The 1,124,122-nt window shown below is 41.7% G+C and overlaps 2 protein-coding genes, 2 long non-coding RNA genes, 1 other non-coding gene and 2 pseudogenes across 13 annotated transcripts; 3 read left to right on the forward strand and 4 right to left on the reverse strand.

The window, feature by feature from the left end:
* Positions 1–117,430: 117,430 nt before the first annotated feature.
* On the reverse strand, positions 117,431–118,474 carry LOC112320926 (methylsterol monooxygenase 1 pseudogene; annotated as a pseudogene).
* A 119,300-nt stretch (positions 118,475–237,774) lies between these two features.
* LOC128781085 (uncharacterized) lies at positions 237,775–242,570 on the forward strand. Its single transcript, XR_008426983.1, has 3 exons — positions 237,775–238,095; positions 241,661–241,743; positions 242,442–242,570. It is a non-coding gene; the product is annotated as an uncharacterized lncRNA (long non-coding RNA).
* Positions 242,571–264,618: 22,048 nt separating this feature from the next.
* On the forward strand, positions 264,619–286,412 carry CD180 (CD180 molecule). 2 transcript variants are annotated; one of them, XM_024578405.3, is made up of 3 exons: positions 264,621–265,003; positions 274,026–274,192; positions 278,280–286,411. In XM_024578405.3, exons 1-3 carry the CDS (start codon positions 264,911–264,913, stop codon positions 280,003–280,005), a joined length of 1,986 nt encoding a protein of 661 aa, XP_024434173.3. In that variant the 5' UTR covers positions 264,621–264,910; the 3' UTR covers positions 280,006–286,411. The 2 variants fall into 2 exon arrangements, with proteins under 2 accessions (XP_045042114.2, XP_024434173.3); XM_045186179.3 differs by lacking the exon at positions 274,026–274,192 and having other exon boundaries at positions 264,619–265,003; positions 278,280–286,412.
* A 4,340-nt stretch (positions 286,413–290,752) lies between these two features.
* Positions 290,753–815,304, reverse strand: MAST4 (microtubule associated serine/threonine kinase family member 4). Of its 7 annotated transcripts, XM_053913116.2 has the most exons (31): positions 814,679–815,304; positions 670,936–671,089; positions 642,689–642,813; positions 541,248–541,279; positions 524,499–524,534; positions 395,459–395,547; positions 368,959–369,123; positions 365,286–365,355; positions 359,899–359,977; positions 353,862–354,019; positions 351,821–351,896; positions 349,844–350,053; positions 344,739–344,840; positions 342,352–342,484; positions 337,284–337,351; positions 334,903–334,988; positions 328,448–328,656; positions 326,535–326,673; positions 325,018–325,150; positions 323,983–324,148; positions 321,825–321,926; positions 316,725–316,847; positions 316,191–316,303; positions 314,288–314,415; positions 313,712–313,938; positions 309,267–309,467; positions 306,757–306,986; positions 306,086–306,208; positions 297,564–297,700; positions 295,186–295,367; positions 290,753–294,863 (listed from the first exon to the last, which is right to left on the reverse strand). In XM_053913116.2, exons 1-31 carry the CDS (start codon positions 815,024–815,026, stop codon positions 290,980–290,982), a joined length of 8,028 nt encoding a protein of 2,675 aa, XP_053769091.1. In that variant the 5' UTR covers positions 815,027–815,304; the 3' UTR covers positions 290,753–290,979. The 7 variants fall into 7 exon arrangements, with proteins under 7 accessions (XP_053769091.1, XP_053769092.1, XP_053769093.1 ...); XM_053913117.2 differs by lacking the exon at positions 368,959–369,123; XM_053913118.2 differs by lacking the exons at positions 368,959–369,123; positions 524,499–524,534.
* LOC139440342 (uncharacterized) lies at positions 543,458–561,329 on the forward strand. 2 transcript variants are annotated; one of them, XR_011650528.1, is made up of 3 exons: positions 543,458–543,647; positions 544,149–544,333; positions 561,244–561,329. It is a non-coding gene; the product is annotated as an uncharacterized lncRNA (long non-coding RNA). The 2 variants fall into 2 exon arrangements; XR_011650527.1 differs by lacking the exon at positions 561,244–561,329 and adding an exon at positions 546,145–546,372.
* Positions 815,305–986,795: 171,491 nt separating the features above from the next.
* Positions 986,796–986,933, reverse strand: LOC112321242 (small nucleolar RNA SNORA8). Its single transcript, XR_002976517.2, has one exon. It is a non-coding gene; the product is annotated as a small nucleolar RNA SNORA8 (small nucleolar RNA).
* Positions 986,934–1,019,350: 32,417 nt separating this feature from the next.
* LOC112321109 (heterogeneous nuclear ribonucleoproteins A2/B1-like) lies at positions 1,019,351–1,025,708 on the reverse strand (annotated as a pseudogene).
* Positions 1,025,709–1,124,122: the final 98,414 nt, after the last annotated feature.

Below are 1,124,122 nucleotides of genomic sequence, written 5' to 3' on the forward strand. Positions count from 1 at the left end.
CTCCCACATCCATCTGGTATTTCATTTCTTTCCTGGGACTGTTCAGGAAGCAGGGTCCAGGGCCCCTCTGTCCAGGATGCAAAGCCTCTCTCCTTCTTCACCCAAGGAAATCTTGTCTATTTTCCAAAGAGAGCTCCACTCTCCTCAAATCCATGCAACCTGTTTCCCTTAAATCATAGGTCTTTGAAATTTGCAATCGAAAAAGCCTCTAGGAAACAAGTTTTAGCCAACTACCAAAGTGAAAGGTTAGAGAAAAAATGGAAAATATTTGGAAAAAATATGGATAATAATTTCAGAAGTATGTACTTATTATATAGTTCTTTGCCTTCTTCATTATTTCTTACTCATCTCCAAAAATTTTGAATTTCAAAAGGTTGCTTTTTAATTTCTTATTTTTAAACATTTTATAAACATATTTTCCCTTTTAGTTTACAATATTATTTTGCATATCAATATTACATATTAATAATGTCAGGTTAACACAACACTTAATTATTAATTCCCTTGACTAAATAAATATTGTCCCTCCTTTTCTGAGTTCCTATGCTAAAATTTGGGGGTTGGCTTTATAAGCTTAATTCAAAAGAAAAAATAAACCTACAATTTTGATGAAAATGCATTTTTCATTGTTTCCATTTGATACTAAAATAATCCTAAATTTCAGAACTTTCTTTTCATGTTGAATTGAAACCAGCTTTAGAAAAATGGTGAGAGGAAGGGGAGGAGAATCTTCTTCTTTAGTATCAAGTCTACAATGTGGAATCAAAGCTTGTGTTTATAAGACAGTTTCCAACAATATTATAGTTTAGTTTATGCCTCTTTTTTTCTATTGCATCTTGTGGATGGAAAAGAACTAGGTGCCACTCACTGACAGCCAATTAAGAGTCTTTTGTGTAAAAACTCCTTAACGGAGCTGGATAAGAGGTTTTGAAATATATCTTTAAAAAAATGTATCTTTTGGTGTAATTTTAGAAGGCAATAGCAGCACTGCTTAAAAACTAAACATATATAATTTGAAACCTTCATCTCATACGTCATTCTTGATAATTTTTTCACATTAACAGCCCAGAGCTCCAGATCATGCAAATCTTTCTGATGATTCTAATTTACACATTGAAAAAAATCATTATAAAAATATAGTCTATGATATCCACTTTTGTTCATGGAGAATTATACATATGCCATTCTAGTAGGAATAATGTCAATATATAAATAGGTGATGCATAAAAGAAAAAGAGAAAGTAGGCATTTGGGTCTTTCTACATCATCTTATTTCTACAAATCTCTCCCAATTTCTCCAATTAAGGTGCACAAACTATATAATTACTAATTGCTCTGCTAAAGTGAGTTCATTAAAATTTTCCATTCATTTCTTTAACACAAAATCTATACATCAAATAAAGGTTATAATTATACATTCTTATTGACAATAGCTTAAAGGGTATGTCCATACGGGTTTCCTAGAGAATATAATCAAATTAACTAAGCAAGGAAAATAATCATAAAGACTGAAGAAGCTTCAGGATTAGAAAAAAAAAGAGATGTGAAAGAAAAAAATAATGAGGCTTCTGAAAATCTAGTGTGGGGTTTTTTTACTATGCACTTCCCAAGGTGAGTTAAAATGCATCCATTCCAATCAGGACTAACTAATTATGCAAATCTGTACTCTTAACATAAACTTCTAGTTAAGGCCATGAGAAAGAATAAGTAGACAGAGAGACCCTTAGGAGAGGTGGTGTAAATAAAAATTTGTGAAGCAAAAAGGATCCTTTGTTCAAGGGGGAAAGTCCAAGCATTTTCCTGAAACAGTGCTCTTTTGGTGCACTTAGCCATTTTAATAAAGAGTGCAAAGCAATGTGCAGTAATGAGCCAGGTCCACCAAGATACTCAACCTTTCAAAACAATACCCAATTCTGCTGTAATAATTTAGTATGATCGATCATTTTGGAGATAAGAAGATTCTCCTTTCAGAGGGCCATTTTTTTCCCTTTTACCAGCCACATTCACATCTCAATTCGGAGCTCAAACTCACTTCAAGCTAGTAGGCCAGAGATCTGAGCCACTTTCTCATGGGCCTTACCAACCGTGGCAGTGGGGCTTGTTTGGACGTGATCATGACAATAGGAATGTTCTCACTACTTGTATTCATACCATCATCTTCTATGGAGTCGAAAGAAGGAAAGAAGGTGGGTGAGATTTTATCCTACATATTATGTTATCATAGGTAGCTTTTATCTTGCAATCTTTTTCTTCCCCCTTGCCTTCTCTCTGCCTTTTCCATCTTGACCCTGTACAACCTTTTCAATGCTTCCTTGTGTTCCCTCTCATGAACTAAAGTAAATGAGCTGATGAGTATTATTCCTATGTTCCTTTCTGGTCATTGAAACTACTGAAGGGAGGTCTTGCCTAATCAGAAATTAAAACATTCTAGAAAGGTACTGCTAACAAAGGCTATGGTCTTGGCATAGAAATACACAAATAAGCAGAATAAAAGGAAGTGAAGAAAAATAAAGCCTAATAAAAACTGGGGTTTAATAAATACATGACTGAGGTGATGTTTCAGTCAGTGGGAAGAGATTGGCTCACTTCATAACTAGAGCTAGAACAACTGGTTATCCATCTAGAAGTAATTTAAGTTCAACCCTTAATTCACACCAAATGCAAAAATAAATTCCAGATGAATTAAAGACTATAAAAATTAAAACAATATATATCTTTAAAGTTTACATATGTATAATCCTAGCAGCAGGGGAGACTACTTCACCAATTCTGGGAAGCAGATACATAAACAAAAAAATATAGAGATATACTTAAATATTTAAAATAAAAAATTCTGTTTGAAAAACAGGCGACATTGAGAAAAATATTTACAACACATATGACAAGTAAATGATTAATATTTTTAGTACCCAAATAACTCTTACAAATTAACAACAAAAATGCAAACAACACAATAGATATTGGGGTAATAGATACAGTCCATTGAAAGCAGGATACCAAAAAGCACTCAACCCTATGGAAGCAACAGTAGATAATTTGTATCCATCAGATGTTCAGAAATAAAGAGTTATAATACCTATTTTAAGGATGAATTAGAGAAATTCTACTATATTATTTGTGGAAGTGTGAATTATTAGAGTCTTTTTTGGAAAGCAATCTATAAAATATCTTAAATCGAAAATACATATACCATAATCCACACAGTTCCACTCCTATGAATTCACTCTATAGAAATAATAGTACTAGTATGAGTATATAAGAGGATATTTTTACAAAACATTTAAATAAAAAATATTTTAGTGAGAAAAATAGAAATAAAATAAATGTTTATCAAAAGAGGAATTCTTAAATAAATGTCATTATATCTATAAAATGAATTTGGAAGCATCAAAAAGAATGCATTAGACATATGCCAATTAATCTGGAAGTTTTCCTCCAGTGTATGGTTCAGTAAGGAAACCAAGATTCAGAGAAACTTATATGATTGACCTTTTTTTTAATGACAAAAATATATACTGCATGTGAATGGCTACTTGTCTTTTCCTTTCTTTTCAAAAGTAACATTGTTATTGAGATGATCCACCCTTTCAAAGTGTACAAATCAGCATGTCATTTATTTTTACATTCATCTAAACTTTCATGGAAAATGAATGAAGGCAGCCTAGAGAACAGGTCTGTCGCCTCAAGTGGGGGACAGAAACAGAGAAGCACCGGAAGCTTATCCATGAAGCACAGGCACAGCTCAAAGATGAGGCACAATGACCATCTGGAGTCACTGTGCCACATAGAGGCATTCCTGATGAAGGTCAAAGAACAGGACAGTCCAAATAAATTTCACCTGGAGTTTCTAGCTCCTTTTTCCTGATTATTCCCTCATCAGAGGAGCAAAAAATATTAGAAGACCCTAGTTAACAATTCGATTAACATGCCATCTAGAAAGTTTTTCATCCTACTGGCACCCTCTCCTTTTACCTACAGCTCCACCCCAGAGGGACACATGCACTTAAAGCAAGAACAGGTGACAGTGACATGTAGTACAGTTCTAGGAGCACCAACCTCATCCCCCTGAAGGAGAGTAACGTGGCAGCCCTGGCCATATGAGTTTTAATATTGAAAACAGTTTAGCAAACAGTAAACTGAGGGTTTTTACTCTCCACTGTAATGCAGATTTCATAGCCATGTCTCATTCTTGAGGTCAGGCTATAAGAAAAATCACCCCATGGCAAGAAAGGGAGATTTTATACTTCTTAAGGAGATTTTAGGGTTTACAAACCAGGCTTTGTGGAAAGAGAAGCTTTGCTAAATTCCTTTGTCTACCCCCTCAGCACTTCAGAGAGCAATCCTGGAGGGCCCAGCTAATCCACCTCTGTAGAGATGATATTCCAGACTCGCTTAAGGCTTACCTAGACTCAACAGGAAGAAGGCAGTAAAGGAAAATCCTATTCCTTCATCTATTTCCTGAGGAAAACAGAGGGAAACCTAGGTGGGAAAGAGCAGCAATTGGACACATGTTTCCTGACTACCCTCTTGCTAATCTCTGTTCCCAAGGATGGGAGGTGTGAGAGGGAACACAAAGGTCAAGCTGTGGCTTCTCAGGCTGCCAGACAACTACCTGAGCTGGACCTTAACAAGGTGGGGCAGCACAGTTGGGTAACCAAGGAGCCCTGAGCTTTGCTCCAGAGCTGATCTCATTCCCAGGTGGTTCACATGCTGAAGCAGGAGAAAGGAGTCCTGCCAAGGACTTCACCAGGGCAAGGCTAGGTGACCTTGCAAAGGTACAGGGATATTGAGGCAGGAGGGTAATACTCTGCAGTCCGTGAGAGCTATGGGGAGGCCAACTCAGCAAGGAGAAGGTGGCCAAGGCTCCATGGGGCCATTCTAAACCAAAAGAAGACACATACTTACCAGCTGCAGATATGGAGCCAGTAAAGTCAACTCCAGACAGTGGCCTAAGGGATAGTGCCTAGGAGACGGCTGCTACCAGACTGTACACACCAGGGCAAGTCAGAGGTCAGGGTCCATTAGCTCCCTGCAACCCACACAACCAGAGGCCACTGAAAGGAGAGATGGAGAGGGAGAGACTTTCGAACGACTGGAGTTTTTATGTAAAAGAGACTTTGTTTTACCAGCAAAGAGTGATGGAATGACTGGGGTGATCGCTGTCAGTCTGCTCCTTGTTTCCATGCCTCTGGTTCTATTTTGCTTGCTTGTTTGTTTTGTTCATTAGGTTCCTGTTATAGGTGAGATCATGTGGTATTGGCCTTTTGCCGCCTGGCTTATGAGGCGGGGGGAGGGGAATAAAGGGGGGAAGAAGAGAAAGGGTCTAGTCAAGGAACAGGTATAAATGACCCATGGACATGGACAAGAGGGCGGGGATTGACTGTTGGGGGGCAGGGCAGAGGAGAGCAATGGGGGAAGGTTGGAAGAGCTGTAATAGAACAACAAAAAATTAAAATAAATTAAAATAAAATAAAGAAATGACTGAGGGGAAAGTGAAGCATTAAAGTTCACAGGACAGCCTGTTCACTTTTGTTTTCCTGCTCAACAGCCAGTGATGACTCAAGGAAATGCCTGCAAAATCACACATAAAAGTAGTTCATTTCTCCAAACCAAGCGGTGGTGCAAGTGGAACGCTCTCCTCTGGCACACTCTTGGATCTGTACTACCGTGTCCTGGTGGCTCACAGACGTGATCCCTGAGGGCCTCCAGAAGGCCTCTGCCTTGGGAAGCTCTGCTCGCTGGCTGCTTCTGGATTGCCAGGTGTATGTCAGAGACGCATCTCCAGGGCTTACAGAATCCCCCAGAGGGTTTGAAAACCCAAAGAATACAATGCTAATTATTACCAAAATGCATATTTTTCTTAGCCCACTCCCCAGAGAAATTCAGGTAAAGAAAAAGATAATTCTAAAAAATTACATTACCAATTAATATGAGCTGCACAGCTTAAAAGGGCATGTGAATAAAACTCTCCTCCCAGCCCTTTACTTTGCCTTTTCCAGCCTGTTTCCACTTGTCCTTGGTTAGGCATTGGGTTTTGGCTAAACCAATATGTTTTGATGATTTTTTTTTTCCTTTTTTTCAAACCACAGTAACTCACACAGGAGCCAACCCCCTTAACTAAAGAATAATTTATGACAGAGCAACTAGCATTTTAAACAAAATCGTTTTGGGGCAGGGGGGGGGAAATCCAGGAAGAGAAGTTGATTTCTGAGTACTGTATGCTAGCAACCTCCTCCCCAGGGTGGGCCTGCTGGGACTGTCACATTATGCCCAGGACCTGTGCCAACTCCAGCAACAATGCTGCCCAGATCCTGTTCATCCCCTCCATGGTCTCCGCAGAGCCGGCAGAGCCAGCAGAGCAGCAAGGCTCTCTGCTCTCTACGGACACTGGCCCTGCAGGAGGGCGCACTTCTCTGCAGTGGGCAAGTAATGAAATGTAAGAGGTTCTGTTGCCTCAGTGAAGAGAGGCCATGTTGCTTGGAAAAGTGATCCTAAAGCACATCATGTGGCCCAGTTGAAGACAATGCAGTTCACCAACAAAAGCTCTAAGTGGTGCTCAGCAAGACAAGGCCCAACCAGCACAATGCAAAAGGATGCCTCATTAGACTTCACACACATATGCTTGACATCTCCTTTCCACTCACAAATCACATGCAGAAGCTGCAGAGTGTGACACTGAATTTCACTGCTAGGTTTTCTTGTTAGCTAGTCAGGCTCAAGGCCAAGGTACCTAACCCAGATGCAGTGAAGTCAGAGCTGGCATACAACCTTAAATAGGGGGACAAAAACAAAGCCAACTGAGAAGAGCTTGTGGGGTGGGACTTCCAGATCTGTATGGTGGATGTTACAGGAGGCAGAGGTTGAACTGCAACTGACAAAAACCCTATTTCTCCTTTTTTCTATTATAGGGAAAGTTTCAGATTCTCTGTAGAAAACGAGACACTTAAGTAGATGCCCCCAGGAGACCGGCAGTGAGTATAGGACTAGAGAGTGCGTTGGCACTTGCTTGAGTGGGAGTTGGATGGTTTGGACTTCTCCAGGTAGAGACAGCTGCTACCATGGTGCAGAACGCTAGTCCCAATAATGGCCTTTCCTCCTCCTGCCTTTCCAGGTTCGCTGACCAGAAACAGCTCTCCATGCCTGTATGCTCAGTGTCAGTGGCTGGTGCTCTCTGTAGAGAATCACGTTGCACTGCTTCTAGAATCCTGTATGCCTGTGGTAAGCCTGGGCTCTGCAAGCTGAGGGAGCTGCTGCTGTCCACAAAGGGGCCTCCATGGGGATCGACTGAGCTGGCAGAGACTGAACAGGCTCCTGAAAACTTCCATGGGGTGGTATAGTGTGGCTTACTTGGCAAGGCTACCCTGTCCAGTATATAAATCAAATCCATAAGTGTCACTCCAGTCAACCCAACAAATACTTCCAGCAGAATTTCCCAAAGGGTTTAGTAATAGTACATAGTTTGTATTTCAGGAGCCAGCTTTCTCTTGGAGGACTATGAGGTATGCCAATAATCATATAAATTTCTCCATGTCACATATGCGATTTTTATGACTATAACTGTATAATATCTAATAACTTTTCTCCCAGATAAAATTAACTTAATCTACTCATTTTCCATTTACTATCTTTTCAGTTTCAATGGGGAAAACAAAAACAAAAGTGGAAAATAAATTATTTTTGTTTTAAGAGCATTAATATAGCAAAGAAAACACGCCCTTCTAGACCAGTAATGATAGGCCCCCACCAGCTCCAGCAGCAGATACTGTTTCAAATGTTACAGCATTTTGCTGATGAACATGCCCCACTGAATTTCTAACCATTAATTTTCTAAATTGTACTTTTTAAACTTGACAAGACTTGTTTGATTACTGAATTATTCCTCTTCTAAATTTCTTCCTTCTAAATTTTTTTTTCCTTAAAGGGATATTTACCTGCTTGGCACAACTTTTTTTTTTCTTTTTTTTAATTGTTCATTTACAGTTGTTGCCATTTTCCCCCCATTACTCTCCATGCCCTACCCACCCTCCACCTCCCACATTCAATCCTCCCTGTCCCATTGTCTTTGTCCATGGGTCCTTTATACATGTTCCTTGACTTGACCCTTCCCCTACTTTTCCCCTGTAATCCCCCTCCCCCCTCCCTTCTGGTCACTGTCAGTTTGTTATTTATTTCCATGTCTCTGGTCCTATTTTGATCGCTTGTTTGTTTTGTTGATTAGATTCCACTTATAGGTGAGATCATATGGCATTTGTCTTTCTCCTCCTGGCTTATTTCATGTAGCATAATGCTCTCCAGTGCACAACTTTCTTAATAATCAGATATTCCCAATTTGCTTCCCAGCCCCCTCTATTCCAACTTGTTAATTTTTAAATCTGAATGATGCATGGTAAAGGCCAGTTTCACAGTCAGAAGGTGTTGCCTTAATAGCAATTTACTAGAGAAGAAAAGGGAATCAGACATTGGAGCAGGTGCAGCCCAGGCTCTTCATTTGGTTTGGGGCTCGACTCCCTTGATTTTTCCTCAAAAGGGCCAGATCAGACACAAACCCAGGGGCCATAGACACATCTTCCTGAGACTTGATTGTTTATGCTCTGCAGACGAGGAGGACCTCGTAGTACAGGGCTTGTTGTGTCTAACTCCTTGTCAGTCTATACAGAAATCTAAATACAGAAACCGTTTTCAAGGTTTTCCAGGAAGGGAAAGATTATTGTTAATGTAGAACTATATATCCAACATATTTTTATTCTCATGTCCTGGATGTCCACAAACCCCAAAGTATGTTCCATAGTGAGACTATGGCTTCTCCTAAGACCACAACTTTGGAAAGGAAAGGCCTACCTCTTTTTATAAAAGTATAAGAAACAAGATAAAGGATGATTAAAGGCAACAGAGGCCTAAGATATATCTGTTAATTCTAGACATTAATATTTAATACTTATCTTTACCATTGAGCTTCAAAATTTTGACCAATTTTTTATTATGGAAAATTCTTATGCCATCAAGAAAACAATCACTAAATTCTCTTTGCTTCTATTTAGTACATTTTTGCTGAAAATCAGTAGGTTCCAAATTATCATGACTCCTCATCATGTTGCCCTCCTGGGATTCTTAACCTGGCGTTCACTTAGGCAGGAAAAAAATTAGTAATGGTATCTGTGACTTTATTAATAAAATAAATTACAGATATTTTTATATCACATTACAGTTATATATGATAAATTATTTATACTCATCATCATGTTGAAATACAGTAATTTTTATAAAAATTCACTGGTAGATACTATTTTTAGCATATTTATAAGAAGCAAATTTATTACTATATTACAAATTTTGAAAAATATTTTGGTAACTACATGTCAAAATACTCTTATGCATTGTACTTTGCTCATTAAAATATTTTTCCAAAAAATAAAATAAATCAATATTATTCTGAGAGTCTACAGGCATTGCCAAGCTGCTGGAGACTGTGGCACATGCGTGCACGCACACAGCACAACATGCTAAAAGTCTCATGCCAAGCCAATGGGGTTGATGGTGTGGCCCAGGTGCTGTATGGAGAAGAAGTCAAAGAAACTAGGAAAAAGTGCCATGTTTAGTTACCAGTATCAGCCATGTGGGGGGAGATGGGGAAACACGGGAATGTGAACTTGAATTTGTTTTTCTCAACTCTAACACCTTTGGATGATAGTTACGTACTTTCGGGAGAAAAATAGTGAGCTGAAGCTTGGTTCAGTCATCATAAAAAATGCCGATTGCTTCTGAGTCCACTACTACTGAACATTCTATAGGCAAAATTTATGCAGCTAATTCGATTTAAGGATAAATTTAAAGTCCTAGAAATCGCTTCGTATTTTGAGGCCAATTCTGGAAAAATAGTCTGAAACAATTTCTCCTTCCACAGAAATGCTAGTTATATATTTCAAACACACCTAAAGTTGTGTATTGAGACGACCTTGTTCTTGGATCAGAGCTTCCAACCTTGTCACATGTTTTTGCGCTTTGTGCCACCAGTGATCCTACTATCAAAGTCATTTCACATATAAAACCCCATGAAGTTGGCTTCAAAATCCCTCTCGTGGAGATACCTCCTATGAGGTCACTCCCTCAGCAGACTGAGTGTTGGCCTCGTGTTCTGGAATGTAGTATAGAGCATTCCCAGCAAGTGACTAAGGACAGTGCAGGTAATTGAAGAAATTAGTGGCACTTGTACAGTAAAAGCATTTTACTGTATCTCCTAACCCAGCAGAGGCTCTTTTTATGAGACCCCCCCAAAAAGGTTGGGCATTTAAAAATGTAATGTACAGAAAAATGAAAAGGTGCAGGTCAGGCAGTGGTCCATACTAAAAGGGACTGTCAGCAATTCAGAGTTGGGCTTCCAGAAACTTGAGGCCCAAAGAGAATTACTTAAGAAATTTATAGCAGTAACTCTCTCCATCTTATTATGCCCTTCACTATTCTTTGCTACCCTGTACTCTGTTTCCTCTTCTCTCCCCTCTATTTTCTCTTTCAAATTTCCAAACCCTCTTTCTTTCCCTTCCCGTGTTTTCCATTTTTCAATCTCTCCTCTCTCATTCTTTCTACTATTTTCTAGCTTTCTCTCATCTCTTTCTTTGTTCTTTTCTCCTTTAATTTCTGTTTTTCCTTCCCCTTCCTGATGCTCTATTAGAAAATCTCATCTCTGTAAAGAAAGTAGTGCAGTCACAGGACACCTGAAGAGGAAGTGTTTGCACGACCTATTGTTTCCCATTCTTTTGTTTTCAAACTACTTACGTCTTCGTATTTGAAGGGTGTCTCTAGTGAGTAGCATATATTTGGGTCATACATGTGTGAGCACAAGTGTGTTTTAGTCCTTTCTGATAATGTCTTTTAATTGGAATGTTTAGACCATTTATAGCAAATCTATTTATTGATAAAGTTGGGATTCGCTTTGTCACTTTGCTATTTGTTTTCTAATTGCCTAACTGTTCTTTGACCTTTTATTCTTCCTTTTCTTCTCTTGAATTAAGAAAATATTTTTATTATTTATTGTCTTTCTTCACTTGGATATTTAGCGATATCTTTTTATATTATTTTTAATGGTTACACTGGAGGTTAAAATATGCACCCACAACTTATTACAGGTTACCTCAGACATTTTATGGTATCCTAAATGTTGTTTTTGCCAACCCATCTGCCTTTTGCTCTTATTGTCATGTATTTACTTCTACAGATATTTATAAACCCCACAATGCATTATTATATTGTTGTTTGAACTTTTTTAAAACCAACTTTTATGTTTACCCACATATGCATCCTTTTTGGTGGTTTTCCTATCTTGTTAACATAGTTTCAAAATATACAAAGCAAAACCTGATAGAATTACAGGGGTAAGTAGGCAAATTCACAATTGAAGTTAGATATTTCAATATCCCTTCTTCTCAGTGTATAATAAGAGAAGTAGACAGAAAGTCAGTAAGGGTATAAAAGTCTTAAATAACACAATCAACCTAATAAATTCTTATGGAATACTTCCTTTGACATCAGCAAATACATAGTCTTTTCAAATGCACTCAAGACATTTCATGATATGCACACCATTTTGTGCCACAGAACAAACTTTGAATTAAGTTAAAAGGATCCAAGGGACACATAATATGTTCTCTGATCACAGAGGAGTTAAATTAGAAATCAATGGCAAAAAGCTATCCAAAATACTCAAATATATATCAACTAGATGACATATTTCTAAATAATCCATGGGTTGAATAAGAAATCAGAAGGAAAACTAGAAAATATTCTGAACTAAAAAAGTAAGCAAAGGAAAGCAAATAATATAGACCAGAGTAGATATCATTGAAATAAAAGAGAAATACATTAGAGAATATCAATTAACCCAAAAGCTGATTTTTTTTAAATCCTCACCCAAAGACATTTATTCATTGCTTTTAGAGAAGGGAGGGGGAGAGAGAAACATCGATGTAAGGGAGAAGCATCAGTTTTCCTCCCATTTGTACCGACTGGGGATCATATATGCCTGGACTGAGGGTCAGACCCTCAACCTTCGAGCCCTGACAGGGACTCGAACCCACAACCCTTCAGTTACAGAACGACACTCCAACCAACTGAGCCACACTGGCCAGGACCAAAAGCTGATTCTTTAAGAAAGAAAATTCAATTAAATTGCCAAACCTATAGACAACTAAACAAGAAAAAAATAAGAGAAAAGATAGAAACTGCCAATATCGGGAATGAGAAAGGTAACATCATTACACATTCTAGAGATGTTAAAATGATAAGGGACTATTATGAAAAATTATATACCAATAAATCTGATAACTATATAAAATGATCAAATTCCCTGAAAAATACTAACTACCAAGTCACACACAAAATAATAAAGAACATCAAACTAAAAAAATTGAATTTTTAGTTAGGAACCTTCCCACAAAGAAAATTCTGGGCTCATGTGGTTTCACTGGTGAATTCTCCCAAACACTTAAGGAATAAATAACATCAATTCGTTACAAAATCTTCCCAAAGACTAAAGAGGAGGAAATAATTCCAAATTTATTTTATGAAATCAGCATTACCTTGAAATCAAAACAATATAAACATTACAAGAAAGTAAAACTACAGACCAATACCCCTAATAAATATAGCTGCAAAATTTCTCAAAAATTTAGCTAATTGAATCTACCCATATCTAAAAAGGGTAACACCTAATGAACAAAAGTTTGACTCCAAGAATGCAAAGCTAGTTAACATTCAAAAAATCATCAGTAAAACTTCCAGTTATAGAATAAGTAAGTCATGGGGATGGAATGTACAGTATGGTGACTATAGTTAATAAAACTGTATTGCATATTTAAAAGTTGCTTAGAGAGTAGATCTTGACAGTTCTCATCACAAGAAAAATAAATTTTATCACTATGTATGGTGAGTTAGGATGGTGATCATTTCGCAATATATACAAAGATCAAATCATTATGTTGTACCTCTCAAACTAACATAATGTTTTACATCGATTATACCTAATAAAAAACTTATTAAGAAAAGTAGTTTATTTTTATTGAAAGTCAAAATCTAGTTACCTTTGAGATGGATGAGATGCCTGAGTGCAAGCACAGGGATGATTCTGGGAGAGGTTGGTAATATGTATATCTCGATCTAGGTGATGATTATAAAATATACATGAATAAAAGGAAGAGAATGGTTTTGTTAAGACTATCAACAACAAAAAAATACATGGGTGTATTCACAAGTAAAAAATAATAACAAAAATCTTCTGGCCCTCTTCAGAGAACATACATTTAAAAAAAAAATTATATTAGGTGTCATAAAAATTTAAACTTCTACACAGAAAAAATATTCTGGACAATTGAAAAGGCAAATCATATACTGGTTTTCAAAAATTGCAAATATCCTCAAGATATAATGATTTGCCTACAAGTACATATAAAAAATGAACATAGTAAGAGAAATAGCTGTTATCTATGGCCTGAAAATTCAGGAAATAAAAAAATATGCAATCGACAAACAGCATATGAAAATATGTTCTTTAAAAAGGAATGTGTTATAATACATAACAAGGCAACATTTTTAGCTCATCAAAATGCTGATGATTTTTAAATGATAATAGTATACTTAAAGATGAGGCAATAAAGTGCCCTCATGTTGTTGGTGAGAGAATAAATTGGTACAAGGATATTCTGGATATTCATTTGCAAAAGCTTTGAAAAGAGGTGCTCATTTTAATATAGGAATCTTTTTATAAGACTTTATCCCAGAAAAAATGAACATATGCACAAATATCTACTGAATTCATTGAGTGCATTTAATGAGTGAAAAATGTAGCAATGGAATATATGCAGAAAATTCCTTTTTCAAAAAAATGGATTTATGTGCACATTAAAATGTCTTAAAAATTAAATGTAAATGTTAATAAAGATGATATCTTAGGATGGGGCATTATGGATAAGTTAAATTTTCTTCATCTTTTAATTTGCATGTTTAATTTTTAAAAACCACTCAATTTATTTAAAATTCTATAAGATCTTAATTCATGTTTTTGAAAATTATAAATATATTTAAATAACATATATAATAAAAATGACTGAAGAAAATTATCACAATATTTACTGTAATATTTATTGCAATGATATTCTTTGGGATATTTATTTTCTTTAATATTTTTGAGTTTTTTCCTATAGTAAATATAGATTTCTTTTTAAATGCAAAGGAACAATTTCTAAAATAAATGAGAAATTTAGTGAAGTGCTAATAGAAAGTACATATTGATAAACATGTATTTCATTCAGGCAAAGCAAGAGAGTCCACCATGGAAAATAGTAACTACAATTGTTCAAACATGAAATAGTTAAATTAGAAAGAAACAACTAAAGTAAGGACGATAATGAAGAAAAGTCCATGGCAAATCCATGAACTGGAGGGCCTGGTGATTCCAGTGCCAGCCTAGAGCACTCCCGACGAGGCCATTTCCACAAATAATCCAATTAGGTCCAGTGAGTGGGAAATATTTAGATTACTTAAAAGAAACTTCTCAGATTTGTTTTTATCTCAGGAGTTAAGCAGAAGAGACCCTTTCATGCTTTGCCTGAGGATAATGATGCTTTCGTCAGACTCAGATGTCCAAGGCATCCAGACCAGAACTTGTTTGTTCTTTGAGCCCCCAGGGATCATTTAATTTTGCTTACTGTATCTTTTATTATTGAAATATTTGAGACAGAATTCTGGCTATTTTATAACCGATTTGGCAAAACCAACCAAATTTTCTGGTTGTGCACTAGTGAGAAATGCCTACAATAACTTTCTCATGACACATCCTCAGTTTTAGAACCCATTTAGAACTCGATGACATTCGAACTGAAAGAACCAATTTGTTTCTTCTCTAACTTTACCCCAGTGTGTGATGAAATGTGGCTGAGAGCAATGGCTTATCTAACCCCAGAATGAATGAAAACCGTTTTGTCATGTGGTGACTTGAAAGCTGTTTTAAATTTAGAGTATATTTCACAAAGTGGTGGTTAGAAAAAGCTCTACACACACAATAGGCCTTTATCTTGTTTCTCTAGATGGGTTGTTTTCAAGTATTTACTACACAGACCCTGGAGCAGCAGCACTGTTGAAAATGCAAGTTCTCGGGCTCCACTCTCCTCTGCAGCAGAAACTCAGGGGCTGGGGCACAGCGATCCGTTAGGGAACAAGCCACCTAGTTAGTGACTACGACGAATACACAGTCTGAGACTGCTTGCTCTAGACAGTCTTTCGTGCAGATCCTCAGAGATCTACTTAGAGAGGACAAGAACATGATGGCTTTCTCTATAGAAACAAATGTTTTCCACGATGAATTTTTGGAAATTTTGCAGCATTGTCTATCATTTAGTATCTCTGAAAGGTGAAAATTCTGACGCCAGAATTCTTATAATGCATAAACAACATAGTGACATTTTAAAAGTAAATCCATATGTTAATGTGTTCCCATTTAACATAGAACATGGTGAAAACAGCAAATTCTTACTGAAAAAAACCTTGTCTTGTTTATTTTCCATTACATGTTGTCACATAATACCCCCATGGTCCCTGTGTATGTTCATTAGATTAGACTTACACTAACACCACAGCCCTGGCTTCTTGGCATCTGCCAACACTAATAAAAATAAGAATGTTCTCCTATCATTACTATATGTTTTTTAAAATAGAATTTAAGGTTATCTCTTTTATTTTTCATTGAATTTATTATGGTGATATTGGTTAATAAAATTATGTAGGTTTCAGGTGTACAATTCTACAACACATCATCTGTGTATTGTATTGTGTTTCACCACCCCAAGTCAGGTCTCCTTCCATCACCATTTATCCCCCCTATGAATTTATTTATTTTCTTAATCCCTTTACCTTTTTCAACCGGCCCCACAACGGCCCTCCCCTCTGACAGCTGTCAGTCTGTTCTTTATCCATAAGTCTATTGCTAGTTTATTTGTTTATTTTGTTCATTAGATTCCACACATAAATGAAATCATATGGTACTTGTATTTCTCTGAGTGACTTATTTCACTTAGCATAATGCTCTCCAGGTCCATCCATGCTGTCACAAAGGGTAAGATTTCCTTCTTTTTTTATGGGAATATATCCAAAGAAACCTGAAACACTAATTCAAAAGATGTTAATTGCAGCATTATTTACAATAGCCAGGATTTAGAAACAGCCCAAATGTTCTTCAGTGGATGAGTGGATTAAAAAGATTATCTCTTTTGGCAACTCAGACATATATTAGAAGATAGAGACAGAATTTGTGGCATACGTTGTCAGAGATGATAGAAATCTGCAAATTATCAATTTAGCTGTATTGAGTCCATATTTCACAGCAAGAATACTTTCTAGAAAAGAGAATCAGAGTATATTCTGGTTGAAGGGTATGATTTGACAAGCGATTCAAGTCCATTTCTAATTACACAGGAAAAACACATCAGCAGGGATGATGATGAGTAAAGCCATTTTTGTTTCAGCGTGATCTCTGGGATCTTCAGAAAAAATTGATTACGTCCTTTCTCTCATCTTTAGAGCAGAATGTTTTATCTATCCATTGCAGTTATCTATTTATTTCACAACTTTATATCTGCAATTTGAACAAGACTCTATGGGCACAGCTTGTCTCTGCTCCACATGGCATCAGCTGGAATGGCTGGAAACCTGGGAACTAGAGTGAGTGAAGGCTCATTTACTCACGTGTCTGATGACTGATACTAGCTGTTAGTTGAGGATTTAGCTGGGATTGTTAGTCAAACTCTACACATGTCTTTTTTCTCTGTCTTGGGCTTCTACGGTGAACATTCTGAGAAAAACAGGTGGAAAATCATATACCTTTTGCAGCCCAGCCTCTAACACCAGGGCTGGCGAGACTTCTGCCATACTCTGTGTATACAGCACTCATCAGCTTCCACAGAATCAAAGAATGAGAACACAGACCCCCACTCCTTGATAATTGAATGGAAAGTTTCTAGAAGAGGATGTAGGCCCAGAAATATAGCTTTGGCTCCTTTTGCAAAATACAGTGTAATACAGTCCTCTGGCCACAATTCACATCCCTTCCTTAGAGGTAAGAGTAAGCAAGACCACAGATACTTCCAACCTCTAGCCCTAGAGCCTATCCAGCTTTTCCAAGTGGAGCAAAAGAAGCTATCCCTTATGAGCCCAGCTCAAGTTGCAGATTCACAAGCAAAATAAATGTGTTTGTTTTAAGCCATTAAATTTTGAATTGGGTTGTTACATGGCGATTGATACATGGAACACAGATTCTCAAATTTTTCCCTGGTTAAGCATAGGTAAGAGACACAGTAGCATCTGAGACACTTTTTAACACAACTGCATGTTTAAAATGAGATAGGCTGGTTCTCAAGCTGTAATTCATTCCGTTACTCCAGAAAACATTTTGAAATACAAGAGTTATATCATAATGATAACCCTGAATTCACTTGAATTTGGACAAATACAAAATATTACAAATTTTGGTACTTCACCTATTACTGGTGACACACTACACAACTGTGTTACCACAAGATGTAGATCAAAACCATTGTCTTAGACACTCTTGGGAGTGACTGTTGCTTTAAAAGAGTTTAACAAATGTCGGGGGGAAAGTGTGAAGTGTTTTCAGGAACAACTATAAAGGACACATGGACAAAACCAAGAGGGGTGGAATCAGGGGAGGGAGGTGGGGATGGCTAGGGTGGGGAGGGAGGGGAGAGGGGAAAAAGCAGAAAACTATACTTGAACAACAATAAGATTAAAAATTAAAATAAAAGAGTTTAACAAATGACTGCAAAATTAAACAATGAATGCAAAAACCTGAATTTAGTTATTTTTGTCTTTCCAAAAGATTAGTCTGCAATAGCAAACTGCTGGCTAGACAGGAGCATGTATAAAAGGAATGAGAAATGGAAACATCATCAATGAGCAACTTTTTCTGTTCATGCTAAGAGGAACCACCAGTCACTCTATTATCAGACACATAGTCCATTGGGCAAGTTAAATCTTCATAGGTACAGTGGCCATACTTCTCATTGTACCCAGAAGAGTCTCAGTATTCCATCTGACTCCATATTCTTCCAAAAATTTAAAATAATAATTTACATGGTCCTTATATTCATAAGTGAAGTGTTCAGAAAATAACTTATGGGTTTGTGGGATGTATTCTCATCTCTGGACAAATTTTTGGAATCATATCTAAGAGAAGGGATCTGGGTAATGTATTTTACATCCCAACAGATAGTCCCAATCTGGAATCAAGACATGAGAGTCATGATGAGAATCATCATGTTACACTCCGTTAGCTGTCGTCCTCTTAACAATCTGACTCCCTGCCAGTTATAACACTACATCTGTTAGTTACAACTGGGGAGTCAGTAGAATTTTCACTAACAGCACTCAATATAGTTTTCCAATGGTTTCCACTGACGCTTTCAACTCAGCTTCTAAGTCCTTAGTAAAATTAATTTGCTTGTTCAGGATTGCACACTTTCTTTATCACAGTATGCAAGGAAGCCACGGGAAAAACGCCTTTGCCTAAGTTTCTGTTGATTAACGAACTTTGCCTTCTATTTAGCCCCATCACCTTCCAAAAATATGTTTCAGATTTAATCAAAACATTTAGTTGAGTTTTTTAAAAGAAACATGGGTTCTGATAACTAAGTCATCATTCCTTAAGCTTTCATACCATTCATTAAAAACAAAGCCCCAAACAGGTTATGATCTCTACAAAATGGAAAATATAAAACATTAAAACAAGTAGCCTAACACATGCTGGTCTTAAAATGAAGCCAAGGTCTTTGATTTTAACCTGCAAGGAGCACATGCTTTGCACATATGGGAAGACGCTGGGTCCCCAATGCTTTGGGCTAGGCTATAAATAAAGAATGTATCACATGACAGATAAAAGCAGAGCCTGATTTTCATGTCCGCCCTGAACACCCAAAAGATCAGAGGGTCAATTTTCATCTCTGAAGTCTAAAACCATCAATTATGAAAAGTCTCTCAGTTAGGGATTACTTTTATTTTCATCAGTTTCTATAAACTTGGAAGCACTGCATGTCCAAGGTCATAAGATGTATGTCTCTGATTTGCTCACCAGTCTATCGAGTAAACTTGTATGTGCAGATGTAGGCACAGATACCTGATAACAATACCTACCAGCATCTGTCAATATTTTATGAAATAAAAGGATCATTTGCATTCATAAAAGAGCCCTTCTCCCTTTTCACAAAAACAGGGCTTTTTAAACAAAAGGTGCAAAATTCCTGTAAGGCAGACCCCTGCCAGTAGCCTACTACAGTCATCTTGTTTAGTGAACTTCTAAAAGAGGAAATTGACTTTGGGCATTAGTGGGAGGCTCTCCAGGCTTCATCATCTACTTGCTCAAGCCCAAAGGACTGTAGCAGTGAAGATCGCTTACCATAACTGGCCTCTGCCTCATTACCCAGCATTAATGAAGATATGTAAATCTGGAACATTCTGTTGGTCACAGTGACCAAAATGAAAGTTTATGAAAGTAAACTGGGTAAAAAGATTTTCAGGAGAGGCCATAGGTGTCCAGGAAGACTGCTATGCCTGATGTGGCCTTGTGTCCCCTGGCCCTATGCCCTGTGCTGGGTGGATTCAAACACACGCTCTCCGTGCCATGCAGGCTGGCACATGGATTTTCAATAGGGAGCCTGAGATACTGAGCCTATTCCTCTGGCACTGCAGCTGCTCCTAGCTCAGCATGGGATGCCCACCAGGCAAGGAGGTGAGCATGAGGAAGTTCATAGTGTAGAGGTTGTCAGTATATCTCTACAAGAAATCTTGCTCAGGGAGAAGGATAAAGGGGGAAAATAGTGTAAGGTCCATCAAGAAACATGTATAAAGGACACATGGACAAAGTGAAGGAGGGTGGGTTTGTGGGTGGGAGGTGGGGGTGGCTGGGGCGGGCAGCTGTAGTGGGGTGAAAATGGAGACAACTGTACTTGAACAACAATAAAAACAAAAAAAGAAATCTTGCTCAAAGACTCCAAGTTTAGGTAACTGGGAGATGAAATACAAGAATTGAAACCTAAAGAATTTTCACTGGCTTCATTAATTTCACTCTGTGGAAGAGTGAAAGCTGTCAAAAATAACTAGCCATGATGTGGGTAGGCAGAAAGCAAGTGAGACCATATTGAATGACTTTATTGATATCTCTTACCAACGAGCTGTCAACTGCCTGTCTCTACATATTTCTGGGTCCTGAGTTTAAAGAGTAGCTTTTTCCCACAGGTTTGGAGCTTCTGCATGAATCTCCTTTGGGGGCAGAGACTGTACTTTTATATCTCTAGTAGTTAATACAGTACCTAGCAAAACTAATCTGTAAATATTAAAAGAATGAAGCAATTGTAGACTTAGGCAATTTAGTGTGTGAACATGCTTTGAGGTTAATCTAATGTTATAGAGCCTGTTCCTTAAATTTATGGTTATGATTCCCTAACATGCTTTCAAATGGTAATTGTTTAACCAATATTTTATTATCATCAGTAGGGAAACAATTATAGGGTATTAGGACTACCATTCTTCCTGCCCCCCCCCCCAAATAATCTCTTCTGCTTATCTTGCCATTCTTAGTGTAACACTAAAGAGTTAAAGTACAGAAAAAGGCTTTATTTTTCTCCTGGCATAGCAGAATTAAAATATAAGTTTCAGCTCTTATTCAGCATTTGTGTGGATGAAGAAAAATGCTGTTAAAGAATAAATAGCTGACCTCACTTTGGGTGGTGGGCAATGCAATATACAGATCATGTACTATAGAAATGTATACTTGAAACCTATATGATCTTATTAACCAATGTCACTCCAATAAATTTAATTAAAAAAAGAAATAGCAGGAACAATACTAGGGAGATTCAGTATTCTTAAAGATAGTCTTTGCAGAAGCATTATACCGCAGCCCTTACTTTCCAGAGTGGTAAACATCAGTTCCAGAGGGATCATAAAGACCTTAGGGTCTAGAACTCATTCCGTGAAGTAACATACAATGCTGTCTATGCAGCTACTGACAAATGTGGCACATCTTAGAGGAGAACTAAGACCTTCATGAATTAGGACCCAAGAAGCCCAAGTAAGAAGATGGTCTAAGGAAACAAATTTCCAGGATAGCTCAAGAAGAGAGTACTGATGAGCAAAGCACAGGAAGGAAAGCCCAGCACTGACCACCAAGTATAAAACCTGATGACAAAAGGATTACCATGTCTTTTTCACACTATCCAAAATATTGTATAGAATATATCCAATATGCAAACGTCTGAGATGCAAAAGGAAGAGGAATGATGTCAAAAGTAATTGCAACTGGAACAGCCACAGTAACAAAGGCTGAACGCACAGACTGGACAAGTTCCACTCACCAGCATCCTTATAGACGAGATACAGCTGCACAATAAAGGCATCCTGGTGAGGACCAGTGGAGTAAAGAAGGGTGCCCCAAACCAGGAGCAGCACAGAGGCTGAGATGTTGCTTCTCAGCAACTGTGGGTTGAGGATTTTGCCAATCCATGGGGAGAAATGCACGTTCAAAGAGAATAAGTCTGCATAATGTGCTTATGTATCTGCCCACTCATTTATAGTCAACTTGCATTTATTAAAAATAAATAAATAAACGGATCTGTATGAATGTGTGTGTGTCTCTGTATGTAGATGGCTCTTACATAATGGCTTCATAGCTTTCACCTCTGGATTTCTCCAAAGAGAGTGAGTCTATCAACTTGTACAAGTGTCTCAAAATTTTCATACATATTCCTCTCATCTGGCAAACTGAGTCACCTCAGAGAGACTACCCATCCAGTAAGCAAGCTTAAGAAATACCCAAGGACACAGGTACGTTACAGGTTTTCTATTTTTACTGCTTTGGAAAGACTTGGATGTTTTGGCCAAAATTCCTCTCAGACCCATTTAATTTCTGTTAGGTTTTGAGCACAGCCAATGATGGGGAGATCAGAGATGGCTAGAAAACACTTCCAATGTATTCAAGTCAAGTATATCCATAAGAATATTGAGAGTACTCTCTTTCTAGTCTTAAAAATACTTCTTAATCTGTTTATTCTCTGAAAAAACTAGTTTTACTCCCACATAAAGACTGAGTCAATGATCTCCAGAATTTTAAATTTCAAAATACTGTAAATTAGAAAAAAATAATTAGGGGAGCTACCTAAGTTATTAATTTATTTTGTGAAATAAGCACATTAAAAATTTCTTAACTACTATTTCACCTTATAATTTTTCAAAATATTTTAGACACAAAAAAGTAATAATATGATCTGAATATACAAGCAAAGAAATTTAATTTAGATTTATAAAAATATTCTACATTTTCCTAATTTTACTTAATTTGGTGTGTAAGTAAATTTAAACCATTTTGAATCTCACTTGATTAAACTGAAGTGAGAAGATTTCCCTTTCCAGTAGAGTACAAAAGCCGAGACAGGAAGGTTTCAGTGTAGGTAGACTTTATGTTTCCCTGAAGTTTTTGATGAAAAAGACATTAGAATGAGAAAAAACATTAGCCAGTCTGGACAACAGAGGATCATTGCAGAGCTGTGTCTTTTCTTTTCTGCGTTTTATTTACAGATGTTTACCCTGATCTTTAGAACACAAACAGAGCATCTCTCTTACCAAGTGTACTAATGTGACCCAGAAATAACTCTCATACAAGTAGGTACACAAGACATTAATACTGTAAACCTAACCCCGCCAACATCAGTTTCCATATTCAAAATGAGACTCATATTTAATAAATAATTTTTCAGCTGGTGAATAGTTGCCCCATTTCACACAGCCTTTGCTCATGAGACGGAACACTGTGTTCTTCACAAGATGGTTTCAGTTAACCACACACTGGGATTGAGTTATCATGCTGACTTAATTTACTTCTGCAACTCTTATATCAGTCAAGCCAGAAGAGTATAATTAGAAGATGTCCTTACGTATTAAAAGTGTAATCTTGGCAGACCAGGTTGAGGAGAAGTGATTACCAGCATTGGGCAGCTTCTATCAAGCAGGCATTGGGATAGATTCCCAAGATGCCAAACCATTAAGCAGAACTTTTAGAGAGGCCACTAACATTTGCTTTCAATGCCTCCTGGAGAAAGAATCAATATAAAAGGCATAGTTCCTTCAAATGACCTCAAATTGTCTTCTGAGTTAAGTTACTCCTGATTATAATCCATTTGTTCTCTCCATTGGTGCATCTGCTTACTTCAAATAAGCTATTTCTGCATTCTTTCCCAGTTTGTATTATTCTTGATTATTAAAAAAATTACTTTTTGTGACATGTTCAGCTAGAGTTTTTTCCTTCCCTCTAGGTCACTGGTTTTCTTATCTTTGTTAGAGAAGAAAATTTACAGGCCACATTTTGTCAATTACACTTTACAAGGGAAGCCCTCTGAGTCAGGCTTTACCTACAGAGCCCTCTGCTAACCCAGTGCCATGAAGGGTTAGGGCAACCACGCCACAAGACTGTAGGGTCACCAGTGTTCATGGGGATAAGTAACATGGAACACCAGCACTCTGATTTCCCATCAAAATCCCAGCAGAGTACTTCTACCCAAGATGGTGCAGAAAATTAGCCATAGGCAGATTAAAATGCAACAAAATTCTACTGTTAAAAAAAATTAAAACACAGAAGTGCTGGAAGAAAAGGCATGAGGAAGTTCTATTGGGCAAATAGCTGCTGTGGCAAAAATAATGGGAGACAGTAGAATTTAATGTGAAACTGTTCAATGTTACTAGAGATAAGGATCAATCATTTCTTATAATAAAAGAATTACTCCACCAAGGAGTTCTACCAAGTATGAAGTTTTTGCTCCAAGTAACACAGACAGCCGCAACATAAATAGAATAAAAACTGATAGAATAATGAGGAATTAATCAACCCACAATACCGGAGTAGGATTTTTTAGCAGTCCTCTATCATACAAAGAAAAAACTTGAACTATATAAGATTTAAATTAAAAATTAACAAGACATATACATATTTATATTTAGAACAATCATGCAAGAAGTAATAATTTTTATCCACTTCATGTGGAAACTTTATAAAAGTTGATCACAAGCTGGGCCGCAAAGTAAGTTTCCAGAGTGTCAAATAATCTATATAATAAAGACTATACCAGCAATGCAATTTAGATGAAAGTCAATAATTTAAAGTTAATTTACAAATATATCTGAAAGCCCAAAATGCACTCCTAAATAACACCTTGACTAAAGAGAAAATTAAAGGGGAAAAGAATGCAAGAAACATTCCACTCAAAAGTGCAGTGGAAGTTGTATGTAGAAAGAAATTACTAACATCTTTCTAAGGACAGGCTGTCATAATGCAGAGTTTAATGAAGAAACAATTACAAAAATCCAAATGTTCTAGGAGACTAATAATGATAACTTTTTAACTCCTACATAATGTCTGGTGTCCTATCGGACATTCTTACATCCACTTTGTGGTGGTTAGTAAGCATTTCTGTGTTGCATTATTACAGACCATAAAATATTTGCTAGTTACAAGATTGATGTTTAAGGGGGCAAATCATGGACACAGAAGTTGGATGGCATGGTTTTGGATTTCAGCTCTTTTAGTTGAATGACCAAGAGCAAGTTATTTAGCTTCTTAAGCTTCAAATTTTTCATCTAAATTGTTTTACTTATTCTAGATTTTGTTGCCATTTAATATAAGTTTCAGAATCAGCTTGTGTATTGTGTGTAAAATCCTGCTGGGATTTGATAGAAATTTCATTAAATCTACAGATACATTTAGGGACAATTGACATCTGTACCGTGTTAAGATTTCTAGTCCATAAACATGGTATACCTTTCCATGTACTCAGGTATTCTTTGATTCTTTTCTCAACATTTTGTGAGAAGGTCTTTAAATATAAATACCTGGGTAATTTTTTTAAGGTTTATACTTAAATGTTTCATATTTTGATTCTATTGCAAATGGTAATATATTTATATTTTGGTTTCCAATTTTGCACTATTTGTATATAGAAATACAATTGATTTTTGTGTGTTATTCTCATATCCTGCAGCCTTACTAAACTCATTTGTTATTGTACATGAGGGGGTTTTAAAGGGACTGCATGAATCAACTTAGAGAAATGTCCCCAGAAAGGAAGCAAGATGGAAAGTGTTTTAGAGCAGTCCAAACCCCTAGTGGAGGACTGTCACAGAATGTTCTCTGAAACAAGATATTGGACAGTACAAGAGGGAGAGAGTTCTCTAAGCAGCAAACGCTTTTCCCCCTATTTCTGTATCTTCCCTCCCTTTCTTTCCTGTTAAGTGGCATTTAGTTATCAAAATAGTCATTTCTACACACAAACATTGGAATTGTGTAAGATTCAATGTCCTGGGTGTGGTGTAGGCTCGGCTCCACTTCCTACAGTTACCATGTATGCAGTCCTACACAACAATTTCTATTTTTATTCTAGTGGTTTTTGTTTTTGCGTTTTAGTTGGAAATTCCTAAGGTATCTACATATTTAAATCAGATTAAGTCATTTCTGGGATAGTGTTATTGCTAACTTACTGTATTAAATTTAAATCCATGTATCAAAATGCTCAGTTAATCAGAATATTCACTCCACTAAAAGCCAGTCCACTAGAGATAAACAACCCTTTGCAAAATGAGAAAAGTCCACTAGTACTAAACCATAAAGAACGTGCAAGAAAGTCATCATTAGTTTGTCAGCCACATAATTGTAAAAATTTTAATGGGTATTTATGAACCAAAGAAAGAGAGCTGAAGGTTGCAATTCTTAATCTTAACATCCTGCACCTCGTTACAGTCATCAGAAAACATGTTAAAACCTCCTAGGAAAGTGACTCAAATAGCTACTACCACCAATGACCTCACTGCCATGTATCACCTCAATTTCCTCTAAAGGCCTACATAAGAAATGCTCTTATATTTTATCTTCCAAAGTATCATATAAATATCTGGCACCTTCAGACAGTGACAATGACTTTTTTAAAAATCTGACTTATTTTCTACCATTTTGTACTTAGAAATCAATTACTAAATAAATGTCAAATGAATTAACTATTAAGGGAATGACTGCAAGAATGAATTACTATGAACAAAAGCAGTGACACAATTCTGTCGAACCTAGTTATGCCAGCGAACATGCTGATCACAGAGAGCACATCACAGTGTTAAGGGTATGGGCATTTCCTCTGGGATGAACAGATGAGTCTGTGGTCCCTAAGCACTCTCATGGACCCATTACCTGGCACTGCACCCATTTCTACCTAATTAAAGCATTCCTTCAGAAAGAAGCAGCAAAAAGTTAAAGTTGCTTCAAACCAGATGGCCCAAGCCAACTGCAGTCCCCTCATCTGGGTGGTATAAGCACTGGCTCTAGCTGTACTCAATTTAGACACCAGAAACTTGTCCATTTTGTACTATGCTATTTACCCATTACATTCATTCAATTTTCCCACATGCCTTTCCCAATTATCTACCCATTTAATCCATTTAATCTATCTCCACTACAGTAAATATGTTCCCCTTTAGCATTTACTAGCACTTGGGCCGGACTTTCAAGGGCCTCTAACAGGCTTTGCGATTCATTTATTTTTCCTCTTCCCGTTCAATTTTGTACTTATGAATCATCACAAAAGTGGATGCTGCTGCTGTAGACAAATGCACTCGCAAGAACCTAACTACACAATTGGCCATTTAGTCCTGAAACTAAATGAAACAGAATAATGGCTGCAAAATTGATCTCGGCCCCAGGGCAGAAACCATACTTAAACTTCATTCAGCATAGCACCTGCCACAGAGCTGAAGTCTGGGCGCCATTTACTGTTCTTTCTGTTATTGTTGATAATAGCAATGGTTACAAATGGAACAACATTTCTCCTGCTGCAGATCAAAAGGATTTAGAAAAATATCCAATTATTTTATTTGAGGGACAAATAAAGTAATAATTCAATTTCCTCAATTTTTCTGGGACCTTGGCAGCTAATATTAATTATAATCTCTAGCCACCGGGCATCAGTAAAACCAGTACTAAATTAATAAAGAGCTTTTGTCTATTTTTGTTTTGTAGGCGATTTGGCCCATTCTAACTTTTAGAAAGAGGACCAGTCTGGTTCATCGGACTCACAGATACTTCTCTCAGGTACTTGAAGGCACCCCTGACTCTCCCCTTCAACACTGACCATTCTGCATAAAGATCCTGAAGGCTGATTTGTAGTCATGTTACCTCTGCATCAGCCATAACATCCCAAATGCCATCTCTTTATTCGTGAGGCTTCTCTGTCTCCAAATGTTCCTTTACACTTCATGAAAGTCCTTTCTCCTATGTACCAAGAAAAATGTTGCAACACTACAGAAGAGAAGTACACGTGGAACCTTAAGAACTCCAGCCTTTACTACTGTGAATATTTGGTCATGGGAAGGCAATCAGTTGATATAACAACAAAAAAAACCACACACAAAAAAGCAAAACAAAAAAAAACACTGAACAGAAGATTATCAAATTCATAGGAACTCTATAAGAAGACACATTGTTGTGAAACATTGTTTATTTAGCACTTACTGAAAAGGGGTCCTTCTTTGAAGTGGCCAGTTTGGGAGGTTTTCTATGCCCAATGAATCAACAGTTTCTCCCACACAAATTAGAAAAAAGGAAAAACATGATCCTCTATCAGGCAACAAGCACACTGGCCTTCACAAGCCTAAGGCTCTGAAAAATGGATCACAGCAGAGACAGCTGTTTGACCCCCTTATTTGCATTCCCCCCTCTCATCTTTACCTACAGAAACTGATTATATTCAGGAACACTATGCTCAGATAAAAGAGTATATTCCCTTGTGTTTTTTTTTTTTTAATAACTAGTAGTGAGGCTAAAATAGAAGTAATTGGGTGGGGCTTGTGGGAAAGCTCTTTAAGGAGACCTGATTCCCCAGGCAGGTGTCATTTGAAGCCCTCTTTTGTTTGCAGGCTGGCGCTCAATCCACTGAGCCACACCAGCCAGGGCTGCAGCCCTTTTCAGCACTTCTTTGTGACTGGGATATGAACGTCATGGACAGCAACACTCTAGCAGTCACTGGACCATTTTGAAGATGAATGAAAGATGCAAAGGATGATGAAGCAGAAGGAAGAGGAGCCTGGTCCCTGATAACTATGGTCCTGATTTGCCAACTTTCTACCTACTACAAGAGATAAGGAAACCTGTGCCTATTTAATGTCATCGTTCTTTGGGTCTTCTGTTCAGAGGATTATGCCAAGACTAATGCTGACAAACTGAGCAAGCAATCATCCAAGCTGATGGAGCACTATCTATGGCCTTAACATTGGGTTAGGTGCTTACTACATTAGTGCAGTAGACATTGAAGAGGTTATCCTTGCCCTCTGATTTAAAACTTAGGAAAATGAGACTGACATTGAGCACAATGAAGTGTCAACACTTCTGTCAGAAATACACATGAACTTGCATAACACACTGTACTTCTGTTATGATGCCACTTTCCATATAATTTTTCCTTCTTAATAAGACTGAATAAGCCTTGAAAGAGAAGTTGTGTCTAATTTATAAACCAAGTAATCAATAAGAATATTACAACTATGTACAATGATAGGGATGCTATGTGAGTTTTCCTGTCATTCTGTTTCTCTCTCTTAGCCTGAGATGATTCCAGCTTGGTCTATACAGTGACTTGCCCACTCCTCAAATCCACTGAGCTCTTGCTTAATCACTTAAGCGCTTGGTCTTTTTAAATTAATTAAACAAGGAGGCCATTAGACTGGGGGAGGCTCTCGTGTGGTAGTGCCTGCTGAGCAAACTAAAACCTAAGGCTGTAAAAAGTTTCAAGGTCACAAAATCAAAGCCTAAGGAAACCCAATCACAATCAGCCATCCAGACTTTGGGCTCTAGCCAACCAATAATTTCCCGACTTTGCTTCTGTGTTTGCTCCGTAAGATAGATCTGTTCCCCAGCTCCTATCTGTAGAGTGCTTCTTCCAATCACTTTTGGTTTGATGCTACTTGATTCATATCAATTTTTGCTCAAGTAAATCTTTAAAAATGCTTAGTATACCTTAGTTCATTGTTTAACAGGCTTTTGTAACACAGAATCAGGAAGAAATGGGAGAATGGTAGTTCAATAAAGCAAGAAACCTACAGTGGTAAAGAGTGTTTTCTTCTTAATGTTCAATAGCTTTTTTCAAATGTTTAAAATCCACTTGTCTTGTATTTTAACTTTTTCAGAATCAGTCAGACTATTTTCCAAAGTGGCTGCTCCATTCCGTAATAGCAGCAGCAGTGAATGAGAATTCCTGTTACTTCACATTCTCATACGCACTGTGAGTTTGTGTTAGCCTTTCTAATGATATACAGGGTATTCACTGTGGTTTCAGTTTACATTTTTCTGATCACTAATAAGAGTACCTTCTCTTGTCTCACTGACCATTTATAAATCTTCTTTACCGAATGGTGTGTTTAAATTTTTGCCCATTTTTAATTGGTTTGCTTAACTTATTGTTATTGAATTATGAAAGTCATTTCCAGCCCTGACCAAGTGGCTTAGTTGGTTGGGTGTCATCCCACAAAGCACAAGGTCTCTGGTTCAATTCCCAGTCAGGGCACATGCCTGGGTTGCTGATTTGGTCCCTGGTCAGGATGCATTCAAGAGGCAACTAATTGATGTTTCTCCCTCCTCTCTTTCTCCCTCCCTTCCCCTCTTCTCTAAAAATAAATAAATAAAATATTTTTTAAAAAATCATTTCCATTATTTAAGGTACAAGAACTTCATTCTGTGTAGCAGCTATTATTGTTCTTTCAAGTTCACTTACCTTTTTTTTCCTTCATTGTCTGGTATATTAAGTCTATCCTGTGAATTTTTCAATTCATGCATTGATTTTTTCAGATCTGAAAGTTACATATAGTTCTTTCTTTTGTATACTCTATTCCTCTCCTCATTGTATTTATGTTTTACTTCAATTACAGAATATTTAAAGGGGCTCTTTTAAAGTCTTTGTCTTTCATACTGTTTAGGTGCTTACATTAATATAGTAGAAATCCAGTTTTTATCTAATTTTATCATCTCTATCATTTCTGGGTCTACTTTTTATGTTTGAATTTTCTCTTGGTTGTTCACATATTTTTGCGTCTTTCGATTGCTAGTACTTTTAGATTGGATGCTGCATTATGAATGCTGTGTTATTATCTAAATTGTACTGTCTTCCTTTAAAAAATGTTGCCTTTTGGTTTCAGGCAGTTGAATTGAAAGGATCAACTTTTTCCTTTTAAACATTGTTTCCAGGTTTTGTTAGGGCACATCTAATTTAGTCACATTCTGAAATTGACATTGTGGGAGTCCCTACTGAATGTCTGTGTGTCCCTTGAGTCTCTCCACTCTAGAATGTCCCCAGCCCAACATGATCTCTTGAAATTGTTTGGTTTATAGTTCCTTGGTCATTTTTGTCCTCTTGGAGTACCACTCTGTACATACACAGTTTAGTTTTCATTTGAAGACTTAAGAGACTCCTCTCCCTCCGTGCAGAGTTCTGGAGCTCTGTCTCTGAAAAGCTTCCTGTCTTCAGTTCTCTGCCCCACCACTTTCAGCTGCTTCCGAGAGTTCTACAGACCCGGGTCTCTGTCACCTCAGTTCCCTGGAACCACCAATGCTCTACTGCAGTCTCTCTCTGGACCAGGGTCCATTGAACACCTGTAGGCAGAGAGATGGGTGAGTCGTAGAGAACACCTTGTTTGGTTCTCTTCTTTCATGGGACACAATCCTGTTTACCGACCATCTGAAACCAGAGTTGCTTTGTATTTTTTTTCCAGATTTATACTTGTCTACAGTGGAAGAGAAAGTTTATTACTAGTTACTCTGCCATGACCAGAAGCACAGTTACCTAGATGAATATTTCCCCATATGGATAATCATTGACAAAGAGGCAATGAAACAATTGTGGTGTATGAGGGCAGTGGGTGCAGTTAGAGAATTTAAAGATGAGTTGGTGAGTATATTCTCCCTTGAAATAAAGTATTTTTATAGAGTGTGTACATCTGCCTGTGATACGCTCTGAAACTGACCATGTGAATCGTGACTTTATATGTATTATATAATAATGGCATATACGTTCAAGTATAAAAATAATGGGATGCTGATTATAAATGCTTTAGGAGACCAGAAATGAGATAGATAAATGGGCTGGAAAAAGCGTGCAGAAGGTTGGCTCGACCTGAACCCTGACAAACTGATGGGACTGAGGTAAGTTGGAAAAGTGAAGACAAGCTTATGAAGGAAACTTCCAAGTCTTCAGCAGCCTTTAATAGGGGAAAATATCAATGCTCAAGTCAAAAAGCCGCTTGAGTTTGCTTAAGTGGAGTAGTTAAGTTCTGCATGGGTGCCTGGTATCTATTGCCCCCCTAATTAGCATTATATGTCCACTCCGTTTATGTGACATCTGTTAAAGTCCTTTGAAAATAATAATGCCCTATGCAAAGAGTCATCAATATCACTCTTAACCCACATATGTGGGATGAAGTGCAGGTAGCATCCAATCCAAACACTCAATAGCTATTATCAAAACAACTCTGTTATTGAAATGAACAGAATTCAACCTAAAAAGGTAGTCGGTGCCACATGTTTCAAACATAAACTTCACCCAGTTAGACTTGCCTGATCAACCCAAGGGTGCTATTGAATGATACCACTTTATACTTAGACGTGCTATTTGAGTAATACATGGGCAGGTTTAACAGATGTTGCAATGAATAAGTAAATATGTTTCAGGAAATAAATTTGCAAATAGACATTTAGCATAGACTTAAATGTAAGCACAGCAAGTAATATGTTATTACTAATTACAGATGGTCCATTGGAAGTAGCACATAGCATCTCCATATGCTATGCCTTGCAAAGGCCTTATACGTCTCATGATTGTGTAATTGAGAGTACATGCTGCATTGTAAATATTCACACATCACATGTCAGACAGTTATGTGACTTGGTGAAAAAAAATCACCACTATTCTGGTGACATCTGAGTCACAAATTGTATGTATTCGCTTGAGAATATCATTTAATATTTCTCTATACTTGAGTTTCTTCATTTCTAAATTGAATTATTATCTAAACTACCAAACAACTTGGTGGAATGAAGGAAGAATAGAAAGTTGTTTTGATGAAGCAAATATTCTATGCACATTAAAAGAAAAACAATTTTATAATGTGGAATTATTGCTGCACACATTTCCCCTCCATGGACACTAGAATTAAAAAATAAGCCTGAAGACAGAAGCAAGTGTGGCATTAAATTCTCTCAATTTTTAATATAAATAGAAGCTATTAATCATTTTCTCTTTTTCATGTATTTCATTGACTATGCTATTACAGTTGTCCATTTTTTTCTCCCCTTTATTCTCCTCTGCCTTGTACCCCCCTCCCACGAGCATCCCCCACCTTAATTCATGTCCATGGGTTGTACATATGAGTTGTTTGACTTCTCCATTTCCTATACTATTCTTAACCTACCCCTGTCTATTTTGTACCTACCATTTATGCTTCTTTTCCCCCATTCTCTGCCCTCCCTGCTGATAACCCTCCATGTGATCTCTCTTTCTATGAATCTGTTCCTGTTCTAGTTGTTTGCTTAGTTCATTTTTGTTTTTGTTTTTGTTTTTTAGGTTTGGTTGCTGATAGTTGTAAGTTTGTTGTCATTTTACTGTTCCTATTTTTTATCATCTTCTTTTTTTAGATAAATCTCTTTAACATTTCATATAATAAGGGCTTGGTGATGATGAAGTGCTTTAACTTGACATTATCTGGGAGGCACCTTATCTGCCCTTCCATTCTAATGATAGCTTTGCTGGATAGAGCAATCTTGGATGTCGGTCCTTGCTTTTCATGACTTGGAATACTTCTTGCCAGCCCCTTCTTGCCTGTAAGGTCTCTTTTGAGAAATCAGCTGACAGTCTTATGGGAACTCCTTTGTAGGTAACTGTCTCTTTTTTTTCTTGCTGCTTTTAAGATTCTCTCCTTATCCTTAATCTTGAGTAATAAAATTATGATGTGCCTTGGTGTGTGCTTCCTTGGGTCCAACATTTTTGGAATTCTCTGAGCTTCCTGGACTTCCCGGAAGTCTATTTCCTTTGCCAGATTAGGGAAGTTCTCCTTCATTATGTTTTCAAATTCTTGCTCTTCTTCTTCCCCTTCTGGCATCCCTATGATTCAGATGTTTGAACATTTAAAGTTGTCCCAGAGGTACTTAATTCTCTTTTTTTTTTTTTTTGAATTCTTGTTTTTTTCATTCTGTTCTGGTTGAATGTTTACTTCTTTCTTCTGCTCCAAATCTTTGATTTGAGTCCCAGTTTCCTTCCCTTGGTTCCCTGTATATTTTCCTTTATTTCAGTTTTCACCTTCACTTTTTCCTCCATTTTTCAACCATAGTCAGCCATTTCTGTCAGCATCCTGATTACCAGTATTTTGAACTGTGCATCTGATAGGTTGGTTTTCTCTTCATCACTTAGTTGTATTTTTTCTGGATCTCTGATCTGTTCTTTCATTTGGGCCATTTTTAAAATTTTTTTTTTTTTGTCTTGGCACACCTGTTACATAATAAGGGGCAGAGCCTTAGGTATTTACCAGGGTGGGGCAACCCAGGCTTCTGTGTTGTGGCACTGTATGTGTGGGAGGGGTATAAGAGGGAACAATGTCACTTGCTCAGCTCTCTGTAGGCTTTCAGTCACCTCCTTACCCACAAGCAAATTGGGCCCTTCTGGTGCTCATTGCCCGGTGGGTGGGCTGGTGTATGTTCTAGGACCCTGTGGGTCTCTCCAACAAACTCTCCTGTGAGCTTGGGAGTTTCTCCCAACACTGCAACCCCCACAGGTGTTTTCAGAAGTTTGAGGCTTTATTTCCCTGCACTGGCACTCTAGGTTGCACAGTCTGTCTTGCTCCCCAGTTCTTCCTCCTGGTTTATCTGCACACGAATGTGGGACTGCCTGCTCTGGCAGCTGCAGTCCCACCCAGTCCACAAGCCACCATCTTGCCCAGAGTCCTCTCTACTCTGGCTGCCCATCTCCGCCCCTCCTACCAGTCTGGATGAAGGTTTCTTCATTAACTCCTTGGTTGTTGGACTTCCGTACAGTTTGATTTTCTGTCAGTTCTGGTTGTTTTTTTCTTTTTAAATTTGTTGTTGTCATTCTTTTGGTCGTGCAAGGAGGCAAAGTGTATCTACCTATGCTCCATCTTGGCCAGAAGTCAATCATTTTCAATTGTATCCTTTCTTCTAGTGAAGTAAAAAACATGGCTTATAAGATAGCAATAAGTTATGCAGAGAAGCTACACTTAACAAGATAATTGAGCTTAATATTGAGGATCAGGATTATAAAAACCCATAACTAAAGAAGTATATTCACTGCAAAATAAAAAAAATTCATTCCTTAGACCAGGGGTATCAAACTCATTTTCACCGGGGGCCACATCAGCCTCACGGTTGCCTTCAAAGGGCCGAATGTGATTTTAGGACTGTATAAATGTAACTACTCCTTAACAGTTAGCGAGAGCTCGGTGCTGCCACCAGTAGAAACAAGGTGCTGGGCCGGATAAAACAAGGTGGAGCACGGGATTTGGCCCACAGGCCTTGTGTTTGCCGTCTGTACCAAGAAAATATTTGGACAAATATTGTTCACCAAACAATTTCTATTTGGCTTTAATTCTTTATAGGGGTAAACTAATCCTTCTAATGAGACTATTTGCCTAATAGTTATAAGGTAAAGCAATAATTAATTTTATATAAATAAACATATTATATAAAACTTTTATTTAAGAAAAGGGAAAAATATTATTCCTTTTGAGCAATATCACCATTGTTTGCTTACACCCCTAGCACAATGGTAGCATACAATAGGTGCTCAATAATTAATGGTTAATAAATAAAGGGACAGTAGTAACAATTTCTTATAAGATTATAGAAAAGTAAACAAATCCAAAAATTTGTAATTCACATTGGCAAAGCATGCAATTTATTTTAAAAGTTATTTTCAGGTGTTCCAATATATTGATTGTTTTAGCCCTATATAGTAGTTTTATTTATTGTCCACAGTTACCAAAAACTAAAAGAGAAAATAAGGCTCACACTTTAAGACTCAATTTAAACCTGAGAATGACTCCACAAAAAGTGGAAAGGATTTGTATACTGAGACCACAGGTTCCTAGACCATTTTTCTGTCATCCTATAGGTAGTTACTTTATACACCATCCTGGACTTGACCCATTGGCAGTATTGGCAGAGTTAATAAGTGAATTAACCACTTCTCCTTCTCCACTTTAACTTCACTACTCCCAGCCCTGGGCACTGTTATTCTAAGGTATAGCTAATATGCTTGAATTTTCAGACCGCTTCACAGCTCTCTTTAAAACAATATGTCTCAAAATAATAATTTCAATAATACCTTAAAACAATATGTCTGAATATCAAGCTTATACTGGCAAGGTGTATTCTCAGATCATCTTGAAAGGTATTGTCTGATGCCAAGTGGAGGCATGAAGAAGCATTGGGTTTATCTGATTATGGGACGGTACCCACCTAAAGAAAGGTCAGGATAGGTACCCAGCCACTTAGCTGTGTGCACTGTAGTCTTTATTGTCACAAACCAGCCACTTTTCTTGTATTTTAGTCTCCATGATGGCGAGATAGAATCAATAATAATGAGTTCAGTGTAACAACTATTCACAATAAAAAAAATCACCTACTAAATTCTTTGAGCTCCTGGAAAACTGTGTGAACACAGTTTATCATTTGAACTCTGAGATCTTGTCCCCGGAATCATGTGGCTTCTGGTGCCATGTTGCTTGTGCATTCTTTCCTCATAGGCAGCTTTTCCTGTTTGATGTCTGACATGCTGGTCCAATGGTTCACAATTTCCAGACAAACTTTTTATAGTTTAACAGAAATTTTGCTGTGCCCATAATCATGCATTTTTTCCTTCTCTTTAAAAAAGTGAGGTTCTTAGTTGTCACTTCAACACCAGTTACTTTGGAAGTCAGGAGACAAGTTCCAAGGCAGATGATTTTTAGATGGGTTCAGTTTAGATGTGAGTTTTCTGGGTTCAGTTTCCAATACCTTCAAATTGAGCAGGGCAGACTACTCAAACATGGGATACATTTTCTCCAAATATGGCCTATGGGCAAGAACATATGCATTAGTGAGAATGGACTAGGTACCATCCCACATCTCCCTAAGCAGAAATTTAGTTTGAGACATTTGTAATAGGCCCAGCCATAATTATCTGTGATAAAGTTTGAGAGCCACTGCTCCAAGATCAGTAATTGATGACCTTCTGTATGTAAGGACTGCTGAGATTCAAGCTGTGTCATTCTTCTTAACTAAATTCTTTAAGGAAGATGTTCTTAGTGGGTCCAACTCTGTCTTATACAACACCTTCCCTCAAAATGTTGGGTAGAGCCATGGTGAGCTTTCCTCTGCCAGGCAGCATGGCACAGTGCAGGGAGGCACCCACAGTGGTAAGTAGAGTCACATCTACCAAACCCTGATCTTGAAGAGAGTAAGGTCTGGCTGTTTTTGTACTCCATTCCTGCAACAGCTTATGTTCCCCAGGAAACATAATGAGAATGTGTGATCTCAGATAAATTTAAAGTCCATTGACTAGAAGTTAATTGAATTAATTATCAGGATAGAGTGATTTGTTCTTCTGCTTCTTGGGAGTTTATAGAAGCATTTCTGATGCCAACTCAACACAAAATATGTTATTAAATTCCTTACTCTAAAGACTGTCTGATTTTTAACTTTTTAACCTTTAAAGTCTTTCTAAGAATGTTTTTCCTTCTGTACTGAAGGAAGTATGTACTTACAAGACACTCTTCAGTCTATCTAAGGTAAATAATAGACAGAGTAGAATGTTAGAACTTTAATTTCGCCTCTATAAACAGAAAAAAGATCTCATGGTTTGGTAAAAATCCCCATTTAATAGGATCAAACAGAGCCAGCTTTCACTACACTTGACACAGCATATTTTTACTCTACCAAGCTATCCCTCACACCTGTAAATTGTGGGGCTTTATACCCATCAAAGAGTTTTCTTGGCATTGCTCAAAAATAACATTATGAGTTTGAACTATATCACATATCATATGGTTTATATCACCAGTGTCATATAATTTTATAGAAAGTTCCATCTCAATATTTTACAATATTTTCTAAAGAAAAAAGAATTTTCATCATTTTCCCTAGAAGAAAAAATGTTCCCTAGCTTATGAAAAACAATAAGGGAAAAGGGCTACATAGTGCATTGAATCCTATAAAAACTCACAGAAAGGTAAGTAAGAAGGAGTTCTTCTGTGGTGATGGAACAGTTCTGTATCTGGGTTGTGGTGGTCATTACATGAATCAACACATGGGATAACATTTCTTAGTACTATGCACATACAAAATGAATAGTTGTAAAACCTGGTGAAATTTGAGTAAGATCTGTAGTCTAGTTAATTGTATTATGCCAATGCCAATTTCCTGGTTTTAATAATGAACTCTAGTTATAGAAGATGTTACCATGATGTGAGGTGGGAGGTAGCAGGGTGAAGAGCACATGGGACCTTTATGTATTATATTTTGCAACTCTGTGAGTCTATAACTAGTCCAAAATGAAAAGTTAATGGGCAGGCTAAGGGTTCATCTCATTGTTTATCCCTCTTTATATAACTCGATGGCAGATGCTTTACCCACACAGGTTATCTGTGCAAAATATAATTCATTTAATTTGAAAAATCCAATACAGATCAGGGTCAGCTTCACTAATCACTCATCACCCTTTAAACCTCAAGCTAAATTCTGCAGAACATAAGTTACCCAAAAGTGAAACTCGAGCAGGTGTTTTAGCTGACTTATAAACACAGGTTTCTCAGACGTTGAAAAACTGTCAAGAGATTTATTGCCAAGATCTGGGCCATCTGGTCACTTGAGGGAGTTGCCTCTCTTTTAACCCTTCTCTGTGCACACTTGCTTTTTCTTCTCTATATCTTCATATCTGTCCTTGCCCCTTTACTTGCTAAAAACAATAACACTCTTCTTGGAAGTTCCCGGATTTTTTTCCAGAAGTTGGACCTTATATAGCTTTCATTGAGCATCATGGATGGTCTCATATATTTGAGATGTGCTGTCTTATAAATTTCTCTTTCTATTCTAGGAAGAGGTCAAGGAGCATGAGTCTGTCCTATTTATTCTCTTCTGAAAATGTTGTAGAGAAAGTGATTTGAGTTTTCCTTGTTTAATCACTATTGGAGGGCACTTCAGGAACCCCAGCTTTACATGCAGCTTGCTATTGCCAATGAACCCTGAACAAAACCAGGATGAGCTCCATGGAAGTGTGTTTGGGGGTGGGGTGGCAGGCAAGGGGTGTGAATGTATGTTAAAAATAATTAGAGATGAGTGGGAAAAGAGAGACACCAGTACATTACAAAAAAAGGTCTATCATCTCTCTTGGCTTCAGTTTCTTCATCTATAGAACACCAGTTTTGACTGGAAAGCCCAATACAATAATATTCTGTTATTTGGACCATTCTAATAAATTAAACAAATAATCTAAAGGCAGAGAAAATCACTTCTCCAAATGCAGTTTATTTTATAGATCAGACATTAACTGGTATCTTATCTGGGAAAATTCAAATACAGGGAGCAAAGAGAGATTTCACCTTGATTTTCTTCATTGTTAAACTGTAGTCATCAGATCATATATGATTCTATTCCTATCTATAATCTCCAATCTACTTCCTATAGTTTTTCTGAGAATTGGAGTAGAGAAATAGTCTGTAGTTTTTGGTCCTTCCTTGTGTACAACCCACACTGAGAATTGGAAAAAAAAAAAAAGTAAAATCCATACTGCAGACTCCAGAGCAGCCTTGTTCATTGCACTGGAAGAAAGAAATGTTTTCCTATCTTAGTCTGTCTTTCCTCTGCAGAATTTATTGCCTGTTGAGGCCTCTGCATCACCCCAGTTCATATAAACAGGAAACAATTTCAAGTAAAGAAGAAAAGGAAAGAGAAAGCTGGAGCAAACTAAGCACTGTAGGTACAATGCACAATGAAAAATTAGCATACTGCTAAATTTCCTTCCCCCAAGATTATATGATTCTGGACTTCCAAAGAGCTTGAGATTGTATGTAGTTAATGCAAGTCAGGTGCCTCCGAGTCCCAGATGGGAAGTTCATAAGTCCAAAGTTAAATGGCATGGGGGCGCCCTGTTGCAGACACTAGAAATAAGATTTCAATCTGCCTGGGTCACATCCTCTCATGACTGGAAGGCTCTGTAAATATTAAAGTGCAGGGGAACTGGAAGTATCACCTGACACAAGCCAAAATGGACTTAGCAAGTGAGAAGTTGAAAAGAACTTAATGATACAGTAAATTGTGAAACTGCTAGAAGTTGTACAATAATGGTGTGGAAAGTTAACCAAAGCTTCAGTACAAAATATTTTCTAAAATAATGAAAACTTGTGGTTAAGTATGACATTGTATCTCTCTATGTATAATGTTGTATTTTACCTTTCTATACATAATGCATAATTGAAAATTTGAACTTATACACCTTTAGTATTTCCAAACTTCTATTTCTAATCTGCTGCTGCAAATGGATACAGCAAGAGATCATAGATGACACAGGTATTCTAATAGTGCATTGGTGGCAGAAGTTACACATATGCGGCCTTTCCACCCTCTGGGCTTTACTATGTTTATGCATAGTAGCAGTGACAAGCTATTGCCTTAAGATTGTGATTTTATTAAATAAGATTTAAACTGGTTTCTAGAATCTATTTGTAGAGTATAAGACACATGAAAAAAATGCTCAACATCACTAGCCATCAGAAAGATGCAAATTAAATCCACAATGAGATATCACTTCACACTAGTCAGAATGGCCAACATAAACAAATCAAAAAACATAAGTGCTGGCGAGGTTGTGGAGAAAAGGGAACCCTTGTGCACTATTAGTAGGAATGCAGACTGGTGCAGCCACTGTGGAAAACAGTATGGAATTTCCTCAAAAAACTAAAAATGGAATTGCCTTTCAATCCAGCAATCCCACTACTTGGATTATACCCTAAGAATCATGAATCACCAGTTCAAAAGAGCCAATGCACCTCAATGGTCATAGCAGTGCTATTTGCAATAGCCAAGTGCTGGAAACAGCCTAAGTGCCCATCAGTAAATGAGTGAATCAAAATACTGTGGTACTTTTACACAATTGAATGCTACACAGCAGAAAGAAAGAAACTGCTCCTGGATAGAACTGGAGGGCATTATATTAAGTGAAATAAGCCAAGAGGTAAAAGACAAATACCATATGATCTCACCTATAAGTGGAACCTAATCAACAAAACAAACAAATGAGCAAAATAGAACCAGGGACTTGGAAATGAAGAACAAACTGACAGTGGCCAGAGGGGAGATAGGAGGGGAGATAACAGTGGAGAAGAAGGGGAAGGGGGAAGAAAAGGAACATGAATAGAGGACTCATGGGCATGGAAAATGGGGGGGATTGACTGTGGGAGTTGAGGGGAGAAGATTGGGGTGAGCTACGGGGAAAAAGGCAGGGCACCTATAACTAAATAACAATAAAAGACTAGAAAAAATTATTAATTTAAAAAATTCTATTTGTGAAAGCTCTGTTAAGTGGGGGAAGAGGTAGGGTTGGCCTAGAGATAATGTGTAAGAGAGAAATAATTTCTACTTGAGGTATCCACAGTTTTATAGCAGATGAGAAATGGCAGCATCTGAAGATATATGCTATGAGGCCTGACATATTCTGGAAAGTTTAGGAAAACCTTTCTGGAAAGTGATCTGAGCCAGGGAGGGAAATAGGAACAGAGTAGGTTTGGCAAAGGGTTAGCTCGTACTAAGTCACAATGTAAAGAACACTGAGGGAAATGGCAAGTACCTGATTTTGCTATGTCTGAGTGATGATGTTACAAAGCGGATAGTGGCCACATCAATATGAGCCTTATGCATCCTATTAGGAATTTTGAACTTGATCCTAAACGGTATAGGAGACATGGACGGATTTTAAACAAGGGAGTAATGTGTTCAGATTCTCCTTTCAGAAAAAACACACTGCCAGTTATATATTGGAAAAATTTAAGTGACCGTGAGGCCAGTTGGGAAACTGTTGCAGGGATTCAGAAAAATAAGGGGAGCCTGAACTAAGATGATGACAATATAAATAGAAGGAAGAGCAAGAAAATGACAGGTAAGGAGGAGGCAGAATCAACAGGACTTGAAGATGAACTGGTGCAGCAGGGAGAGAGAAAAGAGGGACTTAGTTATTTTCAGGTTTAATGAGCACAGACAGCATAAATAACAAATAACAAATATGAGGAGAATGTAGAGGGTAATGAGTTTGGTTTTAGACATTTCAATTATAAAGTATTCATAGATCACCCAGAAATGAGTAATTTCTGAGTGCTCAGAGACTCCAAAAGGAAGACCCTAGTTGGAGATGCAGCCTTGGGCTCATCACGGCATCTGTGATCATAGCTGTAAGTATAGCTGAGGTCACCAAAGGAGAGGGTGTGGTGTGAGGAAAGAGAATCGAACTCTGGAAGATATGTCCATTAGAAGTATAAATAAATGTGGAGATATCTATAAAGGCATCTGAGGAAAGGAAACGAGACACAGCAGCAAATTGTCATACAAACCAAGGCAGGATAGTGTTGAAAACAGGAAATAATCAAGAGAGAAGATTGGTACAACAATAGGGAGAATTATCCACTAGTTTTGACAATTCAGGGATAATGACAAGAATAGTTTCAAAAGAGAACAAAAAGAGGGGGTTAGGATTAAATTATAAAAGCTTTGGACAAATGTATGTATTGAGGGTGACAATCATTACAAATGAAATGAATGAAGATCTAGAAGAGAGGACAAGTTACTTATAGAGATCACAGAATGAATGTGTGATGAGGGAGTTAGGGGGTATAGTCAGCAACGGGGTTCAGAACACAGTTGAAGTGATTATCCCTGGACAAATGGATGAATACCTTTTTCAATGAGTCAGAAATAAAGAAAAGGAGAGGTGCAGGAAGTTCACAGAGACCTTCTTAGGATGGCTTCTGTCTTCTTCTTGAGAATGGTGGCAAGGTTATCAGTTGCCACTGAATGGGAAGGAAGTGAAAAAAGTAATATTAGTATGAAGTTTCCATTCATTCAACAATACTTATTCAATATTTAATTCAACAATATTTACTTCATTGCACCAGCCAAAGCAGGAAATTGAATTTAAGTTGCTCATAGGTGCATGGCAGAAGAAAGGTGTAGAAAGGCCACCAGAAGGATATGAGTGAGAGCTGACTGGCTACAGATTGAAGGATCACCCCAGCCAGGCTGGTCATCACTAAAAACAATACAAACATAGAATGGAGTGAGATTTCCTCCAGCTGTGACCAGAAGTCTAAGTGTAGAAAATGTAGATGCTTAAATGTTCCTGAGTTGGATCCTATGAGTAGAATGCAGCAGAAAGATAAGGAGGTTAGAGGATATTGGTGAAATAATTAGAAAGTAAAGTATTGTGAGGTGGGGAGGTGTTAAAACAGAGGAGGAAACACAGCCTCTAAAGTGGTGATAGACCCCTACACAATAGGATTCAAAACACTGAGGATCTCAGTGAGCTGAAAGGGAAGGTTGAGGGAGGCAAAGAGGTAAGATTGATAGAGTTTGTTTGTTTATTTGTTTGTTTGTTTTCCCCAAAGTGTGAGATAGCAGCTAGGATTTCAGGAGATAATTCTGCTATGGGAACTGTTGGGAACCGCCCTGCCTGGTTTCAGAAACTGTAACCCCTCCTGGCTAAGGTTGAGTAAAAAGACATTGAGATCATAAGCCACTTAGGAGACAAAGCTTATCTTTCCTGGCAGGGGCGCTTCCTCTGTCTGCTTTGACTTCGCCCTGCTTGGCACCGGGCAGATGACCGGTTAGCCAATGATGGGTAAGATTCCTCAAAGGAGGGATGACCTAAGACAGGGATGGTCACGAAGGGGCCCTCAGGGAAGGACTTGGGGGCTATAGAAAAAGGAGGTGATGGACCCTCACCCCTCCGCTTTGACATAGCCTGAGTCCTCATTCTGTCTACAAGAAGCCTCCTAATCTCTTGGCTGCCTTCACCTGCCTGATTTCAGCCTGAAAAAATGCCTTAAGCCTGAAACAATGCCAGAGGTGGGTGAGGCCCTGTGCTAGAAAGGGCTGGTTCCCCTGGGGCTATCAGGCCTAAGGAAGAATGCATAAAATCCTGTGAAACCTGCTTTGCTAATACCCTCAATTTAAATGATAAAGGTCCAAGTTTGAAATGAGTTTGTTTCCCCAAAGTTTTATGGCCCTTTAGCTATCTGTCCCTGACTCAAAATAAGCCCTCAGAGTTCTTTGAATGTTATCTATTATTTGATCATTTCTGCCTGACAATGATTGATGAACTTTACTTATGTATGCCCTGTATTCCTATGCAAACTAAACCCAATGAAAGCCCATTGAGGAACAGATCCTGGCCCTTCTCCTATGAGAGATCAGCCACCTTTCCTCCCCAAGCAGATCATGTCTTCATGTCTTATAGACTTATTCTCATCTGTGGCGGCCCAGGCCAGCAGGGGGTGAGGGGGTGGACCCCCTCAGGGAACAAGCTGCTGAAGTGGAAGCAAATGTGATGAGGAGATTAAGAAATTTGGAGGAAGGGGTGGACTGAACAGAGGAGGACAAAGGGGGGAAATTGGGACAATTGTAATACAATAACAATTTTTTTTTTAATTTGAAGGCTAAGGCACAAGGTGTGTGGTCCATTTGGACATAAGAGTGATGAGCAAGAGTGTGAGTCATGTGCAGGAGTTGGGTCAAGAAAAGGGTGATCACAATGGCATAGACCTCAAAGGATGAGCATTTTTGCACAAGAATGGGCATGTATTGACCTGGAAGAAGAAATAGGAATATAAGGGTACCCAATCCAATCCTGGTCTGATGACATGTGGCATGTGGCAGAGAGAGCATGACATGATGAAATAGAACTGGTGTTTTCAGAGACCAGCCCCATTTCTATTATGGCAATACACTGAAGGAAAATTCAGTAAAGAGGATATTGAGATTGATGAAAGGAAGACTGGTGAGAGGAATTGGGATGAAAGGCAGTAAAAAGAAGGATGAGGAGGAGAATACACAAAGCAATAAAGGACATTGGTTATAGGGTGGACTCCTGGAGAAGCTAGTGTTTTGGGAAGTGGCTAGGGATGGCAGACACTGAGTCAGTCTAATTTAGATGCAGATGGATATCTGGTTGATAAGTTTCTTCAGTGACTGCTGAGGCTTACCTAAGGAAATTGTCCATTGCATTCTGGTGCAGTTGGTGGTCAGGTGGAAAAACAGTACCAGGAATTATGGTGAGAGTGGAATTTGGCAAACAAGTTAAAGGGAATTGCCATGGTAGGGCTGCCAAAGGAAGGGCAAGAACAAGGGGCGTGGGTGGAGTTTTTTAAGCACCTTTAAGTTTCCATTGTTCTTAGTATGGCTCTTAAACAGCATGAATATGTCTCATACCCCTATCATTCTTTTTTCTTCCCTATGGATTCTGTGAATCATGCAGCTGATCATGTTTCTTTTCACTGGTTGCCAAGAAGCTCAAGAAAATTTGACCTGTGGGTACAAGACTTTAAAGCATACATTTGGGGGAATAACTATATCCCAGATTTCATCTTACTTTTACTAACCTTATTTCTTTCTTTCACCAATTTGTCTCACTTTTTTTCTTTTTAGGCTTATTTTTTATAAGACACCTACTCTGTTTAAAATAAGAATAGGCATAAGTAATAAACATTAAGCTGTGGTTAATTCATACTTGTACAAAGGACAAAAAAACTTAGATACTGGACATATGAGAAAGAACATTAATGATCTGCAAGTCACATGGGCTGTTGGGTTCTCATCTTGCGTGTAGCCTCTAATATTCATATTACAGTTACACAGGAAGTGCTCGGGCTTCAAGTTCCCATGTACCTCATTGTTACAATGACCATAAAATTAATTGTCCAAACCCAGGTACTTTTGAGAGCCATAAGAAGAATCTCAAATGAGTATGTCAGGACAACAAGTATATGCTGAGACATAGGATCACCTTCTAAACAGATCAATTTTAAAATATGAGCTTAAGTTCCAATTACCCTTATTCTTACCCTTATTTTTACCCTTATTATCCTTATTCTTTAAGAAAAAGTCTCAGCTCTGTTATATTATTCTTGCAATTTCTACAGGAAGACAGCTTTTTGTGAGTTTGTTCAATTCCAGATTTATTTGGATGCTCACAGGGCTTTGCTGACTTTCAGTAAAGGATTATAAAGCTACTAGTCCTGATGGCTAGGAACTCTCTTGCCAGTCAATCAGGCAACTGGTTAGCTCATGATGCTCAGGTGAAACCACCCAGAAGGATGGAAATGGAGGAGAGAGAATGCATTCAGACAGCTGTTCTATACCTTCCCTGTACCACTACACTTTGTTTCACTTGGTTGCACCTATGCAATATAAAAATAAGTCCCACACACTTGAAATGCACAATGTAAAATACCACATGTGCCCTGCAGACCAAATATGAATTGAAATCATTTGCGTTGGATTATGGCTCCACATGAGCTGTCAGAAGTGATATTCATGGTCGTTTCCACTGACAGGTAAAAAAAAAAATTCTTAAAGGGAGCTTTGTCCTTTTTTTTTTATTTTTAAACACTAGACGGTGGTAAATGCATGTTCCCATCTCAGATGGCCCTGGAGTCTCAGGACTGGCTATCAGAAAAAAATGCAGGTCACAGTTCTTACCAAATAAGAGAAAGGAAATTTCTGATAGAAATAGGAACTGACAAGTTCCCCATCCTCAAGTGGAACCCCCAAGACCACCCACTTGGTAGAGTTTTCTCAACTCTGAAAGAAGGGCCCACCCTGAATCAGAACATTTGTATTAGGTATCTAAAAATAGCATGTAGGTGCTGCGTTATTTTAAGCTCTCTACTCTGATAGATCCCACGTTCCAGATCATTCATTATTAAGCAATGCACCCTTTAGGAGGAGATGGTTCCAGAGACTCTGTGAATGCTTTGGCTACTTCTGACCATACCCTGATCTCTCTTGTTCTGCTAAGACAGGTCCCCCAGGGTTGCAGGGTACAGTGGTAGAAGACCCCTTAATCCAGCTGCAAGTTTTTAAAACTGAAGAGTGTTTGATCCCAGAGAGGTTCTGAGGGTGAATCAGGTGTTAGGCCTCCCAGGCTGAAATAAAAACCCCAGCTGAAGTTCTGAGCTGGAGCAGAGCGTGGCCTTGAGATGCCCCACAGCAAAGCAGAGCCCATGGGACCAGGCCTGGAGCCATTCCGGAGAGGCTGGCCGTGCTCACGGGTGCCCTTTCTCTATTCCCAACCCTTGGAGCTCTTTGGACACTAGTTCACTCGGGTATCTAGTCCAAACCTGAGGACTGTTTGGATGAGACATACGCATACCACGTCCCATGAAGTTCAGATTGCATCAGTTTGGGGTTGCGTCCCTTCATCACCACGAGATTAAAAATAAAGACCATAAAGAGTGGTCTACTCCTCTGGACACACCTGAAAGTTTGCATGTCTTAGGTCAACATTTATACAATAAAAGTTAACCTCCAACAGAATTTATTAATGCTGATTGTGGTGATAAAAGAAGATGTGCTATCTTTGATTTTTCTTAAGTACCAGTTCCTACATACGAGCCATTTAAGCATCTTGTTTGCATTACCTTGCTAACCTTCACAACCAACCTATAGGGGAAATTCTGTTCTTAGTGGAAAAACTGAGAACAGATAAGTGAAAAGATGATACATAATTTTGTTAAAGACACATAACTAGCTAGTGACAAAGCTACAACTTAAACCAGGTCCTTTGACTCAAAACCTTAAACATTTTTTTCTCAATTTATTAATAAAATTTCCAGAAGGAATCAATACAATGAAATTTTAATCTTACAGCATGTGTTGGATAGATTAATGACACAGAGGCACCAACTGAACTTCTTTCCACCTGTTTCCTACCTTTCCAAGGAGGGTCTAATCAAGATGTAGCAAACGTTAAGGACCCAAAGGTTTTTGGCATGACATTCACCAGCAAGAAATTTTCTTCAACACTCAGAGCTTATAGTTTGTGGGTGTGTTAATGCTCTCCAGTTTAGGAGTATTTTTCAAAGAAACAAAATAGGTTTCAACTGTTTCTACATTAGAAAAGTATTGTATGGAACATTGAAAGAAGGTAAAGTAATACAATAATTTTTAAAAGATTTTATTTATTTTTAGAGAGATGGGAAGTGAGGGAGGGAGAAAGAGAGGGAGATGTGTGAGGATACATTGACTGGTCGCCTCTGGCACACTCCCACCCAGGCACCTGGCCTACAACCCAAGCATGTGCCCTGACGGGGAATCAAACCAGTGACATTTTGGTTCATAGGCTGGCACTCAATCCACTGAGTCACACCAGCCAGGGCATAATAATACAATAATTTTTATGTGTATTACACAATGTAACAAAGCATCAGTTCATTTTCCCACAGTTTTGCAAATCACTTACTAGTCCTGTTCAGAGAATATGTAAATTATCAGAGCTTTTGCAAGTAAAAACTTGTAAGTAATCCTGGATTGTATTTACTGAGGATAAAGTGAAATAACGTGAGGCAGTTAACCAGAAGAATGCTCCTAATGTGAACCTTTCTGCTCTAATCAATCACATGGATAACTGCTGAACTGAGTCAGTCTGAAATCATTAGTTGATCTGGCCTCAATAATTCTCTCCTACTTAAAGACCCCACTACTGTCCTCCAGTGACACCCATGTTTATCCCAATACTCCTATAAAACTCCATATGAGAATCAAACATGATCTTCAAAGTTTTTAAGAACAGATGTCTGGCTTTTTAGAATTATTACATTACTGATAGAGCTGCTCCACTAGCAACATAAATAGAATGGTCCACCGAAGTTTTGGCTTTCCTTAAGCCCTGAATGTTGAAATACACAGAATGTTGAAACAGCCCTGGTTCACCACTCTGCATTTATATCATCACTTCTGTTACTGTCCCCCAACCCAGCCTGGACACCTCTGCTTGTCTTCTACTTTCACTCTCAGCCAGGGGGAATTTTGACTGCGTCCCACTGGGATGTAAAGTAAAAACAATTTAACCATTTGCAACTCTATAATAAAAGGAGGGAATGGTAAATTCCAGTTTGCTCAAGAAAAAGAGATATTTAAGAGAGTTTTTCAAGGCCACTTCATCCCTCTTTAAAAGGATCCAGGTTAATAGCTTGGACAGGAAAGGAAACAGGAAGAGAAATCCACCTCCCTCAGGTTACCATGGCGCCCGCTGGGGGGGAGTCTCTCAGCTTCTTCAAAGGTGAGTTTTCAGTAAGGTTAGCAATATGCTCCAGGGCAGGGTCTGTAGCCGGGAAGAAAGGCATTTAAATTCTGCCTTCATGCACTGTGTGACTTAAGCAAGTTACCTAATCTCTCTAACCAGAGCCCCAAATATGTCAGATAAGAATGATAGTATCTACTGCATTGAGTTGTCCTGAGCATCAGATGAGGTAACGCCGTGTAGGTGTTCTTACAGTGCCTGGCATGCAATAAACACATTAAAGCATTATTACTTTATTATTATTTTCCACATGAAGTCCTAGTACTAAGAAATGTTTGTAAAACCTAGTAAATTTTGAATGTTTATTGGCAGAACTAATGGTAATGCACACCAAAGTACACAAACAAATGTATTTACATTTGTGTTAACATGGGATTTTATTATTCTCACCCTGTCACATATTTCACTAATTCTGCCAACTTCTTTTTATTAATTTTCTTCACTGAAGTAAAATTATATATCCCTTTATTACATCTGAACAAATTATGATACTCTGTGAAACATATTTGCCAAGGCCATTGCTTAAACTAGAAATTTCAAATCCTACCATATAAACTAAACATTATCAGTAAAAGCACCTTTTCCATTTGTTAAAAAGTGAGCAGGGAAGAAATTTATGAATTTGAATAAAAGATTCCAGGCATTGTAACTGTCATGGATATTATTGAAGCCCTAAGAGGATGTGATAGAATTCAACATGTGGCAGTATCAAAATATTTAAAGGATTTCTCTTCGGGCTGCAGCACTAGTGGCTCAAAGAGTCATTTAAATCTATCAGAACAGTCATGTCAAATGCACAGTTTTATTTGTCATAGCCACACACTGTACTGACTCTTTCTTAATGACTGTGTTTGCAAAGTTCACATTCGCAGCTATTTTCCATTTATGTTGTGCAAGATTTTGAAGATTGTAAACACTTGAGAGGGAAAAATTATTCTGGGTGGTCTTGGTAAGGGGGGAGGGGACATAATTAGAAATGACATAGCAGAGGGAAAGAAAGGCAGACTTTAATCTGAGAACAGAAGACAACTTTTCTAATTACACCAAGAACTAATATATTATTCAAAGGAAAGTGAAGGAAACCAATGACACAAAATAATTTGATGAGGCCAAAAGAAGAATTTTCATTCCTCAAACATCATTAATGCAATTGTTAGCTGAAAGCAAGGGTATTGTGAAATAAATAATAGCACACATTTATTTTATTTTATTTTGAATGTGAAGTGAACAGAATAACCAAGAGGGAATATTTATATTTTAGACGAAGACATTCACATCAGGTTTGGAAACCTCAGCAAATGGGCAAACCAGGAGGGAAGCAGGGCAAAAGGCCATCAAGAATCTCAACTTTTCTCCTGCCCCACTCGCTGGCTTAAGATAGTGAACACCTCAGCCAAATGAGACCAGAAAACCAGGGAGATCTTTTTCTAGAACTAATTTTTTGGATGCAGATGTCATGAATCATTCCAACACTGGCAACAGAAATGTGAAGAATTTGGAAAGGCACAAGGATGCAGCCAGTACTGATGCCTCAAAGAGAAGGGAGGCAAGAGGGCTGAAGGATAGCCAGAGGGCAGCCTACAAAGGGTGGGGGAAGGGAAAGCCAGACTGCTCTAGGAGAAAAGCGCAAAGCATGATGGGAAAAGGCTCTTCCAAAGAGGTTAAGAGCAGGCAGCCCACCCTTCTTTGAAAGAGAAAGTTGTTTTTTCTATCCCAAATGGTTGACCTCTGATACCATCAGACTCATCCATTCTTTCTCCCTTTCCCCAAACTTCCCAGGTAAAACTTCTTTGCTACTGGAAAAAAATATGGAAGGATTAGTGTTACTGACCTTAATTCTCAATACTTTTGGATGTACATAATTAAAACTGAGCAAATGAGAAAGAGAGGGGAGTATTGGGAGGTGGGGACAGGGAGAATGTGAGGAAGAGAATGGTTGGGAGCCTGTAGAAATGGTAAAAAGAAGAGGAAGATGAGAGGGAACTTCAAGGGTATAACAGGGTGGAGTCAGGATGACCTTCTGGGCTTAATAAGGATCCTGGGAGAGTTCCAGGCACAAAACATATGGATAAGGAAATAAACAATTCCAATTCCTACGGTTAAAATGAAAAAGAACTCTCTATTTCCTGTGGAAATTTGGACCCTGCTCTAAACACTGGTGGTGATTGATTGACTTTCTCTGCAAATGCTCTACTATAAAATGCTAGTACTAAATAATCTTGAAGATTTTATTTTCAGGCTCAATTAAGTTGCAGAAGATGTTCTCCTGTTTTAATTTTGGGATTCTAAATTCTCAGAATTGGGACCATGGAAGTCAACTAGGCCAGCTCTTAACTGATTCATAGAAATATTTCGTTTGATGAGCCAACACCTCCCATGGCACTCAGTTAAGCAATGTGGTCAAAGCCCCATGTACTCCCAATGGGGTGATATCTCAGATGACTGGCCAAGGTCAAGGATTGTGAAATGTGGATTGCATATCCCAGCTCTCTAGGCACTTTAATGAGCAATCACATGAAATCCTGGAACTCTGTTGACACTCTTGACTGTAGATAGCACTTGTGAATTTGCCAAAGCCATTTACAGTAGTCTCCCCTTATCTGGGGTTTCACTTTCTGCTGTTTCAGTTACCCATGGTCAACCATGGTTGACCAGTCAGAAGAAAAAAAAAAGCCTGAGAGAAGCCTAGAAATTAACCTTACATCACACAGATAATAAATGGGACAGTCAAGCTTTGGCCTAATCTCTTTGGGTCTGATTGTCCTCAATAGTTCCATCCAGACAGAGTGGTGGGGTACAGGTCAACATGACCGCTATGTGTTATCCTTACAAATATGGACCCACATTTTAGGCCTCAATTCTACAAACTTATAAGTATTCATTTAAAAGTAAATTTTCTTAAACAAATGAAGTCTCAAAGAAATCAGTATCAGTTTGACCCACATATAAGAAGTCATGTAGTTACTAGTCATGCTGCAGTCGTTCAGGATCTTGTAGTCTGCCAAACATTTTCAGAGTGTACTTCATTCCATTTTTACAGCAGATGGCCATTGTCTGCATTGTATAGTTGCAACAATAGGCTCAGAGATGTAGGATAATTCTGGCATTTCTATGCCACATGGTTAAGGAACCATTCTGAATCTCAGTGTATAGTTATAGTTCTTTCCTCTGCATATTTCTATCTCTGCTAATTTATACTTCACTTATGGTATTTCTACTTTTTCCTGAGAAAATTAATGCAGTGCCCCTAACCAGATGTGCCCCCAACCAGATGTGCCCCCACCGAGCCACTCATCAAAATGTATCCTGTTTTACCTGCACAGGATGTACTCTATACAAACAAGACACATATTAACCATCAGAACCACTTTAACTCTACAGTGAAGGTCCCTGCGTAGCACAGCTTAGTCTTTAAGTGGCTTCTCTGGGGAGTACTAATGGAATATTTAGTGGAAATCAGTAAGGTATGATTAACTAATTATTATTACAGAGATTTTAAAAATAAACTCTCATTTGGGTGAATAAAAATTGCATTTCTATTTCTATAGCCCTAGAGTGGTTGTAAGTTACAAAGAAAACAGTAAAGCTCCTTTATTAATTTTACTTTTATTTTTAAAACATGCTTTACTAATGAGCATTAAAAATGTGGTAATGTTCAATCCTGTCTCAAGGCTTAAAAGGGGTAGGAAAAGTATATATATATTATGTTTTTCCAGGTTCTTATATAAAAACTTTCAGAAACATCACTGTGGAGTTAGGGTGGTTTAATATTGATCCAACAAAGGGATTGAGATGCTAGCCATGTTTTCCATCCTGCTTACTATATCTCAGGAAAAACATCCAAAGGAGTCTCTCTGAAATTTTACTTAGACAAAATTTCAAAAGCACCTTCTCCAAATTGCTACTCAGCAGAAAGAAATCACCCGTTGGGACCTGTAAGTTCAGAAATCAGGAGAAAAAAAAGCTTCATATCCACTGATTTGAGTTGGGTGATGCAACTGAACAATTTCATTGAAGTATTTCAGAGCTGTAGTTCTGAGTAGAAAGTGAAAAAATAAATAGGATGCCATGGTATTTCTGACTTCTCCAAGAACTTTAGACAAGTCAGATTTCATGCCCTCTAGGGAGCAAATGCCCATTTTAGACATCCTTTCAACATCCACTAAGAACAAAGTTTTATATGATTCAAAGGGAATCACAATAAGCAGGACTTATAAAGTTTTATACTACCAACACTTCAAATCAGTAGGTACAATATGTTAAATCGATTATGTCAATATCATTAGCTAGGCAATGAAAGATTTTTCAGGTCCATTATTCCTTCTTTCACAAACTGGAGAAACTGTATTACTTTCTATGATTCTAACTATAGAGATTGGAGCCCTCACAAGCTTTCGAGAAGATTCAAATCATGTGTATTTTATATAAGTCAAAGTGATAGTGGTGTGGGAGAAGGGTTCCTTGAACTGACTCAGTTGCAGTTACTTGCTTTAATGTTTTGAATCAATGACCTGGTGTCATGTTTTGAAAATACCCATGTTTCTAAGTCCCTTAGCAATGTCAAATCTAGGACTTCCTCCTTAGTGCAGCCAAGGTTGAACTTAAATTCCATCTCCAAGGATAAGAGGAAACAAGCTTTCTGTTATGGTGATTAAAAAATGTATGCCACCCCATTGACCAACTGTGTCATGGACCAAAGATACAAAATATAGGAAAGGTGGATCAGGACTAGGGCAGAGCCTAAATAAATGGAAAGGCTTGTCCCAGCCACAATAAGCAGTAGATTATTTGAAACCGCTCTTGCAATGATCCTTATATCCCTAATAATGAGATTTTAGCCATAACTAGACTTAAGAGAAGAGGTGTTGCAGAAGTACATGGCAATGCCATGGAAAATACAGAAAAGAAAAGGGAAAACACTGATGGTAAAAACAACAACAACAACAACAACAACAACAACACAGTGCATTCACCTTTGTGTTCTGTAAAAGCATTCTAACCTCATTTTCTAAAAAGCACACCTAATCCATTTTAACCTGAAAAAATATACTTTACATCAGAGAAATGTAAAGTATGGGTTAAATTCCAAATTCCCTTTGGGAACATTGGCTTCTAGCTCGTTGAACAGTCTTGTCCTTCTTCCGTGCATTGTGTTGGTTTGAGTTAATGATACTATCGTTGACTGGCAGAAGAAAATTTCTCAATTAAAATCTTTTCCTGATTCAGAACTTCCAGCCAAGATGGAGGTATAGGTAGACACACTGTGCCTCCTCGCACCACCAAAAGAAGGACAACAACAAATTTTAAAACAACCTGAACTGACAGAAAATTGAGCTGTATGGAAGTCCAACAACCAAGGAATTAAAGAAGAAATATTCATCCCATAGGAGGGGTGGAGACAGGCAGCCAGGCAGAGAGGACTTGCGGGCAGGCGGCTGGAGGACCTGGGTGGGCGAGGTGGCAGCTGGCGGACCCAGTGAGGTGGCGGATTGCAGACCAGGCAGTCCCACATTCCTGTACAGATAAACTGGAAGGAACGACTGGGGAGAGAGACAGACCACACAACCCAGGGTTCCAGTGTGGGGAAATAGAGCCTCAAAACTCTGATGGAAAACACCTGTAGGGGTTGAGGCAGCAGCATGAGAAACTCCCAGCCTCACAGGAGAGTTCACTGGAGAGCCTCACAGGATCCTAGAACATATACAAACACACCCACCCAGGAGTCAGTACCAGAAGGGCCCAATTTGATTGTGAGTATCAGGAGAAGTGAATGAAAACCCACAGAGAGCAGAGCAAGTGGCACTGTTCCCTCTTGGACCCCTCCCCCACATACAGCATCGCAGCCCAGGGATATGGGTGAGTTGCCCTGTCCTGGTGAACACCTAAGGCTCCGCCCCTTACTACTTAACAGGCATACCAAGAGAGAGAAAAAAAAAATGGCCCAAATGAAAGAACAGATCAAAGCTCCAGAAAAAATACAATTAAGCAACAAAGAGATAGCCAACCTATCAGATGCACACTTCAAAACACTGGTTATCAGGATGCTCACAGAATTGGTTGAATATGGTCACAAATTAGATGAAAAAATGAAGGCTATGCTAAGTGAAATAAAGGAAAATGTACAGGGAACCAACAGCGACAGGAAGGAAACTGGCACTCAAATCAACGATGTGGACCAGAAGGAAGAAAGAAACATCCAACCAGAACAGAAGTTGGACCGGAGGAAGCACACACCAAGGCACATCATAATTACATTACCCAAGATTAAAGATAAGGGAAGAATCTTGGAAGCAGCAAGAGAAAAGGACACAGTTACCTACAAAGGAGTTCCCATAAGACTGTCAGCTGATTTCTCAAAAGAGACCTTACAGGCAAGAAGGGGCTGGCAAAGAAGTATTCCAAGTCATGAAAGGCAAGGGCCTACATCCAAGATTACTGTACCAGCAAAGCTATCATTTAGAATGGAAGGGCAGATAAAGTGCTTCCCAGATAAGGTCAAGTTAAAGGAGTTCATCATCACCAAGCCCTTATTATATGAAATGTTAAAGGGATTTATCTAAGAAAAAGAAGATAAAAAATATGAATAGTAAAATGATAACAAACTCACAGTTATTAACAACCAAACCTAAAACAAAACAGTAATGAGCTAAGCAAACAACTAGAAGAGGAACAGAATCACAGAAATGGAGACCACATGGAGAGTTATCAGCAGGGGAGGGGGTGGGGAGAAAGGGGGAAAAGGTACAAAGAATAAGTAGCATAAATGGTAGCTAGAAGATAGACAGGGGGAGGTTAAGAATAATATAGGAAATGTAGAAGTCAAAGAACTTGTATGTATGACCCATGGACATGAACTAAAGAGGGGAATAGGGTGGGAGGGGGCGCCCAGGGTGGAGGGGAATAAGGGGGGGGGAATGGAACAACTGTAATAGCATAATTGATAAAATATATTTTAAAAAATAATAAATAAATAAATAAGAAAAAAAGAGAGAGATCCAGAAGGGGGAATACACCACTTTCAAGCTACAACTGAGGCAGGTTCCAGACCACTCTGAGGCAGGCAAGCCACACCAAGATGCTGTTCCATGCCACACTAATCTCCTGCCATGCATTGGCCTCCCGAGGCTCTGCCCTGCTGGATGGAGGACTTCTGTCCTGCTGCCCACCTGGCTCCAGACTCTTCCTTGCAAAATGCTGATGGCTCCCTTGCTCACCATGCTGTCTCCTGGACCCACAGGCTGAGACTCTGGGACTCAGGTTCATTATCAACCAATTCTCTTGTGCGATGGTATTACTGATTGTTTCTGAGTGATTAGTATTGTTATTAGGTTAGTGTGGATTTGGATTAAAGCTGCATTAATAAAAGCTGAATGAACCTGTAAAAAATAAATCTTTTCCTCACAATGCTTTTTTCACTTGAAAGGCATGTACATACACCATCTACTTTACTTCCATGTTTAAAGTAATTATAGTTCAAATGATCTCTATTTACAAAACAAACAGATTCTCGATAACTTCCTTCCCTTTTCTCCCTTTTGTTCTAACTCTTGCCTAATGTAATTCTGAAGTATTCAGAAAAATCCCCTTTTGGGGTGTTATATAGGCAAACAACAACAACAACAAGAAAGTTCTTTTTCTGGAGTTTTAGGAGTGCAAAAAGTACTACTAGCACTACTCTATCAGATAAAAGGGAAGCCTTTACCTTTTAAATGAAATTAGATATAATAAAACATTTATCTCCAAATCCCTTAAAAGTACTCATCTAAGATCTCCAATGTTTCTATTTCCTCATCCTCCTTTCCCCTAAGTACAGTTATCTAACAGTAAGTTATGTTTTACCCTCTCTTTTTACCAATATTGGGACAGCATTGCTCTTTTTCTCTTATTTTATTGCCAGTGAGCATATTTAGCTATCTCATGGCTTAAATAGACTATGAATTTGCTTGCGAGTTTAACTACTGTTTATGACATTGTTCCTATGAAGAAATATGTTGGCGTTTCAGATACCTCAACTCCAAAATAATTGTCTATCGCAGCTCCATGTGTATCGGCAGTGGTCAAACTGACTGAACAAGCAAGACCAAGAGAGTGAGCCTCAGAAATTCTAACGGACCTTATCATGGATGTATCAGGACATTCTCTCAGCATGTTAGAAAAGTCACTATTTATTTGGATTATGAGCTAAAAACACATCTCTGACACCATTACTCTTCCGGTATAATCCCATCAAATGTCCCCTTGGAAGCAGCAGTAAATGTATAAATACTACTATTTCCAATTGTGGCCAGTCATTTTGTAGGTGGCCTAAAAATAATTTAAAAAAGAAAACCCCAAAAAACGTATTTCTGAACTTTAAAATCTTTGGTTCTTAGAGTTGGAAAAACAAAACTAAAGTGTACTTATGAAGGGGCAAAAATACAGTCATAGCACAGGCTCATAAATGTCACAAAAACTCTCATGTGTAATGTTGCTTGTGTTAAAATTTTTTCTCACATGCTGCTAAAATCCCTGAGGCTAAGACTAGAATATCTTGGACCATTGCCGCTCTGTCCTTAGCGAGGAGAAAGGCAAAGACACCAATGAAGATATAAAGCATTAGGAGCAGAGAAGACTCTGCAAGAGTATTTTAGAAGCATAAAGGGCCAGAGGCATCAACTGGCCTGAACTTTTCAGTATCACATGGGGGCAAATGAAGCAGAGGAGCAGCTGGTATCACCAAGGTCACTCAGAGGACTGGGGCACATGTGGACCTATGGTTTCGGGTGCTTGACTCTGTTTTCACAGTACTCCATAGTGCTTTGTGTACATTGGAGAGGGAAAGTTACACTTTAAACACAGTATTTTAATTAAATGTATATATATATTTCAAATGAAAGTTAACTAAGAAGTAAGGAATATTGCTTATAATCTCCCTTTCTAATTTATATTAGCTTTTTTTGGAACAGAAGTTATTAGTACAAAGAAAAAAAGGGACACTGTTTTAATAAAGTGTGCTTTATATTTTCTATTCTACAAGTAAACCAGGCATTTGAATAAAATTGGACAACATAAGAATAAAAGTAATGACAATAAAAAATAAGCCTTATTCCAAACATAGTTGCTAAATAGTCATTCTTAATAGGTTGGTATGTAGCCTTCTGTTTTTATTTTTCTGTCATAATTTTATATATTTATAACTAGATTATATACATAATGCTGAATTTTCATTTTCACTCACCAGTATAACATAGCAATTTTTTTGTTTTTAAAATACATGCTCTGAGAGAAAACTGACAAAAAGAAAAATAAAATTTATTTTAACTAAATTGAGCGATTAAAATTAACATTAGTTTAAAATTGTTAACAAACTTTAAATCATCCATAAAACCATACTGTTGGTATGTGATCTTGCCCATCTTTGTTCAGTGCGGTTTCCTGGCCTCTCCGTTTTCCCTGTGTCGGCACCTACTCTACTCTGTAACTTCCAGGGCTTGACTTTGGAGCCTTGGGGTACATCAGTGACAGAGGAGAGAAGAGGCATTAGCAAGAGAGACCAACCTCCCAACCTCTCCCTTATTCCTGCTCAAGTTCCCCCCAGGTTTAAAATCTCTTCATTTAGTACTGTGTTCAGCTGGAGGAGATTCCAAGAGGATAAAGAGGGAACAGAATGATCCACAGAAGGGGAAACAGGTAAAGATGAGGCTCTGATCACAAGTGGATGATAAATCGCAAAGAGAAAGCCTCCTAAGGAAGTCAGGGCCAAGCGGGTGAAGTAGGAGAGGAGAATGAAGAATAGTAGATAAAAACTAAGAAACAGAAAGAAAAAATGATGAGATTAACAGAGAGAAGCTGCTCTTCCCTTCTTTTCTACCTGCTCTCTTGTGACATAGACCGATAACGTTATTGTGCAAGGCATGATGGTGAGTCTGTGACAATTTTCCTCCCTCCAGCTGATCTTCATTTTGGCTCCTCCATGCTATTTTCATCTGGGTTTCGGACTTTACCCCTGCCCACCACCTCCTCACATGGTGGAGTACTGTGATGACTTAGTTTCTCTTACCCACTTCTCCTGGAACAAAAACTTGAGAGAACCAATGGTTGGAAAAATGGCAGCACAAGTTTATAATGGTTACGAATATATTGGAGAGAAGGTTCTGAGGTTTCATATCCCTCTCAGTTTTTACAATGATGTTTTTACCTTCCTCTGTAAAACTGGTTTCAGCTTCAGGAAAGAGTAACCATCATTTTCAACTGACCAGCTCTGGTAGAATTTATTCAGTTGAAATTTGCACTGTAGTCCTTGGCATCTTTCCTGTAATGGAATATACTATCTGTTTCACTTTCTAATGGGTGTTTGTAGACATACTTACTGAATTTAGAGATGTATGTTTAAAATATCTCTTTAGGCAAGAAAAGACACTAGAGGGAAGGGGTTAGTAATTTACAATTATTGAAACAACAAATTACATGTTCCTTGGTTATGTTTTCTAGGGTGAATTTAACAGGTTTATGAGAATTTTTATAATTAGATCAGTTTTATAAAATAATTGCCCTTGATTGGTCTCATATGACAAAATTTATTTGTAAATTAGCTACCCAAGATAAATTATAAGGACCAAAAGTAAGCTGATGTGGCTTCCTCATTCCCTTCGACACCTGGCTGGCTGCAGCTCCTGGGGCTGTCTCTGCCATCCTTAACTAATATGAAAAGCATAACACCCTAAACTGGCCAAGCTTCCAATGACTTCTGAGGATCTCTTGCCCTGGGTCAGACCTCACACCTTTTCTAAATTCATACAGGTTCACTCGTGGTGTAGTCTGAAGCTAAAGAACAGTAAAACTCTTCCCTCGGCCTGTCTTTCAATATTCCCTACACCTCATACAAATACCTACACCAGTATTATACTGACAGACCACATACAAGTTTAAATATCAGCATCCTGTCTCTGCAAGGCTGCCGCCACAACCCTAAGGACATAGGTGCGTGTAAGCACACGTTTTCCACTCAGAAAAGCATTGCAATCATATTTTCATGTATCTTTAAGAGTTCTGTTTGAAAATAAATAAAAAGAATAGAGTCAAGTTGAGTGATCAAGCATGGCCAAATATTTCAGGTTAAAGACTGTGATATGAGGGCTTCTGGAGCACAAATTATATTGCCCCCTCAAAATCCTAAAGGACCTTATCAAGGATGAGGTCTACTGATTTATTTCCACCTATATACAATGGGCAAACAGCATTTAAAAATCAGCCAAAATAATGCTAGAAAGAAAGAATAAAGGGTAGGTATATATTATTTCTTTAAAAGAAGATAAACCTATATCAAAAAGATTACACACCTTTTTCAAAATATTCCAACAGTTTTGATCTCCTCTCATCCTCTTTTAGATGTATAATGTTTTCTCATTTCTAAGGACTTATCCCTTTACTGACTATTGCCCTCAATTCTCACATTTCTAAAGGAAACATTGAACAACCTACCATGCCCTCTCCTCCATTTTCCTATGTGGGAATGGTCTAAGTAGCAGATCAGACACAGTGAAAGTGTTTACTAAAAGTTCATACCAAATAGTCTTTTAAATTTCAATGAAAGAAAGTTTAAGAAGGTCCATTGAGCCTGGGCCAGAATGCCAGGAAAAAATATATTTTATGTGAAAATGTGCTCGGCCAAGAATCTGTTCTTTCAGAGTTCCCAGCACATGGCCTAATCCCAGGACTAGCAGCACAGTGGGTCCCAGATCCCAAGACATTGTCAGTGTGTCTGAGAGTCCACTAAAAACATATTCCCACAGGTTAAGGCACTGCCTGTTTCTAAATAACCTCTTTTAAATAAACCCAAATGTTAGCAAGGATAATTTAATAATGTAAATAATGTATTATTTATTCATAAGACCATTTTGTAAATATACCCCTGGCTCTTTTCTATCCTGACTAGGAAAGCTTCCTGGGTCTGTATTTGTTCCCTTTTCTTAATAGCAGTGAATTTTCACAAATTCTTTCTGAGCACTGTTGACTTCACTTATAAAAATCAGGAAATATTTACCTTCTTAGATTATTGTGTAGATTCATTCATTCATTCCAAAACATTTACTGAGACATTTATGACAGGTACTATTCCAGGAGTTGGGGACACAGCAGTGCACAAAACAGGTAATATTCATTCATGCCCTCTTGAAACAGACAACACTTGGGATGGGGGTGGGCAGGAGTCAAGGAGACAATCAATCAATCAATAGTTACCTGGTGGGTAAGTGCTAGAGAGTGTTCCATTTTTATATAAGGTGATTAGCAATGGCCTGCTGGTCATGCAGATGTTTGATGGAACAGCTTTTCTGGTAGAGGGAATAGCAGGTGCTAAGACTGTGATGCAGGAATGTGTTTGTATTTTCATACAACAGTGAAGACACCAGGGTGGCTGGAGCAAAGTGATGGAAGGAGTGAGTGGTAGGGGATGAGGTCAGAGAAACAGTTGAGCTAAGGATCATGTAGGGCCTTGTAGACCAATGTAAAGGCTTTGAGCCTTACTCTGCATGAGACAGCAGTCTGGAAATTCTAAGCAGAGGCAAAACATGGTCTGACTTCTGATGTGAAAGGATTGCTCTGGCTCCCATGCTGTGATTAGACTATAAAGGTAAGGGCAGAAGTAGGGAGTCCACTTAGGAGGCCTAAGCAGTAGCACAGGAGGAAAGTGGGGATGGCTTGGCCTGGGGTGATAGCAGCGAGATGGGGAGCAGTGGCTGGATTGCAGAGACACGGTCACTGTTGAGGGAATAGGACTTGCTGATGTGTTGGAGGAGATAAATGAGGAAGAACAGAGTTTAATGTTGCCACAGAGTAGATGCTCTATACGTATCGGTTTCCTTTCATTTCTTTCTTCCTAACAGATATTTGAGTTAAAGCATTAAGGAAAGAAGGGATTTGGAGGAATGGAAGGAATAAAGATTGATAGGGAGAGGACAGAGCTTGGGCTTGGGCACAAAGACCTCCCTCTTTCAAGCAGCATGATGTGTTTATAAGCTGCTCAGGAAGGGGATTCCTCCTTCCCACACCTCACCCCTGGGCCCTGCTGCCTCTGAGGGGTGGAGAAAGGCAGGAGTCCTGTTAGAAGTGTACAATGTGGTTTCCAAGGGATGCTCTACTGACTTTACTCTGACTTAAGATCAGTCTTGATAACTCTACAAGAGGAGGGGGGAAAACTTTTTAAATGTTGATCATGTCTTAAGGTCTTAATCAGGTCTTATCAGGGCTGAACTTTCTCCACTCCCCTAAACACCTGCAATGATACAAGCATGGCACCAGATAAAACCTGGTACTTGGATTCAACTTAAGGGAAAATGGGGGCATCAAAGTATCCAAGTTCATTGGGATTTACTTTCACTTCCCAGAGAAATAAGGGCTCCAATGACAAATGATGTTGCTGAAAAAACCAAGCCCAACAATTTTGTGATATGACATGCTACCCACTATAATAAAAATAGTTTACTGTTAACATCTACTCTAGTAGTTTAATAGTCATCTATTTTTCTCCTATAAACATGTAATTGAAATGCATTTTGCAAATATTGCTTTTGAATTTACTTAAGCTTGGTTATATTTTAAAAGCTCCAACTCCAGCAGGGTAAAATAGCTTCATTTATCAACATATGACAATCACACCGAAGTAAACTATCTAGAGCCTCGATAAAGGTGGGCATCACAGGCAGGGAGTCCTTTTCCCAGGGACAATCCAGAGTTGGACTTGGGATACCAGACATCTGAACATGGTGGCACCCTAGGAAAATTAGGAAATCTACAGGTCCCTGGCATTGCTTTCCATGATGGAAGATAGCACAGAAAATGGAGTCTTTTCCATTCCTTTAAGTTTCTGCCAACGCTGCCAATGCTGTGTTGATAATGAACCTCAGGCAGAATTCTGGACCTCTGCTGTAGTTTCTCTGTGGGCACATAATATGGAGAGAAATTATGACTGTCTTGAAATACTCATTTTGCCCTTATTGCTCTGGGTTGTGTTTTTTTTTTTTCACTCTCATAACTTCAGACAAGGTTTTATTTCATTTCCTTCTCAACATTGGCCACAGCCATTCCATCCTCTTACTGCACTTCAAAACCTATTTCTAACAGCCAGAAATCACTTGAGATGAGAACAAGAGTCTTTGAAAAGCAGTGGGTTTCTAGAAGCCAAAAGTTTCAACAGAGAAAAGTGAAGCCAAGGAAGTCTGGGTAATTGCTTTTGGGTATGAGAGGAGAAAAAAGAAAAACAACACGGACACATGATATTCAAGTTTTCTTCAACTTTACAAGATGTTTAGGTTATACACTATAAGATTCTTTTTTTTATAACATCTTCAAATGGGTAAATATTGGAAAGGAAGGGCCGAGGCTTGCGGGGGGAGCACAAGAAGAAGGTGGTTGTGATTACAAAAGGGCAAGGAGAGGGACCCTTGTGGCGTGAGTTGGAATGGTTGAGTATCTTGACTGTGGTGGCAAATATGCCAGCTCACACAGGTAATAAAATGTACTGAACTTAATACACACACACACAGGTGGTGCAAGTACAACTGGGGAAACCTGAAATAAGATTTCCGAATTCTATCAATGCCAATATCCCAGTTGCAGTATGTTACTACAATTTTGCAAAATATTACCCCTGGGGGAAACTGGGCAAAGTGTGCCGGGGATTGCTGTGTATTATTTCTAACAAGTGCATGTGAATCTAAAGTCATCTGAATAAAAATTCCCTTTTAAAAAGTGATTAGTGAAAAGACACTCAGTCTTTAAAACTTTCTTTATGCAATAGATACTGACAAATTTAGAAAAATTGATAAAGAATATATTTACCAGTGAGAAATAATTAATACAAAACAATGAGAATGTTTTTAGCTAATAATTATAGAAACACAAATAATAACAGTAAATCATCATTTTTACCCTAAAGAGTTAATATTAAAATAAAAGGGTGTGGTTGAGGTAAATAAGACCTATGTTCCTGTACAATGATGCTAGGAATGTAAAGTAATGCAATATTTTTTAAAAGCCATTTAATAGCTTTGTAAAAGTGATACATGCTTGGTGTTTAAAATTCAAGAAATAAAGGACAGTAAAAGAAAAATGCAAAAAGTCATTTAAAATTCTATCATTCAGAAATAGCCCTTAACATTTGGCAAACATTTCAGACTACTTTTATGCATATGGTCAGACAGATAAAAATAACAATTACAAATAAATTACATTATACATGATTAAATAAAAGTATTTAATTCAGTTTTCCTTGAAACTAGCAAAATACTATAACTATCTTTAAGTTGCAGGAATTGCTGACTATCTGGTAAACATTTCTTTGTAGTAAGCAATATTATTTCTCAAGAGGTTTTCCCAAATTAAAAAGATTAGGTAAAATATTATAAACTGGGATTATTATGTGTCTCTGTGTTTATTTTAATATGTTTTTATTAACAAGCATCTATTTCAATTTTCAAGTAGTAAAATGTAGTCAACTCAGTGATAAAAAGCAGGAGTAAAAATAAACTCATAAATTAACAACAAATATCCCATCTTATTTTTTAACATACACAAAACAAGCTTACTGATATGATGAGTTTTCAAGGAAAAAAAGTAATAATGGAATGCTAATCTAAAAGCAAAATAATATATAAAATTAAAATGCTACATGAGATGCCAAATCTAATAGTGATTATAGCAATTTTAAATACAGGGAAATTACTCATGCATTCAGATGATCAGTTTGTGTCCTTCTTCTTGAATTACCTGTCCAGTCAAGAATTAGCTTTGTGGTTTCATCAACCAATGTCTGGTACACAATCAATAAATCAGAATAATACCATGTTTTAGCTTGCCCTGTGGTTTTCTTCTATAACCTTTTCTCCAAATTTTTAACTGTTTTTTTTCCTTCTTGTTTATTAGACAGATGAGTACATTCACTCATTACAAAACACTTCCAGGTTTGTCATAATAATAGATATATACTAGTACATACTGTGTTCTTAAAATAATCTCCATAAAACTGTAAGCTTTGGCCTAATAATCCTATAAATTAATTCTAAACAAATAATCAGAGATGCATTCAACATTTATGTGTAAAGCTTTTTGTTGTTACTTATAATAATAAAAATTAGAAACAATCTAAATAATCAATAGTAAAAGATTTGTTAAATAACTTATAAAGAAGCATAAGCCATGAAAAAACTATTTCCTCTCTTTTTTTTTAATGTAATCTTTATTGTATTTTTTTGCATTACCTTTTAGTCCCCTTACGTCCCCTCCCTCCAGCAATCACCACACTGTTAATCCATGCCCAGGAGTCCTTTTCCCATTTTGCTCAATGAAAAACTATTTTCTAAATGTATACACATATAGTAATTGCATTGAAAAAAAGAAGTCTATGTGGGGTGGAGGGATCAAGCAAGAAAGAGGAAGAACTCGTGGACACAGACATCAGTGTGGCGATTACGGGAGGAGGGGGTGGGTGGAGGTGGGAGAGAGTGTAGGGGGAACAAATAGTCATGGAAAAAATACAAAAAAAAAGAACTTAAAAAAAGAAGTCTGGAAAGGTACGTGCACAATTGATAATAGGAGGGGATATACTCGAGGACTTAATTTAATTATTTGAAACAAAATGAAAATGTAGTGGTACATTATTTGACTAATTTTAAAATATATATATATATAATAAACTATTATTAATCTTCTATAAACTCTACACAAATAAGATCTAGGCAGTAGAAAAATAGCAGTGAACAGAAGCACATCCATAAGATAAAGTATCATAAATTTATTAAAATTCATGTCTTTAAATAAATGTTAGTGATATGAGAAAATGGTCATTATATAGTACTAATAGAGAAAAGGGTAAAATGTTCTCTCTGCTGCAAATATCTGTGTATATCTATAAATAGGAGACTAGAAGAAAACATCAAAATATTAATATTTGTTATATCTAGGTTGTAAAAGAGTGATGGTTTCTGTTTCCACATTCATTCACTTTCTAAGTTTCCTTTATACTTTATAATAAAGGCAAAAATAGCTTAAAGCTAAACCAAAAATTGAGTTTTCTCTTCAACTGCACAGTACATTGCCATCAATTCCCCGGAACATAGCCTTCTCGTTAGGGCTCTTCATCACAAAGGCAGTGCATGGTAGATACACAGTGATTTTACTGACTAGAAATGCAATCGTCTGACACAGGCTGGAAGGTTCTGTCAATTTTACTAAAAGCAAAACAAACAAACAAACAAAATGGGGAAGGAGAAAGATTCAAAGGAGTTTTTCTCAGCAGTCAACAAAATTAGCAAATACTTGCTAGACATCTTCTTGGCTTTAATAAACGGGTGCATTCTGAATGGCAGCTCATGTAATGTTGTTACATCCTGGGGACTACGGGTTAGTGAGAAGTGAGAATCCTAACGGGGTAGCTTTCAAAGCAAGGCGAAGAGTGCTTCCTCTCTGGGGCAGCTTCTTCCCTACCTACCAGTGATGCTTTCTATGCGGTCTGCCAAAGGCGGTGGGCTGGACTTAAAAAGGAGTTATTTTCTGCTTTTTCACAATAAGTAGCAAAATATTCTGTAATATAAATGACACATTTTATAAGTTGAGATTTATAGGCAATTTTAAGCAAAAAGTGACTTGGGCAGAGATTCTCACTTACATTAGTTTAGAAGCTCAAGGTTCTTAAAATATTTCAATAGATGTCATAAAATTCTCAAATCAAAATGATGTTAAACTTACTTTAATTTTTTAAATGTCAAAACATGTACATACCGTGCAGTTCTTTTTAGGAGGCTGTGTATGTGTGAATTCACAGGCCTGTGCGTGAGCGTGCCTGCATGCACCCACAAGACGAACAGAGCTGCTGAACAAAGCGGTGGGCGTTTCACCACCACACGGCACTGCAGCCAGATTCTGTATGAAGCTACTAATACTGAAGCTTCAAGAAACTTCACTTGCGTAGACCCTTTCCAAAGCCTTGAGTTCTTGCTAGTGATCTACTCAATTGACCATGTTTTGATAAAAGTCATAAAAGAAGATACTGTAATTTTCTGCTTAAAGAGATGGTCAAATGGTGTGTATGCTTTTGGCCCACAAACCGAGATCTGTTGCTGAATAGCATTCATAAGGTCAGCATCTAGCTGGAGGGAGAAGAGCTCAGAGAATGGAATGATATAAACATTTACTTAGTGCTAAATATGTGCTAGGCCCGATGAAAGGCATTTTTTACAAACTAAAGCTTCCATAGAATCCCAGAGCATCAATTTCTCACTTTGGAACCCACCCCTTCACTTACTGGCTTAGTGTGAAGTCATTTCATGTGAATTATGGGGCCCACGAAGGAAAGAGGTTCACAGCCACCCCCATAGGGAAGAGGGCAATGGAAAAGGGACTTCCCTTCCTTTCTTGATTGATAATGCATTTTATTTATAATGCACTCTCTGGTTATAAAGTACTTTTTAACATATTTCATCTGAGCCTACAATCACCCTAGAAGACTGACAGGTATTACCAAAGACATTTTACAGGAAAAAAACCTAAGATTTAGAGATGTCAGGTAGTTTGATGAAAATCATACGCAAAAACCAGACAGAACAGTTACCAGAACTTAGGCTTCCTGACCTTTTAGATCATCCCGAGACCTTCCCCCTACTCCACCTTTGAAAGCAATATGAGGCAAATGGTAAACAGGCCTTCCTTCAGCAACATAACACTAGTTTCTATAAAAACACCCCTGGGCCCATTCCAGGCTAAATCAGAGCCACACACAGCCACAGGAACTCAGAAAGAGGAAAACCACTAACATAATAATCTTTTCTCTTGACTTTCATTATGACAGTATCAACAAACAAGCACATCCATCTAACTCAAGGCCAAGAGCAAGCACTGAGCCCCTAAACTCTGCCTCTAAAATGAATGTGTTACCCTTGCTTGGCCTCCATCACCACATCCTCCAAATCTTAGTTTTCTCAACTATCTTCCACAGGCTTTCTCTTCTTTACCCCCTCTCCAGTGTCACTCTGGTATTTTAACAAATTTGCCCTTTTAGGAACTCACTTCTCATTTCATTTCATGTGGAAATCATGATAGTTCTAATGTCAAAACAGAACTACTCATCATTATCTGATGTTATTAAAATAAAGAGAGTAGTTGACTGTGAAGATGGCCAAAGAGGTGATCTTGCCAGCTCTGCCCAAATTCCCCAGCTACAGGAAGTTCTTTTCCCTCCCTCCCTCAAATAAAAAGTTTTTATAACTCAAACTGAGCCAATAGAATGGAAAAGTAAAGGTAACCAGCATGAAAAATGATTTCCAGAGACCATGGCCACCTTTCTAGAATACGCAGGTTATGGTGATTGCTTTCATTTTTTTCATCACTTGTTTCTTTTTTTTTAATTAGCTCTTTGTAATTAGCTTTCCTCATTAGCCCTTTCCTGAAATGGCACACTTTAGAGTCTCCAACAGCCCCTTTTTGACAAGTCAATTGCTTATTTACCCAGTTCTTGTCTTCTGCATTCTCTAGGTGGCCCATCACCCTATTATTTTCTCCTTCTTAAAACTTTCCGTGCCTTTGGCATTTCAGGCATATCAGGGTTCTGGTTCTTCCCTGTTTCTCCACCTACTACTGTTTTCTTCTCTGGTTCTCCTTACAGAATGTTTTCCTAATCTCTGTCCCTCAATCTGTTTTTGCTATTTTTCCCATTTCAATCATAAAAAATGATTCAAAACCTATGTGTTTACCTGCCTGCTCCCCACCCCCCATCCCCATGAATCTGAGAGATGAGATAGGGCACTTGTTCCTACTTGCAAATTTAAGGTGTTTTCAGAGTTTAGCTCAGGAAAGACTCTGGAAGGACGCACAGGACAGTGTATATTCTTTGGTTTGAGACATACATAATCTCAGGATGAATGAGGTTGTCCAAGGAGTCAGTGAAAGCTCAGAGACCACTCTACCAAAGTCTTCCCCAATGTGGAAGTAAATAATAAACTTTTTTCCTTCCACCCTTATAGGCCAAATGCCAAGGACTCAAGGACCATAGTCTAGGGCCACAAGTTCAATGTGATTATATAATAAGCAGAATCTTGGTGCTGATCAGTCATAAGCTAAATTGATATATAATTAAGAGCATCTTTGCCTGTCAGCACTCCATGAGAATCAGCACAATTTTTTAATAGAAGGTCAATGTAATTAAAGAAATTTTGAATAATAGAATTAGCAATCCACTGAGGGATATGCCTGTCCACAGTGTATTCTACTTAAACAAGGCATCCTCCAGAGCTTCCCCATGTCTCATTTCCAAGAAGAAAAGCAGTGGTCATTGACTAAATGTTTGATTGATTTGATACAGAGGTAAACTTCCTTGCTTTCTCAATACAATATTCATTGAATATTAACAAGTAGGTACCAGTAAATATCACTTTAAGTTTTATAGGGCTTCTTAAGTTTTTAAGGCTTCTTAGGATTCACTCATTCATTCAACAAATGACCTAATTGACTATTTAACATGCATAGGAACTGTAGAAAGTGTAAAGGTAAATTGGTAGTATTTCCTCTGAACAAAAATTTGACATTCTAGTAGAATGATTAAATATGCACTTAAATAACTATAATATAAGTGGAAAGTGATGTAAGAACTGTCCAGATAAAACATTACCTATTTCACTTTGCTAACATCAGAATAGTAAGATTACTGTTAAGTAGCATTTTATCTGTATTGCACATCCCAATTCATTCCTTCATTTCACAATTACATATTACTTGCTCACAAAGTACAAAGATGGGGAGAATATAGAGTGACAAAACACACAATAATCTAGTCCCTGTGTAGCTCAGAATGTCATCAGCAGAGCACCTATTATATAAGTAATTGCAAGAACACTGAGAATCACCAAAACAATGCACTGGATCTTGAAACCTGCCAATATCCAGGCAGCCTTACCTCCTCTCCATTCCCCACAAGATATCCTGTGTTACCCCTTTCCCAGCCAAGAAGCCCAGGAAAGCGTCTGCAAGGTTGAAAATTTCTACCTATGACACCAAAGATCCATGGATCACAGACATTGTTGTTCCTTTATTTCCAAAAAACTCCCAATCTCTACTGAGAAATAAAATTAGAGCTATCAAATACATGTTGGTCATTCAACTGACCCATGAATGCAACCTGAGACTAATTACTAGGTAATGTTTCTCAATTAGACATAAGAATCCTCTCTACAAAAGCTGGATAAACATATGTTTTATACCAAGCCTCATAGCCTGATGGTGAAAATGGCCTTATGTTGGGTAGCTGAGGCAAACTCAGCTGAGACACAGCCCCATGATGGCAGGTAGTAAAAGAAAGTGACTCCTTTTATGCCACAATAAACAAAAATATTCATATCCATTCTTGGTCATGTATTCATTTCTGAAATAAAAACAAGCTCATTCATAGATATTTAAATATACCAGGGCTTCATGTAAATGGTGGGTTCCTTTATAAAAAAAATGTATGGTACATTAAAAAAATCTCATCTTTTTCTGAGATCCTAAATGAACTTTGAGAAAGTAACAAGCTTACTTCGCTTATTCACTAATTTATTCTCTCATTTGTTTGTTTATTCTACACACATTGGCATGGCATGCTATAAACTACACTTGGAGTTAAAAACAAGTAAATCTAGCCATCAAAGCACCGAAGAGGAAATGGTCAACACCAAAAGCTTAATTACACCTCCAATGGAGGTGGGTCTTAGAGGGAGACAATAGCCATGCCTGGGCCCTGAAGGGGGCTGTGGGCATGCCGGGCAGAGATAACAGCTAAAGGGAAGAGCCTAGAGGTTTATGGGAAAATAACAAAGGAACTTGCATGTTTAGAGGTTGGTTTAATTACACTTTAATTTAACAAAACTTTTTATCCTGAGAGAGTCTTGGAAGAGTCTTAAAGCACATTGATTATGGTCTTCAAATGTTTCTCTCTAAGTAAAACCGTCTTAGAAATCTCATCTTCAGTCTGAGCTGCAAGGCTTAAAACGTGTTGTTTATTAAACGCACATCTCCAGAAAAGAAGGTGAACTCTAAATCCCAAGAACAAACGTGGAAGAAGAGTAAGAGTACAGTGAGTGCTTTAACAGTTACTTTAGCGAACATACCCAGAATTACCAACAAAACAGACATTTACATGAGGGTGAACCTTATGAACCAGCTACTTTAAGAGCCCAGTTTCACTTGGAGTGGGGGGATTGACAGAGAAAAAAAGAGCATTTTATAGTTATGAAATAATGACCAATATTTTCCTTATGCCTCTTTCATTCCTATATCTTAAATATCCCTGAAAAGAATCATTTGACAGTATTTTTATTATTCCATAGCTGAAGCCTACAAGGGTTAAGAATCTGACACAAATACATTAACTCATAAAATAGGGTTAGATTTAAATGCTCAATCTACCATTCTGTTTCCAAATGAGTTCTGGACAACACTTTTGAAAATGAGCTATAAATCAGAAAGGAAATGAACTCCGAGTCACCTTGTAACTGATCCAAAACACCTCAATTCAGTGTCACCACACCTTCCAACTTAGAGTGACCAAGGGCCAAGACATCTTATAAATTTACATCTTTCGTTCTGAACCAGTGAATTTTGGGGTAGAAAGGCAGAGAACTCCCCCACCCCTCTCTACCCAGCCCTCAAGATGTAGAAAGTGCCATTCCTTCTGCTATACAATCTGGGGAGGGAGTAGACACTTCTTTTGCAGCCATTATATTTTTTCTATTATTAGCACACATTAATTTATTTTTATTCTTAATTGCAGTTTTATAAATTTTGACAAATATATAATTCTGCATACCTACTACTGCCATCAAGATTCACATTTCCACCACCTGAGAATGTCTCCTAATGCCCCTTCCCAGCCAGTTCCTCTCCATCCCCAAAAGAGGCAGCAACAGCCTTGATTTCTGTCTCCACAGAATAGTTTTGCTATAATAGAATTTCATAAAAATAGAGCCATCCAATATAAACTTTTTTGTGTGTCTGCTTTCTTTCACTCAGCATGTTTTTTGAGAGCCTTCCATATTGGTGGGTATATTGGTACTGTATTCCTTTTTTATTGCTGAGTAGTATCATACTATATGACTATTCTATAATAGTTTGTCTATTATCCAGTTGGTGGGTATTTGGGTTGTTTTCAGTTATAGGCTGTTCATAATAAAGCTGCCATAAATATACCCTAAGAAGTCTTTCCAGGGACAATTGCTTTCATTTTTCTTGGGTACATATTGAAAAGGATTACAGAGCTAAAGACTTTGCTAGGACAGAGCTAGAGTAGTCCTTATGACAGAGTAGCCCACTCCTAAGGCATGGCCTTCTGGCATCTCAACCAAACATTTAGTATGTTCATTGAGGTCTCTTCCCTCTGAATGTTGGGAATTTTAACTTCTCCCAATCCTACACTACTTTCAGAATATCCATTCACCTAACGGTCTTCAGTAACTATTTTTGCCAGAACTGGAAGTCTCACCTAAATATGCATAATCAGCTCCAGACCCAGGAAACCTATATTCAGATATCTGAAATTCCTTCTCTGTACAGAATCCTATACTCTGATACCCTACCCTTTAAGTTCCAACACCCTAAAAAGTTTGAAATCTATTTCCTTTGTCAAGCAACACAACTCTTTTTGGTGTGGTTCTTCTTCCAGATGTTGTCACTTTGAAAGCACCCCAACACAGAAAGCCAGGGTCAATGTGGAGCTCACCTTGTTCATTTCCCTTATCTCAAGGATCACAGGCTTGTGCTGTTTGCCAATGCCTAAAACAAGTTTCTTCAAATATTTCATCCAGTTTTAAATTTGTTGAGTAAATAAATTTGATAATAATTTCTATGTCATTGATGAAACTATAAGACCATTATGAGAGGTTATAAGCTTCTCTTTCCCTGTCTAGAAGGAAAACACCCATACACACATGCACACACATTTCAATAGCTGCCTCTCAACAGAAACTCTTAAATATCTAAAAATTTTCAATATATGAAATTTGGGACCTACATATTTTCAATCATGATTCAATTACTTCCCCTTCTCCCCACTAAACATACATTTACTCATGGCAACACTTCTTGCTTTGTTTCAGGAAGACAAGAAGCAAAAACTAAACCATACCTTGGAAAGGTGTCTTCATACAGCATGGGACTAGGAAAGTTTGACCACCTGGATTGCTGAACCAATCTAAATTTTTTCTTGACCATGATCATCAAGTTCTACACATGTAAATTTCTGATAACATTGAAAGAGACATTTAGCCCATTCATTTAGTCAAAGTGCAACTCGCATGGAGATCAGATTCTCTTATGTCTAGGGAGATCTTTTAATTCATTGTTCAAACCAGGAATCTTTGACAGTTTTAATAAAATACACAAGGACAAGAGTGACACACCATTGATGCAGGCACTGGTCTACAGTGTCCGTGGTGTTGTGGCTGAGATGAGACAAATTCACATGGACTACCGAGTCCTGTGGAGGAAAAGAGATGGGCCACTCTCTCAAAGGGAGAGCACCCCGACCCTTGCCTTGACAGGCTTTTATTGCTTTTCTGGGCACATTACATTGAGGATGGTCCTCATTTACTATGCACAGGTTCGCTTTAGGTGGTTACATTTTACAGAAAACAAAGGAGAGGATGTTGCTAATTACATAAAAAAAAAAGGGTATTTGCAAATGTCAAGGGAAAAGTGGTTGAACTGGTTACACTCCTCCTTGGAAGGTTTAGCATAGATTTTAGGAAGTTACTTTAAAGATATGCAGGAAACGTTTGCTGCCTCGATTCAGAGTGAGGGAGTTTTAGCAAAAAGCAAGTCTCAAAGCGGCCTTGGTACAATACAGACCTGATTCTCCATGGGAGAACCTATCCGTGAGCATGGGTCCTGTGTGCCAGACCTCGCTTTCCACTGGCCTTTCCGAGTGGGAGCTGGGCCCACGCCATGCAGAATGGTCTCCTATACAGCATGATTGGGACACATGGTCACCCTGCTTAAATTGTGTTCATGAGGAAGTAGTCAGAGAATGGTCTTCTGCTTGGAGATGTGGAGATAAGAAAGGAAGGTGATTCTAATACTACATGTAGCTTTTATACTCAGCATGACATAGGAAAGTCTGTTACTTACTTTTCTTTTTGGAAAAACAGAAGTTTCAGGAAGTTTATAGATTACTAGTTTCAAGTGGCCAATTCTTACTTTCCTTTCCTTTAGTATATCTCCTGTGATATTTTGAAAGACCACTTCACTGTACCTGTGTGTGATGGAATAAGGAGAAGGAGATAGAAAAGAGGAAGAGAAAATACATTTTGCCATTTTTCTTGATAGGCACGTTGAGTTGCTTTCATCTTTTTTTGTTGAAATTTGGAGAAATAGTGCTCAGGTCCTATGCTGGCCAAGTACATTGTTTGTTGTATTGTCTTCATTAAGGGCATTGTGTGATGCATCAAAGTAAAAATCTTTCTTTATTAAAGATTTTTTACCTCATTGTGATTAGTGGGAATACTAATCAGCCAAAGAAAAGAGGGTAAATCACGCAAGGACTAAAATAAATAGTTTGTTAAAGGGAACAGCTTTATCCTAGTCCTTGAAAAATATTCTATCAATATCCTTTTTTAAAGAAGGCTTATAACATAAAGCATCCCCGGTCCCTCAATTCTATTTAACAGTTGTTCCAGAACATTTACAGCCATTCTGCCTGGTTTCCATTGATTTCTTTAACCATTCTCAGAAAATATGATTACAAAATGTTCTCATGCCACTGGGGTATCAAAGAGAAAGTACATAATAATGTTCTTACAAAAATAGAAACCTTATTTGTCCTATACTCATGGTCAGATAGGGAACATTTTTAAAGGAGAAATGAACAAATGTCTTCTCTAGGCTTCTTAATTAGATGGATAAGAAATAGATAATGTTCTCAGTATGGAAAAGGAAGTAAATGATAATGTGTAATTAGCAGATTTCTCACAGTGGCTTGATTGGTTTGATGTCATCATCATGCATAAATGGGCAGGAGATATGTAAATGAAAAAAACCCCACACTGATGCAGTTTAGGCCAGAGGTAGCATTTAATACAGCAACATTGATGCATTGCAGTGATAAAAGCAGGCACCCATAAAATCCCTAGAGTTCTGCAGTAGACATCTATTTTCAGTGCAGATATGAGCGAGCTGCATCTTCTTAAATTCTAGTACCATATGGGTGTGTGAATACTAATCAGCACATACATCGTACTGGTTTTATTAAGATAATTTGTGAAGATTCTGAACTTAAAATTTGAACTTTCAGCAATTGAAGAAAATGATTAAAAAAAAAAAAAAAAAAACCTCTCTTCAGTGACTATTAATCCTGATGGGAAGTTATTCCTTTGACCTAAACCAGATTTAACCTAAAATCAATTTAACCTAAGTCAGATTGGAAGAAGTTGAAGACTGCTCAGAATGAGGAGATGAAGGAGGAAAAACAATCAAGAGTAGAATTAATCTTTCCCTTAGCCTAGATGAACTTTTCCTCTGTACCTGGTTGACATGAAATACTAATTAGCCTCAAAGATGATGGCAACTTTATCCTTCTAATTATACTGACTCTTGCATCCTAGAGCCAATTCACCAGGAAATTCTGTTGGCTCTGCCTTCAAATATATACAGAATCTAACCAATTCTTATTATCATCAGTGATGATAGTAACCAATTCTTACTATCATCACTTCTCAACTAGATTACTGCAATAGTCCCTAATTGATCTTTCTATTTCCAATCTTTACTTCCAACAGCCAGAGTAATTGTTTTAAAAATAACGCAGATATTGTCACTCACTACTCAAAATGTTGCAATGGCTCCTCATTTCACTGGGAAAAAAAAACAACAACTAAACTTCTCATAATGGTGTATATGGTCTACATACAGGGTGGGGCAAAAGTAGGTTTACATTTGTTCATATGGAAAATAACACAATAGTTAATAAATAATAATACAAAAATAAACTTTTTCATGTACGTACAACTGTAAACCTCTTTTGCCCCACCCTGTATACTAGTGTAAAACCACCAGCATCATTCAATTCATCAGTCAATTATCCTACCATATATATATGGTCCAGCAATAAGGTCCATATTTATCCACAGAGCAGTACAGACCCCATCTAACATCCAGATGACATGAATTTATAGAGCCAGAAAGTCTCTCTCACTTAAAAGCCCTTCCCTTGCTGATAGATCATAGAAATTCAAGCAAGGAGATTGTTATGTCTGACCTAATGAGTTTGACCTTTGTTGAATAATAAATATATTTTAGAAAGGCAAAAATATATGCTATTAGAAGTTACATTTATGAGAATATAAATTTCTTATACCCTTTTTGACAGTACATTTTGACAGAAATGGATGTTGCAATAGGGGGAGAGGGAAATGGAATCAAATCTTACAGAATAAGGAGGAAGAAACAGAGGCCACAAAATTCAGCCGCATCATAATTTTACCAAGAGACAAAACTAAAAGTGACTGGTATTGAAACTTTTAATGTGCTTTTAAAAATTTACTATAAAAAATAATAGTACATACTTGTTGCAAAAGTTTGAGTAATACAAAACTATGTAAATAAAAGAAAACCCTTTATCTCTAATTCTATCCTCACAAAACATGTTATTTTTATAGATTAGTATATATCCTTCTACTGAGATATATTTAAATTATAATGATGCTCAAGGAACTAAATGAGGACCTCAACAGGATAAAAAGAGACCCAGTCAGAAACAAAGGAAAACTAATTGAAATAAATAACAATTTACAGGGAAATAACAGTGGAAGAAGCTGAGAATCAAATCAATCATTTGGAATATAAGGAAGCGAAAAAACAACTAATCAGAACAACAAGAAGAAAAAAGATTAAAAAAAAGAGGATAGTGTAAGCAGCCTCTGGGATACCTTCAAGCATTCCAACATCTACATCATAGGGTGCCAGAAGGAGAAGAGCTAGAGCAAGAAATTGGAAATCCATTTGACTCAGCATAGGGATCCTGGTAGCTGTTCCTTCAGTTGTCTCCCCAGAGCCACTAGCCCCAGACTCTGCTCAAGCATCTTTTGTACACTCTGCCCTCCCTCTGTGAGAGCCTATGTCTGTCCCCCTTACTGGTTGGAAAAGAAAGATGTTTTCATCTTGCATAGTAATTCAGAGACTGGAAGAGGACCTAAAATTCAAAGGTTGACAGACCCAGACTTCTGGCCAAGATGAAGGCGTAGGTAGACACACTGTGCCTCCTCACACAACCAAAAGAAGGACAACAACAATTTAAAAACAAAAAACGACCAGAACTGAGAGAAAATCGAACTGTATGGAAGTCTGACAACCAAGGAGTTAAAGAAGAAACATTCATCCAGACTGGTAGGAGGGGCGGAGATGGGCAGCTGGGTGGACAGGACTTGTGGCAAGGCGGCAGTTGGAGGATTGGGGTGGGCAAGGCAGTGGCTGGCAGACCCAGTGAGGCGGTGGATTGTGGAGTGAGGTGGGCAAAGCTGCAGCTGACAGTGAGGCAGCAGCTGGTAGACCCAGCCACAGACCTCGCAACCCAGGGCTCCAGCGCGGGGAAATAAAGCCTCAAACCACTGATTGAGAACACCTGTGGGAGTTGAGGCAGCAGCGGGAGAAACTCCCAGCCTCACAGGAGAGTTTGTTGGAGAGACCCACAGGGGCCTAGCACATACACAAGCCCACCCACTCAGGAAGCAGCACCAGAAGGGACCAATTTGATTGTGGGTGGAGGAGGGAGTGACTAAAAACCGGCAGAGAATGGAGCAAGCCCCATTGCTCCCTATTGGACCCCTCCCCACATCCAGCGTCCAAAACAGCCATGAGCATTACCCCGCCCCGGTGAACACCTAAGGCTCTGCCCCTTTAAGTAACAGATGCACAAAGACAAAAAAAAAAAAAAAAGGGCCCAAATGAAAGAACAGATCAAAGCTCCAGAAAAAATACAACTAAACAACAAAGATATAGCCAACCTATCAGATGCACAGTTCAAAGCACTGGTAATCAGGAAGCTCACAGAATTGGTTGAATTTGGTCGCAAATTAGATTAAAAAATGAAGGCTATGCTAAGAGAAACAAAGGAAAATGTACAGGGAACCAATAGTGATGGGAAGGAAACTGGGACTCAAATCAACAGTGTGGACCAGAAGGAAGAAAGAAACATCCAACCAGAAAAGAATGAAGAAACAAGAATTCAAAAAAAGGGGGAGAGGCTTAGGAACCTCCAGTACATCGTTAAACATTCCAACATCCGAATTATAGGGGTGACAGAAGGAGAAGAGGAAGAACAAGAATTTGAAAAATTATTTGAACAAATAATGAAGGAGAACTTCCCTAATCTGGCAAAGGAAATAGACTTTCAGGAAGTCCAGGAAGTTCAGAGAGTCCCAAAGAAGTTGGATCCAAGGAGGAACACACCAAGGCACATCATGATTACATTACCCAAGATTAAAGATAAGGAGAGAATCTTAGAAGCAGAAAGAGAAAAGGACACAGTAACTTACAAAGGAGTTCCCCATAAGACTATGAGCTGATTTCTCAAAAGAGACCTTACAGGCAAGAAGGGGCTGGAAAGAAGTATTCCAAGTCATGAAAGGCAAGGACCTACATCCAAGATTACTGTATCCAGCAAAGCTATCATTTAGAATGGAAGGGCAGATAAAGTGCTTCCCAGATAAGGTCAAGTTAAAGGAGTTCATCATCACCAAGCCCTTATTATATGAAATGTTAAAGGGATTTATAAGAAAAAGAAAATAAAAAATATGAACAGTAAAATGACAGCAACATCCCAGTTATTAACAACCACACCTAAAACAAAAAACAAAAGCAAACTAAGCAAACAACTAGAACAGGAACAGAATCATAGAAATGGAGATCACATGCAGGGTTATCAACAGGGGATTTAAATCTTTCTGATTTAAATCTTTTTGAGCAGGAGAATAAAAATCTTTGCCATCTGTCTGATAAATCTGGCTGTAAAATGTGTGGTGAATTGGACCGAGAAGATCCTGGGGATGCAGAGGTCAATTAGGAACTATCTTCATGTCCAACTAAGAACTAACAAGTGCAGAATTAGCATCATTACAATGAGAAGAGAGAAAGGGGAACATATGCAAAAGCTAATAACAGTCATAATAATATTGTTATTTCTCACATCTATCGGGTGTTTAGTGTGCACCCTGCACTGTTCAGAGAGTAAGTAAATAACTCATTTAATCCTCACAACAGTGCTATGAGGGAAGTTCTACTTTTCAGTTTTGTAGGTGCAGAAACCAAGGCACAGAAAGGTTAAACCTTGCCTAGGTTCACCCACGAAGAGATGTGACCTCTGGTTCCAGAACCCTGTTTCTTAACCATTCAGAAATGAGATTGATATGGCATGGCCATTGACTGATGATGAGAGGCAAGGAAGAAGGAAGAATCAACGTTAAGGCTGAGATTCCAAGCCTGGTTGCCAGACAGATGGAGAAGCAATTGTCAAAAGATGGAGGAGGGGAAAGATGAGACAGGCTTGGAAGAAAGATTGTGAGTTTAGGGTCTATTACTTTGGAATAGCAGCCACAAATGAAGGTGAGGGGGATTTGGGTGCCAGTGACACATTCTGTTCAGAGTGAAAGCTGGTGTCATGGAACTCCCCAGGCAGCATGTGGTGAGAGGAGCTTGAGGTCAGGGCCTGCTGGAACACTGACATGGAAAAGAAGACCCAGACGCAGTGAAAAACAATGATGGTCTGCGGAGAAAGGGAATGAGATTGTACATGCTGTGGAAACGAAATAAAAACTGGCTCCACGAGGGAAAAATGAAGATGTCAATGAAATTAGAGAGGAGAGAGCAACAGGCAAAGCCATCTGGGAAAGCCATCCCTTTCTAGTGAGTTTGATATTTCATACTAACCCCAGAGAAGCGATGTTATTTCTTCAGGGGCTTACTGTATGATCAAGGACATGGAGAAAATCTGATATCATTGAATGTAATACATGCTAATGAAGGACAAATGAGCAAATCATTACCTAGATTCTGATTGTTTCATGGATCATCTGCATGTATATGTAATAAGAAAAATAATAAGTACATAAATAGAATTTGTAATAAGTAAAATAAATTTTCCCAAGTTACCTTTACCATGTTCTCAATTCTTTAGAAATACAATACTAAATGATCAACTTTACTGATTAATGGAGTACCCCATGATGTCATTTAGCAGCTAAAGCACACTATGGACCTCTCCGCTCCCCCTGCTATTGCATACACTGTTGCTCTCCAGATAAAATATGTGAGAAATTTGTTTTTAAATTTAGAAGGGAAAAGAGTTCCATCGCTGTCCTCACTGTGTGACAGCTAACTTTACCACAGAAGATGTGTGGCCTTATGCCAGGTAAACCAAGGATGTGGGCTCAATAGTTGTCCCTGCCCAACTCTCCCCTGGCCAGTCAAGCTGACTCAGACCCGGTCCTCTCAGCTTTCGGCCACAAGACCCAACTTAAACTGAACCAGTGATTAGGAATCGTATGTCCTCAGAGAAGGACACAGGGCAGGAGTCAATTATAAAGGAATGTAGAAGCACATTTATAATTCCAGTTCTCCCTGCTTCGCAGAGGTAACTGATATTTACGAGAATAGGCAATGACCACCCCATAACAACCTAACTGCGGTCCATTTTATGCTGCTACCACACCGTTTTCTTTTTTATTTCTTTATTGCTTTTTGGCTGTTTTGGCTGTCAATAACACCTAGGAATACAATGACATAAGCAACATAAAATGCTGAAAGGAAGGAGAAAAGTCAGTGATTAAAGTCAGAGATTCATATTTAGAAACCGAAATACATGCCAGTTACGTAATCACAAAGACTAGCCCTTGCTTTGGCACAGTCTCGGGTTTGGTGCCTCTGTTCCCTGGAGCCCTCCTGCATTTGTTTTCCAACTAACAGAATTCAATGCAGGTCAGGCTGCCATTTGATAGGACACATTTAATTCCCAGCAGGGATAAATTAACTATCTTCACAATACTTTTCTTGATCTAAATATACTGTATAGTTAATTCCAAATAATCTACTAATTTGCTTTTGATTTTCCCAATAATTATTATTGCTTAAAATTATGGCAGTAAAAGAGCTTCAGATTTCTGAAAAGCTAATTTGACAGCAGGTGCTTTTTATGCCTCTCTAATTTTTTATATAAAGCTCATTATCACTAAATTGTAAATTGCAGCTGTTTGGAGGGTATTGTAGCTCCTGATGATGGTTTGATTGATTAATGGAGTTCTGATTCCACTATGCTAAAGAGTCTAGTCTGTTGGGATTTCCAAAGCCATTATTAAAATTCTTAATATCAGCTCATGTTAGTTCACTTGGTCACCAACCATCAGCTATGAGGTAATGTTTTTTATAAAGCACAAAGACAATTATCTTTTCCTTTTTGGTCAACAAATTAAAAAAAAATAAACGAAACATTTGTGTGTGGCTTCAAATAATATGTTTCTTCACTTCTAACTCAACCAGATATGCTTTGAAGACAACTAATTTAGGCAAAGTGTTTTGTTTGAGGGATATTATTATATTTAAAGAGGAACAGGAGTTCTCTAGATTTAAACAATATATGATGAGGGTAATCCATACAAGACTTTTCATGTTTTAAAAAGTAATACTTATCTTAGAAACCCAATTTTGTCATTTTCTCCAAAGTATACAATAAACATAAAAGTGAGCAGATGTGGTTATTTAGCTTTGAAACTCATGCAGTCTTTAGCTTAAAGACTTTGTGGACCCAAGTCCAGCTACCTTTGTTTTCCATCAGAAAGAAAGATGCTGAATACATCAATTGTAGAAACATTCTGTCCTCCTTGGGAGCCTAACCCAACAGAGGAAGAACATAAGCAACTGCCTTGCCCGTCCTACTTCTTTTCAAACTTCTGAAAGACAAGCATCTGCATGGTTGACTCTTTAGCAAGGCTGCCAGCTTCTCGATGCCATGACAGCTTAATCTATGAAATGGTGCTGATGATATAACCTGGCTTTATGAAAATCCAAATGACATAGCCTACACTAACTTCTTGGAAACATTACTGTCACAAAAGAAATATATAGGCTATTTAATGCTCATTATTAAAGAACCACACATTTTTTATTGAGCTTCTTCTCAGAGTCAGGCAATCCATTGATGAAAGAATGAAATATAACCTCTCTTCTCTAAGGTCAAGGTCGACAAACTGAGACCTGTGACAGCATGTTTTTGCTTGGCCCCAAAGCTAAGAATCAACTGTATATTTTCAAAGGGTTATAAAAAGATACAAAGACTAATATGCAACAAAGATCTGTAGAGCCCTCAAACTCTCAAACTATTTACTATCTGACCCTTTACAGAATAAATTTCCCAAGTCCTGGTCTGGAAAGCTCTTTGTTTAGTAGGGGAAACTAGCAAGCACTGTGGTAGGAGCTCCAGGAGGAACAGAAATGTTCTGGTGAGGGAATCCCAGGCTATTAATTTTGCCAAGAACAGCATGGAGAAAGTCACAGAAGAGGTTATATTTTAACTAAGACATAGACACTTGCAGAGTAGGTAAAATCACATCAGCCTGAGAAGGGATAGAGGTATGTACAAAGAAAAGAAATGACCAAAACATGAGGGTGGTTTAGCTCAGGAGTTGTGGTTCAATCAAGTGAGGCTTGATTATAGGGTACCTATGTGTGTAGGATGTGGGATGGGGAAGGGGAGAGTTAATAGCCAAACATGCATGTGGAAAGAGCTGTAATGTGAAGGGCCTTAGACATGCTAATAAAGGTTAGAACTTTGATTTCAAGATACAAAGTATCACTGAATGTTTTTAAGTAGGAGCATGACAAAATTAGACTAGAGATTTAGAACAATAATTTAGGCAACAGTACAAAAAATAAATTTTAAAGAAACTTTGGTTAGGGGTCAAAATGGAATAATAAGAATCAGAGTTAACCTTCTGCCTGAAACATATTTTTTAAAAATCTAGACAAAATATATGACACTAAGTTTTCAGATATTGACAACAGGCAGTACCAATGACTCCAGAGAGCAGGGGGAAAAATAAACTGAGCTCGACTGCCTAGATTCCTGTGTGGAGAAAGTTTCTAGGCACTGAAGGGATACAATATAGCCCATAATGAGGAAGAAAATCCATCAACAGAAACAGACTGAGAAATGACAAAAGTTACAGAATTGGTAGACAAATACATCAAAAGTTATAACTATAATCCAAATGTCCAAATGTCGAAGTAATGTTTGGGCATGTTAAAGAGAAATATAAAAAATATTTTTAAACATCTAAATTGAACTTTGAGAGACAAAAAAATATATTACAATGTCAATGATGAAAGCTAAATTGGCTAAGATTAACAAAAATGTTGATGCTACTGAAAAATGTATCAATGAATCTGAAAATATAGTAATAGGAATTATCTAAAATGACACACACAGAGAAAAAAATGCCTCCTTTCCCCTGACAAAAATTTAAATGAGTATTAGTGAGCTGTGGGGAAACTTCAAGCTGCCTAACAGGTATGCACTGAATCCCTGAAAGAAAGAAATAAAGATGTTGGACAGAAAAATATTTGAAGAAATAATTTCTGAAGACAAAAATTTTGCAAAGTGAATATATACTATAAATCCACAGACTCCGGAGTTGCATAAACCCCAAGCACAAGAAGCATGCATGTAATAACACTAAGTTTCATCATAATCCATCGGTTCAAAACCAGTGATAAGTAGAAAATCTTAACAGAAGCTGAGGCAGGAAAATAATAATTGTGCCAAGTGAAAAAAGTCAGAAAAAGAGGGAATATTCCACTTATGTCAAATTCTAGGAAATGCAAACTGATCTATAGTAACTAAAAGAAGATCCATGACTGCCTGGGAATAGAGAAAGGTTTGTGGGGAGGGGTGTGAGAGAGCGATGATAAAGGGGAGAACATGTGCAACCTTTTAAGGATGACGGTTATGTTCATTATCTTCATTATGGTGATGTTTCAAAATTCCTGAGACTGTACACTTTAAATATGGCGGTTTAGTGTACATCATTTATAGCTCAGCAAATCTGAAAAAAAAAAAAAAAAGATGTTCAGGGTTGAGATGCAGAGGAGCAGGGATTGATCTAGGAGAGAATGACAGTAGACAAAAGAAGAAATGATGAAGATCAGAGCCGGAGAGGTGATTTTGGGAATGAAGAGAATAAAGGTAGATAAGGTCCTCTTCTGAGGTGGAGTGGACAAGGGACAACTGGGTGCATGGTGTTAGTGTTAACAGTGTTTAGGAACACAGAAGGAGCAGCTGAGTGAAGGGGAAAGGTGATGATTTGAGTTCTAAACATGCCTTACGAGCCTCTAATTACAAATTGAAGAAGTTGCTGCATATATAGTGCTTGATTTCAGGAGAGAGATTTTGGTTGGAGATAAAGATTTTGAAATTACAAGCATATAAAGTAGAAAACGTAGGCTATGGGATTGGGTGAGAATGCCCAGGGAGAGTCCTTAGATTGAGAAATTAGGGGGTGGAAGGACTGAGCAAAAATGAAAAAGGACTCATGGGCATGGACAACAGTGTGGTGATTGCTGGGGGGAGGAGGTTAAAGGGGACTAAGTGGTAATGGAAAAAATATAATTAAGATTAAACTTAAAAAAGAAATAAGTGAGAAAATGGAGCCTTGAGAAATACTAATATTAAGGGATGAGGAACAGGCTTTATTCTCTGAGGGGTTTAGTCCTCTTTCATCGTCTTACTCTCTGATTTGAATTTTCCATGCAGTTCCAATAAAGATAAACAAGCGTCTTCAGCAACAAGAAATTTATTTCTATGCAGGAACTGACAAGATGTGTGCTTACGATTTCAACTCAATCTTGGATCAAAACAAGAACTGTTTCATGAATTATCACATGCCATACAAAATACATACCTAATTCTTTTCAGGGTACACAATGTACCTACATGCTGCTATGTTTGGTGAGAGAGGCAGCAGAAAACTGGGAGCTGCAGGAATAGAAGAAAGGCTGCACTAAATCTTAGAAGACAAGCTTCCTTATCCTGGCACATATTTCTGTAGTTCTTATCAAGGTGTACTAAGAGAATATTTTAATAAATATGAAAAAAGTATTATACTTCTCCTTAAGATACTAGAAAGAGAATTTTCCACTCCAAGTTCTTCTGCACTTACCAAGGAAAAACACGGTGGTGGGGGTTAGCGGGGTGGGCAGGGGTTGAATTGAAAGCTGCCCTTTACTGACCAAGCAGAGAGAGATAATCTCCCTTCTGGTAAAGCACACCCGCTGGGCCACCACCACTTCCTCTCTGCCCCGCCCCAGTCCCAACGTCTGCATGTACTTAGAGAAAACAAACTGTCCAAATAAGCACTGTCTTTAATTGCAAAATTTTATATTTTGATTTCTAAGAAAAAATTCCCAAGAGCCAAAGCTTCTTTATTCTTTGCTCTATTGAATTAATTCAAACCTCTTAGCTCTGGAAGCATCACAAATGAGTAGCACACAAAATAAGGAGTAGCAGCAGAAGGATTCTTTCTTGGATAGTCCTACAAGTCAGGGAGCATCTTGACAGCACTTCGACTTTGGGAGGGAAAAACATTTGTAGTCAGACAAAGCTGCTTGTTGCTCTCTGACATTTAACTTGATAGTTCATTTTTTTCCCACCTTCCATCTGTAGACCAAATTCAGACTCACCCAACTCGAACTCATCAAATAGACTCCCCTGCCAATATAAAGATGAAGTCAAGTTTTGGATAACACTTGAAGTTTCTTTTTGTGTCTGTATATGTGGGTCACACCCTGGACTGCAACTATCCCTTGTACCTGGTCAGTTCAGAAATCTAAGTGTTTCTAGTGTGGGTGCAAACGGAAACGACAATAAAGCTTCAGATACACGGTGCAGGCAAAAAATATTCTAAATTTCACTGCACAAGTATGTATTTAGGACTCCCACAAGGACTTCCTTTATAGAAAGATTAGCTAGTGGTTCTCAAGGAATTCCTCCTGTGATCGTTGTGAAGTAACTAACTGTTGACAGCAATTTTATGGTCACAGACAGGAGAGAAGATGTGATAAAAAGCAGCAGCATCATAAAGAAATATGTTACATAAACAGATAATAATATCATTTACATTGTTTTTAATTATCTGGGATACACTGTTTTCAAGAAAAACAATTTAACTGAATACCTGGGAGACAAAGACGGATCTAAAGAGCAGGACAAGGACAATTGGAGCACAGAGTCCAATCCCCAAGTACAGAAGGGGTGAAAGAGTTCATCTTAAGTCTCTTGAAGATTTATTGGTCAAGGTCCTAATATGTTCATCAGACCTTTTATTTAAGTAGGCATTTTTTGAAGTTTGATAGAGTTAATAGCTTTCCTTTATTGCCTCTAGTGTTGTTTTCTTTCTTAGTGTTCTCTTTCCTTACTTCTAGCTTTCATCCTTTTCAGAAGACTTAATAGTACTTGGACCTCCTACACAACAATCCTCAAAGAGATTCTGCCTTTGGTTTAGTTAAAACACAATATGAGAGGAAGAGAAATAAGTCTATTTTAAGAATAAAAACATGTAATCCAAAAGAATGGAATTACTCAAAAGAGGCAGCCCCCTGAGGAAATTCATGACAATAACCCATAAAAAGTAATTAAAACATTCCTGGTATACTCCAAGTGGCCAGAAGAATTTAATTACAAACTTCATAGTGACATTATGAAGATTTACACCAAGCCTAGAAGCAAGAAGTGACCGAGACGGGAAAGACTTAATCACAGAGCATCTTAATTACTTCTCTCTCAGGGAACTGCTTGCCTCCTCTCTCGCAGTAGCATTGTTTTCAGCATTTCTGAATAGCATTCTCATGAGCTTTTTTGAAAGCCAAAAGGCTCACAAGTGACACTGATGGGGACTGGTAAAGACGTCATATTCAGACCTTCCGTGAGAAAAGGTAATAGGAGCATCCACATCTTGAAGGGTAAGCAGTCATCACAACACCAGCCACAGTACACATTCAGCAAAACACATTCTGTCTGGTCCATAAACAATGACACTTTCAACACAATGACATTTAGAATTCTCCATAAGGCCTCATTTGCTCTCAAATAACTAAGCTCCTACCAATTTAGAGTTCTGCTTTCCTCTGCTCATTAGAAACAAGAGTAGATTAAACAACACCAAAGACAATGGTATTGTTTTCAGGCTTCTTTTACAATGTAGTCTCTTCTTAGGAGCAGAGGAAATGGGTCTTATCCTATTTTCCAAGACCATGATGTGACAGTGCTTTCAGTTACAAGTTAGCAAAACACACACTTAGAAAATTTATGATCTCACATATAACAGTACAAATATAGGAGAGCTCCAGACACATGCTGTAGGATAATAAGAAATGTTATTTGGTCTTTGTTCCTGGTTCCGGGCACAGAGTTTCTAAAACCCTTAGAATTTCCTGACAGGAGCGTCTTGTCTTTTGTTATTCATAAAGAGCCCCTTTCTATCACACCTGAGTTTATGCTAATGAGGTCACTTATAGTAGGACCCCTACATTGCCTCATGATAGGCTGGTTACCAGAAAGACCAAGTAATTCGAGGGCTGGAAGTTTTATCCCTACCTACTAACTTCTGGAACACGACGGAAGCTAGAAACACGCTTGAACAATGAGATCTGATGAGCTTCTGGGTTGATAAATACACCAAGGAGCTGGGAGGATGGCATGACTGGTAAGGGAAGGAAGTTTTGTGAACACCTCCCCCCACCCTCATACCTTGACCTACAGGTCTCTCCCATTTGTCTATTCCTGAATTATACCCTTTATAATAAGCCCGTAGTAATAAGTAAAGCACTTTCCTGGAACCTGGGGAGGGGGTTGTGGAAATCCCCTGACTTACAGCCAGTTAGTCAGGAGCACTGGTGGTCTGGGACTTGGGATTGGGACTGACTTCTAAAGTAGAAGTAGTCTTATGGGACCGAGTCCATAACCTGTAGGGTCTGTATTAACTGCCAGTAGTTAGTGTCAGACTTGAATTGGGGTCAACCCAGTTGGTGTCTGGAGAGGTGATGAATTTGTTTGCTGTGAGGAAAAACTCCAACATGTTTGGCGTCAGAAGTGTGTGTAGAAACAGATTGTAATACATACGAAGCTGGGTTCTAGTTCAGGTCTTGGCAACTATAACCCACAGGGCAAATCTGGCCTACTGCTTTTTCTTGTGTAAATAAAGTTTTATGAAAACAAAGCTTTGGCCATTCCTATAAGTATGTCTGTCGCTGCTTTTGTGCTGTAAAAAGAGAAGAGAGATAAGTGATTGTGCCACAGATCATGTGGACAAAGCTTAAAGTAAATGTTGCTGACCGCTGCTCCGTCTCTATCTTCCTGTAATGCTCCAGCCTCTGCTCTCTTCCATGGATTGACTCTATGTGCAGACTATGCCTACCCAAGGTCAACAGGTAGATGTTGTCATATCCAAGTATGACAATATTCTCAGGTATAAAATATGCCATATTTTTTCTTGTATCTTTTATAAGAACAAGGAAGCAAGCTTTTCCTAGAAGCACATAGATACTAGTATTCATATAGCATTGGCCTAAAATATATCCTAAGCCAATGCCTGGACCGATCATCAGCAAACAAACAGGAACAGCCATGATTGATTTAAGCCAATCAGACAGAATCAACTTCTTGGGACAAGGGAATGGGTCGGCCTCTCCCAAAGCACTTGGCCATGGACAAAAGGGTAAACGTCCAAACCAACTCAGGACTCTGTTAGGACAGAGGATGGCAAGGAGAACGAATGTAGGCTACAACTAAAGGGATGAGTTTCAGGGAACATAGAGAAGTTGAGCTTGGCCTGGAAACACACACGGAAAAATACTAACAGAAAAACACAGGAGGGCTTTGAAGACAGAAGATTTCACAGAAAAACACAGAAGATTTCAGACAGAAACTAGTGAAGGTTTCTACAACCAGCCTTGCCAGTATCCAAAACAGTGAATGTCTATTATTCACATAGCTCTACTATAAAAATGTAAATTATATACTCCCTTGAAGAACGGTAAGAAGAGAAGAACCAAGAAGCATTTCTCCTGGGGAAGACTTTGGGGTCATCCTCTGACCATTTGTGCTTAATAACTATGTGACATGTAGTTGATGCAAGTCAGCAATGTAGATCCAAATGGCTTCTAAAGACTATTACTAGAAAAAGATTCATAAGGTATCCTTTCCAAACATACTAACCAATAAATACTTATAAGATAAAACATCTTATAAAATTATAATAGCATATGCAAGTAAGATGTGTTGCTCCTTCTTTTACTTCCACAGGAAAACTTCATAATTTCAATATGGGAAAATCATTTTTAAATATTTCCTATGTATAGCTCCTCTCTGATACATGACAGTACATGCAAGTAGTTTAAGTAGAGGCAAGTCTGGACAGACTGCAGTATATTTTTTCAATTGAATAATTTTATAGGTTCGGACCATCAATGACATGTACATTTGATACTACCCATTTAGCACTCATACATACACTGTTATATCTTATTAATGTTCTCACAAAATTATAAGTTCCCTGAAAAATCATATAACCCCTCCAGGGTAAGTATTTTGTTTCCTCCTGATAAACTTTGTTCGTAATAGGTGCTCAGCATAAATTAAATAAAGAACTCTATCCTTTTTTTTTTGCAATTCAAATTTTTTAAATGATTTGTGTTTCCAAATCTTATCTGTAAACTTTAACTTAAAAGTTGGGTCAATTTCTTCCCTTAAAATAATTGCTAAAGATTGTGCTTAGGTCTCTAAAACAATACACAAAAGATTCTTTAGAAAATAATGCAGCTAATATAGTTTACTTTTACATTGAAAGACAGTGAAATACCATACTAAGGGAAGACCACAGTGATCACTTTAGAAGTTTGTGGTTTAGAGTATTATGCTAAGTGAAATAAGCCAGTCAGAGAAAGACAAGTATTATATAATTTCACTAATATGTGGAATCTAATGAACAAAATAAATTAACAAACAAAATAGAAACAAACTCATAGATACAAAGAACAGACTGGCAGCTGTCAGAGGGGAGAGGCATTGGGGTCTGGGTGAAAAATGTGAAGGGATTAAGCCAAAGAAAACCCCTCATAGACACAGACAACAGTACAGTGATTACCAGAGGGAAAGTGGGGATGGGGGAAGGTAGAAGAAGGTAAAGGGGAGATGGAAGGAGACTTGACTTGGGGTGGTGAACACACAATACAATATACAGATGATGTATTATAGAATTGTACCCCTGAAATCTATATAATTTTGTTAACCAATGTCACCCCAATAAATGTAATTAATTTTTTTTAAAGAATATTATTTTTTAAATTGCTCTTGAAAAGTAAAAGCATTCAGTTGTCATCAGGGCAAGAAGCACCTCCACAATTAAAAGGGTTACAACCAGCAATTCCACTGCTGGGATTATACCCTAAGAATCCTGAAACACCAATCCAAAAGAACCGATGCTCCCCAATGTTCATAGAAGCACAATTTACAATAGCCAAGTACTGGAAGCAACCTAAGTGCCCATCAGCAAATGAGTGGATCAAAAAACTATGGTACATTTACACAATGGAATTCTACGCAGCAGAGAGAAAGAACTCATACCCTTTGTGACGGCATGGATGGAACTGGAGAGCATTATGCTAAGTGAAATAAGCTAGGCGGTGAGGGACAAGTACCATATGATCTCGCCTTTAACTGGAACATAATCAACAGAAGAAAAAAGCAAACAAAACATAACCAGAGACATTGAAGTTAAGAACCATCCAACAATAGCCAGAGGGGAGGGGGGAAGGGATAGTGGGGAGAAGGGTTTTCAGGAACTACTATAAAGGGCACATAGTCAAAACCAAGGGGGAGGGTAGAAGCAGGGGAGGGAGGTGGGCTTGGCTGGAGTCGGATAGAGGGGTGGGGAGAAAATGCAGACAACAGTAATTGAACAACAATAAAATATTTTTTTTTTAAGTGTTACAACCAGAGAACACTGATCAGCCCCCAAAATGGCACCTATTTTATGATCACTAGGACCAAAAAATTCTTTTTCTGGCTTTTTGTGTCAGAATATGCTGAAAAATTACACCAGTAGTTTTTATCTAACCAGTTGAAATAAATTAATGCTTTCATTTTGTTTAATTCCTTGCCAGGAAAAACTTTACATGCCAGTTGCATTGGAGAGAATGGAGCAAAATGAGAAGTATACCATTTATCAATTAAGGAGGACAATATTTTTTTAAAGTATTGGTACACCACTTAAATTATATCAAGTATAAGTATTGAAGTTTACACTGGTTTTAGGTCTTACTTCTAAAGTCTTTTGATGAGGAATCTTTTTTAGGATCAAGTCTCATAAGTATCCAACCAATTTTTCTCTTCTTTTTGCTTAGATACCTATTACAGAGACAGAAATGGTTTTAATAGGCCATACTGTGCCTCTGTTTAGCAACTCAAAACTAATTCTTAGAGTAAGATTCAAGTCATCACTTTTGCTCCCTGCAGCTTGTTTTATAATTAGCATAATTAGTCAAAGGTGGCTAAAAGGGGAAATCATATCGTTTACTTCCCAAGGACGTGCCCTGAGATGCTTCACCAGTGTTTTTCACTAATGGAAAGAGCAGAGACTGTAAAGCTAGCCTTTCAATGAACTCAAAGCAGAGAGTTAATTTCCAATATCTTAATTACTTCCACTTTAAGAGTAGCTCAGGGCTGACTCCATATTCACCAATATGTTTCATTAAAGCACACAAAACAAAATTACTGTCTAGGTGATATTTCATCTAACTTCTTCATAATCAATGGATTTAAGGCAATAAAAAGGTATTTGGTGATTATTTGTAGAATAAAGGATGTATTGTTCTTCAAAAGTGATGCCTGCTCACTAAGAAATCAAATAATAATAGAGAATTTTAAAATCACCTTGATCTCCCAAGTTACCCCTGATGTTTGATAGACAACTTTTTAGACATCTCTCTATAAATATGGACCAATTAAAAATGAACAGATAGATTTACGAGTAGATTGACATTATTTCAGTAAAACAGATCCACATTATATATTCTGCAATACTTTTGAATAAAAAGATGGAGTTAAATTTACTTGAATTTAACAGAAGAAAGTATTGTGAAATTTAAAAAACTACTTAAGCTTAGTTTAGACAGTCTTCCAATGTTAAAAATGTAATATATAAAACCTTTAAGAAATGAGAACAATTTTCTTAGTCAGCATCCAGTGATGTCTTATAAGAGATTAAATATACACAGGTCTGTCCAGAAAAAGTCCAGCCATTGTTAACATAACGAGAACGGTTTGTGCAACATCCATGTAATCTGGCAACCAAGAAGAGTGGACTGGAACGAACAGGTGTGAGCAATGATGACTTCACTGTACTGGTCAGTGGGGGTGGTAGATGCCATTGAATGAGCATGTGTACTGTGTGGCCATTGCATTCAAAATGACTGAGCAAGTAGAGCAACAAATATACATCAAATTTTGCATTAAGCTTGAACATTCCTCTGTGGAAACTATTCAGATGATTTAGAAGGCCACAGCTATGGGCAACTGGTGATTGGCAGCTTCATTATGGCAGTGTGTCAGCTCATGTATTACTTCTCATACAGAGCTTCTTGGTGAAACATCAAATCACCCACATGACTCAGCCCTGCTACCTCCCAGATTTGATGCCTTGTGACTTCTGGCTTTTCCAAAAACTAAAATTACCTTTGAAAGGGAAGAGATTTCAGACCATTGATGAGATTCAGGAAAATATGATGGGGCAGCTGATGGCAATTGGGAGAACTGTGTGAGGTACAAGGTGCCTACTTTCAAGGGGGCTGAGGCATCACTGTCCTATGTACCATGTTTCTTGTATCTTGTATCTTCTTCAATAACTGTCTCTATTTTTCATGTTACATGGATGGGTACCTTCTGGAAAGGCCTCATATGTCTTACATTTATTCCTACTTAACCTTCCTTTACATCTTTTTTGTTAGTTTCTTTTTATTTGTATGTGTTAAATACTTATAATATTCAGAGTCCATTCTATAATCAAAATTCTCACAATGGTTTCAAGTTTTAAAGTTACAAGGATTCAAAAATTAACATCAGTTTTTTTACAACAGCTTTTCCATTTTTTCTTTATTTTGATTCACCACTTGGTAGGCTGGATTTCATAGTAAAGTAGATATTTTAAAATTCTATTTCTCTGATTTATTTCATGTTGAGGATGTCAGTCTGTTGCCTTTACCCTTCGAAGATAATTTCACTTGGTACACATCTTTTAGTTCATATTTATTTACCTTAAACTTTCTAGATCATGTTCAATGGTCATATATTACTTATTGTTGCTATGGAGAAGGTATTAAGGGTTAGGGTTCTGAGAAAACATGAATATATCCTACAATATTTAAAAAATTAATACAGAAGATAAACATTCCAAATGTTGCAAGGGGTCAGCCACAAGATCTTATTTATTAAATTAAAGAGACTAAATGAATGGTAAGAATTGTTTCTTTTGCAGGCCTATCTTCAACAAGTTACTTTCTCAATTGTATAAAAATATTTAAGTGCCAACCATGCTACATAAGTGCTGTAGGTAATGAAATCTGGCAATTCCAAAGTTACTTCCTTACTTTTGGAATGACAATATGACAATATCCACAACATAATTGTTATATCAAGTGAGATAAAGCATAAGCCACTTAGCAAAAAATGTGCCAAACACAATTGGTCAGTAAATCATACATATGCACTTGTTTGGAGATAAATGTTTAACAACTAGCTGGGAAGACAGGTGTCGGATTTGGAACATTTACTAATCTCTATGGTATAAATACTCTCACCATGGTTGATTTCAAGCTACCGATATGATTTCACCAACTGAGTAGCTCAGAAGAGATGTGCACAGAGAATCACTGTATTTATGTAGACACCAGAAAAAGAGAAAAAAACTAAAGTGAGTAAAAGAGACACTTCAGGGCTTAAAGTTTCCTAGGGGGTATGATAAGAAAGAGACAACCTCACAAATAAATACAGAATTAGTTTTAGATAACAAGGAAACATGATTAAAGAAAATTTTTGAAGACGTGATTTTTAGGCTGATTACCAAAGAATGAATAGAGATTGCCAGGTGAAGTTGGAGTAAGGCATTCCAGAAACTGGAATCCAAGGCCCGTGAAATTGGGAAAGCATGTTTCAAGAACTAAGGAAGGGGTTTTTCTCTGATATTTACAGTGGGAATCTGGTCGAGATGCTAGAGCCACAAGGGGATATGCCAATATCCAGGGTCCCCACAGCTGCTCATGGGCCCGGATCTGGCCCTTTACTTATGTTACTTGCCTGTACTGCTGGGCTCACCTGCAGGGAGCTCCCTCAGCTGTGTACCTGCACCCTGCTGGCTTGAATCTCACACACCTCCAAGGCATGCAAATACCCGTGGTGAGACTCTGCTGGTGTGAGAGTGACAGCTAACAGTGACAACTGGTTCCTGTCAATACAGAGATACCTGCTTTTTTTTTTTTTTTTTTACCATCAAAACCCAGTTAGAACTAATAAACAAATTCAGTAAATTTTCAGGATTAAAAAAATTAACATATAAAAATTTGTTGTGGTTCTACATACTAAAAATAAAGAACATGAAATTTTTTTTCAACTACCATTTACAATAACATCAAAAACAACAAACTACTTAGGAATAAATTTAACCAAGGAAATAAATGATTGGTATCCAAAATTTTAAGACATTGATGAAAGAAGCTGAAGAAGATACAAGTAAATGGAAAAATATTCCATGTTAATGAATGGAAGTTAAGAGTGTTAAAATGTTCATGCTACCAAAAATCATCCATAGACTCAATACAATCCTTATCAAAATTCCAATGACATGTTTGAAGAAGAGAAAAAAATACTAAAATTTGTATGGAACCACAAAGGTCCCTGAACAGCCAAAGAGATCTTGCAAAAAAACATAAGAAAGCTAGGGAGACATTTCCTGATTTCAAACTATTACAAAGCTATAGTATGATGCCGGCATAAAACCGGCACACAGACAAATGAAACAGAACTGTAAATCACATACATTTGACCAGGGAGTCAAGAATGCTCGATGGGAAAAGAATGGTCTCTTCAATACATGGTGCTGGGGAAATTGGATATTTACATTGAAAAGAATGAAATTGGACCCCTACTTTACACCACTCAAAAAAATTAACTTGAAATGGATTAAGAACTTAAAAATAAGACCTGAAACCATAAAACTCTCAGAAGAAAACAGGAAAAAGTTCCCTGATATCAGTCTTAACAATGATTTTTTAGATATGACACCAAAGAAACAAGCCACAGAGCAAAAACCAAGTGGAGCACATCAAACTGGAAAACTTCCATACAGCAAATGAAACAATCAACAAAATAGAAGGCAGTTACGGAATGGGGGAAAATATATGAAAATAAAGGGTTAATACCCAAAATGTATAAGGAACCTATACATCTCAAAAGCAAAAGCAAACAAATAATCTAAATTAAAAATTGACAAAGTACATGAAGAGGTACTCAACATCACTAAACATAAGGGAAATGCAAATCAAAACCACAACAATATACCACCTCACACCTGTTAGAATGGCTGTTATCAAAAACACATGACAAATGACTATTGTCATTATTTATTATTCAATAAAATGATCTTTTTAATATTAATAAATTCTGACAAGGATGTAGAGAAGAAGAAACCGTGGTGTACTGCTGGTATGAATGTAAATTGCTACAGCTAGTATGAAAACAATACGGGCATTCCTCAAAAGGTGAAAACAGACAACCATGCCCCCTTTTCCCCCATTATCACCTGCCGTCTCTCCTCTGGTTACTGTCAGTTTCTTCTTAATTTCAGTGTCTCTGGTTATATTTGCTTCCTTGTTTGTTTTTTGTTCAGGTTCCACTTATAGGTAGTGGGGGGGAAATGGACACAACTCTACTTGAACAACAATAAAAAATAAATTAAAAAATAAAAATAAATAAAATAAAATTATTTTTAAAAGTTGAAAATAGGACTATGATGTGACTCAGCCCTTCCACTTCTGGGTATATATCCAAAAGAAATAAAATCACTACATCAAAGAGTATCTGTACTCTCACGTTTATTGCAGCATTTTCACAGTGAAAATGACCTAAGTGTCATAGATAGAAAAATGGAAAAAGAAAAGGTGATATATTATATATATCACATACACATATATAATCTTACCATATGCATCATTATGAATGGACCTCGAGGGCCTTGTGCTAAGTGAAATAGAGATGAGTAGTCTTTAGTCTCATTTATACATGGAATCTAAAACATCAAACTCATAGAAACAGAGTAAGTTGATAGTTACCAGGAGTGGGGATGGGGAATATGGGGAGATGTTTGTCATAAGGTGCAAATTTTCAGTTATAAGGTTAATAATCCCAGGGTTCTCATATGACAGCATGATGACTATAGTCAACAATATTGTATTACATATTTAAAAGTTGCTATGAGAGTAGATCTTAAATGATCTCGTCATAACAACACCAAAAAATGTGAAGGCTGTGTTAACTAACTTTATCATGGTAAACATTTATATGTGTGTGTGTGTATTATTAAATAATCACATTGTACACCATAAATGTATACAATGTTATATGTAATCATATCTCGACAAAGATGGGAGTGAAATTTAACAACAAAAGAATAACAGGAACTAAGAAACTATCCTGAGCAAAGTACTAGAAGTCCTAACCACAGCAATCAGACAAGAAATAAAAGGCATCCAAATTGGAAAAGAAGAAGTAAAACTCATTATCTGCAGATGACATGATACTGTATATAGAGAACCTAAAGATTCCACATAAAAACTACTAGAACTGATAAATGAATTAAGTAAAATAGCAGGGTATAAAATAAATATCCAGAAATCAGTTGCATTTCTATAAACCAATAATGAACTATCATAAAGGGAAACTAAGAAAACAATCCCAGTCACAATTGCTTCGAAAAGAATGAGAAGATAAAAATAACAAATCATTTACTGTGTTCATGGATTAAAAGAATTAACATCATTAAAATGTCCATACTACCCAAAGAAATCTATAGATTCAATGCAATTCCTATCAAGACACCAATGGCATATTTCACAGAACTACAACAAATATTCCAAAAATTTATACAGAACACATGACCCTAAATAGCAAAAGCAATCTTGAGAAAGAAGAACAAAATTGGACAAATCATGCTACCTGATATCAAACTATGCTACAAGGCCATAGAAACTAAAACAGCATGGCCCTGGCATAAAAACAAACATATAGATCAAGGGAAGAGAATAGAGAGCCCAGAAAGAAACCTATACATTTTGATCAATTAATATATGACAAAGGAGGCAAAACACACAATGGAATAAAGACAGCCTATTCAACAAATGCTATTGGGAATATTGGACAGATACATGCAAAAAATTAAACTAGATCACCTTCTTATACCATACACAAGAATAAACTCAAAAAGGATTAAAGATTAATATTTGACTGGAAACCTAAAAATCCTTGAAGAAAACATAGGCAGCAAAATCTCAGACATTTCTCATAGCAACATTTTTCTGATATATCTCCTAGAGCAAGGGAAACAAAAGAAAAAATGAACAAACAGGACTACATCTAACTAAAGAGTTTTTGCACAGAAAACAAAGCCATTGACAAAATGAAAGATAACCCACTGAACGAGAGAACATATTCACCAATGATACATCTGATAAGAGGTTAATATTCAAAATGTATAAAGAACTTATACAATTCAACACCAAAAAACAAAGAATCCAATTTTTAAAAGTGGGCAAAGAACCTGAACAGACACTTCTCCAAAAAGGATATGCATATGGCCAACAGACATATGTTAAAGATGCTCAACATCACTAATAACCAGAAAAAAGTAAATTAAAAGCACAATGAGATATCACCTCACACTGGTCAGAATGGCCATTATCAACAAACAACAAGTGCTGGCAAGGATGTGGAGAAAAGGGAACCCTTGTGCACTATTGGTAGGAATGCAGATTGGTACAGCCACTGTGGAAAGCAGTATGGAAATACTTCAAAAAATTAAAATGAAACTGCCTCATGGCCCAGAAATTCCACTTCTGGTAATTTATCCAAAGAAGACTGTAACACTAATTTGGATGAATGTAGGCACCCCTATGTTCACTGCAGTGTTATTTACAATAGCCAAGGTATGGAAGCAGCCCAGTTGTCCATCAGTAGATGAGTGGTTAAAAAAGCTATGGTACATTTACACAATGGAATACTACTTGGCTATAAAAAAGTAGAAAATCTTACTGTTTGCAACAGCATAAGTGGATCTAGATAGCATTATGCTAAGTGAAATAAGTCAGTCAGAGAAAGACAAGTACCATATGATTTTACTCATATGTGGAATCTAATGAACAAAATGACATAATAAGCAAAATAAAGACAAACTCATAGATAGAGAGCAGGCTAACACAAGCAGGTTAACACCTGTCGGGGTGGTGGGAGGGTAGAGGGATTGAGCAAAAAAGAAAAAGCTTACGGACATGGCCAACAGTGTGGTAATTGCTAGGGTGATGGAGGGTAGGGGTGGTGGAGTAGGATACAGGGGGTATAAATGGTGCTGAATAGAAACTTGACTTGGGGTAGTAAACACACAATACAGTATACAGATGATGTGTTGTGCACCTGAAACCTATATAATTTTGTTAACCAATGTTACCTCAATAAATTTAATAAAAAGGAAAAAAGAAAAAAAGAAGCACAAGAGGACAGAGAAGTAGGTTAGGATCAGATCCCAGAGTGCCTTGTTCACCAGCCAAGTTGAAGGGTTTGTGTTTTATCCTAAATGCAATAAAAAAAAACTGTTGCAGCCCTGGCTGGTGTGGCTCAGTGGATTGAGTGCCGGCCTGTTGACCAAAGGGTCACTGGTTCAATTCCCAGTCAGGGCACATGCCTAGGTTGCAGGCCAGATCCCCAGTAGGGGGCACGCAAGAGGCAACCACACACTGATGTGGAGGAGAGAATCTCCCCCTCTCCTCCTACCTGTCCCCTCTCTCTAAAAATAAATAAAGAGTAAAATCTCTAAAAAAATTGCAAACTTCAAATTCAATTTGAAGTACTAAAGGACATTCTAGCTAAAGTATGGATGAAAGGATTGTAAGAGGACAGAGAGAAAAGTGGTAAGGAGCTATTCGGGTGATAAGGAATAATTAGGAAGCTCAAGAGAGAAAGTTGTGAAAGCATTTCCAGGAGAAAGTGATTTTGACTAGATCCAGGGTGGGGAAGGCAAAGATGGAGAAACAAGAAAGAGATTCAAGAAATGCTAGCTGTCATCAGGGATGTGGGGAGTGGAGACCAGGCCGAAGTCAAAGATGGCTTCCAGTTTCTGACTCATACGAGTGGTTGATAGAGGCACCATTATCTGAGAGGAGGAACACCAATAAAGAGCACCTTTGGGGAAAAGATCGTTTGAAATGTCAATGGTACACTGAAGTGAATTTTAGAACATCCTTTCAAATATATGGTTCAAGTCTTCATATGAGTTTGAGATTGAAATTTGGAATCAGTCTATATATACTCAGGATTTACCAGGGGTGTCCAACATTTCGGCATCTCTGGGCCACACTGGAAGAAGAAGAGTTGTCTTGGGCCACACATTAAATACATTGTGACACGTAATCACAAAAAAATCTCATAAGTAAATTTATGATTTTTGTCAGGTCACATTCGCAGCCATCCTGGGCAGTGTGCAGCCCACGGGCTCCAGGCTGGACATCCCTGTTAGATGAAAATGCCTAGAGAAAGTGTCAAGAAAGACCAGAAAAGGGCCCAGTCAATGACTAGTGACTGGTAAGGGAAGAAGACACCTTCAAAGGAGCCTGGGAAAAGTTGTCAGTGAAGAAAGATGTAAAAAATGCGGTATCATAAAAACCAAGAGATACATTTTTTTCAAGGAGCAGAAAGAGTTAACCACTGAGAGGTCACATAAATGAGTAAAATGTCCTTTGGATTTAGCAATTTGGTAAGTTATTGGTAACTTTAGTAAAAGTTGTTTCAGGAGAAGAATTGGGGTATAATCCAGGCGTCAGTGGCTTGGAGAGAAAATGATTCCACCACATGATTCCTCTGCTTTTGAATGTAAATTAAGGCCAGTGAGATAGCCTGGATTTCCTGAGGATTTGCTCAGTTACATGACACAAAAGGCCATGTGTGGCGTCCACTGTAAACACATAGGAATTTACCTTCCTGGAGCAGGCTGCAATCTCATGAGATGCACATATCCTGCAGAGAAGAGGTAGTTAAAATTTCCACAAAGTGAAAAAAATAAATAATGAGTTATCTTGGCACACATATGTCCCACAGCCTTCTCAAGGCTCCGTCCACATTGAGGGCTATCTATGTGTATGCAAGAGTTGGATAGAGGAAAGGAATTAGCTAAAAAACAAGACGGCATTAACTTCCCTATCCCAGAAGTCCTAGAAAACATTAGAACTAAATGAACTAAAACATTAGAACTAAATGTAAGAAAGATACAGGATATTTTGTTTGTTGGATTTAGGGAGGTGACAATGGGTTTGTTGTTTTGTTACTGTTGTATATTTATAACTTCAGCAGAACAAAAAAGGTACTGTTTTCTACTAAAAGCACACATGTCTTATTTCTAGGCAAACATTTTAAAAGATACCTGTGCTATGTTCCCAAATTCTTCACACTGAAAAGAGAAAGGTTAAATAAATTACAATTCTTTCCTCAGAGTAAGTGGTTCCCACTCTATTATAACTAAGAACCACTACTGATTACTTTTACTCATTCCTGCTCTGGTTTTGTTAAAGGCCATTTGGCAGACTGAATTATTTCTACTTGAGTTCACATATTTGCTTAAAATAGATACTTGGTAAGTCTATTTTTCTCTTTACTGTAGAATGTACAACTATACACATAAACTCTAAGTAACTAAGAAAAATAAGACAAAAGATGCTCTTACTCAATTTAAATAAATAGTTTTCAAATAAAAATGTTAGCAGTCTAAATTACACAACTTTCCCCATTGTGTTGCATATATAGAACCTGCTTATACTAGCATTATCATAGAAATTTAAAATTGAGAAAAGTATAAGTTCAGAAAAATCTCAGAGACCCTATTAGTTAACTAGTAATCACAGAAAATGATTATATCTGCATAACATTTTTCATGAAGTTTGCACAATGTTGAATTCAAATATCTATCCAAAGGCATGGAAAATATTGGAAAGAACCTTTTGTCCTTTTGAAAAAAACAAACAGAATTTGAATGCTGTATTGTGGAAATTTCTCTCCTGAGAATCCAAAGTTTCTAAGGGATACTCCCATTATTACTACACATATTAGTGAGGTGGGAAATGAGAAAAAAGAGGTGAGTGGGGCAAAAGGGGAGATCAGTCAAGCAAACTTTGCTCTGATCCAGGCAGAAAAGTGTAGTGTCGAGGTCTGGGGTGCTGGTGGTGGGAAATAACGGAAGAGAAGAAGGGAAAGGTGTAGAATGAAGAGTCAATGAGATAGGGCACTGAATGATTGCTATAAGATGCCTGTCCAGAAAAAGCCCAGCGGTTGTTAATACAATGAAAACAGTTTGCAGGACATCTCTGTAACCTGGGAGTCAAGGAGAGAGGACTGGAATGCACATGTGTGAACAGTGACCACTCCACTGTACTAGTCAGTGGGGGTGGTAGATGCCATTGAGTGAGCATGTGTACTGTGTGGCCATCTCATTCAAAATGAATGAGCAAGTAGAGCAACAAATCTTCATCAAATTTTGCGCTAAGCCTGAACATTTCTCCGCAGAAACTTTTCAAATGATTCAGAAGGCCACAGCTATGGGCAACAGGTGATTGGCAGCTTTATCACAACAATGTGCCCGAGCATGTATCATGTCTGGTGCAGTGTTTCATTGCAAAACATAAAATCACCCAGGTGACTCAGCCCCAGTACAGGCCAGACTTGGCACCTTGGGGCTTCTGGATTTTCCTAAAAATAAAATTACCTTTGAATGGGAAGAGATTTCAGACCATCAGTGAGATTCAGGAAAATACGATGGGGCAGCTAATGGCGGTTGGGAGAACTGTGTGAGGTCCCAATGTGCCTACTTTGAAGGGGACTGAGGCATCATTGTCCTATGTACAATGTTTCTTGTATCTTGTATCTTCTTCAACAAATGTCTCTATTTTTCATATTGCATGGCTGGATACCTTTTGGACAGACCTTATGTATAGAGGATGGGAGGGAAAAGAAAAATTAAAGGCAGACTGAAGTTTTCAGTTGCAGTGAGAGTGGTGGCACATTAAAAGACACATGGAAACCTGGAGTGGGACTTAGAGAAAGAAGATAAGCTCAGTTTTAGATGTAGTGAGTGGAAGTAAGTGTACAACCACCAGGTATCAGGAAGACAGAGAAGTGAAACTGGAGTTGAAGAGAGAAGTGTGGCCCAGTTACACACATAAATGTGATGGTTGACTCAAAAATAGAAGGGCAGTGTGAGGTTGGGGACGAAGAGGGAGGAGAGCAAAGGGTTCCTCCCGATGTACCTGAGGAAACCCTTTACTTTAATGGGCAGCAAATGAAAGTCAATTGGACATAGGGATCCCATGTCAAAGAAAGTACAGCTTCATTTATAATAGTACAGCTTCATTTATAATAGTTTCAATACAGAGAAAATGCTTAAATCTCATAACTGTATATTAAAAAGCAGATGCAAAGAGATTCCACTAGTACCACTTTAAAAATGAAGGAAATTTCAAAATGAAAATAAATGACACAAACTAAACTAAATGAAATGAAATTTGAAAATAATATCAGGATTAGTAGCCCCCCTTATGCCTTCCAAGGCCCCAAGTGGATGCCTGCAAGCACGGATAGTACCAAACCCTATTTTTACTATTCTTTTGTATACAGTTGATCTTTAAAATGCAGGGGTTAGAAGCCCTGACCCCGAGGCAGCCAAATATCCACATAAAAATTTTAACTCCTCCAAAACTTAAGTATAGGCAACCCTTTGGAACCACAGATTCAACCAACCACAGATCAAAAACTGTATTTTTGATCTTTGGTTGGGAATGTGAAAATACTGTTTTCAATCTGCAGTCTGTTGAATCCACAGATGCAAAACCTGCAGATACCAAGGGCCAAATGTATTGAAAAATACCCGTGCATAAGCGGACCCACACAGTTCAAACCCATGGTGTTCAAGAGTCAACTGTACATACACACCTATGATAAATTTTAATTTGTAAATTAGGCACGGTAAGGGATTAACAACAATAACCAATAATAAAAATAACAATTATAACAATATACTGTACTAAAAGCTATGTAAATAGTCACTCTCAAAATACCTTACTGTATTGTACTCAGTCTTCATCACAATTTCATGAACAAAACATTCATTTTTACTGTAGGTCTTAACAAACTCAACATATACTTTTTGTTATTAAGTTGAGAATTTTCACCTTTTCAGTTAAAGGAATCACTGGACAGGTTTTCTTTGGCATATTCACATTGCCAGCATCTACTCTGATAATTTGGGGCCATTATTAGGTACTTGAAAACAAGCACTGAGGTAAGTCAATCAGTCAGTCCGATACTGAAACAGCTACTAAGTGACCCGTGGCAGCTAAGCACAGCATGTGCAGCATGGAGAAGTGAGTCACGTTCCCAGAAGATGGAGTGGGTCACATGGGACTTTATCATGCTACATAGAATGGTGCCACGGTCTAAAACTTATGAACTGTTTATGTCTGAAATTTTTTATTTCACATTTTCAGACTGCGGTTGACTGCAGATAACTGCAACCGGGGATAAGGGACTTTGATCATTTTAACTTTTAAAAAAACCTAAAAAATTTTTGAAATGAATGGGGAAAACAGGAACTTTTTTAGAATTATCTAGAATGCAATTTGTTCAACATGAATATAAGACTCTATATGCTGATCATTTTCCCTTTCTAGAAATATGAGTTTTCCCATTCAAGAGAACATTTAAGAGGTTATAAAGTTAATTCCATATTTTAAAAAGCTTGCTAAATGGTGTGGTTTCTGTGTGTGTATGCATGTGTGGGTATGTGTAACGTGCCCTCCCCCCTTGAGACCGCTAAGTCAGCCATAGGAAAGACTGAGAGTCTTTAATGGGGTAACTTCCTATGTAGCTCGCAGTGGGAGAAGCAGTAAGGATGGAAGCCATAGCCCTTCCTCCTATCCCCTTCCTTATCCTCAGTTAGGTTTACATAATTCTCAGGACCTTCTTTGTGTACAATTAAAAGAATTAAAATTGAAGGAACATATTTTTCAGGAGTGTCAAGTCCTTTTGCCTTTTGCAAAGTGAGGCAGAAAATCCGCACATTGTAAACATTTCTTCATCTGATGTTGAGAAGCCAAAAATGCAATATAGCGAAACAAAGATAAAATCGAAGCTGAAATGTTTACTAAGATAGGGTTAAATACAGCTGGCAACTTTGGATTACTTCTTTGAGGAGGTAGGGCTTATGCTCACAATGCCAGATAGTATTTACAGGCTATTTCTCTCCCACCATTTCTCTAAATGCACAAGTGCCAGGGCCTTCTGGAGCAGGCAAGTTCAAGGAGCTGGCAGAAAGAAGTCTTTGGTGCAGAAACCCAACACTGTTTGGAAGGAAGAACAGCAGATATGAAAACAAAAAGGAATCTTCCTAGATGGTTGAAATTGTTAGTGTTTGCTGGCAGAGCTGCAGCCCACAGAGCACCATTCTCCAGCACTGTCCAGTTCTGGCTGCCTGCCACCACCGCTGAGTTACAGATGTACAGCCCCACAAGGTACTCTGTGATCTGCCTCTTGTCAGTCATTCATCCTGGCTGACTCACACTCGCACGGTGTTAATATATTGGGGAGCAGAGCTGACAGTGATATTTCAGGGCACCCAAAATACATTGCGTCTGTCATTTATCTCGGCAGAGAGCAAAGGCTGCATCTCTAACAGTCCACTGAGAACAAATGTCATCCACTCATGGTCTTCTTTGGGACCCTCTTTAAAACTCCAGATTTGCCCCCCTCTTTCTCTCTCATACATGCACGTATACACACAGACATACATACATACATACATACAAACACACATACAAAAACAACACTCATATATACATACATATGTATTTACTACCAGTGTGTCTGTCTCCTTTACTAAAATATGAATTCTGTGCGTGAGGTATTTTTCCTGTGTTTTCACGGCTATATCACCAAAACTTATAGTCATGCCTTCCATACAGAGGCACTAGCAGATGTTTGTTAAGGGAATGTATAAATTATGCTAATTACTTAGTACCATCACAACAGTTTACTTATTTTAGATAACTAGACATGTGTATTTAGGTTCTTGTCCAGAAACTAATGCTATGTGAACTGAAGGGAGCCATAGTCTTCTTTGTTCTTATAAATGACTGCCTATTAGTTGTCCAACACTTACACAATTATGGTAGGACTCAAAATGTATAATAAAATTAAATATGTGGGGAGGGTTTTGAACAAAGTATCTATACAAATAAGTTCACAAGGCATTTGATTCTCAGTTATCTGTAGAAGAATCAAATCATAATTTACATTTTTCACATGTGTCTAATCACAGACATAACAGCTTTTCAATTAGCACTTCACAAATTGCTACCTTTGACAAACACAGCCAGTGACTGACTCTGCTCAATGAGAGGCAAGAAGTTACCCACTTTTAAATGTAGACATCCCCTTAGTGATGATGATGATGAGGAGGAGGAGGAGGACGACAAAAATCAGAACCATAATTGGCAGCCACTAATGTTTCTGGGCATCCTTAAATGTATTATCTCATTTACCCTGTTCCCCCTTCCAACTCTATTGCTACTATTGGTAATAATTAAATAATTTACCTCAAGTACTGATGACCATATCTTACACCTAGTAATCACTCTAAAATTGTTAGATGTTATTTAGATTATCATTTTAAAGATGAGGATATTTACCTAAGCAGCTCACCCCAAATCACAGAGACTGTAAGTGGTAGAACTGGGATTTGAATCTGAATCTAGAAAGGCATTGTATCCAGAACTGAGCTCTTGGGCTCTGGACAATTCTGTACCTCCACTCTTAATCTTATTCCTCCTTGTTCCAAACCCCTGCTCCTGTATGTAATTTAAAAGGCTAAGTCTGAATAATAGCAGCAGTAAAAATGCTCAACCGAAATTATCTACTCAAAGAAAATTTAAGTATCTCTGAATTCACTCATTTTCTACAGTGAGCATTAATTTGCAAAGGCTCATATATTGACACTTTTCTCTGCATGCTCTTTGTCACTAGTCATAGACTTAACTGGGTTTCATCTCTGCTAACTGGAAATGTGAAAAATTCATCCCTTCTATGTTGAACAATCAGCCACATTTTAATTGCATATGGTAACGTGAGTAGCCTCAACTTAAAACAATGAATACAATTCCAAAAATGTTTTAAAACCCCATTTCCATCATAGAAGGTTTTTGTTCTCACTGGATTTCATTCAAATTTCATTTTGTCTTTCAGTAGGAAAAAGTGGGGTTTGAAATAGTCATGTGCACATAAACTGCATGTTGTAAAACCACATTTGAAAACGATAATATTTATTAAAAGCTACCCATTTGAATTCGAACAAGGAACAAAATATTACTAACAAGTCCATGGTCCAAATAAACCATGACATGCCTGCAGTGCAGCATCCAAAGGGGCGGGCGGTCTGGCCCACTGTCTGCCTAATCTGCTTTGAGAGCAAAGAGAAGTTATGTTAAACAGTATTTCTGTATTTCCCTGTTTCCCTTATGGAATCTTCAGATAATAGCACAAAGATATAATAAGTAATTCATTTATTTATACATTTCCTACCAAGTATTTTTCTCCCTAATCCACCTTAATGAACAGCTCTTCTAGAGAAATGAAAGCTGACCATCTGGTACACACAACCCAAATACTTATTTTAGTCAGAGTAATTGAATATGAATGAGGATGGGATGAGGAGAACGAGATTTTGCTGAACAGAGCTGATCCTAGTCAGCAATTCCTAGCTAATCAGTAGTTAATCCCACTTTGGCTGCATAAAACCTGAAGCTAGGAAAAACTCTAAGTTTCTTTTAGGCACCCAGGAGTCACCTTCTGGAAATAATGACTTCATCTAAGAGGCAACCTATGTTCTTCACACCATCTAGCCCTTTCTGGGTCCATAAATTTAGTTCAAGTTTAGCCTCCCGCCTGGTCATCCAGCTCTCTTTGCATGCCCTTGTACTTACCTTACAAATTTGTCCTCAAGTTACCCTGTCTCCCACTTTTCTGTGAACCACACTTCCTGCCAGGAAAAAATGATTATTAAGTCTTATTTCTACAAAAGCATAATTCTTGGAGGATACAGTCTGCATCTAATTCTTCTGAAGCAAATGCATGCTTGATTGCTTTAAATGTAACTGTTTATATGGGATCCTCACTCTATGCTAGCACTGTGCTGCAGGAATCAATTGCCTGTTAAGTTATTCTCTGGCCTCCTTTGAAGAAGTATTTTAAATTTTATCTAGACTTGAGGAATTATTAGATTCTTGTCTGTTTTTGTAGGAGGAACTGATTCTGAAATAAAAATCAACAACAACGCTATTTCCTTCTTGTTTTTCATTAGGAGGACCAACCCTGCTATCTATTCCCAGTGTTAACTCCTGGCTGTATTTCAGGTGTGGTCCAAGGAGTGGGCCACGGCACTGGCCACCTGGGGGCTTGTTAGAGTTGCAGCGACAGAGGCTCCACCCCAGCCCTAGCGGATCAGAATGTGACGTTTAATGAGACCTACAGGGGGATTGTGTGTACATTAAATGTTAAGCTCTGATTTAGACCATAACTCTTTTTCTTTATGTACTATATTTGTCTTTTGTTTTATTTGACTGTATTATTTAAGTACTATATGTATGATGTAACATACCACACGATATAAAATTACATATGTAAAAAGTTAACACTCCATCCTAACCACCTGTGCTAATCAACGTTAAAAGTTGGCTGTGTATCTGTCTGTATCTTTCTCTAGGTTCATGCGTACTTATACAAAAATACATATGCACATAACTGGTACATTATGAGTGGTGGAACAATCATATTTCCTCTCAGCTCCAGCACGTGGACATTGGCACCAAGAGGCTGTTAACCCCAATCAGCATCCGCTGCCTACATCTGCCTGAGCCATTTCTCAGACTCCCCGGTGCTAATGCGCAGTTTCACAGCAATCTGTACACAAGTGCCAACCTCCAAGCAATAAACCAAAGATGAATAAAGCGGATGGATGGAGTAAATGCTCAGGTTATGAAGGCCTAACCCTTTGTATTTTGCACGTGATGTGGAAAGAAACAAATGTTTATGCAATCAAATCAGCACACTGTGGTATTTTCTTTCTCCATTTACAACTGGTCAGCATTGGCAGTGATGAAAATTATATGGCTTGATTCAGAGGACAAAGGACAATATAAGCACAGTTTTCCCTGAGGGTCAAATGCCAATGTTATAAAGACAATGTTATAAAGAAAATGGCTGTTATACATTCACAAGTTTTCTTTACACAAATAATGCACATTATTTATGCATCTACAGAGCAGATTACAGAAGTAAAAAGAAATAACTATTTTGCAGGAAATAAAAGTTATAATTTATCCTGGGATAATAGTTAGCTGTAATCATCAAAGTAAGATAAAGCTGAAGAAAATAAAGAATAATGTTAAAAATAATAAAAGGCGGGATATGTATCAAACTATGAATTTACCAGTTCCTCTGGTGGATGGCTTCCTTAGTGCGGGACACGTCTATTCTAGAGCTATGAATATGTGGAGTTGTTACATTAGACACTCAGTTAAGATCATGTAGTATTTATACACAGCCTAACAACTGGCTGTCCCTTTTTCCTATAGGTAGGAATTTGATGGGTTCATCCAGGGCCCCACAAGGGGCTGGATCAGCAAAGGGCAGGAAGCCCTTCCTGATGGAGAACCCTCTGACAGCACCTCCCAAAGCACAGAGCCCAGAGTACGTCCTCAGAAGTGAAGTCAATCCTTTTCCCTTGTCCTTGAGATCTCATCCCACAGTTTAGCTCTCCACATGTCTGAATTATAACCCTACGGGGTTTTCAACTTGGACTCAAGCCTTCTGGTCTGGTCTAATCTGGTCTGCAGAAAAACTGAAACAAAGAGTTCTGAAATAAATAAACAGTGACCAGGTGAGCCCAGGAAGTGATGTAATACAAGGCCATTAAGCAAGGGCTGGTGCCCCGCAGTGGATCCTGATCGGGTCCAACTAGCCCAGAAACAATTTTATTTCTACTTTCTTGTGAAAACTTGCTTGTGTATAACAGAACTCCGTTACAAGAGGAGATGTGGAAAAACATAACATCGGAGAGGTTTGAAACATTCTTTAAAAAGATGATACTTTAAAAAAACCTGATAGTTACTCTGCCAAGAACATCCAATTGGCCTGGCTTAAAACAGGAAACAAAAAAAAGAGCTAGAAATCAGTATCATCGCCTGAAAGCTAACTATGTACCAGAAAAATATGCTAAATGTTTTACCTACACTATCTCATGTCATCACTGAGAAAACTGCATGTTAAAAAGTATCACCATGTTACAGATCAGGAAAGAGAAGCTGAAAGAGATTAAATGACTTCGAAGGGTCATACAATTACTGTAGTGACAGAGATGTCTTCTGATGGAAGATATTTCTGCCTCCAGAGCTTAGGGTCTTTCACACTTTTCCGTGGAAGCTTTACAGTAGATGCATTAACATATGGGGGGAATAAAGCACTGGATTTGGAGTCACAATATGTGAGTCTAAAGCTGGCTCTGCCACCTGCCGCAGACAAGTTACTTAACATCTTTGAATGGCAGAGTCCTCATTTTAACAGAGGCTATTTTAAGAATTAAATAGGTTCATGTAGAAAATAAAGTTCCTGCAGTGTAGTATAACTTGATAAATCTTATTCCCTCAAAAATAAAGATCCTGAGTCACTTAGAAGAATTGCAGAGACTCATCCTTGACATTTAAGCTCTTGCTGCATGTTAGAGAAATAATGGACAGACAAGTACCTTCAAGTACTTCATTCTTTTTTTGTTGGAAGAAAGATGACATCATCCATAGATACATTGGAAGAGCAGTTTGGAGAAAATGTCTGTGGTGTTTTACCTTTTCCATTAATGCATGACTTGAAATAAATCAATGAAGATTTTTATCCTTCTGATATCAATCCAATTAAATTCAAGCAGAATTTGGAATTAACACATAGATTTCAATTCAGGGGCATTATTACTTTTTAACCTGCGATGTATATCTAGGCTAATATTTATGAAACAGCACAAATCTTATTTAGCAAAGAGTGTGCTTCTAAGTTGGGAGATGTGCAGGGTTCTCTAAATCTCATCAGCGCAAAAGCCAAAAAAGGTTAATCCTGATTTAGCCTCCTAGACATTAAAAGCTTCCGTTGTTTCTGTCCTTTTGTTCTATCCCACCTGCCCAAATCCTCAAGGCTCCATGCAACTCTGCTGTAAGGTGCTGGGTATGACAAGGGCCCCAGGCTGGTGACATGAAGGGACTTTACAGAGAAAGTCCCATCACCATCTGCACCCTGCACACACTGCTGGAGGGCTCACACATGGTGTCCAGAAACTCAATGAGAAAATTATCCATCCATTACATTCTGTATCATGCAGCATCAGACAAGAGTTTGTATATTCTCTTTATTTTTGTTTAAAAACAAAGAATAAGAGAGAGAAAGCAATCAGATTTTTGAAGCATCAAGGTTTATGGTTGTGGCTGGTACATCTGCAAGCTGAGAATGTTTGTGGTGGTCTAGGTATCAGTCCACAAATCGCTAAGAGTAGACAAGGCAAGAAAGACTAAGAGTCACAGAGAATTCTACAGCTCAGGGTATTTGGCTATCATCATATAATAAGCAAACAAGAAAACAAACAAACAGGAAACCATTGGGTCTAACACAAGCATTTTGCTAACTTAAAAAAAAAAAAAAAAAAAAAAAAGGTCCAGAACTGGGAGGTAGGAAGTAAGGAACTCAAGTAACTTTTAGTTAAAAACAAAAAACAAATCAGGCCTTCTTTTGACCCTGACAGGTCTCCTCATCTATCATCTCCTTTCTCTCTTTCAAAAATTGCTTTGGTTCAGTTCCTGCTTCCGTAGAATTTACTAGCTGTAGGTTCACGTGCAAGTTATTTAAAGATCTGTCCCTTATTCTTCCATTTGTACAAAGAGGACACTAAGAGTCCATACTGCAGGGAACTGTTGTAAGGATTAATAGAACACCTGGAAAGAGTGCTGAACTTAGGAGGGACACTGCAAGACCATGAGAAGTCTGGGTCTGTACATGTCTGCCACTGTCCTTTGAGAATGTCACTCAGTGATGGGATTCACTGTGAGGCAGAGTTCTAGAGTAAGGTACCTCAAGTAAAGAGGCTGAAGGTAGTATGAAGTCTACTGAAAAGGGCTAATGGACTTTAACTCAAGGTTTTAAATATAAAAATCTGAGCAGGTCATGGGGAAAAAATAAGGAGGAATGAAAGAAAGAGCCTTTAGGAGGAATCCACTCCATGGGGAAGGAATTTTGGATTAGGAGAATTGAGAATTGCTATTGGGAGAGGGAAGAAGAAGACACAGTCCAGAAGGTAGCTCACATCCAGTATCAGTGACTGGATACTCCGTTAAGAAGGTAAACAGCACCACCATGTTAGTTCAGGGCCTCTAAGAAGGAGAAACCAAGACAGGATTAGATATACAAGAGGTTTTAGTGGAGGAAATACCTGTGAAAGGTACAGGGACAGGAGCCAGAGAAGGTAGAGGAGAACCTTGAGACTGTGATGTGGGTCTGAGTCCTGTGAAGGAGGGGGAATGGGAGGATTTGGGGCAGGAAGAGTCCCAGACTACGGTGCTCTTCCAAAAAAGTCTTGGCCAGGACAGTGGGAAGTCCTCAAGCCTATCAGAGGAGTCCTATATCTTATAGGGAAGGGCCTGAAATAGTCCCTCACTCTACTCAGTCATTGACCAAGAGAAGCCTCTAGAAAGTGGGTCCCCAGTGGAAACATGGTGGTGGACCCTGAAGTACAACAGCTGGGGCCATCAGTCAATTGTGCTCTTGCAGCAGGGGAGCTGAGAGTTCATTTTCATGGTCACTACATTCCACTTGTGCTGCATGGATTTATTTTGTACACAGGCTTAAGAGCAGCTCCTCTGTGGTTCCTGGACAGTTTCTCTTACTGAAGGAAGTCAGTTAGTCAGAGGTCTATAACTGGTTCTTAACACTATGCATTCTAAATTCCCTCACCCCCTGCTATCAACTCAGCAGATTTGGGTAGCTTACCTGGTAGTGGGATGGAAATTTTCACTGCTTCTGGGAAATCACACCCTTCTGGCTCCTAAGTTCCTACACATACCTGTTCACAGCTCTAATGGGGTAAAGGAGTGCCAGCAGGTGCCCAGGCAGATCAGAAAGGTTGCACACACATTCCTCCTTGCCCATGTGTGCAAATGCAGCTCTACCGCCCCTGCAGGTCAGCATCACTTCCCCCTGCCAGGATGTTACTCTTCTTCCTGCCTACTGGCCCCTAAACAAGTTGTTCAAAGTGCTTTGTCAGCAGGGGTAGTAACTTGAACTTCAATAGGACATGACTGGCAGAAGATTATCCTCTTCACAGCTGCAAGCCCAGAGCTTCAGGGATAGGAAATCTCCAGGGGCTCCGTGGGAGTGATGGTGATGATAGGTGGAGTCACCCTTGTATCCACCCTTCATTTCCCAGACTCATATTTTTTTTCTACTGGGTACACAGGGTCATAGAGAGGTCTTGATTTAATGCATATATTACATCTTGAAAGATGGCACTCCACTTTCATAGAGTTGCCTCCAAGCTATTGCTTCAGCCTTGCCTCTGGATAGTCATTCCAGGGCTTTTTTGAGGTCAGCCTCTCTGGATGGTGGGTGGTGCAGTATGTGACAAGATCAGTGGGCCCTGGGGTCATGATCCCTCTCCAATCCTCTTTTGCTATAAAGTCAGATATATGGTTGGACCTGTGTTTGTGGGTCAGGCATTCTGGGAGTCCCTGGATAGTGGTCTGGCTGATATTTAGCAGACAGTAAAGGCAAGTAAGTACCCAGGGTAGATATCTATGCCTATACGGATAAACTACTGGTCCTTCCGGAACACGCTCAATGTAGCTACTTTACTACCAACTGGCCAGTTGGACTCCTCATGGAATAGCCAAATTGGGGCTCAGATTTGGCTCTCCTACAGACAGAGCCTTCAGAGTCAGCAGGGACTATGTCTCAGTAGTGCACAAGTCAAGGCCACCACTCCTACACCGCCAAATACACTGTGTGACCTTAAGCAAATCACATGGCCTCTCTGTTTTTATAAATAAAAAGGAAATCTGAACTGTTTCCTAAAATTTCTTCCATGTCCAACAGTATGAAATACTATGAAATGAAGATCTGAGATCTTACTGAATACAGGTGGGGGTGTTCCCTTAACCTCAGAGTCCATGCACAGCAAGTCCATTCTTGAATGACTTTTTTTTATTATTTTGTATTAGCATTTTATTTTCTTCATTTTTAATATTTTATTGTTTATGGTATTACAAATGTCCCATTTTGTTTCCCTTCCCCCCCCACCCAGCCTGCCCCCCACTTCCAATAGTCAGTCCCCACACCATTGTCCATGTCCATGGGTCATTCATGTATGTTCTTGACTAGTCCCTTCACCTTCTTTCAATCAGTCCCCTTTCCCCGCTCCCCTCTTACAATTGTCAGTCGGTTCCCTAGTTCCATGCCTCTAATTCTGTTTTGCTCATTAGTTTGTTTTGTTCCTTAGATTCCTCTTATAAATGAGATCATATATTTGTCCTTCACTGACTGACTTATTTCACTTAGCATAATAGTCTCCAATTCCAACTATGCCATCACAAAATGCCAGAATCCCCTCTTTTTTCTGCTGTATAGTATTCCATTGTGTAAATATACCACAGTTTTTTGATCCACTCTTCTACTGATAGGCACTTGGGCTATTTCCAAATCTTGGCTATTATAAATTAGTATTTTCTGTGGAGAATTATAATATATGGGCAGAATTCACAATAAACTGGATTGCAAAATATTTGAGGCTTTGTTACTTTCAAGTAAACTAGGCTACAGAATCTACTTTAATCAAGGGAGAAAACTTCTTTAATTTCATTAATTTGCACATGAGAAATTGTTTGAAAACACATACACTCTAAACTTCTACATCCTCCTTCTGCCTCATATTCACTACTTAATCACCAGCAGGGCTCTTGGTTTAAATCACATTGGTTAGGGTATCACCAGAATGATAGATGTAACCAACAGGATAAAATCCAGATGTTTCATTATCAAGACTGAGGTCTCAGGACTTCATCCAGTTATCTGTTCACATGCTGGCTCTGTCCCTGTTTCATCTCTTCCTGAGATCTTTTTTGTTCCTCTCATCCAGCTTGACTTTGTACAAGTTATTTAACTTCTCTGTAACCTTGCTCATTTCTTCACCTATAAAATTATGTCTACCTCATAATGTGGTTCAGAAGATTAAATGAGATCATGTACTTACGTGGTTAGACCAGATCTGAAGTGTGCTAAGTGTTGAATCCATGATTATTTGCATTATTTTGATCTGTTGATCACTTAATTGCCTCACTCTGCTCATCTCATGCCAACAGACATCCTCAGCATTATTTACATAGACTTTGAGTTTCCTCTCATCTTTCTCAGTTCTCAGGAGGAAGTTGATCTTAATTTCTACTGTTTCCCTGTTACAGACATTGGTACCTCACATGTGTCTCAGCCTTGCTAACTTCCCAGCTGAAAGCACCCTGTTTCATCTTCACAATTCCAAAGCGAGGGTGCTCAAAGGGAGTTTGATTTCAAGTATTTTAAAGTCTCTCCTTCCTCCACTCAGAAACAGTCACTTTCTGTTGATGATAACTGGCATGACCTGTGAAAGAAGACTTCCTGTGCCCAACAAAGATAAGCCACAGCTAAGACTTGGTTCAAAGAACAATATTAGGGTCTGATTGGATGGCAATGTCCAATGTGTGCTCAAAGATAATAATTTGATAAAAAGTGTCATCCCTAAAATAAAGTTGCTACAAAATAAGAGTCCATCTTGTCCCCTCCCCAACTTAAAAGCAGTCCCATCAAAATGTTCATTTTCTGCAATGCAAAGAGACTACACGTGTTCAGTGATACTGTACTACCTACTAATGACTAGTTGTAGGGGATGATTTTCAAACTTTCTGTCCATTTTGTTTGTGAGGTTGTCAGATTTAATGATCCCAAAGTCACAGATAAGGGAGCAGGCTCTAGCAGACACGCAGCTTGCTAAGGATCACAGAGATGATGGGACGGCTCTAAACCCATCCCTATTTAGAGGATATTGGTGTCAGCAAACTTTTTCTGAAAAGAGAATGATTGTAAATATTTTAGGCTTTTTGGGCTACATATGGCTTCTGATGCATAATCTTCTTTATTATATGTCTTACAATCCTTCAAGAATGCAAAAATCTTAGCTTACATGCCATATTAAAACAGGTGTTGGGCTGGATTTGACCTACAGCCCATGGTTTATCAAACTCTGGACTAGAACAACTTTGCTGATGTATAATTTGCATTTTATTTTTCACCCTGTCTCATGAACCGGATAAAATTTAAAATGCCTTCATGCCTTACAACTGTAGTTTGCCCTTAAACAACAGTTTTGAACTGCATGGGTCTGCAATGATTTTTTTTTACAATAAATATCTGTACTGTTTTCCATCATGGTGGGAAGTCTGCAGATGCAGAAGGCCAGCTCTATGCATTGATCTACACCATTTCATATAAGGGGCTTGAGCATCAGCAGATTTTGTTATCTGTGGGTATTCCTGGAACCAACACCCACAGATACCAAGGGACAACTGTTTTAGGGGAGTAAAAAGTTATACACAGATTTTTAACTGTGTGGGGGATTGGCACCCCTAACACTTGCATTGTTCAAGGGTCAACTGTAGTTTTTTATTTTGTTTGAGGAAGGTGATTTTTTTTGTTCAATAGCAAATATAAATTTTTTAATACTTTTTTTATAGTTAATTCTCTTCCTAAAGGTTTTAAAAATAAATTTATAATTTATAGGTCTCTAAATTAACAGGTCCCTTGGTCTATAAAGCTAAATAATTTGGCTATATTTCTATGGAGAGGAAAATATGTCAGTCTTATCCCTTTGATTTAAAAATATCTTATGTTGTCTAAACTTTCAAGAATTTTGCATGGTGTCCTTTTTCTAAAATTCTCTGCATATAAAAGGGGGAGAAAATGGGGCTTCTGAGCTTCTTAAGCTAAACTTTACTACTCGTCAGCACTTTAAACTTAACCAGTGAGTCTTTCCCTGAAAAATTCATCATCGTATGTAAATAGCACACAGAGAAGTTGAAATGAATATAAAGAATTAGTTTCTTTCATCAACATTCACTTGTTTGACTATTTAGTTCTCATGACATTTTTAGAGGTTAAAGATATTTTTCACATTGACTCAGAAAAAGCAAACAGGAAATCGATACCATGTTAATAAATATAAGGGTCGCCCTGGGTGAAAATTAGTCATTCTTCAAATGTTATTGACTTTAATCTGTTATGAGAATTGCTATTCTTATGTCCTAGATTTATAGGAAATGTGGGGTTTCAGTAAGCCAGATGCTAAGATGACCTTCTTTGTAATTTATTCCATATGCTAATTGTTTCACAAACCCACTCTTTTCTACAACCAGGTGGGTCAAAATCCTTTTGGCATAGTGTTAATGAAAAACATATCTCATACGTTATGCATTACATAATTGGCATCTAACCATAGAGACATGGTCCATCCTCCTCCTTCTTTCCTCCACCTTCCTTTACAGAATTAAGGATTGGCTACAGCCAAAAGCTGGATACTGTGTGTTCTATCAATTCCTGCAGAAGCATCTCTAAACCATTGCCCAGGATACACTCAGTCTTTGCTTGCTGGTCTACACAAACACCTACCTGTTCCTTCGTTAAGTACCTCAGTGTTACCTTGCACTCTCTTTTGCATTTTTGTATATTTCCTTAGTATTTTTTCCTTAAAAAATTATACTTTGGATTATTTCTGTAATGTTTTACATTTGAATCCATCATATAATCCCAGCCAACAACAACATCTAGATCCCATATTTTAAAAATATTGGCTAAGAGGTTGTGGAGATTTGGTGAGTCCAAATCTAATGGGGGAGTCTGGCAGGTGTGAGACTGAGTAAAGAATTGTAATTTCTAAAGCAAGGTTTAAAATAACTATCTGTACACAATTATTTATTTTTGATCTTTACATCTTTTTTTAATTACTTTATTGTTATTCAATTACAGTTGTCTGCATTTTATCCCCACCACTCCCCCTCCACTGCAGCCAAACCCACCTCCCTCCCTTGCTTCCACCCTCCCCCTTGGTTTTATCCATGTGTCCTTTATAGTAGTTCCTGAAAACCCTTCTCCCCATCTTTAAGGTGAGAAACTATTAATGTGTTTTCACCATTTACTTGAGATTCAAAATATCAAGACTTTTAGAGGATAGAGTTCAACAGAACTCATTTACAGGTACACTCTTTGTTCTCAACTTCATAACTGGTAGGTTATTATTATAAAAATCTACTGAATGATTGCTATATATTTCCTCCTCCTAACACACATCAGTCTTTGACATTCCCTTATTAAAGATATTTTATCAGTTAAATCCCCAATTTCTTAAGTCCATGTTAATCAAACAGTGTTCCAAGGACCAAAAGAGAATCTTGAAGAATCTGCATTTGCTTTTATTTATTTTTTATTACATAAATATTTACCCAGTCTTTTTCTCAATCTTCCTCATCCTTTCAGCATAGGCAAAAAATTGGGAGTCTGTTCCAAATATTCTCTCCCACCATGTATGTGTTGAAGCATAGTTTCCAATGTTCATGTGGTGACAATCATGATGCCAAGAACCAGCATAGAAAGGGATGAGATTTAAAGGGTTGAAGGGGAAGGGTCGTCAAGGAACATGTATAAAGGACCCATGGACAAAGCCAAAGGGGGTTAGGATTGAGGGTGGGAGGTGGGGTGGGTAGGGCAGGGGAAAGCAGTGGCAGGAAAATCGAGACAACTGTACCTGAACAACAATAAAAAAATTAAAAAATAAAGGGTTCAGAGGCATATCATAACCACTGTGGACACCAACAGTTTCCAGCAAACAAATGGTCACCCATGCCCAGAGAACTACAAGATTACATAAAATAATGATTCCAATGAAAAATCCAGTTCCAAGAACTAGGGTTTCCAGGGAATATGCATAGTCAGCTTCCACTCCAAATGGAGCCTGAAACTCATGATGAACTTTATGCATATATTTATATTTTTTGTGTGTGGTGTAACAGCCTATGTAAGAAATAGTGTCAGGTATCTTCAATCACTGCCCAACCAAAGCATCTTGCCAAAAGATATACCAGCTTGGCATACTTTCCCAACCATAAGGAATATTGAAATTTTCTGTAAAATAATAAGTTCCACAAATCAAAGGAAGCTGGATACAAAAGTCATTAAAAAGAAGTACTTTAAAGCAATTCCATTGGTTTTCCCATGTTTCTGGTTTATCTTTTTGAATTTTGTAATTTTTCATGTAAGGTATAAATTGAAACAAAAACCCAGACAAACAGAACAAGAAATAAAGGGCCTCATGAACTATCGGGGATCTCCATGTTGCAACCTGGAACTTTGTATAATTGTCCAAATTATAGTTTCAGGCATTTTGAAATGGCTCTTGCAGAGGATTCTCAGGTAAAAGTGAATCTACATACTTCACAGCCAATGACACTGAATGAAAGATGCCAACACTTTCATTTGTTGCCATTTTTCACATCTCTGCACACGGCCTTATAACTCTGTATGCTGGCACGGAGACAGCCATTCACCACCACCCAAATTTGGCCAGGTTTTGCAACCCAGGAACCTGCTTCTTCCAGCTGAGATGCTTTTGCTTTTAGAAGAAGCCTATATGGTGTCCAAGTTTGAAAAAACACTGCTTTGCAAAGGTGATATCTAGCTAATTTAACAAACCAAACATCTCTTTTTTGGGGGCCAATAAAGTAGAAAATGCATGCTCTGTACAGATATTCAGATTTTCTCGGTATTTACATGTGTATTTGAATAGTTAAGGTTCTGTAAGATAGACCCTGGAAGAGGATATCCAAATGACAACACAAACAATTATCATAACCAACATAGCTTTAGGAAGCACTGCCTACTAGAGAAGCTACTCCACACCAGAGCATTAACATTCTGAACACTCTTATAAGAAAATTCTATTATAAGTCAAAAACCATGACAACAATCTCCCAGATATAGTCCAAGTTCTTCACTCACCCAGGAATTTTTCTATATCAAACATTGTAACACATAATTTAGCCATTATTTGGGGTCCACAGATGCTTTCATTTGTTTGGCGTGGCATTTAACACCATTGGGTATTAGTGAGTAGATGGTATGCTCTGTCCGAACATACAAATGGAATCAACAGAAGCTATCTGTCTGCTCAGTCAGGAATGTATTTAAAATAGAATGTTGCAGGGGCATGCCACTCCACAGGCTCCTTTCCTCAACAAACTAGTTCTGTCCCAGTCTTGGCCCTTCATGTTTCCTCTTCTCTCTAGCATAAGGTAAACTCCTTTTACATTATTAGCATAAACTTTTATGGGCTTTTCAAATGTGTGTGCAATTTTGTAGAAATGTACATTTTTTTCCTCTTCCAAAATGCTCAGAAATTAATTTTGGTCTCTTGAAAGCCTGAATAAATTCTTGGACTAAGTCAGTCCAATCATACAGCCACTTCTAAATACTGGCTACAGCACCCGAACAAACACATTTGTGCTTGTGGAACGTGTCCTGGGGTGATCGGTCAGATCCATTTTGAGTGTTGGCTTGGTTCCTCACATAGCACCTTGACAAAGGTCCATACTTCTTAGGAAAAAATATTCTCTTCAGAACCATCTATTCTCAAAAAAGTTATGAGTTTCATTTATATTCTGAAAAAGAGTGATTGGTTTACCTGTTGTAAACCATTGTACTAAGGGTACAGAGCACAAAGCTGAAACATTTGTCCATCCAAACTTTCTTTGAGCATTTGTGTTCAGTGATAAGGGTACACAGGCAAAAAGGATGTATTTTCTCTTCTTTAAGTGCTAAAATCTACTGGAAGAGACAGATATAGAAACAGATAGTTATGGCATCATATAATAAGTGCTAGAAGGGTATGTGAATACACTGATACAGAACCCAAAGGAGGGGAGGAATTTTGTGTATGTGTGCATGCTGTTATTTTCCCCCATTACTGGCATCTCTTTCAAGAAGCCTCATGAGACAGAAGGCAAAACAGAGAAGTTTTAAATATGCATCTGGAGATACCACACGGGGATGAGGGCTTCATTATATTGGGATTGAATAAGGTGCTGATTATATAAGTATCATTACCTGCCTGTGTTGAGCTTTGACTATTTCTAGCACATCGCTAAGAACTAAGGCTTTTCAGTGGAGTGCCAAGGAAACTGTTGGAGGTTGCCAGTCATTTTACAGAAATGCCACAGAACGCTGCGTGCCAGATGGCTACTGATGAAAGTGATGAAGGTTCATGCTTGGAAATGAAGTCCAATTCCATATTTGGTCCTCGTTTCCTTCTTTCTCTTTTGAATGCATGAGAGAGCACAAACTCAGCCTTATTCCATTCCTGCCCTACAAAATACCCATTATCCTTTCTCCTTTTAATAAGGTCCTGCAGAAACAGAGTCAAGTTAAATCCACTTTATTCCCAAAGCCTCAAAGGCCCCAGAGCACTGCCTCTCTCTAAGCTAGGCGCTTTCTCTTTTACCTCTGCTTATTCACTACTGCCAGACCCGACTGTCAATGAAACCCTCAGAGGGTGGCCTGCCAGGGACTAAAGTTTCTGTGAGGTAATTTTTCTCATCTCAACACCTCATTCAAAGGGGAAGAAGAAATGCCTGCTGGAAATGTTTCACAATGGTTCTGTTTTGTCGGGGAAGCGTGCTTTGTCTCTACTGAAGACATTCTCCGCAGCCACAATGCCTGGCCTCCTTTTGCTTGCCTTACTAGTCTAGTGTGTGACAGCAGACCTAACTGCTTCTTCCTCACTCCTAATGTCCTAGGTGGAGGGGGCTCCACTGGGGTCACAATAATGGTCTTTCTCCCCCACTTTTCTCACTCTACCCCAGCAAAGTGAAGGGGTAATGGGAAAGGTAAATTGAGACTGCTTCTCCCAGCACCTTGTTTCTTTCATGTTAGGGGCCAAGTTACCGCTATTCTTCTATGCCAGCACCTGGGTGGGCAAGTCTGTGTTCAGCATCAGTGGGCCATCTTTCCTAAAGTCATACAACCAGCATTCAAACTAAGGCAGAGCAAAGGTGACCTTTGGTTCTTTATCTGTTATTAGGTCCTCTCCAGGACCCCCTGCAGGTGAGCAGTAGTGATTACATTGCATTCTGTTCTTTGGCCTTGAGGTATAGCAGGACTCACTACGAGGAAGAGAAATGGCAGTACACTTCTTAGTCCACCTTGAGGCCCATAAGAAAGCCCTGAGATGGGGCAGAACAAGTTAGGAAAACTCTACTTTTCATGGCTTTAACTCCATTCTTTTCCTTTATGGTAGGTTAAAAAAAGAAAAAACAAAAAACAAGCATTCTCACATCGGGATGTTCTTACATAACAGCCTTGGGTCTTCCCCTTCATTTCATCTACTATGTCTCATAACTACATCCCCAAAAAGCCTTTGTAAAGCTTTCCAAGAATGGTCCCCTGGTCTGTGGCAGCCAGAGTTTTATGTCCCTCTTCTAGTTTTCCGCTGTACTTGGTCTAATGGCATTTGAATGGATGGATGGATGGATAGATAGAGGGATGGATAGATGGATGAAATAATGATTTTTAAAAATGAAATATCCTTTGCTTGCCCATTTATGAAAGAGAAATGGAGCTTTCCCTGATCTTCATCAGGGTTCTTGCTCCTCTTTTACTATAAGCCCAATTGAAATGCCTCAGGAACAGCAGGAGCCAGAAACTCTTCATCCAATAGCCTAATCAAAAAATAAGATCTATGCATGGTGTCAGATGGGTACTATATTTATCAATGGGATCACTTGGTAAGTGATGAAATGCCTAATCGCTGGGTTGTATACCTGAAACTAATATATTGTATGTCAACTATAATTGAAAAATAAAAAATTCAAAATAAACTATGACGATCAAGGCAGCTCAGAATATGCAACTTGATTTTTTATCACACTGGACTCTGCATTACCTTGAACAGCATAAGGTCTGTAACATTTAGGCTTGGAGTATTTTCATTCAGGCCAGACAATTAGACTGTCCAGTCTGGGACCACGTCTCTGCCGGCACAGGATGGTGAGGCAGAGGGCAGAGCTCCAGGCAATTTGGAGGAACAGAGACTGAGCTTGGCTAGAAAAGACTTGAGAAAAGCAATTTTGATGCCTGGATAATCACCCCTGTTGCTTACAAACCATGCCAATGGAAACCTGTCCCAGGGGTTCCAAGCTTAGAAAGTAAAGTGATTGAAGCTCAATCCAGAATGAGGATAGTGAAACAATTAAGCAGGGGAAAAAGTGGGGCCTTTGCCTGGAGCAACTTCTGTTCCATCAATTGAAAGAATTTACTTGCCCTCAAAGGAAGGTTATTTTAGCACCTGGCACCAGCATTCTCAATATATGAGCTTTGCAGTCTTCTTTGATCTGCATTTACTAGTACCTGCATTATCAGGCAGTAACTAAGGGAAGAAACATGTTCTCTAGCTGAACTTGGCCCACAGGCTATGATAAGCTCTAAGGGCTGCAGCCCCTACGCAGTTAGCCTATTTTATGTATAGGTTTTCTTGTCAGAGCTCCCTTCCAAAAATCCAGTTGAAAAAGAATTTAGTCATCTCTCAGGCCAGACTACACCTCTACCTATGCTGTAGGCTAATTCTTGCCTCCTACATCTTTTATCCCCTAGCCCTGTATTGATGGCCCCAATACTACGGTGCCTCCCCCCAAAATTCAGGTACTATTTTACTTGGGATGGGTAGAGAAGGACTTTGGGTTCAGGCAGTACTGAACTCAAATCTGTTGTGTGATTCACAGAAGTAATTTGACTTCTGAATTTCCTCACCTAAAAAATGGAAGTGGCAGAACATAATCTCATAGATTTGTTATGATGACCAAATGAAATATTTTATGCCAAGGATCAAAACAGTGACTAGAATGTAGAAATTCCAGAATAAGCACTTTCTCCCCAACCCTCTAACCCAAGCAGGCCTTAGTGAGCTGTTCTAGACCTGGGGTTCCATTTCAGTGTGTGTTAGTAAAAGCCAACCGTTAAATTTTTAGGAATTTTGTGAGCCAGTTGATGTCATGCTGGGAGTTTGAGATGGTGGGAGTATTCATATCACAGAAATCAGCAGACACTGTAAACCAGGGCTTGCACCCACCCACCCAGAGATCTGGTTTGTCAGCAAACTACCCATATTTCTCAAGATGTGGTCCCTGAAATACCAGCAACAATGTACTTGAAACCTTTTAGAATTGCAAATTACCAGTCATATCCCCAGACCTGAGCCCTGGTGAATCACAAACTCTAGAGATGGGGGTCCAGAAACCCATGTTCTAACAAGTGCTCTTAGTGAGAGTTGTACCTGGTACGTAGCAGAGAGATCAGTGTGGCTGGAGTGAAGTAAGCAATAGAGAGACTGGTAAGACAAGATGGGGTAGTGGTGGGGCGCAGGTCACAGGGAGGCACAGACCACTATATGGATTTTGACTTGTGTTCTAAGTGGTAAGAAAACACTAAAGGGTTTTGAGCAGAAGAACATAAAGTCTTTTAAATCTCATTGAAATGGATCACTGTAACTGCTGTGTTGAGAATAGGGACAAGGATGATGAGAGGAGACAGTGGCTTGGACCAGGATGATAGAAATATACATGATGAAATGGTTGGCTTCCAGATATATTTTGGAGATAGAGCCAATAGGATTTGGTGTTGGTAATTTAGACATAAGAGAGTGAGGGAAAGAGTCAAAGATGACTCAAAAATTCTTTAGCCAGGGAAACTGGAAAGACAGGGGTTTTTTTCAAGATACAGAAAGGATAGGCCAATGGAAGGTGGAAGGATGGTGATTAAGAGAGCAGTCTACTTGGTACATGAGCTTGAAAGGTCTGTTAGACATCAAGGGGAAATGTCAAGGAGGCCATTAGAAATGAGTTTGGAGGTTGGGCTGAGGATTTAACTTTGGAAGTCATCACCTTCCAGATGGCACTTGATGAGCTAGGATAACATAGTGACCACAGATGGAGAGAATGCAGATGAGTCCTGGCCCTGGGAAGGGTGGAGGTCAGGAAGATAGATGTGAAAGAACTAACAAAGGACACGGAGTAGGAGCATTCATTGAATTTTAGTTCAATACAAGTTATGGAAACACTCAGAGAGTTGAAATAATACATTGCAAACAGCTATACAACTTTACTTGATATTTCTCAGGGCCTCCTAATTGTCCTTTCTTAACCATCAATGAGTAACAGAGTTTGCAATCACAGCTGGCCTTCTAGGTTAAGGCAGTGTTGAGTTACACGTGAAGTGTGACCCACTGAGACAGGTTGCTCTTCTTAATAAGATCCCAAAGGACTCACTTCTCCCAAGAGTCATTACCACAAGTTAATCACAGGCAGCAGCCAATTCAGCAAACCAGTCTGAATCTATGCCCACATTTGTGAATGTTTTTGCTTTATCAAAGGGAACATGTAATTATCTTAAAAATATAATTCTCCTCTTTAACATAAGCTGTAACAGCCAAACCTCCTTAAACCCTGAGTGCTTTTGCAAGGACAGTTTATTCAATTGCCTTTTTAAGGTTTTAAAAGTCGCTGACTCATGTGGGCAAGTGAGAAAAAAGACAAAACATCAGTATCTTGCTGGAAAAATATTGTGATTATTGGCACTGAAACAAAAACAACACTATGATGAAGGCATGGTGTTCCCCAAATCAAGTGTATATCACATCTTCTTCTTAAGAAATCTTCCTGCATTGGGGACTCTATGAGTTGTGAATGTCTGCAACCTATACAATATGGCCTTGAGCAAGTTCTTTTCTCTGATCATTAGTTCTTTCCTGGATAAAATGGGGATAGAACTACCTACACAATATGTACGTAGGAACCACCCAAAACAATGCCTAATACTCGACTCCTTTCCACTGCCCTTAAACACGGCCACAAGTGGCTGAAATGACCATCCCACATTTGAAAGAACTCCTGCCACAGTCTGTCCTATCCCATCCCTACCTCACAGTCCCTCTTCAATTGCCAATATAAAACATACAACATGTACTTAGGATGATTTTTGCCAAAACAGGACATTTTGATTTGGTTGTTTATTTGTAGAGAGTATTAGGACATAGCCTTATCAAACAGTTGTAAACAGAATGTAAAATGACTTTTTAAAAAATTACAAAGTAATTGCAAAGCAGATATCACTTATCTGCTCCATCCATGACCTTCACCTCATCCCTGAAGCCCTTCCTCAAGAGATAGAGTAGGAATGTCTATTCACCACATTACTTGAGTTTCTCTAAACTGAATATTTAGTGCTTATTTTTGCAACCTAGTCAAAATATATGAGTCAAAAGCATCTTGTGGTGAATACATACCATTATACCAGTGTACATTTATCCAAACCCATAGAAGGTATAACACCAAGGGTGAACCCTAATGCGAACTATGGACTTTGGGTGACAATGATGTGTCAATGTAGGCTCTCCAACTGTAACAAAAACACCACTCTGGTGAAGGATGTTGATAATGGGGAGGCTGTGCATGTGTGGGGGCAGGGCACATATGGGAAATAAGTACCTTCCTCTTAATTTTGTTGTGAATCTAAAAACTACTTTAAAAATAATATTTTTTAATTTAAAAGCAAAATGAAGTTATATTAATAAACATAATTTTTAAGTCATCTTGAAAGTACCATGTACCCATCTTTGTGGTTAATATGGAGGCTAAGTAATATCTAAGGAAAGAGTTCTCAAATACTGGGACAAGCATAAGGAAGCAGTCTTGCTCAAGATAAAAGCCAATGGAATGGCCTCCTCAGGGATGAGGGTATGAGTGAGAGTTGGTTGAGTCTTTCACCCACAGACTCGGTATGCAAATCACTTTAAATGTAGTTTCCCAAAGTAGCTTGTTCCCCCAAATGTTAGACTTTCCCAAGGGAACTCTTCTAACCTACTTCACTCTGTCTCCTTCTAGAAACTCTGTTAAAATGAAAAATATCATAAGAAACAACAAGCAATAGGGCAATTATCATCAGTCTTCCAGGAGAATGCATTCAAAGCACCCCACATTTCACCAGCTGTGAGGGAGATTCAGAGGAGTTGTTTCTTGACCACTCCTCTTCCTCAAAGTTCTCCCTCCTTAGCTTCTGTGCCATCTGTTCTCCTGGAGTCCCCCCTGCTTTTCTGACAGGCCCTTCTCTGTTTCTCCAGTGAGCTCCTCTGACTGCACCTACCTCTAAAACACAAGGGTGCCTCTGTTTTTCTCACGTTACCTTTTGGAGTTCCCCTCCCAGCCACAAAGAGACACCTGGTTTCTCATCTGTGCTGAGGTTCAGGAGATGGTGCTGGGCCAAGGAAAGGGAAAGACCCAGTTTGGAAAACTGGAGCAAAGGGGGGTAGCAGAGTTGAATATTGGGGGTGGGGTGTTTGCCTTAAACTATAAATTATAGAGAAGATCAAGAGCCAGCTTTTTCTGTTGCTCTCACTTCAGTTACCATTTATATGCCGAGGAATCCCCAAATCTATATCTCAATATTTCTCATGAGCTTCACAACCTTATATCTCTACTTGAGTATACCACAGGGACCTCAGACTTAAACTGCATAAGACCATATTCTTCTTCTAAATTTAAATCTACTTCTTATTCTGTTTTCTTTGGGGGGGACCACCATGTGTCTAGTTACCCAAGCTAGAAGCCTATTCCCAATCTCTACCAATCCCTTTCCTCAAATCAATCATAAATCTTATAAATTCTGCATTCCAAATATTTTTGATCCATCCCACCTCTCCACCATTAAGTCAAAACAGCATAGAGTTCAATAAACTGCCCTGATCTGGCCCCAGGGTATCCCTAGTGATTAACTCAAGAATACATAGGTTGCTCATGCCATGCAAGGAGAGCTCAAGAGACCCATCACCTTTCTAGTCATATACATTTTCTCCTGCCAGCAATTAATTTTTACCTCTGCAGTAGAGTGCTAGCCATTTTTAATTTACCTTGACATCTAACATTCTCCTTACCCCCCAGTTTCTCTGTTGGCATGTAGTCAACTCTTGAGATTTCTGGGATTCAGATCTTTGCTAGGCCAATGCCATGATCATCTACTAGCCACAGTAAAGGGGACCACTGAGAGTCAGAATGATACTGCAGTCTCATGTGTACATGCAGAGGTGTCTAACACCAAGGGAAGACATGTGCCTTGGGAGGACACTGTCACAGAAGAGATGTGCATATAAATAAGGTCAGAAGCTGAAAAGGTTATTAGCCATTTCCTAATTGTATTAAGAACCTAGGAGTGCAGTTCCTATTTGAGTTCCCTGGAAAAATTTTTAAATGTAAAATTGGGGGGTAAGCAGATTCAGGAGAAAGGAAGGGCACAGCATAGGTACATCCCCATCTCAATCAACAGAAAGGAAACGAGGGAAGTATTGTCAGTTCTTGTGGAGTTGACAGCATTTCATGGTATTGAATTACTCTGTAGAGAGTTCATGAGAATCTACTCTGGCTAGGCAGTAGGGATATATAAATAGAGCTGCAAATAAGATAACCATGATTATTGTCTTCAACAAGTTCACAGTATAGAGGGAGATGAACACAAAAGAACAAGCCCCTACAGAGCAATGTTATTAGAATTGTCACGAATGTGGTGGGGGAGAGTGGGAAGGGACATGGATGTGTGAAATGGGCAGAGAACCAGATTTAAGAGAAAAGGAAGAAAATCTTGCTGTGGAAAGAATATCCAGTTAATACCAGAAGGTGAATAAGAGTTAGTCAGGTTGCAGCAAGGGAATGCAGATGGGGGAGAATGGTTTGCATGTGCAAAGACCCAAAGATGAGAAATGGCCTGGTTCATTAGGACTTCCAAGAGAAGTCCAGTCTGGCTTGTATAGAATTCAGCCACAAAATAATGAGATAGGAGACCAGAAAGACAAAGTTTGAGCTTTGAAACTCTTACTAGCCACATGAAGAAATTTAGATGCTGTCTTATTTTGTCTTAGAAATATCACTCTGCAGTGGGAAGAATGGATTAGAGTGGGAGAAGACTGGAGGAAAGGCTATTTATTAGGAGGCTTATTGCAATAATTTGAGAATGTATGGTGGCTTATATTAGGGGAAAAGCAGTGGCTGTGTTCAAAAAATATTTACAATTAAAATCAGTAAGAATTGATGATTACATGTGAAGGTTGAGGGTAGGGGGAAATTAAGGATAACTCCAGGTATTTGACATTAGCAATTTCTTGGGTTGGAATAACATTTGCTATGATAGGAAAAAGAAGAAGCAAGTTTAGGGAATGGGAACAAAGAGAGATAATAAGCTGAGTTTCCTATCTGTTAAATTCTACATTTTTGCAGTATATTCAAGTGGAAACATGCAGCAGGCAGGTAAGTATGGAAATCAGAAAAGAAATGTGGACAGCAGGTAATGCTTGGAGAGCCAGGAGCATGTAATAGTGAATGGGAGCAGGTGACAGGCACTGTGGAGGAGGCGGGAGCTGTGACTTTGAGACTCCAGAGCAGGGCCCAGGACCTGTCCCTGCAGAGGCTGTGAGAAGATGCCCACAGAGAAAGAAGGAGCACAGCTGTGGCCTGGAGAGCAGAACCGTTTCAGAAGGAGGGACTTTGCAATAATATGCTACAGTTATCAAAAGTTGAATCTCTACATGCCAATATGTGAAGATGTTCAAAATACTTTACATAAAAAGAGCAGGTTGAAGAACAGTATGTGTGGTGCGATCACATTGTATTTTTTTCATGCTGAATCTGAACTGAGTATTTCTAGGACACACAGGAACTGTCAAAAAGAGGTCCTCAAGAAAGTGAGACTGGAGAATCACAGATGGAAGAAGGGGACTGTAAATTACCACTTTGTGTACCCCCAGTACTGATGGAATATTTTACCTTGAATGTGTATTACATTGGTATATATTTTTAGGTTCATTAAAAAGTGAGAGTGACTGACAATAAACGGTGCAGAGAAATAAAGTAAATCAAAATGAAAACCACTCATTAGCTTTGCAACAAAGAGGTCATTGTTGATGGAAGTCTTTTCAGCGGCATGTGGCTTGCCGGTGCATTGAAATGGGAGAAAATCTGTGGAGAAGATTGGTGATAAAGAGAAGGGAAGTGATAGGGCAGTTGAGGGAGGGGGCATGGGTTCAGATAGACTTCTCACTATGGAGAGTTTAGAACCCTTTGACATCTTGACAGAATTCACCTCATTACCCAGGCTGCTTCTGCAGAAGCAGGAAGGAGGACAAGGACTTAACATAGACATCTGGGTAGCAAGGGATGGGACTCCCAGAAAAGCTACAGGAACTAACCCCGGACAGGAGAGGCATCTCTCACTGCAAAAGAATGTGAAAAGGAAAGAGTTAAGGTGACTCTGGTCAGTATGTATTGTTGCTAGCAATAACAAATCCAGTATCTTAGGTTTTTGATATTTCCCTCAATGCAATAAAAAAAATAAAAATAAAATTCTATGCTGCATGCCGGTAGCAGAGTGATTTAGAGTCTGAATACTGACATCTATGATAAAAGCAATCTCCCTTTCATATCATTATCATGCAAAGCAAGTACACATGCTAGTAAAAGACCTAAAATGACAATTACTGCTTTTGAAGGGGTTATCATTTAAATCTGGACAAGTCGTAGGAAGTATAAGTTGTCTCTTCATTCTTTATTTACACTCAAGAAGTCATGCAATACGATAACATTATTTTATGAGAAATGCTGTGAGTTTCTTGAGGTGAGGGTGTATGTTTCTTTGTCTATATGGGCATGTATTTAAGCACAGGGCCCAGCACCATCACTGCTCAAGTAACGGTTAGTGAACAAATGAATATAATTCTAAAAAAAAAAGTTGGTATTTTATTCTGACCTATATCACCTCCCAAATTTTTTAAATGTGTCTATGTGCATATATGAATTTTATTACTTAAAGTGATTGCAAGGGTGCATTCAAAACCAGGGAGAAAAGAAGAGGTTATGAAAGCTGTTCACTGTGCAGACTGGCCCGTGTGTATTTATTCCACATTGCTCACTCCAGAGTTAGTCATGACTTCAAAATAATAGCGCGATTTAATGCATTTTCACACCTCAAAAGAATCTTACAGTCCTCATCCCAGACCACCGTGCACATTTATGGGAGAGAAACTACAGGGAGTAGTAACCAGTTGCTAACAAGCATCTCCCAGGACATCCGAGGATTTTTACCAATCTTTTGTTACTAGAGCTGCCCAGTGCAATTCAATTAGACCTTTCATTTCAAAATTATGCATCCTGATGGCAGACTCTTCTGAAGGACCAGATTGCTCCAAAAGATTGCAAGGAGTGGAGCTCTGTACATCTAAATAACTGGCTCCGTTATGTTTTCTCCTCCTTGGCGACAATTAGAATTCATTACCATCTGAGGGCTATTTACCAGTCTGTAGAAAAGAAGTTAAATGTTGAGCTAACAGATTGGAAATATGTCCACATATCATGATTTGCTCTTCCCACTGGCACTCAGAATGGCAGCCTAGAGAAAGGGCCAAGAATGTAAAACACATCACATCTACTTAGCCTCGTCCCCAGGTGGGCCAGCTCTGGCAGTGCTAAGGCAGGCTGACCAGAAAGCCATTATCAAGGTGCACTCTCTGATTCTACTCAATAAGAAGACCTTTCGGAAGTACTGCATTTATTTTTAAAAGTAAATTGAAAGGCTGGCCTCCTACACAGAGCACTCTGTATAAATTATAGAGCTTGTCTTACAAACACCACACACTAAGATGAGCACTGTTTCACTGAAGCAACCTTCTGAAATACCGTGTTTCTTTCTGCTCTCTCGTTCTCACCACATATGTAAGACTTTGACAAGCTAACCTCCAGGGGTTTTCTTTCTTTTCCCAGGCTTCAGATAATTAAGAAGAAAAAAGAAAAAAAGAAAAGGAAAAGAGGTGATGACACTAAATTAGAGGGTAAACAGAAGTTGATGTGAGTGGGTGAGATATCTTTCTTCTGGGGAGTTTAAGGCAAAATTATACAAACTCACCCCGACTCCTGAGTATAGTCATGGCATAAGCATTTATTGCCTCATAAAAGCGAAGGTAGGGATATACTGTCCCTACATTTGAGCCTCAATTTCCTCCTCTGCAAAATGGGAATAATGAGTATATGACAGAGAAGTCATGAGCGCTAAAGGAGGTCACACAGTAATGTGATTAGCACAGCTCCTGGTGCCACAAGAGCATGCCGTCCATGATGCTCATAATACTTACAGTTGAGCAGAGTAGGAACGTTACCTTTAGACGGCAAGATAAACTGCCAAACCAATAAGCCATGAGGTGCAAGGCTACTCACCACATCAACCTGCATTTCAGAAAACATAAAAGGCCTCGGGAATTGATTCATAGTACTTACTCCCAAAATCTGGTTTTTATTAAATACTGCAAATGATCAAATTATCCTTACATGCAGTCACAGCATAGCTAGAAAATTCAGGAGCACAGGCAATCTCCGCCCCCTTAACAGGCACCAACTCAGACCACAGGTCTATGCCCTGGGTGAAGCCACCCAGCATAGGAGAGACCCACCTATAGTTACCTCATCTCTGTTTCCTCAGCACCAGTCAACCCAGTGGCTTCCATTGGCATGCACCTCTACCTCTTTGCCTGAGGGCTTTCTTTGGATCACTGAGCTGGATGGTGGAAAGGCAGAAACACTAAAGAGTCAAAATCCCCTGAAGCAGACCTCTACGCATAACTGGTGGAAGTTAGTGAATAGATAGTTCTTGGGTGAGACAACCTGAGACATTCCTACAGTGTCCGCCAGAAGGATGGAGCCCTGGCTATGGGCAGCAGTAACCTGCTCAATAACGGTACCATCAGCTTCCTTCCCTTCCCTCTCTCACTTCCCCACTTCACTACGCATATTTCCTGGGACCACTTCCCAAAACCTTTGTTTTCAGGATCGCCTTCTCAAAACACCAGCCTAGCACACCCCAAAAAAGTTCCTTCCTTCAAGCTCCATAAGGTGCTCCCCTCGCTCCTCCTCTCAGAGCTACATCCCCACCCCATTCCGTCATGGACATTACTGTGAGTACTATTTCCATATATGAATTTCTAATTCAGGGACAGCATATATAGCTTCCCAAACAATTTTTTCCCTATAGTAAAAAACACCAGCCAAGATTTCTTCAGAACTCACCTTCTACCAAGCATCATGAGAATCAGTTCTCATGTACAATGTATAACCATTGCAATAAAGCAGGTATTGTTATTAACCCCACTTAACAGATGTGGAAGTCCAAGTTCAAAGAAGTTAAGTCACTTGCCAAAGTCTAACAGAGCAAGTGAGAGGGAGAGCTGCATTGGGACCCATGTCTGTTTGGCATCAATGCCCATGAAGTTGAATTCCTAATGATCCCCATAAAACCTGCTGAATGGCAGTGCAGAGGTCTATGTATTCATAGAACGTGATTGGGCAGCTAACATGTTTGGACTTACTGACACAGTTTATCACTCTTTTCCTTCCTCTTTCCCATTAGCAACTTACAGTCTAGTCTGCTTTACCCCAAACTTCAGTAATTTTCAATAAAAAGTTTAATGACATGAGTGGCATGGTAGTGACAGATAGCTGTCCCCTCACATCATTCTCTACTTCCTTCCTCTGATAATAGAGCTGCTTAGGTTTAACTGAACATCGGCTGTCAGAGACTTCCTCTTCCAGCCTGTCTGGCAACTAGATGTGGTCAAAAGGATGTTAGTAGATGTGCTGAGGACAATTTCCAGGACCTACCAGGTTGTGCTTTACCTCCACGTCTTCCTTCTCTTTTCCTTTGGGAGAGAATTCAGATGTTGAGGGTCAGTGAGTGTCAACAGTGACCAGGAACATGAGGACAATGCCTGCGGATGGCAGGACAAGAAACCTGGGTCCCGAGACCCCCCCCACAGAGCCGAGTTGCCCAGGTCCTCTGATCACACACATGCACATGTTGTCATCTGAGAGAGAAACATTTATCCAGTTTGAACCACTGTTATTTGTTCTACTTGGAAGCAGCCAAACCCAAATCCTAAATAATACAAAGACAATAAAGGGAAGAGGGAACTGAGACGAAAGTCAGCAGGAAAATCGTATAGGACAATCAGGGTTGGGAGGGAGCCCCCAGAACAGAGGACAAGGCTGAGAATGTGGATGAAGTATGTTTTATTTATTTGCTTGTTTTAAAGTTTCAGAAACACAGAGGAAGAGGTGGAAATCAAAGCCAGAGAAGAAAGGAAGAGCAACGACATTCTCTTTTATCCTGCCTCTTGGGAGGCTGTGGGTGGCAGGAAAACAGAAGGGGAAAGGAATCCCCAGCTGTTATCAGTGCCCATAAAAAGTTCAAACCCGGCCTTCCGCTGTGGAGCAGAAGATGTCATTGACTCTGAAACAGAAGGGGTCCTTGAGATTAACTGGGTGCCCACAGATGCCTTTCACATGCAAGGACCTCAATCAGCCTTGGGCCTCCCTCCCTCTGGAACAGAGCAAACCGCTTCCCATTAAGGGAAGGTACAGATCAGTCACTAGAGTTGACCATGTCTCCACTTTACTCACAAGTGTGATGATCATACAATGCAAACATGTGCAAATTTCCAGTTATTTTCTAAAAGGACACATGTTTTGAAACATACGTTTCCAGACTCCACTCAGCAGGACATTGTCAGTTATTTACATAAAAATAAATACAGCTACTCTGAATTAAGAAACACTTTAAAAATCACATGCTAATTATTCTTCCATGCAAAGCCTTAACCACAGCCGGCCCTTTTGTGAGTGAACTTATTGACTGCCTTTCACAACCTGGCAAAGCCCCAGCCCCACACGAGTCCCACACACAGTGTTAAGCTGGCTGCCAGGCCTCAGCAGCTCAAGCGCACTTTGCTGGTGCAGGGAGTGTTGATGTGGCACTTTAGAAGCAACAGGCAGATCAATGGGAGAAGCAAATTAGCCGTGGTCAGTGAATAATGAGGTGATAAAAAATGCAACAACAGCACACAATTTGAATCAGAATATATCAAAAGTTAAAAGCCAGCATCTCTGGAAGAATATGAATAAGAGTGTGTAATCCTTGTTTCCCATTGTCCTAGTTGTCTTAAGTCATTCTTGCTTTTAACACCAGTAGTCTGAGAACCCTTTCTGGAGAGCTTCAGGAAGCCCAGTCTTCAGGGAATTCTCCTCCCTTAACTACTGCTGAATCTTTACGGAGGTACTTACACATTACACAAGTCTGTCCCAGCTATCACCCACCACCTCACTTAACCATCTTCTTTCGCCAACTGGTCCCTTCCTCAGGTCATTACTTGGCAGCTCACAGTTAGTTGTCAGGGCTGCTGTGTTCTTCCCTGAACTATTTCTTCCTGAGCATTAACACTCTCAAGAATGTCTGAGGCCAGGATATAATGTCTCATAACAAACAGGCTAGAGGCCACTCAAGGGAATAACAGTACAGAAAGAACAGGCGACTGGACCCCATCCATCCAAGGATCCACAGACCAGGCCACCCCTTAGGTGGTATGATTGGCTTACCCCTCAGTCTTCCCAGGCCTGCCAAAATATTGTGGGAGAAGGGAAGAAGATAATATTTTACTCTGACTAGGCCTCAAGTAGCCCAGGACCTCTGGGCGTCTCCACTAGAACAGTTTCCTCTCTGCCCTGGGTCAGTGGTTGGCTCTTCTGGTCAATAGCCCTCAGAGATGCAACTTTGACCGAAGAAAGTAGCTTCCATGTCATCAGGCAGAGTCCCTTGGCTCCTCAGGGTCCGGAACCTGACATGGGCTTTATCTTACACAAACCAGCTTACAGACTTGGGTCTACTGACACCTCTAACTAAATAGAAACTGCCAAAAGCTTAGATGGAGCGGTTATCTCTCCTGCCCCCCACTTTATTCCAATCAAGCTTTCAGAACTGTTAGAATTTAATAAGGCCTTCGTTAAAACCACTGGAGACCACTGAGAACATTATAGTATCCCTAGCCCAGATGAAATTCAAGATTAAAACAATACTTAACCCCTTATAAGTACAAGAAAATCCAACTAAATTTTTGGTTTTTCTCATGATGATGATTTTGGTGCTTTTTAAAACAATTCTTTAATTCAAATGTTTGCTCTAGATGCTGTGATTTTCTTCAAAATCCTTCCTTGTTGGAGCTCCTAGCCCACTCAGCTTCCTGGGATCAGTGTTGGAGCCCCGAGTTACACGTGGCTATTATATTAGCAGAGCCCTGCTAATATAATATCCCAGCTGCCTCTGCCTGGAAAGCCACAGCCTTCCCCTGGTAAAAATGATGTTTCCTCCCCCATGTCTTCCCTCAGAACAAGAGGGTTTTGTACTCAGCAGACAAGTGGAGCTGCCCCCTAGATGACTTAGAACCAAAGGCAGTCCTCTCTTTTTGTCCTTTGTTTCCTCTGAGGCTTAAACCTTAAGTTCAAACGAAACCTCATTTGACTCATTTATTCAACAATGTTCATGGAGTACATATAGTAGGTTAAATAGTGTTCCCCCAAGTTCACATGCATCCAGAACCTCAGAATAGGACCTATTTGGAAACAGAGTCCCTGCAGATGTAATAGGTTAAGACGAGGTTATACTGGCATAGGGCAGACCCTTAGTCCAATGGCCGTCGTCCTTACAAGAAGTGGAGAGGACTCACAGAGATAAGCGTGGGAAGAAGGCTAGCTAATGATGGAGGCAGATATCTGACTGGTGCAGATACAAGTCAAGGAACTAACTCCAAGGCTTGCCAGCAACCACCAGAGGCTAGGAGAGTGGCATGAAACAGATTGTGCCTTACAGCTTCCAGAAGGAACCAACACTGCCAACACCTTGATTTCTGACTTCTGCACACCTGAACTGTGAAAGAACACACTGCTGTTGTAAGCCACTCAGCCTGTGAAAATTTGTCATGGCACCCACAGGAAACTAATACAACCCCTAATATTTTCTAGTCACAGTACCAAGCACTACGCGTGTAGTAATGAGCAAGACAAGTAAGGTCCCCATTCTTGTGGAGCCAAATTGTAGTGGAGAAGATAAACAATAAGCAAGTAGCTCAATAAATAAATAGAATTTCTTCAGAATGGGATCGATTTTGTGAAAAAGCAAAATAAAACAGAGTTATGTGATAGAACCGACCAGGGTGGAAGGTGCAGCAGCACAGCTTTCTAGAGTAGATATTTCTGCCACGTTCACATGGAGACTGTTGATACGACCCGCTCCAATCCAGCCAGGACTCTCCAGAGAGTGTGCTCCTTCCCACTTCCATGAGTCCCTTTCATCTCAGCCTCAGAGACCTTGCCCCTCTGCTCCTCTTCACCGAACCTCAATGCTGCAGGGCTGCAACAGCAGGTCTGCTCTGGCATAGCACTGTGTTCATCCACAGGCATTTCTCTTCCTTCACATGCTCCCAAGCTCGTACGTGTATCAAACCTCACAAGAATTGCTACCCCTCCTCCAGCTTGCACATAAAGGATGTCAGTATATTTCTTCATCATACTAAGAGGGCAGATCCAATTTGACTTAATTACCGCTGGAGCTCTGTAAACAGCCTCTAGTCAGTGCCGAGCCCTGTGGTTTGTGAAGAGAACACCACAAATGGCAGGAAGCCAAGGGGAAAATAGTCTGACTGCCTTTGGCATGCTCATTTTGGAGTACAGATACTTCCATTCATCAATGGGGACATTTATGAAACCTGGCTGTCAAGAGGATATTCTAGAAAAGAGCAAAAGAGGCGCAGAGTGTTGTAATTGGGAGACCATCTCTGAGCAGAAGTCCCACAGCTAGAATGCAAGAGGCTCCTCCAGACAGGCGAACCAATCACCAAGTGTAAAAGCGGTGCTACCCCACACCCCCCACACACACCTACCCTGACACTTGGGAAGCAGTGCAGACCCAAAAGTAATTCATTTAACCAGAGCTTGACTTCCTCAGAGAAACGTTTCCATGCAACAAGTGCCTGGTTTCACAGGATGAAAGATGCTGCCCCAGCATCAGATTGAAAATGACACTGCAGGCTGGAAAGCAGTCACTCTGACTCAGCAGGAGCCCCAAGCTGAGGCCCTGCACGCACAGCATGGAGAAGTCAAAGATGGTGCTCAGAGAGTGACGTGCTCAAGTGTGAAAGTGGGGTCTTATTCTGGTTCAGCAGGTCTGGGGCAGGGCCTAGAACTGTGCACCTGGAACTAGCTCCTTGGGAAACGACAGAAGGAGCTAGAGAGCTGGCCGCAGTGTGAGGACGGAAAGGAAAGCAAGAAGGAGCTAGAGAGCTGGCCGCAGTGTGAGGACGGAAAGGAAAGCAAGTCCCCTTAGGAGGCCATCAGGAACACCTAGGTGTCCAGTTAACAAGCAATGCCACTCTGCCTCTCCGGGAACATCCAAGTTGGAGCAATGATAAACTTTGCTACATATTAGATGTAGTTTCTATCACCAACAAAAATAACTAACAATTCAATTGCGTATAATAGTGGTATGTGTTAAATTAAGATGGGTTTAAAGATAAATATAAGTTGCTTTTAAAAGCTGATAAATCAGAATCTCTCACATCGGCCCACATGTTACAGCCATCCGGAAGCAGTTAAAAACACCAGTGCCCGGGCCACAGCTCACAGTAACTTAATCCGCATCTCTTGGCCTAGTGTATATACAGAGGGTCGAAGGTGGAAGAGAAGAGTTTGGTAGTCCTGAAGGGAGGGAAGAGAAAACTTCAGAACAAGAGGAACTAAAGAGAAAGAGTAAATCCACACATTTTTTCCTTCTATTCCCACTTTCAAATTCCACTCTCCCTCAAACTAATGGACTCTTCCTCTCCCCAGCGTTCTTCTATGCGTACTGTGCTTCTTGGCCTGGTAATGTCGGCATCACCTGGGAGCTTATTAGAAGCAATCGTGAGCCCCTCCCCTGACTTATTGAATCAGAATCTGCATTGTAACAAGATCCCCAGGTAATTAGTGTGCATGGTGAAGTCTGAGAGCTCGACCGTACACGGACTTGAGCCCAAGCTTTCCAGTGCAGACACACGCTAGGTACAGACGATCATTAAACTGCTCTAGCAATGCAAACTGGGCTCAGCTGCTGCTGATACCCGGCCAGGCAGGTGACTGCGGGAGAGGGTGCCTACAAACATGTAATTGATTTACAACATCATCTGGCTGTAACGAAGTGAAAGCCAAGTTGTCTTTCTCCGTATTGATATAATTACCAGTGAGAGGGGAAGCAGGTTCTGTCTTCAGATCAAGTAACCTTGTTATTTATCAGCCTGTGCTAACTCCACTTCTGATTAGCAATTTATCCTGGGTGGTTATTGACCGATCCTACTTGGTCCTCATTATTCATTCTGTTTCCAACAGCAGCAATTATTTAGCTCTCTGGATGATAGAAATGTAGATGCAGTTGTACATATTTGCATTTTCTGTACATTTTCCTATTTTTCTTGCCTGCCTCTATAGAGAGAACATTACCCAAGGACCATGATTGTTTTTATAACTCCTCACAATGCTAACCAAAGCAGCATTTACTGCAAAATATAATGAATGCTGCTGGGGGGATGCCAGGAGCCATTCTTAACACTGTTTATCTCAATTCTCCATCTCATAAGCTAGAAACAAAATTGTTTTAAAGCCACATTGGAACACCCTCAATTCAACAAAACTCACCGCCTGCCTCTGTGCACCAACTCTATGCTGTAAATCAACCATAAAGAGCAGACTCTGTCACCAGCTTACACATTGTTTCCCAAGAGTCCATTTCAAAGTCACTGATTGGAAGTTCGAGGCTAGTATCCCAAAACCATCCCTTCAGTTCCCTCTGTTGCCAGGTTGGACCCCAAGGGTAGGAAGCCATACTCTCACGATACTACTAATCAACTGCTACAATGTTAAATACAATCCACATGGGCTTTTATTCAATTTGATGTTGGTGCAAGGAGCAGTTTGAATCAGAAGACTGTTGGGAAGTGGGAATGCATGATACTGCAGATTCTGACTTTTGTGTATTTGTAACAGCTTTAAACATGGATAGCACTGATTCTGCAGAGCAACTTGGTTTTTATTAAAACTTCAGGTTGTCCTTTTTGTTTCAAAATGTGTAGGTGTGCCTTCATTTTTACACTTATTTTCCACAAGTATTACCATTCTGTGGCTCACAGATGGCTTCTTAGATGACCTAAGAAGAGGGAGAGTAAAGGAGAAATTAAAAGAGAGAAAGAAAAAAACAATAAAACTCGTCACAGCCTAGTGAGTCCAGTGTAGTAAGAATTAAAAGTTTGGGTGTATCCATGAGTGGAGGACAGCTTATAAGCAAATATAAAATAATTAAAGTTTAGAACTGGCCTTCCAGTCTCAGTTATGCACTTTCCTTTAGGACAGGGTTTCTCAAGTGGTGGGGGGGGGGGGTGGCTTTGCACCCTGGGGACATGGGGTACTTTCCAGAGACACTTTTGGTTTTCACCGCTAGTACTAGAGACATCTGGGGGGTAGGGGCCAGGAATGGTGCTAAATGTCCCCCATGCACTGGGCAGCTCCCCACAGCCACAACTCTTACAGCCTAAAATGTCAGTGGTGCCAAGACTGAGAAACTGCCTTAAAGGTAAAGAGCAACAGGTAAGATGGTCACGGGCTGTCTGAATGGAGAGAGGCCTTCCCCAGGTTGTTTCTCAGCAAGATCATGAGGTTGAGAAGTGGAATGGCTGACCTGATAACCCGAGGTTCACTGAAGCTGAGAAGATGGTATTGTGCCCCAAACACTGAGAATGAGACAGAGACAGAAAAGGAGCCAGCTGTTGGGAAGGTTCTGTGCAGGGAAACACGATGAGCCAAGGAGTGCAGTTACAGACTGAGCACCTCTGACATCGTGGAAGTAGACATGAAGCTTAAAAGAGTTGTATCAGAATGGTCAGAAACTTCCTCCATGTGGGGCCTGACACCTTGACTGAGCTTCCAGGTTGGAAGAAGGGAAGACTGGGCCATCTTCTGTGCAAGAATTCATTCATGTGAACACGAGATGTCTGTAAGGAAGAACCATGTAACTCAGAGGGCTTCAGTCTATGAAATGGACTCTGACCTCCATGAGTGAATGGTCTCATTAAGATAAAATTTATGTATATATGCTGATGACTCCTAAATTTTTATGTTTAGCTAGACCTCCTCACCAAACTCATAAATCATGCATCAAATGCTAATTTACCTTCTTGACTTAAATATCAAATAAGCAACTCATATTATCATGTTTAAAATAAACTCTTGATTGTCCCCCAAACCTATACCTCCTATAATTTTCCCCATCTCAGTTGCTCAAAAGCAAAGACAAAAACAACAACAACAAAACAAAACATTGGAATCATTCTCTCAATGCTATCTTCAAAATATATCCTGACTGAACATTCTGTTAAGTGAAAGAAGACTCACAAAGGACTACATGTTGTATGGTTGCATTTATATGAATTGCCCAGAACAGGCAAATCTGCAGAGGCAGAACATAGCTCAGTGGCTCCTGGGGCCGGAGGGAATGAGGCGCTGGAGAGGTGATAGCTCTGGGTACTAGGTTTCATTTGGGGAGGGCGCACATGACCTAAAATGGACTGTGGTGACAGTTGCACAAGTCTGTGATATGTTAAAAGCCATTGAGTTGTACATTTTAAATGGGTGAATTGGAGGGTATATCTCAATAAACCTGTTATAAAAATACAAATATAGACACATATATACTTATATATCTATAGAATCCTACCTTTTCTCACCATCCACACCATGGCCATGGTGGCTTAAGCCATCACACCCCACCTGCATTATAGCAGCAGCCACCTGACCTGATTGGCTTCTTTCTCTGCTCTACTCGGACACTTCTCCACAAGCAGCTACAGTGACCCTTTGGAAACTAAAGTCAGGTCATATCGTTCCTCTTCTCAGACCATTTTGATGGGTCTCATCACACTGGAATGACAGCCAAAGTGACCTACCAGGCCCTACACAAGCCTGTCCCCTCTTGGTACCCCAACATCATGTTCTCTAATTCCTCATTACTCTCTGCTGTAAACCACTGGCTTTCCCCTGCTTCTCAAACACACCAGGCCTTGCTATTTTGTATGCCTGTTCTCCCAGATCCCAGTGTCTTGCCCCCTTACCTCCATCAATCTCTGCTCAAATACTTTTGCTCTTACAACTTTCTGACCATCTATTTAAGCTGCAACTCCCCACCCCCAGCTCCAGCACTTCCCAGCCCTGTTTCCTGTTTTAATTTCCTATATAACACTTATAAATATCTAACAGAGCAGGTATTTTACATATTTCTTTTCACTGCCTGGGTTCCCTAAAATGGAAATTTCATGAGAGCAGCAATTTTTGTCTGTATGTTCACTACTATATCCTTAGCACCTAAAATACAGACTAACATAATAGGTGCTTAATATAGATTTGTTGACAGAATGAATATAATAAGTAAATAACAGTGCAAAATACAACATAAAAACGTTCAATTATATAAATTTGAAAATCTATGCTATAGAGGTTTTACAAAAAGAAATCATTTCATATCTCTGCCTTAAAGCCTGGACATGTTTTACCCTCTTTTAGGTGTGTTCTATTATAGCCACAGTGACCTTATTTTCATAACCAACAGCTGGTGAACACGAAAGAAGAATATATTGTCTCTAGAGAAGCAAACCTATAAAAAATTAGTAACAAGATACCTTTAATAATTTACTGGAAAAAAAACACACAGAGTTAGCAGGTGCAAGAAAATGGGAAGAGTTTCTTCCAACATAGTAATTCTTCGGTTAATTTGTGTTTTGTGGATTTTGGCTTAGCCCCTAAAACGAAAAGGAGAGATTATGAGAGAGGAGCACTGAGGGCCCATGCATGGCTGGAAAAGAAAAATGACTGTGATAAGCCAGTAAGTCTCTTAGATTAGAAAATGACCAAAGGGTTTTGACACCTCCTAGGGTTACTTGAAATCCTAGAGTATCTCATAATTTCCCAAAAGAGCCTTTGATTCAGATAAGTGAATGCAGATGAATTACAGAAAACATGCTAATAAACCTAAAAGAAAATCATGATTTGTTTTTTTTTTTTTTTTGAAAATCATGATTTGATTAAGGAATCAATAATGATCAGTGAATAGCCATCTATTTTGTACCTATTCTTAAGCATTCCTATTAGCCTGGCTCTAATATATAACTTATTTAAACAGATTTTAAAGTAGAATAGCTATATTGAGTCACATTGTGTGTAAAACCCTGCTAAGTCCTCAGTTAACTCTGCCTTGGGAGAGCCTAGAGTCAGAACCATGAAGACCCCTAGCCCAGGGGCCACTCTTCACCCAGTGGCCTGCATCAGAACTGTATCCAAAGTGCCCAGAGGAAAGGGCAGTGACCTGTCGAAACCCATAGCTGCCAATGAGTAACAGTATCGCATTTCTCAAGACAGGATTTGTAGAACCAAAGAAAACTTTATGAAAAAAACGTGGAATTTCAAATAGTGGAGGGTTGGATAGGTGGAGAAACATGAGACTGGTGGATGAAGGGGATTCTAGAGAGACTAACCCAAAGACAGGCCCTGTACTATGACAGCAGAGAAGCCCCTCCACTCGTGATTCTCAAGGAATTGGAAGGAAACTGGTGTCCCAAGAAAAGGCCCCAGAGCCACAGGGCCAGCTATTGTCTGGCGGATGTGGCATTCCAGATTGCTAGAGCTGGGCAGCAGATCATGGCCAATAGCCCAGACATTTTCTCCACTCAACTTTGCACATAAACAGACGTGTCTCAAATATTTGCAAAGCCTAGAGCAAGAGTACAAATGGAGGCCCACATGCCATATATCTGAATTAAAAACCAAGCAAGCAAACTATTACATAAAATTTGTTTTATTCTCTTACCTTCATGCATACATCTTTTCAACAACCTGGATGGCCAAATTCCAAAGAATTCTCAAAATTTGAAGCAGAACTTGACATCAGAGGATGATATCCAGGGGACAACCAACTTCACTCTCTGACCTGTGGACTGTCCCCTCGTCTTCCCAAACCCAGCTCTGTCCTGCACCTTTATCCACACATGTGTGGAAGCCCAGACTGCATATCCAGACTCTGTCTACAGCAGCCCTTTGACCAGCCCTCAGGCCTGGGAGTTTGCACATCACTGGCCCAGTCTGCCTCCTGAAGACAGACCTGGAGAAGAGGACCATAGAGGTGCTGAAAGTGGGCTCCAGGGTCCCAGGTACCAGGGGCATGACCTTGAAGGACTGGTGCAGGCTCTAGTTGGGCATATAAGGAAAACATGCTCAGATGAGGCCAGAGGGGATCTAAGGTGTGTGGCCCTTTTGTCTGGGTGAAGCAGAAATGACTGCCCCAGAAATTTTCTCATGTCTCCTACTGCTCCTGGGGAAGCAGGTGGGAAAATCAAGGTTTATAATTCTCCCAAACAGCACTACACCTGTTACTGATTCAAAAGATTCCTATTACGTGGGCATCTCAAAAAATCACTCAGGAGAGAGGAGACAAATCTTTCTTAAAGAATTCTAAAAACTCTAAGTAGATAGCCTCCCTCTGAGAAGTGGAGCTTAAATCCCTCCCCCTTGAAAAAATAGTAACTTGACAGTGAAGGAATCTGGCAAACACTACCTTTACCAAATGAGCACATTTAACCCCATCAGTGAAAAGGCATGTTGATACCATGTACCCCCCAATAATAATATGTCGTGGTGATGAGAAGGAAGCTTCTCTGTGGTTTTCTTCTGCCAAACCCATAGCCCAATTATAACCATGAGAAAAACATCAGACACATCTGAAACAGGAACATCTACAAAATATGTGGCCAGAACTCCTTAACACTGTCAAGATGCTAAAATAGCAAAAAGCCCTGACCAATGTGGCTCAGTTGGTTTGGTGTCATTCCACAAAGTGAAAGGTCACTGGTTTGGTCCCTGGTCGGGCACATGCCTAGGCTGTGGTTTCAGTCCCCAGGTGGGGCATGCACAAGAGGCAGCCAAACAATGTTTCTCACTTCTATGTCTCTCTCTCTCTTTCTTCCCCCCTTCCCTTTTCTCTCTAAAAATAAATAAATAAAATCTTAAAAAAAAAAAAAGAAAATCTCAGACACTATCACAGAGCCAAGATGATGGAGACATGAAAACTAAGTGCAGTGTGGAACCTTGGATTGCATCCTGGCACAGAATAGACACATTAATGTGGAAACTTGTCAAATACAGATAAAATCTGGAGTCTACTTTTTTAATTTATTTTTAAAATATATTTTATTGATTATACTATTACAGATGTCCCATTTTCCCCCCTTTATTCCCCTCCACCATGCACACCCCCTCTCACCCACATTCCCCCCCTTTAGTTCATGTCCATGGGTCATACTTATAAGTTCTTTGGCTTCTACATTTCCTATACTGTTCTTAACCTCCCCCTGTCTATTTTCTACCTACCATGTACGCTACTTATTCTCTGTACCTTTCCCCATTCTCTCCCCCTCCCACTCCCCTGTTGACAACCCTCCATGTGATCTCCATTTCTATGGTTCTGTTCCTGTTGCAGTTGTTTGCTTAGTTTGCTTTTGTTTTTGTTTTAGGTGTGGTTGTTAATAACTGTGAGTTTGCTATCATTTTACTGTTCATATTTTTTATCTTCTTCTTAGATAAATCCCTTTAACATTTCATATAATAAGGGCTTGGTGATGATGAACTCCTTTAACTTGACCTTATCTGGGAAGCACTTTATCTGCCCTTACATTCTAAAGGAAAGCTTTCCTGGATAGAGTATTCTTGGATGTAGGTCCTTACCTTTCATGACTTGGAATACTTCTTTCCAGCCCCTTCTTGCCTGTAAGGTCTCTTTTGAGAAGTCAGCTGACAGTCTAATGGGAACTCCTTTGTAGGTAACTGCCTTCTTTTTTTCTTGCTGCTTCTAATATTCTCTCCTTATCTTTAATCTTGGGTAATGTAATTATGATGTGCCTTGGTGTGTTCCTCCTTGGGTCCAACTTCTTTGGGACTCTCCGGGCTTCCTGGACTCCCTGGAAGTCTATTTCCTTTGCCAGATTGGGGAAGTTCTCCTTCATTATTTGTTCAAATAACTTTTCAATTTCTTGCTCTTCCTCTTCTCCTTCTGGCACCCCTATAATTCGGATGTTGGAACATTTAAAGATGTTCCAACATCTTGGAGGTTCCTAAGCCTCTCCTCATTTTTTTGAATTCTTGTTTCTTCATTCTTTTCTGGTTGGATGTTTCTTTCTTCCTTCTGGTCCACATCGTTGATTTGAGTCCCGGTTTCCTCCCCATCACTATTGGTTCCCTGTACATTTTCGTTTTTTTCACTTAGCATAGCCTTCATTATTTCATCTAAATTTGCAACCAAATTCAACCAATTCTGTTAGCATCCTGATTACCAGTGTTTTGAACTGTGCATCTGATAGGCTGGCTATCTCTTTGTTGCTTAGTTGTATTTTTTCTGGAGCTTTGATATGTTCTTTCATTTGAGCCATTTTTTTTTTTGTCTCAGTGTGCCTGTTATGTAGTAAGGGGTGGAGCCTTAGGTGTTCACCAGGACAGGACAACCTGCCCACGTCACTGGGGTGTGATGCTGCATGTCGGGGAGGGGTCCGAGAAGGAACAATGGCACTTGCTCCACTCTGCTGGATTTCAGTCACTTCCCCTGATACCCACAAGCAAAGTGGGCCCTTCTGGTGCTGATTCCTGGGCTTGTGTATGCTCTAGAACCCTGTGGGTCTCTCCAGCGAACTCTCCTGTGAGGCTGGGAGTTTCTCCCACTGCTGCCTCAACCCCCACGGGTGTTTTCAATCGGTGGTTTGAGGCTTTATTCCCCCTCACTGGAGCACTGGGTTGTGTGGTCTGTCTCACTTCCCAGTTGTGCCTCCCAGTTTATCTGCACGTGAATGTGGGACCACCCACTCCACCAGCCGCTGCCTCGCCAGGTCTGCCAGCCACTGCCTTTCCCACCCCAGTCCTCCAACTGCCACCTTGCCACAAGTCCTCTCCACCCAGCTGCCCATCTCTGCCCCTCCTACCGGTCTGGATGAATGTTTCTTCTTTAACTCCTTGGTTGTCGGACTTCCATACAGTTCAATTTTCTGTCAGTTCTGGTTGTTTTTTATTTTTAAATTGTTGTCCTTCTTTTGGTTGTGTGAGGAGGCACACTGTGTCTACCTACACCTCCATGTTGGCCGGAAGTCTCTGGAGTCTACTTAATACCACTATCACAACATTGGTTTGTTAGTTTTGACAAATATACTCTGCTAATATAAGATATTAGCAATGGGGGCAACTGGGTGAGGTGTGTAAGGAAACTCTATATTATCTTGGCAAGTTTTCTATAAATCTAACATTATTCCACAGGAAAAAAGTTATTTTTTTAAATATTTATCTACAGGATCAAATACTCACAGCCTATCCATCATTCTGTCTCATCATGGCCCACATTCACTCGATGGAACAATGGGATGGCATGTCCCAGGTCTGGAACGCTGACTTGGGGCCCTTTTTCATGAGATTTCAAAGATGCCAAATTCTCAAAGTCAAAATCAGTCTGATCCTAGAGGGACACACAAGTGACAGTTCCTTGGAACATCAACATGTGTGTGTAAGCATTCCAAAGAAAATAAATGAGGTTTCGAAGAAGAAAAGAAAGGGAAATTACTTGTGGCATGTTTACAATTTGAAACACCATAAAACAGGAAGCAAATGACATATATAAAACTCTGGTAATAAACTTGAGGAGGAATCATTAAACAGACCACAGAGACCGTAACACTCTGGGATAGAACATTCAGCTTTAAAACACTCCTTTAGCAAGCCCACAGGAGACACTCCACCAAACCGACTCAGAAGAAATGATTTGTAAACATAGCCTGTCACCTACATCTGCTGTTAAAGAGGGGACATTGGGAGTTTGCATTAAACTCAACAGATGAACTGCTTTTAAGTTAAGCATTTGGTTTATCACAAGAAAGTAGCACAAGACCAAGATCTGGCCATGTACCTATTTCATTCACTCTAAGAACAAGGAGAAAGCATGGCCTCATATATACAAGCCTATAGAGTTTAATAGCAAATAAAACACATGACTGCAAGTATCTTCTAGTGTTATAAATTTGCTTCAGGCAAAAAGAATGTCTTTCCTAATTAATGTAGGTATCTTCAGTCAGCCCCACTATGTTTTAGTAGAGCAAAATAATGCAACATCACCATACCTGTTCCAACAAAAAAGGGAATAGCAGGAAACTCACTAGTACCTCTTTCAAAAGCCACAAGTTGATCTCTCATGGGGATTCTTGATGTGGAGAAGTTGTTTTGAAAGTGATTAATTGTATGTAACTCTAGGTCTTATGAAATAGTAGCAACTCAGAAATACCATTTACCTAGGATTAACTACTTTTGAATAGATGTTTCAACATCCATCTGGGACTTAATTGTTAAACCTTTCTTTGTCAGATAACCAAAAGGGATTTGAACTCAAAGTGAATGACATTGCTAGAAGTCTATACTTCCCCCAGAAATACCTTGGAAGACAGAAAGAGATGGAGATAAAGACAGATAATGAGAGAGAGAAAGAGACATACTGGAGACAAATTTTGAAGTAAATGAAGTTTTTATTTATATGGCCACGCTCTGAACATTTGCTTTGCCCTCCTTCTTTCTCCTCTCCTCAAAACTTCCCAATTTCAGAAATCATGCCTGCAATTTTACAGTGACTTTAGTTGCAATGAACAGGAATCGCAGATCAAAATTTTATAGATCAACTACTAAAAATTCCAGAAATAGATGAGGTTTCAAACCAATCTCTATCCTGGGCTCAAACAATGCAGCCAGGACCTGTTGGGGCTCTCATTTCTGTCATTGACATTCTCAGTGTTGTCTCCAGTCCAACAGTGGCCTTTCCCAACACAGCTCCCAAAGATAAATGCTTCCCAATTTGCATCCAGAGAGAAACATGTTAAAAATTGAAGTGAGATAGTGAGATGGCAGAATAGCCAGAATAATGCAAAAAGGTCCAAATTCTGCCTTGGCCCAGTAAGGCTTGTCCCTCATCCTTATCACTGTCACCCCCATCCCTCACCTCCAGCTTTGTGTTTTCCTGTGAGACGTATGTACACAGGACAATGAGAACTGGAAACTAAAACTCCGCTTTACCACTTGCCAAGTGCACATCACCCACAGAGCAGAGTTCCCTGGTAAATTCAACAAGAGTCCTTGATGTAGGCTTAAGACTTCAGGATGGTCTTTCACATCCAGCCACCAAGTTAAATGTAATGAGAACTCCCAAATACTTCAATGTCTCTGAAAAGAGAAATCATATCCTACCTCACTGGCAACATGGTGATAGAAGAGGAAGAGAAAACAAATCCAGAGCCAACTTCTTGTTCTAAAAGTGATTTAGATGAAGGAAATGACAGATAAACATGCCCCTGTGTGGGACTTCTCCCAGTAAAATATGTGGCTCCATCAGTGTCCCTACATCTGACCAAGGTATTTTAGTATTACTTCCTCTTGAGGAAATACATTAGTATCAGGCATTGCCTCCAAGGCTCAGAAGCTATTTTCTCCTAGAAGGTGCTTTCTGGCTTCTCAGGTGAGATAACACAATGAGAACAGGACAAGTAGCCCAGAGACTAGACGGAGACATTGCTCTGCATTGCCATTCTAGGAAACATGACCTTAGGCAGCAGGTCAATTCGACTTGATTTTTCCACAGTGAAGGAACTGACAAATTCCATATGGATTTGTAGTGCAGAAATTTGTTGAAAAATGTCTGCAAGATGAATCTGGCCTTCACACCCATGTCACTCAGAACTTAGAGGCTATCATCAACTGGGTAAGTCCAGGCAAATTGCTTCCCTTTCCTCTGCTTTAGTTTTCTCACACATTGGGAGAAGGTAGAGATGGTTGAACCCTAAGGTTTTTTCCAGAGGTCTCAAATATTGAAAAGTAAGAGTATATATGAATATAGATTTGAGTATTGCCTGGTAGGAAGTAACACCTGTTTGTGCACTACCTTGTTTTACAATAGATTTAAGGCTACTATGTTTTAAGCTCAACAAAGAAGATACTGTGCCTTAAAATGGTATGTAGTGCCTTCTGTTCAGAAGATGCTGGGTGCATATTTAGTAATGGTATCAATGGAGATAAAGTCACTCTTCCTCAAGCATCCGGTAAAGAAATAGGATCTTGGTCACCAACTCAGGTAGACAAACTATTTCTATACTTGTGTGAATTAATAACCCAAACAACAAAAATAGGTTTAAAATAAATGTATTTGAGTTTACAGAAATATTCCAATAATATTCTATGTCCAGCTTAGCTTTTGGCTCACCACATAGGTGAAAATGTTCCTTCTTTTCTCAAAGAACATATTACTCTTCCTCCCCTCAGCAAAAGCTATGTCTTCTATATGTCTTTGATCCTAGTGTTTTTTTCCTCCATTATTAGTATTTTTTAAAATAAGTTGTGTGCTGTAGTGAAACAAGCATGAAATCTAAACAACTCGGTTCAGGACCCAATTCTAAGTAATAGGGCTGTGGCCTATGCAAGTGCTTTCTGTCACATATAATAAAGAGAATAACTACATTTACCTTACATGGTTCTTGTGAACATTATTTTTATTTAGTTACACTCTGTGTTCTTTCAGAAAGGCAGAACAAATGGGACTAAGAAAAGAAAGAATAAATAAAAACAAAACACAAGACTTGAGATATAAAATGGAGCTGAGAATAAAGTTAAAACAGTCCATCACATGAAGACCTAAGTGTTCGCTACAGGTAAGCCACAAACTGGGCAGCTGCAGAGGGCACAGGACACAACAGGCAGGACGGTGCTCAGGAAGGTATGGAGCACTGCATACTTGGCACTTGTTTGGAAAAATCATGCCAATCTCAACCACTGGCTCTGAGTTTTACTTTTGCAACCTCTCAGAACCTCGAAATCTGTTATCTATACAACAAGGAGAATAAACACCACTTTGCGGAGTTGTGAAGCCACAAAGCATCTTGCTTGTGGTGGGCATTCAGGGAATGTCTACTTCCTGCCCCTGCTTTTTCCCCGCCTCACCCTCCCGACTTTAACATCTCCTCCCTACTTCCTTCAGGTAGCGAACACACTCCTGTGAGAAATCTTCTGTAGTTCACTGAATTACCCTCTGTTTATCATCACTTTATTTATAATAATCACTCACAGCAATACAATACCTATATCAACCTCAGAGAGTGGCATACATCTGTATTCGCCAGAAACCAGTTTCCTCTCAAGGTGTCAACAATTATAACAAAACAGAAAAGTACCTTTAAAAACTTTCCCTGAAACACACAGAGCCATTAATGTCACAGGCAATACAGCAGAGTTGATTTCTTGACAGAAGGTTAATTAGTTCTCTCCCATAGGGTGGCATTGCCATAACTAAACCAATAAGAATGGGGGAAAAAACACGCCTCTGGGCAACTGAAGACATTCTGACAATAATGAGAAATGGCAACGGGCACTGAGTACCAAAGCTATTTTCAAGTTGCTGTTGTTTAAGCATCACTGGCACAAGAAATCCAGTCCTCCCATGCCAGATAACATCTGTTCCTGAGAGAGCCCCATTTTAAACAGGCAGCAGGTATTGCAGCTTTATACTGAGCCCTCCTTCACAAACTCTCAATGAATGAAAGCAAGAAGCTCCAAATGTGGATAAACCCTTGTACCTTGGTTGTGTGGTGCCATATATCATCTCCCCTACTGATGACACGATTAATAGCATCTGTTCTGTGACCTAATTATAGCCAAATCATGCATATTCATGACAAAGAGGGGAGGAGGGAAACCCACACCCATTAGGAGACTACCTGCATGGACAGTTTCCTCTAAAGCAAAGTGCTAAATGAGAGCCCTGAAAGGCTGTGTTCTGAGTGCTCACAGACGCCCCCTGACATGGCTGAAGGGCACATTTTTCTCTCCTCCATTCAGGCCTGTTGGAAGTTTCTCCTAGGACACTTTTCTCAAAACCATGAAGAGGGTCCAGGGAAGTGGTATCAGGCAGCTTGGACTCATTGGGATATCTTCCAAAAGGTCTAAGGCGTTCAAAATTCAAAGAAGAAAAGCAGTACCATGTGGTCACATACATTCCTACACCGCCATACCCTAAAGTTTGTGTACGTTGGGGAAAGTACAACCTCCTAGCCCTTATACATTCAAGACCCATTAGGCTGAGACATGATCATCAGCATCCAGACTGACATTCATTCACCACTACCTTCAGGGCTCAGCTGAGCATCTGGGGGCTGATGGCTCAAACTAACCAGGAAAAACAGAGTTAAACAAAGATGGGTGCTAAGAATATGTAAAAACTGCTCAGAGAGCCTTCCATGTGAGATCCAGAGCACTGTCTGTCTGTCAAGCCCCATCTCATGACATGACTTTGAAAGGCCATGGGCGTTAACAACTCCTAGCCCCTATGCCATGATCCGCCAATAGAAACTCAGTTGCCGGATATGCTGGACCAAGTGAATAGTCATACCCCTCAATCTAAATCTTGGCTCCATGGGAATTTGGACACCACGCTTTTCTTTGGAAAAGTACTTCTGAATCCTGTCTGTCAGTTTCCTGGGCTCAGCCTAGTTTTCAGGGTAGCAATGAACCAATGTTTGCCAAGCAAATAAGGGAGTCTGCTCAGAGGGTACAGGTATGCAGATGGTTATGATTTCCTCAAAGATCAAGGACATTAGCAGATATAATCGATGGGCTCTCTAATTAGGCACCCTTGGAATGTATCTTTAAATGTCACTGAGAAGTCACAGTCAGTGCTACTTTGGTTTTTCAGATATGACATTCAAAAAAGTTCACCTGCTTGGAAATAGGTTATAAGAATCCTTATTAAGAAAAAAAAAGGAAACAAAATATAACCAAAGACATTGAAGTTAAGAACAATCTAACAAAGGACAGAGGGGAGTGGGGAGGGGACAGTGAGGAGAGGGGATTACAGGAACTACTATAAAGGACACATGGACAAAATCAAGGGGGAGGGTGGAGGTGGGAGAGGGAGGGGGGTTTGGCTGGGGTGGGGTGGAAGGATGGGGAGAAAAGGCACACAACTGTAATTGAATAACAATAAAAAATTAAAATTAAAAAAAAAGAATCCTTATTAAGATGTGATTCAAGGCATGGTGTTAGAATGCTCCTTAAAAGCTATAGAGTTCTGCAGTGATTTAAGCACACCCTTAGTTAATTCTGGATAATTTACTAGAATTTTCAGTTCTTACAGAATCAAGATGCATGAATTATTAAATTCAAAACCCTATCAGGATACAACAGGAATTATGATACAGTCACTGACCTATAGGACCTTAAAATGTAGGTGAAAAAGTGAGTGATATAAAACAAATAGCCATAATATGAACAGAATATAATCAATACCACAAAATACTGCACAAAATAGGTGCCAGTCTTGTCCAGCCATAAAAAAAAATAGAAAGAAAAAAAAACCAAAACAGGCAAAACCCAGAGGCCTACTATTCCATCTACAAATAATAGGAAACTCCTACTCATGCAAAAACACAAATTTTCTTATTCTTCATTGAGTAGGTTCTAATCAATACACATTTCAAACCAATTAATTCATTTTGTGGCCTAATCCTATTTCCTTCTCAAGTAGCCACAGCTATAAATTCACCCAGATGCGTAGGCCAGTTAAACAGATTACAAATGAGATATTCTGATGGCATCATAAACCCAGAAGGCAAACCAAATCTTCAAGATGGGAAATTTTGACATATGAGAATTTAATCTTGCTATCTTATATTTAACTGAGGGTGCTCGTGGGAGAAAAGCCAAACACTCTAAATGGAAAGTTCATTGATTGAATCTAACCTCAAAGTTTAAAAATACATAACATCAAAATAAAACCCATGGTTTGGGCCTACACCAAAGACCACTTAAAACTCAATTTAGTGCTTAGTAAGTATTCATTGGCCCTTGAATGAGAGAATACAAATGGCATTCACATCTTATATTTTAGCATTCAGGTTTTCCACAACCAGTTATTATTTACTCCCCAAAATAGCATGGCACATAGGAAGTAAGACATTATAGATGGGAAGGGTATGGATCCCTGTGCTCCTAACTCTGGTGTGTCCGTGGCTGCTCAGAGCTGAATACTTGGACTACATATGTCCCAATGCATGTGCTGAGCCCTCCCGACTTTTAACATCATTTGTACCATCACATTTGCACTGACTTGAGCAAAATCACTACCAAGGAACATTTAAATAATAAGTCCCCTTTCTTTTATCCTTCTACCTTCTGCATTCCCTCTTTTTACCCTGACAAAGGAATTCATTCGTAACTAGGAATTTGATCAAGTTTTATGAACACTTGTAGATCTTCGATAGCTCCCTTTTCACTATGCTGGGATATAAAACTTAGGTTGCTTATTTTTAAATATTCCACATGACTTCACATGCCTTTGTCAAGAATGAGTGACTACTTGTCTTCCCTTCTGTGATAAAGGCTAGGACCCCAATCCTGCTGACTCAGCAAGGAATAGCCCCGGTAAACAACTCATGGAAAGAAAAACGCAAAATCATTCTTAGCATCCTGTGTGGAATGGCCACCATTTCTGCTGTTGTCACTGCCAGAACCATTACTTGTTGTTGTTCTTGTTGTTCTTGTTGTTGTTGAAAACAGCAGCTCAGCACAGTCTTTCTTGGTCAACTGCTGAGACAATGCAGTGAACTAGACACGTCCCTCCCTACACAGAGCCTGGGCACCCCAACAGCTTGGTGCAGAACAAAGGCATCGAGGAGCTGTGGTGATCTACGTTTGTGCTGCTCGGGCCCTTAGGCCTTAGACATGTGCCTTGTTCCTTGCTTCCTAGCCATGGAAGCACTAGCAATAGCTCAAGATGTCCCCATAGTTTGAGCATCTGCTGTTGGTGCTATTGCCATCACTATGACTGACATGCCACAGCTGGCAAGAGAAGACCTGTGCACTGGCCGCACAAAGGCCCCAGCTTCCCAGCTGTTTCCCAGAGTGGCCAGTTACATGTCCCCAAAGTGTAGGGTGATAGGCAGTTCTGAGATGCCTCTTCATAAGGCCTCTGTGAAGACATCCCACAGCTGAGCAGTCCGCTGTGCTTGGGGCACAAAGCTGTGGTCTGCTCTGTAGCACCTCCCCTTGTGCTTTCCCTCCCTCCCTCCCTGCTTCACGTCTTTCTTTCACCCGGCTCTTGCTTTCCTGGAATGACACCCTCGCCATAAAGCCTAGGGAAGCACCTAAGCTTCTCCCTCAGGCTATTTTCTAGTGAATCTGAGCTAAGACTTTACCTGTGCTGATTAAACTGAAACATCTCAGGTTCCAAGTAAATGGAGGAGATCTCTCTCTCTACATGTCACACACAGCCCAATTTACATCATTATAGCTGGGTTCTCGGTGCTACTATCATTAGTCACAATGTATGTCCAGTACACACACACACGACCTCTGTGAAATCATATCTCCACCCCAGTGCCAGAGTAGCTAGGCTAGAAAATGCCTCAATCTTTAACCATACTGTGTTCAGAAACCCAATTCCTTTCAACCCCATGACATTGGTATTGCCTTTGAGAATAAAAGAGAAAGTGTTTCCCTCTTCCAGTCTCAAGAGCGACCTTATTTCCTGCCTTAAAGGGACTGCTTTTTTCTTCTCAGGGAAAAATATCAGTTTATTCTATGGGTTTATGAGAAAATCATGATCATCCAGAAGTTAGGCTCCTTGTAGGGCTGGCTCTTCCCCTGTGGGTCACAACAGGGCACTACAAGGTGGACCATGGTGAGGAGACAGCGTTCTTCCCTCATTACTGTTTAGCAGGACAAGGCCCACTAGGAGATTTGTTCAGCTGTCTTCACTGTATTATTTGAATGACAAATAAAGGTCTTTCTCATCAAAATCATCCAGTCTTTCTTCCCTTCCTAACAGGTTGTTTTCAATTCCTGGCACTGAATTCCCTTTTCTAAATTGATTTAATCTTTATTTTGTTTTCCCATTACCATTTAGTCCCATTACACCTCTCTGCCCACCCCCAACCCCCGGCAATCACCACACTGTTGTCCATGTTCATGAGCCTATTTTCCTTTGGGCTCAATCTCTCCGCCCCCTCCACCCCGCCCCCTCCACTAGGTGTCATCCTACTCTCCATCTATGAGTCTGTCTGAACAAACAAAGAAAATGGGGACAGACTGAATTCCTTGTTTAAGAACCTCTGGGTACATGTGAATCTAAACTGGATAAAACTGGGGAAGACAGGAAGGGGAATGGTTGTAATTAGCCGGTTAATATACTTGCACAGACTCACTGACCATAAGCCTGGTTCTAATACAACTGGATGCCATTCACAAATTTCAGCCAATGTACACTGAGTGCTTACTGTGTGCCAGGCACTGTGCCAGGTGCTAGGGAAAAAGAGAACCAAAATCCCTCTCTCTACCATGAAGAGACACACTGCAAAATGGTTGGAATTTGTTTTGTTTGCTTTGTTATTATAGTTTCATTACAAAACTTCATGTTTTATAATACATAAATATGGAAACAAATCCATATCATTGTCCATCACTCTGAGTGCATTTTGGAGAGTCATATAGACACATAAAAGCCTTTTTACACAGTTATAATTATTGTTTACAAAATGTTATGTCACATATATTATGTCCTTGCATGAATCTAAATGTTAACATTTCAATAATCGTATATAAGAGTAACTTTTATTCATCTTTCTGTTCAAACATACCTAATTGAAGGTGACAACTTTACACCAGTGACAATGCCTTTTTAGAGTAGTGGTCAAACATTTTTCTCACTCCGGCCCCCTATGCTGAGGCTTACCAATATATAACATTTCACAGTAATGAAGAATCACAGTTACTGATCATCACTTGGGTGATTGTTCTATTTTGTGCATAGTAATGGGCATATCTCACTGCTGTGGACATTTTTAAACAAATAATTCTTTCTTTCTTTTGGGGGTAGGTTCCTCAAAGTAAGTGTGTAACTGTTACTGTACCAAGCCAGACGACTGCCCAGAAAGACTAGAAAAACAGTGAGACATTCACAAAGCAAGTCATCTGTGAGTGTCCCCTTATCCCACTAGGTCTGGTCAGTGACAGTTATTTCTGCTGAATCAAGTTGTTTTCATTCTCATTTCCTCAATTATTTTCCAAGCTATGTATTTATTCTACATGTTTTACTTCCTAATTTCCTTTGATGTAAACCATCTGTTCAAATCCTTTGACAGATAAAAAAAGTGAGAATATGAGAAATATAGAGAAATAGGAGGCGGTGAGGAGAGACATGGGACATGGGAGGGCATATGGACTCTGACTGCCAGGGGAGAGCTCTAAGCATGGGGACCAGGTCCCAGAGGGAAAGGGACAAGGTCAGGGAACTCTGTGCTGGGCCAGCCCTGTGTTCTGCACAGAGAGCCACAGGCTGCCTCCCAGGAAAGGGAAATGCCCCAACCTTTGTGCCAGTTCCCAAAACACAGACCATAGCCAGTGATTCTACACAACCCTGCATTTCCAAAGGCCTTTTTAGACATGCCTCACAGCTCCCGAATTAATCTGACCACCCCCAATGACAAAGAAAGGAGCTGAGTCACAGAGGGTTGGCTGGCTGACTTGGAGGGCCAGGCTGGTTCGTGGAAGAGCTGGAGGCAAGAAGAAAAACTCTTGAATGCTTGCCCTGGGCTGAGAAAAAGAGACCACCTTGCCTCTTTATTGTGTCCACCCAGGAACAGACAACCAATTGTGACTTCCCCACTTTGCACAAAAGAGCAATTTGCCACTTTGCCAACAATGGGACCTGAATAGACTGGCCCTATGCTGAGAGTATGCTGAACTCAAATCTCTGCAGCAAGCTGAGCACAGCTTCTGCTTTCTCGCCAGTCATATCATGTGCCAGCTGAGTGCCCTCGGTGGTTGGAGGTCCTCTCCTGCAGGCTATTCCCTCGATGTTCTCAAAAGAAGAAAATGAAAAATGCGTAATGTCTAAAGCTGATTTTTTAAGGTAAATCAATCCTAATTTCTAAATTAGGAAGGTGAATTCATTGCCTCTCCAGAGGCTTAAAGACAATATCAAAATGCCTCATCAGTTTAACAGATCCCCAAGTTGCTTAGCCAGCTTTTGCCCAACATCCATGCAGATTGTAGGACCATATTACTGATACTCAACAGAGCGATGTTTGGCAATGGATAAGTGTTTTCTAAATAAGTCAGGCACCATAAAAACAAGTTCTTCAATACTGTGACTTTTCTGTCTCATATCACCTGGAAGTGAGAGAAGAAGGCAGATCTGTCTGCTTCCAAAATGGCCCTTTCTCTCTCCTTGCAAAACAATTTGGATCCTACTTAAAGAGCTAAGTCTATTCTCCTCTACAGAACCAAAAGTGATTCTGTTGTCAGGGTTTTATTTCCTTTCTGGCTATTTCAGATAATATATATTATATATATTATATATATGTGTGTGTACATATATACACATATATATAATATATATAATATATATAAAGGGATAGCAGATCACACAAAAAAAGACTAAGATTTTATGAAACCAATGTTCATGCACCCCTTGGAAATTCACTGCCAAGTATATACAGTGGAAGTCTTGGGAATGAAGACATGGTTTTAAAAGCCCTTCCTTCAAAGTATTGTAATCATTCTGAGCAAATAAATAAAGCAGCCTTCACTGCAGGCCTTGTCTGCAGCCGGAGGCAGAGAGCCACAAAAGCATCCGGTGTCCCTGGGGTCCTTGGCTAGCTCTTCCTGTCCCCATTTGCTGCCCTGCTCCTCGCAGGCAGACAGGCTGTGTTTGTTGCTGGCAAATCCCCAACTTCACCTTGACAGGAACGCATCTATGAGTTTCATTTTCCAGCTGTAGGAACCACCAGGGGAAGTGCCTCTGTTTTGATTAGGTTCCCCACAAACCACTCTTGTATGCATACTGTGCCCAGAAGGGCAGGTCATGGGTGGCAGCTCACTTAATGTGACAGCAGGGCTGCTCACATATGGCTGGAGCTGCTGTTCCCATTAGTGTCCACAGCCTCTAGCACAGGAGGCAGTAATTCAACCAGTATTAACCGAGGGTCTACGCATGCCAGGCTCAGGTTTAAGTGTGAGGGATATAGCATTGAACAAAAAGACAAGGTCCTTCCTCCAGGACAGTTTATTTTGTAGGAGGGGAAACAAACAATAAATAATAAAATGATAAATAGATGTGACCATTGCAAGCCCCACTAGGGCCTTAGTGAAAATGAAATGAGGTGGCATGAGAGTGAGTGACTTGTGTCCTATTGGAGCTTCAAAGGGGCCTTCTCTGGGGAAATGACAGTTGAACTCCTTATAGATGAATGATGAAGGCAGGAGACACAAAACATGCAGAGACCTTGGAGACAAAATGGGTAAAGGACAGAAGCATTTGAGGCCTTAGTGGAAGATCCACGAACTCTGCCATCTTAGCCTTATCAGAAAAGGTGTCTAGGAGACCAGTTTACTACTGAGACATATAGCAGAGAGCCAGCTGCGGCCCTGGAGGTCATCTCATCCAACCACTTATTTTAAAGTTAGAAAAGCAAAGGCTCAGAAAGACAAAATTTGCCCTAAGTCACACAGCTTCAGGTAGGTGTGGCAAGTTCAGAGGCAGGGTGGGGCCTATGAGGAGGTAGTGATATTTTAAGGTAGCATAGACTTTCTGGGACCTCTAAAATCATAGCAGCCAACTCCACAACAGGGAAAGCAGACCCTGAATCCTCATTAAAAAAAAAAAAAAAAAAAAAAAAAAAAAAAAAAAAAAAAAAAACCTAAATTGGTCAGGATAGGCCAGGTTATGCTGCCATAACAAATAACTCCAAAACCTTAGCAACTTAAAAGCAATGCAGGTTGCTTATCATGGGTCAGCAGAAAGGGTCTGTTTATTACCATCAAGTCACTGTCTTCAGCATTTCCCAGAAGGAAGGAATAGCTCTGGAGGGTCCCACGTTGGCAAAGATATATTCCATCTCAGATGTAACACATGTCTCTTTGCTTCATAACTCTTTGGCCAGACTACTTAAATGGTCCCTCCCAACTACGAGGGGGCTAGCATGTGCAGCTTACACATGTACAAAGAACAGAGAAGAACTAGAAGTATTTGGCAAATTGTACTTATGACTAACAGTAAGTTCTATACAGGTTGCACCAGCAAATGTAAAACCCTCTACAGGACCAAACAACAGGCTTTCATTTTTCATCCTACAGAAGTGGAGACACCATCATGAATAAAGTAACCAGAAAACATGATGAGAGAAATACCCAACAGTTGATGGTAACTCACGGTTACCATCAACGGGGGTGTGGTGGGGAGTGTGGTTAGCTCAGGAGGAAGAATGCCACGCTAAAACCTGGAAGTCCGTTCCCAGGACTCTCAGGACCTTGAAACATGGATCTAAGAAGTGTTATCCTATTAGGAATAGATACCCTAAAATGTATCTTAATATACAGTTAGTAGGAAGTGTTAACATTATTTTAGAAGATAGTTTCAGTGGTGACCGGGCTCCAGGCAAAGTCTTGGCTCTGACACAGAACCTGCTCACCTGAAAACTTCTAGAGCTATTTTCCTGCCAAGTAAAACCCAGCCATGTGCTCATACCAACTACACCTCGCCATAGAAATAGGGATACACAGATTTTCTGCCTGCCTTCACCTCAAGTACCTCCAAGCCCATTGGAAGTTGTCACCTTCTGCTTCTGCTGACCCAAGTGACCTTGTGCAACCTGGTAACTGTGGCACTATGGCTGCATCCTGTGCAGGACAGAGGACAACGGCACAAACACACAGACATGGACATACCCTCTCAAGTGAGAGCTCCCCCTCTCTAACTCAAACACAGTGTGAATATTGAGGAATAGGTTTATCTTCTGTTGTTTTTGTCCCAGCATAAATGTCTGTGACAGGTTTAGTGTCTCTTCGCAAAGGCCACAGTGAGTTTAAAAATTCAGTCCAGGGACCCAGCACTTCAAAGAAACCACATAGTAGAGTTCTAGACACACGAACCCCAAGAATGTGATGCTTATTTTTAAACCTTCAAAATCTGTCCAGTTTTTCTATATGCATCACTCTCTTAGAGTCCCCTTTACCAACCTCCCTGCCCCCCACTAGAAGGGGAAGCAATCCAAAATCACTTAGACTTGATGGCTACAGAATTCTTCACCACTTTTCCATGGAAATTGTACAAAAAATCTGGCTTTCCAGCAGGACGTCAAAATGGCTTCAGCCTGCCAGCTTCTCTGTATGAGACACTAGAATTCTTCTTAAGGAAATTCCACCCAGTGACCTTTGTCAGCACGTAATTGGTGTGCAAGGTTTTCTTAAGCCCTATGCTAAGTTGTTTCTGGTACGGACCCACTGGCAATCTGAAATCTCCTGTGATGACTGCAGATTGCTGTGCCACTTCGCAGAGTTCAAAAGCCAGGCAGGCAAATACCACAGGGCTTTGGGGACACGCAGCACCGATGCATTTGCCAATCTAAAATGCTTTCTCATTAGAACTACACAAAATCTGCAATTACTGGCCTGCTGGGACCACTGAGAGAATTCCTGTACATTTTCTTCACCTCACAAAGAATCTGCAGGAGTTCACAGACCACCTCCACCCCCTTCCCCCATCTGGCTCAACTTTGTCAAGGCTAGTTTTAATCGTATTAAAATGTCACATCTGAAGGATAAACTTTTTCATGGGGCTGCACACACATGGTCTTTACAAGGGACTTTCAATGCTGATTCATGAGCTGAGTTGTCTTCTGTTTGAGCTGAGGTTCTGGTTTGGCTTCTAGCCGATGGTGATCTCTCCCCACCACCCACCTCCTTTCTCCCTCCACCTCACTCACCCCTTACCACCTTCACCACTGGCACTGGATCTGTGGTTTCACCAGTCACAGCTGGGGAGGAAATTCTCCCTCATCATCGACTGTTTAGCTCACTTCCTCCACTGAGTCATCCAAGAGCACTGGTTTCACCAGCTACAAAGTCATTTTTCAGGAGCAGTCCTCCAGGCAGCCTGCCAAAATCCTCTCTTTATTAGCTCAACATCCACCAAAATATTCCAATTCAGTGTCACCTCCCAGGTTAATATGAGAAATGACTCTTCGCTAATGTGAAAGTGGGCAGCAGTGGGTCACTGGTATTGGTGACAAGGTCATTGTCACCAGAGTGGCTGCAGCTAACATTTCTGAGGGGCTTACTCTATGTCCAACACTAATCTACTCCTCTTCTATATCATCTTATCCAAACCTAAAACAAATGATTGAGGGAAAAGCTATTATTATCCCCATATTAGAGAGGAAAACACTGAGGTTCAGGGAAAGTAAATAACTTACCCAAGGTCAATTAGTGACAGAGCCAAGATAAAATCTCAGACATTCTGACTCTGGAGCTTATTTTCTTAGCAGCCTTTGTAAGCAATCCTTAGAAAAAAACACGAAAGGTGTTTCCCCAGAAAAGCATGCTCTCATGACCTGTGCCCTATCCATTCTCTGCTCTCTCCTACTGTCCTCCTGAGGAAAAAAGGAAAGCACCAACCTTGTAGAATCTCAGTGAGGGAGAAGGCGGCCCAGCCTCAAGCCCAGCATGGGCCTCAGCTCCACACACAGTCTGACTATCAGATTTCCATCATCCTTGCTGTGTGAAAAGAAGGCAGACACAACCCTCTGGGGCCTGTTGAGGTCTCCATTTAGCACCTAGGTAGGCTAGCGACAGGAGGTAAAGACTGGACACCTGTCCCTCTTAGGATGAAAAGCAAACTCTCCTCTCCCTTGGCCAGCTCTACCTCAGTTCCCAGGGAGCCACTAAATAGATCCAGGACCAACTCTTCATTCCAGCATTGACAGAGGAAAGGCATATAATCTGATATCAAGACCCAAACCTCTGTGAGACAGTTACAATGAGTTGGGGCTGCTGTAGACCTGCAGTGAGTCACTGGGTGTGAGGCGCAGCACCTGTCACATAGGTGCAGCATATTTGGGTCTTTCTCTGCAGAGTGGTGGTCTGCCCTTCCGGCCTGGCTTTAGTGAGCTATACTCTGTAAAGATCCCCAAATCCCACAGGCTCCTCAGCTCCTGACTGATCCTGATTCTATGAATTTTGACATTCTCCCCAGTTCCAGTTTTTTGTTTTTGTTTTTTAAATAATCTCACCCCTGACCTCCACATTGCCTCTCTCATTTCTGGCACCAGGTCCTCCTTCCAGGATCCACCCCGACCTCGGGGCTCACCAGCCCTCCACATGTGTAGGGGGCTCCTCCAGGCACAAGGGTGAGGACTGCCATGTGTTTGAGCAGCAAACTCATTGAAGGCCCGAGGCGAAATCAGCACACCCACCAAATGTGCCTCGTCTGTCTTCTCCTGGACAAATCCTGGCACTCATTCCCTCACTCTCATACTCAAAAGATTTTGAGTACTGTTTTATGGCTCACAGAATTAAGCACAAATTGTCGCCAAGGCATTTCAATCCCACCCCCACCCTTTTCTCTGGCCAACCTCTGGCTCTTTTCTCATGACACCTCTCCACCAAAAGCTTGCTGCAGCCAGCCGGAAGCTTGCCAGCCCCAGTGCAACCACTGACCTTGAGCGAGTCCCTTCATCTTGCAGGACCTCAGGTTCACCTGCTAATTGCACAGGATCTCTAAACCCTTTCCCCAAAATATTCAATTCTCAGATGTGAGAAAACAGGGGCTCATTTGATAGCAACAGGGCTAGACCGACACATATTTTTAAATCCTAGTGGGAGATATTTTTGAGTTCACAGCACCTAAAATAAAACTACCACTTCATTTTGTTTAGCATCACCTTGACCTCTGCTTCAGGATGACGGATTATCTTTGGTCCCTGGAGTGGCCCCTACTCACTCTACGGTCAGGCCACTGTGGAATAACAAGTGTCCTCACATCCCTGCAGACTGTGCCAAAGACTTGTCAGGGTCTGGAATGATCCAGTAATAAAAATCCACTAAAGCTAAAGTTGCTACAAGTGAGAGAACACTTATGAATGAGATTTTTCTCACTGCGCTCACATCAGGAAGTGAATCATTCAACCTCCCACCCGCCAGAAATTCCTCCCTTTAGATCTGTAGGATTCACCATCCAACAGTTTTTATACCCAGTGGGGAACAGGAAGGCGGGTCCCCCTATGGTGGGTGTTAAAATAAACAGGCTCTGGCAGCATGAAGAACCTCTTGTTTCTCTAAGAAGCAGCTGAGACAGGGAAGGAAGTACATGGACATGACATGCTTGCAGGTTTTTATGCCCTGCCCTACTGTATAGTCAAACTCAGTTTTCAAATTATGACATAAATGCTAATACTCGTTGCTATATAAAGCCACAACCCCTTCTTTTTTTTTTTTTTTTTTTAGATCATGCTGCTATTCACTACAGGCAAGAAGATGGGAACTGAGAAAAATAAAACCTTGCGGAAGTTACAGGTGCTGCAGAAAGTTCTGTTTTTACAAGGTATTCTTTGCTCAAAAGCAAACACTTCTGGACTACACTAAGGAACTTTTTGACTCTTCATTCTTACAGGTGGAACTCAAAGGACACACAAACCCCAAGCCCCAGTATCTACAGCCTTGTATTTAAGTGTATATGTTAATTCCTTTAGGAAGAGAACTCATAAACTCCATTAAGCACCGAGAGGATTCAGAAACCCAACAAAGGTGAAAGATTCACCATTCTAATAAGAGGTCCTCATCCATCTCTTAGGGTGAAGAAATACAGTTGATCTTTAAACAATACAGAGTTAGGGATGCAACTCCCACAGTCAAAAATTTAAATATAACTTTTGACTCTAGAGTTGGCCCTTCACATCCACAGATTAAACCAACCCACAAACCAAAAACTGTATTCTTTTATAAGTATGTCTTATTGATTATGCTATTACAGTTGTCCCAATTCCCCCCCCTCCCTTTTTATTCCCCTCTGTCCTGCATTGCCCACAGCCTCCAGCATTCCCCTCCTTAGTTCATGTCCATGGGTTGTACATATAAGTTCTTTGGCCTCTCTATTTCTTATACTATTCTTAACCTACCCTTGTCTATTTTATGCCTATCAGTTATGCTTCTTATTTCCTGTACCTTTTCCCCTCCCATTTTCCCCCTCCCCGCTGATAACCCTCCATGTGATCTCCATTTCTGTGATTCTGTTCCTGTTCTAGTTGTTTGCTTCGTTTTTTTTGTTTGTTTGTTTTTTAGGTTCAATTGTTGATAGTTGTGTTTGTTGTCATTTTATTGTTCATAGTTTTTGATCTTCTATTTCTTAGATAAGCCCCTTTAACATTTCATATAATAAGAGTTTGGTGATGATGAATTCCTTTCACTTGACCTTATCTGGGAAGCACTTTATCTGCCCTTACATTCTAAATGATAGCTTTGCTGGATAGAGTCATCTTGGATGTAGGTCCTTCCCTTTCCTGACTTTGAATACTTTTTTCTAGCCCCTTCTTGCCTGTAAAGTTTATTTTGAGAAATTAGCTGATAGTCTTATGGGAACTCCTTTGTAGGTAATGGTCTCCTTTTCTCTTTCTGCTTTTAAGGTTCTCTCCTTATCTTTAATCATGGGTAACTTAATTATCATGTGCCTTATTGTGTTCCTCCTTAGGTTCAACTTCTTTGGGACTCTCTGAGCTTCCTGGACTTCCTGGAAGTCTATTTCCTTCGCCAGACTGGGGAAGTTTTCCTTCATTATTTGTTCAAATAAGTTTCAATTTCTTGCTTTTCCTCTTCTTCTGGCACCCCTATGATTCGGGTGTTGGAGGAATTAAAGTCACCCAAGAGGTTCCAAAGCCTCTCCTCATTTTTTTGAATTCTTGTTTCTTCATTCTGTTCCAGTTGGATATTTATTTCTTCCTTTTGTTCCAAATCATTGATTTGAGTCCTGGTTTCCTTCCCTTCACTCTTAGTTCCTTGTATATTTTGCTTTATTTCACTTTGTGTAGCCTTCATTTCTTCCTTCATTTTGCGACCGAGCTCAATCAATTCTGTGAGCATCCTGATTGCCAGTGTTTTGAACGCTGCATCTCATAGGTTGACTATCTCCTCATTGCTTAGCTCTTTTTCTGGAGTTTTGATCTGTTCTTTCATTTGGGCCATATTTCTTTGTCTCAGCACACTTGTTAAGTTGTAAGGGGGTGGAGCCTTAGGTATTCACCAGGGTGGGCAACCCTTTTGGCTGCTGTCTGTGGGGTAAGGGTCAGAGAGGGAACAGTGCCGCTTGCTCGCTCTGCTCTAGCCCCACTTTCCAACAAATTCTGCTGGGAGACTGGGAGTTTCTCCCACCTTCACAACCCTCACAGTATTTTACCAGTACAAGTTTTGAGTCCTTAGTTCCTTGGTGAGCCAGCCCCGCCTCTCCCATGTGGTCCGCTGCCTTACCAGGGGTCTTCTCCACCTGCCTAGCTCTCTGTCTCCACTCCCTCCTACCAGTCTGGATGAATGTTTCTTTAACTCCTTGGTTGGCAGACTTCCATGAAGTTTGCTATTCTGGCAGTTCTGGTTGTTTATTGTTTTTAAATTGGTTGTTATCCTTCTTTTGGTTGTGTGAGGAAGTGAAGTGTTTCTACCTACACCTCCATCTTGGCTGTGCTTCTCAAAAACTCTATTCTTGATCCACCATTAGAAAACCACGGTTGAGAATTGACAAATTCTGTTTTTTTATCTGTGGTTGATTGAATCTATGGGTGGAAAGAGCCGACTGTATTGATTTTTTTAAAAGTTCACATATAAGTGGACCTGCGCAGCTCAAACCTGTGTTGTTTAAGGGTCAACTGTAGATCAAATAGAGCCCACATGGATGTCTCTAGATTCTACAGAGTTTGTACACCAGGAGGGATTCCCAATAAATGTCAGCAATTTGTACCCTCGATATTCAATCAGAACCCTATTTATATTTATTTGAATCATCTGGTTTCAATTAAAAAATATGTATTGGACAACTGTTTGTGCTAGGATTGTGCTAAGCATTAGTGATATAAATGGCATGCACCAGTACTGCTGTGTGGGCTGTTAAAATATTGAAGTTCTTCCATACTGCCAATGTCTCTCCCCACTGGAGCCCCTGGAGTTCCCCCAAATCCTTCAACTAAGGGGTTAACACCTGGCAATGCAGAGGCCTTTGGGACCCTCCTCTCATTGTAGTCATTGTGTGGATTGGCTGGTCTCAGTATCTTGGCATCTATTTACATTGTGAATATCACCCTTGGATATAATTGTGAACAAAAACTGGACTGGTCTTTGTCCTTCTTTTACATACAATCTGTATTAACCAGAGAAGATAATAGAAGCTGCTGGGAAAAATGACCCCAAAATCTTAGTTGCTTAATACAATAAAACTTTTTGTCTCATGATCCCATTCAGGCTGGCAGTACACCTGTCAGGACCCAGGCTTTGACATGGATTACCTCATTTACATGCTATTACAGTCTACAGTCATATGACCAATCTAACTGCAAGGGAGGCTTGGAAAGGTAGTCTTTTTATGTACCCAAAAGAGTAAAGAAGATTGATAAGCATCTAGCCACCTCTGGCACAGTCTGAACTTACAGCCTAGTACAGCACAGGGCTATTAAACAATCACATTAATAAATGTATATGAAGTGGTATCTGTGACAAGCTTCTCTCTCACTCTATTGTGATGAAAGTTCACCCGAATGGCTCTGTATGTCTTAGTGGGGTGCTTCTTAAAACTGAGATGCATCTAAAACCCAAGGAGCTTCCTAACACCCACACTGCTCATCCCCACCCCAGCACTTCTGATTCTGCAGGTCTGGGGAAAGACCTGAGCATTTGACTTCCTACAAGTTCCAAGTGATGCTGCTACCTGGATCACACTTGGATCCCCAAGCTGGAGTTTTCCTAGACCAACAACCAGGGCCAAACAAGGAATAACCCTATCCTTTCCCCTGCTCAGCATTTCTAAAGTCCATCTCAAGTTTTCATTTTCCTCAATGAAATGTTGGCATTTAGGTGGCATTTGCTATCTTTCTGAATGAAGTGAGGAGGTTGCTAGGGCTCTTCAAGACTAATTACATCTTGTTAATGGCTGTCTTTCGTAACCTTCTCTCTCTCTCTCTGCCCAGGGTCCCTGCTCAAAATCAGACCTCTCCAAAGACAGAAATGCTGAGGCCACACAGTGGGGAGGTCCTCTTCAACCAGCCTCCATTCCTTTCCCCACTCATAGCAACACCCTGTTAACAACAGCTTCACTTTCTTTTATTTAGAATGTTAATGGGGAGGGGGAGGGGGAGGCGCCAGAAGGAAACAAGTACTAATTTTACTGTAAGCAGACACTAGCAAGTCAAATTTTATCTGAAATGTTTACTCTCAGTTTCTCTTAGAATACGGACTCCCCAGATGTCATGAACCCACTGGCGGCGGTATCTGCTTCACGTCCGGAGGTCTCTGCTTCTACAGGTCCCCCTGGCAGCCGATACAGTGGGGTCAGTTGGATTTGAGTTCAAACTCTGTATGACCTCTGCTGGCTCTGTGACCCTGAGTCCCAATTTTCCTATTCGTGGTAGCAAAACCAACCCCATAAACCTCTTGTGGTGGCGAAATTAGATGAATCATATGGAAGCTCCAGGCACAGACAGGGCTGAACTCCAGTCTATGGCCTGGGGGTTGTTTGTCAGGTGTCCCATACACAGGGATGATTAGTCATCTGAGACATGGTATCAATGTCAAGTCCTGGCAGCATTAAATGGCAAGTGACCATGCACATTTTACACCAGACCCCAACTCTAGCTGTGTGACCCTAAACAAATCACTTAACCTCTCTGTGACTCTAGGCCCTTTGCCACCTTTAAGAAGGTCAATTTAGTTACTCTAGAGAGCATTCTGCATATAAATAAGGAAAAAGATTAAATTCTTCGAGCATTTAAAAGATTAAATGCTTCTTGAAAAGAAGCATTCTATAAATTCAAACATATGATTATGTAATTCTGCAATATCACAAAGTGAACTAAGTAGACTATTTGGTACAAACCCATTTTTCTAGGTGAAAGATTGATCTCCCAAGAAGGAATTATCTACAAATAACACCCACTGCAATTTTCAGTGGGAGGTTGGGTTCTGGGTTTTTGTTTGTTTTAGCCAATTTATGTCCACATGAGACTGAACATGAGAGTTTTAACCTGAGAGCCAATACTTAAATATTTAGAAAGGTCCTATAGCAACTTGAGGATTAAACATCAATACATCATTCAGGAGAAAGTGGACGTCACTATTTTAATCCAGGGCTGAGTTAGTGTAATCTCCTCTCTCTCCCCTTATTGCTCATCTAGCCCCCGGTCAACTTAGCACAGGCTCCAACAGCCTCCAGAAACTGGAAATATCCCAAAGAGCACCACTATGGAAAGGAAATTAGGAGGGCTGATGCCATCCATCAGGAAATTGAGTATTTAGCATAATGTGCTTTTCCAGCTTAAAGAACTCTGTGGATGACATCTTTTTCACCCTGCTAACGACAGGAAATGAATCATTCCCTCTTTCAGTTGCTGGGGAAGTTCCATTTTCTGACCTAAGGGAGATAGCCTGCAGCAAGGTTTCTCTCTCCTGAGGGCAGCAGTTCCTCCCAATACTCAGAATCTCACCAAAAGCCTGGACCAGAGAGGGAAGGTTAGTGCAACTCAGCACGGGAGGAACACATGTCCACTGGGCTGGGAATTCGAAACATGGCGTCCCTTCCCCTTCACATTCGACACACAGTAAATTATCAGAGTGGGGTGTGTGTGTGTTTGTGCTGCATCCCTCCCCTGTTCCTCTCTACCCTGCACAGAGAGACAATGAGATTTAAATATTCCAATATCAGTCGTAATGTATAATAAAATGAGAACTTGCCAGAGTAGAATCTAGCAAATAAAATTATATCAGCAAGTGATCCCCCTACCTACACCATCCCAAAGTATTCCCTCCATCAGGGAAGCCTGAGAAGATTTTACATGTTTGTGGGGGAAAAAATTAAAACAAGGGAAAGATCATCGGTTAGGACCTAACTCTGCCAAATCCTCTTCTAAGTGCTCCATAGGGCTTATCATATCAGATTACATGATCTGAACAAACTGGGCCTAAGGCTGGCCCAGGCCTACAAATTAATGACTTCTTCCATTCCAGTGTCTTCTACTTCACAGCAGTGGCCCTCACATACTCGAAATCAGGGATACTTGATTAGAGACAAAAAGGCAAGCCCACAAATGAGAAAGAGTGTGGTGACCCTGCACAGGCAGAAAGCCATGGGGGACTGGCCTGGGAACAGGACTGCCCCAACCACAGAGGTAGCCCGCCCCCATTCCCCAGACCCAGGATCCTCAGTGGGTAGTGTGGGGAGAAGATTAAGCAGATGCCAAGGTGAGGGATGGGCCTTCCAGATAAGGAGACATCACACAAAAGCACAAAAGGATCCCAGAACAAACACAAAGGAAGAGCAAACTGCATAGTACTGACAAGGAATGAACAGTCTGCTAACTCCATATAAAAAGAGGGGAGGAGGGAGGAAGGGTTGGAGAGAGGGGAGGGAAGAGAGAGAAAGTGGAAGAATAGGAAAGACTTATACGGCAACTCATGCTATATTTGGGGTAACAAAATCCTTTTGCTTCTCTCCAAAATGAGCAGAATGATGGTTAACCATGATGTTGAAAGTAGATTTGATTTTATTCCTTTCCTTCTATTGGGTTGGCCAAAAAATTTGTTTGGTTTTTAATGTAAGATGGCTCTAGTAGCATTTAGTTGTCTTTAACTTCATTTGAAAAAATTTTGTTGGATTGTATTGTGATGGCTCTCATATCAACATGCATTTGTTTTAAAAAATGTACAAAACTGGTGAACTTTTGTGTAGCCATTATAATACTGAAGATGGAAAAAATAAGCACCATTTTCAGCATTTTATGCTTTATCATTTCAAAAAAGGTAAAAACACAACTGAAACACACACAAAAAAGATTTGTGCAGTGTATGGAGAAGGTGCTGTGACTGATCAAACATGTCAAAAGTGGTTATTAAAGTTTCATGCTGGAGATTTCTGCCTGGACAATGATGCTCCATAGTCAGGTAGACCATTTGAACTTGATAGCGATCAAATGGAGACATTAAGAACAATCAATGTTATACCACGTGGGATATAGCCGACATACTCAAAATATCCAAATCAATAAAGTTATTGGTGAAAATGAAAAATGTGTCTTTTATTTTATGGGAAACAATAAACAAATTTTTCTCCAACCCAATACACTACCTGCCTCCATCTCTCACCTTCATACACACAGAGGGCAGAAAGTTTAGTGACTTTCAGCCTGAAGGTTTGAAATGCTCAGATTCCATGGAACCACAGGTTCAAATTCTAGCAGAATGATTAAAGCCCTCCTCCTTTAATGCCTGCTGGCGTATTCAGTTTACTTTCTTCCTTGAGGTCCAAGTGGATGAATTTCCCATCTACAGCAAAATTCCGTGTTATTTATTAAGGTAAATAGGACAAAAATATATGCATTCTTATGAGGATAAGTGAGAAAATGATCTAATGGTACAATGGGGAAAATATTTTAGCAAATTAATAACTCAGATCTTTTGTTACCTCCCTGTGTAAGGAGTAATTGTCTGCTACCTTAGGTATGTGTGAGATCAAATATCTTGATTTCAAGCCTCAGTGGCAGAATGTGTTGATTAGAATTGAGTCCTAGCTAGCAGATGCCAGAAGTAGGGTATTCAAACAGATTCCTATTTGCTCCTGACCACTCATGATTTTAACGGAGATGTAAAAACAAACGATTAACTGTGACTGTAAGATGAAAACAAGGCCACAGTCAGTGGTTCCTCTAGAGGTCAAGATCATTGGCTCCAGAACAGAACAGCCTGGATCCTCTCCCTGTTCCATCCCTTTCTGAGGGGTATGATCTTGGGTAAGTTACTTAACTTCTCTGTGCTTCAGTTTTGTCAATTGTAAGTTAAATAAATAGTAGTACTAAGATCACTGAGTTGTAGAAATAATTCAAATACATGACTTAATACACGTACAGCAGTGGGGAAAAAGGGCTGGCATAAAGTATAAACTTGAAACTGATACTCTCATGATGTCAAACATATTTATAATAAAATAGAACAGTGATTTTTCATGAACAGAGAAGAAAAATGGGCACTACCCTTCTTGTTCACAAATCAAAGTGATCACAAATAAAAATAAGAGTTCTTACAAAGGATAGGTGTCGCTTATGTAAGTAGTTTGACATTTCAAAAAAAAAAAAAAAAGAACCACTGAACCATAGGCACTGGTTAGCTGAGTTTTTAACCACAAATGTCCACCATACATAGATACATAGCTAAAAGAAGTTGTTTTATACCCAACAACACTTGTCTTCTAGGAAACAGGAGCTACGAATACAGAGGCCATCATCCTCACAGTTCAGAAGGGCACAGCCTAAAGGGGAAAGATGCACGGCAATGTAATGCCTTAAGCACTTGCCAGGGTGTGTACAAAGTGCTAGAGGAGCGCAGAAGAGGAAATGACTGGTTCTGCCTGAGGAACCCAGGAGAAATATGTTTGCTGGGTCTTCAAAAAGTATTGGTAGTGTAAGGCAGTGGTTTTCAATAAGTGGGCCGCAAGAATTTTTAAACCATGCAATACCTGACAGTTTAGTTAGGGGCACTCACCTCTCTTCCCATAGATTTTCAGATCAAGAAATGATAACAGCCAACACAACAATAGCTGTCTGGTGTGAATGAATCAAAATTATACCTATTGTTTCTGTCAGATTGGAAAAAAAAACAAAACCCATATATATGCACACGCACACATATTTTTTTTCTTTTTGGTGTGCCGCACATTTCAGTAGTTACTTTGTATGTGCCATGACATGAAAAAGGTTTAAAATCACTGGCCTGAGGGGTAAGAAAGTCCTCTGGGGGGCAAATTGGGAAGAATCTTTATCCTTTCAGGGGTGTCCAACCTTTTAGCATCTTTAGGCCACACCGGAAGAAGAAGAATTGTCTCGGGCCACACATTAAATACACAAACACTAAAAAAATTGACGAGCAAAAAAAGACCTTAAGTAAATTTCTGATTTTGTGTTGGGTCACATTCATAGCCATCCTGGGCTGGGCTGCGTATTGTCTGCAGGCCACGGGTTGGACACCCCTGTCAGACACTGGGGCACCTGTAAAGAGTTTACTCAGTGAAGTGGTGTGACTGTGCCTGTGTTTCAGAAACATACCTTCAGTAGCAGTGTGGAGAATGGGTTTGATGGGGGAGAGAGATAGAGGGAAGAAGAACAGGCAAACACTACTGAAATAACCCAAGCAAGAAACAATGCAAGCCCAGACTAAGAGAAGTTTGGGCTGACTAGGAGCAGTAGAAATAGCAGGATGTGTCAACTACTTAGACATTAGTTAGGAGTTAGGAGTCAAAAGGATCAAAGGATTTCATCTTGCACGTTGGCCAAATGGTGGTACCTTATTCAAAGACTACAGATAGAAACAAATGTTCTCATTTTGGTTTTGATGGGGATTTCGCACTTACCAAGTTGGGAAAGCTTCTAAGGTGATTGGATAAAGGTGTCCGTAGGTAGTTGGGACCAAGTTCTGGAATTTAGGCAAAGGACAGGATTCTGAAACACAGAACTAAGCATCCCTGGCATTCAGGCTATCTTTAAAGAAAGAGTGTAGGAGTGCACATAAAGTGAGGGGAAAGTCAAGGATGGAATCCACGGGCCCGCCAAGTGTGGGCGGGTGACAGAGCTGTCAGAGACATAGGGAAGTGGCTAACACACCTGGTCAAGGAAGAACTCAGGTTCCAAATTTGGAGCCTCAGGCTAAACTTTGACTCCTGAAATTCTCCTTTTCACAGTGTATATTGATGAGAAGGGTACTTCGATTTGATCTAACAACAAAGAGCTAAGTAAACATCTGTAAAGAACATAGAACCTGAAAACTGGCATTGAAAATGTCACTGGTGGGTGATGGGGACACTACTCTCTGTCTTGCTATGTATTCCACAGCTTGGGCTCTGGCACAGGACTACACATGTTCTTTGGACGACCTGTCACTGTGGAAGGATTAGATTGTTTACCCCTGCTGTTTCTCCAGAGGCACCACCCCACTTCAGGCTCTGTGCCAGGTCACGCTGGCTCCATGCAGCATTCTCTGCATTCTACATTGCTAGTGTTCAGCCTCAGTTAGTCCATAAGCTTTGACAGTCTCCTAAAACAATTTTGTTTCAAATGCACCCTTGTGGCCTGAGTATTTTCAAAAGACATAGGACAGCTATATATTTGCCTGTTGTGGACATGTGTCATCATTAGAGTTAGATTAAATATAGATTACCATTTTGCCACTGCCCCTTGCCAGCCACAGGACATCACTTTACTGAAGCTTTTGGATTGTCATTTCCTCATCTGAAATAATAGAGATGATTCTTTAATTGGGTGCTAATGGGTGCCAGCCCAGCAGCCATTCCTCTTCCTTCCCAAGACCCCAGTTCTGCCAGGTATCCACTCCTTCTCATGCAGTCACAGGCAGGGTGTGGTCAATGCTTAGACATCAGCTAATGCCACTCAACTTAAGGAGTGGACCCAATGGATCTAAGGGTAATTATATTTGCTTTTCTAGTGACTAGTTCAAAAACAGGCAGAATTCTGAACAATAAAGAATATGAAGGAAAATCTGCTGTAGGCATTTGGAGAAAGTTTTCTCACTTCAAAGAGAGAGCAACCCAAAAGGACGATCTCACTCTGGACTTTGCTGTGTTTGGTTGTGATGTCTGGAGCTACTGCCCCCATCTTGCTTCTAGCTTGAGGGTGAAGCCAGTGTAGGCATGACAGATGAAAGGGAAAGAAACAAGGTTGCACTTGACATTTTGGATTGCTAAATCAACCTACTCGGCAGACAGCTTTAATTTTGGACTTCCTGTTGCGAGAGAGAAAGAGTTTTCTCATCGTTTAAGCCAGCTTGCTTTAGGGATGTTTAATACTTTAACTGACAACGCGGTGGTACCAACTTCATAGGATTGCAGTGAAAATTAGATGAAACACTGTGAAGCACTTGGAAAGTAGGAAGAGCTCATAGCTATTGCCACTATTGCATTCCTCCATTACTTCCATTTCACCTCACCCTCCAACAGTTCCATCTTGTACAGCTCACCTTGGGAAAATACCACTTTCCCAAGGTAAATACTGTATACTTCTTCTACAGTCTTGCATATAATGGTGAACCATTAAATTCATAAATTTAATACACTCTATATTATGTGTACTGTGCTGAGCACATTTCCTGAGTTACCTCATTGACTCCTGACAATAATTCTGGGTCAAGTGCTCACTCTTCATATCCCATTTTATAGATGATAAAACTGTGTCTAAAGAAATTAACCTGAATGTGGGCATATACCTCCAAACCTAATATTACATCAATTTGCTTTTGAACGTTGAAATGATCCATTTCATAGTCCCCTGTGAAGGAACAGTAAGTGTCTCCTGCAGCTCACCCATAAGTAAAAACTGTTGCAAATGTGTGAAGCTCCAGATGGGGCCAGCTGGGCACAGAGAATTGAGTGTATCTGGACTTAAACTTAGAGTCCAGAAAGAATTCTGAAATAAGGTGAACAGAAATGCAAATATTGAGATGTACGTGATTAAAATGAGCAGATTAAACTGCCTGGTGAGCTCATAGGCTATGAGGATACTGTAAAAATCAGAGAAGGCCAATGAGTAACACAAAAACCATATTTATTCTATTTTGGTGGAAGTAGAGTTATCAATAATGAGCAGGCAGAAGGTTATTTCTGGTCTAAAATACGTTATATATGCATGTGTGTAGTCACAAAAAGACAACCAGAAAAAATGTAGCAATATTAAGCAGCAATTTCTCCAGAAGGTGAAATTGTGGTTATTTATAGTTATCTTTTGGGGTTTTTTCCATATTTTCTGAATTTCCTAATCAAAATTATTTATATGCATTAATTATATAATTAGAAAAATAATTATGTGAATATTCATGTGTGTGCGCAGGCACACTCACTCATACACATACACTTTATATTGGGTTGGCAAAAAGTTTGTGTTTTTTCCATAAGATGGCTTTAGTAGCACTTAGTTATCTTTAACTTCATTTAAAACAAGTTTGTTAGATTGTACTGTGACAGCTGTCATAGCAGCATTCATTTAAAAAAATCTTATCAAAATGGATGAAATTTTGTATAGCCATTTTAATTGAAGATGGAAGAAAATTGAAACATTCTCAGCATATTATGCTTTATTATTTCAAGAAAGGTAAAAACTCAACTGAAACGAAAATATATATATATTTGTGCAGTATATGGAGAAGGTGCTGTGTCTGATCGAATGTGTCAAAAGTGTTTTGAGAAGTTTTGCGCTGGAGATTTCTCGCTGGACAATGCTCCACGGTTGGGTAGACCAGTTGAAGTTGACAGTGATCAAATCGAGAACAATCAACATTCCACCGCACAGGAGATAGCTGACATACTCAAAATATCCAAATTAATAAAGTTATGGGTGAAAATGAAAAATATGTCTTCCATTTTTTGGAAAAACCCATATCTATTTTTTGGACAGCCCAATATTAACCATACTTCTGCTTGGTCAGCCCAGCTTTAGCCATTCCCTCTCCTTTGCCCAGGCTCTCCACTCCCCTAGCCACCTGCCACCTTCTTGCTTGTTCTCTGCTCCTGTTCCCCAAGGGAGTGAGCTTCTACCTTGCGTGGAGGGACACAGTCTAGAGATACATCCTCACCCTAACCAGTTGTCCTGGCCAGTGGCCACAGAGGCAGACTAGGAGATGCACCCTAGGTGAGGGGCACTCTAAGCTTGTTCCCCTTAGGGGAACACCTTGCTCTCAGATTATGGCTCCCAGGGGCTCCACACTCAGTCTGCCTAAGAACTAGGAGCTGAATGCCAACTCTTTCAAGAGGCAACTGGGAGGAAAAAAAAATTCTCTGAAAATTCAATAGCACTGGAAAGGGACAAAACAACATTTCAAGGCACATATTTTTCTTGGTATTAGAAAATACCCAATCAGTGAATTTAGTACTTTTCTTATGTTTTAGAACATGGAAGGCAGTGAGAGAGGGAAGGAGGGAAAGGCAACAACAAGAATATTTTCCTTTCGTTGAAATCAGTGTCAGAGCTTTTTTAAAAAGGAAATTACCTAAACAGTCAGCTTCCGGATTTTCTTTGGGAAACTGTTTCTTTATGAAAGTATCTTAGTGGAGTGTGGGGCTGTGAGCACAGGGGTTAGCAGAAGACAAGGCGATAGCAGCTATGACATGAATAACATGCACTTTTAAGAAAAAGCGCATCCAATTTTCAACTGAAATTATATCCTTTCCGGAGAAATGAAGACATAATTCCACTCTGATTCTCTCAAACCCTTGGTAAAACCTGCAAAGGATACATATAGGGGTCTGGAGAAATAGGGGCAGTTTTATAGAAATCAAAGTTCTATGAGTCCCACGCTGGGATTGGCACAGGAGTGGCATAGGAGAGGACCCAGATATTCAGGGATAACAGACACTCCATAAAGGGAATTTATTTGGCAGAAGCAGGAGCCCGGGTCCAGAAGCAACATCCATAACAATCATTGGGGCTGAGCCCCAAGCATCGCTGAGTGCTGGCATGGATGAACCAGTTGAAACCTCTCAAAGCCCTGTGAGGCAGAAACCATTCTTATCTCTGTGTCATAGATGAGGGCAGCGAGGTACAGACACATGGCTCACGTCCCCCAGGGCCCATGCTCCTAATCACTAAGATGAACCACCTCTCCAGCACAGAAGATATGTCCCCAGAAACTCACAAGATGCTGTTGGGCTTTCCTCCCCTTTGTGGGTGGAGATGAGTCTCAAGGAGATCTTGTTTGTTCACACCTGAAGTGGCAGGAGGGGCAAAACTGACATTTGGGTCAAAGTGATATGAGACAACGATTGCTTGGCAGACACCCCAGTTTTCCTTTCAAATTTCTATCTCTATGACCTTGGAAAAGTTCTCTTCTCTGATCCTTGGTTTCTCTTCAATAAAGTAGTGAGCTAGTAAGAAGACCAACCTCGTAAGATTATGTAATAAATCAGCTACCAAACCTAAAGTGCGTAGCACACGGCCCAGCCCACAGTACCTAATAAATGGAGACTTTTATTTGTTCCCTGCAGTTAAAATATCTACCGATGCTGAGAGTTCGAGGGAACAGCTGGCGCTCAGCAAACCTGCTCAGGCTCTAACCATCAGGTGCACCTCCTGTAAATGGAAAACATCTGCTTTACTTTACATAGGCCACTAGGGTTTCAATCAAATAAAATAAATATAGACCTAAAGAAAATTTAGGAAAAGCATGCATTCAAAGGTCACTTTAATGCATGATTGTATGAACTGAATATTAAAATGGGAAATAAAATGTTCCTGCCACTGTCTTCAAATCGTGATGTTATAATTTGTGATATGCAATTTACAAAATACCATTTTTCCAAGGATTAAAGTTTCTTATTTCAAGTTCAACACATCTGTGTAAGTTTTGCTTTCTTTTTCGCATTAGGATTTTTATAGAGGAGCCTGAATTAAAATTAAACAAACATATCACAAACCTGTATCCCATTTTCAGCTGGAAAAAAAAAAAGAAACCCTGTTCCATTCTTAATTTTTTGAGGTAACTCCATACTGCTTTTTACAGTGGCCACACCACTCTGCAGTCCCACCAACAGTGCATGGGGGCTCCTTTCTCTCCACATCCCTGCCAGCACTTGTGGTCTGTTGATTTATTGCCTTATAACCCTGCAATTCCAATTCTCAGAATATATTCAAAGAAACCCAAAATACTAATTCAGATGAATATATGAACCCCTATGTTCACTGCAGTGTTATTTACAATAGTCAAGATTTAGAAGCAGCCCAAGTGCCATCAGTAGATGAGTGGATAAAAATGCTGTGGTACATTTACACAGTAGAATACTACTCAGCCGTAAGAAAAAAAGGAAATCTTACCTTTTGCGACAGCATGGATGGACCTGGAGAATATTATACTAAGTAAAGTAAGCCCGTCAGAGAAAGATAAGTACCATATGATTTCACTCATATGTGGAATTTAAGAAACAAAATAAACTAACAAACAAAATAGAAACAGACTCCTAGATACAGGGAACAGAGGAGATGGGCTTGGGGTGCTGACTAAAAAAGGTGAAGTGATTAAGCAAAAAAATAAAATAAAAACTCATGGATACCCACAACAGTATGATGATAACCAGAGGGAAGCAGGGTAGGGGAAGGTAGAAGAGGGTAAAGGGGGCATAAATGGCAATGCCAGAAGACCTGACTTGGGGTGGTGAACACAAGACAATATATAGATGATGTATTGTAGAACTGTACACCTGAGACCTATATACGTTTATTAACCAATGTCACCACAATAATTTCAGTAAAAATCAATGAAATAAAATTAAAATAAAATAAAATAGAAAGCAAGCCTGAATCAGTCAACCCACCTCTCTACTTCCAGCGGGGCCATAAATATCAGTTGTTCCACTTAATCAGAAACAGAGGGCCTGTCTCATGTCTCTGTGGGAGCCAAGTGAGATGAGAAACCAGAGAAAAGAGACGATTGTTTCAAAAACTGCAATGCTGGCGTACTTGGAGTTCTCAAAAAGCAATAATTGCTGAACACCAAATTTTTAGCTGTCAAAGGGCCCCTGTTCAAGAGTTAAACTTCATCCCACAAGAGGGCTCCGAGAACATGTGATGTGAATAAATACACATTTTCTTTCTCAAAATATTCTAGAGAAAATACTAAAGCTGGTAAAAAAAAAAATCACCAAGTGGAAGGGAAATGATGAACTGTCCCAGCTTTCAAAAATCACTGAAAGGGATTTTGCACAAAAATAGTAAACTGAAGTGTGGGTCACAGGCATTCGTGTGCATCCGCACCTAGAACATTAAGAGTAAGAAGTGTAAAATGAAACCCACAAATTTGCTTCCACAAACCAATTCCTTTTTGAAAAATTGTGTACTTGATATGCCTCAGAATAGATGGAGGAGAACATTCATTAAAAAAGAAAAAGGAATGAATTACTTGGTTTCCAGAATTCCAAGTGGCTTCAATTGAATTTTTTATCCCCTGAAAACAAAATCAGAGAGCTCTAAGAGACACAGGAAGGTCTCATTTTTTTTTTTCCATTACTGCACCCCTACTGGTGCTTTAGCAACTGGTCCAAAGCAGATACAAGCTCACCTTTAACAGCGGTGCCCTAGCAACTGCCTTGTCAGCTCACTTCACCCTGTGTTTTAGAATTGGACAATCCTGCATGCCAGTTCAGGGAATCAGTTTCCCCATAATTTCAGAAAAGCAAAGCTGCTAATGATGTCTGATAAACAGCAGTTGAAACTATAGGCAAAACTATCTCTTCACCCCAACATCCCCACGCCCCTACTCCTATTATGAAACCCATGTTCCCCCATAACCATCCCTGCCTGGGTCACAGCATTGCACTGAGGAGGTCACACTCAGGGCCCAAGACACAGGGCAGAACATTCAGTAATCACCTGCTGGGAGGAGCAAATCCTCGTAACAAGAAATCGTAAAGGAACGAAAACCACATTAAGTGTTTTGAAACAGTGAATTTTGTGTATGTTGAACAGAAGATCACTTGATTTTTTTTTTCTCAAATCACTTGTGTGCAGAATGGTCTGATGTGCCTTTACTGTGGGTGTTTCTAGCAAGTTCACCCAATATGAAAATCAACCCAGGAACTTTCCCTTTCAAAAAAAAAAAAAAAGGAAAACAAAACACATCATTCCTTTTCTACCTCTTCCTGCATGTTCAGAGGTTAACAAGTTAGCAGTAAATGTTACTTTACCAGAAGCAGAGGGTAACCTGGGACTATGAAAAGGTTCACCTGCCAAAGATCACTCCCCATTTAAGTTTTCAATTGTGGTCAATTATTTGAGGAAGGGGATGTTGAAAAGGCATATCTGGGTGAAGGGCCGGAGCCAAGATCAAAGGGACCCAGAAGCAAAACCTGTGGAAGGGAAACCTGCTCAGACTTCACACTGGGGCTGTCTGAGCCCCCTGCGGGGGTGGGAAGAACAGGCACAATCGGAAACTGGGAAGATTAAAGGGGCTAAAGACTCATATTTCCTACTTCTTATTTTTCCCCAGAGAGTCCGGCCAAGACCAGGAAACAAGAATGGACCATAGCACATCCCTGCAACTGTTCTCACGTTCCAATGAAAACATAATAGATTTAGGGAAAACACCATCACAGACCCCTCTCACAATAAACCAGAATAATCTTAAAATCACAGGTGTGCATACCCAAAGACAGTGAAGACATTTAGGGGTCCAGTTCAGGAGTTCTTAATATTTGGGAGTCAATGAACCACTTTAGAAAATATGACAAAAGCAATAAGCCTTCTCTCCAGAAAAAAAAAAAATGCCCGTACACACAAAGCTAAAACACATTGCAACTAGTTTGGAGGGTTCACAAGATCCCTGAAGCTCTCTGGGTCATGAGCAAAAGACATCTGACCCAGCCACCTCCCACTCACTCCTACCCTATTATAAATTGAGAAAGCAGAGCATCTAATGGCTAGAATAATATCTCTGGTTTTGAGCAGCCAGCATTGCAGCAGAGCCAAAGCAAGTTCCATTTCCCTCAATTCCTAAAGCAGAATTCTTTCCACTGCTTTGTGAATCATTAAAAAAAATTGGGTTTTTTTGTTTGTTTGTTTAGCTCTCACCCCAAAGATAACTTATATAAAGATCGGTATCTTCTGCCACCACTCACTCTAAAGAGGCCACAGGGCAAAATGTAAGAGATCTAGAATATTAAACGAGAGCATCCTTGTTTTATATACAGATTGATTTTTTTTTTTTAATTCTGGGAAAAGAATGTTCTGCTGAGAGCTGCCTGGCTACTCTTAAAGTGAGCATCCCATTTATCCCTGTCCGTCCACTCCTGGATGTGACTGTGCTCAAACCATCCATCACTTGCACAAGTGTACTTGTCTGCTGCTGGCTGAACATCTTTTTGAAGCAATTTCATCTTATTCTCATCAGCATTCACTGAGAACTCTGTCCCCTTTTCCCTCTCTTTTCAGAACATGGCTGCTATTCTTGCCAAATCCACAGCAAACCATCCAAGTTGTCATGGGGCCAACCCTCTCCACCCCCCACAGCCACTGACTAATGAATCCTCTTGAAATCCAGGCCTGAAGTGTAAGCTAGTATATTGTGGATGACATCTTTAGGGACCCCTTTAGGCAATGGAGCAAGGATTTGGGTGGGCGAGCGTAGAACTTCAGAGCATGTAATATCTTTATCACTTGGCTAGGAGTGCTAATTGAAAGTGACTCTGGACCAATATTTTTTTGGATCCCTTGCTCCCTTAACTTTGCAAGACCAAGAATTAGTCCTTAGAGAGGCAAAGATTCTAGGAAAAAGTAGAACACTAGTTGCATTAAAAAAAATTTTTTAACCAAGTATGTAGAACACTAATCTTTCCAAGACAGGTCATTATCTCAGCGCTTTAGTCATTGCCTAACGAGAGAAGCAGCATGAAACAAGAATGCAGGTCCTTGGGGCACTGGCTGGGCCTGTCCCAAGGAGGGGAAATACTGGTACCAGATCAGATCATTCCAGGCCACCAAGGGCAGCCATTCTAAGACTTTGCCATGACTCCCAAGCTTATGCCCACTTTATCTACCCTCTTACCCAAAGGCTTACAGCTGGGAGGGTACCCACAGCTGAGCCACATTTTGGGGACCCTTTAAGAGTTATGTGTTAAAGTTCAGAGTCTAATATGGCTCCCAAAGGCCAACTGAATCCAAGAAGCTACAGGAGTGTGCCCACCCCTTTACATTCCCAGAGCTGCTTTAAGCCCGGCACACTCTGGGATTATCCCCCCTTTTTAAAAAAATATATATATTTATTGATTATGCTATTACAGTTATCCCATTTCCCCCCTTCACTCCACTCCATCCTGCCCACCCCTTCCCTCCCACATTCCCCCCCTATAATTCATGTCCATGGGTCATACATATAAGTTCTTTGGCTTCTACATTTCCTATACTATTCTTAACATCCCCCTGTCTATTTTCTACCTACCATTTATGCTACTTATTCTCTGTACCTTCCCCCCATCTCTCCCCCTCCCACTCCCTTGTTGATAACCCTCCATGTGATCTCCATTTCTGTGATTCTGTTCCTGTTCCAGTTGTTTGCTTAGTTTGCTTTTGTTTTTGTTTTAGGTGTGGTTGTTAATAACTGTGAGTTTGCTGTCATTTTTACTGTTCATATTTTTTATCTTCTTTTTCTTAGATAAATCCCTTTAACCATTCATATAATAAGGGCTTGATGATAATGAACTCCTTTAACTTGACCTTATTTGGGAAGCACTTTATCTGCCCTTCCATTCTAAATTAAAGCTTTGCTGGATAGAGTAATCTTGGATGTAGGTCCTTGCCTTTCATGACTTGGAATACTTCTTTGCCAGCCCTTTCTTGCCTGTAAGGTCTCTTTGGAGAAATCAGCTGACAGTCTTATGGGAATTCCTTTGTAGGTAACTGTGTCCTTTTCTCTTGCTGCTTCTAAGATTCTCTCCTGTTTAATCTTAGGTAATGTAATTATGATGTGCCTTGATGTGTTCCTCCTTGGGTCTAGCTTCTTTGGGACTCTCTGTGCTTCCTGGACTTCCTGGAAGTCTATTTCCTTTGCCAGATTAGAGAAGTTCTCTTTCATTATTTGTTCAAATAAGTTTTCAATTTTTTGTTCTTCCTCTTCTCCTGGCACCCCTATAATTCAGATGTTGGAACATTTCAAGATGTCCTGGAGGTTCCTAAGCCTCTCCTCATTTGTTTGAATTCTTGTTTCTTCATTCTTTTCTGGATGGATGTTTCTTTCTTCCTTCTGGCCCACACCATTGATTTGAGTCCCAGTTTCCTTCCCATCACTACTGGCTCCCTGTACATTTTCCTTTGTTTCTCTTAGCATAGCCTTCATTTTTTCATCTAATTTGTGACCAAATTCAACCAATTCTGTGAGCATCCTAATTACCAGTGTTTTGAACTGTGCATCTGATAGGTTGGCTATCTCTTCTTTGCTTAGTTGAATTATTTCTGGAGCTTTGATCTGTTCTTTCATTTGGGCCATTTTTGTGTGTGTTGGCATGCCTGTTACTTAAAGGGGTGGAGCCTTAGGTGTTCACCAGGGTGGGGTAACGCTGGTCGCTGAGCTTTGATGCTGTACGTGGGGGAGGGGCTGAGAGGGAGCAGTGGCGCTTGCTCCACTCTCTGCAGGATTTCAGTCACTGCCTCCACTACCCACAATCAAACGGGGCCCCCCTAGTGCTGATTCCCAAGTGGGTGGGCTTGTGCACGCTCTAGGCCCCTGTGGGTCTCTCCAATGACCTCTCCTGTGAGGCTGGGAGTTTCTCCTGCTGCCACTTCAGCCCCCACGAGTGTTTTCAATCAGAGGTTTGAGGCTTTATTTCCCCGAGCTGTAGCCCTGGGATGCCTGGTCTGCTTTGCTTCCCCGCTTTTCCTCCCGGTTTATCTATGCGTGAATGTGGGGCTGTGGGGTATGCTAGCTGTCACACTGCCTGCCCCGTTTGTTCCACAATTCACCACCTCTCTGGGTCCAGCCAAGTCGCTGTGAGTCCTCTCCTCCCTGGCTGCCCATCTCCACCCCTCCTACTGGTCTGGATGAATGTTTCTTCTTCATCTCCTTGGTTGTCGGACTTCTGTGCGGTTCTATTTTCTGTCAGTTCTGGTTGGTTTTTGTTTTTAAATTGTTGTCCTTTTTTGGTTGTGCGAAGAGGCACAGTGTGTGTACCTATGCCTCCATCTTGGCCAGAAGCCAGATTATCCCCTTTTCTACACAGGAGAACAGGCAGACATCCTGGTGCTGGACCACCACTGGGCAAGGGGTAGAGCTGTCAGTGGCAGGACCTCACCAGCAGCAAAGAGAAGAGCCGGTGCAGTTCCTCTGCATGAACGCCTGGTGGTGTGCATTCAAATGGCTCCTGGAAATGCCTGGCGTGGCTTGGATTTTTTGGAGCCCCCATTAAGCTGGCTACAACCTCACCAAGGAGAACTTCACGGTCTAACCCTCTATTTGCCCATAGCTTGACTTCCATTAAGATCAAGCCTGTTCCTCTCACCTGCCCCTGCTGCCTAGGCAACTGCTTCGCTCATTCCCTCTAGGTACAGAGTCCTGAATCATCCACCTCTGCCCCTTCTCTTCCAATCTGCTGATACAGTATAAATTGTATGAGCTGCTCCCATCAGCACCTTCCCTTTTCATTTTTAAAAGTCTGTTTTTGGCAATTGAAAGCAGAGACTGGAACAGATATTTGTACACCCACGTTCATAGCAGCATTTTTCGGAACAGTCAAAAGGTAGAAGCATCTCGAGTGCCCATCACAGAAGAATGGATAAATAAAATGTGGTGTATAGATACAATGGAATATAATTCAGTCATAAAAAAGAAGGAACAGACACATGCCAAAATGTGGATGAACCTTGAAGACATTACGCTAAGTGCTATATATAAGCAAGTCACAAAAGAACAAATATTGTACGATTCCACTTATGTGTGTTACCTACACTAGTCAAAGTCATACAGTCAAAAAGTAGAATGGCGGTTTCTAGGGGCTGGGGGGGGAGGAGAGTGGAGAGTTGTTGTGTGATGGGTACAGAGGTCAGTTTAGAAAGATGGAAGAGTTCCAGAGATGGATTGTGGTAATGGTCATACAACACTGTGAATATACTCAAGGTCACGAAACTATACACTAAAAATAATTAAAAGGATACATTTTATGTGTGTATATTTCATCACGATTTTTAAAATGTTTGTGTTTATATTTGGAAGAAAAACAAAACAAAAATAAACCAAAACGTCACCTCTTTGGGGCACCTATGCTGAATGCAATATTAATGAAATCAAAGCTGGAAGTCACTTCTCAGGGTTCCTGCACTTGTTCACTCCCCTGTTATGCCTCAGTAGCTGTTCTAAAGTTGCTGGTGGCTCCTGGAGGCCTAGAAGGCATGGCATGGCTCTGGGAGGCTGGGTATCCCTGCAGGCTCAGGAAGATGCCATTTTTTCCACATGTTTCTGCTGAGATGATAAGCATTCACAGCATGACATTCTGAGAAAAAAATTACATAAAAGCAATTTTCCTCAGTACTATTTCTGGACCTTGTATGAGTCGCTCACTGCCTTCTGAAGTGCTTGCGTGCTAATAAGGGCTTTCAACGCACAGCACAGCAGGAATCCTTCAAAATTCTATTGGGGGAAGGATAAAGAAATTGCTGTTTCATACTTGAGTCCATCCTGAAAGGTTAGACACAACTAGATGGAAGAATCAATGACTTACACATTCAGTGCTTTATCTACAAACTACCACCTGGAAAGTACTAGCTCAATGCATCTGGAACCCACCCCCATGCCTGCCTCTGTAATTTTTACTGCTTCTAAGAGCTTGTTGTACTAGTGGTGCCAAACAGAGCAGCATGTTCCAGCTCATGTTATAGGTAGGGTTGGAATCTTCAACTGAGTGTGACCAATTGCATTTATAATGACCACCTTTAAAACCACTGTAAGTATGAGAGACCACAAGGTTGAAGGGCTCCTAAAACATGAATTCAAAAGTTACCCTAGATAGACCAGAGTCCTAGTACAATAGCTTCTCATAGATAGGCTGTTCACAGGACAGCGCATTATCAAAGGATTGGAGCAAATTAGCACCTGCCCTCCTTACCACTTACCTCCCTGGTAGAGGGAAATAAGCATGCACATGAGGTTACTTTAATGCATACTATATAAATCATTACTCAAACGTGAAAAGTTCTATCAGCCCCATTTGTAAAAATGAGGAGACAGTGACACACAAAGACATCAGAGTGTGACACAGGGCTGCACTCAGTGGCTTTAAGACCTTCGCTGTTCCCCCTCACTCCTTACGCTCTAAACCCTCAAAATTCAAGGAGCATCTACTTGCTGAAAAAGACTTAGATCCCTTGGTCAATTCAGAGAAGGTGCAGAAGACCCAAGCAGCAGCTGACCAAAGAGGAGGACTTCTTCCTCCCCCTTTTTCTGTAAATGATCTACACAGCAGAAGAGCTCCTTATTTTGAAAAGAGAAAATAACCCCTTTTAGAAGAGGACTCCCACTTCCAACGGGCTGCTTTCTCCTTGTGTGCAGGAAAATGTTGTCTTATTTACTATTTTCTTACTCTTCTCTCTGGGTAGGATTGCCACGGAACAGAACATCATTTCAGGAGTCATTACTGCCACTGGTTACAAAGCTCTCCTTCCCTCTTCCTCTCCCATTTCTGTTGAATTCTTAGGCTGTTACAGAAAAAGCCAATACTAGAGACTCACTGTAGTCCCAGAGAGGTTCATTGACTTGCCCAAGGTCACACAGTAATTAGTGACATGCCTAGCTAGTGGAATATCATTTTTTTCCTCATCACTCTATTCTTTATCTCTAGCTCCATGCCTGGCATGTAGTAATCACTCAACCTATATTTGATATAATAAATGAATGCTTTTTGCATCTTACATGGAACTGATTGTTCTATTTCTTGATGGGAAGTGGGATAGGGAAACAAATGCAAACTAAATTTATTAGTATTTGGCCAGCAAATGAGAGGAACAGGTACCTGGGGCTTAGGTTTTGAAGGTGCACTTAATCTTCTTAGAATCTAAAATTGCCTTTCCTGTCACCTGAACATCTCGGTGTAATTAACTTTTGTGTAGTTTGTGAATGACCACCATGTCTTGTCCTTGGTCTTGCATGGAAAATTATAAAAACGTGTGTGTGTATGCACGTGTTGGAAAGAGGTGGAGCAGAGGCAAAAATGTAATGACTAACTCTTGCAGGTAGGGACAGCAGGTGGGAAGAAAGGAGTGTGGACCTAGAGCTGCGATTCCTATGCCACCAAGTGGCAGGCAGTGTTGGCAGAAGTCATCAGGCCACATTTTCAGATGAAAATGAAATTGAAGAAGGGCACATTGTCAGTCACTGTTATGAAATCCCAAACCCCATCAATAGATACTCTGTCCCCCTAGGCTAGCAAAAATTACATTGCCCTCAAACATAATGTTTCCCAGCCCAGAGCTGCTTCCCTTGTTGGGAATGACCCTGAACAGGTAACAGCCACTAACAAACAGGCTAGCTCAGGGTTGGCCCCTCTCCAGGCCCATGGGCCGCTCCCTGACCTGTGGGAGCTCAGCCCCGCCTGGGCCCGGCTGTGTGTCTGAGCGGGGGCAGACTGAGGAACAGGGATGGGCTTGCTGAAGTCCTGTATGTGGCTGATAAAGCTTTTGAGCATTTTCAGAGGCCATGTGTCATTTGAGTGGAGAATGACACTATGAATTTCAGCCTAATTTACTATAAGCAGTACTCCAAAATCCTTTCCAAGCCTCAGTTCATGGAAAGGACAAAACTGTTGCCTTCTGCCTTTCTTTGCCAGAGAACATCAGGGTGGGGCCAGTGTTGGTATAGTCCTATTCTCTACCAAAGGGACAACAGAGGGTTGTCAGCTTATCTCTCAGCAACTTTGTAAGAAAGAATCAATGCAGATGAAAGTGAAAAGGGGTCCTTTGTGACCCACTCTCATTTTTTTCTTATTCCTCCACATTGGTCTTTTATTTGAGGTCACGGGGCCTGAAATCCTCCGAGAAGAGGTGGCAAAATTAAAAGCCTGTTAAAGGTTGTTGAGACCAAAAGAAAACAAAAAATTACAAGTTGTGGTTATATTCTCAGAAGGAACGTTATCCAAAGAGCTTAAGATATTTTCAAGTATAGAAGCATGTCTAACACAGAGATGTTCAAAACTATTTCTTCCATTTAAAGTTCCACAAAAGCAATGTAACACAGTAAAAATGAAAAGATATCTGAGAAAATGTTTTCTCCTATGCAGAGACAATAGCAGAGAATTGGGCAAGACAAAGCTTTTAAGTGGGCTCCACTGTGCATTAGCCGGCTGAAATAGCACCAGCAGGATTTCAAATGGCTCCATCAGAATGTTGGCATTCAGTGACTTCTCACACTTCACAATCCAAGTGGCAAGCTTATTTCATTGAAACTACTACAGTTCTCCAAATCTGCAAGACTCCCAGTACAGGTGGCTAGGAAGGAAGGAAATGTTTCAAAACCACAATGAAGATGAGAAAAATGGAAGTTAAAATAAAAATGTTTGACATTAAATTCATGGTTTTTTGAGGACTTTTCCATCATTATCATTAGTTCAGTTCATTGGGCTACTATGGAAAGCAGGCTGGCTCCAGAGAGTGGATCAGAAAACCAAGGCTGAGGGATTGCAGGCCAGGTCTAGGGCTGCTAACCAAAAGTCAAGCCCTTATGGCTAGAAGGAGCCCTGTGCCTCCTCTTCCAAATTCCAAGTGGCATCCCAAGATGCCCTAAGACCAGATTCAATCCCCTATGGCCTAGTTTAGTAGTACGACCTAAAAGCACAGAATGGTTTGTACAATTTTACATCAAAAAATATTTTAGCACACATAAAAAGATGTATGAAATTCAAAATGTTTCAGTGTATGTACATAAAGTTTTATTTGGAACACAGCCCCACTTGTTTATTTACATGTTCTGTGTAGCTGAGGTTTAGGCTACAAGAACAGAGTTAAATAGTTGCAACAGAGCTTATGGCCCACAAACCCTAAGATATTTACTCTCTGGCTCTTTACAGAAAAGTTGCCCATCTGTCTCTAAGATTACACAGGGAAAGAGCAAAGAACAGGAAACATTCTGGATGCCGTTTCCTGGGACCAAGAGGAAAGATGCTTGCTTTCCTCATTAAATATTCCTTCCCATGGCAGAGAACCCAGAGGCCATGCTCTCTTGGGTGGCTGAGAACTGAGATAAACTACTCTGTCATGGGATTCTGACCCCTCTAGTCATTTCCAAGGTTGTACAGCCATTAAAGGAAATGATCTGTGCACTTTCAGCTCCTGCTCTCAAGCTGCCTGGGCCCCTGTTACCTCATGGTAAATAACAGACTGCAATTGCACAAACATGTAATTACATCAGATAAACACTGAGGAGGGAAAAGAGGTAAATGCTGCCCCAGTTTGTGGCATTGGGCTGAGTAATCTGTCCGACATTCCACACATACCCCAGGGCAGACCTCTGTATTTGCCTATTGTTAAAAGGACTTTTTGGATCTTGAGGTAGTTGGCATTTATCTACTGACTATCCCACTGGGCTTCGCAAGATAACTCAGTGCCTCACAGAGCTGGGAGAATGGTGCCCCATTCGCGGGGGCTGATGGAAGACAATGTGGGATTGTTTGCCAACAACAAGCTCCAGTCATCCCTTTGTTAAAATGAGTCTGCAAAGCTGTTGCATCTGTGTGTGCTGTGAAGCCAGCACAATTGCCATTGTTTACAGCCCTGTTTGTTGTGGCTGCTCCATGTGTACAGAATTGGCCAGGGCAGAGATTTCCATATTAAAGTCATTCTTCTGAGTGCTTGGCGGTTGGTTCTCCGGTACAAAGATTTATGTACCCCCATCCATAAATCTTTGCCTCATGCTCATGGATTTGACAGCCCAGCCTGGAATGATGGGGATGGGGATAGCACATGGAGCAGCCAGTTCCTTGAGTCCAAGGATAAACGGGTATCTTGAGGTGGAGGGGTGAGGCCAAAGGAGCACTGGGCAGAAGGGATGCATGTGAAGAATTCTAGCTTACAGCACAAATTTGTCCAACAACAAACCCCTACAAACCCCATCTGTACCTTGGAAATGCTTGAATTCTAAGTCTCGAATTAAAAAGTTGTTGATCTCTTTAGGAAGAAAGAAAGGAAGGAAGGGAGGAAGGAAAGAAGCTGAAAGGGAGAGAAGGGAGTGGGGGAATGGGAAAGGAAGGGTGTGATGGTTCTCCGATATATCAAGCTGAGTAGACTAGGCTTCCGGGACAGAAGGAGGGCAGCAGACATTTTGTAGCAAACACACACCTTCTCCCAATTACTCAGTCACACACTAACCTAGACACTGCTGTGAAGGGGTTCTGCAGATTTAATTAAAGTTTTTAATCAGTCAGCTTTAAGTAAGTTTATCTTGGTAGGGCTGACTTAATTGGTGGAAGCCCTTTAAAGAAGGCTTGGTCCATCCATGTTGCTGCAGATGATAAGATTTCATTCTTTTTTATGGCTAAGTCATATTCCATTATACAGTATTTATGCACCTCTTCTTTATCCATTTATCTACTGATGAACACTTAGGTTGCTTGGTATGTGAAAACTAAAAGAAACAAAATAAATGTACAAACAAAACAGAAACAGATGCATAGATACAGAGAACATTTTGACGGTTGCCAGATGTGAGGGGATTTGGGGAAATGGGTGTAAAAAGGAAAGAGATTGGGAAATACAAATTGGTAGTTAGAGAATCATCACGGTATGTAAAGCACAGCATAGGGAACATGGTCAATAATATTGCAGCAACTATGTGTGGTACCAGGTGGGGACTAGATTGGTCAGGGTGCTCCCTTTCACAAGTTACACAATCACTAATCACTGTGCTGTACACCTGCAACTAATATAATATGTATGTCAATGATTTTAATTTTTTTTAATTATTTTTTTTAAATGCTGGGAACTCCCTGAGCTGTATTCCCAGTAGAATCTGGGTCTATGATTGCTTTCTCTTCACTGGAACTTCGCTCCATGCCTGTCTGTAAAAGCTTCAGCCTGTGCCTGTCAGTTTCCAACTTGATCCTGACCTTCTCTCCCAGACTGCCCATGTATTTTGGCTTCTACATCATTTAAGTCAGTTCCTTATAATGTCTGTCTCTCTCCACCAGCTCTGCCTCTTTGCTTGAACCTGATTCATATCAAGGACAAGCTAGTTTAGCCATGCAAATCAACACAAGGTCACAGCCTTGTAAAGTCCACCAGCAAAGTTGTTCTCAACTTTCCTCCACCCCCTACTCCTGCCTGAGGGATGGCACACTTCTCTATCAAAACCATGGCTTACTGAGCCATGATTTCAATAAGGGCATTGATAAGTGATTATAGCCTCAACTCTAACAGTTCTAGTTCACAAAGCCTCCCTGGGAGGTTCTGCTCTCCTCCTCCCTCACCTCAGCTGAGAATCCCTTTGACTGAGGGCCTCTGTGGCAAAGGCAGGGACACATTCGTCACATTTCTTTCCTTGATATCATGTTCACCCAAAAGAGTGTCCAGGGAGGAGAATGTCAGGGCCTGCAATGATGTAGAGGTCACAGACCACCAACCAGATCTTGATTCAACATAAGCTTTCCTCCATTCTCGCCATTTCCAGCACCTCAGTAGTAATGATTAGGCATAAGCAGGATGTTGTTTGTTAGTTTGCATACTCTTTGAGTTATAAACTCAGTAAATCATCTGTTGAAACGCTTTTCTCTGTATTTAGTTAATCTGGGTCCCACCTGGCCCTGGGCAGAGTCAAAGGAAGGGACCAGTTTGCCGTGGGGTGAGGGATGTCTGGCCTTCCACACCAGCCCATCCTGGGATCCTGTTCCCCTAGGGAAGGATGCAGGGCCCCCTCAGTGGTCACAGAGGAGTGAGATACAAGAACGGAGAAAGGTGGGCAGGCATGAAGAGGACCTGATTTCTTTTAGCATCCACATCCAATGCCCAAAATCCCCATCCAGGGAGGCCTCAGAATCCAGATGCGGTCCCTGAGGCTAGAAACTCCTATTTGATTTTATGTTTATGTCGGTACAGTCAGATCAACAGACCCTTGGAAACACAACTTTGGAGGTTTCTGCTTGTCGTTGACTTCAGAAATGACCGGGAAGAAGTTGACACACAAGTAGTATGCTTTTATTGATTCACTAATGTAAAATCTTATATATGAGAAGTCACAGAGCACACACTCTACCAACATCGAGCCCTGCGGTTCTGCATCAGACAAAACACAGGGCGGAAGCTGAGGTAGCAATCACTGAGAGCAGTGTTTGTGTCTCTTTCGGTACCCTGCTCCTGTGGATATTAATGGGTTAAACTTGCTTCCCAATTCGGAGATATCACAGAAACACTATTTTCATATTCTTTATGAAAATGCTTTTTAATAAAATGTTAATCTTCAGCAAAAACTATTTCTTTTGGGATTAGACTATAGGATATATCAATTTGGGAACAAACTTTTGGCTAAGATTGAAGATTTTTACTTGGCTGGATCAAGTTTCTGGAAAGTAAAATTTTTTTTAAAAGAGAAAGAAAAGATTTGAGACAAGGCACTCCTTTGTGTTTAGTTGACTCAAAATCAACTTTATATCAAAGGAGGGGAAATATGAAACTGATTATGTGGATACTATTCCAGAAAGGAGGGAGAACATTTTTACCAATTAAAAATATATATGCAAAATATATATTCACACACACACAAACACACACACACACACGGCCCTACGTGTGAAGCTCACCAAAAGCAAAAAATTAATACATACACACAACTAGCTTTTTACATTTCTCAAAACTAAAAAACTAACATGATTACAAAAAATTTTGAAGTCTGTTAGCCAAAATGAGGTTTATGAACTTTGCTGTAGAACAGGCACTATGTCTGTGATTAATATATTTCTGAACCAAAAACTGAGGCACAATGTCTGACACATGGAATTTTCAGGGGGCGGGAGACTAGTTTCAGGAAATTCTGAGCACATGGTGGCTGTAATGATGCCACATGTAAAATAGCACCAATTCTTATATTTCTTCAGTTTTAAAGATTATGTTCCATGTATTTTTTACATCCTTCCTCCCCCAAGGAGGAAGGATTACAGTTCATATGACAGGCTCAATAGGCTTGGAGGGTGCTTTATGGTTTATAAAGTATTTCACATTTCTTGTTTCATTTAATCATCAAAAGTACCTGCAAGCAAAGAAGCTGTTATGACGGTAGCCATTTTATTGGAAGCACTGTTAAAGTCCCCATTTTATTGTTATAGAAAAAGGTCATATGCATGACCTCTGTATGCCAAAGGTCATACAAAGTGTAAATGGCAGAGCTGAGAATCATAGACACTCACTGATTAATGAATTGATTGGTTCAGGGGACTTCACTTCATTACCCACATAATTGGAAAGGATGAGAGTAGAACCAGTCACTTGCTGAGGGAGTTGGGTGTGCATTCTCGGGTAGCTCTGCTATGAGCACCCATCAGGACAACCCCTCTATAAAGGAATTTGGCAATTTCTGTATATGAAAAGTGTTAAAAATATCCTGATTTTCCAAAACAAATCCCACCTCGAGGAATATATCCTATATACCACAGGTGGCAAACATCAGGCCCGAGGGCCAAATCCGGTCCTTCACCTTGTTTTATCCAGCCCAGCACCCTGTTTCTACCCAGTGGCAGCGCCAAACTCTTGCTTAACAGTTAAGGAGTAGTTACATTTACACAGTCCCTAATTTACATTCGGCCCTTTGAAGGCAACCTCCAGGCTGCTGTGGCCCCAGTGAAAATGAGTTTGACACCCCTGCTGTATGCAATCCAACTCCCAGCAATGGTGGACTAAAATAATTTGCATCCATATGATAGAATATGCTGTAGCCATTAATCATTTATCTTCTAATGATATTTCAAGACAGAGAAAATACTCTTAATAAGATATCAAGTGACAAAACAAAATGCAAACCTTGATTGTAGGATACATTTCAAACAATAAAAAATAAAATACAACAAAATATTAGCAATAATTATCTCTGGGTGGCATACTATGGATAACTTTCTTGTAACTTTTTGTTTTTGTTTTTGTTTTTCTTTTCTTTTCACTTTTGATGTGAGTGACTTTCATTTCCAGTCATAGTTTTATTTTCACATTTTTATGTGATCAGAAAATCATCCCTTTTCCCCACTGAAGAAATAAGGAGGGCAGCTGAGTCTGGCCTCTGTAGGATCTTGAGCACCAGCAATTTTCAGCAACTAAAGTCTTGGCAGTTAGGAAGTCCAGGGATGAAATATGGCAGAGATGACACGGGCATAAGAGGGATGCTACAGAGGGCCAGTGCTGGGGACTTAAGGCCTCAGTACCTCCAGAACAGGGGGTAAAGTAGGAAGAGGCAGGATGGGGACTGCAGAGCAGGGAGATGAGGCCTACAAAGTGACCCATGCCCTGGTGGCTCCAGGTGAGTGAGGTAGTAAGGGCTAGGGAAGTGCAATTGGAGGTCGGCAACAGAAAGTCCTATTACTGTAGCCTTTCCCAAGTCTGAGATGAACAGGCCCCATTGATGGATATTGTCAAGTCAGCTTTTGAGAAAAGAGCACAGGAACAGGGTAGTGAAGAAATGGGGGAGCCTCCCTGAGCAACTCTGCCTGCTCAGCTTTTCAAACCCCAACAGATGCCCCACTCCACAACTATCATTCCCTTAAATCCTGGCCTTCTCCCAGGAAATACTTTCTACCTGTGAGAGCTCTGTGAGTTTTCCTCATGGATAAGAATCACAGGAGATATCTCAGAGGGACACTCCAGGCTCCCGGACTTTCTGCATAAAAGAGACCTGAGAGGAGACACAGGAAATGCTCTTGTCTCTCAGTCATCCCCCTCACTGATCCCATTTCTGCCTGCTGAGCTGCTGCATACTTTTTAACAACTTCATTCTTCCCTCTCTCCTCCTTACTGCCCCTGGTTCTGTCCCTAAACCAGGGACATGGCTGAAGTGTGGAGGCAGTTGGAGGATGGCTGGGGGGGGAGGGGTCCAGCCCACAGGAAGGGAACTTCACCTCCTGGGTCTAAAAGAGGAGACAGGCACTAAAAGGAAAGGATCCTGCATTCATTCCACTTTACCACTTTGCACTGTGACCTTTTTCAAATACATTTTTATTTTATCAGTGTTCTATTACAGTTGTCCCAGTTTCCCCCCCCCCCCCCCGTTGCTCTCCCCTGCCCCACCATCCCCTCCCACAGTCAATCCCCTTCTACGTCACTGAGTGCCCGCAAGGATGTGTAGTGCATGGGCCCCGCCTCCTCAGGTTTGCCTCTTGGTAAGAAGAGTGAGGTCAGAAGCCAGAGGGGACACATGAAGCTGCTCCCCGTTTTTGAACACTGACACTGGTATAGAGGAGGTCGGACAGAATGGTCAGAACACACTTCTTCAAATTCCTGCCAAGAGGATTATTTTGGACAAGCCAGTTAATTCCTCTAAACTTTGATTTCCTCAACTTTTAGTGGAAAAAAATAAATTCCTTACATGGATGGTGTAAGAAAACCTGACACAAAGTGTATAAAGGATGTTTAAACAGTTTCTGGAACACCAATCAATGGTGACAAATTGGGAGCAAAAGAGGGACTGAGATCCTAGACTCGCACACAAATACCATTCTTCCCACTACCCCCTCCTCACTGTTTGCTAATTGTATTGGGGGAATTAGGGCTGACTGACAGAAAGGTAGATGGCAGTTGGTGTTTTTGTGTTTATTTGTGGTGTATGTTTCACACTCATGTTACAGAAGACACGCACAGTAAAGTTGACTTAGTGAAGATGGTCCTAGCGAGATAGTTAGAGATTAGAGGGACTGGGGATTAAAATAAAATACAAAAGTCAGTTTGAGAATACTTTAGAAATAAACAGAACTAATAATATGAATAGGGGGAAGAGGAATGGTATTATTCTGATACCTAAACCAAATACAGATACTACAAGAAAGCTGCACACCAATGTTCCTCATGAACATGGATGCCAAATCCTTAACAAAACACAAAGAAATCGAACTAGCAATATATAAATAGAATAACGTATGATCACCCTAGGAGGTTTATTCCAGGAACCAAAGATTGGTTCAACAGTCGAAAATCCATCATTTCAGCAGACTAAGGAAGAAAGACCATACCATCATCTCAACAGATGCAAAAATATAACTGATAGGATTTAATATCCATTTGTGAAAAAATTCTCAGAAAACTAAGAATAGAAAGGAACTTCCTCATACAGATAAAGGATATATACATGGAAAACCTATAGCTAATAGTATCCTTGAATTGAAAGAATAAATGCTTTACCTCTAAGGTCAGAAACAAAGCAGGAATGTTCACTCTTACCTTTCCTATTTAACATCTTACTACAGGCCCTAGCCCATGCAATAAGGCAACAAAAGAAATAAAAAGCAAAAATTGGGATAGAAGGACCAAAATTGCCTCTGTATTCAGTAAGTATGGTTATCTACATAGAAAAGTCTAAAGAATTCACCAAAACACCAGGCTATTACAACTAATTAGTAAATTGAGCCAAGGCCAATATTTGGGGAAAAAATGTAATTTCTATATACCAAAAATATAAATAATTTAAATTAAAATAAGGAATCATTCCATTGCAAACCCAATGAAAATCTCAGAAGGACTTTTTGGAAAAAATGACAAGCTGATTCTGAAAGTCATATGTTAGAAAAGCAAAAGACCTGAAATAGTTGAAACACTTGAAAAACAAAAAGAAAGGCATCTCCTTTACTCTCATACCACTAACATACTCACAACGCTTCTGCCACTCAACGTGTGGGTGTTCTCCACACCAAGCAATTCTCTGCAACACTGTCAGGTTGCTCTACAACTTAACTCAATTCCACGTGATCTACCTGGACATAGCAGCATCTGATCCCACAGGTTAAGGGGTCAGTCCCCTAAGAGTGCACCCCTGCCCCACCAATTCAAAACCAATTACAAGTCCCAGGTAGTCACCTAGACTCCTGACTGACCAGCTATAAATTGGAATTCCCACACTTTCTCCTTAGGTTTGATAATTTGCTTGATCACTCAATCGCTCACAAAGCTTGGGGAAGCACCTACCTTTACAATTAATTATAAAACAATATGACAAATGATACAAAAAATCCAGATGGATGAGATGCATAGGGCAAGGTATGGGGGAAGGGCACAGAGCTTCCTCATCCTCTGCAGAAGCGCCTCTCTCCCAGCACCTGCCCAGCTTCACCAACTTGGACTCTCTCAGAACCCCACACTTTTGGGATTCTCTTGGAGGCTTCATCAAATAGGCATGATCCCTAATTAACTTCATTTCCAGCCCCTCTCCTCTCTCTGGAGAATGGAGAATTGGACTGAAAATTCCAAGCTTCTAATCATGGCTTGGTCTTTCTGGTGACCAGCCCCCTTCCACGAGCCCATCCAGAGTCACCTATCACCAAGGAAACTCCAAGGGATTTAGGGGTTTGGGTAGGAACCAGGGTCAAAGATGAAATATCAGAAGAAAAATCCTCCCAGTGATCTTATCACTTAGGAAATAGCAAGGATTTCAGGACCTTTTTGCCAGGAACCAGGGCAGCAGAGACCCCTGTGTGTGTGTGTGTGTGTGTGTGTGTGTGTGTGTGTGTGTGTGTGGTTTTGCCCATTATCTCACAGTAGAGAACCACCCCATCTAATTCCAAGACTTCCTATAAAACTACAATGATCAAGACAGTATGTCCTGAGGAAAGGACACACGCACCCAAGAGAATAGAAAAGAGCCCAGAGGGAGACCCACACATAAATGGTCAATTGATTTTTGACAAAGGTACCAAGATAAGGAGAAAGAATTTTCAACAAATGACACTGGAAGATTTGGACATCCAGATGCAAAAAATGAACCTTAATTTATAACTCATGCCGCATATAAAAACTGACTCTAAATAGATCCTAGATCTACGTGTAAAATCCCAAGTCTGTACAATCTCAAGTCTATAAAATCTGTAGACAAAAACAATGGAGAAAATCTTTGAGACATGGGGTTAGACAAAGATTTCTTTGGACACAAAAAGCATGAGAAAATTGATAGAACTGGATTTCATAAAAAATTAAAAGTTTCAGGTTCCTAAAAGTTTGAAAATAAAAAGAAAAGCTGCATATTGTGAGAAAATATGCACAAAATGTATAACAATGGACCAGTATCCAGAATACATTAAAATTCTCATAACTTAATGAGAAAACATTAATGAAAAATGGGCAACAGATTTAAAGAAAAATTTCATCTAAGAGATACAGATGTCAAATGAGCACATTAAAAGACTTTCAACACAACTAGTGGTTAGGGAAATATATGTTGAGATACCACAACAGACCTACTAGATCACAGGTGGCAAACACAAGGCCCACGGGCTGAATCCGGCCCTCCACCTTGTTTTATCCAGCCCAGCACCTTGTTTCTACCCAGTGGCAGCACCAAGCTCTCGCTTAATTGTTAAGGAGGAATTACATTTATACAGTCCTAAAATTACATTTGCCCTTTGAAGGCAATCTCGAGGCTGATGTGGCCCCCAGTGAAAATGGGTTTGACACCCCTGGTCTAGATGTACAAAACAAAAAACTGGCATCACCAAGGGCTGGTGAGGCTGCAAAGGCCCTGGAACCCTCATGCATTGTCAAATGGGCACAGAAAGTGGTGCAGCCACTTTGGAAAACTGCCACAGTTTCTTAGAAAGTTCAATATACATTTTCTATACAACCCAGCAGTGCTCTTTCCTGAATTTTTATCCAAAGAAAATTAAAGTACATGTTCACACAAAAGAACTATAAACAAATGTTTACAGTACCTTGATTCATAATTGTAGAAAACCAGCAACAACTCAGGCGACTATCACCTGGGAGAAAGGTAAGTGGTGATATATCCGTATATTAAAATACTACACGGCAGTAAAAAAGGAACTGCTTGATACATTTAACAACATGAGTGAATCTCAAAAGAGTTATTTTAAGCAAAGCATGTGACATGTAAAAGGCTCTATTCTGTATGATTCTAGCTTTATGGCGTTGAAAAGGCAAAGTGTAAAGGACTGAAATCAGATCACTTGCTTCCGGGGTGCAGTGTGGAGGAAAGGCCAGGCACGACAGACCCGGGGCTCTAGAGATGTTCTGTATGTGGCTTCCTCGGGACACGTGATGTATGTTTGTCAAAACCATAGAGCCGTACACCTAAATGGGTGAATTTTATTCTGTGCATATTATATCTCAGTAAACCTTATATTTAAAAAGAGGAAAAAAATAGACTTTCACAAAAAAAACCATACAAAAAAATACAAAGTCAAATAGGTGACAAGTCAGTTAACACTGACTAATGTCAACTTACACAGAAAGAAAAGGTAAGTATCTGGTTCTTTGTATGATTTTGATCATATTTATATAGCATGTTTTCATATCATTGGAAGAAAACCAACTAGTCTTAGCTGGGTTATCAACTAGCAAAACATTTCATAGATGCTGGACAAGGCAACTTATTCCCCAAATGTAGTAGGCTGAATGGTGACCCCCAAGAAGACATGTACCCATTCTAATTCTCAGAACCTGTGAATATCACCTTATATGGCAAAAGGTGTGACTACAGATCTTGAGAAGAGGCACCCTTATCCTGGACAATCTGTCCTAAATGCAGTCACGTGTATCTTCATAAGGGAGGCAGTCTGAGACACACAGATGGGAGAGCGATGTGGTGGTGGAGGCAGACTGGAGCGATGCAGCCACAGCCAGAGGCAGCTGGCGGCCAGCTGAAGCTAGCAGTGGCAAGAAATGGTTTCTCCCCTAGAGCCCCCAGATAGCATGGACCTGTCAACACCTGATTTCAGCTCAGTGTAATTGACCTTGGATTTCTGGCCTTCAGAATTGTAAAAAAAAATTAATTTCTGTTGCCTTAAGCCACCAAGTTTATGGTAATTCTATAGCAGCCATAGGAAAACAGTACACCACATTATAACAATATGGAAATACAAGGATATGGGGAGACATGCCTTAACTTCACAACAGAAGCAGGCCCTGTACAAATTATTCTTGGATTGTACTGACCAAGGTAGCCTGTTCTGTGGCTTGGTTGTTCCTCTTGGCCTCACCATCACGCCCAAGTGGTAGGCCTGCCCAAATGGAGAAGTAAAACCACAGTGACTGCGGTAGAGGCTGCGACTTGCCCACCTAGTAGCCATTCTTCTTTCTTCCTTAGGAAAGGACATCTACACGGGTTGACACTGCAGAGTGCCCAGCTGAAAATCCACATTTCCACACTCCTTTATAGGTACAGATGGCCAATAAGATTTAAGCAGAAGTTACTGGGGAATGTTTCAGGGAAAGGTCTTCAAAAATTGATTCAACTTGGATTCAAGTGCATTTATTCATTCCCTTTCCTTCATTCTGAGGTCCGCAAGGCAGAAGTAGTAGATAGAGCTCCAGCATCCATCTCTTGACAGTGAAGTGACCTTGAACATAGAAGGCACGCACCAAGGATGCAGGTGTAAAAGAGAGAGAAGGAGCATGTGTTCCTAATGACCATAAAGCTGCTGTGCTAGTCCTGGGCTGCTTGCCTCTGTTTCACGTGAAAGAAAAAAAAGGATGGGAGCCTTATTTCATTAAAGCCATTGGTATTTTGAGTCTCTATTAGTAGCAGTCAAAAGCGATTTCTGATTCAAAGATTTAATTAACTTTATCAAATAATACTTAAAAGTAGAAAGAGAAAGCTAAAAAATGAAAGGTTAAAAATGATAGCTTGATTTCTCCCCTGGTTTAGCTTCCTCAGAACCAGGTTTTTATTATTTTAATCTGTTAATCTTCATTCTTTCCCTTTTCAGTTAAACTGAAAATGAATAGAAATGTATAATTTACAAGTCATACCACTTTATGTCCCAGAATTACATGAAAAGAGTTCCCAGCTATGTAACTTGTTACAAATCAGGAAAAAGGTACTTTAGCAGCCAAATTACTAATTTCCCCATTCTCTTATATGACTACCTAATATACTCAAAGAGCATCAAAATACATCCTTACTAATTATACGATTTTGCATTTTGCAGAGGCTGACTTATTTTGACCCTAAAGAATTCAGATTCTTGATCATTAAAAACACAATTAAATCTATAAGACAGGTATAGAGGTGCAACTCCTAAACTCTTTAAAAGACAAAAGTGAAGTCCCAATGAGGGTAAAGAAGAGGGAGAGTTGCTGATTGAAGTGATGAAAAGCAGATTTATAAAATAGCAATAATAATTAATATTAATATTAATAATAATAGTCACTGCAGGTTTTAAACTCTAAGAGGACCTGCAGCCAGAGTGACTGATTGCCTGTGGGCCTGAGGCTTCCGGACTTCATTTCTTTTACAAGAGCCCCATTCACCCATTTCACAAATCCCCCATTCACACCCCTTACAGACCATGGTGGTGGGGGGGGCAGTGTGGGGGATGCCAGGACTATAAACTGAGGGCATAATAAACAAGGTCCCAAGCTCTGCCAGCTACAGGGCATAAGCAGAACAGTTCATCTACAGGGGGCTCCTAATCTAATTTTACCCTCATTTGAGTTTCCTTTACCCCAATAATATTTCTTAAAAGGGGGATTGAAACCAGCACAGGGGAAATCAAAACTGACAAACTTCTGTTGCATGCACTTCCAGTCGAAAGGAAGCTACTGCACACACACAAAGGGAGAGGCTCTGTGGAGCACCACCCAGGGGACCCCCCAAGGACACTTCTACACAATTGTCAACGTAGGTGTCTGTCCAGTTGATGCCCCCGGGTAACAAAGTTCTGAGGAACAGGGGTCACTTCCATTGCACTTTAATCTCAGCTTGGGAACAGTCTCTGAGAAAAACTGAAAGGTCATTCACACCCTTTACAACACTGACATTGGTCTGGTAGCGTGGAAAAAATAGAGATTTAGGTGGCTAAAGACTTGGGCATGGATCTGCCACAATTTTGTTATAAGACCCTAGACAAGTTACTTAACCTTCTTGAGCTTCAGTTTCCCCATCAGGTACACTATGTTGGTAATTCATTCATTCCAGACTGATATGAAAAACCATGACCATAGGTGCTCAGTAAATGCTGGTTCACTTTTCACTTCTCCACATTCCCATAGCCCCAAACTGGCAGCCTGCAGGCCAAAGCAGGCCCATGGACATGTTTTCGCTGCAATATTGTGTGTTTTTTATTTTAAGGAGCCACGATTAAATATTTTCCTAAAACTGTCATTTTAATTTATTTTGGAAAACTAATGCTAACACCGTGCCTTTGGTCATGTGACTGCTGGTATTGATTGTTTAGACAGGGCATATGCTAGCCAGCTTATCAGCTTCCTAACCCAGCCACATTTATTCCCTTGAGTTCAGTGCCTGAGAACACAGATATTTCAACATGCCAAATCTGCCAGCAGTCCCAAAGGGTCCACTCAAGCCACCATCTTTTGTTCCCTCTAACACATCACACGTTCCTTTGGTACCCTAGTCCAATCCTGAAGTGAAACATGCCATTTGGGCTAACTCTACTCATGATATACCAATCGACTGAATGTGACACTGAACGTTCAGTCAACCAGTTACATGAAAGCAAGCAATGGAGGAGGGAGGTCAAGGAGACACACAGCCACACCCAAGCCATGAGAGACTGACTGGATTCAGTTAGATTCATCTGTGTCCTTTTGTGAGTTCAGTGAAACGAGTTCATAGGAATAAACAAAGTATAAGTCACCCACTTTAATCCTATTAGTGTTAATGTTTAAATGAATTTCTTTATTCTAAGATAATTTGATCCAGCTTACACTTATAATCATATATTAAATTAAATAGACAATGGGAACAAACTCCTACGAGAACAAGGAGAAACAGGCACTCTCATATTGCCAATTCAATATAGTGCAAAATGGTGCAACCCCACAAGGGGGAATCTGGAAATATCTAATGAATTTCTAGACAAATTTACCATTTAGATGCCCCAAAACCCACATCTAGGAATCTGTCTTGAAGACACAGCTGCATAAGTGAGAAATAACATATGCGTAAGAGTATTAGTTGTCCATTGCTACATCACAAGTATCAGACTCTGGGGTTTGACACTCAAACCTTCCAGGAAACCAGGACTGTTGGTCATTCTAGCAACAAATTGCCCTAAAATTTAACAGCTTAAAGCAACATACATTTTTTAACTCACAGTTTTTGTGAATCAGCATCTGGAAATGGCTCAGCTGGACATCTGCTTGAGCCTCTCACAAGGCTGTGGCAGTGTCAGCCACCTGAGGCGCACTGAGGGGAGGGTCTGCTTCCAAGCTCACTTGCCTTGTTGGGAGAATCCCATTCCTCGGGGCTATTGGAATGAACGTGCCAATTGTTTGCTGGCTGTGGGCTGGAGGCTGTACTTAGTTTCTTGCCATACAGCCATTTCTAATATGGCAACGCGTTTCATCAAAGCCAACAAAAAAGAGAATATTCTAGCAGGAAAGAACTCACAATTTTGGTAACCTAACCATAGAAGTGACATCCCTTCAATATTGCCTTATTCTACTGGTCAGAAGCTACACCATACTTCATTGGTTAGCAGGTCAGGCTTACACAATACAGGAAGTAGAAATCACCTGTGACCAGCATAGACTCTGACCCCTGGCCTAAGTGTATCAGACTCATCTGTGTTCCATTGCAGACGTTAACATCCCAGGCCTTGATTAGCTTTCCACATGTGCAACCTGACAGTGCTTTGCTTCAAGCCTGTGATGATGTCTAATATAGAACATAGTATTCCAAGGAGTAACATAGATGGACAGCAATGTAGTGTTTCTTGACTTTTATTTTTTCAACAAAAACAACCAAAAAAAAAAAAAAAGAACCACTTACCTTAAGAACTAGAGGGCAGAAGAATCATGGACCACTACCTGAGTTCCTGGTTGAGTTCATAGACCCAGAATGCACTGATGGAAGGGGAGGCTGGGTCCCCTTAATGAAGAGCCCTTACAAGTATATCTGATAAGCATGCCCACAGTCCTTCCCCAAAGTGACCCACAGCCACTTACCAGAATAATTGTGCATTGGGAAAAGGAGAATACAGAGACGTTTCAAGAAGGAATACATGTGGGTTCTAACCTTAAAACACTACCAGGAAATTTCACATGTCAGTTACTACCATTCTCTGGTTAGAAAAGCATGGAGGACAGGGGACAAAAGAAATTCTGGCCCAAGGCCATCTCACAGTAGAACTAGTGGTTATTTCTCCACTAACCGAGTTTGTCATTGGGATAGATCAACTCAGAAGATGGAAATCCCTCACACCTGTTCCCCTCAATGTTGAAGTTAAAGCCTTTATGGCAAGAAGGGCTACCTGGAAGGCCATTGTGGTTGTTATGGCTCTAACAGCTTGGGGTGATTGGCACAAGCAAAGCAAAATCACATGCCGCCCATTTTCTTCCTGGGCATCATTGGAGGTGAGACTAAACATCCTAAAGCCAGAGTGTGCCCTATGAGCGTGATTTGAGGCATGCTGGGCAGGTTTCTGGACTCCTGTGTCCTCCACCCACTAGTCTATCTCTGTAAAAGCTAATTATCTCTGAAAGGAATAACACATTAACAGGTAGTCAGTTATATACTGTCTATACCCCCCTTCAGAGGGTCTAGTTAGCCTCAGCTGAACACTCACAATTAAGGTAATTACAGCCACAGCTGGTATACGCAGAAGGCTGTAGGGTAGGACCATAGGTCACTGGTAGGGCAGCTCCAGCATTTCCCTCAGTGAAAGTCCTGCATCACTTCATCAGCCCACATTGTTGATTCAGCACGAACTTCCCCCCGGGGACAGCTTAGGTACAAGAGATGAGATTGGCATGGGGCAAGTGTGGGAGCCAACCTGGCTGAAAGTCCTCACTTCCCAAAGGAGCCAGTACTATTCCTGTAACAAATCCCTAGAAGTAGCCTTCACAGCCCCCAAGGAACACCTCTTACAAAGTCACCACACTCAGGGAAGCCCAAAGCATCCTGTCCTCAGCAAAGCATGGTTCCGCATAATTCCCCCCAGTCCAGATGCAATTTACCAATCAGGGTTCATTTTTGTTTTTAGCAATGTTGCCTGGAAATGTAGTTTGTAGCCTACCATTAAGAGGTTGCCAGAGTAACAGAGCTATACCACTAACCTAAAGTCAAGTTCTCACTCAGAAGGAAAAGGTTTATTTACCCTTCACCCACCTTCCCTTATAGGAAAGAATCTACAGATTATGCTCTTCTTTAGGAAATAGCTACTATTCCAGTGTCTTTGGGGGAGCCTCATGGAAAGATATGATGGAAAGAGAGGCATTCCAGAGCCAGCTTTAACCCCTCCCCTTGTTTTCTGGAGCAATCCTTGCTGAGGTATGAGGTCAACATTTTTTGGTTGGTTTCAAAGAGGGAGGCTCCTATTGCAACAACCCAGTCAAATCTTAGGGCTTCCCTTGACAGCCAGAGACAGAGGTGCTTGGGACTATTAAAGCAGAATGTAAATGTCACCCACTCTCTACTACACCCTTCAGATCAGAGGCCAGGGCATTCTTTCCCAGGGTCCAGAAAACCACGTTAGGCTCACTCAGCTCTCCTTAACCCCTGGGAGCTCCACTGCCTCCCAGGTGGGGCTGCATGCTGGACACGGGTCCCGGGTCAGCAGGGCCTCTCACCTGTTCCTCTCTCAGGTCCCTGAGTCCATAGGCCCTTTCAACTCTCTGCTCCCTTCCCTAGTGCACTCTCTTTTCCTCTCCCAGATTTGTCGCTTGGCTCCATTCTGTGTCCCTTGGAATGGAGCTAGAAAGAGTTTAGAGTCCATGTGGGTAAAAGGCAGAATGAAAGTCAAGCATTTATTTACACAACAATCAAATTATTTTCCTTGTGAGAATAAGTGCCTCAGTAAAAATCTCTTGCTCTACTTTGCTGAAAGGATCTCTGATTCTTTCCTCTCCCTTTGAGTTACATTTAGAACAGGCGCCATACCCCAGGGGATGGAGGGAAAGCAAGGAACTCATACTATTTCTCAGTACCTCCAGTGTTATAGAAACCTGCCTTGTGTATTCCCCGAAACCAGAACATCCATGGAAAGAGGTAGGCCTTGAAAGGCCTCACCTCCCCCAAGGATGTGCAGCAGGCACATTCCTCTTGCAGACCTGTGTTTTCATCTTTAGGGCTCTGCTCTGCCCTCCTTACAGCCACAGTCTTCCTTTGCAGCTCGCAAACTGGCACCAGCCCAACGGAGAAAATTCAGTTATTTTCTCCTGCAGCAAACCCAATAGGTGTCTTTAATGATTCTCATGGGGCTTTGGTCAGCTGTCCAGAAAGCCAAGAACAGGCTTGGGGAAAGACAGACGAGCTGGCATCTGCGGCCAAGGAGAGGTGTGCAGCGATTCCTTAATGAATTTGCTGAAGGGGGGAGAAGAAATATAGGGCAAGGTCCGAGAAGGCAGAGGAGGAGAGTTGGGGAAAGAGAGCAGATGTGGCAAAAGATATTCTTTCATGTTTCCTGTGCACTAGCAGTCTACAGATGTATGTTGGCAGGGCTACAGTCGGAAAACAGAGGAGGCTGGAGTTGACACATCTGGAACTCATTTGGCAGGGGGCAGAGTTCAAACGCTCTCTGCTTCAGCTGCTTTCAGACACACCTTGCTGTGCAGGCCGTTGCTGGGGAAGGGAGGGGCCAGCCCTTCTGAGTCCCTTGGGCCTCACTCCAGGGGAAGCCCTACCTCAGCCGGTGGGTTTTCCTCTGTATCTGTTCGGTCACATGGAAAGTTGAAATAATTATTTAAAAATTTTTAAAAAAGAAAGGAAGAAAGAAAAGGACAGGGGAAGGAAGGGTGCAAAGAGGGGAATGTGCCACAACTGAGAGAAGCCTGGCTAGAAATCAAGAAACAAAATGTTCTTGGACCAAATCCAGTGCATGAGTTAACTTGAGAGCAAAGAACACCATTCAGTGGAGTAAAAAAAAAAAAAAAAAAAAAGGCTTTCTCTCTGCATAGTAACACCCAGGGATCACGCTCACACCACATTCACTTTTCTCAGAAATCCTTGTACATTTTGCCTTCACTGATTTCAGGAATGCAGAAGGCTCTCTTGATCCAAAGGGAATTACTCCGATGGAAAGATTTATGGGGTTCTGCAGAGACAGAGCAGGATCTCTGCAGGCCTGGTCATCACCCTCACTGACCCGCAGCCTCCTGCTGCCACTGTGAGACGCGTCCCCCCTCCCAGAGGGGGCAAGGTCACCTGGGATGTTCAGCTTCCCTCAGAGGAAAAACATGTATTGGGGGTGAAATTGTGTCCTTGCTCAAAGTCCCTGCCATGCTTAACTGCAGACCATATCGGCTGCAGCTGCCTGCAGGCTGAGCCTGGGCTTCATGTCCCAGTGTGTGGTGAAGTGAACTTGCAAGGAGTGGTAATGAGTTCAAGACACTGGGGACACACCCAGGTCAGTTGATATGGTCCAGGTCCCCAGAAGGATCAGAGTCCACCTGGGGAGAGAAAAGGGCACAAGAAAAGATGAGTAACAAAATGCAATCAGATATAATAAATGCCACATGTGAAATAAAACACGTTCAGACAGATCTCCTCATAATCCCTACCCCCAAAACCTGCTTACCTTCCTGTCACCACTACCTTGATGAATGTCTCTGCCATCCCCAAAGTTGCCCAGGCCTGAAATGTTCATTTCTTTCCCTCTATCACCCTACATATCCAATTTGGCCACAGGTCCTGGTGATTGTATGCCCTTAGCATCTCCTGAATGTGTCCACCTCCCCATCCCACCTACCTCAGCATCTGTTGCCTGAATCACTATAGCTGCCTCTGAACTGGTCTTGTTCCCTGAAGCCATCCTCTGAGCTATCTTTCTAAAATATGCATCTGAGCATTTCACTTCTCTAAATGGTTCAATGGCTCACTACAATTTTCAGGATAAAGCTCAGCCTCCTGAGCATGACATACAAAATTTGCATGATCTGGTTTTTGTCTTCTTTCTAAACCTCATTTTCCATGGTGTGCTGGTAAATGTTTAACAATTTGACCTTGAGATGCACTGTGTGCTATCTTTTACTGCAAACTCCCCTCAAACAACAATGAAGCTCTCCCAACTTCCTGGTCACACCCTAATCTCTCCTTCACCTGGGCCTATGTATATCTTTCTCTCTCTGCCCAGAAAGAGCTTCTTTCTACCTCCCTCAAACTTAGTCATCCTTTAAGACATAGCTCCTCCTGAGAAGTCACCCTCTAGCAAACACTGTGAACTCTGTGTGGCCACCAAAATGCTGCACTGTAGTTGTGCGCTGTTGAGGCCTGCTGCTCTAACCAGGCACTATTAAGAACAAACACTAATTTTTTCAATTACTGTTGACATTCAATATTATTTATACTAGCTTGAGGTGTACAACATAATGGTTAGACGATTATATAATTTATGAAGTGGTCCCCCTGATAAGTATAGTACCCACTTGGCACCATATATAGTTATTCTGAGTGCCCATCAGTAGACTAGAGGATAAAAAGGCTGTGGTGCACATATACAATGGAATATCATTTGGCCATAAAAAAGAATGAAGTCTTAGCATTTGTGATAATATGGGTGGACCTAGAGGATATTATGCTACATGAATTAAGTCCCTTCTGTGGAAATCTAAAGAAAATAAACAAATGAACAAACTTCCTAGCACATAGTAGGTGTTCAGTAATTGCTGAATGAAAGAGTACAAACAGTGCTGAGTTTTAATTTACTACCCTCCTGTAAAAAGTTAGACTGCATCCTCCTGTAAACAGATTCAAGGTTGTGAAAAAATACTATAGGCCTTGCACAGACATCTAGCTCTGGACGTGCAGGAGTCAGAGTAGCCAGAGAAAGCTTCTTGGAGCACAGTTGCCAGATTTAGCAAATTAAAGCACAGGATGCCCAGTTACATTTGAATTTTAGATGAACAATAAATATTTTTAGTACAAGTAGGTCCCATGTAATATTTAAGAAATACAGTAAAAAAGTATCCATTTATCTGAAATTCATATTTAATAGGGTGTCCTGTATTTTATCTAGCAACCCTGTATCTGATGAGGCTGCATTTGAGCAAGAACTTGATTGGTGATTCAGATTTAGAGAGCTCAACGAAAAGGCAGACTGGCCTTGTCATTGGAGACTGGTGGGAGGGGTGCTAAGTGCACAGAGAAAGGAAACCTTCAAGGAACTTTCAGCTGGTCAAGTTAGAGCATGAGGTCTGTGCCCACAGAGGATGAGAGGCTGAAAAGGGAAAAAATATTGAAAATGAAATTGAGGTCACAAGAAAGGAGACAATTGCAATTATTTGGACATTTGTTCAGAATTCATGAGTTCTGAACTGGCCTAGCAGCAACTGGAAGAAAAGATAGGAAGAAAGGGCAGATTTCTAAATATGTAAGAAGTGGAGAGGGGAGGGGGTCTACGGAATCGTCAAAGATTTAAGATTCAAGAGGAGGAGCAAGATTAGAGGGAGCAGTCAGAAGAGGATGTGCTTTATTCAGACAAAGTGACTTTGATGTGAAACTAGGACGCCCAGGGAGAAATGCACAGCCCAGTTGGACATGGGGTGCGAGAGAGCCTGGGCATGACAGTGACTGGGGAGTGTCCCCACATACGAGTTACAATGGCTTGCGAGGGCTCTCCTTCACTTCTGTGTCTTCATACATGACAAAGGAATGGGACTCTCCTCCCCAATATCCCACACGATGAGAAAGAACACTAGCATGCCAACGTGTTCAACAACTCCTCCTTCCAAAGTGCCTCAGGAGTCCACCAGGCCACTGGGGAGAAGTCTTGCTCTGGCCTCCGAGAGAATGACTGACGCAGTTCACTGTAACACATTCACAACACAGAAAACAGCACTTTCCCAGTAACTCACCTAAATGTATTGTGAAGTCCAAAGTTAATATAATTCAAATCCATGTCTGAATGGAGCAAATTCCTTGTCTACATGAAATTGGCAGAAGCAAAGTGTATGGAAATAATATTTTCATACATAATAGGTATAAAAGTGCTTTGAAAATTATAATGCTATACAAATCTGAGAATATTATCATTCACACAAACAGAAAATCTATAACTGAAAATAATTATCTAGACAGCCACAATTACACCAGACATCTGAATATTTCAAGACAATCCAATTTAACCCTCTCCCTGACACTTCCCACACCCCTCTTGTCTTTCTTTCACATAGCACTTATCACCTAGTGTACTCTATAGGCAACAACTGTTTTCTTGTCTACCCACAAGAATGTATGAGTGCTGAGGGCCACAATTTATGTCTGTTTTGTTCATGGCCATACTTCTCCATGCCCCAAGCAATGCTTATTTCTGATGGAGTGAATTAACTTCAGTTTTCAAAGGAATGACTTAGCTTGCATGGATATGGCTTGGTAGCTAGCAAATCGCAAAATTCATTCCCCTGTATCTAGGCATCAAACCATCATGCAGGCCTATTAGTAGACACTGTCTGTGTGAACAAACTTGATTGTCCTCACAATAAGACGTTTGTAAACCAATGCCTCAGTCTTTCCTGGTTGAGGACACTATAGGCATCTCAGGTGACCTCTGAGAGTTAATTTTCCTCCCTCAGTATGGACCTTGCTAAGCTAAGGTGTTTTGATACTTCCTATCATACCCAAAAGGCCTCAGGCTCTCAACCCACCCCTGCTGAGTACTGGCACACCAAAGGCACCAAATGGACTATGCTTTTCCAATCCTCCTGGGAGATTGTTTCGAATGCCAAAGAAGAACCACATCTGAAATCAGATTCCAGAGCTCAGCATGTGTATTTGAGCCAATGGTTCTTTCTGTACCATTCATTCCCCTCTCTCTGCAGAGTGTTGACTGGACACCGCCTTGCACATGGTGTTCTGCAGAGCAAATGGAAGAGAAAGGATTCCTGCTTGGCTTCCCAGCATGAACTGGCATCCCTAATGTAGAAAACACACACACACAAATACACTGCAGCTGAAGCTCAGATGAGCCTTGAAACATATCCAGCTGCACTCTTAAACCCAGCTGGTATGTGTCCTGGTTAAATAATGGAACAGACTGGCAAGTCTTGGGAAATCCAGTCCAAATGGCTGTCATGTCTGAGATTGCTTGGCCTCCCTGGGAGGCATGAGGCTTGGGGGGGAAAGACTCAGTAGCCGGATGTTAAAAGAGATGGAGGGGTCCGAACTAAGAAGGACTCTAAATAGCTGACTCCTGTTGGAGTCTAGTTACAAGAAGATGGATAGAAATTAGCAGTGACAGGTGGGCCACAAGACCCACGAGGGGAGCAAACTGTAGAACCTGAAGAAGTCAGGGATGGTGGCACCTGAATTACCAACAGGACACCTGATGCCACTCTCAACGTGTGCTCCTTGTACTCTGTCTCCACTCTTCTCCTGTATGTCAATCACCTGGCCACCCGCAAAGAGGACAGAGAGGAGGCTCCCTGCTGTCTCCTTCTAACTTGGGGAACTGCCTCTTGTGAGCCTCCCCCTTCCTCCACAAGGCCATTCAGCTCCACGGAGCCTATCAACCCTTGCTGTTTTCTATTCTTGTCCTCGAGTCGATTCATCGCAGGATTCCTTTGGCCTCCTAATTACTGCCAGACATGAAGCTGATGGGTTGGGCTTTGTAGACACTATTACTGCCAGATCCTCTTCCCTTCATTGTCTGGAAACCTGTCTCTATTTAAGCCCTAATCCTTTTTGCCATTTTTGACCTAGTTCCCAGTATTTTATATTTTTCCATATTAAGTTAAATAAGCCACTTGTCAGCCTGCATATATCTTATTGGATCCAGCTCTTCTTTTGTGACTCAAATAAATGCCTGGAGGAAAACAATTCCACCACCCAGTTCCAGGGATTTATCCACTATCTAAATTACAGTATGAAGGACTAGATGGAGAGTCTGTTGATATTCCTTAACTAGGCAAAGAGGTGCTGTGACTCATTACCATCCTACTCCCTGCAGCCTTCAGATGGACCAATGCATTTAAACAGCAAAAATGTGAAACAAGTATGGACAAAGAACTTCTTACAACTGTTAAATCTACCCATTCCTGAATTTAAAAAATTAATACCAATTCATGAATGTGTTTCACAAATACGGAGGAAGAAGTAATTGAGCTAGAGAAGGAGCATTAGGAATCAAGAGTTCAACAACAATAATTTGACACTTGTCTAAGGCAAAATTATCCCTCCTTCCTCATCTTAAGCCCCAGATAACCATAGGTGTAACTGAACACAAGCATAAGAGGCATTGCTTTGGAAAATATTATTTCTTGAAACACATATGGCATGATCACAGGTCTAAACAAAGACATCTTTAGTGATCAATAACCCACAGGCTGGCTCCCCGCCCCTTTATGGGCATATTTCAGAAGGAATCACATGCACTGTGTTTGTACCACACCAAACTTTCAAAGCCCCCGCTATTGCTTTAATATACTCTATCTTGCTTATCAATCACTGGAGGAAACATTAGGACTACTTAGGGGGTTTTCAGGCACTATTCTTAGCCTAGTTTTCTCCTCCCAAATTGAGTACTTTCACAGCTGACCAACTAAAACTGTAGAGCAGGTGGGAACCTCAGGGATCACACTTGGAAACAGTAATGTCCACGTGGCTTTATAATCCCAGCAAAGGGTGGGAACTGCCTTGCCCTGGCTGGCAGCCATTTGCATTGTGTAATCCAGAGATAACATCTGGGACAGGTGAGAAATAAGAAATAAAACCTATTGGTTTTGGTCCTCCAAGAAGAGAAGCTGATGCTAATCCAATTTTATCAAATTACAAGGTCAATCCATTCTGTTTTAAAAGGATATTTTTTAATAACTGATAAATATCAACAGTAAAAAAAATAAAATAATTAACAGAAATAGCTGTGACAAGAACATGCTATGCATTTTCTATGCATTATTTTAACACAACCATCCATCAGGGAGGTATTATCATAATGGACGCTTTATAGGTGGACACCTGAGATTCAGTTAGCCAACCAGTGTCAAAGGGTACTCGGTAGATATGCATAGGCCCGCCTAGCTAAGAGCTATGCTCCTAGCTACAATGCTTTAAAATGTATTCAGGGTTAATTTTTTTAAATTAGGTATACATAAAGGAGTACAAAACCAATTATAACCACACTCACTCAGAAACGTGACCCAACCTCCTCAAACAAACATACATTGTACATACACTCACAGTTTCACCAAAAAATATACCCATGCTTAGCGTACTGCTGTATAAGCTTTGTATTTGCATTTGAAATACATCTAAAGGTCTTTTCTGTCACTAAGTACTCTTCTACCACATCATATTTAATGACTGTTTTCTCTTGTTATTCCTACACCATAAAGTATATAACCAATCCTCTTTTTGGACGTTTTACAGAGTGCTGTGATAAATACCCCAGTAGCTGACTTCTTACACATACCTTATATCATTAAGATAAATTCCTAGAAACAAGAATACATTTTTCACATATTGTGAAATTGCCTTGGGAAGTGTGAATTTTCATTCCTGTCAGCAACATCTTAAACAGTGTCCTCTTCCCCAGGCCATTGCTAGCATTGGGTATCAGAGTCTTATCATCTTTGCCAAGTTGAAAGAGGAAATAATAAGATCTCCTTGACGTTTTACTTGCTCTTCCCTAATTAGTGCTGGACTAGACCATTTTTCATATGTTTTTTGGTATCTGTATTAATTCTTGGTAAACTCCTTACTCATGTCCATAGTTAATTTTTCTTTCAGAGCTTATTATATCGTAATCATTTGCCAAAATAATGGGTCAAATGTATTTCTTTCAATTTCTCATTTTTAATTTTTTTAATTGCAGAGAACTTTTACTTTGTCTCTCTCTTTTTTTTTTTTGGTTTCTGTCATTGACATCATCCTTATAAAAGAGTCTCTCTCTCCTTCAAGGTTATAAAAATACCTAAACTTTCTTCTTGTATCTCAAAGTATTTTTTACATTGAAATGTTTCATTTATCTAGTAATAAATGCTCAATTTGTCTAATAATTAATTTATTGGTATAAGACATACTTAATTGCTTGTGATTTATTAAGCCAAGTATCCAAGCACCATTTACTAAATAATCTATAAATCCATAACTCATTTGTAATTACATATTTACTTTATACTAAAACTTTGCATGTACTTATGTTCACTTCTAGAATTATTATTCTATTCCATAAATTCTTCTCCTGATTCCTCTGCCACTATTATCTATTTTAGTTACTATAGCTTTATAAGACATATTAATGCCTGAAATTTTCCCTTTATCATTACCAAAAGTTTATTCATTCAAATGCATTTAAGATTTAGTATAGTATTATGGTTAGAATTGTATTAGATAATTGGAATAATTTTAAAAGAATTGGTAGCCTTAAAATTTGACTAAATTATTCCTTCTAGGAATAAGCAAGGCATGTCTATTTATTCAAGTTTTCTTTGACTTTCTCATTAATTCATTGACTTTCTTAATACATTATATAATGTGTGCTGTTATATAAATAAAATCATCTTCTCTCTGTTATGTTTTACAAACGGGCTACTGTGAGACTTAGATTTGTACAACTGGAATCCAAGTTGAACTCATTCTTACAAGAGTAAACTTGATGCCCAAAAGTACTAATTTTCATTCAAAAGTTTCCCATTTCCTTTGCAACACAGCTGAGTACATAGAGGCACCAGCTTGGCCTATACCTCTGCCTCCAGGATGCATTCCTCAGTAGTCCACTTCTCCCCATCCCCCCCCACCACCACCACCTTGGCCAAGGCACCAGCACCTTTTGCCTGGGCTATTATTATTATGACTTCCTAACTGGTCCTCCTGATTCCATAGTCCTTCCTTTAATTCATTCTTGGAATTTCAAAATGAGCAAATTATATCACTCCCCTGCTTAAAACCTTCTAGGGGCTCCTTAAATCCAAATGTCTTACTCTGGCCCACATGGCTCTACATGATGTAGGCCTCAAGTACTTTTCCAACCACATCTCCTGCCTGCTCTTCTTTCTCAGTGTGCTCTACAATCATTTTTTCATGTCCTCCTCAGGACCTTTCTGCAAGCTCTTCCTCTGCCTGGGAACTCTTCTTCTAGATGGCTGCTCCTTCTGATCATCTCCCCTCAACCTGGATCTCCCCCATCTCCATCTTGAAGACAAGGCCTCAGAATAGTCATAATTTATGTCCTGAACATTATCAAATCCCTAGCAACTAGATAAGTACCTGGCACAGAGCAGATACGAAGTAAAAATCAGTGAAATGAATAAACTTGGGTTTCTGAGTCATGGTACACCTTGGATGGTGCAAGCACCTTGCGTGTTACAACAGGTGGACCTGTGTTTGCACCACAGTCTCAGCCCTCATTTAATTGGAGTTCTTGAGAAAAATACTGAAAGCCTTGGAAATTGCTTTCTTTAGGCATAAAATGGGGTAATAGGAAACTGCCTCATACCATTGGTTTGAGGATTAAATGAGAAACATGTATAAAGCACTAGCATAATTCCTGGTACAGAATAGGTACTCCAGATAGGTTACTTTTTGCCCATTCCTAAGCTATTTTTACTCACCATCTAGCATCTTTACCTATTTTTCAACTAGAGATCTATGGAATTTAGTGCCTAAAGAGCCTCAGTCTTACATTAAATGAGACTTTCAAATTAGGTACAAGACAGGAAGTGCTACCATTTTGGATGGATCCTTGTTGCAATTTTTTTCCTGAAATTCCAAATGAATAGACATTTCCGTAAACTGTTCTCTGTGCTAAATTGTAATATGTAGTCAAAGACAAGGACAGTCTAACAATTCAACCAGAAAACTTTATTTTGCTAAAAATCAACACAATTTGGGTCTCTAATCTTAATGCCACATTAGGGGAAAATACTCATTGCTCAGATGTCACATAGCACCCTGGAATTATAAAAGGTGGCACTAAACACAATCCCCAGAGGACAATTCAAAATTCAAATAAATGGATGATGATGGTTTCCTGAAGCAATTTCACTGAGTTTCCATGAGCCTCCAACATCGGGGAGTATGTAAATTATAGAAGGCTGTAAAGTCTGACACAGGAGAAGTGGTTCGTTCTGAAAAAGAAAATGAATTCCTTGACCTTGACTATCAAAACAGAGCCATTGATTTTTCTACACTTTTCTTTGAAGTTTATAATTAAGAAGCCTGTTCAATTTGTTTCTCTCTTATTTATATTTTTAAGGTTTATGACAATGAATACAAGTTTTCTAAATCTTCAGAAGGGTAGGCACCTCATCAAAAAGGCCAACAATCTTAGTCTGTGGCACCCTTCACATCATAAGCTCACTCTAATTCAAACACTACCTGGAAGAGAGTGGGCACAAAGGTACAGGTCACCTGCTATTATGAAGAGGTTTTATATGAGCTTGTTTTTTTCTTTGTTTGTTTTTAGTTTTAACATGCAACATCTGTGTTTCCAAGGGGTGTTAGAGAAGATCCAGCCAGCACCAGGCAGGAGCACAGCCCAGCGCGGGCACTGAGTGCATACCCCAGGGCATACTGCTGGGTTGGAACTCCTTTCCCATCTTCCCAGCTGTGTGACCTCAGGAACAGTACTTACCCTATTGTGCCTCAGTCCTTTTGTCTATACAATGGAGTGATAATAGTAGTACCTACATCGTAAGGTTGTAATGAGGAGTCCACGAGGAGTTAGAATTTGTAAGGAACTCACTAGAGCTTATTAAAGCCTTTCTGTAACTCAGTTGCAACTCAAAAAAGATTTTTTATGTTTTGGCTCTTTGAGCTTGTGTCCTCCATTGGAAGAGAGGGGTAAACCCTGCCCTTAGTGAGGTGATGGGCAGGGACTCCCTTCACCTGGTCCCACCTGGTCCCTGCCTGGTGCCACAAGGTGGAAGAGGGATACATGAGTTGTGAAAAAACTGATATAAGTCATATGGATACAAATCCAATCCAACTCACCTTACCACTCAAAGGAGGATTGGGAAATTGAGCCTGGTTCCTGGGTTTCCAATCCTGCCTGCCACTTCTGCAGGTATCTTTCCAAATTGTGACCTGTTCTCTGAGCACAGATCCCGAAGGTACGTTTCCATTGCTTGGAAGAGTGCAGGATATCCAAATCTCCATCTTCAGAGGGCCCCATGACATCAAAAGAAGTAAAATACGGCCGCACCATTCTAGGGCTCCAGAGATTATGAAGCCTCAGCATGGAAAAGAACACTTCAAACCCTTCAGTGCTCCCTGAACCTCTGCAGCCACCTTGCCGTGTCTTACCTTTTCCCTGAGTATGGAGTGATGTCTTTGCAATCTGGAAATAACCTTCACTGCAGTCTCTGAGAGCGGCCCATCTGCTGAGAAGAAATTTAAATGGAACTTCTGAATGGCCTTCCTCACCACTGGATGGGGTGATTTTTAAAACTAAGGTTTGTGAGAAGAAGGAGAATTTTGTGAACCTGTTCTGGGTGCCAACCTAAGAGGGTTGCTCCTAGATTTCACTCTAGTCCAGATGAACTGTGGATCTCCCAGCAGCCAGGGCAGACTCTCCTAGCTAGAGGATAATTCTAGAAAGCAAGAACAAAGACAGTGCTGGCCCATTTATCACAACGGTGATAATGAATAACCTAATGACAATGGCAAAAAAAAGCAGAGAAAATAACAAGATGGAGAAGCAGGTAGGAAAACTGCATACTGATCATTTTTCTTTAGGACACACCATTGAGAAAAATTAAGTCTTTAACTTCTGATAGCTTCCTGTGGCTAAGCCACCAAAATCTAATTAAGAGACTCAGGTCCACAGAAATCTGCTGTCTGCTCTGGCTGCAGAATCATATTATAAGCATGTGACTCAATTACTGTAAGAAACAAAGAATCGTTGCTACAGCATCATTATATAGGCTGTATACCCAAATGATGCTTTTCTAAGCTGTGTTTACAAGTCTGTTCCCCATTATCTCCAGCAAACAGACGAAGGGGAAACCCCAGGGACACTGTATGCTGTTTGGTTCTTGGGTTTTCCAAATGCATTTGACATTTCCATTGCAGGAAAAACACAGAACTGAATGCCTGTACCACAGACAGAAGGACAATTACTTCTGGGATAGCACTGCAATATTCCTAACATTACAAAACACTTTTTTGTCTTTGGGTTTAGTCAAGATGTTAGAAGCACAATGGCTTCTCACCATTCTGTGCTTCTCTCCCTATCATATCTGCCCGCTACACATTCTGAGACAGATCACGTGTATCTTTGTTTGTGCAGTAAATTTTGCTCCACTAGTATTTGTCCAGAATGAAACGCTGCTGAGGGTTAGGGTCCCACCATCATTTTGTACCATTTCATTCTCTGACTAGTGGCAGGTGTAAACAACTTAACAAAGCCCGTAGACTTCCAGAAGGGGAAGAAGCAGCTAAGATGAATCCTCAAATCTCCCTCCCTGTTCCCGTTAGAGTAACCTTATTCAGTGTTACCTTAAACCTGAGCCTCTTTTCATTAGGAAAATCCCCATGCCAAACCTCACCTCCCCCAATGGTCTTCCCAAGCTCTATCAGAATAGAGAGCACAGCCCTCACCTTCCTCTGCCCAACAGCCTCCTCTGCACAGAGATTTTTCCCACAGTCCTCACCTTTCATAACAATCATCTCTCTGCAACACCGCCTCACCCACTGGGACTTTGAAACCCTCGCGCCAAGCTCAGTACCCGTGCTATCAGAAAGTATTCTCTGAATAAATGAACAGATGAGAGAATTAATCAACCAAGGGTTGCAACTAAACGGTCAGGGAGCTCCAGGAACATGGGATGTTGATACCTGCTAAGAGGACGACTCTCTCATTAGGTAGGCAGTTGAAGCTGCAATTGCAAATAGAGAACTCCCAAAGGAGCATAATTTCTGATCAACCAGAATTATCCAGAATGGCTTGTATTAGCTTAATCTGTGGCATGCAGTTTACATAGCCTGTGGGGTAACCTTTAATAGCCGATGTGTTTTCACAATCTCTCTTCAACTGTGGCTCAGCTCAAGGAAATAATGATGATGATAATGACAACAAAACAACCAGTAAGGGGCAATCCAGGTTAATTTACCATAAAGAGCAATAGTACAAGTAGATGTTATTTTTGGTGATATCCTTGTTCTGGGATTGGGCAGGGGGGTCGTGGGTGTTCACTATACTACTAAAAATACTGAAACACATGTCTTGAACCAACGATTATGATCAGTGATCAATAAAATTCTGGCCCTGGCCAGATTGCTCATTTGATTGGAGTATTGTCCTGTACATCAAATGTTATAGGTTAGATCCCCAGTCAGATCCCCTAGGTTGTGGGTTCCTGGTCTTGGAACCCACAGATTCCTGGACTTAGCATGTACAGCAAACAACCAATTGATCTCTCTCTCTCTCTCTCTCCACCTTCTCTCTCTGTCCCTTCTTCTCACTCTCCCTTCTTCTCACTCTAAGAACAATAAACATATACTCAGGTGAGGATTTATAGAATAAATAATAAAGTAAAATAAAATTCTGTGTAGCTAGGGGTTAAAAATAAAGATAGCTTCCTACAGTGTATAATTCTCAATCGATTATTATAATTATCTACCTTTATAAAGCACGTCAACTTAAATAGCACTCAGTGTTCTATTTCAGTTACCAATGTAGATTTGGTCTAAGACTTAATAAAATCTTTTTTTAACACTGAAGTGGTAGATAAGCAGCTCTCGATATCCATGAGTGGGCCGAACGCATGACATGTGAAGGCTTTGACTACAAGCAGATGTTCTGCTTCAGGGGACGTTACAGACTCGTGACCTATTTGAATCTACACAATAAACTATGTTAAAAGAAAGAAAGAAAACAAGAACAGGCTTCCACTATATTCAGGCACAAAGCTTAAAAGACAGACTTGTGAAAACCAATTCAATGCTGTGTTCCCTCGTTCATGAGCAATGTCCTTAGTTGTCAAAAAAACTAATCCCGGTTGAGGTTTAATTCAGAGGACAGAATCGAATTAACCAACGTTCCAACAATAATAACAACAGTAAAAAGTACTAATTGAGTGATGACTTACCCTTGCATAAGGCTGAACTGATTTTTCATGATATTAGAACGTAAATTTGTTAGCCACACCAGGACGCTCAGCATGTGGCGGGGGGAGCAGGGTCCTGCCACAGCTGGGTGACCCTCATCGTCAGTGACAGCGACTGTGCTGAGGAGGCCATTCAGGGCTCTGCCTTGCTCACTCAGGAGTCACTATGGAATTTGACCATGAACACTTCATTTTATGGCCTGCTTGTACTTACCTACCCAGAGCAACACGATGAACAGTAACGCGATTAGACTTTAAGTTAGAGGGGGCATTTCATCCCGCCGGGCTACCACGGTGCCTAAGGAGAGTCAATCAGCTCTGTGCTGAGAGCTACCCCTGAACACAGGAGTAGTTTTAATCACGAAGAAAATGCCATTGTGCTATGTGTTGTTAAATCTCTCGAGTTAAATCTGGGCTACCTATACCATCACTCATGTGGTCCTTACAATTATTCTAAAGGTGCGTCTCACAGTCTCACTGTTATGCATGTTCCTTTGAGGGAAGTATAATGTCACAGAATATGGCCTAAGGTAAAGACTTCATAGAAGAAAGTGGGGGCTTGCACAGCAAGGCTCGGAAAGAGAAAGGAGGTTGGGTTACCTATTGTCCCCACAGAAAGGTAGCCAGGGCACACTGGGGACAAGCAGTGTGGCTTATCTACCAGCAAAGGAACCCAAGCCCCTTTCCTCTACACCAGGGGTGTCAAACTCATTTTCACAGGGGACACATCAGCCTCGCAGTTGCCTTCAAAGAGCCGAATATAATTTTAGGACTGTATAAATGTAACTACTCCTTAATTAGGGGAAAGGAGCTCGGCACTGCCGCCAGGTAGAAACAAGGTTCTGGGTCAGATAAAACAAGTTGGAGGGCCGGATTCTGCCTGCAGGCCTTGTGTTTGCCACCTGTGCTCTATCCCTTTGAAAAGGACATGAAGGAGAAAATGGTTTCTTGTGGGAGTGACAGACGGACCCCTGATGCTAGGTGGGCTGGGTTTAGATGCCAGCTGTTTACTGAAGTTGTCCAGGAAAGCCAGCCAGCCCCACAGCGTCCAGAGAACTCGAGGCCCGTGCAGGACTGCAGGCCTCCCTGCTGGGGAGAAAAGCTTCCCTTTGCGGGAAAAGCTGAGCATGGGCACAGAATCTTCCCCAGCAGAGGGAAGCCCTGCAGCGGCTGAATCACCACCAAGGCAGCCCAGAAAGGGCACCTCAGGTCACCTGCAGATACCTGGTCCTTGCAGCACAGTATGACCCATGAAAGTTTACAAGACACCGTGAAACACAAGCATGCTAACCTAAGTTCTTTGCTTCCCTGTGTCTTACTTTGGCCTTTTTTGAATGATCCTGTTATAACTAATGTCAAATAAAGCATTCTGTATCTTCTCATAAGAGGACATCCCTTGTCAGGTTTCCCTGTTTTGATAAAAATAAGCATATATATTTCCCTACAAACAATTACAAATCTTTTGCTTCACTTTATTTTGTAATCTCTAAGACCAATGTGAGAAAAAAACAAAAGTACAAGGGGGAACCCAAAACAAAAACCAGAATTATCTTCTGGAGGGCTGGCACCTCGTAGCACAGGCTTCCCCCACAAGGTGAGTGTTCCAGGAACCCATCTGTATCCATGTACCAGCTGGCGTTGTTGTGAGAGGCCACATTCCACTTCAGTGAATTTTTTTTAAAGACTCTTTCAACCATCTGCCCATTTCTTGATGGGTGATTTATGAGCACACCTGTCCACAAGGTGGTGAATGTTCAGCAGTTTTGAACAAATGGCATGACCCCTAACACCACCCTCCCTACTCACCCAGTCTCACCCTGAGCGACTTTTTTTTCTTTCCCCTGATGAAAAAAAGTCCTCGAAGAAAAGCTTTTTGCTGATGTGGAAGAGGTGAAACAAAACACAGTAGAAGCACTAAAAGGCATTAAAATCAATGAGTTCAAAAACTTTTGAGCAGTGGAAAAAACATCTCTTCGGGTGTATTGCATCAAATGGAGAGTACTTTGAAGGTGGCTGAAGTTTAACCATGTAAGAATAAATACACAATTATTTATGAATAAATTCCAATATTAGGGGGTTCTTCCTTATACAGTGTAGGTCACATTTGTCACCAGAGCCCCCTGTATGCGCACTGCTGTGTCCCTCCCCAGCCACAGGGCCCTTGGGTCGACCACCTGGTTCTGAGCTGCTAAGCTCCTGAGCTGAGCCTTGTCTCAGCAACAAGACTTATCAGTTTATTCCCTTCTCCAACAATAAACGGTGATTTAACAGACAGATAACTTAACGCTATGAAACTTTTTCACTCACTGATGAGCAATGAATCAAGTGATGAGAATTCCAAGCACTTGGAGAGGACATTGGTGTCCGGAAAGGCTCCTGAGTCCCTTACTTCCTGTCTGTGGTCCTTGCACACTTAGATTCCGTTTGTCTTGCTCCCAGATCAGAGGCTGGATTGTAACAGCCAATGAGCCCTCATGTAACACAATCCAAGTCCTTTGGTTAGGTCTGTATCAGCCTTTTGGCCTGACCTGTCTTTCAGCTCTTCCGTCTTACAGTTCACCAGTACTTCACTGTACGTGTTATTGTGGCCGACCACTTCATCCCTTTTATGGAATGAGGTTTTGTGTAAACAAATCAGTGTTAAAGGTACACTGAGCGTTGTTCCCTAACGGTGAGTTTCTGGTGTATGTGAATCTCAAAAATGGAGCCACCGTCTCACATTCTTGTTGATTAGCTATTAAATACTTGTTTGGCTCTTAATATTGCCAAAACAGCATACTGAACTTGGACCCCAAAAATCTCAGCTCGATTCCCAACCCTGCATTTGGTTATGTTCCCTAAATTTTCCTTCTCCCTCTGTTGTTTCTCCAAACTGGGGTGGGGTGGGGTGTCATAAAAATAAATGCAAAAGGCATATTCCACAGGAAATTACCAACGACTTTGCTATATTCTTGACAACAATTTACTGTCAGGAAGAAACTTCTCTTTAAGGAAAAAAGAAAACATCATATTGAAATAATTTATTAACTGATTAAATACCAAGATAAGGTATGACTCTTAAGTCTCATTAACAAACCAACTGCTGGCCAAGTCTCCAGACCTCTTTTATGAGACCTTTTAGGATTCCTTAAACTAAGTTTCCTAAGGTCTAGAAGAGATTTCTTGACCTTGAGCCCAAATCAACAAAATTCTCCTGGGAATCTCCCCCGGCCCTCAGGTGACGGTCTGACACTGGACGCGGCCTCACACAGGACCTGCAGTGTGTACCACATGACTCACACCAGAGAATATCGACAGCGGCGAGGAGTCAAGCAGGTACCTGCCCGTTTCCTGTGGTCTCCAAGAACTGGGAACTAGACCAAGGCACACCACGTTTCAGCTGCAGTGAATCATGAGCAAAAGGGCAACAGTGCAATTGCAACAAGTAGGCGGCACTTCTTGATAGCAAAGATGTTGTCCCCCAAACAAAATAGGCTACGATGTGAACAATGCACTTTTCTCATAAGCAAAGAACTCTCACCTGTGTCAGTTGATCCAAGTCTTCTGATTCACTTCTCTACAGTGGGCATCTGAGACCATGTCATGGTGTACATGAGTGAAGAACTGAGCAAAGGAACAATGAAATAAAAGTCACTCATGCCAATGCTTCCGAACTGCTAGAGGATACAATTAGAAATGTCAACATAAACCCCAGGTCTTCTGCTTCTGTCAGAATGGTTCTCGGTGGCTCTTACTTTTATATTAATCAGCCTCCAGCTGGTTCAAGATTGGTCATCATAGAATAAGAATTCCCATTTTTATACAAATTAGGAATTCAATTCTTTTGTGATACATCGCTCTGAGATCTATAACGATTTCTTTCCTGCTTAAATATTGTGTCACATTCAATTCTGATCACCATAGGACACAGGGGATCTAGCCTCACTTTTCTAAAAAAGTATCAAAATATCTGAATATTTTAAGTATGACAGTGTGCTGAATTGTCCTAAATAATTCGCTTAGATTCCCAGTGTATAATGGAACCTGACATCAAAATGGAATAGTTCACACACACAAAAGTACAATATGTATGAGAGACACCTGGTGCTTCAGAATAAGCTAGGGAGGATGGCCAGAGCCCACCTCCCCATTACCCTCCCTCCACCTACACTGTCACCTGCCCGTACACAGTCTTTCCCCCGCATAGCTTTCCAGATGAACACAGAGGCACATCTGCTAACTCTAAGCTAAAAATGACTACCCTGGGTAGAATTTAGTTAGAAAATCTGACAAGAGATATATAGTTCTTTCAGACACTTCTAATCAACAAAAAGCCCTTTTTTTACATTGCTGTGAGCTCAGACCCTGCCTGCGTGTCGAGCATCTAGTATGTCTCACCATCCTTGGAGTTCCGTATGCTCATCAACATAATCTCTCCCTGAGCGGGAACCACTTGATTTCTATATCATGAATTGTGTTTGCAGCTGGGTCAATATGGGAGGAATTACCTGGGAGATATCACAGCTGCCGTTTTCATGATTGACTTGTACTCCTTTCTTTGGCAAAAATCCAGCCATTTTCCCAGGTCTCCTGCTTTGTGGATGGTAAAAAGAAAGTTATACAAGGTAGAGTGAATGGAAAATTACATAAGAGAAGTAGGGGAAAAGTGTGTGTGCATGAGTGTGCGCGCACGTGTGTGGTACTGCATGTGTAGCCCTCCTCTGGCGCCGGAAGCAGGCATTGGGACAGAGCAGGTCTCTTTTTATTTCAAAGAGATCCACATTATCTCCCAATACAAATTGGAGGACAACCTAGACTTTTCCCGTTCCATTTCCTTGCATTTTTCTCCCTTGAATAATTTCTGGGCTCAACTCCTGATTCTGCCACACACTGGCTTTGTGACGGTTGACAGGTTACTTAACTTCTCAGAATGAAGATGTTAACATCATCTGATTCCAAGAGTTGCTATGGGGATGAAATAGGGGAGCCTCGCGAAAAGGCCTTGGCTCTCCTGCTCAGGTGCATCAGATCACTTTCCTCTCCTGGCCTTTCTTCAGGAGTTAGGAGTATCTGGACCACTACGTCAACACCCCACTTTCAATCTACCCACTTGCAAAATATCGGCTTCTCTGTCCTTCAGTAAATGGATGTCCTGTGCACACACAGAATGCACGGACATGAAAGCGTTCACTTTTAATAACAATGGCACCAGCAGCAAGGAAGTCACGTAACAGTCAGCATGTTTTAAAGTAAGGAATTATTTTCCAAGTATTAATTTACCAACTTTCCACACTCCAAGTTCCCAAAGCAGCCAAGAACCTCTGAGACCCTGAAGGCTTCATGTTTCCCCTAATGGGGCACTAATTGTTTTCAAATAAATGTCCCTGGTGCATAAGCTTTCTGCACAAGTGTACAGTGAAAGTGGATTAAGGAACGGTCAACCTAACCCATCATTCCCATGACTACAGTGTCACACTCAGAAGACTCCAGGAAAGAGCTGGTTGGGATCAAATATATTTAATGGTCATTAAAAATATTTAATATTTGGATGACAAGAGTATCGATTGTGCAACATCTCCCTCAAAATTAACAATACAATTCTATCACGGCTCCCTTTCCTAAAATGACTTACCTTTTACATTACCTTTACATTTACCTTTCCTAAAATGATTACATCCTCTATACAAAAACATACACAAACACACTCCATGTTTTTCGATACAAAGTATTTTCTACGTGAAGGGCTCTTTAATTTCGCAACCTTTTTTTGGGCTGTAAAATGAGGTGTTTTAACAGCGCCACCTTGTGGTTGTGGGCGTTTCGAATTCATCACTCAACATCACCTCTCTTCTTTCCCCACCTTTGTCGCTTCTTTTCTGTGAACAGTTTATTCATTTGTACTCATTAATCACTCCTCAGTATTAGTGTTCCTGAAGATGAGGATTTCACCAAACCACAAAGAAAGCCATTAAAAACTAACAGACAAGCAATAATAGGAGGCCAAGAGGAGAACCTGTACCACATAAGAACATGCCTGTGTTTAGGGGAAAGAAGTGTAGCTAAAAATGAGCCAGAGATTAATTAAGAAGAAGCACAAGGAGAGGCAGGAATTCCAGAGTGAGTTTTAAATGGACAGCTACCTGATTTAAAGCATTTTGGCAAGAGTTTTTCCCCTTATATTGCCACATTTTCTGCTCTGTTGCCAGTCTGAGAGCCAGGCTGTTCAGAACAGCAAGCAAATGCTTCTCAGCCACAAACAATGGGATATTAAAGCCATTGATATTCTTCTCACAGCAGCCAGAACTGTATCCAGGTGCTAAAGGAACTGGTGGTTGTTTAGGAAGAAATGATCAAATATGCCTTCCTTCTTCATCACTTCCGTCCCCTTTCAAATAACTACCGGCAACCCTTTCCCAGGGGCCAGAGTGCTACTTGGGGGAAATAATAATAACATGATTTTTCCCTAAATCATTTCCACTTCAAGGATTCAGACATTCCTTAGAAACGTATGCTAAGTAGCAGGTGATGCATGGACTTTTTGAGGATGGAACCATTAAATCCTCTGAAAACTTCATACAGCCTTTGAAAGTCCTTGACTCTTTTGACTTTGAAACAGGCCCCGATGTGGATTCACACAATAAAAACTGAGAGGGAAGGAGAAGAGAGAAGACTCAAGCCTGGTGGCCAAAGGCTACCCACCTACTCACACACCAAACCAAGAGCACCCCAGCAGCTGAAGGACCCTCCCTAACAGTGAGGCCCAAGGGGAAGGCGACCTCTTGATTTAAAGGTCACCCACAGGCACGCACACGAACGCGTGCACACGAGCACATACATGAATACATACACCCCGGAACAACCATCCACTCCATTGGCGTAGGCATAAGGTTTAACCTAGGCTCCTCTCTTTTAGGGCCTCAGACCTGGAACCAGGTCCTGAAAATGGGGGAATGGGGAGGGGGGTGGCTCAAAAACAAAGTGGTTAAGTTTTGTGGAAGACGAAAGTGAGAGAAGAAATCTTTGTCTCTTGGAGATTTGGGTTGACAGGAACACAAGCTTAACACAGCAGATGGCAAATGCGGGTGAAATAGTGAGGGGAATTATACACCTGATTGAGGAGGAGGGCGTGACTGGAGCCGCCAAAGGAAGCTCTGAGTGAGCCATAGAAGTCACCAAAACCCACTGCATTGCCCAGTGAGTGTAGGATATTCTGCAGGTCAGCCAGATTCGGGCAGCTAACCCTCCCAGGGCCGAGCGACTCCCAACCAGACCGAAGACTGTGACCCAGGAGTGAATTCCTTTCCTTCCTGGTAGCCCTGAATTCCTTTCCAGTAAGTTCTCCTGTGGTACAATTGTTCCTTTATCTTCACAGGAAGGAATTTGTGATTCCTTCTGGAAATGGGAGTGTTGTGGGTGCCGGGCTTACTCTCTTGGCTGCTGGCTCAGAATCTGACCATATACAGACCCAGAAGGAAGCCCAATTATGTGTGGGCTGTGACGCAACAGCCTAGCTCACCACCAGGCTGGGTGGTGGCTTTAACTCTCTAGGACCCTGTAGCCTTTTGGTGACCACCAAGCAGAAATCGCCATGACTACAATGGTCAGCTAACTACAGCCGCCAGGCTAAATCCGCTTATCCCCTGTGTTCATAAGTAAAGCTTTACTGGAACTCAGCCACTCTCATTCATTTTAGTCTCCTCTGTGGCTGCTTTGACAGAACAATGGCACAGCATAAATTTTTTACTATCTGGCCTTTCACAGATGAAGACTGCCAACCTCTGGTTTAAAAGAAGGATAATCAAGACAAAGGCATTGTGGCATACCAGAAGGACCATGAGAAGGGGACTCCAAAGGCCTGGGTTCTAGTCCTGGCTCTGCTAGAAAGCCTCTGGGTCTCTACCTCTGAGTGACTCTGAATGTCTCTTCTAGCTGCAAAAGATACAAAACTTCTGTGCTTTAAGTATTTGGTAATGCACAGGGTTTCAGAAACCAATTTTACAGCCAAATACTTTCCATTTTCAAAAAAATAGCATTTTTCTATTTGCAATCCAAGGATTATAATATTTAAAATCATTAGATTGGAATCTACATCTTGTTCATTAAAAAAAAAAGAACCCCCCCCCCATGCACACAGATGCACACGTATGAGCACAGCAGAGCAAGCCACCCAGCTCTCTGGTGTAAGCATAGGGTTTCACACCCAAGCTCCTCACACTGACCTTCTGTGGGAAAGACATGTGTCTTCTAGGGCCTCACCACTTGCTCAGGGAAATCTGCTGTGTCGAGGGCCTCACCATCTGTACAGCTGTGATCAAAACATCACTATTCAGTTACCACCTAGGACACAGCTGTAGAATTATGGAGAAGCATTTCACAAAAGTGAGCAATTGTCTGAGTCTGTCTCCTGACTGAAAAAGGATGCTAATTCCCAAAACATGCTGTACTTTACAGTGTATTTATATACAACACATGGATGCTATCCTCTTTGCTTCTATTCCATACCATCTTTACTTAATGGCTACTTGATGAAACTTCCAAATAGTTTCCAAACATCTCTCAAAGAAAAACATAACACAGTAAAGCTGGTTTTAAATGCGGGCTTCTGTCTTAGTCTAGGTTCTCTCCAAAAACACAGTCTGAGACAAGATCACTTATTTTGGGAAGTGATTCCAAGGAAGAGGAGTTGAGAATGAGGCAGATTGAAACAAGGAAGGAAGAGAAGCCAACCTAAGCACCTCTCAGACACTGATTAGGGCAGCTGCAGCTCCATGCCCCTGGGATGCTTTGAGTGGCCTTGTAGAATAAGCCCCCATGTCTTCCTAAGAAATGCAGGGGTGGGGTAGTATTTATCCACCAACTCCAATCATTGCCTCATTGGGTTTTTGTTCACTCTCACTTCCAGTGAGTCCACAGGGCAGAATGGCTGGCCAGGCCTCTGAAAGCAACAGCCTCAGAGAAGCCCCAGCTCAGAAAGCAAGAGCTATGTGGTACAGCTGAGGCAAGGAGCTGGCGGGTCACAACTGCACAAACTTGTCATGGCAATGGCAGGAGGCAAGAGGCAGGCAGAGGGTATAAGAAAGGACATAAGAAGTGACCCATACAATGTGTAATGATTAAATTTTGCTACCGTCCTCCCAACACACCATCAGTGATGTTCACGTGTCACATTACTTCTTTATCCAGCATCGGGTCAGCTGCCTCATGCTAGACACCAGGAATAAAGGTGTGAATACACTTTCCTCGTGCTCGAGGAGAATTCCAATCTAAAGGAGGACACCACTCTGTAGGTAAACTATTTTAACCCATTCAGATCAACACTACCAGTTAACTCGTGAACACAGACAGAATCTCCCACCTCTGTTCGGCATGTAGCAATGATCAGAGGTCAATATAAGGGAAGTTTTCAGAAAGAGGGTGTTGACTGAGATGTTTCCAAGGACCAATGGGGATGTTCCAAGAAGTAAAACAGGATGGGAGGACAAATCACCTAGGAGGAGTCACGGAAGTTGGAGAAGTCAAAATGGAAAACACGAAGACTTTTCAAAGGTTGAAGCAGAGATAACATGTGGGAAAATGCTCATCCATGAGGAGGTAACAGAGCCCAGACCAGGAGACCCTAGGTCCCCTCTGGAGTGCCGTGAACTCCATCCTGCTGAAAACAGAGGGGCATGGAAAGATTATTAAAAAGGAAGGAAGTTATTCAATTTACTTTTAAGAAAGATAACCCCAATGACATCATGGAAGAGAGTTTATATCATCTCAAGGGAATTTCAGAGGTAAATTAAACTTTGTGTATCTTGATGATCCCAAGATTAAAATAACTCAGTCTGTTGAACATTTCAATTCATACAATATACCATAACCTGTTTGTTCTGTCAACGGACAGAACGTTACGGCTAAATTTAACACAAGGCCCAGTGAAAACCATTTCAAGACTTCATCAAAGCAGAGACTTTTGTGAGTGCATGTCTGTTGTGTATTATTGAGTGTTCCCAGCACTTTACAATTCAGGTCTAGAAATAATTTAAACCACTGGTCATTTCCCTAGCCCTTTACTTCTGAGAAGCAGCATGAAAACGTAGGAAGACTAATGCCAGGACTCAGTCTGGAAGGGTAGGTTTTTCCTATCCTGTTGAGAAGAAAATCACCACTTAGGTTTTTGTTAAGGCCGTGAACAATAGGCGTCCGATGAACAAAGTTGACTTTCCCAACTTAAGTTTGGCAAAACAGAGTCATTTGCGCATGTGTGTGCCAAATACAAGAGGCATGGGCATGTCGATGGAAGAAGAATAAAGCAAAGATGAGAAATTGAATGTGAAGGGACAAGCACAGAGACAAAAGAAAGATTTAAAGGAGCAAAGAACTTGCTGTGCCTCAGTTTCCACATCACCTAGAATGAGCAAGAACCCCATTTCTCCCTTTGCGAGACTCTCCACAATAATTGATGTCGCTTGATGTTGGGTGGCCAAAAATATGACCCACTTCTAGAGAGGCAATCCAGAGACCCTCAGCTTATGTTCGAGCCCCGCTCCTTTGTGTGAGCAAAGCCACTGTCTATTTTGAAGCCATGGGCCATATTGGCAGTCTGCTGAGACAGGGGGACCCCTTTCCTATTTCTGTTATGTAAACAATAATGCATTTAAATGCATAAAATAAAATTATATTGAAATACAATTACCAAACTCTTACAGAACTAATCCTGTTATGTCCCAATGCGGGTACTTCTTTATCGGCATGCAGTATCAAGATCTAATGGTGACCCTGGCTGAAATCATTAGCATAGTTTCGATGGCATTATGAGTATGATTGATATTCTGCAGTATCTACAACACAGGGAGATGATATGAAAATATCAGCCACGTCTATTTGACAAACTTGAATGTGCTGCTAACCCTGCTATGGGTTATTGCCCACCAGTAACCCATGCATATGCTAACATCCAATTAGTGGCTGGTGAGACTGAAGACGCAAGCCATGGCCAGTGAAGGCTGCCAGTCACATGTCCAAAGGAGTGGCCTCCGTGTTTCAGTCCATTTCCTGGAAAAAAGAACTCTAATTTCAAGGACTTCCTCAGATTTCCATTTAACAGAAGTTGTCATTTTTAAATCAATTGATTGAAAACACACCTAATAACTAAGAGCTACCATGAATTTAGAGTTACTTTGAAATATTCACAGAGTTCTGGCCAAGATGGAGGCGTAGGTACAGACCCTTTGCTTCCTTGCACAACCAAAAGGAGGATAACAACCAATCTGAAATCAATAAACAACCAGAAGTGCCAGAAAATCAAACTGCATGGAACTCTGACAACAAAGGAATTAAAGAAAAAATCGACCAGAACAACCAGACCAGTAAGGCGGTGGACCTCATGGGCCAACTCAGAAAAACCTGAGAGAGGTGGAGGACCTTGGGGGAGGGGCTGACTTAAGGGGATTTGGAGGTGGCTGTGGGCTATGGGTGGTTGTGGCAGTAGAAGTTCCCAGTCTCACACAAAAGTCGGTTGAAAAGTGCAGTAGAGACAGCAGGCAAGCTGCATTGTTCTCTCTCTGGCCCCTCCCCCACAGGCAGTGCCACAGCATAGCAAAGAGGGTTGCCCAGTCCAGGTGAATACCTAAGGCTCCACCCTTTACAACTTATCAGCTGCACCAAGACAAAGAAATATTGCCCAAATGAAAAAACAGAGTAAAGCCTCAGAAAGAGAACTAAGCAAGGAGATAGTCAACCTATCTGATGAAGAATTTAAAGCCCTGGTAATCAAAATGCTCACAGATCTGATTGAACTTGGTCGAAAAGTGAAAAAACAAATGAAGGATACCCAAAGTGAAATAAAGCAGAATGTTCAGGGAACCAACAGTGACAGGAAGGGAACCAGGACTCAAAGCAACAATTGGGAACAAAAGGAAAAAAATAAACATCCATCAAAATAAAGAAACAAGAATTCTGAAAAGTGAAGAAACTCTTACAAACCTCAGGGACAACCTGAAACATTCCAATATCTGAATCATAGGGGTGCCAGAAGGAGGAGAGGAATACCAAGAAATTGAAAACTAACTTGAACAAATAATGAAGGAAAACTTCCCCAATCTGGTGAAGGATATAGACTTCCAGGAAGTCCAGGAAGCCCAGAGAGTCCCAAAGAAGTTGGACCCAAAGAGGAACACACCAAGACACATTATCATTGAGTTACCCAAGATTACATATAAAGAGAAAATCCTAAAAGCAGCAAGAAGAAAGGAGAGAATTACCTACAAAGGAGTTCCCATGAGACTATCAGCTGATTTTTCAAAAGAAACCTTGTAGGCAAGAAAGGGCTGGAAAGAAGTATTTGAAGTTATGAAAGGCAAGGACCTCCATCCAAGATGACTCTATCCAACAAAGCTTTCATTTAGAATGGAAGGACAGATAAAGTCCTTCCCAGATAAGGTCAAGTTAAAGGCATTCATCTTCACCAAGCCATTATTATATGACATGTTAAAGGGACTTACCTAAGAAAAAGAAGATCAAAAATATGAACAGTAAAATGACAACAAACTCACATCTATCAACAAATGAACCTAAAAGAAAAGAAAAACAACGAAAACAAAAACTAAGCAAACAACCAGAACAGGAACATCACACAGAGGGATTTCAGAGGGGAGGGGGAAGGGAGGAATGGCGGGGGAAGGTACAGGGAAGAAGAAGCATGGGTAGTAGGCATAAGGTAGACGAGGAGAGATAAAACATGGTATGGGAAACAGAGGACTTGAAGAACTTACATGTACAACCCATGGACATGCACTAGGGGCGGGGAATGCTGAGGAGTTGGGGGGGGCAGAGCGGAGGAGGGACAGGGGGAAAATCAGGAAAACTGTAGTAGCATAATTAATAAAAATATTTGAAAGAAGAAATATTCGAATTACAAGTCACAGTCCCGTCTGCACCTATTAGACCTCGAACGGTGCCCGTACCGCCACACGTGCAAGACCTTGTATTTATTCGGATGACAGACAATAAACCCAGTGCATAATTTGGAAAGCTGCTTTTAACATAACTGATTCTGTTTTTAAAAGGAATGAACCCCAAATACAAACCATAGACTTTGGGTTCTTTGTGAGACCTTGAACAAATTAACTCAGTCTTCTCATCTGTAACGTGGGTACTAAAGTCACATGGATACTGACTTCATTAGATTTCCGTAAAAACTGAAATGAGTTAAAGAAATGTTTTTCTAAACAATGGGTTACAAACCACCTAACAGGCCATAAAATCCTTTAACATGTCACAAGCAGCATTCTTTAAATTAAATATAATAAAATGGAAAATAGCAAAGTATATTCTGCATAATAAAACTAAATGTTGTTTTGGGAAACTTTTATTCTAAATATATGTATTTAACTTAGTCCTGCTTTACAACATTATTCCTTTTATTGTAATCATGAAAAAAAATGTTAATACTGAAATAAAACATGTAAAGTATATAGCAGAAGGCATGGCATCTAGCAAGCTATTATTCGTAATTTTAGTAAATCATGGTGCCCCAAGGTCCAGAGTCACAGACTGGGGACCATGCCTCCCAAGAGGGTACTTAGAGACATAGTTTGCCAGGAATGTATGGGACCAGCATTTTTAACATACTGTAGTCCTGCAGAGGGACCAGAGCAAGCCTTACCATGGAAAGAGGAGAAAATAAAAATGACTCTGGAAAAATAGAATTGAGTTTTATTTAGCCCACCGTAAGAGCTGAATACACTCTCTGTTAATTACTAGTCATGTAACCTCATGTAAGTTATTTAATTTCTCTGCACCACAACTCCCAAGGAATGAAAATAATAATAGCAGCTACCTCACAGGGAATTCGTTAAGTACAAAACATGCTTACTATGCCTGACACATAGAAAGTGCTCAGTGAACACTAGCTCTTTTGAATTTGCTATTATCATTATTATTATTTATTACCATACTGAGAATAAACAAAAATCTACAAACATGACCATTTTTCTCTCTCCTCCATTAATTTCAAATACTTTTTATCTTTTATTGTTATTCTGGCAGCAAAACAAAAGGCTTTTTGAAACCAAATAGAAGGCTGCAGACACCGTTCTCTTAGGAAGTCCTTTCTGTATTACCACCTACCTTCTCCTTTCCTCTGAGATCCCAGTTACTATTCCAGGGTTATTTTGTATTTTTCTGTCTTTTGTGGCTGGCAGAGGGGTTGTGTGTATAAATGCTTGCATTCTAACCGTGAGCTGAAATCTCATCAGGAAACCCCAGGGTGCTCAGCCTGGCTTCCTAGATGCATGATTTCTTGCTTCCATGTGGAAAACACCATAAGGAATTGATGTGACCCACGCAAAGGACAGTGGAGCTTTTCTAATATCCACAGGCATATTGGCCCCTGGATTAAATCGGGGACTTCACGCGCCAGAGCTCAGTCCTCTGACAGTGCCGCGTAGGCGTCTGGCTGAAAGTAGACTTTCTGGAGGGCCGGAGTTTCTACATCACATTGCACTGTGTCCAGCCACACAGCAGGTAAACAGTGGAATAATTAAAAACCTCCATGTCAGGGAAAAGCACGCACTCCAGAGAGGAATTAGGCTCCCTAAGGCTGCATTTCGCCCTGGCCCTCCCTTGCCCTAGAAGTGTCTCTTAAAACCGTGAAGTATCTACCATCCTGTGTGTCACGGTCTTGCCCTCTCAGGGCCCACCAGCCAAAAGGGGTTTGGAATGCCACCCACCCAACATCCCACCCAGGGCCCTGTGCTCTGGTCTCCTGTAAGTCTCCAGAAGAAAACATTCCAAATCCTAAGTAAATAAACCGCCCAGGAGGCTGGGCAGGAACTCAGGAGGATAAATAGCAGCAACCAAGAGCAGAACCAAAAGAAAAGGGGTATAGCGGAGGGGGTTTGTCCAGTCTGTTTAATATGAACATTTTCCAAAATGACAGTGGACAGGCTGGTATAACAAGTGTCTGTACACCCACCATCTAGATGCAGCAGTTGTTCTTACTTTAGCATATCTGTGTGTGTGTGTCCATTTGGTTGTGTGTGGGTGTGTTCACTGAGCCATTTGAAAGTCGCTGATATTGTGCCACTGAACCCCTAAATATTTCAGCGTGGGTCTGCTCAGAATGAGGACATTCTCCCACATAACTATAATAGAATGCTCACACCTAAGCAAATTAGGAATAATTCCACAATACCGTCTAATATTAGTTCATATTCCAATCTCCCTCCTGTGCTAAGGATTAAAGCATTGTCTTTGCTTGCTAATAGCTTTTTAAGCCCTTTCAACATAGAGCAGTCCTCTAGCTATTTTTTCAGTGATGGTGGCTTTTGCATGTGTCTGGGCCAGCTGTCTCGGAAGGTCTCACATTGACTGAGCCCCGGTGAGTTGGGATTGGAAGGAGCCGGAGAGGAAAAGGGCACACAGCACAGGGTAGCAGGTACAGTGAATGGGACTTTCCATCACACTCAGAGTGGAAGACAAAGGCCCCCAGCCCCACACACCACTGCCCTCTCCCCATTTCTCCACCCTGTACACACCGCATGGCCCCGCTGGGCTCCTCACTGCTCCCCATCATGCTAACAACACGCCCAGCTTGACATCTCAGCCCTGACTCTTCCCTTTTCTCAGAATGCTTTTCTCCCACATGTCCAAAAGCATTGCCCCGAACTCCTGCAGGTCTTCACTCTGCAAACCTTCCTTGAGCATTGTATTTAAAATGGCAAACCACCCTCCCAGCTTATTTCTTTTTCTTCTCAGCGTGTTTCAACATCTAGCTTTCTACGCATTTCATTTCTTTTGCTGATTGCTTGTCTCACCACCTGCGATGCATGCTCCTCCAGGACAGGGCTTTTGTGTGATGTGCTCACTGTGGCCTCCCCAGCTCCTATATTAGTGCTGAGCTCTATTCAGTCAACAAATGTTTATTAAGATCCCCTGCCGGTGCTCCAGGCGCTGGCAGAGCAGCAGGCCACCGGATGCGCCCATCAGAGCTGACAAAGCCTGGCTGGCCCTCCCTGCTGCCCAGCATTGGGAATGGCTCTCAGAAGCCAGCTGAGGCCTCGGGGCTGCCCGGAGCAGTTCCTGGGCCTGGCATTTGCTTGGAGATGGGGCTGACCATACCTCTCAGTCCTGCTGTCCCACTGGCCCATCGTGAAACCTACAGATGCCTGTGCAGGTCTCTGACCACTCGCCTGGGCCTAACAAGTCCTCAGTGTGCTCATCGCACTGCAGCCACTGAAAACTTGTCCTTTACCCCCTCAACCACAGGACCCCTCACCCCCTCCAGTCACCCACCCTGGCACCTGTCCTCCTGAGGACACTGCACTGACCTCTCTAAGAAGCAAACATGGCCCAACCATTTCCTCTGCTCAAAATATTTCACTGGCATCCCTCCCTGCACAGGAGAAAACATAAGCACCCAGCCTGACATGGGCCCAAGGTCCTCCTTGATCTGACTGCACCTTCCCTCCCCATCTCCTGCCACTCCCCCCTCACACCTGACAACACTAAATAACCTTTCATCATTTCTGGAATACCCATGCTCCGCACACCCCGCACTTCCTCTCCCTTCTGTCCAGCATGTGCCTCTGCTCCTACCCCCTGCCTCCACCTCCAGTCTGTGGCCCTAGGAGGCTTCCACCCCTCCTTCAAATTTCAACTCAAATGCTGCCTCCTCTGGGACATTTTCAGACTCAGTGGGTGACCTTGGGCACTTTGTTCTGCTATAGGGACACAGTGCATTTTGTCTGATGTGAAAGCTACTGTAACAGTGACACCTCCCCATGATTTCTTCCCCTGACAGCCAGCCCTCGGCATGGTCCTAGGAGGTACGCCCTACAAAGGGGCTTGGGTCTTTGCTTCTTCCTATCCACAGATATCTTTGGTCAGTACTAGGTGTTTAACACATTTGGACCACGTGGTCTAAGCAGCCATTTTGCCCTGGGCAGTGCTGTTGTTTCCAGGCCTTAAGGGCCAGAGTTAGTGACCCTGATCTTCCCCATTCTGATTTTATGGCTCAGGCCTGAGTTAATGGTAAATGTTCTCATTGTTTCCATTTGCTGAAACATTATGTAAACCCAGCATCAGGCAGCAGTTTGACTGGCAACAAACAATTCTGCATTCCAGAGCATGGTGACCTCGTGGCCAGCTTGTTTTCTTTGCTTTTCGCTAACAAAGAGACTCTCCTTTAAGGCTCTGAAAGTTAAACCATATTCTATCTTCCATCTGGCCCTCCCTCATAGAAATGTGAGTGTGCTTATATGTGCGTGCATGTGTATGTGTGTGCAATTGAGAGAGAGAGAAAGAAAGGGGGGAGGAGACAGAAATTAGCCTCGCTGCTATGCCTCATGCTACTTCTCATGCACTGACCCAAAAGGAAGTCTGTATAACACAGGGGATAGGCACCAGGACCAGAGGGCCATGCCACACGGCCACTAGCCTTAGCAGACCGCCTGTTTCCAAAGTGTTGACAAACATGGACAACATCCTTGCTCATTCTCTGCTCCACTTTATTTTACCCACCTGAATCCAAGCGACTAGATGAGACTAACATTCTCGGCACGGCCAACACCTAATAAATGGCAGTGTTAGGATTTCCGTAAGGAGTTTAGGCTAATTTTCTACAACCTAAGGATTGTCTATGTTGTGACTATGCTTTTGTCATTTCCACCTATGACATGTTGACACGGCTGCAACATCACTTAATGTTCTTATTTGTAAATGTACCACCATTATTCTTGCCCATAACAGAACCTGCATTCATGGTTCTGGGTAGTGAGGGAGAGCAGGACCCTCAGGCTAAGAGATTATAGACTTGGGGCTGAAGGTGACGAAGCATTCCTTGCAGGGTCTTGAGACTCCCTCCCCTGGCTGTTAGCATTGTTTTAGTTTGTCTGGTTTGAACCAAAGCCAGCTGAATCTCCTCCAAATTCCAGGTTAGGTCAGATCTCAGGAGACAGCCTGTCTAGTTATTCAAAACACAAATATCTGCCTGAATATCCACCCCAAGCTGGAGTCAGGACAGATCGCTGATGCCTTGCAACCCCGCCAAGTGTCCCGTCCATGGTGGAGGTGAGAGGTAAGGACATTCAGTGCTGTAATCTGCACATCTGAGGTTAAGGAGCCAAAACAGAAGCCCTGCGAGCAGGTGGTAAGGCCACAGAGCCTGCTCTCCTTGTGCCGTCACTCTCTCCTTCCAGGCATCTATGTCCTCTCCACTGTCTCCCGTCACTCCTGCACTCTGCTCGCACTGTGGACGGTCTGCCACTAACCAGTGAGCGTATAATGGGCCTACCCCTGATCAGTTCCCAGAAAAGACGGGAGAAGACAAGGGGATGTCCCCACCCACGAGGAGTTTATTATCCAGAGGAGGAAACCAAAAATGTAACAGCATGCAAAGTGGCACAGAGGTAGGGGGTCCTTGTGCTGCACACACATGTGAGGGACATTGACCAGCAGGTTTTTCTGAAAATGGGTGGAATCATCTTCATATCGGCATTTAAGACTTGACCATGGAGGGGGCGGAGGTAGGGTGGGGTTTGAGTTGCTGCTTTAAATCATCTACTTTTAAAACATTTCAGAACATTTTTAATTGAATTACAGTGGCTTCTAATATTTTTAATTACAGTCTGACTTTTTAATATAGTGAAAAATTTCTCATCAAATGTACCATTTTATTTCATTTTTAATTTAAATTATACTGTATTATTTATGCTATTACAATTGTCCTAATTTTTCCCTCTTTGCCCCCTCTACTCAGCCCTCCCCCATTCTATCAGGCAATCCCCACACCATTGTCCATGTCCGTGGGTCATACGTATATATTCTTTGGCTACTATATTCCCTATGCTGTACTTCACATCTACTTGACTATTCTGTAACAGCCAAGTTGTACTCCTTAATCCCTTCACCTTTTCTGGTCCATCCCCTCAGTACCCTCCCATGTGGCAATCATCAAAACGTTCTCTGTACCTGTGATTCAGTTTCTGTCCTGCTTCATTTATTTGGGTTTCTAGATTCAGTTACTGATGGACATACATTTATTGCAATTTTACTGTTTGTATTTTTTATCTTCCTCTTAAAGAAGACTGTTTAACATTTTATATATATAATACTAGTTTCATGGTGATGAACTCTTTTGGCTTTTTCTTGCCTGGGAAGCTTTTCATCTGTCCTTCATATCAAAATGATAGCTTTGCTGAGTACAGTAATCTTGGTTGTAGGCCCTTGCTTTTCATCACTTTGAATATTTCTTGCCAATCTCTTCTAGCCTGCAAAGTTTCTTTTTGAGAAATTAGCTGAAGGTCTCATGGAAGCTCCCTGGTAGCTAACAAAATGCTTTTTTTTACTGTTTTTTAAGATTCTTTCTTTCTTTTTAACCTTTGGCATTTTAATTATGATGTCTTGGTGTGGGTCTCTTTGGGTTCATCTTGTTTGAAATTCTGTGCTTCCTGCTATTGCTTGTCTATTTCCTTCACCAAATTAGGGAAGTTTTCTGTCATTATTTTTTAAAAAAAGTTTTCAATTCCTTGCTCTTTCTTTTCTCCTTCTGGCACCCCCATTATGTAAATGTCAGTATGTTGTCCCAGAGGTTTCTTACATTATCCTCACTTTTTTGGATTCTTTTTCCTTCTTGCTGTTCTGATTACGTGTTTTTTGTTTCCTTACATCCCAAATTGCTGATTTGATTCTCAGCTTCATCCATTCTACTGTTGATTCCCGTAAATTGTTCTTCATTTCAGTTCATGTAACCTTCATTTCTGACTAGTTCTTTTTTATGGTTTCCATGTGCTTTTGTTATGCTGTTGAAGTTCTCTCTGAGTTCATCTACTCTTCCCTTAAGTTCATTGAGCATCCTTATAACCAGTGTTTGGAACTTTGTATCTGATAGATTGCTTATCTCCATTTTATTTAGCTCTTTTTCTGGATTTTTGATATGTTCTTTCATTTGGGCCATGTTTCTTTGTCTACTTGTTTTGGCAGCCTTTCTGTGTTTGTTCTGTGTATTAGGTAGAACTGCTACAACTCCCAGGCTTAGCAATGTGGCCTAATGAAGTAGGTGTCCTGAAGAGTCCTATGGCACAGGCTCCCCTTTCACTCAGGCTGGATACTTGAGGTGCACCTACTGTGTGGACTAGGTACACTCTCCTCTTGTAGTTGAGCCTTAATTGCTGTTGGCAGGTCAATGGGAAGAATTTACCCAGACTGATAAGCTGCAAGGACTGACTATGACCACTGACCACCAACCTCGAACCACTGTGAAGAATCAGCTGGGCAGGGGCCCACTCACTTACTTCAGCAGGGCTCTGGAGCCCGCTGAGTCCGCCCTTCGATTTTGTCACTGCTGGAGGTGTTTGGGTGGTAGTCTCCAATGTGGTCTGTCACTGTCCACTGGATCTGCAGGCTCTGGGGCCTCCCAGAAGGTGTAGGCCAAGGTTAGTCACTACCTGTGTTCTGTCCAGGGCCACCTGGCATAAGCTACAAAGCAATCTGCAGATGGCTGCTATTTGTGCTGTGCTTGGGGTGCCCAAGTGAGGCCAAGCTGTGAACCAAGGACAGCTGCTGCTGGTACTGTACCAGGGGCCACTTAGAGAGAGGTATGGGGCTCACTTGAGCCCAGATGATGCTTGTTTGAGAGAATTTAGGAAAATCTGAAGCGTCACCCAAGACAAACCATTCATGTGGAAAAGCCACTGGAAACAGCTTGGGTGGGCCTAAAAGTTGGGTGGCAGGGCCTTAGGGAATCACCAGGGTGGAACAAACAATGTGAGCCAGGTTGATGGTGTCTCAGATACAGTGCCACCTGCTGGTTCCTTGTGGGGAGGGCTTGGAAAGGGAACAATGGACTCCCCCAGCACTTCTGTCAGGGAAAGAGCTTCCCCCCAGTTCTCTTCCTGATGCCAGACACTTCACTTCCTCCCCCTATGCCTCTGGTGCCTTTCAAGCTGTTGTCCCAGTGCTGGAGCTCAGAGGGGGTGAGTCTGAGTAAGTCCATGCATGGGCCCTTTAAGAAAAACTACCTGGGTCTCCAGAAGTTTCTTCTTCCACAGCCTCAATCCCCACTGATTTTAGAGCCAGAAGTTATGGTGACTTACCTTCCTGGCACTGAAACCCTGGGCTGCAGGACTTGGTGTGAGGCTGGGATCCCTTGCTCCTGAGATGTCCCTCCTACTTTTTTTCTGCCACACATAGGTGGGTGTAGGACAAGCCTGTTCCATGTCTCCATCTCTCCTACCAGTCTCATTGTGGTTTCTTCTTTAATTCCATAGTCGTAGGACTTCCATCCAGCTCAGTTTCTGTCTGTTTTGAATAATGGTTTTTCTGTTGTTTAGCTGTAATTTTGATGTGGTTGTGTGAGGAGGGGAGCTGTGCTTACTTACGCTGCCATCTTGACTGGAAGTCCAAATGTACCATTTTAAACTGATGCTCAAATGTGTAAGAATATGTATATTTTATTAACATCTCTCTCTATATATACACCTATGCATATGCATATATGTGCATGTACATATGAATCCACATATACCTATATATACACATATACATATATTTGTTTTTCTTTTCTACCAGGAAATTCTGAGCAAATTTTAATGTTAATGCTAATCACCAAACACTAATATAACAGAGGTATCTGGTATATCATATATATAATATTAATTTATAATTAATAATTTAAATAACAGTAAAGATGCGGGTAGGTATAGTAGAAAGAGCTTGAGCATTGGAAAAAGGAGGCATAAATTTAAAACTGCTACTTTCTCATTATGTGAACATGGAAAATATATATAATCCTTATCTCATGGTTTTTCAATGGTAAAAGGGATTAATGAACGTAAAGTGAAAAGCACAGTTTTATATATGCTATTTTGATCTGCCTGGTATACTTTTGGTAACTAGGTATAAATCATTAAAAACCATGACAACTCTACTTTTAAAGTTAAAAATTGTTTATTAATTAACTGTACTATCTTTCAGGATAAAATCATGCCCTCAGGCCTTATCTTGAGACTTGTGATAACCAGATAAAACCTGCAATGGGAAAGTTTAATCAAAGTCAGGTACGGTGTATTCAGTAATAGCGTTGAAGAGAAGTTGTGTGTTGAACGGAGGTTAAGTTAGGAGGGACATGTTCTGACAGAGGGAGTGAAGGGGACATTCCCTATGAGCAGCACATGTGGGGGACTGGAAGGGCAGGAAAAGGCTGGAGACAAGGAACCCAAATCCACCGATGCAAACAGTTTGGTGTAGCGGAGTGCTCACAGGGCAGTCAGCTGCTCCCAAATTCGTGGTCAGCCAGTAGACGTTGTATGACCCTGGGCAAGGCATGTGACCTTTCCAAACCTCCACCTCAGCATGGGTAAAATAATACGTACCTCACGTGGAAGATCAGAAATGAACTATGTAAAGTGCATGACACAGCACCCTGTTTACAGAGGTGTCTACTAAATAGCTGTTGTGACCCCCTAACATCTGTGTGAAGCAGATCCCCAGCAAAACAAACTAAAACTTGCCAACTAGCTAGCCAAAATTCGAGCAAATAGTGATGAGCTAGAAAACAAACAACAGATAATAAGCAAGCAAAAAAAAAGTATTTTAGGGAGCCCTAGCAAGAACAACCATGAGAAAGACAGAAAGGATAATATTGGAATATCATGGGAAAATGTTCTGATGTGTCCACAAGTTATGACATTTTAGGGGGGCTGCTAGCTAAACATCAGGAAACTAGAGCTCAGTGGCTCCATCTTATCATCTTCAGGAAGTCCAGCCACGTTCCAATGCAGCATTGCCTGGGTGGAACCGGATGGAAAAAATAGCTGGGCCACCAAACCAACATTGCAGACACCTGATCTAGAAGTTCACATGTACCCAGTGGAATAGCACCAGGCGGAATCCTTTCTGAGGAGAAGATGAGCGCGCTGATTTGGAGACAGGGTTGAAGCCATTGGAAGGGGGTATCCAGGTAGAATGAGTCAAGTTTTCTTTCTCCGAGTGCTCCCATCATGGCCACAGTACATCAGCGTTAGAAGGACATTGGTTGAGGCCGACTGCTCAAAAACAAAACAGACAAATAAAAAACTAAGAAAAAAGAGGGGAAAATAGGTAAAACCACAACAACCAGGGGCCCTGCGAGTTGCAGTTCCTGTACGTCCAACAAGTGGGACTATCTGAGGAAAGACACAGCCTGCCGGTGGGTCCTTGTTGCAGACCCTGGACAGCAGCGCACCCCACAACATGCAGGAAAACACGGAGGAAAAACCCTGTGCACGAGCTCCAGAGTCACTGAAGGTAGTAACATGAGTTCTAAATCCTACAAAATGAAAATAAGTATCTCGTACGTGCTGATTATACTAGGCCTCCCTGCGTTCTGTAAACAGCTCTGCTGTATTTAGACTAACAATGTCTAAATTTTTAGCTATAAGGAGCTTTAAGCATATAATTGGCAAAAATTGCCTTCTTGGAATTCTGGAGAGTTTTGTGAAGTATTGTGACAAATGGCTTTATCTCTCCTAACATAAACCAAACAAATAAAACTTTAACCTGAGAAGTTGGTGCTGCTGCCTTCTTATTCCTATCACATTTGTTAAATTAATAAAACATGGAGGTCATTAGTCTGAAGTCACTCTCATGCCTTGGCAGCTTATATAAGCAAACCCAAACCTAAGCCTGTAAATGCCTCAAGGTCAAGAAATAGAAACCTATGGATGACCAATCACAAGCACCCAACTAGGCTTTCCCAAATAAGGGAAATGCCTACGCTACAGCCAATCAAATGATTTTCTTAGTTGCTTTTGAGTCTTCTCCATAATACATTTTTCTCTAACTATCTGTGGCTTGTCTCTGCCCAATTAGAACCCATGTTTGCTCATATAAACTCAAACATTTTAATATGCCTCAGTTTATCTCTTAGCACATTCAAACTCAGTCCTGAGTACCATCCTAGCTTATTGTCATGTTCTGACATTTTAAAGAGAACAATGTTAAAGACCATCTGGGAACCCCTCCCCTACTGTCTCCCCCCCCCAATCACTGTTCAAAACAAAGGGACTGAGACTCAGGGAGGTTGAGAGATGGACATCATGATGATAATGTCTATCCTGCCTTGAACGTGGACCAAATAATTTTAACAAAATTTAATTATATTCATGCAAGTTGCCACTTCTCAGTGCGTATGAGAGATTAATGCTCCTCTGTCACTCTGTCACTCATATTGAGTGACAGAAAAACTAAAATGAATGTTAAAGTGATGTGTCATGTTCAGTTCCATGAGAAATCTCTTCTCTTGAAGGTGGCCACGAGTGCATTACAATCTGGCTGTTCCTATCAGACCAACAAGAGTGTGGAAACAGGAAGTGTTTTTTAGTCACATGAAGCTCAGAGCGACAGGCCTTCGAACAATTCACACAGCACAGAACAGCATTTGTTTAGTACAGGCTGTTATCTAAAAAGCAACTTTAAAAATATTTCACTAAAATAAATATTTCACTAAAATGACTGGAAGTCTTAAATCTGATTATAATTCCTCCACTTCCTCTTTCCCCTCCCCCTCCAAGCCACGTCAGTCCACACTGATCTGGCCCCAGTTGCCCCCATTAGCCTGCAGGATCCAGCATTTCAGTGCTTGCCCTGCTGGCCCCCTTAAAAAATCATTCTGGTCTCCTGCTCTGTCTGTCTGCCACAAATCTGCACGTCCCTCTCTGAGACTTAGTGCTCCTTTCGTTTGCCTTAAACAGACCTATTTTCATTCTCTATAATGCCAACACCAAATTCATCCCACATGACAGCCTAAAACCCACCCAATCCGCATGAAGGAGTGGGCCATTTGCGCACCCACTACAGGTACCAATGCTCAGGAAGATACACTACACCAACACGAGAATAAGTGTACGATGTGTCGCCAGTGAGCTCGGCTTTCCATATGAAACTTCACATGGTTGGCCACGTATAATACCCCCACTCCTGGCTCCCACTAATGTGCACATTTAAAAGCATCCTGCATGGCGCTGCCTTTCCCTGAGGTGTCCTCCAGCAGCACGGCCCCAGACTGAGTCACAGATCTGGAGATCCGCTGGCAGCACAGGCGAGGTCGGCACTGAGGTTCAACAAAACACATGTGCTGCAGAATGTGGTATTATTTACCAGGAACCGGCAATCACATTATCTCAGTCAGCACTCACGTAAGATTTCTATGAAACTGACTAGTTCAGGAAGAAAATCTCAAAAAAAGAGAGAACTAAAGAAAAATAGAAAATGTTTTGCTACCATGGAAGTCAGAAATAAAAACTTTAAATATATTTTAAACAAAACTTTACTACTATTCCTGTAGTTTTCCCTACATGTAGTAAATAGAAGTTACCTATCACTACAGAAAATACGTGAGACAAAAGACAATTATAATGAGGTCTGAATGCTATGCTATAATCAGTGTATGTAATGAACTGTGATTTTAAATAGAAGCATAGGTATGATGGAATTTTTTAAAGAGAAAATCAGCTTCTCCTTGCCATCAGAAAATGATTATTAAGGAAATATTTAAAGAATATCCACTTGAAGTCTGACAAGTTACAGGTCTATAAATGAAAATTAACAATGTTTAAACATTAGCACTTAATTTTTTTTAATATTGAGGATTAAATAAAATACCTCTTCCTGTTGACTTCAGCCTACGGCCCTGAAATTTCCAAGCTATGCCTTTGGCTTCCTTTACCCAACAATCTCCAACAATTCTTCTCTCAGAAGTCATCAGCATCCTCTCAGCCACCACAAGCAATGGCCTCACTCAACCCACTTTCCTCGGCCTTCTGGGTGGAGGGGGAATATTTTATGTCAAACTCCTGTGCTACGTTGCCATGATTAAAGTTCCGGGATCCCACCCTGTCTTCACTGTTCTGCCTTGTCTCCTCTTCCTTAGGTTTATCTTACTTGATCGTTTTCTTTTTTTCTCTTTCAACAATCTCTGCGCTTCAACTATACCCATGACAGAGTTCACTTCCCCAAAACTCTCAGCTTTGCTCCTCAACACCAGTCTCAAACTTCTGTGTCCTGGGTGCAAGAATCTACTCCCCACCCCCAATAAAAACAAACCCTGTGCTGACCCATCCTCTTCCTTAGCATGTTGCCACCAAACTCACTTATTCCACCTCTTTTCTCTTAGTGGACCAGCCTCAACACGTCATCAATTGTTCCCTCTCTCCCAACACCCAGTTCATCATCACTTCTCTTCTGTGCCCTTTGAAAAGCCTGTCGTGAGTATCTCCACCTCTTCCTCTTTCTTCCTTCTTGACTCTCATGAGCTCCCAGCTGGAATCACAGAGCCTACAGATTCGTCTCCCAGCACCAGGTCCTTCTCCTCTTCTACCACTCATCTTCCTGAAGGACTCAAGTCCTGGCTCTCCTGTCCTCAGAACAACTTAGTGGCTTTTGACACTTACACACATAGAACTCAAGACCCTCTGCCAGCTGACCCTCTCCAACCTTCCAGCCTGTTCACCTTCCACACCCTTTCCAAGCCCCTGCCTTTCAACCAAACTTACTCAACCTGTTCCCTAAACACACTTCCCTCTCTTTGCTTAAGCCAGTCTCTTGCATGAAATATCCCCCCTTTTCTCTATTAAAATCCTAAATGGCAAGTGAAGCTCTTTTCAAATGTCCTCAACTGCTTCGTGACTAATGTAACCCTTTTCTATCTGTTGTTTGGACAGGACTTATCACAGAGGAGCCTCCGTTAGAGTTCATGGTGCATGTGTTATTTCTGCAATGGGTTTCTGCAAGGGGAAGGCATTTGTCTGGGATCCCTCACAACACTAGTACAGTGACTTCCATCTACACAGCTCAGGACCGAATGGCTGGGCCAGACTCCTGACCACCTATAATAGTAATAATAATCATGTCCTAGATGTTCCCCAGCTGGGGTCGAGTCTGATGGGATGAGAAAGTGCGGCCTGCTTGCTCCTCAGGCTGAGCTGATCTTCAGATTAGAATGATATATATGAGGGGGAACCCCCCAAAACCCAGAATTATCTTCTGGAGGGTGGGACCCTGGTAGTCCAGGCTTCCCCTGCTAGTGATTGTTCTAGGAACCCCTCTATATCAGTGTACTAGCTGGCGTTGTCGTGAGAGGCTGCATGCAGCTTCAGTGAATTTATTTTAAAGACTCTTTCAACGCATTTGCCAATTGCATGATGGGTGATTTACAAGCGCACCTGCCCACACCACACTTGAATGTTCAGCAGTTTTTGACCAAAATCAGCATGACCTCTGTGCCCCACCCTCCCTAATCACCTGATCTCACCCCAAGCAACTGTTTCCCTGAATGAAAAGTGTCCTCAAAGGGAAATGTTTTGCTTACATGGAAGAGATGAAGCAAAAAAAAAAAAAGGCAGAAGCACTAAAAGGCATCAAAATTGACAAGTTCAAAAACTGTTTTGAGCAGTAGAAAAAAAATCTCAATAGGTATATTGCATCCAATGGAGAGTACTTTGAAGGTTACCGAAGCTGAAACATGTAATAAATACACATTTTTTAATAAATAAATTCCAAGTTCTTTGTGTCCCCCCTCATGTGTAGTGGGCAAGTTACAGGCACAGCCTCACACTGCTCCCTGTAGCTGGGCCCTGGTTGGTGTCACATGAACTGTGACTGCTGCATCCAGGTCTCCCAACTGGAGATTCAAACAATTGCCCAGCCACTGGAATACGAGCTCCTCCATGTCAAAACTGTCCTCCTCAAGGACCCCTCCACCCTGCCCCCGGTGCTCCGGCCTTTCCATTTCCTTGGACTTGTCCTCCTCCAGGAATCGGCCCACAGAGCCTGATTCCACAAAGTTGCCCTGGACTACTTCCATTCTCCTTAAAAATAAATGCAGTATTTTTTTAATTGAAACCGGAATACATCCCACATGGTTAAAAATAATTTAAACAGAATAAAAGTGTACTGAATGAAAAGTCTCCCTCCCACATCGTGGTTCTCCCAGTTTCTTAAAATGCAACCACTATACCACTTTTGGGGTACCCTTCAGGAAGATTTTCCCTCCCTTGCAAATACATATGAAATATAATCATTTTTTACAGGAACAAAAGAACACTATGCACACTCTTGTGCTACTTGGTTTTTGTTCGTAATGATATTCAGTGACTTGTAGATCAAAGTAAATACCTGGTGAAGCCCTTAGAAAGGTGGTGCCTGGCCCACAGTACCTGCTAAATAAACAGCTCTTCATATGAAGAATATCAGGTGACATCCCAGCATTCAACAGGGCATGCCAAGTAGACCCCAGGAGCACAGAGCAAAATGCCGTGTGTGGTTCTGGGGGACGAGAGCTCAAAGACACTTCTGCTCACCTTCCCAGAGACAGCCTGCAGACCCAGCGTCACTTCCACCCCTTGTGTGACATTTGGAGGAAGCACTGCTACCAGAGGTCCCCTAAATGAAGTCCCACCTACCTCTCTCTGATCACGCCAAGTTCAAATATTACATGGAAGGGCAGAAGTTTCAAAACAGGTCTGGCTGCAATCACTTTCAGAAAACTGAGAAAAGAATGCCTCCTAACACTTTAATTGGATTACATGGTAATGAAAGCTAAACTTCCCCAGATACAATGGGCTGCGTTGCAGCAGCACCCCAAACAGTTTTGCCTAAGCTGTCTCAGCTCTGCACTAGGTCACAAGGTCTTTCTAGGAGGTAAAGTGAGGACACTTGCACTTGGCTCCGTCCCAGACCTCTGGTAGTCCTCCAGTTAGAGCAGGATGCACAGGAGGTATGAATTAAGAAACTGATCAGGGTGAGGGCAAGGCCTCGTGGGACCACCCCTGCATCTCGGTTCCCCTAATTATTAGTTTTCTGTTCAGATGACTTTGCTTGGAAGCTCCGAAGAACACATACCCTGTGTCCCCCTTTTCAGTTCCCTAACCAGGAGGCCCGCAGCACTTCCTATTGGTTGTTTGCTTACCTGCTGAGCCTTTCACTTTTCATTTTTCTGCTGCTGACAGCCCTCTTACCCAGAATGCACCAGCCAGACGTCAACCTTGTAGGGGGGAGGGGGACAGGCTCAGGACTGGCTCAGAGTTTTTCGAATATTGAGAGGTTTTGGGGAGAAGGGGGAGGGGAGGTCTGTGGAATTTGGCAGAGCCTACCACTACATTTAGGAAGGAAGCTGATGACTTAAATAAACATTGATGTCTCCTGAACAAACAGTCAAGAGTCAATTTAAATTCATTCCCCCTAGAGGCTTTTCTTTCCACATACGCATGGGTTTATGAGCTCACAGACATACGTGCTCACACAGAGGGTCCACCTGGCAACGGAAAATTGGGAGAAACAGCGGCACTCCTGAGTCTCATTCCAGCAGGAAACACGAGATGTTTGACCCCTCCGTGTAACTTGCTGAGAGACCTCTGTAGGGTGAGGGACTGGGTCAAAACAGAGCCTGTCACAGACAACTGTTCTTGGCCACCGACAATACCAAACACTTCCCAAAGCCCTGTAGCACCCGATACACGTAGCCACATAGCTGCACATAGACAGGAAAAATGAGCCTTCTTTCAAAACAGCTGCAGCTTCTTAACGGAATGGTCTTGTCCCTGAGCCTGACATACAGACTAGCCCAAAGCCCCTGTCAATGAGGATATTAAAAATCCAGGAGGAGGTTGAGTAAACGGCACAGTTACCTACAGTGGCACTTGGCCAGGCCACCTGGGCCAACAGAGATCCAGGGGCTACTGAATGGCTTCAACCGTTTTGGACCAGAATAAGGAGAAACTTTTCTGAGCAAATAATCATCAGGCCAACCTCCTGGAGCCCCGAGTTTGAATTGAACACAAAACCAAGGGTCGGAATGGCACCCAGTGTGTTGAGGCTCAGACCAACCTGGAGAGGAAGTCCAAGGATGCACTGTGTCTGTAAGTCACAGATGGAAGGCGGGCTGTGGGCTGAGCATTGTGCTGAAGGCAAACTGACCCGCTTCCCGTGCACAGATGTGAGCTAGGAGTAGGGTGTAAGTTTAGGAAAGCAATCAGACACTCTCCAGGGAAGGATGGATGACAACTATGTGCAGCTGTCTGGAAAGTTCAGGGCTGTTGAGCCGTTCCAGTGACTTTAGGGAATTAAGATGTTTGGGGTAGAAGTTCCAGACAAAACTCTGAATTTAGTCTAGCTTCCAGTTGCTTAAGCCAAAAATCTTGGCATCATTCTTCATACCTCTCTCCTTCCCTCTCTCTCTCCCACAGCATCCAATCTATGGGAAGTCATATTGGCCCTATCTTCAACATACTTCCAAGTTCTCCCTATATCTTACCACCTGGTTCAAGCCACCACCACCTTCTTCCTTGATTACTGAAATAACTTCTGCAGAGGTTCTTGTTTTCCCACTTGTTCCTCTACTGCCCAAACAGCAGCCAAATGGACACCTTTAAAGTATAAGTCAGATAGTGTCTCTTTCCTGCTAAAAATCCTCCAAAGCAGAGGTCTCCAACCTCTGGGCCGTGGACCAGTGCCATTCCAGGCCTCTTAGGGACTACGCGGAAGCAAGAAGTGAACTTGAATGCAATAAGCTTGAATCACCCCAAAACCACCCCCCCAAACTCCTGCTGCCCATGGAAAAATTGTTTTCCATGAAACCAGTCCCTGGAGCCAAAAAGTTTGGGGACCACTGCTCCAAAGGATCCCTATCTCACTTGGACAAAAAGCTTTGCAGGGGTGTCCAAACTTTTGGTATCTCTGGGCCACGCTGGAAGAAGAAGAGTTGTCTTGGGCCAGTACAAAAACACTAACAAAAACAAAAAAACTAATAAACACTAACAAAAACAACAAAAATCTCATAATGTTTTAAATAAATTTACGATTTTGTGTTGGGCCGCATTCATAGCCATCCTGGGCCACATGCGGCCCACGGGTTGTGAGTTGGACACCGTGCTACAGGATCCTACACAGGCTGCCCTATGGCCCCTTGGTCCTCACCACATCCTCCTCTCAGCCTCACTCACTCACTCCAGCCACACTGGCCTTCTCCCCATCCTTGAACTGTGCGGGACCAGTCCTGCCACAGGGACCTCTTCAAATGTAGTTCCCTCGGGCCAGGGGAGCTCTTCCCTCGGACATAGTCATGATTCACCCCCTCAGCTCTTTCAGGCCTTTACTCAAATGTCCACTTCTCAGAAAGCGCAAGCCCATCTAAAATTACTAGTGTATACAAATTTCCTTTGAACTGCTGTTCTTTTTCATACATTTATCACTTCCTAATGTTAAATATAAGCACATACACATGTAAGAAATGCATTAATTATATATTATGCTATCTGTCCTCCCCTGCACTCAAATGCAAAGTTCCATGACAGCAAAGAGCTTTATATAATTTGTTAATCGGTGGGTTCTTTGACCCTACTGGAATGTCTGGCATATAGACGGTCATCAATACAAATCGTTTAAATGAGCAAGTGGCAGAAAATGTACCACCCATTTATTCATACATATGGCCCGTATTTATTGAGCACCTACGCTATACCAAGCACTATGCTGGGGTATAAAATATAATGGTGAGCCCTGGCTGGTGTAGCTCAGTGGGCTGCATGCCAGACTGTGAAACAAAGGGTTGCCAATTCAGTTCCTGGTCAGGGCACACACCTGCGTTTCGGGCCAGGTTCCCACCTGGGAGCGTGTGAGAGGCAGCTGATCAATGTTTCTCTCCCTCTTCTCCCTCCCTTCCCCTCTCTCTAAAAAATACATAAAATCTTTTTTAAAAATATAATATAATGGTGAACAAAACGTATGGGAACCTTCCTTCGTGGAGCTTAGTTTAGTGACCGGAGACAGATACTCAACAAACAATTGCCCAAAAAAAGGAGACAATTACAATTGACATAAGTGTAGTATTAAATAGTCCTGGAAAGACATTAGGTTTTGGGTTAGATTGATGGCACAGGAGATGGAACAAGCTGAGCAGAATCAACCTTATTTAGAAGACAGAAAATATAGAAATTGTTAATGGATTAGATAGGGTTGAGGAGAATTTTATGACAAAGGTGAGTCCCAATTTCTGGTTTAAGCAAGTGGGTAGATTAAAGTGACCTTTGTATGAATTAGTAGGCTGAACAACGGTCCCACATAAGATATCTATGTCCTAATACATGGAATCTATAAATGCTACCTTATCTGGAAAAGTGGTATCTGCAGGTATGATTAATTCAAAGATCTAGAGATTATTGTGGATTATCTGGGTGGGCCTTAATACAATCACATGTATTCTTGTGAGAGAAGCAGAAGAATATTAAAAGATACACACACACTCATATCAAGTCAATGTGAAGATGGAACAGACAGAGATTTGAAGACGGGAGTAACTCAGCCACAGGCCAAGTGTGATGGTTAATTTTGTATGTCAATCGGGCTGGGCCATGGGGTGCCCAGACATTTGGCCAAACAACCTGCTGGGTGTTTCTGGATGAGATTTACATTTGAATTGGTGGACTGCTTAAAGCAGATTGCCCTTCCCAATGTGGGTGGACCTCCTCCAATCAATTCAAGACCTGAATAGAAAAAAGGCTGAGTGGGAGGGAACTTCTCCTGCCTGGCTGCTTCAGTGAGACAACCACCTTTCCAGCCCCCAGAGGGAATTTATACCATGGGCCCTTCTGAGTCTCTAGCTTGCCAGCTACAGCTCCCGTGACTTCTTACCCTCTATAGTTGTATAAGCCAGTTTCTTATCACACACACACGCACGCACCCACAAACCATTGGTTTTGTGTCTCTGGAAAACCCTCACCCACACACCACGGAGTGCTGACAGCCATCACAAACTGACGGCGTCAAGGAGCAGAGACAGTGTGACCTGCTGACACTTGACTTCAGACCAGCGGAACTGATTTTAGATTTCTGGCCTCCAGGACTGTGAAAGCATGAGTGTGTGCTGTTTTAATCTGTTTTTGTAATTTGTCACAGAAGCCACAGGAAACTAAGGCATTGGGAACCACTGTAAGAGGAGCTTCCAAGGGTGTCGGGGGGGCATCAAGATTCAGTTTGGGACTGAAATCGGGGATGCGTGTCCCATACCTCATGGACAAGCCTGTGAATAGGAGTATGGATATGCTGATAGGGAACCGGCAAAATGGTCGGAGCTGGCGTTATCAGTCCTGAGGTCCGAGGGACCGGAAAGCATGAGACGTGCAGTGAGAAGGAAAGACAGCCGGGCACCGGCCTCAGGAAGTCTCCATGGAGGTCAGGTAGAAAGGCAGTCTGAGAAAGAAACAGGAAGCGAGCATGGGGTCTTGGAGGCCAAGCAAGGTAAGTGTTTTTGAATGACAGGGTGATCAGCTCTGGAGCAGAACCCAGTCTGGAGCAGGTTTAATGAGGAAGCAGAGACAGCCTGTGTCAGCCACTTATTCTGGAAGTTTGTTTGGCTTAGAAAACGCATAAAGAGAGCAGAGAGTTGTGGAGGATACTGGATCCAGGGAGGCTTTTTAGTTCCTATTTTCAGGTACCAGAGTTTAGGTCATTGTGCATGATGTAGAAAATGGTCCAATAGAGTGGAAATAATTGGAAATGCAGCTGAGGGTGGGATTATCTGCTGAAGTCTGAGAAGGATGAAAAGAGAAACACATGGAGAGCAGGTCCCAATCTGGGCTATAGTTTCAGATCCCCCAGGGGTAATTTAAAATCTCCATGCCCAGCCTGCACCCAAGAGCAATGGCATCTGATTTTCTGAGTCAGGACCCAGACATCGGCCATTGTTAAAGCTTCCCGGGTGATTCCAATGCGTGGTCCAGGGGATTCAGAGCACAACAGGAAGGCCTGGCATTAAGTCCAAGGGCCATCAGGTACAGGTGCAGGTAAGCTGGGAAGTCTGGTGGGTGTAAGTAAGGGAGTTCCCAAATTTGCCTTTGTATTTCCAAAATTCAAGGCAAGGTCATGTGCTAAGCATGTTCTGAGCATTTAATGGGATAAAGGAGAGACTGAGAGCCAAAGAAAAGAAAGAAAAGATAACAGTGTGTACTGAGAGTGGAAAAGGGAAAATGCCCCGACTGGAGAAACGCGGTAAGAGTTCTGGAAAGGGCCGTGTAGCTATACCATCCATCCAAACAACCGACATTTGTCAGACAGACAATGAACTAGGCTGTGGGAATAAAATATAAGCAAGACATTGTCCTCACAGATTGCACAGTTCCATGGCGGAGGGAGTCACATAAGTAAACAGAAGATTCGCGAGCTCTAGTGGAATCAAGTGCAAAGGGGTAGCAGGGACTCTTCCCCTGTGGGGCCAGAAATGTCCCCCCATCATAATACTCGGCAGATTGGAAGCTCTTGAGACATGGGCATTGGACTCCAAGCATCTCACTGCTGTGGGGAAACAGGAAATTACTCAGCGGTAATTCTGCGGGCGTGGCTAAAGCAGCCCTGAAACAGTAATGACATAGCAGCAGTGCCACGCCACACGGGGTCTCTGAGACGGGAGAGCCTCAGGGCTGTCAGGAACTAGCGCAGTACTGAATCAGCGGAGAGCTTCCTACATGGTAATCTCCATGGGCATTCAGGAAGTGGTCACTAGGTGGCAGGGTAACATTTGCAAAATAACTGCCAGTAGCTGGATACCTTTAGGAACTAGTCCGATACCACTTCAGAGCCAAAACCCCAAACTTCCTGCCTTCCCTGCAGTTTCCTGTGTCATCCTGACCAGCACAGAGAAGAATATCAAGTAAATGATGGTTTTAGAGGTCGCTGTTTAATGTGAACCGCCTGGCCCTCGGTTACTCAGTTTCATTTATCTCTATCTTCTACAGCTGCTCTGTCCAAAAAGGCCGCCATCAGTCACACAGGCCTCCTGAGCACTTGAAGTGCAGCTAGTGCGGCTGGGAAACTGAATAATTGCTTTCATTTCACTTCATGTATTTCAATAGAAAAGCCAATACACTATTCAATTACTGAAAACTTTTAAGTATGCTTGGAACAACTTGGGTACGTCAACCTACTTTTTCAACTGCAAATTTTGTGCAGTCTAAATATAGATCAATGACATCTAATGAAAATATAGTGTCAAATGGAGATGTGGTATAAGTGTAGAATACAACACGGTATGAAAATTAGGGGGTAAAAGTATCTCATTGATATTTTACATTGATTGTATTGATATCTACATTGTTTGAAATTATAATATTTTGATATAATGGGCTGAATAAAATGTTATTAAAATTAATGTCATCTGCTTCTTTTTCTATTTTTAATGTGGGTGTCTTAGTCTGCTCAGGCTGCCGTGACAGAATACCATTAACTGGGTGGTTTCAACAACAAACATTTCTCCCAGTTCTGGAGGCTGAGAAGTCTAAGATCAAGGTGCTGGCAGACTCAGTACCTGGTGAGCGCCCCCTTCTGGTTTGGAACTGGCCTCCTTCTTGCTGTATTCTCACTTGGTGGGGAGAGGATCATCCCTTTCATGTCTCTTATTATGAGGGCACAAATCACTACAAGGTCTCCACCTTCATTACCTAATTATTTCTCAAAAGCCTCACCTCTAAATACTATCAAACTGGGGATTTGGGTTTCAACATATGCATTTTGAAGGGACATAAACATAGCAGTGGGCTAGCAGAAAATTTTAAATAACATCTGTGGCTCCCTTCATGTTTCTATCCGACAGTACTGCTCAGGGGACGGGACGTGCAGAGCTAGCCTACGCAATGGGACTTCTGTTTAATGAGAAAACAGGAGACTGGGCGAGTGGGACAAAATAGAGGCTAGGGAGTGAGGCTGAGCTGGAGGTCACAGAGCAGTGGGCTGGCATTCTCCCAACATTGCTCTGCTCTTGACCATGAGACCCTGACCAAACCAGCATTTCTCATTTCTGGCCCAAAGGGAAAGTGGATCCAAGTCCTAGGCAGACAGGCTGGCTGGGCAGGTCTCTCAGATGTCACACAGAGCCTTCCCCATGTACAATCAATCCCTTGCTTCTAAAGCTGGACCACTCTCCACTCCCAGAGGCCCTGGCCCCAGTTCAGACCCTGTGCTGAGAGCAGTTTCAGGGAGGGTTGGGGTCAAATTAGTCATTCAGATGGCCTTTCCTTCCTTCAGACTTCCCTCTCACCTTCCTTTTCCTGCTTTCTCTCTGGTGCCATAGTCCCTAGGTTCGAGCCCCCTCTCAGTCACACAGCTGAATGACCTTGAGGCGCTTATTTAGCTTCTTTCTGTTTCTTTACCCAGAAATGACTACTCAGAGTGTAGTCAAAAGATTAAGTAAGTTAATATTTGTAAAGTATGAACAGCAGCTGGCCATGGTGAGCACTATCTGCTAGGTATTAATATTATTTTCTCAAGGGAAAAAAAGGTAGCTATTTTTCTCAACTTTCTTATGAAAATGTTACATAGTTGACATTTAAGTCATAATTTTTTAAAAAAGACTTTTAATCGCAATTTTGCCAGTGAAAGTGTAAAGAAAAATAACACTTCAACAGAAGGCACACCTACTCTGGAAGTGTGACCGTGGTCAGGCAATTGAATTCTGGATTGGGAATGGGCCACCTTCTGCCCAGTACCCAGCCTCCCACTCTCTCCTCTGCAGCAAAACACAGCCTGGAGCCCAGAGCCATTTTGACATCACGGGTGACCTCTCCAGACACTACGAAACTGCACTGCCTCACCCAGGTTGTGGGGGGAGGGGGCGGCGAGGGGAGGGGTTTTTCTCAGAAAGCCATAGCCTAGGATACCAGGACAGCTAGCTCACAGTCTGGTTCTGACATTACTGATTCACATGAAGCAAACGTTTTTGTCATTTGTTTGGCTTCTTATTGGCTCTTGAATATTAATGTGCACGTTTCAAAGCTACAACTCAGCCTCACTTTACACAGCAGATTATACATGCAGTTAAGTTTTGAAAAATCGGGTCATCAAAAATTGTGATAGATTTGGTTATGGTTTCAAAGCATTCTACAATGCAGTGCAGTCATAAATAAACCAAATCCTTTGATAAAATAGATCATTGTATTTTATAATCAATTCTACAAATTTCACTTTTTAATTTTGCTTAAAGTACATTAAACTAATTAGAAAGTGAAAGGGAGTCTTAGAATTTCCTCTTTTTTCTTCTTTTTTTTTTTTTTTGTTTGTTAATAATAGACTGTAACGGGAACAGATTATGCTCCAAAGAGGAAGACTATGCATGAATTGAAGCTACAGTCTTACAGTTTTCCCATCAACTCGACCACTGTTGGTTGAATCTCTGTGTAAAGACTTTTGCTCCTACCTTAATGTTATTTATGGCTGGCTTTATCACGATTATAGGTATCTTCAGCAATACAAAATAGATTTTCTCTCCCTCGTTGAAGATCCCAAGACATCCCAGTTCTTGGCTTCCTACTTTCTTCCCTATAGGTTCCATATCCTTGCATGTTATTGGGGGGAAACGACAAAAAAAAGGCCAAGAGCTACTAGATTTGTACCACCTTGGAAGTGAACTGCCTGCTGTGTTGCCCAGTGTCACAGCTGTGGGGTGTGCCGCATCCCAGGTGTTTTGGGCTCACCACTCCGTGGCTAACTTCCAACAAGGCATCCCACTGGCCGTGCTCAGCTGACCACTGGGCTCCTGGCCTGGATGTGGCAGAAACTCAGAGCTGAGATGCGAGGCACATTTCCCCTCCAGCCATGTTGGTTGTGGACCTTGTCTGCCATCTGGGCAACCTCAGAAGACTGGGGACCTGTAAACCCAAAGTTCTAAGGAGAGAAAACATATGGATGTCGGCTGGGCCTTCCAGAGACCGAGAAACAGGATGATCCCATAGAAGACAAGTGCAGGCGAGTAAGAGACAAATGAGGTGATGACAAGATGATGAAAAGCCACAGCTAAAGGTGAGGTTCAGAAATAAAAAGGAATATAAAAATCTGAGGGAGAAAAGTTAGCGACACAATGGAAGTAAGAACTGAATGTTAACACAGTAGGTCTTTCAAAACAAGATGTTCAGAAAGGGAATGTAATAGAAGTGGAATGGGAAACAGGCAGGGAAATAAACACAGCCTATGAGAAAGGCAAAGGAAAAGAATAAAGAGGTCTCTTCCTGAGCACACAGGCCAGAGGGATTGCACAGTTTTGACCAACTCTCTCTCTCTAAGCTGACAAATTCCTATTACTGAGTTTGGTTTTGCTTTGTTTTGAAGTCAGAAATAGTAGTAACGTGTAGATGCGATATTTTTTTTAATTTTGAAATAAAAAGACTTTCAAATGAAAATTGCCCCAGACTAACAAACCCCCCAAGCCTTCCTCCAAACCCCCAAACCTTCAATATAATCCAACTTGGTAGAAGCCGAGAGAGAAGTATTTGGATCATATTTTATTAGTGCTATTTATGGGAATTGGGATTTCAGGAGTCTACTTGGGACAAATAGTGCCTCTTCATGTGGGGCGGGGGAGAGGAAAGTGAGGAAGAGTTAGGTTCCAACCCTGCCAAATTTGTTGGCTTTGGGCATTTATTGGAGCGACCCAAGCTCTGCTTCAAAATAGGAGTTGGTGTGTGACAGTCAAGAAAAGGATGCAGAAAACACGTGCAAGCATTCCATTCAGATGTTGCCACAATAAAAGCCCTCTGTGCAGGATCTTAACCTTGTATTCTGGTCGCTCAGCTCTTCCACAAGATCCTTGGGCCTCTACCCAGGGCCTCCCATACAGGAAGGAACAGTAGTATGCATGGATTGGCTATGCAAACCTGGTGAGACATCTTAATTAGCTTCTTTGCATGTACAAATATTTCCTCTCATCTCTGCTTAACAATCAGCAGTCATGACATGTCCTAATTACAACAATAAATTGGACCTAGGGCAGCCACCTCCCGCTCTATCATTAAAAGAGGACTATTTACGGTGGCCTTTCCTGTCAATCCATCTTCTTAGCACTGGAAAGTCACCATGGCTCACAGTGGTCACTGGTTGTGAGCAGGGAAGCACTCGGCGGGCCCAGTAGTGGCTTGGAGCCGTAGATTGTGCACAATTAAGAGAATGTGTCTGTGTGAAGCGAGGAGCAGCCTACAGGCCTAGGGACCAAGTCAGCATGTCCTTGGCATTTACTAAGTCCAGATGTCTTTATCTTCTGGGCAGGAAGTCAGAGTCCGTCCAGATGGCATCTTGATTGCTTTCGGCCAGCTGATTAAATTGCTAAGGCTGACTTCTCTTCCAAATATCCTCTCCATCCTATGAAAACGTGGTTGTCAAATAAGTGCCAGGAAGAATCCCTACAGTGGATATCCACACTGTGCAAATTTCCTGCCCCACACCCACGGCCCTGGGATTCTTTCTACTACGAGCAAGGGAATTTCTGGAGAGGCAATGAGGTGAGGGGCAAGACTCTGGGATGAGACAAATCCAGTTAGGGGTCCTGGGTCGTTCACCTTTTGACCTGTGACCTTGTGCATATCCCTGAGCCACTGTGAGTTCAACTTTTTCACCTATAGATTTGGGATAAGAATAGGACCTACTTCAGCAAATTGTTCTCAAGATTATATGAGATAATGCATGTCAAGTGCTTCCAAGAGTGCCTGACACCTGGTAAGGGTACCCTGCGTACATTTTCTTACTAGTCTGTTTATTTTTGTCTGTAGCTCTACCCTGCCTTCCAAGGAGCTGCTCCTTAAAATCACAAACCTGAATGAGGGCAGGAGACCGCCTGGTCACTGGCACATGCTTCACACTAGAAATAATAAGTCATTCTTCATAGTCCTCTATGGGTTCCCCTGTTTTCAGCACTCTTGTGAAGAGTGGGCAGGGCAAGCAGTACTTCTGTTTTATAGAAGTTGGGACTCTGAGGGGCAAATGGCTTGACTCATGTTGATAGGAAGCCATGTCTGAAGATGGACACCAGGAAAGGCTATTGTACACCTGTCCACTGCTAGTCCCACTCACACGAGGAAGCCAGCATCCCACATGGAGCAGAGGAATAAACACACTCCCCTCAAACCACCACGATCCCGCTCCCCCACAAATGCTTCCTGTCCTCACAACAGAATGGTCTGAGCTTCACCAGAATGAAGGACGCCATACTGCTGTGCACAGTTCAGAGAATCCTTCCCTCCCACGCCTCACTATAAAGGGCTATGAAATTTAATCTAGTACAGTGCTCACAGTGAGGAAGAGCCTGACAGGAAACAGAGTGCGAAAAGTGTTCCAGCAGGCCTACATAGCTGGATAATAATACGAATAATCTGAACTCTAGGGAATATTAGACTCATGTTGTTCTTTTAAATTCTTTAAGAAAAAAAATCTCAGAGTTGGATTAGATTATTTGAAAGCTTATTTTTAGCCTTAAAATGTCTGATGTTAATGTACTACTATCAGCACGACTCTATTTCAGAGTTGAGAGTTTATCTCAGAGTCCCAATTCCAGCCCTCTTCTCTAGCCCTCATATCCTAGTGCCTGTTAATGTTCATTTAAAGCTTGGGAGAAAAACCCTAAGGATGCCCTTAACATTTCTGTCTTTAAAAAATACACCATCTGAAAGAGAAGTCAGTGAGTGGCACTAACCTTTTGGTAAGTTAGAAGCTAAAGCTTGACAAATATTCTAACACGTTACGTACATTTCCAGAACCATATATGTATATGTGTAACCAGACGACCACAGATAATAGTGAAACCTAGATTTGGGGAAATACCCCAACATCAGACAGCTTTTAAATTGTTACAATGGGGGACCCAGGGATAGTTCCCATATCAGTCATCTGGGGAAGAAATGAATCCTGGTGCAAGCAATGCAGACGGGCTGTCCCTGGGTCAGGCAAGGAGGAAGTCTCCCCTCCCCTGAGTGCAGAAGCCCATCTGGCTGGGCTCTGAGATGTGATGAGGCTGGGGTGTTCTTGTGGTGGAAGGGAGCTGGTGATGTCGTGTGAAGTTCCTGTGCCTGCTTTGTTGGCAGCGGTGCCATCAACCACAGGGCAGAGAAAGAGCCTGCTCTGGAGCAGCAGGATCGAGGGTGGCATTGTGAAGCTACCCGGAAACCTGAGCTTGAACTTGAGCAGGATGTAAGAAAAGCTATGTCCCCTCCATGGGGCGGGGGGGGGGGGGGGGCGGGGGGGGGGACGGAGCACAGCCTCACTTCCTGGGTCTAGGCTGGTGCCTTCACGAGAGCCATCAACTGCAAAGACAGCAGTGCAGCAGCATGACAAGAAGGCTTGAGGGCTCTGTTCCCACGTGTCCCCGCAAGGCAGCACAGCAGGGACTCCTCAGAGAGGGACAGGATGACCTTGAAAAGGCTTTACTTCCAGCCTTTATGGCTTTGAACCTTGTGTCATAATAACTGGGTAAAATAAACAAATACAATCAGGAGTACCATTGGCCATAACATGCATCAGAACATTCAAGTTTAAGTTGAATTTTCGGTGCAAGTAGATTTAACCATCTGGGTAGAGGGGAAGGCAGGCATGACGGAAAAGCAGAACAAAAACTAAACATACGGAAGGAGAAAAAAGATAGGACAGTTTAACACCCACTGGTGCCCATAAACTGTGATGGACCTTGGAGATCTAGTTCTTTGCTAACGTTGGATCACAACAGCATATTTTGTTTTGCATGCCCTTGAAAGAAACTAAATAGCCCTTGGGTAATGGTGCAGAAAGTGCCTGAAGAGCCGAACAAGCTTTCCCAGGACCCTACATCACTCCCCAGACCACAATGACCTAGAAACACAGGGAAGTGAGTACATAGGCTTCCCAGACACGGAAGTGGGCAGTTCAATGGAGTCACCCATGGGTGGCAGTTGACCCAAAGGATGAACTGCATGGAAACCTGGATTAAAAGGCAGCAGAACAACAACAAAGAACGGTGTGGGATGGGCGTATAAATATGTAAAATAAGGGTTCTTGACCTTTACAAAAATGCCTTGGCTCCACAGATCATTGTTTTCTCCACTGACGTGGTTACTGGCCAATAGAAATAAATGAGCTTCTGGTGTCTTACCTCATCTTCTTCTTTCCCTCTCCACAGCTCTGCAAGAACTGTGTTTGAATGGGTGACAGCAATTCCATCTCCTAAGGTGCTGAGAATAATAGGACTGTAGCAATTGTGAGGCCCATTACTCTAGACAAACCTCCCTGTATTTTTTGCTTGCCAAGAAGGGATAAGACCACCTGGAGTAGGAAAGAAAGCGCAATTCTCAGGAAAACGATAATGTAACTTCATTTAATTGACTCAAGCCAATGACTGTTACATAAGTAAAATGGAAAATGTTGTTCTCAAATAGAGTAATGGGATTTTGGATGAAGAAGTACCTTATAGATAAGCTAGACCAATGCCATTGTTTTATAGATAAGGAAATTAAGACCAGAGAAACTTTCCCAAGCACATAGGATAGGTTAATGGCCAAGCTAGGACCAGAATTCAAGTGAGCTTTTCTCAGGGGATTGAGGAAATATTCAGATAAACAGACTATTAGGGACTATAATGCATGAACTTATAACACAGTTGGAGGAACTAGAGATTTTTAATCTAGAAAGGGGATGATTCAGAGACATAACTATTTTCAAATACATGAAGGACTGGCAAGTAGAAAGTGGGGCTTGAACTTATTCTATTGGCCCAAGAAAACAAGAACAATTGTGGAGAACTTGGAGGAAGGACTTTAGCAGTTCAGAATAAGATAAAACCATTTAAACAGTCAAAATTTGCCAAAACAATTTGTTGGAGGAAGAGTTAGCTTTCTGTCATCTGAGACATTTCAGAAAAGACTGGAAGATAATGCAGCGCATGTTTTTGTCCACAGAAAGGCAGGGAGTGAGGACTGTGGAGGAGAAAACTCAGGCATGAAAATCATTAGGATGAAGTGACCTTTAAGAATATGTGATTCTTTACAACCTGGGACCAGATAAGGGTTTTATTCTTGCTTCCGAACTCTAAAACCTATCTCCCTATCTGTTTGCAATACTTTAAATTTTAATCTATTTCCTATTTCAGGGTATTATGCCCTGAATATTTGATTTGAATGCTATGGCAGAAGGTTACTCCTATTCATTTATTTTCTTTTACTCTTATACACTTGCAGTGAGTCTTTTGAATCCATTATGCAAATACATGCAAATCATATGCAAATGATGTAGCCTCAGAAAATGACAAAACCTTAACTGAGCCATCACACCTTTCTTTAAGAAGAAATGTAATATACTTTTTCAATGTCTCTGGGGCAGGAGACAATTTCCTGAGAGTGATATTTACATGATGCTGGAAGTGATTACTCAGAGGAGTCTTTTCCTCACATTCTTCATATTCATGTAGGACTTTAAGGTTAAGAAAGCATTTTCATGTAAACTATCTCATCTGATTCTCATAATTACCCTGTGATGTCAGCAGAACAGGAATTGGAATGCCTGCTCTATTTTTCAGGTGGGAAATAGCCTCAGAGAAGTGAAATGACTTGCCCAAGTTCTCTCAATTGATAAGCAGTGTACCTGGGCCTCCTTCCAATGCAGGCTCCTCCCACTACACCAAGGTGCATGCCTCCTTTGAAGCCAGGTGGTAGGTTATCCATTTCAGTTTGCTTACACTGTGTTTTGCCAAACACATCTTTGGATGTGCTCTGCTATTGAGGAGGGAATTTTAGGATGACCAGAAAAGTTTAAATACTTGTGTAGTAGCCCTAGCACGGTGCCAAGTATATAGTTTCTCCAAACCCCTCTTCTTTTAAGCATCTGCTTTGAAATCTCCTGATGAAGAACTTTCTTTAGCCCCACCTACTCTTCAGCTCTTTCAGGAGGCAACACTCTTTCTTAAACTATGGAGAGTAAAAGCACAGTGTCTGCAGTGAGCCTGAATATAAGGCCCTAATCCACCACTTTCTAGTCGGGCTTGAAGAGGTCATTTCATTTCTCTAAACATCAGTTTCTCCATCTATAAAATGGAATAAATAATACCTCTTTGAGCCCTGGCTGGTGTGGCTCAGTGGATTGAGTGCCAGCCTGTAAACCAAAGGGTCACAGGTTCAATTCCCAGTGGGAGCACATGCCTGGGTTGCAGTCTGGGTCCCCAGTAGGGAGTGCATGAGAAGCAACCACACACTGATGTTTCTCCCCCTTTCTTTCTCCCTCCCTTCCCCTCTCTCTAAAAATAAATTAATAAAATCTTTTAAAAAAATAACACCTCTTTGATAGAATATGTGATAAGGAGCTATGCAAGAAAAAAAACAACAGCCTGCTCAGTGACTGACACATAGTAAGTGCTCAATAAATGGTAATTACTATAATTATTGTATTAGTAGTAGTAATACAGTAGTGGTAGTATTAGTAGTACCTCTCAAGTCACTGTGACGATGATGCTAACAATTGGACTATGGAAATGGAATAGGGGAACAGTAATGCTAAGTACCTCCTATACGCCAGAGGGTTGGAGAACAGACAAGGTCCGAGGTAGCTAAATTCAGCCAGGTGAAGAATGCTTGAATTTTCACTCTCTGTAAACACTACCACATCTTGCGCCACAATGAAGATACTCGCAATCCTGCTTCAAAGCTATTTCTAAGGAGAAACAGAGCCAAGGCTCACATTCTCAATTCTGTTCTCTCTTAGTCAGATGGCTCTGTACATAGCAGTGTCCTCTACTGAGTCAGGTTGGGAGGGAGCAAGGGGGGATTCCACTCTGCTGCTTTAGTAGGCCTGGGTCACCAGCTCGAGGGATGGATTTGTTCTCCTTCTGTTCTGAGACCAGAGGTGGGTGTTGGTGAGGTGGCCCAGGCGGCAGCAGAGGTGCATGGAGCAGCCACACTCACTTGGGAGGGTGACCCTGTTCCCTCGCTCCAGTTCCCAGCTCCGGCAGCACCACCGCCAGGCTCAGTACTTCCATCCACGCCCAGAGAGCGCTCTGCCCTTCCTTCCAGCATGCCCAGCACCTCTCCCACTAGCCAATCCAGGACAACTAACAAAACAGCGTCCCTCGTGAGGACAGCTTCCTGCTTCCACAGCCTCTCTCAAGGAAAGGGACCGGAAGCTATCGGAGTGGGCCAAACCCTTGAAGGTGGCCAAGAGTCAGCACGACCAGCTCAGGAAGGCTGCACAACAGATGTGTGTGTGCCAGGAAATGCACTGGGCCATCCTGGGGCTGGGTCCTCAGCTATTTTTGGCAAGGGTGGGTGGTATGTAAAGAGACTTCCCATTTTCTGCAGCACAGAGCCACCAGACACAAGCAGCCAAAGCACTTCTTGCTCTGAGATCACCCTCCTGAACACCTCTCTGGCTGCCGAATCACTGAGGCCCTCATTGATAAGCCCACCAAGCTGGGGTGGCCCTGGTCCTATGATGGCTCCCCCTGTCACCTGCTTCCTGTTGGCGGTGCTGTTTTCTGCCAGCTGTGAAGCCATCATCTCCTTGGATCAGATGTGCATGGAGGTGAGTCCAAGTCTTTACCCAGATTAGGCTGCCTGGCAATTTTGAGGTTCAGCCTGCCATCCCAGCTGAGCCTTGGCACCCTGATATCCACTGTCTTTGAGAGGGCAATGAGGTGTGTAGAAGTTTTTCTTTCTTGTGAAGAAGGAGCCAAGAGCTCAGCCAGGGGACAATCCCACAGAGCCTTAGCAGGAAGAGGTGAGAGTTTTCCTCCTCTGCAAACAATGTCCCGGAAATAATCCTGATTGGGACGTAAAATATCAACAGGGGCGCAGTGCAAAGGGCAGGCCTGCACACCTGCTGCTAGTGTGGCGGCACTGTTCGTCCGGCATCGCAGCACACGGCCACTTCCCCTCCAGTCCTTCGGTTTCCTGGCTCTCGGGGTGGGGACTAGTCAGGACAACCTGTGCCAGGTTCCACAGCACGCAGCGATCACTCCGAACGAGCCTGGCATTCTCCTCCAGTTGGACAGTCCTCCATCTGTTTTCCTAACCCACAGGAGTGGTATTGGAGAACAGAGCCAAATTGCACCTTCTGTTTGGAACCATAACAACATTTATCAACCTGTGGGAAATTCTTTAAAGAGGTGATGAGAGAGATAAAGAAGGGCCTCTGTCAGTCTTTTGCCACCTTCTAAAACGCTTCAACCTTCCTCCCACTGTCTGTGACTGCAGCAAGTGTACAGCAGCATGCAGCCTGTTGAACTAGAGCTGGGGAAGGACCATCAGTCTTGGTGTCCGGGTGGGCCACTTTTCTAGGCTGGGGCTAACAGCAGAAGTGGAGGCAGGAGAAGCATGATGCACAAAGGAGGTGGTTGGGAGCCACGGGCAGGAGAAAGCTAAAAGAGAATGCTAAGGGATCAGGGAAGAACAAGAATTCCGGCCAGGATGGAACAGGCCTGGGAGCAGAGAGGAACAGAACCTTGTTAGTCAGGTATTAGGATGGAATCAGGACACACTAAGACTAAGCAGAGGCACAGCACCTGTGGAAGGGAAGGCTGGGAAGGTGGAAAATTTTTTTCGGGCTGCCATAGCAAAGTGTCCTAGACTGGGTGGATTAAACAAAGGAACCTTATTTTCTCACAGTTCTGTAGGCTAGAAATCCAAGATCAAGGTGTTGGCAGGGTTGGCTTCTTCCAAGATCTCTCTCCTTGGCCTGTTGGTGGCCATCTTTTCTCTGTATCTTCACAAGGTCTTCCTTCTGCACATCCGTCCAGATGGAAGGAAGGAGACTTCCTTCTGTCTCCAAACTTATTCTTATGAAAACACCAGTCATATTGAATTGGAGTCCACCCTAATGATCTCATCTTAATTTAATTACCTATTTAAAGACTATTTCCAAATAAAGGCACATTCTGATATACCTGGTTAGGAATTAAACATATGGATGGGGGAGGGGGGTGGGCACAATTTATTCTGTAACAGAAGAAAGTAAGAGGTTATCAGCCCCAGAAGGCTGCCTCCTCATTCAAGTTGGAAGGTCAATCTCACACAGACATGTAGCCGGCATGCTAAGCGGACAGGAGGGGCACACAACCTCCTCACTGATCGGACAGGTATGCCATCGCCTCTGACAACACCCTCAGGTAGGATAGCATCACCATTACATTCCAGCTCATTGGGAAGCTGATTTTTTTTAAACACCACACTCTTAAGTCTACCCATTCAACTCTTAAACCCCCATATTCCTGCAAAGCCCCTACTAAAGCCCACAAGAGAGTCCCTGGAGATTTGGAAAGCCCATGGAAACACTGGGCCAGTCAAGCTTCCTATTGAGGACACCAGGTCCTAGAGCTGCCAATTCCTTTCTGCAAATGACCCCTGCTTTGGCAGAGGGAAGGGAAAGAGGCAGGGAGAGCACCCTAGTCCTTTTGCTGCCTTCTGAGACACTCAGGTGGCAAGAGCGGTGCTGAGGGTCCCAGGATCTCCAGTCTGACCCTATGCTGCAGCAACACCTTTTCTTTTTGGCTAAGTTTGTATTGAAACCTTCCAATACAACAACCTCCCTGCAGCCTTCCCTCTGGAAGAAGTCAGATTTTAAATGCTCTGGGACCTAGTCCATGATCACTGGATCTCCATTTTCCTGGACCTCTTCTATCGTGTAGGTGTTCTCGGCAGCAGGATCCTAAGGCCGTGTATTGAGCCCTTACTCATGTGAGCAATGGAGAAATACAAAAATAGATGAGAATTATTCTCGAAGGTAAAGAACTTCTAGGCTGCAGGCAAGTAGGGTAAAATGGGGAGTAGTGGAGGAGGAAGTTCAACTTAAGAGTTTGACCCTTTTCAAGTGCAAACAACCACAGTTAGCCTACCCCTCTGCCTTACTTTCCTTTCCTCTTTAGCTCTTCCCCTCCAGCTTAAGCATAACTAACCACATACTGTATATATGTTCATGTAATCACTACTAGCTCATCAGCATCTATCTTGAAAACAAGGTTTCATTTTGTTCTTAGATTAGTGAACTTTTTATTGAAGTAAAATGTAAATGCAAAAAAGTTCACGAATCCTAAGTGTACAGTTCAATGAGTTTTTACTAAATTAATACATCTATGCGGCCAGCACACAGATCAAGAAAGAGAGCTTTCTCAGTGCCTCAGAAGCCCCTCCTCCCTTCCTCCCAGTCTCCAGCCCCAAGGGCATCCAACACTCCAGTTTTCATCACCACTGATTGATTGAGCCTCTTTTTGAATTTTATATACATGGGACCAGCGAGCGTGTACTTTTTTGTGTCTGGCTTTTTTTGTTCAGCATTAAATATATGAGATTTATTGATGATGGTCTGTGAACCAATCCTCTGTTCATTTTCATCACTGAATAGTTTTCTGTTGTATTCTTGAACCACCATTTCTTTATTCCTTCTACTGTTAATGGACATTTGCACTGTTTTCAGTGTTTTGGGGTATCATGAATGCTGCTGCTTTGGAATTCTTATCTATGTCTTTAGCGAGCAATTGCTCAAATCATTATTAGGTGTATACCAGGGTGTGGGTGCATTTGGTCATAAAGTATATGCATGTCTAATTATGGCAAATATTGCCAGTTTCCAGATTGTTGACACCCATTTATACTCATCGGCAATGTATATCAATTCTCTTTGCTCCACAGCCTCACTAACATTTGCCCTTGTTTGTTTTAAAAACCTATCCTGATGGATGGTTAGTGGTATTTCCCAGGGGATTTAATTTTTATTTTCCTGATGAATAATTAAACTCAGTTCATTTTCATGCTTTTGTTGGCCATTTGCATATCCTTGTGTGTGTGTGCGAAGTACCTTTTCAAGTCTTTTGCCCATATTCTTTTGGGTGTCTGTCCTTTATTTTTTATATTGAGTTATAAGAGGTTTTTATGCACTGTGCACAGAAGTCCTTAATCAGATAGCAAATCTCTTCTCCCACTCTGTGGCTTGCCTTTCCACTCCCCTGCTGATATCTTTTGATGAACAGAAGTCTTCAATTTTAAAGTAGGTGGATTTATCATTGTTGCTTTATTTTCAGTGCATTTCTGTCCCATTTTAAAAAGTTTGCCTACCCAAGGCCATAAAGGCATTATCTTTTGTTTTCTTCTAGAATTTATGTTTTGTACTTACAGCTATTTCTAGGCTCCACACTTAGAGCTATAGTCCATCTGGAATGGCTTTCTGCATATGAAGTGAGGTAGGAGTAAAGGTGAATTTTTTAACAAAAGTTTTGTTTGAAGATATTTCAAACTTAGACAAGTTCTAAAAATAATACAATGAACACGCATCAGCCCTCCATGTAGAATCTTCCACTGTCAGACGCTGCATTTTCTCTGTGTGTGTGTGTGTGCGTGCACACGCCATGACTAACAAAGACCCAAGACCAAGTCTTTGGAGGCTGACAAATATGTGAAGCATAGCTGGAATTTAGTGTTGTGTGATTTCGATTTTGGTGACATTTTAGGTGTGCTCATGAATAATTACTCAGGAAGGTAGGCATACCTCCTCATTTCAAATAGGCTCATCTCAGCTATTCTGAACACTCAAAACCATGGTTGCAGACAGTCCTAAGTATGGAGGGGAGGGGAAGTGTGCTTGGTAAAGCTTCTTTTCAGGAGAACTCCAAGTTCATGGATACAAACGCTCCCTAAGAGCTCCAGACAATGCCATGATGCTGTGATGATCCTGTGAAATACTAACTCCTCTTGGGAGTGCTTGACATACATTATCCAATTAATCCTGAGTTGGCCTGCAAAAGAGGGTTATTGTCCTCCATTTACAGTCGGGGGAAAGGAGGCTCAGAGAACACAGGTTAGTGGCTGAGAGCTGGGATTTGACCCAAGCAGTCTGAATGCAGACAAACAGAAAATGAACCACACATAATTGGAGTGCCCTTTGCCCAGAGGAATCGGATTGACAACTAAGTTTTACAACTATGCCCTCTTGGGAATGCTTTGTTTTACTTGCAGAGAGTAATTGTTACTCCTGGATTTGACTCCATCAAATTGCTATCTCTGGATAAAGGAGTGATTAATAGGGGAGGGTTGGGGTTCAGCCTCCCAGACTTCTTGCGCATGGCGGAGCTGGCTGCTGTGTGTGCCAAGTGCAGATGAGAATCCAAAAAGGTGGGAATCAGCATCACAGTGCAACTCAAAGGATTCTAAATTAGAAAGTGATTTCAACACTTGCGAGAGGAGAAAATACAGCGGGACAGCAGGGAGTTAGAGATACAGCAGAAAGGAGCAAAAATAAGATCCTGATTGAAAAAATGCAAATGAATACCTGCTGGGAGAAGGGGTTGCAAACACAGATACAGCACTCGAGAGTCCTGCTCTGGGTAAAAGGCACAGCTCTGACATGAAGTGAGGGACAGAGTGGTTGATGCAGGACCCAGCACACAGTGGTCCTGAGCAGTCGCCCCATGACTTGAAATGGGGGTGGGCAGGGGGCAGCTGCCCTGAATCCCAGGTAGCCTTGCACAGCCCTGCTAACTGCATGAGTTCACAGCCAGAAGGGTGCCGTCTCCCTTGGAACCAGCCAAAGCAGAAGAGTGAGAAAGTGACTTTGGAAACTGACCCCATGTGGAAGTCTAGAGCAGCGATTTTCAACCTTTTACATCTCGTGGCACACATAAACGAATTACTAAAATTCTGTAGCACACCAAAAAATATATTTTTTGCCTATCTGGCAAAAAAATAGGTATAACTTTGATACGTTCATACCAGATGGCTACTGTGTTGGCTGTTGTCATTTTTTTATTTGACACTCTAAAGAAAAAGAGGTCAGGGCCCTTGACAGAATAGTCAGGCATTGAATGTTTTAAAAATTCTTGCAGCACACCGGTTGAAAATCGCTGGTCTGGAAAATGAAGGCTGGGTTTGTAGGACGTGGTCATGTGGAGCTCAGAGAAACCACAGGAGCTGCAAAAGCGGTGGTGGGTGTCTGCCTGGAAAAGCAACAGAACACGCGGCCCTGGCACCCAGCCCAGCCCTGAGCAACGGCCATAGCCACAATGCGCTCCTTGCCTGCGTTCTGTCCTTTTCTTCTCTCACATTCTCATTCTGCTGCCCTGAAATCCTGGGCTGCGCTATCGGAATTTGTTCTCAAAGTGTTTTGATGTGAATCCTGACAGCGAGGAAGACAGAATCTCATTTATGCAGTATTTCTGCCAAAAATACACAACCTGAAAAAATCACGAGGACAGTAGAAAACCCTGATGAGAGCCATCCCATAAACTATGATCCTGTATTCATAAAAAAAAAAAAGCAATGCCATGAGAGATAATGAAAGGCTGAGGAATCGTCTCAGATTAAAGGAGACTACAGAGACAAGGAAAATAAGTGCAATATGTGACCCTGGATTGGAAAAACAAAAATTTGAATAATAGGCAATATTGGGACTATTGGCAAAAATTGAATATAGACTGTATGTTGGATAATAATATTATATCGCCCTGGCTGAGTGACTTAGTTTGTTGGCGTGTCGTCCCATACACAAAAAGATTGCAGGTTTGATTCTCGGTCAGGGCACATACCTAGGTTGCAGGTTCGGTCCCCAGTAGGAGGCAACCAATCGGTGTTTCTCTCTCTCTCTTCCTCTTTCTCTAAAATGAAAAAACATATCTTCAGGTAAAGATAAAACATTTTAAACTAATATCATATTAATGTTAAATAATCTGACTTTGTGGTAATTGGCACTGTGGTTGTATGAGAATATCCTTTTCCTTAAAAGATTTAGGGGTGAAGGGTCATGGCATCTGCACAGACCCTCAAAAACAAACAGAATGGGTGTGTGCACATGTGTGTGCATGTGTGTGTATATATATACTCGGTGCCCTAAGAAATACATGTAATGCTGCTTAAATGATTGCAGAGCATGAGGGGCTTTGGCATCACCACCCGTAATATCGGAAATGGTAATTTTGATTGTACGGGAGTGTGAATGTGAAAGCAAAAGAGAGACGCCAGCACATTCTCCGATATGTGTTTGCTTTGCAAATTCTCCCATCAGCTGCAATTCTTGTCATTTGCCTCTTTCCCCCAGAAACCCAAGGCAGAGAGCTCACTGCGGTTTCTCCCTAACTGGAGATGAATGTCACAACACAGGCTCACGGAGGCTCCTCGATACTCCTCGGTAGTGTGAAGTCCACTGGTTGGTGGTTTCTCAGCGGGTTCAAACTGAGCTACTTCATTTCCCTGCCTTTCCTTTTGCTAGGAGCTCCCTCAGGCCACTGGTTCATTGAGCTCCGGCTCCATCCTCAACTTTCTGAATCACATCAGTGCAGTAAAATGTTTAGTAAAGCATAAAAGAGGAATAATTTAGGCGTCACAGGCACTTATTCTGGAGGAGGGAACTGCCAGAGTGGAGGCTTTTTGCTGTGGGGCCAGAATAGAGCAAGACCAATGGAAGAAAGGCCGCTTTCTCCAAGTGTATGTGACATCAATGATGCTTAGGGAGACCAGAAAAGAAAAATGTCCCCTCGAAGCTAATCCGAACCTTAACAGCTACTGGGGCAGCACCTGCACATACTTCTCTCTGGTTCACCCATGTTCATGGGCACCAAAGAGGGGTCTAGCAACATGTTTTTGTTCCTTTTCCCCACCAGTCAGCTAAATCTAAGTTTTAAATGCAAAGTGTACATTTCAAGGACACTAGGGGGATTTGTGGCAATGCCTGGAGGACTTTGGGTCTATAAAACAAAATATGAATTACAAAGAAATGTAAGTATGGACATTCATCAGTGACATTCATAATATCGTCACTATATAGAAAACAGTGATTTCTTATACATGAGCACGCCCATTGCAACTACAAAGAACTGTGCCACTAAGCAGAAGTTCCCAGCTACGCAGGCCTGTTTGCAACTCAGGATGAGAAAAGCTGCCAATCTAAAGGTTTGCGGGGCATGTCTTTCCCAGACCAGGGCAGTCTCAGAGGGGCCTCTGTGAGATCCCCGCATGGTACAGGGAATGGCAGGGTCTGGAAGGTTGGATGAAATCGCATGGAACCCATATGCATTTTCCTTGGAGAGTATTTCCAAACAGATGCCATCAGACCTCCATACCTGCCCACTGCGTTTTCTCCTAGACATTATCCAGGTAAATTATGATCCCCTAATTCCATAGACTTCTCACCAACCCCCTCCCATTTTACCAATTAGTCCCAGGTTTATAACTTGAGTTAGGGAATCTAACTAGCAGTTACTGGCAGACTTCCACATACCCGACTCTCCTGGGAACAGGGTCAAGTTGTCCTCTGCACTTACGTGCAGGGCTGTGCCCCAAACAACAGCAGCTTGTGGGGGTCCGAAATTGATTCACACTTCAAAATTGCAAGGCTCCATGACCTAAGGTCTGTGCCCCACTGCTAGCTCATTTAAATATACTAAGAAAGTTTCGAAACATGTACAAATGTAATTAGTTACAAGGAATCTGTATGTACTCCTCACTTGACATTCAACAACCATCAACGTCTTGCCTACTAATCTCATCTACCGACTCCTCCCCTCCCTTCCCGCCAGAGTGTTTTAAAGCAAACCTCAAAGATTGTGTCATTTACTCCACAATACTTCAAAATGCATCTCAAAAACATAAGAACATTTCTCTTATCACTAACAACATATATAATTCTTTAGCATTTTTTGATATTCTGTCTGCATTCAAAGTTTCTTAATAGTCTATTGAAGTGTTTTCCTAAATGCATTATTTGAACTAGAATTTAAACAAAAGCTACTGTATTATCTGTTGCCACCTTCTGCACCTGGCTGATCGCTACCTTGTGCTGCTGTTGAACTTCACTCCCCCACACCCTTAATAGATTGGAAATTAGGCCTGAAGTCATGATTGAAATTTAAGCTTTAATTGGGGGTAGGGGCCAAGAATGTGTGTAGTTAAAATCCTATCACATCAGAAATTCTGAATGTCTGATCGTCTAATTTGTTGTTGCTGATCTAGTGTTGATTTGTTTTCAAAATGAAATAAAACATTTCCATGCATCCCAAGTCAAACCTCTAAAACAAAGTATATTCAAATAAGTCTTATTTCAATTCTTGCTCCTCTATCTGGTTCCTTTTCTCCCTTTCAAGACAACCAGTTATGAGTTTTTCCCCCATTTTTTTTTCAAATGTAAGAAAATACACACATACCTTTCTCACTGAAAAAGTAGTATACAATACACTACATATACATCCCAGGTACTATATACACTAACTATGTAGATTCGACACACTGCTTTTTCCACCACACAACATACCTGGATATCACCCCATATCAGTCAGTGTATGGAGATCTTACTCATTTCATTTTCAGCTGCTAAAGGTTCCCTTTTGTTAACGTGCTGCATTTTGTTCAATTAATCCTATAGTGATGGGCAATCTTGTTATGGTCAATCTTCTGATACAAAAAATGCTAAAATGAATAATCTTATGCACAAGTCATATTGTATTTTGCAAGTATATATTTAGTTAAGTCTCCTAGAAGTGGGATTGCTGCTCAAATATATAATATATAGAGAGAGATTTGTTGGTCAAATTACAAAGTCTGTTATTAATTTACATTGTTTCTTTCATCAGAAAGAAGCCAACAAAACATATAACTGTGAAAATTTAGGTCTCAGAGAAATTCCTGACACTCTACCAAACACAACAGAATTTTTGGAATTTGGCTTTAATTTCTTGCCTACAGTTCAAAATACAACTTTCAGCAGACTCGTAGATCTTATCCTTTTGGATTTAACCAGGTATGTATCTGAGTTCCCTGTGCTCGGTTGATGTTTCACTTAAGCAATAACACAACTTGCATTCCAGCTGTTTCCCAGACCTTTCGTGGGGCACAGGGACATGCTCATCCTTTACGGTTACTCTCTCCCGTGAAACAGCCTTATGCGGGTGGAACGTCATTTTTAAAAAGCAGTCAATGGAGAAGACAGTGGTTGTTCAACTACAGTAGGTCAATCGTGCTGTTTAAGAAGTTCTAAGCAACATTGATAACAGAACTGAAAATAAATTGTGTACTAAATCAGATGCATATTGTACTACATTATTGGGCGATAACATTTTTAAAACTGTACAGGAGAAACAAATAACCTGCTCATTTTTTTCCTAAAAATTGGGAAAAGACTTCCATGCTTTGGTTTTAGAGGTTGGATCAGGATTTCAACTGCTGAACCAGTGTTTATGAGCCAGTGGGCAGAAGTATCACAAGGAGGTAAAGGAAGCAAACAAGAGGGAAACACTGTGTGTGTGTGTGTGTGTGTGTGTGTGTGTGTGTGTGTGTGTGTGTGAGTGAAAGAGGGAGAAAGGGCCCTGCCTGTGGATGGGGCCTGCACTTTCTGCACAGCTGTTCCTTTGGTTGTTTAACTTAAGCTTCTGCAGAGTGGGAGTCCACAACGATAATACCATTTCACCTGTAGAAACCACCACTGTGAGGGAGGCGTGGTAAATGTGACCATCCAGCTTATGACAGATGAGAAAATGGAGGCTCAAGAAGATATTGTGAGCTGGCTTAAGGTCACAGGGTAAGGACTCCACTCTCCTGACTCCCAGTCCAGTCCAGGCTCCCCCCGGTGACACCAGGCTGCCTGCCCAGCCAAGACTCCATGAGTACATGTTCAGAAACCCTTGAAAGAACTGAAAGAAAAAAGATCATTGTGCTACCTATTATGTCCCAAGGAAACTGACTTTCCCCCACCTTTTCCATTTCTCATTTTGAGATTGAACGAGTTTGACTGCATTTTTAAGAAGTGCATGGGCCAGGACAGCTTTTCTAGCTAGAGAAATCTAAGTTTCCTCTTATTTTCAAAAAGTAATAATAATATGACCTCATGCTTTCTAAAAGCTTTTTCCTTTGCTCCCCAACCCCTTGCCGTTTATCTGGCCACAAATCAGACACTACTTTTATTACCCTACCGTCCTTGTGTCTTCAGCTTTGCCGACATGCTTTCTATTTTCTTTGCCCATTCTTCCATCTTGCTTTTCAGATCTTCCACTCTGGAAGAATTTTTCTCTTTTCTGAAGTATATCCTTAGAAATTCCTTTAGTGAGAGTCTGTTAGCAGGAAACTCCCTTGGGGTTTTTTTTTTTATGAAAATGTCTTTATTTCACTCAGACTCTTGAAAGAGATTATTTTCTGACATAAAATTCTAGGTGGACAGTGTTTTTTCTCAGCTTCAATGCTATCATTCCAGTCTTCCACTGTTGCCGCTGGGCAGTCACAGATCTTTGTTCAAGGCAGGTAATCTGTCCTATCCTCTCTGGACGTTTCCAGTAGCTTCCCTTTGTCTTTGGCATTCTGTAACAGCACAGTAATGCACTGTGTAGGTTGTTGGCCTCCTTGAATGTCGTTTGGTTCTCTTTTGTCAATTCTACTATCCTGGCCGTTACCGGGTAGACCTGGGCCTGCCTCTGTTTACTCTTTCATCTCCCCTGATCTTCAGTTAGACTCACATTTGGCTTCTCATCTACCCTTCATGTACCTCAGTATCTTTTTCTTTTTTTTTTTTTGCTTCCTATGTCTTTGGGTTTTTTGGACTACTCTAGGTACTATTCTAGGTAATTTTCTCATATTTACTTCTAGTCATTAATGTCCTCTTCTGCTGTGTCTAATCTCCTGTATAGATTATACATTGGCTTTCTAATTTCAATTATTATGTTTTCCCATTTCAATAAGTTTCATTGATTTTCCCTTTACATACAAGGGGAACCCCCAAATGGAATTTATTTCTAAAAACTTGTGTATTTATTCTTATATGTATAAACTTCAGTGACCTTCAAAGTACTCTCCATTCGATGCAATACGCCTAATGAGACTTGTTTGCACTACTCAAAACAGTTTTTGAACTCCTTGATTGTGATGCTTTTTAGTGCTTCTGCCATTTTTTGTTTCACCTCTTCCACACAGACAAAATGTTTCCCTTTGGGGACTTTTGTCATCCAGGTAACCAAAAAAAGTGGCTCAGTGTGAGATCAGGTAAATGGGGAGTGTGGGACATGGGAGTCATGACATTTTTGTTCAAAAACTGCTCAACACTCAGCATAGTGCAGGCAGGTGCGCTCATAAAGCACCCATCATGACATGGGAAAACGTGTCGAAAGAGTCTTCAAAAAAATTCTCTGAAGCCAAACACAGCCTTTCACAACAATGCCAGCTGGCACACTGATACAGATGAGATCTTAGAACATTCATCCAAATAGAGGAAGCCTGTGCTACAAGGGGCCCACCCTCCAGAAGATAATTCTGGGTTGTTGTTTTTTTTTTATATGGACGTATTTATCTATACTCTGCTAATATACATCAGGTATAGACTGTATTTATATATCATATATATTATCAGATCCATCTGGTAATTCTGGTATCTGCTTTTTTTTAAACCTGATTCTGTAGAATTATTTTCTCCCTGACTTTAGCTAATGTGTTTCCCTTAAAAGTCAGTTTTTATTTTGAGCTCATTTTTCTTTTGGAAATGTGTGCAAATCTTTGTTTAAAATGCTTTCCTGGAATTAGATAATGCCAGTGAATTATTAATATTGTTATATGTGGCAATGGCATTATGGCTATAAAAAATAAGCCTTAATATTTTTGCAGATACCTACTCAAATATGTATGGGATATCTAGAATTTGCTTTAAAACAGTCCAGGAGAGAGAGGTGGGAACAGATAATGCAAGGAAACATACGTGGCAAAATCTTGAGAGCTGCCCCATCTGTGTGATAAATACATGAAGGTTCATTGTATTATTCTCTTTGCTTTTATGTAAATTTGAAAGCTTTCTTTATTAAAAATTAAGTACATCAATCTGGAAAAAGTTTCTATTTACTTCTGCCAGTTACCTGAAGTTACTACCATTCTGGAATGACTTTAAACTAAAATTTCCACTTGGGTTTCTTTTGGGAGGTCCACAGAGGTAGCATAAATTAGGGGCTCAGTCCGTGTGAGTAGAAGCTATGGGTAGGGAATCTCAGAGGCTTTTCTTGTTATTGGTTTCCTTGTTCCATTCAGAGCCAAGGCCAAGAAAAAGACAAATCCTTACCGTCCCTCTCTGTGAGTTTTCTTTTTTAAGGTCATCCACTGAAAAGATTCTGCTTGAGCATCTGGGCAGTTTACAGGTTTTTGGTAGGACCTCCTATCCTATCTCCAAGCTTTGTCTCCTGCCACCGATACATGTGGCTCATTAAAGCCAAGACTCTAGGCCTCTAGGGACCGACAGCTATTGGCAGATATGACAAAGCTGGTGTGCAATCCAGTATTGTTATCTGGTGCAATATCAGGATGTGTGTCTTTGAAGCTCTAGTGTTGCATGTTTCCATGGAGTATTTTCACATATATCATTGGATTCACAACCACTCTACAAAGTTATCCTTATTTCTATACTTTATAGTTGAAAAAACAGAGGTTGCAAAGAGTTGTCACTTGACCAGGATGACACAGATTTATGTATAACAGATCATTATTATGCATTATATATAACACACATATATCATAATGCATTATATACATGTTATATTACTTAAAATAATAAATAATACTTTGATTTTTTCCAATGATCAAACCACTAATTACTCCCCTAGGCTCCAAACACAAACCTCTTAGAGATCAGTCTAAAAGAGCACGATATCTGGGGAAAAAAGTCTAAATCAGTATGTTTAGAACTGAAGCTAGTCATTAATTCAGCAGGTCCTTCTGTGCTTACTGAACATTTTATGTTTTATTTTGAACAATAATGCACAGTTTTACTATACACAAATGGTGACTTTTTTAATATAGGTTACTGTGACGGAGTTTTTTCACTTTTGTAATTAATTATTGTTAAATATTATTATCTTCTCAAGGTGCCAGATTAACTGGATACACGAAGACACTTTTCAAAGCCATCATCAATTGGACACGCTGGTGCTGACTGGAAACCCCCTGATATTCATGGCAGAAACCTCACTTGATGGACCCAGGACGCTGAAGCATCTCTTCTTAATCCAAACAGGAATATCTAATCTCGAGTTTATCCCAGAGCAAAATCTGAAAAACTTGGAAAGTTTGTATCTTGGAAGCAACCACATTTCCTCCATTAAGTTCCCAGAAAACTTCCCAACGCAGAATCTGAAGGTTCTGGATTTTCAGAATAATGCTATACATTACCTCACTGGGAAAGACGTGAGCACTCTGGAGGCCACCAACCTAAGCCTTAACTTGGATGGCAATGACATTAGGGGCATTGAGCCTGGGGCTTTCCGTTCAAAAGTTTTCCAAAGTTTGAGATTTGGAGGGACTCTCGACTTGTCTGTTGTATTAAAAGGTCTACAGAACTCCACTACTCAGTCTCTCTGGCTGGGGACATATGAGGACACTGACGATCAAGACCTTACTACAGCCACGTTTGAAGGGCTTTGTGAAGTGTCTGTGGCGAGCATCAACCTGCAGAAGCACCGTTTCTCTCCCTTGTCGTCTACCACATTTCGGTGCTTCACGCAACTCCAGGAATTGGATCTGACGGCAGCTCACTTGGGAGAGTTACCCTCTGGGATTCAGGGTATGAACTCTCTCAAGAAATTAGTTCTCAATGTAAATCATTTTGAGCAGTTGTGTCAAATCAATGCTGCCAGTTTCCCATCCCTTACAGACCTCTATATCAAAGGCAACCTGAATAAACTTAGCCTCGGTGCTGGGTGTTTGGAAAAACTAGAAAATCTTCAGAGACTTGATTTAAGCCACAGTGATATAGAGGCTTCTGACTGCTGCAATCCGCCACTCAAAAGCCTGCACCGCTTGCAGTACCTAAACCTCAGCTACAATATGCCCATTGGTCTCCAGAGTCAGGCATTCAAAGAGTGTCCTAAGCTAGAAGTCCTGGATTTGGCATTCACCCACTTGAGCATTAGTGCTCCACAAAGTCCCTTCCAAAACCTCCCTCTCCTGCGGACTCTGAATCTCTCTCACTGCCTCCTTGATACTAGCAATCAGCACCTTCTGGAAGGCCTGCTGGATCTCCGGCAACTGAATTTACAGGGAAATCGCTTTCAAGATAGGAGCATCTCAAAGACCAATCTACTTCAGACAGTAAGCAGCTTGGAGGTTCTGATTTTATCCTTCTGTGACCTCCTCTCTATAGACCAGCAAGCATTCCACAGCCTTGGGAAAATGAGTCACATAGACTTAAGCCACAACAACCTGACAGAAAATAGCATCAGTGCTTTTAGCCATTTTAAGGGGACACACCTCAATCTGGCCACCAATAGCATTCGCATAATCCCACCCCATTTCCTCCCCATCTTGTCCCAGCAGAGCACCATTAATTTAAGTCACAATCCCCTTGACTGCACTTGTTCAAATGTTCATTTCTTGACATGGTACAAAGAAAACCTGCAAAAACTCGAGGACTCAGAGGAGACAGTGTGTGCAAATCCCCTGTCTTTAAGGGGAGTTAAGCTTTCTGAGGTCAGACTTTCCTGTGGGATGACAGCTGTAGGCATTTTTTTTCTTGTAGTATTTTTATTCTTGTTCATAATCCTGCTCATTTTTTCAGTTAAATTCCTCCTTAGGTGGAAATACCAGCACATCTAGTGCTGAAGGTTTCTAGAGATGGCAAATAAATGTGTTCATCAAAATGACCCCAAGTAGAGAAACTGTTGTCTGTTGGTGACGAGAACTCAAGATTGGTTCCTGGCGCTGGGAAGGGATTTACTCTGCTTTTCTGAGCCCCAGAACTGACGAGCCTCCCTGGGAAGCAAACTGAATGAGGCCAGAGGGATAGACAGTCGTGACAGATACAGAGCCATGTCCTTGCATGGAAGGTGGGTGGAAGGTGAGGAAGGACTCGAGACAGGGCATGGCCAGAGAAGTCACCCACAAAGAGGCCACCTTCCTTACACTCATGGACTTCCTTCGAAGCACCTCCCACCCTGAGCTGAAAAGGAGACCATCAATGCCCACCCCTCGGCAGTGCTGAGGACCCCGGCTCCCGACTCTCTCACACAATGCAGGCATTGTCATTCGGTCTGAGTTCCCAGTAACATGGCAGTTGGGGACACTTGTGGATAAAATCTCGGTGCTCATTTTAATGAAAAAGGGAAAACAAAGAATTTAAAAGAGGCTGAGAAATGAATCTTGTCATCAGAGGGACTCCATTAACTCCCTAATCCTTAGGTGTCTAAGGGTTTCTACAATGCCACCATGGTGCATATCGCTACCAAAAAAAAAAAAAAAAGACGCCCTCCACCAGGTCCTCCTTTCCCCAAGGTTTAGGATTTTTGTTACATTGGCCACACTCACCTGAGAACCGGGAAGCTCCTTCTGCCAGTCTGATGCTCTCGCTCTTACGTCATGGAGCCTAACTTACAGGGCTGGCGGCCAAAGGCTCTTCTCATTTGGCTCTCTGGTCCCTCCAAGCGTCTTTCCCACAGGAATGGTGAGATAAATGGTAATTTGGCTCCCAGGCCAGCTCTCAAATGCCTGCTCACCTGGGGCAGCAATTGAGACAGCACATTTACAATGAAAATGAGTGGGAGAAAGCATCCCGGCAGACGAGCTGTCTGTCAAGAACACAATCAGCTGGCACAGTGAGTGGTTTCTGTTTGGTGTCAGCAAAGGTAGTACCTGCAACAGAGAGGAGACAGGACCGCTGAGTGCAGACAGAGAAAGAGGACAAGGAAGCTGGCAGGGTGATGACTCGGGCCTTCCCAAGGCCCAAAGGGTCACCCTCCTTCAGGGTTTGATCTTCCGAAGAAGCCTGCGTTAGTGGACAAGAGAGCTCTTATGCTCAGGTGCTGCATTTACAAGGCCTAAGCTAAGTTCTAGAACCACGTTTTGGCTAGCAATGGTAACTTATAGCTGTGAAATTCTTATTGGATATCAAAGGAAAATACGATTAATGTCCAGTCAGGATTTATTAGCCCCGAGGTTGAGGACATAAGAATAGAGTGGAAACTTGGGGACTTACTCCTTTTTACTTCTATGTGCCCAGAAAAATCAGGAAAGACAAGGGAATAGGGGAGCTAAGTCATAAACCTTCACTGCAAATGCTGTTAGTCTTAGGGGATATTTTGTACTAGAGAGTAGCCCAAGTTTTCCCACAGGTTCCTGGTTAGGGACACAAGGCAGGGGGCTAGGTAAGGTGAGTGAGGCCCTTGCCTTGGGTGCAAAATTTAAGGGAGAACCCAAATCTCAGTAATCAAGCCAAAAGAAAAAATTAATACAATATTGAAAAAAATTAAGTTAATGCAAAAAGATCGATGATAAATAAAACATGAAAATTTTAAACAAAGACAGGATCCATACCAGTGCCGTGCTGAACTCAGTGTTAGAGTCTGAGGAAAGAGGAAAAACTGGTAATGCCAGTCCTGCCTTTGTTTAGAATGTCACTATTTTGTTCACTGGGGATGTTTGCATTAGCTTTTATTTTTTTTGAGTTGTGTTAAAATATTATTTACCTTCATTACTGAGTTTTTTGGTGCCCCCCTTAGTTTTACGCCCACGTGGGTACCTCCCTCACCTCTCCCTGTCCCCACCCTGAGAACTGGTGAGGAGTGAGGATTCCCAGCCACCTCCCAGGCTACAGTTTCCTGAAAACCTATTAGCTGGCACATTATCTCCGTTTTACTCAAAAGTGTGTATTTCTTTCCCCCTTACATTCTGGAAGCACAGAGAAGTGTTCAAGATCTTCCATCTTGTTCCTCCTTCTTCAGCTAACTCCCAACTAACTTCTGAGCTCAAAGGGGTGTTCTTTCAGAGCCAAGAGAGGTGGCAGAGATGAAGGGGTACCAAATCCATCTGAGCCCTAGGTGGCCTGGGCCTGGTAAGAGTAAGCAAGTAGAACACTACTCTAAGAAAATAAAACATCACATAACTGCTTTAATTATTTTGAATATTAGCATTTGGGCAAACAGGGGCCTGACAGACCCCTGAGCCACCTTTATTTCTTCCCAGTCCTAGGATGGTGGGGCAGCCTTCCGCAAAGGCCAAATGGAGCCACGGCTGGGTTGGTGTTGGTCTTGAGTCTAGCAGCGACTTCAGCCTTTCGTCATTGAGTTTTGGGCTCAGAAGGGACCTAATGCAGAAGTCGGCATGGCAGCATCTCTAAGTGTGCAGAGGCTTCCTAACTGCTGCTGCAGGAAGAGCCTCTCACTCCAGGGACCGGAAGGCAGTGTCAGTTTAGAAGGGTCAGGCAGCCCACCCTGGGGAGTCAGAGATAGCACCTCCTGCAGACCGTACCCCCCTGCTACCTGCTCTCCTGCAGGAGCGTTCAGCTTTGGGGATCCAGGCAGGCATGTGGCTTGACACATAGGTATTTTGTTGTGTTGATTACATTCCTTTGCTTATACCAAATAAGATCATCTGCTCTAGAAACTTTGGGAAGTATTTCTGGTGATGACCACAAAGATGCAAAAAGTACACTTCCTGGTAGTTCCCTCCCTCCCTTTTCTTTCTTTGTTTCCCTTTCCTGCTTCTCCCCCTCCTTCTTTCCTTTTCTCTCCCTCTGTGCTTCCCCTCTTTATTACTTTCCTCCCTTCCTCCCTCCCTCCCTCTCTTCCTTCCTTCCTTCCTTCCTGAGTATGGAAGTCCACACTCTAGGAATCCAGTCTAAGACTGTACAACCCACTGCAGTCCCTGTGTATTCTAGCAAATTTAAGGTCTTTCCTGCCTCAAGGATATAAACAGCATACAGGAAATATTTATTAATTGCTGACCTCCTACTCCATAGCCACACTGTCCTCCATAATATTTAATGTGTAACTTGGAAAAAAAATTCTGTGGAATATCTCTAATGTGAATGGCATAACCCTGAAGACTACAGGGTCCCAAGCTTGCCCCAGCAAAACGTAACCGCCTCTCTTGCTATTGTTTACCAGACACGCACACGCTCTTCCATGCAGTGTGACTTCGCTGCTCCGTAACTGCACACTGATCTAAGGCTTTGTGACTGTGCCTCTGCTTTAAGCAACAGTAAATTCACCTTACAAAGTCAGAAAGGGAGCTTTTTGATGGCCACTGTCAATTTTATTGCTTTATCTTGGTTACTAGGATGGAATCTGTAGACACGGTGTGTTTATTGGTTTTATGTATTGCATGTTGTTGCTGCTCTGACAAGCTAGTCCTATAAAAATGTGTTATTATTGCATGTTGTAGCTCAGTGAGCTGACCCTGCATTTCAAAGTGTACTGAAGCAAATAGCATTGAAGTCCATAAAAACTGACTGGCCTCCATCACAGAGGACTCTGCGTGAGCTGTCGCTCCCACACTGGGAGCAAATTCCACCTTCCCCCGTGCCAGCAGCCATCGCTGCTAACTGAACCCAGCACAGGCCCGCACACAGGCACTACCTGTAAAATTTCAAGACTGGAAACCGTTGTATCCTTTTACTCACTCAATTCTCCAATGAGTGCTGTCTCTAATTTTCAAGTTTACAAAAGTATAGAGTAAATGGCTTTTTAATGTTTTATATGTCAGTATACAATACAGGAGGGGTAGCTGACACTGTTTTCTATCTGCTCTGAACACTGAAGAGAAAAATTAACTTGAATTATAGCAAGAGAAGATGCAGCTAGTTCTAAGCAAGTCACGACTCGGGGTGCTGGGTGTTGAGCTAGAATTAAGTGCCTGATACATGCAGAGTTGTAAGGTCTAACACAGAGGAATTAGCCTGAAGGCTGCAGAGGAACGGGCTAGTCGGGGTCCCAGACAATGACATTACCAAAATCATCGGGGGATTCTTTATAAAACAGGTCCCCATGACCCCCTTCCCTGCCCGCACCCCACCCCAGATACTGAGATTGTGTTAGACTAGGGTTGACCCTGGACTCTCAGCCAAATAATTTCAAGTAAAATCCTTTCCTAATCTTAATTTTATCAAAACTAGCAGAAGTCTGCGTTAGGCTTCATGAGTCAGATGAGCTGAAGAAGTGCTCCATGTTCTGTAAGAGGAAATTTCCTAACAAATGGGAAGGAGGACTATGGAGCCTTTGAGCCCAAAGGGGAGACGTCCTGGGCAGGCAGCTTGTCAGTCTCTTCTGCCGTCACTGCCAGGCCACAAGGCTCTCTGCCTCTGAACTGCCCTGCTCTGCCACCTGCCCGCCACCCACTCCTGCTCCATCCCAGCTGCTCACAAGTTGAGATAATATATTAAATACTCTGGGTCTTGAAAAAGGAAAGAACTCGTCTACTGATTATTTTTAAAAGTCATCAATGCCCATTTAAGATTAAATAGCAAACTTCTTTGGATATACTCCTTTGATCCCATCTAGCATTAGGTAATATCCTCTAAGCATTTGACTGTTGAAGGCATACTAGATCCTATAAAGACAAGCAGAGGACAGGGGGTCACCAGAGCATCCATGCACCTTCGCCTTCTCCCTTCATGTCGCTCCACGGGCTTTCTAAACAGCTCGGGCCTCCCTTTTTCTCTTTCTCCTGTCCTTGGGACCAACCTAAATATCCAATAACAGATCCATGATTAAATAAATTAGGGGATAATCCGAATAAACGGAGAGATGTTCTATGTTCTTGGGTGGGGCAACATTGTAAACATGTTGATTCTCCTAGAAAATAGAGGAGTACAAGTTAAAATGAGATAAAGCTTTATGTCTATTATCCTGGCAAAAAGACAAAGCTGGATAATAGTGTAGATGGGATGGGGATTGTCGGAACCGCATGCACTGCTTATGGGTGTAGACTGGACCAGCCACTAGGACCATGAGGCAATAATTAGTCAATTTAAATACGTGAGCCACCCATTCTGTTCTGGTACATATCCCGAGAAAGTTTCACATTTCCCAATTGATATGCAGTGCAGCATTACTTATGGAGAAGGAAATTCCATTCTCAGTGCTCATCACTAGGAAAATGGATGGGTAAAATGTGGAAGACACCCACCATCGGGTATTACACAGTAGTTAGAAGCAATGGAGTAGATACAGCTATAGCAACATAATTGAATCCAATTCTTCAACATATAGTGCTGGAGGAGGTCATTGAGAGGATGTGACCATCAGTTGACTCACAGGCCAGACTCTGGCACTCAGAGGCTCCTCACCCCATCCCGTCCTTGCAAAGTGCACTCTGCCCATTGCTCCCACAATTGGAGCCATTTTCAAGGACGCAGCCTCACAAGAGTAAGGTGCTGTTGAGACCCTCTGGACAGTGTATATGCCTGAACCACATTATAAGGTCTCTCTATAAACTTTTACGATTCTGGCACGTGAGTGTGATCTACCCTCTTGCAACCGCCCAAGACAAGCTTTGTCTATAGGTTCTCTTGCTTATTAAAACTGCTACCTACCAATCTGGAGTGGTCTTCCTCCTTCTTTGCTGTCTCCTTGCCCTCTGTGTATGGGGGTCAGTTTGCAAACCAACATATAGGGCTTGATGGAAAAACAAATCCAAAATGACATGTTAACATGAATATTTTTACAAATTAAAAATACATGCACACAAAACAATACCTACATTTTGTAAGAACACAAAAAGACCGTTAACATGGTTGCCAAAGGAGCGGGAGAGGGAGATGGGAGGGAATGCAGGGATAAATTAAATGAACCTTGTTGTAAACCAAGGTTGATGTGCTGAGAATCGAGGAGGATGACCTCAGTCGCCTGCACCTGAGGTTCTCTACTGTGTGTGTGTGTGTACCCATGAAGAAAAACAATACGGCACGTCCATAAGAGGAAATGTCATACAGCCATATAATATCTCAGACCTGTATTTGCAGGCATTGAAATACATTTGTGTTTTAATACTAAGAAGAATGACAGAGGGCTGGTGGGATTGCAGTGATTCCAACATTTCTCTTCTTGTTTTTCTGTATTTCTAATCTGCCTTCAATAACCACACACTATGTAATAAAGAGGAAATGAGGGGGTTTCTTTTAAAGACTATTTTTGGTTTTGCAAAGGGACAACAAGAATAAAGAGCTCATTGGTTGTGAGAATTGACAGGTTCTAAAAAGGAGAAGACTTTTTTCTAAAGCTTTGTGATTTCAAATGCAAGTGGGTACTGGCTTTTTGGGTTGCTCTTCCCTTTTCCTGGAGGACAGAGGGAGCCCCCCCCCCGAGGGAGCCCCCCCCCCCCCCCCCCCCCCCGCCGCTTATTCTGAGAATCCCCACCTGAACGGTCCAGGGTGCTGGGACTCGCATTACAGGATGGCTCTGCAGTGACGGACATGGACAGGTGTCCACAGGAACTTCCCTTAGTCTCGAAAAGAGTAAAAAGGGGGCACGTGGACATCTGTCTCCAGCCCAGGAAAGTCACTTCAGCACAGCACTGTTTAACACAAGCGCGTGTATTCCAAAGGGACAGAACTTCCAGGCAAAAGATTTAGACAAGTCAGGCCTGGAGGTTGTGCTGATGCCGGCCTGACATATGAAGAGTTGGTAGCTGCAACATGCTTACTTCAGGCCTCACAAACATCTTCATTCTTCACTTCCCGGCTGCTGACAGCCATCTCCAGGCAGTGCTTAATGAAATCTGTTAAAGGCTTTCAGCGTTACAATATTAATTAATCAACTTTTTATAAAGCTGAGTAGGACAATAAAGAGCAACCCTACGCAACAGGTCTTTCTTTTCCCACATCTGAGCAGACTTGACTGGCATGTCACAGTGTACAGGGAACTTCAGTCTTGGGAGCAAATTCCCTTTACGAAGTGCTTGCCTGCATCCAAGTATTGGAAAGGACAGCTCCACTGTGCACCTGTGACGTTAGGGGATGACGAGCTTGTCTTTTGGAATGCAGTGTGTTAGAATTCAGTGAGATACTGCTGCAGGGGGGGCTGCTGCCCCCCTAGGAGGGCTGGTGCTGATGACCCTAATCCAGGGCCTGAGGTGTCCAAACTGACACAGATCTTGAACCTGGGCCAGACTCACAAACAGTAACGAAACAGAGTCAGCCAAGCTGTGGTCCTGACATATGAGATGTGTACTATATTAACTGGGGTCGGAGGCAGAATAAAAGAGGAGCAACACACAATGACTGTTTTAAGCAATGAATTAAAAACATACAGTAGGAGGGAAGTTGTATTTAGAACTTCCCTGCCACCGAGTTCCTTAATGCCTGGCCTATATTGAAGAAAGCAAATTTTCATAATTAATACAGTTGACACTTTCATGTTACATTTGTGTTGTGAACTGAAAATGCTAGATGGGAAATTGCCTACAGATTAATTTAGAACTAATAAAGGAGCCTATTACACAGAACGAATAGCTTCCTTGCCTCATGGTTTTCCACCAATCATCAAATTCGTAATTTTCACCATGTGAATTTTTTTTCAGCCTGTAAAGAAAGAGATGAGGCAGCTTCCATCATTCCCAGAGGGGACTGGATCTGAATTCAATTACGTGACATCTGGTAATGCTTAGACGTCACGTAACGCTTAAAGGTCAAGAGCTTTAGAGCCAGAAAAAGCTAGATTCTAATCCAAGCTCTTTACAAGGTATATGTTAATCTAATTATATAGCCTGCCTGGGACTGTTTCCTCATCTGCCACCACCATCCAGTTTGAGGGTCGTGTTGGGGCTCGAGATGGTCAATGGAAAGCATCTTGCCCAGTATTAAACACATATATGAATATATATAATATGTAACATATAATATATACAATTCTATGTCCGTCTATCTACCTACTGTAGATAGACAGTAAGTGCTGGGTTGCTTCCGGCCTTCCTGATAGTTTCAATGGCTTTTAATCATGAGGAGAAAGAAGGGGACATAGAGAAAGATGAGAGGACACAATGGTCATTTATGGAACAAGGTTTTGGGAGTCTTGAGGGAGGTGGTGTCACTGAGATAGGACACCTTTCCTGAGACTGTAGGGAGTTGGTGAGTGTGGTGTGGAAGCTGAGAAGTTTTACAGGCAAGGAAGAAGGTTGGTGGAAAACTGTTAAAGGAGACTTAACCTTGAAGAATAAAACATGTTTGTGTTAATTTTAAAAAATTAGCAAACTATTCCACTCAACAAAAAGCAATCTGCAAAAACCCATACTTTCCATAACAAAGAATTATATTCAGTAACATTTTAGAGAGAGTATGTAAAAAAAAAAAACCCTTATTAGACATTATCTTTTCATGCTAAATTTTTATTTCAATGTTATGCAACTGCATAAGTATAAATATTTGTTCAATGTACAACAATTATGACATCCATAGGGAATTTCTTAGAGAAAATAAGACTGCAAACACTTTATTGCACAGATCCTAACAAATTTTAAGCTGGTAAATCTACCGCTGGGAGTACTACCGAGGAGCACATCTTACAATCACAGGAGACCGACCAAAGAGAACACAGGAGAGTTCCTACCAGCTGATGGGAGAGGGTCACAACAACAAACAGGTATTACATGAATGCAACCTTAGGTACTCTTTACTCATCCCAAATGCAAAAACATATTTGGCAAAAACAATACACACTATACAAAATATACATAAATACATCATCTGTAAACAAGCACCTAGTTGTGCTTTAAAGGAAACTGGACAGTTAAAAAGCAAAGGCTGTAAACCATGAACTGCCTCCCCAGTAGACCTGTCTCGGCATCTGAGTGCAGAAGCATTGGGTTAGGACAACCGCGAAACACAGATATGAATTATAAATGTTGAGACCACTTCTGAAACCCATTAAAATTCTTGTAAAATATTTTCTTTCTTCTACAACGTCACAATGGTGATGGGAATGGCTAAAACTACATGGGAAAGTAATAGGGGCAAAAAGGAGACATTTTCTACTTTTTTTCTTTTGCCATTGCCAACTCATTTTGCAATGAAGGACAACCAAGCAGCTGATTAAATAACGCCTCTGTTTTCGGAGTGCAGTTTACAGCCTTCCTAAATGATTTACAATCCACAGGGCTATAGGACGATGCTATGCTTAGATGAAAAGTTCAACAGCCTGAAGATACTAAGACACCCCCAAGGAGGTCTGTGTGTTGGGCTAGTATTCGTTGGTGATTTTTTCCCTCTTACAAAACAAAATAAAAATTCCTGCTATGGATCCCAAGCATCTTATAAATATTTATCTGTGTGTGTTTTCTCTTAGTACTTAGTGCCTTAGTACTTCTGTCAGCAAGTGCCATCTTACAACACCCACTTACAAAACAAGCCACCAGGGGAACCCCAATGGAAAACAACAAAAAGCCCCTTCAGCAGTAAAATGGACGAATTCTACATATTCCGTGGTATACAAAGTTCAAATAAGGCTTAGCAAAAGTAAAAAGGACAGTCACATTCAAGCACCAAATAGCTCCAACAGGTCTTTTTTGTTACAAAAATGCTGCTCTTTATTAATACAGTAATTGTTTGCATACAAATAGAGAGATCATGTTATGAAATGTATGGAGCTACTCGATGCGTCAGAAATGAATGTGAAACCCAGGAACTTGCTAAAAACAGCAAGCTTCATCTACAACATAAGGCCCCAGCTATGTATTAAAAGGTATCTGATGTCCTGATTATTCCTTAATATATATGCTATGATGCCAAAATCCACCCCCCTTCTTTTCCTCAAAAAAGCAAATTTAACACCTCTTCCAATGCCTGATGCTTATCCCTCAACCTAAGTACTAGCAGATCCGCGTGTAGCCAGTAGTCTCCCTGCTTGTCCAACAGCAGGGCCGGCGCAGGACTACGGAATGTGTGCTTCTAGACCGGTGACTCACAGCATAAAGCCTGAGTTTGAGAGCATGAAGAGAAGGAAAAGCGGAACAGAAATAAAGGCGACGTGTGTTCACAGGCCCCGCGCTCCCCGGGGTGAAGACCCGACACACACACCCACACCCACAGACAAGGACAGCTGGCCTTTCGGACAGGTGGACCCAGGATCGAAATGTCCACGAGGATGCTGTGAAATGAACACGGCTGGCTCCGTTTGTTCCGGCCATTCCTAATGGAGGAGGATTCTAAATGCAGCAGTTAGAGTAGTTCTCGCTTTAGATCTGGAAACATAGGTAGCCAGATACAGTACTATCAAAATCTCTGGCTAAAAATGCACATAAAAACTCACAATCTACTGTATTTAGGGCTTTCCTGCATCTTTATCTCTACTTAGGATGTTAGAACTTAGAAAAATGTAGCTTTGAAATAGCCTCTTAACCACAGACCAAAACATACAGGTGAACGTGTATACACACGAGGACGGGAGCATCTATACTTTCACATACTTCGGTTTTAACCATGTCGCTTCATTACTACATTAAGATAAGTGGTAAAGCAAAAATCTTATTAAAAAAAAAAAGCTGTAGTAAATGACGCAATCAGCAGCAAGGTATCCATTCTACATCCAAACCAAACACATTGCCAGATATTTACAGAGAAAATCTTTTTCCTCAACAACCCTCAACTGTAAAGGTGTTTCCTTTTCCTCGTACGAACACTATGTGGTGGCATTTTTACCGGGTACAATTGGGAAGGCATCTGGAAGAAGGTCCCCTCTTTCTTTCCACGTCTTCTCTCTCTCCCCCCGCCTTCAGCGGGGCTCCCTCGGCGCTGGTGTCCCAGGCGGTGGAGACTGGGTCACAGGCTTGGGCTGCGTGGCCCTAGGGTCACGGGGGCCCGGCCGATTAGGAAGCCTTCTTGTGAGGGCTGCTCCGCAAACTCTCTTTCCCCCGCCTCTGGCGGACCACGAAGTCCTTCTCGGAAGGCAGGGCGACTGGGCGCTCACCGCTGGGCGCCGGGGACAGCTTGGCCCCCTCCCGGCCCGCGTTCTGTCTCCTGGCCTGCGGCGGCTGGGCCGCGGCGGGCTCCCTGCCCTTGGCTTCTCCGGAGGAGGCCGGGAGCGCCGCGCTAGGGGTGGGGGCGCGCAGCTCGGGGGCTGTGGAGCTCCCGAAGCACGGCAGGGAGTCGCTCTTGGGCAGGTGGGCCCCGCCAGCGCCCGTGGGTGGCGGCTTCCGCTGGTCCCGGGGACCGGGGGCCGCTGGCTCGGGCACAGCCACATGCGCCTTGGCGTAAAAGGGGTCGCCGCTGGCAGCCGAGGCCTCCCGCGCTCCGGGCCTGGCTTCAGGAAAGCTGGAGGAGGAGCTCAGAGGCTTCTCCGGGGCGGCCGCAGGTCGCAGAGAACCCTGCCCGACGGCGGAGGGTGAGCGCTTCAGGCCCCCGGGCCTGCCCACCTCCGCCGGTGGCTTCTGGGCACTGAGCGCTCTGCTCTTGGCCTCCGGCAAGGCCTTCCCCACGGGCCTCTCTGAGCCCTTTGGCCGCGCCTCGCCCGGTGGCCCCGTGTGCGGGGCCAGGCCGGCCTCCGCCCTCCTGCTCTCCGCGGGCACGGGGACGGGCACCGGGACGGGAAGCGCTTCGCTGCACTTCTTCCCTTCGGACTTCCTGTCCGCGCCCGCGGCCCCCGGGCTAGGGCCCTTGTCTGTCTGTCTGCACGCTGCGGGGCCGTCCTTCACAGTGGATGGTTTGGGGTGCTTTGGAGACAGGTTCAGCTTTTCGCCCACAGCGGAGAGCTTCTGCTCCACAGGCTCACTGGCCCCTGGGTGTCCTAGCCGCGGCAGGTGCGCGGGCTTCTCCAGCACGCCCGGGGCACGCCCGCCGTCGGTGGGCTTCGGCTTGGTGTCCAGAGGACCCCCTTTGGGGGCTACTGAGACTGGGGGCCCACTTCCGCCTGCGCCGGTCACATTGCTGGCCGTGTCCTGGGAGCCTAGCGGGGCAGGGAAGACATCCAACGCGCCCTTACCACTGGCCCTCCCGTCTGGGCTGGGGCCACCGGGGCGCTGTGCGCCAGGCTCTCTGACAACCGCAGCTCCAACGCTGGGCTTCTGGGAGGAGAGGGGCTTGTCTGGGGGCTTGGACTTCGGAGGGCTGGGCTCAGGGCCAGGCCTGGGCTTGTGGCTGCTGCTTTCACTGTGCACAGCAGCGGGCTTGGGCGGGTCCTGGAGGCCCAGGCTGGGCTCTGAGGCACAGGGCTTGCTCCCCGGCTCTCTGCCTGAAGAGTGGCTGGGTGAGCCGCAGAGCTGCCGAGCAGCAGGGCCCGGCAGTTCTTTGGTGACCGTTGGGGGCTGAGAGCCACTGCTGAGGTGCTGCGGCTGCAGCTGTTCCTTTCTTTCCGTTGGTTCCTTGGAGCAGTCTTTCTGCAAAGAAGGGAAACTGCAGGGCTTTTCACTCTTCCCACTCTCGGGCGGCTGCAGAGACCGAGTGGCAGAAGGGGCTTCTGACTTGTGTTCCATACCGCTCCTTCCCGTGCCCGGCTCCCTCTCACAAGGAGTCCCCACGGAGTGCAAAGGGGAGTCCTCTCTGGCCAGTGGCCTCACCTCATCTCGGCCATCTCTGTGGTTTGCTTTCCCAGAAGGCCCCCACGCTCTTTCCATGGCCTGGGTCTGTGCGTGGAGGTCCGGGCAAGTCCTTCCCACAGAGGGGAGATTTTTGGAGTTGTCACTGGTTTTAGTAGCTTCCAGAGGACACAGCTCCGTGGAGGGGTCTCTGTGGACGTCAGCCCTTGCAGCAGACGGCTCAATTCTGGCTGTGGAAGGGCCCCTTTCAGATGATTCCCTTCCCCTCAGCTTCTCCCTCAAGGGGACACCTGCGGTGGGGAGCGTGCCACACGACCTGGGTGGGTTGGGGCTCTGCAGGTTCTGCCCCAGCAAGGGCAAATGTTTAGTGTCGGGGCTGGGATCTTGGTGTTTGCTGGGGCCGCCCTCTCTCCGCTGGGGATTGTTTTCCATGACTGTCACCGGGCTCTTGGTGGCATGGGAAACTCTCCTGTCCTGCTTTAGCTCTGGGTCAGGCAGGGGAGCTGCTGGTGAACTGTGGAGACCCCGGCTGGGTGGTGGGAACCGAGGCTCGAGCAGGTAGGATTTACTCATCTTGAAGCCAGCAGAGGAAGGCTCCCTCTGACCAGCAGCATCACCCTTCTTCCCCCCGCTGCTGGGAAGAGCCAGTGGCACAGAGGGCCTCATGTCACTGCCCGGGCTGGGGCCCTGTGCAGGTGCTGGGGAGGGTGGCTCGATCTTGGAGGCCTGAGGTCCAGACAAGAGAGCAATGTCCAAAGTGCCCTCAATTGGCTTCAGGCATGACACAGACCTGCCTTCCAGCTTGTACTCAGAAGGGCTTTTCCGAACAGGTGACTCAGGAGCAATCAAGCCCGGCTTCTCTGCTCCCCCGTCCACCCGGGCAGCTAAGGCCTTGAGAGGGACGAAAGACACACTGCTCATCTGAGCTGTGTGGGCACTGTTCATGAGCGCTCGGCTCTCAGAGGCCGGCGGCGTCTCCTGCTGCCCGCCTATGGGCCGGGCTGGGTTCCCCGGCAGGCATTCGTGGGCACTAGATGTCATCTTGGGCTTGAGCACAGGACAGAGGTTTTCATCTTTGTCTTCAAGGGACATTTTCTTTCGGAGGTAATCGATGTTGGCCAGCTTGCTGTCTAACTTGTCACAGCGGAGACACTCCTTGGCCTGGGGAGCCTTCTCCATGTGGTCACCTTTTCCAGGGGCGGACCTGTCAGTGGGGTGACAGAGACCATCTTGAAGGGAGCTGGGAGCAGAGGCTCGTTTGAAGTCACAGGTGCCCTGGCTGTGGTCCCCAGGTGCCTGGCCATAGCCGGCTGCCGCCCCATCCAAGGTCGCAGCCTCGCTGGCCCGCACGCTGGCCTGCTTATGCAGAGCATCCTTCAGCAGGCTGCCCAGGGACTGCGTCTCTGGCATGGCTGCTTTGCTTTCAGAATGAGTTGACCTTTCTAAAGACTTTGGATATTTCTTCTTCTCTCTCTCTTCTAGCCTCAAACTAGAGTGGTTTTCCAAATCACTCCCAAGTCCGTGGGATTTCTGGTGGGGTTCTTGCTTCTCTGGGAAGCCGTCTGGTTTCTTCACTGCCACCTTGGTCTTCAGCTTCTCGCGGTCCAGCTCGTCCACAGACTCCTGCCTCCCCAGCTTCCGGGAGACGGGGCGTTTCAGGCAGCCTTGTTCCACGGGCCTGGCCCGGCTGAGGGCAGGCGCATCACACGCATTCTCCTCCAGGCTCTGCAAGGTCAATTCCCGCTGGGACTGCTCCCGCTGTACCTCCTCCTGGGTCACCTCCAGGCTGTGCTTGCGGGAACACAGGTGCTTCTTGTCACTGCCATAGGAGGGAGAGAGCTTCTCCTCCGATTGCACGCGTTTGAGCAGCGGGGACCGAGGGGGCTCCGCGCTCTTGGGCCTCACGATGTGTCTGACGATGGTGGGAGGGGAGTGCATTTTGCTGGGAAAGGCCTGAACGATCTTGGAATTGCCAAGTGAATGTCCCAAGAGAGGTGATGGAGACCGCTGTGGGGAGGTGGGCTGTGGAGTTGGAGAGGGTGTGCGGGCCAGCGGGGAGAGTGGGATGCTGCCGGCTGACTTACGCCTTCCAGACCGGTATCGTTGTCCACTGAGTTTGGGGGCCAGGCCGTGGAGAGTGCTGGGCCGGATGTGTCCTGACCCCGCTGGGGAGTTGGGGGCACTAGAACTTGGGGAGCTGCTCTGGGAGGAGTTAGTACCTGGGGGTAGAAAACAGAGCACTGTGAGCAATGTCTACCTTCCCTCTCCTTTCCACCCTCTAGCCCAAATTGTTTCAGGTAAGGTCAGGTCAAGGTCAGCAAACTGTCTCAGCATCCAACTCTTTAATGAATGAATGCTTTTCCGATAAACCTCCCTAACACTAAGTTTTAATCCAATAGTTTCTGTCTTATTTTTAATGATCCCAATAGCCCTATCTTATGACCGCCAAGCTAGAATAATCCTCAGTGTCTCAGGATCTAAGAGGGTGACTTTGACCTCCTTTTAACTCTCCCTTGCTGTCCTTGCAGGAGACTCACTCACCAGACGGGAAGTCGGGGGTGGAGCGATAGCTGGGTGTGGGAGATCGTGGAGACAGGCTGTGAGTGGGGGACCCTGGGAGGCTCTCCCCAGATGACAGTGATCGGTTCAAGCAGGAGAAACTTCGGCTGGTGTGGAGTAACGGAGAAGGCTGCTTGGCCAGTTTTTTGAAAAGGGATCTCCTCCTACAGTGCAAACAAGAGAAAATGGATTGGATTCTGTGTTTGGAGCTGCTCCTGCCTCCCCACAATATCGGTGTGTTCTGCTCACACCCCTGTGCCAGACATGGTGATAGGATGGCAGATGCCATTAAAGAGTAGGATTCTACTTTTAAAAGATTTTATTTATTTACTTTTAGAGAGAGGGGAAGAAAAGGAGAAAGAGGGGGAGAGAAACATCAATGTGTAAGAGATACATCATCTGGTTTCCTCTTGCACGCCCCCAACTGGGGACCTGGCCCACAGCCCAGGCATGTGCCCTGACTGGAAATCAAACCGGCAACCTTTTGGTCTGCAGACTGGCACTCAATCCACTGAGCCACACCAGCCAGGGCAGGATCTCAATTTTATAATAAAGATATTTTTATGACTAAGAAAGGAAGATAATATATAATGGAAGCTTACTTAATTCCAAACACTTTAAGAAGAGCTGGAAAAATAAAAATATATATAAAGTATACTACGTATATACATTACATTTATTCACTTATTTATTTGTCAGGTGTATGAGAAGGGTGTTCTTTGCCTGAAAGCTTGTGAGTATGTACCCCCAGATACTGACACAATTTCACTAGGAGATAATACAAAGTATATCTCTGGAAGAAAAATCATCTGGGATATAGAATTCTTTCATGGTGATGCACCAGGCAGAGGCTTTATCTCTGCCCGGCTGTGCGCATTCCATTGTGGGCTCTTGAGTACTCCTAATGACAATGCAGAGTGCACATTTACATAGAAAAGCTGAGAAAGGTGAACTGAAGATTATCCTATCAGCGGGGCAGCAGACACCGCGTGCAGCAGAAGCAAATGTGTATTTAGTGTTCAACAAGCACATCTTAAAGCAGAAGGCACAGCTTCAGATGGCTGAGAAGCCCGGTGGCTGTACAGAGTCCCTTTACCGTCATGCAAGCCTGACCCACCCCTGGTGAGTGTAAGCGAAAAGTGTCAACACTGCTACCCCGAGACTGTGTTTTATATGACCAACAGACCAAACAACATACAAAGCACACATTAGAAAAAAGAAGAACAATCTCAAAATGTGTGTTCTGTGTGTGTGTAATTTTTAATAAAAGTAACAAATGCCCTTGGGTTAAAAAGCCAAACAGTTTTTATAAACTTACAACGTAAAATAATAGCTACCCTCCTTTTTCTGCCCACCTCCCAGACAGGGAGTGAGTCTTCTTCCATCTGTCTGCATATTGCTAAGCAACGTGCTTATGTTACTTTTTAGATTTTCAGTTTCAGAAACTACCTGTTAACGCCCTACCACAGAAGATGAGAATTAAGCTCTTATACAACCCTCTCCACCTTCTGACCAAACACACCTGCTTTTTGCCATTCCTCCCAACAGAGCTAAACAAAAACGTTTGGTTAGAGTAAAAGGCTGGTGTTTTCTTTACGTTATAAATATCATTGACAGCTGGACCATGTAAAGCATAATTCTATTTCCTTTCTTGTATAACTGTCTTTCCTGGAGCATTCCTTTTACATTTGTTTATCTACATTTGTTTATCATCAAAACTCCTCTTAATAGGTTCATGCATTAGACCCCAGTGGGTACAGGAGAGAGGCTGTGGCCTCAGGGAGGGAGCACATCCGGACGGCTGCCTGGCAAGAGCTGTCCCCCCAGAAACACACACCGCTTCTTGCCAGAGTCTTGCACAGAACATAGTCACGATGCCTCTCAGACAGCAAATGGGGAACCTGGCTAGGTTTTGAGTCACGAAAACAAAGCTTTTACTTCCCGGTCTATCTGGCGGCTTTTGAGATATAGTTATTTCAGAATATCTGGCACTTGAATATACCAACTGGTTTCGACAGTGTAAAGGACATTATTAAATGTAAATTTAATGTTAAAAACTGCTTGAAGGTTCAGTTCCTCAAATTCAACTCAAATGAAATAAAGTCTAGAGGCTTAAGAAACCCCGAAGGGCTTTTCCAGTTCTCACACATGAGATAGAGCAACCTGAGCTCTATAACGTAACTATGTAAACTTTTTCACAGTGAAAAATAATGCTGTCGTGAATATGAACTTTCATGTATAAATGTATGTGAACCAGAACACAAACTCTCTCATACATAAACATTTACATTAAGTAGGGAGTAACTTTCCTCCGACATGCGTGCCCCACTAAATTCACAAAGAACACTGTTTTAACTAACCTTTCTAGACTTTCTTTCTTCTTAGATTTCTTGCTCCGCCTCACCATCCGGCTCTTATAGCTGTTTCTCCTGGCTGGTCCCGTTTTGATTGATGTGTTTTCAAATGGGGTAGTAGTGATTGACACCTTATTTCCACTCTATAAAAAAAAATGAGGTGGTATTAAAGGGGCCTGCTGTAATGAAGCAAGGTCAGAACAGAGAGAGGAGTGCCAAAGACAAAGACAGGTGAGGATACACACGCCAGGGGACTTCCACTTCCAAATAACCCTTTGCGCAGTGACATCCTGGAGAGTCCAGAGAGGGTGGGGGCAAAACGTGAGGTTTCTTTAAGAGGGTGGACTCTGTGGCCGGGGCGGGTTGTGTCCCCTCCCTGGGCCTCTACTTCCTGTGCTATATGACAGCAGAACCCCACCTGTCTCATAGGGGCTCCTGGGAGGCGCATACCTGGAACAGAGTTGGGAAAGCCTCCTGCACCCCATGTGGCACATGGAAAGGCTCTATAAATAACAGTTAGCTTCATCCATATGTATTAAGTGTAAATAATGTGCCCAGGGCCTGCCTCCTTGGCTGATTTATTTTTCTTTTTTCTCATTTTTGTGTTTTTCCTTTGACCTAGAAATCAAAGAGTATCAAAATTGAATGAGACTTTTGTTTTTAATTATTTTAAAAGGTTGTTTTGCTGTCACCATAAAACCCGTCAGCTTGTGGAGCTGGAAAGTTTATGCCAGTGAGTATGAAACAGCCTTTCTTCCACCAGGTCACATGTGGGGAGGCCATTCTGGGTGGGTTTCTGTGCCCTTTCGCTCAGTCCTGGGGCAGGGGCTTACTGGGCAGGCCCTGGGGACGGCCTGGAGAACGGGGTCAGAAGCCAGGCTGTGGGGTGCCCGGGGCAGGTGGGCAGGACTGATCCCCTTTATTCCGGTGTCAATCATCTCTTCTGAATTTCTTAATCAGCAGGGGAGAAGTATATTCTTTTAAAGTAAAAAATGGCCCTGATCACCTTGAAAAGAGGAGAAGTATAAGAAGAGCCTTTCATTTTTTTTAATTAATTAATTTTTTTAATCCTCACCTGTGGACACTCTTACTGATTTTAGAGAAAAGGGAAGGGAGGGAAAGAGAGAAACATCAGTGTGAGAAAGGACCATCACCTGTGACCCTTTGGTGTACAGGACGATGCTCCAACCAACTGAGCCACACCCAGCAGGCCAGGGCAGGAGAAGGGCCTTTTACAAAGCCTAGGCCTATGCCCAGGCCGGTGTGGCTCAGTGGACTGCGTGCTGGCCTGCAAACTGAAAGGTCCCCAGTTTGATTTCTAGTCAGGGCACATGTCTGGGTCACAGGCCAGGTGCCCAGTCAGGAGCATGCGAGAGACAACCACACACTGATGTTTCTCTTCTCTTTCTCCCTCCCTTCCCCTCTCTCTAAAAAAATGAATCTAAAAAACAAATAAATAAATAAAAATAAAATGCCTAGGCATGAAAGACACCTAGCAATTCAACTCCAGGTGGTCCTAAGCAATGAGGCGTCAAGAAGAAGAAGACTGAAAAAGGATTGACTGTTTCCATGTTACCATCTACTCTGTACCCCAATCTGGGGAGTAATAAAGCCATTGCAAGAAGAAAATAGGAAGGTATGAATTAAAAAAAAAGAAAATCATCGAGAAGCCAACCATCCAGCTAACACTGGTGATATTTCAGGATATTTTCTGCAGGTCTTTTTTCAAGCAAGTATAAATTATGCATGTACAGACAGACATACTTCATACATAATTTTAATTTTAAATTAATCTAATATTTACTTTTATGTTGTTTCTTCATTTCACATTGTGTAACTTTGAAAAACTTGCCTTTCATCACGGAATGTTCCTTCAGACCATATTTTAATTGGCTCTATTACAATATTCCATGAGATGGGTGGATCAAAATTTAACTATTTTCCTACTGCTACTGCTTCCTACTTTTGAATTCTTATAAGAGTTGAAATAAATATCTTCACCTATGTATCACTGACCTAACCTCCGACACTCTCCTTAGATTAGGTACTCAGATTCCACGTGCTGAGTCAAAGAAAGGGCCTGTCTGAACTTTACAAAGACTGTTGGTACATGCTGATACACTATTTCCCTGAGTGTTTGTGTCAGTTTATAGTCCTGCAAGCCACACACAAGCACCTGTCTTACCACAAGCTTGTCAGAACTTAGTAACACTTAACCAATTACCAATTTTATAAGAAAAAGTTATATGAAGTTTTGATCTTCATTCTGTGGCAATTAACAGGCTGAATGTGGCCTCATAGATTCTGCTCATTTGTATTTCGTTAGGGAATGATTTGTTCGTACCTTGTATCTAATTTAGTACCTGAAAGTCTCAGTATTTTATTGCTGATTTTAGAGCTCTTTATATATTTAAGAGTATATAATCCCATACCTAATGTCATAATTATAAAAATATTTTAGGGAAATGCATTTAAACATGAACAAGGGAAGAAAAACTATTTTTCATTATGAAAGAATAAATTATATTTTTCTATATACAAATGCCAGCGCTTTACAAATATACCTTTACCTGATAGGAGGGACTAACATTCTATTTAGATTTAAATGGAAAACTCTTGTAAGTATGAAAGGCCCACCAACATAGGTTGTTTGGAATACGGTCTTCCTTCTCTTCACAAATTGAGCGAAGCCATACTAAAATTTTAGTTTTCCCTGTGCCTCAGGTGAAGGAAAAGGGCGGCAAACGTGGTGGCTGGAGCTTGTCTTTCACTGAAGTCTCTCAGTCTTTCCCACGTTCACATGCAAAGTGGACCAACAGGGCCACCACGATTACTGGGGTGGGGCGTTCTGTCGCGGGAGCTGCCCCAGTCTGATTCCAGTCTGTCCTCTGCTAACATAATCGACACTGACTTTTATATCTCTAAGAGGACAACAAGGCCACCTGGTATTTTAAAAGTGCATTGTAAATATTAAAGCACTTATCACATATATTTGTTCACTTTATTTCCACAACCAGGTCATGAGAGTTATTTTTTACAACCGTATGAGGTAGAAAGGGATTGTTATGCGTCCTTGCACTACGACAGATAAGGAAAACAGGTTCAGAGATGCTCAGGCTCTTTCTTCCCAGGGTCACAGTGCCCAGCAGGACAGCCAAACGCGGCTGCCCTGCCCTCGCTCCCACCGCCCGCTCCGCACGGGCAGGGCAGGGCAGGCCCTGGCCGCTCCGCTTCTCATGTTCCCAACAGAGTGCACGGCTTGTGCTGGAGGAAAAGCGGTGGCGAGGGAGCCAGGCACTGACGGACAGGAGGAACACTCAAAGTATCAGACTGTCAGGAGGAAGTTAAGGAGATATAAAAACATCAGAAACATTTTCATAAAATATAATATAAATGCTGAACATTTTTCAGAAAATAGTTATAACCAGGAATGCTAAATCAGAGCACATGGCTAGGCTCTGTCCACATGTCCCCTTTGCCTATAGAAACCAAACCCAGTTTTCTTTTTCTTGTTTCTACGTAAGGAAATACAACCAGAGATAATGCCCCTAAGGGGAAATACAGACACAAAAGATGCTGAGCACCAATATTTAGAAACATTAATGGCTGTGAAACCAATAAATGACTGGAAGATAACTTTACAGAGAATAGGAGGGAAATTGGAAGCCTGCCACCTGCTGGATCCATCGGCTATAGAGGGTGCTGCCTAAACTTGGCATAATGTGGCCAACTGGGTGTGTTTATCCTCAGTACATTCTTCTAGAGAATGAGCAACCTCTTATCAGAGAGAATCTGTGATACTTGTTTAAAAATAACAACAAAAAGCGGGCCAGCAGACTGTTAAGTGTTCGGTTAGTTCTCTTTTAGAGTACTATGTGATTAGTGCACAGTGCAAGGGAGATGACTCTAAGCTGGCTGAACTGAACACGATAGCAGAAGTCGGTCTATCCAATCACTTCTCTCAATCTGGCTCTACGTGAGTTACCCGTTGGCCCTGAGGACCTCTTGAGCCAGACTATTTCCACAATTTTTTTCTCTGCAAAACACACACAGGGAATGACACTCTTCTTGCGTAGCTGTGTCTTTCTTTGCCCTAATTCACACCCTCCACACTCCACCCCCACCCCTCTGGCACCTTCAACCCCTTTCTGAACCTGCGCTACAGCCACACGGCTTTACTCTGGGCTCTCCTGCCCTTGTTTCTATACACTCTTCTCGTTTTGCGTGCACTGCCCTGCCTCCCCTTCCCACGTACTAACGCCAGCCCTCACAGACCTGCACAGGGGACCCCTAACATCTCACATCTGCCCATCTTGGTGGGAGGCCATTGCTCCTTCAGAACTTGGGCCATGTGTACAGTCTGCTGCTTACGTTTAACACTTGGAGGGAAGCCTGGAATTGCCAGTCTTCCCCTGTGAACACCAGACAGTAAGTTACTGGCAATCAGAGAACTGACTGGATGAGCACTCTGGTGCAGTGCTTCCAAGTACAGCCTCCGTGTCCTTCCTTCCCAGCAGACAAGCTTGGGCTGCTTGACTAGCTTCTCCCTGCTTTAATCTCTTCATCTGTAAGATGGGGCATTTCTATTCATAGTTCCTACCTCCCAGGGCATGAGGCTTACTAGAGCATATTCATGTAAAGCACTCTCTATTTCTTATTACTCTTAATTTTTTTATTTATTGGTTTTTAGAGAGAGAGAGAGAGAGAAACACAGAATTGTTGTTCCACTTATTTATGCATTCACTGGTCAATTCTTGTACGTGCCCTGATAGGAGATTGAACCTGCAGCCTTGGTGTATTGAGATGATGCTCTAACCAACTGAGTTACCCGGCCAGGGCTTATTACTCTTAAGTGTCATTTTTTGTGGGACCCTTGCAGTAGCTGGCAAAGCTCTGCACATTTCAGAGACCAGCAATTATGTGAGGGTGGTAATAGTCAGGCTACTTGCCGGTCCCCACTTTAGTATCCAGAGGTTCCCCAGAGTTCAAGGAAATGAAAATTTTGAAGCAGGGGCTGATGAAGTTTTAGGGCTTCTCTTATGCATTGGGGATTTAAACTAATGCTATCCTAAGAAAGCAACCTGGGTGAATAGTTGCCTGGATGAGAGAGAGGTTCAGCCAGGCAGGTTATCATGTGAGCAGGGGATAAGACTGGGTCAGTATGTTCTCTACCCATCACTATAGAGAAGCCCTGGACAAACGTGGGATGTGCTCACTATATTCACAATCCAAATGATGCGTAAGCACTGTGCATGTATTTCTACATGTATACAGGCAGCCCTAAGTGACGGCTCTTCCTCCTTTTTCTAAGGCTGCTATGAGATCTCATAAAGTGGTTTGAAGTATAAAAAGTCATGCAAACAGCCCCCGAGAACACCCTGATGTGCGACCAGTGACGGCACGTGGGAGCCCAGTGTTGATACCAGCCATTTTACACACCGCAGGAGCGCGCTGGGTGAATTTAAAGAAAGCCGCATGATTACACAGTTCACTGGGAAGATAATGAAATCCCTTGTATCCTCTTTGTTTCGTTACACTGGTTGCTCCTCTTGAGTGCCTCCTTTATGAACAGGAGGCAGGATGCCCTGCTTGGATCTGCGACAGAGCACGCCAGGGCTCTGGAGGCCGCCAGTGGCTCTCCACTGCAGCCCGCCCATGCCATTTCAGAGACACGGGGCCTAGATGCAGGAAAGAAAGCGCTCTGTAGCCAGACGACATAAATGGGGCCACGTCAGTAATACGATCGTGTGATTCTGCTGAGAGACTTTGCCGTAGACCTTTAGGAGAAATGTACATTCAAATTTCACAGACGCAGGAAGAGGGTTTGCAAATCCAGAATCATATTAGAATACTTTATAAAATAAATGATGAAAATGGCCAGCCATGTCTCAGTAAAATAAATGCCTATTTTCTAAAGATATCTATTTCAGTTTATTATTTCTTCTCCTGTTTTCAGAGCAGAAATGTGAAATGACATAAAGATACGCTGTGGCAGGGGCTAGGACACATACAACACAGTGCTGTTATAAAGAATGAGGAAAATCCCTTTGACCTTCCCTTAACTGCTGATGCCAAGATAAGGCAAAGATCCAGTAGGACTGACAACACCTAAGAGCAGCGCACCTATAAAAACACAGATTTCTTACCAAAACGAAGGGTCAAAGTGAGCTCCTAGAAAAGCTCAAGGAGCTTTGTAGAGATAGACAGCACCTCTGTCTGCCTACCTTTGCAGTCGTAACCCACTGGAGAGGCTCATATATTGGATATAGTAGACAGAGGGAAAAACTCTCCCCCCCGCAAACAAACAAACAAACAAAACCCTCCAAGCCTTTACAAAGAGTCTGTCTGTGAGCCAGCAATGGGGCACCCCTGGAGTACAGAGGATCGGGCATTGTGAAGGCAGCAGCTAGTCAGACACAGGTGTCTTTGTATCTCCCCTTGCATTTTGTCTTGGGAAGTTCTGGGGTCCTGTCAAGGGATCTCACAGCTACGGGATCTCAAACTCAGCAATTGTTCTCTGCCTTCCATTTCTTGGGACACTCCGAGGGAGTTGTTCCATGCCAGCTGGACAAAGAATATTATCACAGATGGTGAATATACAGGGAGCCACCAGAAGTGGCACGTTTGTGCTCAGTAGCCATATTGCAAAAGTGTTAACTAAGTCCATGCATCTTAAGGCTTTTATTGCCAAACTGAATGGCATGTACAGCAAGACAGGAGACAAGACACAAGATAAGCAGTTGTGTGGTATTTGGCTCCTCCCATGGTGGCTTTTGGACAGCAAGCAAAGGACACCCCCATCACTCACCTCAACTCCACGAACATCTATTGAGTACCCACCTACACACCAGGATCTGGGTAAGTGCTGGGATTATGTGGGAAGTTTTAATAGTAATCCTGCATCTTTCCTGCAGGACTGCCAGCGGGTTGGCTATGTGTTCGGGGTGACCATAAGCTGATTTCCACCCCTGCCTATGGCTCTGCAATGTTCTCTTGACTTTTAGCCTCAGCCGTCTGGTGATCAATAGCACGCATTTGTGAGGAAACTGTGTGCAGTTAGAGGAACAGCCTGTGAGTAGGGATGACGGCACACCGTGCCCCCAGCCCAAGGCCAAAATCTCATTAAAGCTGTGAGTTAATCAATGGCAAGAACTCTTCTACAGTCTGCTGCTTCACACTGGACCTTGGAACATACTTGCTATTACTACTCTCAGAACCTAGGCCAGACTCGGAATCTTTGAAGGACTCTCTCGTGTTGGCTGGGGGAATGACAGAGAAGGAAAGAAAAAAGTCACTTAACTGAACTACTTTCAAAAGGCTTTACACACCCACTTCCTTCTAGTACCTCCTGAATTGCTCATTTTCTTTCAAGTTCCAGTTAAACGTCATTTTCCTGTGATTCCTCTTCCCAGGCATTGAATGTTTTCTCCAAAAGTGTGGAATTCCTCCCTCTGCTACAGCCCTGAATAATTAAACTGGTGGTGTTTTATTTGTTTATACAGCTTCTACATCTTCCATACTTCTTGAGGGCAAGGATTATACCTTCATTCCCATGTTACTGATGTCTACTATTTAAATGACATATACGAGCATGTGCTTGGTCTCTCAACAGGCCTCTGGTTATCTAAGTTCGGACTCACTCCTCTGTGTCAGGTAGCCCCTTCCAGGGCTCACGGAGTGAGAGGTCACCCCAAATCTACTGATTCGTAGACCAGTCCTCCCACCAGGGACACTGCATTTCTAATCTCAGAAAAAGTAGTCTTTCTTTTCCTGAAAAGAAAGTAATATCAAGCTCAAATTCATCTTTATTTGTTTTACTCAGATCCATATTTGGAGCTATAACTTTATATTCTAGAAGGAGCAGGGGGTAAAGCAAATAACTTCAAGACTGAGAGGATCAGTGTAAGATTCTCTCTTTCCACTGTGTTCATGCTTCCTGTGATCTCCTTACTCCCTAGGCTTTACTCAGCTTACGTTTCAAATAGAAATTAATCTCTATTCAAAGCCATTTGGATGGGGGGAGGTTAATGATTGCCAGAAGCCCTTCTTTCATTATCGCCTATTTTTATAGTTTATGTGTTTATGTTCACAATCCCATCTTTCCAAGGAAATCCAACGCTCAGACTAAACTTTCCGATCAGACAGTTTAATACCACTTTGTCTTCTACTATACTAGAATAAAACCTCCTAGATGTTCCTGAAGACAATCACCTTTAGTTGATTTCCAAAAAGATTTTCCTTTGTGAAGTACACAAAACAAGGAGAATTCTTATTACTTGTAATTTAGAGCAAGAAGCAAAATTAAATTAGGAAGTGATTATGCAGACATCAGGATATGTTTTTCATGATATAAAATCAGAGAAGTCATATCTTTGTCTTTAACAAGAAACCTGAGACTACCGAGTATGGTCTCAGTGATGCGACTGGTATGCCAGAGATGACTCTGGAACGCAGGCATAGAATTCTCGGTACTGGCACGCCTGGCTCCACGCCTCATCTGTGTGGTCACGACATAAAAGAGACAATACCTTTAGCAAGAGCTCTATTACTTCCGTGTGGACAAGGCCATGCACTGGTTCTCCATTGATGTGCGTGATCAGATCCCCAGCCTTCAGTCCTGCCTGGCATGCTGGACTTCCTTCTTCCACATTCTAAAGTCCAAGAGGGGAGGATATATTTGTAAGCGAACAAATGGCAACCCTAATGCCTACTGTTTCTAGTGGCAGCCTGTTCTGAGTTAATTAGCAAATGCCCCTAAGCTCCTGAAAGGAAATCAGCAGGGCATGGTTACTATTTCTGTTGTCATCAACTGAAAACAGGATAATTCCTATGGTTCCTTAAAAAAATTTCAGGTGATTTGAGAAGGTAGTTTTTTTAAAAGAAGGCCAGTAAAAAAAAAAAAAAAAACCAGACTAAAAGAAGGATGGAAACAGGACTGTCTCTGACTCTTTCTACCAGCTTGATGCAAAGAGTGAGCAATCAAATGTGAAACCTGGACAGAACTATGAGAAAGGATTAGTTTTTGCTAAATTCAATTCTACCATATAGAGAAAGGGAAAGAGCACTAATGGAAAATGGAACGGGCCCCAAAATGCTCCACAGAAAATACATTTGCTCTAAACTCTGTCTCAGCCAACTCATCCACTCCCCAGTTTGGCTGGGGATGAAAAGGGTGCGGGTGAGAGACTGCCGGGCTCACCCAAACGATATGGTGCACCGTGTAGATGTCACTGTCGCCCACGTACACCCGGATGGCTCGGATGGTGAAACCGTAGTTCTTCCCTGAACTGTGGATGACCACGGGCTGATGGGGACTGGCAGAGGCCGCTGAGGAGTCTCGGCTGGGAGAGGAGTCCCGTGAAGAAGAAGGGTCCGAGGACAGGGAGTGGGGTGACATTGGACTTCCCAGTGGAGAAACGGCGAACATATCTGCAACACAGAAGCCGGTCGTCAGAACCCACCCCAGCCACACTGCCGTGCATGCAGCCAGCCCTTACCACGTCAGCCCTGCTGGGATCGGGAGCATGGTGGCAAAACGAATACATTCATGTTTAATAAAAAAATAAAGAAACAATATAAAAATATTTCTATTGGCAAGTGGTATGAATTTCAAAATAGAAGCCTGTCAAGGAAACTTCAAAAGTGCCTCTATTTTAATTAGCTTTCATTTAATAATCTGAAGTTATTCTTTCTTAGTTCTCTCTGCTAATTAAAACACACACAAAACTTAGCTACTATCTGGCTATGATATTATTTAATGCATTGTATTTTAATTAAAGAAACAAATCACAGCTGCATGAATTTCGAGCCCACTCCCACAGAGAACAGTGTATGGACTGTAGGAAGAGTCTCAGGCTCCAAATCGTACCCTTAACAACTTTAACATGGTTTTTCAAACACCCATGACCCAAAAAATAGTTTCAGTTTATCAGCTGCTTTTTACATTACTATTGAATTACTGCTCATTAAAAACACTGGATCAAGAAAGCACTGAAATGGCAATTTCTTTATAAAAGAATCACTCCTTATTACTATGGTTACAAGTGATTCTCTTGTAGACTACCTGCATTTCTAATAAGGCTTCTGAGAGGATAATGCAGGTGAAATACAGAAATTTTAAGAGGAACTCAGTTCACATTAAAAAACACCAATTCTTAACTCAGTTTTGCTTGTTTTATAAGCAAACACCTTTTAATTTGTCATTCACATCAATGTTCCAGCTCTGTGAATCTAAACAGATTTTCACTGGTCATATGAAACTGTGTGTGTGTTTGAGAACAAGAGTAATCTACAAAAGATGCTGAGGTTTCGGTGTGAGCTCAGGCAGAGCCAGGCTCCAAAATGCCAGCACTGTGGAATCACCAGTGTGGTGAGCAGCCACATGGCCACAGTAAGTGGCAAGTGTCCATACCCCCTTTCACAATGAGCAACACATGTCACTATTCGTGCCCCTTCACTCTCCGACCTCATGGGGCATCTTGGTGCTCTTTTGCTGGCTACCTTCTGTCTAATCAAGAGGCCAGGTGAAAAGCCATATGCTGGTGGGCAAACAACTTCAAAACATGCAAGCAAGAAGAGGACAGGGTGGACACACAGATCCAAATTGCTGAAAAGCCAGGCCCTGGTTACCTCATGATAGTTTTTCTCCCCAGATTGAGTAACTGCCCTACTTTACCAAGAAGTGGCTTCTTGCCAGCTTTCAAGGTGGACTGGATCACAAGGTGCACTTACCTTCCCACTACTGCTGCCCTGGGGCCATTGCCTTCAGGTAGGAACAGTCACTTACGCCAGGGAGACAGGGGTTTGTTTTATGGTGCTAAATGAGATGTCTCCCGGAAACAGAATATGGCAGAGTTCTACCCCTAAATAATCATTTGTTTACATCCAGTTTCCTTCTGTCCAAATTTGAAATTTCAAAAATGTAAACAATCCTTTTGTACACGGTCTAGAGTCTTCCAAATGCCAATCATCTGCAATATGATTCAATCGCCAGCTCCATTCTCTTGCCGTCACGTGAGTGATCAGGCACAACCACCACCAGGGTGTGTATTTCATCTCTGCCAGTGGCATCACTACAGCCTTAGTGGTGACTAGAGGCAAAACCAGGTTCTAGCAAAACACTGTGATTCAACAAAACTATAATTAAGCCCAGTTTTCTAATATAAGCCAGAAAATGACTTGACCAGTAGGAGGAAGCATAGCTCAACAGACAGGGCTGGGAACACTTAAAATTCCAGTGCTGTCTGTGACTCTCTGCTTCCCCAGAAATAAAAACTTATGTTTTCTGTGTCTAGTTCCTCATTAATTAGATGAGAAAAACTATACTTAGCTTTCCAACACAGATGTTGTGAACAGCTCTGTAAAGTATATACACAATACACAGTGTAGGGAAGAAAAATTATCCAGGAGGGAAATATATCACTTCAGTTTGAAGGGGGAGAAAAGAAAAGGAAAGAAAACAAAAGAAATATGGCTTTGAGGAAAGGAAGGCCGCCTCATCTCCTGATGCAGAAAGAAGCAAGGGGAAATGAGGCACGCAAGCTGCCTGGGAGCTGGGGTTCCTGCAGGTAAAAGCTCTGGAGAGCTGGGCTGGGACCCCGCCTTGTTGCTTCAAGCAGTCTTGGACCTCAACAAGCCTTCCAAACTGTGGGAGGGGGACAGGCCACATGCACAAACCACATCGTCTCATGCGAGTACATGTCTCTCTACCTCCTGGGATCATGAGGGACAGGGCACTGGCAGAAAGGGACTTTGTGACTTTCCCCGAGATTTTCTTTTTTTCTGTGCTTTCTAAGCGCTGCCGAGCCACGTGAGAAGCGGGTTCACTGGATGGCTTGGAGGAGTTATCTGTACTGTCCACACACTCGCTCCGTCCATTTATCTGATCCAAGTGCTCTGAAAAACTGCCAACTGTTCAAAGAAGAAGGGATAAACATGTTCAAGAAAATTGGGGGTAGGAGAGGTGGGACAAGGGTAAGAGAGAGAAGGAAGGACAAACATTGGGAAACATACACCCACGTGGCTCTTGATCTGATGGTGTCAGCAAACATCAAAAATACAGGACTCATTTGAGAAAGTGACATGGAGGAGGAAAGATGAAAGAGGTGTCCATTCAGGGGTCTTCTACTCGTATACTAAGTCTGCTAACTTTCAATCAATGACTCCATTTGACTAATCACTTTCTAGAATGTATATTTTCCAACACTTGTACAGACAACTCTCCCCCTACCCCACCACGCCATGAAGCAAACATCATCTTATGAACAACACGACCGCCTACTGTATACTACCCTCTGGTAACAACGAGCATCACTAGGCATGCTGTTAATAGTGCTTTTTGATCTCTAGACATCATTTAATCACTTCATGCTGACTTAAGCCTGTGTCTTCTCCTACCATCTTCCTCGTACACACCACACACTAGGCTTAGATATGTAACTCGCAGAAAAGAACCTAAAGTGTCTCCTTTGACTTCTCACACCTCTCACTCTAGGCTCCTTGTATGTTCCATAGGACAAGACAAAGGGCGGAAGTGGCTACGTTACTCGGTGGCTCACTACATCTTCCTGGCTTTTAATCTAGACAGTGTGTACCATGTTCTATGCTGATCTGCCCTGAAGATACTGGACCAGTGAGAAGATCCCTTCCCCTCCAAGCCAGCCCTGCCTCATTTTTAATGTTAACTTTTAATGTAAACTGGAAGTTATTTTTAGTTAAAAAATGAGGACTTCCTTCAGCAGAGGATCCTAAGAGAATATAACCACGTGGGAGGATGCGGAAACGAGGTCTCTGATGTTGGCCTGGTGCCTGCACAGTCCAAAAGTAAAAGTTATTGAGCAGAGACACATGTTGAGTCCCCTGGATAAAACCTGAACAGTCCCCGTTGGTTTCTACTGCTCTTTCTTCCACAGGCTATCAGGGGTTTTTTCTTTCTTTTTAAAATCACAGATACTAAATCTGTTCTTTAAAAAAAAAATGCTTATTTCATTTTTACTTCTAAATGCTGTAAGCCTGTACTTTATCATCTCTACTATCATCACCTTAAGATATATAATCTATACAGAGAATTTAATACCATTATAAACGATCTTCTGAAAGACCAGCCAGCACATTTGAAAGTGCTGACCATATGACATTCTTTGCCTTGGAAAGAGTTAGGCTTAATTAGACTTAAGTAACATTTCTGTCACACTACTATATATGCACCACTCGACTGCACAGTTGGGGTCTGGCCCTAGGTCACAGGAAGTGGTACAGACTCTAGGCGGGGGTCCAAGCTAAGGGAAGCCTGTGATCTGGGAGAGAGGGGCTGGGCGCGGCCCCATTCATCTACTGCGCTGTGTGTGGGTGCAGGAAAAGATTCGCAGGCTTCCAAGTGACAGCCATCTGACCTGCAGAGGAAGACAATCTCGAGGCAAACACCAACAGTCTTTCTGTATGCCCACTGAGTCTCACTGAACAGCGTACCTATTCCATTCATTCCAAAGAAAGAGCTATTGCCGAAGGACTCGGTAAAAACTGCTTCACGAATCAAAAATCCCACCTCAGAACCCTTAAGCTCACTTCTGGGGAAGTTACACATTCCCTTCTCCTTCTAATTTGGTTTGGGTAAGATCACTGACAAGTATAAAATGAAAAGCTGAATCTCTTTACAATGCATAATTTGTTGGATGCAACTGAGCACTGTGCCTAAGACGTCATGACTTTTACTTTTCCTTTTAAACACAAGCTAGTCATGAAGAAAGAGAAGCGGGTGGAAAGCTGTACTTCCCCAAACGCCAGGGTGTGAATATACAGTGTTCTCTTTTTCCATCTCTCCCCTGCCTCTGCCCTCTCATTCCGTAGCACTGTATATAAGCACACGCTTCTTTTCTGCCAGGGGGGGATAATGTCACCTTAATGTTCTGGAAATGTCAAGGGTTCTTTCTTTTTGATGGTGGAGCAATATAAAAATCAACAAATTTAATTTTACTACAGTCACGGCTTTCAGATTCCTTAATTACCCTTGGCTAGGAGCAAATCCGCACATGTCTCCGTTCTGCGCGGCCCCCGAGGTCTTTGGTTATTTTTAGTTAGTGTGTGGGGGAGCCAGAAGGGAAGGTGGTTTAAATCTATTAATCAAAATGCATGGCAGGACCTAGGCAGATTTTTTTTTTAATTATGAAAGTCATCTATCAAACGCTTGGACACCATTCCCCTCCCTTCACTCCTACCTTTCTGACAGTGAGTAGGCTAAAGAGGCTAAGAGACCATCAACAATTCACCATATTAAGAATAAATTTTAAATGGAGGTAAATATATTTCATTTGAAGTAAGAAACTACGAAACAGAGAACTTAGTGAATGGAAATACAAAATGCTGAGGTATCTACATTTGATGTGATTACCAAGATGAGCTAAAAATGGTGAGGGATCCAAGATTACTACGTTGCTTCTCCACTATTGCTACATCGCCACTCCATTGGCTTTATAGAGTTAGGACAAGTGGAATTATCCCAATGGAAACAGAGCTGAGGTGAAGCGAGATAAGGAAAAAAACAACATTAGTTTCCCTCATGATAAACTATAAGTATATATGAAGCTCCTCCAAAGAATCAAACCTTTTTATTGAATTTATTGGGGTGATGTTGGTTAATAAAATTATGTAGGATTCAGGTGTACAATTCTGTAATTCATTATCTGCCTATTACATTGTGTGTTCACCACCCCACGTCAAGTCTCCTTCCTAGAATCAAACTATTTTTCCCCCGGGGAAGAGCACCAGCGCAGTCCCCCACTACCGCCGAGGCTGCAGCCGAGCTCCCCACGCCTGGGGAGATCACAGGGGTCAGCACATCTGGAGGGTACGCATAAGCCTCGCCCTGAAAACCACGCTTGTGCGCATGGCATCTCCCCTGTCACGTGAGTGTGAACCAACCTGTTTATTGAGGCTAAAGTAAACCTGGCCTACGAAATGTGTTGTCTTAAAATGATTGTTAAAAGTTGTACACTATAAATACTTAGTTTAAAAAATGTCCATGAACCATCTTGGAATGTTCATGGTTATCAATAACATATTGAATATGGCTTAAAGAAAACACTTATTATAGCAACCCTAAGCCATATCCATGTTTTATTTTTTTAAAAAGCATAAATGCACATTTCTCTGTAGAAGGATTTATGCTGTGCATAAAATTTTTATAAACCAAATAATATTTTAAATGCACTTTAAGGGCTTGCTCTGAGGGAAGTGAAAGGCTGATGACTGAATGAGGACACCTCCATTATGAAGGGCCAGCAAGTATCTGTGATACATTGAGAATTTAAAAAACCCATGAAGACACTGTTCCCGTTGTCAGGAAGGTCCCTTCATACCAAAGTAACATTATAAAATGTTTCCACAGAAAAGGCCCAAGCCCCTTGGCTGCCTCTCCAACAAGCAAAGGTGTCTCAGGAGTTTCTTGTTCCAGTTACCCAGAGACCGGGAAGGAAACTTCGGTCCGCAGTGGACTTGTTTCATGGGCACAGAAACACCAGTCGGAACTGTACTGTATTTCTGACTCTCCTCTCAGTCCCAGACGGAAGGAAGCCATGTGTGAAAACCACAGTGGTGGGCGCCTTGCTGCACTCGCCGAGAGTCTAATGTGGAAAGGTTATTATTATTTGGTTTGGCCCCTTAACAAAAGCCAACTCCACGTCGACCACCTAATTTCAACACAAGAGGGAAAACTGGCTTTCTGCTACACCTTACAGGTGATTTAAAACATTTTTGAAGGTAATGTTGACCATGCGACTATTTGATCCTGTCCCTTACTCCTAACTCTGAGTTAGCTGCAACTCCACGAGACATGCCTTCACACATACAACAGAGAACGTGTCCCCTTACTGTGTTCTGACTGTCGCCACGGGGTCCCACCGAAACCCAGATGTGAAGGTTAAGGCGGGCTCTCAGGTCCACTTGAAGCGAGACTGAGTTTGCTGCAGGGCCACGCACTCAGGAGGGGTCTGTGAGATCTGGTCTCAGTTTTTACGAGCTCATCCCCCGAGCCCAAGAAGTTGGAGTCTAGTAGCATAAAATACCATCATCCGCACTTGGCTAAGCCAGGCCCAGGACTCAGCACCCATGGCCACTCCTGGGATCGTGTCTAGGTGGCAGATGCCCCATCCCGGGCGTACCTGACAGGGTGGAGCTGCTGATGGTGCTGGCTGGGGTGGTGACCTCAGGCTCCTCCTGAGCACACTCAGCAGGAGGCAGGGCCGGCTTTTCTGGTTCCTCCTGGAGGTCTCCGGGGCAGGGAGTGGCTTCTGCCTCTGCCGAAACAGCCAGCTTGGGAAGCAGGCCAGAACTGAGTTTACGTCTGTTGCTTTCAGTATCTGAAGAGTTGGATGTGGATAACTGTTGCCTTAATCGAAAGCAAAAAACAAAGTCGTCTGTACATACATACCAGGAAACTGCTCAGGGTGAATTTTTTAAGAAACCACGCAAAAATGGAACTTAGTTAAGCTTAACCAAGGCGTGTCTAGTGCAGTGGTTCCTTAGGTGTGGTCTGCAGACACACAGATCAGCATCCCCTGGGAACCAGACAGTCACACTCTCAGCCCCCATCCCAGATCTGGGGGTCAGACACCCTGAGGGTGGCCCCGCATCCTGTGCTTCCACAGGCCCTCCTGGCGACCCCAAGGAGCACTCAGGTTTAAGAACCACTGCTCCAGGAGCTACTGCTTGTATTTCTTAACAGGCACTTCACATACATTTCAGAATATTCCGAACTCCAGCTCAATGTCTCCGTGGATGGCAGAGTTGTGCTTTTGGTTTTGTCCCTGGGGTCTTCCTTCTCTTCTCCTGGGTTCTGAGTTATTGGATCTCTGCTGCTGAAAACCTGGAATGCAAAAAGTCCGTGCTTGTTGATATCTTCCTGGAGGCGTCTGTCAGGAAAAACATCCAACTCTTGGGAGAAAAGCCTGACAGTATGACTAAAGTTTGAACTGGGACTGAGTCCAGAAGGTACTTTCCAGTGCTGTGTACTCAAGTCCTGAAATGAGTGGTCAATGTATAATTTCTTTTTCTTTTGGAGTGGGAAGCTAGGAACTCATCACTCTCTCACAGTATCTTGTAATGAACTTCGTATCCGCAAACAAAATCTACAGTGGTGTTGGGGTTTCTAGGCCCAGGGATCAATGCATACCTTAGATTACTTTTTAACCATGAAGTCAATCAGAAAAAGAAAGTCAGAAAAAGATTTAATGGCCACCAGTTAGTGGTGGGAAGGAGAAAATGAATTGGAATTGAGTGCGAAGAATAAATTACCTGTTTCAGATGGGGGGGGCAAAGAGGGAGGGGATATGCAGCCCATATTTGGTTGTGAGTCAGAGGTATCTGTTTGACTTATAAATTACATACACAGAGAGGCAGCTTTGTACGTTGGTACTGGGATTTCTGAAGGGGGTCAGAGCTCTGCTGTCCCACAGGAAAGATGGAAGGTGGACTAGGAAGCTGAGAGCCCAGCCCAGGAAGCATTTACTACAGCTCAACCCAGCCTTTTGCGGCTCTCAGGGACATGGCCCTCAGACCACCTGTATCTACTGGGGTTGGCAGGAAAGTGGCTGAAGAACACGAGGCAGCATGGAGGAAATAGAGTTTAGGGGCCAGCTTTGCTAGGCCAGACAACAGGTGCTGGGGAAAACCAGCACTCGGTGACGTCAACACTCAGGCCCTGGCTCTGGGGCACACCTGCCACCCGCCCTCCAGGGAAATTCCTATCTCTGCATCCTCTCTATAAACAGGGAGAGCTGTGCTGGCCAGTTTGCAGGTGCACTCTAGGTAGTTACTCAGAGGAAGGGACGGTAAACACTACAGAAGAGCCACACAGCAATCATGTGAAATGACACGGCAACAACAATTGCGTAGCAACTGAAAATGGCAAAGGGAGGCAGGGCGCCCTCGAGATCTGTCTCCACCTTCCTGTCTCACAAACACCAGGTTTCTTTGTTTTGATTGTTTGTTTTAATCATACCACTATGAGTGAAAAAAGCAGCATCTTTCTCAAACATCAATTTTCTTATCTTCTACCATGTCTAAAAGTTGAGCTTCACTTCCTACTGGCTCTTTAATATAACTTACATTTTCTATTATTGGTTACCAGACTTTCGAATTCCACAATCAACTATCCCCAATGGTCTTAGCTTATGGCAAGGACTAAGCCTTGTCCCTTGTGTTGGAATCCATGTAATACTAGGAGAAGGCTCTCCACACACTGAGCCCAACGTTCTTCCTTATACCATGAAAGCAATGGGGGAGGTGCCTCTACAGCCTGGCACCAAGCTACGCCAGGACGTACAAGGTGAAGGCAGCATTTATGCAGCTAGAATGTGCTCCAAAGATATAGGAGTAGCAAGTCTGTGTCTCCAAGAAAAAATACAGGACTCTATGGAGAATAAAGCAGAGAAATATATTCCTGAGGGATAGGGACTCTAGATTATCAAGATGTAGGGTCACCTTTCCTAAACAAGAAGGAATTTTAAGTACCAGATCCCAAGCTCCAAAATACTGTAGGTGGTTTTTATAATTGTATCCAGCTGTTCAGGGGCACCAACCACCTGGCCAGTGGCAGAGCCCCTCAGAGAGCCCCCATATATCTAGGCCACATTCACTTACCTTTGAGAACCTATGTGAACACGAGGAAAACTGCCTTATTTCCACGTTAAAGTCTTCATCATTTGTGTCATCTTCTTCCTCGGTCTCCATGTGATGATACTTCTCTGACCGAGCTACAGAGAAATGTTTCGGAACAGTTCCAATTACTGAGAATTTCAGCTTTTAATTTCAGCATTTTAATTATTAATTTCTGTATCAGAGCAACACTACAATTAAGGACTCATAGGTTCTAGACCTGGCTTGTGTGACTCAGTGGATTGAGCACCAGACTGGGAAACAAAGGATCACAGGTTCAATTCCCAGTCAGGGCATATGCCTGGGTTGCAGGCCAGATCCCCAGTAGGGGGCGCATGAGAGGCAACCACACATTGATGTTTCTCTCCCTCTCTTTCTCCTTCCCTTCCCCTCTCTCTAAAAACAAATAAACAAAAATCTTTTTTTAAAAAAGAAAGAACTCATAGGTTCTAGACTGGGAGGTTCTATGAAAGGCACAGATAATTTTCTGCAATGTTTTATGTCAGATAATGCACATACTATCAAAATAACTTGTGTCATCTTCGGATTCCAGTTGGGGAATAAATTCTGCCTTCTGTCGCAGCAAACTGTTCCAGTCCAAAGAACGGAAGAATCGGTGCTGTTTGACTTCGTATGCACCACCTGGGGACAGGGAGGAGGGGTGATGAGAACAGAGGGGAAAATGCTAAACTACCCTCCAAGTAAAGGTAAACAATCGTCTTTTATGAACCAAAAAAATCAACAGAGAAAAAAAGAAGTCATGGACATCTTACTTTTTCATTCTACAACTGAAACACCCCAAAATTTCTCCCATAATTTATCAGCGGATTTGATTTTGCTAAAGGCAGTTCCTATGACACAGTGCTTCGCTGTTGAATTTTCTGGGGCTTCTTCCACTTTTCAGAGGTTAATGATGTGGCCTCTTAGAGTCCCATTACGCTGAACCTGGGGACATGGATGCAGCGAGTTGGTGCAAAGCACACTCGCTCATTACCCAAAGGGATTCTAACAAGGCCCAAAGCGTGTTTACTGAAATATTTCCCCTGGAGATTGGGCTAATAAAGATGAATTTTTCCCAAATAGTATACAGTGGTTACCACTCAATTTTATTGGATTGCTCATTAACATAGGTAGGAATTAGATTCTGTGGATGACAGATTCTTAACTGAGAAACGGTCAAACCTGTGTGACAGATTTATAATGTATGGAATAAAAAATCAGTCACAATTCCTGAGTTTTAGGCTTCTTTCTGCCAACTCAGCACGACAGTACAATTCAGTGATACAATGTTTTTAGTTCAGTTCATGATTTTAAAGAGTGGTATTATACTATGCCCCATGTAAAGAGAAGAAGGTACACACTCTAAAATCCAGGCCACAGCCCGGACGCAAGCACACACACTGTTGATAAGGGAGATATGGCAGAATCAACCCTGAAAAACCACCAGAAGAGACAGCCTTCTCCCAAGACTAATACCAGGTTCTCATCAGCCTCCCTGCCAGGACGTGCCCCTCCAGGTGTGATGTAAATGCCTCTTTAATGCAGTTGTGACCCATGCTTCCCAGCCTGTCCTCAGCAGGCCACAAAGGGAATAGAATGAGAAATGCAAGCTGAATGAAAAATGGGCGGGGATCTTGGAGTGGGGGAGCTGTCTGTGTGGTTTGACTGTGGCTCTGTTCCCAGCAGTCTCCTCCAGCACACGGCTCAGGTCAGAGCTCTAAACCCAGCCAGGGGAAACTCGAGTTCTGAAAACAATGAAATGGAGAGAAAAGAGCAAAGGAGAAAAGTCACTCCCCAAAAGGGAGAACAGATTCTTCGTTACAAAGCATCTGATCAGAACCTTTATCCCGGCTCCTTACCCAGGCACTCCATGTGTTCACAGCACAACTCTGAAGTCTGACGTTGGTGACAACAGCTACAGTACTAGCAGCTGTCAGTTGAAGGCTGACAAGCATTGCACTGGATGCTAGAGGCGCTGTGTTTCCTTTAACAAATCATTGAAAGTAACCCCACGAAACAGGCATTATCAACTCCACTGTTGGGTGGGAAACTAAGAATAAGCAGCAGAGCATAGTGGACCATGTCCCCCCAGTAAGTAAGGCTTAGAGGGCTGAGTGAGGTCTGTCTAAAAACGCTCACGTCCGTCCTCTGTACATAATGCCATACACCCTAGGAGGGAGAGCGTGGTTTTTTTGTTTTTGTTTTGTTTTTTTAGTTCGGATCACACTCTGCCATCTTTCTTGTATCAATTTGCAGAAAGATTCGCAGCTGCCAATACTGGAGAACTGAGCTGAACAACCAACTCCCAAGGCTATTCTCCTGGTACCTCTGCACAGTCCGACCCATGTCCTCCGCGCATCCCAAAGCTCATCCAGCCGGGTCAGTGCCCCCAAATGTGGCTGCCAGTGACTTCTTCTTGCACTCTTACCTCACAGAAGTTAAAGAGCTTAAATATTTATCTATCCAACTTACATGCTGTGTCAATCACACTGAGGTCCAAAGAGATAAGCTGCAATGACCGTCATTTCAGCTGCAGCTCACAGGGCCACACCCAGTGGCAGGTCTGATAGTCTGAGGTCATGGAGCTTCACCCAGAAAAGCAGTGCTCTAGAGCCACAGGCTCAAACAGCACTTCCGAACCACACCCAGAGTGTCTGGTTCTTCAGTCCCCTGCCTGCCACCCTTTGAAACACAAGTGGGTGCAACTCTGTGACAAATGGGTCCTCCCCAAAGAGTCCCAGCTGACTGCTGACCCAGCTCACATTTCTCACCCTTTAGTATTTGTGTCCCACTAAGAAAAGGTGGCTTACCACCAGGTCTCGTTTCTCATGCACATTTGCAGAGATGGGGAACAAGAAAATTAAAAGGATACACTGGGCAAAATGATCTCTGGGCTAAACTGTTGGTATAAAAAGGACGACAGCGTTATGAGCCAAATGCAAATCACCAGGCACAGGAACTCATGCAAATGACATCTCTCGTAAGAATTCACCAGGTAGAGAGGGAAACTGATTACTTTTTGAGCTCCTATGATGTACTAGGCTAGTGTACTGGACAGCCTGACAAACCTGTTTGCATTTAGTCCTCACAATAACCCTGAGAGGTATAGAACATGCCCACTTGCATAGATTAAAAAACTGAGACTCGGGGCAGTGAAGAAAGTACTCCAGCACATGGTGAGAAGTACATGGTACAGGGGTGGAAGTCAGTCATGTACGAGCAGCTCTAAGGTCCAATGAGCCAGGCTGCCACTCAACACTCTGCAAGTTCAAAAGTCCAGTTCAAGTACAACAAGTTCCCAAATTGCAAGTTATGCTTTGGCACTAATGTTCTCCCCCTTGAGTTTTTTCTCTCCTTTCATGGAAGTTTCTTAAAACATCCATTATGTTCTTCACACTCCTTTTCTCAGCCTCTCTAGTCTCTCGGGCAACTGTGCATTCGCACATTTTCACGGTGCATTATTTTGCTGCTAAATATGCATTAAATCCAAAATGCTGTCGTTGGAAGCAGCATGGCAGGCCTGCGGGATTCTCAGCCTCATTCTGAGCCCCACTGGGACCTGTCACATTGGACCTGCCTGTTTGGCAGGCACTTCTTGACCACGCTAAGAGCTCAGGCAGGGTTTTTCAAATGTCTCTTCTGAGCCTGAGCTAGATATTTGTTTCTCAAACTGTCAAACCTGAAAAGACCGAAAGTAGCAGTCAAGGAGAAAACGTCCGGACAGACGACCTGCAGCATGTAACATAAACATGAGTGCGCTGGCCGTCGGCATAGCCCCTTCTCGCTAAATCAAGCCCATCAGGAACCCAAGTATTCTTAGAGGAGGGAAACAGGCAGAACAGTAAGTGGGAAAACTCTCCCAACTGACACATGAACACTGAAGAGAAAAAGATGCTTCAGAAGCGGGGGGCTGATTCTAATATAATTTTAGTCATACCTGAGGACAACACTTCTCTGGGACAGTTGACTGGGACATGTAAATAGATCCTTGTAGTGTTGCGGGGCAAGCTTAAGATGCCATTGCTTCTCGTATTTGGCTCAAGTGAGTACAAATCACTCCTCACAACTCTACCCCATACGGAGCCTTGACACCAATTCTTTGACAGCTACTCTTAGGTGTTGAACCATAAAGCAAATCTGTCTGCAGTCCTAGAAGGTGGGAAGTAACAAGTTTGCTAGTCACTTCAGAGAAGGGGAAAACCATTTCGAGAAGAAATGTAAAGTGCTGTGTTCAAAGAGTTCAATCGGCCCAAAGGTAGGGGTACCGAACAGTTTTCCCAATTAAGCCTTGATTCTAAACTCTGATTCTCTAATTCAAAGTCTACAAGATTTTTCTGTAAAGATCCAAACAGTAGATATCTTCGGCTTCGTGGGCCATACACTCTGTCGTGACGACTCAGCCTAGCATGAAGGCAGCCACAGACAATATGTGAATGCATGGTATTGCTGTGTTTTAATAAATCTTTATTTACAAAACAAAGATTTGGCCCCTGGGTCTTAATGCATCATCAACTCTAGCAGCGTAGCATTCCAAAGTTAAACAAGAGCAGAATTCTCCAACTAGAGAAGCTATGGACAGATGTAGAGAACTAAGTAAGATAAATATTTGGAGCTGTTGCAAATGGTTTTTGTCTAGGATAAAAGGAGGGAGAGCCTCATTTCTTCCATATTTTCTGATATTTCAATTAAAATGGAGTAGAATGGAACAGCTCAGTAAACAACCCATCACAGTTACTGATGGAAACGGAATACTGTCTACAGTGTGTGTGTTGTATGTGTTTATATTTAATATTCAGTCTCGTCTACGTAAATCCACATTGTGGGGCAGGCTGGAACTCTGTCTTGGGATCTCTAAGTCTGTCTATTCAGAATATAAGGAAGGAAAGGAAAAGAGGAAGCAGAAATAAAAAAAAAAAAACGATAGCAGAACTGTCAGGAAAAATAGTCAGCAACTAACAAATCTATTATCTCCTTACTCCTAAAAGCCAATAGTTTGTATCCTCTTTCTTGGGCCTTGGTGCTGACCACCATGACGCGATGGCGACAGCGACAGAGACGCCGGGCTTCGACCCCAGGCACTCATGTCTACCAACTGGTCCCAGAACTGATAACCCATTTCAAAGCCTGTAGACAGTAATATGCTGGGTCAAATCCTTCTGGGGAGATAGATGAAAAAAAATAACACCCCTCCGAATAAAAAAGTCCCACATCTCTAAATCTCTGTTTCAAATTATTTAAGATGCATGCTTTTCAAGACAGAAGAGTTCTATGGCCCTTGAGGTTTTCTTCCAGATAAATTTTATTTATTGAAACAAATTAAGAATAATTTCTGCTTTGCAAAACAAAATAAAAATCAACAAAAATAACCCAAACCCACAACAACAAAAAGGACAAAAACAAATAACACCACCCAATGCTCCTACTATGCGTGCTGCTCTGAACCAGAAAAAACATCCAAAATACTATTGTTATGATTTGCAGTCATGTTCTACATCAATTAACAGATGTACCCTAAGCAAAAAAAAAAAAAAAAAAAAAAAAAGACAAACACAAACCTCTGGGTGTCCCTCACAGACATTATTTCTCGCATATTAGCAAAAGTAAAGCACGTGCTCTAACCTGTCCCCAGTCTCTCCAGAGGATTCTGCCGGAGAAGCAAGGTGATCAGGTCCTGGGCATCAGGTGGTGGCGCCTCGTCCTTTTCAGGCCAGTTGATTTCATCTAGGAGGAAGGGAAGTAATTAACAACTTTATTGCTCAAATGTTGGTCCATGTCCCGGCAGCATGGCCATCCCCTGGGAGCTGGTTAGAAATGCAGGCTTCAGGCCCCACCCAGACCCACCGAATCAGAAAATGCATTCTAACAGGATCTTCAGGTGATTCCTAGGCTCACGCAAGTTTCAGAAGCATTGTTTCATAAGACACGAATAGCACGGCCTTGAACAAGGCAGGGAGAGACTATTTCAGTAACTGTTATCTATCGTTTGCCTTTTTGACTCATTTTTCTTTGGCAGAGTTGACTCTTAACAAATGATCTTTCTAGTTAATAAAAGGACATGACATAGTGGAAACTCTAAACACCTGTATTTTAGGGGGTTACCCATCCAGGGGTCAGTTGAATAAGACTTTCTCTATTTTCCTCAGCCACAGAGTTCTGCAGCTCAAAGAAGCAAAACGTACTTTTGTAAAAATTAGCTACTCTAGCCCTGACTGGTGTGGCTCAGGGGGTTGGGTGTCGTTCTGCAAAGCAAATGGTTGCTGGTTTGATTCCCAGTCGGGGCACAAGCCTGGGTTGCAGGCTCCATTCTCAGCTGGGGCACATACAGAAGACATCCCACTGACGTTCCTCTCTTGCATCACTGTTTCTCTCCCTCTCTTTCTCCCTCTCATCCCCTCTCACTAAAAATAAATAAATCTCTTTAAAAAGTAACTATTTCTAGAGACAAAGGAAAGGTCAAAATGCTAATCCTGGAGGAAAAAATCCGAAGTAATCATAGTAATGGAAGTCTTTAAAATCTGTCATAAATATTAGAATATGTTCTACATTCTGAAGGAGTTTGCCTGCAGATAGGTGTGCATGCTTGTGTGTATGGAAATGCAATAAAAACATGAATTATTTCTGTGTGCGCCTGCCTCCAGCTTCCTCTCCTGCACTTTAAATCTGATTTGGAAAGTAAAACATGAATATGCATCTGAGCCGTAAGGCACCGAGAACAAAGCCAGCATTTGCTGCTTGTGTTAATTAAACAGTTGATTCCTCTTGCCATTTAGGTCTTGGCATATCAGAAAACAGCCTAGTTATAAATCCATAAACAGCTCAGATATTGTATAAAAGGGTTATTCACTGCAGGCAACTCACAAATCTATTTTGTTAAAGTTTACAAATATGTCTGACTTGCAAAGTCAGTGACAGAAAATAATGCTGTGGTTAAAGGGCTCCAGAATGAATCTTTCCCACTTCCACTGTTGGCTCCCATAAGGACAACCCAGAACGGACGAGAAGTAGGTGATGGAGATATCAGTAATCACTGACAAACTTTGAGACAGAGAGGTCTTTTGGATCTATGTGTAGGGGAAATCTATACAAACAGCAGGTAGGGTGGTAATAGAGGCTATTTAATTATCATCTAGTTTTGCCACAAGCCACATAACAATAGTTAGGGTCAGCTTGTAGGTTAAGATCTAAAGGTTATTGAATTTTAAATGAAAGATGAACAGCTGTTACAAAAATAACATCACACCATAACAGCTACCAATGAAATCATTAACAATCTGTGGATTAAATTTGCTTCCTTCCCACTGTCATTATTTATTATTTGGTAGACATTTGCTTTAGGATTTATTACACTTTTGTTAATTTCTTCATTGTGCCTTTAGCCATTTTTCCATTTATGTAAATGTTACCCACATTAACCTTCTCTTCCCTGGTGCAACTTTGCTATTATGGAAAGGAAGACTGGACGGCAATGAACTCATTTGCAAGTCCCACACTGATTTGTTTTGCAGAAAAAGCACAGCATAAAAATCGGTTATATTGCCAGTACATTTCCAAATTCCATGTTAACAAAACTTCCTCAGATAAATTTTCAACCCATATTGCTCTCTTGGTATTGTGCAAGTCAGTTATGTGCTATGATGAGTGAGTTCTTTTAATTTGTTGGCTAAACTGTTTGATAAAGGTTAACATTTCAGTAGTAAATATGGCGATAACTTCATAAAATTACATTAAATAGCTGCTTCCCAACAGTGGCTTAAAGATAACGCCTGATGATATTTACCACTGATGACTTGTCCAAATAGCTCCTCTGGAGTGTCCCCAAAGAATGGCACGCACCCAACCAGAAATTCATAGAGGATAATCCCCATGGCCCACCAGTCCACGGGCTTGCCATAGCCCTGCCGCAGAATCACTTCTGGTGCGATGTATTCAGGCGTACCACACACCTAAAAGATGGTTGCAATATTAGAATAATTGCACTATAAGGCATATATTAAAATGAGCAAGAAGGCTAAACATCAATTATCTTGCCTAGAGTGCACCTGCTCAACCACATGGATAAAGAATCTCAGAACAGCAATTCTAAGTCTGTATCCCTACTACTAAAGGCCGTTGTTAATTATTTAAATACCAGGAAAGGAAGTTTAAAATTCTACTGTAATGTCAAACTACTCGTAGCGTGTCATTTCAAATCGATCACTTGACCCTGCTTGGTAGTTTTACTTATTTTACAGTATTAAAAACATCTGTAATCCTTAAGTTTAAAATCGTGTATTTTTTATGTGTCACTTTCAGAGACAGTTTTAGCATTTGTATGGCCCAAATATATTCACACCCTGGTTACTTCATAAAAGCATGACAGTTGAGATGTGTTTACCTTAAGTAACCTTACAGCGAACAGATTGTGGGCACGTGGTAATGAGGCATGCTTAAAGGGAAATGGGCCATGGCTCGGATTTTAGCACCCGTGATGGTACAATGCATCATGAGTTTCACGAGTACTCTACTGAGACTCCTGAATTCCTTACAAAAACAGTTTTCCATTTGTCTCTCTCACATTCTCACTTGTGTGCAATTAGGTCGTTTGTCTTGCTAATAGACCATAATATTGGGGGAGGAATACGGAGGAATGGACAGTTCAGAGAGGCCCAGGGAGCAAAATGGAGGCAATTTGTACTTTATTAAATGTAAGGCTTATACAGACATCTAAACCCCAGTACTAATGTAAAGATGGCCTGCACAAGTCAATTGTGAAATTCACTGGCAATATCATACTTGGTATTTCTCTACAGAACTGAACAGCACGCAAGCTTACCTGTTTGTCTAGGAATTCTCGAGCATCCTTCTCAATATGACCCTCATAAAGATTGGTAGTCATGCTCATTAGTCCCACCTTGGATAATCCAAAATCTGTCAGCTTTATGTGCCCCATGGAGGTGACCAACAAACTATGAAGCAGAAGGATATATATTACAACACTTACTGTGAATTTCATTCTCGGGTTTTTTTTCTTTCTTTCTTTCTTTTTTATTTTTTAAGCTCTCTCCCTCCTCTCTTGTCAATTGTAAAACTATTTAGTATATAGGTGTCAGCTTTATTAGAAACCCAGCCTGGGAAGAGAGAAAGTCACACAAAGATGTCAAATACTTCTATCTGGCAGCTGAGTGTAATTCACAAGGGAGGGCCAGCACCTGGGCCCAGCAATCTCGGCTGGAGCAGCCACATGCAATGTCATCTACAACCTGAAACTCTTAGAAAAATTCAAGTGTGGCACTCTGACATCTATTTTCAGAATAAGAGAACAGAAGAGAAAGGGCTACCGATAATATAGCATGTCACATATCAGGAACTAAGATAAGCAACCCATCTGTGACCCAAATGAGACGTAAGAAACTTGGACAGGAAAATGTAGAATTATTTAAGATTTCAACTTTTGGCTTGAATTTACATTTCTACTCATTAAGCACAAAACCTAAATTTCTTCTACATACAACAAATTCATATTTGATACATTTATAAATTTATATTTTAAAAAATTTTTCATTTTACAGGAAAAATCAAAATTTTAATTAATTAAAAATTAAAGGAATAAGCAGTTAGGAGAAAAAGCTACTGAAAGGCAATATGTTAAAATTCTATTAGTTGTCTTTGCTTGATAATGTTGTGCATTACCAAAAATATTCAAAGAAAAATTTTTTTTCTGCACTTCCCAAATTTTCTGGAATGAACATGAGTTAAATTTATCATATAATTTGATGTACTCATAAAAGGTACACATATTCACATGTAACCCACTTAGAGGCTTTTCAAATAAGTCCAGAAAGCATGAAACATTGAATAAGTGGTGTCAAGATGAATAGCTACTCATTTGGAGAAAAATCGTCTATCTGTATCTCCAATCAGACACCATAATGAACTCTAGACAGACGGAAACTTTTAAAATTAAATTATGAGTAAAACAGAATATGATATCAAGCACATCATTTTTCAGAAGGGCTGGATTACCTAAGTAAAGCACCAAATGCAGAAACGACCCAGAACACTAGCAGCAGTATATGTAGCTATTCAAGAGCTTATGTAACAAGGAGTTTTGAAAAAATTAACCAACCTTGGCTTTATTATCATCCTTTTTTTCCATTTCTTATAAGCTATTATTATAAGCATCACAGCCTTTAAAGGATTACCATATATATTATCAAAATAACTCATTTGGGCACACTATGGGAGGATTTTAAAATGTGCAAAACAGTATTAAAAGAAAACAGTTTTATAGACCTAAGAAAACTTCTACGTTGTGTAAAAAGGAAAGATATGTTTCGTCAGTGTACGTACTTGTCTGGTTTCAAATCCCTGTGTACAATTCCATAGTTATGCAGATATTCCAAGGCCAGGACCGTCTCAGCAAAGTACATCCTGGCCATATCAACAGGGAGAGGACCCATGTTCTTCATTAAGGTAGCACAGTCGCCCCCTGTGAAGCACACAAAAAAGATGGAGCAGGTATGGCATCAGCTAGGGTTGAAGACGACCATCAGTTTTGACTGCAGAATTTCCAAGCAGAACGGCCTTTACCCACAGACACAGCATATCAAATTCATAAGTGGAGACTGTGTATTAAGTAATCATGCTTCTAATTAAGATGTGGTGTAGAGAAAATATAGATTTTTTTTAAATTTAAAAAGCGGTATTCAGAAGAGAGCAGGTTTGGCTCTGATGTGGAACTGAAATTTGAAAAACTGCTAGCATAATTTTAGCAACATGGTGAGAATTTAAAATATGCCAGTATAAAACATGGATTCTCGAATCAGGCTGCCCGAGTTCAAATCCTAGCCTCTGGCTATTACAGGTGGGGAGATCTTAGGGAAACTCCGCTTGGTTCTTTCATCATTAATATCAGGATAATAATGGTGCCATTCCTCTTAGGATTATTATGAAGAATAAATGAGGTACTTTATGTAAAGATTTGAGGATATTGCCAAGACACATTAAGCACATGATAAATGTCAATTATGAAAATAACCACAACAAAGGTTAACAAAGCAAAGTACTGGCCTGGTGAAAAGAACAACGGGTAGAAATCAGGCAAGCTATGTTTTTGTCTTATATCTACCACTAAATATCTAGTAAGTCTCCCCCTTCTTGGGTTTCAGTTCACTCATCTGCAAAATACAAAGGTTGAACTAAACAACATTTAATGTTTCTTCCAGTTTTCTTATAGTTTTGAGATTCTGTTCAAACAATTACAAGAGCTTAAATTAGATGCTTTAAAAATTGTTTTGGCCCTTGCTGATCAATTCATTTTATTGCCTGTTTAGGTAAACAAGTCACAGACACTCAAATGTTCAAAAATTTCATGTAAAATTGATGAAAATAAGATTACTTGGAGCACCTAAGAGGTAGACCACATACAAACAAAAAAGGCTAGTTTTTCTTGAATCATTTAAGTATCTCCTTTCCCTTAACTCATTTTTAATTTCCTACCATAGACCAGAAAGGATATACCTTTGTTTTTGAAAGTACATTTATTAAAGCTGGGAGTAGGGAAACAAGGAAGGGCTTAGGACAGAAGAAACAACAGGAGACAGCCCAGGTGGGGCCGCTTTGGCTCTGAGAAATAAAGTCACAGCGACAGAAGTGAGTGAGCCCAGGCGGGGCTGCTGTCAGCTCACTGGAAAGTCAGAGAAAAGGGGCCTTGGAGGCAGGCTCAAGGGGTTAGCCCAGGATGAGCTGCCACTGCCCACTGCTCCCCTGGTTGCAAGTCTCATGGGAACCTTTAGAGTTTAGGAGATGCCTGGCTGTTGGGGAAGAGGAGGTGGAAGGGAAAGGCGCAGGTGTGCTCCCAGGAGGGAGACTGCTGAAAGGATATACTTTTAATTCATTCTTTCAGAGTAATCAATTGGAATGAATGCTTTTATGATGTGTGATAAAAATAAGTAGGAAAAATCCCATCACCTATATTCCAAGTTTAATGGCCAATTGAGAGAAGATAATTAGAATTGAATGCTATTTAAAAAGGAAAACAACCACCTTTTTCCAAATAGCACTAATTTCCCCTTTGTTATAGTAGAGCAGGCTCTTTATAAGCAATTATCACAAGACAATGGCTGGGAATACAGCCATCTCAACGCCTGGCTTCAGTTTCTAGGTGGATACATTATGCTGCACAAATACAGACAGCTTCAGCCACACAAATGAGTGAGGAGTTTCAGGGTACAGGTGTCACGTTCTCTGTCAGACTGATTTACCTTCCACATATTCCATGACCATGCACAGGTGGCGCCTTGTTTCAAAGGAGCAGTACATGCTGACCACAAAGGGGTTCTCTGCAAAAGTCAGGATATCCCGTTCCACAAAGGCCTGCTGGATCTGGTTTCGGAGGATGAGGTTCTGCTTATTAATCTTCTTCATGGCAAACCTCTGGCGGGATTCCTTATGCCGAACAAAGTAGACTGCCCTGAAAAGGAGCACAGGAGTTGGGCTTCACAGGAAGACAGGGTGCTTCTGGGTACAGTAAACCATGTGCTCATCAACTTTTTTTACGTTCGCACGTGAGCTGGAATCCAACTCACACAGCTATGTTGGCAGCTATAAACACCCTGTTCCAGGCCAAAATCCCTCAGCTAGATTAACTTTGTAAAAAATTATTTCAATAAAAGTCACAGGTCATACATAAGGCATCAAATACATCTTTGCTGCTGAGGGAAGAAAATGGGCAGTCTCCAGAATGGGCTATTTTCTAATAGTTACCTAATGTTCTCAGTTTTTCCACAAACAAAACAAAATCCAACATATAAGTCAGACTAAGAAAGAATTAAAAGTGCATATGTATAATGAGAGTAAAACCCTTTCTAACATTACATATACATTAGACATTTTTCTCCACTGACTAAAGCAAATGTTTTCTATACGATAATCTTGGAATTTGCAAAAGAACCATAGCTTCTCAGAGTAGTTGGCTTTCAACTTGAGAGCAATTATTTCCCATGAAATTTCCAGATAAATGAGAAGTGTGGGATAGGTCCTATGAGGCTGTCCTACAACGAAGAATAGTGTATTTTTCCTCACTACAACCTTTGGCATGAGTAACACCATTCAACAGGAAATGCATTTCCCAACACAAAAGTGGGTCGATAATACACTGACTTCTGCACCATCCAATCCACAGCCAGGTGTCAGGCAACTTAATTGCAAAATGAGTAGGCTGTGCTGAACCTCTGCTGAAAGCCTCACCCAAACAGAAGAGACTGGTTTACCTTCCACATATTCCATGACCATGCACTGGACTCCCTGAGGATTTGAATGACGTGGAGAAAAGGAATAATTAGAAGAAAGAATCTCAAAACTCTACCAGGAATTGATGAGCAACAAGGAAAATGTCTTGGACTGGCTCCTTTTCTCATTAGTTACTCCTCACTTGCCATTATTGTGGAAGAATTCTCGGGTTAGGCAATGCTCAGATAAGGAGTAATTTGCCTACAGAGTCATCAGCTGTTAGAATTGTGTAATAGGTTACATGAGGCTGCCCGACAACAAATGCAATGATAAAATAAGTAGTAATTTACCTAAAAAGCAATCACAGTGAGATATATCCAATGGTCTGCCTCCTAAAACAAGAGGGTATCTGATCTGAGACGCATTTTCCACTCTTTATTTTCATTGACCTTGAAATGAATATAGAGGGGACTAAGACGCCCTGTATTCCCGTGGAACCAATACATAAGGGTGGTCCACTTACATAAATCTTAAGTATATTCAATCTCAGTTTAAGTGACATTCACATTTCCTCCTTAAGTATTCAACTAGGAATTCATTTTTCTTTCAAGCTGTGTATCATTACTTTTGCCTTCTCTTTGAATCCATCTTTTCCTTTCATTCACAAAATTACACTTTTTGGGGGGAGCTGTCTGTGTTTAGACATTGCTTTGCTTTACTCCTCTTTTTCTCTCATCATTTCTTCGACCATCTACTTCTTCCTTTACTTTATATTAAAAAGCTCTCAACCACATTCTACATAACCAAGTCAAGGAATAACCTGGTGCTGTTATTCCCACAATACAACACACTGACATAGCAGCTGGCCAGCTGGGTGCTCATTGCTTTCCGCATGGCCCAGGACAGCTTCACGATGCGCCCAAACCTGGACTCCCACCAGCTGGGCTTATTTCCACAGCTGGTTTTCTGGCTAGGCTTGATATCATGATTAACTAATTTAAACAAATATTTAAACTGATGAAACATGAGGGTGAAAAGAAAAAGCATTCCTGTTTATAAGAAAACTAAACAGAATGTTTTGGAAAGAGAGTTACCAAATATAATTCCTATTGTTTTAGTATGAGTGAAAAGATTTCCAAACCTTAAGAAAATAATAAAAAATCTCGATTCCTACATTCAGATAGCTTCAAGTTCTTTACCTTTTAAAGAAGTTAAAATTGGAAAACGGAAACAACATATTATAAGTGTAATTTAAGTGGCTGTCTTAAAAAAGCCTTACATCAAAAGACTAGTAAATTCACATATATTTGGGTTAAATTAAAATGTTTAAAGTACATATAACTCTTCAATGATTTCCTACTTTGACCACCTTTTTAATTAACCAACCAATTATTCATTCTTTCTAAATCAGATTAAAGGCTTTACACACACACACACACATACACATATACGTGTATATATATTCTTTTTTCAATTGCTGATTGATTAAAATCAAAATCTTAAGAAAACTTGAGCTCCTACTCAGATGTGGTAGCAGGACAGGGACATGGGAACACAGGAAATAACGTGGCCTTCCCTTCGAGACAAAACAAGCACTGGTAAACAAGTATTAGACTATTGTCCTAAAGAGGAATTTTTGAAATAGAGAATCTACGTTTAATAAAATAAAAAATTTAAAATGTTAGAAGACAGTGTCTTTATATTATCACTGGCCTATTCTGAAGAGTAACTGGAGCAGAGCTCACTGCCCATCTCTCCTTTCACTGGGGGACGTTGAGCAGGTTGAGAGCCGAGGACCCAGACACTTGACAGCATGAACGTCACTGTTAGACTCTCAGAAGGTTGCCGTTTTGATTTCCAACCAAGCATACCACTTCTTACATAAATAACTGCTCAGCAATATGTCTGAGAGTAACAGGAGGGAGAGGAAGAAGAATGGAGCTGCACCCAATTTCATGAAAGAACGACAGAGAACGCTGGCTCAGGCCCAATTCAACCTTCACCCAGACTAGGTTTTCAGTGGCGCTATGCAAAACATTGCTCCAATCTTTATTCTCAGAGTTTTGAGTGCATTGACTGGAGTCAAATTTGATTTGACTTCCTGCTTTTCCTTGCAATGATGTACTTAAAATAATCAGTTAATCCTTAGGGAAATTAACCTAAACCAAGTGAAATTAATCCTATAGGTAGCTTGAGATATCTCTGCCTCAGGACACCCATATCTTGATCAGTTGCAAAAGTCATGTAGACTTCTTAATCAGAATATGCTGTAGCTGGACTTCTGTTTATTTGTTGTCTCATGTTCTTTGATTTTACATTTTTGTATTGTTTTGGGAATATTATTTTTAATGCTGACATTTGTTGATTCAGTAATAGTTACTTTCACATATACCTTTCCTCCTTTCCTGTTAATTAATGCTCCAAACCTACTTAAGTCAAGAGAGAAAAAGGAAGAGAGATTGAAAAAGAGAAAACAAGGAGAGGCAGACACACAGAAGCCAACAGACAGACATCGGACACCGTTACACAGAGCTGTAGGCCTCCCAAGATTATAAAACTGGAGTGAAGTGATTCAGCCCCACATTTCTCTGCTTTCTGGCCCCCAGGGTTGTTTTCTTTGAAAAAGCTGTTTTCGGTCTCTCTTTTCCTACATCGACCGCCCTGTGAAATAGGAAAATTCAAAGGTGGGAGGTGATGCAGGGGGCAGGGCAGCATGGGGCCCTGGGTGTCTCAGAGCCAAGTTTCACTCCACCCATGCAGAACTGAGGTGTGCGTCTCTGTGTCGGGGGAAGGAGGGGGAGGGGATGGAATCAGACGCCGACAGGATCTGGAGCAGAATAAATCAGTCCTATCAGAAGTGTGAATGTCTAATGCGTATAAAATTATGCATGAGTCTGAGAGCCCGATACATGAATCTGTGCAAGCAAATCTGCATGTGGGAATGAGAGTGCATGTACTGGAGGAAAGCTGAGAGGGAAGGCCACGGGGAGAGAGTGTGCGGGAACGGGGGCACCGTCAGCTGGCGCATCTCCTGACCTCTGACGGGTAAAAGAGAACAACGTGCAACTAGGCGAGGAAGTAAAGCAAAGTGGGGGACAAACCACGTGCCTTTCAAGTTTAATCTTTTTACTTTTTAGAATTTGTAATCAATTTTATGCTTTGACTTTAAAAACATTAAAAGTTGTAATTTAAAAATCCAAGTGGAAGTGCTCAACCTAAGATCTAATTAGCATGGCCAGAAGTTACAGCCAAAGAACACTTCACGTCAGAAAAGAGCTCTGCGTGGAAGCAGCGTCTGTGACCATGCCTCTCTCCCACATCGGAGAGAATACTAACTGCCACGCAGGGCTCGTGTGGGAAGAAAGCACAGATAAAGAAACGAGAGAGAGCCTGGCTCACGCGAAGTGTTAGCTCTCTGCAAAGTGCTACATTGGCATGAAGGGATGTTTCACTTCCAGTCAGTCATCTGAAACATGTTGAACAGAGAAGGAAATCAGATGCTTATCAAATTAGCAAATTGGCTTTCTAACACGAATTGTCACTAAGTAGGAAGTTGAGGAAACCACAACATGTTTTAGCATGTCAGGTAAGAAGCTCCTCCTAACAAGAGGGTTCGTTCCCAACAGAGCCAATTTTCAAAATCAGTGTCAGTGTGAGTCACTGCCGTGAGCGCTACACTGTCACAGAGATGCCTAAGAAAGCCTCTAGCAGCCCAGTTCATCTGCCCACAAAAGGATCCATTTGCTCAGCAGCTCACATAAGCCTGCAATCAGCATCTTGACTACGTGGACCAATGGGTATAGCTCCATTCAAATTCAAATTCGAAATAATTAATACTTTAAGGAAATCTGTCAAAATCTGTAATGAGAGATTAAATCTGAGAAGAGCAGAAGAGAAAAAAAACTTTAGTTGATTGGCAGGGGCTCCTGCAGGCAGCTTGCGAGCCTGTTAATGACTTGGCCTGCATCCTGGGTGTTTACTGATTCACAGCTTGTTTAACTTCTTGTATATTCCCAACCATTCCCTGAAGTGTGATATACCTCATCTACTATACTGTGGTTTAATTGCACTACAAATGAGTTTATTCAACCAATTAGAACTCCAAATACTGCTAAGATCTAGGCCCACGGTCTATAAAAATGTGGCTCCGCAGATACTCTCATTCCCGAATTCCACTGCCAATTAAACCTAGCAGAGCTCAAATCCACAGGCCCATTAAATCAAAGGCCCGTCTACTCCCCAACGAAGAAAGAAATCCTTAGAGGGTCTCCAAAGCTAGAAAGATCTAAAAACAAATAGTAAACAAACAAAACCCACAAATAACTGCATGCTAAAACAACTTTCTTCAGCAGGACTGAGATCCTTGAACGAAATATTGGGGGAAAAAAACCACAACCATCAGAGAGCATGTATAAGCCATACCAGGAAATGGGCCATTTGACAAGATCCTGAAAGCAAATCAGCGAAGCACAGGACTAACCCACAAATATTTAAGTTCTTCACTAAGGCAATAGGGTAGAGATACCAGAGGTGAGAAAACAAATTTGAAGGAGAAGCATCCCTTGTGGCACAACCAAAATCACTTTGATCTCATCTGCTCGCATGTGAGATAAATGCCAATACACGTCTAGGACGCTGTGTGTTGCTCTCTGTCTACAGATGGAACTGGGATTAACACACAATCAAACTAGAGTTCCTGGGCCATCTAAAATGGACCAGGACATAGTCTGCGTATTAATCACCCTTTTAAACTACTTCTTAGTAACTCAGAAGAATCACATCGGTATTGACCCTTTGCCATGAGAAGGAAGTCACAGGTCTGTAAAAATGGATTAAGGAAGAGGGACCACTGATGTCATCAGATTATAACACAGAGTTCAAGTGAACAACAATCCTGGTAAAATATAAAGACTAAAAGAAATGTATTGCTCTCCATTTTCAACCAGACTTCCTACTTAAACATTAATACTTCCCTACTAGGTTGACTGCTGGTCAGACAGAAGTACTGGCTAGTTCTTAAGCAGTAATGCTGTACATGAACTTACACATATTCAGATACACATAATATTTTTATTGAGATGCTAATATACATACTCAGACACATATATACCTAGATGTGCACGTGCGTATGTATCTGTACATATATTCATATATATACATATGTCTGTATCAAACAAGAGACAATTACTTCTGAACCCAAAAGGACAGAACAAAAGAGGCAGAAACAGGCACATATAAAAATTGTCCTTTCCTTATAAATTTTTACTTTTAAAGCCGTCCTCTCTGATCCTCTGAAATAACTCCCAGGTCCCCTAATATGTTTTCTGACGAAGCATCCAGTAGAAAATGATGTGGGCTGCACGTTATACACACAATGAAGGAGCGATGAAAACAAGCTCCTGTACAACACCTACTTGGCATATGATGGAGTGAAGAATACACTACTCTGCTGTGTTAAAATACAGTAAAGTTTTCTTGAATTACTCACCCATAGGCTCCATTGCTAATCAATTTAATTGTCTCAAAATCACTTTCCCGAGGTTTCCTTCGAAGTTTCAGGGAAGCATTAGAGCTCTTGGAAACAAAATATGGAGGTTAAAAAAAGAATTTGAGAATTCAAGAACATGATTTTAACAGCCAAATATATAATATAATATTTTAATTAGATGCTCTGTTTAATATGTTGAAGTGTCATATTCCAGCAAAAGAACCTGGGGGACAGCTTTAAAGATCAATTTTCCAGAGCAGTGCTGATAAACTACTACTCACGACAATGTCAATCAAGTGAACCCACATTTCCAGGAGATGAGGCACAACGCTTTTGAGAATTCCCAGCTTTAATTTACCTCCATTAACTACTCAGGCTAGCCTCACCCTAGTCTTTCAAAGTCTGAGACTGAAGTCCAGAATGCGAAACCTTCCTTCTGGTTTCAGGTGGCCAGAAAAGAAAAGAACAGGCCCGAGTGGCTGTCAGTGGGCTGGTGGGTGCTGTGGCTTCTCCGTCCCTGAGCAGAGCAGGGCTGTTTCGTTCCTGCGGCAGCCTTTCTCGCTTGGAAAAGGTAGTCATCAATGCATGGGACATCCAAGCATACAATGTCTGCCTTTCTTTGCTGCCGTACCATAAGTCTTACATTGGTTTAGATAACAATTTTCCAAAAGACAGCTCTTTAAAAAGTTTAGTTCAAAGGACATGAACAAATAAAGTGCTTTTTAAAACATTTTTCTTATACCCCATGTCTCTCTAAGACTGAGAGGGCACTGCCAGCCTCGCTGCCCCTTCTGCAGAGCCTGGAACTCCTTTCCTACAACTTTGGAAGGAGCCCCTCATCCCCCATTCAGTGCCATCATCAGCTGACTCTGTCATTCACTCACCTTAGGAAAACTTGGGTACCCAGCTCCCCACCTTTCTTTCTGCTCACGTGCTCTCACCATCTGGGCGACTTCAGTGTCTACACCGATAACTTACCCAACGCCCTGGCCTCTGGGCCGCTTGACCTCCTCAACTCAGACAACCAACTCTCACCTGTCTCTCCCCTGGGCCTCTGGCCATAGGGCCTGATCTAATCATCACCTGCCCATGCTCCACCTCAGAAAATGGAACTCAAGACTGGGACCAACTTGTTTCATGAAGTCTTCCCTACCCGAGAATGACCTCATTTATGCCAGTGGATGACTCCTAAGTCACCTAGACCTCCAACTAAAAGTCTTCCTCCTGGCGCCAGAAGATACCGCATCCTATATACAGCTGCTAGTTTGATGGCTTTTCTTGGATGTCTCAAAGGTACTTCGGTTTCAACACATTCAAAATTATGACAGGTATAACAAAACAAACAAAAACAGCTACCATTTACTTAGCATTTACTATGTGGTGCTGTCCTGACCCTTGTACACGAGCCATCTCATTTACTGTTTTCCATCCATCCTACAGATAGAGAAACTGATGCACAGACAGAGTCCACAGTTAGTAAGAGGTGGAGCCGGGCTTCAAATCTAGCAGTGTGACTCCAGAGCCTGGATTCTTAGGCTACACAGCTGCCCCTCTTTCCTGACCACCCCGCCTGCTCCAGCCTGATTCCTCATCTGCTGTCCGTAATTCGGGAGAACAGCACCCAGGACCTCTCTCTCACCTGTGCCGCTGCATCAGCCTCTTCACTGGCTTCCCCACGGTGATCCCTGCCTGCTCCCCTCACCATCAGGGTGATTTTTTCAAGCTGTAACTCAGATTCGGTCATCTCCCTCTGCGCTCCCCTCCACCCCACGTACCCATATATTTCCTCCAAAGCTCAATAGCTTCCCATTGTTCTTCGAAAGAAAAAAACTGACAAAGATGAACAAGGACCTCTGTGTCCAGTTTTTAACCAAGCTCTCCAGTCTCTCTACAGTGTCCCTTGCTCTTAGTCTTTAGATGCACTCTGCTCCCTTGTGTCACAGTCTTTGCCCACGATGGTCCCTTGGCCTGGATTGTTCCCTTAGCCCCCTCATATCCTAGTGACATCTCACATCTCAAGCTCAAGTGTCATTTCTCTGGGAGATCTTTTGGGAATGACAAGACTAATGTAAATCTCTTCATATTACGTTTTACTAGCACATGGCTTTTTTTCTTCATAGAGCTTATTCAAGTTTATCTTTTAGTTGTTCCTCCATGGTTTCTTTGTATTTTATTATCTCCTAGTAATGAATGTATCACCTCAGTGGAGGCAAAGATCCTTTCTCTTAGAAGGGAGGGACGAAAATTTTATGCCTAGTGTCTTACACATGGAATCCACAATAAATATTTGTTGAACAAATAAAGTTAATTAACATAGCTAAAATCTCCAGATGTCATATACAAAAAAACCATCATCAAATTTCGTGAAGAAAGATACTTACACTCACTGATTCATCTGTTTCTGGTGTTTCTGCTGTCCCACTATTATAGTTTCCCAACTGAGCCATCTCTAATAAAAAAACAAAAAAAAAGCAAAATTTAAGGACAATAGGGCAGTTGCCATCAGACAAGAGTACCATGGTGAAACAATGGAAAAATGATTTTTCCAATATAAAAAGAAAGAAAAATTTACTCTGTGCTCCACTGAGCCCATAGGAAAATCTTAAATTCAAAATGGCAAGAGCCAGCAACTGACATTTAGAAATTATTCATTACAAGTCCTTCCCTAGAACTTCATTTCTTTCTTTATTTTTATCATCTGTATATCGCATTGGGTGTTCACCACCCCAAGGCAAGTCTCTTGCCATCCCCATTTATCTCCCCCCACCCCCTTTCCCTCTGGTAATCACCATAGTGTTGTGTGTGTCTCTGAAGTTTTATTGTTTTGCTTAATCCCTTCACCTTTCCACCCAGCCCCACCCCCCACAGCTATCAATCTGTTCTCTGTATCTATGATTCTGTTCTATTTTGTTTGTTAGTTTATTTTGTTCATTAGATTCCACATATGAGTGAAATAATATGGTACTTGTCTTTCTCTGACTTATTTCACTTAGCATAATGCTCTCCAGGTCCATCCATGCTGCCACAACGGTAAGCTTTCTGGTTTTGTTTTCTTTTTTTATGGCCCAGTAGTATTCCATCGTGTAAATGTACCACAGCTTTTTTTATCCACTCATCTACTGATGGGTACTTGGGCTGCTTCCACAGCTTGGCTGTTGTAAATAATGCTGCTATGAACATAGAGGTGCATATATTCTTTTGAATTAGTGTTTCCAGTTTCTTCAAATATATTCCTGGAAGTGGGATCACTGGGTCATAAGGCAGTTCCATTTGTAATTTTTTGAGGTAACTCCATACTGTTTTCCACAGTGGCTGCACCAATCTGCATTCCCACCAACAGTGCATGAGGGTTTCCTTTTTTCCACATCCTCAAGGACACTTGTTTATTGATTACTGATGACGGCCATTCTGACAGGTGTGAGGTGTTCTCTCATTGTGGTTTTAATTTGCAAGTTTCTCTGATGATCAGTGACATTGCGCACCTTTCTCCCTTCCCTTCCCTTCCCTTCCCTTCCCTTCCCTTCCCTTCCCTTCCCTTCCCTTCCCTTCCCTTCCCTTCCCTTCCCTTCCCTTCCCTTCCCTTCCCTTCCCTTCCCTTCCCTTCCCTTCCCTTCCCTTCCCTTCCCTTCCCTTCCCTTCCCTTCCCTTCCCTTCCCTTCCCTTCCCTTCCCTTCCCCTTTCTTTCTTTCTTTCTTTCCTTGTTGTTTTTTGAGGGGCATGCCATCATTAATGATGGAGATCTGCAGTGCTTCCCCCATTAGTGATCAGACTACCCCTCTCCTCCCACCACAATGTTTCACTGTCATAAGTCACAAACAAAAGAAATTATGTTTTCGTAGTAAAAACAAAATAATCAGAGCCTTGATTTTTCCACTAGAGACTACACGTACAGTTCAAGATTCTACACACAACACATTAAATCACAGACCAAGACCTCATGCTCTGATCTGGAGTCGCACCCCTCCCCTAGCCCTGGACAGGCCTTGGCCTAGGCTCCAGTAATGCTGACACCCACAGGCGCTGCTCTGAGGGCCTCAGGTGGGGGGGGGGGGGAAGGGGAGGAGAGCTTTTCATATGCCTATTGGCCATCTGTATGTTCTCTTTGGAGTAGTGTCTATCCAGGTCCTTTGTCCATTTTAAAAAATTGGATTGTTTATGTTTTTGGTGTTGAGCTTTATAAATGTGGGTACTTTAGAGATGGGCCTCTATTCTGGCTAGCAGGGTTCACTGGCTAACACAATCACTACAGCTCAGAACCAGTTTGGGGAGGGTCAACAACTGTGCTTTTAATCAGATACCCAAGAGAGGCGAGTCTTCCCAGGCTCTGACAGGTATCAAAGAAGCACTCACTACAGCTCAGAGATGATTCTCAGCTTATAGTGAGCATCCCTTCTTCCCTTCCTTCACATCCACTAAGACACAGCCCACGGAGCACACTAAGAATTTGACGTTTATCAAAAAGGACGTAATAGTGGTGCTTAAGAGGGGTTTGGAGAAGCAAAGACGTGGGTTACCACTACTATCAGCACTTACTAACCTCAGGCTCCTACCCTGGACAATATTATACATCTTTTAGAGCTTTTTATGAGTATTATTTATGATAATGCATGTGAAGCTCTTAGCATGTTGACCAACAAAAATTAAGTGCTCACTGAATGTTGATGGTTATTTAACATTGTTGAATTTATCATGTAGTCAATCCTGGGCTGGGCGCCACGTGCTTGCCACCAGCTTCAGTATTACACTGGGCGTCCAGTTAAAAGAGATAGAGGCATCTAATTATCCAACCCACACTGGAATGCATTCTTGAAGACTCGAATCTAATTCATTTCTCTGTTCATTTTGATTTTTTATACATAAAATACATGTTTTATTAAAAAAAGAACATAAAAAAATTTCCTCCAAAACTTTGATAAGGCAGGATCACCAGTAATTTGTACTTTCTAGTACTTTCCAGCTTGAAAAGAACATGTATAATAGAAGTTACAGTTTTTAGTTATATATTTTTGTATGCATCTAAAATTTCTTAGGCTCTCATTTCATGTACTCCTGTTCTTACAAATACAATCACCACTTTGGGGAGAGATTACGTATGAAGCAAAACAAGGGAGTGTTGTCTTTGAATAAAAATAAACTCCACCTAGGGTGGAGGCAGGGGAGGGAGGTGGGTTTGGCTGGGGTGGGGTGGAGGGTGGGGAGAAAATGCAGACAACTGTAATTGAACAGCAATAAAAAAAAACAACCCTCCAGATTGGACAATAAGCAGAGACTGACACTCACTTCCCCAGTTTACCTGTGGGGAAATTCAAGAATAAAAATGAGCTCAGTACACAGTGTATGTTTTCTTGGTGTCATTCAAATGCCGTCACCATCCTCTGTGGCCAGCACTTCAGATTTATAAACAAGGAGCTGAACCAAATGTATTCAGTTTGGAAGGGGCTTTCAAGAAAAGGGGGGGATTTTAATATTGTTTAAATAAAATGGTAACAGCACCTCACCTCTATTAAGCATTACTACATCTTGGGTGTAGAGAGAAACTCGTATAAGCCTGAAAAAGAATCCTTTGAATAGGGATTACTATTACTCCACTGTTACAAAAAGAACACCGAGGCACAAACAGGCTCACTGATAGCATGGTCAAGGTCACACAGCCTGCAATGCCGGCCGCCAGCGTGCAGTCCTGGGCAGTCCCACCCCAGACCCTCACTCCTGACCTTCAGAGGTCAGGCTTTAGGTCTGTCAGTGTCGAAGGAGACAAAGGGAGGGGGGAGAAAATGTAGATCCGAGTTTGTAGTAATCACACCTTAAGCGATAAACAGATTAAAAACTATCCTCAGAGATGAATCAAGAAAATCAAAACCTGTCAAAGATCACTAGTAATTATTTTAGACTCTAGGAAGGTACATCAATGGGCCTCAGATTATGCACCCGCCAAGCGAGCCTACAGTGGTATTTACCAGCAGGTACGAAAGCTGTGAAGGGCTCACTCTGTGTGCAATCCAGGGCTGACACAAGCCTAACTCTTCCAGCGTGAAGCGTCACTGTAATATACTTTGACAGCCTCCCCCACTGCAATTATTTTCATAAAAAAACAAATTAAAAATGGTTCTGTTTTAAATAGAATTTCTGCTAAATAACTATTATCTGAGAAATACATATTATGTGTAAGCAGTGGGTAGTAATGGAATGGAACCAAGAGTCAGCTTTTGAAGCAGGAATCTGAGGCATCATTTTGTAATGCCTGAAGAGATTTTTAAAACTCATCTAAATACCATTAAACATCTGCCCTTTTTATTTATTTCATTGGTTTAAACCATTTCTGAAGACTCGTGATTCAAAAAGGTAAAGATGGTAATTTACAAGCCATGGGGGGAAATCTCTCCCCAGGGAACTTTTCAGAAAAGCAGCCACCAGTCTCTGATAAGTGCTGAATCTGTTGTGGGATTGCTTTCAGTGCAGTATAAATTTTTCTGGCGTTATCTCCCAGGAATGCACGCATCATTTCCCTGGAAGCGAAGACCCAATGGCCGTACGTGCAACAAAACAGGGGGGATAGAAGACCAGGGCAGAGAGCAGCAGGTTCCCTGGCTGTAGAAGGAAAAAAGTCTGTGCTAACCATCATCACAAACACTTTATTTAGCACGACAAACACTGTCTGCAAATTCAATTTATGAACCAGGAAGACAATTTTGAATGAAGGAGTCTATGATCAGTTTTTGAGCCTTTTTAGACAGTACATAACCTAAATGTTTTAAATGACTATTGCAAACAATAAAGAGCAGGAAAAGGAAGGGGAGGAGTTATTTTCCAATATTAGATTTTTTAAAAAATCACTAACAGGGTGCTTCCTCTTCTTTGTATTTAATATCATTAGACCTGTTTTTTCACTTGAATCAACCATAAATCCTAATACAAGCTTTAAGAAACATTTTACTCCACTGGCTTTCTTCTATAATTAGGATCTTTTGGGACAAGTCAGCAAACAAACAAACAAACCCATCTATCAACATTGAACTCAATTTAAAGTAATCTATCATTAGTTACCTTACTTCCAAATTACTTCAAGTGTAAATGTCACTTTTATATCAATTATAATTAATTTCTTTACCAACACTTTCAAAATTAAAAGCACCCTTGAGAAGAACTCAACTGAGCTTTGCAAGAGAAGAAAAATACTCCAAGAAGGCTGAAATCGAAGCCCTTCCGGGACACTGACACTGCCAAGCTGACAGGCTGCTAGGATTTCAAGGCCATCCCCACACTCCAGGTAAATACAAAGTGGGGCATGTTCACTTGCTCCTCAGGACTTCGAATCACAGTTGGTCCCCAAATTTGGACTTTGCAATAGACAAGAGTCAAAACTTGAGGAAAAACTAGATTTGTCACAAGTTCTTCTATGAGGCCACGGTGCATAAGCAAGCGAAAGGTCAGCCCAACCAGGGAACTCACCTTCCAGAGGATCCTTATTGAGTCCCAGCTGGCTAATGATGTACCTGGGAATGTCAGTTTTAATACCCTGTCCTTCTTTTGCATGGCCCTCTGCTGCTTCCAATAGGTAGTAAAATTCTTCAGGATCAAATTCCTAGCAGAAGAAAAACACAGATGGATACTTTTTTTAACCAGAACTGTTTAAGGTTTTATTACTTAGGTCCCATTCACAATCAACTGCTGGACATCCATGGTTGTGGGTTATTTATACAGGAAGGAGGCAAATGGCTTTAAAAAGTATATAATTTTCCCTCATATTCAAAGCCTAGTCATTGTTCTAAGATAATATATTTATGTACTTGGTAACCCAAACACAATAACCATTTCCAATTTCTTTGTAATACAACTTTGAAAGTACTATCTCCACTTAAGACATCCATTTTACTGAAAATAAACAGGTCTGAACCTTTAATTGTGCCGTTTTAGCAGAGTTTTAATATCTGGAAATCACATCCAGACCATTCGGTTTCTCCGCACAGATAGCTACACACAAAAGAAGTAATGTTAGAACACATTTTGTCCGAGGTTTTGCAGGAAACCTCCTTAGTACAGAGGTGTCCAAAATTATTAGAAAGAAAAAGCTCAAAATTATCACTTTTTATCAGTAAACTCTAAAATTAAGTGATAAACATTCATATTAATGTGACAGTGAAGAAAGACAAATGCAAAATTAGTGCTTCCAATTACCTCTGTCATTTGAAAAACTTGATAGCACCGTTACGTAATGTGCTTTTCCGGTCGTTGGAGTCTGTTGCTCCTAGCAGGCAGTTAAAAGCTTTAGGACCACATCACTCTAGAGGGATGCCATGGATTTACGTGTTGTAAACAATTATGCTCGCAGATTAAAACACAGTTGCTATTTTCAGTTATACTTCCTAGTTATTTTCCCCCTCAGAATTTTTCCTATTTTAAGGAATATCCGAAATAGGTAATTTTAGAATCTCAGGGTTTCACCTGACATTATTGCTTAAGAGTTTTCGAAAGACCATTAAAAAAAAAAAAAGCTTGCTGCAAATGAAGTAAAGTCAAACGAACGTATATACTCATGGTGCCCTTCATATAGACCTATGTTAACAGACACGGCAAGCCTGGAAATACAAGTGAAAGACCACTGGTGGGAGACGCAGACCCTAACACTCAGAAAGTCCAGTTTTATCTGAGCTCTACACAGTTCTGAAAGCATTAGAAATTTACTTCTAAGACCCCTCATTTCTATCTTTCAGAGGCTATGCTTTTACTTTTTCCCTTCCGATTAGGAGTGATTACTGTAAAAGATTCATTTCCTCTTTCAAGGCAAGATCTCTGCACCTATCTGCTGCTGCTCAGAGAAACCAGTTTTAATGCTGAATGGTATTACCCATCCCAACTAAACTGCTGCAGGAGATACATGCATGCGGTGCAGAACTCAAAAGGTACACACGGAGAATAATAACAAGTCTGTCTTCCACCTGCATTCGCCAATCCTCCTCCTCTCCCGAGGCATCGGAGCGTTTTCCCCCTTTACCTTTCCAGGGATGCTCAGCGCCAAATGGTACTTCCAATTCTGTGGTTCTGCACCTCCTGGCCATAACGGAAGCACCTACTCCCACCACCCTCTACCTTTCTCGTCAAGATTTCTCCCTCACCACATCTCACTATGCATCAGTATATATTTATGGGGCTGTGAACACGTCGTTGTTATAAAGAGCTATGAATGTGAATTAAAATAAGGGCGAAACCATAGCTATACAACCATATATGTATACACGTGTATGCCTGATTCTGAAAAGCTGTATTGTACATAGAGTTATTAGGTATTTTAATGGCTAGTACAATTTGAAAGTGAGCTTTGGTAGTATGCTAAGCCCTTTTAAAACTATTCTTATGTTTAAAGCTTCGTATTTCTTCACAGTGTTGAATGAAATCTCAGTGAGAATTTTATTAAACACAAATTTTAAAACAGAAAAATGATCACTGACATATATATACATGTAACTGATAAAATGAACTAATCTCTAAAAGTCTCATTTCTTCAGGTGTGGATGAGGCCCTATCGTATTCTCCCAAATGGGCTGCTGACTAGAAATTAGTTCTAAAATTTAAAAACAAGTACTAAACATAACCACAGGCCACTGTACATGATATCTCTGATTTCTTTTTCTCTGAATTTTGGCAGAGAGAATTCTTACTTAAAACCAGAAAACAAAGGTCACACACGATGTCACCATAAACATTCACAACTCTAGTTCCCATTGACTTTTTCCACTTAGCTCTGGTCTTTGAAGCCAAATGGAATTAGAGCTTTCTGAAGGTCACAGCTCTCCCACAGTGAAGGACAGGTAATGGAGTCAGGTCTCAGGGCAGCTTACCAGGCACTCCAGCAGCCGAGCGGGGCGGGCAATGACAATTAGGATCTTTCGGACTAGTTGCTTAATGAAAGCCAATTCGCCACTCTCTGAACGATCGTGAGCCTATGAGAAAGTAACGGGAAGAGTGATGACACAGAGTTGCCCCATTAAACAGAACAGAAAATCAGCAAAGCATGCTAATTAGATAATTGCAAATATTCAAACATTAAGTGAGTGAGAAAATACTTTTAAAAGATTGATAAGCGGACATCATCTCTGCATAAATTGGACACTATTAAACTTCTATGTCTACAAAATGGCTCTATTAGCTAAATTTTAATTGCAAAACTTAGATTTATTCTCTGTGTTAAAAAATCACATGTTAGGGCTCCTAATGGGAACCATGAGTGAAAGATTAGAAGTTGATGACACATTAAGCACAAAGTACACACTGAGTGGGCAGCGGCTGAGGACCCCTGACTTCCCAGATGTGGCGCCTTACATGTATGAACTGGCTCACAGAGTGAAGGGCTGCCTTTGTTGTCCAGAAGATGGGTATCTAACAAGTTCACCAGAGACATTTTACATACGCAATCTGCTTAGCCTGTAAGTCAGTTATTTCATAACATATACAAAGTGTGCATTACTTTTCTCAAATGTTAGGTGGGTGATGTTTAAACTTGGATACGTACACATGATTTCGATTTCACATAGTGAATGAATAATACTGAGGCAGGCAACTCAATAAAATTTAACTGACTTAAAATCTTAGAATTTTATTTTATATGTTGCCTACATGTGAAATCTAAGTACAACAAATGTCCTAAGAACAAAACTCAGTTTATTAAGAGCTATTTTCATTTTCAGTGATATTTTCTTGAAGAAATGAGGTAAATCTGTGTCAAAGCAGACCTAAAACCAAAGTTTTAAAAGTTTAAATGTAAACTTCTATGCATGCTTACTTCTGGCTTTTTAAATTTTTAAAGTTTTATGATTTACTTTCCCTTCAGGATTAAAAAAATCACAGTGATGCTGGTACAACAGAATATAATTTCACAGACATGGTAATAAACACTTAAAATCATTCTCGAAGGTCTTTATTCTAATAAGAATCAGCCTTCTCATAAAAAGAATTGATTATATTTGGAAAATGGTTATATTTAGCAGTAACATAACTACTGAATTTAAGCCACCAAATTAAAGGCAACTTTCTAAAATGTATTGTAGGTACAAAAATCACGTATAAGCAAAATCAAAACAGTTATCATTAAAAGGCAAAATAAAACATGAAAAATGACCATTGGTGAATAATTTTAGAACAGAATGTGTTCAAAACAAACCAACTAGTAACTGTAACTACAGGTCCCAGTAACCAGACATATATAAGCAGATATACATAATATTTAAACTGTCTTTAAGTTTTCTTTCTAATTTTTGTTTTATAATAAAAAGATTTTTGAAGAAATAATGAATGCCAGGAAATATGGTTATATGTCTTCTTTATAGTTTATCCTTAATCAAAACTAAACAGAAAACCTGAAAGATGAAACAAAAAATCCCCAACTAACTTCTTGATTGGCAACTGGGGCTAGATCCTGAATTTTCTTTTACTATAATGATTCCTGATTTATAAATTCAAAAATGTCAAAAAAAATCTAAAAGACTGCACATATTTTGGTGGTCGCATCAAAGGGAAACAAGAACTCTATATCTTAAAAAAATTTTTAAAAAGTCATTTTAGATTATACAAATTCGACTTTAAAAACTGTAATAATAATCTGTTCCTTCTTATGTCTTACTTGTAAGAATTATTAGCCATAAATAAGGCCAAAACATACAATGGTTATATTAACTCAGGTAATATTTTATGTACTAACATGATCGGGGAACGATAAGAGGGAAGCTTTGTTAAAATAACTCCAAAGAAAACCACACACACAGCATGAGAAGAGTAATATTTTCTTGGCTGCCAACAAAAAGCTCCAATACTCACTGATACCCTGTGTTTGTATTTTAAGCGTTGACCGCTATAAAAAAATCCTGAGACCCAAATTTGAGGGTAGGTTATAGCTTCCCATGTATTTTATTTTCTCTTGCTAAATACACCCAAGTGGAAAAAAGAATGGAGACATAAAAGCATTCCTGGAGAACTGACCTAGACGTCAGCACTTTAAAAGGCATCAGTTAAATCAAGCTCTCCAAACCTCAGGGAGCCCTTGCCAGGCTATGCAAAAGATGGACAATGGGAAGGCGGTAGGAGGCAAGCCAGACAGGCACCCAGTGCCGCAGCTGGGAACTGACAACAGCCACATCCCAGGAAAGACAAAGCAAGTTCCCACAATCCCGCTCTATCTAAAAGGGGTGAGTTCTCCTGTGACTGTTTAGCTCCAAACTCTGAAAGGACATTGTGAATGTGATTCTGATAATAGTTTTGATTGTCACAAAAGGACTGAAGGAAATGTTTTTCTGTGAAGATAAATGAGAAAATATTCTTATTCATACCCAACAATGCCCTTTAAGCCACAAGTAGTCTGCTTTTTCTGTCCCCCAAAAAGAAATGTTTCTATAAATCAATAATTTTTTAATGTATTATAGGGTCCATTTCAATGATTTTTGAAACCCTAAGATTTTGTTTTAATTGCCATGAAAAAATCTGTCAAGTTCTCACACAGAAACAAAATTAAGTGGGAGAGTTCAATGTAAGTAGCTTTTTATATCGACTGTACCCTTTCCAGGGAATGCCCAGGAAGGAAGGAACAACACAGGATGAAACTGTAATTATGGGAATCTCCTGGCACAGAACTGTGGAGCTCAGAAAAGTGGCTCACGCAGGCTGACCAAAGTGCCTCTCCCACCTGCCTCTTCTGTTTAAAAACGCTCCGTTTACTACTACGCTAAGTGAAATGAGCCAGTTGGTGAAAGACAAAAACCATGTGATCTCACTTATAAGAGGAATCTAATGAACAAAATAAACTAACAAGCAAAAACAGAACCAGAGACATGGAAACAGGGAACAGTCTGACAGCTGCCAGGGGAAAAGGGGAGGGGGAAACGGAGGAAAGAAGGGGAAGAGACTAATCAAAGAACATGTAGCAATGACCCATGCACATGGACAACAGTGTGGGGATGGACTGGGGCAGTGGGGGGCGGACTGGGCAGAGGAAGGCAAAGGAGGAAAAGTTGGGACAACTGTAATAGAATAAACAAGAATAAATAAACAAATAAAGTTCCATTTAGCAAATATAATTTTCAAGGTATTCTCACAAAAAGGAATATGCATAGTGTTTCCTGCACTTTCCAGAAGTTGACTTAATTAAAAGAAACAGCAGAATTGGGCTACCTGACAACAAATCCTAACAGATCGAATATTTGGCATGTATACACACGCATCTTCTCCCTCCCACTTAATGAGGAGCCCAATAAACACCACAGGTGGAGCGAGGTGCCAGAGAGATAGAGATGATTTGGGGGGGATCCTTGTCCCTCATCCTTGTCCCTGCTGTATGCTGGTGAAGGGAGGCCCCCTCCAGACCATCACGACGTCCTGTGTTTGAATGTGTTGGGAGGAAGAGCATGACACAGGCCACGTGATGGTTTTTACTTGCAGCCAGTGAAGGATGTTAGAGAGATGTTCTTCAGCAGCACAGGTTAGGAATGGAACGGGGCAGACCGGGGAGGATGAGGGCCTCGGCCAGGCTATAGAATGAGCGGGGGAGTAGAGGGAAGAGTTGACCTCACATCAGTGAGTTTAAAGAGAGGGGGTCAGAAGCCACTTATTGAACACATGTGGACTGAGTCCTCCATGCGTCGCACTTCATCCCGCGTGAACATGCCAGACAGTGCCTCTGTGCACATGGACACTAGGCTCGAGCGCCGCGCGACTCAAAGGGTGGCCTGGAGACTGGAAGCCATCCACAGAAGGTTGTCAGCGCACGATGAGATCAGCACGCTTACTGAGAATGAGCCTTCAGCAGCTCTCACAGCAATTCCACATGCTGGAACACCCAAATGCATGATCATTTTCCTGTAAATTAATTTTCAATTTGATTTATAGGAGAACTGGTCCATGTCAAATTGGAAATTAACAACAACAACAACAACTATGTTTCCACCCCTAAAGACAGTCTGAGATGCCTTAGGAGACTGCAATAGGTTGAAATTCGAGAGATGGGAGCAGAGACTGGGAAGCGCAGTGGGAGGATTTAGACGCGAAGACCCCGGAGAGGAATCTTCTCATCTCGCTGCAACCAGATTTGGTAGGAGCAAGGACAGATGGATTTCTAGATAACTAGGATGCTAACATTTTCCTTCAGTTCCATGTGATTATTCACATATCATGCTTAAGAGAAAACCACCCTCAATTATGTTTACACGGGCATAATTTACTCCCTATGGGATACAGAAATAGAATACACCCAAATACATAGGTGCTAGAGGTTTCACTTGTAGGCTGTGGCTTATCAATTTCAATCAGAACAGCAACATTATATACTAATTCCACTCCACCATACACACTCCCTTTCTGCCCTGCACAGTCTCAGGAGCTAGGCATGCAAGGGTTAGACATAGAGAAGGCCTGTGTTTATCTGTCATTTCAGAAATTGCATATTTTGTGAGAAGAAGAACTGACACTAATGAAAATACACGTTGCCTTTACCACCCAATGCCACATACAAGCTAATTAATAGGACACACAGCCTGGAAGAAGCCAGCCATTTTCCATTTAGCTTTTCCAGATATTAGAACTAGACGGCATCATCAAATAGTACACAGACACTCAGGCAATTTATAACTTTATGGCTAAGGGGTGGAGGGGGGGGCATGGAATCACTGCTTCAAAATCCTTCACAATCCACTTATCCTAGAGCCATAGATTGTTGGGTCTCAAGGTTCCTGTAAAGGTTATTACATTAACTTTCTATTATTATAAATGATGACCAGAATGAATTTATAGCAAGTAGCAGTCAGTTTTTCCCCGCCATCTTCTTCTTTGCTTCCCTGGAATATGAACTCCATCTGATAGTTAAAACATGTTATGCAAATGCTCTCATAAAATTTTTCTTTTTTTCTCCCCAGGGAAAAAGCAAAACAAATCAGAACACTTCATATGCTGTGATGGCCCTTACCTCCTGTAGCAACTTATCTAATTTGTGCTGTAATTCAAGGAAGTAGCGCGAGGTGATGAGACCCTGGTGGGATTTATCCAAGCAGTCTCGAGCCAGTTCAATAATCTGGTGGTGAGTGAAACTCAGCACTCCGTCTGCGAGGGGAAGAACGTGGTCAGGAGAGTAGCTGGTGACAATTTCCTTCAGACGTTCTTCCATCTGAGCTGTAGCCTATTCAGAGAAGATACGCGCACACAGATGTAAGACAAGGAAACGTACATCTGCTCAATCCAATCATCACATTTACTTCGCATTTGCAGAGACCTCCACAGTTGTTCAATATAACTCTAGAAGTTAAGTTTCAAAGAAGCCTCCCTCTGCATACTATACTGGTGTATACGTGTCATTACATATCCCTCAAGACTGACGGGAGTGTACAGCACCAAGAGTGAACCCTAATGTAAAGCGTGACCTTGGGGTGATGGCGGTGTGTCGGTGTAGGCTCATCGACTGTAACAAGTGGACCGCTCTGGCGGGGGATGTTGATGGCAGGGGTTGTGCATGTGTGCAGGGGGGAGTATTCGGGAACTGCACTTTCTGCCCCATTTTGCTGTAGCTGAAAACTGCTCTGAAATATAAAGTCTACTTGGGAAGGAACAAAAAAGAAGAAGTCACACCATGTGGAAGAAAGATTTGAGGTGTGCAAGGGAAACTGAATATCCCGGGGCGATAATTTTTTTTTTCAGTGCCCTATCACATGTAAAGTGGTCCATGTCACCTTCAGATAACTTAGTATCTGTGAACGGTTACACTTTCGTTTCAGATCTTGGGCTCTTTTAAATAGATTGTCAAAAATATCAAATAGCTCTGTTTCTACCTATCAAAACACAGGACTGTTGCTGCAGTTCTACAGGAGAGGCCGACAGTTGGTTCTGTCGGCCCTGTCTTCCTGTACCAGGAACAAGCATCTCATACCTCCTTGATCCTTTTCTCCAAGAGCCACAGGACATGTGCAAAAGGCCAAGGGGATTCCCTTGGGAACATAACTAAAATTTCCCTTCCAGCTTTCCTTCCCTTCCCTGTGACTCCCCTATTGCCTTGTCAATACTCCTTGCTTCCATTAATTGCATAATACTCAGGGAGTTTCCCTCCGCCTCCTGCTCCCCTCTGAAGTCCCAACAAGTATTAACTAGTATAGTCAGGACCTGTTTCCCTGGTGAACAAGTGACATGTGATAAATAGCTGAAATGGCTTTAATCAATAACATCGATGTTGGCTTCATTACAAATAATAAGCACTCTACTCCTGATTCATGAAACCAAAGATTTCCTTTTGTTCTCTTCCCCAGGGCTACAAAGGTGGGGGAGGGCGGTGGGAAGAAAACGCCTTCTCCCGCATGTAGGAACACTTGGGTGGAAAGGCTGTGGACGTGAGGTGGCAGGGACTATCAGACAGCAGCTCCCTGCAGCCAAGGTGCCTGGCGACAACCCTTTGCCCAGTCCTCTCTGGCCCGGTTCATGTTCCTTCTGCCATTCTAATGGGGAACATTGCACCTGCACCATCCCTTCTAAAGTAACAAAGTTAGACATCTAATTGCTAAAGAAAGAAAAGTCATAAAAAAGAAAAAAGGAGGTTTTAAAAAATGGTTTTCGTGACATACCAGGCTTCTGAGGAACATGGGCACAAGAAGCACAAAGGTGGAGAGGGCTTTCAAAGCCGACTCCCTAGGGACCTCGACTCCCTTGGGACCTCGGCAGGCCCACCCAACGGTGGCCCAAGAGCAGGATTCACGGGAGGGCCAATTCAGCACGCAGAGTGTGGCTAGCTCTCAGCAGTTTTCAAACATGCTTAGTGATTTCCTCCCTCTAAGAAGGCTGTGCTGTTTTGTGCAAGTCACTTCTAGATTGAACCATTACATCCCTTAAAACCACCTTGCAGACGTTAAACCTGTGTTGCCTGTTTGTTTCAATGCTAGGCATCTTCAATCCAACTCATTACCTTGGGGAACCTTTCTTTGTAGACATGGTTCATCATAATTATTTCATGGTCACAGCAGGTGGGAGAACGGCCGGGGCTGCAAGCAAAGCAAATTACCCTTTTAAACTTGCCACAGCGTGAAATGAAAATGAGCCTTTTATTTATAAACAATTGGTTGCATCAAAAGTACTATGCAATCTTTGTTAAAAAAAAAAAAAAAAAAAACGTATTAGGTAGTAAACTACAAAATCAGTCACTAGTACACACACACCTACCCCAAAACATACAGACACCCTCAAGAGGATTCAAAAAGAAAGCCCAAGAAGTGCAATACCACAAATTAATTATAGCTACACTATTACTGGTTCAGAAAACATTCTTAAATCGAGCTGATAGTCTGGATGCAGCATGCGCATGTGTACTAGTTCTAGAAACCAGTTAATGAACTGCACTACACAAGAAATAGGGTGGCTACAGAAACAGCATCAAGCACATGCTGCAGTGTGTAATCTCACACTTCTATCGCACACCTGCGCTCTGCCACGGCCCACGTGGGGGGCTAGGAGCCATCGGCGGCGCAGGTGTCGCCACTGAAATCCATTTTCTAGCCTAGCAAATATTTATTTGGGATGCTGAGGTAGGACTGTGCACGGTGGGAAACAGGCGTGCAATCATTGTGGGCCTTTCTTTATTTCAGTGGTGGGCTTGTGTTCTTTCTTAGTGGTATACAGTTGTGCAACTTCAGGGCAAGTATTTATATTCCTGGGAGGAGATGGTTTGCACCAGATATCCTAGAATCTCCTTTCACAAAATCTAAAGGGCCCCTGTGTAGTAAAATATAATGTCCTTTAATAAATTCGTAAACATTGGTCTTTTATTCCATATCTCAAAATAACCTAACACATCCTACAATTACCAAGTGTGGCTATATTTACCATCAGTTTATGATACTAAATAAGAAGGGTAAAAAATGAAAAGTCCTTCCCAGTAAACTTTAATATTCAACTGCACACCTAACAAAATATTTTTGTAACAAACCCATAATATATCAAAGTGCATCCATTCTACACCATCAAGCTTCCATCCTGTGGTGGCCCTGGAGGCAGACTGCCCGATCCCCACGCAGAGAAGGAACCGCTGCTCCAGTTGCTGGGACTGCAGAAGCCTTCAGCTCTCAGTCCCTTCAGAGATGGCCTCAGTTGCAGAGTCACCTTGCTCAAGGCTAAGTTCTTCCCAGGGCACTACAGCCAGGGACTGAGGTGGATATATGAAGAAAGGGCCATTTGGCCCGGAGGGCAACTCTGATGGGTCCTGTCATTCCCAGAGCTCCCTGTGGGATCACCACAGCCACTGGGCCTGTATGGCAGCTAGAATTCTCTCAGCCTACTGCTGCTTCGCCCCTCGCTCCTGCAGGTGTGCATCCTGAGCACTCCCTCGTAAACATCCTGCTCTCTGCTCTTCCGTCTGCTTCCTGAAGACTCAAACTGTGATACATATATTACTTTTTGAAACAGGGTCAAAATAAAACTGGCTTTACTCAATGTCAAATGAACTATGCTTGGCATCCACAAAATTCAAGGGACATAAACTGCTACAAGTTTGTTCAAACTCCTGGAGAAAGTACAACTTATGTGGGAAAAAATGTTGAAAGCCCTGGGAGGACTTTTCTAATGTGGAATCTAAATTCCACACATGAATCTAAATGCGCTGCCCCTTCCCTTGCAACCCAACTTCTCCCTCTTAAAGTGTGAACTGCTTTTGAACCACAATTAGATTGTCTGGAAATCTGCAACGGCTGGAAGTTTTTGCAGGAGGACCCTTTAGTCCACTGATTACTGACACTCTAGCAATGCATAAACTGTAAGAATTTAAAAGAAAAACAGTAAGATACCTTCCCATGGTAATTAACAATATCCTGTGTAGATGAAAAAAATCACACTATATTTATCGTAGTTCACAAATCAATGAACACATACATGAATTAGAGTACCCAGAGTCTTCCCTTGAAATGGCTGGAAAGAGATAATCCAATTAAGTACATTTTTCAATCAGGTCTACATACCTCAGACTTCGGGAACGGGGGCGCATGGGCGAGTTCCTGCATCTGTTCTCCGCGGCGATGCTCTCGGTAGTACAAAAATGTTTCGATAAGAAGTGTAATTCATCTGGCGTTGGTTGGTATGGTAACTGATGCAACTTCTCCTGGGAGGAACAGGATGACTAAAAGAAACCAAAGTGAGGTAACATGACTACCTCAAAAAAAAAAAATTCTTCAAATGAAAATGAGATCAAAGCACTAAAACTTGATATACCACCAGTTTATATTGTTCTCTTTCCATCTTATAATTTCAGTAACTAGTGCCTACATGACAATGCCTTAATACTTCCTTTGGGAAGTCAAATGGCTTCTATGTTTCATCTTGTTGGTCTACAGTTTCCCTAAACATAGTTTTCTCTCTGGAAGAAACCCAGCATCTGAAAATGGATAGGACCCAGCCAAAGCCAAAGCAAGAAAGTAAAGATTGGAGGAAGAATCTGGGTGCATGGACAGATGAGGTCTCCAGTGAGTATGGTACACTTATTTCCACTGTTGCTCCTAATCAAGCCCTGTGACTTTTAGGTAACATAAAATGAACTGTATGACGCGTGATCATAAATGAGGTAACGGGATCTCTCTTTACAAATCACGCTGCCTTCTGATGCAGCTGCCATCGGTATGCGCCCTGGGTAAAAAAGGAACAAAAAGAGATACTTTTCTCAATAATGCCATTGTTTTAAACATTGGAATTTTTTTTTCTTTTTTGCTTTGGCTAAGGCTATCATTTTAAAACATCTTTAGTAGTGGTGAGTTTTTAATCCCTTGAGTTTAGATTTACTCTTTGAAAGTTTTTATTCAATACTTGGAGCAAGGTAAGGCAGGAAAGATAGATGGCTGCATAACACTGCTTTCAACCAATCTGAGAAATAAAGCTATACAGCTCAGACTGGTGGCTGTTTTCTTAAGTGGGTGCTGAACTCTGCAAGCAATTCTAACAAAAGAGATTGAGAAATTTTTGAATACTAGAAACATGGTTAAATAAACATATTTGGAAAGACACCACTCATTAAAAAATTCAGTTATAATAGGCTTTTTCATTTAAAAAAAAGGTCATTAGGTTAAGAGCACACTTCATAAATACTGAAGCCACAATGCAGTGACACTGGAAATCATTGACTAGAGCTTACAGATACCCTGGTAACCTTGAACTTGTAGACCGCTGTACTAAGTACATACAGAGGCATTGAGAGATTTTTTATAATGTAATAAGATTATTTTATAAACCATAAAAATGAGAACACTACTAGAAAGACTTATGAGATAAACCAAAACTCTATTCAGAAAGTACAAGCACAGCGTTAAAGTCCTTCACTATGAAAGAAGAAATAAAACACATAAACTAAGTCAACTCAAAAAATCAGAAAAAGAATAATTCAAGCGAGAGAGAAGCAGCTGTGATAAAAGCAAAAACGAGGAAATCAACAAACAGAAAAACAGAATTAAGAGTCTGTACATATGTCTCTAAGGTAAATTAATGTCCACAATTCTGTATCTAAGATTTCAAAACACTCAAGTTTATTTATAAGTTTACAGCAACCCCTCTTGGTGGCAAAACATCAAGTGAACTGATGATGGCAAGCTACTTAAGACATGTGTTTAATCCACTGGGTGTGACTGTTGATTCCGGCCGCTGTAGAAATTCAGCATATTCGATGGTGAGCTGCAGGCCCAGATGCTGCTGGACTGTTACAGACAGCACAGGGGCCACGTTACCTTCCTGAAACAGGCCCATTAATCCCCAAACAGACCGGGTTCAAGAGCTTCACGTAAGGCGTCATGGACCTGTACTTGCATGAGGATGACACCCAGAGGTTTCCAGAGGGTGACTCCCTCTGTGGAGGGAGGGAGGAAGGAGAAAAGGAGGGGCTGAGCAGGAAGGCCTTTAGTGGTATATTTAACACTTTATTTATTAAACAAAGTAAAAATAGATTTGAAAAAATAGCTGCAGCACATGTAACAAAATGTTAACATGGATTAGCTCTGAGAGGAAAATGATGTGGTTATGCCGTAGGTAGCCATATAACTCAGCTCCAGAGGAAATGTGCCCCGTGTTTACCAATGGGGAACACGTAAAACGGTGGTGGCGGTGGTGGGGGCACTGTCACCTTCACGGCATTAACGCAGCGCAGAGGCAGCAGCTTCTCTGGGGAGAGAGCCTCTTTCATCTCAGCTGGAACAAGCAAGGTGCGAATGGCACAGGGGGTCACCAGGATGAGTCCACAGCACTGGAAACAGCTGTAGGCCCCCAAAATGTCCTGGGGATTCAGAAGGCACCAAATGGGGCCTCAAAAGTGAGTTGATATGGAACCACAGAGAAATGCAAGGCTCAGTTTCAGCAGCATCAGGGACTTAAAGGAGAACCTGCCGAGTGAAGAGAGCTTCCCAGGTAACAGAGGGAGCACCTGCCATTCCCGTGACCTCACTCCCCATTGAAAAGATACCTCCACCGCTCACAGCACCCTGGATTACCACTTTAACAATAGTTCAAGAATTAGTCTGGGGGGTTCTCAACAAACTGAGTCTTGAGTCTCATTACTTCATATCTCCAGCATGTTCTCTAAGCATGATGCCAGTGAGTCTCATCACCCAGCCAGCTTGCACATGACCTCTGACCATACCATAAGTCAAATCCGTTTTCAAAGAGTAAAGATTTACACAAAAACTGTGCTGCTAGTTCTTAAGGCAATTAAAGAGTTCCCCCAAAATGTTCTGAGTAATTATGTCATTCAAATAAGCCTTTAGTCTCTCAAGATATTTTGCAAAGTAAAGTATTCATATGCATAATTTTCTTATTTAAAGTAATATCATAGAGAGTCACCTCTCATATTTATAGGTATATTCTTATTTCCATTCTTGCCCTTGGCAGGAAATAATTTGTCTGGTAAGAAATACAGGGTGGATGTCCCCCCTACTGCTGCAATTCCTCATTGGTTCTCTTCAGAAGTAAAATTTATTTATTTTCTTTTTTTTTAATATTTTTTATCTTTGTTCAAGTACAGTTGTCTCCATTTCCCCCCCTCCTCCCAACCCCAGCCATCCCCAAGATATTGTTGTCTGAATATTATCTTGAAAAGTCCCACAAATTAATATTCACTGCAAGTTAAATTAAGTTGCAATACTAAATATTCTCTGGAAGGACTGATTAAGTTCACATGATCGAATTTAGGAATGTGGTGTTTTTAACACTTGCCAAGTTTGTCATTCCCATAATATCCAAAGGATAAAGACATGATGTTTACATTTCAGCATAAGAAGTTCTGGAATTCAGCTAACAATACAACTGTCTGTAAAACTTAAGCTATATTTTCAAAGTGTTTGTAACTTGATTTGTATATGTTCTGTATTTTTATTTAAAACATAATTAAAATGCACTTCTGATTAACTAAATGACTTATAGACAATCCAGAAATTGAGAATCTAAGAGTACTTCAGATTAGATTTAGAAGCGAAACAAATGGAACTACTGAACAATTTTGCAGAGTTTTTGTCCTAATATTTAAAAGGCAAGAACAAAAAGAAACTGAGGGAAATGAGAAATAGCTCTTCAAATTTTCACTCATAACCTTTAGAAACAACCGGCAGGGAGAAGAGACAGCCAACTCTGTGCAACAGTACCTACGCTGCCCCAATGTCACAGTTCCTTATGTCTTTTGGCCAAAAGAGTAATTCTGAAAGCTCAGATTCCATTCTGAAGGACAAAACAGGAATATGCGATCAACAATGCTATGACACCACTTTCTTCAATAAAATAAACACTTGGGGGAAAATCTGTCCTAGCTCTGGTCAGAAGCTGTTAGAAACACAGAACATGTGTGTGACTGACAACTGTCCCAGGCGGCTTCTTCTTCAGGCACATATGGAAGTCAGGCACAGCAATGACTCCGTTATGACAGATGGCTGGGTCAGGTTTATTAATTACAAGGTTTGTTTTAAGAAACACTATGCAAATTCCTTGAACAGAGCCTAGAGCCCGCATCTAGCTCATTTATTCTTATTGATAAAACAAGGGGGTTGGTAAGCAGCCCCTCATTTTATTTTCTGCACCTCACATTTTTGACCCATAAAGTAAAGACCAAAATAGCGACTGTGTGATGGGGTATGTTGCTAGGATCAGCAAATGCATTATAAATAATTAGCCTAGTGCCGGCACATAATAAGTATTTATTTAAAAATTGGGGTTTTTTTTAAGTTATTTGTACCAGTCTGATTCTGTGTAGTTCACCCTTGTATGAGTTACTAGTTAAACATAGAAAAAAGATCTTGCACTCTCTATTTTTCTTGTAAAAGAGAAATTTCTGTATCTCGACCACAATAAAATTGGACTGAAGGGCAAAACAAGGTGATACATTGTTGAAATAAAAAAAGTTGGAGTTGGGAGACATGATATAACTTTGGGGCACGGGGAGAACTAAATGGGAGGAAGTGTGGGAAAGCTACTGGACAAAGAACCAAGGATTCTGTTTATTGGTGTCTGGGTTCCAAGTGGAGATGCCCAAGGGCCTAGGGAGGAAAAACACTTAAAATTTAGAAAATTACTCTTTAGTTCTTCTTGATCGATCAGTTTTGGCTTTCATTTTCCACTGTGGTTGCCCATGATTTCAACATCTAAAATATGGGCCAATGACTGAGGATGGCTACTGACACAGTAACCAAGGGTGACTTCACTGTTACTTGGTGCCATTTTCATTCACCAAAACCATTCAGGGGTTTTAAGCATCCTTTTCTGATGTGAGAATGATGTGCCATTGAAACTACCCAAGGTTGTCCGATGTTTCACAGAAATGATCTAAATGGACAATAAACTCATATACCACAACAAATGGAATAATGGATAGGAAAATAAATTACCTATCCTCAATAAAATTCTATAAGGAGATAGTAAAAATAATCTAACAGATTTTCACAAGTCAGTTTTAAAGGTGACTCCAAAAACCCACATTCTTTTGCATCTGGAATTCAGAAACACCTCACACAAGGCAGTGACGATACCAGTTAGAGTTTATAATTTGAATAGTAGTTTCTTTTCAATTTAAGTGTTATTAAGTGTCTGACTCTACATGTGTAGCATGGAGTTTATGGGGGGGGAAAAACAGATGGATAGGCCTCCTTGATAAAGCACAGATTTTGACAAAATGGAGACTGAAATGAACCAAAAGGGGCTCTAAAATCACCAGGTGCGTATTCCTGACTGGCACAAGGGCATTCAGACCACTCCATGAGGCATTTATCGAAAACCTACAACATCCTGTGTCTTTCTAAATGACCATTCGCTTCTAAGGCTCTGCAGAGACAGATGTCCCACTGCATCACTAATTTAACCCAAGAAAGCACATATCCGACCTACTGAATCGTTCCCATCATTATCAGGGCTCCTGCTGAAATGCTATAGCTAGGAGCCAGTGAATACCCTTCCTCAATCCCATTTTTCATGGCTTCCTCTTGTTTCTTTCTCTATTTTAACTTACAACTCAGTTCTTTTAACCTCTCCTTGAAAGTAAGTTCTTAGCCAGGAGGCACAGACAAATTTAAGGCTTGCCATTTTTTTCCTTTGAAGAAGAAAAACAAACCAAACCCCCAAAAAATCCAAAACAAACATACGAATTCCCTGCATCTAAGCCCCACAAGAAAAAAAAAAAAAAAAAAACCCAGGCCATCAAAGTTTAATGGCATTTTCAGTACTAACACCACTGGCGTGGAACCAAAGCAATAAAACCAAATTGTGTTTTCCACCCCAAACTACACCAAATGGTGTTAAAACAAAAGCTCCCGATCTTCAAACTTGCAGTCCTGGGACGTACTCAATTGGTGCGCCAGAGTTTAAAAGCTTGCAGCAAAAAGAATGTCCTTGTTACGTTTGTTAGCTCATCATTTGATGCGTAACCTAGTCAGAGTGGCAGACACAGCATTTCCCTTCTCCTCCCTTCCAGGAAACACCCGGAGAAAGTGCTGCCTGCGTGCGAGCTCCAGGTTGTGAGGGAGAGGGAAGACGTCAGGCACTTACAGACACGGTGGAGCTGGGCGTGTTGGTCCCATAGCCAGAGGAGGGGAGGGAAGCCAAGGACCAGCGGCGTCCATCAGTCCTGTGGAGAACGTGAAGTTAGTTTCGGCCCACACTGGAGTGCTGAGACCCGGAAACCCCAGGGAAACCAGCATGTTTAGTCAAACAAATGACACAGACACAGTCAGTGAGGATGAGGAAGTGTTCAGCAAGGGCCAGGATAAACAAACATTACACAGCAGGCTGACTTTTATTTAAACTGAGTCAATGCGCCCAAACAAGGAGAAAGTGAATGGGCTGATCCATAGTATTGATCTCTCACTAATACACTTTGACAAAATGAATACCAGGGATAATTACAATGGTCAGACTCAGCAGATTCAAATTAATAAAAACAGAAAGGGAGGAGGAAACCCCTGTTATCTGGCAACTGATAAGAGGGGCCATGATCTTGGGAAGGCCCTGAATTCCAGAACTCTGCAAGAGCTTGTGGGGACTTGCATCGCATCCTAAAATTGCTCCGCTTATCATTTTCAAGGTGACAGTCCTACTCGTCATGCCTGGGAAGAGAGAGGATCAGCAGGCTCAAGCCTGGCTCAAGCCTTACGGGCAAATAACTTCAGCACCAAGAAAGGGGCTGACCTGATGCTCAGAATCTTTTAAGAGTTATCACATTCTGACATGACCTGGCTTTAAAAAAGGTTGCAGCAAAAGCCTCTTGCAGAGTTTATGAGTATGCAGCCCAGCGCAGCTCTGGCTGAGAGCCGGGGCAGAGTGAACATGTTGCACTAGGGACAGAACTTAAGGAGTACAGTCGTCTGGCCCCATCACAAAGGCAAAGCTGTCAGGAGTCTTTGAGAGTGGTTTTTATCTCCGAACGACTGGTGAATAGGGTGGGTAGCTTTCTGGCTTGGACTGTGGTTATGCATTAGGGCTGTCAGAGGGTCTCCTCTCAGGTGAGTTAACGATGTAGTAGAGGCAATACTACTGGTAAGGCAAGGGGACAGCAGAAAGCAAATTTTCTGAAATCTCTGGCACTCATTCCAGAGCCATTACTTTATTAGCAACATCGAGTGAGACTGTGCCTTCAAAATCGGGTAACACTGTCTAACCAAACACGTGCACTTTTGCCGAGGAGAAAACCGGAAGGACATGCTTTGTAAAGCGCCATCTACACTGCATTCTCTGATGGGGTGCCAGATACAGACTTTTTGTGGTTCACGTTTATATTAATTCACCACGCGAGAGATGAGAGTGTACCAAATTTACCACAGATACATTTACAGTAAGTTGAAGGCAGGGAATTCAACAGAATTAGACTTGAATTTGAGAAATGGCACAGTTAGATGTTCATGGGAAAAAACTGACATTTCAGCCTCAATCACATTCAAGGGAAAATATAATTATAGGCTACCATGGATGTTGCCTCCAAAAAATGCAAATGGTCCACAAAGACAAAACGGAGAATTTCAAGTGGACAAATCACAGCAGGACTACAATGTGAAGATTTTAGTAAAATTTACCTGTCATTTCTGTGACCATGATTGGAGTACAATTGAATCAAGAATGGGTTAAAAGAAAGAAGCAAAATAAGATGTTTGTAAATATACCAGAGAGAGGAAATGGGGGAGAATTAAGTCATATATTCTTTAAAAATATCTTTAAACAGTTGAAAATGTTCAAGACTGAAGAAGAAAATACTTACAACAACATACTCTAAAGATATCTAGCCATCAGTTAGATGGAAACAGGGTGGTCCTATTTCATTTAGCTACTTATTAAAGACTAAAAAACCCATCCCTGTACTTTATATTTTAAAACCTCCAACTTTTAAAAGGAAGAAAAAGATAGGATTTTTAAAAGATTATGCAGTCCATTTAATAGCAATTATCAGAAACTAGTCTCTGGAAAGAGTGAGGGGCACAATTTCCCCCACCGTGAGTCATTAACTCTCCCTTCCCTCAGGTATCGATGAACTTACTTCAGGTGAATGAGCAATTCCAAAAGGAGTCACGTTCTTATTAGCTCTGAAGCATAAATTACATTTGCTTACTCCAGAAAACACACTACTAGAAAGATGTTTAAACAGTGTGCTCAGGACCTTATGCAGCCATGGACCAGAAATAGTTTATATGTCTTATAAAGTTCCCTAAGTTGTCCTTGTTTATTCATTCAAATGGAGCACAAAGGAGCACTGCGGTTTCTCATCACCATGACAACCATACATCGGAAGTTACTGTATATGCTATACATAGTACTTAAGAGACAATGCCCTCTTTTCAAGAAAGCCATCACATGTGAAATTTGGATCCCACTAACAATGTTGTGTTTTCTTTGCAGTAGCTACCAATAAAACGTTATCTGAAGACAAGACTATATTCTTGCCCAAGCAACAACGCTTTTGGAAAGAAGTGTTTTCTTTGTGGGTAGAAATTTCAGCATTACACTAAATGAAAAATTAAGAAGGGAAAAACATCTGATGGGAACACAAGATACAAAGCGATTGGCCACAAAAAAAAAATATATCCTAACATCACTCACAAAAAATTAGATTAATATAGTTTACAAAAAAGAAAGAATGAAAAGTTCCCACATCAACCTAGCTATTATAAATGTATGAAAAGGAAGCAGATTTCTTTATTTGTTTAATTGTTATAATCACCTGGGGTGATACATTTTATATTCTAGTTGAAATTGGACTAAGCAAATATAATGTAACCAGCTGAAGTTTACTCCACCATAATTCTGAAAGTAATTAGCAGGTTGCTCTACCCACCAGCACTCAGCAAGTGGCTTTTAACTTGAACTCAGCAGGCAGGTCTCTTCTACTAGTTTGCTTGTGGAAATACATTCTGATATTTAACCCGGTAAATAACAACAAGGCAACTGGGAGACACACTTGACATTTATTCAGGACTCATGTGCCCAATGAAAGTGAAAGCGATTTATAATGCATAAATTTCCACAACTTCTGGGAAAGGCAGAACAAAGTCACTACCTCCATCTTACTGTCAAGGGGAAAAGGTTAAGGATTCAATAATTCCATGATCAAAGACACCGAATCAGCATTACAGTTAGCAAAGTAAAAATATGTTTACTTGCTTCAGACAGTATCAACTACACTCCGATTCTCATTTTCATTCATCTTCTTTCAACATTAAAAAATTAAGTAAATAATTTTCCTCTCAAATATGTATTAGATAATATGGAAAGCAACTGTGTCTCTTCATATTTTTCAGTTCAAAATTAAACTATTATATTACAGAAAGTATCTCCTGGGGGAGTATTCCCTATCACATGGTATAGGATCAGAAAAGATTAATAGTCTGATCTTTAACACTTCACCCAAGGATAATTTTAAAAACAGGGCAATCTCTCCTCTGTTGGATCAAATAAACAAAACAATAAAATGTGGAAGTCTCAAAATGAAACTACTTCCTAGACTCAAAAATTTACCCCAAACGGAAGCAAATGGAGAGCCATGAGTGGGATTTCCAAGTTTCCTAATGAAAATCAGCTTTCAAATGGAAGAGAAAGACCCCAGGTAAATCAAAAGATGCCAATTTGAGTTGTCATAGCAAACACAAGGTTCTATTTACTTGAATGAAAGTTTAAAAAGATGATCACTCATGTCCTAATCTAAATTAATACTTTTTGAAGAGTGTGGAGGGAGTTCCATCTGGAAATTCATGCAAAATGAACTACAGGTCTCCTGTGATAATCCTCTGTCACGCTTTATGGTTTATTTCTCAAAAATTAACATGCCTGGGGGTTTGTGTATTTTTTAATAGCAAAGAAACCAGATTCATCCGTCTTCCAGTCACCCACTTAATTATTAGATTGTCTTCGTTTTCATCACTCTGGCCGGATTAAGAGGCTGTGATATCTGTCATGTTTAAATGCACGCTGTAATGAGACTGCAATTTTCCTATTACTTAAAATAACTGAATGCATTCCCTTTTTTTTTTTTTAAAGATGTGTTTTATAGACTATGGTGGGTTCTTGTTTATCCATTTTTATAAGATTTTTCACTTAGAAGAGGAGCACCACCATGAATTAATATTCACTGGCAAAACACAGGCTTTGTGGGACTGGTTAATTTTCCCATTTTCTTCACAGTGGTTAAAACAAGGAACAAAAAAAAAAAGGTGGAAGGAGAGGAAATCAGGGTGTGCGTCCTGAGAAGTTCTCTGGAGATCATGTCTTCATTCCCCTTGTGTCTCCGCAAGGTAGACACATAACATTGAAACACACAGTGGGAGAGTGTGCGGTGTTTACAAGGGCATCTTAATTACAGAGAAGCCTGAAAATACTACAAACATCCCCTTCTCTGGGCTCAGTGATATAAAATGCACTACACGCTGACAAAAGGCAGGGAGGGCACTGCGGGCTTTGCTGGCTACTAACGTGTATTAAATCCTTTTCTTTTTTCCCCCTAAACCTACCTATGTATCTTTATTAGGTGCTATCTTAACCCACTTCAAACTATGATTAGGATTCCAAGGAAAATTTGGCAAATATCTAGGACATTCAGACCACAAACTGAATTTATCCTGAATAGTCAGAGACCTGGCTGAAGGGGCATTTTGTTCTCTGTGTGTTTTTCCTGGGCAGAAAAGGACAGGCGTGCATGTGAGAGGGGCGACAGGGCCAAGGAAGTGAAAGTTTGAATCTGACAGGGCAAAGGACACTAATTTCGTGTGCAGAACACAGAGAAGGTGGCTAGGTGGCCTCCGCTAACTCAGGGACCTCAGAGTGGGTGTGGCACTGAGAAGGTTCCATATGAGCACTTGTGCGTACGACCCTCGGAGCAGCAACACTTCCTCTTGACCCCATGACTCCACGTAAGACATGGATCTTTGATATTTGGTGCCCGATTCTAACTACAAGAGGAAGAGAAAACATAAAACTTCCTACAGTTCATGCAGGACAGGCTTTATCTCAGGGAGATCGATAAACTGCTGGCTCGATGATCTTAAGAGGCATCTTAGAGTTTAGACCTGTGATCCCCCCAAAAGTCACTTTATTTTGAAAAAAGTGCATTTTAAAACAACAATAAAATATCGCACCAGGACACATATATGAATCAAGTGCTTACTGTACAAGCTCAGGAAATTCACTAAAAATCTGCTGAGCACCAAGCATACTGCACGTACTGGGCATGGGAGAAGAGATGGAAATGGTCATTTCCTGCTGTCACTGGGAGTCCAGCATTAGTGACAGACCAAGAGAGGTAGCCACAACTCTAACGTGAGGTGGAAATCATTATTAAAACTGTCAAAGAGTGTTAAGGCAATGGTGCAAGGGAGTTTAGGGGAAAGCTGGGGTAAGTAGGGGTGCAGGTGGGGTTCTCTGCACATTTTATTATTCAACTCACAAGAAATCCTTACCTCCGTGCAAATGAAAAATGGGCTGAGGCACTGGGGGAGAAATTTCTTGGGCTATCTTGAGGGCTATTGCCTGTAGAGAGATAGAAGGAAGTAATTTACAACATGATTTTGTTTTCGTATCATTATCCACATCCAGAATTGTCTTCTCTTTAGCAGTTAAGTTTCTGTGCACTTTTGTAAAATCTCCGTCCCCCAATAATGGTTTAGTTTTACCTGGAGCAGGGATTTGGAGGAGGGGGTGGGGGGGTGGGGTGGGACAGGACTTGGAGGGGGAACTGTGTTCCATTCCAGAGCAGCGTTCCAAGCGTGGAAGATACACGAATAAACTCATTCACCTATATCACCAACTGGTAGTACTCCTTATATTTAATAGTCTAAATATTTCAGTCCTATAGAGTAACGGATACACAAGTGTTTTGTTTTGACTCTTGCAGATGTGCTAACATTTCAAACAGCCGGTGGATGAGGAAGCACGAGCTGCAGAGGGGCCATGTGGGATGGCCTTCCCATTGTAGGGAGGTAGACTTAGTATTTTTCATTTACAGCAAACTGAATAAAAGTAGGAGTTCTTGAAAATAAACCCTCCTGTGCCCTAGTACACATCCACCTTTTCAGGGTGGATGGATGTTAGAACTAGTCATAGAATACTGCGGTTCAGACCAATTTCTCAAATAACCTAGATCTGTCTCAGCATGGCCAAAGTGGCCCAGTAGGATGAGCCTTTCTCAATATTTTTTTTAAATTTTATTTATTTAGGTTGAGAGAGAGAGACATAGATCTTTGTTGTTGCACGCATTTATGCATTCCATTCACTGATTCCTTCTTGTATGTTCCCTGACCAGGGATCGAACCCGCAACCTTGGCATACTCAGAGGACACTCTAACCAACTGAGCTACCCAGTCAGGGCTACCAATACTTTTTTCAACAGATCCCTCTGCTCCTAAACAGCTAGGCTGTGACTGGCCAGGCAGCCTTGAAAAGCCAGTCACACAAACCCTGGCAGAGGGCGTGTTCCCAAAGTAGTTTTGAGGCGAACAGAGCGTGGATTGCTCGCTGTAAGGAGAACAGCTCCTTGGGGGCTTGTTAGAACACTCAACCAGCTGCTGATCATTGAGAGAGCTTGGCAGGCAGCTGGTGTGGGGAAGTTCGGGACACTCCAGACCACCCTGCTATCCTCTACATGTTTAATTAGATTGGCAGAATTAGCTCAGGACTCGATGGGGCTGTAGCTGGTTTCAATAAGAAGTGAGGAAGGCCACAGACTAACCCTGTAAGTTCTTGAAACACGGAAAATAATTGGGAAGATATTTTTAATCCTCAACAGCAAGCCAGTTGCCACATTACTGATTTTGTAACAGATGTGACCACTGTAATTAGGTGTACGGAATACAAGATGGCACTTTAAAGTCAGTACCTGGCTGTAAAGGTAAACAATTTGTTAGCTGTGCAAAAAGAACAGACAGTAAAGAGGGTAAGTTTAGTCTTACCTGGAGGACTTCTGAACTGGCTATACCTCTACCGAAAGTTTTCAATTAAGGTTGCAAATTTTACAGTGATGTCTTCAACAGATGCTATTCACTTTATGACAGACAGCACAATTAAAGCCATTTCACAGGAAAGCACTGAAAAGCCTTTTTTTTTTTCTTTTTGTGGCTAGAGAATCAAGAAGCATTTCCCCCTGCTGCAATCAAATTTATCATGCCGTCGCATCTGTTGTTCGCTGGGCCCCTGGAGAAATGGATTCTGCTCTTGCCATCCAGTAATCTGGAACTATTTTTGCCCATTTATCTACATGGATAAATTAAGTGCTTTCAACTCCTCTCAAATGCCTTCAATTCTCCTTGCGGTCCTCCTCCCCCCGCAGAATTTAGCTTATACATTACTCTTCATATTCCTTAAAAGGTCCCAATAACTTCAGGATGGCTAAAATTGTGTTATTTAAAGGGAAACAAATCTACTGCCAGAAATTTTCACATGAATTTTGTTTTTTCTTTGGAAAAAATGTTTATTTTGCTCACACCCCATATAAAGCAAACTACGAGTAAATTATTAGGAGAAGCAAAATGACTGTTTGAAGCCAAGGCATTTGCAGAACAATCCCTGCTACCTTATTCACTTAGAATAAATAATAAGACCGATGAAACATGCCACTGATTCTTAGCCCTGTGTGCTTTGTAAAGAAAGCTCCGTATCTTGGAGATTATATGAAATCAACTAGAATAACTAGAGAGTGCTTATTGAATATATTTAAGAGTCTGAAGGAGGGAAAAGCAGGGAGTTAACTTAAAACCCCTTTCACTTTTAGAGATTTTAATGAGTGGCCCCAGGAAGCCACGTAACACCTTACAACATGGTGACCCCTCACTTGGAAACTGAATGGGCAAAGACAGAGATACAGAGATAGGTTAATTTAACTCTGCTTTCAAGGCTACCATCAACCATGTCTGATCTTCAGCTTCTGCCTTTCCATCTTGTGCTTCTTTTCCATCTTGTACTGCCTTTCCAGGCCCATTCACTGAAAATGTTCCTCATTTTCTTCCCATGAACTCCTATACTGCCATAAAACCCAAATTCCCACATCTTCAATCCAAGACCTGTCTTGTGTCACTGACCACAAGTCCTCCTTTTTGTTTCAGGTCAGACTGAAATACACCTCCCCCTTCCCCCCACACACATTATCACAAAGGCTCTTACGAGTCCTGGGCTATTCGAGAAAATGAGGGTGTTGTGAACTAGAATACCTGACAATTCCTTAAGGACAAGAGACCATGGCTTAGTTTGAAGGCAGCTCAGCAAGCTGGAGGTAAGAGAAGAAACAGAAGGACTTCAGGAAGGGATGGAAACAATCCAAACACAGCAGGGCAGCGCAGGAGAGACAGGCTCCAGGAAAGCCGAGAACTCAGACTGGTAAGACCAGTGAGTCGTCTTCTCAGTTTCCTGGTGCAAGCTGGTGCAGGGCCTAAGGAGACGTTTGGAGGCCAGATGGGGATGCCAGAGACTTTAACTTGGAACAAGAGCTCTGGGTGGGTGAACAAGGGAAAGGCTGAGGAGGAGGAGGAGCTAGATTAACACATGGAAAGCCAATAGAAAAATTATTTGGGGAGCAAACCAAGAATCACTGGTGATGAACTAGAAATAAGTGACGAGGAAGACCACGGACGACAAACAACCCACGTCTCCAATGCGTGGATTGGGATAATGGCTGCCCCACTGACAGAGACTTGTGAGAGGAGTGGGGGGGCGGGGGGGGTCACAGAGGAAAAGGGTAGATGAGTATTCTGCAGATTTTTGTGTCATTTATTACAGAAAGTTCCTCAATTTTTCTTTGGGAGAAATGACAGGTTAGCAGAATAGATAGGTAGAAGTCAATCTCTGAAGTCTTTTGTTCTTATTTAAAATAAAAATTTGATTTCTACATTATGTACTCAGTCTTGAAGACCTAGGGACACTAGTAATACATTGATCAAAACAACCGCTAATTTAGAACATATCAAATTATAAAGCACGTCTTCTACATTCTTAACTATGAGATGAGGGCCAAACCGCCGTGGACAAGCACAGAGCTTCCCCAGTCTGAGAGAGCAAGATGGACTGAAACCAAAGTCCTACCCATGACCTTCACTCCTCACAGCACTGCCCTCTGAATGCATCCCCACATCTGCAGAGCAATACCTGAGAGACTTTCAGATGAAAACTGGTGCCAGTTAATTCTCTGCCCATATGTGCTGCACTTGCTTATAACTCCGATCCTGCTGCTCCCAGGGATTGGCTGACTCTTGGATGTTGGAGTGCTAGGGCACTTTCCAGACTGTCGGTATTGCTGCTGGCGTTTCTGACCTGGTAAAGGAAACCTCAGCAGTGGTCAGGCGTTGGGTAGGTAATTAACTGCATGATCCCCGGGGGAACTAGCAAGGCTAATAAACAAGCAGTATATCAAAATGGTACGATACCTAATGGGACTGCACAGGGAGCCTCATTTTAGAGGCAGTTATTGTTAAGACAGTGATTTCCAGATTAATTAAACTCTTTGATTGCTTTGTAATTAGGTTGGAGAAGTCCTGTGTCTTCACCACAGAGAAACAAGCTGCAAATCTTTTTAAAAGGCATATGCTATACCCACTATAGATTATTAATGTGCTTTTAATAGCTATCTGTTCACAAAATGATAGTTTCTGGTTGCCTTGATTTCCTATCAGGACTGAAGGAATCCAAGAATTAATGATAATTGCCATTTGAAAGTCCTAGTGGATAAGAAGTAAGCCCCCATTTGAATCCTTGTTGTTATGACTTGATGATCTGCCTAAATGATTTGCGATGTTTTAAACCGAACAGTCAGCGATGTGTTTCTTATTGCTTTGTAGGAGCATCTCAGCAATGAATTGACATGGCATAAAAACCTTCAGTCCTCGCTTCACACAATCAAACCTCGGATCTTCTGCAGGATGAATGCCAGCAGATAAAGTGGGCAATGGAACAGCGTTTGTGGGAAGCTGAGGCTGAGTGAACTTTGAAAAGTAACAGTCCAAATCACCCGAGAAGTTTGCCTGTAGGTAGACCCAGCTGCCACCAGAGAGTGAGCAATCTCCCTCTCACTTAGGCAGCTGTCTCAGAAACTGGCTCCTCTCCAGTGATAATTGCAGAATATTAATTAAACCTGGACAGCTGTTCAGGCTCCGAGTGGCCACAGAAAAACCTTGGCTGGCCTTCAGTGGAACTGCCCCTGGGTAAGCTGTGAAGCAGTCGCAGCAGGCCAATGACCAGAAGGAGGCTTATATGCCCGGGTTTTCAAGTAAAGACAGTGTTCAGTATAGGGGACATCTGCAATAGTGTCAACAGTAAAAAATTTTAAAAAGATACCTACAATAAACTGGGTGTTGATAAAAGCTAAAAAAAAATTAAAAAGACAGACTTATTCACAAGGCTTATTCACAATGAACCACAGCTTTCTGAAAATCTAGGCTCCCTGAACCTCCTTTGGTTCTCCCCATCCCCTCACTGCGTGTTGGTCCTTCTGTTCCCAGCACCACTATTCACTGCCATCCGACTGATGCATTCAGCAAGTACTTATTAATCCTCCCTCCATGACATAGAAGGCAAGGGTGTGACTTGACGTACATTTAAAAAGATCCCTCTAGCTGTTCTGTGGCCAGTGGGCTCTAAGCAGACAAGAGTGGAAGGGAGATCAGTTAGGAGACTACTAGCACAGGCAAGGAAGAGATGACAGTCTTGAAAGAGATGCAGATCTCACGTATGTTCTGGCTGTAGAGCCAATAGGATTTGCCCCAAAATTCGATGTAGTAGAATGATGGGAGAAAGAGAGGAGACAAAAATGACTTCTTAGTCCTCGAAAAGACTTGAGGACTAAGCCAATGAGTAGAGAGTGAGTTAACTGAGATGGGGAAGACTTAGGGAAGACAGGGTCTGGCACTGTGAGAGAGAATTAAGAGCAACACTTGAATATCTATCTGGGTAGGCTCTAGACTCTTACATATAGAGGCACCATCTCAAATAATTTCAAATATGTTAAAATGTGCTCATAGTCCACATTGTGTGCAATTATATATAACAATGTTACAGTCAGTTGCAGTTCTCATATGTAACATTTATGTTTCTTAATTAAACATTGAAAAATTGTCATAGCTTTTATTGTACTTAAGAGCAAGTAACAGTTTTTCAGCTCACGTTACTTAGTGACTAATAGATTGAATAGCCCGGGTAGGGAGAGGTTTACGGAGAAGAAAAATTCTATAGGCTACATACTGAAGTTTGGGCAATGACAATTTCAATCTTTCTGTCTCCTGTCATCACAGGTAAAACTGAATGAAATATAGTGATATATATACTATATCTTATTTTTCTCTTCCTCTCGCTGACTTATTCTAAAGTGCTGGTGACGGATAAATCCTTGTTAATGTGCAGACACATAAAAAGTGTATTTTGATTTCTCAGTGCCTAACCTAGTCCCTGTTATACAGTAAACTAGAAATTAGAAATATTGGTTTTTCTAATTAATAATTATGTATTAAGTTTTGTATTATGCACAGTTTTGAACTACTTGGTAGAACAGATTAACAAGACCCCAAACAGCTACAAATCTACTGACAGAAGCAGATGTGTACCTCGCCAACTCCAGACTCCTCTTGTGAAACCAATTCTGGATCCTAATTCATGTGGAAAAGAAATTTCTTTTAAACCAAAGCACTTAAATGTATCGATATCACTTACTAAAAAACTCAGTGATAATACCATATAGAGAATGTACTGTGTCATAACAGACTCTTAATTGCGCATGTAATGTTTTCTCGGGAATGACTGATGCGCTTACAGGGGGAAAACATGTAGGGAGTGAAAGAGGGTTCCAACAGGCCGATAGCCACGCCAGACAGCTCTTGTAGACGCCGACCGTCCGCGTGTCGCGAAGCTGCTCCTCTGGAATCCATGTGCCGTATTTGAAATGCTGTGGCACTGACACGAGTCCCTCGGAGACGTGTTATAATAATGGGTTCTTGAGAATGTTTTAGCTTTTCGTTGACCCTACTTATTACTCTGAATTGGTGTCACATCTCAAGGTGATCCTGGGTAAAGACCGGTGAATGTCAAGAGTGATGAAGAAAGTTGATTTTTAGTTGTTATGTTTTCTTCCCATCTACAGTAATTCATCTTTGCAGCAATAGGGAAGAGATTACTTTTAGCCTTTGCTTAAAGCTACTGAGTTGCATTGGTAAGGTCAAGCAAGGGGAGGCAAGAATATAGCCACTGTAAGAGCAGTTTCATGCAATTTTATGAAACTTGATACATTCTATTACTTAGATAATTAATTAGCTTCCAAACCCGGATAAAAGACTGAGTTAAAGAATACAACCTGAGGAGTAAATGTTATTTTTTTTCTGTCTTACATGAAGAGATTTCAATTTTTTAACATAATTAGATACAAAGAATTTCCCTTTTTACCTAGAAGAGGGGTGGATGCTATCAGGAAATTGGTTCTTCTCAGATTGTTTGTTTCAATTGCTGAGTAATTTCCAGTCAGAGAGGAAATATTTAAATGAAATGCTGCCCATCCATATAACTTGCATATAATGGAATCTAAAGGTATTCTCTATTATTAACTTCTTCCTTTCAGCTCCTCTTAGTTAAAAAAATAAATACTGAATTTAAAGTGGTCTCATTTAACAAATGCTAAATGTTCCTTTGACCTCTCTAGTATAGAGGAATTTAACCTGAAAGAAGCAATATATGTATATTTTTTCCTTTTAAATTGTTAATCATTTTTCAGTTTCTAGCCAGAAACACGTTCAGACTTAAAAGAATCAAAGACACTAAATAATATTGCTTCATGATAAAATAGTATGTAATGTGGCAAATATCTAACAAGCCCAAACTTTGTGCTTCCAAAACCATACGAATCTTTAGAATGGTGCTGAGACGCTCTCCTCTCTGTTTTCTCTTACTTTCCTCTTTCATTTCGTTAGATAAACGCTTCTCAATCTGGGGCGCAGGGGAGAATCACCTGGGAAGCTTTAGAAATGCTGATGGCCATCCCTTACTCCACCTCCTTTTAAATGAAGTGATTCTAATATGCTGCCAGGCTTGAGAGCCACGGCCTTCAAATTTCCTTGTATGCTGTAAATCAATTCCAAAACGTCCACTTGCCCTTACAGCCCTTAACTAGGAAGTCTTGGATCTTTTTCTCTTACTTCCCTATTTCCTTTTATAACTAACTTCCCTCTTCCTTGTCTCAGGTACATTAGTTCAATGCTCCTTTTATACATTCGCTTCACTCTGATTTCCAAGTATTCCGAAGACAGAGTGAAGGCCTGAGATCTCTTCCTTATCAACCCAAACAAATAACTTCCTGTCAAGTCAACACTCTGGAACGCCCACCTGCCCACAGGTGCCCTCTTAGCTCAATCCAGTAAGTTATTACACGTACCCCACCCAAGTCATATAGCAACTCTCCTCTAAACTCGATTATTTCCGTAATTTCTCCTTTCCTCTAAATCAGGAACACCCCCAACCTAAGTTGGGTATCATTCCCTCGTTCCTGGGTTGAGAGTAAAAGTCTCTATAAAAGGAAACATAGGAAAGAAAACATTCCTAGATCATAATCTTTTTAATATGTTTACTGTCAATTTCAATCAGGTGATTGCTCAAAGTTGAAACACCAGTTTTTATCTTATTCAATACCTATCAGTAAATGAATGAGACATTTGACTTAAAATTGCACATCTCATGCTTTCATTTTTTTCATTGGCAGAATGCCTGTTACTTGGTCCATGTAATATTAAAACATTTAAAATTATTACGACAGTTAAAAATCAAGGCATGGGGTTTCGGTTTAACATGTAATTAGCAGAAGCAAATATAAAATCACTGTAATTATTTTAGTCATTCCTCTGTGGAGAAAATATGGTTTGCTCTTACCCATAATAGGGGCGTGTCCATTCGGGGACTTACCCTATCTAGGCTCTCCACATGTAACCACGGTATTTTCACCACAGACTGCTAAGTAATCAGTGGGCGGTGGCGTGAAGAAAGCTGGTTTCAAACCGCATGCTCCCCTGAGATTCTGTTTGCACAAACACCGACCTGTACAGATCACGACCTTAAGGAGCCACCGTTAGTAATCACACGGTGTGGGACCTTTCACATATGTTGGGATGTATCTGGGCCCGGCTAAAAAGCTGTGACCACGCTCTCAAAAAGCAAGACAGGGTCTTTAAGGCCCTCAGAATGAAATGTTAAGTATATAACAGGTACATATTTTGGCATATTAAATAACTTGACAAATACTTATCTTAAATCTAGAAAAAAACAGGGGAAAAATCTCCTCAACACTGGTCTTAGGAATGAATTTTTGGATATGACGCCAAATGCACAAGCGCCTAAAGGGAACATAAACAAGTGGGGCTGCATCACACAGTTAGCAAGTGAAAGGGCAACCTACCCAGTGGAAGCAAATATCTGCAAACCATATATCTGATAAAGGATTAATATCCAAAATATATAAGGAACTCATACAACTCAATAGAAAAAAATAACAATTAAAAATGGGCAAAGAATTTTATCTTATTTTTTATATAAAATCTTTTTTAAGATTATTTATTTATTTATTTTTAGAGAGAGGGAAAGGGAGGGAGAAAGAGAGGGAGAGAAACATCACTGTGTGGTCGCCCCTCATGTGCCCCCTACTGGGTACCTGGCCGGCTACCCAGGCATGTGCCCTGACTGGGAATTGAACCAGTGACCCTTTGGTTTGCAGGCTGGTGCTCAATCCACTGACCCACACCAACCAGGGCAGCAAAGAATTTTAACAGATTTTTTTTCAAAGAAGACATATACATGGCCAACAGATACATGAAAAGATGCTTGACATAATTAATTATCAGGGAAATTTTAATCAAAACCACAATGAGATATCATTTCACACCTGTTAGAATGGCTATGAACAAAAGAACTGGGTACAGATTTGTAGTAGTGTGTCACATTATAATGCAATGGTGTATAGAACATAAAAAAAATACAATGGTCAAGTCACACTTCAGTTTAATTAGAATTCAGGTGGAGGTGGGGGCAGGCATCATTTTTAAAGCTTCCCAGGTGATTCCCGCGTGCATTCAAGTCTGAGAAATCCTGCTTTAGATTCTGCTAAAGAAAGTGAATTTTACAGATTAAGTTGTTCTCTACCTTTACTATGTATCAACCCCACCCCTGGGGAACTTTTAAAAAGCTATATACTGATGCCAGGCCAGACACTTGAAGTTTCTGATTTAATTGGTCTGGGACCTGAGTTGGGGTTTTTTGGGGGGTTTTTTTTGCTCCACCAGTGATTCTAATGTGCAGCCAGGCTTTAGAGCCTGCAGTAATTCATAAACCATAGGGTGCAGCAGAATCACCTTGAGGATTTGTCAGACCACAGATTACCGGGCACCACCTGATATTTAACTAATAGGTCTGGGCTGGAGCCTGAGAGTTTATATTTCCAACCAGTCTCCTGGCACTGCTGCTGGTCCGGGGATCCCACTCTGGGAACCGGCACACTCGTGTGCCTCAAGATAAACCGCAGAATGCCTGTCCTTGGTCAGAAGACATACTTTTGGGGGGAGAAGGTACAGAGAATACGTAGCAAAAATGGTGGGTACAAAATAGACAGGGGGAGGTTAGGAACAGTATGGGAAATGGAGAAGCCAAAGAACTTACATGTACGACCCACAGACATGAACTAAGGGGGAGGATTGCTGGTGGGAGTGCGGGTACAGGGCAGAGGGGAATAAAGGGGAGAAAATAATGGGACAACTGTAATAGCATAGTCAATAAAATATATTCACATTAAAAAAATAAAAGCTCAATCTCCCTGTAAAAAAAAGACGTAATTCAGTTCATGTCTTTTAAAAACACAGCTTCAGTGTGGAAGAGAGGTTTGACGGAGGCAGCACAGGCAGTGAGAGCACAGTGCACAGAGCAGGGACCCTGTTCTCATTCTACCGCAAAAGCCCTGGACCGGCGGTGGGGGAGAGGAGCCAGGTGAGAGATGCACCGGAAGGAAAGCAGACTTAACAGGCAGGGTGTGACAAGGCACGAGGCCCAGCTTGCTAGCTGGGTGAACAGGTGGATAATGTTACTAATAACTGAGTTGTTAGTGGCTTTCTAACAGAATTGGTGATGATAAAGCTGGTTTGGGGTAACGTGCTGGTGGGACACATTCCGATGGAAAAGCTCCGGTAAAAAGAAGCTCGCATCTGTGTGTCCAGGAGAAATGCCCAGGCCCAGGAGAGAGCCGTGGGGAAACTCAGCACAGGCACCAAGCAGAGCCCTTGCTCAGACAGTGCTCGTCACAAACAAAAGGGTCACAAAGGATGTAACCCAAGGGATCCCCAGAGTTAAAATGGGTGAGGAAACAAAAAGGTGCCAATAAGGAGGCCGGAAATGTGGAAGAAAGTGTCACAGGAAGCAAGGGAAGAGCAATTTTCAGTAAGTAGGAAATGTTTCTGGTATCAGATCCCGTGGGGTGCTCAGGGTGAACAGAAAGAACTCCCTGGGCCGGCCCCTGGAGCACCACGGTTTCATTCAGTGGGCAGCGGGACAAAGTCGCTCCTGAGCACATCACCAATGGACCCTGCCCACGGCTGGACCTGAGCTAGTTTCCAAGGGTACTGAAGTAGGAATTGCTGGCTGTTTTACTGGGACATAAAACAAAGATAATGAAGAATGATACCTACATTTGGTTATTCATTTAATCAAGTAATGATTTTAAAAATAAGAAATTTCAAATGTTATAATAGGCCATCATTTCATAGAATGATTTAAAAACCTAATATTAAAAATGTACTGTCAGGTGGAAAATGAACAAAATTATGCCTCAGTGAGGGCTTAGTTTTTACATTTTATTTTTTATTTATTGATATTAGAGAAAGAGAGGAAGGGGGAGAGAGAGAAACATCAATTTATTGTTCCACTTATTTTTTGAAATACTCAAGGATATGTTTGTTGATTTTAGAGAGAGGAAGTGGGAGGGGAGAGAGAGAAAGAGAGAAACAGCAATGCAAGAGAGAAACATCCATTGGTTGCCTCCCACATGCACCTGACCAGAGGCCAAGCCCACAACACAGGTGTGCGCCCTGACCGGGGATCAAACCTGCAGCCCTTTGGTGTACAGGATGACATCCAACCAATCTAGCCACCTGGCCAGGGCCAGGCCCTGTTCTGCTTACTGACGCATGCAATGTGGCTTCTTGTACTGCCCTGACCAAAAACTGACCCCACAGCCTTGGCGTATGGGCACGACAGCCAGATTTTACATTTTATTAAATGAAGCCATAACAAAGCAAAGTTTTGATGTTTCCTCTACAAGATAGATGCTTTACAATCTGGAGTCTTAGCACAGAACACTTTTCTTAGGACATTTTTAACATCTTTTTGTCCTATAAAAAAATCAAGGAAAACATTCTACTAAACAGTTTTGTAATGTTTTCCAACACCAATTATTCAGAACAAAAAGTAAGAAAGAATTTTATTCTGCATTGTATGTCGTCACACTCCAATCTCCCCCCAGACGCCCCACCACCCTGGGGCGGACTGATGCTTTCCTAGATGGAGACAGCAGCATAGCGCCCCACCCTCCTGAGCAGCCGACAAAGGATACATTAGACTGAGGGGTGAGTGTGGTACTGCGACTAATTTTGGAAAATGCTAAACATAAAACTGTTTAATTGCTTTAAATTGGAGGCAGGTGGTGAAGGTGGAAGCATTGTATGCACAGGGTTTTGCTGGCGTAATGTTTAAAATCCATAGACAAGGCACTGCTCACTTTTGAAATAACTTCAAAACCCAATTCTAAAGCTAACACATGCTCATGGCGAAGGACTTGGAAAATACATTACACTATAAAACTGAAATTGGTAATCCTGCTAATGCAACATTGTGGTGTTTTTCTTCAGTCTACTTTGTGATAGTGTGTACATGTATATACACAACACACTTTAAAAAAATATTTTATTCATTCATTTAGAGAGAAGGGAAGGGAGAGAGAAAGAGAGGGAGAGAAACATCAATGTGTTTCTCACGTGCCCTGTATTGGGGACCTGGCCCGCAACCCAGGCATGTGCCCTGACTGGAATCAAACTGGAGACCCTTTGGTTCGCAGGCCGGCGCTCAATCCACTGAGCCACACTGGCCAGACAAACCGCACTTTTAAATAGGATCATGAACCATATTCAGGTTTTGTATCCTGCTCTATAGTTAGGCTATAATGGTAATTTTCCTACACTATTAAATATTTTTTTGATGTGATGATCTTTTAATGGCTACAAATTACTCATTATACAGATGGATCAAAGTTTAACCATCACTCTCCTATTTAAGGTTTAGGTTGTTTCCAATTTTGTTACTATTACAAACAATGCTGCATTTAATATCCTGAAATACATATTTCTGAGTCCTTTCTGATTATGGCCTTAAATTATATTTCGCAAAGTACAAATAATGGTTGAAGTAATACGAAGTACTTTTAGGGTTTTTGCCATGAAGTAGCACCACGCTTACTCAAAAGATTGTCAGTTTACAGTAATGTACTTAGAATACCCATCTCACTATACACCAACAAAAATTATTATTACCGGGTGTGCTTTTAATATCTGCAAATCAGGTGAAAACTGGCATTTCGTTATTGTAATTTGCATCTAGTTGACCAGTGAGAGATTAAACTTTCCATTTGTTTACTTGCCATTTCTGTCTCTTATGGGGAGCTTTCTGTTCTTGTCCTTCACATGTTTACTCAGTGAGGCACTGGATTTTTTTCTTACATTCATTAAAAAAAGAGCTATTTATGAGTTAATAATATTAAACTTCTGCCCATGATATTTATTGCAGATATTTTCTCAGTCATTTGTTGGTGTCTTAATTTTGTTTATAGCATTTTTAAATTACAGAATTTTAAACTCTTAACATGCTCATAGTATCAGTTTTTTTCTTAGTAATTTCATCCACTTTTTCATGCTCAGAAATTATTTCCCCATCCTAATCATTAAATATTCAACTAGATATTAATTTTACCTTTTAGGGTTTAATTTTTACAGGTAATTTGAAATCCATGTGAAAATCATTTTAATATACAGTATGAAGATAGCTTACCTTGTGTGTTTTCGTTTAGCTAGCCAATTTCCCCAGGACCATTTCCAGATTAAACTATGACTTCCTCGGTAGTGTGGGACGTTCCCCCTCACTTCACCATCAATCCCTGTCAATTTCCTTCACATGTAGTAACTGCTGGCACTGCCGTCACATGATGATGTGTGCTAATTTCAGGTAGTCGGGTCTAACTCATGGAATTTACTGGGCCAATTGTACCTACTCAGTCTTCCCAAAGGATGCTAGGGTCTCTGTCAAGTTACCACAGTGAGCATTTGTCATCTTTATGGTCGCCGGATATCTTCTGAGCAGCTGACCTATGTAAGTGGAATTTCCCATATTATGAGACCTGCCTCTCCAAGGTTGATGCCCCCACCTGTTTTTCAGCTTTTCCTGCAATGATAGAGTAGGCGAGGCTTTGACAATTAACTCTAAACTGAACTTGGGCTGGAAAAAGGGCAACATAAGGAAGTATGTGCCAAAGGAATCAATTCTGCGGCAAAAGTGGTGGTGGGGGCATCTCTCCAGGGGCCACCAGTGTCAGAGTCTCCGGAGTCCAGGGGCCAGGGGCAGCGGTAGCCGGGATGCACTCTGGCACAGTGCCACGGTGTGGTCTGAGAACCTTTCCCCAGGCTGCGTGGCCTGCAATGCTCTGGCCGTCCTGAAAATTCTGTGTGCTGCCTCATAGACTTTAATAAATCACCCCTCTGCTCACACTAGACAGAATGGATGTGGTGCCTGCAATGAAGGAAACAGTCTCACACACACAGTTAGAACTAACTGTAATTTAATTTGGAGAAGTAATGTTTAGCCTCTCCCAAATGAACATGACATGCCTTTTCATTATTCAAAAATAGCTTCGCTTTCAAATAGAGCTTTGTTGTTTCTTCACAGCAAGCAAGACTCTTTTAAGTCTCTCTCTGGTTACTTCAAAGGCATGGTATTTTATGCCCCATTTTTGCTGGGGAGGTGAGGCAGGGAAAGGGTAAGGGGGAAAGAGTGAAATTCTATGATAAATTGATTCCTTTCTTTATCACTTCTAACTGGTTATAGTTGGTAATGCATAATAATATTAATTTCTATATATTCATCTTCTCTGCTTAATGAATGCTTTTACTAACTTTAATATGTATATACTTCTCTTAGATATTCTAAGTTATTTATATCATCTGAAAATAACAAATGTTACCACTGTTGAATTATAGATTTTGTTTCCATTTTATGTGTTGCTTGACTACAAAGCATCTCTAGAACAAAGTTAAATATTAATGGGAACGCCTCTAGTGTTTTGCTCAAGATATTGGCCATTAGTTTAAATTACATATGTCTTACTATATTATGGAGTTCTCTATTCATTCTCATTTTCCAAAGAATTTTAACAGAAACGGATGTTTAATTTTATAATGTACACTTTCCACATCTACACAGATGAACATTTGACCTATTGCTATGATGTATTAATAGTATTTGTAATATTAAACCAATCAGTATTCCTGGGAATAAACCTCAATAGTTTCCAGTAAATAATTCTTACAGTGTTCTATTAAATCTTTTTATATTTAAGTTTGATTTTTAATGCACTAAAGCACATGCATTTATTTTAAAAGTCAAGTTGTTTTCTATAGATTAACATACCAGGCCTCTTACCTATTAAATTATAACATTGATATTTCAAAGAGAAGTGGGCTGGTAGTTTTCATACTCTGTGTTATATAAATAATTTTGGCTGTGACATAAAAGAAAATCACTGCTTTTCATGTCAGTAAGTTATAGCCGTTAAATAATTTTAAAACACACTTGAATGCATATTTTACTAATTAATAGTAAAACGAATACAGTGTAACTCTTACATCTTGACCCACTCCCCAAAGTCAAGGAACGGAGCACATGCGTACTTCTGCCACATCGCCATCTCTCATCTGATTCAAGGGCAGTTGCAGACCTATATTGTTACTAGTAAGTCATTATTGCTGCTTTTACATTTAAAGATATTTCAAACCTTCATTTTTCTATTAATGCTCATCATAGTTCTTTTAGACACCATCTTCCCAATTATTTATTTCAATTTAACTCTCAGTCATCAAAAATACATGGGAAGTATATTTTTGTGTGATCTCAAATATATAATAATGCATTAATACATACAATATGTATAAAAGCTGAGCAAATACAGTTCTTCGGTCTCAACACCATTATCTAGCAATTTATGGAAGACAAGTCTGATGCCAGCATGAATTTTATTCCTTCATAAGCAACCAATTTGTTCTGTTCAGATACTTATTCAAATATTTTTCATTCATCATGTTCCAATTTAAAAGTCACAAAATCATATCTAGGGTAGAGTTTTATTTGTTTCTTTTTTTATAATTCAATTTTTCTTCCAACTTGAGAAATCTTTATTAATATTATCCTTAGTTATTACTTTTGTTCTATTTATCTGGTCCCTCACCAAAAAGATGTATTGTTATAAATTAAAGAATCCCCGATTTACTTGGCATGAATGTTTAATAACAGAAAGCAGAGTTTTTCAAATCTGATAAAGAAAGATAAGGCTGTTGGGAGGGCAATGGAAGTCTCTGGTCAGCTCAAAAATCAGCTTTGCTATGGTGGGAGGTGACTGCCCGATTTTTTGGCTATTGGCGCAAATGCTGAGTCTCATCTGTCAAGGCATTCAGTACTGAAGACGTCCTCTGCCCATCAGGCTGTCTGCCACACTATTTCTGAGGCCTAGCTATGAGTTGACTGTTGTTGTTTTTTTTAATTTTGATTTTTTTTTTTAGAGAGAAGGGAAGGGAGGGAGAATGAGAGGGAGAGAAACATTGATGTGAGAGAGAAACATCCATCAGTTACCTCTTGTAAGCGCCCTTACTGGGACCGAATCTGCAACCCAGGCATGTGCCCTGACAGGAATCCAACTGGCACCCTTTTGCTTTTGGGCTGACACCCAACCCTCTAAGTCACACCACTCAGGGTGAGGTGGCCGTTTTTGAATCATGAGATGTTGTGTTGTATATGGAGGAATTCTTCCTAAGGATACAACCAATCATTGATATAGTCGCAGTATCCCATATTACTGCAGAATGTTACAAGTATTTCAATTAAAAGCATAATTAGCTAACAAACACGACCCCTAAGTAAACCCATCACTCTGAGGTATGTTAATGTCAGTGACTTACACTTAGTTACTGTAATTTCTATCTTGCTGGTAAAGACCATTTCAGGAAACAAAATGGTAAGTAGGAGTCAGGTTGTTAGGCACATATTCACGACAGAAATGGCCAAAGCCTCACGTCACAGAAGAAATGAACACCCATCACTTACGTCAACAATAAGAACAGGAGGAATGAAATAAAACAGCTTCACAGAACTCCTGACAAAGCAGACAGCACGCTACACTTAAGTGAAGTTTGTTGTCAGGGGAGGAACATACATCTCTTGATGTTAAGAGTCTTCCTGGGTCTCTGAGAGGGGAAAAAAGTTTGCATTTGGCCTTTCTTTTTCGAAAACCAAAACTGTCAAATAAAGTAACAATTGATATGCTCGAGAACTCACATTTCCTACTGAAATAATGGCACAAAAGTACCAAATGTGAACCAGCACTTTTTTTTCTTTCAATTTTGAGGATGCTAGAATGTGTCCGTTCCCATAGCAAATTACTGATCCCACAAGGAAGGTGGCTTTTTACCCACTGAGGAACTGGCTTCTTTTCCTGCACTTGGCCTATTTAAAATGACCTGCATTCTGCCACTTGCAACAACATGGAGGGATCTTGAGAACATTATGCTAAGTAAAGAAGTCAGGCAGACAAAGACAGACACAGTATGATCTTACCTACATGCAGAGTCTAAAACCGCTGAACTCTGGGAAACAGAGAGTAGAATGGTAATTACCAGGGTCTGGGGTTGAAAGAATTGGGAAGACGTTGTTTAAGCGTACCAACTTGGAACTAGCAGAAAAGAAGTTCCAGGATCTAATGCTCGGCAGAGAGCCTGCACTCGATAATGCTGCATGGCGAACTTCACAGTAGATCTTAATCATTCTCACCACCAAAACAAATGGTAATTCTGTACTATGAGAGAGGTATTGGCTAATGCCATCGTGGTAATCATATTGCAACATATAGATGCATCAAACCAACAGCCGTACGCCTTAAACTTTACACAAGGTTATATGTCAATTATATCTCAATTTCAATGAATAAAAATAATAAGATGATTCGCATCTAAACACTGAAGTGGGGCATGTTCTATCTGCTCTTTGCCTGAGGATCTCTCTCTCACTCTCACGTGCGCACAGCACACGCTCACACTCATTTGCTCTCTCCTGCTCTTAAAACCGTCAAAGCAAAATTCACTCCTTTAATGACTGGCTGGTCCCTCTGGAAACTACTACAGGGTTCCAGTACATTCCCACAGGTGCACAGAGGGGCGTCTAGGCCTAACTGTTCCAGTGTATGATATGCTCACCACACATGGAGATGTATTACTCCTCTAGATGACCCACTTTGAAGGAGATGGCCTTCCGAGTGTGCCTAGGAGACCCAGGACAGCCAGTCTTCCCATCAGAAGTCCTTCCAAATGGAACATTCCTCCTCAGATGGTAATAAAATGAAAAACAGTGACCATATCTAGAATATGCTTGTAGGTCACTTGGGCACACTCCACCCTCCTTCTTATGTCTGTAGAGCCCAACCTGCCGTCCCACACTAACTTTTTTCCTTAACGTTTGAGAAGCTGAGAGATCATCTTTCACTGGATTCTGAAAAGCAGGCCACCAATGAAGAACACAAGGCCAATATGGCGTAGTCCTGAGAACACAGGGTAAAAGAATCCTTTACAACAAAAGAACTAGAAATATCGAGTTATATAGCCTTAGAAGAAATATTAAAAAAGAATGTTAGAAAAATGCATGTAATACAATCTCCTCTAACAGAACAGAAAATTAAAGAGAATGGTTCAAAGTTACAGGTGATTGATAGCAGACCACCATAAAACTTTAAAAATATTAGCCTAAAATATAATTTTTTTATATCTAAGGACAAGGATGAACATATTCTCCCTTGGTTACTAGGGAGGTGCCACCTCCTGCTGACCATCCTTGACCTGATACAGCCGTGAGGGGACTTGTTAGTTATACTACTTCTCTGTTCAGCTCCCGACTCCCAGTTACTTTTTTAAAGTGTTACAGCACCACAGGTCATTCCTAAACTACACTGGAATTTTTTCTCTATCCTTAAAACACACCCTAAATGATAGCTATGACAACTAAACACATGTTAACCCATGTGTTTCTGTTTGGAAAGTGAGCTCTCCCCCATCCCCTTTTCAGGCATGTGGTGTACCTAAGTTCTTTGACAGAGTAGGACAGAAGAAACATAAATGACAACCACTAATCTAGACACTGTGTTCAGAGCCCAAAAAGAAGAGTGAAACAGAGCTCACTTTGGGGATATGCCAGGTCTTTCCTGCTCCCTCCAGAGGGCACCTTCAGGGCCAGGTTCCTGGGCCTCTCTGGGAAAGGGGTAAGAGGCAGTGACTAGTAATCAGGGCTCCAGACCTGGCTCTGATCTTTATCTTTAGCTCAAGCAAAAAAATTACTCTGTAGCCTAAACTGTGACAAAAGTTGATTTCTCTCTGGTTAAAACAAAGGTGGACTAGGGGGCTATGAACCCCACTCCCAAATCACCCGTCCTACTCCCCATGCCTGAGGCAGCCCCTCTGGAATTGTTGTGGTTCTGATCCACTGGAGTGGACTTCTTTAAAAACGCTGTTCATTTCCCAAATCAGCTCTAAGCCCATGTAAGTGCTCCAGCTGAGGGACTTACAAAGGCTGGTGTGTCCAGATGAAAATATCACAGACTACTACAAACGTGCCCCAGCAGAGGCTGTCACAGGATGCCACATTCCACCATCAGAAACCCACTTGGAGACTCCAACAAGTCTGTGCTCTAATGTGCTTCGAATTTACACACTATGGTGTCCTATTATTTTAACCACATCATGAATTCAGACTGGTTACAATGATGCTTTAGTAGTTTCTTAAAACCTCACACTGTTTGGCACTTTCTAACATTGCAAATACCATCAAATTTAATCATTCATTTGAGGCTGCAGGGGCAAGTTCTATTATTTCCATTTTATAGAAAAGGAAGTTGAGCCCTATAGAGTGTTTTCTCAAAGAAGCGCTGCTGCTACCTGGTAGAGGTAAGCAAAACCCAGACTTTTACCCTGAGGTCTGGTGTTCATTACATACACCACTTAGTACTGTATCAGTTGTTAGAGATCTGAGAATTAACAGGGCCTGGGTAGCAGGATTATAGAGTTACACAGTAGCTACAGCCTTCTGTACTAGAGTCCAGTCCACAAGGTCTGGAAAAGCAGGAACACAGTGTGATGTGTGAACAGCTTTGCAGCTTCATGTACCAGTTCCTCCTTCATTTACCTCACTAATGTCTCCAGGTCCCATGATGTCACTGGTACAACATTCCTGGAAGTTTAACAGGACTAACTATTGTTTCGCCTAGAGAGAACACACTTGAGATGTACTTAGGTACCTGCCAAGTTATTCTGGTGCCTGCACAACACATTCTCAATGCTTATTAAATGTCACTTGCAGCAAGCATTACAGAGCATTTCCTGTGGACCCAATCTCGGACTCTTAGGGCCTCATACAACAATGGATGGCCTAACAATACAAATGTAAGACAATAGAAGGCCAGCATCTTAAAGAATAACTTCCCAGTTTCAGTTGAGAAACTAATCAGAGTTGATCAAAAATAATTTTGTGTAATACTGTTCACCACCACATTATTTATAAGAATAAAAAACTAGAAGCAGCCAGAATACTCATTTAGAGGAAGGCAACTATTGCACATTCATAAAATGGAATATTTTATGTTCATTAAAATCAAGCATTTGGGGAAAAAAGACATTTAATGATATGTCAAAACCTCAAAGTAGCATGGAAAGAAAATGACCTAGATAAAATTACATCCCTGATCCCATACTTTCACACATATATACAAATGCATGTGTGTACATTAATTTGTTTGTGTGCACAAACTCATGTATACATACATGTAATAAGTATTATAGATGTAGATATGTAAATACACATGTTTAGGTAAAAACCCAAATGCTAAGTAGTTAACTCTAAGTGATGGATAAGAATATAGATGATTCTTATACTTTCTTGCATTTTCCAAAGTGTCCACAATAAACACACATAGCTTTTATAAATAGAAAAAAGGGTTTTAAGGACATTTTTTTAGAAACCTAAAACATTTCAGTTTTTTTAAAGCAAATGTCAACTCTTCTTAAACTATGTGACTTTCTTGCATGTATCCTCTTCTACATTTTCTCCACCTTTCTCTTCATAGTCCAAGGAAACCAAAACTGGCTGTCAACTCTGAAGCAGGAGTGTGGGTGGGCGGCTCTTCCCCATGGCTGAGCCCTCCGCACTGCGAGGGTCACCACGGTGTACGTGCACCATAACATATCACGACAAGCTCTGAGATTTACCCACTGTTACTCCTAACATAAAAGCTTAGAACTGGAAAAGCCTGCAATTTGCATGGCTTTTGTAGAGAAGTACTCACATATTGCTGCAATAAATACAAAAATTTGCATTAAAGCATCATTAAAGCTGATATTATAATGATGCCAGAGTGAGTAAGTTCAAAGATAGAGATGGCATTGCTGTACATGATACTTAAGAAAACATTCTTTAGCACATGGAGTTGAATCTGGAGGACAGATTTTAAACCCCTCCAGCCGGCTGCCCAATGGGTGAAGGCCACTTTGGTTATGTTGAACCACGAGCCTTCTGTCAAGGGCCCGGGCACTTAATGAAAACAGATGGCTGACCTCCATGCTAATGGAACCTGTGCCTCAAGTTCTTTTATCTCTGTGGAACTGGCTAGTTTTTCCGTGATCCAAGCCACACTCTTGCCAGCTAATGGGCTGGAGATAGTCTGTATTTACAAACAGCTAAGGGTTACTAGCCCAAGTTCAGAGATGACTTAGGGCGAAGCCAGCGAAGAGTGTGCCAGAAGCACCACAGAGCCAGAAAAACCAAAGTCCCTGTAACCACCACTGAAGCTGTCCCATCTGAGAGCGCCAACTTCTGAAAACCTTGAGTGTGAGCACAGAAGTGATTTAGCAAGGATTTTAAACGCACCTTTTATTTCCTAGGTGAACATTTATCATAGACCTTGGGATAAAAGCAACCCTCAACATAAGCAAATCTATAATTTTTTTCAAAGAGTAGATAAAAAAAGAAAGATTTTTTTTGGAGGGGGCAATGTGAATAATATAAACTTGCAAGAATTTAGAAGACATACTCCATGTCATTTATACATTTTAAGGCAATAAAAAGAAATATATATATATATATATATACACTCATATATGTATATCATACTGTATCAACTCGATAATAATAAAAGTAACCACTCTCTTCCTGGGAGCCCTGTCTTCTCTTGGATTCTGAGACACTATATTCTCTTCCTTCCCTCCTGCCTCTCACACAGCTGTTTCTCAATTTCTTGCTGACTACTTGTCGCCTCAGAACCTCTAAATGTTGGCACTGTAGACTCAACTGCAGGTTCAGTTTTCTCAGACCAAAACTTTTTCTCTCAATGATCTCATCCCTTCCCAAGGTTTTAAATAATATCTATGAATGAATGACTTCCAAACTGGTATCACCAGCACAGATTCAGTCCCTTAAGTCACACCCACATAACAACTCTTTGTCACTTAGGAATCTCATGGGTATCTTAAACCCGGTATACAGCAAAATGCACTCTTGAGCATTAGCTCACACCTCTCCCTGATTCCTCCACCCTAGGGCAGGCCCATCTGTTCATACCCTCCGCAGGACACCTGGAAGCCTCCTTTGATCACCTCTCTTTCACCTCACATGTAATTTATCACTAAATACTGTCCATTCTCACTCAGAAAATAGGCAATTATGATCCAACTGTTACTTTAGCAATCAAACCAAACTGAAGAAAATCCACAGTTGACGCATAAACACAAAAAAATTGCAAATTTCTGATTAAAAAGAAGAAGAATGAAGAGGCCTTCCCAGTGGATGAGAAAGTAAAATCTTCCTGAGCAGCTGCTCAGGGGACCCATGAATGAAAACAAAACCAACCCCCCCATACTAATGCCCCTTTTGTTAACACAAGGAGCTTCAAAATTAAATTTACAAGTCAGCTTCCAAAAGCTTCAATTGAGAATAGAGAAGCTAAAAAGTTAAATCAAAGGCCATTCAGCTTAAATTCTATACTTAGAGATTAGGGGGATATGAAAGATGTCAGTCATTAAATTATTGTTAGGAATAAATTACACGTAAACACTGCAGCCTTCTCAAAGGGCTGAACTGGCAAACAGAGGTCACAGGGCAGAGGGATCTTCATGGAAAAACTACTGAGGAGGCTGGCATACACGCACCATTAGTGATTCAACACAAAGCAATACCCCCAACCTGGAAAACACACTGACGTCAGCCCATCTGATTTTATCATCCTTTTCCTTAGGCAGGAAGGGCAAGATGTGTCACTACTCAGGCCAACAATCGGCAATTACACAAAGGCTAAGGATTCAAGTATAAAACTGTGAGTACAGCAGGGAATATGAAAGATGGCACTCTCCATCCTTCAGAGAAACTGATTTATGAAATACTTGAAATCATAGAACAGAGGCATTGTGAAATCATAAAACCTGGACACACACACTAGATTAGGAAATCTGGTCTCGGTCCCTTTGAGGGCTTTTAAAAAAACAGATGATTCCCAGGTGATGCTCCACCCATGGCTGACTAAATGAACTGCTGATTTTAAGCACAGTGAAATGAAACCCTACAACCCCACTTTACAAAGAAGACTTCAAGGTGCTTTAAACTGAACACAGGTTTTACTGGTTTCAGTTGATTTTGTTGAGATCCACTTATAATTGGGGAAAAAAATGATAATGAGTGACCCTATCAGAGATTCCTCTTGAGTAGAAAGTTTCTATCTTTTTAAAGAAAGAGTGGTTGTATGGGACACTGGGAAACTTAATTTCTATTATGGCTAACAATCAATTTGCCCTGACTTGTGGGCACACAATTTGCTTTGTTCGTATTTGTGGGCACCCAAATACGAAGAAGCAAAGGAATCATTCGTCTTGAACCATCACGTCTACTCGGCCAAAAGAGGTCACTGCCTTGTTGAATGCACATTTTTACTAAAGACCTACAAAGCAGATTTAAACAGTTTGGCAAATAATGCTTCAGGCATGAAAAACCTAGCTTTGGCTTCTGAATGAAAGTCATGAATAAGTGAAATGAGGGCACCGTTACATTCAGGGCTTGTGTCCCTGTCCCTGTCTCCCCTGTCCAAGGGGCAGCCTTTCCCTGACACCGAGAGAGCATTCTTCTCTACTGACCAAGTAGTTCCCACCAGCTGCCTGCACAACCCGATGGTCCCACAAACATCCCGGCAGAGATATGTAACTAGTCATTTACGGAGTAGACAGAAACTCTTTTGATGCCTTTTTCTGATGCTATCTTCTTCCCTTTGAAGGCTAGCCTGTACATTTAGGAAGAATTCAGAAAAACTCTGGTAGCTCGAAACCTTGCTCACTGCTTGGGAAAACCATCACCCTACAGGACACACTAAGGAGCATGAAAAAGTGGAGTAACGCATCACCGACACCAGCCTCGTCAGGCATGACAGGGCAGAGGCGGCGGTGAGGTCAGAGCGGGCGATTCTTAGAGCAGGACCAGCCTTGCTAATAAATGAAACTCGACAACTAGGCACAATGACCACAAAAATGGAAGAAATCAGAAAGAAAAGATGGACAAACTCTTCCAAAAAGAATGAAAGAAAAACATTGGCATTAATCAAGAAGTCAGAGAGCAAATCACAAAGGAATATCCATGACATTACAAAAGATTAATAAAACATGCACATTAACCACACTGAGATATTCACCTCACACCTGTTACAATGGCTATCATCCCACAGACAGGAAGTAACACATGCTGGCAAGGAGTAAGAGAAAGGGGAGCCCTTGCACACTACTGGTAGGAGTATAAATTTTAGCTCAGTTACTTCTTGGAAGAGGGGCCTGTTGAACACAGCAGCAGCAAATACAGTGGCTACTCACCCTCCAGAAATTTATATATGTATAAAATTTAAACATAAATTATATCTGTATATAATTTACATATTTCATATATATAATTATATGTATATATAATTTTTCCAAGTAGATACTAACCTAGAGGGTTGTGTGGACTGTTTAAAGATAGTTCCTGTCTTTAATAGCTTCCCGAAAGGAAAGTGATACTCCTTTACATCTTTTTATCCAGAAACCCTGTTATAAATGGGTCTAAGTAATCATCTGTGAATTCATAGTAAAACAATTCTCGAAGACACAAAGAATTAGGTATTTTGGCCAACAGGTCAATATTTCTCTTAGGACTTTAAAAGCCTGGAATCAGCAGGTCTCACTTATTTATCTGTATCTAGTCTGTAGCTCATCCCCTAGAAATGTAACTTTTAGAGCTCATACTTTTACCATCAGAATCAAATACAAAGTGGAAATGATATCGTGGTAGGCATAATTTTAAAACGGTCTCCTCAAGATCCCTGCACCCAAATTATTCAAGCAAGTATATTTATACATATTCATAAGGAAATTTTGGAAGAAGAAAGGAAAAACTTAGTAATGTTTATCTTTGGGGAATAGGAAGGTAAGAAAATTAGCATGTAGTGGCTTTATAATGACAGCTAGTGGGGGGGGATGGAGGGGGTGGAGAGATTGAGCAAAAAGGAAAAAAGACTCATGGACAACAGTGTGAGGATTGCTGGGGGGAAGGGGGAACAGGGGACTGAATGGTAATGGAGAAAAGAATACAATAAAGATTTAATAAGAAATCTAAAATATAAAAATTAGGGCTCTAAAAATAAAAGCAATAAAGAAAACAAAATAATACTTGCATTAGTTTTCTATTGCTATATAATAAATTACCAAACATTTAGTGGCTTAAAAATGATAATCTGTTTATTAATCCTACAGTTCAATGGGGCAGAAGTCTGAGTAGACGGGACTTGTTTGAGCTCAGCGAAGGCTCTCAAGGGATCATAAAGCCAAAATCAAAGAAAGGCAGAAAATCACGAGCTGCTAGTCCCCAGGAACCCTCACCTAGTTTTTCTTCTCAGGGTATCATGTGGCCAAAATCAAAGCTTCAGTTAGGCTGGCCTCTTATCTGCAGACTCGGAAAGAATCTACCTCCGAGCTGGTGGTGGACAGACTGAGATCACTAGGTTGTTACAGGGCTGAGGTCTCCCTTTCATCCTGGCGGTCAGCCTGAGGCTGTTTTCAGTGTCTGGAGGCTGGCTGCCCTCTTCCATCTTCAAGCCCACAGTTGCCACATCCCCTCATTCTCAGGCTCACACCTCTAACTTCTCCTGCCATCAACCAGAAAAGCGTCTTTCTTTTAAAGGGCTCATACGACTGGGTCAGGCCCACTCAACAACCTCTATGTAAAAGGTTAGCTCACTTGGGACTTGAATTACCTCTGCCAAATCCCTCTGCAGTAGTACCGAGAGGGTGAATACAGAGATGGGCAAAAGTAGACTTACAGTTGTGAGCACACAAAACAGAGTTTATTCCTGTATCGTTATTTATTAATGATCGTATTACCTATTTGTGCTGTAACTGCAAACCTCCTGTTGCCCACCCCTGGGTATTAAATGAGAGGAACTGCTTCAATACAACCTTGCCCTTTTGGGATTCTACCGGTTTTTAAAAATGTTCGACAATGTGCTAGATGAACCACACCATCTCTTTATACTGGTTCACATTCCTCTTGTGATTGCAATGAATCAACATTTCATGTTTTTGTCGCCCATTTTAATTTCTTTCTGTGACATGCCATTCACATTTTTTGCCCATTTTCCCTTGGTTCATTCATCAGTTTTCAAATTAATTTACACAAGGTCTTTATAGCGAGAGGCAATCAAACGTTTGTCAGTTACACACATAAAAACATTTCACACTTTTTCCTTTGATTTTCTTTATGACATAGAAATTTTCATTTTAGGAGAGACACACTATGTTTTCCTTTGTGCCTTCTGTATTAAATTTCACATTTAGAATCTTCCTGGAAATAGAAGTCCAGGATATTCTGGCTTCCTTTTTTTTTAATGGGACTGTCCTGCTCACTGTTCTTTGAGGAGTCCCTGGCTTTCCACAAACACTGCTTTGTTTGCGGAGATAAGCTCCGAATACTATGCCAGCACTCCTTTTCCTCAGAGCACTAGTGATACATCTACACAAATAAGTTGAAGTTCTCATCTCCGCTGATTCAGAGATGGGTATAAAGTCCCGTGTCAGTGATGAGCAGCCCGACTCATGTCATCCCTACCTAAGACAATGGAAAGTACCACTTCATCTCCTGGGCCAAGAAGCAGTGAGACGGCAGTGTTTCTGTGTCTTGTTTTTTGTGGAGACATCTGGAAACCCTCACCTGGCATTCTACGATCACACGTGACAGAGAAGGTGACAACAGGAAGGAAGCGGGAAGGGGCACAGTGAGTGAGGTGGCATTTCACATTATCAAGACACATGGATTGGTCCTTTACTTAATTTACATTTTCTTCTTCTTATACAGAAATAGGAATTTACCAGACTGCAATAAATGCCATTTCTCACAAAAAGTCTGACAGGCTTCTCCAGCTTCTGAGGGAATAACAACCTGTTGGCTCCATAACATAAGGAAAAATACTCTCCAAAACCAAAAGAATGGTTCCTCTCTGCCCACTTCTCTGATTAAATACTAAAATTAGGTTTGAAGGGAAAAGAATTCAAGCTAAGTCTACATAGAATAAAGAAAAATAATGAAAAGGACCATTAAAGCCACAACCACATTTTCCCTAATCGCTATATAAGATCTGAAGAAAATCACAGTAATAAAAGACTAAACAAAAGGTACATAAAATGTGGTGCGATTACTTCAGGAAACTATAAAGAGGGGTGTGATTAATTTTTTTAATCACTATTGAATTACATGTAACAAATGGAATTCATCATTCACTCAGCACCTAGCGTATACTGCCAGGCACTGTGCTGGGGGAAGGGAAAGATGAAAAAAACAATCTCAGGAAGGTAGGAGGCCTTGCTTGACCCCTGTCAGCTCTGATTGTTATGACAACGATGTAATATAGATCCTTAAAGTATACATGGTAACGATATAAATAGTTGTGTGTGTGTCACCAATTGCTTATTCCTCTCAAGTATACCCCCCTCCCAATTCTCAGGAGTAACTACTATCATGAAATTGGTGTTTAAAGTTACCATGTTTTCTTTTATACCGTTGCTATAAACATATATACGCATATACATACATATTTATGTTTATATATATATATGTGTGTATCCCTAAACAAAGTATTCTTTGTAGCATCATGTTAGCCTTACGTGAGCAGCTTAAATAACACTCTTCTGTAACTTGCCTTTGCTGTCCGATGCTATCTTTGAGTTTCACCCATGTAGATATGTGCCGGGCTACTTCATTGGCTTCTACAGGCACGGTGTTCCGTGGATGATTATGCCACAATTCATTTATCAGTTTTCAACTGAAAAATATTTGGGTTGCTCCACTTGTTTAGCTATTACATACAAGGCTGCTATAAGCAGTCCAGAACGTGTCTTCTCTTGTATTCGTGCACAAGTTTCTCTGAAGTTTTGACTGGCAGTAGCATTTCTGGACTTCAGTGGTCTTGCTGTGGTACCATAATTTCATGGATGTATCTTTTACATTTTTTACTTTACCATCTTTTATTCACTACTATGAATAAAAGAAAATTTTATTCCAATGGGGTAACTACCTCTGTCTCTCCCTTCTCCCCAAACATATTACTGATAACGCCCACTATCAAGTTGAGAGCCCCTGTCCCCACAAGCCAAAGGACTTCTACAGAAGAATCAGAGCCCTACTTCCAAATACAAGATCAACCACATCTGAAAGCCCATCAGCATTAAATTAGAGCTATCACAATAGTATAAGACAGGAAGAGCTTAACTGCTCATCCTTTCGACCCATCATCCTTCACAATCCTGAAGACATCTTCCTAAAACCCAGATCTTCCTCAAAATCCTAGAAGGGCACTCAAAGTCAAAATTCCTTCCACTCTCTTTCATCTCTTTTTCTACCTTTATGTTCTCTTACAATCAAGCGTGCACCTCTCACTCGCTGGCCACCCCCTGGGAATACCCATTCTCTCACCCCATTTCTACCTGTCAGCTCTTGTTCATCTCCCAACATCGTGATCAAGTATCTTTTTCAAATTCTCTCAGACCTTCCTGATGGGAACTAACCCTTTTCTTCTTTGAACCATCTTGGATAGAACTTTTAAAAATACACACACACAACATAGAAAACAGTCTTCACTGTAGTTTTTTTAAACAGAGTTCTACCTTCCTTATAATTATTACTTGAGCCCAAGGGCCTCATCTTTTGAATCTTTATTGGCCTCACATTGGTTATGAATGAAACCAAGATAATTATTGTATATATATCATCGACAGGTAAAACTTTACATAAACTTGTGCACACATACAAGAGAAGACTCATTCTAGACTGCTCATACCATTGTTTGTAATCGCTAATATAGATGAAATAAGCTCAACTTTTAAGGAGGGAAATGCTGACTATTTCTGACAGAGTACAGGGCATGCAACCCCAAACTACAGTCGATCATCCTGGCATAATGAGTATTTTCAGCTGAAGGAATGTGAGAAGTGGTGTGTGCAGAAAGCACTTTCTGGCCTGTCCTAAAGAGGGTCCTAAAACCCTAATGGGAAAGGCACTCACTCTCCCTGTGCCTGGAGTGAAGAAACACGCTTATCTCCAAAGATAAGGGGCACAGAAGCATCTGAACAACAGGCCTTGCTAAGTTTCCCCGTTTACCACAGTTATTAGCTCACCTTTGCCTCATCATATTTTTTCAATCTTTATCAAAAAATGCTTAGATTTAACCATTTCTTTGAGTCATCACTTCCTTATGAAGGTTCCACACATCGCATAAAACTTATATTAAGTAAGTCTGTATGCTTTCCTCTTGCTAATCTGTTTCGCTTACTGGATTCCCAGTGGAGAACTTAGAAGAATAGAGAAAAAAGATCATTTTTCTTCCCCTGTAGTTTTTAACCCTAATCCTCCTCATGTGAACCAGCATGCCTGTGCTTCCTCCAAATAATCCTAACATGCAAACATGACTTGCATCACTCACAAATTTAGAAATTGAGAAAGAAATAATTGAAAAAGGGACCCACGTAAAAAGGAAGTCTCGATTTTAGAATCCAAACACTCTGAAAGAAGGTAAGGTTTGGGCCAACATCAGAAAGAACAACTTAGTGATAAACCAACAGGAAAACCAAGCTAACAAGATGTGAAGACACATGAATTTCAAAGTGCCCGGATTATTTTGAAAAACTGGCAAAAAAAAAAAAAGAAGAAGTAAAACAAAACTCAAGGAAAGAGAACTAATTACCTGCATGGGCCGAGAGAGGGGAATGTGGACGAGGCAGTGCTGCGGACTGCCCATTGCCTATCAAGCTTTTCCGGTTGCTCGTTCGGCAGCTGTCAAAAACAAAGGAAAAACAACCTTTTAAAAAGAGACTACAGCATAAATATTAACAATAATTCAATCATATTCAACATAGGCAGAGACTAGCAGTTAAACAACCTATCTGCTCATAATATTACCAAAATTTTTGTAAGCTGGTATGCACTAATATTTGAGGGGTGGTTGCCGCTTGAATATTAGAAAATATAAAGTATTCTCACAGTATAACATCATCAGTATTCCTCACCACCAGCGAAGCTACAACCAAGTGCCTTCTCTCAGGTCTTGACTGCGAATATGTGACATGCCATACATACAAGTGATAAATTAAGGATTCAAATCAGCAAACCACAGGTAGCATCTTTGTTGACATGAAATTTCTAATACAAAATTACATGCAATGAAGCGCAATGACATTAATCTTACAATGATGCACTAATTAAAAATCTAATTATTTCGACAAATTTCATATTTGTGCCTTTTGTCAACTGAACAGCCGATGCCTAAGATAAATGTAGTTCACCACTCATTCATTTTTCATCATGTACACTGCATTCAAATTCCTTAGTATGGAAAATATTGTAGAAACACAGTAACAGATTCCAGTTTGGATGAAGATAACAGTGAAGGCCTTTTTTCATAGGCACACTACCTATTGTTTTTATCCTGGGACTCAGTGAATAGAAACAAGTGGCTTCATATCGGCACAGGGCAACTATTTTTTCCTTATTTCTCCTGGTAGAAAGTTATAAAATGGCTAATTTTATTCCAAAGTAACTTTTACTAGCCTCAAAGAATAATACAAATGCAAAACTGGTTGATGGTGAAGTGGATATTACTTCCATTTGCTTTTCTTCAGTAAATGTTGGCACTTCATTCTCTATTATCAGCGTAGACATTAGAAAAGCATAATAAAACCCAGCAGGTTACCACACTGAATTGACCTGTAATAAGGTTCAGGGCACCCTAATTCCATTCTCCCACACTAGGGCTGCCTTCAAACACCACTAAAGATTTACTGTAATGTCTTCTTAACTCAGAATACACCTCTGTTAGAGTAGGTTCTTAAAAGAGGAATTTTTACCTGACTTCTAAATTAGGTATAGTGGATATTTTTGAAAGTTTGTATAAAATATTTGAAAGGAGCATTTCTAAATATACATGTAATACATTTAAACAAACCCAATTTCTTTCAGCAATATTGACTTGCAAAGCAATCCTCTCTCTCAGATGTTTGCTGCTTATCACCATTTGTCAACATTCCCGTATTTAAAATTTCTTAAGGTCAGGCTGCATCATTTTATTTTCCTTACCGGAGTAATCAACATCCCCTAGCATTATCTGTGAGTATAATTAAGATCATGTTTACTCAGCCTTAAAGAAGCTGTAGAATAAGAATAGGCCCTTGATACTTAATTATGAAGGTGGATTGAGATATTATCAACTCATCTATCAGAAACTGTATTAAATTCATAATTATTAAATCAGATAGTGTGACTGTTTTAAAAAGAAACTGTATAATATATTTAGTGTTAATTCAAATTAATGCCTCCTTTCATTTCAATACAGCTATTTTAAGTATATCAACTTGCTGGTGTTAATAAAAAAAATGTTTTAAATGACAGATTTATACCCTGGAAATCTCAGCCAAGTTATTTGTTAATTGAGCAAATTAACTGAAATAAGAGTTAACTCAAAAAAACAGCTATTTGCATTACTTTTTATATTTAATATTTGTTCATTTATGAAAACTTTCTCCTGATAATCAATTATTGCTTATATATGTAAATCAAATCAAAATATAAATAAGTAGAAACAGTAATCTGATAAATATCTTAAACAGGGATATTAGTAATATATGCTTACTTACTTAAACCTAAAATTTAGAAAATATTTCATAAAGAAAACTTTAAAAACTGAATTTTCCTTAAGAGATATAGAATGACTAGCATACTACCACAATAAGCAAAATAATTAGACAATAATTTAGATTTATAATAAACAAACAAAAAATCTAACATTTTTATCAGTTATTTAAAAGTCCACCATAGAAGGGTAGAAAATATTGATTTTTAAAATGAGATTCAAAAATAAATCTCAAAAATAAATGTCTAAACAAAACCTGAAAATGGTATTTACTTGCTTGGTCAATATAAAAATATAAAACTATGAAAAAAGTTTATATTATATTCATCCACTCTTTGTCTTCTCTCTATAAAGATGTGTGATCTTTACAAATAGATGAGTATAAATGCGTTTTATAGTAAAAAATAAGATTCTCATCTCTGAATACATGAGCAACTTAAAGAAGTTAAAAACAAACCTTCAGAATTTGAACCACTTACCATATTTAAGGCACTGTTGGACGTTACACTAACCCTTAAATAATTGTCACAGCTCACTGACAAATGCTATCACAATCAAAGCTGACAGTGTCTTATCTAACCTCTATATGGATCTTCAGCATGAAGCTAGAGACACTATTAAAATGATAACACACTTGGAACTTTCTTGAATCTCTCAACAATCAGACAGGAAGATGTACACCATGAAATGTTCCTCAGCAAGACAAAACAATACTATAAAACCTAGGTCAAGACAGATTTCCATGTGTACACAAAATGCATCTCCACACTCATAAAGTAGGGTCTTGGCCTCACAAATGAGTATATATGTTGCTAACATCCTTAAGGATAAAGGAGGATTTTATACTGTATTTAACCTCCAAATACCTAGATCTTGATATATAAATACTTTTAAATCCTGGGACCCTACTAAGATATTCTGTAGATAACTTTCCAAGGTTGGGGGCAAAGGGGAGTTATGTAATTTTAATACTACCTGTGCCTGATTATCTGAGAATCACCTAATCTTATTGCTCTAGGTGCCTGATCCCCAATAAATGAACAGGAATCTGCATTTAATCCCACATTAAGAAAACTCCGGGTAGACAGCAGCTATGGGTACTTGCTACCTTGGCTGCCTCAGCACCTGGCACTGCCCACATTAATAATGATGCTGGTGCGAAATGCTGAGCTGACTTCTGCTGTCATGATTTATTCATCCAGGTATCACACTCTTTTCTGCTGATGAAAGGAGAAGCTTATGGCATCCCAGCGTGAGGCAGCTCCTCAGGTGCTCCTGACTGCACCACACTCACCTCATCCATAAAATGATAAAGCAGAAACAGGGCCACTTGCAGCAAAATCGAGGTCCCATCCCTTTCACCCGCACGACTAAGTCAATTCAGGCTTGCTTTTTCTCAGGCGGTGTCATCTCCCCACCTCCCCCCAAAAAGATGCCCCACCAGGTAAAACAGGAACACCACTTCTACTATGGCAGAAATCTTTTAACTTTTTAAAAATTTATCCTCACCTAAGCATTTGAGCTCGCAAAGATTTACCTCTAATTTCAGCCTTAGGAACAAAAGTATATAATTCCCAAATGAAACAGAAGGACAGTTATGAATTCAAGTTTCATAAGCTCAAGTTCATCCCCAAAAGCATTCTTTCTGCTTCACTCTTGAAGACGAAACAGAAGCCATTCACCCTTCCTGTGCTCTGATCTGAAAGCCAAACACAGGGGTGTCCACTTCCCACAAAGCACTTCCTCCTCCTCAGTTCTCCACTTGAAATGACTTAGGGAGACACCTACTCTGCCTGTGGATTCCAGGCTCGGTTTGTTCTCTTGATTGGGAAGGTGGCACAATGACGGCACAGATAGATTCGTTACTTGCAAAATGTAATTTAGCCAGAGAAGACAGCCGTATGCAACTAGAGACAAAGGCAAAGTGGTCTTTGCACCAACTCAGGATAATGGAGCCAGTAAGCATTTCTTTTCACCCCATTCTATTCACTCCTCCCTGGAAAGACCCACCTGCAGGCAAGACACACACAAGACACACACCGCACAATAAACACTGTGGACCAGGGATCTGAGGAGAATGAGAAGGTGGAAATACAATGACAGTGAGCAAGCCCGGCTGGCCCCTGGGGGCTGGAAGGCAAGGCAAGCAGAGACAGACACTCTGAATAAGAAAGTCACAGCTGGATGGGCACGGGCACTCAGGTGGAAATGCTTTAGGGTGATATGAGGCCACCAGAAGGAAGTCTTTTATTTGTCTGCGTGGTGTTTTGGCTCACGCAGGTGAAATGAGGATTGAACAGGGCACCAGTCCTGTTCCTTGAGCTTACTGTTCCCATTCACCAAAGCAGTTTCACAATCCCCTAACTGCTGCCAACAGTGCCTTCCATCTGCTGGGAAGATAAAGAGAAGGATCACGCATTTCATCATCTATGCCAGGCTGACTCAGTGTGAAGGACAAAGAAGAATACAGGTTGCTAAACTGAGGAAGGGAGGGGAATGTATTGTTTGGCCCAAAGCACCCATGTTCTCTCTCTGCCTAGGCTGTCCTTCTGCTCAGGGTTCCATGGGAAGGGCTTGCTGAGACCTGTAAACATTTCACATCTGGCTCTTGTCACATCTCTCCCGGCAGAAAAACCTAATTATCCCCAACCAAGGCTGTAAAAGCCATGAGGCCCACCAGGCTGTGGCCTTTAGCAACTGTTCTGACTAGCTGAAATTCTGCTTAATTTTAAATTACATTCATTCTGAGACATGAATACCAATCATGTCTGATCATGGCAAGACAAGCCAAGGAGGGGAAACCCCAACAGACAGTAATTTCTAACATCCATGGCTGACTTGAAAGGTCAACACTCATTATGGAATCTGCCTGACCACAGTGGAGGGGCAGCGAGCACACCGTGAACTGCATACGAAGAGCTCCAGTAATTCTCAAAAGCTAGGCTATAATTTATTAATTCATCTTGATGAAAAATTTGATAAATTTGCACAGGAGACCAATTATAGACCAAAGCTTTCCTGGATATGAACATCTGCTAACTATTTCCTAATACCTTAATAGAATCTGAACATTTGGCTATTCCTTAAACAAAGAGGAAGGCTGAAGTGGAAGAAGACTGGGCAAGAAGATTGGAGCCGCTGAACACATTATGAGCCAGGCAGCCTTTCGATTCCTTATCTTTACAATAGAAGGCTTGGACCAGGTTAGAGAAATGGTCATAAACTTATATATACTTTTTGGAAAGTGAAATATTAAAAATATAGAAAAATAATCCAATAATTATCCCACCACCTGAAATGAACAAATGTATCATTTTATCATATATATTAGAGATAGGGAGAAATGTACCCTCTGACATCCAATTTTCCACTCTCCAGCTAGGCAACTACTAAAGGAACTGTGGCTTACAGCGTTCCCATCCATTTTTGGTACCTTAGCAGAGATACTTGTATACCGATGGACAACACCTGTGTACATGTTCGCACTTTCACTAGTAGTATCACCATCAGGAACCACTGGCAAAGGCCTGAAACTGCAGAAAAGATGAATGGCTTTCAGTGGCCTGTTAGGCTCTACAGTGAAGCCCCAAGAGGATTATCAAGCCTATAAGAGTTTATATCTTTCATTATCTTTCTATTGACTAGGCTGTTTAAAAACTCTGTAGGGGTAGAAGTTAAGTTGTAGAAAACTGGTAGCAATGGAAATGATTCTGCTCCATAATAATGTGAATTAACTTCGTATGGTGCAGATATGATCACTATCCACTCCATGGGAAGATGACCCCAAACATTTAATATCATTATACCACACGATATGAATCAGTTTTGTATCTACTGATCCAGTAGATCCATCATTCCTTACTGAAAAAATATATATACATATACTTCTGGTTCTCAAAATTTCCTTTGAACTTTTTTAAAAAATCCTCACCAGAGGACATTTTTTTCATTGCTTTTAGAGAAAGAGGAAGGGAGAGAACATTGATGTGTAAGAGAAGCAACAATTGGTTGCCTCCCAAATGTACCTGGACTGGGGATTGAACCTGCAACCTAAGAATGTGCCCTGACCAGGAATCAAACCTGCAACCTTTTGGTTATGAGACAATGCTCCAACTAACTGAGCCACACCGGCCAGGAATTTTTTTTTTTTGTCCTCATCTGAAAACATGCTCATTTATTTTAGAGACTGGGGAAGGGAGGGAGAAAGAGAAGGAGAGAAACATCAATAGGTTGTCTTCTGCACACGCCTCTTCCAAGGAAGAGACTCGAAACCAGGGCATGTGCCTGGACCAGGAATCAAACTTGAGACCCTTCCTTTTGTGGGATGACACCCACCCCACTGAGTCACACCAGCCAGGACTCCTTTGAACTACTTTTAATATGTTACCATTACATTTATTAATTAGCTCATTTTGTATTTGTATGACAATCACGATTGTTAGCTTTTATATAAATAGAAAAATGCACACTATACATTATAGATAGTTTGTAACTTACTATTTGTGACTCCACATTTCATTTTTTTAATTAAATTTATTGAGGCGGCACTGGCTAACAGGACCCTCTCAGTTTCAAGTGCACATTTCTATGGCACACGAGCCAATGCTGCACTATGTGCCCATCACCCAGAGTCAGATTTATCTGTGGCAACACAAAAATGGGTCTAATTCATTCTTTTTGTAGATTATTTATTTGAAACAAATTTTGGGATTCTAAATGTATGAAAATTATATATATCCTGGACATTTCTTTTTCCTTCATTGCAAAATGAAATATCTAGGCCTCTGTGCATTTGCAAATGTGATAGCAAAAGCTTTGGAAAATACCTCTGAGGCTGTATTTGAAAGAAAAAACATATTATGCAACATAAAGCAAGTCTTCCTTAAAATCTTTGGATACTTTCCCCCCAAATCCTGCTTCTTCCTTCAGAGGCTGCCTTGCCCATAACTTCATTTCTGTCTTCTCCCAGAAATAATTTTCACCTTTCTTATGTAAATCTGTCTACTCTTTCTCTGCTTCTTCCAGTCCACAGCTCTCCCCCTTTCCTTGAACAGCACAAGGCCACTGAGAACAAAGCATTAATATTTCTGTCCCTGGGACATATTTTGCTACTTATGTGACATTAAGGCAATGTCAGTGTGTTCCGTATGGCCCATGAAATCAAGGCTCCATCCAGGCTTTCATTAATTCATTCAAAAATTACTTTTCGAGTCTCTAATAATATGCTAGGTACCATTCTAAACACACAAAATGCTTGCTGCCCCTCAAGGGGCTTACAATCTGGAGGAAACAGAAAATAAACACAACAAATGAGATAACTCATAGTATGGCAGATGGTGATAATATTTAAAGTATGAGAGACAATGGTTAAGAAAAACAGTGCAGAAGGGAGGACAGGGAGTGCAGATGTAAGAACCCACAATGGTAAACAGGTGGTCAGGAAAGGCCTCCCTGGGGAGGTGACATGTGAACGAGACCAGAGGGATGAGGGAGTGAGCACCCAGCCAGAGCAAAGGCCCTCAGGTGGAAGTGCTCCAGGAACGGCGAGGGCCAGGGCGGGTGTGGCAGGACTGAAGTGAGCCAGAAACAAGCAGCAAAAGTGGACAGCAAACAGGAGAGGATTCAGATCTCTGGCAGCTTGCCGGACGGGTTTTTAGCCCAGGTGCAAAGGGAAGCCTCCCGAAGGTTTTAAACATAATCTGACTTTTGTTTTAAAAGAACCATTCTGGCTGCTCCATTAAAATAAGCACAGAAGGACAAAAGGAGATCAGGATGTAGAGTTGATGTGCATCTTTCATCATAGTCATTTCCTGTAATTCTACTTTCAAATAAAGTGTTTTATTTTAAAATTAACTCATGCAAAAGAAAGTGGCCCCCGAATTCAGGGCAAGCATTATACCAGTCCATGCTCTTCTGTACAGCCTCCAAAACACCGGAGAAATAGCGGTGCTGCTGCCGTGCTGACTACCAAGCCCGCGTGCTTCAGGCCTTCGCGTTTTTGCATGAATGTCATGACCTAGTTCACGGTTACCAGGGGTATGTAAGTATGAATGCTTATTACTGACATTATTGGCTTGATACTTGAACTTCACTTTTCCATTAGTAGGAAATCTCCTTTTTAAAGGCACTGATTATAATGGAAATGAACGGTTGCTCATACTATTTTCAGAACGGTCTTCATAGAGAGAGATGGCTGAACACACAGACAATAGCAAGACACTACTCAATGTAACAAATGCTTATGGAACATCTATTCCAATGTACAAAATATTGTGGGAGATAAGAAAATGAAGAAAACATTCTCAAAGTATTTAAAGTATAAAAGAAGAGATAAGACTGATTCACAGATAACTGAATCGCAGATAAGGCAGAATCTGGAATAGAGGTACAAACAAAAATCTGTTGTCAGCTACGGTGTGAGATAAAATCCCACTCAGCTTTGAAACGTATTTTCATAAATAATAAGCCCTATAACTTGTATATAGTACATAGTATATAACTTTATACTGTGCATGGCAAATTTCCCTCTCATTTCACAGGTCTTCCCTAATAAACCCTTAATTTCAGTGATCTGCCTGACACACACACACACACACACACACACTTCTTTTAAACCTATTCCTTTTTAGTCATTCCATTTTATTGCTATTTCAAAGTAAGACATCCCAACAGGGCTATTTCCATGTGGCTGACATGGTGAGCTCTGAAGTCAAATGTCAGCCTGTGACTGATGGGTGGCTGCCATTCACCACAGTGACCACGGTGCCCTGGCAGGCAGGGCTTCCACCCCGTGGTCACCCATTCATTCAGTGAACGTGACTGAAAAGTCCACAGGGAGGTCACAGTCTAGAAGGGGGGTTAAATCCCTTGAGGGCAAAGATTATATTTTATATAATAGTGACTCTCTGGATAGCCAGGAAATACAGAAAATAAAAATGATTTGAATAGAGAGTCAGTAAATATTTTTAATTGACTAAGTAAATATGGTTCCTGCCTCCAGGAAGTATATAATTTAACTTGGTGGACAAACATAGCCTAATTTTCAAGACTAAACTGACCCAAGATGGATTGCATTAGCCTACGCCTATTAGATTGATTAAGGCCAGGTAAAACTGAGAAGACGCACAGAGCTGACAGGTTTGTGGTGCTGGATATATGGTTTGAAACATCTCACTGGGAAAACCTGTATGCATGTCACTCTAAATAAAATCACAGTGGGATAATCAGAGGAGTTAAAAGAGGAGCATAATATAATGTCCAAAGTCAAGTAGGAGTTGGAAATGATGTGAAATTAATAGAAGTAAAAAGTAATTCAAGTGAGAAGGATCTGAATACCTGTGAATTTTTTTCTTAGTGCAACTTATCTACAACACGAATCATAGGAGGTATATCAAGCCTATATGCCTCCCCAGGAATCCGAAAACTTTTGGGCAGGTCACTGATTTGAATGAGGACACTTAAGGGCAGAGAGAGTCCATGATAAGATGACTTCTGGACTTGTGATTACTCAGACAGGGTACAACAGGCCAAACCTCACCTGAAAGACACACAACATAGCCTGTTGCTTGGGATGAGGGTGTGAACAGTGCTGAGAAGCTGAGGTAATTAATTCTGATTGGATGGTTTAAAGACACGTGCTATACCCTGAGAAACTGCTCCAAGGGCCGATCTGGTCAAAACACTGATGGCATGGAGTCCTTCCTAAGAGAGGTCTAATCTGTCCCGGGCAGCTGAAGCGCTGTTCTTACTGGCTGGGCTATCAACATGGCAACAAAGACAGCTGGGGAGAGGTGAGGGTGGTGGCCCCAACTTTAAAACGGGGTAAAGGGTCAGGGTCAAATTCCTGTGAGACTGACACCCAAGCCTTTGGTTAGTCGCAGGGCATTTGTGGTCAGGAACCAAAGATAAGACTATAGACATGCTGGAGAGCTAAGGAAAAATTTTTAAAATTACAAACTAATGTTTTTCTAAACCTCCACTTTATGTGTGTGTGTGTGTGTGTGTATTTACAGGTTGGGGATGTGTGTGACTTAAACACTTTTTTTTAAATTCCCATATTTCATATTTACAATGGATAAAAGTCACAACTGGATATATTTTTCTTTTTAAGTAGCAGAAAACCAAGTTCAAAGTCCAACTATAAAAATTACTTTTAATCTATTTAATTTAATAGCATTGGATTACTCTCAGTTGGCCAGTGATAAGGAAATAAATCTGTAAAAAGCCATAGAAAGTGATAGCAGTACCAGATCAGAGTAAATGCAACAGCTTCCCTCTAATGTTCCGACCTACCTTTTCAGAAATACCGTAACTAGTAACTCTTTTCCCCTGTACTTATTATCTCCCACTTTCATTGCTTTTGAGAGATGGTCATCAGCTTTATACAGTTGGATTGGAGAAGTTCCTTACATCCAAATCTTATTTGGGCATATAGATATATAACATCTGAACAGATATAATATTCTTTTAGCAATTCCACCAGGCTTCCCCCTATAGAAATTAAACCTCAGTTTAACTCGCTATACCTAGAAACATTTGATTTTGTGGCTATATTTTAGTCTAGGAGGGTAATTCAACTGCATAGCTAACCACTACCCATAAAAATCAAAAGCTCTGCTCCTTTTCGCTGGTTCAGAGGAATCTGGGGCTGCTCCTTTCTGACCCACAAAAGGGAGGGGGGGTTACCTCCACAACCACCAGATCTCCTTTTATGACACTCACCGGGAACTGAGGTCAAGCCCAGAGTGAACAGCACGACTACTTACACCCTTCCAGCTCTAAAGCATTTTGCCTTCACAGCGATGTGGCATCACGCTTTGCCCACCAGTGAACTGCCCCGATTCCATGTGCCTCCACAGTCAGAACACAAACACACACACACATAAAGCCGACATCAGAACTCCACTTTGTTCTTTTCTGGGAGAAAAAGTCATGGGCAAAAAGCCATTATCTTTCTGTGCAGTATGTTTTGTTGCTAGCTGCGCCTAATTCAGTATCTTGCAAATGACATTCTGTTAATGACATGAATGTCAAAGCTGTGATAATGGGCAGAAGTAAAAGAAAATGTTTCCTAGCCGTATAAACAACAAGAAGACTGCCAAATGGATATTAAAGTTAGTTGTGTGTTCATCACACACTTACACGCTCAGTCTCTGACCCTGCTCCCCCAACTATTTATTCCCAACATGAAAGGGATGCAGCCCTTTGAGGAGGGGAGAACAGCACACCTTGGTGAAAACACAGGGAAAAAAAGAGGTCAAAGGAATGTTTCTCCTTAATTAACTTGACAGATGTCTTTTCTTTCCTCATTTGCACCCACTGATGTTTTCTTAGTTGTTCTCTCATTTTACAAAAATGAAATTGGACACAAGGAACCAATTCTGTTGCTAAAGACAGTTGGGCTGGGGAGATACCGGAAGATGCTGGCCCTGAAGTTGCTCGGTATTCAGCCTGGGTAATGAAGGCTCCTTGCTCTTGCCATGTGTGAGCTGACTAGCAGAACTTTAGCTCTGGAAGACAGTACGGGGACTGCCAGGGTGGTCCCAACAATGAGTGCAGACAGGGCCAAGGAAGGGAGGCTGTGCGGCTCCCACAACCTGGGCACGTTCAAAGTGAGAAATCCATACTCGATGTAGAGATAACTCTAACTGCTTCTTACGTAAGTGCATAATAATTCAATCCCACAAATGAAGAGAGTTCTGTTTGAGATTTCAAAAAGTGGCTATTTCTTAGGGTAGTACAATTACGAAATGCCATTGGTAGATCTGATTCAAATTCCAGCTCCCTTAAGCCTCAATTTACTGCTCTGTTTAATAGGAATAAGACTGTAAGCTACCTTAGAGGGCTATGGAGAAATTAAATGAGATAAAGAATATAAAGAAACTATCATAGTGCCTGGCTCATAACAAATACTTCAAGACATTAGCTGTCAAAATAAAACATTTTGGCCTCTCTCTTTTGCATACCTTCTTTCCTGCATATATATATGTTTTCAGGCTTGGAATGTTACACCACAGCTTTCCTTCAAGGATCTTGCAACAAGAAGCACAAAATTGCCCATAGAATTAACTTCTAAAATCAACCCAATGAATTATGCAAAAACTAAAGAGACTGAAGAGTTCTAAGGAGCAAGGCTTGAGAGTAAATGTAAATATTAATGCAGTTATAGAAAGAATTCAACAATAAGAAGGATGATTGGTTGGCTTTAGAAACAGAAACACAAAAGCTGCAGAATGACAAGTTCGAGTGTCCAAACGAGCGCAGGCCAAGGGCTTCCAAGTGGCAATGTTAAGGTGGAGGGACGTGCAAGGACTGCACCCACCAGACTTCAGTGTTTCCAAACCATGTGCACAGGTCTCCCCGTGGCCAACACAGTTAATCACTTACGCCACCGAGTGCGCCTTGCTCTGACGCCACACTCCCCAAGCAACCTGCCGACTACCTTCATGGGGAGTCTGCCCAAACGTGAGCGACAACTACAGTAACTGCTAACTTTGACCAAGTGTTTAACACATGCCAAGCAAAGGTTTAATTTTCACAACAATCCTATGAGGTAGGACTTATTTTGAGGTAGGACTTATTTTTATCCAGACATTATAGATGAGAAAACTGAAGAACTGACAAGTTCAGAAACTTATTTAAGATCACACGTCTAGTAAAAGCTAGAATTGGAATCCAAACCCCGGCAGTCTGCCTTCATTCAGAGCCTGTGCTTTTAGCCATTTTGTTAAAATGTCTATAAGGTAGAGAAGAAGAACTTGAAGGGGCCTAAACCCAATAATAACTACACCTATCCTTACAAAGTAATCTCAGCATTCTGGTCCTACACAGAAACTGGTAGCATGGTAACTAGTGATCCACGCCTAAGACATGGAGCTGCTCTCGAGGTGTCAGCCAAACAGACTGTGAGCTTGCAGCCTGATGGGCAGATCCAGGGGGTGTGTTGAGCTGTAAAGCTTCACACCAGATTGTGAGGTTTTTCTGGAGGCAGCAAGCCTGACCCAGATGGACAGATGCCTCAATGTCACCACTGGGGCATGCTTTTTATTCTGGAATAAACTTGTGTACACAGCTTTCACGCTCATGGTACACAGACAGGTGAGATGTCATGATTTGGACATTCCCTCCTCCACAGAGTATTCGCAAGGATCCAAAGGCAGATGACCCAACACATGGATTATCCATGGCAAGCAGGATCATCTTCCTTCTCCCTGCCCAAACCAGCTGGCCTAGTCAGGCACAACTAGGGGAGAGGGCTGTGTTAAGCATGTGTGAATCAGATTTTTTTGTTCTCCTGTTTCTGAATAGACTTCAAAATTAAATCCAAATTTCTGGATCATGCTCTTTAATAGGGCTTTTTTGTTTGTTTACTTGTTTCTCTGTTTCTAGATCTGACTCTTTAAGTTTTAGAGAACACAGGAATCAAATTTCTGACCTGAAACACCTTTGTATGCGCTGGTTTTGGAGAAAAGGACTAAGGGCCCGCAGTGTAAGATGCGTTAGGAAGCGAAGTGGCCCAAGGAGGATCTAAAGCATCTAATAAGGTACATTGACTCTATGATTAAGACAAGGTTTTTTTTTTTTGAAGTTGAAGCATTTACAAATGATACATCTCAACCTAAAACAACCTCAACATTATAAAATCTACAACTTCTATGAACTTGGCACCCCCAGATCTTGGATCCTTCTGTGGTACCTAATTCTTCCAAGATGTCATTGCTTTAGTCTGGCATCTTCCCCCATTTCTGCTCCCCAAAGACCTTTCAGACTTAGTGAACACAAATAAGAATGTGTCTGTGTGTGGAAAAAGATGTCACTAAATTGTGTGAACTACATTACAACTACGGCAGGAATTCAGACAAGTTAGAGTGCCAAGTCAGAGTCAATGTCAGATACTAAGGAAATGTCTGATGCTGGCTTCACTCCCTTCAAACCACTGGCCGGCCTCGTACGGGCACGCCCACCTGTTTCTCCTAGGCCCAGCCTTGTGTTTAAAGAGGTGACCTCATTTGTCTGTAACCTGGGGTTTGGCCCTTCTTAGTAAGTACCTGGAGCTCCAGACTAACACACCAACTCCTCCTCTTCACCCTATTCACCAGGCATCCACTCTAAACACATTCAACACTCTGCAGTGACTCAGAGAGTTCCTGTTCATTGTGTTCCTGGATTCCTGTTTAGTAAAGTTATAGAATCCCTAACCTTCACAGGAAAACATTTCTACGTAGAAGAAATTCAATGGTACGGGGAGATGGCACCCTGCTGTATAAAATTGCCTTATTGAAATGGGTTCTGAGTTCACCCACAGGAAATTAAATTGCATATCAAGACTAGAACTAGGATACTTCAAATTAATAAAAACAAATCACTGACACTACAAAAGAAATGACTGTGAAATTGTCCACTATTTTTGCTTATTATTTTTAAAACAGACCCTAAGTCCTAATGAAGGATCGAAATGCATATGAAGACAACAGTGTACCTCAGTGACCGTGAAAACAAATCTGTCAATAGCTACCAAGTAAGTCACTCCTGGGGCTTTGTGGTCACATGTTTTCATTCACAGTATAACAACAACATCGTGGGGCTCACTGATAGGCCAAAGAATCTTTTTTGCCTGGGTCTTCAGATATTAGGGGCTATGACTATTTGTTACAGTAGGTGCCAAAGTTTCTTAACTCACAAAATTATATAGTAAGAGCAAAATTACTTTGTGCTAATCTACTTCATGGACAGTACATCAAAAATCTGATGCTATGTTATTTTTTTTAAGATTTTATTTATTTATTTTTAGAGAGGGGAAGGAAGGGAGAAAGAGAGGGAGAGAAAGAAACATCAATGTGTGGCTGCCTCTCACATGCCCCTTACTGGGGGCCTGGCCCACAACCCAGGCATGCGCCCTGACTGGGAATCTAACCGGCAACCCTTTGCTTCCCAGGCCGGTGCTCAGTCCACTGAGCCATGCCAGCCAGGGCATGATGCTATGTTCTTCAGATGACAAAAATTGTCTCTTACTTTAGTTTAAAAAAATCACACACACACTTCTTTTTGTATCTGAAAGATTCAATATTTTTAAATAAGTTTTTAAAAAGCAGATGAGTTGGTAAACAACAGGTCACGTCACCTTTGTATAAACTGGAGACTAGCTCCTAGTGACACACACAGTTTCATAAGACAGAGGGATCTCTATGAACACAACCATCCGCTTGGTTTGCTTGTTTCAACTCAACCTGTACTTCTTTTGTGTGCAGTTTTGTTACTCTACCAAAATCCCCAACTTCTTTAAAGGAGCGTCTGTCTCTGCCCCAGGCAGAAGGAGGAAAGGTATAGGGCCCATGAGATGTGCTTATGAGTTTGCAATCAGGAAATCTGGGGAGGGAGACATTTCCCTGACTTTTTAAATAGTTTCATTGTTTAGTTAGGGGACATTGTGTATTTGAGAAGACAAAAAAAGTCTGTCTACCCAAGGTTTAACAGAAACTAGGCAGTCGTGGTTTTTTTTTTAATGACTAAAGACCAAAATAAAATAAAATGAAATAAACCAACATGTAATCATCTAAATTAGAAATGCACCTGTTAAAGAAAGGTTTCATATCCGGGCAGGCAAATTGTTACTGTATTAGTCAGGTTAAGGTATTTTCCCAACTAAGCACTATAGAATAAAGATACTTAACACAGGAAAATTTTTTATCATCGAGAAATAGGGACTAAGGAATGAGGGGTTTGGGAAAGGTCCCCAGAAGATTACTTAATGTGGCCACAACACATTATTCAATAAACACATATAATTCCATTTATAAAATAAGTTATTGAATTATTGTAATACAGCAAAAAACCAGTAAAACCAATAACCAGTTTTTATGTTTTAGTTGAAAGAAATACTGACAATGAGTCTGGCACCACTTTTGGTATATTAATTGTAACCCCACCCCCAAGCCCTCCTGGCCTGCTTGTCACTGCCTTGCTTCAGGGATGAGTCATTTTCGAACTGTTGGAACTTCCTCTCAGAGAGAACTTTGATTAGTTTTCTACCTCCTCGCAAGATGTAATTTCACCTCAAGAAGATTAATCTCTAACTCATCTATGAGAAACAGTTAATCAATTTATAACAACTTCCCTAATCTTTTTAAAATGTTTTTTAAAAATTGATAAGATTCAGGAATAGAAATAGGGATGGCAACTTTTCTTACAATAACTCATTTTTTGGCCATGCTGTCCACCAAATGTTTTTTATATACTAAAAGAAATACATGTTTTTGCAAATCTACCCCATTATAAAGGCTTGGCCCTGCCTGAGTCACTCGCCTGAAATCAAATGATGAAAAAGCCCAAAATGACGGAAGAAAAGGTGGTCGGAAGAGGCCCGAGGACTGAGGCTGACAGAGGAGTGACTTCTCCCCGAGAACTCAACAGCTGGAACTTGCAACAAAATGTCTCCGCTTGCCCACTCCCGTTCTTCCTTTCTGAAGACCACCTGGGATGAACTGCCCCCTCTCTGTGGAAGTTTTTTGTTTGTTTGTTTGTCTGTTTCCAATTAAGTCAATTTACCACCCCACCCCCATACCCACGTCCCTTTTTTGAACTTTTTCGGAGATGACAGAGAACAAAGGATGATTCTGAACAAATGAGCAACCTCATTCTCCTAAAATCCCTGAATGAAGTAGTTAAATAAGCTGCACTACAATCACAAGATGGGATATTACTCTGGAAATGCTTATAAAGACATAGGTGAGAAGCGTAGAGTCCAAAGCCTGGTAGCAAACATATTTAAAATATATAGAATGCGAAGAAAACAGACCGGAAGGAGAGGCACATAGGTAATAATGGTGATGGCTTCTCTGTGGTGGGAAGATGGGAGTCTAAATGCCAGTGTGCATGTGCTTAGTTTTTAACAACGTTGAATCATGAACCCTATAACCTCTTAATCTGGGAAAATATGTGTGTGTTTCACAAAGAAAAGCAGATGCCTTTGAAAATACGCAAGCCACAATTCCCATGAGGAACGGACGGAGATAGAGTGACGACACATGTATCCTGTGACAAGATGATTTATTGAGGTATTAGTTTGTGGCATCCCTTCTACTGGAGGAGAATGAAAAGTTTGTTTTCCTTTCCCCATTCCAAGAAGTCTTTGTGTTCAGAGTCTGGCATCCTGGGTCTCAGAGAGTGTGTAGTGGGCTCTGGTTTCGGGATTGAAAGCAGAAGTAGGAGGCAGCCTAAAGGCAAGCCTCCACCCAGGCCCTTCACTAAGGACAAAATAGCCGGAGTGATGCTCCTACAAGGACTGGAAGGGGCCAAATAGAAGACGGAGTGAGCATTCTTGACTGGGTGGAGAGTGGAGACAAGGCAGAGGCGTCTGGCTGTGGAGCAGCCTGGGTGAGTGACCAGGGTCTGTGCCCACCCTTTCCAAGGCAGGGTTCCATGAGGTACAAGACGACAGGCCTTGCAGCGGATATGCATGTGGTTGGGGGGTAAGATGAGCAGGAAAGAGTTAAGAACAGGAGCCAGGCTAGCTCTGCAAGTGCTGGTTGTAGGGTTAGAGATGCTCGTGCCTGCTGCAGGCATCCAGAAGTATCACACACCAGCTGAGGACAGGCCTCCTCATTCTCAGTGGGCTTGGACTATCAGCAACTCAGAGAAGCAGGGACAACCCCTGGGGTCTGCATCACCTGACTCACCAGAAAGGCTACAGCAAGCAGTTCCAGGGCAGCCCAGACCGCGGTGACCGCTGTATGTCTAGCTCCACCTAATCAAACTGTATACATGAAATCTGCACAGCTTTTGTTATGCCCACCATATCTCAATAATTATTTTTTTAAAGCAGCTAGAAAAAAGAAAGACAAACAAGATCCCCCTTGCTTGAAAAGTACCAGCCAGCCCCAACTCACTCAGAAAATACCAGAGAATTGTCTCCCTCAGGAAATTATCAAAAAACATCACTTAGTTATTTTAGCAAAAGCCTATCCCTCCTCAGAACCTGATTTAAAACAGAAAACAAAGTACAGAATGTTGACTACACAGATTGCTGATGGAAGGATTCGTTTGCATCCCTTTAATTACAATCCAATGGCTTCTGGTTGTGTAGTCCTAGCAGCGCTAATCAAAGCTGCTAATCAAAGCCGGGCCAGGCGCGATTCTAATAGTCATTAATGACAGGGGGGAGGTACAGCCAGATTTTGGCAGGCTCGGTCAACTCCCCGCATAGCAAAGCCAAAGGAATATGGGCTTGCTGACTTAAAATGCCAATGGAAGCTCCACAGGCAGCCCTGGAGTCGCAGAGGTCTGAAAGTGAGTGCGGGTGACCTCGATGGTCCGCTCTAAACTAGCAGTCCTTATACTGTTGCGTATAAATTAATCCCTGAGTGTGCTCATAAATGAAGACTATCCTTCTAGACTACCCACATACAGCACACTATTTGTACGGTGGTAGACATCACCAGCTACTCTAAAACAATAAAGAATTCTATAGACATCATCTTTCCCCAGCATTTATTGTTAAATATATTCACTCCTTTCGGAGCTATGATTACTGAATGTATATTCGGGTGGTGATTACCATACTGTGTTGGAATATGAAGTGTCTCACATTCAATTTGCAGAACCTCACAGAGTTGAGGCTGTGGTGCCAAACCTAAGCAGAATCATACTGTCACTTGTGAAGAAAGAATGAAGCTCCCAGTATTGGGGTCCATACTATGGAATGCCCCATGTGTGATTACACAGCCCGAGACTTCAGGAGGAATGGGCGGGGTGGGGGGAAGGGGACTTGTGGTTTTGGAATCATGTGATGGGCCCTCCACACACACACAGCCCCACCTGAATGCCCACAAGTATCACTTGGCAGGAACCCTATCCTTTTCCTGCCTGAGCCTTTTCCAAAGGTCTCAGAAATGCCATGCTTTTGTGGTGACAGAGAACAGTCAATCACCTGAGGAGTTCATGGCCCAGAAAGGCTATGCTGCTTTTCAACACCTGACATAAAGGCAGCTTAGCAGAAAACATCTGAATAAGCTCTAAAGAACAATCCTAAATGCTCTAGGTGTGGCGTGTGATGACACCACAACAAAAGATAGAAGCCTTTTAAAGTGAAGTTGTGTCAAATGAAGAGATTGCACAAAGCCAGATAAGACATTTTATACTTAAGTCACTGGCCAACTGGCTTATGTTCTAATCTCTTGTTTGAAATGCGGCCTGGTGTGAAAAGGAAGCTGCCATGAAGGGCCGCTTTCATTGAGAACCAAACAGACAAACAGGGTTTATGCCTTTGATGAAATGTAATATTGTGTAAAAACCTGTTCTTAGACTACATTGTTTATGTGCATCTCCAGATGGATGCCGTATGTAGACACAAAGTCACAATGCCATACTATTTGACAATAACCTAATACTTTCTTTTGACACTTGAACTCACTGTGCCTACCACAGAAAGTGGTTGCAAAAGCAGAGATAAAGGTGACAACTGTAATGAGAAAATGAACACAAGCAGGCTGTCTTCCCACAGTAGAGTCAGAGTTAATCAGCGATCATATTGCAAAATCTAGATCATTCTAATGTGACACAGTTCATAGGACACCACACACCATTGTTACAGCACTGTAACTCTGCTTAACTAGCTCTCAGTTACTTTACAGTTGGCAGCTTCACTTACGACTTTGACCAGAAGCTTGTGTGTCTTGGTCAAAAAGCGCAGAACATGATCTAGATTAGAATATAAACCTCGCGTATGTTGTAGTCTCTCACGTCAAACAAGTTCAGCCTGATCCTACATTTTTTCTCTAGACATTCTCCCCAAAAGGAGAGGTCTCTTTAACAATCTGTGAAAAGCACAAAGAAACTGAAGACCCAAATAAAGTAACACTCACAACTCTATCAGTTAGCAAAGAGCAAAATTCCACTGTGTTAATTTAATGTTAATAGCTGACACTTTTTAAAAAGTGCTATTAAGTCAGCAAGTTTCTTTCATTTTTTTTTTTTTTTAAAGAGTGAGTTGTTCCCAGTAGGAGCTAATTAACTACCAAGAAAGAGATGGGTTTCAAGAAGAATACTGTTCTCTCCTCATCACACTCTGGTTTCCAATCTCTTACATCCTCCATACATTTCTAAGTAAGACTATTCATCTCTAATCTGAGAGTCTGTAAGTATGGTCAGACCAGGGCAAAAAGCATTTTTACATTATTCTAAGATAAAAAATAGTTATCTTAAATAATGCCAAATTGAAATTTATCTTGTGTCATGCGTAAATATGGTATAGAAACTCTAATCTTTGATGTACAATATGGGACATGAAATAAATCTGGGCCACTGTATGTTGTTTGTAGTTGCTACTATGCATGTGTGTTTGTGGATTTGTACTTAATGAAATATGCGATTTCTTTTTCTGGAGTGGGGAATTCTGTTATTTTCAATAAATCCTCTCAGCATTTGCATTAGGTTCTCTGGGAAACCATCCCCTGTACATGATATGCACGGCCTGGGGAGCAGGGAACGCTCTGCTCAGGGGAGACAAGGCTGATGCAGGGAGGAGCAAAGTACGGCAAGAAGTGCCAATCCTTATTTTGATCTCGGTGTGACCTATTCTGCATTTCCTCATACTTAAAACGCTGTTTCAAACTGGTCTTACTCTCAAAACTCCTCGCCAGCAAACATCTATCTTGTTCTTTTTGTGACCCCAGGGCTGTACCTGACCCAAAGGCACATGTGATTTAACCCTGCTGAATAAATGAATAACCAAGTAAGCTAATAAAAATGAGAAATCAAAGGTTTCGCTGAAAATGGGGGAGGAAAGAATCTGGTCACACTAAACCCTGGCCTAATCACCCTTTCTTAAATTAGTGAAAATTACCATTTTACAGTTTCTTCTTAAAAGCCTAGGATCTTCATTAGAAAGCAGTAATCGTGGCTCAGAATGCACTTAGAGCTACACAAAGTCAGACTCTGTCCCTTTCCTCCAGGGGCTCAGTCTAAAATGGATTATATGTATAACAGAGTAGTCAATGGACAGATTTAGGCAACTGTAGGTATTCTGAAAGAACCCACAGGCTAAGGGGTTAAAGTAGCAGCGGAGCAACAGTTTCTGGAAGGGGGACAGATGGCTGCTGACAAATAAGCACACCTTCAACTCGAGTGACAGAAGTAGGTCACAGTGAGTAAGTGAATTTTCCACTGACTCATTTCCACATGTATCATGGGCAGCAAAGCCTACCAGTGATCTAATTCTCCACCTGGAAAAGTTCTACAAATGAGTTCTCTAACGAAAGGAGCTAGAATTAAAACTGACTCAGCAGGGAGAACCACCATCCTGACCTACAAACTGGTCAGTAGGCAGCTAGGTCGATCGGCCTGACAAATCACATGCACTTCATACAAATCCTTGTGAATTTAGAAGATCTAACAACTTAGACTGTGGGTCCCTGAGAGTACAGTGATTCCTGCCCTTTCTCCCGCTACCAGGTCTATGCAATCAGGTTTAATGGGGTTGCTCCAATTAACATCTATTGAACAAATCCTCAGTAAGTGTGCATGCAGTTTTTCAGTTGTTAACTTTGCATGCAAATAACCTCTATTTTAGTGCTGATAGAAAAAAAACTGGTAAATTATTTTAAAATACAAATTCATTTATTTTAGTGCAAATGGGGCATGCCATTGCAAATGTCAAATCGTCACCATCCATTATGATAATAGGGTCCAGCCAATCTTACCAACTTATTCAAAGTTCACTGCATGAATGATCAGAGCTCGCAGTCCCCAGACAGAACTTAAAATATGTCCTTATTAAAATATTCAAAGGCAATAAATCAGGTTAAAGAGGTGACAAAAGATGACCCTCCTCTGCCATCTACCCTGGGAAATGCTTAGTGCTCTCTACGGAAGGAGCCAGTGAGCTCTGTCTACGCAGAGGACACAGAGGTGGGGGGGCAGTGCTATGGAGACCAACGGCCAGGAACTAAATATTGAAATAAGTCTGTTGAAATAATGCATGCGTTTCACTCCAGTGGGAGGTCATTCGCAGATAAGAGGAAATGCTTCCCTTCACACAGGAAAAATATTGTCCCCATTTGGAAAGATTCCACCCAACGGACATCAGTTTTATTTTCTCCAGTACAGTTAATGAGTTAGGTAGCCTCATCCATACTTTAAAAAAAAAAACACACTAGTCGAATATTATCAGCCGGTTCCGAAGCACCAGTTGAAGCTCCAGGAAAAACACTTCTCAGTGTAAAAGCTGACTGGCATGAGATCAACACTCATGACCTTGGCCTCTTTAGCACAATGAACCAATGAACCATGATACTATATAAAAATATAGCTCTTGAGACACCAAGGCTCTGTACAATGAGGCATTGTACCTGACACAGACCCTCAGGACAGGGGAGTGCCACAGAACACTTACGAGCCAGCAGGAGCTCCAAACATACAAAGCTCACGTGGTTTCAATGGTTTAAACTAAAGCGTCTTGAAACTACAAAATAGAATGAAAGGGTGTAAAACCACAATCTCATTACTGTATACAAAACAGGTCCTTACTCCAAATCTCAGTTCCAGGAGTCCAACAATTTGCCCTAGGGCTGCTCTGGAATGATAATTGATGGGATTGAAAAGATTTTTGTCATTGTTTTCCTTGAGTTAAAAGGTTACTTAGATGATGCATTTCTGCTACTAAGGCTATAGTTACTTCTTCAAGAAACAAAATGATAAATATGTCACTTAACAGCAGCTATCCAGTAGCCATCAGCGGGTCACCTCAGATCCAACACTCAGTTCTAACCTGGTTCCAGCCAAAGTTTTCAAGGAAAACAACCCTAAACCATCAAACAGTGCCTCTGAGACTACGAAGCAAAAGCATATGAAACAGAGCTATCATATCATGGAATTACTGAATTAATTACAAAGATTTTATATTGTATTGCCCTTGGAAATTACTTGGTAAATGAATACCTTTAAGGATATGAAGGATGTGAATGAATGATATCTAGCTACATGAATACAAAGTATTTAGATAATGAAAATATACACTTAATTAGGAATGTGGATTTGTAAATCTCTAGATGTTCCCACATACACATAACATCTCACATTGAATCGTGAAATCAAAGTAATTTTTTTAAATTTATCTGTTCTTTATTTACATTGTTGAAACTATTACAGACGTCCCTACTTTCCCTCCCTGTGCCTGCCTCCACCAGACCCCACCTGTCCCCTCTGTGAGGGGACAGAGACCACATGTCTGTGAGTTTTATATGTATGTCCTTCACCTTTGTTTACCCAGCTCCCCAGCCCCCCAAGAGCTTTAAACATGTCTACATTTTTAAATTTAAATTTAAAAATATCATTATATAAAATTTTGCAGTAGGTAATTTAGAGGATTCCCAAATGTATGTCTTGTTTTCAGATTAACTAGGATTGACTTTGTAAAGACCTGTACATAGCACAGACTTTTCAAGGCCCCAGATAGCTATTTCAAGGGTGTGGTTAACAGCAAATCATAAACTCAACAAAATGAACTTATATTTTTCCTCCTCCTACCCTTTACTCCCTATGAGGAAACACGGTTTCCTTTTAAAACTCTTACTATGGCATTCCTTTTTCTTCTATGTGGGCCCAGAAATCACGCTGCTGACATAGGACTTATAAAGAGAAAACGCTTTTTGTTCTTGTCAAGAGTGAAAAAGCAAGATCAACAAAACCTAACATTCAAAAACCACTAACACTACGTCAGAATTTTTCAACCCCAATTTCTACTCAACTCCTATATCTCTTTCCGTCCTTAATCCTTTTCTGTAAAGACTTTATTTATTTATTTTTAAAGAGAGGGGAAGTGGGGAGAAAGAAGGAGAGAAACATCGATGTAAGAGAGAAACATAAATCATTGCTTTTCACACGCGCCGTGCACAGGGACTGAACCGCAATCCAGGCATAAGCCCTCACTGGAAATCAAACTGGCAACCTTTGCCTTGCCGGATGATGCCCAACCAACTGAGCTACACTGGTCCAGGCTCCATCCTTAATTCTTTTTCCTTAGTGATGGAATATACTGGATAGTGGGGTTTCCAGATACACTGTTACCTATAAGGAAAACACCAACAGTAACATGAAACTTCAGTACCACCCAATTCTCCTGTCATCAAAGACACTTAAATCCCAAACACTACTCCAAAGTAAAAGAAAACATGCTATGGATAAATAAGTATATAGTTCTGTGGCTCCTCCTGCCTAGAAAATACTATTGAAACCATGTGAAAATCATCTCCCCACCCCAACCTTCATCTCGCTTGGGAACACAGAGGGCAGAAAAGGTTAGATTCCGTCCCTGGGTTCAGGCAGCCCTAAATACTTGAGACTCCTGGAAAAGGAATGTTCAACACTAACTCTGTGACTCTTCATTAATCTTTACATAGATGATTCTCAATCCCCAACCAGAAACACTTCCCTATGTTCCAAACCCTTGTATGCAACGGTCAGCCGCACACCCCCACTCAGGTGTCCACAGAAGCTCCACTTCAGTGAGTCCCAAACTCAAATCATCATCTATACCCAACCTGTCCTGCTTCATGTGCCTCTAATTTCAGTGATGGGCACAACCGCCCCACAGCCCACAGCAGAAAGAAAGGGCACACACTCTTTTACCCTTCCACACCCTCGTCATCTAACTGATCATCCAGTCCCATAGATTCCAGTTCTGGACTGTGTCCCCTTACCCGCAAAACCACCTAACTGGTTGTAGTATCATCACCATCTCTGGCCTGGAATCCTACTGAAGCTTGCTCTAACCGGAATCCTGCCTACCCCTTGCCCAATTCCAGTCCATTCTCCAACTGCCAAGAATGTTTCCAAACGGCAGATGTGATCTCATCATTGCCCTGGGTAAAACCTATCAGTGGTTCCTCCTGCCCGCAGAGTAAATTCCAGGCTTCTGTTTATCACTCTAATCTGTTTCTCCTCAACTCTTACTCCAAGGGCTTTTTGTACAGGTATTTGCCTCTTTGCCTAGAATATTCTCTTCCACCTTTCACTGACTCTTCTCTTACCCACCAACACGCTTGATTTCCCTAACAGCCCACTTTCTGTTACGTGTCCCTGGAACACTCTCAAAACCGTATGTATTTGCCCCACCATGACATGGCCAAGAGGAGGTCAGCACAGACATATAATCACATACAATGTTATATAACAAATTCTTGTTAATCCTTTGTGTCTTCCTCCCCCCATACCACATTCCCCCCAAACTGCCAGCTTTCAAGCATGCAGGAACTATCTGTCTCCTTTCGCACGGCCTCCCCAGCATAATACCTAACATAAGAAAGGGGCTCAGCTAATATATACTGAATTCATGAACAAATAGATGCAGAGGATGGGAGCAGGCTGCACCTAGCTCTCATCTCCCAAGTGAAATCTCCCCTGCTTTTGGCATATTTCTTTAACTCAGAGGTGGCCATAGCAACAGATTCTACCCTAAGGGGTGGCTTCCAGGAAGTAAGGAGGTTTCATAAATAAATTGCTTAAGAACCAAACAACTCCTTCCTCATCCAACCCAGTATTCACTGACAATCCACAAACTTTTTTTAGACTAAAAACTCTCTTGGGAAAAAGTCTTATCATCTCTAGGGAATGTAGAGCTTCAACTTCTCATGCTGGTAGGTGAAGTTTTTATTTGGAATGATCTAAAGAAAACCAGAAAGAAGCTTCCCCATCTTTCACGCAGTTCTATGGGAGAGGCAACCATGCACTCAGAAACCATGCCTAAGACCCACCACTAAAAGAGGCTGTCCCTTCTGTGTGCCACACACTGCCATTCACCTGTGGGTGTGCACAGCTGTATGGAGTACCGCTGGAGGCACTCTGCTCCCACAGCATAGCTGGGATCTGCTGAGAATGAAGCATGTATGCATGAGCTATTATTGCTCAAGACAAACATATTTTACTTTGTTCTTGTAATAACTGTGTATTTCAATAAGTTGTGCATGACAAATAAGTGTGAGTAGTAGACAAACTATCTGAGTACAACATTAAAGTAAAAAATGGCTGTCTTCACTGATTATCTGAATTGTATCATTAAATGTGAAGATAATAAATATACAGGCTGACAGCTGTTCAAAGGGAAGGGGGTTGCAGGCTGGGCCAAAAAGTGAAGGTATTAAGCAAAAAAACAAAACAAAACAAAACTCATAGACACAGTCAACAGTATGGTGACTAGCAGAGGGAAAGGGGGTGGGGCAGGCAGAGGAGGAGGTGAAGCTGGGTAAGTAAATGGGAAAGGAAGGAGACTTGACTTGGGGTGGTGAACACATAATACGGTATACAGATGATGTGTTATAGAACTGTACTCTTGAAACCTGTGTAATTTTATTAACCAATGTCACCCCAATAAGTTCAATAAAACTTAAAAATAAATATCCTTATATATCTTTGAGCAATAATTGGTAATTTACAACAATTACATAAACATGCCTTTCTGAAGACAACTTTTAATAATATTATTTAAAATATTAAAGTAGGATATGTTATAGTTTATTTAACATGATTATATTTGGGTTTTCACAACTGAAGGTAACTGGCTAATTTAAACCTGGTTTCTTGTCACAGAGTGTTTCAGTTGCAATTACATTTAGAATTAAACATAAGGTGAAGCCCAAAGATAGAGAAGGAAGAAGTCCTCACCATTCACATCTGCGTCAGCTCCATGAGTCACTAAAAAATGATGGATTGTTTTTTCATGTCTTTTAAACAGAATTCTGCGGTTTCAAGTATTATAGGAGGGAAAATGTGCCTTAGGGGCTGTGATTTACAATTATTCTGTTTCATGCTGATTAGCATAAACAACCATGATTGAAAATTGCATGCAAACCCTTGAAAAGTCAATAAAAGATATTGATCCATAGCAACAACTAAAGGAGGAAAAATTGCATAGAGACTCTGCTTCCAGCTTCCTATCTAATTTGGTAGAGGATCTTTAAACCTGAAAATGATTCCACATTTACAAAGCATTCTTATGGTTGCATGAATTACCTTTCCCAAGCAGATGGACAAACCAAATCTCAATGCTTCACTCCACTTCCAGGTCTATTAGGTTAAAAGTTTATACCCAGGTTAACATGGAGGCATTTTCTAATGCAATTGCAAAGTCAAAAAGAATCCTCCTTTCCACTGGAAACTAATATTGTGAGATGATGTTATAATGGGCAAGTGGTGTGACATTTAAAAGCATTCATAGTTCTCTTTCTTCGCAAAATATATTCTCTAAAAAATACAAAGTTGAAGGCAGTAGGCAGGTAATTAGAAGGAATGCTGCCATTTTCTGAAATTATGAGGACTGGTTTGGCTTGCCATTCCCATTCAGAATGCATATAGACCTTCATTATTAACATGCTTATAAACTCTAGGAAAGAAGATGACTTTAAGACTAGTAAATGAGAAGTGCTTTATCACAATTATTCCTCAACGTCTTTTTATTACAAAGATCTTCCTTTCCAGCTGGACAACACAATTCAAGCCGGTAAGCAGGTAGGTGAGCACATGACCTTTGTATGTTCGTGCCCTACTTAATTAGAGGAGCACGTGGTTATGACAAAGAGATGGTGATGCTCTGACGGCAAGATGCTCAGGCACAGGCTCCTCTCATGTCAGTCAAGAACACACCTTACTACACACAGAGCAGAGGACACAGCCACACTGCCACAAGCTCTGGCCTTTAGGTCCCACCAAAGGCAAAGGATTGGGGTGATGATCAACCCTCTCATGTTGTCGTTGTTTGATGTAATACACTCCTGGGCCTTCCTAGCTACGTGCTATAGAAGTAACTGATGAAAACCCAGCACATTTCTCACTGCGTACTTCCCGGCTTGCTTCCCAGGTGAATCAAAGGTTATTTTTCTGGCATAAGATCTGCATAACTCTGCCAGGCCCTAAAGTCAGTGTTCTGATAAATTCAAGAGGCCATCTGGGTCAGCCTTTCTCTATTCTACTACAGTGTATGAGCTGCCAGGGACGGCAGCGAGCTTCTTCTGGTCCAGCTAGCCCCAACCATGGACATCTAAGGGTCTATGAACAGAATTGACTGGGTCTGTGAACTAACCACAAATGGAAATGGATCATTTCCTGCACATACATTCACAGTACTAGCAGTCCCTTAGAATTTGTCACCAGGAAATCACAAATATTTTCATATCATGTTATAGTTGCTGCAGATATAATAAAAATTATTTGTACTCATTATCACTTCAAAATTATGGTAGTTAACTAAACCTGCCTCTAGATCTTGATATTTGATGTGCTAATAAAGCATCACTTATATCACAATTTTTAAATGTGTTAATGGTCATTTCAATATAACTGATTTCCTTTATCATCCTATATATTTTATTTTATGCAACTTAAAACAATATTCTGAAGAGTAATCCACAGGCTTCGCCACACTCCCATGGAATCCATAACTTCAAAGCATACAGGCGAGCGAGCAGTGGTGGGCCCACGGAGTCTTGCCAACGTCACGCAACTGGTTAGTGCCAGCAATGTGACTAGAAACAAGATCCCCCTGTCCTCCTCCAGGGCTCCTTTCATTATATTTTATGGCTTTGCTGACCCTCGCAAGGAAAAAAAATGTAGAGGATCCCCAAAAGCAAGATCAGGTAACATAGCCAGGTTCCAGGCACCGACCGTCAAAGGGACTGGGCTCTGCTCTTTATCATCCCTTCCCTCTGACACTCAGTCACTGTCATCGGCACCTGTGGGACCACAAGGTTCTTCTTTCGAGGCCTCCAATGCCAGTTTAGATGTTGATAAGTGTGCCATAAAATTTAAACATCGAAGAAAGAGAAAACAAGTTTACCGAATTAACATCAAAGAGGGTTGTTTTTAATTGCCCCAAAGAGTATTTAAACATTACTTAGGATGAAGATTCTATACTTAAAAATCTTTCCCACTAGTCACAGAAAGGTAAGAAAGAAAAAATATGAGTGAAAATAAAAGATCTGGATCACTTCACACTCATTAGTATAGCAACCATTAAAGAAAAAAAGAAAGAAAACATAAGTATTGGCGAGAGCGTGGAGAAATCGGAACCCCGTGCACTGCTAGAGTCAACTGGAAACAATGCAGCTCCTACATAAAACGGTACAGCAGTTCTCCAAAAATGTAAAAACAGGATTTCCACATGGTCCAGCAATCCCCTTTCTGGGTAAACACTAGAACAATTGAAAACAGGGACTCAAAAAAGATACTTGTATATCTATGTTCATAGCAGCATTATTCGCAGTAGCCAAAAGGTGAAAGCAACCCATGTGCCCCTCAATGGACGAACAGGTTAGCAAACTGTGGTATTCACATATGTATATGTGGAATATTACTCAGCTTTGAAAAGAAAATCCCGACACATGCTATAACATGAATGAACCTTGTGGGCATTATGCTAAGTGAAATAAGCTAGTCACAAAAACCAAATACTCTATGACTTCACTTACATGAGTCATCAAATTCATAGGGACAGAAGTAGAATGGCGGTTGCCAGGGGCTGAGGGAGGGAGGAACAGGCCAGTGCTGTTCGATGAGTACAGAGGTTTGATTTTACAGGACGAACAGGGTTCCGGAGGTTGGGCGCCCAGCAGTGTGAATGCATTGAACACCGCTGAAACGCACACTCACAAAACAGTGAAGATGCTGAATTTTACAGTGTGTGTGTTTTATCACAATTAAAAATTTTTTTAAATCCTGTAAAATAAATAAACCAAAGGCTTGAATGGAGAAGAGATGGACCAATGATCAAAAATATTTTAAAAAATGAATGCATAGAAAGTTAAGGAGGCATATTTATGCCACATTTGCTAAACTGTCTTTCAAATACTGAAAATATCACTAGGCATAATTATTCCACCATCCTGCTCTGCCCTCATAAGTTTATAAATAATTCAGAATAAAGCTACTCTTATCTCAAGTGAGTTAAAGCTATTTGGGTTAGGAGAATCTGTTCTGAGTCGTCTATCAACCTTCACTCTAATCCATAAAGGAGATGGGTTTTGTCTGTGTTTGAATATTAAAACCTAGAATTCATGAATAGACCTCTCACTTTGATTCTCCATTGCCACCCATCTAGAAGGCCTGCCACCTACCTGCAAGGCCTTTAAGTTATGGGAATCTGGAAACTCTGACTTCATTGCTCATAGAGTCCTTTATAGCAGCTTGGAATGACCGAAGCGTGGTCATGTGCTACCATGTAATTACAGGCTTCTCAAAGATTCTCCTTAAAAATGTCTAACGAGGCCAAGGCCCACAGACTCCAGTATGCTGGGAAAGATGAGGGATATTCTCTCAAAGCCAATGCTACCAGGGAGGAAGTTTTTCTGACTTCTTTATCTAAGAATCTTCCCCAGAAACTGAAGTCATGCCTTTGAGAGTGGATTGAAACTGAGCTAGAAAAAGAATATATATACGACGAAACACACAACACAGAAAACTGATAAATTCTTAAGAATACGTACTGAACACTGTTCAAAGAAAGCATTCACTAGAATACTCACTCTCCTCAAAGGGTATTTCTAAATGAGTGCGGCCCTTGCTCCATTCAGCTTAGTCACCCCACACTTTCTGTGCCATCTGCAAGGTGGTATTCAGAAGACTCTCCGTGTTCATCAACAGCGTTACTTGCACCAAAAGAAAGATATGGCTATTTGTCATTGGTAATTTGTAAACCTACCAAATATTAGATGAGGGAGGGCAATAGTATCAAACTCAAAAAAGGCTGGTGTCACCCAGGGTCACAACACGTAGACTCAATCTTTGTGTTATACACACACATCAGATCAACTGAAAAATGGAAATGTGTAATACATTAGACAAACAGTTCCAAACCTTGATAAAAGTAGAACTTGAAGTATCCACGAACAGCAATTTGCATTCAGTAATGTTTCCTATTTGAACACTAAGTGTTTTGAGGGGGGAAAAAAGCAAGTAAAACTATCCAACTGTTTTCTTGAAATGTTGCTAACAGTGCAGCACAAGTTCAGAGCACTAATACAGCCCCAGGAGTCATGTGCCCCCAAAACATTATCCTTTATCCTCCACCCGGTCCCTCCTTCCTACCGCCCTCCGTTTCCCAAGTTTCCTAGGAGAGATTTTTATTCTTTCAGAAGCTTTTCATCCTACAGCACATGCAAGGTTCATTCCAGACTTGAATCTGGCAATGATGTACCCTCCTGTCATTTTTCTTTTTTTGCTGGAGAAAATATGGAACACCAGACTGCCAATCTAGCAATAACGTATCATGCAATATGAGAGTCACAAACTTGGAAGGAACCTCAAGTAGACATAAGAGCTACTTGGCATTATGTATCAAGATTCATAAACATGTTCACGTCACTTTGGCCTAGAAATCTCTGTTCTGGGAATTCATCCTAAGGAAACAGTTCCAAAAAAACAGAAAGAGCTATATGCATGAATATGCTCGCTGTGGAGTGCTTTCATTCAATAAACCTTTATTAAGTGTCTATTATGTGCCAGGCGCCATGCTGGCATGAAGTCTCCGCCTCAAGACATTCGCCGTCAGCTGGGAATTCAGACAAGCGCACACAGAATTACAACACGGTGAGGTAAACGCTGAAAGGCTTGTACAGAAAGCACTGGAAACCCTGAAAAGTGCTGGAAGAGAAGGGCAACAAGAAAGAGGCAAGAAAGACTTCCCAAAATTTTAGGTAACGCTTTTATAATTTCTTCATGGTATTCTTTTTATAATAAAGTCATAATGTTAAAATATATTTTAATCCCTTTATTATTCAGAAAACAATTCCCCAATACCACTTAAAAAATTAAAAAATAACAAGCAAGCATGACTGTCCTTTCCCAGCTCTCAGAAGCCCCCAAAGTCCTTAACAGGCTCGTCCCACCAGTCTCTCCCAGTCTTAGTTTTCTACTAGACACCACACTGTCCCTAATCAAAACTTTGCTTAAAACACAAAACAAAGAAAAACTGTACCCCTCCTTTGAGAACTTTCTCTTTCAAATGACCCAGAGTCACTTCAGAAAACTCCCACTCTAAGATTTCAGAAAGTCCTTTGCTAGACATGGTATGGAATGTGTAATAATAGTTTTTAGTGTATTTAGACATGAAAAAAATTCCACGTTTAGGGGCTGTGTTGGGAAGCTTTTGAAGTATGATTAGATACACCCAGTACCATTGAGTGAGATACAATCGAAACTAAACTGAGTCATGTTGCAAACAGAATCGCATGCCTGTGCTTACTCGTGCATTAGAGAAAGGTCTATTCCTGTACCACGCACAGCTCCCAATTCGAGTCAAGACTCGCTGCATATCAGGCTGCTGGCGTCATGGAAAGGCCTCTCTCAGTGTGTTCCGTCTTGTGTCATGGCCCACGGCTGAGGCCACACTCCAGCAATGGCCAGGGGCCACGGGAGAAGGCCACACCTGAACTAGTTTTCTTTAACAGTGCCTAAAAAGTATGATTAAACCTGAAATAATCAGAGGGAAGAAGGTAAAATGAGCAATTATTAAGTGCCTGTATTCACTAGGCATTGCCCTAGGACCTGGGTTGGCAAAGTCTTTTTGTGCAGAGCCATGCAGTACTTGTTCTAGGTTCCAGGTCAAAGTCTCATGTTACAACTACTGGATTCTGCTACTGTAGCACAAGCAGCCATAGATAATTCCTAAATGCACTGGTGTGGCTGTGTTCTGATAAAGCTTTATGTACAAAAATAGGTGGTAGGCTAGATCTAGCCTGTTGGCTATCGTTTGCCTACCCTTGACCTAAATGCTTCATAATTTGTCTTACTTAAGGCACAAAAAAAGGTATGCTGGTTATTTTTCCTACTTAAACATGGGAAAACCAAGTGTCGGCAGTAATGTGACCTGCCAAGGCCACATGTCTAGTTTGTTCCAGAGTCAGGATTCCAAGTGAGGTGTACCTGAATCCAAAGTCTGAACTCTTTGTACCAAGTGAAATGAATAGATTGTTGACTACAGATGAAGAGAAGTCAACTTGAACAAAAGAAAAAAATGACAAGTCTAAATCCTTCCTCTTAGTTAATATCAATGAATCTATGCCCACCTATGACAAAAATATGGGAGGCATAAGAAATGCTGGTAAACAGGGTGACAGCAGAAATGCCACTCCCAAAAGAAGTTTATGGAATACTTAGTACTGGCAAAGCTATCACGTGGTCTCTCTCCTAGGATTCTATCACTCCCTCAGAGGATCTGGTAAATCAACCCTATTGACCTTCATATATTTAGTAATCCATTCTTCCCATGCCCAGAGAGTACACTACATAAGTGCTTCCCAAAGGATGTGGCACGTGTCCTTCAGGAACTTTAAGAGACTGGGAGGCGACACAGAGACAAATAGTCACCCTCTGATCTGAACTGCCACTCGAGTATGAAAAGAAACTACAGGAGTAACGTGTACAGTCCAGTGCCTGAAACTCACAGGTGAACAGGCAATAAATATGTGTGCTGCTTCTCCTAGCTGAACCTTATCCAAGATTCTCATTCCTTTCCTTGCCCTTGAGAGATCAAAGGTTCTATTTTTACCAAGGTTGTCCTAATTTGGAACCTGAAAACCAGGTTCCAAGTCCACCTAGGTTCCAAGTTGTTTACCAGCTTGAAACTTTGGCACTTAAACATTAATTTCCTCATCTTACAATAAGGGGGTTCAACTAGATGTTTCTGAAAGTCTCTTCCAAGTGAAGCCTTCTATGAATCAGTTCTTACTCTATGATTCTGTATGACCAACATTCAAAAAAATACTACTACTCTGGATGAAACTTAGATGTCCACAGATTTTAACACATGGCATAGGGTTCTTTAAATCTTTAGAGTAAGAAAAAGTTTCCATTATTAAAACTATCTCCCCTAAAAAGAAGAAAGTATCACTTAGAGAGCTGCAGAATTATTTCTGAAAATTAAATGATAGTTACTAAAGGGCCCAGAGGAAAGGAAGATGTGGGGCAGATGTGTTCATTGTTCCCCCCTGCAGAAAAAAGCATGTCCACCCCTTACAAAAACATATTAATTGGCCTGCCATCTGGTAAACCTGCTCACATACATACGGGGTAAAGTTTAGCTCTTGAGGTTTCACGTTTAAGCCTGTGGGGAGATGGTAATTGGAATCTTTCCAAGTTAGTATTTTTAAAGGGAACATTTCAAGAGAGATCTGAATATAGGTGGAGAACAGTAGCACTTAAAGTGTGAGACCACCCAGGTGAGACCGCCCAGGTGACATCACGGGTGCCAGTGGCCTTGCCCTCAGAGCTAACAAGAGGGCCAGCCGTGGACACCGACGGCTATGCCCGCTGAGGCTGGGCCTCAGCGCAGCAGCTCCCAGAGCCCACTCTCAGATGCTTCCCCACACCCTACAGGTAACACCCCCATACCTTCTCGTACATTACAGGTATTTTTCAAAATGCCTGGAAATTGTGCCATTGTACAGCTGGGTATTTAAAGAATCCCTAGAAGGCAAAAAAGCTGCTCATAAAACAGGAACTACAATAAAATGTGAGTTTTGTGGTAGGCATGCACACATGTGTGAACACATGTGCTCAGAAAAAACACACTTTGGAAGGATAAACCCATTTTTTAAATAGTGGTTATGTTTCAGTACTAGAATTTGGGGTGGTTTTTTTCTTTATGGTTGTTTATATTTTCTTCATTCTTGATCATGTGTTAGGTTTAAGTTTTATTTTTAAAGCTATCTACATTCCACTGAAATTAAAATATAATAAAAAGTGGAAAATCATGAAAATTTATTCTATAAAGCAAATATGGTATCTTGAATTTATCTTTTATAAAATACATGTTTTGTTCTGTCTTCACTTGCACTTAAAAACTCCAAGACCCCTTCTGGATCTCTACATTTATTTTCCAGTATCTGTCATCTACGTTTCCCACTACATGCCTTCCAAATCTTCTAACTCATGGCCCTGCTTCCTTCACCAATAGACAACCCCAAATTACTTGTAACGATTTTCTGCTTTTCGTATTTTGTTTACATGGTTTCTTACAACTTCTTCACCTAGGCAGCATCAAGGGGGCTCTTATATATTAATGATGGATCACACAATTTAGGTGGTTTCTGCTTTTCTTTGAAATATCTCATTCCAATGCATTTCCCTGGTACCTACTCGACCTTATCGACCATGTAAACAAACTGTGTATTAAACATCTTCTTCATCCAATGAGTTTTTAAAAGATGGCACAATGTAACATGGTCTCCTAGCTAGGATCCTAGAACAGAAAAAGGACATGAGAGAAAAACTAGTTAAATCTTAATAAAATAGGGAGCTAATTATTTTTCAAAGGGATCAGGGACAGCAAAACAAAACTTTTTATTCTAATCCTATATCAGCATTATCAAAAATTAAAAACACCTAAAACTTTTTGAGATGGTGGAAATGGTCTGTATCTTCATTGTGGTAGTAGTTATTTAACTGTATTTGCGAAAATTCACAAAACTGCACACCGAAAAAGGGTAGTTTACCTGTATGGAAATTGTATCTCAATAAACTACAGTTAGAAAACAAGACAAAACAGACCTAGCTGCCTGGACTTCCGTTTTTAAAAGTGAGCAAACAGAAGTGGTCGGCCCTCATCAGTAGTAACATAAAGGAGTCCTGGGCCTGGAGTGGAGGCTACGAAACCCCTTCGAGCCTGTGACACAGCACCTGAAGACAAGGGTTCTTTCACATCGGAAAAGGGCAGCTCTTCCTCCACAGCAGCGCAATACTGGACCACTAAGAGCTAAGAGGTGGCCGGAGAAGGGTTTCTGTAGTGCAGAGAATGCTAGACACAATGTTTGTGCCTTTGCATATTGTATCTTATTTACACCTTCTTCTCATACAGCTGGTTTGTGTACAACAAAGCATTACTTCTCAGTTTTCCACAATGACTTTTCCAGAGGAGAGATGAACCACCTGAGTGGCATCAACGCACCTCCTTAAAAACTCAGTTATTAACTTCCACATAACTCAAGAGGAATTACTATATTTTTAAAAGGTAAAGAAAAACCTTGTAACTAAGTCATCCCTAAAATCCCCCAACAGATCTTCTGTGGCGATCACACTGTAATGCCATAGAAGATGCAAGAACCTGTGGCCCTTCTATGGCATGACCTACATTCACTAGTACAAGATTATCAAGGATTTTGAGATGGGTACACAATATATGCACTCATGAGACTGCACAGGATTTTATAATACATACAGGGAAACCTCAGAAAAATAAGCATGGGTGTCGTGGGGTGCTTGCTATTCATTCAAATGGCCTATAAGGCAGAAGCTGTTCAAAGCTTCACCGTAAGTAAAACCTCAATTTTAAAAGCACAAGCCCACTTGAATACCGTTATAAACTGTGATACTTTAAGATGAGAAAATTATAGGAGAATACATATGAAATTTCCACTGATGGGAGAGAGAATCAGCAGGTGGTGATTTTAAAACAAAGTAAATCCACTTCTATTTTTCACTCTCTTCCCTCAGACAGAGGGGGCATGTCTATAGCAAAGATCAAAATTATCAGGACTCTATACTCAACAAGTATCTTTGAATTGCTAGGAGGCTTCTGTACTACAAAAATGAAGATGGTAAAACCTTACTCTACAAATATTTTCAATAATTAGAATATTGTTGAAGCTGTATTTTCTTGGAGACAGGACACTGAAGTTTTATCCAGATTCACCACTTACTACCAATGAGATCTGGGGACAGTGAACTTAATTCCTCTGTGCCTGTTTGTTCCATGTGTATAACACGTATTATAGACAGGCTTAAATGAGACGACATACACCAAACTGCCTCAATAGATACTCTCCCTCCACCTTCTCCTACGCTGATGTTGGTAGAACTACCAGTTATCACACATTACTATAATTCTGTCTACACTGCTTTCTAACCTGATTAGACTGAGCTACTTAAAGAAGAGGATCATGCCATACATATCTTTCTTTCCCAGGGGATAATCACAGCTCTGGCCACAAAAAGGTGCATGATAAATATTTGGTACATAAAGGAATAAATGAGGTGATTCAATAAATCCCCAGGCCTTATCCACACCAGTCAAACACAGTCAAACTAAGTTATTGGGCTATCAGATTGCAGAGTGATTCAGGCTCACCCACAAGCCACGAAGCAGGAAAAGGGTCACACAAAGATTCGTGACTCAACAAATAACCCCTGTAGGCATTTTAAAATATAATCCACTTCCCATGTTTCTGAGGCAAATCCCCCAGATCTCGGCTCTTGGTTTTTCTATTTTTGGACCAGTTTGCAATCATTGGACTCCTCTTTCGTGCGTTTAAGGCAGCCAGAAGGAATTGGAAGAGGAGCTACATGGTCTTTAGGACTGGGGCTCCCCCCTCCCGATCCAATCCCTAAGGTGTCCTAAGAAATGCTATGACAGGAAGGCAAAACAAAACCAACACAAAACAAAGCCAAAATCACTGTGGTCCAATAGGCCTTAACATAGAGTTTAAGATAGATACACACCTGGAACTTCCCAACAAACTCCATAAATGTTGGGCCATGAATCCCCTCCAAACATGTTATTCTATGAAATAGATTTGAAATCAAACCTGTTAAGTGGCTGAAGAAACAGCTACAAGCCACTGCCTGCAGGACACACCTAAAAGAATGGAAGATTTGAAAGACGAAGGTTCTTGCCTCTGCTCCAGGCTGGGCATGGCTTACATGGGAACTAGGAAACTGGCTCCAAATGAGAACTATAATCTTGTTGGAACAATAGGTCATGACGAGCTTCCTTAATGCCAAAATAAGTGTTTAAAAGTGACTTCTGCTAACTGAAAGAAAGAGTAAAGGGCATATATATTTACTCTGGCTGGAATACAACATTTTTGAATATGTCTATCAGTGCCAAAAGTCAGAACACTTCACTTCATGGATTTTAAACCTGGGGCCCATTCCACAGAATGCTTCCTAGCAATGGCATTTAAAATTTGCTCACATTAATTAATATCTAACCAGCTCAATTATCTACACCTTTTGACTTCCAAAAGTGTGGTATGAGATGGTGGTCTGATTTTAAGGTTAAATCTCAAAAGACCAACCACAATTTCTCTTGTTCAAAGAGTTTCTTTTAAGAAGCCATCAAGTGATAAGTAATCAATCACAATTTCAAAGAAAACTAAAGTCTGTCTATCATAAAGACATCTTGGCAATGGCCGTGCTGGTAAAATGACATCAAAACCACTATGATCCAAGAACTGGACTGAAAAAAGCAGAGCTCTGACCTTGTGTCTGGATTTCTATGTTAAGAAGGCTTTTAAAATCCACTACTGACTCTTCATCTTAAAAATCCTAGATTTCCAAAACTAACTTATCAGAAATTGACAGGAGAGAAGATTATCTGTTGAGAAGGAACACCGCATACAGATTTTACAGTTCACATAGTAAAAATATGACAATTTTTATTCCTTACTAACTCTGTGGTACAAACACCTAACCCCAGACACCAAAACTTAAAACATACAGGGACTTATAATTTATAGGCATAAAGCTCATTTTGTAGAAAGCGTAACAAAAACTATGACCTAAAGCACACTAAGCTATCCTACACTCTACCTGTCTCTACCCTGGCCATCATGGCCATGTGAAATCAAAGATAAAAAAATTCCCTTGCTTAAGGATCTATCATTTATGGAAAATGCAAATTCATAATCATCCATTCAACCTGCTGAGTCTGGTGACTGCCTGTCAGCTGTCTTGCCACCTGCTTGCCCTTTGGAGTGCTTGAGCAAGCATAGGTTCATTTTACAATGAACCATTTTTGGATTAGCAAATAATTTGTGTTAATCCAGATGGGTACTAGCATGGAGAATAACAAATGGATAAAAATAATCCCCACATGAAAAAAAAAAATCTGTCTTTCAGTATCTCCAATGCTCAGTGCCTTACCTAGGTAATCTACTTGGAGAAGGCTTTGGTTTTGTATCAAAAGTCTTGCGATAAGCCAAGTGAAAGTAATATTTTTACAGGAATTATACGTCAAGTCCAAGATCAACAAGCCATTCCAAATCAGACTTAAGAAATAACATTACATAATAGTCACTTAAGAGCTATTGTTTTACAGTAACAAAGGTTTCATTCACCCTATTTCCTAGAGTGCTTTATTCAGCTAGCAGTTTTTCCCATGACAAACATACTTTTTTCTCTTAACCCCTCCATACATCTGTAAAAGGAAAACATTTACTAATTATAAATTCTAATTTAAAGATACCTATCATATAACATTGTAAAAGATATGAATGTTAAAGGGACATAGGTGATTTTTATGCAAGCTACAAGTTCAGCTACAAGTTCCTTTAGGTTTAGTAGCTAAGGAATCTGGCAGTGGCTAGATGATACATCTTCTAATAGAGACTCCCAAGAGAAAAACGCCACAAGGTCAAAGATAGGGTCCTGAGACATCACTATGCACTGTAAATGTTTACAGCTCGAAAAAAGCACAGCAAAGACAGCTTCAGCAAACACTCAGTCTGCAAAATGAGCCTGGTGACTCCATCAGTTTTCTTCCCTCTGTGATCCTGTGACCCCAGGAGACCCCAGCAAGTTTCACTAGTTCTTCATTCTCTCCACCCAGGTGACTCACTCAGAACCTAATACATTACCCTTCAAAAGATATCTGCAACTTGAACTTCCTGCCAGGTGAGAGAGTTTCCAGGGACACGGAGCTGGTTCTTACCTGTAAAGAGCTAAAAGTTTACTTGAGAACTTCAGAATGCCCATGCTGGTTGGCCTACCATACGTCATGATCTGGACTTTGCCCTTGCTTTTGCCTACAGTTACGGTCTCCTAAGGGACCCCAAACTCTAACAAAACCAAAGTCACTGATAAATGTCAAACCACAAAATCAGCAGAACTAGAAAGTCCCAGGGTTCTATAATAAAGTGAGCAATGGGGGAGCTGAAGATAAGAGATAAACATTAATGACAGTCTATCCTTTTTACCAATCTATTTTACCTTCAAAAGCAGATCAAAGTCTAAATTCCCTCCTTGGGCCATTTCTCTTTAAAACAAAACAATGTGATGCTTCAGTCTGATATTGGAATAATTACCTTCTCTAATAAGCATGTCCAACAGCTATTAGTGTAGCTAAAACTCCCACAGGTCCTCTCATTCTGTTAATCAGGTTTAAGGTCAACATTTTCAGAATTTACAGCCAAGTTCACAAGGGAACTTTCCTAATTACCAAGATAGAGAAAAAGAAAATAAAGTACCAGAACTACAAGTATTAACAACAATGTGAACTCTTAGAGATCGTTCTAGTTATACAATGTGCCCCTTATCACAAAAACCAAATTTGCTACTATAAAGCCGAGACTTCTGCTGATGGAGACTGACTTTGATTTTAATAAATGGCTTTATTCACACCCTGGGCCTACTTTCATCCAGGTAGCCCCAGGACCATTTTAATATCTCGTTTCTACTATTTAACTTTCTAAAGGATTATTACTCAGTGACCATGATGTCACTCCCAAATGACTAGGCTATATGTAGTAAAGACAGCCTAGATTCATAGAGCTTGGTGGGTGCTCACCCACGTTGGAGATGGGTGCAGATGGGAGGAGGTGGCGGATTAGGGTCGCCAGTCTTAATCTCCCCGAGAAACCAGCCTATTTCTACTTCGACCAACACAAGGAGGTATCTCCCGAATTATTCAGCATGAGTCCCACGCCAAATTTCTCCTCTACGGGCCATCTTCATCTTCACACAGGGACTCTTCTCAATACCAACATCTGTCGGCTTTGGTCCAGAAGGCAGATAGTCTCTGTCTGAAGGCTAAAAATTCCTGTTTCAGATACATCACTTAGGGTTCTGATAACAGGATAGATGTGTAATAGTTTCGGTCCTGAAGGCAGATGGTCTCTATCTTAAGGCTAAAAATTCCTCTGTTTCAAATACATCACTTAGGCTTCTGGTAACAGGGTAGATGTGTAAGAGAAGCAAACAAAGCCACGAAAGCACAGAGTGCCCCCCCTCACAGGGAACTTACCGCTGCACACCACCGCTGCCAGTGGTGGCCAGTGAGAGCACTGAGTAGCTCCTGCCTGCCCGTGGTGCTCAGGAGCCATGTTTTTTAACAAACTTCGTTTGGAATCTACTTTTTGCACTCTCACCTCTCTTTCTCTCTCTATCTGTACCTCTCATTAATTTCCTCCTCCCTTCCTTTCTGCCTCCCTCTTCCCCACAGAAGCCCTACACAGTCAAGGGGCAAAACAGACTATCTGCAATCTCTTGTAAGCTGCACACCACAGGCTAAAAGCAGCATGTTCAAAGTGTGCATTCGCCTGGTCCTGTGCTTTGCATGTGGTAAGCTTTAATGCTGCATGGAGCACATAGAGCCTGAGAACACGCGACTGTGGGGTGGGCTGGCCAGGCCCCCCACGGAAATCACTCGGCTTGCTGCAGCGGCTCTTGACTGAGGGTTTCATTCAGCTCTTCCAGAGGAGTTTCCCTAAGTTCAGGGGAGAGGATTCATGAGTGACCCCTCATGGACTCTTACAAATGCTAGAGCCAACTACGACAGAAGGATTGGAGGGTGAGCCCAGCAGTGACAGGCAGCCTGCCCTGCCTGTGGAAAGTACAGTCTAGGGCATGAAAAAAGGAAAAGGATGAAAGAAAGCAGTTATGAAACAGGCCTGGGCAGAGCAGGCTCAGAAAATGGGCAGAGAGGCTCAGGGAGTGGCAGAGCCTGCAGGTCAGGCGTGGAGGGGTTAAGAGGAACAGCAGGGAGGGCTGCAGGGTTCCAGCCATCTGTGGAAGAGGCTAGGAGGACAGGCAGGGTACACTTCCCAAGCTCAGGAGGAGACACTTCCCAGGCTCTGGAGGAGACAGAGTGGCGGTGGGTGGAGGCTAGAGCCGGTCAGGGCCAGGCCTTTAAAGAAAGAGAAACTTCAACTGTAAACACGTTAGAAAGCAGATCCTCATAAGGCTGTGGAAACAATTTGAGCTCCCAGAGAGGAGGTGAAAAGGAAACTGTCATAGCCTATTTGGGCCATGAGGCAAAGTGAGCAACAATGAGTAAGGGGATATGATTCAGGGAAGAGGGCTGACCGGCCCGCCGTGAGTATGCAGAGGCTATGGGACACAGTGATGTGTCAGCTCTGTATTTGGCTACCCACAGAGAGTGGTTACCACCCAAGGTCTCCGATTCCTCACTGAGCTACTGTTTTCTGGCCAGTCACCTCCCTACGCCCACCCCACCCCACCACTCTGCTGGAGTTCATGCTGAAGTCATCGTGCCTTCCCAGTTGTTGTCAGATACAGTGCCCACGCTCCTTCCAGCTTTCTGTGGAGGGACAGCGTTGACTGTTTCTTGGAGTCCCTGTGAGAACATGCTGCTGGCTTCCTTCCTTCTTACAGGGCTCTTCTCCCAGTCACCTTTTCTGTACCTGCCTGCATCTCTGCCCATTCCTTAAGTGCCACATCCCTAGTTCTCCCGCAGATCCATCTCAGGTAGGTCCCAGACAGCCCCAGGGATGACTCCCCAGACTGTTAGTCGGGCCCAACCTCCCTCAGTGCCCTGGACCTAACATCCAACTGCCTGCCTGGGGCTCGCTCTTTCCTGCCTCCGAGCCTTTACTATTCTCAGATGCCTGTCCCCCAAAGTCTTCCCTCAGATGGCTCTTTCTTGTCCTTTAGGTCTCCCCTTAAATACTACCTCCTCAAAAGCCTTCCCTGACCACATTATCTAAAGCAGCCTCCCACACTGTTAGTTCTCAGCTCACCTTCGGAATACTGACCACTATTTGGCAACACACTGACTCAGATGCTCGTTCACTGGTGTGGCCCAAGCACTCTCTGTCCTGTTCACCACTATATCCCTTGCCCAGCACTGGACATGGGTGCTGCAGATACTGGATGAATGAAGGAATCAATGCACCACGGTAATCAGCTCACAACAGATGCTCAGTAAATGTGGATTACCTGAGCTTCTGAGGGCGCAAGGGGTGAGAACACATTCCTGTGTCTTCCCCTCCCCCACTCTTACATATACAGGTGGTTCCTCCATCTCCCTGGTTCCTCAAGTCAACAACCCCAGGGCCTTGGGAAATCTTTCCCTACCCGTTAGAGCCAAAGGCTTATCAACTTCTATCACTCTCGTATCCTCAGTATCTCTCAGAGGCAGAATCTCACCACATTTTTGCTCTGGCCTGCAGAACCCTTTAGATAGGCTACTGCAATAACTTGTTAACTGGCTGTTAGGTCTCGCCCTCCGCTCCCAGACCTAAGCTCCCCCAAATACCACTGTCTCCCTCCCATTGGATACATGCTGCTGAAGCGAGCACACTCTCCCACTGGACGAAGGCCAAGCTCCCACAGATACCAGGTGCCTCAACTCTACTCCTCAGCCTCATCGCCCACTACTCATCTCCTTGTTGCAATGATAGTAAAAATATTAATAGTCAGAACTTATTGAGAGTTTTTATGTGTCAGTCATTGAATTAGGCATTGATACCTATGGACACATTTGAACCTTTACAATAACCTTATAAGTAATTGACTTGTCCCTGTTTTGTAGATGGAGCAGCTTAAGTCCAAAGACGTTAACTTACCCAGTATCATTCAAACCCAGGTGAACTGGCTTCAGATCAAACCTCTTAACCATTGTGCTATATTATATCACCTCTTCAAATGTCTTGCTCCAGCAAGACTGAGTTATGCTTCTGGTTCTTTATGCTCCAGTGATACAGAGTTATGTATAGTCCTTTGAACTCTGTAATGCCAAGGCCACTATGCCTTTGTACACACCACTTCTTTTGCTCCTTGAAAGGACCCTTCCTTCTGTCTGATAAAGACCAACCTATCCTCCAAAACCTCCCTGAAGTGTGTTACATTTTCTATGTGGTGTGTCTCCTGGCTCCTGGAGACCAAAGCCACTCTTACCCACTGAACACTCCTATGGCTTATGTGTTCCTTGTAAGTGCTTCTCCACACCCTAGTTTGCAATGATTCATGGGCATATCTTCACTGAAGGCAAGGCCAGGGCTTTCAGCTTCAGGTGACAGAGCCCAGGCACACAAGAGACGCTCAATGAACAAGGACTTAACTGGGCTTCCCATCAAAGGGGTGAGTACAAGTTCACTAATATTTGACATGGCAGGTCAGGAGAGAAGTGTACTCTTCATGCTTTTTAAAAACATATATGCATGAGCAAAACAAAAAGAAAAACTCGCCAAACACTACAGTTGTTTCTGAAGGGAAGATGCAGTATACATAAAATTTCAACACATTCTGACAACTACAGCAGTTACTTGAAGATCCATGGATGTACCTTCTGTTCATAGCAACTGCTGAGTAATGTGAATTCAGAGGGGAAAAAGGGAGGGGAGACGTTTGTCCCAAGGGTTCTCAGAAAAATATAAAAATATTTTTGGAAACACGCTCAAAGTTATTTCCTGAGTCACACACTGCCCACAGGTGTTGGTTTAGATCACTGAGGTCTGGAGATTATCACTTAAACCCAGTGAAAACATGACAGATTTCTGACAATAGAAAATCAAGCATCTTCTAGATCCACTAGCATGTACTTTAGCAAAGCTAAAGGTGAACCTCAAAACTTAGCAGCAACACCTAGAAAGCAATGGGAGCCCTTCTTTACACGGCGACACAGAGCTGTAAGTGAAAGAAGCGTGATCGCTTCCCCACCACGTGTCTAGTCTCACAGGCAAAGAAAACATGTGGTCAACATAAGTGGTAACATAAAGCAGGCAAACTCATTTCTGTTCTAAGATGTGACGGTTCTTCAAGTGAATGGAATATCCACAGACCAGTGAAGTTGACGGTCTCTGAAACACGCAATTATTACTTCAGTTTAAAACAACAAACTTTGGTTGACGTTATCTGCCCTCGCAGCCTAGATTTCTGTCCCTCAAAGCAGCAGGTTATCAATAGTTGTATAGAGACTGCCTTGAGGAAATAAAAGGGGGAGAAAAGTGCAAAGCCCGTCATAAACAAGAAACTGTTTCCAATGGAACACGGGAGCTTTACACCAAAACAGCAGACAAAGTCAATATCCACCCTGAACCACCCAATGTCTGCCAAGGTCAAGGCAGAAAATAATGATGGAATCTATATACCATTTGGGGGACACAGAACAAGGGGCCCAGGCTTTGACTTCATCAGTGCTGTGTAAGAGTCTGGGCCTGGCAGTAAGTCTCTAGGCATCTTTTCCCAAGAATCCAGGGAGTTACAGGCCCAGGTAGGGCTCTGAGTTGGAAGAGAAACCTCTGAAGTTCTCCTGTGAGAGAAGAAGCCCACAAACCAGTGTCATGCTGAACTGGCAAAGCAAACGTGACGTAGCAAAGCAAGGTCTTCCATGAGGACAGTTTCCCATAATACACATTGGAGGAGAGAGTCTGAAACCATTCACCTCTCTTTCTCTTGTCTAAGTGGTACACACACCCTATCCCTAGGAGCCCTAAGGTGCTCATTCACAGGCTCAAAGCCAGATTTTCCTCTTTGATAGATATAAGAAGCTGATATTTTAAAGGTTAAAATGTTAATCAGAACAAGTCACTGGGATAAAACATGCAAAATGAATAAAGGTCAGTGAATGTGCAGAAAAGAAGGTAGGCTTGGGAAGGAGAGATGTTCCAAGGACTAAAGTACATCCAGCTGTGGGCAAGGGCAAGGCGTCCGCACTGTCACTCTGGGTACGCCCCCAGTGAGGCTGGTGAAAGGAGAGGACACCATGGGATCTGACAGGTCTTTGTGAAAGGACAGCATCAGGGAACCTGACCGGCTACATAAGGAACAGGGTTTAATGTGGGCCTTGGAGGAGGAGGCAGGATCTAGAGCAGTTATGGGAGGGCACAGAAGGGGAAGAGTCACACTGTAAGCATATGTTCCATGTCCTCAGGGAAGGACACCAGGCCAGAAGCGATCACTGTATAATGAGAATGCAACAGCTACACACCACCCTGGGGACGAGGACAGCTGCCCTTCATCTTCCTGAATCTACATAACAAATATAAAGTGATGCTGGCCTTCTGAGACCAACAATAAGCAGAGGTATGTACAGATGATCTTCAGGACACATACATACTTTCTAACTCTGGGAATCCTGAAGTCCCCTTACCAAAGAGGCTGTGACAAGCACTACTGTTAGAAGGTAGAAAAGAAAATCCCCCTCCTTCGGTTTCACTCAGCTGAAGACACAGGGCCAGGACTTGGGGAGTGGAGGCGGCTGCCTGCCCCTTACTGTCCCGTTTTGCTGGGAAGAACCTGGGTTGCTTTAGAACCTCGGCCCTCTGCCAGTGTGCACTTCTGAACCGGAGTGTTCTGGGCTGGAGAGATACTGCCCCTAAAGCCGAGGTCAGGCCAGACTGAGAATTCTTCATGCATTTGACTCTCTCAGTAATACTATCAACAGGTAGGTAAGGGAAAGAAAGGTGCCAACTGCCTTTCAGGTTTAGACACACAGGTGTGATGCCAGTGCAGACTTATCTCTGCAAGAACTGGCTCCAGGTGAGGCTGCATGGCAGCCAGGACTACACCACTAACACATATTCAAGGGCTCCTGACCAAATGCAGAGGGAAGAAGTTGTAAGATTTACAGCCTGGAGCAGTAGCGGCCTTGTTCACGTACAGCATGCATCTCTCCGTCTAATTCGTTCGCATGGATGACACAGCTTGAACAAAAACGACCGATACCAGGAGAGTGTCTCTGAAGGTATATAGAATGAAAAAAACATAGCCACCTTATTTAAAAGGCACAACTTTAGAATCTAGCATGGTTTGGTGGTACCAACACTGTTCAAGTTGCACACACACATACACACACACTCTTGTGTTTGCCTGATCTATCTATCTATACATATATATATGCAAATGTATAAATAGGGTATATGTGAGTATTCCAGGATGCTTCTGAAATGTAGGAAACACCAGGGGAAAATTAAAAAAAAAAAAACTACTAAATTTTCCAAAGTATTATATATCAGCATTTCTGTGATGAAAAGTTACAGGTGTAACCAAACAGAATGAGCCGTTTTTTCTGGGTTCTTCAAGCACTGCAGGACACAGATTACGAAGCTCCAGATCTGATAGCCTGCATCCTGTTTATTTGACTGCACGGCTGCTCTCGTGCATGCTCACGTGTATGTGCAAGGCAAGTTTTGAAGAAAAACAAAGAGTCTGTATTTCCACAATTCAGAGGGCGTGCGCCTCAAAAACCACAGTCCCCCTTTCTGTGCTGGACACGAACGTGGAGAGAGGGGAAGGAAGCAGCTCCTTTAAAATCGTGTTCGCTCAGCCCAGTGTCAGCAGCTCACTCTAAACTGCCTTTCACATGTGGCTTGAGCTTCGTCTTGATTTTAAAAGTCTTTTTTTCCATCCACCTATTCTGTCAACTATACGTTACCAAATGAAAAGGCCAGCTCTGTATTAGAAACAAATATTAGCAAGCCAGTTAGAAAAACAAAATGGCAAAGTTCTGCAGACCTGGCTCTTTAAGCAGACAATTCAAAACAGGATAACTTGAACCTATCTTTGTATAGTAGTACATCTGTATCTTATAAAGGTCACATATTTAATAGAGGTGACATCTGAAAGGCTCTACAAAGAGAAAAAGCCCTGATGTCTGGGTGAGTGAAATGGATAAACATGATCAGATCAAAGAGACAGACTGAGACAAAGTATCTCCTCCCCTCCCCTTTTCTCTCCCCACCACTCGCAATTCAACCTCGTGTGATCCACATTGCAAAAGAATAAGCCTCAGAAGCACATTCATCAGAATTCCCAGGAAATCCACACAGAGGAGAGAACACCTGAAACAGTGTCCCCCTGGCAGGGTATAAACTTTTCAAACTGTCACCCAACAAACAGGACCCCGGTTTCTAAGGTGGCTTAGACCGTCCGCCGGCTCCGAGGCCAGCGCTTTCCCTTTCCAGGCAAAAGATCCCCGCGTTTTTACCTTTGTGTTCGCCGCAGCCTGTTCCCACTCCTCAAATGAGGCAAAGTAAAGTTTGAGAGCACAGTCCAAAAATTGGGGTCAGACATATCCATTCCTTTCTCTCTTCAATTCACTGCGGGTTCAAGGCCATAAAACCAAAACGGAGAGAAGTGGGGGGTGAAATAATCCCAATTATCTGCTCACTCCCTGCAGAGGAAGCGTGCTGCGAACTGTGATCTCGAGAACAACTTGGAGTAGGTGTGAGAAGTACCCTTCCCAGCCTTTCATTAGCACACAGCCATTTCTCCAAGGTTCAGGAAACTTATTTCCTCTCCGGCTTGCCCTCGCCTGGTCAACCTCCGCCAGCTACAAACAGTAATTACAAGAGTTGGGCCGCGCGTTCTGCTCAAACGCTGTCTGCGTGCGCTTCGGTCCCAGGCACTTTGTCATCTCTTTGGCAGATACCATTTGCAGCTCCTGGGGGGGGGGGGGAGACGACTATTTTAAGTCTTAGTTCCGGGAGGCTCTTGCCTATCAGCAAACCATTCAACATCCGAACATGCCCAGTGCTGAGTTTCCTTTTGGTATCTACATACAAGGAAAAGAATGTCCATGAAAAAGCTCCTCTTCTGCTCCCCCTCCCCCAAAACGGGACACGTAAAAGCACTTTCACAAAACTGGCCTGTTGGCGGACTTGCGCGGGACACCTTTGTGCCACCTCCCAGCCTGGCGCTGACCCGGAGTGGGCGGGGCCCTCCCCCACCCCAACACTCCCCACAGGAGTGGGGCCTCGCGGGGAAGGGGCTCCCCGCGACCTGGGCTGGAACGCTGCCCGAGGAGGCAGGACACTCCAGCATCTTCCGCCGCGCCCCCGGCTGAAGCCCCAAATGGATCATTCCCCCACCAAATAAATAAATAAATAAATAAATAAATAAATAAATAAATCCAGCCTCCGTTCCCTCCCCAAGCGAAGGGTGAAGTGCGCAGCACACACCTGATGGCTAACCGGTGACTCACTGCAGAATGGATCACCGCTGAAACACCAGGAGGAAGTCCGTCTCACCCTGCCGAGACGCTGTTTGTGGGCAGGAAAATCACCCCACTGGCTGCCACGCTCACCCTGGTAAACTAAATGTATGAGTTACGTGCATTTGATGAATTACCACAGAGCACACCTGTTTGGCTTCAAACTGCAAGGCCTTATTTAGAAAATGCTCAACCACCATGATTAAAGACACTACCTGCATTTATGTAACAAATGCCAGAATTATTTTCCTTCCAAGTGCCTTAGAGTTTGAATGGAAGGAGTGAAGGGGAAGTTGAGTCAATGTCATTGTTACTCATTTTGAAGAAGGGCACATTTCCAAGTAGACCCTGAAACTGACGGATGCTTGTGTAAAAGTATATGAAGAAAAAAAATGGAATTTAAATTAGTTTCCTTAAATCTGATGCAATAGGGCAAGAGATGCTAATATTTTTTTAATTAAGCCAAAATAACTTGTAAAAAATAGCTGAGTTCACCCAGTAAGTACTGGGAACAAACTTGCTGACAGAAATAAGAGGGTTACAAGAAGCGGGTGGGGGACACCTTCAGCTGACAAGGAAGATCGTAAACAAGGGGCAGGAGTTCACTTTGGGATCAACTTTATTTAACTCTTGTAATCAACAGAAGTATTTCTTCCTCAAGGCCTCGAAGTATGAGGGTAATACTCTTGTACAGGGTGGTCTTATGCATTAGCTCCTCAAATTCCTACCTCAGATCCTTGAAATCCACAAAGCTAGGCAAAGAAGGCAGTATTTTCTCAATGTTACAAGACATAAAATACACTTAACCAGATACTTTTGGGCTTCGTCCACTTTTTTTCCCCCCATACTAAGCCCTTTCTTCTTAGTAGGAATGTTTGTTCATGTTTTAAAAGATTTTTTTAAAGGCTGACACAAAGGTGGTGCCCATGTTCCAGAGCCGAGTTTCCCAACCTCAGCACTACTGACATGTTGGACTGGCTAATTCTGTGAGAGCCACTTTGGGCATCGGAGGGCATTTAGCAGCATCCTTGCCCTCCACCCGCTAGGTTTCAGTTTTAACTATCAAAAATGTCTCCAGACATTGCCAAATGCTCCTGGGGGCCAGGGCAGGGCAGGGGGGGCGGGCAGTGGGGGGAGGATGCGGCAAAATTACCCCTGGTTGAGAAACACTAATCTAGATAAAAGCTCCCTCTGAGAAAGGTGGCATAGGGCATTGGTTAAGAGCAAAAATCTTGGGTTTGAATTCTGGGTCCAATCATCACTGAGACCTTAGGCAAATCACTTAACCTCTGCCCATGTTCCCCTTTTTTATGGGGTCCATAATAGCACCAACGTCTAAGAGGCTGGCCTACGTAAATGTGATGACACACATAAGCCCCTTCAAGCAGAGTCTAGAACGCACTTCACACAAACGTCGGCACTATGCAAAAGCTCCAAGAATACTATGCTGAGAGATGGAAGACTGAGGCAGAGGGCACCCCACTCCGCGCCCTGTGTTTTCATGGTGTCTTGAACATCCCTCTACCAAGCTGCTTGTCACACTGAATTACAACCAACTGTTTACTGCTGTCTTCCCTTATTAGTCTGAGTTCCTCAGTGGTCAAATGATGTTTTATTGATCTTTGTATTTCCAAAATCTGAGAGTTCCTGATTTATACAACCGTTTAATAAGTGCTTTGTAAATGGCGATGCTTCAGATGCTCATGTATCTATTTTTTCTCTTAAAATGCCTCCAAATTATTGGTATTATAGGTCAGTTGATTTTCTCAAACAATCTCAAATTCTTACGAACCCCGTGAGTATACTTTTAAATTCTAAAGACGTTCTCTTATTGACTCATTATTGTCTGCATTCTGTAACCGGAAACAGCTGTGTAAGCATTCTTCAGTCTTCATTCACATGGCTCTAAGAAATGTCCCAACCAAGTCCAAGGGAAACTCTCTTTGAATCCCCTCATCCCCCATCCCCAATGGTAAGCCCAGGGAATGATTTTTGTGCTCATTTTTAGGTCTCCCAGTCTAGAGGGGTAATTACATATTGGAGGCTTCCCAAAGAACAATCAAGATGGTAAAAGGGGACCTGAACGTGTGCTATATGAATTACGGGCTGAAGGAACTCTGTTGAAAGTGGCGAAGAGAAAATTTAGGAAACAAGGGATAGAGGTCCTTGAACAGTGAAATAACTATTTTGTGGAAGAATCTTTGGATCCAAAGATGAAAACGGCTGAAACAACGAGGGAGGACTTCCTATACGGGTGTTTGAGCAGAAAGAAGTGAACTGAAGGAGATGCAGTGGGTGAGACTCAGGTTCTCGATGGTTTCAAGACCTGATGACTCGGTACTTCCCAAATCTCGTACTCTCTAAGGAACTTCTAGAAAAGCCCATGCATTTGGGCAGCACCCATTAAGATGACAACTAAAACGGGTAAATCAATGACAGAAAACATTCATTTCTTCTCCTGATTGAATGGTGAATATCTTGGCCTGTGGTCAGCAGATGTCTTACTATCTCTACTTTGTACATTTTGGGGAACTCATTGTGCAGATTCTCCGAGGGATGGGTAAGGACGTGAGTATTTTTAACTATATAACTTTATCTGATTTTTATACTTAAAAAGGCTTGGGAGAGTTTGGGTTGTATCCAAAATGAAAAAAAATAAAACTAGGTAAAGTAATGAGGACCCAGAAATGAGCTAGTTAATACAGTGAAAGTGGCTGATACATTCCCACACTTATTTAAGATAAGAGTAGGCTTGACACTAAATTGTAACTTGTCTTCCAACCTGTTAGACTTGATTTGGGAACCTATGATTCAGAAGGCAATGCAGTCGGTAAACACAAGAATTAAAATTGTCAGAACTACTGACATTTTCCTACAGATAAAATAATTACCCTGGTAGAAACTGGTGTATGGTTTAGTTGCAATTGTGGTAAAACTCTGGCTACAAAACTAAGTGGGAATTGAAATTATTGGAAATTCTTAAGACAGTAGCTCATCTAGGCCAATATACAGAGACTCGGCAGGATTTTCTACTTATTACTCAACAACCAAGCCTACAGACATTTAATCAGGATGTTATTATCTGACATTGTTTTATGAGAAAGGTATATAAGATTGAAAAATAAGCTTGCATGCTACTGAAATACTAGCTTAGGACTCAATGTATATTTCAGAAATGGTGAAATTCTTCACTATTTACTCCCCTCTCACATATAAAATATATCCAGGTTCTTTTTACTGACTTCAATTTTCCTCTCTACACCTCACCCTCTGCCCCATGCCCATTCTGTAGGGTTTTCCCCCTCCCTACACAGAACAGTGTTAAATATCCCTGGAGCTTTGCCTTGAACTTAGACACTGTGGGACACCGCTTACTAGTATAGGTGTGAGGCCTGGGAAGCTGTCAGCTCCCAACACTAACCCTCTGGTCACAAAAGCAAGTCCAATGAGAAGACACTTTAAAGAAAGCAGGGTTTATATTGAGTTTCCAAACATACTCTACCTAATCTTGGTTTTGTCTGAGGATTCTGCTATAAATTAACTTTGACTTCTATCCACCGCATCTTCAGAGCACCTAGAGGTGACTACCTCCCCAAGGCTATGCACACCCACAGGTCTACTTTGGTCAGCTTCCAAATGCTGTCTTGAGAGTTTAAGGGTAAGAGGGCAAATGCCAATTCGCCCAGCTTAAATGATAATTCTCATAATCACTGCACACCCTGAAAAGTCAAGTTGAAAGACTGGGTTAGGATTGTGAAGAAAGTTGCATCAGTGGGAGCGGGCTGAACGAAAACTCTTCTGGTGTTGTCAAACACTTTTTTAGTTTTGCTCACATTACTAAAGTACAAAGGAAGATAAGAAGATAAATAAAAACTAACTTGTAGGGGCAGATCTGAATGCCAGAAAACAAGAAATGGATAAGAAGTAAGGATATATCATCCTTGGAATATTAAAAATATTTTTAAATAATATTACAAGGTAGAGAGATTAAGATTTCTAAATTGTAGAGATAAAAAAAGAGAACAGTAAAAATGATTTATATTTCTTGATAGGTTCAACAGAGAACTACATAATCCCCAAGGGCAGGTTGAAGGATAAGGTCCAAGACAGGAAAGGACAGGCAAAAGACTGGCCAAAATAGGAGAATGTAACATTTTCCTCAGGTATTCCATGGATCCCAAGGGAATCAGAGGCTCAGAAAATGTAGCAAATAATAGCTCCACAAAATCCAAGAGCAGAAAACAAAGAGAGATGGGAAATGATGCATTTTTCTCCCAGAGTGCTGACTCCTTGGCTTGTGTGGTAGAGAAGTAGCGTCGAACACACATGAGAACACACATGGGCCACCTATGGCCCAGCACATAGGGCCATGGAGGGTCTCGTAATCGCTGTGTGAGCAGACCACCCTGGCACCCTGGATAGAAAACGGATAGAAAATGGATAGAAAAGTTGTATTATCCTTACAGGGCCAGAGGGGTCATCCTGTAGGAAGGAGACAATGGGACACAGCTGGAGATGAACGACTCTTTCCCTCCAAACCAGCTGTCTGAAGGGCCCGTCAATTCAGCACACTGAGCCCTGGCCTCTAATAGAGCTAAGCAATCCAATTATGGAGCCGAGAGTAAGGCTTGGAGATCGGCACCCTCATCTGATAAATGGAAGGCTAACTTCTCTCTTGCTTTAAGACAAACTTGTTGCCATTTACTCTACGAAGCCTTCCTGTGAGCCTCCGGATGCTCACTGGGTTAGATTTTCCTCCACTGGGCTCTGCTCCTGCAGGAAAGCGTTCTGCCAGTCTGTCAAAGTCCATTGGTTTGCAGATTCGTCTGCCTTAGAGGAAGAGATCCTTGCGGGCAGGGGCTGTACGTCCTCCATCTTTAAATCCTCAATACAACCATTAGGAAGAATGTTAAGGCAAGGGAGGAAGGCTTTGCTCAGGGTTGGAAGTATGCTTGTTAGCAGAGTTAGGTCCAGAATCCTGAGATTTTGAAGACACATCTATGTTTTCACAAGATTTTTCAGCCTATTCTCTGAGCTTCATGAGTCTGTTCCATTATCTATATATGGTATGCCTGTGAGGCAAGTCTAGTGTCTCAAGTTTCCAAATCTCAGAAAATATAGACCACACACATATGCTGTATGTATACATGCATGTGTATGTAAGTAGTTTGTAAGAAATACCAAACGTCTTCTTTATTGGAACACTGACCTTCAGTCACTAATCACTACCTAGGCCTCTGTCTGGAGTTAACTTCAAGGACATGGTATTTCTTGATTCAGAAGCTTGGATCCAAGATACTCATTTGTCATCCAGCGCCTGAGCATGAATTAACAGTACAATTATAAGAAGTACCAATTTGGTATAAGTGGGTCAGTGTAGTTATATTTAGCCCTGTAGTAACTGACACAGAGACCTTTCTGTAATATAGGATTAAGGTTAACTTATCAGTTCTTCTTCTCTTGGACATTTTTCCAGGTCAGACATCTTAAGTTACAGAAAATTATCCCGTTAAAATAAGAAGTGAGAGTTTCCATCAATGTACCATGCAGGGAGCACAACAGACAGAGGCAGAAACCACGTGCTCCTGAAGTAATCAGAACGTCTAGCCATGGAATTTGCAAGCAAGCTTTAGTATGTAACTCTATTGTGTCATTTTTATACAAACAAAAAACTTAAGAAATACTAATTTATAGGAGAATATATAGATGTTAGGCATAAAAAATGTTCACTCTAGCTAATTTTCATAGAAATACAATTAAAACATCAATCAGATTTTTTTTTTACCCATGTAACTGGCAAAGATTAAGAAAAGAAGATACGCTAGTGAGAGGCAAGGAGACAAGTTCTTTCTACCAACTTTCTGGAAACCCATCTGGAAAATAAAAACACACAGACACATATATGTGAATATGTTGTGTGCATATATAAATATACATATAATACAAACATACAAATATATATTATATGTAATAAATTGATATCTGAGGAAGTATACAAATATAATCAAGCATGTACACCAAAATGTGTGCATATGGCAATTAAAGACCACTTTCGTCATCTTTAAAGGTAATAAAGACCACTGCAGTAGACAAACAGATTCTAAAGATACCCCGATTCTAATCCCTGCAGCCTGGGAATATGTTATCTTACCTGTCAATAGAGAGTTTGCAGATGTGATTACATTAAGGATCTGAGACAAGGAGATTCTCCTAGCTTCTCTGCGTGGGCCCCAGATGTAATCATAAGCATCTTTACAAGAGGGAAGCAGAGGAAGACTGGACGAGAGAAGAAGGCAAGGAGACACTGAAGCAACCTGCTGTCTGTGTGGCTGGTTTGGAATTGGAGGAAGGGGCCTGAGCCAAGGGGACACAGGAAATGCAGCTCTAGAACTGGAAAACTCGAGGAAGCACACTATCCCAGGCTTTCTGGAAGGAGTTCAGCCTTGCGGATACCCTTATTTTTAGGCCAGGAAAGCTGGAGTCTTATGATCTCTAGAACTTTAAGAGAATAAAAAATATGTTGTTTTAAACAACTTGGTTTGTTGTAACTTGTTATAGTAGTCATAGGATATAAAAATGATGTTTTGAAAAATTATCTAATAAATAGTAAATGCTCCTGAAATATGTTTAAAAAATGGAGCACTTCTATGATATAAATTGTTTAAAATATAATATATAAAAATATGAAAGTTGGAACTAAACAAAGTATTTTTAATGAATATCTATGAGTGTGGGATTATGGCTAATTTTATTCCTCCTTATACTTTTTTATTTTTTATGAATCTACATTATTTTTAATTAGGTTTGAAAACCCTAATTTCTGGAAGCCACACATTTGACAGAGTCTTTTTATTATGACCTGAGAATTCACGTTCCCAACAATCTTAGAATACTTGCCAGGATTTACAAACTTAAGAACACATACTTTTACTCAAGACATTTTTATGAAACTTGATTGATATTTTTTGACAAACAAAATAAAATGCATATGTACAAGCTATCCAAAGCTAAGAAATAAATACTAAAATTACTTTAAAAGAAGTCTTTTCAACTCCTGGGAATTTTATAACATAAAAAAATGAAAAAATATCTGTTTTCTACACATAAATCCTTACCTGTTTATGGAAACTAAGCAATTAGCTATTTTAAAGCCGACTGGGTTATAAATTCATGCAGTGGTTTGTTTTAGCTTGAATATATATATGTTAGTATTTACAGATTGGTCTGGCTGTGCGTTCTACCCAAGAAGTTTTGAATTTCAGACCTGCTTTACTCCGTTGTACTGGACATGAAAGCTGTCTTCTTTCATTGCTCAGAACCATGGACTTTTCTAAAGCTCACTTTTAATATCAGCCAAATATGTACACAGTAAAAAATAATCTTAATTTCAAAAAATTATATTAGCCATAATTTGGGATCACCTCTCCCCAATATACACATCCTTGTTATTTTCCATGAGGCTAGATAATTCAAACTTTACTATTTTTATTTAGCTAGGCTGTAATACTGAAAGGCAAAGACCAAGTTTCTGGTACCAAGCAGAGAAATATTCCTTGAACCAATGTGTTGTCATACATGTCATAGATGACAACCATATTGAAGTTCATCGCTACCAAACACTAAAAACAGTTACTCCCTTTATTAAGTAACTCCCTTTATGATAACAGCCAATCATGTCATCCCATATAGTGGCAGATGGGTGATGGATTCATATCTATTAACATGAAATAAGAATTGTCTTTATAGGTGGCTCTCACTAAATGAGCTACATACAGAATTATAAAGAATGCTAATAAAACAAGGCCAGATGACATTTACACAGCAGGCATAGAAAACTGCAGAGAATAGGGAAAATCTCACTTAAAAGTGGCAAAAAAAAAATACACTACGTTGGAAAATTAGAATATGGGAGAAAAGTAAATTTGGGGGCATTTTTGCTGTATATAAAATGGTAAAAGAACAACTGGCCACTCCCTGGTCATGGCCTCCATGACCTTGTGCCTGGGTTAATACAATACCCTGCCGGCTCCCACTCCAAACTGTTCTTCCACAGCTGCCCAGCTCCCATGTGTGCACGCTAGCCAATCACTTTACTCTCCCATGAAACACAGTTCATGGGACCTCACTCTTCCAGCAACATTTCTTCGAGCGTGGTTTCCATCCTACCATCACTAATTTATCTGGCGTGCTTGTTACAAGTGCAGATTACGGGCGGTTTCTCCACACCCACTGATTCAGCATTTCGAGGAGTAACACCCAGGGATCTGCATTCTACCAAAGTGCCCAGCATATCCTCATGCACATTCAAGCATGAGAGGTTTTTCATAGGAAAATCCACACCTCTTTAAAGAGAACACTTTATGCTGTAGTCCCTTGTTATCTCTCCTGCCTCATCCTTGGACACATGTCCCCTTTGTGGTTTATGCTCCAATAATAATAAAATATGTGCTTGTCAAAAATATTGAAGTACTTTAAGATCCCCAGACACAGCAGCTTGGCCACACCTCATTGCCTTTGCACATCCTGTTCCCTGTTCCTATTCTACCTCCTCTGCCTGGGAAACTTCTGCTCATCTTTCAAGTGTGAACTCTAAGGTCACCTCTCCAGTGAAGTTCGCCTGACTTTCTCCTGCAAACGTAAGTGTTTTTTTCTCTTGGATCTCCCGTGGACTTTACGCATGCCCATGCCTTTTTTAGAGCATTCTCCTGCACACGATTGTGTATTTATTCATCCATTTCTCCACTAGGCTTTAAGCTCTGTGAGTACAAGGACAGCTTCCATTCATCTGTGTATGCCTCAGAGTACATAGCAGATACTCTGTAGAATGTGCAGATGCACACATATTATTTTCTAGAATTAAAAAAGAACTGTTATTTTGTATTTTTCCAATTATTACACACAAGCCCTAGGGGGATGCTTCTGAAACCACGCTGCCTTTTGTCAATTGCTTGGATGCTGCTTCTTTTAAAGCACTGTCATTATTGATAATCTTCATGATGATCAATAAAAAGGGTAATAAAAATTTAAGTCTACGATTTTTAGGCAGATTTTAATGGGTCATTAAGACATGAACCAAAGACACATATTAGCCTTTTACTTTCCTTCACAATGAGCATGGCTGAAGTAAAATGTTACTGTTTCCTCTGAAAAAATGACTAAAAACAGGAACTAGGGCAGGGTGACCTTTTTCCCAGGGTGGAAATTCAGTCCTACTGGGTTTTTTATAGGAATTTAAGGTCCTATAAAAGTGCCTTGAAACTTTGTGATCTGCAGGTTACCACCTTACTGCCCAGGGCTCAGGACTCAGTGTGTCCACTTCCACAGCAAAACCTCCCCCCCCCCCATTCAGGGAGAGCTGCAGAGGTGAACAGATGTAGCCCACATGAGCCATGTGTGATGACCAGCCTCCTCTGTCCATCTCCTCTCCTAGCACCTCTCTTCCTCAGTAGCAAATGCCCATTCCTGCATCTCCATCTTGCTCTTATTCTGTAGCCAACCAGTCCCATCTAAGGGTTTAACTAAAAATTAAAGTTTTAGTTGATAATGCTGAATATCTGACTATCCAGCTGGGTTCACATTTTAAAGGGGATTGGAAGTTTTAGAGAAAGGTGCAAGAAGTAGGTGTTGGGCAGAAGTCTGAGTTTAGTAGATGAGCTGCCAGTCAGAATCTGGAGACAGGCTTCTCCAAGACTGGTAGTCGAAAAACAGAAGGAAAGATGCAAAACCTTGCACTGGAAGGACCATCAGTACCTAATGTACGAGTATATGCTATTGTCTCTTTTATTTTCCACACAGCCATCAACGGTGGATGACCTATTTACTAATTATGAAGACACCAAAAATAATCATTGTAGATTATATAACAGCATAGTAATGTTACATAAAAAAAAACATAAAATGGATAACTATGGTATGATTACAATGATATAAAATCACATATGTGTAAAGATGAATATGCAGAAACCTCATTTAAACTGGAGTTGGCCTATAGGGGGAGCTCTCACACCCTGCTGCTTGCCAATTACCCTAAACAGGAAGAGAGGTACCTCCCATCTCTAACAGGAATGTTGTACTGCTCTAATACTCCAACAGGAAGAAGGAGGATCTTCTCCAACGCTGGCTATCACTCAGCCAATGAAAGACTGTTAACCACTCAGCTAACAAAAGGCTACTACACAGCAAACTCCTGGTTTCCTCCAATGGACTCTGTTTACAACAGTCTTTCTGAACACCACCTCCCACCCACCTCTTCCCTCTGCAAAAGAATATGTCTCTTGCTTTTGCTCTCTGAACCTGCACATAGATCACCATTAGACTTCATGTCCAAAATTGCAATTTTGTAGTTCTGAATAAACACATTTTGCTTGAGAAATATCTGGCTATTTGAGGTGATCATATGCATATAGAAAATTTATAGGCATCATGAAAGCCTGAAAATAGTTCATCGTGATTTATTTTACTCTTTCATTTCTGCTATTGTTGTTTTAATATATATCAAAGCACATTTTATATTTTAAGTTATTTCCTGGTCTTTGGTAACTGGCTCCATGATTATATCATTTTGACTTTCTGCCAACCTATCTTCCCTGAAGCAACTCCAACTATTTTCAAATAACACTGCTTGATACAAAAACACAGAAAAAAGTATATGAGGATCCAGGTAGGCTGTCTCCATAGGTAGCTCAGGGAGGGACAACCTTCAGTTATTCAGAAACACTAACCGATAAATTGCCAGTAGCTAAAAGATAAACATAATCATCACTGAACATCTCGAATGGCATTTGACTTTATCAAAGTCCTTTCTCTCCCTTTCAAAATAATCATTTCTTCTATGTATCCTTTGTCATTGTCGAGTACCATAGCTTTAAAAACAAGCACTGCAGAATTCCTGGGTCAAAGACTCATTCAGAGTTTCTTCCCCAGAAATGGGATCATATACATTTCAGTGAGCTTCCAGCTATCTGTCAGGTGCCTAAAACTTGAGGGATTATTTACCACTTTCAGCTCCATTGGGTAGCGACGTCTGCTGCATGCAATTTCCATAACTGGAGAGCTCTGGTCCAGTCTCTCAAATCACAAAGGCTATTTTAATATGTGTTTTTAAAATCTAAGACAGGTAATTTCCACCAGTCAACATGTGATCTGTGGGTTGAACCTACCAGTTAACATAAGTATTCAAACAAGAACAGTTTGGAGGGAAAGGGAAAACGAAGTCGTCGTGAGGTCTCATGAATATGAGCCATGCCATAAATTACTGAACTTTTTTCAAAGTCCTACTTTCAAGGGAATCAAAGAACAAGTGGAAATAATGAACAGATGAACAGATCCGAGTATGCACCCCATACGGCGAGTTTTTATAAGTGAATAATAAGTTATCAGGATAATATCTCTGTCCAGAGTCTAAATACCCTTCTTCACCCCTCTCACTACCTCACAGTAGATCAGGGTGTTATTGCTTCTTTGAGTGAAGGAGGAATTTAAGGTCCTACAAAAGCGCCTTGAAACACTCACTGACACAATTCTGAATCTTGCTTATTTTTATTTTTCATCCAAAGAATCAGCATTTCAGAAGGAAACAACTAAAATCATAAAATGCTATTGTCCTAGAAAAAGCCCAGTATATTTTTAAATCTGTTTCCCCCAATAAAATCACATCTAATGTTCCTTTTGAGGAAAGTTTGATTCCAGGATTTATATCTATAAGTGTGCAAGACTAGTTAAGTAACTTTAAAAGAAAAAACAGAGAAATATGGCCATGTAAATTTATCATCAACTGGAAGATGAAGTAACACAGAATAGTTGTGGTACTACGGCTCTTTAAATTTGGGTATGAAAACTGACTTCATAAATACGATATAGTTCTAATTACAGTTTATTATTGATATCAGTTCCCAAGGCCATATAAAAATTATTTTATTTCTTTGGTGAAAGAGATTAAGCAAAGCATGAGTAATAAATTTCACCTGATGAAGTTATTTGAACTTCTTCTCACCCGGAACCTTCCATAGAGCTGTCAGCAATGGGCAAACCCCAAATCTGAATTTCACTTCTGCATTTCTTTGTGAAACCTGTGTGGGCTTGCAGGAGAGCAATGCCCTAAGGGAGAGATCTAGAATAAAGCTACAGAGGCAAAATTCTCAGTGTGTATAGATACATATAGTCTTTGAATACTCTGGCCTTTGAGTACTTTGAGTACATTGACTACAGATTTTTTAAAAGTTAATGAAAATGAGAAATAGAATACAAATAATATTGAAAAGAGAGATTTAAGATAGATGGTCTAAAAATTGTTTTATAAAAAGTTAGGTTTTACTTATTCTAGAAAAGCGTTTCCTTCCTTGCTTGAAGAAACTTTTGCCTAGTGTGAATGTGTGGTTTGAGGACTCTTGAGAACTCCCTTACAAATGTTTCTGAAAGCATATTTCTTTTCCTAAGCTGGTTTCAAAATGTTGGGGTGGGGGGGGCGAATAACTTTACCACGTAACGTAGTATTTTGCACAGGGTACACAAGTGTGCCAATATGAGTTTTGGCCAAACACACACACCTGCACTGCTGTTGTGCCTCCATTCCCAAATGCCACAGACTCTGCCCCATTTGTTTGAATAATTCTGGGCCGTCACAGACTTCAGTGAGCCAGTGAGAACTTCAATTGATCAATGATGGGACAAAATCAGTCTGAAGACAACAGCTCTCCCCTGATGTTCTAGAATGTTACTAGTTTTGAAGTTTTGATGAGAATAAGAACAAATGAGTAGCCTTCGGCAGACTGTGCACAAGGAGGGGAAGGAGGGACAGTCGCGGTTAAAAGGTGCTTCTGAGAATCTGAGAGGAGGCAGAAAGCAGGGTGGTATGAAAATACCAAGGTTCTTGGAACTCTTACCTTTGGAAGCCCCATCTGACAGAGAGTCAAACATCACCACATCCCACATCAAGCCTTTTTTCCCTATGAATCATGTATATTTTATATTTTTGCCTCACATCTAAGCAATCATCACACGTACTCAGGATTCCTCATGAACTGCGAGGATCTAAAATAGAAATTGTTTTCAAACATTACATTTTTGTGACTGGTAAATGTAACGATGAGTGAAGCTGGTATGTTTACAGACAAATACCTCATTTTCTCTAATAAAACTGTAAGCCACAATTTAAAAAAGAAAAAAAAAAAACAACGGTAAGCCCCAACCTGATTTCAGGCATGTTCAAATGTGAAAAATACATTTTTATCTAAAATATAATATAAATTTTGATTCTGCAGGGGTTTTTTTTTGTATTTTTTAACCAAAATACCTTTCCACTTTGCAGACTCACATCTGCTGTAATTCTGCGACTGTCTGTCTCCTGAGCACTGGGAAACGGGTAGGTGTGAATAGGCAGGCGCTGTCACAGTGCTTGACACCATGGACAGGAGCCACTGTCCGGGCTTGGATTGCAGCATCCATACTAATTAGTTCTGTGATCCTGGGTAAGTCATTTAATGTCTAAGCGCCTTCATTTCCTATTCCGTAAAACGAGAATAAGAGTACTTACCTCATAGGACTGTTGCTAGGATTGTAGGTATTTCTTGAGTGTTGAGAATAGAGCCTGGTAACCTAGAAAGTATTACTCAGTCTAGTGTTCTGTCAAAACCGATGGGTGAATGCTGCTGGAAGAATCACTCACTTTCCCCAGCAAAACTGTCTTGGAGGATTTGGATGGACCCCACCCGCATTTCGGGCACACAAATCCATACACCAAGCCCTTAATTCTTCCTTTTCCTTCCCAGAGAGTCTTCTGTAGTATAAAAACAGGGATAAACCCAATGCTAAGGATAACCCCCTTCCATGTTCAGGGTCAATGAGTAGGCAAGGGATCAGATATTAAACACCTGTCTCCCCAGAATGAATACTAATGTCACTTCCCTCTAGTGGCTGAGGTACACAATTACAACTCCCCCAAGCGACCGTAATTCTTTAGGTTTGTTGTACCAGAAATAATTCAGAGAACAGTCGACTTCATTGAAAAGTCGATTTTAAGCCAGTGGGCACAGACTAACAAACCATTGAGTTTTTTTTTTTAATAAAGCAACATTAAACATGTGCACAATGTGATAATTATTAACTCACCAAAAGAGCAACATTAATTAAACGTAACCCGACTGTGAGTATTTAACACCTACTTCCATGTCCTCTAAACACAGTCAGTGCGACCCACATGATAAATAGCTTTTTCTTTCCCTAAGTTTTTTAATGGATGGGGCTCATTAGTTTACATAAGCGTCTCTAAAACTAGGACAGTACTCCCACTGTCGCTCTGCAGTGAAATATTAATCCTACCAAACCAAATATTTGACATGATCTGCTGGTCTGGGAGGGTTTTCCTTAAAACATTAACTTCTCAGAGGTTTTGGAGACAGAAAAAAAATCACCACCTCTTTCACTACAGTTCTGTTACACATGGGATATGTAACAAAGGAAACCAATTTTTCCTTACAAGTATCAGAATTATTTTTTAGCAATGTACGTCCTAAGCCAATTTTGCCACTCAGCCATCCAGCTCTTTTGAAAGGTTCTGATTTTAAAAACACACTGCACATGATTCATCAGCATACACTATGTACTGTCAAATAAACTGTAAAAGTGGGACATTTTTCAGTTATGAATTCACTTAAGAAAGCTAAAAAAATGTCACGTGCAAGACATGGACCTTCCTAAACCAAGTCTCTCCTTTCTTTTTCACATAAACTTTATACAGGCATATATATGCATGTAACTTTAAAAAAATCTTTATAAAACACACCCATTAAAGAGCATATTTTATTCTTCTATGTTGTTAAATATACAAAGGTCAAGAAATATTTTCTTTAGCCTATCAAGTACCATAAAGAGTCTAGTAAATCTACAGAGTTTCACACTTAGGCTGTTGTAAGGTAGAGCAGTACACACGTGCACACAAATGTTTGTGTGAAACAAAAGAGAGGGAAGAATATCCGTCGTAGGTGCTTTATTTGGTGTGGTAGCAACTTACTGGAGTGGCTAACGTTCTCTTAGCCTTTGGACACCCAGGGCTAGAAATAAGCAGAGGAAGAGACAGACTGGTGTCTATATTTACAAATTCCCTTTCTATAATAAAGGTGGATTATTTCTCTCTTTAGAAACCTATGATTTCTACAAAACTAAACACACTCTTACCACACCACCCAGCAACTGCACTCCTTGGAATTTACGCCATGGAGCTGGAAACTGACGGCCATACACCAGCCTGCATGCAGACGTGTACAGCAGCCTTACTCACAATTGCCAGAGCGGGGAAGCAACCAAGATGTCCTTAGTAGGTGAACCGGTGACCACGGCACATCCAGACAATGACATATAATTTAGTGCTAAAAAGAAGTGAACTATGAAGTTATGAAAAGACAAGGAGGAATCTTAAATGCATATTACTAAGTGAAAGGAGCCAATCTGATGAAGCTACATAATTCCAACCAAGTAACATTCTGGAAAAGGCAAAACTAGGGAGACAGTAAGAAGATTGGTGGTTTCCGGAGGTTTGGGGCGGGAGGAAGGATGGATAGACAGGGCTCTGAGGGTTTTCATGGCAGTGAAAATACTCTGTAGGATAACATAATGATGAATGTACGTCAGTATTCATTTGTTCAAACCCACAAAATGTCAACACCAAGAGTGAAGCCTAGTGTAGACTATAGACTTTGGGTGACAATAATGTGGGAACACAGCTTCATCCTCTGTAACTGATGCTCCACTCTGGTGGGAAACGTGGTCAGGGGGAGGCCATGCAGCCTGCACGAGGACAGTCTGTGGCAAATCTCTATACTTTCTCCTTAATTTTCCTGTGAACCTAAAACTGCTCTAAAAAGTTAAGTCAATCAAACAGTTTTTTCTAAACCAGTATTTTAAGCCAAAGGATATCGATAGTAACTGATAAATTATTCTTAAAAAAAAAAAAGACAAACAAACCTATGATCACTTCTGTCTACAAAAATAAAGCCCAGCTTGGTATCAGTCTCCCTCTGCGGCCTCAGCAGTGAACACGTCTTCCCTTTGGTTACGTCCCCACCACCATGCCCACCAGGAACTGTGGCTCTCCGAGCCGAAACCACAACAGGTATTCCCAACCTGGCCAATCCGCTCCAGCCATGCTCTCTGCCCAGGGGGGGGCTGCTCCCTGATTGACATCTCATCGTGCTACTGGCAACTAGCATCTCCCCTGTAGAGACTAAATCAGAAAGAATTAATCCTCTCTTTCCTTTTCTGTTATTATATAACAGTTAACTGTTTTCACGTCTGTCTCCCCTGAGGGAGGGAGGTCATGGGTCATCCATCTGGGTAGCCCAGCCTCTATGGTGGGGTCATTACTGGCGATCAATACAGGTTTGTGGGATGAATGAGCGTTTCTACCATGCCAGTCTGCATGCAGGGCGCTTCGAATCGCCTTCAGAACTAGGTGGTGTGCAAGGCCTGAGTGAAGCCCGGGTTTCCATTGTTGCTGTGCTGCTTGCTGGAGCTTTCCCACCATGTCAAAGACATTACTGATTTCCCACCCCCAACCGAATTGTTTCTATACCCCGTCCCATCCCCCACACCCTCAGTCCACCTACCCAAATCTCATCCTTCCTCCCAGCCTGACTTCCTACGGTACCTGCCCTACGGCCTTTTCACCTTCACAGACATGCTGTGGGTTGAAGGGAAAGAACTAGGTAAAGTTTTAAAATCACTCCAGGCCTACTTACTGTTCACATAAGGTTGGCATGAAAGAAAAACCTGATGTAGCAACAGGGAAGAGAAAGACCTCAGAAAGGGTACTTCTGAGGTCTCTCCCAATGACCAAGAGCCTCCGTTTCCCAGGAGGAAAATGTGCCCCTCCAGTGGAAATAATTCAGAGGATGGTAACTTCCACATCATAAGGGCCTTTGTCCCTTAGTGTTTCTTCTAGCATCTGCATTATTCTACCTTCTACCACCCTGCTTCTCCCCACCCCCACTCCGCCCCACTGGCCTAATTCCATGGCCTTTCAGCATCCCTCTGCACAGGGAACCACTCTCCTACTTGCAGCTTCCTTCATTTCTGTGAAACCACTCACCTGGTTTTCCTACTGGCCACGTCTCCTCCAGCCCTTCAGCTTGACATCTGTAGTGTGGCATCTCAGGATCTGCCCTGCAGCCATTTCTCACTGGTTGTTTCATACAGTTCCCCCCGCTTCGTATACCACCTGCTTGGCTGAAAGTCCTGAGTTTGCCTCTCCAGACCTAACTTTCTTTGGAATTCCAGATTCCGCATGGGTATCATACAGGCCTCCGAAATTGAACATGAACAAAACCAAACTCTTGATCTTCTGCCACAAGCTGCCCTTCCCCAAGTCTTCCCCACCTTGGCAAAGAGACCCACCATCTGCTCTGTTTCTCCAGCCAACAGTCTAGGAGCCGACCTTGATGGAGTTTCCCTCAAACCCCCTCCTGCCACTCATCCCCTGACAAGTCCTGTGCATCCTCCCTTCAGATTACTGCCTGAATCCAGCTACTTCCCTCCAGCTTCGTCATCTACCCTCTGGTCCAGCCTCCATTACCTCTCATCTAGACTACTTCCTAAACTCTAAACTGAGCTCAATGTATGCACTACACAAGCAGTGAGAGGAAATTTTACAATGTAAATTATACTGTTATTCTCCTATTTCAAAACCTCCAGTGCTTTCCCATCAGGCTTAGGGAAAAAGCCAACTCCAGACTCTGACTTAAGGAGACCTTCACACCTGGCCCTGCCCCTCTCCCCCCTCAGTCATACTCCTTCCCCTGGCTCACGCCAATCTTCTTTAGGTTGCTCTTTCTACTTGGAACACATTGCTTTTGTATTCGCATGGCTGTCTTCCTCTGTTCCTTCAGGTCCAATTGACATGTCACTCCCTCAGAAAGAAAAAAGCCACCGGCCCTGACTGGTGTGGCTCAGTTGGTTGGGTGTCATCCTGCAAGGCGAAAGGTCTCTGGTTGTGATTCCCGATTGGGGTACTCATCTGGGTTGTTGGCCCAGTCTCCGGTTGGGGTGCATGCGAGAGGCAACCCATAGACGTTTCTCTCTCATGTTGATGTTTCTCTCCCTTTCTCCCTCCCTTCCCCTCTCTAAAATAAAGAAATAAACAAAAAGGAAGGAAGAAAGGAAGGAAGGGAGGGAGGGAGGAAGGGAGGGAGGGAGGGAGGGAGGGAGGGAGGGAGGGAGGGAGGGAAGGAGGAAGAGGCAGACATCAGACTCAGCAGTTTTAATTTCTCTGCATATCACTTGTTACTCTCTGATGTCTTTCTGGCTTTTTTACAGTAGATCCTCTTTTTGTCTATTCCCATACATGAGAGCAGAGATCTTCTCCACCTTGTTTATCTCTGTGTCCTCAGAGCCTGGAACACAGCCTTACCAGTAGCTGGTACTCGAAATGAATGAGTGTTGTATGAACAAAGGCCAGGTTCATTGCCTGTGTCTCCCCTGTAAACTCCTAAACACTACTGGCCAGAAGACGGAGATGGATGGTCCAGGACTGCTCTGTCCGTTCTCTGTTTACATTTAATGATATTCTGGACAATATATCCTCCATGATATGATGTTGTAGGTTACATCTTTGTACTTGCCCAGAATTTCTATCTTTAATTAGACTTCGTAGAAGACATGCCACTGGAACAGACCCTCTGGAGATTAAGTCACAACATTACATAAACAAATAACTCCAAGCCCCCTCCTCTTCATCAGCTTAATGGAAACGATTTATTAATGATCTTCTCTGTGCCTGGTACTCAGTCATCCTGCATACGGAAAGATATGTGTTAACGACCCCATTTTATAGATGAGGAAAACTGGGGCTCAGAGATGCTAAGAAACCTGCCCCAAGCCCCTTAGACAAATGATAAAGCCACACGTGCCTTGCAAGTTGTAGGTTAAAATGTCTCAGAGAGAGGCCAGATATATTTATTGAATAACTGTCTATTCACCTTTAAATTATCATCTCCAATCCCAGCTTCTGTCAAAATCCAGAGCCAGAGTCACACATTCAGAGCTCTGGAACACAGCTAACCAGCAGCCATCTGTGATCATGGAGAGGAAGAACCATAAAGATAACTGACATCAGCTAATGTTTCCAGAACTAAACCTAGACTGCAGTTTTACATAGGGTCCCACTCAAAAATGCTGCTATTTGTAATGACACTCGTGACATTTCATATCCCCTTAATGAAGAAGCCACACACAGGTGACAGGAGTGTAAGAAATGCTCACTGGCAGCGAAGGGTGGGAACTTTAAACTGCTTACCCCTGAGAAAGGAAGTCGACTACAGGATCAACGCAATACTCACCACTGAGCTCCTTAAGTAAGAAATGCTCTATAAATGCTCTGTGCTAAGTAAAAGCTATAAGTCTCTGATAAGTGAAGTAGCATTCCCTGATACATAGTTTAGTGTACTTAGATTGATATTAAGACTAACTCTAATAGACAATGAACCCTAAGTAGTTGGGCAAATTAATCACCAGTAAAAGGGCACCACACTCCAATAGCAGTTGCAGGCTGACACCTCCTTTGAACAAACTGCAGATAGGCACTTTAATGAGGGAGAAAATATGAGCTAACGTAACTATTGTCAAATCATTTCCTACAGGAGGGAAAGGACATTAACTGATACGCTGATAACTGCAGCCAAAATATCAGTGAGGAAGAATAAAAGGCTGTCACAGCAAAATGCCATTAACTAAGCCAAGACAGCCCAGGGTTTGGGCTTAAGCTGGAGTATGACATTCTCAAGGGAAACATGAGTTTTGTTTCTCATGTCAGCTCTTTAGGTGATTTTCATTGATGTCGTTTTTTTAGGACTCGCTAGTTCTCCCGGGCGACTACCAACAGGAGACTCCAATAGATGGTCATGACGCCTGCAGATGCACACAGTTTGATAAATAATAAATTCCTGCTGTCCTTAAATACTCTTTTACGACATAATTTTCCTACCCATGTGGTAACAGTGTCCAGACACGTTCACACCATTCGATGCATTTCTGAGTGACCCCCACACCAGGTGAGACAATTTACCAAACGCTTATCTCTGTAGGGGACATGTTCCAGGGTCCCCAGTGGGCAGTTGAAATCATGGATAGTACCAACTCTATATATACTATGTTTTTTCTATACATTAAGTCAAATTTATGGTTTAGGCACAGTAAGAGATTAACAATAATAAGTAATAATAAAATAAAATAATTATAACAATATGTTAACAATAAAATTATTTGAATGTGGTCTCTCAAAGCATTTCACTATACTGTACACACAGCATGGGTACACTGGACAAAGGAATGATTCATGTCCCAGGCTGGATGAGGTGGGATGGCGAGAGATTTCATCACGCAACTCAGAATAACATGTAATTTAAAACATGAACTATTTCTGGAATTTTCCATTTAATAATTTTGGACTGCCGTTGACTACAGGTAACTGAAATAATAGAAAGCAAAACTGCAGATAAGGGGGGACGACTGTATTAGAATCGATTTTGGTTTCCTTCAGCAAAGAAAAACGGAGAAGTTAAGGATGAGTGAGCACAAACAGACACACACACACAGAGACTGACGCCATGGTTCAGAATGGAATGAGGCTGCTGATGTTAAAGAGAAAGGAGTATATCACCCATAGGAAGCTAAGATGAGCAAGGCCATCTACCAGAGAAGCTGAGTCCTAGCCTTGACCCTTTCTAGTTTGTAACACTCTGGACAGGAAATTCATCTCTGTAAATCCTGACCTCCTCACCCATAATATGGGAATAACACCGCTGAATAACTCCACATTTCCTACCTATTCCCACAAAGTGGTGGCCTCACATCATTTGGGGCTGCTTCGTGCATTATAAACAATTAAACGATGGCATGAAGTTCAAATAAACAAACAGCAAGGATGACCTCATTGGGCTTGAATGAGGAACCAGTAAGACTTTGTATGTGAGAATTGTCCCCAAACTGGAGAGCACTTCACAATCACTGAGCCAAATGGATCTTGGCAGAGATGCAGAGTTTTGTAATGCTTCTTCAGAAGCAATACCAAAGTGGGTCAGAGAGTCTCTTGAAAAATTAAGTGGGGCTAAAGTAAGGCTAGCCCTAGCCTTCCTCATCTCTCAACATCCCAAACCAATTTACAGGGCGATGAAAGGCATGTTCTCCAAAGATGACAGATGAGGATGTCATTTCCTTCAGAAGCACCTGAAGCTTCCGGCCAATTACTCTAGAAACAAATTCAGTGTAACTATGCCAGAACACAGTTTCCACTGACAAATCTGTGGCAGAGGAGGTGCCATCCCCATTCTTACCCTACCGTGACCAGTCAGTAAGTACTGCTGACTGATCATATAGTTTGGTTTTGTTTTTGGCTTTTTGCCACTAAACTCCCTCAGAATCCTTCTCAACACAGATTTCTGAATGAATCTTACAAGAGTAGTCAGAAAAAAATATTAATTACCAGCCATCCCTAGAATAGAGAAATGAGCGATTGACTTATAATCAAAAGACTTCCAAAATGAAAATTTCGACTTTAAGCTGATAATTTCCAGTATATAAAAGCAACACTACTAAATTATTTCATTCATCAAATCAATATTTTCAGCTATTCTAGGCAACATTTTGCAAGTACCTCACAGCAGAAGGCTTAAAAATAAGCAGTGCAACTCAAAGGCACACATTCTATTTTATCATGAGGTAACATGGGAATGACAGCAGACGACGGAATTGTGCCTTTAAAGTTTTTGTGCCCATATGATCTCTCCTGTAGTCAAATGCGCAGAGCGCTGGGATCTCAGCCCAGCGCTATTTTTTCTTCGGCATAGTCCTTGTTCTTTCCTGATAAGAGAACAGTGGCCTGGCTAACAGCCAGCCCTGCAGTCCACCTCTAGGAGAGAGAGACTTTTGCCACCTTTTGAATCCCTCAGATTCCTCACTGGTATTATAAGTAGAAGAAACTCTTCTGCCTAGCTTCTGGGGCATCTCAAGGGGCCCAAATTGGAACTTCAGGCTATTCAGATGTTTTTCCAATCAGAGCACTAGGCTTACCCCCCAGTTAAATGGACTCAAGAAATCTCAGCTGCCGGTCGCAGCTTAGCACATCTCCCCAAGGCTAGTCCTGTTCCCTGCCTGAACTGGGAACCGTTTGCTGTTTATCCTTCATCTCAGTTCCAAACCGCAGGAACGATAAGCAAAGTGGATTTGCAGAGCATCTGCCTCCCACTCACAATTTGCAAGAGGCCTTAGTGTCTTTGTTGATACCTCCCGCAGCTTCATCCACATTGTACACAAAGTTCTGGAACCTCTTCTCAGCTCTGGGACTGCATCTCCTGCAGCATGCTGCATGGTGCCACCTGGCCACTGTGCCATCAATTTCAGATTGGACATTATTAAACATAATTAAAAGTAAAATCATTATTGTCAAAACAGACTTTTCTCCAACTTCCCTATCTCTCCCTGGGATACCACAATCCCTCCAATCTGTGCAATGCCTCCTCCCGTCCTTCAGCGGGTCCTGGTGACTCTTCTTTCATCGCACCCTCCACAATCTTCCTTCCCCCGCCGTCTTTTCGGTTCCGCTTGACTGTTCTTTCTCTGCACTTTGCTTCTCTCCACTCTATTCATACCACGTTTCTCCAAATCTTGCTAAAACTACCATTTTCCTGGTTAAAACCCTCAGACACATTCCATACTGAAAAAAATTAAACCCAAGGCTTGTAGACTGGCACGTGAGACACTGCAGTTTGTTCCCAGACTTTCTTTTCCATGAAAATCCCCTTTCCCCACATTCTAATGTTGCTTAAGCTCTCAGGGAAGCTGCCTTACTCCCCATCCCTGAACACATCCCATTGTTCCTTTCGTTCCTACCTTTTCTGCTCACCCCGGGTGACCTTCCTTCCTCCTCTTACTCACTTAGCCCCTAATCAACCTTCATGGTGCAGCTCAAATTCTGCTTTCAACATCTCAGATCCTCTGGTTTTACCATTATGCAGCCTTCAGAATATACCCTTATGTTTTATTTTTTCAGGTGTCTAGGCCTAACCAGACGGTTACTTAAAACAGGAAAATCAGAGCACCTTCTCTTCTGGATACAGCATTAGTAGAGCAAACCAACTGGAGTTGGTTATATTGGCTGACTGACATACTACAACTTATGAACACGTTGAAGATAACTTCCTAAGGAGGTTGATTTTTAAACAGAATAAAGTAGAATGAGCATATTATAGGTCATGCTTTTCTTTAGTACATTGTTCTCATTACTGCAACTCACTCAAGGTCAACCAACCTTGGAAGCTCTAAAAACACTGTATACTTTTTAGAGGGGAAGGGAGAATGAAGGAATTCACAAACTTGTACATATAATAAGTGCCTCAAAACAAGCAAGCAATATAATGTTACATATGTACTTTTATGACAACACTACTTTGCTATATTTTTCAATTACACTTGACATATATTAATTTCACACGTACAACACAGTGATTAGACCTTTGTGTAACTTATGTAGTGATCACCCCAATAAACAACAACACTACTTTAGGCAATGGATCCTGCACGGAAGCTCCAAAGAAGCAGAGAATAGAAATGAAAATGCCTTAGGAGACAAGCTAACCATAGAGTTTCAAGTACTGAGTTCAAATCGCTGCCATGTTATCAAAATACCACTGGAATGTACACAGTTATGCAAGAACTAATAAAACAATAAAAATATATTTTCTGTTAAACTCTTCCAATTTCATTTCCACAAAAAAATATAGCACCAAATGGAATCTCACTTATTTCTCTAACTTTGGTGATTTATAATCTTTTCTCCCTTTGGAAAGGAACAACGGCTAGTGGAAGCCTGACAGGTCGTAGAGGTGGAGGACCGCAGCCCATGCCGCAGAACCATCATGGAGTATCCATCATCCTAAACAGTGCCAAGAGCCTGAGTAAGCAAAGCCACACATAGAGGCATTAGACTTTTTTTCAAATGTCTATAGCTGCTACTGTGATCAATGAATCAGAAACTTTTAAATGTCCAAGAATTCACAGTCATTTTATGCTTTCTGTCTTTGCTCAATCAAGAGAGATACTCACTCAAGAAATCATGAGGGGTGTTCTACACAATGCCTGACATTAAAAAGAGTTCCCCAAGTCACAAAGGTGAGGCGGTCTACACCACATCCCTGATGCTGACTCCATACATCATCCAATGCCATGTGGTTCTGGGGCGCTGGACTTTGTGCAGTGTCTAGAAAACTAAACACTTATCATCATCAGTAGAAGAATATAGATGCAAAGGACTTTAGGATGGTAGTTAGTGGCTATTAAAAGAATAAAAACAGTGTTGACTTATCCTTACTCCATCTTGTACTGAGCCAAACAGGAAGCCCATATGATCATGGCTCCTAGACAGTGCTGTAAGTTCCCGAAAAGGCACAGGCAAAGGATGGACAGACCAAGCACATTATAATCACTGCACATGAAAGACCCAGATCTGCACTGTGGGGATGCTAACTGTGCAGACCCTCCTGCCAGAGGCCACAGTCTAGGGACTGTCTTCCATGTCCTGGTGGGGTGAGCCTACAGAGTCCCCTTCATTAAACACTTTGCTTCTTTCTCCCAATGTCTGTGCAGAGGGAGCAGCATGCAGTTCACATCACGTCTTATTGTTGGCACACTTGAGTCAAGTGGTTTCCCATATACGTCTGAAAACTTCCTGAGGGGAGAGATGGAATCCCACTTATCTTCATCTCCCTTGCACTGACCCTGGCTCATAGAAGCAAGATGGTTGTTGAATAAATTAGGGAACAGGACGCGCCATTGCTGGGTGAGCAGCGGGAGCAGTGGTGCAGGCCAGGAGGCCAAGAGCACAGATCTGCAGCAGGGTCTGCCCAGCAGAATTGCAATGGCTGCCAGAGAGAAGGAGTGAGCCTAACCTTAGGTGCTTTCCAAGAACGGCTAAGGCCCCGAAGACTGGAGCCACAGTTCGCGCCGTGGCTTTTCTGTGAAGCCTGTGCCGGCTTACCCAGATCCCACTGCTCTAATGTGTCACAAAGCCACGAGACATGTGGAAGTGGCAATCACTTCATGAGGTGGGGCAAAATCTCCTGCCATCTACACAACAAGGGACTCTCCCCTCCATGAATACAGACACACGGACATACACATGCTCAAAGGCATCCAAAATCCAGAAGGCTAAAACAGCACCTGCAGAGGGAATGTTCCCCTGGATTGTGGGAAACAGAATTCACCATCGTCCAACCCTCTAAATGTCTTTATCCTGTAGGATGTGCTCGGGCTCCACCTCTCACACGTCTGCCCCTGATCTTTCTGGCCACAGTGCTCTGTCCCTTTCATGAACCAACTTTGTCAGCCATCTGTGCTGTTCATTGGCTTTCAGTTTTAGGAAGAGGCACTGGACCAAGTACAGTAAAAGGAGCACAGGACTAAGAATTGGAAAAGCTGGTTTGAGTCATATGACTCCCTCAGTCCTTGGGGCTTCTTCTATGAAAGGAGGTGAAAGGGCCACCATACAGCTCTCACAGGGTCATTTAAGAGTCGCAATAAAAATTAATGTACAGTTCACCATTATATTTGGTTTCTACAGCTGCTGTAACAGTGACCACAAACTCGGTGGCTTAAAACAACAAAAATTTACTCTCTCCCAGTTCTAGAGATTGTAGGTCCAAAATCAGCACCAATAGGCCAAAAGCAAGGAGTCAGCAGGCCACCTTTCCTCCAGAGATGCAGCAAGAGCATCTGATCCTTATTCCTTCGAGCTCCACCATGTGTCAAATCTCCCCTGGTCTCTTATAAGGAGACTTGTGATTGGATTTAGGAACCACTGGGATAACCCAATGTACCCTCCTTAATCTCAAAATCCTTAATCACATGCGCAAAGACGCTTTTCCCACTGAGATAGTGCTTACAAATTCCAGGGATTAGGATTTGATAGCTTTGAGGCTCCCATTCTATTACACCCATCAATTACACCGAATGTTAATGTGCAATTTCTACTCTGTACTCTCTTCTTAATTCCCGCCTCAGTTAGAATAGAAATTCTTTTGAGGGTAAGAACTACTCTGCAAGTCCCATGAAGGCGTTTTAAGGTATGATTTACTTATTTGTTCATTTAGAAAATAAAACCTTTATTCTATTCAATTTTTAGTTCCCAGCACTAGAGCCCATGTAAAAACTCTAACATAGTGTTGTGTTTCATTTTTTTTTTAATTCCAAAATAGCCAGACCTTCTGTGCAGAGAAGCTGGAGAAGAAACTGCATCACAAATGCTTCCACTGTCACTGCCAAGTGCCTTGCAGTGAGTGTCATGTGTGATGCACTGTTAGTAATAGTTGCAAATATGACCAGAATCCAAAGGCAGGAAAACCACTAGGAGTAAAATTGCAGTGAACCCCAGATGGATGAGCATGAAGCCCCTGCAGCTTGATTCATCTCAGTGTCAGGAAATAGGAGAGGAGCAGCTAATCTGGAAGAGCTTGATATAGCCTCAAGATGGGGAAAAATACATTCATTCATTTTTCCAAGTATTTGTTAAGAATGTATTATGTATCAGACACCAGGGACCCAGTGGTGAACCAAACAGCAGACCCTTGCCAGTTTGAGGGTTTCCTTCTAGTTGGGTAATATTAACAAACAAACAAACACATAAATGTTATATATCAGTGGAATATGCACCACAGGAAACATTATACAGCATGTTTAAAAAAGGGTGCTGGGGGGCCCTTTTAGAGGGCCTGGGGAAGGCCTGTGTGGCAGTAATATTTGGTACAGACATTGAAGAAGGGAAGAAGAGGTCAGATGAGTGGGGATCAGGAGGAAGAGTGTTCCGCTGGCTGCTCTGCACAACCAGAACATCACGCTGTGCCAGAGAAAGAAGAAGCGCTCAAAGACTAACCGGGTCACATCAAAAGAACCAAGGAGTCTGCTGGAAAGGCTTCCCACTGACGAATTTTGGGACAACCTAAACAACAAATAGAAGATCATAGATTATGAGACACCAAATGTATATTTGTTTGCTATTTTATTCTTTAAAAAAATGCATGAATCAACAGTAATGCTCCTAAAAATGGGGGGAGTGGCCGGGGTAGAAATTATTCTCTAACCGAAAAACAGCAGCTAATATAGAATTAGAAAACTGTCCTTTGAGCCCTGGCAGGTGTGGCTCAGTTGGATGAGTTGGTTGGGCTCTATCCTGCAAACTGAAAGGTCACAGTTTTCAATTCCCAGTGAGGGCACATGCCTGGGTAACAGGCTTGGTCCTCAGTGGGTGTGTGTGTGAGAAGCAACTGATCGATGTTTCCCTCACATTGAGGTTTCTCTCCCTGTCTTTCTCCCTCCCTTTTCCTTGCTCTGGAATCAGTGAAAAAAAAATTTTTAATTAAAAAATAGAAAACTTACTTGACACAGCAAAATACTTGATTAAATCATTGTCATCAGTGAATGCAAAGACCATTGGATGAAAGCTTGTTGAGAAGAAGATACTCAGGTGGACTCAGAATGTCACTCCAGAGATTACTCCATAAAGCAAGAGGGTGGGCAGCACCACAAGAGACAAATCTGGTGAACACCAGATTTTGGACTTCCCAATGTGATGCTATGGGAAGACTTGTTCTTGCCAAATATGTTTGAACCCGATCTAATGATGAAGAAACCATCAGATGAACTGAGATTGTGGGAGAGTCCACAAAACAGTTGTCCTGCACTCTTAAAGAATCTCGATGTTATGAACAGTGACCCTCAAATAGTAAAACTATTCTAAATTAAAGAAAACTAAAGAGATATGAAAGCTTTGGAATACAGAATCTTTAATTAGATCCTGGACTTCAAAAAAAATACTATGAAGAGCTATTTTGGGACAATCAGAGAAATTGGGCATGGACTGCATATCAGATGTTTTATCATGGGAGACTTGGGAGTATACGAGTGGTGTAATAATACTCTAGCCATGAAGAAAACATACTTGTTCTCAGGAGATAAATGTTGAAACATTTAGGGTGTGTCTAAATGTCTACAAACTACTCTCAAATGGTTCAGCAGAAACGTTTGGTTCAGCACCGACAGGGGCTGGCAGGGAAGGAGGCGGGAAGGTAAAGCTACTGTGGCAGGTGTCAACTAGTGCACAGAAGGTAAACGAGGGGGTGACTATGCTATTCCTCCAACTTTTTTGTAAGTTTAGAATTTATTTTATTTTTTTTCTATCACCAGTTATCCCCCCACACCCTCTTCTATCTTCATGTAGATTTTTTTTTAAGGTGAAAGAGTAGAATATTCCAGGAACAGGGGACAACAGACCCTGACATGAACATGCCCAGAGTGGTCAAGGAAAAGCAGAGTCCAGTGTGGCTGGAAGGACATGAGGGAAAGGCAGCGGGAAGCAGGGCCACAGAGAGTGGCAGGCCAGCGACCAGAAGGCTCCCGCAGACGGATGCGTACACACAAGGCCCACTCTGAGAGCTCGAGGGAGAAAAGACTGCCGAGAGCAAAGGCTGATCTGACGCAGGAGGATAAGCTAGGAGGCAAGTACAACGACCCAGGGATAAAGGGCGGATTGAAGTGCGTACAGAGGGCAGGCGTGATGAAGAAAACAGAAGGCAAAGGTAGAATGGACAGAATTTCCTAGCGGATGACACATACACAAAAACAAAGACTTAAAGATGACTTTTTGACTCAGAACTTGCTTAAGATTAAGCTATGCTTTCCATTTGCACATAAAGAGGAGAGGAAGAACAATCCGGGTTCCCCTGTAGGAAAACAAATGTTCTGTCACTTTGGGGCATCTCCATACTGTTTTACTAACTGGATCCAGTAATAATTCAGCTGAGCATATTGTCGTGGGAAAAGTTATGGGGAAGCATAAAAATCCATGGAATTCATCTCATCTCCTTGTCCCCCAGGACCATTAGTACAGCTATTAGTACAGTTTCATAATGTCTCATCATTCACTGTCACGTTCAATGAGAATATTCCATATCCTGGACACAAATTCGGGTATTGTAGTTCATTTTGAATGCTGAGTTTCCAAAAGCTGCACGAAGCTAATAATAATAAAACAGAACACTCGCCTTAGAACTTTTCACAAATGTTACGTAATTAATTCTTATAACAGCACCGAGAGATATTATTATCCCCATGTTACTGTAGAAGAAACTTCCCTCCTCTCACCGAGACACCTCTGCACGTCACGTTGGCATCGCCACCTTATGCTTTCAAAGAACATCACAACTTAATTCTCCTATCAGCAGGGTGGGTGTTGATGGCCATAGTCACATTTTAAATGTAGGAAATAGGTTTTTAAAAATGATGTGAAGTGCCTTTTTCCCTAGTTACAAAGTAATGCAGTAACAAAATAGAATCTAGGGCAGGACCTCCCCCAACCCACACACACCAAAATAATTTTTTCATTTACCCCCAAAAGCTCTGGTAAATATGAGATAACTGCTGAGGCTCTATAAAGTAATTCCAATATATTCTAAAACCAAAATTCCACAAGTTGGTTTTAATAAAGTAATCACAAGATTCGGCCCTGGAAGGCCATGTCATAATGAACACCCCCTGGAGTGATTCAACCCAAAGGAGTGGTTGATGGTAGGTGCTAGAAAGGAATGTCCTGGCTCCTTGCCCAGGGGGTAAGGCTCCTTCTTCAGGCCTAAAGAGGCTTGTCTTCTAAGAGGGGCCCAAGGGCCTGGGACCATCACAGCATGATGAAACACTGTCACCCCACAGCAGCAGCAGGTCCCCCCACTGAGGGAACTCGGCACAGGCTGCTCAGGTTAGAGCAGCGGCCGAATCTCAGCCGCTGGGGCCTATGACCTGATTTCCAAAAGGAAACCAATTTAACCCACATTGTTTCACTCTGGGCTTTGCCTAAAATAAAATTTAAAAAAATAGGAATACAGGGCCTTGCAACTCAAAACATGTTCCTCAACCCCACAACCATAATCTCAACAGAGCACTGGAAATGTACATGTGCAGTGAGATGAGCCAAGCAGAGGAGCACCAGACAAACAGGAGCACCTTTCCTGTAACGAGAACAGTCTATTCTGCACACAGATTTAAATGACTGCAAACTGAAATGTGTTGAAGGCAAACACACAGAGCAGCTGTAGGCCACAGTACGAGAGTGTGGGCTCTCTTTATAGGTGCTTGAGTTCAAACCAAAGTAGCTTGGTTCAAGTAGGTATGATTTGTTGTCCAAACATGGAGGGTTTAAAGTAAAAAAGCAGCATTTTTCACAACCATACTGGGACAACAGACATAAATACAACCAAACCTGAGCACCTCAAGATATATGGTCACCAGGGACAAGTTTGTTTCTCTGGGCCTCAGTTTTCACATCCATAAGGTGACAATGGCATTCCTCGCCCCACAGGCACGGTGTGAGAACTGCATGAGTTAAGACATGTGAAGCACTAAGAACAGCACTGGACTCGTAGCAAGCTCTCCCGGAATGCTGGAAACTAAGCCACAGTGTGTGCAAATACCGAGGCTAGAGATTTTGGCCTCCACCCAAGTCAGTAGGCCAAAAAGGAAAGTTAACATGAAAAAGTGGACACATAACAAAAATTTGAGAATCATCATGATGAAAACCAAAGCCCTGGAAAGGCTCTTGGGGCCTGGCACACGCTGGCACCTTCCCAGGCCTGAGCAAGGCTCGGAGACGACTCATGTGCCCCAGGGACCCAGTGGACTTGAATGCTCTGTTTGCCATCTGACCTCACAAGACTTCATCCTACAGGCTCAGGAGCTTCATAAAAGGTAACTTATAATATCAGTTCAAAAATAATGTGTTCCAGAAAGATCAAAGGAAGCCACCTAAGCATCTTTCTGCAGTAAATTTATTTTACTCACCTTTACTCAATGCTAACCACGTGAGTCTATCCCCACCTACCCTCTACCCAGTATCACAGATATATCAAATTTCCCCTTCTTTGGGTTTGTACAAGCAACGGAATGTCTCCAGGTGGGGGCAGAAACCAGGTGGGGCCCAGAGCAGTGCTAACTGGCCTGCCCGCACCTCTTCCGCTGCCCTGCAGTGCTGTCAGCCCAGCCCCACACCCCCAGGACCAGCCAAGTGCCCATTATCAAGCTTGCTTCTGCACAGCAGAGCCATTCCTCCGAGTGCCTGCACTGAACAGATTCAGTTCTACGGCACAATTCAGAAATAAAACTCAGGGGTGCATAAGACAATTCATTAAACCATCACATTCACAAAAGCACAGGAACTGGTATCTGCAGAGTACGAAAAATTTACCATCTGGTACCAGCTTCTTCAGATTTTTACAACGTTCTCCATAAAGGGAAAGAAGGAACAAGGAGAGAGAATGAAGAAGGCAAATGGTCCTGCTCATTCTACAAAGTAAATGAAATGAAAAGGGTTTAGCCGTCAGGAGACTTTCCCGTACCTACAGGTTCCCTGTGAAAGGAGATGCAAAATCACAACATATTGCCATGTATTTGGTAAATGCTTATTATGTCTGCCCCTCACCATGGCAACAAGTGAAGTGAGGGGAATTCAGGAGGCCATGGGCACTCAGTAACCATTCTAGAAGCAAGAGAACAAATAGACAGGCTCCTAGAAAAATTGTCCCTGCTACCTTCCTCTCTATTGTCTGCTTGTCCTTCCCACTATCCTTAGGACCTCCATAGGTCCCATTCTTGCTAATCCAATTTATCGGATCAAATACCTTTTAACTATAATAGTTATTCTTATATTGTCAGTGAGGTTGGGGATTTGCAGGTGGAGACAATAAAGGTCCCTGAAATTCATGATTTGCCCAAGGTCACGAAGTTGATTGTGGTGGGAGCAGTGACTAAGACCCAGGCACTATGACTCTTGGTCTGTTGGGCTCCCAAACTCAGTTCCTCTGGGCCTGTCAGGTCATGTGATGAAGGAAGCTGGCCAGAAGGGGCCTGCAGCACATGGGAGGACAGGAGCCTCATCGCAAAAGGGCAGCAGTGACTCAGCTGTAGAAGGGACTAGAATCACACCATGAGGGAGTACAGACTCCACTGAAGGGCTGAAGGGCTGAACAAACTGAACCAACAAGCAAAATGGAGATAGACTCATAGATAGAGGGTAGGATGGCAGTTATGGAGGGGGATGGGGGAGGTTAAGGGGTGGCAGGATTGAGCAAAAAGGAGAAAGGACTCGGGGACACGGACAACAGTGTAGTGATTGCTGGGGGCAGGAGGTATAAGGGGATTAAATGGTAATAGAAAAAATACAATGCAAAGTTTTAAAAAGACCACCCCTGAACGTCCCCAATTCAGAACTGTCTTGTGGGTTGAAAGTACATTCAATGACAACAACCAGTTAATTTTATTTACTATCTACTATATACCAAGTGCTGTTATCAGTGCCGGGGTGATGGCAGTGAGCGAGACAGAAACAGGCCTCCACCCGTGGAGCCTACATTCCAACCATCTGTCCTTAAACTGACTTACCCTCAGCAGCCGGGGATCTGCCATGACTTCTAGATCATTTTATCTGTCCCTCATGAGAGCCAGGATTCATAATATGCCCTGAGGTTTACCTTCCTTTAATAAGGCCTTTCTACTTTGCCCTTGAACCTTTATTATGGTTGATACTGGGTCAGCTTTTATATTTTAATGTCTATAATTTAACATTTATGGAAGAATCAAAATGCACGCCCTACCTCCCAAGGCGTCAGTGCCATTCTCAAAGCATACGTACCACCAAGTATGTGCCAAGTAAGGTGAAAACATGAGAATAGGGTTGAGTTTTGGGGAATGACAGTCATTTATCCCACCCACAGGTAGTGATGGAGTGTCAGGTACTACTTCGGGTGTGTGGTTACTTGTTTGGGAAAAAATAGATAAAAATGATTGTCCCCATGGAGTCGATAGCATGGTGACAATGTCCTCCTCTGAAACTTGGACTGTATCCTACCAGCCATGTGGCTCGTGAGTTTTCAGTCACAGCTGAAACAGGGAGAGGGAGACTTGGGAGAAGAAACGGAATACCTGCTCTGCGGCCAACTCCACCACAGCTGGCTGACTGTCTACCAGCTTGAGACTTCAGGCACGAAATAGAAAGGCCAATGAAAGGATGGAGGAGTTAAAAGGGAAGGAGTGTGGGAAGAGAAGCAGATACTCTAATGCTCGCCATCCACTCAGAAGTTGGGCGTGAAATGAAAAAAAAAGAGAACATCACTGTATTATGATAGAAATGTCGCTGAGTCATGGTGGCCAGCCCCCAGTTACTTACTGTTGAGGGGAAGGCATGCTGGACGCCAAGAAAAATACTGAGAACATAAAATGAGGTAGCTGCCTTTGGAATCCTGCTATCTCATCACAGACCAGATTACAAGCTGGCACAGGTCACATCCACATCACTCATAATGCACTATGTCATCATTATATGAACAGCTACTAAATGGTAGTCAATTTAAGTGCCATGGACCATGGAAATTCTGAGTGGCTATGGTTGCTTCAGAAGAAGGAAAGGGAACAAATGCAAAATTTCCACTTAAAGTTTTTAAGATGTTCACATTGGTACCAATAAGCTAATATTTGGTCCATTTTTTTTAGCTTGTGGACAAATTGTGTATTTTGTCTCTCTGTTTGTCTAGTCCTTCTGGATTATCATAAAAGTATCAGAATTTCAGAATGGAAGAACCTTTGAGGAAAATGTGGTCTAATACTTTGCTCGATTCAGGAACGCCTCTGCCTCTCTCCAGCTAGGTGGGAACTTGGCCTTCCAGCAAAACCTCTGGTGCCATGAAACCGATGGCCTGCTGGGGCAGCCCCTTCTACATGCAGAAAGCTTTCTTAGAAAATTCTACCCCTCATACTGAGCCAACATGTGCCTTGCCATAACCTTCAAGCAGTGGTACAACGTTGCACTCCCAAGACATGGCAAACTAACATTTCATTTAGTAACTGAGCTGCCAGGGAACCTGCAGATCTCTTCTTTCTGGGCAAGCTTCTGAGAGCCTGGCTGGAGTGCAGGGAGGCGGAGGGCTAACTCACCTCTCGGCACAGCTGGCCTCCAGGGCTCGGCTATGAAAGGAACAACACCTGCCGCTGCCGTATTTAGAAACGCCGTGTGTCAGCACCTCCAAAGGGCACAGACACAGTCAGTTAATGCTCACCACCATCACTCTTCCCCGGACCTTCACGCCCCACTCATAAAGAAGGACCAAAGAAGAAATCTGATCCATCACAATCGATGGAGGAAAAAACAGTTCTATGAAGGTATGTAATAAATACTCTTTTGTGCTAATATCCTAAACATATTGGGAGTCTCTCCAATTCATAGTAGGCAATCACTTAAGGCACACTATCAGAGAAACCCAGTTCCACACTGCCAACCACGTATCCCTATCCAGAGATGTCTTCATTACTCATCACTCCTGTATTTCCCCCCTCTCCAGCTCTGCTTTCTTGGGTTCCATTCAGTGAATGCTAGAAGGTCCAGTGTCAACCATTCGGTAAAACGTATTTACTGAACACCTGCTATGGACACCTTTCTTTCATCCACTTCTGGGACAAAGATTGCTATTTTACCAAACTCATTTCCTTGGTTTTTTGGACACAAATGAGCTACATTTGGGGGCCTTACTTGTCCCTACGTGTAGTCAGAATGCTAAATTCTAGACAGTGAAATAGGACTGGAAGTGATGGGTGCCACTCTCAAGGCTGGCAGTGCACCACATCCCGTTCTCCTTCCCTTCCCACCAGCTGGATGTTGACGCCCAAGGCAACCTTGAAGGGAAAGTGTTGAAGATTCCCTGAATCCCTAAATGACTGCATGGAGCAGATCCTCTCCCACACTCTTGGTGTGTGACTGAGAATCACAATTGTGTTCATGTATATTTATCTCGTGGTTGATTTGTGGATAGTGCTGTTATGATAGCTTTTATTTTCCACTCATTTCTTTATTCATTCTTTAATAAACATTTCTCAAACACTTACTACATTCCAGTCATTGAGAGAGGCACTGGGGAAATAAACATGACTAAAGGAGGTCACAAGGTCTACTGAAACCACATAATTAAAACAATATTCATGATCTTGTAGCAATATGTATATCTTAAGTTAGGCACAGTGGAAATCAGAGACTTCATTTTGAGTCCTAGGCTAGTTAAGCTTCTTAATTTCTAAGTGTGTTAGCATCTTCATCCATAAACAGAAGCAATATTCTCTCCTGTCCGGCAGTAGTGTCAAGTGGATTAAACTGAACGAGACAATGTAAATAACAGCACTTGGTCAACTATAAAGTAACTTGTAAATGTTAACTTAATCCATTGCAATTGACTCATGAAATATTGTACCAGCATCCTCATTGGAGTTTCTGCCTAAAATTCAACCTATTCTTAATTCTGGTAAAGATATACTTTCTCAGTCTGAGCTCAGATTGGCTATTTCCTTATTTTAAAAAAAATCTTCCAGTACTGTGGAATCTTGGCAAAATGAAAGTCAAATTTTTTAGCTCAGTATTCAAGGCCATACATAGCATATTTCCAAATTAATTTCTAAGTCCACATCAATCTCTGTATGACTCCATGCTTTTCTTCTATTCTACCCACCCTATGCTCTAGCTACACATCATTCTGTAATGCGCCACGCTTCCTCACCTCCTTGCCTCTTTTTATTCTTTCTCTGGTTCTGTCCTCCACTGCCATCTCTCCCCACTGACACCCCAAGATTTTGTTAAGGTGCAGCTCAAATATGATCAGTTCTCAAAACACTTTCTCCAAAAATCCTCTTCAGAACTTCATCCTCCTCTGTACTACCACAGCTTCAGCCTGACTGCCACAGCTTCAGCCTGACTGCCACAGCTTTAGCCTGACTGCCACAGCTTCAGTCTGACTGCCACAGCATTCAGTCTGACTGCCACAGCATTCAGTCTGACTGCCACAGCTGCAGCCTGACTGCCACAGCTTCAGCCTGACTGCCACAGCTTCAGTCTGACTGCCACAGCTTCAGCCTGACTGCCACAGCTTCAGTCTGACTACCACAGCTTCAATCTGACTACCACAGCATTCAGCCTGACTGCCACAGCTTCAGCCTGACTGCCACAGCTTCAGTCTGACTACCACAGCTTCAGTCTCACTACCACAGCTTCAGCCTGACTGCCACAGCTTCAGCCTGACTGCCACAGCTTCAGTCTGACTGCTACAGCTTCAGCCTGACTACCACAGCTTCAGCCTGACTGCCACAGCATTCAGTCTGACTACCACAGCATTCAGTCTGACTGCCACAGCTTCAGCCTGACTGCCACAGCATTCAGTCTGACTACCACAGCATTCAGTCTGACTGCCACAGCTTCAGTCTGACTGCCACAGCTTCAGTCTGACTACCACAGCTTCAGTCTGACTGCCACAGCATTCAGTCTGACTGCCACAGCTTCAGTCTGACTACCACAGCATTCAGTCTGACTGCCACAGCTTCAGCCTGACTGCCACAGCTTCAGTCTGACTGCCACAGCTTCAGTCTGACTGCCACAGCATTCAGTCTGACTACCACAGCATTCAGTCTGACTACCACAGCCTCAGTCTCACTACCACAGCTTTAGTCTGACTGCCACAGCATTCAATCTGACTGCCACAGCTTCAGCCTGACTACCACAGCATTCAGTCTGACTACCACAGCTTCAGCCTGACTGCCACAGCTTCAGCCTGACTGCCACAGCATTCAGTCTGACTACCACAGCTTCAGTCTGACTGCCACAGCTTCAGCCTGACTGCCACAGCTTCAGTCTGACTGCCACAGCATTCAGTCTGACTGCCACAGCTTCAGTCTGACTGCCACAGCATTCAGTCTGACTACCACAGCATTCAGTCTGACTACCACAGCCTCAGTCTCACTACCACAGCTTTAGTCTGACTACCACAGTTTTGGTCTCACTACCACAGCTTCAGTCTCACTACAAGTGACGGCACCTTCACTTTGAATAGCCCATCGCCTTTAAGGAGGAAAAAGGAAATGTGAGCATTTAATGAAGACATGTTACAGTGAGAAGTTCAGAAGACAGCCCCATTGCTTTTGGCTGGATCACCAACGATAGACACGTTACAAGAGCAATAGGATTCTCTGGATGGTCAGAAAACTTTCCTATGTTTCCAGATCTGTTTTATTCAGAGGATTCTTCATAAAAGCTATTACAAGGAACTTTCATGTTGCAAGTCACTTTTACAATAATAAATATAATCCTGTCAGCAGAAGAATAGAACCAAAGTTCAAAGACATTAATTCATTTCCCAGGTCAATTCTTCTTCACAGATTTTAGTTCAGTCTTATTTTAGGGGAAAAAATGAGAGGAAGAGAAGATTAAGTTTCCCCATTGATACCATCTGAGCACAAAGCTTGTAAGTTAGTATTTTTAAGCAACTGGCCATGAATGGCAAGTTTTTTCATTTATTTGCATATATGAAGTAAAACATATACCTTGATAAATAATTTACTTTTTCCATTAACTGAGAGTATGATTCTACCTTATTCCTTATGATTAAAAAAAGACAGGAAGGAATGCTGGGTACTTTATATGTATCTTCTCATTAGACCCACTATACCCACAGATACTGAATTCATGAAAATTCCATTAGAACGTATGTACTATACATACAATGCCAGCAGTATTTCCTATCATGGATTCTGTAACAAACTGGGCTAAATGCAAGCAGAGTTCCTTGGATAATTCTGTAAAGAACAGAGAAGAATAAATTTATACATCAGCCTGTGGGTGAGGGGGTGAGGTAGCATGTAACTGGCCGTTCTAAAAAAAATTTTAAATACTAATCTACTCAAAATCTAAATACACTGTCCTCTAAATAACAGAATATGAAAACATTTGTAGCAACAGATATTTGATACTGAAACATGAATTCTAAAATGTTTTCTATAAGTTGTAATAAATTATATCATTACACAAGATTCATAAAAATCTGTGGGATTTAGTGCAAATCATTTCCTAAGAAAGCAGAGTGAAACACTGTAATATCCACCTGGGAGTCAAACAAACAACCAATCGCCAGACATTAAGTGAGCTATTACAAGACATGCTAAATGGAGTAAGCAAATACATGTTCTCAGTGTTCCTGTAAGTCATCAAGTAAACAACTCTACCAGTTTCCTCACTCTATATGTTAACGCTAGGACAGCAATTAAGAAAAAAGTCATTTATTATGCATTGCAGAGTCCAAAGTTCTCAAATACCCATGGTGGGAACTAGGGGAAGGAAGGGGAAGACAAAGCGGCCTCCGTAGGCACTGGAGCGCGCTTACCTCCAGAAGTGAAAAGCGAAGAGAGGACTACAGGGACTGCCTGGGCTGGATGGGGTTGGACTCAGGCTCCTTGGAGTGAGACTGAAAGTTAAAATAATGTCATTCCAAGTGGCAGAAATGATGGCAGTAAAAGTAGCAGAGCTCATTGAAGGGGCTGTGTTCCCTCGAGGCCAGAATCACTACAGCACGCCTATCAATACCACTGGGGAATGATCTAATCACTTGTCCTTTTTCTGCTCTGAAATACTGAGCAAGTACACTGCTTCCTGCTGAACTGTACATTCTCGACACTACTGCTGCCATTTTTATTTGTGCCTTTCCTTTGTCACAAAGCAACTTGGCAGATACCTTTGGCTTGTGATTTTTGCCAAGAAAATTCAGTCCTGTTTTACATGGAGTATGTTCTCTTTCTAATTAAGAATCAATGGTAAAATTCACGGTGGAACTAAAGGGAAGTAATCACATAACAGAAATTTCAGGTTAAATACTGTATTTTAACATTTCTGCATAGGAAGCAATAAACGTTTCCATATAGGAAGATACATTTTTAAGGACTTCACAGAAAAAGCACTGAACGACGCTACTCTAATCCTAAGGGTCAATGATAAAATATACTTATATTCATAATAAGTATCTTCAAAATTTCTTGCATATAGAGAGCCATAAACTGCCCTAGTTTCAGAGGTTTTCTCAACTCCAGCTGTCAACGGACCACTCTAACCCCTGCCCCCCACCAACCATCCACACCACCAAGTGTTTACCAGCCAACTCTCAAATATTCATCTTAGGGTAATAAGCTTACAGTCCCATTTTTTCCCCCCTTGGCTTCACGTCTCTTTCAGACAAGAAATAAAACTTAAATTTGTCAGACACCTTACCTATAAGAATTTTGCCAAAAGATCTGGGAAAGTATGAAGTTAAAACTAGTCAACTCCCAATTATTTCTACGTAGCAAAATCAAAGTAAGACTTAGCGTGGTGTTCTGGCGCCAGTTCTCAGGCTATCTGCAATAATTTCTTAAAGAACATTCTCTGCCTCTGGACCGTGACTATACCATGCCATGCTTTCCCACCTTGGAGAAGGGGTCTTGGAAGAGAGCTGCATACTGGGTAATTCAAGCTGGTTGTGCCCTTCACTGAATGGAGAGGTGGCACCAGCGGCTGAACAAACAGATTCGGACTTACCCAATTCTTAATGCCATCCCCGCTTCCCATTATATGGATAATTGAGACTTGGCTGTATTTGTCTTAAATTAAATATGAAATTATTATTCAACATGCTCCAATTTATTACATAGAATGTTTCAGCAGAGCAAAGTTTTGTGTCTTTAAAACCATTCTCCGGTTTAGAGTCAGTGCTTGGTAAACCGGGGACTCGGTTTCCTTTCACACCCAGAGCACACTGAAAAGCTGCTGCTCTCAGACATACCGTACTCTCACTTAACAGCTCACTGGAAAGCTCTCAGGAACGCCCGCTGACACAGCCGTCGCTGTCGAGGTGCAGTCGCACCTGCCCCTTCCAGCCCTAAAATATAAGCACGCACAGGCACTGACACCACGCCAGCCTCCACGCGGAGACACGTATGAGTGGGCTACAGAGTGTCTGTGATCTTAATTCCATACGTGAAAAGAAGAAAGAAGAAAAACAACCTACTTTCTTTCCCAGAAACTGGAAAGCCATGTTTAGGCAATCCGTCAGTCATAACTTTTAAATAAACTAATAATCCATTCATTTCAGAAATATTTATATATTTCGTGTCTCACATCTGGGATTTCAGTTTCTGAACCTGGAATCCGAAAATGCCTCATGTTATTGATAAGTGACATGGAAGAGTCTGGACTGCACCTACGGAGTATGAAACATGCTAGTACAAGGGTTTGTGGGTGCAGTACCTATGGAATGAACTCTCCTCGAAGACAAACAGTAACGTCTCATGGGAGAACACCCCAAAACTATTCTCTATATACATATGGTCTGTTATAAGGTCCCCAAATAACTAAAATTAAATATATTAAACCTACTCTCAATAAAATCAATGATAAGACTTCCATTATAACATTTCTCTGCAGTATGTAGAAATCAAATTTACTCAAAACTACAGAATTAGTTTCCTCCATGAATGAATATAAAATTAGCTACATCTACCTAAGAGTAATTTTACATTTCAAGGTAAACAAAAGGTTCAAAGTAAGCTTCATGCTCACACTACAGTGACATTTAAGAGTTATCATACTCTGTTCTGCTGTCTCAAGCTGAAGTGGAGGAGTAATATACTTTAAGGGCACACTAACATTTACCGGGACAGAGACTCCACTGGAGGGGATGCGGTCTGAGACCCAAACAAAATCCAGGGGACCCACTGGTTAGCTGACCCGTATGTCCTGTGTCATCCTTGGCAAAGTCATCAAATTTGTGGTACACCTCAGTCTTCCAAGTTATAAACAGAATACGTGATACAACTGAGTTCGTATTTTAAAAAGTTACTTTGAAGTGTCTCCTCTTAATAAGGACAAGATGTTAAAAATGAAAAGAAGGAAGGAAGGGAGGGAGCAAGGGAGGAAGGAAGGAAGGAAGAAAATAATGTGAAATAATATATACTAAGTCCAAAGAAAACAAGGAAGCAGAAATAGAGGTGAAAGCAAAGCTGAGGTTCCTGTGCCTGGGTCTCGAACGCAGAGCTACGGGCATCCTAGCTGTGTGTGTCCAGAGTGCAGGAAAAAGGAGAGTAAAGTAGAAGAATCAGCACATGCCATTAAAATACTCCCCACCCAGGGAGTATTTTATGCTGGGATGGAGATGGAAATGGGGGCAAAACATTAAAGGGATAGGTAAATACCATTTATATTTCTATTATGAAAAATGCCCCATGTAGCAAGAAGGTTGTAAGAGCCCCCGAACTTTTTGTGAATATTCATTTGGACAAAAAAACAGTGTACAATTTTAGAGCAAGAACCGATTAGCAAAGTATTCCAATCACTTCACAAGTGTCTTGTTTTTATTACTTTACTAATTAAGAAATAATTTCTCTCTCATGACACATCTACAGAATTCAAGAGAAATAATTAATACCAGGAACTGGGCACCGTTCTCTTTCTGGAAGCAGTCCAGTATAAGATAATTGGGTTTGCACAGGTTTCAACCAAAATGTAATTTTATATCTGTATTCTAAGTTAGAAAAAGGGATACTCATGCTTTTCTGATGGATTTATGTTTTACTGGGTATTACTTTAAGTGTGCCAGCACAGACTAACTCACAGCTTCTGCATCTTTGACTAAGAGATTTAAAATAAAAATTTGCTGACACTTCCTGCATCGCAGATGTTTAACTTCTGCACGACAGATTAGATGTGGACATTGTCATGAGGTGACATCAAATCAGAAGGCAGTCAGATGAGTTAATGGGTTAAACAAAAAACAGCTAAGCAAACACAGAGCTCAACTAGGTAAACACACTGCATGCAGTGGCTGGAGACTCTGCAGAAAGGATTCAAAATGTACTACAGTTCATTAATATTCTGTTGCACAGATAAAACATGGATCACATCTAATGAATGTCACAAATAACCCTTCTCCTGCACTCTAATCCATTGTCATGTCTTCTATTATTCAACGCAGACAGAGGCCTTTCTTTAGAAAAAGACAGCATAGGGATAAACAAACAGTGAGAGAGAAAGAGAAAAAGACAGACACACCGTGGCCTGCTGATACATTTTTTCCAAATGAGCTGTTAAGATGTTTCCAGCACTGAGGTTTAGTAACTTTAAATATGCAGCAATGCTTTTCCTCTGACTGCAATGCAAAACGCAAGGGTCTGGGTTTCCACACTGGCTGAAACCAAATGCCATGAATTTAAGACATGTTCCTCCACCTCACACTGCAGTGCTCTGAGGCTGTCAGTACAAACAAACGCTAAATAGCTATTGGTTGCAGGAAAGCGAGTACCATGCAGAAAGCATTAAAATATTAAAGACAGACAATACTTACTCCAAGGTCAGCCCCGGAATCTGTAGCCTTTCCCGCTGGGCTTTCATGGTTGTTATATGTTAGCACACTCTATTGTCACCGTGACACACATCCCCTGCCAGCGTCCCGGTGATGACAGAGAGCCAAAACGAACCTCTCTGTAAAGGACTGGACTAACAATCTCTCGAGGGGGAGGGAGATCCTGCAAGTTTGGGTCCTTCCACCTCTAGCTGTAATCAAGAGATGTCAGCCGCTTTGCTCAGGTTAACGGCAGTGCACACTGCACTGATTTTGTTAAGGGAACGAGGCTTTCAGCTCTGCATATCAAGTAATTGGTTTCTGATTTTTTTTTTTTTAAAGAAAGTCGCTCCACTCACAGACCCAGTTTTCACCTCAGTGAAATGAAAAGTCCTTTTCACCATGCAGACAGGAAAAAAAATAATGAAGCCACAGTATCATACTTATAAAAGAGTTTATCTCAGCAAATCTCAACTATTCCTCCCACCCCCTTCCAGTGATGCTCTCAGATAGAATTCAACCACCCTGGGAACGTTCCGCTTATTCTTGGTGGAAGTAACAAAATCACTCATGTTCCACAAGAGAGACATGGGGAATGGTGCCCAGTGAAAATAATTAGATTTTTTTTCTATATATGGTAATCATCAGAGAGAGGAATAAACTAACTGCATTAATTTGGGGGAAGTTGAACTCTGAGGCAGTGACTTTTGTGAACAGGCAAAACCCTACAATGGGAAAATACCAACTGGAAATATAAGAGATAGGAGTAATATTTTATATTTGCAAGCTAATTTTAAAAAACATCACAGTGCTACACACTTTACAAAAGGAACCAAATATGAACAAGGAAGGAAAGGGAGAAAACGTACATTATGAATGCCTGAAAGTTTCATCCTGTCTTTATTTAAAGAACACAATTTTTCACAATATTCATAACTTGGGACTGAGTGTACTGTTATTGTCACGTATGAAGAACATATTTGACTCACTTCCTCTAATGCATTTTAAAATTTGGGATACATTGAGAAGAAATACTAAAACAAATTAGAATTTTCTTTTAGCAAGAATTCTAGCTTCCAGGCACCTTGTGTCCACATCCACGGTGCCGAGCTGTGGTGGACCAACTGTTAAGTAATTGCATTTAAAAGGCTCTGAAGTCAAACTCCATCTTCTCACAGATGAAGAAAAGGAGGGCACACAGTGGGTGGCAGTGCTGGGATTAGACTCTGGTGTGTGTATTTTACCCCTGGGCCTTTGAGGCAGAGAAGCCCTGTGCAGTTGCAGGTTGTGCCCTGCACAAGGATGCTGGGCGGAAGCGGAAGTGAGGGCTGGAATCCAAGCCTGCATCATGGCTCTGGGCAGCTTCAAACCCATTTTTTCCTCATTTTCACAGTATCACTTTCAGCTCTGCCCCCATCTAAAAGGTCACCTGTACTTAATTCTCAAAAGGTACATATGGGCTAGAGGAGGTTCATATGACAGTCCTAGAACCCTTTTCTAAACCCTAACCTGCCAACTTGCTCTGGGGTATTTCAACTAGAAACCAAGTTTTCCTCTGTGAGCTCACAGAACTAACCACCCCTCCTCCCTTTAAAGGGCAATAGTCTACATGAGGAACACGTAGTCATTGCTTAGTGACCATAGCAGACAGAAATGTGAACAAATCATTGTAATTAACATAAAGGCATACCAGTAAGAAATAATAAAGATTTATTGGAACACAAGGAGGGTTCCACTTTGTTCCACACCCTGCCCTCCTCCCCAAAAAAGCTTCTCAGCCATGTAAAAGATCCAGAATCCCACCATTCTTTCCACCTAAACCACCCTGATCCAAGATGCATCATGTCTTGACTGGATTGCTGTAACTTCCTTGTGACTAGTTTCTCTACTTCCTCCCTGGTGCCCTCTACACTTTGTTGGCCACACAAACTCCAGAATGATCTTTTTGAGAATATTTCGCTCCTATGTTCAAAACCCTCCAAGAGCTTCCCTCTTACTCTGAGTAAAAGCCAGAAACTGAACAAACTTGGCCAAAAATGGATAATCAAGCATCAGTAGAAATGAGGAGAGTAATATACTAAAACACACCAAATGTTTAAAGCCATGAGTTCAAGAAGATAGGGACGAAAGGATGGAGGAAAGGAAGCAAGCAAGACAGGGTCACCTTTGGAAGATACTAGGGAATAGTCCACTAATTTTGAAAACTCGTAAACGGGGAAAAAATTCAAGCACATATCCTGATTTCCCTATGAATTGCACCTCATAGACAGAAAAATGATTCTCTTTATAGAAATAGTCCAACTGGTAACAAAGGAGGAAAGACCCAGTTAGAATATTACCATTTTTCAAACCCTAAAAAATCAATGGATGTAGACTATTACCATCAATGACTGCTGACCCCAGAAAGAGAGAGAGGACTGGTCATTATGGGCCTCGTGATGTAACACATATGGAGGAGTCCTACCAAAAAAGCCACACCCCCGGAATAACCACCAAGCCTCGAAATCACAGTATCAGTACACAGGAAATGTAGGGACAAAGGAGCATGTGAAACAGTATCGCAGATGTGATCAGCAGAAGCTAGACTGTGAAGCTCTGCCCCTCTAGCAATGAGACCTGGTTTCTCAACCAAAAGTTTTCAAAAAGAGGAAATAAAAGAGATAGAGGGAGAACCTGAAGACTAAAAAAGACTTAAGAGACTCACGGCATATCAACTAATTGCAACACATGAAGGTCTGGGATCCTGATGGCAAACCAACCATAAATCAACACACATTTAAAAAACAGGACACATGCAGACACGTGTGTGTGTGTATATGACCCCCCAAAACCTGGAATTTATTTATAAAAACTGTATTTATTCTTAAATGTTTAAACTTCAGTCGCCCTCAAAGTACTGTCCATTTGACGCAACACCTCGATCGAGACGTTTTCTCCGCTGCTCAGAACAGTTTTTGTAGTCGTTGATTCTGATGCCTTTCAGTGCTTCTGCTGTTTTTGTTTCACCTCCTCTACATCAGCAAAATGTTTCTCTTTGAGGACTTTTTCCATCCAGGGAAACAAACAAACAAAAAGTCACTAGGAGCAAGACTGGGTGAGTAGGGAGGGTGGGGCATGGGGGTCATGCTGTTTTGGTCAAAAACTGCTGACCACTCAGCAGGGTGTGGGCAGATGCGCTCGTAAATCACCCATCATGTGGGTAAATGCACTGAGTCTTCAAAAACAATGCACTGAAGCTAAACACAGCCTCTCACAACAACCCCAGCTGGTCCGTTGATACAGAGGGGTTCCTAGAACACTCACCTAGCAGGAGAAGCCTGTACAACAAGGGGGACTGCCCTCCAGAAGATGATTCCAATTTTGGGGGGTCCCCCCACCAGCCTTGAATATACATAAATATGCGTATGTGTCTATACACATACACACAGGGTATCTGAACGTACTCGTCATTATTTTTCAGTATAGGGACCAGGATCACTTTCACTTCCCTATCTTCCAGAGATACATACAAAATATTCACAGATAAAAATAATAAGTCTAGGCTTTGCTTTAAAAAATCGGGGAGGAGAGAGTGAGATCTAATGTATATAAGAGAAAAGTGTCCGTGAGTCACTATTCAGTAAGCCTCGGCGCTGTGCAGAGAAGGGGCTCATATACTGCTCTCTCTAGCACATGTTTGAGATGTTGCCTAAAGGGAATCGGAAGAAGACTTCCGGCCATGCAGAGCTCCGTGAGACACACCGGCAGGCACTCAGCCTCCTAGCCTCCTGCCCTGGATTCTCGCCCTCAGCCTTGCTGTTTGCTCTTCAAGTACACCAAGCACAGGCCTCCCTTCGGGCCTCTGTACTTCCTTCTCCCCCCCCCCCCCCCCCCCCCCCCCCCCCCCCGCCTGGAGCTCCCTTCCCCGGAGATATTCACATCTCCTACTTAAAATCGCAAGCCTTCCCCATGGGTAGTTTTCTCTGCACCCTAATGTGTTTTTTCTCCTTGGCAGTTCTCATTGTTCGACATATTTTGTATTTACTTGTTTACTGTGTCTCTGCCTCTAGAAGAGTAGGCGCCAAGCAGGTAAGTGCATTGTGTAGATCTCCAGTTCCAAGAAAGGCCCGCACAGGTATTCAAAACTCGCAGAAAAATAAATGAATGGCCCTCCCTGTACTGCTGAAACCACCAAGTGAAGAGACCCGCCCCCCTTCTCCTTACGGTTACAAATACAGCTCTCCGCCACGTTAGGTAGCCAAACAGTGTCACAACAGTGACCTCAGACGGTGACCTCCAAGAAGCCAAGGAATCAGGACATTTTCAACTACCACAGGAAGACCCAGAAAGGCCCCAATGTCTGGAAAGCGCACACAAGGACTTGCCGTGTGCACGGGCACGCTCAGAGGGGGAACTTCAAGTTCCGGCTTCAGTGGGTGGTTGGAGAGGACAGGGGTCCACAGCACTCTGGTCTGGCCGAGAGGGCACACACGCCACCAGGCTGCAGTTACACAGCCTCCCACTCTTATCGGAGGGAAACGCCACGGTCACATTTACACTGTTAGTGACAGCACGGATGGGCCTGGAGGACGTTCTGCTGAGTGAAATAAGCCAGTCATAGAAAGACAAATACCATATGATCTCACTCATATGTGGAATCCAATGAACAAACTGAACTAACAAGCAACATAGAGACAGACTCACAGATGGAGAGCAGGCTGACAGCTAGTGGGGGGGTGCTGGTTAAGGGGTGGAGGGATTGAGAAAAAGGGAAAAGGACTCATGGACATGGACAACAGTGTGGTGATTGCAGGGGGGAGGGGAGTATAGGGGATTTAAATGGTAATGTAAAAAATACAATACATTTTTTTAAAGGGTAAAAAGAAGTGACAATATGGATTTTGAACAAGCCCAGCGGCACAGCTTAAGGCTGTGTCCTTCTAGGTACTCTCTAGAGTAGCAGTTCTCAACCTGGGTTGGCAATGTCCAGAGATATGCTTGGCTGTCACACCTGGGAAGAGGGGTCACTGCCACCGGCATCTGGTGGGTAGGGGCCGGGGACGTTGCTATATCCCCTGTAATGCACAAGACGGCCTTCCCCAGTGAAGAACTGCCCAACCCCAAATCCCCAGTGCTGCTCTAGAAACCCTGCTTCCTAGACAAGAGTCAGTTTCTGCAGGGCCCTCAGCGTCATTAGCCAATTGTAAACATTCTGGTTCTGATTTTACTGCACTCCGCTTAGGAAAAATTAAGAGCACTCTGTTTAATTTCTCATTCCATATTTCCTCTCTCAGCAATGCTACCAACTTTAGGGTATCTACACGTTTCTTCCTGTTTTCGGGGGAAATGGCTTTTTATAGCCAGAGCCAGAAGTGTCTCTAAGTCACAGAAACCTAATTACCAGGTTCTCCATGCCATACCCGAGCAGCAGCCTAGATGTGGAATTCTGCAAAGATGACCCACGCTCCACACAAATGAGCTCCACAGCTGCTCCAAGGCCATACGCAGCTGAAGGAATGGGCCCACCAGACCAGCCAGGTACCTGGATCTGAGACTCACAGGCAGACGGAATTTAAACATAAGGGTTTTGACTTCTCATATAAAATTCAACAAACAGATCTCTCCAATCCAGTATTTTCTCATTTTTTCTCCTTTCTAGATTCAAGGCTTCCACAAGGAATATACAAAACCCTAAGGCAAGAGTGATAGTGAGCATCACTCTCCCTGAATGTTCAATTATTCATACGTTCTTTAAAGGTGTGCATAGTTGAGGAGGTAGGGGGAGAAGGAGAAGAAGACAATATATACCGAGATAGGCAGAATAATAACCCCTCTATAAGGGAGCACCCCAAAAACCTGAAATTTATTTATAAAAAATTGTGTATTTATTCTTACATGTTTAAACTATAGTCCCCTTCAAAGTACTCTCCATGTGATGCAATACACCTATTGAGACATTTTTTCCACTGCTCAAAACAGTTTTTGAACTCATCAATTTTGATGCCTTTTAGAGTTTCTGCTGCTTTTCATTTCACCTCTTCCACATCAGCAAAATGTTTCACTTTGAAGAATTTTTCATCCAAAGAAACAAAAAAAAATTGCTCAGGGTGAGATTGGGTGAATAGGGAGGTGGGGCATGGGGGTCATTCGATTTTTGGTCAAAAACTGAACAATCAGCAAGGTGTGGCCAGGTGAGCCATTAAGTCACCCATCATGACATGGGCAAATGCGTTGAAAGAGTCTTCAAAAAAAATTTCATTGAAGACGAATGCAGCCTCTCACAATAATACCAGCTGGTACACCAATACAGGTGGGTCCCTGGAACACTCAGCTAGCAGGGGATGCCAGTACTACAAGGGTTCTGGCCTCCAGAGGATGATTCCAGGCATTTTTGGGTCCCCCTTTATAAAAATGTCATAATCCCCAAACTATGTGAATACATTACATGGCAAAAGGGACTTCGCCAATCTGATTAAATCGAGGTCTCAAGAGGAGTGTTCTGGATTTCTCTGTGTGGGTCCAATGTAATCACAAGGGTCCTTATAAGGAAAAAGAGGGAGGCAAGAGAAGTCAATGTCAGAGTCGGAGAAGTCAATGTCAGAGTGACGCAAGCAGAGGTCAGCATGATGAAGCCTCTAGGGGCTGCCAAAGGGAAAGAACAGCCTCCCCTGGAGCCTCCAGAAAGAACGCAGCCCTTGATTTTAGCCCTGTAAGACCTCAGACACCCAGAACTGTATGATAATAAATGTGTGTTCTTCTAAGATACTAAGTTTGTGGTTATTTGTCACAGGAGCAATAGGAAACTAATATGTACATAAACAAATTAATATGAACACTGAATATTGTTTTATACAAAACTCATGCTGAAATAGTGATATAACTATTTTGAGAAGTTGGAAAATATAAAGATGAGGTAGAAGAAATAGAATAAGAGTTAAATTCTCATGTGCCATAATAGGAAGTCAGTATATCATGCCCACAATTGATAAATAAAAAAGAACAACACAGATGCATGATTGTGAACTATGGAGAACAGTATTAAAATAAAGAGTCCTGAGGTTTGAAGTGGTTTGCTCAGGTAGCAGGACTGGAGGGTGGGAGGGGGGAGGCAGATCTCTCTAGATTTTCATGAGCCTGGTAGCAACTTTTAAAATTATGTATATACATTATTTTGATAAGAAAAATTTACTACAAAAAAAAAAAAGATGAGCTGCCAGATACCCGTAGTTCCTTGCTGGATGTCTGGATTTTGCTTTACTCATTTTTATGAAAACATTGCCTAATCTCCATACACTGGTTGTCTACTATGGAACCAAGACAGACAAAAGCAGAGCTGAGTGTAAATAAAATTGTTTGAGCCATGGATCAAGCCATGCCTGAAGCTGACATAAACTTTCCAATCATGTGAGCCAACAAGTTCCTTTCCTTAGGCAACCTGGGTTGGACATTGTCACTTGTGATACTGAAGATTACCAAGTGATACAATCAGAAAGTTTTGTGAGTTGTACAAATAGTTTCTTTAACCCCTTTCCTTTCCATGATATGGGAAAGTATCAATGAAATCACTAAACAAAACTACAGGACTTAGAGATCTCACTGCAACACGTACCTCGGTAGAAGTAGGACTTGCAACAGCCACAAACTAGAAATTACCCAAATGCTCATCAACATTACGATGGCTAAAAATACTGTGGCACATTTACATAATGGAATGCTACGCAGCACTGAGAATAAATGACCTGCAAGTACACATCAATGTCGGCAAACCTTGCATACGTAATGTTGAGGACAGTTAAGTGTAACTATTCTGCGGGAATATAAAATGATGCTACCAGTGTAGAAGACGATATGGTGATTTCTCAAAAAATCACACATAGAATTACCACGTAATCTAGCAATCCACTTCTGGGTATACACACAACTTGTAAATGCAGAGACTTGAACTAATATTTGTACAATCGTGTCCGTGGCATTAGTCACAACAGCCAAAAGGCAGAAGCTACCAAGGTGTCCATCAATGGGTGGATAAAGAAAATAAGATATATACAACAATATGATGTCACTGAGCCCTAAAAGGGAAGGAAATTTTGGCATATGCTATGCCACAGATGAACCTTGAAGACATGCTAAGTAAAACAAGATAGCCACAAAAGGTCAAATCCTGTCTGACTGTGCCTGAATTAGCTATCTACAGTAGTCAAGTTCATAGAACAGGAAGTAGAATGGTGGTTGCCAAGAGCTTGGGGAGTGAGCGTTTAATGGGCGTGGAGTCTCTGTTTGGAAAGAAGAAAAAGTTGTGTGGATATAGAGTGGTAATGGGTGGACAACAACAATGTAAAAGTACTTAATGCCACAGAACTGTACATTTAAAAATGGTTAAAATGGTAAATTTTGGTATCGTACTTTACCACAATTTAAAAAAAGAAAAAGAAAAAGCAAGTGCAGCTATCCTATGACTCTACTTATGTGGAACTCTAAGTCAGGGAGAAGGGATCCATCCTATTAGAAGTCAGGACTTGGTTACGGGGCGGAGTGGGGCGGGGTCTGGGTGCTGGTGGCAGGAAGAAGGGAGGGGACTGCTGAGGTACAGGTAATGCTCTGTTTCCTGACCTAAGTGCTGGTTACATGGATGTGCCCAGGTTGGGAAAATTACTCAGGCTTGTGGACTTGGGGATTCCTCAAAGTCTCAAGCTGCATCTCTCATAAAAGCAAAGAGTCTATTTTAAGGTTTTACAGCTTTCTCAAACACTTCTCAAATAAACTCCCTCTTTTTAAAGTTATTTATACTCTGCATCACTCCAGGCAGGATCTGAGGCAATACGTAAAAATACACACATACAGCACTCAATAATTATTTGTTTAAGTAACAAATGATGCAAAGTAAAAAAGTAAAAGTAAATTAAATCAGAACCAGAGGAAATAGAAAATGGAATAAAATGACAAATCCATGGAAAAACAGGAAACCAAGTACACAGAAAACACAGAACCCTGAAGTAAATGGGTAAATTTTATGGCATATCTGGGATCAAAATAATTCTTACTTGCCCAAGTTAGCAAGTTTCCTAGTTAGTAAGTGATTGAGGAAGGATTTTAAATTAGATTTTCTGAACCCAAATACTTCATTCTTTTTTTTAAACATTTTACTTATTCCCTTATTTTTAGAGAGAGGGGGAGGGAGGGAAAAGAGAGGAAGAGATCTTGCCTCTCGTGTGCCCCCCAACTGGGGACTTGGCCCGGGCCCTGACAGCGAATGGAACCGGGACCTCTCAGTTTACAGGATGGTGCCCAACCCACTGAGCTACACCAATCGGGGCCCAAAGTACTTCATTTTTTTTTTACAGTACATTACATTTTTCCAGATCATAAAGTATAGACACTGAGTTATTTGACAAAAATATTCCAGGAGCATGTTCTAGGTAATATATTCAGCACATTTAATTCACAACAAAACAGATTGTCAATAGCATTTTGGAAAACATATTGAATGAGGTACTTGTTGAAAACTTGAAATGTCAAAAATGGCCAACAGACAAAAATATCAAAGTAAATGAAACAGGACTCATGAAAAGGCTTCACAAACTACAAAGCCCTCTTTAGATGTGATAACTGATAAAGAATGCTATTTCCACACTCAACACCACGGTTCCCTCCTATTCCAACACATTACCAAGGTAAGGAGTATAGCACTATTTTCCATTTTTGTCCACCGCTAACGACTCGTGGCCTGGTCCATCATCAGCCACACCACCATCTTTCAGGAGCCCATCCCGCCTTAGCAGGGTTCCCCATTAGAGAAGGGCCCTCATGAACAGCCTTGCCTAGTAGTGTTTAATTTTTAATATGTTTTGATTTTCAAGTTGTGAATCATACAACTAAGATTTTTTCACAATTGAAGTTCCATGAGAGTTTTACAAATAGATGCAAAACCTCTCCACTTCCAGGGTTCTGGCGGACCCCCGAACAGAGAGTGGCGTCTGCTACACCCCACCCTCCGCGCACGAAGCGCAGCTGCCCTTCACAGCACACTCGCATCCTGAGCCCTTCATCGGAGAGACAGCCGTGGTGAGGACCAGGGCTGCGAGTTGTCCCTTTCCCCCTTCAAAGGGAAAAAGGAGAAGAACCAAATAACATTTCTGAGACCAGGGAAGGAAAAGATTTCTTTACCGATCCAGAGCCTAAGGTCTTAAGACTCATTCACAGAAAAGGATTTCTTTTTTTAGTCTAAGACTAAGAGGGGTCAGGTGAGTCAGAATTCTAGAGAACTACAGGAGCAGATTCGCAAATGAAAGAAAAATCTTACCATTTAAAAGGGGAGGGGGGAAGGGACAATGGGAGAAGGGTTTTCAGGAACTATTAGAAAGGACACATAGACAAAACCAAGGGGGAGGGTGGAAGCAGGGGAGGGAGATGGGCTTGGCTGGGGTGGGGTAGAGGGGTGGGGAGAAAATGCAGACAACTGTAGTTGAACAACAATAAAATAATTAAGAATAAAAATAAATGAAAGGGGAGAATGGTAAATTTACAGCAGTTGAAAAAAAGAATTCAGATAACCATCAGTGAATTTCAAACATAAAAGGCCATGTGAATAGTTAAGCTTTTTTAGGGAAGTGTTATCAATAGTTATGGACAGCGTGCTGTAAAACCTGAGAAAGACAGGGAGTAAAGAAGGGTACCAGTGTTTGCATCATCACTGAACGTCTACCTTTTCCTTCTCAAAAGGCCCGTGTGTCTGAAGTTTTCGCCCCAGAACATGTTACATAATTCCAAGTCAAGCACAGCCTCTAGTTATGAACTACTGTGATGACCTAACAATCCATAACAGGTGAGCCATATGTGTGTTTCTCTGCCCTTGGAAATAACGGCAACAAAATACCAGATTTATATGCCTGGGTGCAACGCATGCTGTGGAGACTAGCAGAGTAGTGAAAAACACATGTCCTTCCTTTAGACTACGTGTTTGGGAACCACCATTCGTTCACCACACATTTATTAAATGCTATGTGCAAAATACTGGAAACAAAAAAAAATTAGTATTTCCTAATTTTATTGTAAAATGGTTTCCTGGCTTAAAATAGAAGTTCATGAAAAAGGTTTTATTGGTTATGTTCTGGGAGAAGAAAAGGAAGGAGAGAGGGAGGAAGGGAGGGAGGGAGGGACAAGTTGACTCAAACTTGTTTGCCTTAGCAACAGTCTTTATACTGATTTTCATCCTCATTTTCCAAGTTCTACTAAACAATAAAAGAGGTAAAATTAAAGACTATAAAGAGTAATGTTGGCTTTGTGGTCACCATCTCTGCTTGGATTTCAGGCATTTTTATGTGAGCAAAAGAGAAAAAGAGGTCTGAACCCCATCTATTTCCACTGGCCAAGCAAGGCAAAGAGAATTACGTATTTGTCACTGTGCACTTTTTAAAGTTTCTAAAAAGAGTATGTCCTGTCTCATCTCCTCCACAGTTAAAACTGTCCCCAAAGTACAAAGAAGAAAAACAAAAAGAGAATGCAGTCCGAAATACAAATATCACCTTTTTGTGTGTGCGTTTCCCTGTAAATCCTTCTGCAATTCCCATCTCTTCCAGAAATAGCTAAATCAAATAATAATCTGTCAATGCAAATATATCACCTTTTCAGAAACTCTAGGAATGGCTGACATAAGCAACTCATAAACCATAAATACCAATGAACTTAGCAAGAGTACCAAGTGATCACTGAGCCACACGTGAGGATGGGTGACCCGAACGCACACAACACTTTGTGTGGAAACATGCTGGAAAACACATTCCAAATTGCTGACTCTCTCCCGAGCAGAACTTGAATAAATTATTAAATTCATAGTATTTGTTTTGGCCACTATTATTATCTTCTATAGCATTCCTAGGTATAATTTTTGTTTTACTTTCAGTCAAATTTTATTTAAAAGATGTATTTCCAAAACTTGAAAACATGAACATTATTAATTTCTAGTACTGTACAATGACATTTAACACTGACGTGTCAATTTCATATACTCCCACCCACTGGCATTCTTATCCCCATTTTACGAGTCAGGAAAGGCAGGTGGAAAAGTGGTAATTAACTTGTCCCTGGTCACCCAGCTGGGAAAAGAAGAGAAGCTTTAATAGTATGCTTTGACAATTTATTAAGATTGCTTTTTACAGCCTAATGAAGGATCGATTTCATGAATGACCCTGAAGTACTAGAAGGTGGAGTGGGAAGATATAGTCTCCATGTATAGCATATAGCATTCAATATAGATCCATCCAAATCCTAATTAACTTTATTTTTATTTACTTGACCTAATACTGATAACACTGTGTTCAAACACCTGCTCCCTCTGAAAGAGCAAGTGTCTCTCAAACAACAGCTGAACGTTGCTCTTGCATCCACGCCAGCCAGACTGAGGATGCCCAGGAAACTTCCGGGCCAGGTAAGCCACAGCCACGGCTGCATCGCAAGCACCCGGGAGGCTGGGGTAATGCTGAGGGCTTGCATCATCACAGCATCAACTTTGACAACTCTCACCCACGTGACTTTGGGAAAGTTGGTATGAAGCATGACCACTTAAACAGGAACCAGAGCTTCTGCCCCACTGTCAGCCTGGATCAAGTGTGGCCCTTAGTCAGTACACGAGACCGGAGCTGCTCCTCTCATGATGTGGTGCGATCAGCCACAGCAAAGCTCTGGGGGAGGGAAAGCTCCCGAAGCAGCCTGCCATTGTGAAGGCGGAGTCTTTCGGAGAAGAGCAGAGGAAAAGATGAAGGGGACTGTGTGCTGGTGACTTGAAGCCACACAGAGGGAAGATCACTAAATGCTCAAAAGTGCCGAAATACATTTGATTTTAAGGACTGTTGAAGAGCATCATTTGTTTACGAGCTAAAAACAAGGGGTGGCATCTTACTCATCTGCTAGAACTTCCTCTGTCACACACTAGTTACTCAAAGTTTATTGATCTGAACTCAGACCTTTCCTATTTTCAAAGTAAATACTTTTCTTCATTCTCCAATAGTACACTTATTTCTAACTCCCACTATGTGCATCGTCCACAATTTTATCCCAATCTCCAATGTTCGTTCCCTTAACACAGATTATTATTTATAAACATTTTATACATTTTAAATTATTCTACTTGTTTTTTTATTGTTGCTGTTAAATGAAGTTTATTTCTTGGCTAGCACTGTGAGATTTAAATACAACTAAAGGATCTATGATTTCAACTACTTGAGGAAACCTGTGATGAAACAGAACTGCCCAAATTTTATTACAAAATGACTCTTTTCTATATTACCAAATTAAGATATTTACTTCGGTTTAAGTATCATTTGCTCAAAGAACTGTCCCCGGACCTCCCAATCTACATTAGACCCCCATTATCCTCGCCTGCTCTTTTCCTTCGGAGCATCTACCGCAATCAAGATGCATTTAAAGTAATATGTACTGATGTAAACCCAGTAAGGGCAGGGGCCATGCCTTTTCTGTTTACCATTTTATACTAAATGCTGAATCAGTACAACGTTCACACCTGGGAGGCATTCCATAAATACCGGACAGAGCAAAGAGTTCATTGATAGTGAACAAAGACTGCAAAAAGTAGAGTCGTGGGGGTGAAGGCATTAAATCCAAGCGGGAGACTGTTTCTAGAAGGCTTAGCTACCACTCTGGACAAGAGAAACCAGAACTACTCCAGGCTATCTTGAGAGACGCAAAGTGCCACATTTTACTTAACTCCATCCAAGTTGGTGACACAGACGGTGTCATCTGTGAATAGCAATAATCATAGGCATGTCACTGCTTTCGAGAAAAGCTGAGAGCTATCCTGACAGAGAGAGACTGAAATGCTTTGCCCTGCCCTGGGCATGGGTGGAATTGGGCAGAGGCAACAAAAAGGCTTTGAGTATCAGAGGAAACAAGCGTCAAATGATAAATTTTGGTACTTTTGGCATCATGCCAAAGAGCAGAGACTTCAAGAGGAATCTCTAGTCACAGATAGCTTATAAGTAGATACCAGTAATGCCTTGCCCCTCCCAGAGAACCCAAAACTTGGAATCAGACTGTATGTATCTCTTGTCAACCCAACAGAACTCAGGCTTTGAATATATCACAGGTGTTCTCCATTCCACCTCTCCTTTCTGTCTGCCAACTTGGGAGATCAGCCTTTGAGTGTCTCCGAGTCCTGGAGGCCACCAGTCTCCTCCATCACCCCACTCCCTTCTTTACAAGGCAGCACTTGGAAAGGAAGGGGACCTGTGACACGTACCTTGTAGATAAGAGGGGCAGTCACTGTGTATAAAAGACTGGCAGCTAGGTATACTGTTTCCTTTAACACCTCGCAGGGAAGAGAAAAATGTTTTTAAAGTCCTCAGACTACCTGAGGTACTTAAATAAATGTTAATATGTCTACCAATTTCAGTCCTTTCTCCTCTCATCATAGGCTATTGCCTCAAACGGTGGAATTCTTAAGATCCAACGTTAAGACGTGAAATGTACCCACGATCTCAAATCCAAATTAAATTTCTTTTCCTGCAGGGCCCAACCAAGCTTTGGTGACGTGCACAAGCTTTAAGGGTTATTCTCTCTCTTTGCCATAGAACATGCCTTGTAGGATGGGCAAGCGTTATGGCAGAGGAGAGACTGTCCTGTGGGAATTTTACTATAATAATTCCTCTAGAAAGAAAAGACCGCAGGGAAAAGTGGTGTTGAGTAGCGCAGTGAGTGGAAGGCTGGTTTCCAATATCTAGATGGCAAAGTAGAAAGCTGAAAACACTTGAAATCCCTAAGTAATCAGAAAACAGTGTAAGCCCATTCCCTTGTGACTTCCATGAAAGTACAGCCTTGAAATTCAATGTGCTTTATGAGAAGAGGCAGAAGAGACAGAGCTTCGCGCATTTTTCTTTGCGTGGAGATGGATGCTGTGTTCCTTTATTTCAATGTTCCTTTGACAGGTCAGGATCCGGGGGAAACTCAGGTCTGGTCCGGACCCTACAGGGCCCATAAAAGTCATTCAGGAAAAAATATATATCCATTTTCCAGGGCCCTGCCTCTTTCAGGGCAGAAACAACAATAAAGAATTCAGAGGTGAAAAGAATTAGTACATCATAAAAAATAGGAAAGAAAAATAAAATACTCTCACACTGACTGTCCCTAAGAGAATTTACTCACGTACTTAACTGTGTGCAGCAAGGTACCAGGAGCCTCATAAATACCAGGCCCATAATCAAGCCGTAATCATTCATTTTATTTACATTTCATTAGGGGGCACTAAGGTAATGATCTTTGAAAGATCTCCCTGCAGCCAGTGAGAAAGAGGTGGACATCCGAGAGGGGGGAGGCCTAAAGAGGGAACACCATTTGTCCCAAAGGCACAGAATTATTTAAAACAATCTGTTTTAAAAGTTACTCTGCGCGTGTGTGCATTTCCCACTCTTAATTGCATTTTAAATTATTTTTACTCCACACATGCGGTAAGACCTGAATCTGTCTGACTAGAGAACTCAGATGGAAATTTCAACATGAACGTGGGGGACAAACAAGCTTCCACGAACTAGCGGCTGCAGCAGTAGTTTCCAATACACCTCGAACACGCACCACATATATTACCACTGTCCTTTACTGTGGACAAAATCCACGGCAACTTTTCCAGGCACTTCCCCAGCAATTTCAATGGCTGCACTAAAGGGCAGAGCAGCAATTCACTGAATAAAACATCCAGCGCCTGCATCCTGCCTTTGAAGGCTGTCAGCCATACATTTTTGAATAACCTGAAATGAAGATCAAAAGGGAATAGAATTCATTTATTTATTTATTTAACCCAAGGCGGTGCATGAAAAGAAAGTAAAATTTAGGATTAAAAAAAAAGTTTAAATTTAGGCCAACAGCGGTATTTGGTTCCTCAGATTCATAAGGTTCAGTAACTGCATCTAAATCACCAGGCCGGACACTGAGGTATAAAATGGGAGCCAACCAGAGTGAAAGAGGAATAACAGCAGACAGTCCTTTGCTCATTTTTTCCCTTCTCAGTCACTTCTGATCTGACCTTCCGCAGATGGAGGTCCTCCTGTATTCCAGTCATGAGCGTCTCCTCAGTGCTCCTCAATCGTTTCAGCCTGAGAGCGCTTCCTTCCTGTGGGGATTCCCTGGCAGTCGTTCATGTTCCTGCCTCTTTTCTCAAGCACATTTTAAAGACAGGAAGAACGTGGCGGAACTCAAGATGGGATGGAGACAGAAAGAGAGGCTGCGACTGCATTATTTTGAAACTGTTCTGTCTAACGTGTAGATGTTAGTTAGATACCACCTCGTAAGCCATCTTTTTGTACAGATTTAAAAGAACACGGTCGATGGCCCTGGCCAGGTAGCTCAGTTGGTTAGGGCGTCATCTCAATATGCTAAGGTCGTAAGTTTGATCCCCAGTCAAGGTACATACAGGAACCAACAAATGAATGCAAAAGTAAGTGGAACAACAAATCGATGTTTCTCTCTCTCTTTCTGTCTCTCTCCCTCCCTGTTCCTCTCTCTCTAAAATCAATAAATAAAATTTAAAAAATAAAAGAACATGGTTGAAAAAATGAACTGAAAATAAAAAGGTGGTCAAAAGTTTTAAACTCAACCTCCTTTGTAAGTTCAACGGCACCATTTCAACACCTGATATAGCTAGATCACCAAGTCCATGTATAAGATGACTCAGCTCTAATAAGATTCTGTATACAGTGTATAACAAAATTACCCAATTGATAAAATAAGTATGATCCCAATTTCACAATGCTGGCAGGTTTTCCTGCACTGAGGGGCAGCACCTGCTCCTGCCCGCCCCGGGTGGCCTTGGCCTTGGGGACTTCCATCTTTCAGGAGCTGTCCCACACAAGGCAGCCGCAGCAGCTCCGCAGGGCCAGGGGCTTTGACTGCCTCCCTGGGGTTCAGGGGTTAGGGCCTGAGAGGTTCTGGATCCTCTGAAGACAATTTCCTCAAGAGTATGTGTTAAGTTGAATTCTGTAGGTGGGAACTCATCCTCATTTACAGCATAGCTTCCCTGAGGAAATGTGGTCATGGTTTTTAAACAACCGATCTGATTTTCGAATTGTTAAAAATGAGCTCACTTAAAAACCTGAGACTGTTTATGAAAAAGCAACTTGGAGAGTTTCGCCTCCAAGGTTTCTTGTTTGGCTCTTGAAGTCAGTGAGACCCTGTGCCAGTGACTTGGTCTCTGTGAATCTAAGTTTTACACGTTTGTAAAATAGAGGTCATAGCAGGGTGCCTAGCAACCAGGAGGATGTCAACAGATGTTCATGTATTCCCTGCCCCACAGAAAAGTTGAAAAATCCCAGGATATGGTAGGCAGAATTCTAAGCCGCCCAATACATTATGGTCTTATATACTTCCCTTCCCCTGTCCACGGTGAAGATGAAGATGATGGAGTATCACTCCCATGATCTGGTTATTAATCAGCTGACTCTGAGTTAAACAAAATGAGATTACCGTGGGTGGGCCTGACCTAATCAGATAAACCCTTTAAAAGAAGGTAAAATGTCAGAACTGCTTGGCCTGTCTGCCCCAAAGGTGCTGGAAGTCACTATGAGCTCTGCAATGGTGAGAAAATGAATTCTGACAACATGTGAGCTGAGAAAGGAATTCAGCTAAGCCCTGTTCAGACTTCAGATCTACAGAACTATGATACAATAAATGAGTGTTGTTTTAAGCCATTAAGTTCATGGCCATTTATTACACAGCGACTGAAAACGGATACAGAACACAACTATAAATGTATGTGTTTCTCTAACTCTTGGGGAGAGAGAAATCAGAAGTAACATAGTACACACGTATGGGAAGGAGAAAGGAAAAGAGAGGGAGAGATATGAGACACATTGTGCCTGACACTCCGACAGATGCTTTACAAATGTTACCCCTCGTAAAGAAACAGTTTTACGTAGAAAAAAGTTGCAGTGTCTTCTACTATTCTACCACAGAGTTTCAATTTAAAGCCAAATTACCATCCACTTAATAAGTTTCACCTTCACTATCATGATGGAATCTTTTAACTAGCACAAGGGTATAATCCAAAGATGGCTTTTAAAGATATTTATTTTAAAAGCACTCAGTGACCTTTGAAACAATTATACGGAATAATAAAACTTATTGCTTATCATATAGGCTATTCAGAACCAATTTTCTCTACTGGTGGGAAAATAAAGATATTATTTTAGAAATCGATGCATCGGAATCGGTATGGCAAAACAGAAAGTAATTAGCTGCACCAACGACATTCTGAATAAAATATAAATTGTGAGCTATTTCTTTAAATAGCAAAATCAGAAAATATCCCCACAACATTTTAAGAATAGGAATTATACATATCAATGCTAACAAATCCATAAAGCAGAAAGTAGGGAGAGGGTTACCAGTATTTTAAAAAGTCTCAACATCTATGGAGGATACACAGTATTAACATCACAAGAACTCCTGAGATTACTTGAAAACTGAAGCCGACTTAGAGAAGACCAGTGAATGCAAAGCACACCTTAGCTGCTTCAGAATTATTTTGAAATTTCTACCATTTATCATGTTCTAACTTTGATTGTTAAGAAAGAAGAAAAGTACAGCCCCGGCCAGGTAGCCCAGATGGTTAGAGCGCCATCCTGACCGCCAAGACTGCGGTTCCATCCCCCGTGGAGGCACCCACAGAAGGGGACGGTGAATGCATCAAGGAGTGGAACGATAGATAGATGTTCCTCTCTCTCTGTCTCTCTCTCCCCCTCCTCCTTCCTCTCTCTTTCTAAAATCAATCAGTTAGTCGATAAAAGAAAAGTATGTGCATCAACACAGCCTGAAAACATTTCCAAATGCTACCATAGGGAAAAGACAGCATGCTGTTTTTCTGTAAGCGTACATTTTTTCAGCACTATAACTGACAGCCCACATTCCAGGGACAGAATGGAAATATTCAAATAAACACTAAAAAGTTGTAAATACTATTAGTATTAAGTTTTGCCTAAAGACAAAACATGAGAAAGTGAATTCACCATGCAATTCATTCAACAAATGACCCTGCTGAAATCTGCTACTATCTTTATTTTTATAAGTATATTTCAACTGTTATCCTGCAGGCTCCACAAGATAATGACCACAAAAGCGATCTAGGCCCCTGAAACTTCCCTGCAGTCACTGCTTACTTTCTGAAAGCAGCAGCAACTTTAGAAAACAGGGAAGAATCCTTAAATACCCCTTCATCTGCATCTCCAAGCGGGGCCCCTGCACTTCCAGGTCTGGCAGCTCTTGGTTCTCCACTCTGCGCCCTTACCACAGTGCAGACAGGCACGGTCGCTAGAAATGCTAATGCAGCTTCCATTGCCACGTGCTGGCTCTGGGCTCACACCTGACATGCGTTTTCACGTTGAAGTCTATGGGGTACATACTACCATCAAACTCATTTCATCGGTCATGAAATTCAGACCTACAGAGCTTATTTAACTTGTCCAAGGTTACGAGGGGTCCTAAGGGATGAACTGGGCTGGTCAGTCTCCAAAGCCAAAATAAGTAATTCTTAGGTAAACTACCTTTCATGACAGAGTTAGCCTCAACGACACCGAGGCATGATGCCTACCGTGGTGCTCTACCACGACAGGGAGAAATCTCTGTGAGGTGTTTGCACACCTGCGTGCCAATAACCCAACCATCATAGATCTCCCAGGGACCAGCACACTTGCTCTCTCTCGCTCGCTCGCACAGACACACTCTCATGATAACCTGAAACTGCATAAAAGCCACCAGCTACTTCATTACACCTAAATACATGCTTCACTTCCAATTCAGACAATGGTTATATTAATTAATTCCTGGGCATAAAGTAACCAGACATAATGAAGTCCAAGAAGAAAGTCATGAAGAAACTTAACTGAGACCTTAAAGGTATTTCCAAGAGCTTCTGTCAAACAAGCTCAATACAGGGTAATTATAAATACATGCACATACAAACGTATATAAGACAGTCTGGAATGTAGAAAAATAATAACTATATTCTTGTGAACATAATTTGGAATCATACCATGAAAGCCATTTTTTTATCATGGAGTCTTCTTTTGTATGTAATTCTCAACATACAAATCCAGATGTTCTTTGCTTCAAAGTTAAACAGCATATTAATCACAAATGTTTTATATATAGATCTAGAAAATATGTTTGTAATGGATATGAAACATTATATTTCATATACAAAAATGTACAAATTGACAAGAAAAACATAAACTGCCCCAGAAATGGCAAATATATGAATACATATTTCTTAAAAAAGAACATCTACATAGCAAAAATAAAGAGAAAATCTAATAAAGTGTTTTGCTAGTGAATGAAATGCGAATTAGAGCAACAATGAAATATCACTTCACACATAAATTGGCAAAATATAAACAATGTTAAAATACTTATTGTTGTAAGGAATTTGGAAAAAGGTGATTCTTCTCATATCATTAGATAACAGAAATACGTGTATATATTACTTTATCTCTCTGGTTCAGTTGGATAGTTTGTATTAACCTGTCTTCCAGGTTACTAATCCTGTTGTCTGCTATATCTAATCTACCCAGAGAGTTTTTAATGTCAGATGGTGTATTTTTCAGTTACACAATTTTCTATTTGCTCTTTTTTTTTCACAATTTTCAACTGGTGAAATTTTCTAAACTTTTACCTATTTTTCTTTAACATGTCAGTCACATTACTTTTAAGTCCCTACATTCTAACTTCAATCTCTGGAGCAATACTGAAGTTATAATTACGTTGTCTCTCCTTTCTCTTTTGGTCATGTGGTCCTTCCTGTCTCTCAGTACATCCATCACTTTGGATTATCAGGTGTGGGAATTAAAAACTGAAGAGGCTCTGAACCAGTGTTTCCCCACTCTGCCCATGACGTTTTATATGGGCACTGTATGAATATATGCTCTATATCCCTTTCTGTATTGTGGATCTTTGAAGGACCCCAAACAATTCTAATATTCAAGAGTCTTCATCCCTGAAGAATCAACTCTTACTCTCTTGGGTGAGATATTACCCTCCACTGAGAATGCATGCTCCGAATGACATTTTCTACCACAGAGAGTTCTTCTTCATCTGCTGGGCAGACAGAGCATAAATCACCTTAATACATGTGTGGCCTGAGCTGATTCCAGGTTGGTCACAGTTTTGGTGTGACTTAGTACACCTCGAAGTTGTCCCTGCTTCTAGGGCAGAGGTCTTCCAGGGCACTCAGCTGAGACTACAGTGGGTGTTTGCCCAACTCCTCTCCAAACTCATGACTAAAATACAGAAATGAGCAAGTTCGTTGTAGAACCCACCCAAACAGTGTTCTTCTCATTAGAAGGGATGGCTTCATTAAGTTCAGGCAATGCACTCATGTCCTGAAGCCGTTTTCTCTCTCTGGATAGCAAGCACCACAATTAAATATGAAGAAGGCACTATGTGACAAAATTACTATGTAACTTTTTCATAAAGTTCAGTACATAGCCCTTTTAATTGTAGTAATCCTTATACTCACCGATTGTACTTCATACTGTTTACAGTTATCTTAACAAGGCATTAGAAGCATTCCAGAAACAAACCACCTACCATGTCATTATGTACTATTTTTTTGATAATAGGGTTCAATGCAATATGTCAGTTAAAAATCAGGTAAAAATACTGGGAAAAAGAACATATATTGTTATTTGTACATGATACAATTTTATATCTAGGAAGCCAAATAGGATCAATTGAAAATTATTTCATTTAATCTTTATAATAACCTATGATTTGGGTGACATTGTGACCATATCTATTGAATAGGTGAAGAAACTAAAGACCAGAGATGTTAATTAACTTGCCCAAGGTCATTTAGCTTTTAAGTGGTAAAGCCAAGATTTAAATGCAGGCTTATTTGTAGCACAAATAAGTTCCCATTGATATAATTCACCCCAAATGCATGACCCCCAAATTAACACTTACTTCTTTTAAGATGGGAGTAGCAGAAGGACAAGAAATAAAGGGAGTAGTCAGAGGAGTGATGAACACCTAGGAGAGCTACTTAACATCTCTGGGCCTCATTTTTCACGTCAGGTGAGTGGAGGTGATACAGAGATAACACAACCTAGCCTAGAATTCAGGACTCTGACACAAATGTCTATGGAGAAGCACCTGGCAAGTAAGGAGCACGAAGCTGGAACAACAGCAGCAAATGTAGCTACAGCAGCAGTAGGACGGAGTGTCACTGAGTGCTGACCTGGCAAATCTTGCTGTGGGGTCCTCCAGGACAGAGAGGAAAGAAGGGACAAAACTGGAAGAGTGGCTCAGAAAATTTAAAGGACTTGAGGATGACTGGATTGGAAAAAGGCAGAAGGGTAGAGTCCCGGGACAGCAAGCAGGTTGCAAGGTTCCAATATGACTGGCCTCCCCACAGGCACTTGAGAGATGGTAATTTCTCCTGTAAAGAGCTAATAATAATAATAATAATATGAGTACATTAACTGCTATGCTAATAACATCACATAGCATCAAAATCTAATTTGAGAAATGGGGAAGCTTCTTCCCAGACCTTTACTTGTCCACTCTGTGTGTAAAATGAGTCAAAAATGAATACTTTGAATATTTTTCTTACAGTGCTAGGCATACTAGTCAGAGTCAGCAAACATTTATTTCTAAGCACCGCGCAGAGCATTTTTGATGCACTGTGTCAACTGAATCCTCGTGATGGTCCTATTTCTATCATCACTGTTTTAATGGAGGTGAAGTCACATAGTTACGAAGTGACAGAACTGGACTAGGAGAGAGGCCTTCCCTAAAAACAGCATGTGACCTTAACTGGAGCAGTTATTGCTTCCTAATACAGATGTGTTGGGAAAACAGCTTTAGAGAAAGTAAGGAATCCCTAAGTAAAGAGCAGCCGGTTTCCGCTCACGGCAGAGGTCCACCGACTTTTAGTTCACTGACACTCGTTTCACCAACGCTCTTCCCCACCTGCCCTCTGTACCGCCAGGTTCGTCTCCCTGCAGCAGGTGGGAGAAAGGCTGGAGTTTGAGTAAGAGACAACCAAGACTAAATACAAAGCTTATGTATGAATAGCTATTTCAGTAAAGAGAATGAAGATAAGGATTAATTAAACTTAGGCTTACCTGTTTTAAGTAAATATTAAATCAGTCTACTTGGAGATCAAGTCACATTCATTAAGGCACTAAGAGTATTGTAATTACATCAATGAGGCCCTTCATGTAGTCTATGCCGGGGCTCCTCACACTGGAGTCTGAGGAAGATTCTTAGGGAAATATGAATACTTAAAGCATTTTTTTAAAGTTTTGTTGAATTTCATTGACAGTCTTAAAAAATATGAACTGTGTAATGACTACCCTTTAATGTCAGACCGCTCCACGATATCGGTGCCACGGAGCCACTGTGGCCACCACCAGGTTCGCCAGGCATTGCTGTTTCAGTTGCCCTGAGCACATGAGAAACGGCCAGAGGCCTAAACACTGAATACTGAAAGCATTTAGGGACAAATGACCTCAGGGAGCACGAGGGCACCACCACTGAAGACTTTTTATCAGAAAAGTAGGAGAAGAACAGAGCCTCCCTTTGTATATGATAAATATGCCAAGTCCCAAAACACACAAACGAAGGAAGAGGTGCTGGAGCCAGCAACAGCATGTTTGCATTGCTAAGGACAGTTTAGTTTCAGCAAAGTGTCTGCATTAGTAGGGAAGGCTGACTTGATGGTGCTATTTTAATACAACAGACTCTTTGCAGGTCTGTTGTATTGTTCTAGTTGTGGTAAAACTTAAACACAAGCATATATGTGACTGTCTCCTTTGTACATAGTTATCATTAAATTAAACATGTTAAATTGACATTGTGGGTGTGAAAAAAATTCCTTTAAAAAAAATTCATACATCATTCAAGTTAGAACACCTCTGCACGTGAGGTCTCAAACCACGCGGTTCACAAGGCGCTGAGACGGGGCAGCATCCCGCACGCCGCCACCCTGCTGCTGTGACACCATGTGGAACACGTGTGAGGCGACTGTCCTGCCACAGGAAGCTTAAAATCTAGGTAGAGAGAGAAGGTTCTCCATCTGAGGGAAATGAAATAGTCCTTGTTTTTTTAAAGATTTATTTTTTTTTATTTTTAGAAAGAAGGGAGGGGAGGAGGGAGGGAAACACTGATGTGTAAGAGAAACATCGACCAGATGCCTCCTGCACGCCCCCACCTGGGGACCTGGCCCGTGACCCAGATATGTGCCCTGGCTGGGAATTGAACCAGCGACCTTCTGGTTTGTGGGGCGATGCCCAACCCACTGAGCCATACCAGACAGGGCAAAAATAGTCTTTCTTAATTCTGAGCAGCCGAGGAGATTTTTGAGAATCAGATGAAAGCTATACCACACACACACACACACACACACACACACACACACACACACACACACTCTTATACAATTTGAGCGAGTCCATAGACTCCAGAAAACTGTCCACAGATCCCAGGATGAAAACACCTAAATAATTAGAGAATAGAAATAGTCTATAGGAGGTGAATTATTCTATTTAATAAGTGAAAATGAGACAATGACATGCAATCAGCAAAAAATAAGTAGGGACCAGAAAATTTAAAAATAACTTGCTTGGTGAGTAGAAGAATAAGGAACAACTATTAAGAGGTTTGGTGGGGGAAGTTTTGCTCAAATACAAATACAAATACAACTCCAAATCTCATGATCTCACTCATAAGGAGTCAAATTATAAAAAAAAGCTCATCATCAGAGAAATATTTTTATTTATCAGAAAGTTTTCTACATAAGAGGAGCATATATGTACAATGTAGGCAGAGGGAGGTATCAGTAATACGAGTACTTAATTTACTCCAATTAGAGATATGGATAGAATCCATGGGTGGTTAAATGTGGTAATAAATGATAAGAAACTTGAGATACGCAAAAGGGCAGTCACATTCGCCTTTGAAAGGTCAAAGACCTCTGGCTTCCCAGTGTCTGTGAGTTTCAAAATATAATTCCTGGGTAGGTGAGAATTAAAATATATAACTATCAGATTAGAAATATCATGCAGTGTTACGTTTACTGGCTACAGAAGAACCACTATGTAAAATTTTAAAGCCCCCAACACAATGTTTTGTTGAAATTTACTTATTTGAGTTCACACTCTGAATAAGTAAAAGGATTTAATTGCTAAATTTCATGCTTTGTCATAGAGAAAATATCAAATTTCACTCTGCCAAAGATTAATAGAAAAATCATAATAAAAACTGTGCAAATTATTTACATAACTTAAGCAGATATCAAAGCTTGCAGACATGCTCTGAGGAACAGAACTAATGACCCACACATAGCTAATTAGCAGCCTCAACATGGAGAAAACCTTCATCACCTATTTGATTTATATCGCAGCTTTCAGATGAAGGTTCCATCATTTCTGGTCTTCATAAGAACCAGCCATGCAAGGCATTTAATTCAAAGTGCAAGCACAATTTTAACACAAGTTTATTTCATCTTCTTTTTTCTCTACTTTTCCCTTTTTATTTTCATGAGAAAACCAACCATGTTATTTCTTGAAATACACAAGCTGTGGGATGGCCTAGAGTTCTCTGTCTCTTCCACTTCTGACATCACACTGTCCAACTATAATAAAAGTAATGAAACCAAAGTCTTCTACTGAAAAAAAAAACATTTTAAATTACTATTTGAATAAGCAAACTACAGGTTAAAACAAAACACTCATTTCTCAGGTTGGGCCCTGCTCTTACCGCCCAAGAATTCCCAATGAAAAGGCCAATCTCTTATAAAACCGAAGAGGGTTTGGCATCTTTCCCAGGAAAGGTGACAGGGTGTTTCCTGATGAAGCCTTCTTACTTATTCATCTCCAGACACCTCTCAAAGAATCCAAAGTGAAGTTCAGCAAACAGGCTTATCTATAGAAAGCACTCATTGATTAAGATTTTATGCTCAGCAATTCAGGAGGAGTCGTTAATGGAAGGCAGTCAGTATGTTACAAGAGCCTTTCTTACCAGCTACGCCAGGGTTTGAAGACAGCCTCCATCACCACTTCTGAAAACAGAATGCTGGACACTAGCCTCTTTTTGTAGCGCTCCCCGCATTTCCTGAAGATAACGGGGCGTCGGGGCCCTGCCAGCTACTCGAACGACCAGCGATACCGGCCAACAGGAGGACCGACTGTCGGTTTTCCCTTGGGGGTTGGAATTTTGACTGTGCAACTATGAGAGCCCTACAGTGGAGACACCGGAGTTTTACAGCATCTTCACGCCTTCCTGGCAGCAACACTGCCCTCGTGTGATCTGAGTATTTTGGGTGATGGAAGTCACGAGAGTAGGGATAAATAAAACAATTTCCAAACTTTCTAGATTGCTGCAGATGAACGACTAGAAATTACTACTGAAATCCAATGCAATGCCTTGCCCGATCTTACCTACAAGTGATAACTAATAATAATAACTTTTTCAGGAATGTGTTAATTCCTGTTTGAACTAGAGTTAGCTGGGCTCTTTTTTTAATTAAACTTGCCACTCTCCCATCCTCTCCAAAAAAAACAAGGCGGTGGGAGAAGATATTTATCCCAAACCAGTACAAAATTCCTCTCCCACCACAGAAAAATTAGGATCCTGTTAAGCACCAAGAAAGGTGAATATATAATTGATAAAATCAATAGCTTGGAGAAAATAGGTAATAGGAACTAAGGTTAGATGTGGACCTTTAAAAGCCCTGAAATGTCATGAAAATAAAGAAAAACATATCTACTGAGAAAATATGATATTTTATATACTTTAAGTGTAAATTGACAGTATTAGTTGGCTTTGGAGTTCCTCAAGCAATAGATATTTTTTAGGGTCTCACATCACTGTGACTCTAAATGAGACACCTAGAAAATGACTTCACCTTGTTCAGATAAAATAAGTTCTAAGGAGATATGTTTCCTCTAAACCTGGACCTCCAAGAACTAGGGACTAGCTGTGAATCTGGACGTGCAGAGGAGCATGAATAATTCAAGATGGACCAAGAGAACTTTGGGATAACCATTATTTAGCCTACACGGCTGTGTGGAGTGGGTCCCCTCCACAACACCAAGGATATAACCTTAGTTCTGCCTCAGCGATCTTACAAATCTCTATTCTCCTTCCTCACAGGTCCATCACAGTGCTGTCCTGAAGCAGGCTCACTTGCCCTTGCTTCCTCCCAACTCACTACACCGTATCAGAGAGTCAGTTACAAAAAGATAGTGAACCCACATATAAAGGCAATTCTCTACTTGCCTGCTTCATACATTCTGAAAACATGTCAGAGGCAAATATATATTATCAGGGCACTTTTTACTCCTTCAGAGATTAAAAAACTCAAACTTTCTAGTTATTCCTCATACACCCCTCATGGATACACTTCCAATCTGTCCACATCCTTTAATTTTGTTCTTTTCATTCACAATCAACTGCACTCATCACCGGCCTACGTACAATGAATGTCTGATTGAAGCTAAACAGTCATCCTTTTTGCAAAGTCAAATAATTTCCCTCTGGTGTCAGCTGCATGAAGTTTATGAGAGTCACACTTCTAATCACTGATATCAGCACGTTCTGTTCTGGTTTTCTATTCAACTTTCGAAACAACGGTAAAAAGCAAGGAAGCACTCAAACCAGCACAGCACTGCCAAGATGGGGTTGTTCCTGAACTAAATGTGAGCTGGCAGAAAATGGGAACGACCGAACCGTCTATGCTACTAGGAGATAGAGTGTTGAATAAATAAGGATTCAGTTAAAGGGAACAGTGTTGGAGTCTTCCTTCCACCTCGCATAAAAGATATCTAGGGGAAAGATGTCCTGGGGCACAGCGGGCTACTTCCTCAGATCTTAGAAAGAATTTCTCTTTCCTTCCATCTCCTTGGTCCAGCCTTTGCTTTCTGACACACTGTACACTGTAAAGGGCGGTGATCTGGCTTTCTGAGGGGAGGGTCTCTGGATCAAGTTAGGATTAGGCATAGTTGCAGATGCATATAATTGGTAACTTAAATAAATGGCTTAAACAAAATAGCTTATTGCTACTTATGCAAAACAGGTCCAGAGGCAGGAAGTCCAGGGCTGCTGTGCTGGCTACCAAATCATCAGACTCAAACTACTTCTACCTTTCAGTTTTATCATCCTTAGTAGTTAGTCTCCCATTGTGTTCACCCCATGGAACAACATGGCTGCTGGAGTTCCGGCCAACACAAACACATTCCATATGTGTTTGGAAGGAGGCAGTAGACCTAGAATAGAAAAAGGATCCTCAGCCTTGAGCAACTTTTATCGCTTAAGCAATTTCTGCTTAGATTTTTATGGGCCAAAATGTCATACCGTAACTGTATCTAGCTGTGAGGAAAGGAGGCTGGTATAGTTTTTTACTTGAGTATATTACCACCCAGACAAAAATCAGAGTTTGATCAGGAAAGCAGAAGGGATTATGGGTATGAGGTATACAGCGGGATGTTTCTGCCAGTGTCTCAGCCAGTTTTAATTCTGGACGTGAATCCGTCTCAGGAGAATCCTCGAGACACCTAAAGGTCCACCCTTGCTCATGAAAAAGACACTTCTGCCAGGTGAGGTGTCAGCCTCCTAGCAGCGAAGCAGCCTTGCTTAGAGTGTCCCTCTGCATCTCCCTGCCACCTGGCCCTCCATCACGTGCCCCTGGCATGGGAAGAAGAAAGCTGCCACGCCCCCTTGTCCGGCCCAACTCCACTTCCCCAGCTCTTCTGAACATCGCACTAGGCTGTGCTCTGAAGGGGCAGCTGTGAGGTTAAGACACCAGACCACACTCTCAGAGAAACAATGTTATAAACTGTGGGGAGGTTTCCAGGTTTATCCACAAAGCCCTGTTTCACATGTAATGTAGTAGAAATAGTATTCATTTGCCATCATCTAAAGTGGAATTGATTGGATTTCAATAGATTAGTCTTTGCTCTAATGAGGTGTGCAAAGAGCCTGGATAGAAGGAAAAAGAAACAGTAGCAAGGAGCAACTCATATTTCTTCCTGGCTTTGTTCTCTGGCAAATGCACCTTGAATTGCTATCTCCCTAACAAGTAACTTGTCTTGTCCCTGTGTTTCTCCACAGTCCTCTCACTCTCTGTCAGCAGGGCCATGGTGCCCATGCAGAGGAAATTAGTGAGAAAAGGGGGAGAAATCCACAGACACAATGCACACAACACCTACTGGTAGGTGGACTCTGCCTTCTAGGTTTGAGCAGTGGGATGAGAATGAAGGGGCGGGAGTTGTGGGTTCAACGGTGCCTCCCCCCAACAGATGTTGAAGTCTTAGTCCCCCAGTACCTGCGCATGTGACCTTATTTAGAAATAGGGTCTTTGAAGGTGACCAAGTTAGGATGAGGTCATTAGGGTGGACCCTACTCCAAAATGACTGTGTCCCTGTAAAACGGGGAAATTTGGATACAGAGGCACCCACGGAAAATGCCATGTGGCAATGAAGTCAGAGACCAAGGTGATGCATTTATAAGTCCAGAAACACCAAAGAGTACCAGCAACCTACCAGAAGGGGGGAGAAAGACCTAGAACAGATTCTCCCTCACAGTCCTCATGAACACCCAACCCTGTGACACCTTGATGCTGGACTTCTGGCCTCTGAAACTGTGAGACAAGAAATTTCCGTTGCTTAAGCTACTCAGTTTGTGGCACTTTGTTACAGCAGCCCTAGCAAACTAATACATGGGGTGGCAGGAGCATCTTCACCCACCGCCTGGGGTCCAGCACCATGCTTCCTTCCTCTCAATTACCCACACCCTGTGTCTGCCTCCAGTTAGCCTCGAGGCCCAGCCTTTTCAGCCACTAAAATTCACGTGCTTGGGGCTCCAGCCATGCAGGTCCCAGGAGTGACTCCAGGAACATTCACTGATGGCTGGGGTGAGAGTGAGGGAAAGCCTCAGGACCTCCCACCTAAACAAGGGTCACCTGTCACTATGACCAGGATAATGAGATGTCAGGCGCAGCTAAATCGGGTACCTATGTTTCAAAGTCCATGCAGATAACAGAACTGCACAGATATGAAGCCACCTGAAGCTGATGTAAAAGCAGAACTATCTGAGTGGAAGAGTAAGTGTGAATGAGTGTGTAGCGGGAGGCATTGTAATTGCTCACCTATGATGATTCAGCAAGTTCCAATACCTAAGTGGATTCTACTTTTCAGTGTCTCTTCACCATGTTTCTCTGCTTCCGTAACACCTCCCCATTCTTTCCCTCTCCTCAACCTCTGGACACAGGCTCTGTCCAGAAAACACTGGAAATGAAGGAGGCTGTAAAAGCTAAACCTTTCAGTGTGAAAGTGAACTAGAGGAAATCTCACTTCCGTGCAAGTCTACTCTCCATCTTTCATTGTTATACTTTTATTAAAAAATCTAGGAAGGGAATAACATAATGAACGCCTGCCTATATATCAACTACTCAACGCGATCGATCAAACAAGCACTCTTGAGGCCCCCGGCACCTCCTCCCCGATCTCAGCTCCCCTCTTCCCCCCAAGAGGAACCTACAACATGAATTTGGCATTTTTATCTCTCATATATGCCTTTATACTTTGACTATAAAAACAATCCACTTAAAATGATGGTGCTCCTTGCTCGTAGTCCCATCGGTTACTGTTTTAAAGCCCTTCCTATCTCTTTCCTTATTTCCCTCATCTAACAAAAGAGCAATTGTCGGATGCATGTATTCATCCCTTGACAGTAAGTCACACCATGGGATTAAACTGCAAATAGCTTAATTTTATTTCTATCACCTGATATCAATTTTGCCCCCTCCCCTCCAGCAGAGCTGGGATATAAGGAACTCAAGCTACGCCAATGAGAAGTACACTCGGAGTGGTTCTTTCCAGCACTCCTCCCATCAGACTGGTCAAGGGAAGCCTGCCTCCCTCACACTTAAAGTGCGCCTGTACAAAAACCCAAAGTAGACAAATTAGAACTTAGAATAACGTTAAATTTAAATTGCACTCCCTTATACAAAAGACTGGAAAAACATTAAAACATTAATCAGACATGAACCCATCACTTTTATCTGTTCTTACAAAAGACATAAATGCAATATATAAATAAAATCGCACTAAACTGAAGCACGTTAAGTGGAGGACCCAACACTCACCATCATATCTGGAACATGGCACAGTCCTTCACAAAAGTTGGACCAACTAAATGGAGAAGCTCAATAACTGCTCAGCCAACTCGTGGGTTAGTCCGGGAATGTGTTGAGCAGCAAGGCAGATATGTGATTTTAAAACACATAAAACAATATTCCACAGATATTCATGAAACTCCTGTTACAGGCCGGACGCGATGCTAGGCACGCAGGATGCGGCAGGGAACACAAGTCCCTGGCCCCAGGGAGCCTCCATTCCGGCAGGGCAGCGCGCACAAAGCTACACTAATGACGAGTCCTCGGGCTCTCCGGGAAACCCTCCCTGATCAATAAATCACTCTACAAATCACAATTTGGCTGAGAGCGGCTGCAGCACGGGTTTCTGGGGAAATCTTATGAAGCCCCAAGTGTTAAAGCAAAACAAAGAAAATCTGTTCTATTCCCTAAATGAATATGGCATCTCTTTGTTGAGTACTGGAACCTATTAAAATGTGTTGTTCAGAGTGATTTCCTGCACATAAAACGTGCTGGCTTCCCTGAACCTAAACAAATATTGCCAACAACTGTAGGGAAAAAAATGGTACCATTTGGAATTCTGTAAAACGAATTACTGAAAGTAAGGAAATGCCTCAGTACCCTAAACAACTTCACGTGACCATTGGAAACAGCCCAGCACTTTGCTCTCCTGCCTGTTTCTGTTTAGAAATACAGCAAGTTCTGTGGGTAACCCGGCCACTCAGCTCATGTATGTCTGGTCAGCTCCAGAAAGCACTTGGCAGCTGGGAGGAGAATGCATGTCAAGTATCGATAGTCGTCAAGTAACGAGGATTTAGAAAACAGCCCCAAAAGAAACATAATAAAATGCTTGTGAGATGAGATTATGGATAGAAACTTTTGTTCTTTATACTTCTATATATTTCTATAATGTATACAGTCAGGAAAAAAATTAATGTTTTATGACCTAAGAAGGTTCACGGTAAAATAAAATGCTACCCCATTTCTTACATGCTAAGAGCCTGTAATGCTGAGAATACCTAAAGAAAAAAGCTGTCTAATGCATCAAAAGATACAAGGGTAAGTAAGCTGAATTCTTGCTTTTTAAACTATCTTTTCTTTAAGTGATAAGGGAGGGGGCAATTTTGAATGCATTTTTTTTCCTGTCTGTGGCTTCTAGTTCCTCTACAACAATCACCTGTTTGACTGACAGAAGCATTATTCAAATTACTATTTTCTACAAAGACCAATTATCCCTAACTTATTATCATACTATGAATTCTACATTAGCAGCAAAAAAAAAAAAAGACAGAGAGCCACCATAATAATAGGGATACATATCAGTTCAGTCTCCAAAATCAATTCTTAGAAATGCCTCCAGGCTTGAATTACTTCCCTCTGTGAAAGGACCTACAGAAGTTCAGAGAGGTCAAAATGTACAAACTCTTCTGAAATTAGCTATTTCAATGAAACCCAGGTCCCTGGTTCTTGGTCACCGCTGCGCTGACAGCAAAGCACCACTAAATCTCCTGTGCCAATGAGAGGAGCTGGAACAGAGAGCAAACCGAGTGGGGAGGGGCTGGTTTCTAAACTGCTATCAGGCAGCGTACGTTGCAGGATACGAGTTTCCTGACCATGGAAAAGCAACTAGACCCGGGGCCAGCTACCTCTTTTATGACAGGTTTTTAAAGCTCATCTTAAGATGAGCTTTTTCTTCCTTCTGCTCCAAACTCCATTTCCCAATAATTGGACAGTAGGTTATGAAACCAGACAACAATTTGCTACAACTCTGAATCCCTCTACCTACAAGGTCAAGTTTCATCAGCCTCCCCCTCGCCCCAAACAACTTGAAATATATGACTGTGTTCTTAGGTTAAGGTCAGTGCTCAGGGTTACAAACGTGGGCAGAGATTTCTACACTGGGCGACAACAAAAGCAAGCGCTCCGGCATCCTCTGGAGTCAACAGAGGGCTGAGAGTTGCCCCGGGCTTTGGGGTTTCAGGACATGCAGGTCTGTGGCCGCAATAAAAAGAGGGGAACTTGATATGAGTCACAATCTCAGAAAGTACCTACAACTGCCAGAGAGCTTCCCTCACTGGCCAGCCTTGTTTCTTTTCAAGGCAGCTCACCCAACGGCTAGCTAGAGATACTTTCTTCAGCCTGCATATTGAAGGTTCCTGCCGCCAACACCTATGTCAATTGTCACTAGTTAACCCCTAAAGAGGAGGCAGTGAGATTCCTCAATATCAACATACCCCAAGAGAACATGTCTTTCTGCCAGGCTCACATTGGGTATGAAAGCCTTCAACTATCTGGCATTTCTTTTAATCAGTTATACTGCTTTGGGGCTCATTTTACAAAGCCATCTGGCTTTGCCGACATCAATGCAAGAACTATGAAAAACCCCACTTTTCTGTGGCCCCGCAATGCGCGGCAATCCACTTCAAAGTCTGGCAAGCTCCCGGGGTTCTGGTGTAGAAATAGCTCACTCAGACTCTTCATTGTTCAGACATCCAAGGAGCCTAGCCATCTAGGACATAAAAGAATTCTTCTGAAAGCACCATGTAAAAGAAAATATTTGTTCAGTCGCAGCGTTCCTACAAATGTGATCTTCTGCTCCATGGCTGGGTGTCTAAGAAGATGAAAATGAAGGGGCCTTAACAGATGTGGCGGAGACCTGGTCAGATAAATTGGAGGTTGGGAGACATGTGCTGTCCTAAATTGGAGGATGCTGAGGTGCCCTCCGGCCTGTGAATATTCTGCCCATTCTTACAAAATGTTCCACACGTCAGGATGGCATTAAAAAGAAATGCTTTGACTTTTTTTTCACTACTGAATACAGCTGCAATTATATTTAAAATATCTTTACTTTCCGCCGCGTTGACAGATTCACTTCACTTTTGAAGTTTCTATTCAATGCATTTCAATAGTCCTGTCCCTTTCTAAGAAATAGTAAGCTGGCCCTTAACAAATCCAATACTAGGAGGAAGGACCAATGCATTTTTTTACTTTTATTTGCAAACAGTTATTTCATTCATTAGAATTTCACTGTTAGCAGCAATGACAACAGAAAACTCAAGGAGATTCACATTTAAATATTTAGATGTATAAAAATATTGTGGGGATGAATAACTAGGGGGCAAATTTAATTGTGTCATTTGAAAAAGTCATCCTTTGATGTAACAATCTGGAAGTTAAATGCAGCTGGCAGTACAAGTCCCCAGCTCACAAGAGGTTTCCCAGAGGAGGCAGCTTTTTCCTCCTCAAGGCACAGTGAATACGGATCATTGACCACTGACCCAGTGGCTTCCTCTGAAAGAATGAAGCAGTCTCAACACATTTCTAAACGGCCAGAAGACCTGGCAGCAGACCCACCAAGTGCTTGGGTCACAATTACAGCTGATTTATAATTTCTATAATGACCCCAGGGAGGGCAGGTCCTCACTCCCAAAGAACTCCATCTTCTCTGGTAATTCTACATTTGACCACCGGCAGACCTGTTTAAAACTGAAGCAATCCGGAAGTCCCATGCTTGCAGGGGATCTCAAGTCGTCTCAAAGTTTTATTCTACCTCCTACGTGTAGTGGGCTTAACATATTCCAGTGGTGGAGCAAAATAAAGATGGGGAACTGTGAGATTATATTTTGGGACAATTTTAAGATAGTAACAAATACACAAAAGTTATATTTAACGAGGGTAACATTGTAACATGAACAAGAGGATAATATTAAATTAGAACAATGTAAAGAGAAGTTACATTTTGGCCAACTGTAAGCAACCTTCCCAAGTCTTAAACTGATGATGTGTAGAAAACATATACCTTGATTCAGCTTTGTTTCAGTTTTAGTTATAAGATTTTTTTTCATCTTTTAAATGTAAATATCACATAAGGTTGTTTTACTTCCATTTGATCTAGATTAAGGATACCTATGAATTAAGATGGGTTCCAGTTTACCTTATCTTATTAGGTCCAGAAAAGATATCCCTGGTCTTACAGAACATAGTATTTGGGGAGGTAATTCATTGTTTTTCAGTCAGTGCAGTTGTATCATCACTTGCTTAGTATATTCATGTTGAGCAGAGGGGCTCAACACAAGAGTTGATTCATTGAATTCAATGCATGTGATTATTTTTACCAGTGGTGCATTTTGGCCATCTCCCTCCTCGTTCCTCAAGTCTTGTGAGCATTATTTTAATTATTTGAATGCTTATGTCTTCCTAGTTTATCACTTCAAGTCCTCTGTAGTGACTTTTGCATGTGTTGCTACCCCGCAGCAACTAGAGTTCTTCTGGCTTCAAGAATAATAAAAATTTTTTAAAAATCTTGTTTATTGCCTGTAGATTCCTGTAGTCACTCCAACCTCAGTCACAGATGGTTGTGTTTGTTTGTTTTATAAAAGCTGAGCAGTTCTCTATCCTAATTGAAACAATTCTATCCTTCCAGAGTCTTTGAAATTGGGCAGCCCTGGAGCAAATTAAAGGCTTCAGCGTTTGACAGTGTTATAAAACAAACATTCCTTTATTATTAATTTTATGATACCTTTCTTTATTGTTTTTAAGTTCCTGCGATAGCCTACATATACTTAAAAACAATTTCACTTTAAGGTTAACACACATGCATAATTATATTTAAAATATACTCTATATCTTTTTATATTTATGTTTATCCCATCTGTCAGTTTTGATGATGATTAAAACTGGAGTGCAGGAAACACTATTTGAATTGACCAAAATACAGCTTATCTGGAAACATGACATGCCTTTTAGTTATTAGCACAATTCATTATGTTGTTTGTCACCTTTGCTGTAACATGATTGATTCTTGGCTTTTGGTAGGCTCAACTTGTCCAGTGCCTTTTGATTACCATTTCCTCTATCACTTAAATTCTCACTACCAGCCAGCAGAAGTGCCTTCAATATGGCTCATCGGTCCTTAATAGCTCATCCTCCATACACTATGGAAAGCATCCTTGTACTTTAGGGGGGAGGGGAAACCCTATTCAAACCAATAAAACTTTCCTATCCCAATCATGGTATCTGGTTACGTTCCAAAAAAAGTCTTGATGCCCTATAGTGGAAAGTAATATTAGAAACCAAAATTGGGGTATGGGGAGTACCTATAAGATGGTTTAATACGAGCATGGAATAGAGACCAGAAGGTAACTATTTATTACCTTCTTTAGAACAGAACAGAAAAATTATATTTGGTTTTGATTTAATAAAGATTATAGGTTCATATAGAAGGTTTACATTTAACTCTAAATTTACTAAGTCCTTTTTTGTTCTTAATGTGAATAAGTTTAATTAATTTCTTTATCTTTTCTAAATTATCATCTTTAACATTTATACACATACAAAAATGCCATAGCAATCCATTTATTTGAATTATAATATTGAAAGTACTAGGAATCTCATTTTTTAAAATGTAATTGTAATCTTTCCAAGTATATCATTCGAAAATAATCACAATACATTAATTATTCACCATTTCATTTTTGACTACAGAACAAATTAATGGTTTTATTTGTTTGTTTGTTTTCCTGAAACCAAGTGACCGTGGATAGAACCTACGTGGGGATGTCCCTGTGCTTCCACAAGCAAAACACAGCCCTCACGTGTACTTGGATACGTGTTCTTTGTCAGACAGCCACTACTGTTGCTCATTGCAGACAGGGCCAGCGTTGAGTGCCAATACTTCAGATGCTTTCAGGAAAACATAAAGGTATCTGTTACCTTAATATTACAGCAACTAAAGTTTCAAAAAAGCAATTAAGAATGTCAGTGAACCTGAATAAGTTACTACCACATTAACATGAATTTAAAATTAAGAGGTGTCTTTAAGAGTCCCAAACTGAGAAATATTAAATTTTTTGGTTCTATCGATCATATTGTTACATTACCTTTTATATTCAAAACATTTAAGAAAAAATTCCCCAAATTTAAGTTTTAAAAATTAATTTAGGAGAAAAAAATGAAAAAGTAAATGGTTAAAAACAACCATGAAAAGTATGAAAAGAAGACCAGTGAAGAGAGCTTCCCAGGCACCACAATTAACAGAAAGCCACTGCACTCAAAACAGAACGGTGTCGGCACAGAAACGATGGGTGGGGATCGGAACAGAGTCCAGAGATGACCCAAATGTATGTATGACGAGGTACCATTTCAGTGCTGTGGAAGTAAAGTTTTTTGTTATAACTTGGACCTAAGTAACTGGATATCCTTCTGTGGGGGAAATAAAGACTCCCACCTTAGAGCATGTATAAAATTTAAAACCAGAGTAAGATTTAATGTTTAAAAACTTGGGGAAGAAAATTTAAGAGAATATCTGGATGACCCTGTGATGGGCGGCACCACCCTGAGCAAAGCAGATCAAAAGCAATAAAAAAAGACAAACATTTTATTGACTAATAATATACAATTTTCACTTGGCAAAAGGCATTATACACAGAGACAAGAATTGGAAAGACAAACTTGTATTCATACAACAGGGTATTCACATTTCTAAAACACAATAAATAGCTCCTCGGAACTGTGAAACAAAAACACTACAATATAGATAAATGAGCAGTGGAAATGAACGTGAAATGAAGCAAAGAGAAATTCAAATGGACAATAAACATGTGAAAATATACTCAACATCAATGGTAGTGTAGAAAATGCAAATTAAAATAATGATCAACGATGATACGATTGGCAAGAATTAAAAGGAGCAATAGCATCCAATGCTGGTGAGAATATAGGAAATGGATGCTCTTATGTGCAAACATGACTTGCTATTCCTTTGGGGGAAATAATCTAGTAACATCTATTAAAATCAAAAAAAGCACATACCGTTTGACCAAGCAATTCCACTTCTGGGAATCTATCCTATAGAAAAAAAAAAAAGGACCAGTATGTAAGGATATCGGTACAAAAGTGTTATTGCAACATTGTTTGTAGGGGGGCAGAGGAAGGGAAAGGCTGGTAATAACATGAAAGACCATCCATGGAAAAATGGTTAAATGAAATGTGACATATCTGTAATACAGAATATTATATAATCATTAAAAAGAGGAAAAAGGACTCATGAACGCAGACAGCAGTGTGGTGACTGTGGGGAGGAGAAGGTGTAAGGGGACTAAATGGTAATGGAAAAAAATTAAAAATAAAAATAATAAAAGAAAAAGCAAAATAAAAAGAACGAGATGAACCTGACTGGAGGACGGACACTGTGAGGAAAGCAAACTGAAGCGTGAGTGCTGCCATCTCGCGCTGGAGCCGGCGGCAGTGGCCAGGGAGCCCTGCGCATGCGCCCGTGCCCCTGCAGGGAGGGTGGAAGCACACCAGGCGGACGGCGGCTCCCTAGAGTGGAGAGTGGACACGGGGACTGGAGGACATGAGGGTCATTTAGGGTCTCTTCATGCATCTTTGTGCTGTTTCACTGGTTACTGTGAGCTCCAGATTAATCTCATATTTGAAAAAATAGACATGTAAGACAAATAAGTAGCTTTTATTATTGGTAGTAGAGCAGTAGTGTTTCCAGACATTCATCTTTTGGTAAAATAGTCGATAAACAAATATTCCCTTCTCTGTTTATGCCAGTCACCACAGGGTTCATTTTTGATTGCTTGTCCGGCGTCCATCCCATCTCTCTCCCAAATGCGTATCAGCCGTGTGGTTTGGTGGAAATGACTCCACGCCATTCCCAGGGACTCCTGAATAATCCTAGCAAGTTCTGTCCACGGAAATACAAGTTGGAACCACTTACATAATTTAAAATTTTCTAGTAGTCAGAGTAAAAATTCTTTTTCAAAACAACAGGTCAAAGTAATTTTAATATGTATTTGTATTCCAACCCAATATATCCAACAATGCCATCATTTCTCATATAATTAATATACAAATTATTATTTATCTCTAATTCTACTTTTATCTCGATTTGGACTACCTACATTGTAAGAGCTCAACAGCCACGTGTGGCTGGTAGCTACCATCCTGGACAGCCCTGATCTGAGCCAAGGAGAATAATGCTAGAAGTGCTGCCATATTGAAAGGTGGACCCATAATTGAACAGGGCCCAATCAAAGGGAAATCCATAAAGGTGGGGGTGGGGAATGTTCTCCTGAGAAGGATGAACAAGAAAACAATGACCTGAAAACTGCTGGCAGCCGTCTAGGGGCCAGGGAGGAAGCCCCTGGTGTGACAAAGGGGAAACTGGGCCATGATATCAGTACTGACCTTCTGGGTCAGCCCCTGCAAGCAGCCTGCACTTGTCAGTTAGAGGAGCTGGTAAGTTCCCTTCATTTTGCTCTCAGCCACTATGAATCAGGCTTTCTACTGGACTTGTAACCGAAAGCATCCTAATTAATAAACTCATCTATGGACAATGCCATGTCCAAACAAACATTCTTCTTAACTGACTTAACTCAAATGGGCAACATTTATGTCACTTATTTGCAGATAAGCCATACTTTTGTTAAACCTTCTTTATTTGATTATATTTTTAGACAGTTTCTGGAAACATGCTTAAAGAAGATTTCTACAAATTACTGGTCATCCAAGGTAACAGCAACAATGGTTAAATGGTTAAATGAAATGTGATGTATCTGCAAAATGGAATTTCCATGGTCACCACACACAGAGTATTTCTCCTCAGCACAACACAGACATGAGGACCAGGGCAATCCCTGAGCTCCACCCTCGTCCCACCCTCTCTGGACCAAGGTTCCCCAACTCTGGCACCACCGACACTTTGGGTAAATGAGTCTTGGTTGTGGAGGGGGATGGTGTTTTCCTGTTTAACAGCATCCCTGGCCTCTGCCCTCTAGATAATAGGAGAGACCACACTCCCCAGTAGTTGTAACAATTAAAAATGTCTCTAGACATTGCCAAATGTCCCCTGAGGGGACAAAATCACCTATGGTTGACAATCACCATTCTAGACCAACAATCGGTTCAAAGGTACAATTGGCCTTTATTGTTTTATAAGACTCAGTCACTGTCACAATTTTTAAAGCTGATGTCACCCCTCCCTAACTGTCCCCTGCATCATAACCTTTTCAGACCTTGTGGTCCTCTTACCTAGCGAACAGGAACACCTGAGCTCACAGACCTGCGGTTACTGGGTCACACTCCTCTTCTAACCCGACTAAGCCGAGCCTGCACCGTCCACTGCAATTTTTCTTTCCAAAACAAACGTTGACTAGTTCTCTCTGACTTCAGCTTGAAATCATTACCTGAGCTGCTTGCAGAATTACCACCCAACCATTTCTCTTGGGCTTTTCTGAGGGAGTTTTTCTGACCAAGTGTTTGCTCATTTACAGTCACTCATTTCTCAACTCAGTCTCCCCAGCTGGGACACCCATCTCCTCCAGCAATGCCTTTGGGAGACAATTTTATCCCAGTGTCTCCACCCTGTATCAACTCACACATGATTCTCACTACTTTCTCTCTCAGACTGGAGTCTCATCAACCACTGGAAAATTCTTCAGTTTCCCAAACTGCTCCACACATGTAATGCAATTCCAGTAAAAACCTCAACAGATTTCTTTTGTAGAAACTGACAGAATGATTCCAAAATTAAAACCCAGAAGAGTCAAGAAAGAACTTTGAAAAAAAATGAACAAAGCTGGAGAACAACATTTTTACCTAAACTTACTATAAAACTTTAGTAATAGTCCAAACAGTGTGGTATCGATGTGAAGACAGACAAGTAGGTCAATGGGAGAGAAAAGAAAGTCTGTAAATAGACAGACACACAAATATATGGACAACTATTTTCAACAAAGGTGCAAAGTAATTGAGTGGAGAAAGGATAGTCTGTTCCATTAATGATGCTGGAACAAATAAGGAACTATACACAAGAACATGAACTTCAATCCTTACTTCACTCCATATACAAAATTAACCAAAATGAATCATAGACCTAACTGTAAAATTAAAACTATAAATCTTCTGGGGGGAAAAACACAGGAGTAAATTAGACTTCATCAAAACGTAAAACTTTTGCTCTCCAGCACATGCTGTAAAGAGACTGAAAATATAAGCCACAAGCTGGGAGAAAATTTATCAATCATGTATAGCAGTTTTATTTATAATAAACCTCTAAGCGATTCAAATGCCCACCAGCAAGTGAATAGATAATCAAACTATGATGTATCCACTTAATAGGATATTACTTAACAATAAAAAGTAACAAACTATCAACACATGCTGCAACATAGATTAATCTCAAAATAACTATGCTGAGTGAAATAACCCAGACTCCCAACAAAGTACAAACAGTGTCATTTCATGTATTTACAACTAGAAAATGCAAACTGATCTTTAGGTATGGAAAGTGTTAGTATTTGACTGGGCACGGGCTGGGGGAGAAGGAGCGATTATAAATTAACTGGTAAGAGGAGAAACTTCTGGGAAGGTGGACATTTCATTACCTTAATTGTGGTGGTAGTTTCACAGCTATATACGTATGTCAAAATTTATAAAATTGTGTGCCTTAAGTGCAGTTTACTGTATGACAATTATGCGTCAATAAAGCTGTTTTTTTAAAGAAGGGTGGGGGGAGTGTTGTTAGCCGTGGGGAAATGTTAACTGTAGACCGTGCAGAGCTCTGCCACTCCTGGGGCAGCTGAAGTTGGCTCAAGCTCCGTGGAATTTCATGAGGGGATGCTGTTTCACGTGTTTGTTTGGTTGGTTTGCTGTTTAAATTCTGCTATGCACTAACACATAGAGAATTCACAGCACCTGGGTATTCGACAGAGCACAGCCTTGGTGATATGAAATTGTAGATAAAAGGTGTGTGTTGGGCAGGGAGAGACAAGGTAGAGCCTCGGGGAGCACCAATTTCAACCATCTTTGCTTTAATTCTCCTCTTAACTATCTCCCAAGATAACCATCACCATCACCGTCGCTACTGTGACCTTGAAGATACTCTGCGACCAACATCTATCAGAAAAAAAAAATTAGATTAAAGCCAAGTGGCCTGAATTCTCAAAGACTGTGATTGACATGCTGTTAACCAGATGTTTGATGACAAAAATTTTCCCTGTGATTCTATCAGAATCAAGTACATTTACATACAAATTGGTAATACCTTGGAATCCCACTTAAAAAAAGCCACGATTGTTCCCCTAACAGATGAAACCTGTATACTGATCTATTAACTTCATTTCAGTATATAACATCAAGTGCATGTTTAAAGTATGCTTCTTTGCTTCCAAGGGCTTCTTTAATCCACAAGGTCTGGTTTTAGCGTTTAAACTAATTTATCCTAGACATATAAAACCTTCTGCTTATTCTCCCAGATAATTGATTCTTGATTTGCTAAGCTTCTAAACATGATGCCTTATACCCTGAAATACGAAACCCCTGGTGAACTCACTCACGTGCCCCATGCAGAGCAAATTCTGTTTAGTGCCTCAGCAGAGAGGCCAAGGGGAGCTGAGAAAAGGAGCAGAATGCGCCCTCCCTTTGTCCTCCTGCCAGCCCCAGGGAAGGACCCTACTGTCCTTTGCAGTAAACATTATCATTTGTTCCACAGCAGCTACGCGAGGATGTCATATGGTGCCAGCTCCTCAAAGCAAATACCCTCCTCAGCTTTCAAAAAATAAAAATAAATCCAAGAGATAACCTCTGCCTCATACCACCACCACCAGTAACAATAAAAGACCGCGCTGGAAAAGCAGGATTTAGCGAGCGCTCTGCACTCCCTACTGATGTCACTATCAGGTTAATCCCATTGGTCTCTATGACACAGCCAAGCTAGACATCATTTTCCTGAGCAATAAAGAGCACAAAGCATATGCCAAGCTAACACATACCTAATAGGGTAAGAACACCTTCACATAACATCTACCAAATATGCAAATATTTCCTGACAGGAGAATTTATAATTCTAGAACACAGGCATTTAAAAATCTTTCTGTCAATGGAATATGCATATCTGTATTTCTTATCATTAGGGTTTTCATTCTTAAAACAGTAAAATGTATCCTTCTGCACTAAGTCAAACTGATGCCACCTATTTCCACAGGCAAATAAAATCCATGGAATACACTGAATAAAACTGCGTCCTCTCCTGCACTTGTGTTTACAGAACTGCCTGCATGAAGCCCCTATGGTACTAGTCAGAAGTCACCTGGGTGCTGTGTGAGGGGAAGTGGGGCCCGGAAGGCCCTGGGGAGGCCAAGTGTAGAGTTCCTGGCGTGTGCTGTGGGCACGATGTACGTTCCAACACAGAAGCGTGTGTCTTCAGCCTCATTCTGGAAGTGGTGACTTTACATAACAACGTGGTAAAAGACAATGCATGTGTATTCAGGTGAAAGAAAGGGCCCACCCAAATTCTCAGAGTGAAGCCCCTATTGCAGAAAAGCAGAGCAGGAAACCCTGAAATAATTTTACCCCAGCCGTTTAGGTCTGACAGGGGGCTGCCTTGGAGTGAAAGGGCAGGCGGTTGAATTCTCAGGTGTGAGAGCAGCAGAGAGTGTCTTTGTCTGAGCAAACTCAGTGTCCTGGTAGTGCCGGTGTGAGACACTGAGTTCTTCCCTTTGGGTTCAGGTTTAAGTGTGCACACTCTTAAGAAGAGGTGGTGGCCACGCTGTTCAAAATGTTCAAAGAAACCACGACAAGCTTAGTGAAGTCAAGCACAATCAGTGGAATGTACCCTTTTTCTGGCCCACACTGTGGATGTCAATGCCAAAATTCCTGTCATTATAGTACAAAATGCACCCACACACATGCTAGCGAATGTTCTCTTTCTAACAAAATAGACTTGCCCTTGAGAAGCAAAAGTTGCTTTCCAATTCCTGATGGGTAGAAACCCTAAACTCCCAGTTATTGTTCATGGTCAGCAGGCAAGTCTCGAATCCTCTGAATTGTGAGTTCCTCACTTATCAGGCAAATGTATTTTTCATCAGATTTCTGTTAAGGGTTCTTCCAGCTTTGAAATCTTATGATTCACATTTTCCACATGGACATTTATAAAATCCTACTTCATTTTCCTCGATATCTGTCTGTCTCAAAACACAGTTTCAAGAGGTGACCTGTCTACTCTGCTGGGAAGGATGGGCAGGCCTAAGGTGATGAATTCCTCTGGGAGAGGGGCCACTGAGCGCAGCCTGGTCTCTCACAGCCCGGGGACACAGGGCCAGAACCCGCGCTGACCATGGAGGGGTGCAAGTGGAAGACCTACCCAGGAGCATGGGTTCAACTGCCCTCTTGAACACCGCCCCACTGACGGAAGGTTTGGTAAACAAACAGCCCCCAGAAAAAGCCGTGGGAATGATCTGCCTTTTAAGGGAACTTCTTCAGCCTAAGTTGCAGTCTTTTTCCTAACTCTACAGGACAGAAATAAGGCGGGGGGGGGGGGGGAGGAGGTGCTTAATTCCCAGTATGCTTTTTTTAACAAAACACTTACAATGTTTTATTTGCTTAACAAAATACTGTATGCCAAGCATTGTCAGAAACACTTTACAAATATTAACTAATATTAATCCTCAAAACACTCCAGGACAGAATAGTACCCCCATTTTACAGATGAAAGAGCTAAGACAGAGAGGTTAAGTAGCTTTCTGAAGGTCACACGGCTGACAGATGACAGATACGTGATTGGAACCAGGCAGGGCGGCTACTGTGCCCTGCTTTGCAGTGCTGACTGAGTGACAGACGTGGGGAGGAGGCTTTCCTGAGAAACCACAGGCGGCTGCCTGCTTCAGAGGGCCGCCCTGTCCAAGCCGTGCTGAGAGGACTGCGCACTAAAAGCTCTGCACAAATTCCTGTTTGACTCAGGTTGGCTAAAAGGTTATTCTAGTAAATAGGAGATAGAGAACTTCCCCTCGTGCCCTTGCTCACTGAGACGCCCACTTTCTTACCACACACATGGTAAGCTCTTAACTGGGGGTGCCGTTTTGGATTCACCTTGAGAATTGGTTGAAAGCCCACAGGCCTCTGGCTTCCCCTGCCTCTGCCCCCAACACACACGCTCAGCTTCTGCTTTGCTCTTCCAAGTGTGTTTGGAAATGCACGGATTCTGGTAAAGCTCCCTAGGTAACCAAGCCCCCCTTCCCCTGAAGCAAACTAAGGTCTTCCTACAATTGTCAAAGGTGTGATCAATCCTTCATTGTTTCTCTCTCTCAGATCGGCTGGCAGGGAAGATGAATGTGGGCCTGGTAAGGGATCCAGCAAATTCGTTCCAAACCCCACACTGCCTGTTCGATGAATATATAAATGCAATTGACATTCTTTCACAGTCCAAAATCCTCTCTTTACTCTCAGGATATATTACACCATCCTCTTTTTATATAAACATGCCACTTTAAATGCTAATTCAGACGTAACACTCAATTTTTTTCTTTGTGTTTTCTTTTTCTGTGTTTCTAACATTCAAAATGACATTGGACTTCTGTTTGGCTTTGACATTGGATATTTGGAATTCTTAGTTCAATATTTGTGGGGGTGGGAGGGAAGAAGATACTATGAAGAAGACTAAATTTATTTTTAAACTCATCCAAATACGGTTTACATGTTCTTTACTTTGTTTGAATTAAGCTCTTCCCCTCTCTTTCAGGAAATGTTGCCTTCATCTTGCTGAAAATTTCATAAATCGAACAACTCAGTTGTCAAACCAAGGTGACTCCCTCTCCTTGCATTCTGGAAATGGCCTCACTTCACTCCCACCACCTCCCTCAACAGTTCATCAAGGTAGTAGGGTATTCCGGCTGAAACACAATCGGCCTGAATGACTTCCTTTTTTTAAAATACACAAACCTATGTATGTCAACCCAAGCCTATTCAGTGACATAAGAGGTCACCTCCTGTCTTGTCTCAAAATGAAGAATTCCAACCTAGGAAACACCCTAACCCACTGCGGTGCATTCAGTATATCCACAGTAAGACAAGCTATCCTCCACGTCCAGCAGGCCCGGCTGCACCCAGCGGTTTCTCGGAATCCCCAGGTTCCTTTGCCTCTTAGTCCCAACAGCTCGTTGACAAAATCTGCTTACTCTGCTGCTCACTCTCATCTTCCAGCCCATACCTGAACACCCTTTCCAGCCCCTGCCCAAGAAGGTCAAAATTAGAAAGAAGTGAAATAAGTTTATCACCCTTGTCATACATTTCTCAATTTACATATGTGGCAAAATGGGTCTCCACAGCTGCTCCCCTCTCTGCTAGCCATGCCTCCCACTGGCCTGCAGAAGCATCCCTTTAATGATGGCCTTTGGCTGTGCTAAATGCGGCTCCGTGACACCGGCCCAAAGGCATGCCCATTGCAGCGGGACAGTGAAGAGAACACATCTTTAAGAGGTAAGTGAATTTCTAGTACTGGGATGTCTGGCACTGTGGTGGGTGTGTTTAAGATGCCTGCCTTCTTTCTGGACAGGGAGGTGAACTGCCCTGCAGACCTGAATACATTGCAAGCCAGGACACCCCTACCCTACTGATTCCAGGGCCGGCCCTACGAGACCACAACCACTTTCAGAATAATAATGAGGAAAGGGTGAAGGAGAAGGAGCACAACTCCAGAGAGAGAGATGGCTCCTAGATACTAGTATTCTTGCTAGAGCAACACATTAAAATAAGCCAAGGGGATTCCTAAATTACATTTTAGTAATTTCAGTACTCCCAGCAATTCGTCAGCATGCAGAAAGACATTTTCCCAGGACTTCTGTGCACCCAAGTTGCTGCTTCTGCTTTGGGTGCCTGCCACTGGATACCCTTTAAACTGGGTACGGCCAAAAAACAAAAGTCAAGAAATTGACCAAGCGTCAGTCACTGTTTCTACTGAAATAAAGAGACAGTTGCTGAGCGCTGTCTGGAACCCAGGCCTACAGGGCCTGTGGAATGGCGCTCTCATGCTCACAATTGAGAGATGTAGAAGAAAGGCCATTCTAAGCAGCAAGGAGGATTTACTTGCTGAGAACAGATAGTGCAAGTTTTCTTCCCTGAGTAGAGAAATCTGAAAGATCATTAAAAAGTAAGACTGGAGGAGGCAAGGGAGCTGGCCCCAGCCAGTTTCCGGCTTCCCTCTCCAGGGAGTCCCAAGAAAAGAGAAGCTCCCTCTGTCCTGCAGAGCCGTTTATTTGGGCAATTAACAAAACGCAAAGGGGTCCCTTGTGAATGAAGGGTAGCTGCCAGGGACACCACAGTTCCGCTCTTACCCACCCATTAAGTCACACCTCAGGCTTTCAGACTTTTCCCACTTTCCCTGCCTGAAAACAAACACCCCCCAGAGAGTTTTTCCACTTAAAATGTCATTTCAGGACCCAAGTTCTAAATAAGAGACAGGCTAGATAAGGGACCCAGAAATCTATTAGCACCTTCATGAATATGAACAGTTTGGAGATTGGCTCTTAAGGAAAAATCAAAATCAAGAGGGCAGATGTGTTCCACCGTGAACTGAAAGCGAGAAGGACTGAGCTGGGCTGCTCCTGGTCCTCAGGCAGCGGATGCTGGGATAGGAACTAGAGAGAAAAAGCATGCAGCTCACTCTGCTGGGAAGCTCACCATCTAGTGGGGGAGGCAGACTTGTAAACAATCTACAAACATCTACACTGTGTGCTCACCCTATTGGCCACCTTGTGGGAAACAAAGAATCGTTAGAGCCATTTCTGTTAAAAGGCCAAAACTTCAGAACAACAAATCAAGGTCTACAGCTAAAGGCCCCACTGCACCACCAGATAGGCTGGCCTGGCAGCTGCCTCATGTCCTCCACCTGCAGTTCATCAGTGCATCACAAAGCACTTCAGGAGTTCCGAAATTTATCGCCATAAATTTCCCCGTGATTTTGGCACAAACAGACAGGGACTTGCCATAGCAGCTACTCCAAATACTGTGAAATTTTTCTTCAAATTATTTTGTCTCCATAGATATTTGGTTAAAACAGTTAGAGTTCTACCTTCATGTCATTACTGAGCATTTTAAATACAAAATGTAGAGAGTAGATTATAAACACCCATGAACAACACACCACCACATTCACGATATACATGAAGCTTTCTGTAGGGCTTTCTCAGACTCCATTTCATTCATTCCCTCCACTGCTGAGTGAGCTTTATTGTAAAATTGCTTCCCATGAATGTTTTTTTTTTAAGATTTTGTTTATTTATTTTAAGAGAGAGGGGAAGGGAAGGAGAAAGACAGGGAGAGAAACATCAATGTGGGGTTGCCTCTCGAGTGCACCCAACTGGGGACCTGGCCTGCAACCCAGGCTCCTGCCCTGACTGGGAATCGAACTGGTGACCCTTTGGTTCATAGGCTGGCACTTAGTCCACTGAGTCACACCAGCCAGTGTCCCATGAATGTTTTTACACTTTTACTGTAAATGTTTGTGTTCGGAAATAATACTGTTGGTGGTGAGAATGGCACCAGGTGTTAGACTGGTGGGGTCAGACAGGATCTTGGTTTGGCAACCTCGGTACTTGAGTGCTGGCTGGGAGAGAATTCAGAGCCAAGACTCAAACTATAAGGGAAAGTTTATTTAGAAAGTCAGAGAGGTAGAAGAAGTGAGCTACAGAATATATGGGCTCAGGAAGCAAGTTACAGAGGCAAAAGAAGGGCCCTTGGATCTTAGGCGAAAGACAGAAGGGTGAAGGTAATGTGTCTAGGGGAAGAAGAAGGGAGTGGGAAAAGTATGGGCATACTTCCTGGAGGGAGAGCATGCTGGTTCCTCTGTCCTAAGGGCTTTTAAGGGTGGAGATTTTAGGGGAGGCCCCAGGGGAAGATCTCAACAGGATATTCATCAATTTCCCAGGTGTGTCCATTCAGAGTCCTGGTCTCCACTAATTGGTTGGCACCAGGGCAGGAGGTCATTAGCAAATGCCATGCAGTCAGCCATGACATCACTGGTCTGGTTAGCTGCTATTCTGGGTCTGGAGCTGAAACGCAGCTGAGGCCTGGTGTATTTGATGTGGGTCAGAATCTCATTGCCCTGGGGGCTTCATGCTTAAGGGCTCTTCCCCAGCCCCTTTGTCTGCTCCACTCTAACGGGGTCTAACCCACATGACTAGCAACACGCCAGGGGAGGAAAGGTCAGGAAAGTCCAAACCATGACCCACATGGCCAGTGATATGGAAGGTCAGGGGGTCTAAACCAAATGACCAGAGATATGCTAGGGGAGGGAAGGCTACTCTGGGGGCAAGGTCCTTGGTTCCCCAGTTCTGGCCATTGCTAGGCACCTGGCTTTCTGCCCAGGTGACCTTCTGTACCTGGCCCATCATCCTTGCTCTGCTCATGTCTGTGTAACTGCCTACCACAAAATAATATCTTGCTTTGCATATTTTTAAATTTTATAATGTAAATACTATCTGATACCTGGAATATGCTTTCAACTCTGCTCAGCATTCTATTTTTTAAAATATATTTTATTGATTATGCTATCCCATTTTCCCCCTTTTATTCCCCTCCACCCTGCACACCCCCTCCCACCCACATTCCCCCCCTTTAGCTCATGTCCATGGGTCATACATATAAGTTCTTTGGCTTTTACATTTCCTATACTATTCTTACCCTCCCCCCGTCTCTTTTCTACCTACCATTTATGCTACTTATTCTCTGTACCTTTTCCTCCTCTCTCCCCATCCCACTCCCTGATGATAACCCTCCATGTGATCTCCATTTCTGTGGTGTTGTTTCTGTTCTAGTTGTTGGCTTAGTTTGCTTTTGTTTTTGTTTTAGGTGTGGTTGTTAATAACTGTGAGTTTGCTGTCATTTCACTGTTCCTATTTTTTTATCTTCTTTTTCTTAGATAAATCCCTTTAACATTTCATATAATAAGGGCTTGGTGATGAGGAACTCCTTTAACTTGACCATATCTGAGAAGCACTTTATCTTCCCTTCCATTCTAAATGATAGCTTTGCTGGATACAGTAATCTTGGATGTAGGGCCTTGCCTTTCATGACTTGGAATACTTCTTGCCAGCCCCTTCTTGCCTGTAAGGTCTCTTTGGAAAAATCAGCTGATGGTCTTATGGGAAGACCTTTGTAAGTAACTGTCTCCTTTTCTCTTGCTGCTTCTAAGATTCTCTCCTTCTGTTTTATCTTGGGGAATGTAATTATGATGTGCCTTGGTGTGTTCCTCCGTGGGTCCAGCTTCTTTGGGACTGTCTGAGCTGCCTGGACTTCCTGGAAGTCTATTTCCTTTGCCAGACTGGGGAAGTTCTCCTTCATTATTTGTTCAAATAAGTTTTCAATTTTTTGTTCTTTCTCTTCTCCTTCTGGCACCCCTATAATTCGGATGTTGGAACGTTTCAAGATGTCCTGGAGGTTCCTAAGCCTCTCCTCATTTTTCCGAATTCTTGTTTCTTCATTCTTTTCTGGTTGGATGTTTCTTTCTTCCTTCTGGTCCACACTGTTGATTTGAGTTCCAGTTTCCTTCCCATCACTATTGGTTCCCTGTACATTTTCCTTTATTTCACTTAGCATAGCCTTCATTTTTTCATCTAATTTGAGACCAAATTCAACCAATTCTGTGAGCATCCTGATTACCAGTGTTTTAAACTGTGCATCTGATAGGTTGGCTATCTCTTTGTTGCTTAGTTGTATTTTTTCTGGAGCTTTGATCTGTTCTTTCATTTGGGCCTTTTTTTTTTTTTGTCTCAGCATGCCTGTTATGTTAGGGGCGGAGCCTTAGGTGTTCACCAGGGCAGGGCAACTCACCTCGCTGGGCTGTGGTGCTGTATGTGGGGGAGGGGTTCAAGAGCAAACAATGGCACTTGCTCTGCTCTCTTCTGGATTTCAGTCACTCCCTCTGCTACCCACAATCAAATTGGGCCATTCTGGTGCTGATTCCTGAGGGGTGGGCTTGTGCACGGTCTAGGCCCCTGTGGGTCTCTCCAACAAACTCTCCTGTGAGGCTGGGAGTTTCTCCTGCTGCTGCCTCAACCCCCACAGGTGTTTTCAGTGGCTTGAGGCTTTATTTCCCCATGCTGGAGCCCTGGGTTGAGCAGTCTGTTTGGCTCCCCAGTTGTTCCTCCCGGTTTATCTGCACATGAATGAGGGACCACCCGCTCCACAATCCACCAGCTCGCTGGGTCTGCCAGCCGCCGCCTTGCCGCGAGTCCTCTCTGCCTGGCTGCCCATTTCCACCTCTCCTACTGGTCTGGATGAATGTTTCTTCTTTAACTCCTTGGTTGTCAGACTTCCATACAGTTCGATTTACTGTCAGTTCTGGTTGTTTCTGTTTTTAAATTGTTGTTATCCTTCTTTTGGTTGTTCGAAGAAGCACAGTGTGTCTACCTATGCCTCTATTTTTGATAGTTACATATCCTCTTGTAATGAGTATCCTTTTGTTTATACGTATACTCTTGTTCATTCATTCTACCTGCTGTATAGTATTTCATTATATAAATATATCATGATTTATCCATACATTGTGACAGGTAGCTGAAAGGAAGGGTTGCGAAAAGTATGGCAACTTCAGTTCCACTGAAAAAGAGAGAAAAAGTGCCGAAAGAATCTGGAATCAAGAGCCTTGGCAAATGGCTAAATTCCTCTTTGAAAGGAATAAAAGAACTAGCCCAAAACCAGCTATCCAGGGAGACAGAACAGAGATGCAGTCTGGGGCCTTGAGGTTGGTGATGGGCTGGCAGGCCTCTGGAAAACTGATCTGGGGTCACTTGGTTATTCAGTAACATCTTGTCTGGAAAGCAGGTCCCTTGACTTCTCTTGTCTGCTGCCCTTTGCACCATAAAAAAAATGTTCATGATCATTGCCTTTGCAACCTTTTAAGTCATATATGAAATAATACAGACTTCAAATTAGTTCTTGAGAAAATGATCAAAAATTATAAATCAGTGGGCACCTGACATACTTTTTTCCTAAATAGAATATGGTTTGCTTTTTTATGCTTTTAATTAGTAATAAAAAGAAAAGCCTATTTTCTGTGTTCTTTTTTTAAAAGCTTTAAGATATATAACTATTATGTTTTTATATGATTCCAGATATAAAATTACCTTTACGCTTATTAAAAATAATACTAAATGGCTCTGGCTGGTGTGGCTCAGTAGATTAAGTACCAGACTGCAAAGCTAAGGGTTGGTGGTTCGGTTCCCAGTCAGGGCACATGCCTGGGTTGTGGGCCAGGTCCCCAGTAGGGGGTATGCAAGGGGCAAGCACACATTGGTGTTTCTCGTCCTCTCTTTCTCCCTTCCTTCCCCTCTCTCTAAAAATAAATAAATAAAATCTTTAAAAATACTAAATGTTTTTAATCTGAAAAATTCATGTGTCTCAATGATGTGAATGCATTTAAAAAATATTGCCTTTCTAAACATACATATTATAAGTGGCAGATACAAAAAAATCAGGTGCCTCTTGGAAGCTCACAGCCTTTCTGGAGGTAGATACCCTGTGACAAGTTCAATCACATCACTATGAAACCAAAGGCAGAGAGGGAACTTCGCGCTGGGCAGTTGCTCACAGTTAACATGGAAAGAAGATTCAACAGAACATCGGGATCAAATCGTCAGTCTTTCTGGGGGAAGGTACAGAGAGAGCTGAAAGCATGTATGCAGTAAATAAACTGAGGACATGTCAGCAGGCTTAATCATCAGGTGCCATTGCGTTGGCTAGCATCAATACCTAATAAAGTCACACTTGTGCCCTTCTTCATTCAGTTTGTATTAAAAATCATTCTAGCATTTATTTTTAAAAGTATTTTCTTTTTCTTAAAGTCATAAAGAACCTTGAGTGAGGAGAGTAATTACTGGAGTCTGTATGTGGTCACGGAAAATGCTGAGTGGTGGTTAAGGCCCAGAACATCTATATCATACATCATTAATTCTTTTGGGAATATTTGTATTTAATAGAAAATACAAAATAGCATGCTTATTTTGGGTTTGCTTCACTAAGAAGCATTAAATTCTCCACTAACCAAAAGTGTAGATTTCTGTTGACATATATACTGTGCTTTATTCCCATCATCTGATTTTATTAGGAAGAAGTTTTTAAATGGCTTAAATGTAATTCTAACTTTCTCATACTGAGTATTCAAAGCATGGACTCCAAACAAACCTAGGCCATCATTCGTTGTTGTTTTTTTTAAATAAAGATTCATACTCTCAAGTAGAGAGATTTACATATTTTCTTTATATTCCCCCCACCAACTCGTGAGTGTAGGTTAACATTAAGAAAATCGAGACTTACACAAGTACAAAAGGAGATTTGGCCCTTACATAGATATGGGGAATCTAATTTGCTAATTAATATTACCTTAATAACTTATAGAAAACATACTAATTCAGAAACTGAGAACAACATGTGATCTATATAAAAGCTTAAAGGAAGATTTGACTGAAGTCTTAAAGTTTTCAAATAAAGTATAAAAGACAAACTTAGGATGCTTTAAACATTATATAAAACTATAAGGAAAAAGATTTTTTCTTTAAAAATATTTCATGTAGTGTTACTTATTTTTCTTGCTTATTACTATTCATAATGGGAAATATCAAAAAGTTTGGAATTTCCAAGTCTAGGCAAAAGAGTCCTCATCAAGATTCAGAAGGTGGCAAATTTTTTATTCTAAGGGTATCTCTTTGGCAAATTATTGGGCCATTAAATGCCTAGTACACAGGTATATAAGGTAGGAGCTGGTGAAAACTTATCTAGGCACATTCTCCAGGAATAATAATTATCTGGTGTCCTTCCAGCAGTCTAAATTTGTTTTTTTTTTAAAGTAGGAACTAAATGGATAGTAATGAAATGTTCATGGTTAATGAAGTTTTGGCTCCAAGATGCAAAGGCTGAAATTTTCCAAAATCTAATCAATGGAACAGATTTTATCTTCCAACAGCCACCATATATGTTTCTAATTCTCTGAGTTGAGCTTGCATTCACTAATGTTGAACATTATACTTGTTTTTTAAAAAGGACATTGCCCCATCCGGTACACTCTTCAACATATATCAGAGACCAAATCCAAGTATCTGTAGACCAGCCTTCATGCAGTACTCATTGATAACAAATCTACCCTAAGCTTAGTGGGTATTAAAGGCAATTAATTTCATTCTGCAACTTGCCAATGAAAAATAACTAAGATTTACGCAGACAAGAGGTTGACAGGCCCTATAAAGATAGCAAGTCAACGTTGTAAATCTGCTCCTTAAACACAAGAGCATTCATTACCGGATCAGTCCAGTAAGACCCAGTCTAATGGTACAAAGTTCAGCTGACTCAAAATCTCCTTAATTTAAATGCAAACTATTGATATACCGTTACTCTGCATAAAATCCATAGCATAAAGAACACTCACAGATTCCCAGATCATAATTCCTGATTCAGATCAATTTGCACTATCTGCAAACCAAATAATATTTTTCCTTGTTTACATAGTAGAAGTTTTAAATTTAAATTAAGATTCCCCCAGGAATAAACATGCATTTTGGTTTACAATGCCAATAAGGAAGAAAATCCTAGATATTTCCCTCAAGTTATCTTGAAATTATTAATATTTGACATTTATAAATAAGAGCACTTTTTGGTTTTCCTCATTTGGTTGATTATCATTAATCTTCCATTTGCTACTAAAAGCCTAACAAGTGAGGAAATAATCACATTAAAAACTGCAACCCCCCCCCCAAAAAAAAAAGGAAACAAAATTGTGCTACTTACAAACTTCCTCTTCTGGGAAGACTCAGCTCCTTCTGCAAAAGAAAAAACACAGAAGATATATATGAGGACCTGCTTAGCCTCAGCCTACTAGGACAGTAAGTGGATAATGGAAAATGTTTTGTCCTTCCTTATGCCTAATTTGACATTTTCTTTACTGAACTAATTTTAATGTCCCAATTTTATGCTGAATCCCCCCTTATATTGTTCATTTTATACAATGTATTTAAGGTACAAACACAGTTTATCTAAATTCCAGAGCAGAAAGAACATCACTCCCCGCACAGCAATGACGGTAAAATACTGAGTTGAGTTACATGGCCTTGTAATTGAGCATAAGGAAAATCTGAGGAACCAGAGCAGAAAAATTGTTGTGGGATTTTAATTAAATAAAAGATGAAATGAACAGGTCAGTTAAAGCAGATTATTTGCCCCCAACAGAAATAGACTCATGCAAAACATTGTGCCTATCAAAGATTATACTTTTTTTTTAAATAAAGCAAAAGGGTTCTTTCTGGTGTTATTTTTTTAAAACAAATGTGAATTATGAGTTAGGATACTTAAGAGGAGGTTAATAAACTTCTAAACAGGTCACCGGACAGCAACAACAATTAATAGAGTGCTTCGCAGTTTTTATAGGGTGCTCTCACGCCTATCTCAAACTAAGACCATTATCTACCCACCTGTAGAGGGGCTGTGGGGAAAAAAAGAAAAGAGAAGAAACAGGCAAACAAGCCAAACACACACACACAAAGGACACAGAAGTCCCTCCACCCACTAATGCAGTTTTCAAAGCCAGGCAGTACTCAAGAATGATTACTTGATGACAATAATTAAAGAATAGGAAGCAATGAGTCATTGGGCTATTTAAACTCAAAAAGAACACACTATAAATTCTAAAGACTTCACTAAATTCGATTTTTCATTCCATAATTATAATTTATTTTATCTGCCTCCCAGGAGCTCAAGCATTATCTTTGGAAAGGTTTGCCCCCTCCGCTTCAAACTCACCTCCCTGTCCCCTATTTTTATGGGCTCCTTCAATGTCTATCAGGAAAGTAGCCTCAGCAGATCGTACTTCTCAACAGCGCTACTTGCTCCAGCGTGGCTCATTGGAAACGGCCTCAGCTGCAGGCCAAAGGGGAGGATGCTGCTACAGACAGGGGCCTGGCTTACTCACTGGCAAATATATTTTGATACAAAGTTATAATAATCATATCACTGTTTAATTGCAAGACGAAACAATCAACAATTTTAGGAACAGAGTATCCTTTTCCCTTCTCCTGCTAGTTTTTCTTTTTCTTCCAAGTCCTGCAAGGTTCCTTGGTGAAATGCTTTCTCTTCTTTGTTGTTTTGTTATGCTCCTTTCTGTAATCCTTGATTAGCCCCTAGAAATTATAGTGTTTGCTGAACTTGGCTCCCTGATTCTGAAACATAAACCTTCATTGACTAAAGCCTGTAAGGACAAGAACAAAGCCTCTAAGTTTTCCCTGGGAACCGAAAAAGAAATGGAAAACCAATGAGTAATTTCCTATATGTGTATCTTTGGTTATGACAAGCACTGAGAAATTAGTTTTGTATTCAAGTTTAAAAGAGAAAAGAGAGAACTTCCTAGAAGTAATTGTTCACTGGCCGGTTCCTTTTAGAAAAAGATCACAGACCCATTGCACAGCAAGAAGTCTGAGGTCCCAGAAGCAGACAACTCTCTGTCCAGTGAGTTGAATCTTCCTGGATTCAGCAGCATAAAAACAGAAAAGGAGAGTACCTGATATGTTAGCACAAATAACAGAAAAAAAAATGCCAGGTGTTGCTTCAACTGTATAAGCAAATAGGTCACTAAAAAGGGAAAAGGCCACATGAATGATCCCAAAGAGCTGAATCAATCATATTTCAGCAGATGACTCGACCATACGCTGACTGCTCTGCTCGGAGAGAAAACTGCTGAAACAGCAAGATAAGGGACAAAAACTAACTCTGGTTTTAATCAAGTCTTCCCAATAGGTCTAGAATTATGAGTTCAAAACAAGAAAGGTTACGGTGTGTAACCCAGCCTTGCGACTCCATGGGACGGCAGCCCAGGTGTCAAGGCGAGGCGCCAAGGACATTTAATAGGCTGCTGTCCACTGACCTTAGGTTTCCACGCTAACCAAGCTAAAGGAGCTAATCCACCTGATGGCTTGAATGTCAGGCTCGGGACTGGAAACTCAATTTGGTAGCAAATTGGAATCAGATGTGATGGTAATAAAGTGAGAGAAATGACTGTGCAGTGGCCAAGACCTTGTGAACAGAAGCTGCAAACGGCTGCAAATACCAGGCGGGCGAAGCAATTGCAGACAGAGCAAAGAGCGCTGCCGCTGCCCTAATGCACAGGACCACACGCTGATGAATCAGCACCGCTCAGAGGTAAGAGAGCAGCATCAAGGCATTACTGCCCATGTCCCAGTGTTGTTTGGTGTGTGTCCTCGTTTCATTTTCTTAATGTCACAGTAAGGTCACTGATAACTAATTAGATAACTAGATAAGATGTAGTGTTGGTCCCAGTCACAAACCAAAGTTTGTGCTTATATATCTGAATTGTGTTAAAAATTTAATGACAGGTAAGAATTAGAGGACGGAAGGGTGGGGGAGAGAAAAAGGGCAAGAAGCATCCACCTGAGCTAAACAATATGTAATTATTAATCATCACAGGATTAAAGAAATTTGTAAGAATATGTTTAAGATTAAAATGTTAAATCTTCATTTTTTTATTGGTTACTCAATGACTTTACAATTGCTGTGTCATTATTTGCTTGATATTACGATATCATTTATTCCTCCTTTCTAAAAGTGCTAACTAACAAATATGTACATAGAAAATAAAGCTGATCTTGTCTGAGAACCTTGCTGTTTTCCCATGATCCCCAGGTAAGACTGAAGGCACACCAGGGCTCCTCGAGTCCAGGAGGACAATTGCTGAAGAGTACAGAAGAAAAGACGGCTGTGCCTACAACACCTGAGTCTGCCTCTTTCCCCTGGCCAACCTTGGCTCTTCAAAGGAAGAATGGGACATGTGTCATTCATGAAGACAGCAGAGAAAACTGCAGTGTTTGGTATGTACAAGCAATATCCCAAATGATACTTTAACAATGTTTATACTAATTAATATATATTTAATACCTATACAAACACAAATAGGACAATATGGCTAAATATGCCATGTGTGTTTAGGGAATTTTTGAACTATTCTTTTTTACTGATGGGTCAGTTCATGATTTAGAAAAGAAAGGAGATTTACATATATTATATTACACATGATATATGTAGATACTTCTTGAGAGTGGGCTGGACTTAGTGATTCCCTTCTAAAGAACAGAGAATGGAATGGAGAACACAGCCATTTTTCAGTGGAAAAACCTAACTCCGTCTTAGCAAGCAGTCAAGGTCAGCACAACCAATGAGAAGCCACGCTGCCATCCTGTTCCCTGAAGTCATGCGATGAGAAGGGGCTTTGCCTCTGTGGCAGCACTCTCCCTGAAATGCCCTGGTGTGTACTCTGGTGTGATCACGGTGTGATCGTGGAAGAAGAGCAGGCAAAGCCAAGCTGCGGTTCGGTCTATAAAACATTTGATCGGCAAGGTTGTGACAAACAAGGAACAACTGAGCACCTGTCACAGATCAGAAGAGACTAAGGAGACACACACTAGTGGCAACCCTGGCGATACTCAAATGAAGTTTGTCATTCCACTAATAGCAATGTAACATATCAATGCTGTTTCCATAGTTTTGGCAAATGTATTAGGTTAACATCATGAGAAACTGATGGAAAGGTGTATAAGAATTCTCTGAACTGTCTTATAACTTTCTATAAATCTGAAATTATTCTGAAGTTTAAAAAAGTTACTGAGAGACAGAGACAGAGAGAAAGTTACAGAAGTAGTCTAAGCGAGAGAAGAATGTGGCTAGAACCACGAGTGAAGATGCTAAGAAGCAGTCAGATTTGAGATATGTTTTTTTAAGGATTTTAGTTAGTTATTTTTTTAGAGAGAGGGGAAGGGAGGGAGAAAGAGAGGGAGAGAAACATCAATGTTTGGTTGCCTCTCACATGCCCTCACTAGGGACCTGGACTGAAACCCAGGCATGTGCCCTGACTGGGAATCAAACCAGTGACCCTTTGGTTTGCAGCCCATGCTCAATCCACTGAGCTACATCAACCAGGCTTGAGATATGTTTTTATAGAATGTACAGAAGAACAGGGTATGAAATGTGTGAGAGAAAGCAAAAAAAAAAAAAAAAGAGAGAGAGAGAGAGAGAAAAGAGCCAAAAGCTTTGACCTGCAATTGGAGCTGGAGGGAAGAGCAGTTCTGTTCAGACATGTCATAGCAAGATGTCTGCAAGAATTCCAAATAGAAATTTCCAAATAGATGGCTGGACTATCAGGAGAGAGGTCAGGGCTACAGGTCGACTTTGGCATTGGTATCATATATATATATATATAAGGGAGTATGCAGAGCCATGGGACTGGACAAGAGAGAAGGAGAAAGAACAGGAAGAAGAAGGGGCATGCCTTTGCACAGGGCCACAGGTGGGTCAACATTTAAAATCTAGAAGTGGGGAGAAGTGTGCCCATGTTTTTAAGTGACATGTTGTACTACATAGCGGCTAGGGTTCCTCAAAACAACAGAACCTGAATAAGGCTAACAAGTAGAAGCTCTATCGGGAAGATGCCAGTTATCACACAGATGACAAGACAGTTGAACAGGCAAGGTCAGAAAATGGGCAGGAACCAGGAAATTAGACTCTAGAGAAGATGGCCACACCTGGGAAACAGCCCAGGTACGGTACCTCTGCAGCTCAACTCCAGCTCAGGCCCCAGGAAGGATCTCTGAACTGTCCCCTTGTCTTTCATCATCACTCCCGGCAGGTTCCCATTTCCTGTGACTCAGCGTGCCCACACCTGAGCCTCTGCCTGAGCAGCCAAGGGACCGGGAAAAAGGAACACTGGCTCCCTTCGCCAGCACAGTGGGAAGTAGGACCACATCTACCAAGATTCCTCCTCTGGGAGGTCCTCCAAAAGAAAAATAAATAAATAAAGTGGATTTGGAAGTTTGGCTTGGCAACCCACCTTCCCTCCAGAAAGAAACCCTGCAAACAAACAGAATGGCCATGGCTAGCCCTTAATCATTTCCTCACCACTTTCCAGGAACCATTAAAGTTCATGTATTTCCCCATTACTCCCATTCCTTAATTAGCCATCAGTGGCCTCACCCTGTCTTGGAAGGGTTATACAACTTCTCTGCACTGACAGACAAACCATTAATTTAGGGAGAGAGTTCAAGGGGCCGAGATGTGCAAGGCGGTGTAGCAAGCCCTGTTAGGGACCCACAGGAAAAAACAAAATGAAACGGATTTAAAAGCTAGTTGGGGAAACACACACACAAAGAGATATCACCGGGCGCAAGGTTACACAGTATAACTTGAGTGTGTAAACCTAACAGGAGAGAGAAAATAAAAGGAAAGGAGATAATTCAGCTCAAGCAGGAGCTCTGAATGCAGCCTGGCTATCCATTAACTGTCACCCAGGGAGCTTTTAAAAATACCGATGCCTGAACCCCACCCCTTGGAGAGCTACACAGAACTGTTTATATATGTTGTTTAGTAAAGGTTAGCACTTTCAGTCTGCTTAAGGACTATTAGCCTACATAAACCATTTGCCTCTGATCCTTTCCTTTATGAAATACTACTTTTCGAAGTTGTTATGCAGTAGTGAAGTTTTGGGGTTTTAGTTATTTCTTTTTTAAAAGTGTTGTTCAAGTACAGTTGTCTCCATTTTCTCCCCAGTCCCCCCACTCCAGCCATCCCCGCCTCCCACCCTCGATCCTACCCCCCTTGGGCTTTGCCCATGTGTGGTTTTTTGTCATTTCGTTGGCATGTGGGAAGCACTGAAGGGCAAGGAAAGGGACCACACACCAAACTCTCCCTACCTGGCAGAGTGCAAAATTAGCTAGAGGAATAGGCTCGTCTGTGGATTGGTTCTCTTAAAGAAATGCTTCTGGCCCATTCTACGGCCTCCATTCCTGAGAGCCACTTGTAAGGGCAGAAGCCGAGGACAGAAAGTTCACACCGCAACGGCCTGGTTCTCCATCCGAGCAGCAGGCAAAGTGGCTTGTGTCCAAACAACCCTTGAGAAGTCCAGGGAAGTGCCCACGAAGTACACGGTTCTCTGCACAGAAACCCGCAGAGGAAGGCTGGGAAAGCAGCAGGGAGACCTGTACACCCAGCCGGCAAAAGGCCACTAAAATCCCTGCCGGGATAGTGAGATGTCTGGGAAATCCTTCAGGATCTCCCTCTTCTTGCAGGTTTTATTTCATTCTATTTTCCTACCTATAACCATAGTGATCTTTAATATATTTATCTATGACAGTAAAGTTCAACAAAATAAACCATAAAAGGTACACACACAAAATGTTTGCCGGGTTTTCATATAAATTTTACTTGCTCAAAATCACATTTGTACTTTCTTTGAAAAAACAAAAGAAAGCAGTTACCTTCTTCCTTTCTTTCCAAGTTGAGTTTCTCCGCTGTGAACCTAACTAAAGCTATCAGCCTCAAGACTTCGGCATTAGTTTCCTAGACCCTTCCCATAGACACAGCTTCTGAGTCACAATATGGGTGTCTGTCTCTTTTGGTTTTGTAAGATCTTATCAAAACTGAGTCTAGGGATTGAAACACAAAATCACCTGTCTGCCCAGCAGAACGAGTCCTCCTGTGGGCAGTCCAGAGATCTCCATCCCCCAGATCACAAGGCCAGGGGTGGTGCAGGCCATATTTGAACCTGTATCACCCACTCCCGCTTTTCCCCCAACACTCCATTGTGAAACTGCCAGAGTAGAACAGGGTGGTGGTGTGAGCGGCTGAGGGAGGGGTTTGAATGAATACACGAGCACAGAAGGCTCGCACTGAGACTTTTTTTTTAAAAGAAGGAAGCTTTTCCTCCAAAGAGGAAGAAAGGTACAGGTGAAAACAGGTCCCTTGGTTTCCTTTATTCCATCACATACTTTTTATTAAGGCTAATGTGCCAGGTGCTATTCCAGGCACTAGGGATAAGGACCGTGCTTGTTATAAAATATGTGGAAAGGCCTGGAATCGAGAGCCATCTTTTAACTGTGTGCAGCAGTACCAATGGGAGGGAGTGATCAGTCTTCTTCGAGGACCGTCAGGACTGTTTCTTGCCCAATTATGTTCTCCATTATTGATGCAGACAAAAATCTGGTGAAACCGACATTATGTTCAACCTCACAGTTAAGCTCAGGTTAAATTAAACTAATGACAAAGCTCATTGCTTGGACTAAGGAATTGGTTCAAAAATGGCAGATGAATCAATCTGGGAAAATCAGATGCAAAAAATAGTTTGCTCTGGATTCCTGGAAAAAGAACTCCCTTTCCTTTTCCAAGAGAACCAGCAGGAGAGAAGGAACATTAACCCCAGGAATCTAAGGGCCACCACGGGGTAGAGAGCAAAGGTGGCAGAAAAGAAACACAGACAGAAACTGGGTCTTGGTTCATACCTTTGAAACTATGGGTCTAGCCTTGCCTACTACCTGGAGTTCAGTTACACCAGCCACTCAAGTCCCTTTATTGTTTAAACCAGTTTAACTTGTGTTTTCTCTTCCTCATGATTCAAATATTCCCAAGTGACAGAATACTTGAGCCTCGTCTATCATAAGCGTCACCTGGGAGTTGGCTAAGCAGCCTCAGGAGTGGGCGAGGAGAGGGGCATTTCAGAAGGAACAGGTGTAGCAAGGTAGGGTGGAGTGAAACAGTACCCAGCTCTTGGGGAAATTGGAATGGCTGGGACAGAGGGTAGGGAGCAGACACCGACAGGACAAGAGTAGGGATGCGGGGACAGGGCCTGACTAGAGAATGTTTTGGAAGGGTATGCCTTTTTCCTAGAGACAATGAGGAGTTCATGGAGCATTTTAAATAGGGGGAAAAGATGGCCAAATCAGTACGTTAAAAGGGATCACTCTGGCAGCAGGTGTCAAATGGCTCACTGAGAACAAACAGGAAGGGAGTTGGGAGACTTATTCAACTGTCCAGGATGCGTGGCTGCGTGCCAAGACCAAGGAAAGAAGCAGTGGGGAGGGTGAGGAGGGTGGGGCAGATTCAAGAGAGGAATGTGTGCACAGAGTCTACAGGTGAGGAGAAGAAATGCTGAACTTCTGGGAAGGTTTAAAGCCTTAAGAGCCAAGGGCAGGGTACACCATCCTGGGATTAGGAAAAGGGGTAACCCTAAAGCACTGGGTCCTTCAGAGGCTAAATAATGGAAATTTGAATGTAAATGAGGGGATGGCCAACCCCACTGAAGTTAGCCCAGAGATGGGCGGGAACAGGAGATCAAGGTGCAAAGTAAAATAGGAGCAAAGGTCACCATCCCAGAACCTTCTGGCATGGAAGTTAAATACCAAACCCCTTTTCCACCGTAAGTGTTGACACAAATGGTGGAAATTGTTTTACTTTACTAAGTCCATCTGCCTTCATGTGCTTAATAACAGTGCCTAACATTTACTGCGTAGTAACATACACTATCTTATTTAATCTTCACTATTATTTCCACTTTACAGAACTGAGGCACAGGCAGGTTAAGCAGCTTACACAAGGTCATGGAGCTGGGTAAATGGCTTAACTTGTCCTTGAGTCTATATCAGCCTGAGTCCAGAGCAGTTTAATTATTTTTTCATCAGCAGGTAAAACCTGGTGTATTTGCACCTCACGAAGGGCATCAAGCCGCATTCCCAGTTGATAAACACACTGGCAATCACTCTTAGAAAGGACCGGTACCAAAGATCTTTGCAGCTCTTTCTAAGCAAATTTCACACCTAAATTATGTTTAAAGACTCTGATTTTACTTGAAGCAAAGCCTTGCAAATACATTACTTTTAACACAGACCTTTTAAAGTAGAAAAGCATAACAAGTCAAATAATCAGCTAACCCCAAGTAAATGAGCAAATGAAACAAGCTTCCTTTCTAGTCAATTACTGTGGTTTCTGATGTTTCCTAACATGTTATACCCTGGATGTCAAAAAGTTAAGCTTGGGAGTGAATATTTATATACCTACAGCCTTCCAACTCAGCGCTCTGTAAGGGACAGCTGCCTCCTGAGTCCAAAGTGTCCAAAAGGGGACATGTTTCTCTGCGGGGTTTGCTGAGTAACAATTAGAACTTATATTAGTAACATTTCCAGTTTAGTGAGCGCCTACTACATACTAAGTGAAGTGCATTTATTTCCTCAAGGCTGTTAGCTTCCACCCCATTGTCATATTGTATTTGTGTGCTTATTTTGTTCTCAAAGAACAGAAGACTATCCCTTTCAAGCTAAAGTATCTGTCATTTTTGAAATGAAAGAAACTAGTTGTAATCAAATTAGGGAGCCACTGTCCTTCACAACAAAATAAGCTAAACAAGAAATCATTTATAAGATTGACCAAACATTACACTAAAAAAAATCCCCATTTAAGCCAATTGTTTACTTCATAGGAAACGCACAAGACCTATATTCAGATATACCTAGATTCTAGTCTTTGCTAATGCTAGGAAGCATCCTTGAAAAATTCCCTTAACTTCCTTCCCAGTTTCCTAAATTATAAAATGAGAACATCACAAGTTATGTCACAGGTGTTGAGAAGATGAACGAGAACACACGCCCTCCACTTAAACACGAGAGCACCTCAGACAGCAGCTGTTCCTCCTGAAGCACCCTACTCATGTGAGATGAGATGAGGGGGGCTCTAGCAGAGGGAAAGGGGTACAACCAGAGAGCATGTGCACAGGGTGCCTATCTGCTCCTTTCTCTGTGCAGAACCCGGGCACGGTCTGTGCAGCGACTGGAAGATTCACAGCGGATCAGGCTTTGGTGAAATCACACACCCTGACACTAGTCAGCAGGCAAATTCCCTGAGCAGAAGGAGATCAAACACAAATGCTAGACATTTAGAATTTTAATTGTCTTTAAGACATTGCCCATTTAGAGGTCCTTTAGGACTATAAAATTAAGACCATTGTGGACAAGTTTTGTGGTTTTCTTTTCTCCCTTAGAACAGGCTTATGATGGCTCTTGATAAATACGTGTATCAGCCCTGCCACTTAATTGTGTTTCTTGTTACTTGGGAAAGCCTGTGACCTACAGTGAGCTTAGATAACAAGGCAACACCACACAGCTGTGCCCCACAAGGCTCCGCAATTTCTTCAGTTCTTCCATCCATTACCAGCAAATTACAGTAAATTCAAAATATTGATCTGCACACCCCTATATGGGAAGAGAGTTACCATCGACTTTTATTGCTTATTGTTGGGTACAATTCGCGGGAATCAATAAAAGCTACAATGTTCATAAGCTTCCAAAAAGCTAGTTAATATAGTGGATATGAGACACCTCTTAGGATCACTATAAATCTATAAGATTCTCCTACAGAGCAACAGCAAACATCTTCAACACTCGAAAGCCTTATTTGATTTTTAGAATCTTCTCATCACCCAGGAAAAACGCCCTAAGAAAGAAGTAAACATCGATGACTGGGAATAAAAATTACGCCACCAAGAAGAACCCAGTTTAACAGATTTTCACCTTAACTTTGGATCCCCTTCTATTTCCATACTGACATGACTGCCCAATCCCGAGCCCATCATTAAGAGCTGTAATCATTTTTTAAGTGTATCTTCACATAGATTTAAGATGAGTTTTCTTGACAGCAGTTTCCAGGTTCTGTCAATGAAAACCAGTTTGCCCATAAACAACATTTCAATCACCCCAATTTAAAAAATCAATATCCTTTTATGAACCAATTTTTTTAAATCAGGTAATTCAAAGGTCCCATTAAAATTTCAGACAAACTTAATACAAGAAAAAAACAAAAGCTTTTTATGGAACCAGGGAAGAGAACTGGATGAGACTATTTGACCAAAGTGAATTTATTCAGCTGAGATTAATCATTTTTATTTACTAAGGACACCTCCTAGTTTAGCAGTCACCACTCTGAAAGCCCATTTCAGTAGAGAAATTTACAGCAAATCCGCTCAGGGGAGTTCTCGAAGTGCTATACGGAGCTAACACCCAGCGGTCTGCATCCTTCTGACCATTCTTCTCCATCTAAATGCAAAAGACGACACTTAAAATGTACATATAAAATGCATGAGGGCAATGGAAGATTAATGACACACATATTCAAATAATCAATAATGTGACTTAAGCCTTTAATGGTAGTGAAATTTATTGTAAAAAGATCACAGAATAAAACAAACAATTGGCTTCTATAGGATATATTTCACTCAGTAAGTAATAGGTCCTATTTGTTAAAGGGTGCTGTATCTGAGTTTTTAATAAGTATATTCTTGAATGTGCTATTTCAAATAACATCAGCTCAAAGTATGCTGGAATCGGGAACACCTGGATGGACGGACACAGGTTAGGTGGGATCCTCTGTCTCCTACTGCACAGCTTCCCCTCCACCACCACTCCGAAAACTGGTGCCACTGTGGCTGCAGCTACGCAGGTGTCAGAGATCAGCTCTGCTCTAGGAAGTGCCGGGCACTGTGCTACCCGTCTTCTCCCGCAGGACTTATTTCAGCCTTACCCCTACCCTGCAGTTACCAGAAGGACTCCCACCATTTTTTTTTCTGCTGGGGAGCCTGAAGTCTGGGCACGTTAGGCTGTGACGGCTCAAGGTCGGAGGCCTCACATCAAGGAGAGCAGAGCAACAGACAAAAGTAGCCCCGATGACAGTGTGTCCATAGCCCACCAGCCCTGGACTCCCAACCAGCCCACATTTCTAAGTGGCAAATAATAAATCCTTATTGATTTAAGTCACTATTAGTTGAGTTTTATGTTATTTACAGCTAAATACATTTCTGATACTCTCCAAAACACTGCCCTGTGGGAGTCGGTTTGGAGCCGTGTCTCCAAAGGCGCCCTGGGGACAACCCCGGCACCAACAGCTCTCAGCATTAGGAGGGCTAGTTACCTCCCCTCCCCCAAAAAATGACCAAATGTTCCTTAACCGAGGATCAGGTTCTATGAGAAACAAAAGTCTCGGAAACATTGATTACAGATCTGTCCTTGTGGTTCCTTTTTCCGAAACAGATTTGGGAGGGCCGCACAGTGTGCGTTAATGACTTTGAAGTGAACCACAGAGACTCCGAACTTAATGGCATCAATTTTGTGGCAGTTCATTAGCAGAAAATATTACCGTGCAGTGAAGTTTTTCCTTTCCTTAAGCATCGAAAGCAATAAAAGTCTTTGCGGTTTTAATTGCTTCTTCCCAAAGACTAAATTCTGTTCTCACCACAAATACAGATTCCTCCCGAAGTCAAAACAATCCCTTGTGATGTTTCTTTGACCACAAGGATGACAACAGGGCTGGACACTTAAATTTGAGGCCTAAGAACATTTTCATCAGGTGGCCTCTTATTTTCATTAACTGAAAAAAATAATTTATAAGCAGGAAGATTTCCCCCTTACGATGTGTGAATGCTTCCACCTGTAATTCAGTGGTGAATTTTGGTGGCTTCTACTCTGGTTTCTACTATCCTAATTAGGTTCTTCTTCTGGAAAATAAGAGCCCACCAGACCTTACTGTGCCGACATGATTACCGTCATTTCCCAGCAGCTGTGCGTCCGCACACTGAGGGACACGGGATTGCCTTGGAAACGTGAAATTGATAGCTGATTCTGCACTCACTGCCTATGGAATAAAAGTTAAAAAAAACACACACAAAAGACCCGATGCTACTATAAAATAATATAAACAAAGAGGGATAATCACCTTTAGAACATTGAAGAATACAAAGCTATAGGCAGCCTAAATTATCTTTCAAAGCAGACAAGTTCATGAATTTGAGCTAATGGTTTTAAATGGTTCTGTCACTTTAAATACCAGTTTAAAAAAAGATAAAGCAAGCTGAATCACACTGAATTGAATTATATATCAGAAAAAAATAGTAACTAAGGAAAACAGACTACAAAAGAATTACATCGTTTTTAATTGAGATATAATTGTCATATAACGCTGCACAAGTTCAAGGCGTACAACATAGATATGATACATTTATAACGCAATATGACTGCCATTGTAGTGTTAAGTACCACCTCTACTGTGTCACGTAGTCATCCTCTGTGCTAGTAGTGGGAACAGTCAAGATCTAGTCTCTGAGCTAGCTTGATGTTTACAACTCCGTTCTGAGGCCTATCATCACTGGGTACACGATCTCCAGGTCTTACTATCTACTAGTGGCAAGTGTGTACCCTTAAACCACACCTCTCCCCTCTCCCACCCCCACCCCCCGGTGACTACCATTCCTCTGTTTTTATGAGTTTAATTATTTTAGGTTCCACAAAGAAGAGATTTTATGTCTCTTTTATCTAAAAAAAAAAAAATCCTATGTGCTAAGTGCTGTATGCTAGCTAGTTGAATTAAGTTGCTAGCCTACGGAGTCCTTAGGCCCACCAGATGAATGTGTTGAGGGGACAGAGCCACAGCAAGGCCACAAAGTACGGTGGCCCAGGAGACTGGCTTAGGAGTACAGCCCTGGGCAAATGACTTATCTTCCTGTGGCTTTCTTCCCTCACTGGAAACTACAGAGAGTAAGAGCTCATAGTTTGGATGTGGATTAAATAATACATGTCAACTATCTGGAAAAGTGTGCGCATTGAGCATGCTAATATTAGGTTAATATTCCATCTTAAATATTCACGCGCAAACCTGACATTGCAACCCTAAATAAAGTTTTACAATTTGAAAGTATAAAGTGTTCATCTACATAATAGGTAATTATGCTAATGTATCTTCTGTGCACCAAAAGGCAGATAAAAACTGGTAATACGTTTAAATATTCTCTAAGCCTACTTGAATGCAAGCTTAGAGACTCTATCCTTGAATATCTTATTGATATTCCCAGCTGCTTTTTAGATGAGCTCTGCCACTTTAAAACTAAGCCAAAGCAGATGACCCAGACAGTTGTAATTGCCCTTTATCAAGCATGGTGTCCAGCTCAATGAAAAACAAACTTCTGAAAAAGCCAGATTCCACTTTTATCCACACACATGCCAAACAAGTTGGCATATGTTCCAAACATTCTACAGGGTGTATTTTAAGCAGACCCTTTTTATCTTGTGTAGTTTTCATTAAATTACAAGACAGTAAGCATTTCTTGCTATGACCAGGAATAACGCCAGACTCGTTGTCCACTGTGCTTGCATTCTGCACTTTTCCTCAGTCCACCTTTCATCAATAAGTAACAGTGTTGCTTTAACTAAAAAGTGTGGAAAATTCTGATTGAATTTTCTACTTCAAAGTACACAAAATCATTTCATCTAACATGCTGTGTTGGAAAATCTATGCCCCATTCTGACCTCCCGTTGCAGACTATTTCAAGTATCGGTGACGCACCGTATCACACTGCATGGCTGCTGAAGTAGAGCAAACATATTGACTGAGAAATGTTTTGAAAACCCCCTATTTCACACAGACCCCAGCTACTGTCAGAAAATCACAAAAATGTTTTTGTGCAAGAGCATGACAGAGCTCTAGGAGAAATTCCCACAATAAATAAATCCAGCTACTTGCATAACTCTCCGTCTGCAAGAGTGCGCAGAGCTAGGGGAAAGGAGGAACAAGTTTCTGCCCAAATAATATGCTCAGAGGTATATGAGAGAAGACATTATTAACTGTGCCCTTCCTTTAACCTATTTGCAAGGTTAAAATAAAATTTAGCAGAAGAGATTACCACCACTAGAGAGGAGGCACAGCTGAGCCGGCAGGCAAGGAACACACGGAGGAAAGGTAATATATTGATTGACCTTTCTTTCCAACTGCAGTCTAGGCAGCTAGCTGTCTTTTTTCATTTGGCAGGGTACAACAGCTGACCCAGCTTGTTTTCCTGGACTGGCAAACCAGGATAGTCCTTGGAAGAGTTAGGCCGCTGAGACCAGTATACTCATACACTTACAATGGATTCACACTATAATATTAACAGTGTTACTAAGTAGGAGACTCTGTATTAAGCAATAATACTGTAATCAGATAAGCTTCTGGATTAGAGCTCTTTCTTCCTCCAAAAAACCCTCAAGATTTCTTATCAGAAAGCAGTGGGGGAGATGTTTTCTAGGTGCACAGAATGTCAGCCAATATGAATTATTCATATTCCATGAAATAAAAAGCAACAGGGTCCATTTAACTCCACATTTCCTGAAGAACTTTGTCAATGGTTAATACTTGACAGGGGAAACTCCAAGTTTCTTGGCAAATGTTCTGTGTTCAAAATAGTCTGAGAAACACCTAATTAAGTAGAGCTCAGAAAATTTACTCAGTGTAAGATTTCCCCAAGATTTTTACAGTGATGAGCATCTTGCCCTGGCTGGTATGGCTCAGTGGGCTGGGCGCCATCCTATAAACCAAAAGGCTGCTGGTTTGATTCCTGGTCAGGACACATATGAGTTACAGGCCAGACAGACCCCCAGTTGGGGGCATGCAAGAGGCAATCAATCGATGTTTCTCTCACACATCAATGTTTCTCTCTCTTTCTCCTTTCACCTCTCTCTAAAAACAAATAAATGAAATCTTTTAAAAAATGGATAGCATTGTATGGAACAAGAGCAACGGGCGTGATATGCAGGATTCTCCAAATTAATGGGACCATGGAACACCCCTCAGGCACATAAACAAAACATGCTTAGGGAGATGTAGGTTAAACTGAACCTTTATTTTAGTACAATGATAGGATGACCATTAGAAAAAGAGACAGCAAACCACTTCCACGTACTACATGAGTTACTGCACTTAATAACTTTGAATTTCACAGCCTCGTACTGCACTATGATGAAGGAGGCAGGTGCCCTGAGCTGCAATTCCATAGTGTCCCCGGCACCCCTTGCAGGACTGCACAGCAAATCCAAGAGAACTGAAACGAGCACACACAACAAATCCCCCGTACACCACAGCGCTCCAGCCTGTAACAAAATGAACACACCACATGAAGTGCACGACTCCCATTCCATAGGCCTGCGGTTCATGTGAAAGATAAACCCAGGAAATAAGGACCGTTACCAGACCCCAGTGTTTACAACAGGGACAGAGTAACTGAACTGGGTCCCTATTTCTCAATGGCCAAGTCTATCTTTGCTCTCTTTTCTCTGCTGACAAAATTCCTGATCTCCTTGGACAAATTTCCTATTTCTGAGACTTCTGCTTCCACTTAGGATGTAGACAATCACAGGAGACCATTACTCGCAACAACATGAATGAAGATATAAAGAAAAGCTGCAAGTGAAAAGTGCGTAATTGCTTTGCCTGGTTCCTCCCTAACCCATCTACAGCAGGTTCCTTCTCCCCCTGCCGTGCCACCAGGCTCAGAAGCTAGCCTTGGGCCTCCTCGTCCTTTCAAGAGTCTATCACTTTCTGGAATCTACCTTTTTTTAGCTTTACTTATGACCTTAGCTTTTTAAAATATTTTACTTTTGATTTTTAGAGAGAGGAGAGAAAGGAGGGAGAACGACAGGGAGAGAAACATTGATGTGAGAGAGAAACATTAATAGGTTGCCTTTCACACATGCACCGAGGGGACGGAACCCACAACTTAGGCATGTGCCCTGACTGGGAATTGAACCAGTGACCTCTTGGTTCATAGGATGACGCCCAACCAATTAAGCCACACCAGCTGGGGCTCTGTCCTTAGCTTTTTAAATGAGTTTTTTAAACTATGATTTTGTAGTTTACCCAGTTTGTTTCTATTGTAAAGGTAACAGTAACGATGTCTACATCCTAAGTGAAAGAGGAAACTCAGAAACAGAAGCTTTTGCTTCTTCGTGTGTCTATAATTTTGAGTACCTGCCAAACATTTTGAATAAAAGCCCAGTAGAAACTGAAGTAAATAACAGTTAGCTCCAGAAAAAGGGGTGTCTCTCCTGTGTCATACCACTTGAATGGGGTGCTGAGTCATGCTGCTGTCTGCTTGAGCCGGGTCTGAGTATTTGCTGTGACTCACTGTCAAGAAAAGGAACAGCAATACAAGCAGATGCAGAGATAGCCAAGGTCTTGGCATCACCAAAGACTCAAAAATAGCTATGCTAAATGATACAGGGGCAAACACACATGACAACATGAATAAAGACATGGGAAATTTCAGTAGGCATGTAGAAACTATCACAATAGTACAATAGTAAAGAACAAAGGGGAAAAAGCCTGTCTGAAAGGTATCGGACTGAAATGGACTTAGCTGACTGAGCAAAGTTTAAGTCAGAATGACAGAAATTATCCAAAATGAATCACCAAAAGAATAAAGCTAACAACAAATGCAAAACAAAAAGAATGTCTAAGATGTAGGACAATATCAAACCGCCTAACATAGATGTAAATGGAGTCCCAGAAGGAGAGGAGAGATGAGGTAGAAGATACAATAATCTAAAGAGATAATGGCTAAGGACTTTACAAAAATTGATGAAAAGCATCAACCCCCATATCTAAGGAGGTTACATGCATCCTGAGCAGGACAAACAAAAAGAAAGCCACACTTGGGCACATCAGAGTCAAATGTTTTTTTCAGACAGGAAGTAGGTAAATGTGTATGAATTAGTGGGAAGAGTGCACCTATGAAAAATAAACCTGAAAAAATGTTAAAACAGGCAATGAAGTTATCAAGATATTCGAGTCAGTTACAGAACAGATCCCTGAGTGCTGGCCAGCAAGTGTGTCTGAGCTGTTCAGGTGGCTCTTTTCAAGTGCTCTTGGAAAAAACTCCTTCCAAAACCCTACCAGAACCCACAGAAGCCCCAGGCAAGAGAACACTTGCCTGGCTAAATGTCTAAATTACTTTTTTAGAGTTGCCTTTATTTATTGTTTTTTCTTTTTGCCTGAGGATTACAGGGATATAGGGGCAAACAGGATACAGGAGTCCTTGAAGACAAACGGATGATTTCCATAATTCTTCATAAATATGGAGCCAAATTGGGTAACCTATACTTAACCCAGTCTGTGATCTTTTCACCTCTAAGTTAAAAAGATTTCCTATACCCTTTCTCCCAATAATTGCTAATCTCATCTCGGCCAGTTGCCTGTTACACAAGTCTTTGGCGAGCACAACTCTGATGACTCCGAGAAAAGTCAACAAATGTCACTCACTGCTTTTTAAAGCCCTTGGGAGGAAAGTCCATGGGAGGACAACAGAGGCGGGGCTGTAACTATTCACCTAGGGTATCCATCTTTGCTAGCTGGGAAAAAGGGTCGGGAAGGAAACTGCCTCGAAAATCTGTGTCAGGAAAGAAAAACAGGCCAAACTAGTATTTTCCTCCTTAATGGTTTCAGTCTCAGCATTCAAATGAACTTAAAATATAAGTCCCAGTAATTGAAACATTAAAAGTCATAGTGACTGCGGCCTTTGTACTTGTTCTTTATTTTCCCTGTATTTTGAAGCCAAATCACAATCTTTTCTTAAAACAAAGGAAAACAAAAACATATATCATTTTAGTGTTTCATAAACTAGGATTTTGGAAAGCAATATCAGGAAAGACATAAGACTTTGAAAGCAAATAACAGAAATTTAAAACTTCCCAAAAACTGCTGGAAGGGTCGCATGCAGTGGCCTCCCAGGGTGCTGGTGATGCTCTGGTTTTTCTTAATGTGGGTGCTGTTACAGGGGTATGGTCAATGTGTGAAAATACACATTGATACCTGCACTCTTAAAGTATGTGTTACTCTTATGGAAAAAAATAGTGTCTCAGGTCTGTAAGACAATATCTGTGTGTATGTTAGACCTCAATAAAAAGATGTTTTAAAGGAAATTAGGAAGCGATTCTCCAAAAGGCAGCTGACTTTACACACCTTCAGTTCCAAGCACTACAGCCCACAGTGCCTGGCCGCAAAACGGGTGTCTGTCCTGAGGTGCGTGCTTATCGTTGTCATGCGCCGTTGAGTCAGTCCATCACCCGGTGACCCCATGCACAAGTGATGTCCACGGCATCCTGCCTTCCACAGCCCTGCTCGGCTCCTGTAAATACATGCCTACTGCTCTTTTATGGTGTCCGTCCATCTCGTATTTGGTCTTCCTCTTTCCCTGCTGCCTTCTGTGTTTCCCAGCATTACTGTCTTTTCCAAGGAACCCTGCCTTCTCAGGATGTGCCCAAAGTGGGACAGCTTAGGTCATTTTTGCCTCCAGCAATGTTGCAGGCTTAATTTGCTCTAGGACCCACTTGTCATTGAAATGAATTCCAAAAGACATGTTTTAGCCCAGGAATTTTGAATGCTTTAATACTCTGTTTATATCACACCTTATAGCTAGCATCATGGAAAATAAATAAATGGAATCCATTTTCCTTAAAATTACTTGCCCGTGTCTGAGAGATGTTAGGCTGAAAAAATTGGGGTGCTCTCTGCCCATTTTTCAATTGAAATGTTTGGAATCTGGAATTCAGTTAAAGCCAGAAGAGAGAAGAATCCTTGTAAACTGGGATAGATGTAGAAACATTAAAGAGAATAAGCACTTTTCGCACAGCCTTGCAGCATTTCCCAGGCCCATGGTAGCGTGGGGCTGGGTAGAGTGAGAGTGGCATCTAGTCAAATGATGACTCTGGCACATGAAGCTAAAAAAACATCACCTTGGGTATAGTGGTTGGCCTCCTTTTGAGCCTGAGAAATCCTGCCCAGTCCTGGGGGTCCCCTGGGAAAGAGGCTGATCCCAGCTACATGGTGGTGGCAAAGAGCACAGCATGGAGGCCCAGTTCAGGGCTGAATTCTATCTTCACCTTTTACCAGCTCTGTGACCTTGTGCAAGTTATTCAACCTCCCTGTGCCGTCTTGTCAAAGGCAGAAAACTGTGCACAAGTTTGCCAGGTAGATAGGTCACATTAGAAGTGTAGCCCCCGAATTCCAACACGAGACTCTTCTAGGGCATAAGGAAAGGGAACTGATCATTTGGAATATGGGAAAACATTATCCTTTTAGGGTGATGCACGTTGTCATGGCTTTGTCCTGAACACAGGCACTTGTGGCCCTTAAGGAGCTGAGACTGAACATCCAAGACAGTTGTCCCGAAGAGCTAAAGAATGACGAGAGGAGAAACGAAAATGTCATCCATCTGCCCATTGCAAGGTCTTCCTTATGATCCAAACCAAGTAAGTATTTATCTGTTTATTTATTTATGTCTAACACATGCCTGAAGATCATTCTGTTTTATTTATCCTTTGATAACAGGAAGCTCGCCTTAAATTCACTGAAAGACTTTTGCTTTCCTTCATGAGCTGAACTGTCTGTTCCCCTCTGTACATTACTGCCACCCATTAGTTTACTTACTCATATACCTGCTTCCCACTCCTATGCTTTCCCTGCCTCCAAGCAACCTTTCTAATGTGCCTGATGGATGTTCAGCTTCGTATGAGCTCTTCGAAAATGTAAATTGCATGCTGTGCGTGTATTTTTCATTGACCTTAAAGGCACGGCACTAGAAAATTCATTTTTTAAACTTGTTTTCACACAGCAGTGTGTTTTATGCTCCATCCGCATTGCTGCGCGCCCCTTCAGGCTGTTGCTTCTAACTGCTGATGTTATGTGACAGCCGCCACCCTATTTTCCCAATCACTCTCTCAACTGTCTACACCCACAGCACCCCCAAACCTTCTGGCACAACAATGCTGCAAGAAGAATCTGTCTCCTTGGACAGAAGCCACCTTTTGGTTTAGGATTGCGGGGTTGTATATCAGACTATGTCTAATTTAACTAAGTACAGCCATTTTACTCTCACCAACCCCCCCCCAACAAAAGCCATTACTCTATGGGATATCTGCACCAAATCATTTAATTATAACAACATTCCTTTTTTTAAAATAATTTTTATTGTATTTTTATTACCACTTAGTCCACTTATGCCCCCTCCCTGCCACGATTCCCATACTGTTGTCCATGAGTCCTTTTTTCTTCTTTGCTCCATCCCTCCACTCCCTACCCTCCCCCTCTTAGCTGTCATCCTGCTCTCCATCTATGAGTCTGTCTCTGTTTTTTTTGTTAGATCAGTTTGTTCATTAGATTCCACGCATGAGTGAAATCATATGGTATTTGTCTTTCTCAGACTGGCTAAATTCACTCAGCATAATGTTCACCAGGTCCATCCATATTGTCACAAAGGGTAAAACTTCCTTCTTTTTCATAGCAAGTCGTATTCCATTGTGTAAATGTCCCATAGTTGTTTCATCCACTCATCTACTGATGGACACCTGGGCTGCTTCCATTATCTTGGCAACTGTAAGTAATGCTGCAATGAACATAGGGGCGCTTACGTTCTATCGAGTTAGTGTTTTGGGTTCCTTTGGATATATTCCCAGAAGTGGGATTGCTGGGTCAAAAGGCAGATCTATTTTTAATTTTCTGAAGTAACTCCATACTGCTTTCCACAGTGGCTGCACCAATTTGCATTCCCACTGACAGTGCAAAAGAGTTCCGCTTTCTCCACATCCTCACCTGCACTTTACATAACAACATTCTTACTGAGGTAGCTAGTGTTGTTCGCCCGCTACATTGATGAAGAAACAAGAGACTTCCCCTTGGCCACGAAGCTGGGACGCAGAATTTGAAGACAGGTCTGCATGATCTCAAAGCCCGCATGCATTCCCCTGCAGGGGCGATGACATGAGATTACCTTCCAAGGCCACTTCAAGTCACATTCTTTCCGTTCTGGTCTGGCAGATAACTTTACTACATGCTTTCAGGTAACGCTCATGCCTACACTCATGTGTTCAGAAAGTCCTACTCTTTTTTCGAGTCCCAGATGAAAACCCAGCAGTTCCAGAAAGCCTTTTCTGCCAGCCACTCACATACCTCCCTAGGTTCAAAATCAACCATACCGTATTGTTACCATACAATTTACTACTATCTCTGCTTTGCTTCTTTGCTAGTTGCATTACATTCTTGAAGGCAAGAACCAAATCCTGCAAGTTCTAGTCCTCCATGCCTAACATACTGCTGAATGCAGGCCAATCAAAAATAAATATAACTGTACAGGCATATAACAATGCAGACACTCTACCCCAAATATCATTTGGTCCTGACCCCTTATTTAACAAAATGGGGGGGGGGAGGGGATACTGGAAAAGTTGAATGAGGATTACCTAATAACCATGATAACCATTAAAGGTAGATATTATATAATTTTTCTGGGACTCATTAACTGCCTGCCTGCACAGTAAAAAGTTTTCAGGCATTATCTCGTTTATTCCTCAAAACAACTTGATGAGGTGGATGCTATTTTCTTCCCCATTTTTCAGATGAGGAAATGGAGGCTTTCTCAGGGTAATTAATTGGCCCAAAGTCACAGCTAATGAGTTTCGGATATGAGATTCATGGCCATTTTAGCGGGGATCAAAGAGAATTTGTAGATGGATGATGTAAAAACAAACAAAAACTATAAGCAACCTCAAATTTTTCTAATAGAAATAGCTCACCCCTAAAGACTTTGTAAAAAAGTTTACAATGTACAACATTTAAGTGACTAAAATACTCCCAGAATAATTATGGTAACCAGTCTTCCCAATCCCCCCTCCCCATCTTTCTACATCCTTAAATATAGTAACAAGTATTACATCCTCCAAAAAGGAAGAAATTATTCTTTAACACTTGAAAGCCCTCGGACTAGGAAGGTGTTAATTACCATCCAGAAACTCATTGCATAATAAGGCTCAAAAATGTAGTTATTTTGAAGCCTATCCCCTTCATGCTTAAAAATCAACCTATTTTCTTTTGCAGTTACAGGCAGAAACACAATTCCATGGTTTCCATTGCCTTCACTCTACATCATCTTTGCGACTATGAACTCTGGTCAATGCAGCTTCAAGTCCCCTGTGAAGACGGGTTTCTGAGGTCTCAAAGACGTGTACTCTTGAGATGGGTAAAAATGAAAAAAAGATCAATCCTAAAAGGTTTAGAATAGTGAGAAAAGAAAACCATCTGCTCTGAGATAGCTCTGGGCTTATATTCGCAGCAGGGGAGTCCAAGTTTTATAAGCCTTGTTCTCATTAGGAAAAGGTAGAGAAATCACTTAGAATTAGTTTAAAGGATTTTGCAAACCCTACAGCCTATTGAAATAACATATTTTAGAATTATATGCAGGTTTCTGGTAGTTGGATTATCTGTCCATTTGGGTAGTTTAGTTTGTTTCTGTTTGTTTTTCTAAGAGGATAGAATGTTACAACACCTTCTGGTTTTGAAATTTATTAGATGCTCTGTCTACCACTATTTACTCTCACAGCTCGACATTTCAATACAATCTTTACGAACCTATTTATTCTGGATCAGCAAAGCTTCCAATGAAAAATGACAGCTCATCTACAATAAATCTTCATCATCCTTTTGGGCTGAAATGCCAGGAGATTTGAAAACTAATCCTTTGTACGCTCGGGTTCTCCTCTGTCCACCTCCTGTCTCCCCAGATGGTGTCCCTCATGCCCCCACCTCAAATTGATTTTTACTTAACAGAGGCCTTTACCAGCTTCACATATAACTGCTCTGTGGTCTTTGAACTGTCATTTCTGTTGCCTGTTTTGCTTCATTCTTTGTTCATTTGCTGTGTTACAGCAATCATACTGGAGGACAGACAGGTGAGCATATTACAAAGTGAAAGACACTTAAAAATTCCCTGTGGACAAATGTAGCCAATTAGAGGTACATTAGGTACCTTTGGTTTCCCCCTAACTCTTTACTCTTATTCAAATAAAAGTTTTAAAAGCTTGTTTTCCTATACTCAAAGCACAGAAGGCTTTCTAAGACTAAGAGAAAAAAATCAGGGTGGAAAAAAAAGCTACCCCTTGTTCAGAAAACAAACCCTTATTTCTGGTCTATATTTTCCCCATAGTTTCAAAGTAACTCTGTTTTAAAAATTAACTTCCACTGAAGACGCTGATCTTAGACTGCCTAGTAATCATGCTTTGCAAGTAATGACAAACGATGGCATTTGTAGAGGGATGTTAGGACTGAAATGCCATCCCAAAATCTCAGACTAATGTAAAGTATCAGTTATAAGTATCCTTGATGAAAAAGAAAAATAATTCCATAATTTAATTAAGAGAACATTTCATATACTCTCATCTTATGGGCGAGAAAACCTAGAGCAATAGGGACTCAGTGTCATGTGGCTCCCCAAGCCCACAGAGCTGGTTTATAAAAAACCCACTGTCCCGCCCAATCTCGTGTATTTTCTCCACTACTCTCTATGGCTACAGGGAAACTAAATGTTTCTACTTGCTCACACTTCCTTTAAGATTACGCAACACGACTCATAACAAAATCAATGTTTTCATAAGATTTGGCAGCTGGTTTGCCATATATTGTTCCAGACCCCAGCACATGGGCACCTAGAAGTTGCAAAAGTTCTTTACCACAGTCCAGGTTATTGAGTTGAAAATAACACAGTGCAGATTCCAAACCAATGTGCTTAGAAGGGAAGGTCACTGGCGACCCAGATGCACATTTCCATTTGCTAGTTACTGTCCAGGTAACACATCCACACAGCAAGCAGTGGCTCCCTGCATCACTACGTAATGTTAGAAAAGATTTTTAGGCCCTTCTCAAATTTCTACAACTGCAGTATTTTGGGGAGCAAGGGACCTGACCTTTAAACTTTATTTGGTAACAGGGCTGAACCTATTCATTCAGCACATCAAGACACCAGACATCTTTAGAGCAGTTTCATGAGTTCCTCTGAGAGTTTCTGCCTAGAAACAGAAGCCATGGTTCTCAGTCACCACAACATGGGACAACAGAAAGGCTCTCCCCACCAGCAGAAGAAAAACAGCTAACTTCCAGTGTAATCTCTAACACTTTCCATGGCGAGGAGCAGTAGTTCTGAAAATGCCAAGGCAGAATGCAATGAACACAGAAATAAGGAAAAGGAGGAGCAAAGGCATGTGCAATTAAAAGACGGATAAGCCCTTAAAAGCACTGACAGAGAGGTGCATGCTGGGTGTAGCAGCGGATGGGCCTAATCCCACCACGTTCCAGTGCCTCCTCAGTTGGACTCTTCAGCGGGATCCCAGGAGGGCCTGCTGTATGCTGCGCCGTGCCCCACGCTGGCAAAGTTCGCATCCTCCATAATGAGACCATCTGACTTATTCACAGCTGGTTCACTTTTCCCCTCCACGTACCAACAGAACTTCCATGACTTCACAAGGACCCTGAGCCAAAAATGAGTAGTCTGAAGCTTGGGGTGGGGAGGGGAGGGGGAGGACAGTGACACACCCTAGACACTTAAGAAATGTAACAAAGGATTAGGACGCTTGTGTTAATTCTCTAATACTTTGGCACAGGTAACGTAACACGGTTGGCCCTTGAATAACACGGTTTTAAACTGCCTGAGTACAATTATATGAGGGTCTTTTCTCAGTAAATACTCTAACTCTATTTTCGTTCATGATTTTCTTAATAGCGTTCTTTCCTCTACATTACTTTATTGTAAGAATACAGTATTGAATACATATAACAAGCAAATAGGGTATTTTGCTGTGTATACAGCGCTCTCATGTATAATACACATCCACATTTTTGGACAAAATTTTCAGGGAAAAAAATCTTTCTTTTTAGTTTTTAATTCAATTTTGTATGTATTTATATTTAGATACTTGTTTTTTGCATTATAAAGGAATTTTAGCATTTATTTTTTAATATATTATGGTACAAGAAATTATATGTAACAAGTCATTACAAAACACAAGAACAGACACAAGGTATTTCAGGCACTGCTTATGTATAGTGCACATCCTTATGTTTCCCTCAAAAATTTGGGCAAAAAAATACACATTACACATGGCAAAATACATATGTGCTAATCAACTGTTTATGTTATTCATAAGTTTTCCAGTCAACAGTAGGCTGTAAGCAGTTAAGTTTGGGGGAGTTGAAAGTTGTGTATGGATTTTTGACTGGGGGGAATGAGGTCAGCACCCCTAGCCCCTGCGTTGTTCACGGGTCAGCTGTATCATGGATTAGTTAAAACTGTACCCTATTTAGGGTCAGCGGGCCTAATCAGAATTTACTCCCCTAGGCAGTCAACCAGCATTACATCAGAGGACTCTGTCTCAGTCAACGCCAGAGATTTTCGTAACTGGTGCACTGAAATGGGTTTTCTTTGCTGAAATCAAAACCCATGGCTTAATAGTTAGCATAATGGGTATTAAACACAGGCTTTCATTGTTGAAACTAGGGGTATTTAAGTAAATGAATTGGCAAAATTGTTTTAGAGACATTCTTCATGCTTGCATAAAGAAGGGCCTAAGAACCTAGGGAGGCCTATTACTTGTACCATTTGGACTGGCAACCAAGGCCCAACTACTCCGAGGGCCTTCTGCCCGGCACGTGGGTCAGAGGAGCGCTGTTGTGTGACACGTCCACTTCAAAGGTGAGAGAATCCCGCCTCTGGGAAGTGGCAGGTTGTTGCCCTTAAGTGGAACTTTCCAAATAGGTTTGAAGAGAACACTTACAAGGCCAGAGAGCAAGGAATTCACTGAGTCTATAGGACAGGCTGCAGGAATGCTTGGTGCCTGTTTGCTAATAAGTGTTTGCTTAATAAAAGTATGTACACAGCAGAACTGACCTACGACTTACTAGTGCTGTGTGGGATTAGAAAACCCTTACCCACTTTTCTGGGGCTATTGCTGCGTGTCAAACAGAACATAAGAGTTGGACATGACCAAACTGACTTAAGACTATTTTCAACAAATACGTAACAAATATGTAACACACACCACGGCTGCACTGGAGCCGACCCAGGCCAGTTGTTAAACACAGCCATTGTTCTTAATTAAAGATATCTAAGCTTTCCATTAAACACATTATATTTGAAAACAAAGGTAAGAGTCAAAACTGATTAGCTTAATTATTTTGCTACATGTTACTAGTGTCTATATCAATTGTATTTATATGGTGGGAAAATTGTAAATAGCACTCTGCTGAACATCCCTTCCCAACTCTGAGTTCCGTTTCCTCACACTGCTACTTGGAACTGGCCGTGGTGGGAGTCCTCATAGAACAGAAACCAGCAAATGCTACCTCCAGCAGGGTTTTGTTTGTTTTCAGGGCTGGCTGGTAAACAGGTATCTGAACTCCACCGGTGTGGATGGCCTTGAATTAACAGAGAAGACTTTGCCTCCTTAGAGGCCTTCACATACACCAACATAAATAAAACCCCACATGCCCACTTTCCCCAGGGCAGCCACATACATGGCCATGCTCACCCGCCGCCGGACGACGGGACACACTCACTTTTGAAGCAGCGGGGTCCACTAGTCTCTGGCGATGTCGGGCTGAGTTGAAATGGCTCTTCGGAGGCTGCCCTTCCTGACAGTGAATGAAGATGGGGATGAACGACGGGTGGGAAGGGAGTAGTGGGGCGTGGGATGATGGGAAAATGGTCAGAAAAGGGAGAGGGACAGTGTTTAACAGCATGGTACTTTGTCTGTTTGGCTAAAATCTAATCGTAAAAACACACATGTTTTCCCCACCAAAGCTCTTGCCACGTGCAGTCATTTTGTTAAAAACAGCCTTCTATATGCAGACATGTAAAAAAGTCACGGACACAGCTCAGTCGTAGACATTTCCCACCAAATCTTTATTTTTCTATCATTTGATATTGTCTCTAATGATATTTCAAAGAGAAGGGAATCTGGGACACGATTTCCCAGCACAGGAAGTCCATCTTCCACGAGTAGGAGGCAGAGTGAGGGGCATTCTTAGCGTGAGCCCTATCACATTTGGACATCAGAAACATGATGCGGAAATCACAGCCTTCCTTAAAACCGCGAAGAAAACCTCCTGCCTTGGAAGCTGCTCTCTCTACCATCCTGGCACAATTCCTGGTGTCTGGCAGCCGCCAAAACCTCTGCCCCTCAACGCAATTAAATTTTCTTGTTTCAAACAGAGATTTGGCATTAAGTTTATAACCTAAACTCTGTAGAAGGCCAGTCCAACCCTGCTGATTTTCCTGTGTGTGTGTGACCACTGGACCACATAGAAAGGTGCAGCACCTTCCCTTACTCAATCCATGCCAAAGACTCACACACAGAGACCCACACAAAACAACAACAAGAAACAAAACAAAACAAAAAAGCACACCACGAATACTGTTTCAGCAGGGAAATTTGGAATAGGGATCTCCGTAAATGGCATAGAGTGTTTCACTTCTCCATCCTTCAAAGTTGGACAACAGTAAATAAGAATTTAAGAAGCAAGAAGGACCCACTGTGAGCCCAGAATCTAGGGATGGGGAGAAGAAAGCAACAGAGACATGTTTCAGAAATTCTCCCGGGGGCTTAAGACCGCTGGTCCGAGTGAGAGACTATACAGGGAGCAAAATGGCCCTCAGATGATTGTTTGCATTTGCTTGCTGTGTGTTGACAGAGAATGGGAAGACCTTCTACTCAGCTAAAAATCCAGTGTCTATATTATAATACTTAAGCATTCCTTTCCTCTGCTAGGAATAACAGCTCTATTACTTTTAAGACAGGGATCAATCACACCTACTTGAATTGCCAACAATCACTGCTTCAGTGTCCAAAGTATAATGCTTACCTTTCAAAAAGAAAATGTCATAAGTAGCAGATTACAAGCCAGGATTATATTTTCCCTAGTAACTGTCCTGCCAACATGCATTCTTTCCCTACCGTCTCCTGAAAGAATAAAAACAAAAAACGCAAGGAAGGAGTCCTAAAACTCAGCTGACCTAGAAAATATACCACAGCTTTAACAGCAGAAATTATACTCATTAATTCACTGAATACTTGGCAAAACAAAAAGCAACAGAAAACTGAGCATGACTTCAATACAATCAATAGTTTTTACATGAGAAATAGTTTTTAAAAAAAAAATCATAGATTTGGCTGGACCTGAAAATTCTCCTTTACATTTAATGATTTATCAGAAAGTGGTTTTTGTGCTTTTCATTCCCTTAAAAAAAAAATCATCAGATGTAAATAAATGGTTATCCTCATTAACATATCTGGAGAACTGTCCGCCCTCATTAAAGTCCCTCTGGAATGACTGCAACCCATTTAAAAGTTCCAGCTCACAGTGCCAGGCTCCTACTCTTCAGAAAAAGAAATTAATTTCAGTGTTAAATACACAATTACAGTCAATGTGCAAATTAACTAAATAAAATGTTATTTTATTTTAATTAGCTAACTGCACCATGAACTCAGCAGGGGACAGATGTTGATATTAAACCTAGAATCCGAATCTCTACACAGCACGTGGAGGGTTGGAGGGCTGGTTTACAGAGAACACACGCATCCTTCAAGGGGAACAGAGGGGGTGGGCGGGTGTTTGAATCCTGGTCTCCATTGTGTCTCCTTTATTATCATGTACAATAAATCTGAAATAGTCATCTTCTGATGAACAAATAGGTCTATGAAATTACCAATATATTATACACAGATTACAGTAATACATCTTAATAGAAACCAAAGAACAGCCTGGAGAATTAATGCCATGTTAATGAATTGCCTGTGGAGGGAAAAGAAAGGAATTGTGAACAGCTCACAGCAAGTTTTTCTCCATATGACTCATATCTTAAATTAACCTTAATTTTCAATAAGATAGGCAAATTATATTTTATCACTGAAACAAAGCTGGTGGTGGTCAGTTGGTCAGTGCTCTCGAGCTCGTTCGATGACACTGCGGCGCTGTGAAAAGGTGTACGTAGCGGGCCCCAGACAGGAACCTTTGAAAAGAATGTAATTCATTGGATGCTGGGCATGACGGCTGCCTTCCTTTGGAGACCTTGATTTATTAAAAGCTTTTTCTTTCCCTCCGCAGTCTCCTTACAGGCCAAATTCCCTCACACATTCAGGGAAGGGACAAATACCATACCTTTGGGCATAGTCAGCTCTGTCAGTTCAATTATGAAACCCTTAACATTTTTAAAAAGCAAACAGGACCCCCATACAGGGAACTGCAGGGAACCAATGTCCCTATATATCCAATTTCTACACATAGTTTTCTGTGTTCAAGAAAAACATTAAATTCTATCACTCAGGCCAACATTAAAAATGAAATTTGTGACTTTATTTTCTTTCCCCGTATTATTAGTCCCCCAAATCCATTTCCCCTCCTAAATGACAGCCTTCATTCAGATTGTGGTGTCTCTCCTTCCACACTGAGACCTCAGTCTCCTGGTGGCAGTTACCTCTTGCCAACTGCCATCAACATCAGCAAAATAACATATTAAAAACCTGGGCGGGCCCCACAGGGCTCTTCAAGTGAATGGCTTATTTATTTACATATGCAAATAGGGCCCCTTAACCATAAGCAGACTGGGTGGAATAAGGAGAACTGGATTTCTCACTATTACTTTTGTGGAAACAGAAGCATATTATATTGCTAAGGTCAACTTAGCTAAAATCATTTTGCTGGGGGAACTACCACTAATAAAAGTACAGCCTTCAGTTATATAAATAAACTATTAAAAGATGACAAAAGAAATGTTGACATGTATATGATCTGGAAACTTAAAGAGACATATTTCATCTCCATGCTAATGCTTTCAGCAAACCCTCTCCTGTTAGGTCACTTTAGAAATTATAAACATCCCTTAACACTGCAGATCATACTTGTGAAAGAAATTAGTGCTCCCTAAACATTACAGATCTGATAGCATAGTACTTCAGCCTAATCTGCATCACATAAACATATTTACAAGAATGCTCTGTAGAAAGCAACATATCAGGCATGAAATAATCGGTGCCCAATGACTTCAGTGGCTGACATCAGATTATTTAAAAGCCTGATTCTTTAAATCAGGTATAAATTACTCTATCTCAAAATCAGAGCGACAAGGAAAATTTAAAACTAAGTGTATCTATAATTTTGGCATTAATCCCATTATTATTTTTAAATCTACCAGTAGTCAACTTCCAGTGAAAATGGTGGAGAAGGCAGACATTGCTCACCTCTTCACACAACCGCATCAAAATGACAACTAAAAGAACAACAACCATCACTCAGAACCATCAGAAATGGACTTGAATGGAAGTCTGACAACTACAGAATTGAAGAAACCACGTCCATCCAGACTGGTAGGAGGGGTGCAGATCTGGAACAGGCTGGCCCCACACCCACATGTGGTGGATAAAAATTTGGAAAGGTTATCTCGGGAGCAAAGAGTCCCAGCCCCACACCAGGCACCCCAGCCCAGGGTTGCAATGTCAGGGAGATAAGTCCCCCAAACTTCTGTCTACAAACACCAGAGAGGATTGAGTCAGTGGAAAAAACTGCTAGAGCCCCAAGCAGTTCCTCTTCAAGAACCCACACATGGACTCACCTACTCAGACTCACTCCCTCTGAGCTCCAGCACCGGAGTAGCAGCTTGAAAGGCACCAGTGGCATAGTGAGAGAAACTGAAGTGCCTGGCATCAGGGTGAACAGAGGCCATTGTCCCTTTTCTAAACCCTCCCTCAACAGAGCTGGCAAGCTGGTGCCATATCTGAGACTCCATCGACCTGGCTAACACTGTTTGACCTGCCTTGTAGATCCCCAGAGACTCTGGCCCACCCAACTTATGGGGCCACCCAAGCTGCTTTTCCACATGAATGGCTGGTCTTGGCTCATGCTGCACAACTTCCTAAATCCTCTGAAACAAGCAATAGCTGGCTTCAGTGATCCCCAGGTCCAGCACTAGCAGAAGCCAGCCCAGATTCACATGTTGGCTTCTCCTGGGAATCTCCAAGCCCAGTACAAGTAGTAGCCATCTCAGATTACTTTATAGATCAGGCAGGGTGGCTCCAGGCCAAACACGGGTGGGGGTTGACCTTGGCCTGCACTACCCAGGAAACACCAAGGCCAGGACACCCAATGAACAGCTACAGACCATGTTAGAGCACCACCACCCTGTTCCTGCATAGCTGATCCTCCACAGAGGACAGAGGTTGGTGGTCAGTGGTCACAGTCAGTCCTTGCAGCTCACTGACCTGGGTAAATCCCTCCTGTTGACCTGCCGACAGCAACCAAGACTAAATTACAAGACAAGGGAGTACTCAGCCACATGAAGGCTGTACCTTGAATACCCAGTTTGGGTGATAGGGGACTGTACCACTGGACCCTGCATTATGTAGTAGGACACCTATTATATTAAACCACACTACCAAGACACAGAGTCAAAGCAATACTACCTGATACATAGAAACAAACACTGGGGGGCTGCCAAAATGAGGAGACAAAGAAACATGGCCCAAATGAAAGAACAGAAAACAACTCCAGAAAAAGAACTAAACAAAATGGAGATGAGCAATCTATCTGATGCAGAGTTCAAAACACTGGTAACAACTATACTCGAGGAACTTAGTGAGGACCTCAACAGCATAGAAAAGATCCAGTCAGAAACAAAAAATACACTAACTGAAATAAAGAACAATTTACAGGGAAACAACAGTAGAGTGGATGAAGTTGAGAATCAAATCAATGACTTGGAACACAAGGAACCAAAAAACAACCACAGAACAACAAAAAGGAAAAACAATCCAAAAAAATGAGGATAGTATAATCAGCCTCTAGGACAACATCAAAACGTCCAACATTCACATCACAGGGGTGCCAGGAGGAGAAGAGAAAGAACAAGAAATTGGAAATCTATTTGAAAATACAGTGAAAGAAAACTTCCCTAATTTGATGAAGGAAATAAACATGCAAGTCCAGGAAGCACAGAGATTCCCAAACAAGATGGATGCAAAGAGGCCCACTCCAAGGCACATATAATTAAAATGCCAAAGGTTAAAGATAAAGAGAGAATCTTAAAAGCAACAAGAGAAAAGAAGTTAGTTATGTACAGAGAGTTCCCATAAGACTGTCAGCTGATTTCTCAAGAGAAACTTTGCAGGCTAGAAGACATTGGCAAGAAATATTCAAAGTCATGAAAAGCAGGGACCTACAGCCAAGATTGCTCTAACCAGCAAAGCTATCATTTAGAATCGAAGGGCAGATAAAAAGCTTCCCAGACAAGAAAAAAAATTAAAGGAGTACACCATCACCAAACCATTATTATATGAAATGTTAAAGGGACTTATTTAAGAAAAAGAGGATAAAAACTGTGAACAACACAATGGCAAAAAAAAAAAAAAAAAAAAACCGTATCTATCAACAATTGAACCTAAAAAACAAACTAAGCAAACAAGAAGAACAGAGACAGAAACATGGATACGGGGAATGTTTTGATGGTTGCCAGATGACAGCAAGGTGAGGGAGAATGGGTGAAGAGGTGAGGGGATTAAGAAGCACAAATAGGTGGTTACAGGATAGCCATGGGGATGTAAAGGACAGTATAGGAAATGGAGTAGCCAAAGAACTTATAGGCATGATCCATGGGCATGAACAATGGTGGGGGGATTGCCTGAGGGAGTGGGTGGTGCTGAGTGGAGGGGGGCAAAGGGGAAAAATCGGGACAACTGTTACTATAATCAATAGAAAGTAATTAAAAATAAATCTACCATTAGACCTTTCCAGCCTAGAAATTTTAACATAAGAAATAAGAAGAAAAAGAAAAAGCTCATAATTGTTACAAGGGCTCCTAGACTTCTTCTTAAAAGTTCATTCAAAACAGTTTTAATTCTGAGAAGAATCACATGCATTCTCAGATAAAAATGCAATTTTTCATCTAACTCTGAGACATCCTTTGTCTGTGATAAATATACTTTGCCCCTAATTTAAGCTCTTAACAAACACTATACATTAATACAACAAAGCTCTTGCAAACAGGCTGAGTAAAGGGGCACCCATACATCAATAACGCAATCTAGGACCATGCAAAGTCCAAAGAAATTGCTTGAAAGAATTCACAAGCTGAGGAGCTTTAACAATTACCAAGCATATCAAAACAGGAATCAGAAACCCAAATGAATAAGGAAGAAATGCACCATTTAGGAAGGTAGACCACATCTCCAGTGATAACATCGCAGGCTTCTAAAACCCATGGAACTAATCACACAATAATTTATGAAACCTTCATAATTAATAACAAGCACATCATGTGTAAAGATAAAAGCACATCATTTTTTCTTGTCTCCTTTCAAACTTAGGTTTTTCGACTGGGCTCAAGAGGAGAGTCACCAAAATGGGTTTGGGGAAGGGACATCTTTGCCTCTGAATGCTAACCCGAAGACAGTGGCTTTCTAACTTTTCTCCGCGAGAAACGTATTTCACACCCGGAAACTACAGTTGCCAATACCACCAGCAATGTATTTCATTTGCTAATCTAGTCTAGTGCCTCCTTAAACAAATGCTGATCTCCACCCACAAACTGGGTGATTTGACCCAAAGTTAAAATCACGCCAAGGGAGTGGTTCTCACGCTGTGATAACATGGGAATCACCTAGAAACTCCTTACAAAGGCTTCAGGTTGCATCGCAGACTTTGGTCACTTACTTATTCATTTTTCCCACTGCCATATACTTTGTGTACTACTACGTCTTCTACATATGCTATTCTTAATTATTTTCTTTAAAAAGATTTCTGCATTCTGAAAAATCTTAAATATTTCAATTTTTAATGATGACCTAAGTAATCGCATCTTGAAATCACGGCTTTGTTGGGCCAGTTACACTTTCTCTAATATGTATTAAGATGAACATGTTAAACACTGTATAAAACTATGTGTGTACTGACTGGAGTCCCCTGTGTGCAAGCAGTGGCATCTATACCAGCTCTGGTGGCAGACAACGGCAGTGGACAGCCCAGGCTCTGCGGTTTTGTGGGGGGTTTTTAGGGGGGGCTGGCATTTATGATTCTACCATAACATCTCTCCTTCAATTCCAAACAACTACTCTGAGATGTCAAACTAAGATTGCAAATGTCACATGTCCACGACCCAATCTTGACCTTTGCCCCCCAAATCTGCCCTCTTCAGTGATGTCTGGAAAAGGGCACCGCCATTCATTCACCCAGTTGCTCTGGGAGTCAATTTTGCTGATTCTTTCTTAATCTCAGGTCCCATGACACGAGCAACCCCCACCCCCAATACATCTACCCATATCCAAGCCATCAGCAAATCCTACTGATTTTAACTGCACAGTACGTTTCAAATTCAAACTCTCTTGCTTTTACCATCATCAACCTCATCTAAGCTATTTGTCTTTATTAGCTTACAGACAAACTTACCAAGTTTGCTTGGGTCACCATTACAAAATATCACCCACTGGGTGGCTCAATTAAGAGATTTTTATTGTCTCGCAGTTCTGGAGGACAGAAGTCTAAAATCAGGGGGTCAGCAGGGTTGGTTCCTTCTGAGGGCTCTGAGGGTTAAGACCTGTCCCAGGCCCCTCTCCTTGGCCTCTGGATGGCCATCCTCTCCACATCAATTAACATCATCTCTCCTCTGTGTGTGTCTGTCTCTGTGTCCAAATGTCCTCTTATTATAAAGATAGCAGTTATTCCGGATTGGAGACCACCACAAAAACTTCCTTTCAACTAACAAAGACCATTATCTCCAAGTAAGGTCACTTTCTGAAGTAGAGGTTAAGACTTCAACGTACTTGGGGGGAGACACAATCCAATCCATAACATCATCCAACTTCTCTAGACTCCAGCAATAACATCACATCTCTCTCTGCTTCTTTTGCTTCCCAAGGAGTCTATGCTCCCAACAGCAGACAAAGCCACCCTAATGAGTCACATTACTTTCCTCCACATCCTCCAGTGCCTTTCTCTTTCACTCACCTGAAATCCTTCCAGGGCACGTAAAGCATGGAACAACCTCACCCTAGCCCTTGTCCGAATCCCTACTGCTACCCCCCACCCCCCACTCCACTCTGACCACACCGACCTTTGTGCTGTTCCCCGAGCTCTTCAAGCACATTCCCAGCTCAGGGCTGTGATCCCCTTCACTGGAAAACACTCCTTTATTTTTGCAAAGCATGCCTATTGACTTCATTTGGGAATGCTCAAATGTCCCCTCCCCTAAAGGGGTCCTCCACCATCCCCTTTCCTCTTGTCCACCTTTACTTCATAACAGTTATTACTATCTGACATTACACGATATTAGAATGTAGGTCTCAGACATGTTGTATATGTAGGTCTTTATCTTTTTATTCCTTTTTTAGGTGACTTTTTGCATTTTTATTTATTTTTATTTATTTTGTTTTCTATTACAGTGGCCCAAATTTTTCCCCCGTTGCTCTCCCCTGCCCCCACGCCATTCCCACAGTCAATCCCCACCCTGTTGCCCATGCCCATGGGTCATTTATACATGCACTGCAAGACCAGGAGCTTTGTCCGATTTGTTCTCTGTCTGCCACTTGGTGGACGCTGGGTAAGTAATTATCAAACCAATAAATGAAACAAACATATATATATGATGCATAATCACACCTGCCCATCCATTCCCAGTGGGTTCCACAGGAATTAACACTTACAAAGAGGTAAAAGGAGAAGGGCTCCTTCACCACCCTAGGCCAGAGAGGCAAAGGGAAGGAGCTCTTTCCAGAACCTCCAACAGCTGGGAGTAGAGGGTCACCTGACAGGTGCCCTTACTGTCAGAGAGCACTCAGCCAGCCTGTGCTAACACAGCAGGAAGGCAGCCAGAGAACAAGGACTTCTGTTATATTCCCTATGCTCCCTCCTGCCCTCCAATCTCCTGCTTCCCCATTGGGCTGAACCCAGCCAGACACCAGAGGGCACAGGGCCCTTTGATGCAGGTCCTAAGGAGGAGGTGAGTAGAGGAAGACAGGAAGAAAGAAAAAGAGACGGTAGAGAGGGAAGAAGGCAGGAAGGCAGGAAGGCGGGGAAAGAAGGAAAGGGGGAAGGAGGGGGAGCGAGGGGGGAGGTGCAAAGTGGTCTGGAGGTCAAAAAGAAAGGATCGGGCACCCAAAGATCACTGAGCAGAAGTTAACAGCAGCAACCATAGGAACTGCTTCCCTTCTCTCCTGTTTGGTCCCAATTTCTGAAGCAGCAGGTGTTGTTCCGCCTGAAAATGCCCCTGCTGTACTGAATATGATCCATGCTTTAGCACCGAAGCACAGTGGACGTGGACGGACGTGTCTGATGAGAGCAGAGGCAAACAATGTGAGCGGAGCAGCCATGAAGTACTTTTCTTCTCTGGCTCTGGCTTCCCAGAAATGCTGAACTAGATTATTATCTGTGAAGCACCACGTATTAATGATGGGTTTTTTTCTTTTTTCAAGGTTTCACATGAATGTAATTTTGGTAGATCTGTAGTATCAAGTCAAAAGAAAATCCTGGGATTGGATTTCTGATGAAATTCTTGCTTTGAATTCAAATTTACTTCCCAACCCTGGTACATATCAATTTGCCTTTTAAGGGCATTCAACATTAGAAAAGCAGAAAAGCCAGTCTGCACGGAATCCGGCAAGACGCCATGGAGAAGGGAGCTTGGGCATTCGCGGAGGTTCAGCGGGCAAAGGAGCCCTCACCGAGGGCCAGAGTGCTCCCCTCCCCAACCTCCCGACCTCATCATCCGTGCCTGTAGAGTGATGCCTTTGAAGTTTTAAAGTTCCAAGACCCTTTGGAAAGGTAGCTCAGTAGGGTGAAGATCAAAAATATTCAAGATACCCTGTTTTAAAAATGAGTGAATTCCATTACTGAGCTCATGCCATAGTTCAAATTTCTGGTAGGTTTCATAGTACGCGTGTTTTGGGAATTGTAGTATTGACTTGCTAATTAGAAAATGTTTGTTTACTGCTGTTCATAAAGTAATGTTTGGGTCCTGGACTACACCATACCCATCAGTCATTGATCCTCTGTTAGAGCATTTCAGAACATCATATATTGATTTAAATTAATGAATTTTATGTCAAAGACCAGTTAACATATTTTACCACAGGCAGTAAGTTTATGGATGTAATTACTGAGTTGAGCTCCAAAAACACAGCACAATTATACTGTAGCACATATGTCAACCTACTTAAGTCACTCCACTTCAGAAAAAAATCTAATATCACATGCCACACTTTTTTTTAATGAGAAAAACTAAAAGATAGCTAAATTAAGAAAATGAATTTTCCACAGGAAAATCTGGAGGGGGGATTTAAAGGTATATCAATTTTCTGAAGGCAAAGTAAAATTTTCAACATAGCTCTGAGTTGCACCCAAAGCAAATTGTTGCCAGCAAGCAATATGGCTCTAATAATTAGACTTATCAGGGTTAAAACTGAGCCGAGGGATGTAGTATCCTCCTCAAAGCTGTTTTGATTTGTTTCATCTGTTTGAGCAGGCAGCAGGGAAAATAGCCAGCGTCCCAGAAGGGGATGAAGCCTGGCTTTGCAGATGGGGGCAGGATGCTGTCGCCTCACCTCTCTCTCATCTTGCAGTTGTGAAACAGAATAAGCACCTACATACACACCCCAACCATGACAACAACACTGAACACCTGTACCACACCGCCAAGCCAGAAGGCAATGGCAACGATGTCTTTCACACAAGCATGACCACTGTAAGTTCTGGGGTGACGTACATAGGTGAAAGGTCATCTTGTTACTCCCTCTCATTAATAAGGTGCTTAGAAGACATGAACCTTTAGGACAGGTACAAAGAAAACCATCTTCGTGGTCACGGTACACTGCTGTAATTCCATCCTCCAGGCTAACCAAAGCAGACCTTTATTTGGAGAACGTAACAATTGTCACTGTGGTTTCCCCTGCCAGCAGTTTCGCTGCTAGGCTTTGCCTCGTAGAGGGCCCGCAGTATGCAAGGCACTCTGTCATCATGGAAAAGGTCCAAGACACTCACAGATGTTTGTATCTGTGAAATGGGGATAGTAACAGCTAGTTCCATAGGGTTATAAGATAAAATAACACCTACACAATATTCAGCACATGCACGGCAGTACTGCGGCGGCTCATAGGAACTGCTGATTTATATATAGCACCCCCACCACTCACCCACTTCACACTTCTGGTCATAAACTCCACGTGACTGATTTGGTGAGGATCTGGAGCATTTTCTACATTTGTGAATGAACACAGTAAGAGAGCCTAGACCCCACCTGGGAGTTTCAGGCCTTGTGAAGACAATGCCTGGCTCAGATCCCCTGTTCTAACATTAAAAAGAAAAATCACATGTAACAAAAGCAACAAGAGGAACCTGTCATTATGAGGCAATGCCTGGGCTAACTATCCTCTTTTAAAATAACTGAGCAGTGACAACAGACTAGAAGCAGATGGCTGCGTAGCCTGCCTCCGAGCACCAGGCCCAGCACTGCCTTTTGTGAGCCGCCAGGCCTGCATCCTGACTGCAATCAGCCGACGTCCGCGGTGACGCGGTGACTTTCCCAAGCTGCCAGTGCCCTTCCACTCTGTCCCAGACGTCTGCCCAGGGGAATGCAAAACAGGAAGGAAACAGGCTACACAATCAATGAACCAGGGATTTTTTTTTTTAATTTTTCTATTTTTTTAAGTGAGAGGATGGGGAAGTGGTGGGAGGGAAGTGCTGAAGCACGGGGAATGGAATGAGGGCAGATGACAGAAAGAAGCAGAGGAAGTGTTGGGAAGAAAAACAAGGAAGGCTGCTGACGAAAAATACTCCAGCAAAAAAAGGAAAAGGTGTTCCTTGCCAAGAAAAATGTGCTAATCTTATGCGGCTGAAACAAATATTTAAAGAAACATCGTAAGACTTTTGTCTTTAACTCCTTAATATGTAATCTTGAAAGAATTCTTAATCCTAAACACTCCTAGAGGAATAAGCGTTATTCTGAGACTACCAGCTATGCACCTCACTTCTCTAAATGTGAACATTATTTGTTTATTTTGTTTTGTTTTGTTTCTTATCCCATTTTTTTTTGTCCTGCTGCATATACACTATTTTTTTTTTACATGCACTATTATTTTTTAGAGCTTCATGGGTATGGCATAGTGGCCAATCACACACTTCTCAAAGTACTCCCCTGATGTTTCTGGTGCCCACCGGGCACCATGGGCATTCATCACACTATTACTGACAACTTTCCCTGTGCTGCACTCCACATCTCTGTGACTGCTCTGTAACTGCGCCCCTGGACTTCTCAATCCCTGAGCCTTTTTCACCCAGATGCCCACGCCTCCACATCTAGCAACTGCCAGTCTGTTCTCCATATCCATGAGTCTGTTTCTGTTCTGTTTGTTCATTTCTATTATTCTCTAGATTCACATATAAGTGAGATCATATGGTATTTGTCTTTCTCTCTCTGACTTATTCCACTTAGCATAACACCCTCTAGGTCCATTCATGCTGTCACAAATGGTAAGATTCCATTCTTTTTTACAGCTGAGTAATGTTCCATGGTATATATGTACCACCACTTTTTAACTTATCTATTGACAAGACCTTGGGTTGCTTCCAGAGCTTGACTATTGTAAATAATGCTGCAATAAACACAGGGGTGCATATACTCTTTTGAATTAGTGTTTTGGGCTTCTTCAGATATATACCCAGAAGTGGAATTGCTGAATCATAGGGCAGATGAACCTCTCTTCTTGTACAACAGTAAAAAACCAGGGTAGCAGATTTTATTGTCTCAACCAAATTGCAAGGGCCAAAGAGGAGAGAGTACTCACTCACAAATATTCTTGTGAGTGAGTTTTTAAATAAGTAATAGTTAATAGCACTTACAGTGTGCTAGGTTCTGTTGTGCATTATATATATCAACTACTTTAGTCCTCAGAATAGCTTTATGAAATGAGCACTATTATTGTCCCCATTTTAAAGATCAGAAAATAAAGGTATAGCCATTTTAAAATGGGCCTTAGGTCAGAGAGGTGGTAAGAAATGGAGCTGAGATTCAAATCCAGGAAGACTGGCCACAAAATCTGTGCTTGCAACCCCTACCCCTAGAAACCTCTCACCTTTCTTAACTGATCAATCACAATACATATCGAATCACTTTTTTAAGGTAGCTGATCAACTTGGCTTTTTAAATTCCAGTGACCTTAATGTGCTGATATATTTTGTAAAAAAAAAATGCAAATATCTATTAAAACCAAAAGCAAAACCAAACACCAAAAACTTGATGCACAATTGTCTAATTCGAAGAGAGCCGTAAACGTGGGAGGGAGCAGGGATGAGGAAACAAAGCGCTAGGATGAGTTTTCAGTCTTGTTATATTTATCATGTTTAAATTGTTTTCTTGTTCCAGTGTTCCTTTCATTACAAATACTGTCTGCAAAAAATTGACATGTAAACATTTTTTAATTCTAAAGGGCAAGTATACACGGGTGTTTGGTGTATCATCCTCTATATTTTTTGGTATTTTGTGAATGTTTCAAATTTTTAAAAGAGCACATTTAACAGCTGGTCATATAACATGTTACCGTGACTCTTGTTCTAAGTCAATACTTAAAGCACAATCAAAAGATCTGCCTACAATAAATAGGGGCATAAGGGCTGTCTGACTCAAAAACAGATAAAAAGAAAATCAGACTCAAAATCAGGAAGGCAATCAGTCAGTATGTGTCTTCCTGATAAAGACAACGCATAGGAATTCTAATCTTTCCCTCCAGATACAGCAGTGACATTGACTGGCACATGGGAGGGCAATTAGTAACTCTTCAAAACTGAGATCAATCTCTCACCTTCCTTTCCTTCAAGAGGAAAAAGTAAAACAAAATAACAAAAATCTTCCAGAAACTACTGCACAAAATCATTTGTCCTTTTAAACTCTAGGTAAAGACCAACCAGGTCTTTGACCCCCCTCCCTTTCCCACTTTGAACAGAGAGGTCCACCTGTGCTCCCACCTGTGCTCAGACTTCAGGCCCCTGTTCAGGTGGAGCAGACAGCATTGGTGTCCTGCACCTCACTGCCCAAGGCCCCTCACTCCCCCCCTGACATCGGCCTCAGCAGCAGCAAACTCGTCTAAGAAGGTGCTAACACTGTCCCATCTCAACCACACCCATTATGCATTTTTCTATGGCTGCCCCAGGCATCCTCCAAGACCAGGGGAACCTGCTGGGCCCAGAGTGAAGAGGAGTTAACTCCTCTGAGACACCCTTCCCTTAATGGGGGACAGTAACCAGCTAGGAACTGAGGTCATTGTTCCCACCACCTGCAAGAAGCTGAACCCTACCAACACCGCCTGAGGAACCCTGGGAAGTTCCTCCCCCGGCCCAACATTGAGACGCCCACAGCTCCAGCCAGTACCTTGATTTTAGCCTTGAGAAAGATCCTGAGCCACATCGCCCAGCTGCACCTGGATTCCTGCCCCACAAAACTGTGATATAACAAGTATCTGCTGTCCAAAGCAGCTACAGTTTGAGATAATTTGTTGTGCAGCCACAGCCAGCCAATATACACATGCACCATGGCAAAAAGTCACCACCAGTATGGACAGGAGTCTGGACAGAGCACAGCTGACGTCAAATGCTAGCTCTTTCACATGCCTACTCATTCAAAAAGCACTTACTACGTGATAGGCCATGTGGACACAAAAGCTAACTTCAAAGAGATACTGACCAGGCCTTCTTGAAAAAGGCAAGCTTGCAAAAATTTTTGGCAAACTTGTTCATGCAACTTCAGTAACTTATTTTAAACTATGACTTATTATAAATGTTTAATGTCTGCTGACTCTATAAGTAGTTTATGAAATATATAATTAAATGCCTTTGCTATATTAATGCATTTTGTATTCAATGCAAAATACATAAAGGGTTGTTACATCTGCTCAAAATATAAGTTATATATTTAGAAAAGAATTCTGATTTTCTTTGCCACAAAAATTCTTACAGGAATTAGGCCTTTTCCTTCCATTCATTCAAAAAACTATTCCCACAGGCAGAAAACTCATGGAGCAGTGACATGGAAAACTTTATGTCCAAACATTCTGTAACATTTTCCAACTTAACAACTTAGAAGTCTACGCTCTCCTCTTACTCTCTAATGAGACTCAGTAAGCACTGTGCAAACCCAGGGCAAACATTTAAACATCATTGACCAACATTACTTATATAAGACTTCCATCTTTTGTGATAGAACTTCTCCTTTTCATATGATACTAACTGGAAAAACACAAACAGATAAAAGTAGGAACATTCTCTTGCTTATTCATAAAAATTTCTTTAGTTCTACTTATTTTAAAAAATACCATCAGCTTACCCACAGCATCACAAGCAATTCTAGAAAAACTTAAAAGAAATATGACCATTTAGAATAAATAGAAAAAGAAAGATAAGGGGAAATGATTTTTCAGTATGAATTTAAACATGCACAGGCTCTATAGGGAATGTTAAAGAGACTTATTTAAGAAAGAGAAGATCAAAACTATGAACAATAAAATGGCAATAAATGCATACCCATCAACAGTTGAATCTAAAAAACAACCTAAGCAAACAAGAAGAACAGACTGTTTGGGGTACGTGATCTTGGATACAGAGAACATTTTGATGGTTGCCATATGGGAGGGGGTATGGGGAAATGGTGAAGAGGTAAGGGGATTAAGAAGCACAAATGGGTAGTTACAAAAAAGCCATGGGAATGTAAAGGACAGTATAGGAGACGGGGCAGCCAAAGAACTTGTAGGCATGACCCGTGGACTTGAACAATGGTGTGGGGATTGTGCAAGGGAGTGGGGGGTTCTGAGTAGAGGGGGGCAAAGGGGAAAGAATTGGGACAACTATAATAGCATAATTGATAAAATATAATTTAAAAAAACATGCACAGTCACACTTGGACCTATCAACCCTATGTCTATAATAATTAAACTTTTCCCAGGGAGAATGTTAACTAAATTATCACACTGGTTATGCAGGCTTTTCAAACATGCCTTTATTCTCTTCCTGTTCCTATGATTATCTTTAACCAGCCATGGCTTGAACAAATGTCAACTTTCATTAGAAGCAATACCATGGCTGTCCACCAGTCATGGCATAAGGCCACAGACTATAGAATTCAGAACAGAGGTGGGGATATCACAAAAGAACTTAAGATGCATTAACCCCTCTCTTAGACTCCCTTTGGACTTCAAGCAGGGGATTCTGCCTACTCTGACATTGTTAAGAGAGTATTGTCCACATACCCCTTTACTCACTCACCAAAAGGAATGCAATGGGAATTTATTTAGGGAGGGAAGAAGATAGTTTATACCTTATTAGGGTGTCTTTTGAAGAATGCTAATACACATATATGTACAACTTTTGTAAACTTACTACACACAACTGAACTTTGTGAATTTGCCCTGGAATGATGATTTCTATATAGAAATTTAGCTGTTTTTCTAATTTTGGAAAAACATATAGCACAAATTAATGGATTTCAGCTATGCAAAATGTCTTTCAGCCCAATCACTTTGGAATAAGACCAGAACATTGCACAGGGGATGAGTATAAATTGTGAAGCCAAAGAAATACAAGTTTGTGTCCACACAGACAAGCTCTATGATATCCTGGCAATCTATTGAACATCTCTGAGTCTCAGTTTCCTCTTCTATAAAATGGGTTTAATAGTGCCTGGCCAGGTCATTTTGGGGATTAGAGCTAACATACATAAAGAGTCTCACAGAGCACCCAATACACTATGAAAGGTTATTATTATGTATTTTCAAAATATTTCACTGCATGGCCCTGGATGGTGTGACTCAGTGGATTGAGCACAGGCTGGGAACCAAAGGGTCACCATCTCGATTCCCAGTCAGGGCACATGCCTGGGTTGTGGGCCAGGTCCCCAGTTGGGTCCACATGAAAGGCAACTACACATTAATGTTTCTCTCCCTTTCTTTCTCCCTCCCTCCCCTCTCTAAAATAAATAAATAAACAAAATCTTTAAAAAAATATTTCATGCATCAAGCTGAATAGTAAAACTGCTCACGGAAATCATCACTCATTAAATATAACAGGAATTCAGCTAGTGTCAGATGACCCCTTTGGACTATACAATAAGGCGGGCAGAGGAGGTCCAACCAGGTAAATTCTCTGGAACCTCTTTAGCTCTAAAATAAACAAAACAATGAAATTAGGTAGCGCTCAGCAAATCTTAAAACAGTTCAAAGGAAGGGTATAAATGGCAACTGTTCTTAAATAGAATTTTTCCACATTTAATTAATGGCCACATGCAAGAGGAAATCTGCACCAAGATAACACTGATAGAAAGAGAGACTCAAGGGAGAGGAGTGCGCCCACTGTAACAACCCGGTGATATGTGAAGCCAATTAACATAAAAAGGGCTTTAGATGTGTAGGACAGGTTTTTAAAACATTAAGAAAATGGTGACTTTAAAGAGTCATTTCCCAAGGAATGAAAGAGACAGCAAGCTGAAACAGTATGTCACACAAATTAAACTGTCCTTTAAGAGCAACGGCCAGAAGAAAAAGAATGCATCAGAGGCTACTTGCAGCATCTTCATGGCCCTTGTCACGAGTGTTAAATTTTGCGTGACAAAAATTCGTAACTAACCATTGGTTCAAATTGCCTGGCAGCCTAATCTATTAGGCGGCGGCCCCCACCTACTCCCTCATTAAACCCCAGTGAGGGGATGCTCTGAGGGCTTCTTCTCTTCTCCAGTCCTGCCTGCTGAGTCTTTCCACTGATACATGTAGATAGTGAGATAAATAGATAAGATGGTGGTTCTTACACACATACACACACACGCAAAAACTGGGCCAAGATGGAGTGCTGTACTAAAATCTCATTTGTTTTTACAATGATTTTAAAGCATTCTAAATTGTTGAAGACTGACATTACCATCTATGGGGAAATATTCAGCCTGCACTGAGTATAAATACTGCCTAAGCAACCTCTACTGGCAAGAGAAACCCTCTCCCCATTCCAAAAGATTCTTCCCACTCAGATGCAATGTCAAAAAAAAAAGCCTTAAAATGGGTTTTCTCTTTCTCTTTCTCCTTATATATACAGTGGTAGCTGGTACTCATTGGCTTCAGAACTCATCAAACCTGCTACTCATTGCCTTTTTGATGAGAAAAAATGTTTCAGCACGTGGCGCTTGCTCACCGCTCGCCGCTCACCGCACTTGCTAGAACATGTGTGACTCATGACGCTGCCCCTCGAGAGAAAATGCTTCAATTGTTGCTTCCTTACCACTTGTCAGAATGAATTAACGATGAGTACCCAGGTACAACTGCATATATTTCGAGGGCCTAGTTTTGGAAGGTATCACACACACAATTTTCAAAGGTTATACATAAGTTTTGTTTAGGGTTTCAAAAAAATGGAATTTGAATGCCTTTAAGCAGAACACATGCTCTCCAGTTGGACCACAAGCTGCACTACTCCATATTGCCCCTAGAGGGCTTCACATGTGTCATGTGAATACTGAGGATACTTTAGTTCACTCCACTTTCCTAAAAAGTACACTTAAACAGTTAAAAAAAATACATATTTACTCAAAGTCTAGACAATGAGGGGTGGCCACCACTGACGACAGGCTTTTGCAATGAAGTTAAATCGCAAGATTCACTCCAGGATATTAATGAACTTTGTAAAATGGGATTATTTGTATTAAGCAAGGACCACTTTCTTATTTAAAAGTTATTGCAGGCATATCTCATTTTATCGACTTCATGAATGTTGCATGTTTATAAATTGATGGCAAGAGCATCCACCAGCAAAAAGATTACAACTCGCTTCACTATGGTGCTGTGGGACGGAGCCCACACTATCTCCAAGGTAGGCCCGTATTTAAAAGTTCAAACATAGCCATAGCCACGGAGAAGAACTCAAGCATTTGCTATGCATAGGATGGCAGAGAGCACAGGCTATGAATGGAAACTTTCTGACTCTGATATTTGCTGTTTCCGTAACTGCAGGTCAGTCACTTCGTTTCTCAGAGACTCGGGGTTCTTAGAGGAAGGATGAAGGAATTGAGCTAGATTACATGTAAGGTTTCTCTCTTGGACCTACAATGCTGTGATTCTCTAATCCTAAGTACCTCCAGTGTTCATTGTTGAAGAGGAAAGGACACTTTTTTATGGGAAAGCTCTACTATACCTCAGCCTGGGAGGAGTTACAGAGTCTGTGAAAGGCAAACCAGACGAGTTCTGTACCTGGAATCCCGCAGTGAGTCAGGGGATGTGCAGGAACAAGACTTTGGAATTTATCGTCTTTATTCTGGCTGATGTAACCACTATAAATAATTGCCTCATGCCTGTGAGGTAATATGCCTTTTGCCAAGGACCCCATTAACATCTGAAGGGACCTTGACAGATTCTCCTCTATTTCACACATATCTTTTATCAGCTTATATTTCTTTTTAAACTTTCTGCTCTGATTATAAAAATAATACATGACATAGAGTCAAAACAGAATGTCTCAAAGATACAAAGAGAATTAAAATCATCTGGAACTGGGGTGGGCGGTGAAAACTGCCTGCCTCCCCGTGTGCCCAGCCTGTGCCACGTGTGTAAACACTGCAGCTACAGACACACGTGTGGTCCAGCGAGAGCATTTGAACAACTGGATTTTCCATTGTGAGCACGACAGACCACACATCTGAGAAAACTTCATCAAGTCAATGTACTGGCAAGAAGAGGAAAACTGGGAAGCAAAGATGAAAAAGAAATGGAGGAATTAAAAAAACTCACTCACCAGGACATCCTGGTTCCACACTTCCTAACCCTCACACACCGCAGCCAAGAGCCGACAGATGGGAGCCATTTGTTTAGAGCGGCAATGAAAACAGGCAATAACCACACAAAGCTTATGCTGACTTGCCCCCTCAGCTCCTTATCACTGTCAAACCATTTAGGGTAAGAATGATAACAACTTAGGCGAACTGATCACTAGGGAAGTCATGCCTAATAATTCTTTACTTGCAAAACTAACAAAATATCTACCTGGTTTTAAGAGGCTAGCCGAGTAAGAGCACAAGCACTAATTTTTTCAATGAAGGAAATACTTTATGATTTTAATTGCAAATGTCACCTGAAAAATTTTCATTCCTTAAGTATCACCTTCTTTTTTGTGCTTCTTCTAAGCTCTTCACAAATAAATTATTCATATGTTAAAACATATTTTCAGTGTAAAACAAATAAAACTAAGACATCTTTGTAGAAGAAAATGCAACATATTTTTAGGGAGAAACATAATAAATTTACTTTGGCCTTAAAATAGAAATTTCTAAATAATCAAAAGGAAAATGCACTACTGCAAACAAGCAGTAACTAAATAAAACAGAAAATAGGATTCTTTTTTAAGTAACCAACCACAGTACCCAATATGGAGCAGCTCAGGCAATATAAAGAAGTTAATCCATGGCTTTAATTAAAACGTTGGTTCAGTAGCCTTACTTATTGAGCACCTGGTTTCTTCACATCTCTTGGCCCTACTTTTCATGACATTTTCATCTTTCTAAAGCAAGCTTTCTTCACGCACCCAAAATAGCTTCAAGCTACTCTTAGACTATGCACTTCCTAATTAAGGCCCAACAAGAAAAAGCATCTTTGTCTCAACATTCCCAGTCAAGAGATGAAAGTTCACTCTACCAAACTCAAGCTAGGTCCCATGCCATCCCTGCAACCCAGTGGTCCCTGCGACAGAATATACTGGTTGGCCCAGTTTATATCACAAGCTCCCCTAGACCTGGACATGAGTTAGTTTTGCTACAACCAGATGCAAATCAGTGGCGTAAAAGGAGTGGATGCCACACGGGTATTCAGCACCAGGGGACCACATCTTCTGACTCTGTTAAGGTCTCAACTTGGTTTAGTCATACAAAATTATAGGTTCCAACTCAAAATTATTTTCTATAATAAAAGCAATAACTGTTCTTACACACCATTTTATCTCCAGATCTCTTTGGAGGTCTTTCACGTTCTCTTTAAAGAAGAGAATTACCTTAAATAGTAACTAAAATATAGAGTCTTCCACCTTTTTGCCTTATTCACTTCTCCCTGTTCACTAGCATGGCTCTCCCTACACGAACTAGTATATGAAGTTCTTCTAGGCTTCAAGAGAGTGTTTCAGGGATTTTAAACTATAATGTACCTCTCCTTATATAATTATATAATTTACAATTATTGATTAGCTATGTTTTCTCTAGAACACAAGTTGTTAGTTTCTAGCAATAAACTAGCAGCCCTTCCACTGCCCGAGACAGCCTTCAACTTAGGGCAGTGGGCATTATTTCATCCTGCCTTCCATGGATACAATATCCAGAGCTGATATCTAAACTTAGAGTTGCAAAAATACAACATAGCTTTTGTTCCACAAGGTCACTGGGGGAGTATGGATGAACGGAAGTCATTACTACTTCTATCCATCTTACTCCCTTCAGCACTCTGCTGACCCATCACTAGGCTTCCGTGCTATCCTAGGTACAATTGCTACCGAACTTGTCACAGCAGACTGTAATAATCAGTTGGGCTGTCTGTCTTTACCCACTTCAGAGAGGAAAAAAAAAATTCATAAGACCGTTAGGAATGTGGTCAAACTGCCAGGATTTGAATCTTGGCATCTAGTTCTTCAAAGCCGGGCTTGGCCACTTAGTAACTGTATGAACTTTGAGATGCAGAAAGGTTAGTTAAAATTGAGGGTAACAGTGCCTGTCTCAAGGGGTTGTAACAGTGAAATGAGCTGATATGTGGAAAGCACTCAGAATGGTTCCTGGCATCTAGAAGCTCAGTAAGTGTGACATTACCATAGCTCTTGTAAGAGTACCCTGGAAGTCCCAGCACAAAGGAGAAGCCAATAAATAATGTCAAATAAATCAATCTATTTTTTAATTTAATTTGGTCTTTAATAAAGTGTTCCTAAATATTACTGACCCTATGGATCAGGGTTATTTTCTAGGTCCTCCTTTCTTCTCATGCCCTTACTGGAGGACTTCAGCCACACCCAGGGCTTTACTCAACGCCCATGTGATAAAGCCGCTAGATCTCTGTCTCCAGGACACTTTTGTCCTATCTCTTCAAGCTCATACATAGCTTTCTTGTCTACCAGATCTCTCTCCTGGTATTTCCTGAACTTAACGGGAACAGAGCAGAAAGTAGTTCCACCCTCCATCACTGATGTTACGCCTCTGACAGCCCCATTGCTGGGTACGTGTCCTCTTATGTGCCCCCATGGAACTCAACATACTGAACCTACCCATCCATCTGACCGTCTGTCCATCCATCCATCTGCCTACTTATTAAGCACCTGCCATGTGACTGGCTAACCATCATAACACTTTATCACTCTGCAGATAGTTTTTTAGTTACTCCACTTTCATGTCATGAGCTCCCAAAGATAAAAGGTTTTGGACCTTGTATGTCGTTGTACCACCAAGCCTTGCACAAATTAAGAACACATGGCAAATATCTGTTGGGTGAGTGAATGAATGTTCCCATGAGACCGGTCCAATGATCAAGAGCTAAAACACTTCTCATATCTCATAAGTGAATAACAGGAAGACCAGAAGGTTCTAGAAGAATGAAGCCAATCACTGTTTTCAATACACATATAAAATCCAAAGATGTTTTCTCAAATCAAGTCAAATCAAATCAATATTCTTATGCTATGTCCAAAGCAATGCTGTTCTCCATAGCGATGGAAACAAGATTAAATGAGCATGTGCCTGAAGGTTTAAGAGGTCATAGCCCATAACTGAGAAAACCCAGGGGGCAAACTGTGGGAAGCAGAAATCGAGAGCTCTTGTGCCTGTGCGTGCGTGCACGCGCACGCGCGCACACGCACGCACACACACACACCTGACTCCGACCAGTTGTTAAGGATGAATGCCAGACTTCACACCAGTTTTCAGTTGAGAACAACTTAAGGAAAGCATCTGACAATGACCGGAAGGACTATTACAATGAAAGACACCCTCCTCTGTGAGGAGGCAGGAAATGATGCAGCCACAGTTCACCGCCACCACTCCCCACCCCAGCACATCCCCTCACACAAATCCGAGGGCCTGAAAAAAGAGGCTGAAACCAGAGGCAACTGCCAGAAGAAAGAAAGAGTGCCTGGCCAGAATATCTGTGCGACTCCTTTCTGCTCTAAGCATGGGCACAGGTGTACACTGGCCCGATTCTGAACGTGAACATTTGTTAGTTTCCCAGAACAATGACCCCACTTGAGAGTGACAGAGCTTTCAGGTGTCCATTGTCATATGGCTCCCAGAAAGTGACAGAAAGCTCATTCAGAGCACCACCAATATTCCTCTACGAGGACACAAGGCTTAACAAAGGATTCTTCTTAAGTCTGTCTTCCTTCTCCCAAACAGTGCTGGGTAGTCATCCTGCCGCTACACAGGCTTCCCAGGAACAGTTACTGTCAGCACCAAGAGGCGGCGGGCAGGAAGCTAGTGAGGAGGGCTCTGGATCCGGCTGGGAGCATTCTTCTCCCCCGCCTCCCAGTTATGGGCAAAGTCACCACAGCTTCGGAAAAAGGGGATCCTTGGGATCGTTAACGGTTCCAAGAAGGCTAAACTGGAGAGAAGATCAAATAACAGAGGCACTGCCGTGCTGACACTCAGCAGCCTTTGAAGGTTCCTGACAAATGGAAAGTGGTGGATGGCTGCCCTGAAAATACAGGTGACCAGCGCAGGAGAGAGGGTCCTGCTTCAGGACCGCTAACGAGACAACCATCCAACAAAGTAAATGGAAGCCTTATAACTAACGCATACTGAGGATTCAGGTTTTTCTGGGATAAAACAACCTAAGGAGTTTTTGAATCTCCTCCATTTTACACAGAGTAGATTTAAATAAAACAGCTATAGATAAGGTAATGACATAGGTGTATCTATGTAAATGCATACACACAGAAACACACAAGATCTCATTTAAGTGCTACACTTCAAATTATTTGATTGGTTCAAGTTGTCTAGGTTACTATGGCATTAGAGATGCAAAGTTTCATTCATGAAATTTTAAATAATGGTGATAAGATTTATCTAGACATGCAAGCGGAACCTAAATATAAAGCACATGAATAATAGAAAAATGCATGAATTTTGAATGCTTATTTTTCAGAAGAAAACAAAGAACTAAATATGTGAACTCTTCTTTGAGTCTCTAAGTATAGCCTCTATTTGCATTTCAATAGCTTGCAAGGTAAGCTCTGTGAAATTGGTCAAATGTAAAGACTCTCATCTCTCCTCCACCCCAAATCAGTCAATTAGCTTCTAAAGAAAGTGGCAAACAGAAGGTAATATCCACATCTCAAAACCTATTCCAGCTGATGCAGATCAAAGTAATTTCAAAGCAAGTATGCTGAGGACACAGGATTTCTGTAAAACAAGTTCTGGACAGAAAGCGTACACTACCAGGGGCTAATAGGTGATGTGGTGAGTGAACGCCCACGTGCAAATGAAACAGACAAGTCAGTATACAAGACTCGTGCAAAAGGGGAAAACAGGCGCAAATCAGGATCACATCCATACAATTTAACAGTGGGCAGAACAGTAGGCCTAACAGTTAAAACAAAAGCATTTTGATGCTGGCTCCATTACACTGATTGAAGTAGACATTCTATCAAAATGAGCCCCCGCCCATCATTCCACACCCCACCTCATTCCATGCACTGTCCTGTTAAGTCTCTCCTAAGTAGCATTTTTCAATCCTCTAAGCAAAAGCCTTTACTGACTCCACATTAGCCTCTCTTTGCTCTTCATAGATGCCCTTATTCCAAAAAAGTTACTTTTTCATGTCCACAGGAATAAAAATAGTTAATACACAAGTATTACATATTTGAATGACATTCTCAATGTACCATGCATTTCCAATTGCAGCACTTTTATTCTTTCATTTTCTGCCTTCCACAGTCTTTGCCCTTCCTTTTAATAAACACAGGGAATCTAGAAACCCAGAGGAAAGTCAAAAGTAGAAGGGATTATGCTTAGCTCAGAGTAAGCACTCAAAAACTAGGAATGGAAACTTCAGCTAAAAGAAATAAATAAAGGAAGGAATGAAGGAATATATGGATAGTGAACATAATAATAAAGCTACTTTTACTAAGCACCCACTCACCTAACCATGGTTAGAGCTATGGACTGAATGTTTCTGCCCTCCTCCTTTCCCAGTTCATATACTAAAGCCCTAATTCTAATTGTATGTGGAGGCAAGGCCTTTGGGAGGTAATCTGGGTGTGACTATGAGGTCCTGAGGTCACAAGTGGGGGGGGCCCTCAAGATGGAATTAACCACTTATAAACAAGAGGAAGAGACATGAGATTTTGGTCTGCATCGTGTGAGGATACAGCCAGGAAGTGGTCATCTACAAACCAGGTAGAGGCCTCTAGCTAAATTTGGAATCTATTGCAGCTTGACCTTGAACTTCCCAGCCAGCAAAACTACAAAAAAATACATGGTTATTGTTTAAGCCACCCCATCTGTGTTATTTTATTAGAGCAGCTTGAATGGACTAAGACAGTTAGAAATTTGCCTACCTTTGCTTAGTCCTCCTAATAATTCTGCCAGGTAAGTGTTAGTGTCCTTGTTATATAGAAAAGAAAAGGAAGCCTCAGAAAGTGTTTTGACCTGCTCCAGAGTCACAGAGCTTGGCTGTGGCAAAGCTACAAGGTGCCAGCAGAGCATGGGAGGAGGAAGGCTCAACTGTCTGAACACAGTAAGTCGTGACTGCTGCGCTCTCACTCTCTGCTTCACACTTTTCAAAGTGATTGACACGCATGCACCTCATTTATTTTTACAACATTCCTGGGAGGTAAGTGGCATTCCCGTTTTACCGATGGCAACACTGAAGTTTGGAAAAGAGTTGCTGGCCCAGAACGACGAAGCCAGTAGGTGGCGGATCAACATTCACCCGTTAGTCCAGCAGACGGGGCACCACTGCCCTTCAGCACAACACGAGCCTGCCTCTCTATCTGTGTCAGCCTTCGCTATTGGCAGTGCTTGGTAACAGCCCCCACAAAACAAGCGGCTGAGGGCAGCACTGATTTACTCTCACATTCGCAGGTAGACTAGAGGTCTGCTGGGCTTGGTTCTTGGCTGCAGGTTTACACCCCCAGTGGGCGGAGGGGGGGTGTTCTATTCTGGGACCCAGACAAAATGGGCATTAACTACCACGGCATGTCCTTTTCATGGCAGATCACCAAAGTGCAAGATGGCGAGTCCAACTGCACAAGCATATTTCCAGCCTCTGCTTGTGACACATTCACTAACAGCTCATAGGCCACGGCAGTCACATAGCTGCCCAGAGTCAAGTGAGGAAAAGGGTCCCTGCTGGCCATGAGACCATGAGGTCTGGGCAGGGGAGTAAATGTGTGCTTCTATCACAGAGGAGGGAAAATTTAAGAGAATGATTGAACCTATCACATTATCCAAGTGCAGTATGTATGTACCATAATGTCTTTTAGTTTCTTCTAGTTATATTGCTAATCTGTTAATGGAAAATAAATCTGTGAGCTTAACAATGTATACTCAGAATAAAGTTTTAATGGAAAAGTATAAATCATCAAATCAATGGTATTATTCCGTCTGCCCCTTCACATCAATGCTGAATTTGAGAGACTGGGCAATTAGAAAATATAAAGCTAACCATATCTCATCCTAAAAATATCATTATGATGAAAATAATAAAAAGTATTTCTAGACCTAGCTGATATCTCACTAACTTTGAGCACTAAGCTAAAAAAAAACCCTTTAAAAATACTTAATGTTTTCTACAATCATTTCAAGACCATTGTAATACATTCTACCTGTAACTCCCTGTTACTTTCCTAAGGGTTTGCATGTCCTCAACAGGGAGAAGCTGAGAAAGTTTTGCAGCTAATAAAGTTAAGCTTGAGTCCTTATTTATTACAAAAGAAAGGAAGAAAGATAGAAATAGAAAGGAAGAAAGGAAAGAATTCAGTTTATTTTATCCGTATGATTTCATGTCTTTGTATATACATACAGACTGGAAACAGAGTGCCAGAAAATTGATAAAATTGTACATATGTTGTGTGCTTTTCTTGGTTGCACCCCCTTCCATTCAAATGGAACAAAAAGTCTTGGCTAGATTTGTACACTCACTCAGGTTTTAAATTCACTCACTGTTTCAAGCAATAGAGTACCAACCTCATCATCTTCATTTAAGAATAAATTGTTTTTTCCATTACAGCCTCTACTTTGAGATGTTTCATTGTGCCTTTTCAAAATTGTATTGCAATGAGACTTGTAGGCAAGTTGTCAAAGTTGGAAGCAATTTGCAAAAAAAACCCAACAAAACTTATCTTCAAAATTGGACACGTTATTTTCAAGGCCTGACACTAAACCATAAATTTACTTTGTTCTCTATGTAATTTTAACCAGCCCTGCAAAATAAGTATTAAGATACTTTATAGTAATTTTTGAAAGCCATTCTAACAGAAATCTATTACCTTGGGAGAAATTGAGTTCTGTCTTTATTCATAATCTAGTTCAATTAATTATTGAAAGTGGATGACCTCAGAAATCTATATCCAGGCTGGCTCTCTCTTTGGAAGTCTAAATCCATATATCCAGCTGCTTACTGAAATCTCTACCTTGAAGGCTTCCATAGGTGCTTCAAACTCAAGATACACAGAACCAACTAATCATCTCTCACCACCCAAATCAGTTTTATTTCTCTCTCTTACTTGTTTCTAGTCCTAACACCGGAAACCTGGGAGTCACCTCCAGCTTCTTCCATCTATTTTGCCAAACATCCCAACAGGTCATCAAGTCCTGTTCATTCTACTCTCAGTTTTCTTCCCTTGACAACCTCTTGGTTCAGCAACATCCCCTCTCAGCTCCTCATCTCTCACTCCTTGCTGTTCTTGGCCTCTTCTCAGGCATTCTTCATGAATGGTTGACAGAACAGTTAGTTGACTGTCAGTAAAATATTTCTGTACTCTATTTAAGATCTTTCAGTGGCTTCCCATTGTTAGATGAAAGTCCAAACCCTTCAATATGGTATCATTCTTGAAACTCTGCTCGTCACTTCCTGCCTTTTACATGCACTATTTGCAGCACCTTGGAAAGGGTGCACCCTGTGTGGCCACCACACCTGCTGTTTCCCCTGCCTGGAACACCCGTCTTGCCTAACTAGCACCTGTTCATCCTTCACCAACAGGAAATATCCCCACCTCCACAAAGCCTTCCCGGCCTGCTGCAGCACAGCTGGGCACATCCCCACGCATTGTGACAGACGTAAGTTTTGCCACAAGCTGCTACAGAAATTACTGTTGTTCTCCCCCACCATACTGTCAACCCCTCACAGGTCGGTACCATATTCTACTCATTTTTATTCTGCTAGAGCCCGGAATAAAAGTGCAATGATGTATATTTATAAGACACAACACTCAGTCCTCTGACACAAACCTGTTCGAATATACGCTGCTGTCGCTACTATTATTATTAACCATTTCTTAAAAGAATGGCAAAGAATGGAATCTGTCCTTGACAGCCAGAATCAAAAGCACTCACATTCACAGTCTAAGTGAAACAGCAAATGTTTTGAGAACTCAAGCGTGCACATTACTGAAGACCATCTATGATATGGGCTCCACATCACGGGTGTCTGTTATCTGCAGCATTAGGAGAATGATTTGAGGGGCAAAGCATGTCTCGCCATGCCCTTGAGGTGGTTTCCTGATGTAAGCCTTGGAGCACGTGCCAGCAGTTAAAAAATGTGAAACTGCACCCTGACACCAGCAGTGCCCTGGGTCCTTTCCGGGTAATAGGCTGGGGCTGCCTCCTGGCTCACCACTATAATAATTGCCCCCCAAGGGGGTTTGGTTAGTGGTTTGAGCTCTCACATTACTACCACTGCCACTATGTGGGGAGTCAAGAATGAGTACATCCACCCTCACCCACGTCCCTATAAAAATAAACCCAGGTATCACTGGAAGAAAAGAGGCCAAACCTCTGGCAGACCTTGTAGATGTTGTCAAACCTTACATTTGGAGATACAGACGAGGTATGTTCCATCATTTGGGAGTCCCTTGGACCTGTAATTCCTTAGGATTAGTAGGTCTCCCTCGGTCTTGACTGCGCACCACCGAGCCAAGCAAACTGAAATGACATAGCTTACACCCAGGCCTTGGGCTTTAGAGCGCTCCCCGGCGTTCCAAAGGGCGGCCTTGGTAGAACCTCTGGCCCAAGGTTAGGAGCTATGCATCACGTGAATTGATTTACCTTTCTCAATTCCCCCAAAAAACGTTTGAGATAAAAAATTCTCTTTAAGAGACTTTCATTGATGGTAGTGAGGAATACATAGTTTTTTCTTAGACAATGAAACAAAAACATCAAAAAATAGTCCCCCCAAATCCACTTCTTAAACTGATTATAAAAGTAATAAATGCTCAGTATAGAATAGGTGGAATAAAAATAATTCTATGATCCCACCACCCAGATATAGTGAATTCACGTTTTAGTGCCTTTTCTCCCCATTATTTTTGAGGATAATGAAGAAAAAGAAAATAGGTTATTAATAATTTAGATATGATGTATATTTTTTAGCCTTTTTATACCTCATTTTAATTCATCCTCAGCACTTCTGCAACTAAGCACGTTTTATTGTTTAGGAGTTAACTAGCCTGGCCAACACCCACCAGGAAGGATGACCTTGAACACTCCAAAGCCCTTGCATGCTCTTACCTCCTATCCCATGGGGCTATCCTACACACACACACACACACACACACACACCGCCTCTCACACATGTGTATGCATATGTGTGTACGTATGCTCCCCATTCTTTATGGAATTGTAATGATTATGTATACAGTTTAATAAACTGTTTTCTTACTTGACGTTATTATTGCCAACTTTTCCCCTTATTAAGGATTTGTCAAAAGCCTGGTTTTAATGGCAACATTGTCTTTTAATGTGTGTCTCACAAATTCTTTGTTGGTCTCCATGCTTTTGGTTGCTTCTGAGACAAATAATATGACTTCTAAGACACTTTAAAAAGCTGCATTCTTACTCATAATTTATCTGAAATGTGTTTCAAGTAAACTCAAATACTAGAATTGATTTCATTAAACTCTGTGCCGACAATAAAATGACTGGTTGCTGCACGCATATTGATCTCTGTAAGTTCACGTAATTCTTAATTTTTATCGGTTATCTAGTTTGTTGATTAGCTGGTCTTTTAGTCTCCTTTTGTCTTCTTCAGAAATTATTCATTTAAATTTCACTGTTTCAAACTCAACATTACTACATTACTAGATCTTAGGTTGACAAATCTTTTTAGGCAACTTAAAACTTGAAAAAGATATAATAAATACAACCACACAATTCTTAAAAAGAGGGAAATAAAAGCTAAACAGTGTGGCTCATTTCATCTAGTAAGCACTCATAACTGGCGATGAAATTCCGTTCTAATCAGCTAAGACAAAAGTGGGAACACACAGCCAGCTGTCCATCTGATTCAAAGAAGCAGCCCAGCTCACCTAGGGAGAAAGAAACTTTGTGAGCACTGAACTCTAAGCTAATTTCTCATGTGGCCCACTACAAGAGACAGTGCCCAACATAATAGATAGGGCTTCAAGGGGAGTTTTACACGGAGTGCAAAGTGTTCTCTCACAGCCATTTCTTTTAGAAACACTCCATAAAAGCCAAGGACATAATGTGAAGCTGTAATTCTGTAAAGGCATTTTGCGGGGCGCAGAGACAGTCTAAGTGCGACAGGACCTTGCTACAGGGCAGAGCTCAAGGAAGCTGGGAAATGAATGGTGAGAAGTCTTTGGGGCTGCTCCTCTCACACATCACTTCGCTGAGCTGTGATTGGTCCAGCAGAGCAGTACAAAACTGAGATCGCTCGCGGGATCTCAAGTGCAGGTATCCTGCCTCATTGATTCAAAGGAGGCCCATATGCTTCAGACGCTGAAGTGGAAGGGGAAATACTAACATGTCCCAGGAGGATCGAGAGCCTGATTGGAAAGGCATCATTACACAAAAGTTATCATTTGTATCTTTTTATCATGGTTGGGGGCCATGACTTTTCAAAAAAAGCAGCTTTGAATCTGTTCACACACTTGAACTCATCTTAGGCCCCAGAGGTCTCCCCTGTGAAGTTTGAACATTCACTCCGCCTGGCCAAACGCTAAAAGCAGTTCCACACGTGTTCACTGTAAACCACACCGAGTGTACTCAGCTGCCCATCCACATCCACCCTCCGCCCTATACTGGGGGTTCGTACACAGATGACATCTGTGGGCTCCCTTGGCCCTCTGGCTTCTGGCTGGGTTTGCTAATGGGGAGCACCAGCAAGAGGTCAGAGGATGAAGGAAATTAAGGTTGAGATGTCCCCGGTCACCTGCCTGTGGAGTCACCAAGAGCTGGCTGTGTCCCTTCACCTGAGGTACCTGTCACATGTCTCCTCTGTCTCCAGGTTCTGGGACTGCACTCTTCCTCACCCCTTTAGGTCTAGTGATGTTAATGGCTCCCTATTGTTTTCAGTCCTTAACAGCATACCATTCCTTAAACTTTCCCTACACCCTGCCCACACCTTAAAGAGTCCCTTTTATTAAACTCTCCTCAATGTGTCCAATTCATGCATGCTACCTTTTCTACTGCCTAAACCCTGCCTGATACCCATATCTAATTAGTTAGGATCCCACTATGCAAGACTCTGTGGCAATACAGAGGGAAGTAAACTGAGGTAAATGGAGTAAGTACTATGAGCTGGATACTGCACTAAAAGATTTACCAAATTTGTCAACCTTTAAACACCTCATTTTTAAATCTCCTTTTACAGATGTGGACACAAAGATCAGAATGGTTACGAAACGTGCCTAATGTGACAGAGCCATTCATTATCACTGGACATATACCCAAATCTATAGTTTCAGTGTAAGACACGCCTTAATTCAGTGATTTTAAAACAATGCACCATGCAGTAGCCCTCCTCCAATCCATCCTGCTCATCCGCCTAGATCTCTGCATCTGTCGCTGGGTTAAAGGCCCCACGTGACTTCCAATCCCATCGCTCCCTACACAGAGAGCACAAATCACTGGGCTGTCTCCAATTTAGCCCCTTCCCCCTCTTCTGGTCTCGTCTCTAACTCTTTGCCTTTCAAATTTGTTTTGTGCTACTTTTTAAAATGTTTGTTAAGAAAACCAATTCTTGGAGTCCAAAATAAAAATGTGAGGGAACATAAGATTTTGAGGGCACTCCATCCTTATTCCCTGTGGATCAGGAAACTAAAACTAGACTATTTGATTTCTGCCTCAGAGACAGAAATTCAGCTCCAATGGGTAAGAACCCCCACTGAGGTATGGCTGCAAGTGGCCTGGTGAATTAGGCGCTCACGACCACCAACACTTCTTTTACCATCTTGATTGTTTTCGGTCCCAAACAAGTACCCATGCCTTTCTGGGACCTCTGAAGAACAAAAGTACCTTATCCCAAAGTATTGTTGCTATTACAATGCTCTAACTTGACTTCTTCCTTATAACCACCCAGACTCTTCAAATGAATAAGGACAGAGTAATACTCCCACGTCATGATCCTGCTATTAACGTTCAGGTAAAGTGTAAACACATCCACACTCACATTAAGGTTGGCAAAGCAGAAACACTGAGACATTATGAATTAAATGGCCTACAATGCATTTGGGCGCCGCGAAACAGGTAGTGTGGTACCCAGTCAGAACAAGAACACCAACTTGCCTCTCTGCTTTCTAAAATTGAATTCCAGATCAAGACCAGTAGAAAATCGGAGCCGAGGCCAAGGTAAGAATGTTAGCTTTCTGCTGTTGTTTCAAATAAGACTGGGGGATGAGGTCAGGTATGGGGGGTGAGGCAGTGATAAAGCAAATGAAACAAGAAAACCTAAACACAAACCCAGAAGTCTACATTACAAAAATTTAGTTGTTAATTGCATTATATAGGAAAATTTTTTTTAATATTCTAGCTGCATGTGACAGTCTAGATGTGGACTGAAATGGTAATATCTAATTAGGGAACAGGAAAATCAACAGATGATACCAGCTGAAGCAACGCACGAGAGGATGGCGGGAAAGAACTCCCAGGAGGCCTCTCTGGATACCTCCCTGTTTCAGCGACTCCTCCCCTCACTAGTGATGCCGGTGATTCACTTTTCCCCAGTCTCGGGATCCATCACATTAGGGATAGCGACACTTTCATTAAAACAAATAAAAGGGAAACATATAATAGAAGTCACTAAAACAATTTCCCTGACAGCTAATAAATATGCTCCATGTATGAGGAATACGAGGCCCAAAAGGAGCCAGTTACCCTTTGACGAATTAGACCTGTCCAGAAATTCAAATTGCTCCAAGTCCAAGGTCTGCCCAAGCCTATCCATCCGTCAGAATCTCCCATGCTTTGAGATGCAATCTAAAAAGTTTCCCCGATTCTAACAGTGGGAGCCATTGGGGCCTCTTTCTCTCACTCTCATTTCAAAGGCAGTGATTGAAGTGCTATCAGCAGTACTGGAAATATTAATACAGTCCGCAGAAAAGATGGAAAAGTGCAGTCACTTAAGATGAACAACTCAGTTGTGCTGCCATTTTATGAGGTAGTCATGCCCTGAGAAATTATATGTTCTGACTAAAACCAATTTTTCAAAGTCCAAATTTTAAAGACACCACTAGTATTGCCAGTGTTTCAAAAGCTAGACGTACCAAAGTTCTAAAAGTAGGTCCCAAACATATACTGCATTATTTTATACTAAAACATTCTGCATTATTATCAAGTTAAATTTTAGATAACTGGAATATCTGTGTGCTCCAGATTTCTCACACTAGGCTTTAAGTTACTTAAAGAACTGGTCAGTTCCAGTTTTGAGCATTTAACACTAAGCATCTCTTCAGTGGGACAGACCAAACAAATCCTTATTAATACATAAAAGCCTATAGCCTGGACCTGGCTGGGTGGAGTGTCATCCTGCACACCAAGCATATTGTGAGTCCAATCCCCCAGTCAGGGCACATACCTAGGTTGCGGGTTTGATCCCCGGTCAAAGTGCCTACGGGAGGCAACTGATCAATGTTTCTCATTCACGTTGATGTTTCTCTCTTCTCTCTCCTTCTTTCTCTCTCACTCTCTCTCTCTATCTCCCTCCCTCCCTCCCCCCTTTGTCTGTCTCTCTCTCTCTAAAATCAATAAATATATCCTTGGGGGAGGATTAAAAAAATGCCAATAGCCTTTCATAATAATCCCTGTAAATAAATAATGTTCACTGTCTTTGCTGGTGATTCTTCTAACTTAAAGTTAAATTCAAATGACAAATCAAACTACTTCGTCTCACCAGTAATGACATGGAATGTTATAAAGAATAGAAATCTTCCCTCACTTGTCAACAACATAATACTTACTGAGTACCTACTATATGTTAGTATATCTATTATATGGCCTTTAACTTTTAAAAACTCAAGTACACCCATCTCTACTTAGTCCTTTCTCAAGTCATGCTTCGGCATGCATTTTACTGAAGAATGAACAGAACAGACACCAAAAGCGTGCGTGACTTGCTCGAATTACCTGGTACAACTAGGAATTGCAAACGTGTAGGTCTCAGCCGACCTTCACCGCAGCTGCACCTCATTTCACGTTGAAATGTTTCACTCAGTATATATTTGTAGATTAATTTAATTCTTAAATTCACTAGGTGGCGTTGCTCTGGTGAACTCCACAGTGGCAGCTTTTGTAACACAAATACATACTAACACCTCGTGTTTTGTACATAGTTTCCTTATATTGAAATTTCTGCAAATAGCTACCCTGCATATGTGATGTTTTTAAAAAAATAATAGATATAATGGGAGTGGAAGAAAAAAACAGACTTTGTTTAAGCAAAAGTAAGTCATAATGAGGTGGCAGAACTTTCAAGGACTTTTATATTGTTATTTCTCACAAAGTAGAGGCATTTATTTCATTCATAATAGAAAGCAGACATTCTTTATACATCACATAGATCTTAGCAGGTGCAGCAAAAGTATGTGAAATACAATGAAGACCTAACACTCGAAGCACTGTTTTAACAAGTACTGTTTCCTTTGTTTTGCCACAAAGCTCTTAGATAGAAAATAGCTCTGCTATTTTAAATAGTGACAGTAGTGGCATTTTATTTCTAAAATTAAAAGGCCTATGAAATCTATACCCCTCAAGAACACCATGTTTCACTAAGTCCTCTGAAGCTGCGATAATTAATGTATGTTACAGAAATGAACCACAAAAGGGAGTGTCTCATAGAAAATACATTTAAAACTTAAAGGGAACTAAAGCCATGAGAAAATTATCAGCAGAATTGCCATCGATTTACTAACAATCTGTATCATTATAAGTTTAATAGAGTTTATCATCTTTATAACAAAGAGTCTTTTCATATTTTACCAGTGACCCCAGAGAGGATGTGGCCCCACACAAACAGCTGTGCATTAGAGAACTTTACAGATGGGATGAAAACAAAGGAAAGGAAATCCACAGCAGTGACTAACCACACTGTACATTCAAAACAATGACCACACTGAGAATCGCTAAAGAGGCAGGCTGTTCCCTTAGGTGCGGAACAATAGATGGCATTTAACACAAACTTCTTCAATCCCTGTTTTGTTTACCTGCAAATAACCCTTAGTTTGCCTGGAATATTAAACTATTAGAATAATATAAATAACATCAATCACTGACTTAAGAATAAAAAGCAGACGGGTATAGCATCTGAGAGTCAAAGACCATTCAGGGCATCTGAAAACATTTCTAAATGTGCTATAGATTCTATATTCTCAAGGATGCATTTTTAAAAAGAATTTCAAAAATAATGAATGAGAGTTTAACAATGGCTAATGATTAGATTCTTTCATAGAGAAAAATGTCACTTACAGAGAAGAAAAAAAGAGTTACCAAGGAGTTAAGCATGCTAATTTTGAACATACTTATGTCTTGGCTTCCTTAAGCTTACAAACTGCCAACAGATGTTTTTTTCAAGTTTTCCAATTTGCCAAGTTTTAACTTGGAATACATTTGAACACTAAAGTCAGAGTAATTTAATTAGAGAAACTTGGGCACAAAAAGCAAGGCGATAAGATACAACATATCTTTTCTTCATCTCAACATAAACAAATTCCGGTGAACTCTGATGCAGCTGCCAGCAGAAACTTTCATCTCACCGACAGTAGGAAAACTCTCAGCAGCTACACACATCTGCAAGGCGATCAGACAGATGCTGCCATGCACTGGGGTCGATCCCCACACAAAACTGAGTCCTGTGTTCCCAGAACTGAACCGAGCTGCTACCCTGGACAGACTTCCCAGACACTTGACAGCATGCCAAAACGGCTCATCAGCTGTCACTGCCAGCCACGATTTAACTATTCTTGAACAACCAGCTGAAAAACAACCAACCAACAAAGTAGCAAACTAAAAGTTGCATCTATTGTCTCTGACAAAAGAGCCTTTCTCACGGAACCCAGTGATGTGTCAGGGAACCCGGTAACTAGAGACTTCGCGTATCACGTTGCCAAGTGGATACTAAGAACTGTGCATATATTTGTGCCCAAAAAAGGAATGAAAAGGGAACTTTGAAATCCTCCATGGCTGGCCAGTGACAATGCTACATTTCAAGAAGGGAAGGATCTCCTACCTGGAGCCCTCTTCGTCTTAGAATGCTGGACTCATCCATCTCCCCCTCCGCTTTCTCTGAGCCTCTCACAACAGTCTAGCCATGCTGTACTACCTCTACTTCAGCACGCTAATTCAGAGCCGGCAGCTGCTAAACACTTACATCACGCTCTAGCTGATTGGAGCCTGGAGTCAGCTGGTCCCGCTTAGTTATTCACTCCAGCAACTTCGGAGATCGCGGATGCTGGCAGTTCGGTGGGAGCGCGCAGCAAGTGGGCTCAGACACCTAATGCATTTTTCCTGGCGGAGGAGGCTCTGGCTATTAGACAGGAAATCGTGGGATCCCTGTGTTTTCTTCTTCTTCAAAATGCTGGCTCTGTCATTCCCGGCGACCCTTAAATGGCTTTCAGCCGTGGCTTCGGGTCAAGCCCCTTCTGAAGCAACTATGAGGTCAAAGTGGCTAAGTAAATCAGTGGCAACAGACACCTCTGTTAGAGGCAACCGCTGCTGATTGGGACCTGTGAGAAACTAGGCCACGGCTGGTCAGCCAAGCAGCACTACTGTGCCTGGCGCTCATCTCTTCTGATGGCATCAAAGAAAAAATGCAGAACACACACACACAGGCACACACACACACAGGCTGCCTGAAAACCTGCAATCGGAGGGCTCAGGTGGCAGCTCTCCAGCCACAGAGGAAGGAGCACTTTACACCTACCAGTGTGAAAGCCAATTCATTTACATAAATACCTGGCCCCGTGGATTCCTAGCCCAATCAGTGAAACATTTTAGATCTTAATTTCCCTCATGATAACAACTTAGTTCTATAGACACCTGACCAAAATGTAAAAAGGGAGAAGAAATTCTAAGAGCCATCATTAGTTGGAATATTAACCTATTTATAGTCTGTAAGCAGCTAAAAAAATAAAAAAGATTCCCATCATGTGCAATTTCACAGTCTGTTTCAGCTTGTTTACCCTGCTCATCCTCATCTTATTTCAATCCAAAGCAACCAAGAGATGAATATTAAGTTTTCATTACTGGCTTGGCACAGGAGTGGCAATATATAACACCACCAATTTATAATAAATTATTCTCCCTTGATTTCCATCCTACAGACATTCGAATTGAGAGAACAGTTCGGTTCTGAGAGGCAGATACCAGGACTGTCTGCAGTTTGGGAACCGCCTCCCATTAGGCGGAAGTCTTTTTCTCGAAAGCAAGGTAGAAAGGCAGGCATGATTTAAAAAAAAAAAATCAGTAATTCCTGCATTTCACCTAATGCAAGCAACTATCTAGAGATTTCTAAATGTGGGGTGGAGAGGGAAGTGTCTAGCGGTTCCTTACCCACCCATCCGCTATTACACTAGCTTTTTGTCTCTTTCTGCCTGTCAACACACTATTAGGCTTACTATCAATTGATTAGATTATGTCATTAAAAACAGCTCAGGGATTTATGAATCTAACCACCCAGGATAATTGATTGCATTTTATGTTCCCGAACGATCTTTTCATACATCTCCAGACACACAAAGAGAAACCTTGTCAAAAAATGCCCCCACCAGCAGAGGCACCAGCAGAGAAGGGTGTCTGCGCACTGCACTTAGGGAGGAAAACCCCGGGGCCTTCCGTTCTTCCTCACGTGCGGGGAAGGAGGGCCGCCCTGAAAGCCATGGAGCAGCACCAGACTGGTCGTCACGCAAGCCGAAGGGCACCGGCAAATTCTAACAAAAACAATTATTTTAGAAAGGATTTTTTAAAACCATACATTTTTGTTTAAAGTGAAAAGCCCAAAAAAATAAAAATAAAAGGAAAGAAAACTTCTGAGGGCAGGGAGGGAGAGATGGGCTTGCTACTGTGCACGATCTGTAAAGCTGGCGATCCCCACCCTCGACAGGCCTCTGTGCACTTTAATCTTTGCCTGAAAGAAAGAATACCTTTCTCTTCAATGAAAACAACAGGAATGACAGTTGTCACCCTTTCTCCCTCCAGTCACCCTCCTGAGAGGAGTGTCAACAGTTCCCTGAATTTGAAGTGCCATCTTAGACAAAGCGCCTTGGCAGCAGGTCAGAACACATTTACCAACTCGGCGTGTCATTGCTACCTATGCACAGAGGCATAAGGAAGTCCTGAGTTTAGAAAACAAAAAAAAAAACTCAACCAAAGAAGCTGAACTTTTAAGAGCAAAAGCCAAGCAGGGTGTCCTTGTACACACATGTGCTTGAGGACTGTGCCCCTCGTTGAGCGGGTCCTTGAGATAAAGTGGGGTCCAGTGGGAGACATCAAGTCCTCACTAGACAGAAGGAAGGGAACAGACTTTTCCTCCAGAAACAAAGATCATAGGTTGCCAGGAGGAAAACAAGAAAAAGGTGGAAGTATCTTCTCTGTGCCCAGTTGAGTACGGCAGTTGGAAGTGCTATCAGAAGACACTTCGAGGGCACACTGTCACAAAGTCAGGTGATGTGTATCCCAGATAAGTGGACTCTGTACATCTCAGGCACTTGGCAGCGAGAGGTGTTTGGTGAGTGGGAGTGATAAAAAGGGGTTTAGCTAAGGGTGAAAGTATGTTTCTTAACAGGAATATTTTGAGATAAAAATCTAGGGCTGGTATTCAACCATTAACTAAGTCTAAGATGAGGATTACGGCCATTGCACCAGCAAATCTGGTAGGAAAAAATATCGATTACCTGTCAAAGTGTATCACTTTGAGAAGTGATACACATACATTTTAAAGAAATAAAACCAGCCAGAGGCAAAAACATTTGAGACAAAAATGAAAGGCTGCTGAAAAATAACATCAAGCAATAATGGCTTAGCAGAGGGAATAGTAAGAGGAAAATTGCTACATTTACCCTTCGCTATATATTTTCTCATCAAGGTAAGCCATGTGTTAAAATGCAATAAAAACTTCAAATTATGATACTGTTCACAGGTAATAATTAGGATCTAGCCTAATTTCCATTAATAAACTCATTTTTTCCTGCAACTTTATACCTTCATGGAATATGCTCACAATATTGCGAGCCAATTCACCAAGTACCAACCTTTCACATTTGTATTCAACAAAATCTGCCAGGTTTTCTCATTCCTTGTAATCTGAAGCCAGTGGCTTCATGGTACTTGATTTTTTTTTAATTATTTGTATGGATACAGCATATGCCCACTCTACAGTAGTCATAATTTACTTCATACAACAACACTCAATAATATCTAGGGACACTGTAATACAGGTTAAATTTAATTTTCTTAATTAACACAAGAGATGGCGCATGGAAACCAAAAACAATAGCAAACCCCAACAGAAGAATCAAAGGGTGGGGAGCATTTGCTTACACACAGTTGCACAAAGGGTTAGACTGAGATTCTGTAATCGTGGTCCACCGTCACGTCATTTGGTCCCACGATCCAGGTTTGTCGCCTGACTTACACGGCCAGATATTTCTCACAAATTTAGAAACAAGTTGCCTCCATCACTAGCTCCACACTGGTTACTTAAAGCAAAGGTAACTGATTGTGCCCGCTCTTCAGGCACTGAATGTTCACCGAGGAACTGCTGTGAGAGACACAGAGGAGTTTTGTAAAAACCAGAGATGGGGGATGTTTCCAAACTTAACCTCGCCCACTGCACTCCACCAGCCTAATCCAACCCCCTGCCGGCGAGTCTCCGCCTCTGGTGCCCGGGCCCATCCAGACAGACACCCAGGGGGGTGAAGTGAGGGCAGCGAGAGGACCATTTCCTGCTGGGGGCAAAGGTGCTGCCCCCTGTGAGCAAGAGGAAAGTGGTCAGGAGAGCACTGCTGTGACCCACCCCTCATCCCACAAATCAGTGCTCAGCGTGCCGGGAATACGATTTCCAAATTCATCGCCATGTCTGTGGTGGGATCTCCCCCTGATGTTTTCTCGTGTGTGGGAGGCAGCAATCACTGCTTCTTAGCAGGGTGGACAAACAGCCACAAAATGCACTATATCCTGCCTGTTACTTTCAGGCACAAGACCAAAGGGTTCATGCATCTCTAAGGATGTTCATTTATGAGGAAAACCAGTGTGGCCAAGTGGATAAATCTCCCCATTCATCATTGATTATTCTCCACTCATAGGATAAATGCCAGTGGCCAATGAGTGTGTTATATTTTAGAAAGGTACTATAAAGGTCACAAAAAGTTACAAAGGAGAAACAAACTATTCATGAGTGCATGTAAATCTCCAGTATTGTCGATGTAATCACGCCTCTGTGTCCATTTAAGAGGTAAAGAGAGCCCTGGGTGTCAGTGACCAAGGTACCTGTGATATTTTTTCAAATATACATTTCAGGGTTTATATTTAAGTCCCTTCTTAACTTTTGTACTTCATTTTCCTCCATGTCTTACTTCTAAATATTAATAACAATAGCCAACATTTATTTTTTAAAATACATATTTTATTTTTTAAAGGGGAGAAGGAAAGGAGAAAGAGAGGAAAATCGGTGCAAGAGAGAAACATTGACTGGTTGCCTGTGGTAGGCACCGCGACTGGGGACCGAACCCAGAACCCAGGCATGTGCCCTGAGTGCAAATCGAACTTGCGAGTGACCTTTTGCTTTGTGGGGCGACGCTCAGCCAACTGAGCCACACTGGTCAGGGTGCCAGCATTTATTGATCACATACTATGTGCCAATAACTACTCTGAGTACTTTATACAAGTCATCTCATTTAATCTTCACTAGGCATATTGTTATTCTCATTTTCCAGATGAGGAAACTGACCCTCAGAGAGGTTGAGTAACTTCCTCAGAGTACAGAGCCAAGGAAAGGCAGAGCTGGGATGCAAACCCTGTCGGGCTGAGTCTGACCACCCTGTTGTTTCTCGGTGTTTAAACAAAGAAGGGAGGCATGCTTTCAAGGTGAAGGGGACACATGAAAACTGTTAAGGTTTTTAGCTCCTGAGGGTAAACTACCACACTCTAAGCTGCCAGTGGTCAGAACATATCAGAAAGAGCATTTGGAATCCCAGATTCCATGGGTCACGCATCTCTAAAAGAGATAAGGAACCAGGTCTCAGCTGCTTTGGGGCAGAAGAGAGAGGGGCCCCCCAGGTCAGAGCAGGCAGAAGAAGAGGGCAGCCGGAGACAAGTTAAGGGGTATGGTCTCTACTTTCTCCTTAAAGGTCTCTGGGCCTGCAGGGGCTCCACTCTTGACTCTAAAAAACTCCAAAACTACACAGTTCAAAACAGAACATACATATTTTTTTACAATTGAGTGAATTCCACAAAACCAAGGACATCGCTTCAGCTGTCATTCCAGGCAGGATGCATGCATACCCTCGCTAACCAGAGGGGCTTTAGGCAGCTCTTCGTTTTCTAGTCTAAAACTCTTTGTCTTTTCTGGAATTACCACTGAAGGGACTCCTCACATCACTTTCCTTTCAGATGAGATGACTCGGGCCAGGCTGCTCACCCTGTCCTGGGCAGTGCTGAGAAGAAAGACAAGGTGAATTCCAACCCTGGCACTTCCCTTTGATTTCTGTAAGTCATGCGCTCCGGCATGCTCCGAAGAAAGAACCGTACCCTGACAGCAAGTCCCTGGCCAGGCTCTGCGAAGGAGGAACACCGGTAGCTTGGGGAAAGTCCCTTAACTTCCCTGAGCTTCAGGTGCTCCTGTGTAAAGTGATGACGTTACTATGGGCTGAGGATCAGTCAGGAAGCTGGGCAAGAGGAAGAGGCCACCTGCTGGAATTTGGTCCCACTGCCCTCAAGGTAACAGCAGCCCAGCCACTCACTCTGGATACCTGCTCCCTCTCTACCAAGGCCACAGGCATGCCTCCAAACTCCCCTTCCTCCTCCATGCCATTATCATCCCACCAAGCACCTGCTTCCCATGCCACTCAGCGACCTTCCTAGCTTTAAGGCTCCTTAGTGCTTCCCAGGAACAGAGGCTGAGCTCCCCGGCATTCTCTCCTCTCCATCACTCTCCCGAGTCAGAAAGCAGCATTCTGACACCAGGGAGGTGCTCAAGCCGGAGGGCAGAAATACACCGGACAGTCCTCATGCAAACTCCAAGAACAGGTTACACGCTTAGCTACGGTTGATGCTTATCTTCATTCCTAATGGTAATACTGTAACATTACAAAATCACTGTCCAATGTTAGTATGTCTAATCTTTAGAAACATTTACCATTGATCAAAGTCACACCCAAATGAACCAGACACTTAGCACTAGTGTCGTCAATGGTCAAAAGTAAAAAGACCCCTGGAAATAGGTTCCATTCCATTTAAAGTTCCAGGAGATCGTATACACTCAGGAGCAAACACTGAAACCATGAATCACCTTGTCCTATATTTTTTAAATAGTCATTTGAAATTTTAAAATAAAAGTCCAATATCAAAGATCAACAAGGTTAAAGAAACAGCAGTTCATATTGTACGTGTCTGTTTCTCCCCAGAGAAGAAAAATTCAAACCTGTCAGGAAGGGGACTGAGACAAAGGGCAGGCTGCCTTCCAGGGAGAGATGGGATTTTTTTTCCACTCATAAAGAAAAGGGAAGATCTAAAAGCTTCCTACCGACAATACACCAAAGTCTAAATTTATCCAAAGAGAGGCATTTTTCTAAAACATGTGTTCCATTTAGCAAAAATGGCAAGTGGGGTCACTGGCAAGACTATGCCTATAAAATATGCTGCAGCCTAAGCTTTCTGCATTTAGCTCCTCTTCCCACCCTGCCTGTAAAAATCCCGAAGACTTTTTAAAGGTATACATTGGTGATTTCTACAATGTAACACGCATGGTTTTGCTCAAGGCTTTTCACAAGAAAGCTATATTGCCTTGACGTCTGCATCACCTTTTTTTTATCTAATTATTTCTGGCATATTAGCCATCAAATCACTACTGACAATATGACAGGAATCATGGTGTTGAAAACATTACATCCTAGGGAAGAAATAATAAAATATAAACCACATACATAATTTTCTTTTGAACACTTTAACAATGACACTCCCATATACATATGAAATATAGCAGACTACCTTCATAAATGCCCTAACATCAATCACAGCAGGGAAATATTCTCTACTCTGCAAACACACGGATCCAACAAAACATAGCATTTCTAATAAAACTGGGTAACACAACTTCATTTTTCTCATACGAGAGCGTTTATGAAGATCTGACTATTGGAAATAACTCCAATGGATTTTTTTCAATGATGTCCCTTCATCTCTAAATGATACACAGCTAACGCTGCGACCATGAACTAATTTAGCAAACCCTTACGTTCACAGTAACACATAGGTCCAGTTGGGAATAGATGAATGAAGTGGTGTTGACAGTACTGCCATTACAGGATGCTACAACTCCACGAGCTTTAGGAACAATTTGCAATATGTACATATATGAGTGATAAAACTCCTGGCATCCATTAAGTGTTTCACAAGCTTCTGAAACAGAGCGATATTCCTGAACGTATTCCTAAAGTGACAAAATACATGTAGAGATAAACAACGAAGATTTTTTTCTTAAAGTCTGAACTCTATCATCTATGTTCCAAGTATAGCACTGAGTCTGAGATTATCACTTTCAGGCTACACACATATTAAACTTATTTTTTCAAATCTTACTGTTACCTAGTTCAACTTTCCCCTCCCTCAAAAGTTAACACGAGGTGGGAAAAAAATCCTGGAAATCTTGTAAGGGAAAAAACCAAGCAAGTCACCTTGAAATTTAAGACCCAACTGACCAAAGACAGCGTGCTCAATAAAATCAGGACGGGGTTCCATACATGAAGCAATCGAGTGTTCTTTCTACGTCCATAAGTTGACACTGACACGCATTACCATATACGTAGACCTGAAGAGCCTGGTGCGAACTGATTTAACCCTTACGATCACTTCTATAGCCTGGCTGGACCTGAAGGTGTCAGGTCAGACTGATGCAGAGACTGGGGACCGGCAACCTCATGCTGACCTTGTTTGCGCCACGCACACACATTAGGCACCTCTGGTGACTCTTTCCAAACTCAGGGGAGCCAAGTACGCCTGAGAGGTATATATACATATATATAAATTTTTTAAAAGTTAACCAGGTTTCTTTCAGGCAAGCATGCAGAAGGCAGACATTCCCCTGGACCCTGTTTGTCTTTCCACTACTTCCACGTGTGGGTGGACTTTTTTCTCTCGTTCTGCACTAGCATGTCATCCAATTCAGAAGTGGACGGAAATGAGGCTGCTGCCTGCAACTCGTTCTCGGCTGACGGAGAGTATGTTCTCCCTGAGACTCCACCATATACCATGCAGCAACGTGTGTCCCACCTCTCTGCGGCAGCAACCCTGTCTTCCACCTTCCCTTAAATACGCTCTTCAGGGAAACACAAAACTTGCTCTGCATTCCGCCTCATTAATCCTCGCCAGTGTCTTGTGAAGTGCAAAAGGCCTTCCCTTTGCACTTCACTGGTCCAATTTACCAACAAGCAAAGTGACGCAACGAGGTTAGAAGAGCCAAGGTCATGAAAACAGTAAAAAGGCAGAGCTAACAAAAGAATTCGGGCTTCTCAGGCCGGGCCCCAGAGCCTGGGCAGCAGCCCTATTCCCAAACCCTCCCTCTGCCCTCACACAGCCATCACCCGTCCCACCAGGACTCAGGTAGCAATTCAAGGGCAAGGGCTGCCCTGCAAAACGTGCCAACAGACACACAAATGAAACACAAATGTGTGTGCTCACATATACGTACACATATAGAGGGAGAAAGAGAGACATTGCATGAAGGTCAGACCAAGGATATTTAGTTATGAAGAGGCCACATTAAGCCCTACCTGAAGTCAGTACTTTTTATCTGTCTAGTTCAGCAAGAGGATGTTGTTAACGCAGTGCTTCACTTACACGTGCACAGACCGTAGATGAATCTGTTTTTAGGTTTTGGATTCTAGTGGCCAAGTTTCTCTCTATGCTACCAGAACATACAGCCACACATCGATACCCAAAACACCGTATGATTCTCGGGGTCGTGTTATTCACTTGGCCCACAGCTCTTCCCTAAGACCTGTCTCTGGTTGTCTTTCCTCCACCTCTCAGAGCAAGGAAAATAAACACTTACTTAGCTTTTGTAATAATATTTTAAAAGTATAAATGTAATAAATGTTTACTAGAGAACATCTGGAGTATACAATAACACCAAAAAGTCAATATGTAACTTTAATGAACTGTGATTTATTATCCTTATTTTTTAAACAGCAAAACATGCATGCACTGTTATGCATCCAGGACCTGGAAATTTCTATTAAAAGCTGTCTTTAAAATAGTTATTAAAGTAAAACTAATGGTTGGCCTTCTTTAACTGCAATCAATACACAGCAGTCATACCAAAAAATGGTCATAAATGTTTAAAAACTTTGCTCCTTCTGGTAGCTGATTTAATTCCTCTCCAGTCTATATAAAAATGCAACAGGGGCTCTAACACACACATTATCCTTAAAAATCAAAGAAATCTATCTCGTTGTACACACTGATATAAAGTCACTATTTTCTATTTGAAATCCCTAGCACGTTCATTTATATTCATTAATCTTAATGATATCATTAATGCACAATGTGTTTCACAGAAACTAATTGTATTTTGCCAGAATCAAACATTAACAATTATGCCTCCCATTATCACCTAATAAAATAAAATAAAATTTTAAAAGTCTCTGGCATGTCAGTGAATATTGTGGTATGATAACTGATTTGCATTTTTAATATACAATAAATGGACCACATTATTATCAATTAGATATATTAATATCCTTTAAGTAAGGCAATCGGGAATTACTCTGTTAGCAATTGACAAACTCTACAGCCACATCCTTGAGCTTTATTGAACACAGGCCTAGTCTTCCTCTGCCCTCTTATCTAAAGCTGGCTTCTGTGACTCAAGCTAGTACGACATCACAGAACACGTTCCTCTTTAATTCTATATACTTATCACTGCTTTAAGAAAAGTCAGGAGATTAGAAAATCTATACTGGTCAAGTGAGGGAGAAATACCTACCTGGGCAGTAAAAATGCCCTGAGTCGGAACTGTATGAATCAATTTGTTCAAATTATTGTATTACTATTTGTTTATAATCATTCCCTTGATTCAAAAACCAATCGCTAGGCATCTCCTGTGAGTCGGGTATTAGGAGGTATGTTGGGAATGGAGTCTCACCGGAACACAATCATGGGAGCCCGAGACAAATGAATACATCAACAAAACACTGGGAGCTGGGTGGAGACACGGGACAGTCACTCAGGATGCTGGAGCTGCACAAGTACAGCACCCGGGAAGCGTGAACTCAGAAGGCGGGCTGAGAATAAGGAGGCACCCAAATGTATCTTCACATTAGAATCACTGGAAGATCTTTTATAAATTCCTAAAACTAAAGTCACGCCCAGACCAATTAAATCACAATCTCCAGGGTGGGCCACAGGCACCGGTAGTTTCTGAAGCTCCCAGGTAATTCCACCGTGCAAACAAGTTTGAGAACCACTGGTCTAAAGGGTGTAGGGATACTAAGTGGTCTAGCAGAGAACTGCTTACGGCTGAGCTCCTGTAACCTGCCCTGTGAGTAAGTGACCAGTGCACTGCTTGAGAAAAGGGCCCCAGAGGAAAGGTGATAGGAAACTGCAAGGCAACAGAAGGACTGATTCCTGTGACCACAAAAGAACATGACTTTAATTTCTTTTCACCAAAGACCAGCATTGTCACGGAAAGACAAGGCACTTTTCATACCATCTTCTTCTAAAATTGATGTTCAGTGAACTGCATGAGCCCTAGCTGTCTTGGTCTTACTAAACACACAATATGGCTCAATTATTAAAAGCAAACAGGATCCTCATCTTTTCCTTCTTGAGGTTTCTCCAATGCCACCGGAACACTGGTGATGATTTCATACCTCACCTGACAACCCTGAATGCCTGTCACCACTCTCCTCTGAGACTGCAGGAAAGGACATTTGTGAGGAGCCCGTTAATTGTATTCTTCAACTGTCCTCTAAAGAAAACTAGATACCGTAGGATGTGTGTAGCCTGACTGTTTTAGCTACAGACAAAATTGACAGATTAAATCTGATTCTATTTTGTGAAACAATACCCAGAGATTCCTTATCCTAAGCCCCATCAGGAAAAACATACAGATTTCTTTGGGGGAAAATATATAATAAAATTCTAATACTTTACTGGAAGGCAGGATTTTTTTTAAAAATCCTCTTGTTTTAGAAGTATGTTGCTAATTTCACCATTAAATTTTTAGAGGGGACATTTGTATTAAGCAGTGAAAATGCTGCTTCCTTTGCAGGCTTCCAAGGAAGCATCTTCAACCATGTTGGAGTGTTAAGAACCATAACTATACACATTAGTATGGAGTTACTGATTAGCTGAGGTGGTTAACCACGCCTGCAATAAGAGTTACTAATAAAGCATTCCAGCAATGTGAAGCCCCTTCCTTCAAGAAGTTATACCTAACACACTCCACTAAAATGTTTTTTAAAGTCATTGGAAGGAACTTCTCTGGCTTAAGTATGTACCATTTTCTGAACATAATTCAAACACATAAATACATACCAGAACATCCACCGTATATTTTTCTCTAACACGCAAAATGCTATGAAGATTAACAGCATTCTCTTGCTTGCAGCAGTAATCTACAGCCCCAATGTCCCGGAAAAATATCTCCACGGGACATGATAATGCACTTTTATTTCAATGGAACGTTAGCTTTTTTTTAATAAAAGTTCTTCCTGACAGTTTTCTGACAAGAGAATTAGTTTTAAATAGTCTGACTGTTTTTCCCAGTCGACCTAGTGAACCACCTTGCACACAGGATGTACCCTTCTCTCACCTGTATTACGGATACACCTTTTAAAGAATCCTCAAGGAGATTTGCTGACACGCCACCTACTGGACAAAATGCCATTTGCATCAGTGCACTTCATCTTGTCTCTTTCTGCCAGCTTTTAAAACTTGATTTTGAGTTAATGGAGATGAAGTTTAGCAAAAATATTTTTCAGAAGAGGATAATCTAACAGGAAACAGAGTCTGTCCCATCAGGGGTGCTGTAGGGGGGTGATGTTATGAATGGTACAGAGCTGAGTATGGTCCTCTTCTGCGTATCTATGGCTGCTCATCAAGCTGGATGAGATGAAAAGGGAGGCGATAAAAGGCCAAGGAAGACCTGCAAAGGGGTCCAGCTTGCTGGAAAGTGGGATGAAAGTGACTCCTTCCCTCCCAAGCTGATGATACATCCAGGGCTCACCCAGCACTGACTGCACAGAGTAAAGGAATGTTGTTTTCATTTTGTTTTTTTTGCGGGGGGGTTTACCATAATGTCAATGAGGCACGCACCGGCCATAAGCAGATGCTTCATTTCGGTTTGTTTACTAGGCCAGGTAACATCACGAAACTCTGAAAAGTATCTGGAGACCCTCCTTCTCTGAGGTTCCAGAAAGGGAGACCTGAGATGGCGGAATGTACCAAACACCACTGCCCATTCATGTAAAGCTGCCCCTGGAAACCCACCTTTCCCCTTAACTCACATAGGCCTGGGATCAGACAGAGTGCAGAAAATGTTCCAGCATCACTCCCCTAAATTTCCAGGGATGCTATACAAGGAAGGCAATTAAACACTTTCTCACCTCTGCCTGTGATGCCTTTCCAAGGAAACCCTCCCCTCTGAGAACAATGGAAGGGCACACTGAGCGATTCTGATTTTTGTCACCCCTTCACACTATCAAATTTGTATTGGGCAGTAGTGCTCCACTACTGAACACTGCTTATCATGAAATCCTTTTTCTGTTTGATGCTGTCAGAAATGAAAATTCGAGGTTCAGAACTAGAACCACCCATTTCTTCTCAGTGGATACAATATCTAGCGAATGCCATTCAATTAGCAGTTTTATAAGGCTGACAGGTGCCTGTCTCTTCCTTCGCCCCCTCGGATGACTGTAAGTGGGCACACGCAGCCATGTTGCTAGGCTCAGAGACACTTTGTTCTGAAGGAGAACCTGGAGGAAACCCCTTCCCACACCGGTCCTTCCTTTAGGGAGGAGATATGGCCTGAAAGGCACACGGATGCACCTGAGCAATGGATCTGTTCTAGGTTCCCCCATGTAACTCTTTATTTCCCTGGGGAAAGTCATTTAATAAATCGTTTCCTTTAATTTGTCTTCGTTTCCACTACAGAGAACAAAGCATGCCTGCCTATTTTAACCCTCCAATATTTTACTCTGAAATTTTTCAAACCTATAGAAAAGTTAAAAGAATATGACAATAATATGCTTATACTCTTCCCCTTGAGTCACCATTTGTGAACCTGTCTCTATAGCTTTTACTATAAATATTTGTAAAAATACAATGCAAACAAAAATGTTTTTTTCAACTTAAAAGTCGTGAGACGAAAAGCTCCCCAAGGAGGTGGTAACTGGTCAATAATTATACACCGAGCAAGATTTCCCAAGAACACTTTTTATCAGAAATTAGACCTCTTTAAAGACGTAGAACTGCAAGAGAGTTCTCATTAACGTTTTCCACGAATGCTTCGGTAAGGAGGGTCCGCCTCAGCCCAACCCGAGAACTGTTCCATTTCAGAGCTGGGAATCATCCACTTCAAACCCTTCATTTAGAGAGTGAAAACTGAGACCTAGTGCTGCTGCTTCTGATCACCGTTCTTTTCTGGGCCCCAAGTAACACACTTCACTACAAGAAAGGCGGAGCCTTCGGAAGGCGAATGACAGAACAGGGAAGACGGGCACCAAAGGGAGTGTGAGGAGGCAGCCATGCAGGAAGAAGGGCAGAGCCTCCCCGAACTCACTGACATTCACCAGCTGCCGCACGGCGTCACTACCTCCCAGGGGCAATGCAGGGGAGCCTTCCAATCCCAAACTCTCAGAATTCCCCTCTCCACCCTCAGCCTTAGCATCACTCTACTTAAAAGGTCTGCCCCTGCTTCACACGAGGCAAGCACATCTATTTTCCTCTTTGTAGATCATGCTGTTAATGTTTCTCCTGAGTAATTATTAAACACAAGCTCTCTCGGAGCAAAGATTCGACCACGGCAAATGAAGCTTTACCACATGTGGCTTTGCAAGATTACTACCTCTCTAAGCAAACACAGGCAGGGGCCCTCCTGAGGATTCACAGTGCAAGTTGTTTCTAAGGTTCGAGGTATTGTGTGAGAGATGGGATTTCCTCTGTTATTTTGGTCTTCTGCTCAAGAAATACAAATGCTTTTGTTCAGGAAATTATCTATGGCCACTTTCAGAATCCCTGGATCAATAAGAATACTTCAGCAGCAGAATATTAATTTTCAGTAACACATCTTCTATCAGTTGGTTTCTTGGCATACTTCCTGGTCTGGTGTGGCTCCGTGAGCTGGGCACCCGTGGTCTGTAACGGAACTATGCTTCCAGGCAGAAGGTCACACCATTACCCGACTGGCCCTTTCTGGCCTTTTATTTTGCTGTGCGCCGTTCTCTGCCTCCTGGCTCACAGACCTAGACCGCGGGCAAGAAGCAGTCTACGGCCAGCCATCAATTGCTCCGTTTGTACAATCAGAGTGCTCCCAAACCCCTCTGTTAAATACTTTGAAGTACTCTGATAAATTATAGCACTGGTACACCATTACAGTATTGATTCCCAAAGTCACCAGGTTCTCTGTCAGGCCCTGTTGCACGTGTAGCTATCTTCTTAATATCTTTCCTCCTTTCTTAGAAAAGTGTCCAGAAACCTGACAGGGCCCATTATTTAAGGAGCGTGCCACGCCGTCACCATCGGAGTGCAACAGAACAGGTCTTTGTGTGCTCCCTGATGTGTCCGCTTGCCTCTTTACAAACCAGCGCACTGGGACCCAGCACAGGACTAAATCAAGATGTTGACCAGATCGTGTTTTCTAAACATGACTGACTACCACACTGCTTAAGATGGCAGGTGTTAACCTACCCAGAATGTGCTACATGTTCTATGAAGACATCAGAAACACGCGGAGGTTTCCCAAGCCCTGATATGCATCCAATTTACTTGAATAAACACAAGAAAAAGTGGCAAAGGAGGGGGGCGTGTCAAGGAGCAAAGCACCTATTTTTTCAACATTTCCTGGATCATTTTCTCAGTTAAAAGTTTGAATGTGTTTAGACGAGTCTGTCATTTAAGCATTTCTCACTCTGAAAACACATCCATGTACCAAAAATAGAGCTATTTTCTTTTTCACTGCCACCCTAAAATGCTGTCATTTAAAAAAAAAAAAAAACGGAGTGCTAATACAGAGTAATATATTAGCTTTCCTAATCCCCAAGTCGTCAGGCTGCATGGGGCCGTAAACCGTGTTCTCTGCCTCAGCCGAGCTGGTGTTTCCCAGCAGCAGAGGCGAGGGGCAGCGGAGCATGACTGATGTCTCTCTCCAGCACTCAGGGACCAACTGTCAGGGCACCTGGCGGCAGCACAGAGAGGCCAGCACACGCCACTTCTGCCTGGAAGAGTCTCTGGGCCGCTGCTCAGCTCCTGTACATGCTTGGCCCTTCTCTTTTCCAGAAAACCCATCACCTGGAAAACCCCCAGTGACATCTTTGCTGCAAACAGTTACACTTAGAAAGGCAGCGGGAGCGAACACAGGGCTGTTCTGAAGAGGGTCAGCAGCATTCCCAGAACTGCTGTTCTCATGGAGAGGCCTTTGGGAGGCTCAGAAAAGCCTTTCCATCACAGTTAGCTACCTCTCTTTCCTCCCCAAGTTCAGCCACATGTTTGTATGAAGATCTTTGCATACAGCTCATACTCCCTCACAGTCACTGAAGAACTGTGAGGGTGAAGGGGGCGGGTGGAAGGAGTTGTAGAGCAGAGAGAAAAGCATGCTCTCTAGAATTACTGCCAGTGGACAGACTCAATACCAGGAACGCTGGAGAAGACAGGCAACCAGATGCATGACTTCTGGTGACGACTGATGCTTTGGAGGCATTTCCATTCTCGTTTTTGGCCATGCTAACTGGCTGCTTACGTGCTCGTCAAACCTCTTCCTTTGGCGTACGGGTCTACAGCTACACTGCATTTCCCAGCCTCTCTTGCAGTTGGCTGTGGTCACAAGACTAAGTTCAGGACAACAGACTACGGGGTAGACATGTGCCCCTCTCCAAGATCTGGACCATTAACAACTCCCATGAGATCCCTCGCTATGAACTACTAACTATCTGAGTGTGGATACCCAGGGGGACCTTGGAAAGGGCATAAAGATGACAGAAATTCTATCGGCCTGTGTCCCTGATTTGACTGCATGGAACAAAAGACATCTCTGCCAAAGTGGCCCACAGGTGAAGAAGAAATAAACTTCTGTTGCTTATTGAAATGAACAATAAGAACGCAAATAAACTTCTAAGCCAGTGAGAACCCCGAGAGCACTTGCCACGACAGGTAGCCAGTCTTTAGCGGTATGCAGTGCACTCTAAGTCACCCTGACCACACACTGGGCGAAAGTCTACCTCGCCAACCACTACGTGTCACCCCACAGCTAAACACAGGTGAGTGCAGGCCTGCTCACAGTCCACGTCACACGGGTTGGAGCTGCAGGGCTTTCCCACTGGCGGGAGACTCCTGGCCCTCGGGACTGGCCAGGCCATTCACACGATGGCACTTCCCCGTGATGAGATACCACCATTAAAAGGGACACAGTAGAGCCATATGTGCTGATATGAGAGATCTTCATATTAAATTAAAGTGTGAGGCTCAAACTGTGTATAAAATTTATTAATTGTATGTATTTATGGAGTCATATACTTCGTTTCTTTCTGCAACAACAAGACACAATTAGCAATGGGCTACATTTGGGGAGAAGGACCAGGAGGATAAATGAATCACTTTTTATTTTGTTCCTTTCTGTGTTCTTAGAATTGCCTAACATTGAATGTGTATTACTTTTTATAAAAATGTCACAGGGGCAGCGACACTGAGGGCTATTTAATTTTTACTTTTTCATACATCCTTGCATTAAAAAAGTTAGTTAAAATATAAATCATGCAGCATTGAAGGAAGAAACATATGGATGGAAGGAGTGAGCTTCTCTCCCTCCTCCCCAGCAGGTGATCCCCCAAAAGGAGGACCCTGGGAGGTTGTTGCTGGCCTGCCAATCAGAACCACACAGTGCTGAATTTGTATCAATGTCACGAATGATGATAGGCTCCCCTCTTTGTTTATTTGAAACTGAGAGCTCCCCTGTTTATTAGAAAAGTGACGTGGCAAGAGCATTTCTGATTAGCGATCCCTGAAGAAATGCCCGAAGAGCCAGCTCTGTGGATGTTCCCTCCCAGATGAATGAACACGACTGTCCCTCTGAGTCCCATGCTGTTTGTCTGAAAGCAACTTCGGTTTCCAACTCCACAGAAACGCACCAAGAACGAAAACCACGGGTGGCTGAGGGGGACACATGCCAGCTCTAATGGGTCTACAGGTAGGAATGATCTCCCTAACCCCAGGAGAATGCCGGGTCTCATTTAAAAGATATCCTTCAGAAAAAAAGTACCCCTTTCAACCCGCACATTTCTCAGTAAAGTACAAAACTGCATCTGCGATCCAGAGCCTGGCTCATCTCTTTTTCTCGGTTTAATTTGCACAGCAGAGAAGAAAAGGCTGACCCGGGACAGAGGCACCACATCCAATGTAATGCAGGCACCTGCTGAGCTGTTTGATATTTTGTTTCAATCAACTGAACACAATTCTACTGGAACACAGAAGTTAAGGCAGAGAGAATGTGTGTGTAAATATTCTGAGATAAATGGTTGGTTTGTGCTACGGTGTCAGGCACCAAATGTAGGGCAAAGAGGAGGATATAAGTGTGAGGGTGGTTTCCAGGATGCCTGGTGTGCTGGCCCCGAGCTGGGCCGATGGCAGACATGAGGACATGGCCTGCCGGGCTTCTGGGAGCCCAAAGTTGCACGGGGAAACAGGTAAAAAAAAAAATCACAACTAGCCAAACATTCTAGCATAATATGTAAAAAATGTTTTAAAAAACTAAACAATCTCCTTACTTGATTTCAACTCTGCATTATCTGTAAAGTATTCTGAATCAGGGAACAACACGTGATTTGGTTTGGGGTGGTATGTTTGACACCAGTGTCAAACTGAGCGGCTCAAATGCGCTCAGAGCTTCACAAACCCGAGGCCCACCACGAACTAGGAGGACAGGGCCAGCACTCACCATTTCAGCCCGTGTGTCCCCCCAGCAGCCCTCGGGACCACTCCTTTTAAACGTTATTAACAAAACACCTCAGGCTCCATTTTCAAGCAACACTCCTCACAACAAAGTTCCAATGGACTAAGCACAGATTAAGCTCGACTGCATAATTCGATGCATGCGGTCTCTGGCTTCGAAAGTTGGAGACAGTTGAAGGACCCAGGACAATGATGTACTGGATACTCCCACTTCATGACTCTCTGGGGAGTTCATACGTACTTGGAAACAGAAGAAAAGGCAAGGGGCGGCATGCCTTGTAAAGACCAAGGGGACACTAAACATTATCCTTGGCACTAGAGTCCCCTCTTCCTTTCCGGCTAGCCTCAAGGCAGAGGGAGGTAGATGCTGCCATCTAGAGATTATCTGGGGATATCGCCTTTGATAGCAATGCAGCCAGCACAAAAGGGTTGATGGCAGTGGAAGTGGAAAGCAGTCTTAGGAAAGCAGGTGCCCGTGGAACACATTCTTTCAGAAACCAGGCCCCCCAATTTGCTTACGGAGAGGATGTGTGAGGAGGAAACACTGCACCAGAGCACCCTAAGCGACACAATTCCTGTGAGCAGAAGAATGTAAACACCTCTGTGATGGGAAAGACGGGCACAAGGAATTGGGAGCATGGGAGGGAAGAGATTACAGGGATGAAAGATGGGCAGCAGAGTCAGAGGGTCAGACGTGGCACTGGGACAAAGGAGCAGCATCTGCTGAGACAAGGAAACCCTTTGAGTCCCTGAGTTATGAACTACAGAACAGGAAAGTGGGCAGAAAGAAAGCCAGAGGGAGAAAGTGAAATCAGACAGGCAATCGGCCTGAGGCCGGCATCTTCGGGAAAACGAGAGATGTGAGCAATGAAAAGTGCGTCTGTGTTGTCATGAGTTCCTGGGAGGCAGGAAAAAAGAAAGAAAATCTGTATTTAGAGAAAAGATGTTTAGAATGGTTGTGTATTATTCATGATGTTTATCCTTATCTTTAAGAAATTTCCCACAGGAATGTACCATCTTATGATAGGAGAATAAACAACTTTGGGAGAAGGGGGCGATAGGTGGAGTGGGCAAAGGTTGGGGCAGGAAATGGGAACATAGGTAATAACAATAAAATAAAATAAAGAACACAGAACTTATCTAATCCTGAATTTCCCAATCGACCACTTGGATCTAAGAATCCCGGGATAAAAAGCGAAATAGATTCTACCTGCTCAAAGCTGGGCTTTCATTTGCCCTGAAGTCAGACTCCCAATCTCTCCCTTAATGAAGTCCTTTCAGCGCTGACAGGCTCAGGTGACGGTCATAATTCAGATTCAAGTTGTCACATCCCTCAGCCTTGTGAGACAGCTTCTGAGCTTAGGACTTGAGAACTGTTGCCACCAGCAACTTCAGCTGCATCTAGTTAATTTCATAGCAAATTCAGATTTGTTTAAAACGCCAGACAAGCGAGGACCATCCCATCCTGCCCAAGCCTCCTCCTACTCGGACAGGAAGAAGAGTCCGAGGGCCGTCAGGCTTGATGGATGAGGGGAATTACTGCTTGTGCGCTGCCAGGGCCCACCCCTCTTCGCACATCCTTTGTGTCAGCACGAGATGCAGAGGATGTTCTGAATAACTCGGAATAAACAGTTTGGGAAAACAGCTCCTGCCAGCAAAGCGGTGTGGTCATTAACTTTTCACTTCTCCTTCTGTTGGCTCTTGTGACACTGCCACCAAGAAAAAGCTTTCTATAGCAGAGGACATCTTTCCAGCCGGCGTGGCAGTTGGTGGCATCTGTGATTTCACAGCTGCAAGTGATGAGGAAGCTTGGTCGCCCCCTTCATGAAACCCAAGCAGTTGCCCCTGAGATTGCAAAGGAGACATATCTCCACACGTAGAGAGGGAGGCCTGGACCCCATCACCCCAGCTCCTGTCCCTGGAAATGTTCCCAGCCATTGCAGACCTGCTGTCAGCAGGCTCCAGTTTCTTAGGGTGGTGGCGGCAGTCGTGAGTCCTGCGCTGGGGGGATGTCGAGCCCAGGGTGCTGTGTGACGTGAGTGCACGAGAACCTGCCACATCAAAGCCTGGGCGCACGGTGCCCCAACGCTGCACAGCACACGGGTCAGAAAGATGAACACGGGCACCTGACAAGAGGAAACCACCTCTCTCCTCACAGATCCCCCAAAGGAACTGACTTTTTAAAAGTAGTGAATGTTTAATATTTTTACAAGGGATCATTTTTTTCCTTTCACTGATTTTCAAAGAAAATTACGTACTTATTTCCAGAAATAGAAAAATATTAAAATGGGGAGCAGTCTTCTAAATGTAACCGAAGATAAATGTAACTACAAGAGTTATGAGGCTTCCCTACCAGCCCTTATAGATGTTAAAAATAGCATGAAACTATAAAAATTAGATTATAGGATATAAATACAGGGAGATGAATCGAAGGAACAAAAGAATCAAGAAAGAGGTTCATAATGTGCTTTATATATGCAACATAAGTGGTATTTTAGATTAGGGTTTAAGAGAACTTGTTCAGTAATGGTGCTGGAATAACTAGTGAGCCCATAAAGATATGAGAAGAAAATATGAGATAATGCTTTTAGAATCTGAGAAGAAAATTACTTTTTTTAAGCATACCATGAAATCTAATAGTCATTCAAAATTAATAAAATAAACATAATTCTGGAAAAATTAATAAACATGAAAAATAGGGAGAGAAGACACAACTAAACAATATTAAAAAGCAAACCAAAACTACAGATGTCACATGCAATAAACAATTTTCAAACTGAGATTAAATAACCAAATTCATAAAAATTTATAAAATACCACATTAATTTGAGAAGAAAGTAAAAACCTGAAGAGCTTTAAAATCATTGAAAAATTGGATCCATCCAAAGTGGCCCTGCAAAGAAATGATCGGGCCCAGAGGGCTGTGGAGGTAACATTCAGAAGCGTCAAGAAACAGGCAAGCTATTCTTACACAAACTATTACGAGACCAGAAGAAGAAGGAACTTTCCCCGTGGTAGATGAAATTACTGTTTAGCAAACACTGCCTTGCTCCCACTCTCCCGCTCACTGATGCTGGACTTAACCACGTGCTCACTTTCGCCAGTGGGCCGAGGGTATGTTGTGTCAGGGCCAGGCCGCGTTCTTCAGCAGCCGTCAGCGTCTCTGCTCGTCCCTCCAGGAGTTGCCAACCTCCAGCACGAGACCACCACACCAGATGAGAGCTGCACCTCATCCTGGGTCCCCGAGGAGGACAGGTAAAGAAGACATGACTCTGACCTGCAGGCTGCACGCAAGCCAGGCCGACCCACAGAGCCAAAGCTGCCACCCCAGCCAATCCACACACCCACTGCCAGAACTTACCACTACTGACAACCACCCCTGAAAAATTACGGTTTATTGCACAGCAATTATTGTAATGTCGTAGGAATGATGGACATACCCCTCATTCCTTTTGTTGCGGTCACATAATCTAACAAAGGCAATAAGAAAAGAAAACGACAAACTAATACTATGTATAAATAGAGATAGCAAATCCTAAACAAAATACTAGTAAACTGAAGACAGAAATGATTTTTAAAGTTGTCATGCCAATGTTGTGATTCGTCAAGAAGTGTAAGGTTAATAGCCATCAGCAAATACAGAAAAGGCATTTGATATTAAAAAACAATCTAAGCAAACAAAACAAAGACATTCTTCATGTGCTACAGAGCACCTCCCCCCAGAAAGCACTACAGAATTCATCCCACTTAATATGAAATGTCCAAAATGTTCTCTTTATGTTTAAGAACAAGACAAGAATGCCTGCTATCATCACTTGTATTCAACATAATCCTGGAAGTCCCAATTAGTGAATTAATATTTTTTTAAATAAAAGGTATGGATATAGGAAAAGAAAGAAAGCTGTGATTATTTGCAAATCTACATTGTCTACAAAATACTCCCATTCCCCAAATATACAGATAAGAATCAGTAAGAATTAATAAAGTTGATTAATTTAAAAATAAATACACAAAAGCTAATTGAATTTCCATACCTTAGCCAACAAGAATACATGTTTATTCTTAATGGATGTCATTTAAAATTCCCAATAATAAATCTAACCAAGGATATACAAATTATTTCTGAAGAAAATAATAAAACCTTATTAAAAAACATTAAAGAAGTCCTAAGTAAATGGAGCAATATACTATGCTCTAGAATAGTAAAATTCAGCATCATAAAAATGTCAATTTCCCAAATTGATCTCTGGATTTAATATAATTCTAATCAAAATCTCAATCAGCTTGCGGAGCTTTACAAGTGAATTTATACAGAAGATAAATGTACCCAATATAGCCTACACTCTTAAAGAATAACAATAACATAAAGGAACTTTCTTGACCAGTTATTAATAAGACTGGTTATGAAGTTACAATAATTAAGAAACGGTGATATTGGCAGATAGACAAACTGACCAATTACAGGATAGAGAGCCCAGAAATAGAGAAACACAAAGAATGCCTAATACTTGGCAGTCACCTCTGACATGTTATGTTCCTTCCTTGTTACAACAATGCTGGAATTAACCATCCCAATTTGACTAATGAAGACACCCGGGCTCATGGAGGTACAGTAACAACTGTTCGAAATTCCTGAGCCAAGAAACGTCAATACTACATCAGTTTTAAGCTTCCCAATCCTAAACAGGCCAGTCTTTTCCATCACCTGCTACATTTTGAAGAATAGTTAGCATAGAAAGCAAGACAAAGGGCCTGTATGCAAAGGATGCCAGGACCTCCAAAAATGCTGAACAAAAACCCTGGCAGAAAAACGGGCAGAGCACAGCATCTGCCAGCAGCATTATGTAGTGACAGTTGTAAGAGGCACTAAGAAGAAATGCTCTTCTCTTCTGCGCACATCCACCTGGGACCAGACCATGAGCTCAATTAGTTGAGAAAGGCATATATCGCAAGTCCTAGAGAATTAAGGCCATGGCATCAAAAGTGTTTTGCTGATTTATAAGGGTCACGGTTGGAATAAAACACTCCACCCACACACTCAAATCAGAAGAAAAGAACAGCATATCAAAAAGAAAACTATATATATATTTTTTCAAAACTCTAAAAAACTACAGAGACCAAAACTCTGTCTTCAGGTAAGTATAGCCCCAAAATCATCAGGCAGAGGCATATCGAATACTCTACACATGTAAGAAGTGGTGAGGATTTGAAATCCACCACAGAAATGCTGTATTTTAAAGAACTATAACAGAAGGTAAATTAGGAACACCACAGCCCATAAAATTTGTTTCCAAAGAGGCATTATTCTCTGGTTGGCCTCTCAAATACTTAGTTTAGTTATGTGAAATGTCTATTAAAATGTTTTATGTTCCCAGTTCACTTAAAAAACTTGATTTTTTTCTAGTAGTTTGTTTATGCCTAGCTTCCATGAATACAGAGAGAAGCATGCTTTAAATAAAAATGAAATACAAGAAAAATGGCATTTTAAAGAATGGAACTCAAATTAAAATCTAAATTGCAAATCTTCTAACGTGTATAAGGAAGCTAAATTAGAACTCCAAGAAATGCTGAAAGGGAATATATTTTTAAGGGTCATAAACCAAATGATAATATTAATTGCAATAAGAAGGCATATTTAAATGAAAAGCCTAAAACTAAGGATTTCATAAGCAATGTCCCTAATTTATATGCTTAACATGTTAACATTTATTTCTGTCTTTTACATAGCTAACCAATTAGAGCATATTTCTAAAGAACCAATTTTATTAGCTGGTAATAATTTGTTATCTTAGCTATAATTCTGCAGCTTTTCAAGCAACAAATGAATGAATGTCTTACATCTAAAGAAAACACAAAAAGTGAAGGTATGATGTTTGAATACATGCAATTACTGGTATGTTACATTCTAATTAACATAATTAGCTTTGAAACAGTTCCCATAATAACTGTCAACATTTGTGTCAATTTAGTGGCATTTAATGACATGTGTAGCAAAGATATGCTATTCCTCTCACCTACAAGTAAAATAAAATAAACCTTTCCAGAAAAGAAGAGGCAGCCTCACTGAGTATTCAAAACGCTTTTTAACAAAAAAGCCCTATTCTGGCAGGTTTAGAAGGCATTGGGATATGGGTACCAGAGCAGTACACAATATTATCAAATGGGACTTAGGAAAAAAATTACATGATTAGTTTCCATTTTCTATGTCTCCTTTTTTTTGTTGGCTTTAGTACATTCCTAAGTTGACATTCACGCTGATACTCAGCTGATACATACCGGTTCTGATGGCTAAAACACCTCCTTACAGGCTGGCACTCTGAGTGTACTCCCAGTGCCCCATTACCTAGCCATAATGTGGCAATTAAACGGTTAACACCTGGCCAACCAAGCCACCTTCAGGCCTCTGCTTAAACCCTATAGTAAGTGTCCTCTGTCTGTTGAAATATTTTAAATACCTCCTCTGAGTACATGTGAACTATTTTAAAATATAGTCACATATTAGGGATGCATACTACAAAATGTTTTATTGATGGAGTGAGCCAGCAAAATGTTAGAGACCCAACAGGCATCCTCTAACTTTGTTACACCCGGATTAACAACAGCAAAATTTGGCAATAGCAAAAAAAATGGCAATATTATAATATTTTCAGTAAAATAGAGGTTAGTATTCTAAAGATCCAAATATACAAGCACTGGGATGTGTGGTATACAAAATGTCAATTCAACAGAAAACAAGTCACGTATTTGTTACAAAAAGAAGACTCCTAAAGGCCAATATTCTGAGCATCTGTGGTGTAACCCAAAATGAGGAATGAAAAGAAAGGAGATGGGGTATCTTTTTTTCCGGTTGTCTTTCTGTTTTTTACTGTTTGATGACATCAACCCTAAAAGTTTGTCTCATGTCGATCACACCACATTGTCCTTTCTTCATAACTTTCCACTTCAAACAAGCTTCATGCCCCACAAATCACCCTGCAGGAAACAGAGTGGACCTACAGTTATGTGAAAAATCATCACTGAGAAGCTCATATTTATAAGGCCAGCCTCATCTATTCTTTCATCTATACACTTCAGACATGCATTTAATAAAACTGAAGTTCCCTGATTTAATAAATGCATCGGTTTAGGCCCCTTGAACAACGGCCAACGTTACTGAGCTCTTCCTATGGGTTCCAAGTGCCTTACAGGTACTATCTCACTTGATTTCAGCAATAGCCAGGTCAGACAGGTACCATCAATAGTCCCATTTTTTAGAGGTTTTGTTTTTCTGAAGGTCAAGGTCACACATGTAGTAAGTGGTGAAGTCCAGATTCCAACCTGGCAGCCTGAATGTGGAACCCACCCTTTTAAACCTTACTCTGAACTGCCCACAATAATTAAATTCTAAATCAACTGCTTGTAAAAAAAAAAGAAAGAAAGAAAATGAACACAATGTAGATAAAGACCCCTGCAGCACAGTCCCTTTCTAGGCAAGAGGAGAGGAGTGACTGGAGGTCTGTTCCATCCATAAAATTCTCCAGTTCTAGGACTGATCTTTAGAAGCAAGGTTCTCAAAAGTCAATTAAAATGTACAGGGGTGTTATGGGTACAACCTAATATAAGCCCATGATATTTCATCCAGTGTCATTTCTAAGAGTCCATCCAACGAAATATTCTAGGCTTACATCTTCATCAGCTACAGATCATTTTCCTGGGCTCTCTAGGCAATCAGACCATTTGGGGATGAGGAGGAAAAGGGAGAAAAGAGACGGTTACAGCCCTATCTGATAAATGCTTCGCTTCAATATGCACAATCCAAACGAGTGTGATAGAACCCAGGTTGGGTGAGGGTGGGCAGAAATGTCATGGAAGGCTTCCTGGAAGAAGTGCATGTGCTAATGTACAAACAGGCATTGGCCAAGCAAACAGAAGGGAGCTGCATACAAAGGTATTTTCTTTCCAGAACAAGGAAGGGCATGAGGCAAGGAATCTAATGCCCTTAGAGGAATGGCAGGTAGTTCACTATTGCCCAAGTTATTTTGTCAAACTTTAGAAGCACCTAAGATGAGAAACCCTTGACCCTCCACCAGCTGAATCTGTGAAGAGGATGAATGTCCTCCAGCAAATGGGGGAAACACAGAAGCTCCTGAAAGTTTAATCAATACCTTTTTGATCAGAGGTATGTAAAAAGGGGGGGCAAAATTATATAATGGATCATATCATTTATCAGGCTAAAACTTACCACTGCTTGTATTTAGGAACCAAAAAAAAAACTTGTACAAAGAAACAATAGAAAAAATAAACACACTTAAAGCACCTATATAAGCAAAGCAAGGGGCATCTGTAATGAAGGAAAAACAAGTTGGTTTCATGCAATAAAGAGGCATTCCACAAGAGTTCTAGGAGAAGTGTTCATTCTTGCAAAAATAATAATAAATATATATCCCTGTTGTGGGGGGTGGAGGGATACACACACACACACATACACACAAGGTCTGTCCAGAAAAAGTCCAGCCATGGTTAATATAACAAGAACAATTTATGCAACATCAGTGTAACCTGGAAGCCAAGAAGAGTGGACTGGAATGTGCATGAGTGAACAATGATGACTTCACTGTACTAGTCAGTGGGGGCAGTAGACACTGTTGAGTGAACTTGTGTACTGTGTGGCCATCGCATTCAATATGACTGAGTAGAGCAATCAATGTGCATCAGATTTTGCATTAAGCTTGCACACTCCTCCATGGAAACTACTCAGATGATTCAGAAGGCTGCAGCAATGGGCAACTGGTGACTGTCAGTTTCATCACGACAACGTGCCCACTCATACGTCATGTCTTGTGCAGAATTTTTTGATGAAACATAAAATCACCCAGGTGACTCAGCCCCCCTACCTCCCAGATTCGGCACCTTGCAACTTCTGAATTTTCCCAAAACTAAAATCACTTTTGAAAGGAAAAGATTTCAGATCATTGATGAGATTCAGGAAAACATGATGGGGCAACTGATGGAGATTGGGAGAACTGTGTGAGGTCCCAAGGTGCCTACTTTGAAGGGGACTGAGACATCATTGTCCTATGTACAATGTTTCTTGTATCTTGTATCTTCTTCAATAAATGCCTCTATTTTCCATAGTACATGGCTGGATACTTTCTGGACAGACCTGGATATATCCATGACATGTTAAAGCCCTGGTCATTCCTAGTGAGTGCAGAAATCTACATACAGTAACGTGGTGTCTTAGATTCTTAGATTGTAAGGACATATACCATCCAGAGAACATTTCAAGTTTCAGTACAGAATCATCTTGGATAGAAAGAAAGGCACAGAAACACAGAAAACAGGTAAATGAAAGAAGGAATAAAAGTCAGGGCTCTTAGAAAGCAAACTTGCAGAAGCACTATAAGGCTTGGAATGATGGTCAGTCCTACTGTGAATTCAGACTTAAGCACAGGTTTTTGCCTTTGCATGTTATTTGTAAACATATTCTGCTACTTGGTACCCACTGCTTAAATTTTATTCTTTAAATGGAGGCTGACGTGCCCTGACCAATAAAAGAATTTAGTATATCACAAATAGCTAAATTAGACCTGCCACATTGCTCCTTTCTTCCCTTAAAAACAAACTTTTCACAATTAACAATAGCCAAGGGCTGGAAGCAACCAAAGTGCCCATGAATAAATGAGTGGATCAAAAACCTGTGGTACATTTACACAATGAACTACTATGCAGCAGAAAGAAAGAACTCCTACCCTTCGCAACAGCATGGATGGAACTAGAAAGCGTTATGCTAAGTGAAACAAGCCAAGTGGTGAAAGACAAATAGCATGTGATCTCACCTGTAAGAGGAACCTAATCAACAAAACAAACAAGCAAGCAAAATATAACCAGAGACATGGAAATAAAGAACAATCTGACAGTAATGAGAGAGCAGGAGGGAGGGGGATGATAGGGGGTAATGGGGGGGTGCTATCAAGGAATATGTATGAAGGATACATGGACAAGCCAAAAGGGATGGGTTCGAGGGTGGGAGGAAGGGGTGGGTGGGTTGGGGGCATGGAGGGGTGAAAATGGAGACAATTGTACTTGAACAACAACAATAAAACAAAAAGCTCTTCACCTCTGTCAAAAAACCCCACAACTTTCCTTTGCGAACTGATAGTGTCAGATTGGAAAGAAAAGACCTCCTAACCCAGTGAGTCTTTATTAACATCTTGTCATTGAATCTAAAATATAGCAAAAAATAACAACTATACTTCTTTTTGACTAAAATACCTGAAAATACCAGGCTTTCCACCCGGGAATTTCCTAAGTAAAAAGAAATCAGTTGCTTGGGTGCGTAAAGACCCCCCCGTCCACCTCTTACGGGGACACTCTTCTTTCTAAGAGACAGGTGGTGCTGGCGGTACTCTTGAATGGTTCGATTATGTCAAAATCGTTCTATCGCTGACATCCATGAGCCTCTCAGTTCTCCTGTGGTCCTTTGCCTCCCTAACTGTTCTAGAAACATCATGGTAAGAGGAAATATCACTGGCCACACCACACCGTCCACCTTTGCCTATCGCCCCACACCGCTCCACTATGCACACAGGCCCACCGCGTCTTGAAGCTTGCCTAACCCAAACCTTCCAGACCCTGCAGCCCATGTCATCCTCCCACATCGACAAATTGTCACAGCTGCACACATTCCAGCACGTTAGTATCATCTATTCTGCTTTCTGATTTCTCAGAAATCTTACCTCATCCAGCTTAGAAGCTCCTTAAAAAGCCAGGCCCTGTGTCATGTCTCTTCCCTGCAGGTTTGAATACGACTTGTACAACACGGACTCTACTCATATAGTCAATGAACTGAAAACGAGTCTAATGAACAAATACACTGATTCAGAAGCCAACACTACATACTTCAGGTGCCAAGAAACAAGGAATAAGTATAACTATCACTGCTACTCATTCCACTAACCACCGAAGTATATCTAGAAAAATAAGGTATTAAATTATGCCGGCTTTCCCAGAGCCATAATAACCAGGAAGCCTAAGAAGCCTATGAATTAAAATAATACTTTTTCATTTTTCCCAAGAATGGAAATGTTACATCCTAATACCTTCCTCCTACAAACCACTGTCTAATTACTATGGGTTCCTTGGTGTCTCCTGAACTGCAGAATCCTTCTGACAATAAGATAGCAAATAGGCAAGTGCTGCTATTTCACCACAGAGGCAAAAGGGCACCAGAGAGGACAAGCCGTGTCACACCAGGAGACCACCAGAGTGGTACCTGATCATCAGTACAAGAGACTTCCACGATGGCTGCCAAGACTGCTTCATCACCTTTGTCCTGAGCATCCCCCCCGACACAACCCAACCAAATCACTGATATCACAACCATTCAGCTAGTCTGGGCTCCAGGAGGCAGAACAATAGGAGCCTCAGAAAACTATTGAAACTTGGAATCAAGGCCTTCTCAGCATTTGTTAGTAAACAACCGTCATCTAAGTACTAAGTGCTCTTGGTGCTAAAGATATAGTGAGGAGTAAGCCGGCTGAGGTGCCAGCACTTGCCACTCCATGGGTCTTCTCTTGATGCTTGGTGAACAGGTTGGCCAGTTTTGAAAGAGGTCCACAAGGTGGGTAAGTGGGTAGTAAATGAAACCTAAGCTTTAGTACACACGCACACACAAATTTATTGCAGTTATAAATGTGTTTGGTTTCCCTCTATGATTGTAAGCAATTAAAAGAGGGCATGCATGTCTTCTCTTTCTATCCCACAGAACATTTGTGGGCAGCATCCATCTCACTCTCAAATGTCTTTGGTAATGAGAAGGGCACACCTGACCGGTCTGTGTAGGCACCCCCACGCAGAGCGCCACCCCAGCAGGCACTCCGTCCTTCCCAGGAAGGACAACACATACGCAAGGTAATGAATATTTTTTAATCTTCGCAAAATGTAAGGAAGAGAAAACTGGGATGGGAACTTTTAAATGACTACTTCTGGGTAGAATTTAATTTAAAAAAATGTCTCCCCCCAAATAAGTAGTTCTTTGTTCATTCATTGACTGAATCACAGTGAATTTCATGGGTTTTCGGCTAATTATTCTCATGGCAGCCAAGCATGGTTAGCGTAAGGATGCACAATTTGAGTGTCTCTTCATAGAGGCAGTAGTTATAGTGAGCATTTTATAGTTTGTTTTTAAGCGGATCTTCAATTTATGGACTCATGTTAAACCAGCTACTCTGCAGATGGGCTCGGGTAAGCCTATAATGAGATATATCTTCATGGATTAGGCCTGACCTCTAGTAATCTGCTCAGGGCTCCCCATCACTATTTCAGCACTGAGCTATGAAAGTTCACCCTTCACTACAAACAGAACCCAGCTCCTAGGGTAATAGCTGGGAGATGTATTACTCCTGGAATACCAGCACCCCTGAGACCAAGATTATAATGTCCACAGCTGAAGGCACTATTTCACAATTGAGATTACTACTTTCCAGATGAAAAAAAAATTGAACTGTGGAATGATGCCTTCAGCTACAGACACTGTAATCACACTCAGCAGTTCTCATATCCCAAGAGCGGTGGAGGGTGCCCACAGTTGTTACGGCAAGCTGATTTAGGGAATGGAAGGAAGAAGCCCTAGGAGGAAGCATGGATAAGCCCAGTTGCACACTGGCTTTATCTGTGGGCTTTGGTGTATGAGCACAACATGTCCAACTGCCACACCAACTTCACTGAAAATGAACAATAAATGTAAAAAAGGTTACTTTTCACCCAACAAACTAGCAAAGTTACGTGTTCTATTTAGAAGACACTACTGACTGCTGGCCAGAGTGTAGGGACACGCACTTTCTCATCTCTGGAAATATAAGTTGGTAGAGCACTCCAAGAAACAATTGAGCAAAAGTGTGAAGAACCCCATCATGCTCATATCCTTTACCACAGTAATCCCACTCCACCAACATAGCCTGAAAAAACAATTAGAGGTGACAAGGACTTGTTAAAAGCCTGCTCATCACCATTATTGGCAAGAGGACAAACTTAGAAATTACCTAAAGGGTGAAATAGTTTAATAGACTATGAGAAATCCATACGTTAGAATATTATGCAGCCTTTCGATTGAGTCATAATGGCTAAGGAGAAATGCTAATTCATAGTTGTATTCTGCAATTTTTGTTAAGCAATTTATCCAAGGGCATTCAAGTTGTTCCTACATCAATATTTAACAGGTACTCTCTCGGAGTTAACTAATTGGACTTCGGCTCAGGTTTTTGTTTTTGAGCTATAAGGCTAATGAAGTATTGATATAATATTAAATGACTGCAAATAAAGTCTGCAGCCTAAATAAATGCTGACATTGTGTCAGTGCATTCTGAATGAATTAAAAAGGAAAAATGCACTTTTGCATACGTTTAGTGAATTTTCCCTGTGTCTTCATAATGCATTTTTTGCAAATGGAAAAGATGAATATTCATCAAGGCTCTCTGAATATATTACAGTTTAAATAGTTTGGTTTAAATATTTATAATACATCATGAAACATACATTTTCCATTAAAAGAAATGGATATGATGTCAAAAGAGGGCCACTGAAGAAACATAAAATTATACCACTTAACCTAATATTAAAAGTTGAAAAACAATATTTGAAAGCACTCCCCCCCAATAAAGGTCAATCTGAGAGAAAAGTGCTTATCTTCCTCCCCTCTGATAACACCACCTCAGCCAAGCCTGGCTGACTACCCCCAAGAAACATTTTTCCACCGACCCCAGGAACACTGAGGCCAGCATTTGAGTGACAGGCACTGCGCAAGGCAGCACGCAAAAGTTCATTCACTTAATCCTCACAATATGTTTATGAGGTTACCACAAGTAGTAGAAACTGGAGTTAATATCTTAACCACACTACTTTTCCCCCTTATTCCCACCTTCCAACAGAACAACTACTGTTAAATTCCTGAATGCAGTTCGCATAGTGAACTGCTCCTGGGCTTGAAGGATAGCTTCTTCATTAGGCTAAATAATACACACCTAAAAAGTTAATCACAGATTAAAGCAATAACAAAAAATAAACAGAACTCCATTCTAGGGCCCAAGAATTTGTACTGAAAGGAAATATATTTGCTTATGTATTCAACAAGTCTTTACTGAGCACCTACTATGTGCCTGGCACTATTCTAGGCCCTGAAGAAATAGCTGGGAAAACAGAAAAACTACATCCACCCTCATGAATTTTTCATTAGATATTAAGAGACATATAATAAAATAAGCACCTTATGTAGTATATTGGAAGGAGATGAAGCTACGGCAAAAAGTGAGTGCGTGACATGGGGAACTGGGTGTGCAGTGTGGGGAAGTTTCCAGTGGGACAGTCAAGGACAACCCCAGTAAGAAAGAACATGAGAGGGACATTCACACAAACAAAACGTAAGTCTCATGATTTGAATCACATGGAAAACTGAAGAAAAATACTGAAAACTAATTTTCACTGTGTTTCTGCCATCTATCTATTATGCCAAAGTACAAGACAAGTGAATGTTTCTTACAATGGCCACATATGCCATTTCTAAACCTTAACCATCAAGGCCTACAACCCTACTTTCCTAAGGAACAGTAAGTCACTACTGGTCCTCTTTGCCTCCTGAAATCTCCATCTCTCTTGCCAGAAAGCAGCATCTGTATAAATCCCCGTGCTTTCGATGACTGTGACTTCTTTGATAAACTACCCATGTGTGTGGGGAGGGGCAGAAAGATGGAGAAAGCAAAGGGGGAAATGAGTTTTCCCCTCTTCAGATTAATGTATATGAAGTGTACATCTGACACTTCATCAGCACTCCCGGCTGGTGTCCCAGCAGGCAGACACTGGCTGAGCATGTATTCTGCCAGCTTCCAGGCTACTTAGGATGAATTGGCAACATGCCATTTATCTGAAATGCCCAATGTGTCTGGGAGAGGGAGCACAACTACATTTAGCATTGCCAAGGAAAACTAGATACTTTGGGCTAGTAATTAATCTCCTTCTTGAGAAGGTAGTTAGCATTACCTTCAAGCTTGCCTATGGCATTTAAATGACCTATAGGTCACACATTTACTAAAATTCAAACCACAGGGCACTCATTTATATATATCTTACCAACATATGAATACCTCTCAGGCTGAGAGTCTACACTTTTCCGAAATGTATGTTGTTGTGCTGTACATGAAATTCTGTTGTATCAAGTTGTAATGCTGTTATTTGTACATAAACCACTTTGACTCCTATTTTTCCAATTTTCCCACACTTGAACACCCATTTCACTTCGACTTACTTCTTCAGTGAGTCAACAAAATATTTAAACCAATGTGATTACATGACTGCTTACAAGCAGATTAATAAAATCTCCTTGAATGTGGACACTGTAATCTCTTCATAATTTTGTCACCATATTTTTTGAGCAGCTGATGTGGAACCCAAGGGGATTTGGCCCGTTACATGGACTTTACAGCAAGTCACAATTTTAAGATGCACAGTGAGCAGCAAAACCAAAGAGGTTTTAGATGGATGATCTCATTACGCCGCCCATTACAGCATATAGAATCACACCATCACTCCTGCCTTGCAATGCAAGAAATTCGTCACTCTCTAGGAATGATTATTCATTCCATCAACATTACTTACTGAACGCTTCCTACCTGCAAGGTGTAGTGCTAGGGGCAGTGAGAAGTAGAAAGCCAAATCAGGCAGGAATTCTGCCCTGGAGGAGCTTGCAGTCTAGCAGGGAAATATTAGGCATAAACACCAAGAACTAAAGGGTGCACTGTGATGCCTGCTAAGGAGAGCCAGGAGGAGAAGGGTTGACTTACAGCTCTAAGATGGGGATAATGAGAGAGCATAGAAGCTGGAGAGAGGATCAGAGTGAAGCATGTTCTAATGCACAATGCACAATCCAGAAACATCGGCTTGTTTCGAAGACAAAGAAAAGGAAAAATGGGGGAGGGGAAGAGAAAAAGTAAGTTCTAATAGGTGTGTATTTCCACCTCTACAGCATCATTATTAAATCTTTCCGTTGTACTCAGTAGAGATACTTTAGATGTAATCCAATAAAAAAAAAAAGAAACATTAACATTTCTGCAAAGGGTACCAAAAGCAGGAGTCATTCACATGTCCTGAGTGCCACGCTGAAATACAGGATATGGCATAGATACCTTGACCAACACGCAGAACAATGAGGAAATCGAGAGGTTCTCTGCCCGGCAGCCCTCCTCAAGCTGCTGCTAGCTCGTAAGACAACAGCGGTTGGAGGACAAGAGATGTGGTCAAACAGCTCACAAATAGTTTTACTTGGACTACAACTAGGAAGTAATGAGACTTCTGAATGAAATATATGATGAGCGCTATATTTTAAACCTCCGCTGTCTAGTAGTAAATGGTTAATCACACTCTGGCTTCTGTACCCAAACTTATCCATAATATGATAAGAACAGAAGAATTAACGCTGCTACCTTTTGAGACATTATGGGCCTGGTATTATTTTAGGTTTGCTTTCTATAGTATTTTAGCATTTTCTCTAGATTTGCTCTTAAACAAACACTATAAAAACTTGCAGGGTGGATAAGCTAATAATTTAAGTGACTACTCCATAAGAATGTCATTGGAAAAATTTGGAGGAGTACCCTGTTTGTGTTTCCTATTATTAGCCCTCCTTATGTTTCTACCTTACTCCCCAAATACCTTAGGTAATTGAGTAGATCAATTTCTGTATTTGAGTAGATGACTACCATTGTTACAATAGATAAAATATTTATACATATTACTTTGCGACACTGTTGCTTTAATCAGAATGATTTTCTTGGCAATAAACATAAAAGATTACTATTTAAGTGTTAAGAATAATATTGCAATGGCCCAAAAAACACTTCTGTTTTTTTTTAAAAATCACTGTGAGGAATTTCCCTTTCCTTAAAAAGTAAATACTTACTGTAAAATAAGCTTTTGATAAAATTCCCCCAAGAAAAACAGTAACTTTGAACTTGGGGATGAGATGGAGGAAGATGCTAACTATCATCACTTTAACTGCACCTTTAAAATAAGTCCCAAAATTTTCACGAGGGGAAAACAATTAATTTTGGCTTAAAGATTATAGTCAATTTTCAGAAGTCATAAAATATCCTCAAAGAAACATTTTTAGGGATAATTATTCAATATCATTCTGAATCTTTACTATTTGAAAAGCAGAATTAGGGAATTCCAAAGTTGAATTTCCAGAGACTGTTTATACCTCTTTTCATCTTGCCCTTGCAGATGAGGTGGTAAAATCTAAGAAACTAAGTGCCCAAGTTTACACAGGTACCTAATAGCAAAAGCAGGACTAGACCTAAAATTAAAAAGCTAGACCTAAATTACATCTCTCTACATTACTGAACCATTCCCAAATCTATTACCAATGCATAAAATTATAAGGCATCTAATGCACTGATTTACATATTATTTGCATCATCACCAGTAAGGGATGTTTAAAAATCTATTCCCATACCATACAACCCCTACCACCACTGCAAAAATAACTTGTAAAAACTTACTTGTAAAGTAAGAACTTGTAAAAGATTAAAGCAAAGAAGTAATGCCCCCCCTAAAAAAACAAAATTCTAGTAAAGACCACAATTAAAAGTAAAGGTGTAAATTTAGGGGGTTGAGGAATAAAGGAGTCTGTACTGCTAACAAAAACAGAAAGATTTATACCATGTGCCAACTGGAAAATGTTAAGAAAGTGCTGGAGTTGGAATAATGACCATTTTCAATTATCATAGAAAAGAAGGGTCCAGGCAAGAATCACTACAGTCATATAAATCTAAGGGGGATTTTTGATGAGGAGAAGCATGTTTGCATGACCTGAAAGTATCTCCCCACAGAACGCTTATTGAATACAAGAGAATAAGTCTAACTACAGTGGGGAAATCGGGCAACATCTTGACTAGGTGAAAAAACTGACTTCACAATAAGGGGCAGATGGACATCATGTGTCTGCAGATGGCATGCCCTGAGAGGACACGACATCACCAATGTCATATTCTGTCCTGGAATGCAAAAACGTAAATCTCAGCATAAAGGAAATATCAGACTTAGACACATAATATGAGAAATATTCCATTAAAAAACATGGGTGGGGCTATGTAGCCTTCAAAAATGTTGATGTCAAAAAGGCAAAAAAAAAGGGGCTACAGAAAAATTCCGGATTAAAGGGGACTAAATAGATATGATAATTAAATTTAATATATGACTCTAGACTCCTGTATGTAGGAGGGAAAATGGTATAAGGACATTACTGAGCCAATTGATGAAATACAGGTGGCAGAGTAGATAAAAGGTTTATATCAGCCATAAATTTATTGAAGTTAATGACTGATATATACTAGTCCCAAACAGTTCAAAAAAGTATGTGTGCATGTACATATGTGTATGCATGTGTATATATGGAGGGAGAGAAAGTTGGGCAAGAGGTTAGTAGTTGAGTCTAGCTAGGTAAAGGATCAACTGGTGCTTTATCACTTTTCTGATTCGTAAAACTTGTCTGCGGCCATACCACCCTGAACACGCCGGATCTCGTCTGATTCGTGGAACTTTTCTGTTAGTTTGGAATTATTTCCAAATAAAAAGTTGTCTGTTTTTTGTTTTTGGTTTTTTTGAGCTGAGAAACATTTTCATTTCTTTTACAGGAAGAGTGTAGACCAGAGTCAAGTTGACAGAAATAGTCCAAATTAGGTTGAGGGGTGGGGGGAGGAAGGTGCTTGGGAAAATCAGCACACTGAAAGCAAGGAATTTCACATTGCCAAATCTGTGCTTAACGTTAAATTTAAGTGCAAATGCATTTAAACTCAATAAACTCAAAGTAGTCCCAGGAGAGGTGGCGAGATGGACCAAACCCAGCCCATCACAGACAGATCCCACAGACACTCACCAGGCTGGCGGTGAGTGAGGGCGCCGACTGGCCCAAGGCCTGGCTGCGCATGCGCACGAGGTTGGAGGTCTCCGTAGACGCTGACCAGGCCTGGCCCGCCACAGGGTTCGGAAGCAGGTACCTCCCTGTTGGGATTAAAGAGAAGACAATGTAAACGGCAAGCAGAACAGTAGCACTTCCATGGCAGTGGCAGACCCCTTCTTGGCCATCCTACTGTATTACTTCTTCCATAATTACATTTACCAACAGCAACTGGAGGCAAATTGTTTCAATTAAGTCAAGAAGATCTAGTGGCAAGTTCTGAATTCCCACATAAACCCAAGAAAACGTCTTCATCTCCAGAACCTGTAGCTTTCAGCCAGGGCAGAATGAAGTATCCTGTTACTTCTGCCAATTCCATGGGAACATGCTGAGGATGTATCTAAATCCACGAAGCACTCTCAGCATCTAAGAAATAAACCTGTGCAGGTACACACATTGCTTTAAAATGCCTAATATGGAAAGTGATCCAGGATTCATCTGGAAAACGGTTTACAAAGTGGAGATCATGCCCAACAAAAGGAAGGGTCACAATTCTTTCAAGGTGAAATGGGGCTGGTGCCTCTCTCTCCCAGCTTCTCTCTCTGAAGCACTGGTTGGTCATCCATGTCCACACAACACATAATTGTATCTATTTACATAAATCAGGGCATCAATGTCAGCCTAGCTTCACTGAGCAAGTTACATCAACCTTGAACTCTAATATATGTGTATGCCTTTGAAAGTCAAACAGCTGAACCAATTCACACTATGTTACTTCCTTAGTATGTGGACTGGACTAGTTATCAATGCATGAGAAATAAGGCTTTTTGACTTCAGGAAGTTAGGATGGACATGAATATTCACATCGTAATGAAGCTCAGTAAAAGCAGAGGCCATGCTTGACTTTTATCTGCTCTGCCCCAGTACTAACCCAATAACTGGCCACCGTAGGTGCTCATTAAATATTTGTTGAATGATGAAAGAACAAGTGGGCACTTCTTTCCCAGAAACACACATAGGGACAATGAGAGATGGCAGATAACCCACAGAGTCTCGTTGAAGGGCTGTGTGTATGGGGACTCCAGCTTCATACCTCCCAGAATCAGGAGGGATTGCAGTCCCATGTATGACTGGTGGCCCTAGAGCAGAGGTGATATTTGTTCCTTCGATTTTCCCCAACAGATCTCTTCCTGTAAAAAAGCCCCTCTCTTACCTGTGGCATACACTTCGCAGGCATATCCCACTAGTTAGCAACTGACTGCAGTGTATTAACTAGCTGACTATTAGTGTCCATGCTAGCAGCACTATCAAAGTATAGGAGCTGGGGACAGCGCCCATCAATTGTCCATGTTAAGAGGTCTAATGCTTTAATGTGTGTGCTTTCAGAAATATAGATTTTAATTGTAAAGGGGGAAAATGACTTATTTTGCCAAAACTGCTCCTTCACTCTCTTATTATATAGTAAAAGCACAGACTCTAGAGAAAACTAGATTTGTTTTTGAGACCTTGACCTATAGCTGAATGACACTGGGAAAGGAAGTTAGGCAACCTCTCTTGGCCTTAATTTTTTCACCTCTAAAATGGGGACAGGAGATAGGATCGACTAGAATTATTAAGGGGATTAGAGGATTTTATAAGTAAAGCACTCAGTAAATGCTAGCTATTTAGTCCTAAAAGTAGTAAAATTGAAAACTATCATTTTTTGCTTGATTTCTTGTCACTCAAAAAGCAGAAAACATAAATATATATAAAGAAAAAAAATCACCGAAAATTGCAACAGGGAAAACCACCATCAACATTTCAGTGACTTGCTTCCAGAGGTTCTAACTGCAACCTGTACTTTCTAGCAGAATTGATTTTGGCATGTGCCCCTCTCAGTACCTCATAAAAGGTTATGACCTTTTTCAAGCAAAAAAAAAAATAATAAAGCAAATTAATTGAAGCATAAACCCTATTATTAAAATTTCAAATACAATTACATTTTGTGGTTCCAGTCACCATCTCAAAAATATTCAGATATATTTTGTGCACGATATGTTACATTTAAAGTCTAGAATTTTTTTCTTGCTTTATTTTGAAATATGAACTACAAGCTGGGCTATGAAAGAGGGTCTTTGGGAAATCTGCCCTCTTTAGGACTAAAAGCAAGACGTTAATAAAGAAGAACAGGAAAACTACACACTGCATTTAGGCATACTATCATTATCACATGAATAAATGGCTTCTTTAATATAGAAATAACTCTCACTGTTTGAAGGACATCATTTGTTAAAAATATACCAACCTCCAGTAATCAGAATCCATACCTTTTTTTTTCCTGGTCCTCCCTGTGTCTTTTCCTGTATTTTTAAAATGATTTTACTTATTTATTTCTTGAAAGAGAGGAAGGGAGGGAAAAAGAGGGGGACAGAAACATTAATGTGTGGTTGCCTCTCACATGGCCCCGAGTGGGGACCTGGCCTGCATCCCTGGTATGTGCCCTGACTGGGAACTGAACTAGTGACCCGCCCCCGGTTCGCAGCCCATGCCCAATTCATTGAGCTACACCAGCCAGGGCCTTTTCCTGTATTTTATGCTTCATGTTTTCTTTGTTCATGTTTCAGAGAGTGGCCTGACAGGAAGTGTAGAAGCTACCAATGTCACAATTTATGTGATGGAGGGAGCGCACTCTGGCCTCACCATTTTTCTAGCCCAGATGCTTTATTTTAAAGAAAACAAGGGTACATATGAAAACATGAAGAATTTAATGTAATCATGGAAAAATTTAAAGGGGGAATATTTTAAGTCACTAAAAAATTCTATAATTCAGTCTTCTTTTCTCTTAGTAAAAAATTGTTTTCCGACTGTCTCCCTATAATCCCCAAGATGAAGAAACAGGTGTTCATTTCTGTATTCTCAGTACCTGGCACAGTCCCGGGCATAGTGTCTGGCACTTAGTAAGTGCTCAACAAATGTTTGCTGACTGAAATGCAGTTAAATGGCACTATTTGATCAATTCTTGATGAAGTCTAAAAGGAAAAATAAAACTAAGTCCATTATTTTCTTAAATTTCATTTGGAGTAAAGTATAATAGTTAAAATACACTGAGACCTTACTATGGTCCAGACACTGCAACATATTAGCAGCCCTATGGGGTCCTAGGTAATATTATCCTCATTTTAAAGCCCAGATAGGTTACATAGTTAAATGAGGGTACACGGCTGATAAATGGGTGAAACCAGGATTCTTACTTTGAAGCCCATATCCTATTACAGGAAAATATTCATCGCATATGCTTAGGTGAAAAACAAGTCATAAGATAGGGTGATTTTATATTTATAAGAATATAATATATATGCATACATATACATATGTGTGTATATGTGTATATATATGAATGAATGAAAGACATGGTAACATTGGGATTAAATGAGATAATACACTTCAGGCACTCAGCCTGGGACATGGAAGGCAGTCGCTCTACTGCCACTGCTCACACTGTCATAAGAACGTTACAACTCCACTGATGCAGCCCCACCGTCACAGCAACAAAATAAAACATGGGAATGGATTCCTTGGACAGATCACAAAAGAAATAGAGAACACTGCTGAATAATATTACAATAAAGAACAATATTCCTTACAGGATTGCTGTTATCTCTGGCAAGGAAAATGGGGACTGGGTCCAGGGAGAAGTATGCTTTAATATTGCACTGTTTTAAAAATTATCTGCAGGGAGTAACGGAAGTTTAAAAATTAAATTTCACTTGTGGTTTTAATAAATTTAATATTGTTTTTCTAATGTATCTTTCAAATATTAAGCTTTGATAGAGCTGGCTGGTAGGTATATGCAGTTGTATTGAATTATTCTCTATTCATTTCTGTAGATATTACATGACATTGCTTTTAATGATTCCTATCAAAAAAGTGCTTCAAAATCTAACATGGCAAACCAGCCAAGAACACATTCCTTCCACCCCTCATAATGGCAGTTCCCAAGGCCACATGAGGGAGGGGTGTGGGTAATAGTGGCAGGTCTCCAAGGGGTCTGGGTGGGGTGGGGAAGCAACAAGCCAGGGGAGAAGCTCCATGAAGCATGGGAACAAGCAGGAACCATGAGGACCTTCACTGTGGTCCCAGCATGCAGGTCGTGGCAGCTGTGGCTCAAAGAGGCTCCCTGTCTGCCAGGGGAAAGGCAGACCGGAAGCAGGGGCAGTTCCTGATAAATCCTCAGTGCAGGAACTCCATATGCTACAGTCCTAGTTCAACGAGCCCCGGCACGCTTTGGGTGGGAAGTCAGTCTCTGGACCAATCCAGAAAAAGCTCCAGAAGAGGGAGGCACAAGGAACCAGAGCCACTTCCCTTCTCCCCATAGACTCCAAACCACATTTTGAACACTTAGTTTTGTTAGATCTCACAGGGCAACGAGCAGAGACACCGCTAATGAGACACACGCCATCTCCTGAGATCACTCAGTCTAACTCTACCACATCCATTTTATTTGTTACCCCGCCTTGCAGGAGTTAATCTGGGCAGCAAGCCCATATGTGTGCCTTGTCAAAGACGGACAAAGCTGGGCACCACTCAAAGTGGTAAGGATAGACTTTAATCAGTAGTAACTACTACAACAGGAAAAAAGAGTCCGGCATGAACTGAACTCAAATTCAATTTGCACAGATGTAACGGGGTGTTTTATAAGGAGAAGGAAGGGGAAGAAGGGAGCAAGTCGGGGCTCAGTGAGTCAGGGAAATGAAAAGTCACAAAGGGTTTGTCAGCAGAACAGCGATCAAGCCAGCTCTGTCTGCTAGCTGGTGATTATCGAAGTTAGGATTCCACCCTCCCACAGAGCCTGGGAGACAGAGACCCTATCTGGTGGCCAGAACACACAGTAAATTTTTTGGCAACCTGGAATCATCTCAGGCAGGACTTTAAAGGAGCAAGGGTCATCCTGAGGATGTAGCCTTGAGCTATTAGAAACTATGTAAGAATCTGTTCAAGTCTTTAATGGTCAAGGTGAAGGCCTACTGGAGAAAGAGGGCTCGGAGGAGCCTGGCTACAGTTTGGTCAAGGAAAGGCTTTGTCAGCCTTCACTTCCTCTGTGATGTCACAGATCCTAACCCAAAAGGAGACCTCCTGATGTTCAATAATCGATTAGTCTTAGAACTGAGTTTGAAATAAGATTTTGAACTCAGCCCATTGAACAAGACATAAAGGTCCTCGCCAGTAACAGTGGAAATTAATTGCTCTAGTTATGATTGACTCTGGAGTCAGACTGCTGAGTGGCAGCTCTGCTCCCCAAACTGACTCGTCACATATCCGCGAACTTCTCCAAGCCTCAGGCTCCTCGGCTGTAAAATGGGGTGAACTTATGGGGTGGCTGAAAATTAAAAAAAAGAACATATTATGCAAGGAACATTCAAAAAATATAAACTTGACAGAAATAAATAAAAAAATACAACAGGCTACCCAACACACAATGAATTTTAAGGTGAGCAAGAAATCAAATTTTGTTAAGCCACTGGAAGAAATAATTGAGTGACGAAGCATTCAATATAGATGTGTATATATAATGAAATGTTTATAATCCTGTTGCAGGTTAGATTTCATTTTACTTCTTTTCAAGTGTTTATTTATTTATTTATTTATGCACTTTTTTTTTTTTTAACATTATGTGTGGGTTAGATTTTGGATGTCTTGTGAGGCTTGTCCCTAGGAAACACATGAATGCTATAAATTGGAGGTCCGTTCGCACAACACAGCCTGGACCCCTATTAGTGTTAATCGGGAAACGAGGACAACAGATGGATTTAAGGCAGTCATTAGAAGGCGCTAACACTGTGCCATAGTTGGTAGGGATTACATCAAACTTTATCTGAATTCCCTTTCTGATGACTACCAAGGGCCTCTAGAAAGTGTGTTGCTGTTGTATTCATGCATCATTTGCTGCCTACAATTTAAGAAAATTAGCATCTGTCAACTGCATTCTTCAGCTGCACGGGACAGAAATTAATGGATGATACCATTCCCAATGTGTTACATGGGAGGTGAGCTGGCCTAGCAATCTGGCTGCTACGTTTTAAGACCAAATGGAGCTTGTTGTTACAATTGGGACTTTGATCAATTCTGTGCTCTTGAGAAACACATTTCTAAAATTCCAGTTTTTATTTGAAACATTTATAAATATTTTCTACTGATGCAACAAGAAATTTAGAGGCAATAATAGAGGTCCATATAAAAGCTGGAATCAGTTGGCAGAAGAAGAAGTCTTCAGGCTTCAACCACAGAGGTGTGGGTTATTTGAATGGGTTTTTGGTTATTGTTATTGTTTTGGTCACAGGGCCTCTACTTAACAGAGTGAGTGGGAAGGTCCAGAACCTTTTAAGGTTATACATAAAAATAAGTAGATTACTGAGCCTAGAGCCAGACTGTGGCTTTGTAAAAACATTTTTAAAGATGTTATTTATTTATTTTTAAAGAGAGGTGAAGGGAGGGAATAAGAGAGGGAGAGAAACATTGATGTGAAAGAGAAGCATTGACTGGTTGCCTCTTGAAACCAGGGACTGAACCCTCCACCCAGGCACGTGCCCTGACTAGGAGTCGAACCAGCGTCCTTAGCTATATGGGATGACACCCAACCAACTGAGCCCCACCAGTCAGGGCCAGATTGTGCCTTGGTTCTATCTAGGGTACCTATGATCTCTTTCCTAAAATGTGTTTTCTCCTGTTTGCATACTGAATTCCAAGAAACAAGAAGGAAGACCTCCATAAATGCACGCTTTCAAATATGAGATATGTATATGCTTTCAAAGCACCCCCAAAACTTGAAGTACCCTCTCAACTATGAAAATATCAGGTCAGCAATAATTTTAGCAGAATGGCTATGTAAAGAATTAAATGTAGCCTCTGGAGATGTACCTCACCATCAAGGAATAATGATACCTGCCTAGATTTAAAAGCTTCCAGTAAAAAAAGTTCCATATCACCTGAAGTGCAACATAGATCTAGCGGTCAGTCCACAGTCTTACATTTTGGGTTATTCCTTCTGGAGTTCAAAAAGGACATCAAAGGGAAAATAAGACCTAGTAACTACATCACAAGGCAGCATTTAGATAAGGCTTCTGGTGCTCAGTTATACATAAAACTCAGGAAAAGTTTGTTTACCCCTATAAGGTACCAACCAGGAAAAAAGGGAAACAGGGTTGCCCAATACCTTGCTCTCCAGGGTTTTGTGAGGTGGGGGAGCCACATAGAGAGGGAAGGAGAGTGAGGTAGCATTACAGAAAAGAAGGGGCTGGGGATGAAAAGCACAACGGGAAGTTAGCACTGTGCTAGAACCACGAGCAGTAAGATGCGGCCACATGCTCACATCTCCCTCACCCTAAATCTTTACCTTTTGGCTACCAACCAGGCTGCTGCTAACCTGAGCAGGCACTGAAACTCTCACAGTAGCCCCCAAAAAGTTCACATCTTAATGTAGGTGGAGGAACATTCCTGCCATTTTGCCCTACCCACTGCCTACAAAAACCTGCCTTGCCTAATTCCACTTCCGAGTGTACTCACAAAAGAGTTGAAAGCAGTGACTTCAACAGGTATTTGTACACCCCTATTCATAGCAGCATTATTCACGATAGTGAAAAGGTGGCAACAACCCAAATGTCCACTAATGGATGGTGAACGGATGCACAAAATGTGGTGTATGATTAGGAACACGATTCAGCCTTTAAAGGAGGGAATTCTGGCACATGCTGCAACGTGGATGAGCCCCGAAGACGTGCTAAATGAAAGAAGTCAGACAGAAAGGAGAAACACTGTAGGACCCCACTGACTGAGGTTCCTGGAACAGTCACGTGCATTGAGAAAGGGTAAGTGTTTACGGGGGGCTGGGGCAGGTAATGAGGAGTTACCGTTTAACGGGTATTGGGTTTCAGCCTGAGATGAGGAAAACGCTCTGGAGTGATGGCCACACAACAATGTGAGTGTGCTTTCAGCCACGGCAACATACTGTAAAAATGATTCAAATGCTAACATTTCGTTATGTGTATTTTACCAAGCACACACACACACAAAACCACTCTCCCTTGTTTAGCCAAAAACACTCCACCTTCCAGGGGGTCCTTTCGGTTGGCCAAAAGGAGTCATCCACATCCAACTCCATCAGCGCCTGCTTTTACAAATCACACTTAATAACTTAAGCCCTTTCAATCATGTACGAGCCAGAGGAACGGTGCTTTTTAAGAACACTCCATGGAGAAAGGTTAAAGACCATGATAAGTCACTGGCTAAACGCAGGCAGAATCCATGAGTCAGCAGCCATCGCCTTGGAGCGTACTCCATCATCATCAAGACATCCCTCTTCCATGCCCCATTGCTCACTCCTAAACATCGGTTCCCTCCTCATCGCGACTGCCATGCCCACAGGCAGTTACAGCCTCCATTCATTCCTCTTCAGCTGTGCTACTACCACAAGGAGACATGGCTCCTTTCATCTTCCCTCTCACATGGGTGACTGACTTCAATTTCTTGTCCCCATTGCAAAAGAATAACGATACCTAGACAGTATCAATAATGCTGCTAAATCACTCTTCTTAATGGCAAAAATAAATATAATTTGAAAAGTCAACAGAGCTGTGACCGGTGAGTGCTGAAATTCACTGACTCCTCTACTGAGCTGCTACTATAGCCTTAAAAAAAAAAAAAGTGGTCTGTGTTTACTCACACAAGAAAAGTCCAAAGCATAGCTTTGACCCTATGACCTTGAAGTTATCACTGCCTACTAGCCAGGGATCTTCAATTCACCAAGAAACCGGAAGCTGAAGGGAGAGAGCACTCCTGTTTTGGCGAGGTTGGTAGTCAGGGCACGGTGGTCTGAATCGAATTAACCATCCAGTACAGCAGGCTCTGAACTCCTCCTATTTTGCTACAAGACACAAATCCACCAGAGATGCCCAGTTGCTCTCATCACCAGCATTCTATATTCAGCATAGAACGGCAAGGCAACATTAGGAACCACAAAGCGTCTGGTGACAAAGTTAGGGGGATGCTTTAAAAGGAAACTTATTGCAAGCGGAGCAGATAGCAGAAGATAAGACTTAGGCAAGCCAAGGCTGAGTGAGTACCAGGCAAGTACTTCAAGAGTTACTAAAGCCCAATTCCACACTGTGAGAGAGCTGTGGGCTATGGAAAAACAACACAACTACACTACAGAAATCAGGGCCTTTGGATGAACCGCGAGGCTATGGAGCAGCATCTCGAGCTGCCGCTGCCACTGTCAACTGTAGCTGCAGTTTTAAATCAGAAATAACTCCCAGTGTGGGTGATGTGGAAAGATGATCCAAAGGAGCAGTGGTCTTTGCACCCTGTCACAGACAGCCACCTGGTTACTCTCGCCTTTCTATGATAAAAAGGAAAAAAAATGCCACACAGTATATTTTTAAAGGGATACAATTTGAATCCACATTTACAGAGAAATATATTTGGCCTTTTCTTTCATTTTCTCTTAACTTGTTCTAAAGAAGAAATATTGCTTCTCATCCAATGAGAGTTGAATTCTAATAAGGGAAGATATTAGGGTCAAATGAGTTAATACATGAAATGGAGCTTAGTAAGCTTATAATGTCACTATTATAATAGCTGCCTTTCAGTGTTTCCACACCCAGCACATTCTCCCGTTCTGCAGTGACACCCACACTTGGCCGGCAACTCCCTGATGCGTCCAGACCACCAAGGTAGTCTCCCATCAGATAACGATTCTCAGGATTTGACATTCTTACCAAAAAATACACAGCAGTTTGCGGTAAGCTCTAGCTGTACAGACCAAAGGTTAATGTGCCAACTTCAAGTTGACTTTTAAAGAAGCGTTAAATAGAGCCTACTCTAATGAGAACATGGTAACAGAATCAGACACCAAGCAGTATCGCTTAGAATGTCTCCCTCAGCGAGGGCACCCGGAAGCCAGGTGGTGGCAGTACCTAAGCGACGCTGGGCACAGGTCAGAGTTAACATCTGCAATCTGGCTCCCTCCATCCGCGTATTGAAATATAATTCGGCAAAATGAATTGCTAGACATGTCCAAAGCCCCTGGGAAATGACAGATATTGATGAATGCTGTTGGGAAGATATATGGAAGGAAACGGCAAATAAATAGAACCATTTTTTCTCAGAGTCAGTTGCAGATAAGGAGAGCAGCTGTTAAACTACTTGTCAGCTCCCTGTTCTCTCTTCCTCCTTCTCCTCCTTCTCCCCCACCAGCCCCCTCTACGCTTTCCTAAAACCTCCCTGAGGACTGCTATCTTGTTCTCTTCAAAATAAAACTCAGATGAGTAGGAGTCATCTCCACCTCCCTGTCATACTCTGACTTCCTGGCCCTGTTAATCCAATCCTTTCCAAAATTCATTCCATCTTACTTGTTCACGGCCCCCTCTGGACTGTGGAGATACATTCAATGTTTAAACTCATGAAAGGAAACTGTTAAGTTCAAGTCTATTACCATTCCACCCCAGTCACAAGGTTCAGATCCAAAATTCAAAGGCTAACTACCAACTCTCATGCAGTAGCTGTGTGACCTTGGTCAGGCTTCTTAACCTCCTAAGCCTCAGTTTCCCATAAACATTCTGAGGAATGGAGATGACTGACCGGCCTCCTAGGGTGACGGAGGATAATAGAGAAGGTAAACAGAATGCCCATCCTACCACCTGGCAGACAGAAGGCCAGCAGTCAACAATGGCTTTTTATTCCCTGGACTCTCCATTGCTCAACAACTCTTCCTGGCAAGGGCACTTCTTGGTGTCATCCTCAGACTGGATCAAAACCTCTCCAGCACAGGGCACTTTGGGGATAACTGGTTCTCATTCCAATCAGCAAACGGATTCAGAAGCACCAAGTGGGAAACCAGCCAGATACGGGCCCTGTATCCTGGCTGCACCATTTATTAGCTAGGGAACCCTGGATAAATTACTTCCCCTTCTCTGAGCTTCCATTTCCAAACCTCTAGGGGGGTGGCAGGGGCAAAGCACGTCAAGTGCCCCGCACCGCTCTGCACACACAGTTTGTGCTCAGTGGGGGTTCAGGTCCCCTCCAGGATGTTTCACCCACCTTAGCCAGACACCCACAGCCAGGGGTGCCACTAGCCTTCCCTTCCCCGTCACGCCCCCACTTCTGTGCGGCTGCACATATGCAGAGTGCGATTTACTTCTGCACACAGCGTGCTCTTCTACACTGCACGCTCGGTGTCAACCGGGCCCATAAATCACCTGTATTTGCTGCCCTACGTCACACCCTGCACACAGAACTGACTGAAATTTTACAGACTCACATACTTTTGTCTGTGCATATTCACAATCCATTCTGTCTCATTTATATTTCTCTCAGGGTTCATATTTTTCCATTGTTCAGTTCTACTCCACCTGGAAGAGTATTTAATTTTGATTCAATTGTTTGCTTTGTAACAATAACAATCATGAAAAGCACTCAATGGCCTTAAACTTGATATGGAGAACACATCACGTCACTTCTGGCTTCGATTTTTCTCTTCTGAAACCCATGTCTGAAAGAGTCCAACACCTCCACAAAATACTGTGTGTTTTCAAAGTAAGCCGGTTAACCCTCAAGACACTAGAGGATAATTTATATGTAGTATCTGACTTTCGGAAGAAATTATGAACCCTACTCAGTAACACCCTTTCGCACACTAAGATGCTTTCACGGACACGCCCAATGTCACTGGCAGCCCGGAGATGCTAAGCATTTCTGACAACTGCCTTACATCTAAACAGTTATGACAGAGGCCAAGGAAGAACTAGGGAACCGGAGCTTTACAAGAGAAACAGAAAGAACAAAGGCAGCCACAGTGCAGATAAAACATATTTCATGTCTAGGCAGAAATCTCTAGACAAGTCCAAATTTCCCAACCAGTTCTCTCTTTTTACAAGAAAACATCCATATAAAATCTAATTCCCACAACAGTGTATTTCCACATATATTTATTCGGAACAGTTTCTAGTTCCATGCTAGTATTTATTCTAAGCAGATTTTAAATTCTTCCTCCTCAATAACAATGTCTATGTATCCTCCTTAAAGAATCCAATCTGTTTGTCTTAAGAAATGTTTGTTGATACTGATTATTGACTAAGCAAAGAATCTGGATGGAACACAACTATAAAATATTTCTTAGAAAATATCATATGGTGGATCACCTCCAGCGCCTCCAAGAGGTAGTGTGTTAAAGGCCCCAGTTTGGGGGCTGAGCGATCGCCATCTGGGACTGTACCACCTGGTCTCCTTCCTCCCTCATTACAAAGCTAATGTTTGTGCCACCTTGCTTAAAAGCGACAGGATCTCGGAATCACTGTTATCCCAACTGCAACCCTGTGCTCTGAATCTGAGTCTAACAAATCACAAAGTGCTTTACAAATAGAACAGAACACTGCTGTTTTTAAGCAGAGTAAAAGCAAAGCCAAGATTAGCATCACGATTGCCTCAGCATTGCTTGGAAATGAATGACCAGTATAAGGCTGGAATTCAACCTTTCCATTTCTGGCCCATTATTTAGCACTGACTTCCCCTGAAAGATCAGAAGACATTAAGCAGCCATGCAGTCCAGGGTGTCTGTTATAATGTACGAGTATCACTAGGGCTACTTAATGCTCCTTCTTAGAGAATTTAGCCTTGCGTAGGCGGAATCAGTGTGCTGTGGTGCCCAGGTGGGGGACTAGCCATTTGGTGACTCTAATCACCCTCCAAATGGTCATCACTCAAGATGGAGAGCCTAATCATTTTTTGCTAGCCATTCCATGAACTGCATTTAATCTCCCATTATTTGAATCCACAGAGAGCACTGTGACCGTTGAAAGCATGGTAGTGGGGCTTATGCACACAGAGCTTCACACGTCGAAGTGTGTATCATATATCAGACTTGCTCGGAGTCATCCGCGAAGACGGCTCTGTCTCCAAGGTGACTAGACGGCTAGAGGGGAGAACACGAAGAAAAGGACATTGTACTAACGTCTCGGTAGGGACTCAGACCGCCTGCCCGCCACACTATGCATATACCTACGAGACTGTGTGTCTGGTCATGCCCAGGTCAGACCCGTCCAGTGTCTACTCATCAAGCTGTCCGATGGCACCATTAAAAAGGCAGGGCGCCTAAGTAAACTTGAATTCAAATAAATTTTAATGCATATGTCCCACTATTACATTGGACAGAAGTATACTGAAAATATTTGTTGTTTATCTAAAATTAAAATTTAATTGGATGCCATGCACTTTATATGCCAATACCACTTTCCCCCTATTTTTTATTTTTTAAACTTTTTATTTTTTCAATTACGGCTGACATACAGTAGTATATTCGTTTCAGGTGTACAACACAGTGATGAGACACATCTAGCTTACGAAGTGATCGCCCCAAGCCCAGTGCCGTCTGACACCACACAGTCATCACAGCGCCACCGACTGCATTCCCTGCGCTGCACTCCACATCCCTCCCACGACTGCTTTTACAACTGGCAATTTGTGCATCTCAATCCCTTCCCCTTTTCCACCCGCCCTCCCCAAACCCACTCTCATCTGGCAACCATCAAAATGTTCTCTGTATCTAGGAGTTTACTTCTGTTTTGTTTGTTTTGTTCTTTAGATTCCACACGTAGGTGAAATCATACGGCTTTTGTCTTCTTCTGTCTGACTTATTTCACTCAGCATAACACGCTCCAGGTTACACGGCAACTCTTCACTGAGCACTTAGGGTTTGCAATGCGGAGGCTCTGCTTGAAGGATGTAAGGAAAAGGTCCCTATAAACTAGTACAAGGGATGACAGATACATAAATAATGGCAAGTTAAAAGTGATGGATCCTGTATTGAGAGAACAATATACGATGGTAGTGGGGTAGAAAGAGTGACAGCATTTCTGTGAATCAATCGGTCGAAGTGATGTGAAGGTGTTTGGAAGGAAACCGGAATGCAGTAAAGGGTATTAGAGACTTGTCCCTGCATTAGACTCCTGACGTGGGGCCTCGTGGCTCTGGGTTTGTGCGTGTGTATTCCCCCCCTTTAAAATATTACTTACATATACTATCACAGCCAAAGCTAATAAAATGGAGCAAAAACAAAACAACAAAGCTTTTTTAAACAGTGATCCTGGTAACCAAAGCAAGGAAGAAACACAGTGAGATACCCAGCTCTCATTACTTAAAACAAAGAAGCCACCCTGGCCCGGTGACTCGGCTCTTTGGAGCGCTGTTCTGTACACCGAAAGGTCACTGGTTCAATCCCCCGTCCAAGCACATACCTAGATTATGGGTTCGATCCCCAGTCATGGCATGTATGGGAGACAACCCATTGGTGTTTTTCTCGCACACTGAAGTTTCTCTTTCTTTCTCTTTCTCAAATCAATAAATATATTCTCAGGTGAGGATTAAAATAAAAAAAGAAAGAATTCAAATTTATCACACCAAGCTAACCTCTTTTCCCTTGTTCTGAGCTCAGAGAAAGTCATTTCAGAAATTTTAATAAAAAGGCAATGACATAACTGGTACCTCCTTCTAGAGTAACTCAGGTCAGAGACACAGGCACGTCCTGCATTACGGAACACTAAATAAAAACCGAGGGCACAGTGCCATGCCTGCATACATGGAAACACAGCGAATGTCCACACACACCACTTAACATACGCACACACCTCTCCTCCACAGGGGCTGGAAGCTGGGAGCCCTGCTACCCTATGCAAAATCTGTCTTCAAGCCTAGTTTCGTGCAGTGTTTATCCTCTACAGTGGTCAGGGTTCCACCAGCGTTCTTACTCAAAGAGAGCGAAACAGACATTTAAGTGATACTGTTCTCAAGTTTTACCCCGCAGTGAGCAAGTCAGCAATGAGTTAAAAGCAAGGAGGGTACTTACCGTCACTCCTCCCTCCAGGCCCTGGTGTGATGCAGGCACCTGAGACAGGACTAGGGAAGAAGAGAAAAATGGTCTGGCGAGGCAGACACAAGAAAATAAATTTAGCCCTGACAACATACGTTGATGAAGTGCTTGAAGGACAATGGAACATGACAAAGACAAATGCAGGCTACCACCGCCAGAGTCATTAATATATCAGAAGCACTAATTGTTAAAAGTCTTTACACTTCCCTGTTGGTGGCATTTGCATTTCTGTGCCCACTCTTTTTTCCTGGGGAGTTGACAGAAACTCAGCTTCATTATCACTTTCCATCCAGGAAGTTAAAAACAGTCTACATTCCCATCTTTGATTAGCCGCTGAAAAGAAGTTGTAAACAGATGGCCTGGTGTGCTCAGTTTCCAGGACAGTGACAGGGCATCGCTGACAGGCTCCTCGAAGGAGGGGGGCGGCTTTCTCACTGACAGTGGAGAGAGAATGGAAGGGTCAGTGGGAGACAATGAAGGAAACCCCGTCTCCGAAAAGACTTCCCCTCTCTCATCTTGGTAGCTAAAAATCTTCTACCCCCACTGGAAGGCACCTTGAGACTATCTGGTCACACCCGCTCATTTTACAGATGGGAAAACTGAGAACCTGACACAAAGGCCTGGCTACTTAGCGGATGACCTGGGCCCAGAATCTAGGCCTCAGCTCCCCATCTCATGCCCTTCCCATCACATCTTGAAACAGTACAGGAGCTGTCAAGATGCTATTTCTACTCAGCCAAGTCTCTGGGTTTCTATTTCAAACCCCAGTCTCTTTCTGAGCTGCTTCTCCCCCAGCGGCTACTCCACACCCCACTTCCCCGCGGTGTGGACTGGAGGGTTTACATAAGGACGAATTTACCAGTTCCAGCACAGGAGCAGTGAGCCCCTCACATGCACCTCTGCGGCTGCACTGCAGTGTGACTGTGCAGGAGGAAATGCCGCCAGAGGAGCCAATTATATGTCCAGCTGTGCACACGGGTTCCCGTGCGGCACGAAATGACGGCACCCACCATCTACCTGCCTTGCCTTCCACAGCTCTCTACCCCTTTCCTCAATAATAACTAAAGGAGTATAGTGTGTGGAATTTCATAATCAATACTAATATTTTATTATTTATACTTCATGCTCCTAACTGCACTATAACCATTTCAACTTTTGTGGCTTCCTCACAAACGCTAAAGAGTCGCAGGAAGCTAAAAACACTTCATTCCTTGTACATTGCACAAATAAAGAACTGACAAGATAAGCTTAGAATGCTCATGCTTTTCAGAACCTAAAAATACACAGTGCATGAAAGATAGGAAAACCATGTCCAGCCATGACTAGGCCTCAGCACATCCTATCAGAACAAAACATATTTTCAGGGAAATACAAAAAAAAAAAAAAAGAAAGAAAGAAAAACTGGAGAAAAACCAAAAAGGAATACGATTATGCACATCGAAAAATTTGACCCCTTGATAAAATGCTAGAAACAATTGTTTTTTTAAAAAATCTGAAATCAATTTTCTATTGTAAAGAGAATTTTAAGAATAAACAACTTGAATTTTTGAGATGTGGATTCAATAAATTCACTTGTCTCTCAGGAATAACCAAAGTCCATTATTTACAGAATCATGTTAGAACACAAGAAATAAGGGGGTGAGACTCAAAGAGTGAGAGGGAGCAAGACAGACACACGGAGACACTGAAGGGTGGAGGAAAGGGAGAAATGGAGAGAGGGGTGGGGAGAGAGCAGGAGACAGAGACAGATATCAGAAGAGAGCCAGAGAAACTGGGAAAGAGAGAAAGAAGAATGTTTAGTGCTTTGTGGATCCTAATATTCCTACATCTTTGCTCTGTTTCTGTTAAGTTTCTTCATCAGCCTGATTTGTACAGACAGCCTCCTTGTATAATTATACTTTAGATACAAGCAAGTTAAAGTAATGCCAGCAAAAACTTTAAGTGACCAGTAGACACTTATCCTTGGTATATTTTGAAGAATTTCCATTACTACATTTGATTTGCCACATCCAACATAGCCAAAGGGCAAGAAGAACTTATTTTGCAGGTGATAATGGTTTGGCTGTATCTCAATATGCAACTGATTTTTCTGCCCTAGCAATCTTGAAATTGTCTGTCAACAATGATTTAAGCCCAAGTTACCTTTTGCTCTGTAGAAAGTACTTCAGGATTCTTAAGAGAAACTGGGTCTTCTATCAATAACATCTTAATTAACACTCAGGACTAATTTTAAGTCCTTCAAACCTGATCTGCTAGAGTTGTAAAATGGATTTCTGGAGAGCTGCATTTGCTGATCTAGCATAGCTCCCAGCACTCTCTGCAGCTCACACTTACGTAGAAGCAAACAACCCAGTCTCTCATCCGACTCGCACTAGAAGGGACTCTCATTCAGTTCTTCAAGTCTTCATTCAAATTCTTCTCTTAATCCTGCCATCATGCTAGACTAGACATCATCACTTCTTGGATACGTTTCGTTGCTGCAAAATGCCTTAAGGAGAGATTGGAGCTTCAGATTGGACTCTGCAGCTTGGCTGTGAGTAAGGTGACCTTAGCAGTTCCTAAGTAGCAGGTGGCCAGGAACCTGGGACCCACTATGTGATCACCCTGTTAGAGGGAGCAGTGACTTATTGGTAGGCCACCTGCATGGGAGATGAGCTACAGCAGAAGGCTCCCTGACGGAGCTACTGGGAGGCGGCATCTGCCAAAGGAACTGGCTAACAGCTGGGTGCCCCATTAAGAGGAAGTCTCAGGAGATCTTCCTACCCTGACAAGGAAGAACTGCAAACACAAAAATACACCCAAAAAGTCATATTCAAATTAGAACACCTAGAGAGCAAACAAAATATCCAGACACAGACTGACATAGGAGTGGTGAAGACAGTAAATAGTTTTAAAGGCTACTTAAAATCATGAACTCAAACCAGGAAAGAAGATGCAAATGGGTTTGCCTCTTGATCCCTCAGAAAACTGGGTAGTGACCTCCTCCAGTTTCATAAACTATTACTGATGAACAATTTTACAAGTTCTAAAACAGAATACTGAACCAACTTAAAAGAATCCCTAACCCCAGGTATATGGCTTCGGTATAGAGATTTTGTAAGTATTGAGAAACAGTAAAACAAATAGAAGCAGGATATTTTTAAGCCCATAAAACCTTTAGTGTAACTACTGTTCCTAGTACACAAATTTCCCTGGCGCCTTAATGCTTTCCTCAAATATGTAGACAGAGTTCACTTTCATGGTCTCAGACCTTCAATGAGCTGTCAATGCTTCCAAGAAAACCTTCCTATTCTCCAAGTCTATTCAACTTCCTTCTCTACTCAACTCCCATATAACCCTCCCCACCCTCACTCAGGGCTTTCATCATGCATTGAGAAAAGTGAAGAAGTCACCAAACCTATTTTTAAATTAAATTTATTGGGGTAACATTGGAAATCTATTAAAATATCTGCTTTTTATTAAAAGCAAATTTATAAAAATTGGTGATCTGGAAAGGGGACATAAAAAGAAAACACTTAAATTTTTTCTTCATGGATTTTTTTCCATGTCCATGAGTCCTTCTTTTTTCCCAATCCCTCCACCCCAACCCCACCCTCTACCCACCACTAGCTGTCATCTGCTCTCCAAGAGTCTGTCTCCATTTTCCTTGTTCGTTCAGTTTGTTTGTTAGATTCCACATATGAGTGAAATCATATGGTACTTGTCTTTCTCTGACTGGCTTATTTCACTTAGCATAATTTTCTTCAGGTCCTATCACAAAGGGTAAAATTTTCTTCTTTTACAGCCCAATAGTATTCCATTGTGTAAATGTCCCATAGTTTTATCCACTCATCTACTGATGGACACTTGGGCTGCTTCCATATCTTGGCCATTGTAAATAATGCTGCAATGAACATAGGGGGGCCTATGTTCTTTTGAATTAGTCTTTTGGGTTCCTTCAGATATATTCCCAGAAGTGGGATGGTTGGGTCACAGGAAAGATCCATTTTTAATTTTTTGAGGTATCTCCATACTGCTTTCTACAGTGGCTACAGCAGTCTGCATTCCCACCAACAGTGCAAAAGGGTTCCCCCTGCTCCACATCCTCATCAGCACTTGTTGTTTGTTGATTTATTGATGAACAGCCATTCTGACAGGTATGAGATGGCATCTCATTGTGGTTTTTATTTGCATTTCTCTGATCATTAGTGACATTGAGCATCTTCTCAAATGTCTATTGGCCATCTGCATGTCCTGTTTGGAGAAGTGTCTATTCACGTCCTTTGCTCATTTTCTAACTGGGTTGTTTGTTTTTTTGGTGTTCAGTTTTGTAAGTACTTTACACATTTTGGATATTAACCCCTTATCAGATGTATCAGTGAATATGTTCTCCCATTCTGTGGGTTGTCTTTTATTTTGTTGATGATTTCCTTTGTCGCACAAAAACTTTTTAGTTTGATGTAGTCCCATTTTTTTGTTTTGTTTTTCCCTTGCCTGGGGAAGATATATCTGATAAAAAATTGCTATGAGCAATGTCCAAGATTTTGCTGCCTATGTTTTCTTCTAGGGTTTTTATGGTTTCAGGTCTAACATTTAAGTCTTTGATCCATTTTTAATTTATTCTTGTGTGTGGTGTATGAAGGTGGTCTAGTTTCATTTTTCGCATGTATCTGTCCAATTTTCCCAACACCATTTATTGAATAAACTATCTTTAGCCCATTGTTTGTGCTTGCTTCCTCTGTTGAATATTAATTGACTATAAAGGTGTGGATTTATTTCTGGGCTCTCTCTTCTGTTCCATTGATCTGTGTGTTTGTTTTTATCCCAATATCAGGCTGTTTTTGATTACTATGGCCTTGTAGTATAGTTTGCTACTAGGTAGCATGATTTCTCCAACTTTGCTCTGCTTTCTCAGGACTGCTATTGCTATGTGGAGCCTTTTGTGGTTCCATATAACTTTTTTAAATATTTGTTCTAGTTCTGTGAAATACATCATTGGAATCTTCATAGGAATTGCATTGAATCTATAGATTGCTTTGGGTAATATAGACATTTTAATGATGTTGATTCTTCCTATCCATGAACACGGTATGTGTTTCCACTTATTTGTATCTTCTTCAGTTTCTTTCTTCAGTGTCTTATAATTGTCCATGTACAGGTCATTTACATCCTGGTTAGGTTTATTCCTAGGTGTTTGATTCTTTTTGAAACAATTGTGAATGGGATTGTTTCTTAATTTCCCTTTCCGTTAGTTTGTTATTGGCATATAAAAATGCAACTGATTTCTGTATATTAATTTTGTATCCTGCTACTTTACTGAATTCATTTATCAGTTCTAGTAGTTTCTTGGTGAAATCTTTGGGGTTCTCTATGTACAGCATCATGTCACCTGCAAATAAAGATAGTTTTACTTCTTTCTTTCCCATATGGATGCCTTTTATTTCTTCTTGTTGTCTGATTGCTGTGGCTAGGACTTCCAGTACCATGTTGAATAAGAGAGGTGAAAGCAGACATCCCTGTTTTGTTCCTGATCTTAAGTGGAACACTGTAGTTTTTACCCATTGACTATGATGCTGGCAGTGGGTTTGTCATATATGGCCTTTATTATATTGAGGTATGTTCCATCTATTCCCACTTTGCTGAGAGTTTTGATTACAGATGGGTGCTGGATTTTATCAAAAGCTTTTTCTGCATCTATTGATATGATCATGTGATTTTTATCCTTTATTTTGTTTATGTGGTGAATCATATTTATTGATTTGCAAATGTACCATCCTTGCAGTCCTGGACTAATTAAAATTTATTCCCAATTAAAAGTAAAACTTACTTAAGAGAAGTGTGGATTCACATGCAGTTATAAGAAATAATACAGAGAGACCAAGGTACCCTTTACCCAGTTTCCCTCAATGGCAACATCTTGCAAAGCTATAATTCAATATCATGACCAGGACAATGACATTGCTACAGTCAAGTTATATAGAAGAATTTCCATCACCACAGAACCACTCACGCTTCCCATTTACAGTCTCGCCTACTTCCCTCCTACCACTCCCTCCTAAATCCTGGCAACCACTAGTCAGCTCTCCACTTCTATAGTTTTGTTTTTCCAAAAATGTTATATACAATGGAATTACATAGTGATAGTGTGTGACCTCTTAGGATAACCTTTTTCTTTTTTCTCAGCATAATTCTCTGGAGATTCACCCAGGTTGGCACTTGCAACAACAGTTTGTTCCCTTTTACTCCTGAATAGTATTGCATGGTATGGATGTACCTAAAGTACCTGCTCTTGCGTCCATTTTCTCCACCTCCCCCTGTTACAACGGAGGAAGTGTCCCTCTTCCTGTAAAAGGCCAAGGCTTTGACATGTTCTCTGGATACCCTTCTGGGTTCCTACAAAAAACTTCTTTTTTTTGGCTATCATCCCTGCTTTCTGGACCTTTCAAATATGCCTGCGTGTTCCCAACACTAAGATGCCTCCCTGTGACCCCTCATGCCCTTCCAGCTCCTACTGTATTTCTCTAGTCCATTTCACAGCATAACTTCTCAAAAGAGCTACCTATGGCTTTAAACATCAAGACATTGGCTACATCTAATTCCTTAATTATATTCACTCTTAACCCACCCACTCAAGCTTCCACCCACACTTCACCACTCTCCCTAACATCACCACTGACTCTCCTGCTGAAGCCAAAGGCAAGTTCTTGGTCTCATATCACTCTCAGATGAAACCAATCCTTTTCCTCTCCAAATGTGATCCTCTCCATTTCTGTGATTCCACGGTCCTACTTGATGCATCTATTTACCATACCTTGTAAACATGTCAAACTTAACACACTGAAAACAGAGTTAATCACATCCCATTTGTTTATTAAAACCTATTTGTCTCAGTCTCCCCGATCTAGTAAGTGCTATGTTGCCCCTGCCTCTTGTGCAGATGGACACAGAGGGACCATTCTAGTGGCTCCAGCCCTAACCTTGCATTTGGCTGTGACCATGTGATGGAATCTTGCCAAAAGAATGTGAATGGAGCCTTGACAGGGTGGCTCAGTTGGTTGGACCCTCGGGTCACAATGTGCAAGGTCGCTGGTTCAATTCCCAGTCAGGGCACATGCTTGGGTTGTGGGTTCAGTCCTTGGTTGGGGCACGTACCAGAGGCAACCAATCAATGTTTCTCTCTCAGATCGATGTTTCCCTCCTTCTCTTTCTACCTCCCTTCCCCTATCTAAAAATAAGCAAACAAAATCTTTTTTTAAAAAAAAGTATGTGAATGGAAACAAAGTGTGCCTCTTCTGGTCTGACTTTTCAGCGGAAATATTTCTCCTCTCTCCTTCCACTTCCACCATCTGGAAGCAGAGTATCTTAAGGCCATAAAAAGCAAAACCAGAAGATGGAAGGAGTGTGGGTCCCTCACTCACCATGGAGGAAGAGAGATGCCTGCTAACTCGACATTTACATAAGCAAGAAATAAACGAGGATTGTGTTAAGACATTGATTTTGGGGGAAGGGAGGGTTACTTGTTACAGCATGTAGTGTAACAACATTTTTACATCAGTATTATTTTGACAGTATCACAAAAGTAAGTAAATTTCTAGGGAACATGGCGGGTATTTAGGTGCAATATTTACTAAACAAGGCTAGCGATAAAATGGTCACATTTTATGTATGTAGATTTGCTTTAATCTGAATTCTTCCAGCCTTGCCCACTAAGTTAAGGAGGATTTTAGGATGAGAAATATGTTCCACTCTACACAGCATGCAAACACTATGGCCTCCAGGTTAATTTTAAAGAAAAGAATATTTTCTGAGATTGTGTTGTTTTTCCTTTCCCTCTTGAAGCAAAATCCACTCTGAAATGCCTTTTTTTACATTTTCAGATGTTATTCCAAATTGATTTCCATAGTCCAAGAGAGAAAGATCTCTCAATTTCCCCCCAAGATAGAACACCATGATTCTAGGTTATGCTGTCTACAGTTGATTTTATATTAGTATGTGCAAGTTCCACACACATACAGATTCCTCTTTTGTTTTACATTCCAAACAGCCCAGACATCTCTTGAAAAATACAACTCTCTTCATGAGAAAGAGAAGCTGACTGTTGGGGCTGCAACATGCATACATCACAGCTATGGAATGCAAGACTAGGATTCAGGGCACATTTGCATATCAAGAAGCCAGGACTCGAGATCCTGAGGTTCTGCCCTTCATTCTGCAGCCTCCTTGCTGTGAACTGTCAGGCGCAGTACCACATGCCCATCCCCAGACTGCAAGGGTCTGAATAATGACTAGAATAATGCTCCCTTCCTCATCAGGGTGCTCCAAATCTCAGTCAATGTTTACACGATGCTTCTGGGTGCCTATTTAGCAAGCTGCAGGCCATGAAGGCAGAAACCACCATCAGCCAGCAACAAAAGAATATACGTAAAGCAGTGGTGGGCACAGTAAACTCTGGGTCTGTTGTTTAAATACTAGTCCTGCAAAAAAAAAAAAAAAAAAGTACTGGTTGCTTTTGCTTTTAATCTAATACCCCTAAGCAATTGATTCAAAACTTCAGAAATAAGAAAATGTCAAAAGCTCAACAATGGGTGTATATGCATGGTGAAATTAGGGGCTTTTCTCTTTATAGTGCTCTTTCTTTTTGAAACTTTTCACATTAAACACATATTACTTTTATCATTAAAACTAGGGAAATGTAAATATTTTTATTGTAAATGATTGTTTTTTTAAAAAGAGCTAAGGTTAACTATGATAAGCAAAATGATCAGTCCCAATTTTTTTGCTCCCCTCCAGTTGCATTAGATAACTGTATCCTTGCCACGGTGTCATGGTGGGTGGAGTGGGCCCCTTGACTCTGGACTTGACCATATGATTTTCTTTGGCCAATAGAAAATTAGCAAATAGGATGCCCGCAGAGGCTTAAACCGTGCCTGTGCAGGTGGACCTGCACTCTGAGGCTCCTGTCTTGCAGAAGGAGAGCACGGTCTCCTGTGTAGCTGCCGGCTCAAGGAAAACAGGCATGTGGAGCAGATCTGAACCAAACTGCAATCTAAGACCCATCCCCGAAGAACCCAGGCTAATCTCCCCAAACCCAGCTGACCTGCAGCCGTATGAGCAAGAAATACTTATCATTGTCTACCACTGAGGTTTTGTGGTTATACAGCATTAAAGTTACCAACTGATACACTGCCAAATGCCAAAAAAAAAGAAAAAAAATTGAGCAAAAAATGTGTCATGGATTGAACTGCAGGATGGAAAAAGACCACAGCATTCTTCACATGCCCATTTATAATGGGAAACCAGTCAACCATCACTCCAGTTTGAGAAACTCTTTAGCAGACATGGATTGCTTTTCTGTCCCCTATGAAATAAATATACAATTATTTCTATGAAGGAAGTGATACTGTGAGACCATTCAATAATGGACTTTCACATTAAAAATATATTGAGCCTCTTTCAATGTGAAAATATATTCTTTTACAACATGATTTTAAGTGTTTACACTTTATTCTCCATTTTACGTGCATACCATAATATGTTTAACCAATATTCTTTTGCTAGTTATTTAGATGCTATGCAATTTTTAATATTATAAATGGTGCTGCTCTAAATATAACTAGAGTTAATTCTCTGCACATATTCATGACTATTTTCCTTGTAATAAAATCTGAGAATTAGAATTGCTGGGTTAGCAAATGTATAAATTTTAAGGTTTTTCATATGTATTAATTGCCTAGTTTTAATTTACTTTTGTAATTAAGGGACCAGGGGACCTACAGATTGATCAGCCCCAGATTCCAATTGAGCAAAAATGTTTCCATCCAGGAATCATTCCAACTAATCCTGCTGGAATTTATTGAAAACCTAATGGTGTTCACTGTGCTAGGAATAGCGCAGTGGTTACCAGCCTGGCCTCTGCAGCCACCACGCCTAGGTTCAAATCTTGGCTCTGTGTTTATGAGCACCGTGACCTTGTTCAATTTCCTAAACTGGTCTGAGCCTCAGTGTTTTCTATGAGAGGGAGATAAGAGTGCCCAGACACGTGGTACGGATTAAGTCAGTCAGTAGATATAACTCTCTAAAAACAGTGCCTGCTACGTAGTAAGTTCTTAATGTTAGCTGTCATTCTTATTAGGGAGAAGTAGATAAAAAGATCACAGATTGTTCTCTCAGAGAGTTAAGAGTTTAGGGAAGCTTACCAGAGTTAAGAGTTTAGGGAAGGATAACTGGGTGGCAAAATTTTCAAACTATAAACTCAGCCTTCACAGTCTTTGTTCTAAAGGAAGTGGTAGAAAACCACCTGAGAAAAGATCCTTGGATTAAAACAAAGTAAACTGCCAAAGAAAAGTTCCTTGGATTAAAACAAATTTAAGCAATAGGAAGGTGGCCGGTCTTTAGTAACAGAATATGCCATTGACAAATTTTTGATGGCAAAACAGTGTGAGTTAATTTAAGTTAGCAAGAGGGTTTGTCCCAAGGTAAGATAATACGTGATTATCAACTGTTGCCTGAAACAAGCAGAAACTGTGTTTCTCAAAGATCAGAGATAACGCATTCCTCTATCTGCTCTGACACCCAACCCTAGCACAGTGCCCAGCACAAAGCAGAAGCTCAGTGGGTAAGGGTTCCATACTAACGTTCACAAGCCCAAGGTCTCCATCAACTGCAAATTCCCCAAATTCAAGTAGTTATACACATAATCCTGGTGTCTGATCATCAATGGGCTAAATGCTTTGCATGTATTATCTCATTAAAACCTCAGCTAAGCTATCTAGAGGACCAATTAAGAATATTTTCTTTATATCCCAATAAAACTTTCAAACAACTGTTTTTAAAAACAGACTGACATCAAAGAGATTTCTTGAAGTTCTTCCAAATACTATTAAATATTTTTGGAAATTATCTGACCAAAGATTTAATTACCTACAACAATTATATAGCAAGCTAACTGGTGTAAGTACAGAATTGCTAGAGCTGCTGGGATTATGAAATGAGAATCGAGTCCAGCTTTTTCCCCCCTTAAAGCTGAACACCAATTTCATGCTTCAGGCCCTATACTGCATCAAGAGCTATATATATCCTTGCATTATTTTAGAGCGTTAACTGCTTTAGCAAAAATTGGAAAGAACCATTTCTGTCCCTCCTATTGGTCAAAAATAGTTTGAGCAAAGTAAGTAGATTTCCTAAGTGAAATTAATAAGCATGGGGGTGAGCCTTCTAACTTTTAACATTTAATTTTCCCACCTAACAAATAAAGGTTAGAACAAATAATCTTCAGGATCTCTCACTTTAAAAAGCAAATAGTCTGCAGCTACAAAGAACAACAAAGGAAAATGCCCCAATAACCATTAGAACATCAGCTAAACTCATGTGAACATTTGCTTTAAACTTAGTGAAGTGCCGAAATTTTTGATGAATTTCTTCCCTTTGACCGAGGTCAGCTTCGCCCTCCATTCCGGCCGGCAGTGTGACACCCTGGGTCAGGTGTTCTAGACTGTCCTCAGCATGTGGCAGAAGCACTTCTGTGCCCAGAGATTTCACCTCCAAAAAGTCAAAATCCATACTTTTATAACAAAATGTGAATAAGAACTTATTTTCTAGACCATTTATGAACTGATAGGCAAGACTGTTCTATATAGAGAAAACCTTATTTAGGGGTATAAATAACAATAAAGTTTCTCCAACAGTATTTAAAGGTAAAAGCATTCAAAATGAAATAACAGAAATCTAACCTTTAGTGATTTAAAGTTAAATTTAATAACATGAAGTTCACATGATGTTTTATTAAAAACCCAAGATATGTTAATCTGGCTATCTTTGAAGTCAATAAAAGTGATCTGCGGGTTTCCTGGATTTGAAATTTTTTAAATTAATTTTAACAACATGATTAAAAAATGAAAGATTTGAACAGATTTCACAAAAGAAGATACATGAATGCCCAATAAGCACATGAAAAGATGTCTGACAACATTTAGTCACCAAGAAAATATAAATTAAAACCAGAAGGTGATATGACTAACTATCCATTAAAATGGCTAAAATTAAAAAAGACTGGAAACACAACAGGTAGGCAAGGATGCAGAGCGATTAGATACTCACCTGTTGTTGGTGAGTATGTAAAATGTCGCAATTTTGGAAACAGTTTGGCAGTTCCTTTTACAGTTCAATGCACACTACTGACACATGAGGTCAGTTCAGAAAAAGTCCAGCCATTGTTAATATGATGAGAATGGTTTGTGTGACATCGATGTAACCTGGCAGCCAAGGAGAGTCAACTGGAACGCACATGCGTGAACGCTGACAACATCACTTACTAGTCAGTGGGGGTGGTAGATGCCGTTGAGTGAGCATGTGTACTGTGTGGCCATCACATTCAAAATGACCGAGTGAGTAGAGCAATGAATCTGCATCAAATTTTGCATCAAGCTTGAACATTCCTCCACAGAAACTATTCAGATGATTCAGAAGACTGCAGCTATGGGTGACTGGCGACTGGCAGCTTCCTACCAACGAACCCGCTCATGCATCACATCTTGTGCAGGGTTTTTTGTCGAAACATCAAATCACCCAGGAGACTCAGCCCCCCTACAGCCCAGAATTCATGACCTGCTACTTCTGGCTTTTTCCAAAACTAAAATCACCTTTGAAAAGGAAGAGATTTCAGACAATCACTGAGATTCAGGAAAATATGATGAGGCAGCTGATGGCAATTGGCAGAACTGTGTGTGGTCCCAAGGTGCCTACTTTGAAGGGGACTGAGGCATCATTGTCCTATGTACAATGTTTCTTGTGTCTTGTATCTTCTTCAGTAAATGTCTCTATTTTCCATGTTACACAGCTGGATACCTTCTAGACAGACCTCAATTATGCAACAACATGGATGAATCTTAAAAACATCATGCTGAACCAATGAAGCCAGGTACAAAAGAGCATGTACTGTGTGATTCCAACAACATAAAATTCTTAAGATAAATCTAATTCATAGTGACAAAAATGCAGATCTATGGTTGCTTGGGGCCAAGGATCGGAAGATGAGGGGAGAAAATGACTAGGAAGGAGCAAGGGAACATTTTACATCTTGATTTTGGTGGTAGGTAGACTGGCATAAAAATTCGCCAAAGCCCATCCACACATACACTGAAAATGGGTGCGTTTTATTGTATGTAAATTATATTTCAGTGAAGTTTATTAATAAAATCCTCAGTTTAACTGCTCTCTGGATTGGACTAGTTTTGCCAGATGATCTGCAAAGGAGCAGATCTTAAGTAGGCTGATTGTTGCACGTGAAACTCCACGGGTTCAGGACCCTCCAGGGTGTGAAGGCAAGCCCCTCTTACACGTGGCACTCGTGACTCACCTGTCAGAGCACCTCCCAGGCTCCCCCGCCGCAGCTGTCGTCCATCCTCACTCAGTTGTCGTTTAAACTTCAGTGACTTTCCAGGGCCAGAAGCCAGGTCTGGGGTGCTGCATTTCCGACATGGCATGGGTGGAGGGGACAATATGTGGTCAAGCTGCAGAGGGAAGGACAGGGCATCACTCGCTGGGGACACTCTCAACACAACCAGAACGAAAGACCAACCAATCACACTTTCCTCCTCCCTTTTCGTTCTCTAAAGCCCTTTCCCAGCCTGGTTTTGAATCTGGCTAGTTGAGGGAGTTCAGGATGTCACTGTTGTGTCCTCCACCTGACAGAGTCTGGCATGCCGCAAGATCTCAACAGTACGGCTTTGCAAGCTATGGATCATGATGCATTAGTGTGGTGATTTGAACCCTTTTTCATCTTGTGCACACATAAACTAATTACTAAATATATGACTGGCATGGCTCCGTGGGTTGAGCGTCGTCCCACAAACTAATAGGTTGCTGGTTCTATTCCTAGTCAGGGCATGTGCCTGAGTTGTGAGCCAGGTCCCTGTTTGAGGGCATGCAAGAGGCAACCAATAGATATTTCTCTCCCTCACTTTCCTCCTCCCTCCCCCCTCTCTAAAAATAAATAAAATATTTTAAAACAAATCTGTGACACATCAAAAATATGTTGTATTTTTTGCCAATCTGACAAAAACATTGGTATAATTTTGATTCATTCACAGTGGACAGCTGTTGATGTGTTGGCTGTTGTCATTTTTTACTTGACAATCTATGGGGAAAAAAGTCAGCACCCCTGACTACAGAGCCAGGTTGTGAATGTTTTAAGAATTCTTCCAGCACACCAGTGCGTACATAGCACACCGGCTGAACACTGCTGCATTAGCGGGTCACAGAATCAATTTTAGTAGGTCGTGATCAGTATTTTTAACACAACAGAACAGAAATTATCAAAATCCAGTGAAGGGAAGGAAAGCTTTGTTTCATTATACTTTGAATAAGTTCTCCATGTATATGTGTATCCTGAGTCACTATGGAAAAGCAGGGTCCGGCACAAATAATGCCCCTTTTTTATTACAAAATCTTTTGTTACGTAATCACAAACATGTAATTCTGTAACATAACAATATCACACTCAAGCGCACCATATGACGTTTTAGGTGAAACGCTCAAATTAAAACTATAAATTATCACACCCGTATTACTACCTGACCAGCCACGCTCCAGCAGGCGTTACTTCTGCCGGACCCTGTGTATGTCTTTCTGTGGGCCTTGATTCTCCCCAAAGTGAAGAATTGCTCCATAGAAAATCAAGAGATCATATCTTTAGTTGTTCACAAAAGTCACAGGCTTTCGGTGCTCACAGACAGACATAGGGGAAGGAAAGAAATTTCTAAGCCCCGTAGCCCATAATGGAAATCAATACATCCCCATATCACTTTATAGCCTTTAAAAGAAAACCTGTCACAAGAATCAGAGAAACTAAAGTCGCTTCAAGAAACGACTTTCTACAAAAGAATCCTGTGTCACAACACTTACTTCAAGATCTGTCCTGCTTTTATTTAAAAAAAAAACCTTTCATACTTGAATAAGACCACATCCTCTAAAATGTTCGCCTTCAAGTAGGCATATATGCATATGTATGTGTGTATGTGCGTGTGTCTAGATAGTGAAGGATAGAAATATTTGTGTGTGTGTATGTATATACGTATGTATACATATATACACACATATGTATAACCAGATAGTTATTAAGAAATAGAAAGAATCACAAGCAATATCCATAGAAAGTTGAATGGCTACAGAAAAGGGTCGCTTTGTAGAAATTTAAAAACAAAAGAGTTAGGTAGCAGTGCTCACGGGCAGGCATTTTTAGGGATGTCTGACTGTGTGTTTTGTTTTCATCATAGAGAGATGGTCATCTGTTATATGTGTTTGGACTTTTTTAGATTAATACTATCCTGGATATATTTATTGGAGGAAGAAATTCAGGAATGACATCATCCACTTGTCTGTCTATGATTCAAATCCACAGCACAAAAGAAACTTGACCCTGAGTAAACTCCTCCCAAGCTAGCTGAGATGGAACAGGCCTGGCTGGATCAGTTATGACTACTCTCCCTCAAGCTCAATTGGAACAGCTGGATTCCCAGCCCTTGTCAGTGAGTACAGTCTCAAATTCACTGCCAGCCAGTATTTTGCTGAGAGGTCTTCAGAGGACTAGCAGCGTGGCTATACTGCAGGATCAAGCCAGATCAGTAGGGCAGAGAGATTCCAGATCGTACGTATGGAAGGTATTTGTTGAGCCTGCTGTTCATTACATGAGCATCCTACTGAAGAGGGCCTCCAAGGAGGAATCTCTCTCTGGTCTTACACTTCTTGCCCCTAACCCTTATGGCCAATGGAGTGTAACAAGGGAACCCTGGACAGTGACACGTCAGCCACTAGAAAGAGTAGAGTCCAGTCAGCGGTCCGCCCGAATGTGGTCAGTTCATTACACAATGGGGGGTCCTTTTTGCCTCCTTCTTGGCTCCATTTCATGTTCTTGCCCCCATTTTTTCTTTCTGTCTTTTTTTACATTTTGTCAATTTTTTTTATTTTAAAAAATTTCAGAAGATTTGTAACAACAGAAAAGTTTTAAGAGTAGTACAATGAACACCCATATTCCCTTCACCAAAGGTGAATGGTTAACCTCTGCCATGTTGATTTGGCTCTCTCTTGGTCTCTTTTTGTGCCCCGGTCCCAAACACACAGTTAGATGCAGACATTACGGATCTTCACCCCTAAATACTTCAGCGTACCTCTTCTGAGAACAAGGATGTTCTCTTAAATCATCCCACCCTACATCCTATATACCCTTGTCAGGTGTCTCAAATCTTTTATCAAGGTAAAGCATAAATACTAGGGGAAATATAAAACTATATCATGTACACATTTAGTCTTAAAAATTTGCTTTTACATTAAAAAGTAAACTTGCAGCCACAAGGTGGCACTGTGCCATAGACATTCAGCAAAATGTTCCCTGTCAGCCACCAGTCCTGTAAATGCACCGAGAGCCCCTCAGAGCAACCAAGCGCGTTAGGGTCCATTCCACTTAGTTATGTCCTCTTAATTACTAATAGCAGCTGCATAAAATACAAATATTGGTTGTTTAAGGCTCATACACTTCTGCTACTTATTTTTCACCTGAAGTTAAAGTTTTCAGCTTGCAGAATTACAATTAATTACTCTAGGGAAGATTGTTATATCACAAATTAACAGAGGTGGAAAAACCAGCAGAGAAAAAAAAGATAAGTCCTAACTAGAAATTCTGAGCCTTCCTAACATATTTCTAACAAAACCATAAAAATATAAAACAAAGGAAGTCAAGGACAAAGTGTATAAAAATAAAATAGAAAATCTCTTTTCTCACATATATATAGCCACAAACTATTAATAAGCCAGAGGTTTTCACCCGAATCACAATCCCAAGAGGGGAGTATTATTTTAAATCAGGAGAAACCAAGGTGGTGAACTGTGTGGGCTGCCAATGCTCCAAACACAGTATTAAGTAGGAAAAACTGTACGTACAGTGCAGTGTTCCAGGGCCCCCCTTCCTTCATCACATCGAGTCCCACTCCCTCCAGGGCTCTGCTGAGTAGATCATTTTTCCAAATTGGCTGTGCTGTCGCTGGTTCTACTGTTCTTTCTACAATTAGTCAAAGCTCCTCAAAATGGCCTGCTGCAGCCCTGGAATTAATTTTCTTTTTTGTCCTGAGTCAAACACTCATGATCCCTTTAAAAACATTTCATCACACCCTGGAGTTTATCGTAGACATCAAACATATTGCTTTCAACACCGCCCTGTAAATGATTTCAGTTTAATCTGTTTGACCTTTTCCAAAGTCCCAAAGTCTTCATGTTCACAAGGAGCTCAACGAAAGACAGAGGCTGTCTTTAAAATTTCGCTCATGTTCAAGGGCATCTAAGCCTGAGCTGGTCATTCTCGCTTCAAACACTTCTAATTTCCCTCTCTAAGCAGAGACAGTGGACTCCTACAGAGCCAGACGGACTCCCAGGTCACACACTTACCTAGGACACTGCGAGCCACAAAGTATATTGGAGTGAAACACGTTCTCCAGAAATATGCCCCTACTTCATTCCCCAAGAGCCGATATTGATTTGTGCTGGACTAGATTTTCTCCTAACTCCCTACGTTAGTCTCCTGTAGTTCCAAGAGCCACCAAACCATCTGAAGAGGCATATTATTAAATTTAGAAGTCAGACGGATAAGGACCTAACCTACCACTTACATGTGAGTGATACACAATTGCTCTTGCTAGCAGTTTATCACAGGAAACATAAAAGCATCTGAGAGAACAAAAGCTGTACGGTTACTCTAACTCTAATGCAGACTTGGGGAGAAGTTTCTAAAATTATCAGTCCTACGGACATGCTAATCACCAAAACTCAATATCGATATTTTCTACATCTATCATCTCCACCCATTGTCTTCTGTTTTACAAATTATCAGGCTGAGAAAACCAGAAGAATCCACTATGACCCACCACGGCTTCCTCCATCAGTGAAGATAAATGAAAAGCAAAGGTAAATCATTCATTAGACTGGGCTTCACTTTGTTCAGTGTCTCCGCCATCACCACCACCACCAAAAAGGAACCGTGATTTCTTTGTCTACAGTTTGTCCCCTAGTCACATCATCCATCCCTTTCTAAAAAGTCATAGTGTGACCTTCAATGACTATTGAACTTAACTGACAACTTTCTCCAACCTCATCTCTGGACACTTTTATGCCCAAGCACATGAGCTCTCTAATTTATAGTTTCTAAACATGAACAGTGATGACATGAACAGTAAGAGATTTTTACATTTTTTCCAATTACAGTTAACTTTCCATATCATTCTGTATGAGTTTCTGGTGTACAGCACAGTAGTTAGACACTCACGTGTTTACCAAGTGTTCCATTGCCCCGACACTTCCAGTCCCACCCGGCCCCACACACGGCTACTACAGCATCACTGACTACGTTCCCTATGCTGTCCTTTCCGTCCCCGTGACTGTTTTGTGACTACCAATCTGTACTCCATCCCACCACCTTTTTCACCCAGTCCCAGGCTTTTCCAGTTTTAACTGGTGGCATCTCCTTTATTCTAGCTACTCACATCACAAACCTTACAGTTCTTGTAAACGTCTCTCCTTACTCCATATCCAATCAGCAGACACTCTGACTCCATCTCGGGAATATATCGAATCCCATCACTTCACCATTTGTGTTGCTACCGCTCTGGCCCGGCCATCAGGGTCTCTCATGTCCCACCCAGCAGACCCTCTGCCTCCATCCTAGTCTCAGCGCAACAGCCAGTGCCCTTCTGGCTCACAAGCAAGGTGCTCCAAACCCCCTGCAGGAATCCTCCAAGGCTCCCCCTTCGCTCAGAACAAAATCCAAAGTCTTGACAATGCTCTGCAAGGTCCTCGACCCCCACCTCTCAACGCCCCTACTCCGCTCAGTCCGCCTTGGTCTATCTCCAGATGGCCTGAGCATCTGAGCATCTTTCTACCAGACCTTTCCACTGACCATTCCCTCTGCCTGATGCTAGCGACTGCGCTCCCTCCACCCTCCAGGTCTCCATTCCAATGTGACTCTTTCGGGGGGCCTTCCCTCGTCGCCCCACACAAAAGAGCATACCTACTGCTTTATTCCCTTCTCCATTTTTCTTCAAAGCAGCTACCGGCACGTGATATGTTAGATCTTTTATATTTGTCCATTATCCTCCTTCTCCCTCTAGAATGCACATTACATGAAATGAGGGACTAGTCTGTTTTGGCCACAGCTCCGTTTGTCCACTGCTCTAAATAAAACGCACCCTGTAAATATTTGCTGAAAGACAAAATAAACTGCAAAACTGGTATTTAGTTAAAAATATAACAACAGATAAATAAAGAACACATATCATAAAGGGTTTTTATTGTTCGAAAATTCAGAATAAAATTGTATTGAATGTTACTTAAGGTGAAAAGGCCAAAGTGAAATCTGTAGCATTTTGACAAAATTGAACACTTCGTGTATAGAAAAAGACCCTTAGGTTATAGCAAAGACGTCTTCTGAAAGAATCTTTTCTATATACAAACTAATATGCTAATTTTTGAGCACTGCAACCTTTGAAGGTGATTCCTAAATAATGAATTATTCGACCTTTTAACTATCTCCCAAGAGTCACTTGTATCCATCAATCCAAGCCTTTTCTACCCCCATTTCTCCTTTCTGCAGTGCCTCACTCATTCCCACGGTGTGGCACAAGCGTTTTAAAGACCCATTCGGAATGCATATGCCCCAAGGCCAAAGTTCACTAGTTCAAAGGGATCACCAGTGTCATCTGCATACACAATGAGGGCTCACCAGTAAAGTCCTTTTCATGCTTAAAATAAGGGAAAGAGAAAGAGACTGACTAGTAACAGGGTTATGAAGACAGGGTTCTGTTACTCTGTTTCTTGATATTAAATATCCTGAGAAACTATAGATGTGAAAGTGTAAGAATAATTATCAAACGTCATAGACAATGCTTGTAATCTTAATGAACGATCCCATTACCTCCATCCAAAATGGAGTCAAACGGGCAATCTGAAGTGATTGTTTTAAAACTGGATTATATTTACTTTTAAACCAAAGCCTATAAACAATATTTTAAAATTTGATAAGACAGAATTACATAATTAAGACAGTCATTACCAGATTCATACTAACTCCTCAGTTGTTAGGAATGCCAAAACTTACTACCCTAATTAAGACATATAACTATTTCTATATCTATTTCCTCATCCACAAAATGTTAGTAATAATACCACCTATCTCCTGAGGTTGCTGAAAAGATTAAAGAAATTCATATGCAGGGTCTGGCAGAAGTAACGCCTGCTGGAGTGTGGTTGGTAGGGTAATAATATGGGTGTAATAATTTATAGTTTTAATTTGAACATTTCACCTAAAATGTCACATGGTGTGCTTGAGTGTGATATTGTTATGTTACAGAATTACATGTTTGTGATTATGTAATAAAAGATTTTGTAATAAAAAGGGGCGTTATTTGTGCTGGACCCTGTATATAAAGTACTTAAAACAGTGTGTCGAATACAGTAAGCACACAATAAATGTTAGCTGTGGTGGTTATTAACATCCCTGTAGAGGAAGTCACCTCATTCACAAACATCTCTGCATGTGCAATTTATCATAAATAGTTTGCAAGAAAAATTAAACTGACTACAGTGTTACGGAGTTGTTGTTTCTTCCCTTAGGGCTCAAATGAGGACGTGGTTCGAACCGATTTAAAATTACTTCTGTCTGTGACTCTCCAGCCATGTTCAAGGGCATGAACCCTGGGGCTTGGTTGGCCATTGCTGGGAGGTATTGGTGGGCGTGAGACAGGGCAGCAGGGAAGTGAGGAGTCCACTCTGAATGCAAATCATCAGGGACAGAATCCCAGGGCTGTGCCTTGGGCAAGCCACTGAACTCCTCTCTGAAGTGCAGACCTCAGAGGAGGTGAGGATGCAGAGGGATGATGTACAGAAGGGGCTCGACACAGCATTTGGCACACGCAAGCACTCAGGAACTAATAACGTTAGTGATAACTATCACCACAGCTCAGCTCAAGTCTCCCCTCCTCAGCCTTAACTGACAGTTAACAAGCTCACCGCTCCCCAAAGAGCATGCACCTCCCCTCCCCGCAGCACTCTAAAACCTAACTATTAATTGAGTCAGACACTGGGAGAGCTACAATCCTGCACCACATTGTCCTGCGGCCCATTTAACTGATTTTGCCAACATTCGTTTTAGATTCTGCCACCCAGAATGCATGCTTCCCTTTAAAGATACTCTAAGAAATAGCCCTAGAAAACTTGCCCTCTGTCTGTATACATATAAGGAAGGGCCTATATTAAACAGTATCTTCCTTGACAAGACTCATCTCTTTATAAAAATATTTATTAAGCAACTGCCAGGTATTCCTCTAGGCACAGAAATGAACAAAATGGACAAAAATCCCTGCCCATCAGGAGCTTCATTCTCAGGCAGACAGAAACCTGGAGAAAATGCCATGAGTTAGAAATAGATGTGCTTCTGCTGAGTTACAATGTATTTCATCCTGAGAACTCCAGACACCACATAACAAATCATGTTTCTCCAGTTCGGCCACTACCAATCACAGGGCAACGCTCGCAGTCAGTGCATCGCCAGCAGGAGTGGCATGTCCAGTCTCCACCAAGACTTCACAGATCTGGTTGCTCCACTAACCTCACTGTGGTGTCACCTTATCCACTGCTATAAGCTGAATGTTTGTGTCCCCATCCCCACCCCCGTAGTTTGAACCTTAACCCTTAATGTGATGGTATTTGGAGATAGGGCCTTTGGGAGGTGGTTAGTTCACGAGGGTGGAGCCCTCATGAAGGGGATTAGTGCCCGTATAAAGAGACCCCAGAGAGCTCCCTGTGCCTTCCACCATCCACCACTCGAGAACACAGCTAGAATGGCTGTCCATGAGCCAGGAGGTGAGCCCTCACCAGACAGTGGGTTTTCCAGTGTCTTGATAGTGGACTTCCAGCCTCCGGAACTGTGAATAATAAACGTCAGCCGTTTATAAGCCACCCAGTCTGTGGTAGACTGCTATAGGAGCTCCAACTAAGACACTACCTGTATAACTGGTGGTAATTCCGTCACCCAGAGGATATCTGGCAGCGTCTGAAACCATCTTCAGTTGTCACAGCGTAGCAGTAACAGGGGATACTGCTCGTATCCACTGGCCAGAGACCACAGATGCTCCTAAGCAATGTGCAATGCACAGGACAGCCCCAACAACAAAGAATTATCTGTTACAAAATGTCGTTGACGCCACTGTTAAGAAACTGCTCTACACTTAGCTCTACACTTACTTTTATTTTGTTTATCTTCACCTATTTTTAAGTTATTCATCTTGCTGAGTTATCTATTACTGTAGGTCATCCTAAACCCTTTTGAGAACAAGAAGGGGGACAGAGGAAGAGCACAGATAGAATCTTAGCAAAAAATATTCATGTCAACAAGATTCATTAAGCAAATATTTCCCCGAGCCACAGAATTCACTCAACCTATTAAGAGTTTATCCCAATTCACTCTCTCAGTAAATCCATAATTTCAAAAATAATACATCAACAGAATGTATTTAAACTAGATATACTAGATACCAATTCACATTCAATCTTCAGTTTTATAATTAATTCTTTGAATCACAGACTTCAATTAGCAATATAAAAATGTTTCAGCGACATCCTAATATACATTATTAGATCGACTACAATGGCACCCACCTAAACAGAGCTGCATCGCTAGTTCCGTTTCTTCAGAGAATTGATTTTCTTTCTTCCCTTCCCTGAGAAATATGTAAATTAGTACTTTGATAACACTATCTCACTTTTGTCTGTCAACCCAACTGCAAGAAAGTCAATTCCTTTGCTTATGAACATCTCTCCACACACACACACACACGCACACACACACACACCCATAGCACCATCACAGTCCCAAGGACAAAGCACCACACAGCAGGCATTTAATTGTTACTGTGATGTTTACATTAAGCGATAAGTTTAATAGTGTACAGATGTGGGAAAGAAAACAGCTAATATTTTATCACAGATTTGAGAACATTCTATTACAGTTTTTGAAACATAGCACTTCTCAAAGTTCTGTTTAGAAACAATGGCACTGGGGAAAGCTCAGAGGCTCTACGGATTTGACTTTGCATGCGTGTCACCTGTCACTTCAATATTCCAGATGTGTCCCTGACCTTTATTCAGGGATCTAATCTATGCCTGGAGTTGTTTACTTATCTGAAATCATCAAATTCCCCTGGTACCGTCATATCCCCATCAGTGACATACGTAAACATTCTGACCATGATCAACAAACCAGGAAGAGAATGCTCATCAGTCATCGTCCTTCCATTTAAGGTCAGAGGGGGAAATGTGTCCGCATCGCCCTCTGGCAGAGAGTATACCCCAGTTAGGTAGTGTTATTCCTGTTCCACCAGTGAGGAAACAGATTCAGAATGATTAACCCCTCCAAGTTAGCAGTTCCATGGGAGGTGCAAAAGGAATCAAGCCCAAGATTCCTAACTCCAGAGCACATGTTCCCTCCATTGTCCTACACTGTCTCCTGGAGCTGGGCTCCCAGAAAGTGCATGAAGCCCCACAAAGTTAACCTTACTTTCCTCTTCCACCCCAGTCTGGGTAGACGCCCCAGAGAAGACTGGACCTTGGACCCTGGTGTCAACCAATTCAAATGGTCCATTTCAATCCTAACTGACAGCCTATGCAGTTTCCAGGGCTTCTACAGCTGAAATCCTTAAATCGGACTTACAGAATCACAAAATATTAGCGGTGGAAAAGACCTAAAAATCACCCACAGACCGAGGCTTTCCCCAAAACAGCAAATTAGCCACATGAACTGCCCACATTCACAAAGACCCCTGGGGCATAAATCCAGACCTACAACCTGCTGCCTATCATACCTGCTTCCTCACTCTGCTTTCTGCAACGCCACTGATATCCATGGCTCTATTATAATAGACTTGTAAATTTTTCTATTTCTTATTCATATATGCCTTCAACTCAGAATTGTTTCATGAAAAAAATTTAGCCAGATGTCTACTGTGGACGAGACAGTGTGTGAAGGGCTGCAGATAAGAGAACAGAACAGATACAGTCATCACCCTGAGGGCATTTCTACGGAGAGTGGGAGACAGACACAAAATCGCAACCGTGAAACACACGGCAAAGCAGGGACAGAGTTAGGTTCGGGACTACAGGGGCTTCGAGCAGAGTGGTGGTCCAACACCTAGTTAATTTCTCTTCTTTACTGGGTCAGGTGAGCAATGCCAGCATTTTTTTAAAATTTTGATTGTTATTCAATTACAGTTGTAGGCCTTTTCTCCCCATTCCTCCACCCCACCCCAGCTGAACCCCCCTCATTCCCCCATCTCCACTCTCCTGCTTGATTTTGTCCATGTGTCCTTTACAGTAGTTCCTGTAATCCCCTCTCCTCACTGTCCCCTCCCCACTCCCCCCTGGCTATTATTAGATTGTTCTTAACTTCAATGTCTCTGGTTATATTTCGTTTGCTTTTTTTCTTCTGTTGATTATGCTCCAGCCCATCAGCAATGCCAGCATTAATGCCTGACATGTCAAAGGGGCTGACTTACATTTACTCACATAGATTATGGTCTTCTCAGGAACCCAGAAGCCACTCCAGAAAGGGGCACAGAGTGGTATGTAAACACTTGTTAATTTTCCTTCTGCTTTGGGGCTTTTCAAACTCACCCACCCCATCCTAAGATGTAAGAGAGGGCAGAGTCTCTCCCACCACCGGACCACACAGCATGACGGGGCCTCAGGGATCCTAACTGCACACCCCGCTCCGGGCACCAACTCTCTCGGCAGGGCCAGGAGCTCCTGGAGAAGTGCAGGGCTCCCCATCCCATGTCCTGACAGGAACGGAGGCAGCCCCAAAGAGGAACGCGGTGGTCCGAGGCAGGGTTTCAGGCTGGGATCGAATTCAGCCACTTATCAGCCATATAAAGTGGACAAATTATACTTTCATCCATAAAATAAGAACAATTATACTCTCCTCACAGGATTCTTGTGGGCTAAGTTAGATGATCAACAGAAAGCTCCTAGCAAGAGAAGGCACTCAAATGTTTATCCTCTTCCCCTTCCTTAGCCTAGCTCGTTCTAGCGGAACTATGAAAGAAATTACTGAAGGGCTGGAAACTCTTTTCAATAACATCCACGGAAGCTAAAAATACACTTCATGTACAAGATTCTGGGAAGAAGTTTGAAATGCACTCTGCTTCTAAAATACTGTTTAAGCTCTTTACCTGGACAAACATATAAACTAATATTCATTTCATGATTTTACATTAAGAGGAAAAATGAGCTGTTTGAGCAAGGGTCCCGTGGGTAGCAGGAACAAAGTGAACTCTGACCCAAGAGGCAAAATAAATGATCTTAAGAAAAGCATTCCTAAGAACCATGAGTTACGAATTCTAGGCAGCTTAAGGGCCTCACCTGGTTAAAACGAAAGTAATTTAGAAGAACAGGAAAAACAATCACTGAGAAATTGGCAAACAGTAAGAGAATTAAGGGAGGGCTCTGGAGATGGGAGGGGGCGCTGGAGTGCAGGGCTGTGCAGGCTATTTTTATCAGCTCGACTTCTTGAGGAGGAAAAAAATAACCAGAGAGTGTGAAGGGGGTGAAGAAGAAAGAGAAGGAAAGGACCGAGGGAGAGAGGAGAGGGGAAGAAGAAGTGAAAGCGGTGGGACGAGAGTGGGCAAGGAGGCGAGAGCCCTGCCTGGCTCCTGCCTCGTGTCCTCTCACCTGTCCATGGTGGGCCGGGTTCCACCACAGAGCCTAAGACTCATCTTCTCTCTCAGCAAGAACAATAAAGAATACATAAATCATAAGTGTGGTATTAAATAATTATAAATAAATATATTCCACAAAATATGTAAGTTCTAAGACTGTAAGTCAGTAGCTCCCTGGCTCAGCCCTAAATCCATCTTCCTTCTGGATTTCTACCTGGCCAGGGTCCCACCATCATGTCCCCCACTTCCCTGGACCATGCCCTCTGTGTCTTGCTTGCTAGTTGCTCTGACCTGTAGCTCCAGAACTGGAGGTCTGGGGTCTGCCTTAAGCCCAGGGCCTTGCACTGACTCTGCCTCTGAAATTCAGCCTAGTGAGGACCAGATCCCAACATGGCACTGGGCCTCTGTGCTACCTGCCTCCCAGTGAACTGCCGCACCTCTGCCCTGCCTCTGCCAGCAGCCATACCCTGGGCTTAGGGCTGCCAGGTGTCCGACCTTTTGGCATCTCTGGGCCACACTGGAAGAAGAAGAGTTTTCTTGGGCCACACAGGAAATACATTGCAACACATAATCACAAAAAAATCTCATAATGTTTTAAGGAAATTTATGATTTTGTGTGGGGCCACATTCATAGCCATCCTGGGACGCATGCAGCCCATGGGCCGCAGGTTGGACACCTGTGCAGGTAATGGTGCTAATATCCCAGCTTTCCTTTGTCCGAAGTCATCATCCACCACTGGGTTCCCAGGGCCGAATCCAAGGTCATTGTCCACCACTGCGTTCCTAGTCCCCAACAGTCTGGCCAAGTCTAACTTGCCAGGCCCCCAGGAGAACATGAACTACAGAAACATGGAAAGGAGAAAATGACACAGGGACACTTATAAGAGGAAGTAGGAAGGAGGTGAGAAATGCAACGAGGGAGACAGAAGAAAAAAGAGAAAGGAGGGCAGTGAAAAGCTTGGTCAATTCTGCAGAAAAATGAACCCATCTTAACTTTTCTTCATATTCTACTCTTCACTTAGGTCAAGATCACACGAGTAACTTAATCACTCTGATCACTGATTACACTGTCATCTAATGATTGCACCGTAATGATTGGCTGACCAACCATTACAAGAACCTCCTCACTTTTTTTTTAAGATTTATTTATTTATTTTAAGAGAGAGGGGAAGGGAGAGAGAAAGAGAGGGAGAGAAACATCAATTGATTGCCTCTTGCACACCCTCAACCAAGGACAGGCCCGCACACCCAGGCATGTGGCCTACTGGGAATTGAACCTGTGACCTTTTGCTTTGCAGGATGATGCCCAACCAACTGAGCCATACCAGTCAGGGCTCCTTACATGTTATTTTGTACTCCTCATGAAAAGATGTGGCTCCAAATAAGAGCCCTCTGCTCTGACGCCCTTGTTTGGCAGGAAGAAAACCTTTCTCTAGGTTATAGGACTGAAGGACAAATCAAGATGTTCCCAGACGTCCGAAATAGACTCGGGCAGATGAAGCCAGAAAGCAAATTTACAGTCAGCATCTGACCCAGTTCTGGCTCCCACGCCCGAGGACTTCATTTTCCCATTTTTGCCTGAGACTTACTGGTGGAAGGGGCTGTGCATTGAAAACATTGACTCTAAAGGCTGGAATCAAGAGACGCACTAAGTCAGGAAAAGTTTCAAGTTCGAGCTTGAAATCTGCTGGAGAACAGAGCATGATGTGGCTACAACAGTCTTGCTCTCAATAAAGCTGGGGCTCTCATATATAAAAGGCCAATCTTCCAGGTAGATAACTCAGATTTCTTCTCCATATGGAGTTATTTTAAACAATGAATTCTGCTGGCACGTAAGTGTTTATATAAAGATTAACAAACAGCAATTCACAACAGGAAAGCATAACTTTCATTTTCAAGGCCATGCCCACTGGACTGGTCTGGCTGATGAAGCACATGATCCCCCAGCCAGTTGTCACCGTGTTTACTGGAAGCCAGATGCCTCCCCACCAGAGCTATAGATTTTCTTTGTCCTCTAATTCTGCATATTCCTCCGGTGGTTATCACTGACTCTACTGCTCAGAGGCCCCATTCCCACCAAGCTCAAACTACCACAGCCTCGAAAGGTCCATTCCTGACCTCCACCATCTATTGATATTCCTGAGATCAGCAAACTACAGCCCTCATGCCAAATAAAATTTTACTGGACTGCAGCCATGCTCATCCATTCACATACGGTCCACATTCTGCCTACAACTGCACAGCTGAGCACTTCTCCCAGAGACCACACGGCCTGCAAAGCCTAATACGTTCACTATCCGGCCCTTTCCCGAACAAGCTCACCAGCACCTGATGTCTTCCATAAATTCAGCGAGCATCTACCACGTGCCAAGCACTATGAAGACAGCAGTGATCAAGCAAAATCCCTTTCTTCAGTGGTAATAAATGCTGCAAAGCAGCAGCTGTAGGATATAAGACAGAGAATGAGGGCCACTCTACTACATGGGTGGTCAGAGGGCATTTGTCTGAAAAGGGAACAATTGAGCAGGGACCTGAAGAGAGCGAGAGAGCAGTATTGGGGAAAAAGGATTCCAGGAAAAGCAAGCAAGGTAGCCGGGCAATGTCCCCTTTCCCCTGGGTGTCAGTCCACCAGCCCCTCCCATAGCTAGGCACAGAGCTCGCTATGTGAAGGTACCACCCTAAGTGTTTATCTCATTTACTGTTTCAAACAATCTTCTGACATGATATTGTTTTCATTCCCATTTTGCATGTAAAGAAACTGAGGCTTTGGGAGCTTAAGTGACTGGCCAGAGGTATCAGAGTTTGTGAGCAATAAAGGCTGGGGACCAGGGCTAGCTGTGAGAGCCAGGCTCCTCCTATGCTGTCTCCCACCCCATCTTCCATGCAGGAAGCACCAGCACTGTCACCCGGCTACACGCCAGCGGCCTCGTTACTGTTCTACCTGGTCCGAGGTGGAGACCACTGGGATGCGTGGAACAGGCTTCCCAGAGCCCGCGGCCTGTTTCATGCTCTGTGTTTGGATCCTGTTCTCACTGAACTCTTCCCCTTCCTCTGTCCCTAGCACTACGTAAGCCTCCTAAGATTACCTCCAAAACAAATCACTGAGCCATGGAAGGCTCACTGATGAGGGAAAATAGCTTGCAAAAGAAGGAGAAAGGGGACTAATATTTACAGAAGGTCTTCTACGTGCCAGGCACCAATATAAACACTCTGCATACTCTGTCTCTGGAAGATGATACTTAGTGAGAACACTGAAGTAGAAAAATACGACATTTTCCATGTGGATTTCTGCCCTCATGAGAACACTGAAGTAGAAAAGTATGACATTTTCCATGTGGATTTCCATGTGGATTTGAGGAATCTCCACAGCTGATGTACCGTAACATAAATTTAAGAGAAAGCACGTGCTACTACTCTGGGTTCCTCAGGACCAGTCTTCATCCAGCGTCCTGAGACAAAGCGCACAGCCACTTCCCACCCTTCCCTACCTCAGACTACACTATACGGTCTCTGGGGCCCTCACCCAGTCTCCTGTCTCTCGAAAGAGTTTATATCAGCCTTTCATGCTTTGCTCACAAGTGTTTAGACGGTGCCCTGGGTGCCACAGTTAATCCTAAAGCAATCATCTACCTGTGTACAGAGTCAGTTCTTCCCGGAGGCCTGGGAGTCCTCAGGCAGTTGGATTCTTGGTGGTTCGCCACCACGATTTCCCAAGCATTCCCCGAAGAGGTATACGGATTATTTCCCCCAGTGCGGCCCTCAATATATAATAATATTCGGTAACCTAAAAATCATTTACAACAACATTCTAGCACAACATGTGCTAGGCAGTGAGAAGCACACCTCAATAGACGCTACCTACAAAAAGTGGGATGGAAAAATGGCCAGAGGAATGGAAAATAACTTCCTCTGCTCCGTGGGGGAAACGGTACAAAAATGCTTTGCTGATTCCCCTGTTTTAGTGTTTACAGGAGAAAACATAATCCCAGTCTTGGTTAATATGTTCACTAGTTCCTGAGAATGCTAATCTCCTATCTGTGCCTCTCAAAATTTAGGAAACGTCCTGACATAGTCAACATTCAGTATTGGTGGCACAAAAACAAATGTCTACTTATACTCGAGGGCATTGTTAGATGACAAGTACTTTCAGGGAGTGACGAGATGCACCTTTGGGGAAATGAAAAGAAGACTGAAATAAGGTTAAAATCGCTCCTCACATGGAAACTGGGAGGAGGATTAGGGTTAGCTATGTGAAAACACTCCCTGGAGCTGGATTAGGAAGGGGCCCCAGACATTCTTGACACCCTGTTGCTATTCCTTTCTGGTTGGCTAACTGGTTTTTCCCATCTCCTCTTTCTTCTCCCAAGGATTCCCGCCAGGAGGGACGGAGAGGTCAAGGAGAGTAAACAAGAGTGGCCTCTGCTCAACAACTGGAGAAAGACGTGGTTGAACATGTGGGTGTCCTCCATCTGGGGAGGGAGTGGGTAATAGCAGGGCTCTGTGGCAATATAAAATAATTTCACATTTTGTTACTGCAATAATATTTCACTAAAATGGGATATTTTATGTGCCATTTCCCCATTTCTCAAATGAATAAGAACATAGAAAAAAGTGAAAGTCAACTCTGAGAATCATTTTTGAAAATTTAGAAGATAGTTAAATAAATCACACTGACATAATTAAGTGACAACATTTTTTACTTGATAATAAAGCACCCTTCCTCACTGCAGTTAATGAACACAAAGGAAAAAAATAAGATCTATAGGAAAATGACAGTGACAGTATCAATAATTCAAGACCTCAATAACTGCCCTAAGAGAGGGAGGTAATCGGCCTAACACCTTCTATGGATTCTTACACTTCAGAATCGTAGGGAGTTGCAATACCTCATAACCAGGATTGAATCATCAACAATGGTATAACATCAAGTCAGAAATAAAAGGTCAAAGCAGTTAGATGACAGGCATCTGTAAGCAGCCTAAGAGCATGGCGCGGCTGACAGTGCAGAGGCCTGGCTGGAGCGAAATACTCATCCCCATCAGAAGGGAGAAGGCAGATCTGTCCCACAGCATCTTCACATTGAAAGTGAATGCTATGACTAGGACCTATGCTAGCCCCTCGAAAATACCTTTGAAAATATAGAACATTCCCCCCACACACACACACATACTCTTTACCCTCTGGCTTCATATCCCCCTCCACAGCACCCATCACCTAACACACTATGGCATTCATTTGCTTGTTGTTTTGCTCCTCCATTCGAGTATAAACTTCAGGAAGGGAGAGATTAGGGCCTGTTTTGTTCAGGTGAATGCCCAGAGGCTAGAACAGAGTCTGCACTAGACAAGGCAGCCACTGACTACTTTGGGCTCTCCAGCTTGTGGGCACACAATAGTATTGTGCTTTCTGCTCTACTGGTTGGTGAGAGCCCCATGGCAAGTGTGAGGAAAAATGGTGTGGGGGTTGACCAGGCTAAAGCACTGAATTGTGGGTATGAGGCACTCCAGAGCACTCTTACCTAACACTGCTCAGTGACTGCTCTGTTACCCTGTCTCAGACTGGGGACAACACTCCCAGCCCATCCCCAGTGGCTATGCGTTATCACCCCTCCTAACTGATGGGTAAGTGCTCAATAAAAAAGTCTGGTTGAGGGTGTCAGCCTGCCTCAGAGCTCATACACCACACTGAGCTCTGGGGACACCCGTGTACTCACAATGCAGCCTGTTCTAATTTGTGGAACATTCATAAGTTCTTCCTGGAGCGAAGTCAAAAGCTGTTACTAAAGACAAGGATGCTGTATTGGCTAATTCTGTGTGTCCACTTCACTGGCCTCTCTTTCTATGCAAAAGCCTAATTCAAATGTGGTGACAGGACAGGGTTGTTATCTACCCCACTCCCTGCTTTTCATACCTGCCTCAAGCACTCCTGAAAAGTCCTTTGATTGAACCAAATCAAGAGAGTGATTTAGATGTTATGTGTGAGAAGTGATCAATATCAGCAAGAGGAAGGTTTGCCTTTTAGATGTTTCACTCAGAAGCCTCTAAAGAGCTTAAAGCTCCTTCCAGCAAAGCACAGACCTCAAGAATGAAATAGCCCTTCCAGGATAGACCTCATGACCTCTGAAGAGCCCAGACGTTAGAAGAAGGTCTAAGGAATCAAAGTGAACGATGGATGCTAGGCCAAGGAGGGACTCTCAACTGCCCAGGTATAGTTGTAAAATGTCCCAGAATTCTTTTGTACTCCTCTCTTCAAGAGGTAGACCCTAATAACCCTCCCCTTTAAGGAAGCTACACTTACTGCCTTGCTTCTAAGGAACAGAACAGAGGAGAGCTGATGGTGTGAACTTCTGAGGCTTGGCCATAAAAGCCATTGTGGCTTCCTTATTTTCTTCTCCCTCTCTGCTCTGTCCCCATCTCTCCCTGCTGGTCCATCCTCCATTCCTCCTCCTTCAGTTCATGGAACACCGCATCTGGGAGAAGCCAGCAGCCACGCCATGAGAAATCAGGCATCCCTGTGGAGAAGCCTGCTTGTTAAGAACTTGAGGCTTACTGACAACAGCCAGCACCAACATGCCAGGAGTGTGAGGGTCCCATCTTGGAAGGGGATCCTGCAGCCCCAGTCAAACCTCCAGAGGACTGTAACCCTGGCTGCTACCTCATGAATGACCCCAAGCCAGAACCAGCCAGCTAAGCTTGTCCTAAATGGCTCACTCCAGCACCTTTGAGATGATAACTCACCAGGTTTAGTTTTATTTGTTTTCTTTAGAGCTGCTAAATTTGGGGGTTAATTCCTTACATAGCAAAAGTTAACTAATATATCCAACGTCCTCAGGCCCGGGTGTTTGCAAGTGTGTGTACCTTGCATGAATGACACGTTCACGTGACTTTACGGAATGCACTACCCCCTGACCCCGATGGTCTAGAGATGAGTGAGCAGTTGCAAGCATGTTTGACCCCATGCAGTGCTCCTAGAGTCCCTCGTCCTAAGTTTTCCTGTTTGTCACAGCAAGTGTAGAGCAGTACTTCTCTCCATTGCTCTCTTGATCTGTTGGAAATAGCCTTCCATGTATCACAGGAGGAAACCAGTTTCATTTCTTTATGTCACAGTGCCTATGGCAGGACCTTCACTAGCATGACTCAGAAAACCCCTGAAGAACAGCAAACCAGAAAATAGCCAATAAAAAAAATAAAAGATGACTGGACCACAACTAAGTACCTGAATGTAGAACTGTGTATGACGACGTGTACCTCTCTTTATTCCTATTCTAACTATGTCCAAAAAAGACTTAAAGAAGGTAGTAGAACGGCTCTAGCAGGAATCCCTTCCTCTGACCCTGAGCCATTGCCATCTCCAGCAGCCACATAGTTGTGGTGGACATGCGACCTCTCCTGTGAACTTGCATTTGATTCTCTTTGTAATATGCTATCTTATTAAATAAAAATACAGCTCCAATTGTGTGTGTGTCCCGGCAGGAAGTACCTCTAAGACAAGGTGCACACAAAAGGACACAGAGAAAATCAAACACAAAGTATTCTCCGTCTCCTGGCACTGTGCCTCTTCTGTCTCTGTCTATTCAGGAGTATGAGTGAGAGCAGGGAGATGATCATTAACAGTCTAAGGTCTAATTTCAGGGAGGGGAGAGGAAGGGAAATGGGTCCCAGGCTGGATGAGGACAGAAAAGGAAAAGACAATGGTTTGAGGGTCTCATAAGGTTAAAATAAGATGGCGCTGAGGTTTACAGTGGAGTCAGCTTCAAAAGAAAGCAAGCCGTGGAAATGGGAAAATAAACTTCTCCAGATCCCCCAAATCCCACAGCTATTTCCTCTAGGATTAAATGTTCCATATCGCTGTATCAAGAAGAATGAAAACCTAACATCAGAAGCACTGAAAAAAAAAATACAAGTTATCATAGATTCCTTTTGCCTAGACTAAAAGACAAGCACTGTACCAGCTATGAGAGAAATGGTTTCCAATTCCATTCCAAAGGTGTTTATTGAGTGCTTTCTGCCTCTGCTAAGGCACTACCAGGAGAGGCAGAGTAGAGTGGCAAGTATACGCAGCCCCTGCAATCAGTAACACCTCAGGGCAGTAAGTGACTCTCCACCTTTATGGGTCACAGATTCCATAAAAAAACATATACAAATAAATACAAAATTTTACTAACAATCTCAGGCTATCTGTAAATCCACGAAGTCCATGGATTTTAGGATAAACATTTCTTGATCTACTAGGAAGAAAAAACATGCGGATTTTTGTTTAATAAATGTATTACATAATATATGGCATATATTAACCTAGCCTCTCTTCCAAGCAGCTAAAAAAAAAAAAAAAACCTTTATTCTTATCAAACATCAGATAATCACAGAAGACAAAATCCATTCACTTAAAAATACCATTTACTAACATTTCCGGCATCACTATTTACAGGTAATAGTAATTGAAATGAAATGAAATTTTCATGAAACCTAAATTTGAAAGATCTGCAATTTTAACCTCATCCTTACACTAGATGTTGTTATTTTGTATGATTGATTCTGAATGTAAAAACTTTCTGTAGCTATAAGATAGCAAGCTGAGCACTTCTCATTACTTTCAATGGTTTAAATAATTTTAGCCTATAATCTTAGGAGAAGAAGTTCACTTGAATGTTTCACTTTTTAAAGAAGCTGTATTTTTACTGTCAGAAAGAAAACATGAATGACAAGTGAATTAGGCACCAGAGATTTTTTTCAATTCTTTCTCATCTCACTTCTGCAGTACCTTTCAAGGAGTGTGTGCTCTGATCCAATTCAGACGAAGTCCCTTAGGGTGGAGCGTGGATGCCAGCAGGTTGGGTGAGGTGGAGGAAGCGAGGAACGACAAGAACACGGAGAGAAGGAGTGACACTGTAAGGGGTGAGGACGGGGAGGACAGAGCGAGGAAACAGGACAGAAAGAAACATGAAGCCATATGATTTCAAGCTTCCAGGACTGTGCTGGCCAATGGAGGGGCCACTAACCATGTGTGGCTTTTTGAATTTAAATTAATATAAATGCAAACTCAAGTCCCTCAGTTGTACTAGCTCATTTTAACAGCTGAAGGCCCACCTGTGGCTGATGGCCGCCCCATTGGACATTGCAGAACATAGAACATTTCCATCACCTCGGAAAGTTCTATCGGACAGCTCTAGTCCAGAGAGGGGAACCCAGAAAACACTGAGAATTGAATTAGTCTTGAGCAGAAAGTATATAGGTTCAGAGGTGAACTATTTTCAGCTAAGTTCTTTTACTTATAAAAGAACATAAGTTGATACAAAGCAAACAGAAAACAGTTAAGATTAAGAATTTTGAGTACAATGGAGAAATGGCCCCACATTACTTAATGCAGCCCATAATACCCATCTGAGTTTCAAGCGGCTCAGGAGCTACCAAGCAAGTGAAAGGTCTGTGAGCTACTTGTCCTTGCCAACCAAAAACAGCACATGCTGAGTTCCTAATATCTATATACGCCCTGAAGAGAGAGAGAGAGAGCACTAAAATAGTAAGACATGACTTCAAGAATTTAGTGGTGTAAGACAAAAAATTACATATAAGTGACTTATTTATTTATATTTATAGCCCACATAGTTTCCATAGCCACATATCAAAATCATGCTGCTGATAATTATTAATATCGCAGAAAAGCCATAGCATTAATGATGAGATACAATTACAAATTTCATTCTCATAATACCTTTTCCAGAGACACATTTTCATTACATGCTTCCTACTTCCTTTTGGCTCATGAGTGGAGATTAGGTCTACTTGAAAATATGACCTTTCTGGAAAGCCCCACCTCCTTCACCTGAAAAGTTAAGCAATTGGATGAATCATCTAAGTTCATTTCTCCTTCAGGTTCTCTAAGTTCTATGATTCTATTTGTTGCTCAGAATGCTCTAAAAATCTAAAAATGTTTATAATTTGAGGAACTATAGAAGAATTACAAAATATAGGTGACTAAATATAAACAAAACAGTAACAACTTTTCATAAAAAAACATAGGTGATCAAATATAAACAAACAGTAACAACTTGGCATAAAAAGCTGCAAAGGTGACAATGGTACAGAAATGAGAAAAGCAAAGTTTCAGCCATAACTTTTCAAAAAAAGATCTGGTTAAAAAGGAAGGTGATGGCAAATGCTTGTATGATGGAGTTATGTATCAGTTTATGATTTTTGTCACAAACGGGTTTATGAAGGAAGCTTAACTAAATGTTAAATAAGAAACCAATTGTTTGGTATTATGATATGTCAGTAACTTTCAAAATTATTTGACCACAAACATCACCAAGATATTTTAGATAATTTTCCAGTAGGCATGTACCTGAAACATTTTACAAGGCAATAATTTAGCCTTACTTCAATATGCACTTTCTAATATTCCTTATTTTTTATATTTCCTATTATAATTTCATTTTTAAGAAAGACATCATTGTAACCCAATAAACTAAACTCATGAAACTAAAAAAATAATAAAAACTAAACATATATTTTATGACCTACCATGAGTCCCATGAAAAATATTGCTCTAAGGGATAAGAACTTCTAATGGTAGAAATTGGTAAATAAATGGTCCATGTAAAGAAAGAGAATTATATGAGATTATATTGTAAAAACAGAATGAGAAAACTGTATGTGTATGTGTGAGAGAGAGAGAGAGAACACAGTTGGAGGGAGGTGTTAAATAAGTAGTGTTATATGTGACTTTCTAGGATTGCCAGGTAAGACAAAACCACTTTTTTTTTTTTTTGTAAAAACAAAAGTTGGGGCAGATCGGCCTGGCAGCTCTGTAGAAAGCAAACTGAAAGCAGACCTGTGGTACAGTAGATATGGACGTGGAAGGCCAGCCATGCATGCTGTTTATGAAGCATAAAAACACAAACATAATAAAATGAAGACCTGAATATGGTGGTAAGAGAGCAGGAAGGGTTGGCGGAAAAAAGCAGGCATTCCCAATGGGAACATGAGAATGAGTTTCATATTTTTACAAACAAGAGGATCTTTAGAAACTGAATGACATAAATACTAAAAGGAAAGATGTAACTGGGGAAGAGAAAGGAGAAAGCTGATGAACCCACTCCACAAACTACACTGGTTCCATTGGATCCACTTCTTTTCCTAGTGAGCTAGAACAGACCATGGCTGAACACCAAATGGAAAAAGGGACAACCTCTGTCCCCATGCACCAACACATCCAGATGCTGAGCCTTCTGCAGAAGTTTTTCATTCCATTCAGTTTTTCAGCCGATGAACCAAGTGTTGCCTACCTATCATGTACCAGGTACAAAGTTAATAAAGCACAGTCTCTGCCTTTAAGACACAAGTCAAAATTCAGCTTCCTAAATAAATAACTACAGCACAAAGCGGTGTGCTAGGAGAGAGATATATACAAAGTGCCACAGAACAAAGATGACCCAGTGAGTTGCTCTGCCCATGTCAGCGAAGGCTTCAAGGAAGACGAGGCAATGTCAGAAAGCTTTCCCCGCAGGGACAACATTGCCTGCAAAGCCAAGGAGCCTGATGCTGAGTGGTGTGCAGAAGGAACAGTGGGGCCATGATATGTGGGCTGGGGGAGAGGCTGAGAGGGAGGGAGCCCCTGCTGGGTAAGGAGGGAGGGCGAGTTTAGGAAGGGTCCTGCATGCAGTGCTGACAAGAGCAGACTGAACCTTGGAGACAACTGGAAACTAGACACTTTTAAGCCACGAAACAGGACAAATTAGGCCCACACTGCAAAGAAGACAGAAGCAGTTGTGTAGGGGGCGAATTGGATGGTGGAAGAAGGTAGGAGGGGGGACAGCGAGGAAGACTTGAGAAAAAACGGTCTGTGTGAGAGCAACGTCAGCAGGAGCGGGAAGAGCAGACTGGCAGATGGTTAGAAAGTGAAGTGACAAGTCTTTGTGCCTGAGGGGACAGAAAGCAAAAGAGAACAGAAAGACACAGATCCCTAGGGAGTCCTTCCCCTATGGGGTTTCTTATGGGGGGAGAAGGAGCTTGGGGAGGAAACATAAGAAATTTATTTATTTATTTAATTTTTTATGTGCCAGGTATGATTTTATTTATTTTTTCATTTTCCAATTACAGTTGACCTTCATTATTGCATTGGCTTTCCGGTACACACCCCAGTGATGAGATTTATCAGGGTGATCACTTAGTAAGAAAATCATTCTTAAGCAAGTTGTATTGAGGCTGTGTCTGGGACACCCTAATGGCTATGTCAAAAATGCGGGTGATAAATCCAGCTGTGCGGAACAGGACAGAAATCAGGCAGAGGCAATTCGCTTGGGAGTTGGCGATGCTGAAATAAGTGAAATGAGAGTATAAACAAAGCAGAAGCCACCAACAGCTAGGAGCGGGGATGGCTAGGAGACTGTAAACCAGAGGAATAGCTGACTTTCTTAATCACAAAAGGTGGAAGACAAAAAGGACAGGGTGGTTTTAAAGAGCAAGGTTAAATGCCATAGGGAAGGGGAGCTGAATGATGGGCATTTTTTTCCTATGTGTGTTTTAGAAATGAGCGGATATAACCTGGCCAAACAATAACAGAAGCAAAGGCTGTTATACAATAGAAAGAAAAATTGAAAGGCTGCCATCTCACTGGATGTTCCTGAACTAGGAATCAAGCAAACTCCCAAGAAAGGTGATGTAATTAAACCATCATGACACATTAACTGAAATACCTTGTTCTATATGCAAACATCTGACAGATGCACCCCAGTGACTCTGCGGATAACAGCTGTTCTGATCTTTGGATATTGCTAAGCTGCACCCAAAGCCGCTTTATCATAAAGCATGTCACGAGGAAATTGAAGTGTTATTATGCAATTGTGCAACTCTTGGGGAGCTCCAAAATGCCTCTAAACAACAATTACTCACCTGGGGCACATCCATGATGTTTTTCCATAAATGAAAACATAACTACTCCAATCATTTTCACAGGTGGGCTACTGCCTATTTTAAGGAATTTGTGTAACTAGGTCTCATTGCTGAAGACTTACTTGATTAAAGTTCCAATTCCTATTTAGATTAGGATTTGATATCTGTTTCTATTGCCAATATCTTGGAAATCTTAAGTCAACACCCTGTTTAGTCCCAGTTTTTATTTTATGAAGTGTGTCTAAAAGTACTATTTTCCCTTTTTAAGGGCATATATAAGTACATAAAAGTAAAACAGCATATTGTTAACCCATGGGGTTTCTTTTTCCATAAGAATTTGATTAAGTGAAAAAACCCATAGTTGATAAGACAGAATAAAGTATACATACATTCACATGATAACCAGCTTCCAAAATCTACATTTCACTTAAGAAACTCTGAAAGGTCCTTGTAATTTAGGCTATCCTGATCTTAATTGATGAATGCGAGAAAATGCTCTGCCATAACTACTGCTCAGCATCCCTTTCGACTACCTCTGATCGGCAATCCGTCATCAGCAAATACGCTCATGTCAAATGCCCTTATAATGAGCTATCACATTTTCAAATATTTCCCTCCATTACCTAACCAGCAGATTAACATAATGCTACAGCCTACGGAGAGGAGGGGAATGAAACAGTGGGTCTCTGTTTCCACGAGAAAACTCCCCGTGGGGGTGGGGGGACTGTACAAATTGAGAAAAGAATTACCTATTCATCTTCATCAATAGATGACACCATCATCATCTGGCCTCTAAAAAGAAGGATGTTTTAATTTTCTGGGAAGAATACGTCTCTTCAGGGAGGTTTGGAGCTTTGACCATGAATAATAATGAAGTGAGCAGAGTTTTCCTCACAGGTAAAAATCTAGCTCCCGTCTTTCAATCCACGTAAGATTCTGAAAGTTGCGGGTGGAAGACAAGGGATTTGATTTGTTTATTCAAGTCCATGTAGGCATCCTTCATGCCCAGCAACCACATCCACATTTCCTCTCACTCAAATCAACACCAAGACGAAAGAAAAAAATCAAGAGGCCCCATTTGCATTGGCCCGCTTGTAGCAACAACCCTAGGTTCAAAGACCAACCGCTGCTCACAGGCTGCACAAGGCCCCGCCTGGAATGCTCTTCTCGCAGGAAACTCAGGCACCCACCCCAACTCCTCTGGTCAACGCAAAACATTCTCTTGGCATCAGCAGCTTGCAATACATCATTCGGGCTCATGCCAAAGCTGAGAATTCAGCATTTATTAATTTTAAATAAGTTCTCATCCCCATTATCACTCATGGACAATGACAATAGTTCTCTAAACCCATTATTTGTTCTCTGCACCACGGAAAGCTGAGAGAAAGCAAGAACATGCTGACCTTTTGTGGCTTCCTAATCATGACTGTTTCCCACAGGGAAAAAAAAATTAAGAGTCCCAAAGCATTATGCAAGTTAGGTAGACAGAATGAGAATCCAAGTAAAGCAGACTTAGAAATAAGAGGCCTCCCCTACCAGCATGAAGTGATGTATAAATCAATAGAGAATGATTAAAACACTGCTCTATGAAGGCCCTGCATAGTTTAGCATATACTTCATTATGAGAAAAAGGACACTGGAGTCAGGCCAAATGCTCGGGTACGCAGTATAACAGAAGCAAGACAAGTACCAAATTGTGTATAAATATATAGAATCCTAAGGAAGGCAGCTAATCGACACTATAATTTCTTCAATTTCACTTACACAAAGCTCCTTCAAGTATTTCATTTGTAATTTAAGTGTCCACGTTAACACACGTACACACCCGGTTTCTGAGGCATTCCATCATCTAATTGGTAGCCCTCCCCTTCAAAACTCAGCATCAGTAAAAAACTTACTATTCTTACTCAGATTGCAGCACAAAATCTATAACTAAATATCCCTAATTGCATAATCATTGTACTCACTGGAATAAAACAGGCGCTTATCTTATCCTTCCTTTTAAATGGGTCAATTAAGTGCTGCTCTGTCGTTCCCTTTTCCAAAAAGCAAACTTAAGAGCTAAATATTATGTTTTTGCTTCACTTAACTTCATCAAATATATAGTATTGTGTCTCCAAAACAGAGCAAAAACTACCAAACAGCAAATGGTACTCAAGAAAACCCAGAGACCACAGAACACACAGCGACCCTCTCTCCTTCCTCCTCCCATAGCTTATTTATACCTCCATCCCCTCCACTGGACCCGTATACTGGAGACCGACTTCTGGGTCTTATTCTTTAGAGAGTTATGTTTAGCATCTACTGCTGTAAAGAAAGACATCAAGACTTTTGTTAAGGAGCATTTTGCCAACTCCTTCCAAAAGAAAATGAGGTTCCTTCATCTGTGTTTCTGCATTTTACTTGAAGGGAAGGTGAAAATTGAACCAGTAAAATTCTTCTGACAGAGATGTCCTCTGTTCCCCGTCTCCACAGACCTCTATCAGTAACTTCTCTGAGCTGCGGGTTTTCACTGTTTAATAGAAATCCATCCTGTATAGCCGTGACTTTCCCACCACTCAAAGAAACTGCATATTCAAAAATTTAAGCTTATTCACCCAAAATGCACTGGACACCTATGCAGAAGACTACAGCAAAAACACTCAAGAATGTATAAATATATAATTTTCTTGACTAGAACACACACACACACATACATATATACATGAGGTTTATGTATCCAGTCATATAATCAGAAAAATAGACATTTATTGAATAAGATAACAAGATACAAGAAACACTGGACATAGGACAATGACGCCTCAGTCCCCTTCAAAGTAGGCACCTTGAGACCTCACCCAGTTCTCCCAGGGCCTCTTCCACTGTTCAAAACACTCTGCAACATCCTTTGTTGGAATCGCCATCAGCCACCCTGTCGTATTTTCCTGAATCTCACTGACGGTCTGAAATCTCTTCCCTTTCAAAGGTGATTTTAGTTTTAGGAAAAGCCAGAAGTTGCAAGGTGTCAAATCTGAGCTGTAGGGGGGCTGAGTCACCTGGATGATTTGATGTTTCACAAAAAAACTCTGCACAAGACGTGATATATGAGCAGGCACGTTGTGATGGAGCTGCCAATCACCAGTTGCCCATAACGGTGGCCATTTTCATCATACTTCATCTCTCAACCAACAAAGAACATTGATTAATGTTCTTTGCTTGGCATTTATTAATGCCTTATTAATTGCTTGGCATTTGTGCCATATTTTTATTTGTGCTGCACTCATATTTTTATTTGTACTGCACTCATATTTTTATTTGTACTGCACTCATTTTGTACAGCCCCAAAAGCCTTCTGAATCATCCAAATACTTTCCGCAGAGGAATGTTCAAGCTTAAAGCAAAATCTGATGCAGATTTGTTTACTTGCTCAGTCATTTTGAATGTGACGGCCACACAGTACACATGCTCACTCAATGGCTTCTACTGCCCCCACTGACTAGTACAGTGAAGTCATTGTTCACGCACATCCACTCCAGCCCACTCTCCTTGGCTGTCAGGTTAAATCAATGTCACGCAAACAGTTCTTGTTATATTACCAATGGCTGCACTTTCTCCCCCCCAACAAACCTCATGTATCTATATAATGCAATTTAGGGGGCAGAAAACAAGTACTGCTTAAAAGCTTTGTTCACACTAAGCAAATTCAGGGTGTGCTATCCCAAGGTCCTTCAGAAGCCACCTCCAGAACAATCTCAACTGGCATGTACTTTAATATCTTTCATCGCTGAATTCAAATGCATCTTTATTTTTCATGGAAATGTATACTCTTGTAAAAACTCCAGCACACACCAACAGGAGAACTTTAGCTTATTCTATATATGACACTCAGGAAGGTTCCACAACTTTCCTAGTGATAATTAAAAGGATCAAAGTATTCTGGTGTCAATAACACTTTAGTTACACGAGGAAAGCAACAGTAGCCATTTATTTAAAGTATGCATACTGTGGTTTCTCTCCAGAATGAACAAATGAACATCTTTTGCCTTTTATTAAAATGTTTCCTATGCTTCACTGTACTGTCTATATGTTATCTTACTGAATCCTCATGAAACAAAGAAACCAGCTAAGTGGTATTATCTCCCTTTGTATAGCTGAAAAACCTGAGTTATTTGGTCAGAGAAAACCAACAATGTTTTCATGAGCCCAACCCAGAGTCCCACTGGCAAACATCACATGGCAGAACCCCAAATTCTGCCACTCCATATCGGCATTTGTGCAGCAAAGAGAGTGGAAAAAAAGAAGGATGATATCCCCTTTCCCTTCCTGCCCACCCCCCTGCAAAAACCACCACATAAACAATGTTTCCAGCACAACTAACCAGCCTCCCAGCAGAGCTAAGTTACCCAGGCGATTATCAGTGACAGTGACATGCTGTGTGCAGCCCTGCAGCTGCCCTGCTATGATGGCATCAGTTGACTTAGCACACCATTTGCTCAAATGATTTTTCCCATAGTGCTTTGAACTTGGAAACAACACTTTTTACTGCCTCCTCTCTCTCCCCCTCCTCTTGAGTGGAAGGCATCTGGAGATATGAGACCACTAAGAACTGAGGGGGGCAGGGAGAAATATCTTGTCTATTAAGACATAACCCAAAGAGGTCTGCAGAGGTGTTTCCCATAGTACAGTCATGGCCCATCAGCACAATCAATTTAGGAAGTCAAGGCCAGCATTTTAAAGAAATTGATATAGGAGAGAAAATATCAGCATATGTTACATACAGTAAGGTTAAAAATGGTTTAAAAAACTTTGTTTCAGCAACATAATCTATAATCAGATGTATATTTGTAGCATGTGTACTAGGTTGTGATATAAAATGTATTTCTTCTTGTAGATTATAAAAGTTACTTTGACTCCTTTCACCTTTACTCCTCACATGCAACTACCAAGGTCTGCTGGGGTCACTTCCTAAATATCCTGATCTCTATGCGCCCCAGCCCCGACCCCCTGCACATCGCTTCCTAGGTTAGGTCAGCATCTCTCAGCAGAACCATTAGAACAGCCTCCAAACCCATCTCCATGGCACTGTCCTGTCCCACTTCAATCAGTCTCCACCCCTTTGCCAGCATGATCTATTCAAAATGCACATCTGACCCTTTCAATGTCCAACTTAAAACCTTCACTGCCTACAGAATCAAACCAAACCTCCCTCAGCATGGTGTGCAAGGCACTCCACAAGCCAGCCTCGAGTTCCTTCCAAACTCATCTCCAGAAACTGCAGCCTCCATCACCACCCAGCAGAACACCCAAACCGCTACTGTGCCCTGTATCACCTGTTGTCTCTCACCTCCACAACTCTGCTCAGGATCCCCCTCCCCGGAAACCCCACTCAGAGAGTCTTCCCGGAACCAGGAATGTGGTTGTGTGAATCTGCTAGGGGCTCTCCGCATGCCTTGTATCTGCGTCTGTCTGATCTCTCACCTCATGGAAATTAGTTTCCCTGCATGCCTGTCTCTCCCAGCAAGGAAAGTTTTTATCTACTTCCTCTGGGTCTTTACCCAAACGTCACCTTCTCAATGAGACCTTCCCTGACCACCTTAACTAAATTTTCAACCTATCATCGCTTCCCCTCCCCTTCCTAGCTCCCTCCACTGGGTTCTTTTTTCTTCTTATCACTTCCTACTACCTATTTTATATTTATGTATAGATATATTATATGGGTGTGTTTTTATACATATACATATTACATACATGCATATGTATATACAGTGTTAGTAAATGTATACAAATTTTAAATCTCATTTAAAGTCTGTCTCCACCAACTAGGAATGCCAGCTCCACTTCTTTGCTTGTTTTATTACCACTATATCCCACTGCCTGACACATGAGAGGCACTCAATAAATACTTGTTTAATGAATACATGAGGGAATGTCATCAAGACAGAGACCCCAATGAACTCAGCTCTGAGTCTCCAGCCTCTGGTGTCGCTGCTGCGGAGTTGGTGCCCAACAGCTTTAATGTGCTTTAAAAGGAAAGAGAGAAACTCACGTGTAGCCCATTCTAAGTTTTACCTCGGGTACTTCTTCTTTCAGTGTCACACGGGCACACAGAAATTTAAGGCTAGGCAGACCAACCAGCCGACCGAAAGGAAAGCCGGAATTTTAGAATACCACTATACCTGGACAGGCCATCTAAAAACAGTTTTAGGGATCTGTTGTCTTTTGGCAGTAAATACTGTAAAAAAAAAAAAAAAGACATCCTCTAATTTGAGGTGAAGGTACAGTATAAAGAGCTTTTAATATCCACATATTCAGTATTCACATTATAACCATTAGAACTCTGAAGGCATTTGAAGAAAATGAATCATCAGGCATCTTATTTTTTGAAGGAAGGAGGCATTTACTTGGTAATAAGTCATGGGCACACCCAATATTTATAACCATTTTAGAAATCAGACTAAAAATGTAAAGAGAATGATAAAATATGCATATGATCTTGAAGTTTAAAACTAAATCTCACACATGTACTATAGCAATTTATATTAAAACACAACTTGTGGATAATACTTATATCCAACAAAGAAGTACGAAGCCCTTTAAAAAGTATTTCTTCTGATCAAATAAAAGATTAATACAGATTTTCTAATAAGAAAAGTATATCACTTCATCCTTAAGATATAAACAAAATTAGCAGAAACTTAAAAGAAAAAAAAACCCAGGTGACCAGAAAAATACCAGTATTTCTTAATATTTCATTAAGCACAAGGCAGATTTAGGTGAAAAATAAAGAATCACGTTTGATTGTTCTCAAAAAAAGGGAATATTTAAAGAGTAAATGGACGGACCATTTAAGATAACACTAGTTAAAAGCGTTTTCTGTTTCAGAATACATAAATACACTCTCCAGCTGTAAGTGAGAATGACCAAAACCCAAATCATCACTAGCAATCAAAATTCTCCTTGTGTGGCTGACTGCATCTTGAGTTTAGAACTTGCTCTCACTGTGACATCTTAGTGAACCAGGAAGACAGTTCCATGTACAAAACAATGCCTATATTTTTGTGCTCCGCATCTTATCGGTATATTTTTAAATTAACAACTTACAACCAAAATATCAAGAATTAAATATGGATATAACTGCTGTAAAAGGAAAGAGAAAAGAATGAGTAAGAACTCTTTCCTCTGCCAGAAGGGAAATTAATACCTTGCTTAGTAAGGTAGGCCAATGTGGACTTACCATGTTTGCTTGGAAATAAATGAGAATAATTCCACCAAAAGTGACAATTTCGTACTTTTATCCTTGTGTCAATCTTTCAAAATATCTGTTTCCTTCCAGCTCACCATCCCCAGAAATAGCCTCACCAGGCATTTGGCAAAGCGGGAAGGAAGAGGTGTTCCAGCGACTGCGTGGGGGAGAATCTGCCTGGTGTAAATCTCACCATCACCAAATGTTCTTCCTAAAGCATTTTCATTTTTTTTTAAATATAGGAGACAAACTAAAATATGTCAGTTTCATGAAGCATAATGTTTTAATAAAAAAGTGATTTGGTATTAAGTAATGTGGCCTTTCCCCTGAAATAACCTGGTTAAATGAGAAAAAATATTATGTAAAAGGAGAAAAATCAATTTGAGATCATTTTTGGGAAAAGTACACAAGTACCATCTCTGAAGATTCCAATTTTCCTACAGTCACACAGCCACAAACATAGCTCAAAAATTTCCTAAGGGAATCAGCACTTTCCCTTAATTTATCATATTCTTTACCCCTCTCTGCAGTATCAAAAATTAAAAAATAACTAGCATTTTTCACATCACTGAGGTTCCACGTCATTGTTGAAGAATTCTGGGAAGAAGCCCTCTGGAAGGGCCAAGTCCGCAGCGCCAGAGCCAAGCGCCTCTTAGCAAACCCAGGCCACATCGCTGCCGTTCCCACAGCCCTGAAACAAACATGGCTCTGGGCTACTTCTCAGGCCACTTAATAAATCAGGCTTAATAGCAGAGCTAGAGTCAAGAATATTTAAAATAGTGATTGTATTTAAGAAGAACCATTTGATTCACCAACAGAAAAAAAAGAAGCTTTGAGGAAAACAGTCAACTCACACGCTGGGCAAAGGCTTCCACAAACTCACAGGAGATTTCTGATTAAAAATGGTGTGTGTCTAAGTTGCTGAGGCTGTCTCTCCCAACTTTGCACTAAAATGTCACTGAACACTTAGAAAGGAGTGACTATTCATAGCACCTCCCAAAACCCAACCTGCTGAGAACACACACTCCTGCCAGAACCTGGAAAGGACCCACTGCGATGGTAAGACAGAAGTACACCCATGCTTCTGCTTTGTAGCACCCCTCACTTCACTTCATTTATACATTTTATTTAAGAAGGTTTGACAGAGCCTCCTAATTTTACTACCACGTCCCTGACTCAGGCGCACCCCTTTTCAACTTAACTCCCAAGTAGCTACCCCATGCTCCACCTCAGACACCGACCAGGGAGGCCGAAGGGCGCTGGTCCCAACTCCTTGCCCTGCCACCGCAGCTACGACTGCCTCCCTACACACTCACCTGTCTCCGTTCAGAAAGAGAGTGTAAGGAACAGAAGACTATTTAGAAACTCAAAACAACGAGTATGTTGAACATCAAAATTTATGAGCGGGAGCCAATATTTCTCACAGCAAAATCACAGCCTTTGTTTATCATCCTTCTTACAAACAATCAAGGAGTTTCCTCCATGTGCCAAGCCCTGTTCTATGTGCTTGGAACACATTAATGGAAAACAGAGACAGAGACCCCTGCCCTCCTAGAATGTACATTCTAATGAGGAAGTCAGGCAGTAAACAAAGTTGTATCATTTGACAGACAATGAAAACAGCAAGGCAAATGGTGCTGGGAGTTGAGGGGAGGGGCTGCAATTTTAAGTAGGGTAAGCCTCAAGGAGACAGCATTTGAGAAAGACCTAAGGGGCTGAGGAAATTAGCCTCCTGGATGATTGCGGAAGATTTTCTAACAAGGCCTGAAACAGCCATAGCAAAGTCCCTGAGGCAACAGTATGTCTGGCACATCCAGAGAACATCAGGGAGACCACGTGGCTGGAGTGGAGGGAGGAAGGGAGGGAAAAGGAGGAGTGGGTAAGGTGTGAGAAGTAACAGGGGCCGAGTCATAAGTAAGGACCTTGGCTTTCGCTCTGAGTGCAACATGGAGCAACTGCAGAGCTTTGAATAGAAAGGCGGGTTGGTCCGGCCAACATTGTTAACGGGGCTGCTCCGCTGAGCACAGACCATAGGGGGGCAGCAATGCAAGCAGGGAGACCATTTAGGAGACTACAGCAGTAATCACGGTGTGAGATGGTGGTGACGCAGACCCAGAGTAGTGGCAGTAGTGAAAGGGGGAAGTGACCAGATTCCGGATATATCTGAAGGTAAAACCAAGAAAATCATCTAATGGCCTAGACATGGTGTAAGACAGAATAAAGAGTTAAGGGCGATTTCAGTACACAATGAGCAACTAGAATGATGCAGTAGCCATTTACTGAGACAGAAAAGTCTTGTGAAACAGGGCTGGAAAACAGATGAAAAGTCCAGCTGGGACACAGTAAGTTGGAGAAGCCTCTTGGACATTCAAGCGGAGAGACAGAGTGAGGAGTTGGACATGCTCATTTGGAATGTGGGAGTTCAGGGCTAGAGATATAAACTTAGGGACCATGAATACACAGATGGTGGCCATTACACTGGACAAGATCACAAAGACAGAGTGAAGTAGACAAGAGAGGAGGGCTAAGAATATACTCTGGGACATGCCAACGTTAAGAGGACAAAGGAGGAGCCAACAAAGGAGAGCGACCAGGAGCAACCAGTACAGTAGGAAGACAACCAAATGTTTGAGGGGTCCTAGAGGCCAAATGAAGCCCCTACATGACAAAAGAGGAAGGACTATGTTCTCTGAGGTCCGAGAAGGTGACCACTGGAGTGAAATGACCAATGGAGGTCCTTGATAAGCCCAACGAGAGTAGTCTCTGTAGAGTGAGGGGATGAAAGCCTTGTAGCCTAGGCTCAACACAACCTAGAGGAAGATTATAGGTGACCGTGAGTACAAAGAAATAACTCTTTGGCATAGTCTGCCCAGCAGAGAATGAAGTTGTGGCTATCTGGTAGGAAAGTGAGAGCAAGAGAAGGTTTAATGAGAGATGGACCTAGAATAGCGTGCTTGTGTGAGGACAAGCACGATCCAGGAGAGAGAAATCTGAGTTGTGAGAGGGGAGAGTTGCTGGGGTGGTTTCTGTCTTTGAGATTAATTGATACATTGTATACATTAAGGTGTACAATGTATTGATTTGGCACGTTTATATACTGCAATATGATTACTACCACAGCATTAGCTAATGTCTCTATCATGTTACATAATTATCTTTTATATTTTGTGATAAGAACAAATCAAGATCTAGTCCTTAGCAACTTTGAAGTTTATAGTACAGAATTGTTGACTATAATCACTAGGTGTGCATTAGATCTCTAGAACTCATGTATCTACTGGTTGCAAGTTAGCACCCTTAAATTCTCCTCTATAGCCCAAATGTCACCCCCTGTGCGGTAGTTTTGACCAGGTGAGAGGGGACAGGGTGGGGACACTTGCAGAGAAACTGACTTTAGACAGGAGCATGAGTAGTTACCTATGACTGTTCTATGACTAGCATAAATTGTTAGCTATGCAACAAGCAGAGAGAGAGAGAATAGGAGTAGAGATTCTGGGTGGGGAAATAGGTCTGGGAGTCTCTGAAAGCTCTGGTCTGACTGTTTCAATTTTCTCCCATTGTAGGGATCTGTTTATCAGCTAAGAGTGAAGACAGGCCAGATGTTTAAAGCTTCAGGAGAGAGAAGGTCAGAAAAATGTCACCTTAAAAAAAAGGCATTTTCATCATTAAACAAAAAACTATTAAATCATTCAATTCAATAAGCTTTTTAAAAAACCCCAATCAAATAAACCTATGAGAAGCAAAAGGAAGAATTACTTTAAAAGATAAAAGAATTAAGGGATTAGAATATAAACAGAACAGCTGGTTCTTTGAAAAGATCAATAAAATCTACAAACCTCTTGCAAAGCTCATCAAGAAAGAGAAAATACAATTAACATTGGAAATAAGAAAATTGATATGTGTAGCCGAAGAGACAAAGGAGATTTCATACAAGTATAAGGAAATATATACAATTTTATGCTGAAATTTTGAAACCGTAAATGAAAGATGATTCCTAGGAAAATGTAAGTTATCAAACTTGACTCAAGAAGTGGAATGAACAATTCAGTAATGATATAGAAATAGACAGTGTTGACAACGATTTTATAGAAGAGCAGTATCAAAACTTTAAGAGAATTTTTATGCAACGTACAATGTGACATGTTTATTTAAAAAGCAAGGGAAGTTTCCCATTTCATTTTATAAAACCCAGTATAATCTCAACATCAAAACTTAAAACAACAGTACAAGAAATATAAATTCATCTTATTTATAAATATAAATAATTTTTAAAATATTAAATCATATACAGTTATGATGGATAATATAGTTATTTGCCAAAATTGCATTTCAAAAAATTTTAAGTCAGTCCTGATTAAAATTTTTTAGTCAATTAACATTAGACAATATTTATCACTAACCAATATCTGAGATCCTATTCACAGTGAACTGCCAAAAACCTTCTGTTAACTTCAGAAACACATAGTAAGTGCTCAATAAATGTTAATTTGCTATATTATTAGTAGCAGTACTATATTAAAATGAGAATGGCTGTTCCCACCACTGATACTTAACATCGCTCTATAAAGTAACTCTCTCGTGGCCTCGGGGAGGTAATGGTCCAATGACTGCAGCCAATGCTTAAAAACACTTGAGCATAAATTCGGGCAGGTTGATCACACACCTTTCTGAACTGTAACACAAAACACAAGTACTCTAAGAAAAAACTCTGTTTTAAGTGTATTTTGTTTTAACAATGTGGTATATCTTGATGTTTGCCTAAACTCCAATGAATGAAGAACAGCAAACCTGTAACACAATGAACAGTGAAGCAAGAATATTTAGTTCATCTCATATTGTAAACAATTCAGGATAATATATAACCCATTAAACATTTGGTCTCAATGTTTGCTCAGCTGATGGTTTCCAAACAGGAAATTCTTCGGCTTAAGGAGGAAAAGAAACTTTAAAAAACTCTTGTTTCTCCTTCCCAGTTTTACTTCTCTGTGATTATTGGGAAGAAGCCTCATTAGGAATTAAATTCATTGGTTTATATTTCCTTCAAAAAGAATTTAGTTTACATTCTCCCTTGCAATACTTGAGGTTTGAGAAAGCTTTTAAAACCACTTAGCAAAAGGAAGTAACGGAGGTGCTACCTCATGGTAGTTAGTTAACCCTAGTGCAAGGCCACATGATGCCATCCCCTGTAGCTGGATTCTTAGCTTCCCCCAGGAAAATAACTTCAAAAAAAACCAAAAACCATGCAGCTCATTCCCATAACTCACTTCGACCATTTTGTATCTGAAAGATTCACTGCTTCTCCTCCAGAGAACTCAGGAAACTTGATGTTTCTTACAAAATGTCAAAATATTACTGCAATTGGTGTTAACCACCAAAAGAAGAGGGAGTTCAGAGCCAGACAGTTAAGGATGTGAATATACACAAAGGTATTACTAAGAATCATGTAAGGTTACTCTTTCAAAATACAAAGCTCTACTGAAGAACTCAACTGGAAGTCGAGCAAGAGACACAGAAGAGAAATGGAATAGCAGAGAGTGTAACCAGGGGGAACATGACCTCAAATGCAGGCTACATGTATACAGACACAATTCAGGTAAATGTGGGGAGGTTAGGAATTAGTGAAAAACCTAAACACTAATATTTCTTGAAACAGCTAAATTGTATCATTTTCAAACACACAAAACAACCCTTTAATGGGTATCTCTAAGACAGTCCGCCAAGCCCGTAGCTCCTTTCTCTGAACACAGCTACCTGAGACATTCGGCAGACATGTTTGTCCACTGCGACCTTGCCAGAGCCAGGGGCCCCGAGGATGCCACCTCCACACACTGAGCCAGCCACGCCTCTGCAGAGCATCTGAACTGGCTCCAGGTTCAACAGATTCTGTGGAAGCCTTCGCTAAGAAAAGCCCCCACTAAACTAACAAAATACCAGCACACAGAATAGTTCACATGTCTGATTTTACGTGCAAGAACACATTACAATTAAATGACTTGTACTTAAAGCCTAGCTAGAAGGCTTTAAAAAAACCAAAACTTTCCAATATGGCAGCTTTCATTTGGCTTATGCTTTATTTTCCTAGCAAAACTAACAAAACACTAGTTTTAAATATATATATGTCCACACACATATTTTTGGTCACTTCATATAAACCCATAAATACTGAAAAATGTCTTGGAAAGAAGGACATTTGAAAAACACACAGGATGTGAGCTGCTGTACAATGGCCAAGAGCAACAAAAGACTGTCACAGTTGCAATGGAGTCTCTCTCATGTCCCAGGGGTGGAGGAAGGGTAGCAGCTGTGCAGAGGTGGTGGGAACCCGGCCTGGACCCCGGTGGTCACAAGGCCTCCTCCCTTCATCAGTTAGCAGGACTGTGCCTCACTGGGAGTGACTAAGACAAGTAATACCTGAGGACTATTCCAGCGAAAATGTGTAGAGATAATCTTCTAGGAACATTTTACAAATATGAATGTAAAGGAAATTAGATACAGCCTCCACCACACAAAACTGAGACCAACAGGGGAGGGGGAAAAAAACACCTAAGACTGAATGCTTGGGAGAATTTTCCTAACATGGAGATCTATTAAATGCCTAGCAACCTCCCCAGGGAAATAGTAGCAAAGTCACTCAGACTCGAGCGAGCGATTCATTTCTGAAAGCCTCTTTTCCAACGTGGGAAATTTAACTCTGCCTCTGCAATCCCCAGAGACAGCTTGGCTGAGGCTGCACTGGGTGTAACCATATGTCAAAACGAATACATTGGATATGCTCCTCACTCACAATTTGCTAGAAAAGGCGAAACTAAAAATGCGAAAGGAGTCATTTCTATGGATAGGAGCATACGATATGACTTTATAATGTTAAAAATACTTTGTCATTTGCCTAGATATAAAAATTATTTAATGAGGAAAGTTTTAGAAGACCACAGAAATAGGCTGGTCTGAGTACAGTGGTGCCTACAATTAATTGATCACAGCCAGTTAGAAGACCACAGAAATAGGTATTCCTTTGGGGGAGGGGGGGAGTGGAAGCTGGGGGCAGGAATGTTGGCTCTCTTTCTACCTCAATAGCAGCATTTTAACCAGAAGTGAAGCCTTTCCCTCCATCCTCCCTCACCTGGCTAATTAGTCCTGGTGCAATCCTGGGTCCTCATCCTTGAGGACTTGGCTTCAGGTGAAGTCCCAGCTCCCCTAGGAAACAAAACCTCCCCCTAGGACCCAATGCCCCATGGAAACCTCTGGTTCCCTCCAGCTGAGTGTTCATCGGCTGGGATCAGATGGTGGCCCGTCTCCCCTGAGAGACAAACCTCTTTACTAGAGGACTTTGTCCTCTCCATCTGTGAGACCCATGATGTCTGCCTAAGTTCCAGTGAATTCAGAATAGCAAATCTGTAGAACAGCGAAGCATGTGATTATTGAATGAATGCTGGCTTATTGGAGATCGAGTCAAAACAGAAGGGAAACATATAACCCATGAACGTGACATCAGTTCTGGTAATGTACTCCACTAACTACCATGGTCAAGGTGATGGGCCAGAAAAACAGAATGAGGGATGTCATAGGCCCTCCCTTCCCAGGTTAAGTTCCTCTCATAAGTGTCTACAATCATGTTTGCTTCCAAAGTACCCAAGGACATTTTAAAAACTATATAGTCCTTCAAACAGTTTAAAGTAGACACCTAAACTTGTCTGCCCTAGGTTTAAATAGTGACATGGATCTCATTTCTAGCACTTCGTAAATATTGACATTTTAAAATGAAACTACTTTCAATCAAGCTTGTAAATGTGTCCATTCTTAGCTAAAATACTATAGTGATTTGATACCCAAGACTTAGAGTTCCTTTTTTCCCTTTAACTTAGATTTCTGTTCCATTTCTTTCACATATATATTACTTCCATGCATTTAGGTTTTCTTTTAATCATACTATCACACTTCTGTGATACAAAAACAATTATAAAACTTTAATCAAATTTAATTCACTGTGACTAAATGGTTCTAATTTCATCTTACCCAATTATTACAACTATTCATCAAATGTAACTTAACAAAACAAATGTCTAATTTTATAATTAAAATTAAAGTCTATTTTTATTGGAAATACATTTCTTAATGGGATGAATGGTGATAGGTTCTTTCCCAAGTAGTTCATGTATCTATGAATATTTTTATTTTGAGAATAAGAACTCTTTAAACAGCCATTCTATTCAATTTTTTGTATTAGAAACATACACTAAAAAGCCTTGTTCATGTAAAAGTTGACAAAAATGGAAATTTTATTATACCAGTGGCACTCAATTCTTTGACCATCTTCTGAAATTTATGTTCCCCAAATCAAAGGTAACTAAACAAAATCTTATATAATAATCCCTGCTCCCCAACAAATCACTTACGGTCATCTCTAGTTTTCAAGGACATTTAGAAGCCACTTGATTTGCAAAACGATTCATTTCTACGTAAGTAGATTCATTCCCTTTCTCAACACCAAGCCAATATTCTGATTGTCCTTTTGCCTGTCACGCTGGGGTGGGGTAGGTTATTTCCTGTGACAACGCGCCATGATTTGGTGGAGAGAAAGTCAGACAACCCATTAGTAGGGGTTTGTTCCTGGACAGACCCATTTTAGAAAAGAATGCATGGAGGTAAAGTTCTGCAATAGCTTCCTTATAACTGCATGGGCTCAGTACCTCTTGAAAAGTCTTCAAGCACCCTCAGAGGTAGCACACACCACAGTTTGTTGACTTCAAGGGCCAGAGTGCAAGAGGCCTAAACCAAGGTAGAGAAAGCCTACTCAAACACAGGCAGAAGGGGAGAATGCATAACAGAGAAGCCAACTCTTGAGTGGAGAAGACACAATGAACCCAGAAGAGACACAGGGAGAAGCCCCGTCACAAAGCACAGCAGCCAAACCAGAGTGCTCCGGTGGCCAGGTGAGCAAGGCTCCCACTCAGAGCAGCAAAGCAAGAATGCGCCATCTAAACAGTGAGGTTTTATAAAAAGGGAAAGTGCAGCAGGACCATAATGGAAAGAACAATGGCAGAAAGTTTAGGGCATTGTATTTAGATACCAGATTTAAGAAAATGCAGAGAGAAAGTGAGAAACCACGCTCAGAGGAGAAATGGGATTTGCCGGCAGAAGGCAATGTCCCACCTGCCAAGGCCAAGCAGGGAACAAAGCAAGATGCAGAGTAGACAGATGAGACAGTGATTAATCGCTGTTCTACAGGATTAGTCCTGGGTTAGGCCCTAGCATACCAAAGAAAGTAGTCCTTATGCTATCTTCTTAAGTAAGAGGTCTGATCTCAGTTCCCGGGTTTTAAAAATCAGCAATCCCCATTCTTGTGTGCCCTAAGGAGAGAAAACACCAGAATCTGGCAAGTGGTCCCAATCCTTTGGTCAACATGGTGCACAGGCAAACTGGCTGCTTGTGGAGTTTCCTAGACCACAAGAGACGTACCAGTCTGCAACCAGCCACCAGCCTCGTTTGCAAACCCTCTATTGATAAAGGTCTCCACCTTGTAGATCTGAGTAGTTGAGAAAGACTGGAGACCACAGGAAAGAGCAACCTGGGTGGGTCAGCTGTGTGGTCAGAGAGAGGCAACTAACACAAGGACTGGGAACATGGACTCTGAGTGTGAGTCCTGACTCCTCCACTTACGAGCTGGGTGATCTCAAGGCTCTGTGCCTCAATTTTTCTATCTGTAAAATGAAAATAACAGATGTACCTTTCTTGTGGGATCATCATGAAAATTAATGAGTATGTGTATGTGTGCGTATATTTGCTGCATCTATGAGTATCAGGCACATAGAAATAACTTTTAGCTATCATGATTATCATCTTCACTGAGAGAAAACTAAGCCACAGCAAGAAGTGACTTAATCCCTTCGTCTTTCTCACCCCCCCCAACAGCTGTCTGTCTGTTTTCTGTATCTATAAGTCTGTTTCTATTTCATTTATTTTGCTAATTAGATTTCACAGATAACTGAAATCATATAGGATTTGTCTTTCTTTGATTGGTTTATTTCACTCAGCATAATACTCTCCAGGTTCACAAAAGGTAAGATTTCCTTCTTTTACATGACTGAGTAGTATTCCATTGTGTAAATGTACTGCCGCCTTTCTATCCACTTATTTGGGGGGGCGGGGGAAGCCTTGCCCTGGCTGGTGTGGCTCAATTGGTTGGAGCATCATCTTCTACAACAAAAGGTAAGGGGTTCGACCCCTGGTCAGGGGATATGCCTAGATTGCCCCCAGTAGGGAAGTGAATGAGAGGCAACCAATCAATGTTTCTCTCTCACACTGATATCTCTCTCTCTCTTCCCATACCCCTCTCTCTAAAGTCAATAAACATATTTTTAATTAAAAAAAACTCACACACACAGACAAGAGTATGGTGATGACCAGAGGGAAGGGTGGTAGGTGGGGTGGAAGGGGGTAAAGGTGAATGGTGGCAGGAGACTTGACTTTGGGTGGTGAACGCACAATACAGTGTACCGATGATGTGTTATAGAACTGTACACTTGAAGCCTACATGATTTTATTAACCATTGTCACCCCAATAAATTCAATTAAATTTTTTTTAATAAGTGACTTAAGGGAAGCCATCTAGTCCAGGTCACATTTCTAAGTCTTCAGATCTAAAACTTAGATCCTGACCTAAGATTAAAGCCTCAGTTCTAATTCCCCACTGGCCTTACCAGCTACTGTGGGGAGAGAGGAATACCGACAACTAATCTACCAATAAAAGTCCCCCAAAAGGGCCACTTCTCCTATGGGAAGCTTGCAATAAGTAATTCAAAGACAGAAGCATTAAAAAAAAGTTCAAGTGAAGATCTTGAACCAATTGATGGAGAAATACAAAGGAAATGAAAGAGGGTAAGCAATCACCCACAAACGTAATAGTATAAAAAATTATTTGAGCGATACATTCCAAATCCTGTTTAGCTTGATATTCAGTATGTCCCAAGGCAGGGGGATAAAGTAATTATGGAGATAGTGTTCACAGGTATACATACACTGGTTATTTCAACTTCAAACTAAATTTTAGCCACTATGATTGCTTCTCTTACTCATATTCCATCGCCCCATCAGTCCAAGCCCTGTCTTCTGCACCAGACCAATGCCAGCAGATTAAGTAAGGGGAACCCAGGAAAGAAACAGGGCTGTTGGAGGCAGAAGAGCTGGGTAGCTTCTAGGTAGTCTGTATGGCCCAGAGTAGAGGTCCTGTCTTGTGCTGGTACAAGGACAGCCAACCAAAGGCAACCAAAAAATCAAAACAAAACAGGACATGAAAACAAAGGCAAGATGGCCCCTTTACTAAGGGCTGGTTTGGAGAAGTAAAAAAGGTAGAGGCGGGATAATGTATGGAGAAAAAGTACACCAGAAGCAAACACTTTTGGATGAATCCACCAATACTGCTCCAAGTGAGTCAAAATTATTTTTTATACTAAGCTCCTTGGTACAAAATTTAATATTACAGTAATGAAAATCAATTTTCCTCCAAAGCATAGGCCTCACTTAAAGAAAACTAAATAGATGTATATTCAACCCATTTTCTCATGGTTTCTAATTTTGTATAGAAAATTACATTATGGACTTTACATTATGGAGAGAATACTCAAAGACATAACTTGTGTTTTTACCTACTAAAAGAAAACTGTAACAATTTTCCATTACTTTTTTTTAGCAAAAATCATCCTGAATCATTATTGCCAAGAAGTCAGTTCTTCCTAATTTGATCTATAGATTCAGCAACCCCAGTTAAATCCCAGGAAGTAATTCTGTGGATATTGACAGATTACTTCTAAAGTGTAATGGAGAAGCAAAAGACCAAGAATAACCAGCACAATTTAAACAGAACAAAGTTGGAGAACTGATGCTACGAGACTTGAAGACTCATTAGAAAGTTGCAGTAATCAAGACTGTATGCTATTAGGGAAAGAACAGACAAATAAATCCGCGGGCCAGAACAGAGAGCCCAGAAATAGATTCATATAAACACAGTCAACTGATTTTTGCCGAAGGAGCTAAGGCAATACAATGGAACAAAGGTAGTCTTTTCAACAAATGGTGCTGAAACATCATGTACAAGAAAATAAATCTAGATTCAGACCTTAACACCTTTCGCAAAAATAAACTCAAATTGGATCAGAGACCTAAGTGTGAAACACAAAACTATAAAACTAGAATATTGGTGAAAACTTAGATGAGCTTGGATATGGCAATGACTCTTAAAATAGAACACCAAAGGTAAGATCCATGAAAGAAACAATTAGTAAGCCAGATATCATTAAAATTAAAAACTTCTACTCTGAGAGGGATGGTGTCAACAGAACAAGACAAGCCACAGACTGGGAGAAAATATTTGCTAATAAAAGATCGTTATCCAAAACATAAAAAGAACTCTTAAAATTCAACAATAACAAAACAACCCAATTTAAGAAATGGGTCAAAGACCTGTTGTATACCTCACCAAAGAAGATATACACATGGCAAAGGATAATTGAGAAATATAGGATTGATGCTATTTGACCAATAATGAACTGGAGTAAAAGTGTTTGGCTGACTGTGTTAATTTAAGTTCTCTTTGGTAAATTATTCTAGTTAAATCATTACGCATCCCAGTCTTTCTATTGGTTGTTGAAAGACCAAACCGAATCAACAAGGCATATGAAAAGAGGCTCCACATCGTAGGTCATCTGGGAAATGTAAATTAAAGAACAACAATGAGATGCCATACATACCTATTAAAATCGTCCAAATCCAAAATGCTAACAATACCAAATTCTGCCAAGAATGTGGGACAACAGGAACTCTCATTCACTGCTGGGAGGAATACAAAATGGTATAGCCACTTTGGTAGAAAGTTTGGTGCTTTCTTACAAAACTAAACCTACTTTTATTATATGACCCATCAATCTTGCTCCTAGGTATTTATACAAAGGAGTTGAAAACTTAACTCCCCATAATGACATGTACATGGGTGCTTATTACAGCTTTATCCATAACTGTCAAAACTTGGGAACAACCAAGATGTTCTACAATATCCAGTGAATGGATAAATTAACTTTGGCACACCCAGCTAATGCAGTATTATTCAGCATTAAAGAGAAATGGGCTATCAAGCCATGAAAAATACATGGAGGAACCGTAAATATATGTTACTAAGTAAAAGAAGCCTCTGAAATGGCTATATACTTCATGATTCTAACGCTATGAAATTCTGGAAAACACAAAAGCCGGAGATAATAGAAAGATCAGTGGTTGCCCGGGGCTGAAGAAAGTGATGAATAGGTGGAACACAGAGGATTTTTAGGGCAGTAAAACTACTCTGCAGGATGCTATAATGATGGATACAGGTCATTACACATTTGTCCAAGCCCAGAGAATAGACATCTACAGTGAACCCTGGTACTCTATGGACTTCAGGTGATTATGATGTGTTAATGCAAGTTCACCAATTGTAACAAATATACACCTCTGGTGGGGAATGTTGATAATAGAAGTTATTTGTGTGTAGCAGCAGGGAGGATATAGGAAATCTCTGTACCTTCTACTAATTTTTCTATGAACCTAAAACTTGTCTTTTAAAAAAAGAAAGAAATCCTGAGTTACAGTTTATTTCATAATTTTCAAAGCGTATTCCTGGGAATTTTTTTTCTCTGAGGCCTCGATAAAGGAAAACTGAGACAAAGGTAAATCCACTTGGGAAACTGAAGTAAAACAAAAATAAAACATGCTTAAAATCTTCCACACATTCACATGCAAAGAGAATGTCCCAGCAGGATTCAATATTTCCCCAAGTCATTCAATAAAAGAAGCCTGTAGGCCCCTGTTCACATAACAGGGATTTTGAAAATCCTGGATTATATATAATGCTATCAATGGGTTCAATTCGGAAACAAAGTTTCCAGGCCCAAACTTTGCTCTATTCTTTATAAGAGATATCTGGCATCTCTTACGCTGCTAGGAAGGGTATAAATTGGTACAACCACTTCAGAAAACTATTTGGCACTGACTCCTAAGGTTGAACTTACATATTACCATATGATCAAGTCCTAAATAAATATACCATGAAATAAAGATCCGTGGGTGCAGAAGCACACACCTGTATATATAATGGTTATGAAAAAATATGTAAACAATGCTCATGGCAGCATGATTCATAATAGTTCCAAACCAAAAACAACACGAATGTCCATTACTGGGAGAATGGCTCGAAAAATGATAGTACCTTCACAGGATGGCTGTGGTATTCAGAATAAGGCCCCCCTCCCGAAATGCCATATCCTAATCCCTGGCACCTGTGAATATTACCTTACATATTACCTTACATGCAAAAGGATTGTGTGGAGTGATAAGAATCTTGAGATGTAGAGATTATCAAGATAGGCCTAAATATAATCAAAAGTGTTCTTAGAAGAGGCAGGCAGAAGAAATTTTGATGAAGGGAAAGGGGATACGAAGAGGAAGGATATTGGAGTGGCATGTTTTGAAGATGAAGAGAGTGACTATAAGCCAAGGAGAACAAGCAGCCTCCGGGAGCTGGAAAAGACAAGGAAACGAATTCTCTCCTCAGAGCCTACAAGAGGCAGGAGCCCGGCCATCACCTGGACTTTAGCCCAGTGAAACTGATTTCAGACTTCTGACCTGCAAAAGAATTCGGTTGTGTTGTTTTCAACCATTAGCTCTGTGATAATTACAACAGCAATAGGAAACTAACGCACTGGGATGCTATACAGACACGAGAGAGAGGAAAGTATGTAAGCAGGATTCTCACAGACAGAGATGCACTTGGTAAATGCAGCAAGACACACAGGACATACTGCACGATGGCATTTATATACAGTCCAAAACAGGCCAAGTTAATGCACAAGGATAAAGGTCAGGACAGCAATTATCCCTGGGAAGTGGCACTGACTTGAAGATGAGGAGACATCTGGAATAATAGTCTCTTTCTTAATGTGGCTTCTGATTACATGGGTATAATGCACTCTGAGAAAATTCATCAAATTATACACATATGCTATATAGACTTCTCTCTCCAAATATTACACATCAACAAGAGTTCTGGTGTTGTTTTGTTTTGTTTTTTTAACTACATGTTGGGGGTATTTTTTTTTTCTTTTTAATCATTAGATCCAAATGACTCATAAAATAAATCCCTCTTGGGGAAGTAGTGGCTGGGAGCAAACCCAGAGCTTGCTGTTCTCACACAGTGAGGGAAAGAAACAAAGATAAGGAAGCCATTGACTGTGCCCAAACAGTAGATAAGGGAACAAGAAGAATTAGGTCTCAGGCAAACAAAAATAAATCAATGTTTCTAACACAAGAAATATAGTATTTTTTTTACAAATAAAAGAAATCTAGAGCTAAATTCCCTTTCTTCTAAAAATTCATTCTATTATTTACACTGACAAAAGTAGAGTAAGAATTTAATGAAGACGTTCTGGTGACTCCACTGGGCTAAGGAAGATGCAGGCGTGTCTATGGACTCACACGGAGAGAAGAAAGATGACCAGAAAGATAGCGACCAGTGAGAAACGCCTGCCCAGCTAACAAGGTCAGATGCTACTACGGTGTCCTTCTCTTGAGTTCTCTTATCAAGTGAAGAAGAATGGAAGTATAAATACTTTGACCTTGACACTGTATACGTTATAAAACATAACCAACATATTTCATGGTAGAGTTTAAAACAAACATACAATGTTTTTCTGTTGAAAAAAAAGGATATCAACCTCTGCTTTCTCTAGCAAATCAGACCAGAGTGACTCTGAATACAAAGTCACATAGTTTCTATCATTCAAAATTAGTAAACCCAGGAAAGAGGCGAAAGCAGCTAAACATGAAGCACCATCAGGAGGACCCAAGCAGGGATGGGTCACCGCGCCCTTTTCTTCCCCATCTCACTGGAGCCAAGGATATCGAGCAATACGGTGCACAGCCCGAAAAAGCAGCTTGAAAGACGAGAGCTAGTCCTAAGGTTGAAACAGTACCCAGTCCACATGCCTGGGTGGCACCCGATTTGGGGAACACTTCATTTTCTAAAGCTGAAAATCGCCTTACTGAACACCCACAGGAGCCAAGGGAGGCTCAGAGAGGTTGGGAGTTGCAAAGCTACCAAGTCACAAGGTGGCGATTGAACACTCTGGTGATTCTTTTTCGTCCACTTTCGGCCTCTGCTGAAACACTGTCAGCATTAATGCACCGATATGGGACGGGCTTGACATTGTACTCAAACAGGAAATGCGGACATCAAATGAACGCTGTCAACTAAACTTCACTGAATTCTTTTGAATTTCATCGAAGTCATATAACAATATACAGGGTCTAGGCCTGCTTGAGTGTGGTTGGTAGGGTAATAACATGTGCATAATAATGTATACTTTTAATTTGAACATTTCACCTCAAATGCCATACAGTGTGCTTGAGTATGATACTGTTATGTTACAGAATCACATGCTTATGATTTTGCAGTAACAAGGGACGTTATTTGTGCCAGACCCTGTGTAATAAGTTTTATTATAAAACTTAAAAGGAAATGGAGAGAGAAATAGTCAGACTGTCAATTTGTCTTTAAAAAAGGCATTTTGATGCTTCAAGGTCCCTGACAACAACACAGTCAAACCCAAAACATACACTCTCAGATGCCTGTAAGGTAGAATGGTGAAGGATTTTTAAGCTTCAGAAAATTGTGAATTAAAAATTCTGAAACAAAGCAAAATGTAAACAACAACTGAAGTTTGTGATATCCTTGGTACTCTGGAAATGCAGACTGTGTCATAATTTTAACAAAAGAAGGAAAAATTAAAGAATTTCACAGAAAATTTCTATATAACAGCTACCTGCAAAAACCATTTTGGGTGCTTTTGGAAAAAAAATAGTAACAGACATGAAAGAAGGAGAATCCTAAGTTCAAGTCCCAGTAAAGTATGTGCTGTCCGCAAGTATATCTCAGTATGTTAATTATTATTAATATCTACTTCTTTTTCTGACCGTTGTAAAAGATCTGCATTTTTAAATGTTATATTTTTCCTGGATCATTTGTATCTTCCAAAACATTGCTACCATTCCGCAAAATAAATTTACTATGGTAAAAAAAAAAAAAGGCATGGGAAGTGAAACTCAACATTTTGGGGTATTGTTGCTTTTAGTGATTAATGGCTAATAATTGGGTTTGCAACAGACAGCCCATCAAACCTTAGTGACGGCCCAATGTGCAGGTCACTATCCCCAGGTGAGTGTTCCCCATTCATAAACAGGAGGCCCAGTTTCGGCAAAGCAGAAAGCCAACGGCAAACTCAATCCTGATAAGGAGGTTGGAATAGTCTACACTGGCTACCGCACTCCAGCCACTACTTTCCTTTTCATAGAAAAGGCAACTTACGCTCCGGGTTCGAGTGGCTCACCAGAGTCAACAAGTGTGATTTGTTTCGGCACCAGATTCTCTGTGTCATTATGCAATGCTACCTTCGCCAACAAAATTCAACATGACTGAGAGCTTACTAAGACTTCAAGAGGCCCATTCACACCCTCACTTAATCCTTAAGCAATCTTGTGGTACAGTTATGAATACCCGTACCAATTCATGAATCCAGAAACTAAGTTCAAACAGAACTAAGTTTGATCCAAACTGGTCCAGCTTTGTGGTTAAGCCAAGACACTAATCTGATCTTCCAAATCCAAGTCTGTACCCTTCCCACACTTAACAAAAGCAAGCATGCTGTCCAGGGTGCATGGTAGTGGCAGGCTTTGCAGACCTGCCTTTGAATCTCACGGGGAGTTGTGTAAACTCAGAAAAGTTATTCAATTCTTAATTTCAGTTTTCTCATCTGTAAAATGGACCTACCAGCACCATCCCCTTCCCTGGGAAAAGCGGAGTTGCTGTGTAAAGATCAGGTACATATGGGCACTCAAATGGTAGATGTTACTCTAACCCATGAAAACACAGACTGTGTCCTTGTATTGTAGTAACCACTTCATAAAGCACTACTAAGCGTAGCCAGCAAAAGGAATCAACTCTGTGTAGTCAATCCAAAGAGTTCCACTGCTTAAAAGAAGAGTTTGAAAGGCACTGTTCTTCACCACCATATATCCCCTTACCTCCGTCACTCCAGGGTCTCACATTTCCCACTGTTAGGAGTTGAATTATGTCTCCCCCTTCAAATTCCTATGTTGAAGTCTTCACCCACAGCAACAGATAATGTGACTGTTTGGAGACAGGGTCTTTAAGGAGGTAATTAAAGCTAAATGAAGTCATCAGAGTGGGCCCTAAGCCAACACGACTGGTACTTTTACAAGAAGAGATTAAGACACCGAGAGACACAGAGGAAAGCCCGTGTGAAGACAAAAGGAGAAGAGGGCCATCTGTAAGCTGAGGAGAGAGGTCTCAGAATAAAACCAGCCCTGCCAACACCTTGATCTAGGACTTCCAGCCTCCAGCATTGCGAGGAAATAAATGTCTGTTACTTAAGCCGCCCAGTCCCTGACACTTTGGTATGGCAGCCCTGGCAGACCAATACAACCCCTTCAAGTGCCATCTTCCCCCCACTTCCAGCCCAACACACAGCTGTGGCTCCAGCATGACCATATAAGCTCCCGGAAAATTGGCGGCGCTCACAAATAAATGGCAAGGTAGACCTGCTGGATACTGGCCATTCTGATATTTCCAGTCCACATAAGGACCAATGATTTGTAGCACTTTCAGCATTAGTGGCTTGTTCACGGGACTCCATGAGAAGGGACTGGAACTCAGGAGCAGGAGAGCCCTGGCCTCTTGCTGATATCTTTTGAAAACAGACTGGGCTCTTTTCAGGCCTCCCTGTGGGGAAACAGGTTAAGGAGTGGAACAGGGAGCCTCACTGTCTGAACACCCAGGACCGCCACAAAGTTTTCCGAGTTATGGTAGGTATAATTACAGGTAAAAATTACTATAGTCTTGAAAGGCTACAACTGCTTTGTAGTTCCTTGTTTTACATCATATTATTAAAATATTGTATTATTGTTATTAGATATTTAAATGAAGCCTAAGAGCAAAATTTCTTGTGGTCAAAACATTTAATGGACAATGAGTAATTTGGTTTTGGCTATTTATAAATCTAAATCAAACTCTGCTGAATTATCCCCAGAGAATTAAATCCCCTTTTAACAAAATGGCAATTATTCAAAATGTCTAGCTTGAAGAATAAAATGGACTAATCAAAGATGAAGAATGTTTATGAGTCATTAGTTTGAGGGTTTTATCTGATCATATTAAAGAAGAAAAAAATTACTATTTCTCTCTTCCATTATTACTCAGAACACACATTTTCCTAGAAAATTCTACACTTTTGTGGAATGTCATTCAGTAAAAGGAAGTTATGAACAAGATTCATTATGAGAAGTAATAAACATTCTTTAAAAGAACATATAGATAACGTCTTATTAAGCTCAAATGCTGCTTCCTTTTACAATGAATATAAATTAAAATTCAAATTATAAATTGTCCTTCCACTTTACATGGTTTTACAAACAAAGAGTGGGTTTGGGGCTTGGCGCTGTCCTCCCACTCACCTTGTGGCATTTACTGCGTCCTCTGCCCCAGGCACGGATTACCGTCAGCCCTGCGCGCACACACACGAGATGGCGAAGGTCTCTGTGTCTCCCTGAAGTCCTTCTCGCCCCTGAAACTGAAAACGACCCTGGGGACAGGAGAGCTGTATTTCTCAGAGCAGTCTCTGGATCGACTCAACTAGCATCACATGGGGGGGGGGGGACTGTTAAAAATGCAGATTCCTGGGCTGCACCTAGATTTACTAATTTAATCTTAGGGTAGTGCCCAGGAATCTTCATATTAATCAAAGGCCTTAACTGATTCTTAAACTGAGTGTATAGTTTAAGACCCAAAGCAACATGTGGCATCTGCTAATGCCACGGGGCCCTTTGTAGCATGTGTGGCCACAGTAAAGTTACTTCCCCTTCTGGAGCCTTGACTCCCTACCCGTGTCCTAGAAAAACAACAGCACTTACCTCTGCAACACAGAGTAATCTACATAAGGCTTCCACACACTGCCGAACCCACTGCAAATATTCAAAAATACTAGCTATTACTATTACTATATGTAAAAGAACTTTGAATTTATTGATTACTGTTGATGGAGTGACTGATTCACCTTTCTTTACAGCAAAGTGAATATTCTAAGGGAACCCTAGAAACATGTCTTCTGATTAAAAATCAAAAAGCTGTGAGTGCTTGGCTTTTAAATAATACTTCATGGTAAGTGCCAGGCGGACAACTATACAAACGCACTCTGAAAACACAGTTCTGCAGTCAACTAGGTTTTCACCTGACAGCCTCATAAATGGGGGTGTCAGAGCAGAGTCGGGGAGCTGAAACTCTTCCTGTGAAGCACTATTTGACTTTGCCTTCCAATATCACACCACGGCATTCGCCTGCGTAATTATGTATTTGGCTCAGATTTTTATCATTTATATCTTTTGTTTTTATCTTTTAAAAAATCCCTCTGTAGTTGTAAGGCAGAGATCAGAAACACACCTGGGACTTCCGTAGACCTGAAGCAGCACGTGTATTTAATTACGGCGAGGTTTCTGCATTATCATTTTGAACACGCTCACGCTATACCCATAAAAAACAGAAAAAAGAAGGCTACAGGGAAATGCAGACGGTACACAGGAAGTTTAATCTTTAGATAATCTCAAATGAATTTGCGCAAGCAGAATTCCAAATCACTGCACGTCAATATAAAGCACCAAATCTGCCCCTCTGATATCCGCTCTCCAGAGGTGGTTTCTGGAACATTTCTGAAATGGATCCCCTCCAAGAACCACGTTCCCAGAGGGACCATGATGACTGTGCAGGGCAGTTTCGTGGCTTGGTGGGCACCAAACATTCACAGTTTGAGCCCAGGCCAGGAAGTTCTAGAGCTGGATTTGGTGACCTCTCTTGCAGAGTACCCAGTACCCTAAAATACAGGGTTCAGCACAAATAATGCGCCTTTTTATTACAAAATCATGAGCATGCCATTTGTAACAATATCACATTCAAGCACACCATATGACATTTAGGTGAAATGTTCAAATTAAAACTATAAATTATTATGCCCATGTTATTACCCTACCAACCACACTCAAGCAAGTCTTCCTTCTGTTGAACCCTGTATATGCAACTTCTCTCTGGCCGTTTGCCTGGAAGATAGTGAGCTTGAGATTCTAACACATGGGGAGAGAAGATACAAAAGACACAAAAGAAGGAAGTGGGGGAGCAGGAACAATGGTGGTCCGCAGCAGGCTTGTATGAGTGGGACAGTAGGGCAGCAAGCAACAGGGAGCAGGCAGAACGCTGGGCCAGCAGCTCCAGGGTATACAAAGTCTAGCCTGAGCTTCAAAACTGGGGCACAGTACTACAGGCAGGAGTAACAGTTATTAATTATAATAATGGCCCCTGATTACTCAACAGTTATTTCTTCAGGGCCATGACTAAGTGCTTTGCCTACAGTACCCAATGTAGTCTTCATAGAAACCCATGAAGTAGTTGTTAGGATGCCCATTTCCCAGATGAGGAAACTGAGGTTGAACACTGAGCACTCAGTAAGTACTCAATACACTACAGCTATTTTTCTGATAAACAAATGAGTTACGCAAACTGATTGTACTTTTAGACAGATGACTTTGGCACTGCAAACGCATGGCATAATAAAATGAGATATAAATGTTGACAGAGAAAAAGATCAGGTATAGCCCTGAAACAAAATTATAGTTTGATGAAAATTGGTCCACCTGAGCCTCTGGCCTCTTCCACTCCAGCAATCACTAAAAACGCACCAACCAGCATCATCTACCTGCAACATGCTTCCACTGTACATGAAATATAGACAGTCAGATGGTGTTCACCTGTGTTAATGTTTTGGGTTCCTACAAAAGTTGTGACTCAAAACATTATAATTTTCATTTTTCAAGGCAGCTGACATTTTCTGGTTGCCTCAAGAGTTCAAACAGGAGCATAAACAAATACAATTTTTTCCTGATTTGACCTTTTATATACAAACTAAATGGCTGTTCCTGAACTTTGAACATGCCTAAGAAGAACATAAGCACTCCATTACATGGACGGCACAAGGAATTATTGCAAGTGGGCACAAAGGGTCTTTGAGCAGTGATCTAAAATTAGGTTAGGGTGGTGGCTGCACACCTCTGTATATGTATTTACTAAAAATCATTGAACTGTACACTAAGAACGGATGAATTTTATGGCGTATAAATTACACCTCAGTAAACCTGTGAAAACAACAACAGTCCGTTACTACGTGCCTGCAGAGCTCGCCCTGGGAAGCCAGGTTGGCTGCCCGGAAACAGAAAGCTCTATCCTGTTGCTGCCCTGCCTCTCCGGGCCTCCCCACTCCCACCGCAGGTCTAACCAACAAACCCAGACCTTTCTCCAATGGGAGAGCCATTGTTGTGCGAAGGACCACACTTCTTTCAGGCACCATGTAATACCTTCCAGATTATGCTGGCTTTTTCAAATGACTTTGTACAAAAAGAATTTAAGATTGCCTATGGCATAAATGCTGTGCAAAGTGAGCTTAAAATTAAGAACTCTAGTCACGCCAGTGTCATCTTCTTCCGGGGTCAGTGTGCTGGGACCTGAGCCTTCCTCAAAGCACCAAAGAAATTCTTGAAAGGCTGAGAGCTTACCCTCACCTCCTTTACCACCCCCCGACCACCTATGATAAAGGGTGGGAGAAACGAGGTGAGGGGTGTGCTCCGCCAGACACTTAGGAAGGGGGAAGCCACAGGGATGGGTCTTCCATCCATAACAAACCCTGACAGATCGACCCTCTAAATATGTCCAGTTTCTGGTCCATGTCACTTCTTCCTGGTTGAAGCCATGGTCCTCTCCCTTCTCAAATGTTGCAACAGCCTCTTCACTGATCTCCCCACTTCCTTCCTTCTTCCTTGTAGTCTGTTCTCAGCATAGCAGCCAGAGAGGTCCTCCTAAAGTGTGAGCTTTACCACAGCATCCCTCTGATCAAAACCCTCTGGTTGCTTCATATGAGAGAGAAGAGACAGAGAGAGAGAGAGAGAGAGAGAGAGAGAGAGAGAGAGAGAATCCTACGTCAGAAAGGTGAGACACCACTTGGGATAAAGATGACCTGCTCTGCATAAGGGTAGTTCCACACTCCCGGCAGGTCCACAGCCAGATGCTTCTGTCCCTTTATGAAGAAAGAGGAGTGGGCCAAGTTGCAAATCAACTTTGGGGACTTTTCCAGTCATCAAAGTTCAGTCTACTCCTGGGAGGGGTGCCCATTCAGGCCCCACAAGGACCTGGGCAAAACCAGTCCTCCTTCAAAACACCCCTGAGGTAAGAAATATTTTTTAGTAGCAGAAAAAACATACATCAAATAATGAAAGTGAATACAAAAGTGAATGAAAATAAAATAAAAATGAATACAAAAGTCTGATATATTTTGAATTGTGTGTGAATTAGTTTTTACTTTGAAAAGTCCATGTTTTGGGTAAATCAGAGTCCTCTGAACAGGTGAAAATACTTATAGGACATTTTCACTTCTTTAAACAACCCTGTGAGGGAGGTATGATCATTTCCATTTGGTGAAAGAGCCAACAGAGGTTAAAGAAGGTTCAACTGACCTGCTCAAGGCCATGAAATTCTAGTATCAGGACGGGACCTTATTCCTTCCATTTTAAATCCACGTCTCTTTCCACTATTGAGGTTGTGTTCACTAACAACCAAGGTCTAAAAAAGGAAAAATGGTCTTTGAAATGAAGTCATAACTAAAGAAACATCTTAATTCAAACAGTGGTGGCCCAAAGCCCTTGAGAGACTCACAGTACCAGATCAGAAAAGCCAAGGTATGACGAACCACCGAACACTAGGAAGGTAAAAGCAACAGTGGCTTTTCTGGCATGCGATGACACAGACCAGCAGGAAGGTCAAGTGACATGGAGAATTAGTTCTAAGAAGTACAGAGCTCTGTACGGAGAGAGACACCAGGATGCACCGTACTACTTGTTAAATGGAACAGAGGCAAAATGACACAAAAGAAAACCCAGCCAGTTACTACAAGACAGCAAGCATCAGTGTACTGTATTGTACAATCTTTGTATTGTATTTATATAATTTTATAGAAGAGCAAGTTGTATAATTTATCTCAAAGTTCATGAGAATCATTGCATGCACACCCAACCTCTACAGAAATAGCCAAGGTTTCCTCAGTTACTAGAATTCAAACTTCTGTTAATCATGGCTTGTTAAAATAATGTTTAAAATATGCGCTAGAAGCCCCAGTGGCCTCATGGATAAGGCATTGGCCTCCTAAAATATGTGCTAGTAGTAACCTTGGTAGTATTAGTCATTAATGATAATCTATATTTTAATAATTATTACTTGATTATAGCAATGATTTTGTTGAGTTACATAGTAATAAATGTACTTTATTATATTATATATAGTAAATATAAACAGCATTTACAATGCAACCCAAAAGATTAAAAACATATTTGCTCACCTCAGTCTTAAATCATAACCAAGTTCTACTTCTCAGTGTGTTAGTAGTTAAAGACCTAGAAGGCTATAATTTAAGCAATCCATTTTATAAAGTCAAAGAACATTTGAACATGTTGTCCAGCAAGGTTAACGCACTAATGTACATGCACAATTTTTTTTTTAAATGTCTCAGACTCTTCCCCAGACGGGGAGGGCACTTCCTCATAGCCCACCGCACTCCACCTCACAGCAGATGACTATTGGGAGGCGAAAGGCCGCAGGGAGAGACACACTTCCACACGGGGGAATCTCCATCTAGGACGAACCCCTACAAGGGTGTACTTCTAAATGTGCTCAGTGGTCCACATAAGAATTGTAGTGACCAGTTCACGAAGAAAAATAAAGTAACAAATATTTTTACTATTGATAGAGCCCTTCAAGAGCAGGGTTTTTTCTGCTTCTGTGGGACCTTTTGACTTACAAACCACTGATAAAATTTGTTAAAATTGGATAGCCTAAGAAGATTAAAACAAAATTCAAAACATATATATGCATATCACATCAAAGTCTAAGGCTTATAGAATTTTACCAAGATTAAAGACAATTTGCATACTAAAAAAAGAGAGCAAAACTTGTATGGGGTTAGGAAGGAGAGATCAGCTGTCAAAATTTTCCATTATTGAAAATTTTCCTTTTGAAACAAAAGCCAACAAATGTCTATAAAATACCTTGGTGATAAGTAATGTAAAGGTATCTCAATTCTGTTTTTCAAGTTATAATTAATTATTCTCTTTGCTCCCAGGGAAACAAACACAAAACTATGAGTTTCCATTTTAGCCCTAACACCTTTATGCCACAAGGAAGGCAGGGAGGGAAATAGCTGTAAGGCCACAGGGCAAAAAGAAACGAGGCTACAGGAAGCACCCAAAATTACAGCCACAGCAACCACACAGCACCCATTATACTCCGGCTGCACAGTCGCAGCTGCACGGTAACCGATTTGGTCACACAAATATCGGCGCTGCGCTCCTACTGCGAGACAGGCACTAGGATGGAGTGGTGACCCAGACAAAGTGCCTTCGGGACTGCTGCTCCATTCAAGAGAGGGGGATGAACATCAACAAAAACAGTTACATCTTAGAGGACATGGGGTTCTCTTAGGAAATAAAGCAGGGCAGTGTGCTAAAGAATGCCAGCCTGGGTGGGGTACATGTGTGTGTTGCTTCTCCTAGGACAGGCAGTGAACTTTTCGGAGGAAGTCGACATTTCACTGACAATTAAATGATGAGGCGATGCAACCACAAGATCTAAAGCAGATGGCACTGAAGGAAGAAATAACAGCAAATTCAAAGACTGAGATAAGAGGTGAGTTTTCATGAGAGAAGAAGGCAGGCCAAGGTGGCTAGGGATACCTCGCTGGAGGGGTGTCAGAGCGGGCAGGCGAGGGGGTGTGGGTCACACAGTGCCTGGAGGTGGCAGAAGGAAGTTTGATTTTATCCTGATTGCACTGGGATGCCATCGGTAGGTTTTAAGCAGAGGAGTGACATGGCTTCGTTTATGCTTTAAACAAGACACAAGCTGACAAATGGAGAGTGGACCACAGGAAGGAAGTGGAAGCATGGATATCAGTAATGTGCACAAGTCGAGTGATAAAGGTGGCATCCTGGACGAGGGTGATGGAAGTGAAGGTGGTAAGAAGGCGACAGAATCGGGGAGAGCACCCTTCTTCCGAGCTCTGACGGGAGGAAGCTCACTAAAGTAGAGACAACACCTTCACCATAAGTTCTACTGCTCTGGCTCTCTTAAAGTCACCTCCTTATACTTGCAACAGTGTTAGATAAAGAAATTCTTTAACTGTTTCCTTCTCTCAGAACACCAACAAGGACAGGAAGAAGGCCCATAAAGGGTCAACTGCTAGAATGAACAGATCAAAATCAAGGCAAAAGGGGGGAGCAATGCACTGTCACTCGGAACATCCTAAGTTGTGAAGAAAGGAAAAGGCAGTTGGAACACCTTCTGCAGATTGATATCAAAAGGCATAGGAAGTTTTAGCTCAGGGCGGGGAAGCAGTAACTAAAGGGAAACTACAGCAAATGCTTCCTAATCTTGGACAATGAAAACAAACTTACACAATTCCTCAGTAAGAGTTCCACAGTTTCTAAAACAACATGAGAATCGTAAAAATTAATCTCCTGCCCAGATTTCAATCCTATAAATACTTATTAAATAGCAGCACTAAATACCTTCTAGTGAGAAAATATTCCAAGTTCTTCAAATGCTTCTTTATACATCATTTAATCCTCAAATTAGAGAAGAAATACTGGGAGGTAGACAAGGTTCTCATTTTACAAATGAAGAAACGGAGACATTACAGGCCCAAAGACTCGTCTAAGGTCACATGTCCAGGAAGTACGGGAACAGGAACAGAGTTCCCCTAAACCAGAGCTTTTCCTTCGCCCCACACAGATTAATTATTACTTACAATGATTAATGCACGCACAACAGCTCTAACTGCTCCAAAAAGTTTCCACACCATATGCCCATAACACACAACATTTTCTAGTTGAGGAGGCCGATTCTAGGAGTACCCAAACCCTGTGAGAAAACAAAACCCCGAAAGACCTCTGTTACTGTTCAGTGGGATCTAGAGGATGTAATTTGAGATCCCGTGGCCTTGGAGCCCTTCTGCTTCTCCTAAGGGCAGCACTGAACTCTACAACCCAGGACTGGGCACTGGCGTTGTAATCACTGCCAGAATAACCGTCAACCGTTTAATCACAAATGCAGGGCTACGGTCACGCCGTCCCTGGAGATGTCATTCATCAACTTCAGGGACAAACAAGCCTGAAGGTAACCAGCACACACTGGACATGGGCAGGCCTGGAATTCCCACCGACTCGGGAGCCGCTGGATTGTTAGATGGAGATAGGTCAAACAAACAGTGAGGTACTGGGCTGCAGTTTAACACGGACGATAGAGCAGGGTAGGTTTATCTCCTTGGGATTGACGAAACCCAGATCAGGGGCCGGTACTGATGACAGCTGGCCCTGGTCTCTCTTCTAAGAGCTCACAAGATGTTTCAGAGGAGACCTCAGATGAAATGATAACGCGGCATGAGATCGGATAGCCCGAGGAAAAGAATACTAAGTAGTAATTAATGGTCTTCACGAATGTGAAGAATTTTTATAAAGATCAAAGTAACCAACGTTTCATTTTCACTAAAGCTTAAATTACAAAAAGAGGAACTGTTTAAGCAGGGCAGTTACTGACTCTGAAGACACTGTTACTAAGAGACCCTCACATCCTCCTTCATGAACTTTTTCCCAAGGGTAGGATAAAATGCCTGAAATAAACTACCTGTCCAGCCTGGAAGAAGCCCTTTTGTGGTTCTAGTCTGATGAAGAGAGGTCAGGGACATGAGTTTAAAAGTAGGTCTTTTACACCAAGTTTTACAAACTGTTTCTCTTCAGTTAACTCCCTCCCCGGTCCCCGCATACTGGAAGGGCTGCCAGAGAAAGACCCTCGCTGGATCTGTGCTGTTGCCCCTAGTGGCCAGTCTTGGTCCCAGGAAGGTTCTTTCTGATGCCTCCCATATCCTAGGGAAGAGTCCAGACGTCACTCTAATTCTCGGCCCCTGAAATCACTGAACCTTGAATGCGAATAATTTTTTTTCCTTAGTTAATCTGTACAATACAGCAATCATACTTGTCTCCTTGTCTCATTCCAGAAGTACTAGAAAAGATACTGCTCTGCTCACCAACCATCTAGGAGCACCTATGGCAAGACTGGTACTTTTCTTGTCTGAGGAAAGAGAATAAAGTATGAAGAGTCAGCAACCCCTTTCCACCCTTACCCTCTTTCTGTAGCCCAGGATCCTGGCCATCCGTGTAGGTTCAACCTCTGCAGAATTCAGTCCTACAAAATGGCCACTGGGAAGCAGCCTGGCCATGAGGCTCAGCTCCTCCAAACCTGGTCTGAAACCATGAACAGAAATGGTGCTTCAGGAGGTATGATGGCCAGAACATTCCTAAGGTTACTTCATACCCATCTGAGTGGGCGTGCCAAAGTTGCAGTTACCCTTACGGATGTGTCCAGTGTCACGGATATGGCAGGGTGTTCTTGGAAAAGAGGTCATCCCCTTTACGGACATGCTCCAAAGCAGAGACACCTGACCTATTGGGAACTGGGCTAAATAAACGCCTCTGAAGCTACCATGAACTCAAATGGAGAGTGAAGCAGGCTGCATTCAAGTCCAAACCAAGCAAAGGTTTATCCACCATTAACTAGGAAAGTCTGGAGATTCTGGTGGATAGAGGGTTTGGACACGGGAACAGTCCAACTACTTAATCACAAGCTAACGTTTGTGCCACACACAGACACCTGGAAAATCGCTGCACCATCTTTAACTGGGACACATATTGTAAGCACAGGGGTTTTCACTTGAATTTGAATGTCAGTTGAATTCAGGATCAATTGGATTTAGGGTCATTGTCTATTTTAAGGTCAATTTTGTCCTTTTAAAAAATAGCTGCTAAAAATCTAGAAAGTTATAAAATCAAACATCTGCAGGTGCGTAACTGAAGTTAGGATTTCTACCAATCCACTAAAAAATTGTTTTTTAAAAAAGAAAGAATATTCTTTGCATGCTTGACTTTCAACCTTAAAAATGGCAACCAACTCAAAACCTCTAGAAATAAGAGAAAAAGTTGAGCTAAATAAGGCTAAAATATGATGGTTAGAGCATTGTCCAATATGCCAAGGTTGTGGGTTTGAGCTCTAGTCAGGGCACATTCGAGATATATGGAGGGAGGGAAGGAGCGAGGGAGAGAGGGGGACAGGGAAAGGCAGAGAGAGAGAGAAAGAGAGAAAGAGAGGAAGAGAGAGAGAGAGAGAGAGAGAGAGAGAGAGAGAGAATGAGCGCTCTCACAAGCTCTTACAAGTCCAGGAGTTGAGGGGGGGGCAGGGGCAGGGAGGGCAGTTAATGGAGTGGGGAAAAACGGAACATGCAAAGTAGTTTTTAAAAAGAACTTAAAATGTAGGGGGGAGTGGAGAAGAATCATAGGGAAAGAGTTCAATGTGGGCTAATGAGGAAGCCGTCCAACTTGAAGCATACGGTTGGAATTTTGATACTGTGAAATGTGCTGCTTTTAAGTTCCATCCCATCAGCAGAGCTATCGGAGGGAAATCTTACCCAAGTAGGGATAACACAAATATATACGGGAGACTTTCCTTTAAATTTTATTAAAATAGCTTTACTTCCGTGACAAATTTTTTTATCTAATTTTTAAATCTCCAAATTAGTAAACTCATTACGAGTCTTCATTTTGCTTACTCAGGAAAAGACATTTCTATAAAAATTTCATACACTTTTGACAGTTATAAAATAATATCGTAACAATAATAATAGCAGTAGTAACTACTAATGGCTAGCATTTGTTGAATTCAGATTGTGCCGAGCCTTGTTCTAAGTACTTGAACTTATTAATTCAGTTAATCTTATAGCCATACTATATGGTTAAGTATCCTTATTATCTCCATTTCAATGATAAGGAAACTGAGGTTTAGAGAGATTAATACCACCCCAAGGTCACAAAACTATTGTTGGGCCAAGATTTAACCTGGGTGGTCTGACTCTAGTGCTCACATTTTTAACCTCTGTGCTATGATGGAATCAAGCAACACTTTCCTCTAAAGAAACCTTCAGTAAAACAGACATTCTCCTTCTGGAGTAATGGACACCGGCAGCAGCTCTCTCTCCCACACAGGGCCTCCAACATGACACGAAGGACAAAATTACGGTGAATCTCGTCGTTTCTATAGAACTCTAACCCATGACCACCCTGCAGGGGAATTTTTCTTGACTACCTACTGTCTTATTTAATTTCTTTTAGAAAAAAATTCCCTAGGAAGTAACAAAAGCAAAGTGGTCAATTATGCCTATCTCCATTAAAACAACTACGCAAACGTCTTATCGCCTAATTCTTATACCCTGCTTCCAGCTCTTCCTATTTGATCTTCTCTGAACCTTTAATATTTGCCAGCTTACCTTTGTAGACTCATTTAACCAGGTGCGAGGCTATTACTTTGTTAAGTGCACGTGCGCAAGCCCACGCCCATCCGTTCTTGTTCTTGCGCTGTAAGAACTACTAGCATCCTGGAGGCCAGCCTCACGGCCTTGCATCTCCAGCAAAGGTTCAGCACCTATGGATACTGGCTTTCTGCAGCTTTCCCGAACCGTCGAGAATGTGACCCCTGTGCACGACTCTTCCTCTCCCTCTTCTGCTGAACACCCTCAAAGTTACCAGCCCTGACTCTTTCCAGGAACACTGGGGTGAACATGAAAACCCCTTCTGCTCCTAACTGGCAGAGTAATTTTTACATTTTACACGCATGACCACTGAGACATGTGACTGGCAACTATGCCTTTAGGCAATTTCTTCAACCCTGCCTTTTGGTCAAATGTGTATGTTCAAAAAATACACATGCGCCTACCCCACATTCACATGTGTATGTGTATATATATATGTATATATATATATATATATGTACATATGTATTTTCAAATTCCTTCCAGGGCAATTTATGTAGCTGATTTCCAAACATTTAATTGAACCTACTGTTGTTTCAAATGAAATTTCTACTTAACTGATAACTGCATGTGAATTATTAACAAGTGCTCTTTGAACAGAACACAAACAAGGGGAAAAAAGCTCCTGGTATAGTTGAAAGATTCAAGAAATGACTACATTTTCCCATAGTGGTTGCACAATAGACTCCTCCCCTTTCCTCCAATTCCATTGTTAGACTTCAAGTGCTACAGGCAGGCGGCCTTGCAGGAAGAGGGCCAATGTGATCTGTGCCCTATTTAGATGGAAAGATGTTGAAACAGACTCTGCAGAGCAAGTGCCTCGACTTGCGTCAGAGTGTGAACAGAGCCCCCTGGCCTTCCTTAAATATCCACTCGCATGACTGTGCCTTCTCAAGCAGCCAAGCCTCTTCTCCAAAATCCAACAGATTAAGGTGAAAAACACTTAGGACTTGTGGGCTCTAATACCATGACTCCCAAGGCATAATAATATTGGGTCGGCCAAAAAGACTGTTTAGTTTTTTCCATAAAATAAAAGACACACTTTTCATTTTCACCATGACTTTATTGATTTGGGTATGTTGAGTATGTCGACCATCTCCTGCTATTGGCCTCTGGTGGGTAGAGGCCAAGGGTGCTGCTCAACATCTTCCAATGAGTAAGAGGTCCCACAGAGAAGAATTATTTGGCCAAATGTCAATAGTACCAAGAAACTTTGCGAACCACTTTTGACATGTTCGATCAGTCACGGCACCTTCTCTGTACACTGCACAAATCTTTTTTTGTGTTTCAGTTGCATTTTTACCTTTCTTGAAATAATAAAGCATAATATGACAAAAATGTTCCATATCTTCTTCGGTCTTCAATATTAAAATGGCTACACAAAAATTCACCAATTTTGCTAAGTTTTTTTTAAATGCACACTGATATGATAGCTGTCACAATACAATCTAACAAAATTGTTTCAAATGAAGTTAAAGACAATTAATCATTCCTAGAGCCATCATACGGAAAAAACTAAATGAACTTTTTGGCAAACCCAATACCTATCTTCCCAGCTTGGTTGCCAGGTCAATGTGACACCAATTTCCACATCATATGTTAGCCTGCCTCACAGTGCCAAGGGGAACACTGATGTTCAACCTTGACCCACTGGTTATTTCAGAGCTAGAGAGGGAGCTGGAGGATGTGCCCCCAGGTTCCAGCCTAATCTGGGGCAAACCAAATCCCAGCCTCAGGGAATCCTCTGGGGCCAGGTAACCTTTAAAGACCCTGAGGCAGGCTACCTAGCACATACTTGGAGCATGATTTTTAGGGCTGAACAGCTGGTCAGGGAAGTCTGCCCAGGCGTGCTAGCATGCCGGCCAAGTCACCCCAGGAACACTCTCATTACTTCTAGTGACCCGTCAGCCCTGATCCTGGCTGAAACGCATGCACACCGGTCACCTGAGAGGAAATAGCACCTACACCCTACACATAACAACAGCAATTTGAAGACAGGTGTTTGCTGAGTCAGGTCAGGCAGCAGACACTAGGTTAATCTGGCAAACACAACTGCACATACCTTTTTTTTAAATTTTTATTGTTATTCAATACACATACCTTTTAAATACCAGTGCTCAACAGCCAGCAAAATGTATCTAAGGATCCCAGGTTCCAAAATAATGGTCCCAAAACATAAACAGGGAAAAGGCATCCAAATGTTACTTCTCATCTTCATGGTATTCTTGCTTCAACCTATGTGATACCAAAGGGCTAACTTCCGTAGCTAGAGTTGGGGGTAAACAAAGGAGTTTAATCCTTTAAATGGCAGCCAAAATGTTGCTGCTAAGACCTGGAAGAAAGAGCAGCTAGTGTTTGGGGACACTGAGGCAGCTGCTCATCAATCAGAAGGAAGTGACACCCATTTCTACAACTCAGGGTCTTGTTTTCCAACCACAGTGAGCCTTGGAGGCTGGGTATCCTGTAGTGGGTCCTTCTTTCCCCCAAAGGCCCAACCATGCCTTCCCCATCTTTCATTCCATCCAGAGGTTCCTGTTACCAACAGTCAATGAACAATCTAGAATACAAAAACAAAACAAAAAAAGCCTCTTCAAAGGCTGGCTCTTGAGGAAGTAAAACCAGATGGTCTTCTTACTTCCTCTGTAATTACTGTTCTTCCAGTGCCCTTCACCTCTTGAAATACATAGGTTGTTGCCAAAGGCACTTGCTTCCTCCTATTCCATAATAACACATAACATTTATTCCTTTGTTACTCTGTGCCAGTCACTATAGTAAATTCTTTTATGTATTATCTAATTTAACAATCCTAAGAGCTAGGCCCTACTATTGTCCTCTTTCCCCAGTTATCTTAGTCAAACAGCAGGTCTAGAATTCAAACCAGGTCTGACTCCAGAGCCCAAACTAAACTGAACCTTGATTTTTAGCTTGTCTCTTGTTGTAATTCACTGCTATAGCATCAGCACCAACAGAGCACGTTTGGTGTGCAAAAACAATTAGAGGTGTCCAACCCGTGGCCTGCCCAGGACGGCTGTGAACGCAGCCCGGCACAAAATCCTAAGTTTACTTGAAACATTAGGAGATTTTCCGTGATTATGTGTCACAAATTATTTAATGTGTATCTCAAGACCACTCTTCTTCCAGTGTGGCCCAGAGACGCCAAAAGGTTGGACAGCCCGGCTAGGTGATTCCTCATGCTGGCCTTCTGGAACTCACAAGCATATGAAGGCACTTAAACTAAAAATGGGATTAATGAACATCTGATGAAATTCACCTTCATAGCCCCAGAATTTAGGCACCGAGCTCACCTGGCCAGGCACATCCTGACACACTCTAATCCTTTCATAGACCGTGGGTCCACTCATAACTGCTCTTGCCCTTCCTCTAAGGGGCATAGCCTCAAAACTCCTGCCCATGCCTAAGTTTTGCCATGGGGACTGGCACCAGATGAGTCCCACCCGGAGGCTTTCATGTAGGTCAGGGGACAAGTATGTTTATGATCTGTAATTAAGCCTCAACACCTGTCTCCACATTAACGCAGTTAAACCACACGCACACACCCCGGACTGTCTAGCTGTCCCAGCCTCCTGCCTAACCCTGAACTGAATTTGGATCGGGGGGCAGGGGGCTTATAGAATGGCAGTGAGAGAAAGAGAGGTACAGGAAAACAGTGACGAGTGAAAATAAGGTGGTGGTGGCTGTCACTCAATAAAGCGGCGGTACGGGAGAACAGAGGACAACAGAGACCCAGGTGGGTCAGCAAGAGTAAGTGTGCTGCCACCGCCACGGTCCAGTCCTGAAACACCCGGATGCTTCCAGCAACTCCCTCCTGGCAGCCAAGCTGTGCCCCTTAGTATGAGGAGCACAAATATAAAGCAATTAGGGCCAAAGGAGCATGTTTGGGATTAAGTCTGCGGCTGAACAAGGGAATGTCAGGGTCAAAGTCAAATCCTAGGAACTTCTGCCAGCAGTTTCAAACATGAATGTGGCAACAGTCACTTGGGAAGTCTACTTCAGATGCAAGTTGCTGAGCCCTGCCCCCCACCCCAACAATGCTGATTCAGTCACTCTGGAGCGGGGCCCAGAAATCTGCATTCTCAATAGGTCCCGTATGATCCGATGCGGGCGGCTCCGGCTACACTAGGCTGAACACTGACTCAAGTCATCCCTGCCCAATGGCTGGGGAAGCAGGTTTAGATGAAAAGATGGGGACCTGGGTTTAAGTCCTGTTTCTTTCTGAGAAGTTACAGTACCTGGGGCAAGTCACTGGATCTCTCTGGGTCTCTTTCTTTTTCTGCTAGATGAGGAGACTGGCAGACCTCCAAGGGTCCCTCTGGCTCTGAAATACTGTGCCTGTGGAAAGTGCTTTCAATAGTAAATCTAGTAGATCTATACATTTTGCCTCACCAATCCTCAGAGTTAGCACCTTTTGAATGCTTTTGTATTAGCCTGGGTATGACGGATAAGGTAGAACTGGACTAGGGTGTATCAGGTTGTTAGTACCTCGTGGGATCGAATACATACTGTGTCATGGTTCCTTTTGTGGTCAGACGCATCTGTACCAGGACTGAGAGGTTGGAGGTGCAAACTGCACACAAAAGGTGTCAACACTTGACCCAGGCGGCAGGGAGGCTCCTCAGAGATCTTCCAAGTGAAAAAAGCTTCCACCAACACCACTACATCACTGCAGTCTTGATCTTTTTTTTCTACTTCAGATTTGCCTTTTGCAGAGAGGGGGGTTGATACCACAAAGAATAGAAGAAAACCTCTGAGCTTCCCCCATCCCCCGGAACTACAGCACTTGTTCACTGTTCTCTGTGAAATCACAGCTTATTCGTTCAGTAAATAAAGCTTCTGAATTCATAGGGGATTTAAAGATGCTGGAGGGGAAGGCCTGTGGTTAGCGCCACCTCTCAGCGAGATGCTGGACCGACATTCTGGTTCCCTCTGTCATTACTCAGGGAGGGGGCCCGGCAGCAGGCACGGAGGGGACTGTCAGTGAGTTGAGAGGCATCCCGGAGGACAATGAGTGACAGCACAGATGGAAGTTTAGCAACCGCTGCCTGGCTCTTCCCTTGTTTCCTTCTAAGACAATCAAATAAATTAGGTGACAAACCAGTGAATTCCACCAAAAAAAAAACCTCAACAGAACTCTGCCTCAATTTAATGCAGCTTCCCAGTAAGAAAGCAGTCAGGAACTGATAAGCTGAAAGGGACCCAGTTCACAGCAAAGTGTATTCGCAGCATTTCCCCAGTTCATCCTTCAATTTAGACGCATCGTTTCAGACTGATGCCAGAGGCCTGCTCCAAATAATTAAAACTGAACTCTCAGTTAAGGATATGAGGTTCTTCCTTCCTCAAGGTGCACTTGATCAGTCTTTATCCAAGGGGAAGGAAGGACCAAATTGATACTCAGGAAGTTGGTAAATTTGTCTGTAATAGAAAAATAATATGTAAGTAACATCAATATTAAATCCTGAGGACATGATAAGACATAAAATAACAAAGAAAATAGCCTACCCTGAGCTTAGTGAATCAGAATACGGGCTTTGGAGGATGAGGAGTTCCACCATCCACCTGATGGCACCAGGTAAGGTGCGAGTCAAAGGGTCCTGCACAAGGCCGGCCCACACTCCTGCTGCAGAAGCCAAAGGGAAAGCGCACGGGCTCAGAAGTGCAGTTAATTGCCTCCCCAACACTGGAAAGCCTGCAACCCCGCCGAGAGGCCGACAGCTCCCATGTCTTTGGAACTGCTGGGATGGTGGAACTATGGGTGCATTTCCTACAACTCAGTTGCTTTAGGATTGACACATTTATCAAATTTCAGCCGTGGTGAAGGAAGAAACGTAAGGGGTTATGGCCACTGGAAAGGAAAAACCTCTCCAGGGCTCCTCTTCAGTGGGGTCTACACACCAGGCTTCTGGCTACTTCTCTGCTCCATTAGGAAGCCACCTCGAGCAAACATCACACATGGAAGCTGCTCAGAGCCGACCCCTGCCACCAGGACAGCTCCTGCCACAGTGCTCCTGAAGCACCTTTTGGAACACAAAGTACCCTTTGTGTCTACCAGAAACCCAGGAGTTCACCCCACTCCACCACACGTAACTGATCACTACACCTGGGCAACTCCATCTCCTAAACACGATGTGGATCTGCCCCCTCCTCTCCGACCCCACTGCAGCTTTACTCCCTGCCCTCACCTCTCTCCCGAACTATCACAACATCCCGTCTGCCCGGAATCTCATGTCACTGCCACCTATCTCCACTGTCAGCATAATCCTTCTACAGTCTACCCTGGCCATGGCACACACCAGCTCTGTATTTTCCAATGCCCCAACTCCCACAGAAGAGGGTTCACAAACTGTCAGAGGGCACAATCAGAAATACTTGGCCCCACCTCCAGAGAATCTTATTTGACAGAAGAAGGCGGGGTTGGGTCCAGGAATCCACCTTGCAACAAGTTCATCAGGTGATTCTGACTGAACTACATTGCAAGAGCTCTACCCTCAAGTTTAAACTGTCTTTCCTTTCCAGTGTCAACTCCTGGCCCCCCCTTCTCCTCCTTCCTCCTCCAAACCTCTGCAGGTAACGGCTCTGATCTCTTCACTGGATTACCCTACCTTAAGTGTGTCTGGCTAATTTCTACCTGCCTTTCCAGACCCACCTCAAACAGTCCTTCCTTGGAATATCTCCACAGACACCCCCCCCCCTCAGCCACCTCTAGGCATTCCAGGCTTCCTTTGCAGAGCAAACAGAGATCAGAATTCCTTTTCTAATTCCATTAGCCTCAGAGCTGCGGGGTTTTGTTTTTTGTTTTTAATCACCACTGCTGCCCTGACACACAGTAGGCACTCAATTTTGACCACATTTTGAATAAATGAACAAATGCATAAACTTTAATCAACCCCCAGAGGGAGAACTGGCAGTGTTTACTTTCAGATGATCTTCCATCATCCCAGGAAAATAAACTCAAAGAGAGTGGGCAGGAGAAATGCCAAAGGAATGGCATTACTCCAGAAATGAGTACAGACTTTTCCCACGCAGTTTCCGGTGCTTGCCCACCTCCAGCCATTATGACGTGGGGAGCCTTTACAAGGATGCAAGTTTTAATTCATGCTGCAAGCTAACTACCTTTATGTTAATCTCTCTCAATAAATAGTATCGCATGGACGTGTTTGCATCGTCAAGGCCCAAAACCTTAAAAACACCACTGTGACAATTTTTAATTTCCAATCTGGGTATCGGCGCCAGGACGCTCCTCATCAGCAATAATGGTACAGGAGGCGCTTGGTAAGTGCTCCCTCAGAGCGTGGCAATCAGCGCAGACTGTGAAGCATGTAAGACTCCCAAAGCTGCTCCTCCACTAAATGACCTTCGAAAAGGAGATGTCCTATGAACAAACTCTTTAGCCCAACTCCCAATACAGGATGATGAATCAATATGTAATTTTCTTGACAGAACCATTATTTTGCAACTTATTTATATTTTTTAAAGCATGAAAGAGGCTTGTCTAGGTCTCTGGCGAGTCAAGCTCCCATAACAATTACCTTCAGAATTTACTTCATCAGCCAGGCTGCAATTCCAACGTACTGACACCTTAAGGATGCAAATAAGTCTAAAGTGAAACACCTTTAACGTAACAGCCGCGAGCCCACTGAAGAGCTGCCACTTGTGTGATGGCAGACTGGTGCCAATTAAGAAAAAACGTCCTTCTCAGCAAGTGCTCTCTGCTCATTGGCTTAGGACCCCATCTTTTCAAATCAAATATTTATCGTCTCGTGTCGCTCTTTATTAAGACCTTCCCTTTCAGCTTTATGATGAATTAATATTCCCAGGTCTGAAAGCGATTCCGAGTCTTTCAGAAACCTCGTGCAGATGTTAAAATTTTCAATAGCCTTGTGAGGAAAGCGCTTTGGGACAGGTCAGCAATCAGGGACTCTTAAGGCCTGGGATGGTAATGTGGGCAAAAATGCCCGTGAAGTGCTTGGATTTCCCCAACAGCCTGGCTGGTCCCAACGAGGGGGTCGCAAGCGATGTGCAGCTTCCCACTGCCCTGTCCGGTGCAGCCAGCCCTTGGTACGTGGAACCCCCCTCCTCCCACTTCACAACTAACTGGCTTTAGCCCCACCTCCTATACCGCCTCCTTCCTGCTTCCAGACACCTGCCTGTACTTGCAGATGGCTCCCCACCGAGTCTCCCAGGTCTCCAGGGTAACAACTCATTCCTTCCACCGCCCTTCACATGCTCTTATATAAGCTTGCATTTTGGTCACTTTCTACCAAAAAAAAAAAAAAAAAAGCATTTTTGAGGATGGCCATAATTGATGAACACATATATCATCTGATCCACACAGAAAACTGAAAATTGGGGATCACTTTAAGAGTTTTTTTTAAGACATCAAACTATTAACGCATGTAGTGCTTCCATTCCACTACAAGGGTGAAGGCATCTTCACTTGTGAGGCTGTACAGTGGTGACTTCTCTATTCATCACAGGGGTGAAGCTGGTGTTCTGAACCCCAGAGCAAGGTGCCATATTTATTTCCTGTTATATTTCATCCTGTTAGATTCACTCTTTGTTGCAGTGACTCACTATTCCTTCCCACTTACCTGCGAAAGCAGGTTTGATGAGCACCCTCTGATGTTCTCAGTCCCGTCAGTAAGCAGTAAGGAGCCCAGACCCTTCCCGCTGAGATGCCTCAGGCATCGCTCACATCACCCAACACTTTCTGGGATCAGATGTTTTATCAGTTTTGACTCATACGTGAGATTTTTGTCAGGGAGTTTAGCAAAGGCCTTTCTAAAATTCGGAATAACCGGTTCTATATCATTCTAATTGAGCAACCCCATGAAAAGGGATGCATTTCATCTGATATGAATGGCCCATTAACTACGTCAGCCCTCCCTGGCATTCTCCTTCCTTCCCTGTGACCACCGTAGTGACCGTTTACTGTTCCCACTGGGTCTGCGATTTCTGGCCAGTATTCCTGTGTCCGAGGGTTCTACCAGATGAGAGAGACTTGGTAGGAATGGGAAACTTCACCTTCTTCTAAGGAAGGTAAAAAAAAGCTAAATGTAGGCATATTCTCCCGCAACACAGGCAACTAGAGTGTGGACAACCTATTTAAGCTCAGCAAACAGCTGTGTCTACCCAGGACTCTGTCTGCAGCAAAGAGCCCAGAAAAAGCCAGGGCAATCAGAATGCATCTTGCTGGCCAAGCCCAGCGGGCCAGCAGTGAATGTCTAATAGCAGGGCCCCAAAGACAGCCTTCTAACAGCCCCATTCCCTCAGCATCGGCTGGCTGTGTCTTGTAGCTCTCTGGCCTTCCTGGTGCCTGCCATTTCCTGAGACAGGCTCTCTCGTCTTCCAATCAAGATATCCAGTATTTTTTTTGTTAAGATTCATCTGAATAACTTAAGTTATTTAGAGTTATTCAGCTTGGATTCTGTTGTCCGTGGCCAAGGACACTTGACTGATTAAGAGCCTCACAATATATCAATTAATCAGCCTAGGATTCTGCCTGGTGAGCGTAGCAATGTGGCAAAATTTACTTCTTATCCCTTTTAAAAATTAGACACCACTATCTACGCTTCTGGCACGGTTCTCATTCCCCAGTAATTCAGAAGGATAGGTCGGATCTAAGCGGAGAAATTCCATCTACAGGTTTTCTAGGGGCACTGGGATGTATTCCATCCAAAATGGGGAATCTAAACTCATTCACACCAAAAGGTGCTTTTGGCCAAGTTTATCCCTCATCTTAGGTTTCTAATCCCTCTTACCAAGTTTGTTCTCACCCTCTCCAACTAGCCTATCATAATCTAATAAAGAAGCAAAAGCAAAACAGAAAGGTAATATCTTTCCATCCAGACACTCCAAGAAACAGTCTTGTATTTTCATGCTCTTTGTTTGAATAGCTAAGTGGTCTCTGACCACCAGGGTCCTAAAATCTTCTCACAGCAAACTCAGGGGTAGTCGCCCTCTGGATCTAGTCCAAAAGAAGACAGTTACTCTCTCAAGACCTAGTATCTCTCCCCTCCACCCCCCCAAATTTGTCATTACCCTTTGTTCCAGCACAGTCAATAAAACATTTTATTCCCAAGTCACCCTCCCCAAGTTTAGACTCTCAAAATTCCCATGCAGTATATTCACTATTATTTTTAAGAGAACATCAGATTCTATGACCTGAGGATTAGCCACATTCTTGTCAATTTTAACTTTCACATTGTAAGTTCTTTTCTGAAGAAGCAAAGCTGAATTAATATACTTTTTCCTATCATGACTTTTTCAGACGCTATGTAATCTGGAGCGTCTTCCATATAATGCTGTTTTTACAACCTTAACTGAACATAAAAATGCAAGGTACAGTTTCATGCAGATGACCACTTTGTTATGCTAATGAGAGATGGAGGCTCAAAACCATAAAGAAACTAAATCTTTTATCTTCTATTACAATTAGTTTTAAACTACCCTGCCAGCGGATCTTAAAAAATCTGGACTGTTAGAGTTCCAACAGATAAAATATAACAATTTATGTATCAGAAAGGCACAGAGATTTCAGGAGATGCTAAATAAAAATGTTTCTTCAAAATTAAGATACAATATATACTTTTAGAAACGCTAACACCATAAAAAGAAATGAATCAGTTGGTGGCCTAGGAATCTACAAAAACAAAGAAAGCAACAACAAAAATGACGATAACATCAAAAACGATATTAACATCAAAAATGAGAACTTCTGCCTTAGGCAGCACACGTGGACAAAATTAATGAACAGCTGAGAAAATGTAAGCAGATATTCTTAATGTATAAAAAATGACAAAGGATCCATTTCTACAACATCCAAAAAAACCTTTACAAATTAACAAAAGAAAGATAACTTTCTAATAGAAAAAAAGAGCAAAAGATATGAGCAAACAATTTACTGAAGAGAAAACATACACAAAAATGTTGCACTTGATGCTATGCTCAAACACGTTGGTAATCAGAGAAAACCTCCTTAGATCAAAGAGTTACTATTCTACACCTATCAGATTGGCAAATATCAGGAAGCTGGAAGACAGGAAGTGCAGGCAGGTAAGTGGGGACAGGGGAAACTTCACATAACTGGTGGGGCACTCTACCTCGCACTTGGGCACCAAGGAAGCAAAATGATGTGTATGATCACCCCCACGCCCCAGCAGTCCCGCTCCTACATGCAAGTCCCGTGGAGACTCTCTCAGGTCCACAAGGCAGCATGAACCGTGTTGGCTGCAGCGCTGCTTGTGTTGGCCCCTGCGCAGGGTGAGGCTGCACTCTGATAAAACTGGCCCCTGACAGCGACTGCCCTGCTGGCAAGTGCACCTCTCCCAAGGTAAAACAAGCAAAGAGATCACAAGCTATGAAGGTGTGTCCATGGCACATCAGGGAGCCCTGGGGAAACACCACGGCACCATCACAGGCCTACGAGAAGCAAGTGGAAAATGCTGGGCATGGTCAGGAGGCAACCCCAGTGCCCATTAGTGGCAAAGTGGGTAAGTAAAATATGGTGGGTGCCGGCCAGGCAACGGCTGGAGACACACTACAGGTGTACAAGGCAACATGAAACTGATCTTAGAGACACTGTGTGGAGTGGAAGCAAGTAGAAAAGCTTTGTAGTATACAAAGTTTAAAATACCACATGTCCTTTCTCTTTCCTACTTTGTTCCATCACCCTTGGAGATATGTAATATTTAAAAATGCAAATGATATAAATAGAAGCAATAATAAAATATAATAAAACACAAAATACAAATGCACTCAAGTAAAAATAATGCTTATTTTGCAATACCTCACTGAAATAAAAAGATGTACATTAAAGTGAAAGTGACTGCCTACAGGGGACAGGAGAAAATGAGAACTGACTCATGAGATAAAAGGAGGAGGAAGGAAAAAGGAAGGACGTATCAGCTAATAAAACTTTCAACTTGCAAAAATATTATGGTTCCCAGGCATCAACGGTTAGGGGCAATCTTTCCTTGGGAATGGGAAAGGCAGCTAGAGAAGGACAAGCTAAAACCCGGGAACATGTAGTTCAGCTACATTTTGATAGTTGTATCCAACATCGACAGAATGTGGTTTGGATCACATTAGCGTCAGGTGTCATAAAGTACTCGATGTACTTATTTACATTAAACAAAATTAAGGCTCTTATGGGGATTTGAAAAAAAATAGAATATTCACGTACATCTTTGGTGAGTTTCTAATTCAGCTAAAAAAAATGAAATTTATTTATAAAAAATTGTGTACATATTCTTACATGTTTAAATTTTAGTCACCTTCAAACTACTCTTTATTTGGTGCAATACACCTACCAAGACTATTTTTCCTACTAAAAAGTTTTTGAACTCATCGATTTTGATGCCTTTTCGTGCTTCTGTCATTTGGGGGGTTTTGTTTTGTTTTGTTTTGTTTTGTTTTTTCTTTTAATCTATTCCACATAGGCAAAAGGTTTCCTTATGAGGACTTTTTTCATCTGGGGAAACAAACAAAAAAAAGCCAGTTTGGAAAGAATGGGTCAATAGGGAGGGTGGGGCAGGGGGATCGTGCCTTTTTGGGTCAAAAACTGCTGAACACTCAGCACGGTGTGAGCAGGTGTTCTTGTAAAACACCCATCATGAAATGAGCAAACTCTCTGAAAGAGTCTTAAAAAAAATTTCACTGAAGCCAAATGCAGCCTCTCACAACAATGCCTGCTGTCCCCTGATACAGATGGGTTCCTAGAACACTCACCTAGTGGGGGAAGCCTGTGCAACAGGGGCTCACCCTGCAGAACATAATTCCAGGGTTTTTTGAGGGGGAGGTCCCTTCATATTTGAGTTTATAAGATGCTTTTAAAAATTAAACAGCATTTTTCCCCAAATTTTAATGACATTAAGTACCTTCTAGAGTTGGTCATGCTTAACACAATCTAAGCTAATGATACACACATCCTTGAAACAGTTGCTGACTCAGTTACCTTTATTATCAGAATGAAATCGGGAAAAAAATTAAATTGGACATTGTGTAAGATCCATTGAACCTCACTTGAAGGAACTCAATTCAACCTCTCATAATTCTTGCTCAATCATGGATGTTACAGGGTTATTAGCAGTGTGGCTACAGTTAACTCTTAAATTATTCCAAAAACCATATTTCCCCATCAAATGAAAGACTTTGTACAGCTTTGGCAGACTCTGTGGACTGGTGACCATTCATAGCCCCTTCTTTCTTGGCATCTTCTAACATAGCTTTTGAAAGTTCCCCAGAAACTCTTGTGGGAGAGGTGAGCAAGGGCTCTCCTTACGGGCCATGGAGACACTCACAGAAGTTGCCAGACAAGTCTGAGGGAACAGACTTGGCGGGCATCTTACCAGTGGAATATACAGGCAATGGCTGAAATGCAGCAGGAGGGTGAAAACCTCAACTCCAAAGACAGCGGAAAGGGCCACTGACATCCTTAAGCAGCCCGAGACCATCTACATCCACAGTTTTTATTGAATAAAATAAAAATATCCTTATTGGATAAGAAACTTAAGAGTTGAGTTTTGGCTAAATGTGTTCCTAAATGATACAACGGCAATGAAAAAACACAGGAACTATGCAGCAATGTAGAACAATATTTATAAGACAATAGAAAGCTGTGAGATGGCATGCACGCGATGACAGTGATGCATTTGGTAAGACGTTACATAGCAACAAACAAAGTAAAGATAGTTGTGTCAGGGAGGTAGTCTTATTTATGGGCAAAGTGACAAAATACCTTTCCAAACTGGGACATTTCAGAGTGAAAGGGGCACCATTAATAATTATGCTAGGATGAGTGTAGATGGGGACTGTCCCAGGCAAGCGGCAAGATGTGAGTAATGGTTGAGGTTTGTTCAAAATTTTAAAGTTAACATCTTTATGTCACCTTTTCGATTGTGAAAGAGCAAAAATAAATTTATGCTTCCTTCTCTAATCATAGCCCTTCATCTTTCTTTGAAAAGGGTTCTGTGTCTCTCCTTATAAGGAAGTCAGTGCAAAACAGTTCTAGTGACATCAGCTGTGTGCAATCTTCAATGAAAACAATCTCTTGCTTAATTTTCTTCTATATTGCTTCAATTAAAAGTAGTTTTTCTGAGAATTTCTCCAGCGAAAACTTCCTCATAAGCTAGCATGTTTTATCCAAAATATGGTAAGATGACAGATTATGTTCAGCAGGTAGCATAATTAAGTGGTTTCCAGAGAGTCCTAATTCATAACAAACTCGGGAAGAAGTGATCCATCAGGACAAAGCATTAATAAACCAAAGATTAGGGGTTGGTAAATTATTAAAAATTAGTATGACTGTTTTGAAAATTTAACTACTTTAGTTATATGGTTCTTAAAACTGAGACCCACATATAGTGAAGCAGACGCACTGCAGAAGAATCTAGGGACCTATGAGCAATTCTGAGTAACACTCACTCCAACAGCCATTTATGTTTGACCTTGGAGCAGTTGCTCTTATTCTTGCTTTTGAGTAAGATCCGACACACAGGACTGTCAACTTCTGTAATAGCTTCACAAAAATTACAACCACAGGGTGCGGAAGGTTAATTGCCACACCTTCCCTGGGAATCACCCCAATTCTGCAGTGTAAACTAGCAAACCTTGAGCAAGGCATCACAAGGCCCCGCACGTCCCAGCAGTCCCCTGGCTTCTCGGGCTCATCTCTTGTCACTCCTCCCTGCTCCCTAAATGCTGGGCAGACATTCAAGTCCACGCTGGCAGATAAGCTTTTGTCCTACAACTCTGCCTTTGCCCCCTTGTCTCCTGGCAATCTTCTTCACTCGAGGAGAAACTCCAATGTGACCTTCTTTCAAATGCCGACACCAGTGACTGAGGCCAAAAGGATAATTCTCTCCTCGGGCTCCCCACTGCACTAGCTCACTCATTCCAGAAATAATTCCCCTCAGTGCCTGCAGAGCTAGCTCGAGGCCCTCAACAATTTCCTGTTCTCCAGCTGGACAGAGTGCAGAACCACGTCTAGCACCCTCTTCAGCCAACATCTTCAAGTCCATACCCCCCTCACCTGTCCACATTCCCAACCTAGTGAGCTGCCAGCCTCTGCTGTCCTAGTCTTTGCTTCCCATCACCACCTCCCCACCCACTGCTGAGTCCAAGGGACAGAATCTCCAACCTAACACAACACTCAGCAATCCTTTGTGTGCAATCTCGCCAGCTCCCTCCCACAACCACCAATCCCAACCGCTGGACTCACCCCAAACAGCGCCAGCCACACTCCAGTCGTTCAGTCTCACAAAGAAAAAGGGCTACGTGAAAACGGATACCTTTCACGTTAACTACTGATCTCTTCTCACTTTAAATAAGAAAGACTTGGTACAGCCCCCTCTTCCCAGAGGAGCACACATGCTAGCAAAGCTGAGCACATTCTAGAATGCTAGAACGAGAATGTGCAGGCAGTATCCCAGCCCTAGAGCACACCAGCTAGAGACTGTTTGAGAAGACTACCCTTGTATCTCTTTCAGACGAGCTTCTCCAAAAACTCAGCCTGAGATGTAACAGATGCTGGATGGAGGAAAACTCTCTTGTACTGGGTCTCCAGTTTGCCTCTAATTGAATTCTTACACAGGCACTAGCCTGAGATTTAAGAAAAGGAACTTACACTGCGGATGCTGCATTCTCACTGTATCTACTGGGCTTTTATTCCTAGAGCTGTTAGATAACTTCCTACCTTTTTTTCCCCTCTGCAAGTCTAGGGAAGTTTTCAGACTTATTTCCCACGGGATTCCCCCGCTCTCTGCCACAACAGCTCTGCTAACTTCTCCCACTCCTACTCTCTGAGCAACCGGCAGCTAGAGATCAAATTTGGCTGAAGCTACGTTTCCTCCTCCCCCCAACTTCTTTCTTCTACTACCTCTGAATATTAAGCAAATCACATTTCAGAAGCATGCAGTTTTCTTGAGATATTAAGTCTAAAGTCCTGAGGCTTCTCTACGTGACACCAATAACAGTCAGCATTTCCACACTTCCTACACGTCTGACAGTCTTCGAAGCATTTTCCATGACTTAACATTCAGACCTCACAACCACCTTGTGGGGAGTGTACTGTTACGGCCCCATTTCACAGAGGACACTGTCCCTCTTGGGGGACCTAACTAGGATGGCTGGTGAAGCTGCTTAGTTCTCCCTAAGTCTCCCACCACCACCCTCAGCATCTCCCACAACCCAGTCCTACTCCAGCCCCTTCCTAAATGGGTGAAAATCACCAACCTAAGCAGAAAAGCCATCTTTCAAACCCTTTCCAAAAGCAGTGAAAACAAAGCTCGGAGATTGGATGTCAAACCTTTGGAGTACTTGCTACAAACAAGAGACCTAAAATGTCAAAGCAAGTAATTAAGCGAGTTGGTGCCAATACTCAGAAGGGTGGTAAAGGAGAGTTCCTCAGGATAAAAACTATACATTAGAACCCACTCAAAATTTAGAGTTAGCTACATTAGGTTTCCTGACCATAGGTATTGATGTTTAATTACAGAGCATAAAGATAAAAATAAAAGTAGAGCTCTTATTCTTTCTTTGCTTCTCAAATTGTGACCAATATGAAATAAAATTGTTCCAAACTAGCACAACTGTGACTTCGGTCTGAGAGGCGTGGCATTTGGTGCAAAGCCAGGGGCCAAGCCACTGATGCCACAGAATCACTTCCTCCTTGTTTAAATCCAAGTGGAAGATTTTCCTTAACATAGAATGAATAGGAAGTGATTCAATAAATTAAGCAATCTAAAGTTCAATGCATGAGGAAGAAATTAAGTCATCAACTGTTCAAGCAAACTCCAAAATGAAACTGTTTGAAAAGCTGGCCTCACTGTTGATAGTGGAGCTGGCCCTCATCATTTTCAAAGGAAGATGAATAGGTGAAAATGAATCGCATTTTGTCAACGTGAGTACCAAGTTCAATCACCACTTGCCAGAGAACAGAAATGCAAAGATCATTTGTTGGAGACGCTATTAGTAGCAGCACCCCGTTCCACAGACCAAAAGTATCGAGCAAACAGGTAGTGTTCCCAAGATTTCAGTCTGTGGGAGGTAAAAGGAAGAAGAGGATAAAATCCACTCACGGTGATGAGGGGTGGAGTGGGACCTCAGCATCATCCGAGAGAGAGAACCACGTGAGAATTTAAGGTGAACCATGAACTTGGGGCTGCTGACAAGGGGTCCCTGCATTGGATAGTGCTGCCGGCAGCATCTGGGGGTCTAATCCAGGCCACATAAGATGAGAGAAAAGAAGCTCCAATAGAAATGTAGTGAGATCATCATATATCCTAAAACAGAGCTGATTTCATGAAAAAAAAATTTAAGAAACAGAACAGAACAAGGAATGTTTCCCCTCAAGGAACAAGACATCGGCAGTAAGATTACAGAAATATATTTAGAACAACCCACTCTTTCTACATGGACTAATGAGCTAGGTTTAAGGATAAGACATCTGAAGGAAGAGCAATTAAGAATCAATCTAGATACATTTTCTTGTATCATTCCTTTGTATGAATTTAACTCTGGGTAAGGGGATTATATACAATGTCAAATCAGTTCATTTTTGTGAATAAAAGGGGGTACTATCAATCATTATACAGGATAGCCATAGACAGATACGGTCAAACTTCCTACGGACACTGTGTCATAACCCCCCAGCATATGCTCCCCTTAGCCCAAAACATGGTGCTCCCCCTCTTTAGCCCACCCCCTCTCCTTGGCACCTTGCTACCCCTACTCACCCTGCAACCTTCAGGGTAGACTTTGCCTCTTTCCCTCCTCCACCCAGCAAGACCCTGGTGAATTGTCCTGCTACTGGCCTTCCTGCACCCCCAGCACTTGCTACACGACATTATAAATGTCTCTTCGCTCATCTGGCTCCTTGACTAACGATGCCAAAAGTGGATTCCTAAATTTCATTTGCATACTGTGATTTTAAAATGGACTCACATTTTTCAGTACAATTAGTTTATGGGGAAATAATATTTAAAATTATAAAGCCACAGCCACATAAGCTATAGGGGCTTCTGTATCAATCTGTGGGCTTGTAAATTCTATGGAAAAACAACAGCCCTTGAAAAGAAGAGACACTAAAGTGGTTTTGTGTTTATTTCTATTAGAGGAGACACTCCAGCCAATTTTCCTACTAAATTAGCTTTCCTTGCCATAATAGAGTCAACGTGATAGCAACTGTCCCAAAGGCTGTACATTTTAAGTCACATAAAAAGCAAATGTGCAGGAATGAATATTCCATCTGATTTTGGCATGCCTCGCAATTCATTTGTTGTGATTTGTGCAATTTCTCCCAGACTACAAAGTTTCATACAAGAGAATCATACAGCAGAATATAGATTACTAGATACGGCCTGAGAAACGAGAACGATACATACTGGGTTTTTTAGCTGGTTAGGGGTCTGTAGAGATAAACATCACCACCATCACAGTCATTCCAAAGTCATCTAGAATAAAAATGTGAGCCAAGTTTCAAAGGCTCAACTCAAAACACATTTGTAGACATGGTCTTAGCAAACGGAAGCCTGGTACAAAGAATCTTGAGGGCGGGAAATGCTGAATGACTGAATTAATCTTACCTTCTTAGGCCAGGGCAACCTCGGCTACAAATTAGAATTGAAATGTGTTTGTTTTCAATAAAGTACCGATAGTGTAGGGATCTGACCCTAGACCAAGTAAATCAGAACTAAGGAGTAAAATCCAGGCATTGGTATTTTCTGAGAGCCCCCACGAGGCTGTAACATATAACCCATATGAGAACTATTCTTCCACTTCCAATAGGTTTTCCCAGAAACGGAGATAGTAACAAGAAGTGTTTATTATTTCCTATGTGCCAGACACTGGTCTAGGAATGCGTATGTACTAACTCATTCAATACTCATAATAGCCCCATAGTGTAGGTGCTAATACGCCATCCTACCACATTTTACCAGTGAGGAAACTGGAGCTACAACAGATAAAATGCCCCATTTTCTTCATCTAATAAGAAAATGTGATTCCAACCTCAGCAGTCGGACTCCCAAGTCAGCTCTCTTAATGACTCCGTAGTCCATGCCTAACAGGACTTCGGGGGTAGGAGTTAGGTGGACCACCACAGCGAGACACGAGAGAAATTCTGCTTCAATATGCTATTCATACTGGAGCATTTGCTCTAGTGATAGTGAGAACTGTACAATTTAAAATACTTGTTCGGTTTCTAAGAAATAATATTCTTAGAGAAGATCGACTTTCCTAATTACATAAGTTAAAGCCGAATAGGGACTTGAGGGCAGTTATGCAGAAGTGTTGGTGTTATTCCTGCCACGGGGTCCCAACCAGGGTTACGTACTGCAGGTCACCGCACAAGCGACTGTCCCCGCTCTCCTGTGCCAAGAGTCTCTCTCCTGGATCACCCCGCCAGCACAGAAACATGGTCTAATATCTAAAAAGATGATAAAAACCCCTGCCTGTCCTGGGTCCCCTTAGTCATCAACTCATTTCGCTGTTCCTCGTACACAAAGCTCCGCAAAAGAATTCTCGCTATATGTCGCATTCAATTCTTCTTCCCCTCTTCTTTTATTCACTTTGAAAAATTTTCAGCCAAGATCTCTTCAAATGTTGCTCTGTTCTGCTTTCCCTTTTCTCATCTTTTGGACTCCGATTACATGTATTTTAGACCTCTCTACCGTATCCCACAGAGCTCTTCAGCTCTTTTCTCTGTTTCAGACCAGAGATTTTTATGACTTATCTTTCGGTGAGCTGTTTAAAATTTTGTGTAGGGCGTGCCCTATGTTTAGGGCAGTTTTCGGTTCACAGCAAAACTGACAGGAAGGCATAGAGATTTCCCGGGTACCCCCTGCCCTCACTCATGCACAGCCTCCTCCATCCCTCAGCAGAGTGATCCGTCCGTTACCCCTACGACCTACACTGACACATCCACGTTACCCAGAGTATATGGTTCACCTATGGTTTACTATGTTACAGATTCTATGGCCTTAAACAAATATATTGTGACATGTATCTATCATTCTAGGGTCATGGCCCTAAAATCCTCTGTGCTCTGCCTCCCTACTATCCCTGGCGGCCACTGATCTTTTCACTATCTCCATAGTTGTATCTTTTTCAAAATGTCATATAGTAGAAATCACATAATATGTAACATTTTCAGATGGGCTTCTTTCACTCGTATGCATTTAAGTTTCCTCCAGGTCTTTTCTTGGCTTCGTACCCCATTTCTTCCTAGTGCTGAATAACAATCCATTGTCTGGATGTACCACAGTTATCTATCACCTGCTAAAAGACATCTCGGTTGCTTCCGTGACCAGGCAATTATGAATAAAGCTGCTATAAAACTTACGTGAACATAAGTTTTTAATTCCTTTGCATAAATACTAAGGAGCACTATTGCTGGATCGCATGTTAATAATATGTTTAGTCGACTAACTTTTCAAATGAATCTAATTCTTCCATTAAATTCATCAATTAAGTTCTTTATTTTGATTATTTCATTCTCTGGTTATAACATATCCTCTTGTTTTTATAATTTCCAATTTTCTAACAAAAATTCTCAATCTCATCTTTTAACTCCTTTAACATAATTATAGTTATTTTAAAATTTCCTTTTCTGGCCCTGATCAGTGTTGCTCTGTGGGTTGGGCATCGTTGCACAAAACAAAAGGTCACCAGTTCAATTCCTGGTCAGGGCACTTGCCTCAGGTGTGGTTCAGTCCGATCGATGTTTTTCTCTCACATCAATGTTTCTCTCCCTCTCTTTCTCCTCTCTCCCTTCCCCTCTCTCTAAAAATAAATAAATAAAACCTTAATTTTTTTTCTTTTCTGAATTCCCTATGAATCTCTTTCTAGTCTTTTTTTTTCTTGGCATTCAGACAAGTCCTATCTTTTCTTTGCTCTTCTCTCCCCTACCTGCACTCACTGCCTCCATGACCTCACCCAGTCCCATAGGAGGACATGCCTCCTATGTGACAACCTCCACATCAGTGTTCCCAGCTCCGAGCTCTCCCCTTAACTTCAAATTCTTACATCCCACTGCCTACGAGATGTCTACACTTGACTGTCTCGTAAGCATACCAAAGTTAGTATGTCTAAAACCAAACCCTCCATCTGAATTGTATTTCCCTCTAGCAATCTTCCACATCTTAGTAAATGGCAATTCTAGTCTCCTTGGACCAGATACTTGGCACTTATCCTTACCTCCTTTCTCCCTTACACCCTATATCTGGTCCATAAGCAAATCCATGCGTCTACTTTCAAAATACACCCAGGATGCAACCGCCTCTCACTACTTTGCTTCCACTACCAGGCTGGCCCAAGCACCATCCCCTCTTACCTATATCTCTGCATTAACTTCCCAGCTGGTCTCCTGCTGCTTCTGCCTTGGCTTCTCACAATCTGCTAACACAGTAGCCAGCATGATCTTGGCTTTAAGACTTAAGAAATATCATTTGCTCCTTTATTCAAAACTTCACATTGGCTTTTCTTCTCAACTGGTTTAGAAGTCAAAGTTCTTAAAATGGTCCACAGAGCCCGGTATGTTCTTCCGGTTATCTCTCTGCGCTCTACTCATCTACTTCCCGTCACTTGCTCACTCCACTCCAGCCACAGTGGCCTGCTTACTGTTTCTTGAACAGGTAAGAAGTCAGACATGCTCTTGTTCCAGAACTTGGCCTTTTCTGTTCCTTCTGTCTTAAATATGCTGTTCCCTGACAGCCACGTGACTCCCTCCCTCACTTCCACTGGGTCTTTATTCAAATGTCGCCTTCTCGAGGAGCCTTCACCTAACTGGCCAACAAAAACATGGCCACTTGTTCCATCAGTTCTGATCCCCCCCTCCCCGCTTTGGTTTTCTCCATGGCAGTTATCAACGATTAGCATTAAGTGTTTTATTAATTTTGTTTAACTGTCTCCCCCTTCTAGATTTTAACCTCCATGAAAGCAAGAATTTTACCAGTTTTGTTCACTGCTGAGAAATCAGGGGCTGGTCTGTGAAGGCACTCAAATAACTGTTGAAGGAATGAAGAAACGAAGCATGAAGAACCAAGCTAACTGACCAATTTGTACCTGTCTGACTTACATGAACAGGTGAAAGCCACTCCTAAAAGGGTGTATCTTTCTTAGAACTGAGAATTTGTTAAATACTAAAAAATGCACACCACCCAAAGCAGCACAGAACATGTACACACAATACTGAAGGTTTGGCAATAAAAGATCAAAACTACCAAAGCACAACTGAATAAATATTCTTAAGAGATCGCCTAAATATTTCTTTTAGAAAAGTACATAGCTAAGGATCTACAGCTGGGTGTCCAACTTTTGGTGTCTCTGGGACACACTGGAAGAAGAAGAGTTGTCTTGGGTCACACAGTAAATACACTGCAACACATAATCACAAAAGAATCTCGTAATGTTTTAAGGAAATCCACAACTTTGTGTCGGGCCGCATTCATAGCCATCCTGGGCCACAGGCAGCCCGTGGGTTGCAGGTTGGACCCCTGATCTAGTCTCCTAGCAGAATTTTTTCCAAATTCTTCTTTTCATTGTCTTTAAACAGATGGAAACAATAAAAAGCATCCAGCAAGCCAAGCGTTCTAATTACCCAACTATAGCTCTTTTAAAATACCACTGTCCCTTTAATTTTAAAATAAACTGTTTACATGCCCCAAGTTCAGACTATTAAGTGCTCTTGAACACATTAAAGAAGTGCCCAAGAACTAAAATCCTTGACTATATTACAATATTTAATTAAGAAGAGGATTCTGCAATTAAGGTGCTTTACATGATGGAAATGTGAAATGAAGAGCTTAAAATGAAATAATGGGACAGACTCTAAAGAAGTCTTTCTGTTCACAACTTTTTACTGTGTTTCACCTCTCTGAAATTAAAGACTATTAATTAATTAACCATTATGTCTCACATACAGCCAACAAGTTTCAAAGACAGCAAAACAAAATGGAAGGGCAGTAATAGTCCCAAGAATTTTTTTTAACAACCTCAATTACTAGGTTAAAAAGAGCTCATTTAACACCCTAGATTGTAAGTTCTATGAGGATAGAGATTTTTATCTGTTTTCTTCACTGCTTTAAAAAAAATTAATGGATTAAATAAATAAACAAACAAATAAATAAATTTAAAGGATATATAGTACCCTAAATACCGGACACAGTATAGGGCAAACCTGTCTGTGTTGATTACCATCACCACTGAAAAAATACTGCCTGTAATGCATGGCTTCCTTTTGGGTTGGTTAGCATCCAAAAACTGTTAACGGCGGGGGGGGGGGGGGGGGGGGAAGCAAGCTTATAATGGAGAATATTATTACATCCTGCTGTTCCTTTCAAAATAAAAACTTAGGTGGACCTAAAATTGACCACAGCTCTTGGAATTCCTTCTTGTTAAATATTTGAGAATACGCCCTTCAACTAAAAATATTAAGAAATTCTTTGTGTAGCCTATTTTATTTCCCAATTGATTAAGGGCAAATATGGGTAGGTGTCTACTTTGGCTTTATTTGTATTTTCTTTTTCAGTCCATCCTCTCACCAGAGGGAATATTCATTCCACCTCCAAGGTGATGCGGCAAGTGTGTGAAAGACCAGGCTCTGAACAGGCGTACTTGAAGACCTTGACTGGCGATGGTGACACATATCACAGTTGCCTACCAAATATCCCCTCTTCTTTCTCACTAGCAGAGTCCAGATTTATTTCAGAACAGCAGTATGTCCAGCTAAGGAAAAAAATCCTACATTCTCTGGACTCCTGTACAACCAGGAATGGCCACACAGCAGTTCTGGCCAGTTACTTCAATAAAAGAGTGCTTAGGTGGACTTCTGGTCAGGCAGACTTAGGAGCATGAGCTTTACCTTTCCCCTTCATCCTACCTGGAAGGCAGTTGCAACTCTGGAAGCAGGGCAGCCATCTGAAGACCATGAGGAGACAAGCACACCCCAAGGAAGGCTGACAATAAGGAGAGAAAGGTCTGGATCCGGAGGGAAGCTACCACCTCAGGTGTGCACTGCCTACCTCACTTTTCCAGTCGGGGGAAAAACAGAACTTCACCAGGTTAAAGCCACTGTTTTTAGAATGTATTTCCTGATGCCAAATCAAACCCTCAATAACAGAGTTACTAGTGGGGAGTAGAAAATTCAAGGAAGTAACAGATTTTGATAGTGTTTTCCCTAAACTTATTAACTTGGCATATTCATAAAAATAAAAAACAAACTACATGCTCATACCTGATTTTTTACATTTTAGCAAGGCAACAGTTTTTCAAGACAAATTATTATCTGGTGCTAAGGGAAATTAAACATTAAAGATGACATTCTTTTATTAAATAAAATTCACTAAAAATTTCATATGGGGTTTACAAAATCCAAGCACCAGTAATAAAAAGTCTGAATTACAGAATTTAATTGTATCCCTTTTATCTTGGTAATTAAGATAATTATTTATATATAAATACTACTTAAAAAATACAGGGTCCAGCACACATAACACCCCTTTTTAGTACAAAATATTTTATTAAAAAATCATAAGCATGTGATTCTGTAACATAACAATATCACACTCAAGCATACCATATGACATTTTAGGTGAAATGCTCAAGTTGCTGTCCGTCTCATGCGAGACAGTCACGTGCCCTACCAACCACACTCAAGCAGGCGTTACTTCTGCCAGACCCTGTATTTGCTACCATCAAAAAATAAGTGAATCTCAGAAATTAAAATCCCTCCCAAAGCTGGCAGAAAACCATTGACTTGTAATGTGCAGACGATGTTTCTTACACCACAGTCAGCAAGTGAGACCAGCCTTACCTTCAGTACTCTTCACACACTTCAACTTACTGCAGGGAATGTACGTTTTACTAAACACTCACAGATGTCCTTTAAATAAGTCCTGGCCATCGTCAGGCTGGAACCTGACCTTCACAAGCCCACAGCCCCCTGGTTTTAGAGAACAGAGAGGCTCTGTGCAGTGACTCCCCGACCCTGAGCACTGCACAGGGCGAACCACATCTGTCTACCTGCACAAGACTCTGCCATCTGCCACGACAGTCCAGTCCTTCCACCAGTGTCCTGCACAGCACACACCCACTGACCACAAAAGACCCAGAAGCAGGGCCTCGTCCTCTCTGAGGCGGCTAGCCCCTCTGTGCTCTAGTGACGCCTTTGTGACCGCATGCTCCGCGCAGCCTCGTCGTGCTCTGTTCATGCATCTGTTGTTCTCCTACTTGGCTATAAACCACCCATGAAGCCTAAGCTTTCTTCACCTCTGCATCCTTAGAGTCTACGGGAATCATGAAAAAATATCCACCAATGTTTGCTAAATGACCAAATGAATAATTCAATAAATATAGGATGGCATTTTCTATTGCCAAAATCAGAAAAATGTATCAAAGTTTACCTTATAGGATATACACAAAGCTAAGTTAACTTTAAATAGAATGTTGAAAGGAAAACAAAGGGTTGTTTCAGTCACCACGTGGTCTACAAATCTTCCAATCCCAGATATCGCGGCCACCCTACACAGGAAAAGCACTTCAGCGTTTGCACATACACTGTCGGATTACATTACAGCATCCAGATGAGGTGGGTACTGTATGGCAATGTGGTATATCAGAGGCGACAGATTAGAAATCGTGTGGCCCAAGTTCAAGTCCCAGCCTGGCTACTTCCCAACACCAGACAGCAACTGCTTTTCCACCTACCTTGCAGGCTGCACTGAGAATAAGATCTCTTTGCTGCTGCTGCCCTGAGCCAGAGCCCAGTGTCTGGCACCTCAGGGCACGCAAACATCACTGAGCAAATGACCCAGAGAAGACCCAGTGTCTAGATTCAAAGACTAGGCCTTTTCCCACCACACCCGGGCAGGCTTATAATGCTTCTTCACAAAATAGCACTGTTCTACGATTCAGTTTAAAAATATCGCTTACTGGTTCTCCTCTCGGCACAGTGTTTTTGTGAAAGACTATGTGCCAGTTGTTGCCTTGACAATCCCACTTGCTTAGGCTTAAGTTGATATTGACTTAAAAAGAAAGAGGGAGGGGGAAACCACATCCGTTCTCCAATTAACAGTTTCGCTTACATAAAACTGGGTTGGAAATAGGCTGCTCTTTGTGACACTTTGTCTCTTCCAGAGTCAAACTGCATTCCTAGTTGGTCCAGACAGGCCAACCTAAAATGTTTAGCTAGAGAATCAAGGTGGTATGTTCACAACTATGCTGAAAAACCAACTACTTACCCTATGTATTTTCATGATGCAAATTTTGAAAGCAGGATAATGGAACCTATATTTATTCCTATTCCTCAGCTCTTTTTATAATCTCTGTACATCATATGTATGCCAATTAATGCTTCTTTTCACAGATCAGCTGGCTCTAAAGTGGCAGCACCTTGTACTGGAAATGCAACCTGATAATCCAAAGCTTACTAGTATCCGTAGAATAAACGTTTATATGCAGACACTAAATTTGTATGCAGTCATCCTTTGTATCATTTAACACAAATATCTCCCCTCCCCCGTATAAGAGCACTTAGAGGACTGTAAGAAAGCATCTTTCAACTTTCTAACCTTCCTCCTTTATTTTCTGTTTTGCCATCTCCTCTGTGGGTCGGTTCCATTTTTTAACTGTTCCAGTGTTTTATCACTTTGGAATAGAACTAAAGAAACTTCAAACCCAGCAGAAACCAAGGCACATTTTCCAGTCATCTGTATGGTTAACAAGGAAAATGACAGGCAGCAAAGTAGGAAGAAAGAGCAAATAGAAATAAGCAGAACTCAGGCTGAATGGAAATTAAACTTCCCTTACTGATAATACTCACACACACATCTTTCATTCAGGGCCACGCATTTACAAAAGCAAAATTCGATTACCTGGAAATGTATATGGGGAATTATATTACAAATACAGAATTCACTTTGGTATAAAATGTTGAAGAAAAATATTGCTACTGAATCAAGGAGGGAAATGGAATATCAGCACATTAATACAGAATATGCAATTTCTCCTTTAAGCAATATTTGGGTAGCGTTATATTTATTTTATGAGGATACAATTAGAATGTTAGAGGTCTCTAGGCATTGTCCCATTGTGATCAGGTTGCAGATTTCTAACCTATTAGAGATGCTGAAGGTATTCTGCTTGGTGATAGAACAGGGTCCTCTGTTAAAACAATGATAATTTTTATCTGTGCTTGTCACCCACCAAACTAAATAGGCTATTGATTTAGGTTGGACATCCAAATACCCAACACAAATGAATGGTGAATAAATTCAGTTATTAATAGAAGGTAAAGACAAATCAGCTTTATGTAGCTGATCAGCAATTGCTCTATAAAGTAGATATAATTTATAAAACCTCTGGAAGTTGTAAGTTTACCTTTACTGAATCTTCTCAGAAATACAGTGAATAATAGGCCAAGTGAAATAAGTCAGACAGAGAGACAAATCTCATCTGATTTCATTTACATGTACAATCTAAATAAATAAAAAAACAGAAACAAACTCATAGATACAGAGACTATTTTGATGGCTGCTAGAAGGGAGACGGGTTGGGAGAATGGGTGAAAAGGGAGAAGGAATTAAGAATTACAAATTGCAGGTTATAAAAACAGTTACAGGGATATAAAGTAGAGCATCGGGAACACAGTTGATAATATTGCAATAACCATGCCTGGTGCCGGATGGGTACCAGACTTACCAGAGTGATCATTTTACAAGGTATATATATGCCTAATCACTATGTTATCCACCTGAAATTAATATAACATTGTATGTCAACTATAACTTTAAAATGTTTCTAAAAATTAAAAAAGAAATATGGTGCGTAATACTCTACAACAGCAAAAATACATAAATAAACAAATAAAAGAAGGAGATTCTGGTTATGACTGGGCAAAGCAGGACACACATGCTCTCAAAACACAATCCTGCTTGAGAAAATGAAACCATTATACCCAGTATTTGAACTCATATGCAGTTTATGCCCAAGAATTAGGTCTCCTGGGTATAAACAAAGACATTTTTCCTTTCCAAGGAATTACAGATGGAAAACATTTCATTTAGCAATTTTTAAAATACGAATAAGTATAATGCCTAATACTTTAGATTACTTTAAAACTGGGAGATACTCTTTTTCCATGAAGTCAAGTCACATAAGCAAGGAGATACACTTGCAATGCAAAAAGCATTCTTCTAGCCAATAAAGCAAGCTATCTTAGATTGTCTCTCCGTTACATGGAGAAACCAGTGAACCTAATCAAGTGAGGTTATCGGAGTTTCTTTAATCGAATCAATAGTCCCACCCCCATTGTCTTCTCATCAATATTCCTCAAGGTTTCCCCTTCCCCAATTACAAAGGACCAGATAACCCTGTGACTGATGGGTGATACACACAAGCTTATTTTCCACTGTTCCACTGTTTGAAACAGAGTTAACGTACCCAGGGAAGCTATTTCAATTACTGAATAAATGGAAAAGGGTTAAATGTAGAATTTAATGGAACAGGATTCAACAATATTCCCAACCACATCAGCAAGTAAACAGGCAATTTTTAAAGAAAATATGCTAGAGAAGACAAATCTTATAAAATATAATATAGAGACGGCATTCACATTTCAGGATTATTAAAAAAAAAAAAAAACAACCCTAAGCAGTATCTGACATGCAGCAGCCCATTATTGAGACAAACACAAAGCAGAAAGGTCTCGACCCCCTCACAGCCCCTCCACACCTCAGCCAACCGTGTGGCCACCTCCAGCAAACCTGCCTTTCTTGTCTCGTCTGGTGTAAGTCACACACACCGCTTTTTTCAAGATGCCATTACCCTGGGTGGGCACAAGTGGGTTTACAGTTGTGAGGCCACGCAGCGGAGTTAATAAAGAAAAGCTACTGTAATCGTCATAACCTGCGTGTCTTTTTCCATATGAACAACCATAAACCTACTTTTGCCCACCCCTTGATTTCCAAGGGCTGAAATTGCCAACAAACATTCTCCAAGTTCATAAAAAATAGAGAGAGGGATATATTGCCAATGGTTTGTGAATTTCATTTTTTAACACAGTAAAAGTTCTGAATTATGCCATTCTTTGCACTCAGAATAGTGCAAACCTGGATTGGGCCGTTTATTAACGAGCCGATTCCCGCAGGGCCAATGCGCACACACGGGCACTTTTACACCACATTATGACACTTGACTCACCACAGAGTAATCACCAGGTGACGCACCTTGTTTTCCAAACTGGGCTGCAAACTCCCTGAGAGAGGAACTGCTCAGTGCTTCCTTTGCATTCTCTCCTCAGAGCCCCCCCAGGTCTGAGTTCCTGCTGCAGGGCGGGCTGCAGCCACCCCCCAGATTGGTTCCTGAAAAAGAACCTTGGGACAAATGGTGGCCTCAGCAAATTCACTGAAATCTCTTAACATCCAGATTACTGATCTTTCTAGGAACCTCCAGTTTCTAAAATGGGTTCTTTGCCTTCTTTTATTACTGTCTGGGAACTAAGTAACTGAACTGGTGCCAGCTCAGCCACCACCTAGCTACATAAAAGTGATTTACTTAAGTTACATTCTGTCCTTCAGCTACCATGGCTACAAAATGCTTAAGCCCATCCTCCTATGAAAAGTTCCACAATTGCTACTGTTCTAAAAAGTTTTAAATTTAGAATCTTTTAACAAAAAGCATTACTACCTTAAACACTGTTTTGAAGCATTTTCCCGCAGGGCCAATGCGCACACACGGGCACTTTTACACCACATTATGACACTTGACTCACCACAGAGTAATCACCAGGTGACGCACCTTGTTTTCCAAACTGGGCTGCAAACTCCCTGAGAGAGGAACTGCTCAGTGCTTCCTTTGCATTCTCTCCTCAGAGCCCCCCCAGGTCTGAGTTCCTGCTGCAGGGCGGGCTGCAGCCACCCCCCAGATTGGTTCCTGAAAAAGAACCTTGGGACAAATGGTGGCCTCAGCAAATTCACTGAAATCTCTTAACATCCAGATTACTGATCTTTCTAGGAACCTCCAGTTTCTAAAATGGGTTCTTTGCCTTCTTTTATTACTGTCTGGGAACTAAGTAACTGAACTGGTGCCAGCTCAGCCACCACCTAGCTACATAAAAGTGATTTACTTAAGTTACATTCTGTCCTTCAGCTACCATGGCTACAAAATGCTTAAGCCCATCCTCCTATGAAAAGTTCCACAATTGCTACTGTTCTAAAAAGTTTTAAATTTAGAATCTTTTAACAAAAAGCATTACTACCTTAAACACTGTTTTGAAGCATTTAACACCAAGTTCTAAGACTGCAATTACAATCCATCATGTCTGACCTGATTCAATGGGCTAAAAGCAGGGTCTACCTCATAATGTTGCTGGTAGCAGCAAAGGTGAAATCAAGTAATGAATACAAAGCATTTAGCACAATGCCTGGCATTTATTTAGTCAAGCCCTCAATACATGTTAGCTGTTATTATTAATATTGAAATAAAATAATTGGAACTAGTTCTATAGATTTTTCATCAAAACCTGTAATTTCAATGTAAGTAAGCTGACAAAACAGTCTGTTTAGAAATTTCTTTAAAAGAAAATCATGATGTATTCACTTGGCCACTAAATATCATGTAACCAAAAGATGGCACATCCCAGCAACCCAAATTTCCATACTTAACTTTGTGCAATTCCCTCATCTCTCAGCTGAATCTTGTTTCCTGCTAAAAGTAATCTGAACATAATTCTGAATAAAGCCACCAACCAACGAAATGAAAATGTTTATTTGTTCTATTAAAATGGTATGTTGATACAGTGATTAAATTATCCATTTCTCTAAACTTCATTTACACGTTTGATACTTCATTTGTATTCAAAAAAGACTTCAGCAACAGTTAAACCTTCCCTTTTCCCCTGTCTACCCTGTCCACCTGACCCTTTCCCTCACCTCCCCCCCTTCTCTGAATCAACAAGTGCAAGGTGGCACTGTCTTCATCCTCAGACTCCCTTCCCGTCACTTCTCTGATGGCCCCATCATTATCTGGGGTCCCAGTCCCTTCATGCAGCTCCTAAAGAGATTCATCTGCTCCATAGCAACCACGGTCCTTCAGAGCCAAACCACTCTGGTTGCCCTACAAAAAAGATCAACGGTAGAGGATGCTTGATGGATACCACTTCCCTTTCAGCATATTTAATGGAGAATTGCCTGGTATTTCTTTCTATTTTTCAGACACAAAGCTTCAACATCACTACTTCATTAAACATTATCTCCAAGAGGGGTCTTTCATGACTGTCCCATCTAAAGCCCTTTATTCTTTATCACAGCATACTGTTTCCTTCAGAGCCGTTAACACATTATTTATTTAATGTCTGCCTCCTTCACCGGCCTGCAAGCCCCATGAGGACAGGGACTATTTATTTATTCATCAATGGAGGCCAAATATCTGCTACAGTGTCTCAGAAAACACAAAGTACTCAATATATGTGTGTTGAATTAATCAATGAAATCTGGGATATTTATGTGCTTAGGCAAGGTCAGACTCTACAGGGGAAACAAGTAATACACACGGTCCTCCAGATGGAGCTTATAATTCAACACCACAGTTTTGGGAAACTTACATTTTTATGGAACTTACAGTCTATTTGGGAAACAAGATACACTGCACTAAAGGCATGGTACACATTACAAGCACCTAATAGAAAAGGAATCAGGGTTGAAAGACAGGAATAAATGAAAGAAGGAGTGAATGAATGAATGCAGCCATCAGAGAAAGTTACACAGACAAAGTGAGACTTGTGCTGGTCCTCGGTGGATGAATTAATAAGGCTGGAGAAGAGTCCAGATGTCATTCCCCAATGAGAGGAAGCGGGCAGAGCATATACCGAGGAAGGCGATGCGAATAAGCCTGGCCTATGCAGCAATGACACATGCGAGACTCACGCTGCTGAAGAGAGCCTGCTGGGCAGCCTGGAAACAGATTATAAAGTGAAAGCCCAGAGCAGGAACAGCTTTGAATGCAAGAAGGAAGCCTTTCTACCTGATGCCATGGTCAAAAGAAAACCTCCACAGCGTCAGTGGGAGTATCCTGCTGGCCCTGGTTGAGCACTAGCCTAGCAGTTACAATCAACCTAGTAACAAGACTGGAGGCCGACAAAGATGTGGCAGTCGCTAGGGTAATATAATGTTAGGGAGAAGAGAGATGTAACAAATACTGCAAACTACGAAAGTTCCCACAACTGCCAGTTCTACGTTGGAAAAGAAGAAAAGCATAAAGGGAGAGATTACATGCTTTCAGTGGGAATAAGGATAAACATGTATTCTCTGTATCAGATGAATATATACTAGATGGCTGGGGGATGCGAACAACATAGTACTATTAATGACAAATGCTAAGTCCTATACCCACTGGTAACATATAAGACTAGGTCAATGAGGTGGAGCACAAGAATGAACGATAAAAGTCTGTTATGGATCCAGCACAGCTCTGCCCCTCCGAACAACCAGAGACCACTCCATCAACTACTCCCTAAAGGCGTGCAAAAGAACAGAGCCACGTGGCCTCTCAGAGGCATCAGGATCCACATTAACAAGGCAAAGCTCAAAATCACTAATTCAAATGTTGAAGCCTGGTACTTAAGGCAGAGAAGCAAGCAATGGGAGCACTTGCCTAAAATAGAACAATTTGTTTCCCCCAAATTAAAAAAAAAAAAAAAACTGAAGAAAGCTAAAGGTAATTTTAGTTTATAACCCAATCTTAAAAGCCCTGAATATTACTTAAAAGAAAATCACTTAGGCTTCTGGACTCTTGAGATCTCTTATGACCAAAGAACTCTCTGTCAAAAAATAGAAAAACTATGTTATTATCTCTTAGGGTGCATTAAAGATTGAATTCTAGTTCTTAGGCAACATGATATTTAGGTAGATAAATGGATATTTATGGATACTTATCAACTGTTCTTTATACCTTATTCTGAAATAAAGACAAAATTTTAACTGTAACTGCTTTGTTGACAAATTAGTTATATTACTTTAGTCTTCAGACTCGGGCAATGGAGAGCAACCATCTTTTAAAAGCTTGAAAAAGATTTAAATGTGTTACATTATACAATATCTTTGTCTGTAGTTAAGGAACTAAACACAAAGAAAACTAGAGAAATTGAACAGCTAAGAAACCATACTATCATTGTCATTTCATTACTCATCACTACAAGTATTTGTGAAATACAGACCACCCTTCTGGCACGCACAGTGATGTGGAACAGTGGACAGCTCCTTCATGTGGTCAGCATCCTAGCATTAGCTTTGAGCACAGTGTTTCGAACTGTCCCCTGGAATGGAGAAGATGCCAAGCTGAAGAACCAGTTAGTTCCATTATATCCTGGCATCCAGGCCTTGAAACAAATAATTTAACCTCTCTAGTCCCTCACTTTCTAACCTGAAAAATAGGAATTCTGTAGGGTGCCAAGCATGCTATAATTATGGGCAACTGCTAAAATATCCCTCAACAATCATCACCTCCTCACATCCATGCCCTTGGGTAACGTCCCCATCCCTTAAATGTAGGGACCCAGTGACTTGCTCCTAATGAACAGAGCAAGGCAAGTGAAAGATATTGTTTTCAAGATTGGGTTATAAAAAGACAGTGGCTTTTGTTTTGCTCACCCTGTGGAGAAGTCCCACAAAGCAAGGAACTGAGGGCATTCTCTGCCAACAGCCAGCGAGGAACTGAGGTCCTCAGCCCATAGCCTCCAGGAACTGAATTCTGCGACAAGTCCCAGACAGAGCTAGGAAGTGGCTCCTCCCCCACCTAAGGATTCAGATGAGAGTTCAGGCCTAGGTGACACTTTACTTGTTCTCTCATGAAAAATGCTGAGGCCATGCCACCTACCTACTAAGCCATACCCAGATTCCTGATCACCAGAAACTGGGAGATAAAATAAATGTTTGCTGTTTTAAGCCACTAATTTGGGGGGAATTTGTTATAAAGCAATAGATAATTATCATTAATATAATAATATATATGAAATTTCTAGAATATAATACATTATATAAGGGTTTTAAAAACTTATACCTGGAATAATCATAAATGGGGATTTTTTTAAAGATCCTTTTAAGAACTTTCTTGCCTTGAATAAAAGTAATTTATTTTTGCTCTGGCCAAGGGCTCAGTTGGCTACAGCGTTGTCCCATAAACCAAAAGGTGGTCAGTTTGACCCTGGTCAGGGCACATACCTAGGTTGCAGATTCAGTCCCTGGTTGGAGAGTGTGCTGGAGGCAACCGAGCAACGGTTCTCTACCACATTGATGTTTCTTCCTCTCTGTCTCTCCCTCCCTCTCTCCCTTCTTCCCTCTCTCCTTCCCTCTGTCCCTCCCTTTTTCTCTAAATCAATAAAACATAACCTTGGGTGGGGGTTTAAAAAAGTATTTAAACTATTTTTTTATCTACTGTCATCTAATACATCTGAAATTTATCCAATTCACTCATCAACAGTACCAATCACTATTAGTACTATCATTAGTAGTATTTAGAAGTAAATCAACCATCAAAAAAGTGAATTAGAAGTCAATCAACCATCAAAAACATTAGAATTGAATCAACCACCAAAAAAAATTTTTGGCAAATTTTAGGAAGATATCAGTGCTACTTAGGACGCATGGGGCCAAACCATAAAGGGAGCGTAAGACTGCACATTCGCATCAGACAAACGTCTTCAGAGAGAAAACAGCAGCATAGGAGGATGTATTGCATGACACAGGAGCGGTCTACTAGAAAATAACAACCCCACATCTACAGCTGCCAGACGCTGCCTGGCAAAAATTACAAAAATATAACGCGAAAATTCAGACTTCAATTTTTAACCCTAAATCTTTCCTAAATAACAGCTATTATATTGTATGAGACATACTGAAGGAGAAGGAAGAGGGTGAAAGGGGGTCGGGAGGAGGGGAAAGAGGAGGAGAAGAATGATCAGAAGCAAATCTGCTAACAGAATTTACAGGCAAGGGTTCCTCCATAAGAAGTACGATTTAAGCATTTTAAAGACGGAGTTAAAGGCAGGCAACGTAATACATATATGTCAATACGTAAGCATGGCCAGTGGGCAACACATCCGGTAGACAGAAATCACTGGTCCTGTCCTTCCCTCCGTTTAGCCACACACTTTGCCGTGTGACTGCAGGTCCTCCCACTGGAGACAGTGAGCTCCCCATCCATGCACAGTGAGCTCTGCCATAAGACTTGCTTTAACCAAGGGACTGTGAACAGAATGACAACGTGGAGGTTCTGAGCCCAGGCTGTCTTGCACATCACGTCCTTGGGTTATCCCAGGGATGTACCAGCCTAGGAAAACTGTTTGCAGGGATTTGCAGGCCATTGTTAAAAATGCTCATTAATAAAAATTCAATTACCTAGACTTAAAGATAACTTATATTTTAAAAGGTACTCAAAATTCATAATTTCCTAATTATTTTATGACATGTTACTACATGTGCTTTTGAGGTTGTCTGTTGAATCCGTGTGACGAAAAATACTATATAATGGTGTGTCACTCGCAGCTCTTCCTAGTCACATCATACTGGTACCCTGAAATCAGCCACGATAGGAACATACATACACACCACAGAAATGAGCAAATGTTACAGACCTGACTGTCTTTTCTTCCAGAGAGCTGGTCAGGCTTCTGTCACCAGAAGTGCTTCCTGGGAGTCTCCACCCTTTCAGCCTGGTGCCCCAGAAAGAACACACAAGCAGCAAATCTGAGCCCAACTCACAGGGAGGAGGCGAGTTCCTCCCATCATAGCTGGAAGCAGAGCCACCAGCAGAGCCCAGCCTCGATCAGCCAATCCAGAGTCAGCCAGGAGAACCCTGAGTCTGAGATCAAATCCTGATTGAATTAGCAGATTTGGGAGAAAGTTAGTTACTCAACATTATTGTGGCAATAGCTGACTCAAACACATTGTAAAGTGGGGCTTGGTCAATTACTGGTAATCTCTCTGAAGAGGTGAGACTGTAATTTAGGAATAATGACAACAGCAAAAAAAGGTGAAGTGGTATTGGCCCTGGAAGTGAAAAGCTGATGGGATGAGAGAATGATGAAGATGCTATGCTCAACCCTGGCCAGTGTGGTTCAGTTGGTTGGAGCATGGTCCCATAAACTGAAAGGTTGTAGACTCGATTCCCAGCCAGGACACATGCCTAGGTTGTGGGTTCAGTCCGTAGTTGGGGCATGTGTGGGAGGCAACCAATCGATGTTGCTGTCAAAAAGTAAAAAAAAAAAAAAGAAAAAGAAAGAAAGTAAGAAAAGAAAAGCCATGCTCAAAGAGCTTAGTGAACTAAAGTTTGGGTGGTGAGCATACAATGCAACATACAGACGATATATTACAGAATTGTACACTTGAAGCTTATTAATCAATGTCACCACGATAAATTTAATTTAAAAAAAACATAGTGAAACAGCAGTACAAAGGACAAATGGGGATGTTAAAGAATTCCCCAAGCAGGGAACTCAGCAAAAACTTATTTAGCATACCATGCAGCAGGCACAGTACCAGGCACCACGGATTCTGCAGTGAAAGTAAGAGATGTGGTCACCAAACTTACAAACCAGGAGAAACACATAAGTATAGAGGCCATTGTACAGCCCAGGTTGCTGAGGGGCCAGTTAAAGAACAATGGCAGGTGTTATGGAAGCGCAGAGGAAAGCCTCCTGGGTCACTTCATGGGATCCAGGAAGGCCTCCCAGTGGAGGTGCCTTTGAGCGAAGAATATTCCCAAAAGTTCAATTACAGATGACTGAAGCCTAAGTAATAAACAAGGCTGATAAAATTAAATATATAAATACATTTATATATGTTTATATTATATGTGTGTATGTATATTCTTCTGGAACAATGAGCAGGATTTGACAGGTGATTAGATCAAAATGCTGCATAGCTGGCCTTGGAATACCAATCGAGTGAGAGTACAGACCATTACTGCTTCCCTACATCAGGTGGGGGCTGCTCATAGGAAGGCCCCATTCATCTCTGCAACCCCAGACATAAAGCACAGTCTGGCCACACCTCTGGGCTCAGACACTGATTACAGCCATTGTTCTCATTTGCTGCTTTATCCATTCACCTGCCAGACAACCCTGAAGGTGTCCCAGAAACAGAACTCAACAGCTTCCAGGAAACACTGCATCATAAAAGCAGGAACACCCTGCGCTCCCAACCAAGGGAGAGGAAACACACGCTTGGAGAACACCGCGTTCTTTATAGACTTTTTAAAAATCCAAAGTAGATACCTATTACTTACACTTCCAAAGGTATGTCCAGAACTACCCAGCCAAAACAAGCAATTTCAAGTAGAAAAACGAAATGTCAAGCTATTCTAAAACTGGCTCTCGTAACTTGAAATCCCGATTCATACTGGATGGTAACTACCACAAAACAGCAAGTCTTACTCTAAGGTTTTTGCTTCAAGAATGACTTCTACAAGTATGACTTACCCTGCAAATAATGTCAAAACCAACTTCATTTTAGCCACACTGGTATATCCAGCCTACTAAAGGCATTCCACTAGACGACAATTTATATTGAAACACAGAAGGAAAATATAATATTTAACAAGGTTTTCATTTAGAAATATCTCAGGATACAGTTCAATCGAGCATAAGTCTCTCTGGGATTTTTAGCCTGCAATGAAATATTAAAATTAATTAATAGGACCATTTTCTTCAGAGACTGGGATAAAACAAACAAACAAACTCGGTACGAATGCCACAGACAGGACAGAATCATTTAATTAAAAAAAAAAAAAAGTAAGTGAAATCACCAAGCCCTTACTGTCTCTGCTGCTAAAATATACACCTAAGGTATTTCCGGTATAAAAACCAACGCATAAATTGTGGGAGAGACATAAAATAGGCACTCTGTCTTATTTTCCCACTTCAGCTCACCTTCACTCCTCAGCATCCTGTGCATTTCATTTTTGTTGCACCAATTTTTTTTTTTCTGCAGCAGAATCTCTGCCATGCCTAGTTAAACTTTCCCAAATCTTGTTCTAATCATAGCTCAGTGAACTTCGGTAAAAAAAAAAAAAAAAAAAAAAAAAAAAAAAAAAAAAAAAAAAGGAGTTGACTAAGGCGTCCTTAAAACAACTAGGACCTGTAAAAGCAGCTCCTGAATTCAGATTTTTAAAAACATTATGATTAAAGTCACCACATTGCCACAAATCCTGAAATAGCATGTAAATACCGAGTGCAACTCCACACACCCCCGCGGCCTACATTAACCGCTCCAAGTTAGGAATTTCCCTCAAATTGTACAACATCAATACGTAAATGACTTCTCAGATGTTCATTAAACTGCAGGTTATTAGAGTTAGGTCTAATTCCTAGCTTGACTCCTATAATTCTAAAGTTCAACTCAAAAACTCAGCCTTTTTTCCCTTCTATTTAAGCCAGCAAAGGTAGAGGCATGAAAACTGAATGGCCCAGTAAATTTTCTGAATGGTCCAGTAAATTCTCAAGAAGCACTTACGGCCTCCCCGTGGTGAGAGAGCCACGTGAAGCACAGGACGGGCCTCTACTCCCTGCGCCTCACTCCGGGAGCCTGAGGCCCATCGGTCGTGCCACAGGGCTTCTGTCCAGGTACACACCAATGACTTGGGCCAGCTCCACTGGGGTACTTCGAGCATTTTAATTTCTCTTTTTTTTCCTTATTTGAAACAATGCAAATATACTAGGTAATTTTTCTTTTAAGAATTAGTAGATCTATATAAACATTGGATGACAACTTTGAACCTTCAGGATAAACACTTAGCTTTTGTCCCTATTGACTTTTTTTTTATTCAATACCTAAGTCATTTGGTAAAAGCATCTTACCAGATATTTTGAAATCAATTCTTTAGATGTTGGAAAGTCAAGGACACAGGACAGCTACTCGGGAGTGGGAGGGGAGGGTGAATCAGAGGTCTGAGTAAGGAGTTTTAAATAACCATTTCTTTAAAGATTTTATAATATGTTATGGGAGTACAAAATATTTAAATGCTGTCTCAATCAGTGATCCCAGAGCCTAACATTTGAAAAACATCCAAGTTTTTTCAGAAGAGAAGAGGGACACATGTTACAAACAGGCAGCTTATTTGGCCAGGGATACAGTATGAGAAAGTCATACTGTATGGAAATTCGTTTGGAATACTGTTTGGAAATTCATTTATGGGCACTGACATTCGTATTCCCAAATCTTAGTCCTACAATGGCAGTTACGCACAGTGGAAAAGCCAAAGAATGTTCTATAGCATTTGGGGGCATCGGGCAAAGCTCCATGTTTAAAATCAACAGGAGTGACTTAGACAAATAGCTATGTTGGACACCTTATTTAAAGGTTATTTAAAATCATTTACATTTTTGATCACATTGATAACAATGAGCTTTTAAAAGTTATAGGCTGTAAGCCTAAGCATTACAAAGTAACATGACGTCAATCTCGAGCCCTACATTTCCGCCAGCTAAGGTGGCCGCTCCGGGCTACAGCACTCTCGAGTTATTGGTCTGTTCCACAGTCATGATAAATGGTTTCATAAAGCACTCGCGGCACCTCTGACATCACCCACTGCTGAAGCTGAGGGAGAAGTGAAACATGAATTAGAGCTAAATGGAAAATAAAGGGTACAATGATTTTCTAATACTTGGTGTTGAAACAGATTAATAAAGAAATTAATAGTATCTCTATGAATATAGATAATAAATGTTGTAGTCTTCCCTAAAATAATACTAGCTTTCTGGAATAATTATATTAGATTTACACACTAACACCATGTTTTTGTTATTCTTACATTAGCAAAAATGACAAGTTATATAACGATAGAACGTCACTTTTTAAAAGCCAGCAATTGGAGAGAATTTTTAGCACTTAGAGAAAGAAGCTCAAGGCTCAGCAAGAATTGAAAAATTAAAACCAGACTCTATAATTGAGATCTCAAATATATGTTGCTGTCACAATTCAATTTCTGATGTCTGCTATAACCAATGGCATCCCTCATAAAAGTAGAGCTCTAAAAACAATCAGAATGATTTATCACAAAATATTTGTAAAGCATATCCTTTATCAATAATTAATGACCAAAAAAATGTCCTCATCCAGTCATCTGACTTAACGACAAAATGAAGGGTTGGTAACATTTACCCACCGCATGTTGTAAGGGACGAATATGAAACAGTCAGGGGTGGAGACCTACAAAAGATGAAATTATTTCCATTGGTAGAAAATGCCTTATAATTTCCAGTGCCATCGATCTCAATTCCAGAACACTTTTACCTGCTGTAGTACAGTCAGAGGATGAGCAATAGGGAACAAAAGGTACAACTATTTTAAGTCTTACATGAATAAAGGAACTATTTCTCTGTAAAATGTTTTGAAACCAAAGATGGAAAAAACTTCAAATGTGGGAAGAATGTCCTACCAAAGGAAGAAGAAAGGGGAAGAAATGTGAAACGAACTAGAATTTGAAGGACAGAATCGGTTTTCAACATTTGAAAAGTCAAAATTCAAAGTAAAATTACAAACTCTTGTCAGACAATTCCAAGCAGTTCAAAACGGCTTATTATTATAAAAGTGTTCAACTTTAGACTTAATTTGCCTTTACTTCTTTTAAATATAGGCAGCTAAGCAAATACTATAATAGCACTTTCAAGACATTTAACTAGTTGGAAGAAAAAACTGTGTTAAAGAGTCTCTCTTTACATGTAGACATTCACTAAATTAGTTAAACCATAAAAACAGCTTCTCTAACCATGTTCCACTAGTTGGCAATGGTGAACATATGTAGTTGAAAATAATAAAACTGAAATAAATATTTTATAACTCTAGACTGCCAAATACCACTACCACCTCCCTGAAGCCTTAGCTCAGTTTTTTTCCTATTAAAGCAACAGAGAAACTGCTAGACCATATGATAGCTTATTCTTAATTTGGGGGGAACCTCCATACTATTTTCCACGGCGTATGCACCAATTTAAAATCCCACCAACAGTGTATGAGGATTCCCTTTTATCCACATCCTCTCCAACACTTGTTATTTCTTGTCTTTTTGATAACAGCCATCCTAAGAGGGCCCTCAGGAAGTATTCCGGATGAAGGCACTCTCGTCACAGGAGAGGACAGCTCCTTGCCCCTCAAGACCTTCCAGTGGGAGAAGCTGTGGAAATGAAAGAGGGTGATATTGATGACCCTAACCCAGGCTAATGTGTGTGTAGGTGTCTTGATTTGTAACAAAAAATGTTTTAAAAGTAAAAAAAGTTAAATACAAAAAAGCTTATAGAATAAGGATATAAAAAATATTTTTGTACCTCTATACAATGTGTTTGTGTTTTTAAAAAACTATTGTTGCAAGAGTCAAAAAGGGTTTTTTAAGTTCATAAAGTAAAAAGTTACAGTAAGATAACATTAATTTATTATCAAAGAATACCTTTTTTAAGATTTTATTTGTTTATTTTTAGGGAGAGGGAAAGGGAGGGAGAAAGAGAAAGAGAAGAAGAGAAACATTGATCGGTTGCCTCCTGTACGCCCCCAGCCAGGGGCCTGGCTCACAACCCAGGCACACGCCCTGATGGGGAATCAATTGTTGTCATTTTGCTTTGCGGGATGATGCCCAACCCACTGACCCACACTAGTCAGGACTCAAAGAATACTTTTTTATAAATCTACTGTAGCCTTCGCACACAGTGTTTATAAAGTCGTCGTGTGCAGTAGTGTCCGAAGCCTTCCCATCACTCACCACTCACTCACTCACTCACTCACCCACCCAGAGTTCCAGTCCTAAAAACTCCATTCATGGTAAGTGCCCTATACAGGTGAACCATTTTTAATGTACCTTTCCTATTTGTAGATACACAAACACTTACCATTATGTTATATCCTACAGTATTCAGTAGTAACATGCTGTAAGGCTCATAGCCGAGGAGCAATAGGCCACACCGTATAGCCTGGGCACGCAGCCCGCGGGCCCATCTAGGCTTGTGTAAGTGAGCTGTGTGATGTTCGCACAACGGCAAAATCGCCCAACAGGCATCTCTCAGAATGCATCCCTGTTTCGAGATGTGTGACTGTAATGAATATTACAACTCTTGCTCAAAATTCATTTTCTACTTCTGAGAATTATTTAGGTCACTTGACTATGATAAAAATCAAGCTATGCTCTTCTTTCCTGCCCGAAAAATCCCTTAGTAACATCAGCAACAATTTAGGAATATAAATGGATTTTCCATTTGCATATATACTTAATGATGACTTAAACAGAAGGGAAACAGTTTAATTTTTTGGAGACAGAATGAACCCCGAGGAATATATTCTTTACAAAAAAAAGGAAAAACTCATTTTGACTAGAACAAAAAAGAATGCCAAAAGGGAAAACCTGGTATAAAAGAGTAGCTGGAAAAAAAAAAAAAAGCAGCTGAAGCCAAAGAGAAATTTAAAAATACAGCCTGATGCCCTGATGATAAAGGAATATTTAGTGCCCACCCTCCGAACACCAATAAATTAAACATGAAGATATCTCTCTCTAAAACCCTTCAAATATCCATTTTGTTTAGTTTCAGTTTTAGACTCTCTCTCCTTGTATTCCTGTTGCTACCTTGAACTTTACATATGACTGATGTTGAAAAATACGTTTTTGGAATAGCATATGTATCATAATATAATACACTTCTTACATACACAGGGACACATCAATAACCTCAACAGATAATACCTTACTGATAAGGGAAGTTGCACACGGACTTTCTGAAGTCAGCACTCTTGAAAGGCCAAATAGTACCTTCTTCTGAAAAAATATTCTTCCCCTGACATTTTATGGGAAGCAAACAAAATCCTATCAAGTGCATTTTTTTTCTAAGTCAGTCCTACAAGTACTTTTCATATTTAATTCTAGTAGGTCAGATAACTGACCCAATCCGAAGCTATTTCTATCATAGAATAAGACTTTGGCAGCCTCATATGTATTTTTAAACATTCTTTCATTCCATTGAAAGAGAAATTAAATGTCACATGTTCAGAAATTCACATTTACCGGATGGTACACGCTCAAAAGCTATGGGTTCAATTTTAGATCAAGGAGATGGGGACTCCTCTGCCCAGTTTTCCAGCTACATGAGCAACGAGAACACAGAAATCACAACACGTGATACTTCAAGGTACTATGGATGCCGCGTCCAGGCTCAACTCTCAGAATAAAAACACTAGATGTTGTAAGAGACAGTACAATGGAATTCAACACCAGTCTTAAATTCAGCATTTCTACTCATTACGAAGGTGGGCAACAAAGTACAGTCGTCGTTACAATACCTCTGATTTTGTTAACAATAGAAAAAACCTTCAGATGTTTTCATGTCTCATTATAATTTAGATATCTTAAAATTTTGTTTATCTTCATTACTACTCTGAAATTGCAATGATTAAATCCACTGCTAGATCCTGTCAATGATCTGATGAACAAATTTTCTTATACTATACATTGTTAACATCTTGATAACTATATTTCAATAGTTAGTTTCCTTTGTAACCCTTGTGTTTTATTTTATGCATGTAGTTTTGCAAGGGCCCACCTACTGCTGGCGATTATAACGAAGGGGTGAGAGGTAGAAGCGAGCCACTCTGGCTGCGAGAAGAATTCTATCACTGACTTGTTTAGAGCTGACAGCACACGGTGACAATGCAAAGGAGACTGACTTCTTGTCACTTTTAGTATTGCTGTAAAATTCTCTCCACACATCCTAAAGGAAATGAGTGAAGTTATGGTACAATGTAAAATCATGTTAAACAAAAGTCTAGCGTTTACGATGTGATGTATTAAGTGGACAAACTAGATTACTAATTGGTCTGCACTTTATGAGCCTTTTATGAGCCACATCTCGATTTTTAAGGACGTGTATGTTTGTAATACCTAGAAGGCAGCCAGTATGTCTACAACAGTGTCACCTCTAGGTTGCATACAAGTAACTTGCTTTTATAGTTTAATTTTCTAGTATTTTTAATAATAAAAATAACAGGTTACTTTTATAATAAAAAAGTATTTACCTTTTAAAAGTGCAATTTCCATGTTTCAAATGTTCTAGGTCATAGAATAAGATGAAAACTAAGCATCCTCTTAAGCAAGATGATTTCTAAGGTCAGTCTTGGCACTTGCCCTACATATCCCTTTGGCTCATCTCCAAGTAGAGGCGGCGTGCCCTTCTCTTCGGTACAAATCCCGACCATACGATACGTCCATCCTAAATATGCAACAGAGAAAAGCTACACCCCAGGCACTATTAGTAACTACGATCTTGATGTCCTTGTCACCAAATACTCAACAAACACTGGGTGAGCGAAAACAAGGTCACAGAATCCTCATTTTCTTATGGACCAAGTTTCCTTCTCACAAGTTCCCCTTTTACATGGGCTGCTAAAAAGTTTAACTTCCCATTTGTTTTGGCATGCATTTTGCAAGAGTTGTACACCTCGTTCCAGTTTCCATTTGTGTACTGATTTCTACCCCAAACTTTTCATTTATTGTTTTGCTGATGTTCATATAACTTGGAAAACTGATTTGGGGGCAAACAAAGCTAGGGAGAAGAGTATAAACAAGAAACCATCGTGCTAACTTCCAAACCTGGTCTTCAGTGTGATAGTTACCAACGTGCCCACACACTTCTAGTACTCACCTTTTCCAGGCACATAACAGCACTGCACTTCCTGGATGCAGGACACGGAACAAGTACTAGCCAAGTTGTGAGCAGAAGTGACAAATGTCATTTCCAAGCCAGCACATTTAACTGCTGATGGAAACCCCCAGAGTTCTTTCCCTCCGGCACCACTACCAGCAAGGTTAGATACGGAGGCTGCTCAGGGAGTCTGGGTCCCCAAGTGACGATGATGCCCTGCGGACCTACGATGGACAGGTAGCATGATGCCGTTTTAAGCCAGGAAAGTGCGTTCGTGTTTGTATCTGCAGTGTAACTTAGCCTACGTGGATTAATGTACCTGATGTACAAAAACGAAACTTGTGAACCTAGACCCTCAGCTTTTCAATGTGAACACGCAGGTGACAGGCTTGTATCTGGGGGCCAACACGGAGCTTCAGCACTTCTGAAACGACCTAGATGAGGCACTGTTTGGGCAGGACTGGCAGGACCCTGTGGGCAGTGAGCACTAAGGAGGGCTATCCTGGGACAGACAGGCAAGCAGAGGGGCTCACCTGGGTTTCAGAAGAGGGGGCCGGGCTGGGTTGACTGGTAACCAGGCAGAGATCCTGGTTGCGTCATTTAGAAAACCCCTTGGGCCCAGCCCCAGTGCACTCGCCCAGGGGGTGAGGTGGCTGCAGCGTGGCAGCCCGCACCTTCCAGCAGGCCTTGCTGACCATTGCTCAGAAGCCTACAGCGAATGTGTTTCCACAAGCACCGAATGTCTCTGACAATTATTCTTCCTCTGGCTGTGTCCCCAAAAGCACTTAAAGCAGTTCACAAAATGTGTACATTTTTTTTTTACTAAGAAAGAAGATAAAGTTAAGGGGGAGGGGAAACTTTTATTTTTAGATTTTGAAAAGACGAGGCTAAAATTGAGTCTAAGTTTTTAAAAAGTCAAAATCACAAGCATACGATTTTATGTTCCCTATGATGTAAGGTCCTGAGCTCTATAGATAGGCAGGCACAAGTGAGGCTTTTATCATGCGTGCAGGCAGCACGCAGAAGAAGTAGGATCAGCTGCATGAAAACAATATTCCTAAGAACAAAAAGACTGGTTACTCGACAGCAGCACCAGTCCCAGGGAGAAATCTCTCCCCTGGGTCTTCATAAAGAGGCGGCTGTGTAACATGATCCTCACAGTAAATAAAGGTTTCAAGGGATTTTCCTCAGGGGTAGTGCCACCGTGGAAGCCGACAGCCTCCAAGCAAGCACCGCTCAGAAGAACTAGTTTCAAGGGTCTAAAATTGCTTCTTGACTTTCTGGCTAAAAGGAGGTGTCAAGGGTGTAAAGCCAGGTTTCCAGGAACTCAGCCATCTGGGAGCTGAACTGATCTAGCAACGAAGTTTTAGAACATCTAAGAAATGAGATGCTGTGCATAGATTCAGAACACAAAGGCAGGCACCCCCGTTGCAGGAAAAAAATCAACTAGTGTATCATAAACACTTCAGGAAAGTGCTTGAATTCTATGAAACTATATTCAAGTTTTTAATTACTAAGATTCTAATATTCTGCCCTGGCTGGTATAGCTTAGTGGATTGAGTACAAGCCGGTGAACCTAAGGGTCACCAGTTCGATTCCCAGCCAGGGCACATGCCTGGGTTGTGGGCCAGGTCCCCAGTAGGGGGTGCAGGAGAGGCAACCACACATTGATGTTTCCCTCTCTCCCTTCCCCTCTGTCTAAATAAATAAAATTCTAACACCTCAGCATCAGAATCTAATAGGATGCCAGTGGAGCCTCTAGAAACATCTACAACCAATATGTAATTGGACGTAAAATAAATTAAACCAAATGATGTGCAAATAAGATACGGTGAGAGTAAAATATTTTTAGTTAAAAAAATAGATTGACTGCATATTCTTCAGGCAATTCTCAATAACTATTATGCTCCCAATCTAGCATTAGGTAATTGAATGGCTATGAATTCCTGGCTGTACTCCCCATAAAGTACCTGATGGAAAATGGACACTTCAGTCCCCCTCAAGGTCAAGTCCAAATGTTTAAAGTTTCAACCAAGATGGAGGTGGTAGTGTGCAGGCATTTATAACTTGGGCAAATGGGCAACCAGGATCCCAGAATCAGGCTCTGCAAACTGATGAACCCGTACCCCAAAGGGTACACAATAGGTAATGCATGTATGTGAGCCCCAGAAGGAACAAGGAGCATCAGATTAAAGCATTCCTTTTTGAGTGGTAAGCAGTCACTTTTTTAAATTAACATGTATAAGGTCCTATGCAAATAACATCCCTTTTTTATTACAAAATCATAAGAATGTAATTCTGTAACATAAAGCACATCATGCAACATTCCAGGTGAAATGTTCAAATTAAAACTATAAATTACTACACCCATACTAATACCCTACCAACCACACTCAAGCAGGCGTTACTTCTGCCAGGCCCTGTGTGTTATACATGTGACAGAATGAAAAATGCATGCGGTTCTTAAAGTAAATTAGGAGACTTCAAAGAAAATTCTGCTGCTTTGAGGTATGTTGCCAGACCCCTAGGAATTAGTATTCATCATCACTGATTCAGGATATCTAGAGACCTCAAAGAAAATTAATATAAATCACTAGTTAATAAATAGAAAGAAATAAATCCAAACTCATTTATACTAAAGATAAGCATTTATACAAAAATATATAGGCAAAAACTTCGTGCTACACTTACCAACAGTGTCTAAATTGCATAAGAAACTCTTCCATGGCTCAGGACCAGAATAATTTTTAGCTTGGAAAATATTTTATATGGAGAAATATCACGCACCTCGCTCAGCCATTTCACACACACACACTCGCCACTTCAAGATAAGCAATAGAACTTTTTAACAAACCACAACGGCTGGGGAAACTGTGCAGAAAAGAGATTCCTAGGTGGCACACGCGTGCACAGGGGTGTGAGACAAATGCCCGCTAGACGCAGGGGGTTATAAAGTAGTTACGACTTCCATCTAACACCACGTGAGGCAGACACCCCGGTCCTCACGTCACAGTTGGGGATGTCTGTCTAAGGCGGCTTGCACCGAAGTCCTGCTCAGCCACCATGGTGTCTCCCAATAAAATCACCATCATTGGTACGAATAGTATTCATGGCATCATGAAGATTGGTATTTTAAAAATACTCCCCAAATCTCTAACACCCCAGTAGATGTACTTTACAGGAGAATAAATGGAATGCTCTAAGGAAATGATTCTTCCTTTCTTCTAACAGCTTTCTTCAGAAAGCAATCGACAGTAGAACCATACAGAGAGCCACACGGCTGTGCCTCAAACCTGCCTGCTCAACCTAGGCCTAAGAAAACCAGGCTTCCAAGTTAAAGGTAAGTCAACTGTCACACACCTCCTACCGTAAAATAAGAACTCTTCGGGAGAAAACAGAGCAGTACAGCTCCCCGGGGCAGAGTCAGTGGGTCACTGTCATTTTTGACTCTGTCTGTGTGGGTTGTATGTGGGAAATGCAGGACAAAAATTAAAAGTCAAACTGTAAGACACATATGCAATGAGACAGAGCATGAACACCTTGCTTAAAGGAATGTAGTCGTTATGGAAATCCCATCCACCCGCAGAGTCTGATTCTAAAGACTGAGAATAAGGAGCAGAGTTGGGGGGGGGTTGCTTATTTTGAAGATGCTCTCCAGATGTGTAACACTTACTCAAAGGGATTCATTCATCCCCCCCGAGATCCAAAGCCACCATGTTGCTCTCAAGGCCAGGCTTTGGGGGACAGTCTCAAGGCAGCTGTAAACTCCTTCCCACCTCTCCTTCCTGACGTGTGGCATGCCACTGCCCAAAATACAGTTCTTCATATAAAACAACCAAAAGCTTATGTGCGCCCTCTGGATAGATATGCTAATAACGGCCTTGGGAGGCAGGATTCTATAAATCTCCTAAGTCAAATACACAAATTTGCAAGATACACACCAAGCTATTAAAAGATAAATGGTTAGTAGGCTAAAAAAGAAAATGAATCTAAATTATTGGTTAGCAAATAGAAAACAAACTTTTTGTACAAAAAATACATACTGAAAAAATACACTTGGTTTTACACTTAAAATGACCAATAATTTTAAAACATTACGCTACTCACTGATGGTAAGTTGCCATACAATAGTTATGCCCAAACCCTGGTACATCCCTTCTAGAAAATCGGTTTGACAACACTGAGCAGAGTCCCAAGAACGCTGAGGGCCCTCGTGACAACCAAAGACAAGTCCCGCAACGCGCTCCTCCAAGGGCCCATCCGATGCAGCAGATGCGCAGCTCTCTGGGCTCACCCCAGGGGCAGGTTTCGGAGATGACACAAGGACACAAACGCTATCTATCCTTCAGGCAACCTTCTCCACGTCGTTTTCCTATTCCAGTCAGGGTTCATCCGGGTACGAGAATTGAAACTCACAAGGAATTTAATCAAAACCAACAGAGGTACCTCCCCAAGTCCAAATGCAGTTAAGGACACTGGACATGAAGAAAAATTCAACCCCAAAACTGTCCTGCATCAGGAATCAAAGACATCAGCTCTAAATTCTCGACACACCCCAGAGTCATTGGTCTCTATAAATGTTCCATTTCTGCTCCACTCTCCTCTGCTGCTGAAATCTTAGCTTCTCTGTTCACTGACCCACTACAAGCAACCCCTCCAAGGCTCCTGCCTTAATTCTCATATTCTCATGACCGTTCCTCTCAGCTCCCTAACAACTCTCCATATCCCAATTCCAGAACATCTGAAGAGCCAATCCGATTGCTCTTCCTGGGGCCTGATGCCCTGCCTCGTCCAATCGGCTGTAGGGCCGGATCACATGGTAAAGAAGGCTACCACTGTCAGACTGTGGGAAGGGATAGTTCACCTGGGAAAGGGTGTGGGCCAGGAGAAAATGATAGGCATCTGTGCTATAGTTTCTTAATCCAAGTTTCTGAGAAATACTGAATAGCAGTGAGTTTAGGATTACTCTTTGACATAGAATTATTTTCCAGGAATCCGTATGAGTTTCCTATGGCCGATGTAATAAAGCACCACAAAGCAGAGGCTTAAACAACAGATATTGTCTCAAAGCTCTGGAAACTAGAAGTCTGAGGTCAAGGTGCCAGCGGGCCATGCTTCTGCTGAGGACACCGAGGAAGGGTCTGTTCCAGGCTGGTCTCCTAGCTTCTGGTTAAGTCTTTGCCCTGTGGCAGCATCCCTCCAACCCCCACATGGTGTTCTCCCCATGCGCACATGTGCCCACATGTCCCCTTTTTAAAAGGATGCCAGTCATACCGGATTATGGTTCCACCCTACCTCTGTAAGACCTCATCCTAGTTAATGACATCAGCAACAGCTATTGCCATAAAGGTCACATTCTGAGGGACGGGGCTGAAGACTTCAACATACGAATTTTAGGTAGTTAGAATTCAACCCATGACACCTAAGATTCTGCTTATGGAATTTTTCCCCCAGGCAAATAATTCAAAGAAAAAAAATTGTATTCATGGAAAGGTTTAGGACATTGTTGTTTGTAATAAAAACTCAGAATTGCATTCCTGGTAAATATAATACCCTCCAGCATTTCTCAGGGCAGCAGAGCACAGCTTGTGAGAGCAAGGGCTCATGAGTCAGACTGCCTAAGTTCAGTTCGAATCCCGACTCAGCCCTTAATAACTGAGAGACTCTGGGAGAGTCGCCTCAGTTTCCCTCATCTGTAACTCGGGGATGGTGCTAATACCTACCTCACTTCCCAGGTTGTTTCCAGAATTAAATTAATCAATATAATGAAATATTATCACAGCTCTATTAGAAGGGTCCTGAGCATTGAATCATGTAAAACACAAAATATTGTTATTGTGAAGTTATATATAGGGCAAATTTTGCCTTCAGCTGGCTCCATCATGCCCGAGAATCGCTAATAGTTTTCTATCTGAAGTGATTATTTAGGAGCATGTTATTGACGGGTTTATCAGACACATCAGGAATACTGGTATATCCTGGTTTATTCTGCATGTAGTACTAGCTATAGACTGCCTACCACATAAAAGGCATTAAATGAATCTTCAGGTTCACTCGCCTATCGCTGCTCCCACAGCTCCCTGTGTCTCTTCCTCTTCTGTGTGTATGTGTGTGTGTGTGTGTCTCTCCTCAGCAAGACTGCACACTGACATGTGGGATTCAGATTAAAGGTAAATGGCTGTTTAATACATGAAAACTCCAAATTTCAGAATAGTTTGCACTTTAAGGCCCTGCTTCATTGCTTTTTTTCACATACAGTAGCCTTTACCCTCAATGTGGAAACTGCCCATCAAGCTCACCTTTCCAGAACACATCTGAAGAACCAGAAGTAAACAAACAAAAAAGGTAAGTCTGTTCACTGCAATTAATTGATTTTATTCTTAAAAAGGTCTTTAAGGTTTTACTGACAGCCTATTTATTCCTAATTGACCCACAGTTCTAACTAATTATGAGTTGGTTTCCAGGTTCATGGCAGATTAGAAGCAACAAATTAAAAGGAGAAACTGGGGGCAACCATAGGAAAAACCAGGGAAATGAGAAGGAATACAAAGCACAGCAGCCGGAGGGCACTTAGTAAGAGGACAAACAGCTTCAGCCCTCCCCTGCTGCTGCTCAACGCACACCTTTATGACCCAGCACGGTTCCGTGTCTGTAATGCTAGTTCGGAGTCAGCACTAATAGTTTAATTATCCTTAGGAATCTATGAAGCAGCAGGGATTCTGAGAGATTACTCTCTGGAACCACTTTTTCTTCTTTTTTAAAGTTCTCGTGCTCTCTTGTAGGGTAACGCTGAGCTAGACGAGAAAACCAAGATAACAGAATCATCTCCAACAGCTCCAGCAGACACAGAATCATCTCCAACAGCTCCAGCAGACCAAGCTGAACTGTATATACACTGTGATAAAAACTTGTCGGTGAGGTTTTGCAGGTAGAGTCTCAATGACATAATTAATGCACAAATAGTTTGAATTTCAATATATGCCCTAAAGTATTTATGAGTTTGTTTTACCAACTATATTAAACTCCTCTTACAACCTATGTTGCTTATAAGTCTTTTCCAAGGTAGAAGAAGGACAGACTTCAGTGCAGATACTACCCAAACCGACTCCCAAAATAAAATCCAATTATTACTATTACCCACTGTACGTGTACAGTTGTTACACTTTTCCTAAATGTGGCTACGAATGCAGGTTTGGCAGAACTCTGGAGGACGGAAAGGAGCACGCTGGAGGCGCCATCGGGGCTTTACCCCCACTGGGGTTTGATTCTGCATTCTGATGGCCAGAGCTCGGGACAGCCTCGAACAGCAGCTCTCAGCCCTGGCTGCACCCAAGTCCCCTGGGAACTGGAGCAACTCCCAACCCAGAGAGTGGGATTTAATTGGACTGGGGTGCGGCAAGGGGTTTTTTTTTCTCCAAACTCAAATGACAATGAGGAATGAGATCCACTGCCCTAAAATGATCCTTCCCATCAATAAAGATCAGGCCAATGAGTTAAAAAATGGGTGTTCCTCATGTATAAAGGACCTATGGACAAGGACAAGGTGGGGGGACTGAATGTGGAAGGGGGCGGACAGGGCAGGGGAGAGAAATGGGGGGAAAAAGGGGACAACTGTAATTGAATAATAAAAAAAATTTTAAATAAAAATAACTAAAAATAAAAATTAAAAATGGGTGTTTCAACCTCTATCCCATTCTGAAAAGCTCATCATTCCACCCTTGTTACTTGTAAGTCAATAAATAATTAACTCAGTGAAATAAGTCAGTCAGAGAAAGACAAATACCATGTGATTTACTCATATGTGGAACCTAATGAACAAACTGAAATTATAAGCAAAGTGGGGACAGACTCAAAGATGGAAAGCAGATGAGACAGCTACTGGGGTGGGGTGGGGGAGAAGGGTGGGGAGGAGGGTTTGAGCAAAAAGGGAAAAGGACTCATGGACACGAACAACAGTGTGGGGACTGCTAGGGGAACTAAATGTAATGGAAAAAAATATAATAAAGATTAAATTAAAAACCTCAAATATTTTAAAGTTTCAAAATTAGAATACATTCCTATTCAAATGTAAATATTAATGGTCATAAGCAGTCTTTACAGTTGATTAAAATTAGTAAGTGCTAGCTTTTTAATAAGTTGTTTTACTACTAGTCCCCATATTTTGTCATTCCTGCACCAACCCCACCACAGCCAGAGGCAAGTGAGCAAGCAGTTCTTGGTGGTCTGGCAAAAACTCAGAGTGTTCCACTGAATATTGTGTTATACCAAAGAAAGCCAATGAGAGGCAGGCAGGCAGCAGCTGCTGTGGATGCTGGAAAACACACGGAAGCTCTATTTGAAATTCTTTCACTAAGACAAATGGAGATATTGCATGGGCCCAGGTGGAAATGGTTCATCATGTTAAAAATGAAATGCTCTAAATAATTTGCTAAAACTTGAACAGAGTAAGACAGCTGGGAGAGGAAAGAAAAAGGCCAGTCCACAGGTGGGTGTGTAACTCAGCGCTCTGGCAGGCTCATCCCAGAGCTAACCACGCTGGTGTCAAAAGCAGGACCTCCCTGGAAATGCGTTTCTTCCAACCCTCACCTTTCCCAGTTCTCACTGAAGCCACCAGTGGCAGAACCAGAACTTACACAGGGTCTACTAAAGAACTCCGGGGTCAAGGAGAGAACATGGTGTTCTGTGCCAAGCATGTTTTCTTTATGCAGAGATTCCAGCAGGAAAACAGCAGAGCTCTCCCGCAGCTCCCCTCCCTGGTGTCAGTGGTCACCCACATAGGCACACAGCCCCACCCAGCTCCTCCACAGCCTAAACAAGTCCTCAGCTTGCGCTCCACTCACTCAACTGTCAGAACCCATGGAGCTGACAAATTGCCAACATCGAGTATCCGTAATAAGGGTTTCTACCAAAAAACGACAGCATTGTTTGGGTCCTGCATATAATCATGCTTTCAGCATTATCCCTCAATGTCAGATACAATTCTAGGTAACTCCGGAATATCTATAGTAGGGACACTGTGGAGGACATTGTATGCTCATAAATCAACATTCTCCGTGTTGCAGGAAAATTTCTCATACCAAGAAAAGCTCTGCTTCGCCTGAGTAACTGCTTTGTTTTTGCCTCCAGAACACTGAAGCACTTCACGATCACGTCTCCTTCCCAGCCCACTGCTGTGATTGCATGAAACTCAGCACTGAGTTTTGGCCTCCTTCCAGTAACTACCTAGTAGGACATGCTCCCATACATTCCTGTACAGTAACGTCTCCGGGGCTGCTTCTTTTCTTCCCGCTCTACCTTTAATTTTCCCTTCCCTCCAATTCCCTGATCTATCCATTTGTCCTCCAAGAACAAGTAAAATTCCCTCTACAATCTCCGGGGAGAAATTCACCTGTCCATGTTAGGTGAGGTAATTTGTACATAATCAACATGTGCTTTTGGCTAAATACATGTGCTGCAATATTCTCCCACACCTTTGACCTCCTGACAAGAACCTTCCTGGGTCCTTGCTTCATCGCTCTGTGATCTACTCTTTAAAAAAAAGGAAACACAGATGGCATTGTGCCCAAAATGACCTGCAGGTTTCTTTTAAAATCTGTACAGATTTCTAGAAAATCGAAAGAGCATGATATGAACCCACTGAAACTGGAGTGACAACAAGCAAGACCCCAAAGTCACATGGCTCAACTGGAAAAGACCAATGCAAGTTTTGTGAAAGGAAGATTTACATTTCACTCCTATTTCGGCATTTTTAATGGATAACCCCTGAACTTTACTCTAGAAAGCCACTTTTTCTTTATCCATAAATACTAAAGCAATGATGATGCTAAATGATGAGAAGAAAAATGGCAGGTCACGGATGCCCAAATTACATATGCTGAGTTTAATGATTTGCAGCCATTGATCTAAAAATTCTCCACGAACACACCATTCTATCCACACTGCTCTCGGGTCACCGATGACTTGTGCCCTGGTCACAATTCTCTGAGGTCATCAATGGCCTGTGCCCTGGTAAAGACTCACCCCTCAGTCTGACCTTCCTTGACCCTTCAGCAGCATCAGACATAGCTAACCCCAACCTCCTCCACAAAACATCATCTTTACTTGGCTTCCAGGACACCACTGGTTTTCTCCCCAACTCTTTCTGGCTGCTTGTCCCTAATCCCCTTTGGCAGTTGCTCATCTCCCTCACCTATAAGCTCCAAGAAACCCAGCACTTGGTCCTCTTCTATTTACGCTAACTCCCCTGGTGACCACACTGGCCCCACCACTTCATCTATCACTAGTGACTGCCCAAGTGTATCTCTCTGGTCTGAATGTCCTTCCTCACCTCCATATTCATTTATACTGCCCTCTTCACATCTCCATTTGAATGTCTAATAAAAATATCAACCACCATCCCTTGAAAGGATTTAATACCTTCTATACCATACAGCAGAGCATTTTAAGCACTGACATACAACTCACTAATGAGATAAAGGTAAGGCCAAAGCATCTGTCTTATTAGAAATAAGAACCACCACTTACCATCCTCAAATCAGTATTGCGCTTTAACTGTCATAAATTTAGCAATGCATTCATGAAACACTCTGCAGATGTTTTGGCAATTTACAGAACACTCTAAGCAGGCATGACTGTCCTAAATTGCTTATTGGCACTGAATTTTACATGTTATTTACATGCACAGTAACAGTGGAGTGAGAGGGTATTGTTCCTTCTCCAGGCAACACAGCGAGAACTGTCAATACAGTGTGTGAAATCCAGGGTTCACGTAAGACTGGCTCTTGTAGCCACCAGACGTCAGCCCACACATCTCCCTACGTTTTGAGGGGTCGCTTGGGCATCCCCTGAATATCAGGATTTGTTTTGATAACTTTATGGATCAAAAAGAATTCACTCAAGGATCTGTATCTGGAATCTTCCCCATAAGAGTTCCTGCCCCATAATGAGCTCAGGACTCTCAGAAACCCAAGTGGCACAAACCATGAACTTCAACAATAGACTGAGGGCTTTGAGTATGCCCCAGCATGGACGCCATGGACACTCACGGCCACCAATGTACATACAAGTCCAGGGTATGACATACCCCAGCTTAGTCCTGAATGTCAGGCTGTGTGCTTTATTGGGTCAGGGGCTCTGGGCAGTAAGATTGCTGGCTATTGGGCTGGCTGTCCTTTGCTTTTTCCCCCACTCAGTAAATGGCACCCCACCCTTCTGGTTTATCTGGCCAAAAACTTTGGGGTCATCTTTGACTCCTCTAGGCCTCATATCCCAGTTCCACTGTGTGAGCAAATCCTGTTAATGGTCAAAGTACATTCAGAACCTGGTTGCTTCTCACCACCTCCACCACAAGAAGCCGGCTCCAAGCACCACCACCTCTCAATTAATGTCCTCCATAACCTCTTAACTGGTTCTCTAGGTTTCACTCCAACTCCCTCATAGTCTATTATCCAGACAAAAGCCCATGATCCTGTTCAAAATTTGATCATATTGCTTTTCTACTCAAGTCCCTCCAGGGACTACCTCACTGGCTTACAATTTTTTTAAAGGGCCTTAGAGGGTGACATGTGACCTTGTCCCTCATCCTCAGCCTTTGCCTGTGATGTCATCTCCTACCACTCTTCCCCTCACTCACTCTGCCCCAAACCCCCCAGGGCCTTACCACACCTTCAATTCCACTCCAGGTATGTCCTACCCCAGGCCCTTTGCACTTGCTGCATAGATCACTCCTTTCCCAGATATACACATGTCACCTTCTCAGTGAGGCCTTTGCTGACCACCCGGTCAAAAACTGCAACATCTCTCACCCCTGTACCCCACAACTCCAAACTGCTTTTTACTTTATTTTCTCCTTAGGGTGGACCACCACCTGACATAAGAGTCTGAACACTATGGGCTGGGGGCCACATCGAGCCCACCACCTGATTCTGTAAATAACGCTTTGTTCGAACACAGCAATACCCATTCATGTCCATACAGTCCGTGGTTGTTTTCACACTTCGGTGGCAGAGTTGGATAGCTGTGACACAAACCACCTGTCCCACAATGCCTAGAATGCTTATGGTCCGGCCACTTACACAGAAGAAGTTTGCTGACCTCCCCCTTTGGTTCTACCACACTGTTTAACATATTGTCTGTCCCTCTCTATGCAATGAGATCAGGGACTTCTACTTCTTTTCCTTGTTACACTATTCCCAGTGCCAGTAACAGTGTCTGGTGCATAGCAGGAGCTCAATAAATATTTGTCAAGTAGATGGAGAAATGAATTATGTAGTCACATGGTTGAGCTGGAAGATCTAGGACACATTGGTGCCTGTTCCTTTAACCATTTTAATTTTTAAATGTACAGAAAAACACCTAAGACATAAAAGTACAGTATAATAAATAACTGCATGCACTTAAGTAACCACCTCCCAGGAAAAAGAATATGGCTAATGCCATTTCAAACAAAACATCGTGTTTCTCTAAAATCCAAAATTAACTAAAATGCAAAGTAGAATTGTACCTGACACAAAGACTCTATTCACCTAACTAGAAGAACCCTGGTTTCCTCTGCATGCCCTGGTTCTCAGACACTACGTAAACATTTTCTCGCTTCTTTTCATCCAATAGCACACTTCAAGACAAAGAAAGAGCAGGAAAAATTCTGGAGCCTCACTCTAAAGCCATTCTAGTAAGGCTCACGTTAAGTTGCCTTACAGTAGGGCTTCAGGCATGTTGATGTAATCATCCGCTCTTTATCTGGGGTCCCGGAATCCAATTCCACTCTAAAATGAGCAAGACACCACTGAGGCTCCCAGGTCCTTATGGAAGCCTCTGACTTCATTTATCTTAAGCATTTGTGATCCCTCAGAGTGAAAAATTAAGACAGCTACCCTCAACTTCTCTTCCTTTATATTTCTCTTTCATTTATTAACAAGACGCTGCTGCGGGTGCCCAGAGAATTCAGGGGGAAAAAAACAATCTATTTAGAAACAATTCTGACTTAACTGCTATGTCAATCCCTATCCATGTCTCCCTTCCTCTGAATGAGGGGGGACATTTGCATTAAAACAGTATCTTTCTTACTTAGAATGCACCTGCTCGGGCTGATTAAGCCCCAACTGGAGCCATAACCCTCCACTTTTGCGATCACTACCATTCCAACAAAATGAGATATCACTGCTGGTGAAAAAAAATGTGGACCTGTGAAAACAGAACTGTCCTCGGATGAGGTGGGAGAAAAGAAGGATGGACAGGGACAGGGAAAACAAGGATGTAAGAAATGAGTATTACCAAATATTTTCTTACAAAATTCACTGAAATGTTAAATCACAACTCATAGATAATTAACACTCCATAAATGAGACTATTGTCCACTGAGCTAAATTTGTCTCTCTACCAGACATGCTCCATACTGCTTTGTTTTACTAAAGGCCATGTTTTGTTTCTTCTAAAGGCCAGCCCATTCTAATTTCACAACATAACTTCTTTGTTCTTAATAAAAGATAAGTCCCATATAACTTCATTCAAAATTTGAAGTTGTACTGAGCTTTTAAAACATATTAACTTCCAGGCATAATCCCATATGGTTTTAAGATGAAGAAAAGTAGTACTGTAGAGTTCCACTATTTCCCCCATTCACAAATACACCCACACACACAGGATAATCACTGTAAAAAGTGCGGGAGGAAAGGATAAGCCATCACTTTACACTCTATCGAGGTTTCATCTTACACAGTCAAGCATAATGGCATATGGTCTTCCCTACAGAATATTTTGGTAACGATGCACTATAATTACTGGGTAACAATTATCTTCAAATATTTTCTCCTTTCCTCTATCAAATGTGGGGGGGGGGGTAACAAATCAATTTTTCTTTGTTTGTTTAAAACAAAATATGAAAAGAAGGGTCTAAATCTTTCACTCAATTTAAGACCTACTTTGAAAACACTAAAATTCTGGTACAATGCATTAGGCTAACATCATACTTTCTTTTTAAGGTCACGAGAATATGCACAGTGTTGGTAAGAACCAACAAATCTGTCATTTCTAATAAGAAAAGGTGACCTCACTAACTATATTCATCATAAAAAATATAAACTCCACTACTCACACTTGTACCTTTCCTGCTATACCAGCAAAGCATTATTATAACACAATAAACAGATATGCTGAAAAGGTTTCCAGTGAAATATATACAAGGTTAATGAAATTTAAAATATCTGCCAGAATGGAATCTTCTGAGACTATACATAGAATTATCTCAGTCGTACTGAACCAGTGGGGGGAAATTCGTTTATTCATTTCCCTCAGCAAACCTCCTTTGGCATATACATGAGCCGCCTCTATCAATTCACAAGCGCACATCTGTACGCCTGTATAGGGGGAGGATGATATATCTATTAGGAGAAAAGGGTATAAGCAGCTCAACAAAATTCTACAGGATCCCACAGGCATCGATATCACAAAATGAATTTTTATGAGTTTTCAGGGAAAAGAAATATTTCCAACAAAAGGTTGATAAGACCTGACAGCTTCGAGTGAGTGAAATGCACACACCCTCAGGCTCTCGCTCACCAAGTCCCCTCTTCACAGGTGGCACCCAGCAAGCCCCAGTCACAGTCAGGGAGCCGGGATCAGGAGCACGAGCCCCGTCCAGTCTCACAGGTGAAACCAGCTGCTGTAGCCACTCCTGTAAAAGCTGTTCTTGCATAATGGCCACACTTCTACTAGAGGATCAAAATACTAAAGAATGATGACAAAAATATATGGGATTGAGTGGTATTCCCTTCATGCCCTGATTTCTTGCCACTATTTTCACTATCCACCCTGTTCTCCATGTGGGTTACCAGCCTGCCTTGGGTGACAGACTGGCATTTAGAGCGCCGCCATGGAGAATACTGCGCTCAGAAATGGTACTTGGTTGGACAGCAGCCTTGTGCTGGCTTAAAAACCACAGAAAGACACTGATGCCCTAGAAGGGGAGTGAGGTGGGCTTCCTCCTCCATTTCTCTGTCCTCACATCCTCAAATACCCATCGATTCAGCCAAATTAAATCAGAAAAAAAATCCTTCTTTTCGTACAATGTGAACTAGCAACCCACAGACTACTACAAAAAAATGAAAACACAACATTCCTGATGAGAATGACACTTTCTAAAAAACTATTTATTTATTTTTTAGAGAGAAGGAGAGGGAGGAAAAAGAGAGGGAGAAAAACATTGATCAGGGACCAAACCCAAGCACATGCCCTGACTGGGAGTGGAACTAACTGAACCACACCAGTCAGGGCAGGAATGATGCTTTTCAATAACCATCTTGCTATTGGAAGATTCACTCAAAAATGATCAGGGTAAAAACATCGGATGTTGTATCGAGTTAATCCGCAGTCTTTTAAACTGGCAATATAAACAAAAATGTTTAATTCTGTAATGAGACATTAATGTTTATCCAAAAGTTACGTTTAGCAAGGACCTAAATTTGTAAGGAATTATGCTTTTAAACACACATGCACACACACAAAATTGGAGCCTTCTACAAATTACAAAATATTCATGAATAATGTAAGTAGAGCCAAGTATGCAAACTCCGTTATTACTCTGAGCACACACACAAGTCAGTGTCCTTTACATAAAGCCTTTGGTCAAGCTGAAGGTCAGAAAAAAACCTGAGCACAAAAACTTAGACACTTCAAAGACAAACAAATGAGTTCAAATCTTACCCCTGTCACTAACCAGAAGACCAGGAACCAACACCGTACTTGAGTTCTCTGAAACACCTGTTTCCTGGCCTGTAGAACAGGGCTACTCTCCTGCACCTTGTGGGTTTGTAGTAAGGATAAAAAGGATGGCACGTGCAGGGAGGGGGGGGAGCTAGCACAGCTCCAGCTCATAAAAGGCTCAGTAAATGACCCTGGACAGTAAACAATCTTTCTCCACAGCCAGCGGGAGCAAGGCCAATGTTTGCTCACCACTGGCCACCCACAGAACCACTGGCAGCCTTTAGCCAACACAGGCGCACACCACCCGGATCTCCTGGTCAAACCCTGATGTGCCAGAGCTCCACTGGGAATCAAATGTGCCCAAAGATGAGACCAAAAATGCTGCCACTGCAGCTATTTCCCTGTTCAACCCCAGCTCCCAGTTGCTAAATATTCTGCTGATTGGGCATTGTCTTTCTCCCCTGATGAGTTTGTTTTGGCATTTTATTTTGTAAATGGTCACTGGCCATTCCACATGGGTGCTTCCCACATTCCCCTCAAGGAGGTGCTGTGGGGGAAGAGGATAAGCATCCGAGGCCAGAAAAAAATCCCACAGAAAGAACAAGGGCATGTGAGCTGGTCATCTACTGTGTGGGACATGCTATCCCCAAACTTAGTGGCTTCAAACAAACACTGTCTCATTTTACCCCACCATTCTGGGAGCTGGGAATTCAGGCAGGCCTCAGCAATTCGGCTTTACATATTTTTAACATTATTTTCTTTAAAGTCACTGACAATAAATTGGTAAATCTCTTCATGAACAACTTTAAGGAAAAAAAAATCAACCCATCTCTGCTTTTACTGAAGCACCATGGGAAAGAGCACTGGTTTCGGAAGCAGACAAACTAGGAACAAGTTATCTGGTGTCTGTGAGCTTCACTTTCCTTAACTGTGAAATGGAGATATCGCCCCTCTGCCTTGCAAGATCACAGCTAGAGTTTTAAAAATATAATGCACACAAAGCATGAGTGCAGTGCCCAGCACATAGTAGGCCTTCAATAAGGCATATGCTGAAGTGCGTTATGAACATTTTCAAAAGCTAGATAGCCACAGAGATTCGCCTCTAATTAACAACATCAGAAAACCCAAACCTTTCAGTGAGATACTGATCCTTGGCTACATTTGAAAATAATTTATATGCTTCATACTGTAGTTTTCATTTACCTTTTAGGAAGAAATCCAGTCAAATAAATCATTCATGACAGATTTGATGTTCTTCTTTCAGTCCAGATGTGAATGTGCAAAGTGTCTGTTTTCAAGGCTCAGCCACTTGGGCTGAAACCATTTTTTCCTGGCACTTACAGAGATAATTGAGCACGGTAATTCAGCAACCAGTTGTGAAGAAGAGCCACAAGCAATGCTGTCGGGGAAATTAATTAGTAACAGGAAAGAAAGGAGCAGTACTTACCAACTATTTACACAAGGAAGCTGTGGTCTTTTCAGATTTGCTCTTGCAAACATTTTTAAATGTTCTCCCCTTCCTGGGATGAAGTACACAGCACCACGCCACTCACACAGAGGGCCCTGGCTTCTTGGGGAATTGTCAATGCAGAAGATACCTTTCACCTCCAAGGTGGCTGGCTGTGGGCTTCACCCTCTCCTGGACCAGCATTCTCAGGAGTTATGGAGAGAGAACCAGGAGCCCTAGACCTCTCACTCAGATGTCCAGCCTGAACTGGTCTTATTCCAGGCAGTTCTGCCTAACTGGTGACAACTGGCCGGCCAGCAGTGCCAGACTTTTGGAAACTGAGTCTTGCACAGAACTTGAATACACAGGGTCCAGCAGAGGTAAGGCCTATTTGAGTGTGGTTGGTAGGGTAATAATATGGGTGTAATAATTTATAATTTTAACTTGAACATTTCACCTAAATGTCATATGGTGTGCATGAGTATAATATTGTGTTGCAGAATTACATGCTTATGATTTTGTAATAAAAGATTTTATAATAAAAGGGGGCGTTATTTGTGCTGGACCCTGTATAATACTTAAAACAAAAAAGAAATTTAAGTCATCTGTCCTTTGAATCCCACTCTGAATTCTCACCTTCACAGGGGGACACAGATGAATGTGAACAATTCACCACACCCACCGATGCCCCACGAGGCAATGGGAGGGGACTTGATCCTGTTCTGCTTGTATCAGTCTTTTGGAGCCAGCACTTGCCTTTGAACTTCATCTTCCCTTAAGCTACAGCGTAAAGTTTCCTCTGTGCATGTATTTATTCAACAAAGATTTATAGCATACTCAGCTGCTGTGGCAACAAAGATAAATAAGACAGGGTCTCTGCTCTTGTGTACCTTGTAGTCGGGCGAGGAGAAAAGACATCACAACACAATGAGGTCAGGACATTAACAGGCAGGGTGACGTCCAAAGCAAGAAGTCACTGACTTGCTGGGGGCCAAGCAAGGGGAGGGATGGATGGAATTGAGACCTGGGAGCTATGAGAAACTGAGCTCTTGATGCATTCTTCTGATTGGTCTGGATCATCATATTTTTATTTCTAGTAAAAGTGCCCTGAAGGGCAGGACCCAGATTAAGTTTATAGGGCAACAGCCTCTCATCTAGGGCACTTTCAGGAACCCAAGTTTAGATCACGAGTAGAACAGGTATGATACCTCAGTTCACAAAGTCAGGTGTACAAAAAAAAAAATCACTCTTTTCTTGAAATCAAATTAATTCTGATTCCAAGGCCCACAGTAAGGAATGAAGTTGCTCCTGGGACACCACACAAAGGGAAGCCTATCATGCTCACTGCTGAACCCTCCGGTATACCTGTCCCCACAGGCCCCAAAATCCAGTACGTCTGTGCTCTCATGCCCCACATGTGGCGCCGGAATCCTTGCCAAGGCAGGAAGCCCAGGTGTCTAACATCAAGCTCTCCCGGGGGAACTGGCCAGTGGCCTCCTCCTTTGCCTCATGCTGCCACCAAGAGGATCACCAAATCCCAACCCCTGGACCCAGAACCAACCAACCTTAACCCCCTTCCCATCCCAGGGCAATCTGTTTTCCTCTCTTTCTGCCCTCACGGAAAAACCAGCCTCCACCCAGGGGGCACGGCAGTCTCTCTTCTACAGCTTTAGACCTTTTGTAAAGAGAATGAGAAGAACCTTTCCTTCATACCACTTCAGTTTCCTGCCAACCAAATACCCCCAAGGCAAGGAATTACACTGCCTGGGTTCCTGCTTGAAATACCAGGGAAGAGAAAAAGCAAAGACCAAGACACAAGTTTAATCACTTACAAAGTTATTCTGCCCCATGAGCCCCCCAAACACAGCATCTGAGTTGGGGGGGTTGTTTACATTTTCTCTAGCTGCAGGTAAACACCCTCCCCACAGAAGCACCCCCACCATTTCCAACAGGAGAGACCCTGAGATCCTGGCCCTCTCCCCGCAGTGGACCATGAGGCCCTGCTCTCCCCCAACCACCGTCCTCACAGCCCCTTCACAGTGGGTGGTGTGCAAAGTACCACGTCTTTTTGGCACAAAAGACACCTGCCAGCTCAAAGAACAGGTCCCTTGAATGGTCTTCTGCTCTGCAACAAGAAAAAAATTCCAGTAAGATTTTTTTCAAAGCTTAATATAAAATTGAGATCTCATGGCCTCCTCAAGAGTCAAAGGATTCTAGAAACCCCAAATACATTTCAATAGGGACAATGGACACCTTCACTTCACACATCACTGGATGACAAGGCTTACAGGAACAGCTTCTGCTCTCTGTCATTTCATGCATTAACCAGTCGTCTGCAAGCTCTATGCAGAGAGGCTGAACATTTCATTTTCCGAGGTAAGATTACTAACATGGTTGTAACTGTAAATTTCAAAAGTCCTGAGCACACCCTGTGGTTATAATAAAAATAACTGCGACAGAGAACCATTGAAGAAGTAGAGGAACTGGCCAGACACTCACCGGGAGCCTCACAGACTGCTTTCTGAGTTATTTTTCCTGAACGAAGAGAGAAGGAAGCTACAGGTAAGTCCTGTGGAGTTTGACGTTAATTATAGAAGCAGAGCTGCCCTCATCATTCCACCTTGGCCTGGACACTTAGTAAGCAGCACCATCGCCTCTGGTTGTCCCCACTCACGCTATAAACTCATTTTCTCAGCGCCCCCTGCTACCTTGCTTTGTGATTTGGTGTGGCTTTGGGAAGTGACTCCCAAGTCACCTGGGGACCCCATGTCACACACGGACCCCACACTAGTAGACCATGACTGGCAAGCACTAACACTCTGGTGAAGGAATTTCCCCCCTGCTCGCAGAATCCTGAAGGAGAAGGAAAACGTCCCAAGAAGTTTTTAGAGAGTGTGTTTTTTCCCCCGGTTGGCTCACTTCCCTCCCGACCTGAAAGCACTGGGAACTAGCTACCCTGACAGGCACGAAGCCCGGAGAAACTACCTTATAAAATCACAAGATGTGCCTCATAAAACCAGTTACTGTAGTCATAGCTCAGAGGTCTCCCAAAGCTCCCGGGGCAGGAGCTGCCACAGGGGCGGGGTAAATCCTCAGCTATGTCAGGGCTCTTCTCTGACAGAGGCCATGATTCCTGCCAAAGACCCAGAGGGCGAGAGCTTCTCTAAGAAGTTTTTCAAGTGCACTTTGAGGAGGAAGGAAAAAAAAAAAAGATGGAAGGAATGTTTTAAACTGCAGCTGGGCCAAAAACATCATTGCTTTCAGCTTGGCAAATTTCAAGTAAGAAGTAACCAAAAGATATCCCAAAGCCAGAAAAGAAAGGGCTAGCCTCAAGAGAGACTCCCCAAAACGGCTTACCTGGTAAATCCTTACCAAACATACTTTCTCCCTAAACTCTGCCCCCACAAACAATACCAAAAAGTTCATTAAGATGGGGACTAAAAATATTACTTGTAAACATTGCTTAATTATCTAGGGAAATATAAATCTTTTTAAAATGCTCTTTTTTTTTTCATCATTGCTTTTAGACAGAAAGGAAGGGAGAAAGAGAAACATTGATTGGTTGCCTCTGCTATGCGCCTGGAACAGGGATGAAACCTGCAACCTAGGTATGTTCCCTGACAGGGAATCAAACCCACAACCTTTTGGTGACAGGACGATGCCTTAACCAACTGCGCCACATGGCCAGAGCTAAAAAATAATCCTGATTAGAAATAAGCTGGTTTTACAGAAAATACTACATCCTGGTCATACAGTTTATACCAGCATTTTAAATTCCACAGGCACAAAGAGTCTACCATATGCATGTAGAAAAACCAACCTACCAATTACTATTCCTCCTAAATATTATTATTTTAAAGAGAAAAATAGAAGACTTCCCTGAGACTGCAGGTATGTCTAAGGAATGTTCTGACAGGGGAAATCATTTCAGCTGGTACAACTTCCTCTTCTCTGGTCCAAAGCTTACACCTTCAAGGTGCCAGGAAAGCCAGCCTCCAGATCCATCCCAGCAGGTGGACGATGCTGCACTCGGTTCCCTCCCCACCCCCACCTCCGGTCTGCATCGCACTTGCACTCCTTGACAGCGCACTGTGCACACTCAGGTCAACTCACTCTGCGCACACTCCATCTCCTAACCCGATCGGACGCCGCTTTGGGCACTGACCACATTCTTTCTTTCCTCTGCGTCTCCCAGCCTCCAACTCCTACAGAGCTTTGCAAGCAGGAAGGCTCAACACATACGTCTGGTGTGACAAAGAAGAACAACATGCACTTTCACACCAGCCCTGCCCCACGGCACAAAGGGTGAGCAGGACCTGGGAGGGGTCCTATGCCTCCCCTCCAACAAGGACAGCTTCACCAGCACCTATGACTGAAACAGCATGCTAAGGGTAACACCCTGACTTCCCAGGGTCCTATGTCCACCCATCCACCACTCTAATGTTTCCTCCCTTTCTGCCTTCCAAAGTGCAGGCCAGCAGGGAGGAAAGAAAGACAGGCACTGCAAAAAAAGAAACCCAAGAAGGTGACTTGGCTCAGCTCACTCACCACCCCTGCACTGTAATAATACCAGATGCATCGCCCCAGCCTGCAAGTGTGGGTCCAAATGAGCCCACGCACAAAATCCCACTGTAGCGAAGCCCTAGTTTTTACAGTATCATAAGCAGCTGTTTTAGCCACAAACTGAAAGCTACTCCCCCAAACGTCAAATTACTCTGAGTGCCCCAGACCTTAAGATAATACTTTAAAGTCATTAATCCATATTGCAAGTTTAGAAACAAAATTTTGAATGGTCATGAAATTTAACTTAAAAAAATGACATTTTAGTGGCAATTCTGTTATAGAATCTGCCATCTTTCATCTAAGCTCACAGAGAAAGCAGCAGCAGTTAATTAAATTTACATCTGTAGATGTTCTTAAATGTCAAAATAAATTTCTAAAAACAGTACTTGAACAATTCAGGAAAGCGCCCATCTGATTACAGGTTTTTCAGGAGCCCAAAGTGAGCACCCTGAGGTTTCTCAGTGGGGGTTACACCTACCCTTATGGAGTCACTTGGTAAAGCTGTATTTATCATTTAAAAAATCAGCTTTGTTTCCTTTTAATTACCATGGATGGTCTCTAAGGGGACACTGAGTGGGGTGATAGAATCACCCTCATGGTGGGAAATGCTATAAACAAGTTTGATGGGACCCTCGCCATCGCTTTAAAAGAACAAACGGCACTAATCCCACACAGCCGTACCCATCTCCAGAGAGGAAGGGAGAGAAAAACAGGGAGAGAGAAGAAATTAAAAATGAACAGCTCAGGGAATAATAGATAAAAACATCCTTCAGCTACAGTGACGTGGCTACCCTTCCTCAAACTGTGCATTCAGGTCCAAAAGAGTAACAGGCCCCTAAAAACACACTTACTAGGTCCCCGCTGGAATGAGGGCGTGTGGCAATTTCTTAAAGCCTCACCTATAGGAACTATCAGTCCTGTCACGTGAGCTACACTAAACGAAAACACACAGGAGAATTAGTGTCTGCTGGTGAGGGAGACACAGGAAGCGCGGATTAGATCATCATCTGTTCTACAAACAAATTATGCAAAAATCAATGTTTTGGACAATTGGTTCCTAGTATTCATACTTCTAGTAATAATACTTGGTTAATTTAAGGCACTCTGATGCATTTTCTGAAGAATTACCTTCCACCTTTTTTTAAATTGTGGTATAATTGACATAGAACTTTCTATTAGCTTCAGATGTATGACATGATTTGCTATTCATATATACTGTGAAATGACCAGCACGATATGTCTAGTTAACATCCATCACCACAACTAGTTATCAAATTTTTTTCATGTGATGAGAACTTTTAAAATCTCTCCCCGCAACTGTTAAATATTTGATGCAGAGTGAACCCTAGTCACCAGGCTGTACAATACCTCCTCACGACTTAGAACTGAACAAAGCCCTGACTGGTGTGGCTGAGTGTGTCGGGCATTGTGCCGCAAAGCAAAAGGTCACCAGTTCGATTCCTGGTCAGGGCACATGATGGGAGGGGTGCGAAAAGAAGCAGATGGATATTTCTCTCTCACATGGATGTTTCTCTTCCCTCCTCCCCCTTTCTCTAAAAATAAAAGTCTTTTAAAAAAAGGAACTGAACAGAAGATGGCAGGAGACACTGCTTTGGATTCAAAGGATTTGCCCCCCTATAGGAAGGGGTCTTGGGCACCCAGGAAGGTGTACTAAAGACAAAGAAAAACCATTGCCGCATCTCCAGGAGGATACCCAGAGCCGCCATGTGGCTGGCTTGAGGGCGGAGTGTGTGGGTTTCCTCTGCTCCAACCCAGCTGTTCCCTACCTCACAGGAGAACACCTGGGAGGCCAGGGCCCTGCTCACCCAGCCATGCAACCGTTGAGAGTTACCAGCCAATAAACATACTCATGCCACCGTCACCCACCTCCAGAAGCTGCTGTTCCGCCCCCAACACCCAGAAAAGGCAGATGTGCCCTCAGCACACCGAAAGGAACCTCAACAGGAGACGGCGCGAGAGGCAGCCCTGCCCAGCTGGCAGGAGCAGCTGACAGGGTCAGAAGGCCCAGGCTCTGGCCCAGGCAAACTTAATTTCTCTGAGGAGAAGAGCAGAGTGTAAAGCAGCCTTTGACCTTCCGGATCCAAAATGCTACTTTTTTCACCGCATCTAGCAGGATTATCCCATTCCATTTCTAGGACTTTATCATCCCATTCTGCAGGCTAATTAGGCTTTTGTAGGCTGATCTGGAAGATGAATCACTATTTGAACCTAACTCTGTGAAACTCCATGCTCCAAGCTCCAAACAACCGACTTTCAAACGAACTTATAAAACAACTCTGACAGCTCAGGCTGGAACTGCCAACCTCTGGACAAAATGATAAGTAATAATAAAATCAGTAGACTGGTAAAAAGCTACTTCTGATAGATTCTGATTTGTTACATTGCATTTATTTTTCAATTACAGTTGATACACAATATTGTATTAAATTCAGGTATACAGCATAACGATTAGAAGCTTATATAACCTACAGAGTGATCACTTCGATGTCTATTACCCATCTGACACCACGCACAGTTATGAGGAGTACCCATCTCGCACCCTACATAGTTATTACAGTATCACTGACTATATTCCCTATGCTGTACTTTACATCTTCATGACCGCTCTTATAACTGCTAATTTGTACATCTTAATGCCTTTCACCTTTTTCACCCAGCCCCCACCCCCAACCATCTGGCAACCATCAAAACGTTCTCTGTATGACAGATGAGGATTTAACTTTGCAAGCAAACTTTAATCCACTTCCAGGCCTGAGCAGCTAGGATCCAGAGCAGTATAGGAGGGCCCTGCTCATCTGCCAGGGGGAACAGAGACCATACAAATCCTTTAAATGAAAGAATGATTTTTTGGGGTGGGGTGGAGGGTTGGGGAGAAAAGGCACACAATGGTAATTGAATAACAATACAAAATTAAAATTAAAAAATAATAATTAAAAAAGAAAGAATGATTTTTAAGCATCAGAAGCTATTGGTCTAGCACAACACAGGAATGACAAACTTGTGAGGTGACATGTGGCCCACAGAGAGTAAGTCCAGGCAGCAAGCAAATCACAAATCCAAATGTTTTCTGTTTAGAGCCTATACTAAGAAAGCAGGTTCTGCCACTGACCTAAGGATTTGCAGGTGGTTCAGAGAAAGAAAGACCCAGTTCTGCAGTCAGAGCCTCCAGGAGCTAGCACCAAAAATCATCCTCCCTAACTTCCTGGCACAGTAATTTCTAATGCACATCACAGCATTGGTATAGCACCAAGAGAAATGCAAAACTGCTCTTGTTATTCAGAGTTGAGTTCTCTTGCAGGGACTGGCAGGTACCCTCAACGTTTATTCTGATGACTGACAGAAACATACCAAATAATTTTAAAAGATGAATAAAAGTGGAATATATACATGAACTATATTTCCTCTGCATGTTTAAGTCAGCATGAGCTGAAAGGAGAATCATGAGTAAGTATCCTTGGGAGGATCCATTTCAAGACTACCTTTCTATTCATACATCAGAAAACACAACTGACTGACTATCAAGTTTGCAAAAAAAAATGCGATTGAACAGTTCTATAACAAATTACATGCCGATGACAACTTTAAATTTTTTAATTAATGTTTCTGTAGTAAGAGGGAATCAAACTAGAGCTAAAGCTGAAAGGACCTCTTATTTCATCACCTGTGAGGATCGCAGAGGCTAATAATTTGCCTAGCCGGAAGACAAGGCAAAGTTCAGACCTCCCTACTCCTGCGCCAACACTCCTGATAAAATTGCCAGAAATCCTGCAACCCATTTCCACGGGCAGCAGTTTCATCCCGAGCACTAATGAGTACAGCCCAGTGTCTTTGTTAATGTCTTTGTTAAGGCTAGTTGTCAAAATATCATCAGAGATTAATTCCTTTAAACATACAGCCAAAAATGGCTTACTGCTACAAGCATGATTGTAATGATCAAAAATTATCTGAACAGAAAACAGTCTGTCCAAGTCAACAGGAAAATAAGTATTGATTTTGAATCAAAACCTTTCATTCGCACAAACCCCCTCAACCCATCAGACTGACAACCTAACACCCAGGATCAGAGCCCTGGTAGATCTTAGCCCTGACCCTAACAAAAGTTCTACAGACACTTAATCCAAACTCTTAAAGGCCAAATGCACAGGGACCTGTCTGCTAAGTGGTGTTCGATTCACTCAAAGATCATTCATTCGCCCATCCTGTATTACGGGCCACATCTCTGCTAGGCTCTGGAATACAGAGACGACCAAGAGCCTGGGACCTTGGGGAATGCCCAGTGTTCCTCCATGGTCTCAGGGAACCTGCTCCGCCCCCCATGTCTCCCCACAATTCTCCTCCTCATTGGTATCACGTTGAGAAGACCCCATAGCTACAGCATGGTAATTAAACGAGCAAATGCACGTACAACACTCAGAAGGCTGTCTTGACACACGATGTGCCTCAACTGCCACTCTGTGCTCTCCCTGTGCAGCGGTTTCAGTAGATGGGACCTTGTTCCCACTCTGGGAGCCCACAGTCTAGCCGGGGGTGGAGAGGGCAGAGAGAGAGGTGGGGCTGGGGAGAGAGAGAGATTCACTATTAACTCCTCTACAAACACAAAGGCATGCAAAATGGGAATGAGAGGACAGTTGAACTGATACCAGAAAAGGCTGTGCAAACTGATAAGCACCACAAAAATATTAACAAAATAGACTCATCTGGTATATCCCAGGACAAATACAGCAAAACCCTACTATCTTCAACTTTTAAAGTTAAAAAATGAAATCAAGACTATCTATTTTTGTTAGTAGCACATGCAATTCCATACTCACTTTCTACCTCTTCTTACCCACTTTTATGTCTTCCACAGTCTTCAAAGGTGACTGATGGGCAAAGGGATAGCTCTAAAGCACTACAAGATGTCCAATCACTTAAAAAAATCTAGCTTGTTCAGCACAGAATGACAAGGCAGGAAAACCGCACCATGACCTATCATAAGGCGGGGCGGGGGGGGGGGGGCAGGACTAAACAACAAACTGAGAACAAAAAGAGCTTTCAAATTAATTTTTGGTGAATCATAAAATTCAAAACCAAAAGGCCTTGCCCCCAAACATTCTGTTTAACAAAGGTTTTACCACAACCTTCCCACTAAAGTGGTTTCTCGTGTTCTTTTTAAAATTCTGATGACCAAGCTATAGAAAGGGAAGGTGGTGGAAAGAAACAGGAATGAATTAGAACAAGAAATGACAGGCAACCTAATAGAAAGTGATGACTCAGAAATGAATCTGAAGGAATTTAAAACAGTACAATTTTAGCAGGCTACCAAAGTATCACATTGCTACTCCACTGGTATAATTCTTCCCAGTCTTATTCCTAAATTTTAAAACGGTTGCCCTCAGCTTTCTCCAGGTAGAAATGTTTTAATTTCAAAAGCATAACTCTTGAAAGCAAAAGTGATATATTAACATTTTAATAAAGGAAATCAAGATAGTTCAAAGTTATAATTTCTGTTTTATCTCCTGTCTTCATAGTAGAGAATGTGTACCATGGGTGGGACCCACCCATCACCACAATTAAAGTTATTCCTAAAAGTCTCAGAAGCTGTTTTCCAGCCAAAAATGAACTGGGGTAGCTTTTTAGGGTACTTCATGCCTGTAGAATAAAACACCCACAAATTCCAAGGAAATAAAGTGGTACATTAAATAAAGTTTACAAAGGTAGAATTTCAAACAACAGATAATTTAAAGTAGCAGAATGTAGGGCAAAGAGACAACTGTTTTTCTCACTCGACAAGTACTTTTCCTCTTAATTCTCCTTCGCTTTCATGCTCACACACTCTTGCTCAGTCTTTAATCTAAGGCCGCGCGGACCACATGGTGCTTCTACTTACTACTCTGAAAAGAGCCACGAGAACGGGAAGGTCGGCATTTTCTTGGGTCTTCCTGATATGCACTGTACCCATCTGAAATGGGTCCGCAGCTCTCGTCCTTGGGTAGAACTTTTCAGTGGTCCTTTCCCTCCAAACAAGCACTTGGGGCTGCCCTTTTCTCTGAAGTAATTCTCCCCTCATCTTCTTGGCAGCCACTGAGTGAGAATCCTCAGAGCCGCCCTCTTAAACTGAGAAGCCTGGGGTGATGGCTTCAACTAAGCCTCAGGTGATTTCATTTAAGCACACAGCTAAAACTAAAAGCAACCAAACAAATTTTATGAGTTTGCATGCACAGGAGCTAGACTATTCCTATGGAACCAACTTATTTATAAAGAACACATTTTTGAAAATAATTATTTAATCTTTCTACACAAAATGGATTTCACCAAACTGCATTCTATTTCAATAGCTTAATGTAGTTTAGCTAGTAGTGTTTGCCCTAAGAAGCAACTTTAAATTTGTAATTTCTGTGACTATGTCTCAAAGACAGAATACAGTGACGTAAGATTTTAAACACCCATTCTAACCCAATTTTACTTTATTTCCCTACCACTGACGAGGCCCTGGGCCCTTCCTGTACTATTGAAGGTGTGAGCATCTCCACATAAAGAAATACCTGAAAAGATAAATGTTAACACCAGAAGCCTGAGAAATGATGCTATTATTTTTAAAACAAACATAGAAAGGTACAAAGTTGCCAGGATTGAACTACATACCTAACTTCTCAGATTGTTTAAAAAAGCAGCTGACCAAGTTCTAAAGCAGAAGACAAAACACCTGTGAGCTTGCTATCATCTACTACGAATACTGCAAAATCACAAAATAAAGAACATTAAAATTAAATTTTCATTTTCTGCATGATAGCCTATAAAATTTGTTAAGAAAAGTCAGTACTGCCGGCCTCCTCCCCACCTTCCCTTACCCCAGTCTCAGTACAAAGCATTTAGGCTGCAAGGTTCAGCGGAAGTAAGTACCATAATCAAAATTATATCGACTGTGTCCAAGAGGAAAATTGATGGGCTAGCAAAGGAGTACAGGCCTAGGGTACAAGTTTATAAGCTGTTTCACAGACACATGTATCTTATTATGAATGCAAAACATTTAAATAAGTAGTGAAGCTTTCTTTAGAAGTTGGAGGAGCCACCAGAAATTTCACACAAGTTCCATACACTTAAATGTTAGCTTTTGCATGCGTACCGCTGACCACGGTCCTGAACGCACATTTCACGTTTAGGAAAGGGGTTTCTCTCCAACCCTGGAAGCACAGGGGACTACTGTCCAATCCTTCCAGGAAGTCTGAACCAGGTGAGGGAACACTAAGAGAGAAGGGCAAAGAGAGAGAAAGAAACAAGTACACAGCAGCTGCTGCACAGATTTCTGCTTAATCATATTTTGGTTATGCTTTGCCCCCAAATAACATTGCCAGATACAACACTAGACAAAATATCGGAGACATAAAAGAGAACAAGAATCGCTGAACTAAACGATGCAGAGGTGTGTCGATGTCCACCTGAACAGGGCAGAGCACAGGGTTGGCAGACGGGAAATGAACTGCGGTCACAGTACCAGCACTGGCGCTCTGTCAAAAGTACTCCTGGTGATTTGCATTTTTGCTTTAAAACGTGAATTGTTTACATTGTCCCAAAGGAACAAAACAGAATTTTGATGGGCAATTTACATGCGTGAGTTCTTGCATTTTTATGATCTAGTGCATTTCTAACAGATATCCCCTCTGCGAGGTTAGGGTAGCCAGCCCCCTCCCACCACCCCCCTGAGATGCTTATGTGAACCAAAGCTGGCTCCCATAAAAATCACTGAATTTCCTCGTTACTCCCTTCTCAGCCCCTAAATCATTACCTAGGAAGCTTAAGTGAAGTGCATGGTCATCTCTCCAGCCTCTCCACCTGGCTGACATGCTGCCTTCTGAGTAATTTTCATGGTGTCGCTAATAATTCACATGTTCATAGAGTTTTTTTAGAATATTATTTAATAAATGATCACTAAGAGCAGGTTCCATGAGCAAAAGAGAAATAGTGTCTTAATAGAAGGGTTAATGAGCCATATACCATAAAACTTTGCTGTTAGTACATCATAAGAATGCTCTGTCCGTGAAATTAAAAGTGGCAACTATGCTACATCTCTACCTACTCAGGAATGAAAGGGCCGACCAGGACTGCCAACAAAACACGCTGGTGGCAATAGTGCATCAGGGAAGGGGCCTCTAGGCTTCTGTTATTCCCGGCTATGGCACTGGCACTCTGCAGAAACCAGCATTTCCACACGCAGTAACAATAGGAAATTCCACTCGTTCTCCTAACCACCCCCTGTAATAAATATCGGCATGCCCATTTTACATGAGGCAACAGTCTCAGTATTAATAACCTTTCCAAAGTCACACGACCTGCACACGGCTGAACCAAGGTCATCAGTCCGTACCCTTAGGCACTACGGGGCCCAGTGTTTCCCAGAGCAGGGAAGCACTGGCTGCTGGCTCTGAAGGGCCAAAGAGGCAGGAGTACAAGCCCTTCCCAGCAACACTGCAGAACGTGAGAATGTGATTATAAATGGCATGGGGTGTCTTTCATCTAAAAAGTACAATCACCCCTTCTAAGATACACATGTGTGTGTACACGCATGCACACACACCCCACTCAGTTTTCTCTAATGCCTGGCCACCTGGTTATGGACCCTTCTCATGGTGAGAAATTTCCAAGCAGCATCCTTCCTACTATGTGTCCTGCTCACCACACTTGGCAGTGATTCCACACCCTTCCTCACACCTGGACTCTTACAAAGCATCCGGTAAGTCTGCGGGATGGACAGCCTTTGTCACTGGCTCCAAAACACTGGCAAAATACAAATATTTGACACTTCCTAGAATACCTCAGGCCAGAGGAAGGAGGGGCCAAAACCTTGGTTCTTTGCACTGACCCTTCTTTCTCTAGGAAAATCCGAGCCCACAAGCGAGATTCTGGTAACGTGTGCTAGCTCACACACACCACCCTGCCGGTCCCCGGAGACTCTCACACCATCTCAGGCAATTTCCCCTCGCATTCGCCTCAGGTAAATGTTTCCCAGCAATTTACTATGAAAATGAGTGCTTGCAAGGCCCTCTTCTCAAGTCCATTTATGTTAATGAAGCTTTTCCTTCAAGAAAATAGTGGGCTTAAAGCAATGTGACAATGAAAAGTAGAATTAATGTTCACACTAAGAAATTCTCTTGAAGAGACCTAAATTCTTTTCCTTCTGATATTTCATGTGTTTGCCTGGAATGCCTGAGCCAGCAGGAAGGCGCCCCTGTTCCCTCTACACACCATTTAGTCGGATGCCATCTTCTCAGGTTATCCGTTCCACCCCCGGAACATTGGAACAAGCTGCACCAGCAGTTCCCAGCAGGCGGGCTGTGCGCTGCCTGGCCTTCCCAAAATACAAATCCGATGACGGCACTGCCTTGCTTCAAACCCTTCAGTGGCTCCCATGCTCTCAGAATAAGCTCCAATAGTTTCTGTTTAACCAACTGCTGCTTCTCCTTCAAGCATCACCTGATGCCACGCTCTCCTCTCCTCTAGGCCAGACAGATAGATTCCTCCAGACCCACCATCCTCTCCTGCTACCTGCATTGATCCTCTCTCCCCTTCTCCCAAGTAACACCTACTCACCCTTTAGGTTTCAGCTCAAACATCACCTTCATCCGTGAGGCGGTTCCTCCCAGACTGAATGAGTTACACAGCACAGGCACACACTCCCTCACAGCCTTTGAAGCCAATTACTTACTTAATTAATTAATTACCATGAGCTTAGTGACTATCACTTCCACTACACTGGAAGTTTCATGAGGTCAAACTATCTGTCTTGCCTACCCTCGTGCCCTCCATGCCCAGGACTCTATATACCTCAACACACGGGCTGATTTTCTGAACCCGCTGTAATTACAGAAGCAGTGAGTCAAAAAGCAGACTAAATAACACATAAGCCAAGATTTATGCACTACTAGTTTTTCCAAGTATGTAGCCACTGTGATTAATGAAATACAAATCTAATGAAAACCTTTACTGGATTCATGGTTGCTTTTTGCTATTTATTCTCTTACCCAATGAACAGGAGAAATTCATCTGCTGCTTCACTATCACGTGCGGGACCCACACACATCCAACGCGACACTAAAGGCAGTCCTCAAACTGCTCTTAATAGAACAGTTAAAGAGCGTCCCGTAATCGTGCCTATTGTTAATCAGGGAAACTGTTTCCCAACTTAGGCCAATAAAGTAAATCCTTCAGTGTAGCAGAGGATAAAGGAGATGCTTTATATTGAGTTGAAAATCCTTTTAACTACTAAGCCTTTTTTTTCCTGCCCTTCTAAGAGTCCCTGAAAATTTCAAGTTCAAATACACAATGTAAAGAGAAGTGAACGCACAAGTCCCTTCACAGGTGTTCTGAGAGGATCCTCAGGGTTTTGACTGTGCTCAAAACTTACCTGGAAAAACTGTCCATAATATTTTCACTCTGATCACTGAGGATTTTTTGATAAGAGATCTAGAAGTTTAAGCATAAATCACAACCAACAAAACAAATAAATACACACACAGTCACCCTTCAATCGAATGTGCAACTATTTTCAAAGATGTCATTTTTTCCTCAACCGTTCGTTGTATATTTACTACCGGGCCCCCACTAGCATATTAGAGGCCCTGTGCTGGACATGCAGAGACAAACTTCCCGCCCTTAGGAGCTCGCTGACACGCAGCGAAGGGCACCAAGGCTTTATTAGAGTCATCACGAGGTTCTTTGGGAAGGGACGGGGCAGACTGCCTAAAAGTAGAGGCTCCACAATGTAAAACATTGCTAGTCTATAATGAATGGGTTAATTTACGGAACAAAAAAATCCCTCAGCAATGTCGTCAGAGGAACAGGAGTTCAATCTAGATTGTCGTAACTGTCAGAAACGCAGCCCACTCCCCCTCAACACCCATTCACCCCAAATCCACAGGTGTCAGGAAGCCGTGTTCAAGTCAGACAGTTTACTCAAACAAAAAGTCTCGTGCCACCTCCAACTCTCGGTGTGTTTGGCACCTAAACTACAATCTCGGCCATGGCATAAACTCAGGCGTACCTCCTCTTATTTGGCCTTGCTTTATTGCGCTTCACAGATGTTGCATTTTTTACGAATTGAAGGGAAGACCCTCCCCCAACAAAAAGATGACCACTCGCTTTATTTCCATACTTGGCTTTATTGTGGTGATCTGGAACTGACCCCGTAAAATCTCCGAGGTTTGCTCATATTGTTTTTAAGCACCAGAAGCTTAAGGGATGGACTGAAGTCTGCAAGACTTTGTAAATTTACACAAATATTGACAGTAAGATAAAATATGAAATAGTTCAAACACTGTTGACATTAGTAGGTATTTTGAAAACAGAATTTAACAAGGTTGTCAAAAAATTAGCACTGCACTAATACACTAAAATAAATTTTGCTGCTTTACAAAAATGCGTGCAATAAATTACTATAAAAATAACTTTGGAAAAACAATTTCCAAGGTTACACACAACAATTTTAAAATCTAAATGAACCTCTTTCCATTTTATGGGTTGTACTTAAGCCTTTTAATGCTTTATACTCAGTGACTTGCTATATAACAGTACACTAACAGTACCTTGCTATATAATACAACCTAAGACAAATAAAAACTCTTTCTCCCCTTATACTAATAAAATGGAAATAAACTGAATAGACAGCCTCGGGTTCTCTGAAATTATGTAGCAGATTAATTATGCTTAAACAAAATAAGCCAGCCCAGGCTTATACTTCCAGTTCACAAACTTTTTATCACAAATGAAATTGAAAAATTAATATTGGCTTAGCACTCAATGCTATATGTTAGCTCTTGTGCTAGGATTAAATTAGATGGTACATATAAAACGTCTAACAACTCTTGCTAGTATTCCCATTCAAGAGGTGAAAAACCTGGGCTTATATTAGTGGAACGGTGCATAGTCCCACATCTAGTTAAGGTGGTAGAGCCAGGACCCAAATTCAGGTGCTCCCACTGAACTGAGTGTTTGCAACCTGGAGCTGCTGACTGAACCATCTGGAAAGTATTCATAATTGGGTGTGTTTTCTGAACAGAGGGCGGAGAGCTTTCATTAGGTTCTCGAAAGGCCCACAACCCGTGCCCATCTCAAAAGGTTAAGAACCACTGCATCATACCATCACCAGTGTACAAACCAGAAACTGTGCATGGGACTTCGACCCCCTTCACCAAGACTACCACACCTCTACTTCTGAGAAAGGAAAAAGCACTTGGTTTTTCACTTTAGAATTCTCAGAGCAAGTCAAGATTTCCATTCCTGGACAGTTTCCAGCATCTCAGCTACAGGTTAAGTTATACCATAAATTGCAAGAGTGTATCAGTTTGCATCCAGTTCTGAGATTCACAAATACTGACCAATGTCATTTAGTCATTCCACTTTCCAAAACATGTTTCAATCAACCCATCCTCCCCGCCTTGCCTTTGAAATAAGCTATCATCATACTCACTTCCAAGAAAATAAAACAGTCACCCCGAGGCCAGGCAATAAATCAGCAACAGAATCCAGATCAAAAGTGAGCAAGTTCCCAACTTCCTCAGCATAGTATCTGCAACACCATGTCATACACCAAGGAGCACCCTCCTAGCTACACAGAAAACATACCGCAACTAACTCTATATATCATCTTCTCTACAAATGACAACAGTAAATTAGAATCTAGAGATAAATCAGTAAGTTAAGGCACAACCCCAGCTGCCCAGTGATAAGTGAGCTCATCTCTGAACACTGAGGCTGGTGTTGCAGGGTAAACAAATGTAATGTGAAGACACATGCCTGGCATCTTCAAAACGAGATGCAACCATGAGGAACCCATGGTTTGGTCAGGTGCTCTGTGGCTGCTGTGGCACTTAGTTCAATCAACTCCTGGCATCCAGTCCCTAGACTCAATCTGAACTTCGGATCCAAACTAAACTCCTGATCAGAATATGGAGAAGTGTGTGTGTACCGATGATTTTTACCTTGAAGTTCGTTGGTCAAGTTATTGAACTGAACTTCAGGGGAATGAAAAAATCCACCCAACATCTCACAACTCAGGAGGAGAGACAGTTCTAGAAAGTAGGTCTCCAGACACCTGTCCAGGATCTTTGCACTCCTCCAGGGGAATTAAGAAATGGCTCGTTGTTATCGCCAGAGACTAGGCCATCTCCACCAGGCTGGGCCTTGACTCCTCACATAGCGCATAGCGCTAGATCGAGTTTTTGCCTCCAGGCTGGGGCTGCTGTCAGGGTCACCGCCTCAGCTCGCATCTTCTGAGGAAAAAACGATATTTACTACAGCTAATCCCATCGGAGAGAAGGAAAATACCACTCTGGCACAGAGGAATTAACTTCGCAAGGAGGCTGTGTTAGGGTAATGTTTTATTTATGGCCCTGCCAAATCAAGAAGACTTCCCCACAAGAAACCTCCAAAGCAAACAATCTTAAAGACATGAAGAACCTTGTACTTCCTGAACCGTCCTCCAAAGGCAGAAAAACAGACCAGAGAAAGCAGGCAGAGGGCACCAAAGTCACCTGCCCAATATCTCAGGATGCGACCCACAAGTTTTGGACGAATATCCTTCCAGGAAACTAGGATGCGCACAGTTCCCGAAAGAAGGTGGCCCTATTCAGTTTGGGGAGCGGCGCGCATCTGGGCACCTGAAACAAGTCTGAATGGCAGCTCCAGGCGCGCTCTTCAGCGCAGCAGGCCCACAGCCGGGAGTCCTCTGCTGGAGGGCCGATTCGGGGACCAGCCCAAACCACCCGCGGGCGATCCCCGGCGACTGGCGCCACTAAAACCCCCGCGGTACAACTCCGCAGGGACGACTCCACCCGTCCCCGAACTCCAACACACCACCTCTCCCTCTCACACCCACCCCATCACCATACTCTCCTTTGACCCCAGAGCTTCGAGGGGAAGCCACGCCCACTTTGGAGAATAAGATCTGTCGTGGAGACAGGCCAGGCGTCCAGATCACAACCATTCGGACCCTCCGTAGCAAATACAGGCAGTAAAGAGTTTGCTGCTTTGACATTTCAAAAGCATGCTATCAGGCAGCACATGGACGCACACACACACGGAGGTGACAGCCACGGGGTCTGACCCACAGGGAGGTTCCTGTCATTACCCCGGCTCGGGACAGAGTACCTGGGGTCCCTCCCCATCTCCATGCCCCAGTGAGCCCTGCCCACCGTCCTCGTGCAGGGTCGAGAACAGGGTTCGCCAGGCAGCCGGGGTCCGGAGGGGCCGAGGTGGGGGAAAGCGGTGCCCACCTCCTCGTCCTGCTCGTCCTGGGACGCGCCGCTGCCCCGGGGCTCGGGTGGCGCGGGTCCTCCGGGGGGCGGCGGCGCAGAGACTCCAAGCTCCAGCACCACGCGTGTGGGAGCCCACGCGGCGGGCGGCCGGGTGCCCAGGGCGCCGCCCGGCGGCGGCGGCTGCTGCTGGCGGGAGAAGCCGCCGGGCTCCCCTTCCTCCGACAGAGTTTCTGAGCCCGAGGAGGACTCGGCGGAGGAAGCGCCCTGCGAGGACGCGGCAGTCCCCGCAGGGACAGGAGTCCGCGCACCGTGGCTGCTGCAGCCGCAGGGCACCGGCTCCGGCGCCTCCGAAACTTTCTCCCCCATTTCCCTCTCGGGCCCAAAGTGCAACCCGAGGGGCGGCGGGGGCGCGGCGTGCGCTCAGCGCCTCCAGGGAAAGCCGCGGGCTTTTCGGCTCCGACTCGCTGTCGCTGTCGCTCCCGGGCTGCGGGGAGCCCCGCCGGCGACTACATGGCCACGACACGGTCGCCGCAGCCCGCCGCCAAGTTAGCAGCCGCCCGGGTCCACGGGTTGATAGGGGCTCCCGCGCGCGGGGACATGCCAGCTAGGGTCCGAGCTCTGCTATCCACGGTCCTCCCGCGCTGCGCCCGAGCCGCCGCGACTGCGGCTTCTCCGGCAAAACCTGCCTACGGGACCCAGCGGGGCCAGAGGAGGAGACGGGCAGCCGGGGAAGCCAATGGCAGGGCGGGCGCGCCGGTGGGCGGAGGCTGCGGCGCCCCGGGCCGCACGGGCGTCAGGTAGGGGAGGCGGGGCGGAGGCGCGGGCTTCAGGGTCCGGCGGGAGCGCTAAGTCCCCCAAGGAGCGCAGGGGTCGGGATGACCTGAGCGAAGCGCCGGCCTCCTGGGGGCTGGGACTGGAACCCGGAATACGAGCCAAGGCTGGGACTCCAAACTTAGCGGAAGAGTGGCTGGAGGTCCTTGGAACGCCTCCGGGGGATGGCTGAGGAGGCGGTGAGACCTTGAAGAACTGGACTTTGTTTAGAAAAAGTGAAATCGAGGAAACTGACCAGAAGGAGAAATAACAGGGCTTTGTTGCGGAAAAGCACACATATTCATGCACACACACGCACCACCAGCTTGCTGGAGGTGAAAGGGGGAAATTTCATGGTATAGGGAGTGGATCCAATCAGAGCTGATGTCCAATCCAGGATTTTTTATTTAAGCTCCTTGGGCCTCAGTTTCCTCAACTGGAAAGGGAGGCATTAATCCTTGCCTGTCTGTGGGCAGAATTAGAGCAGCTATATATAAAGCTTTAGCAGACTGTCTGGCTTACACACCCGGAGAGTATTCAAAAGGACATTTTTCAATCTTTATTTCTGTGCATAAACTAAAAAGTTAAGTCAAAGACTTCTACCTTTTGAAAGGGAGGAAAATAACCAATTATGCTCCTATATTTGATTAGGACCAAGAATACACCCAGCACTATGCCAACACTAGACAAAGCCGAATGAGAAACGGCTCTGTGGCCTCCCGGTGCCCGTCTCTCCACATCAGCTAAGCAGAGAATGGGAAAAGTTCCCATTTCCAGTTTACTTTCTCCTAGCCCCGGGTTGTAAATCAGCAAGATGCAGGACCAAGTGCTTCGTTTTCCTTGCCTCTCAGAACCGGGAGAAAAAACTTTCACCAAGGCACCAATAGAATCACTTGCAGGCCCTTCTTGGAGCTGGAGAAAGTAGCCTTCAGGGTGATGGGGTCACTTGAATTACTCAGAGGCCCGCAATCAGCTCAGCAGTGTGAAATAAATGATTCCTCACTTGCTTTCAGCCCTAGTGCTGTTCCGAGCTCTGGCAGTGTGACCTGGGTTATGAATTCAAACAGCTTGGGTACCACAGACATTGATGAAGATGTGTGCCAGGTGCTTGCAGGGGATACAAAGATGAATAAGGCCGGTTCCCTGCCCTTGAGGAGCTTCTGGTCAAGCCAGAGATTGATGCTGCATAATAGAGCTCGATTATTAATTTTTAAAAGCTGAGGTAGTGCTTCAGGAACAATGTGCCATGCAGAAGAGGAGAGAGTTACAGAAAAACAGTCACCAGGTCCTCAAGCTTAGGAATCTTCAAGGATCTTACATTTCTCTTTGTCAGAACAGTTTTCCCAAAGGTCCTTAAGAACTGAAGAACACGAGTTGAAAGCCCCTTCAGCTAATGAGCCCTTTTATGCTATCACAGTATTTAAAAGCGATACATCATACAAAACGCTTCATCATATTAGACAGCAAGCTTTGTCCTGAACAGTTTCCTCCCCTGAGATGAAGGGGAAGGAAAGATGATGTGACCCCACTGCCATAAGCAGCCATACTGAAAAATGGACTCAGGCTGTCAGGCTTGCATTGTGACACTTCAGAATTAGCGGCGGGGCTGTGAGACCTGCTGAGGCAAAAGGACAATTCTAGTGACTTGGATAAGTTGTGAGAGCAAGGCTAAAGAGAGATCACAGTGGGACAGTCGGAGTCCAGCCCTGGGCTTCACAATTGCCTTTCGAGTCAGGTGTATTGGTCTTTATCTGAGCCCCTATGTGGTTGATTCACCACAGCTGAAGTGAAATGACCACTTAAGCAAGCCATTCACATGAAAGTGGAGGAGAGGTTGCTTCTCAGTACATCAAGAAATAGTAGGCAACGACATGATCTGAATTCTAACAGGAAGAATGATAATAGCTATTATTGCTTGAGTCCTAAGCGTGTCTATGGATAGTCTCATTTAATCTTCATAACAACCTTATGAGAGACAGTCTGTTAGCCCCACCTTATAGATTAAGAAACTGAGGACCTGCAAGGCCAAATAACTTGCCAAAGGTCACACAGCGAGTGAGTGGTGGACTGTGGTTTGAACCAGCTGGCACTCTTCTTGTTCAGGGGCTCTCTTTCTAAAACATTCCATTATAATGCCACTCATGACAGACAACTTTTATGAGTACAAATGCATATTAGATTACAAAGATCCACAGGGCAGGGACTTCATTGTCTTGATTTATTATGTAAAAGGGTATAAAATAATACTTATGGAACAGATTTTTTATTCCCCACAAAAAATTTATAAGGCACTTACTATGTGCCAGGCAAGATTTTAAACACTAAACAAGTGTTAATTTTCTTAACCCTCATATCAACCTTATGAGTTAGCAACTATTATTATTCTCATATCACACATGAGAAATGTGTGGCAACTGTGGCTCAGAGAATTTGAGTAATTTTCCAAAGTCACGCAGCTGTCAAGCGGTGGGGCCAAGACTAAAACTTGAACAGTTAGGCTCCAGCGTTCATGCTCTTAACCCCTACAGACCAAAGTCAAGTACCAGATCAGTATTTCTCAAACTTTTTAAACCTTATCTCCAAATAAGCAACATAATTACATTGTACTTTATGACAGATATGTACAAATACAAATGAAATTTCATGAAACAATACTTACTAACCTTCCTATAAGCGTTGCAGTCTAACATTTTTGTTATATTTTATGGAAAATAAAACTGCTAGTTATAATCAGCTAAATGGATGTCACACTCCACTTTGACACGGGCGAAAGTGATGCACTTGCTCATCGCCACAGCTGAGCCATGAGGAAACTACGACTATGGTTCAGGCAGAGAGTTTCCGGACCAGAACTGGACAAGCGCAAAGCATGACTCTTATACAGATGATCAGAAGATCAGGATGGTCCCCAAAGGTATCCCGATTATACACCTATGGACAAACGCTGGGGCCTGACCAACCCGCTATATCGGAATCAGTTTTTATTTCTCTAAATCCTATAGTTCCCCTTCCTTATCTTATTACTGTAATTAAATTATAAACATCTTTCTCTGTGGTCTGGCAAGCATCCCTCCAACAGAACTTCTCGTAAACATCCCTCATGTTGGAGACTCTGGGACAAGAAATGGGTATAAAATCATGTTTTCCCCCCTACAGTGTCACTGTAGGCAAAAACCAGAACAATAAAAACGCCTGAGTCATAACTCCTGGGAAGCTGATAGTGGAGCTTCACATGACAGAGCCAGATTAGCCCACAGACAAGGAAGGACAAGGTCGGCCTGCTCCAAGGTAATCAGGCCCAGACTTTCTTTTGGACTCACTCCCAATTGCTTGGTTCACGGACAAGCACTCCTGGGCACTGAGAACGTATTCATTGCGTTTGGGGACCACTTGCCTCAGTTTTCTGTGCTGTTCTCCTGTGCAATGGGAGACGTCGCCTCTGGGAGCCTCTGTGGTCTCTGCCAGAGTGGGCGGGGCCCCATGGGAGGGTGGGGCTCCATCCCTGAGGGGTGGAGGGTGTTGGAAGACAAGTCGTCACACTTCGTTTATTTTCAGGGTCATGACCTTTCTCCCAAGGATTAGGTTTGGGAATTAATTAAACTGAAATCAATTGTCTTTCTGTCTTCCATATATAAAATTAGAACATCAAATCTCAAAACATTGTTGCAAAATTACAAGTAAATATGTTCCTCTTTAATACATTAAAAATCCTTAATATATTACCTTGATTTATGAAGCTGATGCTATTATTCATCTTTGGTAGGTTCTTTATTTTAATTATTAATGATGGATTTGCCTGCAGCTCCTCGACCAATAAAGTACAATTTCGAGACAAAGTTAATGCTGATAAAAAGGGGGCCCTTGAGGCAGCCTAGATTGGGGTTTCTGACTTAGACCCACGGGTGTAGCTCCACCAGACCAGGGCCATTCCTGACTATCGGCCAGCAGGAAAAGCCCGCACAGCCTCTCAAGCTTTTATTTGTCTGAGGCTCCAGGAAAGGAAGGGTTACAGTACACAGTTCCAGAAGAAAAGTAGAAGAATTTTTAAATGATGATTTAAAAGGACAGGGGAGGAACAGTAATAATGTGATTTGCAGCTGTTGGAGTCTTTGTTTGACCTGAAGGTTGAGAAGAATGGGAAACTAAGCTATGTGAACAAATTAAAATAAGCCTGCAAAGGGGAGGCTGCTGCTGATCTGATGTCTTAGATCAACATTTCTAGAAGTTCTGGACGGGGAACCCTACATCGCATCACCAGGATGCAAGCAGGGGAAGATGAGGTGCTGCTTCCCTGGCCCCACCCAAAGGTTTGGGAACCAGTGTTTTCTAAGCACCATAGTAAGTATCATCGTATTAACTCCTGAGGATTACTGAAGATGATCCTAATTTGGAAAGGAAAGAGCAATTTTATGAGGTGAATGTGCCTGGCTCTGTAGAAGGGGACTAGAATGAGCTTGGCTGACTGTAGTTTGTGTCTCTCTGGACCTCTTTGTTCTTATTCTCCTGGAGAACCACCTTGGGGAGACCAGCGCAGCTTAGCAGCTGGACAGGCATGTGTGTGTGCTGAAAACAGCTGGAAAAACTGAACTAATACACAAAAAGAGCAGAAGATAACGTTCCCTCGAGGATTCTGTTTAAACAAAGTCCAAAACGGTGACCTATTTCCCACAGAAGACTCCACTCTTTTGTATTTGTCTCCCAAGATGGATAAGATGGATATTCACATCTGGGATTTTTGTTGCCGTTGTTATGCTTTCAGCCTGAAATGTTCTTTTATTATCGCTCTTCATTTTTCGAAAAGATTTATTCAGCACTCTTTGCCTGTTTAGGAAACAGAAGACAAGCAAACACTTTTACTCATTTTTATTCTTCAGAGTCAAGTGGTTTCCTTTTCCATTTTCAGCTCTTAGAGCATCCCCTTGACTCTGTTTAGACTGCATGACAAGTAGTCCCTTTCACCACGAACCCCAACTAATTAGAAAATGAAATGATAACGAATAGTAACCTAGCGAGTAGTGACTCTTTCCCCAGGCATCAGCCAGTTTGTAATCCTTAGGGTATTTTTACAGTATTTTGTACTTGAGGAAATAGTCTTCTAGTCCCTTACCCCTCAAAGCGAGGTTTGCCAGGAACCGGACCTAAGAGCTTCTCAGAAATGCAGAATCTCAGTCCTCACCCCACACCTACTCTACTAAGAACCTTCACAAAATTCCCAGGAACATCGCAGCCACGTTAAAGTCAGCAAAGCACTGCTCTAGTTTAGTTCTCAAACATGGCTGTGCATTGGGATTCCCTGGTGAACTTTAAGATACACTGGTGTTCGATCCCCAGATCTTCTGACTTAACTGGTGTGTGCTGGGGCCTTGACACAGGATTTAACAAGTCTCCCAGCTGGGAAGGGGTTGGTTTTAGGGTCAGGGCAGAGATGAGCCTGGAACAACTCCTGGTGTCACATATTAAGAATATTCTCCAAAGAAGATAGGACCTTGTCAGAAGAACACAGGCCAGAGCTCCCACAGACCAGAGCTAGAGCAGTCTGAGCCACAAAAGAAATCATGACAGTGTTGGATTTTCAACCACAGAATGAAATAAATGTCCGCGAGTCCAAACTCATATAGGTACTGAAATGAAGAAGGATATGGAGCCCTGACTGGCGTGGCTCGGTTGGTTGGAGTGTCATCCCGTAGACGGCAAGGTTGCCAGTTCAGTTCTGGTCAGGGCACATACTGATCCATGTATGCAGCTGTTGCAGACAAGACCCAAACCTACGTTGTGGGTTTTATCTGGCTCAGGGCACATACGGGAGGCAACTGACCATTGTTCCCTTCTCTCATTGACCTTTCTCTTACTCTGTTCTCTCTCTCTCTCTCTCTCTCTCTCTCTCTCTCTCTCTCTCACACACACACACACACACACACACACACACACACAAAAGCAGGGGGAAAAATGTCCTTGGGTGAGGACATTTATTAAAAAAATAAACAAATAAAGTAAAGAGAGAAGCAGAGCCAGCTCTCCCTCACAATTAATTCTAATTCATAAATGTAGAAAGAAAGAGGGAAATAGAGAATAACTATAAGGCAAACATTAAAGGAATAACTGTTGCAGACAAGACCCAAAAATGTATGCTCAAATTAGTGAGCAGAAGAGAAGGGATTTGCGTAGAAGTATTCTCTCCATGAAACTTACCAACACAAAACAAAAGATGTCATTCTGTGGTATTCTTGATAAAAATGCATAACCTTACGCCAGTCATAAGAAAGCACAACAAACCCAAATTGAGGGACATTGTACAGAATTACTGATCAGTATTCTTCAACAAAATCAAGGTCATGAAAGATACATTGGGAGAGGAACTGTTTCAGAAACCAAGAAGTAACAACTAAATAAATCAAATACAATGTGAAACCCTGAATAGGTTCCTGGAACAACAACAACAAAAATGTTAGTAGGGGGAAAATGGTGTAATTTGAATCAAGTCTATAACCTAGTTAATAATATTGTATCAATATTAATTCCTGTTCTTGATAACTATAATATGTTTATATAAGTATTATCATCAGGGGAGGCAAGGGAAAGAATATGAGAAAACTCTTCATGCTATTTTGCAAACTTTCTATACATCTAAAATTAGTTCAAAATAAAATGAAATGTTAAAAAGCAGAAGGCCTCAGGTGAATCTAATGGCAGCCAAGGTTGAAAAGTACTACTCCAGCCATCAATGGTTGAACTCCTTCCCTCCATTCTCCCCACTCAGGGAAAATCATCTTTCCTGTCATTCCCTCATCCAGTGGAGCAGCTTAGGGTGGCTGGATAAGGCGCGACACTGTAGCCACCTCAGTGCTCCACCCAGGGAAATGTCCACGGTTGCTGCCATGGGGACTACACACTCAGGCCATAAACACGCCGGTCAACATGTTTGCTACCTGGATTCTTTATAACCATGCTGCCTTCTTTTGGTAAGAGCATTCCAATCTATTTTTAAAGAGTAACCTGTTTCCTCTTCAGCAGTCTTGATGACCTTCCCCCGGGAGTGGGCTCTTCCTGGACTCCTGGTTGTTGAGAAGGGTGATACAAGGACTGAGAGTCTGGACAAGGCTGTCGATTAGCTCCCATTCACTAGATCCCAGCTGCTGTGGTTCTCATACTTTTCTAAGTCTTATTCTCTGGCTCCTCCTTAGATTCTCTGAGCTACCAGTACAATTTCCTTCTGATTTGATTAGCTAAAATCAGCTAGTGCTTGCCACCAAGGAACTCAAAGAAATATAAGTGTGCTGACCTGAATCCACTGGTAGCCTAGTCCAAGCAGTCCAAGTGGAAAGAAAACATCTGAATGCTGTCCGAAAGCTATTAGTGATACTAAACATAAAGATGTATTCCCAGCCCTGGCCTGCTATTCAGTTGATTAGAGCATCATCCTGATACACTGACTTTGCAGGTTTGATCCTCAGTCAGGGCACATACAAGAAGAAGCCAATGAATGCATAAATAAGTGGAACAACAAATCGATGTTTCTCTTTCTCTCTGCCTCTAAAATCAATCAATCAATAAATAAATAATATTTCTTACAAAGATGTATTCCTGACCTTAATAACAGTGCTACTTCCAACACGTTTAGGGATCTCTCTTACTAGAGTTTAAAAGATTTGAAAGAGAAAGTGCCCTGCAGGGAAAAAAAAAACAAACCATGACTATTTTCAGCTGTGACAGAAACGGATTCCAGTACCACACTGTGTGAGAATTGTCAGTCTGTCTTTGTGTTAACTTAGGAGATCCTTGAGGAGAAAAGCATAGCAAACCTGACTTATCCAGCACCTTATTTTGCTAACACCTATCACCATGTCTGACATAGAGTACTTTATGATACTTATTGAATGAATGCATAAGACTATTGCCACCATATGACTTTAAACCAGCTTCCCTAAAATTCTGTGTATCTAAACTTTCTTCAGTCTCAGATATGTATAGGTCGAAGCTAAAATATTTTAGGAGGAAAAAAAATTTTGTTTAAGTAATAAGGTGGCCTCATTCCTGAAGAGTCCCTAATTTTAATAAAATAATAATTGCATAAAAATCTTCAAAGACTGTTCCTGTCATGCTCACAGAAGTTTCTTCCCAATACTTGCCTTGCGGAAATGGCCATCCCCTAAGGACTGCCTGCGTGTACTATGAGGAGGGTGAACACCAAACACACACCACTGGAGGAGCGCTGGAGACCATTACTGGTCCCGCCTTTTGGGAGGCTCCTGTAAGCTTCGAGAACCTCCCTGCCGCAGCCCAAGGACACCATTCAGGATCCGGTCAGGGTGGGAGGAATCTGTGCCTTATTTATAGAAAGCCCCATTCTCATGGAAACTCCATTCTTATGTAAGGATGTTAGGGCCCTTTATTTAGGGCCTAGGTTGTGTTGCAAGATTAATGTGAGGGAATTGCTGTTGCAAGGAGGAAGATGAAATGAAATAATCGGATGGTTCAGCATTGTGAAAGGCAGTGTTCTTAGTTGCCAACCACAGAACCTATTCAATCTGGTTACAGTAGGAAGCAATTTAATAAAGATATTAGAACGTTCACAGGGTCTTTGGAAGAACTGAAGAAACAGGCTCTGAGGTGAGCTTCCAGGAACAATCCCCAGAACCTCAAGGCAGAACTGGCGGGGAAGGATTTCTGTGCTCCTGGTGACTCCAGAACCACACGGCCTCTTCCTACCATCTGTGCCTGCAGAAAGGATGCCCTGCCTCCCATCCGCCTACTCACATAAATCACTTCTGTATCTAATCTCTGTATGTGCATCTGATTAGCAGAACCTAAGTCACATGGCTGCATCCTGGAGGCAGAGGAAACAGAAACGTGGGAGCTTTGTATTCTATCTTGGGAAGATGAGATTCACACCACAGGAAACCATCATAATGTAGAAAGTGTCAAAAGATTTGGCTAACAGGGTAAACCAGGATGATTTAGACTTTAAAAGGCTCCAGCTCTTGATTAATTGTAATAATCTGCCCCCTGGCATAATGTTTGCAACCATCAGGTGGGAGTGGGCCAGAGTGTCAGCTTCGGGATGCCTGCTCCAACATCAGTCCTTCCCTCCTAAATAGCTCATGAGGGAAAAGAATTCTCATGCACGAAGCACATTCTGTATGCCAGACAGTATGATAAATTCTTTATATGCATTATGTATTCAATTTCCTCAATCCCAATTCCACGGTGCAATGCCCATTTTACAGATAAAGAAATAGTTTTTCTCCAAGTCAGATAGGATGATGGGGCCAGGATTTAATCCAAGTTCTCTCCCAAGTCATGCTCTTTCTAGGGTGTTGGGTTCTTAACCAGGGCATTCATGGACCTACTTAAGGTGGTTCGGGCTTCAGAAGTCCTTGTAATTGTGGATATACATCTCTCTGGGGAGCTCCTCTATAGCTCTCATCAGATTTGCAAAGGGGTCAGTGACCCCCAAGCAGTAGTGATCAACTGTACTACCCAGTTACAGACCACTTGATGATCATAAAGCTGTTGTTGGGGAGGGGTGTACACTCTAATTAATTTTTTTTTAATTTTGACCTTTGCACTTATTGATTGTGGTATCATTTTGCCATATAATATTCAAATTTTAAATATAAGTCAGGAACCCTATTTCGTAGGGGAAAATACATATCTATGTAGGAACGAGCAAGAGTTAAAAAGTTGTTCCCTGAAAGATGAGAAAGGGCTGAGCAAAATAGGAACATATTTCTCATTTAAGTACTGAAGTCCTAGCCATACATCAGGAGGCCTAGCGTTTCTGTGAGACTCCGTCACCGACACCATTTATCCGGGCCTCCGTCGCCTGTGTGATGGGGGTAATAGAAAGCCTGCCATCATTTCTTCCATCACAATGTTATAAGATTGTTTTGGAAGTACTTTCATTTCTCCAACAGAAAGGCATTAGAGATCTGTATATACACCTGTTATGACCTCTTTGGGGGAAGGAAAATCACCTTGGAGAAGACTTCGCTTACAACTTCTAGGACTGAGTGATTTTTGAGGCTCCCAGACATCCTTACGCAGAATGTTCTTTATGAAAAACAACTTGTTTATTTCCTAGTTTTTCATTTCTGGTGGGTCGCTTCTTCCCCCTTTTCATTTGTTTTTGTTTTAATTCCAGTATAAATAAATAAGTCTCTCAAATTGTGTTAGCTAGCTGGCGTGTTGCTTTAGATGGTTCATTATTTATGTCTTACTGTCAATATACATATTATGTTAGAGAACACGAAAGCTTTACTCTAGCAACAAGATAACAACTGTTTTAAAACAGGGAGATGCAAAGAAGCCCAGGGGAGTTAGCCTGGCCCACTAGGAGAAGTGGCAGCATACACCACAAATATAGGAGAATGTCTAAATGTAACTTTTTATGAACAGGGCCAACCATCTAACTGTGAAATGGCCCCTTCTTTGCCACCTAGTCCCCAAGCAATCAGTAATAGGGCATTTTAGAAAGGTAATGAATATCTACGAACACTGGATGTAAACTTAATTTCGAAGCTGTGGAATAGGCCATAAATAAAAACACTGAGTAATTTCCAGAGCTCAGCCTGTTCAAACCAATGGAAATATGGATTATCAACAAGGGAAGTCAAGAACATTTCTCAGATAGGGTAAAATGCCAGATGGTATGAGTTCAAGTAAAAAAAACTTTTTATGTCTACCGATTTTAGAGAGAAAGGAAAGGAGAAAGAGAAGCAGAAAGAAACATGGATGTGAGAGTTGCCTCTCTTATGCACCCGGACCGGGGATTGAGCCTGCAACCTAGATACGTGACCTGACTGGGGATCAAACCCCAAACTTTTGGGTGTACAGGATGATGCTCCTAGCAATCAAGCCACACTGGCCAGGGCTGAAGATTAATTATTCATTGTTGTTGTTCTTGATGTTATTGTTGTATTGTTTTTTTTTTTCTTGAGTGGTTTTTGTAAAGAAAAGTATGAAGAAATTAACAATTATTGTGTTATCTAATATAAGGATTTAACATATGATATTTATTAATATCATATGGTGGCAGGGAGGAGAGACAAAAGAGAAATTTTGAAGCCTGCTTTCCCATCTATTGGGAAAGAACTGCTTCTTCCAACCATTGCAGCTTGTAATTTCAAACAGGTTTTTTACACATTATATTGCTGGATGAAGATTAACTGTACTTACTCAATTAGATGCCTAATGTAGGAGCAGGAACTACCTTCCTAGGAATTAAAGAATTCTTCAGATTGCCACTGATACAGGAAACCTGAGCTGTCTAGTTTTAACTCTGTAGAAAGCAGACAACACGCCAGCTCTGATCATTCTTTCCATAACCAATTGGTCATCAAGTCTTGGTGTGTTTCCTTCGCATAACTCTCCCATTCATCCCTTCTTTTCCATGTTAAATTCTGCTCCCCTAATTCAGGTCCCATCGCCTCCAGAATTATCGCAACTGTCCTCTAAATGATTTCCTACCTGATAGTCCAGCCCTTCCAACTTATCTTGCATCCCCATGTCAGATGAATCTTCTAGAAATACTGCTTTGATCATGCCACTCCATCCATGTCAAAAATATAAAGGCCAAAAGTCTTAGCTTAGCACACAAGGCCTCACTATCTTCCCAGGTTCACCTCCCAGGCCTCCCTCCACAAACCTCATGCTCAATCCAACTGTTCTTTCTCAGGTCCGCTAGGCACTCCTTTGCCCTCCTGTCAGCTGCTTATCTTATTCTCCACTATGGCGGGCAGAATCCTGGGAACCCTGCCCAGTTCCCTCGGTCATGCCTTCTCCACCACCCACTGGCCAAAGTGGACACAGGACTCCTTTAGAACTGATGGTATAAATTCTCTAAATTTACAGCAACAAGAAAGACACTGTTATATATTTCTTATTACGTCACATCGCCAATGCAGGGTGTAGAATATCAAAGAGGAAGCCAAGTCCTCAGAATCTCTCCGTACACCCATTCAAACTTAAGAGTCTGAAGAGCTCTGGCAATTAAATATGTTTTGGCTTTCAGACTACTTTCTTTACTCTGGACTTTAATAACTTTTTTGAAAGTGAAAATTGCTTTATGTTAGATTGTACTCACCATTTCTAAATGCCATGGATACAATGGGGAGAAAATGGGACAACTAAGATTTTCCAGGAACAAAAAAAATATATCAGATGGTATTTCAAAAATGTCCAATTATACAGGGTGGGGCAAAAGTACGTTTACAGTTATTCATGTGGAAAATAATGTAATAATTAATAAATAATACGACAAAAATAAACTGTGTCTCGCATACTCACAACTGTAAACATATTTTTGCCCCACCTCATATTGCCCCACCTTATGCATATAGTAAGTGATCAAGTCTTATATAATTTAGAATATTTGCTAATGATTTTTTTATTGAAAAGGCAACTTAGTTGGCCTAATATTTGCTGTCACTTTCCAAATTTGGGTTTTCGAGGTCAATTCTCAAAGGACTCTTTAGTCCATTACTAGGACTTAAACTACAAATAGTATCAGTTGTCAAAGTGTTATTGCTGGTTATGACTTTGCTGTCCCCCAAAATGATGTCCCATAGGCATTATTTAGCAATAAATAAAGATTAGTGTGTTTTCCCCTGTGATTTTGCTTCTCAACATGAATGTAAAACTCCTTATTAACACAAACAAGCACAGATATTTATTAATATTACTAATTGTTCTGTTTAAAAGAAACATATAATTAGGACATAATTAAAGAAATGTAAGATCCTTGATACAATTACATCCTCCTTTCCCATAATTCTTATTCTTAATCACTGCTTAATTTAATCCTGGGTTTATCCTGAGTTTAAGTAGAATCAATTACCCTTTATCTTCCCAAGAATCAAACCTCAAGTTTCTGGACCACTTTCCCTAACTGACACACTTTGGCTATTTCTGATTAAGGAATAGTCCTCTAATTGCTTATTTTCCCAGGCTACTGCTAAAGCAATTTCCCACAAGTTCTCTCTCTGTTTAGAGCATACCCTTGTTCTTTTTTTTCTGTTACCCTTGTTCTTTTGTTCTGTTCTTTTCTTTTTTCAGAAATCTTAGTGGAAATTAAGAGAGAGAGAGAGAGAGGAACAGATATGTAGGACCTCTGTAATTAATGTGTCAGTGCCCCAGAATAATCACTTCACCAAACTAGAAGAAAGTTATCCATTTTACAACCTCTCCAACTCTCTCCTTTTCTTTTGAGGAAACCTGACCTTCTCCCATCCAGCCAGCAATCCTGAGTCTGATTTCATGTAAAACTGCTTTCAAAATGGGGTACAGTTACAAAGAAAAGCTTAGCAACAGTTACCCCTTTCTAGCTAGAAGTTAGGATTTTTAAAAAGAGATCTAAAATAATGTCACCTTAGTTGGATGAACTTCCCACTCGCAGGAAGAAAGGCAACCATCTTGGTGGTGAATACATGCCCTTGACAGTGTTTTTATTTTGTTTTTACAGGCAAGGTAGCGAGGCGATTAAATGGTAAGAACCAATCAAATCTTAGGTGGCGGCCTGAAAATAGAGCAACGTTGGGAAAATAAAATTGTTGCAAATAAAATAAGAAAATAAAAAGCTACTGAAGAAAACAAAAAAACAAAGAAAGACTAATCTGATTGCTTCAAAGAGAGATCAGAACACTTACATCAATGAAGGAAGAAAAAAGGAAACATGTGGATTAAAAACAATAAGAGAATGAAGAAATAATTGGCCCTAAGGCCAGAAAAAAATAATTTTGATGTAATATTTACAGTGAGTGAAAGGACTTAAAAGCAATTACCTAATATCTTGTTGCATCCCCTGTGAGTAATTAATACCTGTTTGTTGACTAATAAAAGGTAGGGGAGGAGGTTCCTGGATGCTGCTGGAGCATGTGCGTGAGGAAGAACTGAAAGGTTTCTGTGCAGAGATGATAGAGCTGGGTTATAAGAAAAGGAGTGTCTGTTACTCAACACCTGATTTCTGACGTACTTAGATATTTTAGGGATGCGTTTACAGCTGTAGTCTCCCACTCATGGCTCAAAGTGGGTGGGTATATGGCACACCACTCTCTAAAAAGCCTTGCAGACTTTCTAGGGGATCAGACTGAACAATTTTTCTCCTCCTATGAACATCCCTTTCCTCTTTTTCTGTCTAGTTTCAGCACTAAAAGCATGAAATGGAGTTACAGAGCATTTTATACAATTTAAAGTAAACATGCCTTCGAGTTATTTTCAATGTTTTCCCTCTTTACCATTTTATGGGGATTCAGAGGTGACGTTTGTTCGTGTGGAAGAGCCACCCTTGCTTCCTGTATTGTAGACAGCCTTTGGCCAGAAAATCCAAATGATGACTCCTTTGCCCTCAGAAAAACAGGCATAATATAAAATTTACGAAAATAAAATTAAGAACAATGTGTTTACTTGAGAATCCCCTTTTTCAAAGATGTTGTTCTTTATTTCTTGTGAGTCATCTAATACTTATCCTAATAAATTATAAAGTTAAAAACTTCCATCTATGTCCGACAAAAGGACCTTGTAATGTTGTTATCTGCCCCACAGGATCACTTTCCTCTTGTGCATTGTGAGACAAAAATACCCCGGGCTACTTGCTTTAAAACAATCCGCTGCAGAGCGGGATTTGGAAGTGGGCAGGCCAAACAAGATGGGCCATGGGCTGGCGGTTATCGAAGCTGAGTGACGGGATGAAAGTTCATAATCCTATTCAGTTCTCTTAGTTGAATAAAATGCGTATACAAGGATGTCCTCAGTGACAGTATTTATCACATCAAAAAAGTTAAAAAGTAGAAGTAACTGGATCACTTCATAATGCAGAATGGCTAAAAAATGATAAATGACGGCATATTCAAAAAGTAAATTATCATGCGGCCTCTAAAGGAACATCGTGTTTTTACTGACTAGTTCATGACATGGAATAATGCTCACAATTTGCTAAGTGAAAAACCTGGAGGGCGATAATATGTACACTACAATACCAATTTTTTAAAAAATATTAATGTCTGGAAGAAAATTCCCCAGGCTGGCCAAATTTTAATTGTTATCCTAAGAAAACAATCAAAAATGCATAAAAACATTTATGTATACAGATGTTTATTATAGAGTTTATAATAATATTAAAAAACCAAGACAGTTTATAAATTGGTCAATTTAGTGTGGTATCTCTATGTAGTAAAAAACTATACAGTTATTAAAAGTTACATTTTTTTGGAGAACATTTAATGAATTGGAAAATGGTTGAAAAATGTCAAGTTAAATATCACGATACCAAACTCTGTATATCACCGTCTGTGTTTATTGAGAAAGGAATCAAATCTATTTATAGTTTCATACTAAGGAATTCAAAACTTTCAAGTATAGGGTCAAAAATTTCATGTATAGGGCCAACAATTTAAGAAAATGGTAATTATCTGGGTTATGCTTACTCTCACGTCACAGATTAAAAATTTACAGCACTCCTATTGATTTCTAAGTTCTTTTGTAAATTACGCAAGGCCTATCCAATTAGTCTTTCTGGTCCAGGCTTTAAAAGCAAAATTCTGACTGCCAGTCAACCCGGCTTGTCTCCTTGCACGACCACATCAAAATTACACCTAGAATATAGAACAACCATCACTCAGAACCATCAGAAATCGAGTTGAATGGAAGTCTGACAACTATGGAATTAAAGAAACCTCGTCCATCCAGACTGGCAGGAGAGATGCAGATGTGGAATGGCCTGGTCCCGCACCCATGGGTGCTGAATAAAAATCTGGGAGGGATATCTCAGGAGTAAGGAGGCCTAGCCCCACATCATACTCCCCAGCTCAGGGTTTGAGTGCCAGGAAGATAAGTCCCTACAACCTCTGGCTGCAAAAATCAGTGGAGATATAGTCAGTGGAAGAAACTTCTAGAGTCCCAAGCAGTATCTCTTAAAGAGCCCACACATGGACTTACTCAGATTCACTCCCTCACTCACTCACTGGTGTAGCAGCTTCAAAGCCACCAGTGGCACACAGGGAAGAAGTGAAGTGTCTGGCATCAAGGGGAGCAGAGGCCATTGTCCCTTTTCTGAACCCTCCCCTCACAGAGCCACAGAGCCCTCTTAAAAATCAACATACACCCCAAAGTTAACTTCCAATAAAACATTGGGAAAAGGGCATAAAGAGATAATTATACTAAAGGTGAACCCAAAAGACCAATTGATGTAAAAAAAGAATATTTAATCTGGTAATTAAAGAAAGGTAAATTAAAACATAGTAAAATATATTGTTTGCCTTTGAATTTGATTTTTTTTAATGATAATATTCAACTGCAGCAAGAGAGTGGCATCATGGATAATATCAGGTCCTCCGGGTGGATATAGAGTACAGCCTTTGGGAAAGCAATTCAGCAATATACAGTGAGAAACTGCAAAAGCTTGTTTCCTTTCACCCAGAAACTTCATTGCTAGGAATGTGATACAAGGAAATATCAGCAATGTTGACGAAAATTTGAATACAAGTTTGCTCATTATATTGTAGTATTATTTATAAAAATAAGGAATAAAATACAATCTAGCTATCCAATAATAAGAAACCAGTTCAACTGTGGCACATTTACATTATGAAATCTTAGGTAGCCAGAAAAACAATCCTACTTGCTCACTAACCTTTACCCTTCTCGTTAGCTTTCTGCTCCATTCTTCTAGAAAGTCTTCCCAGTTTGGTGTTATTCTCGCATTTTCTTTTCCCATATTGTGACACTCAGCTCATTCTCTGTAGTTGCTTTTTAATTGCAAGTCTTCTCGTTCGACTACCAACTCCAAGAGGGCAAGAACCATGTCTTTTCTTCTTAGATATATCCCCAGTGCTGGGAAGAATACCTGGCAAATTGTAAGCACTCAATAAATAGTTGCTAAATAAATATTAAATAGTTTGAGGAAGTTTCATGATAAAACTTAGGTAGAGAAAACAGGATTCAGAAGTACATTTAAAATTTAATTTATACTTAGAAGAAGAAGATAAAGAAGGGGATAAATTTTACATATATCTACGGAAACAAGATTGCTTATATTTGGGTGGTATATGGGTGGTGGGACTATCAGTAATTCTATATGTAAAATTTTTTAAACATCTGTATTTTCCAAATTTTCTGCAATGGGCATATATGTACTACTTTTTAAATGGAGAAGTTTTAGTTTGTTTGTTTGTTTGTTTTACAAATTCCTGATATAAAAATTCAGGTTAAAGATTTCCAGAAATAAATTTCAATATATTTCTAAGTTCCTAATGGCTTTTACAACATTTTCTTCTACCTTTAAATTCTTTACCTTTTGTCTTTGAAAGAAAGAAAAATTTCTACTATTAACATGTTTTTAGGAAATATAAATGGAATATGAAAAGTTGTGCTTTTTTTCTAGCCTTCTGGGAGATGTGTATGTGTGCTTGCCACTGAGATTTTGTAGGTTGGAAACTAAACTCAGTTATCACTGATGATGACTGACTGTTCATTTCACATACTCAGACTGGGTGTGTTTAGAAACTCGCCCAGTAAATTGTGTGAACTAACAGTCTTCCATCACGCCTTCATGATAGCTCACTGTGCATTCCAATCTGCAGAGGTAGTTGTCCTGGTTGCTTTGGTTACCAGTTTTGAAAGGGCAACAACATCACAATTTATTGGGAGAGTAAAAATTTTGAAGCTACAATCCCTAAATATTCATGCTATTACTTGAAAATGAAACAAACACAACTTCTCCCCCTACCTAAAATGTGTAGGTACAGATTATTTAAAGTTTAATTTCCTACTTTTCATAGATACTATTAACTGATGTATGGTACTATTTACTGTACTTGTGTACAGTGTTTATGTACAACACCAAACACTTGTTCAGCTGCCACCGATGATAAAGGGGAATTGTGAAGGTGAAAAAGTACTTCAAGAAAAAAGAAAATAATGGGATGGGATAATGAGAGATATGTCTCAGCATGAATAGAGAAAAGACTTTTAGATACAAGAACACTGTTCTGACCCCTTAATAGTTTGAGTCTTCCTTGAGAGATCACCACCTCATGTCTCCTTTTGATGTTCAGTCTGAGGGGCAGTACTCTGCCTTTTTCCACCTCCACCCCGGGCACTGCACCCAAGATTCCTCCAGACGTCACCAGCCCTCCATTCCCCAGCCTTCCGAACTGCACCCCTGCAGGAACCTCAGAGATTTTCAATAGAATGGATCTGGGGACCTGCATACTCTGCCAACATGAGCCCAGTATGTTCTAAAATGTACAAGGAAGAAGGCTCAATCCCTCCCTAGGGCCCAGCAGTCTTGGGACAGCTGGCCCTGTGAAGCTGTTGGGTCTGTGGAATGAAACAACCCCCTAGGATCCCATCTGGTTCCACTCCATAGGCCCCAAGTGCACAAGCCTGCTTCTGAACTGGCTGCCTTACTTGTGAACTATAACAATTTTCACAATCCAAACACCTGATATCATGAAGGAGGAAGAGACTGTGTGAGTGGGTGGGTGGGGAATAGTCCAGGCTCTTTATTCACAGTAGTGATCCTTAAAATGTTCCCTGGCCTTATATGTCACTCTCTTCAAGATTTATTACATATATTGTTAATACCTTCTGAAGACAGTATCAAAACTCTTAAAATGAAAACATAAATTTATGTATTTGACCCAGCATATGCTCTTCTTCTAGAAAATTGTTCTAAGGAAAGACTCAGTGTGCAAATATTTATGTATGAGGGTACTCACCAGAGAGTTTTCATAATACCAAAGTATGAGAAACAACCTACATATATATACAGATATGTAAAATAAAGTAATATTGATTCATTAAATACTATATCAGTCATATTTATTATTAACTTAGAAAGAGGTCTGTATTTTGTTAAATGAAAAATTTAGGCTGAAAACAGGATGCATAATCTGATCCCATTAACTGTAAATATATACAAGTTCTCTCCAGAAGGCATCCAGCCATGTAATATGAAAAACAGAGACATTTACTGAAGAAGATACAAGGTACAAGAAACATTGTACATAGGACAATGATGCCTCAGTCCCCTTCAAAGTAGGCACCTTGGGACCTCACACAGTTCTCCCAATTGCCATTAGCAGTCCTGTTGTATTTTCCTGATTCTCATCGATGGTCTAAAATCTCTTCCCTTTCAAAGGTGATATTAGTTTTAGGAAAAGCCAGAAGTCACTGGGTGCCAAATCTAGGTTGTAGAGAGGCTGAGTCAGCTGGGTGATTTGATGTTTCACCAAAAACCCTGCACAAGACCTGATGCGTGAGTGGGCGCGTTGTCATGATGAAGCTGCCAGTCACCAGCTACCCGTAGCTGCAGCCTTCTGACTCATCCAAATAGTTTCTGTTGAGGAATGTTCAAGCTTGATACAAAATTTTATGCAAATTCTTTGCTCTACTCGCTCAGTCATTGTGAATGTGACAGTCACACAGTACACCTGCTCACGCAATGGCATCTACCACCCCCGCCAACTAGTACAGTGAAGTCATTGTTCACACACATGCGTTCCAGTCCACTCTCCTCGGCTGCCAGGTTACATCGATGTAGTGAAAACTGTTCTTGTTAACAATGGCTTGACTTTTTCTGGACATACCTTGTACATAGAAAAGAGACTAGAAGGTTCCACAGCAACATATTAGCAATATTACCTTTCGACGTATTATTGGTAAATGCCACTCTCTTCTTTATAATCTTCCTATATTAACTGAACAAAGCATAAAATCAAGCAAGTAAAAAACAACCCACCCTTGCCTTCTAGGACGCAGGGCAATTTTTATTCAGATGATGATTTAAAAAGTCTAATATCTCATTTCTTCTGTGTAACATCCCGTGTGTGTCTGCGCTGGGAGGCATTATGGTCCTGTGCTTATGTTTGAACCAAGCAGTATGTACACAAATATGACATACTTTATTCTCCAACTTACTGGCTCTGGCAAGTCAGGAAATCATTCTGACTACCAGTTGAATAAAATCAGCCCAAATAAGATCAGCATCATATCTCTATACTGTCAGAATATTCCCACACTCTTCCAGGAAAAATCTGGCAACCTCATGGACAAATCGTTCTATTCATCAGAACATTCTTATTCAGAGATTAAAAATACATGACATGGCTACCCTCGCTCCCTCCTCGCACAGCTATGGCAGACATCATTAATCACACTTTGTCCTGTGAACCCAGATGTGGCCTCAAAATCTCTTCCAACACAGCTGTGCTCCAGGCAGCCCCTATCAATCATTTATTTCAACTCAAGTTGAAACCTATTAGCCATATCTGCTCTGATTACTCTGGCTGGAACGTTATTACTCCTTTGACGGGTTCCCAGGACGATGGAGTTGAGAAACATGACCTCTTTCTCTCTTTCTTTAATGTTCTCTCTTCCCCTAAAATGTTCAGAAGTTATAAAAATGTTGTTGGCATGAGGTTAATTCTCCAGGCAGTATGTTTTAAAAAGCCCCCTACCTCCACCAGCCTTGAACAACATAAAACAAGCATTTCGTTTCAAGAACTTCAATGTTTGAACCCTATCCTCCCTATGATGCCTACATTTATATTCCATATAAAATAAAAGAATATTAATAACAGCCACAACTGTTAATAGAAAGTAGAACCCCAAAAGCAATATGGCAGACTAGAATGGAAAAGGTCGACTTACATGGAACCAAAGCAGTAAAGGAATAATTTTTGCACTCTACATTCACAAATATTATACTCTTTCCTAAAGGTTATCTGATGAAGGCATTATGAAATCCCAAATATGGAACTTCCACATGTGACACAGAGAGAATCCAGCCTTAAAGAATGATCACTTGGAAACCTGGATCAATATGAAAGATTAGTCACATATTTCTAATTCCTGGCCTCTGATCCCAAGAAACAAATTAATGCACACACTCACACATGCACACAATCTGTCCTTGAAAAGTTAATGTTATCAGCAATCCAGAAATTTTGAAGAAATCTTGAAAGAAACAAAGATGATGCAATCACATTGGCAGAGGAAACCACAGCTGAGACAAAGAAGAAAAAATGCAAGGTGGTGGGAACGGGTTAAGAGGAACTCCAACTCAGAGAATAATGAAAATGAAGAGGCAAACATCAAAGAAATAATATTTTACAATTCCTAAAGCTGAAGAATGACACATTTTCAGATTGAAAGAGCTCACGGAATGCTAAGCAGGTTGGAATAGACACATCTTGACAAAATTGCAGAATACCAGGGATAAAAGTTTCCAGAGAGAGAAAGAGAGAAAAGATGACTTAGATTAAGAATCATTTTGACATCAGACTTCTCATCAGAGACACTGGATGCTAACAGACACTAGAAAACCTCCTCAAAATTCTAAGCAGAAAACATTTTTAAATTTTTTTATTTTTCAGTTGCAGTTGACACACAATATTATATTCGTTGCAGGTGTACAGCATAGCGATTAGACATTTATGTCCCTTATGAAGTGAGCACCCTGGTAAGTCTGGCACCCATCCGACGGCAGGCAGTTATGACGATATTATTGACCATGTTCCCTATGCTGTAAGGGGAAAACTATTTTGAGTGGAGTATTTTTTTTCCTAAAAAACTAACATTCAAGTTAGAGGGCAACAATTACTATGACAATTTCAAGTGCAAGAAATGCTTATTGCATTAAAGAATTCCTAAAGGGATTATAGTTTTAAAATGTTGAGAGAGTTTGGAAATTTTATTTTAGTTTCAGAGAGGATTTTGATTGCTTTTGATAGAATTATCAAGAGAACATCCACCAAAATTGTTAAAGATGTACATTTTAAAAAAGAGAAAGAATAAAGAAGAGACAATCTTTTTAACAAATGGTGCTGTAACAACTTTGACATCCACATGCAAAAAAATGAATCTATATATAGATTTTGTACCCTCCACAAAAATTAACTTAAAATATACCATAGACCAAAATATAAAATGAAAAACTATAAAACACCTAGAACATAGGTGAAAACCTAGATGATCTTGGGTACTGCGATAACTTTTTAGACACAACACCAAAGGCATAATCCATGAAGGAAACAATGATTAGCTGGACTTCATTAAAATCAAAAACGTCTGCTCTGTGAAAGGTGCTGCCAAGAGAATGGAAAGACAAGCCACAGACTGGGAGAAGGTATTGGCAAAAGGTACGTCTGAGCCCTGACCAGTGTGGCTCAGTGGGTTGGGCATCGTCCCACAAAGCAAAAGGTCACGGGCTTAATTCTTGGTCAGGGCACATGCCTGGGTTGCGGGTTAGGTCCCTGGTTAGGTTGTGTACGAGAGGCAACTGATCAATGTTTTTCTCCCTCTTTCTTCCTCCCTCTCCCTCTCTCTAAAAATGCATAAATAAAATCTTTAAAAAGATACATCTGATGGATAACTGTTATCTAAAATATACAAAGAACACTTAAAAGTAAACAAGAAGAAGAAAAACAACCAGATTTTAAAATGGGCCAGAGACCTGAACCTAGAAAAAGTCCAGATTCTGTTATATCTCATCAAAGAAGATACACAGATGGCAAATAAGCATATGAAAAGATGTTCCACATCATAGGTCATCAGGGAAATGCAAATTAAAACAACAATGAGATACAACCACATACCTATTAGAGGGGCCAAAATTCGGGGGAACCGACATCGAATGCCAGTGAGGCTGTGCAGCAACAGAATCTCTCATTTACTGCTGGTGGGAGTGCACAACGGTATGGCCACTTCGGAAGCCAGTTTGGTGGTTTTCCACAAAACTAAACATACTCTCAGCTCATATCCAGCAACTGCACTCAGAGGAGTTGAACTCTTATGTTCACACACACAAAAAACCTGTGCCCGGATGTTTACTGCACCTTTATTCATAATTGGTAACACTTGGAAACAACAAAGATACCCTTGAATAGGTGAATAGGTAAGTAAACTGTGGTGCATCCAGACAATGAAATAGTATTCAGTGCTGAAAAAGAAAGGAGCTATCAAGCCATACAACAACAAGGAGGAAACTTAAATGCACATAACTAGGCAAAAGCGGCACATCTGAAAAGGTTACATACTCTACGATTCCGACTATATGACATTCTGGAAAAGACAAAACTATGAAGACAGTAAAAAAATGAGAGGGAGGAACAGGCAGAGTCCAGAGGATTTTTAGAACAATGAAAATTCTCTGTATAACACTACAATGATTGATATAGGTCATTATATACATTTGTCTAAACCGAAACTGTAATGTAAACCATGGACTTCGGGTGGTTATGATGAATCAGTGCAGGTCCATCAGCTGCAACAAAAGCACCACTCTGGTGAGCGATGTTGAGAGTAGGGTGCGCTGTACGTGAGTGGGTGCAGGGGTTACATGGGAAATCTCCATGTCTTCCTTTTAATTTTGCTGTGAAAATAAAACTGCTCTAAGTAAATCATCTTAGAAAATAAAATTATAGAAGGAAAGGAAAGGAAAGGGAAGGAAAGCAAGAAAGCAAAAGAAGGAAGAAAGGAAGGAAGGGTTGAGGATAACTTCTTATTCGGCAGCTTAGTTAAGGGCCAGCGAAAAGTTGTCACCCTCTGATGTTCACTTAGTGACTTATGGGAATAGCCAGTTTTCAAGTCCAGTTTCCTATTTTGGAATTTTGGGTCTTATACTCTCAGCAAATATGGCAAGTACCCTGTCCATGTCTCCCTTTCCATGGCAAGGGCAAAGGACAAATAAACAGATCTACTTCGCTATTGACTCCTCATTGTCACCAGGCTGCATCAGGATTAGGGTGAAGGTAGGCTAGGGGAGGCATCTAGAAATATATTCAGTTGATTACTAAGTCTATCCCTGTTCTGTAGGCTACTGAGCATTCGAAATATGTCTTACCGAACTGAGAGATGTGTAAGTCTACAATATGCACTGTATTTCAAAGAATTAATACAATGAGAATATAAATTCTCATTAGGAATTTTTGTGTTGATTACACATTGAAATGATAATATTTTGGATATATTGAGATAAATAACCTATTATTAAAATTAATCTACCTGTTTCTATGTACTTTTTCGGTAATGTGGCCACTAGAACATTTTAAGTTGCATATGTGGCTCATATTCTACTTCTACTGGGCTGAGCTTTAATGCTCTGCCTACAGTCTCACCCTAGTTTTCCAGAAGCGTCATTGTGACATATTACAGTACCCTTGAATTTATATGAAAATTCTTAAGGCATCAATCATGTCCACCACTTAAAGTGCCAATGTCTTTAGGATTTTAGCTATGTGTTTATGTAGTACCAATACACCTATATTTTAGTAAAGACAATGCCATATGGATCATTGGATCCTCGCTGAAGTGGGGAACTGTTAAAATACAGGTGTCATATCCTCGATATTTACAAGACTCAAGCTGTCCTTGCTGACTTTGAAAAAAGTTCAATCAAATAAATCCCTTCTTCCATCTGGTGATATACAACTTGATTAAATGAAGAGAAACTTAATTATTTAATAAGGTCACAATATGAGTTCGAGATGACTAGATTTCTTCTTTGTTATCATCTATGAGATTCTTAATATACCACAAAAATCAGTTACATCAAATTCTCTTTTCTCACTGCCATTCTGAGAAGAGTGTCCCTTTAGAGATAGAAAACTTCCCTCTGATTAGAGATCATAGAGAGAAACTGTGCAGACGTAACTTGGCAAAACTTGTCCTCTTTTTTCCCTGCCCTCAATGAGTAAGGTCATTTTAACAAGGTAATTCCCCCCAAAGGGATCAAGCCACACAATTTTTTATGTTTCATTTTTGTGTGCATGAATCTAACTTTCCCAACACCATTTATTGAACAGATCATCTTTACCCCTTTGTATGTTCTTGCCTCCTTTTTCAAATATTAATTGACTGTGTAGGCACAGGTTTATTTCTGGGCTCTCTATTCTGTTCCATTGATCTCTATGTCTGTTTCATGCCAGTACCATGCTGTTTTGATTACTACGGCCTTGTAATGTAGTTTGATATCATGTATTGTGATACCTCCAACTTTGTTCTTTTTTCTCAAGATTTCTGTGGCTATGTGGGGTCTTTTGTATTTCCATATAAATTTTAGGATTATTTGTTCTAGTTCTGTGAAATATGCTATTGGTATCTTGATAAAAGTTGTATTGAATCTATAGATTGCTTTGGGTTATACGGACATTTTAACAATGTAAATTCTTCCTATCTATGAACACAGTATATGTTTCCACTTATTTCTTTGTTCAATTTTATAATTTTCTTCAATTTCCTTGTTCAGTTTTATAATTTTCCAAGTACAGGTCTTTTACCTCCTTGGTTCAGATTATTCTCAGATATTTTCTAAAATTTTGATGCAATTATAAATGGGATTATTTTCTGAGTTTCCCTTTCTGGTAGTTTATTACTGATGTATAAAAATACAACTGATTTCTGAATGTTAGCTGGGTATTCTGTTACTTCACTGAATTAATTTGTCAACTCTAGTAGTTTCTTGGTGGAATCTTTGGGGTTCTCTATGTACAGCATCATGTCACCTGCAACAATGACAGTTTTACTTCTTCCTTCCCGATTCTGATGCCTCTTATTTCTTCTTCTTGTCTGATTGTATGGCTAGGACTTCCAGGACTATGTTGAATGAGAGGTAAAAGAGAATATCCTTGTCTCATTCCAGACCTTAAGAGAAATGCTTTTAGTTTTTCCCACCAGGTGTGATGTTGGCTGTCGGGTTGTCATATATTATGCCATTAACTTTTCATGTGATTTAGGGAGTGCTGTCTAACCTCTCTGGGCTTCAGCTCCCTCGCCTGCAGAAAGAAGGCTCCGCCCTTAGACTGAAGACTGACGTTCTTCAGTCTAAGAACGTCAGCAGTTCTTAGACTGCACCGTTTTTCACAGGGCCTGTTAAATCACAGACTGAGCAGAGTTTCAGATCCAGTAGGTCTGAGGTTTGAGCTGTGCCTTGAGAATTTGCATTTCTGATCATTTCCAAGGTGATGCTGATCCAGCTGGTTTAGAGACCACTCTGAGAGCCACTGACCATCTCTGCCATGCCCCTTGCTGCTTGGCTTTCTATGAATTCGTATTTGTCAGGCTTGTTTATGGGCTGTCTCACTTAATGCAGAAACTCCCCAAAGATCTCAGACAGTCTAGTAACTCTAAAAATAGGCTTTCATAAAGCAAACCAGTCACCAGGAATTCAGGCATCTTTCCTTTTGACAAATGGAAACTAGGTTATTTTTATTAGCATTCTGAGATTATAAATATAAGAAATACACTTTGCAGTTTGGACAGCAGATAAGTCAGTATTAATTTCTTTTCTCAGTATGCCAATTACTGCTCATCCATCTAACCATTACATTTCAGATGAAATACAAATTTGGGGAAACATGTAGCACAGACTGCTTAATCACTCCCTGCACAATATTCTCTGATGTGAGGGCTTTTTTCCATGGGTCACTTCAGATTTTTTAAATCAAGTTTTATTTTTCATTTCTGTTACAGTAAAGCTGAGAACCAAAAAGATTATTTAAAATAATGTGCCATAAAACTATCCTGATTAATTCAAATATTTGCAATGGGAATCAGCCAGGTAATGTATTTTAGTGTTTTAGCAGTAAAGATTATGCCTTTGCTATATTTGATGCAGAATCTAGTTTTCAGTATAATATAGATACTTTGAAAAGTCTAAATCATGACTGAAAACTTTAGGGATTTAATTGTTAATTATGACTCTGCTAGAAACTTGCTAGTTATAGTTGAAACAGTTACCTCCTCTCATTTTATGTCTGTTTCTCTATTTGTTTCTCAGTTCTCCTTGTACACAGGTGTGTACTGACATACTTAATTTTAAGTGATTTATTCCCCCAAGTTTTCGACTGAAAAAAAGAGAAGGCTGTCCCCTTTCACCAAGGGTGCAGCTTCTGAAGGTGCAGGGACCCATGGAGGTCACAGAAGGCAGGCGACAGCAGCCCAGCCAGCCAGCTGCCCTCACGTCCAGTTCTCTAGCAGTCTTTATCACTGGCAACAGAAATAGTCAAGAAGTGCCTCTTTGAAAAGATTTAAAACATAGTATCCCATGCTGGCCAGGACCCAGTGTTAATAGGAATGAAAGCTGATATGTTATTTCTGAAAAGCAGTTTATCAAGAATTATCCAGATCTGTAGAAATTCACTTCTTTTAACTCAGCACTACCCTTTTGAGGAATCCATTCTCAGGAATGGATTCATATACAGAGAGTTACTGAAGTATTATTTGAACTGTAGAAAAACAGAAAATATCTTATGTTACAAATAATAGAGGAATGCTTAAATAAGTAATGGCTCATCAGAATTTCTTCCACATTAGTGTGGAAGAGTATTCCATGATATAGGAAACTGCTCTTGCAATTGGGGAGAAGCCTGATAAAAATCTACCAAACCATATGACCCTAGGTTGGAATGTGTTGTGCCAACTTGCTTAAGCTGGGAACTGTGGGTCCCAGAATTATGAATTCTGTTCCCTCCATGTGTTGGAGTTGGCCAAAGGAGGAACTTGCATGAGATCTAGAAGGCAAAAGTGACAAAGCATTCTGACAGCGTTTGTGGACAGATGTAGTGAAGGACAGATGGAGAGATGACTACGTGGGTTCCAGCTGCTCTCTGAGTCCAGCACCTCTTGCTTCTGGCCTGGCTGACAACCCACGGTGGTGTCAGGCCCAGCATCAGAGGCTGTTTCCAGATCCAAGAAAGCAGAGCTACACAGGCGCAACAACAGCTTCCAAGAGACTTCTTCAGCGTGCTCCCTTAGTGATCTCCCTTTGTGGCTGAAGGTGTTCATTTGTTTCCTCTTTCTCCTGTAATGAATTACAACAGACTTAGTGGCTTAAAACAATACCAACTTATTCCCTTGCAATTGTGGAGGCCAGATGTCCAAAGTTAGTTTCACTAAGCTCAAGCCAAGGCATCCGCAGGACTGGCTCTTTCTGAGGCTTTAGAGGAGAATCTGTGTTCTTGCCTTTTCTAGCTTCTGCATTCCTTGGCTCTTGACCCCTTCTTAGCATTACTCCGATTGTCACCACATTTCCTATGACCGTGGGCAGATTTCTTTCTGTCTCCCTCTTAGAAGGACACTTACTATCAACCTGAGCCCACCTGGATAACCCAGGATAACGTGCTTGGCTTCTTAGTCGAATGATTAATGACTCCTCTCTGCCTCCAGTAGTCCCACCGTGAACCTTCAAGTCTCTCCTCCCACAACTGTGTGAGGTCCCATTCCTGTAGCACATCCCATAGCATAGTGATTCTGCTCCCCTGTATAAACTCTCACTGATAAAAATCCCAATGCTGTATAAAACATATGCTTATGTGTGCATAAAAAACTGAGAGGAAATAAATCAGTATGTTAACAGTGCTAATCTCCATGTGGCAGGAATATAACTGTAGAGAGGAAGAGGTTGAAGATACAGGAGAGATGGGGAGGCACTGAGGAATGGGATCCAGAGCATTCAAGAAGACATTGGCTTAGTTAGGAGGAGAGACATAAAGGGAAACAAGGACGGGTGTGGAAACAGGTGTGTTGTTAGCTCTGATGGCAGGAGATTACAGAATTTTCTTCTTGTGGCTTTTATTTTCTCTGTGAATTGGAAGGCGAGTTCACGTGCTAAGATATGGCAGAAGTCCTGGGTCTGCAGCTGGGGGAGAGGGAACATTTGGAACAGTTCTTGGGTGGAATGAGAGTGAGTTGGCTGGAGGAACACGGTGGTTTCTGCACAATGTTGAGAGTTCGGTGGAGAAGCAGCAGTCAGCCAGGGTCCATAGATTTCTCTAGTTACATTCAATGGCGGGCGTGCATGGAAGAGAAGGCAGAGAGCAAGGCCATCAGAGTTAGGATTTCCCAGGCAGTTGAGAAGGAAAGACAATGGGGCAAGGGAGTGTAAGATCTCCAGTGCTATTTCTCTCCCTGCTCCCACATGCTGTAGAGGAGAAATTGGAATCACAGGGAGTTAGAGTGATTCAGCCAAAGCCACAGAACAGGTGGGGGCAGAGCTGGAACTAAAGCCACAGCTCCTGGTGGAAGGACAGGGCTGCTTTCCTACAGCAGAATGCAGGGTGACTCCAAGTGATTCCCCCAGTGTGGGAAACAGAGCCTGCTGGTTAAAAATGCAGATTCCTAAATTCTGACCCAGATCCTCCAAGTCAAAAACACAGGACAAGTGGCCCAGAAATTTAAAAAGCATCCCCAGGGATTTTGAAGTGCAGTAAGGTTTAAGGATCACTGGAATAGAGCAGAGTCTCTGCTTGTGGTAGAATACAGAATTATGGAGGGAAAACAAGGGAGGGAGGGGAAGACGTAGTTCGACGTGGAGAGGCAAGATACATGAACTTCTGTGGAAGAAGAGTGGGCAGAGTGGGCAGAATGAAGGCCAACAGACAGACACCAGATGCTGAGTAGGTCTGCAGAGGTGGGATGGGCTTATGTAAACGCAGGCTGGACTTGGAGGAAAACCAAAGACAATCCCCACTCCTTTCTCACAGCATTTTCTTCTTTCTCTTGTTCAAGGATACTCATGATCCAAGGAATATCTGTGCTTCTAAGTAAGACCTAGAGAAATTCAATATACTCTCAGTTTTTCTACTGACTAATATCAAAAGGAATGGAAGCACTCAATGGGCTCTAACTCCATACCTGGAGTTAGGACAGGCAGGTCTCCCTGACTCTGATTTTGCCAGAAATGAAATGTTCATGTGTCCACAGCTGGAAAGAGACTATAACTGTTTCAAAAGACACCAATGTCCAAAACCCATGGCAATTGGCAGGAAGAACAGATGCATGTCCTTGGGGTAATAAGCCTCACAGGATTTGCACTGTAAGATCTAAGCTAGGGGTTAGTTCCGTGCAGCGGAGATTTGAAGAGAAAAGCTATCTTGTCTCTATAGCAAATTTATTTAAAATGTGTGTAATTGGACACATTTATCTAAAACTCATTTCCATCTACAAAACATCCCAGATCCAAGGAAATATTTTTAAACTTTGGTGCTGTTTGTTTTGATCCACACCTGATTTTAAAAATACTAGCATAGTCAGCCTTGAGACACTGAACACATATGAATGTTCAATATCCTCTCATCTGTCTATGACCTGCTAGGGTCAAGGTCATCTTATCTCTTAGAAATGTGGGTGTTTAAGGAATATGAGGACAAAATCATAAAATGATGACTTAAATTTCCTATTCATTGGTACAAAAAATCAGAATCTCACTGACTACAACCAAGGTTTTGTGATGCTCTCGATATCCCGAGTTACTTTCATAGGTATCACAAAAAGATCAACTTTTCAGCCCACCACCTCTTGTGCCCCAGCTTTTGTGAGCGCTATCTCCTTTGCAAAGAACATTCAGCCTCTGCTTCTTGGCTTTCTCTGGCTTACTGTCATTGGTTCCTTATGTCCCAGATCTGATAAGATCTCTGTGGGAAATCTTTCCTGACATCCTACTAATAACATATCTCACATTTTAAGAGTTCATGAAATTAAATAATAACAGGAAACCACCTTGACAAACACAGCACAAGATTTACCAGTGTATATTTTAATATAGAATTTAAAGTGTGCTATTGGGCAAAATTTTAAATGCTTGTAGCCTTTCTGGGTTAAGTAACCTTTGTCTGTGATCCTACTGCAAACCCCCCACCACCTGCATGCCTCTGTCATAGAACTAATGAACTCACACCACCTGACTCCCATACCAGGCACTGAGCTGCTTGGGGACAGGGGTACTCTTCTCCACTGTGGCCTCTCCTGTGCCTAGCACAGTGTTGACTGTAACCGACATGATATTGAGCAAGAAGTGACTTAAAGGCCACACCCCGAATCTACTCCTAACCTACTTCTACCCGGGGAGCTTGTTAAATGATTTTGCACAATTGTCATAGACTCCCTATTTCTGAGCAATGACAAAACTCTTTATAGGTGTTAGACCTCCAAGCAGGAAATGACTCTTTTGCTTCAAAGGGTTTTGTAAATGCCTCACCCAAAGCCTTAGGGCTGAGAAAGAAAATCCCACAGAGAAAACATTTGGAGAGCTATGGTAAACCAGACCTGAGCAGTCTTTCCCAAGGTCGAGAGACAAAGTCCAATAATTCTCTGGGGCTAGTAATAAGACACCTGCAACCAGGGAGACATCTCCAAACCCATCATAAGAGGATACCACATAGGTAAACAACTACACTGGGGGAAAAAACCCAGAAGTGTTCTTTGTTATAATAGTTTTAAAAGCATTACCAGTTTCTTTAGTGTGGAGAAAGTAGAGGCTTATATCAGACTCACTGTGGAGCCTTTATTTTTTGTGTACTACAAGGAACTAATAAATATACAGTTCTCACTTAAAGATTCATTTATTCTCAACAAAGCTTTGTGTTAAACAACCTCTAGTTACCATTATTATAGACACCTAGAGCCAAAAACTCCTGCCAGGGAATTAAAATTAAATTCTAGTTTTCAGGATGGGCAAAACCAAGTAAGTACCTGCCCCATCCCTCAGGCACTCTGCATGCTCCCCACCCCATGTTCTCTTAGACTAGGTTTTGCTAGGGTTTATTTTTATTTCAGTGTGTGACATGCACACATAATTCATGCTCAAGATTTGGTGAATGAATGAGTGAATGAATGAAATTTACATGCCACCTGCCAACATTTCAGGTTCCACATCTTAACATTTTATACCTTGTACCACTTTTTCTCCATCACAAGCATAAATCTTATAAATGGATTTCATGCACTCCTGCTCTGTTATATTAACAGCTCGATGTAGCTCTAATGCCAAAAAACTATTTTCTTCTACCATTAATCTTTCTCCAGCTTGTGAGCTGGAAAAGTCATAATGATGGGAGTTGTCATTATGAACCCAAACAGTAATTGTAATAAGAAAAAGGAGGAAGAAAATTGAAAAAGAAAATGTCTCTCCCACAGCACCACAGATAAATGACCCTATTCTCTCCTGATTCCAAATCCACACAGTTGTTTTTGTTCTTGTCAAGACCATTAGGTACCAAAAGACCATTTGACATTAGTGAGAATGATATTTTTAATAGGAGTCATATATTTGAAGATGTAAAAAAAAAAGAGCATACCTCTTCTTTCTGTAAATTCCTGTCTAATTTGCAAAGCCTTAAGAGTTAAAATGCATTAAAAATACCTAAAATAAAGCTTATATGAATGAGAAATGTGCATAACCTGCCTTAGCCAAGTTTCTTAAACCAAGATAAGCAATTGCTTCTAATAAAACAATCAAGGGCTTGAATAAGAACAGGTTTAGTGCTAAGTTAATTTGTTAAGTTAAATATTAATTCGAGGGTTTAAAAGACTCTTCTTGCAGCTCTTTTCTCTTAAAAAAAAAAAAAATGTCTTCAATGCCATTCCCAGCCATTTTATTAAGTTATATCTCCCTGTCATTCTGAAGCATTTAACAGACAATGAGAATTACTAGAGAATATAGAGAAATGTATAAGACTGCTAAATCATCCTGACATCCTCTGGGTCCTGATGGATTCTGTAATGAGTTCCACAGTGAGATTCCAGACAAATTAAGTAATTAAGTGCTTGATCTAGAGGAAAAAGTAAGGCCTTCTCCTGAAGTGCCAAGAACTAACTTAGCCTGGAATGATTGCTCTGACTACTCTGGTCATTTAGCAGTGATGCTGCGAGGAGGTGTTCCTTATGTTAAACTGATATGAGTTTCTTATCCTCTCTGCCCCCTGCCCACTTGCCCGTGCTCTATGTTCCCCTCGGCAAGTTAATGACAAAGAACACTGATCTTGTCCCAATATTTATGTTTCATTTTAGTTGAATCAGACAGACATCCCTTAAAATAAATTATTTCTCCTCCAATCACTTTATTTTTCCTAGCTTCCTTAAAGTGGCTATTTTACATCCAACACAACTCTTAGAAAAAAATATAAGGTCAGAAAAGTACTGCATTAAGTCTGGATTGTCAATCCTGGCTACAGATAGAAAGCACACAGGGAGCTTTCAGAACAGTCTGGACATGGGTCCAGCCCCCACCCCAGGCCAATTATGTCACAGGATCTGGGGCTGCATCCAGGATCTGTTTCTAACGTTCTCCAGAAGATTCCAATGTGCAGCTGATGTTGAGACTGTTTTAGGAGGGTCGGGTTAAGTCGATGAGGTGTGCTTTGCGTCTTCAAAAGAGCAGTCAGTTTCATTCCCCTGCCAGGTGTAGCACCAGGCCAGGAGATGGGAGTCTCTCACAATCTGTGGTATAAATGAACCTTTAGGATGATTTATATTTAGGAAATTATCTATGGAAAGACTTTTACTTGGTTTAATTAATAAGACTTGTCAAATTCATGGACAATGATGGTGTTGGCACCCTCGGTGACCTACTATAACAGGAAAAAAGCAAATAAAAAGTAAAGAATTGCTGTGTACCCAAGGTTCCCAACACCAACTTTTTCACCAAGTTAGTTTCTCTCTGCAGAGAAATCTGTAGAGGCCTCACTAACCTCTAAATATAGTCAATGCAAAGAACTGAGAAAATTAAGCTGATCTCTTCTTTAAGAGGCAAAAAGAGAAGAAAAATTCTACCAAACTTGAGTGAGATGATGCTTCACTGCTACGTCACCCAAGGCTGCTTCCCCCACCCAGTATCTCACGGCGAGAGGACTGGTGATGTGGCAAAGACCCTCAGGTAGCCAGAAGTAACTTAGTGGAGGGTGTCCTAGGCAGCCTTTTCAAGGACTCTCCCTTTACACCGAAGTGAGACCACTAAATTGATAGGCCCAGTGCCCAGTGGGCCAAATGCATGACCACCAGGGTGGGTAACGCTGCATTATGTGGTCAGGTTGTATCTGTTCTTACCAGCAGCGCCTACAGAAGTGACAACATCGTTAAAGCCAAGTTGCCTCTTGGATTCCTACTTCAAGTGCATTTGCTATGTTAGGCCTGCTCCACACCCAGTTCATAGGAATAAGCAAGATTTTCTCCACTTTTTTCTTTCTCTTTTTTTTTTTCTATAAAATACAAGCTCTTTGAGGGCAGGGCCTTTGCTTTGAAGTTGCTACAAGCATTAAAGAACAAAATCCTTTTGGGGTGGGATATCCTGTCTCTCTTTCTCTGCAATTCAGTGGCGGCTGGTGTGGGTTCTAAATGTTCCAACTTTGACATTAACCAATACATTGGCCAGGATTTTTTTTTAATGAAAACACCCAGGCTTCGCAAATTAATTTATACAGATTTTCTAAAAGAAAATTTTTACAATATTAATTTTTTAAAACACCACCTGAAAATATGCATACCCTTTGACCTAGAATTTCTACTTCTAAAAAATGTCCAAAGGAAATAGATGAATATATAAAGAAGCATATGTGCCAAAATTAGCTATAAAGGTGTTCACTGCAGTGCTGTTTACAAAGGGAAAAGTTAGAAGTGATCTAAATGAGGAAGAATTGGCTAAATGTATTATGGCGCATCTGTAATGACTGGGGTTTGGATCCACGGTGCTCCTCTGTGGTGTCTCAGGGCCACCGGGTGAAGGGCAAGGACGAGGAAAAGCCGCTGTATGCCTGGGCGCCGGGGGGCCCTGGCTCTCACACTTCTGCTTCAACCTCAAAAGCTTCTGTTTGACGGGTTTCAGATAGGGTGGTTCCCTTCGGAAAGTTAGTTCACCTGCCCAAAATAGTTGGAAATGGACTGAATGTTATTGGAATAGAAAGAGGTTTAACATACCTCGTCAAGTAGAGAAAAGACTACAAACAATTTCAGTTTCATCTCATTTTTGGTTTTGTATATGTGCATATGTGTATGTGTAAATACACATAAATACACACACCAACATGCATGTAACGATGAGTGTGTTATTCTTTGGGGTGATAAGGAAAAAGTTACTTTTAACTTTTAAAATGTTATGTATATGATTCTCAATAAATCTTCAAGTTTTTCAACCATTGTGATAACCTAAATCACATCAATAGTTAATTACCAGTTCTTCATCTTCGACTGTAACTTCCATGTAAGAATGTCGAAACCGCTGCTCTGTCTGTTTTAGAGAGAGAAACTGAAGAGTGACATGATACCTTGGATTACTGCAAGAGTGAGAAATCACCTCAGATGCCTTTGTTGCTGTTTCAAGTATCACCACAGAACCCTTCAGTTTTACAAAGTTGGATAAATCTGTGGGTTGATAGAGCAAAAACATGTTTCCACAGTAAAGGCATAAGTTCTTATATATACTGTATTCACTGAAATTGTAACAGCAAAGAGATGTTAATGAAAAGTTAACACAAGCAGAGGCAGATGGCCAGGTAAGAGGAGACGGCAGGCAGGGTGAGGTGTGGCGGCTGCAGGGCCAGCTGCGGCAGGGCCGGGGGAGCGGCAGCTTTATCAGAGCACAGCAGAAATGCTGCTTAGTTCAAGCACAAAGGATGAGGGAGGTAGTGATGATGATGTGATGGCAATGGGAACGCTAACACTTACGGAGAGATTTCCATGTGCCGGGCATGTTCTAAGTAAGCATTTTTATATACTAGCTCTTGCTCTCAACAACACCTTTATGGAATAGGGACCGTTAATAGCCCCATTTTCCTGAAGAGAAGACTGAGGAATGGAGGGAAAACACATGGGTGTTGGTACAAGGATGGAAAGTGCTCCATTCGTTTTGTTTTCAGCAACGTGAGTCTAACAACTCAAATAAGACAAATTTCACTTCCTGGAGCTTTAAAATATTTTGTTTTGTTTTTGAACACACAGAGGCATAATGACAAAAGACTTCTGTTGCCCGTAGACCTGGGTTCAAATTCTGGAACTGCTATTTTCCTCTCAGAGCCTCAGCTTCTCCATCGGTAAAGGGAGCTAATAGTTCTCACCCTACCAATGGACTATGAATAAAATTTCATATGTAAAATCTTGGCCCAAAGTACGATGCATGTGGGTATAAAATAAATGAAAAATAATATGTTATTAAGGCAAGAAAATGAAGCAAGTGAAGGGACTTAATTAATTATTTTACTACTAAAAAAAAACAAACCCCAAAACCCAGCCCTGGCTGGAGTGGCTCCGTGGATTGAGTGCTGGCCTGCAAATCAAAGTGTCACCAGTTCGATGCCCTGTCAGGGCACATGCCTGGGTTGTGGGCCAGGTCCCCAGTAGGGGACACATAAGAGGCAACCACACATCAATGTTTCTCTCTCTCTCTCTTTCTCCCTCCCTTCCCATCCCTCTAAAAATTAATAAATTAAAAAAATAAATAAAATAAAAACAACTTGGGCAAATGGACTCAGGGACAAGTCTGCTCTTATGGTGATTACAGCAAGTCCTAAAATAATATCATTTCATTCAATGTTGTTTTCTTTAAGGTTGATGAACTACCACAGGCACTTAACTCTTCTTCATAGTATTTAGCTTCTGGCAAAATTGGTTTCATTATACCTTGTTTTGCCTGAAGTCTCAGAACCTAGCTATGACATTAAGTGAGGACTTACCTCATATAATTTACTATCTCAGCCAGGGGATTTTAGAGAGGAAAAGGGCCCCAATAATAATTATTCTGGAATAACACGGAATAAATAGATTCCATTCTGGGCAAACAAACCAAGATGGGCAGTCACCGGCTGCTAAGCTGTGGTTCGGAGCCCATAGCTGTGGGACTTTCTCGGGGCCTTCACCTGGCCTGTCAGCCCTACTTCAGCCTGGGCATTAGGCTGGGGAGGAAGCAACCTCAAGAGGTAGCACCCTGGTCTGTATGTTAGCAATATTCAGGAGGTTGTGAGTTTATGTTGCCTTCTGCTTAGATGAACTCTGTTCTTAAGAATTATTTGGAAAAAGCAATTGTCATTTAGAACACATGCACTAGTCCAACATCTTGTCACATGAACACCCACCCCTCTGTGGCCTTTGAAGGGCAAGGCCGTCAAAGCTCATGGGTAGCAATTTAAAATCAGACCCCACGTGTGCCCTTCATCAAGAGGCTCTGCTGTCCTGGTAGCTGTGATTACACTGTGCTTTCTGAAAGTTACATACTTCTTGCAATGACAGGGTCCTCGGCTTGCACATAGCACTTCTCATTCACAGGATCACAGGATATCAGGGCTGACAGAGATTCTTCAGTCCAATCTCTTCATTCCAGACCCAGAGATCTCAAGCGACTTAACTTAGCCAAGGTCACCCACCAAGCTAACTGCAGCAGAGGAACCAGAACCAGGGTTGCATCCAGAACATGATATTCTTTCCATCCTTTTGCAGCTGCATCCCTGAGAAATAGACCTACCAGCTCAAAGTACAAGATAGTAATTCCAAAAGTAACATGATTTCTGACCTGTCAGGGTTGTTAGTAGGATTAGGATATTCTCCCACTGTAGTCTATGGCATCCTTACAATTACACATATTTTTCAGTTCTTATGGGAGAAAATTGGTATTAGATTTATGTTGACACTTTAAATTCTCTATAGTGACATATCTGGAAATTAAATTTAAAAAAATCTTTTTAAAGATCAGATCCAATATCCCAAACCAGGGTGAAGAGGCCAAAAATAAAAAATTGGAAGTCACTAATCTGGTGGTTGGGGATTGAATCCAGGTATGTAAATGCAAATCAACCTAAGTTTGTTGGTTTCTGTTGCTTAAAATTTATGTTTTTTTCTGTCCTTTGAATACAATACAGTGGTTTAGGATAAATCAGAAGATTGAAGGTGAAAGAGACTGGATAAATGCTGGTCAGCAAGACACTGGATAATATCACTTTTTAAAAGAAAACATAAAGGTATTCTGCCTCAAATACCATATTTTTCGGACTATAAGATGCTCTGGACCATAAGACGTACCTAGGTTTTAGAGGAGGAAAATAGGGGGGAAAAACCCTGCTCCACTACTTCCCACCCTCCCCACAGCGAGCCAAGTAAGCTACATTTGGACTATAAGACACACCCCCATTTTCCTCCCAAATTTTGGGGGGGGTGCATCTTATAGTCTGAAAAATATGGTACATCTTTCTTGGAATTCAAGAATCAGGGGAGAGAAATGGCTTAAATTAGAAATAAGGAATAACAGCAAGAATAGATTTATTTGCAAGGTACTGGGCTCCTAGACAGTTTTGGCTCTGTGCTTCTTGACCTTTTCCTCTTCTGACAGAAGAAATTCTAAATTCTCCTGACTCTTCTTAAACTGGATTTAAAATACTCATTGAGCAAGGGGAATTAGGCAAGAAAAAGAAATAGAAGGTATCTAGATTGGAAAGGAAGTAGATTTATTTCTATAGGGAGATGACATGATCATATATATATATAATGTGTGTGTGTGTGTGTGTATGTACACACAATCCTGAAGAATCCCCCCAAAATGCTGTTAGAATAAACAAGTTTAGCAAGGTTGCAGCATTCAAGGTTGGTATTTAAAAAGCAATTGTATTTCTATGCTCTAGCAGCAAATAATACAAAAATGAAATTAAGATCACAGTTATAGTTTATTATAGCATCAAAATGAATAAAGTACTTAGAAATAAACTTAGCAAAATTTATATACTGAAAACTATAAAACAATGTTGGAAAATTAAACAAGACCTTAATAACTGGAAAGGTATATTCTCTTTATAAATATAAAGACATTATGTTAATAAAATGACAATACTACCCAAACTGATCTACCGATTCAGTGCAATACCTGCCAAAATCTCAACTGGCTTTTCTATAAAAATTGACAATCTGATCATAAAATTCATGTGGAAGTGCAAGGAAACCAGAAGAGCCAAATCAGGAGGATAAGTTGGAGGACTCATACTTCCCAACTTCACGACTTACTACAAAGCTGTGGTACCAGCATAAGGACAGACGTATAGATCAATGACATAGATGTCAAAGTTCATTTACGTTCAATTAAATTTTTATAATAGTGTCAGTCAGTTCAATGGGGAGAAAAACAGTCTTTTCAGCAAATGGTGCTGGGACAACTGGATATTCACATGTAAGAATGAACTTAGATCCCCATTTCCCACCATGTATAAAAATTAACTGAAAATCGGTCATAGGCCTTAATGTAAGAACTAAAAGTACACAACTCTTAGAGGAAAATATAAGGGTAAATCTTTGTGACCTTGGATTAGGCAATGGTTTCTTACCAAAAGCACAAGCAACAAATGAAAATGTAGGTAAATGAGACTTTATCAAAACTTAAAACTTCTGTGCTTTCTTCATTGAGAAAGCAAAAGTCAACCCACAGAATGAGAGAAAATATTTGCAAATCATATGTCTGTCAGTGGACTTGTATCCAGAATATAAAAAGAGCTCTTACAAGTCAACAACAAAAAAAAAAAAGACAAGTAATCCAATTTAACAGTGGGAAAGAGATTTGAACATACATATTTTCAAAGATACACAAATGGCCAATAAACATATGAAAAGATACTCAACTATTAGGAAAACACAAATGCAAACCACAGTTAGGAAAAGGAGAGGAGAGGGAATTTTTTTTTAATGGGCAGTTTCCATTTGAGATGATGAAAAAGTTCTGGAAGTGGATAATAATGATTGATGGTTGGATAATAATGATAAATTATGGTTGCCCAACATTGTGAATGTACTCAATATCACTGACTTATACTCTCAAAAAATGGTTAAAATGGTACATTTTATGCTGCGTATATTTTACCATGATAAAGTTAAAAACCATAATGAATGCCCCTTCACACCGACTGGATGGCGATGGTCAAAAAGACAAATAATAACAAGTGTTGGTGAGGATGTGGAGAAATCTGGGAACTTTCAACACCCTTGGTGCAAATGTAAAATGGTACAGTCACTTTGGAAAATAACCTAGCAGTTTCTCAAACAGCTAAACATAGAGTTACCATATCCAAGATCATTGAAAACACATTTCTACACAAAGGACTCCACATGAGTGTTCATTGAAGTATTATTCATAATAGCCAAAAAATGGGAAAAAAAGATGTCTATCAAGTGATGACTGGATAAACGAATGTGGTATATCCACACAGTGGAATGCTATTCAGGCATAAAAAGAAGTGCAATATTGATACATGCTACAACATACACGAACCTTGAAAACATTATGCTAAGTAGAAGAAGCCAGTCCCAAAAGACCTCATATGGTATGATTCCATTTATATGAAATGTCCAGAACAGGCAAATCCATAGAGACAGAAAGTAGATTAGTAGTTGCCAGGGGCTGAAGAAGAAGGGGATGGAAAATGACAGCTAATGGATACTAGGTTTCTTATTGCTTATGAAAAACTTCTGAAATTAGATAGTAGTGATGACAGCATACTTTCTGAATATGTAAATTATATCTCAATAAAGCTGTTAATTTTTTTCATAATGATCATCAAGTAGAGTGCTGAGTAGGCATGACACTTCCAAGAGTTTAACACCATATAATTATAACCCTGCTTAGTGCATTCAAAGCAAATATTTCAGGTTTGGCAAAACTGCACACCTGACATACCCCTTTCTCTGCCCAAGGCCATTGTTCATCGTTCCCAAGTAATTCACAACCCTTTGCTCTGAGCTCTCAAGCTATGTAAGAAGGACCAACTAAAAGAATGGAGACATAATCTGTGGGTTCCCCGGTAAAATGTCGAGAAAACACTGATCATCAGGCATGTGACTCACCGCTTCACTCATCCTCAGCTTGGGCGAGGGCAGATTGTTCTCTCTGATTGATCTCCTAACCTGCATGTCTTTCTGATCTAAGTTGTGTTTATACACATTTTGTTTTTACCATTACCATACAGTAAAATACACTTTCTTTTGATGTGCATTTTATAAATGTTAACACATATAGATTCATGTAACCACCACCATAATTAAGATATAAAACATTTTCATCACCCCAGAAAGTTCCCTTTATAGTTAGCCTTCTTTCCACCATAACCCCTGCCTTCTGTTTGTGCTGATCTCATTTCCAGGCATGTCCACACACCTCTTGTCTTCAAGCCATATAGTAACCATCTTCTAAGATATCACACAAATTCCATTCTCCATGAAACTGTCTCTGATTATGCCCATTCACTTTCCAATCTATCCAGCTATTCATCCATTTACTTATTCATTCATGTATTCAAGAAATGTTTATGAAGCCCTGATTATGTAACAGACAGAAGTCAGGTAGAGGGAATACAAAGGTGGGTCAAAGCAGCCTTCCATCCTGCAAAAGTCCACAGATAGAGGCAGTAAATGATTTCTGATCACTGTGCTCCACGAAGCAGGACGGTGCATGCACAAGGTAGAGTGATAGCCAGGAAAGGGGAAATGAGCATCCTGCAAAGGAGCCTCCTGTGCTCTAGGAACAGATTCAGTTTGTGGCACCTGAGCCTAATGCCATTTGGGGTCCATGACTTTAAAAGAATTCAACATTATAAGTATAAATTTAGGTAAAATTTCAAATTTGCAAAAGCTGGTAAGTACCAGGAGCATCATGAATTCCAGAAGAGCAACACGTTGCTATTATTGTTGTTGTTATTGCTATCAGGGAATTAACTGCCTGAACCAACTCTATGACACATTTCCCCCTACATTTTGGCCTCCTACTCTTTGACTGATTTTTTAATATCATTTTCTGTAGACACACTAGGAGGACAATTCAGTGTTTTCTCTAGTATGGGTGAGAGAAATCTGGTTGTTGTTTCTTAAGATTTTAGAAGTTTATTTTAGTTTCACAACTTTGTCATCAGCCATGACTCCTCTGTAACTTCCTCTGCAGCTTCTGGCTCAGGCCAAGGAAAGCCTGAAGCTCCCCATCCCCTGATGGTGGCCCTGGGGTGGAGGTGGAATTGTAGGTGGAGCCTGAGTCATAGGGGCTCCCAAGCAGGGGTAGAGCCACTTCTAGTTCAGATCTTCTCCTGCGGGTCAAAGACAGGGTCCAGATACTCAATGAAATTTCAGGGGCAGGTCATCACTGAGGTCTAAGCAGGTGGGGAGGTAGTGCTGGCAGTCCATGGCCCTACCTACAGCCTTAGGACTACCATCCTTGTGTTCAACAGTACTCCTCGGCTTGACCCCTAGCTGGGTTGCTGCTTTCTCCGAGTCCTGGAGGACGTGCCAAGCCGGGGGAGGTGCACGTGCAAACAAGGGACCCTGTAGCCTATAGCCTTACATTATCATAAATCTGCCTGTGTGCAAAGCAAGGGTGTTTAAAATAGCAGGGCACATTCAGGGAACTGCAGACTGCCTGGTGTTATTGGAGGAATGATGAGAAACAGGCAAAGGGAAGCCAAAGAAGGTTTCAAAGCATGTAAAAGAGGTGGTCAGATTTGTCTTCCAGAAAAGGCGATCAGGTCAAAGCTACAGGATGGGTTGGAGGGGAAAGTGGAGAAGGTGATGGTAATGATCCAGGGAAGGAATGACAAGGGCTGGAACAAAAGCAGCAGGAATACACTTGGAAATCTAATAAGGATAATGATATTATGAACATCAATAAAAACTAACATTTATTGTGCCAGGTGCTTGTAAGTGTCTTAACTTACTCAGTCCTCATAGGTCCTCAACAACAGATGAGGGCATTATAACTTTCACAGGTTAAGTAACTTGTAAGGGGTCTGTGAGTGACAGAGATTAGAGCCCAAAGCATTTGTTTCCAGAGCTGTGGAAAAGGATGACAGGTTAGCTTTGGGGGTGGAGGGAGACAAAAAGAAATGATGGAAAGGGGAGACTTTAAAGGTGGATAACATGCTATTAACTGGATCAGGAGATATTTTTCCTTCCTCTTGATTGTTACAGCAAATAATTTCTATTGCTCTCTAGATTGTTTCACCTGTATTTCTTTCCATACAGGCCATGAACTAGTTGAGTATGGCATTATTTCTGCTATGTATCATATATTCAGTCAACAATTGCTGGCTGTCTACTGTGAGCCAGACCCTGGGCTAGGCTCCAGGAATTTTAAGATGAATAAGACAAAACACCTTTCCTGATCTTCGAGATTTAGAGTCCAGTGAGAATGATGGATGGAGGGTTTTGATGCGATGTACTGGGCAATCCTAGTGTCACAAACTCTGCGATCTGGGAGGACCAAGTAAGGGCTCAGGTAGATCTAACCAAAGAGGTCATGAAAGGGTTCCACAGCAGCGGTGCTTCAGCTAGGGATTAACATACACAGAAGAGTTCATTAGATGAGTTTCTTTCCCGTGGGCCTTCCAACCTGATGAAACTGCACATACAGGGGCCAGAGATGTTAGGTGTTTGGGGTAAAAGACAAGAGTGACTCAGGTACAGTCGAAACCTAGTGGTACGTGGTTGGAGCAAGCAATTCTGAAAATTACCATTAATGATCAGTCTGTATGGGAGTAACCGATGTGTGAGCTGATTTGCGCAGGCTGTTGAGAACAGGGGGAACTAGGTGCGGCTGCTTTGGTAGATTGCAATTCCTTATACGCATGCTCCTTTCACTGTGACCTTGCTGCCCTTCCCATCAAGAACTGAGTCTATCTCTTCATTACTTGAATCTGGGCATGGCCATGTGACTTGCTTTGGCAAATGGGTCACTGGCAAATGTGATGCCAGCAGAAGCCTGCGAACTGCTTGCACATGGGAGTTCGCCTCTCTTGATGTTCTCTGGGAACTCTTCCATCACCATGTGACCAAGCCCAGGCTAGCCTTCTGGGAGCTGAGTGATCTAACAGATAGAGGCTCTATTCCGGCCATTCCTAAATCATCCAGGCATCTGAATAACACCAACCTAAATCATTTAGCCTCAGATAATCTTGCCTAGATAAGAAAAGCTCATAAACCCCACAGAGAAGTGAGAACTTATGAATGTTTATTTCATTAAACCATTAAATTTTGGAGTGGTGTGTTTTATAGCAAAAGTTCACTGCCCTGCTTCCTCTCTTCATCATCATCACAATCAGAATGATGAATATCAAATATCAATTAATCACTTGGATTCTTTCCTTAGATTTCAGGAGGGTAAACCAGTAAGTCCTTAACGACTGAAGAAAATTAATCTTCCAAACCTGGATGCCAAACTCCTATTTGATTCTAGAATTTCAATGCCCTTATAGTCTGTGGGCAGGTACAAGGACTTTGCTGGACTACTTATCAGTGATTTATTCTCCAATCACACCTTTTCTGGGGACTGAGTTGGGGTTGGCCTCAGATGTATAATACCAGCAAAGGAGCCTGGTGTTCTAACTACAAGAAGGAGTGAGTCTTGCTTTACTTTCCAATTTTTATTAAACAAATTGTTGAGGGATATTGAGGGGCTAGTTTTCCACCTCAGGGGAAAAACTCTGGCTTATCATCAATTCATAAGCCTCTATTGTGCTAGCTGTTCTACAAAGGAAATTAACAGTCTCTTCCTTATGATCCCAACAGAGTAAAGCTTAAAATTTTCTGCTTCATTTTCTATACAGTTAAGTTCATCTGTTACTTTCATTAGCCTGTCTGAAATACTTTGGGAAAGTGTTGAAAAGGTTTTCACAACAAATACTTCTCCCAGAGGAAAATCAGGAACTTGGCTATGGATAAACTAAATGTGAAGCACACCATTGTCTACCTGCTCTCTTCCCCATCCCACCCTCAAGAATGAGTAGAGCTAAGGATGAAAGATGGTAATTTTTGACATCTGAAACTTTTCTATAATAAAACTAACCTGAGGCTTAAAATAAAAAGACATTTCTTAAATTTGTTTGCTTAAACACAGAGGGCGAAGACAGTGAGGGCTACAGAGCAAGGGGCCTAATCTGCATCCCTGTCTCAGGGTTCACTGAGGGTTCTCAGGGCAGACCACCAGGAATCCAATTTGCATGAGAGGAAGAGACACCAATCAAGCAGCAGAGAGAGGAAACAGGTCAAGTTCCAGTGTTTCCTCTGGGAGCCAGCTCTCCAACTTACACACTGGGGGGCATTCATCTCTGACTCAACTCAAACACCATCTCTTCCAGAAGCTTTCCTGACCACTGCACCCTGAAAGAGGATTCATAATTAATTTGTGCCTCTATTTTTGCACTTATCAGCCAGCTTCATAATATACTTCCTCACATACCTGCTTCTTCCACCAAACCGAGGATGGCTTCAGATTGCTAGGATAGAGGGGCCATGTCTCACTCACTCAGCAAATTCATCTATCATACAAGAGCTACAAAATAAATATTTGTTGAATTAATGAATCAGACATCAGTTAATGGAGAGTGAATAAGACAGAGAGGGTAGAGCTACTCAAATGTCTATTGGTACAGATACTAAGGAACTTGTTGCAAGTTTCTCCATAGATGGAATAAATGGAAGTCACACAATAATCTAAGTCCTTGCAATTCAAAGTGTGGTCCACAAACCAGCAACATCAGCTTGGTGCAAATGCAGAATCCCAGGTTCCACTCCAGAATTACTAAATCAAAATCTTGATTTTAACAAGATCCTTTGGTGAGTCAGTGCCCATTAAAGGACGAGAGTCATGGATCTAAGGTAGGGGCTTTCATAGTTGCTTGTATATTGCAATTAGCTGGAAAGCTTTACAGAAAGTATTGGAGATTCTAATTTGATCAGTCTAGGACTTCTTTCTGACGGAGATGAAATAACAGAGACCTAATTTATCTTCCTGCCTTAAATAACAGAACTAAAGCAGACAGCATATGTGAAGCAATGATTTTCAGGCTGTATTAGTTATCTATCACTGAGTAACAAGTTACCCCCAAATATAGCAGCTTAAAAGAAAGCACATATATCACCTTATGGTTTTGTCGTTCAGGAGTTCAGGTGTGGTTTACCTATTATGAAATTACCAATCAAGAACAATCCTCTAGCTCAGGGTTTCTCCCAAGGCTGCAGCTGAGGCATTGGCCAGTGCCATGGTGTCATCTGAATGTTCAGCTGGGAAAGAATCCACTTCTAACATCAGTTGGGCTGCGAGACTCAGCTCCTTATGGGCAGTTGGACCCAGGGCTTCTGTTATTCCCTGGGCATTAGCCAGAGGCTTCCCTGAGTTCCTTGCCACATGGACCACTTTAATGTGGCAGCTTGCTCCATCAAAGCCAGCAAGAGAGAGTCCTATGACTTCTGTAGACTTCTGTAATCATAGAAGTGACAACCTATCACACTCACCATATCCAATTTGTTAGTCACTAGGTCCAGCTCCCACTCGGGAGAAGAGGGTTACACAATATGTGAGTACCAGAAGCCGAGCATCACTAAGGGCCCTCACAGTGAGCTGCCTACCACACAGACATTGAACAACAGGTATCAAGGGACTGTGATTCCTACCTGAAGGGAAACAAACAACATCGACTGAACAATTGTACAACCTTACAGCCAAGAGAGAATTTACCCCTTGACTCTGGCCAAGTACTAACGTATGTATATCTGAGCAAAAACTACCTGAATCCAGAAAAAATAATCTTCAAGAAGGAGTAAGCAAAACAATTTCCCGAGTTCACTCAGGGCAAGTGTAGAAACTCATGATAACCTACACGACATACAGTAGAATCCTCAGCTGTTCTTTAGCCTGTACTAGAAGCTGCTCTGGACTTGTCCTAACCAATTTTAAAAGGAAGAGTTTTCAACGAATGTCAAGTAAATTAATTATGTGTCAGGACAAAATCCAACACTATTTGAAGGAATACCACAAAATTACAACATCTACCATCCAATAACAAATTAGCAGGCGTGCAAAGAAGTAGGAAAATAAAACCTAAAACCAGGAGAGAACTCAGTTGGTAAAAACAGATCTAGAAATGACAGAGGAAGTGGAACTAGCAGACCAGAATCTGAAAAAAAAAAGTTAAATCAGCTATTATAAATATGCTTCATATGTTTAAGGAGGTAAAGGAAAACATAACCATGATGTGGAGAAAAATGGGAGATAGAAACACACCCAAATCAACTATGAAAGAAAAAAATCCAACATGTGAAATAAAAATACAGTGTATGAGATTTATAGAAGACTAAACACTGAAGAGGAAAGTTCAATATTATGAAGACATAATAATGAAAATACCTAAAATGAAACAGAAGAGCAACTGAAAAAATATGAGGGGAGCATTTATGATGTGTGGAACATGATGAAGTGGCCTCATAGGATCCCTAGAAAAAAGGGGGAAGGGAACCAAAAAATACGTAAGGAAATAATGATCAAAATTTTCCAAATTTGATAAAATCTATACATTCACAGATTCAAGAATCACAATGAATTTGAGCAAAATAAGTATTGAAAGCACACATTGTAATTAAATTACTAAGGCCAATAATAGAGAAGAAATTTGAAAGCAGTTGGAGGAAAATAATATTGTATAAACAGAGGAGAATGGCAAGAATTATAACAAGCTTCTAATTAGAACCTATACAATCAGAAGACAATGGAGAGTCATTTTTGAAGTATGAAAAGAGCAAAATAGCAGCCCAAAATTTTTGGCCCATTAAAAAAAATAACTTTCAAATTTGAAGGCAAACTAAAGATATTTCAGACAAACAGAACCCGTTGCTGGCCAACATGAATTATAAGCAATGTTAAAAGAAGTTCTTCAGGCAGAAGGAAAGTGATACCAGATGGAAATGCATAAGTAATCAAGAGAGCCAGGAATGGTAATTATGTGGATAAATAGAAATGATTGTCCTCTTTAAAAATTTGTTTAAAAAGTAATTGTTGAAAATAAAAACAATATTTTCTGACAATGCAAAATATAGTGTATGAGGAAGCAAAATTTCAAGAATGTCACAAACAATGAGCAGGCAGAAATGAAAGTGCCAGGCGTAAGTTTCTCACAGGTTGTGGTGATCTAAGTGTGATCTGCCAGGAAAGCCCTCCTCTGCAAGTTCTGCCACCACTACGAGGACACTGAAAAGTGGTCACGCTGCCCAGGGTTTGAGCTGTTGGAAGAAAGGAGTCTGGGAGACCCCCAGGCCTCAGTTAGGGTAAAGGACGGTGCAATAGTAGGCCATGGCCTGAGTTTTCCCAAGGGGCAGCCTAGAGCTAGAGCTTTCTTACACTTACAAAAAAAAGTATTTTTATTACATACCCATGACAGCTGCCGTAACTTTTGTCTATGTAAAACTTACAACACATCAGAGTGAACCCCAAATAAACATGAACCAGAATTGCATTCATTAATCAAGCACAATATACCTTTAACTGTGACCTGAATCAATTTGTATAAATTTAATGGCTTCTTTTAATTCATATATTTCTTAAAAATAATTATTAAAGCCCTGGCCAGGTGGTTCAGTTGGTTGGAGCATCATCGCATACACCAAAAGGTAGTGGATTTGATCTATAGTCAGGGCACAATATCTAGGTTGCGGGTTCGATCCCTGGCTGGGGTGAGCCAGGGAGGCAACCAGTTGATGTTTCTCTTTCACACTGATGTTTCTCTCTTTCCCTTCCTCTCTCTCTCTCTCTTCCTCTCTCTAAAATCAATAAATATATCCTTGGGAGAAGATTAAATAATATTATTATTGTAAACAAAACTCTGCACCATGACCGTATTCCTCAAACCAATGAGATGTAGCTATGATGCTTTCCCACTTCACAGGATGGAGACTTAGCAGAACAAGTCTGGGGGACCCCGGAATCCCAGGGTAAGGAGCCTTCACAGCCCAGGGCCCAGGTGAGGAGGGTACACCTGTCAGGAGCCAGGGATTCAAAGTTTTGGTGCAAGCTTTACAAGAAGGGCCTGGAAAAAAATAGAGTCTATAGGACAATTATGAACAAATTAAGGAGACTAAAATTAGGATCTATGAGGGAAGCTTTAAATAGGATCAGAGGTAATTTTGCATGAAAAAAGAGAAAAAGATAAAGAGTGACTGTCTTCAAATAAATTAAGAGTAATTACCAATAGATAATCACCAGTATTGCACATTCCCTACACAAGATAAACACAAGAAGAAATGAGGTTAAATTGCAATAATGAAGTTTAGCCAGTGAAAGGGTGAATTTATTGATCAGAAGGGTAATTAAACACAGAGAAAAATCTAGGTTCCTAAAACATTTCCAGCACAGCTGTGTTTTCCTGACAGCAAAGCATCTGTTGATATTGAAATTTACATCCATCTGACCTTTTAAATGTGGATAAAACATCTGTAAGATAACTGACTTTTTTAATGAATTAATTGAGCTGAGTAAATGTTTTGTGGCTTTGGGGAAATTTCCCCTAAATAATGAAAAGCAAAGGAGTCATATTCTGTCTGACCTTGTTTTGGAATAATTTACATTATATAATTAGAACAACAATCTCCATCTGACAGTGAACCATCCCTGTGGGCTCATAGAGCAGGCAGAGGTCCACCTAATTACTCAAGTCTTTTCACGGAGATTGTAGCGAGGCTCACCAAAATTACTCGATGCCTTGACTCTGCAGCGAATCACTGCCTTCTACCTCCTATACACTAAGCCATCCAAAAGCTTATAAAAACCTTAAACAAACTGATATTTTAGAACTGTGATCATGTTTCAAACTCTGGTTGGATTCAGGCAAGAAAAGCCTTTAGCAGTTAATGTTTAGGGCATATAGAAACTAAGGTGAAGTGAAGTTAGAGGACTGTCATCAGCCAGAAGCTGTTTTTCCAGAGAGCTCGTCACGGAGTGACTAAGGCTGCAGTTGCCTGAGTGTGTTTTCCAGACCAGCATTAGCATCACCTGGGAACTTGTGGAAGCTGCAGATTCTTGGGTCCCACCCCAGACCTACTAAGTCAGAAACTCTGCAGGTAGAGCCCAGCAACCTGCTTTTCAATAAGCCCTCCAGGTGATTCGGATACTGGTCTGACAACTCCTGGATTGGAGGAATGATTTATAATTGTTCCCAGCTGAGCCCAAGTTGGGTTTCCATGTCTGGCTGCTTGTGTAACTGGTGAGCCTCACGGGCCTCTCACTCCATGAGCTGAGATGCACAGGAGTTTCAGGGTTTCTAGATGAAGGAAAGTGACATCGAAGAAGGGTGTGTGGCAAGATGCCTGGATATTAAACATTATGGTGTATGTTCAGCACGTATTGATTTTTTTAATAGAAGCTTTACACATAATAAAATCCACAAGTGTTTGTTGATTATTTAATTCAGCTTAGTCCTTTTGCCTAATGAACTGGTTTTGATCCCCAAAGGAGTATGGAGGGACAGAAGCTGAAATCTCGATGTTCCCCGAAACACAAGAAAACAAAATGAAACCCATAATGGGGCTCAGAGTACAAGCAGCTGCTCCAGGGAGGAATGTGGGGATCAGCCCCAGACCACACGGGAGGCTGGACATTCCCAGGGCTTGGAGGAGCTCCCAGGGGAAGCCAGACGTGCCTAGTTCGAGCGTGTCGTCTCACAAGGCAGCAGCAGCACAAAACCAGTAAGAACACCGGAGAGACCCAGAAACGGTCTGAAGCTCTACTGAAACTGCTGTGACTGGACTATCAAAATGACTGATGTTTTAGGGCATGATCGTGCATCCAGAAGTTGCTTTGCCAGAGAGCTAGACCCCAAACGATTAAGGCTGTGGTTCTCTGAGTCTGTTTTCCAGACCAGCATTAGCACCACCTGGGAACTTGTTGAAAATGCAGATTCTTGGGTCCCACCCCAGACCTACTAAGTCAGAAACTCTGCAGGTGGAGCCCAGCAACCTGTGTCTCTCTTCATCCACAGGTTGCCAAGGCCTGGGACAATCGGGTTACAAACATAATATAAAACAACACTAAACTCAGCTGGGGAAACTGAAAATACATGTTACCCAGGTTCCCTTCAGGGTGTTACAGACAGAGAAATTTGAAGCTTTGGCAAGCAATCTAGGTGCTTTCGGATTCAAATCAGTGCAGTGATTGTCAGGCCCAACAGCTAGCTCTCTGTCGATGTTGATGGTTTGGGAATTACGCACCCTGAGAAAAACCAATTCCTATAAAGGTTTTTTTTTAATGGAATAAGCTACAGGAGCTTCTATATGATCAGTAGAGCAGAGAACACTGAAGCTAAGAGGCTTCAGGTCTATTTTGAACCAGTGGTCAATATGTATATATTGCTTTTATAATGTGTCATTAATTTATCCCAGAAATACTTTTTGAGCACCTATTATGTGTCAGAAATGGTGTAGACACTGTGAGTCTTGGAATCAGACAGACTGTGGTCAGGGGCTTTGGAGCCTCTCTCTTCAATACAGTAGCCACTAACTGCATGCAGCTGTTGAAATCCAATTCTGAAGTCGTTTGTTACATTTTCAGTACTTACCAGTCACATGTGGCTAGTGGCTACCGTCTTGGCCAGCACAGATACAGTATGTAAGGTAACAGAGGGGAGTTTCCATCATCTGTCCTCCCAATTTCTCAGTGCTGGGCTTTTCCTTTACCACTTCCGTCTCCCCCGGGGGATCCAACCCCTCCACCCTTTTTCAGGGCTGGTGTCTGTTATGGGTATCTTGGACCATGGTATTGGCTGAAAGCGTCTACGTGGGTCATTTTGACTGGGTCTCAGAAAAGTCTGGAGACAGATGCAGGCTTCTTTCAGCTCAGCGAACCATGGGCAATATGCACTTTGTCTTTCTAATCCCACTGTTATGGTATAAACCTCGGGTATGGGAGAAAGCCCTCAGATCCCCCCTTTTGATTCTCGAAATCTCTCTTTCAAAAGTTAAGGGAAAAAAAGAGACCTGCAAGTGAAACAGTTTCTTGCTTTTTCTCGTGCTCCCATTTCTCTCCCTGAGGCATTGTAGATGCCTCTGCCCGACTGGGGAAGTCATTGGCAAGGATGAGAGGAAAACAAAAGCATGCAGATTAATATTTCAAGATCTTATCTTGCTATATCAAAATAGTTAGAAACATGATTCTTCCCCACATAACCACAAAAACATGAAAATTGGGGAAATGCATGAAAAGTTAATAACCATAAAGAGTGAAGTAACAATATGAAACCAATAGGAAAGCGGTGTCACTGGATCTGCACAATTAATAGTTGAGGGCTGACGTAGACCCCAAGTTGGCTTTTCACAGGAAGGGGAGATCTGAGCTGCACAGATTTAAGTGGAGAGGGGAGAGAAGAGGGCGAAATATCAGGTGGGAAAACATGATAAGCAGAAGTGAGAATGTGGAGTGCAAGCGTTGTTTAAAGTACAAAGAATGTAAGAGCTGGCCTGTCATGCAGGCTGAAGGGAGCTCCAAGGGGAGGCTGAAGGGCTTGGTCCTTGTCCTGCAGCAGGATGGGGGTGTCATTGGATGATATAAACAGTGAACTCATATAGCTCAAGTGGGATTATGATGATGAATCTCACATTGAACCCTAGCAGCGATGTTTGGATAGACTGAAGCCAAGGCAGAGGCATGTATAGGAGCTCCTACAGAGGTGTAGAGCGAAGAGACACAGTGGAACAGGGTGGTAGCTGGGAAATGAAAAGGGAACAATGAGTGTGAGTAGCATGTTGAAGGAAAATTCAACAGGGTTTTGATTCTTTGAAGCTGAGGGAGTGGGAGAGAAGTCAAATATTCTATTAACTTTGGCAAATTACTTAGCATCTATAAAATATGATAATAGCTAGGTTTTACAGGTTTGCTGTATGAATTAATAAAAAGACTTTTGTAAAATATAAGAAGTCTCCGGCACACAAATGCAATTTGCATCCGTTGTTTGGAACTCACATGGCCCACGAGTGCCCTCCCCATTCCAGCCTTGGGGCCCCCTCGAAGCAGATCCGGGTGGAAAGGGAAGACCAGTGCACGCTCTTTCCTGTGGTCTGGGACACGTCGAGATCACACACAGGCCCACGATTCTCAACACTTCTTGTTCAAATGGGCTTTCCATCCTCTTAGTCCAACCCTCAGTGACGGTCTCAGGCCAGAACCACTGGAATGTGACCGAACTTGCTAGAGCATACTGGAGCCCTCTGCTCTATTTTCAAGCAGATGCCTGGTTTCAGGTCTGTCTTGAAGATTTCTGAGGCTCTTCCCATAACAAATAAAGGACCATAACTGGGCAGCCAGATATGCTTGTGTCTTTTATTGTCTCAAACATCTAGTCTCATTCTAGAAAGCAGCTCACACCTGCTTTCTCTCTGCGTCCACTTCTAACAAAAAGGTGCCTACATTTCCACATAGGCCACAAAACCTTACTTAACACATCACATTGCTGGCTTAGGCTTACAATGAAAAGTAGGAACGGGGGCTACTACAATGCTAGCTATCACTTCAAACAAAGAAAACGGGGGAAAAGAGCAGGAAATTATTTTCTTCTATTTATATTACTGTATTTTTCAGACTATAAGATGCACTGGATCATAAGATGCACCTAGGTTTTAGAGGAAAATAGGAAAAAAAAAACCTGCTCCACTGCTACCCCCCCCCCCCGCCATGAGACAGGTACGCTACATTAGGACTATAAGACCCACCCCCATTTTCCTCCCAAATTTGGGGGGTGTGTCTTATACTCCGAAAATTACAGTAAATACACAAGCTTGAGAAAAGCTGGTTGAATTAGTGGAGAATATAGGGGCAGATGGAGATTTTTGTAAAAAGTATGAAGGAAATCTTCTGAGCCCTTTTAAGTGCTCTAGAAATTGAAGGACCTAACTCTTTATGTTTAATTTCAAATCTCTGCCCCTCTGTTTTGCCTGAAATAGGTATATATAGGCAGACTGCAAGCATAGAGATAAAGATGTGTGTATACACCTATGCAGCACACATACATCTGAATATATGTACTCACAAAAGGAGCACAGGAAGGGAAAGAGAGGACAGAAAGAAAGATTTTTCTGAATAACTCTTAATAAGGGGAGAGGGGGAAAGAACTTAAAGAGAGCATATGTGTAGAAAAGAAATGAATTGGTCTGTGAATAGCAAAAGCAGAAGGGAGAGAGAAAGGAAGATAAAGGCAAGCCTGCTAGCAGGAGACGTTCGGTGGTGGTCTAGTAAACGAGACCCAAGCGCAGGGGCAGTGCAGCTGTGCAGCGGCAAGAGGAAAATTAGATTGCAACTAATCATCCGAATGTTCAAGGTCTAAGTTGGTAACTTAAAAGAGTGTCTCTATTCTGGAACCCAAAGAAGAGTCAACATAAATCATAAGGTGAATTATAAATAATTGACGACTCTCTTCCACGGACCCACTGTCTCTTTACTGCTCTGGCTGGACAGCAAGTACCACTGAGGCATCGAGTAAAGCACTGTTCCCAGATGGACTTATTGCCACGGCCCTCATTAGAATTTTTCTATCTGCTGTCTTCTAATTATAGAACAGGTTTCTAAGTGATGGTTCGATAAACTCACCCACACAGATGGGGAAGGGAATACTAACGAGTTAATTTGCAGTGACACTTATATTTAAAGGTGAGTTTCTAGGAGTAATTATTTAGTCTGCAAAGGTGTCTTTGCCCAGTCGGAGGGTCAGGAGGGAAGACCAGACGGGAGAGGGAAGTTCTTTTGTCATGACTCTTAGATCCTGCCACACAGCACTTGGGTTCGGCTCGAACAGGGAAGGCAGAGAAGGAAACGTCCCTTTGCCCTTCACAGGCCTCCGCCGAGGGGCATGGCCAGCAGACTGAGAGAGGTCCAGTGCGCTGGGGCTATTGTACCCTTTATCAATATAATTCTCAGAGAATTCAGTTAAGGCTGCTGGCAGTTTTGGGACAAAACTGAGTAGCTGTCTCAGTTTGTCTGGGACTGCAGGGTTTACGGAATGTGAAACCTTCAGTAGTAAAACCAGGGGAATCCTCGGCAACCTCAGACCGTTGGTCATTCAATATTCCTTCTTGACTAAGTCAGGCCCTGCCTGAGTGAGGAATACCAGGAAAGGGCATTGTCTACCATCTGCACCGTACTAGCTCTTTAGTAAAGAAGAAATAGAGCTCAATATTTATATTATCAAGCTTTTATTATTTCCCATTGTTCTTCCCCTGTGCCTGCCACCCGCCCTCCCCACCCCAGTCCCTGCCAACATTTCTGTCGTAATGTCAAAGGCAAGTTCTGTTGTTTGGTAGCATTAGCCCAAGCCAAAGAGGCAAGTCAGAAAATACAGAAGGCCACCAAGCATCCCATACATTTGCGCGCAGAATGTATGAGGCCTACAAGTGCCAAGTCTCTGTGGCTAGTTACAGCACTAATAGTCTGGGTGGATAAAGTCCACAGCTGGCCCTGGGCAAAATTGTAAGGTGCCTATTTTAGCTGTCCCAAGTCCATCACTGTCTTTTCCTAAACAGGACCAGAGTGCTTCTCACCAACCCCCTCACGGTAAAAACTGTGCCTAGGGAAATATTTAGTACCAGCAATTTGCTCATTAGTGTAAATGAAGTAGTCTCCTCCCCAGGCTGATTTTAGTTGTTAAGTCTTATCTTTAATTATATTCTTTCATTCCTTCTGCTAATAACTATTCTCTGAGAGCCTTCCGCGACAAAGTTGAAATACAGCGAGTGAAAGTGACACAGAGGCTGCCCCAAGGAACTTGCACAACGTGGCCTCATTCATCATAGACACCAGCTAGCTAGAAGAAAGCAGTGTCTGGGGCTGGCGTGGCTTTCCGAACTGCTCCGAAATAGGAGCTCTTCCGCTGACACCGAGAGAGGCCATTGTGTCGGGCTGATGCAGTTATGAACTCAATGTGGGAATTATTATGGACAGTAAAGCTTCGAGTCTCAGAGTCTTGTCTACTTCTCTACTATATTTGCTATGGATTGAAAGGTGTTAAAAGCAAAGGGAGGGAAATTGGAGAAGTGGTACAATAAAAGTCTGGACCAGGAACAAAACTAAAAAGGAAGAAAAATAATTTTTTTAATCCTCACCTGAGGATATGGTTACTGATCTTAGAGCGAGAAGAAGGAAGCAGAGGAGGGGGTGAGGGAGAAAGGGGGCAGGAAGAGAGAGTCAGAGAGAGAGAGAGAGAGAGAGAGAGAGAGAGAGAAACATAGATGTGACAGAGAAACAACGATTGGTTGCCTCCCTTACGTGTACATGCCCCAACTGGGATGGAACCTGCACGTGCCCTGACAGGGAATTGAACCCACAATTTGCAATCTTTTTTTTTTTTTTTTTTTTTTTGGTGTATGGGACAATACTCCAATGAACTGAGCCACCTGGCTGGGACAGAAACTTCAAACAGAGAAAGATAAAATCCTGATTCAGGTTTCAAAAGTCACTTGATTTCAAGGACTATATAAAAGTCTCCCAAAAGTAAAACATTGTCTGCACGATGTCTGAGACAGGGAGTGCTTGAATAAATATGGTACGTCTTACTGTGGGATTTAATGCAGCTATTTAAAAGGGTACAGTCAAATGCCACATAACAAAGGACTGCGTATATGACAGTGGTCCCATAAGAAAATAATGGCGCTGAAAAACCCTAATCACCTCGTGACATCATAGCCATCCTGATGTCATAGAGAATTACATTACTCAGCTGTTTGTGGTGATGTGGTGTCTACAAACCTGCTGTTCTTCCGTCACATGAAAGCATAGCGTTCTATAGCATACGTTTATGCTATTGCATACGTTATAGAAACGTATAGCATACGTTCATGTACACAGTACGCTATACTTGATAGTAAATGACTGTGCTACTGGTTTACATACTTACTATACTTGTGATCATTATTTTAGAGTATATTCATTACATTAATGAAAAAAATTCTCCCGTGCCTGATTTAATCTGGTGTTGTTTTGTACAGTAACATGCTGTGCAGGCTGCAGCCTAGGAACACAGGTTATACTGTACAGCCCAGATGTGTGGGAGCCTGTACCGCCTGGTTTGTGAAAGCGCACTCTGCGTTGTTCACACAACAATGCGGGAGTCTAATGACACATTGCTCAGAAGGCATTCCTATCGTTCAGTGGCACATAACTGTAATTGGAAACAAATAATGTAGTAGCTTAGCAATATGTTAATATGTTAAACTTAAAGTCGGGATATGAAAACTATCTAGGTTATGTTGAAAACTATATAAAATTTATATAAGCTGATGAGCAAGGACTACAAAGGAACATGGACGATTGAAAATTGCCGATGACAGAGTAGTAAGATCCTGGGTCGCTTATTTAATTTTTATCTATCTTTTTATGACACTGTTTGTACAACAAACATTATGATAAATCAATTGGACAGGTAAGGATGGGGGAAAATAAATGCTATTTACAAAGCTCCTGGTGATTTGATTGACTGCAAGCTCAGAATAAGCCAAATGACAGTGTTAGGAGACCACTTCTTTAAAAACTAACAAAACCAGACTTCATCAATGGAAATAGAATCCAGATCCAACAAAAATATAAGTCTCAGCATACCTTACATGAATTCAAGCATATCTGGAATATTCTGTTTAGTTCTAGGTGATTCCTTTTAGGAGAAACATTGATAAACTATGGTTGCAGAAACTGTGCAATTCTAAGTTAGAAAAAGTGAAAGAGGAAGGAAGGAAGGAAGGAAGGAAGGGAGGGAGGAAGGAAGGGAGGGAGGGAAGAAGGAAGGAAGGAAAAGAGTAAGGAAGGAAGGAAGACAGATTCAAAGTGGGTGCATCTCTAAGATCGTTAGGATTGCCGTAGATTTTTGTAAGTTCAGTGGATAGAATTAGAAGCAAAAGAAACTTTAGGGAAGCAGTTTCCTGGCTAAAAATAAGGAGGGACTCTCTAAATTAGAACAGGCCAACAATTCAATTAACTATTTCAAAACACAGTGAACTCGCATTGTGAGAAGTGTTTAAGAAACAGGTAAAGAGTGCTGACATTTATCGGGAGGGTGTTCTGGATGGTACCTAAAGACCCATTGAATCCTTAGGTAATATGTTTCTGTCTAATTAAAAATGAGGGACATTCCCTTTGATTTCTACAATTCTTCAGGCATAGGCATGAGATAAGTCAAGCCTTCCCTTATACATCCTCATTTAATTTAGAGACATAAAATGTAATTAGACTAAAGCCAGATGACAAGAAATAGATTTTGTCAGTTCCCATTGGATTGTGGGTGTGAATCCTTTGAGTTTATTTTGAAATTCCATTGCTCAACATCCATTTGATTACTCTTGACCTAATTATTTTTGGCCACACTGTCATTTACATTCTCGGCCTTTCGTCTGATCAGTAAGGAGAAGGTGAAGGAAAGAACTTTTATGAAGCATCCTCTATGTGTCAGGCATAATACTAAGCATATTACATACATTTTTAGTCACCCAACTCTATGAGGGAAGAATTATCATCCATGCGTTAAGGTTAAGCAAACAGAGATTTGCTTCAAATTGAACAAATATACTCAAAGTCCATAGCAAGTGCCAGAGCTGGACTTCAAACCCTGAGTCCGGTCTATTTCAAAGATCTACTTGACCGTGTTGCTGCTACAGTTTTCCCCAAACCAAACCACTGAGAGACTGAAATTCACCCAAAAGCAACTAAAAGCCTCTGACTGTGTATTTTATTAGTTTTGGTTTTTGAAACTGAGATTCTTCCCACAAGAGGTCCTACTGCTGCCTATTCTTTGAATGAGAATATTCAAGCCAGTAACTTGCTTCTGGGAATCACTGGCTTCCCAGCTGTAGTAGAAAGAATAATAGCTCCTAAATATGTCTATGTGAAATGAAAAAAGAGACTCTTCAGATGCAATTAAGGCCAAGAGCTTGGGATGCGGAGATTATCCTGGTTTCTCCATGTGGACCCAATGTAATCACAAAAGCCCTTGTAAGAATGAGGCAGAAGGGTTGGAGCCAGAGAAGGAGATGTTGTGATGAGAACAGAGGTGTGTGTGAGAGACAGATCAGACAGATATGAAGAGGCCGTGCTACTTTCTGGCTCTGAAGATGGGATGCCGGTGACCTCCAGAAGCTGGAAAAGGCCAGAGAACAGGTTCTCCAGAAGGAACTCAGCCCTTCTGATACCTTGATTTTTTAGGCCTTCTTTACTTCCAGAAATAAGATAACTAAGTTTGTGTTTGTTTTAGGCCGCTGAGCTCGTGGTATTCTATGACAGAAGCAATAGGAAACTACAGCCCTGAATACTCTCTTTCTTTGAATAAAGAGAAATTACCACACTGAAGAACATCTCGACAACTGTTTTAGCGGAGAGGCCAGGAACTTCTTTCAGTCCTGTCTGCTGATGAGGAAAGTAAGATGACTGTGAGTGTCCCTGGCAGGCCTAAGACCCAGGGGAGAGAGTGAGGGGGAGAGAGAAGGCCCAGGAGGTGAGATGAAAGGATGAAGAAAAGAGTGATTGCAGGAGGGGGAAAAGCTAACATACAGGTGGTAATGAGCACTACCTTGCCACTATCTCTTCCCCCCTGCCCGCCCCCCCCCGCCCCACCACTAAGAACTATATGTTGTTAAGTAGTCTAGTCCTGAATGGACTTAGGATGTCAAAGTTAGTGTGTCCATAACGCAGTACACACACAGAGTATTAACCTGCTTCAAGTTGTTGAAACAAAGGTTTTACTTTGGTTCTAAACCTCTTGGATTTACTCCAGTGTTCTTTTTGGTCCATATGCACAGCCTTGGAGGAGAGAAGTCAGACAGCTGTCCCACAGGCAGGGGTCCCCAGAAGTCTGAGCCCAGAAGTAGAGCATTGGGTAAAGTACACAGCGTTCCTGCCTTGCTCCTTGTCCGGAAGCAGCACTCGTGCTGTTAGCCTGGTAGAAAGTACCGGATTCTATTCCTGCTCAACTTTTCAAAAGAGAGCCAGGGCGTGGGTCCTGATGAGCCCTGGTCAGGGTGATGCTTTGGGGACTCATAGGCCCCGGCAATCCTGGTGTCTACTGGAACAGGTGGATTTGTACCCAGGTGCTCTGTAATATTGCAGAATTTTGTCTTCCTGAGATGCTTCCCTCACTTATGTAAGCCCAGGTATTACCTGGTTTAAGTGAATGTGACTAGAATCTGTACAAAACGCTGTCGTTTTTTTGTGATCATGGACAGTAAAACTAGTTATGAAACTCTTGGGATTCTGAGAAACCATGGAAGCTTAGTAAATGTGGAATCTCAGTAAGTTTATTTTAAAGTAATACTTCTTAAGGATGACTTAGTATACCGCACTGACTGGAAGTCAGCTCAGACATCACTTAGCTGTGCACCTTTTGAGTAGATTATGTCATGTCTCAGCACCCCAGGTTCCTCATCTCGAATCCTGCTTGTACTGAGTCTAAGGAAATGCAAAGTGGTCCGGTCCCAACTGGCACTTCAGTGCCACTCTCCCCGGCCCCTCTATTAGGTGGGACATATTCTTGTCCTTCAGTATGAAAAGCTCTCTTTAATGCTGGGAAACATATCTTCTCTAAATATGAAATTCCGTTGATATTTCTGTCTTCCTTCATCTATTCTCCATTTAAAATGAACTCATCATCTCTGTGAACCCCAAAGTCATCCATGGTGAGCTCTTATTTAGTCACTGAGAGGGGAAAAGAAAAATCAGAACAGAGTAATGGGAGAACCAGCCCCCAACAACCCATAGTGACATTTTATATATATATATCACATACACACATCTCCAGGCATTTACTGAGCTTCTCCTATAAACATTAATTCTTTTCTTCAATGAATACTTATTGAGGGTCTCCTATGTGCCAGCCCCTATATTAGGCACTTGGGATGCAGCAATAAGCAAAACAGAAAAAGCTTCTGCCTTTAAGAAACTTATATTCTAGTGGGGAAGACACCCACTAAGCAATAAGCACAATCAGGACAAGGTGCTGGGTAAAGAGATAGAGAGGGATGAAGGAGGAGGAGAGGGGCATGTGTTGTGCCCTGCCAGGCTGTGCTGTGAATAGTGGCACAAATTATAAAATACCATCCCTGTGATTAAAAGCTTACAATTTGGACAAAGAGATTGAACACCGCAGGTTGACAGGGGACCAAATAAGAGAGTTTATATGTTTGAGCTTAATTCCAAAAGGAACTGGGATACACTGGAGGATTAAAGGAGTCACAAGAGACGAGAAAAACAAACAGAAATCCCGCCAGAAGGTACCGTGGACCCACTGTGTGGATCAGAAAGAGGGGGTGCACTGAAATAAAGGAGCTACCCTCCACCACGTTGTGGCTCAGGTTGTGTGGCTCTGGGAGCCTCACAACAGACGTAGGAGCTTGCGTTCCATTGTGAATTGAGGCCCACACCTCTGAGTTCCATTTTTTTTTTTTTTTTTTTAAAAAAAGCCTGTTTTCTGCTTTCTCTTCTCCAAAATGCCTGACCCCATCTCTCCCAAAGGACCACAGGGAGGACTGATGAGGTAATGTCTCCGAAGGGGTTAGTGCTCTGCTGCCTCTTTCAGTAAAATGCAAATTATAACCAGGTGAAGTCACACAGTCAAGAATGGAAATCCTGGAGTTAAATATTCAAAACGTAACACTGAATATATAATCTCTCCCTAATCAGACAGTTCAAAGTACATGGGATGTGGCAGGTTTTCTGTCTTTCCCCACCATTTATAACACTCCAGCCTTTGGCCAGTGGTATGTGGGTTTTGGGATGCAAAATGGAAAAAGTACAACGGACTTCTTGTGCGCCGCAGAATGGCGTTCCAAAGTAAATCAGGACACACATATATCAGGCGTGTTCATTTCCTTGGCTCTGCGTTTGGCCACATGATGTCAATACTTAGTTTGCTGTAGCCCTCAGTCCAGCTGGCAAGCCCTGTCTCTGCACTCGTTACAGATTTTAAAGACCGAAGGCAGCAGAATGAATCAGGAGATGAAGCGCAGCACAGTGAGAAAGAAGAACTTCACAAACAACACAGACTTGACAAGTGGGCTTTTCCTAGCACTTCACTGCATCATCTAAGGGAAAGCCTATTTAGAACTGTGAAAAGTCTTACTTAGTAGATGCTCTCAAAATACAGTTCAGATATGAAATTCTATAGCAATACTGAAGGACAATCAAATGCACCCCTTAATTATCTTTTCTGAATATGTTATCTTATGACTCTGAGGTTGTATAGTATCGAAAGTGACAGGCTTAAACATGGAAAACTGAAAAAATATATATAGGTATATATGTGTTATTCTTTTTGATATCTTCATTTTTAAAAAATACAGGATATTCAAAAATATATATGTAAATTAGAGTAATCCATAACCCCACTGCCCTGAGATAATCAGAAATAATTTGAAAAATAGCCTACGATATTTTTGATGGCACATGTTTTTAGTAAATTTAAGGTCACATTTTCTATGTTTTATAACTGGCTTTTCTCCTATAATTTTGAACAAGAATAGAAATTATATGTGATGTGGTTGGATCCTTGGTAAGGGAGCTCAAAGCTCACCTTCCTAAAAATACGTTTTCAGATGTTAATGTAACAAATGCCTAGGAGAAGCCATGCGAGCCCCGGGCTGGCCACAGAACAGATATTATGTGGGTCGTGACCATAATATAGGACTTGAGCCAAAGACAGAACGTGTCGTTGGACCGAGGGACGTCAACCTGCCTCTGGGCTCTTCCCTGCAGTGGTTCAGTGAGGTTTTCCCACAGCATCTGCATCCTTCAGACACTTCCTAGATTTTCTAGTTGGGCTTTCTAGGAATTGAATTCACCTGAAGCAGAACTGGGCCTCTAACTGCAGATCATCATAACCTACACAGAAGCATCTTTTCTAAATCAAAGTAATTCACAGATACTTACTAGTTTCTATTTACACCTAATTTGTTACCCCAACACGCTATGGAAATTGTGAGGAGATGGAGCAGGTGAAAGTCTGGGGGAAAATGTAGAGAACGTGTTGAGAGCCATTAAATAAGCCACCACAGTGGTCTCTTAATAGGAACTCAACTCGCGAGTCACCGCATGGATTCGCCAGTGCTCCCAGCTAGCACTAAAGACTTACTCATTCTTTAATGAAAATGGTCCTTTTTTAAATAACATATTTTCTCTATTTGTCTTCCCTGTTTTTAATTTCTATGAGTACTTAAAATGATATATTTGTTTTTAAGTGCTCATCAGCGTCGGCCACAGACCCCTCACTGCAGGCACAACATTCTTCCAGTGTCACGCTGTGTATAATTGGACTAAGGAACATGGACATGGGGAAATGAGCTTTATTTTTAAAGTCCTATTTCCTATTTTTCCAAGTAACACTCTCTCCCTTTTTCTGTCATATCCTTCTAGATGGACCAGTTACTATGTGTTTTCTCAGAAACTAGCCTCATCCCAACTAGAAACCACGTTGGGGACTTACGTTTCCATCCCTGGGTCAGTCCCGGAAGGGGACACGCATAGCCTCCCCCTGAATACTATGGTCGAATGGTGTGCTGGTAAACTGGTGCCCTTGTGAGGAGAAGCCCTGATGTGTAGCATTCGCTGATGTCCATGGTGTAAACATTACCACTAGGGCTGATTTCAAGCCATCAACATCATGTCACTAACCATGGTGTTGTGATGAGAAGCAGGCAGGTGGCTCAGGTGTGAGCCAGTCCCAGTACACCACTGCACTGAGCTCTTTGGAGGAACATGTTCACCCTTCTCCAGGATGGCACTGAGGAGTGAGCTCTTGTGATACCACCAGTGCAGTAGCCCTAGATGTCCCCTCATCAAGTGGATCCAAGGATTGTACAGGGCCCAGGGTGAGCTCTCAGATACACTAAGGATAACCCCTCTCACAAGGTGTTCCAGGTGAGCTTTGGTACCCAAAGTGTGATCTCAGGATCCATAGTGTTGGCCACACCTAAGAGCTTGTCAAAAATGCAGAATCTCAAGGTATAATAAAGCAAGATGCATATGAGATATGCCTGTACTCTCTTATAGCCAGGCATGGCTCAGTAGTTACTTTAGGTCATGTAGAGATAAATTGTGTCCTTTGGACCTTGCTATTCACTTGGGCTGTGAACATCACAAACCTACTGAATCCAAATCCACATTTTAACAAGATTTCCAGTTGGAGAACCTCTCATCTACTACACATCACCCAATCTTAAAGATATGGTACAAATTAAGACCTGGGAACGACACTGGATATCCCATAATTCCCCAAAGTGGATATTAAACAGAATCTAAAATTGACCAGAGACTGCAAATGAAAATGAGTCCCTTGAAGTTAAAATATGCATATAAGCCAACTCATTAGACCTGATGGATTTTAGGATCCCAAAATTGCTAAGGGGAGAAAGCCTTTTATAAAGTAGAGGGACCGTTTCCTACCAAAAGCCATAGACTCAGAGGAAATATGTAATTAACAGAGAGCCACTTCTTTTGTCTGATTTTGTCTACCTGCTTTTAGATCTGTCGAGGGTTTTTTTGTTTTGGGGGGGTTTTTGCAATGTTTAGAGTGCTTTATCAAAGTATAAAATTGTTGGAATTAAGCTAAATAGAAAAACAAAGTATTTACAAAAATATTGATAACACCACCCAAGCCATACACATGTTGAGTCTTAAACATTCTATTACTTCATTTTAATGAGATAAAAGGAAACAAAAACTCTGGCCATATTGGTATATGTAAGTTTAGTTTGTTACATCCGACTGCTGCATAACGTTTCATTGTATGCATGTAACATACTAGAGCGGTCAAGTTCTTTGGTAAAGGACAATAAAGGGTGTTTCCTACTCTTTGCAACCACAAACAATGCTTCAGTGGATATCCACATACATTTCTTTCTTTGGATCACTGTGAGAGTTATTCTGGGTATACATGCAGGAGGGGATCGTGGGAGCTGCAGGATATATGCACACTTCATTTCACCGACCACTTTCAACGGCTCTCCAGAATGGCTGCACCAATTTACGCTCCCACCAGCAGTGCCTGAAGGTTTCCACTGGCCCAGTTTTCTGATATCGAATTGTCAATCTGACAGATAGAGAATGTTATCTCATACTCTTTGTTTATACTTTTCTGATGTGAGATCAACCGTGTATTTATTAGCCATGAAGATTTCCCTTTCTGGTAATTGCCTGCTCATCTCCACTGATGCTTTTCTATGGGATTCTGCTGTTTTTCATGTCCATTTGCAGGAGTTCTTTTACTCATTCATTCACTTAACGAATTTTTATTGAGCATCTACTCTGTGTCAGGAAGACAGTAAACTGAACAAAACAGACAAAAAAGTCCTGATTCATAGAGCTTAGAATATAATGAGGAAAAGAACACTGAGCAAATAATCATCTGTTGGTTTCGATAAATGTTATAAAGAAAAATAAAGAAAGGGAATAAGTAGTAAACAAGCAGTAGTATTTCCGATAGAAAGTAAGGGAAGTCCTCTTTGAGGTGGTCCTATGTTATGTCCACTATGTAACCTTCGTCTGTTTTAGATGCTGTAAATATCTTTCCCCAGAAGGCTACTCATCTGCTAACTTTGCTAATAGTCCCCTTTGTTATTCAGCAGTCTTCAACATTGATGCAAACTCATCATTTTTTCCTTTTATAGTTTGTGCTTTTTTGAGTCTTAGAAATTCTAATTCAAGGTCACAAAGATATTCTCCACCATTTTCTTCCATTAACTTTACAATTTTACCTTTTACACTTAGGTTTTTACTTGATGGGGAGGATCAATTTTCTTTTTTCAAACAGAATGCCATTTGTCTCAGAATGATTTATTAAGTTACCCCTTCTTTCTGCATTGATTTGGGATGTCACCTCATTATATATCAAGTTTTCAGGTACTCCTGTGTCTTTCACTGGGCTTTCTTTTATTTCATTGGGGCATCTGCCTGTTTCTGACAGTCACCACACTTGTTTCTTGTTGTACCATAGATATGTCAAGTGACATAAAGCTTTATATCAGGTAGCAATCTGGTCTGGGTAGTAGACAATTATAAACTTCTGAAAAAAAGTTAGCCTAAAGGAAAGCCTATGACTCATTTGTTCCTTTTCTTGTCTCCTGTGGAACTTAGCAGAGAGGTTTACCTTGAAGATATTGTGGGTCCAGCTCTGGACCACTTCAATAAAGTGAATATCACCATAAAACAAGTCACATATTTTTTGGTTTTCCAATGCATATAAAAGTTATGTTTTTATTATACTGTAGTCTTTTAAATGTGAAGTAGCATTATGTCTAAAAATGTAGAGATAACTTAACTTAAAATATTTTATTGTTAAAAAATGCTAATCATCATCTGAGCCTGTTTGAAAAACAGTACCAATAAACCTGTGCAGTGCAGGATTGCAATAAACCTTCAACTATTTAAAACAAAAACCAAACAAAAAACCCTGGCTGGTGTGGTTCAGTGGATTGAGTGCCAGCCCGTGAACCAAAGGGTCACTGGTTCAATTCCCAGCCAGGGCACATGCCTTGGTTGCAGGCCAGGCTCCCAGTAGGGGGCACAAGAGGCAACCACACATTGATGTTTCTCTCCCTCCCTTCCCCTCTCTAAAAATAAATAAAATAAAATAAAAATTTTTTAAATGCAATCACCACAAGGTGTAATAAAGCAAAGTGCAATATGACAATTGTCTGTACTGTCTTATAGCCAGATGTTGCTCAAAATTATTTTAGATTATATAGAGATAAATTATGTTCTTCAGATTTTGCTATTCACTTGGGCTGTGAACACTGCAGTTATCAACTATTGTCCATTCCTTTGGTAGTGCTGAATTTACCTTTTCTGGATTAGGAAACTGATTTTCTGCTTCTATCCTCAACCATAAAAGTTCATTTTGAAAAATAGGCTTATTTTGTTATATAAGTCAGAAGATTTACATGGGTGAGTGACTAGGTATAGGAACTTAAATTGAGTCAGTCCATTTATTATTTAACAGGTTTTAGTTATTTTGAATTTTTTGAAAATTAAGACATACTATCATGTTTAAAAAGTAACTTGAAATTGGCAAATATTTCATTATTCTCAGTATTTTTCCTGAATCAATTCCAGTTCTAGTGAGGATGAAATAAAATTCAGTTTATTTCATAAATATTAAACTATTTTCAGAACAAGCCTGTTTTTGAGGAACATTCAGAGCACAAGGGAACTAAGAAGACAGTAAAAATTTGTGGGGCAAAGATACACTACAAGAAGAAAAAAACAGCTCAACAATTTAAATCTGCTTGTCCCTAGAAGCATCTGGAAATAAAAGAATCATCTGAGAAACTGAAAGATTAAACATAGATTTTGTCAGCCTCTCCAAGGGAATAAAATTTAGAGTATAGGACTCACCAAGCAGGGAGAACCCTAATGAGCTCCCATGCTTTGGGTCGGAACCCTGAAGGGCTACAGTGCAGGAATAAAGTGGACAGAACAGCCTGGCTCACATGGACGAAGTCCATGGTATTAATTAGCTTTAAATAATACCAACGTCAATATTAGTATTAAAGTGATCTGGGATAGCCATGTTCCTATTGTCCACCAAAAAGAAATGTAAATTTTCCTATGCTTCAAATTATTTCTGCATTTTTAAAAAGCTAATGACCAGTAAGTGATAAAAAATAATCAGGCACATGAATGGACAAGACAATGTATTTTAAAACCAAGAGAATAAATAAACATTATTCCATGTGAAATCTAGACATTATATTTTGAAAGAACAAAATATAAATTCTAAAACTGAAAAAAATGTAATAATTGAAATGATGAATTCATTGAATGTTTAATTGCATATTAGAAACTGTTGAAGAAAGAATTAATGAACTAGAAGAAGAAAATATCCAAAATAAAACACAAAAACAAGAAAGGATGAAAAAACTAGGAAAGAGTGTAAGAGGAGTTCAGTGAAAAATATATATGTAATGGAAGTGCCAGAAGATACAATAGAGATAAAGAGACAATAGAAATATTTAAGCAAATAATGGCTGAGAATTTTTTAAAACTATAGTAAAATAATGAAAATCATTAAGCTTTTTCAAGAAGCTCTACAAATGTGAAGTAGAACACTTCAATAGAAAATCACAACAAGGTACATCGTGATATAATTGCTGAAAGCAAGCAAACAAAAAACAAAAATATCCTAAAAGCAGACAAAAGAGTCATATGATCTTTAAAGAAGTAACAAATGGATTTCCAAAACAATTATTTTTAGAAACAATGAAAGTTAAAACACAATTGCCTGATATCTTCAAACAAAATACTTGCAAAATAGAATTCTGTATCAGGAAAGAAATATGTGGAGAAAAGGGAACCCTGTTGCACTGTTAGTGGGAATGCAGATTGGTGCAGCCACTGTGGAAAGCAGGATGGAGATACCTTAAAAAAATTATTTATGAAATTGCCTTATTTATGACCCAGCAATTTTACTTCTAGGAATTTATTTGAGGAGACACTAATTCTAAAGAATGCATGTACCCCTGTGTTCATTGCACAGTTATTTACTATAACCAAGATCTACTGATAAGTACCCATCAGTAGATGAATAGATTAAAAAAGCTCTGGTACATTTACACAGTGAAGTACTACTCAGACATTAAAAAAACAGGGGGAAATCTTACCTCTTACAACTGTGTGGATGGACCTGGAGAGTATTATCCTACATGAAATAAACCAGTCCGAGAAAGACAAGTACCATACGATTTCACTTATACATGGAATCTAATGAACAAAATAAACTAACAAACAAGATAGAAACAGACTCACAGCTGTCAGAGGAGAGGGAGTAAGGGGACTGGGTAAAAAAGTTGAAGGGATTAAGCAAAATCATCATCATTGTCATCTCATAGACAACAGTGTGATCATTACCAGAGGGAAATGGGGGTGAGGGGATGCAAGAGAAGGTTAAGGGAGGGATAAATGCTGATGGAAAACACAAAAATAAAAAAGGATGGAAAAACTGGGACACAGTGTAAGATATGTCTCAGACGTGACTCAGGGTGGTGAACACACAAAACAATATACAGAGGATGTATTACAGAATTGTATACCTTAAACCTATATAATTTTATTAACCAATGTTGTCCCAATGAGTTCAATAAAAATAAAATTAAAATTAAAAAATAAAAATATCCTTCAAGAACAAAAGTGAAATATAGACATTTTCATGAAAAAGAAAAAGAGAGGAGGAGGAGGAGAACAAGAAAGAGAATTTGTTACTGCCAGAGACACATTATAGGAAGCACTAAAGGACACACAATGAAAATGATCCCAGGTAGAAATCTGAAGATATAAGAAGGAATGAAAAGCAACCAAAGAGGAAGTTGGGGCAATATGTAAATGAACACTGACTCTATAAAACAGTGATAATAATTTCTGGTGTGATTTAAATTAGATATAGAATTAAAATACATGACAACAATAGCATATATATAAGAATGGAGGGATTTAAAGTTTCTAAGTTCTTTGCATTGCCCAGGAAGACATGAAAGTATTAATTACTAAACCATGATAAGTCAGTGTATATGTTTTCACTTCCAAGTAAGCACTAAAACAAACAAACGAAAGCAGTAAAGGAATGTACTCCTGTCTATAATGTATACTCTGTAGAAGATTGGGTTTTCAAAAGATGGCCACAGGAATATCTGTCTTCCCACATGATTTTTGACAATGTGACCTTGCCTTCCCCTGAGAAGTGATAGACTTTACTTCTCCACTGCCTTGAATCAGGATGGGCCCTGTGATTCCTTTGACCAGTAGGACATGACAAAAGTGATAATGTGTCAGTTCCAGGAAAGGTGTGAGCTAGCCTGACAGCTTCTGCATAGAAGCCAGTTTTCATGTAAGAAGTAGATTATCCTGAACAACGATGAAGTAAGAAGCACAAGCAAAGTGGGGACGCTCTACAGAATGAGACCCATGTGTGGAGAAGGAAGGAAGGAAGGAAAGAAAGAGGGAAGGAGGAAGGAAGGAAGGATGGAAGGAAGAAAGGAAGGAGGGAGGGAGGGAGGGAGGGAGGGAAGGAAGGAAGGAAGGAAGGAAGGAAGGAAGGAAGGAAGGAAGGAAGGAAGGAAGGAAGGAAGGAAGGAGCCAAGAAGCATGATGGCATTGGATACATGAGTAAAGAAGTCATCTTACAAGTTGATCCTACAGCCACATCATGTGAATCAGAAATGAGCCGCGCAGCTAAGTCCTTCCTGAGTCCCAGCCTTACAAAATTATGACCAAACCAAAATGGTTATTATAAGCTATTATGTTTTGGGGGTGCTTTGTTATGTAACTATGGACAATCAGAAGAGCTCCCAAGCCAGGAGATAGGGTGAGACATGGAATAATGAAAACTACTCTAATCAACTCCAAAAGTGGCAAAAAAGATGAGAAAAGAAAAAATACAGTAAAATGTTACTCTACTTACATTTGAATTCTTACATGTTACAACTCAGTTACATCTTAAAATGCATATCATTTGAATCTCAATACACCAGAAATTACATTAAATGAACCAAATGTCTCGGTGACAAAGATCACCAGCCAAGAAATTAAAAAAAAAACATAGGATGCTTATTAGAGATAACATTAAAAATATAAAGATATAGAAAGACTGAAACTAAAACAGTAGAAAAATATATAGCATCCAAAAACTAACTGTAATAAAAATACTGTGACATTTAATATCAGAAAGAGTCAAATGTAGGTCAAAAAGCATCATTAAAGATAAAGAGGTTTACTCTAAAATGATAAAATGTTCAATTCACCAGAAAGAAAAATTATTTGAAAGTTGCATGCATATAATAAGATAGCATTAAAATATACAAAGCAAAACTTTTAAGTATTTCAAGGAGTAATAGATGAGTCCACAATCAAATTGGGAAGTTTTAAAATACTGTGAGAATAAATCAGTTGGCTCATTTATTCATTTACCCTCTCTTCTGGGTTCTCGTAAAACGAGTAGGAGGGGTGCTAGATGGTTGCTGTAAGTGTTACACATTCTCTGCTGAAGAAATTGTTCTAAGTAATGATTCACCGTTATCTCTTTGCTGAAGCCACAGAAATTAAGGGAGGCCCAAGATTAATCTCAGATTTTAAGGTTTCTCACCCATCTTTTGCCTAACCTTTATCAACTGGGTTGGGGAAGAACTAATTAGAGTGTCATAGAGATAATTTTCCACATCGACCTATTTGTGGACTTATTGGGACTATCTCTGTTAAAAAAAAAATCCAGTAAGTATTCAGCAGGAGTGTGGCCCTCTGTTACACTGAAGCAATCAAGAGATCAGAAACTGGATCATCAGCCAAGACACACCTACACATTCTATAGAGCAGATCGGCTGATTTTACCCCTCTGTGGTCAGTTTCCTCCTTGACCCCATGGTGATAATTTCTTTCCCAATAATAATCATCACAGAGCTTACACAAACATTCAATTAACAGATGAACTGCCCGATTGTCCTCTATCTTACTGGTTGATAACCACTATATGACAGTTCGGTTGTGTTTTGAATCATCAGTTTAATCACACTTGTTGTTCATAATGTTCTGTCTGTTGACACCATTCTGTTCCTTAGGAATCAAGGATTACTTTACTTTTGACTATGGGCCATCAGGAATAGCAGCCCTTGTCTTCTCTTGGTAAGAGAAAGCTGACTTCAATCTTGCAGTCCTATGTTGGTGAGCATTTGACTTTGCTGGGTATGCATATCACCATGCTGTATGAACAGTAGGTTTGATTGTGAGCATTGTTTTAAGTGTTCCAGCACTGCGATGAACACAGACTCCTGGCAGCTAGACGGAGTGCTGGCAGTCTATCACCCTCCATCTCATGCAGGTCTCAAAATAGAGTCTGGACAAATCCATGCAGTTGCTCTCGCCAAGTCTTTCTACCATGACTGTTCCCATTGTTCTGTGGTCCTGATTCTCAGCCAACAATGCATGTGTTTAAGTCTGTTAAATTAAAATTGAAGAACAAGGTTTTTGCTTATCTGCCAGATAAGCAGCAAGGGTTACTCAATGAAGCACAGTCAGAGGAAATCTTCCTACACAGTACTTGCCCATGGGATATAGGTCCTGTTTAGGTAGAATAGCTCCTCTAACAGAGACAATGAAATCCAGCCTCTAAGAGCTCTAGTACCTAAGCTCTCTAGAACACCTTTTACCAAGCTAATATACGTTTCCTTAGTTTCTGGCCCCAGTCTATGGGTCAGTGTATCTGCTTTGCTCAGTTTGGTTATTTTTACTCAAAAGCCAGCCTGATCACCATAAAGCAAAGTATCTATTTCACTGTAGTAAGTAGGATGCATTTCCCCTGATGATCCTTAATACTCTTCACCAGTCTAGGCCTTGTCTTTGATCTGCTGACACAATTGATCTTGAATTTCCGTTTGTTCTGATGCATCTTGTTGTGAGATTTCTCTCACAAGGCTTTGTTTAATTCTCCCTTGCTTCTTGTTTTATGTCCGGCCTTTGAACCCCCCAAAGGGCTTGATTCCCACTCCAACCCCTTTTCTTTCCTCTTATTTTATAAGCTGATTTAGCAAAATCTTCATGTAGTGTTTTAGAAATAATGTGTGGTATGTATGGGGAAAGCCACATTAGTAAAAAAATAAATAAAACAGTGGTGTATTCACAACTCAGTTACATTTTAAAATGTGTATCATATCCTCAGGGAGTCTTTGAAGTGCTTCTGATCAGGGCAGTTGTATATTTTCTTTGTCTTAAGAACAAGCAAATAAAAGTCTTTTAATGTTGTGGTTTAGTTCTGCTGCCTTTATTTGGGCTGCCTGACATTCAAAGAAGCCCGCTGTCCAGGCATGGTGCTACCAAAATTTTAGTTCTACAAAGTAAAGCAGTGCCTTAACTTTGTGTAATATTTTAAACTTGAAGATCTGCATTGAGGCTCACATGATTTTCAGCACAACACTGTGTATGAGCAGGCCAGGAATCTACATGGAAACACTGATAGTGGGGCAGGGAGGGGGGCAGCTAACAGGAGTGTGTCCAAGAAACCAAGCCCCTCTCCTTTTTTTTCTTCCTCAGCAGAAACAGATGATAAACTGTTCCCTTTGCCTAAAGGAATCTAAGGTTAACTGAAATGAGGAAGCCAAAGTGAAAAAAAACCTTCCCAGAGCACTGAACACTGTCTTTAACTTACACACTACCTTTCCCTAATAGGTAGCAGAAAGGTGAACCACCTTCTTTGGGTCCGTAAACAAATAATGAGAATAAAGCTGTAGTTAGATTCACATTCCCAGGGCCTTGAGGGGTAATTAGCCAAGTGGCTATCATTAAGGGTAATTGACTTCCCCCATTAAATTTCTGTCCATTGTAGACCATTGGAAATAGATCCTTTGGGTCAATGAAGCTATTTTAGGATCTCTGCTGGTATCCAAAAGGTACAATCCCATAGCCCCTGTCTGGCTTGGCTTAACTGATGGATTAACAACCACTTCTAAATTACTCAGGGATAGAGTTCATTTCCTGGACCAGGGTGTAGAAACCAAGCGCTAAGGAGAGTTCATCATCACGCCAAGCAGATAGCCTGAAAGGAGCTACCATGCAGCAGTGCGAACAAAAGCACAGCTTCTGGGAGCAGCAGGAAGGAAAAGGGAGCCAGCTATGGGGGGAAGCCACTCATGAAGGTGCCATGAAAAATCACCTGTCTACCAAAATTACAGCAAAACAGCATGCTGGGGAATTTAAGGAAGATTTTTATGCAGATGCAGATTTACTCTTTTTTTGCACCTGCTGTCAGTAAGCATTAGACCATAAACATCAGCAAACATTGATTAAGCATATTGCCTTGATGAAACTTCAGGCGAAAGAAGAAAGTGGTTTAGCAGCTCCAGAGCCCAGAAGACAAATTACTCTTGGCATAGCAATTAGAATAAGGAAAATTGTCGCACCTTTTGCAAAAGCATTCTGAGCTTGGTTCTGTAGACAATTTAATAATAGCTGATATGAGTGTAGAGAAAGCACTAGCATTCCTATTATGCTTTGTAATCTTTTTTAAAAGTACTTCAGGTATATAAAAATGCTGTATATATAAAGGTCAGTCTATTTCTAAGATAGGCCTCTGACTGACTGTTTTAACCTAGTTTGCTTCAAGAACTATGTAGTACATTAAACGAAATAAGGAAGACTTTAGGGACCCCGCATTCCTGCACTTCCTGTAATAATGTCCTTCCTGAGGTGGGTTTTCTGTCCATTTTCATCCAGTAGGTCGATAACATGAATGTTTCACAAGCAGCTTTAAAATGCTTGAATCATTTTGGGATTCATTTCTTCAGTGTTCCTACTGCTTCTTTTGATCATGCAGCTGCTGTTGGGCTATAAGCACAAAATAATAACATTCTCAGCTGAGAGGATCCGTTATGCTGTGTAACAGTGCCGGCAATGAACACGAGTAAATTCGAGTTTACTTCTAGCCTAAACGCACCAAGCTGAATAGGAGTGTGAATAAAGGTAAGGCTGTAAAGAGTGTATGTGTTGTGCACTTAGCATATGCTTATACTTCTGTTTTATTACATTGCTTCTTCCCTTGAAGTGGAAGGAAAATAAAATTTATGTTTATTGTGCATTTAGTATGTGTCAGACTTTATGCTGGTCTTAGTCACAGCAGCCTAGAGCTTAGGCGTGTGGCCCCTGAAGTTAGGTGGCCTTGGCTGAAATCCTGACTCCCTATTACCAGCCATATAACATTGGACAAGTACTTAGCCTCACTAAACTTCTGTTTTCACACCTGTGAAACAGGAATAACAGAACTTACTTCACAGGGTTGTTGGGATGTTCAGCGAGGTAAGGTAGGTGAAGTGTTCGGCACAGGGCCTGACACAGGGTGATGCTTGATAAATGAGATGCTATAATATCTCATTTAGTACAACTATAATCTTATGACATTAGAGTGTTAGCCCCATTTTATATATGTGACAACAGAGGCTAAGAAAATGAATTGACATCTCCACAATTTCAAAACTAGTGGTGATCTCATCAATAAAAAAACATTCATGAATTTTCAAATGAATAAACCACTATATTGAGTAGGAGAATGCTAACTGCCGTAACACATAAACCTCAAGTCTTTAAAAGCTCGAACACAACAGAAACGTATTTGTCCTATGTAACTTTTCACAGTGAGTTTCTAGTTGTCAGATGACTCTCCTTGCCGTGACTCAGACAGCCAGGTTCCTTCCATCTGGGAGTTCTGCCATCCCCTAGGGCCTTGAAATCATTACATCCAGCGCAAGGGGAAAGAGAACATGGAAGAGGTATAATCACTTCTGAAAAGCCTTGACTCATCAGAAACCACTTCTGCTGACATTCCATTGGTAAGAACTAGTCCCATGGCCACTTCCAGAGGCAGAGGGTGCTGGGAAATATAGTCCCTGGCCAGGCAGCTGCTTCCCAGTGACAATTCTATTCTATGTAAGGGGGTACAATGTCAACATAAAACAGGGTTCATTCCCTGCTGCCAGGGGGTCACACAATAGCGTCTGCAAACATGACAGACATTATTTGATTTTGTGGGTTTCTGTTATTTCCTTCTTATTTCATAAAGTTTCTCCAAATTAAAATTTCATTCCTCCTCCTGATCATTGTCCATATCTCTTGCCAAAGGAATTTCAGATCAATGTAGTTCAGGGCCTCCAACCACTATCTTCACGGGCCAAGGTAATTGTGCTACGCTGGGTCTGATGGAGAAAAGATCAGGAGGAATCTAGCCAGTTCAATTTGTGGCCTGAAGCTTATGGTTTTGTTATGTGTGTGCTTTTCTGTGCTTCAAATATTGACAAGGGCCGTCAAATGAGTCCATCTTAAAAAAAAAAAAATCAAAGCCTTGTACTGATTGTGAACTACAGGGGTTCTGCATTCAATAGCTAATATTAACCCACAGGAAAACATACCAAATGCCTGGAAGTGGAATTCAGTTAAATGAATAATTAAACAAGACCACACACACAATCAATGACCCCCGTTTCAGTTCTCTATCACTGTGTAAGAAACCACATCAGAACAGTGACTTCAAACAGCAACCATGTTATCACCCTCATGACTGGGCTCCTCTGGGCAGCTCTGCTCTGCCTGAAATCAAGCTGGGGCTGCGGTCACCTGGGGGTGATGCGACCGGAGCATCCGAGCTGCCTCTCTCAGAGGACTGGTGCCTTTGTGGAGACAGCTAGAAGATTGGGTACAGCTGGAACACTGGGACAGTTGGGTGGTCTCTCTCCCTCTGCAGTGTCAAAAGCCTTTCCCTTTTCCCATGGCCTCTCCACGAGGTCTCTCCACGTGGTCTCTCAAGCAGAGTAGCTGATCGGGGACTCAAATACTAGAAACATTTTAGTTTCAGATAATAGTTAATCAGCTTAGTAATCAATGTACGTAAGAAGCTATTGTTTCAGGAACTGGAACACCCTGACTCCAGGAGACCATAAGCAGCTCCACCTTTGTGCCTCAGGAGGACTGCAGGCCATCAAGATGGTACCTGAGCCATTGTGCTCCAGGGTGAGACTCCCACCACCCAGGACACAGAAAAAGACCACTGCCCAGGACACAGAATAAAGGATGTTGCAGCTTTTATCTGACTAACTTTTTCCCTGAATTCCATACCCCTTACCTACACTTTTCTTCTCCTTATAAAAAGGGTCAATTCAAAATGGAATTTAAGACGGTCTGTTAGGGTATGTAACCCGCTGTCTTCTCAGATCGCCAACCATCTGAATAAAGTGCCCATAAAGATTGAATCCCTGTCTCTGCTTATCGGATCTGGTAGTGACAAGCAGCATGAATGCCGGCTTTTTTGGTTTCATATCCACAATTCTAATATGGAAGCTTAGGATTTCCAAAGCACAGAAATGGAACCTGTGAAGTCCTCTCAGGACTTAGTCCCATTACTAGTATGAGGTCATTTCCCTCAAATTCTCTAAGCTGAAGTGAGGCTCAGGTCCATTCCAGGTTCAATGAGCTGGAAACATAAAAGGATATATACTAAGAAGTATGGCCCACTGGGTACCATCTAGGAAGCTATTACATCTCTATCTCAACAATAAGAATAAGCAGCACTATGCCATAGTCAAGGTCTAGAAGAGTCAAGATGAACAGATAAGAGATGTGATGTACTTGGCCTCTCATCATTTCCTTTCAGTTTACTCTTTCCTGGGAGTCAGTTTTACAGGGCAGCACTGAGACTCCTTAGCAGTTCTGATCTCAAAGGGAGAAAAGACAGGTGGCAGTCATCTGAGTGATACAACTTAATTTCATTAGAGATGGTTCTCTCGCGGTTCTATGCTTACATAACTGGAAGGATGTCATCAACAGAGCAGAAAAAGGTAGAGCTAGGAGATGAAGAAGGGCAGACAGTCAAATAACCCCATAACAAATGGGACGGCAACTGCGACAAGGGCCATGTTAGTGTCCAGTGCCTGGGTACTCCCGGCTAGAACTGATGAATTTTGAATCTGATGTAAGCACAGTGGGCTTTCGGGGGAAAAGAAGAGATCTATTTAAGAAATATTTATAATGTATAATCCAGATGATTTGTTGACCAGTGGCTTTAAGAATGGAGGGGGAATAACTCTGAGTTTAGGAGCTTAAGTGGCTAGATGAATGAGTTCTATCAGATACCAAGAAAGAGAGTAGAAGGCATAAGTTGGGGTAAATGCTGGAGATTTCACTTTTGGACAGGCCGAATTTGAGGTGTTTGTAGGTGGTCTAATGAAATACAGTCACCAATTGGATACCTCTAGGTCTCTATGGTGGGCATTTGTTTTACCTTTCCTTTATCTTTCTTTCTTCCCAATTTATTTCCATTGCCCATGTCTCCTGCTTTATGTAGATGGAAAATTTCATACTGAATGAATGAGTCCTAATGAGAGACAGACCATCTTCCAATACAAATTCTTTTTTATTTTAATCAATTTATTTTTAATTTGTTTAATTTTTATTGTTATTCAATTACAGTTGTGTGCCTTTTTCCCCATCCCTCCACCCCACCCCAGCCGAACCCACCTCCCTCCTCCACCTCCACCCTCCCCCTTGATTTTGTCCATGTGTCCTTTATAGTAGTTCCTGTAATCCCCTCTCCTCATTGTCCCCTCCCCACTCCCCCCTGGCTATTGTTAGATTGTTCTTAACTTCAATGTCTCTGGTTATATTTTGTTTGCTTTTTTCTTCTGTTGATTGTGTTCCAGTTAAAGGTGAGATCATATGGTATTTGTCCCTCACCGCCTGGCTTATTTCACTCAGCATAATCCTCTCCACTTCCATCCATGCTGTTGCAAAGTGTATAAGCTCCTTCTTTCTCTCTGCTCAATACAAATTCTTAAAAGGCCACATTTTTTCTTTCCTGGCTCCTTTACAGCAAGGATATGTACACATGATCTAGATTTGACCAGTCAAACGCACCCATCTGAGACTTTGAACTAGGAATGAATGACTCAAAGAAGCAAGGACAGCAGATGATTCATTCTGGAGATGGTAGCGACAGCACCCACTTTCCGGGGAACAACACTGACAGTACAAATGGCAGCATCCAGGGCTCAGGGCAGCAGGGACCTCTCTGGACTAAGGTTGTGGCTTACCTTTCCCTCACTTTCTTCCAGCACATCCTCAAAGTCTTGTTTTCCAATAATTCTGAGAGCTACACATTATCTCTTTGATGATTTACATTGCTGCCTAAGTTAGCCTCTGTGGCTTGCCACTTAGATCCTCGGCCAGCACATACTCTGAAGGCTGGAGGAGGAACTTGAGAGGTCGTCAGAGAAAAGATGAAGTGGAAGCTGTAGGGGTGAATAAGGTTGTCCAAGGAGAGCACATGGTGGTGAAAAAAGGGGTGGGCTGAGGACAAGACCCTGAGGAATAGCCTCATTTAAAGGCTGAGCAGAGCAGAATGCCAATACTGTGCCCCTAAAGGCAATCCCTTAAAGGGTTATCTTCCTGTGTTAGTTCATCACAGTGAAATAATCCAGGACATAGCAAATTCTGAGGTCAGTGGCGTTCAGGACTCCAAGCCCCACCAACAGGAAAGATCTCTTGGTACCTCAGCTCAGAAAACCTACAAAGTCCATCAAGAGAAGTAGACAGAACTAGAAGCAGGAGGTCAACCTCAGCAGTCTGATAAGTAGCTTTCAGAGACCAGGAAAGACAGAAATGGTCAATTACAGCTGAAAGGTCTAGGCACAGGGATGTCTGAGGGCCAGAGGTAGAAGAATAGCCCTGGCAAGGAGGGTGCACCAAGACGCACGCTGCTCCCAGGCAGGGGCTGTTTGCCACACTGTCCTTTTGCACTTTATACCCCCTGCTCTAGGCTGTCTGGTCCTGGTCTCTAAGGCATGTATTTATAGCCAGAGAAAGAATAAGAGCCCTCCAAGGCATGCAATTAGTAACTGAGGTGGGGTAGGAGTACTAGGCCTCCATGGGAGTTCTTACTTCAGGCAACACAAATGACTGGGTGGTTTAAATTATAATAAAGTCTCTATGTACATGAGAACCAAATACACATAACATTTCTGGATGTGAGTTCATCCCTGGTGCCAATAACAACTGAAAGGTGGGTTGGTCAGCATCTCACAGTTCCCCAGTATCTGCTGCAGTCACTCACTGCCTCTCACATCTCATCAGTACTCCATCATGCAGAAGGCACTTCCTCCTTAACAGTTGGTACTGCATGATTTAGCCCTGTAATGCACACTGTCTTGGGCTTCAATTGTCATAGGCCTGTCTTTTCAAGTAGGCTGAAGCATCGCATAGCGTAATATTTAATACCTCGTTTGTTCTTCCTCAGAGTAGCCAGCAAAGCACTAACATGTATAAGTATTCAGTAAGTACTTGACCTAGATGGCTTATATTTATAGAACCAACATTAAGTTTTTATACCTAAAGCTTCAGACCAATTCTTACCATAGGTCATGGGATATTTGCCGTCCCATAGCTTTTTCTTTTTTTGCTCTAGTTCTTCTCAGAAAAAAACTAGGACACTGAAATTTGAGGACTTAATGGAGTTTAGCAACTTTAGTTATCTGATGCCTATGGAGCCTGACCAGTCTGCTTCTAGTCTATAAGATCGTATGGAAGTTTCAGTGACAAATTTCTACTCTGCCAGTGATTTTCTGATCCTGTTACCCATCGTCATTGCTTAAATGGAGTTCTAATTAGCTGCTCTAAATGACTTTCTTTTTCACTAAAAGCAGTGTATGTTTTCATTTAAAATATGGGTCATTTGTATTTCCTTTTAGAAGACAATTGTGCTTCCTACAAGGGGAAAAGATTACAATTTAAGAAGTTTAACTCAATCATTTGTGTTCAGGTTGATTTCTGGAATATGAATGCTTCAATACTTTTGTGGATTCAATGGTGCTATTTATTACCTTTTTCCTGGTTTTTAACACTGTTAATTCTTTCATGGGCTTTCCACAGTTTCAGTTTATTTCTGGTAACTGCAACAAGTTAATCAGCTGTGTTTATGATTACATACAGTTTTAGAAAGGAGAACTGACTTAGTACATTATGTGCCAGGGAAAAAAATAGAGACACCCTGGATACAGATTTGCCTTCCCTGTAAGCAGCACTTCTGCCAAAATTATCACCCGGGAACTTGGAGAATGCCTTCACCATGCTCATAGCAGTCTACAAAGCCTTACTTCTGATCAAGACAATCACTTCACAGCAAATGAAGTGTGGCAATGAGCCCATGGTCGTGGAATTTACTGGTCTACCATGTTCCGCACCATGCTGAAGCAGTTGGCTTGAGAGAACAATGGAATGGCCTTTGGAAGACTCAGTGGCAGCACCAACTAGATGGCAATGCTTTGTGGGGCTGGGGCAGAGCTCTCCAGGAGACGGTATGTGCTCTGAATCAATGTCTGATACATGGTACTTTTTCTCCTACAGCCAGGGTTCAGGGGTCCAGGAATCAAGGCGTGGATATGGGAGTGGTACCACTCACTATTACCCCTAGTGACTGACTAGCAAATTTTTTTTTCCTGTCTCTGTGACCTTATCCTCTGGTGGTCTAGAGGTCTTAGTTCCAAAATGAGGAATACTTCTACCAGGAGACACAATAATGATTCCATTGCAAAAAGTGAAGACTGCCACATAGTCACTCTGGGCTTCTTATGACTCTAAATCAACAGGCATAAAGGGGTTACTGAGCTGGGATGATTGATCCCAACCACCAAGGAGAAATTGGACTACTACACCACAGTGGAGGTAAGGAAGAGTGTCTGGAGCACAGAAGATCACTTAGGACATCCCTTAGTATTACCAGGTCTTATGACTCAAGTCAGTGAAAAACTACTACAACCCAATTCAAGAACGGACTACTAATAGCCCAGATCCTCAGGAAAGAAGGTTCGGGTCATCCCACCAGGACAAGAACAATGACCAGATGAGGTGCTTGTTGAGAGAGAAAGGAATATGGAATGGACAGTGGAAGGCAATAGTTATAAATACTAGCTGCAACCATATTACAAATATAAGGACAATAACGGTTATGAGGGTTTCTTTTTTACTGTTATGAATATGTTTGTATATATGTGTATACAGCAAATATCTTTGTTTTATTCCTTCTCTTATTTCCTAATCATACAACATAAAATATGTTGCCATTATATCATAGTTTTTAAGTATTTTTAAATTTACATTATAGTATTTCAGTTATGGGACATCAAGGAGAATAAACATCACCAAGGACCTTATATCCTTTTCTGGGGAAAGGGTTAGTGCATTTTGGTCGTCTACAGGGTAATTGTATCATGTTATGTGTAAGACCTTATTATCTTTATTTAAAAATTAATTATGGCCCTGACTGGTGTGGCTCACTGGATTAAGTGTAAGCCTGTGAACCAAAGGGTCACCAGTTCAATTCCCAGTTAGGGCACATGCCTGGGTTGTGGGGCAAGTCCCCAGTGGGAGGTGCATGAGAGGCAACCACACATTGATGTTTCTCTCCCTCTCTTTCTCCTTCCCTTCCCCTCTCTCTAAAAACAAATAAACAAAAATCTAAAAAAAATTAAGTATGATTTAAGAAGGTGAATATGGGTGTCAAATCAACAAGGGGTGAACTCGTGATGGTTAAGTTTATTTGGCAAGTTGGTTAAGTTTACATACCACAACACCCAGATATTTCATCAGACATTATTCTGGATGCTTCTGTGAGGGTGTTTTGGGATAACATTATCACTTAGATTAGTGGACTTTGAGTAAAGCAAATTGCCCACCATGATGTGGGTGGATGGGCCCTATCACACTGGTTAAATGCCTGAATAGAGTAAAAAGGTGATGTCCTTGAGCAAAAGGCAATACTGCAGCAGATTGCCTTTGTGCTTGAACTACAGCATCACCTCTTCCCTGGGTATCTAGACTGTACCCAGTAGATTTCAGATTTACCAATCTCCATAATTATGGGATCAAGTTTCTTAAAATAAACATATATATCCTATTGGCTCTGTTTACCAGGAGAACCCCGACTAACTGATGATCAGATCACTTGTTAACAGCAGCCATGTTTTGTTAGGATGATGTATTAAAGGAATAGACAGACCAGACCTCCGGTTCTGAAAACATGGCAAACTGAGTTAACCAACCCTCACTTCTGATAAATCTGTGTAGAAATGCTACGCAAAATATAACAGAAAAAATGCTCAACTTAAAATTACACCAAGAATGCAGCACAGAGAAATAAAATTATATAAAATTAGAACTAGAGATTAATAGACACAAGGGATAGAATGAAAAGTCCACTTACATTTAATAGAAGTTCCAGAATGAAAGTCTAGGACAGCGATTGGCAAGTTTAATCTGTAAAGAAACAAATAGTAAATCTGTTTGTTTTAGGCTTTGTGGGACATACGATCTGTCACAAAGACACTCAGCTCTGCAGCTGTAGTGCAGAAGCGGCCATGATACATGAACAAATGGACGTGGCTGTGTCCCAATAAAACTTTATTTCCCAAAACAGACAGTGGTCAGGTTTGGCCCATGGGTTATAGTTTACTGACCCCTGGTCCAGAGATAATGGATAAAATCCAATATTTGAGAAAAAAAGAAAAGAATTTCCCTGAATTTTTAAATGCTTAATCTTTAATTTGAAGAAGCATACTAAATCTCAAGCAAGATAAATAGAAATAAATATAAATACAGCACATTGAGTCACATTTTAATGAAACTTCAGAATGCCAGGATCAAGAGAAAAATTTTATAAAAACCAGAGAGAACAGGATATCTATAAAGCAGCAGTCCCCAACCGTTTTGGCACCAGGGACCGGTTTTGTGGAAGACAATTTTTCCACAGACAGGGGTAGCAGATGGTTTCAGGACGATTCAAGCACATCACATTCAAGCTCACCTCCTGCTGTGCAGCCCGGTTCCTAACAGGCCTGGATCGGTACCGGTCTGTGGCCTGGAGGTTGGGGACCCCTGCTATATTAACACATTTCTCATTGGCAACAAATAGAATGCACACACACACAAAAAAGACACAATCAAATCTTCACAGGGCTGAGGAAAAAATCACAGGCAACCCACAATTCTATAGCCTGAAAAATTATCATTAAAGAATGAGGCCAAAATAAAGACATTTTGAAACAAGTACTGAAACTATTTCCAACTCATATACCCTCACTGAAAGGTATAGTGGAAGACATACCTCAGAAAGAAGGAAATTCGACCCAAAGAGAAGAATTGAGTGCAATGCTGAGCAAAGAGACATTATCTGTGGGTAAATTAAATGTTTAAATAATAATAACTGATGTTGATGGTCTTAAAAATAAGACGAGACTACAATACTAGGCAACAATAATTTAGATTTTGTAAAGTTGGTGTGCATGTCTAAAATTAAAAAGTAAATAGATCAAAATTAAAAATTAAAATAAAATATAATGTTTAACTTTCAAAACCAGTAAAAAGTAGCACCTCAGTCTTGGACTTCCTACCCTCCAGAACTGTGAAAAAAATGATCTCTCATTTAAGCCACCCAATCTGGTATTTTATAATAGCAGCCTAAACCAAGACAACTGGAAAGAGCTAATAATTTCAGAAATACTTTACCAGCTAGTAGTGTCTTCATGGGATCACTGTTTGTCAAGAATTTAATTTTTTTCAGTTCAAGAAGGGTGCTAGGAAACTGATTAATAATGCACAAGGACAAACAGAATTCATTAGCATACAGCGATGGGTAAAGGTGTACTTGCTGTCATGCAATCACCACCTGTATTGCCTTGTCTGTTTTATTTAGTTTACCACCACCCAAAGACTGAGCTGTATGAGGCCTTGTAATTGGATTATATTTGTATGCTAAGGGAAACTAGCTAATAAAGTGGAAAAAGCAAAGATTCATAAGTGAGGGACTGATTAAGGAAGGAAATCCCACGAGGAGTCAGGAAACAATAGGGAATATCTCAGGTGGCAAGGTTAGCCTTGGAAATGTAGAGGGATAGCTTCTCCACTATGAAGTGGGGAAGGATGTAAGTGAATATAAAGATGTTTACTTATGGAATGGGGGGGCAATTAGTTGAGAGCATTACTACCTGTCATCCTGTATTTGCTTTCAAGTTATCCAGAGAATATAAACTCTAAAAAGGCAGATAGTGGTCTATCTTGTCATCATTATATCCTCAGTATCCAAAACAGGGTCAGGTACATGTAAATGTACAGTAATAATTTGTTAATATGTTAACCAAGCTGTTGAATGCTGTGATGTCATGGAGAGTGGGAAAGGGTGGAACAGAGAGTTTAAGGAGGTGAGTTAACAGTCAGAGAACTATGAGGCTTTACAAATGAGCTCAAGAACTGACTGCATCTCTCAAATCAAACCTCGGTAGTAGGGTTAGCGGGGAGGGAGTAGCTGTTTACCACAGGAAGCACAATCTTTCAAACAAGTATTGCTAGAAGACCCTTTCAAGGACCCTTATAGACATATTATCTTAAAATCAGAGAGCACAACGCGGCACTTCAGGGAGAGCGGAACTACTTTAACCACCAGCTAACGCAGTTGTCTTAGAAAGCCAATGAAACCTGAAGCAGCAGCTCAGTGGAGCCTACAGAAGTCGGGAGAGTGTGTTAGGCCACTTATTGGAGTCTGGGATTTCAACCTTGGACAGTATCTTTATTCCATGTACAGGCCTGGATTCCTACTCAACAACCTTCCTTTTTTAATATTCTGTAGTGAATCATTAAGACTTGTCCTGACACCTCCCTGTTTCCAAGATTATAGTGTATCTGTACACCACAGCCGTTGTGCTTAAGTTGATGGCTTCCTTTTAAGTGAATCACCTAAAACCCTTTTCTGACCATCATAAAACCTCCTACACTCAGCAGTAGTGCGCCAACAAATCATTTCCTACATGGGTTAACTCCTGGGTTGATTTTTCTACATTAAAGATCTACCTTTAATGAGCAATTCTTTTACCTTAGCAGAAAAAAAGTACATCATTTTAGAGAGTGGGCTATGGTCTAACACCTTCATTTTCATTTTTTTTCAGACCCTAAGAAAGCCGGTTGGTGTTGCTGCCTAACAGTTATATTTTAATTATTTTTCTTTCATGTACAGCTTTTTACAAAATTTAGATATTTCCCAGACAGAATATGCTAACCCTATGTCAGAATGAGTATTATGGAATTTGACAAATCTAAGAAAAGCTGCTATTTGTTTGTTCGCATACAAGATCATAATTAGTTTCCTAAGAAATGTTGAGTAAGTGGTATTAGGCCAGCCCTATTAGAAACAAATGTTTTATTTTTCAAAAGAGTCACATTAGTTTTTAATTAGCCGTTGAATATTTTTCACAGTCAGCATCAGTTTTAGCACCAGGATAAATTGGGGCAGCTGTATTGTATTAGTCGAATTACACATAGATAGTAAATAGCAGGGACCCAAGTCAAAACAGCTCAAGGAAACAAATCAGACTTGTCCTTACCTCCCCTTGCGCACTTTAAGTACATAAGAATCAGTTTCTCCTGCATCTAAACTATTCTCAAGTGATATCGTCACAATGGCTTTATCCTCAGACAGGCTATCTCCAAATGGTAGGAAAGAGACTGCCCCCACCCCAGTAGCTTCAGGTTTACACCAACTTCTGACTTCCAATCCCAATAAGAAAGAGAAGCCTCTCCCCCAGCATCCATGTTAATCCCTAAAAATACCCACCACCCCTGTGGGTTATATGTTCTCCCAGAAAATTCACTAAACCCAGGGATTCTGAGAAATCTCAGTAACTAACCCGAGTCCTGCCACTTCCTCCCTACCCCCACCCCCACAACGGGAAAGGCAGGACACCACTTCCAAAGGCCGGAGGCCCTCTTCCGGGTTGCAGACTATTAACTTCTCATGGTATCCTCACATAGTAGAAGGGACAAGGTAGCTCTCTTGGGCCTCTTTAATAGGGGGTTAATGTCCGTCATGAGGACAAATATCCCCAAAGCCCTCATCTCCTAATACCATCACATTGGGGGTAAGGATTTCAATAAATGAATTTTGGGGAGACACAGACATTCAGGTCACAGCCCTTGGTCATTGACTCACTAGTCTGTGCTGTGCTAGTCCCTCCCTTCCCCAGCTATGTGACTTTCTCCCTCTGTAGCGAGGCAAAGGAGACATGTTGAGAAAGAGGAGTATAATAGGTTTACTGGGAAATAACACCTATGAGAGAGAAAGGAAAAAAACAGGATTGGGCAAAGAGAACTCTCAGGCTGTGATACAGACATGACAGGCTCTCTGCCATCCCCACAGGAAGCTACTTTTAGAGAACTACAACCTTGGGCAGAAATCCCTAGGCCCTGGCTGCATCCTCTCCCTCAGTCATTGGCTGGGGGCCACCCAGAAAATAGCATGCCCTCAACTACCATCCGCTTGCTCCGGCACTGGCCCAAGAAGATTGTGATCTCAGCTCAAAAGCTGAGGTCAACCCTGAGAGAATGTTAGGAAGCAGCTAGGAATGAGCAGCGGGGGGGGGGGGGGCAGGGAGCAGTGGAAGCAGGGCCCCTGCCCAGTGCACTCTGATAAAGAACTTAAAACAGGAGGCTAGAAACAAAAAGGAGACATGTCTCACCTGTCCATTCAGCAGTCCTGAGCTCAGCCCAATATGATTGCCAGGCGTTCCAAACATCACAAGCAAAAGTATGATAGCCATAACTATGATAATGCAGGAGGAGGGGAGCCCTTGAAATTCTATGCATCATCTCCACTAGCTGAGGGAAAAAAAACCTTTGAAACTGTGTATTAATCCCAATGTCTGGAAGGAAGAGGAGGAGGGGAAACCAAGAAACTAGCTAAAGAATATAACTCCTGAACCCCAATAGTTAGCACACTCAGATTAGCTGGGTGCCCACTTGTAGCTCTTTGCTCAAGCATACAGACAAACTCGCAGCTTCATTTCCAATATACACGAGGCACTCAGATTAGCTGAGCCAGGTGCTCAAGGGTATAGAACAAACTTACTAACAACTTTATTTCCTCTATAAGTGGGGCATTCAGACTAGCTGGGTGCCTGCCTGTGGTTTTGAGCTTGTGTGTGTTTCATAAATAAACTTGCTATTTCATTTCCACTATACATGTTTGTCTCTTACCTGAATTCTTCTCTTGCAAGCAAGACAAGAATAGAGGGGGGATCCCCCTGGCTCGGGACTCCCTGGTAGCAGGAAGAACTAGAGTCTGTGACTAATCACCCTCCTTGAAACTGGGCAGTGAGACCTTCCTCAGAGGAGACTCTGTGTGGCATCTGCCACATCCTCCAAGATCCTGTTTAAGAGGAAATTTCCAAAGAATTAATGTCTGACCTTGAAGGAAGTGTCCTGATTATTAGGCAGATGGGAAAGAGTGGGGCCAGGAGAACCTTCTCAACGGCATCACATAGTGCTGCCTACTCAGCCCTCAGAACCAGCCCTCCCCCAACCCCCCGATACCCGCTAGGGCCTCTCAAATCAGGGATCCTCCAACTTAGTCAAGTGTATCCTTCTAGCCTTCCTGTGATCCTTCCAGGTATTGGGATTTTCTCAGACCATGTCTGACATATGGAAGATTGGAACAGGCTGGTGGCCTAAGAGAAAGCAACTGTGAGTACTTTCCATTTGGTACAATTAACCAATGTTTGCAAAATTGGGCATAGCACAATTATGCCCATTTTACAGGTTAAGAAACTGAGGTTCAATAAGGATAATAAGCAAGGGCACTCAATTAGTAAATGGGGCTGTGAGTATTCCAGCTCTCTTGTCCCCCAAAGTCTGTAATCTTTCTATTAGACATTCAGGAGAGTGTGTAAAACATTTTCCAGAAAGTTTTTCATTCAACATGGTTTTTAAAATACTTTGTGTTTAACTAGATGAATTTCCAACTATATAGAATGCTTGTCTATTTGGAATGGCTCATTCATTCCAAAAGGGTACTAGAAAGCTGAGATTTTACTCTCCAACAATTTCCACACAAGGATTCAGCATGAGAACCATTCAAAGTGAGCTTTCTTTTATAAAAATAGTTAACACATGCCAGTTAACTCTCAATGACTAATCCCCTTCGAACTTTGAAGGTTCTTTCTATTCTCCCTCTGCCAAGTGGTATTACAGTTTCGATTGACCTTGGCTATGACATTGAACAGTGTTCTTTATGAAGGTTCTGTTGACCAGAAACATCTGATCCTCAATTTGTTATTCACACCATATCCTCCTGCCTTTGTGTGAGGAGTTAATATATTGTACATACAAGGACAGCAAGGTCCAAACCTTACTCATTAAAATGAGCAAGCCAGAATTACCATGGGGACCGGCATCAAAAGCACCACGTGCACATACATAGTCCTTAGTTATTTTTACTTGTTTATATTTAAGAGAGTCCCACAGCCTTCTTTATGGGAACGCGCTCTTCAAGCCGTGCTGCTTCTTTCCATGATCACCAGGGGAAGGGCGGAGAGAGAAGCAAAGTGCTTGGCTAATAAGGACAGAGACATACGCGTTAGATGTTTGAAGAAGACAAAGGGAATTGGGAACATATTTGTTTAACCACATTACTTATTGCTTTATTATTATTCCTGCTCAATGTCTGACTGTTCTCATGAACATTCAGAGCCGGACTCCGCAGTTTGAGATCCGTAACTCCTTACTACAGAACAAACATGCGTGACTGTCTGCGGAACTGGGAGATGTGATCGGAAAGTCAACACTAGGCCTGCGTGATACAGAGATTACTGCTGAAAGAGAAAGGTATAGGGTCTTCATGTATCTGCTGGCTTTGTTTTCTGCCCTAGACCCTTGATCCTCATCGTAGACCAACTGAAGAGTTAACGAATATACTTTAAGCCAAATGACCTAAAATTAAGTTACTCAACCAAACAAGGGTGTAAAGATCTGAAGCCTTCTGGCCAGGGGAACCTGAGGTATTGCTTGTCATTCACTTGTTTTTTTAATACAAGTTGCTGCTTTTGAAAAGGCAAGTGAGGAAGCTGGATGGTTCATTAGGCAGAGCTCTGAGCAGACGGGATGCAGCAGAGCTGATCTCTGCCTTGGTGTATTTGGTCTTTCCTGTCATTGTCACTCTGGCTCAGTTACGATGGTGCTGGCAGCGTTATTTACACTCTCCAAGATCTGGAAACAGCCCAGGTGGATAAAAACGCTGTGGTGCATTTACACAATGGAATACTACTTGGCCATTAAAAAAGAAAAAATCTTACCTTTTGTGACAGCATGGATGGACCTGGAGAGTAATACACCAAGTGAAATAAGCCAGTCAGAGAAAGACAAAGGCATGGATAGATGGGACAGACTGACAGCTGTCAGAGGGGAGAGGGTTGAGAGACTGCATGAAAGAAGGCGAAGGGATTAAGTAAAAAACCAAATATTATAAAACGCACTGACGAAGACAACAGTATGGTGATAGCCAGAGGGAAAAGGGGGTGGGGGGAGGGGAGGTGGGCAAACAGTGGGAAAATGGGATGGAGAGAGTCTTTGCTTGGGGCGATAGGCGTGAGATGCAGTGTGCAGATGATGTTTTGTTGAGTTGTACACTTGACATCTGTATGATTTTGTGAACCACTGTCACCCTAATAAAATCCGTTTTAAAAAAAGATGGTGCTAGAGCTGGCTCCAGCAAGATCACGTCTATGTGTGATGCCCATGTCTGCATGAAAGTCAGTTCATACTTAGAAAAGTGTCAATGGAGATCTTATTTGTAAAAGTTTTTATGCAGAAATACAGAAAACCTCATGAAACAAATGCATAGCTTAATGATCAAGGCAAACTCCATTCTATCATTCAGGTCAATAAACAGGATGTTTCCAGCTACTCCAGAATCCCCTTCATGTGCCCTGGACATAACCCTTTCCTTTTTCCAAAAGTAATTATCATTCTGGTTTTTATAGAAATCTTTCTTGTGTTCCTGTATAGTTTTTTTACCCAAGTGATAGAAACTACGGATTAGTCTTGCCTATTTGAAAAATATGTATTTTATGTCTTGTGAAACCTTGCAAAAACCCCCAAACTCTATTCTTTTCCTTGCAGTGGACGTGTTGAAGGACCAGTAGTTTGCCACAGTCTGGATTCTGCTGACGGCATATAGATGGCTCAGCCAACATGGTCTCCTGCCCCTGGGATTTCCTACAAAGTAGAAGCTGGATTCATTATAGCACTTGGCTTTAACAAGTCTGGGAACCAAAATTTATTCCTTCTCTTTCTCCCACCCAGAAGGAAGGGGCCTTCTCTGCACGGTACAGATTTAGCCTTTGTGGGCATAACCCCACCTTTCACACTTCTGTATTTTCTTATAAGCTTACCCCACCACCTGAAATGCCCACCTTGCTTTCTCTACCTAGAAAACGACTACTCAGTCTTCAGAGCCCAATTCAAAAGTCAAATGTCACTTGCCAAGTCTGTGAAGTCTTCCCACACCCCCTAGGCAGAACATGCCACTGGGTCCCCATCATGTTCTCATGCCTCCCTGTCACAGCACCTGCTATCGCCTATCTTATGTGCCTGAACTCATGGCTCTTTCCACCACCCAGCATCGCCACCCCATCCCTGCTGCTTACCAGTGACCATCTTATCTGAATAGAAGGAGGTGTGGGCTATTTCTTTTCATCCCACCTTATAGGAAACACCTGGGTTCCTATCCCTCCCTCACCCCACCCTGCCTGTGGTCCAGAGGGGTGCTCCCCTCACACACACCCCCACCCCCACCATGGGCCTCTCTTCCTTTCCTGGTGCCTCCAAGTTTGGTCTTAAGCAACTCTTTTTGTTTGAAAATGCACTGCAGGCTTTCCTGCCCTCAATTGCCTCTTCTTAAGAAGGAACTGCACAATCCCCTGATCTGCAATTGGCTTGGAATTTGGCTTTCAAAGGGAAGGATCATAGAATATCAACCCTGTTCCCATTATACTGCAGATACTTAAGAAGCATCTGCAGGATAATGCCATCTCCCTTCAGTCAGGTGATTAACCAATACAAGTAACATTGGCTATACGTACGAGATCCAAAATTGCACCTCTCCCCGAGCAGGGATGGGCAAGCAATGAGGAATGTGTTTGCTCACACCGATCCATTAAACTCTCACTCACCTTTCAAGTCTGGCTTCAAAATCACTTCATAAGAACGTTTCCTGATTAACTTGGCCCAGTTCTCTTAATTCCTCTACTCATTGAGCCCTCATTAATTATGTTCCTAGAGATTTTACTCTATTCATATGCTCCTGAGATATTATTCTATGAAGATGTTTTTCATTTCTTTTCATATGCAGTTTGAAGGGAAGATCTGCAGTTCATTTGAATCTCTCCCAACATGTCAGTTCCCACTTGTGCACAGAGGACAGACCCAGTGAACGTCACCGACAAACACGTGTGACTATACGTGTACCTGGATGCTTGTAATTTCCTAGTATAAGAACTGAAAGAGCTGAGGAAGAAAAGATGCTAAAATTTCTAGCCTTTCTAAAGGACGATTTTATCCCAAGTGTCAGTTTTTCTTTTCCTGAATGGTGCTCTTTTATTTTTTTCCTCCCTCACTTGCGGAAATTTGCTAACCTGCCAGTATCTTGAGCTGTTTAAATAAAGACTTGTGGAGCCAGTTTTGACTTTTGACTTTTCAGAACCCAATTTAAAGTCCTTACTATAATAAAGTATATTGCTTTGAGTGTGGCTGGAGCTATTTGTGATTTTTGGTTTTGGTTTTTGGTAAATCATCACCGTTGAGTCCGTGGTTTCCATCAGGCTGAGCAGGTCTTACCAGTTCTTATCACAGTCCTTGTGACACGGGGATGGTGCCTCTGAGGCAGTGAGCCCTGGAAACACTGTTGTGAGTCCAATTTGAGTGGTTTAAATACTTTATTAATTTTCACTTTCCAAAGAGAGTATCTTTCAGGTCCTGGACTTACAGATCTATGAAAGTTTATAGTAAATGTTGATACTCTTCTGAAGACAAAAATCATTTGGCCAAATCTCAACCAAGGAAACAATATTTCTTCTGAGAGAAAGGTTTGTGAAAAAACTGAGCAATACGTGTGTCTGTGAGTGTGTGTGTGTGAGAGAGAGAGAGAGAAATATGTTCAAGTTGTACATTGCAGGTTAGGGTCCCTTCCTGCCAAGCTGAGGGAAGGACATCATGCATTCTAGAGAAATGACGGGGTTCCTTGGGATCTTTGCTCACGTTTTGCAGTCAGTAAATTAAGGAAGGATCTAGATAAATTACTGAAGAAGTATCAGGTAAGATTGCTAGTGTGTATGCACATGTTTTGGTGATCAAATCATTCGTTAGTAAAGGCATCCATCAGACTTCACCTATTAATTTCAAAAAGAATTACAGCCTTAATTATGCTAAGTAAGGTGAAACACCTTGCATTTACTTATGGTAATTTAAGTATTTAAATGGGGAGATATTACTTGAAATAAGTTGAGTGGTAACTTTTGATCAAATAAATAAAAGAATTGCCTTCATACCATTTGCAGTGTGATCTCCCAGTAGCCAGGGTCCCCTAGCGATGGACAGCCTGCAGCCCCCAGGCTCGGTCATTCATCCCCGACAGGTTTCCCAAGCTCCCTTCCTTCCTCCTGCCCTCTCTCTTCTTCCGAAGATAGTTAGTACTTTTGCCTTCCTTATTTCTAGCTGCTGCCATTGCTACCCCCAGGTTATTTTATTCTCTAAGCCTATCTCTACTTTCCTTTTCATTCTCCCCCAAATAATTAATCTGTTTCTTATAATTACAGGCTCTTATTATTAGTCCCTAAAGGGAAGGAAATAACGGGTTCAGAAAATCTTTAAAATTATATCCATAAATCATTGAACAAGAAACACAGCCTCTTTCTAAACCTGCATTGTCCAATATGGTAGCCACTAACCACATGTGGCTATTTAAATACAAATTCAATATATTAAAATTAAATGTAATTAAAATTCCAGTTCCTTGGTCTCATGAACCACATCTCAAGTGCTCAGCAGCCATAGCTAAAATATTGGATGACACGAAATATTTCCGTCATCACAGAAAGTTCTATTGGACAGAGCATTATTCTAGATTCCCTTCTTTCAAGGAGAGGCCTAATGTTTTTATTCTCTCTTTTCAGCAAATGCCCCGTCTCTTGTCGAGTAGGTTATACACCTTCAGAGCTCCTCAGACCTCCTTCCAAGGGTGTGTTTGAGCAGAACAGACATCCTGATTTTGAACCAAGTGGACTGTGGATGCCTCAGTGCGAGGCCATCACAGGTGCCCCACAGGAATGAGTCTTAGGGAACACTGGTCTGCAGAGAGACCCGAGGAAAGCGGCAAGCCTGCGGAGCTTAGTCTTCTTCCAGAAGATAAGTCTAGAGTAGGGACGAGACAGTGAAGCAATTCAGGGAGCGTATTTAAGATCCAAAGGTACGGTATGGTCATATACCAGATGACGTCTCAGTCAACAGTGGACCACATATATGACCGTAATCCTATTAGATTGTAATGAAGCTGAATTTCCTGTAAGAAGTGGAAGGGTATGTGGCTCAGGAGGATTTTTTTCCTGATAGAATCAATATCTGTTGGGCTTAGCAACAGATTCCCTCATTCACAGCACTTCAATTTTGAGGGCACATATTACATCCCAGTCAGCTGCTGACCTGTTGCAGCACCGAGGAGCCTACCTATCCCCCCAGCAAAACATGCTAAGAGGGTGCTACAGCCCCTCCCAGATCTAGCCTGATGGTCTTCAGCGTACACTGCAATACCTTCTTTGTTGAGCACCTAAGATCCTGCTTAAGGACCCAGCTCCACAGGAGCTACCTTAACAAGTATTAAATGCCACTGTCACTTGAGTAATAGCCTTCTCTGCAATGTGGAGCCAGCCTGTCCCTGGACTTTGGAAATATTTTCAAGTTGTAATGATGTAGAGCATAAGTAAGTTTTATTTCTTCCATCAATTCAATGCCAGAGAGAGGCCTTTGTGCCAGGTAGGGCCAATGAAAGCAAAAACAAATTTCCAAAGTCAAAATATTGTATCCTCAGTTTTATACCCTCTCTATGTTAAACAGCCTCTTTTTTTAATGAATACCACACAGGTCCTTAATCTGACTGCTCCAACATACGACAGCCAAAAGCACATTGCCATGACAATCCACTAGCTCCCCATCTGTTGTTTCTTTTTTAAATTATTTATTGATGTTAAGAGAGAGGAATGGAGAGAGAGAGAGAGAGAGAGAGAAACACTGATCTGTTGTTCCACTTATTTATGCATTCATTGGTTGATTCTTACATGTGCCCTGACCAGGGATTGAACCCTCACCCTTGGCATATCAGAACGATGTTCTACCAACTGAGCTACCCGGCCAGGGTCTGTCTCTCCATAATGATTTCTTCTTATTCTTGGTCCCCAGGACATCTTTCAGCCCTTCCTTACCCAGCCAGTTTCTCCATATTTCTAATCAATCCAGCCCACGTCCCTGTTCATGGAGCAGCACTGACAGCTTTGATGTTCTATTTCTGACCCTGTCAGAAGGAAGCAGCGGGAAGGGCTTGTGGGACGGTATTTTTAAAGTCTACAGTCGCACAGTAATGTCCTAGGCTTTCACATTCACTCACCACTCACTCACTGGCTCATCCTGGGCATATTCATCATGGTAAGTGCCCTACACAGGTGTATCTTTTTTATCTTTTATATCCATCTTTTCTATGTTTACATACACAAATACTTGGCATTGTGTTATAATTGCCTACAGTTCTCAGTACAGTAACACTTGGTACAGGCTTGTAACCTAGGAGCAATAGGCTGTACCATATAGCCTAGGCATGTAGTAGGCCGAACCATCTAGGTTTGCGTAAACGCACTCTCTGATGTTCACACGGAATGACAAAATTGCCTAACAGTACACTTCTCAGAATGTCTGTCCTTCATTAAAGGAGACACGACTTCTTATTAGAAGAAATTTAGAATTCCAGTGAAACCTCACTTTATGCATCACTTAATGGTGTGTAAACACATAGGTAATGAAGACTGCTCACAACTGAAAAAAAAACCTCTGCAGTGAAAACATCACAAATTTAAGAATCCTTTTTCAAGTGTAAACTGCCACCCATTTAAAGGATCAAGGCTTTCAGAAAGGAGCGGGGCACCTATAAGCAAGGCCTCGGAGTTTGCTGGAAGCATCTTATGGACACAGATTACTTCCCAATCTCTCCCTTCAGACTTGTGCAGGCCTTGCAGGCACGCCTTCACCGCTTGCCATCTGCCGCCTAGCACGGAGCCCGACACACCACAGGAGCCAGGAAAGTGTTTACAAACAGATTCATTTATATCTTGGTTCCTCTCTACTGTCATCCCCCCAACATAGTTAAATCGCAATTTTGTCTTAATAAATGTTAAGGTTTACACGATTATGGTTGTACAAACACTGTGTATTGCTGAGCCAAGTAACGTGCGTGATTTTCTTTCACTCACGTCATTGACTTTCCATTTCTTCATTTTTGATTCTCCTTTCACCGATTCTTTCTACAATTCTAATGGTTCTGCAGATGCAGTACTCCTCTTCATTAGGTCAAATTTACATATCATCTATTGGGCCCATTTCTCTCTGGGATGCTTCCCTCCTGTATCAGCTGTCCTCCTGCCCCAGTTGGACCTGGTTCACATGGAGGCTGCAGTGATATTGTCCTGGGACTCTTCTTTCACTGCTGTCCTGGGACCCGTTTCCTGGACTCTTGTCCTCGCCTGTCTTGATTTATTCCCTTGTTTGGCTACAGAACATTTTCTAGTTGTTGTTTTTATTTTTATTTTTTTAAGAAAGGGTGCATAAGATGTAAATGCCTAAAAATTATTCTACACTCACATTTTATGGATAATTTGGCTGGTTTAAGATCTAGGGTTGTAGTCGCTTTTACTCAGGTTTTGAAGGCCTTGTTCCATTGCCTTCAAGCTTTCTAGGATGCTGCTGAGAAGCCTGATGTCATCGGATCCCTGATCTTCTGTATGTGACTTATGATACACTTAATTCCTATATTGGGACTCAGAGATGGAGGCCACACGCAGGATCTCAGGCCATGTCACATACCTAAACCTGACTTAGCCTGCACTTAATGGAAATGCCTCACTGTCAGAGAGAACTAACAGCAACCACAGTCCTTCAGTTCAGCTTTAGTTAGCTTCCTTTACCCAAGAAAAATAGGACCTGCTGGCCTTATAAGGAAACCCCTGCCCTCCTGGCCAATCCTGCCCTGTTTCCCGCCACCTCTTCTCCATAAAACTCGCTCCTGCCCTAGATCCCTTGGGGACAGTGCCCTGCTGCTGGTGAGGCACTGCACTCGCCTGGCCCACCGGCTGCTTTCCCTTGAATCGAGGACGCCAAACTCATTATTCACTTGCTTTGGTTTGTCATTTGATACCTACTTTTCTCCCTCTTTAATGTTCATTAATGTGAATTTTTTTAAAACTATCATTCTTTGGGCAAGGAATTTGGTGGGCCCTTTTTGTCTGAAGATGTTAGGTTCTTCAGCCCTAAAAATTATTGTATGCTTAACAATTTCCTCTCCATTTTATCTGTTTGATCTTTCTAAAATTCTTCTTAGCTAGGTGTAAGATCCTTTAATTCATTCCCTAACTTTCTTACTTTTCTTCTATGTTCCTTTATTATTTTTTTTACTACTTCCTAGGAGATTTCATCAATTTTGTCTTCCAAATGTTCTTCTGTAACTATTTCTGCTGTTGTTTCTCAAGATCTGACATATTTATGGCTCCTTTGGTTTTGTGAATGCAATATTTTCTCTTACTTCTCTGAGGTACCAACCGGGAACTAAAGTTTGCCCTGACCAGTATGGCTCAGTTGTTCGACATCATCCCAAAAGTTCAATTTCCAGTCAGGGTACATGCCTGGATTGTGGGTTCGGTCCCAGGTCAGGGCTCTGCAAGAGGCAACCAAATGATCAAGGTTTCTCTCCCTCTCTCTAAAAATAAATAAATAAAATCTTTTTTTAAAAGGGCTAAAGTTTGTCATTTCCCATTATCTGTTTCCTCAGGGTTCTTCTTTTATTTGTTTATAATGGCCTTTGTCTTTCACACACAGGGTTTCCTTCAAAGCTCTGGTGATCCTTGGTTGACTGTTGTGATGGTTAATTTTATGTGTCTGCTCGACTGAGCTATGAGATGCCCAGGCAGTTGTTCAAACATTATGCTGGGTGTTTCTATGAGGGTGTTTCTATATGAGATAAACATTTGCATCAGTAGCCTGAGTAAAACAGGTTGCCCTCCCCTGTGTGGGTTGGCTCATCATCAGAGGAAGGCTTCAACAGAAACAAAATGGCTACCCTTCCCCCAAGAAAGAGGAAATTTTTTCCTGCTTTTGGACTCAAACTGAAACATTGACTCTTCCCCAGTCTTGAGCCTGCTGGACTCCGGATGGGAACTATAACATTAGTTCTTCTAGTCCTTGGGCATTCGGATTCAGAATGGAGCTAAACCATTGCCTTATCTTGGTGTCCAGCTTACCAACTCACCCTGGAGATTTTGAGACTTGCCCACCTCTATGATGGTGCGAGCCAATTCTTTTTAAGTAATTAATTTTAAGATTAACACACATACACATCCTATGGTTCCGTTTCTCTGGAGAACCCTGACCAATACAGTTCTTTGTTTGTGAGAGAGAGACACTAAAATGTTGATTTGAAAACCCTCAGTCTGGGCAGGGCTTGTTGACTAGAGGGCTTCACCGCCAATATTTGTAGGTCTTTTTTCTCTTCTTCTTTTTTTTTAGTTCTTCAATCTTCCCAAGGAAGCATCTTCTAACCTTCTGCCTCTGAAGGTATAAAGGTTTGATGGGCGGGGAAAAGGGACAGAGGGTCTCCAAAATCAGCATTTTCAGTAGTAGTTGAAGGTTACAGATGTCTCTGGAGGGTCCAGCTGTTCCTTCCTTGCTGGGTGCTGCAAAAGAAAGTTCTAATGCACTAAGGCATCCAGTGTAAGTGATACACAAATTTCTCTGTTACGCTTTGAGAATAGCACCAGCTGTGTGCCACCCTTGGCAGAGTTGATAGGACAGTCATTCAAACCATTGTCTGCATGGCTCCATTCTACAGAAGCCTGGTTGAGAAAGGCAACTGCATGTCCGGACTCTCAGACTGTCCCCTTGTTTTCAGCCCCATGTCTCACCCCATCTTCCTACAAGTCTTGAAGCTATTGGGTTTGGCAGGTGAAGAGCTTGCCCTATGTAGGCACTTAGATGGAAGTCTACTGACTCTGCCTAATCGGTTACCACCATCCATCTGCCTTAAGTACTATAGCAATTTGTTGCCATTGTGCGTTCTTTGTGGTCTCCATGCTTCTACTCCATCTTCATGGTTTTAAAGCATTTTATTTCCTTGTCATTTTGGTAGGATTTATAAGAGAAAAGATAACAATATATCAATTTACCATGATAACCTAGATATTGTTATTTGGAGTACATGGGTAATTATTATAAGTAGGGTTGTCTAATTTAGCATCCAAACTAGGACATTACTGGGAATAAAAGGGGCACTTAAAATAATTACAATTATATAATTTTACAAACAATTTTCTAACAAATGACATCATGATACTAGTGGATCTACAAAAAAGTTGTATGCAAACTATTTAGATATAAAACCTTTCTAGAAAATTATATTAATATAATTACAAATAAAGGGTTCAATACATTACAAAACAAAATAATCATTCTTGGAATAAATTCATATACTTTAATCAGATTTTTAGATATATTTCTTCTAATAGCACATCACTGTTATATTTATGAATATACTTTTAAAATTAAAATTATTCAGTTGTTATTATTTCATAAACTTACTACAATATTTTTAACATTCTATTTACAATTACTAGATTTGAAATTGTTGACGCCTACAACTGACTTTTCTTTGTAGCCCATAACATTTTACACAGGAAATTGCACTCTGTGCTGGGGCTGAGGTACATGGAAGCTCGGGGCAAATTCTACTAACTGGAAGATACTCTCAATTTTACATTTTTAGATTGAAATGTGTATATATATTTGAGCCCTATATTTTTACAAGTACTGTCTTTTGCCTTTATTCAAAGTAATATTATTTGACAACTAGTGTTGTAGGATAAAATTTGTCAATATGTTGTCTCTGTTTATTATGAAATGCTATAGTCTGAAAAAAATGCAACCGAGATTTAAAGGGCTCCCTTACAAAATGACGTAGCATTGCAGGTCAGTTAGGTGGATTTGTAGTTCTTCAAAGGCTCAAATTTTTCTAAATTCCAATTAATGATGGACCATGAAAAGGGAATGCACATCTGGCCAGGCTGACATACTTTTCTGAATTCAACATTAGAATTTTGTACTTCCATTACTCTATGCAGATATAAAAACATTTGTGAACCTTAACAAGTACAACTTCCCTTTTGACTGGCAGGGTGCTACAGCGTGTTTGAACACACAATTATGAATTATTCATGCACACAAGCAATTCCAAATACATTGCTGTGCCAGTTTCCTAATTTAGTGACATTGTTCTTGCTCTGATTCTGTGCCTTACTACAATTTGTATTTGTGCTATGAATACAAAAACAAATCATTTTATCTTCAATGTTAAACTTTTGAACTGTATGGACACTGAAATTCACTATAATGTCACAGATTTCAAATTAAACACAATGAACTCCCAAAAGCTTTACTGTGACTCCATTAACTTGATTTTTTGAAATGAATCATTATTAGTATTAACTTGATTGGTATCTATTTGAAGCATCTGATGTCGCAGATATAAAACAGACATCAGTTATCTGTCTGCGAATTCTTCCTTTGCTAATGGAGATAGCATTGCCAGTTATTATTTCACTTTTTGTACAAGAGAAGTTAGGATTAAAATGACAGAAATTCATTTAGAACACTAGTCAATTTACCCAGACAAAAGTCATACTTCACAGATGATGTGTAAACACACTTTTTGCAGCTGTACATGTTAAAATGCATGTAAATATAGTAAGTATTCTTAGAATAACTACCAACTTTTCAAGTAGATGTTGACAGTTGTTCAGCAAATTTTTATCTCCTGTTTTCAAGTGGTCAGAGATGTCAGCACTGACTGCATGCTATGGTGAATGGAAAATTGAAAATCAAATTGCTCAGATTATACATTTGCCATGGATTCTGTTTAGAAATTAAAATCAGTTCTTAATTTTTCATTAAACATGTATGCTCTTAAAAAGTTCATTGCCGAGACAAAATGGGGGGATAAGAAACTCCAGAAGTCAATTCCTCCGTAAAAGCGATAAAAAAAAAACCCCAACCAAAACAGTACTAACCAACTTGCTTTTGAACTTTTAAAAGTAACCCAAAGCTGGTAGCAATCTGAGGACTGCTTACTTAAGAAAAATGGCCAAATATCAGTAAAAACAGTGAGCTTTGTGGCCTCTTACTTTAGTCCCATTCCCCACTTCACAGCTCAATAGTAGCCTTGAAAATAACAGCACATGTTCCCTGGTATGGGTGGGGACAGAGAAAACAGGTGTCATTTACGAATTGTTCTTAGCTGATCTGTCTGGTGGCTTTCAGAAGGAAATTTTCAAGAGGCCTGTCTTTATCTCACCTGACTGGAACTCTTATTTGTGCTAACACTACATGGGGACAAGGACTTCTTGTCAGAAAACATTTACAGGCAAACGTTTCAGTCCTTCCCACCCAGTGCAATAAATACCCGTTGGAGCAAACAGTAGATGAAACAAGGAGCCTGAGAGAAAAGTCGTAGAGTGGGACGCTTTAGAAAACAGTGACTTAGGAAAGCTCTTGCAGATTCCTGGGAATTGAGAAAGTCACACACACGTCCAGAATCATACTCAGGTTCAGCTGTGTTTAAGCTCAGAAAAGACCTGAGAAGGCCCTAAGCTCTCACCTTTGGGTGATTTTGAGGTTCTGTAGAAGCAGGAAGTGAAGGCAAAGGCAGGGTTGTAAACTTCCTGGCTAAGTGTTGATGGCATGTCCCAACATACCAAGCCCCTCTGCAAAGCTGGGAATTTTTTTTGGTTCTAGGCATTAAAGAAAATCTTTATCGAACCATCAGCTGAACACTAAGCTAAAGCTATTTAGAGAGCTTAAATAGCCAAAACAGTCATGAAAAACAAGAACAAAACTGGAGGACTCATACTTCCTAATTTCAAAACTTACTACAAAGCTACAGTACTGGTATAAAATATACACGTAGATCAATGGAACAGAATTGAGAATCCAGCAATAAACTATGACTGTGGTCAACTGATTTTCAAAAAAGATGCCAAGATCACTCATGGAGGAAAGAATAATGTTTTCAACAAATGGTGCTGAGACAGCTGGATACCCACATGCAAAAGAATAAATATAAATGCTTACCTTACAGCATATATAAAGTGAACTCAAAATGGACAGAAGATCTAAAGGTAACTGCTAAAATTATAAATGTTTAGCAGAAAACATAGGTGTAAGTCTTCATGGCCTTGGATTAGGCATGGTTTTTTTTAAATATGACACCAAAATGATAAGCAAAAAAAAAAAAAAGATAAATTGGCTTCATCAAAATTCAAAGCGTTTGTGCATCGAAGGTCACTATCCAGGGGGTACAAAGACATTCTACACAATGGAAGAAAATGTTTGTGAATCTATTAAGGGCTTAATATCCAGACATATAAGGAACTCTTACCACTTAACAATAAAGAGACAAAATACCCAATGAAAAATGGGCAAGAGATTTGAGTACACATTTCTCCAAAGAAGAGGTACAAATGGGCAATACGCACATAAAAAGATGCTCACCACCACCAGTCACTAGGTAAGTGCAAATCAAAACCAAGATGAGGTACTACCTCATTATTGCTGACACCTCTAGGTCAGCAATAATCTAAATGGTAGACAGTGACAAGTCATGGCAAGGATGTAAAGTTGAAACTCTCATACGTTCCTGGTGGAGATGTAAAAGGTGTAGCTACTTCAGAAAACTAGCTTGGTAGCGTTCTCAAAAAATTACCATAAAAATCTAGCAATTTCATCCTTAGGTATATGTCCAAGAGAATGGAAAACATATGTTCACACCAATACATGTAAACAAATGTATACAAATACCTGTACACAAATACATGTATACAAATTATTCATAATAGCCAAATAGTAGAAATAACATAAATGTTCACTAACTGATATATGGAAAACCAAAATGTATTATGTCTACACAATGGAATATTACTCATCTATAAAAAGGAATAAAGTACTGATACATGTTACAACATGGATGAACCTTAGGCTAAGTGAAAGAAGCCAGACACAAAAGACTACGTATTCTGTGATTCCATTTATATAAAATATACAGAATAGGCAAGTCGCTGAAAACAGGAAGTAGGTTGGCAGTTGCCAGAGAACAGAAGGACAGGGAGATTGGGAGCTAACGGGTACGGGGTTTCTTTTGGCAAGATAGAAATTGTCTGGAATTAGATAGTAGTGTAGCTGAATAACACTGAGAATATACTAAAAATTACTGAATTAGATACTTCAAATTGGTTGAAGTAGTACATTTTACATTATGTGAATTTTATCTCAATAATGATAATAAAGCTTGTGCTAATGATTGGATTTTTTTGCAAAATAAAAAGTGTTGCCAAGTAATAAAATAAATCATTGCTGGTTCGCACCAAATGATAACGAGAGAACCATTACGACAAAAACATACCAGGAATCTTCTTTCTATGCACCATGACAGGGTTGCTCAGCCTCCGTGTTCTGAACCTATTCCACGGTCAAACCTGTGGTTCCCTACTCACTCTCATGCCGAGTGGCTTGCAGGCCTCACTCCTTGCTCCGAGAGGCCCTAGCGTGACTGGCTGGTGTGCCAGTGTCCAGCTGGAGTGACAGTGTAGGTCACTCCTCCAGCACCATAGGCCTGCTTATGTTCCCAAGCACTTGCTTTTATCAGTGAGTGTCCTGTTTGCTTACCTTGAAAGGGAAATGGCAGTTGACATTGTATCTAAGAAAGGTCAGGAAGAGAAAGATGGGTTACTGCTGGTTGACTGTGTAAATATTTAACTAGGTGTTCAAGTGAGAAGTGTATCTCACACACTCCTGAATGAGATCTTGGCAGAAGGCAGAAGTGCCAAGTGAACCCATCCTGTCTTATTTTACAGTCATCATTAATGATAAGACTTTGTTAAAAAAAAAAAAATCCTGAAACAAAATGACAGGAAAAAGGTTAATCTGGACTTCCCAGTCAAATCAGGACCTATGTCATGTTAACTCTAATGCGAGCCATTGGAAAAGAAGTGCCAAATGCCTGGTCCAGCAATTAAGTTGTGCAGAGGTCAAAGGTGGAGATCATGTCTGGCTTCCTAAAGCCTCATATTTTGTGCTTAATAAAATCATGCGATATTAATAGGTAAAGAGGGAGAAAAGGCAATCTGGGAGGAATGGAAAAGGGGCAGAAAAGCAAAAGGTATATTTAGGAGGGAACAGAGGTTTTCTACAGGTTCATTTGTTACTGAATATTTACATAAGTCATGTTTTAATTTGATTACCTGTGTTTACCCCATTTTCAGACTGCCTATGTATACACTATGCCTAGATATTGCTCATGTTATCTAGTTTCTCTCATAGGGCCGCTTTTTCAAAATAGTAAGGGGAAGAACAGGAAAAAGAGGAATTAAACAGCTTAAGACAGCAGGGATGCTTTCTCTGTCTCCCAGTAAACATGTAAAGTCACCCAAAATACTAAATGAATGAGTAACCATGGCTATCCTTTATAACCTTTGTAACTTCTGTTAAAATATATGGAGATTTTTTAAAAATTCCACCATCAGGTTTGATCAAAGATTTAGCACCACTAAGATGAAGCATCACAATGAAAGAAGCTCAGACTGAGTGCATTTGTTGCAATTGCCCACCCTGCACAGTGGCTGCTGGCTTTCTAGACTCTGACTCAGAGCCAGAACTCCATTCCAGAAAGCACTCAAGGCCCAGAGCCTTTTGTCCTCTCCAGAGCCTTTGCTTCCACAGAGACAAATGGCTTTATGTTCACCAAATACATTTGACCATATTTTCAGCCTAGAAGTCCTTGCTGCTGTAATTTGGCATTTCCAAAGTTTTGCCAGAAATGTGTGCAACCACTTTCGTAATTTGGGTAAATATAATTCACTTTCCAGAGTAAGACCAGTCACACAGAGTTTCACACAGCTACTCCTTAACTCATTTTTGGTCCTCTAAATTATCCCCCATCCTTCTTGTTCTGTTGGGTGTAGCCCCTTGAGAAGGGCATGTCCTAGAGGAATAGAAGTATTTTGGCAGCCATCACTCTTACAGGAAAAAATTAATCGGATGTAATGAAGTTGTTTGTATTTCAGTGGGTTGTTTACCTTCCCTGCAGTAGAGAACTATTATGGATCCCAAACATATTTTCATTTACTATTCAGTTGATGGATATTCATGAAGATTACAAATCTTTGGAAGATAAATTTAAAATATGAGATGAGCTTCATAATCAGAAAAGTCTGAGCTGAAAGCAGTATTTTAAAATTTATTAGATATAAAAATGAGATTTTTCAAGTATGACAGAAGTGGAGGAACTATATGTTGCGCCTACACAATGTTAAAACACCCACTTTTTAAACAAAATTTTAAGGGGTTCATTGAAAGGAATTGGCTTACATGATTGTCGCAGTTGGAGAGTCAAGTCTGAAACCTGTAGGGCAGGCGGAGGGGCAGGCCGGAAACCATCTGGCAGGAGGAGCTGAAGCTGCGGGCCACAGCGGGGCGTCGTCTTTTTCCTCCCTACCTTCAGAGAAACCTCCGTTCTTTTCTCAAGGCCTTTTAAACCGATTAGATCGGGCTGGCCCAAATTACCCTGGATAATTTCCTTTACATAAAGTCAACCGACTGTAGCTGATAATCACATCTACAGAACACCTGTACAGCAACACCTAGGCCACCCTTTAATTGAATAACTGGGTACTAGAGCCTAGCCAAATTGACACATAAAACTGACCATCACAGGCAGGAAATTATTTGATCACATATAGGCTATGGGAAAAGAGCCAAAAGAGTGAGAGAAGATGGGCATACAAAATAGATAAAGGAGAGGGAATTGATGGACCAAGACCCATTATTTATTCAACAAACTATTTGAGCTTCAGCTGTTTGCCAGGTCTCAGAGGAGCTAAGCAGGGATGGGATCAAGTACTTAGGTAGGGGGGTAGACTTAAATTTTGGAAAGCCTTTATTCACTGAGCCAGGAAGAAAAATAAAGATAGCTTTAGATGTGGATATGTTTGGGGTGGGGCAAGGGATAGATGAGGGAGCCCCAGAAAGGAGAGCTTCTGTGCTGTCAGTGGCGGATCTATTATCCGCCTCCAAGAGGGGAGGGCAGGGAGACGGCGCTCCTAATGAGCAGTGGCTATTCGAAATCAGAGCCTTCTTGAACAGGGGGATGTGGAAGAGGCATGGGCTAAGGTACATAGGCCATTTCCAAGAGAGAAAATCCTATTAAATCAATTGCTGTGCTTCCTTAGATCAGAACGTGAAATAAAGGTTTCCGCCTCAGTAAAGACATAAGACTTGGAGTTTTATTGTCAGGAAAATTCAGATGTGTCCGTGACGAAGCTAAAGAAGGAAAAGACAAATATTTGTTTGAAACTTACAAGTAATCTATGTAAAAGAGTTTACATGGCACTTGGGACGAGTCAGACTTCTGCTCCAGGGAGTAGAAGGTGGATGGCCAGCGGAATGCAGAAAACTCATCAGCTCAGAGAGCAACTATTTTGTTATTATTTTGTTCAGAAAAATTTAATTTAAAAATTAGATTTATAAGAGTCATGAAAATTTGAGCAGTTTCTCCCAGGACAAGACAGAATGGCTATGTATAAGAACAGGACTTGTAATTTTCAAAAGACTGTTATTCTCAAGGATGCATCCTAAAATTATGCACAAGGTCATGGCTGCAGCCAGCGTGGGCTGAGTAGCTGAGCTACCTTGAGTCAGGGTCAAGTTGAGAGTGAAGGACTCTAGACCATGCCATGGGTTAGAGAGCTTCCCTCAGAAAATTGAGAAAAGGAAGATTTAAATGCAGCATTTCCTGAAAGAGGGAAGGGACATATTTCTCAATAGTTAAATCTAAAGGAAATATTATCCTTTATTATCTTAGGAATACTGGATATCTCTAGTCTTCTCTGCAAATATATTTCTCTTGGTTTCTTATTCTGAAAGCTCTTAGGAGCAGAGTGCAGAGGCTCAAGGCCTGCCTGGCTGCCTGGGGGTTGGTTACAAATGCCTAATGCCCAGCATTCCGCCAGAGTAAGGGAGAAGAAATGCTACTGCCCTCTTCTTTATGAGTCACCAGAAAAGGAAATTCATTTAATCCATCTTCGAAGGAGATGTAGAGCCCTCTATGTTATCCTTTGACCTAAACAGTCAAACACCCTTTGGTATGGAGAGGCAGGCCTAAATAATCCCATCTTTCAGTGCTTTGCCAAAGCTTGGTTTTTGATTTTGCATTAGATATTAGGAGAATTTAAGTCTCAGTTAAACCTTTAAAGCACCTCTGCTCTCAACAGTTCAAGTCCAGTTTCTAATCAAAGCCACTAGACTTAATGCTAGCCCATTCTCGGGTTTACAGCTAAGACTGTGGATGAGTCAGGGCCGGAAATGTACAGCTGCCACAGTCCCTGGATGCAAACCGCACACCTTTTCCTTACAGAAACGGGCCAGGAAGATATTCCCCTCGTGCTCGCATTCCACACTGATACCCAGAACAGCTCATCTTCTGAAAGGCATCGCAATTGGAAAAGGTGAGATTACATAGGCATAAACGCAAATTAGTGCCATATGTTGAAGAGCCTTTGTTATTTATGTCTGAACCAGATGCTTCTATCCTTTACATTATATTTGCAATCAATCATTTTTTAGCTCTTTTTCATGATGCAATGTCAGTTTAATAAGAGAATTGTGCTTTATTTTTTCTTCATGATTGTGAAAGCTCCCATGACCAAATAACCTCACTATTTCATCTCAGAAAGGTTCCCCTTGGAATTAATTACTTTGAAGTCAAAGTATTTCTGAACTCACAGGTCCTTTTAAAAACATCATTGGCACTTTTTCCCAACAGATTCTCTCCCATAATTGAATCAAACTTTCACCATGATGCCAGAGAAAAGAGTTGAGCAATAAAAATACATGGTGAACCGCTACAGATCAACCTGGATGATTACTCTGTTCCCATTTTCAAATGATTGTCTTACTCTTTTCCTTAGTATTACTTTACATTGTAAAACTGAATTTAAAATGCCCTCCTGTGGAATCAAGCCTGAGATTTAAACACAGACATATGGAGTCTGTGAAATACCGCCCTGAGTGTAGCATGCATCATCAACGCTGTGCATGTGTATTCCCATTTAAAAGAAATATTGACTGAAGTCTATTCATGTATTGCCCTTTGAAAAGTTTAGAGATAGTTAACTCTCAAATAAGGTGATTCACATAACAAAACCCGTTTCCTAAATTATCCAAGAACATCTCTTCCTTTTTTTTTTTTTTTTTTGCCTCTTGATCCTTCCTTTCTCCACATACTACTCCAGCATCTGCCTCTTTCACTATATTTGGAGAATACAACCAGAAGTAGAATTGCTGTATTATATGGCAATTCTAGTTTTAATTTTTTGATGACTCACCATACTGTTTTCCACAAGGGCTACACCATTTTGCATTACTAGCAACAATACCCAAAAGTTCAAATTTTCCGTATCCATCTCAATGCTTATTTTCTGCCCGTTTGTTTTTTTACAGTAGCCATCCTAATGGGTGTGAATGGTATCTCACAGTTGTTTGGATTTGCATTTCCCTAATGACTAGTGGCTTTGAGTATCATTTCATGTGCTTATTAGCTAGCTATATGTCTTCTCCAGAGAAATGTCTAATCAGGTTTGTTGCCTATTTTTATTTATTTATTTATTTATTTTTGCAGTTGTAGGAGTTCCTTATCTATTATGGGTAGCAACCCCTTATCAGATATATAACTTACAGATATTTTCTCCCATCCTGTAGGTTGCCTTTTCACTCCATTGGTATTGTCCATTAATACACAAAAGTTTTTTTTATGAAGTCCTATTTTTACTTTTGTTGTCTGTGTTTTTGGCGTCATATCTAAGAAATCCTTGTCAAATCCAATGTTGTGAAATTTTTCACCTGTTTTTTTTCCCTAAGAATTTTAGAGTTTTAGTCTTATGTGTAGGCTTTTGACCCATTTAATTTTTGTATGTGACAGTGAAGAGACCCTCCACTGTCTCTCCAGGTTGTCCTCAGTAACCAAGTTACTGAGTCTGACTTTTTATTTTTGCTTGCGGATATCCTGGTTTTAATTACGTCTCACTCCACTCAGTTCAGGCATCAAACTCAGTCACTTTCTATATTCTCTCCCTGCCTCGCTGATTCTGTACCTCCTTGACCTGTACATAATATTTCAATTTTTGCAGCTATTCCTAGATAAATGTGCATGTGTCTTTTGTCATATAGCATAAGCTTCTCAAAGGAAGGAAAAAATGTTTTGTTTCTCTTCTTGTAGTACTCAAAACTAGAGCCCTTCTTTATAAATGCTTTTGATCATGGTGATTATCTCCACCAAGTTGCAGCAGCAGCAACCAGAAATGTCTCCAGATATTTTCCATAGAGATGGATTTAATAGAGGGTTGCAGGTGTTTGCAAATTTATAAGAAAAGCTAGGCAAGAGGGGCAGGCTGGGCCTCCAAGAACAACCTTGCAGTCCCAGCCATCAAGGGGAGTTGCTACTTCAGCCTCAGTCAGGAAGGTGGAGACTCACAAGGCCCCCCACTTGAATAAATCTTAGGGTCAAAGAAGTGACTTTCTCTGTGGCCCTCAAATCACATCCCAGAGTCAGTCACCCCCTACTCTCTCTCCAAGCTGTTCTCAGGAACCAAGTCCTCCATGGTTCTACTTTGGGTAGTATTTCAGAGTTCTTACTCTTATTTTTCTGTTAGGACAAGGAAGCATTTTGGATAAAATAGAGTGTTCTCTATTCCATTCTGTTTCATATTCACATAAAAATCCTCAGTGTGTTGTTGGTTACCTTCTATGTATTTTTCATTCTTTAGACTTTTCCTAGGGCTGTTTCTACTTGATTTGGCCCGGTCACTCACACAGCAAACCAACTCACTGACAAAAACAGAAGCTGCATTGGTTACTTGGGCCATGCAGTTGGAAATCTTGACTGTTTTTGTAGTCTTTACTTTTCATCCATTTGGGTCAGCACCAACCTGAAGGTAGAGAGCGCACACAGAAAGGAAAGAATCCAACCACTGTTCGTACATAAATGTGGCTCTATTTCCATCGCTCTCTTTCAACCAGCCTCAATTTTCTTGATCCTGAGCTAATGCAGTTTGAAGTCACACTCAGCTCTACCTTTTTTCTATATAGATCCACCAAGCATTTTACCCTGATCTGTTAAACTGAAAAATTGCATATGGTTCTAGAAGGTATATGAGAGAGAGGGCTAGATTCAGGTATAATTAGGGTCAGAGATCAAATAATTTGCTGTAACTTGTTTTCATTATCCCTTGGGAGTTTCACGCTACAGAGGCTTAATGCTCAAACTTCGCGATCACCCTGGCAGTTTGAGTTCTCTCTTTGTGGTAGTCAAATGCATATAGCAACTAACACTGCTCAGGTGGACAAAAGAGCAAGCGTCTTTGCAGAGAGCAGAACAAGTAACAGTCTTTTTGGAAAGTGCTCTTAAAAGTCTGAGGTTCATGCTGATTGGACGGGATTAAGCCACTCTCATCTCTTAAATCAGTCATTGTGGCCAGGGGAATTTGATGATAATTGGCTTAAGCCGCAATCATGTTTTCACCCCTAAACCTTGGGGTGAAGGCCTGCTAGACTGCATAGATTCAGTATGGAGGGTGAATTCCTCCCTAAGTCAGAGCCTAAAGTCAGAGACTCACAACCAGAAAAGAGATTGAGCCTGTGAGGTAAATGACTATGGTCTTTCTACCTAGTCTCTGTAGCTCTAGCACCCAGTACACTGCCTGGCATAGTGTAGACGATTTGAGGAAAGAATAAATGTGTGGTACAGAAGTGTTACAGCGTCCTTAGTGTTTCCTTTCCCGGCTCCAGCCCAATAACTTCTGCAGTGCAAAAAGGCATCTGATGAATTCTTAGCTCACATCCACTGAGTATTCCTTCAACCACATACCCTTCATTTTTTGTACAGCTGAGCTCTACCAGATAAGGAGAGAATCAGCTGGGTTTCTCAGAAGCAATCCAATTGTTCCCAAAGAAATTGGATGCAACTGAGTTGCTTGTTGATCTCTTCAGAGGCAACTGAATAGTGTCTGATAGAGTTGGGAAGAACTCAATTGCATTTGAAAATTTCTTCTCACTACTCAATTGGGCTTAAAAATTATTATGGATTAACTCCATGACATGTAACAATTGTAACAGTTGTTCTCTGCATGAAAGCCAGCCTAGGGGAAGCCCTTCTAAACAGTTTTTGACGACTAATATTAATCTATTTTCTAGTCACCGAAAATACATTCTTTTAATGTCTATCAAGAAAGCTAGAGAGGATTTTCTGAACAAATAGCTATTGAGACAGGGGGAACCATGAGAGTAGTGCCAAAGGTATAAATCCTGTTGAGTGTGCAACAGACCATCCCAGCGTTAAGGAGGCCCTCCAAAGGAGGGCCCAGGAACCACAGAGGCTTGCTCTGAGACTTTTTTCCAGCAGACCAAATTGTGGATAATGAAAGTGCTATTCAGGATCTCTCCTCAGATGCAGTTCAATTCAGAGAGTGTACTTTGATTTATTATGAGACTGAGAATGAATGTCTTATAACACGAATTAAGTAAACTCACATACGCAGGTTTTCAATTCCTTGGTCTCACCCTACTTTGACTTTGGAGGCCTCATGAGTTTCACCCTGACTTTTGCTCCCACTATTACTATTTATAACAAATAACTGAAATCACAGAGGGAACAGAACATTCTGGAAAAGAGGTCTTATTGCCCTATATTGTTACAATAGCAGCCTGTCCTCTGCAAAACTGTCAAGCAGGCAGTTTGTCTTTGGCAGTCAGAGGTCAACATCCCCCGCCATGGCTCTCAGAGCTCTCCATCTCATGGTGAATTTTCATCTCTCAATTGCTCAGCGGCCCATGCTCTTCATCCCCACACTTACTAGACTGTGTTCTTAAGTCATTCACACACACTTAGCTATACCGAACTGACAATGGCTTAAAATGATAGGCCACCTTGGATGTTTGAATTTTGATAAGTATTAGAGCCTTAAAGTCACTAAACATCAGCAGTGGAATGTTTGGCTCCAGGCATGGAGAAGGCAAGGCTCCGAGTAATGCTACGCTTCTTTGATCCAGGTGTTGGCTACATGGGTGTGTTCAGTTGTACACTAATGATGTGTGCTCTTTACTGTATGTATATTATACTTTAATTCAACATTTTTTTTAAATCCAAGAGAGAGGTGCGGAAGTCTGCATTAATGTTCAGGCACACAGAAGTCAGATTTGAGAGGTTTCAACAGAAAATCAATAGGGCTTCATAATAGGATGTGAACAAGAGAGACAGAAGTCATAGTGTTTGGGATGCCAGGTTGATAATGTGGACATTAACCAAGACAGGGCTTATGGAGGAAAGATATTGGAGGAATAATAGATTTGGCAGGAAGATAATGGGCTTTATTTTTGGATGTGTTGAGCTTGAGCCACTGAGGCAATAAACAGTTTGAAATAAAGGTCAGTATCTCGGGAAAAAATAGATATACTCATAGATCATTGACATGTCAGTGGTACATGAAGTGATGTCAGTTGAAAGTTAACTAGGGGAATGCATTTGAACATATTCTTTGAGAAGAGAAGTACGTTGAGACTGGAGCCCTGGGGAGCATCAACATATTAAGTTATACATTCTCTCTCTCTCTGCCTCTCCCTCTCAAAATAGATATAGAGGGAAGGCAGACCAAGAGAGAGAGAATAGCATAGTGGTTTCACCCTAATTAAAGGTGGGTAGCTCAAATGTCACCTTCACAGGCTGGCTCACTCTTATCAGTCTATATTAAATGATCCCCTTTATTGTTCCCTAATCACTTCCACTTCTCTCTGTTAAAATGTCTAATCGGATTGTTCGCTTTCTTGCGAATTGTGTGTTTCTCCAGCAGAATGTGACTTCATGAGGACAGGGACTGTTTGGCTCCTTGTTGTAATGCCGTTTCCAGAACACAATAGGATGCGCAATCATTCGTGACGAATGAATGAGAAAATGAATGAATGAATGCAGTTGCCATAATGACCATTTTGAATAAACTGTTGTGTAAATGCGGTGCCCTATATACATTATCAGTCAGATTGGTCACCTGGTCGTTTTGATAGATATTTTGATCAAAGTAAGCAGTCGAATCAATCAAAAAATGATCAATCCAGAAATTTCATTTAGAAACTTAGTTTAGACCTGTTCTGACTGTGACGGAGAGGTTTAAAAGTGCCCTCCTGGTACACTTACTCAAAAATGTTATTCTCTAGTTGGTTGCTTCCACAGCCATAACTAATAATAGAAAAACACACAATGTATTAAAATGCAGTACAATTAAGTTGTTGAGGCAAAATGGCTGATCTAGGCAAGTGAAATCAAATCAAGGGCTTAGTGATTGTGAAGGAATTGACCTGCATGCAGTCAGTATATTGACTGCTGAATCATCTAATTTAGAGCTTGGACAGGGCTCATGACACCGGACCATGCTCTCTGCATCCTTATTTTAAATAACTAAGAAGGACTCTCTAGAGTTTAATAGGTGCTGAAACTTTCTGAGTGTTTGAGAAGCATGTAGCCATCGTTCATTTGTGTGGGAAAATAAGCTTTAAGAAAATATAGAAAGGAGGAAAGGAGGGAGGGAGGAAAGAGAGCAGACTGGCCTGCAGGTAGTAACACACACACACACACACATCTAAAACGAATAAAAACAAAAAAAAATTCAATTCTCTAAAATCCAAAGCATTTAAAAGGAAAATGAAATGGTGCCTCTAAAGTATATTACCACCAGAAACATATAAATGAGGGACCAAGCCAGTGTCCTGAGTGTTTTTATGAGCAGAAATATAAATGATCTGGCAGCTGGCTCCTCCATAGGAAAAGTTTTCTCAAAAATATACCTTACCAAATGCATTAATTATGTGAGAGAATGTTTCTTATTATAAAGAAAATGTGACCTATTTTGTTTGCTTGATGTCTTTGTAGTTATAAATGTGAAAACATATGAACACAAGCATTCCCAAGCCACAAGGACAAGGCCCCCCCCAAAGCCCTGAGGGGGCTTTTGTTCATATCACAACAATGATGATTGTTACAGTTCTTCACCAGCAGAAAAAATTCTGTTGAGGAAAAGAGATATTTTGTTTTAGGGGTTAGGTAGTATAGAGTTAATGCCAGCTCCATCCAGGATGCTGAAAAAGATGAGCATCCAGAGTCAAAACCTAAAGTTGAGGGTGGAAAAGAAGAATTGATTTGTAAGTTGATCAGTTCAAATGGTTCAGTACAGAGTGATGAAAAACTAGGGTGGGTGGGTACTTTTATGTCATAAATGGAACTTCCCGTGCTTTATAGGTACTTGATGACTGAAAGAATTAATCAATTATCAAAATTATGAAATGCCTTACATAAATTATTTTGTTTCAGCCTCACAGCCATCCCACGTGACGCATATCAGTCCTGCTGCCACCGGTGGGGAGAGGGAGACTGAGGTGACCACGCTAGGGTTACAGAGTGGAGCACACCTGGGCTTACCTGTGAGACTCACTGGAGAAAAACAATTTGGAAACCAGAATTTTAAGGTGGCAAGGAAAATGGGAGGCTCTCCCAGAGGCAAAATAAGGTCTTAAAAGAAGGTGGGGGATGGATAAATGAGAAGCAGAGGGGACCCATTACTAAAACTACAAAGGACAGAACTGGACAGAGCCACCAGCCTCAGGAGAGGGTCCATGTGAGTGGTAGCTAATTAGATTGAGAGGCGTTTGGAGAACTGGGGACACTATTTACCACTTCCTCTCTTTACATGGAAGTGAATGATAATCTCTTTGCCAGGAAACAAACGAAGCAACCCTGTAGGTCTGTGAGTGCACTTGTATTTGGGCAGCTCTGCCCCAGCCGCTTATAAATGATTTCTGAGCCCTCAGCCCTATCACGTGCAATGTGAACCCCTAGCAGGTGGCAGGGGAACAAATGAAAATCAAATGGGAAAAGGCAGCAGAACTCCATGCTGCGTGTCAAGAGCCAGGGGAAGCAAAAACATAACCTTGTAATGAAGTGATTGAAAGATTGTTAGACATCCCATGTACAAGATAAATCATTGTTTCAACAATGTGATTGCCTGATTCCCTGGCAGATAGCACTCCAGGCAAACGTCTCCCTTTCTGAATAAAGCAATCTTGCCCTAAGACAAGAACAATTTCCCTGCATAGTGCAGAGGAAGTGAGAAGTGGCACTTTGGAAAAGGGATTGAAAGTGCCTGTCAGACGTGTTCACACAGCTTGCTGTCTTTCCCAGATTCTCTCTGCTTGTTCCAAGGGACCCAGCCCTCCAAACTAGTGATGCAAATAAGCACCTCCCTGTAACTTACCAAAAGACTGGCTGTTCTTACAAAAACAAAGAAACACTTTGGGTTCCATTGCAGCCCAACTGCATTGGGTGCATCCGGTGGAATTGTCCCATTTTTGGCCCATTCCCAGCCACACACTGCTCCAGCCTGGGTTGGTGATGTGAAAATTCTCTCTCCAGAACTCCAGTGTCTTGGCACTTAAGTGGGGTTTGACTGATGGTGAAATTGAGTGTGAATTTCAAGCAGGCCATTTCCTTTGACTACTTCAGGGAAATGCTATAATAAAGAGAGGTTTTTAAAACCAAAAAGGAGAGTTGGTCATTAACCCTAACGAGTGGCTGAATGCCATAGGAGACATTCACAGACTTGGGCCATAATTATATTATTATTTATACATTTCCATAATACGAACTTATTTCCAAGGGAGCCCAAATTGTTTCACAAATGAAAGTTCCTTAATCTTTGGAGTATTCCTAAACTACAGATTGGGGATTAGTTTTATTAGCTCCATTTAGAGACAGAGAAAATGAGGGCTTACAAAGTTTAAGTTTCTAGCTTCTAGTCACCAAGCGAATGCAGATGTGAACCAGGGACAGAACTCAAGCCCTGCCTTCGATCCAGGGCTGTTTGTATCCCTCTAGCGCAAATGAAAACTGCACAACAAGGTGTAGGCAGGGTTCAGACTCAGAGGACAAAGCTGAGGGTAGGGAAGCAGGGCGTGCATCTACACTCCGAGCAGCACGGCTGTCAGGTTCTTGCTCCTGAGCACTGTGGCCCCTGAGGCACGACAACAGGAAGCTGCTGGTTACATGGTCCTGGAGGCAAAGGCCTGCTCTGCAGCGTGGGAGTGAGTGTCACAGTGGAAGTGCTGGAAACCCCTTCCTCTGTCTCTTTTCTGGGTTAACAGGGAGAGAAGGATGGCCAGGGTAGCATGATGTGAAGCATGCCGCTCTACTCAGTATGGGAGACCAGGCCCTGGGCTCTCAAGCAAATCATTCACTTCCTGCCCACAGGCAGCCAGAAGCCTGGAGCAGCCCACCAGCTCCATCAGGACCTGGGAGCCCGTTAGAAATACAGAATCCTGGGCCCCACATGAGACCAACAGAATCAGCTTCTGCTATCAACAGTGTTACTAGGTAATTCGTGTGCACATTAAAGATGAGACTCATTCTTACAGTGGTTAAGTTTAGAGGTTGGATTTCTAGCATCTGAATTAGAGTCCCTGGTTCTCCACTTAAACCACCATGGGACCCCAGCCACGTTCCTTCACTCATCTACAATAAAACTGTCTAGACCAGGGGATTATTAGAAAGATTACATGAGACAATCCATTGTGTTAAGGAGGAGGAGAGACACTTTACATAAAACATAAAGAACAATACCTACCACACAGCAAGTGCTCAATACCTGTTACCTTCAGGCTCCCCATTGTAAGTCATTCTAATGAGACTTTACATGGTGAAATAGTTGGACAGTAACACACTGATTTACTCAGGGGGCCCCATTTCTTTAGGAATGTCCTCTGTTTCATAACCCATATACACCCATGGAACTTTCCTCCAACCAACTTCCGGCCAACTGCCCCCCATGCCAACATTTTGTTTGGGAGGGGCAGTTTCCATGTCAAGGGTGCCTGTGGGGGCACAAGACCCTCCAAGAGCTCGAGTCAGGCCCTGCCCCCTGACGCAGCTGCAATCTCACCACCCCAGCTCCCAGCAGGATCCTGAATGCTGTGCAGGAAAATGACTGTAAATAGAGCAGTGGGGCAGCCCTGCCACCCAGAGCTCTCAGGCAGAGCCACCCTCACAGCCTTGTATTGTCAGGAAGGTTTGGATGCCAAACAGCATTGTGACGAGATAAGGACACGGTGGGATGAAATAGGCTGCCCACTGTTCCCCTGACCTTTAGCACACAGAGGTTTTGTACAAAAGCACACACTATCAGAAGAATTCTGCCAACCAGGTAAAGGCCAACCCAGATTGGTCTGTTCATAAAAGATTGTCCTTTCTTTAACTACTAGAGAGAGGTTTATAGGAAGAGACCTACTTCCATCCTGAAACCCAGAATTAGTTCATACAGACTGTCAACAGGCATTAATTCAGCGGCAGAACAAGGGCCGGTCCCTCACCTGGCCCCAAGCACCCTGGGCAGGAAAAAAAAGGGGACCACACCTCAAACTTTCACATTGAATTTTCCAATGAGAACATCTTATTCAAGACCTCATGATTAGCATTTCTGAACATAACATCTAAATTTTGGTGTTTTCCCCCCTTTCTTCCCTCTTTCCTTCCTTCAGACCACAGGAAGAAAAGCAGAGACTTCAGGGTGAAAGTCTGAAATCAGCTGCCATCCATGAAAAGAGAAACAGACTTCATTAACATCTGCTAACCAGACCGCCACCTGGAGCATAGCCCTTCAGAACTGACAGGTATTTTTTACACAGGTGAGATCCAGAAGTGTTAGTGACTTCTCTCCAAAAATCACAAGCTGCTCCATGAGGGAGCGTTGCTACCAGGCTACTCGTGTGAATTCGTGTGCTTCCCTTCTCCCACACTTTTCCTAGGCATCTCTCTCTCAGCAGTCTCTGCTTATTTACGCTGTTTACCCCATAAATACACTGATAATATAAGCAATGAGTGGCTGTGCTCACGCGCTTCTACGGAAGGACGTGCCTCATCCTGGTCTCTTCCTGGAATGTGGACAACTGCTCAGCTTCCAGGTGCGGACTCTGTAAATGTTACTTGTCATTAGTGAGCACACACATGTACAGCAGGGATAGGACGTAACAGGAAGAAATAGGCTTCCTGCTGTTGTCCTGACATTTATTCAGTTGGAGTGGGGTGGGCGTTTATATCAATATAAAACAGCTGTCACATAAACACAGCCTGCCATAAAGAAGAAAGACAAGAACCCACTGGCGAAGGGAGGAGGGAAATGACTGAGATTGAAATATTTACTAGGTGAAAACACACGCAGAGTATTTGTTATTTCAGTTATTAAACATTTAATTTGGTAAAGTTCTAGTAGTAAAAGATATGACTCATAAATGGTTGGGTTTTAGCCTTCGCACGTAAAATTGGAGCTGGCGAAAGTGCTGTGTTGACAACTTTGCAGGTAGAAATATGCAAAAAGCAGCTGGTTTGGGGGTCTCGGCACAATTTCCGCAAACTGAACCACTGCTCACGGCTTACCAAGGGTGTGCTGACATCTCCATTTTCCATTTATGAAAAACCTCGGTGCCACTTAAACCTTGGCAGGGCCACAGGGAGCCAAACAGAAAGCATCTAACAGGGTTTTCTACTTACTGCTCTGTGTTCCAGGAAATCCCAGAAGAGCCCGTAGTTTCTGGACGCAGACAGAGATTGCAGTTGGCTTCCGCAAGTACTCTCTTCAGGAGAGAAGGAGGCTGAGAGTCAAGGTTGGACATGAAACCAGCCATTAACCGCAACTCACTCTTCCTGATCCCACGTGTCTTCTATCTTTTCTCAAACTCCAGTGAGCATCAGTATCACCGGCAGGCCTTGTGAAAACACTAATTGCTGAGACGCCTTCTACCTCCCAGTTTTCAATTCAGTGCCTCTGGGGGAGGGGAGATTGGAAATTTGCATTTCTGACAAGTTCCCAAGGGCTGCAGATTCACCAGTCCAGGGATTGCCCTTTGAGAACTTCCACATTGGGGAAACGTGGGCATCTGGAGATGTCTCCTGAAAGTCCTGCTCTGTCTTCAGCATTTAAGTCTGAACTGCCTTTGGCGTGCTAGGGAAAGGAGCGGTTGCCTCTGAAACTATGTCCTCAGGCCCATTCCTCAAGGAGAAAGGTAGAATCGTCTTGGACTTGGGGGATTTACTTTGGTATCACACCAACCCGGAACACCTAAGACGCATGGGGCCAGGCTCTCTCTTTGCCTGCATAGACCTGCAGGGAAGCCACAGATCAGGAGACACTGCTCAGTTCCTTCCCCACACCCCTTACCTGATCAGTAAGGTTTCATTAGGTGTCCTTTGTCCTTCCTCATGACCAGTGTTGCTCAAATTATTTACAGCAAAAGATCGAGGGAGATGGTTGAAAGGAGTTGACTGACCACAGCATAGGCTCCTTCTTCTTCTTGAACATCTCCCCCAGCAACTCTGTGGCAGATTGCCGAAACTGTGGAACCTTCACGAAACAATGTCATGGCACAGACCCACATCACCACTGATTTTTACAGGCCGCTCCGATTTATCTGCAACTTTACATTTGGGAACCCTCACTCTCTCAGACATCTTCACTTTCTTGCTCATGACCCTAAACTTTAACTACTTTTCATAATAGAAAAAAAAGAAGGTGTAATGTGTTCCAAGAATTCCTGTGTATTCCACAAGCACAGAACTTCAAAGTTCTGTTTGAGATGTGGATATCTGCTGGCTGGCTCGGGGACTCAGTCGTGCACAGGAGCCTTGCAGCGAGTGTTTCATCCAAATGATAAATTACAACATTCCACGATGATTTCAGGGTGAAAGAACAAAAGTTAAATCTTTCCATGCCAGGGCGTGACCGGCCAGGGCTGACTCGCGTTCTGGGTGCCAAGCCACATCCCACACTATCTGGCCGTGCACCCTTGCCCCAGTCATTTCATCTGTCTGGGCCCCGTCTTCCTTATCTGTGCTTTGGCAATTCCCTGGACTGGCCGGAAGCTCACTGTTGTGCAAGGCAGCGGATTCCATTGTCGGTCAGCTCATTCCAAAGTCAAAAGGTTCTTCTGTAATTTATGCCCAGGCCTGACACCCTTCATCGTCCTCTGGCTTTTTCCAGTTGTGCCCTCTGGGAAAACACAGACAGGCCTCCCTCTTCACACACTTGAAAACAGCTGTCACGTCCTCTAAATCTTCTCTTTGGAAGCATGTCGAGGTGCCCTCAGGTCTTTCTCATAGCAGATTATACCCCAAAACACACCATCCAGCTTTTGGTGAGTAGGAGACATTCGATAAATGTCAGTGAACTAAATGCATAAAAGTGAATAGATGCATAAAAGCATGGGTGAACACAGGTTTTAACCTTCCCCACCCTCCCAAGTTAGTCAGTGAGCCTCTTTCAGTGCCGGACCTGGTCTCAGTACACTTGACTTCCCACAATCACCACGTTAACATTCACTGTTTCAACTATTCATGAATGACTGACTTCGAAGGCCTACACCTTGTAGTAATTTGTCATTTGGTAATAGGAAAAAAAAATTTGAACTGATACCACCCGGGTGGTGTGATATTTGTCACTTAAGTCACTTAGGTAGTAAGTGAACCTTGCTAATACTCGAACATCTAATTCTCAATTTGACTGTTATTATGTACATGTTTTATAGTGCAAATGATAATCTGACATGACATCAAAAATTCTGGGGACTTGCAAGGGTCTTAGGTGATATCCTTCTCGAATTATGAAGGTGAAAGATGTTCCAAGTAGACCGACAAAGAATCCAGTGGGCCGATGACCTATCCTTGTGTGGTCCCCATAACTGTGGAGCCTGAGCTTCCATCAGCCTTCTTTTCTTGGTTGGGTCACGCAGTCATGTCGCACAGGGATTTTTCCTGTGAATTGCTCTATGCAGCATGCTCTCCCTTTTCTTTGTTTACGCTTATCCCATTTAAAATAGGAGACTCAGCTGTCTAAGAGAGAGATAACTGCTTAGAGCTAACTGCTCCACTGGCCTCAGAGGGAAGTGGGACCCGGGCAGACTCGGCTCCTCAGTTTTTGTAGAGAAACTATGTCATGTTGGGGTGGCCATTGCTGGTCGAGCCCTCAGACTTGATCCGCACAAACCTGACTCCTGAAATGAAAGACTGATATATATAAACTAAAATGCCCTTTTAAAGTTTCTCGTGGGGTCTCCAGTTTTACAATGACTACAATACTTGTATCAAATATCAAAGAGATCACTTGTAAAGAACCTAGAGAGCTTAATTAGTAATTAAAAGTTTGCTCATTTGACCATGAAATCTAAACCAAGGGAACTAAATGTTCTTGTGTACTATAAATGCTCCTTCCTAGTACTAAAATACTCATGTCTGCTACATGCTGCCTTTCTCCTTGGTTTAGGTAAACAATGACAAATCCTTACTAATTCCACTTTATCTAGGCTCTAAGAAGACCATTCACCTCATGGAATTCTCTTTTCCTCTATACAGAACAAAATACAATAAGTTAGGTTATCACTTTCTTAGATTATATGAGGTCTGTCCAGAAAGTATACAGCCATATACTATTTTAAAAAATAGAGACATTTATTGAAAAAGATACAAAATACAAGAAACATTGTACATAGGACAATGATGCCTCAGTCTCCTTCAAAGTAGGCACCTTGGGACTTCACACAGTTCTCCCAATCACCATTAGCTGCCCTGTCATATTTTCCTGAATCTCATCAACAGTCTGAAATCTCTTCCCTTTCCAAGGTGATTTTGGTTTTGGAAAAAGTCACAAGTTGCAGGATACTAAATCTGGGCTGTAGAGAGGCTGAGCCACCTGGGTGATTTGATGTTTCATCAAAAAATTCTGCATGAGACGTGATGCGTGAGCAGGCATGTTGTGGTGATGAAGCTGCCAACCCCTAGCTGCCCATAGCTGCCACCTTCTGAATCATCCAAAAACTTTCTGCAGAGGAATGTTTAAGCTTAATGCAAAATTTTATGCAAATTCATTGCTCTACTCGCTCAGTCATTTTGAATGTGACAGCCACACAGTACACATGCTCACTCACAGGCATCTACCACCCCCACTGACTAGTACAGTGAAGTTGTCATTGTTCATGCATGTGCATTCCAGTCCACTCTCCTTGACTGCCAGGTTACATCGATGTTGCACAAACCATTCTCAGTATGTTAACAATGGCTGGACTTTTTCTGGACAGACCTCATATTCCAGGCATGAAGATATTCTCCTCATTCTCGTGACTGTGCTAGGAGGCTTTCCATACATCAGCTAGACGCTTGGAAACTATCCTTTAACATTGATGACCTTTCATCTATTTTTTTAAATAGGTAATGCATGCACAAGGTAAAAGACTTTTTTTTCAAAAGATATCAAAAAAGACATGCAGTGAAAAGTTCTCTCCCACTGCTGATTCCCATCTTCAGCAGCTCCCCACTGTTCCCAGTGCATTTTGTATCTATCTAAAGATAATCTATGCATATTCTTTCCTTTTGTATTACATAAATGGGGGTACATTATGAACATTGTTTTGTTCCTTGCTTATAGAATCACATTATTCTTTTTAACAGCTGCATAGAATTCCATTAAATGGATGTATCCTATTTATTTAACTGGCCCCAATAACAATACACATTTAGATTGTTTCTAGTCTGCCACAATAAACAATGTTGCAATAAATAGAATTGTTTAATTAATATGTCACACCAGTGCAAGTATATCTTTGGATGTATTTCCAGATGTGGAATCACATTTTTACTGAAATAGATATTGCCTAATATGTCTCCAAAGCATTGATTCAATTTATATTCCTACCCAGAATTTATGAGGACGCCTATTCCCACACACGCACCACAGAGGGAGTTTATTAGTTATCTATTGCTGTGTAACGAGTTAGCACAGCACCTCAAAGCTGAAAACAACGTATATTATCTCGTTTCTGTGAGACAGGGATTTTAAAGGAGTGTGTAGCTAGGTGGTCCTGCCTCACCATCTCTCACAGGTCTTAAATGGGCTGGATGATCCGCTGCCAGAACATCTCACTGACGTGCCTGCGGGCAGAAAGCTTCACTTCCCTGCTGACTGCTGGCAGGGTGTCTCAGCTTCCTGCCATGTGGACTTCTCCACAGGACTCCTTGTGTGTCTTCATGGTATAGCAATCGGCTTTCCCCAGAGCAAGCGAACCAAGAAAGAGAGCAAGCAGGAAACAGCGATGCTGCTCATGACCTTCCTTGATCTAGTCTCAGAAGTCACAAACCATCATGTCTAGCATGTTTTATTCACTAAAAGTGAGCCACTAAGTCCCGCCCACACTCAGAGGGAGAAAATTAAGTTCACTCTCTTTAAGGGGAAGGCTATCAAAGAATATGTACATATATTTTTAAACTATTACCACAATGTTAGCAAACTTTTTTTGCCATTCTAATAGATGGAAATGGTATCTACTATGGTTTTAACATGCATTTCCTTATTATGAGTGAGACTAAGTATTTTTAACAACTTCATTGAAGTATAATTAATATAAAAAGGACTGCACATATTTAATGTGTACAATTTGATGAGTGTGGACATATGCAAACACCCATGATGCCATTATCACAATCAAGGTAATAGACACACCCACACCTTCCAAAATAAACAAAACTGATGAAACTTTAGCTAGAATAACTAAGAAAAAGAAAGAGAAAACACTATAATTAATAAAATAAGAAATGAAAAATAATACATTACAACTGATACCAGAGAAATAAAAAGAATTATGAGAAACTACTATTCCCTGACCAGGAGGCTCTGTTGGTTGGAGATGTTACGGGTTCAACACATACCTAGGTTGCAGACTCAATCACCGGTCAGGGCAGGTACGGGAGGCAACTATCGATGTTTCTCTCTCTCCCTTCCTCTCTCTCTAAAATCAATAACCATATCCCTGGGTGAGGATTTAAAAAGAAAGAAAGAGAGAGAGGAGGAAAGAAAGAAAGAAGGGAAGGAGGGAAGGAAGGAAGGAAGGAAGGAAGGAAGGAAGGAAGGAAGGAAGGAAGGAAGGAAGGAAACTACTATGAACAATTTTATGCCAACAAATTGGATAACCTAGAAAAAAATGGATAAATTCCTAAGTACATACAACCTATCAAAACCAGATCATAAAGAAATGGGAATTTTTAACCTCCCAGCAAAGAAAAGCCAAGGACCAGATGTTTCACTACTGAATTCTGACAATGAAACTTAAAAATCATTTATATATCCTTTCTGTAAACTCTCTATTTATGACCATTGTTGATTTTTTGATTGGGGTTTTGGTATTTCTCTCTGGATGTGCATTGTAAACATTTTTCTGTTTGTTGATTTCCTTTGTGCCGGCACTCTTTTCTTTTTCTTCTTTTTTTTGTCATGCCAACACTTTTTAGGGAAATAAAATTTTCAAATGCTTCTTATCTGGAACATCTTAGGAACATCTTCGTTCTGAGATTTTTTTTTAATACACCATGTTTCCTTCTGTATTTTTATTGTTTTTTTTTTACAGTCAAATTTTTGATTTATCTAAAATGTGTTTGGGGATAAGTTTTGATATAAAGAACCAAACCTTTTTTCCCCCCAAAGGCTGACTACCTAGTTTCACCAATATCATTTATGGAACAATTGTTATTTTCTCCAGGTATCAGTTAGTGTCCTGTCAGAAATCTGAAAGCACTTTAGATATTTTAAGCAGAATTAGCAGTAAAGACATTGGATGGGGAAAGAAACAAAGAAAGAGAGGAATGTTACTACTCAGTGATCACAAAGGTGATAGTGCCCCGGCTGGAGGCCACCAGTTAGTGCCTGTCTGCTGGTAGCCTGGACATCACTTTTCTTAGAATCTTGGGGCAGACAGTGAGCAGGAACTTCAATTTTAATGATTCTGCGGAAACCTCTACCACTCTCATTAATGTTGGCAGAGCCTAAATTACCTATCATTAATGCTCCTACTGCTGCCAGAAGAGAGAGGTGCCAGAAGCCTAAAATGACTTCTTAGAAGAGGTCCGAATTGCCCCTCAATTCCAATCAATGCCCCATTCACAGAACCTAAGCAAAGGAAGCTGTGAGGGAACCTGAGAATGTAGTGCCCTGTCTCCCAGCCAACATCTTTGTGTCACCGGGGAGCGTGGAAGGTTAGGCATGAAGCTGAGTGCTAACAAATCATCAGCCCACATAGTGATTTGAAAAGCCATGTTTGTTTATCACACAGTAAATTTCTCCGTGACAGAGGGTCTATTTCGAGACTTTCTATTTTTTTCTATTAGTCTTTTTAAAGTTCATTGTCACATGATTTTGAATATTATATTCTCATACCCAACAGAGACAGTCTCCCCTCACTAGTTTCCATTTTTAGAACTTTTGTAGCTTTCCCAGATTATTTATTTTCCATATAAATTTTGCCTAGTTCCAAAAAGCTCCAGTTTGCATTTTATTGAAAGTATATTATAATTTTAGCATATCTTAAATGGAGTTAACATCTTTATGATGATATAGTTTCCCACCTATTAATTCAGTATACAATTCATTTATTCAACTCTCTTTGTGATCCTCATTAGTATTTAAAGTTTTTTCCTACAGATCTTGCACACTTCTCATCAAGTTTATTCATAAGTACTTTACATATTTTGTATTTGCTCTGGGGGTCTCTTGTTCCGATTATCATTTGTATGTATTAAAGCTATTGATTCCCATATGTGATCTTTGCTCACTCATTTTACTGGATTCCCAGACGTAACAGCGCTTCGGTCCCGAGGATCCTGAGGCCAATAGTTGTCTGCTAATAATTGTAATTTTATGTCCTCTGTTTCAACTTTTAAACCACTCATCTCTTCCTCTCCTCTCATTGGGCTGAAGAACACCCCCAGACCATGATAGATAATACTAGCGATAGATCGTGTGTCCTTCCCTTGTTCCTGGTTTTGACAGGAATGCTTCCACTATTTCACTTACACATAATTCTGGGTTTTTGCACAATAGACGAATATCTACTGATTCCCATTTTATTCAAACTCTCTATAAAGATGAAGACTAAGTGTTAAATTTTCTCAAAAGCCTTTACAATATTCCTAAAAATAATCATATGATTTTTCTATTTATGTCTATTAATGGGAAACATATTAACAAATTACAAATATTGAAATATCCTTGCCTTCATGGAATAAACACCTCTGGTCATGCACTGTTAATCTTTTAATATGCCGTCCCCTCACACACGTTTTATTTGGGGCTGTGGCCTTGACTGTCACGAGTGACAGTGGCCTGTAGGTGTGTGTGGACCTGCGGGCACATGTGCGCTCTTTGTCCTCGTCCACTTCAGATTGATTGTTACTAGCTTCACACTCAGAGTGTGACCTGGCCTCCACTGTCCTCGGGGTTTTTTCAGTGGCCTCCTATATGTTGATTTCAATTAAATTGATCTTTTAAACATCAATCTTGGACTTAATGTTTATTCCTGATAATTTCATTTTATGATTTCATTTTATTGCAGCAATCTAACAACATCTTTTTGATTCCTGAATTCCCTCCATATATTCTATTCTGCAATTTGAAAAACAGTTGGCAGTTATAATAACTGTAATAACTGTTATGGTGCCAGGTGGGTAGTGGAAATATGGGGATCACTTTGTAAAGTATGTGATTGTCTAGACACTTTGCTGTACACCTGACACTAATACAAAATAACATTGAATGTAAACTGTAATTGAAATTTTTTTTTAATTTTTAAGGAATACAGGGAAAATAAACTTAAAAGAACTATTTAAAAAAAACAGTTGGCAGATGGCTCAAAAGCCACTAGATAGACTGGCCTATACCTTTGCCCTTTCCTTGTAAGAAAATCTAGAAGAAATCAGAATCAGGTGGTGGCCTTCCATGCCACGAAGGAAGAAAACTCAAGAAATACTTGCTAGGGGAATGTCAGGTGAAGAACTGCCCATCAAAGCCCCCTGCAGCCAATAAGGAGGGGGCTGTGGAAGCCAGGGCTTGAGAGAATCTCGAAGGCCATTGCTTTGGTTTCCAGAGGTGTCTTTGTTTTTTCATTAAATCAGAAGGCAGAAAGTGTGCTGCAAAATGGGACTAAGGGCAATAAATGTGAGGTCACTTATGATTGCTCACTCCAGGCCTGAGTTACAGCTTCAAACACTCATACTATTTTATGGTCGGAAATCAGAAGCCAGTCTGTCAGAAGCCATTGACTATTTTTGCTCAAAATTCCTACCCTGTATGATGGCAGAGGAACACACATTTCCAGGGGGTGTTTTATTGACTGCGAAACAACTAGGAGTTTGTTTTGGAAGCTATTACAGGATACAATAAATGTGACTTTTTATTTCTGATAATGACTACACATATTTTTTAGGCTCTGTCTACAATCCCAAAGCTGTTAAAAAATAAAAAATAAAAAACTAAGCAACTATTAGTTTGTCAAACTACAACAAATTCTGAATACACATTTGGAATTGTTATATCTTCTTGGTGAATTGGTACTTCTATCATGGTGCAATGTCCCTTTACTGCTGTTAGTATTTCCCGTTCTCAGGTCTGCCTGGCCTGGTATTAATAGAGCCACTCCAGCTTCCCTTTGAGTCCTGTCTGCACAATGTATGTTCTTCTAGCCTTTTACTTTTAATTTACCTATGTCTGTATTTCAAGTGGGTTTCTTCACGTGTTTAGATAACTTATACCTTATTGATATTTGATTGGATTTAGGTCTATTCTTGCTCTGTTATTTTAATACTTTTAGTGTCCATTTTAATTTACATATTGGCCTTTTAGATATATTGTTTTCTAAATGTTTTAGTTTTACGTATTACATCCATAATTCATTTTGAGTTAAGTTTTATGTCCAAGTGCAAGACTTGAACCAAGGCTTTCCTTTCTTTTCCTTCCTTCCTTCCTTCCTTCCTTCCTTCCTTCCTTCCTTCCTTCCTTCCCTCCTTTTCTTTCTTTCTTTTTAGCTTATGAATATCCAGACTTCGGTGCCACTAGTTGGAAAGACTCCATTCCCTCCATTAAATTACTGCTGAAACTTCTCAGGTCAGTTGGGCATATTTATGCAAGACTATTTCTGGGTCCCCTGGTTTCCATTCTGCTGATCTGTGGGTCTGTCCTCCCACCACTGTCGTATGGTCTTGGTGACTATAGGTGTATAAATCTTGAAATCCTGTAGACCAATTCATTCCATTTTATTCTTCTCCAAAATTATTTTACCTATTCTAGTCCCTTTTCTTACCATTATAAATTTTAGAACACTTTTGTCTATATCTCCAGAAAAATTTTTCTGGACTTTTGATAGGAATTGTGTGGAACCTACATATCAATTTGAGGATAATTGACATCTTTGTTATTTTCACTCTTCCGATCCATAAGTACAGTACACCTCTCTATTTATTTAGAGTCACAGTGTATGTAAATGTCCAGCTGTAACAGAAACTGCCTGGTTTTCAAGGTGATTGTATTAACTTACACTCACCAAAATTGTATGACAGTTCCACATCCTCATCAACACTTTTTCAGTTTGGCCATTCTGGTGGGTGTGTGGTTGTGTTGTATTGCGGTTTTGCATTTCCCTGATAACTACACATTATTTTTAATGTATATTCATATTTTTCTGGTTATTGCATAATTTAACAATTATTTTATAAGTGTCTTTTCTTAATTTTATTGAGATATAATTTATATAACATTCTATAATTTTAAGGTGTACAATAATTTGATATATATATATTGTAAAATGGTTACTACAATAAATATAACATCAATCACTTCACAGTTACAAATTCTTTTTTCTTGTGAAAATAACTTTCAAGTTTTATTCCCTTAGTAACTTTCAATTATAGCATACACTATGGTTAACTATAGTCATTTGGTTGTACATCGTATCCACAGAATTAATCTTATAAGTGGAAGGTTGTACCTTTTGAACAACCTTTCAATTCCCTGGCTCCTAGCTACACTCCCTCCCGAATTGGGCAACCTCAAATCTGATTTTTGTTTCTATGAGTTTGGTTTTTTATAGATTTTACATATAAGTGAGATCATATAGTATTTGCCTTTCTCTGGCTTATTTCACTTAGTATTATGGCTTAAAGATCCATCCATGCTCTTGTAATAGCAGGATTGAATAGCAGGATTCCCTTTTTTATGACTGAATAGTACTCCATTGTGTGTGTGTGAGTGTGTGTAACACAATTTCTTTATCCATTTATCTGTTGATAAAGACTTAAATTGTTTCTGTGTCTTGGCTATTGTGAATAATGCTTCAAAAAACATGGGGGTCCAAATGTCTTTGATATAGTAATTTTTGGACAAATACCCTGATGTTGATTTGCTGGGCATTTCTATTTTTAACTTTTTGAGAAACCTTCATACTGTTTTCCATAGTGGCTCCACTAATTTATATTCCCACCCAGGGTTGTTCTTTCTTGTCGTTTTGATGATGGCCATCTAACAGGTGTGAGGTGATTTCTCATTGTGGTTTTGATGTGTGTTTCCCTGACGACTGGTGATATTAGCCCAGGGAATTTTGTTGTACTTGAGCTGTGGAACAGAGAAAGTTCTGTCTATTCCATCTTCATAGACCTGCAGGTCCTTATTTTGGTATTTTTAGCTTGGATTTGATTTGGTTTCCTTTAGGCTTCACACAGTTATCTGCATGCTTTTGCCATTGAGCTGAGGAAGACTTAGTAAAAGTATCTGGTAATAATTCATGTAAGTTTGCAATAGTTTTTTGTGGGGAAAGACTGGAATCAATAGACTATGAGTCTTTTCCTCATTTATTCTGTTCATGTCAAAGAATGAAATGCCACTCACATTTCTCAATTGCTAATTAAATGCTTACTATAGACCAGCCACCGTGCTGGCTCTGGGTATAGAATAATCAGCAAGGTATTGACCCTGCCCTCAGAAGCTGGTGGTGTAGAAGGAGAAACAGGAGTAAAATAGTATTTTAATACATTGTACTAACTACCAGGTTAAGGATAAACCCATACAAGGGCTACGGAGCAGTAGATTTTGAAGAATAGAAACCATCAACTATAACAATGAAAAACAAAAAGAAATTTAAAAATAAGAGAACAAAACCAACTCGTCCTAACTTAAAAATAAAGAAATTTAGTGGAAGGGTATTGAGCACAAACAGAATCAATAAAGCAGCGTGGGGAGAAGGCCTACGAACAAACAGAGAGATCAAGGCAGTTGAGAGGTGATGAGAAACGGGAGCGGCAGGGTCTCTGAGCCGGAGTGTCCAGTCAGAGCCCAGCCCTTGGTATGGAGAAGCTCCAGTTTCTCTCCTCCTGGCACTGCGTACACAAGAGTCAACATCCTGGAAGAAAGCATCTGACACCAGCCTAGGTCACAGCTTATGTGCCTGATTGTTCAGGGCATGCGAGATAGCTCACTCCCTCCAGGTTCAGTGACAGAGGCTTTACTAGTTGAACCAAGGATGCACAAAAGAAAAAAACAAAGGTTCATTCTCTATAAGGAAATGCAGCTCAAAAATGACAAAAGCCCATGGCAACAGCTAAGCAGAGACTGCTGCATGAGAAGACTTAGCTAGTCCTGGAGGGAGAAAGAGGACGATTAGGAAGGGAGACCAGCATGTGCAAAGTCAGGGGCAAGAGGAAGCCTGGTGAATTTAGACTAAAGTAGTTCCTTATGGCTGGGGCACGGAGTTGGAGAGAGCATGTGGTGGGGATACAGAGGCCAAGAATGGGAGGAAATGATGTCAGGAAAACAGGAACACAGTGACACTGTCTTGAGAATAGTGGAAAGCCTGGAGTCCATTCCTGAGGATGAGGGAGATGTTAAAGCATTTCATGTGGAGTTCTGACAGTACTATTTTTGAGTAGGCTTTACTTTGGTCATCACAGTAATTCAGGGAGAGATGAAAGTAGCCTAAACCTGGATGATACTGAGTGGATGGGAGGTGTGATTAATTAGACGTAAGGGAGGAGGAGGTGAGGAAGTGGGAGGAGACAGGAAGACTCAAGTGGCTGCATGGATATTAATGCCACAAACAGAGGAAGGAAATTGCAATGGGGGAAAGGAGTTTGGTATTGGACATAAAGATTTTGAAGAAAGTTATGAATATATGTGGTTTTGAAAGTTAGGAAAGAGATTAAGGCAAAAGATATAGATTAGGTATTCATCACTGTATAGAAGGTGAAGTGCTAGATTAAAAATCCCAGCAACAATATATGGAGTAAGAGATGAGACCCTACGATGGTACCCTCACAGCCTCAACACTTCAGGGTTGAGCTGAAGAAAAGCAGCAGCCAGTGAGAATCACAAGGGTGACCAAAGACATAAGAGGAAAAACAGCTGAATGGTGTCAGGGAACCAAAATAGGGCACTTTCAGCATGAGGAAATGGCCACTGGTGTCCAATGCTGAGTAAAAGGAGGGAGTGTTGCCCACTGGATTTGTCAGCAAGAGGGGCGGATGGGAAAGAGGCGGCTCAGAGGAGTGCTGGGAGCAGCCGCCTGACTGCAGTGGGCTGAGGAGCAAGGACGTAAAAACGGTGCAGCCCATTGGTACTCAATCTTGCTGCCCAAGAGCCTCACCTTCAGAGCTTTCGGAACTTACTGACGCCTGGGCCCATCCGTCCAAACTCACATGTACTTGGACTGGAGTAAATTTGCATAATGTATTAGTTTCCTCTTCTTACTGTAACAAAGGAGCACAAACTTAGTAGCTTAAAACAACACAAATTTGTCTCATGGTTTTGCAGGTCAGAAGTCTGACACAGGGCTCACTGGGCTAAAGTCAAGGTGTCAGCATAGTGCTGCTCCTTTCTAGGGACTCCAGGGAAAATCCATGTCCAGTCTTGTTCAGTATCTAGAGACCCCCTCTGTCCATCTTCAAAGTCAGGGGTGTTTAATCTGTCCATAATTACATCTCCCTCTTTGTTCTTCTGCCTCCCTTTTCCACATTTAAAGACCCTTGTGATTACATTTAGGTTCTACCTGATAATCTGGGACCATCTCTATACCTCAAAATCTGTAACTTAATCACAGGGAAGGTGACAGGTCCTGGGGATCATGGGCATCTTTGGGAGATCATATTCTGATTACCCCACACGGGTCAGATTTTAAACACCCAAGGTGATTCTTTCTTACAGACCAGAATAAGGCAACATATGAAAGAGAGAAAGAATGATAATGAAGTTAATAGACAGTTTTTTATTCTAGTTTAGTTTTTTTTTTTTTAAATGAGGTGAACAATAGTAGAAATAAAGAAGGCAATCATTTCAATTCCTCCTTCTTTTTTTCTGGTGGAGTCTAAGTGGTGAAATTATGTTTGAGAAGAACAATTTTTACTTGACACCTTTTAAAGTCTTCCCAGAGCTGACTCTTTTCCCCTTCTTCCCTTACTCAAAATATGACATATTGTATGACGCTTCCAAGCCATCGTTATAATTAAAAAGATGAGCAAAAGATATGCAGTCACATGTTCAAGGTGAGCCTGAAGATATCCAAACATAGATCTAATAGAAAATGAGCTTTCAGAGACAGAAACTGAAGAGGCTCATCTGAAATGAAACTCAATTTTCTCCAACACAGCAGCCCGAGGTTACTTGAGACCAGCCTTTGTCAGCAGAGGGGACTCAGAAAGGAGAGTGCGGAGATGATCAGATGCCAAGATTGCCATATTGCGCAGAGAAGGCGAGCATGTGTTTTGGTTGGAAGGGGGAAGAGTGTTCAATTAATCCTGAAATGTTTGCAAAAACAAATGATGGGCAAAAGGAAAACTCAACTTGAAAGGGGTGTGATTCTTCATGAAAAAAACTCTCTCCACCAGTCTGGCAGCCACAAAATAAACACGTCAGCCAGCCAGGCCGGAGCAGATAATTAGAAGGAACGGCAGCACGTGGAGAGTTTTTGTTAAGACCAAGACGGCATGGCAGATGGACAGGCCTCAGTGGCCCCCTCAGTGACCCACCAACGTGGGCTTGGGGGAGGCTGAGCCATGTCTTCCCTGGTCCTCTGGGGGACGAGGAACCAGCCGCTTCCCCTTCAAACTGAGGCCCAAAAGGGAAGGAACACATTCAGACTATGCAAGCGTCTGTCCATGCCTCAGCTCCTGGCCCGCAACAGAGGAACACAGGGCCAGGGTAATTAAGCCCCTGGAGGGTTCTCACAGGCTGTCAAAGGGAGGGGATTCCTCCCTGCTCTGCAGACACTCCCCATTCCAGGCACTCCCAGATTTGCAAGTATTGAGGATTGCCTTGCCCTTGACACCTCAAATACAGAGGAAAAAGTGATACACACACAACATGTACTCTGCTTAAGCAATGGCCCCATTGTTACATTTAAATATGAACATTTACATAATTCAATTAAGGCAGAGTGCTGATCTGGGCAGAACGAAGGCTGGGGTTTACAAGGGCGCCTCTGCCCTGCTCCCCTGGCGGAGTCTGGGTCATGAAATAAGCATGCCTGCGTGGCCGGACTTGTGCCTGCTTGACAGGAGAGCACCAGTTTGACAACAGTGATGGCCCAATTCCCCCAGGCAGGCCGCTTAATGACTGCTCTACATCGACCCAATAGAATATTTGATTTGTGTGGCTGTAAAAGGCACTGTCGGCTGCCAGGTTGGGGTGAACACATTGGAAATGACATAGTCAAATATAAGGGTGGCCAAAATATTCTGAAGCTTGCACTCCTGCCCTGCCTCCCCCTTCCTGTCTTCTCCTGAGGAGTGCAGATGGGTTGGGATTTGACACACAGAGAGGGGTGGGTCTGTATCCAGCTGTTCCCTCCTTCCCACCCCCAGGCTCTGGTCCTGGGAAGCCACTTCTCCCCACTCAGCAGAGTGCCATCTTTGTCTGCTTCCAGCCTTGCCATCCTTGCCGTTCTGCTCCTTCTGGGGCAGATGACAGGGAGTCATGACCCCTTTCAACTGAGAGTCCAGTTGCCCCTCACCACTATCTCTTGCTGGCTGCACCTGCCTGCCCAGAGCTGCCTCTCCTCTGGCCACTCCAGAGGGGCGCTCTCTGCACAGGCAAGAGTTTCTCCCTATGAGGGCCTGTCTGGAAGTCCCTGACCCCTCCTGAGAGATGGTATCTAGTTTGCTGATGGAGAATATGCTCCCAGGCTCTTTTCTGTGCATTTACACATTACTACAGAGAGGTCTGTGTACTGGCCAACTGCCTGTTTGTCCTTCCCCTGCTCTGCTCCCATCCCTATGGGCTCCTGGTCACCTACCTCTACCAGTGGAAGGCACTGGCAGAAGATTGGAAGGTAGGACGTAGAAAGAACCTCTCTCTGCTTCCTATCAGCATCTTCTCCACAGCTTCACAACCCACGTGGCAGGCCCACCAGGTTCAGCTCCCAGGGTGTGACCACAATTCTGAAGGCCTGTCAATACCATCTTCTCTGTCCCTCAGACGGAAGGACGGTAGCAGCTTCCCACTTTGCTAATCACTAGATGACCTCAAGGTCTTCTATTGCTTCCCTCTTCTTCCATCTAATGAAACCAATTGTCTGTACTAGATTCACTCATAAAATCATCTTAACCATTTCTAAGTGCACAGTTCCATAGTGTTAAGTACATTCACCTTATTAGAGATTCATTCTAACTCAAAAACCAGAGAAATTTCTACTTTCCTGGTTGATGTGGCTCTTGGAGTGGTTTTAAGAAACAGTCTCAAAATAGAATTCTGTTTTTGGTTGCTCACCTGTTAGAACCTGAATATAGTGCTGATCTCCCCCCAAATGGAAGTAATATGTGGTATGCCATGGCAACATCTTTACTTAAATTGTCACCTGAAGGTTGCCCAACATAAAGGGCCAGTAAAGACAGGCTTTGGGAATTCACATAACTGCTACACTCTACTAGTATGAGCTGCTATATATGGTCTATTACTTCGAAAGGTACTGAGAGCTTACAGACAGGAAACTATTGTGCAAACTCAGGCACAGGCATAGAACCATTGAGTTACTCTGGTGTCTTTAAAAGAATCTCTTATTTCTAATAGCCACTGGGTAGATGTGTCTGAAGATTTGGCCCAAAAACTAACAGTGCATGTTACAGAATAACATCATAAGCTGAATACAAAACGTAACCATGTTTTATATGTTAACATCAGTGCATTAGTTGAGAAAGAGTGGGATCTTGAGCCTTGAGAGGGGGACATTTGGATGGTTTGACAACGCTTAGAACCTTGAACCAGCAAATCCTCAGAGGCCCCCCTTGCTGTGGAGGAGTTTGCCTTCCCCTCTCTCTGCACTAGTCTTCCCTTGCTTAACGTCTCTGTAATGTAATGATCTTACCTTAGACAGTTCTTGCAATGCAATAGTGTTCCCCTCAAGACCCACTTTTACTAGTTCTTATTGCCTCTGGACCCATAAATAGAATCCCATATCCTCATACTCTAGGGGGAGAAATGCAAGGTGTGCTTTGGGAAAAGGTATCTTTTACACCAAAGGAAATGTAAGATCTTGCTATTCTAATGGGCATGAACCCAGAGAGGGGCTGTGCAAGCAGATTCGAAGGGTCGCAGCCTAAGAATAGAAGATAATGTTAGATGAAGCTGCACATGTCAATAAGGATACACTTACTCAAGATTCCAGACAACGTTCTAGCTCGTGCAGCTGGAAAGAGTTCCAACAGTTTCCTTGATGGGTTGACTGAACCTTGGATCCAACTGCCCACATTCAATTACGTCAAGATGCCAAGACTTGCCAGCTATAATGAGCTTTGCATACTTCTGTCAGCCCCACTGTCCATGGATTTAGGCGATGCCACACTTATCATCATTCACACACAACTTTCTAAGCAAGTGATACATTTTATAATAAAGAAGGTAGAGCAGTGGCTTCACACCCATGGAATCACTGGCCTTACCATATGCCTCAAATGCCCAGAAGCAGCTGGCCTGATAGGATGGCTTGTTACAGACTTAGTCACAGACGAGAGACAATGCCCTCTAAGGTTGAGTACTGTCCTATAGGATGCAATATAGACTTAAACTGAAAAAAAAAAAAAGATTGGTGCTTTTTCTCCTGCACCAGAGTATATGAATCTGGGAACCAAAGGGTGAGGACTGGCTCCATTCACTGTTATACCCGTTCTCAGAGATTTGCTTTCTGTCCCTACAATCTCAGAGTTGTTCACAAGGATTGGCTGCTATCACAAGGAAGAAGAAAGAGAGATCACAGCTAGTTATTTGGATTTCCTCATGTCACTGAATCAACAGACAGGATGTGGTTGATTTTAATAATCAAGAGAAACTGGGTTACTACAATACTACACAGTGGAGGCTAAGAAGCTATCGCTGGAGCTCAGAGGATAATCTCAGATGCCTCTTCGTACTTCCAAATAAAACTCAGTAGAAGAATATAACAATCCAAAAAGAGGCATGGCCACTAAAGACTCAGAACCTCTAGGGACTTTGATTTCAGTCACCCCACAGGGTCAAGAACCCACCCAGGCAGAGTGCTGGCTAAGGGCAAAGTGACAGGGAATGGGCGGTGGAAGGAGGAAGTGGTAAACATCAACTGTGCTCTCATAAACAGTTACAGAGATGAGGACTTTGAAGCCGTGACTATTTCGTTACGTGTATATCATTCAGTTCTTACTTTCTCCTTTCTTCTTTCCCTATTTTATGGTAAGCACCAGTGGTATTTAACTTTATAATTAAGTTGATAGACCACAAGACTATGAGAAGCCACATCCAGACCTTTGGGAAGGATCACATCAACTGGAAAGTATGTGTTGAAGTGGATAATGGCACCTGATGGGACCTGGGCCTCCACTAGTTGAGAAGGAGAGAACATTTCTAGCTTACATGACACATGCCTCATGTCAGGCAGATGGGAATGGATACCAGGCTGCAAAGAGGATGCACTGTGTAGGTCAACGGCCGGTTTGCTCTTATTTACTTTGTACCTCTTTTGTTCTGTTTTATACTCAGGAAACTACATTTCTTAAGTTCTCTTTCCCCTGGGCTTTGGAATATATAGGGTCCAGCAGAAGTAACACCTGCTGGAGTGTGGTTGGTAGGGTAATAATATGGGTGTAATAATTTATAGTTTTAATTTGAACATTTCACCTAAAATGTCATATGGTGTGCTTGAGTGTGACATTGTTATGTTACAGAATTACATGCTTATGGCTTTGTAATAAAAGATTTTGTAATAAAAAAGGTGTTTTATTTGTGCTGGACCCAGTATATGGCCAATAAGTTATGATGGGAGAAGATTGACTGTTGGGAGGAGGGGAGAAGATGGTATTTCTCCTCCTCCCCCTCGTCCTATGGCATCTCTGTAGTGGCTGCAACGCCTCCATGGCTTCAGCTCCCATCGGACAGACCCTCCATGCAAGTAAGTGACCTCCCAGCTGGGCTCTGATAGTACTGTCTCCTCGCTTTGTCTCTCCAGTGCTCTTCACCTTTGTAATCAAGTCCCTGTATTAAATTCCTTCGCTTTTAAATACTTACAGGGCTCTGTATTTTCCTGGTTTGACCATAACTAATGCAGGCTATTTTGTCAGGCTATAACACTTGGCTCACTGTTGTCCAACAACTTGTCCTTCAACCCTGCATTGTACCAGGGGTGCTCTTCTACTGCAGTCACACAGGTCTCTCTCTTTTTTTAGATCAAATTCACGTGTCATAACATTTGCCCTTTCAAAGTTTACATTTCAGTGGGTTTTAGTATATTGTTCCCAAAGTTGTTCAACCACCACCACTGTGTGGAGCCTAAGAGAAAGTGCCTGTGCCCCCAGGACAGGCACAAGTTAGCACGACCACGGGGATAAGAGCAAGATTTGACTGAAATCTGGGTACTGCTATCTGAGAAGAGAGAAGCAGGAAGACTTCAGAACAAAATTGGCCAGCTTTTCATTTTTACCTGAAGCCAACTATTTCTCAGAGGGGAGGTTGCACCGTAGTGGAGTGGGCCTCGAATAGAGTCAGGAAGTTTAGGCTCTAGTCCTGACTCAGACACTCATGTGAAGCCTTGGGTCATTTCCATGCCTCTCTCTCCCAGTCTATTAAACGGTAACGTTCCCTATTACACCAAATTATTATAAAGTTCAAGTCAGAGAATAGGTAAAGATGCAATGAAAAAAAAAAAAGATAGTGTTCTACCTAAAAGACAGTGCTTTTGGTTTTTCTCTGTCATATCCAGTACTTGCAGAAGCTGCGTAACCTGGCCAGCAGTCCAGATGGACGTGCCTGGCAAATGTACTCCTCCACTTGGCTGGAATTTGAAAAAGACTCTGAGAAGCACACAGATTATGGGGACAGACCCATAGATGGAGAGCAGGATGACAGCTAGTGGGGGAGGGGTAAGGCTAGGGGGAGGAGGGATTGAGCAAAAAGGAAAAAGGACTCATGGACATGGACAACAGTGTGGTGATTGCTGGAAGGAGAGGGGTATAAGGAGACTAAATGGTAATGGAAAAAATACAGTAAAGGTTTTAAAAAGTCACACACATAAAAAAGAAGCACACAGATTAGAAGAGCCACACTCCTTCCATGCTTCCCCATTCCAGAATTCAGCATACCTGGGCTCCAGGAGCTAGGCTACACTTCTCTTCATCTCCTAAAAAGATTAAGACAGTAATTTAGGGACCTAGATGTGCTTTGTTTATGGTTCACTTATTTTTCAGATTATCTTATTCTACTGTTTTCCTCTGTTGTTCCAATTACTCCCCAAACTCTTCCTCATTTCCTTGTAAATCAAGTTAAGTGGTGGCTAACCTTGGAAGACAGCTGGTGGGCTGACCCTAGCTGTGTGCCAGAGCTAGTTAGCCACCCACCCACAGTCCACACTCTCGGATTCGTAATTAAAAATTGTGATGAGGCGCACCTAGGGATTACATTACCCAGTCCCCTGACATCTGATGTGACCATGTGACTAGTTTTCACCCATCAACTGTGAGGTGGAATCACCTGCGTCATTTTCTGACTGGAGTTTTTTAAAAGTGGGCATATCTCTTTCCCATTCTGTTTCATCTTCTTCCAGCCGGATGCAGAGGATGACATGGTTTAGAGAAGGGCTGAGCCATACGAGGGAAGGAGCCTTGTTCCTGGGTAATCACGCTGAGGAAAGCTGACCTGCCTTGACTATTATATAAGTGAGAAATACATTTCTATTATTTAATGTGGCGTCTACTTGTTTCAGCAGCTACCATTACATTAACATCCTGCCTGAAAACATTTCGCCAACATGATCATTTTAATAAGCCATGTAATAGCAAGCCTCATGACACTCCCCAAAGGCATCTTCATTGCAACCTAGAAGTTTCTTCCAACAGAAAGCTTATTAAATTACCTCCACGTCATAGGACAGCTCAATTATGCTATATCTGGCCATTCTTTTCTTGCTTTAAAAAGCTCTGAAGCATGAAAAACAGAAGTTTTACACAAAAAGTTACAACAAATACGTTGATTATATGTCACTGAAAATTCTCAGGAAGTGTGAAAGATTTAAAGGAATATTGTAAGAATAAGATCAGTCTTGTCCGTCTGAAATGGGAAGGCAGTCTGTTTGGACAAATAACTCAACTTCAAGATGGTATGTCTGGTTAGTACCAGGAATAGGTACTCTAAGACGTTTAAAGAGAGTGAGATCATTTTTATCTGGGGCAATGAGCCAAAGCTTCATGAAAAAAATGGATTTGAGCTGTGGCTTATAAATTGGATGGAATTAAGTGATAGGATTATACACAGAGAGGTCAACAGAAATTAAACTAGCAGTGTAAGTTACTATTAGATGCTAAACATCTAGGTCTTAAATGCCAACCTCAGAAAATCAGACATCTTTATAAAGGTTACAAGGAGCTGGTGATTTTAGGTCACACTTAAATCATAGAATTTTTTTGACCTTGTACCAAATGATTTTTATTTGTGAAGAAACAAAGTACAAATATTGCCCATGTAATCCCCACTGTTTTGTATGTTATAACATTGTGGGAAAGGAAAACAATCAATTACTTTTGCTGAATCCTTTTGGAAATTAAGAAATGAAGCCACGCCTCTGATTTGCCCTTTGAGGTTAACATGCGACCATTGTGTTTTTGTTTTGTTTTTAGTTTATTTCTTTGCTATGTAAAGCTAGCTCATAATTTTTACAGACTTTATGATCAGTGGCTCCGGAGCTAAACATGCCATGTGCCCATATCAAAACCATGGCAGCGTATGTGCTTTTCACAGGTACGCTCCCCACCGCCTTTAATTTTTTACGGCCCTAAATTTTAGTTATTCAAATGCTACCTCCACATTTTATTCCAGTCCTATGTACCACTTGTGTACTTCTATGTAATGTTTTTCTTTAAGTCGATTCCTAATTAACTTCTAAGCAAAAAAATATCTGTGAAATTTCTGGGTAGACATACATGCAGGGTAAAATTTTTTTCCAATATACAGTCAAATCAATGCATGTCTATGATAATTTTAATAGTGTTCTTCAGCCATGGCTGGTGTAGCTCAGTGAATTGAGCACAGCACTGCGAACCAGTGTTACTGGTTCGATTCCCAGTCAGGGTACATTCCCAGTCAGGTTGCCCAGCGAGGGGCAACCACACATTGATGTTTCTCTTCCTCTCTTTCTCCCTCCCTTCCCCTCTCTCTCTAAAAATAAATAAGTAAAATCTTTAAAAAATAAATAAAAAATAAAAGTGTTCTTCCGCTTGCTACCTACATATGTTCAGTTCCCATTGGTGGTTTACAGATGACAGCTGGAAAACCACGGTCCTACTCTGAACCACCCAACGTATCTTCCCTCCTGGGTTCCCAACTCGCTTATCTTTCTCCACTCACTCCCCCATCGTGTTTTGTCCGTTTTTAGATTCAGTAGCTGATGAGTAAGTAATGTTGCTCTAGGCAATCATACAATCTTAGCAGTTCCACAAAGTGAGAGTTTATTTCTTGCTCATGAGACCAGTGGGACAGCCTTCCTCCTCTTGTATCCAAGGCATCTGGAACACAAGGCCCCCAGGGCCACCATGGTGGGGAGACAGAAGAGGGCTGGAGAGCGTATGGGCTTATTGAGGGGCCAGGCCTGGACATGGCTTGTGTCACTACTGTTCACACCCCATTGGCCATGTGGCTCCACCCAACGGCAAGGCAGGTTGACAAATACAGCCAGTCCCATAGATACTGGTAATCGCTGAGGTTCTCCGTTGTGAAAAACAGGGTGCTAATGTCCTACAGGTCCTCTGAGACATTGCTCCAAAACTGCCCCCAAGACTGGGCTGGTATCTCAGAATTAAAAGATCAGATGCATCTGCTTTACAGGGCAGATATTTTTATCAGCATGGCCTCTAAGGAATTTAAGCAGCCAAGCCTAGCACTCATTCTCTCCATCTGTCCCCCCAGTGTTTTCTGTTTTCACTGACTGCATCCCCCACCCGGCCTCAATCTCTAGATGAGAAGCTCTGTTAATTTCCTTTTCCTGCTGTACAAATTACCACAAATGGAATGGCTTAAACAATGTAAAGGTATCACCTTACAATTCTGTAGTTGAGAAGTTCAAAATAGGTCTTACTGAACTAAAATCAAAATATCAGCCTGGCTGCTTTCCTTTCCGGAGACCCTGGGAGACGGTCTGCTTCCCTGCCCTGCCCAGCTCCCACAGGCCGCCCACATCCCTGGGCTCCGCACTGCCTTCCCTGTGGAGTCTGCCAGGACGCACTGATTCTTTCTCACATCTTATGGCTTCCACACTGACTCCTCTGTCTCTTGTCCATTTTTAAGACCGGTTGTGATTACATTGGGACGCAGGATAATACGAGATAATCTCCCCATCTAAAGGTCAGCTGATTAGCCACTCAGTTCCGTCTGCAACCCTACTCTTCCTTCGCTGTGTAACAGGCCCTGGGAATATATGTCTTTGGGAGGCCACTGCTCCACTTCCCACAGAGAGCCAACAGGCCAAACCCAGGCTGTGGACATGTTTTGTTCCACCACCCTGGTGTTTTGTTTTTCTCTTTCCTCTTTCTTTATTAATATTCAAAAAATTTTAATTAAGTCAAATGTTTTTAAATTGGGAGATTTTATACATTTTTAATACAGCTTCTCTGGAGGCCTCAGGAGATCTAGGAACAAGGGCCTGGTTTCCTCACCTAAACAATGGGCTGGTGCCAAGCAGTGGCTGCCCCCTTAAAATGAGGCCTGGGGCCTCAGGGTGCGTGGCCTCCACCACTTCCTATGGCCACGTACCCCTGGCCCTCTTCCAGTTAGTCACCTGCCTTGCCCCCTTGAAATATGCAAAATTTGTACCAGATATCTTACTGACATGAGATCCCAAACTCTCATTTTACTCTCTGTCACTGGACTTTAGAGACCTTCATCCTCTGTTGGCAGCACGTCCCCCGTTCATAATTCCACCGTCTGCACAGAGATGTCATGACAGCCCTCTCTTCTGGCTCTAGAAAGCAAATGGGCCCATGCTCGGGAGGGGGCGTGGTATGGCCGGATGATCTCAGCCCTCCGTGTCATAAATCTCCTCAAGAAGTAGGGACCTCAGGGCATCCTGGAGCAAGGGACAAAGTTTTAATTTGCTGTTGCTAGATCAACCCCTGCCCCCTCTCTCTTTCTCTCCTCAGCCCTTGTTATGAGATCCTCTCTAATGAATTTCCTTCCTCTGACAACAGGCCCAATTCTGGCTCCCATCCAAGCGACATGCTGGCTTTCATTGTCCTCTTGGGCTTAAGTGAAGGGCATCTCACTTTGTTTCACTTGCAGATGCTCACGGACCCGGCGCTGGCATTAATAACACTGCAGGCCTGGCCATTCCATCTTCATCAGTGGCTGCGCATCACTCGCTGCACCGCGGATGAGAAGCTGCCTCTGCTGCCAGGGAGATGAACTCTTCATTCCCCAGGTCGGGCGGGGGGGCCTCCTCACCAAATACCTGAAAATCACATTAGCCAGACAGAACTGCTCCTGTCACCCTGCCGTGGGTGGGTGAGAGAAAGAGACCTTAAAGATCTAAATTGTGTTAGATCCCTTACAAAAGTCACGGGAGGGAGAGACAAGGGCAGGAGCCTGTCACTGAGCCCAGCGTCTCCCCAGCCTCTTTCATCTTGCTCCACCTTTGAGATTTTTGCAATTTCTGTGTAATACCTGTAATCTTCTCGTTTAATAGTTTCCTTAAATTGACTGTATATTGATTCACTTCTATGTAGCCCTAGTCTGGGCAATAATAACCAGAAAGTTAGAGCCTTGCTATGCTAGTTATTCTATTTTCTAATACACAACATTGGAATATTTATTAGTTAGAATTAGGATATCAATATTAAAATAAGAAATGTTGATCCACATATCATCTAAAAGTGTCATATGTTCTTCTTCATGAATGCAAACCACACCATGTTTGGAAAACACAGACCTAACCTATCCTCCCAGCTCAGAAGAGAATCGCACCTGAACTATAAAACATAGGTCGCTCTGTGCTATTTGTCAAGGTTCTGGGCAGAGTTCCCAAAGTTCTGAGGGTACTGAGGGCTATGGGTACCAGTATCGTAAGTTCTTTCTGATATCTCACTTAAGTCTCTCAACTTACTCAAAGTCTGCTTCCTTATGTTTCAGTACATAATTGATATTCACAGAATCAGGAATTCTAGACCACTTAGTGAATGGTTCTAGAAATAGTCCATCTCCGCTAAAGCAGCAGTTTCTAAGTGGTATGGTGAGAACCAGCATGGAGCTAAAGGCTCCAAGTTCAGAGATGGACACAGCCCACATTTTCTAGATAGGCAATGGAGAAAAAAAGCAAATCAAGAAGTAAAGAAGCACAAGTGGGTGAGATAGACCAAACAACCATGTTGTTGGGCAGAGGTCAGCCAACTTTCTTCTGAAGAAAAACCAGATAGTAAATATTTTAGGCTTTGCAGGATGGATGGTCTCTGTCATAACGGCTCATGTCTGTCATTAGAGTGTGAAGCTGTGAAGGCAGCCACATACAGTGCATAAACATGTGGGCATAGCTATTTGTGTCCCAGTAAAACTTTATTTACAAGAGCAGGCAGGGGGCCATAGTTTGCTGACTCTGTTTTGATTGATGAGTGTGTTGAATGATGAGATTCAGACAGTGTAGATGGCAACCTCTCCTGGTGTTTTAGTCAGGATTCTTCAAAGTAATAAAATCAATAGGAGATATACGAGGTCAGCCCAGAAAAAGTCCAGCCATTGTTAATATAACGAGAATGGTTTGCGAGACATCAATGTAACCTGGCCGCCAAGGACAGTGGACTGCAATGCATGTGCATGAACACTGACAACTTCACTGTCCTAGTCAATGGGGCCGGTAGACACCGTTGAGTGAGCACGTGTACTGTGCGGCCATCGCATTCAAAATGACTGAGCAAGTAGAGCAATGAATCTGCATCAAATTTTGCATTAAGCTTGAACACTCCTCTGCAGAAAGAATGATTCAGAAGGCCGCAGCTATAGGCAACTGGTGATTGGCAGTTTCATGACAGTCTGCTTACGCATCACGTCTCGTGCAGTTTTTTGGAGAAACGTCAAGTCACCCAGGTGACTCAGCCCGTCTACAGCCCAGATTTGGTGACCTGTGACTTCTGGCTTTTCCCAAAACTTAATCATCTTTGAAAGGGGAGAGATTTCAGACCATCGATGAGAATCAGGAAAATACAACAGGACAGCTAATGGCAATTGGGAGAACTGTGTGAGGTCCCAAGGTGCCTACTTTGAAGGGGACTGAGGCATCATTGTCCTATAAACAATGTTTCTTGTATCTTCTTCAACAAATGTCTCTATTTTTTAATAGTGCACAGCTGGATACTTTCTGGACAGACTTCCTATATACAGTGGTGGGCAAAAGTAGTTTTACAGTTGTTTGTATGAAAAATATAATAACAATATTCATATAATAATACTAACACCACAAAAATGAACTCTGTGCTTTCTGTGCTCAAATCTGTAAGCCTACTTTGCCCACTCCGTGTCTGTACGCACACACACACATATACAGAGAGATTTATTATAAGGAGCTGACATGCGCCATTACAGGAGTAATGAGACCCACGATTTGCAGCATCATTCAGCAAGATGGAGACTCTGGAGAACTGGTGACGTCACTCCATCAGAGTCTGAAGAACTGAGAACCAAGGGAGCCACTGGTGTAGTTTCAATCTACAGGCCGACAGGCTTGAGGCCAGGAAAAGCCAGTGTTGCCACTGGAGTCCAAAGGCAGAAGAGCCAACATCCCAGCCTGAAGGCAGTTAGGCAAGAAAAAGTTTCTTTCTCAGTGGAGGGTCAGCCATTTTTTTTCTATTCAAGCCATCAGCCGATTGGATGAGGCCCACCTACATGGGAAGAGCAATCTGCTTTACTCAAGCTACAGATTTAAATGTTAATATCTTCCAAAAACACCCTCACAGAAATACCCAGAATGATACTTGACCAAATACCTGGGTACCTCCTGGCCCAATCAAGTCAACACATCAAATTAATCACCATCTCTGGCAAGGTTCTGTCGTTATTCCTAGGACTGGAGGTTGTCAGACAAGGAGAAGTCCCAGCTCCACAGAGGAAGCACAACTGAGATACAAGTAGAATGTGAGAGATTTGTTCAAATTTCTGAAAGATTCTATGGATGAACACAAACTTTTGAAATATGAGCTGAACAAGGCCTTAAGAATCGTTAAGCCCAAGTCTTTCATTTTTCAGATAAGAAAGCTAAGGTACAGAGAGTTCTAAAACAAAATTACGTAAGGGTTAAAAATAAAATTATGCATCATAAGTTTGAAACTTAATTGCAGGAGTATGATCGGGAGAGACCTGCCCAAACTGTGTGTGGTTCATATACAAAAATAACTCTAAGAGTTTAGTTCATGACAGCTCACTGTCGGTTAATAGTATGACGCACATCCCAACAATGGTTTTGCAGCCTCAACATGATTCAGTGAAAGTAGGGTGCTCTAATGAAGGGAAATTATATTTCCACATCACTTTGCCCAAGCAAAGCACTTCTGCAGTGTGGCTCTCCATTTGAAACCACACACTTACCAGTGGCGGAATTACTACTAAGGAGGATAATGGCCATCACTCAGAGCATCCTCCATGGCCAGGCCAGGCCATGTGCTGGGCATTTCTGGTACCACATTGCTGACCCTCATAATAACCTGCTAGGGTGGCTGCTGTGGGCAGGGATGAAACTTCAGATTATTTTAATACAGGAATATAGCTTTGTTTTTATTCCCTTTCTTTACTACACCAGGTAGGTTTGAAGTTAAAACTCACCCCATCCCACTTACTGAGAGATAACCTCACTTTCCATTGATTTGGACTCTTGTGCCCAGGAGCCTGGGAGCTGATCAGAGAGGAGCTGTCCAAGAAGACAAAGGCACCTCTACCCAAGAACAGTGGGGGGATGGAGCACCCTGAAAAGAACCATGTGAGCATTCAGAGTGGGAACCTCCACTCCAGAAAGCAGTACCCACCACCGTCCTGAGAGCCTATGCTGGCCATCTTGAGAAAGATCCCAGGGGAACTTCACCTCTCTGGGAACCACCCAGCATGTGATCAAGCTCATTCTTGCTTTTTCCTGATTCATACTGGAACCATTGAGCCCACACATGCCTGCACAGATTGGGAATAATCTGAGCCAGTCCAGAATGCCTAAGCCTGTCCAGTAATGATTGCCCCATTACGGTGCTTTATTCCCATTTTCAGATGACGATGCTGAGGTCCCAAGGTTAATGTGCAGAGCCTAGATCTGAACTATTGTTTGACTCCAAAGCCGATGTTTTGTCCACTTTTTAATACTCTCTTGGTAAAGCAGAATGTGTCAAAATGAAAATGGCTAAGGAAATAAAGATGCAGAGCCTAAATGAAACTTGGGAAACTGGTTTCTCCTTTTGAAGATTTAAAGGGTTATCATCTGGAAGATAAATCGTTCTGAGTGTTCCATGAGTAGACCTTGGATCGATTCGAAGTCACAAGGAGATAAATTTCAGGTAATAGCAGTTGAGGGACCAAACAGAATGAACTTCGTTCCTAGGTAGTGAGGTATTCACCACTGGAAGTATGCAAGCAGATGCTGAGCGAGCAGGTCAGGAATGTGAAACACTGAGTAGAAGACTGGGTCTTGCTCTCTGCAGTCTCTCCCTGTGCTAAGATTCTATGATGCTAAGAAGGCAGGAATTTGGCCGAACCTCTGAATCTTGCCTGGTTCTTGGTTCTGGGTTCCACATCCCATGGTTCTGCTCTCCCAGAGCAGCCAAAGCTTCTAATGGCCAACAGGTGTCCCCTGGAGATACCCCATGCCTGGTCTGGGGCCCACAGTTAGTGGTCCCACTGCCCTGAGAGCTCACAAGGTTGGGGAGAGAGGCCAGATCTACCCAAATCTACCCACTTGGAGTTGGAGTGTGAGAAGTGCCCTGTAAGTGGTGTGGTGGGGGCTAGAGGGGGTGTTGGAGGGACTGCTGGGAGAGGGACATATGGGCGCACAGGAGGAGTGAGTGGTGTGGGAGGAGAGAAATGAGGAAGGTGGTAGTGTGACACTTGTGGCTAAAGGCTCTGGGGGAAGGGCACCCTGAGGTGAGAGGGTGAAAAAATGCACAAGCCCTGAAAGTTTGTAGGGACTTCACATCCTTGGTCCTGACCCCTGCAGAGCTCTAATGTTACCACAGAATGGGAGACACAGCACAGCGGAGCCTCTCCCTTTTCCTTTGACAACCGATTTCCAAATGCACCAAATCATTGTGCCTCGGCAATGTGGGAGCGGCCTTTCCTGCAGAATCGAGAGAATTGTCTTCAAGTTCAGCTGTGTGGGGACCAGCTTGTAACCTCGGAAGGCCCTTTACAACTCTGGTGCCTGGGGCCCCAATGTGCAGAGGGAGGGGCCAGGCCCTCACCATCCGGTGCAGTTGTGACATGCAGGTTCTAGGATTCTAGGGCATCCATGTGCCCACAGAACCAAATGCATGTCAGCCTCCATGAGGGCTGCTTACTGCTTCTGCAAGTGAAACACCTAACAATATTCTGGTTTAGTACTTCCCTTTCTAAACAAACTGAAGAAGTGAAGAAGATTCAGGAATGGGCCAGGCTAAGGGGCAGGTGGCATGCATCATTCCATTCCAAGTTAGGGCCCAGCGGCCCCCAGTGCCTCCTCCCCGAGAACTGAAACTGTTCCTCTGCACTGAGACCGGGATTCATGGGGGATTCTTTTATGAAGGGGGGAAGAGATCAAGGCCCTAACGGGGGAGCTGTGGAAAGCCCCTTGGGATTCTGGAAAAGCCTGTAGAACCAGGCACTGGAAAGTGTGGGATTTGTGATTCCTTGCTAGAAAGGACCGCCAATGTTCCAGGTGCTCTGTTTCAAAAGGCCCCATTTCATGGCCACAATGAGAACGTTCTATAAACAACCCATCTGTCACCCACTTTTACAAGTATTTAATTCTGTTCACATTGTGTTCACAAGGGAAATGGGAACACAGAGCTATTTGCCCACCACAAATCTGTCCCAACAAAATGATTAATGAATCCTGCATGTCAGGAACAAAAGATGGCTGGGGCTATGGGGACACCTGGGGGACCTGCCCTCTTGGAGAAGCTACTTAGCTTCTGTGAGGAGTTACACCTTTCCGTTCCTCTCCCTTCTTCAGCTCATCGTGTCCAAATATGGGTGATCTTGCAGTGTTCCCCTCCCTCTCATTTCTCATCCCCAGGTGACCACTGGCCACTGGGGAGCTTCCTGTGGGATTAAGGTACATCTGGGCGTATCCCTGTCCTATCTACCAATGCCTCTGGGCCCTATTTTCCCACCTAAATGAAGAGTGGACTCCTGCCGCCCAACAGTGATCTCTGTCTCTTGTGCATCGGTCTGTTCTGTGGCTACATCGGAGCCTGGCAGGCCTCCTCTGCAGACATGGACTCAGCCGGGCCCTTGCTGGAACTGTGAACCCCTGAAAGCAGACTGTGACTCCCAGTTCATCCCCAGACTAAGAAGCCAGCCTCAGAGTCCTCAGCTGCAGTCGCACTCCACCCCAGCCACTGTGAACCCTCCTCGCTCTCACACGCTCCCCCCATCTCTCCAGCCTGGCTCTAAGCAGACTGACTCTAAGAGATACTCTAAATATCTCTTAGGATAACACTTTTCTCGCTTAAAAAAAAAAACCTAGAGGATCTAGAGGTAGATCTATGAAGCCATCAAAGCTCTAGACTTCCTCTACGTTTGTGCTTTGCTAGGTGTGCTTCTGCACTCAAGATCACCTCATGTTACTCATGGCAGCTGAAGCTCCAGACATTGTGTCCAGCTTCCATGCAATAGAAGAAAGGATGGAGCGCGTGTCCCTGCTGGTTCAGCTTCCTTTAAGGAGCCATACCAGAAGTTCCACCAAAATATTTTCTTACATTTCACCATCCACAACTTAGTTCTATGGCCCTATCTAGCTGCAACGTAGTCTTTCAACTGGATAAATTTCTGCCCCTAAATTGGGATTCTTTTACTTAGAAAGACAAAGGAATGAATAATAGGGAGAGAGCCAGTCATCACTGCTGACCAGCAGAAACTTCTACGTCCATTGCATCCTATTCCAGGCTCCAGAGTTCTCTCAGGGTTTCTCTCTGCCTGGCAAGCCTGGCGGCCTCAGGTTGTAGTTTATACTGCAAAGGAGTCTTCAAGAATCCCACACAGGGTGTTTCACCAAGACCTCTTCTGCTACCTCAGCCCAGCAGCACTCCCTCACCCCACCATAAACACACACTCAAATATCCACCTGAACTCTAGCCAGAGCAAACAAGGACAGGACCCTCATGTCACCACGACGACCTTCCTCTATTTTATCCCCTTTTCTTCCGCAACCCTCAGGGATAGAAGGGTTAGGGTTCCCACCTCCCTTTCCATTCTACCCTTGACCTTCCTGTGTCACATCCTACAACTCTGCCTCCCTTTTCCCACATACAGTGGGGGAGAGAATGGCTACCAGGCACTAAGAGGGAGGGGGAAATAATAATGCAATGGCTTAATGTTTTGAACATATTTTATCCCTGTCATACCTACATTCTTTTTTATTTATTGAGCACATGGTAAGCAAATAGGCTTTCTAATGAATAATAGGGTTGTCACGGGAATCCAATGAGATAAAACATGGAAATCTCTTGCCCCAGTGTATGGCATATTGTACATGCTTAGTCAATGTTAGTCATTATTGTTGCTGCTATTATTTAAATGGTATTACACAGTCTGCCTCAGCCTTCATTCATTCTTTTTGTCTCTCCCTGACAGGCATGCTGCACGCCTGGCTCCATCTCACAGAAATGACATTCTATTTCATCACAGTGTTTTCTGTTTTGCTTTGTTCTAAACCCCATTTTCTGGAAATACGTTTTTTTCCCCCTAAGGAAAGGAGGAACGACTTAGAGACCTGACTCCTAATTAACTTTGTTCCTGGATGCAGTGGAACCGGGTGAGTCACTGCTCTTTAGGGGAGGGGGCTAATTGGAAAAGGAAAGATTGATGAAGGTCAGTGTGGATGGTGATGTAGAATTATGGCTGCAGGCTGGGTCAGCTGAAGTCAGGCCTTTCCAAACTGCACCTCATTGTGCGACTCCAAATTATTTCTTACCCTGGTGACCCCCCACACTCTGTGTTCTCTCTGTGATGGCAGCTCAAGAGAGCATATGAGTTAAGTAAGGCAAGATGAGAATTGATCTATTGACAGTCAATCAGGGGTTGGCTCAGTGTGTCTGAGAAGGAGTTGCCAGAGGGTCTGCACTGTAATTGCAGTTAAATAGATTTGAAAAAGTGTTAGGAACACAACGAGGTGTACACTGTTTCCTGGCATGTATTTGGGCCTCCACATCCACCAGCTGCATAGGATTTCCTAGGGTTGAGCAGGAAATCCCCAGAGATTTGGAGCTGTAAATAAGTAAGTCGTTTTAATGTAGGGAAAATATGAATGAGCAAATTTGTAAGGAAATAGAGTTGAGCTCCTTTCAAGTATGGCACACGGACATTCGACAAAAATGTAAACAAATACTCTAAATAGCCTCAGAAAATGTCACTGCCAGGCATTGGTCTGATGGGCAGAAGTTTCTCAGACCAACCACCAGAGGGGATTCCTAGGTTACCGCAGAGGGGCAGAAGAGTTGGGGGGCGGAATTTAGGAGAGTGGTAGGCGGCAGAGGGTTAGCAGTCCCTTCTCTGAAGAGTCTTCAGGCCAGCTGGTCCCTATTTCCTCTAGTCTCCCACACAAAGAAGCTGCACCAGGCACAGTCAGCCAACTCTGGAAGGACTTGTGTTGGTTTTACATTTCACGGGGAGGGCAGGGTTCCTAGTAGGAAAGGACTCTCCTAGTAATACCTGGAATCCATCTCCTTTGGGAGGAAACAAGAGGAAGGCATGAATGTTAGTGGAGCTGGAACCAACTCAGGGATGAGTCAGGGAATGGACTTGGGAAACATCAGATGAAGGCCTTGGTTCCCTAGCTGACACTAATGTATATTCAATAATAATTGGTGTGAAAAATTACTTGCTTGTATCACTTCATTAATTCACACAGCAAACATATAAAGCAGGAGATATTATTATTTCCATTTGACAGATGTGGAAATTGAGGCACACAGAGATTAATAAATTTACCAAAAACTCAAGACTTTGTAAGCGGTAAAGTTAAGATTTGAACCCGAGGCGTCTGACTCCAGAGATGCATGTTACCACAGGAATATACCCTAAAACCAATATTTATCATACCAAAAATCCCAACAGTAGAATTGATAAACTGGGGCGCTGATCCTTTGAACATTAACTCTAAAGTACTACATTAACATAAATTTCCATAAGGTAATTTTCAGTTAGTTATAGAATATTCAGTTCTACTCAGAGCTACCCCTCAATAAGCGAGTGAAGTTTTTCCTACATTTTAAAGCAATTGCCTTTCATTTGTGTCTTTAGCTCAGATCCACCATTTCATTTTTTAATAGCAAGTGTCTAAGAAGTGAGTTCCGAACCACCAAAGAATGATGAGCTACCTTGAAGTTGCCTTTCGAGTTCCCCCTGCGTTTTGACTTTTTCTTCTGACAGCCCGGACTGCAGACCCCTGTAGGACCTAGCAGAGGGCCTGGTACCTGCTGGGTGGCTGTGGGTGAAAAGACGGAATAGAATCTGCGGGGATTTTAGACTCACATTTTCACTCATTGATTCTGAGAGCTCCCTTGCAGTAGCTGTCATTTTCTCTAAGAAATTTTAGTTTTATTGCCAGAAATACAAATAGCCTAAGCTATTTAGTGTTCATATTTTACAACTCATTTTTAGAATGAATATTTTATAAGAAAATTATTTTGATTCAAAATGTGACTTTTAAAAGGTTTATGGTATTCTTAAGTGTAAATTTTATTATGCCTTGGGGTCAGCAGCTTTTCTGGAAGAATATACTGTAGTTATAGATGACTTGTACCCCTTGTGAATTTGTCTTCATGTTCTGAGGCTGAAACAAGAGAAATTATTTTCTGTACATAATTCACTCCCTTATTTCCACCTCTACCTCTCCTTTTCTCTGGCTGCCTTTTTTTTTTTTTCTTTCAGTGTAAAATGCATGAAATAACCACCATTGCCAGGGAAAGAACTTTTTTAAAAGATAGTTCATGTTTTAGCCAAGCCAAGGTAAATTTAAAGGATGGGAAGATACTCGTTAAGACCTGGGTAAGAAGACGTGGAAAACTGTCCTCCCGGTTCTCCCCCACTCTGACGCCCTTCTCTCCTGACCATTCTTTTTCTTCTCTCTTCCCTGGTCTCCGCTGAAATAATTCCTCTTCTTTTCAACTCCCCACGTGATGGAGAGGCAGACATCGATCTTCAGCTGAAGTAGCTGCCTGATGCTCTCCTAGAGGACCTAGAATGCTCAAGACCCTGTATCAGTTCATTAATGATACATAACAAACCACCCCAAATTGAGTGGCTTAAAAGAAAAACGACTGGTTATTTCTCATGGTCTATGGTTTGGATGGAGGGCCTGGCTGACCTGAGCCAGGTTTGGCTGATCTCAGCTGGCCCCCGTCACACATCTGTTGTCAGCTAGTGGGCCAGCTGGTCTAAGTGGCCTTTTCTGAGACAACTCAGCTCTCCTCCATGTGTCTCCCACGCCCCCTTGCAGGATCGTCCAGCATGTTTTCATAGTGGTAGCGGGGGTCCAAGTGGGAAAGAAGAAAATGCACACATGCTTTTCAACCTTCCACTTGCGACAGGTTTGTTAACATCCCACTGGCCTGGCCAAGTCACATGGCTAAGCCTGGAATTAAAGTAAGAAGGGACCAAGTGTTACAGGGCAGAGAGCCTAACACAGAGAGACCAGTATGGAGACCATTTTGTGCAACTAACCTGCCGTAGTTCCCAAATTAAAATTTGAAACTGTACTGAATGGGACACTTCGAAAGCAAAATACAGTTGATCCTCATTATTTGCAGATCCATATTTGCAATGTGCCTACTGGTTAAAATTTGTAACCACAAAATCAATCTGTGGGGCACTTTCACAGTCATTCCTGTACACACACAAAGTGGTGGAGAATTTGAATCGCCCAACGCATGTGCTCGCTGAGCGGAGGTCGAACCAGATGATGCTCTCTCTGTTTCAGCTCTCACACTGCAAGCAAGCTCCTTTTTTGCAGTAGGTTTAGTGCCACATTTTTTTTTTGCATTTTTGTGCTTTTTATTGGTGATTGTGCTGTGTAAAATTGTCCCCAAGTGTAGTGCTGAAGTGCTAGCTGGTGTTCCTAAACACAAGTAGGCTGTGATGTGCCTTAAAGAGAAAATACAAGTGTTAAATGGGTTCGGTTCAGGCATGATTTACAGAGCTGCTGGCCATGAGTTCAATGCCAATGAGTCAACACTATATATTAAATAAGGTGTCTGTACACACGCACCTAAAGCAAAGGTAGCGTTTATCGGTGATGAGAATGCGACCAAAGGCTCTCAGGAACCCAATCCTCTATTTCGTCCGGGAGCAATGGTTCAACATTCACTAATTCAGTGTCTGCAGTGGCGTTGTAGAACATAATTACCTCGAACAGTGAGAACCAACTGTGCTTCCATTTATTTTGTGCATTATCTTCTCAAAAAGTTTTAAATAGCAAAAGCTATATACTTATCACCATATATAAATGCACACTTCAAAAAAGCAAAACAAAAACAATTCTTTCACGTAAATACGTATATGGGTTTATCATAAAACAATCTTTTGTTCTAAGTAAACCATTTTAAGAATGAAATCACTAATTGGTAAGCGTCCCACATTAGTGAGATTCTCGGTGACATTTGACAAATGGTTACTGAGCTTTTCATATGAGTAGAACTCTAGCTGAGGCTTAACTCTGCAGTAAATAAATGGAAACTCTAAAAGAACAATAGAAATTCCAGAGAGTAAAATAGGATTTAAATGTGTTTATGAGTCTTTCAGTGGAAATATGGAGCAAGAAAGAAAGGCACATTCACAAAATTATTCACAAAGTGAAAGCTAAGGAAAAGTAAGATTCAACATAAATACCATACTCAGGAATGCAACTATTGTATGTGGAAGTTCAAAGCCATTTTTTCTTGTTATACTACATGGTATTCCCATGCACTATAGAGCTTTGAGCCCCAAATTTGAGCTTTGAATGGGGGGGGGTATGGTGAAAGGCCAGATAACATCCTATTTAAAAGCTTTGTCTCTGCAATCAGCCGGACCAGGGTCTGGGTCCCAGTTCCACACTATTGGCTGGGTGACATGACAAAACACACATCCTCTGTAGGTCCCAGTTTCTTCATTTAAATAACAGAAGTAACAAGAGTAATATACGCATATAATCAGGCGTTTTATGAATCCTGGCCTCCTGCTGGGAGTTTTCCACCCATTGCTGCACTCAATCCTCACACCTGTCCCCTGAGTGGCTGCCGTGGCTGTCCTCACCTTCTGCACGGGAAAGCAGAGGCAGGGAGTTCAACAATCTTGCCAAGACCGAGCTGACGGAGTCAGCATTCAGTCTTAGGCATCTGACTCTAACTCCCTCCTCCTTTTGTTTGTAAAGGTTTAGTAAGATAATGCATGTAAAATGTTCAGCACAATGCCAGGCATGGATCTGTTTAAGTAAGAGTGGCCCACCATTCCTCACTCCCACTACAACCCACAGATCTGCTGCATGGAGAGGCTATGTACACAGCGTGGGGGGAGGGGGGGGCTCTGTTTACACTGAACTCTACTCCAGTTGAAAGCACCACGGGAAGGACTCTTACCTCACTAGGAAAAGCATTCCAAATAACCTCCTGGAGAAATTTCTATTTATCTTCATGAATGGAAGATAATAAATATAAGTTGGGAGATCAGATCCAAGATTTGTGTTTTTAAAATCTCTCCCACTGAGGTTATGACTTCCAATAGTTTCTCTCAACCCTTCTTGAAACTGTTTAATCTATATGATATTGTAACCTTATTTTTTTCTCAGATGCAACTATAATGTTTTTATGGAAAACATTTTAAGTACAGAGTGAAGCCAGCTGGATAAGCCAACCTTCTGACAGTTTGAAACAAAACATACTTTGGTATCTTCTGCGTTGTAATGCCCTGTTGTAGGAAGGGCAGCTGGAGAGAGAACAAAGATATCTAGATGCCATTTTCACTCACATAACTTCCTTTCCTATTTTAACGACTGTGTATCAAGCTATCACAGTCAAGCTTCTCCTAGCCCTGCGCTTTAAGACTGGACAGGCATAGGCTGTAAGCAAGAATTACTGGGTGTTTTTTCACCTTCAGCAAACAAGATCACTCCTGGCTCTGTCCCCTGCTTCTTAGTAGGCCTTCAGGGGATCCTGCCAGCTCAAACAACCCATGAGGTAGAAGAGCACATGGAAGAAGAAAAAAGGAAAGAAAATACTCCCTGATCATCATTGGAAAGCGTGTGCTGGCGGAGAAAGCCTGAGTTAGACCACATGCCCTGAGCGTGAGGCTGGAAGAACCCTCCACAGCTACCAACAAGGCTGAAGTTGATAGACAGGCATTGACACGGAGCAGTCACCAGCATGTACTGCCAAGTGAGAAAAGCCAAGCATGTGTATACTATGCTACTATTTGAATAATAGAGCAGTAAACACAGAGAGTCATGATCCAGAAGGACACACAAAAAAACTCTAAGAATGGTCACTTCAGGGGAAAGGGCTGAGGGTGGGGTAGAGTTGCTTTGCAACCTACATCATTTTTTATGGTTTGAATTTTCATTATGAAGAATGTTCAAGCAATCAATCATGAGCTGAAGGCTGTGCTTTGACCTCCCCGGTGACCTCCCATCCGGGTGACCTGCAATCCCCAGATGGCAAAGAGCAAAAAACCGAGGAGAAACCTGCCCTCAGGTCAGAAGAAGAAACATCTGCTAAGAGTTCTGGGAAGACGTTCCCAGACTGACCTTCACGACTTCCCTCATCCCTGTCCTCCAGCATCGAGGCGTCCCTTCACAGATGAGCGTGAGGAATGGACAGGGGATCCACGTAAAGACAGTACCCAATAAGAAACAAACCTGCCAAATGACAAGCAGATTAAAAAGAAAACTATTCAGAAGTAGAATTACTATAGAAAAGAGACAAATCCCTATACTTAAGTCTATTTTCAGAGAAAGAGAACTCAGGCTATTTGAGAAGAAACAGAGAAAAGAAACCAGAGAATCAAAGATTCAAATGTAAATAAAGACATACAAGATGAGTAGACATGCAGGTGGCCAATAGACATATGAAAATACGCTCCACGTCACTAACCACCAGAGGAATGCAAAGTAAAATTGCGGTGAGGTATCACTTCACTTGTCACGATGGCCATCATCAATAAATCAACAAACAAGTGTTGGTGAGGATGTGGAGAAAGGGGAACCCTCCTGTCAGTGGGAATGTAGATGGGTGCAGCCACTAGGGAAAACAGTCTGCAGCATCCTCAAAAAATTAAAAATTAAACTGCCTTACGACCCAGAGATTCCACCTCTCGGTACATATCTGAAGAAACCCGAAACACTAATTTGAAAGAGTACATGCACCCCTATGTTCATTGCAGTGTTATTTCCAACAGTCAAGAAATGGAAGCAGCCCAAGTGCCCATCAGTAGACAATTAGATAAAGAAGATGTGGTATATAGATACAATGGACTATTACTTAGCCATAAAAAACAATATTTTACTACTTTCAACAGCATGGATGGACCTAGAGGTTATTATGCTAACTATTGGGTTGGCCAGAACGTCCGTTTAGTTTTTTCCTTAAAAGATACATTTTTCATTTTCCCCAATAAGTTTATTGATTTGGATATTTTGAGTATGTTGGCTATCTCCTGCTACTGGCTTCCAGTGGGTGGAGGCCAGGGATGCTGCTAAACACCTTCCAATGCATAGGATAGCCCCACAACAAAGAATTATTTGGCCAAAATGTCAATAGTTCCAAGAAACTTCTCAAACCACTTTTGAGACATTCAGTCAGTCACAGCACCTTCGCCATACACTGCACAAATCTTTCTCTTTTTTTTTTTTTGCATTTCAGCTGCATTTTTACCTGTCTTGAAATAATAAAGCATTATACACTGAAAATGTTGCATATTTTCCATTTTCAATATTAAAATGCCTGCACTGAAACTCACCAATTTTGATAAGTTTTTTTAAAATGCACACTGACATGACAGCTGTCACAATACAATCTAACAAAATTGTTTCAAATGAAATTAAAGACAGCTAAGCGTTACTAGAGCCATTGTATGGAAAAAACTAAACAGACTTTCTGGCCAACCCAATAAAATAAGTCAGTCAGAAAAAAACACCACCATATGATTTTCCTTATACGTGAACCTAAAGAATAAAATAAATGAACAAACAGACTCATAGAGACAGAGCACTGGACAGTGGTTCCCGGAGAGGAGGGGGTTGAGAAACTGGGTGAAAAAGATGAAGGATTGAGAAGCACAGACTGGCAGTTACAAAAGAGACATGGGGATGTAAAGTACAGCCCGGAAAACGTAGTAAACATCGTTGCAATAACCACGTACAGTGCTAGGTGGGTACTGGAAATATCAGGAGGAACAATTTTGAAAGTATAAGATTGTCTAACTACTATGCTGTACACCTGAAATGAATACAAAATAATATCGAACGTAAATGTAATTTAAAATAAATAAATAAAAAGAATATCTTAGAAGGAAAGTCAAATAATGACAAAAAGCTTTTTAAAAAGACATTACCAGGTCAATTTTCAAAAAATGAAATGTGGATAGTAGATTAGAGTGTTTATCAATGATAAATTTATTGGAGTGTAAAAAACACATCTATTTTTAGGAAGTACACATTAAGATATTTAGGAATAAAGCCTCATGAGACATTTAACTTAGCTTTAAATGTTTTTTTTAAAGGTGTGTGTGGGAGCGGGGGCTGGGGGGAGTGAAATGATAAAGCAGTGAATAAAGAGTATATGAGTATGTTTTGTCCATATTATTTTTGCAACCTTTCTGTAAGTTTGAAATTTATTCCCTAGTAAAATGATAAAAACACTAAAGTTCCATAGAAAAAGAAAATAAAGCGGTAAGAATCACTCTCCTTGATATTAAAGGCCTACTATTAAGCTACAGTTATCAAAACAGTGTGGTGTTGGCAGAGGGTTAGACAGAAAGATCAGTGAAATGGAATAAAGAACCCAGAAATAGTCCCACATGAACATGCCCAACTGATTCCTGACAAAGGTGAAAAAGCAATGCAATGGAGGAGAGAGAGCTTTTTCAAGAAATTGTGCTAAAACGATGGGACATCCATTGGTAAAAAATGAACCTTGACCTAAACCTAACACTTTATATAAAGATCAAGTCAAAATGAATTGCAGACTTAAATATTAAAAAGTTTTAGGAAAAAAAAACAGGAGAAAATCTAGGACTTAGAGCTATGCAAAGAGTTCTTAGTCTTTTTACCAAAAGCATATCCATAAGAGAAAAATTGATAAATTGGACCTTATCAAAATTAAATGTTTTTGCTCTGTGAAAGGCCTTGTTAAGAGGATGAAAAGACAAGCTACAGACTGGATTAAAATACTTGCAAACCGCATATCTAACAAAGAACTAGTATTGATACTATATAAAGAATTCTCATAACTCATTATTAAAAAGCAAACAATGCAATTAGGAAGTATACAAAAGATGTGAAGTTATGCCTCACCAAAAGGGATGCACAGGTATCAAATAAGCACATGAAAAGATATTCAGCATCATTAGCTATTAAGGAAATACAAAGTAAAACCACAACGAGGTATCAGCACACACCTATCGGAATGGCTAATATGAAAACTAGTGACAACACCAGAACCCTAGTGAGGATGTAGAGAGAGAACCTGGATCATTCATACATTGCTGGTGGAAATGTAAAATGGTATAGACACACCAGGAAAAAGTTTAGCAGTTTGTTATAAAACTAAACACAGCGCTACCATAAAACCAGCAGCTGCACTCTTAGGTACTTATCCCAGGGGGGAAAAAAACAACTTATGTACACACAAAAGAACTCCACACAAGTGTTCATAGCAGCTTTGTTTATGGTAGCCCAACCTGGAAACAACCCAGATGTCCTTTAATGGGTGAATGGTTAAACAAGTTGTGGTAGATTCATACCATGAACTAATACTCAGCAATAAAAAGTAACAAACTTCTGACACAGGCAACAAACTACCATATTCTGCCATGTATAATGTGCTCCCATGTATAACACATACCCACATTTTGGCCCAAACGTTCAGGAAAAAATCTTCCATTTTAACTTTTTAATTCAATTTTTATTGATTTATATTTAGAAACAAACTAATTATCATATTCCAGGGTATGACTTTGCATACAGATATTGTTACTGCTTTCTAGAGTTACTCTTGTAATGTGTAAGCATAAATGAAAGAATTAAAAACATTTATATGGATACAGGATTAGTACTATCCACGTATAATACACATCCTTGTTTTTCCCTCAAACATTTGAGCAAAAAATTATACACAGCAAAATATGGTATATGCATCTCCAGGGAATTATGTTGAATTTTTTTAAATCCAATCCCCAAAATTATATACTGTATGATTCCACTTAAAGGACATTCTTGAATTGGCAAAATTATAGAACTAGAGGACAGATAGTGGTTGCTAAGGAGGAGAGAGAAAGGTGTGTTTATAAGAGAACAAGAGGATCCAATTTTATTCCATATCTTGACTGTATTAATGTCAATATATTGGTTGTAATGTTAGACTGTAATTTTGCAAAATGGTACCACATGGGTAAATGGGTAAAAGTGTATACGGGATCTTTGTGAATTATTGTTTTTACAATTTCATTGAAAGTTACAAGCTTTTTTAAATTAAAAAGACAATCTTAAAAACAAAATAAAATATGAACTGAAATAACATTGAAAGAAATTTAAGATAATAAACACACAGGATTGAAAATCACATTCAATTTAGCAAGAATAGACAATACTGAAAACAGAGTTAGAAATATGGAAGTGAGGTATAGCTTAAGAAATTCATATAGAACAAGATGGAAAGAATTTTTTAATAAAAAGGATTATAAAGAAGATGGTAAATGAGGAAGGGGAAGGAGGTTCTTAATGTGTATAATTGACTTTACTAAAATGGAGAACAGAACAAATATTCAAAGATGTAAAAAAAGAAAACTTTTCTGAAATAAAGGAAGACAACGTAAACCTACAGATTAAAATCTGAAGAAAGTAGAATTTTTGCCTAAGGAAAAAATAGTCTCAAATTTGAGACATATCTTAGTGGAGACCCTGAAGCTCAAGAATTAAAAACAGAATCTTGAGGACATTCAGGAATTAAAAGCAGGTTCCCCAAAAGAAGAAAATGGCTGATCTCAGCCTTCTCTGCGGCAACACTGAGCGCAAGAAGTTGGTGGAACGATACCTTCACTGTTGTGATAGAGAAAATGTGTAGCCCAAGGAACATATGCTTCATGTCTAAAGGTAGCAGGTAGTTTTAATAATGCAAAGGTTTTGATAACATAGCACTTATGAACCCTTCTTGAAAAAAAACAGTAAAAATTAAGCCAATGCAAAGATAAGTAAAAATGTTTGAAGTCATGTCATTCACAGGAAAGCCATGGATGAAGGGACTGGTGGTGACCACTGAGTATGTGATTGCATTTCCAGAGCTCAGCTCTGCCTAAGTTATAAATCTTTGTGACCCAAAACTTAATAAAAAGTGAGATCAGGAGAATCTGGAAGGAAGGGTGAAATATAAATTTTCCTCTTCTTTCATGATGAGGAATAAAACTGTTTGACATTGACAACACAAGAAATAGAGTTTAAACTATACCAAGGTTTTAAATACTATTAATAAAAATAATTTTAAGGCAACAATATAAACAGAAAATATAGATATACTATGACCAAATATTGTAATAAAATTAAGTACAACAAATGTTATAAAAAATAAATGTAAATGAGATGAATCTACATAAAAGAAAAAGACTGCTGGCCTGGATTGCAAAACTCACCTATTTATAATGCTAATAGTGAAAACATAGGGGGCCTGGATAATAAATTTATCTTACACTCATATAATAGAATATCTAACAGTTATTAACAAAAAAATGGATATATAAAAAATGCTGAGAGGAATGAAGCCCAATAAAAATAGAAAAATATAGTAAGAATTATGCATGTTATTCCATTTGTACTTTGCAAAGGGTATGTATTATACACACATTAATGCATTTGCCTTTGTATTACTATATTTTGCTGTGTATAATGTGCATCCATGTTTTTGTGCGCATTATACATGGGATTATTATACCCATTATCATACCCATGGTATGTCATCATTATACCCATATATAATGAGCATCCTTACTTTTGCCTCAAAAATTTGGGCAAGAAAGTGCACATTATACATGGCAAAATATGTATATGCATACACACGTGCACTTGCCTGTGTGTGTATGTGTGTGTACACACATTTTCAATGTCACAGCAATGGGAACGTGGCTGGGGAGAAGGCCCTACCCCATGGGGCGGAGTGCTCGTCCCCAACGGTGTTTAGCATTGCTAGCGCATGGTGCTGATAAACAGCAGACTGACATTAGAAGGTTTTATTACTTTTTACAATTTTTCTAACCATGTACCTCCCCATTGTCTGCACCTGGGGTGAACCACTCCAGTCTCCTTGCCCCTGATATGTCATTGCATGTGTGTGTAAGGAAGGGGTGTGGAATGGAAGATGTGAGTGTGTGTTCACTAGCTGAAATAATACACAACACATAGTTAATAGTGGCCACACCTAAAACTAAAATTGGAGGATGTGTTAAGTCATAGAATATATGGGGGCAGGGCGGGAGGCAAAAGCAGATTTATAGTTGTTCATATGGAAATTAATGCAATAATCAATAATGATACAGGAATAAATTCTGTTTCATGTATTCACAACTGTAAGTCTACTTTTGCCCACTTCTGTGTAAACTTTTGTCTACTGTATGAAAATTTCTAAGTTGAAATGCATCTCTTTATAACATAGTTTTTACCAATAATAAAAATAAGAAGAGTCTAAAAGAGCTGTGCCTGGTAAGAGGTAATCAATTTAAAGGGAACACTCAATTTAGTTTGGTGCTTCTGCCAGATACAGCAAAACTGAATACACTTAGGTCACATAGTACTTATATCAAATTAAAGAAAACATACGAGTTCACCCATGCGTCCATGCCTGGCATACAACAGACATTCAATACAGGCCTGTTGGGAAAATTCATAAATTAATCTAGTCAAAGAAACATTTCCTAGCAATGAATTTCAGGAAATGTTATTTGAATTGTGTAATGAGTGATACTTTCAAAAACAGAAATGCAAAAGATACAAAAACAGTTGCAAAAATGACCTTTTGCTATATCAACTCCCAGGAGTTGACATAGGAGTTTCAAAAGCCCAACACCCAGTCTTCACTCCCACTAGAGCTTTCTTCAGGGAGCTCTAAAGCATTAGCGTGCTGTTTCCTGGAAGCCTGAATTAATTTACAGATGGTGCTTAGAGGATGTCGTGAAACTGATGTGAGCGTGTCCCTTAGACTGTGTCTTTCAAGTGACAGATGTCCCGAGTGGCCTTTAGCAATTGCTAGGTTGCAGCCAACTTCCATCTGAGTCTCTCACAAGTATGTGAAGCACCATTCATTGTCGCTGTGGTCTAAAAAGTTACCCATCGGCGGCAGAGTCCACGTTGCATCCATCTGTTTATGGATTGACTTACTCATTCCTGTGGTAGAAATAGAGCAGGTTCTTTTTCTTCCACACTAATGGGGTTTTGCACAGTGAGCCACACTCACCATAGAGCCAAGAAGGGCTCTCCTCTGCCCCTCCCATTCTCCCCAGACCCAGTGGGGAAGAGAGGGAAGGGTCCCTAGATGAAGCGGGGAGTTTGAGGTTACAGTTTCTCACCACCGTTGGCAGAATTGTGCTCATACGGAGGGTAAAAACTGGCAGTGGTGTCACGTCAACATTTTTATAGCATCGCAGCAGCTAGAAGTGTCGTGGCGGAGACCCACTGTGGCTCCCCTTCCTAGGCCGACTCTATAGAATGGGTGTTGGGCTTCTCCTCAAATGGGGACAGATGAACTTAGTCCTGACCCTGGCTGAGTGACACTGCCAAATACAGGCTTACAACACGTACACACAGCTAGAAGACAACCACACAGCAACGCGACCATCCGCATGGTGATACTGCAATTCACTGGCAGTCCATACACATCAGCCAGCTTATCTGAGGCCACACACTTTCCTTGTCAATGGGAAAGACTGTTGACCAAAGAAAGTCTCATCACACAGTGGCATTTTCTCGGAAGAACCCGGGCCCTAGGGGAGATTATTGCAGGGATCCCTACCACAGTAAAGGCCCATCGCAGATATTTATGGACTTAATATGTGTCGGGTTACAGGATGGAGGCTGGCCACAAAGGTGACGGCAGAAAGAACCAACATTTCTTCCCCGCAATGGAACTCGAAATCTACTCATACATTTGGAAATATTCTCACCCTTCAGAGATACTTCTTGATGTCACTTTCCCCAGATTGGCCTCTCCAGTGTTCCCTCTTCTTGTTCCCCCAGCAGGGGTCATGGAGTGCTCTGCCCTGAAGATTCCAGGACACGACTAGTCCTTGTTTTCTAAGGGATGAGGTACCAGTGTGTTTAACGTTCCTGCACATGAATGTTTCTCTCTGCGCATGGCAGATGTAAGAGAACATGAAGAAGCCTGGCCATCGAGCTCTCTCTCTCTTTTCTTCTTCCCCTATGCTCTTTCATTTTCTGTCCTTTGATGTGGCTGATCAGTGGTCAGACAGTTTGGGTTTCAGGGGAGGGTGAGGTCCCTTTTAGACTCCACCCTAAGCCCAGACTTCCTCACTGGGGTTTCTGAGAAACACCACATCATAGCAAGTGGAAATTTGTATCCTTGTATTCTTGTGCCATTGTCCTCTGTAACTTTACAGGGAAAGACAGCTGCTTAAAGGTAGGGCCACAAGTTCCCCCAGCCACAGTGCCTCACCTAGCACTGTGCATATAGCGAGCCCTCAAATGTTGGTTCCATTGAGAGAGTTTGAAGTCTCAATCATCTGTGAAGAATTAAAGTTCCTGGTAAAAGTGACCTTGTTTTCCACAGTGTGAAAGCATCAGGAATAGTTGCATCAAGGAGAACCCTCTGGAAGCCCTATCTTGATTACAGGTGAGTCTGTTCAATAGAAGGTTTCTACTGATGTAAATAGAATTCTAGTCATTCAAAGTTCTTCTATGTCTGTTTTACAAAGTGTGGTACGAGTCCCCCTGTAGGTATGCAAGATGATTTAATCTGTATACAAGCAAATATGTTATTATAATTAGTCTGAATTTATTTAATGTTAATTAGAAAAAAAGTAATATACCTAAAACATGAATTCACAAATACTATTGATCATGACAAGGTTAAGTTCCTTGTCCTTAAAATTATTTGCATTGATTTAAAGAAAAAGTTAAGCCAATAATAGTCTAGGTATATAAAGTCAATAATGAAGTCGAATATATAAAAGACTGATATTAGAGAAACACTGACTACATCCCCCTCAGTTCGTAACTATGCTGCCTTGGCAGAAGTGGCCCATAGCAAAAGGTTGGAAACCCATTCTTGTCGATAAATACACTAGCATATAACCTGAATGGTGTTTAAAAATCACCAATATCCAGTAGCTCTACTGGGTGACTTTTGAGGCTGAACTTATTGCTCTCTAGATGGGACCTTACTTCTTCAGCTCTGCAGGTGATCAAAAGGAGTGTCACGCCCAGGTTGCAAAGCCACCTTCTGCAGAGGGATGGCTTTGCAACCTGGGAGGCTTTCAGGCAACTGGCAGGAGATGTTATAGGGGGACATGGGGCTGACCAGCCTTGCCTGGCCTGGACCCCTAACCTGAGGCTTCATGTTTCCCCTTTTAAAAATTGAAAATGGGTGTTATAACATAAAAGACACCTTTTTTAAAAGGAATATGACCTAGAACTATAACAAGTAGAGTGATAAAAGTAAAATGAAGTCTACCAAGGCAAAAGAACACACTAAGCAGCTCATCGGTGCCCTGAGCATCTGAGGAGGCAAAGCTGGGCTGTATCCCAGCAGACCACCAGCCTTCATGGCAGAGCTGCTCATTCCCTGGCCCTAGGAAAAGTAGCACTTGTAGTCCATCCAAAGGCAAGACGACGTTGTTTTAAAGCAGTATTAGCTGGAGAAGGCAAACACTAACGGCAGCGAGCTGTGATGTCAGAGTGAGGGTGGAAGCATGACTGGGGGCACAGGGTAGATTCTGCAGGAATGAATCCTAGTACCAGGCTCAACTCCAGGAGCTAAGATCAGAGTGCTTAGAAGTTCGAGGGCTATGAGTGGCCAGGAATGGGGACTCAGCCCCAGGACCAGTCAGTGGAGACCTATGCTTCTGTCATGCCCCGGGACTCAGTCTGGGAAAAGCAGACACCGGGGGGGGGGGGGGGGGCTCCTGGCACATCATATTTGTGTCAAGAAAAGGTGCCACCCTAAAAAATACCAACTAGATTCAGAATTGGAGAAGGAATTCCTTAAGGATGCTTAAATGCAAGAGGCAAGGGGAAGAAGCAGCAGCAGAGGCAGCAGACGACTCGGAGATGAGAGAGGCAGAACATCCAGCACAGGAGTCACTTGAGCCGGGGACCTATTACAGAACCTATTACAGGGGAGCACCAAGCTGTCCTCTCCAGAACCATGGCCCAGGTCTCCAGGAGGCCTGACTGCTCACCTGCTGAGACATTTGCCATCTCCCCACTGCTGGTAACCCTCACCATCTGCCCCCACTCTGGAGCATAGCTTTAATGCTCAACCCTGGGGAAGCCTGATTAATACATAGGGACCCAAAGAAGCAAGGCTGCGGAGCAAAGCAGATAACTATGGTCAATTGTCCCAGTTGGAACCATCAGGGATGAGGAAGTGGGTAGGATCCAGGTTTCTGCTGATATTGATGATAGTAGCAATGGATGAGTCAGGCAGGTGGTCAAAAGTTAAGGACTAGGAGGTCACCAAGGCGAGAGCAAAATAGAGGGACAGACTTGAAGCATCAGCTCCAAGGAGGACCTTAACAGCCACAACCAAGTAATTGACTGTGATAACTGCCCTCAGAAAGCTCACCTCAGACATTATGGCCTCTCTGAAAGCCTTCGGTGACCTTCCTCCAGGGCTTGGTTAGGTGCCTGTCCTGTGTGCTCCTCTAGCAGCCTGTTCCTACCTCGTTCACAATGCTGTACTGTCATTGTTGTCTTACTCTCCTCTCCTCGAAAGAATGGAGACTGTCTCGTTCATCTGAGTATTTCTGCTACTGAGAGAGAGAGGCAGAGACAGAGATGGAGACAGAGACGGAGACGGAGAGAAAGTGGACTCGAACTAAACCGGCAAAATTTCACCACTGCCACATCTCTTGAAGATCCCAAAGGGTATGTGATCACAGGGTTTCACCTACATTTCAAAAATTAACTCATGCTGCCTGATGCTCTGGAAGTAATTTGTGGTCCAGAAAGGGTGCCTTTGCTGAATCCAATTTCACCCCTTCGCTGCATCAGCAGGACATTTCTTCCCACCAAGCTCCCTCTTCTTTGGAGCCATTGTCTGCTTGACATGAAAAATGTACTCCAGGATAAAATGTAATCTCTAATTACATCAGTGAAAACCCCAACTCTCAGGTATAGAATGATTAAACAGAAAAATAATTTTTCAACAACAAGGTTCCAGGCCTTTATTTTCAGCCAGAGTTGATTTTCTGCCTGTACACTAGGATTTCCCAGAGTCTGTTAATGCTTTCACCCATTGTCAGTCCACAGTAAAAATCCCCCCTCAAAGTTGGCACTTGGTAGTAGAAGCCTGAACTGTGTGTCACTGAACTGAACGGCTCTCCTTGGTTTCTCCTCCAAATAAGCACTTCAAAGGCCATTTGCTTTAAGTTCCTGAGTTGTCTGGTCTTATAAACTCTCTCTATATTTTCCTCACACCCTGCCCTCTTATCCTCTTGTCTCTGCTTTCTGGGTTTCCCCCCAGTAGTTGCGCCCCTGTGCTCACCCGCAGGTCGCTCATGGGCTGGGCCAGCAGGTCTTGCCTTGCACCGTGCATGTGGCCTTTGCGCTGTCGGAGGGGGGAGATGAGCAGGGCAGGAAGGCAACCCGCCAAGTTTGCAAGGAGTCGTCCATCTCTCCCAGGGAGCAACCTCCTGGGCTCAACGTATGTCCCTCCACAGACAGTTAGGAAGCCCCTGCTGGGTGCCCAGCCCTGTGCTAAGGCTGAGGTGGAGACAAAGGCCAATCGGATGTAGACGGGCACACCTCTGGGTCACCAGCTGGCAAATGCCCCTCCATTCAAGTCCCAGCTCTTGTCACCTCCTCTGTGAAGGTGCTCCTGACTAGTACCTTCCTCTCTGGCCTTACAACCCTTTGTTTATATTTCCATCACAGTCATATCTTGTGTTAGGACTTAAGGGAAACATACATTACACCCCGCTCCCCTCTGATTTTGGAATCCCTTGAGAAATATATACATGAGTTGAAGAGGTGGAGCTCCAGCATCAGGGGCAGGCCATTGGGGGAGACCTTTAAATGAACACATCACTCCTTCTAACAGAGTAATCTAGAGAAGTGATTTTTAACCATTTTTATCTCATATCACACTAAAACTACTAACACTCTGCAGCACATCAAAACATATATTTTTTGCTAATCTGACAAAAACAATAGGTATGATTGTGATTCATTCACACTGGATGGCTATTGTTGTGTTGCCTGTTGTTACTTTTTCATTTGACAGTCTAAGGGGAAAGTGGTCAGTGTCCCTGACTCAATAGTCAGGTTCTTCATGTATTAAAAATTCTCGCGGCACACAGTGTGCCTGCTGCTACAAATCAGTTGAAAATCGCAGATCTAGAGCAATAGAAGCCACTTTTTCTCCATCCCAGCAAACAGGCGAGTACTGTATTTTCCCATGTATAATGTGACCCATGTTTTCGGCCCAAACTGTCAGGAAAAAATTCTTTTGTGTTGATTTTTTAATTTCAATTTTTTATTTACTTATATTTAAAAACAAAACCAATTATCAAATTCCAGGATATTACTTTTCCATATTGATATTGTTATGGCTTTCTAGAGTTATACTTTTAACATGTAAGCATAAATAAAAGAATTAAAAACATTTATATAGATACGGAATTAGTACTACCCATGTATAATGTGCATCCTTATTTTTCCCTCAAAAATCTGGGCAAGAAAGTGCACATTATCCACAGCAGGATACAGGTAAGTCACGTCCCCCACTGCAGGGGGGAGCAAGTCCAGGGAGCGAGGGTGGCTCAGAACCTCATTATCCTGGAGAGACTGGGGCGAGACAGGCGAACAGTAAGAAAACGGTCACCGCACACACACACACACACACACACACACACACACGCACTAGGAACTACACTTATCTGTGTAGAATTTCGTCTCTTCTACCGAACTTTGAATTTCTCAAAGGCAAGGACTAATCTTTGTATAACAACAGAAAAAGAAATTTCCCGGCTGTCACATGAGCTTTATTCAATAGGTGTGGACTAAATAAATAGATATGTGACCCAGACGTGGCTGGGCCCCTCTCCTGTCCTGCAGGCCATTTGCCCACCCGTGGAAGCGAGATAAATCAGCAACCTCAGCCTCAGGAGGTCTCAGGAATGACCATATCTGGTCCACAGAACCCTCCACACCAGCCAGCGGGCAGGGGTAACCGGCGCCTTTTCAACTCTGTCTTGGCTGGAGCCCGTGAGGTGACTGGGGAGTCGTCACCATCCTGTCCCATGCCACCCCTCAGGAGTTCCCTGACTCCGGGAGCAAAGCGCACAGCAAGCTCTGGCTAAGTAGATCTCTCCTAACGGCACTGTAGGAAGACCAGGCGTCAGGACTTGCCCCTCCTTCCGCTGCGAGAGTCTAAGGCCTCAGGCAAGAGCTACGCTCTGCAAAGTTCCCTCTCATCATCTCTTCCCAGTGCCAGCCTCGACCGCCGGCCACAGCTCCCTCTGAAGCTCCTTGGATCCAGAGCTCAGTCTTTTCTTCAGGAACCTCTAACTTCCCCAGGTGAGAAAACACCTCCAGTCCCCACCCCGCCCGCATGCACCCACTTGCTTTTCCTGTCTGAGAAAATCCAGCACCGCAGACTTGCACGATTTCAGGGAAGACTCTGCTGAGTCCTGGAGTGGGGGGCGCGGAGCTCTGTGTTCCCCACAGCCAGAGCTGCAACCTGGCAGTGCACCAGTGCCTGCTGAGGAAGCGCATCTCAATGGAGGGAATGTTGCTCCATTCTGAAACAGTAGTCTATGGATTTTTTTCGTTTTGGATCTTTTTTTTTTCCTAACCTCGACTCCCACCCCACCCCCAGTCCTTGCATTTAAATAGTTGGTAGAAACCTGGCAGAATGGAAACAAAAGCATCCTGCAAATCTTCCTTGCTTTTGTTTTAAAAGCCTAAGCCCTTAGCAAAGGGGTATTTGTTAAGCATAGACAGGGTTTCTGGAAGAAAGGTGAAGGGAGAACTTCCTCCATTTTAGAGAACATTTCCCTTTAGGTTTGGGTTGAGGTATAGAAGGGAGGGAGGGCAGGAGAGGGGAGTGAAAGGAGGGAGGGAAGGGAAGAAAGAGGAAGAGGGAGACAGAGCAACTGTTCTGTGGGTTCTAAGAACAAAATGGAGCCAAGTCCTAGAAGCAACAGAGAAAAGCAGAAAGGCTCTGGAGGAAAATGAATGCGGAATGGACTGGAATCAGCCTCGGCAACGATGTCCATGTGTCAGGCACAGCACAGAAGCGGCAGAGAATCCCACATCTAAGGGCCGGGAGAACCGAGGCTGTGGTGTCCACAACAAGCCACACGTGGGCGGACCAGTGTCCAAGGACCAAATGAGCCCACACCTTGGGACTGGGTGACTCCCGGATTTGGAGTAACTCCAGGAAAGACAGTGTGTTTCCCAGCTGAGCCAGAAGTATGTCTGTGTGTTGGGGGAGGAAAAGGCAAAAAGAGAAATTAAGTTATTATATGTTTGAAAGTTGCTAAGAGAATCGATCTTAAAAGTTCTCACTACAAAAGAAGAAATTGTAATTACGTGAGGTGAAGGATGTGTCAACTAACCTTATTGTGGTAATCACTTCACAATACATACACATACCAAATTATTACATTGTATACCTTAAGCTTACACAGTGTCAACATATCTCCATAAAGCTGGAAAAATAATAAAAGTTATATTTCTTGAACACCTCAATTTAAACATAGAGATTCACACCTGCCGCATGAGACTAATTTTTCTCAAAAAAAAACAGTCTGATTTCACATGAAGAAGGCATATCCTTCTGTTAATGTGAACTTGACCTGCTCCGCATGGAAACAATAACCCTTGTGCTACTGTGAGAAGGGGCACGTGACTGCTCCTGGGGTCCCCACCTTACCTGTGAACTGTGCTATCTAATAATGGCTCCTGAGAGATTTTTTTTTGAACACCAATCACTGCCCCAAAGACAGAGTGAGAATTGTGCAAAATTACTAAATGCTGATTCTACTTCTGGAGTGGCCAGCAGGCAGCCAAACTGTTCACGGAAGTTCTGGCCTTTAGGACTGGCCCCTGGAGCTTGCAAGTGGCATAGTTCAAACAGCTGCTGATGACCAGCTGATTGTGCAAAGGTTATGGGACGTCTCTCAGTCAAGGTTAAAACTACCTCATCAGCAGTGAGACAAGCCAATTACAGCAAAATAAAGGAAGCTATCCGAGACAAATTGTCTTGGAGCCTGATACACCTTCAAGGCTGCATGCAGAAGGGGAAAGGGTGCGATTAACCAACAACTTTGAAATGCAGCTCAGTTGCACAGGAGAACGCCTTCAGACAGGTAGCCAACAGCAGGACCAAGCAGGCTCTCCCTTCCTGCCCCGCCCAATGTGCTGTTTCCCACTCCTTCACCTCAAGCCCCACCTAGGTATGCTCGGCTCCGATTGCACATGTGTGCGGCAGGGCCTTGGTGAATGGGGGTGGCAGTGGCCCGGCAGTACAAGTGACACCTGCAACAGATACAGGTGAATCAGTGAAACCTTCTGAGATAATGTCACTTAGGGTACTTTAATATAGGACTAAAAGTGGCTTCAATACATTTTTTCACAGAAAACAAAATGCAAAGGTAGGTGCTTCCAGCATTGTTTCAGCAGCTCAGCTATGTCGCCGCTTTGCTGTTCTTCCATGGTGCTGTGCTCAGCTGTGCTCCAAGTCTGTCCCTCACGGCCATAAGCTCTAAGCATCAGAAGCTCACACAACAAAATCTAGAGCAGGAAAAAGGGGATCGAGAGAGACAGTGTCCTCACGTATCTCCCTCTTTAAGAAAAAAAGCTAATAAATTTTTATTTAAGGAATTTCACATGCTCTGATTCCTTCTGCTGCCTTAATTCCTCCTGAGTTTGAATCTTAATCCTTTTTAAAAATAATTTTTGCTCAATCCAGATGTCATGTCAATCGGTCATAGTTAGGGTCAGAGTAGATGAATCTGCCTGGTTTCTCAATTACAGATACCCTACAAAAAGAGAAGCATAGTCCCTATCAAAAATTACGTCTAACTGAACAGTAAGAAACTGTATGAACACTGCATCAATTAAAAAAACCAGGCTTAACATGTACAAAGCCACAAAAACCAGTGATGCCAGATACTGAACTTGTATCACACTGTCCTTTGCACACCCAGCAGGAACAAACTGATGAATGCAGACATCATCCGTGCAATTCTTCCTCTTTGTATCAAAAAGAAAACATACTTCCCCCAACATCTCTCTAGCTGTGACTGTGTTCTAGAACTACTTATAGCTGCAAAGGAGTCTGGAAAAGTGAGCCACTGGCACTTTCAGGCCTTGCTTGGAAGGAGGGCATTGCCAGCATGAAGGAAGCAAGACGGAATGTCTGTGAGGTGGAATAGTAAACAACGTCGGCCCTACGCCTGCCTCAGATGACTATTGGGTGCCTCTTTGTCCTTACCTGCCTTGAATTTGGACTTTAACCAGCTGACTCCCTTTGGACTGGTCCTTTGTGCCTGTATCAAACCCCCAAATCAATCACTCTGCTCCCTGCTATGGTACCATGTCCCAGATGACAGGCTCAGCCTGGTATTGAAGTGAATTCAACACTCTCAGCCTCTACTCATCCATCCGGGGAACTGCTGAGAGAGAACCCTAGACTGTGCCCCTGGGGTAGGCAGAAGCAGTGGAATGGGACAATGACAGCAGAGCAGCTTGTGCCCAGTCCCCCAGGATGGCAACCTCATACTAATCACCAGCAACCTTTGAAGATCTTTTCACTGAGGCCAGCATTGAAAGGTAGGGTTGTAGCATGAGTTCTGGTGCTACAGACATGAATTTGAACCTCAACTCTTGCCACCACTTATTAGCTAAGTGATGCTGGGAAGTCACTCAAGCTCTCTAAGTCTTTATTCTGTAAGCAATAAAGTGGAATTACAGCAGCACCTGCCTCCTAGGCTGGTGGAAGGGACTGAGGGAGCTGAGACTCACACAGTTCCCAGCGCAGAGCTTGGCAAACACTCAGGGGTCAATGGCATTAATAAAGATGCCCATGGCCATCATGACACTGAGCATTCCCCGGGGCCTCATTAGGGACTCTCGGCCAGTCAGAGTGCAGGCCCTGAAACCAGAGCCTGAGTTCAAATGCAAACTGAGTCCCGGCTCTGGGACCCGGGGCCAATCACTTCACCTCTCTCTGCCCCACTTTTATTATCAAAAAAGGGGGGTCAATATCACCGCCCGTCTATCTGCTTGGTAGGAGACTCGAGGGGCAATCATACAGGCAAAGCACTGGGACAGTTTTGGCTCACAATACACATGTTAGGTTAAATGCGCTAGGGCATAAACAGGTCCATTTTTGTACTCTCTGGAGAAGAGGGATGTTTATGGAAAGACTTCATCAAGTGACTCACATTAGATTTGGACCTTTACAAGTAAATCTTCCCTTATCAAGAAAACGCACTTTTCCAGAAACACGTCATTTCCCTTCTAGCAGAGGGGGACCAGTCCACCTCACCAGGGCTGTGCGGGACTTTGGGATGCCGGACAGATGACAGCCTGGGTGGGGCCCAGCCGACGCGGGTCAGACCACCTCCGTCCCAGTCCTCGCCCTGCGCCGCCGGGCTGCACAATCTTGGGCAACTTTCTGAGCTTCCCTCTGCCTCAGTTTTCTCTACCCGTAAAATCGAAATAATAAACCTACCTCCAAGGGTGGCTGTGAAGAACAGCGCCCGGCTCAGCATGCTCAAAACAATGCTATCAATTACTACTGTTGGGAGCTTCATTAACTTTGATTCCATTGGCATTGTTGTTGTTGCCCCATTTTATACACAGCAAACCAAGGTAACCAGTTGCTCTGGCGTCGCCCTGGAGCTCAGCCCTCTGTATTACTGCTCATTCCATGAAATTCCACTCTGAAAGTAACATTGATTTTTGGTGTGTGGGTCCTACTCGTGTATGATTTTATTTTTCCCCTGGTGCATTTTAGAAACAAAGAGGTCACTATTCCTTGCCAACTCACCTACAATTTCAGACTTGCTAGACTTCTCTCAGTTTCCTCCATAAAAATGAAAGTGCTGTGCTCAGAACAGAATGGCACGTTGGAAAATTTCCCCAACAAAGTGAGACCAAATTGTGGAAAATAGGAGCAGGCCTTCAGGTTGGTACCCACTTGACCTAGAGACAGAAGACAATGATGTCACCCCTTCCCCACCCACACTGGCGTGGAGCAAAACAGAGAGAAGAGAAGGTAGCAAGATCCTGCCATTTCATTACAGTAATTAGAGCATGTGACCAATGTTCGCAGAGCAGCATATACCCTAAACCCCAAAAGAAACACCCACCAGGAAAATACATCTTTCCTCCCCCACGGTCTAAAACCTCCTGATCTGTCTTTGCTCTTTCTGGAAGTTAAAATGAAATTCAGATCCATTGTCTAGTACCTCCTAAGGAAAAAAAGTGTTTTTTGTGTTTCAACCATGGTAACTTTTTTCACCGTCTACCTGAATGCACGAACAGTGGCTAGGATCGTCCATCCTTCCAGCTGACATGGGAGCCCCTGACTAGGATGACCATTGCTCTCAGGGAACCCGGGGTGGAGGCATCGGCTCCAGCTGCTCTCACACCCCACTTTCCAGAGCCTGGTTTCATAAACCCAACTCCATGGTCAACCGAGTGTGGATCTGAGGCCCAGCAGCACCAGTCCCTCCTTCAGAGCTCACAGAAATCATTCTATCTGCAAGTTTGGAGGGGTGTACAGAAGCTAAAGAAAGCACAGTAATAATGAAAGCAGTCATTTACAGGCCACGTGCTTAAGCAGCAGGAGGCACGCTACGTTCTTTATGGCCATTATCTAATTTACACCAGATCTCAGCCTAGGAAGTGGTTTCCCCTCCCTGTCTGGGGAAGGTAAGGCTTATAGAGCAAAGCCACTGGCCCAGGGCAGCCCAGCTAGCAGGGCTGGGATCTGAGTGAAGGTTGGCTCCGCCTCCACCGCACTGATTTACCCACCGCACTGGAACGCCTAAGACGTGTCATCGCACAGATGTCACATACTCTGTCCAGAAGATAGCTGGAGAATCTCATTCATTCAACATATACTTTACTGAGCGCCTAGATTACATCAGCCACTGTGCTAAGTACAAAAGATACAAAGGTGAACAGGAGGCTTAATGTTCAAGATCTTACAGACAAAGAAATGATAGTCAGCCAACAGTGAGTCCTGTGAAAACAACTGAACTCTCCAATATGTGTCAGGAAATCCAGGAATAAAAGAGACTGGTGCTGACTTTCCACCTGGGGCTCTGGGACACCGGCCATCCATACAGATCAACCCGCAGAGGACCGATTGCTCTTCAAAGTGTCCAGGCCTCTGGGCCAGGGGGCAGCCCTCCAGGGCACAAGACTGCAGATCCCAGCAGCTCCAGGAAGAGTAGCCAAATTCTCCCAGGTTCCAGGGAACGAGCTTGCTGAGTATGCAGACGTGAGGATAAGATGCAAAATAGGCAGCAGCATGGCTCCGAGATGTGGGCCCAGGTTGCCTGGGCAAACACCAGTTCAGGGGTTGGGGAGGGGAGGGTCTTCACTAGAATCCCACCATCAAGAGCAGACATCACTGCAGAATACAGATGTCAGCCCAGAGTGACCAAGCATCCAGATGCCTCCTCAGTGCCGCCGCACCATGCCGTGGCCCCCACAGGGACAGCCTTGCCTTGCCAAGGAGAAGGAGGGAGGGAAGGAAGGAGAAATCCTTGAATATGACTGAGATTAATCCCGAGTTAACTGAGAAATCACTGAATTTCACTGAGCTGACCTGGGTGTGACAAGATTGAGTTCCTGCATCGGTCACCATGGTGACAGGAGGTAGAAATCCAGTAAAGCTAAGGAACATTTAAAAATATACATTGCTGCACATGAGCGTGTGCACCCAGTTCCATGGGCTATAGCAGTAGTTCCAACCAGTGCTGACAGCAGCCTGGACTGGGGGCTAGAAGAGGAGTTGGGGACAGTGGGTGGCTTTAAGTCCTGCTTCAGAGACAATATTTATGGGACACTCTGATGGGTTAGATTTCAAAAAGGCCAGTGCTAGGGTTTGAACTCTGTCCCCAAAATGCTCATAGGCTGAAGTTCTAACTCCAGTACCTCAGAAAGTACCTTACTTGGAAATAAGATCAGGGCAGATATAATTAGTTAAAATAAGGTCACACTGGAGTAGGGTAGGCCCTTCATCCAAATGACTAGTGTCTTCATAAGAAGATGGCCTTGTGCTAAAGGGACTGCCCGGGGACCTTGGTCTTGAAGCCACAGGAGGTGGTTTTCCTAAGCAAGGCTTCGCATTTCCAGTATTAAGGGAAGAATAATCATCGAGGCGCCATAGACACTCGAGTTGCTCCGAACAGCCCAACCCCGACTGCCGCCGGCCTGTCACCTGCATTCAGCCGTGACACCAGCTTTAGTGGTTCACTGCTTCCTTGCACCTACGGTCGGGGCTCCTTGCAAACTTAGGGCCTGGGTGGAGAAAAGGAGGAACAAATCGGAATTTGTGCTTGGAAAAGATTCCATCATTTTTGTTGAGTCGAGAATGGAGAAATGAACAGATGTGTAAATGTCAGCTCCTACATTATAACCAGAATAAAATAGAATAATAATACCAACCAGCAGCTTGCCTTAGAAAAGGAGAAAGGAATTTTCTCCCATCTGAACACAAAGAAAAGAGACACAGCTGTGTTAGAGAACACAGGTGGGCACTTCCCTCATGGGTCCCGCGTCGTGGTCCTCTTGCTGCCTGTTGTAACGCTATGGTTGGTCGTGTATGCGCCTGTGCTGGCCTCCCTTGTCTCTGGAGGTGCTGTTGGAGCTGAGGCAAGTGCCAGGCCCACCCAGTGAGTGGGGTGCTGGGGTGCCCTGGTGAAACTCCCAGTGAAAATGGAGTTTCCCTGTTGTGTGCGGGGAACAGAGAAAAGGCATAGACTAAAAATTAGTCACAGAAAAAAGTGTCACTTAATTCAGAGGATAAGACAGGAACCGTTTAACATCTTAACAGAGAGAGCAGGGTGCCTTAGCCCTGTTTCCACTTCCCCATCTTGCCACATTTTTCTCTCCCCAACATTTGTAAGAGCAGCGAGCTGCACACGAACGTTTTGAGAATGAAAAGCATGCAACTTTTTTAACATTTGGTAACTAAAATAGGTTATGGGCCCAATGCTGTTAGTACTACTTAAAATCTATATTTGATTTTTTTTAATTCCCCTTAAAGAAACCTAATTCATGGTTTTGATTTCGGGTTGCAAACATTTAAATTCTGCAGCGGCAAGTTCTCTGTTTTGCCAGTTCTTTTATGGCCATGTAATCAACTAACTTTGCATGTGGGTTTCAGTGTAAAGTATGCGAGTTCCTTTTATGTGTATTTAATCATAAAATTCAATTTGGCACACATATTTTTAATGTTTCTTTTAAATGAGAGTGACTAATTTTGCCGGAAGAAGAAGGACAAGAAGGAGGAGGAGGAAGAGGAGGAGGAGGAGGAGAAGGGGAGGAAGAGGAAGGAGGCGGCCTTGTGAAGACAGAGACGCAGGAAGAATGCCATTGAACATGAAGGCAGAGATCAGGGTGAGGCGCCTACAGGCCAGCAGACACCAAAGCCTGCCGGCAAACCACCAGAAGCTGAGAGAAAGGCACAGATCAGATGGCCCCTCACAGCTCTCAGAAGGAACCAACCCTGTGGACACCTTGATCTCACACTTCCAACCTCCAGAACCATGAGACAAATTTCTATTGTTCAAGCCACCAGATACAGTCTTAGTGAACTGTAAATGGGAAAGCACGTTTTTATTCATTCATTACATAGTCCCTAAGTGCCTACTAGGGGCCAGGTAAAGCATAAGGTGCTCTGAGGGACCCCAAGCTGGACAGTGCCTGTGACAGTCATTTTCATTGAAGAGGCCACAATGTCATAAATGCTCTTTCAGTCACAAGAGGTGGCTGAAGGGAATCCCTGGTTCTCTGGTCAAGGCTCCTACTGGAGACCCGAGTCCTTCCCAGGCTACTGAACGTAGACACCTCATGGCCACGGGAACCCACTAAGCCTCTCAGTCCTGTAGCCTTGTGCCTGTCCAGGATGCAAGATCCTCTGATTATCTTCTCTGACAACTTCATGCTTCATTGCTCCGACCCCATCTCCTCTCACAAGACTGACTTCCAAGATTTCCCAGAGCAAACACTCCATGAAAAACAAAATCCCCAGTCCTCACCCTTTTCACCAAATACTCTGCTTCCTTGTTTTAACTGAAGGCTACCTCTGACCCGAGGACACCTCTTGCCTTTCATCCGAATTCTGTTCTTTCCCCCACACCCTGCAGCACCAAGGTATGAGGGGCGCACGAGGAGAATCCTGTTTCTCCCAAGAAGCAAGGCCTCATTCTTTACTCTCATCCGCACTCTCTTCTGGAAGCCGGTGACACCACATTGTGTGCGGGGCTGGACACTGGGCCACTCCCCACCTCTGCTCCTGCAGCCTGGGAAACACCTCACCACTGGGAGAGCAGGAAGCTCTTCTTGACCCATTGCCTCAATCCACTGTTTAGTCCAGGACCTTTGCTGTAAGCGTTCAAACCATCTTTTTCTCTCGACACTGTCATTGTATTTAATAGTCAAGATCTTATTTTGATATTACAAAGCAGAGCCTGGCAGCTCCTTTCTCTTGGCATTCCTGGTATAATCTCCTCACCTCCCCTGATATAATGAAAGCCTCTGAGGAACATGTTCATGGAAAGAACGTATCCGCAAGAAGAAAGTCTCTGCTAGCTCTCTGCCCCAGCTCCCTGCTGCAGACACTGAGGTGGGAGGGACAGGGTGGTGACTGGGAGGGGGGCATAAGAAGTTATTCAAAGTTTTACTAGGAAAAAATGCAGAGTGAGAGAAATTGGAACTATCAGCCTGTGTTGTTTCTTTTTTAATTTTATTTATTGATTTTTAGAGAGAGGAGAAGGGAGGGCGAAGAAAGGGAGAGAAACATGGATTGCTTCCCTCTCATAGGTGCCCCAACGAGGGACCGAACCCATAACCCAGGCACGCGCCCTGACGCCCAACCGACTGAGCCACACTGTCAGGGCAGCCAGCGTTGTTTCTTGTTGCATCTATCCCACACCTCTCTTCCTCCCCCTAACCCTGTGCCCAAAGAGTCAGCAGCACCCACTCATGGCTCCATGTGGCATGTATTTGCTCCCACCTCAGTAAAAGGAGGAGGCAGAATTCAACTGGATTTTTAAGTAGTCCAAGAAAGTCCAAGAGAGACTGTTCATTTCAGGGAAGCCACTGGGTCCAGAGGCTGATGAGGACCAGAATCTGGTTCCTCTGGGCCATGAGGGGTGTGTGAACAAACTCCAGAGCTTCAAGCACCCCAGGGGAAAGAGAAGGAGAAAGAAGAGGGAGAAAATACCCAAATGATAAAGGAGCACTGAACCAACTGTGTTAATCTTGAGTTGCCTGGAAACTAGACATTTAAAGCTCTAGATGAAGTTTCTGCCACCCAGAAGAATGGGGATTCAAAAGCTAAATTGTTATTTAAAAAAAAAAAAAAAGATAAGTTACATTTCTGCAGTATACTCGCAGTTTGACCTATCCCCACTATTCCTACTGACAGGTATAGTGTCCCCCAATTCCATGCCTGCAAGTTCATTATCCACAGCATATTTCCTACATATGGCCTCCCTTGCCCTTCAATGCCCTGTTACTGCACTTAAAATAAAATCCCAATTCCTTCCAGTACCTTAAGAAGCTAAGCCATGATATGGTATCTACTTTCCTGTGTCACACTGGTCTCTAACCTTCCTGCTCATAGGGCCCTTAGCTTGCTCTCCAACTGTGCATTGTGCTCCTCCCCACTGAACTCAACACTCTCCAACCACACCAGCCTTATTTCTGCCCTCAAGCTCCCCAAACTCGTTCCCACCTTGTGCTTTCCATCCCTCTGGCCCATGGGTCTGCATAGCCTCTCTTCCTAAGGCTTCTCAACCTTCAGCTAGGGCTCACATGGCCCTTCTTTTGAGGAACTTCCTTGCCTCTCAGGAGGTTCCATGCCTCCCCCGGACCCCCAGTTTACTATCTCAGCATTGGGAGCATTTTCTACATAAATTCACCCTATCTGTAATTGTTTCCTCTGTTGTTGCCTTTCACCTCAGTTAGCGTGTATACGCCATGAAGGCAAAGACCACATCCTCATGTTATATCTTTCATTTCCGGGGACAAGCCCAGTGCCTGGCACTCAGTAGGTATTTGTTTAATGAAGGAATGAGCAGACCACAGCTTATCGGTAATGTAACTGCCTTGACGAGCAAGAAGAGTGAAATTTGCTATGTTGATGTGGGTAATGCCTCCACAACATCTGTTCATAGCACACTAGGGAGCATTTTGCTCTAACAAGCCCAAGAATTTACATCCCCAAGAAACACAAGTGGTAACTAGTGACATTAAACCGGTGGTGAGCAACCTTTTCTGCTTGAAAGACAATGCAGAAAAAAAATACAAATGTTTATGATCAGCATTTTAAAATTTAGTGTGAGAGTAACTTTACCAAATCCTACGAGATGGGGGGAGAGGTGTGTATTTTTACCACTGAGATGAGGCACTTCATTGGTCAGGTAGATATCAGTGGGAAGGGGCATTACCTCTTAGCCACTAAACTTCTCAAATGAACAGCAGTTCATGGACATCTCTGATATAATAAGAAATATGTATTTGGTCTTTGTCCCTGGTTCCTGACACAGAGCTTCTAAAACCTTCAGAATTTCCTGAGGAGGCACATCTTTCGTTATTCATAACAAGCCCCTGTCAACTTTAGCTGAGTTTACGCTAATGAGGAGAATCTTGATGAGCCCCTAGATGGTTTCCGGATGGGAAATGGTGGCCAGAAAAACAAACCATGTGATCAGAGGTTTGGAACTTTCAGTCCCTGCCCCCATCACCTCTGGGGAGGGGAAAGGGACTAGAGATTGCGTCCAATTACCAACGGGGAATGACTTCATGATTTATGCCTATGTAATAAAGCCTCCATAAAAACCCCTAAACAATGTGGTCTGGAGCGTTTCCAGGCTGGTGAACACTCCAAGGTGCTGGCAAGGTGCTGAGCCTCCCTTCACAGGGCACGGAAGCTCCTTGTTCCTTCCCCCAATCCTTTTAGCTTTTCCCCCTGAAGTGTTTATCATACTTTAAAGTCACGATCTCCAAAGTAAAATCAACACACCCAAAAGGTACATAAGATTATTTATGGGATTACAAGATATCTATTTTTGCCTCATCCATTAAAAATACATACTGTGTAAATATATAGAGAACATGTGAGATTTATACAAGGTCTGCCCAAAAGGTACCCAGCCATGCAATAATGAAAAATGGAGACATTTATGGACGAAAATAAAAGATACAAGAAACAATGTACATAGGACAATATACAAAGCCTCAGTCCCCTTCAAGGTAGGCACCTTGGGACCTCACACAGTTCTCCCAGTCACCATCCACTGCCCCATCATATTTTCCTGAATCTCATCGACAGTTTGAAATCTCTTATACAAAATCTCTGTATAAGACGTGATACATAGATAATAGGTGGAAAATAGACAGGGGGAGGGTAAGAATAGTGTAGGAAATGTAGAAGCCAAAGAACTTATAAGTATGACCCATGGACATGAACTATAGGGGGGAGAATGTGGGAGGGAGGGGGTGGGCAGGATGGAGTGGAGTGAGGGGGGGAAATGGGACAACTGTAATAGCATAATCAATAAATATATTTTAAAAAAAAGACGTGATACATGAGAAGACACGTTGTAATGATGAAGCTGCCAATCCCTGGTTGCCCATAGCTGTGGCCTTCTAAATCATTCTTCCCACAGAGGAATATTCAAACTTATTGCAAAATTTGATGTCAATTCATTGCTCTACTAGCTCAGTCATTGTGAGTGTGATGGCCACACAGGACACATGCTCACTCAATGGCATCTACCGCCCCCACTGACTAGTACAGTGAAGTCGTCATTGTTCACAGATGCACATTCCAGTCCACTCTCCTTGGCTGCCAGGTTACATTGATACCACAAAAACCATTCTCATTATATTAACAATGGTTGGACTTTTTCCAGACAGACATCACATATGTGTGTGTGTATGTAACTGGATGCATATTTAAAACTTCTTACTAGCAGGAGGACATGCTGAAAAAATACTGGAGACTATTAATGCCACATCCCCAAATGTGTTAAATTATTTCATCCTTGAAACAACATAAGAGTCACTATGATTCACGCTTAACAGGTGGGAAAATTGAGACTCAGACATATATTGATTAGTTCAATGCCACACAGGGTATTACAGACCCAGTTCGGGCTGGAATGTGTTCATGCCATTTCATAACACCTACTGACTGGCTACCTGTTTATGTCAGGCTGTAGGGCAAGTATTGGGGATAGAAGACAAATAACATATACTTCCCCGCTAACACATATACACACCCTCCTAAGCTTGGGTCACCCATTCGCAGGTATGGGACCTAGAACAACACTGTGGCTGCTGCCAGTTTACTGGGGTTCTCCTCTCTGCTAGTCTCCTGGCTTCCTGTGCCATCCCCCTACACCTCATGGAACACAAGTATCCAAAGCTCAGTAGTTTTGTCTAAGGTGATTCTACAGACATCCTGGACATGGCTGGGTCCCTCTGGGGCAGCACGTCAGAATGAACACTTGCATGGAGAAGAGAGAGGGAACCCAGACGCCAGAGATGTGTGGGATAGGGTGGCTCTCTAGGGATCCCCAATAGAAGGAAAAAATAAGAATGACATCATGGCCTGGCTGGTGTGGCTCAGTAGATTGAGTGCTGGCCTGCAAACCAAAGGGTCACTGGTTCGATTCCCAGACGGGGCACATGCCTGGGTTTCAGGCCAGGTCCTCAGTAGGGGGTGCTCCAGAGGCAACTACACACTGATGTTTCTTTCCCTCTCTTTCTCTCTCCCTTCCCCTCTCTAAAAATAAATAAAATCTTTTAAAAAAAAGAATGGCATCATGTTTCAGGGAGTCTGAGTTTGGGCTGCATGAAGAAGTCCATGGGTTCAAGGTTGCAGGCAGAACTGCATCAGGGGCATGTGGTGAGGGTGGCAATGACTCAGTCAATAGGACCAAAGCTCGTTGCAGGGCTTGTGGCCCTGGAGACTGCTGGAGAACTGAGCAGGGACCTGTTTACTGGAACTGAGAAAAGAGGCAGAAGTTTGTTAACCAAGAATGAAGCAAGAACCCAGTTACTAGAACTGAAACACGTGGTCACAATGTGCCTGACAACAAAGCTGGCTTATTAAATCATCCGCTGCCCTACAAGAGCAATTAAATTTCCTCATCCCTAAACAGAACTCTTTCAGGAGCCTGGGGGAGGCAGAAACTAGAAATAGTGAATTAGGAGTATGTAAGTATATCACCTTGCTTCATTCATTTGACCAATCTATACTGAGGGCCTACTGTGTGTTAGTCACTGTGCTAGGTACTACATACAACAGTGAATAAAACAGCTGACCCTGCTCCTACAGAGCTTTCTGCGCACAAACAAGCGAGAACTGTGACAGGATATACTGAGTCTAAGAGGGGATGTGGAAGGAAGTGATCGAAGGAAGTGTTGTGCTGCTTCTGTCAAGATGCAAAGATGCAAGCATATCCAAACAAATTCAAGAGATCAAGGATTTTCATTAATGGAAAGGAAGCTAGAAGAGACTGAGGTAGGGGATCCAGGAAGGGAGTGAGATCTACAGCCTCCTAATTCTGTATGCTATTCTGTTTACCAGTAGGAATCACAAATGAATCTTAAGTGCTGGTGCCTTAATGAAGAATGATGTTTCTGGAAAGGTTGTGAATTAACAGTACCATGCTGCCTAATGGAACGGCTTGGCACTTGGAGTTGGATGAACTGGATTTGAGTTCCAGTTCTACCACTTTACCAGCCAAGTGAGCTTGGGCAAATCATTTAACTTCTTTCAGCCTTGGGTTTGTTCATCTGCTTCCCCCCAGGATCTCAAATAGACAGAATTCAGTTTCCTTGGTTCAGGACACATTCTCGTCATTAGTCCAGCGTATTGCAATGATTCATTCATAGTGTTGCATACAGGTGATGTATTTAAACTGCTGCCTGTACCTCGTTATGTGAATGCGTGGAGGGATCACTGATGCGTGTCAGCGTTAGCGAGATGTACCAGTGGGGAAAGGAGACACTCAACCATATGGAGCTAGAAAACAGAATAACTTTCACATGGAATAAGATTAAAAGGAATCCCTAAATGATCCCATATGTAAAAAATCACCCCAGATAAATTAAAGTCTTACATGTCAAAAACAAAATATTAAAATTTTTAAAAGAAAATTTAGGTGAAAATACAGGGTCCAGCACAAATAACACCCTTGTTTTATTACAAAATCATAAGCGTGTAATTCCATAACATAGCAATGTCACACTCAAGCTCAGCACATGACATTTGAGGTGAAATGTCCAAACTGCTGTCCATCTCGTGTGAGATATTCACATACCCTAACTACAATCAACCGAGCCTTACTTCTGCTGGACGCTGTATTTTAGACCTTAGGAGTAGAGAAAGATTTCTTAAAGCAGAGATATACAGCACTGACTATAAGTAAAAGATTTATAAATTTGAATATATTAAAGTTAAGAATATTTTCAACATGAGCTCCAATTTTCTCATTTGTAAAATGGGGATAATAATACCATATAAAATTCTAACAAGATGAAATGAAATAATGTATATAATACACCTGGCATAGATCCTAGCATCTAGAAAATAATAAATGGTAACTATTATTATTATTCTCAAACAACAATGCTATTATTTATCAAACAATACCGAGTAATATGACAAGACACAATGAAACCTGGTGAGCTTTCAGAGAACAAGTATTTAATGCCTTGGTAATGGTTTCAAAAGAGAGATAATAATGGAAACTACATTATCAATCAACAAATATTTATTGAACATTCATGCCAGGCTCTATGCCAGGTACTGGTTAACTTGTATCACCCACCATGGCTTTTGGCCACAATCTAATACCCACAAAACTTTCATGCCTTTATTTGTGATCAGAGCAGAGGAAAGACCTCCACGTATTTTGACAAGCTTCATACAGCACTATAGAACATTGGCACTATCGAAGACAGAAAACTCAGCACTGTGCCCCTCTGAGTTACTTCTGCTAACTGAGTATACATAAGTGGTCTCCCATTTATTCTGTTTGGGGTTCTGTTCAAATAATCGAGAGCCTGAAATCACTCTGACCCAAGAATAAGGAGGCAAGTACAGAAGTAGGGCAGACTTTGGGAGCTGTTTGATACTCAGCTCAATAATGCCACTGCCTTCTCTCCATTTCTCTGCTTTGTGGCTCAGGGCTCAGAAGTACACATACCCTTTACTATGGCTGATGGCCATTATGGAACATGTAAAGCCTTGAATAAACAGAATGAAGCTGCACTGTAAAAACCTGGTTCGGGAGGTGTTAAAAAGTAATGCAGCGTCTGCTCTGCCTCCATTCTCTCAGATTACACCACCTCGCAGACTTTGTATATTCGTGTTTTATATCTTCCTCACTGAGTTTTCCCCTACAGGTTGAAGCCAATATAAACTTTAAAAATAGTGAACTGTATCACAGTAGACTTGTCATATCATTTGCCTAATAATGTGCATACGGGAAACATTTATTGAGCTCTACGGCACGGATCCCCAAACTCCCACCTCCCCATCCCTGGATGCCACTCACATTACTGCCTAAGCCCCACCTCCTGTCTTCCACCCCCACCCCCATCCATGGAAAAATTGACTTCCATGAAACTGGTCCCTGGTGCAAAAAAGGCTGGGGACCGCTGTTCTAAGGTATCACTAATTAATTTAACAATCTACAGTGTAGATTGCTTTACAATCTACACAAAAATAAGATAACAAGCTTCAGAAAACAGGAAGTCATGCCTAGCTAACCTGGAAAAAAAAAGTTCAACATCCTTTGGAGAACAATTTCCCTGAAAATCATCCTGATGAGATTTATGAGGCTGACGTGGATCTGAACACTGTATTTTAAAGAAAAGATAAAGAGGAAAGTTACTGCCTACCACAACTAATTCTTTCTCCCAAGGGCTGGTGAGTTTCTTCCATTTCTACAATGGATCCAGTAAATTTCAGAATACATTCTCTTTCTGGGAATGCACTTAGAGTGGGAGTGATGGGCCCAGTGTGGGTGTAGGAAGTGAGAAAGGGAATCAACGCCAGGTTCCACTTCTGGTCTATCACTTATTAGCTGTACAAGTGCGAACTGAGTAGCTCTGAGTTTCTGTTTCGTCGTTCTTCACGTCAGACCATCATCTGCCTTTCCTACTTCACAGCTGTTGCAAAATACGTTTTCAGGAACACATGAAACGTTATAGCACAACCTTAAATTTACTTTCTACTAGATCATGTGTTCATTGAGAGTAGCAAGCGTGTCTTTTTCTTTGCATTTTTTATTTCTATTTTTCAACTACAGGTTACTTTCAATATTATTTTGTATTGGTGTCAGGTGTATAACATAGTGGTTAGAAAATCATATACTTTACAAAGTATTCCCCCCAATACTTCTAGCACCCACCTGGTATACACATAATTATTACAATATTATTGACTATATTCCCTATGCTGTACTTTACATCCCCGTGATTATTTTTTAACTGCCAGTTTGCCCTTCTTAATTCCTTCATTTTTTTTTCACCTAGATCCCCAACCCCCCTCAGCTGTGATAACCACCAGTCTGCACTCTGTGTCTATGAGTCTGTTTCAATTTTGTTTGTTCATTAGATTCCACAAATAAGTGCAATCATATGGTATCTGTCTTTCTCTGACTGACTTATTTCATTGAGCATAATACTTTCTAGGTCCACCATGTTGTCACAAATACTAAGATTTTGTTCTTTTTTATGGCAAGGTAGTATTCCATTATATATATGAAGGTCTGCCGGGAAAAGGTCCAGCCATTTGTTATTATAAAGCAAATGGTTTGCACAACATCAATGTAACCCGATAGCCAAGGAGGGTGGACTGGAACGTGCACGTGTGAACAATGATGACCTCACTGCTCTGGTCAGTGGGGGCAGTAGATGCTATTAAGTGAGCACGTGTACTATGTGGCTGTCACATTCAAAATGACTCAGTAAGTAGAGCAACAAATCTTCATCAAATTTTACGTTAAGCTTGCACATTCCTCCATGAAACTATTGGGATGATGTAGAAGGCCGCAGCTATGGGCAACTGGTGATTGGCAGGTTCATCACAACAACACACCTGCTCATGCATCGTGTCTCATGCAGAGCTTTTTGGTGAAGCATCAAATCACCCCGGTGACTCAGCTCCTCTACAGCCCAGATTTGTCACCCTGCAACTTCCGGTTTTTCCCAAAACCAAAATCACCTTTGAAAGGGAAGAGATTTCAGAGTATCGATGAGATTCAGGAAAATACAACAGGGCAGCTGATGGTGAATGGGAGAATGGTGTGAGGTCCCAAGGTGCCTATTTTGAAGGGGACTGAGGTGTCATTGTCCTATGTACAATGTTTCTTATATCTTCTTCTATAAATGTCTCTATTTTTCATATTACATGACTGGATACCTTGTGGACAGGTGTTGTATGTACCACAGCTTTGAGGGTAGGAAGCATGTCTTAATCATGTTTGTATACTGAATTATTCCTAGCCTAGAGCGATCACTAGGTGCTTAATAAATGTTGATCTTAAATGACAGCTGTCATGAGATAAGATGAAAACAAAAGTCAACTGTAAAAATTTAATTGCCTGCTGGTTGGCCTGTGACCTTCCCATCTAAAGGAAGATGTTAGCAGTCAAACAGCAAAAGAAATATATTCTATGAAACTATCCCAGTAAGAAGCACTGAAAATCACAGACTCTCTTCTTGACCACAGTTTTACATTTAGATATGAGAGCCACTCAGGCTAGGCTGAGAGTAGAGAATGAGAAACCAACAAATAGGTTGAGGATCCTTTCAAGATGGGAATTTCTCCTGGCCCCTCCACCCTGGTTCTCATCCCTCCTCCTGGGCATTATTCTCACAAATGTTCCCCATGATCAGTAAATTTCAGAAGATTAACTGGGGCTGGCTCAGCTCAGTGTCTCTCTTCCTCCTGGGAGTCAGTTTCCAAAGGTGATTTGCAAGAGAAGGGTATAGAGACGAAAAACAAAGGTGTGAGGAAGGAGAAAGAAAATGGAAGACCAAGGCAAACTTAGTGGTGAGCAGAGCCAGTGAAAAGGAGCAAGTTCCTTTTTTTTTCTGATTTTGTGGAAGTCATCTGCTATATGATATGGCAATGTAACCAGTTTTGTTATCCATGATCCTCAATAAAGTCTCATTGTGTGCCTGATTGTCCTGGAGAATTGAAGGAAAGGGTGCTGGGTCCATGTGGGGATATGCAGAAAAGACAGTGTGTACAGGAAGAAAGTTAAGAAGAGATCAAGAAAGAATTCACCAGAAGCAGAAACTTGGAGCTAGAGAAGAAACATAGGGCTAGCTAGCTGCAGCTCTTGGAGATAGAGGGGAACAGTGGGTTTTCTAAGGAGGAAATGGAGGTTCAAGTCATTCTAGAGGACTGCCAACTGGAAGCATGACCTCAAAATAGGACACCCTCAGCAGCCAACAGCTGGGTCACAAGATTCTAAAGTCTTATTATTCTAGCCTGAGGGTATGGATGAGGCTGGAGAAGGCGGAAGAGGAAACAGGAACAGAGGGAGGCAGGTACAACGAAGTTCGTTCTTTTTTTTTTTTCAGGTTTTATTTATTTTTAGAGAGAGGAGAAGGGAAGGCAAAAGAGAGGTATAGAAACATCAATGTGTGGTTTCTTCTCACATTCCCCCCAACCCCCCTACCCCCCAAACCCCCACCACCACTGGGGACCTGGCCTGCAACCTAGGCATGTGCCCTACACTGGGAATCAAACTGGTGCTCAATCCACTGAGCTGCACCAGCCAGGGCAGTAGTTCCTTCTTTTATCCTCTCCAATTTCAGGTGTCAGAAGGTGAAGCTGGCTACTTCTGCCTATGAGAAGGCAGAATGTCGGATTCAGGAGCCAACATTCAAACCTTTCTTCCTTTCAATTAAGGTACAGAGTGATGTAATTTCCCAGAGATTTGGATTTTTTTTTTTAATTACCTTGGTCTGAATTGGATGGTAATTGCCCACATCTCTGTTTTACCTGTGGATTCATGCTACAGAGTAAGTCCCCAAATCCAGTTCCAAGCTCCTTACCTAATGGGAGTATGTAATAGCATTTTTAATATTGTGTGAAAATAAATCTCAAGAGCTTGAAGACCTTAACACATTAAACAGAAATGTAGCAGGTATTGCTTAGCACAGTCCCAGATGCCTGCCAGCTCACCTGGGTGTGCCCCAGGCACCCTACTGCAGGCCAGAGGTAAAAGCTGACCATGGAGGGATCAGCAGGTGAGGGCAGCTCATCCACTGCACAGCCAGGATGGAGAGAGGATCTCGGAAGGGGACTCAAACTGTCATCCTGGCCCAAGTCTCAGAATGGCCCTTCCCCTCTGACCCTTGGTGTAGACTGCTGGCTAACACTGCCCCTTTTCTCCACCTCTGCAATGGGGAGAGGCTGAGGGACACAGGCTGCTTCTCTCACCCAGGCCCCCCCAGCTTCTTTTTTTAGCCCATCTCATCTTCTCCTGGTTTTGTTCAATTTTCTGCAAGCTTTTGGCTCACTTATCTCCCTTTATCCCTCAGAACCATCTCCCGTAATTCCAATGACTGGCGGGGACATAGGACATTTTTCCGTCAGGGAGCAGAGCTGAGTGGACACCCCCTCCTCCGCTCTGCCACCCCTCTGACCCCTGTGGGGACTTTCCCAATGGCACCTCTTTTTCCTGTCCCTTTTTAATTTCTGGCTCCCAGGTTTTCTTTTCTTAATTATGTGTGGAATACATTTCACATAACAAAAGCCAACCCAGTTTTCAGTGACTAAGTTTTCCAGCTTTCAGATTCCGTAGAGGAATCTCAGCACTTGCAGCCCCTCATCAAAGTGAAGCTAAGTTTAGCCCGCTGTAAGCATGACGGTGAAAAGGACTGCTGAACGTGGTTCCAAGGAAAAGGGACTAAACTAGGTCCCAGGGGACCTGACACAGGGCCAGGCCCACAACTTCTCCTGCTACACGAGCACCTCACCCTTCTGACTTCCAAAGATTTTGCCCCTCAGCCTTCCTCATGACATAGGTGACGGAATTCAATGTGCTATAAACATACCTTATAAACTGTAAAGCACTGTTCAGTCTGCTGAAGGCCCATGTCAATCCTGGGGACACATGGACAGTGGAGTCTTCAGAATACACATGCGTGCCTCACCAAAGTGAGAGCTGGGCTGTCTTTTCCCACTATTGACTCCCAGTGCTCGGCCCACGGGAGGAAGGAAGGAGAGGAGGGTGGGAGGGAGGGGAGGAAAACAACGCCCCCAAGAAGTATGAAACACAGGCTCTTCCACGGATCTGTGAAGCCCCAGTACCTGCTGGTGAGAGTAGGAATACTTGAATCACCACCAAGTCTTTCTTGAATTTGCATTTATGAATTGAGCCCCGCCTGTGTGAAAAGTAAAAAAAAAGTAGAACTAGACCAGGAACGTTTGCTCTTATAGGTCAACAGCAAAAGTCCTGACCTGGCGTGACCTCATGGAGATTGTTCAATTAGGTAATTGTCAATTAGCCACTGTTGCAATGGTGCTATCCTACATTTTCATAGTGCTTTATAGTTTATGGAGCATTTTCAAGTGTCTGGCCTCATTCTGATCTTCAAAATATCAGGTCAATGGGTAGGACAGATTATTCCCAATTTCCAGGTGAGGAAACCGGGGCTCACAGGAGTACAGAAACTTACAGCAAATCACAAGGCCAGTAAGTGGCAGCGCTGGGATTTGGACACAGTTTCATGACTCCTAGGACCTTTCAGCTACTAGTGAGGACAGTACTGAGGGTGTGCCCTGTGGTAAAGTGACAGCCTCTGTAGCAACCAAAACTAATAGGATTTCCTCTTTATTTTTCTAGAATTACTTTTATCTTGAATCCCTGCAGAGAAGAGAGCCCCTCCTGCTAAAATAAGGGCAAAAACTCCTTATCAAATAAAATATACAATTGGTAAACAAGCAATTTTAAATATTTGACTTCATTAACAATCAATTAATTGCCAACACCAATAATGATCTGCCATTTTCCCCAATCAGGTTAGAGACAATAGAATTGATGTTGATAAGAATGCAGTGAACAGGAACTACTATAAAGGACACATGGACAAAATCAAGGGGGAGAGTGGAGGTGGGGGAGGGAGGTGGGTTCAGCTGGGGTGGGGTGGAGGGATGCGGAGAAAAGGCATACAACTGTAATTGAATAACAATAAAAATTTTAAAAAAAAAAGAATGCAGTGAAACGGATGTTTATGTTCAACACTGCTGGCCTCCTACATGGATACAATCATTTAGAAGCTGTTTGGCCATACACAGCAGAAGCCATGAAATTGTTCTTAGTCTCTGAACCAGAATCTGACATCTGGGAATCTACCCTAAGGAAATAATATAAAATAGGGAAGGAAAAAAAAATCTTCCTGAGACCTGGTTGTGGTACTCTCCCTTGGGTAGCAATGGGATATCATGGCACCTTTTCAATAAATTTCCTTTTGTTTAAGCTGGTTCAGATTGGTTCCTGTCACCTGGCTCCAGAGCCGTTGGTATTGTAAATGCTCACTCACAAAGATAGCTAATATAAATATTAATATCCTTCCTTCCTTCCTTCCTTACTTACTTACTTACTTCTTTCCTTCCAAATTGATCCCAATTGGCCCTTCCAACCTCACCACCTGTTACCCCAACTTTCCACCACACCCCCACCAAACTCAAAGCTCTGCTCAAGTCGAACTTCTCACAGTTGACCAGTGGGACCATGAGTACCCAAGTTAACTTCCACGCACCTCAGAATCACCTGGAAAGCTGGTTAAAACACAGACTTCTGACACACACACCCTCTCCCGGCAACTTCCTGATTCAGCTGGTCCTGTGTGAGGCCTGAGAATGGGCACTTCAAACAGGTTCCAGGTGATGTGGTTGCTGCTGGTTGGAGACCACACTTGGAGAACCAGAGGTTCTCCTCTCCTGGCAAAAGCTTTCTAGTCCTTCCAGGCCCAGCTCCTCCCTCCTATTTGCAGCCATCCGCAGTCCCACTAAGCTGAACTAATTACTTGTCTCCTGTGCTGCTTTGGGGAGAGAATAGTGCCTACTACACGATATAATGAAAAGTTAGTCATATAATCAGTGCCAGCTCCCTGCTAATTCTGAATGCCTGGAGGGCTGGCCCACAGCTTCAGCATCTCTGTGCCCGCAGAGCACGCTGCTTGGCACAGGGGAGCCACGCACACGTGTGAGACTGAGTTGCTCCTCCCTACCTCATTCCACAGGAAGTTATGGTTTACTCCTGCTCCCACAGGACCCATTAGCATATCGGGTGGCTATTTCTAAAAGAGCCGTGATAGCAAAAGAAGAAGCATGAGCAGGGTTTATTCGTTTGCCAGACTAGTAAATATCATCTTGCTCCGCTCTCTGAACTCCCTAATGAAGATAGCAGCTCTCAGGCAAATAAATAAAACATTAGAGTGAGGATACACAACACATCACAAGCACAGTTCACTTAATTTGCTCATTGCTGAAGGACATTAGCCACCTTTGAGACAATCTTCATAAACACACTGCCCAGACTCCCTTTTCTCCTAGGTAAATACTATCAAGCTCAGATTTTAACATATTTCAGTATCTTACATGTATTTTATTTCAATAACTGTCTCTTACTAGCAAAATACCTGTCTTAACAAAATGAAACCTATTTTTCAGTAATTGTCCTAAAAGCCAATTCCTTTTCTGGAAAAACATCCTTTTGAATCACAAATAGCAGGGCTAAACAGTGTTCTCAGAATATTAATGTGAGCGTAAGCTATTAAAATGTCATGGTTAACCTTTTTAAAACCTAATTAAATTAAAATAATAATATGTGGAACAGTTTTACTGGAAGGAAAGGTTCTTTTTCAAAGAACCTGTTCCCAGTCTCAAAGCTAACCCCTTGAAGCCATGGTGGAAAGAGGTTTTGCATGCAGACAAAGGGAGCCCAGCTTTGCACGTGCTGTGATTAACTTTTAGTTGCTAGTATTAGAGTTAATTATTGCTGCATGCTGGAGGGCAGGGACAATTTACTTGCCAGATCACACCTAATAAGATGTATTTGCAGATGCCAGCATCTCCTAGACTTAATCAACAAACTATGGAGACAATCAATGCTGTTAGGCCCCGTGTCCTTGTGATTTTTTTTCCCAAAGAGAAAAGATAAAATCCAAGGGCAAGAGATCTGAGGATACAGGCGGGCTGCTCAGATTGCCTCCTTTAACTAGCATCAGGCTTATTGCCCTCCACGGATGGCTGGAGCCACAGTGCAGGACGGTTCATTCACCCTAAGGCTTGATTCTGTTGCAAGCACAATTCAAGCCAGTCCCTGAAAAGCTTCAAACGGGGCCCTGCCTACTTTGTCTTCTGTGGGAAAAGTCTGTTACCCTTAAGACACTGCACTCACCTCTTGCTTTGCAAGGAATGAGTTTCTGTTCCTTTATTTAATAGTCTACACTTAGGTCCAGGGAATAAATTTTTAAAAGAAAGGAACTGGCTATTATATAGAACAGGTTGGCAAATTCCACAAAATAGCGTGCCTGAGCTTCAACCCTGTTTCTTTACAGGCCCCCAAAACATTACAAAGAGTTAAGACTGGTATCATGCATGGGCCACAAAATAAGGAGGGGCCACCACAGCCGAGCTAGAGGGATCTCATGTAAGTAATGGAAAGATGCAGGTGACAGTTGTAGCCAACCTGGGGGCCACTGACAGCTGAGATAAGACCACCTTTGGCTATACATCATGTGTCCTGCATAATGAAAGATGGCCACCATTCAGCAGGAACACCTAGATCTCTATGTAGTCCAGTCATTTATTTATCCCTTTATTCATTCGACCTGGATGTGTTTGTTAAACACCCCCTTTACACCAAGTACTGTACTAAACATGTTTCTGCTTTTGGTAAAGGTGAACTGTGCAACTTTGAGCCCCTGCTACTTTGCACAGGGCCCATCTTGAGCAAAACTGCTTTTATGACAAAGTTGGGAATCTTTGTTGACCTTCTGGCTTCCAAAAGATAGTATTACCCTGGAAATGACACATGTTACTTCTATTCACACTCTATTGGTGAGAATTTGTCATATGGCCATCCCTGTCTGCAAGGGAGGTTGGAAAATGTAGTCTTCATTCTCTCCCCAGCTAAAATTCAGGGGTTCTGTTACCAGTTGAAAGGAGAGGAAAACCAATATTACTGGCTCTGCTACAGTAAGATATTTGCTTCTATAACAAAGGCTTTACTGTCCTAATTAATCAAATGAGGCAAGAATTTTGGGCATCTCCACACACCAGAGAGATGGAAGGATGTCCAGGAGCCAAGAGCCATGCAGGAAAGTGTCTCAAGTGGGATTCGACCCTATGTCAAGGCCTCAGAGTTGGTATAGGTCTCGACCCCTGGAGGACCGATGGGTAAACCAGGGAGGCATCACCATGCATGCAGGTATATATGGGCCTTTTTTAAAGTTTGAATATACAAACGCACTCACTGCAGAATTATCCCTAAGTTATATTTTCCTAGTGCAACATTTCCTGGCATTGGGACAGAAAATCCTTTCCTCCACCCTCTTAGGTTCAACATTTGGGGAACCTGAAAATTAAATTGACTCAAGTCAGATCAGCAAAAGACAAAATTTACCCACTTATGTGTGCAGAGCTCACAAAGAAAGTGGCTCAAGCAGGGGTTAGAATTTGGAGCTCCTATACATCTTAATAAGAGCAAGGGGTTGGGATTTCAAGGGACAATAAATAAATAGTGAGGGGTGACTGAGAAATACTTGGGGAACTGACGGAAGGTAAGGTCTGTCTCACTGAAGCCTGTCCATGCATCCAGCGCTGACTGCCCACCTCCAGGGCCGGAAGTCGCTCTTTCCTCGAGTGCAGGCAGCCTCCCTTACAGGGGGCTTTCTGACAGTTGTATTCTATGGGAAGGCTCTGCTTTTAGGCAGATAAGAGGAACACAGAGAAAGCTTCTTCCTGCATTTGTTGACTTTGAAACGCTTTCAGCTCAAACTAATCCTTATGCCACAGTGGCATATTCTGGACCCCTTCATAGGTCACACCCACATTTTACAGAATCCATTACTTGCAAAGGAAGAGGGGGGAAGGGTAAAGGGAAAGAAGAAAGGAAAGTAGGCACTGGCTATGATCAAATATTTTTCAGACAGTGTATGAATTTTAGGGAAAATGATATGTACATCCTCAAAACTCCATGCATCATTTTAAGCAAAAGAATGTGTGGGGAATATTCCCAAATTCAACTGGGAATATTTCGTACTCAGCGTGAGCCATTCTCTGCCTGTTGTGTCCTTGCCTTAAACTTATTTCCCTGAGCCTTGGATAATGTCTCCTGATATTTGTTTAGTGGTGGTCAAGTTCCTCAAGCCTGAGAAACTGTTGAAAAAAATTGGAAAAGAAAGTAAAGCCAGGGAGAAGAGCCCTGGCACTGGAAGTGAAGCTTTTGCTGCACACGGAGTAATTGTTCACCAATGACACAGTAATAGTCTGGGATTAGGAAGGAATGTTTTCAGCATCTTACATCCTAATTGAGTCTTCTAATTACATATAGCTGTTTTACTATGTTTCAGTTGAATTTTAGGACATTGGTTCAAGATTTGGAATTAATGTGTAACACAATATAATTTTTCCCATCTCAGATAACAGGAAATAGGATCTGGTTAGTATTTTCATACAGAACATATTGTTACAGAGCAGGAGGGGGGGGGGTGGTTCACGATAAATTATTACAGAAAGTATTCCGCCTTTCTGTCTCTGGAGGTTCCTTCCCCCCACGCCCACCTGCTAGGTTCGCAATGCCCGCCGCCAGAGGAAAGACGTCTCTCAATGCCAGAGACTGGTGAAAAGGAAAGGAATTGTTTATTCAAAAGTTACACAAACTTAGAATAATGACCTAATGTCTTCAGTAAGATACTAAAGTCCTCTAGAATACCCACAGATGCACAGTCCTTCCCTATCCCCGTGCCCAGTCCGGGGTACCGTGTCTCAGGAAAAGAAGTAGAAGTCCGTGATTCAGGCTCCCAGCACCATCAGCTGTGTGGCTGCTGCGATCTCCAGTTAATCCAAAGCCATGTGGCACCTTCTCATGGCCCAGCAGCAAGAGTCCTTTCTCCCCTTTCTCTATGGCTGCAAAGTCTCTCCTGCTGCCTAAGCCGCGTAGCAAGAAGAAGCACTCCAAAACCTCGTGGTCCTCTTTACTCTCCTTCAGAACCGCGTGGTCCTTTTCCCCACTTCAGAACCACATGGACCTCTATCTATCTACTTGCTTCAGAGCCTCGTGGTTCACTCCTTCCTTCAGAGCTGCATGGTCTCTTCTTTCTCCCCCATAACCTTGTGGTCCTCCCTACTCTTTGAAGCCGCGTGGTCTCTCTTTTACTTCAGAGCCGCATGGTCTCTCTTCTTACCTATGGCTGCCGGGCCTAGGTTTAAATCCCAGTTCCCATCTTCCTTTGCAGCCCATTTCCGACTCCTCCTACAGTCAGCTACACCTGCCAGCATCCCTGTATTCTTCCAGCTTTACTGGGCTGCCATAGTAAGTCTGGGCAGGTGTGGCCCCATGGCTTGGAGCCAATCATCTCCAAGCTCTCACGCAGGCCCTGTAACGAGGGGGAGTTGCTTCCCAGTCCCATCTTGGGTGGAAGTCACTCCCATCTCCCTGGCTCAAAGCAGGGCCACAGCTATTTAACATATCCATGAAACCAGTTAAAGGTTATAGATATGTTAAATGACTGCCAGGGGTTAGCTACAAAGCTGTTGCTACCCAAAACAGCTCTGAATGGCCCTGTTCCATGTGTCCCATCCCCCCTGGCTCAGGCCTGTGGGGGTGAAGACATCCTACATACATTTTTCTAATATTTCCTGGACACCCCGAGTCCTGGACCCCATTGCAAATCCCTTCTTAGGGCCCTCCTCTTGGCTGCACCCTGCTTCAATATGATTTGTTAGAAACAGATTACAAATGCATTGCCTGTATTTTGGAAACTGGATAGGAAGTGATGCACTATAGCTCTTTACCTACTCAATCCCCATCCAGCACACACTAACTGAATATAGTGAGCCAGGCCCTGTGCTGAGGGCAGCGGAGACAACAGGAAGAGGCCAGCACCCGTCCCGAAGGGCCTCTGGATGTGGTCAGAGGATGAGACAGAGTGAGTGGGGACTGCAAGAGAAGGGCAGGCTGGGTAGTGAGGCCCCTACTTCTGCTTGGAGCCAGGGAGGGATGAGTGACAGTTCCCACGGTGAAGGGAAGAAAGAGCTGAGCAGAGGCAGTAGCCTGTGCCAGAGCCCAGAGCCCAGAGAGCAAGACCGCTCACTCTGGCGGCATCGCTGAGCCCTCCGGTCAAGCAGAGCAGGTTCTCCCATCGCAACACCCCCACTGCGCCCCATGAAAGAAGCTGAAAGTTCCAGTTCCTCTCAGTGGCTCTGCCCTGACCCCCATCTTCATCTTAAGCTCCCACAGGGGCAAAACTGTGAATGGGCTCGAAGACTCTGTTTCCTCATCTATAGAATGGGATAATAAAGTTTCACCTTATGGAGTTATTGAGAGTATTCAGGAGATTAATGCATGTGAAGTGCTTAGACCAGTGCCAAGCACATATTCAGTGCAATATATTAGCTGTTATTATGAGCTGGAGGCCCTGTAAATGTGTCACAGTGAAGCCAGAGGGTCCCAGAGATCAGGCTGGAGATATTAAGACCCAGATTTTCTGCCTCTTCCCTCCCCTCCATTCCCCTGTCCTCCTCTCTCCCCTCCCCTTCTCCTCCACACATGGCAAATGCATATTTTGGGGGGGTACCTATGGGTGCGATTGAACTGCAACCTACATGGATTTCCCTTAAGCAAATTTAAGGGTGCTCACCTGGCTGGATGAGACCAGGAGAACAATGTAAATACTACCAGTCTTCCTACCTTTCTCTGAAAGAGCACAGGCCCCAAAAAGAGCCCAGCAGAGAGGGTGCTGGTCCCCGCCACAAGGCTGCTTTGCCAGCCTCCCCTGGTGCGTCTTGAAGCACACTTCGCAGGCAAGTGAAGTGGTTCCAGAGCACAGTTGTGACTACATGCAAATTTCACCCTGCACGCTGACTTTAGAATGCAGCCCTTGTTAAGAGCCAGCCACCTCTGTCAGTTTAGCTCTGAGTACATTCTAATCAAATTAGAAATCTTTAAGGCTTTCTGAGACCTGCTCTTTCCTTTGAACAGTTTCAGTCACCTCTAGGCAGAGCCTGAGGAGTAGGAGTGCTGCCTCCCAGACTCAGAAATCCCAGGAGAGGGGCTGTGGTTTACTCCCTGAGCTACCACCCCCTCCTCCCTCACGCCCTCCCAAGGTAAAACTGGCTGCCTTCCTGTCTCAAGTAAGGCTAAGAAGAGAGCACCAATCCAGAGATTAGTCACACGGAAGCTGCAGCAGGGCAGGTACAGAGCTTGAAAAATAGATGTTCTGGGCTCATAAGCCTACAAACCCAAAGCCTCTCTGGAAGCTCAGGCAGGTACGTTCTTCCTGCTGGGTTCAATTTCAAAATCCAGTGCAATCACTGAAAAACGAGAGTGATTTGCTCTTTCAGCTATGCACAATTTTCATCAGCAGTCTCTGGTAGCTACAATTTCAAGCTGTCTTTTCCCACCTTTTCCTCTTCCTCCCTAGACGGACACATATTCGGGGGAAATGGTTTTTCTAATGGCATGTGGATGCCTGCCTGCATTTGGAGGCATTGCCTGAGTCCAGGAAATAGAATTCTCTTTCCACAGTCAGACATTTATAGAGGGATGTGGTCTCAAATTTCAGCTTCTGTCTGTCTTCCTGCTCCTGAAATCCGATCATCCCTTTTGTCTTTCAACTGCAATTATCTACTGAAAGATAAACAGGATGGTGTAACCGTGTGCGTGCAGGCTACGTAACTGATTCCCAGCAAGTGGTAAATAGAAGGCGTAATTACTACTTTTGGGGGGGGAAAGAAATAAGGAAAAGATTCTTTATAAAATATTCTGGTCTTTATTTTTAGCTCAGTGATAACATTTTATTTTCTAACACATATGGAAATAAGTGTACACACACACTGAGCAATATTTTAGAGACCCTTGGTCTTTGATTTTGTACTTTTCAGCAAATGAACAATTAGCCTCAGTAGTCAAATAAACACCGGCAGAGCAGTTTTTCCCCCTCCTCTGCCGCCACTAAGTAGGAGAACAGAGATGAGCAAAACAGCAATGAAACCTGAACCGGCTCACGCAGAAAGACTCAAGAGAACAGGATATTCCAAATGGGAACTCCAGTTAGCTGCAGTGTTCTCGGCATCCACCGCCACAATTGTGATTCCAAAGAGGTAATCCCCCCATGGCCCAGCAGGCCCATCCAATCTCTTGTCCACATTAGTTATGTAAAAACCTGTCTTGCTGAATATTCTGGACACAGAAGTGACGGTTTCAAAATAAGATTTGCCAACACAACCTCCTTTCCCCAAACAGCAAGAATCAGCAGAATATTCCTATGAGTCCTCCCAATTTATTCTTCATCATAAGCCATGGGAAAGGAACTCAGCTAAGTGAGACCCCAAGCTGCACAGTGGCACTAACCTAATCCATCCAAAGAAAAACAAGAGAGTATGAACCCAGGGCTCTTAAATTAGCGGGCAGACTCAGAGACTCTGGGGAGCTCGGTTAGGCAGGGCAACAATGAGATCAAAGTCACAAAGAGCTGGGTCTAATAAAGTGGGGGGCCTGGGAGGTGACAAAAACGCTCCAAGGCAAGGGCTTTGGGCCACATACCTGTCCACGGAGGAGCATGTGTGTTAAGCACAGCAAAGTGTGTGTTTGCCCTGCTTTGGAAAGCAGGAGGACGATGGGGCTTTGTCTTTCTACATGAATTCTACAGTGTTGACCAAACCTGCCCTTCCAATTTCCCAGAAGGGAAGGGCTCTGATGCAGCACAAAATGAGCCCTCGGCCACACACAGTGGCCTCACCTAGAACACTGCTCAGCTCCCGTGCCTCTTCCGCCTCACAAGAGCGGGGAGTGGCATCATTGGCATCACTGAAAAACTTTCTCCTTGCTTATGTGTGTTCATTTGCTCTTTCCTCTTCCTCCTGGAGAGATGACAGCAATGGGGCTTGCCATCTGCTGGGCAGCACCTTTGGAAGGCTAAGAGGGATCAGGGTGAAACCCCAGGGAAAGGAACAAAGAGATGGCTGATCCGGACCTGCTCTGGCTGAGTCTTTGGAAGGAGAGAGGTGAGCAAGATGCTTAGTTTCTACACAGTTGGCCCAGATCCCTGACCGAAGAGGAAGAGATAAGGTTTAGGCTGATGACCCCCTAGGACTATGCATTTGCTAGAAAGAGCTCAGTGTCTATGAGAGGCAGGAAGACATGAAAATAGGGCCTGAGTCAGGGCACCCCTAACATCAATGCAGCCCCAGAATCCAGGAGGCCCCCAGCATATAGTAGCCCTCTCTCTTTAGGGTAGACATGATGTCAATCATGCAGTAAGCAGAGCACTGCCTGGGAGTCGAGACCCCTAATTCTCCCTAGGGTCACCTCTGCCTGCTTCTCCCAGCATAAACCCTACATTAAAAATCTACATTTTTATTGAGGGCCTGCTACATACAGGGCCCTGCAGATGCCTTGTATGTAGCAGGCCCTCAATATATAACAATTAACAGGACACATTGTGCCCTCGAAGACCAGGTGGTGAATGGGAAGAACGCAGGTTCTTGAAGCCATCCTGAGCTCAATTCTGTCATTTATAAATTGTGTGGCCTTAGCCAAATCACTTTGTGTCCCTATAAAATGGGGGTAAAAATACTTACCACCCAGTGTTTCTGAAAGGATTAGAGATAATGTATATAAAGCACTTCTGCCAAGGGGCACAGTAGGTCTAGATAAACGGTACCAGCATTATTAGCTGTGGAGAACCTCAGGCTTGAAAGCAGCTAACCACGGAGCAAGGGAATACGACTGAGCAAACGCAGCAGATCAGGAACCAGAGAGAAATGGGCTTAATGTGATGGGGCAAGGAGAGTAGAAAGGGGATTCGTCATAGTGGAGCCAGCCCAGCTACCATCAAAATAGGGACAGGCAGTGAGTCCTACCCCAGGCCCACTTCATGACTTGTAGTTCCCTGATTCTGATGAATGGAGAGTCTTTTCTTGGCACATCCTGTAGATCGGCAGCTGGGACCTTGTCTCCTTTGGGTGTCTGGCTGCTCACAGAGGTGGGACTCTCACAGAGGAGGGGAGGAGAGGTTAGTCAGCAGGAACCTGCCCCTCACCCTGTGCCCCCTACCCACTACTTGGCCACCCTGAAGACCATTTTCTTTAGGATATCCTCACATTCTTGCCACTCCTGTGCCTGCGAACACCCAGGGCTCTTTGCCCACCCCCAGACCCTTTCCATCAGGGAGAACGAGTCACACAGGGCCCTGCACTTAAAAGAATCTGTGCTAAGTTTAGTGCTCTCCTGTCGAAATCTTGAAATTCTTAATTTTTGAACAAAAGGCTCCACATTTTTATTTTTTGCTGGACCCTGCAAACTATGTAGCCAGCCTTGCTCCTACTTACTGAAACCAATGGGGTTTTAATTAACTGTCTCCTCTGAGGCAGCCCACCCCCTTCTCAGAGGCCTCCTGAGCTGGTCAGACCCCAGATGCCCCTCTAATACCCCCATTTGTGGGCACACGAGGCACGCTAGGTTTCCCTTCTCAATCCAGATGTCCTAATCCCATGACCCAGTCTAGGTGCTCTGTGGGTGATATATCTGCACCAACTCATCACTCTCCATACAGAAGGAAATGCTCCCCTCCCTGCAAACCACCTCCAGGATTCAAGAATTTTACCTGGCAAAGACCATCCTTATGTTCAGCCCAGTCTGCCCTTCCATTCAGCCCACATTTATTGACTTCTCAGCTGAGCTGGACTGAACCCCATCTTCCTGGCCAGAAGCCAATCCCACCCAGAACAGGTGCTTGGCTAAAAGAACAATGTTCTTCAGCACCTAGAGTAAGATAAATCTTTGGGCAATTTGACCTGTAAACTTTTGCCTGGAAGAGTGAACACATTCTGGAGACAGGTCTGTGTTCTCTGTGGCCCCAACAGCTGTGCAAGGCAGCTGGAGGAGATGCTACAAAGCCCGTCATTTCCCCCTGTCTGCTATTCAGATGTGCCCTGCCCACTGCAAGGTGCATTACAGCCAAGTGTTCTGACTCTCTGGGCATGCTCTTCTGAAGTATCAGTACCATGGTTGGGGTGGGGTACCTGCCACATTTGGCCTGGACTCACTCTCCCTGACAGAAAGGGTCTGGAGGTGGGCAAAGAGCCCTGGGTACTCGCAGGCACAGGAGCGGCAAGAATTTGAGGATATCTTGAAGAACATGGTCTTCAGAGTGGCCAAATAGTAGGCAGACGGCACAGGGTGAGGGGCAGGTTCCTGCTGACTAACCTCTCCTCCCCTCCTCTGTGAGAGTCCCACCTCTGTGAGCAGCCAGACACCCAAAGGAGACAAGGTCCCAGCTGCCGATCTACAGGATGTGCCAAGAAAAGACTCCCCATTCGTCAGAATCAGGGAACTGCAAGCCAGGAGCAGTGCAAGTAAAAATAGCTACATCCATCTCAGGAGGAAGGGAGAACAGAAATAGTGAGGGAAGGGCCTGCCCCTTCCAAATCAGCTCTAATCCAGGGGTTTGGGCCCTTTTTACAAAATCCACATCCCCTTGCAATAAATGTGAAAACCTCTCACTCTTTTTAGAGTTGTGTAAATTAAGTCAATGCATTTGAAAGTTTAGATCCAGAGAAAAGCTTGTGACCAAGGGGAGGCATATTTAATTCTGTACAGGGAAGCAGTTTCCGACAAGTAAGGCTGTCCCACAAGGAATGTTCAAGTCTACGGTTCTTGAGAGACATGGTAAGTTTCATTTCAATGGAAGAATTAAAGCAGAAGCTGTGATATCATCTGTCTGAGCTTTCATGTGAGGTTACTGTGGGGGAAAGAAGGTGAGGCCCAGTGATTTAAGATTTTTTCCATGACTCATTTTGTTCAGGTGAGCTATTTCACGAGCACAGTGTATTACGTGCACACGAAGTTCTTGACTTGCTGGGCCATGTAGACAATTCAGGGTGCCAAGTTCCTGGAATGTACACCTAGCTGGTCATTTACATCAGCCTGGCTTGGTACCTGTTGACGCCTACACAGACATTTGGAAGTCTTGCATGATGTTCTTCACATAGAGCAATTTAGAAGTCATTCAAAGCAAGAGGCAGGCTGCATTCCAAATTATTTGCATCTAGAAAATGTTAGCTGCACATGGTCGAATTATTGACTACTTCGGTCTTGGTTTGGGTCATAGGAAAACTAAAGGTGAATTAGATCATCAAAGTTAATGCCACAAACAACCCTGCAGCAGAAAGAACCTCGCCCCCAATTAAAACTCTTACAGTCCAGCTCCTCCAGTGTGACTACTCTAACCTACCAATGTCTCTTTTCTATTCTTAGAAGTTAACGAGATTTGACAGAACTTTATCACATGACTATTGCCAAGTAGCCATAAGGCAACTTTATTTAACTAAACTATTAAACATGTGGCTTTTGGTCTGGAACTCAAGATCTGACAGCTCTCTCCTCTACTGACTTCACCTTGTCAGCATAACAGGGCAAAACTCATGTGTTCAACACTCACGTGGTTGAATGATCATAGCAAACAGTGAGAAGTAATAAACATTTCCAAAGGTTTCTATGAGAGTCACTTGGGGAACACTTAGAAAGAGCTTGCCATACCTCCAATGCAGGCATTAAAATTATAAGAAACATACACTATGAGTAACAAACACTCTTGATAGGAAAAAATATATATCATTTTTCCTTTAGAATTATTTTATTAAATCATAAATGTACAATGGCTTCTTAACTCTACACATGAACTGAATTTTTTTTTTAAAGGAAAAGCACTATGTCTTATTACACCATGATCTTGGCTAATAGCTTTTCAAAACTTTGAAAAAAATCTTTAAAAAGTTTTCAGAGGTCACCTGAAACTTATAAATTTAACATTATCGAAAAAGGAATGCTTCTACACTCTTACAAAGACCACTGGAAACAAACTACAATTAAAAGGCTAAGAAACTCTCTCAAAGGCATGTTTTTTACAATCCTTCCTCCACAGCAAGGTAATGTTATTAAATAATCCAATCCATTCACAAAACAGCCCTCTGCCTCTGCTCTGGTGTCTCCTGCCACATCACTGCATCCTTACACATGCCTGAGATAAGAGTTTCCTTGACATTGTTATTTCGATAACCTGAAGCTGTTCCATTACCTCTGGGCTCTCAGCCTCTCCTACTCATACAGTGAAGCCCATGGCAAATAGGAAGAAACTTAATATCAGCTTCTCTCTCCATAACCCCCACTTCCTCCACTTCCTCCAGGACTATAGTTTCCGCCACCATATGGTCCCCCCATGTTCCTGCTACCACCAAAATTTCCACTCTCCATTGGACCATAGTTAGAAGGTTGCTGATTATAATTTCCAAAATTATTATAATTTCCACTTCCATTATAATTTCCTCCAGGTCCTCCTCCACACCCATTGCAGCCATCCCCAAATCCACGACCACTTCCATAGCCACCAGATCCTCCTCTAAAGTTACTTCCGGTCCTGGTCCAAAATTTCTACCACCACCTTGCAAGTCTCCCAATCCAAAGTTGCCTCCTTCTACTTCTAGAACTTTGAACTTCCTGAATTTCTTGTCTAGACAAAGCCTTTCTTACGTCTGCATTATGACCATTGATGGTATGGTATTTCTGCAACACAATCTTATCCACAGGATCATGGTCATCAAAAGTAACCAATCCAAAGCCTCTTTTCTTTCCGGGCTGCCTATCAGTAATTATCTCAATGGTATCAATCGGTCCGTACTCATCAAAGTAATCTCTAAGATGATGCTCCTCAGTGTCTTCTTTAACACCACCCACAAACAGCTTCTTCACAGCTACATGAGCCCCTGGCTTTCCAGATTCCTCTCTTGCAACTGCAGGTTTGGAATCAACCACTCTCCCGTCGATTGAATGAGGTCTTGCAGCCATGGCAGCATCAACCTCAGCCATGGATGAAAAAGTTCCAAAACCAAATCCTCTTGGTCTTTTGCTTGCAGGATCTCTCATTACCACACAAACTGTAAGCTTCCCCCATGGCTCTTCATAGTTCCTCAAACTTTCTTCTGTGGTTTCGAAGCTCACTCCACCAATAAAGAGTTTACTTTAGATATGAGAAGATGGCGGCAACATAGGTGGGAGCGGAGTCCACTTCCCCTCAACGCCAGGGAAATACCTAGCCGATCTGAGGAGCAGAGCGAACAGCCAACAGTACTCCAGCATATACGAAGTTTAGAGACCAAAGATAGAGGACATTGAAAGATCTGACGGTGAGACAACAAAACCTGGAGTGCTGAAAAGACTAGAGTTAGACCGTGTTAAACACATAAACGTCAGCTCAAGACCAGTGAGCACAGGAGAGTAAGGAGACAGCACCACCGAATCCCATTGGCATTCTACCATAGAAGTTCATATCATAAATCCAGGGAGTCAGAACAAAGCAATTTAAGACGCAGAGGCCAACAAGAAGAGCCTCACAAACAATGGGAAGACAAAGAAACAATTCCCAAATGAAAGGAAAGGAGGAAGTCTCAGAAAGAATACTAACCGAAAAAGAGGCAAGTCAACTATCAGATACTGAGTTCAAAGCAATGGTCATCAGGAAACTCACTGAGCTCTCTGAGCTCAAAGAGAACTACCAGAAACTACAAGGAAACTACAATGAACTCACTGCAAACTATATCAACATGAAAAAGGAAATAGAAAATATCAACAAGAGCCAAGCGGAAATGAAGAATACAATTTCTGAATTGAAGAACACAGTAGAAGGAATTAAAAGCAGACTTGATGAAGCAGAGGATCGGATCAGCGAGCTGGAGGATAAAGTAGAAAAAAACACCCAGAAGGAGCAAGAAAAGGAAAAGAGGCTCAGAAAGAATGAAGAGGCAATAAGGGAAATGCAGGACAACATGAAACGTAACAATATCCGTATAATAGGAATACCAGAAGGAGAAGAAGAAGAGCAAGGGATAGAAAACCTGTTTGAAAAAGTAATGATGGAAAATTTCCCTAATCTGAGGAGAGAAAAAGTCACCCAAATCCAGGAAATACAGAGAGTCCCAAGCAAGAGGAACCCAAAGAGACCCACTGCAAGACACATCATAATTAAAATGGCAAATTTCCAAGACAAAGAGAGGATCTTAAAGGCAGCAAGGGAGAAAAAGGAAGTAACATACAAGGGAGCCCCAATAAGGTTAGCAACTGACTTCTCAATGGAAACGCTCCAAGCCAGAAGAGAATGGCAAAAAATATTCCAAGTAATGAGAACCAGAGGCCTGCAACCAAGACTACTTTACCCAGCAAGGCTCTCAATCAAGATAGAAGACCAAATAAAGAGTTTCCCAGACAAAAAAAGTCTAAAAGAATACAGCTCCATCAGCAAGAGATGCTAAAGGGACTGCTTTAAGGAAAGGAAGGAAAAGAGAAAGACAGAGGAACACAGGTAGGAAATAATGGCAATGAATAACTACCTATCGATAATAACCTTAAATGTAAATGGATTAAATGCTCCAATCAAAAGACATAGAACAGCTGAATGGATAAGAAAACATGACCCACACATATGCTGCCTACAAGAGACCCATCTCAGGACAAAAGACTTACACAGACTGAAAGTGAAGGGCTGGAAACAAATTTTCCAAGCAAACGGACAGGAAAAAAAAGCAGGGGTAGCAATACTCATATCAGACAAAATAGACTTCCAAAGAAGGGCCATAAAGAGAGACCCAGAAGGTCACTTCATAATACTCAAAGGAAGAATCCACCAAGAAGACATAAACATTGTAAATATATATGCACCCAACATAGGAGCACCCAAATACATAAAGAAAATATTGGAGGATTTCAAGAAAGATATTGACAGCAACACAATTATAGTAGGGGATTTTAACACCCCACTATCAAAAATGGACAGGTCTTCCAAACAAAAGATCAACAAAGATATTGTGTCACTTAACAATACCTTAGAGGAAATGGACTTAACTGATATATACAGAGCTTTTCATCCCAAAGAAGCAAAATACACGTTCTTTTCAAGTGTCCATGGAACTTTTTCAAAGATAGACCACATGATAGGACACAAAGCAAGCCTCAACAAATTCAAGAAAATTGAAATCATATCAAGCATCTTCTCTGACCACAAGGGTCTGAAACTAGAAACCAACGCCAAGGGTAAAAACCCAAAACACTCAAAAGCATGGAGACTGAATAGCATGCTATTAAACAATGAATGGGTCAAGAACGAGATTAGGGAAGAAATCAAAAACTTCCTGGAAACAAATGAAAACGAACTCACAACAACCCAAAACCTATGGGACACAGCAAAGGCAGTCCTGAGAGGGAAGTTCATAGCAATACAGGCCTACCTTAAGAAGTTAGAAACAGTTCAAACAAACAACCTAACCCTATGCCTACAAGAACTGGAGGAACAACAACAAAGACAGCCCAGAGCAAGCAGAAGGAAGGAAATAACCAAGATCAGAGCAGAATTAAATGACATAGAGACTAAAAGCACAATTGTAAGGATCAATGAATCCAGGAGCTGGTTCTTTGAAAAGATAAACAAAATCGACAAGCCTTTAAGTAGGCTCATCAAAAAGAAAAGAGAGAGGATCCAAATAAACAGAATTAGAAATGAAAGTGGAGAGATTACAACTGATACCACAGAAATACAAAGGATCATAAGAAATTACTATGAAGACCTGTATGCTAAGAAATTTGAAAACCTAGATGAAATGGACACATTTCTAGAAAAATATAATCTTCCAAAACTGACTGAAGAAGAAGCAGAAAACCTGAACAGACCAATATCAGCAAAGGAAATTGAAGCAGTCATCAAGAAACTCCCATCACACAAAAGCCCTGGACCAGATGGTTTCACAGGAGATTTCTACAAAGCATTTAAGGAAGAACTAACCCCTATCCTTCACAGACTATTCGAAAAAATCCAAACTGATGGAAGACTCCCAAACTCTTTTTATGAAGCCAACATCATCCTAATCCCAAAACCAGATAAAGACACAACGAAGAAAGAAAACTTCAGGCCAATATCGCTGATGAACATAGACGCTAAAATTCTCAACAAAATATTAGCAAACCGCATCCAGCAATATATTAAAAAGATCATCCACCATGACCAAGTGGGATTCATCCCAGGGATGCAAGGATGGTACAATATTCGCAAATCAATAAACATAATACATCACATCAACAACAGCAAAGACAAAAATCACATGATCATATCAATAGATGCGGAAAAAGCATTTGATAAGATACAGCACCCATTTCTGATAAAAACACTCAGCAAAGTGGGAATAAAGGGAGCAGTCCTCAACATAATTAAGGCCATATATGAGAGACCTACAGCCAACATCACACTCAATGGACAAAAACTTAGAGCTTTCCCACTAAGATCAGGAACTAGACAAGGATGCCCTCTCTCACCACTCCTATTCAACATAGTATTGGAAGTCCTAGCCACAGCAATCAGACAAGAAAAAGCAATAAAAGGCATCCAAATTGGAAAGGAGGAAATGAAACTGTCACTGTTTGCAGACGACATGATAGTGTACATGGAAAACCCTATAGACTCCACTCAAAAACTACTCGACCTAATAAATGAATTTGGCAAAACAGCTGGATACAGAGTCAATACCCAGAAATCAAAGGCATTCCTGTACACCAGCAACGAAACTGCAGAAACAGAAATCAGGAAAAAAATCCCATTCGATATAGCAACAAGAAAAATAAAGTACCTAGGAATAAACCTAACCAAGGAGGTAAAAGACCTGTACTCAGAAAACTACACAACACTGAAGAAAGAAATTAAGGAAGATACAAACAAATGGAAGCATGTACCATGTTCATGGATTGGAAGAATCAACATTATCAAAATGGCCATACTACCCAAAGCAATTTATAGATTCAATGCAATCCCTATTAGAGTACCCATGACATATTTCACAGATATAGAACAAACATTGCAGAAATTCATATGGAACCATAAACGACCTCGAATAGCTGCAGCAATTTTGAGAAAGAAAAACAAAGCAGGAGGGATCACAATACCTGATATCAAACTGTATTACAAGGCCACTGTAATCAAAACAGCCTGGTACTGGCATAAAAACAGGCACATAGACCAATGGAACAGAATAGAGAGCCCAGAAATAAACTCAAGTCTATACGGTCAATTAATATTTGACAAAGGAGGCAGGAGCATAAAATGGAGCAAAAACAGCCTCTTCAACAGATGGTGTTGGGAGATCTGGACAGCTACGTGCAAAAAAATGAAACTCGATCACCAACTTACGCCATACACGAAAATAAACTCAAGATGGATAAAAGACTTAAATATAAGCCGTAACACCATAAAAGTCCTTGAGGAAAACATTGGCAGGAAAATCTCAGACATTCCACGCAGCAACATCCTCACAGACACATCCCCTAAAGCAAGGGACATAAAGGAAAGAATAAACAAATGGGACCTCATCAAAATAAAAAGCTTCTGCATGGCTAAAGAAAACAACACCAAATTACAAAGAGTACCAACAGTATGGGAAAACATATTTGCCAACGATACCTCAGACAAGGGCCTGATCTCCAAAATATATAAAGAACTCACTCGACTCCACTCCAGGAAGACAAACAACCCAATTAAAAAATGGGCAAAGGACTTGAACAGACACTTCTCCAAGGAAGACATACAGAGGGCCCAGAGACATATGAAAAGATGCTCAGCATCACTAGCCATCAGAGAGATGCAAATTAAAACCACAATGAGGTATCATCTCACACCAGTCAGAATGGCCAACATAAACAAATCCACAAACAAATGTTGGAGAGGATGTGGAGAAAAGGGAACCCTTGTGCACTGTTGGTGGGAATGCAGACTGGTGAGGCCACTGTGGAAAACAATATGGAATTTCCTCAGAAAACTAAAAATGGAACTGCCCTTTGACCCAGTAATTCCGCTGCTGGGATTATACCCTAAGAACACTGAAACACCAATCCAAAAGAATCTGTGCACCCCAATGTTCATAGCAGCACAATTTACAATAGCCAAGTACTGGAAGCAACCGAAGTGCCCATCAGCAAACGAGTGGATCCAAAAACTATGGTATATTTACACAATGGAATTCTACGCAGCAGAGAGAAAGAAGGAGCTTATACCCGTTGCAACAGCATGGATGAAACTGGAGAGCATTATGCTAAGTGAAATAAGCCAGGAAGTGAGGGACAAGTACCATATGATCTCACCTTTAACTGGAACATAAGCAATAGAAGAAAAAAGCAAACAAAATATAACCAGAGACATTGAAGTTAAGAACAATCTAACAATAGCCAGGGCGGGGGTGGGGGGTGGGGGCGGGGATAGTGGGAAGAGGGTATTACAGGAACTACTATAAAGGACACATGGACAAAACCAAGGGGGAGGGTGGAGAGGGGGGAGGGAGGTGGGTTCACCTGGGGTGGGGTAGAGGGATGGGGAGAAAAGGCATACAACTGTAATTGCATAACAATTAAAAAAAAAAAAAAAAAGAGTTTACTTTATTGAACAGAAAAGGAACTGTTCCTTTTCCCTCTCCATCGCGGACTCAGGTGCTTCAGCCCGATTTCCTGCAGCCCAGCGAGATGAGACCCCTCTCCGCGGTCGAACACGAGCCGGACTGGTCCTGGCGCTGTAGCGAGAACTGCCGCAGCTGGAGAAACGAGGACGCTGGGGGTACCTCTGCACCGCAAGCTGGCGCTGCTGACACTGCCTGGGAAAAAATATACTGCGTGGAGGATGAGGAGTCTAAGCTACCAGAAAATGGAGCAGACGAAAAGAAAGTGTATGTCTGTGTTGTATTAATGACAGAGCTCTAAAATGAAGAGCCATGGAGGAAATGGAGTAGCCAAAGAACTTATATGCATGACCCATGGACATGAACAATGGTGGGGGGATTGCATGAGAGAGTGGGGGTTGCTGAGTAGAGCGGGGTAAGGGGGGAAATCAGGAAAACTGTAATAGCATAGTCAATAAAATATAATTTAAAAAATAAAATAAAGAGCCATGCACTCTTCTTACTGAAGTAGAGTGCTATAAACAAGATCTGGGGACCATATTTGTCCGTGAGAGTAGAGTGAACACAGCTGCAGGCAGTAGGGGACACCTGGCAGCCTGCGGACAGTGTGCAGACAGGCCCCGGCGGATGAAGGGTGGTGAAGACTGCATTACCGCCCAGGTTAACAACTGGGCTCCAGCTAAGCAACAGAGCTCTTGCCAAGGGGGCAGGAACATGGATGATTCAGAACAGCCCTAAGGAAGTCAGAAAGCAGCAGTCATGCCTCCGGGCACAATGTCAGTCACAGGCCCACCTGGCAGGGATGGAAGAGAGGTGTGATGGCAGAAGGAAGGCAGGAATCTTGTAGAAGCACCAGGTTCCAGCAGGACTAACAACAGATTGCCTCTTCTTGGTGAGTTTCTTTTATCCCTTCTCATTGGTCCCAGAATGAAGAGCATGCTAAGCCTACAGGTGGCTGGGTGGAGAGAGGAGATGGGAAAGGTGGAGGGAGAAGTGGTAGGGAGGTCAGCGGGCCCCAGGAGTGTAGAAGCAAGGTCTCAGCAGTGGCCTAGGACCGGAAACCTAGTTAGGGAACCAAGCTTTGCAGGTATTGAGAGACTCGGGGTGGAAGTCCACACCTGAATATCTAGTGGGTCGAGGCAGTTCCTCTGATTATCCCAGCCTGTGTTTGCTGAATATGCAAACACTCACAAGTACAGATCTTAAAAATGATTAAAAAGAGCAAAGCTCCTATGGGGAAAACACACTATTAATTTTGAAAGTTCTCCCATTTTTATGGCTGCTCTCCTCCAATAAAACATGACATTGTCGTTCTGTTTACTTTAACATGTGACGGTTTTGATAGAGCCCCAAATCCTTACATCAAATATGTTCTTCAATGTCAAAAGGGCATGCAAAGAAATGTTTCCTAATGAAAGATTTCTCTTTTATCCAACAGTGATAATTTAGCTGGTGCTGATCTCTTCATTCTCTTTTCCATTTTAAAAAGACAGTTGAACAAAATTACCTTTCTTGGAATAACAGGTCCCTTTTAAAACCTGACTGCTTTATCATTACCTCTGCAATCTCCCTTGGAGATCATGGGCTATTCGTTTTCTCCCTGACTCCAATTTGTCTTTTGATATTTTACTTTGGTCTGTTCAAACAGTCCGCCGATTGTCCAGCTCATCAGAGCAAGGCCCCAGCTTGAGCAAAAGCCCACTGACATGGCGCATCACCCACGGCATGCCACGCAGCGTCCTGCCCGCTCTGGGGCCCCTCCGTGCGTGGTGGAGGAGCTTTGAACATTATCGAAGGTCTTCTCATTAAACCTTTCTCTAGCTCTTATCCCCGTCTCTTTTATCTACATATCATCGCAGACGCTGTAGCTTCACAGTCCAAAAAAAAAAAAAAAGTAGCTATGGAGCCTTTTAAAAAAAGGAAAACTTGAGACAAGGCCAGAAATCTGACATATTGACCTGCAGCATTCAGGGCCTGTGTACAGCTCTGAGGGGCTTGCTGCCGGAGGAGGCCTGGGGGAGGGGGGAGGGCACCTGAAGTTCAGCCCACAGAGAGCTGGCTCATCCAGGGAGGATGCCTTCGCCCACTGTGCAATAACGGCCATCTGCATTGGCAGCAGCTCTGGCTTCTTAGCGGGTACGTTTTTCCAGATGTCGAGTTGGGCCAATGAGATGTTGTTTCGGATCATGTTGAATTCTTGCTCTTTCCTTCTTTGGTTATCTTTCTGTTAATTTCATCTGTGTGATTTCATCTCTGCTGTCCCCTGTGGTAGTAAGTTCAGCAGCCCCTGGCACAGCCTGGGTTCAGAGGAAGCATCTCACACACCTCTCTGCCTCTTCTCTTACACAATCCCTGAAAAAGGAATTTCCTTTCCATCTGTCTTTAATCAGCGGTGTGGATGCAAGTGCACCAACTCGGTCCTTAATAGGTCTTGAATGTCTGATCACATCCCAGCTCATTAGTGACAAGATAGCTGGGCCTTCACGCATGGCTTCCACTCCAGGAAGGGGGTCTGTATTAGCACAAGGCCCACGCCCCACACACAAACTGAGTTTGCTTTTTCTTTTCTTTTAAGCTTTACTGATCTCAGGAAGAACTGAAGGCTTGTTGGAAAGGGTGGGAATCAGCTCGACATACTAATTTACATATTATTTATGGACCTGACATCTATACTCCCAGCGATAAAGCAGAATGAATTGGTGCGATAGAACTGCCGTTGTGTCCGATTCCAACACTAGAAGCCTGTCACGTGGGAACTGTGAAATCTCGTGGCGGAAGGCAGCCGGGAGTTTTAGATCAGACGGCACCACCTCCACGGGAGACCTAGAGCTAGTCTCAGGACCTCTCCAGGCTTCAGTTTTCTAATCTCTGAAATGGACTGAAACATGGCTCTCAGGGTAGTCGTGATAATTAAATGGGAGAGTAATGGATGAATTTCAGCGTGGTCACAACTGCCTGTTGTAGGCACCCTGTGTGAGGAGGGGCACGTGTCCAGCTCCTAGATCTTGTATCACAGAACAGTCACCTGTCCTGACCAAAGGCCCATAGGAATAGGCAACTCTGACATCACTGAAGACTCTCCTATCTTTACTCCAGTAAGACCTAAAACAGACCCACTCCACTAATCCAGGGCGCAGCAAATCCAGGTAGTCTGAGACCCATTAGGCAGCATGGCTTCTACCCAGCCGAGCTCCTCTCTGGGGGCATTCCCTCTCTCCCCAAACTCTGCTCCCAGCCAAGGGATGGCTGTGTCGATGGGATAGGGCCGGGGCCTGTGGGACAGGGACTGCTGTACCTGCGTGATCTGAGAATGGGATTTCACCAAGTGCTCTTCTGGGAAGATGGAAGCTGTGGTCAGCAGGACCAGGAAGTGGCTCAGGTGAGGGCCCCCTGCTTGTGAATAATGTCCCTGCAGCCCCTGGCGCAAATGCGTCTCCACCCCTGGACTGTCACGGTGCCCAAATCTCATCATAAAGATACTCTCTTGAATCCTGTGGGCCTTTCTGGGACAGAGTCGCCTGTTAAAATGCAAATGCCTGTGGGAACTGTACCTCCTCAAATACACCTCAGCAGACACGTAGCCTCCCTTCCACTGTTCTCTTCTCAGCTGTCCCAGTGTGCTGAGCCAGAACAACTCTCCCTGGCTGTTCGATGCTCTGACCTAAGTGCCGGGAAAGAGGGCAGCACAGGAAGCTGACCTCTGAACCAAGGTCGACTGGCTAAGGCTGGGAATTGTGAGGAACAAACAAGTTCCCAGGGAGAGATGGACCTCTGGCAGAGACCACAGGAGCCTCCCTACCACGGCTCTCGCACTAATACTTCCTCACAGGGCAGCATGGCGTGCACACCTGCAGTGCACCTGTTGGAGCCCGTGTACCTCTCGGCTGCACTCTGCACAACACAACCAACACTGCATGCTGAGAGCCCCTGTGACTGTCTGCCTGAGGAGGGCTCTTCCTCTGATCTTGAGGCGCACACTCAGCCAGCACCCAGGGAAGCTGGGAGAGCCAGGGAGGTAATGCCCTGAAGTAGCCCGAACCAGTGATGGGTGAGAGTTAGTAAAGCAATACCAGCTCCTTTGCCTGTGTGTCCTCGCCTGCCTGTTAGGATGACCCCGGGGAAGCCCTACCCCATCTTCCACATTCTCCCACAAGACTGAGCTCCAGGTGCCTTCAGTGGTGACTGGCTTTCATGCTGCCCTCATTGGCTTCCTTCCTTCTCTGTCTCTTCCCCAGTCCTGCCCTGTGTGTTCCTTGGGTGACCCTCTGAATAAACTATGTGAATTCAAATCTTTATCTTAGGATCTGCTTTGGGGGACATTACTTTGAATATTTAATTTTACTCTGAATTTTCCTTCTGTATTGTGTTTGACTTTTAGCTAGTGTGAGGCCATTTTGACAAAATTCATTCTTGACGGTCATCCCATTTTGTACATTGCATGGGTGTGTGTGCAATCCTGTGGTACGTGGGAAAAGACACGGAAGGAGACTATGGAACTATAGGAGCAAAAAACACTGACAGAAAACACTGACCGTCATCTTTAAAACACACTTAACCTTGATCGTTTCTACCAAGCTCCGTACTTGCTCTTGCTAGTGAGCCAATGAATGACCACTGAGCATCTACCTGTGTAGAAAACTCTGCTAACCAAAGTGCCCATCAGCAAACGAGTGGATCCAAAAACTATGGTACATTTACACAATGGAATTCTACGCAGCAGAGAGAAAGAAGGAGCTTATACCCTTTGCAACAGCATGGATGAAACTGGAGAGCATTATTCTAAGTGAAATAAGCCAGGCAGTGAGGGACAAATACCATATGATCTCACCTTTAACTGGAACATAAGCAATAGAAGAAAAAAGCAAACAAAATATAACCAGAGACATTGAAGTTAAGAACAATCTAACAATAGCCAGGGCGGGGGGGGGGGGGGGCAGGGACAGTGGGAAGAGGGGATTACAGGAACTACTATAAAGGACACATGGACAAAACCAAGGTGGAGGGTGGAGGTGGGGGAGGGAGGTGGGTTCACCTGGGGTGGGGTGGAGGGATGGGGAGAAAAGGCATACAACTGTAATTGAATAACAATAAAAATTTAAAAAAAAAAAAACCTCTGCTAAATACTGTGGATGATACAAAGCACAAGGCACAGTCCCTCTCTCTCTAGAAGTTTACACATGAAATGAGGAAACAACTCGTGCACCCAAAAATAACTCATAAAGCAAGGTGGCATGTAACAAATACAAATAGGATGCCACATGCATTTAAATTTTAAGGAACAATGGAATCAGTTTAATTTCTGGATATCTCATGAAAGAGCCCAGAAAGAATTGCAATCCTTTTGCTAACTGCAAAGCAAATAGCTTTCCATCAGAGGAGTCCTGGTCTTTTCTGCAATGCAAGGAAGAAGCGTCAGCATCAGAGCTGTATTCAGACGAAATACATGATTGCCTGTAATGCACTTCTGTCCGAGGCATCAGAGAATAACCTCACCGTGCTACAAAGTATGGAACTGCAGAATCTCCACCAGTAAGTTCTTTGCATGAAACATGTATTAGTTAATCAGAGATCCCCTATTAATACACAAACTTGTTTCTAGGAGTTAACCTGATTATAGGGGTTATCGCCAATAATCCCATAAGTTTTGCATCTCAGAGCTAGAAAGGAACCTTCCAGAACTTCCAGCCTAAACACATCTCCCAAAGGTGGTCATCCAACTTGACTACCTCCAGTGACCTGAAGCTTATTTCCTGCAGTATCCCATTTCTTTGTGGGATAGCCTAAGTGGTGGAAAATTCCTTCTCCAGCAGTGAAGGTTCTGTTGGAGTCATGGAGGAAGGCACATTGGGAGTCCTGGTCAGTCCCCTACGACACAGGATGACAACATTTTTACAACAAGAGAGGAAGCCCCAGCTGGTATGGCTCAGTGGGTTGAGTGCCAGCCTGCGAACCAAAGGGTCACCAGTGCAATTCCCAGCCAGGGCATATGCCTGGGTTGTGGGCCAGATCCCCCATTAGAGGCATGTGAGAGGCCACCACACACTGACGTTTCTCTCCCTCTCTTTCTCCCTCCCTTCCCCTCTCTCTAAAAGCTCTTGTCCCAGGCACAGGTCAGCACTGGGGAGGAATGGTTCTGAGGAGGTGTCCCTCAAATCTTCCCAGGAATTTGCTCTGTAGTCCTCCAGATATTTGCAGGGTTCTGCTGGCCCAATCAACTCGCAAGCACTTGAAGGCCTGACATTCTGAGATCAGCTGAAAGAGCTCTAATCACTTCAGTATGTGCTGGGGCGGGAACCTCAGAAGGGACAGGTCAAAAGGCAACAGCAGAGAGTGACAAAAGCAAACTTGGACTTTTGGACCTTTTGAGAAGGAAAGTTATTCAGTGGGGTCAAAATTCCTAAAAAGAAAGTGAGTGAGTGTTCGGAGTCAAGCTTGCACTTACACACATTAATTGAGCACCTGCTATGAGCTTAATACGACAACTGAAACTCTCGGCCCTTGCTCTCCCACGCACGCGCCTTTCACGCCAGCCTTTGATGGCCTCTTAGCGGTTACACTTAAAAACCCAAAAGTCACAACATCTGTTTTTCTTGTTTTAAGACTTAGTTTCTTCAACAATATAAAAAGAAGAGCAAATGACATTTTAAAAGTCTATGTTCCACCCTGCCAAATTCATAGTTCTGCAGTTTTGTGTGCTGTTTCTTTTTTCATAAGCCTCTACGTGCCCCATCCTCACTGTCACCCCCAACTTCACTCCTGAAAACTCTCTGCTGTGCTTTAGTGTATGTGTTTTAGTCCATTCTTTTTATAATTTCACACTAATAAGCCTTTATTTTCCACTCCTGGATTGAAAAGTTTCACTTTCTATTTCTATTCTTTCAGCAGTTACCCTTTAGAGTTCAAAACACATAATAACTTTATACTTTTGAGACTAAATATAGTTATTTGATATTTGTATTTCACCTCCCCAACCTTAGATTGCTTTTACTTCCCTCCCAAACTAACCTAGTCTCAAATCTTGGTTACTTTTATGACCAGAATTTTAGTTATAGTTTTTCTTGTAAACATATATAAAAAGTGTTATTTAGCTCTTGCCCATCATACCTTCCTTGCAGTTTCATTTGCCTCTTTTAGGACATCCTTTGTTACTTCTTCCTATCTGCGGGGAAGCTATGTTTACAACGTCCTTATTTTGCCCTCACTCCTAAAAATTTAATTTGGCTGTTGTTATAAAGTCTATAACTTTAAAGTCCTTCAGCAGAGATAGCATGACATATATCTATGAATATGAGTATAGACTTGTTTTAATGTGGTCGTGGTTGGTTAAGATTAGAAACACCCTAATCAATAATAAATTCTCCAAGAGGAGTTCATTAGAATTTGAAAGATCCCATTTAAAGCTCACTCCACAGAGGCAGCTTCTGCAATCCCTCAAATACTACCATCTGAAACCACAGAGAGAGCCTGGTGATTAGCATAATTTTATGGAAATATTTTCCATTGTTGAAACAATTGGAGGTCAAGCTATGGGGTTGGCTAGAAATACTGTACAGACACCTCTCCACTCCTACAGGAATGAGGTGCAGAGCTGGGCCAGCCCAACAGCTTACCTCCCCGTGGAGCAGTGGGCTATTTAACAGAGGACCCTCTCCTGGGATCCAACAAGGTCAGCTGATCCCGCTTCTGGAATATTGTCATATCTGCCTCTAGGGAATATTGTATGAAAGACATGGGTAGAAATGCCTAAAGAATGCAGGACTACAGTTTCCTTGACCTTATAAGAATAAGACTACTCGTGCCTGCTTACCGAAAATGTTTATGAGTGCGACGGAACTTGGTCTGAGCCTTGCTTTCACTGTAACGCCCTGCCCGGCGGCACTACTGTACAGAAGGGGCCTTACTCACCACTAACGGCCTCGCAGGAGGCCACCAAAATTTATTACAAGAACAGGGCAGTGAGAATAGGCTTAGGTTAGTTCTTAAGATCTGGATGTGAAATTCCAGGTTCAGACTGTTTCAGAGTAGTAGCCCTTGCCTCCCGGCATCTACTAGGGAAAGGGCTCCTGTCAGCCTGGCAGTCATCGTCTTGGCGCTAGTTCTGGTGGATTTTAGGGTCTTATATTCTGTTATTCTACCACAATGAAATCTACTGAGAGGTTGTCTTTCCCTTTTAAGCCCTTCTTGGCATTCTGACTTTTTGTTTCTAGAACATGATGTCTTCACACTTAGAAAACCCTTAGCCATTGCTTCTTTCAGTCTTTGATTTCTTTTATTATCTTTCTTCTTGTGGAGTTCCTAATAGATGATACACGTCAGAGTTTCTTGTCATATCCCCCATGCCTCCTAATTTCTGCCATTCTCTATCTCCCGCGCTCTCTGCGCTACCTATGGAAAACTGCCGGTTCTTCCAAACCACTAATTCTTTTCTTATCTGTGTTGAAACCACTCTACAATGTATCTTATGCGCTTTTATTTCAATGACTTCCATCTTCAAGAATTCTGTTTGGTTCTTTTTAACTTCAAATAATTTATTATTTGTATGGCATTTCCACATGTTTATAGTGGGACTAGGGTCTCTTGGCATGTGCTCAATTTTCAGTTGGCCCCTTTAACTCAAAACTCATCACATTCATTCTTCGGTGTCACTGGGAATTGGACCCAAGGCAGCTCGATTTTTAGAAAAGTATGATAGTAGATGTACAAGGCAGACACCCGGAATCTGTTCACTGTTAGAAACAGGAGAGTGACAACAGCCAAGCAGGAATCTGAAGGATTCCTTCCACATGGAGACACCGTTTCACACTGCTTTCCAGTCACGTTGTGCTCTCTAATCACTGGTGTGCGACGTCATGGGCAGAGCTTGGCTTTGTAACTCCTAATTCTTGAGAGAAAACTATGCCAAAAAGCAGAGGTGTTTGATCCTGCGAGAGACAGTTATTAAGGAACTATTTGATGCAAATAAATCAGCAAACACTACACAGCTGGATACCTGATACCAGGGCAAGCTTGGAGAGACTCAGAGGCCAGCTGGCAGGGAAACTGCTAATTGGAAATAGACAATCATGGGGGTTTTTAAGCGGACTAGTGACATCGTGCTGCCACTTCGTTTTTCTTTCTTTTTCTGCTTTGTGACAGAATTGAGGAAAGAAACAAGGGAACTTTTAGTTTTCCAGGAAGGTCAGAAAGGTTAAATCAGGGCATCTCTCTCGTTAGCAAATAGCCTATACAGAAAATAGCGGATGGTTCTGGTGGAGAGGTGATGGAGGGCCACAAGGGTGAGAAGCCTCACGACTGCAAAGCAAAAAATACTGTGAGTACTAAGATTTACTAGTGCCCTCCGGACAAACAGGGTTAATACCAAGTAAACCCAGGTAAGCATTGGTACTGACTCTCACTACAATCCCCTGGAGCAACTGCCCCAATGCAGATTCCTGGGTCCCACCCAGAGTGCTCCAGTAAGTCAGTCTGGAATGGGGCCCGGGAGCCTGCCCATTAACAAGCGGCCCAGATGAGTCTGATACAAATGGTGGCAAAAAGCTGTGGAACAAACTATATCTAGGTGATGGCATGTAATTTGTTCCACATTCTTTTTTTTTCTTTTTTCTTCTTTTTTACTATTCCCATCAGGATCATCTGGGGTGCTTGTGAAGATGCAGCTTCCTAAAATGTGACTGAGCTTTTAAAGAAAACACTTATTAAATTAGGGGATATTTGCACTTAGCTATTTGGATACATTTTTCGCCACAGAAGCACACACACACACACAAAAACAATGGAAAGCTATGCTAACTAGGATTCTCGGTTACCCACACCTGCCAGACCCACGTTCCTAGAAAGCACCTCTTCCAGTTTAAATGCTCTCACAAGGCGGGTCTCAACCCCTGGCTGCACAGGAGAGTCAGCTAGGATGCTTATTAAAGATACCAGTGCCCGGGCTCCACCCCAAACCAACTAAATCTGAACATCTGGATGGGGAGTCCAGGTATTAGAGAAGTTTAAAAGTTCACCAAACAATTTAAAGTGTGCAGCCAAGGTCGAGGACCGTTGGCTTTAAGGAGAACGAAAGGGCTAGTCTTGCAAAACCAACCTGGGAAAGCAAGAGCAAGCCTGACTGACTGTTTCTCAAATGGCACTCGAGCTTGAGCTAAGAAATAATTAGGAATCTGGTGGAAAGACCAGTGTTTCAGAATGTACCCTAAAAGCAAGCTCTTGTGAAATTCACAAACTGGATTTTGCAGATGGGACCTCTTTCTGAAAGACCACCAAGTAGGTACCTTTAGTTCCAACACCCTTATAAGTAGGAAAATTCATCTCCATTCTCTGTCAAATATCAGTTGCAGTTGAAAATTAGCTCAGCTGTCATCACTGATTAAATTAAGCGGTATTTTTCGAAGTCTTTATTCATCAGAAGAGGAATCCCACTCAACAGATAAATAGGTTGTTTTAGTAATTAGCTAGTGGTTTCCATCAGGTTAGCAAAATGCTTGATAGATGTAGTTAGGTTAAGCAGTAGCCCCTGAAACTGACAAAGGAAGTCTCCCAGCGCCTCCCTGTCTGGGAAGGCAGGAAATGCATCCCACAGACCCCTGGGGTCTCTGCTTCCATTACCTCTGTCTGCTTCATCCTCTCCACCTCCTCCTACACTCCAAAGTGAGGATAACTTCTGGTTTCCAACTTCACGATCACATTCAAAGTCTCCTTTTCAATTTTACTTTTCTAAATGAAACCAGCTCCGTATCTTGAACCCTTTTTCTTCTGAAGTACCCTGCAATTGTGGAGGTATTTGTATAGGCTTCCTCTGTACTCTCCATCTTTTTCACATCTCTTCAATAGCAAGTCTCAGCAAGCAGTGCCAATCAGCAATCATCCAGATGCTGGTGCCTTGGGAAGGTGGGCAGTTGGCAGCAGACAGGCCAGGGCTCCTTCCTTTGCCATTGCGCTGCGTTCTCCAGCACCAGGTCTCTGATCCTTCACTGGCTTTGTGGGATTGGCCTTGCTAGAAGCCCGTGTCTTATTTCCCCTAACAATTCTACTGCAGGAAGCAGCTTGGTGTCATGGTGGGGGTGTGTTCGAGCGGGACCAAGATGCAAGTGAGTGTTTCAACCCACCTTACATCTGGATGACCTCGGGCAAGCCACTTCACCTCTCTGAGCTTCATTTCCTCTTTGAAACAGAAACAAAAACACCCACCCTACCTTCCTTAACAGGTTGTTGTGAGACTGAAGTGGGTGACAGATGTGAAGTGCTCTGTAAATTGTAAAACCAGTTATAACTCCAAAGTTTTATCATTAGACTGTGAGATCCATGCAGCCCTGAATTCCATTCTTCATGATGAAGAAAGCCATCAGCATCAAATGCACAACTGAAGGGTCCCTCTGGGACACACGACAAGTTCTCCTTCCCACTGTCTGAATTACCGAAGAGGAGAGATAGTCCCCAGATATAGAAAATTCTCCCGGTCTCAGTCCCCTGAGACCTGTCACAGAAAATATGACAAGGAAGCCTAGAGAAAGGTAAAGGGATTAAGGGGCATCAAAGCAAGGGGTTTTGTTTTAGCGAAGATCTTTTCTAGTTTAAAGACTTTCCCCAGATGGTTTGTGTGGTGGCCCTGTCTGAAGGCCACGGCGATCTCTAGGAGAGCATCCCCTTTCTGAGGAGGAGCCTAAGTTATAAGCAAGGCTATCAACCCATGTTTCATGTTGCACTTGATCAGCCAAACACACCAGAGAACAAGTATTCCACCACTGCCAAAAACAGAATCATGTACATTTTTTTTAAATGTTATTTATTGAGAGACAGACAGACAGACAGACATTGACTTGTTGGTCCCACTTATCCATGAGCTCACTGGTTGATTCTTGCATGCACCTTGACCAAGGATCAAACCCTCAACCTTGGCACATCAGGATGATGCTCCGACCAACTGAGCTACCTGGCCAGGGCAGAATCATGTACGTTTTTACAGTAATATTTTAAAAGCAAATGAATGAAATGTGAATTCATTGCCACATAGGGGAATTACTGCTATCCAAAGAATAAGCTGGCTTACAGTCAAGCGGGATGAAGCTGTGTTCCTAGGAATTAATGTCACATTAAACATAAAAGATTCACAGAAAAATAATGATGTGGAAAATGTATATAGTACAAATACAGTTTTAAAATATTAATAGAATGAGGGGAACAGTGGTTTTGAATCCTCCAACTCGGTTGTTCTAAGTTTGATATTTAGTGACATCTAGTGGTGTCAGCTATGAAAGCCTTTGTGACTGTCATTTTCAGAATGGCAAAACAATAAACTCACCATAATTGCCTACTGGTCAAAGCATAGTTTTTTATTGCATTTCTGATCTTCACTTGCCCATCCCCCATGGGCCAGAACTTGAGAAAACACCTCTGACGGCAGAACACGGTAACAGCAGCAACAGTAAGGAACAGGCCGTCTTCAGGCCCCGGGTACTTCCTGTATGGTGCTTAACACAGCCCACTTTCTTAAGATGCAATAGGTCATTTTAGCAGCAGCAACATATGGTATTTGTGGGTCAATAACCCAAGACATTCTCCAGTACAGGCCTGATTTAGCCAACAGCATATTAGAGAGAGACAGGAGCACCAGAGAACAACCTTGTTGAAGGAATGAGCAGCGTAGTTCCCTTTAAAACATTAAGACTTTTAAAAAATGCTTTTTATGAAAAAATAGCAGTCATTCTCCATCACCCCCATTGATTGGGTTTACTGTTCTTTCATATCACATCATCAAAACCTGGTGAACGTAAACCCCATCTTGCACGATCCGGCACATTTCTTGAGAGGGAGGCCTCACTGCAGCAAGACAGTACTTTCCAATGCATCTGCACACACCCCCAGGGCTCGAACGGCCACAGGCCCCAGTTTCAGAGACACCCTGTCCCACAAAGCCTTTACCATCAAGAAGCCAGTGAAGGTCTCTGCATAAATCAGCAGTGACAAGAGCAAGGGTCATTCCAAGTAGACAGAGAACAACACTCAGATGGGACTCGTCTCAAGTATAGGAAAACAGTAATGGGTTTGTTTCTAATTCTCACCCCTTTTTGAAACTTCTCCTGGATTTTGCATAAGTACTCATTCTTTCACTCATTCATTCATTCACTCATTCAACAAACACGTACGTGCAATTCAAAACCAAGAACGGTAGAGAAGTAAGACTTTAATGATATTTTCTTGTCTAAGTCATTGAATTAGGAGGAAGTATCTTTTGAGCCCAAATCAAAAGTATAATTCTAGCTAGAATTAGCTGTATGATGCTTTAATCCCTTGCCTCACATTCCTCCTACGAGAACCCATCCTCAGAGGACACCTTGTTCCAGATTCATTTTCTGGGGTGAGCCCCCTAGTATTCAGGAGCAGCATCTGCAGCAAGTGGAGCTCATTGTGGGAAGATGGGGTGCTGTGATCACGTGTGACAGGGAGGAGAAGGAGGTAGGGCGGAAGGCTGGGGAATCTTGCAGTCCCCAAAACACTCAACATGAGGGCCAGATTGCTACCCACAGAACCGCCAGAGGAGAGAGGAGGATATGCCTGTACCTGTCTGTGAACGTCTTGCTCCCACTTTGGCTCCGTAGCTCTATAGCTCTTAGGAAAAGCAGCCTGCAGCACTGGCCAGCTACTTGTGTAAAATATTGGCATGGCTTACTCCGTGATTTCATTTAAGTATCTGTTTGCGCGTTTCTTCTGCAGAATGGCCCTTCCTGACCGTCTCTCTCAGCCAAGGCCCTCTCCTTATCTTCAGACTCAGATTTCTGGTTGCCATTGGAATTGCCACCTAGGTGTGTTGCAAGCACTTCTCTTCAACATATCCAAAACAGAACTTGTCATCTTTCCCCAGGCCTGCTCGTCCTCCTCCTCCTGGGCTCCCTATCTCAACTGCTGACACCATCACCACATGGACACACAAGTAGATGGTCTGGGCTCATCTCATTTCCAGCCCCTTTTCCTCTCTCACCTCCCTCCCTCCCAGCCCCTTCCCTCTCACCCCCTCCCCAGCCAGGCAATCACCAGAACCTGTAGATTCTTCCTTCTAAGTTTCCCTCTGATTTGTCCCCTCTGTCCAGAGCCTTCACCCCACCTTAGTTCAAGCTCTCATTACCTTTTATTTCTCACAGCCAGGCCGGAACAGCCTTTCTAGTTTTATTCCACACTGTCCTACCTACTGATTTCCTGAGTCCTCATTATGTCCAGGATAAAGTCCAAGTCTCTCCATGACCTGGATCCTAGGCTGTCATCCCTTGCCACCCCTCACTTACTCACCAAGTTTCATGCACACCAAAGCGGTCATACTTTTTGGAACATCCCACCTTCTTCCATGCCTCTGTGCCATTGCACATGCTGTTCCCTCTGCCTGGGATTCCTTTCCCCATCTTCCCAGGCTTCTACTCTCCGCCTCAACTTTTTTCTGCACAGATTAACTTGCTCATTTCTCTGAATTTTCATAAAATGTTTATCTCTATTCAACAACTTTCTCATGTATTTCTCATGATAGTTTTGTTCATTCATATGTCTCCTCCACGAGACTGCAAAATCCTCAAGAGAGAGGACAATATTTTTTATTATTCTTTGTATCTCCAGCTTTGGGCATGGTACCAAGCCCAGATGTAATGGCTCCATAAGTGTTTCTTGAATGCATAAAATTTACAAGGCATCAGTTAAATCAACAGCATGGAGGGGTTCTCAGAGTCAGAGCAGTAAAAGAACTGTGAGCACTGCTTTGCTGTCGCACAGCCTTCATTATTCGAGTCTCTCTCCCCACTCTCCTTCCTGCCTAACAGAACCCCAATTTCCTTCAAGGAGACACCCCTACTCTGTGCAGCCCAGATGAGAAAGCTGATCTCATTCCCAGCTCCAGAATGTTCCAAAGGTAATGTCATTCCCATCTTTTCCCTGTGATTGGTTCCAGAAGGGCATTTGACTGAATTTGTACCTATGAAACCCGAGAGAGATTTTCTGGGAGCTTCTCGGGCTTTCAGAAGCAAACCTTGCTCTCTTTCTCTAGACATGGCCAGATGCTACAAGCCCAGGCGGAAAGCCACCTACAGAGGCCAACAAAGCTGAGAATGTCTCAGCAAACTGGGGCCACAGCCCCTGGATTAAGCCAGCATGGAAGCCTGCTCTATCTCATGACCAGACTTCTGGTCGTATAGCTTAAAAAACACCTTTCTTGTTTCAGTCTTCTTGAGATCTTTATGCTGTTGTTCTTACCCATAATAAAAATCATTTCACCTAAAACATATACTCAGAATAACACATACACGTGTGCATTCGAAAAATACATCGCCGCTCATGCTGTGCTTGATTGTCCAAAGGTAAATCATATTCATAACCATTCATCCCTTCTGACTTTGAAGTAGAGTACAGATTAAAGAAAATCAGTAGAGCAACTAGTGTCAGCTCAAGTTCACTACGCAACAAAGTTATCTGACAGATCCAGTCACATTTTGGCAAAGCTCGTCTAATGGTTAACCTCCTGGTGATTACAAGGAGAGAGGTATGCCAGGCTGAGTTCAATTTCAAATTTCTGTCACTGCTCACTGCCCTCTGTTCTCTCCCCTGGCTTAATCACTAAAGTTTATTGATATGTCTATCACTCCCTTGATTGTTTGCCTCCCCTCCCACTTCCCACTGCCTCCCAGGATACAAGAGTCTAGAAATCCTGACACCAGTCCTTTGGCAAACTTATGCCAAAGCCCAGGCCTCTTTGCTTTTGCTAATTTGTGCCCAGACTGAAGCTATGCAATATTCTGGGCTCCTCGGGCATGGACACACTCAGAGAACAGAGAGGTACCAGGGCTCACAGACAGAGTACCCTGACCACATGTGAGGAGGGGCTACCCTCACACACATTTGTCTTTAATCTCTGCCTTCCCAACCTGCAAAACTCAGATATCTTTATACATATCTTTAAACAAACATCTTTAACATATCTTTATCTTATACATATCTTTAAACAGATATCTTTAAACAAATATAACTTGTTTCACAAGCTTCTAAAATAGAGAATAGTTTGTGTAATTCCAAAATCCACAACACAATAAATTAACGAGCACTTATTCAGCAGGTGCTTATAGAGTCTCCCAAAATGTGGGGACTCTGAAGTGTTCGGGCCCTGGCCTGGTGACTCTGGTGGTTGGAGCGTTGTCCTGTAAACCACAAGGTTTCAGCTTCAACCCCCAGTCAGAGCACATACCTAGGTTGTGTGTTCGGTCCTCAGTTGAAGTTCATACAGGCAGCAATCAATGTTTCTCTCTCAATCAATGTTTCTCTCTCATATCAATATTTCTTTCTCTCTCTCTGCCCCACCCCTAAAATTCTTCGATGAGGATTTTTAAAAAATGATCAGGCAACTGGCATCATAGTGCTGATATTCACTTCAGCAAGAGATCATTTCTTGCCTTGGCTTTCACATGATTCATCTGTCACCTAATTCTGATGCCCATCCAGGCGTTAAATGGAGTTTAGGGCTTTTAACCTGAAATCTTCTGTCACCTCATTTATTATACCCAGAAACCAAATGCAGACTGTGGCTTACTAAATATTTGTCACAGCGATGATGCCTTCAGTCCAAATACCCATGGGGTTGCTGGGAGGGTGGGAACCGTTGGGGCTCATAGGGGGCCCACGCCCTTGGTGCTTCTGCGGGGTTTCCCTGCCCCAGGCAACTCCTCGCCTTTCACGTGGTGAGAAAAAAGCTGCAGGCGGAGGTCACTCAGCAGCTTCTGCTGTTCAGCAATTACTGTTTGCTGCCCTCCCTATTGGAAAATGACGTTTTGGAACTGACTGCTTGTGCACATACAAGAGAGAATAAAGAGATCAGGGCGGGCACACCGCCTCGCTGCTTCACTGAACTCACCGCCCGCGGGCCCCGGCATCGCAGACCCGAGTGCAAACTGTGAAGGTTCTGTGGGGAGGCCTCACTCTCCTCTGTCCGATGTAACTATTGAAATGTCAGTAATTTCATAAATTTTATAGTATGTAATTTTCAGCCCAATAAATTATATTTTTAAAGTGTAAAAATACATATATCCATAATTTCAGTTCACTTACTTATAAAATGGAACTTTTTCACACCCACAAAAAATAAACAGGAGGCCTACCTAACTTAGAGGCAAGAATCATTTTCTTGACAAAGAGTTCAAAGGAAAAGGGAACGTGTATTAGTGATCACTCTTAGCATCCGAAGTTGTGACAGATAGGTTTGCACATTCTATCTCCTCTAACCTTCACAATACCCTCTGAGGTAGACAATAGGCGTGAGGTAGACAGTAGCACGTGAGTTAGATAACTCATTCATTCAAGGGCCCTCAGAGGAGGCCGGCCTAGATATACCCCAGTCTGCCTGTCCTATGCCTCAGGTGAGCTTAGAGACGGGCCAGAGTTTGGGACTTTGAAATATAAGACTCTCCTAAATACATTGCCGTGTGTGTATACATATATACACACATGTATACACATATAACACACACATATATACATATACATATATAGTTCCTATATACACACATATACGAATATACACATATACACATGTATACACATATATGTGTGTATTAAATATATTTTAATTTCATTTCTATTTTCCATATTTTAATTTATTTATATACATATATAAATTACTTAAAAATGTAAGAAGGATGATGGTTGATCTATACTAACATGACATGTTAATGCACTGTGTTCTTTGTACTGATGAGGGCCGTATCTTACCAAATAGCATGAACAGCACCATGGAATCTCTCTTTTTTAGGTTAAAAAAAAAAAGTGCACATGTGTGTATATCCATGTGTCCAGAAAAATGTCTAGAAAATATATACCAATGCTAGGACACAAAAGATTATAAACAATCTGTATATTTATACTTTTCTGTTACTTTAAAATATATACAATGAGCATAAATTACTTCTTCAATAAAATTAATTGAGTTCTGAAAATATAAGATGAAAAGGGTAAATCAGAAAAATGGGACCTAAAGATTTCACCCTTGGTAAGTTTCTATTTCTGTTAACTTTCACTAAAGATTTAAAATGTAATTAAATCTGTTTCAGATAACTCATTTTATTTTATGACTAAAAGTGACATACTTTTTTAATGGTCAAATTAAGAGAGTTATTATGGCCCTGGCTAGTGTGGCTCAGTGGATTGAGTGCTGGCCTGCCAACCAAACGGTCACTGGTTCAATTCCTAGTAAGGGCACATGCCTGGGTTGCAGGTCAGGTCCCCAGTAAGGAGCACTCAAGAGGCAACCACACATTGATGTTTCTCTCCCTCTCTTTCTCCCTCCCTTCTCCTCTAAAAATAAGTTAAATCTTTTTTAAAAAAGACAGTTATTGTTCTAAACATTGCCATTGATATTATATTGAAATTACCTATCATTTTGTAATTTCTCCTTTGAAACTGCTCTAAGGTGATCCCACACAATCACAAAAGATGGGTCACTCACATCCATTCTCCCCAATGTTTTTTTACATTATCCACACATAGAAAATGATAATATTTGTATGACATGCTGAGGTAATCTGGGAGAGATTTGGGCATATATCTTTGAAGGTTGGTGTAAAAATGTTATATTTTTCTTATTTTATATATAATAGTGATGAAAAATAAAATGTAAAATGTTAGGAAAGATGTTGACTATTGAACTTAAATAAAACTTCCCCCAAAATCTTTTGAAATTTTTAAATGAGCATCTTGACTTTGCTTCCATGAAGATAACAAACATGACTTTCTTGTATCATATGTTACGGCCAAAATGGCCATACGTCATTCCTGATCAAGAGTTTGTAACCATGAGCCTTCGAATTTGTGAGTCTCATCAATGAGATATTTTGTTCACATAACAAGATACTACGAATTTCAAACTCATTTCTGTAATCAGTGAAGAATTCATAGCAGTGAATTTATACTTGAAAAGTCTAACCACTCTGCTTCCTTTTCATTGGCCAATATGTATCAATAATATTGAAGTGTATTTAATCACGGCAACAGATTGTAACCCAATGAACTTTTTCACATCAAGTATCTCAAAATAATGATAACAGTCTCTCTTGGAAGGAATGGACGTCAACCTTTGGGGCCAATCGGTTGCAAAGCAGACAAAGTAACCATCATCTGTGTGGTAGACTGAATAGCGGCCCCCCTCAAAGATGTCTGTGTTGCAATCCCCACTACCCGTGAATATATTACTTCCCATAGCAAAAGGGACCTTGAAATATGGTTTATTTAAGGGTCTTGAGATGGGAGGATGATCCTGATTATCTGTGTAGACTCAATGGAATCCCAGGAGTCCTTATTAGAAAAAGTAGGGGGCAGGAAAAAAGATGTGACAACATCAGAGTCAGAGAAGACGTAGCAACGAAAACCAAGGGGAGAGTCAGAAAGAGATTGGAAGATACTGCAGTGCTGGTTTGAAGATGGAGGAAGGTGCCATGAGCCAAGGAATGCAAGTGGCCTCTAGAAGCTAGAACAGGTTAGGGATCAATTCTCCCCTAAGGCCTCCACAAGGAACACAACCCTACCCATGGCTTAATTTTTGTAATCATGACTCAGACTTCTGACCTCTAGAACTTTAAGATAATAAATCTGTTATTTTAAGACACTAAGCTTGTGGCACTGAGTTACAGTATTAATAGGAAACTAGTACATAGCCCTGGCCAGGTGGTTCAGTTAGTTGGAGCTCATACCATACACCAAAAAGTCACAGGTTCGATTCCTAGTCGGGGCACATACCAGGGCTGTGGGTCAGGTCTCCAGCTGGGGCACATGGGGGAGGGAGCCAATCAATGTTTCTCTCTCTCTCTCTCTCTCTCTCCCCTCCCTCCCTCCATCCCCTATCTCTCTTCCTCTCTCTCTCAAACCAATGAACATATTTTGAAATCCTACTCCCGGGAATATATCCAAAGGAACCCAAAACACTAATTTGAAAGAACATAAGCACACTTATGTTCATTGTAGCATTGTTTACAATTGCCACGATATGGGGACAGCCCAAGTGTCCATCAGTAGATGAGTGGAGAAAACAACTACGGGACATTCACACAATGGAATACTACTTGGCCATATAAAAGAAGAAAATTTTACCCTTCACAGCAGCATGGGTGGAACTGGAGAACATTATGCTAAGTGAAATGAGCCAGTCAGAGGAAGACAAGTACCATATGATTCCACTCATATGTGGAATCTAATGAACAAACCGAACTAACAAGAAAAATGGGGACAGACTCGTAGGTGGAGAGCAGATGACAGCTAAGGTGGGGGGAGGGTAAGGGGTGGAGGGATTATGCAAAAAAGAAAAAGGACTCATGGACATGGACAACAGTGTGGTGATTGCTGGGAGTGGGGGGGTAGAAGGAAACTAAATGGTAATAAAAAATACAATAAAAATTCATGGCTCAAAAAATAAAATAAAATGGTTACAGAGAAAATAAAATAAAATAAATGAACATATCCTCAGGTGAGGATCCACAAGGACCCCTGTCCAACCTCCGCACCTTCCCCACCTCCAACCATACACTCCTTGGCAGCCAAACCAGAACTTCTCCAACAGCATCATAGGCCCTGTCTACACAGGTAGCGGCAGGGCAGTGTGCTCTGCGGCTGGCCGCTGCACCAAGTCTCTGGGTGGTAGGGCACCCTGACCTGACTCAGCACATCAGCCTAGAGCCCTGAGTGCTCATCACGCTTGCGACAAAAGGGGACCACAGAGCAGCCATGACATCCTGCTCCACTTGGGCGGCCCTCCAAGGAGCTTCAGATGAGGCCACTCAGGAGCTCCCGTCCCTGCCACCCCTGCCACCTTCAGGGCTGGGAGGAACAGTATCTTGCATTGCACAGGTACCCATGTATGACAGTTCAATGTGCAGGTGACAAACTGTTGAAAATCTCAGATTTCTGTGGTCACTATTACCAAGCCTGGTAATAGCATGATGCAACATGATTTCTTTTCTTCTAATTCTCAGCTGAACTTGGCCTAGTCTTCAGACAATCATCAGCTGGCTGGTCTCAGAGTATGTGGTACAGTCTGCATTTATAGCATGAATCTTGCCCCATACAAAGTTACTCAGTAGAAATACAGTAGATCAGTGCCTTCCTTATACCGCCACTAAGGTACTATTTATTTCAATAAGGAATTGATTTACACGTTAGTTATATAAGCAGCCCTGAGTTAACTGGTACAATATTTTTCCTTTTATTCCAGTGATGTTTTAGTGCCTTTTATAGACTCTTGCCTTGGCTTGCCTGACCCTCAGTCTGGTTCTGATAAATCTCACTTGTCTCCCCTAGAGCAGGGGTGTCAAATTCATTCTCACCGGGGGCCACATCAGCCTCGTGGTTGCCTTCAAAGGTCCGAATGTGATTTTAGGACTGTATAAATGTAACTACTCCTTAACAGTTAAGCGAGAGCTCGGAGCTGCCGCCGGGTAGAAACAAGGTACCGGGCCGGGTAAAACAAGGTGGAGGGCCGGATTCAGCCTGCGGGCCTTGTGTTTGCCACCTGTGCTCTAGAGCAGGCATGTGGGTGTACACACATGTGTTTTCTGTTGGGGTGAGGTAGCCAATGAAGTCATTCTGAAGTTTCCAAGGTCAGCGCAGGCCTCTTTACCCCCAGGGCTGACACTCAGCCAGCACACACTGATACGGCCGTGCCTGTTGCCCGCATCTATGTTGATTCATCATTTTGACTAGTAAGTGTCTGCACTGCCAGTTGTTAAGCAGTTTTAATGTAACCCTTGCTCTCCCCTGTGCCCGACTGTTTGGCTGAGAGGTAACACTGGGGAACCAATTTTCCAAGGGCGCTGACATGAGCATTAAGAGAAGAGAAATGTACATGGCTTTGAATATATCCTTGAGAGTATATTAGATATACCAAGTCATATTCATCATTATCCGCCCCCCCAAAAAAGGTGTTTAAAAACCTTTGGACCTGCTTCTCCTTCAGAGAATTAGCAATTTCTGCACCCCAATGCCAGTCCTTTGTGATCCTTCCAAAATGTGTCGAAGTCAATCCTCTACAATCTGTAAAATATCTGCTCTTGGTGCCTTTTTCTCCCCTCAAAAGATAAAGAAGGAAACAGGAAGGTCTGTAAAATAAAAGACTGCAGCCTCATCTGCTTCCTTCCCCAGATGTGTCATTCTCCTCGAAACACTTCTCTTTGAAGATTTCCAAAGCCTTTTTGAACAATCCGTATAGGTCATGCATTAACAACTGAGCTCAGGTGACAAAAGCCCTCACCTATGGCAAGTGAGATAAATGCAACCAGCCCAACAGAGACAGCACCTGCACAGTCCACGCTGTCCCTGTTTCCTCTAGGGCTGCAGTGAGCCTGGGCCACCCTGTGCTCACACTCTGAGCCTGTGCAAAGCAAACAATTTCACTCTGCCTTGCAACCCTAGCTTGAATTGTTGCACAGGAAGACCCTCGAGCACTGTGATCTGCTTTGTTTTGTCTTGGTCCCTTTCATGGCCTGATGGTGACAGACCGACCCACGAGAAGGGCACTGAATGAATAGCAAAGGAATAACCCTCCCTTCAGCTCTGCAGCTGGCGCAATGTCTTCAGTCCAGGCCTACAACTTTCACTCTTCCCATGGCACAAGTTCCCTCCTCAGAGTCCCATCTGATCGTGTACCCCCGCTGCCCACAGGAAGAGGCAGACACTCCACCTAGAAGGAGGGGGTCATTTTGTACCTGGAAGTTGAGTAATGGACTGTAACTTTCTTGAGAAATAAGGTATCACTGGGGCCCATGACTCAAAATGAAAAGAATGGTGTGTAGAATGCACTACATTTTGTTACAATATCTACTTTATCCTAATTTTTCCAAAGACTACTGAAGAATTTAACTCCTGCCTGAGAAGTCACATAGGCAGATTTCTAGAACTTCCAGGTCAAGTGACTACGTTAACCTGCCTTCCTGGAGTCGGCTTTCCACTTTTGAAAATCATAAGACACCAAAGACTATCAAAGAGAAAGTGACATCTGCTTATCTAAGGGAAGATAAAAGTCCCAGGCTGATGTAAGACTCATGAGAAGGTAGGCGGAACTGCTTTGAGGTCTAATTCAAAGCGGACTAAATGCATACAGATGACAAATTACAGGAATGCAGCATTTTAGGGAAAAATTCTTCCAACAAATATTTCGCTCTGAGTCTGAATGTGGCACCACACTGGTGCTGCTAGTCACTAGAGGTACATGACAATTTTCCTAAAAACATAAATGAGGGTGATGCTTCCTGTCATTTTTAAAATGTGGGCTTGAAACACTAGCACATGCCAAGAATTTTACTTTTTCTAGCTCCTCTGCCTTAAACGGAGCAGCGAGGACTAAGCTAATGGTGATGGCTGATCGATGACCTGAAGAAAGAGACAGAGCACCCAGGCAGCCCATCTGCTCGAACCCAGACCGAGGCCCGTTGAAATTCGGCCTCATTAGTTCATAGGCCTATCACACACATTTTCACTGAAAATGAATTTTTATTACAAATGAAGGAGTGACACTAACTGTATTCCATATTACATAAAATGATGCACGATGTTTAAGCAATATTAAAATAAATTAAAAACACCTATTTTAAATATTAGATTCAAATATTGTTTGCATTTATAATAAATATTACAGTCACCCATTGTGGCAAGGAGGAGAATTTTGTCACTGATGTTGTTTAGAATTACTAGTCCAGGTGCCAATAAAAAGTAGACTGACTTTTACTTAGGTTTCTTATTGATCTCCAACTTTTCTTTTGGTTTTTCTCTGAGGTAGACTATTCCCCACTCATTGGTATGCCACAGTCTTAGTAATTGCCTCAAATCCTTTTTAGGATGAGACAGTATAGATGAATGAATGCAAACATAGCTAGGAACTAAATACGTGTACCTAGGAGATATATTTAGAAACCTCGGAATACCATTGCCAATAGGAAATCTTATTAAGACACCCTAATAAACCTACAACTGTCATCAATCATTGCTTAATCTTTCCACTTCTCTGCTTTGCCTTACAAAGATGTAGTTAACTCGCCTCTCAATCAAGATTGAAGAGCTACTGTTAGAATTCTGGCAGAGCCCCGCTGCAGCTTTTCCAGTGCGAGCTTCCGCGGAGCTACTTCTACACTTCGGGAGGCTGCCCAGCTGGCCTCCGGCAGATTCCGTGAGGGCATACTCCTGGGTAATGATTTTAACCCAAAAGGAGATAAGAATCTCTTATTAAACTCTTAGCCCTTATCAAGGATTGCAAATTCAAATGGATAGGGCAGACAAGTTGTGCAAATAAGTAAACAGCCAGGGATTGGTGGGACCACTCACACTGGCAACCTGGCGCGCATTCAAAAAGTTCTCGCAGTGCCAGATCACAAATACGACGGAGGTTGGGGTACAGGAGTGCGGCTGTGTTATTTCTCACAGTTTCTCAGAGGATAGGCTTTTTTGTTTGGTTGGGTTTTTCACTTTGTTTTGTTTTTTATTCTTTTGTTCAGAAATTGAGTCTTGTCTGTTCTAATTTGGTTTTGCTGAAAGAAGTAGTTTTCTTATTGGAGGAAGAAACTGCATCCCAGTAAAGTTAGAAGATATATTTAGGAACCTCAGAAGATCCTTAACATAAGAAATCTTATTTAAACCATTTTAAGAACGTGGTTGTTCTAGTATTTTCTTAACGATATTCACAGAAAATCATCCTAAGGTGGAACATTCTAATCAAGAATATAATGAGGCTTTGGGACAATGCTTATTTACTCCATCTTTACTTGCAGTATTTATTTCCAAAAGTTGTGTAGGAAAGTGTTTCATAAATTCTATTATTGGCTGGAGTTCTGTTTATCAATTTTTAGTTTTTGAAATATCTATTTTACTTTTTTAAAGATTTTTTTTTGTAAATTTAACATATTTCCATGGATGCTGGAAAAGTATATATGATATATATCAGAGTAACCCTTCTTCCTGATGTTGTTTAGATTGCCTTTCTACTAATCTTCTTGCTTTTTATATTTTTAAAGTAATGTTATTTGGTTTATAAGGGTTCATGACTGCTATGTATCTTTGTCAATATTTTATCAACACAAAACATCCCATAATCTTCATTTGTTCCTGAAGTTCTACCTTATCATATTTACATTATCTCCTGCTTTTTTTTCATTATCATAATATGCCAACATCCATCCTTTTACATTGAAACATTTACTTACCTTTGTTTTCGGTATATTGCTTTTCAACAGTATAAGGTTGGATTCTGTTTTCTGACTCATTATGAGACTCTACCTCTTTAATTAATGATATGTTAGCCCCCTTATTTTATTAGTATAACTGACCTGATGTCCTTATTTTCATTACAGTATTCTATGTTTTCTTGGTGCTTATTTAGTTTCATGTCTTTTACTATTGAGACTCTTCTTTTGTAGTTTCATGTTTGTTTAGTTGGTTTTAAGAGTTCTGGAAATTTGTTTTTTTATAGCACTAAATACCTTAAAGCCTCTATAAATAATTATTTTTTATTTTCAAATTATAAGAGAAAACTGATTTAGAAAGTTACAAAGGTAGTAAAAGTGAGCTGTAGAAGAAACGGGCTAAGGAAGTGAGCTACAGAGGCAAAAGAAGGGCCCTTGGAGCTGAGGAGAGTACACTTGAAAGGAAGATCAAGCAAGTGTACCCTGGGGGCGGGGGGCAGGGGAAAAAGTGGGGAGAGAGAGCATGCACTAGAAATAATTCTTTAGCCTATATTTCTCTGTCATAAAAAAGAGAACGTTTTCTTTTTTCCGTTGCTGATATTTGAGACAGGAAATTAAGTATATTCCCTTCTCTCTTCTATCCATTACCACTTTTTTTGGTCAATATAATCTGGACTTGAAAATCAAATTACTGTTAATTTCATATTATATACTCTCTTTAAAGAAGATTGTGGGACATTTGCCTTCTGCTTTTTTCCACCTCAATTCTGCTTCCATGCCTTCCATATAAGTGTTCATTGTGCAGTGGCATTCTAGCTGTGAGCAACACCCTCTTGATTCACCTGACTTCCTTTTCATCTTAGCTGACCATCTTTTCATTACAGCTCTTTTTGACTGCTGGCTTTCTCTCCTGATCCATACAGGTCAAGCCTTCTTGAACTATTTTAAGTCTTGTGATATTTTCTTCTGGGTTGGTTCTGTGGGAGATGATTTTTAAAGCTACACTTTTCACCTCTGCTGCCCAGATACTCTGTTCTTTCCTTTGCTTTTGCACAGTCTTTCCTGTGCCCGTGTCATTGTTCTCTTAGCCTTGACAGAAGCATCTATCTCGACTCAGTTTATAACAGATGATGTGATAGGCCATTCTCCCAGGCTGATTCTCATTTTTACATGGGTTTTTATCAATTAATCTTTGATTTTCTGCAAAGGGGTCTACTTCATACCTCTCCTTTCTTCTCTCAGACTTGAACCAGTGGAGTATGTGAGAGTGGAATTCACAGCGTGTGCTACTGCAAGGACTTCCTGCTTCTGCCCCTACACTAGTGTTTTATTCACAGATACTGCATCACCCAGGACATGGAGCGCTATTGTGTGCAAGTGTGCACACACACACACATACACACACACACACCATGCTCAGATGATTTTGGTTAGGGAGGCAGGCACTTGGGAAAAAAGAATGTACTCTTCCATCCTCACAGAGTGAGACCCCAAAAGTGTACCTGATCATTTTCAAGTTATATAGGACCTGAGTTCTCATACAAGAGGACCAATGGTGGTGGGATATGCAATATCTCTGGGAATTTTTTTTTAAGGCAATCTGCTTTGGAAACAAATCTAAAGATTGTGTAGTTTTTCTTAGTCTTATTTCATCTGCCTTATAATTATCGTCAGCCCCTCCCGGATTTTGTCAAGGGATTATCTAGTTTTGGGTGGTAGTATAAATGGTTATGTTGTACCAGATCTTTGTGTATATTTTAGGAAGAGGTTAACCAGAAGATGCAGAGGCTCTACACACACACACACACATACACACACACACACACCATTGCTGCCAGGCTGCTTAAGAATCCCTTCCATCTAATTTTGATGTCAATGATGCAAAAAATCACTGGAAGTCAATCAAAGATATTTCTGCCAAAAAAAATCTCTGGAAGTCAAAAAAAGACACTTATGCCAAAAAAAATCTCTGCTAGTCAATTAAAGAAGTTTCTGCCACCAGGTACCTGGATTTATTCCTATATCACAGCGGCCATCCATATGTTAGGAAGTTCACAAGGTTATGTCTAACTCTTTGTTTTGATACCCAACTTTTGACCTCAGACCCGAAGTCCTTAGGCCAAGGAAATACAATTGCTTAAGCTTGCCTGCCATGTACCATGCTGCTTCCTCCCTCCCCCTCGGTAATGGATGCTGGCAGATGGTCTTCCCCATGAGCCAAATAATGGTCTTGGTATATTAAAAACTCATTCTCACTCCCCATTTGAAGATAGTGGGCTGCGACTAAATGCCGTGTGCTCCAGAACATGATGCCATATGGGTGCCACCCTAGCCAGAGGCTGAGGAATGCCGGTAAAACCCAGACAATTGAAATAGGTGCCTCCACTTGCTGCTGAAGTCTCAGTCTTGCCAAAATCACTGTCTGCCCTTGAAAGCCCAGAGAACAAAGGCAAATCCAGTAGAGGAGTGAAGCAGTGTAACCTGCCCTGCAGATTGCTGAGGGAAAGGGATATGAGGAGCCCACCAAGTAAAACCCCACCCAAGGTATCAGCCATGGAGGTCCTAGTCATCCTGAGGACCACCTGGGCTCAGGAGAGGAAGAGGGGAGAAGCAGGAAAAACCCAGAGCCAGTCTAACCTCAGTACCCTTCCTGGAACCCACCTACAGTCTCCCAAGCCCTTCCCTCGAGGTGGGGGGAGGGCGTGGTCAGTGGCCCAGGCTCAGAGGCAGAGCCCCCTTAGCAGCTCGTCCCTGGGTTCTCGGCTTCCCTGCCTCCATGTCCAGCAGCAGACAACAACACGGCCTGGCCCAGCGCCACGAACGGCCTCTGTCACGGACTCAATTAACTCCATCTTCCTTCCTTTCCTTTATTTCATTTCATTTTTTTGAAAGAGATGTCAAGCTGTTTGGCCAACTGAGCAATCTGAATTGCTGCAGATCTTTAAAAACTGCTAATAAAACAAAATCCTGAGGATTACAGCCTCCATTATGACAGGTATGATTAAACCGCCTGGGCATGATTTGTCTCTATTATAGTAGAGCATGAGAAAAAGATTAAACCATCATTTTTATCACCATTGGGGCCAGCGGGGGGAGCCTCTTCCTACGTATTGAGGTCAACACCTCTGCTGAGAGAGAAATTTCAAATCCATTCATGGTTGTTCACAGTCAATGAGCTGGCCACAATCAGAATATAGGGAAGGAGTTGATATTTCTGTCTGAAAAGATAATAATTTACATTAACGTGGACAACGGTGAAAGACAAATACCATATGATCTCCCCTATAAGAGGAATCTAACGAACAAGATACATTAACAAGCAAAATAGAACCAGAGACAATAGAACCAGAGGGGTGGGGGGGAGGGGGATAACTGTGGAAAGAAGGGGAAGGGACCAAAGAAACATGTAGGAATGACCATGGACAACGGTGTGGGGATGGACTGTGGGAGTAGGGGGTGCATTGGGCAGAGGAGGGCAAAAGGGGGAAAACTGGGGCAACTGTAACAGAATAACAATAAAGAATGAAAACAAAGTGAGATATCTCTGCTCCCCAACAAAACAGCTGAAATGGAATGCAGAACTGGGTGAGAGGTCCTTCCCAGGTCAAGCACCCACAGGACGGCTCCGAGCACCTGGCAGGGTCGGGAGTCAGTAAGGGGTTGGGGGGAGGCAGTGTGGGTCCCATGGAAAAGCCTGTCTTCTGGCTTTGCACAGACAGGGGGTGGTGCCTGTAGGCTCTCCGAGAGAAGGCTCCATGGTGTGCTGGTTCTTAGAGCAGCGTCCAGCTTCCTGAGGCCTCACAGTAGGTCATCAGGGTGTTGTAACTCTCCCTTCCCGTATGCTTTCTTTAGTGGGAGAGACAGTGGTAGCAGAGCTTATACTCAGTGGATTCAAGAAATCCTGGGTTTTCCCTAAAAAGGGTGTCCCATCATCCATTTTGATGTAGGCAGGAGAAACGACTTGCTAATTTGGAAGTTTTCACTATTTTTCCCTAGCTTACCCCCACTCCACACCCCTAACACACATCCCCTATCTCTCTCCCTCTCTCTTTTGTTTTGTCTTCAGGTGCGCATATCAGACATACTCAGAGTGCGTGAAACGTCTATGAAAGGAAGTAGAGCACTTCAAATTTCTAAACATTTTGGCTTGGGTTGGTCGATGCTTTAATTAATTTGATTTTATTACTAATTTGTTTATAATTCCCTGAGCCACCCATGGAATACATATTTAATAAGACATAACAACTGCACATAAACAACTCCATTAAAACTGAAACTAAGCCTGCTTTCATAGTGGAGCAGAAGAAAACCTTGTACTAGAAGCCGAAGTCCCAGTTTCTATTCCTGGGTCTGCCGCTGCATAGCTGTGTGATCCTGGATGAATTATTTTGACATCTTGGGTATTGGTTTCTCCACCAGTGACACTTACTTAACCTCTGGGGGTCAAAGACCCCTCTGAGAATTTGATGAAGATTACAGACCCTCTGACCAGAGCAATGCACATGAACACAGCATTCTGCCCACAATGTCAAGGTTCTTGGGCTCCCCACAGGAGCCCCCCTTAGAACGTCACATGTGTGAGCGGACCACAGGTCAGGCGCTGCTAGACAAGAGGAGCTCCGCAGCCTCTCTCAGCTCCAATACCTTCCGACTCTCTAAACCTACAAGCAGGAAGTAATGCTGAGGAGTTAGTTAATTATAGGAGAAAAAGGAGGAAGGAATAAGAGGAGCAAAAGGAAGGGAAAAGAGAAATGTTGAGGGAAAAGAGAAGTTCTATTTCCAGTGACCCAAAAAACACTTAGAAATCCAGTCTTTAGATGAACACATAAGTGAATTAAATGCAATATAATTAAATTTCATGTTATAAAGGAAAATGCAATATAAAATCTTAACTCAGTTTAAGCTTATACCCTTTTGGGAACAATGAAATATTAAACAAAATAAAGGGAAAAAATGGAAGCAAAAAGCATTTACCATAACTAAACAATTATCTCAAAATGTGATTAAATACTTGGAATTCTATGATAATTGAATTCATCTTTACATTTTTTAATCATCTGGTTTCTGTGACTTGACTCTTAAATCTTTGGGGAAAATAAACCTAATCTACAGATTTTTAGTTCTGTAACAACACATCACTACTCTCATTTTTTAAATGCAAATTTAGCAACTTAGTATGAGTAGTCAATCTAAAAGATTTAATTAACTTTAGATGAATGTCTTGAGCCAAAGCCCAAACAGAATACAGCCTCTTACAAACATTACGTGAACACTGAGCCACAGAAGCCACGAGCCCAACAGAGGGAATGCTGGGCTCCGGGCCGACAACAGACTTAGCATGTCTCTTGCCCTATCTGGGCTCAGTAGTTCCTGCGCAAAGTAAAGGTGTTGCGCCTGGTGATCTCTAGGATTCCTGTGCTACTTTTACTTCAAGTCTCTCTTCCTCACAATCCCCAAGACACTGTTATAAATTAACAACAGAGGCCAGAACCAATTTAATTCCAAACATAGGTACTTGCACCTCTGTGGCTCTCAACATATGAAAGGTCCAAATTGGATCAGGGAAAGTAGAAGTTAAGGAAAAACCTAACCTATGATAATTCCTCAAACATGCATTTGAATGGCTGTGTTTTCCCAGAAGGTAGAGAAGAAGCAATGAGAAGGAGAAGGCTCTGTGTTTGAATATTTGAATATTGTCAACTTGTAATTATTAACTATTATTTTGCCTTTAACATTCTGCTGGAAGAAAACAAGTTAAATAGTTTCTTGATCCTAAGAACTTACAACCTAAAGTGAGCTACAACAAACTAGGCAAACATAACTACACTTAATCTGAACGAGATGTACATCAGGGGTCCCACATCTAAAGAGGCCAGGCTGGTGATATAAAAGTGTGAAGCAAGTTACGTCTGATGCAACAGGGAGTGGTGGGGACTGTAGAAAACTAAAACATTTTGTTAGCCAAAATAAACATGTGTGCAGACAGAAGCAGATACACAGGCCCAATCTGGTTTGCAGCTCTGACTTAGAGACTCAGAGAAGTACTTCTTGAGGTTATCGGGAGAGTTAAAGGCAGAATAAGAATTCACACTTGGGCCTCTGAATTCTCAGACCAGTGTTTTCTTCATCATACCTCAGCTTCCTCTTGTCAAACATCAGAGCAAATGCCCTTTAGAATAGATGGTGTTGTCATCATTTCCCATCCGTCGGCGCTGCCCGTCCCCATCATAACACTCTTGCTCTAAAGTACCACTTCCGTAATGCCCCTTCACTGCTTCGCTGTGCTACAACCACTCTAATGGGGGCCCACTTAACCCAAATCAAAATGCCTTGGACCGAGGTAGGAGGTAGACTCCTGTTGCTCACTTGGCCTCATCATTCATACCTTTACCCTTTATTCACATTTCTCCCTTCTAGAAAGTTCTCCCCACTCATCACCCAAATCCTTTGCAAACAAATAATATCAGCTTCAGTTCTTCACTCTAAGATGAGAAATATAAAAAGGGGCTTGTTCAAACCCTCCCCACTTACACTTCTTGGCCTGAGATGATGCTAACATTGAATAAAGTCTGCTTTTCAGAAACCAGTGGTTCTTGCATTTCCCTAAAGGATTTAGTGACAGAATAACCAGGGGACCCAAGAGACGGGTGGGTGCTCAGCTGCAGAGGAACTTTGTTCAAAAACAGGGAGAAGTTGCTTGTGTGGGACATGAACCCATTTCTGTGAGTCTTGGAACAATATTCTTTGAAGGACAGTGATATCGGCCATGTATCCAGAAAAAGAAAAAGCAAGTAACTTGGTTGATGGATGAAGCACCTTGACATCATCCAAATCTGGCACCTTGTTGTGGGTACAGAGAGAAGAGGCTAGAAGAAGAAAGCAAGGATGCTGAAAGAGAAGCAGCATCTGGTATCATTTTATAAAAACCACTGAAGTATGCTTGATATGCTTCATGCTTTAACATCCAGAGCATTGCATAGCTGTTAACTCTCAAGGTTTATTCTCCTTTTTACTGCTGATATTTATGGTATCTAATTCCTCTAAATTTTAGGCTGGCTCAGGTGCAGTAATGAAATTCTAGGTCGGGATCATTTTTACACGTGAATAACAAGCTGCAAGGACAGCGCCCTTTCACAAAACCAACTGTTCACCTGAAGTCATTAGCCAGGGGCTCCCAGTTTCTAAATATTCTCATTACAACTTATCTCTTCCTGCCAAAGTGGGACTTGCTCTGGAATCTGGACCTTTCTGTGGGCGCCGTTCCCAGGTGTGGGCTTTGGAATGAGCAGAGGTGCAGCCGCCTTTCATCTGCCATGAATGGGACTCGGTTGTTGGACCGAGGCTTTCATCAGCGAGCTTCTGGAAAGCTTTCTGTGTGCGCGCGAGCCTGCCAGACATTCCTATCAGAAATCCACAGGCTTTGTTGAGCTCCCCAGAAGGAGGCGTAGAGGTTACAGAATAATGAGGAAGAGCTCTGTTGAGCAGGAACCCAAGAGTCACAACCTCTTTGTTAAAACTGACAAAAGAGGTGGGAGGTAAGCTCTGAGGAATAGAATCAGGGCTATTTAACCTGCCGAAGGGGAAGCTGGAAGGGAACAAAATCGCAGCATTCATACATTCGAAGGGTATTATAATAGGGGATGCTGAGCAGCTGTTCCTGACTCCTCTGAGGACAAGAAAGAAATGGGCTTTAATAGGAACAAAAAGGTTGAGAGATACTTGAGTATGTTGGAAAGAATAGACATTAAGACTTAGAAAATCTGAGTTCTAATCCCTGCTTTTTCAGCTGGTTGACTGGCCTTGGTGCTTGTTTTCTGGGAAATGAGAACAGGACAGCCCCTCCCTATGCAGTGCTGCGGAATTATTGTGAGAGCAAAAAGTGACGGTGGGCACAAAATTGCATTCAGGAGGGGAGAGTGTCAGCCAAATTTAAGGACTTATTATCTCAGCTTCGGAAAACAATAGGTGAGGTGTTTGATGTCATTTTAGAATATATTCAGCCTTGTACATATACTTCTTTCTCAAAGAAAAACAGAAAGAGGCAAAACAGATTGAGAGTGTGTGTGTGTGTGTGTGTGTGCACGCGCGCGCGTGTGACTATGTGTGTTTGTAGACTCAAAGGGTCCTGATAATGTCGCTTTCTGAATTCTCTTTTAGAGGTTGATTTTGGCCACAAATCAGAGTAACATCATAAGAAATGCTAAAGTGTATGCAGGAATAACTTCGTTCATGGGTCTTATTACTGAATACTAATGGCCAGAATTCTGTTATGATGTGGCTTTCACAGTCCTTGCCAAAGCCACTAAAGTAGAATATCCCAGCCACTAGTATTATTTTATACCTGGAAAACCCAAGGGAAAACATGGGGAAAAAAAACTACCATGAATAATAAAAAGTAACAGATTATACAAATTTATGTACAAAAATTGATAGACTTTATATATAAAAACAAAAACCAGTTAGAATGGAAGCAAATGCTCCATTTATGATGTCAAAAAATAAAATAAGGTACCTAGGGACAAACTTAATAAGAACTGTCCAAAACCTATATGAGAAAAACTAGAAACACTTCTTTAAGTCCTAAAAGTAGACAAGAGATACAAAAATATATCATATTTTGATATATTAGTTCTCATGAAGGTAATATATAAATTTAACACAACCCCAATATAAAATACCATCAGAATTTTTTTTGACACAAGCTAGTTTACTATAAAATTTATTTGGAAGAACAAACAGGCAAAAATAACAACAACAAAAAAAAAAACCCAAAAATAAAAACAGTGTGCTGAGTCCTGGAGACCAGCGTATATAAAATGAAGCCTATGTAATTAAAAACAGTGCAGTTTTGGCACATGGCAGCAAAACTAACGGAACGGGACAGAAAATTCAGGCCTAGACCTAAATGCATGTGGGCATTCAGTGTACCATAGAGGAGGCATTTCAAATACATGAGAAGAGAAAATAAGGCTGAGAGTGTAACTGGCTAGCTATATAAAATATAAAGTAAAAGTGAATTCATTTTAAATAGACTAGAGATGTAAATTCAAGACATAAAGCTATACAAACACTATAAGACAACCTAGGTAAATTGTTCTACAATTAGAGAGGGGAGACATTTTTCTTCCCATGGCTGAAAATCCAGAGCTAAGAGAAAAGATGAATGAATCTGACAACATAACAATCAAAGACTTCTGAATAGGTCAAAACACCATGAACAAAGTAAAACACCGAATGATGAACTGAGCAATACTGTTTGTGACTAAGAATACAAAGTGTTACTATCTCTAAGATATAAAGAGCTTCTAAAAACACAGGACTAGGAACAATTGCGCAAGAAAAATAGGCTAGGTGATGGCAGTGAAAATGGCAGAGTTAAGAAACTTCAAGAGCCCACTCTGCCATAAAAGTAACTGAAATACTGGCAAAACCTGTCAGAATCAAGGGTGTTTGGAACTCCGTAAACAAACCAAAAGCTTTCTGCAAACATGGCAGCACTTGATCAATAGAAAATGGTGAACCTCAGTAAGAACAGTGAGTTCTGTGGTATGTTAATTTACCCTAGTCCCATTGTCTGTTCCTCAGTGTAGTGGTAGCCTTAAAATTAACAGCCCACATTCCCAGTACTGGCACTGATACCGGACGGAACACAACAGAATTGCCTGTAGTTGATCTGTCTGGTGGCTCCACGGAAGACCAGCTCAAAAGACACATTTTATCTCACCTAACTGGAACTCCCCCAGCACAATAACCACTCAAGTAACATTTGTCAAAAACATCTACAAGCAGATGTTTTCGTTGTTGCTGTCTGCAGCAATGGGAAACCAATGGAATAAATAATAGACTAACTAAAAAGCTTGCGGAAAGGATGAGAAATGATACAGCTTGGAGAATAAAGACTTTGAAAAGCTTCAACATGTTCCTGACAATCTAGAAGGCCACACGCATAAACAGGACTGCACATTTTCAGGTAAGACCCGAGAAGGTCCTAAACTCTCATTTCTGGCTCACCTTGACTCTGCACAAGCAGGAAGCGAAGGCTAAGGCAGAGTTGTGAACTGCCTGGCTGAGTGTGGAAGGGGCACTTCAACACGCACACAGAGCTTCTCCGCAAACACTAGGAGATTTTTCATTTTCAAACATTTAGGGAAGTCTGTATTCAATCATTAACTCAATCATTAACCAACCACTACAATATAAGAAAAGATATGTCAGTGATCACAAATGACAAAAATACAGAAGTTTAAAAATTGGTTCAGAAAAGTCACTAAAAAACAAACAACTATAACAAGCAGAAACAACAAACCTTGGGGAAGATGGAGAATCCTATTCCAGAGTCACCACTTTATAATCTTCAAATGTTTGAAGTGTCCAGCTTTCATCAAAAAATTATGAGGTACAGGAGGAAACAAGAAAATGTGGTCCATACATAGAGGAGAAAAACAATCAATAGAACCTGTTCCTGAAATTACTATAAAAAGATTTTGAATCAGTTATTTTAAATATATTCCTGAAAGCTAAAGGAAACCATGCCTAAAGAACTAACAGAACCTGTGAGAACAATGTCTTGTCAAATAGAGAATATTAATAAAGAGAGAAATAATGAAAAGGAACTCAAGAGAAATTCTGGAGTTGAAAAGCCACAATAACTGAAGTTTAAATTTTATTATAGGGGCTTCACAGTAGCTTAATGCAGATTAAAGAATCCGCAAACTTGAAGATAGGCCAGTTGAGATTATTCAGTCTGAGGAACAGAAAGAAAAATGAATGAAGGAAAATGAAAGAGTTTACAAAAACTTGGATGCCTTCAGTCATACCAACATATGCATAATGGTACGCCAAGAAGGAGAAGAGAGAAAGGGAAAAAATATTTTTAAAAATAATTGGCAAAAATAATTCCCCCTCCCCTGTCTCTTGGTATCAAACAAATATTTTCATTAAATGTCTTTTATTACTTAAAGAGACATTTAACTGTAACTATTTGTTCATGGTTAGGGAAAACAAGTGCTGGAAGTGACCTAAGTGCCCATCAGTAAATAAGTGGATCGAAAAACTGTGGAATATTTACACGATGGAATACTACGCAGCAGAAAGAAAGAAGGAAATCCTACCCTTCATGACAGCATGGGTAGAACTGGAGAGCATTATGCTAAGTAAAATAAGCCAGGTGGTGAAAGACAAATACCATATGATCTCATCTATACATAGAACCTAATCAACAAAACAAACAAGCAAGCAGAATACAACCAGGGACATTGAAATAAAAAACAAACCAACAGAAACCAGAGAGGAGGGGGGAGAGGGATAATTGGGGGTAAAGGGGAAGGGCCATCAAGGAACATGTACAAAGGACACATGGACAAAGCCAAAGGGGGTATGTTTGAGGGCGGGAGGCAGGGATGGGTGGGCTGGCAGGGCGTGGTGGGGTGAAAACGGAGATAACTGTACTTGAAAACAATAAAAATAAAAGTAAAAATACAAGAATTATTGCCTTGGAAAATCACACTGGAAACTTAGCATTTTCTTCTAGAGATAAGTGTGGAATCACTGCCAATTGCTCATTAAGCTGCTTCCTTTCGGCATTGTGTTCCATTCTTGCTGACCGATAAAACTGTCATGCCCCAAACCGGGGTGGAAAAATACCACCAGAAGGATTCAGCTCTCATCAGAGCAAGTGTTCTTAGCTGATCACCACAGCCAAGTATCAACAAAAAGACAGAAACCAAACCACAAGTTCTCTCTACATGACAACAAAACAAATGGCGGAACACATCTGTCTAAGGACTTCTTTCCCTTCTTGTTGATTACAGTTCAATGTCATTCAATATCATACTAGTCTAGGGTGCACAGCATAGTGGTTGGACATTTATACACCTTAGGAAGTGATCCCCTGATAAGTCTGGTACCCACTGGGCACCAGGCACAGCTCTTACAATGTTACTGACTATATGCTGCACTTCACGTCCCCGTGACTATTCTGTGACTACCTCCCAATTTGTACTCCTCAATCCCTTCACCTCTTCCACCCAACCCCTCAGACTTCCACCTGACAACCAGTCAGACAGGGAAAGACAAATCCCATAGGATTTCACTTATATGTGGAATCTGAAAAACAAAATAAATGAGCAAACAAAACCGAAAAAGGACTTTGATCTCATGAGACCTGGAGGGGTGGTGGGTTGTTACACTGTGTTGGTTTTCTTCTCTGCATTGACAGAGCTGATAAGGGATTTGGTATCACATGGCTATAGCCAGAGTGTGTATTTGTAAGCATCTCCAACTGTTGGTCATATAACTCAGGTTCAAATGCCCTCTCTCAGTTCCTAAAAACCCCGTGTAAAAAGGCCGGCAGTGTGAGCACAATGCGGGGAGGTGAAACCCAGCACCTGGCACAACGTCGGAGCAGCCCGCCGCTTCAGTCTGCCCCTCCCGTGTCTGCCGCGCAGGCCTTCTTCCACACAAGCGGAAATTGGCTCCATGTGTCTGGTCTTTTCTGCTTCAGGAAGGTTTCCTGGGAGTTCTTTAGCAATCACAAATCTTTCTGACACTTCCTAATTCATCACTGTAAAGACCACTTCTCCAGAAATAGTGGTGAGTTTGGCCAGAAGCACTGAAGACACATGAATTAAAGGTCACGCACTCGAACACTGAGCACTTTCTCTGTTTCAAACGAACCCTTCTTCATTTTATTATTACCGTCTTCTTGTTAGTTTTGCTTAAAAACAAATTATTATTTTTTTGTTTCTCAATTTTACAATCTCTGGAAAATCCTAGAATTAGGTGGGATGAAAGTACATAACCAGGTTAGGCTGAATCACACCTAACTCCTGAGTATACCCCCTGCACTTGGGGCTTTTCTGTATCACCTGCTACTCCATGAAACAGTAATTGTCTATTTACCTGTGTAGCTGTGTGAACATGGACAACTAAGCCTCTCTGTGCCTTGGTTTTCTCACCTGTAAAGTGGGGAAGAAGAATAGTATTTACCTCATGGTACTGAAAAGTGGCATACATGGGGGGCCCCAAAAACCAAGAATTATCTTCTAGAGGGCAGCCCCCTTGTAGTACAGGCTTCCCCCACTAGGTGAGTGTTCTAGGAACACATCTGTATCAGTGTACCAGCTGGCATCATCGTCTGAATTCGGCTTCAGTGAATTTTTTTTAAAGACATTTCAACGCGTTTGCCCATTTCATGATGGGTGATGTATGAGCACACCTGCCCACACCACGCTGAATGGTCAGCAGTCTTTGACCAAAAATGGCATGACCCCTGTGCTCCACCCTCCATATTCACCCTAGATCATCCCAAGTGACTCTTTTTGTTTCCCTGTATGAAAAAAAAACCCTCAAAGGGAAACACTTTGCTGATGTGGAAGAAGTGAAACAAAAAAAACAGCAGAAGCACCAAAAGGCATCAAAATCAATGAGTTCAAAAACTATTGAGCAGTGGAAAAAATGTCTCCATAGGTATATTGCATCCAATGCAGAGTACTTTGAAGGTGACCAAAGTTTAAGCACGTAAAAATAAATACACAATTTTTAATAAGTAAATTCTGGTTTTAGGGGGTCTCCCCCATATACTGAGCATTCTATCAGTACTTTTCTCTTGTTGTGGTTAGACTGAGAGCACCTCAAACAGGAGCACCAGCTCTATCCTCCACGTCATGGTGTCTGGCACATAGTAGGTACTCAATAAATATCGGGAAGATTGTTGAATGAACAAAAAAATGAACAACTATTTGATTGAACAAGCAGCTATGAGAACAAGATTGCAACCCATAGCCCCACTGAGTGCAAATTGGGAACTTGCTAGACCTTTCTGGCAAGATTTTCATTGGTGCTTCTAAGTCCAATGCAAAGAGAGTGGGTGTGACTGGAAACGGGGTAATGATGGGACCCCGGGTTTTATTTGTTGATATAGTTATCTAAGGATGTATTTATTTGTATGTTTGGTACTGAAGAGAGGTGATGGCTAGCCAGCTAGAAGATGTGGCACCTGTTGGAGAAGTCTGGAAACACAGGAGAGACCCCCGGAACCTCAAGAAGGGTTCTGGAAACAACAGCTCTTGAGAGCTGCATGGTGTGTAACTGAGGCTATTGCTACTGATCACGTTGCCACTGGAGTAGTTTCCTCACAAAGATGTCAAAAACCACTGGGGACCAGGGAAGAAGCTGTGCTGGGTCATGCTGTCATTGGGAGATCCTTGCCAAGAGCCACTATGGGTTTTACACTGGGAGCCACACACCCAGTGGCAGGTAGGGAGGCCGCGGTGCTTCTGGCTCCGGGCCCCGCTCCCGGACAACCCTCAACTTTCTGGCAGAAGCAGATATTGTGGGTGTTTCAGTGTCTCCCTCTTAAGAATAAATAATGGGGGGGGGGAATCGTCTGAGCCAGCCCAGTCACAGAACTCAAACTGTTTTTCTTTTTAACTGAATGTATTGCAGTGACCATGGTTGATGAAAGTGTACAATTCTGTAATATATCATCTATATGTTATATCATGTGTTCATCACCCCAAGTCAAGTTTCCTATCACCATTTATCCCCCCTTTACCCTCTCCTACTTCCCCCCACCCCTCTTTCCTTCTGTCTTTCCCTCTGGCAATCATCACACTCTTTGGGGTTTGGGGGTGGTGCTTTTGCCTAATCCCTTTACTTTTTTACCTAGTAACCATTGCCCTCCCCTCTGACAGCTGCCAGTCTGTTCTATGTATCTAGGAGTCTGTTTCTATTTTATTTGTTAGTTTATTTTGTTCATAAGATTCCACATATGAGTGAAATCATGTGGTATTTGTCTTTCTCTGACTGGCTTATTTTATTTAACATAATATTCTCCAGGTCCACCTATGCTGTTGCAAAGATTAAGATTTTCTTCTTTTTCAAGGCCAAGTAGTATCGTTGTGTAACTGTACCAGAGCTTTTTTATCCACTCATTTACTGATGGATACTTGGGCTTCTTCCAAACCTTGGCTATTGTAAATAATGCTTCGGTAGACAGACACTTCTCCAAAGAGGACATACAAATGGCCAAAAGGCATATGAAAAGATGCTCAGCATCACTAATCATCAGAGGAATGCAAATTAAAATCACAATGAGATATCAACTCACACCTGTGAAAATGGTTGTCATCAATAAATCAACAAACAAGTGTTGGCAAGGCTGTGGAGAAAAGGGAACCCTAGTGCACTGTTGGTGGGAATACAGATTGGTGCAGCCGCTGTGGAAAGCAATATAGAGTTACCTCAAAAAATTAAAAAAGAAAGTGCTTTATGTCCCAGTCATCCCACTTCTGGGAATATATCTGAATAAACTCAAAACACTAATTTGAAACTAAGCTCAGATTCTTGGTGAAGGATGTGGGTCCCTGTCTCTGCCTTTGTAGGTAAGAAAATTTTCTTATTATCAATTGTTATTTAATCCCGTACTTGCTTGCTTTTAATTTAATTAAAATGATGGTATACTTTAAAGCACAATGCAGGAAAATGTGTCTTTTTTGGTTTTTTGCTAGAAGCTCACTCAGTAAGATGGACAAGTTTTTGAACTTAGCCTTCTAACATGGTTTTCCCATCTATGAAATCACGCTCCCTTTCCATTAAATATGGATAGTGATGATCTCCACCCGCTGACTTTCCCCTTTGTGCTGGTGCTTTATATTCATGGAAGCTCAGCAAGGAACAAAATATAGAATTCAGTACAGAGCTCCTGTCCATTGGGTTTTCATTCAAAATTCAACAGGTAGACAGAACTCCCGCATAAGAAAAGGATGAGGTGACTCAGGGGAGGCAAGTACTGCCATACAGTGATGCTGTGCAGATGTGGGCTAGCAGGGCTCCGAGCGCCAAAGGATGGTCTTTTCAAAGACATTGAGCTGGAGATGTGAACAGTGCGTACAAAGGCCATGTGGAGTGAGTTTTGCAACCCCCAGCGCTGGTGGAATCTGAGCTATGCAAACACAATGAGCTCCTGTTAGCCTGGAACCCTATGTGCATTTTTGTGCTCATCTTTATGAGACAGAAACAAATTGAACTTACACGACTGCATATGGGTAATTTCCCCAAAAGGCAGCTAAATCAACAGCATAAGGTCAAGTACCTCAGGTGTGAAGATGATGCTAAGTATTGTCAGAAAATGCAAAGGTCACTAAGCAAGCTGAAACAGATTAACTAAAAATAAAAGACAGAATTGAACAATAGTATAACAGGTATTGAAGACAAGTACCAGTTTCAAAGATTGAAGAATTTATGGAAAAGAAGGCCTGATGGTGTACTTGGAAGGTTTTGTAGCAGGTTGGAGCTTTGGCCAGACCTCGAAGACTGGGTTGGGTTTGTATCAGTGGAGAAGGGAAGAGCGGAGGTGTGTGCAGGAGCCACCACGCACTGACTCATGGGAGCTGCTGTAACATTTTTCAGAAATATTGTCCTCTTGTTGTTAAATGCACTATTAAAAAATAAATTATAAAAACTTATAATTAAGTAAAGTACAAGCATATCTTATTTGTAAATTAATTTATACTTATATGTTATATAATATAATATTGTATATATTATTATATGGATAGTCAGGACTCATCACTTCCTAATTATCGTGCTGCATTTCACTGTTGCCTGTGCTCTTGAGGTCATTTACATCTATTGCGTCCATACGGTGGACATGCTATGTGACACGGTGTAGTACTGCACACCTCTTCTAAACTTAAGCTAGGAGAGTTGACACAGCAGAAATCTGCAAATGCAATGAATCAGGGCTGCATTTATTCTTTTGTTGGTTGTTTAGACTTAAGGAAAAAATAGAAAAATATTAATAATGCAGATTGAAGTTTAAAATAAATCATGTTGGCAGTTATTACATTGTAAATGACACCAAACAATCTAAGAAATTTCCTTCCGGCACTTGAAAATTATCTGATTCAGCAAAGTCCCTCATGTCACTGATAAACAGGGAAATTCTGATATGCTCATCGATGTAAATAAAAATATCAACCAACATTCATGTCAGAGCTACAAAGAGAAAGCTGGTTGTTAAACATTACCAGCACACCACTGGAGAAATAACAGCATGTGCAGAAATGGCAGAAGCTGAAGTGTTCATATTGACAGGGATAGTATGGTGTGGTGGCAGGATAATATGGCCTAAAGTCATGGGTTCAAATCCCAGTTCTGCTATTTATTAGCTGTGCAAACTTAGGAGAATACATAACGTTTCTGAGCCTAAGTTCCCTCATATGTAATATAGATAATGTAGCCAACCATACTGTGTTCTTATAAGAACTAAAAAGAATATAGTTTTACATGCCCGATGTTGATACTAATTATTGTAGTGAAGTATTCTAAAACCCATAGAAAAGAGGCTGACTGAGCAGTGGGGTTATTTAGGAGATGGGTGGAAGCACTGGATCTTGAACTCCAAGCAAGGAACTGGGGACTTCTTATGAAAACGCTGGTTGGTCCCAAAAGGTTCCTGAGCAGGACACTAATGTGAGATAGTACCATAGGAAGATGATGGTGGCCATACTTTGCCATCTGACCCTGCCTCCTACATGTGGACATCCAGTGTAGCGCTGAACAATAAACTTAGTTTTATACCTAACAAGGTCCTAGAGATACTGGCAGGTCCCCAAATGCCTTCTGAATCAAAGAAAGATTAAGTCACGTTTACTATAATTTGGGGTTAGGTGTACCTCAGGATATCCTAATTCTTTAAAAATGTATAATGTATACCTGGTAGCTATAGTAATGCCCAGTTAAACAAGAACACCAAACTCATCCTCGATATTTTTCCTGCTCATCACTCTTTTATTGAATCAGTCATCAAGAGCTGTGATTCTGCCTCCTTGATAACCCTTGCCCCTCTCTGCTACTGACATTCCCCATTGCCTTGCTTTAGGTCAGTGGTTCACAGCCTTGACCTCACACATTGGAACCACCTAGGGACCTTTACCACAAATATACCAGTGTCTGGGGCCTGCCTCCAGAGACTGTGGTTGAATTGGTCTGAGGTGGGCTTGAACATGGGTATCCTGAAAGTTCCCAGGGGTTCTACTGTGCAGCCAGGCCTTAATTCATGTTCTCACTGCTGCCCACCTGAATAGTTGTGAAGTCTCTGCCGGGGCCCCTGCCTCCAGTGCGGATTTATTCAAATCCCTTCTTCGCTTTCAGAATGGCCCTTTAAAAACACTAATCTTATCACGCCATTCTTGCCTCCTCAGGTTCTTCTCCTCCCCAATCTAATAAAACCCAAGCTTGTTAATGCCGACCTTCTTCAACAACAAACACGTACACACACCACACTCTAACAAAGCGGTACGACAAGTCCAAGGGATAAAATTTGAACCAAAGAGTGATCTAGCTTTGGAAAGCCATTCAGATGTTTAAAGACTTTTTCTAAAACACCTGTTCAAATATGCACCCTCACGTAACTGCTGTGCAGCGCTGAATGCAATTGAGAGCTTTGGGGGAAACAGGTGTGAGAAGCAGCACTCAGTGTCTGAGGCCCATGGCAAAGTGCAGGGAAATGGGGAGAGCTGTTAGCTTAGCGAAACCCAGGGGAGCCTACTCAGTTCAACTGCTGACTCCAAGTTTCCCTTCTGTTATGGGTTGAATTGTGTACCCCCAAAATTCATACATTTTAAGTCTTAACACGCAGTAACCCAGAATGTAGCCTTATTTTTGAGAGAAGCCTTTACAGAGATAATCAAGTTAAAATGAGGTCTTAGGGTGGGTGCTAACTCACTACAATTGGTATGCTTATAGAAAGGGGAAATTTGGAGAAAAACACACACAGAATACCATATGAAGGTGGAGGCAGAGGTTGGAGTGCTGCTGCTATAAGCCAAGGAATGCCAGATTGCCAGAAAACCACCAGAAGCTAAGAGAAGGGCTTGAAACAGGTTCTTCCTCACAGTCTCCAGAAGAAACTAGCCGTGCCAATACCTCGCTCTTGGACTTCTGGCCTCCAGAGCTCTGAGACAATACATTTCTGTCATTTAAACTACCCAGTTTGTGGTATCATGTTGCATCAGCCCTTGCAAACTAAATTACCTCCCATCTATCTCTCCAGCCACAACCCACTTCCCACCATGCCAATCTAGTTCAAGTTCCCCACATGTGCTATGTTCTTTCATGCCACCTGTGCTTAGGCTGCTCCCCCTCCCTAGAAGACCCACCTCCCAGCAAAATTCCCCCTAGAGGGGACCCATAAGTCCTTGAAGACTCAGTTCAACCCTGCCTTCTGTTTCCCTAGTCACAACCCCATTTCTTCCCACAGAATTCATCATTCCTCCTTAGACCTGCCACTGATGCATAGACCTGCCGGTGATCGCATCCAACACCTCTTCGCATCCTCTCAGGCCCTTCTCTTACTCCAGCCACTGAGGCAGCTAGTCCCAGGCCCACTTCCACCAGCTTCGTGCAGGTGTGATCTGACCACCCCTCTCCGCTTGCCTCTCACTCCCTGGCCCAGCCTTTCTTGAAGCCAAGATTGGAATGTCCACAGACATCCAGTGGACTCATACTTGGGTCAACTGGAAGAAATACAGTAGAGGCAATGCCTTTGGGACCACTCATGGATAAAGTTTCCCCTTTTGACATGAAGCTCCTCAGAAGTCCCAGCGAATCAAGCACAGTGGCCTGAGCAGAAGCCAGCTCCCAAACATCCTGCTATAGTGCTTTTCTCCTCTTCCTGTTTCATCCCCGGTCCCTCCTACTACTGCTCCCTGGAATCATTTCCAGTAAAGTCCCTACATGCGTGTGTTTGCCTTGGGCTCCATTTTGAGAGGAACATAAGCTAAGATATTGTGTTTGTTTTATACTGGATTGAATTTGACCTACAAAAATGGCTATTTCATATGATCCAACTAATGATTTTTTGTCTGTATCTAGGTCTCTTCCAAAAGAATGCAAGGTTCTTGGGGTCAGAAGCAGAATCTTTCTTATTCATTTCTCTTCCCCAGCATCAACCACTGCATGTGGTACATAGTAATCCCTCAATAAAAACTGAACGAGTGTATGTAGTGATTGATCATCTCAGCACAGGTAAGGAAAAGGTTGAGGAAAGGATTCTTCTGTAGATGTTAGGACACTAAAGTTAGATACCTCTCTCACACCAAAATAAAATCAATATGAATGATTTTTAAAGCACTAAAAAGATAATTTATAGCCTAATTTCTACACAATAAAGTGCCCATGCAGAGTGGGAAAGGCTCCACTAGCAGAAGCATGGGCACTAGGGTCATGGGGGCTCCTAGGGAAAGTGGCCTCTCAGATGAGCCCTGAAAGACAAGTAGAAATTAACCAGGAGAAAGACTGGTGAGGGCTGTTCCAGGCAGAGGGAGGAGCCTGTGTGAAGGCATGGAGGTGAGAGAGTCCCCTGGAGGAAATGAAAGCAATCGTCTTGAAGCTCTCCATGTAGCTACTAATTAACCCATGGGGATTATAATAGCCTGGCTTTGAAGAAGGGATGTCAAATTTCATACAAATGGCAGCTGTTTCCTTGGGGCTGGAACTCAGAGTTGGACTTGGAGTTCATGCTGTCTCTTAGTGGTAGAATGAGATCTCTGTTCAGGGCCAAATGGTTGAACTCCTGGGGGTATTGTAACTTTAGTCTTCACAGCGGCACTAGCCTCGGTAAGTCCATATGAAAGCTGGCCTGGCCTATTCGTGAAGGGGCATCCCAGTTCCAGGGTTAAATCCTGCACCAAATATACATTTATAAACACCGTCTAGTCTCTTGTGGCTTGTGGAAAAGCTGCTTAGTAAGTCACCCCACTGGGGCCCAAGAGCTGCCTGAATTGCCATGACCCCACAAGGCTGAGACACAGGAGCCAACACAGGGCCAGGGGCCGGGGGATAAAGCAGGCTCACTCTCCATTTTCCAGTCTAGAGTTATATGGAGACTCTGGGTGCTACTTTTTAGGGTCTATATCAACGCCATCTCTTCCCTACACAAAATCCAATGCTTGTTTCACATTTACACTAATGGATTGCTCTTCACAATAAAAAAGATGGCTCGTTGCCATTCAAGTTGATAACTTACAATAACTTGTAAAATTCTCTTGTTCTAAGAATCAGGCAAATTGAATCAATATACTTCATTTCATTGTAACCATGCAATATTTCACAATGTATCTTTAGAATCCACTTAAAGTAGTACAGGATGTATTTTGCCAGGAAATCCTTTAAAACAAGTATGAGTAAAGTGATACACCATGATATTCTAAAGAGGACCAACCGGTGTATTCCACGCCCCTTTCAAAAGCAGTCACGATTGAGCACCAGCCCTGATAAGAGTTTTAATGGTAGGCACATCGTTTATTATTCACAGTAATGAGGAAATGGCACTTGCCTTCAGAAACTTGGTCTGTCACTAGAGGGTAGGCATAAAAACTCCAATGTTTTTTAAACTATTTTAAAACACCTGCCTTTAGTCACTTATCTACCTTTTCAACATCTGCTAGGAAAAATGGGGAGAAACTAATCAAATAAGATCATCAGTAACATACCCACAGAATGTCTATAGTCATCTATTCCCCGAGTTATAGCCGTGCATTATTTATAATGCATGTCGAAAGCGCCTTGAGGCTGTTGCTCCTCGATTCCATAGCAGTTTATTTCCCCACCATTGTGCCCATGTTTTACAACAATTTCCACAGCAGCAAAGCAAGAAATCAGAAAAATCAGCATCGGATAGCCACCATTTAACATTCTCTGCTACCTGGACAGTGCAGAGGAGACCACAGACGTGGTCTCGGCAAGCTTGCAGTAGCTGCAAATCATTGTGACCTGAATTGTAATAGTCTCCTCTTCAATAATACATGACAGGCCACTTCACTTAGCGTCCTCAGGATTTCTCAGTAGGAACCCAAATTATTCCAGCACACACCACATTTTCTTATCAATAGCACATTTGCGATCTCTTTAAAGCACACAACAGAGGGCACAGCTTTGCCTCATGTGTGCATTTATCCATGTGTGCTCAGATAGATACATCAGCCAAGAAATTCTAAATAAAAGAACTAACTAAAATTTTCATCTAAGAGATGAATGCATGGCTGCTCACGTTCAAGATCTGTCCTAATAGAAACTGAGTGAGAAACCAGACAAAAGCAAGCTCGGGGGGGTCAGTGGAGAAGGTCAAGGAGATGAAGGGGCTGCCACAGCAGACAGCACCAAAAGGAGACCAACCGAGACCTCTGGCATTAGCAGAGCATGAATCCCGAGACCATCAGGGGTCCTCATTTAAAGCAAGTCTTTATAGGATAGCATTCCCCAATAAAAAGCAATAAGGTACAAATAGAAATGCAATGCCCCTTCAGACCCAAGTAAAGAACAACAAAGCCACACTGAAATGTCAATGCCCATTGCTGGGAGTCCTGGTGGGGACCTGGCCAGACCTGAGGGCTCCCATCCAGCCCAGCACACACATGCCTCCTCCCTAGCTTCCTCCCCAGCTGAATGGTTCACACACAGCAGGAACAACTCTGATGAGTCCCTCAGTTGGGTGACAAATTACCAGATGCCATGATTCTAAAAGCAGTGGCTAATATGTATGAAGTGCCAACTGGATACCAGGCACTGTGCCAAATGTTTGTCCACATATGATCTCATTGAATCTACACTTCAACTGAATGAGGCAAGTATTATTATTACTCTTCATTTTATAGATGAGAAGCCTCAGTTCAGTGAATTAGACACTTCAAGTGTCCGTCCAATTCACTATAACTTTCTAATCTCTTTGAACTTGAACATCTTTGCCCCACAATCCAGAGAAGTGGTTCCCCAGGAAACACATGGGTGCCACCTGATTCTGTCAGTTCAACCATTCAAATCCCCCAATTTGAACAGACAGCAAGAAAGACTGTAAGTTGGCTGCCAAGTCTTTGCGATTCAAGTTGCTAAGACTGAAGAGGAGCCATGAACTCCCACCAACTGCTGACGTCCTGGCTGCCCTCAGAGCCCGTGGAAGACATCTCAGGCAGCTCCCTTTTTTCGTAGTCTAGATTGAGTTATTTCTGTTCCTTGCTGTGGCCTCTATTTCTCTGAAAACAGGAGAGAAGAGGGAGCCCCATCTTCTCCAGGAACTGAGAGGGAGCTCTACACCCCAAAGAAGACCTTTCTCCCTTCAGCTCAGGCATTGTCCTTAGTCAGAGCCAGACCCCAGCATACCCCAGCAAGACCCCACGGCCACCCTTCTTCCCATTACTCCCCTCCTGGCTACCACCCTCTGCCCAGTGACCACCAGGTTCTTTATCCCTGCCACACCAGCCTCCACAGAAATCCCAGAGCTCCAAAGCATCTGTATGTTCCCTTTGCTGATCCCCCGTCTCCTACCATCACCTACCCGCATCTTCTGAAATCCTCTACCGCACCTGCCAGACCACACAACCAGTCCTCAGCAAAATCTCCGCTTGCCTCGGCCTCCTCTGCAGCCATACCCTTCGCCTCCTGCTCTAACTAAAACCTAAGGAGACTACTTCTCCTGCAGCCCTCTCAAGTGGTCATCATCTTTTCCCTCATACCCCTTAAACCACTGGACTGCAGGTGCAACTGCTGTCCTCTGCTCCATACTCCCATTTCCAGGCCTTTCTTCTTCCTGCCCTTCCCCCGTAGGGTTTTGTACCTTTCATCGCTGTGCTGTTTCCACCCATTCCCCCACTGTGGGGCAGTCATCTGCTGAGCCCCCCGCCCCACGTTACTCTCCTTGTTCCTCTAAGATGTTTGCTCTTGGCTCACTACTGCTCTCTCCAACAGTACTCTTTTTAAAATTCTTGGTGATTTTGGTATCCACTTGGATGATCTTGCCACTACTCCGTTTTCTTAGGTCCTTACAATCTTATCCTCCACGCTACCTCAGCCACTCACTCCTGCGACCACACTCTGCACAGCATCCCCTCCATAACACCAACCTCAAGCTCTTCATTCATCTATCCAGCTGCCCAGTGCACGTCCCCACATGTCGAATGGCCACCTCAGACTCAGCACATCCCAAATCAAATGCCTGATCTTTCCCACAAACCAGTTCCAATGGCTGTCTCTCTGTCTCAGTTAGGGGCAACCCCATCCTTTTAGGTGTGTAAACCTCTGGGTAAGAAAATTTTAATTTTTCTCATGCCCCCACATCCAGTCTCAGGAAATCTTGTTAGATTTACCTTACAAATATTTCTAGAATCAAACCACCTCTCACCAACTCGCCACAACCACCCCAACCTGAACCACCGTTACCACCCACCTGGACCACTGTGGTGGCCTCCTGCCGGGTCACACCACCTCTGCCCTGGGCACTCTCCCTACTCCAGTCTCTTCTTCACTGAGTACCTCGGGTGGACCATTTAAAACATCAGTCCGGGCAGGTCCTTCTCTCCTCAAAAGCTCTGGATTGGCTTCCTATCACATTAAGAGTGAAAGCCAAAGTCTTTACAGTAATTCCTAAGACCTGAGATGGAAGGGTCCCTCACACCTTGTGGTCCTCCTCTCCTGCTGTGACCCTTTGTTCCTTCTGCTCCAGGACCCCTGGCCTCCTTGCTATTCCTTCTACATGCGGGACACACCTCTGCCTCAGGGCCTTCCTCTTTCTCTCACCTGTTCTGTCTTGGAGATTTTCACTGCCTTACTCTCCTTCTCCTTCTGGTCTTTACTCAAATATCAAACCTCATTGAGGGCCTCCCAGACCACCCAACTTCAGATTGCAGCCTATCTGCCCCTCTCTCCCTGCCCTGAAATTTCCTGTCCCCCTTTCTTGTTTTATTTTTCTTTGTGACACTTATGGTCATCTTCATATTACAATTCTTTTACTCTTTTTTTAGTATCTGCCTCCACCTGGTGGAATGCCAACTCCACAAGGGATTTTTGTGTTTTTTTCACTTCTTTGTCCCCAACATATAGAATAATGACTGGCACATGATAGGTGCTCAATAAACACATTTGGATTAATGAGTAAAGAAATAAGAACACATAGATTTAGGCAACTTTTCAAACTCCATAGAACTAGGACATGGCAGAACTAGGACTCAAGCTCACATTTACCTAAGCACACCTGCTCTTCACTACAAACTTTCTGCTTCATGTAATCATGCATGCTTGGGATAGCTCACAAATAGGCACAATCGGAAATAGTAAATCCTCAAGTGATTGGTTTGTTGTGACCTTATTTGAAAAATAAAAAGGAATCTGATGAAATTGTTTAAATGAGGGCAAACTTTGTAAAAGACCAGACTGTAAGTATTTCCTGCTTTTTAGGCTATTTGGTCTCTCAGTCAACTGCTGAGCTCTGCCACAGCGGCATGAAAACACCCTTAGGCTTAGAAAGCATATAAACAAATAGGCATGGTCATGCTCCGATACACTGTACTTACAAAAAACAAAACAAAACAGATGACAGACTACATTTGACCCATGGGCCATAATTTGCTAATTCTTGGTTTAAATGTATAAAAATGCAATTAGGCTGAATGTGTGCTGACGTCCCAAATCTTAGGCAGTTACAGGAAGCGGTGAGGTAAAGTGAACAAGCATTAACTTTGATGAGAACCAATTCTGGGTTCAAATTCTGGCCTTGCCGTGTGCGAGCTGTGACATGGGCAAATTACCCAACCCCTTTGAAATTCAGGTTGTTCATCTGTCAAAAGGGTAAGTAGCCCTTATCTGGCAGGCTGTTGTGAGGCGGAAATGAGAGGATGTGTGTACAGCAGCCGCTAAATTGTACATTGTAGTTGCTCAGTAGTGATTGTTATTATCAGGTGGCTCCTATGAGTCCCCACTAGACTGTACATCAGCTAAGGTCTGGGCATCTCTCTTTCATTCTGTGGTCCTCTTAGCACCTTGTTCTGGCCTGGAGATGCCAGTACTGAGCATTTTGTGGAGGACAAATGAAAGAACATATCACTTTATATAATGCCTGATAAACTTCTGAACCCAAGAAGTAACACAGACTTTTAAAAAAGAAAGAGAGTTCCAGAAGAATTTAAATCCTAAGGACATGGTGTCCGTGGAATTATGACAATAAGAGTATTGGGAGAATATTAAACCAACATAGTTTTATCTTCATTCTGTCTGGTCCTCTGTTGTAACATGGTAGATGGCACAGATTGAGCCGTGCATTTCCATTCCCCTATCCCCCCCGCACTCCATACCTCCACCTCCACCCCCACCCCACAGAGCCCTGCTGCCCACGCTAGAGGCTGGAAAACAAGATGGCATTTTCCCCATCCCCTTAGATCTCAGGCTCCCCGTTACCTGGCTTCCACCAAGCAGATCCTCAGTGAGGTGGCTTTTCTGCCGGCAGGACCCAGGGTACACATGTTGCCGGCTCGGATGCGGCTGAGGCCAGGTGTCCTGCGCTTGAGGCAGAGGTTTCCTGATTGCCCGGCAGAGCCAGCAGCACCCTTGGTGAGCTAATTCAGCAGAGTTGTGCTGGGAGTCCCTTCTGGAAGCTCAGCCTAGAGTTCCTGCTCTAGCCTGTCCAACAAAATGTTCTACCTGTTTACGTTCAAGCCATCCAGAGTGGTGGCTGCCAGCTAGGACAATAGCTCTGCTTTCTTAGGGGCCCATTCAGATCACCAGGTTTCTTTCATGGTGTAGAATGCACTCAAGATATGAGCCAGGACTGATTCCTGTTAAACAGCAGGAAGAAGAGACAGGTTTGTCCTTTCTAACAAGTAGGGTGTAGAAGCAGGTAATGAGACACGTGTATTCTCACCGTCCCTCTCCAGGGCAACAGCAGAGGGAGACGGTGTAGTAGACAGAGCATGGCCCAGCCTAAGCGAGGGGAGCCCTTGTGCCCTACTCCCTACTGGCAGTTCACTGTGGGGCAGAGCCTGGCAGGGAACCTCCATGCCAACAGGGGGCGATCACAGAGCTGGCTCCCGTATGGCCCTCAGGTTTTCAGAAACTTCTACATCCCTGTGGAAGATGGTGAGATGTGATGAACAAACTGGAGAACCATATGCAGGACACTGCCATTTCTGTAGTTAAAAACGGACTCTCTGTGGGGTATTTGTGTATAAACTCTTAGTTGTTAGGAAGAAAAAAGGCCTGATGCACCCTGTCAGATCCTGAGCAGTGGTCACTGCCCGCAGGTCGGAGCAGGGGAACCTTCACTTTTTTGATTATAACATTGCATATTGTGTGAGTTTTAAAAAGTGAACATGGACTTCTTTTGTAATAAAAATATTTTTTCTTTTTGCCTCTTTCTTCACAGCTGAGAGCCAAATGGAAACAGCCAGGTGTGGGCACCTAATGTCAGGAGTCGTTAAGTGTGATCTGCTCAAGGAAGCTTCTATTCAAACTTGGCTGTCACACAGACACTTTAAAATTCTAAAAGTTTCCTCTGTGATATTTCTGAGAAACCATATATTGAGGACATCAGAAGTAAAATGTGGGCCTGTCCCCTACCCCTGAGGTTCTCAGACATCAGAATCACCTGGAGAGCTTGCTATAAAGCACAGATTGCAGGGCCCATCTCTAGAGTTCCTGTTTCAATACATGGGTGGCGGGGGGTGGGGGGTTAAACCCAAGAATTTGCATTTTGAAAACCTGCCCAGGGGTGTTGCTGATGATGATGGGTGGCCCACACTTTGAGACTCTGCTCTAGACCCTTACCCCTCAGCCTGTAGTCCCAGAACCAGCAGCATTAGCATCCCCCAAAGCTTGTTAGAAATACAGAACCATGGGCTTCCCACCAAACCCACTGGAGCAGAAGCCACGTGCTAAGAAGAGCCCTGTGTATGCATGCACCTGGCACCTGGAGAACCTTACTCCAGACATCCAAAGGTTTTAGCCCCAGCACTTTGAGCTGTTTCCCCAAGCACAAAGCCATCCATGAGTGCCCCATTCATGTCCCAGCTGCTGAGGCAGGACAGTGCCGTTTCAGTAGTTTTGGCAACAGGGGCTAAGAGAAAGGAGAAATCCCACCCACGACAGGAAGACCTCAGCCACAGCCTCCAAATGACAGGTTGTAGGCACATTTCTGCATCCCGCGTCAAGCTGTCTTATCACCAGTGCTACCAATTTATACCCTCCTGACCGCGCAGACAGGCAGAGGGCTGGACCCCATTCTGAACCCCAACAGCACCAGACTGGAGAACCGCCCCATGGGTTCTCCGCCTCTGTCAGCTGCTCCCAGAAATGTGCAGTCTGCAAAGCTATGTATGGCTCAGTACAACCCAGCCAAACGGAAGGCCCTCTGGGCATTTCAGAGACAAAACAAGCATGAATTCACCACTTAACTTCATCCCAGAGCCCACATGAAATCGGTTATGCAGGCCACATGCCAGACTCAGTTGCATTGCCTTATGGTGGTCAAGATGCCTACGTCTGGATCTTCAACACTATCTGACTAGGCCAGCGAGCATCCTCACACACACACTTTGTTCCTGAGTCCAGGGAGACTCGTGGTATAGTAACCGCCGTCACTGTCTGCCCACCCACCCCCACCCAGACCTGCCTTGAGCCTGGCTTGCTGCCAGATGTCCCAGCACACACGGTCCCACTCAACCCTGCAGGGCATGACCCCACCAAATCTGAGCTCTTTACCCAGAAGAGGAAGCAGGAAAGGGAAATGGAGATCACAAACAAAGAAAGAAAAAGGCTTTCAGCTGATTAGACAGGCAGTTTTTCTCTATTGCTCCACAAAGGTGCGTTTCTCCATAACTCATCGGGAAGCATCGGTGCCATCCCACAGAGAAGCCAGAGGTGTTGACTGGTCTCCAAAACAGACTCAAGACTGACTGGTGTGCTAAACACTTGACTAAAACTTTAAAATCAGGGAACATGAACTAGAACAACAATATCCAAGTGAAAAAGCAGGTATAATTCTTCCATAAGTTGTTCTGATTGTGGTTTAAAAATATAAACCCTAGCCCTTATCAACACTACCACTTGTGGAGGGTTGACTGTGGGCCAGGCACCATGCCGGACACTTTTTAGGGTTACTCATTTATTTTCACAACAGTCTTCCGTGGTGGTAGGAGCTGTTTTTACTCACAACTCTTCTGACACCAAACGTGCAGGTTTGGTCCACACCAACAGCCAGTTCTGCAATCCCGCAAGCTCCACTGCATGCCCTACAATTCAATTCACTTCTGACACTAATCACCTGGAGTTAGCAAACCCAACAAGCTCAAGGGCTCAGTCCCACAACACCTCCCTCACTGCAGACGCCAGTTGCAAGTACTGGGTGCCCAGGGCATGCACACCTCCGTCTGACTTGTCAGAGCCAGGGGTTCCCACAACCATCCCCTCACAGAACTCAGGAAGACACTTTACGTGTACCATCGGTACATGGGAAAGGATACCCAGAACACCCAGACGACGAGGTACACAGGGAGAGTTCCAGAAGGATCCTGAGCACAGAGCTTCTGCCCCATGGGACGGGGATCTGCCACCCTCCTGGCATGTAGTTTTATGGTCACCAGCTCCAGAGTTCCCCCAACCTCATTGTTTTGAAATTTTATGGAGGTTTAATTACATAGACATGATTAAATCTTTTAAATCATTGGCCATTGGGGATTGAATCCAAGCTTCCACTCCTCGGCCCTTCCCAAGGATCGGGAGTGAGGGTGAAATTTCCAATCCTCTAATGAAGCCTTGTTCTTCCTAGTGACCAGCCCTCATCCTGAAGCTGTCTAAGGGCCCATAACGAGTCACCTCAGAATAAAGGACACTCCACTACCCTTATCACTCAGAAAACTACAAGGGTTTTAGGAACTCTGTGCCAGGAGCCTGGGACAAAGACCAAATAGCTTTCTATGATATAACCAGTGGTTATTGTTCTGTGTGTGTGTGTGTGTGTGCGCGCGCGCGCACGCACGCGCGCAGATGGGAAAACTGGAGCCTGGAGCAGTTAACTAATTTGTGCAAGGTCATACAGCAAGTAACCTGGGTAGGCTGATGTGAGTTTGTATGCTTAATCGTTAGTCTATACCACCTCCCAAACTTATGGCCTAATGCTGCTCCTACTTGGAGAAAAAAACAAACACAATGATGGGAGAAATACTTAAGTGCTTCTGAAGATATCGGAGGGGCCACAGTGCCTTTGTGTACACATAATCCACGCATAACCATGACTACATATATCTAAGTTATGGCGTCTTTGGGGATACGGAAAGGAAGTCCAGATGGCTCATAAGTTGTTTTGATAAATGGGGAGGCAGTCACTCCCATCATTGGGAGGGAAAGCAAAATGATGCCTAACCTCCAGGCTAGCTCCTGGTGGCACCAGCTAGAGAGGCACTTCATTTGGTCACGACCCTAGACACGTGCTGACTACTTTGATGGGTGCAGGGGCCCTAGGTCACCAGCCCAGGCTGCAGCACAAGGAGACTTTCTGCTTCTCAATCCTCCTGTCTGTGAGACTCACTCCTCATTGCCAGAATGACAGATTGCCTTGTGTCGTGCCAGGGAAACACACGCACACATGGGCACACACACAGGTGATGCCCGAAAGGAGCTCAGCCTCACTTGATAAGCATGAGGTAATATAAATTAAAGAAGTTTTTACATTCATTTTGAATGGGGAAAAGCAGTTGGTTTTTCTCATTAAGTCAAAGGCGAGCTGGCAACTTTTTTTTTTTTTTTTTTTTTTTTTTTTTTTTTTTAATTTATTTATTGTTATTTAATTACAGTTGTATGCCTTTTCCCCCATCCCTTCACCCCACCCCAGGTGAACCCACTTCCCTCCCCCCTCTCCACCCTCCCCCTTGGATTTGTTCATGTGTCCTTTATAGTAGTTCCTGTAATCCCCTCTACCTACTGTCCCCGCCCCCACCCCCCACCCCCGCCCTTGCTATTGTTACATTGTTCTTAACTTCAATGTCTCTGGTTATATTTTGTTTGCTTTTTCCTTCTATTGCTTATGTTCCAGTTAAAGGTGAGATCATATGGTATTTGTCCCTCACTTCCTGGCTTATTTCACTTAGCATAATGCTCTCCAGTTTCATCCATGCTGTTGCAAAGGGTATAAGCTCCTTCTTTCTCTCTGCTGCGTAGAATTCCATTGTGTAAATATACCATAGTTTTTGGATCCACTCGTTTGCTGATGGGCACTTCGGTTGCTTCCAGTATTTGGCTATTGTAAATTGTGCTGCTATGAACATTGGGGTGCACAGATTCTTTTGGATTGGTGTTTCAGTGTTCTTAGGGTATAATCCCAGCAGCGGAATTGCTGGGTCAAAGGGCAGTTCCATTTTTAGTTTTCTGAGGAAATTCCATATTGTTTTCCACAGTGGCCTCACCAGTCTGCATTCCCACCAACAGTGCACTAGGGTTCCCTTTTCTCCGCATCCTCTCCAACATTTGTTTGTGGATTTGTTTATGTTGGCCATTCTGACTGGTGTGAGATGATACCTCATTGTGGTTTTAATTTGCATCTCTCTGATGGCTAGTGATGCTGAGCATCTTTTCATATGTCTCTGGGCCTTCTGTATGTCTTCCTTGGAGAAGTGTCTGTTCAAGTCCTTTGCCCATTTTTTAATTGGGTTGTTTGTCTTCCTGGAGTGGAGTCGTGTGAGTTCTTTATATATTTTGGAGATCAGGCCCTTGTCTGAGGTATCATTGGCAAATATGCTTTCCCATATTGTTGGTTCTCTTTGTAATTTGGTGCTGTTTTCTTTAGCCATGCAGAAGCTTTTTATTTTGATGAGGTCCCATTTGTTTATTCTTTCCTTTATGTCCCTTGCTTTAGGGGATGTGTCTGTGAGGATGTTGCTGCGTGGAATGTCTGAGATTTTCCTGCCAATGTTTTCTTCAAGGACTTTTATGGTGTTACGGCTTATATTTAAGTCTTTTATCCATCTTGAGTTTATTTTCGTGTATGGCGTAAGTTGGTGATCGAGTTTCATTTTTTTGCACGTAGCTGTCCAGATCTCCCAACACCATCTGTTGAAGAGACTGTTTTTGCTCCATTTTATGCTCCTGCCTCCTTTGTCAAATATTAATTGATCGTATAGATTTGAGTTTATTTCTGGGCTCTCTATTCTGTTCCATTGGTCTATGAGCCTGTTTTTATGCCAGTACCAGGCTGTTTTGATTACCGTTGCCTTGTAATACAGTTTGATATCAGGTATTGTGATACCTCCTGCTTTGTCCTTCTTTCTCAAAATTGCTGCTGCTATTCGAGGTCGTTTATGGTTCCATATGAATTTCTGTAATGTTTGTTCTATATCTGTGAAATATGTCATGGGTACTCTAATAGGGATTGCATTGAATCTATAAATTGCTTTGGGTAGTATGGCCATTTTGATGATGTTAATTCTTCCAATCCATGAACATGGTACATGCTTCCATTTGTTTGTATCTTCCTTAATTTCTTTCTTCAGTGTTGTGTAGTTTTCTGAGTACAGGTCTTTTACCTCCTTGGTTAGGTTTATTCCTAGGTACTTTATTTTTCTTGTTGCTATATCGAATGGGATTTTTTTCCTGATTTGTGTTTCTGCAGTTTCGTTGTTGGTGTACAGGAATGCCTTTGATTTCTGGGTATTGACTCTGTATCCAGCTATTTTGCCAAATTCATTTATTAGGTCGAGTAGTTTTTGAGTGGAGTCTATAGGGTTTTCCATGTACACTATCATGTCGTCTGCAAACAGTGACAGTTTCATTTCCTCCTTTCCAATTTGGATGCCTTTTATTGCTTTTTCTTGTCTGATTGCTGTGGCTAGGACTTCCAATACTATGTTGAATAGGAGTGGTGAGAGAGGGCATCCTTGTCTTGTTCCTGATCTTAGTGGGAAAGCTCTAAGTTTTTGTCCATTGAATGTGATGCTGGCTGTAGGTCTCTCATATATGGCCTTAATTATGTTGAGGACTGCTCCCTTTATTCCCACTTGGCTGAGTGTTTTTATCAGAAATGGGTGCTGTATCTTATCGAATGCTTTTTCCGCATCTATTGATATGATCATGTGATTTTTGTCTTTGCTGTTGTTGATGTGATGTATTATGTTTATTGATTTGCGAATATTGTACCATCCTTGCATCCCTGGGATGAATCCCACTTGGTCATGGTGGATGATCTTTTTAATATATTGCTGGATGCGGTTTGCTAATATTTTGTTGAGAATTTTAGCGTCTATGTTCATCAGCGATATTGGCCTGAAGTTTTCTTTCTTCGTTGTGTCTTTATCTGGTTTTGGGATTAGGATGATGTTGGCTTCATAAAAAGAGTTTGGGAGTCTTCCATCAGTTTGGATTTTTTCGAATAGTCTGTGAAGGATAGGGGTTAGTTCTTCCTTAAATGCTTTGTAGAAATCTCCTGTGAAACCATCTGGTCCAGGGCTTTTGTGTGATGGGAGTTTCTTGATGACTGCTTCAATTTCCTTTGCTGATATTGGTCTGTTCAGGTTTTCTGCTTCTTCTTCAGTCAGTTTTGGAAGATTATATTTTTCTAGAAATGTGTCCATTTCATCTAGGTTTTCAAATTTCTTAGCATATAGGTCTTCATAGTAATTTCTTACGATCCTTTGTATTTCTGTGGTATCAGTTGTAATCTCTCCACTTTCATTTCTAATTCTGTTTATTTGGATCCTCTCTCTTTTCTTCTTGATAAGCCTACTTAAAGGCTTGTCGATTTTGTTTATCTTTTCAAAGAACCAGCTTCTGGATTCATTGATCCTTACAATTGTGCTTTTAGTCTCTATGTCATTTAGTTCTGCTCTGATCTTGGTTATTTCCTTCCTTCTGCTTGCTCTGGGCTGTCTTTGTTGTTGTTCCTCCAGTTCTTGTAGGCGTAGGGTTAGGTTGTTTGTGTGAACTGTTTCTAACTTCTTAAGGTAGGCCTGTATTGCTATGAACTTCCCTCTCAGGACTGCCTTAGCTGTGTCCCATAGGTTTTGGGTTGTTGTGAGTTCGTTTTCATTTGTTTCCAGGAAGTTTTTGATTTCTTCCCTAATCTCGTTCTTGACCCATTCATTGTTTAATAGCATGCTATTCAGTCTCCATGATTTTGAGTGTTTTGGGTTTTTACCCTTGGGGTTGGTTTCTAGTTTCAGACCCTTGTGGTCAGAGAAGATGCTTGATATGATTTCAATTTTCTTGAATTTGTTGAGGGTTGCTTTGTGTCCTATCATGTGGTCTATCTTTGAAAAAGATCCATGGACACTTGAAAAGAATGTGTATTTTGCTTCTTTGGGATGAAAAGCTCTGTATATATCAGTTAAGTCCATTTCCTCTAGGGTATTGTTAAGTGACACAATATCTTTGTTAATCTTTTGTTTGGAAGACCTGTCCATTTTTGATAGTGGGGTGTTAAAATCCCCTACTATAATTGTGTTGCTGTCAATATCTTTCTTGAAATCCTCCAAGATTTTCTTTATGTATTTGGGTGCTCCTATGTTGGGTGCATATATATTTATAATGTTTATGTCTTCTTGGTGGATTCTTCCTTTGAGTATTATGAAGTGACCTTCTGGGTCTCTCTTTATGGCCCTTCTTTGGAAGTCTATTTTGTCTGATATGAGTATTGCTACCCCTGCTTTTTTTTCCTGTCCGTTTGCTTGGAAAATTTGTTTCCAGCCCTTCACTTTCAGTCTGTGTGAGTCTTTTGTCCTGAGATGGGTTTCTTGTAGGCAGCATATGTGTGGGTCATGTTTTCTTATCCATTCAGCTGTTCTATGTCTTTTGATTGGAGCATTTAATCCATTTACATTTAAGGTTATTATCGATAGGTAGTTATTCATTGCCATTATTTCCTACCTGTGTTCCTCTGTCTTTCTCTTTTCCTTCCTTTCCTTAAAGCAGTCCCTTTAGCATCTCTTGCAGAGCTGGTTTGGTGGAGCTGTATTCTTTTAGACTTCTTTTGTCTGGGAAGCTCTTTATTTGGTCTTCTATCTTGATTGAGAGCCTTGCTGGGTAAAGTAGTCTTGGTTGGAGGCCTCTGGTTCTCATTACTTGGAATATTTTTTGCCATTCTCTTCTGGCTTGGAGCGTTTCCATTGAGAAGTCAGTTGCTAACCTTATTGGGGCTCCCTTGTATGTTACTTCCTTTTTCTCCCTTGCTGCCTTTAAGATCCTCTCTTTGTCTTGGAAATTTGCCATTTTAATTATGATGTGTCTTGCAGTGGGTCTCTTTGGGTTCCTCTTGTTTGGGACTCTCTGTGATTCCTGGATTTGGGTGACTTTTTCTCTCCTCAGATTAGGGAAATTTTCCATCATTACTTTTTCAAACAGGTTTTCTATCCCTTGCTCTTCTTCTTCTCCTTCTGGTATTCCTATTATACGGATGTTGTTACGTTTCATGTTGTCCTGCATTTCCCTTATTGCCTCTTCATTCTTTCTGAGCCTCTTTTCCTTTTCTTGTTCCTTCTGGGTGTTTTTTTCTACTTTATCCTCCAGCTCGCTGATCCGATCCTCTGCTTCATCAAGTCTGCTTTTAATTCCTTCTACTGTGTTCTTCAATTCAGAAATTGTATTCTTCATTTCCTCTTGGCTCTTGTTGATATTTTCTATTTCCTTTTTCATGTTGATATAGTTTGCAGTGAGTTCATTGTAGTTTCCTTGTAGTTTCTGGTAGTTCTCTTTGAGCTCAGAGAGCTCAGTGAGCTTCCTGATGACCATTGCTTTGAACTCAGTATCTGATAGTTGACTTGCCTCTTTTTCGGTTAGTATTCTTTCTGAGACTTCCTCCTTTCCTTTCATTTGGGAATTGTTTCTTTGTCTTCCCATTGTTTGTGAGGCTCTTCTTGTTGGCCTCTGCTTCTTAAATTGCTTTGTTCTGAATCCCTGGGTTTATGATATGAACTTCTATGGTAGAATGCCAATGGGATTCGGTGGTGCTGTCTCCTTACTCTCCTGTGCTCACTGGTCTTGAGCTGACGTTTATGTGTTTAACACGGTCTAACTCTAGTCTTTTCAGCACTTCAGGTTTTGTTGTCGCACCTGTGGGAAAAATAGAAAGGGGGGGAGAAAGAAAAGGAAAAAACAAACAAACAAACAAAAAAAAACCAAAGATGGGAAGGAGGGAAATAGGAAATAGGAAAGGAGGAAAGGGAGGAAGGAGGGAAGAAGGATTAAAGAAAGATCGGAGGCAAGATAAGAAGGAATTTTAACAAAAATTAAAACATAGAAATAGATAAAAGAAGGGAGGAAGAAGACATAAAAATGGTAAAGGATGGGAGGAAGAAGGAATGAAAGAAAAAAAAGAGAGAGAGAGGAAGAAGGAGTTCAGGGGGAAAGGAAAAGGGAAAAAAAAAAAAAAAAAATCTTCTGTTGGCTTTAAACCGTTCAGGTTATTTCTGCTGTTGTCCTGTCTGTGCAACGGGAGGCGGTGGTTGGAAGGATTGGTTTCACTTTTCTTCCTTCCTGGGTCACACTCTTCACTGTTTTGTAGGTGTGGTCCCTGGCAGGCAATCAGGCCGTTGATCAGCCAATCCAGCAGCTTTGTTCTTGGGACTCTCGAGTGGCTTTGGCTCCGGACGCGTGCACGCGCAGCAGGGGAATCCAGCCGCTTCGGGTTTGTGACGTTATTTGGGCTCTGAGCGCGCAGCCGGCCGACCGATCGAGCCGCCCAGGCTAGGGAGGCTGGCGCGCCGCAAACTGCTGGTTCAGCCGCCTTGGTGTTACGTCTCTCGCCAGCCCCTTTGTGCTTGGGAAGTGCGCATCCAGCCGGCCCTACGCTTGGTGAGCGCGCAGCCCGCCGCCGAGCCAGAGGCTCTACGCTTGGGGGCCCGATCCAGCTGTCCGGGGCTTGAGACTCTCGGGTGGGCGGGGCCGCCCTGGGACCGAATCACGCGGTCCTCGGTTCCGAGGTTTTGGGTCTGTGGGTGGAGCAGCTAGTCTCTGCTCCAAAAGATCTCGGAGGTTTCAGGTGTGGGCGCCCCTCCGGGGTTTCATGTACGGGCCCCGTTCGCTAATCTGCACGCGCGCTACCGCGCGCAACCGGACCTCAGGTGAGCGCCGGTGCTGCTTATCCCGCGTTCCCCGTTCGCAGTCCAGGGGCGGAGGGGGGAGGGGCGCCAGGGGCCTCGGCCACCACCGAGAGTTCTCTAACTAGCCCCTGAGTGTCTCTATTTTCTTTTTCTTTTTGAGAAATTCCTCCTTTTCAAGCCCCCCTGGTCCAATCAAGCACCTGGCTGCTCACAGCGCAGCCTGGCCCTCTCTCAGGACTCCTGCAGCAGCCCCTGCGCCAGGGCTGGCGCCTCTGCAGCCCTTGTACCGCGCGGTCCCGGGTCCCGGGGACCTTATTGTCCTTGAGCACTCTCCTTACCGTCAGATCTTTCAGTGTCCTCTATCTTTGGTCTCTAATCTTCGTATATGCTGGAGTACTGTTGGCTGTTCGCTCTGCTCCTCAGATCAGCTAGGTATTTCCCTGGCACTGAGGGGAAGTGAATTCTGCTCCCACCTATGTTGCCGCCATCTTAGCTCTCCCGCGAGCTGGCAACTTGACCATGCATAGAATCATCCTTTTGTAAATGCTTGCCCTCAACACTTTGTCAGACATAATTCACTTGGGGAGGGAGAATCAATGCCTCCATGTGTGAAGTGCAGAAAACACCCAAACTCATAAGTGTGCAAGAGAAACAGAAGGAAAGTGGAAGGGCAAACAGGAGTGTTATTGAAAAGAAAAACCAGGTCAGTGTTTACAACTGGCCTCAAAGTGAGTATAGCACAGTAATCACAAACTGACTCAAATATCTTGGGACAAAAGAGAGCTAAGGATATTGGAATTGTGAGCTGATTAATGGGTGGTCATGATCGATACCATCTGTTGAGGATCTACTATCTATCAAACAAGATAGATATTATTCCTATTTTACAGATGGGGAAACTTAAAGAAGTTGAATAACCTAATGTCACAGACGATAAAAAGAACCTGAGTCCAAATGCAGGTTGAGCTGAATCCAAAGCCCATATGTTTTGAGACTATGTGGGGGAAAGCTACAAATTATTTAAGGCTACAAAGTGAGAAATGGCATCTAATTTGAGGTATGCCTAGAAAGGCCTGGAGCCACCACTGTGGATGAGCCGTCCAACATTCTCTCCCCATTCACACTCCTTTCTGTCCAAACCTCAACTATGTTATATATTCGGTCCTCCAGTTTCCAACTCCCAAAGGAAAGTTCTGATTGACATAAGAGAGTCCTTGACTGGCATTCTCTCAGCCACTGTTATTGACCTAGGGGTGAGCACATGGCCTTAGATGGTTCATTTACACTGAAGGGAGAAGCATATATTCAGTATTTGGGAGACAGTTTCCATTTCCTCTGGAAATAACAAGAAAGTGTGTTGCCTGTTGGCTAACTGGCAGCCATATTGTGACCATGAAGAGAACCACATGATGATAAAGCCAACACCCCAACAGGGCATTGTGCCAAGATGAGTCCGTGGCGGGGAGGGAGAAGGCATTGAGCTTCTGACTTACCCAGGGTTTGAAAGTCATTCTTCTGAGTCTCTTGTTATGTGAAATAAAATGCCTATTTTTAATTAACTTAAGGCAGAGTTTCTGTCACTGGCATTTAAAACCATCTGAATTGATACTGACTCCCTGCCCAAATTACCTTCTTTAACAGCCTGCCAAGTCCCATGTTCCATAATTAGAGATTTATTCCTTTGCATATTTGTGTTCCCTCATAGGTAATAGATAAATAACTGTCTAGCTTTAGAGAAGGGACTGTTTTTCTTAATACTGCACAAAACTAAATGACTTAATAAAGAAAAATATTAACACATTTAACTATATACAAAGTTAAAACTTTTTAATATAGAAATACCATTAATAAACTTTAAAGGGAAGCAATAACTTGGAAAACAATTTTTCCACACACAGTAAACAGAGTTAATATCCTTTCTATATAAAAACCTCTGCATATAGATGAATATCTCAAAAGAAAAATATGCAGAGATTATGAACAAATGATAGCCTTTAAATATATTTTTTAATGTTCAATTTACCAGTAATCCAAGGAACACAAAAATATAATACTATGCTTATCTACCAAACTTGAATTGGTTATTTTTTCCTTCATTAGGACTACCTTCTTAAGGAAAGGACTACCTTGTAAGTTGACTACCAGCTGAGGCCCTTAGCTCTCTTCATTCTTCATCAGACCAACCTGGGCTTATTATCATGGCAGAGACAGGGTCAGAGAGAGAGTGGGAACACACTGCTTCTTGAGGCCTGGGCTCACACTCACACACCATCACTCCCACTGCTTTCTATGAGCCAAAACAAGTCACACAGCCAGCATCCATTTGGGGGAAAGTAACTCTGCCTGGGGAGGAGTTGAAAATTGATACTGTAAAGGTTCTACCTACAGAGAGCAGTGGAGGATCGAGGCCAGCTTTCAATCAATCATGAGCATGTACTGCATTTTCCCAATTATGCTTTAAAAATTATGTGTATCCAATGGAATACTACTCAGCCATAAAAAAGAAGAAAATCTTACCTTTTGCAACAACATGGACAGACATAGAGAACATTATGCTAAGTGAAATAAGCCTGTCAGAGAAAGAAAATTACCAAATGATTTCACTCATGTGTAGAACCTAATGAACAAATTGAACCAACAAACAAAATAGAGATAGACTCATAGATAGAGAGCAGGATGACAGCTCTGGAGGGGGTTATGGGGGAGGAATTCAGCAAAAAAAAAAAAAAAGAGAGAGAGAGAGAGAGAAAGAACTCATAGGATGGACAACAGAGTGGCAATTGTGGGGGTGGGGGTAGGTGGAGGTGGAAGAGGGTATAAAGTGGATAAATGGTAATGGAAAAATACAATAAAAATTACACTGAACACAAAAAATAACATTATGTGTATCTATCTATAGTACGTACGTGTGATGTGAATAAACAGACCATCATAGAAATCCATTCTCAGGTGAACAGGCACTACACAGAAGATAATACCCAAATGGCCAGTAAGTCCATGAAAAGATGCTCAGTAGCACTAGTCGCCTGGAAATGCAAATCAAAGCCATATGAGATACCGTTATCTACCCATCAGAATACTTAATATTAAAACAAACAAATATTAAAAAGCTGGTATCACCACATCTTGGTGAGGCATGGGTTTACCGGGACTTACACTGCTGGTAAAGATATAAATTGGTAGAACCACTTTGGAACTTGTCCATATCTACTCAGTTAAACATATGCACACTCTCTGATCCAGCAATTCCACTCCTAGGTCCACACCCAAAAGAAATGCACAAAGAGAGATGAAAGGACATGTTTAAGAATGTTCACAAATGTATATTCATAATAGCCCCAATCAACCCAAAGGTTCATCAACAATAGAATGGATAAATTGAGAATGTTCCCAAAATGGAACACTATACAGCAATGAAAAAGAACAAACACTGCCACTAGCAATAACATTAATAGCTCTAACAGACATAATGTTGAGCAAACAAAACCAGATCCCCCAAAAAAGCATATACCTTACAAAGCCATTGAACACATGTAACAATAACCTGTGGTCATAGAAATCAGGAAAGCAGTTACCTTTGACAACCAGGTGATCCAGCTGTGGCACAAGGTGCTCCTAGCTGTGATACGGGTTGTGACTTTACCTTGTAAAAATGCAAGCTGTACACTTAAAACTTGGGCACTTTTCTGTATGCATGTTATACTTCAGTAATGATATTTACAAATAATGGTAACAATTAGATTTGTTTTAACTCATCCCAGAGCTCCCTAGAGGGACTGGCTGGTGCAGGCGGAGAGCTAGGTAAGATCCTGCAGGACTGGCGGGTCTGAGAGTCCCAGCCTCCTGCATGGGGGTGTGAAGGAGGGCCAAAGGCACTGGCAGGCGACAATAGTCACTAATTGGCAGCAACAGCACAGGGGCCCCAATGAATGTCCTGCGAAGAGCGGGCCCTCATTTCTTGCAGAACCAGTTTCAGTGCCCTTGGCTGCAGATTCTTACTGGCCCTGCTCCCTCCTCCGATGGAGCACCTCCTGGCCCTTTAAATCACCCGGCACATAGCAGAGCAGAGTCCATAATAATGCCTGTTTTAATGAGAATGCTGCCAAAATGTCAAGAGAAGTGACAGCAAGTTTAAAGGGACCCAGCTGTACCCAGCTGAAAGAGGTCTTCCTTAGAGCTCCTTCCATTTTCTCTCTCCTCTTCAACTCCAGTTTTCTCCATCTAATCCCTCACTGTCAACACATTTAGGATTTTTCTCATGGATAAAAATGAGACCCATGTTCCCTAGGCTTAAGGCTACCTGATTCAGGACAGGCTGCCAGTCTACAAGAAAGGATATAAATAAAAACACAGAGCCCATTCAGGATTCTGTATTCAGGCAGACTATTAATAGCAATCATTGCATTTCCATAACAGCTGGGGAAATTTATCATTCCATTTACCCAGGCTTTGCTCAAGAATTTTAAAATGGGCCACAGTTTGCCCTATGAAGTTCTTAAAATACGATTGATTTTGACCAGTGTAACGTTTGAGTGCGTCTGGTCTCTATCAAGATGGGTTAATAATAAACTTGATTTATTCGATACAGCAAAGTGGAGCTTTGTTGTCTGCAAATATCTCCCTCAATAATCAAAGGAGCATAAAGAGAAAATGGTGGGAAACTAACTTTCAAGGTGAAAAATCAAATGCCGTGTCTTCTCTGAATTAACAAAAGCTGCTGTGAAAGCACACATCAATCTGCCTTTCAGCCACAACACCCTGTTCTCCTCGCAGCTGTGCGTGACTAAGTCATAGGATAACGCAAATAAAATCAGGAACCATTTGGCAAGTAGAATCTTTGGAGGTTATTTTGACCTCATTGTGTCCTACATCATGCGAGCCATCCAATGCCCCAGCTAAATTCTAACCCAAGTCGACAGGGGATGGCACAAAACTCTTCATAGGCCAAAGTCACAATAACTGCCAAGTAACCCACTGGGAACCCCACCCACCTCCAGACCCAGTACCACAAGTACCACATAACAACAGAAGAACCACTGTTAGGATGTCCTGCTAACCTCACTTATCCAGAGAAATATGAGGCCCCAAATCTGAGCATGGTCAACCTTCTTAGCACCACAGATAACCTCAAAGATACTAAACAGTAGCTTTGGCTGGGTGGCTCAGTTTGTTGGAGCATTGTCCTGTATACCAAAAGGTTTCGGGTTCAATCCCTGGTTGGGGCTCATACAAGAGGCAACCAATTGATGTTTCTCTCTCACATTGATTTTTCTCTCTCTTTCTCTCCCTTCCTCTCTCTCTAAAATCAGGAAAAACAAATTCTCAAGTGAGAAATTTTTTTTAAAAGGTACTAAATTCTAGATTTCATATACCAGTTAAAGGAAAACATATTTTCTTCTTCTATCCAACTATAGCAATGTTTATCAAGGGCTATGGCTGGGCCCAAGACCAGACTGAGCAGGTCTGAGTAATGGAGATAGTCTAACACAACAGGAAACAGGGGTTAAAAAAAAAAAAAAAAAAACAGAAAAAAAGGACAGAAAGGAAAGAAACAGAAAAGCCACTAAGCAGTTCTGTGAGAAACCCAATCCTATTTAATTTTCATGAGATTATTAAATCTCAGTAGCACATAGATTACAAACTCCGCTTCGTGAATCTTCATGCATTCACCAATGAGTGTGCCCTGACCGTGAGCGGCAAACTGTGCTAGGGGCGAGGAAAGCAGTGAACACTAACAAGACACAAACCCTGTTGAGAAGCTCAGGTTAGAGGGAAGACCTGTGTGTGAACACATGCTCAACAATAGGTCTTTATGGGTGAGTGTGCAAGTACGACAAATGGAAATGAATGCTGTGCCAGATCACACGTTTCTAAGGGCCTCCAATGAGTGTAATAAGCTGACTACTGGCCACCTGAAGATAGTAGGTCCTAATTCCTGGAACCTGTGTTTCCTTATTAGGAAAAAGCATCTTTCCCTGGCTGGTGTGGCTCAGTGGATGGAGTGCCAGCCTATGAGCCAAAGGGTTGCTGGTCTGATTCCCAGTCAGGGTTTCCATTGTTGCGGGCCAGGTCGCATTGTTGCAGGCAAATTACAGCCCTGGGTGGTGTGGCTCAGTGGATTGAATGATGTCCTGTGAACCAGAGGGTCGCTGGTTTGATCCCAGTCGGAGCACATGCCTGGGTTTTGGGCCAGGTCCCCAGTGGGGGTGTGCGGGAGGCAACCACACATTGATGTTTCTCTCCCTCCCTTCCCCTCTTTCTAAAAATAAATAATCTAGAAAAAAGAAAAAGCACCTTTGCAGATGGGATGAAATTAAGTACCTTGACATGGGGGTATTATCCTGGTGGGCCTTCAATCTGATCAGAGGATTCTTTATAAGAAAGAGGCAGAGGTAGATCTGACACAGACACACGAAGAGAAGGCAATGTGCTGACAGAGGCCAAGAATGGAGCAAGGTGGACACAAACCAAGGAATACCAGAAGCCACCGGAACTGGCAAAGTCAAGGAACAGACTTCCCCCAAGCCCCCAAGGGAATGCAGCCCTGCCAATACCTTGATGCAGACTCTGGCCTCCAGAACAAGAACAGAATAAACTCCTGTTGTTATAAGCCACCAAGTTTGTGGCAATTTATCTAGCAGGTGCAGGACACTAATATACCAAAAATTAGAAAAGACTTCCAAAAAAATAAATAAATGCATGAGCTGAGCTATAGAGGGTGTGTGGAGAGAAGGTGAGAAGGCAGCGGGTGATGACGTGAGAGATGACACTAGCCATGGACTAGATTATGGAGAGTCAAGTACGTTTTTGTTAAGATTTTATTTTATTTGACATTCAACTGTGGTGAATGAGGAGGAGCTCTTCCAGGGTATTAAGCCATTTACATTTTATATTTACACTTTAGAAAGATTTCTCCATCCGCACTGTGGAGACTTTCTCTTACCACCTCCAATCTAGTCTATCAGGAAATCCTACGAGCTCAATAATACAAATACCTCTATATTCTTCCTTTTCTCCCTATAGCCACTGCTACCATTCTAATCCAAGATACTGTGTTCTCATCTGAATTTTGCAGTAACTTCCCATCTGGTCCTCTGCTTTTCTTCTTCCCTGTCTACTATCTCTCTCTCCACCCCTGCCACCCACCTTTCTCTCCCCCCATAATATATATATATCATAACATAATAAGTTATATAATTTTGGGCCAAGTGACCTCATTCTATACATCTTTAGTTAAGAAATAGACTTGTGGACTTCCAGTCAAGATGGTGCCATAGGTATAAACACTGCTCACCTCCTTGCACAACCACATCAAAATTAAAACTAAAATGTAGAGCAACCATCACTCAGAACCATCAGAAATCAAGTAGAATGGAAGTCAGACAACTACAGAATTAAAGAAATCACATCCATCCAGACTGGTAGGAGGGGCAGAGATGCAGAATGGGCTGGTCCCACTACCACATATGGTGGATAAAAATTCCAGAGGGATATCTCAGGAGTGAGGAATACTAACCCCATACCAGGCCTCCCACACCAGGCACCCTCTCCACCAGGCCCCCCAGCCCAGGATTCCAGTGCCAGGAACATAAGTCCCCACAATTTCTGGCTGCAAAAACCAGTGGGGATTGAGTCAGTGGAAGAAACATCTGGAGATCCAAGCAGTTCCCCTTAAAGAACCCACACACAGACTTACTCAGACTCACCCGCTCTGAGCTCTAGCACCAGGGTAGCAGCTTGAAAGACACTAGTGGCACACAAGGAAGAACTGAAATGTCTGGCATCAAGGCAGGAGCTGGAGGACAGCTTTCTCCCAGACAAAAAGGTGAGCAGAGGCCATTGTCCCTTTTCTGAGCCCTCCCCCCACAGAGCCACAGAGCTGGCAGGCAGGTGCCATATCCAAGACTCCATCAACCTGGCTAACACTGTTTGCCCTGCCTTGGAGATCCCCTGAGACTCTGTCCCATCCAACTATAGGCCCACTCAAACTGCTGTGACTTTTCCATATGAATGGCTGGTCTTGGCTTATGCTTCACAACTTCCTAAATCCTATCAAACAAGCAACAGCTGACCTCAGTAATCCACCTCTTGCTATGTGGCCCCAAGCCCAGCACTAGCAGCAGCCAGGTTAGATTCACAGCTTGGCTTCACCTGGGAAACTCTAAACCCAGCACAAAAGCAGCCATCTCAGATTGCTTTATAGCTCAGGCAGGGTCGCCCTTGAAGAACAGAGGTGGGTGCTGATATTGGCCTGCACCACCAGGGAAGTGCCAGAGCCTGCACACCCAGTGGACAGCTACAGACAATGTTGGGGCAGCACCACCCTGTCCCTGCACAGCTGATCGATCCTCCAAGGAAGATAGAGGCTGGTGGTCAGTGGTCACAGTCAGTCCTTGCAGCTGACTGGCCTGGGTAAATCTCTCCCATTGACCTGCTAGCAGCTATCAATGCTCAACTACAAGAGGACGATATACTCAGCCCACACAAATAATGCACTTCAAGTACCCTGCTTGTGTTATAGGGGAGGCTGTGCCACTGGACCCTACAGGACAACTACTACATTAAGCCATGCTAGCAAGACAGGAACTCATAGCAGCTCTACCTAATACATGGAAACAAACACAGGGAGGCTGCTAAAATGAGCAGACAAGAAAAACATGGCCCAAATGAAAGAACAGATAAAAACTCCAGAAAAATAGCTAAAGAAAATGGAGATAAGCAACCTATAAGATGCAGAGTTCAAAACACTAGTTATAAGGATGCTCAAGGAACTTAGTGAAGACCTCAACAGCATAAAAAAGATCTGGTCAGAAACAAAGGGTACACTAATTGAAATAAAGAACAATTTACAAGGAAACAACTGTAGAGTGGATGAAGCTTCGAATCAAATCAATGATTTGGTACTTAAGGAAGGAAAAAACAACCAATCAGAACAACAAGAGGAAAAAAAGAATAAAAAAAGAAAATGAGGATAGTATAAGCAGCCTCTGGGACAACTTCAAGCCTTCCAACATTTGCATCATAGGGGTACCAGAAGGAGAGGAGAAGGAGCAAGAAATTGGAAATCTGTTTGAAAAAATAATGAAAGAAAAATCCCCCAATTTGGTGAAGGAAGTAGATAAGCAAGTGCAGGAAGCATAGAGAGTCCCAAACAAGATGGATGCAAAGAGGCTCACTCCAAGACTCATCATAATTAAAATGCCAAAGGTTAAAGATAAAGAGAGAATCTTAAAGCAGAAAGAGGAAAACAGTTACTTACAGGGGAGTTCCCATAAGACTCAAAAGTTTCTCAAAAGAAACTTTACAGGCTAGAAAGGATTGGCAAGAAATATTCAAAGTCATGAAAAGCAGGGACCTACAGCCAAGATTGCTCTACCCAGCAAAGCTATCATTTCAAAGAATTGAAGGGCAGATAAAGAGCTTCCTAGACAAGAGAAAACCTAAAGGAGTTCATCACCACCAAACCATTATTATATGAAATATTAAAGGGACTTATTTAAGAAAAAAAGATCAATAACAATAAAATGGCAATAAATACATATCTATCAACAATTGAATCTAAAAAACAAACTAAGCAAAAAAGAAGAACAGAGACAAAATCATGGATATGGAGAGCATTTTGATGATTGCCAGATGGGAGGGGAGTGTGAGGGAATGGATGAAGAGGTGAGGAGATTAAGAAGTACAAATAGTTACAGAATAGTCATGGGGACATAAAGTACAGTATAGGAAATGGAGTAGCCAAAGAACTTATATGCATGACCCATGGGCATGAACAATGGTGGGGGGATTGCCTGAGGGAAATGGGGATGCTAGGTGGAGGGACACAAAGGGGGAAAAATTGGGACAACTGTAATAGCATAATCAATAAAACATAATTAAAAATAAAAATAAATAAAACTTAAAAGAAGAATGTTCCATCCACATTGTGAAATATTATTCCATCATAAAATATTCAATAGTATGCACAAAATAGCAATTACATTGAATTTATTAATGGCCAATTTTAATCTATCAGATTAGGATACATATTTTAAATGATGATACCTAATTTGGTATTAATGCAGAGACATATTAATATTCTAAATACATATGTTCTCTTTCACTGGCAATAAATATAAAGTGTCTGTCACAGCAATTGTATGCTAGGATTTATCCTAAGAATAAAAAGTAGAGATGTTCAAAATTCATCATTAAAGCTAAAAAATTTTAATTAAATATTTCCTTGTAAAAAGAAAATTTATGAGCAAATTAAATTTATAATGATTTCTGGTTATTTAAAATATTCTGATATATTCTGGTATATTCATGCAATGGATTACAATGCAGCCTTCAAAAGGTGCTGCAGAAGCCCTGGCTGGTGTTGCTCAGTAGCTTGAGTGCCAGCCTGTGAATCAAAGGGTCATTGGTTCGAGTTCCAGTCAGGACACATGCCTGGGTTGCAGGCCCAGGTCCCCAGTAGGGGGTGCATGCGAGCCAACCACACATTAGTGTTTTTCTCCCTCTCTTTCGCCCTCCCTTCCCCTGTCCCTAAAAATAAATAAATAAAATCTTTTTAAAAATATGCTGCAGAAGATTATTAATAGTATGGAAATTATTCACAATATATCAAGTAAATAAAACCAAGTTGCACAGTAGTATGCACAGCAATTTAAATGTATACAATGATTAGAAGGCTGGAAGTGTATACATCAAAATGTTAATAGTTATTTCTGGGTGGTGGGACTACACATACTTTTTGTTTTATTGGTTATGATTTTCTCTTTTTTTCCAACATTTCAACAATAAACATATAACACTTTGAAATTAAATCTAAGATATTTGACTCATATTTCACTAAGATATTTGACTCATATGAGTCAAATAGTGAAATATTCTTGGTGAAATTCTTACAATGATACTGAAAAAAGTAAACTACTAAACTATGCACAGTGTGTGATTACAACTGTGTGTATCTGTTCACAAAGAAAATACACTAGAAGAAAAGACACTAAAATATTAACAATGTTTATTTCTGAGTATCAGGTTTCCAGTTTTGGAAAAAATGGAGTATGAAGGTCCACTCCTATCTTTACCCCACTGAAACCCATTATAAAGCCAGAACAGATTGCAAGAAGCAGCAACTTAAGGACTCTGGGGAATAAAGAGTAGCAGGAGGGGGCGGGGAGATCAGCATCTGAAGTGCCCCTTAACCAGTGAAGAGCTTAGAATGTTTTCAACTGCAATGTATGCTCGCCAGGACGCGGGGGTGGCTGGGGTGGGTGGGGAGGAGGAGCCAGAAAGGGACTTCATCACAGACAACAGTGAGAGGAGAAACCCAGTGCAGACAGACAACTCTAGGGGCAGGAAACAGCTCTCCTGGTAGTAACAGCAAGAGGAGACAACAAACTTGTAAAACTCTGAAGGAACACACCTTCTACCCTAATCAAAAGAGCTGTGCTCTCAAAAGAATGTACCAACACCATTGCTTTTTTTCTCTGCGTGTCCTCCCAGCACTCGGCTTTGTAGGCAGATACCATTGTGGGAGTGCACAGCAGAGCAGGGTAAGTACAGCCACAGCTTTCTAGGAAGAGGACCAAAAAGAAGATTCCCCAGGAAATCGGAAGGTACTGAAGAAATCAGAGAGAAAGAAGCTTAGAAAATTGATCCCTTAAGTTGCTGATGAACCCCTGAGCTCACCACCAAGCTGCACACTTGTAGACATAATAGTAAGCCGTATTAACAGCACTGAGAGCTAAACCAAGCAATAAACACCACCCAAGTGTCAGGCTGGTTGCACTCTCGTGGGACAGATCTGAAGAGCATTGCAAAGCCTTTGAAAAGGACCTGACATTGAAACCCACAATCGGCCGGTCAGAAACTTGCAGCCTGAACCCAAATGAGTCAACTGCCTTCTAAAAGAAAATACCAACATACTCCACACATTTTAAACAACAGTCAAAGTCTCACAACGTAATTGTCAAAATGCCTGATATATATTCCAAAATCACTTGGAACATAAAGAAGCAAGAAAATCTCACTTCCAAGGGAAAAGACAAAGAACAGATGTTAACACAGAGATGACACAGATGTTGGAATTATCTGATTAGGATTTAAAGGCAGCTATTATAAAATTCCTCCAGCATGTAAGGGTGAATAGTCTTGAAATATACAGAAGGAAAGTTTCAGGAAAGGAACAAAACAGTCAATGGGGAATTTCAAACAAAAAGAACTAATCGAAGGGGCTTAATGGCAGAATGGAGATGACAGAGAAAAGAGTTGAACATCACGATAAATCAATGGAAATTATACAATTTGAGCAACAAAGAGGGAAAAAAAGATCAAAAAGTATGAATCTGTGAGTAACTTCAGATACCTGTGGGACCATACCACAAGGTCTAAATTTATATCATCAGAACTCCAGTAGAAGAGGAAAAAGGCTCTGGTAAAAACAAAAACAAAAACAAAAACAAAAAACCAAGCATGTATTTGAAGAAACTATGCCTGAGAACTTCCTGAACTGGGCAAAATACACAAACCTACTGACTCCAGAAAGTCAGCAACTCCAACAGGATAAAAACAAATAAATCCACACCCAGACATATCATAACCAAACTGCTGACAAGTAATGACAGGGAAAAATCTTCAAATCTGTTCCAGAACACCGATGCACTACTTGTCAGGAAGAGCAATTTGAATAGCTGCAGATTTCTCCTCAGAAGCCCTAGAGGCCAAAAAGAAAAGAGCAGTATTTTTCAAGTGTAAGAGGAAAGAACTATCGGAATTCCATACCCCCGATAACATCCCTCTAAATGGAAGACACGCTCGGATGAAGAACAACTGTGAGAATTCATCTCTAGCTGACCTGCTCTAAAAGAGTTGTTAGAGGAAGTTCTCCAGACAGTGGGGAAGTGATATCAGAAGGGTACTTGGATCTTTAGGAGCAAAGAAAGAGAAACAAAAGTAACTCTCTGGTAACTATCATAGACTATCATTCTCCTCTAGAGTTCTTTAAAACCTGCATGACAAAAACAAAACAGAAATTATAACAGTGTCTGATGGGGTTTTGTCAGGTGTAGATGGCACCACTGTTATATGAACAGAGGTGCTATTGATGTTATAGAAAAAACTGGATTAATGGGAAAGACATTCATGCTCTGGGGATGAATTGGGAGCATAGGGGGTGTTCTCCAGGCTAGAGGTCAAGTCCTATGACCAGAAGGTCTGTCTTCCCCTTTTACCTACTAAAATCCAAATTTACCCATTCTTAACTTTCTTCTAAATGCATGAAGCCTTGGACTTCCGGCCAAGATGGAGGCGTAGGTAGACACACTGTGCCTCCTTGCACAACCAAAAGAAGGACAATTTAAAAACAAAAACAATCAGAACTGACAGAAAATCGAACTGTATGGAAGTCCCACAACCAAGGAGTTAAAGAAGAAACATTCATCCAGACCGGTAGGAGGGGCGGAGATGGGCAGCTGGGTGGAGAGAACTTTTGGCAAGGCGGCTGCTGGAGGACCAGGAGTCAGAACATGCAACCCAGGGCTCCTGCGCTTGGAAATGAAGCCTCAAACCACTGACTGAAAACACCTGTGGGGGCTGAGGCGGCAGCGGGAGAAACTCCCAGCCTCACAGGAGAGTTCGCTGGAGAGACTCACAGAGACCTAGAACATACACAAACTCACACACTGGGAAGCAGCACCAGAAGGGCACGATTTGATTGTGGGTAGCAGGGGAAGTGACTGAAATCTGGCAGAGAGTGGAGCAAGTGCCATTTTTCCCTCTCGGACCCCTTCCCCATGTACAGTGTCACAGCACAGCTCTGTGGGTTACCCCGCCCTGGTGAACACCTAAGGTTCCGCCCACTTACGTAACGGATGCACCAAGGCGCAAAAAAAAAAAAAAAGGCCTAAATGAAAGAACAGATCAAAGCTCCAGAAATAATACAACTAAGCGATCAAGAGATAGCCAACCTATCAGATGCACAGTTCAAAACACTGATAATCAGGATGCTCACAGAATTGGTTCAATTTGGTCACAAATTAGATTAAAAAAAAGAAGGTTATGCTAAGTGAAATAAAGGGAAATATACAGGGAATCAATAGTGATGGGAAGGAAACTGGAACTCAAATTAATGGTGTGGACCAGAAGGAAGAAAGAAACATCCATACAGAAAAGAATGAAGAAACAAGAATTCAAACAAATGAGGAGAGGCTTAGGAACCTCCAGGACATTTTTAAATGTTCCAACACCCAAATCATAGGGATACCAGAAGGAGAAGAAGAAGAGCAACAAATTCAAAACATTTGAACAAATAATGAAGGAGAATTTCCCCAATCTGGCAAAGGAAATAGACTTTCAGGAAGTCCAGGAAGCTCAGAGAGTCCCACAGAAGCTGGACCCAAGGAGGAACATACCAAGGCACATCATAAGTACATTACCCAAGATTAAAAATAAGGAAAGAATCTTAAAAGAAGCCAGAGAAAAGGAGACAGTTACCTACAAAGGAGTTCCCATAAGACTGTCAGCTGATTTCTCAAAAGAGATCTTACAGGCAAGAAGGGGCTGGAAAGAAGTATTCCAAGTCGTGAAAGGCAAGGACCTACATCCAAGGTTGCTCTATCCAGCAAAGTTATCATTTAGAATGGAAGGGCAGATAAAGTGCTTCCCAGATAAGGTCAAGTTCAAGGAGTTCATCATCACCAAGCCCTTATTAAATGAAATGTTAAAGGGACTTAACTAAGAAAAAGAAGATCAAAAATATGAACAGTAAAATGACAGCAAACTCAGAGTTATTAACAACCACACCTAAAACAAAAGCAAACTAAGCAAACAATTAGAACAAGAACAGAACCGCAGAAATGGAGATCACATGGAGGGTTGTTAGTGGGGGAATGGGAGGGGGAGAGGGGGGTAAGGTACAGAGAATAAGTAGCATAAATGGTAGGTAGAAAATAGACAGGGGGAGGGTAAGAATAGTATAGGAAATGTAGAAGCCAAAGAACTTATATGTATGACCCATGGACATGAACTAAAAGGGGGGGAATATGGGTGGGAGGGGGTGTGCAGGGCGGAGGGGAGTGAAGGGGGAAAATGGGACAACTGTAGCAGCATAATCAATAAAATATATGTATGTATAATATAAATAAAAACATAAATGCATGAAGCCTTCACGAGGTCTCTCTCACTTCCTTCCCCAGCATCCCCTTAGCATTTGGTTTATACATCTCTGAGGGTTCTTACAATAGGCCATAACTGGCAATATTAACAAAAATAGCAATCTGTCCACCAGATACAGCACTAAGTACATTACGAGCATTATTTCTAATTCTTACCCAAAACTCTGTGAGGTAGGTAATATTACCCCCCACTTCACAAAAGTGGAAAGAGGCTCAGTGTGCTATTGTGATTTTTCCACTGGTTTTATATACGACAATTAGAATGACTTACTAGGTTCCACTATGTTGTATCTATCCTGGAGCTTCTTCTGAGTTTGTAGAATTAGAGCTGGAATGACCTCAGTAATGTGCTTCCACTTTAACCCTCTAATTCCACGGCTCACATAATTGGACTGGTTTGCTTATTTCAAAGTTTAGTTAGACCTATAAAACCAAAATAAAAACAGGCCAGTGATAGGTTTGTGAAGTGGTAGGTCCTGAATGTGGCTCTTCAGCCTCCTCCCAAACAACACAGCAGACAAGGCTGAGATTGCTGGAGGGAGTTTTGTGCAAACGGCAGAGCCATTGTTGATTCTCACTGAGTTCAGAATGAAACAATTTACGTTTCTGAGCATCAATACCTTTGACTGACCTTGCTGCTGAATGCTTATTGTGTTTTTTTTGTGCTGCGGCACATTTCAAGTTCAAAGTAAGATGGATCTATCTTAGTAATACATGTTGGAGAAAAATCAATTTCTATGATAAATGGTGCACCGCTTGCCTTGTCTTGGGGCTGTGTGGGCAGCCCCAGCAGAGTACTGCGCTCCCACTCCTGACAGCCCACAGCTCTCTGAACACCATACATGCTTGTTACCTTGGAATGTTTGGGACCGAGCAGCAGTGCACAGGGAAAGGAACACTGTCTAACCATTTGATTATAATATTTGCTATGGTCTGAATGTGCCCCCCCAAAAGTCATATGTTAAAAATCCTACCCTCCAAAGATGATGGTATTAGGAAATGGAGCCTGTGGGAAGTGCACAAGGCCTGAGGTAGAACCCTCGTGAATGGGACCATTGTTCCTTGTATTGTAAAAGAGGCCCCGGAGAGCTCCCTTGTGCCTTTCACGTTGGAAGACTCAGTGAAAAGGTGCTGGCTACAAACCAGGAAAAAGGCCTTCACCCAAACATGCTGGCACCTTGATCTTGGACTTTCCAGCCTCCAGAACTGTGAGCAGTTAATGCCTGTTGTTTATAAGCTTTCCATATGGACTGAGACAACATCTGAAGAAAGTTTTTGTGGAAGAGGCCCATGGTGCTGGGCACTGAAGAAGAGTGGAGTTTGGAGAAATGGGATTGGAGGGGATGTGGTGCAGAGGTGTCCCCGCTGAGAAGGCAAGGGCAGGAAAGGGAGCGAGGAAGTAGGGAGCAGAGCTTGACTAGAGCACAGAGTACACACTCAGAGGAGGAAACAGCAACATAGGTTGGAAAGATGGATGGAAGTAATTGAAACACAATTTAAATTAGCTGAGTCCTAAAAGGGAATTCATTGGCCCTTTTAACTGGAACATCCAGGGATTCTGCCAACCTCAGACGTGGTGGGATCCAAGCACTAAACGTATCCTCCATCGCTCTCTCGCTGCTTCCCTCGGCGGTCTGGCCAGTGGTGCTGGCCTCCCTGGCTCCATCAGTAGGACGCCTTCCATCAGGCAGTCCAGGAAAATAACCATCAGCAGGTCAGTCTGTGACCTTGCCCCTCACTGGGCCAAGCCCTGGGCCCTGGAGAAATGGGTGCAGTGGTTGGCCAGGCCTGGGCTTGACGCCCACCCTGGGCCACAGAATAAGGTGTGTGACCAGAAGAAAAGGACAGACGAAAGCAAGAGTCCGCCCGGTGTACCCCAGGGCCAGGTCATGGAGGGCCTTGGAAGTCGGAGTGCCAGCTTGGGACTGTACAGATGGCAGCAGGGACAGCAAATGCTTTCATTTATTTTTATTGATTTTAGAGAGAGAAAGGGATAGAAAAAGAAAGAGAGAGAGAGAGAGAGACTGATTTGTTGTTCCACTCAGTTGTACATTCATCGGTTGCTTCCTGTGTGCGCCCTGGCCAGAGATCGAACCAGCGACCTTGGCGTGTCAGGATGATGCTCTAACCGATGGAGTGACCGAGCAGGGGCCAGAGCAAATGCTTTTAAAGTGCGAAGCAGACCCAGAAACGTGAGACAGACAGGAGTCCGGCGACAGGGTGCAGGGTGGACTGCACTGATGGAGGGTGGGTCTCTCCAGCCCTAAGGGTTCATGTCTGAGTTTTTACTACCTAGAGAGCCAGGGGACAGAGGACAGGTCCTTGCCATGGTAGGGGAGCAGGGGAAAGCAGAGCACTGCAGAGAGCTGTTCTTGCCCCTTTACCCCGAGAACCAACAATGACAGTAACAGAGAACAAGGGCCCCAGCGAAGGATCAAGTTTCAGTGTTAGCACGCCTGTGACCGCATCAGACTCACAGAGCTTGTCTTGGACTTGACTTTGGAGGAGAGGTGGGATGTGGAAGGAACTTTTCCCTATGCACACAGGGTGGCTCAATGACAATTCCATGAGCTTTGTGTGTGTGTGGAATAAGATCAAGAAGGATGCATACAAAGTGTCAACAGTGATTTATTTACAGAGAAGGGAGAACTCTCATTTTATAACTTGAACACTTTGATAGTGCATAAAATAAGCATATTTACATTTGCAATTAAAATATACATATGCATTGCATAGTTGTCGCATATCCATTGTTGTCGCAAAAATATACATCATAGGGGAAAGGAATTGTGACATTCTGCACCTTGAGCTGGTAACATGGGACACAACAGATTTGCTATGACAAGGGATGAATTGGGTACAGTGGGGGCACAAGAGGGAAGTTCTCTCCGGGGACCTCAGGTAAGTGTCATTGAGATGTTGCTTGTGCTGACACTTGAAAGTAGAGCAAGTGTAGACCAGACCAACAAGACCTAAAAGAAGAGAGATTTGAGGCTGAGGGAACAGGGTAGATGAGTGTATGGACCAGCAGCAGCGTAGCAGGCCAGGAGAGCTGAGTGCAGAGAGGCCTGCAGACAGAAGATGCAGGCAGAGGCCAGCTCAGCCACCCTATCTGCATGCCTGCCCTGGGGTGGGGTCCCACTCTGAGGGCAATGGAAAGGCACTGGCAGAGTTTGTGCAGAGAGGTGGCATGAGCAGCCTGAGTTGAGAAAGACCAGTGTGCCAGGTTTGGAAGGAGGGAGAGAGACAGGAGGCTCCTGGACTAATCTGAACCAGTATGGTGAGGGCCTGAATGCCAGCAGTAGCCCTGAAGATGGAGGGTCTTCATCTTCAGGGCTACATCTGTGAGCACTATTCACTCACTGAGCGGGACTTGGTGGTGGCGGGAGTACAAGTCAGGGCTACTGATGAGTTTTCTGGTCTGGATGATAGGTTATGGGAGGAGGAGAGCTTTCTGAAGGTCAAGTCTGAAGTTCTCCAGTCCCTATGATTATAAACCAGTGCTGACTCCCCCCTGCACACACCTGTTAGGTTCCTTCCATCCACTTACTGAATGCCATTACGGGGTCTGACCATCCCCTGATACTAGGGAGGCCAGTTCGGTGGCAGCACGCCATCCTGTCAACTACAGCCACCCCTGAGCTTCTGGAAAACGCCCACCCCCTCTTTGCCTCATCCTTAAGGGAGTGCCTCTGGTTCTCTTGAAGGACAAATCCATCCCAACACTCCTGGCTCCCTGAGCACCTCAGCCTCTCCTCAGCACTCAGCTCAGGCTGCTCTGCGTCACACTTGGTTAGCTGGAGGTCGGCCCTTGTTGCCATCTCAAAGGGCAGCCAAGCAGCCTGTAAGGACCAACCCAGATGCCTTAGCCAGGAGGACTCCCATGTCAATCAACTTCCTATTTCCCTCCATATAGTCCCCCCAGCCCCATTTCAGACCCCAGTGATCTGTCCCCGCATGGTCCCCAAGTCCCGCAGTCACCTATGTCCTAGGTCTTGCAGTTCTTCCAGTGTCTGTGGTATTTCCCTCTGTGCACTTGGGCTGTGCTTCACTCCGACTCTGGTCTTGTCTAGAGGCAAATCTTGATGGGACGGATCTAAGGAGGGCATGTACCACCCTGAGAGGCCATGCCAGGGTAAGGGCCTGGCAGGTACCTACAGGGGCCAATGGGCATGGGCCAGGAGACAGTGAGCCGGAGTATAAGAGGCGTCTATTACCAAAAGGTATCTGCTCACCAATCCCAAACTTCAGTACAATTTTAAGATTGCTCAAGGATGCTTATAAGGTAGCCGTTATTGGTGAGCATTTTCCCCATGCCTCTGACCCCCCCCTTTCCCCTCCCCTTTCTTGCTCTCCCAACCTTCATTTCCCGCCTCCCCCAGCTGAGAGTTTTTACAGACTTGGCACCCTGCCCTGTTCTAGGGCACTTGGTCCGGAAAACGAGGACCCGAAGTCTTGCTCTGAACAGGACGCAGGGGAAGTTAGGCTCCATGGAGCCTGGGAGCATACTCAGTCATTTTAAAACCTTGTTATTTTTTGAGGCCCTGAGCTCAAGAAACAAATTCGGAAAGAAAATGAAAAAAAATAACAAGACATATAGCAGGAGTGCAGCCTCCGTAACAAAGGCCGTCAGCTGAAACCAATTTGGACCGCTCAGCTCTGCCTCGGCTCATGAACTCCGCTTTACCTCAGAAAAGCCCTTCAGCAAAGCACACATGCGTGAGAATGCACACGCACGCACGCACACTTACAGAGGCAGACTGGGCGTCGGAGCTCTTCAGCAGGGAAACTCGCCTCCTTCTATTGAAGTGATACTCTCTATGGTTCTGACCTCAGTGGCTTATCTTTCGAAGAAGTCTTGGGTGGACCCCTGGGCAGGTGGCTCTGTTGGTTGGAGCGATGTCCCGTACAACAAAAGGTTGCGGGTTCCAATTCCCAGTCCGGGCACATACCTAGACTGTAGGTATGCACCTCTCTCTCTCTCTCTCTCTCTCTCTCTCAAATCAATAAAAGTATATCCTAGGGTGAGGATTAAAAAGAAAAAGAGTAAGTCTTGGGTGGAACTAGCTGCCCTGGGCCCACAAAATGGGTTTTTTGGAGGTCCCTTTGGGTTACTGAACCTCAGGGGAAAAGTGGAAAATTCCTGAAGCCGCTCCTGGAGCCCCTGTTTACGCTAGCCACTTGTCCCCAAAATACTTCCTCTCTCCACCCACCTTTATTTTTCAAACCTGGAAATGAAGGGTTTAAAATCCTAAAATATTTGAAGTGACCAAACGCAGAGCTTACCAGAGAGTGAATGAGTGTGAACCTCCCGAAAAGAACACGGCTGGCCTGCTTCTTGGAGAGGCTGGAGGCCTTAGCTCCAGCTGGCCTCTTTCACCTGGTGATGGGAGGAAGGCAATGGAAGGCACGTTCTCTCTCCAGTTCCTTTAGGACCCCAGCCGAGTCCTGCCCTCTCCTCTGACCCTTCTGAGAAACGAAGCCACCCTCCCTTCCCACCCGGACCCGAGGCACAGCCTGGCTCGCCCAGTGCCTCCTGGCGTCCACCCAGCAGAATGGGGGCTGCTCCTTCACCTTTGGCCTGTGACAAGGATGAGGTGAAGGAAATTTTCACTGTAACATTAAGTGAAAAAAGCTAACTTCAGTACCCTGTGTGTGGTAAGCTACTAATTGTATAAAAAGGGGAGAAAATGAATAGGAATTCATTTGCTGGCAGATAAAATATCTCTTGGAAGGATATACAAGAAACGAATTATATTGTCACTGAGGAGAGAAACCATATGGATGTAATAGCTATTCAAAACAAGTTAATTAAAACACAATTTAAAATATACATTTATTTTTAAAACATTTTTATTCACCCGAATTTCAAGGTAGACTTGTCAGGGCAGGCCTAATACAAGTGAACTACAGCTGGCAGCAGCAGGTCAGAGATCAGGACCGCGGGCCCTTGGGAGACAGGTGGAGCCAGAGCGGTGAGGAAGCCAGTGTGGTAGCAAAGGGTTCCGGTGCCCGTGCACAATGTAACTCCTCAGACCTTTAGTGGGATTTCTGAACTCACAAAATCGTAAGTAATTGGACTTCCTTAAACAAAACTTCCTTAAACAAAATCGTAAGTAATTGGACTTCTTTAACAAAACTAATGAACTGAAATGTGCCAAACTGAGCAGCACATTTTGACAGAGAAGCTGATTTCAGGAGACGTTGAAGAAGAAAGTCAAAACTTCAAAGAAGTCACAAGGAAGGTGTGGGGTACACAGATCAGGGGTTTGAGCCAAGTCCCCCACTCCTGCAGAGCGTGCCCAACCCGGGACAGAGGTTTATGAGTTCCTGCTGACCCTGAGACCAAGGTTATCCTTGAGGGAAAATCACTTCTGAGACTCAGGTGTTCGAGGCTCAGGCAGGGGTGGAGGGGCGGGGGGGGGGGGGGGAGGCACCACTGCTGACTCTACAGAGCCCTCCTGTGAGGGGCCGTGACACTCCCCCCCGGACCACATTCCCGACGTCGGCCAGCTCGTTGTCCGATCTGTGCTGCCTGTCCTCTGAGTGGCACTGCCTGGGCTGCGCAACTCACAGCACTTGTGGCTGCAGAGGGCAACCCTTGAGTAGGTGACAAGGAGCGTGTAGGGACCGTGTGTGACTCTCAGATGGAGGCAGGACTGCCTGTCTTCAAGAAAGCCTTCATGAAATGCACACACATACACACTCACACACATCTTCCACTTTTGCAGTACAAGACTTCAGCAGACAATTCACATTTCAAAAACTCTTTTGCCCTGGCCTAGTGGCTTGGTTGGTTGGAGTGTTGTCCCACACATGGAGAGGTTGTGGGTTTGATTCCCAGTCGGGGCACAAACCCAGGTTGCGGGTTCCATCTGGGTACATATGGGAGGCGACAGAGCCACGTTCCTCTCTCACATCCATGTTTCTCTCTCCCTCTCTCTCTAAAAATCAGTAAAAAACATATTCTCAAGTGAAGATTAAAAAAACTTATGAAAAAGACTACAGAATAAGTTGGTATTTTAGGTTGAAAAAGTAATTTATTACTATTTCTGTATTTTACTATTCTTTAAAATTTAATGTGCGTCCAGTTTCTCTTGGTTCAAAAACTTCTAGAAACTCCTGACTGAACGACTCCTAAGACTTGAAAGAGCAGAGACAATTCCTGTGCTAGGACATTCTTCTCATGGAATGCGCTCTACCCGTCAAGTTCATTTAGTGATAGTAAGTGATGGAGTAAATTGCGTTAGTGATCTAATATGGATAAACAACTTTTTTCCAGTGCATTGAAATGTTCTCAAATTCTAATCTGCATAAGAATCTTAGGGAAGTTAGTTAAAATCAGATTCCTCTCCTTCCATGCCACCTACAGTCCCCATTCTGATTCAGAGGGTCCAGAATTTTGTTAAAACTGAGCCAGGATGCCGTTAATGTATGAACTTCACTCTCTGGTGCGAACTCAGTGGAGAACTGCCAAACAAGAACAATAACTGTGATCTATTTTATTGCCAGTGGTTTTTCAATAAATATGCAAAAATCACATGGCTCCATCAGGTACCTGAAGTGATTAAAGCTCAAGTTCAGGATAGTCACAATTGCCTCGGATGGCTGTTTCCTCAGTTGGGTCCCAGATGAGAAAACTGACTTGCATTTAGAAGCTTTGTAAAACGAGAAATAAATATCATTAAACAGAATCCAAGCAAGCATACAGTGCACAGAAAATGAGACTGACTCAGAAGGCAACAGATTGGGCTCTCCCAATGCACACCAACTGAGGGATAAAGGAACACACAGTCCCTCCACAGAGGAGTCAGGTAGGTATGAAATTAAATCAAATGCCTATGTAATGTGGTTTCTGTTTGGATGGCTTTAAGCAAAGTATAAAATAAGTTCGACTTGTTCCAAAGTATCTTTTTCTTTTGTCCTCTCTTCCCCATTGCCCTGAAACACGTGCCCAGGAGGAAAGGGACAGGAAACCAACACGTACAGAGGCCCTGTGAGGTAGACGGTATTGTTCCCGTTTTGCAGATGTAGAACAGAAGCTCAGAGAGATTAAATGACTTGCTCTAGTCATGCAGGTTCACATGCTGGTCTGCTAGGATTCTAAGTCTTGACTACATACCTTGCACATCTGTGCTACGCACTAGGCTATGCACAAAATAATGGTAATAACACGCTTAGGAATTGCATGATTTGTTTTCAGTTTCCTGAGGCTTACCACAACATTCTCCTCCCTCTACTCCCTTCCTTCAAACCTCACCTATTTCCATGGCTTTAAATTCTATCTATACACAGTCATCAAATTCCAAAGGCATACTGTCAGACAGATCTGTCCCTGAGCTTCAGAGACACACCAGTAGGTGACATATCCACTTGAATGACTTGTGTGTCTGAAAGGAAATGTGTCAAGCTCTGAACTGCTTACTAACAGACCCTCCCTCTCCAGCCAGATCTTTCTCTCCCCAGGCTTCACCGTCTCACCTCTTGGCACTACTTTCACCCACCTGTTCAGATCAAAATGCTGAGCATCATCCTGAACTCCTTCACCATCCCATACACAGCACATTAGCATCTTGAGATGCCGCCTCCAAACTGTAACTGAAAATCTAACCGCTACTCACTGTCCTCTCTTTCACCGCCCAGTTATACATATGTGCATCCGATACCTGTATTTCTTAGCAGCAGGGTCACTGTCAAAGAAGCCTGGCAGCCACTCATTGCCCATCATGTTGTGGCTATTGCCTACATCTCTGATCTCATCTTCTATCATCTCCCCTCTTTGTTCCTTCAGTCCCCAGAAAGTGCTGGGCTCTTTCCCACCTCGGAGGCTTCGATTTTTGCTGTTTCCTCCACCTGGAGCATTCTTCTCCTTACCATTCCCATATCTGGCTCACGGTCATTCTTCAAGACCTGGTTTGAATGTCATATCCTCAGAGGCCTCCCCTAACCACAATACATCAACCGTGTCCTACACAGATTCATTTTCCTAATGAGCACCTAATGGTTGACTTATCATCAGTTGTTCGATGGGACTATGAGCTCTGCAAGGATAAGAATGGTTTGTGTAAATGACGACTCCCTGTACACAAGTCTTCAGTAACTCCAAGAGCCCATAGAAAGGGACGGTGATTCATGACTGCCATTAGTCCTTGAATTCATAGAAGTAGTAGGGCTGTGCACTGTAGAAGGTAGACTTGTGTCCCCCCAAAAGATAGGCTCAAGTCCTAAACCCTGGTGCCTGTGAATGCCACCTTACTTAGAAACAGGGCTGTTGTACAGGTAATTAGTTAAGAGGAGGTCATCCTGCTTCTCTTCACCACCTTCCTTCTGGCCAGCAGCCACCGTTGTGAAGGTTGAACTGTGCAGTTTCAGTGGGTACAAAGTTTCCCTGGATACACAAGGTGCTAAGCCAGGGAACATGCAAAGGGTTTTCAATCTCTTAATGCAAGATGTGAGTGGGCATTCCTTTCCGAGGGGAATCTGTTGGGATAAACTGGACTGCCCTCTGCAGAAGAGAACACAAAAAGGGACAGTTGGAAGAAATCCAAAGAAAAGAACCCACTGTGCAAATTCCAGAGGGCCATGACCAGTGTATCTCTTGCTGATATAATGGCCAAGAGGAATCAGAAACCTGAAGTTAGGAAGGCCCCATGAGAACAAGCCAGCGGGGCTTCCGAAGAAGCAAAAAAAGGCTAAGGAAGCATCTAAAAAGACAGTAATGGCTGTTGCTAAGGCTCCCGCAAAGGGCCTGTGAAGCCTGTGAAGGTTTCTGCTCACCATGTCAGTGGAAAACGCTAAGTTGGCACATCAGATCTTTAAGTTAAGACCTGAGTAAAAAAAAAGATGAGGTCATACAGGACTAAGAAGAGCCTTTAATCCAATATAACTGACGTTCTTGTAAGAAGGGACATGGGATACCTACAGGGAGAATGTTATGTGGCAGTGGAACAGAGACTGGAGTGATCAATCTAATAGCCAAGGAATGCCAGCACTGCCAGCAGCACCAGAGGCTAAAAGAAGGGCACGGAGCAGACTCGCCCCTAGAGGCTTCAGAGAGAACACGCCTCTGAACAGCTGGAGTTCCTACTTCTAGCCTCCAGAACTACGAGTTAATGAACTTCGGTTGTTTAAGCCACCCAGTTTAGGGTACTTTGTTACAGCAGCACCATTGTCTGCCACTTGAGTAAATGAGACAATATTAAATGACTTCTAAAATGAAATCTAACTCTAAGGTTCATGGATTTTATGAATAGTAATTAGTAAGGGAGTGAAGTTAGTCACGATATAGGTATTTAGAGAACCTGGAGATGATTTCTAAGGCAGGTTTGAATCCTTAAACATAAAATACGCCAACAAAAACTGTAATATTTCATCTGAACCACTGTTACCTGAACCCTTGGAGCAAAAAGTAAGACATATTTATTCATGAAGAAATTAAATTGCTCATTAAACTTTTGCCACCTGGCCTGGGAGAACAGAAAATCATATTAGAGTGATGTTAGGAGATGTTCTTACTGTTTAATAACTATAACACTTTTAAAAGTCATGTGCTGATAATGAAGGTTACATCAGCCTTTTAGGACATCTTTAAAGGCAAACTGCACTAACTCGGATGTCTCAGTTGGTTCAGCACCAGTAATGGAATTATTATTGCCAGAAGCCACAATTCCATGGAAAGGAACATTGTATTTTTCCAAATACTATAAATAACGACACTTGGAAATCCTATAATCATTGAGTCAGAGAATTTATCTTTTTACCTGCATTTTCAAGATGGGTTGTAAGTGACACTTTAGAGGAAAAAATCTAAATTTATATTTATAAAAATGGTGGTCAAATATTCTAAGGAAATTGCTGACAGTCGAGCATCAGATCACGGAAAGAGCACCGGCTAGCAGCGCAGCATCCAGGCCCTGCCCAGACTCGGCCTCTTACACACGGTGAGATTCGGGGCTACTCACTTCCTCTTTGAGCTCTGGGGTTCCACATCTGTTAGAGAGTAGGAAAGGAAACACTAGTTCTTTCCCAAAATCCTTTCAAAGTCTAAAATACTGTTGCATGTGGACATTTCATTATTTCTCTGCAGCATATTTATATTGGCTCAGAATTTCAGAGTTGGGCTTTCATCCTTTTTTAAGCCAATAAATATCTTAATGTGGTCATTCAGTCCACATCATCAAATAGGCCCGCTAGAGTCTGGGGCTGGAGGGAGGCAGCTGGTTGAAGCAGCTTCTTGTCGCTGGTACCCCACAGACAGCTGTGATGGCTGAATATTGCACAAAGATACCCAGATCAGGAGACAAGAGAGCCTGAACCCCAAACTGAGCCGCATTTGCCAAGCCAGGCACCCATGAGGTTGCACTGCCCAGAGGCAGCACCTTTTTCTAACTCACACAGAGGCACCAAAGAGGCTTGTGACAGCCCTGTCCCCATCTCCCTGGATCTCACAGCTCCTCTGGGAGGCTGCCAGAGTCCTGCAGAGAAAGGAATCAGCAGTTAAAAGAATATATTCGTTATTATTGCTTTACTATTGCAGTTAAAGAACAGATTCTTTATTATTGCTTATGATCACTGCTCTTCAAAACCAATGAAGAGCCTACGTGCACATGAACCTAGGAAGCTCTCGAGCCAAACAAACTGGCGATACAAGTGCACAGTGTAATCGTTCTCTCACCATACTCGGAACATGACAACAATCTACGTTGCTAGTTGAAGTTTAAACTGTTTAGCTTAAATTGTTAGCTTTGTGATTTGTTTTATAATCATATTATCCTGATGAGGGTGCATCTCAGTTCAACTTCAGTTCAAGTTTTTAAAATTAGCTTGCTCTCACACCATGCAATCAGTAGAAGCTTGAAGTGAGGAGAATGAGGCTAAAGGGAGGCAAGATTCAGCTCACATGATGCTGTAAAGTAAGACCTCCCCCATGCAGGTGGGCAACCTCTTGGATAGATGGTTCCCACCTCAGTATGCTCCTGAGCCACCTGGACCCCAGGCGGCAGGGTCCTGGAGCTGCAAGTACACCCACTGGGTCTGAGCTGCTGGCTGAGGGGCTTCCCTGAGTCTTTAAGCAAATGAGTTTTTGTGATCTGCCAAGAAATCAGTCCTTGTAAACACTAACTCCTTTCTTGGTTGTTCCTGGCATGTGGGAAGTGTCTGAATAGACTGGACTGGAGTCTCTGTCCTGCCAGATCTTGTCCTTCCTCTTTTAGTAACTAAGATCCAAATATGGATTTACTGTAACGATAATAAAGGCTAAGATGTAGGACTCATCACTTGCACCAGTCCTTTCCCAGATTCTGGTTAAATATTTCTGAAGAGAGTTAATATGTATTATCAACAAAAGCTATGTAGCCAAACATGTAGATTAAAAACTATTATAACAGATACCCACTTTTAGCCAAGATGGAATCACAGGACATAGGCTTCCCGTATCACTGGAAGTAAGAAAACACAGCAATAAATAAATAAACAAACAAACAGTGGATTTCAGACACTGGACCCAGGCAGTGTGGGTCAGTGGTCCCTGATCAACTAATGAAGTGAGCCCCGTCACTGCCTCAGCTTACAGTCTGGAAAAGGTTAACTGGCTGAAGCACAGGAAGGGGAACCAAGGCAGAAGTGGCCTGAGTTAAGGAAATGACGCTGAGGGTCCACTGAGGGCAAGGTGTCCACAGGTCACAGGGACGAGTATAAAGAAAAAGGCTCACAGGGAAAGCTCTACAGACCTGCATGGGGGGACATTTGCTTCTACAGCTGAGTAATGATCGGCACACGCATCTGAAGAAACTATCCTCAGCACAGGAAAAAAGACCAGAAAGGATCAAAGGAAAAAAAAAAACCCAAAGCTTAAACAGGACTGGAAACTGTGTTGCCATGGCAGTGGGGGAAAGAGGAATAATCACAGGACTCAAAGTACTCAGACCTGCGTTGCTTCAGTAGCGGGGAAAAATCAACCCTAAATAAATGGCTGATCTAGTCCTCCCTAGCAGTTCCCAAGTAACTTAAATGCACCTCGGAACAAAGCTCAAGAATATTAAGTACCAAAAAAGAGGTAAAATTCACAAATTATACATATGTTTTATAAATCCTCACCTGAGGGCACATTTATTGATTTTAAAAACAGAGAAAGTAAGAGACAGAGAGAAACATCTATTGTTTGCCTCCCACACACACCTGACCAGGAATCAAACCCACAACCTAGGTTATGTGCTCTGTCCTGGGACCAAGCCCACAACCTTTTTTTTTTTTTTTTTTTTTTGGTGTACAGGATGACATTGCAACCAACTGAGCACCCGGCCAGTCCACAAATTATATTTTATATGCTGAACACCAGCTTTAACCAACACGACCTCAGTGGCATTACAGATCATTTCATCCAAATGCAGCAGGACAGAGTCTGTTCAAGTGCACACAAATCCCGAGTATGTATGATTTGTGGGCCACGAAGCAACTCTTAGAAAATTTAAAAGGAATCAAATCATACAAACTGGTTCCTAACCACAGTGGAATAAAATTAGAAATCATTAACAAAAATCCTTGAAAATTCCTACATGTGGACACTAAATACAAACATTTAAAAGAACCCATGTATCTTATGTATCAAGTATTTGTTGAATCACTATGCTGTACATCTGAAACCAATATAATATTGTATGCCAACTATTCTTCAATCAATGAATCAAAGACAAAGCCAAACAGAACATTATGAAGTGTTTTGAACTCAATGAAAACAAAGACCCAACGTATTAAAATTTGCTGGAATGCAGCTAAAGCAGTGCTTACAGAAAAATTTATAGCACTAAAATGCCTATCTCCAAAAACAAGGTCTTAAGTCAGTGACTCCAGCTCAGTTTTAAACTAGAAACAACAAGAAACTAAATCTAGAGTAAGCAAAAGAAATAAAAAAGGGCACAAATGAGTGAAATCAAAAGCAGAAAAACAAACAAAAAAAATCTGATGAAAGCAAAACCTCATTATTTAAAAAATCAGTAAAATTGATAAATGTCCAGCTAGACTGATCAGGATAAAAGGAAAGACATATGTTAACAATATTAGAAATGAGAGAGAACAACACTGGAGATAATTCCAGTCAGATGGAGGCCATAGGCAGACATGGTTCGCCTCTTTACAAGACCACATCAAAACTACAACTAAAATATAGAACCACCAGCACTCAGAACCATCAGAAATCAAGCTGAATGAAAGTTAGGGAACTACAGAATTAAAGAAACCACATCCATCCAGACTGGTAGGAGGGGTGCAGATCCCTCACCCATGTGTGAGGTAAGAGTGGTCCTTCACACACGTATGGTGGATAAAAATTGGGGAGGGATATCTTGGGAATGAGGAGTCCCAGCCCTACACCAGGCACCCCAGTCCAGGGTTCCAGTGCCAGGAAGATAACTTCTGGCTGCAAAAATCAGCAGGGATTGAGTCAGTGGAAGAAACTGCTGAAGCCCCAAGCAGTTCCTCTTAAAAAACCCACACACAGACTCACCTACTCAGACCCACTCCCTCGGAGCTCCAGCACCAGGATAACAGCTTCAAGGGCACCAGTGGTATACAGGGAGAGACTAAAGTGTCTGGCATCAAGGTGAGCTGAGGCCATTGTCCCTTTTCAAAACCCTGCCCCCACAGGGCCACAGAGCTGGCAGGTTGGTACCATATCTGAGACTCCATCAACCTGCCTAACAGTTTGACCTGCCTTGGAGATCACCAGAGACTCTATGCCACCCAGTTTATTGGCCCACCCAGGCTGATTTTCCATACGAATAGCTGGTCTTGGCTCATGCTGCACAACTTCCTAAATCATTTCAAATAAGCAACAGCTGACTTCAGTGAGCCCCAGGCCCAGCACTAGCAGCAGCCAGCTTAGATTCACAGCTTGATTCACCCTGGAATCTCCAAGCCCAGCACAAATAGCAGCCATCTTAGATTGCTTTATAGCTCAGGCAGGATGCCCTGAGCAAAACACAGGTGGATGCTGATCTTAGCCTGCACCACTCGGGAAATCCCAAGGCCAGCACACCCAGAGGACAGCTACAGAGCATGTCCAAGCACCACTACCCTGCCCCTTCATGGAGGATGGAGGTTGGTGGTAAGTGGTCACAGCCACTCCTTGCAGCTGACTTGCTTGGGTAAATCCCTCTCATTGATCTGCCAAGAGCAACCAAGGCTCAACTACAAGAGGAGGGTGTACTTAGTCCACAAAGGGTGCACTTCCAGTGCGCAGCTTGTATTATAGGGGAAGCTGTGCCACTGGACCCTATAGGACAACTACTACGTTAGGCCACTACCAAGACAGGGAGTCATAGCAACTCTACCTAATAACATGGAAACAAAAACAGGGAGGCTGGCAAAACGAGGAGACAAACATGGCCCAAATGAAAGAACAGATCAAAACTCCAGAAAAGAGCTAAACAAAATGGAGATTAGCAATCTATCACATGCAGAGTTCAAAACACTGGTAATGAGAATACTCAAGAAACTTAGCAAGGACCTTAACAGCATAAAAAAGACCTTGTCAAAAACAAAGGATACACTAATTGAAATAAAGAGCAATTTACAGGGAAACAACAGTTGAGTTGATGAAGCCAAGAATCAAATCAATGATTTGGAACATAAGGAAGCAAAAAAAAAAAACCAATCAGAACAACAAGAAAAAAAAAGAATTAAAGAAAATAAGGACAGTATAAGCAGCCTCTGGGACAACTTCAAGAGTTCCAACTTATACATCATAGGGACGCCAGGAGAAGAGAAAGAGCAAGAAATTGGAAATCTGTTTGAAAAAATAGTGAAAGAAAACTTACCCAATTTGAAGGGGGAATAGACATGCAAGTCCAGGAAGCACAAAAGAGTCCCAAACAAGATAGACACAAAGCAGCTTACTCCACAAGGTTAAACACAAAGACGTTATCTTAAAAGCAGCAAGAGAAAAGAAGTTATGCACAGGGGAGTTCCCATAAGGCTGTCAGCTGATTTCTCAAAAGAAACTTTGCAGGCTATAAGGGATTGGCAAGACATATTCAAAGTCATGAAAAGCAGGGATCTACAGCCAAGACAGCTCTGCCCAGCAAAGCTATCATTTAGAATCAAAGGGCAGATAGAGAGCTTCCCAGACAAGAAAAAATTAAAGAAGTTCACCATCATCATCATATTATTATTATATGAAACATTAAAGGGACATTTTTAAGAAAAAGATCAAAACTATGAACTATAAAATGGCAAAAATACTATCTATTAACAATTGAATCTAAAAAACTAAACAAGAACAGAGACAGAATCATGGATACAGAGAGTGTTTTTTGATGGTTACCAGATGGGAGGTGGGAGGGGGGAAATGGGTAAAGAGGTGAGGGGATTAAGAAGTACAAATAGGTAGTACAGAATAGATAAAGGGATGTAAACTGCAGCATAAGAAATGGAGTAGCCAAAGAATTATACACATGATCCATGGACATGAACAATGGTGGGGGGGATTGCCTGAGTGAGTTGGGTGCTGGGGGGAGGGACGTGAAGGGGAAAAATCAGGACAACTGTTAATAGCATAATCAACACAATTTAAAAAATAAAATATATTAATGTTCAAAAAAAGAATATCACTATAGGTCTTAACATATATTAAAAGTTAATGAAATATCATGAGCTTATGCCAATAAATTTGACAACAAAGACAAAATGTACAAATCTCTTTGAAGACGACACATCACCAAAGCTCACTCTAGAATGACATAAATAACCCTAGATCTACTTCAATATTGAACTTACAAAAAGAAAATTCCAGCCTCAGGTTGGCTTCATGGGGAAATTCCACCTAGTATTTATGGAAGAAAGCCACCATGACCCATATACCAAAACCAGAAAGACATTAGAAAACTACAGACCAATGTAAAGAAATTTAACTAACTAGCAACATATTGGGTTGGCCAAAGTCTGCATGGTTTTTTATGTAAAATAAGACACATTTTTCATTTTCACCAATGACTTTACTGACGGATATTTTGGGTATGTTGGCTATCTCCCACATGGTATAATCTTGGTTGTTCTAAATTAATGTCTCTATTTGACCGCCATCAACTTCAATTGCTCTACCTGACTAAGGAGCATCATCCAGCAAGAAATCTCCAGCAGAAAACTTCACAAACCACTTCTGACCCATTCAATCAGTCGCAGCATGTTTTCCATACACTGCTCAAATCTTTTTTGCATTTCAGGTGCATTTTTACCTCTTGAAAAAAATTAAGCAAATGAAGCATAATATGCTGAAACGGTTGCATATTTTCTTTCATTTTCAATATGAAAATGGCTATGCAAACATTCACCAACTTTTGTGTTTTTCTTTTAAACACACGCTGAGGCGGCATAGACACACTGTGCCTCCTCCGACAACCAAAATGAGGTCAACAAAAAACTTAAAAACAAAAATCAACCAGAACTGCCAGAAAATCAAACTGTATGAAGTCTGACAACCAAGGAGCTAAAGAAACATTCATCCAGACGAGTAGGAGGGGCGGAGATGGGCAGCTGCGGCAGACAGGACTCTTGGCAAGGCTGTGGCTGGAGGACCGGACAAAGTGGCAGCTGGCGGACCAGGTAGTCCCACATTTGTATGAGGATAAAACAGGAGGAACAACTGGGGAGAGACAGAGCAACCCAGAGTTCCAGTGCAGGGAAAGAGAGTCTCAAAACCTCTGACTGAAAAAATCTGTGGGGGTTGAGGCAGCGGGAGAAACTCCCAGCCTGACAGGAGGTCATTGGAAAGACCCACAGGGTCCTAGAACGTACACAAACCCACCCACCTGGGAATCAGCACCAGAAGGGCCCGATTTGCTTGTGGATATCAGATGAAGTGGCTGAAAGTTGGCCATGAGCATATCAAGCGACACTGTTCCCTCTCGGACCCCTCCCCCACATAAGTGTCACAACCCAGCTACATACATAGGTTGCCCCACCCTGGCGAATACCGAAGGCTCTGCCCCTTACTATGTAACAGGCACTCGGAGACAAAAAAAAAAAAAAGAAAAGGCCCAAGTGAGAGAACAGATCAAAGCTCCAGAAAAAATACAACTAAGTGATGAAGAGAGAGCCAACCTATCAGATGCAGAGTTCAAAATAGTGGTAATCAGGATGCTCACAGAATTGGTTAAGTATAGTCGCAAAACAGAGGAAAGAGTGAAGGCTATGAAAAGTGAATTAAAGAAAAATGCACAGAGAACCAACAGTGACGGGAAGGAAACCAGGACTCAAATCAACGGTTTGGAGCAGAAGGAAGAAATAAACATTCAACCCTAACAGAATGAGGAAACAAGAATTCAAAAAAATGAGGAGGCTTGGGAACATACAGGACAACTTTAAATGTTCTAACATCAGAATCACAGGGGTGACAGAAGGGGAAGAGGAAGAGCAAGAAATGGAAAACTTATTTGAAAAAATAATGGAGAACTTTCCCAATCCGGCAAAGGAAATAGACTTCCATGAAGTCCAGGAAGCTCAGAGTCCCAAAGAAGTTGGACCCAAAGAAGCACACATCAAGGCATGTCATAATTACATTACCCAAGATGAAAGATAAGGAGAGAATCTTAAAAGCAGTAAAGAGAAAAGGAGTTCCCATTAAGACTGTCAGCTGATTTCTCAAAAGAAACCTTGCAGGCAAGAAGGGGCTGGAAAGAAGTATTCAAAGTCATGAAAGGCAAGGACCTACATCCAAGGTTGCTCTATCCAGCAAAGCTATCATTTAGAAAGGAAGGGCAGATACAGTGCTTCCCAGATAAGGTCAAGTTCAAGTTCATCATCACCAAGCCCTTATTATATGAAATGTTAAACAGAGTTATCTAAAAAAGAGATAAAAAACCTATGAACAGTAAAATGACAACAAACTCACAACTATCAAGAACTGAGCTTAAACAAAACAAAGACAAACTAAGCAAACAGAACAGGAAGAGAAATCACAGAAATGGAGACCACATAGAAGGTTATCAGCGGGGAGCGGGAGAGGAGAGAATGGGGGAAAAGGTACAGGGAATAAGACGCATAAATAGTAGGTACAAAATAGACAGGGGTAGGCTAAGAATAGTATAGGAAATATAGAAGCCAAAGAACTTGTACGTACAACCCATGGACATGCACTAACGGGTGGGAGATGCGGGGCGGAGGGTGCAGGGCAGAGGGGAGTAAAGGAGGGAAAATGGGACAACTGTAATAGCATAATCAATAAAAATATTTTAAAATAATAAAAACACATGCTGATATGACAGCTGTCACAACAGAATCGAACAAAATTGTTTTGAGCAAAGTTAAAGACAACGAAGCACCACTAGAGCCATCTTTAAAGATAAAACCAATGAACTTTTTGGCCAGCCCAGTATATTGAAATGAATTTGGAGAAAGTCCTGACATCGAAAGACAAATGAGTAGGCTACAGAAAAACTACAAGGAAAGGGAACTTAATTCTAACACCCTAATTGCCTTTCTGCTAAAGCAGATTGTTTCATGTAACAGAATCATGAGTGATACAAGGGTGCATCTAAAATATTATAGAGGAAATGCAGAACTAGGAAGACTTAGCAAATGGGATTGAGGGTAAGGATAAAGACAAATTAACAGTGGCAATGCAGAACTAGAAAGATGACAACTCTGGTGAAAAATAATGGATACCAGAGGTACAGGCATGAAACTGGAAATTAAATGTTTTGTTTGGAACAGGTTAAATGTACAGTGCGCCATACATTAAAATATCCAGTATTATAATAGCTTTGCCAGTTGCTACACTAATGAGAAGGTGGTTGGAAACTTAAGACAGCAGCTCTGGAAAGGGAAATACAGTATTAGAGGTCATGCCTATGTAACTGATTCCATTTACCACCTCTGATTATCACACTATGGTTATTACATTAAAGAGTACTACACTGTTTATGTTAAAAAAAAATTCATCATCACCACCAAGCCCTTATTATATGAAATGTTAAAGGGACTTAAGAAAAAGAAGATCAAAAATAGGAACAGTAAAAATGACAGCAAACTCACAGTTATTAACGACCACACCTAAAACAAAAGCAAACTAAGGAAACAACTAGAACCAGGAACAGAACCTCAGGAATGGAGATCACTTGGAGGGTTATCAACAGGGGAGTGGGAGGGGGAGAGTGGTGGGAAAGCTACAGAGAATAAGTAGCATAAATGATAGGTGGACAATAGACAGGAGGAGGGTAAGAACAGTGTAGGAAATGTAGAAGCCAAAGAACTTATAAGTATGACCCATGGACATGAACTATAGGGGGGGAATGTGGGAGGGAGGGGGTAGGCAGGATGGAGTGGAGTGAGGGGGGTGGGAAATGGGACAACTGTAATAGCATAATCAATAAATATATTAAAAATAAATAAATAAATGCAACATTAAAAAAAATTCTTTTCAGTGAATCTTAAAATGTTTTTCCTAAGAAAATGATAATTAGCCCCGGCCAGCTGGCTCAGTTGGTTGGAGCATTGTCTTTTGATGTGCCAGGGTTGCAGGTTCAATCTTCGGTCAGGGAACATGCAAGAATCAATCAATGAATGCATGAATAATGGAAAAGAAATTGATGTTTCTCAAAAAAATAAAAAAACTTTTTAAAAAGGGAAATAATTACAAAAACAAAGTGTACTATAACTATATTCAATAATTTAGTACCATTCCTAACAAAAATACAACATAGCCATTGCAAGTCTGCTGTCGTATTGTTTCTACTCCAACCTGGCATTCGTGTAAGTCCTGTGGAGGTCACACAAACTCAATGCTGGTAAGGGTTACACTTTAAAGATCTCTCCTCTCTCCTCTCACACATGTAGTTTAGCACATTTGGAAACCAAAATGGCTAATGGCCTTTAACCACAGCTGATCTACATAGAGAAGTCAACGCATAAAGCCATATATAGCCCCGTCACCTCTGGACCAACTAAGCCATCAGGTCATACATAATTCAAATTTACATATCTGATAGCTAATGTATTTTTTAAAAGAGGACCTTTGGCTAATATGCTCTCTCACTTAAACAACCACCCTAACACACACCACTTATTCACCAAATGAAGAGCTATAGTTCTGATAAATAGGAGAAGGTATTCCACTTGCTGTTAAAAGACAAGCAGTGGACAAATTTTCAGCGTATAAATACCTTAGGAAGAAGCTGATTCTGAAAACAAAAAGATTCCAAAATCAACTATCACTAGAATACTATAAAATGTTCAAATGAAAAGCCTTTGACTAAAGTTACTGCCA

This window comes from Desmodus rotundus, chromosome 1 (genome assembly GCF_022682495.2).
Source record: "Desmodus rotundus isolate HL8 chromosome 1, HLdesRot8A.1, whole genome shotgun sequence".
Taxonomy (NCBI): Eukaryota; Metazoa; Chordata; class Mammalia; order Chiroptera; family Phyllostomidae; genus Desmodus; species Desmodus rotundus.

Bases quoted from the DNA above. Each gene is read 5' to 3' on its own strand.
- MAST4 (XM_053913116.2), bottom strand. From the start codon at position 815,026: ATGGGGGAGAAAGTTTCGGAGGCGCCGGAGCCGGTGCCCTGCGGCTGC. The intron at 642,814-670,935 runs GTGAGTCACGAG...TAATCCCAACAG, and splicing joins CCTGGGAGGTGCTCTGACAG to GGAGGTACCTGCTTCCGAAC. The intron at 324,149-325,017 runs GTAAGCTTGCGT...ACCATCTTTTAG, and splicing joins GAGAATTCCTAGACAAACAG to GTGTGTGGTACGCCTGAATA.
- CD180 (XM_024578405.3), top strand. From the start codon at position 264,911: ATGATGGCTCCCCCTGTCACCTGCTTCCTGTTGGCGGTGCTGTTTTCT. The intron at 265,004-274,025 runs GTGAGTCCAAGT...TTCTTTCATCAG, and splicing joins TGGATCAGATGTGCATGGAG to AAAGAAGCCAACAAAACATA. The intron at 274,193-278,279 runs GTATGTATCTGA...TATCTTCTCAAG, and splicing joins ATCCTTTTGGATTTAACCAG to GTGCCAGATTAACTGGATAC.